Genomic DNA, 1,153,433 nt, shown 5'->3' with positions numbered 1-1,153,433 from the left:
ACCTGAAAAAGATTGCAAAAAAGAGATAGAGGTACGCTGCATGGATAAATACAAAACGGGAAGCATATGAACAATATTAAGTTAATACAGTTTGCGGTGGACGACGATATAAAAAAAACGCTCTTGCCGGGATGAAAGCATTTAATAATTCATGGAAATCTTTATGAAAAGATGAAACGATTTTTAAATCATAAAAAAAGTTTATTATCTTTGATAGAAAATTTAAAAATCATATGATATGGTGAATAAATAGTTTTTTCATTCCATACGCCGACGATATTTAACAAAGTTAGCATAGCTTAGCAGAGATTTATTTTTTTGTGTAACAGATGAACATAAAATCGTTGAAGCAAGGAAGCAGTTCGTTTGGACTTATATTTGGAATATTCTTCTCCACGATATTGAGGAATTGACGATTACAGTAGAGGAGGAATCAAGGTCGGAAGCTTTCGAAATGTGGTGATATAGAACAATGATGAAGATAAAATGGATAGGTCGTTTGAGTAACGAGGAAGTTCTAAGATAATTGGGAGAGGAGAAATATGTTTAGAAAAGCTTAGGAAGAAGGCGGGATAATTTAATCGGCCACAACATGACACACGGTGGTCTGAAAATTATTGCTGAAGGACTGGTGGAAAGCAAAAACGGCAGAAAAAGGTCTATAATGAAATACATATAGCAAACCATGAGGGATATAGAACAGAAGATTTTTTCAATTACCTAGTAAGTGAAATCAAAGAAATTCTCTGTTAAATCAATCATCGGGTTGATAATTGATGATGATGAATATTTTCATACTCAAACAGGAACGAAATTTCGTTCATACAACTTTTTTTATTTTTAAGAAAGGATTTAGTATTAAAAAAACTTTGAGTAGCTGCTCCTTTTCCATTTAAAAGAATAATTTTGTTCTGGACTCGTTACTGTACGCCAAATCTAACGACTCTCAAAGGCAATATACTAATATTTGCAATTGCTCTGTTATCTAGAACGCTACAGCAGGAACGCTTTGCTACCTACTCATAGGAACACAGGATTTTTTCCTCAGGGGCGCTTGAATTTCGCTTATGGTTAGGGTATTGTTTGGAACCAATATTTAATAATTTACAGAAGGCTGAAATTTACCATGAAAAAATCATTTTTCTTGTGATGCTTCGAGAAAGAATATGATTTTTATGTGGTAAATTTCACCATTGGCATGAATAACATTGAACCTGCGCGCGTGACTGCGTGAAAATATAAAATATCAATGCAGTAGCTTACATTGATAAATTTCTTTTTTTTTTGCTTCTTACGCGTATTTATGCATCCCTCCACTGACGTATCCCCTCGCGTACTAGAGATTTCCTCAAAGTGTAACTATAATACGATTGTTATGGTTACGGAGTGTTTTATGTGGATAGATTTACGGGGGATGTAACTTATACTTTATGCTTTTCTTTTACTCTCGCTTTAAACCTGTAGTGAAAGAATTAAACTTTAAAACCTGTCTGGTCCGGGAGGCAACTGAAATCCGAAAACACCGGAATAATATACCGAGGGAAGGCTCGGCAAAACATGGAGAACCGTGTTTCTTTAAATGTAACTTCCATAAAACCATCTCTTGTGACCACCAAAATCACATAACCGTTACATTCCTCCAGGACGCGACGGGAAATGTCAGTGGAAGAGATGAGAAGAGAAATATTCGCGGAAAGTACCCAAAAAATATATTTTTATTCATAATCAATGGCCCGTGAAAGCTTCAATCAATTAGCAAATTTATCGATGGCTAAGTTCTAACCACACGTATCTCAAAATTTGGCCGGCTTGACACAGGTATCTTAAACTAAGTGTATTAACATTAAAAAATAACATTCAAGCAAAAAAACAACTCTTTGTTGGCAAATGTATGCTTCTTCTTCAGTTTTATGAATTTTTTGTTTTTAATTTCAGCGTACAATTAGAAAAAAAATTAATCGTTTTTTTGCTCGCCTGACAAGTTGCAATTTCTGAGGTAAATGTTGTTAGAACTTAGCCATCGATATGGCATTATGCTGTAAAAGGGTAATAAAATTATTAGTACGCAAATCCTCTGCTCTACAATTTGTCACCTTCACGAAACTGACGTGTATCCCTTCAGTCGTTTCGCTTGCGAACATCCCTCTCTGATTCGTACATCTTCCTCACGAAGTCTAAGAGGCAGGGGCCGAGGGGGGGAGGGGGCGGCTTAGGTAGGATTGACAACTGGGCGCAGATGAGCGATTCTCAAGCCACCCACTCCGGATGAATCCGCTTCTCTCCCGCCAGGTGTCTCTCTTTCCCGACGTACATACAGCAACGGCACACCCCCTCCCCCCTCCTGTCACCTCCAATTTCCCTCCCCCCCCCCAAAATGATAGTGCACTCCGCGCCTTTTTCCCACCCTCTCCAAGCAGGGAGTCACAAATGTGCGCTTAAAAGCTTCGTTGACTCGTCGCTGCGATCACTCGGCGCTGATTTTAAGAGCGGCTCCCCTCTTAGACACGGCTCATCCAAATGGGGATGCTAAAGGGGGAGGGGGGGGGGGGGGGAAACTCGTCACCTCGGCACAGCAGAGGTGCCTTTGCATTCGGCTACATACACACCTTCCTACTCGATGTTCGAAAACACTGTGGACCTCAAAGTTTTATGTATCATTGTTATTTTTAATATTTATAAGAAAACTGCATTAGCTTAATTAAGCTCAGATAAAGGAGAAGGATTTTTCCAAAATGTCACAGACATGAAATAATTTTTCATTTCACTCCCTACAATTCCCAAGAGGCTAAAATAATGGGGGAAAGAACCTTAGATTTTAATGAAATACGTATTCTTTCTACAGAAGTAATGGTGGGGGGTTGGAAAAGTAATATTTTGATAGGGGTTAAAAAAGTGAATTTACGAGAAAAGGCAGAATTGGAACTGGAAGTCGCCAAATCGGCCTTCACCTCGCACACAAAGATATACGAACATGGCAGAGTGAATAGAGATGTGATCTGAAGGTGGGAGTGTAAGCAGAGGATGGGGAATGGGAACCAGGTGGCAATGAGCGCACTTGCAAGGTTCGATAATTGAAAAAACGATGCAAAGGACATGTCGGACGCAACCGTAAGTAACACTACGGGGTTTGAGAATATGACATGTACCTACGTACAAACTTTGGTCGCAATCCATGCAGCCGCATAGAAACGTATCGCGGAGAGACAAACAGACATCCTCTTTTATATAGATAGATAGATAGATAACTTCCCAATTCGCTCTCAGGAAAGCCTTTTTTCTACTTCCTTACCTCCATATATTGAGTTCGGAGCAAGGATATTTCTCCTTATGCTTCTACGCTAATGCCCACAATGTTCTCCCATCGTTTTCAGGTTCTTCATAATTCGGCTTGCAGAAAAGCAACGGCAATATTTTTAGAGTGATGAAATGGCACTTGCGTGACGGGAAAAAAATGCATCCCGAGTTCCAACGATTGGAAAGACTTTCCATCTTTCTGCAACCTCTGATCATGCAATGGAGAGGATATCTTGGGCGAAAGAGTAGACCGTTCCTAACACAGTGGAATCTTCTTGAGGGAGGAAGTAACTAGTCAAATTCTCCTTTTGTGCCTCCTAGTTTTTTTTATTTGGCTTTCAATCTTCCGCGCAGTAAAAGTTACCTTGGTGACTGAAATAAAACGTAAGAAGCGGCTCACAATTGGGAACTTACCTTAAGTAAGAATAGGATACAAGCATACTAAAAATATTGGTTAGCAATATTTTTCAACATCTAAAAGCACTTAAAAACAAGGAAATATATATCAATGGTAGTGATTTTATCATCATATGTACGTACTTGTTTCAATTCAAATGTTGTGCTTGCTTGACCCTATGACCCTATGCAAATGATGGTAGCCAAAAAACAGGTTGCCCTTAATGGCTACCTAAAGTTACTCCGTTTTGTGTAATTAATTCTATTCTGTGATTTTATTTTTTGGAGTAATAAACAATTATTATCATTATTATAAATGGATAGAAAGATAGATACCACCACATTTGCTCTAGGAATGACCCTTATAACGCAAAGATAAGATATATAAACCACTACCTCGTCGAGTGATTTTAATGTACAACACATGAGACTGACGATAAAATATATACAAAATTAAACATCCAGAAAAACGAAACTGAATCACATCTATATAGAGTAAGATAAATAAGGAAGTATCATAAAATAAAATAAAAATATCATAATAACCGGTAAAAAATAAGATAGATGACTAGAAAGTTATATAGTAAAAAAGATAACAAGATAATAAGTAAAAGTATGAAAAAATAACAAAATTAGATAGAGTTATATAAAAAATATAGCAGATAGGAACATAAATTTATTTTCCCCCTGAAAAATACAGGCCTTTTACAAAGGTAATAGACAATTCTCATGACCAAAGCTCACATTGATGTTTTAATACATACACACGATAATGGCTAGCGTCAGAATAACACCTCCCAGTCCTCCCACCACAAGGCTATTGAAACGGCGAGCAATAATAGTATTAAGAATTAGGTATTGAGTGATGTCGGACCCCTAAAATTCCTTGAATTGATTAAGCGATAAATATGCCCAACTCGGTGGATTTACGACTAATATAGACGCTTTATATGTCAATATATATATTGACGTATTTTTATTTATTTTCGCTCTTAATGAATAGTTAACTTTCCATTCTGTTGCAAGTGTGGGTTGATCGAATTAAAAATGAGAGTGACAAATGGCTGGTAAGACTAATGAGGGGACTTGCGGAGTAGCTAGTACGTAGATATGTGAACTCGCTATCCGTACCCTCAAAGCGTCTCAAGCTCGCAGTCGTATCATATGGTTGTGGTGAGCGGGGGAAGAGTTCTGAAAAACGCCAGGGGCTCGAAGCATGTGCATGCTCCAGTCAATGCAAATAAATCGGAAGAAAGTCCTCAAATTAGCTTATTAATCAATGCGCTGAGGCAAAAAAAGTGAGAAAATCGTGTCTCTACGAGTTCATACGAAATTGTTTCACGTGTAAATTAGTAGCAGGTTTTGAAGCCCATTTTGAAGCAAACATTATCATTACTCCACAATAATCGAAAAAAAAAATAGTCCGGACTTCTTAAATCAATGCCATTTCCACCATATAAATAATGAATCCATAAGTTACGCCATTCTCGATTTCAAGCTGATATGGGTGTAAATGAATTGATAAAAATTCACAGTAAATATGATCATGGAGTAATTCTATTTTTCTAATCATAAATGAAGGTTAGGAAAACAAGAAAACTAATCTCAATAGCGAAAGGAGAGAAACCACTATTAGTGGGGGATAAATTCACGACAGCGACAGGGTTAACATAAAATACGCTAGATAACACTATTATTTCTATCAGTCTACAAAATTACCCTCCCCATATCTCACCCCCCCCCCCCCCCCCATCTGAAGGGGACCCCTTTCCACCCCATCCCACCCCCAGAAGCGTCCTCCCCTCCACCACCCCCGCTCTCATTTGCACACGCACATAACAAGGGTGCCAGCACACCCACGCACTCACATCTGCATACTACCCCGCAAGCCGCCTCTATCGGTGTGTGGCAGGGGGTGTTTGGACACCAGTCGTTAATAAATAAGAAAGGAAATGCTCTTAACGAAGTTCCACCAAGCACTTATTAAAGTCCTCAATTGTTCGGGGGAAAACGAATTCCCATACCTATCCGTTCGGCAAAATATCTCTCGTAATTTATCGTTTCCGTCGGACTGAAATAGGGCAGTTCTGATATGATAATCTCCGTGACGCTCTGGAAGATATCCACTCTCAATTGCTCAAGCATCCGAAGCCTAGGGCATAGCTTCCGAGTTTCAGGCGGCTCCTAGCTGCACGCACACTCCCACCTGGGCATAAAACCCAGGGCCGATCTCTCTAGTGCCCATTCCGTGACGACACATTGACATTAAATACACGTGAAATTCCGAACATACGTAAAATAATAATGTTAGGATTTCTCTATTTTAATTTAGGGTGAATTAGGGTTTCTAATTTAGGGTGAATTATTTCAGTTAATTAAATTCTTCTCTGTAATCCCACGCGGTTAGGGTTTGCTTCAGTTTTACTGAGGATCCTACGATACAATAATACGATCCTATTAGAACAGATATCGGCAAAATCAGCCCTGCGGATTTTGGACTATTTTCCCAACGAAATTATTCATCATCCAGATCTTGACCCAATGGAAAATCCGAGAAGATTCCCCCAAACACTTAAGCTGTTAACTCCGAAGGAAAAGTGGACAGGCTATCTTAAAGATACGCTTCATTATTAAGGTACTACTCGCAGTAACACTGTAGTAACAAAGTACCTATTGCATTACGCCTGAATTTTTCAGATGCATCACTCCCGTTTGACAAGTCCTTTTTCATCTTATTTCAAACTTAATCTATCGTCCAGAAATTTTACGGTGTACGGAGTTGGCCCATGCCAAATTAACCGAGGAATAAATTTTCACCGACGAATTGGTATACGAAAATACAGGTCAGTAGGGAGCAATTTGTCCTCTTAAAACATAACTAAAGGCTTCAAAGTGTGATTTTTCCAGCATACAGATATAATGAGTGGTATCCTTCAGCAGTGCAGCTCGTGCTTTGCCGTATAGAATAAATGGGTATGCTAGTATGCCTCTATAGCTTAAGTCTGTCGGAAGCCTAAGAAGAAAAGCTCTTCTAAGTGCATTACACAAAGAGTGAAACAGGTTTTTATCAGGTGAGCGGATTCCCTCCATAATAAACCGCGATTGAATAGTAGAGGTACTTAGTTTATGGCCTAAATGATTCTGACTGTTCTTTTTCACATTTATTTGTATCCACTATTTACCTCACTGTATCATAATCATCGGGTGCAAAAAACCGCAGCGTTAAGGTTTTTGGCTCAAAATCAGTCATAAAAATGCAAATTTTTAATTTGACACATTTCATCACATTAAGGAAGATAAAAATAGGCTAATTTTTGTCATATCCAAACGGCTGAGTCTCGTACCCCAACCCGCGATCGCCAGGAACGCACTCAAATCTGATGCCCATAAACTAGGCAACCCGCTCACCGCCGATGCCAATACGACGTCGCGTCGAAACAGGAACACTTGGCGTCTCCGTGCGGCGTGGAACACACACGCGAGTGCCACCCCCTCCTCCAACCTCCCCCACATCCAACACCCACGCTCAGCCGCTCCCGCCGCAACCCGCCCGCTCGCTGTCTCATCCCTCCGCGCCCCAGACAACAAGGCTTTCAGCATACGCAAATTAGATTTAGGTGTGCGCAAGCTTAGAAATAATGGGCGCTCGCATGAAAGCCTTTTACCCACACTGCAAGATGGCGGAATGAAAGACCGAGGGATGAGGGGGGAGGGGGTAGAGGCGGATAAGGGGGGGGGAGAGGTAGGGTGGTGAAGGGGGCGGGGACACACACATCCACATTCTCCCACCCCCGGCCACCCCCTCCCACTTCTATCCCCCGGGGAACACTGGGGGGTTGGGGAGTAGGCGGAAAGAAGTGAAGAGAGAGGGAGGGAAATGGATGTGGATTGGATGAACGAATAGGGTGGGGGTGGGGGAGTACCCCCTCCCTCCCAACATTCCCCCTTCCATTAGTCTGTGAGAGGGGGGGGGGAGATAGGAGGGATTGTGCCGCGGGGGAGGGATAGGGTGTAGTGGGGGAGCGTATAAACCCCCAGGGGATCGGAAAAGGGGAGAGCGAAGGGTGGGTGGTGAGCTAGGTGGGGCCTCCGCCGTCGACGACTCAACTCCCGAAGAGAGAGAGAGGGCGCGCGCTGTAAAAAAAGAAGAAGGAAGGAAGACACGACATTGGAAGAGGGAATGTGGTGAATGGCGGCGAACGTGAAGCCATTAAAGTTGAAGGACGGGAAGAGAGAGATATGGAATTCATTTGCACTATGACAACGCACCTCCAGCAATAGTCGGCAGTTGTATTTCAAGTTTATATAAGGATCAAAAATGAAATTACGAAGGATAACCTACTACAGAACGACTTGTAAAAAGAGAAAATACACAAAGATGTACATGAAAAACTAACGAATATAAGGTAGAGTTACTAATTAGAGATATAAGGTAGGATAACTCATTAGAAATGGACTTGAAAAAAAAAAGAAAATAGACAAAGAAATACACGAAAAACTAACGAATATAGGACAGGTAATAATACGGAGTGAATCGTTAAATTTAAAAAAAAAATCGTGCCTTAAGCGATATAAAACCTTAGAGAATGTATGATTACGGCAGAGTTTCTAAGTCAAAGTTGGGTAACGTGACAGTAAACTACTATAGTCCTCGAGTCGCCCGTATGGACAGTGACTGCGAAGTAAGTACGAATCGACAGGGGATGTGGTTCATCTTGATACGATCTATCAGCAAACTTAAATCCGTTCATCTTTGAAAGCATCAAGATTCGAAAATTATGGATACACTTACCGCATTTGGCAGCGTTTGTTTTACTACTCCGGCAAGTAACGTCATAGGTGAGTTACGAAGCTAACAGGAATTTTAGTTTTTGAACAAACATTTTCATTCGTCTTAATTAATGTTGTTGCCTTCAAAATAGTCCCAATTACATATTATGCACTTGTGCCAGCGCTTTTTCCTATGTTCGGAACATTTCTTAGACTCTTCCTTCAGCTCTGTCAGCGATTTCTTTTAATGTTACGAATTATTGTAAAATGACATCCCTTTAAGGTTCTCTTTGTTTTTGGAAATAGGGAAGTTTCAACTGGAGCCATGCCTGGCGAATATGGAAGCTGAGGAATCGCCACAGTATGTTTTGGCCAAAAATTCAAGAACAAACAATGAAGTGTGAGCCAAAAATTGCCAAGCATATGAAAACACGCCTAACCTTCGCGGCGGCGACGGAAAAATTAAACAAAGAATACAGCTGAAAATTTTTATCATACTTCAGGGGAAAGTATACCAACATAATGAAAAATTTGACAGTTGAATTCTCTAAACTCGCGAGAATTTTGAAAAATTAAGTTCCCAATATTTTCTGAACACACCTCAGATCTACAGCTTGCAGTTTTTCAATTTCATACCTATGATGGAGCACTTGAAAGCAAAAGTTTAAGGGTATTCCTCAAATAACAGGAGATGTGAAAATATTTTCCTTTGCGACCGCAATTTGCTTTGGCTTACATTTTGTGTCACTAAGGTTTTCGGCACCCCAGTGTTAAAAATAGTGGAGATATATTCTTATTTAGCCTCAATCATTGCTGCCAACTTCGAAAAGTACAGTTCAAGGAGCGAGAGTCCTCCATCGTTAGATCAAGATGAATAAGAGGCTTCTTTTAAAACAGTGTGACGATGAGACAAACATCTTACCTCCCACCTCCTTATCTTTGAGAGATCGAAGGCAGAGTTGAGAAAAGAAAGCCTATTTCGAACGAAGTCATGGTAAAATTTCGTCGTCTCGAAGGATACAGAATATAATGAAAACAGTTTAATGGCATTGAATCAGGGGGAGGCGACCCACTTTTCTAAATCTAACAGGCGCTTCCATTTTTTTCCACTTATGGCATCGCGAAGGACATTGACACTCCTCGGATATTTCTGTTTTGATACTTGCGGCTAGATATCGTTCTGATGCTGCTATTATACCTTTCAACATCGACATGCAAACCAGGCTTTATCATCCCTATTAGGAAGTATCCGTATTGTGCGGTGTGCGGGCGAAATGTGGAGAACAGTCATAACGGGGATCGTATCACGTGACAGGTGGTGTGCGCGATTCGGGAATTGGGGAATCGCGTCATGTCAAAATTCAGCCTCGTCCGGCCACTCTTAACAGATGAACGGCCAAGAACAGAGCGCATTTCCACAGTTGTCCACCTGCGCTAGTCGATAGTCATTTGAGTTGTGCCTTCAAGCCAATCTTCCCTCTCTTCCGACACCACGGCTTAATGTAATTGCGGCAAGGTATTGATGGCAAAGTTGTTCCTCGATTCACTGCAATGGCGTTGCTCTTCAGGTGAATAGTCAACAATGGGCGGTCTCCACATTTACTACGTCCTATTTGAATCAGACGTTTTCGAATCATGACCACAGGGCTCGGCTGAGTTAGCCGTTGCAAGGATAAAAGAGTATCATTCCTACGCTATACAGTTAGCGCAGCACTCGTTTTAGAAACGAACTTTCGTTTCTCTCCAGTTTTCTCTATAATTCGATACTTAAAAATCGAGGAGAAATAAAAATCAACAGTTAAATTAGATTCTTACTATTTTTTCATAATAAGGTTATCTCTGTGATTTTGGTGTAACATTACGCAATGAGAGGATAAATCATTTGTTTTTAATTAAAATCATTTTCTCGCAATTAGAATTTGAAAAACCCGTCAACAGAAAAATAAACTGAGACACCTTGACCTACTCTCTCTCAGTGATTCAACCCAAGGATTGGTTTGGCTATGTGAGGGAGGAGCTCCGAAAAAAAGCTCGGGAGTTTGATTATCACACAATCAGAGTAGGCGGGGGTGGCCAGGTCTTTTCCTTAGAGCCACCTGACACTTTGATGATTATATTTGAGGATTTCCAAGGGCTTTTCCCTGGGTTTTTCTTTACCTCACAGCCTCATATTTTATTTCTGAATGCCACGGCATAAGTAAGAAGGTTGACGTGGCAGAAGAAAATCGCGAGCGCGTTGGACTTGGATAGTGTAGTTATGGTGCATTATGATTTTTATACAAAGTTTAATTCTATTTACTATTACCTTAATTGACCCCATGGCAGACCACAATCACTTAATCTTGCTTTAATTCTGCTCCGTCTCACTCAGTTATTCGATCCGTGGGTTTGTTTGTATAGGTGAGGGTAGAGCTTACCCATAAATAAGCCACAGGCGTGTGAAAATCGCACTTTCAGGTAGGGTGTCAGATCCTTTCCCTCGGCCGCCTCTCACTGCTAGGAATTTATTTGGAGGTGTCCGAAGGCTTCACTCGGGCATCGAACCCGAGTTCCCTCGCTCAACAGCCAAGCGCTCTACCCACTGGGCTCCCACGATCCCCTTTTTAAATCCCAAGGTTTCATTCAACACTTGATTTATTAACACTAACGACCGTTTTTGACCATATCTGGCCAAACTTGTCATCAAGTGAATTCTGAACCACTTGTTTGTGTAATGGATTGAGAGAGGATTATAATTTAAAAGCATAATTCATCACCATGTCTTACCCTCATTAGATGAACTCCGCCAACGATTGTTTTCGATAATATGTAATCAGATATACAATTTTCTGAATTTCTATCCTACTGAATTGAACTACATTGTTTCGAAACAAAAAATGAAGTCCGAAAGATTTACATGAACTGTTTCATCTATCCATTGGTTCGAAAGAGTTCCAATTGAAACACCATTACTTATCGAAAACAAGGAGTTTGACCCTCTGCATTTAAATATTTGTATAATTCATGAAATAAGTCACGTTTTTCATGCATAATTAGATTAACATTTCCATTTTTTTCATTCGTAATGTTGGTTAATATACAAGTCCATCTTCAAGAAGTAATTTAGCCTCCTATACTTCCAAAATACCAGATAATGGACCACCATGGATATGAGTATCCGATAATAATCGCTGACATTGCGCTGCTAAGGCGAAATATTGGTCCCATTACCAGTCTTTTCTCGAGATGTCCCGGACCACCCGCTTCACGCATCGTTACCGAATGGCTAGACGAGATTTCTCTTTGATGCATGTACAACAGGCTTTCCATATTTCGTGAATAAAAATTGAACACCACTGATTTTGTGTAAAATGGATAATACGGAAAGTAACTGGTATTTAAAATTTTAATTCGTTCGCATTTAAACATGAAGAAGTAGTAGATATCGAGGCGTATAGAGTAGGTATATATAGAGTATAGCGAGGATATATACATTCATTACTGAAGAATTAATTCGAAATGATGAGGCACACACAGGACTCGTACAGGAATAGTGACATTGTGACGTCATGGCAAAATTAGCAGTGCCGGAACGCACTTTCCCTAACTTTTTTTACTAGTGAAATATTACTCTGTGTTTTCCACCACAAGTTATTATTTACATTTTAACAAAAAACTTATATTTGACATTTTGTGGCAACCAAATTGATTAAAATGTTATTTGACTATTATGTTTTATGTAAACCAGTGCCGGAACGGCGTTCTGGCGCTTCACTCCACCGTGAAACCACAGGACGTCAGTATCCAGGTTGATTTTTGGACCAAATTCCTCTGCAGTGTAGTATACGGCAACGGAGCATGTTTGTTTGTGCGCTTCATAAACCACGGAAGTTACTATCAGTGAAAACAGCTACCCTCCGCGGTTACCATTGTCACACCAATTGGGCGACATATTCGTAAGTAATATATGTTTAATGTATTGAAGAGACGGGAAAATACGCGCAAACGTTCACAAGGAGCAGCCAGCATTTGGGATTTAGGTTCTATCTGCGCGCATAATTATTCGTTGCATTTCGCGCTCTGCGAGAGACGCGGACGAGAGAGGAGAAGACAAAAGAAGGACGAAAAGGCCCTCGGGGGCGTCCGCACGGCGGAGCACCGCCGCGGATGAATACATTAGTAGGGGCGCCCATATGCAAATGGCGCTCGGCATAGCGATCGGGGTGCGAATGCGATGCGAGCAGAGGGGAGAGAGATCCTGTAGCCGGAAGCGACGCCCCGTGATTATGGGACTGCACCACTGCACGGAACGATATGATATTCGAACGAGTCTTCGGAAAGGAAACTAGTTGCGACAAGAGATGGGATGATGAGAGAGTGAGTAATAGCAATAAAGAGACTTTGTGATTTTTCGATTTAATGAAAGTGAATTAATTAGCGACTCATAATGAACTTTCTACAAGTAGGTACTTTACAAAAGCGCAATAATAAATTAAAAGTCTCAACAATGTTTCACGAACACTTCAAATGCACAGCCGGTAGTAATAAATGTTCAATTCTTACGTATAAATCTTTTAGATGTATATCTTTAAATATATTTTTTATCTGAAGATGGATAAGAACTGACCGTGTACTTGGCATCTGCGGAAAATTTCCCGTCGCCTACCAGCTCTATACCGTCCACACTTCTACCCATCTTTCCGTCAAATAGCAAACCAGTTGACTTACCTCTTCATTACTATGCATAACCCTGTAACCATCACTTCCGTAATCCCCACTTCCATTTCACCCCACCTAGCAATCCAAAAATGTCTATTTTTCCCTTTTTACATCTCCATTTCTATTTTTCTACCTTGCTCGCCATCTTCATTGTCCTAAGATTCTATGACCCCACACTAATTGCTATAATCTACATCTTCTTGGTCTTTTTTACTTCATCCTTGGAAGTTGCCAGTAATTTTCCGCAAGGGTTCTTTTTATAATGGAGACCTTGAGGACCTTGCTGACCTCGCTGGCTAAAACTTCAAGGGTCCGCCCTTTGAGAGTCGGGTTTCTTCTTGCTATTGACGAGCGACTGCAAGAGTACCGTCATCTAGCGTCATATATACCATTGCCACCCATTGATTGACACCTTGTCATAAATCGCAAGTAATTACTATCAATCATTAAGTTTACATCGGCGTTTCTTGGAGACTAAGGGACACCGAAATCATCGTTAAAAATCGTACTTTACAAACACAGTCTAAATTTTACTATGTGCCATGTAGAACAAAATAACGTGTACCATACACGAAAAGCCGAGCTTATTGGAGAGAAGAGAGAGCTTCAGAGTAGCTGAACAGAATATCAGAGAAGCTTTTTCACTGTTTTGTATACAATTATTATGATATTTTACATATTTTTTCTTATTTTTAAATGTTCGTATTGCCTTATCAAGAGCCGTTATTTTTGGTAGAATACTACTCCGCTTGGTTTTGTAATCATATGCACTCGAAGGCCGTACGGGGGATTGTATTTTTGGCCATTTATTGAATTCCCAGACGAGGCTGTGCAGCCTCCGATTATTTTTTTAATTTTCTTGATAATTGATTTTAAATGCAAAATAAATATATTTTATCTCAATCTCATGGCTGATGACGGAAATAACTACTACGAGAGTTTCTAACAAAACAGGATACAATTCATTTTTGTATCAGTTCAGGGCTCATAGCTCATAACTCATAACTCAATGCCTTCTGTCCAATGATTCCTACTTTCCGCGTCATGAAAAAGCGTGGATGATTATACACTGATGAGAATCAGTGATGCACTCTACGCACAGCTTGAACCGATTATGCCATTCACACCCTTGCGATCGATTTGGTGAAGATCCGTAAACTATCGCCTTTCCCGTAATTCCACCCTTATTTTCTCCATGAGGAGGCCACTAACTGCATTACAACTCAGGGCAACATTCGTCACCGGGTCGATATCAACGATCCTTCTCGTCTTCACTCCTCTCAATTCTGAATGAAAGCATATAGACTTTGAAAAGTGTTAGCCACGAGGAGGAAAAGTGAATTATTCAGAATGAAAATCTACCGGGAAATAATTAACCGTTTCCGCGAATGGAGAAAATTAGAAATATATATATATGGAGAGAGAGATAGGGAAAAAATAAGGAAAAAGAGAAAAATGATTTTTTTCCTCCTTCCACACCCACCCACTGCCACTTCCCCCTTCCACCTCACTTCCGCAACGCCGCTGTCCAATGAGGTGCGCTCATTTCATTTCCGCCTCCCGCCGCCGCCGATTTTTCTCTTCTTTTCAATTCCCGCTCCATTTTAATCCCCCCCGTTCCAGTGGTGAGCCACTGCGAGTGACGGCGCTTTTTGTGGCGCCAACCGGCGCCTCTCATCCTCCGCCACGGGTCGTGCGATCACGTTTACCAAAAGGATTGAACGTAAATATTACAATCGGAGCATGGAAAAGGCAGTAAAATTTAATCGAAAATATTTTACTGCCTCCTTCCTTTAAAACTGCACCTAATCCAATTATCCTCTGACTTTAGGTAAATTATCTCTATTTTGTTTCCTATCTTGAAAGTTTTGACCAGTGAGAATAAATTCCGGAAAAAAAAGAAAACAAAAATTGTATACACATGAATTACCATGAGAAAAATATCCCTAGGACCGGGAATCGAGCCAAGAACCTTTGGCTTTCCGGGCCACTGCGCAGACAACTCAGAGGCTCAAAGCCTAACCTCTAGTACCATCAGCCTCGGTACAATAGCTGTGAAAATCTAAGAACCAGAATAGCATGGTGGTCTACGCAACGGCTCAGAGGGCCAAATTTCCATAGTTCGATTCCCTGACCAGAGGATTTTCTCAAGGCAATTCATGTGTATTTCATCGCCGTTCACGCAGCAGTATTCGAATTACTACACCCAAATTTTATCTCGTTGCAGAAAATTTTAATATCGGTTGAAGCTGGATTAAAAAATAATAGCGTTTTTCATGATGATTTAAAATATATTTTCGACAATTTTGGTGTTGCCACTACACAGTAACTAATAAGTTCTGAACAATGATTAATACGTGGAAAATAATTGGGAACGCAGGCCCTCAAGCTATTCAATAATAATTGAAAATTTGCTGTGAATTATTAAATAGAGTTATTAGTGTATATTTCTATATTTATAGAGTATCCGACGATTGAAAATATTGAGACAGTATATTATGTTCCTAAGGTATGTGTGCAATCCGATATTTGTTATACACGATGGCAGTTTTTTTTATCTGTTGAGAGATATCTTGATCAGCTGTTTGAAAAATTTCTCCGCCTACCTTCCCCACCTGCCTTAAGTGCTACACATGAGTGGCTTACCACTAGACTTGCAAACAAGGAAATGAGGGTACACAATTTAACGCTCAAGAATAATAATCAAAGAAACGAATTCAATTATTAAAAATCTGCTGACGAATGGATTTCCATATCCTACTAGCTTGCTCAAAAATATTAATAAAAGGAAAAAAGGCCATTATTTAAAATTTGTTGACGGATACGGATTGCTTATTGCTTTCTCCTGCTAGCAAATGTAAAAAATGTTTACACTCAATTTTCCTGTTTCGCGTAATGTACAACCCAATACTCTGACAACGTAAAAACAATTCACCAAATACGAGTCTGACAAATACGGTGAATCCAGAAAATAACGGGAATTTTAGTGTATTAAATATTTATTCATTCGTCTAAATTAATGTTGTCGCCTTTTAAAATACATTGTAGGAGTAACGCCACAACGAAACATATGCACCAATTCTTTCACATAATCAGGCCAAATATTGGCTCCTTATATTTCTGTATAAATTAGAAACATCTAAAAGATACAAAATTCTGGTAAATTCCGGATGAACACCGAAAGAGTTCCTTATATATTTTAGCATTTTTAATGATAAAAATATTTAAACGCAATGAATAGAATAGAATCGAAATTATAATTTAATATTATGAGGAGAACTCAGCGGTTAAAATGACGAGGTAGCATATATCTAATAAAGTTCGTTAAGGTTGTCTATCATCAATTATTTAGGAAGAAATGAATTGAAATACATCGACACTGTAAGCTAATACTTCGTGAAGATTTCGTGATTATAATTTATAGGAATCATAACTAAAAGATAAAGCAATGAAGGTTGTCTTTGTGACCTCATATGTTAGTTATGACTTCTCAACAAGACAAAAATGTAATTTAACGAAAATGAAATGCATTGATTAAGGTGTATTGAGTGACAATAATCGAAACCAGCCGAACACCCATGAGGTGGCACACACGATAGCCATGTATTACGTCTTTTTCGAATGCATGCTCTAAGGTGCATTTGCCCATCTCGCGGCAGTGAAATGCGCATTCCCAGATGCAATGTTCCGTCACTCGCCGGGGGCAGAGGGGATGACGCACATCCAAGGTCTTCGGGGGCGGATATCGGGGGCTCTACCCCCTGTACTCCCCCCTAAGGCTCCTCCTTGATTCGATTATCCCCTCATTACTGGGGGGGGGGGGAGCTCACCCCCCTAGAGCCAATACGCTCTCTCTTTCCGACCCCCGCTGAACACCCCTCCCCCACGGCCAATTGGCATGCGAGACGCACCCCCGCCCAATCGAAAATAGCAGGGAGGGGGCTGGAAACCACCCCCACAAAGCCAAAGGGTGAGTCACGGGAGGAGACGCCGCCGAAGCCGTGCAAGCGACTCTGACACCGCCGAGGAGTTATGTCGCTACCACGGCTTAAAGCTCAAATAGTAATAGCAGCAAAATTTGCTCAATGATATCAGTACAACACAGTAGCACGACAGAGTGACATGCCTAGCGTACGGCACAACTTAATGGCTTTCTTTTCTTTGCTAGGGGTCGATTGAAAATATATTCAAAATAAAAGTAAGGTACCCGTTCACGGCAGATTGCATTATCGTTTTGCTGAAATAAAACGTGAATTGAAGGTAAGTTTAATGAATTCAATCTTTGTGCTTTATGCCCAGTTTACACAACCTAGGTCGTAACCGGTATCCATTAATTATCATCATATCCGTAGATATTTGCAGTTCGTAACTTTGCCATTAACCACCGTCTGAACGCGCGTAGGTTACCGAGATCAGTAGTTAGTTACTCTGCCTCTTTTTATATGCCGCCGCCGTTATAGCATTTCTGGCGCGATCGAAACCGGAGCAAAAGAATTGTGAAGAGAGGGACGACTTTATCATTTCGAGTCACTCACGATATTATTATTTGACTGCGAAAATAGATCGGGGAAGAAGCTTCAGCGAGGAGGTGGATCTTCCCTTTGAGTTATACCTTCAATCATTTCCTGTTTCCCAAACACTGCGGCACAGTAGAACAGACTGAGCTACCACGGTAATTTAAACGCACGTGAGTAAGTTACAGAGATACTGACCGAGGTCGTAAGAACGGGGAATTAGAATCCCGTAATCACCAGTTGCTCCGCGGTTGTTACGCACCGCATCGAAAAATTCTGCGCACTTGAGTTTGCCGGTAATTCTCGCTCTGGAGCAATGCCAGGCCTCGATTTAAAACAGCTTTGATGCGTACTATGTGTGTTACTGAGCACACCCCATGGAACGTTAAATCCGTTTGATACTATTGTATAGCTACAGTTTGGAAGTCGTGTACCCAGTTTGTTCACTAACGCCATGGATATGTGGGGAAAAATTCGAAGGATAAAAACAACCTAAACAAGTCTTACTTCGTGGTACTTCAATATGCTGACGGCAAAAGAAAAACAAAGGTATGTATAACAATCACACTACATCCCCCATACCACAGAAAAACAATAATGTAATTCCAAAGATGTTAAAGATAAAACCAAGAGGAGAGGAGTATACACCCTGTTTTTTTTAGTCTGTTAAGCGAGCTACAAGGAGAAAGTGAGCTGGAACCTTCACACAAGCCAAAAAGAGCATTATAAGGGCTTAAAAAAAGGTGCCTGCCTCCAATTTTGAAGAGCATTTCCGAGGAAGTGTCCATCACGTTGATTTTAAGCCGGCCATTATAATTCAGAAAATAAAGGAATAAAATTGGATATCTTGGAAATGTTTTAAATTTTCAATGCTAAAAACAAATCTGGACTAAACAAGCATTTATATGAAATTGTTCACTTTTATTGTCTTTCCCTCAAATATATTCATTGTAAGTCACCCACATTTTCCAGCCCCTCCTCACCAACCATCCTGAAATTGTTTTCCATGTAACGCGATTTTTTTGTTTTGTTAAAGTTAACTTATCGGTTCCTGGATGGCTTGGTCTTCGTCATCTACAATTCCTAAGTGCAATTTTTTAATAGGTAACTCAGACATATACTGGTGCTTTACTGGATTCAAGCACCGTGAAAACGACGGCCATCCTTTGAAAGGTGAAACGTGGCGCGTCAAATTGTGTTTTTAATAAAAATTGTGGATCAATAATAATACACGGATGTCTTTTCCTTTGCTGCCTTGAAAGATAACTTCGAAGGTTTGAGTGCCTTGTGCAGATGCGAGTTCCTCTGACTTTCGTTGACTTCGGCTCCATTGCATGATCACTTCGACCTGATGAAGATAGCTGCAATCAAGCCGAAACTAGTGCCCATCCCAGACAACACAAGTGACGGGGTCCCCATGGAAAGAGCATTTCTCCAACTCGAAAAATGCGTTCGTACCTTGCATGCACCTTGGCTTAAAGTACATAAGCCATTCATTAGCCACAATCGCGAAGGATTGCACTGCAAATGGTAGATGCGATCATTTTTTTCCGGGCTTTTACCACGTTGGTTTTTTATGCTTGAGGACAAAACTTTTACCGGCAATTCTGCCAGCATAGCATAAGGTCACAAATAAGGTGATATAGGAATGGCCGTATAGACACTGTCGTCTTTTGATGGCAAAGAACGCGATGAAAGCTCGGAAAATATAATAGCAGTAAAACATATTCTTTCTGACGAATATCAGCTACAAGTACTTGCAGTTATTACGTGATATTTCCTTTGTAGGGTCAGATGTTTGTGGTGGATGATGATGTACTTAAAAATGTTGAAAAAACATCTGAAATATATACTACCCAAACAAATAACTGCAAATGTTTACTCGTAAATACTTCTCAGATATATCCTCTCCTATCATTATAACGTGAATATAAAGTGCCCCAGTTCTAAAATTAATCTTCGAAGAGGGATATGACTATGTTCAACATCGACACATACCAAAGTAGTTACGATGGTCTGGAGGTGGCATGCTAATAACCAATTCCATAAAATACTTGTCTGCTGTTACACATCACGATATCACTCATTTACTCGGCGATTGACTCAACCCGTACGTTAGTTTTGGATAGGTGAGGTTAGAGCTCACCCAGGACTGAGCCACTGTGGTATAACATTCCACGCATTCAGGGGAAAAGACGGTCAGTTCATTTCCAACTTGAGTTAACCGAGACAGGAACCAGGTTCCCTAGATTTCGCAGAAAATAAAATTCGTGGAGGGAGACTGCTGGTCATCCGGGAAGTCTAATCTCTGGCGTGTGCGGGACATGTTAAGGACTTTTTACGTTCCACAGCGGGAAATGAGATGGGTGGAAGATTTCCAGGGGTGACGAGTGAAAAGGAGAGTGGGAGGAGGTTGCGGGAAGGGGGGCCGAGGGGGGGGGGGAGAGAGAAAAGAAGCGCTCCTCGTGGGGGAGAATGCATGCATGGCATGAGCGCCTCATCAGTCTCTCGTCGAGAGGGCGTGAGCGGAATAATTTAAAGTTTCGACGCCAGGAGGCGGCAGCGGCGTGCCTCTTCCGCCGCGAGCGATTCTCCAGCGTGAGCGAACTTCGCCCCTTCCGCACCCACCGCCATCTATTGCCCATTCGGAGAGGGAGAGACAAAAAAGGCACACTTTCCTGCGCCAATAATGGCCATGAAAAATGGAGCGATTCATAGGAAAAGAAAAAAAGAGTTAAATTTAACTGCCGCTTGTCCATTAGATTAAGGAATCATCACAAAAGGTATCCAGTTTTGCTTAATTTAGCAATTCTTGGAAAAAGAAAATATTGATTGAATTAAACTATAGCTTGAATTATCGCTTTGTTTAAAATAAATTTTCGTCTGATATTGCAAAATATACTTATTCGTTTGAGCAAAAATGATATATAAGAGATAAAAATTAACCACCGCTTTCTTTAAGGATTTGTTGAGTATTAATTTTCATCCGGCATCATAATTTAGACTGATTAATGGATAAATAAAATAAATATTAAAATTAAATATCGCATTAATTATAGATTTATTAAAATTGAATTTCCATTGAGGCACTGATACTGCCGCAGAATAATGCTGATTGGTAGCCAACAATCTAAATAAAAGTGCTTTTTCTTAAAGTTATGATTTCTAGAATTGAATAGATAGTGTTCATAAATAATTAAAGATATACGGTATAGTTCGAAGATGATGTTCTCTATAAGATCATGGTATCATTGTGGTATGATTCGATGATGCCCTACGTGCCACTTATCAAGAAATCTTTACTTCATTACTCACGTAGCCCAAGCCTAACTTGCAGCTTCTGATTACCTAATGGCGTCCAACCTGATCCGTGCATAAGGTGTGTAGCGCTCTCTGTAAGATCAGCTGATGGGAGAACCGAGTCGTTCAGTCACACTCGAAATCACAATTCATTTCAAGAACTCGGTGGATACGAGAAAAGATAGGTGACGACAAAAGCATCTAATCCATTCAGCCATTATCTTGGAAGTTCGATATAAGAAAAGGCAAAAGTTACCACCCACTTTTCATGAAATGGTGACATCATTAGAGTTACAGTTCATTTTTTCGATCGGAAGGCACTATTCACGGAAGGAAGGAATCGCTCACAAAGGCAAAAATAGCAACGATCCACACGAAGCCTATGCACTAGGTCGAGGACTTGCGGAGAAGCGGTACTCCGTATGGCAGGATATCGTGACGTCATCAACTTATCTGTGAAAGGGTTGATACCATCGATTTATACCGACAAATCGCTCGAGAAATAAAGGGGTATTATCGGAAAATGGAAAAATACGATTCATTTAAATTCTCCATCAAATAAAACTCAATCACAAATGGCACCAAAAAAATTGATCAGAAAAGAATTGAAGCCCTCGAGACCCGGTGCTGGAGGGGGATGCTGATGATGAAATGGATGAATAGGTTGAGAAAATAGGAGGTACGTTGAAGAATAGGAGAGGAAAGAAGTATATCGATGGTTAAGTTCTAACAACACGTATCTCAAATTCGACCGGTTTGAGTCTGGTATCTTTAAAAAAAAGTGTAATATCATTAAAAATTAAAATTCAAGCAAAAAACAACTCTTTGTTGGCAAATGTGTCTTTATTTTTCAGTTTTATGAATTTTAGGTTTTTAATGTTAGCGTACAATTAGAAAAAAATTATCCTTTCTTTGGTCTCCTGAAAAATTGCCATTTTTGAGATACGTGTTGTTAGAACTTAGCCATCGATATGTATCACTGCACAACGAAGAAGAGAAGTTTGGATAAGCCACGTAATGAGATACAGCAGTAAGGTGTGAACGTAATATAAATAAATATTGATGGGAAAGTCTCCATAGGAAGACCAAGAGACAAGTACTTGGGACGGATCAAGAAGGATAGGGGGGATATTGCCGCATCAGGAGGGTAAATAACCTGGCATGGTAAAGACAGAAATGGAAGGCAGCAGTATACTAATCTTAAGCTACGATCATTTTCCATTATCATTTATCAAGCCAACATATGATAATTTCTCACGTACCAGACCAGGGATCATTTCAGCTATGATTTTCAGTGACAGGGAAAATGATTGCTTAAGCCATCATTTTCTATACAACATGGTGATTATCGTCGTTGTTTATACTCTCCTGAGTGATTACCTCCCTCAATAACAGGTTTTCCATGGACGGGTAAATGCACAGGCACTCTACTCACGTCACCGACTCATGTAAACTGGGGCAACTTTTCTTTTTTTATTTTGAATGAACGATGAATATTTAAAATTTTGTATGACGTCGCCACAGTATGCGTTTGGTATCGTTCGCTGAGTCGCTGCTGCTCTATTTCATGACCGTGTTCAGTGATGGGAAACGCGATCAACAAATGATGGATATTGGGACGGTGGTCCATATCATTGCAGCTATTCATAAAAATGGTAAGGCCGCGGGCTAGGATTAGATTGCTTGAGCAGTTGAGAACAGACATCTTTTACTGCGACGCGGAGAACATCGTATTAGAGCCTCACTATTTTCAGGTCCGACATAAACGATAGGTTTAGAGAGATATTTTACCTAACGGATAAGCATGGGAATTCGTTTTTCTCCCCGAACAGTTAAGGACTAAAATAAATGCTAGTCCTAATTTCGTTAAAGCATTTCCTTTTTATTTTTTAATGGCTGGTGTCCTAACACCCATTGCCTATTGAAGCAGGTTGCGGGGCAGTACGCTAATTTTGATGTAAAACCACATGACTTCAGAATAAACGCCAATATCATCTTGGAAAAAAGAAAAAATTAAAGCCTAAGAAATAGCATTTAACCTCACCTTCTCATTGAGTTTAAGAGAGATATTTTGCCGAACAGATAGATATAGGAATTAGTTTTTCCTCCGAGCAATAAAGAACTTTAATAATATTACTTTAGGGGGAATTCAAATTTCAAGATTTTTCATCATGAAAACTTGAAAATTTTGCACTCGATCATAAATATCGTAGTAGGTAAATTATTAATCATTACAATTAACACCACAAAATAATGCGTATTGTAGGTATTTCCTGAATAGAGCAGATCATTTATCCATTTTTTATGTTGCTTAGAAGCAACATTGGGTTATAATGGGTTAAGATAGATTCCCTTTCTAAAAGAGCGTTAACAGCTAGTGTCCTAACATCCCCCTTCACACACCTATTGAGGCGACTCGCAGGGTAGAATGTAGATGACGTCCGAGAGTCATCATTTGAGCTGTCATCGCCGCCATGCCTGAACTTGTACGTGAAGCAAGAGATGGTATGATTCAGGCGTTAAGGATTTCAATATCCTGAACGGTTAAAGGTGGAAATAGGCAGAAAAGTAATCGTTCCCAGTAACTCAGTCCCCCACCCTCCTCCCCTCCTCCCACCCTTACCCTGTCGCACTCGCTTTAATTCGCTCCCGACGTCGACTGCCACGCGAGAGACACACGAGCGCTCGAACAATAAAAAAAGGGAGGCGCAACCCCTCGAATGAACTCGGAATTCTCAAATATTTCCCGCCCCCTTCGCGACGAAACAATTGCCCCTCTCGAAGCGGGGTGGGACGTGGGGGAGAGGCGTGACTGTAAGGGGGAGGAAGGAGTAGTGGTGGGGGGGGGCACAAGTCACCTCCCCTCCCTCGCACCCACACCGTTGAGGAGGAAGAATAAGAGCAGCCAATTAATTATTCCTCGTCTTCCGAAAGGTGAAAGAGAGAGATATATATATATAGACTCGTCATAATCATTTCGCGACGATTCCGGCATTAAGTTGTTCGCAAGCCGACTCCTCCAGGACTGTCGCTCAAGTAATTCGGTCATTTTTTTACGGCGCTCCAATCCTACGAGATGTTTTTACACCTTTTTTTTAGTTCTCGATTTTATCACGTGGGAGAGAGGCGCCACACGCCAGCGTCGCACCTCATTCGAAATCGGGGAATGACATGAATCCTCGAAGTCTACGTCAGCAGCGTGGGGAAATGGGGTCGTAAAATTAGGTCTGAAATCGAAATTCATTAAAAGAATTCGGAAGGCGAAAGAGAAAGATAAGTTACAACGTAAATATACTTTCTCATTTAGGCACTATAATGTTCATTCAAAATTTAAAACAAAGAAAACAGTTGCCGCAGTTTACACGAGTCGATGACGTCAGCAGAGTGCCTGTGCATTTACGTGTCCATGGAAAACCATTGATTGAGGGAAATAATCGATCTTAAGAGTATAAAAAACGACAATTTGCCCGAGTCTCATGGGCAAGGCCGAAAAGTAGCTGGGAAGACACACTCGACAGGAGTTGGAGACGTCGTCAACTTATTCGCAAAAGGGTTAACGCCTTCGATTTTTCGTTGCGAATAGCTCGAGAAGCAGGAGACGGATCACAAAAAATTGATTTTCTTTATTCTTCAAAGCCTGCCACAATCGGCAGTTGGGGAAAAATCATCATTATGTAAAGCTCATTCATATGGTCACCATGTGGAATTAGCAAAGCTTTTATTCTTTCAACTCCTACGATAGGGAATTTTACTATTCAACATTATCACGCAAATAGCAGAGGTGTGAGTCATTTGCTAAAAGATTTTATAATACGATTTTTTAGCAAAAGAGCCAAAACATAACTATTATTTTTGCAATGTAACTTCACAAAGTTTCTGAAAACGTTTTTCGGTTCAGTGACCCAGAAAAAATGGATAGAGAAATAAATCATTACCTCTCTCAAACTTTCCTATAATTTTTCAGCACATATTGCCGGGACTACTTCCTCATGACATCCGTCCGTTGATACTGGATAGTGAACTCGTTGGTGTATTCCATGCTAAGATATGAAGTGATACTACTTTGTACTTAAATCGAAACTTGAAGCTTGTACGTTGTGGAAGAGCTCCATATTAATAATGAAAGACACATTGTTTCTTCCACAATTTTATAAAAATTTATCTATTTTATTACCGGTTTCGGCTATTACACCAGTTATTTGATAATGGTGTAATAGCCGAAACCTGTAATAAAATAGAAATATTTTTATAAACTTGTGGAGGAAACAAAGTGGCTTACATTATTAATACTTTGCACTTTTCCAGTATCGCTTCATATCACCAAAGTATCACTTCATTTTTTAAAATGGATCTCCACAAAGTATCTGTCTCTTCCATTTAATCTATATTCCTTGCCCAAAAGAACCACCATAAGCTCTAATTTATATTGCGAAACTCAAAAGAAGTTAAAAAAAAGAAGGGAAATAATGACTCGACAGGTGTTCTGGCTCACTCGTTGTACTCTTCGGATCTATTAACCCCGGATTACGGCCATTTTTCTTTATTTATAGGACCTCCTTGGCTGATGGGCGATAATGATGCTATGGAAACTATGAAATAGTGGTTTCGAGAGTTGGAGCGGAATGTATTCGACACGGGAATACAAAATCTGGTACTCAGTCTTCAAAAGTATATCGACCTGAACGATTATCAAGTAGAACATTGACAACATAATATATAAAGATCACGTCAATTTCAAATGAATGTGTGTTCATTTTCAAATTCTCGACAAATTTTGAACTCTAAATTTGTATTCTGGCATCATGATTCCATGAAAATACGATGTCTAGGAAATTTAACGCGCATGGAGTAACCAAATTTTCATTGTCCGTGTAACTTACTGTAAAAAAAATTCGTGAAGTATTAATAAGATCCATATTCAAGGATTATTCAATTAGATAGTCATGTGAAAGGAGATAAATGAATAATTATTCAAATTATTATTACGATGCTACCAATATTTTCCATTCAATGTGGTACTGATGCAACTTTTCATCAACAATATTCCGAGAGACTCCAAGAAAATAGAATGAATAATTTGTGCAGGGCATAGGGACGTATATTTTTCACACTTAGCACCCAATACTTAGCCCTTCTTATTTTATGGACGTCCCTCGTAACCTTTGCGCCCAAAGTTAATGAAAATAAGTTCCGTAAACCCAATTTAAGTAAATAATATCAAGGTTGACACCATGAATAAAACATTTCAGTGAATGGCACGTGATTCCTCGATGACATGCAAATATAAGAGAGTTGAAGGGGTCTCACCTGGATGCGCGCTTCGTTGAGCTTGGTGGTCCTTGCGAGTTCCTCCCGACAGTAAATGTCCGGGTAATGCGATTTGGCGAACGCCGCCTCGAGCTCTGCCAACTGCTCCTGTCGCAGCAGAAAGAGAGAGACAGACAGATTGAATGAGAAGGTGGAAAGAGCGCCGCGCGAGGCGCCACCACGCAACAAGTGAGCAGCACAAGGCGGCCGGCCAACAAAACACTCGCCACATATACAAAGATGGGAGAAAACGCGAAAGGACTGTTTTTGAAACAAATATCAATGTGCCAACCGCAAGGGGTCACGGTGATCAAGTTTCATGAGATCGATTTCTGCGTGCATATAAAGAATGAGGCCCTGTTCACAACAACTGAACTTGGCTTAAATTAGCCTTACTAAGGAGTTGTAATAATGAGAAGACTGTCCACTAGTTCAAAACAACTAAAAGTGGCTTAACTTATTATTCATTAGCTGAGATAAGCAAAACTTTCTCTAAAAGTAGCCAGTGACAAGTAAGAGATTACTGTCTGATGAATGTCACATGAGCTATACCCAACGAAATGATCGATGGATTCTTCTCATTATAGAATAATCTACTAATTTCGTTTGCAAATTAAGAAATGGTTTAGCTAGTAGTGGGCCCCGTTGTTCCCATGGCAGCGCGGGTTTGTCCTTTGTCCCCAGGACTCCCCACCCTTCCATTCCTATCCTATCCTGGAGCCGTCGTCGGGCTCTCATCGCGGCGGCGTCTCCTATATTTATTTCCTTATCCGTCCTCCCCCATCCGTTTTGTGGGAGAAAAGCGATGCCTTATAGACCTGGCCATTGGGAGAGCCCCCCGAGCCCGTCTTGGGTCCTCGTTTCAACTGTTACATGGGCTACTGTAAATTCTCAAGTCGATTTCACTATTGATACAAGGTCTGAGCTAGGATGTATGGAATATATCAGTGGCCGCCAAGGGACATGTTACGCTAAGTTAAGATGTTGTGAAAGGGGCATTAGCTCCAAACATGGAAAAATTAAGATACACTTTTACCGACTTTGAATCAGCGTGAAACTTTTCGAGAGCGCGATGCTGTAGCGATGTTTGTCACGGCTTTTTTTATTTTTTAGTTAACTAAAATCGTAAAATCGTGAATAATGATATGAAACATTTTCGTACGCAAAATAATGTGGACCATTTAAAAATTACCTTTCAGCAAAGCATCAAAACGGCTACGAAACAACCACTTAATTTCAATCTAGTGCCCGTGGCATGCAGCTGTCAAAGGAATGACAGATGTAACATACGTATATGTTTATTTTTCATGACGCCCCAGAGCCTTTCAGCCAACTTTACGTCTAGTAGGCAAATAATTTTTTTTCTATACACCGGCCCGGCCTGATTTGGGGAGTTGTGTGACTGCCATGAGTAGGTACATGAACTTGTTGGCAAACATTATTCCATTACAATATGTGGGCTTTTAACTCTTTCACTGAAAAATACTATAACTGGAAGTCAAAGATGCAACAAGCAAGAATTAAATACAAAATGCAAAAAGATGCCAAAAACTGTAACAACGCGGGAAACACTGGACTATTTGATGTATGATCTTAGGTTTTCCCGGCGTATCAGTTGCAGAAAAGTTTCTCAGGTTTTCCACCGGTTGATGTCGTCCAAGTCTCCCAAGACAGGGAGACAGGGACACATGGAGACATGGGCGACATCAACCGGTGGAAAACCCGAGAAACTTTTCTGCAACTGGACTATTTTCAACTACTCCAAAGTGCATTCCGTATGAGAATAAAAACAGCACAATGCTTTGAGGGAGATTCATCGACTCTAGCAATGGACCAGCGCGGTATCCAGGACAGGGACAATGGGGGTGATTGGTTAAAGCCCCGGGAGGTAACATACCTGCAGTGGTAGCACTCCCAGTGGTATTATCATTTCATGACATTTACATTTTATCTTGTGTAAATTGGATACCCAAGGGAGGGGGAAGGCTAACCCCCCTCACCCTTCCCTGCATCCGCCGCTGCTATGGGCTATCCTTTCTTAGGGACTACGACAAGAAAACTTCGATCAACTATGGGTGCTACCAATGCACTTTTACCCTTGTCCATATTTTGTTTAATGACACACTCACAATTACCCATGATTCAAGGTTGGTTTGGATAAGTGAGGGTAGAGCTCACCCCAGTCTAAGCTGTAGGCGTTTGGATTTCGGGATGGATTGAGAGTACCTTTTCTGACTTTTAAAGCAGGGATTCGAGAAGTCTTCAATCCAGGATTGAACCTGGTGCGCTAAAATCAGCGCTCTATGGCGACATCATCTGGTGCTCTCACCTGCGTGAAGGTGGTCCGGTGTCGTCGGCGCGCGGGGGTGGGGCAGGAGGAGGTGGTGGGGGCGTGGTGTCCGGTGGGCGAGGGACCCCCGCTCACGAGCGATGCCGGCGCCGCCCCCGGGTCCGGCTTCAGCTTCTTGAACGCACCCTCAACGCCTGCAACGAAACAAATGCCAGTGACACTAATTAATACATAGTAATAACTCAACAGTGGAGACAATCGCCTTAATTGTGAACCAGCATCAGTTACATCATCAATTTTTTATTTAAATCAAATAACTTGTAGATAATAAATTGCACATCATATAAGTGGGATCGAAGTAGTAGCTCGGATGGCCACCTAAACTGGATGAAATTCAAACAACGTCGCCTTTATCACCTCACCTGCCTCACATTCAAATTACTTTCTTCTGGCAATTTGCCTTATCTGCACGAAATATTTATTTGGAAAAGAAATATTCATTTCATACCCACTAGAAATCACAATTTTGACAATCATATCCCCCACTTTACCACAACATCTTACCTCAATAAATTCCTCATTCATGGTTACAGCTGCCAGAATATGGAACTCACTACCGACAGAAATAAGAAATTTGCCACAATACATGTATTTAAGACTAAAGTATACAGGTTGTTTCATGATAGTTCATGGCAATTCCCAGTGTAAATATCCATGCTGACGTGATTGAGTACTGATGTGATGAGGGTAGAATATATTCTGTATTCATGATAAAATATTCTATTGGTGCAACGTTTTTCTGTTACATTTTAATATTTTCCTTTGAATAAGTGGTGATACTGTTTCCAATGTATTTAATATGTCTGGAGATGTTATGTGGCTAGACCGGGGATTCCGCATTCGGGATGCAATTGTATTATATGCTTGCATAGGTTTATATTTTGATTTTTTTCCTTTCTGTCTCTATTTTTTGCATTTACTGAGTATTGCTGTAGTGTTATTTTTTCTTTGCACCTCTGTCAAATGATGTTTACTGGCTTGTTGCGCACTTGTAAATTATCTCATGGGCCAAATGGCCCACGATGATAAATTAATTGGAATTGAAATTGAAATATTTACATAAATAGGAATATAAAATCAACATTATCGATCACAATTCATTCCATAAGGAAATTCCCAACAGTGACCATGCCCCATTCGGAATGGGCTCGTGACGTTTAACTCTAGGACAGCCTTCTTTGGACTAGTTAAAATAGGTTTTGCATTTACAGTTAATAACTTACTATAATAGAGTAGTTTCTTTCATCAAAGAAAACGAAAGCCATTGATTTCGATTCGTTACCCACCATTAGTGTATTTATAATATACAAATTATTTGGTTTTAGATATCCCAGGTTAGACGAATGTTAATGGTAAATTTTAACCTCATTTGAAAAAGGCCAGATTGGCGCCCATGCGATGCAACTCCATGTGACGTCGTAGGTACCTAGATGCTATACGAGTAGTCAGGAGTTTTACATCGTCGAGATAACCAATGCATACATGAAGCACATATCTCAGGGAAACATCTCTTAATAATCGCTTATTTAAACTGCCCAAGGTGAGAAAGTTTCCTTCGCTTGATAGGGTGTTAATAATCCTTATTTAAGACGAGCGCTACCTGCTAGCAGCCTGCATCGTAGCGACGTTCATAGCCTCGCACCAAGGTGGCCTCACACGGCGGAAGCCGAAACCAGAATGACGTCACACGGGCTTTTCCCAGCGTTCATACTCAGCCGTCGCGTTTTCGCGCTGGAAAATTTGCACTTTTCATTTAATCGCGAAAAATAGATATCGTCATTTGAAAATCTGAAAGCGTGAAATACGTACTCCAGGAGTAATAATCTTTCGATTAAGGCGATAAAAAAATAATAGGAAACCACCCTATTGTCAATACTATCTCCATGAATTTCTTGGCATGCTATAACTCATTCATGAATCTCTTACCAAGCTAAATTTTCGTTTTCAATTACTAACTAGTAGTAACATTTGCATGTTAGCATGTTCAATGTTCATGTCATTAGTTCTCTCATGGATTCTGGTCAGACCGCATCTCGCGGTCGTGTGCGCTTGGCCTGTGTCCGGCAGGCGAGCGCGTTTCTGATTAAGGGTAGCATGAGTACTACTTGCCTGGTTTGGAATCACCCCGTGCCACACTCCCTGGAGGTGGCTTGCTTGTTCCCTCGTAGATGTAGATGTTACGTAATTTACTAATCTGCCAAAGGGTTGAAGCAGAGTATTTTCCGCTGCGAATATGTCGATCAGTTAGAACGGAGAGAAAAATGGGTGTTTAAATTTTTCAAGCCTTACTAAATCGACATTAAAAATAATTTTTAAGGAGCTCATTCCATGGAAACCACGACGGATAATGACGGCTAAGTTGTTTACTAGTATCATACCAAAGCGAATATCAAGAGTTTTGATCAAAACCTTTGTTGCTTTGTGTTTTTTATAAATAGTTGCAATTTATCAGCTCCATTTCCGTTCTTCGACCATGATTTAAGTTGAATTTTAATGCTTGACGCAACAGCTGAAGCGGATAATATACTTAGTGATCTTGACAAGGATATTGCGCCTTCTCTTTACGTTCCAATATCATTTAACATACAACATCATGTTCCATAATATCTCTGTACTAGAAAAATGAAAGCCAAATTCGTTCATCTTCTGCCTTGGATGAGGACCCAGAAAGCGCATATCTCCTCGTTGTAGTCTGGATCGGCCAACGCAGAGGGCCATGGCAGCGGTCATGCAGAAGCAGTTGAAGGCGGAGGAATAGGGGGTTAATCGCTTGAATAGTAAGTGAGAGGGCAGCGAGACAAAGGGGAGGTAATCGCTTCAGCTCATTATTCCGCGACGGTTGTGCACGTCAGGGGGGCCTTTTTTCGTCCAGAGGTCGTTGAAGAGCGCAACATTTCAATGTTGGACGCAATCCAGGGGGGGAGGGAAGGAGGGGGTAAAGATTTCGGGGGTTTACGACGTTAGATATGCACCGCGGCCAAATGCTACCAGTCCGAGTGAATTTTTACACCAATTGACATCACGTTTCCTCGCATATTTTTTTCAATCCTATAGTTTTTTTTATTTCACTTTTCTTTCGCCATTGATTTAATTAATACCCTTCCGCGATTCAATTCATCGATAGGTATTCTTGATGAAGCGCTTTCCGGATGCGATGGAACCATCGTTTACAAATCGCGAATCCAAACGAGGCCGAAATTCGAAGCTTAGGAAAGGTTATCGCATGAATAAAGCTGTTTGAGCACACGTGGTTTTCAAGACTTTTGGCGTTGTCCGTTAATATTTCGAATAATGCAATCAATATCTTATGAGATGGGCTACAATAAATATTCTCCCACTAATCAATTACTTTCTACAAGACATATGGTACGGCCTGGTGCTATTTGTCACAAAAATTGAACACCTCCAGGAAAGAGTTACTGAAAATATCCGCGCATAAAATGTTTAGGTGGCATTATAGAGCAGGAAAATTCCTTTCGTAAGCATTAACTCCTTGGTGAAGTGAATCGGAATAGGTAACTGTAATCGTAATCACTGAGATCTGTGATTGTTAGATGTTACGCGCTCCTTGAACTTATAGACGAAAACCGAGGATTTTACTCGAGGGCTAGGCACGAAGATTGAAGCGAAGAGGGTTAATCCCAAATCTGCGATGGTTCCATCGCCATCCGTCGCACGGCGCTGCGACAGCAGGCGCTTCTTCCACGTCACCGATGATTCCCTCACCGCTCCAGGCGATTGACTCCTTTCGGATGAGGGATGGGCGGTGTTCACGGCCCCTGTTGCACCCCATGGGGGTCCACGAGAGAGAAGAGGACCCCTGGTGCGCCACCATCCCCCTCCACTGATTTTCCGCACACTGATCGACCGCCACCTGCCCGCTACAGAATCGAGGCCAAATCATCTTAGGCCTTCCGCCTCGCGGTCTTCCTTCCCGACAGATGCCGATCGCGCACCGCACCCGACCGCGTCTGCTAGTCCCCGATATATATCTCTCACCCCAATGCTCCCTCCGATTAGCGGAGGGAATGATCCACTTTATTCCGAATCATTGCACGACACTAGGCTTTGAGTAAGAGCGATGATTTTAGCGTGTACAGGTTTAACATTGCGAAATCCAGATATCCAGAGAAAGAAAAAAATGTGTATAATTCTCATCACATGATAACCTTGCTTACACCAGCATGTAGCACAATGCCTTCAACACTTTTTTAATTTCCGCTAGAATCACCACGAAGGATTATTTTTGCTTACATCCATGCAATGATTTCAACTAATTCTGGCTCCAAATCTAGCTCAACGACCACCCTTAACGCGCAGAATATTTGGAAAAAATATTTCCGGAAACTTCTGATCTTCAGTTGCCCAACTACATATTTTAAAAGTTGACTTTTCGAAATTTCGATTTCTTACGTAAAGAAAAGATGCGTAGATAACGTTGATGAATAAGAATAATCTTCATCATGATGTTTAATTATTAGCATGCGACTTTATCACGAAATCCGTTATAATCTCTTTGAAGAGCAAGGGTTAGTGCATTGTTGGAACGATTAAGACTTTTCTTCACGGTAGGAATTGCAAAGTGGTCACAATATCTGCTGGTTCATGAGGTTGACTTCATAGAGTTCAGCAGATGTGTCGGAAATTCAAAGGGAATGGTCCTCAGAAATTGGAAATGGTGTAACGAACGATCACGGAATGGGATCGGAAAATATATAGTCAGGGGAAGTGCGGAAATCCACGTGAGCTAAAGGGTTACCTGAAAGTGGACATTCTTTAATCTCAAATTCTGTCACTTATCACCAATAAATGTACAGAATAGTATTTTCTATTTAAAATGCAGTAAATTTTAGCCATTTTTAAATCGAAAATGCAAGGATATCAAATGTCACTGTGCCATTTAATCAATTGCCCTTTTTTGCAGTCCTCGTGCAATATCCTTTCTCTAGGAACAGTAAATCTGGGTTTCCTATTTGTAGACCACGCCGTCATTTGAGACCCAAACGGAAGAACTCTCTTTCAATCTCAACTCCCTCAGACCCTGAATCTGAAAGATCCTGACCGAGCGCCACTTCCCTAAGCTCGTTTTCCTTCTCTCTCCCTTCGATCGTAAATATATAACGCTACGACAGAGGGCTATTCGATAGTAGCCTCTTAATAATGACGTTGAGAACGCTCAAAATAGATCGAGATGAATAAAGTTAAATTGAGAAAAAAAGCGAAGCATTTTCAATCTCTCTGTTTATTTGAATTCGAATTTCAACGAAGTGAATCCGTGAATCCTACTCTCAGAAGCAAAATAGTCATAAGTTCATCGAAAAAATACGGTGAAAACAAGGTAAAAAAAACTTGCTGTAAAAAAAACCTCCCTGAGTCATCCATTCTCTCATAATTTCACATTAAATTAACGCTGACCCCTTTTCGAGAGTCGGTGACTTCATTAGAATTCTGGTTCATTTGCTCATTCAGGGAGAGCTTTTTAGTGATCGCTCATAAGAAAGTGAACGGCATAAACCCACGCGAGGCCAATGAGTGGCTGAGACGCGGTTAGCCGCTCGGCATGGGTCCGTGACATCATCAACTTATCAGGGAAAGGACTTAAGGTCGTTGATTTTTCGCCGCGAATAGCTTGAGAAGTAAGCGACGGACTGAAAATGGGGAAAATATAAAAATCTTTTTTTCTTACAAATTGTTCAAACTATATTTTAATTGAAAATTAAAAACAAATAGCGACGAATCCATGGTATAGTATGGTACAGGGCTATTTAATCAAGTACCCATCCGGATAAGAGTCAACGGTCTCTGAATTGGATGCTATCAACATTGAAAACAACCTGCGAAAACTTGCGGCGCCCCCTATCCACGCAACCACCGCTCTGAAATCCAGCCTTATTCGGCCTGTCACTGCGGGAGCTTTCCTCCCTAGGCTGGGGATGAGCGAAGCGGATTAGGTAATCGAGAGAGTTGGATAGACGCCAGAATCGATGACTGTCCATTCACGCACACACACTAACCAAACGGCGCGCATTGAGGCGATCCTTCTTCCGGGAAGAGGCGGACACACGGAGTACCCGCCTTATATACCACATGCATGTGATACATTGCCGGAGATAAAGGAAGGGTTGATATTTTTAGTGTATTAGCAGTTCTATGGGCCTAAGTGATGGATGATTAATCATAACTCAAGTCAAAACGTGTTCATAAAATAAGAGGAATTTTAATTTTTTGAAAAAACATTATTTACTCGTCTGCATTACTGTTGTCGCCTTCAAAACAGCCCCCATTTGATCCACATTAGATTAAATGCCCATAAAAATTTCTTTAACTTTCTTCACGTTTTCATCGGTTGTTGATGTACTGGGGCGTCTGGGACTTAAAACACATGTAAATTCTTGTTTTACTCATAACAGACTAACAATAGGTCTCTCATAACATGCCACACACTTTGTTACACTTTTTTTGCTGTTCATTTTTGCTTTGCAATCATTCTTAGATCCATTTCATCATATAAATACGCCTAGCCTTAGCGGCAGTCACAGACAAAGTAAACAATGAATACGGCTGAAAATTTAATCATACTTCTGGGCCATGTATAATAATGTAATTTAAAAACTTGTCAATCGGAATCACCAAACCCGGTAAATTCAAATATTCCTGTTATTTTCTGAACGCGCTTCGTGAATGTAATACCTTTTTGATGAGAGATAGTGAAAGATGATACAGTAAACATATAAAGGCATCGAAAGGAGCTCACTTGTGCTGATTTCGTTCGTGGAGAACTGAATATCCAAAGGTGAAATGCGTGTCGCAAGAATACCCCTTATCGAGCACAGTCCAAATGCTTCTCTCCGTCCTACTGCACAAAGTTGACCCTATTTACGTAAAATGGAGACATCGTCAGAGAAAATTGAAGTTTTGCTTTTAGGAAATTTTTGCAGTGCATTGCATGTAACTAAAGACTTTGCATGCAGTCTCGCGAATGGGTGCATGTCTATAACTTTGCTCTTTAAAATTTAATTGGTTGACCCGGGATTCGAACCTGAATCTCCCAATTGTCAGATATGTTACCTCCTGTTACACCACCAAGCCGACTTCTTCCAAGGCGATTTTCAGACTGTGTGTACCGAAAAAGGAGCTGTCAACACCGAGTTCGGTAAACCCAGAATGAAATTCACTTTGGAAGATGATGGGTTCGTGGAGTACCTGTTGTCATACCTGACCGGCAATCAAGAGATAGGAGTTTGAATATCAAAAGAAATTGGTACTTCTCCATGGCGACTTTTACCCTTGGTGTAAAATTTTGCATTACTATTGGCTTGAGATATGGATTACTTACTATGACTCATTTCCGCTAATCCTCGAAAGAGTAATTAACATTTAAATTTATGAAAAATAGGGAAATATGAATGAGATGGCAACCTCATTAACGCATCAAAACGAGCGCATTTTAGTCCTCTCTCCAACTCTGCATCCATTCCAATGATGTAAATTGTGCTCATCTCGCAAGGATATCTCTTCATTCATGAAGACCTTAAACAAAAAGCTTTCCCTTCAATGTAATGCAGTTATTCATCGGGAAACTTCCAGTGCTGTATTTGGGCCGGTACTGGCCGGTATGGCGTACCCCCTAAAATCCAAACTCGTTATAAGCGTACCGGTTGAAGTACCTTCGCGGCCGGATGTATAATACATGTTCAGCTGTTGGAATTTTTGGTGAGTACCGCGTAATTTTTTTTCCAACTACAGCACTGGAAACTTCACGTATTTTTTTGATAAAAGATCATTCCAATGATTGAATAGCGTAATGGTATTTAGTGATAATGAAAACAGTAGGGCTGTAAAGTGTTTTCATTGAGTGTCGTTTCCCAAATACCTCTGTCAGAGCACCCATGATTTGGCCTTAATATTGGCAAAAAAATAGCGCGCAGTTATTTAGTAGGGTATGTAAATCTAAAGTACATAGCAATGTTGATTCACAAGGACTTTGATTCAAAGATTCAAATCGGCTCGACGAAATGAGTAATGAGGAAGTCCTAAGATGAATGGGTGAGAAGAGAGGTCTTTTGAAAACCTCGAAATGAAGACAGAACAATTTAATTGGCCACTTCATGAGGCATGACGATCAAATTAGTAACAAAGGCCATCATCGAAGGAAATGTGAGAAGAAAGAACGAAAAAGCAAGGCATCGGACGAGTTGATGGTATACGGCAAGATAATAAGTATGTATAAGGGAATAAACTTGTAAATGTGAAAGTTTCCTGAAAGGAGGGCAGAGAAGCGATGTGAGTTAAAGCAACGAGGGACAAAACGTAAGTAAGCAACATAGAGATATTAAAAAAGGTTGGAAGGATTCACTTAATAAGGAACGACGCTTTCAACAATTGGGCGCGTATTTCTTAAGGTATTTTTTGACAAATTAAAACTTCCTCCTCCACGTAAATGTGATGCAATTAGAGACTTTAGGCGAGATGAATTGGAAGTAATGGGTGGTTGCAATTTAAAAAATGTCAAAAACTATCAATTATGCGAATACGACCTGTTCAGCTTTTTACTTATTTTTTAGGTAGGATGACGGTAAAATCTAACGTCGAAGTAAAAAGCAAAATCGGTCGTATTAAAATTATTAAATGGAAGTTGCCATTTTTTTCTAAGTTAGCACCAAAGCATCACGTAAACACTTCGTAAAATTCATTAATAATTTCTTATGATCCGCCCATCTTTTGCAAAAAGATTTCCATTATCAAAATCAAAATAACAATCACTTGTAACAAATATGAAGAGGTTTGGAATTGGGTAAAAGCGAGTGAAGATAGAAGATTTATTTTTACGTGTTTTGTCAATTTCGAAAAGGTTTTTAAAATTTATCAGCACTACTCATTCTAAGATTCTTCGTACCACTGCTACATTTTTACATTTACGGCATAAAGATATGGAGTGCTGGACTTCAATCGACAGTGCTTTGGCAGAGGCCGCGAGCGAAGTGCACCGAGCCACGACTGCGCCCGTAAAGCGGAAGCCATGGGACGCAAACACGTCGCAAGGAGTCAACGCTCTTTCAGGATATTGTGCTGGGAGTAATTAAACAAAAGAACGCATAAGGTGGTTCCCTAGTTACCGAGAGCCAAGACCCACACTGAAATTCCAACCTCAATTCTATAATGGGAAATTTAAAAAGTGAACAAATGACATTATTATAGATATATTTGTTAAAATCCTGATTCATTCCCTTCGGAGCTCCGAACAAATTGAAAATGAAATTTCCAATCAACAGGAAGCAACATAAAACAAACTCCGGTTTGCCAGTTTCACCCTTATTATGGGATCACGGATTTTGTCTTTTCTATTCAAGCCGCATGTGCAAAAGTCGAAAGTCGCTGTTACTAATGATTACTCCGAAATTGTGCACGGTTATCATTGCGTGCAGCACACAGGCGCGATATCTCGATGCTGAAAGGCACTGAACTGAATACAGTTGAATGATAGTTGCTATACACCTCGCATAAGAGTAGTTGAAGACCGTCTGGGCCCTCCGATCATGACCGATTCCCAACTATTTAAATTGGAATATTGCGCAAATTACTATCTAAAGAATAGTGTATTTTGAGGTGAAAAAATTTCGTCTGAGATACAAGTTACCTACCTTTCAAGTCGCAATTTCATCCTAATGATGTGAGCTCAAAAAATCAACGTTGCGCGATTATCCACGCATTTAAGTGAAGCGAAATTCTCGAGGTCATATAAGATACAAAAATCCAAAGTAGCGTGATTTTCCACACAAATAAATGAATCACAATTCTTGAGGTCCTACTGAAGACGGCCAGATGCGCGATTCATTGATTTAAATTTAAGGAAGGGGGTATCAGCATTCCATTGCTTAAACTACAAGGCGTCCACCCCACGCGCGATCCTTCGATATATCCCGCAGCTGCGGATGAGGGATCGATATGTCACGTGACTGCTTGAGGAGAGAAAGAGAAGCAGCCTGGCAGCCGCCCGCTCTTCCCTCGCACGCTTTACGCCACGCGAGAGCGCGTGCTTGCGAAGTCACGGCGGCAGCCCCGAATATCGCGAAACCAAAAAAGAAAACAAGACGCAACAGGAGGAGAGATAGAGAGAGAGAGAGGGGAGCCCTGCTGCGGCCGCCATCCGTGTCGCATTCACAGCGTCGATAAATCCCCTCCGTTTCCCCCTTTCCCTTGCCCCACGGCTCGTTTCCCGCGCATTTCCGCTCATCCCACAAAATCGGAATGGCGTCCTCCTCTCCCCCTCCCCTATATCTGCTATTTCGACCGGCGGCCGCGATAGCTTGTTTTTTTTCCGCGTGGAGTTGAATGGAGAGATGCCGTGCGATATGAGGAAAAAGGGGGGAAGGATAGAGAAGGTAACAGCGCCACCCTGTGCCTCACGCGTGGAAACGCTTTACTGAAGAACGTACACTGCAGCAAGAAATTTAATCAGTCGATTATCCAATGCTATGCATAGGTGAGGGTAGAGCTCACCCCAGAATAATCCCAAGACGCTTGAAAAGGTAACAGCGCCACCCTGTGCCTCACGCGTGGAAACGCTTTACTGAAGAACGTACACTGCAGTAAGAAATTAAATCAGTCGATGATTCAACCAGGGAGTCACTATCGATTGGTGAGGGTAGAGCTCACCCGAAAGTAAGCCTAAGGCGCTTGCAATTCTCGTATAAAAGTTAGGTGGTTAATTCACATGACAACTTCGCTAGGCGAGGATTTTGTTTGGGGGCGTCCGAAGACATTGCCTGGGATTTCAACTATGAACCTTCCAGTTAGTAGCCCGATGATCTAACCACTAGGCTACCGCGCTCCCTTATATTTACATCAACTTGAGCATTAGCGCTGACAAAGAATTCAATCATGAATAGGAAACGCGTGATGAGATGCTAGTTTCGTTGGAGTGTAGTGAAACGGTTCAAAAAGTTTTGATGCGAAGGCTAGTGATTAAAATTATGATAACATGCAATAAAGAAGGGTTATGAGAACCAAATACAAAACTTTATAGAATAAAACAAGCTGCGATACTTGTAGATGTAGACAAGGAGGAGAATGGGGAAGGTGAGTACGTCGGATAGGAAACTGCTAGAGGAGCAATGGAGGAGGATGGAGCGGGTATTAAACAGAGGGGATGCTTAAAACCGCGTTGGTGGGAAGTATACTCGGTGAACAACAAAGTGCAAGGAACGGAACAGGGTTATGGATAGATTAAAGAGTATACATTATAATGCAGAAAATATTGTCAACTGAGCTGTTTATTACGATTACGAGAAATAATAGTTTCGTCTCGCTCCGAGTCGTTCTTGTTGCTATTGTAAAAATTTGAAGACGTTACTTTTTCTACGTAATTCCGATCACGTGACACAGTTTAATTTAACAATCCGCGTCTATAGTAGTGCGTTCACTTTGCAAGGTTTACCGATAGGCGAGTTGAGGGGAGTTAAGACTCATGCTGTTTACGATATAGTGCGCGATGAAGTGATTTTACTTCTGAGTTCCATCTAGTCCTTTATTGTTTGGGTATCCGTCATATGTCAGTACGGCAAAATATCTCTCATAATTTATCGTTTTTATCGAGCCTTTAAAATATTCTGATTTCAAGATGTCATACTCCGTTTCACTCTTAAAGAAATCTGTTCGTTCTTGCCCAAGCCGTCTAAGCCCAACACGTGGCCTCCGAGCCTATAACGGCCCCATTCTAATTCGTGTAAAAGCTGTATCACACTCCTTGTTACTCGTGGTAGTTCTCGACGGATCGCGTAGATTTCTTTTGTATTTTATTTTTTTCACGGATTTTTTTCTTCTTAGCCGGATCCCATAAGCTCGCCGCGCATGCGCGGTGCTTCCTGACGAGTGCGAAGCAGCACCTCTCTTAAGGGATGGCATTCGAGACCAAACGAAAGTCAAAACCAGGAAAATTTTCGATTATTTCGTTCCCGGGAGCGAAATGTAGAAACGAAACGAAATGGATTTAAAACCGGGGAGCTAAACTCAGAGTCGAAACGAAATCGGAGTCAAAACTACTTCGGGTGGAAACTGAACTAAAACTTTGGGACGAAATGAAACGCAGACGATTTTTCGCTCCGAAGGGACCACATGATTCACCTTAAAATGGTTTAGTTTCGACCCACACATCGAGTACGAAGTATGATTGAATGAGGTATAGGTTCGGCCTACCGCCATTAGATGCATCGGGCAGTGGGGAACTCATATTTTTACCACTGACAGGAGAACGGTGAGCGCAAACTGGCCATTCGATTTTAAACCTCAATATTTTTACTTCTCTACACGTATGTCAAACGTAATGGGTCGAAACTATTCCCTCTTATCTCCCTCCACTCAACTTCTGGGATCGAAACTCAACTATGAGCGGATGGGTTTCGAATAATTTAGTTTCTTCCCGGGAGTAAAATTTCGTCCCGTGTTGAAACTAAACTCCTTGGTGATTTTAATTTCGTACGGGGACGAAACTAAACCTACGTTTTCGTGTTTTTGTTTCCCTACGGGTTTAAAAGAAACATTTTCGTTTCGTTTGCCGTCCCTGCCTCTCTTTCACATTTCCCTCTGAAATCTGTCCCGCAATACGCCTGCCGAATCTTAATTTTTAAGAGTCCCTCCACAATTATTGTTAATATGTATTAATTTGAAACTATCGTATCTCCCAGGTACTTGAATTTTATACTAACACCATCCGCAACACATAACGGAGGACAGTTGGACGTCCTCCACAGGAATCATACTGCCTTTCTTTATTTAATTCTAGTGCACATGTTCCCGACCGATTGATTGGCTGGTGGGCAACGCTTCCGTTCTTTCGCCGTGTTTTTCACTTCCGGGAGCGAAAAAGGACTCTCGCACCCTCGGTAAGCACGGACTCCGCCAGGGCGGCGACACTTCCGCGTCCACTGTTCGCGGTCTCAGCGCCCACCGCCTTGTGTTTTTCGTATTCACGGGGAAGCGGGTGGAGGGAGGGGGATGGAACACATTGTCCCTTTCACTTATTTTCACCCCTCATAACCATTGGCATACGCCTCGGAAGGGCAGTCGGAACACATCACATCCCTCTGAGTTACGGTATCATTGTGAAAATAAAATTCTCCAGAGCAATGAAAATAAGAGAAATAAATTTTTCAAAAAAAGTTCTTCAACTTCGTAAAATGGATCAGCTGTAGAAGATGCAAACGTGAAATTCGGCTCGAAAACACTTCGTGATATTTAAAAATATGTGTCAACTTATTCAACATATTCCTCTGTAAGGAAATATTATGTAAGCTAGCAAGAGCGAATTCCGACTGAAAAGGTATTAAGCGAAGGGAAAGAAAAGCTCAACATTTGAAAGACGTAAAAAACGAGACAGAGTAATTTAATCGATTGTAAACTGTGACATGATGAGTCGGAAAGAATGAATGAGTCTGAAGACGGATAATGTAAGTTTCAATTAAAAGGAGAAGGAAAATACCTTAGAAACCAGTATTTCTATTGTCTTCGCCAATTATTAGCGGGGAGGTCTATTATTTTATTAGCCTTGCCCTTGGCGGGGAACGCCAGATCTAATGCCCGTAGATGGTTGTCTAAGGCAATCGATAAACTGGTTCAGGAAATATTTTTCCGTATATTTTTTCTATTTTATTATTGGATCTTGCATAAAAATGCCGTACATTATAATTGTACATTAATTCACTATCACCACTTGATGTCCTAGAAAAAATGTACTCTAAACTCGCGCCCGAACATAGATCAGCAAAGGTAATTGTTAGCGCCAAGATGTTTGTATTGCCTGCCGTGGGATGGAGCAAACTTTTTGTAAGCGTTTTGTTTTGTTTGTCTATCGTTGTTGGTGACCAAAGAGTGCAAATTGTAGCAGACGCTTATGTGCCTGTGTCGAGTCATCTTGTGCATTAAATTTGCATTCACTTTACGTTCCACTAATTTTCTTTGGTGCATTTACTGCGTTTACACAAATTCAGAAAAATAAATAAAATCATAGCTCTTAAAATAATGTTATTGATTATGCTCCCAGTAGAAATAATGAAAAGTAAAACAAGAAAAGATTCATAAGAAAGATTACTCGAAAAGATCAGCAATCTTTGATCAAATGTTCTCCACAAATCTCCGAGCATAAAAATGCACAAGGTCACTCCCAACACATAACGAGCAGATATAAGAGAGACCTCTTCCGGTTATTGCATAAAATCTTCTTCAAATTGAAGTGCTTTAACGATAAAATGTTTATCGTTCAGGCAAGAAGGGAAATGCAAGTGAGAATGAAGGAAAACGTTTTCGAAAACGGGGGAATTATTCTCATGGAAATTTCATTGAGAATCGAGGTCAGATCTCAAAATCAAACTCAAGAACGATAAAAATTGGACATATGGCCCTTCCTTCGGCAGAGCAGAGAAGCAATAGAAGAAACTCAGACAGAACAGGTGAGCTTCAAATAGAAGGCTGAGCATGGTAGAGAGACTCATCAGCCGAACCGCGTTCAGCAGCTCCAACAATATCATTACCGAACATTGGCGAACCTTCCACCTGAAGATACTGGTAGGAGATCCAGTGAAACTGTTTTCTATTGAGACATCATACGCGTAATAATAGCCACAAAGTTCCAGAGAAATTCTAACCACCATCGCGGAAAATTTCCATCTAATAAGTTCAATTCTTCCATTCAAGGTCTAACCGGGAACTAGCCAGCAGTGTACACTTACGGAGTCACCCGCAAATGCACTTCAATGCTCATTATCAACAGTCAACAATCCTAAGATTGGTTTGATGCAGCTCTCCATTCCTCTTTCCTATCCGCTAACTTTTTCATAGCTACGTATTTCTTCTCTTTTACATCCTTACAACCTGTCCTATGTAACTCACTCGGGGCTGTCCGTTGCCTTTCTTCCCTTCCACCTGTCCTTCTACGATAGTCTTCATCAGGCCATCATGTCTCATGACAACTAGGTTGTCCCGTCTTCTGCCTAAGGCTTTCAGAAGACTTCTCTTTCCTCCCACTATTATTAGCACTTCCTCGTTACTTACAAGGTCAATCCATTTTATCTTCATCATTCTTCGGTAGCACCACATTTCGAAGAATGATGAAGATAAAATGGATCTTCATCATTCTTCGTATGAATGGGAAATGCTACAAAGGAAAAATATTTTGGGGGGCCCGGGTTGCTGCGATAGGCTTTCTACCCTGTGGGTCCGGGTTCAAATTCCGACGGAGGCGAAGATTTTGAGATGTAGCCCGATCCCGATGCTTGAATACTTTTTGGAAAGCACTTCGAGTAAAGCAATCCGTCCGTCGGTTGGGACGTGAGTTCGTTGGTCTCTTTCAGTAAGAATTGGTTAGTACCTACGCCGGGTTTCCCTACACCCTTACTACCCTCCCTTCCCTATGATCTCAGCTATCCGTTGCCTACTTTAAATACAGGCTTGAAAGCATTTGTCTGAACCAGGATTCGTACCTAAACCTCCTGTATTCGCTCCCAGTATTCTTTCCTCGGTATTATAGGTAGGTAGTATAACATCTGTCACGCATTCGAGAGATGCAAGTTCGAATCCCGGCCAATATAAAAGCTGTTTGTGTCAATGTTTTCACTTGTGTGAATTACCCGAGATACATCAGCTGTAGAGACCACTATCCCAGGAGCACCTATCAGCAAGTTAATGTGACACTCCACTTTTCCATATAATTGCATATCTTACTTTCTGCCAATGATGAGCGATGAATTTAATTTTCAGCATTGTTTAAATGATATGTACAGCTGATTTAATGATATGTGTTGTTTTCCATTAGGTGCGAATCTACAGTAAAATAGTAGTGTGGTCAATATCTCCACTTCCACCTTTAATCCCCACGAAACCATTTTCTGGCTACGTGCCAGCATGTACAATAACATCAAAATTGGGGTTTTCAATGCTGTCCCCATCAGTTGGTCACTGCGCAGCCACCGTGATCTCTCTTGTTTACATTTACATCGTGAGGCATAAGTACGACCGCAGGGCATCCCCTACTTATCCGGCACTGGGACTCAAGTTTGGCTGCTGCTGCTGTGGGTGATCCCGCCGTCCGCATGGGGTGAAAGGGGGGGGGGAGAGGAGGGTAGGGAGGAAGGTAGGGTGGGTTCCGGTCAACAGGTGGGACGACGGTCGGCCGTAATGCGATTAACCTTCGGGTCCCGCCCTCTGCCGTGCATATGCAAGCGCCACGCATGGAAATACTCTCGCTCACATAGTTGGCCGCATTTTTATGCAAACTCCTCGGGAATAAGATTCTAAGTTAGGTGGACACAGAAATCACTACTCCCTACTACGATTACCACACTCCCGAGTCTACACGGAATCCCCTCGTCTTACCACCGCCCTTAGATCGTATCCGCACAAAGATACGCCCCCTTAAAACACTTATAAGGTCTTCCTTTCCTGTGTCACTCCGGTCCTGGAATACTGCAGCCAAATCTGGTCTACGGCCCCACCTTCTTCATTAAAGCTCCTGGAACGCCCGTTGACTTTTTCCCTTTCCATTGTCCGCTACCGCCACTTGCCTTTTCGTAACTTCTCCCTCAATAAGATTAGATCCTCTCTTGGCATTACAACTTTAGCTGACCGCCGCACCCTCAATGACCGGAGACTCTTCTTAAATATAATTGATGGTAATTACAGATCATCTGACCTTCTTTCTTTTTTTTCCGCGTCGTGTTCCTTCGCGCACGACGAGGTCGAGTGACCTATTTCATTGTCTTTCAGCATCTAAAAGTTCTTTTCTATTCAGACTTCCTTCTTTCATTAACTCCTATTCCATAGGTGTTCCAAATTTTGATCCCTTTTTTCATCCCTCATCCTTCTTGCACCATCACTATCGTAATTTTCCCCCTATTCCTCGCACCACCCGATGAAATTTACTATTCTTTGTTATTTATTTGTAAATACTGTTGAATATTTTTTGTTCATTATTGGTTACTTTGCTTAATATTATTAAATATTTTTCCTGCTATTGTGAGTCCTCTGCAATTGGCCTCGTGCTGTTTTTGGACTGGATTAAATAAATTAATTAATTAACAATAAGGCTGTTGGGCTCGTATGGTGTGGTATGCTACTTGGATGAGGCAACCGAGAGCTGAGGTAATTTTCTCCATGAGTGAAGGATATGGCTGGAAGGGTGGAGAGAGAGCTGCCGTAAGTGTTAGTCCGCTCTAAACAAAAGACGCCAAAGAGACCACGGCCTTATACCCCACCCGACGGGCTGAGTGTTGCTCTAGAAGAAGGCGAACGGAGTTATGCATTCAAGCATGGATGGGTATTCTTTGATAAATACCCAGGACCTCCGTGATTTGAAGCCGGATTCACAGGGTGGAAAGTTGGCATTCCGGCTGCTGCACCAAAAACGTCATCCCCGTTGACATCATACTGTTATTGTCAGCAACAGATGACTCCAATCACGGCATGATTTTTAGTCATAGGATCGGGACTGAGCATACTCATGATAAATAATTTATGCTTGGATAAAAAATTTGGCCTGGCTTGGCATCCACTGGTTACATCTAAGGCACTGCCATAGCTCAAATAAGATCGTGAAACCCACAGTTCTTACATCAAAAGAGTTTCCACTCAATATTTAATTAACTACAGTGGGTGGAGGCTTTACAACTGTGGTGCTGAAGAATAATTATCAGAATCAAATGGATCAATCGAGTTAGTGATGAGGAAGTCCTCATAAGGGTATGAGAGAAGAGAATACTCTTGGAAAACTCAAGAAGTAGACGGTACAACCTAATCGGCCATATCTTAGGATACGATGCATGGGCGTACCCAGCCAGAGCCATGGAGGGGGGCGCTACCCCCCCGCCCCCCAGAAGTAAAAATCGCAAAAGTCTTTAAGCAAAATCAGTATTGAATTGAAACGAGATTATTCAACAAATTTTCTTTAAGCCCACGAAAAATTATATGCATTAGTATAAGATATGTAACTAAAATAAAATTATTTTTTCAAGGAAATAATCTCATAAACTAATTAATCGCTATTATAATTTTCTTAAAATGTTGGTTTCATTCAACTTTTCCATACTAAAATGTCAAACTTGGCTTGCCCCCCCTTCCCCATAAACCATGGCCTGCCCCCCCCCCCTGGGTACGCCCTTGATACGATGGCCTGATGAAGACAATCTTCGAGGGACAAGTGTATGGCAAGATTGGAAAATGAAGACGTCGACTAAAATATGTGAACCCAGTAAAGAATAATGTGAAAGCCATGATATGGGTAGGTAATAAAATAATATTTGATGGAAGAATTGAGCGAAGAGCTTGGATAATCTTAAGATTGTAGACCATTATGATAATTATTTGATTTCTGCGTATCATGTCTTTAATCTCAGTTTTCGGTCCTCGGTGACGTATATAGAAGCCAAAGCGTGATCGATAGAGAGCAGCACCGAGATTCTACTGCATTCAGATGTGGTCGACGTCACTTAAGAGGACAAAGCATTATAAACACTCCATCGGCCTCTTTCAAAGACGCAAAGAGAGATGTGAAGATGTCAAGAAGTCGTACCTGAAGATACCGCAAAGCGACGAATCTGGTCGATATTAAAATTAATTATGTGAAATCTATGAGGTTTTTTGATTCGTCATGACGCATATTCACGATGTCACCCCTCAAACTCAAACACCCATTCCTTGAAATAATTTGCTTGAAACTTATGCTATCCCATACATTTTTTAAAGAATATCTGGAGAAGGCAACTTTCAATCAATAGCAAAAGTTAACATTTTCCTCTGCCGTGAATACCAAGAAATCAGGGCAGGGGTGCCTGTTTCTTTACCTGACCCACCTCGCACTTCGAGGATTTTGATTAGAAATTCCCAAAGGCTTCACCCGGGATTTGAACCCGATACCCCACGATCAGCAGCCAAGTGCTCTACCAACTAGGCTACCACGCTCCGCGAGGAACTTATGAAACCTTAAAAATAAAATGGAATAAGAAATTAGATTAAGCCGGGAAAGCTTGAGATCCTCCGCCCATGCCCTTCCCGGCGAATTGATAGCACGAAGTTCTCGGGTTTCCTGCTGAACCATGGGTTGACTTTGCCGACGTTTCGAGGGAGTAATCTGTCATCGTTTTCAGGGATTACCCAGACTATGGAAGAGATGCAGTGGGCTACTGCCCACACGAACGTTGTTAAACGCCCCGAACGCCGCCATCGATGTTCTATTGCCGGCGTACACATCCATCTCCAGCCTCACGCTCATGGTGGAGATTAGCAAACTTTTTCAAGAATGAAATCTAAGCTTGGGTGATACCAAACTTGATTTCAGCTATGCTTCGTCCATGCGAGTTAATGGTACTTTCGAGTCAGGTCAACCGTTGTACTTGCAGCTATATCTCTCTTTTAAACGAAGGCTACTGCTTCATCTATCCCGCACAGAATTGCATTAGTTTTCTTCGCATTGATTTTCATCGCAATATTTTACTTTTATAAGGAGTGCATGTTGGTCATATCTTGAAGACGGTCATCGAGGGACGAGTGGATAGCAAGACTGGGCAATAAAGACCTCATAATAAATTTAAGGAAAATGTAGTGAAGAACGTGAAAGAAAATAATGATGTAGATGTGAAAAGATTAGCTGATCGGTGAATTGAGTAGAGATGCGTCAAACCGCTCTTAGAATTGTTAGCCTTTAATTATAATGATGATAGTGTACAAAAAACGTGGTGATCACTGGTCTTGCGAGTCGATGGCGTCATACTGTAGAGGGCTCTACCTAGCGGTGCACTTTGGAGTCAAGGGCTGTCTCGGGGGGAAGAGGGGTCCACTTAGGGGAAGGGTGAGTTGAGGTCCGGCCAAAGGGAGACCCCCCCACCCCTTCAAGGGTCGCCCTCAAAACCATAACAGGTTAAATTCCGGCGTCACAGGCGGCAGGAGGAGAGCATATCACAAGACGGCATAATTCAATTGGGAAACAAAAGGTAACGAAGTTTCTGACGCCACCGCCGACGCTCCGCACGCACACTCTACCTATTCACACGCACGCACGCACACACACATACGCGCAGGGGCATTTCCAATTGAATCGCTCGCCCATTTTTCGAATCAATCCATTCCTCTTCCCTTCTCGTCTCATGTACGCCACTTCAAGTGGCAGCCAGCCGGCCAATCTTTTTCATACGTGATGGGGCTATCATTGCTGAGACCGCTTTACACATACAGAGCAAATATAAACAAATGGACCATGATGACTGCGTAATAACCAGAGTATGAAGGCGTTTACGAGAGCGGCAAGAACCACGTAAACTTGATTACGAGTTCAATTGGTTAAGGGCAACGATCTCATTTGGCAATATATGTACTGCCTCCACCTGTGGAGAAATCTAGCGATCAACACTAAGTTAAAAAAAAGAACAATGCATTTCCAATGGTATCCATAGTACCTAGGTCATTAACGCGGTGATGACTAGTGGATGTGTTCCACCACAGGTGGTACTTCGTAAATTGTTATATCAGATCATTGTCCATCATAAAGTGAACTCAACATCTAGTTGATTAACTTGATTACTGGCGCTCCTCAGCTTCCCCAAATGGCAAACCCAAATAAATCAGTAATTAAAGCAAGTAATAAAGCATAGTAAGTAAATTATGCAAGGCAGGCATCGACTGATTCAGGCAAGGATGGTAAATCATATTCTTTGTTCATTCATAGGAATCCTGAACTCTCTAGTATCCTTGTTCTTGTGCAAGGTCCAATATCGAAAAACAGTAATGTATTTAGCCTATAATCCAAATTGTGAATATTTAGAATAATTGTAATTTTCCAAATGCAATCCAAAATTCGCTATCGGTATAGCAAGACAGTACTACAGAATAATGCCTAAGATGAAAGTAAAATTTATAATGCAATCGCACGAAAATTACGATCGCAATCAAACTAATGAGAAGATAATAAGATTTACGGGGGGAATATAGCATTTATTCCTTATATTAAAGGAACGGCGGTTAAAATAACAAGGTTATTATTAAAAGCGAGATAAAAACGATCATCACATGGAGACTGATGAAGTGTACCAGAATAAATGGAAGACAGGCGAGAAAGTCTACGTTGGAGAAACTGCGAGGACAACCTAAACATGGGTCAATGCGATAGAAAAATCGGCCATCGCAGAAAACTCTGCCCAAAGACACGTCGCAAAGAAGACTACGATGTAAATTCATGATTATTCAATATTTGCTTTTCTTTTGTGAGGCAAAGTAAGTGTGCTATTATATTTCGGGGGAGGGGGGAGAGGTCCGGAACCGCCGGATTCGCCCCCTCGGTACGCCACTGATTGAAAAGTTAAGAATTCGATAGAACAAATCATAATTCAATTACATTCATTAAGCAATCCTGAGATAAATCCTGAGACAAAATCGTTTATTAATCCTGGGATTAGTTTGAGCAGCTCTTCATTCCTCTCTCCAATACGTTAGCCTTTTCATAGCGACGTATTTCTTCCCTTTTACATTCTTAACAGTCTGTCTGATGCAATTCATTTGTGGCTGTCCCTTGACCTTTTTCCCTCCACTTGTCCTTCTACGATTGTTTTCATCAGGCTATCATGCCTCATAATGTGGCTAACTAAGGTGTCCTGTCATTACCTTAAAGTTTTTAAAAGACTTCTCTCATCTCCCACTCTTCTCAGCACTTCCTCATTATTTACTCGGTCGATCCATTTTATCTTCATCATTCTTATCACCACATTATGAATGCTTCCAATCATCACTCCCCTGTTGTTGTCAACGTTTAAGCCTCACTTCCATGGAGTAGCATGCTCCATAAGTGGCATATGATGAAAATTATCCTTACTTCTATGCTTATATTCTCAGCTGTAAGAAGATTCTTTTTGTAGAAAGCCCTCTTCGCCTGCGCTATTCTACTGACGTTTTTCTCTCTTGCTTCCTCCATCTTCCTCCATCAGCCTTCTAGGTAAGAAACCTCTTTCGCCTCTTCAGGCCTTTGTTTTCCTAGGTTAATGCTACCCTCCTCCTTTTTGATGTATGCATCATCACGAATGTAAATTCCGGTCAACTGCGCTGTTTATTCCTCAATGTAACTCGTATCGCTATGTCATTCAATTGCCTTTTCAAATCCATGCCAATGCATACGGACACATTTAAAATCCGATTGAAGAATCATCTGATGTAAAATTGTCGGGTCGAGCGTTAACGAAATGTTGCGATCGAAAACACCTGCTCGTCAGCACATTCTCCTCTCCTCGTACGTACACTGACAGCCCCAACCCACTCCACTCTATCCGTACACGTGATTGGCCAAATACCGGGGAGAGGATTTGATGGGGGGTAGGGTTGAGAGGAAGCCGGGTTTGTGTGTGCACCCGAATCGTAATAGCATTAATAAGCTGTAACGAATCCAACGAGGGTCTTGGAGGGGAGGGGAGACCCCCCCACACACACACCGGATTCGTAGGTATGACATGGTGGCCGCTCAGCTGTGCAACGGTCGAATCTCTCTATCGTTCGTGCGGCCCAAAATCTTACAACTACAGTCCGGCCGCCAAGAGTTGTCCGATGACAGTTAGAAGGGGTAGGGGGCGAGGTTGCCAGGTAAGAAAGGGAAACGCCTACATCACATGTAAACAAAAGGGTTCCGCGAAAAAGGAGCCAGAAAGGACGACGAGCGTGGAGGACCCAAAGGAAGGATTCTTTGATTTGGTGATTCGGAGAAAGGGCTTATTTTGGTGGCCGAGGCTTGTTTCAGTGCTTCATATGCATGAGACAACGTTGTATGACTATACGAGGGTGTTAGGTGCGTTTGGGGGACAGCAATTGGCTGCAAACCGTGCTGGAGCAGAGTTCTCCGCCCCTCGTTTTGAAGTTTCATCGGACAACTCTTGCCGGCTGGACTGTAACCAAAGAACACTGCAATAGAGGTGGCGCCAGCCCGTACCGTTGAAGTTTTATTTTTGTTTCTAATTTTGGCACCACTGAATCGGTTTTCAAATATGTGCACAGCGCGGCGGTGATATTAGAGCGATCCATTTATTCTCGATATTCGCTATAAGATACTTGCTATAGTGAAAAATAGCATTGAAAAGCTATAAATTTGACATATCACTCCATCAAGAATTAAAGTTTTGTTTAACAGGCACAATTATAGTAATAATACTAATTTATTTTATTTTCGTGATCACTTAGGCCCATGAGAAAATGCATGCACAACTTTTTACATTTTCAGCATTGTCATTATAGTCTATTTCCTCGTGAAATTAGGATCCCTGACCCTGTCAGCGACGCGAGTGACGACTTTCGTAAACTCATTTAAATGTGTGGTGGTTCACAGCACCATGCATCAAGAGTCCGATTGGATAACCATATTTTTTTATATTTGTGGACTACCCCATCGCAGGCGCAATCCATTCAGTTGAAATAAGGATGGGGATAATTTGACTTCACCAATAACGATCCTTATTAATTAACCACTGGTCACTTGATATCATCGAACATTTGCACAAAGCGCATTTTCTTGTCTATTACCATCTTTTGCGTGCACGCATAATACGTACAAATGACAGCGGTACCAGTTGGCCCAAAAATGGCTTAACAAAACGGGCTTTCAAACGCAGAATGATGGTGTATAGTATATTTATGTATGATACATGCGTATTTTGTGTATACAATCTGCAAAAAGGGGCAGAACAAGTGAGTCTGTGAATTCAATTACAATCACGAGCTATCGAGGTGCTGATAAAATGGGTTGGGGAGGTAATATGCTTCTCTCCCTTCCCTGGACCAACAGTTTCGGTACACAAACTCCTGCACATCTCTCACTGCCAATGATAATATTCTTCTGTTTTCACGCTGGCATCTTTCGAGTCGCGCGAAAATACGCGCCGCACTCCACCTGCGTTAAAGCACGCGCCACCTCCCGGCCATACTAACAAGATCCCGCGACCGGTAGTATAGTATTATCTTGTTCTTATATTGAGATAAAATTATTACACATCTTCTCGCTGACTCTCAATCTATTTTATTTCAAAATAATTCTTCAAAATCAAGGCCTTGTTGAACATTGCTAATTAAAAAGTTGTAATATAAAGTGATGTTATTTCACGAATTAGTTTTTATCTGTGAATTAAGTGTAAAGTTCAAGAATGTGATTGATACTTTATACCATATTATAAGTATTAAACACGAAGGTTGGCCATATATATTTTAAGTTTTGAACTTTTTATCTGAATTTTAGTCAACTGGTGTCGCCGTGAATATATTCTTTGTAGAGCGAACTTGAGGGAGTCATTTTTTGTGCTAACAATTTATAAGGACGACGACTGGAGACGCAGGAGCAGCTGGGGAACACATGAGAAGCATTTTCGGCGCAGCCATAAAGAAACTAAGATTTACCACGGTGATTGTGGGAGGGCCTTTGGACAAATTCTGAAGCGGGAGAGGTGGATTCGCTCTATGCAAACCACATTTCGAATAAGCGGGAGACGTTTGTGATCCGGAGTATAGATAACGATTTATCCGTGAATAAATCAAATTAATTGACTGAAAATCGAAAGTACAAAATGGAAATCGGAGAGATTCGTCGGAAACTACAAAGGGCACAGCTCTACAGGGGTTAGATTGGGTACTACTATATACACAAGAAATAACCGTGAGTCACAGATAATTCGCATAATTGATTACAAACGTCGTCCATCGCGACATGGAGAATACCATTTATAAGCTCCACAAAAGTATAAATCCTAAAGACACTTGCCTACGATAGAAGGAAAATAATCGAACTTGCAGAATAATTATCAACCCAAACAGTTCCAATTCAAGATTTGATGCTTTTCTAGTGAATGAATCTTTCATCCCTTGATTTCCTGATGACGGACGAGGAGTTAGCGTCTGAAACGTAGAAGAAATGAACCAGATCAATCGGTAACCTGGAAAACCAGAGACGATTATTATACCGGTGCCAAATCCACGCTAAAATGCAAATAATGCCTGTAAGTTATCAGGTATTAGCTCTTAACCGGGTTGGTGCGCTAAAATGTGCCATTGAGGCGGCTGGTGAAATGTAGGCGAAGATACGATATGATTGCCGGTTGGTCGCCAGGGGCGCGTGACCATTCCGGCCCACAACACTGGCGGCCCTTTTTAAATATTCATACGAATGCGATTCGAGGCGCTCAGATCAAGATGTTGTCCATTGCAAAGATCGCTTCAAAACTTCAGCCTCGGCATATGTATGTACGTGGACTTAGGAGTGAAATGTATTTCCGACAAAGTATGAGGCGCCTCCTTCGCTCTGCATGATAATGTGCTTCCTGTCAGAAAACGCGTTGTTTTAGGGCTATTCACGACGGGAAGGTAATAAAAAAGCCGCATAGTCGTCTTTGTTCTCATCGTAAAATCAATTATCAATCATATTGCCTGCCCTTTGCACAATTCGCGCTGGTAGCCAGAATGTGGCTTATTGTACAATGCTAACTTAACGCCAAAGAAAAATGGAAAAATTAAACACATAATTCTGATGCTGTAGATTCCCCCTTCTTTTCCTATTTTCTCTCTTTTTTCAGATCTACCACCTTCTCCTTCACTCGAGCAAGGTTTGACGAACGAATATTAAAATAAAGAACTCTCCCGTAAATGTGTAAAAACTAAATGTGTTGCCACTTACCATTCATTTAAATGGAATCTCAGGAGACACAACTCGAGTCCCTGACGGGCAGGCCGATCCGAATGTCATATAAAAATAAGCTTAGATTAGGACTGCTAAATTAAATTTATACCCGTAATTATTTGATCCCGAAAAATCATAATGTTTAAATGCTATTCATTGCGATTTAGAATACTATACTGCAAATATTGTGAATGAATGAATCGCTTTGCTCTTATCGCCGCTCTTAGGATATCTTTGACAAATTATTAAAATGCGCACATAAATCAAGTTTCGAGTTAGTATTGAGGAAGTGCTGAGAAGAGTGGGAAGAAAGGAAACTCTTTTAAAAATGTTAAAGAGAGGACGGGACAACTTAGTTGGCCATATCATGAGGAATAACGGTCTAATGAAAACAATCCCAGAAGGGAAGAAAGGCAAGGGACGGCCCCGAATGATTTACACTGGGCAGGTTATAGAGGATATAAAAGGGAAGAAATACGTCGCTTTGAAAAGGCAATAGGATACGAGAGATGAGTGGAGAGCTGGGTCGAACCAATCGCAGGATTGTTGACTGACGATGATGATGAAATCAAGCGTCAAAGGGGACCTCTTGTATGTAATATACTTTTTTATACGATTCAATTTGAGTCAACCATAGAAGAAGAAATAAGTTAACCATAGATCTTGAAATAGGACGTTTCAGAGGCGATGAATATGAAAAATTTTATGCAACAGCACTGATAAAACCGTGCGAATTCCACTTGGGGCAGGCAAGCCGCCGGGATTCCGTCACCAACTTGTATGGTGGACAGAGGAAGACAATGCGAGGTATTTGTAAGTTCTCCCCGTGGAGAATTTGGCTTGAGAATAATGTGATTTCGGAAAGAAAACTGATTTCCTCGTAGTTTGAAAGTGGTGGCACAATATTTGTCGTGAAACAATTTGATCCGTTGAGTGTAAGGGCAACGTTGAGGGAAAAACTTAGTTTTGACCTTTGCCCAATAGACTTATAAAACTAAATCGAATTAGATATTAACATATAAGACTGGATCATATATTTGACTTTACAGTTTTCAGCTGTTACAAATTGAAAACCTTTTGCGATTAAAATGATTAAACCTTACATCAATGATTGTTCAAAATGTAACGCAGTTACAAGAGACAGTGGCGTTGTATATGCCATTGTAAATGCTGATGTATATGTAACCAATTACAAGTGGACCAACACGGAAGGATCTGAATAAAAATTATAGCACTTATAAAATATAAATAATATAATGTTAATCGTGGTGTAATGCCTAGGAACGGAAGAATTATAAAACGGGTAAAAAACTAGAATTTACGAATTTATATGCTGATGGCTTTTGTAGTTGATTGAGGTGATTTTTATTTGTCTAAGAACTCGGATAAAGTAGAGTAAGGTATGTTTATTAATACATTTGGATTTTAGTGAGTTGGTATATTTTAGGTCGGTAACCATGCAAAAAGTGTTTCAAGAACCGAAAAATGCGTTTGCATGATTACTTTGAGAAGCTGAGAAGAAAGTAGGAGTCTCCTGAGACAGACAGAAAACCTACGAGTATAACTAATAGGTCTCACTTGACATAATGATTTCCTTCTGCTAATTACAGTAGATTTTATCGAAGTATCGACGCGTAGACGACCACAAACAGTGGGCTAAAATCTAAAAAGGCTGGTCAACATTTTTTTTTTCAATTTCAGGTTTAGAAGAAAAACGTATTTTCTGATAAAAGAATACACATTGAACACATTAGTAAACGAATTTTATTAGTAAGTGTTTATATTAGACTAGGATACGTTAGTAAATTTCACATAAAATGATCGCAATAAAGTTATATTTTTTCTTTAGTGTATTGACTAAAAATTTTGCTGCCATTGCGTATTGTGGCAAGATGCTTAACTTAAAAAAAAGCAATAATAAAAATGAGCAATTTTAGAATCCGTAGCAGAGAAAAAAAAATGCATCGATAGGTGATATTTTTTACTTTTGGTTAATCGGTTAAAATGTACCATATTTCTCGAATATATCTCTCGCGAAGTAGATTGAGTTGCCTGAATCAGAGTACCAACGATACCATATGCTTCACATAGTTTTAAGAGTAAAGCAGAGTAAATGGCGCAATTGTGTGCCGTTGCTGGAAAAGAAATAAAACCGGGAAATAAAATATGTAAAATTAATTATTTTTAAAAAGTTGTTTTTAATGAATTATTTTTAGAAAGTCTGCCTAATTTTTTCAATTTCTTTATGGCGCCATTTCACCACATTATATCTTCTAGCTTTGATTTCATCCCTCTATTCACTTCCCGATAGCTCCGGTCTCTTTCATTGGAGGTGAAGCGGCGGCCAGGGGCGACGTGCCTGCCCGCCACGGGGATAGGACCGATCGCCGACGGGAGAGTCGGGAAACGCAAGAGGCACACGATAGGACATTGCGTTAAGAGTGAAATTTGAGGTGAGAAACAGTATTTTTAGCTTAGTCAAACTTTGAACCCGAATCTCCGCATTGCCGGTCAAGTTTGCTCACCTGTTAACCTGACCGGCAATCGAGAGATCCGGGTTCGAATCCCGGCTGCGTAAAATATTTTATTTCATGCCGAATTTCACCCTTAGGGTATACATGCACACGGGCGCGTTAATGCGTACAAATCACTTGTTTTATGCCGTGTTAGGGTATTGTGTGTTTGTTATGTGGAACCAAATGAGGAAGAAACGAAAGAAATGCGATTGGAAAGTCAGCACTTGAGAGGAGGAATTTTCGCTACATTGGGAAAGAAATGGAGTAGATTCGGTGACAGTGTTCTGATTAAGATGAGTCACTGGCTCAAGTTATAATAGTTCATGAAATTTTCTTCAAAATTAAATTAACTCAAGTTGAAATTAGCCTATAGATGGCCAATAAGAGCTCATAACACGAAATAAATAAGCACGTAGGGGTTGAAAACAAATGAGCTCAAAAATATAAGTAAATGAGAAAATCCTACGGAATGAATAAATACTTAAAATAGGCTCCTTCGGTGTAAGAATCTATGCAATATTGAGGATGACAGTGAACGAAGTCATTTGTAATGTGCGGTGCATTGAAAAACGTCCGTCGAAGAAAAGGGACGAATGAGTATTACATCTCTCCGATAATGGAATGTGATGAGCCGTTCCACAGTAAAATTAAAATTTACTGATAGCAATTCTACTAATAATTTGCTCTCGCGATGGTTTCGACACATTTTGTATCCAGAGATTTTAAAGATAAAGCAAAACATATTGGAACCGGACGTGAAATTTAACTATAAGTGGAAAATTTCCAGTAGCATATGATTTATATACGTGCAATTGAGGCATCAACAAATTGCCCGAGATAATGAAAAGGCGATTGACTTGATGGTAGCAAATCTATCCGCCAAACGGCAAAACTATACTTTACCTGAGTGAATGATGTGTAATACGTTCTTGAGCGGAATTACTAGAAGATAGGCCTTCGAGCAAGCTCAAGTTTCCAGAATAAAATACTGAATGAGACAAAAATCCCTCGATGACAAAGTGAGCCGAAAAAAGTCAAATATGAGTGGTAAGAGGGAGAGCCACTTGCGAGCGTATGTCGCCGCTACAGAGGAATTTCTGATTGAACATCTTCAACTTCAAGATTTCATCATCCTATAAGTACTGCATTTGTTGTTGATAATAATTGGCATGAGCCATAGGCTGAAAGATTCCCTAATCGGGTTGGTTTAGGCTCGATAGGGCGTTCACACCTCGTGGGCTTGCGATCAAATCCCGGCGGCGGCAGGAACTTATCAGAAGCTGTCCGATCCCTGTTTCAGTACTGTGTGGAAGACATCAAGGGCAACTCTCCGTGGCTGTGAAGGTAAGTTAAACCGAAGTCAGCATGGCGTCTTTCGTTAAGAGTGGGCTAATGCCGACGCCGGGGATCTCTCCACCATTCAGTTCCTACCCTTTTCTCACGGTGCAAGTGACCTCAACTGTCTATCGCCTCCACTAAATACCATACCATACCCTGATCTGTTGCTTTCCAGGTAAAAACTATGGGATACCATACAGGAAAAATTAATTTTACCAAACAGGATTCGAAACCGGTTCTTCCACATTTTCCCCATTATACCACTCGCCTCTTCATTGTCATTTTCGCTCTCTTCATTCATTATACCATTCATCTCTTATCGCCGCAGTTTTATTTGGCTCTGGAGAACAAGATGGCTTTTCCTGCAAGGTATACAATGTCACTAGACGGCATGTTTGTGCATTGTGCAACAACCCCGGGTCTCAACCCAGAACTTATAACGTTTAAGCGTCCACCATAGACATAATTAGGAATGAACCACGACTACCCGAGAACGTGCCTTTGCGGAATCAAGCGCATTTAATTTGCAAAACGTACCGCTTAAAAAACTATTTTTCAAGTTAATTTTATTGATTCGTAATTTTTCCTTTGATGATCATCCGCACTTGCGGGCGACTCAGCAAAATGCATTGATATTCCCTTAATTCTACAAATAACACCAGCAAAATTATCATCAAAAAAAGTTCAAACCCGATGGCAACCAGGAGGTCAAACATTCAATCCACAAAACAAAAGGGAATACTATATATTTTATCTCAATTCAGCCAATTCTGCTGCCGCGGGTGAGACTCTAATACTCTGTCAGCAGCAAGAAAATAAATCAATCTCGTAAAAAAAATCCCGTTGGAAACGTAAAATATATGTAGTAAAGACGTCCTCATACCATTTTTTACCTTTATTCTTGTCGAATAAATTATTTCCTACTTGTGTGAAGCCATACCTTGCCCTCAAACTCATTAACTGGAACTTAACTACAAATGCCGTGAAGAACGGCATAGGAGTGCGAGTTATCGCTTTCCGCCCCAAAATTTAGATGGCGCATCATTCCCACTCAACAAGTTTTTTTTATTGGCAACGTATTACTACAAGAAAAATTAAGCTATGAACTTTCAATTTTCAGGCTAAATAAAGTCGACCCTTTCTACATTTAACTGTATCTTACATTTGAAAATATTACCTCAGCATTTTTTTAAATAAATAAGTTTCATAATTGAGAACCAGGCGTATGATAGCTATTTCGATTTATTTTAGCTCTGCCGCGTGAATGGTGAATACATTTACAATAATTGCCATAGAAAAAATTTTCATAGGAATAATTGTCATTGTATATAAAGTAGACATTTGTTTACATGCATACTGAAATTACTGTACACCTTGAAAATTTTTAATTGGATGCATATTTTAACAAAAAAGCATTAATCCACGAAAAAAAAACTACAGTCCGAGCGGGAGTGTTGCGTCATCATAAGTTTCTAAGAACTTAACAAGAAAAAAAGGAGTAAAAGTTTTCAGTTACGTCATTGGTTGTGTAGTTACTAACATCCGTAATCGTGGGCACATCCATAATTAATAAGCCAGCAACAGTGCTTGCAAATAGTTCGGTCTCCACGACAGTAATTAAAATAACAGTCCGACGCGCCGGCGCTTTGCTAGTCGACGGAGATCCCATTCCGCAGCGCACCGTCATGTTCCCACGCCAATGGAAAGCCGGGACATGATATCAAAAAATTTTAATATTGCTACAAACAATATTCGGGAGTGAATTAATTGCGAAAATTGTACATTTTGCAATGCTTGCGATATACGTGACTGAATGTATGAAGATTTAAGTAGGCCTTTCAGTGAAACATGGGTGAATTGCCTCGACAAATAAAAAAAATGAGCGTTTTTCTTGCTTTAAGAAATTATTAAACAATATAAGATTATTTCTATACGACAAAATTATAACATTTAGTCATCACCACAATGTATTACTACATCCATATTCTCATGCATAGAAGTTCACATCCGATCAACTAAAGAAACGGTTTGTTGATTATCTAAACGGTAGATCAATTTTGAATCGGATATCCATAGTGGGGGATTCCACTCAGTCACTGTAATTGTAGAAAGATGCAGTTAATCTACTCATTTACGACCATCTTAAACGGAAATACCAGCATTTTTCAAAATGAATACCCGTTAAAATATTACGATGGATGAAGTTGTGAGGAGAGGTCCGAAGTGCGTTCTTTTGATGCCATACTGCGATGCCTATATCAACTAAAAATATATTACAGGTACATGAACACCGCCTACCCAAATGAGTCCTTAACCCTTCCCATATTCCTATCCCTTAACTCACTTATGCTTTCGATATGCCATGACTCAAATCATGCAAATGTAACAAAAATTTTGCTCCTGAAACGAAAATCTAGCGAAACGCCCAGAAGACGGCTAGAGCAGCTGGGAACTGCGGCATTTAGAACAGTGATATCTACATGGACATGCAATAGCGGGATTGGAATTGAGTCCAGATACGTGATCCGTCACTTTCCTTAGCCGATATTCAAACCTGGATCTCTCGACTGACGTCTGCCATGTTAACGTGTCCTTGGCCGGTAAACCAAGTTTGCAAATCGCGTTGTAAGAAGGTGGTGCTCGGCGGTGCAACTGGCAGCGGGAGCGCACCTGACCAGGATTTTCGCCGGCTATCAGCAAAGAGCGAGTTACCCATTATTTGTGCGACAAAAGAAGATGATATTAGCGATATGCGGAGCATGAAAATATACTGATATATCCGCATAACGACAGTTAAAAATATACATATTGTAGGACAGTTAAATCACAAAAAAAATATCCATGTACCCATATGAAGCTGATGATAATGTAGGGCACAATTATGTCACTCTTTTTTTATAGAACTTGTTATATACCTGTACCTTCTTCAGCCTATCCCTTGTTAACCTAAATGTATACTCCAAAAAGTGAATCGCACTAGAAAGCGAATCGAAATCTCGCTCAGACGATAACAGGGAAAAATATTAAAATTATCTCTTACACAGCACCAGGTCGGCATATTTCATCAAATAGTTACATAATTCAAAATCAAGGTGAAAGAATTTGGCCATACTTTCCGATTATCACAGTAAAATGGCAAAAACATTAGACTTTCTCCCTCTGCTGAAAGTAAAGTGTAGTGATTTTCATTAAGCCTACTCCATAAAATCAGTTATCTTATTTCTTCGGTGTGTAAATTTGCAATTTGAGCAATACATCAGAAAAATTCATCGGATATACCAGCACACCGACAGATATCGCCCATTTTTAGGTGGAATGTCATCGATATTCATTCATAAAAAACGTTGTATTGATTTCTTCTTTATTTTCCGAGAGGGCGCACCGTTAGTGAAAACAGGGGTGTTTGGAAGCGAGCCTTGGCATATTAGTCAATGCTAATGACCGTAGAGAAAACACTCAAAAATAAAATAAACAAGCTACAGTCCGTTGCCACATAACTGGTACAAGTTACCCTTCAAAAACATCGGAAGATAAGAAAGACAGATTTACCACACCGCAATGAAACCACTTCCCTCAAACTGGAGGAAAATAAATGGAGTCTCACTTGCTAAATTTAAACCATTGGAATTACCATCATCCCGATGCAAATTGAAATACAAACTTGCTTATGAGCCCCATAGGCACCTCTATCAACTCATAACTTCTGATAGCACTACGCATATTGCCTCACGCACGCATAAATAATTACCAAGAAATAAATTGTCTGAATGGCATTTCAAATTAGGTGATGCAATGGCCCACTACAATGGTAATCTGATAAAAATGATAAGATCACTCTCAGGATGTACACAATGCAAAATTATGCAGGCAGACCTTACATAGCCATTGGTTAATATTTTAGAGCACCAAAATACAAGCAAGCATTTACAATTCTAAGAGTACGAGAAGCTCATTTAAGATAGGGAAGGTTCTGTATATTTCTCGAGGAATACGAGATCTGATAAACATAAGAAGCAAATATATAAAAATCAGTTTTTCGAAAACTGCTGATGATAATCAATAATGATGTAATCCGGTCGAGTCAATGTAACAAAGTAGGTGAAATTAACACAGTCTATTTTTAGTCATGTCTAAATTCCACGAAGTATTCCATGTTATTGATAAAATTCATTTTTACATGTGGGGATGAGGATATTAACCATCTTAAGATAAAGCAAAAGAGCTTAGGGAGCGAAAAAAACATTGCTATAAATTCAAGAGACAAACCAGATACTCTCTCGAGCATGTCATGGAGGCAATAATTTTATTCATGAATTTAAATTCGTGTTTGTAAATTCGTGTAAAAAGTTTGAAAAAATGCGTGGGCTAGTCTGAAGGCTTGAATAGAAGCGGAACAAAAGTTTCTAAAACAATGATTAAGGACGGAAATATTTTTTATGGGTGCCATAGAACTTGGAAGGTGAAATTTTGAGGATGGAGAGTATAGTTTAGGGGATTTCAATACTTCAAGATTTAATACAAACAGGCTTTTTTGAAACTATAATTTCATTCTTCGTTTCCGAGCGTGAATTAACATCTTCTACATTTATACAGGGCCCATCAAATACTAGAGTAAATATAACGAGGGTCTATAACTTAATTATAATTTTTTGGCACTCAAATGTAATGAATTACTGTGATTAGGAAAAGAGGCGTAACTTTAGGAGGAGGTAATACAGCTTAGTAAAGCCGCGAAAGAGTAACATTTTCAGAATCGTCCATTACTTTCCACATTTAACCGCACAATTTGACTTTTTCTTTGTGCTTGGTTTCGATTCAAAATTAAGGAACTTAAACGGAAGTTCACGTGACTGAATGTATTTTACGGTAGGTACAGGGACAAAATCACGTGAGGGTGTTTTGGCATAGACCACAGATTGTTAAGGCATGGAATTAAAATAAAATCCAGGTAAAAGTTGGGCCTAGCACCATATTGCAGATTCCTACTTACAGGATACAAAATCGTTGAGAGGCCTGAATTTGAATCATTTTCTAAGACATTTTCTCAAAGAATTTTACTGCAGTAAATTTATTGCGTCACAATTAAATTTCCAAAATGCAGTTAGCCCCTCCGCAATTCCCTAATCGACGCCACTGATTTCCCATTTCAATTGGATATTTGAACAATGGGCTTGTCCACACGCTGGACAATATCAGAAAGCTCTCGAAGACCAGATGAACGTGATTCCTTCGAAATGCTGTCCGAAAGGCAAACTCATCGCCAGATAGTGACCATGGTCAACTAACCACCACACAATCTCGCACATCTCCTGGGAAAAACTACGAGCGAGGGAATGATAACGCGGACCTGAATGCACAATATAGCGTGTTCGACGGTCACACTCGAAGTTTCCCGGAAGGTAAGACCGCCCACAAATGGGACAAATGATAAAAAAAACAACGCAACATTCACCGGCTTCTTTCGCACCAGAGTCCGGGCACGGTCGGCGCCCGGCTGGGAGGGTGGGCTTACTTTTGTAGAACTCGCCCGAGGGGTCGGAGAGCGTTCGGACGACTCCAGGCGGCACCACGGTCGGCCCCACCGACGTGGTCACGGGCGGCGAGTCCTGCGCCTGGTGGTGCGGGCCCTGGTGGTGGTGCGGGTGGGCCTGGTGGTGCTGGTGCTGCTGCTGGTGCTGTTGGTGCTGCTGGTGCAGGGCGTACAGCGCCGAGAACTCGTCGCACTTGCGCTTCTCTGCGGCGCGCTCGTCCGCCGCGGCGGCCGCTGCAGCCGCCGCGGCCGCCGCCGCAGCAGCCACCGCTGCCGTCGACGATGAGGAGGAGGAAGATGTGGAGGACGGCGGGGGCAGTGCGCGGTCTCCGTCTGCCCCCAGGCCGCCCCCGCCGCCCCCCATCATGAGGTTGCCGGTGGCGCGGAGGTCGTCCATCTTGCTCCCGCCGCCGACGAACACGCCGCCGCCGGCCTGCGCCGCCGAGAAGTTGAGCTGGCGGGAGAAGATGGCCGGAAAGATGTTGAACTGGTTGTCAGGGGGGCCTCCGGCGGCGTCGCATGGCGAGAAGCAGCCGGAGGCCGCCTTGAAGTCCAACTTGGAGGTCGGCGGCGGCGGGGGCGGTGGGGGGCGGTGGACGGCGTCCGGCGAGGAGTCGATGGCCAGCGAGGAGGAGGTGGACGAGGGGGTGGAGGAGGTGGAGTGGGTCAGCGGGGCCGCCCCCGGGGGCAGGTGAGGCGTGGAGGCCAGCCCGAGGCCGGGGGCGAACACTTGGAGGCGAAGGAGGGCCCTTACGGGGGGCGGACACGCGACTATACGGCTCTCCGCGGCGATCACCACCGCATGCCGACCGACGCCAACTGCGCTGGGTGCAGTGCCGCGCCGCGGAGGAAGCAGCAGCAGCCCCGCGTGCAGACGTGTATGAGCCGCCGCAAGCAGCTGTTCGCTTCACACTCACTCACTCTCCCTTCGGCACTAACGTATGTAAGAGCAGTTTTCGCCGATTGCCAACCAATGGCCCGGATATCTCTTGGGCGCGTGTGTGGGGGATAAGCGAACGAAAAGTGACTAATGAGGTTAGGGCCGCGGATGTATACAGTTTTATACGGGAAGGCGGCGTAGGGGTTCCCACCCCCCTTTTGCCGTTCGGGGAGGCGTTCATTTTTGCCCGAGCGCTGCAATGTGGACCAATGATATTAGTTTGAGTAGACAGGGTCAGCATTAGTATTCCGCCAGAGTCGTAGCCTCAATCCGATTGGTCGGTGAGTAATGAGATTCCCCGGGCCGTACCCCCGGTAACCATTGGCGCGGCGTGGGGGCGGGGCCAACATGGCGACCGAGGCGCGATCTGGCGGCGTCCCCACGCACGAGGCGGCAGCGCGGGAGGGGAGGAGGAGTTGGGGAGAGCCAAGGGAGGCTGTCGCGCCGGCCCGCACGCTCTACCGGGATTTCCACCGCATGCATCCATGCCAGACTCCGATCCCCTTCCCAAAGAAAATAGCTACTTCCAAAGCTGCGTTTACCCTTCCAAGTTGACCGCTATGACAGTAGCTCATAAAATCATATCTTGCGACTATTATTAGTACAAAAGTTTCCCAAGAGTGCCGAAAAACTTCGTGATGAAAAAAGTGTAGAAAAAAATTCCTGAAACGTCATATATTTTTATCAACGTCAGTTCGTGAGAAAATTTAATTCAATTCAGGCATTCAATTGTTTCCCTATATGTCAGAAATTGCGTGAATATTCTCGAGTCTCCAACCAACTTTCTGAACTTCGGTCCGAGGATGAGGAGTCGATCATCGAAATATTGACGAAGATGGAGTTACTCACCCATTGGTTAACCGGAGAAAAGTATACACAATTCTTTTGCCGGGAAAGCACAAAGGAAGAAATAGAAAAATATTTCAATTAATTGTAAGAGGGGAATCGAAATCGATTTTCCACCTTTCGAGGCAGTCGAATTCGATTATAGCCCTAAAATGGTGCAGCATCATCGATCTAAATCTAATCAAAACTGATAAGTGACATATATAAGACAAATAAGTGTTTGCATCATTTACTATTGCTTACGGACCACTGGAGTAGGTTCTGCTAAGGAGCTAAGTAAATATCTTTCTCGTATTGTAGTTCATGTTCTTTTTAAAGCAATTTAATTATCACCATTGCAAAATATAGGTCTTACCGCTTCTTACATTTTTGAAATAGTATTTGATTATCAAATCATGGCTTAAGTCTCGTATTTTGATCATGCGTTCATCATCATCATCTGCTGGTCGATGTGTAGAAAAAATGTAGCTAGAATATTAACGTGCCTGTGTCAAGAGCCTGGTGTGATTTGTATAAAAATCGGAAAAGTCGTGGTGTACATAAAGGTTATGCCTCTCTTCGCCCTACCCTCAGAGTTATTAGTAAAGGCTGTAATCAAAGTCAAAATGTTCTACTCAAAAACTATTGGGCAAGCAGTTAACTCAAACATTTGAAAATTTTGCTCATTGAATTAAAATTCTTAGACTTATATGAATTCTATTCTTAGGCTATCTGACTTCACTGCGTTTTAATTCGCTTTTACTTTCAAAATATGTCAAATTTAAAATTTGTTTTGATAAATATTGACGTCAAAATTATGAAGTGCTTCTTTGTAATTGAATGGTTTAAAAGTTCAAAAAAAAACTAAAAAAGCACGTTGCTTTTCGAATCGTTCTCACATGAAGAGAGAGAGTTTCACCACAAACAAGCAATACTAAAGGGTCATTTTCAAAAACAATCCTGAACGTTTAGGGCAACAAATGAAGGAACTCAGTTGCCTGCGCATAGACTACCTCTGTTGTTATAAATGCTTATGTCTAGACGCCTGGATCTAACAAACCACCAATAATCGCTCAATAAAAACTATATACGTTCATATAAATGATGATTATAATAATAGACACTTCGAAATGTTCCTCGACGAGGTAAATAACATAAAAAAACCAGGTTGGGCAGAATCACAGTACACAAAAAAAGATAAAAAACATTCACATTACTAAATTTTCGGTGGCGCATTACCACCTTCCTCAGAGTTAGGTACCTGGAGTTTTTTTATGATTATAAAAATTATGTACATATAACTTTAAATCGCAAGTAACATATCGCGATAAGCATTTTTGGCTTGTTATTCCCCGCCTCACATATTTCCCCAAAATTCTCTCTTTTCAATGTTTTCTGATAAAGTACTGAACAATTTCGGATCTATGTGTGTGAATAGTATTTTTAGCAATTTTCAAGGCGGTCCTTCTTGCTACATTGCTCTTTCTCCAATGTAATTGTTAAGTCAATGATGGTGAATAACAAGTTGAAATTTTAAAAGTACGTTAAAGCTTGTAAATGGACAAGCGCCTCTGATTTCACAAGGCATAGAAACACTAATATCTACTTTTGATACTATTTTAATTGTTTTTCTAGTTTTCATTATGCCTCCACGCTTCAATTCACTTCTTACAACACCCTCCACAGAGATAGCGGCTCAATCTAACTTGGAACGCACTAGGACATAAGAAACTGACCTTAAGAAGCAGGCAACATATAATCTCTATAATGAATACATTCTAAAACAACAGCGGTAGTTGATGTATGTAGCGTCACAGATGGTAAATAATGGAATGAGAGTGGTGATGTTTCGTAAATGAAGGATGGCATGAATTGAAACGGAAGAAAAGGACAAACATCAGAGATCGCTGTGATCTGAAAATATCCGGCGAGTGTCCCTCTCTCCCGCAAGAGTTGGAGCTGAGTCGGCAGGAGCGATTTAATCAAAGGAGACCCCTCCCCCTCTATTTCGCCCCTTACGCCGGGGCACCACTTGGACGGGAGAAGCGATTCCCCCTTTGAGAATACCCCCCTCTCCTCCGTCGTGCGGGGGTCGTCTTGGGGGGGTCATCGATTGTGAAGACGAGTCGGGGTTGCCTTGAATTTCGTACAAGACTGACGAAACAACTAGAGGTGGTTCAAAACGATTACTTTGCGATATCGATTGCAATTGATACTTGTAAATATCATTATGGAGTGTTGAGTAGCAATTACTCGGTAATCTCGATTCCTTGCTGTATCCAATTCAAATGACGATTCCTAGCACTCGCGATTCTTCTGTGTAACATTTTAAGGCAGGCAGTGGCAGTAAAAGCGTGTACTTTGTAGTAAATACTTTAGTTTAGAAATATCTTGGCTTAGGTGTAAAGGAGAGCACCAATTGTTTTGTAGTGACTCCAGACTCTAGGACACATCTCAAAAAACAACCTGAGAAAGAGTACCAACTTATCTAAAACCCGGGTTCACACTTAAGTAAAGTAGCCACTCTCGATTGTTGGTAATGTTTTTAACATCGTAAATCGTGCGTCAATCTCAATTCCACTATTTCTTACAAACAGTTGACGCCTCAATTGCACCAACAGTGGATCGGGAAGACCTTTACGGAAAGAGAGAATTAATCCTGCTACCACATTTTTCATTTACGGACATTTTACAACGCACTGCACATTAGCAGCATGTGACTTCGTGCGTAGTCACGCGCTCACTAGTAAAGACACATGGTTAAGAATCACTCACCCCTCACCATTTTAATCGGAGATAAAAATAACTATCTTAGTGACGCAAGAGAATGTTGGCCTATGTTTATAGTAGATTCTCTGAAAATTTCAAGATGATTGCGTAAGATTTTACATTTAGTGCGTCAAAAAAATATATATAAATACGCCGGGTGGAGTTGAAATAATGGGACCCCTTAAGTTTGACGAAAGTGAAGGAGTGTAGTTTCTAAACGCTTTACGATCTCCCGAGGAATATTTCCTTAAAGAGGACTTCACAGAGGGGGTCCCAGACCGTTTATTAGAAACTTGATTTACTGATCACTTGGCGCGCATTTTCATCAAATGATACTCAAAGGTGTTGTACTACTGACTTAATTTTTAATTTCACAAACTTTACTACTCATGTTTCAATTGTTTTGATTTGTGATCAGTGTCAACCGAAGCCCTCTGTGTGATAACAGGCTGCATACCTATAGACTTGATGGTAGAAGAAAGGATCCAAGTTTTTAAAGATAAAAAGACAAACGCAGATAGCGCGCTCAGCAGAAAGAATCACCGTCGAGACACGTTGGCCAAATGGCAGAATCGTTGGGATAATTCAACCACCGGAAGGGACACGTACTCGTTCCTAAATGACGAGCAGGAAAGAGTCTGCAAAAAAGGATACGACTTAACACATGTGACGGTACAGTTTCTAACTGGCCATGGCGATTTTAACAAAAGGCTACACCAATTCAATCTAACAGGCAATGATAAGTGCACCTTCTGTAAGAAAAGTGATGAAACGGCCTGGCACTTGCTAGCAGAATGTGAAATCTTAACTGAAATAAGAAAGGAATTACTTCTGAAACTGCAAGAAAATAACCTTAACTTGAATAAAAAAGCACTGCTTCAGCCAAATATTTATGAAACTACTATGAAAACAATGAAAAACCTGCATGCAGCCAAGAGAATCTATCTGGAAACTGGAGAGATGATAAAAGCCTAAGCCGATCCCAATGATCCTTTTGCTTGCAAAAGGTGAGAGGGACACTCGCCCGGCGAAAGCCGGGGCAAAATTTACTGCGTTTCAAACGCATAATCAACAACAAATCGGCTAAATTATTAAAAGGCTAAGAAAAGCGGCCCCTTGGAGATAAGTTACAAACTTGAAACCTAGGGGGGTGGAGGAGGGTCCGCGGGGGTTTAGCCCCCACCGAGTGTTTTGATTTGTGATATGATGATCATCAGGTATGACTGCAATCGTGAAACGTGCATTAGAGTTGTTGAAATAAAAATTTAGTGAACAGTACGATATATTTGTGTATTTTTTAAAAAAATGCTGTTCCATGATATCTCTCCATAAAAAGCTGACTGCATTTTAATCGGTTTCCATAGCATTTGCAGCGCGACGTTGAGGGCAGATCGATTCATCCATTCCCAATGTTTGACATGCACACGCAAGAAATAAAATCGAAAAGATATCACCACGAATTTAAATTTCGGTTAGCAGCCCTATTTAAAGCTTATTTTTCCGTTAAATTCGGACTTCATGGAAAACCTTCATGTTTCCAGAGAATAGATAATTGGATGGGGTGTCTTTCGTCCATTTCAACAGCGTTTTTACTTGACTCCATCAACTGTGATACCTTTTGTCTGATTAATACTCTTCCACCTATCTGTCGTGAATTCCCTAACCGGGAGTAATCAAAAATAACCCAGACAATTTTCTCTTTGTGTTAGGCGATACTGGTGAGCGCCAGCCTTTCCAGCGTGATAGGTTTGCGGCCCAAGTAAAAGGTCTTTTCCATACACTCTTAAATTGTCAAGGTTTTCGCCCTTGGCAATTTCAGAGTGTATGGGACGATAGGGTGGCCTAGTTCTTCTCTTTCTTCCGATAGATATGCCATGGATTGAGTACTGCTCGTATCTAGCTACATGGGAACGACGACGTGCTTCGCATAGCTGGCGAGGAGAGGAATTTCAAGAAGAGATTCGGAGGGGACAGGATGGAGCTACCACTAAGCGGGGAAGGAATGTTGAAAACAGTGTTAGAAGAAAGGTTGACAAGAGAAGCAAAATGAAAATGTTTCTTTTAGACCCGGAGAGAAACGAAAATACGAGATACGAGGCCTAGGTTTAGTTTCGCTCCCGCACGAAATTAAAATCATCAAGGAGTTTAGATTCGACCCGGGACGAATCTTTACTCCCGGGAATTAAACTAAATTAATCGAAACCCCTCTGTTCATAGCTAAGTTTCGATCCCAGAAGTTGAGTGGAGGGGGAAAAGAGGGAATAGTTTCGACCCATTACATTTGACATACCTACGTGTAGAGAGGTTAAAAAATCGAGCTTAAAAATCAAATGGCCAGTTTGTGTTCACCGTTCTCCTGTTAGTGGTAAAAATATGAGTGCGCCACTGCCCCATGCATCTAATGGCGGTATGCCGATCCTCTACTTCGGTCAACCATACTTCGTAGTCGTAGTGAGGGTCGAAACTAAACTGTTCGAAGGTGATACACGTTGTCCCTCCGGTGCGAAACATTATCTACGTCTCGTTTCGTCTCAGAGTTTTATTTTAGTTTCGACCCGAAGTAGTTTTGACTTCGATTTCGTTTTGACCCTGAGTTTATCTCCCCGGGTTTAAATCCGTTTGGTTTATAATTTTTTCTCCTGGGAACGAAACTATTTGAATTTGAAATTTTACTGGTTTTGGCTTTCGTTTAGTTTCTATTGCTATCCCTGGTGAGAAGTGCATGTTTTAGAAAAGGGAAGGAGCGGAAGGGAAGGAAGTTCAATTTTAGAATGAGAGACCGCTGGGTTGGTTCAAAAGAAATGTTTCATGCAACCATTAGAATAGCTTAAATAATGACGGAGAATACCCTATAATTTACCTGCATTACGAGCATCAAAAAATTAACGGTCGAAAGGGAGGGTTACAACCTATTATGTACTTACGAACAGGGTTGCCGACTTACAAAAAAAAATATTGGGGGGGTCCAAACCGGAGATCTTGCTCCGGAAAATTTTATAAGTAGTGATTTATAAGTTTTTTAGAATTTTATAAGAGTCATATGATCAACATTAGAACACTGATAACTCGAATCTCGATATCTGCACACTCTGGAGAAAAATCGAAAAGCCTGAAAAATTTCTTCCTCACACCCATAACGAATTTTTGAGGGGGCTCGGCCCCCCTCAGGCCCCATTGAGTCGGCGCCACTGCGTATGAATTACACGTATTCTTTCATTTTGATGGAAATGGGCAGTATAAAATTAAGTACTACAAAAACACAGTAGATATGTTTTACTACTTGAAATGTTTTCCTATCATGGCCGACATGATTGGTCCTACATCGAATATCGAATGGATCGCGGTCCGATAGGAAGGACCTTATCTTCTCCTTCGCGTCACGCGCTTCCGTTAATTCAATTGGGCACTTTGCAATTAGCGCATCGGAAGACTCGAAAATTAATGCGGCACAAAGTTTGTGTATTCTGGAGGGATGTCTTCCCGCGGCACACTATCCCTTCCCCACTCAACACTTTCCCTTTTCTCCAGAAGGGCGATTTAACCTCCTTCCCCCCTCCACCTCCTGCAACCCCTCTCTGCCGCCTCGGCGCATGGATGCGTAGAAAGTAGCCACCGAGGAAAAACGCTTTCGATTTCGCGAAACTTCAAAATGTAACTATTTTTACTTGACAGAAAAACGAAGACCGTTTCATGAACAAAAGTCGCTTTCACGAAAATTCCAAAATACGATCGCATAATTGGTCTTCATTGTAGTACAAAAAATTGACTATCCTAACAATATTTTTTTGGGAATTGCGTTTTAAAATCAAAATTATTTTCACCGACTTTATACATATACGAGGTGTGTTCAGAAAATAACGGTAATTATAGTTGTTTGAAAAAATTATTCATTCGTCTATATTAATCTTTTTCCTTCAAAATATTCCCCATTAGTTATTATGCACTTGTGCTAGCGCTTATTCCGACACTCTTAACACGGGGGCATGTATACCAACATAATAAAGAAATTGTCAATAATAATAATAAAATGTCTTTATTCGGGTGAGGTTGAGACTAGGAAGTCCCCTCTTCCACCTAATCCCTCCATAGCGTCAATGCAAACATATAAAAAAATAAACACAAACTTTTACAATTCAAATGTTATACAATATACAACATCTGTGAAATGTCAAAAATATAAACAACTGTATGTGAAAATTTTGTGGAAAAAATATTTCTGTTTGTGGGAAAAAACATGAGGATAAGGGTGTAGTATCCTTCAGCGAAAAAACCCACTGCAGGAAAACGCCCACACAAGAAGGGGGGCGTGAAAAACCTGCGAAAACCTACTGAGTGAAAGCTAAAGTCGTGTTATTTGTAAAATACAACATAATCAATGAGGTACAAAGTACCTATACACAAATATTACGCATGCAATTAAGATATCTGATTGTCCTAACTAGCGAGAAATTTAAAAATTTAGTTCCCGTAAAAATTTAACACACCTCGTTAGAGAAGATGCCCACAGGGCGCATTCAATTTTTGTGTCCGAAGGCATCGCTGGAATTTGATCCCGGAACGGTTTCGATTAGTGTCCGAACGCTCGCCCTTCTGAGCGCTCGAAGCGGATGCGCGGGCTTGTTTTGCTCCGAGGCCCTCGGGGTAGGCAAACAGTTGACACTCGCCATGCGAGTCGTTCTCCGGGAGCGGTTCTGGGAGGGGTGGCAGTCTGTTTGCGGCTAGGCGGGGATTAGCCGGGGATAACTGAGGTCAACAGACGTTGCCGTCCCAAAGATGGTATCGTTGGTGAAGAAATAAGCTGCTTTCTTTCAGCAGTGTGACAATAGTGAGTCCCGTTTTAATACGACGGCAAGAGCAGGCTTTTGAAACGTGGATGGTCTGGGCTCGTATTGTTGAATTCAAGTGAATCTCCAGTAAATTAAATACCATCTCAAACCATTCGTCTGAAAGGATTCTAACTGCAAGCACTGTGGCTTGTTTTATTGTCCATTTAACTGTGGAATGTAAGGGACGGCCTTGGTGGCGTCGCCTGCTAAATCGAAGGTCGAGGGTTCGAGTCCTATCGGGGTAGGTTGCCCCTACACAGGGTAGAGATGTTTGTATACAATGGATTGCTAAATTTTATAAACTCCGATGTAAATGCGAAGTAGTGCTATTTTCGGTGGTGTGATCATTAAGTAAAAAACAAACAAATAAACTTGGTGAAAGCTATCTGCTGCCACATATGCGCACGTGCAATTTTGTTGGTCCTTACGTTAAGCTTGTGAGTGCATGTTGAGGAAAAATACTCAACCCCTGTCAAACAGCCTAGAGGTGGCTCATTGCGATGTATAATGCATAATAAGTTGTTTGGTAAAAAAACATAGCCCCAATCATTTCATATTGACATGTTATCGATTCCAATTTCTCTACGCGAATGTCCTTAAAATCATTCTTCTATCTAACTATGAATTCAGATAAATTTCAGTTTTTCTCGTTATAATAATAGCCCATACTTCGCTCGCACTTTAAGAATTTCCCTTGTAAAAGAAATAAAAACTATGTCACTTTCATCTAAAAAAATGTATGGTGGCTGGATTTTATGTTAGCTACGCATACTTTGTTTGGCAGGTGACTTTAACTCAAGGACAGTGGTACCTTAAACATTGAACCGTATGAGGAGAAGCGAGGATAGGGTGAAGAGCTGCTCAAGGAAGAGATAAGTCCGTAATTCATGGATTGCAGCAACTAAATTAAAGTCTTGGATGCTAAACAAAGGAAATAGGAGTCGTGAACTTTTGAGTGCTTGAATTTTAGTGGATTCCTTGGCAATGATGTGTACGTAATATCGAAACAGGGAACTGATATACATTGAGCAGAAGCTTGCATAGCTGTGCCTTTCCGTTCTCTAATATAGGCTGAAGAAGTGTTATCACATTCAGATCGAAGATGTCTTTATCCTCGCTCATATAGCTCTGTTTTTGCTCCTTATGACATTCAGGTGGACGTTGTTGTTATTTACTGAGATACACATTAACAAAGAACATCAGTCTCAGAGGAAATATGTACAAGACCGCACATCGGCTTCTTCGCATGAGGAATAGATTGAAATGACAAAAACATTGATCAGCTGATTGATCTGATAGATTTGATTGGCTGACAACGACGTCAACGTTTATTTTCGAGGTGTTTGCGTGCATTGTAAATTTAATATCCACAACAATTATAAAGGTCGTGATGAAGGAAAAGTGTCAGGACTTCAATACTCGGCTCGGTTTTTAATCACTGCACTCCCAGTAAGGCAGTGGTTTACAGAAATGTTACTTCACCATTTGTGTGAGTGTGGTAATAACTTAGCATCCTTAGCAGGGTCCCATCAGCTCTACGAACGACCACAAGTGATTTAATAACTATCTTAAAGTGATAAAATTATCAAGCTGGAGTCCAGTATGAGCTCCTCCCTTACTAATCCTAACCAACCTTCAGGTTCATGCATTGAATCAAGCAGTGGCGTAACTAGGAATATGCTTTTGGGGGTATGGAATGGTCTGGAGTGGAAAAAATTTCCCGGCAACGGGGGTCCGGGAAATATTTTGAAAAATGGCATGCTTGGAAATACATTTTACATCATTTTTGCACTAAAAATTTAACTTTAGGCAGATGCCGTTATTATGTGCCAAAAATAGGCAATGGTTTAAAATATTTTATTTCTCTTGAGGCTTTGGGGGGGGGGGTCTATCCACTCATTCCCCACCGTAGTTATGCCCCTTGAATCAAGTGATCGCAATGAGAAAACGGATCGTCACCCAAGGGAACTATTCGCATGAGTGAAGATGGAAACCACAGTGGTCGGTTCAGTGTCACTCATTTCTTTGCAAATGTAATGTAATATTAACTTTATTGCCATATCACTGCGTTGTGGAAGGAAACGAGGTAACCACCACTTAATTTTGCGAATGAATCGTAGATAATATTTCATTTTGTTTCCTTGGACGCGACGGGACCATCTTGAGTTAAATATTGCGGTTGTTAATAGTTCCCACTTTAGAATCTCCGAGCGAGGACCGCCCGAGAGAGTACGTAATCCAAATTCGAAACTCCTATTGGCGAATGGAAAGCGGAGAACGAAACGTGGAGAACCTGCAGAAGACTGGAAAAATAAAAGGTGGAAATGAGAATGATGAACCCAGGCGTTCTAAGAATCAGCTAAATGAAGTGCTGCTGCCACCTCAATTATCACCGGGTTTATATACCCGTGGCAGGTCCAGCTTCCGGAGAGTATTTATACCACCTCTTCAGCGGCGATGATTGAACGCAAAGTGCGTACGCGGGACAATTATGACAAAACAAGTGTGTATGGGACCAGTGTAACCTTTCCAGTGTAAGTGAAGGAGAATGAGAAAGACAGGCTTCTAGTGAGCGCGTGCAAAAGTACTCTAAAATTAAGAAGACTAAACGTTACCGCCATCCGAAGCCGGGAACGGCCCTGATTGGCCCAAAACATGAGAATTCCACAATTACATTTTCTGATGATTTTTTCCCAATTGTATCATTTTTTTGTTGCATTGGTATACATTTATTCATTTTATTAGTTTTTTTGCAGTTCTTTTTCCATTTCATCATTTTTTCTTTGGAACAATTTTAAATATTTTTTTTTGATTTTGCAGTTTTTTTTTCTTTTCAAACAACAACAACAATATTCAATTAGTTACTTCCTGCACTGGCTGCTGGCCAGTGCCTGAATACAGAAGTACATTTTCAACAGGATAAATAATAATGAAAGCAAAGACATTGGAAAGAATTCGGTGTTAGCGAATTGGCGAATTTTAAACGCTTCATAAGCTAAATGAAGTGGATCGAAGGAGGAGACTTTTGCAGTGCCAGCTACAATACTATACACTCAGGATCCGTAAATATAAACGTCAAAGTAATGATGAAGAGCTCCGAAACGGGCAAGAAAGGGTCCCTTCAATATAATTAAGAAATTGAATGATTAAATTTGAGAACAAACCTCTAAATACTATAGCGGTGCAGGTTTACGTACCAACGACAGACTACGAAGATGAAGGCATGGAAGGTGTCTACGAATATAAGACGGAGGTAATTTACTCATGACGGGTAAGAGGTTATACAACAATATTTTAGGAAATTTGATCGGGGTTTTTTAGAAATGCAAAGATGGAAGAATAACAAGAGAAGATTGGTTTGGGCCTTTGATACAAAATGGGAAAAAGGCTCTTGTAATGCAGCACGAAGCAGGTTTCTTTAGATATCACAGATGCAGCTAGTGTTTTTCTCAAGCTATAAAGTGATCATACATTAAACCTTGGCTAAGTAAGGTTTCTTATCCGAAAAAGATAATTTAAGTAGGAGCAAGGAGTCAAAAGACGGACGGACTAAATTTAAGGAAAGCTGAGAGCAACATATACTCTGAGTCATATACCGACAGCGAGCATAATTTCACTATGGTGAAATGTCTTCAAAACCTTTATAAAAACTGATGAAAACAATGAAGACTACTTCACAAGTAAAAATACTGATGGAGTCTTAACATCAGCTGGCGCTGACAAAAGCAGTTGAAAACAGAAGGAAAGGATATGACTGTAGTGGAACATCATTTAAAAACATTAGAAGCGTAAAATTGAGTGGGGATTCCAGGCGGCCACAAAAGGAGTCGTTGGGAGACGGTTGGTTGCCAAAAAAAAGCCACGCAGGACGAAAGAGGTTCTAGGACATATTGTAGAATGAAAGAAAGTACAAAAATACGAAAAAATTCTCCAAAACAACAAGGAACGAGATACGTATGTCGCAAATTGATGAAAGCCATAGAAACGCAGATTTATAATCCATACAAAGACATGCGAAACAAGTTCGTGGCAGGAAAAGTGAAAATGGTCTTTGGAACGGGATGAAACACTTCAAGAAACGGAACGCAAGAGACAAGAACGGACATTTATTGGTTGATAATAGATACAGTAATAAGAAGAAACTGAAGGAATAATTCAGGATGAGTCGTGCAACGAAGATAACCTTTGTGTAAAATTAATCAGAGACGAATCTGGAGAAAACGTTCATACCGGTCTATTTACAAATTCAAGAGAAATAACCATAGCACAGCTCCTTTAAGTCATCCTCGAGCTATACTATAGAGAAGAAGGTTTCACGCATAGATTGGTAGAAATGCGCGACAGTCAGAATCCCGTCACACGCTAGCCAGGAGGATTTTGACGAGGTTCATGGTTAGGCCAAAAGGAAAACTAAAAGGAGACTCAGTTCTATTTCGTAAAAGCTGGAAGACTTTTTTCGCTCAAGACACATTTTATCGGTTTTCAACAATGTCCGCAGAGCGTAGAGCGATTCATATATTCCTTATTTTTACAGCAGAGTATCGCGTGTTTCAAAATTAATTGCGGCGTTTTGACGCTATATAACATTTACTAAACTTAACTTACAGCCATAAATGACTAATCGAATCAATACAGAGCAACTCAAAACCGTTTTGCTTGTTGGTAAAAATCCACATCTTCACCAATTTTTTCTGCTGCCATCCGTTATAACGCGCTAGTGGCAAATACTCGAAAGACACTAATCAACGTTTGGGAAGAACTCGCGTATCGTCTTGCCGTGTGACAAGTGGTGCTCGAATGGAACACATATTGGGCTTTTAAGTCAAACTTTTTTATTTGCCCTTTCATTTGAAGCATGATTTACAGCTGTAAGTTTGGTGCAATGAGTATTAGAAAGCGTTAAAACCCCGCTATTCAATTTGAAACACCCGGTATATTTCCTTGCATTAAAAAGTTATGACAAAGAGAAAATAAATTTCGCTTAAAAGTCCCTACGATAGCTTATTTCTCCATGAAATTTGGGCCGATTTATTTAATAAAAAATAATAATAAATTTATTTTTCTAGGATAATATCATTTGGAACATATATAGTGTACATTTACTCAATTGGACTCTGTAATATGACAATATAGTGAAATGTAAATAATAAAATGAGAATAAAATGCGTTATTAAATAACTAAAACAGCAAACGGGTCGGTGTAGTATAAAATCAAAGTCATCAAAACAAAACAAAATTTGTCCATTCAGAATTATCTCAAGGATATGTAAAGTAGATTTCAAATCTAGCTCATACAACAGCAATGCTGTTCAACTGAAGAACGCGAGTAGTGACGTATGTAAACCCATATAAACCCACGGAGGGTGACAACAATTCAAGCGACCAGATGAAGAACCCTCGGTTGTAACATTCATGGTACGTTCGCTCCGAGTGTAGCTGGCTGTGTTCCCAGCAGAAGCAGATCGGGTGCAGCCGAAGGGTCTTGATGCGATGTTCACGCGCGGCTGATTGGGCAGTAGCGATAATTGGCCGAGTGGTTAAGAGAGGGATTAGGCCCCAAGGCCCAAAGGGGCCCTCCGAGTGGACGCGTCAACTAGCGGGCTGGAGGCGGCTGACCACTCGTACGAAACCTTTTGACCAGGGAAAGGAACAACCGCAGAATCGCCCACCATCAGAAGGATTAGGTACTACTGGTAGAAAAGTAATTAGTAGGGCAGGCCACCACTGATAGCTGATCTCATTGTCGCCGTTGTAGGCGGGGAGGCTTAAGGAAGTGTTCTATAGTTGAATGTCCACTTTGTTAAGTTACCGTTAATCAGTATGTTACGCGGATGAGAGACTGTCACTTCCCAGGCAGGGCAGTCTGTCCCCTACCGTGTGCAGCCGTCCTTCAAAGCATTCTGCGTCATATCTGATGTGGTACTAGAAACTAACTCACTGCACCATCTGTTTCTGCTATCCTTACACGAGCTTATATCAATCGTTAATTCAAAACCATTTTCCCAATAACACTGAAGAATCCATGAAGGAGTACTAAATGTATGAATTTTTGTTTTGCCGGGAGGTACGATGACATAGTCAGAGAAACGAGAAACTTTTCCCTCGCGATACGTCATTTGGAGTAGGCTGCTAGAATCCGGTGTCCTCATGCGATAGTCAATGAGATGTTCATGCAGCGAATATCAGCGAGGTGCATGAAAGACCAATACCATAATAAAATCAGCGTCACAAAAATGCAACTCAGTATCTAAGATGGACACCATTGTCTGTAACTCGTTCAAATCTTAGAATTATTTTTTTATGCCTTAGCGAAATTATACAAACTCTTGTAAGTATGGTCTCTGTTTTGTAATGTTTACAATTTAGTATGCTTGAGGCACATCTGTCTTTGATGATGATGAATGTAGGTATTCCGTTCAGTATTCATATACATTCCACTGCATTAACAATGTTTCAACAATATTAATTTTTCCTGGTATGAATACATACATGAGATCATATGGTGCACTAAAAAATTATTACAGATTACGGCCGCAAAATATAACCATCTGAAACTTTGTCGAGGTGATAATTGGTCTCATTCTCTCCCATATGCACCCAAGTCGTGAAATAATAACAACACAACTTACAGGGGAAAAAATTGAGCATTCCCATTCGGAAGACGATGGCCGTGAAACAATGAAGGTTGAAGGTAGACGCAATTAGTAAAGAGAGTTATCGCCCAAAAAGTGCACTATTTCGTTTTAAATATTATTTTATACCTTAAGTTTTTATTTCTGATCGATTAACAGTTCGAATATTTCATATTAATTGCCTGTTTGTATTCGCAATCGGCATCAACGTGTCATGAATCGCATTTTTAGGGTCTTCTGTTTACCCTCCCCCGCAGAGCAGAAACACTTTCGGTTACGGCGTTGAGATTCGAAGCATTAAAAACAATGAAAATTATTATAGATTCAAGTCACCTCGAGTGTTACCCACTCCACACAGGGATGGAGGCTAAGCAACGAGGATCCTTTGCACACCATCATCCTATCGGTCGTTCGTTGAAATACCAAAGTACAATTTTACAACCGCAAAAGTGTAGTAATATCAAATTTCAGTCATACAGTGAGAGTTTGTTTCACTCTATGTTTCGTGTGACTTCAGGATTTTGAACTCATTCGATGCAGATGACTTGAATAGTATTGAAAATTATCCTATAATAGATTAGGATGCAGAGATACAATTGATTTCTTGGTCCTGGTTTGATGAGTCCTTCTGTGTCAAATCAAACCAATGAAATTTGTTTTTTTTTAAGGCACGATTTCATTTTGATCATCAGAAAAACCGATGATGAAAGAATATAGGCATTATGGACCGACGCCTGGTGGTAGGATTAAATGGACAAATAAAGGGAGAAAAGAAGAGGTATACCATATAATAGAGAACAAGCGGAACTTTGAAACACCATTAGCTAGAGAAGAACCCGATGGCTAGACAGAGCCATAAGACACAGCGATTGTGTGAGAAATGCATAACTTCTTCTGTCGTTTTCAATCCTTCACGTTTGATTGGTGTCTGCCCTTCTCCCCTCTCTACCTTTTGGCTACCTCTTAATTTCGGAAAATCCTCCGAATCCCATATACATACTTTATTATTTGCTCAAATTCTCCAGCTTCAGTCTTCCTCGGTATCTCCTGACCTTCAACATCCCCTCCAACCCTTGAGGTCTCAGTGCACGACCATTACATTACCCCGCCTTTTTATTAATATTTCCCAAAGGCTCCTCTCATCATTCACTTTTCTAAATACGTCTTATTTTTTCATACCCTGCCTCCAGCTTATTTTGACATCTATATCACCACATCCTCAATGCCCTCCAGACTTTTACCCTCCTCTTGCCCCATAGTCTCGCTGCCACTCAACAAGACGTTCCATGTAAAGGTCTTCGTCAGATTTTTCTTTAGCAGGATATTGATTGATTTGGAAGCGAAAAGTTTCTTCTTTTGTTGAATGCTACTTTTGGCCGAAGTGTTTCGCATCGTATTCATTCGTGCATACATCTAATGGCGTGTAAAATTAACGAAAGTGTTCTCCGAGAAAGACCTAGGAGTTGGGCAGATTCATAGGAAAGGAGAACATCAGAAAACTGAATAAACTCGCTGGGAGAAAAGGTAGGCATGAAGGTATGCAGTATGATTGATTTCTTTTAGGATTGCATCTAAAAATGAATGGTTGCGGCGCAGGTGGAGAACAATTCGCCAGAGAAGGATGTTACAATTAGTGTTATTCGCCAACTCTGACTCATTATCGCAATCGGATAAATGCATGAAATACGTCTCATCCGAAGGAAACTGCAATCCGAGTAATTCGCTATTCTTTTACAATCACGTATTAATCCGGCACGAAGACACGTTACATGTTCCTAAATCATAACCTTTGGAAAGAAATAGGAATCCCTGTCCCACTACTATTCTGAATTCGGATTCGTGTGGCCAAGTTGTACGCTATGCCATAAGACATGGCGATTGAGTGAAAGATACAGGGTATTTCAGGAGGAATCTGCAATACTTCAGTATTACACAGTAAAAAATAATTTATCATTCTTTTTGTGGATAGAATAAAATAAACGAAACATATTTCAAGCACAAGTTTCAGGTCCCTTACACCACTGCTCATTACGTTATTTAGCGTATTCATGGTAACTGCAAAGTGCTTTCAAGAAAAAGTTTGCGTTGCCATAGCTCGGTAACTAAGGAGTATCGACCCCATGTTTAAAGAACGAAAAAATGCTTAACCCTTAGTTACACGCTAAACCGGGATTTTCCGCATTTTTCGAAATTTCGAAATAGCACGTTTAATGGACATAGATAACTGGCGGCACACTTCGGTATTTTTATTGCTGGACTTTATCCTCGACCAAGAACATTGGTCGAGGATAAAGTCCAGAGGAACATATGGTCTGCAATTCCATAGAAACATTATTCAAAGTATTTATCAAGAAATTTGTATATTAATATGCTTTATTTGTGTTTATAAATTAAAGGTAAAACTATTTAAAGTGATTTTAATTATTAGATGTTAACTAAGTCGTTTATATACCATGGAATTGTAATGTATATTAAGGAAAACCAAAAATATTTATAAAAAAAAACGGCAAAAAAAAGCCGCAAGCGTGCACTGGTATTATCCTCGCGGGCGCGTGTAGCTAAAGGTTAAAATTGTCTCCTCTACCTCATCCTGAAGTATTTCAGATTCCTCCTGTACTAAAGGGTGTTTCAGAGGGTTGGCAGGTGGCAGTGAGACGCACGGCGGGCGCCTTTGAGGCAGCGTTTTGGCATGGATGAGTCAAAATACGACAGAACGATTTAAAATTTTTCTCAAAGGGCTCTAAAATACCATTTTTACTTTTAAGAGAACGTTTTATCCGGATCGAAAACATAACATTCAAAATAACTCCATTTAGGCCCTTAAAGCGTTAGGCGCATCAGGCACGGTCATCTGTCGTCACACGAACCTCTCATAAATTCGCACATTTTGAGACCACGAATTCTTAAATCGGATCATTTTTTAAATATAACCGCTGTCTAGCCCTGTATACTTGAGAGTAAATTAGAAGGAAAAGTCCTCCGAGGCAGGCTAAAGTATTAGTATAAATTAAGATGAGGAAGAGGAATAAGAAAATTACGTAACTGGCATGGGAAAGGGAGAAATGGTGGGCTTGCAGCATGATTGATTGATTTTAGGATTGCACCACATAACTACGGATTGATAGTTTGCGCGCAGCCGCATTGGGCCCGGAGGCGAGATTATCAACGTCCCGGGGAGGAGTGTGGGAGAAGCGGCGGTGTGATCAAGTCGAACGCCCCCGGCACGACATGGATATGCCTGTCCCTTCATTGGTCGGTCATTTCGATGCGAAGATTGCATCCAAAGGGGACAGAGGAAAGGGTAGGGGGAGCTAAGTTGTTCATCACCCGTGATTTTGACACTCAATCCCCGCTCATCAGGTCTACGAAGGCGGTATGATCATCCTAGGATTAGCTACACTGCACTCAAACCTCCTATCAGCCAACCTCTACTTTAACGAATAATGGGGATGATTTATTCAGGTTGGGTAATAGAGGTAGGTAATTTCGTCAAATTTTATTACCAACGTTCATTTAACAGAAAATTATCTCTTCCATTGTTTTTGTAACTGACTGTGACAGCATTATAAAATTACAAAAGAATTGCATGGAGTATATTATAAAATCTATTAATATAATATCATTTTATGATATACTCCGCAAAATTATTAAGCTCTGACTTATTTTCACGCATTAGGTACGATTAATTATACTTCATAAAATGAAATTTACATAGCATTAAAATTTCACTGAAATTTTCTAGCAGATAATGAATGCATTATCTGAGTAGATTACGATTTATATTTTATCAACGGAAACTGCCTCTACGAGGCACTCTTTCCGTTTTATCAAATACAATTTGTGAGTTTTGTCGAGCTGGTTGCACAATGACGCCAAGGAGGTACAAAATGCATGAGTTTTGTGCGTTCCAAATCGTAGGATGTCGACAAAAACCATTGAAGTTGTAATGTTAATCCGTGAGAGTACATATGATGATAATCATTCCTTCGGAAGTGAGTGAATTAATACTTTTGACGATGCAATGGAATAAAACCGAGTTCGAGGGAAATTCACGCTAAATCTATGAATATAAACTTTAAAATATGAGCAACCACAGTATATAAAAAGAAAAATTACGTTATATAATCTTAAAAACGAATAGGAGTCCCACTCCATAGGCCGGCATCTGCAATATGTGTTTAGATAGATGTTGATTGGAATTTAAAAGCAGTCATCTGAAGGGAGCAGAGGTGTGTAAAGTTGACTCTGCAATGTAATGAATGTATCAAAAACAATTGACGAAATCTTCCCGCGTTCTCAATAAATAAATGAAAACTTTTCGATGTTGACCGAATCACCTGATGAAAACAAGGATCCCCCCAGTGCCTCACCCTTTTTCCAACCGGCATCTAAGATCTTCGCCGATTAATTGACTTCGTCATGGCTAGGTGTTCTCATTCCTTGGTGTGATTATGATAAGACTATAATGCCTTATGATGTGGCCGATTAACTTGTTCCGTCTTCTTCTTAAACTTTTCTCAAGGCTAATTTTCTCCCTTACTCTTCTTAGTGCTTATACATTACTCAGCTGGTCGATCCATACGATATTATCTAATACTTTTGTAGAACCACATTTCAATTGCTTCCATTATCGACTTCTCTGCAGCAGTCAACTTAGGGGCCTCATTCACGTAGCGAAACCATTACGTCTTATACCTGTTCGCGGGATTATTTCGTGAGTTATAATGCTTTTACCTGTTTGTAAGTAGATCCAAAATTTGCGTCAACAGTGAAGCCATTACGTTATATCCAGATTCTACACTCACATGAAACACAGGGCAGAGATGATTCCCCGGGACTTTCAGTAGAATGGCACCGTAAATTACTCAGAAAAAAAATCGATGAGTATGTATAGTATAACAAATAAAGATACACTTTTAAATCTGTAACATGAACGCAGCGGATTCTCGAAAAATTTTAAGGACAAGAAATATTAACATACTGGTTTTATTAGATAGATTTCAAACCCTGCCTCGTTTCCGCAAATTCACACTAATCCATACTACATGGCTATTTTCCCAATTTTTTTATTTGCGTCGGAAGTCCAGCCTCTATATTCGATTTAGGAAAACTACTCGGACAAAACATAAACGAGAGCACTGGCCAATGCTGTACAATAACCGAAAGATATATGTGCTTAAACAATCCAGATTTCGACGTAGCACGCCTGTAATCAGTGTGGTTATAGCTATTTGTACCTGTAAACTACGTTCAACGTCGAAACTTGAGTAGTTCAAGTAGATTCTGGTAGAATTACCAAGATATTACTTTTCATTCACATTATGATGGGGCTTTCAATCTTGGCCGCATGCCAATTTTCGTTCATTCCTATCATTACCCTGAGACCCATTCGGCGCAGCGAACGGGGAAAAAAAAGATCCAAGAAGATGTCGCGCAGGTGGCCTAAAACAAAGGATTACCGCCGGGCGCAATCTGGCTCCGCAACGGAATTCATCGCACCGGGATGGCACAATGCACGAGGAAAAATGATCGCGCACGGCACGCGATGACTGCACAGAAGAGCATTGAGAGGTGACTTCGTTTCGCGCAGTGCACACAATGTAGGGAAAGAGGCAGAATTTCGGGGGTTTGAAAGGAATTACGGCGCCGCCGCGCGGATTGGCCTGGAATGAATGAATGGCGCGAGGAGGAGTCCACTTTGAATCTTCAGATTGGACACTAACGACCGTGATCACAAGGGGACAATGGCGCTCCGCAGTTAACGTGCGCGAAAATCTTCGAATTGAAAATTACTATCGCTTCGTCGCTCGCGGCGGAGATTAGGCTGGCGGGGAGCCCGGCTAGCAGCGGCCGCCGCCGCCCTGCAAATGTTTCCACCGCTAATCACCCCCCGCGGGGTGGGTGGGAGTCGGGCAGCCAATCAGAGTGCAGTCGAGGCAGGCAGTGGGACTTCCCTCGCACAGATGCATACATACCACTAGATTGGAAATGAAGGGAGGCTGGGTGAAGCCGCTACAGCCATATAGCCCTCCCCAAATTCGGGTCGCATTTCAAAATACCCTTGCGACGGCTAGGGTACCCGGATATATAGGCGAATTGTTTACAGCTGTGGAATTTCCAGTCTATAAATATATATGGAATAAGGTTTGCTACTACTAGACATCATTAGAGAGGCACTAATATTCTCACCACATCTATTGCACACATTCTCCACACAGACTCATGATTAAAATTATTCAGCAAAGCTGAAGTGAGAAGACAGAAGATTAAAGAGTACTCTGAAGGGGAAAGAGGAAGCAACTTCGCGAAATGAAGAAAGAAGAAGTAACTGCAGAAGAAAAGTATATAAGAGTCTGCAGGCCGCGATGTGGCATATCTTGCGGGAGAAAAAAATTACTGTATTATTTTGCATTTTGTTTTTTTATTTTCTTGATTATCCGATTTTATTAAATTCGTTAATTTAATAAATATTGTTTATTTTGAAATCAAGGGTGACTAAGTTAAATAATATGAACCCCCAAATATGTATTATTATTATTATTAAAGAATATACTCTGCCCACCCTCGAGTGGAGGGGAGCAGTTAAGCAGAATGGAATAGACTAGAATTCAGACTTTACATCTGTTAACGTTCCATTCTCCCCTTTTTCTTTAGGCATATAAAAAAAGCACTTCCCGATCGAGTTGATGAAAGTGTTTCATCGTTAAAGATGAAATCGATCGAGGTTGAAAAGCTAATAAGAGGAAAGAGTTCAATCCTTAAATTTTAATTAACAGTTTTTCCAACTAATTAAACTGACTGATTTTAAGCAATCAACGTGATATGACTTCTATTATCGCATTCATCGGCGAATATTTGGAAAAGTAGTCCGTCGATGAGTCCATGAGAAAGTTCAAGTTGACGCCAATCGTAAACTCGGCTTTAGGCAGAGGCCTAGGAACTTAGACCTTGCGGTACACATTTAGCCAACCTCAAATAAAACCGTCAGCCGCATTCAAACTATGGGAGAGAATACCACAGTCAAGGTATATTTGTCCGTCCATCCGAGGCAACTTGGTGGAGTTTCGGATATCATACAGATAATCGTGAGTCAAGGACGTAACCGTGGTTAACGGTTTATACGCACAATAAATGCGTTTGAGATACTTTTACATCGAAGGTAATGGTAATGAGGAGTTTTTACATTGCTTCCACGAAGCACATTCCGTCGACTATAGAGACATTTCTATTATGCAACACAGAAGTCGTAGAAAAACCTTTTCCTAAGTATGTCACTAATGTTGCATAGTCATAGACTGGAGCCAGACGCCCGTCAAAGTCTCTGGAGAGCTTACTGAGCTAAGTATTTCTGAAACCTGGGTAGTTAAAAGCATCCTAAATTATACGTCAGTTTAATTGCAATTTTAACTAATACCAAATTCAAGGAATTGACACATGTTGTGAGGCTATCAACAGGAGGTGTGCATACAAAAACCGACATGGACCCAATTGGAATATTTTACAGAAGAAGGTGAGAGATAATCGGGGAGTTCGATGTGTACCCCTAGAGTACACCAGATGGCATAGGATTGGGTATTTTAGCGAAATACCCGATCCTAATCGGGAGTCGGAAAAATTTCCGTAAGTATGTTACTATGATTACATACAAGCGTGGGATGTTTTGGTTCCCCTTAGACGTTCAGGTTCGCTGAATTATTCCCCCGATGTCAGTTGAGTACGGAAAGGAATAACACAAGAAATTAACATTGATCCCTCTCCAATTATAAACATTAACCAAAGGTAAGATTTTTTTATTTTCCCGGAGTCATAGTCTGTAGAACGGAGGTGTGCACGGAATAAATGGTAATTCGGCGCTTTAAACCTTTTCGAGCAGAAGGAAGTGGTAAGTTGGGGTTTTAGGAGATTTCTTCCGAATCGTCCGGTCCCTAATCTCCGCGAAATTTTTCGGTTGGTCCATTTAAGGAACTAGGGAACCTCGGAGCCGCATCGGAGCTATACCTACTTGAAACGTCCTCCTTACAGTATCCGCGCACGGGTTACCTTTGAAAATATTTACCACCACCGGAATTTGATTACGAGACCTCAAGGAGGCAAGCCAACGCCAGAGAGACAAGTCAACCAAGCCGAAGAAGAACTATGGGTGTGAAATAATTTTTCAGCAAGTCAAGTAAGCACATTAGCGAAATGATTATTCCCATGACCATTGCTTTTTGGTGTTTTGGTACTTAAAAGTTGCTTGTTTTCTTTATTTGATTGTCGGAAATATGCATAACTGCATAACTTCACAGGTTGGCTCATCCGAGTAATTGCGTTTTCAATATCATAATTATAAATTGACATGATTTATCAACCCGATACCGCAATTACCATTACTACCACACCCCTCTTCAAGATGGAAATCTCAACGCCCCGCGATACAACTGCAGAGGCCATCAAAATTTATCAACCGCGAATTTCGGTCCAAATCGAATGAGAGTGGTATTTTGGAAATCCATCGAACTCAGAGGACTACTGTGAATAAATGCGACTTTAAAAACTGACATTTTATCCCCAGGGCGTCCGTCCTATGTTTCCATGCACACAATATCCCGATTTTTTCACTCCCAGACGAGTGTATGCTCACAGACTTGAGTGGCGGTCGTCCATTTAATAATCAAAGTGCGGCATATTTCATGTGTGCGGTGGAGGCGGGAGGAGGGGGTGCCACGATACAGCGGCCCCCGCATCAATCTCCCCCACCCACCCCCTCACAACAACATCCCATGGCCCGAGGGTGACGTCAAAATGCATGAATACAAATGCCCTCTCGTGGCGAGCACCGCAAACAAATGGGTCCTCCCCATTCCATCCCGACCACCATCAACGTCATCATCATCATCATCATCGAGAGAGATAACTGATGCACAACACACAAACGCACAAAACGAACGAAGCGCCGGCATGCACGTACCGCTTCCTCCACTTTTTCTTGTTTTGCAGTTGGAATTGATTCCGCTGGGATCCCTTTGATGACGTGCGGTTCGACACCCGTTCTGCCGTGACCGTTGGGAGGGAGGGACGGGGGAGAGAGAGAGAGGATTTCCCGTGGCCGAGCGACCGTCGTCGGGTGGATATGTGTATAATTAAGGGGCGTAATTAGATCGTCCGCGAGCGTGCATGAACACTGCGGGAAAGGGAGAGGGGGGGAGGGCTTCCGAAAACAGGTTGCAAACAGAAGAATGGCGAAAATACGGGAGAAAAAGGCGGGCCCCATTTGACCGTCGCGATGGGATGACGTCACACGGTTGGCGGCCCATTGGAATGGAGTGCCCGCGGGGGCGGCGTTCTGTTTTTCCGCTCCCCCCCCCCCCCCCAACCCCCACTCCGCCCCGGGCGACTGCACACGCGCCATTCCGACCGTCCATCGGCGAAGCCAATTACAACCTGCAGGGGAGGAATGCATGCATGCATGCACGGCGGAGACTGCAGCGCCATCGGACGGTGGAAACGCCAAATAGGCCGGGAAAATGGCGACGCCAAAACAACACACTATCGCACTCATCCTCACTCTCCCATCTCCACAATCGAGAATCAGGTTTTTGCTAACAGACCAAATAAGTCGCCAATTTAAACTCAAAGGATATGTTTTAACCAGAGGCATAATTTCAATTTGAACATGGGGTGGTAAGGAATTCAGGTGGACATGTAATGCTTTCACAGGAAAAAATACTCCCGATTGGCCTGTAAGGAGAAAATTTTTCTTAAAGCGATAGCGAAGCTTTTAAATGCTTTACATAACCTTTTACTGACTTACATAATTGCTTAAATTCTTTATTCAAATCTAGTCTCAGGTCAGAGGAGTCGAAGATTATCAAAGATCAGTGAAGATTATTATTTTTGTGAAAAATCATAAACCTTCCATTGCGACTATTTCTCTGTTTTCTAGCTGAATTCCTATTGTTCTCCAATAAAGATCCACAATTGTTTCCTGACACACCATTAAGTGTTTCGTCGTATCTTACCATCATTTTTCCAAAACATTTTTCCAAAACATTTTTCCAGTAAGTCGCCGAATAATGCTAATCAATTTGCGCCACGAGCATTTCCCTTCGTTCTCTTTTGCGACGCATACTTATGAAAGACAACTTAAACTGAAAGTAAAAGTAAATGATTTGAATTATGGATAATCAATGCTACGCAGGAAACAATTCAGAAAAAAATGTCACGGGTAACTTTGAGAAGACAGGTAAACGACGAAGAATCAAGAGATAACGGCTATCATTGTTATGAAAAATGTATCAGTCCATGAGATCTACGAGCAACTCGTATCAAAGCTTATTTGGGAAAATAATATTACTATTACAATAAACATAGAGCACAAATTCTATAGGTACCTACTTAAAATAAACCCTCTCCGATTTACTAAATCATGGAGTCGACTTCAATTATGTTACTTTCTTTCTGCTCAAATTAATCTCTTCTTTCATCTAACCAGCTTTACGGTTAATAAAAATTATAATTAATACTTTTTTCCTGGTGTTGATTTTATGCTAGGTGATAGAATTTAAAACACATTTAAGGCTAAGCAAATAAATAGACGCACTACGCTAATAATAATAAAAATTGCAATCGCAATACAACTGAATACAATTCTTATTAGAATTAAAATTGCAATACTGAATTGGAATCAGAAAACCGACTTCATCGAGATTTCTTGGTGGATAATTTTTTCACTCTGCGTTGACGAACTACTAGGAGTTTACCTTAGAAATGGGAAATTTAGGGTGCGTAGGCATAGATACATCGCACATGCTGTTACTGGTTGGGGACATTGAAGCGGGACTGGAAGACCCAAAAAAAAGGTTGTCAAATCTCACCCTAATGTAAACTGCCCAAATGAAAATCCAAATTAAGAATATAATTTCAAAAAATATACATGCGCTTTAAAATCTAATGGTCATACTACATCCTCCAGACCTCACGCTCTTTTCCGCGAAATTTCTTAGACGATTAAATATACCTCATTGTATGTGCAGCACCAAATCATACGTCATGAATATTTAATCCAAAGAACCTTTGCTCCGTATGATGATACTTTTCCCTCAACACCTCCGGAACGATTGTAGGTACTCTCAACCAGTTTCAATGTCTAAGATGTCGGCTGAGTTTACAGATGTCCCGTCGAAAAAGAACTCCATGCTAGGTGAAACGTGGTCGAGGAATTCCATTCTAAGTACATTATTCGTTAAATTGATGAAAGAACTCGTTGTTGAGACTGTTACGCGTCGCCATACAGCGACTCATACGATTCAGTTACCCCGCTAGAGATCATGTAAGTAGAAAATTCCCGATTGTATGAGAATATCATGTGGACTAATTTTGGAAGACAGTGTTCCTCAAAGTAGTTCTTTGGCTGGCCTCATTCAAACGCGAATGAGCTTCGTGTTATTTTTTCCGCCTCTGTACATGCTAACTTTATCATCATTATAAATATAATACACTGAAGAACGCATAATAAAGCCCTATCTTTACTATGGATTTAAGAACAAGCGGCTTAGATAGACTCTACTGTCATCCTCAGCTATGATACTTTTAGCATTTCCTCATTCTTATAACTGAACTTTGTTGGTATGGCAGCTGCCATTTCCGAGACAAAAAGGGATTCAAAGAAGACTGGTAAACGGAAAAGGACATAAGCCAGGAATAAAGTAAAAATGGATGAAAAGAAAACTAGAACATAAAGATGCAGTCGTGGAGAGGAGGTCATCATCAAAGTAAAACTCGGAAAACAAAAGCTGGAAGAGTAAAAATCTGCAACCTAGGAATCTGTGTGACTATGAACAGAGAAGAGAAAAGAATAATCAGAGTTCCCTAGGCGAAGAGGACATTCTACACAATGAGGATTTTACTTGCCGTTGAGAAAACCAGCATATAATATTGAAACAATTCATCTAATACTATACATGAACCAAATTTCTTTACGGTAGTAAGGAATGATATTGAAAGAAGCAGAGACGTCAAGAACGAAAGTATTCGAAATGCGATGCTCGATAAAAATGATAACAATGCAATGGATAAATTGCGTGATTAAGAAAATCTCCATAATAAGAGTGTTAGAGAAGTATATTGAAAACCCTGAGAAGAAGACGAATCAACTTAATCGACCGCACCAAGAGGAATGATGGCCTGATGAGAAAAATATTCGAAGGACAAGCACAAGGGAAGGACTGCATAGGAAGGCCTCGAATGAGAATATAGAGAAGGTAACGAAGAAACAATAAGAGAAGCCATGCGTGAATATAAAAAGATTAACTAATCGGAAGATTTAGTAAAAAGCTATGTTGTAAATTCCAGGATTTCCTTATTTCCATAGCACCGAATACAACACTTTAATGACCCTTAACATAAGGATTTCGCAACAAGCTAACTATTTACGGTCACGAACAGCCATTCCCTTGGTAGGGGCAACCTATCCAGGCGGGACTTGAACCCGCGACCTTCGGTCTGGCAGGCGAGGACTTCATCCCGCTGCCACTGAAGTCTGATTGCTATCAAAATGATGAATAGTGGAATCCATTCATAACATGACAAATTTAGGAAGAATTCTGATAAAATGGATATTTTTCATGAAAACTCTCTAAATATTGAGGAACGCATTTTGTGGATAGAATGAACACAATTTATTAATTCATGCAATTAATATACATGGAGCATGTTTCTTTATGGTGGTAAGGAATGACATTGAAAGAAGAAGAGACATCAATAGCGAAACATTCGAAATATGATGACCCATGATGATGATGGCGATTACATGGATAAATTGCATAAGTAATGAGGAATTGACATGATAACTTTAAGTTTAATTTATGAAAGGGATATCTATTTATGAAAAATATCTGAATATTTACAAAATCATGCAGTGGAGTGTATGACCAGCAACTAGGGTATGCGTTTCCACGCGGAAACTGCTCCTCCTTCACAAAGCGTCGTCTTCAGGAGGTGCAGGTACGCGATATCGAGGGGAATAAAGAACAGAAGATTCCAAAGTCAAGAGCAACAAACTCTGGGAACTGCGCCGCCATACGGAACAGCGGAGACGAGACAGGTGTATCGCACACATATGTGCCTGTATACACATACGGGCGCTCTCTCGCATATCCATATATCTATCCGCGAACTATATATCCTTTAGATTACCTTCTGCCGTTCCGACCCGGCTACAGATTCTGATACCACGACCCCTGGGGATCACCGAACGAATTGCCTCCCTATCTCCACGTAATAGCGAATCAGAAGAACAAAGTTTGCAGTTCCCGTTTTGAGTGCGGGAGGGGGAGGGGGGAAGAGAGGATAAATTGGATGCTCCCCCCGTCGTCTGCCCGAAATCGAAAATACGGGGGGTGTTCCTTCCCCCCCTTATCCCCTGCCCCGCCCCCTCGATACATATCAGCATATTCATGGCCGGCTCCTCCCGACAAGACTAAGATCAACCCTACACCAGCGCCCATCCCCTCCCTGGAAAGTGAACAGGGAAAGGTGGTAGAAAGTAGAAGCGCTTGGGTTTTACCATGCGTGACCAAAAGTCTATGGATCACCTCGGAGTAAGTGCATAAACAAGAGGGATTTTCCGCCTCTTACGATGCAACCACGAACGAAACGACGAAATCCCAGATACAGTTCCTATTTCATTCTTTCAAATCGTCGTACCCCATAGTAGCACTACTCCTCGTGCATAAGTGTGAATTTCCCAGTAAAATTAGTACCCCACTTATCGCTACAACGTCATAAATTGATCGAAAAAATAGGCGTCATGAAACAGCGAAATGAGATGAGCTGGATCAAGTCAAGCGTCAAATGTTTATGATGGCTCTTATCGACAATTTTTAATTTCCTAATGATTAACCTAAAGTCTACCAATCGGTCTACCACTCTCCAAAGAAATTCGCAGATGTAAAATCAATGGGTACCACGAAAATAACACGCGAGAATCGATGTATCGTTAGGGTTTCCATACTATCGTGTCATTTTTTCCTGGTGTCTGTTTGGCGAATTCCGAAGATAGCGTTTGTTTAAATTCTGCTTATTTCAATTGGAAACTTGATTTCCATTAAATTTTCTCACTCAGCAAAGAAAGAGAAGTACTAATCAAAGCGTAAGTATTTTAATCGCAATATTTTCTATTTACATCGCAATATTGAGTGTCGAAGGTATATCCGGAAGGTATATCCGGAAGGTATATTTAGTTGGAAGGAAGGATGATTCAAGCTTCATATTTTTAAATTTCGCATTCGTTGTCCAAGGCTTTGATTTCATTCATCAAATTTGATTGTAATCCATACTTTCAGGGAAGAAATAAGATGGTAGGGTTTCCAAAGTCCATTGAAAGCATTTTTCTACGAGATACCATCACGTGGAATACCTTTAGTCTGGCTCCAAGCTTTCGACTAATCTATCACTGGTGCTCCTATAGGGAGTAATTGAGAATGTCTCCCGCCAATCATGAATCATAGAAATGGGAAAGCCTTTACACCCCGGTAAGGTTGGAGCCCGAAGAAAAGGAAAGCAGACATGGCAGTAAAGGCAACAGGAAGGAAAAGGACAGGTAGAAAAGGATAAGCTCATGAATAGAATAGCGCTGATGTTAAGATCGTATAAGTATAATATAATCTAATAATAATAAATAATATAATCTTTCGTAATAAGAGTATAAAGTATATTTTAGGGTATGATATAGAGTGTAGCGCTCTATGGTACGTAAACGTGGGCACTGAGGAATAGAGATGAGAAAAGACTAGAGGACGGTTGCCGGAAGGGAAGAGGAACGACGAAGTGCTAGTTATTGTGGGCGAGGAGAGGAAACTTATGGAGAGATACGAAAGAGACAGAATTTAGATGGTGCGAGTACTAAGAATAGAAGGGGATGTTAAAAACCGTGCCAGAGGGAGGAATACTTGGTGGGCGGCGCAGGGGAGAATGATATAAGGTTTACACATGGATCGAAATAGAATAAGCCTTAGCAGACGAACGGAATTGTTCTCAAATGCTTCATGCAAGCCTATCTTAACCGGTAGAATACATTAATAGTAATAATTATCCAGCTATTTGAACCGACCATGATGCCTTTTTATAACATAAAAACGATGACATATAATCTGCGGAATTTATGCGCTAATAACTTAAACTTCCTGTGATGAGCCCAAGTTTTATTTGTTAGTACGATCAATAACGTATAACGAACATAATATCAGAGAATTGTCAAAGCAACGTGCGTATTCTAGGATTTTTAAACTTATTATTGATTTTTATGCAAATGTCACTATAGGAACCAGAACAAGCAAGACGATTACTTAATAAAATATCCGGAAAATATATTAAGTAAACTATTTTTGTCGGCGATAATCCATGGAGGCAAATGAAATGAATTTTCTTGAAAATGACTAAATATCTTCTCCCGTTATTGAAAAAACCTTATGAACTTTAGACAAAATGCTACATATAATTCATTACATTATCTACGCCTTTTTGGAAAAGGCAAGAAAAAAATGGAATTATGCTACAACAAGCGGACTCATCGCGGGTAATACATGTATTGAAGTACAAGAACAAAAGATGCAGCCATTCAACAAAGTATCACCTGGAGTATTTCTTATGTCAGTGAGCTATGGACAATGGCAACATTAGAGAAGTAAAGGGTGTAAATCATTCTAGATGTTGTTCTACCGAAGTACGTTGAAGATCGTGGGTATGGGCAGAGTGAGTTATGAGGCAGTCATTAAACGCGTGGGTCAAAAGAAAAGTATTCTGGATTCCCAGAGAAGAACACGGTACGCCATTATCTATCGCCACAAGGGCCTTTCAATTCTCGTACTTTGCTAAGATCGGTCAGCTGGTTACGAGTCATTGCAACTGAAATCTAGATAATGGAATGCTGATATCGCGAATATTAGGGAAAACATATTTATAACAGACTACAAATCATTCAGTCCGCGACTCCAGAGAGACGAAAACAATATATAAAAAATTCGCCTAGAAAGTGTATATTCACTCATAGCGTGGTGGAAGCAGGGATGTCAATCAAAACGAAATTAACTTTTCGAGTTGAATTCAGAAATCGACGGGAATTTTAGGGTTTTGAAAAAATATTTATTAATTTGTTCGTCAACATTAATTTACTCGCATGTCGCTTTCGGCTTAGTCCCCATAAGATATTATACACTGGTGTCAGTACTTCCAATCCTCGAAACGTTTCCCAAACTCGATCTTTGTGATAACCTTCATCTTTTTTTATTGCCATTCATACTTGTAAAACAACGACCCTTTAAGATTCTCTTTAAGTTAGTGAGAAAAGGTTGGCTGATCAGCGAATTGTAAGGAGAGCTGCGTCGTTAAACTAATCTCAGGAATTTAAAATGCTATAAATTATTTTCTTGACTGCGCGGTTACACAGTTAAGCACAGGTTATCGTCGGTAAATCGGCATCATTTTAAGCAGTGTTGACATCTCATGCATATTATGACTGACTCAAGGAAGCGAGAAGGAGGAAGGGATTTTGTGCTGTAAATGATGTCGGGAGAAATTGAAACCGCTGAAAACATGAAATGTGGAAAATGGCAGAGCGATCATGGATTCGACAACACGCCCCTGATTGTGATCGCCACCCCCTTCCGCATCATTCATTTAAATAATTCGCCTGCCATTATCCCCGTGAGGAAAGGGTGGAGAGAAACCCGGCGTTGGCAATGCCCTCTCTCAACAAAAAGCGCCCAGGGGACTACGGCTTAACGACCCATCCGACGGTCGGAGCGTTGTGCTTGTAGTGCCCTCCATAACGATCTAGCGATTTGATCGATGGGTTTTTCTTCCTCATAGTAAAACCCACTAAAATCGCTGGCACATTAATTGCTTATGCTTGGTTTCGCTAATAGTAGGGCTCTCTTCGCTTCTATAGCGTTGAGGTGTCTTTCCCTAGTGCCGTCCCTTCCGAACCTTTCCTTTCCCAGAGGCGTCGACGGCCTCCTATCGGGGCGGCGCGGCGCCTCTTTTTCCTTCCTCTCCAGCCCCTCCCCAGGTGATCGGGCGTATAAGCCACTGGCTTGGTTCCCGGCCCCGGTGTGTTGTATCCTCGAAGGGTTCCCCTGAGCCATCATATGCTGCCCTCCATAACGATCCAACGATTTGATCCATGGGTCTTTCTCTTTAATAGGAAAATCCTCCAAAGTCATTGGCACATTAATGGCTGATGCCGGGTTTCGCTAGTTAGTGGGCCCTTTCCGCTTCTGTAGCGGTACGGTGTTTTTCCCCGTCCCATCCCTTCCAACCCTATCCTTATCCCAGAGGCGTCGACGGTCTCCTATCGCGGCGGTGCCTCTTTCCTTGTTCCTTCCCATCCAAACCCTCCCCGGGAGCGCGGGCGTATAAGTCTCTGACTTGATTCCCGGCCCCGGTGTGTTGTATCCTTCAGAGGACCCACCGAGGAGTCCTGATCCCTCTGCCCTCCATAACGCTCTCACGAGTTCGCGAGGCCAAAAATCGACTTGGATGAGAGTGGCCACATGAGTAAGAGTAAGTAAGTATTGAAAACCTTATCCGGAGGAGAACCCTTCAACAATCCCTGCAATACAGGCGCAATCTTTCGAGAGGACTACGCGCGCACATGGGTTCGCTTCTGTCTACATCTCTCGCCGCGGCGACGGACGAGGGAATTTAGCGGCCGGATATACTTGTCCCTAGAATGTAACGGGAGTGTTCACGGGAGGAGGGTGCGTGTGTTACGCGGGGGAGGGCACCTCTTTCGCCCCCCTTCCTCCTCTACCCCCAAGGGCCAACTTGTGAGAGGGGTGGGGGATGATGGGGAGTTGATGCGAGGCGGGGCGGATCGGAGAGGGTGGCACCCCATCATCAACCCCTAATTGAGAGAGCAGCGGCATAGGGGTGGCCACAGGGGCGCATCCAGACTCGGGGGCAGTCAGTCAACTAGACAGACGGCAGCATCGCAGCAGAGGCAGGACGTACAAGTGACAGTCAGGAGATATTTCTCCGCACCTCGGATACATAAGAGGTGTTTGAGATTCGAGAGTCCTTCTTCCGCGTGCGTAATTCGTTACTTAACCGGTGGACGCGCCACAGTCACTTCCGAGAATGGGCGCGCCGTGGAAATTTTACCGAAAATACATATTTCATTCCGATCGCTTGACCAAGAAAACAAAAGTATTGATTTGCAGGGGAAGAGAAGAGGCGAAGGCCAACCTAAAACTAGGAAACTAAAAACTTGAGGAGGCGAAGGAGTTCTGGCACTTAGGTAGCCGAGTGACCAACGATGGACGAAGTAAGAAGGAAATAAGTAGTCAGTAAAACAGCCCAAGCGAAGAAGGCATTCCTCAAAAAGAGGAATGTTCTTCTAGCTGAAAATATAAGCTTTTTATTCAGGAAGCAATTTATTATGAAGAACTATATTTGAAGCATGCATATTTTTAGTAGCAAGGCATGGACGGTATCACCATAGGTGAAATCAAGGTTGAAAATGTGGTATCATGGAAGAATTTTTGGGGATCGGGTTGGTGTGATGGCTAGAGTGTTGGCATCCCACCCCGTGGGCTCGGGTTCAAATCCTGGCGGTGGCAGAGAATTTTCAGAGACTGCCCGATCCCTGCTTGAATGTTCTGTGGAGTACATTTCAAGGACAACACTCCTTCCGTGGGATGGGTCGTTAAGCCGTGGTCCCATTGGCGCCTTTCGTTAAGAACGGGCTAATGCCGACGCCGGGTTCTCTCCACCCTTCCTTACATACCATTCCCTTATGACGCAAATAACCTAAGCTGTCGGTCGACTCCTTCAAATACCATACCATACCACGAAAGAATTATGACAATCAAATGGATACATCGAGTGATTAATACGTAAGTTCTGACAAAAAAGTCTTTTGAAAACCAAGGGAGGAAGACAAAACAATTTAATTGGTCATCTCGTGAAACAAGAGGGTCTAATGAAAATTATCATTGAAAGAAATGTGGAAGAGAAGGAAGTTTCATGGATCAGATTATGAAGTATGTAAAGCAGGAGAATCGTGCATGTGTTAAAAGATTATCCGATAAGAGAGCTGCGTCAAACCAATCTTGGTACTGATGACAGTCAATGACGACGAATGCTATCGCTAAGGTGGAGGTATTTTCATATTAAAATGGCTTATTAAGGTGTTAAAGATATTTGACAGTTGTGACATGCGTTACTCTTCCTATCAGTGGCGTAACTATGGGGGGTTGAGTAAATAGATCCCCCACAAAGGCTCATTACTTTTATATCTCAATTACTGACCTACAATTTTAAAGCTGCATAAGTAACTTCTATTGTGATATCTCCTGTCATGGCATGAGCAATAAACAAGAAAATTTCGTCTTCTTCTCGCTAATTTCTCGTAGTTCCTTCCTTACAACTTTGTATTGCATAATATGACCATTCTCATTTTTATCGATGCACATCGCACGAAAACTTATTTGCTTAAAATAATACACTTCACTTGATTATCTTAGTTAATATTGTTTGTGGTGCTAAGCAAACGGAGTAGGTAATGACGAAGTCCTAAGAAAAGTAGGAGGGAACAGAAGCCTCGTGAAAACCTTAAGAATTAGACGGAACAACGCTATCGGCCTCATCTGGAAGCATGGTGGCCTGATGAAGACAATCTTCGAGGGACATGTGGACGGCGAGAACGGATAAGGATGACCTCTAGTGAAATATATGGAACAGGTAAAAAAGGGTAGAAGTAAACGCTTACTCCCTCTCCACTCGAACCTTCCCCCAGCCATCGTGGATGTGCATGAAAGTCTTGCACGAAATATATCATTTAGTTGGTTCCGTCCCCGTGTTTATGACTCATTTTTGCTGGAACACGTAGATCGGGGAAATTAAAAAGCTGTGAGGAAAATGCTAAGTGGTCTCATTAACCATGATCAAAGGTAAAGAAAATTCTGAGGGAGAAGAAATACTCTGATGTGAAAAGACTATCTGATTAAGGTCTGGATGAAAGAGAGAAAAAAACGAACGAATTAACGAATTAAATTTTATGTTATTTCTTATGATAGGCATGATAAAATCACGCAAATTGCAGTAAAAAATATAAATCAATGACCAGGGTGTCAACAAATTTCACCTGCAGGTGACGTGAATTGTCAAAATCTTCTTCTCCTTAAAATGTGAAATTTTCTCATTTTAATTTTATCCTCCAAAGAAGGAAAAGTTTCCCAATCGCCGAAAAATAATGGTTTCACATAAGGAGTACAAATATTAATAATTTCTCATATTGAAAATGTTTCTAGATTTCAAGAAAAAGGCTAAAGCTTAAAACTTAAGGGTACAAGCATGCTGCATATATGCATGTTATAGTGGAAGTTCGAAATTTTCAATGAAAGGTAGTTGCAATTTTCCACAATAATGATCATCATGTAGAAGGGCCTTGTCAATCTTTCAAATATGTTGAACTTCCACTATTTAACGACTGAATCACTTGAAATTAATCCTATAGTCTTTTCACATCAGAATAATTGCACTCTTGCATAATGATTACAACTACCTTTCATCTCAAAACTATCTGATTGTGAAGAATTGAGTGGAACTCTTCTCGGGATTTCCACTGGATTAATGTTCCCATAATGGCAAACGTTTCAAGCTTCGACTCGGGGTTCATCCTTAGGGCTGAATGTTGTTTTATATGGAAAATAATGATCCAAAATAACCATCAAATCATATTTCACAAATCTACGGATTGTTGATCACTGATGACGGCGGTGCTTCAATTCAAATGGGAAATACCCCGTGGCTCGTTGATATTAATGGATTTAAAAAGTCATGTTCCGAAATATGGTTTTTCTATTCGCAGCATTATACGCGGAGTGTGTTCGGCATAACCTCCGGAGACAGGTTCGACTTTCGGCGGACAAAACACGTATCCTTGCGAGTTTCAATCATCGCGGCTATTCCGAGGGGGGAAGGGGCCCGGTGCATGCGTGTGGGGTCGAGAGTTTTAGACAGACCCCTTTGCAAGTGTGCAGCGGGAGAAACGCGACTCCACAAAGAACACCCCTCCCCCGACCCTCAGGGTTCCAAGGAACGGCACTTTCACTGTCTCCTCCACCCCCTACAGTTGAACAGGGGTGCAAATGCAGTGATGACGACATACATGGACTGTTCCCCTGTGGTGTGGGTGGCAGAAATGGGATGCTGTCTCTTTGGAAATAGGATTTGACGAGAGGGGAATGGTGATGGTGGGTGGTAGGGGGCAGAATTACTGGTGGGAAGAGGGGTGTACGCCCCCTCTGCAATGCGAACCACCAGCGTCGAGTACCTCGCCCCACTTTTCGCCCCGGGCAGCGTCCACAATTTGGCCCTTGGGGCACCCGCCCCCAGCATCTGCCCACCCGAGGCCTCGATAATAGAGGACCCCCCACTCATATAAAAACAAGAGCGATTTTCGGTTGTTGGCTCAAGATAGGAGTGGCGAAATCCCAGATCAAGTGATAATCGTGATAGGCTGGCTCCAAATATACCGTTTGAGTACACGTATCTTATATAGTTTGTAAATTTTATCCCGAATGTACAGGGTGTTTCAGGAGGAATCTGCAATACTTCAGTAAGTGGAAGGGGAGACAATTTTGAGCATTTTTTGTCCATAAATATATATATTGACTCCTCAGTTAATGACTATGGAAACGCATGCATTTTTTTGGTTCACTCTACAGTTACCATGAAAACGGCTTTTCTTGGGTAACCAGACTTTTCGACATTTTATGTAATACTCTAAATTTTTTAGGACATTAAATTATAAGTATTAAGGCTGGACGAAAAACGTATGATTATAATTGTCTGAAGCAATTAATCTTTGGTCTTAATTAAACGAGAGCTTTGAGCGAGTATCAACAATAAGATTGGGTTATCTCACCCATGTTGAAATTAATTGTTTCAGAAAATTATAATCACGACGCGTCGTTCACGCCAAAGTCTTAAAATATATCACAAAGTGTTCGCATATTAACCCCGCCGTCCTCACCCCAGGAGCCTCGACGGCACGGTTCTGTTATATCATGCGGCCGCGGAATACCACGGCCCCCATGGGAAAGGGGAATGCCCAATTCTAAGTAATATAAAATTGTTAAGGCTCGATTCCACACTTAATTACAATAAAACGACCTAGGTTACGGCACAAAATGTCACTATTATACAAAACTACGCTGAAACCAATATTTACAGTCTTTACTCATGGATTCCAGGAGCTGAACACCGTACGAATTTTTGGGCAGTCGTGTAAAAAGGTCTTTTTTCTTTAATAATTACTGCTTTATACGGAACATGGAGTACACTTCTTTTGCATATACAACCACAAACGATTTCTTATTATACAACATCTATAAAGTAATAACAGACGAATATTTATGTAATCATATAATTTCCATTTACTATAAACTAGAAACATATGCGTAGTAAATATGCATGCCAAACCAACACTCGTTCCTGTATGGATAACATATTGGTAAGTATATTCCGAATGGTAATATTTTCATGCCTGGAAATAAATCGGAAAAACATAAGGCAAACCCCTATATTCTCCAGGCATGGGGTATATATCAATAATATAATCCGTTAATTTGTACTCAAATCAACTAAAAATACCAGACCTAATAGAAGATATTTGTGAGAAAGATTTGTAGCGGTTGGCGATGGATTGCTGCTCCAGCAGAGCGAAGGAGGAAGTTGTTTGCTTAAGAAGGGAGGATTGGCAACTGTCCCTCTCCTTAAAGTACTACTCCTAAAGTGAATTCCTTCATGACATTGAGATCGCCGTTTTCGGGTCGAAAGGAAATTGAACGAAGGACATTCAATTGGAGACGAGCTGTTGGGCGCAAATTGCGGCCAGGCTTAATAAGACCTCGACCAAAACGAGGAAATTCCATTTTAGTCATTTCATTACCCGACGCTAAGCTCAGTTCGTTATTTTTGTTGAGCCGTTATTTGATTAGGAAGGCAGACGGTCAGGCTCAAAATATGCAGAATGAAGCAATAGATATGATATCTTTACCTCCTCGTCGAAGGGTTGGTGTTGCGAGGCATACTGTGGAGAAATTGAATGAAACCACTTTATTATGATTCTTCCGCAGTGCACTTCAACGTAGGGAGGGGGGAGAAGGACACCCAAAGGTCTACGGCACTTAAGGTATCGAGTGGAGTCAATTATTAACACATAAGACACTCCAAAAAAATTTGAACAAAAGAAAACATCATTAGGAATTAAATTTGAGTGCAATTTTGCACCTCTGCACAATGCAAGCGTCAAAAATTATTTCTATAAGGTATCTACAGTAGTCAACTTGATCAGTTTCAAAACTGCTTCAAACCTTTTCACTCTGAACTTTTGACAACACAACTTCATAAAAAATATTCACAATCTAAGAGGTAAATTGTAAATAAATATATTTATTCATAAAAATATACATGTAAGACGAATGTAAAATCCTGGAAACTTAGCGTATAGGAAAAGTATATTTGCGTATATTTGGGTGAAGTCGGTGTAGTAATTTTCATTTTGCGATGTTGGTACCAAAGAAACCCAGCCGCCTTGCCAGTTTCAGTTTCCTTCTTATTTTATTATGGACTTATACTTTCCCGAACATATTTAGATTTGCCACAAAAATATTCTTCTAATGAGTGCCGTTTCAACAACTTCTTGTTACAAACAGCTTCACTAACTCGAAAAAAATGTTCCCTTACTAAGCTATCCTAAATCGACATTTTATGTAATACTCTGGATTTTTAATAAAATTAAATAATTAAAGTTGGAGGAAAAGGTGCCTGTTTATAACTAACGCATCATCATCATTAGCATAAGTCAACAATCCGAATATTGGTTTGACTCAGCTCTCCTATCAGCTAACCTTTTCATAGTGATTTATTTATTTTCTACAAATAAATCACTTAAGTCTAATCACTTAAAATTTAAGAAAGGAAGGAAGGAGGACGAGAAGAGAATGAAGGCGTTCGAGATGTGGGTCTAGAGATGAATGGAAAAAGCGCAGTGCATGGAGAGAAGGAGGAACGAGGAAGTGCTGGATATGGTGGGTGAGGAGAGGCAACTTTTAGATGAGATACGGAGGAGACAGAATGTATGGATGGAGCCGAGCACTTAGCTGATAGGGGATGTTGAGAAAAGAGTTAGAGGGTAGACAGTTGCGTAAAAGAGGTACAGGAATGATGAGAATAGGATTTTTAGATGGAATGAAAGTAAGTAGCCAGCATAGCCATTGTCTCACCGCCGAAACAGAATACCAAGCCGCATTGAAAAATCCTCCATCGAATTAATCCGTTGGCTCTCGAGAGGGAAGTGACTATTTGTTTACAGCAGCTGTCTCCTCCTAACTGCGGCTGATAAATTGGTGGAGTTCAAATTCATCGACAGCACAGCATGTGCATTCAAAGTCGGCAAGTTATTTATTTATTTCCACACCACCGAAAACAACTCTATACGGCCTTTTACATCGGAGTTATTAACATGTTAACATATTGAAGTATAGACAAAACCATTTCCTGGATAGGGGTAACTTTCCCAGGCGGGACTCGAACCCGCGACCTCCTGTTTAGGTGAGGACTTTACCCCGCCGCCACCGAGGCCGGCAATTGTCAACATTAGCTTGCTGGTGCAGTCCGTGTTCATTGACTATTCCAATCCTAAAAAGCGTAATGTCCTAATGATTTTCCTTAGACTTTTACGAATCCTTCGCCGTGAGTGTGGTCACATGTCCGTTTCGATGTGGTAATACTTCTTTCGAGTGACGTCACACTACCCTCTACGATGACACTCGTCCTCCCCCCCAATTTTCATCACTCCCTCCCTCCCCCCCCCCTTTCCCTGCTCGCACATTTTTCGTATTCCACGTCCAAGTGGGCCGGTAATTTGGTTACCACCCCACTTTTGTTGGAAGGGAGGGGGGTGGAGTCCCCCCGAAGGGTTTAGGGGTGGGGGCGATTGGGATGAAAGCTGGCGGCGGTCCCTTTTCCGCGCTAGGGTTTTATTATAACCGAGGGGTCCGGAAAGGCGGACGTCCTCCCGCCCGATGGCGTTGTAATCGCCACCCTCAGAAGAAAGATTCCACCCCACTCCAATTCCCCCCACTTCACCTACATCTGCATACTACCCTGCAGGCCGTCTCAATAGGCCCGTAATAGGACACCGATCGTTTACAAAAGAGTTATGCGCGTTGGATTGATTTGACCATAGAGTCGCAACTTGCATCTATTCAAACCTTCTATATTTTGGGGGAAAACGGATTCCTACACTTTCGGCCAAATATCTGTGATTTTGCAGTGTAAAAAATGGATAACATAACGTATTAAATCGTTTAAGGCTTGATGTGGTGGAAATGGGATAAGAACATCCATGATAAAATATAAACAACAAATGGCAATTTCCACTACCGACCATGATTCGACTCTATATGTCATTTTCAATGTAGAGAATGGCATAGAATGACGAAACCATGGTTGGTAGTGGACTTTTATGGTAAAGTGTCGAAAGTTCCTTTTATTTTTTACATTTTGTCATGGATATCATAAGTTACGACATCAATTCTGGAAAAAATCCTGCAAATTTCGAGAGCTCAGTGGCTAAAGTAATAGATTAACAAGTCTTCACTAAAATATAAATAAAGACGAGAAGTTTGACAATTCATTTCAAATTTTAAAGATAATTCCCATTCAGTTCAACAAACGGTGGCTAGCGTTCCAGCATTTTTACAACGGAATAAAAATAAAAATCGTAGGAAGGGAATGATGTCAGAAAAAAACTGAAGCTGATATTTTTTGGGATGAGGTCTTCATTGTACTTAAATAGTTTCCTGGCAAGCTGATTTTTAACTCGAGGCAGCTTTCATTGCTTACCTTTCATTTTCTGTGAGAATTTATCAATGTTTTGCACTTAATATATCCTCTAAAAATTTAATTTGATCACATTTGCCGAAAACGCAAGCTCCCACGGCATTTTGAGTTTTTCGGCCAACTTCGCTTAGAATATGGGTAAACTACTCTCAGGATTTCCACCGGGTCAATTTATCCATAATAGCCAACGTTTCAATCTCCGACTCGAGGCTCATCCTCAGGGCTGCCTTCGCTTCACGTGTGGCGGGGGTTAGGACACCAGCAGTTTACTAGAAAAAAGTGTACGTTGGAGATACTTGACTACTGAGTACCACAGAGCATATATTAAATTAATTTATTCGAAGACGAATTCCTATGCCTATCCGTTCGGCTATATGTCTCTCTTTTATGATCGTTTTTGCCGATAATGGTAGCATAGTGATGTTCTAAAACGTTGATTTCCCTATCGCTCTGAAAGATTTTTTTTCCATGAAATCTATACCAAGCACGTGACCTCTAAGTCTCTCACGGCTCTCAGCCCAATTCGTTTCAAAACTAAGTAACGTCATCTCTTCCAGTGAGGAATAGGACCTAAAATAAACAGTGAATCACGGATGGCCGGGAGAGAAACACGATTGGATCATTCTAGAGAACCCTAGATTGGTCATACTAAATGTACGGGCACATTAATGCATTCTTCGTCTTTACTCCAGTACTCATTCCCTCACGTGTGCGACAGCTTCGTGATATTTACCAGAGGAAAACATCCCATTATATACATATTTTTGAAAGATAGAAATTGCCACAAATACGACAACGACATTTTGTTGGGGAAGACCATCTCCGCTTTATATTTAATTGCCATTAAAATTGCAATAAGGCCGAATAAATACAAACTGGAGAATATATTTTTTTAGCCTAATTGGGAAACGTATCCTGAACCACTTAAATGCCCAACGGTCAGCGTCTTAAGAGCCATCCTCTCGACCGAACTTTATGGTTACAGAGTAACCGTGTAAAAATTATGCTATTATCTTGAAAGTTTCAGGATATGCAGGGTAGACCCTGTTCAACATGTTTCTGTATCTAAAGTATTTCAAAATTAAACCTTGGAAAATAATTCAAAAGCTATTAGGAATACTATCAAATTTGGAATACAAAAAATATTAAAATGGTCTGTTTCATAATTCACAAAATTTTCAAGACGATAGAACAAGTTTTAGGCGTGTAATTCGTCACCGAAAAAGACCTATCGAAATGGAGGTATGCGTCCTCTTGAGGCCAAAATTCAAATCGGCAAATATGGGCAAACGGATATTTATTCCCCTATGAAAGAGTGAGACGCCGAGCAGGTTTTACCCATTCACCTGATTCCCTCATTCACCTCATTCACCTAGCTCCCACTAATAGGAGTGAAACGTCGAGCGATAGAACTCGAACGCAGCACTACCCGCACGGGTCATTCCAAACGAAGTGGTCCAAAGCAAGGGTCGAAAATCTCATGTGTGCTAAGTAGCCAAATTATAAAATTCAACCCTGAGACATAGATTGTATACAGTCATGATAGAATTGCAAAAATACCGCACCGGCTAAACATAATAACCACCAATCCAACTAAATTTTATCCACCATATTTCTGGTGGGAGACTGTTGGAGAATATTAAAATTTTGATACCTATCTTGTTGTGAATATACAGCGCAATGAGCATGGACCATTTGGTATGGACTCACCTGAAAGGAACACATATTACTAATACGACTACTATCAACGAGAAAAGAAAGCTGTAGCTCAGCAAAGGAGGGATTAAGGGTGGAAGTGGTGGTGGGGATGCGTGAATGTATGGAGGGGGTGGAGAGGCGATTAATTGGTGTGCTAAGTGAGGCACGTGCGTGTTGAGACACGCGCCCTCCCACGGGGGCGAAGATTCAAGTGCTGCCACGCGACCACCGCCAACAATAGCAGCGCCGATCACAACAATGAGGGCTTCCGAGGAAACCAAAATTGACCCTCTCGAGCCGCGTGTTTGGCCCACGCGCGCACTTCCGCCCTGTTTTGTTTGGCTTCCTGACTTGGCCGTCTTGCGGCGGGGTGGCGCGTGCGCAGAGAAGGGGCGGAGGCAAAAGAGGGCGGGGGTAGAACGGGGCGGACCCCGGTGTCTCCTATTCAATTTGAGAATCCCAGGGAGCGCAAGCAGAAGTCCCGTGTTTCACACGCTAATGTAAAAATTCAGCACAAAACACACAGTTGAAATGAGATTTTTTCATAATTGTGATTTTTTCATTTCGCAAACGGAGACTCACACGAAGACGAACGATAAAGTGATGGGCATGGTGGGTGAGGAGAAAAAACTTCTATATGGGATAGATGATTTGGATTGAACGAGTTCTGATTAAGAGCAGGAAGGGGATACTGAAAACAGTGTTGAGGGGAAACTGTTAGATAAGCAAGGGAGGGTAAGGAATAGAATTGGATTTATAGAAAGTGAGTTGGCCTTTTTGTGAATTGAAGGGAGAAGTCCAGTTAGGGAAGAGATACAGGCTGGGGTAATATGCGAAATAAGGCACGTAAACCTACATTACCAGAAAGAATACTATTATAATTCCTTCGTAGCGAAATATCCCGATTTTATGGTCCGCGAACCGTTCCATCCAAAACCCCTTTTCCACTAAGTACTGTGTAGGTCCCACGGTAAAATGGATACTGTAAATGTGAAATTCCCCATTGTGGAACTTTGGAAAAGAGTTTCTCAAGATAAAAACTTCATCGAATTTCTTTCCAGATTGTCATAAATTTCAATCGCATAATGCTCCGTCATTTATGGTTAGCACTGATCATACGACAACAACTTTCAACGCCTTCAACTGCACCTGGCGGGTATGTGCGTGTCCATCAACTTAATTGTTGGAAAAGACTTCATACTCCTAATATTCCAATCATAATTAAGAAGATAATACAGCAATCTTAGAAGTAGGCAGACTTCAAATTCTTCGTTAACTTAAGTCGCAACTCTTGATGCATAAATTCTTCTTTCCTCATAAGAAGGGAGTATCAGCATCATATTGATCAGAATTCTTTGGTAATACCCAGCGAAAATCCCCCGAATAGTGGTCGAAAAGGTATCGAAGGATTTTCGATCCAATAACGTGCGTAAAATTTTGAGTAGGTACGCGCAAAAGATGACGAATGCGTGAAGCCACCTTGAGGAGAGGGGGTAAGGTGTTTACACGGGGGTGTCCGTGCATGAGAAATTTCGGAAAGGGGGTAGGAGAGGAGGAAAGGGGGCAGTGGAGCTCGGGTGGACAAAGAAAAAGAGCTCCGATGAGAGAGAGGGAGAGAGGGGTGGAATAACGCACACGCGGGAAGTGAGGGAATTTATTTAGCGAATGTGCGAAAAGCGGCCACGGCACGAAGACAAACAATACGTAAGCTAATTATTCCAAAAGGGAAACAAAAGCGTCAAGATGGGCGAGTGACACCACGAGAGGAGAGGAGGGAGAGAGGAAGAGAGAGTATTTTGAAGATATACATTAAAAGTGATCCGATTACAATGTTGACGTACGTGGTGACGATACGCGCATGCGCAAAGAGCGGCGTCCACACATTCCGAGAATTTTCCAGGTGGAAGAGAAAAGAGGAGGGACAAAGGAAAACATTTCTTCCTAAAGGACGACTCTTAATCCGAGTATTTTATGAACACACAACTCCTCAAGCTGCCATAATATTCCGCCTCATATTCCCAGGACCGACGGGAACGTATAACGATACTTTTTCGAACTGATAAGCATTATTAAAGTATGCTACCAATTACTCCAGGTCTATATGGAGCGTTTACTAATTAATCCGGTCATCGTCTCCCCAACATGGACTTCCCTTTCGGATCGACAATGAGGACTATTTCCTTTCCTTCTGTCTATAAATTTTATTCTCTTCATCCTCCCATCCCGCCTATCAAACATTATTCTCTCTAACACGGCTTTTAACATATCCTCCCCGCTCACTACTCCATTCAAACTCTCAGACTCCTCCGTATCTTATCCGGAATATTTCTCTCTATGCCCACTACGTCTAACACTTCACCATTATCTATTCTCTTCTAAACCGACATATCGAACGCTTCCAATCTTTTCTCTTCCTCCTTTCTAAACTTCAACTGACAAGTGTACAAATTATTTACCCTCGAACATTGAGGACTGGAATGAATTCTACATCGCAAGCAAATTTCTACTCACTACTTCATGTTTTAGTACATAATTTTCAGGAAAACAGTATTCTTCACAGGCCTATTAATGTGGCTTATTTTAGGGTAGTATGCAGTAGTATGTAGAAAACACGCGATTAGGGAAATTAGGGAATCAGCTGTTAAATTTCCAAAGAATACCTACATATTGTAAAATCAAAATACGATTGTAATTTTAGGGTGACAGAGTTTTAAAAAGGAGACAAATAAGATAAAAAGTTTTAAAATTCATTTTGCCTTAATTTGGCATTCATTTTCTCAAATTTTTCGTCTGAAAAATTAGTCATTATTTCCATTAAATTTTAATTGATCTTACATTTATCAAGATTACAACAACCGACAGTATCGCCTCCAGTGACGCTAAATTTCTCATATTTTAGTGTGTTTGGTCCACAATGGTACTTGAAGGCATGCGATAATACGGCAACGAAGGATACGCGAAAAATATTCACACGATATGAGATGCTAATGCTACTGTGTATATGATTAGGAATCAATCGATAGGTCATCTTGATAAAACTTTTCCGTATGTTTTGGCCACGACGATTTAAAGGACACTTCCCAACCTTTTCCGACCAAAGTTGGCCGTACGTAATAGAGACATTGAAAAGAAAGATGATCACTGATAATTCACTTTAAAGGATAAAATACATAATATTATGTCCGTAAAGCAAGATAAAGTGGATAAATTGGTAACTTATAACCTTACTTTACCAAATTCAATCACATCAATCTGAATTGAGATTGAAATTGTCATTCGACTGAGATAGGCGATATGTTAGTTATTCACATCATATTGACCTCTTCATTTTCGAATTAATGTGGCGTGGGAGAGTACTTATCTCCAAGAAGTTATTAAAGCAAGTATTTGTCCTCAAGAGGGATACATCCTTATGCATTGATGTAAAAATATCTTGCTCATTGTCAGTGATTCAGCATTTTGGTTAGGATAGTTGAGGGTAAAACTCACCCCGTACTGAGCCATTGGCGTGTAAATTCCATGCATTCAGATAAGGGAGGTAAGTACATACCTGGGTTAATTCACACTTTTTGGATTTTATTTTTGGGTTATTTCACCATTTTACAATACTTCCTGTTTAACAGTGCAACAGTGCATCGTATTTTACGCAGACCTTGTTACTACAAACTCGATTTCGATCTCGAAGGCTCGAACAGTCGATCTAGGAATAGGGTCGATGTGGTGGCTTGAGTGTTGCCTCTACATCTCAAGGGCCCTTGTCAAATCCCTACTTAGGCAGAAACTTTTCAGAAGTTACCCTATCACTGCTTAGATAGATAGATTGAAAAATATTTATTGTTTGGGAAATATTACGTAAAAACTAAAATTATATTAAATTACATAAATAAATTAGATTTGCCAGCAATTTTCATTAAATACAATATAAATTATCACAATGATAAATGATTACAATGATATTCCATTTCATGACATGATCGAACATAGCAAATGCATGAAATATAGTAAAAATCGGCAAATTGAGCTATTTTCCAAGCCGATTTTCGTGCGAACACAAAAAAGTCACATATTTTTAACTAAACAAAGAAAAAACCAAAAAACCATCAGCGAAAAAATGAACCACAATAACCAGAACACAGATTTGAAAAAAATAAGATAATATTATCGAGATAGTAAATAATCATAATATTGTATTTATAAGGTTTTGACAGATATGCAATTTTTGACATCAGTTGGTATCTCATTACAAATCCGAGAAGCGGTAACGAGAAAAGATTTACTGTAAACAGTATTGCGCTGCCCAGCGAAATATAACATATTCATGGGATCAGACCTAGTGAACATTGTAGAGATAGATGGACAGCTAAGGAACAAATCGTACGTAGTATGCAAAGGACACTTCAAGAGCAACATTCCGCCCGTCGGATGAGACGTTACCCCTAGGTACCCATGACACCTTTCGTCCAGAGCAAGCTAATGCCGACGCCAGGTTTCTATCCGTACTTCCCATCCTATCCCTTCCTCATCGCATATCATCATCATCATCATTAGTCACCAATCCTAAGATTGGTTTGACGCAGCTCTCCATTCCTCTCTCCTATCTGCTAACCTTTCATAAAGACGTATTTCTTCCCTTTTACATCCTTTATAGCCTGTCCTATGTAACTCATGCGTGGCTGTCCCTTGCCCTTTTTACACTTGTCCTTCAACGATTGTCTTCATCAGGCCATCGTGCCTCAAAATGTGGCCAACTTAGTTGTCCCGTCTTCTGCTTAAGGTTTTTAGGAGGCTTCCCTTTTCTCCCACTCTTCTTAGCACTTCTTCATTACTAAGACGGTCAATCCATTTTATATTCATAATTCTTCGGTAGCACCACATTTCGAATTCCTCCACTCTTGACTTCTCTACCGCTGTCAACGTGCAACCCTCGCTCCCATAGAGGAACATACTCCACATGTAGTATCTGATGAATTGTCATCGCATATATCCTCAAAATATCATATCATACTCGGTCTGATTAGAATTTGTCATTTGTCCCCTTGCTTCCGTCCACACGCAAATCATGCCTCATTTGATAAATTGCATATCGTGCAGGATACCTCGTGCTGTCGACATGAAACGACCTACGATACGTAGACCTCTGGATTTCTCCACCTTCACTATTGAGCGACAGCACCTCTCGATTGCAAGGAAACCTATCCCAGTGGATCGTCTCTAATGTATTTCAAATGGGTAATTTTCAGAGGTTAAAATTGATACTGTGAAATTGGATGTTCTGAAATCCCGAAGGGGAAATCGATATATAACAATCCAAAATTCGGCTCCATTAAAACTATATGAGCTCTGAAAAATGTGAAATTTGGATGATCTATGCATTTTAATTGAGCGAATTTCTCTGGGTCCTCGATGGCTAGACTCGAATTATCTATGCCATGAATATTACAATAAAGAATTCTCCAGTGGGTTACTAAATATGCTGTCACACACTGCGCATTCAAATGGGTTACCTTAAGTCACCATTAGCGTCGCTCATTGTCAGAACGATCCGAATTTTACACGGAAACTGATCAATAATTAGGACTGTTAACTGAAATTTACTTTCGTGGTCATATCTATTTGATCTATCAGATTCCTAACTTTTCTACGCTATTCCTCGTGCTTTCAATCATACATTGAAAATATTGAAAATGAATGGATGGCTTTGCAAAGCCTTCCCTTCTAGCATCGAAGCAGTTTGTATACCAAGTCGAAATCTCGTCCGCATCAAATTATATGCAAAAAAAACGTTGCAAAGTCGCGCAATTTCCTAATAATTAAATGGAGAGCAATTCTAGAGGTCTTTCTCCGGATGGCCAGATGTGCAATTTCATGGCTTTACTGTATCTTATTCAATGCAAAACTATTTATTCCAGCAAGAGAAGTCAGCGATAGCGGATGGTGGATGGACGTATGATTGAACGACTTTCTGTATTGATTTTGGATAAAGTTGTGGCAAAAACTTGTCTTTTCGGCGAACTGGAGTGGGGCATCTACTTCAGGAGAGGGTGTTAGCATCATGACGACGCGCTGCAGAAATAATGGTTAAACTTTTTTTCGATTAAAATGCGATGAAAGAGGCAACAGGAGCTTAGCTTCCACAAGATGAACTGGGACATCCTCTACATAGTCCCATTGGTCTAGGCTTCACTCGGGGATCATCATTCTATTCTATGCAGTTCAGATTTTTTGCAGCGCCACTGTCTCCTTCAACCTGTAGGCGATTCGGAATCGTCCCTCGACAACTAGCTGTTGTTCTGTTCATCGCCAAGTGTCAGCGGACTTCTACCTGCTGCTCCCCCAACCCCTCTTCGCGTCCTTCTCCCCCTACCACGACCTCCACCGACCCCCTCACCCCCCCCCCCAACGGCCGGCCAAGAGACAGAAAGGACGAGAGCGCCGGGGCGTTTCTTTTTTCCTCTTTCGCCCCGGTGACTGTGCTGCCTCCTTTTATTTATTTTTAGAATTTCATCGCAGTCTCTCGAGGGAGCGGAATTTTATATTTTCCACCGCTCGCTCCTCTTTTCCTTTTAATTCTCCGAATTGCTGCTCTTATTCCCTCTCCCTCCATCTCTCTCTTTGTGACTCTTTGTGCTTCTTTGTCGTATCCGTCCGTATCCCACATGTCCCTCCCCCACCCCCTCATGCTGGCGTACGTATCCCGACCTGTCCCGTCCTTTGAGCCGACGACGTCCACCTAACGAATGACCGCTCCAAAAACCCCACCCCCTTACCCCCCCCCCCTCCCCCTCCCACCCTCGGCCGGAACGCTCGAGATAGAGAAGAGAGCGTCGTCTTCGAAATGAAAATCGCATTTGTTCCACCAGGGGGCATTTTTGTGAGCCCTCTTTTGCGAGGACGGGGGTGGGCGGGGGGGGGGGGGTTGCCATTCCACTATTCGTACACACCTAACACTTTGCAGCACGCACGGAGGTACTAAGCGATCACGGTGCGGGGAAGAAAATTTTCACGAAATGGGGTTCGGAGGCTTAGACTTAGTCGAAAAGTCAAACATTGAAAACTGACCATATGGAGAACCAAAGAAATACCAAACGCCTTGCAGCACGCACGGAGGTACTAAGCGGTCACGGAGCAGCGAAGAAAAGTATCACGAAATGGGGATCGTAGGCTTAACCTTAGTCGAAACGTCGAACATTGAAAACTGACCCTATGGAGAACCCAAGAAATTTTTCTCCAAGAATTTTCATCATTACCTTATTTGCGGGAAATCACCTTGGGTTTTCCATCGGGTCAGGTTTCAGTAAGTCACTCATCCGCCCTGATGACGATGCGCGAGTCTAGTTTTGAAACGTCGGCCAAGGAAACCCTGACCCCGACGAGAACCCGAAGAGAAATTCAGCCAGAATCTGAACGCTTACCGTAATTGCATAAATTGTTCTCGGATTCTCCACCGAGTCAAGTTTCAGTGATTCACTCATCCGCCCTGACGATGATGCGCGAATCGAACATCGAAACATCGGCCATCGAAAGCCTGACCCCGCTGGAGAACCCAAGAGGAATTCCAGCAAGAATTTCCTCAATTTTGCGGCGGATAGCTCGAGTTTACTCCTCTCGAGTTTAAAATCGGGTTTTCAGATGTCCGCGCTTGCCGATATTTCGTTGAGTACTTTACCAAAGCGTTGTTTACGAGTGTCGAAGTTGACTGCTAAAACCAAAAAGAAGACTAAGAGGAGGCCCAATTCCATCTCGTAGAATGTTGATTTCTAACACCACTTCGGTCGCTTCTTCATCGGTTTTCAATAACGGCCGCAGCGCGGCGTTGAGCACAGAGCGATCCACTATTTTCAAATATTTTTCTGTATAGTATTTGCTTCCGCGAGATATTACATTGAAAAGTTATTATTATTTTGAAAAATAATATTATCGGGAATATACATTTTTGTTAACAACCCTAATGAAAAATTATTTTTCCGAGAAATTCGGATCGCTTTTTCCGTTAACGACGCAAGTGGCGACTTTTTAAACCCTCATTAAAATTCGTGTCAGCAAACAGCACATCTATAAGCCGACTTGAAACTTCTTATTCCGTGGCATTCGTGGCTAAGACAGTCGCCTATTACACTCGACTTGTACATGAGGACAGTGCAATAAACTCAAAACAATGGGATTCCGGTCGCTAAGCACGACCTACGGGATCAGTTGAAGTCATGCTGAAGACTGTACGGGCCTACCAAATTTTTCCCGGGTGCTGCCTTGTACTTGAAACGGTTAAGTATGCTAAATACCATTGTAAGAATAGTGAATTTTGAGGCGAAAAAATAATGTCGCATGCAGTCCAAGAAATTTCTCTTCCAATCCGCAACCATACCCAAATTAAATGAGCCGGGAAAAATAATTTTAAAGTTGCGCGATTTCCCATGCTAAATTCTGAATTTCCTTCTTGATATGATCGTATACACAATTCCCTTGGCGAGATAACATTATGAAAATTCCATTTTTTATAATTTGACTAAGAAAAGAGTAACAACCGATTAAGGATGTGTTCGATCATTATTTGGCCAAATAGCGGAGTGGAAGTAGTTCCACTTTGAATCCACTACGATTCGATATCCGTTGATATATCGCAAGCAAAAAAGTAGATTTAGCTACGCAGAAAAGGAATAAAGTCACATTTTTTCGATTAATTACTCATGAAGGATCAATAGTTAACTAAATTTTAAATGACATTTCTCACAAAGAAAAGGAGATTAAAATATTTTTCTTCCGCCACCAAATGAGTTACGGTGGATAATATCCCAAATGTAACCGGGAATAGCGCAAGATAAACAATGTTATAAGGGCACAGGTATTCGGAGGAATGGTTAAAGTAATGAAGCCGGCTAAGGACATCGCTATATTAAGGATAGTAGGTAACACTCGCAAAATCTTGTAAGGAGTAATCAACTCCATATCCCATACAGTCATTTGGTCAATTAATCGATTTGGAGGTTAGTTACATGCTGAGGGTAGAGTTCAACCTGTTCTAACCCATAAACGTGTAAATAACACATACTCAGGGTAGGTGAGCCAGCTGCTTCACCTGGTCCACCTCGTTCTTCGAGCAATTCCGTTTTGGGTTTGTCCAAAGGCTTTACGCGAGATGTGAACCACGGACCCTCCGATCAGCAGCCAAGCAATCTACCTACTATGGTAAAACTCTCTCTTAAATAATTTCGAAAAACGGGGGAATAACAGTGACTAAACTGCTATATTGAAGAAAGGAGGGGTAGAAAGTAATTTGAAAGAGAATTTGCGTTCATAATCTGTATACAAAACAGTAAGCCTCTATTAAAAACAAACTAATAATTATAAAAATTTCATTTTCTCCACTGAATGCATTCCTTAAGGTTTTATAGAAATTATATCGGGCAACACAAACGGAAATCATTCTAGCAATTAACTCGATAATTTCAACCATCCTGAGGGCTCAATATAATTCATTTAATACCCCACTGGAGGCATTTACCAATCCTTTTATTATGAACACCTGGGTTGATTTTTGACATTGCTACATTTTATATTACTTGATAGTCATTAGGATTGGTTTGAGGGTTCAAGGCGAACCCTTCGAGGATACAACGCACCGGGGCCGGGAACCAAGCCAGTGGCTTATACGCCCGATCACCCGGGGAGGGGCTGGAGAGGAAGGAAAAAGGAAAAGAGGCGCCGCCGCGATAGGAGCCCGACCACGCCTCTGGGGTAGGATAGGTACGGAAGGGATGGGACGGGGGAAAACACTTCAACGTTATAGAGGCAAAGAAGGCCCACTAAATAGCGAAACCAAGCAAAGCTATTAATGTTCTAACGATTTTGGAGGATCATTCTATGAGGAAGAATAATCCAACGATCAAATCGTTAGTAAGTCATAAGGATTATTAAACAAATGAGTGAGGAGTTGTTTTAGTTCTCGGTTGCTGATCAAATCCTCATTTAATCCACTCAGCAATTGATACGAGCGTACATTATTACAATAAATACAAATTCTTCTAAAAGGATGTCACTATTTGGGTAGGAAAAGCATTCCAATTCACATCTTCAGTGACAGAAGTGGCCCAAATCGCCTCAGCAGTTACTTCCACTGGCATTGAGCATGAAATATACGTTTTTGGCAAAAGGTGATGGATTTCCCTCGCTTACCCCACCCTTCTTCCCCATTCCTCCCACACCCCGGGGGAAAGGATCTCTACAGTGTAGTTAAGACTCCCGCCCTCTACTTGTCGCCTTCCGCGACAATTGTGCAATCCCCTCTTAACTTCGGCTGTGAGTATTGGTAGTTTATTGGACAAGGCAGCGACAAATTCAGTCCGCTTACATGTCTAATAGTGACATATCGTGACTTATCATCAATATAATGTCGAGAAGGAATGAACTGCTTAGAACAACTTCATTTAACTTGGTGTGACTATGTATTTGATACTCAAAAAGAATTAGCGAAAAAGAGACGGCCCCTTTTTGATTAGGTCATTCTCAAGTACACTGCAGTTTACTTGCATAACTAACTTAACCCATTAGAGATACATGGGAATTACAAAAGCATTAGAGTTACGTGCGAGTAACTACAAACGATCGATAATGACGGTCAAAACGCGTTGTATGGAATGCAATAAACATGTGGAAAAGTGCCATCTCTTTTTCGTGAACTAAGGATGTAGTTCCGGTATATCTAGCCTGCCTCGGTTATTTTTTCTCAATAGAAGCGTCTGCTGGTTCACAATAACTGAATATAATTCGACGTGGCACATTTATTAGTAGAAAAAGTCTCTAATCTCTATTGAAATTAACTGGTAGAAAGGTACATATATGGCTTTTTTATAGATATAAATAAAAATTGCCTCACGTCCTTAGCTATAGGTTTCGCGATTTATATGCCGTTTGTGTTGTGATTGAGGAATCATATAATTAATATATCCGGTTCATAGTGAGGTAAGTAACGCCAAGATGAGTTGTTGTGAGCGCGGCTTTGCTCTCATCCCTTAGTTCGAGAACGCATGAGGATATTCGGCTGTAGTAGCATTCGTGTGGGTAGTATTGCATCGCGGCGAGGATTTCCTGGGCGGGTGGGTGTGTGGGAGGGGGAGGGGACCTGAGCTCCGGCCCCAAGCCGTCCGCGGCCCCCAAGGGGGCCCCCCCACCCCGCATTAAAGGGGTCCGATGGCGCCGCCCGCGGGGGATTTTCAAAGCAGAGGAGAGGAGGGCACGTGGCGTATCCTCCGACCGCCACACACGGGAGAAGACACACACACACAGGAAGAGGGGGTGCAGGAGGGTGACGGAGGGGGGGGGGGTGCTCTGGCGAAAGAGAGAGAGAGAGATTAAAAAAGAGAGGATGAAGAAGGAAAGTCAACCTTTGTGTCCGAATGGGGAGGGTCTCTCTTTCCCTGCTGTGACACACACCAACTTCGAAGCCAAAAAAAAATAATGAAAATAAAAAGAAGGAGAGGAGCGCTCTTCGTCGTCCGCAGGAAAGGCGCTGTTGGAAAGAGACTGCTCCACCCACTGACTGTGTGCGGGATTAGAGACAGCAAAAAACAAACCCCCTTTTTCGCCGTCCATTTTTTATGACTCGCCCCTCCGGCACCCATCTCGTTCGCCTCTCTCTTTAGGGAACACTACACTGCACAGAGTCTCCTCATATACAGAGAGAGAGAGAGAGAGCAGCACTAGAGACCGAAGGAAGCACCCACCCATAAGCGGGAGTTTAGCACTCACTCCATAGAGAGAATAAAGATGGCTGGTGATCGCTAGTACCTATATCAACGAGGGATCAGGCTGGTTGGAGTGTTGGCGTTAGTCCACTGGCATGTCTAATAGGGGCATGTCAATTATCTATCTATTGTTGAGAAGGAATAATTACGAATACTAAGCAGGCCTATGAAAGGTTCATATTATACAACAACCTTCTGTTTTGGAATAACTAATGTGACCATTCGCTAAGCCTTGTTTACAACAACTTGAGTAAAAATGGCCTGATTATGGATTGTAAACTCATTAAGAGTTTGTTTCATAACAACTACAGATAACTCGATTTATCACTATCATTAGTATAAAAGAGCTCTAATTTGTCTTGAAATTAATTGGTAGAATCGTAGATACATAACTTTTTCAATTGGGATGAATAAAAATTACCTCACGTCCACAGCTACCGATTTCGCGAACTATGTGTCTTCAGTTCTGTGATTGAGGAGTCATATAATCAATATATCCGGTTCAAAATAAGGTAAGTCAAGATGTCAAGATAAGTTGCTGTGAACGCGACTTTACTCTCATCTCTTATTTTGAAAAATAATGAGGATATTCTGCTCCAGTAGCAATACTGAGCAGTACGAATACTGAGCAGTAGAATGTTGGGTTCCCACCCTATGGATCCGAGTTAAAATCCCGACGACAGCAGAGATTTTTAGGAGATTGCCCAACTAAGTGCAGCTGGGAGAGACTACTCATATTCAGCGATAGTAATTCCAAAAATAGACTGGTATAAATACCTAGGGGTGTATTTAATGAAAGATTTAGGTTGGGAGGCAAATGTGGAGCAGTTAAAAAAAGACGTTTAAAACGTTACTTTGAGTGATGAGAAATCTAAAGGAAATCGATCGTACTACAAAGGTATAAGACACTAATCCGACCAGTTTTAGAATACGCCTCACAAGTGTGGAACCCGCATGAAAAGGAACAAACAGAATCCATCGAGAAGGTACAAAGAAATGCAGCAAGGTATGAAATGAGGAAACATAAAATGACCGAAAGTGTCACTTAATGCTGAAAGTACTGAGATGGGACTCACTAGAACGGAGAAGTAAAATAAATAGGTTTTGCGCACTCTTCCGTACACTTACTGGGGAAAAGGCATTGGGGGAACTAAGAAATATGATTGTAAACCCTAGCTCTAAAGGAAGGAAAGATCACCAATACAAGATGAAATGCCAGCCTCAAAGGAGTAATGTAAAAACGTTCTCATACCTCAACAGGACGATTAATGACTGGAATATACTCCCTGCAGAAATGTTTCAGCCCTATCCTGGCAACATAAAGATTTTCAATAAAAGGTGTAAAACATTTATTTTGGAAAATTAATTTTATTGCTATTTTAAATTTTCTCCGATCTAGTTTCATTTTGGTGATGTTTTTTCATTTAATACATTTTATTTAAACATAAAGTGTTACCACCTGGCAAATAGCCAACTTGTAACCTGTATAATAATAATAATGTATTCTCCTAATCCCTGCCTGATTGCTTTGTGGAGGGCACTTCAAGCACTGCATTCCGTCCGTCTAATAGGACGCTACGCCGTAGTCTCCTTTGGCGCCTCTCTTGAATAATATGCTGACATCGACGCCAGGTTTCTCTCCACACATCGTTCCCTACCCTTTTCTCATTGCGCAAATGACCTCAGCGTTCGGTCACCTTCTCCAACTCTCATACCCCACATTGGCGCTACTGGCACTAGCTTACGCCCCGAGATTCTGACAACCTGAAACCATTTGCAATGCTAGATACACAATAAAGTATGTGGAACTCTCTTTATTACATTAAAGACACAGATTCCAGCGTAGATTCTGTAGAAATCTGTGATATTAAACATAATGAAAGCACTTGTCTATTTCCACACATTCATTTTTACCGACCAAGGTTCCGGCACATAACACCATTTTCAAGGTCGCGGAATAAAGAAGTGTGGGAATAGACAAGTGATTTCATCATGTTAAATATCTTTATTACGTACAGCCTTTCAGCCATGCATTTGAAATGTGTTGACAAATCATAATATGATATTAACTCAAAGGAAGCCCATTGCCTCACTCTAATACTTGTCGATATGGGACTGCGACAGACGAAATGAAATACGAGGGTCGTTTCTTCAATCTCCGATGGGTCATGAACAGAAGACAAAGTGATTGATAAAAGTTATTTCATTGCTAAATGAGCACACTTGTGGTATCCTTTCGACATAATAACCGCCTCGGCGATTGAGGAATTGGTCGTGCCTATGGACAAGCTTTACTCTATTCACAATATGTTGTCACCAATGACTTCCAATGAATTTTGCCTCTGTCCTGAAGGTCATCACCCGTTTGAAAACGCTTCCATCCTACCCACACCTTCATTTCAGCGTAAAGATGGAAGTCACACGGCACTAGGTCGACATCGCACGGCAGATAACCGAAAATGTCCCATTGAAATTGCTCACGGAGCAGCTGGGATGCGTCAGCGCTGAGACGACGGGCGTGTTCATGGATCAGAACACTTCCAGAAGTCAGCGTGTCTCTTCTTTTGCTTTGAATGGGAATGGACGTAATTTTTCACACCGTTTTACACTCTAGCCACAGTGCATTGAAGAAAATTCTCTTTTATCGGCATTGAGGTGAAGACATATCAATGCTGAACCCATTCAGCGAGTTTTCTGACTGTCTTTCCGTAGTACACACTTGGCGGGAGAATCGATTGAAGCAGTATAGTTAATGCCATTTCTACTAGCCTTAAACTAGTAACTTAAGGTCAGAAATGACTTGAACGTGTGGCACGGAGTACGCGCGATTGCCCTAGCAGCGCAGAACACGCCTTTCGCTTGTATACTGTTTTCGATGAGCAACCAGAGGTTGAAAAAAAACCGCCCTCATAAATACGACGCATATTCATGCAATGTGGCCTTTGGTCAACGAAAAATACTATATTTTTATATTGCAGAATCCTAATTCCTCCAGCAAAAACCAATTATCATAGGGCATGAGAATTAAACGATTAATACATGATTCATACATAATAACTAAGGAGTGTCATTTTCCATGGAGTAGCGATGCTCAAAACGTTATAAATTTATCATTTAAAAATAAAAAAAGCTATGTCTTAGTAGTTCCACAAGACGACGCGATGAAAATTTAAGGAAAGAATTGAATCACACGAAACCCGTGCCAGGAACAAGAAGTCGTTACATGCAAGACATCTTATAGAGAACGACCGTAAAGAAAAGATTTGCAACCAGCGATCGAACACCGAGAAAAAAATGGCAAAGACTTATATGCACTACTTAGATCAAATAGAAATCTTTCTAAGTGTGAAATGTAACAAAAACATTGAGAACGATATTTGGTTTCCTCTTCCCTCTTTTTGACCTTCCTTCCAAGCTAACCTTCGCCTCCACCATGCCTTCAATTCCTCCTCCCAACCGACTTAGTCTTATAGCAGTAACGCAATGGACAACTTCTTTCATTCAATATATTCTTCAGGACCAAAAATTTTGAAAATTGACGAGGAATGAGCAACGCCCGAGTTGACAAGGAATCCTCGACAAGATCTAAGACCGGCCATGACTTAAGAAAACAGTGCTGAAGGGATTTTATCCACGCCAGCTCAGGGTAATATAAACGTGATGTAATTATACAACTAAACTGAAATATTGATCAAAATCTGATATCTGTTTGGACAATTGCTTCTTGAATTGAGGTGGAATGAGTTTTTCATACAGTTTGCTTGGAGCGAAATTTCGACTCTTTATCTTCCCTACGCTGGGATTCCAACCCGGATCTCCATCAGACAAGGGGTACAAGTGATTTCTTCCTAACAGAGTTAGGAACATAAATTAGGTAAATAAACGAGATCAACCAGATATTTAGCAGCGCGTTTGATTTTTCACTCCATGTCAGTACAGAACAGAGAATCGCTTTTGGCCACCAAGTTTTTGTATATTTCTTTTACCAATTTCTGCAATTAACTCCGTTTAGAGTGTAGAGTGTTTCTAACCCCCTCTTATCTAGTCACTCCCACGCATAAACAAACCATGGCATCATCTTAGACAATCGCTAAAATAGTGGCCATAGTTTTGCATTTGTTTCGAACTGCCTGAAACTTAGGGTACTTAAAATCATCAGAGAGTACTTGGAAGCGCTTTACGACGACCCGATGATATCTTCCATATACTCTCGCTATGTCCACGGTGTGGATCCAGCCAAGAAATCCTGCGCCGTCAAATGCTCATTATTTCTCGTTCCTTCTCCGCAGTTTCTTTCCGAACGTGTCCGTCATTTCGCTCACACACAAACACACCCTCATGATGCCCCGCCAACGCGAACACATACATACACTCCCGATTCGTGCGCCACGAACGAACGTCAAGCGCGAGAGGGCGTGTTTTATTTTTTCGCTTGCTCCGTTGTCCCTCTTACGGTCCGAGAGGGGGAGGGACGGAGGGAGTTCCGGCAGGCAGCGTTCTCTGAAGGAATAAAGAGAGAAAAAAAACAAATGACTGGGGTGCGCGCATCTCTCGACGTGGACGTGTGGGGTTGGAGTGAAGAGAGGAGAGGCCAGCGTGTGTGTGTGTTTTTTTTGCGGGGGAGGCCGAACAAGGAAAGGAATGATGACCCCTCCCTCATTCCCCCGCCCCCTCATTCTTGTCCCTTCCCACCCCCCAAAAAAGAGAGCAAAATATATTTCGGGAACCTTGTGTCCACAAGGAAGGAGGAGCCGAAGATTCAGCTTGGTCGAAACAAAAGCAGAACTATTTCCGACCACGGCACAGCTTTTGCGATAGTCTAGCAAGGGAAGTTTTTCAAGTGTCACTAACAGATCTCGTTCAAATATTACTAGGATATTCATGAGATGTCGTTTTAGTTTCAGCTGCCAACGCTTAAGATTTTTCGAGGTATTAGCCACGGAAAGCAACAGAAAACACCTAAATTTAAGCACGCAGCACAACAATAAACCCATGTATATCGTTGCTAGGATGAAGAGCACTGACGGTGAACTGTTATGCTTCGGATTCATAAAATTTCTGGTGCTTTTCGTCGTTAATATCATGAAAAATATTGTGCGCTGGCGGCTGAAACAAAAAATACACCTCATGGGTATCCATTTCCCTTTTCCTATCAAAATTTGAACGAGGCCAGGAGGTGACACTTGGGGGACCTCCCTTGTGAGACGACGACGCGGCACGCCGTGGTTTGTTTACGGTCGAGAGTGACTACATCCATCGGAGTATTTTAGAACGTTTTGTGAAGCGCCAGTAGTAAAATACACTTGATTTCGAGTTCACTTGATGTCGTTGGACAACGACTTCATATGACAATTTACGAATTACCTCTGGCGGAGGAGACATCGAGTGGTCATCGCCACGTTACTGATTTCGGTGCTTTATTAATATTGAAAATTCGGCAATCATTTTATTCACCTTGGCGATGACGAGTAAATCCAAAGGAGCTAAAAAATTTGTCTCATCGAAGAAATGATCATACCTCGTAACTTTCCGCACAAGTTTAATAAGTGTCCGACCAGTTTCAACGACATTGCGTCATAATTAATGGTATCACACAGTCTCTGATATTTTTGAAGCCGGCAAGACATAAGCTTACTCAAGGTCCAGTGGAGGTAAAGAAGGGATAAGGAAAACGAGGAGAGGAGCAGGTAAGAATCCAGAATTGATCAACCAACCCCGGAGTCATGAATATAGTGGAATTTAGGAATGGGAGGAAAAGTGAGGGAATTGAAGTAAATGGACTGCCAATGTGACGTATCGCTGGATATTGTTAAATATAAGCAGGTCCGGTTCCAGGCATTTTTGTATTGTAATCGAACAACATTCCGCTCCCCCCCTCAGAAATAAACAGAGAGGTAGTAGAGATTCTCTGTGCATACCTTTTAAAACAGAAACTAATAATTAAGGAATAAGGGTCGAGACTTAAATATCAGCGTGAACTTGTAACGTGCTTGCTCTTATATACTGAATATGATATTTTTAGAGCTTATAATAATTAATTAAGTTTAGAGCTTATAGTCAATTAATTAAGTTTGTAATAATTCAGAGTAAAAAAGTAAATAAATTAGTAAGTACAATACAAGTCGGCATTAAAGAGATTCAATCATTTATTTACTCCACAAGTGAAAACAAATTAAAGAAGTTTATACTTATAAGAACAATAAAAATAGATTTTTCTGGAACATGGGTATCCATTTTACGATATATCCTTACTTCTACCAAATAATTTTGAGGAGTAAATCAACCCTCAATCTTTAATCTCCTTGTTTGATTAGTATTGAAAATTGGACTGAGCGCTTAGGCCCTGCTTTTGCTCGGCGCCCTACTTTGCTTACTGCTAAAACCGGCCCTGAACAGAGGAGAATGGCGAGCATGTAAAATCCGTAAGATAATTCAAATCATTAAATGTGGCAGATTCCGTATCCTAATGCCCTAGAAAAATATAGTTTAAAACCTTTGCAATAAACATGACAGACTCATAAAATGTTCATTAAAAGTTTTCCGCCCCGCAGTGACTTAGAAGCCGTAAACTCTTGTTATTATAGGAACAAGTTACCCAATTGACACGTCATTTTGTATAAGGTTTCTTTGGTCGTGAATATGCAATCGCAGACATATATTTCAAGGAATTATTATTCCTTCAATAATACTATGTAAAAAAAAATTAGAACCCGGTTGTTCATTTTAAAAAATTTAAATAATTTTTTTACGTATCCATCGTATGCAGGGGGAATTTTGGGAGTTTTTCAACGCTTCAGAAATGGAAAGAGGAAGCGATATGTATTTAGAATTTTTCTGCTTTCTAAACTCAAAATGATCTGGACAACCATTTAGGGTCCAGGATTTCCTGGAATTAAGTTTTATTTTCCTAGAGTTGAGAAAAAATTTCAAATTTCGCATCATTTCTCACGCATTTGAAGGAAGCGCGATTCTCAAGACGGCCAGATGCGCAATTACTTGGGATGGGGGATCAGCATTCCATTGTTCAGAGTTCAGTGACTGAACGTGGAACACAGCAATCGAAGAACCATTGCCGCGCTAAAAATTGATATCGATAATACAGATAGTGACGCCTCGGGACAAATTCCAATCGAACTTTTAAGAGGAAAATTTTCATCTTCCAGTCCGAATAAAACCTTTCCAAGCACCTTTGTCATCTTGTGAGATTTTGCGTTCGCATTAAAGGTCTTCTCTCATGAGAATGCGAATTATTCGTTCTACGTCGACTGAGAATGTGGAGGCAAGTGCTTTTATTCCAAATTGAATCCACTCCTCGCACTATCCCGTCTTCGTAAATTATTCTGCATTCAATCTCTTTAAGTTAGGCGAGCAGCCTTGATATTGAAAGTAAATTATTCACAATACCGATCGAACAGATGTTGCTCAAACCTTGATCAAAGAATTGTGCCTTGCAGAGCATAACGTGGCGCTCACTAATGACTCTTTTCTCGAATACATTTGAGTAACAATTTCGCATCAATTCGCCACTCCCATTTTACTTTTTGCGCCGTCTCCATGGAGTGGGACCCTCATGACGCAGGCTTAATCTCAGAGTTAGAACGTATGTAGCTAAGATCAACAAGGCACGTCGTAGTTCGATATGGTAATCTCATATTTGCGTCAGAAAGCTAAAGAAAGAATTGGATGGACATCACTGTCTAAATGACCTTTCAACATTAGAATTAAAGTCTTAAATCATTTACAAGGGGAAATATTTGCAGGTGACTATGAAATTTTGAGAGACCCTATCGGAGCTGAAGTTCGTCAGTGCACTTGCATCGGTGTTTGCATCTGAGATCAGGACCCAAAAGGGGGGTCCTCCGAGGGTTACAACGCACCGGGGCCGGAAGCCGGTAACTTAACTGATACGCCCGCGCTCCCGGTGAGGGGTTTGGAAAGGAAAGAAAAATTAAAGAGGGGCCGCCGCGATAGGAGCCCGACGACGTCTCTATGGTAGGGATAGGGTTGGTAGGGAGGGAAGGAAAACCCTCGCCGCCATAGAAGTGACCAGGGCACACTACTAGGGAAACCAGGCAACAGCCATTAATGTGCTAACAATTTTAGAGGATTTTCCTATGAATAAGAAAAACCCATCGATCAAATCGTTGGGTGTTTGCATCAAGAGAGTACAAGGGTTCAAGGTGAACCATTCAGGGATACAACACACCGGGGCCGGGAACGAAGCCAGTGGCTTATACGCCCGATCACCCGGGGAGGGGCTGGAGAGGAAGGAAAAAGGAAAGAGGAGCCGCCGCGATAGGAGGCCGTCGACGCCTCTGGGAAAGGAAAGGTGCGGAAGGGACGGGACGAGGGAAAACACTTCAACGATATAGAAGCGAAGAAGGCCCACTAAATAGCGATACCGAGCAAAGCTATTAATGTTCTAACGATTTTGGAGGATCATTATGTGAGGAAGAATAATCCAACGATCAAATCGTTAGATTGGGTTTGCATCGGTGTTTGTTGTTTGCATCGGTGATCATCACGCATTTTCAAATGCAGGGACCATCTTCAAGACTCTCACAGTGCGAATCCGATGATGGATGTGCTCTCCAAGGCGCCGAATTGCACAGGAGTGACTGAGCGGTCGAGAATTCTGTTCAAAATCGCCATTACGGTGTCGCGACATAAATGTTTTAAGTGATTTACCACCTCATCTATTCGGTTAGGGGTATTTTCAAGAAAAACGAATGGAAATGAGCATTCTCATAATTTATATTCTGGAATTGTATTCCTAACGGCAAAAAATCCAGTTCTGTATTTGGTGTAAAAAAAATTAATCTATTCAACCAAGAAGGGTCTTATTTAATAACAATGCAAATCTCATTGAAGAATTATTATTAATGCTCATAATAATGTAACTATGCATACCTTGATGCATGTTCTCAGTCGACAAAGATGTCCGAGGACAATAAATTTATATTCTATTTTATAATATTCTTTCTTGGAGAAAGAACTAAAAAATTCACATTTTGTCCCATAGGGTACAGGGGTAGAAGTCATGAAAAAATACCTCGGCAGTGCGGCGGCAACTTGAATGTGACAGGAAGATGATGTGCGTGATACTAATAAAAAAGGCCCGATGGGTTAAGTTCACTCTGGCCCGTAATCGAAATTCATAAAAATAATTCCATAAATATAGACTAAACGTTAATTCACGACGAAAAAAATGCTCCCCATACAGCCATTGTCTCGTAATAATGACGATAGAACCGTAGACTCATTCGTGCGCTGTAACCGTCCTCGATGATCATTTTCATATAAGCTTATTATAATAATTTCTTCGCTATTTCATTTTTTTGTTATTCTCATTATATATTGTTAAATTTAGGCTTAGGAGCTACGGAGGATAAGGTAGGGAATCTAATATACCGAATAGTATAGTGATTTTTATTCTCCCCCTAATATGTAATTATCCTTCCTCTAATTTTCTTCATTTGTTCGAATTATTTTAAACTTTCTTCTTTGATAAACCCTAGATGAAATTACATGCAATTACACGAATATATGCCTTTCCCTGAGGGATCAAAGGGATCCCTACCGGAAACCGTGTATCATTACACAGTAACTGATTGGGCAAAATAGGATAAAACTTCGCATAAAAACACGAAAACGTCTTCTATAAAAAAATAAAATAGCATTTCTCGGTTTGAAAAAAGTGTGAAACATAGTAAGTGATGATGAAAAGGGGTCATTTTGACCATTTACGCGACTGTAAAATTTGTATTTAAATAACTCAAAAGTTCCGCCCGCTTTTCACAAGTTTCTGATGTCATTATAGCTTAGTTTCTGACACTCTTTCAGTGAGAACCTCTAATTGAAGGACAGAATCGCTCACGGGAGAGTAAGCAACAACGATCCACACGACGCCGACGAGCAGCTGTGTAGCGGTGAACAGCTCCGAAGGAGTTCATGACGTCATAAACTCATCTGCGACAGGGTTAAGGCCGTTGATTTTTCGTCACGAATGCTCATGAAGAAGACGACGGATCGGAAAACGATGAAACGCGGGCTATTTATTTTTCAACCTCTTCCATAATCGTGAATTTTAAAAAAAGTGACCCAATTTTCATAAACTTTCGACCATGCGAACTACGTGTTTCGTTCGTCAGAAACGTATGGAGTCCTGGGTCGCTTTGGTCCACTCTGTCTGCGTAGTGTGTGTGTGTGTGGGCTGGAATCGTGCACCGCGGTAGTGAGTGATGCGTGAGCGAGCGAAGCGTGACTGCAGGAGGGGGTGCGGCTATTGATCCGAGGAGGCGCGGCTCCACACCACTCGTGCTGCACCCGGGAGGCTTCTCCCCCGTGGCCTCACCAAGTCCATCGAAGGGAGAAAGAATTGCGGCTCATTTCCATCCAATATGACCCTCTCGATTGATTGCTTGCGGCACATTTAGTGCAAGCAATGAAAAAGTACTTTGCATTTGAGCTCCATCACCATTATTAAGAAATTAATGTGAAATCTTTATTACATGAATTAATAAATAATCAATTAAATTTATGAACCCTTTCATGAATTCATTTATTATTTTAAATGTAATCATTATCATGCATAGCCCTGAAGAAGATATAAGAAATATATCGAAACGTTGACAAACAAAATATGCATATCATTCTCAGACCTATACTCCGAGACTTTAATCATCATTATTAAGAAAGTTGCAGGAAGCGGAAATTGGAAAGAATTGTGAAATTTGAGAAATTCAGTCCTTTCATACAACTTATATATTTATTTGTAACACAAGTACAACGGTTATAAATACATTTAAGAAAGAAGATGAGCATACCGTTCAAATGTTGCGCAACGAGGAATATTTACGTAAATATACAAACCGGATGGTATTAAATAGCAGACAACTCCCTCAAATTTATTTGAAAAGAATTAATTTTATTGTTATAATGAATTTGGATAACCTTTTCAAATATCAGGGGAAACATTTGAGACATTGTCTTTTTAAAAAAAGTTACAACTGATCCACTACACCATCAAAATTCCATAAGCAGAACTACGATTGTCTTACGCAAAAATTTCCCAACTTTGGTGCCCCAGTAACTGTCTCATTATTTTTAAAACTCGGAAAATTAGAATATTTCCTCAATGTGCATGGACCAATTGACGTGTTCCAAATTTGAAAGGATTCGGAAAGGGGCGGTACTTTTTTGTGTTGAGGTGACGTGGAATGAACTAAATGTTATCGAAAACCTCTCATTAACTCAGAGTAGCAACCCTAGAGCTGACTTGTATGCGAAAGATAGTAAATTGTACCATAAAATAACGCAAAATAAATAATGAAAATTGGAGGATTGCAGATTTTACCGTAAAATAAGGTAAAATGTATTTACCTTAACACTTGTAGGTAGGGGGGCTTGTTCATTCTAGAGAAAATAATACGAAATGCGGACGGCCTTTACCCAGATGCGATTGAGGGTTAAGGAGCAACCAAAGACAAAAGAGCTCGACCGTATTTGACGAATACTAAAATACGATCCCGATATCCCGAAATTAGAATCAAAGTGCTCCAAGCTTGCGTGGTTAAGCTCCAAGTGCTGGATCTACAAGTCATTATCATCATCACTGGTCAAAAATCCTAAGATCGGTTTGGCGCAGCTGTCCATTCAATTCTCCCATCAGCTTATCTTTTCACACCTATTTATTTCTCCTCTTTACATCTTTATCTACCTGTTCCACATGTTGTTTTCGAGGAACTCCTTTTCCGCTCTCGTCACCCACTTCCCCATTGAGTATAGGCATTACGTTCCTAAAACCGGCTCTAATTAAAGCTTATTTCGACGTGAGATTGGGATCGCTTTATCGTCAGCGATGCGAATTGTGACTAACGTAAATCCATCCTATGCGTAGTGGATGACAACACATTAAGTGGTGGAATCGAGAATCATCTATTCAAATGTTCGTGCCAATTCCTATGCATGAGAAAATAAGCAGTAATTTTTCTGTCGACACAGTCTCTCTACAACTATTCCATGCCAGAACAAACAACAAAAAAACAAGGATTACCTTCTTACATAGGCAAGCGTCCGGACGTCCAGCAGATATCCTGAGGCGAACGTGGTCCAACGAGGGTAAGTCCACTGCACCAGACCCCCTGCTCGACTGTTCCAATCCTTTGGGGGAGGTTTATGAGTGTTCAAAGACCCTGATTGGAAAAAGGGAATTTTTAATCAGAAGTCAAAATCGACTGGGCACAAGTCCTAAAATGCACGCGAGCCCTCCCATATTAAACTTAGAGGAATGTTTTCGAACAGTCCGGCGGATTCATCGAGATTTCCAATGATTTCCCTTATCTCTTATTCAGGTTGGCAAATCGGGACCGTAATGTTATTTCACGCTCAACTGTAAAATGTCTTATTCATTCGCTTGTACATAAGATTACTCTCCGTAAAACGGTCTACAGGAACGCCTCGGGTAAACGGTGATTCTCCTTCTTTCGCGAATTAGTTTAATTGCGACGTATGCAGGTTATAGATTGGATTTTACAATGTCGACTTGGCGACACGATATCACGCTGAGGGTGTACCTCAGCTCCCGAGGTAGACCTACAACACCCACCACCACAGATACGAATTTCATACTATCGCCGTGTGAGGGGTGCAAAATTTCGCAAAAAACAAACCGAACACTCGGATAGCTTATTTTACTATTTCAAGTGTAAGAAATTTTAAATGTAATTATTTATGTCAAGCTAGAACTTAATAATTATCATTTTCAATAAAAATTTCCAGCGCAAGTTACTTATCGGACTTCGCTGTGATGATAAGTGATTACTCAAACTACACCCGTAAGTAAAAAGCGTATCCTTCCTACCTAATACACAAACTTAGGTAGATTTGGGGGGGAAGTCACGAAACCCTCCAGACGCGTAAAAATAGGCAAATATTTTTATACGCTCATCAATACGTTCGTTTTGTTTTGTGCATTACGGAGCTTTAATCATTAAATTTCATATTAATAACTTTAATGTAAAAAAAAGATAATTTTTCGCACAGTAATTGTCGTATCTTGTTTTTAAACTAGTTAAGTATGAGAAGATCGTTTGCCTGTCTGACCCTTGTTCCCCTCCCGCCAGAAATCCTGGATCTTCCCCTATACGAAGACCCACTTCTTTTCAACCAACAATCACTATTTTTCACGAGGAGGAAAAAATCGTCTTAATTGAAAATCGTGATAATTGCTCTTTCGTTAAAAAAATACGATAGTTACTGCCCATTTGATGATTCAGTGAAGCATCTAAATCATACAGTTTGAAAGAGAAAGGGACAGGGTACAGCGATGCGCCATGGTTACTGTACAAGCGAGAGATGTCATGAAATTTTCACGATCCCATCACCGAGTGAAAAGTTCGCTATAAGCCCATCACGTGAACTGGAATTTTTCCCTTTTCAACCCTGGTATCGTGCGAATAAGCCGATGATTAGTCCTTGCTTTCATATACTCTGAGATATAATATCGCTATCACCAGCAGAAAACTCAATCACAGACTAACGTTTGTATTGTCCGTTGATTTTTATTTACCGATCCAGGTTTATAATTATAAAATAAAATATATATTTTCTCCCACACATGCGTACATACTTATAATTATTTCCACTCAGGGAAGACAGGTAGCCTACAAGGAAATAAGCCTGTAATTAGGTTAACTCCAAAATTATTAAACGGGGAAATGAAATAAAACATATAACCAAAATTAACTGAATATCGATAGCGAAGTTCTAATAAGTATCTCAAAAACAGCAAATCTTCAGGAGAGAGAAAAAACGATTAATTTTTTAATTGTATGTAATTTTAATTGAAATTAAAAACCAAATACATGGAAATACATGAAACTGGAAGAGAAGCATACATTGGAAGCAAAGAGTTGTTTTTTTGCTTGCATTTTATTTTTTATTAACAGTATTAGCAGCATTAACTCAGACATTGAGAAACGCGTTGTCAGAACTAAACCAGTAATGTCATATCAAGATACGATTTACCTGATTATTTGTTTATTTCCAACTTCCCCGTAAACAGCACATAACGGACTTTACAATGGGGAATGAAATAAAATAACTTTGTTTTATTCCACACTTTATTTTAAATAGTACGACCCGGGTTTCAACATCTAGTGTTATCATCAGGTGATAACACTAGATGTTGAAACCCGGGTCGTACTATTTAAAATAAAGTTTGGAATAAAACAAAGTTATGTTATTTCATTCAACAATGAAATAATTCCACAGAATAATGCCTGAGACCGTGTCTTATATTTTACAATGGGGGTTCCAACATTAGCAAGACACAAAACAGCCATATATGGACCACCTATTCAGGCGGGATTCGAACCCACGAACTAAGGTTCGGCAATCGAGGACATTACCCCACCGCCGCCAAAGCCGGCAAGAGGAATGCTGAGAGATGAGTTATACAATGGTCGACGGAAATGGAGGCGGTGGTTGGAAAGTAGAGGATGAGTAACAGGATTACTGGACAACAAATAGCAGACGTGTTCGGCTTGCAATCGAGGAATATATCAGCTCTTTGTCCGTGAGAAAATTTTTCAATACACCTACTACCTATACTTCATAACCACCCCCTCTCCTCCTCAAAAAATTGAATAGATAAGCTCGCATTACATGTTCTTCCATCTTGAAAATGACATAGTTGTCAAAACCGGGGTCGTTTAAAAAAAATCTGTGGACCAATCAACTGACCAGCCTTGGTGGCGGCGGAGTCTAGTCCTCGCCAGCCAAACCAAAGTTCGTCGGATCGAGACCCGCATCAGTAGATTGCCCTTATGGGAATGGATGCTATTTACGTATAATAGGGTTGTTTCCTATACTTTTTTATTGCCAAAATCGAAAGATTATTACTCCTGGATTACGCATTTCACGCTCTTAGATTTTTAAATGACGATATATCTATTTTTCGCGATGAAATGAAAAGTGAAAATTTTCAAGCGCGCGAAAACACTGCGGCTAAGTTTGAATGCTGGGAAAAGCCCGTGTGACGTCATTCCGGTTCCCGCTGCCGACGTGTGAGGTTACCTTGGGGCGAGGCTTTGAGAGCCGTTCCGATGCAGGCCACTGGCAGGTAGCAGAGTACCCTGCTAGCAGGTAGCGCTTGGCTTAAATAAGGATTATTAATGCCTTATCAAACGAAGAAAACTTTCCGACCTTAGGCAATTTTAATTGGTGATTATTAAGAGATGTTTCCCTGAGTTCTGTGTCCCATCCATTCATTGGTAATCTCAGACAATGTAAAACTCCTATCTACTCGTATAGAAACTAGGTCCCTGTGACGTCACGTGGAGTGGCATCGTATGGGCGTCATTCTCGCCTTTTTCAAGTAAGGTTAAAATTGACCATTAACATTCGTTTAAACTGGGATTTCTAAAACCAAATAATTTGTATATTATGAATACACTAATGGTGGGTAACGAATCTCAATCAATACCTTTCGTTTTCTTTGATGAAGGAAACTACCCTATCGTTAAATTTTACTTTTAAAAAACCGATTTAAAGGACAAATAGTGCTGTTTTCGGTGGTGTGGCAATAAATAAACTAAATTCGTACTCGAAGTAATTGTATCGTTTAGCTCGCATTAGGTGTTGTTGTTCTACCTTGAAAATGACATAGTTTGTCAAAACCTTGGTCGTTAAATTAAAATCTGCGAACCATTCAAACGTTTAACTGCCATTAATATGGTGCCTGTAACACGGCTCCACAAAATACCGCCATCTACTCTTGCGTAAGCAGCAAGCCTTTTCCCGTGGATTTTGTGATGCTGCACTTACTCCTTTATGATCGTGTCCATTAGCTGTTTCGCCCTCTTGTGACGCCTCCAGAAGGCATGAAGGCGGCCTGAGTCCTTTCCGTCGGCACGCACGCATTCCAGAGAGGCGAGGGCGAGGAGCGGCGAACAGAAGACACGCGCTTTGCGTAATGCAGTTAGGCGGCGCGGCGGTAGAGCGGCGGGCCGCGGAACAAACGCGGAAAAACTCCACTCCGCCCGTTTGGCCACTTCTCCGCTCCTTCACGCGAAACGCTTCGTGCTCGAAAAGAATCATCGGGACAAACCTCTCTTTTTCGGTAAGTATTCGCCTCTCATACTCCAAAAGAAACAACTTATTCGACGCTGCAACCGCTGAAACATTTCTCAATATCGAAACAACTAATGTGTGTAGGCATTATAAAATATTGGTGAGGTTTTGAATATGGTTTAAGTGAAAAAAATTATTTACAGTTCATGTTTTTTTTATTTTTCAAGGTTTTCGTCTCGAACAATTTTTTTGCATAATTAATAAATTTCAATACGTGCGCCCTTAGTGGCTTGGCAAAAGCAGGTGGTGCACTTGAGTGCATCCCTGCTTTAGTGCCCTCCTCAAGACACTTAGGCAGGGAAAGGGCAGCATCTGAAAAATCTCAACCTCAATCTATATAAAATGTTGCCTTAGTCCTTTAAAATAATTACATCTTTCTAATAAATAATTATCAGATATATTCTTAAGTAGATTTAGCGATGTCAGAAATCTAATTCGAATCATATCAAACAAGCCAATTACAAATAATGTCTCCAAGACTGCTGCTTGAAAATTAGGACTGAGATTTAACCCCCTTTATTCCCTGCGTAAAGCAAATTGAAGACAAAGTTTTTTGACGTCACTCGCCAAAAGAGACTTATCAGCAGATGCCTTAATCGGGATTACCCAACCTTATCCGTCCAATTTCAGATTTTGAGCACTAAGCCAGGCAACTTAAGACGTCATAAACTTTTCGGGTGGGCGGCTACTTTCGCAAAAGTTCTCTGTTATTTAATTTTAATAAACAAAATTTCGGTATTTTAACTTTAAAGCATGTCCAATGAACCATTCTCAACTTTCTGCAAGTATCTTCGAAGGTCGCCAACACAATGATTCAACCTGAAGGTTGGTTTGAATAGGTGAGAATAAAGCTCACCCCAGAGCTAACCAATAAATAATATAACAGTAATAATAGTGTAGAGCTAGCCTAATAATAATAGTGTGTGGATATAACACGTTCAGGATAGGAGGGCCAGTTCCTTTGCCTCGGCCACCCTCACTTCGAGGATTTTATTTGGGGGTGTCCGAAGGCTTCACACGGGATGTGAATTGGGACCCTTAGATCAGCAGGCAAGCGCTGCACCCACTAGACTACCACGCTCGTAGACACCAAAAGAGCCCTTCCACTCCCCCCGTTCCTCCTCCCTTCTCCTCCATCTTTCCCCCTGTCCCTTTGCCAACAGCCCTCCTCAGCGTGCATCGCGGTTCCTTCGCCAGTGATCGCTTCCAATCGACATGGCTCCGTGCATTAGGTGCCGCCCCACGGACTGCCCACACCTCGGCCTTAAGTTGTGCCATCATATTTTTTTATCGTTGTCCAGGAGCCTTGCATGTTTTGTTTATGCACCTATCTAAGTCAGAGACTGGATTGTAAAGGGCCTTTATTTATGAACATTAATAAATTAATAAACGTGGAGATCTTCTGGCATATCCATCTCCACATGCATGTTACCTCGAGAGGCGTGTGGCGGTAGAATTAAGGAAACTGGCCCGTGAACTCTAAGAAAAATATTTTTTACTTAAGGAGCACGTAGTGAAAGACTTGACTGCCTTGAGTCCAAATCTTAAAAAATCGTTAGCAAAAAAAGTATGTTTCGCTAGTAGTGGGCCCTGTCGTCTTTCATGGCGGCGAGGTTATTTCCCTATCTCGCCCTTCCATTCCTATCCCTACCCTGGAGGGGTCGACGGGCTCCTATCGCGGTAGCACCTCTATCCTTTTTCCTTCCCATCCCACTCCTCTCCCCGGGGGCCTAAGAGTATTAGTTGTAGAACTGGGCCCCGGCCCCGGTGGGTTGTAACCTTCTAAGGATCCCCTTTGGTTATTCATTCTCTCTGCCAGAGACCAACCTATCATTTATTAAGTTCTAGTATATTGATCGAGGGAAGAACGAATCCATTTGCTTATCTCTCTTATTTAATCGTTTCCGTAGGACTTGGAAATTAAAAATTCCACCCTCAATGAGATATACGACTCCTCTCCAACCATTCCTGGAGTGTCTGCTGAAAAATTAACATTCCGGGGTAATAAGAAGAAATAATCGACGATGAGACGTGTGACAAAACATATTAAACCCCTTTATTAACATTTAGGGGAAAGTCGGGTAAGATGACGAAGCGGGTAAGATGACGAACTCGATTTTTCTCTTGTGCATTCATAGATAGCAGCATGAGTCCTAGCTCTTCCTAAGACTCAGGCAATTAGTTACGAAATTCACCGCAAAGAAAGGCGGGCCAAATGTTTTTGCGAGCAGTAGCGAGTGAGATGTGTTTTCTTACCTCGTGATTGTAAGTTTTGAAGTTTTTGGCGCAAGGAATTACTCGAATACGGTTAGTTGTTTTTACTCTTACCTATATTTTTCTCAGAATATAACCTGTCATGCAAAGAACCATGTCTTCAGTAGATTTTTAAGATGAGCTAGGGTAATGATAGATAACTTATAAACCAAAATGGCGACGTGGGGTAAGATGACGAGAAGTTTGCTGGTTCGTCATCTTACCCGACATCTTTTTGAGTACCTTTTATGAATAGCTTTTGACGTATTTAAAAAATTGGTTTCGGACTGAATTTTAGCTGGTAGGTTTGTCTATTTCAATAGTTTGTTTTAAGTTTGATTGGTGGTTTAGTTTTAGTTACTTTTAAATTCCTTTGGAAATCAAAATAACTACTGCTAAACCATCAATCTAAAGGCGGATCCAAATATGCGGTCAGCACGTCTGGCGAATGTTTCAGTTGTTATCATATAGAATTATTTTTATTACATTATATTAATGCATACATAGTATATATCTACGAATGTTTTAGGCTTGACAAACATCATGCCACGAAATTACACGAGGAAAAGTGACAGAGGAAAGTGGGATAAGGAGGCAATGGATGCAGCTGTTGCAGAAGTAAAAGAAAAAACCACTAGTGTAAATGCTGCAGCAAAGAAATATAACGTGCCGGAAGCAACTCTACGAAGATATGTTAAGCAGAGATGTGGCCCCAGTGGGAAAGTTGTAAGTTTGTTAGTAAAAAAATATAATTGCCTGAGAATTATTATTTTAAAAATTTATGGATAACTCTTTTATTTGTTTTAGGAATATCCTCATAACTTAGGCAGATTTAAGCAAACATTCACAGATCAACAAATAGAAGAGCTTAGACGATATATAATTGATTTGGACAAAAGAGCTTTTGGGATAACGAAAAACCAGTTTGGGAAATTGTGTTTTTCGTATGCAGAAAATTTAGGATTGAGCCATCGGTTCAATACAGAAAAGAAAGCCGCTGGAAAAGAATTCATTGCGAATTATCTAAAAATTTGCAAGCTATCGCTGCGAAAGCCAGAGGCAACATCGGTAGCTCGACTCATGGCTTTCAATCGAGTAAATGTAGGAAAGTTTTTTGAAACACTTAAAGAACTCAGATTGAACTATCTGTTCAAAGCCCAGAATATCTACAACATCGATGAGACGGGATTTTCCACAGTGCCAACGAAAACTCCTAAAGTGATCTCACCCATTGGATCCCCCCGTGTGATTAAAGTTTCCTCTGCTGAAAGAGGAGTAACAGTCACGGCCTTATGCGGTATGAGTGCCACTGGTACTTACATTCCACCTTTTCTAGTCTTTCCCAGGGTAAGGATGAATTCTGATTTTTTAAATGGAACACCCCCAGGTACCAAAGGAGTGGCTCATGAATCAGGATGGATGACTGCTCAAAACTTTCTAGAGTTCTTAGAACACTTTACTAGTCATGCTCACCCAAGTAAACAAAATCCAGTCCTAATTATCATGGACAATCACGCCTCACATGTCACCCTGGAATCCATTAACTTTTGTAGGAATAATGGAATATGCCTTCTCGGATTTCCAGCTCATACAAGTCACAGGTTGCAGCCGCTTGATGTGGCTTTCTATGGCCCGCTGAAGACTGCCTATAGTCATGGCTGCGAAGATTATTTGGTTTCTAACCCAGGAGCCGTCATAACAATACGAGAGGTAGGCAGAATATTCGGTAAAGCTTACCTTAGAGTGAGTACTATCCAGACTGCTGTGAATGGGTTCAGAGCTACTGGCATTGAGCCCCTAGACAGCAACATTTTTACTGATGAAGATTTTCAAGCTTCACACACCACTGATATCGTTGAAAATAACCAAAAAGATGCTCCTACCATAGGTATCCAGCCCATTTCTTCAGCCCGTACTACAGACCCCGCCATGTCGGCAACCCTACCTCCACAGCATCCTAATTCCTCAACTGTTCCTCAATAGCCATCTACCTCTTCGACATTGCCTCCACAGCTCCCCACTTGCTCAGCCCTACCTCCACTTCCAATGGCCATCAAGAAAACAATCAGGCGACCCAGGAATAAACTGCCTTCTTACCACATTTCTGGAAGTCCTGTGAAACAAGCTCTTGAAGAAAAGCAGAAAGAAAAAGAATTGCTGGAAATAAAAAGGCAGGAAAGATTGAAAAGAAAAGCTGAAGCATTGGCGTCAAAGAAAGCCAAGGGTTCTAAATCTGAGGAAGTAAAGAAAAATAAAACCGTAAAGAGGACAAAAAAAGTAAAGAAAATTAAAAAGCATCAACTGGATGACGAGTCATCAGACGAGTCACCGGAAGAGGTTCCTTACATGGAGGACGACATAGAGAACGAATCAATATTTGATGAAAAGTGCATTATTTGTAGAGAGTATGGAAAGGAAGAATTGTGGTACCAGTGCTTCAGGTGCAAATCTTGGGCACATGCTGCATGCTCTGGCTGGAGTAATAGCGAAGCGAAAGACACGCCCTGGAAATGTGATTTTTGTGTGTAAATTGTATTTCCTGGTTACTATGTTCTTCTAAATTTTTGTATTGCCAAATTTTCAATGTTTTGTTTCATTAGAATCGACCGGTTCTTGATTTTTTTGTGCTTAAACTTTGACTTTTTAAAATTCATATTAAGGGTTAGCAAGCTAAATGTTTTTCTGAATCCTTAAAATAAAACTTTTCCATCTTAACGTACTACTTTTATCTGTTCGTCATCTTACCCACCCCCATTCGTCATCTTACCCCACGCGTGGGGTAAGATGACGAAAATTACACTTTTACTTTGGTGAAATATTTTTCATAATTCAAGAGAGGAATACGTGGTACCAAATTTTTTTATTAAACATAAAGGTTGAAAGAATTGTCCTTTCGAATTTTAGGATTTTAAACCTCTTAATAAATTAAGGGAAAAAATCTGAAGCTTAAGTTCGTCATCTTACCCTACCTTCCCCTAAATCTCTGAAAATGCGTGACACATCATGGCAAGATAAGGTCGAGGGCTATGGCCCTCTAAAATAATGGCATTTGCCAGAAACGTACGTGCAAGACTATTGAAGGGAAATAACAGAGGATACGGCTCAGCAACTCGGAGAAGGAAGAAAAAACTCAACGATGAGAGAGCTCAACGATGGAGCTCCCTACCGAGTTTCAAGAAAAATCATGGATGAGGTCAAGGGAACCTGTTGGAATTCGTTCCCTCACAAATCATCATGACTCATGATCATCTTATGTCTTATTTCATCAATCTCCGTGTCTTATGTCATTAAGATCCATGTCTCCATCACATAATAGGCACGAAAGCTAGACGAAATTCTCATCGGTCGGACCTCGCTTCACGAAATCATAGTGGACAAGTAATCGTTCCACTCTCGGTCACCCCTTCTTGGTCTTTTCTCCACGAAACCAAACTTGGATGTTTATTTGGTGGTGTCCTATGGCTTCACCCGAAGTGATCTTCCTCGGTTAAACCTAATCTTAACCTTCCAATTTTAGAGATTGGACACTGAGCCATACAACTGAAGACGTCATACACTTTTCGAATAGGCGACTACTTTCGCAAATGTTCTCTTTTAGTTGACTAGATGCCTCGATCTTGGACACAATAATAAATAATTTTCGATATTTTAATATTTCTCGCATGTGTTTTAAAATTAGGATGGGTCGACCCACCAACTTTTAAACTCCACGCAGTAACAACCCATTGGCTGCTGTAGCTACAGAGTAGCTCTTAGCTATTACTTTCCAGAAAAACATCCTCTCCTCCCCTCTCCTTGCCAACAATCATTTTCCCACACTCTGGCCACCACCATGAATCCAGTACCATTTGAGCATTTTATATGTCTATAAAAATTGCCGGATAAGAAAAACCGTGTTGAAATCTGTCACATTACATACATTTATATTTCGTTGAACAGCAAAGTCTTCTAAATTTCCTTGACTGATGGTAATATATAGCAAATATTTTATAAAAATATATTCATTGAGGGCATCTTCAAACCTCGCATATGAGTTAAATCCGTAAAAGGAAACATAAAGGAAAGGAAGTTCCTGACAAAAAAAGGAATTTACGAAACTCCATGATCAATATGCGGGCAGAGGTATGCACATTGGTTTGGGTAATCGGACAAAGAATTATAATGAGGATGGAAGAGCATGACTTGCCTCGGATAATTGTGAGGGTCGGGTTATCGTAATAGCTAGAGTGTCGGTTTTTTACCGCATACATCCGGATTCTAATATAAGCGTTGGCGTGGATATTTTACCCTATGCTCGATCCCTGCTTGAGTAATTTGTGGAAGATATTTTAAGCGGAACAACCAGTCAGTCGGATGAGACGTTAACCCGTGGTCCCCTAGGCGCTTTTCGTTGAGAACACTCTCAGGCCAACGCCAGGTATCTATCCACCCTTCCCTTCTTAACCTTCCCTTATTGTGCAAATTACCTTACCTGTCGTTCCAAATACCATATTATGCAATCGGACAACCTTCAAAGTCGCCAGAGTCATCAAAGTGACTTTGAAAAAAAATTAAGTTCTCTGGGGGATCAACTAGTATGCACCTAAGCTCTCTACCTTATCTTACCATCGTATTTCACTCTATTCTATGATATTGTACACATTATAAACGGGTATTATATGTTTTGTCAAACATTTTATCATGGCTCAAAGGCCTTTGGGGTTTGAAAAATGGAGATTGCGGCCTCTGAGTAAACCACTCGCGAATTGCCTTGCAAAATAAACTTTCAACCTCACTACCTCTCACCCCACCGCATTCCAAGCTCATCTACCGGAATATCTAATATATATTTACCGATCTACATAAAAACCCGTAAGCCGCCTAAAAGGCATGTGGCAGGAGTGTTAGGACACCAGCCGTTTACAGCTTAAAAAAATGAAGTGCTCTAACGAAGTTGGGACTAGCGTTTATTAAAGTCCTTTATGGTTCACGGGAAAAAACGAATTCCCATATCTATCCGTTCGGCAAAACATCTCTCTTAATTTATCGCTTCTATCGGACCTGGAAATATAGTGTGGCTCTAATATTATGTTTTCTGTGTCGCTCTTAAAGATATCCATGCTCAATTTTTCAAGCAATCTCTGCCTAGTGCGCAACTTCCGAGTCTACAGCGGCTCCCAGCCTAATTCGCTTAACATCTGGGTAACACTGTCTGTACGCCCGTAGCAGTTTTTGACCAAACGCGCAGCCTTCCTTTGTATTTTATTCAGTTCGCGGATGAAGTCTTTCTGCACCGGATCCCATACGCTCGCTGCATATTCAAGTCGGTCAAGATAAAAAATGAACTGACTTTCCTTGCAATTTGGAGGAAATAAAAATAAATAGCAATCTAATGACACAAAAACTACTTGATCGCGTCTCAAATAAATCAACAACACCAACAAGAGATCAAGCTAATTTTAATCAAAAATAAAGTGATTGCAGCGAGAAACTTGTCAAACCAGTGTTCAGGCTTTGGTCGCGTCAGAGTGAATGTTGGCCCCGGTCCAGTGTCGGGCTGGTCGGGTCGCGGTGACCTGCAGAACACGCCATGCACCGTCGGGGGCAGCTGCACCCCTCGACGCCCCCCTCCCTCCCCCCCCCGAGGGGATATGTATGCTAATGCCCTCGGCCACCGCCGCCGCCATTAGGGATTCGCCCGACACACACACAGAGAGGAGACAGCTCGGGTTTCGACCCACCCCTCCCCCTGTGTGTGTCACGCCGACCATCGAAGCCATACCCCTTTATCCCCTCCCCTTTCCACCGAAATATATATCGGATTGCACCAACTACTCCATCTTTGTTTGCGGCCACCAAGCACCCGACGACGACAATCGCTGGACCACATCCACCTCTCTCAATGATCCTCTCTCTTCCCCTTTTTCGTTCTCTTTTCCGCACGTTGTCTTTCTCTCGATCCCCGCTGTTACCTGATTCTGTTCTGATCACTTCGTAACACAGAGTCTTCCACCAGAGTTTTTAGCTCTTGATTATTGAAAATGGTGTAGGAAGTGACGAAACGGTGGTTACGTGAATGAAAACTGTGTGATACATCACGTTTCCTCTCTGTATTATTCTGGGGTTTCTTTCCGTGTCAAGAAGAATGAGAACACGAGGGGGGAACAACCACCGGAGCCGGAACCCAGTACTACCACTGATACGTCCGCGCTTCCGGGGAGGGGAGTGGGATAAGAAGGAAAAAAATTTTTGCATTAGCGATTTTTTTCCGTGCCAGTTAACTTATGGACAACAGTGTTGCTGGATATCCTGCCATCGTCTTCAGGTCGAGGGTAAACTGTTGTCCAAAAGCCAAATGACGCGGAAAAAAACCGGGAAAAAAAGAGATTAAACCATCAACGCGGAAACCTTCGTTTTAACACCACAATTCCTCTCCGTCAAATACACTTTCTCCATTCTTCTCCATACCCACATCTCAAATGCCTCCGGTCTTTCTAGTCCTCCCTCCTTAGTGTCTATCGGCCGTATTCATAGATTTCCGCTAAAACACGCTAGTAGGGCGACTAACTTAGTCGGCTACTAAGACCTCTTAGTCGCCTACTAAGATTTGGTATTCATGGATTGTATTACGTGAGCTACTAAGAGCTACTAACTTAGTATGCTACTAGCCAGCTCGGCAGCCGATACTCGGTAGCGATTTGGGTTCAACCCGCTAGGCTACGCTTGACAACACTGCATCTGACTCCTCCGCGGCGCGGAAAATTCGTAACACTATCAAACAAAAGAAATTGATTCAGAAAAATGCATTAACATTTTTACTTCATAATGGATAATTCGATGTGATATCGCATCTCAGACATATTTTTTGATTGCTGTACACAAAAAGTATGCAATACCTTTGTGAAAGGGTAGATTCATGAGTAATACCGAAGCATTTGTATGTTTGAGATGCAGTTATTGCTTTACAAACGGCCGTATATTTATTGATCATATACATTGCGTATTGTTTGCACTTCCGATATTTGTTTCCATTAGTGTATGCGTGATTAGTATGGAAAAACATAACTAGCAACGTCAGTATTATACATATCTGTACTCGGAAAGCAGAAATACACCTCAATGTCGGAGTAGAAACGAAAACTTTTGCAACGCAGAAATGAATCGTTAAGAAAATAACGTTGAGATAAATGTGTGAATGATACACATTTATTACGTTACAAACACCTACGTGCGAGCAATTAGTAACATATGTTTGCAACTCCTAAAATGTTAGTCAAGGAAACAACAATCTGCTTCGCTACATTTAAATATTTCAAATATTGATAGCGTGCGGATATATACGGCATATAGTTTACTAGAGGTGGTTAATGTAAAAAACAAAGCATAATTAACGTAACTTGTTTTACTTATTTATTGCTGATCATATCACAAATAGCACTACAACGCACACAACATTTCACTTCACATTTCACGAACTGTCTTTATGACACTTATAATCCGTACATTCTGAATCAACTGGTTCAATGAAAAGCTTGACTCACACTTAATTTAAAACACTATAACGTAACTCTAGTAAACAATGATAATCAGTTTTCCAATCACTCTGCACACACCAAAAGAATTTGCACTCGTTGACGTTCGAAAGAATTCTTCACATCTTACTTCCCACTCATCACTAATGATTTAGAATCAGTTGATGTTATTTCACATTACCATTACGTAGACAATGAAATAAATAGGCTGACAAAAAATTTTAAACCAGAAATTGTAACATCCACAAACTTCCAATCTCACTCTCCAGTCTCCACTATCACTCGTACCGTAACCAAAACAAAAACAACAGCGCAACGAAATACGCGAAATGTAAACACAGCCGAAAGCTCACGATAAGTCACAAGAATAAGTAATATAATCAAACAAAAATTATAAGCGTACAAGCGAATGAAAATTTATAAGCGTTTGCTGTATCCCTAAAGAACAACTGCTTCAAATATGAAACATATCCCCTTCGCAACATCTAGTAGATACCTTTGATCGAAATGGTTAAACCAGTATGAAAGAAATAAATAATTTTGTCGAAGCTCATACACTCACAAATCACTTCACTTGTCGCTTCACTCTTTACTTCATCGTCTATATGCAATCAATTCACTTAGGGGCGCATTGAATGTACAAATTGTGTTCACTTACACTAGAGGCACAAGTTCACTGCAAGTCGTAGCTTCCTCGCAGTTACGAAAAACTTTCAATTCCTGTCAACAATTACACTACATACGTTGCCTGCCGTACTTGAAGAATGGATTCTCGTATTCCATTTTGGCACAAATGCATAAAAACTCTATAACAGTATACAAATAAAACCGGAGTTCGATCATCCACAACGGTCCGCCATATTTAGTAGCTCCGTTAGACAAGGCCGGAGGGCGACTAAGAACCGGCTACTAAGATAGTAGCATACTAAGCTTAGTAGCCCTTACTAACGATCTATGAATACCATTTTGCTAGTATGCTACTACTTAGAACGCTACTTGGGCGTTAGTAGCTTACTAAGGAAACTATGAATACGGCCGTATGTGTCTTCACCAAAAAGCCCTACACTCCAGAGGAGACACTTCACCAGCCTTCTCTTGAAACTCGAAGTAGATTAACTAACAGATATATCAATGCGTTATTCTAACCTCTGCGCAGCGGCAGTCAGTGGGGTAGCCAGGAATATCGTTTGGGGGTGTCGAAAACCAGGGGGGAAATTAAAAAAATATGGTACTAAGTATACGGTTTTAAACTATTTTTAACACTTTGTTTTTTTTATTAAGTGTTTTTATATTTCCGGGGGACCGCACCCCCCAGACCTCCCCCTCGCTACGGCACCGGCTGTAGCTATCGAGGACCAGGGTACTTCTTTCAATCGAAGATAACATTTGTCCAAAAATGACAGAAAATATCCGATTGGAACATCATTACTATTTTTTAAGTCAACTAGAAATCAAAGGAAATTAATGTTTGGCGGAGCCGGCCTCAGTATCGTAAGGTGATCCATGCAAGGACGAAGGCGAACACTCAAGGTTTGATATTTATATATTTATCAACTGCTTTTTAAAAACCATGTTGCATTCTTCCTAGTCTGTTGGCCAAGAAATGATATTTTACATCAAAATGACGGCAAACTTCTGGTGAATTTATTCACTCTAATCAGGGTTTTCTCTTTATTTTTATTGACCCATTGAGTTACTTTCCCGCCATTAAGAAAGTTAACATTAATTTAATGAGGAAAAATCTGAAGTTGACCCAGCGTATGATGTTGTTTAATGGTTGCCGAGTTCGCAGCAAGGTCAGGTCATGAGGACGATGAACGATTTGGCAATCGAAACGTCGGCACTAATGGAGATCGAGGCCCGGCTGAATATCCTACAAACATTATCAGTAATTCAACGAGTTAGCAATTGAAGAGCAAGGTATTGGCTCTTATGAAAGAGAATAAATACAGCGAAACGTTAATATAATTCAGAATTAAGGAATTACTATTTCCTGACTAACATTCCTGAAAGGACCCAATACAACTCCCTTTTTGGCCCTGGGTATCCTTGTATACTCGCTTGCATTTCCTCTCCTGTGAAATATTAAATGTCTTCCCCCATTTTCCTATGTAGATTTTTTCTTGAAGTACAGTTCTTGGTATTTTTAAATTAATTAATACTACATACAATTTCAACGTTTAAGAGTTTTTTTTCCCATTTCTAAGCCTTGAATGAAAATGAAATTTTAGTTATAAAAAATGTACAAGGTTGTAATCGTGTATCACAGTGTTTTGGAGTGTATAAATATAAAAAAAATCAATCAATTTATCTGTAAATTAACATACAGGAACTCTTGTTTAACTTGCATAAATTTAAAATTCTATATAAGTCTCTAATTTTCATTTTTAATGCAAAATAGATCTATACTCCACAGCGTTATACTTTTATCATCTTCATTTATTTATTAAGTCGTCCACACACAGCATATTTGCCAGTTCAAGGTGGCACAATATAACTAACATAAAGAGTGCAAACATAATTAAGAAGAATAAAGAGTACAGACATTAAACATAATAAGCTTAATTAATAAAAATGCATTGAAAGTAATCTTATTGACCTTAAGAGTTTCTATTAAGATAGGAAGGGGCGCAGTTTGTATATTTGTGGTTAGAAAAAGAGAACGAGAATGTGGTCTGGAAAATTGTACGTGAATAATAGGATGCCAACAATTAATAAAACTCATTATGTTCTATTTCCAGGCTTAAACGTTCGCTTAAGTTCATGTGCATCGACGTTACGTGTTCGTAAAAATATGCCGATTGCTTTTTGAAATAATTTCGGGACCGATGAGAACTGGGCAGTTCAAATGACAATTTTCTTATATTCTAGGTGAATTCATCAGTAACACACACAGACTAGCTCCTTCCGTGAATTCATCTTCAATAAACACAACATAATGTGGATGAATATATTTCCGGTGGCTCATTTAGATAGCAGGTAGAGCTGAAGAGATGCAATGCATATTGTAGATCAGTCAGTCATTTAAAATAACATGGAATATTTACAGCGAAGATTTTATAGGGATACTACTCACTAATTATCTAAGAGAAGGGTATTTTTTATCTATAGCAGTTCTAAATCCAGAGCGGTTGGAGCAGAGAAAAAATTAATCGTTCTCATAGTGATAAATTCACTTATACCCTACGAATGAAGATGAATTATAAGGTAAACATTCACTTCGATCATGCACGCTCCATTGCATTGATACACGTAACGTAGCAATGGGTGCCACAACTTATTTTTCGTTCATAAAACCATTTTGAAGCCTTTGTTTCCATTCATGCATGCTTCCAGTGTTTTTGACCCACTCACCCCTTTCATCAAATTTGTTTTTCCAAAAAAAATAATGACGGACCATCATCCAAATATATGCCACAGTGAAGAAGTATTTAACAATGCTGTTGAAAAACGGGCTGCTGCGGCGGCTAGATGTTGGCTTCCCACCCTGTGGTTTCGGGTTCGAATTCCGGCGGTGGCGGGTGTTTTTCATTCAAGCCCAGTCCTTGCTTTAGTGCTTTGCGGAAGTCGCTTCAAGTGTAACATTCCATCCGTCGGATAGGACGTCAACCCGTGGTTCCCTTGACGTTTTGCGTTAAGAGCAGGCTAATCCCAACGCCGGGTATCAATCCACCCTTCCTGCGCTACCCTTCCCTCATGGCGCACATTACTTCAGTTGCCGGTCCCCTCATCCAAATTCCATACCAACAATACCTTCTGTACCACAAGTAAAAGGGATGTGAGCTCATCAAATACTACACCAACTAGTGCTAGCGTCAGCAATGTTGGTGAAAGGCAGAAATAATCATTTGAACGTGGTCTGCAAACGATTGAACGAATAAAAAAACTGCGGTCGGAGAAATGAAACTATTAAAAATTTCGCGCTCTGATTTAATTCCAGAAGAGTGGCTAATTATATAGAGTGATTGAAATTTATTTAAAGGCAGGTAATAGAGAGCAGTTTAAAAATATATTTTAAAAAACAAGGCCGCGTACGGGGAAGGGTATAAAATAAGAGAGCGAGGGCGCAGTGCGGAGTCGATTACAATGGAAACGCGGACCAAACTTCAGATAAGAGAGGGATAGATATATATATAGAGAGAGAGAGAGAGAGCGGGTGGGGGTCGTGGAGGGGGTGGGGGGCGGAAGGGTTTCCGTATATCCGACACAGATGGTTTGCCGGCAAAATACGTCCCTCTTTTTTTCGAAAAAAAAGAAGAGGAAGAAGAAATAATAAAAACGAGGAGGCCCGAGTGTTAAAATGGAAAAAGCTCCTGGGAGTGGAGATAACTCATCTCTCTTCCTCCCCCTCATATCTGCACATCTCCCCTTCCACCTCCCAGTGGACCGCCGATCATCATGGTCGTCGTCATGGCTCCGAAAAGAGATGCTACGCGTGGGGTGGGATGGTATCGCTCCCGGCCAATATAATACCCGATCACCCTTTCATCCGACGGTCCGCGGTCGGTCGCTCTCCGCTTGAAAGGGGTGGGTTGAGGGGGTTGGGGGAGCAGCGATAAGTGACGCGGAGGTGGGTGGGGGGGAGGGGAGCAGGGCGGTGTGCATAATTGAGCGAGCTGGCCTATCTCTCTCTCTCTCTGCACGCTCACTCACATACAGACACACTCCACGTTGGCACACACAGACGGACGGGCACATGGGTCGACAGGTGAAAATGGGGGAGGACGGGAGACAGGGTTTTGGATGGGGGGAAACGCGCGCTTTGTGCCCGCCAAACGAACGCGGCTGCACGGAGAGGAAAAACAATATGCATAGTCGATGATGGATAGTCACTCACTCCACCCAATCACACACCCCCGAACCCCCTACACTCACATTCGCCATTCTCATTCCACCCCCACTCATACACTTAATCCATTTTCGAGACATATTTCGCTCAGTTTATTAATTCCTTATGTAAAGTGTAGAATTTTGTTTTCAAGAATGATTCTTATTATTCTTTATTAAACTCATATTACTATACCCATGCACTTCATCCATTTTCGAGACATATTTCGCTGAGTTTATGAATTCCTTTTGTAATGCTTTGGATTTTATTTTCAAGAACGATTCTTATTATTCTTTATTAAACTCATACACTTCAACCATTTTCGAGACATATTTCGCTATGTTTATTAATTCCTTATACAATGTTTTGGATTTTATTTTCAATAATGATTCTTATTATTCTTTATTTAACTCATATTAGCATACTCATACATTTCATCCATTTTCGAGGCATATTTCACTCTGTTCATTACTTCCTTATGTAATTTTTTGGATTTTATTTTCAAGAACAATTCTTATTATTTTTTATTAAATAATGGTTATCATTTTCAGCAATCATTCTTCGGATTAGAAGTTTGGGTACCAAAAGAGAATGAATTAAGGCAGATTGAATCGTCGGAAATGAAATTTTAAGCTCAGTGAAGGGCTGAACAAGATTGGATAAATTAATAAATACTCAAGAGATGAACTGGGTGTCCAGGCAGTCGCAGATAAATTACAAGAATACAAACACAGGTGGAAGGAGCATATACTTCGAATGCTAAATGAAATAATTCCAAAACAAGCGATGGAATATCAACCAATTGGCAAGAGAAGTGTTGGAGGACCAAGAAAAAGATGGTAATGTGGAGCCGGAATAGGCTTAGTAGCCTAATCCTGGAAGGAAGAAGAAGATTTTTAGCAATAATCCCTGAGTATATTTAAGTAACTAGGCCTGGGTCGGTTAAATAACAATTCAGTCGGGCCAGAAATTATCGCCTTAAAATTAAAAAAATTACTATTGAAACACCAAAATTCATTGTGAGCGTAAGTTTATATTTGAATAGGTTCCGAAGTGTTAAAGCTTTATACGCTTATTAAAAATCGGTTCGCGGTTGCGTTTTATAGGAAAGAAGATATGATAAGGAGTAAAGAAAGCCAAATAAAATTATTTTCGTGAAGAAAAACAATATTCATAGTCAATGATGGTCACTCTACACCCAATCACACCCTCCACCCCCAACACTCAGATTCACTATACCCATTCCTTCCCCCACACATGCATTTCATCCATATTTCATATTACATATCCTGAGACATATTTCGCTCAGCTATATTTTTTTCTTATACGAGGCTTTTATTTTCAATAATAATTCCTGGTGTATGGTTACACTAATTATTAATTTAAATTTTAGGATAATATCTTTGAAGCCTGGGGTAGCTAAAAAATAATGATATATTGGTGGCACCAGTTATCGTCTGAAACTTCTAAAAGTAACCGTTGAAAAGCCATAAGCATATATTTATTTGAACAGGACCAAATGTGTTAAAATGTCGTATGCTTCACTGTTGAAACACCAACATGTACGCTTATCGTATCTTTATTTGCATGAGTCTCAATAGTATAGGTACTTATGTACAAAATTGGCGGTGTATTTTACAGGCAAGACAATATGATTAGGATATAATAAATACAAATGAAAGTATTTTGGAGAGGAAAAAAATGCATAGTCTATGACGGATACTCACTCCACCCAATCACACTCACATTCACCATTTCCATTCCTCCACTTAACTCATACATCACTGCCTTCATCCATTTTCGATACATATTTAGCTCAGTTATAAATTCCTCGTATGATGTGTAGACTTTTATTTTCAGTAATAATTCCTGGAGTATAGATAACTAATTAATAACTTTACGTTATTTAGGGCAATATTTTTATGGAACCGTGAGTTGGTTTAATAATTATTCAGTGGGATCACTATCGCCTGAAACTTTAAAAAATTACCGTTGAAACACTTAAAGAGTGTCTTTATTTGAAAATGTGCAAATGCAAACTTTGTACGCTTTTTAAAACCCGCTTGGGATTGCGCTACACAGGCAAGACAATATTATGAGGAGACAGGAATGTCAAATGAAAGTATTTTGGAGAGGAAAAAAATATGCATAATCGATGATGGTTAGTTATTGCACCCAATCAAACTCATATTTAATTCAAATTCACCATTCCCATTTTAAATTTGAATTTTTTGAGTTACAGATTTCATTAGCTTCAGGAATTGACGGAAAAACTAACATTTATGGGTGGGTGAGGGAAAGGCTCACCACATAGTAAATCAGAGGCGAGTTTGATACATTCAGGGTGGACAGGGCCAGTCGCTTACTCCAGGAAAACTAGCTATTCACGAAGAGGATTGTGTGGAAGGGATTGTGAAGGCTTCACACTGGATTTGAAACCATTCGATTTACATCCGAGCACTCAACCCATTTAGCTGACAAGCTACTCCCATCCCCCTACCCAAAATGATAAATACAATATGTATGTTGCTATTTTCCATGAGATATGGACGATAAAAATTATATCAATTCCTCGACAACGTTTCGACCGTCATACTGCCATCGTCAATACTGGGATACTGGGAAACAAAACTCACTAATTTAGTATTTCAACATACATTTCATTACTATTGATCAATAAAAATACAGGCCTTTGAGACTAGGAGCTGGGGGAGAACGCTGGAATTAAAATAGACGGACAGGAGGAGGAAGAAGGAGGCATGAAGGAGAATAGTAGTATAAAGAACACTAATTATGGAAAACTGTACACCAAAGAAGGCTTAGAAGTAAGTATGGTTGCAAAATTAACTAAAATTGGAAATATTTATTTCTTCCAACAAACGCTTCGATACCAAAGACGAATTGATGAATTTGACAAGGAAAATTCAACTGTAGACAATATTTCCTCTTTATTTAACTCTATTGTGAAAATACAGAGTTATGATAGTAAATATATTTCTTCAGTCATGTTAAAACTCTAAGTTCTTCTAATGAACGTAATTTTATCACTATGCGATAGTTTGAACAGTAAATGTGTCTTTGGGGGTTTTACTATCGCCCAAAACCTTCTAAGAAGTGTGAGTAACGATTTATTTGTAACTAATCTCATGTAGGAAAATATTTCCTAAATAAAACACATTATAAGAGAAAGATGAAGCAAATATCGCTTTTCCCTCTGCACGAAATATCTAATCGTTGGAAGCAGAGCTTAACGTTCTTCTATTTATGAATTGATTCTATAACTTATTTCATTAGAGAGACGACTCCAAATTGTATTTTCAGCGATATACCAATGCTCAATTTTAAATTTATAGGATTATAAATTTACATAGGTTTTGATAATGACGCAAAACATAATATTGGTCTGCATAAAATACGCCCTTGTTGTCACAGGACTCGCTGTTCGTGGTACCGTCGCTCGCGATTTCCTAGCATTCCCTTTTGGCCCGCGATCGACGCGCGCCGCGCTGCCTTTGGTTGGATTCACGTATTTTCTAGTGCGCCCGCGTGCGTGCAGATGGCTCACCCACCGCTCTCTACATTCCCCACCCTCCTCTTCCATTCCCACACAACCGCGCACTCCACGACTCTTTTTATGGTTTTTGATGAAACTGACCATATTTTTGTTTCGCCCGCTCATCACGCGCCAGCCGTGCGCCGCGGAGTACGCCAAAGAGTGCGCTCGGACCGATTCGCTTTTTTTTTTACTGTGCGCTTCCAATTTTTCCCGTCAGAGGGAGATTGGAAACTCGAGGGGGGGATGGCGGCGTTGCTGCCAGTATTTCCGCTCTTTTTTCATCAGAGAGCGCCGGCCAAAAATAAAAAACGATTGCCAATCGTTCTTCATTTTTTCCTCTCAAGTTTCCAGAGTTGCTGTCGACGTTGCTGGTGGGTATTATTATTATTGTTATCGTCATTTTTTTATTGTTTTCCGTTTGAAATTGCTTCCGTTGCGATACTCGAGCCGCTCCAAAAAAATAAAATCTCGCTTCAATTTCGTACCCTTCTTTTTCCGCCATCCCTTTCCTCGTCACACATGCTGCAATCCGCGTTTGCAAAAAAAATTGCCCATCCCTCTCCGCTATATGTTTCCCTCATCTGCCGCTTTCGCGTGGCGGCGCTTGCGGCGGCGGCGTGTGCGTGCCTGAGTTTCGGTGCCAACCTCCAATATGCATTGTGCTCCGAAACAGTAATTACGGGCGGATGGCTATAAAAAGTCACAAAAAGAGAAGCGGCAGTTCCTTCATCCTTTAATATTTTATGTCACGTTCGGTCAGCTCAAAGCTTTTATGGCGGAGGTTTTTTTTCATCCAGGCATATTGTTTCCCAAAGATTTCGCTGCCAGTCATATTTAGAGTGAAAATTTCATCAGTTAGCACGTTAAAATATATTTACCTTAACGTAATGTTATACATTTAAACGAAAAAAGTCAATATTCCATAAATTAAAGAAATTTGAGAGGACTAAATATTAGAATTTTGTAGAGGAGCATAAAAGAATAATCTCCTTGAGGGCATCATTGTTATTGACGATGTTCATTTAAATAACTAATTTATGCTGAATGATTTATTTCCGCCGAGATGATGAAATTAATAATACAATAAATGTACAAGATAATATGATAAATCCGATGCTTTTCCGGCCTCGGTGGAGGCGGCGTACAACCCTTGCTTGCCAAACCGAAGATCGCGGGTTCGATTCCCTCCTGGATATTTATGATATTCCATAGTCATTTATTGTAGCGCCTCGATTCATAAATCAATTAATACTGTTTTTGGGGTGATGAGCATAATTAAATAGAGTATTTTATTCCCTCTTATTGAGTAATCTACGAGATACTTAAATCTAGTATATAAATTTAAAGGTAAAAGTATTAACGGCCCAAATTTTGTAACTTAATGCATAATACTGATTCTTCACCGGACAAAATTAGTGTTAGAATTTTAATTCTAGGTAAAACATTATTTGGAGTAATTTCTGAATCAACTTCACTCGTCTCCTGTTCATAAAAGAAAATATGTTTTAGTATGTTTGTCCTTCAACAAAGTTTACGTTTTTGATGCCACTGACAATGAGTTGAGGAACTATGCTAATTACAAATTCACGATAGGAAGCCAAATTTTTCAGGGGAGATATCGTTAGGTGACATATACGGTGGTTTTTCCACAGTCAATTTGAAAAAAGATCGAGGTGTGGTATGGTATTTGGAGGAGGCGAATGACAGCTTACGTCATTTGCGTCATGAGGGAAGTGGTAGGTAAGGAAGGGTGGAGAGAAACCGGCAGCGCCGGCATTAACCTGCTCTTAACGAAAGGCGCCAAGGGGACCACGGCTTAACGACCCATCCGACGGACGGAGTGTTGCGCTTAAAATGTTCTCCACACAATATTCAAGCAGGGAGGGGCAGTCTCTGAAAATTCTCTGCCACCGCCGGGATTTGAACCCGAGCTCGCCGAGTGGGAAGCCAACACTCTAGCCACCGCACCAACCCGATCCCCAAAAATATCGGGTCTTATAATAATAACAAATATTTGACCCGCGATGCGACAGTCCCTCAGTATGAATGCAATACGGCTCCTACCGCGTACTTCCTCGAGCATAGCAAACGGAGTTGAAAATTCAAATGTGAATGGGACTTTATCTTCATCACTGTGCGGTATTGTTGCCTCGCGGGTTGCATAAATCTAGGCCTTTTACTAGAGTTCGTTTAAAATATCTTTGGGACTGAGGGGCAGGCCCAAGACTTTTTATTAGTGAGGGCGTATGTCACGTGATTGGCTTAAAACCAACCAAAATGTGATTGGCGTAGCCTAGCCTAGCCTCCGGGAAATTCAGTCGCTTTCAGACCTCCGTGGTGCTCGCTTCGTAAGTTAGCAGTGTTGCCAAGTGGTGAGAGGGTTTTTGAGACATTCCTTCGTTTCCATGCACTGACAAAGTCATTTGAGGAAAAATGGCAACGCCCGCCTCTCTCTCTCTCTTTCCCCATCCGACATCCAAAAATCGCAGGTCCTGCCTCTTGCCGCTCGAAACATTCCAAGCTTACAAGACTGGTCCAATCGCAGAGATATTTGAAAAGGATCATAGTACTCTCTATCTATAATATCTCGAACACTAAGCCTATCTCCTACAGTTTCATTTTCTATCACACTGGAAAGTTGGAATGAGATCTGGTGGTGGCATATTGGTACCTTCCCTTGCCATAAAATCATCACATCTAATTAATATAGCTCCGGGGTGGAAGATTCTGTGGAAGTACAGAGATTATCCCTTCTCGGTACAGAGAAGCTGAAGATGAAACTTATCCTAAGAACTTCACGAGCTCCATCACTTAAAATCCTCAGGGTCTCTTTGCTACCCCAGCACAAAGAGCTCAAATTCGAGGCTCAAGCGAAATAGCAGCTATTGGTCAGCATGTGAATATCATATACAATACTGCATTTGCCAATATGAGGAATATACAAACGTATTTATTATTTTTCCCCATGCCTCCACCAACTAGATTAATTTGAGATTTGGTATACATACTAATAATACTGGTTAAATGATACGGGTAGAAATAATGACGAATTCGATTAATAAATAGTACACTTCATACCTATGAAGAAGTGAGCAACATTTGGTCATGCAAAGTCGCATGCAATCAATAAAAAAACCTGATATACGTCCGTAGAACAAAATAATTCTACTCTCTCTCTGCTCTTTTCATCTAATAGAATACCACATAGAATACTCAATCAAGACATTTGGTAGTCATTTAGTATTATATTGAAAGAAAAGGTGAGTATGATGTCCAAACGCATTGAATGAATGTACTGAAGAGCACTTCCCAAAGTGTGTACCCGTCCAAGTGCGTCCTTAATCCACGTTCCATGCTCCAGGTACATTCCCCGTCCCCCCCAAGGAAACCATTTTCCGCAAAAATGGAACGAAATAAGGTTTACGTTCCACCGTCTTAAAAGAATTCTGATCCTCCCCACAATACCCTTCGCTATATATATATAAAAGGGCCCATACTCCTTCCTTTCTTTGCCCACCGTGATCTCTCCTACCTCATACCCTCCAAAAAAAGCAACCGCCATTTCCTCAATCAGCACACGGAGAGTTGGGGAGGGAAAGGATTTATATATAAAAATGTGGATATGTATATAATATAGTATATGTAGTAGTATAGTATACATATATATGTGTGTGTGCGCTCTAGTACGTGTGAGTTTGGGCTAGTGCGTTTGTATCCGGAGTGGTGGGCCCCCGTAAAAATCCCTATTCCCACCCCCCCTGCCCCCTCTCTCCGCCTTGGGTTCGGATTGGCAGGAAATGGACTCTGGGCCCCCTAACGACGGTCATCTCGCCACTTTTGATCCAATTTGCTCAATCCTCCTCCTTTTCTACTCCATTCCCTTCTTCACCTCACTACGTGCCCCACTGGCTAGAGGCGCCATCAGCGGCCTTACCGCGTAACTTCCTCGTTCGACAGTAGGATTTTTTTCCTACAGTTACCTACGTCACGAGGAATACGACGCTGTCGGATTGACATACAACTGTTGAAATGAAAAGAATGTTTATTTCATATCTATAATTTTATACGAACTTTACGTCGCGATGCGATATCGTCTGGTGAAGTTTATGACGAAGGAACGGGTCGTATAAAATTATACATGTGAAATTTACGAATGTTTTCATTTCACCATGAAGCAATTTCACAAATTCACGCCGCAAACTATGAATATATTTAAATCCTCCGCTGCCTGATATTTGTCGGAAATCAACTCGTATCTCCATTGGTCGGAAGAATTTTATTTCTTCCTTCAAATGATCGAGGTACGAATGTCGGTGCAGCTTCCAGACATTAATTAATAATTATTTGAATACTCTCTATAACATTTTGCGCAAAACTATGCTAAATAAATAAGTAAAATCAAATAACTTACTCGTGGAGTAGCGTTTTTCCCCGTTTTTCCTCAGAGAACTCCAATCGGGAGCCTTGCTCACGAGTTCCTTCGAGAATGGGTGAGAAAACCTAATGCCTACTGCTATATTTCGCGAATATTTCCGATGTGTTCCGTTCAGCACGACCGACTCTAGCCTAATCCGAGTTCCCCACTGACATAAGAGTCGTGTGTCTTGCGGATGCCCTACAAGTCATCCACAGGGACAGGATCCAATGCAATCGAGAGGAGCTGTCCGACAGCGGAGATAACATCACGTCCGAGGCAATAATGCAGCATTCGCCCGAAGTAAATCCACAACGATGAAGCCGATTTACAGATAAAATAGCGAAAAATAAAATTAATCGTTTAACGAAAAATCAGTTTGTTTTTAAAAAATTAACGCATACTGAATGCCATCTATCAATCGTCTGTAGAAATAACAACTTATGGCCTCACATGCCGTATCATAATCAGTGATTCGATGTAAAGAAGTAAAAATAATGGAAATACTGTTTAAAATTAAATATTTGGTAATTTTTACTTGCAATCATTACATTTTCAAAAAGTATTTTTTTGTAATCTGCTCCAAAGCTTGTGCGAGTAATCCATAATTTCAATTCCACGCGCCCTGATCAAAAGGCAGCTCCAGCTATATTAACCTTATCCACAGTCGTAAATTGTTGGTAGAACATATTTATTTATGCCTAAAATGCCAAAGAACAAACATTTTTACCTATAGTTTTTTGCAATGGCATTCAATAATAATTAATATCCTGATTAGCGTTTTAGTACTCCCTGTTTGAGAAAATATTGAAAACTAATGCACAATGTTCCGGGGAACAATTGAAAGCACTCATTATCTTCGCCAGTATTTACTAAGGTTCCGCACTATTGTTTTCCTGTTAACGCCGACAGTGATTCCTTGGTAATATAAAAAAGTCACGCTTAATGCTTCCAACAGTCAATTTATTGATAATGTTCATAGACCGGAGTTTATCCTCGTCCACCCTCTCGGGTCCTAAGGGGGTCGGTTTAGTGCAGTGACTAAAGTGTCGGCTCCACACACCATCGAATTCCGGATTCGAAACCCGGCGGTAGCAAAAACTACGCGAATTGTTTACAAGGCACCTTTCATCAGGAGCAGGGTAATTCCTACGCCGGATTTCTCTACATCCCTTCCTCATAGAGCAAACGACTTAAGCTGTCGGTCACCTCCTTCAAATACCACGCCATAGCGTTTTCGCGCTTAACCAGTGGGAAAAAACGTAAGAAAAAAATTAGCTTCAAAGAAAATGATTGTACTGCATTGTAAATTCAAATGAAATGCATACGTTGACTCGACAAAGGCGCATGATCGTCTACAACAATCTACACTTTCTGGTCACCGCCAATGATGCCTCGTTCAGATTACGATTGTCCAAACGATCGTCCTAACGATAGTCGGCCGAACTAGCATTGTGAATCCATGTCCTGGCAATAGTTACCTTTGTCCCAAACGTAGCCACTTTACGATGGTTAGGCGCTGGGAGACCAGAAGAGGAAGCGACAAGAGAAAGACGAAAGTTCGTAAAGCTCCTTTCGATTTATTTTTTTCATGGATTTGTACAACCAAGGAAGAATATGAGCGGAAGAAAAATTATTCGTTAAATACACGTTCACCCAAGAAATATCTTGGCCCTGCATACCTCAACAGCTTTGCTAACCGTCAATTTCTCGTCCACTTTAGATGTCAGCACTAGAGGGCAGCACAGATTTTAACCATCGTTGTGTGAATGCACCATAGTTCCAACGATTGCTGGAACAATCGTAATCTGAGCGAGGCATAATAGACAAACAAAACGAAAGACAAACGAAAAGTTCCCTCCATCCAATGGCCGGCAAAGGAGTGCAACACAAACATATTGACTCCAATGCATATCATCGGGTCCCGGAGCGAGGAGAAATTGCTGCTATAGCGGCTGCTTGTAGGAGGTTGCCACTAGTCCTGCGAGTCGTCTTGGTCGAGGCGTGGGAGAAGGCACGTCGCGATTTCTCGTAAGGTCACGTCCGCACCTCGAGAGAGACACGCGCGAGTTATATTGTCGGGAGCATCGCCACCGCCCAGATGCGATGGCGATGACGGCCCCTACGAGGGGGAAGAGAGTGATGGGGCACGAGATGCATCCACCTGCCCCCACCTTCCCGCTTCATCCACGAGAAAACAACGAAAAAATACATCCCAAACCTGCTCCCGGGTTTTTACCGCCGACCGCACCCGCGATAGCGAAGAAGCGAAGAGATTGCGGCTTCAGAGTAACTCGGATTATTTTATTATTATCTTATAATCAATTATTTCTTTGAGTGTAGGCCAGTGAAATGAAATGCAAAACGTTTGCCGACGTTTCGATGTTATATTATTAACTAGTGACGGGAGAAGCAAGAAAAAAATTATCAGCAGAATAGCCCAGGCGAAGAGAGCATTCCACCAAAAGAGAGACCTGCTTACAGCGGGAAACTTAAATATGGAAGTAAAGAAACAATTTATAAGAACCTACATCTGGAGTATGCTCCTATACGGAAGTGAGGCATGGACAATGACCGCAGCGGAGAAAGCAATGATAGAGGCCTTTGAAATGTGGTGCTACAGAAGAATGATGAAAATCAAATGGATCGACCGAGTTAGTAACGAGGAAGTCCTAAGAAGGGTAGGAGAGAAGAGAAGCCTCATGAAAACCTTAATAAGAAGACGGAACAACCTTATAGGCCACATCTTGAGACATGATGGCCTGATGAAGACAATCGTTGACGGACAAGTGGAAGGCAAGAACGGAAAAGGAAGACCTCGAACAAAATATATGGAACAAGTAAAGAGAGATGTGAAAGAGAAGAAATACGTAGGTGTGAAAAGATTAGCTGATAGGAGAACTGAGTGGAGAGCTGCGTCAAACCAATCCTAGGATTGTTGACCAGTGATGATGATTATGTTTTCATCAGGGCTATGGATAATGGTAACGATAAATTAATGCATTGTAAGACCCCCGATGCTCTAAGGGGTGTCGCCGATCCATTGGCAGGGATTTTTGAAAGGAAACTCATAGACTACGGAGAGATGATTTTATTATTCTACTCGTTTACATTCTTCGCCGCCACGCGTCCGACTCCGCGACGTTCGTTGTCCAACGGCCCCCCTCAGCTGACCTCCCCTCCTCCCCCTTCCTCATCCTCAGCCATCGTCTTTCTCCTTCACCCAGCTCTGCAGTTTCCCACGGGAGGATGGAAGATGAGCGTAAAGAGACTCGACTCTTCGCAGTGACAGAAACGCATGACTCGGGAAAAATATGGAGTGTGTAGGTGATGGGTTGGGGGCGTGAAAAGGGTGGGACCGGAAGTTGAGTCTGCTGTTTCTGTCTCTTACAGCATGAAGATATGAACAATTTTTATAATGGTATTCTTTTACAATAGCAAAATATAAATTCTATTGTACAGAAATTAAAAAGAAAAGATAAGAATTCTGACGTTGAATGGCTCTACCTAAGTGCAATGTAAATTGAATGTGAAGTGAATAATTCCAGCAAAATATTAAATTCTATTCGAATTATTCAACTTCTACAGTACTTCAATTACTGGAAGAACTTACAATAATGAGAAAATCACTGGATCATTCTCCTCATAGGTTGGTATTCCCTTCCTATAGGAAATTGAAATCTAGTTTCACAAGTGGCGGCTCGCATTGCTTTAATGACGGCGCCAGATTTTTCCATCCCTCATTTTTCCTCTCGTGCCTCTTCCCTGCCGGGCTCCTTAATCATGGTGGAAGCTCTTTCCTCTTATCCTTCACGTTCCCTGTCCTACTCTTGAGGTGCAGAATACGAAATTCTTGGAGACGTAGACCCGGCATCAGGATTGCATCCTTGCGGTATCCCTGCAGGATCCTTTTCCAAATGTACCTACCTCAAAGACTATACTTGCCTTTCCGTGCTAAACCATCTCGAAATTGCACATTTTTATACAGATTCCATTGGCTACTCCTGTCTAAGCACAAGAAAAATATTTAATACACCCGGAATGTATAGCCGGATCCTTTTCCAAATGTACCTACCTCAATGAATACTTGTCTTTCCGTGCTACACCATCTCGATATTGCACATTTTTATACATTGGCTACTCCTGTCTTAACACAGGAAAAATATTGAATATAGCCGTAATTTATACGCCGTTTCGACAAAAAAAACGATTTAGCATTCGTTATACCCCAGAAACCATGATAAAAAATTAACTTTGACAATTCAGCGGACTGCTCTTTGATTAATTGACAAATAAATGCTGTAATTGAAGTCAACATCATGTTAGCAACATGAAAATGGCACTGCGGTAGGCTAGGTAGACGGAAATTGTGTTAAATTAAAGATGCAAGGATTGAATTATTCAAAATCAAACGCAAATATTCCGAAGAGGAAAAATCGTTTTCCAAGGCCTGGATTCGAACTCAGGTTTTCCAAATTCACATTCATAACTACTCCGGTCACCCGCAGAAAATCTTTGCATCCGTCGTATCCCCTCCATGTGGCAATCTGCTGATTTTTATAGCAAATAACAGTACATATAAGTATTAATCGTATGAAGAAGTGAACATCGGTAGAATAAAACATGCGGTGCATAATAATAATGGGATTCATCGCTCTATTGCATGAAATGCAAGCCTTTCTACATCCAGGCGGGCATCGAGATCAGTGGAGAAGAGGAAGCTTCCATTGTTGCCGCAGCGGATGCATTTGAAAGACTTTCTCATGAAAATAACACACACCGATGATTAAGTTATCTGTGACATACTTTGTGAAAGGGTATTTTCATGAAAAATGGAGGAAAATGTAGAGTAAAATGGTGGACAGGTGGGTGGGACTCGTGTGTCATTTTTTTCCTCGTAGGCACGCTCTCTGCCGATATCCACATTTCCTGCAGAGTGGGCTGAGAGAAAATGATTCAGGAAAGTGAGCCAATTCCTGCAAAGCTATGAGTCTGAAAATAATACCAAACACAATTAATAACCAATAATATGGTCTCAATGGTATTTAATAGATGTGAGCTTCGTAATAACTTGGCCGAGCCAAAACAAACGTATAAGATATGGTCATAAGGTATGGGAAAACCATTTATTGCGAAAGCTTCCACGATAAATGGTTGATTTTATCATGTTTTTCGGGATTTCTCCGAGTTTTTTTTATCTGAGAACAACGACCAACCCGGTGACAACTCGTAAAACATAATCGAAGCATGAGAAAACTAAATTCGAAGTAGTCAGCAAGGTAATTCAGAGGGAATAAATAGCGTTACGTTGAAGTCAAACCGATTGACGAAAAGGAGCATGAGTTTAGAAGTGATCAACCAATGCCTAAGAGACATGGTTCACCATTGAACGTAAGAAACTGAAAATCGGAGAACTGAAAGTAAAGCTGCAACAAGTTAACCTGATGACCAGTGATTTTTGAGAAGTAACACGACCGCTCTGCCATTATAGGAACCTCGGAAAGCCAAAGTTGTCCTAATATTTGACCTCTTTGATTTCTCAGAAGGTCAAACCGGGAAAAAAATTAAGAAAATAAGGCTATTAAGACTAACTGTGCCAAGCTATATCTCAGCCCTCCGATGCTCGGTAATAGCGATTCTTTCCGGGAACAAAATGGCGAGCTCAAGTTTTCAGGAACTTTATATCCATGAATACCTGGATATGTATGCACGGGTAAATAATCACTTTGGACTGATATCGAAAAAAGGCGGATCAAATTTTTAAAATAAAGTTTTTAGAGGAAGGATCAGGATAAATTTTTGAGATCACGTATGGTTAGCAATGACGATTCCCATGTGTACATACGCCGTGGCCTACTTTCTGCCATTCAAACGTTAAAAAAGTTACTGCGCTGAAATTTTCTAACGCAATTCGACAGGGTCGAATACCTTGCGATAAAGTTAATTTTTATCTACCGAAAAAATGTACGGAAACAAAAATAGAGGCCGAATCGCGGCAATTACTTTTAGAGCCAAATAATATTAACCAATCTTGGGATTGTTAACCAGTGATGATGGTGATATTAAAAATGCAGTGTTGGTTACTCTTTTCAAACAAAAATAGAGGCTGAAGTGAAGTTTTACTTTGCGATCGTCACTGTTTTCGCCGAGATTGTGAGTGCCCCCTTTAAGGGAACATCTCGAGCGCAAAACACCTGGCGAAGAGCCCACCCACCCACTGAGGATGGGGAATGTAAAGAAAGATGCGACTCTCTCTTCCTTCTTGCGAGAACTTGGCTTTTCTTTGAAGCGAATGAGATTGGGAGGAAAGAAGATGCGTGCGGCGGCGGCGGCATAGAGTGAAATGAGCGGATAGCGGTGCGCGGAATTGAGTTGCCTTGCAGCTCGAGCCATATAAAAGCACTCCGCGAAGACGCTTTATTCGACGTGAGAGAGAGACGAGGAGGAGGATATGGGAAGCGGATTCAAGTGCTTCGGAGGAAAACCCTCTCTCTCTCCCCCCTTTTATCTCTCCATCCATTCCGAAATTGCTGCCTTATTGGGGAGGTGGGAAGGTTTACATATGCACGCACACCCCCGCGCTAAAAAGACACGCAAAAAGAGCTCGTCTCGAGACGACGTCAAAGTGGAGGCGCGGGCGCGAAGGGAAAAAAAAGGGGCGACAAGGGCGCCTCCCCAAAGAGAGCGGCTGCGGGATGAAGCTCTCTTTACAGGAGGCGGCTACCTTCGATAATGTAAACAGTTGATGCGTTGCCAGGGTGATATTTGGTCACAACCTAAGTATGGATTACTAAAAGGCGGGTGGTAGCACCCGCCTCAGTAAACACGTTTTCCCCTTCACATGTATCACGTGGCGAGGTGACGACGACATATGTTATTGCATCCGTATTTCTCTTATAGTAGGTATTTTTAATGCCGTGCAGTTAAAGATTATACTTACAGATTTGTTCACCAAACCTTTATGGACTATCTTTAGAGAGTTTAATCTTTCACTGTAGCTAGATTCCAGCCGGAATCGCCGAGGTCATTTGGCTGAGCGATTAAGGTTATGTCTTCAGATATTTCGGTTACAGGAGTGATGTCACAATGGCGGCTTGAAAGGACCGCAACCCCGGACTATATTAACAAGAGCGCAACCCCGGACTCTATTAAACGGAGCGCAATTAGGAATCTGCGCGTGATATCAAAATTAAAATGGCAAAATCCCATGGATGAGTCTGATGGGTCTGATTGGCTGACTTCTAAGGCAGCGTTCGTTTTCGTATTATTTACTTTCCATTGGAAATTTTATTTCCCTTTCATTGAATCCTCACTGTTACAAGATATTTTGGAATTACAATAAAATATATTCAATATTTTTCCAGATCATCTCTATGGTTTCAAATGATAATAATGAAGTTGCGTTTTCCATGTTGGCTCTAGTTCTCAGTTTTAGCGCAGCCACATTGCGCGTTCTTGCGATGAATTGTAGAACTATATTTAATTATTGATCCTGACTCAAACTTGACTCGGTTGCCACGTTGGTATTACAAGACCTAACTCGAGTCCACTTTACTCAAATTTAGTAGCCAAGTAGAAAGATGTCCGTCACCGTCGCCTCAAGTTTTTTAAATGAAACATCTCTCGTATAAAAACTTCTTGCGATTAGCTACATTCATGCCAGTTTTTGATGAGCAGGAATCCAGGAATGAAAATAGGTTAGGTAAATGTATTATTGTGTGTAATTTACCACAATTATTCTGTCTCAAGTGAGCCGAGTTGAGATTATTTTCCAAAATACGAACTCACACTCATCTTGAGTTTGAGAGTGAATGTAGAGAGAGGACTCAATATTGAGTTAAGTTCTGGAATACGGTCCCTTCTATCAAAGCACTCTGAGGGTTAAAACCAGTTATGGCAATAGAAATTAAACGAAAGTAAAAACCAGAAAATTTTCAATAGTTTTGTTCCCGGCAGCAAAATATAGAAACGAAATGAAATGGATTTAAACCCGGGAGCTAAACTCAAGGTCGGAACGAGTCGGAGTCAAAACTACTTCAAGTCAAAACTAAAGTAAAACTCTGGGACGAAAGGAGACGAAGATAACGTTTCGCAACGGAGGGATCACGTGCTTTACCTTCATACGGTTTAGTTTCCACCCACACACCGAGTACGACGTGTGGTTGAATGAGCCATGGGAAGCCATGGTCTAGGGGGGCAAGCAATGGGATTTATGAGGTTATTTCCTTGAAAAGTAGTTTTATTTTACATATCTTATACTAATATATTATATATATTAGTATAAGATATGTAAAGGTAAAAGACTTTTGCGATTTTTGCTTCTTGGGGGGCAGCTGCCCCCCTCACCCTGCCCCTCGCTGGGTACACCCATGTCCCTGTGCTCTTTCTTTTGTATTGTCACTGTCGCAGCAGCTGAACGTGAACACTGTACATGTGATTCGGGTTTTTCGGGTCGCCCTCAACGTGCTTCCGCCGTCGCCGCCTGAGTCCGGATGGCGCTGCGAGCGCACCAGCGTCTTCCGCTCGGGCGGGGACGATGAGCTGACGTCGTCTTCCGAAGATCGCCTCGTTAACCTCCCGACAAGCATGCCTTAATACACTGGGTACATTATGTACACTTAGGCACATATATATCTCTCTCGTAGTAGGTAGGTATCCTTTCGCTCCGCCAAAATCCCCTTCTCCCTGAGCCCACTATCTTCTATCCTCCAACCCCTGGAATTCCTTGCCTTCCACGTACAAACTTCATCGTCGACCGCACCTTAATATTTTGACACGCACGCGGCTCCCAATTTTATTCCTGCGACCCCGATGTGCTCGGCGACCCGTTCAAAGAGGCGCAAACCATTTAAGTCTCGTCATTTTTCCACCCTCCTCTCCACCCCAAACCTCCTCCCGCCTCCCCCGAATAGAGCAGCGAGCCGTGCATTTCTTCATCCCGGGCAAAGAAGCTCCGTCGCTCGTAAAACCCTTTACCATCCCCCCCCCCCCCCGTCCCGCCACGTAATCGGCGAGCTGTCTGCGCGCGCGAATCTTGCGCGCACTGATTATCCCGCCGTGGTATTCGGGAATATGTGGAGTTAATACCAACTATCGACGCAGTAAGAAAGAAATTGTCAGTAGAATAGCTGACGTAATAGTAGACGTTGACTGCAGCCGAGAAGTCAACAGTGGAAGCATTCGAAATGTGGTGCTACCGAGTAATGATGAAGATAAAATGGATCGAACGAGTAATTAATGAGAAAGTACTATGAAGAGTGGGAGAAAAGAGAATTCTTCTAAAAATCTTAAGGGAAAGATGGGATACTCAGCTAACCACATATGGTGCATCATAGGCTAATGAAAACAATTGTGGAAGGAAAGGTGGAAGGGAGGAAAGGCAAGGGACGGCCCCGAATGAGTTATTTTGGACAGGTTATAAAGAATGTAAGAGGGGAGAAATGTCTCTATGAAAAGGCTAGTGGATAGGAGAGCGGAATGGAGAGCTACGTCAAACCAATCTTAGGATTATTGAGTTATGATGAGGGTATGAGGATCGGGTTGGTATGTGGCTAGAATGTTGGCTTCCTAACCAGTGGCCTCGGGTTCAAATCTCGGTGGTGACAGAGAATTTTCAGAGACTGCCCGATCCCTCCTTGGATGTAGTGTGGAGGACATTTCAAGCGCAACACTCCGTCCGTCGAATGGGACGTTTAGCCGTGTTCCCCTTGACGCCTTTCATTATGTTCACGCCGGGTCTCTCTCTATCCTTCTCTCATGCTGCAATGGACCTCAGCTGTCGGTAGCCGACTCCAAATACGACCATATGATGATGATGTGTGTTAAGTGAGTTCATCGCGAAAGCTCATGGTTTCAAATGGGCAAAACAGATGGTTTGTAGAGTGCGAGAGGGGTACGTGAAAGGAGAAATGAAGGTAAATACAGCTTATCTGAGCGTAGAAATGAAATCGTGGAATCACTGAACATTTAGACTTCAAGTGGAGCAATGGGCTCGATAGCCATTTTTTTAATTTCTGAAAATATAAAGTTGTTTTAGGCTTTATTTGGTGGAATTCTTAAATATTAATCTATTGCCAGTAACTTTCCATTTCATCATAAGTTAACAATTCTAAGATTAGATTGACGTGGTTCTTTAAACTAGCACAGAATCCTTAAACCTAAACTATTTAAAAATAAAAACGAAATATATTTTTTTATTTCCTTTGAACATATCTAGCCGCTTTTATTTATATTTTCTCAATGTTTCTCGTATGACATTTCCTGTTTGGGTAACATACCTTTGCAGCATACTCAGTGATTTGTATCGTGAGACTCGGGCATTAGGTACTAGCTTCGCGGGTCCTCCCATTGGCACTCAATGCGGGAGACGATGACACTCAAAAGGAGGAGATAGTCATCGCTCAAAGGCCCTTCACTCGACACTAGTGATTCTTGATCTCTAAGGATGATATTGCCATGAAAACTTCTTATGGCTTGGTTCGGATTCGAATCCGGTTATCCCAATAGCCGTTCAGGGAGCTAACGGTTACTCAAGAAAGGCATGAAGTCATGAAGACTGGTAATAAAAGCATTCCTCTCCGTCCTTAGCGACTGTCCGCGCTACGATAAAAAAATGCAGTTCTGGATTGCAGCTAAAACTAGCATATAGGATATCTAACTTCGGCTTTTTGCGAGTGCTGGAAATGCAGGAAAAGTTAAATACCCCAACTCACGTAACCTTCCTTGTCATTTACGACACTGAGAAGAAAGCTTACCGGAAGTGTCCGTCCATTTACAAGCCTGAACTGAATTCGGGAAACCCCATACTTTTCAGTGAAAATTTTATTCTCACGTTTTCCGCAAAATTTGATGCTCAAATTGAAGAAATAGAATCAATGAATTTTTATGGTATGAGGAACAGACTTTTATTAACATTTGCTAGTGCTTAAAATGTATAGTTTTTGCCTAAGAGAGGTTACGGAAGAAATACTTTGAACTCGTAACTCATTGAAATTACAAATTAAATTTGACGGGGGTCTAATTCATACAGGTAAATTGAGAATTTTCATACGATAGCTTTAGTTATAAACAAGTAATACGTCATGGAAAAAGGGCGCTCGAACAGTTGCAAATCGTCATATGACCGTTTCACTCATTTTCCCCATCATTCATAAAAATAATGCCATTTTTCTGAGTCACGTGGTTTTAATATCATTCTCATCTTTGCCAATGTAAAAGGTCCAGAAATCCGTTCCCAAAGTGAATTCAAATTTTCATTCATGATTAATTATTTTTCAAAGAGGTAAGCCCTCAAGACAAGGATCATAGGAATGAAAGCGTAGTTCATTACATTCTTCGAAGATAATGAGACTATAATTCGCTCTTTATTACCAGGTAATTCGCAGTAGTTTATTCATCCCAAAGGTTGCTTATTAATAGGAGGGAGTTGAGCTTACCCCAGACTGAAATATACAGACTGGCCTGTTCACTTCACACTGTTTCGTTCCCTTCGCACTTAGATTATGTTCGCTTGTGGGTGTCCAAAAGCTTCGTCAGGGATTTCAAGTCGGCCCTTTATGTTAAGTATGCTAACAATCTCTACTCTTTTCTGCTCTAAATCTTCATAGAAAAATTTACGCGGTAGAGATACCTGAGTTTGAGGTGTTTATCTCGGTAACTACTCGAACTGCCATGGTGATATGAACAGGAAAAGATAGGAAAATTATATTTTAAGTTTTCTCAATATAATCGGTTTCTAATTCTGATTTTAAAGATTTTTTTATCTGGTTTAGCACTAAAAAAGGTATAGTTTATGATTCTCGGAAAACAGATGTTCTACAATGAACGCTATGTTATCGAGATATTTTGCATTAATAGACACAACAGTCCATACTACGCAAGAATGGATGCATATTCCGCATGATCACTTTGTAAAAACGGCATTATCGCAAAAAGCTGTACTTTTAACAATTATATCAAGATCTATTGCATTCATTGGCTCAATACTCCATACAATGCTAGAACGGATGCTTACAAATGCATATTCCGTAGTACTACTTCGTACCAATTGCACAATCGCCAAACACTGTACTTTGTACAATTGTATCAAGACCTTTTACATTTATAGACACCAGAGTCTATAGAATGCAGGAGGGTACGCTTATAATTGTATTTTCGGTAGCACAGCTATGTAATAATTGTATTATCACCATAAAGTGTAGTTAAAGAAAGCTCGACTATTTCAGTCTTTTAAATACTTACAGGAGAGTGGAAAAGATTCGTGTAAAACGCGCCAACGCGCCACTTTCTTGCCCTCCCCCATGTAGTCACCTGGTTGCGCTGAGTCGATTTCTCGATTCGCTATCCCAAAGTTACACAATACACGCAGCCTCCCTTCGAGAAGTGGAGAGGGAGAGGAGGAGAAGATTAAAAGGTCGCGAGGCGTGAAAAAGAGAGGACGAAGACGCCGCCGCATGGAAAAATACACAGTCTTGGGGAGTTGCCCCCGGCTCCACCCCTCCCCCTTAGGAGAGACGGGAGGGGGAGGGAGAGAAGAAGTGAAAGATTAAAGCGAGTGCAGGGGAGGAGCACGCCCTCTGACGCGCCCTAAACGCCATTTCCCTCCCTTTACGCTCCCTTTGCCACGAGGTACACCACTCAGGGATGAATAAAAGAATACAGTTTTCAAGGGGACGGATATATATATTCAAAGTTCAAATAACTAGTAATAAAAAAACATAGACACATAAAAAGAAACACTAACATGAAAAATTAAAAATTTATTATCATAAATAATATTGTTTATCGCATATATTTATAAATAATGTTTATAAATATATATGATAAAAAGGATTTTATCCCAGGAAAAAGTCGTTCAAAAACACTTGAGTATGATTGAAATTATCAAGTGCTGAGACAACTTCGAAGTTTCCTAAAAATAATTAATTTAGTCGCTTTCTTTTCAAACATATGTTATAGCTTTATTGGCAGATTTCATTCATGAGTAGTTGACAATTTTTGCCTTTGCTTAAATTTGGAAGTACAATTTGTTACCATGCGTAACATTTTTATGGTCGTGTGGAGTGCATGTGTGAATTTTCTTGTACGCTGCACGCTGGTGATTGATCAACCCCAAACACCCTAGAGCTGGCTCGCAGGATATTATGTAGATGTGAATGCGATTTCTACGATTAAAGCAGAAAATAGAGATTCTGGGATAACCGTGGGTTGTGTTATCCCTTTAATACATACCACTATCACGTAGCCTCCAAGTCTCTGGCATCTCCCGTGCAAGAGATGTATAAAGATCTCTGTACACTCGTAACAGGTTATTCTTTCCTCTATATTTTATTTAGTTCAGGCATCAAATCACCATGTGTCGGATCCCGTAAAGAGGTAACTTGAGTTCGGTGAAATCATGCTCAGTAGATGCAAATGACATAGGTTTTATCCTCTAGAATTTTTCTACTGAGGTAATACAAGAAAACACTTCTGAGCTAATTAAGTACTAGTTAGTATATTCTTGGAAAAGTACTGATACCCGAAACCTGGTTTGGTGCAATTTCCATTGGTGTATGGACAATAACGAAAGAATAGTGTTTCTTCCATCATCAAGCTTATTAGAAGTACTAAAGTTACAGTCACTCAAATTCCGTTCTCTGGAGTGCTGACAAATATAACAATACCTCCCCTTTAGGATAAAATGCAGTTTAGTATACATGAGAAGGTGATATCACTTAATGTGTCGCCGAGATTCAACAAAGACAAAACGCCTTCTATTACGTTTATTCCAATTTTAATAGTACACTAATACTAATGATAATAGGAAATCTTGTAATTGTTCACTGGGGCTCATGGGGCAAGTACTTAGACGGAGGCACCCGTGTCCCAGGAAAGCTAGGCCAATCTAATTTGAGTGGACAACCAGATGGAAGCACTACACCCACATGCTACCCCACCTCGATAAGGGAATGGTGGGACAACGACTTTAGACAGTTGTTTTAGGATTAATCTGGTAGAATTCTAATATATTAGTAAAGTAAAATCGGCATCGTATATTAGTAACGTATTATCGGCAATTATTTGTGTTTAGAAGGCGGTTTTTGCATCATCACTTCATGATTTTGAGGAGGACATTCTTTAAAACGCGCGCATATTTACGGGCGCTTATCATGTACGTTGCGAAGGCAACAAAACCAAATTTAGATGATGAAAAATTATTTCTGGAAAATTGTCAGTAACCTTTAATTTACTAATAGGGCAGCCGTTCTTACCTGTATATCTAGATAACTCTGAAAGGTATTTGTTCCTTATTGCTGAAGCAATTTAAACCTCTCACGTAGCCCTTAGGTCTTTCGCAGTCCCCGGCTAAATTTGTGAAAGAGTTGCGTAACGTTCTTTATTCGCTCGTAGTTGCTTTTCCTTTCCTATGTATTACATTTTGGTCACGGATCAAATCATTCTAAGCCAAATTCCATATGCATCCCACATGCTCGAATTGTGGTTTGTGAAAAATGGCTACTCTCTTCCACTTTTTCGCCCGAGGACCATCCCAAAAACACGCTCGGCTTGACGTGTCCTAGTATCTTCACGGATGTGACACAAATATTACATACATGTGTTCCGCAAAATTGTATTGAAGTTAACTATTGGATCTGCCTTCGCGTACATGCTCCAATCGCTGTAAAATTCCTCACAACCAATATCACTCGCCCATGCACCGTCTTGGACAAAACTCCATTAAATGGCTTTTTGGTCTCGCCAGGAAAATGTTGGTCTTTCTTTTACCTGCATAAAGTAAATTTGGTCTAATTTACCTCGTGGAAGACAAGATCTTCCGTTGATACGTGCATGTATCAAATAACGCACTTCTAATCACTCATCATCTTAAGTCAACAATTCTAGGATTGGTTTGACGCTGCTCCCCATTCCGCTCACCTACACACTAGCCTTTTCATAGTGACGCATTTCTTCTACTTTACATCCTTTAGAACCTATTCGATGTTATTCATTCGGGACCGTCCATTACCCGTTCTTCTATGGTTGTTTTCATCAGACCATCATAATCTGACCAACTTTGTTGTCCCGTCTTCTCCTTAAGGTTTTTAGAAGACTTCTATTTTCTCCTACTCCTCTTCGCACTAACTCATCACTTACTCGGGCCATCCATTTCACCTTCATCATTCAGAATAATATCTTTTAAATGAGGTATTACAATATTTCTAAAGGATTTATTCCAAATTATCCGTGTAAGAAAAATCTAGCGGTGATGGGCGACCGGAGCAACTCAGTTGGGGGGGGGGATGGACACGAAATAGGAGATTTTGGACTAGGATTGCGGAACGACAGGGGAGAGAAAGCAGCAGAAATTCGCAGGAGAAACAAGTTACGCATCAAAAGCACGAGGTTCAATCATCATAAAGGGCGAAGGTACACATGGAAAAGTCCAGGGGATATGGGGAGATATCAGATAGACTGCATCATGGTAAGACATAGGTTCAGGAATAGTGTGAAAAACTTGTGCAGCTTCCCTGCAGCGGATACGGGTTCAGACCACAGCATAGAGATCATTAAATGCAACGTAAGTTTCAAAACACTTATGAAATATAGGAAGGCGAGGAAATGGACTGTCGAAGCTCTGAAGGGGACTACGAGGAGAGAATATCAGGAACTAGTGGAAAAAGAGTGGCGTAAAAGGTCTCATGTGGATCGTGCAGCACGGCATATGTGGGACAAACGGGTCGTAGTTTCACCATTGAGGTAAGTCATATTAGTTAAATGAGGCATTGCCATATTTCCACAGGATTCATTCAAATATGACGCTTTTCGTTGTTACAACAATATTATTAAGTTAACAGTTGGCAACAACAGACATCAACAATATTTCCATTTTTAACTAGCATTAAGAACTTCCACCACATCGTGTCCCATATCATACAAGATATTGTTTTTATAACTATGAAGATGAAAGTCAGCGTACTGCGCGTAGGTGAAAATAAAGCGCTTGCCATACACCCTACAGAGGTGGATGGCACACGGTGTTGCGCGAAGGTAAACCTCTCCGTCAGCGCCAAAGAATCGAAGGGCAATTGTGTGCCTGCCTCATTTTGATTTCGGGCAAATTGCCAACGGGACCCGATTCCAGACTGTAATTCGATTTCTCGCTTTACACGATGCTATTTTAAGTTCGTCTTCCCGATTATTCAGAAGGGGACCGAGGACCTCCCTCTTACCCCACTCCCCGAACCTACACCCTACCCCTCTACTCCACCCCGCTGCGAACAGGGACCTCTCGGCTCTCAAGAATTGACGCGCCGGATTAAACCCTTCAATTACGCCGCTAGGCGGCGACACTGGGCGCCTTCTCCCACTACGACAGCAAAAACCTATCTTCCTGAAGCTTCCCCTCCCACAGGCAAAACACTCCGAGAAGAAGACGAGCCCCGTCAAATGAACCTCCCCTCGCTGCCTTCTTGCAAGACTTCCTCGTCGGGGGCGGTGAAAAGCTAGAGAGGGAGAGAGATAGAAAGAGGTCACAAGGAGGCTCAACGCTGACGCTCAACCCGCCGAGAACTAAAATGCCCGTTCGAGCTGCACTGCGAGTTTTCGCGTCAATTGGCTGTCATTAACGTCTCTCCGACCGAACCACAGAAGACGCCGAGATGTACGCCGCTGCAATGAGGCCGATCTCCCGGTTTCTCTCGCACATTGTTCTAATATCAAGGAAGTTGTAAATATCTGGAGGCACTGTTTCCAAGTTTATGGCGTGGTCAAAGTTCCGCCATCTTGGTTCGACTATTTTTGGACTCAAGTCTGTGACTGTTATTTTGAGGTGGCTAAGATTTGATCTAAAAATTAACTAAAATAAGTGAAAAATGCTACCATAATCATTAGTATTTCGCCGGTGATTGCCATAGGATTTTTCTCATCATTCGCGATACTTCTATGTATTAATGTATAAACTCTGTTTCTGTTAGCCACTTTACCGGTGGGGAAATCCTTGAAAATATACTTTATTGCTGTATTCGTTAATTTCCGTTGGCTATAATAAAATTCAATACCTGCATAAGGGCAGGTAAATTACAAGTTTACTAACTTCACGAAGCCTACCAATGAAGTAAGAAATAAAGGTTTGCATTGTGCGTTCCATAGTTTATTTTAATGTATTAACGAGTTATTACCAAAAATTGCACCAAATAGCTAGCATTGGCCCTTATGATATTGTCAATGTTTTGGTCAAATTGGGCGTCGCTTTCCTATTTCCTCCCTGCCCCATTTCCACCCCCATTCCGGCCACACCTCGCTCCACGCTCGAAATCAGTGGTGCCCCATCAAGATATTTACAACCTCCTTGTATAATATAGATGACGATGTGTTCGGAGAACTTTCCGTTTCACTTACCTTTTCGAAGAAACTTTAAAACTTTCACTTACGTTCTTATTGTTAGTCTTCGGCCAGCTTTTTCAGAAAACTCAAAATGTTGCATACCCAAGAAATAGATTGATGCAGGTACTTACAAATACAATTAATAGGTAGATTGTGGATGCCTTTGGGAAAAGTCTGGTGCTTTTAGGTAAGGAATCCAATTGCTTTGACAATTAAACCTTACATGAAATGATAGTTTAATAAAAAATGCTTGAGCGCTTTCGTGAGTTTTAACGAAGATATTAAGCTACCATTTGCATAAATCTTCGTTAAAATATCTTCGGGTGCGTAAGGTAGCTATATTGAAATTCACTACCGAATTATTATCATTAACATTCGATATCACTTTGAACAAAAAGTAGATGTATTAGGAGTCCTATAGACACTCACAAGAAACTATGCAGATGGTATTATGTCCATCCTCTGAATTACCACTAGCCATTTCTCCTTCTTTTCGCCGACCTTTGCAATGGAAATACGCGACGCCTTCGGCAGGGAAGCTGTCAACCCAGACAAGAACGCTGAGACTACGAGCTACTACTAATAAGTCAATATTTTCATGAGAGCTGTCTAGGCCCTCACACCGCAACCGAGTCAAATCGCACATTTTATGCTTCACTAATTCAGCTACCACTCCCAATAGGGTAGTTTCCTTCATCAAAGAAAACAAAAGGCATTGATGGCGATTCGTTACCCACCATTAGTGTATTCATAATACACAAATTATTTCGTTTTTGAAATACCGGTTTAGACGAATGGCAAGGGTCAAATTTTATCCTCATTTGAAAAAGGCCAGATTGGCGCCCATGCGATTCCACTCCACGTGACGTCACAGGGACCTAGTTTCTGCACGAGAGGATAGGAGTTATGCATCGTCAGAGGCTACCAATGCATGCATGAGTCACAGAGCTCAGGGAAACATGTCTTAATAATCACCTATTAAAACTGGCTAAGGTCGGAAAGTTTTCTTCGCTTGATAAGGTATTAATAAACCTTTTTTAAGCCATGCGCTACCAGACAGGAAGGTACTCAGCTACCCGTTAGCATCCTGCGTCCTATCAGCGCTCAGAGCCTCGATCAAGGTCACCTACCAGGCGGGAGGGGGAACCAGAAATGCGTCGTACGGACTTTTTCCCTTCATTCCTACTTACGCGTCGCGTTTTCGCGCGCTTGAAATTTTTCACTTTTCATTTGATCGCGAAAAATAGATATCGTCATTTAAAAATCTAAAAGCGTGAAATACGTACTCCAGGAGTAATAATCTTTCGATTTAGGCAATAAAAAAATAATAGGAAACCACCCTATTGATGCATACTTATTTCTAAGGTTATATAATAGACCTGTAAATGCTTAACTGCGTTTTTTGTTTAAACTATTGGTTATACAATCCCATATGGAAGGTGATTCGTAGACAGCTCCCGATGGACCACAACACTACAAAGTTTAATTGGAATCTGAGACCCAATTTTGTAACAATGCCCTTGTAAGTTACGACCCCATGTTCACGGACAAAAAATGCTTGAAATTTTCTCTCCTATTACCTCCTGAAGTACTGCAGATTCCTCTTGAAACACCTAGTACCTATGCGTAATCAAAAGTGTAATACGGGAAAAACGTTTCTGAATAAAAAAGGCGCTACAAATACTTCCACTGGAAATTATCTTCTACTGTTGCATATTACCCTTAGATCTCTCTACCGCAACAAAATTTAACACAGTTACGTACGTGACGCTCACATTTATCTAGTCTATCGACTTACCGAAACTCAAAAAAAAAAGATGAAAAATTATTTATTATCCACCAAATTGATGTCATCAGCATACTAATGACCGCACCACGGTGGGATGTTGATTAATTTGCTTGAGTAGCAGGTTCAAATATAAAATACAGCATTTCTTTACTTTAAACTCTGAGAATAGAGTACGGAGAGTAGAGCGCTTTTTCGTCATCCGTAGCTGACTAAACCATATAAAAGACGTCGTGCGGAAATGTTACATTTTATTCTTTCTCTCCGTCATGTGGAGGACATAAGGTCACGATTAAGATGTGCTATGCCTTTAGCCATTTTAAAAGTGTTCATTGATAAAGCTATCAACGAAGTAAAATATAAAGCGCTAGGAGTGAATATTGAAGATGAAAAGCGGGCATGTTGCGCTTTCCTGATGACATAGCAATCATAGCAGAGACAGAGAGAGACCTGGAGGAAATTCTATCAACTATGGAAAACATAATGTCTAGATATTAGTTGAAAATCAACGCCAAGAAAACAAATTGCTCTGCAGTGGAAGAGAAGAGTTGAAGACCAACCTGAAACTAGGGAATCGTCAACTCGAGGAGGCTAAGGAGTTCTACCACTTCGGTAGCCGAGTGACCAACCATGGAAGAAGCAAGAAGGAATTAGTAGAATGGCATAAGCGAAGAGGGCATTCCTCAACGAGAGGATTCTTCAAAGTCACGAAGCAATCTATTAGGACTTATGTTTGCAACATGCTTCTCCATGATAGTGAGGCATGGACGATGACAAGAGAGGAAAAATAAAGGTTGAAAGCTTTCGAAATGTGATGTCATTGAAGAATTATGACGATCAAATGGATACATCGAGTGAGTAATATGAACATTTTTGACAAAAGTAGAAGAGAAGTCTTTTGAAAACCAGAGTAGAATACGGCACAATTTTCTCGGCCACATCATGCGACCATAGGCTCTAACAAAAATTATCATGGAAGGATAGGTGAAAGAGAAGAACGTCAAAGGAAACCACGGATGAGATTATTTGAGCAGGTGATGAAGGGTGTAAAAAGTACAAGAATAAAATAGGCGTTTAAAGATTGGCCGACAGGAGAAGAGCTGCTTCAAACCATCTAAGGATTAATGACTGTAGATGACGATTATTTGAATCATTGTACATACATACTGTGCGATGACGTGAAATGTTGAGTGAGATGAGAGAAATGTTGGTTGAGCGCTTCCCATGTTCTCTCTAGGTGCTATTTAATGGCTGGCCGTGGTTTAATATTTCAGACAGGAGTCGATCACCTCTTACTATACATGCATACGGTCGAACGATGCTCATCATCCATGATTGATTTCCAGAGCGCGCGGCGAAGACTCAAAGTGCATCGCCACGGACTGCTACGACGCTTTTCACTCGCTCACGAATTGGAAATTCAAGTGCGGACGGGGAAAAACACTTGGCGGGTTGCACACACCAAATACTGAGAATCGCATGCGTCCTTTTGCTCAGTCTACAGTTACCATTATCGCTCAGAAATGACTGTTCAGAGTGAAATATTTCAAGCACATATCCAGTTGTACCAATAATTTGCCGGCCTCGGCAGCGAAGGGTGGGGAGGTAAAGCCCTCGCCTGTTAACCGAAGGTCGCGGGTTCGAGTCCCGCTTGGGTAGGTGGCCTCAATCCAGGGCATAGATGGTCGTGTACTTTCAATTATTTAATGTTATGGTATTTTATTTAGAGGAGTCGACCGACAGCTGAGGTCTTTTGCGCCAAGAAGGAAGGTTATGTAAGGAAGCGTGGAGAGAAACACGGCGTCGGAATCAGCCTCCCCTAAACGAAAGGCGCCAAGGGAACCACGGCTTAACGTCCTATCCGACGGACGGATTACTGCGCTTGAAATATTTTACTGCTCCACAAATCATTCAAGCAGGGATCGGGTAATCCCTCAAAATTCTCTGCCACTGCCGGGATTTTAACCAGAACCTCTTAAATGAAAACTCCGATTAAAGGCCAAATGGCAACGTTTTCGTTAATGTGTCGATAAATAAATAAAATTTTCATCTCTTTCAACCGGATGTTCCATTTCCCGTCACTAAAGACGTCATTTAGTCGATTAGGGCACATGGCTGCATAACGTTTACTCTGCGTACGATTTTCTTCACCTGACGTTCAGTTTTCATTAGAATGAGAGTCAAGGAGAATTTGGAAGAGAGCGTAAATCTACTCGATGAACACAAAATCAGGGAACGGAAAAAATCGAGAACGGAGAGGCTCTTCTCCTAGGGAAAGATAGGAGCCCAACACAGAATTACTGTGACATGGAAAATGGTCTTTTTCTACACAATTCTGTTACGCAAGTTTCTATTCATTATTACCGTACTTACAATATTCCCAGTAGTACTTAATTGTTGATGCATTTTTAGCTTTTCTTGCATGTTCAACGTTTCCATCAAGGCCTAAATACGGTCGTAGGTAGCGACAGGCTTATAGCCAGAAATCTTCGGGGAAGACTTGGATGATGTGCGCTGGTTGCCTATATTGTTTATTTTTTGTCAAATCAAACATAGAGTAAATCCATATTTATCATAAAATGAGCTATATGTTTCGTTTACGTAATGCTGAAAACTATTTAGGACATCGTTTCCTTGAACTGAAACTTTCATAATCACTATGGCTTGATCTCCAGAACTCCTTAATTCCGAAATCCGCTACATTTTTTACTTTAAACCTTAGGGTCCTGGTGAAATTCGCTCCAAAAACCCGATTTTGAAAAAAAACTATGCAATTCACGTTTAATAATTACAATCAAATTCGAATTATTGGTACTACTTACTATTGGAATACTTTTAAAGCATCCCTTGCTTGAAAAATCTGAAGGGATTTCCTAAATATTTGTCTTATCAAATTTAAACCAAGCTGCATTAAACACAAGTATTTTTTAATTTTTGGACAAAACAAAATTATCGGGCTCTTAGAAGATGAACCGCTACTTCTAGGCTGATCGTCTCCAGAACAAATGCATCGTGGGCAGTCACCATAAGGGAAAAATTTCGGGGAAGACTGAAGCTCCCAAACCCCCTTCTGGTTAGAAGTAGCGGAATGAATGTTATGAAAAAATTACATACATGCTTGGTAAGAGTGTGTTACACAAAGAGATAGTAACATACATGTGTCCATGTTACTATATAAGCACCAGCAAGAAGCTAAGTGATTGCTGTGCAGAAATACTCAGCCCCTGCTATGCGCCCTAGAGGTGGCCCATAGGATGTTATGAACAGGTAGATCTATATACTGCAGGGCAGACCGCCTCTTGATGCGAACGCGTTTTCCTATGGATTAAATACGATGAGTATCGGCCTCCGACCAGAGGCAACAGATGGGCTATATCCGAGAACCTGTACGACAATTCTAAAACAAATTAGGTTCGCCTTTTGAGATATTGAACTGGCGAGTTCCATCCCAACTAGCGTTCATTAAAGCTTACTAATGATCGAGGGAAAAACGAATACCTACACTTATTCATTCGGAAAAATATCCTTATTATTATCCGTAATTATCGTTTCTTTCGGACCTAGAAACCGTGAGGAAGGTTATGTTCCTAGCCGGCCTCGGTGGCGGTTGGGTAAAGTCCTCACCTGCCAATCCGTAGGTCATGGGTTCGAATCCCGCCTGAGTAGGTGATCCCTAACCAGGGCATGGATATTTGTGTTGTGCTTTGTTAATGTTGAAAACCCGTTGTAAAGACCACAATGTGCTGTTTACGGGGAAATTGGAAATAAATAAATAAATGTGCATATTTATTGCATGCTTTTTGCATAATTCGGGTCATTAGGTAACCTAATTGTAATTTTATTGGTTGCCTACCCTTACGTCACGCTTCAAAACACAGAGTTGGCTACAGTTCATGATCACATTGCGTCTCTATGCGACAGACATGCTCTGTGTGTCAGTCGAGAGGAATGACCGCTCGCAGCGTCGAGGTCGAGGGATCGAGTAACGGTGCCCCAAGACGGGCGGCGGTTGGAGGAAGCTTAATCCGCCTCTAGCCGGAGATTCCAACGCCTGGAGACTTCAACGCTCACTCCGATCCGCGCTACGGCCAAAGACGCTCGCGACAACCTACCAATGCCCTTCCTACGGCCCTGCGTTCTAAAGGGCGACATGGCCACGATCTGTGTGCTCGCTTGCTTCCTGTTGGCGGTTGCCGCGCTCGACGACTCGCCCTCTACGGCCGCCGCCGGCATCCAGATGTCCCCGACGACGACGACGTTGCATCCCCCGAGTGGCGGACAAAATGAAGGCGACCAGTTGGTGTTCCCGTCGTACACGCCGAAGCCAGAGGACAAGCCTGACAATGCGTCCGACGTGGAGAACTTTTTCCTCATCAATGGAAGGCCAGGTGGGAAGTGAGCGGATAGTGAGAAGTGAGTGTAGCGAGTGATGACGACGTTGACTATCCGAATTGTGTAGACATGGCCACTGTAAGCCATAATAAATTCAGCATTTCACCTCAAACTCTTCGTGTATCTCACTTCGAGGACTGAATAATTAGTAAGTCAATGCAGTAAAATTTCTCAATAAATAAATTTCGATTGATACAACTTGTTAATGCCAACATAAATAGGTTACAGTTTTGCAACATTTTCATTTTCGAATAGTTTTAGATGGTGACAATTGTCAAGTGTAAATTTCACCAAAGAAAAATAATTGTTGATTCCGACGGAATGTCGCCGTCATGTCAATAATCCCTTCCGTTCTGCCGTTTTATCTGATGTCAAATCATTTTCAATCAATTCAATGGCAATGTCGGCCACAAGTGTGCAGGTGACAGATAAAAACGTCTAATAGAAATTGCATAGGATCAACTCAGCGAGTGATCCTAACAATCTGATTGATGTATGAGCTCAGTTCGACCCATCAAAAGAAGCTCTGAGGCTAAGGGAATATTATCGATGCCACACAAGTTTTATATTAACCTTGAATTCACTCAACATAAATAGGAATCTCCTAATATGTTAGTGAAATAATGGCATGTATTTTTGTAGTGGTAAATAAATCCAGGAAAAATTACTGAAATGTTATAAATTAATTGTAATCAGATTTCAAATAATTTTGACGACCAGTGAGGCGGAAAATTATAATAACACATGTATTCAATGCCATTTACGCGAAAAATGAATAAAATGTGAATTTTGAGTAAAACAGGATAACTTTTTAATTATTGTAGCAAATTTGGTTTGATGAGTTCCACTAAAATAACCTACAGAAAAAAATGGATTTTAAAATAAAATCCATCAAATGCAACGTGGTTGCACTGATGTTTCTATTGATATTCTCCAGCGTTCAAGGAGAAGAATATGTTTAATTCATTACAATGACATTGACTACATAAACTTAAGTGGGAAATCATTCTAATACTTATCGGTCTTCTTGATATTCAGTCAGAAGGGTCGTGCCGGATTAGCGATAGTTGACCAAGAAATCCAAGAATGGCGTATCGATAGCCATGATGATTTAATCATTAAAGCAGTGGAATCGAGGCAAGGAAAGCAATTATGCTTAAAGAGTGCGCCTCTTAATCTTGGCCAAGTATGTTAGACAGGCTTTAAATCTATCGGTGACCAACGATAAAAGCGGCTACCTACCGGCAGACATTTATTTAAACAGCCATGACGTTTTTTATCTGTAACCATCACTGGGTCGTCCTCTCTATTCGTATAGACTAATAGCATTTGGATCAAAAAAGGCAACTAACACTCTAGGACCATACGGCAAGGCACCACTTAACAGAGGAAAGGTGAAACACGTTAGTGAGGACGAGCGACATGGCGCAGAATCCAAAGTGGACTGGAAATATTTTCATTATTTTATCCGGGTTTCCATTGGATGGAACTGGACGTTAACTTTCGAATGAATCAATGAATATATTTAGTGTGCCGAGATTTGTTCCTGTTCCAAAATTTCCTCTAAATATTGCAAATTTTCATTTTTGGGTGAATTTAATTAATTTTAAAATACCTAATGATGCTCCGAACTAAAATTGAAAATGAAATAAATACCGTAAATTTTACCCTTCTCTTGTTCTAGGAATAAAACTTTGGAACAGTCTATTACCCAGATTTATTTTTCACCTTATCTTCTTCAGTAGGTGAGAAATAGACTGAGTATTGATTATTTAGCAGCATACGGACCTTCTAGGAAAGCCACGAACAAAATAATACTATCAAGATATCAATTTCGTCTATAATAGACAAATCCGGGCTTATCCTTGAGGTACCACGTCATTGTAAGTCAAAAATTAACATCTACAGCATATCTTAACAAATTAAGAAACATTAATATTCACTCAATAACGCAAAGTTCAAACCACTAATGATAAAAAATGACATTTTTAGGATCACATAGCAAGCGAAGTAGAGCATTATGCTAGTGTATATATATGGATATGGTGACTATAATAATCTAGGAGCGTGATAGCCTAACGGGTAGAGCGCTAGTCAGATGACCGAGGGTTCAAGTCCTAAGTGAAGCCTTTCGGACATCCCACAAATAAATCCTCGACGTGAGAGGTGGTCCAGAGAAAGAAATTTACCAGATCACGTCATTTAGTCCGGTGTGAGCTCTACCCTCCATCTAAACATTCCTCCGGGTTGAATCATTGCGTGAGGGAGTGATCCACCGTCCGATGTCTAAATGCACCATGCGCGATTTTTTTCCCTAGGACGCGAGATGCGGCAGTGATTGGAGATTCCTTAATCCGTATTAATAGATGAATACCATTTCAGCGTGAAAGAAGGAGGAGAAGGAGAATAAATTCAAGAAAGAATAAGTAGGTGAATGGGAAGTGGTATGTTTTTCATTGTGAAGAATATGTGTCAATACATATCAACCTCAATGGTTGGTGTAAAAATGTTCCCTCCATCAAAACCTTCCGTAAAAAATTAATAACTCCGAATTATAATTCCAAACTATGTTTATGTTTTCAATTTTAGTTGAATTTGATGGGTACCTCATGCTAGTAACAACATTTTACCATAGTAAAACATTATCTCAGCAGTTTCCACAAATTTATTCAACTATTACAAAGCATTTTAAAATGCTGTGAGACGATGATGAGAAGAATAGGCTTCGGTGAAAACAGTGAAGCCTATTCTGCTTCCATAGACTTCCGTGGAAATTACGAAGCCGTTTTTTCCGCATTGGATACTCAAGACTGGGTCAAAACAGATAACATCAGTTTCAAACGTGCCCCAAACACGATTTAAGCCATTCGGAGATTGATCACTTATGGTCGATCAATGAAACTGCGGTCAGTAAAGAATAAATATTCAAAGACAAAATGCGAAGTCATTTTTCTTTTGATTGGTGATTTCGGGCTTGGCCTGGAAGAACAGAAGTCCAGATGAAATAGAAAAACAAGGCCAAGAATTTAATCAGGCTTAGCTTGATAAATTATATCCACCTCATAGTAAAAAATCTCTGATAAATAACCACAGAAAATATAAACGTTCAAAAGCCAAATTATGATGACTGCGGTGCTGGCTAAACATAAATAAGATTCAAAGACAGAGTTAAATTGCATAGGATAGCTTTAATGAATTGTGACAATGCATTTTATTTTTCGAAGCACTTCTGTGATTGTAATCATTTTTGTAATAGTGGCGCTACTGTTTTACACCATTTTCAGCAAGGGACTAATTGTACGTTGGATTTCGGTAAGCAATAGCTCATGATATTTCTCGCTCTCATGAAGGTTAGAGGTAGATCGTGGGGGATCCATTAGATACAGATAATCTGGATTACTAACGTAATGAAGTTGTTGGTGGATAACCTCTTCTTTATCGAGTTCGCCCTCTCGTTCCCTTGGCCTGACCTTCAGCGCGGACGGTTTTTTCCTTGTTTCTTCCCATCCCAGTCTTTTATGCAATACCCATCGTCTCTATTCCTATATATGCAAATGAAGAGGCGTTATGCTTAGGGAATGTTACCTTGAAAATGGACCGTGGCACGTGCTGAAAACATGGGTCGGTTGAGGATTTAAATATTTAGTGTCTAGAGTTGTCGGAGTCATGAATGGGATCGAAAGCAAAGACAAGAAATCGGAATCCAATAATAGAATTCGGTAGTTGAAAGGGAAAGAAAAGCTAGGACGATAAAATCTTCCCCATTTGGCCATTCTATCGCAAGTGTAAAACAATACGAAAATCGCTGTCCAGTATTCATGAGATGATGAAGTCAATAGACTTCTGGTTTCTTCACCCGTCGATGGAAAGCATATCAGTCTGGGAAGTAATCGCTCAAAACATTTAGGCAACAATGTCCCGTACGAGGCCCATGCACGAGGTTGATAACAGTTAAAATAGCGTTAATAGAGATAAAAAACCCGCTCCGCATGAGCTCGTGACGCCAACTTATCAACTATAGGGTCATAGCTTTTTAGTCGCAAATAGCTCGAGAAGTAGGTGACGGATATAAAAGAGGATGAATGTGGGTCAATTGCTGAAACTCGCTCCGCATGAGCTCGTGACGTCATCAACTTATCTACGAAATGGTCGCAGATTTTACTTCGCGAATAGCTGGAGAAGTAGGCGAAGGATCGAAAAAAGAACAAATGCAGGTCTCTATCATTTTCAAACCCTATCACAATCGACTGTAAAAACAAATTGGTGAACGAGCGTATTCTTGACATGGATCAGTGGCGTAACTATGGGGGGGATGAGGGGGATAGATCCCCCCCAAAGCCTCAGGGAAATAAAAATAATATTCAAAACTATTGTCTAGTTTTGACTTATAGTAAATTTTAAGGTAACCTTTTAATTAAACCCAAATTTGCTGGTGGGTGGGAGGTCGCCCTTCGCCCATCCCCTCTTATCACCCCCAGAGCATATTCCTAGTTACGCCACTGACATGGATAACGAAAGCCCACCCAAAACTAAAGCGCCCTCGAAAATCAGCACAACAGCGCCGACACGCCAAACACCGCAAACGAAAGCATCGCAAGGACAGGCGGTAAAAACATCATCCGCGTGCGCAGCGCGCGACCGCCATCACTTGCTATTTTTCCGCCCCCACCCACGATGCGGCGCTGCCATCGCCTGGATCCTACACCGACGCCATTTCACCTATGAGTGGGGGAGGGGACGGCCATTATGCATTGACGAGCATCGGAGCGAGTGGACCTCATTCGGGCAATCTCATTGGGCGGGGATTACCCGCGCTGCATCGCCGCCGCTGATGGAAAAGTAATAAGCGAAGCGTGCACACGCCGCCGCCGGGCCGCACGGGAAATGGGCGCCACACCCCCCAAAAGTTGTATCCATATTAAGTTGCCGATGGAGTAGCGTTATGGGCAGGATCTTTTTAAAAGCGCCCTCCACTGCATTCAAAGTGATCATGTGAGGTCGCATGCGCCCTTCGATATTTATATTCCGAGTAATTAAATGATCTTGGCGCGAAATAAATGTCATTAAAATGGCAACCAAACATCTCGGGTCAGGGTGAAATTGCAGGCAGTGGGTCAAATCAGGAAGACTCGGTATAGTTTGCGAAAACACGAGTTACTTTGGCCTTGCGTTCTCGGGCACAAAATAAATACATGATTAAATCTTGTTAATTTCTTTCTTGGGCTCGAACCTTTACACATTAATTTCGAGATTTCTCATAAAATATCAACATCATGGAGTAACTTAAGAATGGTAAGTCTTTCCTGCGAATCTATAGCGATAGGTACTTACTGTGTTATCGTAGTGTAAACATGAATATTTTTTTTAACTTCTTAAAACCTCAGCTCAAGAAATTATTTGCAAAACTTTGCAAGTTTGGTGCTAACATAAGTTTAAAAGATATACTTAAAAAGACTTAAAAGACTTCCTCCCGCACTTGTCACACTTCATCCTCACTCTTAATGCATTCTCCTTCAATGACCACCTCTACCCACAATGCAATGGCTGTGCCAAGGAAGGTGAATATTTATCTAGCCCCGGTTGAAGAAAAATTCCTATCAAAATACCCCTTAAAATCGTTTCCATTGGTTAGATATTTCACCGATATTTCCCTCCTTTGAGAACACGACCTCCACTACATTATCTGCTAAACTCTTCCCTGAGTGAATCATCCATCGTTTCTTTCACTTCATCCAAGGACAACTTAGGCCCTTTACAGTGGCGCAGCGAGGGAGGGGTTTGGGGGATAAACCCCCCCCCCCAGAGCTCAGTGAAATTTTTAAGTTTAATCCCTTTTATTTAATTGGATTGGTATTGCTAATAGAATGGTGTAAGGATTAAAAAAATATACCTCAGAAAGCCGTAAAACTCACCATTTTGAACCATTTATCTTAAAAATTTGCTATTTATTAATCTCGCACCTAACGCTTATCCTGGCGGGTATTCCATACCCCCACACACCCCGGTATTAGTTGCACCTAAACCTCCCCCAGCCTTAATTCCTAGCTGCGCCCCTGGCCCTTTAATCCACAATAGTGAAGTAAGGATAGAGATATAATAGTTTGCCCACCGCTCAATGAAAGGTATTTAAACAAATGAAACAATTCTGTTATAAATAATTTGTCAAATAAATATTTTTTATGTCTCGATATGGCTCAAATAGTTCTCAAAGTGCAAAGTAAGCAGCATTAAGGTCCATTTGAAATAGGCTCATAAGGATATAGGAAAGCGGTAAATATACACGCCTATGGAACCACGGTTTAGGGATTAAATATTTAAATCCAGAATCAATTTTCGATTAATTGACTCTCGATTTATGTTTTTAAAAATTGATTTTTTATTGTAATTTTCCCCAAATTAATCGAAAAATTGGTATTTTTTATTACATAGGTATATTTTTTATTATAGGCAAAGTAATTTTCGGCTCAAATACGGATAAGTATTGTAACAAAATCCAAAATATGGGTTAATGGAAGCACCACGGATAAGACATGAATACTAAATTCAGTTACACAAAATATATTATTTTAAAGATTATTACCCGCAGTAGCACTAGCTTTCCATGCAACGGGATAGCACGCGGGGCGGGGAAAATACTTACGGATGGTAGCTAAACAAACATTAATTAATAACGCAACGATCATGGGCACTTTTGACAAACTGTATATTTTACAAACATACAAACAAATGTTTGAGTTGTAAAACAACGTTAAATAACGGATATAATGAAATTTGACGATTTTCTGTATTGAAGGCAGACACCGTTATTATGACTAAGTCATCATCCGCACTTTGATAATTGAAACACAGTCACGTCTATTACTCAACGTCTATTACGTTCATGTATTTTAACGGGTAACGTTCAATGTTTTTCCTTGCTTTCTACATGGGCAATGAATACAATCCATCGGCAGGAGGGCTCTTTTTTGGCTGCTCTCAGAAATTCCTATCAAATAATCTGCGCTCACGGAATGACAGAGACAATCGCATATTCCGCAATATTCCACTTCGTAGCGCGAAATTTCTGGCAAAATTGTTTACTAATAGCAGAAAAGTACTATCTACGGAAAAAATGTCAATTTTTACCAGAAAAAAACTTTGAGAATAACAATGGTTTTGATTGCAACAATGTTCAACATCGCCGCATATTCGACAGAAACAGTAGATAAACGATTTGAAAAATTCACACCCGCTTTCGTGGAAGTGCTAATCATGATAATTTATTTTGTGTTATTAGATGATACAAAGTATAATCTCAAGTCATGGTTGATAGAAGTTAGACCATTTTATTACCTCGCAATTAATAACATAATTTGATGTCATAATGCTGATTTTAAATTTCATGATATTTTCAGATTACTAAGATACAGCAAATAAATCTAAGATTTTGCGTTTTTTAGTGAGTACTCGAAGTAGTTATACATAAACGATTATAAATAGCTTGCAACCTCACCGTGGAAGTACGACAAAAGTATGCTTGGGAAACCAGGTACGATACTCAACTATTGATTAAATTACCCCTACTTTAATTAAATTATCCTTACTATTTTCATTTGCCATTGAAAAGTTTGTTCATTTATTTACCAGCCCAGTAAGTGAAAAAAAGATTTCGATCGCCAGTCTCTCTGATTATAAGTATCAAAATATTCTCATATTCATTTCATATCACAAGATAAATACAACACCACACATCAACTCAGCGTATGGGGCACACATTAAAATGGGAAAAGTCTTGATTACTTGATGGATCTAATAGGCTGACTACGACTATAGCGGTTGTTATCATGTTGTTTATTTCGATTGGAAATGTAATCTCAAATAAGTAATGTTCGAGAAGATAGAAAAGCATAATAATTTTGATAAAACTTATTCATAAGTATTTGCTTTGCTATTTCCATTCCTCGTTACCATACGCTAGTTGGGGGCTTTAATTTTGACCTCGGCTTTTGTCGACTGCGCAGCCATCACGTGCGCTATTGTTTATATTTCCTAATCACTTCCCCTCCCAAAATAGTCCTGCTCCTTTTCTAGTCCCTCTACCAGGTTTTACAATTCTTGTCTGCCGTTTTAGCCTTAAGAATAGGGTGGTTTACCATTATTTTTTATTGCCCAAATCGAAAGATTATTACTCCCGGAGAACATATTTCACGCTTTTATAGATAAAAATGATTATATCTATTTTTCGCGATTAAATAAAAAGTGAAAATTTTCAAGTGCGCGAAACGCGACGGTATGTCGGTATGCGAAAGTATGAATGCTGGGAAAAGCCCGTGTGACGTCTGGCCGCCGCTGTAATTTACATCGCTTTGTGAACTTAAACCAATTTAATTTTCCGATACTGAAATAATTACGGGCAAATGTCCACACAATAATATCCGTCGCGGGATTATCCCCGCCCGAGTTTATTGGTAAGGGAACCCGATGATGCTCCATTGAAACTCGGGTCGGGATTAAATTTCATTTCGGTGGATAATTATTAAAATATGGACTAAATCCAATCCGTATTGGTATAAACTTCGGATTTTAAAATTTTCTTTTCATTTCTTTATTTATGAGATGTATAAAATAGCATTGAGATTTGAAATTAAATCATAATCTTAAACTTCCCCGATCGCATCAATAATTTGCGAGGTGAATCATTTGTAAACACGAAAGCGAAGGCAAAATCTCCCGAAAATGAGCCGCATCGCCTAGTAAATGTTGTATATGCCACCTGTCATCTTCAAAACCATCCGCAGCAACTTGTACATACTTCCCCTGAGGGTAGCAAAACAGGTACACTAGGAGTATGCGGTGCGATATTAAACATTTGAGTATTCGAAAGATGAAGATCAGCATGCGGCTTAGTGATGTCGCTATGCCCCCTCCTAAGTGTCTCAATTGCAGGGGACGTGGGTGCTGACTTCTGTTGGTGTTGCCAAATGGTTTGGAAAAGGTTTTGATTGGCACAGAGTGAATTGGCAGTGAATGTCTGATGGCGAAAGTTGGAGCGGGTCTAATTGGCACGTTTCATTTCGCCTCCCTCCCCCCGAACGCCACTGATACCCCTCTTTTCCTTGACCACTTTGGCCATTAGTCGTCCGATATTCTCTCTCTCTCCGATGAAGCTGGTTCGTTTGCAAAAAAAACACACAAAATCCCGAGGAAATGGATCACCTCTCCATCTCATTCCAAATCCCACTCCTCTCTCGTCATAAGTCCAATTCTGCTCATCCTGAATTTCAATTTTTATTTCCATCGCCAAGGATTTGATCGCAGAGCCGGTGGTGGTGGGGGAGGAAGGTTTTTTTTTATTTAAGCGACCGATTAGCCACTTTGTCGGGAAAAATCTCTTCTTCCTTTTCACGACGAGAAGAGGTCGTTAAAGCCTCCCTTGCAATTAGTCCATTTAGAGAGAGGATCCCGTATCCGTGGAGGCCGAGGGAGGAAATCCAATCAATATTCCCAACCCGGGGACTCCCTCCCCCAACGTAATTTCATTTTAACTAAGTGGTTTTCATACTCTATCGGTTTTTTTACTAAAAACGAGCGGCAAGGATGTCTTGAAAAAATATCTTAATCAGTTTCTGAATACATTTTTGAAGGTTCATCGGCTGGGTGCCGTGCGGACCGTGCGATGCTTCGATGAAATCCCCCATCCCTTCCCTCTGCTCCACATCCTCCGTCCACTACCGACGGCACGCGCTCTTCAATTATTCATGCGCCGCCGCACCGTCGCAAAATGAGCGGCCGCATTATATATTATTTATGGCTATTTTAGTCGGTTTGTCAAAAACAATCAAAGCGAAGCAGCATCTATGTCTGTGGGTTCGTGTGTGTGTGTTTGTACAAAGCAGAGGGAAATGGTGGGATGGTCAACGTTCAATAATTTCTCGTCAATAATGGAGTAATGCGTTTTTCTCCGTTCCCGCCGTTAATTAAGAAGAGCAAGAGCATTGGAGGCCGACATTTACTTTTCATGTCCATTCCTCCCCGGCAAAACCCCCTTCCAAAATGCGCGTCCATGAACGTGGATAGAATATGGACGATCGTCGAATCCCCCTCACCAAAAAACGGCTATCCAAAAGTAGTCCGCATTTTTCGAGTGCGCTGGTGATTACGAGCGGCTAAGCGTACCAACTCAGTGCAAGCATCTCAGTCGTGCTGGAATTTATTTCCTGTTAATAGTGCATGTGATTTGAAAACTGCTCCTTCGAGAAGCAAAGAAATTACCTGTTCATTCATTCAAGTATTCAACCCGAAGGTTTGAAAAATAGTTGAGTGTAGAGCTAGCCCCGTGCTAAGCCACAGGGGTAGAAATTTCATACTATTAGGGTAGGGAGATCAATATTCTAATAATTACGTGGTTTAAACAACATGATCCCAAGGCAATAATTTACGAATTTGACCCTTGAACTTGACAGTATTAATTCCAATAAAGCTAAATTCCGAGCCTAACATATACTAATGAAGCCATTCACTCAAGACCCGATGTAGCAATTCGTTAACACAAGTCGGTACATGGAAGTGAAATATATTTTATGGCCAGTCTACCGCATGCAGCCATTTAACCTTAAAGTAATAAAAATTAGCACGAAAGCTTCCGCCCGAATACCATTGATTGTTGACGCCACGAAGGTCACATTAAATTGGTTCGAGGATAACCGCTAATTGAAGGAAATTTTCTCTCACGAAAGTGTGAACAATAGCGACACACCCGAGACGCGTGCGAGGAGACTTGCTTGGTGGGAGCTCGTGACGTCATCAACTTATCTACGAAAGAGTTCAAACCGACGATTTCTCGACAATAAGGGTCTCTGTAGTTTTCTCACTTATATCAAAATCGTAACTTTAATATAGTAGCGTTATTTCTTAAAGCTATGCGCATGAAATCAATCTCGGATAAGTACCTGTAAAAAATAGTCATATCATTTATTTAATAAAATTCCGTGGCTCTTCTCGTGGGAATCCACTTCGTTTGGTTTCTGAAACGAAGATTTTTGTTGTGGATAGGTGCTACACCAAGTGGGGATGAGTAGAGTGAAAAATTCCAAGCAAAGTAATCGTTCGAGAGGGGAAAATGCTCAAGTCCTTGCGGTGGATCCTGGTTCGATTCCAGGTCAAGGCGATTGGTTTTGCTTCAGAGGGATACTTGCACATGCTAGAGGGCTCGGCTTCTCTTCCTGGGAATTGTTTTCCAAAACCCCCCGCCGCGGTGCGAAGCTCCTGATTTCGACGCCAGCCTCCAGTTTGGTTACTGCGCTCCCTAATGGTCAGTGATGGGGGTGATTTAATTGCAGTGAAATTATTCCGATCGGTTGTCATTACGAGAGGTTGTTTGCAAGTGATTCGAACGCGATCGTAATTCAGAATTCTTTCCGACGATTCTTTATCTCGAGGGGTCATTCCGTAGTCATGGTGGCCCAGTAGGTATAAGGTTGGATTACAGACCGAAGGGTTATTAGGATTTGGGTGAAACCTGGTGAAGCCTTCGGATACTCGAAAATGAAAAGGATACTTCTTTGATTTCCACTGATTTATTTCGTCCGTACGACATGTTTCGAACCATAGAGGTCATTATGAAGACTTAATAATGACCTCTATGGATCGAAACATGTCGTACGGACGAAATAAATCAGTGGAAATCAACGAAGTCTCCTTTTCATTTTCGAGTATTAACTTCCACATAGTTGAGCCCAATACAATTGAACCTTCGGATACTCTTTACAAAATAACATGGAAGTGCGAGCCGCAAGGTGGTGCGTGGGAAGGAAGAGGTCCCTCTAGCCTGCATGCGTGAATTTTAACAGTCCTATCGTTTACTCTGGAATGGGCTCTAAACTCATCTAGCGAAAACACCCTGGTGTGGATAGGTAACGGTAAAGCTTACCCCAGAATCACTGCATAACTGTGAGTGAGTAAAACGGTATGATCCCTTAGGGGTAAAACCAGCAGAGAGTTCCTTGCCGTGGCGGCCTTTCTTCAGGCTGCACGAGACAAGGAGGGTCGCCCGCTGTTCCTTTGCTTACTGATTGCTTCGGGTAAAAGGGACAGCCCCTTCGCTGAGGCAAAAGGCATCGGTCCGAATGCATCTCAATTAACTGGAATGCACTGTATCAAAAGAAATTTCTTGACCCAATACGAGAAAGTACGAGATGTCACGCGAGTTGCTGCAGTGGAAAAATTAGCGTTCCAAACACGATTTTTAATCTGTGTTACCACGTCAGCTCACCCGGGTAACAATAGGGTGGTTTCCTTTTCTTATTACCTAAATCGAAAGATTATAACTCCTGGAGTACGTATTTCACGCTTTTAGATTTTTAAATGACGATTTCTATTTTTCTCTCTGTGCCTCATGCATGCATTATTAATCTCAGACGATGTAAAACTCCCGACCACTCCGACTAAGGTACTCTGCTACCTGCTAGTAGCCGGCATCGTAGCGACGCTCATAGCCTCGCACCAAGGTGACCTCACACAGCGGCAGCCGGAACCAGAATGACGCCACACGGACTTTTCTCAGCTTTCATACTTAGCCGTCGCGTTTTCGCGTGCTTGAAAATTTTCACTTCTGATTCAAATAAGGATTAACGAAGGAAATCAAATCAAACGAAGGAAACTTTCCGACCTTGGGCAATTTTAATAAGTGATTATTAAGAGATGTTTCCCTGAGATCTATGCCTCCTGCATGCAGTGGTAATCTCAGACGATATAAAACTCCTGACTACTCGTATAGCATCTGGGACCCTGTGACGTCACGTGGAGTGGCATCGCATGGGCGCCTATCATGCCTTTTTCAAATAAGGTTAAAATTGACCATTAACATTCGTCTAAACTGGGAATTCTAAAACCAAATAATTTGTATATTATGAATGCACTACTGGTGGGTAACGAATCGCAATCAATGCCTCTCGTTTTCTTTGATGAAGGAAACTACCCCATTCTCAGCGCGCTAAGCTCTGAAAGCCGTCGTCACAATAACAATATGTAAACATGGTCATCGCTAATGATTGCTTACGATGAACGCTGGGGAAACGGGGCATAAGGTACTATCAAAGGATGAGTAGGTGGATTATGGGACGCATATACTCCTGTAGCGCCGGTTCGCAGGAGAAGGATATTCAAAATAACGTTCGCTCACTTCGAGGTTCAAAACACAACTCTTTATTCTCTCTCTTTTACAACCAGCCCAAAAACCCTTCTCCCGTTGAGGGCTTCACGCCCCCACCTCCTGGGTTTCCCCCAAGAGTCCATGTCCTGAGCAGCAGACAGCGCTCTGCTACACTGCCCCCTCTTTTCAAAGGCGTCGCGCCCTCGCGACGGTCGGCATAGCTGGAACCTTCGCTGTCCTCGGATCTCGGAAAGTTGGCGCCTTTATCTCCTTACCTCTGAAACGAAAAGAAAAGAGACCACCCCCCGGAATTACTCCTTCCTCAGAGCCCGGCTTGAAACCTTTGTGGTTCTCTTGTAACCCGTCTGGGATATCGCATGGTCGGCTCAATAACCGCTTCAGCTGGTGGCTCCTCTCTCGCTGCCGGAGTCGCTTGGCCCTCATGTGTTGGTGGAATGGAGAAAAACTTCCATCCACCCCCTCCGCGGACGACAGGTTTTTCCCTCGCTGTCTCGGTCTCTCTTGGCCCAGCTTTTGTTTCTTCCACTCCGTCCGTATTCTGACATTCCTTTTCCGTGTCTCCTCCCGGTCTTTCCTCCCACCTTTTGAGTCGGTTGAAGTGTACCACTAAGCGGCAGCGAGGATTATCCACCTTCTTCACCCGGTACGTGACCTCGGACAATTTCCGTATGATTTGGAAGGGGCCCGTCCAGGGGCGATGGAATTTACGACACTTCCCTCTTGCCGTAGCAGGATCGTGGAGCCATACCCTTTCCCCTTCTTCAAAGGGTGCACCGTGACACCGGCGGTCGTATTGTTCTTTTTGCCGGAGGTGGGCTGACCCAAGCCTCTGCCGTGTGAGAGCATGGGCTTTCTCGAGGCTCTCTCGCAAGCGTCTCACAAAGTCGCCTTCTTTCGCCACCCCCCTCTGCCCGTCAGGGATCCCCCACTCCAACTCAATGGGGAGGCGCACTTCCCTCCCAAACATAAGAAAATACGGTGTAAATCCTGTGCTGCTGTGTTTGGCCGACCGATAGGCTAGCATGACGGAATCCAAATGCTCATCCCATTCGGCCTCCTTCTCCGTCCACTGGCTCAACATAGCTAATAATGTTCTATTGAAGCGCTCGACTAGGCCGTCCGACTGCGGGTGGTAGGGTGATGTTCTTGTTTTAACCGCCCCAATCACTTTACACATCTCTTGGAAGATGCGGGATTCGAATTGGCGTCCTTGATCAGTGTGGATTTCTCGTGGCACTCCCCACCTGCACACGAAGCCCTTAACATGATGCGCCACAGTTTCCGCCTCTTGATTATTCATGGCGTACGCTTCGGTCCACTTGGTGAACTCGTCAGCGACCACCAATATATATTTATTTCCTGTCTTTGTTTGAGGAAGTGGTCCTAAAATGTCCATGGAAATTCTTTCCATCGGTCCTCCCGTCGGGCAATGACCCAGTGGTGCTCTTAGCGGGTGAGGCGGGGATTTCCGACGCGAACAATCTTCACACGTGCGGCACCAAATTTCCACGTCTTTTGTGTATCCGGGCCAATAGTAGCGCTCTCTCACTTTACCTAGAGTTTTCTCATACCCTAAATGGCCTCCGACGGGCGAATCGTGCAAAGCCCGAAGAATTTCGTCCCTAGCCTCAGCAGGCACTATTATCTGGAGACGGAAGGCGTCTCTTCCTTCTTCTTCCCACCTTCGAAAGAGAGCCCCATCCTTAAACACTAGCCTATCCCATTGTGTCCACAAAGCCTTCGCCTTCGGGCAGTCACCCCTCCTCTCTCCCTCGGACGGCCGAATTCCTGCTTCGAGTGCTTCCATTACCCTTCTCAGCACGGGGTCTTTGCTTTGCCTGTCCCTCACGCTTTCACTGGGGGCCTCTAAGACGGCGTCGATTTCCGCTGAAATCAGCTCCCCCTCTCCCCGAGCGCACTGTTTACAAACAGACCGGGATAAACCGTCGGCATTTCCATGTTTGTTGCCCGGCCGATGCACCACTAAAAAGTCATACTCCGACAATTGCTCAAGCCAGCGAGCAACTTGTCCTTCCGGTTCTCGAAACGATCTCAACCACTGTAGGGAATTATGATCGGTGCGCACCACAAACCGTTTGCCTAATAAATATTGGCGAAAATGGCGGGTAGAATTGACTACCGCCAAAAGTTCACGCCTCGTCACACAATATTGTTTTTCGGCGCGTGAGACCGTCCGACTATAATAGGCCACAACCCTTTCCTCGCCTTCCTGTCTCTGGCTGAGTACGGCCCCGATACCCATCCCGCTAGCGTCACAGTCGAGCGTAAATTCGCAGTCCATCCGCGGGAAGGCCAAAATCGGTGAACACGTTAGCTTTCGCTTAAGAGTCTGAAAGGCGTCTTCACATTCTGCACTCCATTTAAATAAGGCATGCTTTTCGGTCAACCTGTGAAGGGGGCAGGCTATCTGTGAAAAGTCTCTAATGAACCGCCTGTAGTAAGACACAGTTCCTAGGAACGCCCTAAGCTCCTCAAGGGATGCTGGAGATCGCCATTGTGTGATCGCGGCAATTTTATCAGGATCCGTCGCAACACCATTTTTGGAGACTATATGGCCTAAAAATTTCACAGATGGTTTCATGATTTGGCACTTCTCAGGCTTAATTTTCAGTCCCGCCTTCCTTAGGCGTATCAACACATCTGTTAGCCTTTCTACGTGCTCCCTAAAATCCCTTCCGAAAATTATGACGTCATCCAAGTACACTAAACAAGACCTCCACTGTGCACCCGCGAGCACTAGGTCCATTAGTCTTTGGAATGTACTGGGTCCGTTGCACAATCCGAAGGGCAGCACTTTAAACTGATATAGACCGTCACCAGTGGTAAAGGCTGTCTTTTCTCGATCAACTTCCGCGACCTCGCACTGCCAGTATCCTGACGCCATATCTATTGTGGAGAAAGCTGTTGCGCCGGCGAGCGAATCGAGAATGTCGTCCATGCGGGGGAGGGGATAAGCATCTTTGTGAGTCACGGAATTCAGACGCCTAAATTCAACGCAAAATCGCGTCGATCCGTCTTTCTTTTTCACAAGAACGATCGGTGAACTCCAAGGAGATGATGATTCTTCGATTATATCGTCCCTCATCATTTCCTCTACGATTCGTCGCACTTCTCCGCGTCTGTGGATTGGCAATCGCCTGGGAGGTTGCCGAATCGGGGACACATCACTAGTCTCTATTGTGTGCTTAAGAATGTTTGTACGCCCTAAGTCGTAGGGTCCTCGAGAGCACACATCTGAAAACTCATTCAACACTGTTTTGAGTTCCTCTATTTCCGCTTCACTAATATCGGCACAGTTTAAGTCAAAGAGGGAAGATGCGCGTTCTCCAGACTAAAAACGGGCTTTTGACATGTTTCCACTTGTTCTCCACAACACTCGTGCAATACGCCCACTTTCGTGTCTTTGTATAGAGTCACTGTCTCTCCCAAGGGATTCAGGAAAAGCATATTCACGGTATCCTTCACGTTATGCAAAATCCGCGCACCGAAAACGCCACAACGCTCTAAACGTTTTGGGTTTGGCTCGATTATCCCCACTTTTTCTTTGAACCCCGGGTCCGAGCTCACCCAACACTCCACTACCACTTCGTGGTGAGGAGGAAGAACAACGTTCTCCTTCAACGGCACTGCGCAGCCCCACTCGCACTTTCCCTCACTTGTAAGAAAAGGCACCGCTTTTCCGCGGAGAAGAATGCAATTCCGGGAAAAAGCCACGTCACACTGATGTGCTCGCAGAAAATCGGCACCCAGGAGGCATCCCTTCGATAGGCGCGGGGCGATGAGCACATCATGAGAGAACTCTTCCCCTCCGATCTGAAGTATCACTTCACCCTTCCCAAGCACCCGTAATGGCTCCCCATTCGCCGTTATTAGCGTCACATTGTCTGTTATGATTTTCCCCGAATTTTCGGTGCGGCTCCATATTTCTTCCGATATCAATGACACTGCCGCTCCCGTGTCTATTAGTATCTCGACGGGGATCTTCGAAACGGATCCGTGCACCAGGGGCACTGACTCGGACAAAATTGTCCAAATTTCCTTTGCTCCGCGTCCTCCGACGCCCTCGAGCGGTGAAGTAGTGTCTCGGGTTCCTTTTTCGTCTGCGGCCGAGAAGGTTACCATCTCCTCGGCCTTCCGTCGTTTCCCGAGAAGGAAAGCCGTGGGCATTCGGCCCTCAGATGGCCCTCCTCTCCGCACATCCAACAGCGCGGCCGATCTCTGCGCCTCACACTGGAATTAGGGCGCCGCCTCTCCGGAGCGGGAGCGGGGCCGTGGTCCTCACCACTCGACATAACCATCCCTCGTAGAAATTGCAACACCTCTCTCATTGTCTCTGAGTTCTGTGTCAACGCGGCCTCCACTCTGTCCTCGCGACCACACCCTCGACTATCCACACCGATATCCTGTGACCTGACGAGCGTCGCCGGCGCCAACGCATTCACTACCCTGGTGGATGACTCGGCGAAATGGTTTGCCTCCATCTCGATTGCAACGCCGATTGCTTCCTCGAGGCTAGCAGGTCTCGCCTGCTTCACCCACACCCGAATGTTCCCGTCGAGCCCATCGAGGAAGCGGTCGCGCACTACGGCCTTTCTCGCATCCTCGGGCCAGGAAGGGTATGCGCGCCGAGCAAGGCGCCCGAGGTCCGTGGCAAAGGCGGCGATGTCTTCTCCGGGGTTGCGCGCCCTTTGGACGAATCGCGCCTTTTCCTTCTCGCTCGCTTCCCTTGGGTTGAAGCGCCGCCCCAACGCCTCCCGCGCCTTTTCATAGCTCCCTCTGTTTTCCTCCGGCAGATCACGAAACGCCGAGAGAGCGTTTCCTGTGAGGCAGAGTCTCAGGTAGAGCGTCTTCTGCTCCTCAGGCCATTTATTTATTTCCGCCACTGTCTCAAATTGGAAAACCCAGTCTTCCCACTCCTCCGCACCACTAAACTTCTCCGGCATCACCATACCCGCCATGGCTGCCGCCGCCGAACCGCACGCAAAATCTCAGGATCGAGAACACAATCCTACCGACTGCGCCAATGTAGCGCCGGTTCGCAGGAGAAGGATATTCAAAATAACGTTCGCTCACTTCGAGGTTCAAAACACAACTCTTTATTCTCTCTCTTTTACAACCAGCCCAAAAACCCTTCACCCGTTGAGGGCTTCACGCCCCCACCTCCTGGGTTTCCCCCAAGAGTCCATGTCCTGAGCAGCAGACAGCGCTCTGCTACACTCCGACATTAGCTGTCCAAATAAATGCCGAACGGTAGGTACCACAAATAATAAAACGGAGAATTCTGTAGTAGGTTTCGAGTAGTGCTGTTAGTGCGGTAACCCATCGCGGATTTAAATGGGCTTACAAAAGTCTCCTATCGCAACGTTCGTAGGATCTTCTCCCTGATCCAAATCCCAATGCAAGGATTTTGTTTGCGGGTGTCCGAGGGCATCACCTGGGATTTGAACTAGGGGCCTGCAGACGAACGCATAGCCCGAACTCACCTCTTTCAAGCCCCTTGACCGTCTGAGTAAGTCTACCGGATTAAGTGGCCGACCACGACGTTCGCCCGCGTTCGTATTTCCAGCCAGCGTTCGGCTCTCTGCCTGGGCCGCCTCAAACAAACCCTTCGGAAAGTAGCGTTGGGGCTGCATTAGGTATAAAGGCATGAATAGGGGTTTTCCTGAGAGCGAATGCTATTCTTCCCATGTACTGCTAGGCGGTCACCCGGCAGGCCGCCTCATTTCACCGGCATTTGATATCTAAGGCAGTCGGAGACCTCTGCAGGTATTCGTGAAATACAGCAGGAAACATTGGGGCTATTTCACATATCGAAAACTCTCACAAAGGTGGCCACAGACAGTTTGTTTTCCCAACAGCTAGCTGGCCTCTAATTTCAACTAAGGAACCCTCGATCGAACATTCAAGCGTAATGACGAAATAAGCTATGATTAGGGCTGTTAGCCGAAGTTAATATTCAAGATGATATATTCTATTACATACATCATAACTTTCTCGGGCTATTATTTGCGTGCACAATTGCTGCATTGAAAACACAGGGAATAAATGCATCGATCTGTGCTCATCGTAGTGCCAGATACATTTTTGAAAAGCGATTAATAAGGGCCCGAATTGGCGGGTTTAATAAGCTTCCAATACAAGGAAAGGACTGGGGCCTCTTCATTTTAGTTTCCTTGATAAGTGCCCCTGAGGGCTGTTGTTTCCTGAAAATCTCGGCTACGCGCCACATCAGGAGAGAGAACCGTCTTAGCTCGGCGTCTCTTCAATCCCCCCCCTCTCCTTCCCTCCCTTTTCTTCCCACAATGCCACCCGTTTCCTCCCCACCCCCCCAAGTCGTGCCGCAAGGAGAATGGCTCTCTTTCATCCCTTCTTTCAAGTGCGTGGCGAACACATACAACGGCGCAACTTCGCCATTTTGACGAAAGCGCTGGTTTGGGAACACCAAAAGAAGTAAACACGCCCTTCTGAATTCGTATGAAATACAAGCATCACACATATTGTACCTGCATTCTAATATTAAAGCCGCCAATGTATGTTAGTTATAAAATTAACACAATACTTTCTGCGAAATTAATGGGAAAGCTAAATTGAAGATTCGGTGTAGAAATCAGTAAGAAGACTTGATTTTCAGGTTGAATCATAGGAAAAATGTTAAATAAGATATATCGATTAATTAATTTCATTTAAAGAACGATATTATTTGAAAAAAATCCATGTAAGTTTCACCATTTCCATTTTCATGGGTAATCACAATGAATCAGGGGCTAGAAAGCTTGCGGATGGTGAATGACTAGTAGGTAGGTACTGCAAAAATATAGCGACATTAGAAATTTTCACCTGTTAGAGGACCTCTTATACTCAAAGCAATAACACTGCGAAAGGATAAGACTGTTTATCTGATAATATTCTGTAGCTGTTCTCAATCAAAATAATTTTCGCCTCTGTTCGCTTGGAACGGACTAAAAATGCTTAATGCAATGCAAGTTAATCGGTGAACTGCGGTTGAGAGCACTAAGGGCCCCCGCGCACTGGCAACTTTTACAAAGCAACTATTTAGTTGCTTTGAGGAAGTCCCTATGGAACACACGGCAGTTGCGGCAACTAAAAAGTTGCCCGTGCGCGGGGCCACAGTCAATTTCGTGTGTTTCATTTGAACATCCACAAAGCAACTAAATAGTTGCTTTGTAAAAGTTGCCAGTGCGCGGGGGCCCTAAGAGTTAAGAGCAGTCATGTGAAACTTAAAAGAATGCATCACTCGTACACGAGCGGTCGTTTGTTGTCGTTACTCGTGAATCATTCATTGTTCAAAACATAAGAAGTCATCTTGAAATGTTCTGGGTGTATGGAGTGCAGCCTTGTAATATTTACCAGTCTCAATTATATCCACGTTAACTTGGAGAAAAGATTGGGGAGAGATTTAATTACGTGACGCATGGGCAAATACTGATCTTGATCCGCTCCATATGCCCTAAAAATTTAAAGATGACAGCTTAAGTTTTCAACAAGTGATGTGTCAGGAAAAAGAAAACCATTCGAGCGGGAATGATGCGCTTTTTTCCAAGAACGTCCATGTCTTCAACTTGAGCAGGTACCACCCTTATACTGCCTCGGCAACTTATTACAAGAAAAAAAAAAGAAAACACGAAGCGCGTCAGCAACGCAGTGCCGCTTAATGAAAGAGGTGTTTACGAATAGAGAAACAATTGATGAAGAAATAGTGGTGAAAGGGCGCAAAGATTAAGTAAAGTAAAAGAAAGATATGGAGCATTGCAATTTTTTTATTGGCTGAAACTATACAGAGCTTGTAGAACAGATTAGATTATAAAAGTGGGTGTAGAGAAGAGCGGAGACAAGTGGAATTTAAGGTGAGGAAAAGGAACGAGGAAGTGCCACAGATGGTGGTTGAGGAGAGGATACAGCTAATTAGGAGATGAGATGGGTTTGGAGCGTGCTGTGGGGAGAGAGAGGAAATGATGACATAAAGGGAAGAGGAAGTGTGGGAGAGGAAGAAAACAAGGTTCATGGATAGAATAGTAATAACCTTACCTCACTCAGTAATTGAACCTGAAGGTTGCTTTATATAGGTGAGGGTAGAGCTCACATCGAACTGAGCTAGCAATGTTTGAATTTCACGCATTCAGGGTAGGGTGGCATTCCTTTGCCAGGGTCTCCTTGTACTTCGAGGATTTTTTTTTAGGGGAGACCGAAGGCATCACCCGGGGTCTGAACCCAGGATCCCTCGATCATCAGCCAAGCACTCTACCCATTACGCTATCATGCTAACTAAAGAAGGTTGATAATACCATTGGAAGAGGGTAGAAAATAACAATATGGAAAGGAAATATATTATGATATGGCTCTACTCTAAAGGCCCTGAAATTTCCACGATCATTTATTTTATATAAAAGACTAGATTTCGAAACACACAATACGACCGGTCGGAAGGGAGGGTTGCATTTATATTAAGCCTAACGTTACTTGTACATGACATTTAACCTCATCGCATAGCAATGATTTTCTTGCGATTTTTTCTTAGCAAGTTTGGACCGATTACAAAGGTCTTTAGGAAGGACTTTTTTGGCAAGTTAAATTTTACTAGGGTAAAAATGAAACCCCATTGGACGTCAGAATAAAAAAAGAGAAATGTATTATCTTAAGCTTTCACAGCCCACTATTTCGTTTTTTATTACTCGAGTCTTCCAACGATTTAGATTTCCATCGTTACTGTCTTTTTGGATTCTGGTTTGTTGATATAAGTCGTTTGTTGTCTTTCGAATAAACCTACCTTTAAAAATATATTACCAGAAATAATTCCCAAAAAAACATCAAGTATTCGTTGATAACCACTACAGACGCTTATGGTAACACAGCCAACTATGCATGTAAGAGCCTGATGTCATCAATCCGTAAATTATTCCGCCTGGGATGTTGACGAAGTAGTAGTCCTCTCCATTCCTGATTGTCCGACCGGGAAATGAATGCGATCGAGAGCGTGAGAGAATCCTCATGAAGACGAGCCGTCTCATACAGGCGCCGGAAAAAGAGGAACCGGTAAATGATAACGCTAAACATCAATCCCTCCAAAAGCTAACTTACTTTCATCTTGAAGTGAATCTGCCTGAATGAAAGCTAACATCACTATTGTTCCAAGATATAAACGATACATTGAGAAAGACATTTCACGTTTTACAACCAAACGATAATGGACTTTAACCCTCTTAGAGACACCTACTCGGAATGGTGCAATCGAGAAATACCAAGGGTATTTAAAGAAAATATAACACCTTTAAAAAAACTATTTGGTGTTCACTACTGTTGTATTAATAGGCCGTTTACTTTCATTTTACTCTTATAAAATAAATTTCCAACTGCATCATTGATGTTAATTTTTTATTATAAGTCGAGTTGCTGCATATTTATTCATTGAAAAATAACCTTTCGACAAAGGCGATATATAGGCTCATGGCACTTTTTGCCTGAGAACCAAAAGCCGATGTATCGGCCCACGGTAAAAATGGGTAAATAAATTTTAGGTGGAAATCAGTGGGCTGATTTCCTTCTTTTGCTTGTTTTTTTTATGAACGGCTGATCTCCTAGCATTCCCCACCACACGCCTAATGAGGCGGCATGCGGGGCAGGTTGTAGATGTAGACGCGAAATGCGTAGAACAGAAGCGTTGGAATGCGTGGGAGGCGCGAGGGAAGTGGGAGATGAAAGGAGAGCGAATAGCACGCACAATTTGGCCATAATAGCGTCCCATCGTCGAAATGGAATACCGCATTGAATAACGCGACACCTTTTAAAGCATGGATCTTGCAGAACAGTTTCATTATGGAACGCTTCCTCTACATCTCACCGGGTAATCACAGGCTAACCGGCAAAGAGCTGGAGGCATTCAAATTCATATAAAACGAATGAATCAAATGTTAAAATTGGTGACTATAATCGTTGGCATAAGCCAGCAGTGGATTAACAGGAAGAGCGTTGTTTGGGAGGCCCTCCTCCCCGGTAATTTCAGGAAAAAATTGGAAGTTAATAATTTCTAAGGTGGCTCTCACATGTATATTTTTACTGCATCAGTACAACAAACAACGTTTAAAATAATTGATGAAAATCTAAAAGCTACTTCTCTAGGCATATCAAACCTCAAGGATTAAAGCTCCGACGCAGTTTCGCTGCGAAAATTTCATACTCCAAAGACGCTGTGGTAAGTAACGTATATCCCCTCCCCCAAATACAACGACCTTAATCTGCCCCTGATATTAGCCCGCCGATCTTAGAACATGGCCTAAGAACGATATGGATTTCAGACAATGGACTCTTGCAATTGAAAAATCGTCTACTTTCCAGTGCCGAACGCTTTCGCTTGGACAGTGCACGATGCCCAATCATTATCCTCCACTGTCGGTATCGGTACATTTCAATTGATGGCCATTGCAGATGATTACGCCCGACCCCTCAGATCCCCGCTGAGGGGGTCATAGAGAAGGAGGAGGAAGTGGAGGAAGCAATCAAGTGGAACCACCGCGAGCCGCCGCTCGCTTCCGGTGGCGCCACCAGCGCGCTCTTCCGCACGCGATCCCACGCCACATAGCAACGCCTCCCCCCCCCACGACACAAATAATCAATAGAGACCAACCTCCCCCCCGTTCCCATGCCAACGGATCCACACAACCAGCCTCCCTCTCATCATGTGCGTGCGTGCGACCAACATCGGTGGCGCCATCTACCCCCACCCCCAGTTTCTCCCCCCTCCCTCAACCCCCCTACCCTCGCAGAAAGACCTTCTGTTGCCTGTGCGCATCGCACACATGATCGGCAGATACATTTCACGGATTATAAAACAAAAATAGCAGTTTGAAGATACCCAACAGCAAATTTCTCGCAGATCTTATTGCTAGCCCGTTCTCCCACTTGATTTGCATACTTCCTAAAGGAGAGTAGATTTCCATAATAAGAAATTTCCTCCATCAACATTTTATTACCTGCAAAAACTTACATCTGCAATCTATTTTTTTGCCCGAAATAATTCAACGAAATTTGTGTTAAAGTTGTACACATCGTCCCCATACGTTTTCAAGGATTCAACTCACCTGCAATCAATCCATAATTATAAAGAACCATTGACTAGATCCAATAGATTCCTTCCTCAAAGAGAAGCAACTAAAAGGGTAAAGTAAGGCAAAATTCTCGTCACAAGATGTAAGCTAAAATCATGGATATAATCTTTGTTTCAATTAGAATCGATATAGAGTTGATTATCATGCTAAAGTATTTCAGATAACCGTGTTTAGCCGCTTCTCCGTCCTTCACCACATTCGCCCGGCTGCTGACCTAATCGTTTATTCTAGTTACAATTAATAGTCGTTATCTCAAGTTAGCGAAGATATTAGCGACTCTTTTACTTCTATTGTTGAAGTATTGCCACGTTCAGATTACGACTCTCCGAGCGATCGTCCTTACGATAGTTGGCCGAACTAGCACTAAATGCATGTCCTGACAATAGTTACCGTAGTTCCGAACGATGCCACTTTACGATGGGTAGGCGCTGAGAGACCGGATGAGGAAGCGACAAGAGAAAGACGAAAAGTTTTTAAAGCTCCCTTCGCTCTATTTTTTCATTGATTTGTCCAAGCAAGGAAGAATATGGGCGGAAGAAAATTTATTCGTTAAATACACGTTGAACAAAGTAATATCTTGACCCTGCATGCCTCAACAGCTTTGCTAACCGTCAATTTCTCGTTCATTTTAGATGCCAACACTAGAGGGCCGCACAGATTTTAACCATCGTTGTGTGAATGCACGACAGTTCCAATGATTGCTGGAACAATCGTAATCTGATCGAGGCACATCTTCTTTTGGCAGGCAAATGTTAGTTGCGGCTAAGTCAGCGACGAAAGAACCGGATAAACGCCAAGGAGTGGACACAGTAGGTAATTTCGAAGATCAGAAACATGGACCATTGGAAGTCATCGTCACCGAAACTTGGAGCTAGAGGTGGATATTGAAAATCGAAAGGACGGATAGAATGAGAGACTAGGAGACGAACCGAAGAATAGGAGACGCAATGGAACCTAGGAGCAACATAGTACACCAAAGAAAGATCCAGCGGTTATGGGCCATGCGAAAAGACGCAATGGTCAAATCAGAAGGCAGTAATTATTCGGGAAATAAAATGGGGCGAAATTTTTAAATGGGGAAAAATTAAATCAAAACTTGAAGCTTTTACGTGGTGGCCACAAAATTCTGCGGAAGTAACAAAGTGTTTTTCATTATTAATGGGGAAAATTGACGGAAAAGTCTCCTGAGGAAGACCGAGAAACAAAAACTCTAGACTTATCGAGAAAGACGCAAGGAAAAATCGTCACCCTAGGTGGCGGCGGAGTACAATCCTATTCTGTGAAGCTGATGTCGCGGGTTCAAGTCCCGGCTGGATATCTTATCCTTATCTAGGGCACAGATGTTTGTTATATCCATTGCTATTTGCTGTGACTCCTATGTGTAAATTTGTCATAATTCTATTTTCGGAGTGATAAATGTAATCATCATCATTATTATACAATCCTAAGATTGGTTAGACGCAGTCCTCCATTCCTCTTTCATATCCGCTATCCTTCTCATTAAAACACACGTCTTCTCATTTATATCCTTTATAATTTGTCTTATGCAATTCATTCGGGGCCGTCCGTTGCCCTTCTTCCCTTCCATCTGTCCTTCTACAATTGTTTTCATCAGGCCTTCATGCCTCATAATGTGGCCAAACAAGTTGTTCCGATTTCTCCTTAAGGTTTTTAGAAGACTTCTCTCCTCTCCCACTCTTCCGAGCACTTTCTCAGCGCTAACTCGGTAAATAATAAAAATAATCAAGGAAAAATATATGGAAATGGAGATATAAAGGGCTATATTACAATACTAATCTCGTGATTTTGCACCACTAATGAAAGAATAAATGTTCAAGGAGGAAGAGTTCACTCCAGCCCTCGAACACCTGGTCATTGGCGGAATCGAACCCGAAAATTTCATCAATTCGTTCATCCATGTTTGCTGCATACTTATCCGTAATTCCAGGCTCAAATAATCGCTGATCGCGTCAAAAACTTAAATGGAACAAATCATTGCACGAAAAAAAGTGTCTTAGTACTCAGTCACGCGCACGGGTGCAATTTTATATACAAAAAAAGGATGAAGTACGTAATAAAAAAAATATTTGGCTTAGCCGGGAAATTATTCATGGTTAACCTCATCCTTGGCATACATACGAATTTGCTCCCGTGCTCATGACTGCGTTCCAAGTCACTTGTTTCATGCAGTACTTTGAAATCCGTCGTTGCCGATTAACGACAAAGTAGGTCTTTCTCCGAGAGTGGCTTAGTAACCACGACCTTTGTCGCATGTGTCAAAGAGTGGACTTGTGACGTTAACACCTCGTTCGTTAAAAACCCAATCTGAAGTTCGCTCTGAAAAGATAAATAAAAAATATATATCCATTGTTATTTTCTGTGACACCCAGATAAAAATTCGTCATAATGCTATATTCCGAGTTATAAGTATAATCATCATCATTTTTAAACAATCCTAAGATTGGGCTGACGCAGGTCTCCATTCCTCTCTCCTATCCGCTAGCCTATTCAAAGTAACACATATCTTCTCCATTACGTGCTTTATAACCTGTCCTATGCAACTCATTCGTAATAAAATTATCAAATTCTGTGGCCGTGTAATTGGCTGGCACGCCTGACCGGCAATCGGTAGATCCGGGTTCGAACATCGACTAGTCAAATTTTTTGCGGAGAACTTCATCCCTGGTGTATTTTAATGGAACAATGTGACTACTTGGGCAGTACATTAATAATGTCCTGAGCAGTTAAGGGAAGGGAATAGCGTTCGTAAAAGAGTCGTTTCTAATCAGGGAAGAGCTGGATTGTTGTGAACGAGCGTGAGTGATAAGAGTACCTAGCCGAGAGCCTCGTATTGGGGCTTTGCGCAGGGACAGGAGCGTGGGCGCTAAGGACAAGAATGGAACGATGGACGTGTTTGAGGTGTTGGTGGGGAGGGGATGTAGTGCGAAAAATGGATGGAAGAGAAACGAGGAAGTTTTAATAAACGGGTTGGCAAAGGAGAGGAATCTGCAACAGGAGAGGATACAGAAGCGGGAGCGAGAACTTTGCGGGGATGCGATGCTGGCAACCGTGATAGAGCGGAGGGTGGTTGGCAAAAGCTGGATCATGCAGTGGTTGTGTTTGAGACCTACTCGGATACTTGTTCCCCTGGCAAAACTGCAGGGTGAGATAGTGAGCTTGCACGTTTGTATATTCTATGGTCCATCCTTTCTCCATCCTTTATCCATCATCCTTAAACCGTTGTATTTCACCCCATTGACATCATTACTGACCTCTCAACCCACTTACCTTTCCCCTTCCTCTTGCCCCGTGTTCGCCCAGTAAAGAGTACGGCCTTGAGTAATTAATTTATTTCGATTGCATAACGACCGTGGAACATTCCTTTATCAATCGGTCCTCGGTGGCGGTGGGGTAAAGTCCTCGCCTGTCAAACAGGAGATCGCGGGTTCGAGTCCCGCCTACGAAATTTACCGCTATCCAGGGCATGGTTGTTTGTGCTCAGTTAAAGTGTTAATATGCTAATAAACTCGATGTAAAAGGCCGTATAAAGCTGTTTTCGGTGGTATGGGAATAAATTAATAATGCCTAGATAACACGATCATTTTTGCCGTCCCGCTAAGTGATACCTCCAGCGATAGCTTTCAAGGGACCAAAGAAAGCGATCCCTCGAGCCATCATTTTCTGAATCACATGGTCATTCCGCCGTCTCTTTATCCGTCACTGTTTCGGTCGCTTTTCACACCATTTCCTATTTTCACTCTTCGTTGTTACGCCATCATTTCCATCGCCATTAGGGTGACTTGATGGAGTGTGGCTAAGGTTGTTTCATTGCTTGAAAAGGTAAAGAGAAATAACCCAGAGAATTACAGAGGTATAAGTCTGCTCAATCCTGCATAAGAAATATACAGTAGCCTAATCAATACTAGGCTACCAGCTATCTCTGATAGCTTATTATTAGAAGAGCAAGCTGGCTTTAGGAAGGGAAGATCTTGACGATGTTTTTACTTTAGAATAAATCATTCAAAAATGAACAGAGTTTAATCTAGAAACGCATCTGGCATTCATAGATTTTGAAAAGGCATTCGATCGTGTCAATAGAGGAATGTTATGGTCAAGTATGAAGAAAAGACGGTTTCCTAAGCATCTGATAAAATATTCCCAGAGTCTATACAGAACACGAGAATTGTAAATGACCCTGGGAAATAGATCACTCAAAAATTGTCATTAACCGAGGAGATAGAAAGGTATGCAGATTATCCCCAACCTTGGTTAATCTATAAACAGATGGCGTTCTGAGAATATGGAAGAACAATAATGTAGCTCCAGGCATAGAATGGGGACCATCTCAGTACTTAAATACAATGCTGTTTGCTGCCGACCAGGTTATGATGCAAGATAAAGAGGACAAACTAGCGATGGCAGTAAACAGACTGCACCAGTTGAGTAAACTATACAATCTGAGAATTTCAAAAACCAAAACAAAGACTTTGGCATTTTTAGGAAGCAACCCGATACGAGCAAAAATTGTTATTGAGGATCAAGTCCTGGAGTAAGTGCCGCCTTTCCAATACTAAAGATGCGAAATAACATGTGACGAGGACAAAGATATTAAAATGAAGTTTATACTTTCCAGATAATATGTGGCAAAATTAGAAGAACTCTAAAAAACGGGAAAAGAAACAAATAAAATTTTAATAAGTGATGTAAGTAAGACATATAAAATTTTATAAAGTGATGGCAGTCACAACTGAACTTTACGGATCAGAATGTTGGGTACTAAAAAAGTATGATTTAAGGTAGAGAGAATTGTCGGAAATGAACTTTTTGAGATCAGCGAAAGGCTGCACAAGATTGGACAAATTAAGAAATACTCAAACAAGAGATAAACTGGGAGTCCAGGAAGTTACTGATAAATTACAAGAATACAAACACAGATTTGGCCAAAATTAAAAGTGCTCCGATCGGTCTGGAAATTAGTTCAAAAAATGAAATTTTTGAAAAAATCGATTTTTTACCCCAAAATGTGAGGCGTAGAGGCAGTTGGTAACAATGCCATAGGCAGAAAAAAAGAAAATTTCGATAATTTTTCCCATGGTTTCAGCCGATTTTAGAAGGGGTCGATTCAATGGCTTTTTGTTGTATGTCGTCTCGTTCACCACAAACACTTGCATGAGTGAATGGGTCATTCAGTGAGCGGTCGGAAGTGGGTTTTATAGTTAGTGCAGTAGTTGGGAAAAAATTGGGCGGTACTCCCCAAAAATTGCCAACAGCTGAATATGTATTGTACATCCGGTCGCGATTGAAATTTCAAACTCCAACTCTTGTATTAGTTCTTAGTTATGCCACGAGATAACTCTGAACGAGTACATAATCATTTCCCATTTTTCCATCTATAATCGACTGGGCAATTTACATTAGGGCTATATTTTATTGATTTAAAGAGGTAGTTTAACGGAACCGGTACGCTTACAACGAGTTTGGATTTTAGAGGGTATGCCGTACCGGCCCAACTACAACACTTTTTTATAGTATATTGATGAGCTGAAGAAAGTTTACGTTCTAGTTTCAGCGCTAACTTGGGTAAGTTTTTTGTTTATACTATTTTATGACAAATATACATTTCCAACCCTGAAAATAAAACTTCTCTGCACTCCCCTTCTCACATATCGCTGTCAACTTCTTTATATGGTTTTTCCATGCATACGTCATTCTCCTCTTAATCCCTCCACCTCCGCCAAAACCTGCCATTTCCTCGCTGTCCACTTATACTTGCCAACTTCTTCTTCGGTCCCCCCCTTCACCATCTTTCTCTTCTCTCTTCCCTCATTTCCACACTATTTCCTCCAAATTATTCATAGATTGGCTACATTTCACATCGTTTGGAGTGGTATGGGATTTGGAGAGGGCGACCAACAGCTCAGGTCATTGGCGCTTCTCGGGCCGAAACAGCCATATTGTTTTTTATTCTTTTAAGTTAAATTTTCCCTCCTTTCTTCCTTTTTCCCGCCTACCTTGGTTATTGTTTCTTTCATCCCTCTTCGCCTATAGAGGGCTCTAGAAGCTCACGAACAGTTCTTGCATCCCTTGCACCAAGGCATTCGTTCGCCAATGTCAAGGCAAAGAGGACGATTTCTTTATCTCGCCGAAGCTCGGGCGAGGAACTTCACTCACGTCGACTGGAAGACGGACACCACACGGGGTGCAGAAGTTGGTCAAGGTAAGGCGGGAATTCCCTTCCTCTTTTTTCTTTCCACCCCCTTCATTTCTTCCTTTCTTCAATGCCTCAATATTTTGTTTCCCCTCCCTCATTATTTTTTCTTTGTTATTTTTTTCGTTGTAAGCGTAAGGTAAAAAAAACAAATTACCACTGATCCAACGTCCCTGACCGCTGACGTCGGAACTTCACATATTGCTGCCAAAAAAAACGGTTCCGGCCCGGCATTACTTGCATTTCGGGCGGAACACAACGGCCCCGTGACGTGACAGGCGACACGAGGGGAGGTTTGGGAGGGATTGGGGAGAGAAACCCGGAGTAGGCATTAGCCTGCTCGTAACGAAAGGCGCCAAGGGGACCACGGCTTAACGTCCCATCCGATAGACGGAGTGCTGTACTTGAAGTGGCCTCCTCAAGGCACTCAAAGCAGGGATCGGGTATTCTCTGAAAAATCTCTCCCACTGCCGGTATATGAACCCTGGCCAACAGGGTAGGAAACCAACACTCCAGCTACCGCCCCATCACGGTTTAATATTGTATTTAATATTTAAATACAGAACTCCTAGACACTAATGAACGTTAAAAATTGAGGTCAAGAGAAATTTTCAAAAAATTCCACCGATCCGACTTTCCTGACCGCTGGCGTCGGAACTTGGCATTACTGCTGCTATGACAACGGCAAAAGGTCGTCTCTCGTATCTGAATTAGATGTATGGTTACAGTGGCGTTGCCATGAATTTCGTTCGGAGGGGGGGGTCTAAAACCAGGGGAGAATTTTTTTAAAAAACAGGGTACCAAGTAGAGGGTTTTTAAAAACTAATTTCAACACTTTTCACTATCGAAAAAATCATTTTTCAAATAAATATTTTGTAAATTCATGATTTTTTAAGTATTTTGTTTTCTTTTTTTGAAGGAAAAAGTATATGTTCTTATATTTCGGGGAGGTCCGGACCCTCTCCCCTCGCTACGCCACTGTATGGATATGGTACTCATAGAAAGAAAAGATACTGATTTGTTGCGAAAAATAGTTGTAGCTGTTCGTTGTAAAAGAAACAGTTGACCAAACCATAAACCAAAATTAAATTTCAATTCCCAGTTTCAGTGAAGTTATAATCAGTAGAATGGCAATACTCACGAAGCTTACGCCGTGGAGGTCTGAAAGCGACTGAATTTCCCGGAGGCTGGGCTCCGCCTATCACATTTTGGTTGGCTATTAGGAAGTCACGTACCCTCCGCCCTCACCCCCCCCCCCCCTAAAAACTTGGGCCTGCCTCTCAGTCGCCAAGATATTTGAAATGAACTCTCGCACCATTGCATCGTGGGAGCTTGACACGACCCGGCTCTTACGTCAGTGGCGCAATCGGATCATGCGAGAGATGGTCGCGCCAATCGGAACCCCTCGGATATATTTGTGAACAGCAGTGAGCGTTCCGGTTTTTTCCCCCAGAATCTCCCGCACACTTTCATATGAACCTCGTAGCACCCAGCCCGTCTTTTGCGCCCGGTTGCACGTCCAATACGTGCGCTTGATCCGGGCGGTCCCATGCATGGTCAACCGGATTCCACGAGAGGGTCCTGCCCCGCGTTGGCGGGGTTGATCGGTGACCAATGATACACATTACTCGATCGCGATCAGTCGATGGTAAATTTGGGGAAAAAAATAGCAGTCTCCATCCCTCCAACCGCGGTAACTGACCTTAATAAATGATAATGCAACTCTGGGGAGAGAACGCCATCCAAGCATGTGCCTTTTTTTTTATTGCAACCACCGACCCTGTTTGGCCCGCCAACGACGCGAGACCGAAGCAAGGCAACAACATAATTGGGGGGGGAAGGGTGCTTCAGCCACTCTGTCGATGAGCCACGAAATTGGCGAATCCGCGTACCCCCCTTAATCCCCTCCCCCTAAAAATATATACGTGTGCGCTGGAGCGTGTACGTATGCGAGGAGTAAAAGAGGAATATGAAAAATGAAAGCGGTGGCGCGCGCGCAGGTTCCAATCGCGACGAGTCTGCCTTGAGGGCCGGGACGAATGAAAGAGAGTCGATGGACGATCCATCAATGCACATCAAAAGCGCGCCTCCACCACCTCCTCCTCCTCCTCGGGCGCCCCAAGTGGCGATTTTGATAACCTCTCTCTCCCTCCCCCCTTCCATCCCGCCACCCGCTCGATTTAAAAACCTCCTCCACCACCGCTCTTTTTCAAGTAAATAGCTCTCTTTACGAACGGGAAGAGTGGAGAGGGAGGTGAGGGGAGGGGTTGGGGGTAGGCAAAAGTGGAGCGACGTGCGCATTAGCGATTCTCTCTTGCGAGGCGCAGGCAAATGAAGGCCGCCGCACGCACGCACGCCATCTGAAAAATTCACCGAAAGGGATGAAGCGGGGACGGAGGGTAGGGGTACGAAATAGGGGAAAAAGCAGCCGCCCGCAACACGGCGAATAAAAAGGGATGAGATAGGGATGATAGGGTGGGGGAGGAGGGTTGACGGTGAGGTGGGAGACAGAAGGAGGGAGGTTCGGGAGAGCGCCGCGGGTGGCGCTGGGGAGGCGGGAAAAACGGCTGCGCTCGCTTATAAAACATAGGCTTTAGGGCCGGCGCACGGTGGCAGGACGAATGCGGTGAAGTAAAGGCGAGATCCGAAAGGCAACATTTTAGCATTTCTTCATCCATTAGGAAAGAGTTTGGTGCATCTCACTACCGAAGGACATGACAAAACATTGAAAAACTGCATTTCTACGGTGGCAGTAACCGCTCTCATTGGATCCACGGCAAAATCTCAAGAAAAGCCAATACAAAGGTTGCCACATGAAAATTAGCTTTCGCTGAAAAAGGCTATACCTACCTGGAGTTGGAAACAAAATTTGATTAAAACATCTGCACATGAAGAAAAATTGAATGGATGCACGTGAAGAAGCGCAACCTTTATTTATTTGTTAACCGGTGAAAATTCAAACTTTCTACCTTCATTAAAAGTAATTAATTTCATCATAATTCATAAACCTATGTCCCTAATTGAATGTTTTTCTTATTAAAATAAAATTAATTTTTAAATAATGATGCGGCTAAATCGACCCCATATTGATACATTTTTCCAATTAAGAATTATGTATTCCAAATTTTCCATCGGCAAACAAAAATACACAGCCAGTTTTGGAGTGAATCAGATAAATTTTTCACTTGTAAATTGTACGGACGTGGTCACCATAGATAGGCCAAAAAGAACCAAACTGTAAAAACGAGCTATTCACTGAAATGAACCGGTTCGCAAATGACAAGGTCTCTCAAGCTCCCTATCCACTGTTTATACCTGCTTTGCACTCGTGTGGCGTATTCGGGCCAGTAGGTATGATCACCAATAGGTATTTTGAACTGAAACTCAATCACTACCATACTGCAGCAAGTTTAGTCGCAATAGATGGCGTTTATGATGCAGAACATCCAAGACCACCGAAGTCTCGTCATAGACCAACTCCCCTTCTTTCTCTCCCGCACCCCGTCTTGCTTCGAGTCAGAAAAAACGGTGAAAACTTAGATGAATATGAACTGTTTGAAAGCGAAATGGTTCGTCAGGGTATTCGCTTTTTATCTGAGATCCAAGTGAAGAAAAGCTTTTTGATACTATTAAGTGCACTTTATAGCGTTTTTGAAAAATGCGTGTTTTTAAGTCTTTTTTGTTATATTTTTATTTTCCTTTTTTTAGTTTGATTATACATTTTAATAAAATTAATGTTTTAATCCACTTAAAATTATTTTCATAATTTTATTTATAAAAGTGAGGCGCATTAGGATACCAAAAACTTTCTCATATAAAGTGCGAATAGCGAATCCTTATACGATACAAGACGCGTTATGTTAACTTGTTGACATTATTTGAAAATTTAATGAAACAATAAACTATACTAGGATTCAAAACTGTAATCTTGTGGTCGTTAGGCAGACGCGTTAACCATTTCGCCAGATGACATCTATTGACGTAACGGAGAATGAAATGATTATTACCCCAGAAGCTGAGCGATCACTTCAAGTGTTGATTGTCGAAAATCGTGGCTTATACTGCCTCTAAAGGCCTAGGAATAGTGTAAGAATGTATTTTTATCTGGTTTTGATTTATATTAAAAATATCAAGGCTATACGACAACAGGAAGTGAGTTAAAACCTGATTACTAGATTCCTTCGATGAAACAGACAAACATAAGAAGCAATTTAAAAAAAATAAAAAGCGTGTAAAAACACCAGTCGCCAACATGCAATGCACATGGCCTACTCTACTCGATCACCTGTCCGCTGGTATAATGCTTCTACCACCATCGGTCATTGGATTCGCGAAATTAGCTGACATGTATAGACCATATTTGGTTTAAAAGGACCATAGTCGAGTTATCCTCCGCTGTTGCCACAACAGTATCAGGATCCCTCAACAATAACAGTAACTTCCTTCTCGAAAATAATGTTTCCTTCTCTAAAGAAGACGGATCTCGCTATGATGATTCACTGCATGCTCATCTTTTCCTATTGATCTAACCTTGCATTGATTTTCTATAGGAATTAATAACAGTTTGCAAGTTTGGGCAAGCGTTGGCCAATAAGATTGCGTCTTTCGTCGGAGTGATCCCGTTCATCAATCGATCACACAAAATATGGCATGTCGGTCGCTTACAACCGGCCCATCACTAATTGTAGAGATGATGATAATACCAAAGTGTAGCAAAGGTTTGCCCCAAGAAAACCAAGTTACAACTTAATTTCATTTACTTGGAGATAAGCTCCAGGATAACCAAAACTGCTTTTCTTTACTGCGCGATTTTATAACCTCATTTATAATAACTTGAATAATATCTAACGTGACTTACGTGGATTATACCAAGAATCCCATCTTTACTTAGCAGGGGAAATGGCGTTTCAAGGCGCTAGTATTTTGGTTGAAGCCATTATGAAATGGTTCACCGTCGGTTGCCCGGATAAAGGCCGCGAGAACCACCCATAAACGATAAATCACACCCCTGACGGATGAATTGCCAAAATAATATCTTTCATAATTGCAGGGGACCCGCTGCAGTTCATCTCTGTGTGTAGAGATCCTGAGTTGAGATGGGGCGAATGACGGCTTGGCGCTAAATAAGGTTAGGTATCTGGTGTGAAGGGACGGTTTTATTAAGGTGCCATTACCACAAAAAGAACAATGTTCTTCCATTAAAAATTAAGTTACAAAACAACACAATCGGTACCTTAAAAAAATTTCTTAACCCTGATGAGTAAAAATGGGATGATTCAAGTGTGTTGGTAACGCGAGGATGAAAATCGAACCTACATTGTGTGAACCTTTATAATTCTCAAAAGTAATGGTAGCATAAGTATTTAAACAATGTCAAAAATACTCCTGCCAGGATATTTGCGCCAACATTTGAAGAAATGTTATGGAAAATACTGAAAAACAGAGAGCTTGGGAACCAATACAGAAGATCAGGTATTGTGGCTGAGAATAAGGAGAATTAGGTGGCTTTATCGTGTAAGAAGGGACAAGGATGCAATGATATGAAGAGTGTGTAGAGGTCAACCAGAGGATTGGCGTCCGCGAGGAAGAACAAGACTAATATGGAATGACCAAGTGGTTGAAGACATGAGAAGACTCGGGGGAAGACAAGAATCCTGAGGGTTCTAGGGGAACCCTCTTAAGGGTACAACGCACCGGGCCCAGGAACCAAGCCCGAGGCTTATACGCCCGGACACCCGGGGAGGGGCTGGATGGGAAGGAAAAAGGATAGAGGCGCCGTCGCGATCGGAGCCCGCCGACGCCTCCAGGGTAGGGATAGGAATGGAAGGGAGAGGACGAGGGAAAAACACCCCAGCGCTATAGAAGCGAAGGGGGCCCTACCCAGCGAAACCAAGCATACGCAATTTCTCTACCACCATCCCGGGGAGATTTTCCTATGAGGAAGAAAACTCCCAGATAGGGACAGTGGGATCGGGGGAAGACAGAGGAGTCTGGACACAACTTACTGGAGAGGCCCAAAATTGACTTGGAGTGACCGTAGGAGAGAGTGAGTGTGAAACATTTCTGGCTGATAAGCGGACTTCAAGTATGGCTTCATTGCTATAACGTAAGCCTGCAAACGGATGTAAAACGCGGTTCCTCCTCGTCCGTGAGCATCGATGCTCGCCTGTGCCTGTGTCCTCCGGGTCCACCAGGATCGCCCGAATTAAGAAGACGCGAACTCGTTTGCCAAGCCTTTTCCTGCCAGCGCCTATCTATGTCTATTTACATCTCCGTACGGAGCTCTTTTTCGGGGTGGAGTTAACCTGGTATTTTCGTCCCTCAGATTTGGGACCCAACTCAACTCAACGAACTCAAACACAGTGGCCCGGCCGTTACCCCGGCCAATGGACTAGACCTTCTAACACTTAGCACGAATCCACGGTAAACTTACTGCGTTACCAGATATTGCATTTTATTTTCAGTAATTTACTCTTCTAAAAGAATTAATAACATTTTTTTAAGTATTATGGAATTTTCGCGAAAGGGCTAGTCGAGCTCGCCCACATAGCCGGGCGATTGGCTCTCTACCCCTACCAAACATCAACCCCCTATGAATCAGAATAGCACCTCCAATGGCCGTAACGTAAGAATCACGCCGCAGGTACAAAACAAAATATGTAATGTGTTGGTTTACTGAAACGGGAGAGTTCGCCGCAATTTTGTCACAGATTTTCTATTTCACGATTGAGGCCGCAGAGCTCACCTTGCCTGTTCTATCAACCCCTACTTCTGTCTGAAAAAAAGACGGCGTGTTGCGGTAGCTAAAAGCTATCAGACAGTTTACCTTCGGGTGAATACTACACTCACTAATATTACAATAGAGAATACTCCACACGACCTCAAGATGTGTTCTCACCCACCGCGCTGTGGATATAAGTTTACAAAAGACACCACTTGCGTCGCTGACGGGTGAAGCGGTCCGAATTTCATGGATAAATAAGGTATAACTATGGATGTTCACCTGAATTTATATTTTTGATAATGTGACCCTTTGAATTCACAACTTTTCAAAACATATCCTCGGGTTTTCAAATATTACATAGTAAACACGGATTATCACTCTCCAATCAACGCGCTTATCATCATCATCATTAGTCAGCAACCCTAAGATTGGTTTGACATAGCTATTCATTCCCCTCTCCTGATTGACTTTTCACAGTGACGTATTTCATCCTTCATAACCTGTCCTATGTAACTCATTCGAGGCCGTCCCTTGCCCTTCTTCCCTTCCACCTGTCCCTCTACGAATGATTTCATCAGGTCATTTTGACTCATATTGTGGCCAAATAAGTTTTTCCGTCTTCTTCTTAAGATTTTTAGAAGACTTCTCTTTTCTCCCACTCTTCTCAGCAATTCATAATTATTTACTCGGTCGATACATTTTATCTCCATCATTCTACAGTAGCACCCCATTTCGAATGCTTCCACTCTTGACTTCTCTGCTGCTGTCAACGCTGAAGCCTCACTCCCGCAGAAAAACGTACTCCATACGTAGAATTGTTTGATAAATGAATTCTGATGAATCTGATAAATTGTTTCCTCCAGTATTTCTTTTTTTAACATATAGGAATGCGCCCATAGTTGCAACAAAAATCAAGCTACAATGGGACGGATTAGGAGCTCCTCTCTGCAAGGCTGTACCCAGGATCAAAACTAGAGGGGGGCAAGCCGTGGTCGTTCAAGTTGTAGCACAGAAAAGGCTGAGGAAATTAAATTTTCGAGAAAATTATTACAGCGATTTATAATTTTTTTAAACTGTTTGCTCAAAAATGAAATATTTTTATTTTAATCACATTTTTTTATACTAATATCACTTTTCTTGGATTTAAAGAAATATTTTCAGAACTTTCGTTTTGAACTACACTAAATTTTGCTTCGGCTAAACTACTGCCTCGGGTGTGAATGCAGCTATCTCCCAATCTCCACCGTCACAATCACCGCTCCTCCCGATTGCAGTGGATCCTGTGGATGGCTTATCGGACATCTGCCATACACTCGGATCAGGTGAGAGGGGGTCGTGCTATCGGAAAACTTCGGAAATAATCGTGAAATGTATCTGGGAGCGCTCGAGGTTTCTTTCCACTCTCTTTCTCGCACCCTCGCGCTGGTACCCTTACGCCACACATTGGCACGAATCGCGAGCAACCTAGCCAAAAAAACCCGAGAAAATGTTTTGCTGACCACATTTTTTATGGCTTAAGATAATTTTAAATGTCCAGAGCATTCTTCTTCATTTTTTTCGTATAAATCGGTACTTTATTCATCAATCGAATGGGAAATAACGGAAGAGAATTTAATGGAGGATGAAGTGTAGCAAAGATACGTTTAGAAAAATGCCTATGGCGAAACTGTAACGCAATTCATATAAAATTTTCCCGGAAATTCATAACTGGGGATTTTAAGAACTCTGTATGAAGTTAGATTACATCCATGAACAATATGATTTGCGTTATGCAACAATTAATGTGGGGAGTAAAGTTTTCATAATCAACTTATTATGCGTTTATAGATACATAAAAACCTGCGTAAAGTGGGGGATTATCAAAGGAATTAAGCGAACTGTGATGTTATTAATGGGGCCACTGAAAATAATACGCCAATACTCGCGGATCCAGGAGATTTGTTTACTTTCCCCTGGAGGGTCCAAGGCGACTGGTCGTGAGCGCGCGCCCAGCCGCCGCGCCAGCATGTGGAACATTTGGGTTTTGGCCTCTTGAAAGTTTTAATTATCCAACCACGTCTGGTCAGTGTTGGGTGGAATTATTTAAAAAAATATAATTTTATAAGAGCTTTGCTTCTCTATTTTCCAACAATCTGTCGCTTCTCAACATTGGTGAGAAAAAGTTGGGTAAAATCTTAAAGTATTATGCTGTTAAGTCGTATTCCCGATAAGTGTCATCATCGCGGACGACCTTAATCAAAATTCTACGATGAAAACCATCAAGTGCTCATAACAATGTGGTTTCTGTGGCGATGACAATAGAAGACTCTGGCGATAGTGTCAGTGACATTGTTGTCACCGCCACAGCAACCGACGCGGTAGTAACAGGAAATGTATAGAACTTCACATAACACCGCAGAAATCTCCGTTCTCACAAGAGTTCAGAAGTTTTAAGTAGTTAATATCAAACCCTAGGATTTATTGTTACGATTTCGGCTTGAAAATAAATTTGTTGCACTTAAATGCATCAACGTTACCTAAGGAGGAAATTCAAGACATCCACAAGATAATCGTTGCGTCTATACGCAGAAATTGTAGCAAATACAGTAGAAAAAGCCATTGAAAGATAGAAGTTTTTTTAGAGTATTATATCGTTCAACCTTCCAGATGCTATTCCATGCAGTACGCAAATTAATAAGTCTCTCGTTCGCAAACTATGACATAGATTTTCGATGAAAGCCAGTACAAGCTAAATTCGAAAACAAAAGAAGGCAAGCTACGTTATACCTTGAGTCTTGAAGATCTATGTGAAAAATTATGCAGAAGGAAAATATGCGAAACATGAAATTATGATACTTAAGATATTAATACACATTCTTAATCCATTACGATAATGAAATTGAATTTCTTTCCTTATCATGCCCATTATCTCATCTTTTAATGTCGTCATTAGCCCCAGGCCTTGTGCGTGTACGGCCACGAAAATTTTTTTGTCGGAAGCAGAATCCGTTCCGAATGAAGAAGAGAAAAAGACAAAGCAATTGAGGTCATTCACCAATAAAGTCGCAAATTATTGACTGAAATAACTAAAACTTCTCCATGTCGCGGTGGTAAAATTGAATTCCATTGGGATAGAGCAAAAACAAGTGTTGATAACATTTTCTTGTCGCAACGCCATTATCAGTGAGAAATTTGACAGTTAGAGCTTGAAGGGAATACCTATCAAATCATCCCCCTGGTTCTTCCTACCTTCTCCGTCCGCAAAATTTTATTAATGGAGCTTAAGTTTTACGTGAAGCAATTTTTCCAATTTAATAACTTACAGAGGAAAACCTTGAATCACGACGGTAAGATTACAAGAGGTTCAGAAAAGAACATAACCGGAAAATTTCAAGAATAGACTCGATTTCTGATGTGTTTCACAGTCTGCTTTTGACTTCTCATCGTGTTACATAATCATCAGGAGAACTTCCTATGTCTTGGTGACGGTCTTTACTAATACCTGGTCGTGAAATACTTGATGATGTAGAATTATGCGAACAATGTGACAAGGAAACCCAAGATGATGAGGAAATGATTCTCCCGATTACGAGTGATTTTTAACGTCAGCGGATTTGAGTCAAGCGGAAATATTTAATTTTGACTTTGTAATTCTCTCAATCAATCCCTAATGCTATCGCTCGCATCTTTAAAGAATGGTACTGGTATTTCATGATTTATCAGATATATATACTTCTCAGGTAGCATTTAAATCAAGCGAAACTGAGAGTAGCAAATTAAGAGCAATCAATTTTTTTCTGATCCTTTGTTTGCACTTCCTACTTGAGAACTATTCCACTGAGTTTTTATATTCACTGTAATTAGAGAACAACATTATAGAAGATAAATTAGGCCCATGCAAAACGGAGATACTACCACTACCTGCATGGCAGAGAAAGTACTGATTTTTATTGTTCTCATAACATAGTACCTAGCTTCAGCCGTTTTCTTGTCACAAAAATTGAGATTTGACTCCATATTCATGATAAGGATCCCAGCAAAACATTTACGCCAAATTTTCAGCAAAACTGGACAATAATAACTATTTTTGGACAACTTTTTTCTAGTCCAGATCACTGTGAGCCGTGACCCTGTCTTTAAGCCTCTAATTGCCAACACGGTATGCCATTCAATCGTGAAAAAGTTACATATATTTTCTTTTGGTACTAAGGGTTACATGTCGGCATATTTGAATTCGTGTTAGCATTTCGAATTTTTTTACAGTACGTTGAAACGGGGAAGATATAGAAAAATTAGACCGGCTGTGAAAGCAATATAGCGTCATAAACTGATACAACATCAACATAACAGAGACCAAAACGAAGAGGAATTAATAGACGAAAACATACATCGAAGAAATTTCAATGACGAAAAGTGTGAGGTGCAAGGCAAAGCTGCAAATTCACGATTGTGTGTCAAATGCCGATATCACTGGGAATAAATTATCCTTGCTGAATAAATAATTGTGAATACCCTGTTCCCAATGTAAATGAACGATTCCCAGCTCTCATTTGCGGTAGCTCGTGCGCCAATTAGCGTGCAAAGAAAAATGTGTAGAAAAGCGCAGCACCTGGAGTATTATGCGTAACTAAACTGAACTGTACCCTTTTCTCATGTCGAAAATGACACAAAACCTCAATCAAGGGAGAATCACATCAAAGAGAATTAAGCCTGACGGTTTAAGGCCGGTGAGGTGGGTAGAGGGCTGAATACCCACCCTGTAGGTAGGTTCGGGTTAAAATCTCGGTGGTGGTTATTTCACGGAGACTTCCCGATGCCTGCGTGAGTGCTTTGTGGAGTGCACTTTGAATGCAACACTCCATCCGTCGGATGGGACGTTGAGCTGTGGTGCCATTGGCACATTTCGTAATTAGAAAGCTAATGTAAACGCTGGATTTCTCTCAACCCTTTCCTATCCTTCCCTCATGGCGCACATCACCTCAGCTTCCGATCGCCTCCTCCAAATGCCATATCAGTTTAGCCCTCGGTCTGGAGAAAGAATCGAAGCTGGAAAACCCACCTTATTTCCACAATCCACGAAGTACAGCCTCTTGACTCGATTCTTCAGCCCCGAAGTTCACTGACAACGATAAGAAGCCTCCAAGCTTCGAGGAACATCCTAAACGTAGAACGACACCTCCACCGGTGAAGATAGAAAAGCTGGAAAATGAGAGGTACCGCATTGCCATTCGACTTTCGTATCTTCGGACTTACTTATTCACTTCAGCCAATTATTATTCCAAGCATCACTATTTTCAAATGCACATAAGCAATGGAAGTGTGCAGAGTTATCAAAATTAAATAAGAATTAATATGCTCAAAAATCTATGGGATCCAAGAGTGGAGTCATTCCAAACGTGGTGTTATCGAAGAATGGTAATGATGAAACAAAGCGACCGAGTAAGTAAAGAGAAAAGTATTAAGAAAAGTGGGAGAAAAGAGAAGTCTTCGAGAAACCTTAAGGAGGAGACAGGACAATTTAGTTGGCAACATTATGAGGCGTGATGGCCTGACGAAAACAATCGTAGAGAGACAGGTGGTAGAGAAGGAGGGTAAGAGACGGCCCCGAATGAGTTTCATAGGACAGTTTATAAAGGATATAAAATAGTAAAAATGAAAAGGCTAGCGGATAGGAGACCTGCAGCAAATCAACCTTTATAGGATTGTTTACTTATGATGATGATAATAAAAAAATACTTATCCTCTAATATGTAATTTTCTAAAACTGCGCATAAATACTTAAATAATAATGTCTGATGGAAATATCGTCATATCATCGTCTACTTTACACTCCATTCGACTATTGTTTTGCCCTCTTCATAAATTAGTTACGATTCTTTTGTAATTCTAAAATACCCCATGAAAGTTTCTTAGATTGTCTACTATAATAATAATAATATAATGCTTAATTTGCTCCAGGAATGACGTTTTTGGAACAGTAATAAATGAAAACGCCTCGAACAGGTCCGGTGAGGACAGGAATTACAATAAAGTGATCAGTTCAATGTTATTGTACTTTATGAGTGAATTACTTTGCAATAATTTTTCGATATGAATCAAGCAATGAATGCCTCGGGGTTAGATCCATTCGTCCTGTCATTTCTCTATCAATCAAATTCTTTTGAGAATATTTCACCCCCACAGATATCGTCTCTGAGCTAATTATCTGTTCCGTATGATGTCGATTTTGCTGAAATATGGACATTCTGTTCAAGTAAGATAAGATTACGTTCCCAAAGTCACACTAGAGGCATGAATAAATAATATATTTGCGGAAGGGCAGGCAAATATCAATGTAAGGTGGGGTAAATGAAAGTAAAATATTTTTTTTAAATCTCTCAAAAGTTCAATGACTCATTAAAATAATTCGTAATGCGGAATATATATTTTTTTCCGTCATACCTGCTGGGAATCGGGCACTCCGCCCACCCCCCGTAATAATAGCCTCTCTCATTTTCAGTTGCGAGGCAACATTTCGCGCCGGCCGCATGCGAGCCGCACTCAGTTCAATTGGCGCGGAGTCGGGTGCGGGAAACTGCGGAGCGCGGATGAGACGCCGGCGCCACCCCTCGGTTTTCACGGGAATTAATTGATCGGGCCCCGGCCCTGCGCAATGCACACACCAAGTGGAGTGGTCGTCTCCCTCCCTCGCCACCCCTGGGAGCTGAGCTCGAGAGATAGCGGACGAGAGAGAGATCGAGAAGGAAAGCTGTGCCCAGGGCCAGCCTTGGAGAAGACGACATCCAGACAAGGGAAGGGCCGCCGAGTTCACAGCGAAAGTCGAGGCTAGACGAGCTCCGAGTGGGTGAGTGAGCACCTAAAGTGAGTAGATTCATGCATGCATGCTCATGAGCCCTCCTCTTTCCCCCCACCCCCCTATTTCCCCGAAACAGGCGACGCTCAGGTCGCGTATTGACGCGAGCAGCGCCATCGCTCGCACAGGCGGCGATCCCGCGAACCACCCGATCATGTAAACAAGTGGGTGCTATGTCGAGGTAAAAATACCTCCCCAACCACCGATCATTTACGTATACAGATTACGAACGCACCTCTGCACGCTTCGCTATTGAGGCAACATCGACCCGGAATACTGACCTCGCGCTGTTTATATTTTCTCCTGAGATGTCCATCAACGATACGATTGTCACCAAGTTACTTTGGTGACGGTAGTAATAACGACTTCGTGATTTTCCATCATCATCATCATCACTGGTCAACAATCCTAAGATTGCTATGACGCAGCTCTCCACTCCATTTTCTCATCACCTTTTGTCACCTACGTATTTATCCTCCTTCACATCCTTCTTTACTTGTTCCACATATTCTATTCGTGATCTTCCTTTTCCGTTATTGCCATCCACTTGTCCCTCGACGATTGTCTTCATCGGGCCATCATGTCATAGTATATGGCCGATGAGTTTGTTCCGTCTTTTTATCGAGGTTTTCATGAGGCTTCTCTTCTTTCCCACACTTCTAAGTACTTTCTCATTACTAATTCAGTCGGTCCATTTGATCCTCGTCATTCTTCTGTGGCACCACAATTCAAAAGTCTCTACCCTTGATTTCTCCGCTTCTATCTGTGTCCATTTCTAATTTCCATAGAGAAGTATACTCCAAATGTAAGTTCTGAGGGATCTAGTGATTTTCCATACAATGTTTACTTAATGCTACCGATTCCGACACTCAATGTGTCATTATCAAGGGCACGACAAGGAGTGGAGCTGTACCCTAGAAAATGGCACATTAAGTGTCGAAACTGGTACAACAACACTCCTTGATGTACCCTTGATGATGACATACGAGTGTCGAAACCTTTTCGGTTAAATAAACGCTGTGTGGAAAATTACTGAGCCGTTGTCATTTCCATCATCATGACGAAATTCCTCAAAACTGAGCATGCAACGATTGAATCATTTGGACTATCTGAGCTTTCCCGGTGAATGAGTTGAATGATGATCCCTGATTGGGTCTTGTGGAACATTTGACAGTACTAGGCGGTCGCTGATTAGTCCCTGAACCAATCAGGGACCACCTAGGTGAAGGAGGAGGTTTATATACCGGAACACTAATTACATCGAAACTTGAAGCATGTCACATTAGCGGTGAAAGATACTTCGTTATCTCAAGAAGTTTATTTTTTTAATAAATTGTGGAAGTAACGAAGTATCTTTCATTGCTAACGGAACGCTACTGACATCGGCATTATCAGCCCTGAAGATGTTGGGATAGTCTCCCGACGAAATGTCGGCCTACAATATGCACACCCTAACCCGGTTGGAAACCCGAGAAGAATTCATTCATTGAACCATTTCCTTGGGTTTGAACGAGCGCAGCACGACCCATGACGTGCGTGACGCCAGCAGTCCAGAGCAAGCTCCTCATGATTTTTTTTTACGTCGGTACCAATGTTTTGTCCTATCAATGCATCTACTGTTCATACGATCAAAATTCAAATGTCATTTTCACACACTCCTTGAACATAGCAATTGCCAACTTTTTCTAAAATGTCTTTCATTTCTAATGACCATTTTTTCTAATTTACCGAGTTGAAAACTAAAAGTCGCTAATTAGCACTGTTTCCGAAAAAAAAATTGAAAGAAACCCCCGTCGCGACATGTTTGCAGCAGTTGCGTAACTAGGACTATGTTTTGGGGGGGATGGGATAGCCTGGAGTGGCGATCTCCTACCCCCGTTGGGAAAAATTTTTGAAAAATAAAATGCCTGGAAATACATTTCACATCACTTTCACATTTAAAAAATAACTTTAAGCTGACGCAGTTATTAAATGTCAAAACTAGACAATAGTTTTAAATATTTTTTTTATTTCTCTGAGGCTTTGGGGGGGTCTATTCCCCTCATCCCCCCCCCCATAAATACACTACTGGTTTGCAGTAAAATGTCTGATCTTTCCATTTAGGTCGGCAAAAATATTATTTAAACGAGAAGGAACTCTCCTGACCTCAAACTACGATTGGTTTCATCAGTTCTTCGTGGAGGAAATCAATCAATGTAAAATGTTAATCTAAATGCAACCGGCTTTATCATTATTTTGACTTTATTTACTCTTTTGACAGTTAAAAATCGGGTCAGCCATTGAGCAGAACCTCCAATCGTTTTAATATTCCGAACACTTACGGTTACTCGTCCTTGCACCTAAGTACATGAAATAACTCACTGATCCCTTCAGGGTAATTTGAGTGGTGTTTTTTTTCTTTCATTTTCATCGAGTGATTTTTAATTTATTTTCTCCGTGGAATTCCGAAAAAAAACGAAAATATCGCACGAAAACACGTGCACGAGTTAGAGAACATCCTCCTCGTGATCATGAAGTGCAAATACACCTCACAGCACCTGCATCCTAGCTCCTTCAGGGCTCGGCCGCAAATATTACATGGCTATTGATACCTATTATAAACGGCAACGTTGTCCTCGAGGCAACTACAACCCCTCGCCGCGGGGCGCAAAGAGCCCACAGTGTGTGACCGAGGCGGATCGTGTGGCAGGGCCCGGAGATATTCATTCCCCTTCAGGGCCGACAGATTGTGTGCTCGACCCATTGTTGGACGAGGAATTATCACACGAAATCACTCCAGAGACAGATGACAGTCAGGGCCCGATTCCACTGACATCTTTCGATTTTTTTCTCCATTTTTACTGTACAATACGGGAGTAAAGATACACAATATCCGGTCGGAAATTCTGATCCGATAATCTGCTGGCAGGAAAGCACCAGTGCGCCGGCTTCGCTGTGCTCAAAGAGTAAGATTATATAACGGCGATTTTTGGGGAGGGAATGGGTTATCGGGTTGGTGTGAGTCGGGTTCGAATCCTTTCTGTGGCGGAGATTTTTCAGAATCCCATAGCGCCAATTAGCGATAGAGGCAAAAATGACGAGGAAATCATGGACAAAATAACACTTTGAAGAAAGTGCAATGACGAAAGGTGTGTGGAATAAAGCAACAACGCTATAAACTCATGATTGGGTGTCAAATGCGGAGATCGCATAGTTTTGTTTTGGCTTTGAAAAAATTATTTAATCAAGTGCAAGCAATACTATTTATGTTACGGAAGGCGGTTTCTCTGCAGGCGGCATCTTTGAGGTTGCCTGAAGCTCCTTATTAATAGTGTGCTCCAAACGATTATACCTATGGGTTTAATTTTGGAATAAAATACATTGATGGCTAAGTTCTAACAACACGCATCTCAAAAATAGCAAATTTTCAGGAGAGCTAAAAAACGATTAATTTCTTTTACTTGTACACTGTAATTAAAAACTAAAAGTTCATAAAACTTAAAAAAAAGCATTTATTTGCAAACAAAGAGTTGGTTTTTGCTTGAATTTTATTTTTTAATGTTATAACACTTTGTTTAAGATACCTATCTCAAACCGGCCGAATTTGAGATACGTGCGTTGTTAGAACTTAGCCATCGATATTATTATTATCATATTTTTATACTTTGAGTACCATGTCGTATGCATACGAAGGGGGCGCCCCTCACCCCCTTTCCTTAAGCCACTAACATAATTTAAATAAAGAAAAGATCGTGGCACTATTCCATAATTTTTTTACTGCGTACAACGCGTTTCGGTACAAGACCAGATGTAGTCTTGTGGATGAAGTCTTGTACCAGATGATGGCTCTGTGAGCCGAAACGCGTTGTACGCAGTAAAAAAAACTGTGGAAAAGTGCTACCATCTTTTATTTATTTAAATATGTCTAACTTCCACCAATTAAAGCCTCTGTTGAACTTACACTAACATAATAATATTGAAGTTTACAGTTATGATGATGGCTTCAGCTTTTAATAACTACGCAGCCTCGAGAGCTCAAGTTTACATTTCCTCTGAGTAACTGACCCTAACTGCACGAATAGTGAGCATATAGGAGAACACTTGGAAATTTACTGGGCAGTTGGACAGTTACTTAAACGTGGTACCATATATATTACGCAAGTTATGCTCTGGTCCAGTACTCCAGTGACACCGGGCCGCTTAGCGGAAAAAGATTCGTTTCATAAATAGGAAGTTCGTAACAGAAAAATATTTCTGATAGCTCGGAACGTAAGAGTAGCGGTGATCAAACAATTTTAGGGGCAAAAGTTATCCTTAATCCATGATTCGCTTCGGTATCATCGAATAATTTCAGTTTAAGACAACTACATGATCCCGTAGTATAGGGGTCCATTGGATTCAAAACACCCCGAAATGTTCGCGACGTACGGTCTTAATTGTATCCAGTCCAAATGAACCGCTCCCTAAAATATACCCCCAACCCCTGGAAATGAACCCTTCACATCCCCCGAATTTTTTTCTGGTAACTGCCATGAATGATCATCATCTTCACCTAAGGTCAGCAATTCTAATTTATCTGATGCAGCTCCCCACTCAAATTTTCCTTCAACTAATCTCTCGTTTCCAATTTTATTTCCAAGTTTATTTTCTCGTTAAATTATATAATGATACTGAAAGATGCCTCCAGCACACCCTAATGAAGATAAGCCCACATTCCCTAGTTTTCTCCTGCAGTCAACATAATGTTGACCTTTGCCGAAAGAATGCAGAAGACAATGGCCTACACTCGCAATTGTCTTTTAATTAGGGTTCAGAGTCAAATTTAATGTGTTCAACAGTTTTATCGACCAAAAATATAGCTTTTTCGCAACAAAAAACGTATGAATTCAATCTATTTCTAAATGATTCTGATGTGGCTGATTGAGTAACACTTTGAAACGAAGTAAAATATCGCTTTAACACATAACTTCAGGGTCTCCACGCAGGAAACCTTGTCAATATGTCCCCATGAGCCAGTGCCACTGACATTTGAATATAAAATTCGAATTTGAACGAAGGTAACTCGATGAATGAGTCCGAAGATGAAGCTTCAGGCTGGCAATCTCCTTCACCCCATATCGGCGCTATCATTGTCCAGGGGAAAATTTTGAGGGACACAATTTCGGATGAAATTAATACAAGAACTGATTTCTTTCTGGTCAACGTGCACGGATACTATTAAGCCTTCATAGATTTCCATAACCTGTCTCATATCCTATCGTCACCCTAATTACCACGCTATTTCCATCCCGCATCCTGTCCTCTCCTATCGCTCCCCTATTCTTGAATTCAAGGATCCTCCGCCCCAGGGATTATATTATACTTGCGCATGCTGAGCACTTGCTGCGTGAACATGGGAATACATATTTCGACCATAGCCTGGGGGTGGAATCAATAGGACATTCTTCATTCCCGAATATCAAATGCTTCTTAATCATTCTCCCATTTTCGGAAGCATTCAATAAGAATCTTCTATCTTCTTTCTCGATACTCTTCAAGCAGCCCCTCTCCTAAGTCAAAGTATTCGTTCATATCCTTGCTTTCGCGAGGACCTTGAGTAAACTTACTCTAATAATTTAGCTAGTAGTGTGACATGACCATTCTAAAACAAAGAAACCAATTATGAGACATTATAAAGAATCGTAAACGAAGTGACAAATTAGAAAAGGAAGTCTTGTAACGACATGGATGCGAAGCATGTCAGAAAAAGGGTGTTCTGTACTACAAACCCCGCCGCGCGGTAAATCTGAGCGTCCAGAAGCGTAACTGGCAGAGCATTCGAGCGGCTATCGGAAGAATCAAGGTTCGAGACTCATTAAGGAACTTATTTTTTCTGAGCGTTATTATATAATACATTTTTGATATAATTTCGTTAATGTTGCTTTTTGGTGCAGTATTTATCCCCAAGGATGATCAAATAAGAGAGACACAGATTGGTGGTAAAAGGTGACGAACAATTGTAATCTAAATCTCCTCATTGACTCATTCCCGTCACTCTGAGCAACGAAATAAACAGGGATAAGCAACGAAGCCCTCTCGCACGTACTTGAAGAATCGTTTAAAGATAAAACTCAAGCATCATACAAGTATTGAATCACCAATGGACCGGGACACCGTTATTAAAAGCTCTTCAAATTATCCTCAACAACATCTGCTGACCTGGAAATCCTCCACCCCTCACGACGTGGGCAAACAGATAATGGATTCTTCGGGAACATCATCGGTTCGGGAGCCACGACATGCACCCCCCCCCCCCTGTCCACTCGTCCCCCTTTCGTGGGGGGTGTTTTCCCCTCGCTGTCGAGGACTCTCAACCACCCTCACCCAAGGGGTCCTATTCATCTGCGCACCCCATCTCGCGGCAAAAAAAGTCACGCAGCGAAGAATTCAGGTGACGCGCGTACATTTCACGCGAATAGGGTAGTTTCCTTCATCAAAGAAACCGAAAGGCATTGATTGCGATTTGTTACCCACCATTACTGTATTCATAATATACAAATTATTTCGTTTTAGAAATACCGGTTTAGACGAATGGCAATGGTCCATTTTTATCCTCATTTGAAAAGGGCCAGATTGGCGCCCATGCGATGCCACTCCACGTGACGTCACAGGGACCTAGTTTCTACACGAGAGGATAGGAGTTATGCATCGTCTAAGGTTACCAATGCATGCATGAGGCACAGAGCTCAGGGAAACATCTCATAATAATCACACATTAAAACTGGCTAAGGTCGGATAGTTTTCTTCGTTTGATAAGCTATTAATTAACCTTTTTTAAGCCAAGCGCTACCATCCAGCAAGGCACTCAGCTACCCGCTAGCACCCTGCGTCCTATCAGCGCTCAGAGCCTCGATCAAGGTCACCTCACAAGGCGGGAGGGGGAACCAGAAATACGTCACACGGAGAGATTTCCTTACCCGTCGCGTTTTCGCGCGCTTGAAATTTTTCACTTTTCATTTAATCGTGAAAAATAGATATCGTCATTTAAAAATCTAAAAGCGTGAAATACGTACTCCAGGAGTAATAATATTCCGATATAGGCAATAAAAAAATAATAGGAAACCACCCTATTTATACGTCACTGAATGCACATAAAGGTGCGGGTGAAATGTATCAAGCACATTCACTCAGCATAAATAAGCAAACGGCACTTACGTCCGAAGATTTTCGCGGGGTTGATCAGATTATCTCTGCAATTTCTTCTCATCGCGTCCGTTGTCTTTTGCTGACAATATTTTATTCGACCTGACAGTGACCTTCGACCTCAATACGTTGACCGCAATGTCAGCGAAACTATGCCAACAAAAGCCAACGGACGCGGTGAGAACTCGAAGAAAATGCAGAGGTCAACACTCGTGTCCCTTTCGCAGCTCAAATGATGACTAGGCTAGCGCACATTTTCACACAATTCCGTTAAAGAGTTGATAGATAAAAAATAAGTTGAACAAAGAGATGTTATTCTAATCTTTAAGAAAAAAAATATTGCTTTTTAAGTGAAATCCTTCGGTTTTGAGGTTTCAAATCCACACATACAGGGTTTGTCCGGAAAGTAATAGGACTGAGTCGATTTAAAAAAAAATATTGAGCTAATCGTTACAATTCTTTAGAAACTTTCAAAATGGGCTCCTTTTGCGTTGATGTATTGCTGCCAGCGCAATTTCCAAGCATTGAAGGCGTCACGGAAGGCATTTCATCGGCCATTTCAGGCAAGGAAACAAAAAAATGTCCGGGGGGGCCACATCTGGGCTGTAGGGCAGGTGGTTAGGTAGCTGTTCACAAGAAAGGCGATGTGAGCCGCAATTTCTGGTCGTCAGTGAGCACTTTTGGGACCATCTTCGCGCACACCTTGCGCATGTTCAAATGCTCTATCACAATACCATAAACCACAGATTTTGATAAATTTAACATCTGGGCAATTAAACGAATACTTAGTTGACGGTTTGAGTTCAAAACTTTGCGCACACGAGTCACATTGTCGGTGTTTGTCGAAGTCGCAGGTCTTCCAGCACGGTCTTCATCAGCGACCTCTTCCCGGGCCTCCAAAAAGGTCTGGTGCCACCGAAACACACCACTTCTTGCTAAAGCAACATCTGGGTAAGCCTGCTTGATCATATCAAACGTCTCTGTAGCAGATTTACCGAGTTTCACACAGAATTTAATCGCGTACCTCTGCTCAAACGAACGCTGCATTTTCGGCTTGCACCACTCACAGAAACACGTCGGGCAAAAATGTCTGTCCTGACTCTCCAGGTGCTCGGAGACAACAGACCAGCCGCTCGTTCGTTAGCTATGAACACCCTCTACCGAATCCAGTTCGTGCGCGCACGCTCCGAAGTACAGTCGCGGCGGAAGAAAATCAGTCCTATTACTTTCCGGACAAACCCTGTATATATCATTAATCTGTTGAATGTCGGAAAGCGCGATCTTTTCGTATGAATTTGCGCACTGAAATAATTATTAGCCTGGAAATAAAATCCTTCGCAAATCTTCCAGCAAAGAATTCATCGTTCACGAACTGTTCTAAAACGTCACTTAGGCCCGAGCACGTGACCAAAAAATCGTTTGCATTCAAATTTACTTTTGTTCCTTTCCTTGATGGAATGAATTCTCACACCGAACGATGCATGATCTATTGATGAATTTTACATTTCAACTTTGAATTCCTCCCGATTAATTGTGGTCGCGTAGTTACCAGAGTGAACATTTTCCCTACGATCCCCTTTCAGTGCCATACAGAAATAAGGTAGATTTGTAAAATCTCTCTCTACACTAATGTCAGTACGAACGCCGAAATGTCGACAAGTAAAAATGTTCATGAAAAAGTAAACCACGAATTTATAACAATTCCCTACAGAAAATAATTTCTGAGGCCTACAGCTCTCATGTTTCTTTGACCCTCGATTTTTAGGCCCATCTTATTCACTTAAAAGAACGCATATCTACAGCTTGATCGGTCTTTTTAAGTGATTTTTGAAATAATTCTATGATGCTCCTGTTTTATCCTTAAACGATTCCTCAAGTGCGTGCGTGAGAAATTCGTTGCGTAGTCTGGTTTCTTTCGATGCTTGGATTGATGGGAGTGAATTAGTGAGATTTGGAATTTTATATTATAACTATTAATTCGCTTAAAAAAACGTTTGCTATCATGTTGAAATTTTCAGGGAGTATAACGTAGACTGTTCTCAGCATTTGCATGTATCTCAAATTTCAAAATCTTACCATTCGATAGAAGTGTTAGTTGACTATTCTTTTAGATGCATTTTTTTATATTGGAGATGGAGGCTAATTTTGAACAGGGTCTACTCCAACCCTGAAATTTTCGAGATGATAACATAAGTTTTACGCGAGTCTTTTCCGTACCACGGTCCAGATGGAGGAATGATTCTTTGCGTACGTTTGCCATGTAAATATCGTCTAATGGAGTGAAAATTGGTCACTCAGTTACTTTTCAATGCAGACTGAGGACGTTCAGTGGTGTCATGGCAAAATTAACACTGCCAGAACGCATTTTCCTTAATTTTTTTACAAGTGAAATATTACTATTTTTTATATTACAAGTTATTCTTTACATTTTATTACAAAAAATTTTATTTTATTTACAAATGTATACATTTGAAATTTTGAGGAACCAAAATTGATAAAAGTGTTAGATGACTATTATGTTCTTTTTTTAACCAGTGCCAGAAGGGAGTTCCGGCGCGTTCCGGCACAATGACACCACTGAGGACATCGGAAAACCACCAAAAAAGCTGTTGTGGTTCCAACACATATTTCAGCCCCCTTCTCACGTGCCTCAGCACCGCACGCTTTTAATTGCCGTGACATAAAGACACGCACTCCTTTAAAGAATAGACACATTTCTGGAAACACGCAAACATTCGCAAGGGGCGCGGAGCAAACACGCGTCGGCCGTGTCAAGCGCCCACTTCAAAGCAAGTGACGACAAGCACTCAAGTGGCCTCCCAAAAGCACTCGTCCCCTGCTTTTAAGCATAAAAGAGTGGTCCGAAAAGATATTTTAAAAAATAAGGGTGGGTGACCGTGACTGCTCTCTCGACCCACCCCTCTCAGGGGAAGGGCGACAAAGATGGCATATGGGAGGAGGGGAATAGATTCGGAAGAGATTATTCGGCAGAAGCGTGAGAGGGGGTGGTAGGGAACGCATCCAAAGTGATATCTGAGGGATGTACACGCAGCAGGACACTCATATTCCCTTCGCTCTCTCCACATATGTGGTGTCGCGCCGCCAAGAGACATCATTCCCCTCTAAAAGAGTTAATGTATGTATGTGCCTTCATGAAGGAGAGCCCGAGGGGCAAACCATATGGCCCCCCTGGCCGTCCCCCCCCCCCCCTCACCGGGGTCTCCATCCATTGTGCCAGCATATCAGGGGGCCTCACAATGGGACGAAAAGCCAGCCCCCCCCCCCCTCTAACCTCCTCCCGAAATGCTAAATGCCCCCCCCCCCCCCTCCCCGTGTAATAGAGTTCTCGGAGACAAGTTGAGTGAAATCGGCGATGGGGATTAGAGGATTGGAGTGACGGTGGATGGTGGTGGTGTGCCTCTTTGTCCGTGTTAAATGCACTGTTTCATTGTCATCACGGACGGCTGCCATCAATGGGAACCGGTGTCTCCTCAATGGGCATTCCCCCTTCCTCCGGTCAAAATGTTTTCTTTCGCCCGGTCGACTTCCGGGCCGTGGCCGAGAGGAAAGTCGATTGATTTCGCTCCAGTTGATGCTGCGGTCCGCGCGACGTCAACGAGGTGCTCCATCGAGGCGAGAGATAGCGGGCGGACGTGGTAGACCTTTAAATGTTTAAGAGCGCGGCAGTCAGGTGGCGATTGAGGATATTTTAAAAATATTCCTCCCTTATGGCACAACGATTTGAGTCGTTTACTGCACCTCCTCGTCACCGCACGGCATTAACGAGATGCTCCATCGAAGCGAAAGATAGCGGGAGGACGATCCTTGTTTTTAAAATCCTACATGAACACAAAATTTCGACGAAAAACAGCGTTCGCCATCTTTTATCGTATCGGCCACAAATACTACAACTGAGTCGTGAAAGTTGTCAAGAACTAACAATAATATCCCGCTTAATAATATTGTGAATTTTTGTTGCTATTGAATTACTACGGAAATTGTGGCATTAGTTTTAACATGCTGAATTTCGAAAAAAATTCAATGCGGGTAATTTTTGCGAAATTTTTTCAACTTTGAGACAAAGTAATTTGTTTAAAAATGTCGCCTATGAAAAACGGTTTGCGTCAAAAATGCACCAATGCATTGACAACAACTGTGCGAAATTTCGACTTCCGTACTCAAAATAACCATTTTGGGGGTTTTAGCTTTTTTCGATTTCAACCCACTGTGGGACGTAGAGAGGTAGTAGACCTTTAAATGTTTAAACGCGCTGATGTCAGGTGGCGATTCTAGATTTGTTAAAATATTCGTCTATTATGGCACAACTATTTGGGTCGATTACTGCAATTCCTTGTCACCGCACGGTATTAACGAGATGTTCCATCGAGGCGAAAGATAGCGGGAGGACGTAGAGAGGTGGTAGACCTTTAAAAGTTTAAAACCGCGGCCGTCAGGAGGTGATTGAAGATATTTTTAAAATATTCCTCTCTTATGGCACAACTATTTGAGGCCATTACTGCACCTCCTCGCACCGATAGACAGAAGAGTCACGAGGGAAACAAGTGACTACATGAGACTTGCTCTTAAGTGAAAATCTCATTGCCAGATGCACCAGCATTGAACCCTCAATTTCAGTATTGTTATGGGGAATGGAAATAGTTAAAAATCTGTATGCCTATAAAAATATTGTATCCAAATCCTGACACTTTTCACTCTCCGCGAGTATAATGCCAATTCTTAAGCTAAGAATTGAAGCCAATCAGTAGTCGGAGAAAGGTCGGAGGCTCAGAGAAAATATATCAAAAAAAGGACGATTTTCGGATTCTGAGAATGTGACTTGTTCAAGTGGCCAAATCGAAGATCACGCGACCCCTGAATGGTTCTCTGATTAGCTGCCTTCGCCTGTAGCAATTGTACTCCTTTTGTAAATTTCGATAGGATTTTTTACTATAATCTAATTCATTCGAAGCGAAATTAGAGGAGTGTCAGGATATAAAGTAAATTTACTTTTCACTGAACTATCCCGGACTTCGTGGTGAAGCCGCATCGAATTGTCACTGTTCACATACCTGGCCGACATTTCGGAGGCGAAGCAGCACTTCATCTTCTGGGTACACCAAGCGATCAACTGGTGATTAATAGATCCTTGAACTTCTTTACCATTGGTTGGTTGTGCCGCATGGTGAGACCGATACGCGTATATTCGATATGGAAAGTGATTTTTTAAATTTACACCAGTTTTTCTCGATATCAGCAAACATTACTTTGACTGCAGATCAATCCCTATTATGAAGGCCTTTTTACATAGTTCATTAACTCGTTTGAGTTAATGCCTAAATGCATGACCGCGGGAATGAGCCCCAAAATGCACCGCGTTACCACCCAACTTAAATGAACGCATGAGCAGAAAATAAACCGAATACTAATACGATTTAATAATTCGCATACGCTCCACCAAAATCGTTCATGCAATAAGACATTAACTCGTATGCAGTTTGCAGGTTAATGCTGTTTGTGAACATGCCTTGATAAATTTCAATATTTGTGCATGTGAATTTAGCGGAGTACCAGGAATTATGTGAAATTCATTTGTATTTCATCCGCAAACTTTTTTCCATTTACTATAATTATACTGAAGTTTGGTTTTCGATGCTGGCCTGCTTTCGTGAGTCAAATTGAGCGCTTCTACCCTTATTTACTCACAACCAGTCAATTTTTACTGATACTACCCGTGAAAATGACCAAAACAATTATACCAAAAACTATAATAATGCCATACGTTATAAGTGCTTCATTTGTCAACTTTTTTTCTATTTCCTATAGTAATATTGAAGTTGTGGGTTTCGTTCTTGACCTATTTCAGTAAGCCACCTTAAACGCTCTTGTTTATACTTACTCGGGGGGAGAGGGTGGGCCACACTTCATTTCGAGGTATTTAAATCTCGGCGGCACGTGCAGAAGCCAATAAATAATAATCGGCCTCGCCTGCCCTCAACAAGGGATGACAACACGAAGCGAGAACGGATGGAGCCGGGCACACACGGTCGTCGTTTGTTTTCGCTTCGCACGGAATGCACTCTCTCGTCTGGGTAGGTGGGGATGGGGAGCAGGTGGCCACCACAATGGGTGCGGCGGCAAGTGAAACGCATCACAGATGACAAAAGTGTCATTTCCTCCCCCCCCCCCCCAATCTCAATGCGAGGCCCTTCGAAAAGGGGAGGGCCCCCGCGGCAATCCCATCATCACCCCATTCACGCCCCCTCCCCTTTTGCGCGGAGGATACAATGAATGGGGGAGCGTAGGAGGAGGGGGATTAGTGGATCGTAATTGCCGTGGATGTTAAAGGGCCCGAATGGAAGGGCGCATGCACAGCCACACACACGGACATTCGATGGTGTTCCCCCAAAAGGCTTTCCGTTCCGTCGCAGACCGCAAGGCAAATGTTTCTTTCTCGAGTGCGAGTAGTTGGTGCGGGCGGCGAGAGGCGACGCCACCATGCCGGGCCGTCACGGCGCGAGCCATAACAATCGTTTTGGGGGGTGGGGTGAGGGGGAGCAGGCAGACAGACAGCCGGACGAGGCAGAATGACCGATGTCAGTTCGCACCTCAAGAGCAAATTCATGCACACAGGGAGCTCAAAGTGGCTGCGCAGTGGGCAAAAGCTGAGGCCAGCACCGTAATCCCCTCCTTCAATATTGATAAGGGAAAGGAAAAACTAGAAAATGACTCTCTTCATGGACTTTTGTTTTAAAATATCCATTTTTTCCTACGTTTCTTTAGATATCTAACATACAAAAATTGCCGTGAGAAAAAAAATCCCTTGACCGGGAGAACCACAGACCTTTGATTCACGTGTTGCAGAGGATTTTATACTACTATATATACCTACTTATCTAACGTCCTCAGAGCTGATAAGCATCTATCTTCCTCAGTCCTGAGGACGTTTAGTAAGTAATCAAACGAAACGTCCGCCAATTAAGGAGATTTAAACCCGGTGTAAAACCCGTGAAGGTTTTTCCAACACCGTCCGCCAGGAAAACCTGAAACACTCCATCAAGTGAAATACTCGTAAATATACTGAGTTAAAATCCTGATTCTTTTCCTTATTGGTGAATGTTGACTTCAACGGGGATATCCATTCCAATAGATTTAATGAAAAAGAGATATAGCAATTTTCCACAAATTAATTTAATCAAGCACGACACGTTACGACCGTAAGGTCATTCTCAAGTACAATGCAGCCACCTTGAGCGCTCTTGTGCAAATGAGTTTACTCTTGAGTTGTGAACTTACATTGGTCATTCTGCCTCGTATGCTCGTCTGCCTTTGAGAATGACGTTACGGTCGAAACGCGTCGTACTTTGTTAATAAATCCGTGGAAAATTGTGATCTCTCGTTTTCATTAAATCAGGGTGTCATTCCGCTACATCTCGCCTGACTCAGTTTCTTTTATTTCCAACTAGCCGGCCACCCGGCGTTGCTCGGGAAGGATAGTACCCAGAGAAGAGGAAACTTAAAACTTGGAATTCATGGTCATATTGACCTCTCAATGGGAAAATATGAAAAAACGTAAGAGGAAACACGATTTGTCGGAAAGCACACTTAATCCTTTCTAACCCAGAGCTGATTATGGGAGGAATCAAATTTGAAAATTTTTCATTTTGAAAACTCGAAAATTTAACACTCAATTATAAGTAACGCGGCAGCTAAATATTTCGCCATTAAAATTCACTCTACCAAATAATGGGTAGTTTACATACTTCCTAAATAGAGCTGATAGTTAAAACATTTTTGATGTTCCTTAGAAGCAACATTTGGTTATAAAGGGTTAAAAGGACAGCAAGGTTATTTTGGGGTCATTTATTTACCTGTGAAAATGAAGTTTCGAAAAAATGCCGTATTGGATCTGGAAGTCACCAAATCGGCCTTCACCTCGCACAAAGCGCGCACAAAGATTTTCAAAAATGGCAGAATGAATGAGGATATTATCGGGAGGTGTTAGAGTTAGCAGAGGGCGAGGAATGGGTGCTAGGTGGCGCTGAGCGCATTTGCACGGTTCGGTAATTAGAAAACGATGCAAAGAACGTGTAGGACGCAACCGAAAGTAGCATTACGGGGTTGGGGAGCAAGAGATGCACAGATGCACCCGTTAATTACCTCACGTGATCAGAAATTTTGTTAATTCAATCTTGGTCGTTTAGCAAAAGCCGAAATTCCTTTAGCTCTGGGATCTTTAAATGTTATACTTTTGGTCCTGCTTACCGGAGTTAAATGAAAAATTCCATTAATTATTATTTAATTCCTTCCTCGGGGATCGAAATAATGAAATTTTCTCCCGGTCAATGGGTTTCTAAAGCTCAATCACCTGGTGATAATCCCGATAAAATGTCATTAAACCCATCAAAGCATTCGTTTTGATGAACAACGAGGGATTTTTGTCATGAATATTATTACTATATATTATTTTAACCACACAAGATAAATATCAACCCTCATATTTCAAATGAGTATGCTAGCGATCCTGTGACCATAATATTCCAATTGAATTCAGAAAAGTTGATTGCCGTGCATTGATATCAGTGTGTTACTATCTTTTCATCCGATAAGAGTAACAGATGTTGAATGGAGCTGTGTCAAAGCAATCCCAAGATTCTGGTCAATGATGATGATAACGTAATATGGCCAAAGATTTTTAATTCACACATTCCATTGAATAATCTTTTTTCTAAGCTTTACCATTATATTCCTTTTGCTAAATATAATAAGCAGCATGAATTTCGATAACAACTTAAATAATAAATTGGTAAATTTTAATTAGGGGGTCCGACATACTAGATTAGCCTACCCTTCATTTTTTGGGGGTGGGAGGCGAGTGCGGTAGTCCAGTGGGCAGAACACTTGGCTGCTCATGGGAGAGTCCTATGTTCAAATCTCAGATGAAATCTTCGAACAACCTCACACTGAAATTCTCAGCTATGCGAGGTGCCTCAGAGAATGGAACTAGAGAGGCTGAACCCTGAATGGTGGAAGGTTATTCGGGATTTCCACCGGGTAGGGTTCTCCAACACGGCAGACGTTTCGATGAAAAAGTCGTCGATCGTCATCAGAGCAATGGGTAGGGATGCCTTGTTGATGAGGGCCGACTCGTTCGTCGAAACGTCGGCCCTGATGGACCTGACCCTCGTGGAAACCTCGAATGACTTTCCACGATACAATTCGCCGGGAAAAGCAGCGATCATTCTTGACCCCTGAATGTGTGAACTACACAGGTCCAGTGACACTCTCCCTCGTAATGCGATCCGTTAAACCTGTCGATGACACTTTCGTCAGCTTAGTCCATCGTTCGCCGCAGATGCATCTGCCTGATAGCCGTGACGTCACCCTCCCTCTCTTGTGAGCGTCCGCCATCTGTCATCGTGGCACCTGCATCTCATCCGCTACCACCGCGACACAACGAAGTAACGCCGACGGATTGAGAACGTGAAATGAATCTGATAATTCAGATGCAACTTTGAGAAATTAATTTACGTAACACCTAAATATGAACTCTTGAGGTAGGTCATGTAGAAAAAACATACTAGCCAGCGTTATTTTCCATGTTCAAGACTTATCATACTAAAAGATGAGATGTGCAACAGATACAAAAGTGGCTGAGTATAAAAAATTAATTTTACAGTGCATAAAATATCCAATATAACATTTAAACGAATACACTTCAAATTTAAAAAAGCAGATTTAGAAATTAATGCGACAATTGATAGAAGTTTATGTTATTTATATTAAATAAATAGATTATAATATATGTTGCTCCAACGTTTTTTATTATGTTGGTGAAATGAAAATTTTTATTATTTGATAGCCAACATACAGATTACCACCTCAATTTTTCAAAAAATTACGGGGGGTCAGCCGCCACCCTCCCCATACCAAATCGCCACCGTCTTAGATACCCCTCCCTCGCTCGCAACGGCTTTGAGCATCGTCTTTAGATACTATAAAAATTTTCAAAAGTTCCCAAAAATCGACTTAATGGTAAATATACGGTGCGAGCTGTAGTCAAAGAGACTCACTAATTGGCCTTGGGGTCATAACAGAGACGATCTGGTCAGGTCGGATGGTCGGTGATCGCCGAGGGCCCCGAGATTAGGGGGGGCCCACAACGCTCGCGTCTATCGTGAAGAGTATATGAGAGGAGTTATTAAAAAAATTCTCAGATTACTTAAGTCAAAGTTTTTTTGCAGTTAAATTTATAATTTGTCATTAGTTTCTTTACTTACAACATACTCTGTGTACCAAAATTATTTAAATAATAAATGAAATAAAGGTATCGGAAGATAAGAGAGGATCTGATTCTTTCTTAAAAGGGCTATTCGAAAATGTTATTTTAGAGTTTTTTTTTCAGATTACAGAGCAGTTTCAAGAAACAAATTCACTAAATAGATAATAGAACCATAGTATTTTTTTATTTTATAAGCCACGGAATTCTCACTTTTCGTAGTATTTTTTTCTTGCGAAATTGATATATTTGATTAACTTTTATGCATAATGAAAAGAAAACTTTGTGATTCCACATAAATATTTAATGTACGACCTAGATTTCGACGTGGTGCGTCATAATCTGGTACAAATGCATAGAAGACAGAGAATAAATGGTCACACACAAAATCATTTTTTAAATAAAAAAACAACGGTCTGAGGAGAGGGTCAAGGGGTGGAAATGCCAGGGACGGAGTTTGGTCGAAGAGATGGGATACGGGTGTAAGAGCATGGAGAGGATTTTGGATTTCCGTACTTACATTGTCTTCAAAAAAGGGGTAGTGGCGCGTGGGTCGGGTGGAAAGGAAGAGTAACTTTTATATAGTTTTTAAGAGCCAGAAAATCGTCAAAATATATTTCCGGGGTAGCAACTTCCTAAAATTTTTCGGCGGAGGACCCCCGAATTTCCCGGAGGGAGTGCCCTATCAATCCCCGCAATCACGCCAGACCACCCCTTGGTCATAAGAAGAAAAGTTAGCCCGAATGGAAGTAATTTGAACGATGCAACAGAGAGAGAGAGACGAACCTAATGCTCACTGCGGTGTTTTCTGAATATTTCCAAAGTGTCCCGACTAAGGAGAACACATAGAGAGGGCCTTCTCAGACCGTCCCATGGAGCCTTGACTTATGCTGCAACTTCACGCCCGTCTTAATTCGTTTTCAAAAATGTACGCAAGGCGGCGATAAGCGCAGAGCGATCCATTTGTACCCATTACTTGCGATGGAATATTTGCGCACGAGAGGAATAACATTGACAAGATACTAACTCGATAGGTTATATCATCAAAAATATGAATTTCGGTTAAGAGACCTATAATGAAAAGTTATTAACTAAAATTTTGAATGTGCTGTATACAAGCAGGGGCGCAGCTAAGAATTAAGGCTGGGAGGGGTTTCAAGCGCAACTAATAGCGGGGTGTCTGGGGGTATGGAATACCCGCCACGGTAAGCGGGAGGTGCGGGGGCCCCACCAGAGAAAAATTAGGATAAATAGTGAGTTTTACGGCTTTCTGAGAGATATTTTATAAATCCTTACACTATTCTTTAAGTAGTATTAAAGCAATTAAGTAAAATGTTTTCAACTTCAAAATGTCTCTGAGCTCTGGGGGTGGGGGTTCATCCCTCAAAACACCCCCTTCGCTGTGCCACTGTATACAAGAGGGCGTTTATTTAACCCAAGAGCGTACCCAGGATCAAAACAAGAGGGAGGAGAAGCCGTGGTCGTTCAAGTAGTAATATTTTAGCACATAAAAGGTTACTGAAACCAAAATCTTACGAATATCATTACAGCGATTGATTAGTTTTATTAAAATTTTCTGCTTGAAAATTTATGATTTTTATTTTATTTCCATGTCTTAAACTAATATAATTTTTCTTCAAAAGAAAATTTGTTCAAAACTTTCGTTTTGCACTAAATTTATTTTCGCTTCCGATCTTTTCGCAGCTGCCCCACGCTGGGTACACCCATGATTCATCCTAAGGGCAGGTTGAATAAACACCCTCAGGTACTCAACGGAGATCTTAAGGCCGTTTTACACGGGGCACGGAATTGTGCAGGTTGGAGCAGCATTTCTTTCTAAAATGGCGTGGAATTGCTCGAATGCATGAATGAAATTAGAACAGGGGCTATTTTGCCGTCTCGCATCCACGCATGTGTTCTAGCAATTCACCGCTTTACACGACGCAATTTTGACTGCGCCCTCGCACGTACGTCAGATTGCGTAATTCCGTGTACCGTGTAAAACGGCCTTTAAGTTGAGGAGTGCTGAATACTCTTCTGCCATGTCCACTAGGGTGGGCCGAAAAAAGGTTTCTTTCCTGATCAAATTTGCCCTATGCGAGAAAGTTGCGAAATGATAACAGGATCTCGCACACAATTTTTTTTCAAATCGGATGATATTAACTACTGCCGCCCGAGCTCTGTAGTTTTTAATTTTGCGAAAAATCAGGCTGATTTCAGAATCAAACGGTTATGGAGACTAATTTTATGCAAATATGGGATAATGAATAATATTAAAAAGTGGATACATGATCAGTGGACATTGTCCACCCCGGGAATGGTCAAATGGGGAGAAATTACCATGATAATTTCGGTAAATTTACAGCAAGCATCATCTGCTAAAAATGTTTAAACGAGTCATTCGCATGAAAACAAAAATAGAACAAAAGGTCCAAATCTATATCACACTATTAATAAAAAAGTTATGCCCTTCTGCGGTTATCTAGGTCATCTGATCGACGAAAATTGATATTACTCGCCATATGGAGGTTTTGGTCCCAATTTTGTCATATTTTTTACTTACAAAAAGTGTGGTACTATCAACGAAAATGAGTAATAGCGATTTTTGAGTTATCATTAAAAAAATTTACGCATTTTTTTAACAGGAGATAACGACCAATTTGGAAAACTAACACTATCTATAACAGGTGTGTCAAACACGCGGCCCGTGGGCCGCATTCGGCCCGCTCCCTTACAATCTGCGGCCCGCGGCAGCAAGACTTCTTCAATCGCAATGGACACTTCCTTTGCTCCTTTAAGATTTACAGCTCTCTCAGTTGGAATATCAAAACTTACTGGCACTTCATCCATATTATCCACATGCATTCCTACTCCGAAAATGCTCTCTTTCACAAATTGTCTACATTTTATCATCTTGGCCGCCTAATCTAGCGATACTTGTCGAGGCACGACTATGTACTTAAATTATTCCTGTATTTTATATAATTCTCCTGTTATTGGTCCTGAAATACATATGCGGCCCTCGAGCTGTATGAGTTGGCTAATGTGGCCCGCCAAGGTGAATGAGTTTGACACCCCTGATCTATAGCATACATTTAGGTTGCCAACTTTAGCCCAGTACAGCTATTTGCACGGAGTAAGAAAAACAGCAAACCAAGGCGCCCGACCAACTTAAAATTAAAGCGATTCAAGTATCAAACTTTACACCTCAGTTTGACACTGGTGCACTAAAAAAACGCCTGTAAAAATTGAACGAAACTCGAGCTGAGGAACTAAGGCAGTTTTTCACATTTCACCATAGGAAAAAGATAGTTACCGTACCCTTAGGCTCTCAAGTAGTTAAATTTTAAAATCTGCCTATTAAGGTCTACAACCTACATGAAAAAAAGATGATAGGGATGAAAAATTAAAGTAATTTCCTCCTTCGGCAAGCAAAGCGCGAGCTCTAAACCTAACTCGCAGTTTAAAAACGTAATATTTACCATCTTACGCCCTTTGAGGTGAATATTTTTTACGTAGTATTACCACAGGTTTTCTACTCCCACAAACAGACTAGTGACAATACACTCATATCGGAGATAACTTTTTTCTGCCATTTGTTTCATAAATAATAAAATAGGTCCTGACAATTATATTTTTAACGTGGCCATTTTATCGCTATTAAGAAGATAAATAAATAATAAGGACAGTTTTCTCTTATGTTTCCTACTAAAGATGTCCAGATTTTTGTTTACTTTTGGCAAAATGTCTTGATGGATTGAAGCCAGTCCATTCAAACGATCTGATATCATTCTCCTGCAAAGATTTTTTTTTAATCGGCGTTAAGTGGAGAAATATCACAGAGCTCATGGTTTACCTGTTTGTGCATATGTATTTTTCCATCGTCTTGGGGGGAGCACGTACTTCCGTTCCCCTCCCCCAAAATCTGCCAATGGACGTTATTCTAAAACAATAATATCTTACTGTGAGATACGATATTTCAAACTCGCATCGCTTTAATTTTGAAACGGACGGCTATCACTCGGCTCCGTCTTTCAGATCGGCGGCACCTATGGCGTGGGGCACGGTGGTGCTCCTCCTTGTGGCGGGCGGGTGGGTGCAGGGCACCGATGTCCAAGTGGACGGACACCGCGTGCACCAACAGCTTAACATGCGCGGCCCGCACCACCCACGCAGCCCAGAGGTGCCCTCTCCCGCGCACCACGGCCACTACCAGCTGCATCGTCCCGCGCAAGGCGCACCATCCAAGATCACCCAGGACACGAAACTCCTCAGGGACGAGGAGTAAGTCTGAATAAACAACATTAACAAAGGTGGTCTAACAAATTGCGCACTTTTTTCAGTCGTTGGCGCGAGTGTGGCCACAAGCGAAAGTGCGAAAACTTCGCAAATCTTAGTGAGTTTGGTTCCTTCTCAGGGAAAATTTTCTGCTGTGTGAGTCATTTGGAACTGTCATCTATTTGCTTTGTACCACTGATCTGTATGTGCTTTCGAACTGCTGTGGAATTGAAACACGGCACACAGCAGTTAATGACGTCATAGCGTCCTAGCATGTCATCAACTCATTTGTATCACATTTTGAACTGCTTTGGATTTCCATTGGAAACTGCTATGGAACTCGTTTGTACCACCCGTTCATCCGTTTTGAAACTGATTTGTACCAGTTGGACATTCATTTGGAACTCATTTGTACCTACACCATGCTACCTGCTTTGTAGCAGTTCAAGATGGCGTATTCAATTTCCTTGAAGTTTATTTTAGTCTGTTTCGGACATTTAGGCAAGATGAATATTGCGAATTGAAGTGCGGCAGTGTCATCATCTTGCAATAATTCCATTGCTTTCCAAAGCATTAGTCATAAGCGAAGGACTTTCAAGCTCGACAAGGTTAAAACAAGTTTCATAATTTTATGTTGCGGAGTGAGGGGTAAGTGACTTTGGTGGTCAAGAAAGTCCTTACCGAGAGCTTAATTCCGATCTTACGTGGTTGATGTGGATCATTCAGTGTCCATTTTTAAGTGGAATGCCTTCGTTTCTGGATATTTTTTTCTTGAAAACAGTCATGTTATATATCTGAAAATTCAATGGAAAATGCGAAAAAAGGCCTTTCGGGGTAATTGAACTTGTCTACCGCGACATTGAAATATATTTTCGAAGGAGGGGTTCATGGCGAAAAAATTCAGTCCTAAAATACGGATCCAAATGTGGACATAATTATTTCCTAGGGATCGCGGAGACAATACATCGGTATGTTTTATGTATATTAATCTATGCAAAATACTACTTTTCCGGTAATATTAAAGAACGGAAGCAATGAAAAAAAAGGTTGCAAAAATGCCGTAAAATTCAATATTTATATGTGCGAAGTATATATACTTTGAAAGTATAGACATTTATGTTTTTGAGATAATAATATACTTGGAAACGCAAAAAAAACGCGAGCGCTATGAAGTTGTTATTGAATACCTTTATTATACGCAACCAAGATTCTCGGTACGCAGTGAAGATAATCTTGTCGCATTTCAAATCGGACCCAAAAATACGATTTAAGCAACAAGGAAAATAGAATAATTTTTAAACTCATTCGAGTGAATATTTGGGAGTTCCGTTTCTATTAACCGACTTCCGACTATTTCTTATTAAACCACTTATGCATTTTTATTGCATATATATTAAAGAATTTTCGTTTACCGACCAAACGTATCAGGCTGAACCTGGCCATGGCATGTTGGCGCGTAGAAGACAGTTCCAAAACAAATGATGACGTATATAAATCGCATGGATTTGTTCACAAAGAATAGACCTCTGGACAAAATTTTAATTTGCCTTCAAATATGTTCTAAAAAATCAATAAGGATAAATATATACGTAAAACGTTTATTATATGTAATAATTTTCCATGGAATGTTTTTTAATGGCAAGAAAAGGAAGCTTTTCTCATCAGCAGACACTCCCACCTCAATACGTATTTCCATTGGCTGACGGAAATATGACGTCAGCTCATGCAACCATGCGGCGGTCCCATGAAATTCATGGGGGTTCGGCGGATTTGCAAGATCTTCAGCACGGATCGGCACTTCGTTAGCGTTTCACTTTGAGAAGTGAACATAATATCGCCGTGACGTGCTTTTCCGAAGAGTGAAAAAGTTACTGGGGATATTATTTTGCTTCCGTGGGCATCATGGATCCTGGTTTCGATAAGGGAGACGCGAGAAACTTGCCTAAATTTTCAACTGCCTCAATGTTTACATTCATAGGTATAAATAGTAACTACTGAATTAATAGTAACTACATAAATTCTGAGACCCGGGGAGTGAAGATGGCTAGGTGAGTGTATCACCACGAGTGGAAATTGATTTTCTTAGGGTATTAGTTGATGTCAACGTTTCTAAATCCTTTTATTCACATAGAGTCAGACGAGAAGAATACGGCGATGATGCTATAAGTTACGTGGTAAAGCGTGATAAAAATGAATGCATCGTCCGTGATCGTATTCGTAGGTTCGATCGAAGGCCTATGTTGTTGAAGCCCGTCTTTTGGAGGAGAGCGGCGAAAGCGAAGTTGTGACTCTTTCGTGTAAGGATTGCATAGCCTGTTTGGGTACGTAAGACTTTACTCTAAGTGGTATTGTATCTTTTTTATTTAGCATTATAAGGAAAACAAATTTTCCCGTTATTTATTCGTGTAAAACAACCTGATGAAATTTTTAAGTGGTGAAATCTCCGATTTAATAGACATAATAATTAGTATTTCCTGAAGTGTGGAAAATATAATATGGAACTTCTTCGAAGTAGCCCACTTGCTCAAAATTTCACTTTTAAGTAACTTAATAGGATAAAAAAAAATCCCCTTTTTCTGTTGCTGTTCCTTACATTCTTTACCTACAGCAAAAATATAGGAGATAAAACTATCCGCTTATTATTATTACATTTGTTACCTATCAATGAGCTGTAGGGTTCTACGGTACTTATTCATTTGGTTTTGTAAGCATATATTCGAGTTACTCTAACATTGTCCAGTCTTTCCCTAGTTTCAAGAAAGAATTACTTCAGTTAATTATATTAGAGTTTTCGTAGTAAGTACCAATAAATCAAGAGACTGAAATTCGTCAGCACTTTTTCATCCCAACAGTTCGTCATTCACCGTCTTGGGGGACCGTGTGAAAATACTTATTTGAGGCATTTCCACTAGTATAACTGCACATAGGCACAATACAGTACTTATAGCTGCGCTTCGACAAATCGACGAAATACGTACGACAACAGAAACGGCGTGATATCCACAAAATCACTAATTCTTTACCTCCTCTACAGTAATGCGCACGGACGCGAACAACACTATTGCATGAGCTGACGTCATTCAAGATGGCAGTGGTGCGAATTACGTTCTTCTTGCATGGCAAGTGACAGCTATTTAAAACGCTCGAAATAAAAAAATGCAAGATTATACGGCCAAAGTGTTACGCCATTTAGATTAATATTTACACGTACTTTTCAGAAAGGTCTTTACCTTGATAGGTGTCCAGAGGTCTATTGCAAACGTATGGAAAGCAGTAACACATGAATCGTCTCCGTATACAGCAGTTACAATACGAATTATGACGTCTGGAAATCCTATCGAATCGTTCAACAAAGAATTGTAAACGTATGGAAAGCCTTAGAAAAATCTTCTCGGGATACCGCGCGGGTAAGATTATTTGAGAGCGCCAAAATAATAATATACCAACAACTCATTCTCCATATGTTGTTGATTATTCGGGCGCTCTCAAATAATCTTACCCGCGCGGTATCCCGAGAAGATTTTTCTAAAGTTGTTCGCCGGGAAAGTGTAAAATCATATGTATGGAAAGCCGTTACACATGAATCTTCTCATTACACAACAGTTACAATACGAATGATGACGACCGGAAATCCTGTCGTCTCGTTCAAAAGGAGTTCCAAATGAATCTTTTCCGTACACAGCAGTTACAATACGAATGATGACGTCTGGAAATCCTGCCGAATCGTTCAAAAGGAGTTCCAAATGTGTAGAAAGCAGTTCCACACGAACACACTCTGTACAAAGGAGTTCGAAAGGGGATCACAAATGAGTTACAAACGTCTTCATATTTCTAATTTTTGGTACAAATGAGTGGAAATGAGTTTCACAGCAGTTCCAATGCAGATTTTGGTGTTCCAAAGCAGTTTCAAAAGGGTTCCAAAGCAGTTTCAAAGCAAAAATTTTTCCCTGAGTTGCCTTAGGGCCGTTTTACACGGGACACGTCATTGCACTGGTTAGCTCTGAAAAAATGTTGAAATCACGAGAATGCGAGCTTGGAATTAGAGCAGTGGCTGTTTTGCCGTCTCACATCCACTCATTTCACCGCTTTACACTACGTAATTTCGATTGCGCCTTCGTAATTGCGCAAATGCACGAACGAAATAAGAACAGGGGCTATTTTGCCATCCTACGTCAATGCCTTCTCGCATGCGATCAAGCAATTCACCGCTTTACACGACGCAATTGCGATAGCGCCTTCGTATATACCTACGTCAAATTGCGCGATGACGTCCCGCGTGTAAAACGGCCAGAAAGGCCGTTTTAAACGGTTTACGGAATTGCGCAATCTGACGTACGTTCGAAGGCGCAATCAAAATTGCGTCGTGTAAAGATCACATGAAGAACGTCGTGTGAAGAACACATGCGAGAAGTCAAAATAGCCCGTTCTAATTTCGTTCATGCATTCGCGCAATTCCGGGCCATTTTATAAATTAATACAGCTCTAACCTGCGCAATTCCGTGACCCGTGTACAACGGCCTTAAGAGTTTGCTATTCTTTGGGTATAAAGTCCGACAATACTCGTCCAAGATACTCGCATAATGTTTCAATCACCCAAGGTTCAGGGATACTACCAATTTTACTGATTCTTATTCTAAAAATTCACAGGCACATTCGAGAAGATCTCGAGCACCTACTACCGGGAGAAGACACGAAGAAAATGTCTCCGGAGGAACTGGAGTTCTATTATTTCAAGTACGTGCCACAGTATTAAGTTTCTAAGCGTTCAAGAACGAAAATCTAAGAGCTAAAATATAATGTTTATGAATAATCTCGTCGATGATGAGGCATAAGTCTTATCATACATTCGAATCACTATTTACGACAAGCAGGACAAATCAGCTGGACTCAGGTAGCGCAAGTGATGGGGTCGTATTAAGTTACAAAAAAAAAACGAGGAAATAACTTCATGGCAATGATGACACTAACTTATGTCGTCTGGCATCTTAGATCAAGTCGCTTATTATAAAATTCACAAAAATTGACTTTCTAATGAAATTCCAAATGTTGCTATGTGCGCAAGCAAATACCCTAGAGAAACCATTTGAGCTTGGTGCAAACAATTAATAAACATAATTAAAAAATGACTCTTGCCAGAAATATGCATAAAATTGGTCACTTATTACATCCTAGTATAGACAACAAACATCGTCATCAACAAAAGCAACCTAAAAGCTTAAGGTATTTCAGTGATAAATTAACCTGGGACACCACGAATATGTCAAAATTTCTAATATATTCATCCTCAGGCTGCACGACTTTGACAACAATACAAAGCTGGATGGCCTGGAGATCTTGCAGGCAATTCAACATGTGATGCACTCAAGTGAGGAGCAAGGCGAGCCTGAGGGTAGCAAACCAGAGGAAGGACAGGAGACAGTCCCTGGAGCCAACCTCATCGAGGAAGCTGAAAGACTGGACGACGACTTCTCATACTTTGTAGGCAAGTCAGAAATGCAGGTGATCCTGAATGGTGGCATTCTATGCCAAGAAAAGGGCTTTCAAGGCTACTCTTTCAACAGGAGTACAGAAAAGGATCCAATTTGATCCCCGAACAATCACAATTTAATGATTAATGTTCTTGACTAATTTTAAATTTACGTTGAAAATAACGTTAAGGACAAACTGAGGTAATATCTAAAGCAAAGAAATATAACTTCATAGACTAGGCAGTTATTCTTTATCTTTTTGAAGGAAGTATTTCCCTTAACTACTTAGCCTTGGCGGAAAAGAACTTACCTAAGTTCTCATGCCATTAATGTAAATATGTAATAATGCTCTATTTCTTGCCTCAAAATGCATCAAAAGAAAATTTGCTCTTCATTTTGTTTTTATTATATTTACCAGGTATTCAATTTATGCTCTGATAGCACTTAACCAATGAATGTCATTTCTTCGAAATAAAAAAAAGCAACTGTTTTAGCCCCCTTTAATTCCCCCGTTAATCTTTCGGTATGTTTTTGAGGAGAGTAGAAAGTGGAGCCTTCACTTCTCCACGTTGGAAATGACACTGCTTAAATACCTAAACGCCATTATGATGATAAAAAAAATAGTATCATGTCTATGCTTGTCACAATTAAAATTAATGAAAAAGTTGACGCCGTATGATCACAATGAAGACAACAAAATATACAGCCATCACAAAGCCCCGAACCCTGGTCCCCTGGGTGGTAGCCTTAAAGGCTACCACTACCCCACCTGACCCGTCTGCTGAATTTTGCGATATCATGCAACTATACACGGCTTGTGAAAAGTACCACATGAAAATTAATTAATTACAGCCAAACTAAGGCCCACTCAACGGAACCACTACTAGTTCAGGGATGTGTTCACCATTCCGAAGGCCATAAAAAATACGGCATTGAAAAAGGCGGAGCAAGTTTCGTGGTTTCGCCTTGTTAGTGAACAAAAACTGTATGGAAGCAAAAACCAATAAATATCAACGTATTAGGAATTATGCACCCCAAAGAAAATGAGTGAATACTGTCTCCTTCATTCTAGATAAAAATGCAAGCTGCCTTAAAGTCATCAAAATTACATTAAAATGTTTTTTGCAAAACTACTATGCCATAATAGAAGTAAAGTAACCAATTTCCGAGGCAATTCATGCAGAAATTAATAAATGTTGAAACACAAAAATGTAAGTGCATCAATAATGAACCCTTTTGTCCATCTAGAGTGAAGACGACAGTGTTTTTATATTTTCCTCTTTAAAATTAAGGTAATTTAGATCCCAAGAAGTGCTAATCATCTCGTGCTTTTTACATGTAGTCCAGATGAATATAATAAGGTTATTATTTGAAAAAAAGGACAAGTCGAAATAATTATTGTTATAGATATCAATTCACCTACTTAGTGTTTCATTTTATATTCAAGAACTATGAATCCAATTAGTTCTCGCAAATTTCTCCTGCCTAAGTACCTTTTGTAAAATATTGTTCTCATGTTGTTTTCTTAACTTGTATAAATGGTATTAGGAGTATTATTTAGTTAATCATTACAAGTATTCTTGTGTGCTATTCATCAATCATATTAGAATATTGGTTATACACAAATCTGACCATCATTAGGATTCTGGCTTGTCCTGACAGACCCATTAAACCCACGAACAGCCCATACATCATAAGGTGGAAATAAACAGCAGTCACAGCATGATCTATTTTAAGTGATTCATCCCAACTGTTGATTCAAATATTTTCAGGTAGAGCTCGCTTTAAACTAAACTACATGTATGTGAATGTCACACACAGTGGCGCCGACTCCATGGGGCTTGAGGGGGCTCGGGCCCCCTCAAAAATTCGTTATGGGTGTGAGGAAAAAATGTGTCATGCTTATCAATTTTCCCCAGTGTGTCCAGATATCGAGATTCGAGTTATCAAGGTTCTGACTTTGATCATATGACTCTTCTAAAATGCTTAAAAAACTTAAAACTAACTATTTAAAAAATTTCCCGGGGCAAGATCCCCGGTTTGGGCCCCCCCCCCCCAATTTTTTTGCAAGTCGGGGTCACACATTAAATTTTAGTAATAGATGTGTATTTCTGAAAATATGTGTATAGCATAGCAATGAATCCATAGATCCACAGGCAAGGAAAGAATTCTGTAATTCATTAAATGCCAATTACACTGGTCAACATAAATTTTGTACAATAGACATTATTGGGTGATCTTCGATGTACATATTTTTTGTGCTGATTCCAAATCTGTGCTTAGACACTTTCTATCATGTCTAGTTTCCTTAGGACAGCTTAATGTATGTTTTTGATTTTTATGAAAGTAGTAATTTAATTCATTCATATAAATCGTGATAGCATGAGCAGGTGAAAATAAAACTTTCCTCCCAAAACATGTTGTCCTACTACGTCATTCCTTCTTATACTGTCAAAACATATAAACTTGCACTATCCTATTGTTTTTTTTTTCAAATCAATTTTGAATCATCTGCCACTTCACATCAGTACGTGACCAACTTTCGGACCGTGAAGACATTTGCTTTTTCTCTGAAGATGGTTTGCGAATTTTGATGCTCACATAAAATTATTGCTTATTTTATTGTAATTGCTGAGAAGCGGCTAAGCTTCCATCAGGCCTAGATAGTGCAAGAACCATCCCGATGACTTTTGTTACATATGCGGAGAAATTACACCAGGCTCTTAAGTTGATAAATCTATGCAAGGCATCGAAAAGTGTGGTTATCCGGCAGAATGCAACACCGCATTACACTGCTTTAACTCACGATTGTGAGGAAGTGATCTAGCAGCACACCCGATGCGGATTGAGCCAAATAAAATGTGCTGTCCTTGGGAAGGTAAAATAGGCAAAATGCTGTACAGTTACTGACGTCACAATGGATTCGATTGACACTTTGTTCCGACTGTTCCTGAAATGCTAGTCCCTTTACACCACAATGGGTGCTTTCCATTCATGCGACTCACACGTCGACTAGTGTCGACTCACTACGGTACTGTCACGGTACTGTTTTAACTCTCCAATTCCTGCACGTAATCGTTTGTTGACTTCTGTCACAACAGTCAGCGACACAAATAGAATGGAACACGAAAACCGCGACGCAAGTTGACTTGTGTCGACGAGTGTCGATGAATGGAAAGCAACCAATGCGTCGCAACTATGGCATCTGTAAAGGTCATTTCATCACAAAGTTCATCTGTAAAGAAATTTCAGACACTATTGAATTTTTCGAATGTTCATATCTCTGAAGGTTCAATAGAAAAAATCTGAGCCCATATTCGGAATCAGCACCAAAAAAACACCTCAACATGTCTAGGACAGGAAAGTTTGTCTTGTTGATCAGTGTTATTTAATAAAAGCCACATAAAGATTTGCAAAACTGAAATTATCACTAGCATCAGATTTCTTCTTCTTGATTCATTTATTACTCATGATGATAATGAATGAAAATTAGTCACTGAATTTTAAATCAAATTAAGTTATTAAAGATCATTCATTACACAGTCAATAAATATAGTGAACACAACCAGTTCACTCCCACAAGTGAACACAGTGAGGCAATTTTACTGCAAATATGAACTGTATTCCTCTAATTAATTGAAAATAATATTCTGATTAAAAAAGAGATTCATTTCTTTGTTTAAGTCGTATATTTTATTTTTTGACACTGGAAGTATGTATGTCGCTAATCATCTCCTTATGAGTAACCAGTTCCTGTATATCTTTTTATCTGATATACATTGTCGCTAGATACTTCCTCAAATTTACATTGTTTTTACATCTCTAACACAAATTTTGATCCACCTCCTTAAGCTCTTAATGCCAGTACATGCTGATATGATTCACTATGTCATCTGTTGTGCTATCAGTATAATAAACAAGTGAAACACATTTTCTTCTCTCTGACTCGTCAAACTCTCAATGATGTCACCTAACTCAAGGGGTGTTCACTGGATAATTTATCTGGAGACTGGGAATACTGCCTCTTATCATGGTAATCGAACAGCTGGGGACATTGGCATTAAAAGAAGCACCACCAAGCAGTGAGTTCAAAAAATAAATTAGGCAGAAATATACATCAGGCATACCCAATGTAGAGTTTAAGTCCTTCAGATTTCATAAAAGATATGCATTCATCACCAAGACAAAATATTGTAAGACATCTCTGCCGAAAAATGGGTTCAGGGGAAACAAAGCAGGGAACAAGTCCAAATGCTCACCGAACGGATCTTTATTCTAACCAACTTGTACACTGGATCCCGCTGCCCAACAATGACTGAATGTCCCACCCACCATCAATCAATGTCTGTGGAGTAGTCGAGAGAGATCACTTCCCACGCATCTCTGCCGATGGTAACACTATGATGATGGCTGCGTTTAGGACAGAAGTCCATTTCGAGGCGGCTATTGATTATCTCACTGCTCTTTAGTACAGTTATTTAAATGTAGAGCTTACAATATACCGTATATGTCTGAATATATGTAGTCCCCCTTTTTTTCGAAAAATGCCCGTGGGGGGACAATATTCAAATGCATTTTTTTTATTTTTCCTTAAACTGAAGCCTCAAAATTAGGGGGGGGGGACTATATTCAGAGGGGGACTATATTCAGAGAATACGGTACGTAAATACATTCATGAATAGTATATAATAGTACTATTAGGTTAAGTAGCAATGTCACATGAGAAATTTTATGACATGATGGTCGGCATTTCAAGCATAAACCACCAAAATAATTCAAATAATTCGTTTCTTTTTTTTCAGAGCTCATTGACAAGGTTTTAGAAGAAGACGATCTTGATAACGATGGCTTCCTGAGTTACATAGAGTACGTCAAAGGAAGGAAAAAAGATCAAATAAAGAGGGAGCAAAAGAATAGACGGATGTAAAGACAATATCAACATTAAACCCAAGGGCCATCAACATTCTTGATTCAACACATGTAACCAAATGACTATATTTCTAAATAAAAATACCAACCATTTACAATGGTGTTTACTCTGCGAGTTCAACTTCAAACCCTAAGTAGAGCCCTTACGAGGAAAATTAAATACTGGAGGAGGAACTGGCGGGGATAATAAGTTTTAAATTGGGAATGTTGGGCTCCATGTAAAACCTACCTTAAACAGCAGATTATGAACTATAATAATATGGTTACGCATCATAGTTTGTTTGCTCTAACTAGAGATGGACACCTTGAAAATGCACTTTCAATTTCAATACATTAAAAAAAAATTAAATTCAAGCCGAAAAAATGTGAAAAAAGTGCTTTCAATTAAATTTAAAGATTGTATTCCTCTGTTTCTTATGATAAACTTATTATGTTTACGGCTATTTTTACCACTATTCAGACAATTTTTCTATTTTTTCACACAATTTTAAAAGGAATTGGCTTCTATTGCTTTTTACCTGTCTTAATGGCCAATAAAGATATACATATTTATATAATTTGCCATCACAATTTTGTAGTCATGCATTGCTATCACCAGTGCTCAGCTTTCGAGTCCATATATTGGGTTCTTCAGCAAACTAACTATACAAAAGACTTTCGTTATTACGAAGTTCACAGAACTGAAAAACCTGAGGTTCGTATTAACGAAGTTCATATGAATGCTTTTTTTAGGAATTGTCGAAATAAAAACAATGCATAATATACACGACTAAATTATCTGCAAATATATGAAAACAAGAAAATTCGTTTCTATTTCTCAATAGAAGAATTCGGCATGATGCAATTGAGGGTTGATGTCTTCCCGAATACAGTAAGTACTCGATATATAAACTAGATGTGTTCTGAGATCTTGTTCGTAAGTTGATAAAACCTACCATGGAAACGAGACTCCAGGGCGGGCTCGCAAGGATACACTCCTGGGGCAGGGACTGCAAGCGCTAGCTTTTCTCCTCTGCACCCAGAAGGGGAAGGAACAAGGAAGGAGGCGCCGCCGCGATGAGAGCCCGACGACGCCTCCGGGGAGAGGATAGGGAAGGAAGGGAATGGACAAGGAATCCCGCACCGTCACAAAGGCGGGCGGGTCCTACTACTAACGAAACCAAGCTTGCGCAATTAATATTCCACTGATCCTAGTGGAGATAAAACCTACAGTCCGGCCGCCAAGTTTTTCGATGATAGGCAGAAGGGTTCTGGGCAGGGAATAAGGTTGCCAGGTAAGAAAGGGAAACGCCCACGTCACTTGTAAACAATAAGGTTCCGTGAAGAAAGGAGCTGGAAGGGACTACGAGCATGTAGGACCCACAGGAATAATCCCTTTTTTGGTGATTCGAAGAAAGGGCTTGTTTTGGTGGTTCAGGCTTATTTAGGTGCTCCATATGCATGTGAAAACGTTTAAAAAAATTGTGTGAAAAACTAGGCAAGGGTGTGAGATGCATTTGGGAGACAGCAATCGACTGTAAACAGTGCTGGCGCAGGGTTTTCCACCCTTCCTTTTGTGCTGTCATCGGACAACTCTCGCCCGCCAGACTGTATGCAAGGCAGTGAGGTTATCCTGCAGAATGCAACACCGCATCACAATTGTGCGTTAACTCACCATTGAGACGACCTGATTTAGCTAGGTGTGCAACGCAGCTGGAGCCGAACAAAATCGCTCTCCACAGTAAGGAAGAATGGGCAAAACACTGAACAGTTCCTGCTGAACTTCACACTGGATTCAATGATACATTGTTCAGAGTATGCCCAAAGTGCGAGTTCCTCTGTTACTGGTATATTTTTCCCAATTTATCAGTAATGCCAGTATATTTTTCAAAGTATATTTTTTTGCCCTGCATATCACCTCTACTTAAAGCTATACTTCCAAGATGGCATCTTCACAACAGAAGTTAAGAGTGTATGTATACTTTAGATTCTTGAATGATATGTTTAAGCCCGATGACACACCCTTTAAAAATATGCTTGAGACTTTAAAGCTACTATGACAAAACATTAGTTTTTAAGTTGACTTCATTGGGAGAAATTTAAAAAAAAAAATATGATCAACTTCACCATTTCACCTTAGGGTATTGTAATAACAGACCAATAATGACTTTTTCTTAAATCAGATCATTCATTTTAAATATCCCGTAATCACTCATATTTTTTAACAGATCATCAAAGGGATGCTTATTGTACAACATGTGTGAATCTTAGGAGGGTAGCTTTCGAGTGTCACCTAAATGGGTAAGTCAAACATGATCATTTCCACCTCTGCCTTAGAATAATCAAGAATTTTTTAGCCTAAATTATACAATTTTGCCTCTCTAGGTATATGCTACAACATTTTCCATGAAATTCAATGGAGTTGGTGATAATGTATTCAAATTGGCTTACCTGGTGAAATTGTCTTTTTGTTTCTTTGTAAAAGGAGAAATACAATGTCTTCCACAACAGAATAAATATAAAATGATTTTTTTTATGCCAAGCTGTGAAAACATGGAGAAACATTTATTTTTCCATTAGTTGGCCAACATGGGGGTGTTCACAAGTACCAGAAGTCCACAAATTGCAGACATATGTGCTTAGATATACACTTAGCTACTGTATACAGGCACTAAATGGTACTTTGAACAAATACATTTCAGGCATCAGGACCAATACTGTTACAGTTACCCAGTAATGGAATATAAAACAGGTATTAAAATCAACAAGGCAGTCAAAATGCTGTACAGGAGAAGAGCAAATTGACACATAGAGTTCGACCATAGAAATCACATTTTCCTTGTAGTGAGAAAAAACTACCCTAACATTACTTTAGTCACACAGATTAAACTACTAATTCTTTCACTCATATCACATCAATCAATTTCTATAAATGGCACCTCATAGGTCCTAGATCATAGAAATTTTTGGAGTTGACTTGATGACTGAACTTGTCTCAGAATAAAAAAAATATTATTTACAAGATGTTGTACACAATAATGAAGCAGGAAAAAACCATACCTCATGAAAATTATTTCAATCCATGATGCAAAAACTAGGCTTCCATGAAGTTAAAAGGATAAAAGTGAAGGGCAAAGTCAATATTAACAAAAATTCTCAAAATTCCTAAATGAACAACCTATGTACATTATTAAGAACAGCTCAATTGTCTGGTTCCGTTGTGAGTTTCATCCACCAATCTCTCACACCATACCTCGGAAGTTGCCCATGACAACCTTCAATCAGCATCAGGAGGGAGAGGCTGCTCAGTCATCACCAACCCCTTTTCCCAGAGCTCAACAACGAACAGAAGCTGAAAAATATATGTACAGGGCAACTATATAGTGATTACTTAACGGGTGAACATTTGTGGGACAAGGCAATAGCCAGAAAAATATTCAAGGAGGATTCTAATAGGAGGGGTCAGGAGTGCATTAATCTTCCAATTTGGGGGTTGGCGGGGTCATGACCTTGGCCCTGGGAGAATGGAATACCCTCTCCGAGAGAGGGACCTTCTCCTGTGCAACATTTTTAAAATACGTACACATTTTTAACGCATTTTGCAGCCTAAAATTTCATTTTATTCTTTTGAGAAAATTAAATTGAACAATTTAAGATATTCAAGGATACAAAAATCATTAAACTTATGAAAATTGAAACTTTTAGATAAAATTTGGGGGGGATGGGCATGACCTCTGTGCTCCCCCCTGAATCCACTCTTGGGAGGGGGTGCATTTTAAGGTGGTTCATTTGGAGGAAGACTACTTTCGACAGTAAGCCAGCAAAAATTGTTATACTACAAAAAAGAGCAAAGTTTTATTCCACAAATATGTAGGAGGAAAACAGCAAAAGCTGGAAAATACCGTCCCACCCCATGCACAAAGATGAAAAATAATGAATCAGTTAATTATAATTTTAAAAATAAGGAAATTATGGAAACAAAAACATAAATACTACTGCCCTGTACAAACTTTAATGCGAGGAATTCATGGATGGAATGTCCAAAGGCTTCGCCCAGGTTTGAACTTGGAGCCTTTGAGTCCATTTCCCAATGCTTTAAGCATAAGGACTTACCCTTGTTACACATCAGTTACTCTTACTATAACTATAATATAAGCTAACTATAATAATATAGCTATTTCCTCATAATATAATCATCTCCTCCTTTTTACATGTAGTCCAGATGAATATAATAAGGTTGTGATTGGAAAAAAAGATCAGGCGGAAATAATTATTGCCATATGCTTTCTCCTCTTCTTTGAGCTACAACCTTGCCACTGTTGAAAGGCTTGTGCGTTCCTATGACTCCAAGAGCTGCACTGGTGGGATTAATTCTAAATTACTCCTGGTAGGGCCACTCATGCCAGATAGGTCGAAGGGTAGGAGCCAGATGAAAGGTACCGTATAAGCGCGTGTAAGAGGCACACCTTTTTTCCCAGAAGTTGCAGCCGAAAATGGGGGTGCGCCTCTTACACAAACTTCTTATCTTCCCCCCTCCCCTTCACCGGTCGCAAGTCCAGGGGGAACTGAGTGGCCTTGTTTTTCAGCGTGAGTCAGTCATCTGAAACCCTGGGTCAAAATCAAGCAGCAGGCAGGGGAGTTTCTCCCTTAGTGACGTATTTTTAAAATGCTCCTGTTTGAATTTCTTGTAATCATTGCGCCGTCACGTCGGTACCCCAGAGGTGAACATGGAAAAGATCGTGCGGGGTGATTCGCTCCGGAGCGCGTGCTAAATATACTGCCACGAGTGGGCATCCCGCGGCATTTATACTGCATATAGAAATCGCTTATCAAACGTAGAGAAACGCGTAGTTTTGAAGGACATACCTGGTTAACAGTCAACATCTGTCTTGCTGAGCAATTTTCATTACGCTGAGCACCTGATTTTTCAAAAATCATCTTCAGACGCTAATATGAGGATTTTTCGATTATACGAAGTGATAGTGCGGTCCCGGCGAAAAGCCTATGGTAAATACATGGTGCTATTCGATTATACGAAGTTTCGATTTTACGAAATGTTTTGAATTTACGAACCCCGGATCGGTCCCCAGGAGCGAAAGGTATTCGTTTATACGAACTATGGCGAAATATTTGTCAACAAAACTAGTTACGCCGGCGTATGTAGCTAAAAAAATCAGCGCTTCCAACTGTGGTTCATCAAAAGTGTGAAATCGTAAATGATAGTGCAACTTTGGAGAGAAAGGGTTCGCCTAAAACCTCACGGTGGGAAATTAGGGGAAGTAGGAGTTAAGTAAAATATCGCGACTGACATAAAGCCCCTATTTACGAGCCTATTCGTAAACATCGCATCGACAATGATTCGTAGTTTAACATGTCAAGAAGGTCACGCGGGGTATTTCTTACACTCTTAATTAACCCTTTGCACTGCTGTGAACGTACCTGGTACGTTCGCAAGGCAAGCTGCTGTGAACGTACTTCGAAGACTACTTGACTACTTTTCGCCGAAGCACTTCGAAGGGTCCCTAATCCGGGACCCTTTCCTCGACGAGCTCACCCTCGCTGGCCCCTCTCTTCGACCCTCCGAGCCTTTCTCCCCAAAAGTGACCGCTCTGACTGCATTTTGAAAATCTATCAATCAATGCCATCATCAAAAATAATTGTTTGCATCGCACTCCTGCCAATCAGGCTTTCAAGTACGTCTCTGAACCGTGTTTCTGCGACGAGAAATAACGATTTTGTTAACTTTGCTAAAATGGCCAAGTTAACCTTGAAATTAAAAAAGTTAAAATTGTCATTTTTCATTGCAGGAACACGGTTCAAAGACGCACTTTATTTCCTCCAGTACAATCGCAAATTGCTGGAAATCGGCCGGATTCCCTTTGATAGCGCATCATGAGGATGTTCTCGAGGTTGGCAATTGATACAACTAGCCTACTCGAAATTCTACTGCTACAATATCACGTCTATAGTTGATTCTTTACGTTATACCTTCAGGAAGCTGCAGCGGATAAAATCGCGGAGGATATTAGAGGCTTAAAAGATGATTTTGAAAAATTCTCGGAAAAAGCAGGAAGAGCACAGCGCGCAACATCAAACGATTATATTGCCCTTGACGATGATCTCCGGGCTTGCGACAATGGGACGCCGGTACATACGTCGGAAGAAGCAGCGGCCGGGACTGGTCAGAATTAGCAGTGACGACGAAGATGAAAGTGAGGAAGTAATTTCACCAAATAAAAAAGAAGTACACGCTGCCCTCCAAACATTAAGATATTTTTATCTGGCTAACGAGTCAGGTCCCCAATTTCATTCCCATTTATGCAAGTGAGAAACCATGGTGGAAGCGGCGATGGAGAAGGGCAAAAAGAAAAAAATAACAGTTTTTTTTAGTAGTGTCTTTTCGTGTATACAATAGCCTTCCTGAGTAAACAACTTAAATATCTTAAGTATTGGGCTCTATTAACCACAAACTTATTTTTCAGGCTACTCGTAATGAAGACACACTTCTAACTCTAACCATGAACTTTCTTCTCGCGCGTCTCCCCATTTTCCCATGCCGAGAGATCTATCTTTCCAAAGTCTTTGTTTACTTCCTCCCGCGGCCTTCTGCTGATCTTGCTGACACCCACCTTACGCATCCCAAACCCCTCCTTCCCCAGCATTTCCCATTCATTCCCCCCTAAGGTTACTGAGCTTGAGTGCGTCGTAGAAAAATATGCCCCCCAAACGTAAACTGAGGCAGAGCTGAAGGCCCTTTCCCCACCCTTCTTTCTCCTGCCCCCTTCACCAGTCCTTGTGCTGACCACACTTCTTCCCTCAGGCAATCCCCATCCCACTCTTATTCACCCCACCCACTGGGAACGTTCCCCGATTGTGGAGAAGGGCATGGTTCATCTTTACCTGCAACGGGGGTAAGTTATTAACCGGAGAGAGGCTGAAGAAGTATCTTCCACTGTCGGGGAAATGGAGCCGCGCTTATAATTGTGTCTCTTCTTCTCTGCTGACGTTTCAATTGAAATTATTTTCTTTGCTCTTTCCTCACTATATTTATTTACGATTATGTCGCGACTATTTTTTAGTGCTAAAGCTAAGAAAATCTTTTCTCTACGTCAATGATTCTTTGCATAACTTTCAATACGGCGGAGAAAGAGCACGAAAACTAAATGAGGTGAATGTACAGGTTTTTGCGTGTCATTTTTGGGAATTCACGCAAGTGAACCAATACTTCACACACGTTGAGAAATGATGAAACATCTCTTGTAGGAAAACAATCAATGCGGATAATAAAGTTTCTCTCTTTATTTCTCCGATAATGGAAGATGTTTCTCCTGTCGTTTTCCGGTTGGAACCTTGCTCCTGTCGGCATAAAAGAAGAGAGAAATACTATATGAACATGGCACTTCACACCCGGTATGAAGAATATGGTCCTGATGAAGAATAAAGTCTTTCGTAGCAATGTCTGCTAAGATGACGGAGCACAGTAGCCGGACGGAGAACTCAAACAGAATTTACTTCAAATACTCGCCAGAAGATAATCATATCCTACGTATTAACAATGAAAACACTTTGTTACTTCCACAAAATATTTTGTAGAAGTAACAAAGTGTTTTCATTGTTTATATGGATCCCTTCCACCACGTAAATGCTTCAAGTTTTGATTTAATATCCTACGTAATTTATGATCGTAACTGAATCTCAATGAAAATAACTAATGGAAAAGATAGCACATTCAACTGAAAATACGGAGTAACTCGAAATATTAACTTACGAAGGTTATTTTGGAAACGGGTGGAGGCCCTCGTTTTTCTTTTTTTTTCTCGTCACTGAGCGATAGAGGGCGACATAAATGGCGGTTAGGCCGGTTGCCGCTGAAATTCCGTGGGTGCTGGAAACAAATATATATCTTACGCGAACGTAATAGTTGTCATTCGCTCCTAACCACAAATTTATAACATTAAATTCTTATAATAAACTTTGCAATTCATTATTTGATTACGTTTTCTAAACTGGTCGGGAATTTCTTAAGCGATCCCTGATGTTGAAGTATGAACGAGAAATGGGAATTTTATGATGGTATAATTACACTGTTCAACAATGAAAATGTAAATCGAATGAAAGCAGCCAATTCCTATCCGTTCTAATGTGCTGATCTCGAATATCACAAAGAAAATTCGAAATTAGCTCTAGTTTTCATTTTACACTGTGTTATTATGGTGAGATAATTATACACGTATTTTTATGTTAACTTTAAAATCATATATTACAATGGTTTCTGGGGAACACCCGAGCAATAAATTATAAGGAAATTGTAGATAACATGTTGTCATCTTATGAAAAACTTGGTTGCAACATGTCATTGAAAATGCATTTCTTACATAGCCATCTTGATTTCTTCCCCAAAGATTGTGGTGCAGTAAGTGATGAACATGGGGAGCGATTTCATCAAGATATTGCCACATTTGAGAAGAGGTATGCCGGAAAGTGGAGCCCTACTATTTTAGCAGATTACTGCTGGACTGTCATAAGGGATGTTCCCGAGTATGTGTATAAACGTCAAGCCAAGCGAAAATGCTCATCTTCTGAATTTATCTCTGAACAAAATATGTAATTGTATATACTGTACATATGGACATTTAACATTTGTAATCCTTTATATACATTTGTGACCAGTTAATTTATACATTTCATTTTGTGCGTCACACATTTTTGGTACAAAGTAGACTTACAAAGTATTTTCATTCATGTAATATTATCTTCATTTTTTCTTAATATTTTACTTTTGTACTTCCAGAATGGCACTGAAACTCATCAATGCTTAACACATAAAAGAATTAAAGTAATTATTCACTTAAAATTTATTATGCTGAATCTTGGAACATGAATGTATATTTAGTTAGTGAGTTATTTATACAAAAATGTAGATTACTTTTTTTGAAATACTAGAGCTAAGTATTTATGAAAATGATGATTTTGTATCATTTTATACTGAAAGAAACATAACTAACTCAAAATCATGCAATTTACACACTTTCACCTCAAATTTGTTGTTCAGTGTTATTTAACGATCTTTCACAGCATAAATCGATAACAAAAAGCCTTTTCTATGAATAATACCGAGAATAACCACCGAAAACATTTAAATAAGAACACTAAAGACAAAAAAGGGCGGAAGAAACAAAAGCGAACATTTTTTCGTGACTTATGAAAAAGGTTTGAAATTACGAAACTCGATTTTACGAAGTGCCAATTTTCCGGTCCCACTGACTTCGTAAAATCAAGAGTTTACTGTATCTCTTCCCTGAAAACATTGAGTACAACCAAATGAGCCTCGGAAACTCATCAAATGGGACCCATCCGCAAAGGGCGGGCGGGTGTTGTTCATGACCAATCCTGGTCCCTCTAGTTAGTATCCCAAAGATCTAGCCACGGGGGCACCGGGTAGAGCAACCATTTTGCCAATACCAAAGGCAAAAGACGGTTTGTGTGATGGTAGATGGAGATGTGGATATGGAGAAGGTGAAGAGGATGGAGAAGAAAAGGAACAAAGAAGTGGTCGGCATGGTGGACGAGGAAACTTATTGATGAGGTATAGATACATGGGATGTGGATGGAGTGAGATATCATAGGAGGGAGGGGATGCGTAAAACTATATTTAAGCGAAGAATGTTTGTCAAGCGAGGAAGGGGGAGGAAGAGATATGTATCTATGGCTAGAGTGAAAGGGAATAGGCCTTATCCCTCTTTATTGCTGATCTTCCTCGAGCAGATACTATGTAGCGATAAATGCTGAGGATGTCTTTAGCAATACAGTCTTCCTACAGGAAAGTGGTACTTATTCAATGAATATGCAGGAACTGTTAGAAACCACAGCCCAGCAAAATATTGAGTCAGGGGAAGAGGGGAGACATAAAAAATGCATTACTAAGATTTTTCTGCCACAGAGCATTTTTTACCTTCTCATTTCTGGCTTCCAGGAAGATCAGCAATAAGAGCCTATTCCAAGAGATCTGTGAAATTCGCAAGATGCGATATCGTGAAATAACACGAAATAACGTGAAATCGGTAAATAAAAACGAAATTTTGCATTTTAAGCGAATTAGCAAAAAAATCACTTCCAATGAGTCATAATCTATTAAAGCCTAAGCTTTCATTGTTTAACGCTGCTGACGTACATTCGATCTATCTCATCACAACTCCAAGGTCGATTGGCTTGTTTTGTCTTGCTTAAAATGCTTAAAAAAGTATAAGCAATCGTGAAATGTGCACCAAAAAATAATAAAACACCTAAAAATGTGCAAAAATTTAAATAGAAAGAATAAAAATAGAAAAGTGCAAATAACACCGCCAAGATTTTCTTTAACACCGAAATCACAAATGAATTTTAGCAAAAAATAAAGCCACTTTCACAGATTTCTACCTATTCCCTTTCATTATAGCCATAAATACTTCTCTTCCTCTCCCTTCCTAGCTTACCAAACATTCTTCGCTTAAATATATTTTTGCACGTCCCCTCTCTCCTTAGTTCTCACTCCATCCACATCCCCTGTATCTACACCTCATCTAGAAGGTTCCTCGTCCACCATGCCTAGCACTTCTTTGTTCCCATTCTCCTCCATGTCCCCATCTCCATCTACCATCACACAAACCATCTTTTTTCTGCCTCTTAACTTTTTCCCTATCTGGCATGGGTGTCCCAACCAGGAGTAATCGATAATCACCCCAACAGTGCAGCTATAGTGGTCATTGAAATATGCAAGACTTTCCAACATGACATGGTTACAGCCCAAAGGAAAAGAGCAAATGATTTCAGTTTATTATTTCTTACACATGGACACAAGTTAAATGATAGCAGCATTATAATATTTACCTTAACTGTCAATTCATCCAAAGGTAGTTCATCCACAGAGACAAAGGCAGGATATGAATGAATGAGGAACTCAAGGACAGGAGCCAAGTCATCACTGAGCTCAATAAACTGAGGCTCATCCGCAGCATGGTATTCCCTCGAGTTCTCCACACAGTGGTAGGCCCGAACGCTGTCCTCTTCAGTCACTAACCTATGAAAACAATAAAAAAAGAACATATATGAATAAATTCAGTCATACCCCCATCCCACTGGAGAAATTACTCGGAACAACAGGTCAAATCCCACCAGCCACCAGGGAAATCTAAAAGTCAATGGCTAGTTTTTACATTGATTATGTTACTACTAAATTTTTCAAGAAATTGAAGAGCTACTTTTCTTTTCCTTAAAAGTTACCAGTGCTAGAATGAAAAGTTAAGCCTTCATTAATAACCAATAAAAATTGACCATTTACTCACAGATTTCACCAATTATTTTCCCTAAGGCATTTATACAGCTATATCAATTATATAGAGCAGAATGTGTTCCATTCTTAAAAAAATGGGTTCCAAATAGTATCTGTACGGTTAAGTTAGCAGAGCTAAAACAAATTGGAAGGAGTGCGCAGGAGAATTTCTCAGCACATTACCAACCAATCACATGACAGCAGGCGTGGCTTGGTGCCTTGGAAATTCAGGAGCTTGCAGACTGTGTTCTGTTAATTTTGTGAGTTCACCAGCTGTGTTGTCAGACATGACATTTATCATTGATTCTCTTGCCTTAGCCTGTGGTCCTTCAAAATGGTATTATTCAAGTAAGTAGGTATGGTAATCTTTGCAGTGGTTAAATTATGTTATGAACACAGTGTACGGGTCAAAATTACCCAACATATCTCACCAGTGTCAACAAAAATTTAAACTTCGAAAGGGGAGAAATAAGGGCAAGTTAGTTTATTCAACCAATAAACAGATATGAGAGAGAGAGGATATCTAAAACAGCTTAAAAAGGGGACCAAAGATTAAAATGACTCCATTAGGCCGGGAGAATTCACTTTGAAATGCAACTGCCCAGTAGTTCAGAATATTCATAAATTGATGTGTCACATGAATTCAAAACACAATTTAAGTACCTTAAGACATTCCCTCGTATCAGTTTGATTCTTGTATCTGGACTGATGCCCACTTTATTAGTCACCACTCCTTTCACAAGTCTGTCACCATCTTCAAAAACAGTTCGGCCCTTTTCCTCTGTAAATGACAAAATACACGTCCAAGAATATTAGTGCATATACTGCAAGGAAGAAAGGGAGGGGAAGCCAGTCAGAAATAAATTTAGAAAATAGACACATTATGACAAGAAGCCAATACCTGATGAACCACCAGGAACATTTTAACTCATTATCATTCAACTCTGAAGTTTGTTCTATCTAGAACCCACATCACAATAGATAATATTTCCACAGTACCAAACTTACCCAAGGATAGTGCAGGAGGGAGTGCATCATGCATAAGCTGCTTCCCCATTTGATCCGCTGCGGCATCAATACCAGCAAAGTCACAAAGCTTCTTCATCAAGTTCCCTATCTTCTCAATGAACTGATTCCTTCCCTCCGATGTGAAGTCACTGTGGGCAACTCCCATATAGCGCAAATAGTCTCGTGGAAGACCCTCTCGGTAGCTGGGGTCTTCCTCTATCGCTGCTTGCAAAGCCACAGGCACAAGCTGAAATAAATGTTAACAAGATGAATACAAAAATGCCAATGCATCAATAGCAATTCAACAGAAGAGAACTTGATTCGCATTGAATGAAAAAACTTTGCCATTCCCACAAAAACTTCATTTCAAGCCATACAATGCATTACACAACACTGTGCATAATTATGTGCACTGCTCACCTATGGCTGGGCACATATGTGCAAATTTTACATGTGTAGGGTAAGGGATTTCCTTCCCTAGGCCACCTCACACCTTCATTAGCATCATTGGCAGTTCCTTTGATGTGGAAATTTTGGAAAAATATCAGTGATAGGTAGATCCCAATTTCAGTTGCGACATTTTGATTCTGATTCTACCAACACTGATTCCATTGATTCTGACGCCATAGGCTCCAAGAAAAATATCACTTAATTTCAGGCAACAAGATAACCACGTAAAAAATTATCACTCTGCGAAAGAATCAGTTAACAAAAGTATCACTCGTATCAAGTCTATGTAATTTAAATACATATAACCGCTATATATCAGAACCCAGCTTATGTATCTTGACGTCACTATGGGACTGCGGCATGGAAGCAACTGTCATTACGGTGATTCGAATGTGTTTTGCTTTTACAATTACGAGGCAAAAAATTTCAAATTACTATTAGAAGCAGGGTCGTATATACATTTGAGGCTTGAAGTACTACTGCAGTCATAAACGATTTTTCACCTAGGTAAATACTCATTTTCAATTCTGATTCATCGATTTTTGGAACAGAGCCGAGGAATAGAATTGACCCATCATTAAAAAATATATTTGGAAACCACCCTGAGGGTAAGAGAAAGATTTCTACTCACACAGTAGCTAATTATCAACTAATTTTTTTCCGAATATTTAATATTTTCAATATATAACACATAAACATCCATTTTGCTGGTATTCTATTTTATTGCAAAATTATTAAATTGTATGCCAAAAAAACCCTCAAAATCGAAAGGAAGTCAGTTGGTGTTGGGGAGTGACAGCCGGGGTGTGTACAGCGAGCGGTGGTCAGTTGGACAAGCAGAAATCTCCCGTCCTCTCCGAGCCATGTTACAACTCTGTCAGTAAAAGTACCTTCCAGCCCAATCTGTGACCATCATAGGAGAGGGTGAGCTAGCACTTAGAGAGTCGCAGCCCTTGCTGAACGTCTGCCTTCTTTCTGCCTCCGCGACTTTTGCCAGCATAGCCGTACGCTTCTCATGGAGACCCAAAGGTAAAGTGCCTTTTTTCTATTTATCACAAAGTACAGCATGAACCAATTCATTGCTTCCGTCACCCAAAGGCAAGAACCCACACGGCAAAGTCGAGTTCGATCCCCGTCTCACAAGAGAGACCGGGGCGGACGCTACAATTTAATATTTTCAATTTATAACACATGAACATCCATTTTGCTAGTATTCTATTTTATTGCTAAACTAGCTGACCCGGCGCACTTCGTACCGCCTAACAATCAATGAACTTACAGTTTACTTACACCATTTATAAATCAGGAGCGGCTGTATCGTTTTTAATCATGTAAAATTTATTATAATAAAATAAGGGTACAAATTCAATAAAACTACGTAAATGAGTACCAAAATTGCTTGTCAGAAAGACATTTTCTTTATTGAATCTACATAGGGTGAATCGGAGCACGTTAACGCGGATTTTTTCAACAAATTTTCTTACGTTTTAGCTTAAGAAATTTTGGGCATTGTGGTTTAATAAAGCAGTTCATGAAATAAAAATTATACGCATTCAGTTGTTGGCTATTTGCGTTATTAGCTGTAAAAAAATGTTTTTAGGTCCAAGTCTGTTGCATACACTTGGCCCATTCAGGGGGCAGGTTGACACGACCCCAGACCGACGCTTGACTGATGCTCAAAATCGTGCAAGAAAAGCCCCTATGAAGCAGCATTCGCATTAAATGACTTAAGGCGCGCCAGTTTTTGTATCTCTGTTTGGAAAAAATTCACTGCGTAAACGTACTGCATGCGTAAACTCACCACGGTGAGCCCTACACATTCGGGTTTAATGTCTTGCGTCAAGCACCTTCTGAGAAACAACAGTTTTTGTTTTATTATCAGGCGCAATATGAAGCGGATGAAGCTAAATAAATATAGCGAAGCAAAGCAGTGACGCAGCGAGGGGAGGTTTTGGGGGATAACCCCCCCCCCCCCCAAGAGCTTAGAGAATTTTTTTATGAAAGATTTTGTTATTTATATTAGGGGGACGGATGACTAACAAACAAAACATATTTAATTATTCACACAGCCGCAAAACCCACTATTTTGAACCATTTATCTCAAAAAATGTCTGAGGGAAGTGCCCCCACACATCCCGCTTACCTTAGCGAGTTTTCTATACCCTACAGACCCGTGGCATTAGCTGCGCCCAAAACCCCCTATCCTAGCTACGCACTTGAAGCGAAGGATGAAATACAGAGGATGGTTTATCGACTCGTGAACATAGCACGCTAAATTGACCATGAGAAAATCATGGGTTTTCATTAGCACATGAGCACAAACAACACAAAAACTGAAAGAATGACCATGCGATTTTTTAATCGTTATCACGAATGCAACACGAATTGTAAATTGAATACGTTTTAGCTCAAAAGGGCATATGAGTTGAGATCATGGAATCTACGGAATGAGGACTTCCTAACCTTTGAATTTTCCTTTGAGTAAAGTTGCGTGAATCACATTCATCACCAATTTTTTAATGATCAAACACGTTCCGTTGGATAATTATGGTTGGTTTAGGCTTCGAAAGATCATGAGCACAGAAACTACATTTTTCTGTAAATCGTGCCTTGGTAAGCCAGGTACGTCCAAGGACTTAAAATATTCAGATAGATAGTTGGTGATTTCGTCTTCGTTTGTTACACATTTAAAAGATTCGAATCCATGCAGAGTACGAACTATTTGAATTTACCTCGTTTTAGTCATCCACATCTTCGTTCTTGCTCGCTAAATCAACCATCTTTGATTCTTTTGGTGATCAATCATATTCTGGAACTCTTTGTTGATGAGCAAACTACTCGATTCCTCGACAGGAACACGGACATTACCGTTTGTCAACAATTGCTTGGAGATTTGTTTACAAACACGGTAGTGAAGTGTCAACTCGAGCTGGGCCACGGTTGGGCTTACAATCAGCTCGAATTAAATTTTAAAAATGTAATTTCAATTTAATTAATACTTTGAATATATTTAGTAATTAAAATGTTATATTGTTACTAAATTCAGTTATTAAAGTGGTAAAAACAAAACTAATTATTTAATTTGTAGTTTTGACCGACTTATCAATTGTTGTGTTACTATAACTCCTAAATGCATGTCCATAGGAAAGAGATGAATTTTTTTGGTGAAATTATCCTTTTTTTAATAGCCTATATGTTAACCCCGCCTGAGACGAATCCAAAGAACCAAATCTCATTGAAATCGGTGCAGCCGTTCTCGAGTTATAAGTGTTCTAACTAACACGATTTTCGACTTTCTTTTATATATATAGATTATTATATTGTACAAACGAAATCCAATGTTTTTTTTGTTATAGTTAAAATTATCGTAAAATGTTGAACGAAGAATGGCAGAGGTGATATATAGAGCAGGTGGAGAAAGATGTAAAGCAGAAGACTTACGCAGGTGTTTAAAAATTAGTTGATATAAAATTCGAGGAATCAAGCGAGATGGAGTGGAATTGATTCATAATGAAACTTGACTTGCAATTTTCCACAAAAATAAATTTAATATGACTCGAGTTTCGATGTTACTACATCATTTTCAAGGTATAAATGTACAAACAAGGTACAAATGATGTAGTAACATCGAAACTCGAGTCGAATTAAATTTATTTTTGTGGAAGATTGCAAGTCAAGTTTCATTATAATTAGTCGATAGGAGAACTGACTGGAGAGCTGCATAAAACCAGTCTCATGGTTGATGACTGTTGACTAGTATGATAAATAAATTCTCAGTTACATTCCATATATTTAGATTATAAATTTCCCCAGTAAATGCATATAAATATTTAAATAAAATTGTAATAGGTAAACATAAATAGAGAATGAATAAATGGAAAAGGAAGAGAATAAGTGCATTCCACTAGTAGAGACCCAACACTCTCACCTTCTCAAGGAAGTCCCCCCACGTATTACGCTGATAAGAGGACACGGTGATGTGGAGCGAGTGTGTTTCAGGCAGTGTGGATCCTTGGTGAATGACACCTCGTGGGAAGTAGAGGAGGTCTCCAGCCTCCAGCACCACATCCAGGATTGGTTCGCCTATTTCACTGGGCGAGAAGTTTTTACTAGAGAATCGAGGCAAGCATTCCTCAGAGGACCTGTGCAGACGATCAACTTTCAATGAGAGGCAATCAACTTGCTGGATTATTATTTGAACAATATTTCCCAAATTTCGAGACTATCAATCAATTTCAAGATATTCCCTCTATTCCTAGTCATCTGTGTTGCTGACACCATGCAAGTAGAGAGATACTTACAGGGGGGCGTACAATTTCCAATGCTTCTTCCCTTCCAACTGAAGGATAAAAGCTTCAATGTCATCATAATGCGGAGCAAATCCCTGAGAATCTGGAGGTGTAAGATACCTGCGCAGAAAGAATTAAATGCAATGTAAACATTTGAAACACAACTGACAAAATAAATCAACAATGCAATGACTTACTAATAAAAAGGGTCATAATGAAAAAACCAATAATAAGTCCAAAAAAAGAACAGCATATGGTTCCATTTTATGAGCGCTGTCAGAAATGAGCAGCTGCCCCCATGGACCAGGAAACCAAAATAACCAGAATTAACAGCGCATGCATCTTTCTGTCCCCATATTTTTCAAAATCTTTCACTATGTCTGTAACATATTTTTACACTCTTAATGAACTAAAACCATATTTTTTTACAATATTTTCCTTTTACTTTATGATTCATGCATTCAAAGCCGAAGAAGGAAACATTGGCTGAATAATAAGAGCTTAACAAAGTTCCTTTCCATTACCCCTCCAGCACAATACACTCTATTAAGTTTTGTGCATTTGAAAGCACAAGTTTTCACAAAGGACTGCACCCCACAAAGTAATCAATTCTCAATGCCATATACCAAAACAAGAAATGTTAAAGACTTACACGTTTGCACCAACAAAGCACCCAAACACATCCTGCAAAGAGGCACAGAGTTTCCAAACTTTGTCAATGAACGTCTGGGGGTTCAGGAGGCGCACACTGCAGCCATTGTTGTAGTAATCCCACACTACAGAGGCATTGGCCCTTCCCACCGGATTGTGAGTCTCCCTCTTCCCATCCACATATGAGGTAATGTCCAAGTTCTTGCCGTAAATGATATTGTGCTGCAAAACATGAATGTAAGTCATAAACTTATTACAGTGGAACTTGGTTAGTACGTTCCTCCTTAGTACGTTTTCCTCCTTAGTACGGTGATTTCCCTCGGTCTCGGTACCATCCGAACAAAATACAGGTAAAAGCATTTGGTTAGTACGTTTAAAAAAATTGCGCTTTCCTGGTTAGTACGCTCAATTGCTTGCCGTGACGCAACCCGCAATTCGTTCTCTAGTATATTCGTAAGGGTCGCAAACGTCTGAATTCATGATTTAATTTATTATTATTAGCCATTAACATTCTTCCATTCATTCCACATCTCTTTCTTCGACCGTAATTTATCCAAATGCATTTCTGAATTCTTGTGACGTGCTGAATAATAAAATGCGGCCATTTTTCGGGAATGTCTGACTATGAAAAACTACAGCCAATAAGAAGCCCCAATTTTCCCCACCCCGAGCTCCTCACGTTCTGTTGCCTTTTGAGCGCTTGGGAGTGCCCACTGCTGCGCACAAAGTTCGTGAGTGGGCAATTGTTGCTATTGCACGAGTTATCATGATGAAGAAATGAGTCTTAACGGTCTTAAACAATTCCCACATTATCTAAAGCAGTACTGCTCCATAAACTCGACGTTGTGCGTATTTACTTGACTACTGTTGCAGGAGCAGACGATCCTCTGGATCTCCTCGCGAAGCTTAGCTTAAAAATACTTGATCTCAGAACGAAAGCAGACGACATAAGACAAATTTTGAAAGTAAATTTCAACTGTTTAATATAAAATTTTCTTGTAATTATGTCGTAATCTAATAATCTTGCGTGTCATCGATCGATTTTACAATCGATATGGTATCATTCCAGAAGCGAATGTTGCCGTAATTTTAAAGTCAATATAATTTTTCCCAATTTTTATTATGTTTAAAAAACCAGTTGATACTTACTCCGGGTTGTTATTGTATTCTCCGAGTACGCTGTGAGAAAGAAAAATGACTTGTCTTCACTTGTCTGAGCTTCACTCGTCCTCGTTCTGTAAATATAAGATAAATCACGGGAGATAGACGCCGTAATCATGGAATCGTCTTCAGGAAATCTATGAAAAATTGCGATTTTTATTCACATGGTATTGTTTTTCAATGTAGCGCTCATTTTCTTGATTTTAAATGAGAAAAAAGTTCAGAAAGGCGATCCTATGAGAACTACCGATAGTAATTGTAATTATGACGACTTTTCCACTGATTGCCATAACCCCGACTGCTATATTATTTACTTTCCTCGTTAGTACATTTTCCTGGTTAGTACGTTCATTTTTCGTGGTCCCTTCAGAAACGTACTAAACAAGTTCTACTGTATTAGTCCCATGGGTTCAACTACCTGGGCCAATATTATTCAAGGAAACAACCTGTGATTAGTCAGCAGCATTTAAAGCATAGGAGTGATCGGGAACCGCAAAGATTAACCACTCTATTTTTACACAATCACTCTATTTTTATTTCCACCTTGATTACACACTTTGATTATGATAACCTGAGGATTGCTTGACACCAAGGTCTTTCACACACTGTTCTCGAGCCCTGCTGCATGTCAATATCCCAACTCCCTCCAGATGGCAGTAGTTCATGGGCAGTTGGGCAGTAACACCACCATCCACTTTCAAAGTTCTACCTTCCTGACATCAGGGCCACCCTCGGCAAGTCTATCCTGGGCCAAGCTCTTCTGCATTTATGACCTCCTCAACAAGTCCAAATTCATTAGAGGGGGGGGGGGGGCAAACACCAGGGTTTTGTTTGGTCAGCACAGAATATTGAGAAGAAAGTTTGTTTGGTTGGCTTCACCTAAAGGTTTCTCTAACTATGTATCTCTCAGAAATGTAGTATGGACCATTGTAATTTACCTCTAACTTTATCAACATCCCTTAAGCCTGACCCTCACGTTCAATTAGAACCAAGTCCCCTGGAATATACACCCAGGATGTTTTGTGACACCCATCAAACCCCTCCATCAGTCTTTTCTGTGCTTCTCTATTTTAGCCACAACACTTTTGCTAACCTAACAGGGCTTTTCCTCATTCACCCTATCAACACTATCTGCAAAGTTAAGAACACTTTGTTCTCTAACCCATTCCTTGCTTCATACACAAACAACAGTTCATGAGGGCTCTCCCCTGAGAATTTATTCACTATGGAATTAATTGAAAACTGAATTTTTCAGTTGAGTGTTCCCGTCACCCTTATCTTTCAAAACATACAGGGCTACAATTGCACCAGCAATGAAAGCATTGGCCATCTACACCTGCCCAATTTCCTTTGACGTAGCAGTCACATTATTAATACAGTAGACTCTCGTTATAACGAAGTTCGCAGGACCGAAAAACCAGAGGTTTGTAATAATGAAGTTTGTATGAATATTTTTCTTTTAAGAATCGTCGGAAAAAACAGTATTTAATAAACGCAATTAAATTACACGGAAATATATATAAATAGGATAATTCGTTTCAGTTTCTCAACAGAAGAGTGCGGCAAGACGCAATCAAGGGTTGATATCTTCCCGAATACCGTGAGTCCAACATATGAACTGGATGCTTTCAAAGACCTTGTTCCTAAGTTGATAAACCTACAGCATGGCTGCCGAGAGTTGTCCGATGACAAGTAGACTGGTATAGGTCGGGGTAGGGGGCAAGGTTGCCACGTAAGTTAAGAAAATTCCTACAAAGGGTTCTGCGAAGAAAGGAGACGGAAGGGACAATGAGTGTGAAGGAGCCAGAGGAAGAATCACTTGTTTTGGTAATTCAAAGAAAGGGTTTGTTTTGGTGGTTCAGGCTTATTTTGGTGTGCCTTATGCAGTTGACAACGTAGTGAGACGAGGTGAGGGTGCGTTTGGAGGACAGCGATTGGCTGTAAACCGTGCTGGCATAGGGTTATCCGCCCCTCCTATTGTGCCGTCATCGGGCAACTCTCACCGGCCGAACTGCATGAAAGGCATTGAGAAGTACGGTTATCCTACAAAATGCAACACTGCATCACAATCGTGCTCTAACTCACGATATTACGAACTGATCTAGCTGGGCGTGCGACGCAGCCGGATCTAAATAAAAATCACTCCTTGCGATAAGGAAGAACAGGCAAAACGCTGAACAGTTCCTTAATTCACACCGGATTCAATGGTACTTTGTTCAGATTGTGCCCACAGTGAGAGTTCCTCTACCCCACACTGCATAGCATCGGCCAAATCAAAAGGTGCCAAATTCAAAATTTGAAAATTTTGAATGCTCGTGTCTCTGAAAATTCATCAATCAAATGTGCGTAGGAATAGGACTAACTGTACGTCCAATTTACGAGTGGTTATGAGTGGGTCACCATGACTCCACAGGAATGAAGCTTATTATGTGATGTTGCGTGTACACTGAATAAAGAACCATAATTGATACTCTTGGGCACAGTACACGAGAAGAACGTAAAAGCGGCGAGATTATTAAAAATTAGCATAGTGAATATCTACCTAAATGCCGTTCCTTATGCGTGGAACTTTGTAATAAAGTTCATTTTATAACCGCCGGGACCAGGACTGAGGTTCGTAATTTAGTAAAAATGAAAATTTTGTAATAACGATTCTTTTAATATCACTTGGATAGGCCTTTTCGTCGGGACCAACGATTTGCTTCGTAATAACGAGAACTTCGTTATAACGTTGTTCGTATTAACCAGAGTCTACTGTGTGTCAAATCTCATTTCTACGACATATTATCTCAAATTCCATGGCCATGAATGCTGTCCAGTGATCTGAAACCGAACATTCTGGTGACCCAATCAAACTGATGATCTCACCTTTGACAGCTTTGCGCATGGGTTTATATTTTGTATTACTTATACATAGCTCATAATATTACATATTTACTTAGAAAAATTGACCAAACTCAAAGTGCTGAGGAAAGTGACTATGAAGCCCTCAAGTTGTGTGCTCTTCAAAGACAAAGTGGACTATGTAGGTTATGAGATAAGGACTGAGGAAACTAAGCCAGGCGAGAGGAAAATCCAGGCAGTCAAGAACTTTCGAAGGCCACAGAATGTCCTCTAGGTCAGACAATTTATTGGATTGACCAACTTCTTTCGGAGATTTGTACCAGGTTTAGCCACTACTAGCAGAGTTTTGTTGCCCTTAACGAAGAGAAACAAGGAATTTTAATGAACAGAAGAAAAGGTAAAGGCATACCAAGAGCCAAGGGAGAGATTGATGGAACCACCAGCTTTGGCCTTACTTGACATAGAAGCCCATCAAGAGGTTCACACAGATACTGTTAAAGATGGCTTTATGGAAATTTTGCTACACATAATGCCTTGGAGGAGGCGAGTTGAACACAGAAGCAAGCCGCTAGAACAAAAAAAGAACTACCACAGTTATGAGTTCCAGCAGTTGTTCGACCTGTATATAAGTTAAGAATGTACCAGCTGAACCGAGAATTTACGGTGGTTGCAGATTACAATACATTGAAGACAACAATGCCCAAGATGTGGTGGTCCAGGAAATTCAAGTTGTATGTAGATAGAAAACATTTACGTTTTACAGTGACTTCTCTTTGCCTTTTATTATTCTTGTGATTAGGGCAGTTGCAAGGTAGCCATTTTTAAGTTCTTCACGTGCAATTACATTGAAGAAAACAAACGCTTTATGTTCACCTAATATTTAAACTGCTCAGTCTAATGAAGCCTCACTTTGTCAGAGGAATTTCCCTCTACAGAGAGATGATAAAAAAGAAAGTTATAATTATGTATATAAAAAAATGATAATTTCAAAAGTTGCATACCTCTCGCAGCATTTTATCGATGCCTTCTGTAGAGAGCAGTGAGGAATAATAATTGGACAGATGCCTCTTGATATGCAAAGGTCTTTTCTCCCATGCAGTCCTGTAGGAAGAGAAAAATCAATGAACACACAAGGTAGTGAGTAAGGATGCTACATATTTGTGGGAAATTACATCCAAGTAAAGCACCAGGAAACTTGGAATAAAATATTTTTTTTCATGGAACCTTTTTAATGAATCACATATTTTAAAAGACTTAAAATCTCAAATTAGACACACCAGTGGGCCAATTGCATACATCACCAGCATCAATGGTTAATTGTAGGCCGTAAATTTCCTAGAGTGAATTGTACATTTATTGATGGCCTCATCAATGCAACAACAATTATACCTTTAACATTTGCACACTAGAATGGCAGAGAGTTAATGAAATACATGAGCTATAAGGGATGTACGGTACTGCATTATATTCATGTGGTTGTCATGAATCTTGCCTGATGGCACTGTGATCACTGTCTGTCAGCCAGCCATGCGAGGCAACCACCACCTACATTAAGGCATAAGGGGAGATGTATCAAAAAAAAATTTTCCCCAATTTAACCCCAAACATGGGGAAACATACTTAGTCTCTGCACCCAGATATACAGGGTGTCCCATTTATCTTGACCACCCGAAATAACTTTTTGTCCAGATGCAAATTCAATTATGTGTCAAGAAAATGTTCATTAGCCGTCAGGGGGACATAAATCAGCATGATTGCCTTTCTTGTAGCTTTGTTATTTACAAAGATATGAACAGGAGGAGTTATAGGAGAGGAAATGAATTGCCGAATAAAAAATATAGGGTGCCATTTAAAAAAGACATACCGCTGTTCATATCTTTGTAAATAACAAAACTACAAGGAAGGCAAGCAATGTCCTCCTGACGGCTAATGAACATTTGCTTGACACATTTTTGAATTTGCATCGGGACAAAAAGTTATTTCGGGTGGTCAAGATAAATGGGACACCCTGTATACTACCCTCGTATTTAATGGGCCTAATCTGTGCTGTCTGGGGTGGTGTTACATGTCCTGGGTGTTGGCCCTGTGTTCATCTTCAATTGTTCTTTAAAAATGGGGAGTGGAGAGAGGGAGGGGGAAGTTTGGAAAGGTGTTGTGCATATAGGCAATCAATGGTGATGAAATTTTTCCACAAGCCACACACTACATGCACTTGGAGAAGAAGACTTTCAGAACAAGGACTCCATCCAAACACCCTCAAACAAGGATGCAAGATGCAATTGGCCTCCTCATACAGAAACCTTTCCTCTCTGCTCCAAAGATCCTAAAAAATTACCCTCTCTTTCACAACCCTAAATATGTATTCCTTCTCTCAAAACCCCACCCTTCCCCTTACACCCTCTCCAAAAGCAAAATGACAAATTCAAGAGTACAACGTCTAATCTAATCAAGTATAAGTTGTGTTTCGAAAAAGGTCATTAGTTCATGGAGTGACATACACAGCTAGAAGCTTCAATGCACTTCTTACCATGGAAAATTGAAGAAGTAATAATATGATAAAATACAAGGAAGAAATTTGCCAAGCTAGATTTTCAAAATCCATAGTACCAAAGAAATACCCATGATAAAAAAATGTAAATACAATAGTTGGTAATTCTAAATTATGCAATATTCTCAATTCATCCACATTTATTAGCAATTAGAATTCTTTGTGAAACTTCAAAAGGAGCAGCAGCTAATATTTCCTTGAAGTTTGCCAGCAATCTAATTAGTAATAGATGAAGTGTGTGGTATTACTGATTTTTATTATTATTAAAGTATTCTACCGATTAAGGTAGGTTTCCATGGAGTAGTTAAGAAAAATTCTGTGAGCCTCCATTTCCATCAAGCACTTCCCTCTTCAATTCATAATAAGGCCTACTCTCTTTTATTCTATCTACAACTCTTATTCTTTTCCTTCCTCTCCCTCATTTACCTGAAGTTCTACCCTCTCACACCATTTCCAACATCCCCTCCCCACTAAGTACTACCTCCATCCACACCTTCTGTCTCCTCCATATTTCATTTAAAAGCTGCCTCTCCTCACCCACCATGTCCAGCACTTCTTCGTTCCTCCTCCTCTTCGTCCACTTCACCTCCTCCATTCTTTGGCATACCCACACCTCAAATGCCTCCAGTCTTCTCTTGTCCTCCTTCCTTAGTGTCCATGTTTCCCTATAATACAGCTCAACACTCCATATCAGACTCTTCACTAGCCTTTTGTTTAAACCCGTAGATAGCGAACCTCTCATAAGTTCCTTCCTGTTCATGAACGCCTCCTTAACTAATGCAATTCTCTTCCTGATGTCCTTACTACTGTATCAAATTTCCTCTAATGTGCTGCCTAAATAGCCGAATTGCTCTACCTGCTCAAGTTTTTCCCCACCCACCTTTATCTTTAGTCTCACATTCCTTGGTCGCGACGCTTTATAAAACTTTATAACCATGGTCTATTTGTGATTAATCCTCATCCCAAACCCCTCGCACCACACGTTTAGCGCACCCACAAGAGCCTGAAGCCCCTTCGCTGTCTGGCTAATCAACACCTGATCATCTGCAAATCTCACAGATTTGACAACTTTTACTCCAGCTTATAACTCATCCCCTCCTTCCCTTACCATCTCCTCAGCGTACACATTAAAAAGCAGCGGTGATAGATGCCTCAAACCTTGGCCAATTCTTGCCAACCAAGATTCTCCTTCCACTACCCTCACTCACAGTATGGGCCATATACAGATTACAAATTAGTCGATATCCTCAGTACCACTTCCACCAAGTGCGATATTAGATTAATAGTCCTATAATCTCGGCATTCCACAAATTTCTTCTTTTTCAGAATAAAAAGTCTTCTCAAAATCCTACAGCCAACATCCCTCTTCACACATCCTGCGAACTAGTTTGAAAAACCTTTTCTTATTATCCCTCCCTAGATTCTTCAGAAACTCACATGGTACACGAGGGTAGCCTTTAAAGTGTCGGGAATGAGAGAGATGCATAACTATAAGAGGTACAATAACACAATTTTTTATTTTTTTGTCAAAGTACTCTCCACAATAGTCAATGCACTTTTTCTTTCAATGGAACCAGTCGTTACAACATTATTTCCATTCCGAAGAAAGGGTAGTCAGAATGGCTGTTTTGTAGGCATCAACCACTTCTCCATACGTCTGGAAATGCTTTCCTCAAGTCATATTCTTGCTACTGGGGAATGAGAAAAAATCATTGGGGCTGAAGTCCGGGCTGTATGGAGGATGATCAAGAATTTTGACGTTTTGCTGTTCCAAAAACAACTTCGTGACTCATTCGATGTGTGAGCTTGCATTGTCTTGACAGAGTGTAATGCATCGATTTGGGTTATCTTTCGGAAGCTCGGTGATCACTTCCGGCAAGCAAATGGTCGTATACCATTGAGACTTGACTGTTCTTCGATTTTCAAGAGCAATCGTCACTACATGCTCTGATTTGGCTACGAACGATGCGACCACATTATTGGCAATGCTGCGAGAGCGAACAACTTTTGTCAGTTTGAGCTCACTTTGGAAAACTGGCGTTTTGATTCAAGCTAGTAGCTATAAATCCATGATTTATCACCACTTACGATGTTGTAAGCATGCTGTGATGATCTTGAGTTGAATCACTGTAGAGTATTTTGACACCATTTGACTCGAGTTGCTTTCTGCTCTTCTGTGAGGAGGTGCGGTATCCAGCGGGAATCCAATTTTTTAACACCAAACTCTTTGTGTAAGATCTTCTGAACTGAGTTCCCTGAGATGTCCAATGATGGTATGTAACATGACGATCTTCCATTATCATGTTACATACAGCATCCATGTTTTCTTGAGTGGCGGCGGTTTTTGGTTGCCATTCACACGGTCCGTCACTGAGGCTAGAGCATGGCGGAGGCACTAGCCGGGCAAACTGTTGACAGCGTGCGACATCAGGGCTTGGCGAGTGTGCACCTGAACTAACACTATGGTTTCGTAAGATAGTTTTGATTAATAAAAGTTATAGCGTTAAAAATTATTTTATAACTTGTATAATGTCACTCAGTTGGTATATTTACTAATAAATGGGAAATATGAAATATGTGTGCTTCCTCTGTCTCATCACCCATTGACCAGTCATGAATGTTTGAATTTCGGCCAATGAAATTTCGTATCCTCATTTCGAAAATTTTGATCGTTATGAAAACATCTACTAACTGTGGACTGGTTAGATCTTGTGCTCTTGCGATGTATGTTTTTAGGCATTGTTTGAACATAGTTGTTGATTCTATTTTAGTTTTATTCTCTCTACATCAAGTTTTTAAGCCTGGGTGTGGTGTGTGAGGTGGTTGACAACGTTATATTTTCGAAAAAGTGATCATCTAAAGTAGTCACATACATTCAGCTCATTAATGCTTGTATGGTGATCTTGATTTTGCTTGCCAATTTGTGTGTTTCAACAATCAATAATCTCATATTCATCGCAGTGAAGTGGTAAAAGAATTTTCTTTGTGGTGTTCCTATTCCGTATTTTGTGATGACACTGAGGAATTATAATTCGCTGTGTGTGTGAGTGCGAGGACTTAGCGTGCACAAGTGAGGCATGTGGAGATGCTAGCCAGGCTTTCGCCATCCTGTGTTTAGTGCTTATTTATTTACTAATTCAAATCATTGTACTTGGCAGCTAGGTGACTTTTATATATTAATTTTTATAAAATAAATTGGCATTTGCTTTACACATTTTGTGATTTTATTTCAATGATATCCCGCGTAGTATCCCTACAGCATGCAACACGCAAAGCAAGAATAAAAGTGAAATGGGGACTGGAGGGGAGGGGAAGTGTTAGGGGAGGGTGCTAGTTTACAGCAAACTTCCACCGAATGCGCTGCAGTCGCCCCAGCTGCATCGCCCGCTACGCTATCTACTCTTTTTAACATTGAATGTCATATCTATGAGCTAGAGCATCCCTGCTGAAACTCTACATACCAGCGATTCTCTTTGATGGAGCTTCTTCACCAAAAACAACAAAAAGTTCAGTAACGCATTCTTGATGAGTGATGCTTCCTTGAAAGTTATTGAAAATTATGGTGCACTACTGTTCAGGACTTAATTCCATCTCGTTCAGCAACTTGGGAACTTTGAAAAGCCACCGTTTTAAAACTATCAGGCCAATCTTAATGAAACCTTGCATGAGCATTAAACAACTCAAAAAGTTGTATATAAACACCATTTATAGTTGCTAGGTGATAAGTAACGTTCTATTCCCGACACTTAAAAGGCTACCCTCGTATTTTCAATGCCCACTGCTTTCCTAGCCTTCATATCATAAAGGGATCTCTCGATTTCTGCATCTAAGATCCCTACCCAAGATTATCCTCCTCCACTACACTTTCCTTCTCTACAATCAATCTCTCTGGCCTGTCAGCTCTACACCTGTTTTCGCTCCGTTAGCATCTATCTTTAGCCTTAATTTTAGACATGGCTTGTCCTCTTTTGCCACCCAATAGCAATTTAACTTTGGCGTACAGTGTGCATACCTATCCTTTCCTCTGAAACTTTTACATTTCCTCACACTCTCTTTTCCACCGAGCCTCCCTTGCACTCTTAGTTTCATGCCATAATCGATTATTTATTTCCCTATACATACATTCGTTTGCCCTGCTCTTTGTCCACGGTCTTCCACTTCCTTCTCTCCTTCATTTCTTTTACCATTTACCAAGAATTCTATCTCTTACCTGATCTATAACTATCACACACTCACCCATCGTCCCATTTAATACTTAAGCTACTCCTCCCTGTCTTTCGGACCCACCACTATACAGGGTGTCCCATTTATCTTGACCACCTGAAATAACTTTTTTCCAGATGCAAATTCAAAAATGTGTCAAGTAAATGTTCATTAGCCGTGAGGGGGACATTAATCAGCATGATTGCCTTCCTTGTAGCTTTGTTATTTACAAAGATATGAACAGCGGTATGTATTTTTTAAATGGCACCCTATATTTTTTATTAAGCAATTCATTTCATCTCCTAAAGACTTATTGAAAAAGGTACGTAGCACAGTGGACCATTAACATAAACAAAACGTTATGAAAACATAAGATACTCGTCCACTAACCGCAGTTAGCAGTAAACAAATGACAAGCAAGTCAATACATAACACAAAAGTCACTTTGAGCCTGGGACCACAACCGCGTCCACTAACTGGAGTTAGAGGTAAACAAATGACAACCAAGTCAAAACATAACACAAATGTCACATGGACTCTCCTGTACTACAGTAATTTACAGTACAGTACATGTACCTTGCCCAGAAGTCGATCATTCAAAGGTGCTCAAAGTGGTGACCGTGACAGTTCTGTCAGTGGGCACAGCAGCAAAACCTCGCCAACCCGAACTTCTTCTCCAATGTCATATTTACCGAAGAATGTTCCTTCTCAAACAAAAGGACAGGTAAATAACAAGAACATGCATTATTGGTCCATTAAAACACACGATGGCTTAGCAAAGTGGAACATCAGCGTCAGTGGAGAGTTAACATCTGGTGAGGGATCCTTGGTACTACAATTATTGGCCCCTTTTTCATCAATGGTAATCTCACTGGCAGTGTATGCCAACATTCTCAGACAAATTCTTCCTCCTCTTCTGGATGAAGTGCCGCTAAGAACCAGAATGCTTAAGTGGTAACAACACGATGGATGCCCAGCACATAACGCCTTGCGTTCACGTCGTGTTCTGAACCAAAGGGATCCTAACAGATGGATTGGTCGTGGAGGTACAGTTACTTGGCCTGCTAGGTCTCCTGATTTAAATCCTCTGGACTTTTTTGTTTGGGGATGCTTTAAATACGTTGTTTACAGTGATATGGCAACAACTCCCGAGGATATGCAGGAACCTATCGTACATGCTTCTAATTCTCTTCAGCCGGCAACACTGGAGGCAGTAAATGAGTCTTTCGTTCAACGAGTGAACCAGTGTATTGTTGTCCAGGGTCACCACTTTGAGCACCTTTGAATGATCGACTTCTGGGCAAGGTACATGTACTGTACTGTAAAGTACTGTAGTACAGGAGAGTCCACGTGACATTTGTGTTATGTATTGACTTGCTTGTCATTTGTTTACTGCTTACTGCGGTTAGTGGAAAAGTATCTTATGTTTTCATAACGTTTTGTTTATGTTAATGGTCCACTGTGCTACGTACATTTTTCAATAAGTCTTAAGGAGATGAAATGAATTGCCTAATAAAAAATATAGGGTGCCATTTAAAAAAGACATACCGCTGTTCATATCTTTGTAAATAACAAAGCTACAAGGCAATCATGCTGATTAATGTCCCCCTCACGGCTAATGAACATTTACTTGACACATTTTTGAATTTGCATCTGGAAAAAAGTTATTTCAGGTGGTCAAGATAAATGGGACACCCTGTATATAACCCTGCACCCGTCACACCAGTAGTCCCCACTGTCCTTCCACCTCACTTTGGATAGACCCAACATAGCTATCCTCTCTTTCTGCATTTCCCTTTTGATATTTTCTAGTTTTCCCTCCCTCATCTTTGTCCTCACATTCCACATCCCTACATTTATCGATGCCTTCTTTTTCTCCATCCTCTTGGTCTTCTTATCCTCACCCTTGGATGCTACTAAAAAAGATGATGATATGTCTCTGCAAGGGCCTTTCCTTTCCTTTGGGCTAAAACCTTGTCGCAATGAAAAAGCTTGCGCGTTCCTATGACCCCTAAAGCTGCACTGGCAGGATTAATTCTAAATTATTCCTGGTAAGGCCACCCATGCCAGATAGCTCAAAGGGTAGGAGCCAGACGAAAAGTAGTCCACGTGATGGTGTCACATCAAAAAACACTGTTGGAATGGACATGGGAAACCCTACTAAGTATCTCTTCCCTGAAAACATGGTGTTTGATCACACGAGCCTCAGATGGCTTTGTGGGACCCAGCTCTTAAGGGCAGGTGTCGTAGTTGGCAGCAAGGTCATCGACTTCCATATCATGCGAAATCATTGCAGAGACATATTACTAAGAGAATAACAAAAAAGTTCAGTGAGGCAACTCACAGCGATGATCCTGCCACGGCTACACAGTTATAGATAGATAGTGTCTTTATTCGGGAAAGGTTGAGACTTAATAGTCGCCTCTTTCACCTAGCCCCTGACTTCATATGTTCTGCCATAAGTCCTAAACCAACAAAATCTTAGCAACCACTTAATAAATACATGTATTCGACAGCATACTTACGTTAAAATTTTATTGTAGCAAGAAAGAAGAGTTCTTACTTGAAAAAATCGGCTGGAGTAGCAGGATGAATCAGCCATGCGAAGTTCTCCTCGCCACTCACAAAGCTATCGTAATTTTCATTCTTTTTCTTTGGAAGGGCTTTCTTCACCCCTGAAGGTTTAGGGGAGGTGTCCGATGCCTTCAATTTCCTCCACCTTTTCTTGCCCTTTGATGGAGACACGTTCATAGCCTTAGCTTTCTTGTTTTGCTCCGACTTTTTCGACGTTCTTTGAGCCTTTTTCACTTTATTCATCCTAAGAGAAGAATTAAAACTGGTGGATGGCAAACTTTCTGGCAACAAGAGAGAAAGAGTGTTATTTTCTCCATTCCCATTCAATATTGTGCGTCCTTCAACGTCGCCACTGGAGGTTGTTTGCCGCGATTTTAACTTCACGCTGGTCACTGGATCTTTCTTGGCCAACTTTTTCTGCTGCCGAACACGACCAGGAGAACCTTTTAGAAATTAGTATGAGTATGAACCATGTACATCATATTAGCATTCAGCTATCAAACTGTAAAAAAAAGTTCATAACAAAATGAGTAGCCCTCTTACCTGATGATGTACTGCTGAGTTTTCTTTTGTTCCTACCTCTATTTCTCCTGACTCTGTTTACCTTTTTATTCCCCACCTGATGAAAGAAGAAACTGTCAAACAGGCTTTTCAAAACTGGTTCAAACTCACTAATTGCAGAGAGAATAACTTCCCTGCACCGGGTACTTAATCATGAATCTTATACTTCATAAGGGCCACTGCGACGACCATGCTACGCTAACCAGGTCACTTGATTCCCATGGTAATTTATAACACATGGAATTTTAGAATTATTTAAAACTAATTTCGTTTACTCACATGAACAAGGTTGCGATAAACAGCATATGCAGACACTGGCTCTGTATCCACCATCTCAAGGCTTCAGTTCGAATCGCTTTGCTATGCTCCAGTATCCACAAAAAAAAACCTAAGCTTACCCTACCTACCCTGAGTTAGTGCGGAACAGATTTCACTAGCGCGCCCAAAAACTTCTGACATCGATACTCAGCAACTCAAAAAACATAGCAAAACAATCTACACATCTCGCACGTGGGACCGGCTCTCGTATGCCGATGCAGACATATCCAAAGCAGGATTGCAGGACAGGATAGCTAACAAACACACGACTTGGGTAGTCAGCTGTACGTAAACCAGTTTTACGCATGGGCCGGCCGATCTAGTACGGATATTGAGCTATAGATGGCGTTAGTTGTCACCGGGAAATTCAAATTGGCCTCACTCCCAATAGGGTTGTTCAAGCCTATCAGAACGGTCTAAAAAAACGAATGTATATCACTTCTGATGTAATTTCATTTTGATTGGGATGAATGACTGATGCGTTGAAAAAGTAATGATGGAGTAATTAGCAATCAAAATTCGAACAATTTTAAACGCCGCCAAAAACGGTCGGCCATCTTGAAATAGAGGTGATGACGAAACAAGCCTGTACGGCTGGCCTGTATCCTCGATCGCTCGATGCCAAGCTGAGCACTCTGCATGCCGACTGGACATTTGCCAAGGTTATTCCTTATTTTGAAATGGCCTATGTTGTGCATGAAGCTTCCGGATGGATCAAGGCGACATAAAATCCATTCTTCAAGTTAGGCAGGCAACGTATGTAGTGTAATTGTTGACAGGAATTGAAAGTTTTGTATAGCTGCATTTGCAAGGAAACTACCTACGTGCAGTGAACTTTCATTTTGCCGCTTGTGCAAGTGAACAAAATTTGTGCCCTTAATGTACCCCTGAGTGAATTGATTGCATATAGACGATGAAGTAAAGAGTGAAGCGACAAGTGAAGTGAGTTGTGAATGTAACATCTTCGACGAAATTATTTATTTCTTCCATGCTGGTTCAATCAACCCTATACATTTCGATCTAAGGTATCTAACTATTGCGAAGGATATGTTTCATATTTGAGCTAGTTGTACTTAGAGGATACATCGAACGTATATTAATTTTCATTCGTTTGTTCGCCTCTAAGTTCTGTTTGATTTTATTACCTATTGCCAATTAATTTGGAGCATTCGTCAGTGTTTACATTTCACGAATTTCGTTGCGCTGTTGTTTGTTTTGGTCATATTTTGGTTACGGTAATAGTGAAAGTGAAATTCGAAGTTTTTTGATGTTACAATAACTGGTTTAGCTAGTTTAATAATTTGTTTCAGCCTATTCATTTCATTGTCTTCGTAATGTCAATGTAAAATAACGTAAACTGATTCTAAGTCGTTTGTGATGAGTGGTAAGTGAGGTGTGGAGAATCCTTACGAACTTCAAGGAGTGCAAATTCTTTTGTGTGTGCAGAGTGATTGGAAAACAGATTGTCATGTTTTATTAGTGTTACATAATAGTGTTTTATATTTATTGTGAGCCAAGTTTTTTATTGAATCAGTTGATTTGGAATATACTGATTATACGTATCAAAAAGACAGCTCGTGAAATGTGTGCGTTGTAGTGCTATTTGTGATATGATGAGCAATAAATATGTAAAAGTAAGGGTAATTTTGCTTATTATTACTCTTATTAAAGGATAAATTTGGATTTTCTTTAAACACTGATCTGGCGGCAGACGCTGGAGATCTTTAAAAAAAAAGTGGAATAACCCTGCTGAGCCACTTCAAACACTGCAGTAGGGCATCTACAGGCTTGTGACGTCACACACCAATTCAAGATGGAAGTAGGGCTTTTTGGCGTAACGTAAAATTTGTCACTGTTTAAAGCCTTCTCTAAACATGTACAATGAAGAAAATAGCATAATATTATTGTCATTGCTCCTTCTGAGGCACGATCTTTCGATTTCTTAAATAAAAAAAATATGGTGAACAACCCTATTCCATTCATTCCAGCAGTTTAAATTAAGTTTCTGGCAACGCATGTATGTGAATGTAACAACGGTACTACCAAGTGATTAAACCACGCACTTAAGTGAGTAAATGCAAAAAACACCGATTCAGAACGAAGCTTAAAACAGCTTATGAATTTCATTGAAATGAATAGTAATATTGATACCAGCAATCTGGCCATGTTAAATGATTTCGATCACAGCCCTCCTACATCTTTATCGTCTTCGTTTTCTTACATACTCACCAGCCATAGTGGTTACCTCTATGTCACCAGTAATGCGATTTCGAAATTCAACTTTCTAGTTCATTTCAAATGCTGAAATCAGTGCATTTATATATTTTTTATATGTATATCTCAGTATCCTTCCCCTGGGCTACAACCTTGTCGCGGTGGAAAGGCTTGCGAGTTCCCATGACCCCTATAGCCGCACTGGTGGGATTAATTATAAATTATTCCCGGTAGGGCCACCCATGCCAGATAGGTCGAAGGGTAGGTGCCAGACGAAAGGGGCGGAATTCTGTACACCGTACCGACGATTGTCGGTGTCGGTAAGCCGGTCCTACCGATAAGTCTCGGTACGAGCGATTCAGGAAACACGTTTTACCGACGATTGTCGTTATTCCACCGACAGTTGTCGGTAAACCCGTCGGTACATACCGACGATTTCAAAACGCTCGGTAGGACCTACCGACAAATTTTTAGCAACATGGCGGACTTTTGTTTACACTTTTCGGCCTAGCTGACGATTTTAAATCATAATCTACGACGCTAGATCCGTGGAAGCGCTCTAATTGTATGTTATTCATAATAAAAATGATTGATTAAACACTTGAAACTTAAAATTTACATAGTGGGAGCAGTATTTAACTTTACCAATGTTACACGTATATTACATTATGCGTTCCAATAGCGTAAAGCCGATGTCCCACGGTCAAATTTGCGTCAAAATATTTTGATCAAAATTTGATGCAACTGACGCGCACCCTGTCCCACGGTCAAAATTTTTTCCAACTAGCTTTTGGTCCTATCGTTTGTACAAATCACCGATTTGCACAAATGGATAGGACAGGTTCTAAATTTTCATCCAATTGGATGAAACCAACCAATCACAGGGCCTTTGACAAAAAAGCATCGCCAAGCGCTGACACACAGGCCAAATACGTTTAACTTATTTATCGTCTGCATGAGTATTTTAATTAATAATTATGTATATTATGGACACAAAAATAAACTTTGTTGTATTCCACACAGTATGCATTAAAAACCCAACCGGTTTCCACCTTTTCAGGTCGTTATCTTAATCGTAAACCTCTAGATAAGGACCTGAAAAGATCGAAACCGGTTGAGTTTTTTCATTAGTATCGTATGGAATACTAAAAGGTTTAGTTTTAAATTCATAATATCACCATACCACGAAGTGAATTCACAAAACATTATTTCAAATGTATATATACGTTCGTGATCGTCTATTTCATCGCCTGGTGTGGCCCTAAAGGTAAATATGAGCAAAAATTTGTCTTAGTGATAGGCGATGGAAGCTCTCAACTAGGAAATCTGTAATAATCAGTTGATCTTAAATAGAAAGGAAGCGATCTTTAGAATCGCAATACCAGGAGGGATGTTTTGGAAATAATAAAAGATTTACTTAAGGTATCGAGGCCGAATTTTACGCTTTATGGAAGGTATACAATGCGAGCGAGCAGCTGGAGAAATGACTAACATGAACTGACGATTGTACCTGTGAAACACTACAGCTGCCCGTTTCTATTACTATGATAATAGGATAAGGACCTTATTTTAGAAACTGCTAGATTAGGAGAGAAAAATGTGATTTAAATGCACGCTTACAGCACTATTCATAACATCTCCTCAACCACAATGTCCATCATTTATTAATAACATTTTCCTCGCGGGAATAAACTGCCTCACGTTTGTATCCTGGCGTTTTATTCTGCCCTCAACCTTGCTGATAAGGGACATGAAAATATCCTGCCTTGTCGTCAATTATTATCGATAATAAACGGGAACATCGGCGACCAACTCCTTCTCCAACATGTATAGCATGCTTATTCCAACGCTTTCATACCCCTTTTCCAGCCAAGGCCAAGTTCAGCATTCCTTCTGTTTTCTTTTTTTCGCATCTTTAATTTTCAAGAGGCCTGTTCAAACAATTTCGCCTGCTTAAAAAGAAAGAATCCTCCACCTCCACAAGTTTCCTAGTTGTTTACATAAATATCGTCTTTCGTTTGTTTTTGATCAAAATGAGATGCATCGTGGGACACCCTCAGTCCAGTTGTATCAAAATATTTGCATCAAAATTTTTGGACAAAAATTTTGATCAAAATATTTTGACGCAAATTTGACCGTGGGACATCGGCTGTATTTTACATCATAAATATTCCGTAATTTTAAGTACCTATGTAACGTATTGCTTTGCTTTTAAATTACTCACAACAAGACACGATAGGTATCTATTGTTGATTCGTAAAGTTTGGATCCGAAATTAATTTATATTTTCAATAAAAACGAATGCCTATTGATGCACTTTCAATGAAATATATACGTGGACATTTCGTTCACTTTTATATTAACTTCAATACCCTATGTGAGCATCTGAGAATGGGGTTTATAATGAAAATAACTCTCCTACCTTCGTAAGCACTCTTGAGAGCATCAGACAGCAACGACGAAATAGAAAAAGCATATTGCTACTATATTTTAGAAGAATATAAATGACATCACTTAACTCCTCTCACTCTTTGACGTCGTTACCGGTGCACAAAACTTCCCGTAAAATTAATGCTGAATTCACTTCACTATACTAACCAAACACCATACGGGACTTCAAGATAGATTTTCATTATTACTATAAGAGCACTGAGTAGGTACGTACCGTGTATTCCATCGGTAGAAAGGGGCAAATAAAAAGAATGATTGCACGAAACAAGGAAACATTTAATGAATTATTCATCATAAAACTACAAAAATTTCATTTCAACACGAGAAAACCTTCATACTTCCAACGGTATATCACAAATTAACACTAATCAAGCATATTTAGTCAAAGTCATATCAAAGCAAAGTTGTTTGAAATAACACACAAATGGTATCAAAATGCAAAAGTTAACACTTCCAAATAGATAGCGTAAAGTATGTCACTCAAGTTCACAATCACAACACTTGACGCGATGATACTGATGATACCTTCCGTGACATCCGCGGAATCTCGGTGTTTTTATCAACGAATGTATTTTAAATAGCCCAAAATGTGAATTCAAGCGACAAAAATTTTTTCTAACTAAATAATTACCCTTGTGGAATTATCGGACTTACGGCGAACAATGAGGCAAACGATGTAAACAAACCGTGGCTGAAGATGAAGGTACATTGTTACAATACTAATAAAAATAATTTCGTCACTGCTAATCCCAAGAATACAATTATAATAAGCGTAGGTGAACAATTATGTAGCAGACAAAGTCCTCTTCAAGACAATTATACTTGAAAATTCCAATACATTGAGCACCAAATGTTGCCGGTGTTCTACTATCAACGACCGTTGAATCCTTGAATATAAAGGCTTTTTTACTTGGGCTAGAAAAAATCCTATGGTAAATACGGCAAAATCTCGGAATACAAGCCACATCGCACCAACGGGAGTAAGAAATTGTGTTCGCAGAGTGAATAAACATCGTAAATATCTCACAAAGCAGTGATCAACTCTTTTTAACTTCTTCGCGGGCTGACGAATAAGGGGGCCTTCACAGTTCGGCGTTGCGTTGACGCCGCGGCTAGCGAGCCAATCAGAGCCCGTCTTTGAGAATTGATGACGTCACGTCTCCAGCTCGCTGCGTCGTCGCAGAAAAACTGAACCTGTTCAATGGGTGCATTCAGGGGGAGTGATCGCTCCCTGATCAGTGAGCGGACTGTGACGTCAGCGCTCACTGAGCGATCACATCCCTCCGCATGGTGAATGCTCAGTGAGCGCTTTGGTGGGGAACTTGAAATGCAAAACATTCAATATGGCGCCCAGCGCTTGTGTTTACTTTCGTGTAGCGGCTGCGAAATATCCTTTAATTCCTGTGATAAGTTCATACCTTGTGACTCTGTCCCGAATATATATCACTCTTAATGTACGGGCCTTAAGGATTTATCGCTAACAGTTCTTTACGAGTCCCGTGATATTTATTGGAAATGCCTTTTGTGTCAATCGTCCAAATATTTCGTTGGGAATCTGGCGCCTGACATTGAAGTCTTGAAAAAAGAGGTCTTTGCACTAAAATGGACGTCTTTCCCATGTTTAGAAAGCAATAGTTTCACATTTGCTAATTCCGTGAAATCCGCTTCGTCTTATAGTTTCTTGAATGAGATTTAATAATTGATCAAGGACAGCAGTAGACGTTATTATCACAACAAACTGTTTGTGAACATCGGGTGACTAATGATGAAGTTATATCTCAGCATTACGGGACGTAGTGTGGCGGATGTTTTGAGGAAGTGCTGGTAAACCGGTCAAATTAAAAAAATGCTGGTGTTATCGTACTAACCAAATCTGACATTACTTTTGAAGTGAGCTATGTGCCACATGAGCTTCTAATTGAGGAATGGACTTTGAATGTGCTCGGGTTAATGTTCATGTTCCTGCTGATGACAAACAAATTTTTCTTATATCTTCTTGTCGTTCGCCAGCGAGTAGTTTTAAGGGTTTTTAAAATCGCTGAACAACTTGCTTGATGCCAACTTTTTATTGACATAATAGATTTAGCCTCTAACCTTCAACATTTCTAGTTCTGTCTACTTTATGTATGCCACTCACTTTGTCAAAGGTCACATGAAAGGTTGTACTCTTAACCCTGATATCACTGCAATATATGTTTCTCTACCAGAAGACCAATATTTATAAAGGTACCTTATGTACGATCATTCTCGCGTGTGTTATAGAAATTCACCGCTTTACACGATGCAATTTTGATTTTAACTTCATACATACTTCAGCTATTGCGCAATGACGTCCCCCGTGTAAAACGGCCTGAAGGCAATGTTGAAGCAATTACTTAGTTAACCCGGGAGAAAAATTACTCACGCCTTATTTTTTGACTAAGCGGACAAGTAATACCCCGCGATTTACGTATATAGATATATTTCAATTTATCTGAAGCCTATGAAATATTAATAAAGAATTAAAAACACATTTCAACTCGAAAATCCATTTTTCAGCGAAGGCTACATCTGAACTTTACCTGGCTTACGACAAAATTCCACCGCAGAATAATATTTTGGCTACCTAATTTAGTAAATAAATACGTAACAAAAGGCCTTCTGCCAATCGCATTTAATATGCCTACATTACGTATAAGTCATCCAGCGTTCGATACGTTACAATGTATAATTAATACGGTTGCTCGACTCGACAGTTCTTCGGCACCATTTTGAACTCGCGCCGCCGCTCACTGGTCGGTGAGCGAGGTGATCATACCCGGAGTACGCTCACAAATATGGCGGCCGCTCACTAGTGATCGGGTGGTGAGCGGTCGCATCCAGGGGGAGAGTGGTGGTTCGCTCACCTTCCGCTCAGTGAGCGGAGCTCCCCCTGGATGCACCCAGGGTGCGGTCCGTTGAACGCTACCAATGCTTCGGAGCGCCACCAAGCGGTCCGTTATTCGCTACGGAGCGCTACAGGTTAGGCTGTGACGTCACGGCAAACGTCATACACCCGTTTCCCGCCTCGCTCCGGACCAGCTCCAGACGCTCCCCTGAAAACTTGGGTCAGCGGAGGAGCGAGTCAGTTTTTGGCGGAAATTCGAAGGGAATGCACTGAGGCAATGGAGAGTTTACTCACGTTGCAGATGATGGACGCTGAATGTGGACGCCTTTCTCCTATATAAGTGACTACGAAGTAACGGAGTAGACGCACTTAGTAAATAGATGTAAATTTAATTGTGATTTAAATAAATATATAGCAAGAACTAAATATCGACAAACATTCTCGTATCTCCCCCGAAATGAACTCAAATGTCTTTGGAAGCAGCCTTTACATACAAAAGGCAACAAAAATTATTAAAAGGGGCATGTAATATAAAGAAAGGATTGTAAGAACATATATCGACAAATTTACTCATGCCATAAATTAAAATCTGAAGAAAAATAGGATACACATGAAATAGATTAATGTTTTTTAATAGTCGTTAACCATGATAAGTTAATATGTTTCAACTGGGAAAACGGTAGAGTACCTACTTTTTCCTTTACTAGGGTAATGAGCTTCATTGAGAAGGGTAGGCGAGGGTTGGTGTGAGAAATACAGTCCAAAGTTTCTTCCTTTCCTATGTGGAGCCTCGATAATGAAAAATAAAATTCATTTTAATGATATTCAAACATATTTATTAATATTCAATGATCATAGTCACCTCAATTCGCAATTAAAACCACATCTTCGATTTCATAATCCCAGTTTGCCCACCCTCGTTCATTTCCGCCATCTTGACGTCGCTCCTGACCGGTCCGAAAAGAAATTCTCGTAGCGAACGTAGCGCCTATGGACCGGTGCTCCGGAGCACTTCCGTCTGTAGCGTCTGGTAGCGAAAGTAGCATTCATTGGACCGCACCCCCATTCTCTGCGTCAAGGCGGCAGTACGCCGACGATTTCGAATTGGTGTTTGTTTCTGGGTGTACAAATATGCAAGATTAGCTCTAATGGGAGTGGCAAATGCTATTTATTTCATTATTTACTATTATTTTGAAGTGTTCAGATTAGATATTTAGCATCTTTCCTAAACATAAGACAAATGTTAACCCTAAATTAGATTACAATCACTGAGGAGCATAGATTAGCGTAACTCGTACCCGTAAATGGTAACAAAAGCTAAATACAGCGTGAGAGGTGCTTTTTGGTAGCTAAGGTAGTTAAAATTCCATTTTATGTCCAATAATTGTGCCCTCATGATCTACTCAGTTAGAGCTATTTAGATAACATGACAAGGACAATCTGTTTGAATAATAGATATCATTAATAAATATTCCTGATAACATTCCACGTTACCCATGTTCATTGAGTGTATGTAATTAGCTATTTTTCGAATATTCCGAGTTAGGAAATAAAATTTTAAGGTCATAATAATGCATAGGCAAGGGCCATCACTGCATGCATTATTATCGACTTTATGGTCGCCATATTAACTTCAAATGCTATTTATAGTTAAGAAGAACATTTTATGAAATGAAATTGGGTAAACATGCAGAAATAAGGTCGTTAAAATTCCATTTTATATCCAATAATTGTGCCCTCATGATCTACTCAGAGCTATTTAGATAACATGACAAGGACAATCTGTTTGAACAATAGTTATCATTAATAAATATTCCTGATAGCATTCCACGTTACTCATGTTCATTGCGTGTTTGTAATTAGCTATTTTTCGAATATTCCGAGTTAGGAAATAAAATTTAAAGGTCATAATAATGCATAGGCAAGGGCCATCACTACATGCATTATTATCGACTTTATGGTCGCCATATTAACTTCAAATGCTATTTGTAGTTAAGAAGAACATTTTAAGAAATGAAATTGGGTAAACATGCAGAAAACAACATATTTATTGTGCGTTTGGTTCGAAATCATAAGATGATATGCTCACAGGCCGATTTTTAGGAGCCAACGCTTTTTGCTTTTCATTTGTTTTCGCAACGCAGACCTGTGAAGGGCTCCAACTTGCTGCGATGAGTTAGCTCCGCCCCCAAGTACGCAACGCCGAGCTATGAAGGCACCCTAACAGATGGCGTTTTCGGAGCCTCATTTGTTTAATGCAAACAAAGGGGAAATATGATTGGTCGAGGCGCCTAGCCTCGCGTGCGGGTGCCACTTTCGTACCGACAAAAGCATTACGTCACGAATTTGTCGGTTGCACCGACAATCTGTCGGTAGCGGCGTTTTGTGAATCACATCTCTATCGGTGCTACCGACGATCGTCGGTAGCTACCGACACCGACGATCGTCGGTATCCGTGTACAGAATTCCGCCCCGTGATTGTGTCACGTAAAAAACAGGGTTAGAATGGAAGAGGGAAACCCAACCAGCTATCTCTTCCAGGAAATGGAATGTAGAAGCGCTGAAGGGGACTATGAGGAGATAATATCAGGAACTAGTGGACATTAGTACACGGGAGATTGGAAGTACACAGACTGTAGAGAAAGGGTGGGATAATACCAAAACGGAATGGTCAAAGCTGTGGCCTTGGGTTACAGAGGCAATGGTAAAATAAATGGAGGAGAGAAGGGAGTGGAAGAACATGGACACAGAGCAGGGCAAAAGAAAGTATGGGGTGACTCAAGAATCCATTACGGCGTGAAACTAAGAGGGCAAGGGAGGCTTGGTGGAAATGACAGTGTGAGGAAATGGAAAAGTTCCAGAAGGAAAGAGAGGTAGGGACATAGAACGCCAAAGTAAAGCCTCTATCAGGCAGCAAAAGAGGACAAGCCATGTCTAAAATTAAGGCTAAAGATGGGAGGATGCTAACCGAGCGAGAAGATGCACAGAGTACATGGTAGGAATGTGGAAGATCTGTTTGATGGAAGAAACAGGCTGGAGAGATTGAAGGTTGAGAGCAAAGACAGTGTTCATGAACCGGAAGGATCTCATGAGAGGATTATGTAAGAGTTTAAAGAAAAGGTTAGTGAAGAGTTATATCTGGAGTGTAACTCTCTATGGTGCGGAAACGTGGACACTGAGGAAGGAGGACGAGAGAAGATTGGAGGCATTTGAGATGTGGGTATGGAGAAGAATAGAGATTAAATGGACAGAGAGGAGAAATGACGTAGTGCACATGGTGGTTGAGGAGAGGCAACTTTTATATGAGATACGGAGGAGACAGAAAGTGTGGATGGAGCGAGTACTTTGCAGGAAGGGGATGTCGAAAATGGTGTTAGAGGGTAGAATGTTAGGTAAACGAGGGAGGGGAAGGAAGAGAATAGGATTTTTAGATGGATTGAAAGGGATTAGTAGTTTGAATGCAAGGTAGGCTCCCAGAATGCTTCTCAAGTACTCCATGGAAACCTACCTTAATCGGTGGAATACTATAATAATATCACACTATAAAGTATTCATTTAATTCTTTTCAGTATATCACAACATGTTTTCTGATGAAATCCTTGGCTGACTGATGGTCACGTTCTCGTCAAGTGGGAAAGCTCACTGAACCAATCCGAAAGGTTTAATTGAAACTTTTCTCATGCTTTACTACCTTAGATTAGCAACTTTGACTTCACATCAGATCTGATCCTGAAACTCACCTCAAGTTTTGAAGCCCGAGCAACCATATAATAGCTGGGATATCCAAATACCTTCCATGAGGCAATATGCTCCGAAAACACCCGATCATACTTTGAACACTGTACATCAAGTACCAAGAGAGCTTCTAAAATAGGATTTTCTGCACTATGCACCTCTTGTTGGCTTCCATACGTAGTCATATAATTAATTTAAGGAAAGACAATGAACTGTGATCTTCTTTCATGCTGTGAGCTGGGACTGCTGCCATTCATATTCACCAAAATAACTCACTGATATGAGATAAAAATTGATATTCACTGGATGGATCAGTCTGATGCATGTCTGGTACCTCATCTGAGCAGATTTTGTAATTTGTGGATTAACATCCTCAAATCATCACTAAAAATTCTCTCAGAACTTTAAACCATTACAAAAATGTGATTCTTTTGTGGAATAAATATATGCAGTTTCAAGTCAGACGCAAATTCTTATACTTATAAATTCAACTACAAGAGGATTGGAGGATCAAGAACACAAGAGGGATGTAAGTAAGATGATAGAGGGCAGAAGGGTGGACAGCGCCTTCTCTTCAAAGATATCTCCATACATACCCAAACTACAGCTTCCTTGAAACTCATTTTTAATGCATTAAATCATGATGACATTTCAATAAATAGTTCACCTACATATACAAGCCTAAAGGCAAGGAGCAAATATTGAGCATCTGCAATCTGATTTCACGCACTAGAGTTCAGGACTCAGTAAAGGTTAATCACTGCCTACTCCCCAGTTATATACTAACATTATTCGCAAGATCTAAAATCTCTCTTGTTAAATGCTAAGCTTTAATTTCATCACTAAACACAATTATTGTCTGCTAGGTGAATACATACAATACCTTCATCACTTATCTAACTTAGGAGCACAATCACTTGGGATGGAAGAAGCACAACAAACATCAAGCACCATACCGTCAAATAAACGATCATATGCAAGACAAAAAGGCCACTACTTTGTTTGAGGAGCATACGACTATAGAGACAAGGAAAGAGTATGAAAAATATAAGTGTGGGCAGTGACACTTTCAATCAGAAACATGGACTGTTGGAAAAGTCTGTTAGAAAAGCATTGAAGACTTAGAGACCTAGTATTGCTGGTGGGTGTCGAAGATCAAATGAAAAGATAGGATGAAAATTGAGGCAGTTAACCAAAGAAAGGAGACCGGGAACTGCAAAGCACAATGTGCCAGAGACAGGCGTGGTAAGCGCAAAGATTTTGCAAGAAACATGAATAGGGGAAAATTGAAGGAATGCTAAGAGATAAGTAATTGGGGTACTTGATAAAGGGCATGGAGAGTGGATTTCCCCTGAAATACACAAACTGCTCTCAATCCACTCAAAAGTACATAAATTAGTGACAAAAAAATCAAGCATAATTTCTCCCTTCTTATCACCACATAATTCAAGAGGATGAAATTTTTAACAAGTCACAATAAAAGCCCAATCACCTTGGCCAACAGGTTTCAGTCAATTCTGAAGCTCATTTTTTACTATAAACAAGGTGGAATTAATACTATTTTTCAACACCTGAAAATTGTTTAATTGACTGCTTATAAATCATGCTCATCCAGTGTTAGCACATCTATGTCAATGGCATAGGTCCATGTAAAAACAGATGGCCACTATAAATCATACCTCTTCACTAAGTTTGAACGCAAGCAGACTTCCTAATCAAAATAGATCCAAAGGTCTTTAAATGATAAGATGCTTTTGAGGAGACAAGTGTATTTATAAGGTACCAAGAATGAAAGACTGCTTTAATACAAATCAGCCTTCATACTCTAAAATTTTGAGTACACAACCAATATCCAATTAATCTGAGAATATCTTCGCATTTATAATCACAAGGTATTGAAGTATAAATAAGTATTCTATAGCTATAAAAAAAATAATAAAAGTGTAAGCTTAAGCTTCACACAACTATAATACAAATAATTATCATAATATCAGTAGTTTATTTTGAGTCCAATACAGTAGACCCTTGCTTTACGATATTAACCTTTTCCCTACAAAAGACATAAATACATATACGTGTGGACGTTTCTTGACCCGGGAGACGAAAGCCGTATATTTACATCAGAGATTTTCTTACACTAGCGAACGAATGCCGTACATAGCTCTCCCCCTTTTATGGTGGTCACGGGTGTAATACGTCTTTGTTTCAGGACCAATACTGCAGGGTTTACCCTCAGAATCTGGGAGCAGGTACCCTGACCCCTCGTCTTTTATTACCCCTCTTAGCGGTAAGGTCATGCCATTGTTTATCCAGTCAGTTTTCGAAATAAATATCTGTTCTTTTCTCAAGAAATATAAACTAAGAATTGAATTCTTTGTGTTTTGAGTAGCTTTTGCAATTTTTAAACGAAATTCTATGATAAATATTAATTTATATCTCGAGTTCTCTATAAACATCAACATGGAAATTGTTGCTGCAATAAATGCGTTAATATTGACCTTAGAACTTCGTTTAAAATTTGACAATGCTGAGAAAAAAATGAGGAATTCAATTCAAAGTCTGCCATTTACGTGCAAGCAACAATTACCCATATGCCAAATACATATATGCAATCCATAAGTTGATCGCAAACCAATGCCACAGGTATGGCCGTAAACCCGGAAAGGAAGGAGCACAACTACCCTCGGAGTCCGCTATAATGCGGAGTCCTCGCTGAGAGGGGTCGAAAAAGGTTGGAGCTGAAAGTGTGTGATTATGTGCGAGACCCTTCTTAACAAATGTCCTCCAAAAATGCTCCATACCACTAGAAAGAAGTCTCTTGGGGCTCAGTACAGCAGTTATGCTAAGACGAAAACTCCGCCGTCTCGAAAGGGTTAATTCTTTCCAGATAGCTGATTGTGAAACGAATTCCAGCATATGCTGAATGGGCACCATATGGATGAGAAATTAGTGTAAAAATCATCAGGCCATGTAAGTTGTGCCATGTCTAAATCATATATTATTAATAAATAATGCATATATAATTACACAATTGATGACACATTGTCTGAATGAGAATAAGTGGAGAAAATCGATGAAAGTTGGAATTTTAAAAAGCATGCCCAATATCAGTTTAGATTGTGTGACACATGCAATGTAAGTTGAACCCATCATAAAGTGTGGGTCAACTATTTGATTAAATACGATACAGTTGAATGAACTTGCGAGCCTATTATAGTTGCAATTGGAAAATGGGGATGATGTAAAGTGCCGCTAGCAAGTGAACTGGGCTCTTTCCGGTACTAGCTAGCTAACTAGGAGCTGGTACTAGCTAGTACACTAGATTGGCCACTCACACAGTAACAATGGACTTTCAATCAATTGAATCTTTTGATTATTCAAAAGATGATTGTGTGATGTCACCTTAAATGTATTTTCAGGTTTGTTTTCTCCTCTCTGCAGACAATTCCACACTAGTTTCTGCATTTGCAATCTCCATTTCTTTGGATAACATCTACAGCATTGCCACAGTCAAAGAGAAAAAGCATGAAAGGTAAAAATACATGGAACTAAAAAAATTGACATATCAGAAAAAACGCTTTATTTCCACCAAACTTGAGTTTTTTTATGAGAAAAATCAATGAATATATAAAAAGTAACATTAAAATAGGAACATAGAACTCTGAGCAAAATGAGTATAATTAGTAACTTCTTCACCAATGACTTCAATCATTAAATAACAAATCATTGGCATTATAATGCTTTTAGGATACAGAAAACTTATCTGCCCATCATATGGTAAGGAACTGTGACAAAATGTCAACCACACTATATACTTCTATAAAGTAAAAAATAATGACTATATAACTTTTAGTTCACAGAGGAAAATAATAAAACTATCCTTCAGATCAAATCAAAGGAAAAAATGATAGGATAACAAATGCCATCAAATAGATGATTGGAAGCAAAAAATTATCAAAAACTGAAAATCAATAAAAAAATAAGCTTGGCCATACCTAGCCTCTTTTACTTTTAATGCATTGGAAAGTATCCCTGTAAACCTCAGTTTGCAAACAATGTAAGACCAAAATATTCATTGGCCCTGAAAGTTGTTGATGAAGTCAGAAAACCCTGGCAGAGCCTGAAGACCTGGATACTTTCTAAACAAATCACTGAAGCATGCATTAATTGCTTGCAATCTATTTTGACCACGAACTGATCTAGAAGCAAATGAACCTAAGTTTTTCACTTCATGTGTAAGTATAGATTCAACATGCTTCACATCAGAAGGTGACAAGACTTCCAAAGTCTCCCTCCTATGAAGGACATTCACCATAAATCTGAGAAGAAGGCATGACAAGAGAACAATAACACTTTGATTTTCATGGTTGCATGAGATGATGTTCATTACTGTCCCCCTCAATGCTGCAGGAACCTTGCGGCAAAGAACTGCATCTGGAGTAGATGTACTAATGTCAACCCTAAATGGATTGTCATCAGTCTGGCAGCAAGTGGATACTTTAACCACACTCCTTGGGCAGTTAATATTCTCACGTGAATTCTTGTTCACCGGCCTATCTGTTTGGCAACAGCACCACCCCTTGGCACCTCTGTTGGCTTCTAGATTTTGCAAACCAGGAAAATCATTCTGTTTCCACAATTCTCTCAAGGGAGAAGTATTCCTGGGCACAAGCCTGAAATTTAAAATTATTACCAATCAAGAGTTACACTCAAAGATTCTATGAATAACCACTTCTACACAGAGAACTGATTGCTTCAGAGCTATCGCTAAAAGCATGCAAGGGTACAGATAGTGAGGGTAGTAATATTGTCTAAATCTCAACCAAGGCCATAAAGCATACATACATAAATAAAGAATAGGCATAACCTACAGGGTTCGCCAGTGAAATCAGACAATTGTAGGTGGCCTTAAGACTGAGTTACGAAGTCGTGGGCAGGGAGAAGGCTACTGATGCATTACCAATTTTTACATTATGAGTCACCTGTCTGTTCCGAAGGTTTTTCAAACTGATCCACCCAGAACCATCCAAGCTCTCAAACACAGACATGCAGACGAGATAGCGGCAACACCTGTCAACATGCTACGAGAGGTTATGCAAAATTTCCTGGCCAGGCTGTAAGAATGCCTTCACTGCGATGGTAGACCTTTAGTGGACAGTGTTTAGAAAAAAATTTTTCTCCTTTTTATTCAAAGTGGGTTATTTTGTTCATTCAGTAAATTAGTAAGAAAATATTTTAAGTTTTTTTTCAACAACCAATTACATACTTATTTTATCATCCTGTTTCATTGGCGGACCCAGGATATGCAAACCTAAATCTGGATTCACCCAATTATCATTTGAGTAATCAGCTTAACATTCCAACTGGCACCCCAAGCAAATTTGTGAGGAACTACTAGAAGCAGGCTGCTAGCAATTAGTAATGAGTGCTTACACAAGAGATGGACACAACGCTGCTGGCATCAAAAAGAAGCAATTTTTGGATTTCCAAAATCATAGCTCTCTTAGTACTTACAGCACAATACCCATTATAAGGTATATGGAACTTTTTAAGCAGTAATAGCCATAAGTGGGTATTAGGAGGAAGAGATCGACAGATTAGACCATTTGTGCCATAGATTTGAAGAGAAACCTGGCTATGGTATTAGCCTTCTCTTGAAGAAAGGTGTCAAGGGGACCATGGGTTAACGTCCTTTCTGAAAGATTGAGTGCTGTACTTGAGGTGATCTCCACAAAACACTCGAGGAGGAATGGGGTCGTGCGAAATATCATGTTTACCCTTGAAAACATTTTATTCTGGTCGAACAACTCAACATTCAAAATAACCGCATTTAGGCCCTTTAGGCACCTCAGGCATGGCTATCTGACATAACACGAACCTGGAACTAGGGTGATTATGTTTTTCTCACTAATTTGCACATTTTGAGACCACGAATTCTTGAATCAGATCATTAAAAAAAAACACCGGCCTAATGCACCATGCCTCAGAAACTGAGGAAATATTGCATAAATACAATACTGAATTCCTGAACGTTTGCACGCTTTTGTGTTCCCTGAAAAACGACAACAAAAGGTCAAATCAACTGTTCTCTTCAAACTGAAGGGTACCTTTCATCAAACTTGGATTTCAAAAGATTTCAGTTTTAGCGATGGATTGCGTGAAAATTTTCAAGGCATTAAAGACACATTTTTTATTTTTAAAGTATACCGGTACTCTTCCTTTAACTTCTTAGAAGAAACAGATAACAACAATACAATGATAAAGATCATCAACAAACCAGTAAACAAGAAGCCTAATTCTTTCTAGGAGGATATATATCTCTTAATAAATTACCAAAACAAATCATTCTTTCCCTTAAATAAGTGACCAGCATATATGTATATTAATTGAACACAGTACACACACATGAACGTTCCTCCACTTATTCACATTTAGATGAAAAACCGATTCCCCAAAAACTGAATGAATAGATCTCCAAGGGTCTTATTCACTTCTATTAACTAATAATAACGGCAACAGGGAAGCACTTACCTTTTGTAAACCTTCACATCATCTAGCGACAGGACCCTGATTTCTTCAAAATCTTCACTGGAAATCTCTTCCCGACTCGTTTCAGGCAGATTGGAAATGTTCTTTGCCTTAAAATTCCATTGACCAGGACCTGGGAAATCTAAGGTAGGAGCAAATTAGCAAAATGAAATTGGGAGGTAAGTGCAAATAAACGGTGAATAATCTGTGGTGATAGCATGGAATAACAACTTCATTACACTGAAGACATCAGGGTAATTTTCAACCATTGAGGTTTAAAGAAGACAACGGGGAACAATGGTTTGACCTGAACACATCAAGTCAAAAGCTGAAACATGGCTCAACAACAATTGCAGCGAGGTCTCTTTAATCCTTTCACACCAGACCTTCGTTGAGGGAAATTCTTCCTCATGATGAGTCTCTTGAAATTTTTCTTCACTCCCCTGAACGAAGCTTTTTTGCGTCGACAGAAGGCAGTGGTTCCCTACCTAACCATTTTTGGACCCAACTCCGTGGGGAGCCGATCCCTTTCCTCGGCCTCTGTCCCAGACCCTCGAAGGATTAAAAGCCCCTTCCTAGCACGAGTCTGTGGTCAGCTGGCTAATGTTTTATAATAATGTTTAATATATGCAAATATTTGTTGCTCGCATCGATTTTTTTACATTCAAAATGAATTTTGTATGTTTTCTGAGCATGCAGAAATTTTAAACAAAATTCTAACGTTGATATAGACAGATTTAGTATATTTACTTGTTCTTCTTTAACTCTGTCGATATTAACATAAGAATTTCGTTTGAAATTTCCATGTGGTCAGCAAAAAAAGATGAATTCATTTCTAGCATTGGATTTCAAAAGTAAGGAACAAATAATTTTTGGAAAAAACACTGCAAATAACAGTAGTTGACTGCGTGGAGAGGATAGGAAAGGGTCGACCTGAGCGGCCGAAGAAGAGACTGGCCTCGCACTAAGGCTGATCTTGAGGGGCGACCCCATCCGTGGGTCTTTTGTGTCCGCCACGGTCACTTTTTTCAACTGTGCCGTACAGGCATGGCATTCGTTGGTTAGGGTAAGAAAATCCTCACCACACAGGTGCGGCATTCAGCCTGAAAGGGTTTCAACACATCAGAGGAAAATTGCTCTAATTTCTTCAACCTCATCACTAGATGGATTTTGGAAGCCTAGTGGATAGTAGGATTTTATACTGATCAAAGGCACTTGAGTTTAAATACCAAATGACGCCTTTGAAAACTCCCACACAAAAATCCTCAAAGTTTAAGGTAGCCCAAGGAAAAGCATTGACCCCTAGTCAACTTTTCAACAAAATAGAAAATTGTGTGTAATGCAAGTTTTTCTAGCTATATCCTCACCTATTAAAAAAATGTAATGGGTTGAACACTGCACAAGTGGTAATAAGAAAAAATATGGTAACTTTGAAGATTAACAAGATGCACGATTATCAAATGCACAAATCAATCAAAATTAAGAAGATACATGCATGCACTGGAAATGATGTCTTCTGTAAAACAATATATTTTTCCTTGGTTATTTCGAAATATGTATGTGTATACTATGAAATGCCTTACAATGGTAAATGAAGAGCAAACTTAGTGCATGTCCACAGTAATTTTATTTGGTACGACGCGTTTCAGCGACCTTACTTCGCTATCATCAGGTACAAAATGCCATATTTTCGTCAAGAAGTCATATATATATACAATCATGCGATGGGAGGGGTATATTTATGAGTCGGCGGAAGTGGGAGAGGGTTTGGGTGGTAAAGGATGGGGGAAGGGGGTGGGGAGGTGGTTAGGATACGTAAGGATTTGGGGTTCGGTTGAAGGTTTGAGAGGGGGGAGGGCTAACAACGGGGAATGACTCAGGAACTCAATGTCATTCAAAAGATTTTCCTTGCGTTTTCTCCTCCTGGTAATTTCCCATTGCTCGAGTGTGTCGAGCCGACGTCCTTTTCCTTCGAACATGCACTAAGTTTGCTCTTCATTTACCATTGTATCATTATGTTCCACAATATCTCGCCGAACACCGTTGAATACATATGAAACGCCTTACTGATTTTAAAACAAATAAATTTTATCATTCGTATAAGACAAGAAGTTGTGATGATGTGCATGTTTTAATGTCAAACCTAAGTGCAACTTCGAAAGGGCCCCATGCAATGTGTGTAAAGTTATAATAATCTGCCACTAAATATTAAAAAGGAAAAAAGATTTTTGGTGTTCAAAAAACAAGTTAGCTCTTATCTTCTTGATAAATGTTTTTACTCTGTAAATGACTATCTGGCATCTACACATTGATTGTATTCATGTATATATATTTTCCATGACGTGCCCTATGTACTTACTTTGGTTTACCTTTTGTATTTTATCTTTTGGGCAAATAAATCTATTCTATTCTATTGATATTGAAAGTATCAAAATATCAAAAAATAGGAATTATGTAGTACATGAGGGAGTTCAAGATAATTAGTGTGCTTTTGAGCTATCATTTTTCTAAGCCTGAAAATCCACGCCCCTCGTAATGTACTCATGCAGACTTCATAACATACAAAGGCAGATCGTACGTAGAAAACATGTATGTATATTTTTGAAACCCTAGCAGCCAAATTGTACAGAATATAATGCGAATTGTTCCATTTTATTGATTTTTCATAATTAGAATGCATATATTTCAATTTCAGACCCATTTAATAAAAATCTTACCTTTGAGGTATTTATTTGTTTATAATGTCCTTAGGGTATTACGTGCTGAAGAGAACCAACCAAGAATACACAATCTCCGTCAGTGTAATACTGTTTACACACCCAGACCAAGAACAGTATTATTTAAACAAATTTCCTATTCTTGGGACCGAAAATTCACTGTGAGTTACCAAAATACATCACTGACGAAAAGAACGAATACAGATACAATGTCAGCAGGGGGTAGCTGAGTGAAACTCCAGACTTGATTTGTTGCTCTACAACGACTGACAAATGAGACTGTCATGGGAGAGGAACATATTAGGAGTGGAGACATGGCACTGGAAGATATATGACACTTAGTAACTTACAACATCTGACGAGGTATTTTGAAGGGAGCAATTCTTCTGATACTCTGCGTTTTGGATTTAATTTGTGTTTTGACCACATTAAATGTTTTTATGTGTTGGGCAAGTGATTTATGAGTGAATTAAGTGAAGAATTTATTAATTTGTTTAAATAATTATTAATTGTAGGATATATAAAGTGAAAAAAATGTGCAGTCAGAACAATAAAAAATAAGTAGCTCTTAAAATAGAAACATGATCATTATAATTATATCCAGAAGGGCTACCTAGAATATCCTGTAGCAGATTGGGTCAGAGTTTAACAGTTAGTTACATAATCTCTGGGTTAAAGAAATTAGTATGTTTCACCCTTTTCATACAAAGAAAGATGAAACATTCTCAACATAGCTCCCAGAGGCTAGGCTCAATCAGGTTGGTTTTCAGGAAGCCACATGCCCTCCACTCTCATCCCTTAAAAAAATTGGGCCAGTCACCTAGTCGCAAAGACATTCAAAATAAATTCCAGTCACATCTGCATGATCACTTACCCGTCCATTTTCTTCACTGATAGCAATTATACCATTTTTCTGAACTGACGGCGGCTGGGTGGAAAATGGAAACTAGCCAATGAGAAGCGCTGCCCCTTCCACCTCTCCCTTCCCCTCCATCCCCTTCCCTTTTCCCCTCCATCCGGTTGACCGGCATTGCCAGCCTTGAGAACAACGGTACTTTCGGGGGTGGCAGAACGAGCGCTGTGCGATCTCCAAAGATTCGACTTGGCAACACTGCTAGCTGGAGAGCGATGTGCACTGCACGGAGTTCGGAGAGAGACTGCGGGCTCTTCCACACTTTCTCCTGTCGCTCTTCTGTGATTGGCTAGAAGAGTGGGTGAGTTTCGAGCACACTCAAGGACAGCCGCTGTCAGTTCAGAAAAATGGCATAGTGTTTTTACTGTCTTCCTTCTAATTACAGGGATGAATTTTGTTTCCCAATCTAGTCCCATTGCCTGCCATTGCCATCCAAACCCCTGTGCAATGAGTTTAGCCTTAAAATTCTCTACATTCTAATGTTCATCACACTTGAGTTAAAATACCCATTCAGCTAAATGACTCATTGATCATGTGGGTGCTTTACAATATCCCACACATCATTAGCAGCCATGTTCCCTATGCCCATGGCCTCCTTCCATCTAAGTGAGTGCATAGTTACCATTAACAGCCTTAAGTGGAGTTTCAGGCTCCTTGATCCACACTCTTGGCACATCACAGTGACTATACACATCGTTCTCTGCTTCACCTGCTTTACAGCATCCACAGGTATTTTTCATCTTCTGCCTTTGGGATAATCTTAGCTCCTCCTTTGCTGGTTCCTGGTGTTGACCCACTCCACCTCATTCAGGTTGATCTCTGGGCCGATTTTCTATTGGTTTTGCCTGGTCAACATTTGGCTCCCCTTCCATTATTTCCCCCGAAGCAATTTCCATCTCCAACAGCTTGTCGATGGGGTTCTCTGCATCCTATTAAACAATCATAGAGCATGCTGGAACAAGAGTGACCGCTCCATCTGAAATAGAGAAAAATTTCTCTTCCTCCCATCCCATTGTTTTCTTTGAATGAAAAACACACTTCCTGAAACATAACACCTCTCTGTATGATGACACTACATTTCTCCATCCTTGTAACCATCTGTCTGTAGCCATTCTTGGTACTCTCCTCATATCCAATCATGATACATACTTAAGCTTTGGAGTCTAACTTGTTTCCTTCTGAAGATTTTTCCCATGCCCTCCACCCAAAGACCTTGATTGTATTCACTTCATCTTGAACAATTTCTCGGCTAGTCCATAACAAGAGTGGAATTGTGGATGCTGAATAGCAGCACATGGACATTAATTTCTGAAGAATACTGCAGTCACCATAGCTTCAGCCCAGAAGTTTTTGGGCATTCCTGATTCCATAATCAAACAAACACCTCATCATTTTGGTTCAACTGCCTCTCAGCAACTCCATTTTATTGAGGGCATTCTTGAACAGTCTTTCAATAAAATATGCCTTTTTGCTCCATGTATAGTTCTCAAAATCTTAGCAAGTGTAGTCCCCTCTAAAGTCAGATTGGAATTTGAGTATCTTCCTTCTATGCTGTTTTTCTACGAATACTTGAAATTTAAGGAATTCCACATATGTGTCTCACATATTTTTCAAACACTTCACTGTCACATGTGCATCTTGAAAAATCATCAATGAACTTCATTGCAAATTGAGACCCTCCAAAAGAATTTTCCCCATTAAGTCACTGTGAATTAACTCTGGTGGACACAAACATTTCCTGAAAGGCTCCTGGGAAAATTGAATTAACATAACTTCAGCTGTGATTGCCTTTCCTACAAACTGCACTGTTACCTAATTCCTTCTTTTCCTTTAAGTCTTTCAGGAATAATAGTTTCACCAAAGCTTCACGATGCAAATTTCTAAACCACCTATGCCACATCTTAGTATCACCAATTGATTTTCTTTCTACTCAACCACCGTTTTCTTCTCGCCAGTTATTATCTTATTGGCATCGTTACAGCTCTCCCGAACGCATTCACTCCACAAACTGTTGATACAGTATATCCTCTGTCATTTCCTAGAGCTAAAGATCAATTCAAAATTGTCTAAAATGACTCCTTTTTCCCTGGAGAACACAACATCTAAACACTTGTCAGTTAATTTGCCCATTACCCAAAGTAATTGTGTTAAATTTTTAGGTCTTCTGGTTTCAGACGACCTTAAATGGACACCACACATTGAAGCCATCATGAATCGAGTTAGCACTGGTATTTTTATGCTTAGAAGGCTGGCCCCATTTCTATCTCTTTCTACGCTCAAACTTATCTACCATACTAATGTTCATGCTCATATATCTTATGGTATTATGTTCTGGGGAATTACACACCATGCAAAAAAATTATTTTCTCTACATAGAAGCAAGCTTTGAAAGCTATGGTTCAAGTGCCTAAGAGGACTCCTGGTAAACCGATCTTTTTGGACCTAAAAATATTAACACTTCCTTCCATTTTTATCTTGAATTGTGCCACTTTTATTAAAATGCATCCTGAGCATTTTCCAAGGAATCAGAATGGCATGACTACCACACTCGTTCAAAATGTGGCGTTCGAACACTCCATCCATCATTTTTAATAAACTTCCATCTGAATTGAAAAGCTGTCCCCCTTCCCTATTCAAAGATAAATTACGTAATTTTTTAGCAGGTAAAGCCTATTATAATATTAGCGATTATTTAAATGATTCTATGTAATTTGTATTATTGTATTCATGTAATTTGTATCATAGTGATTTTTGTGACGAAACCATGCAATGTATATTGCCAGTTCGGTGAATAAAAAATTATTATTATTATTAATTTCTTATTCAGCCCCCACACAAATTCAGGTGTGTACACTGTCTCAGATAGGATCACTGTCATTCCTCTTCCATCTTCCTTCGGAGTCTGAATTGATACTATGCCCCTATCTGCAATGATGGTTATACCTCCATTTCCTATTTTTAACGTTCAGGGATATCCTCTTGCAACTAAGTGTAGCATAGGCGGATCTGGGGGGGGGGCACGTGCCCCCCCCCCAGACCCTTAAATATTATGCAAGATTTTTTATACGGTCCCATAACTATTGAGCTCATTTTGTATTACAAGGTATCCTTGTGCCCCCCCCCCCCCAGAAAAAAATCCTGGATACTGCCTTGCTTGAGCCCCCCCCCCAGAAAGAAATCCTGGATCCGCCCCTGGAATGAAGCATTATTTGATGAGAGTTCATGTAGTCCGCAGAGCATGAATATAGGTACGAGTCCCTTTGTTTTACATGGCTTTCCCAGCTGAACAGTAGGCTCTAACACTCTTTACCTTCCCCACTAGATCACTCACTGCTGTTTCATTGGCATCTTCGTTTCAGAATTGCCCTGACTGACAATGTTAAGTTCTGTACAAATGCACAAAATGTGAAAGAACTTTTCGACATATTTCGGTGCACTACAGCATCATCAGGACTAACACGCAAACATGCTCACTCAAATAAAATTTTAACATATTGAGTTTAACTTGTGAACTGAGTATAAGTTTCATTACTTTTCTGCTACGATGGAGTTCTACAAAGCATCTGCCGCAATGATCATTCTGATCAATTTTTATCCATTTGGAGAGTCCAAAAATTGGCATGCATTTAGTACTTACCCGTTGGTACTACTCCTCATCTGCATCATGATCCCATTTCAGCATCATATTCAAAAACACTTTCAACATGTACCAGTGTGTAATAATTCGAAGCCTGCCACATGAATGGCAGAGAAATTTGCATAAATTATTGCATTATATAAGAACAAATTCCCCTGGACTGAGAATCGAAACTTTGGTTTGCAGGTCACTACACTATCCAGGCTCCTAGATTCCCATGGTTTTTCTCAAATAAATTCAAGTATATGTACCAGTTTTTTTCTTTTTTTACACGGCAAATTTTCTCTTTATCTACAGTAACATTCTTATAGACACACATTGCACACGTAATATAAGTCCAAGCACGCATGAATTTACAAATAAAAATATGACCCAATCTTGTGTGCCATGAGCCACTTCTCGACTTCCAGAAAGGGAAAAGAGAAAATTTATCCAATGTCAAAGCACGCCTTATTCTGGGAGCACACTAAAATTGAGGGAGTGAAAATACAAAGAGTACAAGTGATTTCTTTTGTAAACAGAGTAGGGTAGAGAAATTGATAGAAGAAATGTACAAAAACTTGGTGTCCAAGGTATACGATTGAGTCTCTGTTTTGCCTGATATCGCCATAAAAGATTATGATAGGTGTTGTAATTATGGTATTATAGAAAAACCTTACACAGTAGCATACGATAGCTTGATCATGAATGGCATTACAGTACACAGTTAAAACATCTTCGGCTTTAAGCCACGTGACAGTTCCGATCATAAGCAATAATCCAATGACTGTGTATCTTAACGTACATCAAGGAAAAATCGAACATTGATCTTGAAATCATAAAGGAGTGATAGAACGGTTTCACCAGCGGATACAAGCTTGCAACAACTTACCGTTTACATACGCCATGGCATGTAACACTACAGCATGCAATTAGTTCTCGTGATGCCAAAAGAAAAGATAATGCATAGATGCATAAATACCTGACATAAATACTAACTTTGAGCAGGCGAAAGGAGAGAATACGTCTTGCCCTTTTTCTTAATTCTGGTTTTCTTCGTGCTACCCACATAGTAGCTCTCATTATCATCCTTTGGTGGCAACGGCCTCAATTCGGGCACAGTAAAATCATGTTTATCGGTGATATTTAACTCATTACTTGCTTCAGCCATTGCCGGTGAAATAAAACAATATCAAACTTTTCAAACTAATAAAATAGCGCCAATTCCTCCAATATTTACCTCGATATATCGGGATCGACGAGAGATCGAATATTTCGATTCGAGACGACTGTCGTCAGGGTCGTCAGTCACACCTTCGTCGTCAGTCCTTTAACTCCACTAGTTATCATAACGCAATCCAGAGGACTCGTCGGTATGTAGCACCCAGAGTCCTCTAGATTGCTCTCTCAACACTACTCTCTCATCATGTCATGTCAACTTCGTAGTTATTATATGGCAATATAGAGGACTCTGGTAGCACCTAGTTTTCCCAAGAGTTTTCCTAGTGGTCACTACCGTAACTACGTGAGATTGGACTTCGCCAGCATATACAATTTAACGTCTACGCTATATTTTCCTTGTTGTAATTGACATAAATGTTGCGCAATCATAACTATCGTAATTACGTCGTGAAATAATTTATAAATTCAACAAGATATTTTTACTACGTTGGCACTAAAGGGAAGGTAGACTATGTATTAATAATCAGTGTCAACCTCTCTTTCAGTAATTCCATCGCTGAAATTACGGCCTATATACAGGAACTGGATCACGGTCTTTCATCATCCGTCAGAATGGTGGACCGCGGTGTCAGTGAATGAGCGACTCACTGTTTTTAATGTTTATATTACGTATGAAATTGATAGCCAATAATCATGGAAGGATATTCCTCTGACAATAGTGACAGTGAATACCATGCCGTTGCTCTTCCGAAGAAGGTTTTGGATTGGTCCTATTTAATGTTGGATTCTCAAACGCTAGCACACAATTTGGAAGCACTTTGTTCGGATGAGAGACGGCACTTCGAAAATGTAGAGGCAATTCTTCTAGCCAGCAATCAATTAATTACCATTCCAGTCATAATTTCTAGATTTTCGCACGTGAAAGTGATAAATGTCAGCAATAACGGTATGGTTAGACTACCAGAGGCATTATGTGAATGCCCATTGACTTCACTGATTGCAAAAAACAACCTTCTAGAGAGTGACTCCATCCCAAAATCGCTCGGAAATGTCATATCTTTGATGGAACTTAATTTAAGTGGTAACAATCTTACTGCTTTTCCTGAGCAAATTTTGGAACTGTCTAACTTGAGGTATTTGTTTTTGGGTGGAAACAGAATGACCGAAATTCCTCAAGAAATATGGAAGTTACACAGGTAGGTCATTTATTCTTAAATTAAACATGTGAACTCTTGGGTAAATGGTTTGCATCCATTCAGTGAGTAAACAACTAAGTGATTATCTAGTTTGCAGGTCCTTTATTTAGGTGGTAATCGTTTAGTAGAAATACCAGCTTCTGTTGGTGAACTCCAACATTTGCATTCTCTAGTACTTTGTGACAACATGCTAGAGAGTCTTCCATCCTCGATTGCTAACCTGCATTTGCTGAAGTCCTTGCTGCTTCATAAGAATCAACTTAGGACTCTCCCTTCAGAGATTATAGCCCTCAAAGGACTTTCAGAGGTAAAGGCATTGTGATTTGTGTATTGTAAATGTTTTCTTATTTTTTTGCTGTTATAAATTGATTCTTGTGGTATTATGAGAAATTTAGTCTGCCAAGCTTTTACATCAACTTTCTTTACTCTACAGCTGAGCTTGCGGGACAACCCATTGGTTGTTAGATTTGTACGTGACATGACTCACAATCCCCCAACTATGCTTGAATTGGCTGCTAGAATCATTAAAATTCATTCAATACCTTATACGTCTGAGGAAGTACCACAGAATATCTTTGAGTATCTGAATGGTGCCCATTATTGCCTCAATCCAAAATGCAAGGGTGAGTATAAGTCAAGGCCTGGTTACTTGGTATACTAACCCATACGAGTTAACGTCCAAATGCATAAACGATTTGTGGTAGACCTGAGGAGAAAGTTTGCGATTGCACGAACCAAATTGGCACGAGTTGGGTCTTTAATGCGATGCATTTTTACATTCATTTGCAATTTTAAATGTTTAGACATTCACTCATACTGGATAATGAACCGTATAACTTTAGGTCTTTAGGCTTTGCTAAAGTGGATTTTTCAATGGCCACAAATAGCTGTTTATTTTGAGTGTGGTGTGGTTTCATATGAGAAAGGTTTGGTGGAAAATTTTTCATTTGATATTTGTTCATCTTAATTTTGATGGCTTTGTGGAAGAGTTGGGGTTTGAACCTTCACAGTGCTCTGTTGAAGTTAACTTTGTTGTTCACCCTAGTTGAATCAAATGATACCTACCCATTGGATCCTGTACCTTAACTCAACAGGCGATATGATCAAAATTATGAGGAATGAATGTATTTTCAGGAATGAATGTCAGCCTGAAAATATGCAGTTTGCTATATGATCTACAAAATTCTCTACTTCCCCTTCCTTTTCTACCATCCTCTCTCTTTCCACTTTTCCCACTTGGCTTACATGATAGGAAATAAGCTAGTATTACCCCCATGAAGTGGTGTAACTTGGAATATGCTTTGGGGGGCAGTTATTATATCTTAAAACTTGGCAATAGTTTTTAATATTTCTTTTATATCTCTGAGGCTTTGGGGGATCTATCCCCCCCAGTTATGTCAGTGCCACCATGGATAAGCAACCAGCGGTGGGCCGTGAAACGCCTGACCAAATCTGGTTAAACACATGTATACTCGCGAATTATTATTGAAGCAAGTCAAGCCATGAAAGCTTCAATCAAGAAAGTTTGAAGACATTTTGTCTTGTGGACTGCATATGCATTTCAGATGAGAAAACCACGTTTGTATACCTGTAAATCATATATGTACCTAAATAAGATATTGTTTTCCTTTGATAAACTGAGGAGGACCAACAGATTTCAAGCCCTGGACACCTCAAATTGACGTAAAATAAATGGGGCTGGTAGGACAAGTAGGCTATACCTCAGATCAGCTGGTCCTGGCCATTTTGTTTACCATTACAAGTGGAGCTAGTTTTATTGACCTGATTTCTAGTAATTAATAGATGTACTGAGTCTACTTTCAGCTAGAATAAGCAGTTACCCTATCTCAATTATTCATCCTCACATTTGGTCTTCTGATAGGAAATCTGCTGTGGTCTACACTGCTGGTGCTCACATGGACCTGAGTGACAGACTATTATGTTTCTATGAGCAGCTGCAGGGCCAATATAACATGTTGTGCCCTTGGTCCTCCAATTTGGTCTTCATCCAGAAACTCCTCTGTTTTGTCTTCTATTCTCCTTTAGATGACTCATGTCAATAACTTGGATACATTTTTAATCAGTTCCATTCTCCACAAATATTCACCCTTCTCTACTCTCTTCTTTTGGGGAATAGGAATGGTAATAAATACCAGAGTCTCTATTTAACATACATGGCAGCTGTCCCTTCACTGCTCTCCACAAATTTTGCTTCCCCTGCAAAACAGAGCTGAGAATTCAGGTCTAATTCTCTGCTTCCAGGTTCTTTGAAATGAGATGAAGGATATCCTGAAAACATCTTAGTCACAACCTGGATTAACTGCATCACCTTGAAAGTCTCCTCATTGCCTCCCATAGCTCATTTTTAAGTAATTGCCCCTCTGTTGTAAATTATTGAATTTTGTATTAGGGCTGTCATTACAAACCTGTAGAGGTGTGCGAACCTCTCAAAGTGAGATTGAATTAATCATATCATACTCCCATCTATTGTAACTTTTACTTAGCTCTATACCTAAGCCGAAATACAACTAACAAGGAGACATCGCCAAAGTGATGTTCAGGATCTACATCCGGATGTTATTTTCTGAAACTATAAAGGTAAGGTAGAAAAAGTGTCACTGCTTTCTTCCACATAGGCCCGGGTTTGAGAGATATTCGCATGTAAAGCTTTGGCGCACCATGACATCCCTTGAGTAATCGTCACCTATAACTACGGCTGTGGCGGCGCGGTCTAGGGTGCTAGTCCTCTAACCTGTATTGGGTATCCCGAGTTCGAGTCCTAGTGTCGGCAATATTTTTTCTCTCTTCTAATTTTTGAAAGCACTGTTAAATTTTATCCCCATTCGTTTTATTTAGTTACTTCCTGTTTTTTTTAATTTAATATCAATTTTTGGATTTTAAACGAAACTCCAAATTGTGCCTCACCACGAGAATTAGAGGACGTATATAATTACTTACGCGTGAATTACCGTATAATGTGCTCATCATGCACACCTCTGCCTCGCATCAGTTTGGACATCTATTCATAAATCGTTCTCCAGTTTTTGGTGCGTGTGCCTCCACTCTCAATGTCTATTTTCCATTTCTGAAGCACCGGTATTTTCCGGCTTCAACGTTTCTATTCAAAATATCATTTCCACAAGGCTTTTCCTCCATTAGATTTTATCCACAGCCCACCCACTGTCTTCCCAACAAATCTTGATCCTTACAACAGAATATCCTTCCACTCACCATGCCTCCCTTATGACCTGCCTTCTAGCGTCCTTCAAAGACAACCGTCCCAACAACCCTTCCTCTACAGCTGACCCTCGATAATCCCTGAATGAGGTACCAAGGCCCAATTGTGTAAAAACAGGTGCGAAAGCTAAACAAAGAAGACCTCAAAAACGGCTTGGGTAGGCTGCTGGAAAGCAGGATCATTGTACTGGAAGGGTAGGAGGGGAAACTGGCTAGGGTCAGTAACTTAATGTGAGGATAGGCAATGGTGTTCATTTGTTAAGAAGAAAGACTTGAGATTACGAGTATACAAAGAGGCTGTGGGAGGAATGGCTAGGGCGAGGATGATCAAATTCCCCGGATTTTTGTGTGAAGTAACTAAATAAAACGAATGGGGATAAAATGTAACAGTGATTTCAAAAATTAGAAGAGACCCACACTCGGCCCTCCATCAGCCAATGCCTCTACCGTTTTTTTTCCTTTCCGAGACCCCACAGGAAAATATCAAGTTAAAAGGGGAACAATGGAAACGTGTTTCATCCCTACCCCGTCTCACCAACTGACCTTGATCGATCTCCCAGTTTCTGGAGGCCAAATGCTAGGTGAGTCATCTACTGAGCCCGAAGATATCTCGATAGCTTTCAATAATTGTATGACACGCACGAGGTTCAAAAAAAAGAAAGAGATCTAACACGACGCATATCTGACAGAATTTAAGTTTTTTAAGCTCTAATTGTTTTTGACAAAGATTTATAGTTACAACAAGGCTACTAATATTAAAAATAGTCCAAACAGTACAATTTCTGAAGAAACAAGCGTAGCATAAGTGCATTCAAACAAGACGAGACCGACTGGAAACTTCAGGCAACGCAAACTGCGTATATCACATTGCTGCGCCTTCGCCCCTTCGCTTTGAAGGCAACGACCACACATGCAAGATCGAACATGTTCGTCCCTTGCTCCTTCGCTCGTAGCCTCGTTGCTTCGATGACGGAGAGATCGCGCCCCTTCCCCTCGACCTCTCCTTCCGCGCTCTTCACTTATAAGCAATTCTGATTTCTCCTATCCACAATTTAGTCCAACAATGAACACACTCGTTCGAATTTTTTTAAAGCGCAGGTTTTGACACCAATATAATTTTCAGTTGCAATAATCCTCATATTAGCGTCTGAAGATGATTTTTGAAAAATCAGGTCCTCAGCATAATGAAAATTACTCGGCAAGGCAGATATTGACTATTAACCAGGTATGTCCTTCAAAACTACGCGTTTCTCTACGTTTGATAAGCTATTACTATATGCAGTATAAATGCCGCGGGATACCCACTCGTGGCAGTAAATTTAGTGCGCCCTCCGGAGCAAAAACCCCGCGTGATCTTATCCATGTTCACCTCTGGGGTACTGACGTGACGGCGCTATGATTACAAAAAAGCAAACAGGAGCATTTTAAAAATATGTCACTAAGGGAGAAACTCCCCTGCCTGCTGCTTGTTTTTGACCTAGGGTTTCAGATGACTGACTCACGCTGAAAACCAAGGCCACTCAGTTCCCCTTGGACTTGCGACCGGTAAAGGGGAGGGGGGGAAGATAAGAAGTTTGTGTAAGAGGCGCACCCTCATTTTCGGCTGCAATTTCTGGGAAAAAAGGTGTGCCTCTTACACGCGCTTTTACGGTAGTTTCAGAAAATAACATCCGCATCCAGATCCTGAATGTCACTTTGGCGATGTCTCCTTGTAAGAGATAATTTAAATCAATTACATGGAAGCATGTTAAGAATTGCTTGACACCTATAATTGAAACATCTTGTTCAAGATCTCCATTCATTAGTTAATTTTTATTTGTCCAGCAGACTTCTTCCCAGGCCCTCACAGACACCTGTGATCCACTGGTTGGGCACAAGTGTGTTTGCGAAACATTTCAAAATTCCTGCATCACCATTTTAATGAGTAGTTATCATAATCATCTCTTCAAATTCAACTATGTTATTTGCAGAAAATCATCTTTGCATTACAAATAAATTACGTATGCTTTGCAGATAGAAATGCTACCAAGATCACTGTACTGAGTGATTTTTTTTCAGAAATTGTGTCTTTTCCGTGAATAACTCCATCAGAATATATTCCCTATTTTCCACCTTTTCCTTGAACCCTAGTAATCATTTTTTGCCAAAGTTTAAGGGAGAAAATTTAGGACATAGCTTTGTTAAGTGATGGTGGCTCTCCATATTTACCATGCTGAATGGTTCTTACCTTTGCACTGTCTTCTTAGGTGGTAGCTCTTTTCCAGAATACATTTGGATGAATTAACTTATGTGAACTGACTGAATTAAGTGATTGAGTACAATGTACTTTTATGTAAATATGTTGATTCATATGATGTACAGTTGAGGACCTCAAAACCGGAAAGCTTGGGACCAAAGGTTTCTGGATTTCTGGTCTTCTGTGCAAATGCTTCTATATTTTTTTTAATGAATTAACTTATAAATGCGTGCAGGCTCTTGTGCCTACGTGTCCTTGCCTTGGTCGTTAGCGTATGTTCATAGCTTGTGTTAACTTACTACTCATCCCAGAACAAGGCTCGGAGAGTGGTGCCACGAGGTGGCAAGTTGCAACACTATGTTGAGGAATTATCAAACGTTCCGGATATCTGGTTTTTCCAAAAAAAATTTAGAACCTAAATTTCATGCAAAAAAATCATGAAATCTATGTTTTGACTGGGAAGGGATGATTTTGATAGAATTTTTGCCTCAGTGGAAGAATATAAATACATCATTAATCTGCGAGACCCTTAAAAAAACCTTGAGAGAACAATTCAAAACAAACTGAGGAGAATGTTGACGAAGTGAGTTTGTTTGTTGCACAACAAATCCTGCATATGGCCAACTCACCAGGCGCTTTTGAATTCAGTTGGTTGTGACATTTAAACCACCGTGCTATTTCCAATTTTAACTTTAAAAATTTTCAAAGTGGTAGCACAAATGTGTATGCTTTGAAAGAGTTAAAAAATTTCTCTTCTGTTTTGTCATATTTTAATTTTTTTATTAATGTTCTAATAGTTTTTCCACTCAACCTCTTGAGGAAAGTCATAGAAAACGGGATTAAAATATATTATTGCACCAGTATATTAATCTTTGGGAAAATTGTTCTTAACAAAATATCTAGAGGCATAATCCATCAAAGCATGCTTCTTCGTTCAGTTCATCGGTGATTAGTTGTGGCAACATAGCACATAAGCCAGGATGATAAACACAGCACAGCATAAGCTATTTGATGATAATCATTTCATGAAATCATCTTTTTACTTTACAGAACATTACAAATAAATTACGTATGCTTTGCCGATAGAAACGCAACAAAGGTCATCTTTTAAAGTGACTCACTCTTGAGGAAAAGTTGTTTAAGAAAATTTTCAAGAATAGGTGTTTCTTATGACTTATTATTCCAAAATTTATTTACACCTGCAGATAACAGATCTGTGTTCTTTGCAATCAGGCCCATGCTGGGCCACCGGGACATATCCCGGTACACCCTCCAGCCTGGAAATCTTTGATTCTGTTCCTAAACTGTTCCTGTTCCGAAACTGACAAATTTACAGTTTGAATACAAACACTGAGGAGTTAACTTGATTTCAATGATGTCTCATTGAACAGCATAATTAACACTGTATTAAGTAAAGAAAATAATAATTAAAACTAATATAATACAATTTGGTAAGATTCAATTCAATCTCAAGAGGGTAAGGATCAAAATTTATTTTGTTATATAATACACCCCCAGACTGTCCCGGTAATCCTCCCTGAGCATAGTGCTGGCACCCTCTGGCTATGGCCGTCCACCGCCCTTAGAAGGGCCTGTATGCAATAGATGTTGACACCAATGCAGCTGAATTTTTTAAGGACACTACTTTTCGACATGACTCCTTGACATGTGTTGAAAAAATGGGCACTCTTTACATCATTGCACTCATAAAACATTCAAATATAGGTTTAAAAAATACTAGAGTATTCATTGTAGACTGACGTATAAACTGAAGAAAAATGATAGTAGCTTTTATGTACACTTTTTTGTTGTTAAACTTCAAACTTGAGTGTGCATAGTTTTGTGTCTGATTTTATCTTTGGGAATAATTTTCTGTTAACTAGGGTCAAAGAGGAAAGTTATATTCCCAAGTGAATGTTTTGCTGCATTCTTTTGTTTGCTAATAAAAACCATTTTCTACCTCTCCTCAATCCATTTGGTCCAGAAATCTTTGTAATAATTCTCTTCTTAATTTTTATGAGTAGCCACTCAGAGTATATTGTATTACTCCCTAAACAAAAATCTGAAATAATGATCGTTATGGAGAAAAATGTAGTGCTTTCCTGGCAAATAGACTTCGTAAAATGTTCTCAGGAACTGTACAACTGCTGACATTTCGATGGCCGAGTTGCCCTTCTATCCCGAGAACATTTTACGATGATTGTTATGGCTTCAAAACTACTTTGTTCATGTAACCATCATATTTTAGAAACTTTTGATGCTTGAGAAATGATCGTATATTGTCACTTCTATGTGTAAAAGAGAGCTCAGGAGTCTAGGTCTTTGTGTAAGACCTGTGAACTATTTGGGCATTGCTGAATGTTCTAGGTTATAGGCTAAGTCATTACCTCTAAGCTAGCATTTGTGACCCATGATTGATTAACCCCTGTTGAGCAGGGTGTGTTAGAATATTAACAGGTCCCATAAAAAAAATGCTGCACCATAAATTTAATTTTCTGCTGTATCCTTGATATCATTCATTAAAAATTTAGAACTGAGAAGTTTCTTGCCCTCATCTGTGAAGACCCTTTGGGTGAGATCCGTCCATCTCAGAATAAATAAAATCAAAGACAAGTCACACTGCTGGTAGTTATATTTTGGAGCTCAAAATTCTTTTCTTCAATGCCTGGCATTTCAGTAATTTGTAGAAAAATTGAGGAAAAATCATTTCCCTTGACTGAGATTCAAATCTCCCTCATTTGCACCACATACTTAGTCACTATTCTGCTAAGGCATTAACCCTCCCTTCTAAGTTTTGTTGGCTGTGAAGGACAAGATAGTTTATTGGTGTCAAGAACACTATGCCACGAGGAGTATTTTTGTGCTTGTATCCACAGTCCTTTAGCAGAAGACAAAATTATGGATGACATCATATTCCCCATGGATATTATTCATAGAAATGATTGCTGGTTCTTTGGCAGTTAATTGCTTGAAAAAATTCAGTATTCTTATTTCTGAGAATCAAAATATTTGGGAGCTCATTTTTCAAAGAAAGACTCAAAAGAAAGCAATGTAGGGTGGGCTAAAAGATGATCATATATTTTTTTTATAGCTAGCAATATATTATCATTAATAAAGTCATCGAGTGCCAGGGTGACTAGAGAAATAGCTGAAGCCAAGACTTTTTCGACGATATATCCAGCAATGTAAATGAATGTCATTTTCAATAAAAAAATTATAGACCTTACTTATGAATTTGCCCTTGTATTTGATCTAAATTGTTATGCTTTCATGGTAGAAAATATGGTGAATTATTAGAGATATAAGGAGACTCATATTTCTGTGAGCCTTGACCATAGTCAGCAGGATTAAGATACAAGCATTCCCTTCTTCCTTAAGTTTTTTGGGGATTCATTGTCAGTGTTTAGTAAAGCATAGCCCAAGCATATTCTGCCGGTTTACTTGTATCTTGCCTCTGCAAGCTTGAATCAAATATTAGATACTCTTGACCAAGTTTTGAGGTTGTAAGCTATTGGATCAGTTATGCAATATCATTATGAGGAATCATTTTTGGGCATACACTCGAGGAAAAGCCATCTTGCGTGTTATGCAATCTAATCAGATACATTACATACTGTATGCCGGCAGGTATAGGAATGGTTTAAGTGACATCAGTATCTCCACCTATGGCATTATTCCTTCAGCAGCTCCTCTTGGCAAAACATGAACAGTCATGCTAGCATACTCAGTGTGCCAATGATTATTATGAAAATTATTTCAAATTGGGTAATGTCTTCCAGTTTACAGCTTCTTATAGTCATGCATGTTACATTTTGCTTATTGATTTAATTATTTGATATCGTTGTAATGAAAATACTCGTGCTTTTCACATTTAATTTTTTTTCCAAACTTTAAGAGGCATCATTCTTTCTTTGAGGGGTTTCCTAAAGTCTTTGTTGTCATAAAAATTTGTATCCTTGGCATATAAAACGTGATTCACATCTATAAAATTTTATCAAGATTACTGTGTCAGGAAAAGCTGGGAAAATTTTAAATTTCCTCACATGCACAGTGGTGCTGGTATACTGAATGTATTGATGTGATCAAGGTTTCTAGTAACTGTGTTTGTTGTTATAATTTGGATTCCATGCTTTTGAAATTCAATTTATAATTAGGAAATAGAACTGCATAAATACTTGCAGGCTGCTTCATGGATTTGAGCAATGTATAAAAATGACAGCGGGGCACTCAGTAAGACTGCTCATGACTTAAACGTTTTTTAGTGGCTATGTTGAGGGAAAGTTCAATCCATAATGTTACAACATATGGTAAAATGTAGCCATTTGAATTACTAAACATACATATAGGATATTCTGTTAAACTACGTAGTCTTTCACCTCATCCTTTTTTGTATCATTTTTCTTGTTCTTGAAATTTCTTCTGCATTATTTTCCACGATTGAATCAATGCATCATATGTCACCATCACGGCCAGGCGGCACCAAACCTAGGCCACTCGAACTGCAAGATTTTACAATCGTATTCACTATACCCAGTAATGTATACTTGCTGCTCAACCTGAACTGTCTGTTGCCCCTGACCAATAATCCTGGCTACAGTCCTAGTCACCATGCAGCTGATATTGTTTTTTCATGTGTGTTAACCAAATATGGTCTATGATTTTATGAAAAAGTCAGTTTGAAACCTTTATAAATGTAATGGCTTACCCCCCAGGAATTATCTACTATTAGACACTTCAGCATTAATGATTGGATAGAATGTTTTTGTGCCAAGGAAGTGTTGAGCTTATTCCATTGTTTTTCAGTGGTTGCAACTTACTTTCAAAATTGATATCAGTGTTTATGAATTATGCGCTGGAAAATGGGCCACCACCCTAACTTAGAATTGTCTTTTGTATATGTGAAAAGTTTTCTCTCCATGTAGAAGTTTTTTGTGGCTAATTATCTGATATTAACTGCTAAAAAGATAAATAGTTGCAGAATAGTGAGTTTTAGGAGGTGATTTAAAATGGCACTGTTTGTCATCTTGTATTACAATAGTTTAGGTGTCTGTGAAAGGCTGCGTATCTGGAATTCAAGGGTTTTTCTTTCATTAATGGTCATTATTTTGTAATTAGGCGGGTATTGGTGGTGTTCTGGGTCAGTTTTGGTGGGATATTCTCTTGTTTTAGCCTGTGATGTGGTAACAGTAGATTGTTAAAGATGATGTTGATTCCCACGCAGCAGAACAATGATCCATGATGGAACCTTGAATGTTCTAAACTGGTCAGACTGACCATTCGTAACAGTCGAGAATTATTGTTGGAATATTCAAATCTACCTTTATTGGCTTATTAATTGTATACCTAGCCAACCTATAAGTACCGATAAACAAAACTCAATATCCACACAGAGAAGATAAGTAACAATTAAGACAAGTTATGTACTTCCTATTTTGTGTATTTATTATTAGTATACATAATTCTGTCCAAACAGTAGATAGTCTTTAAGATCAAGATTATCAATGCTTGTCTATGTTTCTGCTATGACATGCGAATGTCACAGCAGTAATTGGCAGTAGTAGATATGGATAATGTTATCTAATGTCTTATGAACAGGTCTAACTGAACATTTTCAATGTCCAATAAATTGATTGAATGTTCAAGATAGCCTTCATGTTTTGTGTTGTTTGGGTGGCATTTATCACAAATTCCTGATATTGATTTTATCTTCTATAAGAATTTATAATGGAGAATTTCAAGAGAAAGGAGATTGGGGGCAAAGAGAAATGGTTAAAAAAAAGCATAAAATTCATATTAAATGTCAGAAATTAACTAAAGTTGCATCTGAATAATTTTGTATATTCATGAGGAATGAACACTACGGTTCCATTAGAAGGCCCGAGCACAAAGTTAAATGAACTTAAATAACTTATGATAACCACATCTGAATGTGTTTTACATTGGTTTTTATAAGGGAGTTCTGTCCTAAGATTTTAGATCTGGTAAATTACCATCAGTTGTCAAGATTATGCTGATTTTCTTTGAAGGTTTAAAGTAAGGCTAGCTTTTAACACATCAAATGCTAAACACAACATTGTTGCAAGTGATGCCTTCGTAAAAGTCAGCACAGTCTATATGGCATCCTGCTGAAAAAACTTCAATACTGCCAGAAGCCCATGTGCGTTATGCTGGTACAACTTCGTTTTAAACCATCAGTTTTGGAAATCCTGTTTCGTATGATCTAGGCTAATTCACTATATATTAACAAATTTACTTTTGGTCAATGATCAAGCACAAAAAAATTAAACAGCATTATTTTTCATTCCAGGTGTTTTCTTTGACAACAGAATAGAACACATAAAATTTGTCGATTTTTGTGGGAAGTACCGCATCCCACTTCTTCATTACCTTTGCTCCTCCAAATGTATGGAAAATGTGAATGCTGACTCGGCAGAAGAATGCTCGCTCTCAAATGATATGATGAAAAAGGTTCTCCTGGGTTGAGACATTTAATCCGTGAATTCTTGTTCTTATCTTCCAATTAAAATGAGAATTTTTGGTATCCAATCCTCTACAAAGAGGAATTTGCAACATTCCTTTTAAGTGCTCAGTGAACCAACTAATAACTGGCCATTTTTTATCTCGTCAATCCCACGTGTATATTATAAAAGAGAAGCTTGTATTCTACTATGAGTGGCACCAATTTGTTTATGGCATAGATCAGCCTCTATTTTTGTACTATTTGTAAATCTACTATGATATTTAAGGGAACAATCATGGCCCTGTGATATTTCGTTAAAAAAACAATCTCCTGATGCAGAAGAAATCAAGACTGATTGTAGCAATTTTTCATGTGATAAGAAGTTTTTATGAATTGAACCAAGTTCTTCAAAAGTATCGAGTTTATGATATTGTTGGTGATGTTTACTTTTCCTGTGAAAATGTTATGATGGATGTATTCCAGACTTCTTGTAAGTTGATCTTTGTAATTAAAGGCAGCTATACCACAGTCCCATTGTGTTTTCCTATGGTGTTGTTGGCTTATCCCATAGTTTAGCGTTGACGCAGGGAGGAGGAGGTGTGCACAAGTCAACAGACAAAATGAAAGTAATGCACAAATTCCTTTAAAAGCACAGTCATTTTCTTTGTGGAAGGGTGGTGGTGTTATATTACACAGAGCTCGAATATATTACAAATGATGCTGGCAAATGAGTATTTTTTTGAGATTGGTAATACTGGCAACAGATTCCCTGGCCTTAAAAATCCATGTCAATAGACCACAAGTTCAACATTCCAGATGGTGGACCAGTAACCCCTTTAAACCACGAACAGTAGAATTCAGGATTGCAACTTCTAGCTATAAACCTGAACACAAAACTAGATAACACTTCCTTAGGCAAGGACACACAAGAATCATTCAGGCTACGGTTGCAAATACTCATACAATATCTGAATTGCCATGTTGTAGAACACACTGACAGAGATGAGACTCTGTCCTTCTTCTGCGTCGACTAGTCTCTTCCAGGTTAGGTGGTTTCAGTTCACCTCATATTTTTCAAGTTTTGTTCTAAGGTTTCACAAGGTCCTCAAAGTTTGATCCAAGGCTAATTACTATGCTAAATCTATGTCTGTACAAGAGCATCTCGAAGTTTTATCTTCATCAAGCATCTGGACAGAAAATAGGTTGTGGGTCATTAAACCCCATTTCCATTATGTGTTGATGCAATATGCCAACCTAGTCTGTTAACAGTTTAAAACAGTTCTTAAAAGTTCCCATTTGCTCCATTCAATATCAATGAAGAATAACAGGTTGAGGCTACGTTTTCATATTTAAGAACTATTAGTTATGTCTACTGTATACAAAAAGGCAAACAGTGAGTGAGGCCACTAGCTCTCCTTGCCAATGGGAATCCTCTGGAATATATACATCCATGTTCGTGTGAGCAGTAACATACATGTATATAAGTTCCATGGCTGGCATTGGTTGGTCTTCTGAAGGCAGAGAGCACTAAGACAAAACAGTAAACCCATCGTTCTTTGTGCAGCCGCCCACCATCAGCTTAAGTGTGATCAAGTTATGAAACATTTGCTTTTCACAAAAAATTAGGTTCTCTGAGAAGCATGATGATCTATTTATACAATTATATTCACAGCAGTCTTGGCAAAATGACAACTAATATAGTGCTTCATTCCATTTCTCTCATTTTCTCACATAGTATCTGGAAATAACAGAACAACTCTTTACCCAAATAAATAATAATTTCTTTGAAGAGAGACACTAACCTAAAATTCTAGATATATTTATATATGTATATATATTTATATATATATCAATTTCAGGGTTTCCATTAGGGCACAACAAGCAAATATATACAGCAGTAAAATCAGAATGATAAAAATGGCTTCACAAACTTGTTGTCTTGAGTCAACAGTCAGTTAAGCATAGTGTTTCTTGTAGAAGACGGTTAAGTGCTGCAGAGTATTAAGAATAGCCATGTATCTACCAGAAGCTTAAAATTAATGTTACATTTTTTATAAACTAAAAGTGCCCCCAAAGTTTGTACAGAAATGCACATGTCCACAGTCAATATAGTAACAATTGTTCTGGTCCTCCTTTCTGGATTGTGTACAAACATGAACCTCATGAGTTCAAAATTTAACAAAGCCTGATCATATAACACAGCAAATTTCAATTTTTTATAACTTTTTAACAGTCTGCACTCGTTGGTATGCAATACAGTACATTTTGTATAAAAGTCTATAACCCTTTCATACACACAAGTATCCAAAAATTCACTGGTGCATACGTCAACTTCCGGCCAAGCTACACCATTTAGGCTTCTTTGGGCCCATAGTTAGATGTACGAAGGCTAAGTCAGAGCAATAAAATAATTTCTATGTATCAAATGTGTTTAGTCTGTAGGTTAAATCTTCTGGCAATAATAAAAAACCTATGCTTTGAATTGATGCACAGCAAATTGACTTAAAAGCACCATTTAGAGCACATGCACCCGGGCCTTTCGCACACTTTTACACAACACCAGTGCACACTCACCACATGTGCAAGAAACAAAAAGCTGTCGTTCCCTTTTTACTCATTATCTTAATAATGCAATAGAATTCAAGAAATCAATTGCCATGCAAAGCAATACTTTGACTAGGTTCTAATATTTGCATGATTTGGATTTATATAACATGAAAAAATCTAGGCTTAATATATTTTTATTTGAAATTTGGACATGGGCATTCCTTGGTGCTACACATAAATTGGCTTGTGCACCCCTGCAGGGTTTACTCGGTAAAATAACCACTCCAGGATCATCACACTGCACTGTCAAAGTAAAGATAAAAATCTGCTAGGAAGGCAATATATTAAAGTACAGATTTGTAGTCCTGAGACAAGGAAAAGTAAGTAACATGATTCTTCTAAATACAAAATAACGAGTCAAAAAATGATAGGAAGTATTTCAATTTTTCAAGTCTTAAATACTTCTTTCCCTAATCTAAAGAAACCATCAGTATATTTTACTACAGAGGATGTGAGGTCACGTTTTAAAATCATCTGACCTATTGCCAAGTCTGATGCATCACCATAACAAAAGATAGCTATGGCTATTTCATTCCTCATGATTAAAACCACCACTGTCAGACTGTGATGCAAATTAATAACCATCAATACCTTCCTACCCTCCACTTTTAAATCATTAACACTCCTAACATATAACTCCCCACATCTAAATTTGCTTCTATTCGATCAAACAAGATTCACTTCAGCCAACTTTCATATGCCAAAGAAGGCAGTCCATGAGATGTATGGCTTTTCTATTTACACACATGGGTCCTCATGTTGCATGTTCTTATCAGTCAACATCCAGTGAATATGACAAGATGGTCGAGACCACAGTCTTTGAGTAGTTAAGTGAAATACAATAATATACACAAAATTATTAACTATACATACACTGAGTGATTGATTCTGGGGCCTCAACTACTAATGTGGGATTAGCACACTTGCCTCCCTCAGGGAGTGGATATTGCAGGAGTCTTAAGAGAATAGTATAAATTAAAATGTCATGATTCTTATATACATAAAAAGAAAACATAACATAAATGTTCTTAAGAGTTGATTTTTATTCCAATAAGGAATAGCATTCAAAAACAATGCCGACTAATTGAATTACTATTTGATGCTGGGCACAAGCTCTTTACCAGGTTTGAAGTCCAATTAATAATTTTTACATGCTCTTTGATACAGCACCTACCACATAAAAAAAATACACAGAAATATACGGAAGTAAGGTCGGTAAATTCCATGCAACAAAGATCTGTTTTGCAGACCCACATACTTATTTAAATTACTCCTTCCTATTAAAATGCGTAAAATGATGATGGACCAATTGAACAAACTTCCACACAACAACAATTTGCAGCCTTTGTGGGCTGAACAAGCAATCAACACATCCCAAGGTGAATTGCAACGTCCTGAACACACGCACATACACGCACACAAACATACACACACACACTAGGGTTTTCCAAAGGGACTTACTTAAAATTAGCCTAATATATAACGTACATTTAACCATTTTCCCCACAAATGGTGTAGGAGAATCGATCAGCTAGTTATTTCCCCGCAGTTAATACCATTCGGTACTCTCAAATTTTTCTCTCTCAACATCTTAAAAGCTGTACAGAGACATTCCCTGCCCCCACTTCTAGGGAGGTAACGCTGCTACCTCGAAACCAAGGGGGGGTCGTGGAAGGGGAGAGGGGTAGGGAGGCAGTCAGTGCGCGCTCGTGAGACAGGAGGAGGGAATAATGGTGAGGAGAGAGTGTCTCGGGAGAACCAGGCCAAAGAAGCAAGAAGGAAAGGGCAGACGAACAATGGTAGGAGAGTAGTAGTGGCGGGAGCAGATGGGGGGATGCTGTAGTTGTTGGTGGTGTGTCTCGGGGGCCCTCACCATCAGGCCATGCCTGTGGGAGCCACGGCCCCGCCTCCACCGCCTGACGCTGGGTTTCCTTCCGCACTACCCGCTTCTCCCATCGAGTTGGTCTCCACTCCGGACGATGCAGTGGAGACCGATGGTCCGCCACCCGTATTTGTCGACGCCTGAGGCTGCTGGGGATTGCTGCCACTGGCTCCGGCACCACTGTCAACAGTCGCCCCAGTCCCACCCCCTCCCCCCGAGCCGGCCCCTCCACCACTGCCCCCGTCTTGTAAGTGCCTCGGGATGAGAAGCGAGTTCAAGGATGGCTGGATGCTGAGCTCTGAAAGTGGCAGCAGAGACACACTCATCATGCATAACGCCAAAATGGGTAATCTGTTGGTTAAGGTAGGTTTTAGGGGTGAGTCAGTTCAGTTCTTCTGTTCTTGGTTTCACCGGTTCTTGAGCTTAAAATCAGAATCAGAATTGAAGTAAAAAAGACTCAGTACCGAATTAATTGTGCAAAATTCAGTTCGCATGCCTTTCTTGAGCATAAGCCATGCTACACAGGTTAAACAAGGAGATGTTATGGATCCAATGGATCACTTTTTAAATAACTTGGAACCATTATTTTGGGCAGTTAGGCATTTTTCGTATTGTCAATACAAAAATCATTAATATCATTTCAAATATAAACAATGAAAATGAAACAATATTTCTGCTTGAGGCTTTTGCAGTTCTCTCCATGGTTTTTGGGCTAGCTGCATCGAACTTGTTTTGAACTGATCACACTCACACCTGATCTGAAGATGTGACCACCATAGGCCACGAAATGCCATCTGGAAAATAACTTCGACACAGCTAACCCAAAAATCATAGAGAGAACTTGATTAATAGCCTGAACCAAGAAAATATTCCTTAAACTGAACCATAATCATAATTGACAAAAAAGTGGAAAAGACCCATCTTTGGTAAGCTTTCATGGATTTATCAATGCCCTTACGCTGACATAGAAGTTTCCTTAACCATTCAGCATAATGTTAATTAATCTTCATTCACACTTTGTTTTTTTATGTCTACCTTCCCCACTAACCGACATCCCCCTTTCCCTTAGCATAAAATTTTCCATCCAAAACCTCTACCTCCTCTGTATCTACTCAATCTATTGTTTCTTCTCCTCAACCACCATCAACAGAACACCCAGGTTCCCTTTCCATCCATCTCACCTTCTCCATTCTCCTCCACACCCTCATCTCAAATATATTTCCAGCCTTTTATTGTCCTTCTTCCTCAGCACCCACACTTCCACCATGTAGTACACTACGCTTCATATCAGAAACTTGGGTGAACTATTTAATGTTACCAATTCCAAAACAAATGATACATCAATGTCATAAAAAATTTAAGAATGAACTATGGACCAGTATGGGGTGAACTTTAACAAAGTTGCCTGCAAGGGAATACAAAGGGTGTAAACCCCTGAGAGGAAAAATCACTTCTTGCCTTGGACTTGAACCAAGATTTGTGCTGATTGTTATAAATAATTAAGTCACCAAGCCATCTTCTTTCCCAGCAGAGAATTTTTGCTGCTTAAAAGGTGTAACACGGTTCAGGACATTTATAGACTAATGGCACACAGCACCAAAGTCAAATGAAGGGAAATGCCTTTTTCTCATAAAAGTTTTTGGACCCCCTTACAAATTTTAAAGCCTAGATGGGGGCATTCGTCCATCAAAAATCCTTTTATTGCAAGCTCCACTTCAGTTGTGTTCCCCAAGGACAAATGTAGAAAAAAAGTGTCATCTTTGAGGCCCTCCTCTCTAATCACTTTGTACATATCCTTTAAGACTTCTTAATGAAGATTGTTAGGTAATATTTTTGTTTCTGCTATGCCCACAAGACCTCTTTCATCTCAATATTAAAAGAGTAAAAATCTGAAAACATGAATTGATCGAAGATTGAGAAACTCATGATTCAAGGTATTGGTCCTTTATTAAAACGTAAGTATTTGTTTAAATAACATGTCAATATTTCATGAACTGATTCAGCCAAAATGACATGAGAAAGCTTTGGAATTGGGTCAAACAAGTTCACATGCAGCTTACAGCCTCAGTTTATAGTGCTTGTATCCAAATTATGACTGAATTTTTGCCAAAGTTTAAACTTTAGGGCTTGGGCAGCAGTGGTTAAAATTATCCTCTTGGAAAAAACTTCAGATCTGCAATCCTGATACCACAACCCAACTTTTCTGCACAGGGCAAATATGATCCCAAAAAATGAAGTCATTTCTCAGCACACCCTAACAGACAGGCCAATATGTGAATGGTAACTCAAGACCAAATACAGCAACCTTTCTTTACCTTTTACCGAGACAATTGGTTTGAAATAAAATAAATAAAACTTTCAAATCACCATAAAATGATGCAGGTGATTCTACCTCAATTCGACATAAAACTGTTCCAAAGCAGATTTTAAATTAATTCAAGTAAGGATTCGCTTTTCAACCAACAAAATCCTAGCAGGGGATCATATTTTGCATCATTCATTATGTTTTAATAAAATGGAAGACCATATGATCACAATTGAAGAAGGCCCTTAAAAAACTGTTCACGTAATTTTGTTTTCTCCAACATAGATAAAGGAAAAAGACGATTGCTAATGACAAATAAGAGATAGTGTGATTAGCAAAGTGAGACTAACCGTGCTCTGTGAAGTTGAAAAGTGGAGGGAGACTGCAGCCAGTGGGGAGCCTCGTGTTTGGCTGACGCAACTCATCGAAGAAGACGTGGGCACAAGCTTGGAGAGGAGTGATCCGTGATGACGGGGTGTATTCCAGCAGGCGGGACACCAAACCTATGGCTTCCGGAGGAGTTCGCGCCCGGAAGATCTTAAGGGGAAGAAGAAGAAAGAGAGTGAGTGTAAGTATGTCTCAAGTGCACCTGATTAGAAGTCACTTTCACCATGAAAATAAATACAAAATGGCAAATTATCCAATTAAAACCTAAATTAGCATCAACAAAGACAGTATGTCATTAGACTTTTAGACAAAGACAAAAACAATTTTAATGTCTTTTATCATAATTATTGCTATCAAATTAGCACAAATAAAATCTGATAACACTTAAACCTAATTAATTTCCAATTACATAACTATACTAGGAAGATTTATGCTAAAAGTGCTTTTAATTCATTGCCATAAATGTTCCTGTTGTACACAATGATTGCAATGAGTACATTCATCATATTTCTCAGGCATCAATACTCTAGAATCGTTATTCTAGGAAACGAAATTTTCCATGGTTGTTTTATTTCCCCACAATCATATCTATTGGCACTGCATTTATTTAAAGCAACAATAATTCATTAAAAACAATGAGGCTAAAATTCCTACCACTCCTAAAATGGAGTAATGGGTCACAAAAAAATGGAGAAGAAGATAGTATGGAAATGAATTAATACCAATAGATGAAAGATTGTATAGGTGATATTCCCTTAAACATATCCTAAGGTAAGCTTACAAATAAACCCTATTTCGTTAACTCTAATTAACACATTTTATTAGGCCTTGATCACTAGATGCCACTATGTAAGTTGAATATACCAACCTCCTCAAGGAAAGTATTAATATAGCGTAGTCAAAATATAAATAATATATCAGTAAAACTATGTTTTCTACAATTACTTCAAAACTTAACATTTGCAACATATTTTTTATTTTTTATTTTATTTTACTTTCAAACCACCGGATACAGCTCTTATTGGCCATTTTATACCGGGGTATTCAACAAGTGTAACAATTTTTTTAAACGTACAATAACAACCATGCCCTGGACCGGGGAAACCTACCCAGGCGGGACTCGAACCCGCGACCTCTTGTTTGGCAGGCGAGGACGTTACCCCGCCGCCACCGAAGCCGGCAAATGAATAGGTAAAAGTCTAATGAGGATTACAATTTCTCATCCAAGGCAGTAAGATACACACACTTGAGATGAAAACCTATCCTGATCAAATTAGTGCCCAGATTCAGGTTTCTAAAACTGATACACTTAGATCATCTGTGGCTAAGAAATTATTAATTCTACAATCTGGGTCTAACAATCTTAGAACACAAAACAATTACGTTCAATTCTGGAAACATTTTAACAACATTCATAAAAAAATCTTCTTGGTTTCAACTATGTAGGTAATGAATGAACTATGTACATCAGAGAGAAACCTAAACTTCTGATCTACCGCAAGGGTAAACCAACAGTCATTAATCTCCTTGATTAAGGTATAAATTAATACTTGAGAAAAAATCTATAATCAGGGTTATATTAGTGAGCAATATACACCAATAACTTTGTAGGAGCAATGCTTTAAAAGTACTCATAGAAGTTTCAATAGTGTAATAATTTGTTCAAAACAATTAATATTAAAAACATCAAATCATGAACATCATTAGAAAACAATGTATAAGCAAATACTTCTTCCACATCATGCAGACAAATTAAAAACACTGATAATCAAAACAGATCATACATTTCAAACAGACCATGAAAAATAAGATATTCTCAATACAGTCATGTACTGGGAAAAAGTATGATAGAGTCCAAATTATCACAATTGGTTTTTAACCCCCACACTGTCAAGGCTTTACCAAATTTGGTTTTCAAAAATACCGAGATTTAACCCAATGTATCACTAACTTAGGATTTTAAGGGTTAATTGTGATTACAGTACTCCCTCCATAACCTGGCACATCACTTCTACCGCCCTGACAGAAATCTGTCGTTTTTATAGAGGTAGCTAGTAAGTGGGTAGCTTGCTAGTTTCAAGTAGTCTTATTTGCAGGTGAGCCTAGTTATTGTAGTTTTACTTTACATTGACACTTCAATAGCATGTACCAACTAATTTAGAATATAATACAATATATTACATACATGTATGTATGAGATAAAACATAGCTTCTGCCACTAATATAATTAAATAGTGATTTCCAGTAACCCAGCAGTGCTCTGGTCCTCTATCTGCCAGATTACCAAGACCACTGTATATCTTAAAGAAAAATAATAATAATTGCGCCATAGCAATCAAAGTAGTCTTAGATCAAAAGGTTAAGTGGAACTCCATTTCAGAGCAATGTTTGAAGGGACTTTATACAAGGAGTAGCCAGAATAGTCAGCAGTGTGCCTTTACGGAATCACCTACAAGTGCACCAACAGAGTGAAAATTCCAGAGATGAAAAATTATCTTCCCAAAACCGGAATTTGAATGTTTTAGGCTGCTTGTATGAATTTTCAAAATGAAGTTTATTGATTTAAGCTTGGATCTTGAGTATCTCAAAACAACCTCACTTCCAGTATTGGTAAGTAATCAATAACAAGTAATTGGCTATCTTATTGGTATCGATTACTTTCGCAGTAATTTTTACTTGTAAAAGTTACTTTTTACGAGACATAATTTTTTTATTTACTCCTAATGGCGAAAGACAAATCGTTACTATAGCTGAAATCATTACTTGCTCGTAATTGACGATTACTTTTCTGATTTCAACGATTTACCAAGGCCTACTCATAACTTTGAGGCCTTGAGTACCATAATTTGCTTGTTTAGGCTCAACGACTCTTAAATTGTAGCCTACTTATGGTGAGTACCAGTGATGTCATGGCAAAATTAGCAGTGCTGGAACACACTTTCCTTGACTTTTTTTAGAAGTGAAATATGTACATATTACTGTGTGTTCTTACTATTACAAGTTATTATTAACATTTTATTGCAAATGTTTTTGTTTTGGTTACAAATTTATAAATTAGTAATTTTTAGGCATAAAATTGATAAAAGTGTTATTTGACTATTATATCTTTTGTTAACCAGAGCAGGAACGGTGTTCCAGCACCATGACACCACTGGTGAGTACAAAATATGACACAACTTGTCTTGCGTTGTGACACCAGTTATAATTGTATGTATTGCAAGTGAAATTGCAATTTCTATTACTCAATAATTCCATATTTTTACTAAAATACTCAACAGTTGCCAGGTGGTCTTTAAAGTGGACAATCTTTCAAGAAGAAATTGTAATTGTAACTGTAATTTTACTGACTACTTTTTCTCAGTATTTTTACCAACACTACTCACTTCAATAAAGAAAATGTATGCATCTAAAAATGTTGTTTTGCTCCAGTGTATTGCTACATCCTCGGAAAATATTAAAAGGCAATGGAATCACTCTAAAAATAATTCAAAACCAATTTACTACACCATCAAAATTCCATGAGTTGCACCACCACTTACTGACCCACACAACTTGGGCTGCAAGAAATACATTTTCTTAAAAATGCCTTTCTTATCCAAACTTTTCTCTATCCAAGCCTATGGATGTTTACATTTATTATAATTTATAGATTCTTAACATACAGTACTCAGATTTCCTAAATACATGCATATTAAAGTGATTTAATTTGAGGTATTATTCGAGACCTTACCACTAATAAGCCTATTTAAGATTGAGGAGAAATTTTTAAGTTTCTGAAATTGTGGCCACTCACACAGGACTGAGCAATCACAGATCAAGCCATCAATCCACTATAAGATGTGCAAACAAAAATGGATGACAATTGGCTAGTATTCTAAACCCTTAATAAAGTAAGAAACATAGAATGACCCCATCAAACACAGACAAGGACTGGGACTTCCCTGACTGCTAATTGCAGCATTAATCTTGGAAAAACCATGAACAAGTAATGTTTTCACACAGAGCTTTGCCTTGAATTGGCAATGTATGTGAACTTCAGAAATCAAGCAAGGGAATCAAGGCATGGTAGCCTAGTGAGTACAGCACTTCGTTTCTACTTGAAGGGACCTGGATTCAAATCTCGCTTTAGGCCTTTGGACAACCCCAAACAAAAATTCTTCTAGTGTGTGCAAGGGGGCCCACGGAAAGAAACTGGTCCAGTCCATTTTTCAATGCATATCTACCTTGAGTGCCATTTATCACAAGGAGCATGATCAAATTAATTAAGTGCAATTTAAGATGATATAATCAACATCCAAGTCTGCTCCTCCGCCTGACTGCCTCCATGTTAGATTTAAATTCAAGCTCACTAAATCATCTCATTAATTATCTAGTAAGAAATTCATTTTTCTACCCCCTTCCAGTTTTTTAAGCAAAAATCCAGGACATTGATCACTAATTCATGAAGTATAAATCCATGGTGTAAACAGATTACTGCCTCAAGCACAAAAAATATTTTGAGATGCATAAGTGATTCACACACTGAATGCTTATAGCGTAACGCTTCCATGGCATATTTTTTGTGAGATAGAGGTAGTGTTTTGTGGTTCTTTTTCTTAATCTTGATGCTTGTAGTGGAAGGGGGAGAAATATCTAGCCAATTAGATGACAGCAGAGAGCGACATTGAGGGTAAAGGGCAGAGGTTCCTAATGAAGACATGACAGAGGGTAAGGGTGAGAGGCTGAGGGTAAATCCAGAGTGACAGAGACGGGGAATGCTAGAGACCCTAGCATAAGGTTCATGTGGGGATGGAATCAATGAAGCAGGCAGGAAGTAGAAAAGCATCTAGCCAATCCATGAAAGAAAGGTAAAGGGGGGGGGGATTGGGATTTGCTCAATGATTTTCATCCTTTCACCCATTACATTCATTCTTACTCCATATGAACCAAACTTGAGACACAAAGAAAAATATTCAGGGAAATAGTGGCCGAGAAATGAAAGTTTCTCCTTGGAAGCTAATTTTGGGAGGATAGATTGATTCAACATTTGGCACAAATTTGTTTCCAAGAGCAAAGCCAACGGAAATTACTTTGAAACAATTGCTTCCATCCAATAAAGATACCCCACCATTGAGGATGACTTTGAATGAACTGATCAAAACAGGAGCCATGAGGCAAAATTTTACTGTGAATTACATAAGCGGTACTTCAATTAATTCACATTACCTAGCTGTTTGTCAACGACTGCTCCCAACTTAAAATCAGGTGGTATTTCAAATTACTGAATAAGTTAACTCACACGCAATTGATTCCATGACAAAACTTCTAATTAAAATAGAGAAAGCAACTTATGCTCGAAAAATCGTTTCAACCTGGGTTGTACACCAGTTATTCTGGTACCACTTCTTTTTGGCTTTGGTATCAATACTGATTCTAACCCCAAAAAGCAGTGGAGCCAAGACACAAATACCCAAACCGACCCATCCCTTCTCTATATATATGTAATGCTAAATGTGATTGAAGCTTCAGTAACTAACGCCAAATGGAAAAGTGAAGATATTTAATTTTGCACACACAATGATAGCCAACATTTTGTCTTTACTTCCAAACAGATTCAGTTTCCTATGCATCTTCCTTTTGCAATGACTGTCAACAAAGTTTAAATACAGTTACTATGCTTTGACAGAATAAATTTAGAATTTCCAGATAACTTAATTATTTTAATATTAATTATTAATAATATTAAATCCTTTGAATTCAGATTTTTAATTGCACACAATGTAGGCATAGCACGGAGTATGCACAATCAGGTAATGCTTTTACATCAAATAAAAGTGATGCTTCGAAAAGGAGCTAAATAATATTTATTACACATGCTCAAAAAAAATGATACGTAAAAATGCTTTGGGCACTATAGAAGTTGTAAACCAATGAGTGAACAACCATTCAGCTTGATCATAACTTGAGCAAGAAAAGCCTTAAAGGTTACTGGACACTAATTGTATTAAAAATGAAGCCGCTTAAATTGTGAGTAGCTAGTTCAAGAAAGAGTATACTAATTAATTAACATACAATAACACCAAATTATATGTGCAATACTAAAAACTTATGTCATTTTTCTATTGGTCAACATTAAGTTACATCAGCTATTGGAAGTTCAAAGTATAAAGTTCAATTTTACTGTAAGCCCATTCAATTAGACAATGAGTAAAATTGTCAACAGCACTTGTAAATCATGTGAAATCCTGTTTATACCTGTATAAACAGTAATTCTTTAATAAATAAGTCCAAAACAATTTCCCATTTTCAATTCCCCAGATTTGTTTGAAACGTGGGGACCAATTACCCAAAAGCACACCCGGTGGGAAAAACGAGAATTATTCCTTTTAACTATACCCCAAGAAAAACTAAAATTGTACTAAATCTGTGCTACTCCTTATCCAAATACTTACCAGAATAAAAAAATTATTAAAATTATTAAGTGATATCTCATGGTACATAAATTTATAACTGCTGTTGTATTTTCACAACCTTATGAATATCCTCTCTAAAAGTACTGGAGAACCAAGGTAATGCCTTTTGGTCCTTGGTTCAATGAAAGGAAAATCCTGATGATCACCTCCTCGTGGTAGAGAGGGGGCAACGTTATTAAAAACGGCTAACGACACAGGGACCGAGTATCTCCCGGGATAAGGAGACCCCCCCTGTCAAAGCCAACAACCTCTGTAGAGGATGGATGAGCGGACAGGGGTTAGGGTACCCTCTTGCCCTTGGAATGGGAAATCGTTCCAAAAGGCGGATGAACTCACAAGGTCAACGGCATAGGATGCGGAAGGCAAGGGGAAACCACCGCATTAAAGACCCTTACGGTATCCCTAGTCCCACTGGACTACAATGAAAGCATGGTGATTCCTGAGAATAAGAAATATTCCGGAGTAATATGCCCACATTCGGATCTCCGGGTGGGCACTATCCCAGGAGAACTGTGTGGTTTGAAAGAGAAGAGAAAGAAGAAGGGAAAGGTAACATCAGCATTGAGAATAGGAACATGGAATGTCAGAACAATGAATAGGAAAGGGAAGTTGGAAAATGTGAAGAAAGAAATGGTGAGACACAACATCAGTATTCTAGGATTAAGTGAAGTAAGATGGGAAGGAGAAGGAGAATTTGATTCAGGAGATTATAAGATTATTTATAAGGGAGGGGAATCTAAGGAAAATGGAGTCGGGTTGATATACAGAAAGAATTTGGAGAGAAATATAACTAAAGTTATGCCAGTAAGCGATAGAGTAGTGGCTATCAAGATACTGAGTAAGCCAGTAGATACATTAATTATCCAAGTGTACTTGCCAACATCAGATGCAGAAGAAGAAGAGATTGAACGGATATATGAGCAAATAGAGGAAGTATTTGAAGAAAATGGAAAAGGCAAAGTAAGAACTATAATGATGGGAGATTGGAACAGTGTAGTGGGGAATGGAAGAAGGACGAATGTAGTTGGAGATTATGGACTTGGAAGTAGAAATGAAAGAGGAGAAAAATTGATAAATTTTTGTGAACGCTTGGAGTTATGGATTGCAAATACTTGGTTTAAAAATCATAAAAGAAGGTTGTACACGTGGAAAGCACCTGGAGATATTTCAAGATATCAGATAGATTTTATTATTGTCAATCAAAGGTTTAAGAATAGTGTTAAAATGGCAAAAACCTACCCAGGAGCAGATGCTGACTCTGACCACAATCTTCTAGTTACTGATATAAGAACACGACTGAAGCTTGTTAAGAAAGGGAGGTTGATAAGGAAATGGGATGTAATAAAGCTGAAAAATGAGAAGAATGAAGCATATAATAAAAATGTTGAGAAAAAATTGGAAGATGTAAGACAAAGTAATGAGGTATCAGAGGAATGGAATAATATTAGGGATGTAATATGGGAAGTCTTAGAAGAGGAAGTTGGTGTTGTACAAAAGGAAAGAAATAGGAAGGAATGGATCACTCAGAGCATGATAGATAAAATGGAGGAAAGGAGAAAGTGGAAAAATGTTCACACTGAAGAAGGAAAAGGGCAATATAGGAAACTTAACAATGAACTACGAAGATTAACTGATAAGGCAAGAGAGGAGTGGATGGAGAGAGAATGCGAAAAGATGGAAGTCCTAGAAGAACAAGAGAGATTGGAAGAAATGTATAAAACAGCTAAAAAGTTCACAAAAAGAGAGCCAAAGAAAATAAGTAAACAAGGAATGTTAAATAAATACGGAAAGATAACAACAGGTGTTGAGGAAAACAAAAACATATGGAAAGAATATGTGAAAGAACTATATGATAGTAAAGATGATCATTCTGAGATGGAGCTGGAAGAGGAATGGGAATGTGAAGAGGTGAATAGAGGACCAAACATACTGAGAAGAGAAGTGGAAAAGGCAATCAAGGATCTCAAGGAAAGGAAAGCAATGGGATGCGATAGAATACCATCAGAAGCATTAAAGAACCTAGGTAACAGTGCAATGAGTCGATTAACAAATTTAATCAATAGGATATATGATACCGGGAGCTGGCCTGATGATCTACTTAAAACTATTCTAATACCAATACCAAAGAAATGTAATGCCAAAGAATGTAAAGACTATAGGACAATTAGTCTTATATGCCATGTTACCAAAGTAATTACAAGGATTATATTAAAAAGAATCGAAGGAAGAATTAAAGAAAATATGGGAGAAGATCAATTTGGATTTAGAAAGGGTAAAGGGACTCGTGATGCAATAGGATGCTTGAGAATGATAGGAGAAAGAATGATGGAAGTGAATAGAGATTTGTACATTTGCTTTATTGATTGGGAAAAGGCATTTGATAAGGTTAATTGGAATGTGTTATTGAAAATTTTGAAAGACATTGGCATTGATTGGAAAGATAGGAGATTAATAAAGGAGATGTATTGTAGGCAGGTAGTAGTTATAAAAATTGGGGATGATGAAACAGAAGAAATTGGCATAGGAAGAGGAGTGAGGCAAGGGTGCTGCCTTTCTCCAGAGCTCTTCAATGTTTATGCAGAAAAAATGATGGAGAAAGCTTTAGAAAAAGCTAGAGGAGTTGTAATAGGAGGAGAAAGAATAAAAACAATTAAATATGCAGATGATCAGGCAGTGCTGGCAGAAAGTGAAGAAGATTTACAACAAGTGATGGATGATATAATGGATGTGGGGAGGGAATTTGGAATGAACTTAAACATAAATAAAACCAAGGTGATGAGAATCAGCAGAAAAGAAGGTTGTGTTTGTATATCCTTAGAAGGAAATATCATACAGCAAGTACAGACTTTCCAATATTTGGGAAGTCTGGTAAGATGGAATGGAAGTTGTACTGAGGAAATAAGAAGAAGGATATCAATAGGTAAAGGAGCGTATGGAAAGGTAAAAGCATTGTTAACAGTAAAAAGAATTCCAATAGAGATGAGGAAGAGGTTTATGAAATGTTTTGTGTGGAGTGTAGTGTTGTACGGATGTGAATCATGGACTGTTAAAAAGAAGGAGGAGAGATATTTAGAAAGTTTTGAAATGTGGGTATGGAGACGAATGTTGAAAGTGAAGTGGACTGACAGAGTGAAGAATGAGGAAGTTCTAAGAAGAATAGGCGAGGAAAGAAAATTAATACATATGATTCATAAGAGGAAGGCAAGTTGGTTAGGGCATATATTAAGAAGGAATTGTTTGGAACGGAGAATAATAGAAGGGAAGATAGAAGGAAAGAGAGGAAGAGGAAGAAGGAGGATGGGAATGTTGGATGATATAAGAAGAGGAAGAAAATACAAAGACCTAAAGGAGGATGCTCAGGATAGAGAAAGATGGAGAGAAGTCCAGTGGAAACCTGTCTAAGGACAGTAATCACTGATGATGATGATGATGAATATTTGGCTGTCCTTGACCAAACAAATGTCTATTACATAATCTAATATGTATGCCATGCATGTAATGCTTGTATGCTTTGCACAATTTTTCTTCCTATTATAACTAACCACTATTAACCTGTCTTATGTCCCCATGTAGACCAACAGGGCCAATTAAGTTTTATTTTTATTTACTTTCATTACACCTTGTCATCCTGCATGGAATGCATCATAATGCCCACCTTGCCACTTGAACGCAGTTACGCCGCCAGCATTTGACAATAGTTAGTTTCCATCCTTTTACTATTCTTTTGGAGGTTTACCCAGGCCATAATTTTCACAACATTACCATGGATTACCTGACTTTATGACCCCTGAATAAGTATTTAGTGCATCATAAATGTATAGCCTCATGTTTCATCCACTAAAATTTAGTATAGGTCATATGATGAGTTTTTAATCATAGCAAACTGATTTTATTAAGCAAAGATATCTGATATGATAGAAATAAACTGACTTCAAACCTGATAAGACAGAATGTATTCATTACGTCCCATATACATAGAATAAGTTCTTAAATCTTAGGCAAAGATTAGGATTTTAAAAGTTGCTGTTCAGTGTTATAAGGTCAGTCTTTAAGATAACCAATTTCAAACTTGAGCTCTTCTTGAAATTCACCACAAATTATGAAATATTTGAACGTAAAACTGTGGGTTGCAGTGTCGCAGCGAAGGGGGTTTTATGGGGGATAACCCCCCCTCTGAGCTCAGAGAAATTTTTAAGTTTAATCCATTTTACTTAATTGGATAAGTATAACTTATAGCATGGTGTTAGGATTAATCAAATATCCCTCAGAAAGCCGTAAAACTAGCCATTTTGAACCATTATTCTTAAAAAAAATTCTGGAGGACGGCCCCCACAACTCCTGCTTACCCTGGCGGGTATCCAATACCCCCACACTCCTAAGTATTACTTACGCCTAAAACCCCCCTAGCCTTAATTCTTAGCTGTGCCCCTGGTGGGTTGCATGGGTCATTCATGGCTCAATTCAACAAACATGTTACCAATTGATTCTCAGATTTTGATAAACATTACTGTATGGTTGTAAATTCACCACAAACTAAAAATCCCATAACCGGTTAACGATTCCAAAAAATGTTTAAGCTTATATTCTAATGTCTTCTGCATTTTTGTAAAAAAGTGTCTTAACCCTTCAATGGCTGACATGCCATTGTGGGCACAGTAGTAACGGTCCACAGAAATTGTTACAGCATCTTAAAAACGAATTTGAAGAATATTCAGATGCTACAACATTAGTACATAATAACTAGCTATTTTCCCTTTGTAGTTACAGATATCTATTTGAATTCTAGTCAGTAAAATGGTATCATGGGTCATCAGTCATCCTGCCCTAGCAGAAAAAAGAGGAATCTTAGTTTAGCATCTTTCAAAATCACACATCGTTTCCTATTTATAATCAACAACTTACAATGACTTACGGCTTATTTTTATGAATGTTCTCATAATTATTACATACATTTGAAATTTTGATATCTTTCATAGGGAGCAGAATTTTTGCAATAATGTTCTGGTGATTTCACATAGGTACAAAAGCCCATGACCTAAAGGTATTGTAAATTTACGTCAAAAAGTGTTATTAATGGTTTATTTATGCCTAAGATAAGGTGCTTGAAATTGCTTCAATATCAAAATTATATTTTTCACTCTTTTATCAGGTTATAGATTATTTACTGGGTGAAATACAGAGCTTAAGGTCACTAACACTATTTTTGTTTTCCGACAAACTGTGAAAAACTGTTTTTGGTCTTGTCCTCAGAGTGTAACATGAACTATTTTAGACAAAAAGTGCCTAATTTTTCCAATAAAGGTCAATCCCTCCAAGTAATTTGACAACAGTCAGTCATTGGGACAATGGGAAAGCATGAATTGATTCAAAGCAGTCTTCAGGGCTCAGCTGCAGTATTGATATGCATTTCAGCTCAGCTACTGCTAGCATGGCAATTGCAAATAGCAAAGAGCACATTTGCCTGTTAAAAGATAGAACTTCTGTAACTATGTGTTTTTGGTGAAAGGAAACCCACTAAATTGAGTAATAAAAACCCATAAGTAATGTTTCAAACATTTTTGATACATGGCACTAAATATTTTTGGAAAGGGTGAGTACTCCGCTCAAGACACTCATAGTTTAACGAGACTAAAATAAAAGCTGCACCTGAGAGCATTCTGGATTTTATCACATTTTGAATAATAAGATGTTTATTCATAGGAGAGGCAAAGATGACACACTTCGCTATTATTTTCAAAACGATAATTTTTTCCACAAAATTAAGTAAATTATTGGCTTAGTTATTTTTCAACTAAATTACATTAAAAAATGTGGATGCATTGGAAAATTATAATACAACCATGTGCATTTTTTCTGACAATTTTTTGATTTTGAATTATCACTGATAAGGGTTTCCAAGATTAATATTTCAATGATAGAGTTACTCATCAAAGGTTTTAAATGCAGTACTTGGCTCCAAGCTTGAAAATATTTTACAAATATTATTTGCAGAGTAAGACAGCAACGTTTTAAAAGCCAATTTTACTATGGATGCAATATTCTAAATTACTATATCACACAGCCTGAGGTAACAAAACAGTATGCATTCCCTATAGATCTGATCTTACTATTGATCAGAAGGTTATCACATGTGTGGCTGCTAACGATCATACCCATAAAATTCAATAATCCAAGCAAATTTGGACAATCTGTCACATATTTGACCTAGTTTTAACCTTATCTTACCACACTAAAAAGGCAAATACAAACATAAAGCTTATTAGGGACAAATACCCACAATGAGTAAAACTTAGCAGCGAAGTACACTCCACCATCTAATTACATGGAAACTAACTAAATCTAACTCAAACTGCACTCACTCATCAAGACAGCACATCTGATGATGACATAATAGTGTTAGAGTACATTTTGATGACATAAAATTACGGACAATACAAAATGGCAAAATTCCACCACATATTGCACGACACTAGGGCTGTGCAACCAACTAGAGTCGAGTTGAAGAAGAAAGCTCGGACTATCATGTGTCAAAACTTTCAGTTCCAGCTGCGTCTTTTATAAGTAGTATAACAGTTTTTTCTTTAAAAAGATTTTTACCCACAATGTATTTTTGAATAATGAGCTATGTACTCGGAAATTTTAAATTGAATCATTAGGTTGGGTTTAAATAAATAAATCGGCATTTCTTACTAAAGTAATTTCTTTCACCAGTTCCGTCGCTACGGATGACAATTCGAGACAATTATCTCCACTTGACAAGAAAAAGTTATAGCACAATGGCACAAAATTGGAAACAACTCATGTTCAACCAAAAATATAGAATTGAACATTTGGGATTGCATTAACGGAAATATGGTTCATTAAACATATGGTTTGGATAATGACATCACATCTACATAACTATGTACAGTGCAACCTCGATATAACGACACCCCACGGTGCACTAATAAACACTCGCTATAGCGAATTGTCGCTTTACCGGAGGTGAAGCAAATAATAGCCAATAAACCTGTTGCGAACAGATATACAGGAACAGGAGTGGTGCGGCGACAGATAAACATCTATCCGATAAACGCAAGCATAAATCCAGACGAAAGGCGATGTTTTTTTGCATCACTAAATTTCCTTACTCAAATAACGACTAACTATTCAAACAATTTATAAGCGCCGCACTGAATAAAAATCATGCAAAGCATTGTTTCATCAATATTTATATTTATCGAACGACAGTTTACTACATAAATTAGGGACTGAGCACTCCATTAACTTCATTTCTAACAGATCGCTAGCAGTTACAGAGGTTAAGGAGTCGTCTTCCGGCGGTGAAACCCTCGCTATGGCGAGAGCCAACGCCGAAAGGGTCTCGTAAAAACGAATTTTTTAACACTCTTATTATAGGGTCAATTGACGGTGCATCGGCTATCTCTCGTAATAGCGAAAGTGTCGCTATAGCCCGTACTCGCTTTAACGAGGTTCCACTGTATTTGTATAGGATTTATAATTTGCAGTCAACAGTGATAGAGGAGAGTAGAGAGTTGAAAAATGGTTGTATTTTTCCATCCCACTTCAAAAATATGAATAATAACAGGAATACGAATTCTAGGTTTCAAAATGCAGACAATTTAACAACAACACAAACTATGCACAAACACGTAGTGCTCTTATCTCAATTCAAAATTATTCTTTGAAAAGGTGCTAAATAATATTTGCTGCACATGCTTGACAAAAAATGAAATGTAAAAATGATTTGGGCACTCTTAAATTTGAAAAACCTGTGAGTAAGCTTATTCCACTTGATCATAACTTGAACAAGAAAAGCCTATAAAATTTTAAGCTGCATAAAGTGTGAGTAGCTAACTCAAGAAAGAGAATACTGACTAATAACATACAATAACACTAAATTATAATAGCAATTATACAAACTTATGCTGTTTTGGTGAATGAAGGCAATTACTGCTGCCAGTGAAATTTAGTCAAAAAGGACCCATTTGCACCATTGTAATATACAGTGTTGTCTTTCATTTACAAAAACCTATGTCTACATAGGGCTAAACTTTTATGCTCTACAATCATCTCACCACATTATTTTCAAAACACTTCAAGCTTTGCCGAATTTAATACTAAATTAATATGTTGCTTCCATTAGTTGTATTGATGATGATTAGGAAATTAATTTGGAATTAAATTAGATAAAAGGAAACAATTTTTTGCTAAAAGATAAAAAATATAGCATTTGATTTAGACTTCACTCAAAACTCATAACCCTTTAGGCACTCTCAGCACTCTGTTCTAGACTAACTCGAGTAACTTGAGTTTTCATTCCACTGGAATTCGTCTTGAGTTAGCTCAACTCAATTCTAGCAGAAAATTTGCTCTTTGCACAGTTCTACCTCACACGCTTAGTTACCAGGTACAACGAGACACAATCTATTTCCTCGTCTAATGACTAAAACATGGATTGACAAGCATATTCAACTCAAAAGGAAACAGACAAGATTAGAGCATCAAATTTTCTCCTCTTTAAGAATGCTTCTTCATGGTCTTTCACAACATAAATGCACTGGAGGTGCACGTCTATTGATTAGATGCACACAAGCCAGTTGTATTGAACTCATTTTGCATGACATTGACAATGGCATACCCTGTTTATATCTTTAGTTAAGCTGTCATTTTCACTAAGACACCGAAAGTAAAAAAAAGCTTCATTAGGACAGGTGTCTTCTTATGGGAAGGCAAACAGCAAAAAGACTTTAACACCTTTCCTAGACTAAATTGTGACCAAAGCCAATTTCTTCCAGATATTATATTGCCAATGTTCAGCAAAACAAGAATAAGAAAGTGTTAGCATACAACCACGGACATTAAAGCAAACTTGTGATCATTAAATCAACAAATTTAAAAAGTGTTTCATTAGAATCACACAATCCTGTGGCAATGAATTTATTAGATAAGGCAGGAGGAGCAGTTAATATGTGAAAGACTCAAGAGCATTCCCATACTTACTCTAATTTTCTGATGCTCAGTAGTACTTTTTGGTACTGAGATACGTTGAAGCATAAACTGGAAGGAAAACGCTTTAGTCACCTTATTTAAGATTTAAATGAGGGCTAAAGACATCTTACTCATTCCCATCACACACAATCAAATTGCCAAATGTTTATCTTCAACATAATCATGAAAGTCATCTGGCAAAGCTGATATATATGTATTGATATTTGAGTTGCATTTTCTAAGTTCCTTTTTTCACAGAAGTAAGAGTCCTTAACCATAATATAACACCTCAGAATGTGTGACATAATGATTATTCTCCACCAAATGGTAAACTTAATTTCTCAGTTAGGATGCTACAAAAGAGCAATATTCTAAAATCCTATAAAATCCAATATACTTGAGCAATAACTCACCTGTTGCCAAGGATGTGATTTGATTTGAGGGAACTTGAACTCTGTGTAATTTGGATTCATTTCTCGTATTTGCTCTCTAGTAGGTGTTCCCAATACTTTGATTATTTCAACAAGTTGGTCAACTCCTGAGTCGCCTGGAAATATGGGCTGGCCCATCAGCAACTCAGCCAATACACAACCAGCACTCCACACATCTGAAAAATAAATTGTCAGATTAAGGCTAAAACACTCATTTGTGAATGCTTGAGAAGTAACACTGATGAGAAACATATAACATGGAAGTGGAGGAGCACCATAATCTATCATTACACAATAAAAATACTTTTATAATAGAGACATCAAGTTCCAAATGTGATGAACATTAGCATACATAATTGCCATTTTGGAATATGATATTTCATGAATTCAAAAACACAAGAGCATTAGTCAGATAAAAACATTCCACTGAAAGCAGACCACAGCACGAAGTTAAAAGAATATATCCTGAAATTTCCACAAGTAAGAAGAGACATTATGATTCAGAGCATAAGACAATCCTAAGAGTGCAGAGATAAAAGAAATGATGTTACTTAATTTAATTTTAAAAAATCAGAAATATTGTTTCAATATTTAATCAGGGAATATTATTCACAAAAATAATACAAATTCTATACTTGAATTAATGTTAACACTAATTTAATTTAAAATAGTCAATTGCACTGCAGTATACAAGGACCTCATTAATGATCTCCTGTTTTCCTGACAAATAACATGAAAGAAATTCCCTCATTCTCGCTATTGAACAAGAAAATTAAAGGTAACCAAAGTTCAGGGCTCCCATTATTAAATTTTACCACCTATTCATGATGCAAAAGGCCAGAGAAGTAAGGAAAGCATTTTTCTCTGAAAGTATGTGACACTAAACGATTACATAGCTCAAATAAATGGGCATCATTTAAATACCAACTTTCCAAGCAAAATTTTATCATACAACTTAAATATTAACTTGTCATCTCCTCCAGTTCAGAGAAAAATTTTCTCTATCTAGGCATAGACCATGTAAGTAAGGGTTACTTATATACCTGACTAAACAAGAAACCCTGACTTGAACACTAAAGACATCAACAATTGACTTTAACTAAGTAAAAATTAGATATCAGCATGCAGTGATTTAGACAGCACCAACACACTAGGATATAAACGTCCTAAGTGAAATAATTTCTCCCCATTCCACCATCTGGCCTTCCGGCTAAAGCCAATACATACCTATCTTCTCATTTTCTTACTGACAAAAATCATTTTCAAAGGCTATTTACATGGTGAAAGATTTTGTACAAACAGATGAATGTAAGACTGAATACTTCAGTGAAAAAAAATTAGAACAGGTCCTAGTTGGCCTTCAGTAATTAATACCATATGATTTCTAACAAAATGCAAATTGTGGTACAAAAAGGTACAAGGAGGAGTTTATATAAATAAATGGCATTATAAAATGGCCTTAACACATAAGCCACCAAAATGGATATTACATAAACACTCAGAAAAAAATAAGGGCAGCTTACCTATTTTTGTGGAATAATCAATAGCACCAAATATGAGTTCTGGAGCACGATAGTATCGAGAGCAAATGTATGCCACATTTGGCTCTCCTTTAACAAGATGCTTGGCACTGCCGAAGTCACAAAGCTTCAAAACTCCAGTCTCTGGGTCAAGAAGCAAATTTTGTGGTTTTATATCCCGGTGGCAAATACCTAATGAGTGGATATAGGCCAAACTCCGGAACAATTGGTAAATGTACAGCTGTAAAAAAAAATTATAGGCATTTTTTCAGAACTAAAATATTTTTGTTTCATTTTCTAGTGAACACAACAAATAAGCTATGGCTTTGAAAGCGTTTTACTCATAACACACTATGAATAATTAGCAGAAAAATCACTTTCACCATTAAGTTAAATTTGCTGGCACAAATGCCAGTCAATAATGAAAATTCATTACAGAAAATGAAACTGCTAATTGAGAGGTCCTAGATATTATTCATCCAACTCTGTAAATAGTTACTAATGTCTAGTGCCCCAAAAACAGCGTATGCCTTGGATTCATGCATTACTTAATGGAAGAATTCAGCACAATTGAAATAATAAGGTCAGGAGCAGGGAAAATGATGTACTTTTTTAACCTGCGAAAGCCAGAGAAAACATTTTTTTTTTCTAATTTTAAGGCATAGTTAATGTGTAATTAAATTACAGTCTCTAAGTAAAATAACATAGAAATTTTATCCTTCTAGCACAAGCAGTTATGGAAATAGAGCCTGAAAAAATGCTTCTAGGGGCCGCAAACATTAGTATAATATTGACATTAACTTCAACTCAAAAATTAACAAGCCAGCTTTGTTCTGAAAAACATGGCCTTGTTGACAATTGTGAAATACAGCCTATAACGAATAACCAGATACTCCCTGAAACACCATTTATTCAGCCATAAGGGGAAAATTTTCCCAGGTTTGTGTTGCCTAAAAATGACCAATTAGAGTCTACATTAAGAAATATGTGTTTAAGAACTAAGGAACCTGACTGCTCAATATTCTGGACTACATACTCCTAGTGGGCTTCCTATTTTTATATTATCCCAGTATTGGGCATTCCCAACATTGCAGAGGCTTCACTTCTTTGATTAGTCTTTCCTTCATCAATGTGAAGTCCATGAATGTCATTGTCTCATTCCTACTGAGTGATATAGTGGTTCACACTTCCCACTTCTATCAACCAAAGGAGCCTACTGCTAATCCACCACCTACCACACAACGGGGAAAATAGCTCGAGGGGCAATAGGGTTGCAAAGCGTTGCCACCTCACATAACATCTCTCCCACGGGCTCACACTCAGTGAGTGGGATGCATTAAAGTTTGCATAGTACATACTGAATAAGCTTTCAGTGGAAACCCAATCTGGGACACATTTGGAGAGATATAGTATAGCATGGCACGTCATTTGGTGTGCGGCACCCTTGACAGATGTACCAATACAGTCAATGAGCAGTCCTAGCACCCCATGTATATTTTCAAAATTTGCTATTATTTTTGTAGGATTTTATTTATAATTTTTTCCAGATAAAATATGATTTATTTGCTCCCAGTACCTTTAGATCATAAAATTATTGTGATATCATATTAAAATTAACTCATTTAATTCTAAGCCCGATTTCATAACTATGCAACATCATCTGGTACACATGCAGGAAATGCAAAATCTAAAATAAAACTGGCAAATTTAAGTGGAAGGATAGTGACAAAATGTAATGGAAGGTTAAGTAAAGGGTGAGGGATGGGAAAAAGACACCATAAGGAGAAATCTCCCCAATGATTATTTCTAAAATTTCCAAATGGCCAGGGGCATCAGCCTTCTCCTTTACAGGCGGCTGGACTAGGAGGGGTTGAGGCTGAGTTAAGTGTCTGGGGGGATGAGGAGGATTTGCAAGGAAGAGGAAAGCTCAGAAGAGAGGCATGGTGTGTCACTGAGTCACACCACGCCACCAGGTAGGAGAGGAGGGGGAGGATTCAGAGAATGAATAGTGACGACCGGTGGTAAGAGGTTAAGTTAGGAGGATTGGAATAGGAATAGAATATTGTTAAGAAAAAAAACCTTCGTCATGGTTTACAATTTCCAGAATTTCTATTAACTTTGGTTGTCTAACTTAGGTCCCTTCTCTTTAAGGATAACCTATACAATAACTATCTGCCAAAACAAAAAATCTATATTCTATTTTCTGACAGTAGGTTACATTCATTCTGCACATATTCCGTTGAAATGCCTCACTAATAACATGACTTTTTTATTCAAGATCAATGCCCATGGAGTGCTCTTGTTTGAATCCTCATTTTGAATTTACATACATTCTAATACCGTTTTATTAGTAGAATATTTGTATTGCATATTGACAATTGTAATGGCAAGTCTGCCTTTCAATCTTGTCCTATGAACTAATTGCTAAGTGATAAATACTTAATCAGAGAAGTAGCTTTTACTCTGATTTTATGGTTTTATGGTGCTACTGAGAGCAAATAAGTATTATCTTATCTTGAAAAATTATGTACAAATCAAATACTACGAAAAAAAAATTAACCCTATTCCTGGTAAAAGGAGCCTCACTGTAAAAACTTTAAATCGACACTTTTCTCGATGAATTCAAAAATAAAGAAGATACTCTCTACAATACCACAAGATGAAAGCAAATGAAATGAAAATACAACTTCTGCAGATTAGAATACTGTCCAAAAAAATTATATCCCAACTGAGGATGACTGCAGCTAAAATAGAGCTTAAAAATGCACAGTGACACCTTTTTAACCTCTTCCCTACGCAGGGCGTGATTTCACGGCCTGAATTTTCTGATGCTAAAGAAGGAAGGCCGGATTATCACGGCTTGACGTTTTCGAAGCAAAAGGCCGTGTTTTCACGATTTCGCGGTCAAGCATGCCAAGTGGGTCCCAAGGAAAAGGTTAAATATATGGTGCTCTATGAATTAAAGAATAAGCAATAATAATACAGATTCATTAATAAACTATAAAGACGACATTTAAGGGATATTCCTAATGTGTGTTTAATGATATTAGGGAGTGACTTTCTAAATTCTTTTTTCTTTCTAGTTTCAAATAAAATATATTATTATTATCAAAAACATATCTCACATCAAAATGTAAAAGAATAATTAACAAGGAGAGTGGTGCCAGAGTTCAAATAATTAGATTTCAACTCATTTAATTCTGAAAAATCAATTACGTCTTGAGCTAACTTGGACAATGTAACAAGTAATACAAAACTGCTGAATCAGCATCTAATGTTTTATTGCCAATCTTCTCGATAAAACCATTCTTAAAATTGTAGCCAAATAATCTGCATACATACTTTTAATTATATAAAAAAGGCACTCACCTTAATATAACTAATGGGTATCGTTTGCTTAGATTTACTGTAACACCTAGCAACTTTGTACACAGTTTCTGGGATGTATTCCAGCACTAAGTTCAAGTAAACTTCATCCTTCTGAAATGAGAGGAATCAAACATGAGTGGGGAAGGATACCAAGAAAATAAACCCAAAATACAATGAAGACACAAACCTTTACCTTATCTCCACTGGAGTAGAAGAAATATTTGAGTTTGACTATATTACAATGCTCAAGCCGCCTCATAATCTGCAACTCACGGTTCTGTAATGAACAGAAAACAATAACTTTGAGCATAAATATAAAAGTGATATTTAAAAAAATATAGATGCAAAAATATAATATCATATAAATATACTTCAGCTCGGCAAAGTCAAACGCCAATAACTTATTCACATACGTGTACATCAATTTTCACTATGCTACTAAAGAATTTTTGAAGCATTTTCTAACAATAAATTTTCCCTTTCACATGTATAATTGGATGGATAATTTTTTTTTCTCTCAAAAATATTACTACTGAATAGAATTTGCTCTCCCCCAAGATGAAAACATCTGATTTTCTGCGATGTAAAAAGAAAGTGAAGGATACTTTTTACGGCAAGACACATACTTAGAACAGGAAGGTCTCTTCAGTTGATCAAAGAACAAAACCCTAACACATTAGTTTAATACTCAATACTCATGAAAAGTCATGATATTAGAGCATATTACTCAAAGATAGCTATAATTTGTTACAATGCACAAGAGTTAGGTAAATAGCTACAAAAATTTAAGAGTTAGCTCAAAAAAGAATGCCAATATAAAGACACTGAAAAATATTCACAATATTATTCAGTTGTAGACATCACAGACTTGATTAAAACCTGTCCTTACGCAGGTCAGGCTTTACGGTTTGTGCTAAAGAATTCCAGAGTTTATCAAGTAATCCAAGTACATAGCCATTTGGGGAAAAACTGCTAAGACTTGGGTTTTTTTCTCTAACAGAAAATTTTGGCAACTACCATTCTCTTTTTTGGAAGTGAATATGATTTGCAGCTCAGCATAGTATAAAGTTACCATCAGATAAAAAATATGTACTCTCCATATTTCCACTAAATTTCTCTAACATAAGCACAACTAGTTTTGAAGCACAAGTGTCATCACTGCTATCTAACTTACGATACCTATACTTCGAAATAAGTTACTTCTATATTAATACAAATAGAAATATTAGTAAAATTGTCAGGTGTTGTAACGTTTTTTGTAACAACGAAATGCGCAGGGTCAAAATAACCTCAGTGGAAATATTGCAGTGTCCAACTTTACTAATGTTAAGAATTTTCACCACATCGTGCCTAGCATCATACAAGATATACGAATAGAAATATTCATAGCTTGTATGTTAACTGAATCTATTTTTATGAATACCATTATTACTAAGGATTGATTTCTTAGACATTTTCATCACAACACTAAATTCAAGGCATTTATCAAAAAACTACTGCACCAAAAAGATATGCACACACTCAAATTGGTAATGCTATCCTAGTTCTCGAAATATTTGAACAATACAAAACAAGGACGTGATGCATTGGTTTTTTTGGAGCCCCTTAGTCTTACATAACTGTAGCAGAGACAGCCATTTGGTGTTGATTGGTAATACAATGCTGTTTCATTGGTGATGTAAATGTCACCCACGCAAAAATTCTGGAGTAGCTGGACAGATTTTTTCAATTTCCACGCGTTTGCACACACAACATCAACACTATTTTTTCTCTCCATAAGCCCTCTTGAATTTTATTTTGTTTCTGGTCATCCATTGAAACAGCCAACCATTTGTTGCCTTAAAATGGTCATGACTAAGTTACACAGCTAGTTCCTCCGCCTTCTTTTTTTGCATTGGGCCGCTGACACAAACCCTTCCTTGCTCACAATGGAAAGCCATTGATTTAAAGTGTCCTTGACGTTTGCCTTTGAGGGAAGGTTGCTTTATTTCCATTGTGGCTTCATTCTTCTCTCCGTTTATCCTGTAGCTGCAATAACCAAGCTACCATCGATTTTGGCACCCCAGTTATCTCAGCCAAACAATGATGATAGGATTGGAGAAGATAATCTTAAATTTTTTTCAGTATGGAAATTTTTCCATCCAGTAAATGGTACTCAGAAAAAATATTCTTGTCTAAACTATTCTACACAGCCTTGACCAGTCTCCTCCTCTTGACATTAGCCAGTAATCCCTAGATAATGGTCGACACCCATTCGTAAACCTCACCAAAGATGTCACCACTTCTTTCTCATTATCCTTGGTACATGAGGCCATTAGGTGGCATGTCAGAGTGGCCAAGAATACACTAAAACTGACCGTCATTGCCCACACCCTTCTATCCACACAACACTTTTATTTAGCCTATCATCAATAGTCCAACTACCGCCACAGGAGTCCTCTCCACTTAAAAACAACATTATGTTGAGTGAGGTCTCATAGTCCGGGAACAGAATCTGGATCCTCTACAGGGTGGTCTAACAATTAGAACTGTAAAGCTTGGGGAAGAATATGGACCCATGTGAAAAAGAAGACTGGATTGAATGAATGAAGGAGAAAGTTAAAAAACATTAAAGTATCGAGAAAGTTAAAGTATACTGATACCAAAAAATTTGGATCACTTCGTGAGCATTGAGTTGATGTCACTGAATATGTCACCCATAAAATAGACATGCTGTCCCAGTTGAGCCAAGAAAACCCTGTGATACTCTTCTATTGGGTTCTGTTTTTCAAGATCTACCCCAATTAAGTAGCTGCCCCAAATAACTAGTGACCCAATTCACTAGAAACTACATTAATAATAATAATAATAATAATAATAATAGTTTATTCGCTGAAGGCAATACAATTGCATAGCTTCGTCAAGTTACATTACATAAAGGATAAAACACAAACAAACAATGGCAATAGAACACAGTGTGTATGCAAATGACAATTAAAGATACATCAGGACAATATTTAATACATTAATTTACATTTAAGTTTTTCCTTACATACAACATAACTCATTTAAGTTTTTCTTTACATACAGCATAAAATTCATCAGTAGAATATAAAGGTTTTTGTATTAAAAATTTTTTTAGCTCTGTTTTGAATTTAAAAAAATTGTTGATTTTTTTAATATTTTGTGGGAGTGAATTGTGGAGTTTTGCTCCTTTGTGGTATGGACCCTCAGTATTTAGTGTGGTAGATCTAGTTTTGATGTGGATATCTAGGTTTGACCTGGTATGATGCTGGTGAATGTTACAGTTTAACTCATATAAATTCATGTTATTTTTAACAAACAGAATGAGTTCAAAAATATACAAGGAGGGTAGGGGCATTATACTGGCCTTACTAAAATAAGGTCTACAGGACTCTCTATAAGATAGGTTGAAGAGAGTCCTTATGGCCTGCTTTTGCAATTTAAAAATTTTTGCACTGTGGCAGGAACTGCCCCATAAAATGAGGCCATATGCCAGTATGGATTGGAAGTTAGAAAAATATATCATCTTCAGAATATTAAAGCTTACGCTAAGGCGAAGATATCTAAGCTGATACAGAGATTTACTTAGCTTGGGTATTATTGAATTGATGTGTGAGGACCATTTTAAGGATGGCTCGAATACAACACCAAGGAATTTTACATTGTCTGTAAATAAGAGGTCAACATCGTTAAGTTGTACTGATGTACACTGTTCTTTGCTAAAATTTAGGCACACAGATTTTTGGACATTTATGGCGAACAGATTATCATGTAACCAATTTTGAAAAGATTTCATGGTACAATTTATTTTGTATTGTAATGACTCTGGAGTAGTCCCTTGAATTAATACACTAGCGTCGTCTGCAAATAAAACAGTTTCAGCTTCTGGGACACAACTTGGTAAGTCGTTTATATACAACAAAAAAAGTAGGGGCCCGAGTATCGAGCCCTGGGGGACGCCAGATTTCATTGCTCTTTTGGCAGACTGAAAATTTAGCTTTAGGTTTGCCGATGAATCAAAATGAGAAATTTCAACCAGCTGAAATCTTTCCTGTAGATACGAATGAAACCATTTATTAGCTATGCCCGAAATCCCATATTTATTTAGTTTTTCCAGAAGGACTTCATGGTTGACAATATCAAAAGCCTTTGTGAGATCAAAGAATACCCCTATTGGCAAATTGTTTGTATCAATTGCAGTAAGTGTTTTGGTGACGAATTCGTGAAGGGCTTTAGTTGTTGAACTACCTCTTCTAAAACCATGTTGATGCTTGGAAAGTATAGAGTTTGTTTCCAAGTATTTCACTACACGGTTAAACATTATCCTTTCAAATACTTTTGAGATTCCTGGTAGCAAACTTATTGGCCTAAAGTTTTCTACATCATTTACTTTTCCTTTTTTATGAAGTGGTATGACTTTACTTAGTTTGAGGCAGTTTGGAAAAATTCCATCAGTTAAAGATAGGTTACAAAGATATATTAAAGGTTTGCTCATAAAAGGTATGGCAAATTTTATTATTTTGTCCGGTATATCATCGACTCCTGAGGAATACTTATTTTTTAAGGTATGAGCTATGCCAATAATTTCATCATTAGTTACAGGGTATAAGAAAATTGAGTGTAAAACTCTTTGGGTGACATCAGCTCTGCTAGAGTAATTCTTTTTTTTGATTGCTGAAATTATTTCTCCTGGAGTTTCCACAAAATAGTTGTTAAAAGCCTCTGCAATTTCATTAGGATTTGTTAGAACATTGCCCCTTAAAGTGAGTTCTAAGTTTGAAACATTAGTTTTACTGCAAGTTTCCCTTTTTATGACTTGCCAAGCTGCTTTAGAGGTATTCTTAGAGCTGGCAATGAATTGATCATTGCATGCAGATTTGGCTTTCCTAACAGTTTCTTTAAAAAATTTATTAAAGATTTTATAATCAGTTTTGAGTATATTATTGTCAGATGATTTGGCAAGCTCGAACAGTTCCCTTTTATAACGACTCATGTTTATGATATCGTTTGTAAGCCAAGTATTCTTAACTTTTTTTGAGTTTGAAATTTTACATTTCGTGACAGGGAAGTTAGTTTCAAAATAAAATTTGAGTTTGCTCATAAAAGCATACATTTTTTCATCAAATGTGTTCGCTGCATAAACTTCCTCCCATGCTTCATTTTCCAGATCAAAAGCCAGCAACTGCATTTGGTTTGTATGAAAGTGCCTTTTATGCACAAAGTATGAGGTTTGGTTTAAAGTTTCATTTAAACTTGCGCTAACTAAAACACCTTTATGATCAGAAAAGCCGGTGTTGAAAATTGAAGCACTACATTTATCTTTACTTAGGTTAGTCATTATTTGATCAATAATGGTCACACTTGTTTTTGTAACTCTGGTAGGTTCGCTTAATAAGGCCCTAACTTGAAATGAATCCAAGACTGATTTAATTTGTAAAACTTTACCACAATGCTCTTGCAGGAAGTTAGCATTGAGATCTCCACATATAATGATAGAACTCCCATTTTTTAAAAGTTCTTCCAGTAGTATTGTTAGGTAATCAATAAAGGTATTAAAATTACCATTTGGAGATCTGTATAGACACACAATAAATATCTTAGATTTCAACAGTTTGATAATTGAAAACTCAAAGTCTTTTTCAATTTGCACAAGGTCAGTTAAGTCAATGGGTTTGAAGTTAATACCATTTTTGAGGAAAATACAAGTCCCACCATTTTTGTACACACTCCTGCAAGAATAATTACCAAGAGTGTAGCCTGGAAAATTTATGGACATTATATCACAGCTGTTGTACCAGTGTTCGGCAAAACAGAGAACATCAACGTTAATCAAATCACTTTTGAGCAAAATTTCTACGTCACATAATTTGTTGTTTAAACATTGAACATTTTGAAAATATAGTCACAAGTTCGTGGAGTCTTTTCCCGTAGAGTTTGTTTGTCTCCGTGTAACCATTCCGGTTTGGATACCTACAGTATCACTTGACTTACGATTTACCTGGGTAGGAGTGGCGTCAACTGATTGTGAATTGACCGTAGGCTCGGAGCTAACATCCGTGATGTCGACGGCAACATCGGCAACTTTTGGGATATTGACCCTCGACGAAACTTCACCTTGGGAGGAGCGGTTTCGAGGGAAATGGAATGGCCTGAAAGCCACATTCTCGGGCCAGAGAGATTCACTTAGAAGCAAGCGTTTGTACGAATCCGCGGCGGAAACACGGAAGGAAGCGCATTGCCTCCAAATATAGTCAAAGTGATGACAAGACTCTTAATATCTTTAGCATCAAATGAACATAAGTTAAAGACAGAAGGATCTAAACCTCTGTCCAATAAAATCAAATAACTATTGATCCTAAAAAGATGTAAGCCACAGCAGTATACAGGCTTCTTCAAATAAGATACAAAACACGTAGTATTGATTTCATTGATTACTGCTTTAAAAGTAAATATTTAAACAATAATAAATTTTAGCCAGACACTCACTCCATATGCAGGCATTAAAGTAGACTTAGTTAACAAAATTGTGCAACAACATTAATTTACTTTCAATGATTAAAAAGTCATAGAATAATCAAATCATTCCAAAAGAAAATAATTACTTGGAAACATGTAAAATGAACCAGGTCGGCACGGATATTTAACATACTGGCATTGAGAATAAAACAAAAGTAGTAAAATACTAATCCTTGATTACCATCATTCAACCCTAACCAACTTTATAGTATGTGGTCAATATTTCCAGGCTTCCATTACGGTTTGATGTCAGATGACAACATTTTGCCAGCAATCCTGCCAGCATCTTCAGGACAGAATACTTATAACACCTCTTCAATAACAAGGTGATGACAGGCAGTCAGGGACCAGGCTATGAGGTCACACTTCTGATCTGAAGACTCTTAGATTGCCGGTATGTCATTAAACATGAAACAATGCAACGGAAGCCTGGAAACCATGACCACATCTACAGCTAACCAAGGAAGCCTTCACAGGAAAATTAGAGAATACATATATCCTTATCAAAGAACTTTAAAAGGGATATGATGACAATATACATGTTATGTGTGACATATAAATGTCTATCACTTCAATGTTGTACAGCTGCATTGAGAAATTATACTTCTAGATAAATTAGTGAAGTCTTACATTAACTTACAACAACCAAGAGAACTAATATTAACACATTACAACATATATGACAATGACAGACAATTACAACTTAAACTAGGAATAGAATACATAGTCTAAGTAATACAGAACTTCAGAGACATAGAATGCTTGTCTTCAAAGAAAAAAGTTTTTCCCAAATCAGTAGATTGAACTCCAAGCAGAGGAAAATAATTACACTGAAAAATTAATCAAAACCTACCTTAAACCTTTTATCCTGAAGAACCTTCTTGATTGCAACCATTTCCCCAGTATCACAGAGCTTGGCTGCGTAAACCACCCCAAAGCTACCATTTCCTATAACCTTAGTGTCCGTGTATGAAACTTCCTGAGGCCGGTCTGGTCCCTGTCCGGCCGTAGCCACCACCGTCGTCACCTTGTTGCCATCTTTGCCTGAAATAGTTTGAGAGGTGGGGGAGGCCAAGGAGAATAGTGAATCGAGCAAGTGTACGAGAGAGGGGTAGAGGATAAAGCAAAGGTTTAAGAGAGGAAAAATTGAGCAATTTGTGAAGTTTTGCAGAAAGTTGATGATTAAAAATTAATGAGGATTAATGAAAAAGTAGGGGTTGCAAGAAAAGAAAGAAGGGAAAGGGAGGGGAAACACGTAATTAGTAAAATATGTAACCTAAAATTACAGTTGTAACGTTCTAACATTCATACGTGAGTGAAGTGCCTACCCAAGTTATCAAAGTGTGAATAAAAATTTTAAAAATAACTACATGACATAAAAGGTGGGAAAATTAGATCAGGAAATATCTACATCCAGACAGAAAATCAGTAACAGTGACTTTTTCAAAGATAAAAATGTTCCACTTCTCACTTATAATTAGTAAAACAGAACATAATAATTCCAATGCATTTAAATTTTAACCACCGATAAAAATTATTTGGTTAGTGACACAATACCAATTTTCATGAAGAACAACTAACGGGAGTAGAACATTTAGATAAAAGCTTTCTTCTCTAAAGATATGGTACCAATTGATATGCTATAATTACTCAACAATTAAGTTTAGAATTGAATGTGAAAATCAAACACGTAATTATGGAAAATAAGAAAGAATTAAAATGGCATAAAATAGGGATGAATTACAAAGTAGAAATTTAACCACTCTAATAAGCTAGCTTAAATGCAAAAAGCCAAGCCAAATGTATTGAAATCTATAAAATATAAGTGGATATGCTAGCATATTAATTTGGCATACCAATTGCCGAAAATTTAGAAACAATCATCACAATCCAATAATTAAGCATTCACTCAGAAAGATACAATCATGGTCAGTGATAAGTAGGTAGCAAGATTGCAATGACAGATTATATTAAAATAATGATAAAAAATAATCAATAATGATATTAACAGATGACCTGATATTTACTCAATGACTCTATTTCACTGAAGCATTGACTGAAAAAATACCCTAAAAGCCCAGGAAGCAATTTAACTAAAAGCTCATGCAGTTGAAAATTTTCACAAGAAATCAGAGAAATTTCAATAGTCTACTAAAAAGTTCGGCCACCACATTATTTAGTACAAAATCTCACTATATAAGTCAATTTAAAAATCTATAATATCATACAAGTAATTACAAAAAATGACAGCGTGAAATGACGGCATAAAAACAGAATGTCCAATGTTTAAATTAAACAAAAGATTTGGCAATGAATGACATTTGTGAGCCATAACAATTATTGAAACATGAAAAATCATTTTTACAAAAATTTATGGCTCCATTCTCATCATTAACCATTAGTTATAGCATGTTAGTTGTAAAGCACGCTAAAATAATTACATGGGAATGAAAGTATTTCTTAATGCATTGAGCCAATCTGAAAAAATTCTTAAGACCTCAACTTTTCTGATTTATCTCCACGAATACCATAAGTAAAGCCGCAGTTCAATACCATGGAACTACACATAATTTATTCCAAATTAACTCTTTCTTCACTCATAAAAAATACATCACCATGGAATAAAATATTCACCATGAAAAACTATGATAAAAAAATACGGTTGAGCTTCAAATAAGTCGAGCCATAAAAAATCAGTATGACGCATCGTTTCATTTTAAATCGCATCAAGATGGTCGGCAAATAGTTAATGCGTGATTATGGTTACTTTGACCACTAATACTCACTCACCAAAAATTCATGTTAGGCAATAACATTAAAAATGTTACACTAATCGGTAGGTGCTAGATCCCAAGTTAAGTTTAGGAGCTTTGGGTTCAATATGATGAAATGGAAACATGATGAAATAGGAAAAAATCAACATGAAATAATGATATAATAGTTATCAAGGTCACTACTTCACTATAACCAAAAACAGCCCCAATTAATTGAGTAGCTTCGCTAAAAATTCCAAGAATTATGTTCCTACAATCACACTCAACTACCATGAGGGAGCACAAAAAAGGGTATTAGGCAAAGTATTAAACCAAATTAGTCAGGATTCCCAACCTTCCAGTAAGTGAACAAGAATGTATTTTAGGACTGCAGGAGTAATATTGTGTTTCTTTCAGCAGCTAAAACGCTATATCTTGCAGTCAAAACGAAGGAATGAATAATTTGGTTAATTGTGTGAAAGGTAAATGTTGTTTCTTCGTCTAGGTGATCGATGAATTTGAGGCATGAAACTTATGCACGTGACGCATTTCCTTTAAAGGCTTAAATCCTATGGAGAATTATCACATTCGTCAACGAGTCGCGTAAATATTAGCCACATTTTGCGGAGCGAAGAAAATGTCCAAATCTCGGATCGATTAAAATTTCAAGTTAATTATTAATAATTAGGTCACATTAATGTGTTTTTTAAATACAGATTCAATAAAGAAGAACCGGTTGAACTAGCGATTAAGTTCTCGATGAGCCGTCTTCATCGAATTAAAATTTGACGATGTGTGTGAGTAAACTCAAAATAATCAACAGCAAAATGGATAGAAAACATTAAAACTAACAGGAAATTTTTCTCGAATAAAAAATACAGTCGATACAAAATTCTCATTAGGAAGATACCCGGAACGTGAAAGTAAAATTTGATGTAGAATTAAAAACGGATCGTGAGAGAATCTGCTAGGCAAAGCGTGAAGAATGTGATTAGGGGAGGAAGTACAAGGTAAAAATACACGAAGATGCCAGAAAGATGATACGGAAGAAATAGCTAATGAAGTTCGATAGCAGTCAGAAGATGGGTATAAAATACAGAACTAGAAGGTGTGATCGCCCGGAAGATCGAGAAAAACTATTCGCGTGTTTAACTGGACGAGGAGGTGAAACGAGATGTACTAGGGGTGGGGATATTGAGCATTGATAATTGGACTGTTCACTACCGGGATCTCATGACGACGATTCGTTCCGACTTATGAGAACGAAATATTTCTTTCCCTCATACGAAATCTGGCGTAAATGATTAGCGATCCGTAGTTTGTTCAAGTGTTCAAGTATTTCAAAATGGGAAAAAATCATACAATCACGTTTTGAAGCCAAAAATAGAATGCATGACGATGAAAGTTTATCATGAGTGATGACACTATGACCGCAGGTAAAGTTCAAGTAAGGTTCTGAGTAGGATGTTTAATTTAAAAAACAGTTATTATTTTCACTGTCTCACTAACGTTTGAAGGTTCAGCAAAACCAACGTCATCTACCACTAATAAACATGAAGACCAGGACTAGAACATGTAATTACTTTTCGAAAAACTCGTGATGTCCGTCATTCCTCCGTTCAAGGATGAGAGCACAGTGTTTTCTTTAGCTCCTCGGTTCATGGCTCTGGGCGATACCTCAACTTGGAGATTTTGCACTCACGCACGGTCCTCTGAAATGAAAACACACACGGTCTCCTACTTCATCACATAATGGTCTCAACACATCTGTAATCAAAAACATCACTCCAAACTAAAACGATGATCAAATTCGCTGTCTGAAGAGAAATTCTACTCACATAAAACATAAGTTTGGCAATAAATATCATTAAATATCGAGAATATGAGCAAAACTGATTCATTCTAGCTTCTCAAAGCCGTACTGAAAGATAATAAACTAAAACGGATATGAACACAATTAAGGACAGCCCTACAGTCCCAATGTTAGAAAACTCTCTATAACATACACGTCAATGAAAATTTTTCTCATATTCTTTTAGAGTGATGACATTATTTTCCACTCCAAACGGATATAAAACCAGCGATCGATAGCTAGACCTTAATCAGATGTGCCTCTTCCTTATAATAGTCCAGCGAAGCCCAAATACAGGCTAAACTATTCCCCATACAGAAACAAATACATTGATATACGCGAAATTTTATTGTCATTGGCAACGCCTAATTAAAACAGTATTTTACGCATAGAATTTATGAGCACCTTAATATTTATCAACATATAAGCCATGGAATACGATAGTTTTTATCGTTTAATAAATATAAAAATGAAATTAATTTCATATTAATAAAATTTTGCTAAACTATAAGTACAGATATCAACGAATGAAGCCACCACCAAACGGTAGCCAGTGGTCTATGGTCCTAGCCCCAATCCGTACCAAAAATATTGCGAGGATAACATTAATAGGATATGGAAAATAGTTTAAATAGTATCCAAAAACAACTTCAATTCGTGATAGCATGAAATTAATTTGACATAAAAACGCCAGTAAGCTAAGGTAACTTCACATCAAATAAGATGCTGGTTCTACCAGATCCCGAATAAAATTGAGGTTATTTCTACCCTAAATACAGAAAGGTCAGACACACTCGCCACTATCACAGATTGCAATCAGCTTTTATAACCCTCACTGTCATAGATTTACAGCGTGGTGGATGAAAAAATAACAGTTTTAAATCTGAGACATGGTCACATTTCACCAGCTTCCAAATTGATGTAGTAGCACAGAGAGAGATTATCTAATTCGCATTAAACATCCTTGAAGTACCTAATGAATTAAAAACGGTACAATAAAAACCACAAAGTCAGTTGTTTTTGCCACCCAAAATTAGTAAGCCCATAAATAACGATATTAACTTTTCATCGCCATTAAAGGATGTCATATTGTGAATCAAGTATTAAATGCGGTAAGAGCCGACTGCACTTGATGGAGATTCAATGAAAGTTTATTACAGGGAAGTACACGGTTGTGTTGTGTATCAAATCCACAGATTTTGCCTCAATTAAGGCACACGAAGAATCATCAATTGCGAGACGAACACCAAAGCAACAGCAAAGGTGAGACAGCAGTAGTCTTTGCATGAGGACAAAATGCATTGATACAATGTTTTACGCATTACATAGTGGACAAACATACGGTTGTACACGGAATATAATAGCTAGCGAATGAAAAATAGGCAAGCCAGGCCCACACGAAATCAAGAAATCAGAAAAAACTGACGAGGATGCTAATGAATATAATGTGTAAATGTAAGTACCCACAAATTCGTTACCGGGGTAGAGCTCTTGATTGAACAGGCCAAGGCCGAAGACAGCGGCGCGGCGTGGGGAAAAAGGGTCATAGGGTACAAGTATCACCGCGTTACAAAAAATCCTGAGTAGAATGAAATTACGAAGAATTTACGAAGCATGGAAGACAGACGAAGCAGAAATGAGATGAGACCATGTAGCGATATAGGAACTAGGGAAATCATGCAGAAGGAAAAAATCACTATAAATTTAGATAGTTAACCTCGCGGAGAGAACACGAATATGTGGTATATAAAGCAGACTGCAATGACCTGGACGAAATGGAATTCCCACGACGTGCAATAAGGCTATAAGTCTCCAGGAAGTTAACATGGAAGGAACAAGGACAATAAGAAACATTCAGGGACGGTGAGAAAGGAAAATCTAAACGAAACGTGTGGAATAGAAGGAATTGAAGACAAAACAGGATAACATTAAGTCACAAAATAATAAAGTCACAAAATAGTCGTAGAGCGTAAAAAATAAGGAATAGGATAACAAAAAGACGATTGAGAACCAATGAAGATAAATTATTTTCTAGCCATACATGAAAATTTCTGGGCGAATATCTTTCCGTAACAAAAACATTAAGGAGAACGAAAAAACTACCAAAATTAGGAGTTTCCGTTGATGAACCAAGCATTAGCACACCAAATAATTTCGCTCAACATTCATAGTGGTAGTAATAAACAAGTATCACCGTAGTTCAAAGCTCTAAACGAATGATAGAGGGTACAAACAAGAAATATATTTTAGATATTGCGGAAAATCCCTGGGATTAAAATATATTTATTACATTCCGACGTACAGAGCTGGTAAACATCGGTTCCGACGACCTTTCCTTCTTAACACAGATGCGAAGATGGTTTTTCAAAATTTGCAGCATGCAAGCATGAATCTCGCAAAAGGTCAATGTAGAGAAATTCTGAATAAAAAGGAAAATAAACCGCGCAAATATCCAATCCATTAATCCCCATAAAATTGCCTAGGCTGGGATATTATTCCTAACCTGCAACAGTGGAAGATAAATAAATATGGCCTTAAGAAGATGGTGATCATTACGATTTAAAAAAATATTCATCCTGATGTATTACAAATCCTCTTGAGTGATCATCTTCACCAGTCACCTAATAATGTAAAAAAAAGTCAGCGGTCGAAATTTTTAAAGGTTCAAGGTATTGCAATAGAAACTCACTTAAATTTTAACGATAAAATAACGCAATGATTGTAAAATGAATTCCCTCTAATTTATTCTGGCGAACTAATTTTTAAAAATGAAAACGAAACGTCAATTTTACAATGCTGAACCTATGCAAAATTTTAGAAAAAAGGTAAAAATTAAGCATGTTAGGTTCTTTAATTGATATATACGCTAACATCCTAAAATAAATAAAAATTTTACGCAAACGTGTTACGGAAATTTTTCATGGAAGGCTAAATTCTAACCTTGAACAACACTCTCATCAAGCCACCAAACACTGTAATGGGTGGTTCACTGACGTCAATGATACCAGATAGAAGTTTAAATCAATTTAAGCAAAGACGATAAGATATGGCTAAACATTCGGATTCCAGAGAAAGAAAGTTTCGAAAGAAATAAACAGCATCCCATTAAGATTTGAGGATCAACATATGGATACCAAAAAATTTCCAATTCATAAGGAGCAAAGACCCCGAACAAAATATATGGAACAAGTAAAGAGAGATGTGAAAGAGAAGAAATACTTAGGAGTGAAAAGATTCGCTGATAGGAGAACTGAGTGGAGAGCTGCGTCAAACCAATCCTAGGATTGTTGACCAGTGATGATGATGATGATGAAGGAGCAAATTGAGGAAATAAACTAAATTGTCGGGAATCCTTAGATTTTTAAGAAGTATTTTAGATTTCCTTTCCCTTGGGCTACAACCTTGTCGCGGTGGAAAGGCTTGCGCGCTCCTATGACCCCTAGAGCTGCACTGGCGGGATTAATTCTAAATTATTCCCGGTAGGGCCACCCATGCCAGATAGGTCGAAGGGTAGGAGCCAGACGAAAGGTAGTCCGCGTGATGGTGTCACGTAAAAAACACTGTTGGAATGGAAGTGGGAAACCCTACCAACTATCTCTTCCCTGAACACATGGAGTACAACCAAATGAGCCTCGGAATCTCATCGCCCGGGACCCGTCCGCAAAGGGCGGGTGTCGGGCACGGCAACGAGGTCGGCAAGGTCCTCGGGGTCGCCAACATGCGAAATCCTTGCAGAGACTTATCATCATCAACATCAGTGGCAGCAGCAATGAAGAAAGAAGAAAAGAAGACCAAGAAGATGGAGAAGAAGAAGTCTGCTATAAATGTGGGGACGTGGAATGTGAGGACTATGATGAGGGCGGGAAAGTTAGAAAATATCAAAAGGGAAATGGATAAAGGGAGGATAGATATCTTAGGATTATGCGAGGTGAGGTGGAGGGATGGGGGGGACTATTGGAGTGATGGGTATAGGGTTATATATAGTGGAGGGGAAGAAAGCCAGCGAGGGGTAGCTTTAGTATTAAACGGGAAGATGGGTAAGCGTGTGGTAGGTATAGACCAGGTAAGCGATAGGATTCTGGTGGTAGAGATTGAGGCGCGGCCCACCAACCTTGTGGTGGTCCAGGTTTACATGCCCACTAGCAATCATAGGGAGGAAGAAGTAGACGAGGTGTATGAACAGCTCGAGGAAATAATTAGAGACACACCGGGTAAGAAAAATCTGGTAGTGATGGGGGACTGGAACGCCTCAGTCGGGGAAGGGAGGGATGGAAACGAAATAGGAGATTTTGGTCTAGGAATACGGAACGACAGGGGAGAGAAAGCAGCAGAATTTTGTAGGAGAAACAAATTATTCATCACAAACACGTGGTTCAATCATCATAAAGGGCGAAGGTACACGTGGAAAAGTCCAGGGGATGCGGGGAGATATCAAATAGACTACATTATGGTAAGACAGAGGTTTAGGAACAGTGTGAAAAACTCGCGCAGCTTCCCTGCAGCGGATGCGGATTCGGACCACAATCTAGTGCTCATGAAATGCAACGTAAGATTCAAAAGACTTATGAAAGTTAGGAAGGCGAAGAAATGGAACGTAGAAGCCCTGAAGGGGAGTATGAGGAGAGAATATCAGGAACTAGTGGACATTAGTATACGGGAGATTGAAGGTACTAAGACTGTTGAGGAAAGATGGGATAATATAAAAACGGGAATAGTCAAAGCGGCGGAGAAGTCAATTGGTTACGTTGACAGTAGAAGGATAAAGAAGCCGTGGATAACGGAGGCAATGGTAAATGAAATGGAGGAGAGGAGGAAGTGGAAGAACGTTGACACAGAACAGGGCAAAAGAATGTATAGGGAATTGAATAATCGATTACGACGTGAAACTAAGAGGGCAAGGGAGGCTTGGTGGAAAAGACAGTGCGAGGAAATGGAAAAGTTCCAGAAGGATGGAGAAGAAGGCGCGTTGTACGCCAAAGTTAAGTCGCTATCGGGCGGCAAAAGAGGACAAGCCATGTCTAAAATTAAGGCTAAAGATGGGAGGATGCTAACCGAGCGAGAAGAGGTACAGGGTAGGTGGAAGGAATACGTGGAGGACCTGTATGACGGAACGAGCAGACCAGAGAGATTGACTCTAGAGGAGGAAAGTGAAGTGGAGGAGGATAATCTTGGGCCGGAGATATTAGATTCAGAAATAGAGAGAGCACTCCGTGATATGAAGGCTAGGAAAGCAGTAGGCGTGGACAACATCCCGTGTGAGCTTCTGAAGAATCTAGGGAAGGAAGGTAAGAAAAGGTTTTTCGAACTAGTGCGCAAGATCTACGAGGAGGGATGTTGGCCGGAGGATTTCGTGAAGACGGTTTTAATTCCGCTTCCGAAAAAGAAGAAAGCTGTGGAATGCGGAGATTATAGGACTATCAGCCTAATATCCCATGCGGCTAAAGTAGTGCTGAGGATATTGAACAGACGAATGGAGGCGAGGGCAAACGAGTATTTGGGCGAAGATCAGTTTGGTTTCAGAAAAGGGAAGTCAACTCGTGATGCAATAGCAATAATGAGGGCCCTCGTGGAGAGGAACCTAGAATATGAGCAGGACGTATATGTGTGTTTCGTGGATTTTGAAAAAGCGTTTGATAGGGTGAACTGGGTAAAGTTAATGGATATTCTCAAGAGAATAGGTGTAGACTGGAGGGATAGACGACTGATTTGTAATCTGTATATGGCCCAGACTGCGCAAGTGAGGATAGCGGACGGAGAATCTGGGTGGGCAAGCATTGGCCGAGGTGTGAGGCAAGGCTGTCCTCTATCGCCGCTGCTCTTTAACGTGTATGCTGAAGAGATGGTAAGGGAAGCGTGGGATGAGTTAGAAGCTGGGATAAAAGTGGGAGGAATGATGTTCAAATCAGTGAGATTCGCGGATGACCAGGCGTTGATCAGTCAGTCAGCAAGGGGGCTTAAGGCCCTAGTGGATGCGTTATACGAACGTTGCGAGGAGTTTGGGATGAGGATTAATCAGAAGAAAACTAAGGTAATGCGGTTTTGTAAAGCATCACGAGCGAGGAATGTGAGACTCAAGATAAAGGTGGGTGGTGAAAAACTTGAGCAGGTTGAGCAATTCAACTATTTGGGCAGTACGTTAGAGGAAAACGGATACAGTAGTAAGGACATCAGGAAGAGAATAGCATTAGCGAAGGAGGCGTTCATGAGCAGGAAGGAGCTTCTGAGAGGATCGTTGTGTAAGAGTTTAAAGAAAAGGTTAGTGAGGAGTTTGGTTTGGAGTGTTGCTCTCTACGGTGCGGAAACGTGGACTCTGAGGAAAGAAGACGAGAGAAGATTGGAGGCGTTCGAGATGTGGGTATGGAGAAGAATGGAGAGGGTGAAATGGACGGAGAGGAAAAGGAACGACGAAGTGCTGGATATGGTTGGCGAGGAGAGAAAGCTTTTAGATGAGATACGCAGGAGACAGAAGGTTTGGATGGAGTTAGTGCTTAGCGGTGAGGGGATGTTGAAAATGGTGATGGAGGGTAGAATGTTGGGGAAACGAGGGAGGGGAAGGAAAAGAATAGGATTTTTAGATAGATTGAAAGAGAGTAGGCCTTACAGTGAATTAAAGAAGGCAGTGCTGGAAGGAAAGGGAGGCTCCCAGATCACTTCTTTAGTACTCCATGGAAACCTACCTTAATCGGTAGAATACTATAATAATAATTTTAGATTTTCCCGTTTTTCTGTGACATTCTGATGGTTTAATAGAGACAAGCGTCGGGTAACAGAGAATCAATTTAGGACTGTCTACAGTGGACATAACACAGATGATCAACTCGGCCCTATCCAAGAATGAACCTCCTCCCCCAACATTTTCGCGGTGACGAGAGGGGGAGGGGGAGGTCCTTCCAACTTCCCCTCCTCCTCCCAAGGAGAGGAGGGGAGTAAGGTTCCCCTCCCCTTTCGCTCGTTCGATACCGCTGCGGCAACAGAGAGGGGGTGGAGACCCCCTTCAATCTTCAGCGGGAAGCCCAAGCTGACGATTCCACAAGACATCCCACACCTCCACCCCCAAAATATGACACCCAGACACTCAAAAAGGTGCGAATGTCTAACGGAAAATATCGGGTGTTCTGAGCAAAAATGAAGCCGAGAATTCCAAAACAGCATCAGTCTATTCTGTGAAGTTTAGTAAAACAAATACTAATTATTTGCGTCTTAAAAGTTACAAAGTTTAGAACCCTTCCCATGAACAGATATTTCACTACATGCTATATCTATACAACGAAAAAATCAAGTCAATAGCTATGACAATCGCTATACTAATCAGCAATCAGAGCTCTTATATCTTCAAATACTATTCAACATAGCGCAGGCTAAGTTGTTAAGTGACACAGCTAAGGAGTTTCAGAACCAGCCAAACGACTACAAGAGGGCTCATGAAAAGCCACCTCACGAGCTCCTCGACAATACTAAACGGCGACATCGGACATGGTAACACCGTGAAATTTAACATGTAGTGAAAGTAGTCTTCCTCGCTTGGAATTAAAGGCCAGGGTTACTAATTATTTTAAGCAAGAAACTTTAACTTTCAGTTCACTTAAATGTCATAAATCAACAACAATAGTTTACCGTATTCGACAAAATGCACATTTCCGTATTGTGCGTAGCAATGGATGTGTAATACTTAAACTCCAGATTCCATTACGATCCCACACGAACTTCAGAAAATAGTCCTTTACCTACTACAAAATATACGAGAATACAAATGTAACTTTAATCGTCCATGAGGTCCATAATTATCACATGGAGGAACGTTAAATGTCATCATTGCGCGGGATCACTCCCTGAAGTCTCCATTTTTTATGGTGACGAACTGCGAAATAGCCATCTTATTAGTCCTTCTCCCAACCTGAGATTATTCTTCACGGGATTGCCCATTTTATTAAGACTTTTTTTCCAACAACGCGCAGCCAACCACAGCGGATGAACAGCTCAAAACTATAAATGTAATGGTAAAGAAAAACTAACTTCGAGTTTCAGGCAATGGCGACTCATTTTAATAGTCCACAAAGGCGAATACTCTTCATCCATCGAAGACTCTAACGACAACACTAAAATTGCAGATGTTTGGCGTGTAAAAAAAATAAAACCCGCTTCCACTAGATTCCCATACCCTCTAACGCCGAGTGAAAATACACACCTTTGTCTCCAACATATTTGCTAGTGCGCCTGAGGTAATGGAATGGGAAGAGAATAGATAGATGTTACTACTATCTAGATCATACAGTTTAATGATATTGGACGTATATTCTTCTTCTCCATAACATTCATCTAAAGATTAGAGATGTCATCGAAACTCCAATTTAGTCGCTAATTCATAAGTTATATAATCATTATCCGTCAATTGTTATCCGTCATGAGCACGCATACACAAGTTCAGTCTCGTAAAACAGTAGTTTTTCGATATGCTCCTTCCGTGAGTTAAATGCTTGAAATTTTCGCGCTCAAATCTTCCCACAGAAAATAAACCTCCCCTTATACATTGCAGAAACCTCTATAGACCATGTAAACAAACAATCAATCAGTGCCAAACTTTCTCCATCAAAATATGAAAAACTGAAGAGATCAAGCCAGAAATAACTAATTCAAACCTTCAAATCTTGCATTCGTGACGCAGCACATAATTAAGACTCACCCTCCACCCTAAAGTAGCAGAATATTATTCCTGAGGCAATATCTGACGAAAATGGACCATGCATTTAGTGATTATTCTCGTCCGACCAGGTGAAACGCTTCCTAATGAATGATCAGTTGAAGGAAAGAGAGCAATTTTCGTGGAGAAATGCAGATGACGAATGCTTACTACACACTATCCGAAAATATACAGCTGATTAACTGAGACAGCAGATGTCGAAAGTACTCGTCAAGTATATTTCTGTGCTTATAACTGCTATATTTTCATTACCTGATCCTCCAAGTGCGTTTGTACCTGATGATGGCGAAGGCGATTCGCTGAAACGCGTCGTACGATAAAAAAAAACTGTGGACATACACAAAGTTTTTCATTTATCACTCCAAGTGGATACTACTATTTCGAGATGGAAGCGAAGGAAGGTTGATGAAAAAAAAAATGAGCACATGGGTTCATGGAAAAACATGGGATGGGATGTGCTATTTTCCTTAAAAAATAGCAGCATTTTAAAGAAAAATAAACCTCTCACAATGAAGATATCGACTATTATTTTTAAGCCTGCTAAACTGTTTTTCGATGTACTAATGCATAAAATTTGGTCTCAGTTGGTATTTTTCTGGCCACGCATAGATAAGATTTTTCATTAAACCTTTTTCTTAAAAAAAATTATAAATCACGCCATTTTTTCGTAATCTAGAGCAAACCAACGGGCAGAGGCAAATTTTATGATGAAGCTTATGGTATTTGCATGAAACATATGAGCAATGAAAAGGCTGATTCAAGATAAGAAGTATACATAATATTCATGAAAATTTTAAATTTGATCTTTTTACTGTGCATCACCTACTGACGCATATAAAAAATAAACTTTCCGTTCTTTGTTTATCTAAAAATGTCCGTTTAAAAATCCGCATTTTTGCATAGGCTCTCATGGTGATACTTGCATAAGATCAAGATAAATGAGGAAATAATAGAAAATACGTCGTTACTTAAAAAACTGGGAAAATGCTCGTTATTTCTAAATAATTACGATGAAATCAAAACTCAGGCTCATCAACTCACCACTTTCAGAATTATATCCATACGAATACTGCAGCTGAAGTCAAATCATGTTAGTAGCATGAAAATGACGCTGCAGTCGGATCATATTGATGGAGAAAAACTATGACTTAAAATTAAAAGGATTTAATTATCAACATCCCACGTATCCTAATTATGTTTTTTAACTTTGATGGATGTTTCCGACGACGGTAAAACTTTTTAAAATTAAAAATGCGATAAGAATATCTTTAGAATCGGGCAGTCGCGATTCCACCTCCCCGGCTCGACCGGTCTTTATGACGACGGATTACTTGCTAAAACTAATCCTATAGTATTGAAATATTCAGGGCGTGTTAATGAGGTCGTGTTCAACACTTGTCTCTTTCTCAATCATAAAAAAATGATTAGAAGAAATATTTCAATGGTAAAATAATCAAATTTTAGGTACAGGAAAATGTTAACAACGATACGCCTCACACTTTCTGAAAATATCAGGACAATTTCGTAGGTAATAAGCAAGTGATCAGTCACCAAAAAAGACCGGTCGAGCAAGAGGCATGCGTGGTCTGGATGAATAAGCGTAAATTCCCCCGGATCAGTAAAATAAAAAAAAATAGCGAGGCATTATATCACGAGAGGAGGCACGGACGGAGGCGTCGACATGGGCCCGTCAACGTCGTCGCCGCAAATCGATCGCACGCCCATCGCAGCTATTTCTCTCGCCTGCGTACCTGCACACTATCACATAGGAGGACCAACCCAAAACGAATTTATTTCAACCAATGTCGCTCCAAGGACGCCAAAAAAGCTCCCACGCACACGAAACGGCCACACTCGGCGTGGGCATATTAAAGATAGGAGAAATAAAACGAAACGACCCTCGGAACGCAGTGGTGTATCACGGCCACCCGGCCATAAGAGCTATTTCCAGCGACGCACGCACGTGCTTCCGACGGAGAGGCGTGAGCAATGAATGGGAGGAGGCGACGGAGTGAGCGGGAATCGGTGCGACAAAAGAGGCGCGCGCTCCGAAGAACGACTCAGGGGACATATTCTATATCTTCCAAACGATCGCAACGGGAGCTTTACTATCAGTTACGACTGAATTATCATGTTTTTCCAACGCTTCCGAGGGACAGCCACAGCGATCGCTCCAATGATGGCAGAGAAAAATGACCGTTTCACGCGATAGTTTTCCGCGATGGCACGAGGGATGGAAGTCCTATCCCTTTTTCCATCCCTCGACACGTCCCTTTTTCCGTCACTGACGCTCCTTCGCTGACGCCGTCCTTCAGCCCATCAGAACCCACGCCCACTAATAGCGTTAGTAACGCCACAATTGGCTTTTAATTGAATGAAATTTGTATCCACAGAAAAATCGATGGGAAAAGGGACGGTGGGAATGACCATGTGGTTCAAAAAATGATGGGTCAAGCGATCACTATTTACGTTCCAGAAAACCTATCGCTCGAGTTATCTTTCTAAAGCACAGGAAAAATGATTGTGTTATTCAGGCTTTAGGAAGACAAACCTACGGCGTACGAGTTACGGCTCCCTTCCGCATTCCACGGGAAAGGTTCACTGCCATCTATTGCCTCGAGCAATGACTGACTTGATGAACAATTCATTTTACAATATAACAACTCTATGTATGCGGGGATTTTCACTCGAAAATACAGAATAATCCCCAGGACGGCCACTAAGCTCCTACCACGTGCCTCGAACGATGCGATGATTCGTACACCTAGCCATGGTTGTACCCAGCGAGGGGTCAGAGGGGGCAGAGGGCCCCCCCTCCCCCCGCCCTAGAAGCAAAAATCGCAATGTTTTTAAGGAAAATAACATTTTTTTCAAGCAAATAATTTTCAAACTAATAAAGAGCTGTTACATTTTCCTTAAAATGTTGATTTCATTCACCTTTTCATTGCTTAAATCTTACCTACAACTTGAACAACTATGGCTTGCCCCTCCTCCCTCCTAGTTTTGATCCTGGGTACGCCCTTCCACCTAACAACAATTTTCATCTTTTAGCTGTCCCCCTGGAATTTTCCCCTGACTATTATCTTATTTCCTTGTCTTTTCCATGAGATCCAGTCCCGATTTTCATTTCCCTGACTACTTTGACCGGGATGAACGCTGATCATCGTGGTCGTCAACAGAACGAGAGAGAGTCCTCATCATAGCGACGGAGCAGAGGAATAATTTCGTTATTATTCTGGTAGGAACAGTGGGGTGGAGAGCACACATTTGCAAAACACACTGCCAAGGATTCCTCCCTTTCCAGCCCCCCAATTACGCCCAATCCCCACTCCACATACTCACACGAACGACCGAAAACGAAAGAGGGAGCAGGGCACGTGACTCACGCAACAAATCGATGAGAGCACAACAACACCCCCATGAAAAACACCCCTTGAATAGGGCACGCAGCCAGAAATATGCTTCGGATGGTGCTTAGGGGATATTCGGGATGCGTATAATTATATTTTGCAGTCAATTTGCACGCATTGGAAAACCATAAATTTCATCAAATCAGCAACATATTCCGTTGCATACCGCTGAGAGTAAATTTCCTTGGCATGGCTGGCAAAACCCTGGCATTTTGAAATTTAACTACAAAAAAAAAATAAAGAGTCAGAAGAAAGATGACCTAGGGCTAGTCCTCCTCAGCGGAAGAGGGGAAAAGCATTACGGGAAATATAACTGGGGAAAATACTTCGGGGGAGGGGACCTGAAGTTCAAAAAGCCTGATTACTTGACCGCAACGAATGGCGCGCCGCCCGAGAGAAATTGAGGTAAGGGGTTTTGGAAAACTAGATTTTTTTGCGATTACAAACAAAGCTGTGAAACCATCTCAAAATAAGACCCAAAAAATTTAAGATCACTAGGCCAACCCTTACATCTCGCTCCATGACCTTTTATGGGAAATGGGGTTAAACATCTAAAAATTCATATTTTTATAGTCCTTCAACTAGATTTTTACCAATTATATGTCCTTTTAAATCATGTCTATTTTGTCAAATACGGAACCGCCTAGCCACAAATTGAATGTTTGGAGCGCATGGGGACGGGCTGTAGCTCGCTCGCCGCGAACGGAGCAAAATTTAAGTTCTAGTCGTCTTTCACCAAGAATCTAACGAATAAGTGATAATATATATTTCAGGAGAATAAAAGTTTATATTTAGGATTCATTCAACGCAAAATCGCAAATCGAGAACCCATGGTTTATCAAGGCGCCACATACGTCAATAAATAAGTTTCGCAACTTCAGATACAAATCTTTATTCCTAACCCTCACGAAATATCTGTCATTAATTTAATTCTGCAGGATCATAAAAATAATTAGCCATGATAAAATATATTGAACACGTTTATATCTGTTAACCAATAACTGAAAAATGCCTATAATTAAATTTTTCGGTTGGAAAACAGGATTACCGCAAGGCCCTGCCTTCTCCACAGCAAAATACAAGGGCCTCCTCAGCAAAATACAAGGTGTTTCTGATCTCAACTCGGAGAGAAGACGCGAGTTGTACAAAGGGGATTCATAGGGATGGATTGAGCGGTGGGAAGCAGCCACTACTTGGATCGCGGAGGATCGCTTGGAGCGGGCAAGCATTCAACTGCCACTTCTAATCACAAACCGCTATTCGGACAGAATGTATTCTTCGCTTCCAACAGATAGTTAAGACGACGCTTCACTCCCACTCGACCGATGCAAGGGGCTTTCGAGGAGTCGCCTTCTCCCCTACCCCCGTAATTTCGCAGAAATTTTGAAAAAATTGTAACCTTTAAGGTAGTTCTTAAACAAAAGTTTTTTGTCATCAAGTTAACAAACAATAAAAATAATTGATGAAAATCTAAAAGGCACTTGCCTACGCATATCAGACCTCAAGACGCATTATCGCTGAGGCGTATTGCATTTCCTCAAGGTGCAAAGGCAGTAATCCCCCAAGACAACGACCATAATCCGCCTTTGCCCTCTTCGCTACGTACAACTCGTCTAAAATTTACGCTATAATCTTGAAATGTTCGCGGTATTTAGACCCTTTCCAACCTCTACCGGTATTTTTCAAATGAAAATTTTACCTAGGTATTTCCTCCTATGAAAATTTCTGTACCGGATATAGGGATATATGCTGACGAGGGTCTGCTCTATATACCCTAAAAATATTTATATGATAAGTTGTAACGAACATGCTATTAGACACGATGAAAGGCGACATAAAACCGGATGAGCGAGATTGATGCGCCTTCAAATGAATTCGTGACATTGAGCCAAAGAATCAGATTCTGAAGATCTGTTGAAGATATATCTGAAGGCCATTCGCAAAATAAGGATTTGCCTCGAGAGAGAACAACCGCGAGAGAGGCATGGGAAAGATTGAAGTCCCAAGAGGTAGACAAAGAGACAATTACTTGGGGAAGGTTGCGGATGGCGTGGGGAACCACGGGCTAGTAGATACGTACTGGCATGAGATTTGGCGTGATGGAGGGTTTCGGTGACGCAATCCCGGGATTTTAACGGTATGAGCGCTCCGCACAGGCAACACCTCAATCACTCGGTGACTCAACCAGATTCAAATGAAGGTTGGTTTCGGATGGGTACTCCGGACTTGACCGCAGGCATGTGAATCTCAGGGTAGGGATGCAAATCCTGGGCTACTTCGTACTTCGATGATTTGTCATTTAGGGGGTGTTCTAAATGTTCTCCCGGGACTTGAATCCGGGATCCTTCGTTCAGGATTCCCACCATCGACGGTTATGTGCGGAGAGCGCGCGGCAAAGTTATTTGGGACCTCAGTAGAGGCTAAGTCCAAACTGCAACCTTTGCAATATCGTGCAGATGTGACCGTGTGCATACGCCCGAGTAAAAAGAATCGTCACTGGAGGATGATACAAAGAGCAATCACAAGTGCAAGGAATTTTTAATAGAAGTAGATGAAGCCATGAATCTAGATACCCAGTAATTACGGCAAAAGATTCAGGCTTCAATCGGTGGAAGTTGTACATATTTAAATAAATAAAAGATAGTAGCACTTTTCCACAAAATTAAAATTTCCACACAATTTTGAGGAAAAGTGCTACAATCTTTTATTTATTTAAATACCCAGTAATCGACATTTGAAGTGGAAACGGCATGGAATCGCGTGTACAAAATACTTAGCAACCCAATACTGATTTTGAAATGTGCCAGGCCCAGTTGTATTCATTGTCGAAAAGTTCTTTCTTTAAGCCTACCTCTAATACAGAGGAGGTTGTCTTGGCCTCGAACGACCCTGTTAGTCTCAGGCGGCGCCCTCATAGTCACTGAGGCTGCGTATAGCACGTCGGAGATACATAAGTCAATCCGTGCGCACGATTGAATTTCCGAAAGAGAGAGGGGCGATCATACGTTAAAAACACCACTGAACTCGAAACAATGGTATGACGATCGCCGAGAACCGCGCACGGGACCAGCTGAAGGCAGACCGGGAACTTCCAACATGACCGAATACCACGCAATTCAGAAATGAGCAGGATTTGAATGTAAGGATAGCCCTTTTTTGAAGTAGCAAACTGTCCTTAGCACCGCATCATTTTATTATTAAAATTATAGTCCAATCCGAACAATGGAGAACATTGAAGTATATTATCAATTCAGGCTGATTTCCAATGCATATAAATGGATCGCAGTGTTTGCGGTCCTTCCCAAGATGGGCATATGAATAATTACTTGACTTCACTTAGGGAGGAGGAGAAAGATCTGTCTGTCTGCGGAGGAGAGCTATCGTCCACCCAACCGAATGGGACGAATTTATCTGATCCACGAGAAGAACGCGATTCTAACATTGACAAGCGAAACAATGCAGCCCACACAATCACGTCGTTCCGTCACCGTTCTAAATGACTGACACCTGTGACGTCACTTCCGTGAATGCAGACAATGGCCTAGTAACGTTGCTCAATCCATCAACACTTTCGGTCACCCGGCTGCAAAACCCGAGAAGACATTATAACTTACATTCGTCGTGGAAACATATTATCATCGGTGGGATGAATAAATGATAGGGTAACTAAGAAGTAATGACAAACGTAAGCATTTACTAGAGGTGAATTCAAATGCGAGGAAAATTACCGAGTAGTCTCTCTCTATAAAGATGAATTTTCACCAAGTGAAATAGTTTCCCATTGATCTTCACCTAACATCATCCAAGAATGGTTACCCGTGTCGAAAACATGCAGATAGAGACCAATGACCATAAGTATTCGTACCGCATGCATGCGGCAAGCGACTCGTCTAACGACTGACGGAGCCGCCGCGGCCGTCGAGGGGGAATTACTGAATATACTGAGCGAGTTGGAGGCGGCAGCGGCGCCCTTCGATGCGGGCACCGGAAGTGGCGAGGGTAGGAGGGTGAGGGGGCCGCGTGGGAGGCAAATATTCTCGGAAGAGACGGGGGGCGCTCCCTGCAAGGGAAGGGGCGAGGCACCAGTCAGCTGACTGGAGACCCGAGAAGCACCCGGCGCGGTGTTTTTAACACGTTCTCCGCGATGTAACTCACCCGTGGCTCACACCTGACTTCCTCCCTGCGCAACGGCAAAGTTACTTTTATCTCCTATTTTGAGGCTGACGCCATTTTTGAGATGTTAAGAGGCATACGAGTTAGCTTACCTTCATCTGAATCTACATACTACCCCGGACGCCGCCTAAAAGGCGTGTGGCAGGGTTGTTGGTAACCAGTGTGGTGCAACCTCAAGTCAAGAATGATCACGACGAAGTTAAGGTCACGCCGCCCAGGACAGTACTAGTTTAATGCAAAGGCATATCGTGACCCACCGGTTGGTCGCACACTCCCCAGGCTGGCTGGCGCCAATCGAAATGGTCAACCACCCGCAACTTAATCCACCGCTAATGATCAGAACAAACCCGTCGGCGTGCCATTTCGTATGGACCTCATTCGCTTATGCTACTTCACAGATGAGTTTGAAAGCTAAAGTAGACTGTAGTAGTAGACTGTCGCCACCAGGGTGGCACTCCCTTGGGTGATTATGCACGACAGAGTAGCTCTTGTTATTACTTAGGTATTATCTAACGTCTCCAATTGCCCTTCGCAATTCTAACATTTTCTCCGGAAATACGGAAGTATGCCCCCAAACTTCGACACTACCAAAACCCGAAGAAAATTACGTCAAATCGCGTCATCATCACCAACTGCATTGCTTAAGAGGACGCGTCTCTCCCGCCTGGTGTTCGTAGAATAGCATCCGTTTAAGCAAAAAAAATCATGACACTTTTGAGACCCGGTATGTTTGGAAGCGTACTGTTAAGGAGGGACCGCCCGACACATAAATGATTGGGCGATGTATTTTTTTTCGAACCAGAAGCTGCTATAAGAAGAACGAGTCGATATTATTTACTACCATTAGCCCTTGCGACGGACTAATACGCATTCAACGAGCTCGGTTGATTTTATTGGCGACACGATCGTGCAGTTTCAACCATCCGCTAAACTTAGCCCATTCATTCATTAGCGCTCCATTCTCACTCTAGCCACGCAGCTCGCTGTCCCACAATGAAAACTATCAGATTGCAAACACAAAAAAATATAAATAAAAATATATAAAAATAATCAAATGATAAAAAAACACTTGCTTTTCTGAGATTAAGAGAGAGACTACATTTCGTTCGTGAGCCGTCTTCATTATCCTCGATACCACTTGGCGTGCCAAAGTGAGGAGTCGAGCAAACATCGCCCCAGCATAAATAAACACGCCTTGAGGCGAGGGATTGCATAGGCGAAGAGAAGACCTAGACCAAGGCCGCTTGGTTGGGGGAGTCGTAAAGTGGAATCCTAGGAGAACATACGCCACCACGGGTAAGCATGCTCTTATGAACTGGAGGCAGTCCCCTCGACTGGACTCCCTCGCATATGGCAAACGAAAACTTGCAGAGCTTGCGATCCTCCAATTTCCACTCATAACCCAACGCATTCTAAAAGTGACCCATTCACGTAGTAATGGTAATTACAACCCACATACACATTTCACTTGGAAAAGCAGTGACGAATCAAATTCAATCGAAAGAAATTCACAAAGGATGGATGAAGTCTACAAGGGACAGCAGTCGGGTGACAATTTTGGAAACCGAAGTTTTGACGAATATCCTAGTTTACAACAATCAGAGCCTCGAAACTGTTTGACCGAGCTGGTTATCGAAACTTCGGCTTCCCCAGCCAGCAATCATATCCCTTCATGACTCAACCCATTTGTACCCAACGGAAAACGCCGCAAATGCGAAAATGCAGAGAAAAACAAGGAAATCCTTTCGAATCCCCGGATATATATAGAGACCGCAGTGGTGGCGGAAACGACGAAGGCTGACGGAAGGACTTCCTTCCTTCGCACGAACTAGAGGGTGAGGGACAGCCGCCCAAGCAGAACATAATAGACACAGCATTAAACTAAAACAACAAGCATTACTAATTGGAGATGAGCAAATATATAACGCGAAGTGGAAACTTCAAAAGCCTTCGCAATAAAGATATAGCTAGTGGTACCAATAATAATTGGTAGACTACGAAACTGGTCAGTTATCCAAGAACGCATGTGTGATGGACAGAGAGGCAAACTCGAATGCACGCAATGGATTTTTTTTGCATATGACTGGAGTGTCCTGTCTGACACCGCCTCGCTCAGTTGTATACACACAATCAACAGAGATCATCCAACCGCCAACACCTTTAGCAAGGGATAGCCCGGTCGGGAGGCCGGGCACGGTAGGGCACCTAATACCTAATCAGGGCAGTGGCTAACTTGAGCGAACAAGGCACGCGGTCGACCGGAATTTTCGCCCTCTCGCGTGTTAGCACCATGCCGATGGCAGCGTCCGGTCGGAAACACACTCACTCAGCGACAGCCTCAGCTTCCTGAAGAACATCTTGAGCCTAGTGTATCCGTCGTGGGAGGCGTCGTATTGGCGTCGGGACGGCGAGCCCCGCGCCGACAGCGTGTCGCGCTCGTCGGGGCGTTGCGGCAGCGTCCACGGCCCCTCGGACGGAGCCATAGCCCACGGCAATCATGCGCTCGCTCCCTTGCGCCCGCTCGCCACACCACGCCGACACACACTGGCCGTCAGCCGCCCCTCCGACGCGAATACACGCACGCAGCCAGGGAGGGAATGCGAGGGGACGTTGTCCCATCAATCACACACAGACAGTGGCGCGCGCGCAGTCAATGAAAGGCGTAAACACTGGATGCTAGTCGGAAGAAGAGGGCGATGAATGCGATTCCAATGCAGATATTCTCCTGGCTTTCACGCGATTTCTTCCATTTGTTAAACAAGCCTTCCTCGACGGGCAAGGAGAGAAGAAAACTCGCCAAAGAGATGAACTAGAGATTATGGAGGGCCTGCCGTTGAATTCCATCTCCTAAGTAAAACGTAAATACCCCCGACAGAGGTTTCCAGCGGCACATAGGCGGCGAAGAGATCGTCATGGTAAGGGGTTTCGTCCTTAAGCTGCTGCGTCGAGTGTCTCGTAGATTCGTGGGTCCCGAGGGAGAGCCACGCGAGTAGGGCCCTGCTCCTTCGAACCTCGGCGGAGATCATCTATCGATCGTGAGTCCAGAGGAGGGAGGGCGGGGTTGCAATGCGGACAGACGCGAATCTCGCCCCCGCCACAAAAACCAACGCCAAACCATCGGCCGCCTTCCTCTTTCTCTTCAACCGTAGCACAACGAACACGGGATTCGTTTGCGAGGGCCTCCGCCGCTAACGGCTCGCCGCCACTCACTGCACGCAGCGAGGAAGATGACGGAAGGGGGAGCGGATAATATGGGGGGGTGGGCGAATTCCCCCACCCCATTCTCAAAAATTCCCCCCCCCCACATTCATCCGCACCACGTGACCTCGTCCTGCCGGAGGAAACCCTCCCCCTTGCGTCCCCCTCCCAGAGGGCGACGCCTCCAGGTGCTTCCACTGAACACATAAAGCGCAGCCGAAATTAGGAACAAATAGTGATAAACCGTCATTAGAGTGCAATTTGCGTGAGGCCACAGGAGTTCAAAGAAGAAAAAAATATCATCGCAGAAGCTGGGAAAATCGACGAAAGACTAGATAGCTACGGTTCATGACGATTCTGAGTAAGCGTGTAATTCTTTTTAATCAGCGGAACGCTGTCGTTATTTTCTTCAGTTTTCTTCAGCGTTAATTTATTTATTTATTTTCTTAACCCCGAAAACAGCACTGATTGGCCTTTACATCGGTGGGATAGAACATAACGACGATAGACGATAACTGACATCCATGCCCTGGGCAGGGGTAATCTACCCAGGCGGGACTCGAACCCGCGACCTTCAGCTTGGCTGGCGAGGACTAACCCGCCGCCACCGAGGCCGGCGAAAGTTAAATCAATATTTGATTAAAAGCACGGGTAGAGAGCATCTGGGGATGAAACATAGCTTGTGAAAAGAAATCAAGAAATTAAAAGATCAACCCTAATAAATTTTAAGACAATATGCGGCAGTCTTCCTGTTCTATGTAGTGGTACTTGTGATCTACAAAAATGAATAAAAGGCGTTCAGTCAGTGTAAATAATTTTAAAAACTTACAAGTCGCGGAGCTACTTTCTCCTAAATTATTTTTCGCCATGTAAAAAAAAACACCGATCTTAAAAAAACTGCGCGTAATTTGAGATGAAAGGGACGGATAAAGTACACAATGTTGTATGTAAAAGTACAAAGTACAAGCTGTTTCTATAATGAAGATGGTCCGATAATTTGACTGTTATCCTGTATCAAACGAAAGAATTTTATTTCTCTTCGGTATTTTATTCATACGTTTGTCTTTCGCGCCCAATGCCGCATCAAGAAGATACCAACGATCGCAGCAAACGCGCCATTTTTAGCAATAGCGATCAAGGAGTGGTTTTTAAACAACAAGCGTAGTGTATTAAGGATTAAATGAACCGCAAATGAAGGAAAGGTATTCCTAAGAAAAAACTTAATCGATTGAACCATCAAGCCAGTGGCGTAGCCTGACCCGGTCCGGACACCCCCCCCCCCCCCGAAATATAAAAGCACAATTATTTTCCTTCATAAAAGAAAACACAAAATTGAAAAATCAGAAATTTACTGAATGTTTCTTTAACAAAGGAAGTTTTTTCGATTACGAAAAGTGATAAAATTAGTTTAAAACACATAAATTAGTACCCTGTATTTCAAAAATCCCCCCCCCCCTAATTTTAGACCCCACCCCGAACGAAATTCCTGGCTACGCCACTGCATTTTAAGTAGTATATTTTAATAAATAATAAAAAATTCAAACAAATCAGAGCATGTAAGTTGGATGTTTACGGGAATAACATTTGGGAATTTTGTAAGCAAGTGACATGTCGATGAGTTGCCACCTAAGCTGGACTCTAAGTTTGGAATATATCAGCCCGCATGGATTAAAAATGGATATTTCATTATCGGACAAACGGGAAAAAAATTATGTACTAGAGTAGATCCGCAAAAAAAATCCAAATGGACAGCTGTGAACAGTTTCCTTCGCCCCATCTCAACAAATGAGGACGTCCCGCTCTACTGGTCTATTGTTGCTGATGCTTATTTACGACTCGCGCTATATCATCTAGAAATTTTCAGGGTAGATAGAAAAGACCCTCCCCAACGCTTGCATCGCACAAATGAGGCTTTCACATTAGCACAGTGAAATTCTGTACTTGAGATACAAGCTAGTGTAGACAAGAATGTGATGCATTAAACCCTGAAGATTTCATCACGGTAGCGTAATTTTTAAAAAATTATCAAGGTCTATTTGTTTGCACATTTTTTCGTCGTGTCGTTTTCAGCGCTGCAGATCATCAGACCGAGGAGAGTCAAACAAGCTCTTTGTGCTTACGCAGAACAACAACGGAAGTAAAACGGATTCAAGCATATAAAAATATACACATGCATACACGAGGAAGAATACAAGCGTTCCAAAGGATTCGCTCGATTGAAAACGTCTTAATTACTGCGGTATGCGAACCACGAAATCATTAACACACTAACCTCCAGAGGAGGAGCGAAAAACCTGGGACTGGGTGAGCCGCTCTGTACTTCCTATAATGGAGCTCGCTCAATCGTGTCGATCGTGATTGAGGGTAAATTATGCCTCACTATAGGAGTCATAGAGGATGCCAATTGATGTCGATGGATCCTCCGACAGGAAGTTCATACAAATCGAAAACTCAGCTATTGACATTGAATTTGATGATAATTTGTATAATCCAAAGGTTTTTATCCAAAACTGTCCACGGTACCAACGACTGGGCGTCATAGTCATGGTTCACAAATTTTAGGTCTAGGATGCTCAGTCGCCGAAATCGCGGTCGCGTTGAATGTAAGCCTGTGTAGTTATAATCAAATTCACTATGAAATTTTCCCACCAGGAGGCAGCTGAAGGAGTTCCTTTCATTGGTAATTGATGTTTCCGTGAAAACGGAGTCACTGCCACTAAAATACCAATAAGCAATCATAGCATATTCCAGCCATAACAACGCCATATTCTATCCGAAGTGATCATTCGTCAACAGCGACGAAAACCTTCAATTTCGCCCTGCCCAAGAGGAAGAAATACTCCAATAATCTTTCTACACACAATTCCAATACCAGCACGAAATTCATTAATGCACTGATCAAAGGCTGACTCTTTCATTAAGAAAAGGATTATCATAGGAAAAGTCGGTCTACATAAAAAATGGAGATTATCACGAGGACCTCTGAATAAAGATTTGAGGAGACGTAATGCCAAGTGTTGCGTATAGAGTATGGCACTGTTTGGTACAGAGACTTGGAGTCGCATTCCAGAACGTTACTCAAATCTTAATTCTGACTCAAACTCGGTTGTCAAGTTGGTATTACGAGACCTCACTCGAGTCCCAATTCAAAGTGAGTCGTCAGGTTCCAAGATGTCCGTCACCATCACTTCACGTTTTTTTAAATAAAATATAGGCATTATTTTGTCAATTTTACCTAAGTAAATCTATTAGCTGAAAAAAAGTTGAGTTTATGTAAGTTTCTGAAATAAGTGCTCTAACTCGAGCTCAAATTGAGTCTGAGATCTAAACTATCGAAACAGAGTGAAGACTCAATATTGAATATGAGTCAGGTTCTACAATACGGCCCCTGGACATTGTCATTGGAAGAAAAAGAACGAAATGTATCGGGTATGGTCTGGGAAGGGACCATTCAATGAATGAAAGGATAGAAATGAAATAGCGAAAGCGAAAGATGTGGAGGAAAAAGAAGATACCAAATGCTTGACATTTTTCTGAAGAGAACGGCGATGGAGAGAGAAAAGATTTCCACGTCGTAAGTAGCCGAGCTGCCGTCCTAAGAAGGAACTAGCCAGATGATGAAATTATTATTTTCTGACACTAAAGGAAAATCCTAGTTATTTCCAGAGTAAGCGGCTACATATTTTCCAAGCCGATTTTTATACGTTACATTCTTGTTTATTACACTTTTTTACAATGTATACGCGTAATTTTGAGTTATTTGTAAAAAAAACCGCTTGAAAAAGTATTTTTTTTCAAAAAAATGTTTCAATCGTGAATAACTAAACAGTATTGATTTACGAAAAAAGTTTCGACTACAAATTTTAATTAACATTTGGTCATATATCGATTTCCGCAGTCATTGCTAGAAAAAAAATTCCCCCAACCCCTGAGAAGGGGTTCATAACATCCCCAGGGTGGAGGCGTTAATCGGCGCTTTGTCACATATATTTGACAGATTCTCTAACTACGAACGACATTTCAAGTTAATTGGTTCAGTTTCCAAGAATTTGTATGTGGAAAGCTTCCATTACTGGACCACTGACTTGTCCAGGGGCACTTATCCTCCAACATTCTCTTGAAATGTTTTGGACTGTGATCAAGGACTCATATCCAAATTTTTCTCACTTTCAGAAAAAATTAACAACTACCACAGCCAGCGCTCTAAAGTTTAAATTTCATTTTTCAAAAATATTTTCCGGCTTTAGGCAACAGACGTCTACGGTGACAAAGCCATACTAAATAAGGCCGTTACGTTAAAAACCAACGATGACTATAAATTTCAGAAATATGCAAACGAAATTTATCGACTATTTCATAAAATTTATTTTCGACCGGTGCGTGGAAATTGAAAATTAAATACCATTAGAGGCAACCAACTTACCACCAAAGCACTCCGCAACAAATTTATGACCACGAGCTTGATAATGAACGCTTCTAATGCATAAGATACAAATTATGGACAAATGTTCGATCGAGGGATGTTCCGTCGGGTTCGAGCATAGCGTAGCTCATTGTGCGTCTCGTGGAGCTGTACTGCCACTTCAGAGAGAGAGAGAGAGAAAGAGACCTCGCAGCAGCAGAAGCGTACTGGCGACCGTTCCGTCGGGGTGTGGTTGGGCGTGGGGCGGGCGGTGATGGGGGCGGCGATGGATATTTCGGTCGGGGGCGGCATTTCCACGCATCTCGCCACCACGTACGCTCAGCCACAGTACGCGATGCCCCATCTGGTGAACTAGCTCCGCGTATACCGCAATAAAACACTAGAAACTAGAACATGTGCTCGGGGAAATCAAAATTTTTCTGGTTATCAACAACATTCAACAATCCAAAGATTGGTTTACTCAGCTCTCCACTCCGCTCACCCGCAAGCTAACCTTTTCACAGTTGCGTATTAATTTCTCTTTCGCATTACTAACAACCAATGTAAATCATTCTGGGCCATCCTTTGCTTGTCTTCCCACCCATTTATCATACTCAGGCCGATTTTCTGGTAAACTCGGGAAACGTCGATTATGAAGATTAACCACTAAGAGAACGAAGGGCTTGAGAATTTCAGATTTATATTAAAAGTACGAATTGAGGAATGCATTCAGAACATATAGGTACTTACGAGAAGAGCCAGCTATAGTAACCTATGGATAGATCGCGACTGCTCTAGGGATCCCATTATCAAGTTTATGGCAGACCTCAATTCTGGTGCGAGCATCTACGCCAATAGGGATCTTTAAGCGAAATGTAATCTCATTTCGCTGAGAGCAACTAAATAGGCGTACATGAGACTGATTTTAAGAAAATATTTTGGAGTAGACTGAATTAACGAAATGGGTCACTTTCAAACACACTCCGTAAATTTGATGGAGAAATAATCTAATGTAATTAATTGTTGACTTATTCATTGGATAACATTAATTTTAATTCCATTTCATTAATTAAATAACGCATTAGTGTTAGACGCTATTAAAAGATATTACAAAAAGTAAAATTAAACGAAACATACTCAAGCCTTGTCACCACCAATTACGAGAAAACCCATGATGAGAGCACATAATATCAAGTGGATATAGGTGGCAGTGTTTTGACAATGCATACGAAAGAAACTATAAAAACAAATGAAAAAATAACAATTCAATAAAACGGAACTTATAGGATTTGGTGGACGTCTGATAGCTAACTTTCCCTTCACCGAGAGAAAGGAATAAAATTTGAGCACAATATAGGATGCCCTCCCTGTTAGATGCAAGCAAGCTAGGGGGTTCCATAAGCGGCAAACAGTATACGAAGTCATTCGTTCTCAAAAAGAGACTCGGTACAAGCCATTTTCAACAAAATGTTAAAATATACTCCAATAACTTACCTTCATAGACTACCGCTAAAAAATATTGGACTTTCTTCGTTACTTTCCGGGAAATCGCTTTTTTTTAATCCATATATTTTAATGATGGCGTTCGTCTACTCGAAGAAAAAACGTAGACTACTGCTATAATATGAATACGGATTAGTAAAATGATGCATGGCAGGTGCATGCGTCAGTGAGAACTATCAAATTAAAAATTATACATTGCACTACTTCCTCAGTCACCGGGAAACCAGTGCTGTAACCAAGTCCTGAATATGTAAGCAGTATGAAAATGGCGCTGGCAACAACACACCGCGCTGGATTTCGATTGAAACATATATCGCTCTCGCATTTCCAATGCCGGAAGGATCGAGTGTGAAATAATTAGGACAGAATCACTAAGAATCTGAACTGGAGCATGGCGTTCTGCTACGCCAAAATGATCGCAAAAAAGTGGAAACAGGAAAGAGAATATTGGAACCTAAAACTTGGGCTCTATTCAAAACCTGATCAGGAACGTAACGGGACATGTGCTTCAGGGGTGCATGGTTGCCTACAAGGATATTTTGTTGTCAATTCGCGCGCATCGGAAAACTATGCAGTTCAATAAGTCAGCTATATACTTGTTTTGCAAAATACTGAAAGTAAAATTTATCCCCCTTGAACCCGATACTTCTTTCTCGCTACTACTTCATTCAATGGGAATAAAATTCTTTCTCGACATAAAAATATCTAACAGCTTCAATTCAAACAAAGACAATATTAGCCAATCGGAGGTCTTCCCGAAACGGAGAGATTGGAGGAGAGAGAGAGAGAGGGAGCATAGGTATTTTCTTTTATCCTGTCCGCATGCGCAGAAAAAAAATCGCCTCCCTACACTCGCAGATCCCACCCCCACCACGCACGTCGAACGCACGGCTGGGTTCCTTCGACTTCCGAGAACACGACTTTTGGCAACGCGTGGCGCCGCTCTCTTGTCTCGCGGGCCGTCCCGAACGCCTCCAAAGAGAGGGGGCTGGCGAGGCCCAGTTGCTCATCCTCTCATTTGCGATTTCTCAACCAGGAAATAGGACTCTCGCACGCCAGAAATTTAAGAGGACGCAAAAATACCGACCGAAACATATCAAAACTCAATAAAAAATCCAGTTCGCATATTGCTAGAATACATGATGGTGTAGTGCTGTTTCTGATCCCCTGGCAGAGAAAAAGATCCAGATGATGAAAAAAACACAGATCAAACGTGGACTTGGAGAAGGAATTTGATGAAATCTAATGGAATAATACGTTCAAAACTATGAGAAAATTGCCTCACAATTAAATGACGGAAATATCACCAACCATCTTTACCGGAATTAGGTGACCAAAATATGATCGTAGGTAGGACAAGGGTGTAACCTATCACCAGCACACTCCAATATTGAAGGCGACAAAATGATCCGACCAGGACCCCATCTCTAGAATTATGAGTAATTACTGTTGTAGGCTTTTGGTCACTTTAAACTCACAAGATGCGGCACGACGACAAGGTTGTTTCGATTCGCGGAAACTTCACTCCGCGCTCATAAGAGGATAACACACCAAGAAAATGTGGATCAAGGTAAGAAACAGCCACGACTTTTCGAAAATATTGGTACTGTAATACTGCTACAACAAGCGACACTTAACACTGATCATACAGTAAATAAAATATTGCACTTGAATTGAAAGCGTGTAAAACAAATCTTTTTTTTTCAATTTATACGTCTCAAGGCTGCTAGGAATGAAGTGGACGCAAATATGATTCAATTGACGAATTACAGCTTCAGCTGCAACATATATACTAGCTAAAAAAAGAAACTCCAAGTAATCGGGTGAATTACCAACACTATATTTTTATCACGACTAATACCCTATGACACACAACGTATTGTATAAAAAATCATGATTATGCTCTCTATGAAATGAAATATATTTAAATTATACTGTAAAATTTCTACTCTCAGGCAAGCATCGTGATGGAAGACAGCAGAAATTCAGGGAATGTAACACAATCGTGGTGAGCCCGAGTGTCAGTCGCACGCTGGAGAACAAAATGGGAGAGTTGATTAGAATGTTTGAAGGAAATGACGCTCCCTTCCTCTCCTTCACGTTACATGCTGATATTTTCTGCCCCCGCTTCTCGAGACGCAGACCATATGGACGGACGTAAGAGGAGCGACGGACGGACGGAAGGGTACAAGGAGGAAAGCGAAGCACGCGCCCTGCAGAGAAAAGGATCGATCCACGGACACGAATCGGCCCACGATTGCGTCAGTCGAGACGGTCGATATGAGCGCAATCGATATGAGAGAAACACGTCACGCGTCGGTCAAAACGAAAGAAGGGAATCGAAGACGGACAGACGAGAGTAGGACATTCGATACCAGAGGTGCGAAGAAATAATCCAAGAGATATTTGATCAGGTGAGGGGCGAGACCACTCCGGGATAACCCGCGTTCGAAGAAGGAGGGAGTAGCCTCTACGAGGGTGGGTGCCCAAAAGTTTCACCCGGCGATGGCACTAGGGATCCTTCGGTCAGTAAGCAAGCGATATTAACAATACGCCACCACGCTTAGCAATCGAAACGAACATTCGGATTGAAGCGCTGAGTGCGAATACATTAAACATTACTGAAACATCGCCGTGGAAAGCGGGAAATCTATACATATCTGCCACGTGAAATTTAGATATACAGGGTGGAGAAATATTTTGTCACGAAATATTAACCCTGGATAGCTGATGCCAAAAGGAACTAAAATTACCAATTATGTTTAGGTCGAATACGCACCATTTTTTAACTACAGAAACTTTAAGCCAGGCGCTCCGATTGGCTTTAAGTTTTTGCATTAGAAATTTTGGTTTCTACTGGAATCAGCTATCTACGGTTAAAATTTCGTGAAACAATTTCTCTCCAACCTGAATTGCAATCACAGAAATCTATTGGGACATGGATTCGTACCACACACCTTTGGCCTTCGATTTATGGCGACATCCGACAATTGACGATGCTCGCCTGATTTTACGTATGGAATAGCTGCATTTCAACGCAAAGCATAAGTTCTCTGCACCGTACAAGAGGAACCAAGGAAAAGCTTTTACAGTACTTTTTGCAACATTCTACAATTGAAAATTTGAGAATTTTCCTGGCTACGCATGAGTAAATACAGGTATCTTCTTTGAGTTGTCGATTTCATTTGGTAGCTATCGCCATCTATAGCCCTTGTAACTCGAAAGCAACCACAGGAAAAGGCAAGAAAAGAGATATCGGTTGGTATGGTGACTAGTGTTTCGCCTTCCTACCCTGTGGGCCGGGTTTCGAATCCCAGCGACGCGGAGAAGTTTTCATAGGAAGCCCGATCTCTCTTTGAATAATGTACAGCGGACAATTCAAGCACAACATTTCGTCTGCCGAATGTGACGCTGAGTCGTGGAGCTTTTCATTCAAAGTAGCCATAAGCCTTCGCCAGGTTTCCATCCTTCCTTCCATAGCTACGGTCTCAGAGGGTCCATAACTTCAGCTGTCGTCTGCCTCCTCCAAGCACCATTCCATACGTCCGGCAAGATAAAATCAGGAGCGATTTCCGGCTTCTGTGCATGAGAACTAGATTAAACTGTCAACATCACATTTAACTTGATCCGTGATTGGATCTGATAGGCAGATTCCGACGATAGCATCTCTTTAGATGTTGTTTATTTCGAAGGGAAAGTTTACCTCAATGGTATAATATTGAAAATATACCCACGATTAAGGAGAGGTATCAGGATTTTAATTAAATTTATTTTTTAGGATTTACCCTTTCAACATTTTTAAATTTCCTATGATAATACCCGAAGTTGGCAGTCTGAACGCCGATCTGAGATTCAAGTTACTGCGCAGCCACCTTGAGCGCTTAAGTTAATATATGCTCTTTGAGTCCCACACCCATGAATATTACAATGGAGAATTTTTCAAGCGGCAACTAGATGTTTTGTCATCCACCGCCCACGTAAATAGGCATAAAAAGTCACAACTCTTGTCGCTGACGGGTAACATTTCCGAATTTCACGAAGAAATAACCAGTTATTATCACTGTCACGCGAAATTTATATTTGTGATGATGTAATCAATCTAACTCCTAACTTTTGGATATACCCTAAGAAATATCCTACTGCATATATATTGCAAATAAATGGAATGCGCTAAACTAATAGACATGGCGCGGATATTTTTGAAAACCGACGAAAATTCCTCATGAGTGGCAACAAAAATCAAGCTTCAACGGTACGGACTGATGGCTGCTCTTCATATTCCCCATGCCCACACCGTATGTGTGCAATGGATGGTAGAGGGAATCCTAGGAAAGGTGTCAAAAGTCAGTTTTATAAATCGAAGGAGACTGCTTTAGTAGTGGCTATAGAAAGACATATCGCCTCCACTATCTACACAGAAGTCTCCATAGAGTGCCAATGCACTTCGTGAAAGTATTAGTTTAAAAAAAAAGAATTGGTAGTTGCGACGAGAAATAATGTCATCTCCTCTTCTTTATGAAGACATTATGATACATTTAACATTGACCCCCAACCAACAAATAAATTGAAAAAAGTTAATGTTTTTGCCGTCGTGGCAAAATCAACATTTGCCACTTAAGATATGCCTATCAAAATGCCAACGAGTCCAACTGCGTTCACAGTAGGACTGCTTCAACTTCGCTAAATGATTCAATCAAGACCGCGACCGATTCGTATTCTCCACGCAGTGCTTGGCAGCAGCCGTCCGCACGTACGACACCAGCTCAACAGCCGACTGCTATAGAAGTAAACTTCGACCCCATAAACCCAGCTTCAACTCTTTGATGCGCACACCACAGGGTCGATAGATTGGAATGGAAAAGCTGCCCTGAGTGTCTAAATAGCAGGCAGAGGAGAGTTGGTTCGATGAAAGGGCGAGAAGAGGAAGGCACGCACAGAACACACGCTTCCGCACGCAGCCGAGTGAGTGCGAGAGGGAAATTTGACCGACAAGGACGCGCCCTTGACCCTCAAACCCCCCCACCCCCTCAACATCTGCCGGTCCCGCACCAAAAGGGGGGAGCGACGGCTGCGAAAGGGAGGGAGGGGGGGAAGGCACCCTGACGACTACTTTTGCGACTCGCGAAGAAAGGGGAGGGGGCCACGCCCCGCCCCCTCTCCTAGAGAGATGGAGGGAGGGAGGGGGGGACAGCGACACAGAAAGCAAGGGTATGGAAGAGGGTTGCGACCAGACAGGGAAGGGTAAGGCGAAGACACGATCAAGAAGTAAGATTTCCGAACGTGAGAATCGAAATCCACGAACATTACGACAGAGAAATCTCCATTCTGCCAATAAATGCGTTTAATAAACTCGCCACTCACGTCGCTGACAGACCGAGCGACCCGAATTTCACGGGAAGATGTACTACAATTAGGGTTGCTAACTGAAATGTTTATTGGGGATGACATGATTCATCGAATACATAACTTATCAATGATACCGCTCGCGATTGCAAATGAAATATTGCAAATATTGAGAATAAATGGATTGTTCTGCATTCATCGCTGCTCTGCGTACAGTTTTGGAGAACTGATTAAAATTCGCCCTAATTAGCAACATGAATCAAGATAACGGTGAACAGACTGGCGTGGGACCCCTAAGAAGTCCCTTTGCTAAAACCATTGGTAAATTCGACCGCAAAAAAATTTTATCGTCCGGCCCATTCTCTACAGCCCGGGAGTGCGGGTAACGTATCCTATAAAATTGTTCGCCAATAATCATCCTCCTCAACTGATATTCCACCGCTCTCAGCGTTAAACATGGCCACTCAAGTATGTACCATGAAATTGAAATTTCAACGCCTGAATATTTGATAATATCTGCATATTTTACGGATTTTTCTATGGTAAATGTGAAAAGTGCAGCAACAAAACGTTGAAATAAATAAAGCAAATTTATGATTTAAAAATTACTTTTTAAAAATTATGCATCAACACCTTATAGGATAGTTAGGGTGTGGATGATCGAATATCGAAGATTTCAATTGGATTCTACAGAAAATGTTTTCACCAGCACATCATTACGCAATTCCCCAGTTTTCCCGATATCCTAGAAAAGTGGCCAAAACAGTTTCCAATCCCTCACATCACGCACCTCTCTTCACTCGGTACAACACTTTCAACGATCACCTGCACCCATTGCACTTGAACCCTTAATATTCCAACTCCTCCATTACGAGGACTCATACCTTCCAATCCGAAGAAATACTACAACAAGAGGAAAAATCCTGGAGGTGAATTAATCCTCACCGGGTTCAAACAAATCGTAGGCGAACTCATGACGAATCATAAGAATTAATCGATTGGAATATCGACCACAAAACCAAGCCCAGCTGATCGAAATTGAGATAGCAACTCTAAGTGGGACGAAGGCGACACGGTTAGCTGTTAGTGGAACGACCTCCTGATTCACGTTGGCAAACACGAAAGGAGGATGATTCCAAAAACCCGTGGTTTAAAGAATTGCACCCCCGATGAAAGGAATGTAATGCCCAACGAAGCAACGATTATCGACATCGAATGAAAGATGAACGACACCGAAGAAACGATGATCAACATCGAAGCAAAGATGATCAATATCGAAGATACATAATCATTGGCACGAAATTCTCTAATTCTATTCCTGAAAACGAATTCTAATCGGGTATTGTCCATATTTATTATTCAAACAAGCTCTTCCAGATGGACTTTAGAACAAGAAGTTAATTCAAAGAGAAAAAATTTTAAAAAAAATAAGCTATACATTCTAAACCCATGAAATCCATCGTTTCAACAATACCGACACAACAGAAAACGCATTAACTTGGAAGTAACCGCCGCATCTGCAAGTTTCAGTACGTTAAGACGTTCGGAGGATGCCACGGCTGGAATTTCTACATTGCTTACAACGGAAGCGCGCACATTGTGTAGGGCAGTGAGGCCTTTATTAGCTCTCACACCATTCCTATATCGAAGAATGGGCAACGTGCCACGGACGTGAGTGACACGGGAGTCTTAACTTAGAGCGCGGCGGATATAGCGGTGGCGGCGGTCAGACACGCCTCTTGCGTCAACCCGTGACACGCGCACCCACACCGGCGCACGAGTCACGAACGGGTCCCGACGGACAAATGGGCAATCGAAGATACCGGACGACCAAAATTAAAACACGCAGGCCGAAGTCATTTTGGCCAACTAGTGGTCTGCATGAGGAATAACTGCACTATTACGTACAATTGGCTCAGATACCTAATTAATGCTCACTGCTAAGCTAGTACGTAATGAGGAAATACTAGGAAGAGCAGGAGAGAATACAATGTAACTCAATTATTCTCCTTAATTATACACGATGTTGTTGTCTCTTTTAACTTCCTCGAACTGAATCGGTTTGAGATTCATGAACGTCGCATGGCTCCGAGCGATACAACCTCAACGGTACATTTTCACCGCCTGCTTCAAACATGATAGGGTACACAATCTCAACCACAAAAGCTTCTGCTCTCTGAAGAATCCGTTCAAGCTAAGAGGTGCCCATCAACTTAGAGAAGTGTTAGGGGAGACACTCAATGAGGGAGGCCAAGAATCGATGCATAAATTACGTGTACATGAGAGCCTCGCTCAAGGAAATTATCGAGAGGTAGGAAAAACGCCTTCCAATGAGCCTTTTTGAACTCAGATACCGAAATCGAACGCAAACAATAGCAAAAACAACACTTTAGCGCACAAATATGTCCTTCTATGTTCACGAATAGCGATCGAATAAATGACGATGAAAACAACAAATTAAAGACAAGAATAAGGCGTCTTCGATGTTGACGCGAAGAAATAAAATAGAGTGGCTAAAAATATAAGGTATTAATTTCTATCAAAATTCAAACCATAAATTACATTCAATTTCCCACGACAAAATAAACGCATATCAGAAAACAGCCGAACTCATTGAGTTCCAAGGGAGTGAGAACCTTGTAGCAACCCCGTAATCGCGGCAAAAATCGAAGTAAAGGTACGCCTACATTAAAATTGGCTTTCGAAAAATAGACAGAAGCAATCACTTCAGCATTAACGACACATTGATGGCGCAGTTGCCTCTGAACATGACAACAGGAGCAGCTAGGGGTATGCAAAGACTACTGATACAAGGAAATATTAAATGTCTGACGGGAGTAGTCATTAAATGACTGAGCTAATGGTCTTATAAATCTGTAGACATGACGGCGACCCTTTTCGAAGGCTTCACATTAATTCAAAATGCTAAAATTTCCAGATCAAAGAAGCATATTCTCGTAAGATCTGTAATCTGGTAATCTTCGTAAGATCTCGTAATTCTGTAATGCAGGCCCGAAATCTGAAATCTATTCGGCACAACCATTCGCGCTACGCATAATCCTTCGAGATGATTAACGAGCAATCAATGAGCTATATAAACACTATAAAATTGATGAAGGCGAGTCTCAAATGAAAAAAAAAACGTAAAACACTCCCTAAAAGTTTCTTCAATAATAACTGGCCCAAGTAGGAAATGATTGCACGGGTCGGGTGGGTGCTACTTAAAACGTCGTGTACTATGATCACCTTTAATTTGCCTGCTCAAATAAATGTAGGAAGAGCCATGAGTCATAGAAAAAGACGGGCACCCAGGAAAAATTGCCAAAGATGCCGTAGCACTGACAGTTACTCTGCAAAAGTACAAACGATATACTGAGATTGTAGAAAAATGAACGTGGTAATCGTTGAGTACCCACGAACTAGCACCCTTTTCAGGTACAAAGAACAATTATTCATTTCCACCCAAAGGATATTTTTCAGCCGGTAAAGGCTAACCTTAGTAGTCCATAATATCATTGAACGGGGGGGGGGATAGCGCTGATTATCCGTAAGTCGAATAATCATTAGAATGGAGGGGAGGCTCCTTAAATGTATTTCGGAGGCGACTGCCGCGAAGAGAACACTGCCCGCGACCGAGGCGCCGCCGTCGATTGAGTCACGGAGGCGCTCCAGAAACCCAATCCGCGTCGGCGGCGGCCTTGTTGTTCCGTCATTTCTCAGGGGAGTGACGTCGATTCCCACGACCTCTCAATTATTTCGCCCGCGCCCGCCGGATCGCTCGATATTTGCCACCGCGTGGCCAACACGCGCCAGCCAAGACTTCGCAGAACATCACACTCATTCTCACGGCGGGCTGTCTCTGGATATCCTAGCGAAGACAACGAGAACTCTCGCCAGGATTCCGAGAGAACTTTGAATGATTTCACGTGATAATTCGTTCGTCTCATCAATACCACGCAAAATTTCAGCTAATTTCTATTCGTTTATTATCCTAAAACATCATTTTGTCATTCAAACCTCGGTTCTTCGAAGGCAATTCATTCGCGATACTCTGCTGATGTCCTTGCGGCGTAAATCAAGAATAAAATCATCATGTATGAAACTTGTTTGAAGCACTATTTTTAGCGACTACTCCCACTAATGCACGATATAAATTGTACATAATATAATACAATTATCCATACAATGGTATATTTTCTAATTTTCGAATTCAAAGTTAATGAAAATTAACGAATATGTTAAAACAAATATAACACTAAAACAGTTAAAAATCATCGATTACATTAAATATTGGAATAAATTTTTACCGACCAATATTTAACGTTAATTTCCTAGAACCGTTGACACCAAGCATTGTAAGAATGTAAATAAAAAGCAAAATCATTATTTATAAGATAAGTATGACAATGGCTAGCCCCGGCACGTTCTACATATTTCGATAAGCGGAACCCTAGGATGTCAAATGTCGTCTGATCTGTCAGATAGGTGAGTCGTCAGTGTGGAAGAACGCCCTCCCAGAACGAGGACTCTCGTTGTCTTACAATTAGTCCACATCCACCGCGGAACTGGCTACTCAGTAAATAGAGCGCATGTGATCCGCTGCAACTCCGCCCCTAATCCCACAGAATGATGCGGAAAGAAAGTTAGGGAAATATTTCACCCTATTTTCACGATTGCTAAATAAAAAACTTTGTGAATTTCCCATATGATTTTAATAACAACCACTTTCGTAGCTGTGCGACATCGTCAGCTGAATATACAAAGATTTTCTTTTTTACTTTTAACATGAAGCAATTTCGCCAAATCACGCCTCAAACTATCAATTCTACTTTCACGACTCAAAAACTCAAACACAGTCAGCGTGCTTTTACGGAAAACACATGATCATGCGTTCGACCACGCATCGGCACCCTAAGGAAATATTTTCGCGAAAATAATTTTTAAGGTTATTTGTACCCCTTCACAGTTGACTTAAAATTTTCTGCAAAAAAGGAAAATAAAAGCGATACAACCATGAAATATGCAGAATATATTTCAAGTGCAGTTAATACGAACACTGGGGAAGGCTTTTTGCGTGAAACGATTTCTGGGTTGGTTTTCATCCAATTTAAGTTAAATTTTACCAAATTTAAAGAACAGAATTTTTCCTCCACAAGGTTTTTATAACTTTTATTGCAGTAAAACAATTTCATTCAACGAGGCAATTGTGTTTATCTCTATGTCACTATCTTTCTTCCCCTCCCTATCATTAATTCATGACTATTCACCCGTTTCACCTACGCTAAGAAAATCTCTGCAGGGTACAAGTCCTAAGCTTAACGCGACTAATACCAGATTCATCACTATCAAGAAATGCATCAGACGGTGTACAATCCGTATTTTAATCAGTATTCCATTAACTTTGCTTACGAGAATATGTACGAATACAAGAGATACAAATGTCAATGAAAGTTGGATGGAACAGGTGTTAAACTGCCGCAGACTAGGCTGAGAGTGCCTCTTAGCCCAGCCCTCGGGGAGTAAACACCTGTTCTCATCCCTATTGATGATTGCTTAAGACCATCGAGTGCTTCTCTAGCCTTCCCACGGCGGGTAAACACTTCCTTCCGTCAAGTGCAACCACCTTTCATTTAAATACTTCCTCTCTTCCCCGTAGATGAGAGACAATGGAAAACAAATTCGGGAGATATTTTTCCCTTCAACTTTAATTGGAGTTTGGATTTTCTGCCTTATGTATTTTACTTGGTATTTTTGTTTCTTTGGTTTCAAACGGCCATTTTGCTCATATCAAACGTTTCCCTTCCTTCACCTGAAAAACTCGGGATCGCTGGGGGGTAATTTCTCATCGGGTCATCAATCAGCTAGTGGAGAAGGTGATGGAATAATCGGCGGGATGAAAAGTAGCCACAGCACATGATGTTCCACGTGCACCCCTTGAGCATGCTTTAACCACTCGTCTGAGGTCTCAAGTCACAGTCAAAGTGGGGAGGAGAAAATAAGGACAGCCTGGAAGGCGACCAAACAGTAAACACCGGATCAAAACATAATTAAACGATTTATAAATTGCCACGCAATATTCAATCATTTATTTTCCATCGAATGCCATCCAAAAACTGTCCATCTATTTTGTTATCCTTTGTATCCCAGATTAACTTTATCGATCCTTATCCGACCATTATATCTCCTGCTGTCCACGCCCAAAATAACTTTTTTACCTCTTTCTCTCATTCTTTGTACTGTAGCCGACCGTCAAACACAAAGAGTAACAGCGCAGCGCTACACACCCACGACTGTACTCCTTTCTTTAATGGAACCTATTAGCAATAGACCCCATACATGTCATCCAAAAAGATATAAGGCCAGATAACTAAGCTAAAAATTAACCATGATAGCTAAGACGCATTAATGTTATCTCCCACGAAGGAATATCCAATTTCACTATGAACTGTGTAACAAACTTCGCTCCGAACTTAATTTCCAATGAGTACCCAACTCTTCCTTCGTGTTGTATTAAAAAACACACACCCACAAAATTAGACCACAAGCTTAAAAGAAACAACTATTCAGAAGGAATAGGTACTAAATAACATTCCTCGAATTAATTTTCCTGAGGAGGATTTGACGAAACTATTGTTTGCGAACGCCACGATGAAATTCCAACCACGGCGTTTATAAACGGAATGGCAAGTGAACGGACGATGGAAGTACTTGCTGGACATTCATATTACAGACTTCTATTCTCTCAAGAGTAGCGGCACCGAACAATTATTACAAGAGGCGCACAGTGGAAGAAGAGAGCCGTTGAAGGGACAATCGATAAGGCTTTAAACCTGACCCGTCCGAAGTCGACCAAGGAAATCCAAAAATAGCGATAAGGCGGCGACGTCGGAATGCCCATGTGGGTGGGTAGGGGGGGAGGGAGCTGTGCCTTCCAGCCAATCAGACGTCTCCTAGCCCGTTCTCACAATGAACACGCGGGCATCAACAGTCAACTCAAAAGCCATCCCCTGAATCCCTACTTTAATAATATTAATCTCAACCAACATACACAGAAATAAGACTTCCTCCTCACCTTCGGTAAAAAAAAAAATTTCAAAATTTTAACTACATTGGCAAGCATGGAAAAACAACCATCCTTCAAGCATGGTACACTTTTCAAAAGGATGGCAATTTTTCCATGATTATTGAATTAGTCCGAAGACTTTCGAAGGGCCGAAGAAGGCAATTAACCTGCCGAACCACTGGCAGAGGAACCAATTGACTCCTCATTTGGTACATAAAGTACAAGAAAGATGGTTAGAGGGTTGAGGGACGAGGCAGCCAGGAAACCTGGGGATGATTCACCCATGGGAGGTACTTGGGGGAAAGTCCTTCGAAAAAGCAAACATTGCCGACTGCAACCGCTGCGAACGCCTATTACTGACCAAAGATCAAATTATGAAATGGAACCGAGCAAACTATCATGGAAAATTCACGGCGAATGCATATGAAGTTTCTGACCTAAACATCATTGGTAATTTTACTTCACACTGGGATCAGCTATCCAGGGTTAAAACTTCGGGAATCAATTTTTCTCCACCCGGCAAATAAAACATTCTATGGTGATCAGGCAACAAACAACTGTTACAAATACTACATATCGTATGAATCATGGGATATATGTAAATAATTATTATCCGGCAATATTAGCGAACGATAACAAGAATCGCTAGACAGATTGCCCTTTTATGAAATTGATTGATCGCGAGAGACTTCTCCATCGTTATATCTTTCTCAAATGCAGTAAAGACATCGTCAAAAATAAATTATGAAGCCGCAAAATAATGCAAATGTTTAATTTTCATAAGGATAAAATCCACATTAATCCTAATGCGGTTCATCATGCTCCAAATCATGAAACTACTAGAGCGCATTGGACAAAACAATGAGCGAAATAGAAAGGTAAAAACAAACCGGATTGACACAGTCTTTGATTAACGTAATTCCGTTTAAAAAAATTTGCTCAGTCCGCAAATGACTGACGTCTTACCGAAAGAAAGCCTTGAATATGCGATCGGGAGGCATTTAAGAAGATGAGAGAAGAAGAACAGAGAAGGTGACTGTTTTCAAGACGGTCTCCATAAAGGGAGTCCTTCAGAACAGAGACGTTGCAGAAGGCTGACGGGGGCAGGAGCCATTGGTGGAGCGTATAGAAAACATTTATTTCCCAAGATGTCAGCTGAAATTTATTTTGGAGCAAATGAACAAGCTACGAAAATTAACCCAAGTCGCAGAGAGACTAGTGCGCCATAAAGCAGAGCACAAGGAGTAGGAATCACATATCGACCGGAATTCCAATGTGATTGTGAAACAAAGAAAAATCAATCGCTCCTCCGAACTGAACACCACGCTGACTCATCAAATGTCTGAGGAATCGAATGGGTGGCGCTAGAGAGAGGGATTGAGCACCATTTAAGTCTCACATTCCATGCTTAATTTTTAGAGGAATTATCAAACAAAATTTCTCCCAGAATTATACCCCGCGGAAGGTGAAATTTTAATATGCATATATTCATATCTTAACTCATTACGAACCAAATTTTGAAATGAAATTTCGCACCAAAGTTAGATAAATTACATGAACACCTGATCAATAGCAGTAACTTGGGAAACTAATTGAAATTATCGCTCCTATAACAAGGATTTCGTCCCGCCGTAATTTTAAAATAAAATTTATCAATGGTAAAATTTCCTTGCCCGAGATCGAGCGGTTCTCCTCCGAGTGACGGTGGAGTGCCACACTGGCCAGACTTAATCCTATCACAGATAAATTGAACCTATCAACAATTCACGCCTAAATATTTCCCTGCGTCTCTGCCACTTCTAGGTAACGTGCATGGGGTTCGTGTGGTTTGTTGTTACTTCCACTTACTTGACAGCGGTTCCATCCCCCACTGATAAGTTCTTTCTGATCGAGAAAATGAAACATTAGGCTTATGACGTCATCACCTCATATAATTTGGGCGGAAACTCACTTTTTATTTTGTGTTTAGTGTACTAGTGAATGACCGAATGAGGAGAATATGCATTCACGAAGGTCATTTCCTGAATTACGACTACGGGCCTGAGAAAACGACCTCATAATTCGAGGTAAAAACGAAATTATAGACGCCTCCGTTCGAAAAAGGATCTCTCCAGGTCTATCGTATATTTTTAGGAGCTATGAATACTTTATTGTAAGCAGAGACCAAGATTTGGTTGGGGTAAAGGAGGAAAAGGAGAAATGGAGGGTAGGAAACAAGACGCAGCCCCACAGATTCATCCTTCAATTAGAGACGTCCGACCGAGGAACGGCAGGCAAAGAATGCGACCGAGGGCTATCACTTTCCACGGAGGGACGACTAAGAAATAAGAGGAGGAGGACCGAATTTGAAATGGAGCCAAGAGGAACCGGATCGTGATGAATGGCCACGAATGCCGTGTCCCACTCGTCACTCAAAATGCGGGAGGGGGAGAGGGGGGATCGACGGGAGAAGGCGTCTCGTGGGAAATGAGAGCAAATGATTCTGTTCTCACTCGATGCATATATAGACGACGACCGATGGAAGACGAGAGGGGGCAGCCAACCGTTTCGATCCCTCTCGCCGGTCGGTGGCGGCGACTCGAGGCCGGAGCCACGCGGAGGCGCCACGGTCGCGCGATTCGACCCACCCGCGAATGACCACCGCGAGACGAGAAACTCGATACCTCGCATGGACACGCGCTCGACAACGCACGGCCGTGAGCACACGCCAATCGGATGCCTTCCCGGCTAGAGGAATGGCTCTCGCCTACCCACACCACCCACTCTGATCAAGATGAAATTAAATCGGAACTCCCACCAATCCTCCTTCATTGCATTGAGCATATTCGTAGTCGATTCAAGGAAAGCAGTTTCGCGAACACATTCATTATTTTGAAATAAAAGGTTGTTTACCTCTTTCAAAATTATTTACGTGCGTTCGACGCGCTTCGCTTCACAGATCCATCAACAGGTAAAAGCGTATATTTAGCATCAGTGACACATGACCAACGTTGATGTTATGCAATCACTAGGAACTTGATAAGATTCCTGTGGTGGTGGGGGTTTATTATTTTTTTTCAGGGAAACGGCTAGGATTTATGGCGTGATGACATGATGATGGAGAATTATTCAATTTTAGGAAAATTTGGACGTAGGGTAAAGTAGAGAGGTACCAATTGGTGATTCCCAACGGCCCGATTTTTGTCTTAAAGTGAAATATGTACTCCAAGTCTTTTTTAAATTATAGTTTTTCCCACTCCTCTAATCCTGGAGAAAAAGAACAATGAAATCAATATGATGTTTCTTTTCTCAAAAGTTCTGCTAATCGAGAGGAAAAATCTACAGATCACCACTTTGCCTAAGGTGATCTGCTCTGTGTCTTATGGAACACCAAAGTCCAGGTCTCGCCAGTGGTAGTTCACATCGCCCCAATGACAGAGTGAGATCTTCCCTTTCCGGGCTGACCCCAGGGTCATTGCGCCGAGACCCAGGTTCCCCAATTCCTTCCCAAGTTCAATCCCCATCAGAAGCTCAGGGGAAAAAATTCCAAAGGCTTGCAAACCAGGGTGCAGAAGCGTAATCTCGCGAAGTCGAAAGCTTCTCGGTTCCTCTGTACCTCGTCCTCTAATTGCATACACAAAAACGAAGGATTAAATATTATGGACTTCGATGGCTTCAGTATACGCTGAATCAAAGTGGTGAAACTGGACGCCTGAATGATGAAGGAAACGCACTGTGAATACTGTGAATGGTCGGATAGAAGGTAAATCGTGATTCAAACGTTTATAAGGACCCTTTTTAAGACCTCCATGAATGTAATTCACAACCTCCTATAGGTGTCTTGCGGTTTAATATCATCCTCAACGTTTCTGTGTTTACGAACCATTCCCATCAATCTAAGAACTTTTATTCAACCAAGATATTTCAGCGGCGTAAAGGTGCGCCGCAGGCTAGTCCGCTGCTACTCTTTGAACAAGATATTTCTGTCATCTGCGGTACATTTTCTCAATAAACGGTCCGTTACACGAGTTCTATAAATAGCATTAATCGTTGGTAGGGGTTTTATGTCAAGCGGTGACCAATGTGGAGCTTGCGTAATGGAAACAAGGCGTCAGCAGACTCCTTCGCCAAAAGAAACAACGGGTGGGGTGACCCCTCATGCGTGGGATCAGTGTATAAGGGGGGCTAGCGCATCTTCTTCTGCGGGGAAACATGACGAGATGCGGGGAAGGAGTGAAGAGTGGGGGGGGGGTTCCCCCCTTACCTTGGCCCACTAACGGGAACATACCCCTCCCCTTCCTCGCGAGTTATAAGGAGGGAAGACACGGCGCGCTCGCGGGCCACGAGGAAGTGAACACACACTAGACGACGTACGCAGATACTTTCTAATGAATCTCTTCTCAGGCAACGCCTCAGATCAAGAAGGAGAAGACAGGATTTTCGAAAAAATCAATAAATTATCCGAATGGACTTTGCATGAAATTCCAGAATCATACGTTAATGTGCGGCGTTCATACAAAATATTAGGCAGAAAATTGTCAGAAATTGCCAGCGTTGAGTTGTGTCGTTTAGAATTAACTTTAAAACCAGCGTGAACTTTGGAACCCGCAGTGTCGTAGTATTTTTTTCACGCTCTTATAATCCGTGTTTTGTTAGCTCTAACCGTGAATAATGAAAGAAAAATAACTTGGATATAAAGATGGAATTGATAAGTAAACTTTATCAAATACAACGACGCAGCTAAGAAACCACTCAATGCAATTAAAATACAGTGAGTGAGACGGTATACGGTTAGTTTTTCAGAATAATGGCGTCCAGTCTTCCCTGATATTTTTCTATAAACGTCCAAAAGCTGTGAGGGTTATTTTCGCGAAGTTCTCAATTTATATTTATGACTATTTTATTCCTTAGACCGACCTTAACGCCACTATAATCCGTTACTTATTTTCAGTATACCACCAAGAGAATAACATAGAGGCATCAGTCGATCCAGTTGAACCTTGATTTCTCTTTTCACTTTGGGCGCATATTAAGCGGCTTTCAAAAATGTCCGTAGCGCGGCGATGAGTGCAGATTGATCCATTCATTCTCAAATACTAACTATATAATATTTACAATCGCAAGGAACGGCCCTGAAAAGCTATGAGTAAGATAAATCATATAACCACGACTATGAATTCCTGTAAGTAGCCTAAATTATAGATTATTTCCCCGCGAAATTCTGATTGCTCTGCTCGTCAGCGGCGCGAGTGATGACTTTGGTAAACCCATGCGTGGTTGGTGACAACACTTTTTAGAGGGCTACTGGAGAATCCGCTATGGTAATGTTCATGTTAACAACGATCGTCGGTATGGAGTTACGATCTCTACGCTGAATCATGTAACTTTCTTTAACTCCCTCTTCTCCTCTCTGTGCTTCTCTTGAGCATCCGGTAGCTGCCCCAACCCACACGTTTCTCTCATGGCATAAATAAAAAGGAATAAAGACTAACAGAAGACTGATTGATTTCTGTAAAAATGCATCGCACTACATTTCATTTTAATTCAGAAATGAAAGCAAAGGACTTTTTTTAAATTAATATTTAGGATACGGCTTAAATTATCCCGAAAAAAAAGCCACTTTCTTACCTAGCAACCCTTAAATGTTAATTAAAACATATTTGGCAACACTGAAGACGGTAAGATTAATACTAACCTTGGAGAGAAGAGAGCAAACATTGAAACGAACTAACCTTGGAATCCACCACTAGCAACAGTTAAAACAGTCACCAGAAGGTGATTGAAAACAACATACGTTAGCTATTTTATAGAGCGGTTGCGTAATAACTTGTTCACGTGATAGAAAACTGTAAGTGTTGGTTTCCAAATAGATAACCTCTTGCTAAATGAACTCGTGTGATTTGGATAAGCATTCGTGAGAACGAGGAATCTTCTAAGGTTTGGACCACTTCCAGGAAGTAAGGTTCATTGGTAGATACATTACCAGCGGGAACATACTTCATTCACTTTTTCAGCCGTAAGGGCTCAACTCTCACACCCACAAGTCAGGGTGTCTCCCGGAGAATTGGATGAATTTTCTGATTCCCTGACTTTTCCAACGATGGATTCAACAATATCCATGATCAAGCGCCCATAGAAAACGCATTGAAGCTTTTACTGTTGAATGAAAATGTCGTTAAACACAGAAAATAATAAATAAAAACAATTCCTAAGCAATTGCGTAAGTAAAACCCAATGAAAACAATACCAGAAGTCTCGTCCCTTCAGAAAGAAAGTTTAACGTTGACTGCAACAAAGTTTACTTCAGCAGACAAACCACTGGTCTAGTATGATAATAAAAAGCGAGGAGATAAAAATGTTCTGAACAGAACAGTCTCAGATTTCATGGGATGAGAGAAAAACATTACGATCATGAAAACGACGATTGAAAAATAACGACAATAACCATCCCTGACTGTTACGAAACTCGAAAAAAACAAAGAATTATATATATATGAATAGCATATAATAATGAGACAGGGTAGGTAACATAGGAATCAGGGTCCATAAACTAATTAACAGGCTGTCATCTTCGACAGTTACGACGAAAGCATCTCATAAGAGATAAAAGAGAGCTGTCACTTCATAATCACCGCAAGCGGCAGCGTCATTACTTTCCTTAGTAGGCCGAAAATATCTGAGAAATAAAGAATCCGTCCAACTTCCCAGTTTGATGTGCCACCTGTGGCAAGTGGCACCCCCACGCTGGCCGAAGAAATGACTGAGCAATGTTTTATTGTGGGCGATCGCAATCGAAGGAGTTGCCATCTGGCGGCAATCTTCAGCAATGAGTCACGGGGTGGCCACTGGCCTTGAGACAAACTAGAAAGTCTCGCTAGGAAGTTCGTTGCTCACTTCATCACATTCACCAGCAGCGTCAAGAGTCACACTTGCACACAGGTTCCGCCTATAAAAAAATACAACCTTCAGAGCACACCCACCTAGGAAATTCACGCAGTCCTTCCTGGTAGTGAGGAATAATGACGATGTGCATTCGAACATGCACATCTGAAGAACAGCGGATGGAGCGGCTTTGATAATAAACGAGATCAATTTGATCGATGATTGTATTCTAGTCTAGCTCTAAACAGAATATTTAGAGGGCATATATTAATCAGATTAAATAGCCAAGAAATCAGTGAGCTTACCAATTAAAACCCAGCGCGTAACCACAATGGGATTCCAGGGAACACAATAAATGATAAATTCAATCTGGTTGGAGAAACGTCCATGCCTTGCAAAGAGAGGCCGCGGGAAAGGAATCCGATTCCAGAATGCGGAAATAATGGACCACAAATAAACTTACAGGTTAATATCAATGATGAGGGATGAGGTGACCGAGGTGATATTCCCGGTCGATCGACTAGAAATGTTAACTGACTTTTATACAACTATACAACTGTAGTTTATAACATCAAAAGATATACAGTATTTAAAACCGTAATTTTCTCTGATAAAAAAGAAGCTTCAAGTCACATCAGGAAGGACTAAATGAGATAAAGCAAACTAATAACCGTAACATTGCTAAAAGGAAGTCTTATAAAGAACTATTGGCAATTTTTTCGACCACGAAAATCCGGTATTTTCCTTAATTAAAAAAATAAGTAAACGGTACTTCCAATGTTGATTTAAGTCGTCGAAGTCTGTCGAAGATGATGAGCCAATTTGATGAGATGAGAATAAAAACCATAAAAATTAGTCGAAAAAAGTCGTAATTTCGCATTTTTCACGTGACCGAGAAACGTAATGTGTTTGGCGAGAAATCGTATCCCGAAAATACGAGGGAATAGGAAGTCAAAAATTACGAAGACGAACATTTCAAATAATTAAGTGACTTTTCAATTTAGATTAAACCCCCAAGTTTGCCTAAACTAAAAATAATCTTATCGATCTCTGGAAAATTTGCGCGGGATGATTAGATGCAACGATGGTCAGACGGGCAAGCTAAGCGGTCGTTCATCCAACAGGTGCACGTGTTCAGGACAGACAGTTAAAACAAACTCTCCATTTCCAATATTCCCGGCTTTTCCTGATTTCCGCTCCGAATTCCTTACATTTCCCCGACTTACACCAATGGCAAATTAGTTGTTACAAGTACATGAGAATTTTATGGAAAAATATAGCGAGGCACAATTTGAAATGAAGCCAAAAGGCGTGTGTTACACGATGCATTTACTCTCGAGGATACATGAGTAAACACATTCAACATCATAACTATACCGAGAAAAAAAAACAAAATTGCGCAAATGAACGAATGCGTGTCCAGGAAATAGCCTCTATTCTTATTTCGGGCATCTATCCGAGAATAGGGTAGTTTCCTTCATCAAAGAAAACGAAAGTCATTGATTGCGATTCGTTACCCACCATTAGTGTATTCATAGTATACAAATTATCCGGTTTTAGAAATCCCAGTTTAGACGAATGTTAATGGTCAATTTTAACCTCATTTGAAAAAGGCCAGATTGGCGCCCATGCGATGCTACTCCACGTGACGTCACAGGGACCCAGATCCTATGCGAGTAGTCAGGAGTTTTACATCGTCTGAGATTACCAATGCATGCATAAGGCACAGAGCTCAGGGAATCATCAGTTAATAATCAACTATTAAAATTGCCTAAGATCGAAAAGTTTTCTTCGTTTAATAGGGTATTAATACTCCTTATTTAAGCCAAGCTCCGACCTGCTAGCAGCCTGCATCACAGCGGCGCTCATAGCCTCGCACCAAAGTGGCCTCATACGGCGGCAGCCGGAACCAGAATGACGTTTCACGGGCTTTTCCCAGCATTCATACTTAGCCGTCGCGTTTTCGCGCGCTTGAAAATTTTCACTTTTCATTTAATCGCCAAAAATAGATATCGTCATTAAAAATCTAGAAATGTGAAATACGTACTCCAGGAGTAATAATCTTTCGATTAAGGCAATAAAAACAAAATAGAAAACCACCCTATTCGCTCTGCCACTAAAAAGCCAGCATAAATATATCTAGTACACACGGCTATAATATAGTAGTAGTGGAATAAATAAGTCAAGAGAATTCTCCACTATCCAGAGCCGCCCAGCCAGGACGACAACATAACCCCCACCTTGCCGATAGAATGCAGCAACGATCGGCTCGTCCAATCACGATTTTCATCATCTTTCAATTTTCCTGACATTTCCGTAAGACTTCCTGACAAGCATGAACTACGACTCCTAAGCAGTTATTCTAATCACACGATTCGCGCTCACCGCCAAATGGCAAAGCCACTTCACTCAACTCGACACGAAAGTGTGGAGATCCCTCTAACCTGCAAAAATATCAGCCTGCATGCCTAATCACGTGATCATTCCTTTCAAAGGGATAGCTCCAATGACTGCTCGACATGATCGCTCAAAATTATCGTGTGACGTGTTAGAGTATTACAGTGAATGAGAAGTCTACCGTTTTCTTTAACCTTAGATCTTTTCTCTCAAGGTAATTCATATTAATTACATCCCCGACCACGCGGTGGAACTGAAATGAACACAACGATGATCTAATTTAATCCATAACAAGTAAATTCGTTCAAGAGAAGTAAGATATCGGGAATAGGATATGAGAGGATTTCATTCCTATTGTAGGACGATTACCCCCAATTCCCATGGAGAGGTGCAATGGAATCAAATGGCGATGGACAACACCGAAAGGGCAGATATAAGGACGAGAGAACGTTTCAGAGGCCAAAGGCCAGAGGGCAATCGTCTGGCCAGACTCCTTTGCCCAAAAGCACGTACCAGACATCCATCCATGACTAAAAAGGAATCGTACTTAAAAAAAACTCCTCACCTTGACTTTGGACAAACTTTCAACCAACGCTTGGTTTCAAATGTTGAATTTTCTTCATCAAGTCATCTGATTTTTTGTATGGTGATTAAATTCAAACGAAAAAAATAACCACACAAAAATTTACTGGCACTTAAAAGAAAAAAGAAAATTTCCGAAACAACACTTCAGCCCTCCCTTCCTCAAAAGAAATTAGCACTCGGTCCCTTAAACGAAGACCCTCTCATTCTAAAAAACAAGAAGATAATCAAGAAGTGTGACTGGAAACCATACCTACTGAGCCAGAAATTTTGCCTAAGCTAATTCCTTCCTTTATTGTTTGAGGGAAACACGAATGCCTTAACATATTCATATAAAAAAGAAACTCCTACTTACTCTAAAAGATATCTGTTCGCAATTGCTAAATCAATCTAATCCTAGCACTTAGCCATAGAGTCCTTGCCAGTTCTCAACTTAATCCGTTTAAGAGCTGTGTTCTTGATTCGCGCGTAGCTGTTATTTAAGAAGCGCACCCCAATCCATTGAATCCTATTTAGTTCACGGATTAAGTATTACTGCGCCGGACCCGATATGCTTGCCGTGTATTCGAGGTGTGTCGTAATGAGTGCGGAGTAGCAACTCCCTCTCACTTTTTCATCCTTCCCACAACACGCCTGTAGTTTCTCCAGGACTCTCCCACAAATATTACAATGTCGCGAGTGTCGGTGGAGGATGGAAGAAGAAGGACATGTTTGAGGTCGTCTCCGCTTGGAAACGTGATCTCCCCCGGCCACGCCCCCGTGCGTCCCCCACCCCTTGCCTTGCTACAGCAGCATTGTGCAGCACTCGCATCTAAGGGAGGGTTCCACAGGAGAGAGAGAGAGAGATAGAGTGCGTCGATAGCTATACATCCAACATCCTCCGACCATCGCATTAAATTTTAGAATCAGGAACTCCTAATATAACTTAAAACTTAAAAATGATTACAAGCTCTTTCATGCTGACGTGTTGTTGATAATGTAGGTGAGGTTACGCTTGAAGATACACATCTTGTATTCGTCGTGTTGCCAGCGGCGCATTCAACATCAAATTTAGGGGAAGGGGTGTCCGGAGAGTATGGAAAACCTCTCGAGAGAGGGGGGTGATTCCTCCCGTGTAATTTTTTCAAATGGGAGCGCAACTCCCGACGATAAAAACAACTAAAAATTCTCTCACATTTGGACTTGGGGTCATGCATTTTGATATACACCCCCTTTACTCCTCTACAAGGATACAAAAATTATTAAACTAAAAAATATTAAAAATATTTGATAAATTTGGGGGTGTCATGACCCACCCCCCTTAATCCGCCGCTTTGTGTTGCTAAGTTTTGCTTAGAAATTAGGGGGAGATTGTTGACAAGTTTTATGTTTTATTTTAACAAAACTCACCCGATTGTAGTGCATAGGCCTCTTGTAACTTTTAAAAATAATTCCGATTAGTAACTCTAACTAGGCTTGTTAATGTACCTAGTCATTTCTTTAAATGGTAACTGGTAATCGTAATTTCAAATGCGTAAAATTAAATGTAACTCAGCCCATTTAGATCCGTACGATACTTGACCCATTTCTGCACATATACCCCAAAATGTTCAAACTGACGGCACACAGTGGTTCAAAATCGGAAAAAGCTGGTCGAAAGTCATTTTTTCAACTTTTTTGGAGGAATTTTTGAAGGTACTATTCGTATTCTACACTATCTGATCTATGATACGGGCTAGTACTACGACTATTTTGTGGCTCGTTGTAGTTTGTATCAATGGTCAAACATGAGTCATCCGGGATGAAAACGCCTGACGCGTAAAATCACTCATTTTTAGAGAAGTTCACCTTCATATAAAGAAGGTTTCGGACAATTTATGAACTTTAAAAAAATACAGAGCATAAATTGGTACCTTCGTGTACAACTACTAGTGATTTCTTATATTTCCATAGTTTTATAGTTGGAAATAAAAATGTTTAAACTTTATGCTATTTTTACTTGAATTTTTAAATATAAATAGCAAAATCGTTTTGGGCACCTCCGAGCCCCCCGGAAATTTTGACGCGAATTGAAAGTATATAGTCAATAGATTCTATATCAAAAGAAAAATCTTGCTACTATTTGCTACTTTGGCCTCGAGATGGTTTTATGTTGAACGGTGCAACGCGCTGCGGCGACAGCCGCCAGGCCGACCGGGCGGCGCGCCGCCCGGTGGCGGTATTGCTAGCACGAGAAGTTTTCCGAGGAAAGGTGCCAGGTTTATTCCATGTTATAGTGCTACTTGGTTTGCAATACGGGATCTATTTATAATAGATTTTTCATTCCTTTAGTGCGTTTAGGGCTTTCCAGTAGCCCCAGCGTATGATATTTAGTGAGGCTCGACATTCATCAGAAATAATCTTTAGAACAGCAATAGTGACGAATATAATCGAACTTATGGCCTGTGCAACATATGTTTCAAGAATTTATGGATTTTTAACTTTCACAATATCCAGAATACCCTTTCGTCGTCACCCGTTGGGAAAGGGGACTCTTCCAATGTATTTCATAGCACGCTAATTCACTGGAAGCCGCCGCACGGTCGATAATGATTATTATTGCCAAAAAAAAAGGGTAGCGCCCGGCCGCAGTTTTCTTGCTCTTCAACGAGGTTTACCTGATCTCATCTTTGTCCTTTAAGTTTGCTAAAGTGGAAGCTAAAGTGTTTAAAGTGTGCTAGGAATATTTTTCTCTCTGACTACCCTCAATGTCGCCGCATACCATCTACCAATATGGAATGGTCAACTAAGGAGGAATTCAGATACGGAAGGGAACCAAGGCCGAAAAAAATAAAACCACCAAAGGAACGCAGGCGTGAAAAAATCCTAACCCTAAGAGTCAAACCTCGTAATTAAGATATAAGATCCTGGCAGGTCTTCGAGGTTCCGAGAACCAATGAGTGGCAATGCCTGGACGGTCCATGCCTTCTCTATCATTGCCACGATGAAAGAGAAAGGAAACGATGAGCCAGAAAAGCAGATGATAATGATGCACAGAGAAAAGCATTCAGCGTCCCCCACACAGAACTCACAATCGCTAAGAAAGTACATAAATCGGAGCGTGAGTGGAAGAATATCTTCCATGAGCGTCCGCCAGACGCTGCTCTTAGAGCAAGCATCCTGGCATCAGCTGGAAAAATATTCGAAAAATACGAGCATACAAACAAAGGCAATTAAGAAGCACAGAAAGAAAGCAGGCAGATATGTTTCGCCCGCGCACGCTCGAGGCATGGCATTCAGAGGACTCAGACGGTGCATCGCATTCGCTGAGAGAAGGACCACGGGCATTTAAAGTCACGTCTGAGGCGTTAACAACGCATTTGCTATAGTCACAAATTCATGAGTGAGGACAAAGTTTGAGTGTGTGCGAGTTATTTTGAGATATCCTTCGTGGATTTTTCGCTTTGAGTAATATTGAGTTCAGTCGGAAATTAGTCGAACTACGTGATCGATGGAAGGGATAAAAGGGACGAACATAAATATCCTTATTTATGTGATATCCCATAGCCTTAGTCACAATATTCAGTAATTTAATTTAACTGGAAAAAAAATATTAAGAGAAAAAGTTAGAATGCCTAAATATTTGCTTTCAATCCTTGTACTTACCTCACCAAACAACTTGAAGGTCACTGATGCGACTTTCATCTACGCCTTGAGGGCATTGACCATATTGTATTTATTTTGAATTGTTAAGCAAATTCATTAAAAAAATTAAAGTATCGTAGATTATGCATAAAAAATTTAACTTAGGCTGAACAGATAAAAATTGTATACGAACACAAATTACCGTTGCTTTAAAAATGGTCAACTTTAATTGTTTATATAATTTATAAATAATATTAAATTTAACAAATAATAGTCACAGATATGAAAAAATACCTCGATTTATTTGATGCGTATCAATCTTCACCTTGAATGAATAATTGAATACAATATCTATTTTTAATATTTAATTGTTTAAATAATAGGCCATTTAAAAACAATAATATCAAAGATACAACAAAAATAACTTCAAATTCGTATTCAGCGGACAAAATTCTTCTAAATAGCTTCTTCATAATACAACAGTGACTATGAATAAGAGCGGTAATAATTTCGACCACCTTTTTTCGATTTTGAACCACTGTGCGGCATGAGTTATAAACAAGTAATACGCCACTAAAAAAGACAGGTCCAGCGGGAGATAGTCGTCCTCTTGGAATTCTGAATTCTAGGGATAAGTTTGAAGAGCTTCCACACACTTATGTTCACAGTTCGGCGTGCCTAAGTCAACTGGGACATCTTTGCTTGGGCAACAGTAAGACAAGGCACCATTCCCACCCTCTAACCATTCCGCGAGGCGTTAACTACTTTGTCCCTAGCGATAAAAGAGCGCACAATATCAAGTTTCCTCAAAAGAAATGAGACCCCATTTTTATCAGAGAACGGAGATTCAAAGCGATAGCAGTAAAAATGCTATCGGCGAGACTTGAAACACAGGCAGCATGATAAGGCACGTCTTTCAGGTGCCCGTTTGACCTATTCTAGTTCGAGGGATTGCGATGGAAACGAACGACCCCATTGAACAACAGGAAACAATTGAGCGATTACAATGCAAAGAGAGCAGAATTGTAAGGGCAAATATAAACAGAGGTTTTCCATAAACCTCGTCACATTGTGTTCAAGATTATACGCGGTTTCAGATGACAGCGCAATAAAGCATGTCGCTACTGACTTTTCAGGACTTCCAAGCAGTTGCGCCAGGAAAATCCCGAGGAAAAAATGCTGTAATTGGTAGGAATTACGATGAATCTGCAGAAATGGACGGATGCTATCAAAAGTGGTTGTACAATCAACCCACTCTATGGCGAAATGGGAGCCATTAAAACAGTATCTCGGGAGCAGAACTGGGGACACTGCTGTCACGATAGGCCACCGAGAACCTTGGTGAGTGGTCAATAATTTCGATATGGCGATGGATCACAACTAAATCGAGCAGGCGTTCGTGTATTATGCAAACGGATCGATCCATGCACGGATGACGAAAGGAACGGGTGACACGATTTTCTACACGGCCCGCAGGATGAAATCCAACACGCTAAGTACCGTCTGCTCGCTAGGTACCGCCTGCTCTCTCGGGAGGGTAAGGACAAATGAAAACTACGGTGCAATTCTGCATATACCCGACCAGTACGGCGGTGAGCTCCAGTCAATCCTGGAATTCTACCGGCATCTATGGCCGTATTACAGAAGGTAACTCAAGTCTTGATCGTAATTCAAACTCGACTAGGTCGCCATGTTGGTATTATGAGACCCTCAGTCAAGTCCCGACTCAAATTGAGTCGCCAATTTCCACGTTGTCCGCCACCATCGCCATACATTTTTTTTGAAATGTAATAGCTCTTGTACAAATACTTCCACACGTGATATTGTACTCCAGCCATGCTAGTTAGTGATGAGCAGGAGACCATGATTGAAAATCGTTCAAGTAAATGCATTATTTTGTAAAATATACCGCAATTAATAAAGCTCAAGTGAGTTGAGATGAAGTTAGTTTCTAAAATATGAACTCAAACTCAACTTGAGCCTGAGATCCGACGAATCCAGGTGGAGTGAGGACTCAAAAATGAGTCAGGTTCTGGAATACGGCCCCAAACATTTGTTGGAGCGGCGGAGATACAGTCAGTTCGCCTTTCTCCTACGGGTGGAATCATGTATATTTTAAAGAGAAATATACCCAAAACAGAAAAATTGAAAGTGCAACCGTATTCACTTAGCATAAGTTGACAGTGAATAAGTTAAAATTTTACATAGTTCACTGATAGTTACAGAATTAAAGTGATTCTACTTCCCTTCATTTTGCCTATCTTACATTGCTTTTCATTCGTGCAATGTTATTATCAACTTTAAAACTAATTACAGATTAGTGAGTCCCGATTAAGGCAATGATTTTCCCTCGACGAGATAGCGTCCACAGTTGAGTTAACATGCTCGGGTAACTTCGCAAATGCTCACCGCTGGCTGACACGGCGTTGTTTCCTGACGTCATCCAACCACCAACATGCCGATGCGGTGAGTGAAGTGATTCCCGCATACCATCATCAATCATCAAGTTTAACTGAGACCTCTAGGGACACAATAACGAGATAAAATCTTTTTCTAAGGAAGACTTGGAAGAGATACTGTTCCAGACAAAAGATAAATTTAGTAGGCCTTGAAACTTTCGCTTCCATTTCCGCGAATGAAAAAAATACATGTCCCTAATTCTCCTAAGAAGCTAAGAAAAGGGAAACGCGGACGACGACGATGGCCTCCAAGCGGTGGGTACTATTACTGATGATAGGCATCACAGGGTAATCGCGTAAACATTCACTCCACTCCGTCCAGATTGCCATTTTCGACAAGGGTAAGGGAAGAGTAGAACTATAAGAGGACGTATCACTAACGAAGAGCGACCAGCCCTTTATTGTCCTACTTCCTAATTTACTACTTGTTTCAAAACTACGCTGTCATCTTAAAATTTTCAGATATGGATAGATTATACCCTTTCCCATAAAGACCTGTACCTTATAAGTGAAAATTATTCCTAGGAAAAACTACTGAGATGAAATGTTCAAACTTGAGATAAAGGCAAATGTTGACGAAGGGCCGAGGGCTAATTCCATATTTCCTGAAAATTTAAAGATGATAGCGTAAATTATAGATAAATAATAGGTGAGGAAATAAGACCAGTGGATTGGGAGTGAATCGCCCTCTTAAGTGCTAATTCTTTTTTCAAGAGACGTCTCACAAATCGATCCAATGCTCGTAAAGAGGAGGCTATAAAATTAACCGTGCCCCTCATCCTATCAAAGTAACACTCGAGGAGATGATTATTTGGATAATTTTTACGACACATAAACAATTATCCATAACATAATAACTAAACCATTAAAAATGATACACCAAGAAGACGGGACAAGTTTGGCCTAAACACTTTGCTAGAAAACATCATTTTGGGCGGCTAAAAATTCATGGTTACAAAAAAAGATAAATAGGGAAACAGAAATAAAATAGGGAAAACATGACGGTAGAACATTAACATTAGAAGAAATATTACAAAATATCATAAATCAAACATGCTGCTTTTGGCCATCGCAACGTATTTTTATTATAGGCAATCCACCGGTCCTAGACGATCCAAAATAAAATCCATAAATCGACATTAAAGCCCATATCATTAAGTCCTTACACTCTGTAACTATTCCTTTTATAATATCAGCATACGTTTTTAACGATAACAAGAGGCAATTAGAAGGGCGAGAATAAGAATTTCTGGGTAAGAATTTCTGGGTAATATTTTCCAGGTGGGACACGATTAGAGTTATTCGACGGCAAAAGAGAATAATGAGAATGACGAATTGAATCCTGCTCCCAAGAAAGACGTGTGAGGATGAATACCACAATAAGTATATTCACAATAGGGAAGTGATTTTTTTTAATATTGAAAAAAGCCCACGGTCGGTCTCCAAAAATCCCAATTCGGAGGGATCCAGCAAGAGCATGATAGAGGCAACGCGAACTCGACAACTCCATCAGCTCGATGTGAGAACACCGACGCACAAGACAACAAGTTTCGATCGCAGCCCCTTACGTCGTTGCGTCTGAACTCGCCAACCATATCCACGACACTTTCCGTAGACGACCTGTTCCAGAAGCGTTGGAACGACCCTGTCCACAGTCACTGACGCACAAGCGAGATGCATAACAAGTATAAAATTGCGGAGTAACATTTCCAGAAACTACTTGCTTAAAATTTCCATTACATTAACATTATCTGGTTTCTAGGAATGTCGCTGACTTGGAGTCAAACCGCAGATATCCAAATTAATTCAGTTTTTTCGGAGTTAAATGGATGCAAAACGGGTGGTATTTAAACGAAAACCCGTACAAAGGTAAAATAAAACCGCTGTAAGGTGATGAAAATGACTAGGAGGATCGTCGTCGTTAAGACAACAGAAGAGATTGATATGACGTAGCTGCCACATAATTCTCCTCTCAGACAATCTTTCACAGTTATATAATACTTCTGTTTCACAACTTTCATCATCTGCTCTATACATCGGTCCGGATGGGCTGACGTCCTTCCATCAACTTGTTTGCTACTGGAGGTATGAGTCCGCCAGCTCAAGAGGAGCAAGATTTGGGGAATATTAAGGGTATCCACAATACCACAGAGGGCTGGCGATGACACCGAGTTTCCCTCCGATTTCAACTTACAGTACGGAGTAAAGGTAAAAGAGGTGCACTTTGGGATTGTACTCAGCAAGAGTTAGAAGCGGAGGCGACTCGATATTATCGAGTGGGTGACGTCTCAACTTCACGGGACAGGTAGAATGGCACGGGACATGTAGCTTGTAGAATGACATTCCTTGAAATAATCTTACGTGCATACAAAGTAGACTTTCTGGGTTTTATATTCGGTTTTCCTAAGTTTCCTCAGAAGACAATTTAGCCGACTGCGATCGTGTCCTAAAGTGACTCGCTTCCAGCTCCCTAAAAAAGTTGACGGTGATCCCGGCGCAACTATCCTCCGAAAACGGGGTGGAAAACTCCCTCAGATCGACCCATTCAGGAACTCGCAGAGGACTACAGACATATCCGAGGTCACCGTTTTGGCCACTCGAAATTTTCAAGCGTTCAGAGAGGGAGGGGGCCCTCAATAAAGTGCGCGTCACGCGCGTGCTGAACGCACGCATTATAAATGCACGGCCGCCGCGCCGCCTTCACAGCTGTTGAGGAATTCGATCGAAGCGACATACAGGGGGCGTGAAGGGTGAGGGGCGGTAGTGAGTGAGGAGGAGGTGAGGGGGGGGGGGTCGGAAGGAGAGTGCTTCCTCCTCCCTCCGTGTGCTATCGATCGAAGCGTCGCCCGGCCGCTCGCCTGCTCCGTCGTAGCACGTCGTCGCTCTCCCGAAAGCTAAGGCTGCTTGCTCTGCCGCCGCTGCTGGGCGGGTTTCCGGTTCAGCGGCTCGGTTCATATCAGAACCGGCATACTGGCACGGGCATCGACGGCACGACGAAAATAAGACTTTGCGCATATTTTATTGAAAATAAGATATGCCATCGTACACGACATCCATTGAGGCTTAACGGTAAAATACGGTAACGAAGAATTAGGATGTTTCAATCCGTGGATTTTTTCAGTTAACATTTCTCACAGCCACTTGAGTCGATCATAAAGAAAGTTTCACGCAACTTACGTGATTCCACTTCAGTTACAGCACTCAACTTTTAAAAACTACTCAAAAATTAGAACGAAGACGAGTGGAAAGTTTTATATTTAACACGATTCCTATGGCATAACGAGCATTATCAGACTTTTTCATCAAATTTACGTTTACATTCTAACAACGATGATCATTTTTCTCATTCTTAGATAAGTAACGTTATAATATCCTGAATAAAAATTCGGATTATCAAATGCAATTATCAAAAACAATTGTTAAGAAACACCAATCCTGGTATTTGTGGCCTTTAGTCAATGAAATACGATTGGAAGAGCATATTTTAAAATTTTCCTGATCATGACATATATTTCCTCTCTTGGATGAACCTCCTTAGATAAAAAGAAACCATTGCACCGGGAAAGTGATTCGAAATTCTGAGCCAATGGGGCTCAGTATATTCATGGGGCATTAACTAGTCATGCACGTACTTGCCGACCGCATGAAGCCGGAAGTTAGTGGTTTGATAAAAAGGTACGGATTATTATTAGCCGTATAAAATATTTTAAATTTGCCAATATTATTCATTTTTACCTAGAGGTGGCATAGGCAATGATAGCAGCAGATGGTGAAAGCTTTCAAACTTTTTAGAAACACACGTTTGATGAGGATAAAAAGTAATGAAGAGGTCCTAAGAAGAGTAGAGAATCCTCGTGAATATCATAGGAAGACGGAAAAACTTAACTATGCATTTCGTGAGGCATGATGACATAGATGGAAAACTCATCATTCTACGCGGTGACAACTGATTGTGATGAAAGAAAGACGTTCTCAACCGGTCAAAAATAAGATAAAATTTCATTCGCATCATTCCATTAAAGATGCAACGCCATGACTAGTTCGTTAATTACCAAAACCAATCCGATAAGCAGGAGATACAGCGAGCCCAATTACCATCTTCGTTCCGCTCACATATTCATATAAAAAGTAAATCAATCACATAACGATTAGTTACCAAATAACTGATGTAAGAAGACCTTGCCGCTGCTCTTTTGAATTGCATTTTCTTGCCATAAATGATAATTTCAATGATTCTATCTCGAGTATGTGATTCACGAAAACCCACGCACATTTCCCTCTGTGGTGAAAATCCACGAATAGCGCCTCCCACCTTTGTCGTTCAGCGTGCGTATTGTGGAAGCGAGGATGTGCAGTAGGACGCTTCGAACTAACAAGATGCGAGCAAAAAAGAGCGCGACCAAAAGCAGACTTCAAAGAAGCGAACTCCATTAGAGGCCAATCAAAGGCTGAGGCACCGTTCGAAGAGAACAGCGCTATTCGGTCTAGCCTTCGGTCTAAGACTTAAAAGACACTCCATCAATAGACAGAACATCGGAATTGCAAGCGTGGCTATTCGCAATAGCCTAGAAATAGACTATGACTCCAGAAATAGCTGGAAAACAATCCTGCTAAGGCACGTGCAAGTAACCAAGCAATGACAAACCGACAAGCCCAAAACTCATTTAATAAGTTTCTGAAAATGTGAATGTCATGTAAAATGAAATGCAAATTTATATCCTTCCCAACTAAAATAAGAGTTTCACGAAAAATCTACGCGTAAGTCTCCCTTTTCAGCGTTGAAAATTCACGATAGTGATTCCCACTTTTAAGTCCCGAGAAAGCGACGAGCTGCAATGACGCTTCGGACTAACAAGAGACGACTAGAAAGTGCACGATAAGAGTACACTTTAAGCGAACTTCATCAGGACTACATCAAAGGCTGATTCATCGCTCTAAGAGAAAATGCCTGTAAAATATTTAAGGCTTTCCGGTAGAGGGGTAGCATAATCCATCTCGGGTTTTACTCAAGGTCAAAACCCCCATGTTAACCGAATATTCCTTCGAATGCTTGTTTAACTTCCTCACGGTTTAGATAACATGAAGTCGTTCAGTGAAAGCCGGATATTATTAAACTTCTACTTCACAAGAGACCCATGTGTAGGAGAACCGTATAGAGATCCGGAAATGTCTGAACAACATTTATTATCAGCATATTAGACCGTGTTCTTAAACAGATAGGACCAATTATACACTAAACTATTACGTCAAAAATTTTACCCGGACCAATGGCGTGACAGCGTACATATTTTCACCGGCGGAGCCCATTCACATTTATGGTTTCTGGCAAGTTGTTTCGGGTTGCGCACGTATAGCGTGACTGATGATGTGCATGACGTTAGTGGTCCAAAGCAAGCTCCTAATGACCTCCCGAGAAAATATTTTGATTCTGGGACCAACATTTTTTCCCTAGAAAATAATCTAATTTTTACACGATCAAAGGTGAGCATCTCAGTTGGAATTTGCAGGATGATAGGAGGTGTAGTAGCACCCCCTCCATCTACCTCGAGGCACCCTGCGTGAGCCGCGTAAACGATTTAATGGGATTTGAAAGTTGGAGAAGACAGATAAGGCTTCGTGGAGCCACCTCTCTCCAGGCTGCTTCACTTCTAAAGGGCAAATGTGCATCGGACCCACAAACATATTCGCAAAGGGAACCCCCACCAAATAGCGACTGACAAACGCAGAAACTATTGATTAAACATCGTCCCTTGGAAGCCACGAAAAATGAAATACTGTACCGAAACAAAAACCAGGAACAACAAAATAAGTATAATAGCTCCATACAGGCCTCAAAAGTTTAATTAAATTCGAGCAAATTCGGGGTTTTCTGGTTCGAGTGCACGTCAATTCGAATGATTGTCCCTAAAGAGTGTTCGCACTTCGTGAGCCCATGTGGTCTCCCCGTAAATAGTTAACCGCTGGATGTACCACAGTACAGTTTTCTCCCAAGTTCGCTCCAGTAACACAGGTACCACTAAAAATTATGAACACGCACCTCGGGAACATTTTATGAGTTACGAATAGCGCAATGGATGCGCATATGACCTACCTAAAATCATCAGGGAATGTATTCGTAAAAAGTGTCGTCTTAGGCTTCACTCCCCGTAGGGCCGCACTAAACCATCACTCGAGCAAGTTAAGAAAGGTTGCAATTCACCCATCCGGTCTATGGTTAAAGCTACAAGACGGACTCGCTGCAGTTCTGAAATTTTGACCAAAAAACCTGCAATTATCCGATTTGCTTTTCGCAGCCATTATTGAAACATAGGCCTTCCGTACCCATTCGTGGGCGCGTTGAAAGCAAATTACGTCACGAGAAGGTCCCAATCCAACCAATCGGGGGCAATACAAGCATTCCCGATACTAAACTTTCCACGGTGCGGTAGTCCTATGACGGCACATTTTTTTCGCATGGCGGAGAAACCTATCAATTATTTTTAATCGGCAAGTAAAGGGCTAATCTAAGAAAATCTCTTACGCAAATAATCTCCGATTCGATTTAAAACACCAATGTGACAAAGGCATTAAGATCATTAAAACTCGTTGGGAGGAAATTATTCGATTTGAGTGGAATTTGGATTCGTAGTTCGTACCGCTGCTCACGCAAACTACTGAACTACGACACGAAAGATGCTATATAATTATTTGTCCATCAATGGAATGCGGATTAAATTGATATTTCTAGTCCGCGTGCTTGCAGTCGAGTGCCCTCACATCCTCCCACGTGGGCGCGACGAAATCGAAAGGGGAGAGGCTGTCACGTGACCACCACCACCGCACGCACAAGGGTGGGGGAGGTGGACCCCTCTGTCGGCTTCGACCGACGCACAGTGTGAGGTCTGCAAGCGGTCGAGCATTTTAACTCTCTGTGGCCGTCTGTGTGAGAGTGTACGAGAGATGGCATACCACGAATGTTCCCTAGAGTACTTCACGAATATTTTCGAAGGTCTCCGAAGGAAACGACAGTCGCCGGAGGTCAGGGGCGAACAGGAGGCCGGCCGAGTGACCGCCAGTCCATGGGTAGAGTAGCATTCGCTCCACGGAAAACCCCTTGGCTGACCTTTACACCCATTACCACCACCTTTTCTTTCCAAAAGGATAGTTTGAGGCGGTTTAGGCAGATGCCTGAACGTCGCATAGTGGGCTGAATTCGAAAAAAATAGTTTTTTGAATACGGAATTGGAAATTGTGCACAATTGCGTCAAAAAATGCACAATGTATTCACAACAACCGTGCACAATTTCCAATTCCATGCTAAAAAAAACATAAATGAGGATTTGTGCAGCTTTTTTCGATTTCAGCCCACTGTGCGCTGGCCAGAAATCCGAAAGGCGAGCGAACGGCCTCGTAGGGCCACCTCCTGAATCCGGTTGCCACTGAACACGAACTTAGACGGCCAAGGGGCCTGAAAGGGGTGAGTCCTGGTTTTGCGTCGCACACCTGCCCAACGATGGGGCATGGAGTTGCAAAGGTCGCTTCTCGGCCGCAGGTTCCGCACGATGGAGGAGAGGGAATTTAAGTGGTCCCCAGAGGGAGGAGGGGGGGGGGAAGGAGTCCGAAAGTACAAGGTAGAAGAGTAGGGGGTCCCCACTCCGGTAGATGCTCTGCCCCCGACTAAATCGCCCGATTGAGATCAAAATACGAGATTCAAATAAAATGATCGATTTTCATTTTTTTTAATCCCCTTGTACGACAGGGTCCCCACAAATTTTCCCCAGGCATCCCAAATTACTTCCATGACCAAAATTCAAAGTTTTCCATCACTTTCACGAAATAGTAAGATTTGGAGGACGGAACCGAGAGATTAGGTTACAATAGAGAAAGATAGGAAAGGAAGAGTGGATAGGAACCAAGCGTCGGAATTAGCCTACTATTAACTAAAGGCGCCAAGAGGACCACAGCTTAATGTCCCATCCGATGGACCGAGTGCTGCATATGAAGTGCCCTCCGCAAAGCATTTAAACAGGCATCGGGGAGACACCGAATTATCTGTCCCCGCTGGGACTTGAATCCGGACCCAAAGGGTGAGAAATCACCACACCAGTCCTCACCTAATGGCTTTACATGCTCAGTTACCACCTGTAGAGATAGGAAATCTGCTAACTGAAACTTTAATGATTGCCTATGTGTGTCACTAATAGAATTGTCTATTAGTCTACGTCCATTGTCTATTAGGCCATGAACAAAGCGCCGGCGGATGTGAGTGCATGGAAGTAAACAATAGCAGGTGAGCCGCGATATTCCCAAGCACAGGAAACGAGAACACTTTCGATTTTCCCAGGACCAGCCAAAAATTCCCAAGACCTCTAATATTTTCCCTAACTTCCCAAGCCTTGAAGGCTTATACAAGCCCTACGTGCCGCATTCTTAATACTTAAAATATTGATTGCTGGGTCAATCAACCATTACGAAGTTCCTTTGGACAACGTACCACATATTTATTCGCAAATTGACACGGCCACAAATACAAAATGGATAAAAGAAGTAATAAAACAATTATTAAAATATAATAATTACCAAAAGAATTATGGTTATACGAAACAGCGAATCGTAGCAATTGTTGGCATAAGTAACTCACCGGTCAGAGTAGGTTTATATTTTACTCGAAGAATATTTCCTGATTGTGACATGTCGCTTACTCTATCATCCTTTCTCCCCGCTCACCCAAAACGATAAGGAGCGAATTAGGTCGTTTTTTAGAGGTCGGTTCATTACCTTCTGCGGCACTTAGGTGGTATGCATAACCTACGAGCGATAATGCGCCTGAGGTCTGATTTGCGTAGACAAGTGTTTGAAATCGATTTTTCTCGCATTCATTATTTATTCGGAAACTATGTTGGCGAAACCAAAACATTCATTGAGGAGCGACTTTAAATATTTATTTACTCCCATACCATCCAAAACAGCTCATATTGACCTTTACAACGGGGTTTTCAACAAGATAAAAATTAAACGTCCATGCACAGCCATGCCCTTGGCGGGCAACCTACTCAGGAGGGACTCGAACCCACGACCTCTTGTTTGACAGGCGAGGACTTTACCTCACCGCCACCAAGGCCAGCCATCTTTTCAAATTTCCCAGGAATTACGAGAGGGGGTTGACTGCCACTCCCCCTCTATCTTAATCCGCCACTGAATATGACTTATCTGGCACGGTTTTCAGCGCCATCTCACCCCTCATTAAGCCTGCTACATCCTAAGCTCTACCCCCCGTATCCTATGACAGTTTCCCCACCCACCGTGTCTACAATTTCCTCGTTCCAGCCGTGAGATCTTAGTGCTCACGAGCCGAAATGCCACCGCACGTGGTGGAGACTAATAGTCGGCGATGCGATTCCTTCTTTTCACCCCACCGGCCGTCGCGTCGTCAGCTGATTCTTGGGCGTCGCCGAGTGGGGATATCGACCGGCCCGCCACCCGCGATGGTGCGCCGAATGAGGGAAGCTCAGCGGGAGCAGAAATAACCATCTGCCACGGTCACCTCCATGCTCTTCACCCGCCTCAAACAAGACCAGATGAGCACGAGAAGAAGATCACGAAGCGAAAGAATTGCCTCGGAATATCTTGGTCATTCCACATTCACGAGTGGGACCCATTCCTGAGTCATCAATTAAAAATATTGATTTTAATATTTAAAACTGCATACGCATGTTTAAAAATACTTCCTCGCCTCGGTAAAACTCTTCCTGGTAATGTAAAATGAAAAATACTACATTCGTAATTACACCTTTAATCGGACACGAGTGGTACAGCGGGAAAACGCGGCTTTAAATGCTAAATAGTTTGCCAAAAATCACAGACTAGTGCAAACAGCCGTTTCAATGATAAAAGTAATTTTACTACCGATAATAAAAGATAAAAAATAATAATTTTCATAAAACTCAATCCCTAAATCGGACGGGTGGAACAAATATGGACGTCTTTCGCTTCATCGATCATCTCTTCGATTAACTTCACACGAGAGAAAATATCATCGTTCGTATTTTTCGAAAAGAATAAACATCCAATATTTTTTCGAAGATTAGTATCAATCATACCATGATTCAACGTGAGGGTTTGGCACGGATAGTTAAGAACATAGATCACTCTATACTAAGCTACAGGCGTGCGAAACTCACACATTAAGGGGACGAGGGTCATTTCGTTTCTCTGGGCCATCCCACACATCGAGATTTTGTGTAGGGGTGTCGAAAGGCTTGACCGGAAATTTTTATCCGGGACCCTTCTATCAGTGGTCCAACCTACCAGGGTCCGCAAGATGAATGTACATTTTATACAACGACGAAAAATATAATATTGGTTCGCAAAACGCTCTTTCACTCAGTTAGGAGACTTCTTGCCAATGGATAAGCCCAGCAGGAGTGTTCAAAACACAGAAGACCCAATGCGCAGCCGACGAAACACAGCTGTCTTCTCACCCTTTCCAAGGGGCACGTGAAGATTCCATTGTGGCCGCCGAAGGTTCGAGCGTGGGCCCTCGGCCCGAGAGGAGAAGGCCCGTCGACAGGTGGGGAGCAGGTGCAGCGTAGGACTATATAGTGAGGATGGAATGAATGAATGAACTTCAGTCCGAGGATCAGATCGCAGAGTTTGCAGTATCTCCTATTGAACCTAACGCGAGACAACGAAATGACTAGGAAATATTGACCAAAAACGGAGACTTAATTACAGTGAGGTACGTATGTTCCCAAATACATATTTACTACTAAAACTTTTTATTGAGTATGGAATAAATATTGTTGTTAAATTCTGCTCTTCATCAACTTCGCAGCAAACGAAAAAAAAACGACAGAGTTATTCACTCCCTCAGGGTCGCATTGTAGGTGCAGATAATTTCCCTGAACCACCTCGCACTTCCGATGATATGTTTTTAAGGATCCCGAACCGGAATTTGAACCCAAGACCCATCAATCCGAAGACAAGCGCTCTACCCACTAAGCTACCACGCTCCGGAAAACAGTGAAAGATCAAAGATCTGTGCAGCCTTTCATCAGCCGAGTACAGGAGAGGATGATAAAACGTCATGTTAACGAAATTCTTAAAGCACTTCCGTGTTATTACTACTCTACTAAGTACCTTGCCAAGAATTAGCTTTTGCACGCAACATTCCGTGATAAGTGCATTTTTTTTAAATATGTGAATACCAATAGGATACAACGGCGACAGCTCCTGGAGGCATATAATGTTTTTTAAACAGATGAAATATTGATGTCGTATAGACAAAACTTTTGGTAATATATACCATATCAACTTTAATTGGGCGATCAAAAAAAATTAGATTAACATGTTCTGCTGTGAGGCGTTTACCCAGGAGATATTTTGAATATGCACGTTAAAATACAAAAGGTATCAGCAATTTTAAATGGAATATCAGAAAGAGTTGGTGGTAGCCAATAATCACTGAAAACACTTGAAAGCGCAGGTACTTCCTCTGGCAACCGTTAAGTATATTAGCCAGCACCCTACAAATACTTCAAACTAAGAAGCCTTAAAATGCGCTTTAGAGGCATTCCATCTTCAGATGGGGGAGTAACGATTTCACGACCGCACATAGCTACTTGCACGAACACCGTCAAGGTCGCCACATACCGCCCTAAATGCACTCGAAAGCGACAAGGAGCAAAAGCAAAGATATTGACAACATCCCTGATATCCTGACACCCTCAACCAGAGGTAGATTAAGAGGAGAGGGGAGTCCGTGATTTCAATCCGTGAACTATGTAATAGATGCTAATCTTTAACTTGAGTCTCCAATGTAGGTTTTTATTTCAACGGCTACCAGACAGTGTTCAAAATAATTTATGAACATCTGAATGCCACTTGTCAACTCGTATCAGACCTCAGACGCATTACCGCTGAGAGTTATTGCATACCAACACGGCGCCGCAGAAAGTAATGAACCCCGCCCAAAAAAAGACCTTAATCCGTCCCTGTACTGAACCCTTTCGAAGGAGGTGAGTAATCGAGCACAGCCTAGCCCATATCTGCCAAGGTATGTTCACATTCCAAAAATTTGAAGGCGACATGGAGAGAACTTTACAGCTACAAAAGGGTAAGTTCCTCACCAATAGAAGAACTCTATGCTAATTGAGCAAACGGTTTCACCTTAATTATGCTATACAGATAACCATTTTTAAAAATAGGTTTTCAAGTCAATATTTTTGGAAAATTTCCATTCCAATACGACGATATTCTTGTCAGAGCATGTAATAAACGCAGATCGCAGTTATTTTATAATTTTCATATTAACTACCGGCCTTACGTTTACCAAAACAGGTGATTCAAAATTCACGCATAAGCGAATAATGTTCAGTTTTTTTTTACCGAATAAATACAGTAACTGAAGTCTAAATTTTTTTTTTTTAAATTAATACCGCCGCAGTAAACCCAAACAATTGGAAAAGTTTGATCTGAGGTTTCCGCGGCGTTTCTTCAAAAGAGTCTCGGCTTCCGGGCGTTCCTCCGCGTTGAGTTGTCCATAGGTGAGGACAGTTTCTCCAGCCATCCTGCTGGCGTCTTCCTTCCGACTTGAACACGTCAGCAGGATGGCTGGAGAAACTGTCGTCACCTATGGACAGCTGAACGCGGAGGAACGCCCGGAAGCCGAGACTCTTATGATTGGAAAAGTTATTTCAATAATTCATTGGATATTACTTATGTTAAGAGGATCAAATTTTCATTTAACGCTATCGGATGGCACCAGAGATAGGTAGAGCTCTATACACGTAAAAGACCAATTGTATAACTGTTTTGAATCCGCGCTGCAAGGAGGAAGTGCTCTAACTGAAGAACGGACCTAGAAGATTGTACTGGGAAATATCAGAACACCACCTGCGTTGCTATCATAGAAATTATTTCTAGCTGGTAGACATGGGCCGAAAAACGCCAAGGAAATCAAAAACACCAAAAAATACACATTAAATTGCTGCCTAACATGCATTCTTTGTCCACATTAGGTTCTAAGGTCAACAACTCATAATCACTTGTTTCCGCAGGGTTCTGACAGATGTTTAGGTCGAAGACAAGCTTATAAGGGAACACCTTCGCTTTCCGAAAACATATTCTTCATAATGGAAAAGAGAAATGAATAATAATAATAACACAAACTATGATATAATAATGACTGTGAGGAAACAGATTTAAGAGATCAATTGCAATTTCTCCTAAATTAGTGGGGGCTACCTGGCTACTAGGGGAAATTCCTCCGAATCAACGGGAGATGAGAAAACAGTCGACCAGTTTAAAACTCAGCGTAAACATAAATAAGATCTCTCAAAGTGGCTGCGCTGTGAACCAAAAGTTGAAGCTATCAGCATGGAAAATCCCCAACATCCTAACGAAATAAATAGCATCAAAACAAAATCTTCCGTCAGAATCATTAAGAATCACGAGGTCTGGGATTTCGACGAATAAATGTTGATGGTATTCGCGGAAGCCAAAAATCTCCCTCATTATTATTTTCGCAGAGGTATCAACTAGATGTTAGCGGCAGAAAAACCTGCACACTGCAAAAGAACAACATACGCGAGGGGAATATCAGGCGTAAAAACATGCACGCCAAATACATGGCTGCCTGACCCGTTACACCACTGATGCTGATCAGAAGACGAGGTTTCTCTCGAGGTACGCAAGCACTAAGACGACGTAAAGTGATGCTGACTGGGTTTTGGAGCAGCGGCGCTCACTGTAATCGAGGTCACTGGCCCAGCCAGCAGCTGTCGGTGGTGGCGACGAGCGTCTGTGACAATCGTGCCGCCGCCACGCGGTGAACCCCAAAAACTGCTGACCCCCGAGCAGGAAGACAAAGGAAGACGATGTACCGCATGCCAAGACGAAACGAAAGGGAGCCATTCATTGAGAAAATAAGAAAACTGATTCCATGCTCAATAAAATACATTGCTATGGAAATGACCAACGTTAAAGCCTCCACCCAAGAAGCGAGTCTTAAAACAATATCCACAGAGTCAATACTTTCTGCCACGAATTACGGCAAAGAATACGCGCTCCAAGAACACGCATGGCTTGTTGGACAATAGCGATGATGAAAAAGTAATACAATAAAATTATGCGAAATTTACCAATAGAAATATTAGCATAAGAAGGCAGGCGCATAGGTACAAAAATTCAGCAGACTACATTCCATGCAGTACCACAAATGAGGGGGTGGATTAAGAAAATAATTACATAGGGGGAAAAGAAAATTTTAGCAAGGCCATTGATTAAATTATAACGGGGATTCATAAGTCACAAAGTGCATAAGAAACAATGTTTCAAGAAACAATGTTTCAAGAAACAACCTCTCACAGAATATACTAGAGGACTAAAAAATCTTCGAAACGTCAAATCTCAAGGCAAAATACTGACGAGGCCTAATCACAACGTAAGGGGTCCACTAGTTTCCAAAGCAGATATGCAGTATTCCTCTTTACATGAATTCGCGCTAAGTTATACTTGGATTAAAAAAAAACATTGGCAAACAGCGAAAGGTACTATGGCCGACGATACTTTCAGTCCATTTAAATACAGAGAAAATTGCGGGCACCATTGGGTTCCAGTCTTTTATCTTTTAAATCCTCGATCTTAAAAATATTATGCGTACAAGCTTCACCATGGCCTTCAACTAAGACGCACAGAATCTCATGGACTTTAAAAACAAATACATAACCAAACTTCAACCTTCAAAAGCAGCAACACTGAGCAATGGAAAATTTATAAGCATTATCGAAACATTCTTAAATATACTCGCCATGGACGTCCCCACGCGGGACAACTGACCATCTCTCTTAAACACGACTTCATCAGTGTCGGAATACAAAGGGTGTCCTTCCTCCCCACGGAGATACGATAACATCAGTTCTGATAATCGAGGGAGTTAAGATAACGATCATTCTGATAAATAAGTAGATTTTTGAAAGAGGCGACGGACAGCTAAGGCTATTTCCGCCACAAGGAAGGACAAGTGGAGAGAAAGCCGATGGGACAACGGCATAACGTCCCATCCGTCGGACAGAATACTGAACCAGAAGTTTCCTTCACACAGCATTCGAACAGGTATAGAGCTTAACTGCGAAAAATCTCTGCCACCAATGGCATATGAACCCGACACCACTGGATTGGAAGCCAAGTTGAGCTATTTCACCGACCCACACCCAGTCAATGGGCACGAATAATGAATTGCATACACACCAAATGTTAGGATAGGCAGCTCATCGACAATATCAATTTACAGCTAAAACAAAATCGTTCGTCACTACGAATATTGGAACTTGACAAGGTTGGAACAACTACATGCATCAAAGAGAACAGCGTAGAGCGCTAAGATTTGTGAAGGGTTGCAATGATTAACGGTAAGTGGCTCCCAGCTGATATATTAGTTCCGATAAAAGAAGAGGAGCGGAAAATAGAATACTGAGTACACAGAGCGAATTCCAAGCGGGCCTTCCCAGAATATGTGCAAAATATCCCAAAATATTCGTTACAAGGAATCACGAGAAGAAAATAAAAAAGACACTGCATTGCGCATTGATTAAAGATGCTTTTCTCTCCTCAGATCATCTGAGATTGCAGATTATAATACGATAAATTATCTCGTTATAAAGATAATAGATACGTCATTAACTTGCAAATTTTATCATATAATTTCGGTTTCCTCCAAATTCTTCTCTTTTCCTATTTGACGCAAGTCTTGCTCGACTTATTAATATTCCTAGTAGGGTAGTTTAGGTAACTACTGAAGTGTTTTAACGCCAAATCCTTGTAGCGTACGACATGCGCGCAGCTAAGAATTAAGGCTAGAGGGGGTTTAGGGCGCAATTAATACTGGAGGGTCTGGAGGGCATGTATTACCCGCCATGGTAAGCGGGAGGTGCGGGTACCCTCCCCCAGAAATTTTTTAAATGGTTCCAAATTGTGAGTTTTACTGCTTTCTGAGGTATATTTTATTAATCCTTACACTGTTCTATAAGCAATATTTATCCAATTAAGGAAAATGGATTACATTTAAAAATTTCTCTGAGCTCTGGGGGGGGGGGGAGCGTTCATCCCCTAACCTTCGCCTCCCCACCTCCCTGCACCAATGGCGTACGATCCTGAGCATAGCAGGTTGGCGCTCACACTACTCCCTTACGCGAGCACGCATTAAACGAAGTTTTTTATTGCCATAAATTGACATTCGACATAAATCGATGGTGAGAACTCGAAACCGTCCAAAACAGAGTCGAAGCGGTCCCCCGGGTTGTAGATATATCGTGCCGGTGACGGATTAAGAGGGCGGGCGACCGTAATATCTTACAAAATTGAGAAAATAGTACGATATTGATCTTTAAGTTTGCTTCGTTAAAATTTTCTACTGCATCAGTTTAACAAACAATTTTTAAAAATAATGGATGATTATAAAAAAAACCACTGGTCTAGACACATCAAATGTAAGACACATTAACTTAAAGGTGTTGCATACTATCAAAGCGTCACCGATAGTAATTAACCACTCCAAACGATGACCTCATTCTGCCTCTGTATCGTGCATACATAATTACGCACGTGACCAACGCGAAATTACACCACAAGACCAAAATAAAGACTAGTTCAAAAATCCGGATCGACAGGAAATGTAATCGGAGGAAACAGAACATTCACCTCTAAAAATATCCAGGAGGAAAAGTCAACTCGCAGGCTGAAATCACGCGGTCAGAAAAAATACAGCGTAGAGGAAAATCATATACATTCTAGAGTAGAATTGGATGTCCTCCGGGTATTTCCAATCAGACGGGTGACAATACCTATCAGTTTACTATTAGGCTATACAACGACAAGTGCAAGAGATCCCTTGACTGAAATAAAAATTATAACGGGCAGGCACTTTCGCAATTCCCTACAAACACACCAATTTTCATCTGCACCATTCAGCGGCATCAAACCACGACACCTCGGGCTGTGCTCCAAGCACCCCCCTCCCTATAGTATTAGATCGATAGTGCCAAGGGTGGCGAGAGTAATTTTTCAATAAGTTTTACATTATACTACTTGCTTTAAAATCACACGGGCCGAATCTGGATATGAAATCATCATTATTCCCTATTTGAGATCGACCTTCGCCATATAACATTAAGTTAAGTAAAATTGTATCCCTTAGCATCACATCACGTCGGCTAAAATAGCAAGATAAAGTTTGATTTAACAAAAAAATGCTATACGATGATGACCTCGCATCCTAAAACAGTTAATGTGAATAAAGAATTAAGTATTTCACGAAAAATGTTTTATATCATGAAATATTTCCCACCGATACGATGTCTCCTACAATGCTGGTCATCCCATGCCAAATACTGCGGAGGAATCTCGTAGAATATTATGCAGACGTGTTCCTTACCCTTCGCACACCCACAGAGTCGAACCAATGACTCTGGCTCCATAGAAGAGTCGATGGACGCGAATTAAGGGCAAGAACCAAGCCTCTAGTGGGGTCAGAGCTATTGAAGCTGAGTTGAAAGCGAGACGCAAGAAGGGGAATTCACCCGTAGCCACCGAAATTCCATGACCTAGACTGAATGCAGGTCGTAGCAACCGACCCACAGTTATTATTATCGATTGATAACCAAGGACTAGATTCCCATTAAATTTCCATTTATTTAAAAGTCTTACCTCACACATTCACGGCACGAGCCTACCTCAATTGAAAGTAAAATAAAATGCTTATATAACAAATGTCCACACGTCTGTTGCTGTGCCAGAAGCTTATCCGACGCTTTTATGTTTGCGTTCTGTCACTATGTATGTGAAGTTTAAACTATCTCAGAATCTAACAAACAATTCGCCTCATAGAGGATAGATCAGGGAATTTTATTAAGACAGGAAAATAGTCTCTTGGATAAGATGATCGTAATAACACTCGGCTTGCTTGAGTCGCCAAAATTAGGTTTAAAGTCGGCGTCACGTTTTCAATCCATCATGAGAAAAAACGGCTGAATACTTATCAAAAAACAAGGTGTTAAGTTACATCTAAACGCACGAAAATGTCCCAAACGTATTCATTATGCTAAACAAGAAAAGAGGTTTCACCTCGAAAAATAGTACATCAGCTGGAATAAATAGCATATCAATAGAGTTGCTTGAGGTCAACCTGAAAGCCGCTGACCTAATCGGTCACCACGTCACCACTCTGTTGCCAATCTCGTTCTGGGGGAGTTACTGCATACACATGCATAAATCCAATGAGTTTTTTTGCATTCATGAATGCAGAACAGATTTGAGTGCTAAGATCCTTACTTAACATTTAAATTCCGGACGCTGGAATGAAAATATTATGAAGATGAGGGATATCTACGCCATCGAAACGTCGATAGAAATGGAAGATTTGTAGCGGCGGAAAGCCTGAACATCCTCCAACTTCATTCAATGGCCAACTTTTTTTAAGGTCAATGGTCAATTTTTTCCTATGAAAAGCCAATTCCTCACCATGACGAGACCCCGACCATAATTTTACTTGGAAAATACTTGGGAGTTTATCTCTTCTGATTTTTTCATTATGTTTCATCAAAATCTTGAGAGGCATGGAATGGTTGAACTCACAAGGAATGTCCCCTAATGCAATTTTTTCTAAATTACGTACGAGGAAGCAAAGAAAGTGGAAGTATCAATGGGTAATCACGACCAATTGTTTATGTTCAATCTCCACGATGTGCTTGGCTTTTTGAATTCATTCCCCTCCCTTTCTCAACAGGACAACAGAGATTCATCAGAGTGCGAAGCCACAATTCCAAATGAAGAGCTCGGAAGGGAGGTCAAAGAGAGACTGGTCAGAATCTAAGCACTCTCATGTCACTAGGTTACCACGCCACCACATGGAATAAAAGGGAGAGTGCCCCTCTTAAGAATGCTTCCGCACGGACACGGCCTGGATGCGGAAGTACGTACAAACATGCATAAACAAACTCGGCGGCGGCACGCGCCTCATCCAAAAAGGAGAGTGGGCACGAGCGAAGGACACGAGCGGCGGGAGGTGCCTTCGCGGGGCACGACAACGATGACTGAAATAAGGGCAGTGTGACCACCACCAAGTGCACACGAGGGTCACGTAGTCAGCAGCACCTTCGCGTTATCCACGGAGTTGAGCGCTGTTAAATTTAAACGGATTTCATTCCAAATACTACTCCCTAGCCGTGAGACTTTGCGACTTCCCGGATTGCGCTGAGGAAGAAGGATGCTCGGGTTCTCAACCGTGTCTTATAAGTTGCCCACGCGACGTCTCCATGACCGATTCTTCCATCGTCCTAAGCCCTAAAGATCGACTGATTGATGATACGGAATGAAACTGTACCTGAAAATACTTTCATGGAGTGACATAGATATACTTGAATCCCTTAGACAGTGATTCAACCCGAACATTGCTTGGAAGAGGTAAGGGTAAAGCCCATCAGTAGACATCCCATAGTAAGCACTAGCATCCGAATTTGAAAGCAGTCGGAGAGTTTTTAGGGACTAAGGCTTCACCCGAGTTGCTACCCTCCGGTAAGAGGTCAAGTATACTCTACCAGTGGGTTACCACATGGAACATCAGGTATTGACATGCTCAGAAGATGAAGGGTACCTAAGCCATGAAAACGTCGACAGCAATGGAAGATTTGTCGCGACAGAAAGCCTGGGCATCCTTCTCTATCGCAACAGGCGAACATAGACTCATCAGAATGCCAAGTCACAATTCCAAAAGAAGTGCTGGGAATGGAGGTCAAAGAGGCAAAATAATTGAAATGAGAAGAAACGCAATGAGCACGGACGGCGGTGGATAGGATTCCTCGACCTCGCCCGGTGACCACGCTCGTGCGCCAAGGGCAGACAGCACGGGACACCACTCAATGAAGAACAAGCCCTTCTTGGTCATTGCATCGCGTCCACTGCGATGGATTCGGAGTGCGATGCAGGAAAGGAGAAAGACAAACACCTCCTGATGAGATCAGTGAAGGTTGTTCGGGTTCTCCACCGGCAGCCGATGCTTCGATGGCCGCGTTATCATTGGTCCTATGGCCAGCAAATATATGGCCATCAATATGGCCGTGGTGCATACTACGTGAATCTACCCGATCATATGATTACAGACTGATACCGCTGAAACGGCAAGGTCGGGATCTGCAGTGTCTACTAGTTTTGTTAAGCATGAAAATTTCTGCAATAGGCACATCCTGAAGTTGGTGGACGATTCGGCCACTAAAACGTCGGCTGCGATGAACGACTTGACCCGATGAAGAACCTGAAATAGCCGTAGACGTACACGAGGAAAAGTACCTAAGTGGAGTGCGATTTAATCGTTTGATTTTAGTTCCGGTATGTATCCACGGACTTCCAAAATTAATAGAGCAATTGGCGTCGGAGATTATTGTGCGCCCCATACACCGCTTCACGCACCACCTCTCCAGATCATTCCTCATCTCAGGATGATGTCCAGCGCGCTCCTCTCTCGCTTTACACGTGCTTCTGAAATTCTGAATTGCGAGAAGGAATCAGGTGCACGAACCCCCTTCTACCAAACAGCGCCTCCCCTCTCCCCATTTTGTGAGGAGCCAAGAAGGATGAGGCGAGAGGGGAGGGCAGCACGCCACACCTTCCCCTCCCTCCGCTGCTAAGCACAAAGGCGCACGAGCGGTATACTCCCTATCTAGCAGGCTTTCCAGCTACGCCCGCTAGATGGCATAAGCTGCCAGGGACGATAAAAAGGCCAAGGGAGGTCCACAAATGATTGCTGCCACAGTAACCCTCGGGACCAGCTGCCTTCTCATCAGTTCAACATTTAATCACCCCATGCACAATTCCCGATGAATTATTAAAATCATACAGACACAATTTAATAATTAGGTCATAGTGCACTCAATTTCAAGGTACCACAATAAAAGCAGAATATATGTCATTATCGGAAACAAATTGCTTCATAATGCGTATAGGTGATGTCGTAATAGTTTTAAAAACCATATGAAAATTTTTCACTTCAATGACACACAGTATAAATATTTTGAGAACAAGCATGGTCAACTTCACAAATGTCGAAATTTCTCCACGGGTAACTACTAAAAATTGAATTTGGTTCACGAAAATTATGTAAAATCGAGGTTAACTCTCAACTGAACAGCCATTAAGGAGTTACATGAGAGCTAGCCAACTACAACCTCTTTTTCATATTGCAAAAATGAAAACTTAAATGACACAAAATTGCATTAGTGGGAAATGAAATCACAGAGAATACTTCCACACGGAGTGTACTAAATTAACCTCCTCACGTTATTACGACCTAATTTCTTATCTACCAGGGGTAAGATGAGACCATGCGTGAAACAATCAACCCAGTGAATCAAAATTCCATACCCTACCTCAACGAGATAGAATATGAAACAAAATAAAGATAAATGCATTTTTCTGAAATACAATTACACAAAATAACCCTTTGGTTACGCAGGTTACCGAAGGAGGTAATTCTACGAACTCTTCAGAATGATAGTAAATCGACACTGATTCTAAAAGGGACGTTTATACATGAAGCAGAAAGTGAATAGACGAGTAATGCTATTAATTCCAATCGAGTAACACACATTGGAGCTTAAATTCCACTCTAAAGAACAAAATACATCACGGTAAATTAACCACCCAAAATATATCTATATTTAATCACTATTGAGTATTTTAATTCGATTTTTATCACACTATTGATAAATCTACGTCGCAAATCCCAATTATATCTCAAAACTTCGCCACCTTATTAAGTTTTTACGGCAACTCGAAGACGAAAAACATGAACAGGTTATAGAACAACGACTCCTATGATACATATAGTTAAAAATAATCACAAGAATACACAAAAATAACCGCTAATAAGAGAAACAACTAAAATTGTCACTGGGCCGAGAGTCATCGCCGCGTAACATCAGCCATGAAGGCGTTCACGAAATGCAAAAGGAACAGCTTAGAAGCGTAAATTACTGACTCTCATATCTTATCAAACTAGTAAAATTATTGAACAGTAAAAATACTGTCCACAATAAAAGCAGAAAGCATCAGCAGCCATGTTGAACCAACATTAGGCCTAACCGACGTCACTGCTACTGAAGCTCTGCTGAGTAACTCCACTTACTACTTATTTTCATGCCTCCTAACGGAGGATGAGGAGGTTGCTTGTTACCCTCAGCAAAGGACGTGGTTCTTGGACGTCCACTCATTTCTAAAGGCGCTGAAATATTCCGTTCGTGTTCATGAACTTCATAGATTTATCACATTTCTTGTGAACACCCTCTTGCACACGAAACTTCCGACGGGGGATGGCAGCCAGTGCACGGTCCTATAATTCTTCTTTCTCACGTTCACAGCTCATGTACATGCACCAGTTTCCACACCACAGCGGATTAATACACCCTCACAATATCCTGAGGGTTGCTTAAACCCAAACGTGCAATATTTCGTGATATAACATTAGGAAAACCAGGATTATTCCTCACTTCACCCACAAAATTTTGGATGCTTCAGACATTGACCTGTTCGGCTAAAATCGTAACCAATCACATCCCTATGTCAGAGCCCGAAACCATCCGAAGTTGACGTCACAGAGCTCCTTCTTACGTCAACCAAGATGGCTACCTTCCCATGACGCTCAGCGAAACAAGCCTAACGATTAGCGTAACTTGATAAAGTTTTCTGAATATATAGCTATTCTACGTTGAATATTGAAGTTCCTGGGTAAGCTTTACTGAACCATCCCTCCGAGCATTCCATGTATCAGTTTGTACTCTCAGTCAGTTCTCTATTGTATTCTCCCCGCACCCAGAAAGTTTTCCATTGACAAATGAATAAAGGAACGATACCAATGGCAAGAGGGGGGGGAGGGGTTTCTGATAAATTCAGATCAAACTCTTAACATGCTGGAAATTTTATGATCAGTTTTTCCTACCGCTTAGAAATTGTATTTATTTATTTTGGTTTATTTGCTGTTCTATTTTGCCTCGGTTCTCGTGGTATACCGTGCGACCGAAGTTATCCATAATTGAATTTCGGTCTGCTTTCATCGCTTTAATTTTTATTGAACAAATGAGACTCTAGTGTCTCATTATTTCCTCTTTTATTATGTTTGTGGTAGTTATAAATGTACAAATTTCATTTTTTTCAGTAGTTGGAATTCGTAGTTACGCTTTGCCCTTACGTTAAAACCTTTGGATTATTTCGAGACAATGGTAAGTTTTCTGAAAACTCATCTAAGTATCTTGCAATAGTGGTTTTTAGAACACAGGCATGAGAAGTTAATCGCCTAAAGTCTCTCAATAGGGAGCGACGTCCTCATGTTTCCACGGGAGATAATTATAATGTTGTCTCTTGCCTTAAAAGCCAAGTTGTAAATTTGAGAAGTTATTATATGATAACAGTTGCCCAAGGTTGAGTACCCTACATCACTATTTCTTAGCCATACGTATCGGAAATTTCAGTGTAGCTCAATTTTAAGTTAGGCGAATCCAACAATACTGAAGTAAGTTTTGGTTTAGAAGTATACCTACTATTATTCGCAGGATTATAGCCCTTACAGTGGATGTTTTTGCGTCATCCCTGTATCTGTCTGTAAGGAAATATTTGGTATAATTTTTTTAAATTTATCACCTCCTTGCCGGAAAAACTAAGCCCGTAATAATACCTAGAAAAATGGTTTGTGTGGTAGAAACCTATAGGTATACCCTACAGGGTAATTGTCGCAGCGTTCAGTGAAATATAAGAATTATGGTTCTGTGGTATTTTTTGTAGGATTACATGTGAAGATTCTTACTTTGCTATTTCAATCTAATTACCTATGCGGTGAATCTTCAGTTTAGGTATTGAAACCAATCACCACTTGTCAACTGTCCTAAGAATGGTTTAATGTGGCTACCCACTCAATCCTCATATCAGCTAATCTTTCCATACCTCCATATATTTTCTCGCATACATTCTTCTCTCCATGTTCCATATATTATATATTTAATTCATAGATAAATATATTTTATTCGAGGTCTTCCTTTTCTTTTCTTCCCATCTTCTTGGCTCTCAACGATTGTCTTCATTAGGCCATTATGTCTCAAGATCTGACCTATAACGTAGTTATTTCTTCTTATCAAGGTTTTCATGAGGCTTCTCTTATCTACTACTCTTCTTAGGACTTCCACATTGCTACCTTGATTGATAAATTTGATCCTCATTATTTTTCTGTAGCACCACATTTCAAAGGCCTCTACCCTTGATTTCTCCATTGGTTTTATTTTCCTTTCCTCACTTCCGTTAGAAGCATACTCCAAATTGAAGTTTTGAATTTAAACCTACCACAATTTACACGAATGCTGAGTGTTGTTTAGGTTCAGTATTTTGGTAAACTCAGAAATAGGATTTAGAGAATCCATTGCCTTTGGACTTCCCTCTTTTATACACCGTAAGGGCCTCTAATAATTCTACCCTGAAAAATCTCTATTTTTCTCCTTTTTTGTTTACCTAATGTTCTTCCTTATAGTATGGTTTTCAGCATTCCCTCCTCACTATGCTCCATCCAAACCCTCTGTATCCTCTGAGAAGAAGTTACCTCTCCTCACCCACCATTTCTACCACCTTACTCCTTTTCCTCTCCATCCATACCTTCTCCACTCTCGTTCTTGCCCATATCTGTAAATCCTCCAGTCGTTCCCTATATTTTTCATCCCTCAGCATCCATTTTCCCCACTTTGAAGCAGTACACTTTGTATAGTCAACTGTTCAAAACTTCATATAGGCAACTTTTTCCACAGCATATTGTTGGAAATTTATGGAAAATCATCATCCCCCTCAGAACACAGATGCAGTGAAGAGATGCAGTCTATTATGTAGCTATAACTAAGTAGTTAACTGATTGAAATAATTTCATCTTAGAAAATCAAAAATGTCTTATCGACATACATGCCCTTTTAATTGGTGACTTTAAAAAATACTTTCAAATATTATTAAGGGACATTTCGGTCCGTCAGGGCTACTTCCTAGTTGTGGTTTTCAGTGTACTTATATAAAGTTCATTAGGAGGTATCATCATCAAGAATCTTGGAATTTATGTGAGGCAGCACCTCTGTCAATTCTCCTATCTGCCAATATTTTCTCTTATGTGCTTCTTTTTGTTTGCATATTTGATCAATTGTACCATACATCACATCTGAGGTCTGAGGCTTGCTCTGAGGTTTCCGCAGCATTTCTTAATATGAGTCTCAGCTTCCGGGCATTCCGACTTCCGTGCGTACAGTCCTAAAAAGGACTTTATCTAGTGACAACAAAGGAAATAAATCTACCGAAGATTCATCGTGAGAGAAACCCGCTGCGTATGCAGCCATTCCCTATGTATCAGGAACCATGGAGAGAATCGCCGCAATTCTGACCAAACATAATGCATAATGTGAAGACCAGGTTCACTTGCTGCCAAGCAACCTTCTGCCTAAGCCGAAGGACAAGATGTCATGCTTACTATATGAGGGAGAGTATCAACTGCAATGCTCCTGTGGTAAATGTTATATAGGACAGACCGGACGATCTATCAAAACCAGGATAAGGGAACATGAACATGCCACGGAGAAGAAGCTGTCCCACCTTTCTGCCGTCTCGGAGCACAAGTGGTTGGAACCTGGCCTCACTGTGGATTACAATAAGCCTAAAGTCCTGTGTAATGAAAGCTGTTACTATCCTAGGTTAATCTGAGTAGATATAGAGATAACTAAGCATCCTGATAACTGCAACAGAGAAGGCGGCTACACATTAGCCATCATCATCACTGGTCAACAATCCTAGGATTGGTTTGACGCAGCTCTCCACTCAGTTCTCCTATCAGCTAATCTTTTCACACCTACGTATTTCTTCTCTTTCACATCTCTCCTTACTTGTTCCATATATTTTGTTCGGGGTCTTCCTTTTCCATTCTTGCCTTCCACCTGTCCTTCGACGATTGTCTTCATCGGGCCATCATGTCTCAAGATGTGGCCTATAAGGTTGTTCCGTCTTCTTATTATGGTTTTCATGAGGCTTCTCTTCTCTCCTACCCTTCTTAGGACTTCCTCGTTACTAACTCGGTCGATCCATTTGATTTTCATCATTCTTCTGTAGCACCACATTTCAAAGGCCTCTATCCTTGCTTTCTCCGCTGCGGTCATTGTCCATGCCTCACTTCCGTATAGGAGCATACTCCAGATGTAGGTTCTTATAAATTGTTTCTTTACTTCCATATTTAAGTTTCCCGCTGTAAGCAGGTCTCTCTTTTGGTGGAATGCTCTCTTCGCCTGGGCTATTCTGCTGATAATTTCTTTCTTGCTTCTCCCGTCACTAGTTATCTTGCTTCCCAAATAACAGAATTCATCCACCTCCATCAGTTTTTGCCTCCCTATTTTAATGTTGGTCTTGCCTTCTTCTCTTCTGCTGCATACTAAGATCTTGGTTTTCTTCGTGCTTATTTTCAGTTGATATCTACTCATTACCCTACCCATATTAACCAGAATATTTTTCAAATCCGTCTCTGTTTCTGCTATAACGGCTATGTCATCGGCAAATCTTAGCATGCTTATTTTTTCTCCATGGATATTCACTCCCAATGCCTTTTCTTTGATTTCCTTAATGGCTTTTTCAATGTAAACGTTGAAAATTACGGGTGACAATGTACAGCCTTGTCGCACTCCTTTCTTAATTCTTGCTTCTTCACAGCTGGGCCCTGATTTTATCACGGCTACTTGGTTTTTGTATAAACTGTGGATGATTCTTCTGTCATTATAAAGAACCCCGATTTCCTTTAGGATTCCGAGCATTGTGCTCCAATCCACGTTGTCAAATGCTTTCTCTAAGTCCACAAACACAACGAATGTTGGCTTGTTCTTTTCCATTCTCTTCTCTATGAGCAGTCTTAGGGCCAATATTGCTTCTGTTGTGCCTTTGTTTTTTCTGAATCCAAATTGGTCCTCATCCAAGTACTCTTCTGCTTTTCGTTCTATTCTTCTATAGATGATCCTTGTCAGTATCTTTGACGCATGTGTAGTAAGGCTTATGGTCCTAAAATCATCACACTTCTCCGCTCTTTTCTTCTTAGGAATAGGGATTATAATGTTCCTCTCGAAATCCTTTGGTATCTCACCTGTCGAATACATTTCACTAATGATTTTGTATAGCTGGTTCAACGTCTTCTCTCCTGAATTTTTAATTAGTTCCGCAGGAATGTCATCAATGCCAGACGCTTTATTTATCCTGAGGTCTCTTACAGCCGCATCAAATTCCGATCTTAAAATTGGGGCTCCCATGTCATCGGCATCCACTTCCCTCTCGTTTTCGATAGCATTCGTTCTGAGGCGACTTCCTTTGTACAAATCTTCCAGATATTCCTTCCATCTCTTCCCTTTTTCTTCGTTTTCAATCAATAGTTCTCCGTTTTTGTCCCTAAGGGTATTACATCTTACGCCCCTTTCCTTAAAGTGGTTCCTCACTATCCTATAAGCGGCCTCTACTTTTCCATGTTTAAGATTGTTTTGCACGTCTTCGCAAATGCTTTTCATCCACGTTTCTCTAGCGTTCCGCGCTTTACGACATATTTCGTTCCTTATTCTCTTGTAACGATTCTGTCCTTCCTCTGTTTTCGCAGCCTTGTATTTTCTTCTTTCTTCAATGAGATCTAATACTCCCTGCGTGATCCATGTTTTTTTCATAACGACTCTTCTTTTACCAAGAACTTCCTCAGCTGCCGCCTGCAGACCACTTCTAATGGTTTTCCAACTCTCTTCCATTGGTTTGTTGGTCGTATCCTCCCCTATTTTATTTTCTACAGCCTCTTTAAAAGCCAGTTGATGCTGAACCTCCCTCAATTTTTCTACCTGCCATATGTTTTCACGGCTTTCTTCAACTTTTTAAATTTAAGGTGGCATTTCATTATAACTAATTTATGGTCACTATCGATATCTGCCCCTGGATAACTTTTGCAGTCCTTCACCTGGTTCCTGAATCTTTGTTTCACTAGAATGTAGTCGATTTGGAATCTTCTACGGTCTCCTGGCATCTTCCATGTGTATCTTCTTCGCAGGGGATTTTTGAATAAAGTGTTGGCAACCACTAGCCTGTGCTCCGTGCAGAATTCAAGTAGCCTTTCTCCTCTTTCATTTCGGTTACCCAACCCATATTTCTCAGTTATTATTCCGTCTTGACCTTCGCCGACCACGGCGTTCCAGTCACCTAAAATAATAAGATTTTCTTCCCCTCTTACCTGCTTGATAACTTCCGCTATATCTTGGTAGACATCTTCTACTTCTTCGTCTTCATAATCTGACGTAGGCATGTAAACCTGTACCACTACAGTAGGTACGGGTTTAGTATCTATCTTCACTATTACTATCCTTTCATTAAACTGCAGGTAGCTTTTAACATGCATCCCGGCGCTCTTTCTAAGCATTATGTCTACTCCAGCATTACCATTTAGCGATCCCGTGTGTATCATTCTGTAGCTTCCACTCCAAAAGTCTCCTTCCTGGGGCCACTTCATTTCGCTGATGCCTAATACATCGAGGTTCATTCTTTGCATCTCCACCTTCAAGTTCTCTAGCTTACCGCAGGTACGAAGTGATCTGACGTCCATGTTCCTATCCGTAACATTCTATCTCGTTTGACCGATGTACCCTCTCGAGTAGTCCCCGCCCGGAGATCCGAATGCGGGACTAGTTTACCTTCGGAATATTTTACCCGAGAGAATTCCATCATGTCATTATATAAATTGAGTGGAGTAGCTGTGACTCCTCGGGATGATAATGTGGTGGTTTCCCCTTGCCTTCCACATCGCAGTACTACAGCCGTTAAAGTAAATGTTACCACGCCCGTAGTGGAATGTGTGTCGCTGTACCGACCAGTATGGTCTCCACCTTCGCACATGTGAAGAAGAGCTGCTGCCCTCTCCCCCGGGTGATGAGAGGCATAATTGTTGGCGGCCCCCAGTCGCCAAGTCACGGTATCTTCACAGGTTTTGGTATCTTTTAAATGGTCTACCTTACCCAAGGGTAGCCCAATACCCCCTCAGAATACCGCCACTTTTTGTCCACGACTGCTTATTCGACGAGAGAACTCTCTTATCTCCAAGCTAACCTCTATATCTAAAGGTCGACCTACCATCCGCAACCCGGTGGACGCACTCGGTGGCTTTAAGCTCAGCCGCGAGACACATTAGCCAGCACATGGAAAAGAGTCTTCAAAATCAATGACCAATCAGAGCCCACCTGATATCCAACCAATCAGAACCGACCTCTGATCCCCTAAGTACCAATACAAGAATGCCAAATCTATGCATCGCTACTTCTGGTCTGAAGATGCCTGCAGAATGGCTGGAGAAACTGTCGTCACCTATGGACAACTCAATGCGGAGGAATGCCCGGAAGCCAAGGCTCATATGAGGTCTGAGGGCTTTGGTTGGCGTCTCTTTCACTTTTTCTTGGATGATTGTCTTCATTAGACACTCAAGACATATTTCTAAGCCATAGGCATTGCATCAATCTTATGTAGGTGCTTTCCTTAGGGTTTTTAGAGGCAAAGATGATTCCAATGTGATCTCAGTAGGACTGACCCTCTTATTGACTTTCTTATGGTAACTGATGAATTCATGATGTTTGTGCCTCAAAAGGGTTCAATTTCTTTAGTATATTGGTTTGAAGAAGTCAACCAAGATGTTAAAAATTGTCCTGTCAGCTGTACTTTACCTATCACAGTTGTTTGTGTCAATAAGATTGACTAATAACATTTACATTAGCAATTTGCTCTGATTGGGTAAGTATTTATTTATGCTCTGTGATCATACACATGAATCCTTGCTTCTGCATAAATAGTATGAAATGGAAAATACCCATTTGCAAATGAGAATGATGGTCCTCTAATATCAATTAATAGATACGAAAAAGTAGGAAAACTCACCAAATTCCGTAGGAGAGGTTTTATTTTATCCTGTGTGTCACCAAGTGTCAGCTACCACTGCAACTTGCTTTCAAACAGTCATGATGTATTGCTTGAGGCTTGTGTGGCCATAATTGATCTTAATGCTCCTCATGACAGCGTTACTCCTGGCATTTTATTCAATATATGACAATGGATGGACAGCTAATTATTACTCTAGCCCTCAGACATGACTCTCAGGACTGTTTGGATGGCCACCTTCCCTCTCAGACCTCTTCCTAACTTAACCCGCTGCTGCTTAATTGATCGTACTCTTCTGTTTTGCTTTGAATCTGACACAGAGAGTGGGGCGAAGGGGTGTGTGGCAAAAGTAATCTCCCGAGTAACCAAATAAGTATTTGCACACTCAAATGCATAGTTAAGAACTCAAATGAAGTATCTAAACGAAAGCTGAATACTTGAAGGACCACAATGAACAACCAGGCAAATACCACAGTAACTAAGTTCCAAACTTGTTCAATCATTCAGGCAGTGGCGTAACTAGGAATATGCTTTGGGTGGGGGGGTGAGAGGTTGGGATAGCCTGGAGTGACGACCCCATCCTCTAGGCAATGGGGATCGGGGAAAGTTTTTGAAAATTGACATGCCTGGAAATGCATTTCACATCATTTCGGCACTCCAAATTTAACTTTAAACTGATGCAGTTATTATATGTCTAAAAAAGACAATAGTTTTTAATGATACGTTTATTTCTCTGAGGCTTTGGAGGGGATCTATCCCCTCATATCCTCCTCCCATAGTTATGCCTCTGCATCCAGGTATGTGGGTACTCTGATGGTGTACTCATTTCATTTTTTGTATTTCTATTTAATGATATTCATTGTGGAACTTGAGAACTTGGTTACTATTATATTTGTTTGGGTTGTCATTGAAGTATTCATGTAACCATTTGAGTGCTCAAAGTTCATTTGTGTAATCATACGTCTAAACTCAAGTAGTCTTAAGGCCTGTTTACATGGTGCATTAACTCATACAAATTTATATTTGAATGCATGAACGAAATTAGAATAGGTGCTATTTTTTGTTCGCACAAGTTGGGTGGTTACACAGTGCATTTTTATGTTCATGCATGCATTCATACATTTAGACATTAACTTGTAAGAGCTAATGGACTGTGTGAACAGCCCTTTATAAGTAATTATTTTCTCATTCGAGCAACAGTGCAGGATTAATCTTGTCCAAATGTATACCCCATTCTACTGACTCAAAGGCTTGAGTCATCCATAATCAGTGGGTAATTGTGGCTTAAGAAATATTTTTGTGGAAGGCATTCAGACCTTTTGGTATAGTGGTTGTATTTTCTCTCAGGAAGTAATAATTTCCTGTCTAAGGTCAGTCCTGGGCTAATACCATAATACCTTGGGCTTTTGTAATTATGAATATCTCTTAGCCTTTTTCTTAAATAAATATATTTAATATTCTTGATGCTGTATGCTGACTTACCTCCAATAATATAAAGATATGTATTAGGTAGCTTTTATGCATATGACCTAGGTTTCAGTGCAGTTTCATATCACCTTCTGGCAGAGTGGCTGGAGATGGTCAAGCCCCATTTGCAAATCCAAGTTCCAATAACGGTAGCACCTCCATTGGTGGAGAGGTGATCAAGGCAAATGCCCATATGTGTTCGTATCTGGTGTTTTTATATTAAAATTTAGCAATGGCCTTGATGATTGAAGCTGAGCATGTGCAGTCTGTGCTATTGAAGCTGAGCTTGTGAAATATATTGATGTTGGCCAGCAGCCTTTGATTGAAGGCAGAAAATTGTCTAATTTAAATTCAATAATTAATTACAAATTCTATTGAGATATCATGAGTGGTAAGAGGAGGGAGAGAAGGAGGAATTCAACCTTTAAAAATAGGGGCTAGACTAGGAACATGCATTCATTCATTAGGAATTTATCAACATCAATATTTTTTATTATTTCTAGCTATTCAAAACCATCCAGCTTTTCCATTTCATTTTAATAGTGGAGCGATATTGTATGGAAATCAATTTTATACACTTCTGTTTAAAGGTGTTTGGTGAACTTGCTTCTTGAGGTTAAATCTTCTGAAATCTCTTTTGTGTTCCATTCATGTAATTTTAAAATGCCTGCAGTTCCAGGTAAAGTTCTTTCAAGTTTTCTGATGAGTAAGAGAATTCATCTGGTACAACATTTATAGGTCTGTAAAGTTCCTTGTCCCCAAAGAAAGATGAAATCATACCAGTATATAAGTCAGTGTTTCTTGGATTCCTCACTTTCAAAGATAACTCCTAAAATGACTTCATCAACACTTGTTTGAAATTAATCCCTGAGGATGAGCAATGTGACAAACCTCAAAACCCTGCACCAGATGGATCCTCATGCATGGCTGGATATTGATAAGAATTTATCCAGTTATTTAGCTGGGCAATCATCAGAAATTTCATTTTCACATCTGTCTTACATAACATCCTTTGTAATATGTATCTTAATTGCATTAAATACTTGCTACTTTTTTCTGTGGGTTCGTTGAGACCTTGCAGTTTGAAAATATGTTTTTCAGTGTATGGTGTTTTAAGTACCAATCAGGAACTTGGAAGCAATTTTCCCACTAAGATGAAATGCCCCAAAGTAAGACATAGAGTACCAGTTTCCGACAGTGGGTTCTGTTTTGCTTTATAGGCTGGAAACAGTCAATGTATTTTCTCTCTTTTTACTTATAAGTTTGTCTGTTCAAATGTTAATACACCAATAAATAATCTGCCCAGTCAAATCATTGGCAAGGATTTATTTTCTTAATTTTTTCTGTCAACCCTATGCATATGATGAAGGCTGTGTTCTTCATAGAAGGAATCAATCTACTTGAGTCAGTGTATAATAGTACTAGGTGAAATAAACTGTTTGTTTTGATGAATTATACATTTTTACCCTATGCACTAAAAAAAACTTCAAATGAGTTGTTGCTGATGTACAGTTGTTACCATAATGCCTTGTTTTTTTGGCTGCTGGAGCATGTGATAATTAATTGTTTTCTCATAAGCTTGAATTTTTCTTAGTGCATTGCTTTCAAGTAAACTCATTCTCTAGCCATATTTTGTATACCCAGATGCAAGAAAATAGCCATTTTTCTTGCTGTTCACTTCCCTATTGGAAATTTCTTATCAGAAATTGGGCATTTTTCTTAAAAGAAAATTTCTTATAAGAATTTTTCTATAAGAAAATTTCATATCAGAAATTAGGCATATTTTTTATAAGAAAATTTCTTATAAGAATTTTTCTTATAAAAAAATTTCTTCTAACTATCAGTTACAAAATTTTATTTATAACAAATTTTCTGATGGAAATATTTATTATAAATATCATATCAACATGCTTAAAACACTTGCGCAAACTTCTATAAAAAGCTACATAAGATTTACATCCTTACTGAGAGTACAAAGTTAGCATTATACCTAATTCAATCCAAATGTAGACGCCTATATCTTATACAGCAAACCTAATGATTTCCCATGAACCTAATGTAGATGTCTATCATCAGTGTACATCAAAAAGGACATTGAAGCTCTGTAAAGTTCACCTGGCTGGCCAGACAAGGCGAGATACCATAGAGGTCTTTCAGGGCATGGGTTCTGTATAAGGTTAATGTCCCCACATGCTAAAAGAAACTAAAATCAATGAAACCAACGATAACCTAGAATGATGGACTGATAATTGAATACAACTTTGGCAATCATTACGCAATGAAAGATACAGGAATTGCAATATGGAATATGATTTAACCTGGAAAATTGAAGAAGCAAATGAAATAAAATTCAAGTTCCACTGGAGATAGGTACTTCAAGAAATTATATGGGAAGGAAGAGTAAAATTTGATAAATAAAATGCATATGAGCAATGTTTATTTAAGATACCTGAGAAAATGAGACCTCTACATGCAGATTTGGATAAATAATGAAAGAAATAAGCAAAGCAAAATGGAATTTGATGCCATTTTGGAGAAAAGGATACGTAGAATATGGCTAACAATGAGTGCAAGATTTAGGGAAATTAATAGGAATCACAGAAACACTGATTGAGAATAATAGTTGATGTATTTTCCATAAAATAATAACTGTGCAGATGTTGGCATACTCATACAAATTCATTCTCATTCTCTTCAGAGACGACTAAATCACTCACTTTGTCCATTAAAACACTGTTTTCATTAAAACTTCCTCTTATGTTAGATATGCCACAATCTGAAAAATATACATGTCTATCCAGATTAATGATGAAAAGTTTAAAATTCAACGAAACTATCTGTTTAAGGTAACATAATTTTAGGAATGCCAGTTTTTTAATACTTACCAAATGAGGTCAATGCCTTATTTTGGTTAGAAGCACACGACTTATTTTATTAAACTGCTATCACAAAGACATAGTGAATGATTAACATATAAAAGCAATCCCTAGCAACCTAACAACCAAACAAGTTTTGGTTGTTAGGTTGCTAGGGAACCATGTGAACAGTATCCTGCAACGTATGCAATCGTAGTATACATCGTGGTTATTCATGGCCCATATCGAACTTCCATCGGTCAAGTAATCTGTAGACTCGAAACAGAGAGATCTTATAAGTCTACAATTTTTCATGTGCCCTCAGCGATATATATATATGTACTAACAAGTCGCATTAACCTGGATCCGCCCAAAATATTTTTTTTGAGATTAATAATTCATATTCTAGGGGAATGGTAAGGGTCTCATTTTTACTACATTCTGAAAATATTTCGTTGATCGGTTGTGTAGTTTCCGAGATACAGGCTGTGACATAAATGTCACATTGGGCGGATCTGTTGTCTTTTGGTGCAAGGTAATTTTTCCCCAGAAAAAGCAAATATTTTTCGCATTTGAGCTGCAATGTTCATTTAAATGATAAAAAACACAAGAAAAACATATTATTAATTACGTACACTATTTTCAAGCTTTTGTTTAAATTTAAAGTAAATTGTTTAAAAATTTAGCAATAATTTTCAGAGTTCCATTGCCCGCGATTCATAAATTTTTCGATGTAAATTGTGATTTTTTAAGATGTAGAAGTGTTTTGGATTTTTTCAATGCTGTTTCACAAGTTTGGGGTATATTTAAATTTATAATGTTTATATTATAAACTTGTCAAATACACATCAAGAAAAATTATTTTAAATTTATGTATAAATTTAAGTTTTCGGCAGTAGTGTTATGAAATTACAGAACCTTGAATTGACACAATCAATGGATTTGTTGAAGATACATTTAAATAATATTTTTACATGGAAAATAAGTAAAATAGTTGAAAATGCATTTCCCAATTTTGGAAAATACATAGAATAAATATACATGTTTGAAAAATATTCTCACAACATATAAGGGTGTAATACCTTATAAAATTGCATTAAATTTGAATCAATTTGTTTCATATAAACTAAAGATTGCTTTAGAGTTCAATGCCGGCGTATACGTACCATTTTGAGTGGTAAGTAGTAAAGCAATATTTGTCCATATTTCATGCATCGCATGCAGTGCATTTGACGGAAGCGCAATGTTCTCCAGCACGGCGACGCAATCTTTTGAGACTAATTGATCATTAGCATCGTAACATATTTCACTGCCTGCCTCTGTTGAAAATGAAGTAGTACGGCGGCTATACTTGCCTTTGCATCGATGTATGGCCAGTAATGCTTGCATTATTACACGCCTGATCTCTAATTGTGACATGCAATGACCAGATTTCGCTCGTGAACAGATTGTGAACAGCTTCAGATTGTGAACAGCTACATCCAAAAGTCAAGGAAAATATTCCACCATTACCACCAAAACTGATTGTCCTCCGCCGAATGAATTACATGCAAGGATGGATACCAAAATACTCCACAATCATTCCTGCCAAAAGAGAGTTTTTTCAGTGGGAAAAATCCCTCTGAAACGTTCTTTCAATTTAGTGATCTACGGCGAAGCTACCACAATTTGTCTATTATGTCGGGCATCGTATTGTCTGCACAGTGAAGGTATCTACTCATCACAAAGAACCTATTCATTCGTAACCATTGAGTTGTGAGCACCCCCAGAATCTTCCCAGGAGCATCGCTTGGATGGAAACCAGTTACAACCTCATAAAAGTAAAATCCCAATGAAAATTTTCATCTCCTCTTTACTGATGCTAGAAGATGAAAAAACAATAGAAGTAGTATAATTATCTAATTCTGCCATGAGAAAAAAGAATGTCATTCGAAAAAACCATTTAAAAAATTTCTACACCTAATTTTTCCCTCTATTCCGGAAGATCTGTTTCGGGGAATAACCTATTTCTTACAAAATGACCTTCTTGTCGCAAATAAGCAGCTTCTCTTTTTACTTTTTTCTATTGGAGAAGTGATGTAAGCTTCGTTGACTTCGAATCCTTTTCCTTACATCTAACTGTTACCGAAATACTTCAGGACTTCTCTTGGAATTCATTAGTATTATCATTATCAAGCTGCAAAACAAGCTCCACTCTTGCCCGAAGTTGTCTTCCCGTTAAATTTTCCACAAGTCCACCAGCCTGGTCATCTGCAATGTCCTCATCAGTGACAATTGCTGTTTCTGGTAGCTCAAGGTATATTGTACTTCGTCAAAGTCTTCGTTTTCCGGAAGCTATTTGGCTTCACACTGTAATATCTCTGAGCTATCGATATCCCTAATATTAAAAAATTTAATTCAAAAGTAATTACCGGAATAAAAGTTAATAAATGCAAATTTATCGACTAATTGATAAATAATAAATCTTTTGGCGGGAATACGAAGGAAAAAACCTTGAAAATGGAATAAATTCTAACTAGAGCAAAAAATTCGAAACTTTGAAGATTTGCATAGGGATCCGCCCAATGTGACATTTATGTCACAGTAACATTTATCAGAGTTTATTACAGAAATGGAAAGCAATACCAAACATATTAATGTATTATTAATAATTCTATATCATTATGTTGATAAATACCAAAAATTGTCACTGTAGCGCATATAGTTAATGAAAAAATTAAATATTTACACAAAGCGAACGTCCATTTTTAGTGTCTAGGGAAGGCGCATAAGTACCAGGGGTACTCAAAGGATAGGTCTTCACTCTCACTTGACAATTCTTAGCTTGAATTGAAGCACTTAGCTTCCTCTTTCTTATAAGGTATAAAACACAACAATATACCGTGCCCGAACGATGCAAGAGCCATTACAGTGGAGCGATACAGGGTGTGACATTTATGTTACATTGGGCGGATCCAGGTTAAAGAAGCCTCCGCTTCTTGGAACCATTTATGTCAAATACCATGCTGAAAATAACCAGGAAATTAGCTGAACATTACTTAAAAAAGAGTTATACATAATTTCAAAAAATTATCTTATGTAGAATTCCTAAAATAATTATCAATTGCCAACATAAGTTATGGTGACACGCCTGCTGGATAAAAACCTAAAAGGTATGCGACCCGCGCAGCATTATTGTAGAATTCTATAAGAAATGCAGATTTCTTATAAGAATTTTTGTAAGACTTATAGAATCCTATAAGAATTTCTATAAGACTTATAGAATCCTATAAGAAATATGTAAGACTTATAGAATTCTGTAAGACTTATAGAATCCTATAAGTCTTACAGAATTCTTATAAGAATTTCTGTAAGACTTATAAGAAATTTTCAATAGGGTTGTGCCTTGCTCCTTGCATTTGTTTCCTCTTTACTCATTTGCTGATTAAAAATATTCAATACTTAACAATTATTTACTTGTAGATGATGGAACAGTTCCACCATACTGGCCCAAATACCTTGACTTACTTTCTGCAGATTATAGGGTATAACCTAGTGACTGGAGACACTGTATTATAAAAATTTTGCTATTGATTAGTGTTTTTGTAATCAACAGTAAAAAGGTTGGTTTGATCCAGCTCTCCACTTTGCTCTCGGTTCTCATATCAATCAGTTCTTGTGTCTGTTAATATTTTAACACTTAAATTTATAATGCTTACGTCCATCATATCTTGCTCCATACATCTGATTCAAGTTCTTATATTGCTGTTTTTCCTATACACTTATCCCCAAAATTTTTAAAGTTTTTAAATTACATCACATCATTTGATAACTTTTTAAGGTAAAATCCGATGAAGATAACAATTTGAAATAGAGAGATTAATACAGAGCACTATCCAAATTAAGACTTTAAGTGGAAAGGTAGCCAAGGGTCACCACCAGATCACGTTCAGTCTTCCCAGTGTGATAGAAAATATATAAGCTTTGCTGTAACACATCCAGCTGTAATTCTATGCATATGCATCAAACTGGATGCTAAATTTCAGCGAAGGTGGTGGAGCGAAGAATTGTTGGGTAAGAGGTGATCTGACCTCTAATTTTGCTAATTATTTACTTGACTGTAAAAACATTCGTGATTTTATTGTCAAGGTTCTTCACAGACAATCCATAGGGAAAAATTTGTACTTTTGGGAACAGTTCGAAATTTCTATGGCTTTTCAAAACCAAAATACACATGCTGTAAATTACTATTTTACCCTTAGCTCTACTGTCGTGTCTCATAAACTTCAAACGGAACATATAAGCTCTTTGTTCTTCCGAGGATTGAGAGAATCCTACCCCAATTTTTAAACACCTCCTTCACCTCTGGCAATTGCATAAATTTCCTCACATCGTGAGTAGCTTCACCATAGAAATGCCATAAGTTATCGAAACTGAAGTCTGTTAATAATTATGTGGAACATACAAAATTTTTTCTGTCATAATGTTACTTGTTACACAGTTCCACAAAATGTGGCCATTTCCTGCTAAGTTGGGTAGAAAATGAAATTTTTTGAGATAGTTTTTTTTCTAGCATCCAAAGGGCCTTGGTTTTTGAGATATTATCATTAAACTAACTGTAAAAAGTCTAGATTTCTGCAACCCATGTCCACAATATTCTCATAATGGCAAAGCACCTTCTTTGGTCAAAACATTTGATCCTCATACTTATGAACATTATTAAGTGGATAATTGCAATGATAATCAACAGTTAAAATTTAATAGGTTAAAAATGATGAAAAGAATGGTAATTTCCACACCGTTTAATTAGTGTGGAAATTACCATTTGTACTTTTATCATGGATATAGCAAACTTCCACAAAATCAAGCCTGAAACGATTTTATGTGTATTTAATAGGTTCCCTGTGCGGGATACTTTTCGTAGGTCTTTAATCAGCCTCTTTTTATTTTACCGGCCCCATCTCCCCCTCTCTCGTATATTCACCAAAACTTGGCTGTATTCTTGATATTAGATTCTCTTCGCGCTCAAGAGTCATGATGGACAACAGAGTAGTTAGTATATAATGGCACAGATGGCCATTGGCACATGGGACATACCAATATATTTGGGAGTCTAGGAGCAGACGGCCTCCCTAATCTCCAAATACTTTAATTCAATGTCCTGCATAGGAAATTAGGCTACGTGTCTTTTCCTCACCTTTTTTAGAGGCATAAAATGGGTAATAAATGGGCTATCAGAGTCTCAATTTCTTGAGATTTGAGGTAGAGAAAGTTACTGCTCAACTTGACTTGATTCACACATTTTATTCAATTGTATTCTTTGAATTCCCTGAATGCTTGAAATTTATATTTCTTTAGAATAATCTATATTCATGAATCTTTGTAACATTGCATTGTTTGTATTCTTGATGGCAGTTCATACTCTCTAATATATTTCTTACATGTTTTTATCACCAAAATCTAAAAACTGAACTGTCTACACTGTTGTGATTCGTCTAATAAATGACAAATAAAATCTCTGCATTGAGAAAATATCTTTTATTGTGAAAAAGAATTGACCAGAACTCCCGAGTAAAAAATCTTGAATAACAAAGAAATATCGAGCTCAAATCTTGCTCGAAATTCAAGATTTTTTCAAATTTGCACTCAATCTTGCTCAACTAAAAATAATGACTGTTGACTTTTGTCTGTCATAAAAGAAAGACATAATAATACTTTAATCAATGCTTTGTAGAAGAGCCACCTAAGAGCAATATTACAATTCACAGTGATTTTTGTATGTTGCTAGGAAGGATTCCTTTGAGGAAGGCTTAAGCAAATCAGTGCTTTGACATAATCACTCTCGTAATTTTCATTCCTAGTAAACTTTTGTAGTAACTCCACCTAGAGTAGAAAGTCTGCAATCAATATTGTGAGACTTTGCCATTCAGTCATAGAACATAGTCCATGAACATATACGTATTGTTACTGCAGCTTGATTTTGACATTAAGGTGAAGCAAATAAATTATCAATGTGAAATGGATGAAAAAATTAATATAATAAAAATAGTTGATAATACAATAGAGTTACTGCTATAATATAAAGGGTGCGGCAACATAACTTCATTTCTTTTTCAAAACTTAATGAAACCAATTTAATGAATCAGAAATTTTTTATTGTTATTTTTATTATGTAGACACACATCTAAAGTTCAGTTTGGAGATCAAATGAGGTTCTCCATACTGAGAGTAAACTGAATTCTGGTGTTTGCTGTGATTCTTGGTAACATAGTAGGGGTATGTTGGCAATTTCTATCTGGATGTTGATCATCAAAGCTTGTAGGTTCCTTGAGCAGTGCACATAAACACGTGATTACCAAAGACCCCGTGGAAAAAATCCCCAGGGGGCTATTCAGGAAAACAAGTTGGCCACTCTAATTCACCCCTGAAATTGAAATGCTCAAATTTCGCCCACTTGAAATATATTTGATTTATATAAGGAACGAAAAATACGTAAAAATAAATTTTAAATTGAATTACTTTTCTTAGTCTCTGTCTCTTGGATTACCTCTTAAGCTTCACCACTGATACCTTTTTTTATGACTGTTGTCTGTCTGTCATATCCTTTGAATGGCAAATGCACAATCCTCAAAGTTCCAATGCTTTATGGAAACTACTCTTTGTAGGTACAAAACTTTATAGTTTAGCCTCTTAAACAAGACCACCAACACTCCATTACTATATCAACTGGCTGAATGGCACACATTTTAAAAAAGGAAGTTATGATGCCACACCCTGTATAAGGCTAATCCTCTTCTAAAAGAGGTATTTTCAAATATGTTATGTTATTGACTTTGAATCTATGCTCCTGATGATTTAAGATCATGATTTAGCTAACCAGAGAAGCTCTCAGTATGATAATTCATAATTCGTCATCAACTAGCACCGATCCTGTGGGGGACACGTCCCCTTCTATATTTTATGTGTAGGACATGTCCCCCTGAGGATTTAATGAGGTTATCACCAGTGGTGTCATGGTGGCAGAACACCATTCCGGCACTGGTTAACAAAAGGCATAATAGTCAAATAACACTTCTATAAATTTTTTGCCTCAAAATTCCTAATATATACATTTGTAACCAAAGGAAAATTATTTGTAATAAAATGTAAATAATAACTTGTAATAAAAACACAGAGTAAAATTTCACTTCTAAAAAAAGTTACGGAAAGAGTGTTCCGGCACTGCTAATTTTGCCAAGTGGTCACTGGTTATTACATAAGTATTCCGTACCTCCCAGAAGCCCGTCCACCACAAAGTTTTACTGCAATCAACGCCAATGTCACTATCATTTCTATTGGTGCCCAAGGCTCAGCTTTTTTGCCAAAAGTAGGGATGAATTGAGTTAAATAGCTTCAATAATAGAGGAGTGGCATTGGAAGATTTGTCAAGACTGTGATCAGTCAAGGAGATGATCATGGTGGTTCAAACCCCCTCCAGAAAGTTTTAGGAAAAATAAGTGTATGTATATACTGCTTTCGCTCAATCTCCCAAAATTCAAGTTCCGATCAAATGAACTTCTTGAAAATAATGATCAAATGAATTCCTTTGATGCCTACCTAAAAGTTGAAGGCAGTGTGAGTAAATTGTTTGGATACAAAACTTGTTGTTAGGTTAGTGAGAAAAATTGAGTAGCTAAAGGGGCCGATTAAAGTAGTTGTTTTGGGGAGGATGGGAGCTGTTCATCACTTTCGAAGGCAGTTCAAAAGCACGTTATATCTCTCAGGCATGAGTTTTGATGTGTGTAGACAAGTGGCTTTAAATTTTCCTAATCATTTTTAAGCATTATTTGTTTTGCTGTTGGAATAAAAACTGTCATCAGAGAGCCACCTTACAGATTACCATATTTTTTGTCTGCCTAATTGGAATTTGCAGAGGGAAAACATCCTCATCTACCAAACTAAAGGTTGGTTGGAATCCCACTTGGGTGACTTTGCAGCACCCTAGATATGCATCTGTGTGATTGTCCAACTTGTAAAATGTAAGGTTGCATAGTCATGATTTGGCAAGTTAAATAAAGACGACATTATTGTTGTCTTTTCAGTTATTCCACGAATTATTGGGGGTCATCCCCCCCCCCCTAAATCCACCACTGGGTGATTTGGAGGGAAGTTGAAGTCCCCTCCATGCTTCTAATCTGATTCCCATCAGGTATGCATGTGCAATCGGGTCATGCATGCCGAAGATCAAGGACTGATTGTTATCAAGTGGGAAATTAAAGGCCAGCAATGAAGCCATGAGCTACTGGCACTTAGGGCCATAGCGAGCAGAGGGGTCACAGGGTTAAAAACAGAAATGACAATGCAACAGAACCCATTGGTTTCACAATATGGAAATGTTCAGTTGAAAGGACATAGGTAGTTCTTTTGCTTCCAATTAGCCATGTAGTCGGGGTGGGGGCTTCTGCTCCCCCAAAATTTGGTTTCCTTTTGGTGACCACCCATGATACATATGCTGCGAAGACCACTAGCCTGGGGGCATCTATGCTCTGATGCTCCATTTTTTTATGTACATAGTTACATTTCATATGTAATGTCTTGCCAATAACTAACAACAGATTAAACTTTCTACATCAGGCAAACAAAATACTAAATAGCCCAACTCAATGAAAGTTATGGTTTTCCCATACTTGCTAATCAACATCAGAGGATCAATAAAGGCAACCCGTATTCCCCCAAAGTACCCCCTGGAGCTAATTTCTGGCTACGTGCCTGCTTCAAACACAACAAGTAGCGGAACCTCTTCAGGACCAAATCCTCAGTTCTCATAAGAAGTGTAGCCGTATCACTGCAACTTTTAAAGGAGTGAATCTGTTTGAGAACCCATAGCTCTGATCCTATAGAGGTGCTAGCCTCTCAGAAAACTAATCCACCTGAGCTCATAGAGGGGCAGAGCCCTTCGACTACTCGGAACTCATGGAGGAGTCGAACCCTTACAAAACTCACAATGATCCTTTCCAAAGTGTTACCCACCAATATCATTCATACCTTGCAGGTGTATTTTCCACATTGGAAAACTGAAACATGTGGAATCTCCCCTGTTCTCGTGGCCTTAGAGCAGAGTTTTGAAAAATAATGCTACACAAGCCCCACGCCACCTTTTTTACCTGGAGGCTAAATGGCATTTTGGTTGCCTCAATTTCCTGTTTTGTCCCTTATATCCCTTATACATAGATTGTGTGACAGCGGGGACCATGCCTTTTCAGAATAAGGGAGTAGGCAGGGGCAGACTAAGGTTGTTCTTTGGCGTGGCTTTCATCATTGTCCACGGACCCTTGGTGGAATGCAGTTCCTTACAGCGATAATGCATGTGAGGTCTGATTTACATAAAGAAGTGTCTTTTATAGATTCATCAATGATTTTGAACTGTTGTTTGTTTAGTTAATGGAATAAAAACTTTCATTTTAGATTCTCCTTAAAGATAGCCATATTTCCAATTTTTCCAAATATTACTAGTGGGGCTGTCCTTCTGATCCCCTACTTAATTTTATCCGCCACTGGGAGCTGTTAACTCAACTTCTATTTGTATCAGAACCGTCTTTTCGAAAAGAGTTGGTGCAGTGGGCTAATGATTTTTGTCTTGAATCGTTTCCTCTTGGAGCAGGACTGTCAATGAGTTCTCGCCCGGAGTGTAACTCATTTGCTCACGAAAATCACCTATTAGTTTTGTTAGCAGAAACGAACCGTTGCGCTCAAACGGTCCCGTTGCCGACCCTGATTCAAACTTCTATTCCCCCAGTGGCATCCTCGGGGGCTGCCTTTCTCCTCTCAAACCTCCCCCAGCTTGTTCGTAATTTCTCAAGAATAGGGTGGTTTCCTATTATTTTTTTATTGCCTAAATCGAAAGATTATTACTCCTGGAGTACGTATTTCACGCTTTTAGATTTTTAAATGACGATATCTATTTTTCGCGATTAAATGAAAAGTGAATATTTTTAAGCGCGCGAAAACGAGACGCGTAAGTATAAATGCCGGGAAATCTCTCCGTGTGGCGTATTTCTGGTTCCCACTGCCACCCTGTGAGGTGACCTTGGGGTGAGTTGAGCGTGATACGACGCAGGCTGCTAGCGGGTAGCTGAGTACCCTGCTGGCTGGTAGCGCTAGGCTTAAATAAGGATTTTTAATACCTTATCAAATGAAGAAAACTTTCCGACCTTAGCCAGTTTTAATAAGTGATTATTAAGACATGTTTCCCTGAGCTCTGCGCCTCATGCATGCATTGGTAACCTCAGACGATGTATTACTCCTATCTTCTCGTATAGAAACTAGGTCCCTGTGACGTCACGTGGAGTGGCATCGCATGGGCGCCAATCTGGCCCTTTTCAAATGAGGATAAAAATGGACCATTGCCATTTGTCTAAACCGGTACTTCTAAAATGAAATAATTTGTATATTATGAATATAGTAATGGTGGGTAACGAATCCCAATCGATGCCTTTCGTTTTATTTGATGAAGGAAACTACCCTATTGAAAAAATGGTAATATTTTTGGATGGATGTCCAATGTCATATAAAGCACACTTATTTTTCATCACAAAATAAAACCAAATATTGAAAAATCATGAATTTATAAAAGATTTCTTTGAAAAATGAAGTTTTTTCGATTATGAAAGATGTTACAATTAGATGAAAAACCTCTACTTAGTACCCTGCTTTTCAAAAAATTTCCCCCCCGGTTTTGGACACCCCCGAACAAAATTTCTGGTTACGCCATTGCCGCGGGGTATTGCATACCACCAAGGCGACGCGGTAAATAATGATCATTCGAAACCCTCTCCCCATAAAACGACCTCAATCCGCCTTTGCATTTCCCAATATTTGGCCGTTCTCGCAGTCAGCCCAAAATTGCAACTCCGTTAAAAGAAGTCGGTTGGTGGCTGGAGAAGATTTATCGTGTTGAAAAAAATTCTTCCTCATTTATTCGTATCATTAATTACTAATTTGTAATTAGTCATCATATTTGTTCAAAATGTAACAATAACGCCGAAGTTGCCACCCAATTTTCTTTATTTGGTGATGTTACTAGAGTGCCTGTTTAATAACTCAAGTTATCAAACGATCGTTTCGGGAGAACTGCCCAGTGAAGATAGGTATCGTTCGCAAGAGTTTGAACAACTCTGAACCGAGGCCGATGCCGAGGTCTAGGGGTGGCGGAGATGCGGTGACCCGCTCGGCTAGAGTTCATGATGTCATCAAATGTTTTGCGGAAGGGTTGAGGCCATCGATTTTTTTAATGTATAAGCTAGAGAAATAGTTGAAAAGGAAAACTATGGGCCTCTATATTTTTAAAGCTATCACAATCGACTATTTTTTTTCAAATTGGTGAAAGGACCCATTTCAAATATTTTTCCCTGAAATAGTGAATGCGCACAATCTAGGCCTTGACTCGTCGAGTGAAGGTGTTTTGAGGTGATCTCTGTTTCAAACAACAGCTGAAGTAACTTCCCAATATCTCAGAAAATATAGATATTTATCGTCAAAGGTTTTTATTTGAGGTAACGCATGGCGATATCATGCATCCCGCTGAGCTTAGAGTGCGCCCTGTTTTGCAGCTGGATCGAGTGTCGCTAGCCATTCCTTATCTTCACTAATTTTTCATCACAGAAAAGCTCTCAGATATGTCTAGGTAAAGCTCGGTCTATTTTACTGGCTGATAGAAGCAACGGGTCTCCGCCTCTAATTGACAGAGCGCGCTCTTTCTTTGACACCCTACGAGTCGTAATTCAATAACTTGGTCTTATGGTCCGAGACCTCCTAACTTCCAAGGGTGATACAAGTGAGTGAATTGGTCGTAGATTACTAGTTTAGCGTATTCCAAATCCAATGATAGGCATTGCATTTTAATCACAACTGCTGTACTCTTAACACCTTGTGGCACAGGGAAAGATCTTTGACGACGTTATGACTTTGTGTGGAAGTTGCTGTTGATAGAAGGACAAAGTAAAAAGTCATGCTGATAAAAATCGGATTCAAACAGTAAGCTTACAAAGAGCCTTTTTTTTAGCCATAAATGAATTGGAAATGTTTATTTAATTTTCATCGTATTTAATCGCTACAGCGGATGCATGCACGTAAAACTTATGGGTAGTTCAGCAACATTTCTTATTAAGGGAAAATTCGTGCTATTTAAAAATATATGATCCAGTACATATTGACATCTCAGAGCATAAAAAATGAAAATAATGCTAAACCCGTTTCAAGAATTTAAATTCAAGGCGATGAATTAGATAATTCCGATATCAGCACTATCAAGGCCATGTTTTTTTCTTCGCGTTCATTTCGATAAAAATAGATGAAAGAATTTCGCTTAATCCGTTCTTACGCGTTCGATCGCACTGAAGACGTTCGCAAATTTCAACAGACTTCCGACTCATCTGACAGTCCCAACTTCTTCTGCGGAACTCTGCTCGTAATTCCTGGTGATTTAGTTACTTGGTGGATTTCTCTCAATTTTCTCACTTCCCTTTGCTTTTCAGTGGATTGGCATGGTTGTTTTCGTCCGTGAATTCTGAGGAAATTTGAAGAGTTATTTGGCGCTTATTTGCTGTGTGGATTCATCGCTATGTGGAAAATTTTGGGAGCTGTTTTCCTGCTGTCTGTAGCTACATCCAAGGTAATTAGAAATCTTTGGTCGCATTTTGAATTTCATTCATTATAATGTCTAATTTATCGCGTCCAAAACTGGGATCTACCTGCGACATAGGGTGATAGACGTGTGTCCCCGAATTTCCACTGGGTTGAAGGAGGGGCTTGACTTACTGAAAAATACCGTAGAAACTCCGTTTACCCATCGCTAACAGTCGTATTAGCCCCTCCAAAGTAGTTTATTGAGAATTTGCTCCCGCAACTCTATTTTTCAATCGCCGCTGCTTCTTTCAGTGATTGTTTCGTAAAGGTAGTATTTATTTCATTTTCCGTTCATGAACCGATCTCACAATACTGACGGTGCGCTCCTTTTTTCAATTTACCATCGATGGAGTTGGACAAAACATCAGCCCTGACTACTGACGTCACTCTGTTTATTTTTTAACCTTAGGAGTCCAGTCATGGCATAGTTTTCAGCAACTTGTTTGGGTTGGAGCATGCGCAGCATGACTTCTGAGGCGTGTGATTGCAATAGTCCCGGGAAAGCTCCTCATGAAAAATTGTGATTTTGGATCCAATATTTTACCCTATCCACTTTTTACTGTATCGAAGATTACGTCGAGTAGAACGGGACGCTAATATTCTACGGCAGATTCGATTAACCTGCAAGTAACTCTCTTTTCAAAGGCCTCCCTATCACCTTTTTCGTGTTATATTTCCTTGAAACTGATACATCTTTCGATCGCCTCTACGACCAGCTGGCCGACTACGATGGTGCATGGGACCGTGATAACCGTTATCTCGTTAACTATATATTTTAAATAGGCTATTGTGATAGGGGTGAAAAATTTTCCGCTTCTCGGACTATTGCCCACTGCTCGAGCTATTTGCGGCGAAAAATTGATTACCTTAACCCTTCCTCATATAAGGTGATGACGTCACGAAATCGTGCCGAGGGGTTCGCTGACTCTCCTCCACCTCGCACATCTTTCTCAACCGATTCATTATTACTTGCTCACGCAACACAGAGCGTTTCCCGTCCTCAATGAGGGGTTTACCGTGAACGAGTTCGTGAAGCAATACTCGAATGACGTCACCAACACATGAAAAGTGGGCGGCAACTTCTGGGTTTTCTTATTTTAATTATAAAAAATAATGGCAGAATGGGGAAGATTTTTTCTTTCACTGTTACTTATCTGCCGCTTCTATCTACCGAATGAATTTTTATATAATATTTTGAATGATTATTATTTTAATGAATTACGAGTTCCGGCCTGAGTGAACGACCCCATTTTAATATCCAGCAAAACTTGCCAAACTTGGCCGATATTACAGCTGTACACCTAGGCGTGATTTTTTTCGAAATCGATAATGTCGCAATATGTCAGAATTCTGACCTTGGAAATGGAGTTTCTTGCCGTCGTTGAGGCGACTTGACCTACCATTAGCGAAACCTTTACTTCTATGTTGGTGTATGTATCGAAAGAAATGAAACCAATGTCCCGCACATGAGCGTCGTTATTTCTCTCGATAAGTGTGAATGTGTGTGTGAGATATTGGCGCATTTTCTCTCTAATACCCAGATTGAAAGCATGCATTTATTATGCATTCATGTGTGCCATGTAGCTTGTGCGGTGTCATCAAAAATCCATTTTTTCGATGGTTATTAGGACCCAGCGTAAGATTTATCTGCTCTTTGCCATCAATTTGCTTTGTAGGGTGTTTTTTAGGTATGCCAGTTGCGAGGTGCACGCACTGACGTTGTGCTTTCAATTCGCTCGCATCGGAAAACCTTACATTTCATTGAATTGGCTATGCGTTTACATTTCGTTGGCATAGTACTAAAAGTTAAATTCATTGCTTGTTATTGGCAGACTTTATGACATGTATTTATATCGAAAAATGGAGTTTCAGAGAATAGATGCCGCTAGGGAAAGAGTTTCGGAGTTGAGAAGCTGAACTTCCCAAGAAAGAGAAATACTCCGTGGCTACGCGCCTGTTCCTCGCTCCTCATATTCATTGGCGTTGCAAGCGGACGTAATGGAGTGAATTGAATGTGCTTCGGTTGAAAATAAACTCATTAGCACCTCTTGATTTTTCCTTCTTTTTGCCTCCCTAGGCCACCGGTGATCAATCTTTACCGACATTATATGAATATTACACTGCTGGAGGGGTCAATACTACCCTTGAAGCCCCGGCAAGTGGATTCTTACTCAATGGTAAGGAAATCACCATTTTTAGTGGAGCCATCCATTACTTCAGGGTCCATCCGGAATACTGGCAAGATCGCATGAGGAAACTCCGTGCAGCCGGCTTCAACACCTTAGAAACGTAAGATTTTATGCACATGATTAATCACGCAATTCACTATCTGCACTGTATTCAGAATAAAAATCTGAAAATAGCTTATTTGAATTCCAAAAACCCTTAGTGATACCGAAGCTCAGTGAAATTGGTATCTCATGACGATGGATTGCAAATGAACAATCACGGAAGGTGATTATTGCTCATATTATACATATCCGGGAAAGATAATGAACAGATTGGACCCATAGCAGCAAAGAACGAAATTATGTCATTGGCAGAAGAGGTATTTAACGTAGGCAGTTGAATTTGTGTGTTTAAATTTATGTACGTAAGATCTTAGATTCAGAAGATCCCCTGAGGATGAAGAGCAAGTCACTCTTCGAAACTTCAGAACACATGGAGCAAATTATCCGGAGGAAAACCCGAGAAAATGTTCTGCACTTTATGCATGTATTTAAAACAAAATTAATTTTATTCATTGGTTCTGATGTTGAAAATTGATGTAAAAAATCAATCATGGGTTCGCATTCTCATCGCAAATGAAATGAAATGTAATTTGTTCAAAGGGTTTTCGACTGATCTCGTACATCGTACTACCCGCATAACGTCCAACTTAAAGTACTTTAGGGCGGCACACTTTTTATAAATCTTCCTCCTCGTCAGCTAGAGTCTTTTACATTGCAGCGAGAAACTTCCACTTCTAATTTTTGTTTTACATCTTAAAATATTTGATATAAAAACGCCGATTCGTAGGGTACACAAGTATAGGAGTACGTTCCTGTACCTTTTTCTTGACGGTGACGGAGTACTACGCGCATCCTGTCCGGATGCAACCTACATGGACTATTATGCACGGTTGGTTGCATAGTATAGTAGGAGAGAATCCTATTCTCGTTCCGCTTGTAGTTACAGCTAACGAGACTGTGTGATTTCTGCAAGTCACAGACAATCGAAACTAGACTGGCGCTGAAAGCGAAGTCGCGTGGGTCACCTTTTACTCTCCTAGCGCAACTCAAATTCATGTTGCGGTGATGACGGGAATCAGGGGTACGCTCAGGGCCGTCCATAGACATTTTGTGGCCCAGAGTATAGTTTGCTTGTGAGGCCTCACTACCCCGAAATAGTTCCTTAAACTCTGTGGCACGGGGCAGTCAGCCCCATCTGTCCCCCCCTCTCGGAGGCTCTGTCTAAGGCCGCTGTTTTGGGGTTCATTACTCTCCGCGGCGCCTTTGTGGTATGCAACACCTAACAACGACAGTGGTCTGCTTTGGGTATACGAGTGGCATTTAGATACCTTTCAATTATTTTTAAACAATGTTTTTTTTTGCTGTAGGAATGAAAGCTTTCATTGGTGAGCCACCTTAAAGATAACCATTTTTTCAATTCAAGCAGAAATTATGGATGGGGGGCAACCATTCAAATCCACCCCTACCCCCTTTGTTACCACACTGGTGTCGTATCCATTACAATTTGCTAACCCAATGGGCGATGGTGGCAACACGATCACCAGCGGAGAGGTGATTGGGTGCAAACAGTCATGTGTTAGGATTAATTTCATAATTTTTTCGCCCTAAATTTTCACATCTTTCAGCCATTTCAAATCCATGCTTAGTTGTATTTATCATTATATCACTTAAGTACGCTCATGTTTAGGCTTAACCCCTGAGCACTTCTGATTTTTTTAATGCTTGCTCCACCTTCCAATACGTGATCATCAGAATGCCACAGCATTTATATTCCATCCTTGCAACTCCAGCCGGTGCTTTGATTGCCTCAAACATGTGATTCATCTATTGCAGGTACATACCATGGAACCTTCATGAGCCAGAAAAAGATGTATTTGATTTTGGTGATGGCAATCGAGACTTCTCAATGTTTTTGGATGTGCGTAAATTTATTCAACTTGCTCAGGAGGAGGATTTATTTGTCATCATTCGGCCAGGTCCTTATATCTGTTCTGAGTGGGATTTTGGAGGACTACCCAGGTAAGATGTGATTTGTATTTGAGCATAATTGATGTGATGGATTTAAAATTTCAGAATGCCTCTATACCAGTTGGTTTTCTTGAAAGCCTTGTTTATTATGATTCGCATTCAGCCACATTTTTCAAATCTTTAGTGGACGAAGAAGTAATCCTGAAATGGAAAACAGGAATGGCAGTAGGGATCGAATGGAGGAAAAACTATTTACAACAAGCCATTAATTTTGACATTGACATGTGGGAAGACACTCATGAGGGGGGATACAGAGGGGAAAAACAATGGCATAACGGTGAGAGAATGACTAGAGCATTCTACTATAAACTCACAATGTTTCCCTGTGGCAAATAAAAACTTAGACCATATCGTTTTCTTTATGAAGAGGAAGACAGAAAGTGTCAAAGAGCCTAAGGGAAAGAAATACCAGAAAGTAATAGAGAATAGTGTTTAGGGGAGAAGGGGAATATCAGATTGGTGAGAGAGGGTCAGAAAAAGAATTGTAAAAGTGGTGGAGAAATCAAATTGACATCTGGAGGGCAGAAGGATTAAGAAAATTGTGGAGAGAGGAAGAATGGTTTGGAAAATAGATATGCAATAGAAACAAAGGAGAAGCAAGAGAAGCTTAGTAGAAGGGGCAAAGTGGTGAAATGAAAAAGCTTCAGAAGGAGGGAGAGGTATGTACACAAAGGGAGGCTATGGTAAAAGAAAAAGAGCATGCCAAATATATAAGAGTGAGAATAGCTGGGTAATGATGATAAAACAGAACCTCTTCATAAAATATCCAATAAATATCACACTAAAATTAGATCTAGTAAGGTCAGATTTGGAACAGATACATGGAACCAAAGTCTGATGTGGAACCTTTGAGAACAAGAATAAACCAGACACATTATGCAATATTATTATTTCATGTCATTTTCCTGTGAGTTCCCAACTTCCATGAAAACAGCATCTATACTGTCCAACTTCAGATTTGGAATTTAATTTTGATGGAAAAGAAGTTCATAATACAAAGTGGTAAGGAAGACTGGAGACATACTATCTTGACCCAAAGATCACCTCTCACTAGTTTTCTGAAAATGTCTGTGAAGTCTCATGCTCCATTGATATTGGGCTGAATGATGGGACTGAGAAAGTGATAATGAAGGAACTCAATAGAGCTACATAGACGAGGACTTTCCAACTAACAGGCATTTCAAACCATGCTTGGATGGAGCCAAGGCACACCATCAAGATTGACAAAACCTCGTTGATTTCTATGGAAATCAGATACTTGCCTGGAGTGATATGTGTGGCATTTGAAGTTATAAAAAACAGAAAAATTCCACGGGATGGATAAATATTTAATGACCATGACATAGAAAAGACTCTAAAGCCAATATAAATGCAGTACTGACTTGATTGGGAATTTTGATGCCAAAGTCTGCCTAAATATTCCAGTGTACATATTTGGGTTGAAATCACTTTGACCAGAAGATGCCTCCTGTGATACGGTAGAAACTGTTATCATGACTATTGACCCTCACAGTAGTACCAGAAAAACTAGAAGCATAGTTTTTTAATACCCGACTCTTCTTTCTGCCCATGCAGTTGGTTGCTGAGGATACCCGACATCAAGGTACGCACATCAGATCCCCAATTCACAAGCAGAGTGAAAATTTACTTTGATAAACTCTTGCCTTTATTGACTGATCTGCAATTCACCAGGGGAGGACCAATAATCGCTGTGCAGGTAAGCATGCACATCAAAGAAAAGCAAATACATTGTAGGACCCGTTAAGGATAACAATTTTACCAATCTGACTAAATTGGCCATTAGAAGGAAATAAATAGCCTCACTCTCCCCGAAACATCATGCATAGAATAAACCCACTCAAAATCTTTGAAACTTCTAGGTTTTTTAGTCTCTGGTGTTGACAGGCATCTTCTCTCCCTGGTGCAATTAACGCTGAAGCAAAATCTTTCTAGCCTTCACTTCTTTTCCTCATGGCTTTGGTCCACACCTCATTAAGAGGAGAGAAGGGAATTCAAAAGTACTGATGAACTAGTTTCTAAAAGTATCTCGCAAGCATCAGTGTGATGGGTATGCTTTTGATAGTTGTGAAACTTCGTTTCTTAGATTGAAAATGAGTATGGTGGTTTTGGCAAAACTTCTGATCCTCGTGATAAAGATTACTTGAAATTCATTAAGAATGCTTATGAAGACAATGGACTGGAAGGCCTTTTTTTCACATCCGACTCTCCGTCCACATCTGGTGACATCGGGTCACTGCCTGGTGGTGAGTGAAACTCTTCTCTTCCAGTGAAGTTTTATTTGCTAACTTCCTTGTTTTAAGTCTGACTTCTAAATCTGCAGTTCTCCAGACGGCCAACTTCAACTCATTTCCAACTAACCAACTGGATGCCCTCAAGCAACTACAACCAGACCGTGCTCTCATGGTTATGGAATTCTGGAGTGGGTGGTTTGACCATTGGCTGGAGGGCTCACATCAGACCGGGCTCAGGCCAACTGGTGAGAACATGTGCAACATTTAAAGAGATGTTTGAATGTATTTACATATTCCTTTTATGCACGTATATATATTTATAGCCTTTGCTGCTACAAAGTTAAAGTCATGATTCTGTAAAGAAAGATCTGAGGTATTCCTGGCATATGATGATGTTGAAGTTGTTTCGGGTTTCCCACCGGATGAGGTTCTCCATCTCTGCCGACGTTTCGATGGTTGTGTCATCTATCGTCATCAGGGCTCGATGACGATGGACGACACGACCATCGAAACGTCAGCAGAGATGGAGAACCTCTTCCGGTGGGAAACCCGAAACAACTTCAACATCATGATTCTGTATTCACACCCATAGCATTGTCCATTATTATATTTTGTCTAAGGATCTTGCTTAGAAAATATATGCATATTGTTTTGTGAAAAATAATGTAAAGCAATGGATAAGGATGCCTTCACAAAAATATCTGCATATACTGTAAAATAAAAACTACAATGGTAGATGAAATTATGCATGTAATGATAAGATTAGTATAGTATTAGGATAAAAAGTATGTCTGATGAGGAATGGTAATACTTGGATACCACAGTTTGATGGGTATTCATTCACTGCGTAATAATGATTATCATGTAGGAGAAATCTCAACTTTCCTTTTTAATGGCATCATTGATTTAGCTATATTCACATTGCGACGGTGTTTATGAGGCCCATTTCTCATAGTCCCCTCTTGGTTCTGCACATTTACATATTTAAACATGGTGTATCATTGTATAGTTTATGGTACATCTTTGTTATAGTGGATGGTCATGGTGAGGGCACCTCTTCTATTTCTCTTGCTCTTGTTACCTTGGGTGCACGTTTACGGGACTCTAAAAATCCCCCGGGGAGAGCTGCACCATCCAACATGGGGAAATGCTTTGCCGTTTAGTACATATATGAGTTTTAGAGTTTTGAATATTTTCCAGGGGATATTGATGGGAACTTCTGGTTTTTGCAAATTTACTGAGTAGGGCTTATGATTGGGCATGACCCCATCAAATTTGAAGCCAGTTCTTCATTGGGAGTAGTCAACAAAATTTCTGTAGCGTGTATGCATGGCGGGTTGCGTAAATTAGGAGACCATCATCCACCCATTGAAGTCTCTGGAAAATTATGATTCGTAACTTTGATTAAGGAGAGTTTTTGCAGAATTATCATTGGGTATAGAGAAATAAATGGCACATCGTACAAATTATAGATCTGGCTAGTATTGAAATAGCTTATGATGTTCAAAGTGCGGTCAATAGTTTTGCTGCCGGAGCCATTCAAGTGCTGGAATATACAAAAAAATTGGAATTTCAGCAATTTTTAATTTTTTTGGGCGGAAAGAAAGTGGTCAGTCTGGGTTTTTAGAATTTTACTGAGAATTATTTTTTGTCTCCTGCATCCAGATAAATTTTCAGCTCTGCAGCTATTGCAGGAGTGGCTGGAACTTCGTATATGTCAATCCATCACACCAGTGGCAAAGCCAGGATTTTAAAATGTTTACCAGAGATTTCGGGGCTCTTCCAGGGCGTATGGAAAACATCCCTTATTCAAGAGGTCCTCTTTTGAAGGCTCAAGAGGGGGTTGCCCCCAGTGGCTATGGCACTGAATCACACAAGGGGCTTGGATGTAGAAGATTCACTCAGGATGTTTGCTTATGCAAATGTATTTCTATATGCAAAAACATTTATCTGAATATTTTGATTTGAATGCTGGGTATGCTGGGCAGGGGTGCAGCTAGGAATTAAGGTTAGGGAGGGTTTCAGGCTCAAAACACTGGGGTGTCTGAGGGTGTGGAATACCCGCCAGGGTAAGCGGGAGGTGCAGGGGCCCTCCCCTAGAAAATTTTTCGGATGAATGGTTCAAAATGGTGAGTTTTACGGCCTTCTGAGGGATATTTTATTAATATTTACACTATTCTATAAGTAATATTAATCCAATCAAGTGAAATGGATTAAACTTAAAAATTTCTCTGAGCTCTGGGGGAGGGGGGGGGGGTTATTCCCCAAACCCCCCCTTGCTGCACTACTGCTGGGAATCACTTATATTTTTCTCGTTGTATTGTATTCTATTTGCTCCACGCATGAATTATGTTCATTTTCAAATATTTTTTGCAGTACTTGAAGATTATTTAGAGCAAATATTTTCATACAATGCATCCATCAATGTCTACATGTTTCATGGAGGAACCAGCTTTGGCTTTATGAATGGAGCAAACGTAGTATTTATTTTCCCATACTATGCTCCAGACACATCTAGTTATGGTAAGTGCGCAATTTGTTATATCTCTCAAATAAAAGAAGCCTATGCAGAGTATCAACAAGATTATCTATTACACCCTCAGCCTATTGTGCAATTATGATAGAAGTTCCATGACTGAATTAATGAATATAAATGTAGTTTGGCATCAATGGACACATGAGTCACATTTATTTTCATAAGTTTTAGGCATGCAAAGAACTTTTATTCTTATACAGTTGAGGTTTGATAATCTGGAGCATGTGGGACTTAAGGCATTCCAGAATAACAATATTTCTAGTGTTTAGATCAATTTCTTTTCTGTTAACTAACTGCCCTGTTGCCATTATTATCAGGGTGATGGATGGGCAAAAATACCTAAAAACTTGGAACAATCTCTTGTCTTTGAATTGTGCCACATCTTGCCAAAACATTTTTCTAATATCATAGCAAGAGTCAAATGCTCTACCTGGAAATGCATATACGCATGTTTTGTGCTACATGCTTTGTTCAGTCGAAGATCTCTTGTATTATCCATTTCAAGTGGAATCTCTGCTGAGGAACTGTGGAAAGGACAAGGTAATGTTTCTTGTGATATTTCTTTTATGGTGAGCATGCATAGTCATTATGGAACAGCACTATGTGGCAACATAATGTAGATATCACTGATTCCATGCAATGACATACATAGGGGTGTTAAAAATTGTATTTATTGAGTAGTATTCAACGGTGTCAGGTGAGAATAATGTTTGAGGTCATTGAGAATTTGAGGACCGAAGTATCATCTCACATTGAAAAAATCTCTGTTAATGTCTTCTCAAAATAAAATAGATGAGCTGGGAAAAGTATGAAAATTTGGTAGGAATTCCTTTGTATTCAACTCAGGATGGCATTGACAAAATTGTCCAACACCAGGGGCAACATTGTAATGGAGTCAGGGGCATGGAGCCATTTATTAAAAAAAAACACTTTTTTTTTTTAAGTTTTTTTATTTTCTTTGCATAGCTAAGCTGGCAGTAATTTATATCCCACCTTTCCGCTTATTTTATTCGACTCCAAGCCAGCTGTCATACAATGCAAGTCAGTTTTTATCAGCCATACATGAGCAATTTAACTTTCCCCTGACTCCATTTGTCCCATGACAGAGTATGGGTAAGCTTGCAGAGCAAAGCGTCACATACTGTTGCAGCCATCATGTAGAATCACGAGCAACTTTTGTAACGAAGTTGAAAAATGACTCTCTTTTTTGATTGACCTTGGAAATCAAATTGTGTGTAGAGGAGTAGTGGAGAAAATTTCTCTGGATACTGCCTTGATTGTAGATGCATGCCAAAAACTTCTTCTCAGTTTTTTGCTGAGTCTCATTTCACATACTACATTGACCAGAAAGCATGTGCATAGTTGGATGGGTTGTACTTGTGTTATATATTTGACAATTGACTAGTATTGGCCTATTTTTTCCTCAACCTAAATATTGTTACTAATCGTCAACCCAAAACTTGCACATTTCCAGATTATGATGCACCACTGAGTGAAGCAGGGGATTACACGGAGAAGTACAGAATTTTGGAGAGAGTAGTGGCAAAGCACAACAAAGTGCTGACTCAAACTCCTGAAAAGCCAGCAGAAAGCACAAAGGCTGCTTATGAGCCAATAAAATTCTCTCTGTTCATGACAATGGAGGATATTTTAAATGAAATTGTGAGTTAAGAGAACTTTAGACATGGACTGTTTATGCACAGGGTACTCCATTTTGTCATTTCTCTCTCAGCAATTATAGTAAATCCTGATTCAAATTGCCAAACCATATTGATGTTAAAAATGTAATTTCTTTCCAAAATCTGTCAAAATCATCTGATTCAATATCTCATACATGAAAGAAACACTAAAATTATGATGCTCTAGAATTTACATTTTTATAGGAAAACAGGTGAATTTAATTTATCGATTAAAATCTCAATATGCCACTCATATGCCCATATACTTTTTCATTGACCTTACAAGGTTCCCCTGTGGTGTAGTCAACCCACAATCCATGTTCCCTTTCATTCCATATGTGGATTCCTATGAAAGCATTCATTTTTCCTGTTTGGGGGAGTTACATTATTATACCTTACATAGTCCTGAAAATGCATAGGTATGACATCATTGTGAGTGGTTTACAGCACAATACTGTGAAAAATCTTACATGAAGCATTGCTTAAATGAGATATTGCTTTTTTTTTCATGTTGCACTATACAATATTCTCAAATGCTACTTGAGAATGATAGCATTTTATGACATAACAATTCATATTGTTGCTTAAAATAAAGGAGAAAAATCTGAAATGTCTCATTCAGAAAATAAGGAAATCATAAACATGCCAAACCTATCTATGTCTATACCATAATATGTTAATGGCATAATCATGATACCTTCTCATCTCTGTAACTGTCCCTGAAAATATATTATATTACAAAATATGATTTGATCAAGGGCATCAACTGGAAAAAAATGACTGCATCAGACCATTGCATCGGCAAATAAGAGTAGGAGGCAGAAATGGGTTGCCTACAATGTAAAAAGTGACCTTGGTGGGCACTGCCATCTAATTGATGAAAAAGGAGCTTGACTTGTGAATTGAAGTTAATTTAATACCATTATTCATAATGAAAAATGGTTTTTATGAAATATTTGGTTTTTAAGTCAAAAATATTTCATAACAATGGTAGCATTTTGGTCAAAATTTTAAAAATTTTGAACTAAACAAACATATTCTCACAGAGGATATTGGTGTCAAGGAAAATTAGTATTTAGTAACATTGATACACTTCACAAAATGCACTTTTCAGGTGTGTAAAACATTTCACTGCAAGACGAGTGAAGACAAATTTGGCACCCTGGCACTCCCCACATAGCATCAAATTTGTCTGAGACATCTCGTGAGACTAATGATCTAATAACAATGTGGCAATCTCAGAGACATATCTAAGTCACATTATGCACCTGGAAAAATTAAGAGAGGAATAGGCAAAATGAGGCAAATGAAATTTTTTCTTTGGCACAATGAGACCATTGAGATACACCTATTTGAGGTTCACATGCATGTCAAGAGTCAAGTGATATCATAATGTCTTGCGAGACATCTCCGAGATATTTGATACTGCATAGAATCTTACTCAATGAAGTCATGTTTTCACCCAACTTTACTGCAGTAATATCTTTTGCTCATGAATTTATTTCAGGAGCAAGAAGACAAAACACAACTGGAAACTTTGCAACCCATGGAGTCTCTTCCAGTGAATAATGGAAATGGCCAAAGTTATGGTTACATAAATTACCGAAAGAAAGTGAAGTTGACGAATAACTCTACAATAAAGATATCAGGGCATGTCAGAGATATTGCTTTACTGATGCTGGACAATCAACAAAAGACAAAGATCCCGTCACAAAGAAATGATTTGCATGGCTTTGGATTTTGGCCTGACAAGTGAGTAATATTAACCCAATGCAAAACTATGGAGATATCTACATATTTTCAATAATATTTTGATCATATTCTTGCCACATTCAGGGGAATTACTATCCCGGATGATCTTGAAACTTGTTGCAATGTTATTCTTGGACTGCAAGGTGCTTCAAAGAGCACTTTACAGCCAATGTTATTCACAAAAATTTGTTTAGATGGCTATCTGAGCTGAGATGGCTATCTGAGCGGAAGAGTAGGGAAATCATTATTTACCAGTTAATACTGTGGAAAACATAAGTTCATATGTGGTTACCTGATTTCTATCAATAAATATTCTTAGAAAAGAATTTGAAGATGATGTAGTGACATTGAATAGGTTTTAATAAATTTTATAATCATCGAAAATTGCAAGTATTTATTTCAATTTTGAGAATTCCTTCATCTGCTCATTACTGTGGACATAAAATGGATTGGAAAGACAGTTCAACCATGTATGAAAACTGCTGCATTTTCCTTGCATATTAACTATCCCAAAATCCATCATTCAGCATTCTCTCATTATTCAAGATTAAAACCAGTAGCCACAACTTACAATAAGAGAGTGAAAGTTAACATTAAAATTGCTGATATAAGCATTTAGGTTCCTCATTTTAATGAATGTCGTCATAGCTCATTGGAATAATGACAAAAACTAATCGATTCCTACCTAACGCTTCCTAAGAATTCAAAACCCATCTAAACACCATTTCCAAGTGTACTACCTACTTCCCTGACTCACTATCAAGTAAACATCATCAAGGATCTTTTCTCTATTCCTTCCAGTAATCCCACAATTGCCAAACTCTTATCCTGCTGCCCTAACCTTACTTATAAATGCCCAACAAATCTTTCTCGTCTATTTCAAGTCATTAACTCCTTATTTAAATACCTCCCAAATTCCCTCCCACAACTTGCAACTTGCCTAAATGCAAAAGTTGTTTAATTCTCAATAGCAACATACTTCCTTGAATTCTTGCAGTAATTCCTTTCCCTCAATATAATCATCTCCTTATTGTGCAACTAATAACATAGTCAATCTATTCCAATGCCAATTTTGCCAAGCCTTTCTCATAGAAATTTGCTGCACTCCCCTCAATAAACTAATCAATATGTAACCACCACTCCTCCAGCCATCCATCCTCCCAAAATGTCTCTTTACCCTTCCCAGCGCATGTTACTTCCTACAATACAAAATTAGATTATGGCTACATTTTATTTATCTGTGGCACCCTCCCCCTCTATTTCAATAATCAAACCAAAACAAATTGGTACCAACTTGCAGCTGATTAATTTAATGTCCTCCTGAACTCAACACATCCCATTAGTCATCCCTATCTTCCCCAAATAACTAATGCCCCATAGGCAGATTTAGGGGGGCAAGCACCTTACTTGCGTCGATGCACCCCCCCAGATGCTTAAAAAATAGACAATATGTATTTTTAATACAGTTATCAGTATGTTTGTTTTATTTTGTGTGTTACAGAGCCTCAATCATTTAATTTAATATTAATAACTTTCAGATCCATATAAAGAGAATATTTTCTGCAGTAATTGAAGTATTTTATTTTAATCATGAGAAGACCTGTCAGACCCTTTTGTTCCCCCCAGAAAAATCCTGGATTCGCCCCTGCAATGCCCAGTTCCCTTTTTCAGCCCATGCAATGAGCCTCTAACGCATAGCCTCCTGCACCTATTTCTTTTCCCATAACATCATCTTTCAAAAATTAATTAACATCTCCAATCCACTCTTTATTTTCTTTGTTTCTGTCGTGAAAAATCAAATAAGAAACTATCAGCATTGTACCCTACACATTTACGTAAAAATGTGCATTTGCCTTTTTCCTGTACCAATGCATTCTGTCCTCCACCACTTGTTGATTAATACATTTTGTTTAAGGGATCAAGAGTTAACTTTTGAAGAAGCAGATGCTGGAGAGCGCACAATCGACATATTGGTAGAGAATGCAGGCCGTGTGAACTACGGAGGCCCTGAAGACTTCATTCAGAAGAAAGGTCTCTGGGAAGGACCAGTGATTATCGATGGTGCCGAGCAGACTGGGTGGGAAGCAACAGCGTTGCAGTTCAAATCGCAGTGGGTAAGAAAGTAAGTAGTCACTGCAATTCAAGGAGTCTTTACAACCCACTTTGATAAAAACATATGTATGACAACCAATGCCAATAACATTTCTGTTAAAATAAGGTAAACTGAGGATGAAATCTTGTGTAAACACCATTAAACAATAACCTTAGTGCACCCCTGCCAAAAAAATCTTTCCTCTCACCTATTTTCTGGAATTTCTTGCTTCTATAAAGCTGTATATGTATGCCATTCAAGATTTTATCATTGTCATTTTAAATCCATGTGCAAGTACATATTAGAGGTCTTGTCATTTCAGCTTGAATAGCTGGAGGCAGAGTACGTCAGTGCCTGAAAGAGGTCCAGTGCTCCTTAAGGGGACCTTTGAGGTAACTGGGGATCCTGCTGACACATGGCTGGACTTTAGCCTTTGGGGTAAAGGGATCGCATTTGTCAACGGCTTCCACCTGGGACGCTACTTCAAGGCTGGTCCACCAAAAACCCTCTACATTCCTGCGCCTCTTCTCCATTCTGGCTTCAATGAGGTAACCACCCATACCTCATGTAATTTTGCATTAGCATTCCACGTCCGAGGATGATGTCATTAGTTAGAAAGCACCCCCTAACATGATATTTACTTACTTGAATGCGAGGAAGTTATGTATTAGATTTCCTGCTACATAACACCAGATCAAAAATGTTGCAGGTACAAGGAGTTAACAAGACTTTTGAGCACACAGCATGTGATGAAAGAAAGACAAACTGACAAGTTTCAATGAACTCGTTGACTTGAGAACCACTTTTCCGAAAATTTTCAGAAAAAAACTATACTACTGAGCAGTGAAATTCACTCAAATTGCATAGATCCCGCAGAGGAAAACTCAAGTTTCCCTAACCTGCACTCCAATCCCCCAAACTCTTAGTACAGGCAGCTTCAAATGTTTGTGGGATCCTTGTATCCTGATTGCAGGGTTATGTCTGCCAGCATTTACTAACTTAACAACTGTGAAGGAATAGTAGGTATAATTATCAGTGGTGGCTGCTGTTTGTGAGCTGAAGTCCAGCAGCACATTAAATATTTGAAAAGAGGACACACAGGATCCTTCCTGGATGCAATTGGATTGATTTTTCTAAACTGATCCAAAGAAAATGTGTCAGATCATTGAAGTCCCCTCAAAAGTAGATATAGTATGCTGCTAATAATGTGGATGTAAAATAGAATTGAGAAGTAAACTCCCGATAAGAAATTGATACTGCTATGTCATATCTAAACTCAATTTAAATAGGTACCTCATGTGGGGCAGTTGGCTGTTACAGTTCTACAAAAGATGGCCTCCAGTCCATACTAAAGTTTTGTACGAGGCTAATTTTTTGTTTATCTTAATTTACCTATATTCATTGCTAATTTATTCCAAAACCCAATCTTTACACTTGACTTTTGAATACACAGGAAGTTTTTGCGACAAAAACAAGTACTTTTGAAAAATAAACAAGAAAGTGTAGGAGACTGATTGGGTGGGTTGTTTTGAAATTAAGAACCTTCTCTTTTTTTTCTATACATTCAGTCTTTGGCAAGTCAAAGCGGCTACATTTCCGCTTAAATCATTGTGAAAGTGGGGGTGAAAAGGGGTCTGTGGAAGGGGGGGGGGGAAATAGGGGTGAGGTCAGAACGTTGCTGGCCTTCTACACCAGCCACCACTGATAATTATATTACTTAACATCTTGCAATCCTCAGCTGAGTGTAGTTGGGCATGAGGAGTGTCCAGTTTCACTTGGACATTGAGTCCCCCTCGAAAATGTTTCCAAGGTCCTTTTTTGGGATTTCACTATCCCATGCCTGCTCCCAAGTTGATCTAAGTCAACAGTCAGCCATCTTACATTTCGTTTTACACATTATTTTTGGCTGATGGCACATGCATATCACTAAAGTGAGCAATAGGTTTTGATGATGCACATGAAAAACATACATCTACAGAAATTGAAACCTCATTGAATTCTCTGTCAAATAGTACATTACATCAATAATTTCAAGTTATATATTGGTAGTTAATACGTCACCTGCGTAGAAAAATTGCACAAAAATTTTAATTGAGGAAAAAATGTTTTACTGAGCTTCAGAGCAGGAAGGATACTGAATGATTCAAATGAATTCTCAATGTACTTCTACATGTCAGTAATTATGTGCAGTCTCTAAATCAACATTATTGTTTTGTTAATTTCCTTGATCTTTTCCATCAGTCATTTATCAAAATGCATTTTTAGTTTTCAAAATTAACCACAAAATCTATCTTGCACTACTTCATTTTTTGTTTCACATTCTAACATCAAAATGGTACTTATTGAGCCAGGGGTGTTGCTAGGGATTTTGATAAGGGGGGGTCCAAAACCAGGGGGGAAAATTTTTGAAAACAGGGTACTAAGTAGAGGGTTTCAAACTAATTGTAAAGCTTTTCAGAATCGAAAAAACTTCATTTTTCAGACAAATAATCTGTAAATTCATGATTTTTCAATGTTTAGTTTTATTCTGTGATGCAAAGTGTGCTTATATATTTTGGGGGGGTCCTGACCCCACCGCTATGCCACTGTATTCAACTATTTTTGTGCAAGTATTGGCAATTACAATTTTGTAATTTGCTGTCTCTTGTTATTGATACAATTTTAATCATTACAGGTTATTATCTTCGAGCATTACCAGACGGCAGCTGAGTTGACATTCCGTGACTCTCCAATTTTCAATTCATAGATAGTCACCTTCCCTCACTCTTGTAATTTGATTGATTATGTTAAGTGAAACCATGTAAGAATTGACATTAAACAATTGTAAATGGTAAATTTATTTGTGGAAAATTTATCAATTTTCTCCCAGCTGTTTGTTAAAATGGTTGTGATATCCCAAGATTGAGCGAGATATACGGTGATATTTGTAGGATTCTACTGACAATGGAGGAGAACAGTCAATTAGTAAAGAGTTCTCGAAAAACCAGTATTTCTGGTGCTCAAACATTAAATATTGTTGCATGTAATAAGTTTTGGAATATTTTCCTAAGGTTTAATGGCAAGCCAGAATGTCTTCCCTGAGTACTTGATTGCAATGAGACCCAAAAAAAGGAATGAATCACAACTGTGTACACTGAGACACTAAATGAGAGCTGTAATAAATCATAGTCTATCGTTAGTTTATGTAACAATTTGCAGAATATATTTCTTCTCTCTTACAATGATAGATGGATTTCTTTCGTTAGATTAACTACTTCACAACAAACTTCATGATGAACTTAATTTTCTTTGGTTAACAGATAGGTAAGAGGATTTAATTTATAATAATATTGATAGCATAAATGGGCCCTGTTATGCATGAAATGAATTATTTTAACTCCAAATTGTCTGAGTATGTAAAGGTAAAAAATGGATTATGAGTGAATATAAACATGAGGAACGAGTGACTAACATTTAAGGAGTATTTGAAAGAGACCATATTTTACTCAGGGTAAAAGGAATGAATAAAGGCATTAATAATATATTATACTCGAATGAATTAATAAGAAGCTATGATATTTGTTCACTTCAATGATTCTACTACTGATAGTTTTGATACTATTGCATAATGTTCAGGTACATCTATTGAATTGTTTCTGTAAATAAGGAGTACATGAAAATGGTACTGGTAAGTGCGAAAGTATTGTTAAATAGTTGTACTGGGCCCATTTGTGTTGGTTTATTTACTATTTATCAGATCCTCAGCAGCCAGTTTCACAGACAGAAAAAATAGTCCAATATAACGAGATGAGTACAATGAAAAATGAGATATTAGACGGAAGATTATTTCACGTTTTACCATCCCCACTCAAAAACTCAACCTTTCTGAATCCTTAACTCCTCCTTACCTGCACTTCTGCTCCTAAAAAAACAGATGAATTGCCATAAGAGACACAGACAAGCATTTTATAGAAATCAAGAACTGCCTTTCTGATGGTGGAAAGTTTTGTAATTCCTATTTATCCGAATGAATGATGAATAATAAAAGAAGTAGAAAACAATCCACAACTGCTTATTTGACAACTAAGCTAAGGACAGCATTTGAGCAGTTTTGATCCTGGATTACTGCTCTCGCTAACATCCTCATGCAGAGTGAAACACTGTATGATTGAGGTTTTTTTCTCTCCTAAAAGACCACCAAATCCAGCAAAAAACAACAGCGGCTAATACTTCAGTTGTTGTCTGAGCATTGGTCTTTTTGGTGATCAATTTTGAAAATAGTCTAGGGAAGAAAATCCTCTGGTTGGTCTGCAGTTCTTTTCAACAATAAGAGAAAAATGAGTTCATTTGAGAAGTCAAAGAAGGTAGAAGACGAGGGGTGAGGAAATCCACTCTTGCTACATACTTTTCAAAGCCCACTCTAATCATGTAGATACACAGATGCAAAATAATTTGCTCAAAAAATTGGAAATGAACAAAGAAAGTGAGCAAATGAAATCTTGCTTCCTGGCAAATTGAAACAAAATCCACCTTTTGTGCTCTCCACTCGTTTTACAGCATTTATTTAGCTACAACGGAGCTCTAACCTTAGATGGCCAGACAATGATGCTATACAGCATGTTCAAAAAAATGTCATAAAATGAGAGGACAACAAAAAGTGTTCTTTTATATTGACTAACCACCATATCTCACTGAATAGCTGGACTTACTTCCCAGCATTACATATACATAATACCTCCTCCCAGTCATAGAGAAACTGTATACCAGAATTACGCAAAAAAATTTAATACCTTAATACATAGAAAATTTCTAATACAACCGATAAATATGTAATCAAATGACAAAAAAATATTTACATAAGACAAATAAAAACTTAATGTACACTTACTACTTGCTTAATTTAGATGATATCAGGACATCAAGGAGACCCAAATCCAAAAGAGACACTGAATCTCACCTTTGATAATTTGTAATACTTTACGTCCCTCATAATCAGTCCAATGGCTTCAGGGAATGACAGTCCACACAATGATTAACCATCAATGCTCTTATTTGAGTGCATGCAGTGAATTCAATTACTTTCCATGGAATATTTGAAGGGTAAGAGCACTTTCATCATCATTTTATGTAGATGGAGAGTAAAATTCTTACTTTCTTCTTTATTGAGACTCCTTAGAATATAATGGCATGGATGAAAAGGACATCAACCCCACAAGTCTTCTGATCTTCCAAATTTGTACACCAGTGAGCCGATGAAAATGAATGTGTTCTGAAGAAACAACCCAACGCCAGGCCAGTGGGCTTTCTTGCCTGAAAGAACACAAAAAAAGACTAACTATATACAATAGTTTCTCACTCTTATCATTCTCTTATAATTGTTATATGCCTATGCAAACAACTACAGTGAGTCCTCGTTCTACGTCACCCCGTTTAACATCATTTCGCGATAACGTCACGAAAATTTTGAGACCGTCATTCGTTTATCGCACCTTCGCTTCCCGATAACGTCAAGGCTTTTAAATTTCGCGCGAGAAAAAAACGCGAAGCAGCGGGCGTTGCAGGTTGTTCGTTTTGTGGGCGGTAATGCAGTCAGTCTAAACGAAGTGTAAAACGGTGTGTTTATTGTTAATTGCGATTACGGTTTTAGCAAATTTTCTGCAAAATGAATTCTTAGGTGGGTGCGCAAGGTTTTACTCGACATAATGGTTTTCAGGAACCTAAAAAGTGATTTCTAGGAATTTTTCCGTGTAGAACTCTGAGTTTTTGTCGTCACTTTTTTTGCCGCGTTCACAATAATTTTGGTTCCTGTAACTGCGACGATGTTTCAGCGATGATGATGCCCAGGCGACACTCGCCCGGGCGACCACCATAGCGAAGCCGAAAAGCAAATGCGGGAAGATACAAAAATGGAGAAGGATTTACATCAGTGCTGCTATTGTCGTCGATGAAGACAGGAACTCGTATTTATGCCGTAGCTTGGCATTCCCATCGTAAAAAATGCCCCAGATATGATACTCTAAAATTTTTTCGGGTAGGAATTGTGAGGTCTAGGAGCCGATATTCACTTTTTACATTGTTTCTTATGGGATATTATGTTTCGATTAACGTCATTTCGTTTATCGTCACATTTTTCAGAAACGGTAAGTGACGTTAAATGAGGACTCACTGTATGTATTGAGGACAAATTCCCAACCAACACAATAATAGATGGTAAGATAGACTCTTGAATAAAATTAGGATACAATAAGCTTCAATGAACATCAGTTGATAGTTATTGTATTAATGAGCTTAACTCTTGAGTGCACATCATTTTGTGCCAGACAGTTTCTTTATATTATTAAATGACTATCATCTATGGTGCAAACCTTACCATCAGCAACAAAGTCAGCAAACAAAATCCAGCATGCAGCAATGACAGCAGCGAATCCAAGGACAAATCCCATGAAGAGCCAAGCCCTGGCACCTCGTGGACCAAAGCAGCCATTTGAGTAGGCATCACCTCGCACCTGGGCATTGGAGACTGCATTTATCCTGTCAAGACACACAGCATGTGGTTAGACCTAGGTAAGCATGGAGTAGGAGGATAAATGCAAACGGCAACAATGGATGTATAGAGTGAAAGGGAGTTGGCCTTACTGAAAACATAAAGGGAAAGTCAATTTTGGAAGGGGGAAAAATTTGGGGAAAGACCTCAGATGGTTATAAACTTGCTCCATGTAATCCAACTAACTTGATCTGTAAATTAGTTATCTATAATAATAATTTTACCTAGCATGCAAACTGTCAATAATCTTTCCTCTCGTGAAAATTGAAGGCCAAAAAAAGGATAATCATCTTATCCTGAGGTGCATGTTTCTGCATTGCATGGATATTAAAACACAGCAAGTGCAATGACATACCTACATTGCAAACAAATCATTTCACAAACGTTATTTCACTGAACTTCTTGAAATCCAGAGTGGTTTTTATGATTTCAAAATATCTTTTATGCTTAAGTATTAATGTCTCCAGTAAAATGCTTCTAATATTCACTTTTCCAGAACATCCTTAAATCTTCTCATATTATTGAAAGGAAACATGGAAAAAGTACACAGAAACAAACAAAATAATTACCTCCGCTCCCTAATTAAAGATGTTCCACATAACTGCTGTTTACCTTTTGAGACCCTGTTACAGTTTAACGCTCCTTGGTTCTGTAATAATGTTCTTCAAAATTCCAAATTACACAGCAATCATAGTGAACTGTGACCTATGCCTCAATAAGAATAGTAATGTGCCATAAGTTTATTTTGCTTTTGAACGGAAAATCCCTATTTAAAAACTTTTATAACTGAATATAGCCAATAATAAAAGGTTTTTGTAATTAAATCACAAAATAATTTACCGATTGGTTAACCTTTTGAATAAATTCTATTCCTTTGTAAAATAGTTATTCACAGTGATTGATCTTAAGTTTTAAGGTCCTATATTCCAATAAATATAGAGAATGAATGACACTGGGCAGCCTGTCAATGACTACAATACTGCATGGAATGAAGTTAAAAGCCAAGTGACAAAGGAAGACAACTTGAAGATGACAGTGATACTTCTGCATGGCTCTTCCTTTTAAATATTGATCGAAGGCTTTTTCTTTGAATCCCTTGCCACTATGTTTGTTTTTTTATTAATTTAAAAATTGCTTACAGCCAGAGAATCCAAGATGCAGTATTATCAATGAGTCAAGTCGCATATCATACAAGTTTCGTTGTGCTTTTGCGACTCAAAGCACAATGAGTGATTTATTTTTTCATCAGAGATGAACAGTTTCATTTTCTTCATTTTGATATTTTTCAAGGCACTTAAACCTACAATGGAATAAGTAGATAATAACTTGAAGTTCATGTTCATAGCAATATGATTGCATGCGTGAATATACCTTGCGTGAGTATCTATACATATGGTTTGAGATGAAGCATGAAGTATTATAGCTGTTATTGTTTATTCACAGTCATTGACACAATGTCAAAAAAATAGAATGGAAACAGTGTATAAATGGAAATTTCAACACTGTGAGACTAGTGATGGTGACATCTCAGGCACGAATTAAGCTCCATAACTTTAATTGTTATGGAACTTGATAACTCAAATAGCACTGCTTCAATTAACACTTTTCATGGAACAAATTAGAAGTGTTAATCCAAGACTAGGCTTCATTTCCCTGCCAGAGAAGTGTGATACTAACTTCAAGGTCAAAATACTGGGCATTCTGGTAAAAGATACAAATTTCGAAAACATTGCCTCCTCGTGGTTCACCATTCAGCTTAATACAAGAGGAAGGAAAACCTAGATTTTTCTTAACCTCACTAAATCACACACTAATTTTACCAAATTCAGGGGTCAGTTTCAAGTCCTAAATTGACTTTTTTTAGAATATCCTATCATACATAGTTGAGAGTACTATCACAATTTTTTTCATTAATCGATGATGAAAATGGAAAGTTACACTGTTAATTTTTAAATACTTAAAAGGGCATAAATGTTTTTTTTTAATTTTACAGTGGCACAAGAGAGCTCAAAAAAATGCTGGCTTGTTGACCAATCATTGTGATTAATTCACTGAAAGTAAAAGGCAAAGATAAAAAAGCTAAACCTAAAAAAGAATCTGAGAGCAAATTTGTAACAGGGACAAAATTTATGCCACACTAAAATTCCCGTAAAATATATTCTTGAGGTCCAGCAAATTAAGCAGAAAATGAGAAGCAAGGCACACAAATGCTTCTGAAATCATGGATCCTTTTTGGCATACTTCTTCACAGGGGGCGAGGGATTCTAATAGAGTGTTAACTTCTATCATTCTGCCAGCAGACAATAAGAATTTAAACTTTGCAAAAGGTTCCCTGTGATGCTATTCAAGTTTTTGATCAACTGCTCCAGGATTCAACAGAAGAGAGAAAACAGTATATCATTTAAAGATGTCAAAAAAAAACATTTAGGTGCAGGAGATTTTTACACCGCTGAAGAGAATTTGGAGCGATGTCTTGGGGGTAAATAACATTTAAATATAATAGTCATCTTCAGTACGTAGTATCACATAATCACTTCTTTCCAGTACCATTAATATGCTAATAATACATTTAAAATTTTATCAAATATTTAAAAATCATGAAAATGTAAGATTCAAAAATTTACTTAACAATAACGTAGGTGAACCTGTGACGTAAGTGGCTGAGTGTGAATTAACCCTATCTTCACCAAATTTCATTATTCATCATGCTATTGTTGATAAGTAAGGCTACGATGCCATGATGGTTTATCTGGTACATTACATTTTTTATTAGATGTTAAGGCCTGTTTACACAATACATTAACATGCACGAGTTAATGTCTGTTTGCATGAATGATTTTTGTTGACCCGACCGGAACATGTACGAATGCATGAACCAAATTAGAGCAGGTTCTATTTTCTGTTGCATGCATTCGCACAAGTTGGGTGGTGCATTTTGACGTTCATTCTCGCGTTCGTACATTTAGACATTAACCCGTACGTGTTAATGTACCGTGTAAACAGGCCTTTAGACTAATTTCCTATGCATAGTTGTTGATTTGTAACATTAAAAAAATAGAAACAGGTACTTGAGAAAGTAGTTTACATATTGCACAGGTTTTTAAAAGTCTAATAAAAATAGTACTCAACAAATTTCATAATTTCAGATTTTATTCAACCTCAATAATTCGTCATTTCATGATCCGCTTTTCTCGTACTCAGTAGAACAAATAACATTCAGTTACAAGTTACTCGCTAGCTAATGTACATGTTGCTCATCAACCATTATCACATTACCTACTGTTTATAAGGTACATAACATTTCTCGTCATTATCCCAATGCACTGAATAACAACTATCACTAAATTGAACAATGATAGTGTATTCGAAACAAGTTGTCCAGGTAAATTAACACATGCTAACTTTGTACAACTGTGGAGGTAAAATACCAATTTCGAGGAGTTATTGTTTGTCATAGCAGGCTGCCAGGAAAGGTAAACACCGAAACAGGTGGCCTGAAAAAGATCTGCCTGTGAGAAGGGTAGGGAGGAAATATGATGCTCAAAAAGATGACAGTTCTGATTGTTCTTGGCTATTGATTCTTCACTCAATGCTCATAGATCTTTCTAACTCCTCTGAACCAAATTTTCCTCCCAACTCCCAATTCCACTTCTGAAAGTGGCAAAGATGATAAGTTCATCCTTATTACTGAGGAGTGATGGTTAAAAATGTAAACTAAGCCCCCTAGAGATATGTGTTTACAGAAGAGTCATGTCAGTACTACCCCTTCGATCTCAAAGTCAGACAAGCAATCTTTGACACAGCCACTATTTCCTCATCTGAAACAACTGTACTATCAATGCTATCATACACTTTCTCCAATTTACAAGTCGGGATGTAACAATACAATAAACAATTAGATTACAAGCAAGTCTTTACTAAAACAGAACTTATCAGTTGAGGGAATCATAAGATGTAATAAAACAGAGATTCCATCTTATTTCACTGAAAAAAATTAAGATTATAAAATTTAGCTTATTTAGGTTTAAAAGCAATTATTTTAAGTTGAGTAGAATGAAAGAAGCAGTGTTATGTGCCAAAGAAAAATGAATATAGCAAGCTTACTCCTCTATGTGTAGTAACACTAGTCCAGATAGCTCCTGTTGGATACCCCAGAGGTTAATAAATTATATAATCTATCTAACTCAGATATTGATACTGACCACCAGATCTGCCACTCAATACAAAACAGACGTTATGTAACTAACATGATTTATGCACACCATGTACTGGGAAAAACAAATGAATGAGATAACAAAGGCATGTACATATATTATTATGTATGTTACATTTTATTGGTATGTATGGTATATTAAATGGTATATTTTGTTGCATTATGAACATGGCTGGAATCTTAAATTATTTTTCCATCATCATCATCATCACTGGTCAACAATCCTAGGATTGGTTTGACGCAGCTCTCCACTCAGTTCTCCTATCAGCTAATCTTTTCACTCCTACGTATTTCTTCTCTTTCTATTTTTCCATACCAATAGAAATCCTCAAAAATATGAATCCTCGAAATAGAAATAAAGGCTAAAAATTTAATACGTATGACCTATTACATGCACAGCTGAGCCAGGAATTGCCTTTGACACATATCTTTATTACCTATTAAATGGGAAAGGCATTTCAAAGGTGGGAATTTTAAAAATAAGTACACAAAGTACAAATGTAAGACATACTTGAATTATATTTGTCTGGAACACTGTGTTCGTTATATATGGTCATTACCTTAAGTCCTCATGAGACATGCATGGTAACTTCTTATTTGGCATGGTGATCTAACCATGAAATTCTTAAGGGTTCGGTTGGTACATGTCCTTCCCACAAAGGTATGTTTGATAATTCCACCAGTTTTGCTGTTTCCATCAACCTTCTCAAGAACGACAATGATGGCTTCCTTTGAACAATTTAGCATTCACTAATAATAAACCTCCCAATTTTGTATGCATGGGCGCATCCCAAATGGATTGTACAGTAGGGTACATAGCTGACAATGATGTACAAATGCTAACGGAGTTTTATCTCCAGCATAAGATATAACAGGCCAGGAATATTTGGGGATGGTGTAGTTTGTAATGTAAAAAAGATTGTAAAAGAAACAAGACATTTAACTTATTAATAACATTAATTACCCTTCACGCTTATATCAAATACAGGGACCAGACTACAATGACATATTCAATCTCATCAAAGAAAAACTTCAACAAAACATTAAGAACTGAAAAGTAATCAAAAATCAAACCATTGCCATACGAACATAGCCGGATGACTTAGCATGAACGAGATTGAGGATATAGATAGTATTAAACGGCATGTAAACGCCATTATTGCTAAGTGGCGTATAACTTACCATAGATACGACGCAATAAAATTTTGTTTTAATAAGTTATGCTCCCATACAGCGAATTTAAAATAGGTATCTAATCCCACGTAACTACCTATCCCTTACGTAAGAGTTGGGCAATAACATCATCGAGATCATCAAGACAAAGCATGTTACACCTGCTATTTACACGACGAAAAACAAATCAATCATTTTACCTAATGGTAAGTGTATGATGAATCAACTCCATCACAGCTGATCATAAACAAAAAATAAACCAAGAAACAAAATTTAGACCTCAGAACCTAATGAGTTAATGATGAATCCGAATGCAATAACCTTTACATAACGAAAATACAAAAGCTGTAAGTATCAATGAAAAAAATTGATTAATTTGACCAGAAAACGCAAAATACAGGAAATTAGCAAATCATCTACTTACATAAATAGAGATATTGTTCCAACAACACCACAGATGTGATATGCGTGGTTAAATGAAGCCATGTCGGGATATGTAGATGCAACATCAATAATGAACCACCAGCCCATGAAAAACTGAAAACAACAAGTCATCAGATACACAAATTATGTTATGTGAAATCTATTGCAGGCAGATAAAATTGCAGGTGGTCCTCGGATAATTAAAGTAAAAAATACAATCACGCTAAAGCACGCAAAATATTAACAGAAATAGAGATACAAACCATTACACCAGCAACTATTGATGCCACTGCATTCCTTTTATCGCCCCCTTCAAACCACTCACAAGCAGGAATCTGAATGTTTTCAAAACAACCTGCCATGGTCTTTCAAAATAATTCTACAATACCGGATTTCGTGTCGGCAAAGACGATTGAGTACAGTGACTTCAAAGATGACACACACCGCGATTTTGCAGAAACAGTGACTGACAACCAATTGCACTAATTGAGTGTCAACAGTCGTCGATATAGATCACGCACAGCGATTGTCTTTTCATCATTTTCTCCTTCCTTTTGGCGGATAATTTGAAATATGTCATGGCTTGTAAGGCAACTGTGTTCTGCAGCATGAAAATAACCACGTAATAAAAATAAAGGTATCGATGAAATAATTTAGAACTAAAATTTTAAATTGTGAAGGTATTTTACAAATTTACATTAGTATGGGAAGAATAGTGAAACATATCAATCGATGCAGAGTTTTAAAAAAAATCCACTTTCCTCTAAAGGACTACTATGTTTAATATTACTGGAGATATTCACATACAAGGTTCAAAGTTATTAATTTGAAAAAAACGACGCTTCTTTTCTTTATATCTTTTTTAATTCACGAATCACATCTCAAATATTGTATTTTGAACCATGTTATCACTAACTTTTCTTGAAAGTCGAAAATACATGCATTTTATTGTCATTAGGGCTACCATAGGATTGGATTTTAGGAATGAGGATTCGAGCTAGCGTGATAATGAGTGAAATCGAATTTTCAATGGGCATTTAAGATTACCTAAAGATCTTGAGTAAGGTCTGTTGTTTGTTGTGATAAGAAAACTTGCAAATCTTTTGCTGGGGAGAAATAACACCTGCATTTCGATGTATAACCAGAGATGTCATTGTGCCGAAACACTGTTCCCGCACTGGTTAAGAAAAGACATTATAGTCAAATAACACTATTTCATCAATTTGTGTGCCTCAAAATTTATAATATTATTCTTAACCGAAATAAAAATATTTTTCGATTCGTTTATTCTATATTTGCTGAAATAATTGAAACACTCAGAGTAGTATGTATTTCACTTATAAAAAAAAGTCCAGGAAAGTGCGTTCTGGCACTACTAATTTTGCCATTAAGTCACTGTCTATAGAACACCTGCTAATTGCTTCTGATTATTTTGAACAGAGATGGCCCTATAGATGCCGATTGTGCAACTTTATGTTCAAATGTAAAGATCTGGTTCCGGTGGAGTTTAAATCAACTGCTCGATAACAATTGAAGGAGCTTTGTGGAGGAGTGTAACTTTATGCTCGAATGTTAGCAGTGTGACATTGTAAACTAGAAGGGGATGTCAGCATTTTCTTTAAATCCACTTATTACATGAGCTGAGTAATTTTTAATTGTAACTTAATACTATAACATTTATAAAATCAAATAAATGCAACTGTTACAAAAATGGATTCACCCTTCTCCTGTGGCAGAAAAAATAGGGAATTCTGTCACTAAAATATCAAGCATTCCTAATTTCTAAGTAAAATAAATTGGTCTAAGTAAAATAAATTGATATACCTCTATAAATGTCATGCCCGTTCCCATTCAAGTTAGATCTGAAAGTGATCAGGTCAGCTGTGAAACAGGTGTGGGAATCTTGCACTTGTAGATGTGAAAAAAATCTGTTCATAATATTTTCCAGTAATTTGATTTGAGTAGGTACCCTATTTGCGCCCTGCCATCTCATAGGAAATTGTTCCTGACTGATATTTAAAAATTAACTAATATGGAACAAAAGGATTAACATATTTCTTTTGTTTCACACTTGTTCCCTACAAGTGACAAACATTAATTGTACTGGTTCCAATCAGTTCCATGCTTTCCTCAAAGAACCCTGTAGGTTTCTTGAATTCCCATTCACCCAACCAGTTCCATGCATTCTATATTGGTTCACATCTGTCCAATGTTAGAAATGGAACATAATGTTGTAGCAGGGAAAATTTCAAATCAGAAATCTTTGACAGGGATATCAATACATTTTTTCAACATTAACGAACATATATTCATGTTAGATCAACTATATTTGTACAAAGAATACAATCTTTACTCCTCAGACATGAAACATTTGATTCAAAATGTAATAATAGTAGTGAAAAAGTTAAGATTAAATGTAAGCATCAATTCCGTGCAGAAATTTACTGCTCTGTCATTGTTATCAAATAAGAAGAAGGCTGATTATGTAATAGTTCCAGGAAAAGGGGAAAGCTCAGTGTAAAGAATCAGATGCTATGGAAAAGTCATGTGCAGTGGCACAGCGGGGGGTTATGGGGGATAAAACCCCCGCAGAGCTCAGAGAAATTTTTAACTTTAATCCATTTTACTTATTTGGATCAGTATTACTTATAGAATAGTGTAAGGATAAATCAAATATCCCTAAGAAAGCCGTAAAAATTGCCATTTTGAACCATAAAATTAAAAATTTTTCTGGAGGAGGGCCCCCACAACGCCTGCTTACCCTGGTGGGTATGCAATACCCCAACACCCGTAAGTATTAGTAGCACCTAAAACCCCCCCTAGCCTTAATTATTAGCTGCGCCCCTGGTCATGTGAATCCTGAGGAAGTACATGAGATGAATGTAAGCTTCAGGCCTTTAAGATGTATATGTGGAGAAGGTTACATTAAAGACATACAATACAAGTGCATACCCAGGATGAAAACTTGGGGGGGGGGGGGGGTGCAAGCCATGGTAGTTAAAGTTGTAGGTAATATTTAAGCATGGAAAAGGTGGAAGAAATCAACATTTGAAGGAAACTTTAACCACTCTTTATTAGTTTTTAAAATTATTTGCTAGAAAAAATATTATTTTCCTTAAAGACATTAGCGACTTTTGCTTTAGGGGGGGGGGGGGGGGGGGGGCAGCTGCCCCTCGCTGGGTACGCCAATGTTACAATAGAAGACAAAGAAGTAAACAAAATTGGAACTCATTATGTTTGGCAAGGAGAGGAAACTGAGAATGGATGAGGAATGACATCAGGATTTTCAAAAGATGTAATTCAGTGAAGTAATTTTAAATTGTTGATAAAGGTATAAATTGCATCTCTTCAATCTTAAATATATCTTCCCTTCAATAAAGTTTGGGGGGGGGGGGGCAGTAAGAAAAGTATCCGAGACAAAGAGATCAGGCAAAAAGATATATTCCTCTAAATGAGGTAAAACGCTTTTTACTCCAAAGCTAGCAAAGATTTTTGATCTCAGTTAAGTATCGTAATGATACCATGCAACATTTAGAAGTAAAATATTTTCAACAGGTGTTAAGGTACTCAGTTTCTGAAAGCAGCTATACCCTTCAATATTAAAATATCCTCTAAAATGTTGATAATTTTAATCAGCACAAAAAGGAAAGATTTGTAATGCTTTCAATGTGATAATTCTTTTCCTGACCTAAAGAGATGGAAAAAAAGTATTGAATACATTTAGTGAGGGACACTATTTGAAGAGATAAGGAAAGAAAAGATCAGGTGATATTTGGGGAAATATGGAAGTATGAAGTAATAACACAATCCGAAATGGAGAGAAGTTACAGGAAGGACGAATGAAGGATGCATTAGTTGAAAGCGTGGTGTGTCCTACTGTGATGCGTGTGAAAAAAAGATTGTGCAAAACAATGAGTCATTTTTAGCATAGTAGAAATTCATTCAGGGATCACCAATTGAATCATTTTGGGGCTCTTCCTTCAGAATGATTGAATCAATCAAAATGAACCACAAAGCCCACTTTGGGCGAACCCACAATCACTTCTATAAAAATTAAAATCCTTACCATACCCTCCATTAGTTAACTCCACATAATGATTTTTTCCGAGAGTGCCAATTATTTTGACAAAATGACTTCGATCATCAAGTTAATGTGAGAAGAAATATAGATTCTTCGGAAGGGAGATCTCTCATTAACTCTCATTCCAAGGAGGCAAAAATATGGCTAATGCATTTATAATATTATTACACCAAAAAGAATTCAAAATATCATGTTTATCAGGGTTTATTAAAAAACGGAAACTTTTGAGTACCTTTTAGATATTTTTCTCAGACTGGAATTTCTAGAGGAATAGTGTGACTTGGTATTTTAATCTTTATGTTGTTTGATTTATTCCAAACACATAACATGTCTCAGGATAAATAAATACTATTATTAGTACACCCTGCAAGCAGACAGCAGGTGAAAGGGCATTTCCCCAAGGACCTATTAACTGTGGTACATTGAGGCAATGTAAGTCTTGCTGTCCGTAAATATCGACCATCAATATTTACCAAAATGATATGTAGAATGTTGATCCATGGAGGGAGAGAAGGGAAAAAGCAGGCAATACACAAAAACAAGAAAAACAAGGTTCCATCAAAATTATTTAATTTTGTAATTAGTGTCTTCATCAGAAAATCACCATTAAAAGCATTTCATTAATGTTAAAATTAACATAATTTGTTTCATCATCACCTTGAACTTTAAATTACGTGCTGCGATCATCTTTTATCAGGGAATGTACAAGACCTTTTTTTTAAACAAATGCATTATTTACAAGAAGAATTTTTCAGCAGACAGCACAATATTTGTCCCTCTTTTCTAAAATGGATGCACTCCACTCATAGAACGTGATTGCACAGCTCAGCAATACATCCCACTCCACTCTCCTCAATTAGGCAAGCAAAAAAATTCACCAGTTTCACGAATTAAATAAAATTTTAACTATACTGAGAGAATAAAATGATCTGAAACACTATTATCACAATTGGTCTGAAAGACAAGGGTTGAAAAAATAGGCCTTTGGACCTCCACTTTTAAGTAAACTTCTTGGAAGATGATGTTGATATCAGAGTATGCATACAGAATGGCAGCTGTACAAAGTTAAAAAACATCATGGAATGTAATTTTTGCGTTAGACGTAATTTAAAAATTTACAATGGTTGCCTTAACTTGTGGAAGGAGTAAGGAGGAAAAAAGCTAAACTTAAATAAATAGACTAGCATAAGTTGATTGGTGCTCCATCGTTAAGAATGCCCACGATGCACTATAGCAAAGGGAAGAAATCCTGTGCTGCCCACTTTTGGAGTTTGAAAAGCATGATTTAAATATATTAACGTACATATGTATAAGTAACAAACACAACACCTGTTTCTTTAGAATTGCTTTCTCTCTCTCCTTTGTACAAAGGCTTATGATAACATGATAGTTTATAGTGCATGCTCCACAGTCCATGGAGACAGCACAAACAATCAACACTCGGAATGTGACTGCTAGGAAAAAAAATCCAGCACTGGTGGTAGACTAACTACCTTCCATGGAATAGAATTCCACTTGCTAAATATGCATGCAGCAACACATTCAATGCGCGGACATACCACCATTCTCTACCTCTCTCGTGCTCAGTGTCGCCAATCATCCGATTCTTTTGCAGCAGAGCATATAAGGAAGGGCAAGTGCACATGGGCACTTTTTTGAGCAAAATATGAAGAAATAATACAAAAATGAGTTTTTTTTGGGGTGAGGCAATGAAACAAACATCTCTAGCACCAAAGGCACAGTCTTAAAAACGGCTTAAACAAATACAGATATCTGTGCTTGGATGAAAAAAATTAAAATTTGTTGGATGTCTTTCATTGTCTAATACCATCGAATAAAAATTGGGACTAAAAAAGGCAGTTCATTAAAACTGCATAATAAATGGAATTAATTTGGAATGTTAATGTTTTGCCACCACTGAAGCAATGCCATATTTTTAATATCTTACTTTTGCTTGCTTTTTATAACATCATGATATGGCAAGGACAATAATAAGTTTAGATATTAGCAATAAACGTGTCCTCGAGCAGGCAACATTCTGGGACAAAATTTACATGCCTGCAGACATCTGATAAAGAACAGCAGTCCAGTACATATCATTCAAACTTCAAGTTCAAATGGTATTCCCACCAAAGCATTGGGATTGTTTTATACAGGCACTAAACAGTCACAAATATATACTGCAGCATTACAAGTTACCATGAGTCCACAGGCAAAATTGCCAACCATTGTTCAAAAGAAGTATTGCACATCATGCAATGCATTTAATAAGTCATTTGATTTAATAGCTACATTTTTTATTTTGGTTCATATGTGGCTTGTTGGTGTGCAATGCTTATTTATATCCCTGGGAGTGAAAAAAGTCCAATTCTCACTTGCTCCAATGCAGAACTACAATCCACAAATGGGTCATACAAACCCTAGTCGACACATTATTAACAACTTACTCTGAAAGGCTTTGAGATATTTACATCTCAAATATTCATTTACAAGTATATTCAGGCACTATGTAACAGTAGCAGGTAAAATTTCAGACTCACTTCTTTTTTTCAATTTTTGCTAAAGCTGTGTGATGTAATGCACGGAATGGATTTTTAAAACAATGTAAGGGCATGGAAGTGGGGGGAGGAGAGCCAATGGGAAAGCCTCGAGATGCAACGAAATCCAACTGAGGAACGAGAACAGACGAGCACTTCCAAACCCAAGAAGAATAAGATGAACGTAAAGAGTTTCTCCCCTGAGTGTCAGTCCAGCTGCCGACGCCACGCCAACACAGTGTCGGCAGCCCTTCGCCTTTGCTACGAGAGGAACTCCCGCTCTAGCTCACTGATGGAAGGCTTGCGACTATGCCTCGGTTGCGGTTGCTGCGCCACCGTCTGCTGCTCTTGCGGCAGGGGCAGCGGGTGCAGGAGGTAGGAGGGTGCCCCCTGCTGGTGGTGTTGGAAGTGGTGGTGGTGGTGGTGGTGAGCGGCTGGCGCTTGTGCCACCATCTGTTGCGATGGCGGCAGGTGATAGCCTCCCCCCCTGCTGGTGGTCGACGACGTGCTCCTCGCCGCTTGCAACGGCACCGTGCTGTCTTGCGTCTGGCCGTGCGTCGGCATGTCCAACAGGGTCTCCACACCCCCCCCACCTCCACCACCAGAGGGAGTGGAGGAGGGGGAGGGTGAGAAACGCACCCGGTTCACCGATGATGAACTGTTCTCCTTGGCCGACACGTAGCTGCTGTCCTCACTCGTCACGCTCTCCGGGGGCGTTGGGTTGGTCGGCGTGCCTCCCCCACTCCCCCCTCCTCCGCCCCCTCCACCCCAGCCACCTGGCTTCGGGGAGCACCTGAGAATTCAATGGTATTATAAGCACAATTGAACAATGCATGATCATATTTCAATTTTAAATAAACACTAAGGATGGGTCTTTGGTCGCACTTCATTTTTGGCTGCGAATTCATTTTGGCTTCCAGCATCGGTTCTGAGTCCTAGTTCTCACTCCAGGGTTTTGATTAAGTGCTTCATTTTCATTGCTTAACTCTCAAAATCTGTTGAAAAATTTTCCCAGAAGAAAAATGAAAACAGGGTGAAATAACACATCAGGTTATCTCATAACCAGTGAGATTTATAACATTAATTTAATTAAAGCATGTAGCATAAATTTGCTCTAGAAAAGTTTTCCCACGGGATTTTGCTCAAATTATTTTGACACAAATCTTTTTGGCTTAGTTCTGGTGATAAGTAGAATTACATTGGAAACAAGAGCCAAAGAACCAAACTTACTGATCTCTATCAAAAACAATAACTTTTACATAATGACACTACAAAATAATATGTATGTATCTGTAATGGCCAGTTACTAAACTCCAGGAAAAATAAGAAATTTTCCCCAAGTTATTTGATTCAAGGCATCCCTGTTTTTTCATAGCAAGATACAGCTTATGCTAGCTAGCCATAAGAAGATAATGCAACAATGGTAGCGAGAGTCACTATTTTTTTGCAACCTCGATTTAGCAATAACTAATAATAATTAGAACAAATGCCTTGGAGTCACTTTCATAAATGATTGTTATTTCCCAACTCATCGAAGATGCGTCTGTATCCCTCCTTTATACCACAAGAGCCCTTTTCCCAGCCAAAACTTTCACAAGTTAAAAATCCTCAGCATCATCACTTATGATATCCACCTCCAATCATTTTTTTCCCTCCCTGACTGTGAATATGTATTTGAGAGAGTAGCACTATCATAAGATTTCCTAATGATGACAATATAAAGTCAAAACGTGAGTCATATGCCTTTGCATGCCATATTGTGGTATTATGTAAGTTATTCCTTCCAAATAAATTTATGAAATGGAAAACCACCAAATAGAAGAAGAGAGAGTTTTATTTCATACTTAATACAGTGAAACCTCTCCTCACAGACTATGGGACAAATCTGAATTCTCAGGCAGAGAGATATTCTTTTCCTTAAGGATGGAAACTCTTGCAAAAGGACACTCCCCCTTAGGGCATGGATGTCTTTTTGGGCATTTTTCTCCTAGGAAGGACACCATAGGCAGGGAGACCTCTGACCCATCCCTCTGAATTGAAAAGTTTTCTCTCTATACATACATAGACAATAAATAGCTAAATAATAATATAAGAATGTGCTTTTTTGTCAAATATATAATGTTAAATTTGTTATATTAGTTATGGAACAATTAGCTAATTTGTGAAAAATTTCTAGTTATTACTTTTTGTGTTATTCAACCAATTTAAACCTGAAACAAGTATGTTCAACAAGTAGCTAAGTGCAATTAGGCAGCGAAAATGGTCAAACCAGCAAAGATAATTAACACAAAGAAGGAAAACAAATGAAAAATGACACCCAAAATTTTCAGCCCTTAGGCTGCAGCAGCTGTTGACTTTTGGTGCCACTCATTATTAGAAAAATTGCTCTCTTCTACCCCACCTGGGTGTAGGTCTTTTTATAATCCCAATACACGTTAAACCTACACGTATATTTTGGAATGCCCACCTTACCCCTCTCATCATGGTGATCAGTTTCAACTGCTTTTCCTACACTCATGAGTATAGTGAGGAGAAAGTCCTCAACTATGGGGAAAATCTTACCTAAAAAGCTGCAAATATTTTGAGAAAGTCTCTTGACAAAAATCTAAGGTATTTACGTGAATGTTTGGAAATTCCTACCTACATTTGTAAATAAGGTCTCAGGAATCCAAATTCATACCCAGATGTGAACATTATTGAAAACACATACATGTATTTTTGAAAGTATTTTGTAATCAAATAAACTTGAAGAAGTATTTTTTAATTCCAAAATAAATTTTAAAACAAACAACATGATTTATATCAGCTTCAAATACACCTGAGCCTTCTTCTGTAGGTCAATTATGCACTTATCAAAGGCTTAAAATTAATTGTTGAAATGGAAAAGTACAGACTGTAATAGTGATTAATGCTTAAGATGCGTGACATTTATGTTATTGACCTGGTGGACTTTCACTGGAGTTTGGCCGACTACACACATGGTGGAATTTATTGTTGCTGTCATTCTAAGAGCAGCATATTGAAGAAGGTTAGAGCTTACACATGAGCCAGGTGCAAGTAGAGTGCTTAAGAGTGATGAACTGCTCAGCAAGAGTGTAAGACGTTATCGACTCATTTAGGAAAGACTTTTAAGTTAATGCCGTGAATAGCATGTGAAATAGGCTGTCGATCAAAAATTAAAAATTACGATTCTCTTTTAATTTTTTTATCTCTTATTATATTACATAGAAACAATTTTAGAGGGAAAACATAAGGGATTAATGGAAAAGTGACTCCTGTAAAGCTACCTTAACTGGCAGAATGCCTTTAATTATACAAAATAATATTCAAAATATTCCCACATAATAGAGTAAAGAAAGAAAAGCACATGATTAAAAACTGTAGTAGGAATGACATTCAATTTATTTTCTTGGCGGAGCTTTTTTTTGTTATTTTTCCTCTCTAAGGATTGAACATCTCACGAAACACAATAATACATATTTAAATAAATGAAAGATTGTAGCACTTTTCCACAAATTTTTTACTGCAAACAATGCATTTTGGCTCACAGAACCATCACCTGGTACAAGACTGTCTTGATGTTGGCTCTTTGAACCAAAACGTGTTGTATGATAGTAACACTTTTCCACAAAATTTTTTACTGCGAATAATGCGTATTGGCTCACAGAGCCATCATCAAGACAGTCTTGTACCAGATGATAGCTCTGTGAACTGAACGCATTGCACACTCTAAAAAAGTTTGCGGAAAAGTGGTACAATTTTCTATTTATTTAAATATGCCTAACTTCCACAAATTGAAGCATGAATCTGTTGGACAACAATAGATGGCCATTCGGTGCATGCTTCCAGATTGATTTCCTTAAAGCTTGTCTTCCACATATCTATCAACTTATTGCATCACCCACAGGAAAGTATTAGTATTATATTTCAAATTATATTTAATAATTACTAATTAAAATATAAAAATCTGATGAAATTTTTAATGCATTAAACCTCAGTTAATAGTTCACATTACCCTGTGAAGCCATAAGAGTATATCCACAAACGAGTTAGATAACAATTCCCTACCCTTCCAACTTGGAAACATTCTCACCTGCCTGCACCCCCGCTCCCTCCTGTGCTGCGCTCTCCCCCACCGTAGGGGGCATTGTACCGTCGGAGGCTGGAGCGCAGGATACGCGGCATCTCAAGTGAGGATGGTCGCGCCTCCGCTTCCATCGAGTTCTGCCTTGAGTAGTAGTGTGAGGAGGCCAGGGGGTATTCGTATTCGTAACCCGTTGACCCCATGCCCCGAACCGCTGGGCTTCCCCGGTGCGTCGGCGTGTTATACTGCGAGTCTCCCTCGTCCTCCAGCCGGAAGCTGGGGTTCACGTTGGAGCTGGACGAGGCCGTGGAGACGTTGGATGGGGTGCGGCGGTGGCCAAAGGCCAGGCGTGGCGAGGGTGCAGGGGGGGGGCAGCGCAGAGGAGGACGAGGGGGGTGCCTGGGCCCACGCGGCTGCCACATGGTGCAGCTGCTGCAGTAGGTGCTGGTGGTGGTGTGCCGAGAGGGGTGATGCAGCCGCATAGTTGGGTGGTGGGTGATGGGGAGGCGGGAGGTGCTGCTGTGGGGGCAACAGCACCTGGTCTCCGCCCCCACCCGGGTTGTCGTAGGCGTGGTAGTTGCGCGTGCTGCCGTCGGGGGCGGGAGGGGGAGGAGGAGGGTGAGGCGGTGGGGGTGGACCCCCTCCGTAGTCGGCGTAGTATTCGCCCGTGGTGCCAGCGTAGATGGCATAAGGGGAGGGGGTTTGGTCTGAGCAATTGGGGTACGAGGCATAAGAAGGGGGATCCGTCCGATATTGCTCGGGGTGGGCACAATACTGGCTCACAATGTAGTGGCCGCCACCTCCTTCACCACTCGGCACATAGTCCACGGGCACATACACTCCGCCTGCACTGCGCTCCATCACCATTGTGGAGCCACCCATTGGATATGTCACCTGCGTGGTAGAGATGCACGTCAGCCATTCATTTATAATGAAAAAGGCAGTAAAGAAAGCAGACAGGTTTTAAATATAATGGATAGAATAAGGACTAATAAGGCGAGTTTTTCCTTGCTGAAATAAAAACAACTTGGTTCAATTCTCTCAAATTTGGAGACATAATAACTGCTCAAGAAATATTTGTCAGTGCTTTTATATCAATATGCATTTCTAAACAGCCGAAATATATGACGAATATATTCCTTAATGCCACTCAGTGAGGTTCATTAGTCATAAAATCGAACCACAGATTAAACCCAGAATCACCAGAATGTGCGATTTGGATAATTGAAGTTCAAAAGTTACTCTATTAGGGGAAAAAGACGACACAGCATGAGGACATAGAGAGGTGTGAAGGCAAAGTGATCATCAAGATAAAATGGCTATTACCGTATTTGCACGAATCTAAGACGAGGTTTTTTTCCCTCCTAACTCCTGCAGAAAAGAGGGTTCGTCTTACAATCGGATGCAAAATTCTTGACGTCAATTGGGTTGCATAATTTACGTCGGAAAAATTATGGACACCTGAGTTTGCCACCTGATAGCTATACAACGAAAAATCAACGTCAAAAATAGCTTAACAGTAATTAAGCATGTTTCATTTTGCGTTCAAGTAAAGAAAAAAACATTTTCCATTTTTGGGCAGCAGGCAAAGATTCGGTGCGTGCCGATCAGTCGCCGGGTGCACTTCTGCCGTGTCCGCGAGATTGCCTGCTTTAGCCTGGGTTCGGCTCCAATCAAGTTAAAGCTCGATCAACTCACAAAATGTTCGTGTGATTGGTTACAATTTACCTAAATTTTAACGTTTAAGCCTCAATGCCGTCGCGGAATACTCTGCTACAAAGTTGTTGCATTTTTCTCAGAGCAACGGTAAGAAGGCAACATGATTTGCCTCTGATTAGAGAGATCGATTCAGTTGTGATTCACCGTGCCTTTCAGAGTATTACGATGGCAGAGAAAAGAAGTTATTACACTGCCGCTTTCAAAAGAAAAGTTATTCAGTGGAACCCCGATCTATCGTCCCCGCATTGATCATTTTTCCGCATTCATCGTTCGCCGTTTCTGGTCCCAAATAAAGTTCCATATAGATAATGTAATTTTTTCCCGCATCTCCGAAGTATCGTTTTCCCGCATTGATCGTTTGAAGATCGCGGTCCCGACGTATAATTTTCCCGCATCCATCTTTTGACGAAAATGAGACGAAATAAATGCAATGTGTCATTTATGGCTAATAACGACAGGCACACAGATTAAATCTTCCCCACGAAATGAAACTACCATTGGGAGAAGCTCAAAGCCGTGGGATAGTAACATAAGCGCATTTCCCAAGATCCGCTATCCCCCTCCATTCAGCATTCGCCTCTCCCCTCTGACGCTTTCCTCTTCTCCAAAATCAAACAAAAGGTCCCAACTCACGCAGGGATCGTATTACGAAGACCTTAGCTTCGAAAAAAATATCAAGTTACACGAGAATCATAGAAAAGCGTATAATGCCCCCCCCTTTTCTCACCCACTGACCTTTTTCAGCCTACCTGCTTCAAAGTTCCCAGTTTCTGGGGGTCAACCGCTGCATGAATCACCTATTAGCTCAAAAGGTGTCTAGCAATGAATTTCGGCAATTGGTATTATACCTTTATTAGATTGAAATATTTGCAATGCGCACGTCATTCAAAAAAGAACGAGACCAAACACGACGTATTTCTAACGTTTTTTAAGCATGGAACTAGTTGGAAAAATACGGTGGTGATTTTTGGCGAAACTCGATATCCTCATAACTGAGCTTCTCGGCAGTAAATGCGGCATTTTTTTCCGAAAACAGGATATCAGGTTATTATCAGTAATCAATTTACGAGTTATACCATAAGTCTCACTTGTCAGAGTTACTGACAAAGGAATATCTTCTCAGGATATTTTGTTCCTCCCTACTAACAATCCGAATTCATCCGCCCATCTGGCGCTACGCTAATTAGAAAAGAATGGGCATCTTTAGGACAAAAATTTTCATGGCACAGTCATATGGTCATGCTTCACACTCTGCAGTATGCTCTGCGTACGCCGAACGCAATAGCATCAGTTCCGAACTTCACATCGTACGAGTGGTTCCCTACTTTCCAGGGTGGCTTGACTTCAAACCACCGAGTGTTTTTCGTGTGGGTTTAATAAAGTCAGGTTTAATTTTCACTAGTTTAATTTTATTCGTCTTCGGACCATGGCCCCTCCAAAGAAGCTATTAGTCGAATCAACAATAAGACCTAAGTGTCTCGATAAAGTACCACTATTCCTGTCATTACGCGCTAAAATCTAATCATAATTACGCGCCAAAAAGCCTGCGTTTCCTGGGACATAGGCAACCTAGCCAAACATTCCAGCATTGATTGTTTTCCCCTTGAAAAATTTTTTCCCCAAGTGGAGTTCCAAGAAAGGGGGGGTCGTCTTAGAATCGTGTTCGTCTTAGATTCGTGCAAATACGGTACTTAAAAGACCTTATCAGTGAGCACAAACAGCAACTTTTTTCGCACTTCATGGGTGGAATGAATGAAAAGGGTAATCTAATTATGGCTCCTCTCCTTCTCCATTCTATTTTGCAAGTACTCTCATTTTTCTAACATTGTTTCTCAGATCTTACAAACCTTATTCCTACCTTGCCAACGACTATCTGTGGTTTTGCTGCAACAACCAATGCATTTTTCCCCTTTCTCACCCCTGGGGCATGCATGGCAGCTCCCAAGGGCATACCCAGGATCAAAACTGGGGGGTAGGGGCAAGCCATGGTTGTTCAAGTTGTAAAATATTAGCATTTTAGCACAGAAAACGTTTATGAAACCAACTTTTAAGAAAATTATGACAGGGATTTATTAGTCTTTAAAATGATTTGCTTGAAAAACAATTTTTATTTTAGCTGCATGTTTTATGCTAATATCACATTTCGTGGGTTAAAAGAAAGTTTGTTGAAAACTTTTGATTCCATCCACTTCTGTATTTGCTTCTAGGGGGGGGGGGGGCAGCTGCCCCCGCTGGGTATGCCCATGGCAGCTCCCTTGAGTATTTTCTCTCAAAAATTGAGACCATCACCAGTCAGTACAAGTCTACATGGCAGCAAACTTCACGCAAAAAGATCCTGCATATTCTGATATACTTTTGTCATTAGGTTACCATAAATGTATAGAGTTGAGGGTCTCACCTCGCTTCCATCATTGCTCGTGCTGGATGACTTCCGTCGAGGGGAGGGGGCAGGTGAGGCGACAACCATGGCAGATGACGATGACGGTGCCATGCCTTCCCGCCCCACGGCCGCTGCATAATGCTGCGGGGAGTCTGTGAATCGCAGAGGCTTCGGTTCCGTGCCAACAAGGCCAAACAGTGGGTGCCTGTGGTGCCGTGTGGGGCCGTGGTACGTGTTGTGAGCGTAGCCAGAGGCACTGGAGAACTCGTAATCCGATCCAAGATAGGGCGAGGGGAGACCTCGCCCCACCTCCCCGAACCACCAGCGTCTCTTCTCCCCCTCCTCCTCAGACCTGGCATCGAATAAAGCTCAAATATTATAATTACATACACACACAGGAAATGAGAAGTTCACAAAATCAATTCTGACAAATACATCACCATACTATGGGTGAAGAATATTATCCTTACTCTGGGGAGCGGGTCTTTGAGCCCCACCTTGAAAAGCGTTCACCTTAACCAATGTTTCAAACCAGATTTCCTGATGGCTGGTCTGGAACAATACCATTATATTATATGTCTTAAACTGGGCTATATGCATTGACACATTGAGCCAGTGGGGTAACTATGGGAGGGGGGATCAGGGGATAGATTTCCCCCAAAGCCTCAGAAAATTTTATATTATACTAATGTTTTCCCTGCTGTGATGGTTTCCCGCAGAATTACAAGTGAAATCTAAATTTTAAGTGCCAAAATGGTAAACTGTATTTCCAGGTATGTCAGTTTTAAAAAATTTTCCCATTGCCTGAGGAAAGGGGATGCCCCCTTGTTGGTTGACCTTCAGATCCCTCTATGCCCCACCCCAATGCAAATCCCTAGTTACACTACTGCTAGCTATATTAAAGGTTATTTTACCACCTTCAACACTGCCATACTTTGAAAGCAATATTTTATTGAATCTAATAAAAGTAAACTGGGTCAAAAATTTGGATTTTATTTTGTGCTGCAAATAGTTTTTGCTTGCAGACTTTGCAAAATAGACTGCTCTAAAAGAAATTTTGTAATTTCCAATGTGCACATGTCAATGACTCCAGAACATTATTGGCAAAACTGTAAGATCAGGATATTACTATTGTGGTGAATTTAATTTATGGTGGTCTACTTTTTCGGTGTTCAATGTGAAAGTGATAACCGATAGCACTTCGTAATCAATCAGCTCGCAGAAACTTCTCCTCCACCCATGAGACAGTCTCACAAGGTAAGATACCCAAGTGTGACCATCAAAATACGTTCAAACTTTACAGTGAGATAGAAAATGATACGTGAAGAGGTAAGTGTGTTAGCTTGCATTGAATGGGCCTTAGCTTTTGAGGAAATATCATTAGAAAGCACAAGTTTAACTCTCCGATTAATGCAACCTATGATGCAACAACACCAAAATGTAATGGCAACATACTGCACTCTACTTCAAGCCTATTAACAAAAGAAATGTGTGTCAATGTCTCCGTAAATGTGAATGGGGCTATACCACCATTATATTATAGTACATTATTGAATTGTGAGTTGCATTAATCTAGGCACTTTACTAGTACATTTTATCGACAATATTTAAAAAAATGCGGCCCATTGGATGCTTGAGCAATAACTCTTGTCTCTAAAAATTTCGCTTTCTATCTGGTGGTGACACTTTGATACCTTCCCTTGACAGCCTTTGTTTGTCTCCCTTGTGCTCATGCGACAAAGGGCTTCTTTCATATTTTGGCTACCTAAGAGCTTTCATCATCAATGAAGATCATAATAATTAAAAAGCTAGCCTTCAGGCACAATTTCACACAGTACAGTGGAACTTGATTAGTATGTTCCTCCTTAGCATGGCAATTTCTCTTGGTCCCAGTATCATCCGAACAAAATAAAAGGAAAACTATTTGGTTAGTACATTTTAAATAGTGGTGCTTTCCTGGGTAGTATGCTCAATTACTTGCCATGAAGCAACCCGCAAGTCATTTCCTAGTATCTTTTGAATGTGTAAACCTCCAAATTCATAAGTTATTTTATTATTACCTGCCATTAACCTTATTACATTCATTCCACATCTCTCTTTCTACGACCACGATGTATCCAAATGCATTTCTCAATACGAGGAGTACCACGTGCGTAATTGCTTGACAATTGCTGCGGAAGCAGACAATGCTTTGGATCTCCATGCAAAACTTGAAAGGCTATAAAAAATACTAGATCTTGGCTCAAGAAATAGAACTAGGTATACATTGGACAAATTTTTTATGCAAATTTAAACTGTAAAATGTAAAAATTTGCTTGTAATAATCTTTAAATGTGTTTTTAATTATCATATAAATATCGATATATCAATTGAAATAGTTTCAGTCCGAGAACGAATGTGTATGGCTGTTGCCACAATTTATGGTAAATGAAATGTTACCAATATTTACTTTATAAAACAATCAATTGACATACTCAAGGTTATCATCATGATCTCCGCGTAAGCTGTGAGAAAGAAGAAATGACTTAGCTTAACTTGTCCTCTGTCCATTTTACAGTCGTATTCATTATACCCCACCCCATACTAATGTATAGTTGTTGTGTGACCAGACCACCCCCATTCAATAACCCTGGCTTCGGGCCTGCATACCTAGTAGGGGTTAAGAGTTCAAACTCTGGGAAGTGTCTGGGATCTTAAGTGTAACCCCTCTGGAAATTTTTCTGACAATGACATGAAAACTGATAAGTAAACATGATTCAACAAACTCACCTGTCAGGATGTAGCCGAGGGTGCAGGGGGGAAATGTTGGAGACTCGTACATCGTACCCAGCAGCGACACCAGCTAGCATTGCTGCCATGTTGTAGAGCACGAGTTCGATGAGCGTGAGCTTGGGGCCTCCGTGGCCCCGTTTCGAGAGGCTATCGCCGGTGCCGTTGTAGAGCGTTGGCATGGGGACGACTGCGTTGGGGGGAAGGGGGCCTCCGTCGAGAGGCAGCAGCGGGGGTGGGGGCCAGTCGCCTCCTTCACCACACTCGGCGCCAACGTAGTCTGCGCACCAATGGAGGGGGGAAAGTGTGGGTGGGCGATTGCCGTGGAGAGAGGGAGGGACCAATCAAACGTACCCTCTCCCCCTCTCTCTCTCTAATCTCTCGCACAAGACAAGAGCGAGTGCTTAGGCAACCAGTTGTCATTCTCACCAAATGTTAGGAAAAAACCATTATACGTGAACAATGGAGGAGAGAGGGGGCCTTGGGTGCCCACGGGGGGGCATTCTTAGAGGACTCCATTGTTGGGCCTTTGAGACCAACCAAGACCGCCACCACCACCGACACCACTGATTAACACTATTATGTCATACACAAACCACCACCAAATAATCCACAATGCTCCATGACAAGGCATATGTTCTTTTAGGGTTCATAAACATGAGAAAAATGGCTCATTGGCTAATCTGGGTATCAAAACAAATCATCATGGGATAAGGAAGGGTACTACTTCAGCAAGCTTCTTAAAATTACAATGGGTTTTAGTGCAATTGATGGTAAAATAAAAAAATAACAATGCTTGAGCCGACTAACTCATCAGCCACAAAAGGGGTATAAAGGTAGGTACTTCAACTTCTTACAATGGGATTTACCATAGCAAACTATAAAGATGCAGGATGGATCAATACAAGGAAACAACTGTTCATAATTTATTCTGTATTTATTAAGGCAGTTAATGCTCAAGTTAATACACAGAGTACTCTAGTAATGCATTCCGTAACCTTGCTAGTGCTACAAATGTATCAGTCATAAAGGCAACAAAATATTATGAAGCAGCAACTCATAACAGAACAAATTTTCATTAGGCCTACCTACCAAATGAAACAAATAAAAATTGAAAGAAATATTTTTTACATAATTTTATCGTGAAAATGTAACAGGAATGATAAGAACAAACAACAATGGTTACAATACATTACAAATATCCATTTGGATTTAAAGAAAGATTGCTGGTCATTGAAACAAAAATTTTCATCATTAATGCTATAAAAAATCATAAATTAATTTTTCCATCACCGTATAAAATTAAGTCTAGGCTAATCATTAAAAATCCAGGTAAAAATAAATGAGAATGACATTAATAAAAATGCATTTTTGACAAATAATGATAAAACAGAAACTGCCATCAGCTCATTAACATTAACCAAAAGGTGGACTTGAATCATGCAATAAGTAAGTGCAATCAAATACAAACAACACACATACTATAATAACATGGCTTTGGGCTACGAAAACTTACACGAAGAGTGAAGGTACTCCTCAGAATAGCCTGGACAAGAAGGGAGATTTATATCAATGATTTCAAAGGGTGACATTTTCTTTCACATGTTTCATAGAGGAAGAAGCAGGGATGAATTAGATAATCAAATATAAGTCCAATAATTTTTCATATTTATCCAAGAAAAAAAAATAAAAAAAATCTACTAAACACTTGAGAAGTGACAAAATCGAGAGGATAAGAGAGCTGAGTTATTTCTTTTTTCCCTCACTCCAAGTAAGGCCACTGGTTGATAACACTTGAGGGATACCCAAGGTCCGTTTTCACATACACTTTTATACATGTGGTGTGTGTGTGAGAACACACATGTGCAAGTGTGCACGCAATTGCCTGCACACACAAATCAAGGTGTCCACAAGCATAAAATTCTTTCATGCTCTCACATTTTCAAGGCTGAATTAATGACAATTTTGACGCTTTTACACTGGCCAAAGTAATTCTTTCCTTATTACTACTGAAAATAAACTTTCCCATCAAACCCATAAAGTAAGATAAATGAAATTATTTAATAGCTATAAGCTTGCATACTTAATCATGCTTTACAGCTATTGCAGTACACTGAGAGACTTCGTGCTTACCCAAAGATAAAATGTCATTGATTAAAATGTTGCTTTCAGTGTTAGTTCATTTATAGCTGTGACGCCTACTATGTGATGGCGACTAAAGAAAAGAGAAATATGATGAAACACTGATCAAATCAAAAAATTACACTTGATCACGAAATGTCTCACACCTATACAGTGCTGATGATAAAATGACCCATAGTAATTTAGCTTTTTGATTTAGCAATTTATTCATGCCACTAGTGCATCCATTACACAACATATAGTTCTCAAATAAGATGTTTATCTCAACAAGCACAGTTACTGTTTTTAATTATAAAATATTGAATATTTCCAAAAAGTTATACTTTTTATTAATCCTTATTGAAAGCAGTAATTCACAAATGAGTCCAAACCATGAACTTTTACAAGCCAGTGGACACCCTGAGAGAAACACATGTCTGCGCACACACAAACACACATGTTTACATCCATCCTTGCAAACATATGCATGCGCATCAGGGCATGTGCAATATTCAAAACGATCACATGCCCAGGAGCGGACGCATACGAATGCATGCACGTATTATTGCAATGCCAAAACAGAGAACCACAGAAAGGGAGAGACCAATGCAATGCAATGAGAGATGAGGATTGTGAGAATGGCATCATTATATTATTAGATAGTATAAATCATTTATTTGCTCTCACTCGCATCATCATTCATCAATTCCGTCTACTGAAGAGCAGCAGGGTGGCATCGGAGTGTTCAGAGTCCGCGCCCAGGGTCAAGGACTCGAGGAGTGGGGAGAGGGAGTGGTGGGTGTAGGGGGAGGAGGAGGGGGAGGAGTGGGGGAAGAAGGGAGGGGAGGTGGGGGAGGGTGGAGAGGGGGGAGACGTCGCCGGGTTGGAGCGCATACCTATTTCCTGCAGCGTCCCAATGTTAGGCACTCCGAGGTGAAGGATCCCGCTGCTACCAGTGCTGCCACCACTCAACGGCACATTGCGAACGTTGGGCGCGCTTTTGCTCCACCTCTTCTGACCTCCGTCTACCACGTGAGTTATGATTTGCCCTCTCTCACGCTGGTGTAACGTGCTCGGACCCCAAGTCTTCCCCTTGACCCCATCCGCCGGGACTGCTTAGTTTCAAAGGGTTTAACGGGATGCAGGGGGTGGGGCAGAGGGGGTAAGGTAGGGGGGGTCATAGTATTGAGGGAAGAGAAGACGGGAGTCGAGGCATGGGCAGTAGAGGACACATAATGGGATGAGTGAGAAAGGTTTTCCGAGGACGGAGAGATGAATCCAAAGTAGGAAGATGGAGGGATCAGAACAAACAAGGAGGGTTGACGGAAAGGTTCAATTTTACACAAGAGACAGTTAAAAACGTTCAGATGAGAATGAGTGGTGGCAAAGAGGATTTCACAGTTTTTTTTCCATTGTTGGAGTGGGGTGGGGGAGGTGATGGCGAGGGGGAGACGATGGAGGTGATCAGGGAAAAAAAATAAAAAATGAAAACAAAAATAAAACTCAGGAAATAAAAATTTCTAAAAGGGTAGTATGAAGGGGGAAACATCTCACTTTAACGAACTTGCAAAAATTGGCATAATGACTATATGAAAAATAAAAACAATAATATTTTCCTGCTATTTAGGGTAGAACTTATTTTGAACTTCTTTCATTGAATTTCATGTGTGAATCGAAATCTATGGAGAAACGTAAAATTTCACACCCATGTGGTTCAAATTTTGAAACACATGACATAAAACATGAAATTGAAAGAAGTAGAAAAAAATCACAGAGCACAGTAACAATAAATCAGCTAAAGGAACTTTAAATAAAAAATATTAAGCATTCAATAGGCTTTCATAGCATGTACCAAAATAACAAAAGATTGTTTTCTACACTCATATATGTTCATGCCAAAAGATTAGAAGTAAATGAGAATATCACAAACATGCCTTACACTATGATATAAGAGTGCTCTACTACAAAATTAGAGTGAACTCAATTAATTTCACTAAAAGTGCCCAGACTAATGGAATTATGAATGGTTTAAGGCACTGAATTGAAGGCTAGCTTTTAATTGAGATCAAGCAAATAATGAGTGAACCATTAAATACAATGTCACTTGGGTACATTTTCTTTAGCAGAATTATTACATTCATAAAAAAATAAATACACGATTTCATAGAATAACTTGATTAGAGATAAACGAGTACTGAAAAATGAAATAGTCAAATGCACATTCATAAGAAGCTGGAACTCATGGTTTTCAATTGCACTGCAGGGTGAAATCTTTTACTATAAAATTAATCCAATAGATAATTCTGCTTCCTAAACCAGCCATGACAATTTTTGTTCCTCATAATTGAGAGACATATTATTGACCAGGTCAAGAAACATCTTAGATTTTCCAAAGATTGATTCTGACCAGCCAATTTATACAAAATTTTCATTATTTTAGAAGTATAGAGAATATATCATGTTCATGACAGCAAATAACCTATTCCAAAACCTCACTTCTTTGACTTGACGGCAAAGGTACAAGCATTGATATATATTACTCAATACACTGCTTTGGAAATTTGATATCATGATTGCAACTATAAAAATCTGTTAGCTGACTGAATACATAATACCCACTTATGACAATAACATTAACACTTTGCCAGCTACATCAGCTTCGCCTAAGCATACCCTTCATAGAAAATATGTACAGTAGATCCTCGCTAATATGGACTCAATGACACAAGGGGTAGTTTCTGCTCATAAGGCCAAATATATTTCTCAAACGGAGATTTACAGAGTTTTATTCCATAAGCCTACTTCCACTGATAAAACTGTGAAAATGACTATACACAGAAATCAAATTTGAGACAAGTCCATACCATTATGATACTCATATTAAAATGCTGTGTGAAAGTTCAAATAGATTATTAAAAATGTTCACAAAGAAATTGAAGAACTGAGAATGTGAGAGAAACCATGGAGGAGATGGCCACTGTTTTGAATGGTGAATGATTTCCATAAGCTGCTAAGCAGATGGTGTCCACACCAGGGTTGGTGTACTGGAATCTGTGATTTACTCCACTATGTTACTAAGGACTTGCCCAATAACAAAGCAAAATATATTCAGGTTTACTCGTAGCCAGAATCCATATTGAATAATTCAAGAACAACCCCCAAGGGCTGTATTATAACTTGGAACTGTGTAGAAAAGATGTCGTACAAGAGTATGTCATAATTTTACCTCACAAAACACACTTCATATGCTTGAGAATTATTCAATACAACACACGGACATGAATGTAGAAATGAGATGACCTTAAATAAAATAATTTTTGAGGTGATTAAAGCACATCACAACTGAAACTTGCTCATAGCATTAGAGAATGAATGAACTGAAGAAAATGAAGATCCCACTTCAACTAAATAGTGCAGAATATACCATGTGACCTACTATGAATTCAGAGCAGGAGAAAAAAAATCTCTTCCTTCGAAATTGAGAGTAAAATACACCACGATGAAAAATGTCTAAAAAAGATCCAAACTGAGGTCAAATCTGAAACTATTACGATTGGAACTCATATGGAATAAGAAGTCCCTTATCTAGAATGTGTTTGCACAAAATAATTGGCCACTTAATGAAATAACTAAATATGAACAAATTTTTTGTCTGAATTTAATGACTTATGTGCCAAAATTAATAATTGGGCTCGAACCTGCAACATGTACTCATGGGCTCATTAGCAGCTCTAAATTTTATGAGTGAGGAACCAAAAAAATCCTGACTGCAACTTGCCGCAATGCATTGACACAGAAGAAAGATCTCATTCCAAATGATAGTGCTACAGACCTTTACAAAACAACAGCACACACAACAACAGTTAGTCAATCAAAGTCTGATTTCCTTTAGTGTCGTCATGTTCTGCCTCCAAAGTTGCCACGACAGTTTTAAATGAACAAAGTGTTTTTTAAATTTTATTCCTGCTACACAAGTTTTCAAGTGATTTGAACACTTAAAATGTGGAGAACTGAGTGTTGAAGACCATGATAGTCGTGGGGTTTTTTAACACCTTGAAATGAAGAAAACATTGAAAATGTATCCCACGAATTAATAAGAATTATCACATCACGATGGACAGTATTTTTGAAGAGACTGGCATGAGTTGGAGACCAGACATATTGCAGCCAAATTTGTTCCTGACCTCAAACAGGGGCAAAAGTATATTTGATTGAATTTGAGCAAGGAGTTTAAAAAAAGATAGAAAGTTATCAAAACTTTTTGAGCAAATTTACTTGATGAGAGTAGGAGTAACCAGTATGACCTAGAAACCAAGCAGGGATCAAGGCAGAGGAAGACTTTCAACTTCCCAGAATAAATAAAGCAAGTCAAGTGAGGTCAAATGTGAAGAATATGATCATTGCTGCTTTGATGTTTGTGGCATTGTCCTTGGGAATTAGTTCCCTCAGAGGAAGTTTCCTCGAATATTATCCCAATCAGTTGATTTTGATAGGCTAGCATTTGGAATTAGTAGTTGTGTTTGATATTTTTCATTTTGACAATGATATAAGCAATCATGGTGACTTTCCCTGGAGAAAATGTTCAAAGGCTACTAGTTATGGTTGTTAATGACTCGGAATCAACAGATTAGAAAAATTCCCATCACAGTAAATCCCCCAGAACAGACTGTTAACCAGCACTTTTACTTAGAAATTTCAAGATGTTCATGAGTGAAGGTTAGGAGGAATCACTCGCAACTATGGCAATAAGGTGACTGATTCCTTAATCAAAACATTAACCCCTTCTCACATGTTCTTACTAGTGTATTGCAACTTGGCCACTCATTCACAACCATCCATATTTGCCAGTCCTAGCTCTGAGAGACTTTATCCTGCTTCTGAGGAAGACAAGAAATCTGATGAAGAATGATGTGCAAGAGGTAAAAACAGCTTTGTTAAGTGACTGGACAATACCAAAGTTGAAAAGTTTACAGAGATGCTTCTCATACAAAAAAATACTTGACATGTGTGTGGCATCTGATATAGAGTACTCTGAAAGTGATGGAAGAAATTTTGCAAAACAGGTTATGAATAATTTTTTTACCACAAAAATATGGTTTTTGTTGTGACTCCTCATACATATCTCACATCAGTTCTATACATTTAAAATTAGTTCCCCACAGGTGCCCAACAGTTCTTATGAAAATGACACGTTCCCTATAGTATAATTTCAGATCTGAAATTAATTTTGGGGCTAAAATTTTCTTACCCTCGCAGTAGAAGTTTCTCATATATTAATTCAAATGAGACCACTTGGACAGACATAGTGGGGAAGAGCTGGATGATGCGAATTGGCATGTTATCCACTGCAAATGTTGAATGGGGATCTGAGGAATGGCTATAAGATGAACTCTTGTAACTCACCGTGGAATATAGCGGGAGTAAACACTACAGAGAAATTCAACTGTAGCCATGCACAACTAACTAATGCAGTTTACGCCTGTACATAAGTAACACTCAAGTTAAGGAGTTTTCTACATAAAAAATAAAAACCTGCATTTCTCATTAATCTAAACCAAAGAGAGAGTTATGTGAATTACAATTTACTCATCAACTAGTCATTGGAGCAGGTCATCAGCAATACGATTCAACATTTACATTGATTTTAATGGGCCTATGCAAATGTCTTGGCAAAATACTTCTGTCAATTGTGGAGCTAGATCAATCAGAAGTTAAATCATGAACAAAATCTCGATAGATTTATATAAATTATGTATAATAAGACATTTGATATTCTAAGTGCTGGTTTCATTAGCAATCCATACTTTACATACATAAGTTTAACGATAAAAAAAATGCTAAGAACCTTTTATTCATATTCCGATGTAAAAACTGATATAGACAATACCTATAACACAAACGTTACATTGATAGGGAATGAAAGTAGAGCATAGTATTTCAGCAAATGGATTCTATCACATGCATAGATACATTAAATAAGAGAAATGAAATGTTCATTAGTGACAATCATACCAAGCTATAACAATTTAAATCATTTGTTCAGGGACAAAATGAATGTATTTGATGCATCGTGTTACTCACTTATGACGTAGTGGGCTGCACAGAATTTCGAGAAGGAATAATGAGAGAAATTGAAATTAATAAATTGAACTTCACTTAAACGACGAAAAATTTCAGGGCATGATATGTACCACAGCCATCGCACCATGTAGAAACCCTTATTTTAATCACCCCACCTACACATTATAGGGATATATAGATATCAATAAAGAAGTTTGATAAAGGGTCCAGATTAGCGAGGGTTTACTGCATTCATTGATTTCAGGGTATATGTTCACAAAACAATAATTGAGTATTTCCAACATTTTTTATGCAGTCATTTCAGTAAATATATTTTAACGAATAGAGAGAGATAAAACTAAGAGGATGATTATTAATTTTACATCACATTTATGTTGAGGCAGTTGAAATTATCTTTCAATAGCTACACATCAAACACAAAATGACACTTGCAAATGAGATTGCTTAAAACAAGACTGGCCTCATTTGAGGCAAGCCTTCAACATGAGATGAGATTCCGGGGGAGAGATTGAGTACTCACGTGCAATGGCTCTCAACCGTGGTATACTCGGACTGCCAGGAGGACTGTTTGGACTTGATGGATTCCGTGATTTCCTCTCCATGGCCCCTGTGTGCTGCACAGTGATCGTGTGCCGGAAATCTAAAAACAATGCAGATTAGGTAATTATCCACAATGAACAAGTAATTAACATACATACTACAAAGATAATTTTCACCTTTATGGCATCATTCTTACCGCCAAATTCAACAAAAAAAAATAAAAAAGGTTATGCTCATCTGACTAATAATTGAGGTCAAAGCTGCAATACGTAATAGAAGAAAAAAATGACTGTCAGAGCTTCAACTCTGAGGCTCATTTGTATAGGCGAAGGCAGAGGTCAATCGTGGCTAAGTCAGGGTAATGTGAATTTCTCATATCCAGGATTGAGGACCCAGTTCCTTTCTAGTTCACTCTGTAAGAATTTTTGTTAAGGTGTCCAAGGTTGTTACACAGGATTTGTAACTAAGCAAATTCGGGCCTGAAGCAAATAGCAACCCATTTTGTCTATAAAATATCATTGATGAAAGTCTAAATGCGTCCAACCTCATTATGAAGGAAGTGATGTGATACCTTCTTCTTGTTGTTTCATGGACAGAGGCACATCAGAGTCTGTGCAGGTTATGAGAAGAAAAGCGCTCAAGTGGAAGACGTGAATGAAAGTAAGAAGTGGATAATAGCATTTCAACCAAGGCAATAATGCGATGTTAAAGTTATCGCCTCAAATTTTTATTAACTTACATTAACAAGAAATAACTCTTTGCTGTGCAGAGGGGGATAAGTTGGATGCTGAAATACATCCACATAGGTACTTTCATATCAAGTACCCTAAAATTGCTAGAGTTCCCTGGGGCCAACCCCATGGAGTGTGTGTGTGTGTGTTTTCTAATGTGTGTAAGCAAAATCTCAACCCAGGCAACCTAGCAGGGTCTCATTAGACCTCACAGAGGATCCTTACGAGTCGAGACCATGTTTGAAAAGGGTTTCCAGTTGACAGGCTATGGTCGCTCACAACTATAAATTACCCCATTCTCACACACTAACACAGTAAATCAAGCTGCCCCATTGACGAAGTTTGCTCATTATGACCATTGGTATATTTATCTGTTCTTAGAGAGGCCAATTTGTAGGGTGCTCCCTCCAATGCATAGAGGTCGTGAATGGGATGTGCTCTGCCACCAATGGTGAAGCTCATCAGAAAAGAATGGAAGCTTTGAAGGCCTGTGCTAGAGCTCCAGATCAAAAGGGTAGATAGGGTGAAAAAAAGAGTTGTAGCATGGAAGGATAGAAGAAAGGGATCTGTAGAGCACACCATACCACAGAGAAGAACCCAGGGGATTGGCCAAGTCGTTAGACACACTGATTGCAAAAGAAATGAAACAGAGGAAAAATTGAAAGAAAATTCCCCGGTCACTCACCCGAAGGGAAGCTGATATTCTGCCCCGGCTCTTTCTTGAGTAATTTGAGTCGTGAGCGCTTGAACTTCCCTTTCCTCTTCTTGGGTGTTGGCGTGGACGACTGCTGGATGATCATGATGTGCAGCTCACGCTCAAGCAGGTCAATCTCCCGAGCGGCCAGCTCCTGTTCCCTCTGTCGCAAGTGCTCCTCAATCATCTTCTGCTGGAGCTGTGCTTTTGTCAGTTCTTCCTCCCTGCATCGCAATTCCTGGCAATTGGCAGAGAGGGGTATGAGTACACATCCACCACATATCCACAAGGGCGGCAATATATGTACAATAAAACGAGAGGGCAGGATGTTCAGCTGTGAAGCTTGAGGGCAATCAGAGTGAGACTTTAATGAGAGCCAAAATAATGACACAAATATGCAAGAAAAATCATGCGTTTCATGTTCCTGAGCCTTGTGAACATGATGTTTAACCTAAATTCCCTTGGAACATGTTGCGCTGAAGTATTTGGAGGTATGGGAGTCTGTCCACTGTTAAGACTCCCAAATGCAAACAAACCCTTCTAATGGCCCATGGTTACATTTGACTCAACATGAGTGCCAAGACTAGTCTATAGAAAGCTTCTGACACTCATAGAGCAATTCAGAAAGAGCAAGAAGGGACAAGAAAATAAATTCATAGCCAGTCATACTTGCAAAAAAGTATTGCTGATAGGGAACTCATATTGTGAAGTGGGAAGTGATATTTAGTACATTATTGTAATTATACAGTTATTATTTTACACACATCCTTATGAAATATTCAGACTATTGATAAGGGGCCAATTGGCTAGTGTGCCCACTAAGATTCCAATTGCTTTGCCATCGAGGCAAATATACTAACGGTGTTGGACAATGAAGTGCCTATTTCATCATAGCTTGTGAAGAAAATAAATAAAGGACAGCCAAAGACGAAAGTCAAAGGTAATTATCCCAACATCTGCAAGGAATAAAAAATAAAAATGTTCTCAACACTTTAAACTCTCCACTTTTGTTGTTCCAGGTTATGATGTGGAAGAGATAATGTTGAACATCAAAACCTGGGATGTGTTACATAAAATTCGTGGTATGATTAAAAGCTGAATATTCCGTTTCTTGCAAGATGGAGTGTCATCAAGCTGATCTTGAAAAAGTGACTTCATTCAAGCATGTAAGCATTTAATTAATTTTAAGCAATAATTCAAAAGTAAAAAAAAATGACATGGAACACTCTTGAAGTAAGATGAAAATTCCCATAAAATATATATTTGTAGGCAGGGTGTGCTTTTGAAATATGTAGATGTCGACGACATACATGGAATTCTCTTGGCCACAAAAGAACTGATTAAGTTAGTATTTTACACTCTCTTTTCAGGGATAAGTGCATGATAATACATGTGATGGCAAAATTTTTCTTCGCATATGAGCAAAAAATGAGTGATATCAGAACTCTACCAAAGCTATAAAGTCACATTCATTTATCAAAAAATATTCCATCAAATGATAACAGTTACATTGAATGAAAGGTAGGATAGAGGTGTAGATAAAGGCATGCCTTAATACGAGATACCTACTTGATATCATGAACAATCACATTTTGTAAACAAGATAAAATTCATGCAGAATGATCACAACGCATGCCACACAACAAACAATCAAGCACCTAACTCACCTCTTCGAGTGATTTACAAGCCTGGGCAGTTTAAAACAAGAAAAAGGCCATTGTTGAAATAGGTCCATAATATTCAAAGTTCATCAATAAAATTTATTACAGAGTAGGTTATTTAGCACTAAGTAATTAGAAACCTAATATCTGACACTTTTATTCCTATTTTAACGTCACAGCAGCTAAATTGAAGAATAAAATAGCATTTAAAATATTTTAATAACATGTACATACACAATCTAAGGCAAAGGTTAAAAGTAAACTAAACACCTTCAGGAGGAATCAAATTTCCAAATGAAACAGCTGCCATGTCACTAAGTAAGTCACTAAGGAAAATTAATGTCATTAAATAGTTAATAATTATCCTAATGCTAAGATAAAATAGACAGCAGGTTAGAGCAAAATGGTACTAAATAAATGTAAAGTAAGATGAGATGTAGACATATGAATTACCATTTTATAAAATCATTTAATCAGCTTTCTAGTTGTATAGTAGTGATGGTAAAAGGCTTTCAATTAATTGAGAGCTTCAAAATGGGCGATCAAGCACTAAAAATTACTCACCTTTTCTTTCATGCGCAAGCCATGAAGAACTTCTTCAATTTCAAGCTTCCAGTCTTCTTGCATTGTGTGGAATGATTCATGAGGTGTTTGGGTAAAGGCTGAGTGTACAATATCATCTAGTGCCACTAATATGTCTTCAAATGATGGCCGATGGTGAGGGTCCGAATTCCAGCACTCTGTTGATATAAGAAAGAGGTGAGGTGAATCAAATGCAACAAAAAAGCAGATTAACGGATGACTGTTCTTAAAAAAGTTATTGACATGCATAAATGTACTGCTTCCCATTAAGTTCTCGATTGAAGGAAAATTAGAATTCCAATTAAAAAGGTATCTATCCTGCATTACTTTTTAGGATTACATGTTTATACTCAAGGCAGAGCTCAATAATATCCTTCAATTTGGGGAAATAGGTTCCTATTTCATAACTAACTGTTGGCCATTCAGCATAGTCAAAATATACAGGTTTTTCAAAGTTCAAGAATTAAAAAAAATTCCAGGTTGTATTATCAAGTTTTTGTACAAACAAATTACAAGAGTTTTTGGATTTCCCTTGCTATACCCATTAAATTATACAAGTACAATAAAAAATCATTGGAAAAGATAAAAATGGCAAAACAAAGCAAATGAGTAATTTCAGCAGAGGTAAATTTCATATCAGAGTTAAATGAATACTACTCCAGAAGCTGGCTCATATAGGTACTTGATTGATACGTCCCACTGGGCTAACAGCACAAATTCTAGCAGAAGATAAAGGTTGGCCCAAAAATAATTTAATTTTTTAAATAGTAAGAATAGGAGTGACCATAAAATTCAGACATAGAAGACATTAAAACCATTGTGTTCTACCCTGGTCCATCAAGATCTGCACATTCATATTTCAATGAATACTCCACAAGGAGTAATAATAAAACTCATAATAAACACAAATGCAATAATTTTCTAGTATTATTTGAGTATTTAACTAACCTTCCATTAATTCTCTCCATGGCCCAGGGCATGTTGACGGAATTGGCAGTGTGAGCTTGTTCACAGCAACCCCATATGCAACGGCTAAAGCATCTATTCCCTTGTAAGGTGTCTCTCCAGTCAGTAATTCCCATAGTAAGACACCATAGCTGTGGAGAGGATAAAAAATGTAAAGAAGTCAAATTTAAATGGCATGGTAAACAGTATAAGGAATCCAAACAATGAAAGAAAAGGCTTGAACTGTTCTCTTGGCATTCAAAGTAAATACTAAAACTAGTTTTGACTTGTTCACATTTGTTTTAAAATAAAATAATTTCACATTATGTAGCAAAAACATTTTTCAAGCTAAGAGTGGTGAAATAATATCTATGAACATAAATACCCATAAACCATAATAACTAAGGTTGGCATTAAATATTCACAATAATCTGGCAACAACAATAAAGTAAGTTTCAAATGTCATGATTTAAATTCCAAAGGATATTTAGTACATATACACATCTAAGGAATACACGTACCCTGTTTACACTCTAGGTGCCCCCTTACCCCATACCTGCTATATGTACACCACACCAAACTTTATTTAGGAGGCATGAAGTGGATTTTGAATACATATGCTGAGTTTGAAGACCTAATAGTACATATATGGAATTTTATACGGTTTCACTGTATCCAGGATTTTAATGCTTTGCACTTTTTCTCAACAGATATAAAAAATAACCACTTATGAAAATGCAAAATATCTACACGCACAAAGACATGCATATTAAGCAGTATGCACCACCCCCTCTTACATCATACTGCCCTGCCAAACCATGATTGGCTCATTTTCGTCCTTTCTCTGCCACGTTTCCCTCCCTCCACCTTTCTTTTTTGATCTAACTTTTTTTTCCATAATTGCTCAAAAAATGCACTTTTGATATATTTCGACAAAACAGTGACATTTTCAAACACATGTAAAAATCGCATATATCACATAAAAGCCACAACAACCTCTGTAAACATGGTAAAGACCACCAACTTTAAAAGAGAGTGAGGTTTTGGGTAATTTGGAATTTATTTGTTGATAAATCTTATGAAAATGATCATTCCACTAATGTTTTTTGTTGAAAAATGCCACTTTTTCAACTTATAATAACAAAAAAGGGACACCAATTAGGTGACCAAGTTTTTTAACATAACTTCTATCTATCCTCCCTCTTTCAGGAAAATTAAACCTGAAGTTGCTTCCATGATTGATAGTGCATCTATGATTTATTTTAGTGATGGTTGTAAAATGGCAGGCTACAGCACTTATGTGTCTCATTGACTTCAAACACTCATACCTTGGAAAATACTTGCAATGGGTCTTAAATATTTTGGATTATTCTTAACTAAGGTTGAAACTAACAACAGGAAAAAAATGGTCAAAATCTGAGAAGGTGGGCGTGGGACCCTGGTTGAGTTGACATGGAATGACCCGTAAATATTGTGCAGTTAAAGGAAAGATGATAAGAAGGGAATAGGGAGGAAGAGAATAGGATTCAAGAATGGAATGAAGAGTGATCGTCTATACCGAGTACATGGGTGGTTACAAATAAGTTATGTTCCTAAGAATGTCCATAAGCTAGGTTAATAGTATTTTGCTAAAAATCTATTTAATTCAAATTTAAAAAATCACGACAAAAACAATATTTTAAATAAGAAGAAATTTATGACAAGGATACGAATTAAAAGACACCTAATGTAGTATCCATGACTTCCTAGCAATTCTTAAGCTTGAGAAGCAAGTAGTAGGCCTATTTATTAAATATAGATAACTTGCACAAGAACTAAGAAAAGATTATTGCTACGCAGGAAATTGAAATAAACAATAATTTTAGAAAGAGAAATCTAAAAAAAATATACTTTTAAAGAACCCCCAGAGAATGCCTGATTTCCATAAGTATGGAAGGCATGGCTCAGGACATCCGTAACTCACGGATGGCCATTAGGTACATTTTACAGGAGATGGAGAGCTGTGGTGATTTGCACCATGAGGGAAGGGTATGAGAAGGTAGGCTGGAGAGAACTCCAGCAATGGCATTAGCTTACTCTTAATGAAAGGCGCCTATGAGACCACAGCTTAACATTCCATCCAACGGATGGAGAGCTGTACTTAAAATGCTCTCCACAAAGCACTCAAGCAAGGATCATCCATGCACTCAATCTCTGAAATATTTCTGCCACAGCTGGGATTTGAACCCAAGCCCACCAAGTGGGAAGCCAACACTGTAGGCAACACATCAACCCGAACCTCGTGTGAGCAAAGTTAGCTCATTCAGGCTTAGGCAATTTAGCTCAGGTTCAGACTCACCTCCACACGTCTGAAGCTTTGGAGAAGGTTGAGGTTTTTATGACTTCCGGAGCCATCCACGCATAGGTCCCAGCAGCAGACATCCGAGTTGTCTTATATACTTCCCTTGCAAGACCAAAATCTGTGATCTTCAGCGTTTTGAACTGCAGGTCATCATTCTCGATTGGTTCGCTGAGGAGAACTGAAACATGAGAGAAGAAGAATTAATTATTTACATTACAAGAATTATTTATACAGGACAAGAATTACTTATAAAAAAATTTATACAGATCCGAATTAATCGAATTTATTCCTTAATTTTGGAAATAAGGTTCCACTAACATTAGCCTAAGAATGTGATAGACTCTTAACGACTAAAACTCAATTTTTATTCGATTCTGAATTTGAGGTGGTTCTACTTAACCACGCGTAAACCCAAAACCCCTAATCATCAGAGATTGAATAAAGTCGATTCCTCCCAAATTAATACACTTGGCTCTATTTTAGAGTAATACCGGCGAATAAGTGACACCGGTCAAACTAAATAATTCTGGCAAGTATGAAACAACTGAAATGGCTTCCTGCGAACTCATCTCGGCCTCCTTCCACACATTGAAATGAAAGGTAGTTGTACTTATCCACATATCGATGGCTAAGTTCTAACAACACGTATCTCAAATATAGCCGGTTTGAGATAGGTAATTTAAACAAAGTGTAATAACATTAAAAAATAAAATACAAGCAAAAACCAACCCTTTGTTTGCAAATGAATGCTTCTTTTTCAGTTTTATGAACTTTTGGTTTTTAATTTCTGTGTACAAGTAAAAGACATTTAATCGTTCTTTCCTGAAAAGTTGCTATTTTTGAGATACGTGTTGTCGCCGTTTTACACGGTACACGGAATTGCGCAATCTGACGTACGTGCGATGGCGCAATCAAAATTGCGTCGTGTAAAGCGGTGAATTGCTAGAATACATGCGAGAATGTGTGTATGAGAGACGGCAAAATAGCCCCTGTTCTAATTTCGTTCATGCATTCGCGCAATTCCACGATCGTGAGTGAAAACTTATCGTATCATTCTGAAATGTTTCGGATAAGCAGAGTAGACCCTGTATTTAATTTGCCAGTATATGAATTATAAAATAATACGAGAAAATTATTAAAAAATGACATTTTCCAAATTGAGATACATGCAAGCGTAGACAACGATCTTACTCTTACCATGAACATTTGAACCCTGAGCGAAAAAAAAAGAATAGAGGATTTTTATACTCATTGGCTGAGCATTTGAAGAAGATAGCATCTTTTTTTACGCGAGTGATCCGAAAACGCCGATCGAGCGGGTGTCCGACAGCTACGTAGAACGCTCCGTATCTGGCGGACACCCAAGGATTCTCGCATTTTCGAGATCCCACATAGAGATATGCACACGAAAGAAGCGCGGATTGTTTGCGTTGAACTCATCCAGTCGCGAGACGACAGCTGGTGCGACAAGAGTGTAACTCTACGCGTGAATATCAAAATGCATCAGCCATCGGACACAGTGCACAGCGGTCGGAATGACCCTTTTTGCCGACAAAATCCGATTTTTGAAAGCATCCCAGATCTCTCGGGATAGATGTGACGCCCTGAGTGGAAAATAATTATTTTTTTACATTGATTGGAACATTTTCCTTCCATACACAGTTTCTCGAAAGACTTGAAATACTGTTTAATACTTTCCATCATGTCCAGCGATTTTCTTTCGGGTATATCCGCGTCAAATCTACCAACAGAGCCTTTTCCGCTTGTGGAGCCTTCTTCAGGGTGATTACAATAGGGTGGTTTCCTATTATTTTTTTATTGCCTCAATCGAAAGATTATTACACCAGGATTACGTATTTCACGCATTTAGATTTTTAAATGACGATATCTATTTTTCGCGATCAAATGAAAAGTGAAAATTTTCAAGCGCGCGAAAACGCGACGCGTACGTATGAATGCCGGGAAATCTCTCCGTGAGACTTATTTCTGGTTCCCGCTGCCCCCCTGTGAGGTGACCTTGAGGCGAGGCTTAGCGCTGATACGACGCAGGCTGCTAGCGGGTAGCTGAGTACCCTGCTGGCTGGTAGCGCTTGTCTTAAATAAGGATTATTAATACCTTATCAAATGAGGAAAACTTTCCGACCTTAGCCAGTTTTAATAAGTGATTATTAAGACATGTTTCCCTGAGCTCTACGCCTCATGCATGCATTGGTAACCTCAGACGATGTATAACTCCTATCTTCTCGTATAGAAACTAGGTCCCTGTGACGTCACGTGGAGTGGCATCGCATGGGCGCCAATCTGGCCCTTTTCAAATTAGGATAAAAATGGACCATTGCCATTCGTCTAAACGGCTATTTCTAAAACGAAATAATTTGTATATTTTGAATACACTAATGGTGGGTAACGAATCGCAATCAATGCCTTTCGTTTTCTTTGATGAAGGAAACTACCCTATTGTTTGAGCGCGTCAATGTTTAACCTAATAAATGCGGTAGGCCCTCACAATGAGAAAACACGAAAATAATTCTGAGACCAGGATATGCCATTAATTCATCGTGGCTTCCAGTCATTTTCGGAAACAAAAGAAACTTCACCCCACTCCTTACATCAACCCTCTTACACCTTCACTCTCAGAGGACATCAAACACTGACATGCGATAAAAAATGCCATAACCCTGAGGAAGTTTCCAGCAGCGGAGACCAAACTCTTTGACGTGGGTGTGCCCAATAGAAGATCGCTGATCATAATGGACCACATAAGTTTAAAACAATATTACAAGTCATTTGAAAAATTGTACATTGAAATAAAATATCCAAATCAATGTAAAATTTTTTTATTATTTGCCATTTCACATACATCCGCAGAAATACTCATATCCGAAACATTTACAGCTTCAATTTTCCAAATTTATCGTAAACCATTTCAGAGTAACGATTTAGTTGTTTTTAATTTTTCCAAGGACTTGTTTTTTCATGAGTCGGAATAATTCTGTGCCATTTCCGAACTGAAATGCAGATCATGAAATATCAAATGGTGGAAGAAATTGTTTTCATTTTAATTTTTTGCACTGCCGTCCCACCTCAATAAACTGGTGCTATGTACTAATGGTACGAAGTTTCAATATAAATTCACTTCACCAAGGTAAGTTCGGCAAGAAAATTCAACACGTTCCTACGGGGGATTTTTATAACATTATTTCAATTCTGTTTCTCTATGAAAACATTTTTTTCAAATTCATTAAACAAATATGGCTTTTTTATTGATATTGAATATTAGATTCTTCAATGAATGAACTTCTCTCGGGTTTGCGCGCTGGTCAGAAAAATTAAGGTAGCCATGCATAAATCAGACACGAATCTTCAATGTTAACAAAATTCTTTAGAGCGTGAGATTCCAGTACTCAGTAATAAATTACTCGGTTCATTAGAGCAGAGAATTGCAAAATTAACGCAAAAATTATCAATGGGGTTTGGTTCGTTTCGAATTGACGGGAAAATTAGCGTGAGCTATTTGGAACTCGCAGTGCCATCGTCATTCGTTTCATGGGTGTTCTGTTAACTTAAACAAGTAACCATGAAAGAGAAGATCTCGGGATTAAAAATAACATTAATATAATTTGTAATGGAAAAGTCAACTCCGGAAAAGACACTGCGGCAATTGAGAAACAACTGAAATGAATTTCATCAAAGGGTAACTGGCATATTGCGGTTAGTTTAGAAGAATGATAGATCGTTCAGTAAGCGTTACATTTTTATAAGCTCTAAAGAGCCAATAATCCTTAAGTACCTAATTAAATTTATCTCTATTTTTTTCTATGAACCAGCCGTGTGACCAATGAAAGCCGATGTGCACGAAGGATACTAGAGTATTAGACAAGGATAAACCAGAGATATACATAGTTGAATCAATATTTTTGCGATAAAAATACCGCTCACACGATAATGAACAAAGTTTTTCGTCAAAGGCTTCATTTAATTTTCTGCAAACCGGCCCCTGGGAAGAGTTGACTTTCGAGGCGAAACTTGAGCGGCGGCGGCCGTGCTCCGAGACGTGGGACCACCACACGGAAGCACGTGCGCCAATGCGTGCGTCGGTTGGTTCGTGGCGTTGATCAAACGTCCCCGCCAACCAAAACACAACCAACCCCCTCCGCTTACAGCAAAAGGGGGCGCGCGAAAGCCGCAATGCAGCAGCAATCCCAAGGGGAGGGGGGAATGTAGAGGGGGAGGGGGAGATAAAGGGGGAGGGGGAAGGAAGGAGGTGCGCCGCCGATGAGGGGGAAACGCATCCCCACCCCTACCCTTTCATCCCATCCACCCATCCAAACGCCGACTGCGAAAGTGCAGCTCAAGCGTGCATCCGCACCCCACACCACACACCACGAACTGTGACAAAAGTGCCACATGGGGCAGATTAAGGTTGGGTGGGGGGCGCCAGCCTCCATCCAAACTACAGGAAAAAAGGGAAAATAGGGTGGGCATGAATGTTTCGGCCTAGACCGGGTAACTAGTTATATCTTGTCTTTGTTAGTGGTCCCCAGTGAAGACCATAAACCTATAGCCTTACCCCATGGAAATGGGTTTTAAATCCAAGATTATTTTCATCATTGTTATTTAATTTTTTCCTTTTCCGACAACCGAAACTCTGAACTCATACTGCCGTATTGTGTTACGCTTTCTGTTATTATAAAAACGCGATTCCCAGAATTGCACGAAACCGGGACATTGTAGAGAATTTTCGGAAACCGACGGGGTACACTAAAGTCGGTCCTAACAGAGACTGTCCCGGCAAAACTGAGGCGAAAGGCCACTTTAGAAAAGTAAAAGGTAATCTTAAAGCTGTTTCTCCTGTGTAAGTTTATAAATCACCAGCTTAACAAGTAAAGTAATGGGGAAAAAATATTTGATTCATACCTAAAAGTCACTTGTCTACGCATATTAGACAAAATGTTGCAGTGTGGTTTTGCATAACACCAAATAGCCGCGAAAATAATGAACTATTCCCTCCAAAACAACGACTTAAATCAGCTCCCGTTTGCTAATCATTAGGAATCCGAAAATTTCAACGGGACTTATTGGAAGTGAATGCCTAACTCGTACAAAAATGTAGGCAACACTAGAATATAGATCTCTTTCCCAAAAATAAAATAATAAAATATGCAGTGCGTTATAGTACTCTTGATAAAAAATTTAAAAGAAGATAACTCATGGAAATAAAAAGTTTGTTATTAATACAACACTTACGATACATGTTTCAAAATAAGTTAGTTAAATGAAATTTGGAAAGGAAAAAAGAAATCATTGTAATAATTAACAATTTTATCAGCAGGAAGTAATTACAATTATTACGTTCTATGTCAAATCTGCATTCTTCAAAGACAAATTAGGCCTTCCCGTTCAATTAGTGTCGCATAGGAAATCAGTATCTCTTAAAAATAGTGACGGAAATTTTGAATAATGTATGTGCAAGTTTTGTATCGCCTAATCGCGGTAGACCAGCTTTAATATCGAGGAGGGGGGATGGTATCGTGTACATTATATGATCCTATCTCCGTGCGACACGAATATTATCGCCCAAATACACCCCTCACCATTCATGGAACCCTCTCACCCCTTCTTTTCGCACCCCCACCCCACTTCCCAACCCCTTAAACCCCTTCCAGCCCCTCAAAAGACCCCTCTCGACCCATTCCCCACCAAATGGGCCAAAAGACGCGCGCAGGAAGGAGTTGCGTGATCCGGCGATAGATGGCACCGCCAGCGGAATAGCTCGATTGTCGAGTCGAGGAGGGGAGCGGCTACGCATGGATGGGTACGAGGATGCATTTAAATAACCTCGTTTCACTTTCGATCGGCAGCATCACGGCATTCCCAGGTCAAACGTGTGAAGCGGGCCGCAAATGCGCATCCCGAGAGGAGAAACAGATCTGTCCTCAGAGAAAATGTATGCAGAAGAGCACAAGAAGGTGGCAGCTCATTATCCCACAGCTGGCGTCAACGCGTTCCATAATATAATGGCAAATATAGTAAATAAAATACACAAGAACACTATTTCAATACCATCCTGATACCTCTCCGTCTTATAGAGTGTTAAATATGGACAGAGGCGCCGACTCCACGGGGCCTGAGGGGGCCCGAGCCCCCTAAAACTTCGTTATGGGTGTTAGGAAAAATGTGTCAGGCTAGTTGATTTTCCCCGGAGTGTCCAGATATCGAGATTCGAGTTTTCAGGGTTCTAATGTTGATCATATGACTCTTCTAAAATGATTAAAAAACTTAAAACTCGCTACTTATAAAATTTCCCGGGGAAAGTTCCCCGATTAGAGCCCCCCCAATATTTTCTTGTAAGTCGGCATCCCTGAATATGGAAATATATTTCACTCTAATTTGACAACATAAAAACACAAGCCGTCGTGGGAAACAGCCGATCCACGATCTACCCAGACACGGAGGGGTCTGAAGTAGTCCGAAGGGGGAAGGCTCACGCGACCTGGGGTTTCTTCCTTGCAATATTAGTTGCATGAGAACAGGCCGAAAATCGCTCTCGTATTTACTCCACGGTACATACTCCACGCCAGCTTTCAAGCTCTGGATAAGTAAATACAATGCGTCACGAAATAAAGACTCAATCAGAGATGAAATTAAACAATATCGGAAGAAAAAACAGTGAAAACGGTAGAGAGGTGGATCTCTATTTGACACACGTATTGCTTGAAAGTTAGTAGTAAGCCTTCGTATTTATTCATGAATATACCGAAAAAAATCGGACTCTGAAACGGGGACTTTTTGCGCATGTCATGGGACATAATTTATGCAGGACTCGACCCAAACATTTTTTAAATAAAAAAAGGAAGCTGATGTAAACATTTAGGAAGTGAATAGCAAGGTTACGACTAGCATAATGTTACAAATGAAATTAAGAGATTACAAATTAAGGGATAGAAAATACGCAGTTAAAATGCAGAATCTTTCCTTCTATCCCCAATATCAAGGAAGTCCATCAAATATCGCCCAAAATATCCCAAAATATCATCTACATTGAGGTTACTAATAAACTGACAGTTTCCATGAGGGGAGTTACAAATAAAAATTGAGCAAAAATTAGTCGTTATTGGTGACACGCTTTCTATTTTGATGTCGTGATCCCACAAATTAAGCCTACGTAAATGTAAAAAAAAGCTCAGCCGATTAAGATTAGTCGATAGGAGAATTGAGTAGGGACTTGCGTCAGACCAATCTTCGGATTGTTGACTCGTGATCATGATGACGTCTAGCTACCTACGCTTTCGTGTTAAATGGTTTCTGGCGTGACTTTGCGGAAGGATTGTTCTCTCATGCTGAAACAAATACTCATAATACTCCACACCATTTTAATTCAAAATGATCCGGGTTTTGGCAACTATTTGCTATTTTCTAGGTCACCAGGATTAGCTTTCATTAAATTAGTACGGACTACGACCAGTGGTTTTTTTACCTATACCTCATTGCCACTCAATGCAGCGAAATTCAGGAAGAACTTAGCCAAAAATGTATGGGAGCCATGTCATACAAAAGGAACATGAACTCACTCATGCGATACCAGAAAAAAGGGCAACGCAAGTGCTTGAAAAACGCGATGCAAATATTCAAATCACATCTACCTCCTTAAAAATAATCCAAATTGAAAGACTCTCGTATAATCAGCATATATCGAAAACTAATGAACGTATAGGCGTTCAATTTGGTACACAGTATCATTTTGGAGTTTCTAGGACGTAAGAAATTTTATGGGCTAAACATACTTGGGGTAGTTTTCTCTACATTTATATTAACCATATAAGAAAACCACCGAAATCGATGCAGTCCTTTTTTCATTTAAATCACTTTTATTCGAGATATTTATTTGGAATTTATATCATTAAGCGGAAAAATGAAGGTAGTAACTCTTTCATTCAATTTTCTCAAACTTTTTTTCTGATATCGACTTATTTCGATCAAATTTATGTATTTTTCTTCCATTTCAACCACAGAAATTAATCGTAACCATCAGGCGTAAAAAATTGATTGAAAACATACACAGAACACTGAATTGGATTATTCTTCAATGATATCCAAGCCGGCAGTTATTGAATTTCAGATTAAATTGCTAATCTGAAAGTTAGTTTGATTCTTATTAATATTTACAAAATCAGCATTTTGGTTAATATATATTTAACAATCAGTTCATTTTGTATTTATTCATCAATCTTCAAAAATTCATTTCCTTCGGCAGGTTTAAGCTCCAGGTATAAAATAAGATGTATTCAAATGCGTTTTTATGTACCTTAAATAGCATATACACTAGGAAAATTTTAATTACACGGGGAAAATCTAATTTGAATGCTATAAAAAACTTTTTCCCTTCTTGATTGAAAAACCTTCGTAATCAATTTCGCCCCATTCGCTTTCTCACATTCACTATATTCTCTGCCACCAGATAACATAAAAACATTTTCGTCCTATATTAGAAGAAATAAGCACTTAAAAATCAGAATGTCTCATTTAAGAGGCTTGTAAATGAATGAATAAGAAGACAATTTCCTTGAAGAAATTTATGAGAGTGTTATCTCTCGGTCAGAAGGGCAACGGAAATAAATACTGAGGCAGATTAATTGAGTCAAATCTAAAAATATTTGCGTGTATTGCGAAAGGTACATCCAGTGTTAAAACACGGAGAATATTTTAAAAACAACGCCATCAGCAATCGCACATCTATAATACGATTAGTATAAGCAAAACACTTTGCTTCAAAAATCTGCCTTGATGAATTTGCATTAGTCAGAACACTCATTCAACGGGGAACTCAGGATAAAGTCTGATTGATCTCATTCGTTTTAGAACTTAAGAAACAGATTATTCTCAAAAAAATAAAATCCTTTAGTTTCGCATCGTCTAGAATATTGTAGGAGGATAAATGAGCATTTGAAATTTGATTGAAAATTCTAACTTGATTAAAATCATGCTTCAATGTATCATGTTTCCTGTGTATAACATTTCTAAGAGGATAAATGTTAAATTAATTTCTTCGGAAATAATAGCTGAGTGTTAAGAACACGCCGATACTTCATGACAGAGATGTAGCTCTAAATTTTATAATAAAAGACAGTTGCTGTTATACCGTTTAAAAGGGAGTTAGTTACTCGAGTTGTTTGCCTGGCAAACGTAGTAAATGCGGAAAAAGAATGTATTTATTAAGATACCCTTACAGAGACCCAACTTTGAAGTTGAATCCCTACGCTTGTTATTGAAAGTATGGCTAGAAAATAATTTAGAATAGGACTATTTTTCAATTATACATTGTTAATGTAAGGTTATTGAAGGTTAGACCAGGGCCATTTCATTGCGATGACCGTAACTAACGTTAAGTTTTTGGCACGCATTAGAGACCGGCTACTTTTGGGTTTTTCTTCGTAGGTGTTATATCTTCAGTAACATGCACCTTAGAGGCAAAAAGCCAATTACTGCTGAGATTAGGATAAGACAAATTTTTTTATAAACAAGGAATCAACTGGCTAGGAATTTTGCTTTTTGCGTTTTAAGACCCGGGCTGCGAGCTTATGAGCTTTTTATCGTAACTTCAGCATAGAATGAGATAATATATAATTAAAATATGATCATTTTTTTGGACGAAATTTTTTAACGGGTCTGGTTTAATCGATGACACGATTCAACTCTAAAGAGTAGAATAACCTTAGATTTTATAAAAACACGCTCTTTACAAAAACTGTATAAAATGCACTAAAAAGTAAATAATAAGCTTTCATCACCCGGAGATTAAAGCGTGGTTGCTGATTAGGTTTAGATATTAATATTGCGTGCCAATCCTTACTCACCTATCAGGCTCTTCTACAATCATTTCTTATAAACCTAATCATCACCCACGATTAATTCTCCAAGTTATGAAAAGCTCCTTTTTCACTTTTCAGTGCAATAATTTATACGGTTTTTGGAAAGAGCGTGTTTATTTAATTTTTTTTAAAGCGCAGTCGTGAAGCCACCTCCTGGAAGAAAACGTACACTTCCCTCCTTGCTTATGACCACTCTCCAGGCAAGTCTTCTTCACCCACGGCGCAATTAGCCACTTGCGGAGGGGTTAAAGAGACGGCAGTCCCGTACCCAACGAGTGCAACGATCGCGACGGGGTGGGGGTACTGAGTGGAGGAGGGTGGGGGACATTATTAACGACGAACACACAAGGGTCACGGTGGGAGACGACCTAGGAAAAGAGAAGAAATTGCTGTGACTACGTGCACTTTGCCGACGCGCGGTGGGAAATACCCAGACAAAACAAAATAAACGTATGAGGTCGTTTCAGGCTTGACGTGGTGGAAATGCAATAAGTATATCCATAGGATAAAATATAAAAAACAAAAAGTAATTTCCACACTTAAATATCTTACTCCACTACCGACCATGGTCTATGACACTTGATGTCAGTGAAGGCGAGATCTCCCAGAAGACGACCCTTGAAAATTATATAATAATAATAATGTTGTTTATTTTCGTAAGCACTGGGGCCCATAAGAAAATAAAAGTACAGTTTTCTAAATTTCCAACTTGGTAGATAAATAGAAGTAAAAAGTAAATAAATATAAATACAGACAAATGCAACCAGTGCAGATCGCCAAGAGCATGAAAAAAACAAAACAATATTTTCAACAAAAAAATAAATAATCGCACTTAGATATAACATACTAATTACAAGAATTTAAGGTGATAATACGTTATGACAATTATGTCAAACAAAGTGTATAGTGTCGAAACCATGCTCGGTAGTGGAGTTATGTATTAAAGTCTAAAAACTGCCATTTTTTGTTTATACTTTTTTTCGTGGAAAGTTTAATTAATCTTTAATATTTAGAATTTAACTGATTACAAGTATTTCAAAACATTTCATGAAAAAAGTAACTTTGTACGCAATCACGCGCTCGGATGCAAAGTTATATACACCAAGGATGAAATTCGCCATGAAAAAATATTTGGCTGAGCAGGGATAAGCTAAATGATATGATCACTTAGGAAACTATTAACGTGTTAGTACATATTTCCTAAAACGCCATCGGTGTTTTTTCTTGTCAGTTGCGTACAATCGGTTCATGTCACGACGAAACATCATTTAAAATGAATCAAAAATGAATTTTAATCTGATTTGAAGTAATGCGGTCACTACGGTCATGATCTCACGCCAGTCGACAATTGGTCCCAGTCACCCGTGCCGCCAGAGATCCACCAGGATTTAGTCACTCCTTGGCGGGTACTAATACTGCCATGACGATCATCTTCTTGATGGATTGCAAGCACGAGGAACAGTTTGCCAATGAGTTAAAGTCACGTTAATGTCTTTGAAACTGCGGCGAAAACTGATCCGCTTCAGAGATAAATTCGACTAAAAAAATAACGGGAATTTTAGCTTTTTTTAAATATTTATTTATTCGTCTACATTAATGCTGTCACCCTCAAAGTAGTCCCGATTTAATATTATGCACTTGTGGCAGCGCATCTTCCTATACTTGAAACAATTCTCTAACGACTTTAGATCTGTCAGCGAATTCTTTTAACGACATCTATGCCTGTAAAAAGGTTCATAAAAAGTTCTCTTCATTTTTGGGAAAAAGTCATACGAAGCCAGGGTCTGGCGAATATATAGGTTGGGGCATCGTCACAATATTGTTATTGGCCAAAACTTTACGCACAATCGGTGAAGTGTGAGCTGAAAATCGCCGAGCTCATAAAAAAGTCTAATCTTAGCGGCTGCCGCAGACAAAGTAAACAAATAATACAGCTGAAAAATTTCATTCTTCAGGGGAATGTATACCAAGATCATAACAAGAAATTTCGACAATGGGAGTCTCCGAACTCGCGAGTAATTTAAAAATTTAGTACCTGTTATTTTGTGAACACCTCACGTACGTGGAATTGAGACATACACTATCCTCGAGAAAAAAAGTAGGTACTCCGTTTTAAACAAGTGACGTTATCAAGATTAGATTTTAAACCTAGGATGCTTAGGGATAGCAATAGCTTAACAATTTCATCAAGAAATAGTCAGCATTTAGCAACTGCAACGGTGAGCAAAGATTACTCGGAGTGATACCGAGGTAGATTGCATGCACACACAATTACACTCTAATTAATCGTTACCGTAAAAGCCATTAAGAAGGGCATCACAAAATATACTCGATACCCCCCAAAATTATACGTGGGCACTTCTGGCTGCAGCCTCTCCGGTTACCAAGCGAGTCTGCAGCTTTTCCGGTTATCCTACGTCACCGCTCCGCGAAATATTGCCGCACTTCGACCTCCGACGCGAAATTACTCTCTAAATGCACCAGCCAATGGCAATATATTTGCCCGCCAACGAACGCTTAAGCCTGAAGATGACACCATGCAATTCCCGGGACCCAGGGTCGCGGAAGTAAATTGCAGAGGAATTTGCAAATCGATTTCACTGTCTCAACGATGGGAAAATTCCGTAAAGTACTTCCTCGCAGAAAGTGTCCAACTTGATGTAATTTTAGATGTAATGAATACTTTTAGGGTGACCGGACAGATTATCTACTCCTCAATCATTTAGAGTAATCTTTACTACACACTGCACTTAGTAAATGTTGATAATTTTAAGACCAAAATGGAAATATTCTTTGTCCGTTCAAGCTGTAAAATCCATCATTGATGCTAGATTGCTCACAGGACGTTCTTACTTCGGGGCATCTACTCTTTATTTATTTTACAAACATAACATCCCAATTCCACGTACTACTCTTGTGGGCCGTTTTTGTTCATAGTTTCATATAAAGTACCCCGACGCAAACTCAGAAACAACCTACTCCTCTGAAAGTAATTGCTAGTATTTTATTAGCCTTTTAATAAGCACACCAATATTTGCAATGCTTTTTTTAAAATATTAAGAAGCTAAACTAAACTAAAGAAGCCAAATTACTTATACAGAAACCGAGCCTCTTTCGATTCCTTTACCGCCAATTAAAACGCATTTGAATCGGTTTTCAAAAATGAGGGTAAGAAATAGCACTGAAAAGTTATGAACTTGAAAAATGACATTACCACGAGTAAAAATTACGTTTAACAGCCCTAATTAAAACTTATTTCTCCAAGTTGAGCGGTCCATTTATTCCCGATGTTTAGAATACAGTTTTTGCAACAGCGAGGAATATCACTCAAAAGTTACATATAGATGGCTAAGTTCTCACTACACGTATTTCAAAAATAGCGTATTTTCAGGAGAGCAAAAAACGATTAATATTTGTTACTTGCTCACTGAAATTAAAAACCAAAAGTTCATAATATTGAAAAAGAAGCCTTCATTTGCTAACAAAGAGTTGTTTTTTGCTTGTATTTTATTTTTTAATGCTATCACGCTTTGTTTAAGATACCTGTCTCAAACCGGCCGAATTTGAGATACGTGTTGTTAGAACTTAGCCATCGATATTATAAAATTAAGAAATGATTTTCGGCCAACAGCTCTAATTATAAATTATTTCTTCGACAAATTCGTATCGCTATGCCCGCCAGGGACGCGACTGGCGACTTTAGACACCCATGCGGAGTGGGCGACAACATATCTAGATACCGACTCAAGGATCCTCTGTTGTAATTATGTTTCCTACAATGCCAGCAGTCCATTGTGCATCGCACTCAGCGTCAGAGAGAGGCGATGGAATTTCATTTTTCCACCGGAAATTTATGACCACGATAAAAATTCAAGCAACAATTAAAAGGAACACAACAAAAGCCTACAAATCTACTCTTATTCACTAACACAGCTATCCTGACAACCCTAGCTACACTATGTCTCGCCTTCTACTAATAATTTTAGAATTCATGGACAGTCCGTCGTAAATACTTTTTTAATAATATTTTTTTTGCATACAATATTGTGAAAAAATACTGATTACATTGATGGCATCCTTTCGAGGCGGTAAAGATTGGGGCATCACATGAGAGCGAACAGGGAGTTTATCTTCCTTATCCTTTCACTCTTTTGCTGGGTTCAAATGTTTTTAAGTGCCCTCGACTGATACGTCTTCTAGATAGTGACCGAGAAGCAATCGAAAATAGTAGCAAAATTTAGAGGACGTGGTCGATCTTGATTCGATCAATTAGCGAAGAGGGGGAGTTGAAAATTTAAAGCAAAAGGAATTGATGATTATGGATACATAGCAAGCAGTAAAGTTAATTCAACCACGCAGGCAAATACCGCAGCTAAAGCTTGCTATTTTTCGTAGCGGAGCAATCGTAGGCTAAAATTTACGCGAGTACGTTTTTTCGTAAACCGGAGGAGATAACATTTCTCTTTCGCAACCGCCATTTAATTTGTTTCTTCACAGCAGCGATCGCGAAGCGTCAAATTATTTGATTATTATTAATTGTTATTTGAAGCGCAGCCACCCGCTATGCACAAATGTGCGAAATTCCACAGAGGAAAAAAAATCATTCGCCTTGACTGGGATTCGAACCCGGTTCCCTCGATTTCCGGCTGAGTGATTCGCCCGATAAGTTGGATCTTAGACCATATAATAACATTACTTACTTAAATGGTCTAAGAGTTGGATAAAGAAAATTTGAAGATCGGCAAGCATATTCCAACGAGGTGTTTTGAAATTCTAGGAACATTTACACGGTGATAGTGGTGACGAGATATCGCTTTCGAGCTTCAATCATAGCAGCCAACGTCGACGAGTAAACCCAGCTTGAGATGGCGCCTCGGAGATATGGAGTGGGGGTGTCTTGAGAGGAGTGGGAGTAGGCTCCGGAAATGCCATTCAGCCGGCACACACACACAAACACACATAAGACACATGGGCGGCCGACGGTTGCCTCTGGAGGGGATCAGAGGACGACTCCACCTGTCTCATTACTATTAAGAGTACCCCACGGGTATAGTTAAGTTTACACGAAACTTTTTGCAGATTAATCCAGCCTGTCCCCCCACCCAATTGGACTTACTTCTTCAATTCACTGTGCGGTCAATTCCCTATAATTACATCTATAAATATAGTCTTTACGCTATCCAGTTCCTCGAACAACTGCTCATTAAAAGTCATTTTTAATTACAGTATCTAAATTATGGAACTCTCACCCTGAAAACAGATAGACACCATATATGAAATTCAAAATGTTTTATACATGACAATATGCGATGCAGAGCAATACAAAATTTGGTAGGCTTAATAAATCACAGCCTGCAAATTGTGAATACTCTAAAAATTTACAATTTTTTTCTTTTTCATTTTCTCTTTATTTTGAATTATAACAGCTATACTTAAGTTTTCATGTACATACATATTGCTCATTCAGCTGAGCCAATTTCATGTTTGTTTGTTTGTTTTTAGCTTCAAGAGTGATGGCCAGAGCATAATAAATATATATTCTACTCTAAATCCAATTCTGCTCCTTCTCCCCAGGCGCATACCATTTATTCTTCCCTCTAAACACGATTTTAGCATCCCCTCCCCTCTCAGTACCCACTTCATCCAACCCGTCCATATCCCACGCATCCTATAGTTTCCTTTCTTCACCCACCATGTTCAGTACTTCCCCGTCCTTTTCAGTACTTCTCCGTCTAGTTACCCTTCTTCAAGCTCCTACACATCCACAACTCGAATGCTTCCAGTTTTTTCTGGTATTCCTACCTAAATCTTTAGGTTTCTGCGCCGTCATACGCTACACTCCAGATCTCTTACCGGGTGTATTACGTGTTTAAAAAAACCTACGCTCACTTAATAGTCGGTTCGAGCTCCTGAAGGTTGGTTTGGGTAGGATAGAGTAGAGCTTATCTCCTACTAAGCTACAGGCATGCGCATTGCACGTATTTATGGTTGGGGGCAGCGCCTTTCCCTTACCACCTCGGACTTCCAAGGATTTTTGCGATGGGAGACCGAAAGCCGGTGAAATATAGCGCTTCTTGGCTTCTGACCCGGCATTAGCTCACTAACTTATCCCCCGAAAACACTGCTTGAAAATGTCAGGGCCCTAGTCAGCATTTGCCGGTATCTCAATTATGAAAACATTACCTAACAGAAATACTACGGAAACGCCTTCATATTTGAGACACAAAATACATGATGACAAGGTTGTACTCTATTCATCCTATATATTTCAGGATGATAGCATAATACTGAACTAGTGATGCGTCAACTTAGGTCATGCCTAGGACACAAGCGTCGCTGCATAACTACACCTGTGCACCGCTCTCTTCCACTTTTCCCGTATCAAAAGATTATTATTACTCGCGAGAGATCTTTTTCATATGAAACGGTCGAAAAATCTTCATAAAATATCTCATCGTGGCGTTTGAAATTACCGTCATATCACTCCGCCGACATCCCTCCACCGACAACCTGAGATTTATATTTATTTATATCTAGAGCTACAGTATTGTAATCGCAGCTAACGAAGCTGTTTTGGGGCGAAACCGATCGTATTCACGAGTTTAAAGCCTTGTAGAATAGTTCAGTTAATTCATCCAAAGTCCAGGATACCCTATATCACTTCCCTGTGTCCCTTTTTTCCCGCATCCTGATTAACTCGCCAAGTTCTTGCCGTTTGCTGCTATAAGAGCGACTTCCACTCTCACATTTTTCCCTTTCATAAATCTAATAACGCAATTACTGTGTTATCGCTAAGCAATGGCGGATGAAGGTGGGAGGTAGGCGCGTGGGGAGTGGGAGAGCAACCCCCCCCCCGTAATACCAACAAAAATCTGGAAAAATAGGAAAGATGTTAATCATTAAGCTGGCTCTTCAATGCACGTTTGCCATCCACCAGCCCAACAAAAAATGCTGAACGATAATTTAAGAATATCTAAAAGCCATCTGCGAGCAGTCACATGAATGTTGAGAGGCACTGCATACCACCATGGCGCAGCGGAAAGTGTTGACATCCCCCTACCCACCAAAACAACGACCTTAATCCCTGACGCCACGCCAAATAATCACTCCGGAAAAAATGGAACGTAACTTCACCGTACATAGAAAAGGAAATGCCAAGGTCCTTCACCTCAAATAACTAATTCCTTCCCGATCCGAATCCCTGATCACAGATATAAAAGGTGAAACATGCGCAGCAGGTGGATGCCGTAGGTATGAACACTTGCCGTGATAACACAATGTGGGTCCCTCCCACCAACGAAAACCCCCACTCTCCATACGGATAAAATACGGCATTCCCAACAACGCATCGCTTCAGGCAAAACCCAACGCAAACACGAGGTCGGAGTAAACAGCCAATAATCCGCCGTTAACGGCTTCACGCTCATGCACACACAACATGTCGCCAACGGCTCAGCGCAAATACACCGCTAGAGCCATCCAATCCACGAATCCAATTTGCACTCCAATTTCGCATTCCGAGCACAGCAACGAAAAGTCAAGGACTGCGACGCACACGTATAACATATTTTTATAAGGATGTATAATTGCTGGAAAAGAAAAAAAAAAGTATTATTAAATGTTGTGAACTGTTCACTGACTCTCTAGGGGGATGTGCTGATATCGTTCTATCGACTCTAGCACCCTCTAAAAATATTTATTTCCTTACGACTCTTCAATCACCAGAGACGAGTAATGAGGGTAAATAGCCAAGGTTAAGGCGATAAAAATTAAGTGGAAAGAAAATCTTGCTTCAGGAAAGATGCACGACCAGTATTGAGAAAGGGAATAACATTATGGTATTCATAATATACAGTCTCAAACAACGCACCTATTCCCCCGCTTGTCATGGGGATTTATGACGTCATATCAAAACGTTTCCTCCGAAGGCCAATGCTGAGCCACCGCACCAAAATATTGCTCAAGAGCGTCAAAATAAAATCATTTCGCGGAATGGAAGAAAATCGAATTAAATCTTTGCCCTTGACGAAGAGCCCAACGGAGCCTTCATTTCTGTCAACCGCCCCCTTCCACTCTGATGTCACCGATTGCACCATTGAGAAACTTCAGCGTGATCACTTCCTCTCTTCCCGGAGATGTGCCACGTTTGAACCACTCGTCCAAGGTTTTGTATTTCCATAATGTACTAATTGAGACATTGGATTCATTTTGAATATTCATGAGATATGGTGAGCATAGAATTTCTAAATGTACACAAACATTATGAATTTGAACAATGAAATGGATTTCCCGTGCATTACGCGCTCCAGTTAAAGAAGCCTACCGATTTACGGGAAAGGAAAATTCGAAAAGTTAAACAGTAAGTCTATTTGAGTGAACAAAAACGTTAATAATATCATAGTTATACTGAATTTCACAAGAAAATCTAGGTAGACTTTGGCATTATGCGCTATATAATAAATTCAACCGTTTCAGGCGTGATGTAGATGCTAGTTGCTTTTTTTCCACAATTATGGAATTAATGATGGATAATTGCGGAAAAGGGCAACTACCTTTTATTGCAATATGTCGCATTTCCACTGCATCACGCCTGAATCTATTGATTTTAATATCATAGTAGCCGAGGTTTTGGAACTAAAAGTTTCGTTCCATCTTATACGCTGATGAAACAATATATATTTATAGAAGCATGTAACACAGTAAACTCGGGTTGAATTCGCATTTTTTATTTAGGGATGCCCGACATTCCCCTTTCTTTTTCAACTGATAAGTGTGTCCTTCCCTCTATTTTCGCCTTGAGGTCTGATCACGCAGCCACGGCGTGGGGGGCATTTGGAAGAAGCAGCCGCACATGACGATATAAAGATTAAGGGAAGGGGGAGCGGGAAGGAGCCGCTCTCGATATATTCAATCAGCAAAGACTTAGCAGTCAAGGCTGCAGGAACTTTTCCACAATTAAGCACGCTTCACACGATCATTAAAATAACGGATGAAGGCAATATTTTGTAGAAATTACGAACATATAATATGGTAGATGAAACGATCTTTGTGCATTCCACAAAACTTTAATAATACCCCAATCGATTTCGACTAAGCCTCATTGACATAGGGTACCAACTCCAAGATCGTGTTTCAAGTAATCAATTGCTTACCGTAAATATGTCGCCCTAAGCATACTTGGGTGACAAAAAATATGGAAGACTCCTAGCTAGTTATAACCATTTTAATAGCTTTTAGCTACAACACACATGAATGATATTTTGATGCATAATGGAAAATAAAAGAATAAAACATTGTTAGGTTCACTTGCACCTTAAAATAGGCACGACCCGGACTTCATTTCAGTTAAATCTTCAGGTCTATGTTATGAAACTCCGGCCGTGAAACATAATATACAACAATCGATTTCAGGGACTCAGCGTCACTTTCAAGGTGTACCAAAATTTTCATAGTGTTCGTAACAAAGTTTTATTCTTCCATTTTCCACGATGGAAAGGTTTTAAAAACTTATGGTTTAAGGTATCATTTATATTTTCATTTATAAATTCCTTTCGTTGCCACAAAGCCATAACTACGAGTCATCCGCGCGGCAACAAAAAAAATGCGCTGAAATTCCGTTTCTTAACACACAGATAAATTACTATAAAAGAAGAGTAGGAGAGAAGAGAAGCCTCATGAAAACCCGTCGAGGGACAAGTGGAAGGCAAGAACGGAAAAGGAAGACCTCGAACAAAATATATGGAACAAGTAAAGAAGGATGTGAAAGAGAAGAAATACGTAGGTGTGAAAAGATTAGCTGATAGGAGAACTGAGTGGAGAGATACGTCAAACCAATCCTAGGATTGTTGACCAGTGATGATGATGAAGCATCAAAATAGATTTCCAACGCAAGAATAAAAGAGCTTTAATATTATGTACAATTAATAAAAAATAAATAATGAGCGGTCTCTGATATATTGGTCATCGAAAACGGGTGACAGAATTTTGCAACGCAGAGCACACGCACTCGATCTTCCGCATGCAGTCAAATGCAGCGTCTCCCGCACCCCTCCCACCAGAAGAGGGGAGCAAGCCATTTGAACAACGAAAGAGACGAAGAAGCTAACACACGCTCCAGCCACGCGGTCATCAAAATTCTTGGCAACGGGACAAATCGCTGGGAATTCTAATTCGAGCGAAACGACACTGCAAGAGAGAGAACATCCTGAGAGGAATTTACTCGGGCGACGGGAGTGGGGGAGAAGGGAGATGCCTAGGGGCGAACCGAAGAAAAGGATATTCCAATAGGGTGGAGTCCTATCATTTTTTTATTGCCTGAATCGAAAGATTATTACTCCTGGAGCACGCATTTCACGCTTATAGATATTTAAATGACGATATCTATTTTTCGCGATTAAATGAAAAGTGAAAATTTTCAAGCGCGCGAAAACGCGACGCCTAAGAATGAATGCTGGGAAAAGCCCGTGTGACGTCACTCTGGTTCCCGCTGCCGCCGTGTGAGGAGACCTTGAGGCGAGCATAAGTATGTGCGCCGCTGCGATTCAGGATGCTAGCAGGCAGCTGAATACCCTGTTAGCAGGTAGCGCTTGGCTTAAATAAGGATTGTTAATACCTTTTCAAACGAAGGAAACTTTCCGACCATATGCAATTTTAACAGGTGATTATTAAGAAATGTTTCCCTGAGCTCTGTGCCACATGCATTGGTAATCTCAGACGAAGGAGAACTCCTGACTGCTCGTATAGCATCTGGGTCCCTGTGACGTCACGTGGAGTGGCATCGCATGGCCGCCAATCTGGCCTTTTCCAAATGACGTTAAAATTAACCATTACCATTCGTCTAAAATAGAATTTCTAAAACCAAATGATTTGTATATTATGAATACACTAATTTTGGGTAACTAATCGCAATCAATGCCTTTCATTTTCTTTGATGGAGGAAACTACCCTATTGAGAACGGGCGGGGATGGTCAGACATATTGGTACCAAATTTATTTTTAATAATACTCCGTACAAAACTGCAATAACTGGTATATCGCCCGATACGGCAATAACCAACCTAACCGCTGGAAAATATCCATGGTGTTCTCTGCGGCTCTCTTAAAAAAAATTCCAATGATTTCCAGGATTCATGGGGCTTGCTTTGTTTTCCAGGGTAATTTTCGGTCCCAAACATATGCATTATTGGAAAAATATTACTCATGGGGTAGACATTTTTGACCACAGCACATCACGCATGTTAAGAAATGAAAACACATATATCAGTTATTATCACATTGTGCAAATCCTTGCAAATAACACCTATTCGGGCACTATTTACCACCACAATCAAAAGATGCATACCTTAAATGTTTCTAATATGATAAGGAAATTAACACCATGAATTGCCAGGTAGAAATTGCAGAAACGTAGGGCTTACGTCCAGTAACGACATAATTCTGCCTACTAGTTTACAAATATGAGGTATATGTATTTGACTAATTGTAAGTGAATAATGTCTAGAAAGCAACTATCTTAACAGTATATCAATTTAAAGGGTAGTTACAAGAAGGTAAGCATTTTTTGAAAGGATTTCGATTTCAGGGAAAATGAGAATATAAATGGATAAAAAATACCAAAAGTTTTGCTTTGGGTGCATCAAGAGAATTAAATACATAACGGTAGCATTCGCCACACGCTGCATGCTCAAAAACCGATTATTTCAGGGCACTAATCGAACTTCCAGTTTTATCAGAAGGCCTAAATTCCGAGAGTATTCCAGGATATCCCGGTTTCCTTGATCGATGGACACCCAGATACCATATTTTCCATTCGACGGTGAATTCAAGACCTCGCAGTGGATTCCCTCATTCAGGCAGATTCCCTCCTACATAATAATCTCTGACGTAGGAGAGCGAGGGTACTGCCACCACGCGTCCATTCTCCCAGGCACGAACATTGGCAATCATCTGGAACCGGCGTCATCGGTGATCATGGGAACAGCCACCGAGGCGAAGATAAGGCGACGCCGCAAGGACCCAAGTACTTTTGAACGAGCCTTCCTGGTTAAGCGATCGCTATCTTATCTGGCAACGCAGTGGAAAGGGTCTGAATGGCTTCAGATGCGCGAATCAGCGGCTTCAGGAAAATGAAAACCGCAGACTGACGTTAGACTCGGGCCTAACTTTTATCAAAGATGCAAGTTTTATGTAAAAATTGAGGAGATAAAAGGCACCATCTTTGAAATGTGGAAAAGAAAACTGCTGGATCTGAGAGAAACTGAGAAAATATAGACAAGCGAGAAGTATGTATTCAACACCTAAGTCAACAATCCCAAGATTGGTTTAACACAGCACTCCACTCCGCTCTGCTAACATTTTCTTATTTCTTCTCTTTTACATTATGCCCATATAAATACATGTAGATACATATTCTGCCCTATGTACCACATTTTGGGCCTTCCTTTGCATTTGGCTACGCCCTCCTCGTTGGCAGAGGGATAAAGTCCTCGCCTGCCAAACCAAAGGTCGCGGGTTCGAATCCCGCCAGGGTAAGTTATCCAGGGCATGGATGTTTGTGTGCGTTTGATTGCTGTGTACCATCTAAAAACCCCGATCTGTAATGCCGAATAGTGCTGTTTCCGGTGGAATGGAAATAATTAATAAGAATATCCTCACTTCTCTTTCCGCGAGGGAATTCATCAAGCCTTCATACCACATTATGCGGTCGATCAAGTTGTATCGTCTCGAAAGTTTTAGGTTTGTCTTTTCTCCCGCTCACACAAAAAAAGTCAAACGATAATACGTAATATGTTGAAATCGGTCGTGTGAATAAAATTTTCGTGGTAAATTGCTGGTAACTTTGAATTAACAAGCTCCACTTTTCTTTGAACTTCCTCAATGCTCACTCGGTCCATCCATTTTATCTTGATATATGTGTTAACCATATTAAAAGTAGCCTAGCATAGGTTCAACTGCAACATCTGAAGCAAGCATATACTGCGTGATATCCCTAGTGAAGAAATCATTCTATCAGTGGACTTTTAAGGATAGCGTGAGGTGAGATTCCCTCACTGCCACCCTTACCATTTCCTACGGTATGTCTATATGGAGACATTGTCACAAACAGCGTCCCTTCCACCGTTTCTAGTTTTTCCAAACACATAAAAACATCACTCTAATACTCCAACCACTGATTCAATATTTCTACGTTATTCATTGAGAATAAAATTTCCTTTAAAATACGTATTATTCATTCGCTGGCTGGATGGCATGCATTGAAGTCTAGATATAAATTTGCAAAGTACAGCGGCACATCATTTTGACGCCGACAGTAGTGATATTCCATGGTCGAGGCGTCCTGTCGGTTGAACACAGACACTATGCTGAAATCGTACACAGCTATATTCCATCGTTAAATTATCAAGGCCTGGTTATACGGTACATTTACACGTACAAGTTAAAGTACGTTTGCGTGAATGATTTTGGTGGACCGAAAAGGAACATGTACGAATGCATGAACCAAATTAGAATAGGTTCTAGTTCTAATTTTCTGCGCATGCATTCGCACAATTTCGGTGGTTACACGGTGCATTTTAGCGTTCATTCTCACGTTAATACATTTAGACATTGACCCGCACGGGTTAATGTATCGTGTAACCAGGCCTTCACAGACACAGCCAGTTGCGTGAAAGCATGGTGCAATGACTTTAAAAAGTTCGAATAAATTACATTCGAATTTATTTAGAATTTAAATGTATTCATTTTTCTTGGATTTAAATAAATCAGGCGTGTAATATTAATAAATTTATCTTTACTAACACTGTGAAGGTCAACTAAAACGCAATCCGAGTCCGATTTACGGTGTGGAAAATTTCATCTATCGGTATGGGTGAGAGCGAGGCAAGCGAGAGTAAGTGAGATTGTGGAGAACGAAGCACAGACATTTAACGGCTCTTTCTTTCGCGCAGAACTTCTCATGTTGGCAGAAAACACGGCCAGAAAACACGGCCCTGTTCCAACGCGATGCTTACCGTGATGCGGTGCGAGACGGTCCCCCCCTCCGACCCCCCCCCCCCAGCAGCATCCCTTATCTGCACGCAGGCACCAAGAGATCACCCCCGCCAATGATGGTCGGCCGTGTCACCCTCGGAATGAATATTTTATGCATGATGGGAAGGGGCAGGTAAACACGGCGAGGGTACGCTCGCATTGAAGGGAGGTACGGGGGAGGGGTGTTTCCTTAGTCACCGAATGTGGGTGCATCACCGACGGGTCGAGTGTTTCTCCAACGAATACTACAAGCAAGGAATACACTCCAGACGGCCACCAAATGTGTTGTCCCCAACGACATGGAGTAAACAGTGTTTACTCCATCTCGTCGGTTGTACCCCAACGCGCATTTAAATAGGTTAGGATAAATAGGTTGAGAAAAGACTTCACTAGCGTCGTTGACGGGCTCGGGTCGTCGCAGAAAAATGAACTACAATTAGGACTGTTATCCGAAATTTACATTCGTGATGATAAAAAATTCATATTTATTTTATACCATTCCTCGCTATTTCAAATACTGCGTTGCAGATATTGAGCGTACATTGACTCGTTATCGCTCTACAGAGAGTTGACAAATCCGATTAAAATGAGCCCAAAGTGGTAACATAAATGGAGCTATCACGGGATGAACTAGGGGCGCCTGTATGTTGTCCCCTTAATTTCTTCTCCATTGACAGAAAGGAGGAAAGGTGACTACTACCTCCTCTCCAAGGGAAAGAATCAGCTCGTTAGCCGATTTTTTAAAATGGTTGCTTGTGATTGGGTTTCAAACATTAAGAAATCTAAAATCAATCGCCTACTTAAAGACCTATTCTCCACAAAAAATCGAAGCCCTTAACCCATTCGCAAATAAGTTGATGACGCCACGAACTCCACCCGAGCTGGTCGCCCCATCTCCTTGGTCCCGCGTATCGGGATCACATGCGTCGAATGGTTTGTTGTTAACACTCATCTTAATGATTGCTTCCCTCAAAGAGGGGTTCTTACTGAACGAGCAAACGGACTAGTTCTCTAATGACGTCACCAACTGAAGGGAATGTGGGAGCAACTTTTTATTAACATATGAGAACACTTTTGTTAGTTTAAGCCAACGCTCGCGGCTAAAAGTCAGAGAACATGGGGAGGCATGCGTTCATATATTTCATACAACAATTCTATAGTCATTAATGAAGTACTATTGAGAGTTTTTTCATACAAAGATTACAAGAGTAACACTCGCAGGTATCACTTTTCCAGTTATTTTTCCAAGGCAGAAAGGCGCCTAATAAGGACGCGTAATTTACGCTTCACCAATCTTTTTTTCGTGATACTATTCAACAACGTCAATCTCAAATTTCTGCATCTTACTGTCTCATTACAAAAATATTACTTCTGAGATACAGGAAAACGATAACAAGGGTGTACTTCGAACACCCAATGCAATTCAAGATGATAAAGAAAGTTTTAAACGAATGATTAGATGCGAAAAAAAGGCAACTGAAAACAAGCGACCGTTCGAATCGTAGCGATGAGTCTTCACGCATCGCAATAAAGCGAGTTTCCCGGAGTGCGAGAGTAAAATAGGAGAGAGGCGAGAGGAGAGTTGGGGGTGGGGGCGAAGCAGGGGAGAGGGGGAATACTACGAGTAGGGGTAAATGAGTAGGGAGTTGGATAGTTCGCGTGACGGCCGAGAGGAGGCACTCGGGTGAGTACGCGCGTCTGTGTAAACACGATTGGGGGCAGGAGTGGGCGATGGGGCGGAAACGAGAGAGGGGCGGCTCTCGAAATACTATTGCAACAAGGGAAAGCTCTCTATCGCCCTCCGCCTCCAGCACTCATCGCAGCCGCCGATCGGCAAAACAACAAGACGCACGATTACAACCCCGCTAGACCCTCCTGACACGCCAGACGTTGGGGCCGATTACGCCGCGCCGCCGGCGATTTTAGCAGACGCGTCGAAGACGTCATCGAAATCATGTTCTGCGGATAAAAACGCAGAACTGATTACTGTCCTAGTGGAAAAGATTTAGGGAGATCTTCGCAACCATTCCGATTTGTTCACTATCATTTCCTATCCTCCATAAATGGATCATCTTGGAGGAAAACAGGTGGGAAGGTATACTTATGTGAGTTAAATAAGACGTTGCAGCATTTCAACTATGTCTTATTTAACTAATACTCATAACTTCCACCACATCGTACCACACATCATACACGCTATGCTAAAATGGTTTAAAAATCGGTTCAAAAAGTGGTTAACATAGCGTATCCCATGGGAGGAGAAGGTTAGCAAGTAAACTGAATTTCCCTCAATTTTTCGGAAGCATGAACTGCATACTGTCATGACCTTTACAGTAGACTCCTTATCGCACTTGTTGCTGAAATTGCAAGCAAAATACACTACTTTAAAGCAAGCATTATTAGGAGATCCCAATAAATGTGAGAATATGGAGAGATACCTTATCAAAAAGATTCAGTGAGGCGCATGTTTTGAAACAGAGACTAACACCCGCATATATATTATGCTACTAATTACCATATTGTAATAAATGGAAGGATGGACGAAGGAAACATCTTATAAAACTCTGCAAACGTTTTTCCTTCAATTAGAGAATAAGGGCGCATAGGAAAAATCGATTTTTTTGGGGAAACCTGTCCCATTGAAAAGGAACTAGAAGTGGCTCAAAATAAGGCTAAAGCAATTGAGATATCTAGGTCAATCATAGACCTGGGCCCCAGGCTTTTTATGGGGAGGGGAGCTTGAAATTTGAAAATTTGTGATTTTAATCTATTCCAGAAGAGCCGAAAGAGATTTACATTACCTCACAACCATACTAATAATGAATAATTCAGATATTTATAATTTATAACTATCATCTCTAATTCCACTCTCCGAAAACTAGGGCGGAAATCCCCAAATGACATGCAGCCACGCACCACCGAAGCTAAGTCTGCACAGAATGTGATAACAATACACGCCATGACAGGTCGTTGATCGAATTTTAACTTTATTTACTTAAATTACCATAGTTATTGGAAATGCACTGATTGAATCAGGTTAATATGGAGTGACCCACACATTTTACTGATATTACCCGTGTTGGGTCCTTCCACCCCCTCACCAAGGCCGTAGCTAGAAAATATTTTCGGGGGGGGGGGGTTAGTGGAATAGTAGACAAACATAAAATTATTTTTATAAGATAAATAAAATAGCGTATACGGTTAAATATACATATTTATTACAAACCCTTAAAAGAAAATATAAAAATGTTATTATAAAATTGAATTTAGCCTTATAGCTTTTTTTGCAGCGACCAAATGAATTAACTCCTCGGTGTCGATGTCAATTCTGCGATCCCTCCGGAGGCTCATTAGTCACTCACCTCTCCACTAATTCACAGCACTATTATTTCACACACTGCACCTACAAATTCGCTTAGATAATTATTGACTTAAGTCGCATTGGACTACTAGATGTCCCTGCGCCGCTATGTAATATCGTCGTGTGAGCACCATGCGAGCATAAAGTATCTATTTAATTTTTTTAATTTCGGGGGGGGATCAATCCCCCTTGATCTCTCCCCTGGCCTTGCCCCTCACTGTCGGCTCCTTCGGCGAGTGTCGCCGTGCTCGGGGGTTTCCAAGGTTCGACCGTTTCCTCTTCGGCTCCTTTCTCTCCTTCCTCGTGGTCTCCGCCAAGGGGACTTGACTCGTACCCTTTTGGAGCGAGGGCTCTTAGGCAGTGCCGTTAATAGGGTCGTTTCCTATTTCTTAAAAGGCCTAAATCGAAATATTATTGATCCTGGATTACGAATTTCACACTTTAAGATTTTTAAATGATGAAACCTATTTTTTACGATTAAATGAAAAGTGAAAAATTTCAAGCGCGCGAAAACGCGACGGCTAAGTATGAATGGTGGGAAAAGCCTGTGTGACGTCATTCTGGTTCCCGCTGCCGCTAAGTGAGGTGTCCTTGGGGCGAGGATGCGTGCGCCGCTGCGATGCTGGCTGCTAGCAGGTGACAGAGTACCCAGCTAGCAGATAGGAGCTTGGCTTAAATAAGGATTACTAGTTACCGATCAAACGAGAGATGTTTTGAGCTGAGCTCCCTGAGCTCTGTGCCTCATGCATGCATTAGTAATCTGAGACGATGTAAAACTACTGACTACTCGTATAGGATCTGGGTCCCCGTGACGTCACGTGGAGTTGCATCGCATGGGCGCCAATCTGGCCTTTTTCAAATGCGGTTAAAATGGACTATTGCCAGTCATTAAAACTGAGATTTCTAAAACCGAATAATTGGTATATTATGAATGCACTAATGGTGGGTAACGAATCGAAATCAATGCCTTTAGTTTTCTTTGATGAGGGAATCACCCTATTGAGGGTCAGTCAGTCAGTACCCCGTCTCATAACTGCCCTTGCCTTCAGCGTGGGTGTCAATCACTGTTTACCGAAAGCCGGGAGCGTGTGGACGCCGATTTTTGGCGTGCGCTTCCCTGTAAGTCGCGCGCGAAATAAAGCAAATTCGACTAAAGGTGTCCTCGCCCTTGATTAATTATAACCCGGGGCTCACTTACCCGCGCGCACATCTTCTGGTTCACTACGGGCCGGATTGCGCGAACAACCCGCCTATCACCTCACCTTGTATCAGAAGTGTAGATGGTACCAGTTCCGGCCCGCAAATATTGATTTAAATAATCGAAAAGACACATCTCGATGACTTCATTTCCTTTGTGGAGACTAACAGGCCATCGTAACTCAATGGCGAGTTCGAGATAAGGTCTTCAATCAAAATGTGTTCACGCATGAGTAATTACGAAATTGCTCAACGGAACTTGTACCTTGAAAACTTTCATTAAGGAAAAGCGGTCGCGCAATAAAATGGATAAGACTATACGGGGGAGCTTAGTGGACTGGCTTGTGGAGCTTTTAAAAACTGACGGGAGGGACCGAGTTCAAATCTCGAGTGGAACCTTTGATGGTTGAAAATAAAAAATCATCGTCACGCGAAACGGCCTTGGGAAATAAATTGACCTCCTCAATACGTGAAATAAAGACGGTAAACAGTGGCTTCAAACCAACGGGTACTGATAGAAAATTAACGATAATGACAGCATTCTGAGCGTCAGGGATTATTTCGGTGAGTTATATAAAAAATAGACCCCCTCAGAAATGTTTCATTGAAAAGTTACCCCTTGAGCAATTTACCCTCCGTGGGAAATCTTAACATCCGGACTTAGATGAAGGACTATAAGAGCGAATTCCTTTCGCTGACGGAGGGTAAATTACCAAGGAAAAAAATTCATGAGGGGGGTGGGGCTTTCAAGTGCTATATCAGAATGGAGTAAGCTGAGGGAGTTGACGAGATGGTTAATAAGCACGAGAGGCACAGGGGAGCAGTTCTGTGGTTGTAGACCTCCATTCCGGCAAGACGAAGGAAATGCATCTACTTATGTCAAAGATTACAGTGATTGAGTCGACATAACATCTATTGATAGATGGGGCCACAATTTCTACAGCAGAGGATTCTCCCGTCGGCTTCAAAATGTGTTATCACACACCGCGAATCTGAATACGTTTACTTAAGTTGCCACTCGTGTCGCTGATGGGCATAGGGATCCGAATTTCACGGTGAAATAAGCTGTAATCGGGGTTGTTCTCCGAAATTTATATTCGTGATGACGCAACGTATCAAATTCATAACTTATAATCCTATTTCTCGCGATGTAAAATATTACACAGTAAATATTGAGAATAAATTGATCGCTTTCGACTCATTACCGGGCTGCGGACATTTTTGTACACTGACTAAAATGCGCCCGAAGAGGCAACAAAAATCTAAGGGACGGACAGGTGCTATTGCTACTGGTGCTATTCTAAGTGACGGACTAATGCCTCATTTAGGTAGTCCCTTTGGATGGGACAATGAAACTCGTGACAAGGAGAACCACTAGTGCGAAAAATCCACAGAAGAAAAATCATTCGCCTTGACCGGGATTCGAACCCGGATCCCTCGATTTCCGGCCGAGTGGCACCGTGGCTAGTCCCGGTACACTTTAATAAGGAGAACCACATACGAGTGAATGAGAACCGTCGAATTCTCGCTAAATATAATTGAACAGCCAACGTCTTGATAATCCCATACAATCCACGACCTCAAAGTGAAATCTGAGGCGCTAAATTATGAAAAATGAGCGCGGATATTCGACCTAAACGAGGAGATTATCCACTTTTAAACGGACGAAGTAAGATATTGAGATAAAAGAAGAGTGATCGCTGGCTAATAAACGAACAATGAAGAGGGGCGACGCTGGGACGAAACGAAACGGGGCTAGCAGAAGGAGGAGGAGGAGGTTTATCGCGAGTGCACAAATTTCGCAGGGTGGCACCCCCCACCAACTCGTTAACTGCCGAATTTGGAGGGAGAGGGAGCGTGGCGAGCCGGTTGTTGCGAGGGGGGCGACAGATGGCGGCGGCGGCAAGAACCGTTTCCGGGGGGAAGGATATGATCCCCCGCTCCCCATGCGACCAGCACACTTCGCCTCGCCAGACAGAGCTAGACTGTTTGCCACTGCCCCTTAAAAATCCAAATATTACAATAGTCGTCGGCCTCTAAGTAAATTAAGAGAGTATAGAGAGATAATTGAACAATAAATTAAGAGAGATATTTTGTCGGACGGATAGGTATGGAAATTCGTGTTTCCCCCGAACAACGAAAGACTTGAATAAATGCAAGGCGAAGCTTCGTCGGCACATTTCCAATATATTTGTAAACAGCTAGTGTACTGACGTTCCTCGCCACACGCCTACTGAGGCGGCTAAAGGGGTATTGCACTCAACCTAAATTTAAATTCGCGATGATGTGATGCATCAAATTCTTAACATTTCAAGGTTATTTCTCGTGGTTGTATACATTAAACAGTGAATATTGAGAATAAAAAGATCGCTCTGCACAAATCGCCGTGCTGGGGGCATTTCAGGAAACTGATTAAAATGCGTCCAAAAGGGCAACAAAAATCAAGCTCCCATGGGATAAACTGGCGCCTCCTCTATGTACACCATTTGTCCATGCGGATGAGGAAATTATTCAGAGGCAACAAAAAGAGAGAACATTGACCAGAATACGCTATTTGCAACACTTAGAGCCATCATCAACTTTCAGAAATTCAAATATTGCTTAGGCGCAGCTAACCACCGAGTTCTACGTATAACGAGCATTTCTTTTAACACTTAAGCAATATGGTGGTTTTCTATTTTCTTTTAATTGCCTAAATCGAAAGATTATTATTCCTGGAGAACGTATTTCACACTTGTAGATTTTTAAATGACGATATCTATTTTACGCGATGAAAAGTGAAAAATTTCAAGCGCGCGAAAACGCGACCGCTAAGTATGAATGCTGGGAAAAGCCCGTATAACGTCGTGAGGCCACCTAGGTGCGAGGCTATGAACGCCGCTACGATGCAGGCTGCTGGCAGGTTGCGCTAGGCTTAAATAAGGATTATTAATACCCTATCAAACGAAGGAAACTTTATGACCTTAGCCAGTTTTAATAGGTGATTATTAAGAGATGTTTCCCTGAGTTCTGCGCCTCATGCATGCATTGATAATCTCAGGCGATGTAAAACTCCTAACTACTCGTATAGAATCTAGGTCTCTGTGACGTCACGTGGAGTGGCATCGCATGAGTGCCAATCTACCCTTTTTCAAATGAGGTTAAAATTGACCACTAACATTCGTCTAAACTGAGATTTCTAAAACCAAATAACTTGTATATTATGAATACACCAATGGTGGGTAACGAATCGCAATCAATTATTTCGTTTTCCTTGATGACGGAAACTACCCAATTCTTCTCTTTCGCATCCTCCGTTTTCATTTTACATAAATTTCATCCTAATCGTTCCTTATCCGTTCGTCCCTCCCAATTGTCCTTCGACGATTGCCTTCATGAGGCCATCGATCCTAATGATTGGGCAGATCAAGTTGTTTCGTCTCAAAGTTTTCAGAAAACCTCTCTCCTCCTCCTATTATAAGGACTTCCCCATTGCCCACTCGGTCGATCCATCTGGTTTTCGTCATCCTTCGAAAGGAGTTCATCAACGTGTTCTCTTTTCCCTCGACCCCCCACGCGCCTATACCCCCTAATTGATCGGAGCACATTGAAAGGCCGCACCGTAGGTGGCGCAAAGAAATCGACTGTAGCGGCCGAGGGCAATTAACACCGATCTCAATCGAGATACGCATTTTACGACGCCATTCAAATCTTTATTGGGAAATCCCATGCAGTTCCAACGTCAATAATTGGTCAGTCCAAAAATGAAGCATAATCAATAGGGAATAAATTTCAAGATGCCCATCAAAATTCGATCCCATATCATGTGGTAGGGGAAAGCAACTAATAAGAATAACGCAACAGCCAGTTTTTTGAGGAAAAAACAAAGCGAGCATATTATGGGCGATCTCCTTTATCCCTCCTTTCCTTAAAAAAATATTGCAAACAGAAGTGACGCGCTAATTAACAGACATACGGGATATAAAGAGATGCTATCGTGCATAATTCACTCCATTAACTGTTTCACGGAAAGTTTCTTAGTCGTAAATCGGCCCAGTTCAAACCACGCACGGTCATCAGCAAAGCGAGAAAAAGGCAAACACAGCAGAAACCCTGCCTACGCACCAACTATGAGTTCGCAAGAACATCGATTTCCTGTAGGGTGGCGAGGATTAATGGATTGGGAAGTATAGCCAAATGGATTTGATAGGAAGGCGGAATCAATCACCATGGCGGTTGATCGATAAGAGGTGCCACAATCGCATTTCCACGTCACGTTCACTTAAAACTCATACGAGAAACTAAAAGATTATTTTGGTGCAAATTTCAGAATGACAAAATGTTAAATGCGGGCCGACGGTACTGAGGATATTTAACAAGGGTTGCAATTTCCATCGCTTTTGAATTAGTCTCTATGTCGAACGGCGAAAAAATTGCATTTACGGTGCCGGCTGGGTGCTATGAAATAATAAACTCCTAACAACTTTCCCCCTAAGCCTACCGGTGAGAGCGGGATAAGATAAAATGTAACCTCCCTGAAAATATCAAAATATTGTGTTCTGTTGATTGCCATTACAAAAAAAATTGGCTATCAAAGCTTCATTTCTTGGAAATCACAAATATTCAATTGCCATCAGCAACTTATACAGGAACACACATTTCTACAGGTTCTCAAATCAATGCTCATCTATTCGTACAAAATTATAGATCAGAGCTATTATAAAATTATCGGTTTATTGCAAGAACCGTAACCAGGCGCGTGAAAGTACAGAAAACATTAGGATATTTCCGAAAGCGCTTATAATCAATTTGACGATCAACTTAACTTGATTACGAAGTACAACGACCTCACTGAAAAATTAACGAAGTACCTCTAACAGAGAAGACACCTAGTGGTCATCGCAGAGTTAAAATGAGCATATAGCATCTAATAGTACCTCAGTAGCGGCGGCGATGATCGCAAGATGAAGTCTCTACCTAATTCGGTGTTTCGGAAAACGCCTCTTGGACACAAGGAGAAGGGCTCGAGCGGCCGAAAGGATTAGGATTATATTCCTACATTCACGCAACCCGCGATACAAAAACACTGCCAAGTGATATGAATAGAGCCCCTTCCGTACTTTCCCTCGATTTTTCCTGGGGACGGGGTTATCGTCACTATTGAATGGAGGGTTGCATAAATCTAGAATTTTCCCAGTACTTTTTATAACAAATTTCTTTAAACTTCGGCACCTTACCACACTGATAAATGAGAATTTGCAGTCACTCCGCGAGTAGAGGGGAGTAAGGGTAACGCGGACGAGAGTCAGAGAGGAGGATGGAAGGATAAGGAGGGGATAGAGATTTATCTACATCCTCATAATACCCTGCGAGCCACCGACTGACCTTATGTTCTCGAGTTCATATCCCGGGTGAAGCCTTTGGACACCCCGAAATAAAAACCCTCGAAGTGCGATGTGGCTCAGGGAAAGGAACTGGTTCCTCAACCCTGAAAGTGTGATTATATCATGCCTATCGCTTAGTCTGCAGTGAGCTCTACCCTAATTAATTCAAACAAACCTTGGGGTTGAATCACTGATAGTGGGAATACCGAATCTGAAATAGGAGTTCGTAAGCTGAATATAAGGCACAGCATACGAGTAAAGCGGCTGGAGAAGTAGTTGATAGAAAAATACAACTAATAATGTTCGAATTATTTGGATAGAAGGTTGATTTTTAATACGGCATTCCGAGTATTTTTATACGTTCGTACAATCTTTTACACTCAGATCTAATCGTTTATTCGCATCCAAACATACAGAGCGGTTCCTAAAGAATGTCAAACTGAAATACGAAATTTAGCCAATACTCTGGTAATATTAAGCCCAATGCCTTACCCACCGGTAATCAACAAATTCCTTGTTAAATATTCCTTCCTCTAGCATTCATCCGCCAAACTTCCCTCGATCTCCCTTTGAAAAACGATCAGCACACGCCCTGAAAAGCACAAAGGAGTCGGCCATTCACTAGGGGCACCCCAAGAGGCACCTCTCCCTTTGTAGCGCGTCGCAGCCAACCCCATCCACCACGGAGTCCGGCGTGCGCTCGGAAAAAATGTCTCCCGGAAACAGATGACTGGCACGTGCCGAGAAGGCGTTGCTCCGGACTGTCTGGGCGGCACATGCCGTAATGGGGTGTGGGGGGAACTCCCCTCCTCAGTTGCTCTTTGGTGCAGGGCAGACCGACGACGAAACCCGGAGGTGAGGATGCCAAAACCACTGGCCGGGCCATTGGAGGGACCGGGTTCAAAAATGGGACAGCTGCATCCGAATACGGTCGGAGTACGCGCGAGAAAGAGATTGGCTGACTCATTAGAGAATTAAAACTTTTGCAGGTATATCATGAAATAAAATGTATAAATAATCATGAAGGACACTGCAAACATGCAAGTGGAAACCTAGGAAGGATGATAAAAAATAATTTAATGTCGAAACGTGCATTTTGTGACGATTGAGGAAGAATGAGTAGATAGGAGAGGTGTTGTTGCGTAAAGGTGGTTTTTGTGGCCAGCGTAAGTCACACAAAAGATGCTAAAATTTATTGATGAGGTGCTAGCGAAGGATGTTGCAGATCAATCGGACGCGTGGATTGGGAAGGATGAGGTATACGGAAGAATAGAGTTACTAATAATCAGAAAAAGGAGAATCAAGGAGGAACAAGGACGTGTTATGAGGAGAAGCAACTGAATGGGGTAAGTAATGGAGCGAATAATTGAAGGCAAATAACCCTAAGAAAGACCAAGAGATAAGTATGTACTCTTTCGTGTTTTCTAGGTGTACACTGTACAGCTTCTTGCAAAGCTACCTGCAGGAATGTCAAAAATTACCCGGTGAGAAACCCGATAAGCCTTCCAAAAAGAGATAGTTACTTCTACTTAAGCATAATTAATTAATTTCCACGCACCAAAGTACATTACTAAGCCTTATGTCTACCTTAATTCTGGAGGCCGCCAAAATAGGCGTGTGGTGGAGATTATTGAGACACCAGACGTTAACAATTAAAAAAAAAGGAGATACGGGTACGACGTCCCACCGAGCATAAATAAAAGTCTTTTATTTTCCACGTCATAAACAAGTTCCTATACCCATCCCTATGACAAAATATCCTTCTTAATTTATCATTTCAGTTCCACCAAGAAATACACTGAGGTACTAAGATGATCCTATCCGTTTGGCTATGAAAGGTATCTATATTAACTGCTCAAGCCATCTAGGTACAGCACGTAACCTCCCAATCCCTAGCGGCACCCAGCCTAATACGAGTATAAGATAATGTAATACACTCAGTTCGTTGGTAGCGGTTTTTGACGAATTTCCTTTGAATTTCATTAAGTTCACGGATTAAGTGTTACTGCGCCGGATACCACATGCTCGTCGCGCTTACAAGGTGTGGCCAAACGAGTGTGAAATAGATCCCTCTTTCAATTTTCTATCCGGAAAGGCAAAGCTTTTGCGGAACAAGGGAAAAAAGACGAGAAGGTAAGTAAAGGACAGGCATTATAAAATAGTGCACACAAATCCTAGGACACAATGATTGAATTTATGCAAGCACAGAAGCACTCGAGAAGCCAAAGCGAAATAATAGAGGCCGCTTAAGGAGGGGACTAGCAAAGGGATAGGGACCTGGCTAAGTATGAAAGTTGGTCTCAGGAACTGAAGTGGTCTCCTAGGGAGGTGACTGCTGTACGGAGACGGCCTTTTAGGCAGGTTAGACAGCGCACAGCCACATAAAATTTCGGACACTGAATGGCAAAGACATTTATTCAGTGTCCACAGAAGAATACAAGAAAATGTATTCAGTGTCCACAGGACACATTATTTCGGGGCGTGAGCACGTTCGATTAAGAGCCTCCCTTTCTCTTGGGCGAGCAGCGAAAGAAAGGTGACCTTTCAACCCCTCTGCGCCCTCCGCAAGCCTTCGAGTGCGCAGGAAAGATAACCAGAGGGGATAGGGAGGATAGCCTGATGTAGGGAGCTGCATTGTCGACAATGTCATCTCGACCCTCTTCCAGAGTAACAGACGGAATGTGTAGTAGTTGCTGCAGGCATGGGAGAGAGATAGAGAGAATGAGAGCTGGAGAATGGGAGGTGGGGGCGGAAAGACGAGGGAGAGGTAGCAACAACAGCACACCGAAATCTTCAAGCTCGCCCCACCGACAGCGTGGACTAGCATAATGACACCAAGCCATCTTAAGAGGACGCATAAGGTATGGTATTTGCAGGAGGCAACCGACGGTTACTTGCGTCATAGGGGAGGGTAGGGAAGCAATGGAGGAGAGAAACCCGACGTCGGTATTACCTGCTCTTAATGAAAAGCGCTAAGGGACTCACGGTTTAACGTTCCATTCCACGGACTGAGTGCTGTACTATAAGTTTCCCAGGGTTCCCACACTAACTAAATTATAAAATTCACGGGTTTTTTCAGGTTTTCACGGTCTAAATTGCGTCAAATTCACGGTCTGTTGATAAGCCATTTTAGGAAGAAATATTGATCACATAACAATCACTGGCCGCACGTTAACTAAAAATATAGCAAACGCGATATACGCCGGGAATGCAAACGCAGCAATGAAAGTGCTCTTATGACGTCGCCTATCGTTAACAAAATTTAGGGCCGGCTAAAGGCTTTGATCGGGAAAATGAAGTGTGACAGGTAAGTGAAGAGGTGTCTGATTTCTCGCCAGGGTTAATGATCACTTTGGCTAAAGGTCTTCCAATCACAGCCTTAAGATCTGTGTGTCGTCTTGGCACACGGACCAATATTTGCGCTTCGAATATACGTGTGCAGATAAATGCGTGGACAGTATCTGCGAGTGACTGACCTCGAAACATGATCGACAAATCGATTTTTCTTTTGATTCGTCAATCGTAGATCTACAATCAAGTTTGAGAGGTTTTTAAGGTTTTAGGACGAATTTCACGGCTATTTCCAGTTTTTTTTTCACGGTAGACGAAATTCACGGCTTATTCACGGATTTAAGGTTTTCACGGTTGAGTGGTAACCCTGTGTCCCCAAAAAAGCACTCAACCAGGGATCTGAAAAATCTCTGCCACCGCCGGGATTTGAACCCGAGCCCACAGAAAAGAAAGCCAACACTATAGCCACCGCAAAAACCCGAACCCCACTCTAGATCTTTGCCAACACGTTAATATTACATTTGTAAATGTTACATTTTATGTTACAGTGGTTATGAATACTTACACTGTGCATTTAAAAATGATAGCATAGAGAAAACCGACACCAAAAAAGATCGGTCGAAATGGAGGTAAGCTCCCTCTTTTGAGTAGAGGTTTCACTCAAACTCGAACGATCGTATTTCGTCTCTTTTCGAGATGCGTCACTAATTTAATACTTATGCTTCCATGCTAAAATTTTCCGCGCATATAAAATAAAATATTTCCAACATTTGTACGTACCTAAAATTTTCAAATTTCCACATTTTCATTATTTCATCTGATGTATTTTTTTACACATAGGAAAATATTGAAAAAAGCCTACTCTGATTTCATAGAAAATTCAAGACGATAGCGTAAGTTTTACGTTAGTCATCCGTCACCTAAAAAGATGCTCTTAATAGTACCTTCTTGCGTTGCAGGTTCCGGGCGGAGTGGGCACGATTTCCAACACTGCAGTTCACTTTAGTGAACACATTTCTCAAGAGAGAATATGAGCGCGAGGAGTTAGGCGATTCGTTAGCCGCGCCCGCTGTGTGCTATGCGTCGTGGGAGCAGACGTCGACCGAAAAAGGGGATGGGGGAGAGTAGGCGGTGTAGTTACCCAACACAAGCCACGGCGATTGTTCTCATGTCCCGAATTTGGGCTCAAATTAGAATGAAGTCACAGATCCAAATACGGCCAATGTTTGTAAGTACCATAAGCAACCGCCTACGTGTGGCTTCCGGTGAAGTTTCCGTGGTTGCGTAAGGAAAGAACACTTCCACGGGAAAGCTTCATTCTCATCGTGCCATCAGATTGCCTCGGGCATTAAATTACTCACTGAACGGTTCATTTGGCGATCGAATAGCTCTCCGAATATGGTCATTTTCATATAAAAACTTCCTTCATTTCAGGTAGAGAGAATGAAGTAAACGGGATAGGAGTAAGATGGGCAGACCGCCACTTAAGTGCCTGGCCAGGGGTCACGGTGAATTGTCTTCGAAGGGGAGAGGGGAGGAGTAGACAGAGGATATTTTACCTAATGTATGCGACCCGCGATACATAAACGACACAATATAATAAGAGCTCCTTCCAAACCTTTCCTCATTTTATTTGTAGGTTTGTATAGCAGATGCATAATATATTTTTTTCTAGCCCTTCCTATCGATAACATCTCGAAAACCAAGGCTCATTGAACGCGAAACTGAACACGAAAACCAAAAGAAAAATTGGAGCGAAAACAATTATCCCTTGAAAATTCAGTTTCTGCCACACTCTTGAGGTTTGAATGCGATCTTGTGGTGACATTAGGGTATCTTCCCGTGTAAGCTAACATACTAAGATACTCGATTCACTCGAGCTATAACCATATAATAAAATACGCAGTGCAGGGGGCCTATGCCTGAGTTTTCACTCTCATACGAGTGAGTGGAGACTGAGGGGTCACGTGACCTTTTCTCGAACGACGAGTGAATTTCGTATGCTCGAATCAGAGGAGTGAGCTCGTACGTAGAAAAATTCGCTCCCTCACTCAAACCCAGTGAAAACCATTTTCGAAGTACGAGTAAACACACTACCATCATCTCAAAAAAGGTAGAACGCTGAACTTTAAGTATTTGTACGAAATTCTGCCGGATCTGCATAGGTCGTGTCATATATCGCTTTACTCTGTTCAATGGTATTAGGCTCAACTATGTGGAAGTTAATACACGAAAATAAGAAGGAGACTTCGTTGATTTCCACTGATTTATTCCGTCAGTACGACATGTTTCGAACCATAGAGGTAATTATCAAGCACAACAAATCTGAATGATAAGCAAACATATATACTCCTTAAAGGGGATGGGGGAGAGGGTGGAAGGAGTGGGTGTCAGGAGGGGGAGGGGAAGGTGTTGGATTGGGAACCCCAAGTGGAGGTTGTATTGAGAATTACGAAAAAAACCGTTTCACTAATTGTTTATTCGACTACAACAATGAAACATTAAACATTGTTTAAACGTAAACGTTTAGCTTCTAAGTTCGAAAGAGAGAAGAAGAACACGCGAAAAACCATGGGAACTTTGCCGGCAGTTCCGCCTCCAAAGGTGTCGAAAGCAGTTCTGAGGGCGTTGCTTCCCATGTAAAGGTTGTCTCCTTTCCTGGTGATAAGAGGGGAAGGGGGAAGGGAGGGGCCCACGTGTCGCTCGATCGACGAGGGACAAAGGTCAAGGCATGCCGTACGACCCAAGGGGGAGAGAGAAGGCGGGAGTGGGCCAAGAGGGGTCGCCATAAGACCCTTTCTAGGATATCGTGAAATTCCCATTCGGGCCATGCGGGTGGAGTGCGAGAGAAAAACGAAACAGAGGGGAAGAAGGCTGGCGAAAGCTCCAAATAACTGAATGCTTGTTTTATCATAGAACTCCCATAAGGATGGAAAACTACTATTCCCGTAACGTAGGCTACGAGGGCAGGTTGTAGCAAAAAAGGGCGCACATGATGCAGGGCACATTCCTGATCCGTAAACAAAGACATAATCTAATATAAACATGGGCCCGAAACGCCTTTTTTTACATGCTATACCTCATTGTCCGTCAGATTTTCAATTAAAGATTTGGTAACAGATGGACAGGTAGTGGTGGGCCAAACTGTCTGGCCTCCTCGCTCAAAAGCTCTTGTATAGCGAACCCCTGAACAAGATGCTAACATTCTCTGTGCCCGTATCAAGGGAAGCTATGAAACCATACGCAATACCTCAGGAATACATCAGTGTATCCTAGATTCAATGCGAAGCATCGCGACGGGCGGTGGGTTGATACTTGAGTAAATGCTCGGGGAAGGCATGATGAACATCTCATGCGAAAAACAGTTGCAAGAGGCATGCTGGAGCGTTTTGCTATTGGGTGTTTCCCCAGTATACTGCGCTGGAGACAATGAAGTTAACATGGAAACAAGACATTTCTGGACCGATGTTCATGTAACATTATGAATTCGTCTGTGTTTCAGTAACCGGTTCTACAACTTGAGCCGAACATTTTTATTTAAACTTGTACATAAACCACCATAACTAATCGCGTGAGTTTCGAGTGGCGCAATGCTGCTCAAGAAAACCAACGTTTTGACAATTAAAAACGCTGGTTGGTTGCACTCACGATGACGGTAGACCTAGTGCCCCAGGGTGGACACTTCGGAAACATTCGCCCAATGGAATCACTTTTTATACATCAACTTCGCAATGGAAAAGGCAGTAGGCCGACCGGATTTCAGGTTTCGAATGCAAGTTAGTAGCTTAAGTCGTTGTATAAGAGGTAGGATTTCTTTATGATTTCACAACTCTTGAAATATTTTTGAAATTCTTGAAACTCTTGAAATTTCTTCTCGACATAACTCTTGAAGAGTATTGCAGCGGTCGAACCAATAGATGTGTAAAAGTATCTGTAGCTGCAACGAAGGAATCGGTACACGCCTATTCAGATAAACTTAGATATTTAAAAACTTAAGTATCGAGTACAAAGTATTCGCGATTACTGCAATTGGATACGGCTAGGTAACTCAAGTGCAAGGCGTCATCAGGGTAAATGGCTCCAACTAGGAATCAAGGGTACAATGAATCGTTATTTGAAGCGGATACAGGTACGAATCTGAATAACTGAGTACAAGCAATTGTCAGTTGAAGTGGACACAGGAGTTAGGAACCGCGAGTGCGAAGAAAAAGCTGCTCAGTACTTGATGCTGAAATGCACCAGTACCAGTTGTATTCTACACCGAGAAGTAATCTTTCCGCCCACTTCTAGTTGCATCACGAACCGAGTGACGAGAAGGGAATACATCGACGCACGTCAAGGGCCGAGGAGAGAGGTGGAGGGGATGAAGAGCAAATGGTAAGGACCCCGTATCTATCCTTTTCGCAAAGAATAGGGGTGGGATGGAAAGAGAGAGGGAGGAAAGATACCCCCCAGGGGGAAAAGAGGGGAGTGTTTGTAGAAGGGAATGTCCCATTCACCGATACGGCCGCGTTGTACGAGGGAGGAAGGGGAGGAGACTCATGGGACATAGAGAGCGAAAAGAGAGGGGGCGGGGCGGGCCATCATATAAAGGATCATCTGCAGGGGAAGGAGGAAGTAAAAGCAAATGGATTCGACCAAGCCTAGCTAGAATTAAAGGAACAACCAGCCAGCTGATTCGCTCCCCTTTACTGGATCATTTTCGCAGGGTTTAAACGCTACTTCCATTCGAAGTCGAACGTGGCGTCACAGTCGCTCTTTCCAGGCGATCACTCTGATTGGGTAAGTGACGCCTTCGCACACGGTAAAAAAAAGAAAGCACTCAATGATGAATACAGCGATAGCCTTACAGGAGCTATTCCTGATATGTCGCAAAAATAATCAAACTTTGTATTTACCGCGTGATTATCATGAAATCTCATTCCAAATGAAGAAGCGCCAAACGGTGGTCGCGAAACGTCGCTCTTCTTGACAAATACTGGGGAAAGTTATGAGAGAGAGAGAGTATTGAATTTTGTGAAAGAATGGACCGCAGAAGCTTAAAGCAAGTTCACTCACGCTGAGATTCAACGCGTACGTTAGTGTGGATAGGCGAGGGCAGAGCTCACCCTGGACTTAGCCATAGACACGGGAATTCCGAAAATTCAGGGTAGGAGGCCAGTTAATTTCCTTGCGTCTCCTAGAACTTCAAAGATTTTCGAGTGGGATGTCCAAAGGTTTCACCCGGATTTAGAACCCGAGACCCTTTGTTCAGTAGCCAAGAGATCTACCCACCAGGCTACCACGCTCCATGCTATCCTTAATACAGCATTATGGCGAGATATATTCTTATACCCAACCCCCATCACACATCCACCTTTCAGCCGAGTCCTAAATACTCAGGATTCTCAAGTCCACCGCTAGAATAGGGTAGTTTCCTTCATCAAAGAAAACGATAGGCATTGATTGCGATTCGTTACCCACCATTAGTGTATTCATAATACACAAATTATTTGGTTTTAGAAATACCGGTTTAGACGAATGGCAAGGGTCAAATTTTATCCTCATTTGAAAAAGGCCAGATTGGCGCCCATGCGATTCCACTCCGCGTGACGTCACAGGGACCTAGTTTCTACACGAGAGGATAGGAGTTATGCATCGTCTGAGGTTACCAATGCATGCATGAGGCACAGAGCTCAGGGAAACATGTCTTAATAATCACCTATTAAAACTGGCTAAGGTCGGAAAGTTTTCTTCCTTTGATAAGGTATTAATAAACCTTTTTTAAGCCAAGCGCTACCATTCAGCAAGGTACTCAGCTATCCGCCAGCATCCTGCGTCCTATCAGCGCTCAGAGCCTCGATCAAGGGCACTTCACAAGGAGAGAGGGGGAACCAGAAATGCGTCGCACGGACTTTCCTACTTACGCGTCGCGTTTTTGCGCGCTTGAAAATTTTCACTTTTCATTTAATCGCGAAAAATAGATATCGTCATTTAAAAATCTAAAAGCGCGAAATACGTACTCCAGGAGTAATAATCTTTCGATTTAGGCAATAAAAAAATAATAGGAAACCACCCTATTGTTGTCGCTCCGCGCGCATTGAAATCGATTTCAATATCGCCACTCGCGGCGCTATCAGTCATCAAAATCAACTTTTCAAATGGAGATACACGGCAGTAATATGTAACTGAGCGAATAAATCGCATAAATCACACTTTTAACGCATCCGAGACGATTGTCAACTAAAAAAGACTTCTTCCACTACGATAAACGGCGAAAGACACACTGAACGAGATACAGTTGCCTAGTGGCGCCGCCCAATAAAATGCGCGCGAAAAGGCAACAGATATAACGCTTAACCGCGATGTTCTTGGGCCTCCTGGGGGATTCAATCTTCACGTTGAATCACTGGCTATGAGTGAAAAAACCTAGTTATTCCCTAGAAATAGTTACCAATAATAGTCATTTACTTGCGATCATTCGAGTTATCTCTCGTAAGGATGAAATACTTAAGTGTTCCCATAGGAATAGATAACCGCGCATGAGGTCTCATGATTACCTCTAAAAATTGTCTTCATCCAGGTGGATTAGAACCCTCCGCTCATCACAGAGTAGTCCTCTACGTAAGCCCCCCTAGCGACCGCGCTAATCCAATTCCGGGAGGGATGAGGTGAGATGGGAGGTGGATTGTGGCGCACCACAACGGAAGACGTTGCAAATAGATAGGGGCAGGAGGGGGAGTAATCCCTGAAGAAGCCACATCAGGCCACAGCGAAGGAACGACGGAGACACGGCGATGAACATCTGAACGCGACGATATCACAGAAGCCGACTTAATCAGAGAACCTTCGGTTTGAATATTACTTGAAATGGTCGATTATTCATGAAACATCGACATATTGTACAACATACACGAATTGTAATACATAAATCCTACGGTATTGCATTTGGAGGAGACGACATATAGATGAGGTCATTTGCGTCATGAGGAAAGGGTACGGAAGGGAGGGTGGAGAGAAACCCGGCGTCAGTATTAACCTCCTCTTGAAGGGCGCCAAGGGGAACACGGCCAGGGAACATTCCCATCGGAAGGACGGAATTCTGCGCTTAACGTGCCCTTCACAAACCACTCAAGCATAGATCGGGCATGCTGCGAAAAATCTCTGCCGCGATCGGGATTTGAACCCGGACTCACAGGGTGGGATGCCGACACTCTAGCCAAAACACCCACCACATTCCCTAAATCGTACACCGGCTATCACACTTTTGCGTTACTCTCAAGGGTACATCATGACGTGTCTTAAACGTTGGCGCTTACTTCTTCATAAACTGCCCGGAAAATAAATGTTACGTTTTAATAAGCTTTCATGAAAACGTTACTTGCAACAATACTTGGAAATTAATTCACGAAAGAAACCTGAAAAAAATTGGAGAATAGGAAGATCTCGTAAAAGTTGATCTGAGGTCTAATTTAGATGCCGAAAAATATGGATAAAATGCGACGAAAATATTACTGAACGGAAGTTCAAGCGTTTTGAGCGGAGAACTACTTCAAACTAGTCTTCGGTTTGAGGACTGTTAATAGTGATGATGGACTAAGATTGGTGACTACTGATGATGAGGTAAATAATTTACCACAATCAGAATGAACGAGTTGTAATTGGAGGTTAACAAATTCAGCAACCCAACTTTCGATGAATTCCACTAACAACCGCAATCAGGAATGAATAGTATGGCTATTTTGAGTAATTGAGGCAGTCGAAACGACAGATGGAACACCGGATTCATCCCCCCTCCCATATCTTCTTGTCTGCGCGCCACAAGGACAAATCCATTCTCAATTCACCTTTTGAAAGGCTGACGGAGGAGGGTGGGGAATGGATGAAAACCCCTAAAAAGGGAGACTTCGCAATGGAGGGGAAGGCGTAAACATATCCACAAATCCCTCGAACCCTGAACAACCCTCTTCCCTCCAAGGCTTTCCCTTCTTCTTCCAAAGTTTCCCCTAAACACGCCTCCCCAGCCACCACCACCTCTCCCCTCCCGCTGTTATTATATATATATTCGCCAAAACGGAGGTTTCCGGAGTTATCTCGGCTCTCTGAATTACCCCACACTCCGGCCTAAACTTTTGTCGAGACGACAAAGGGTTCATGGGGGCTTCCGAACCCCTAAACTTAGCTTGCCTTAAGGGGGCGTCAAGTAAGGGATCCCAGAATGAACCCTTTAACCCCCCGGATCCCTTCCCTCTGGCTGGTTTCAAAGAAGATGAGAGAAACGGCCCACCAGGGAAACAATCGCGAGTTGGCGGCGCACATTGGTCCACGAGGAACTAATAAAAGGCGCTTACTAAAGCAACTTGAAAAATAAGATTACCCGTAAAATCAACCACAGTGCCACTCTTTATTTTCTATTTGAAAATTGATTTATTGCAATTACAGTGAATCATTCAAAACAAAGGCTTGGAAAATTTAATGTTCTTGGTCAGGGCTTTGAAATTACAATAATTAAAGGATGGTTTTATCCGTCAGTCCACAAGGAGAGTTTTGTAAATGAAAGAGGTTAAGCATATAACTCATTACTCCTTTCAACTCGAAGTTTAAGTCGGATAACATAGTCTGGAACTGAAAACCTCACCCCGGAGTAAACCATAGGCGCATGAATTCAGGTTCCTTTCTCTGGGCCGCTCAGCACAGCACTGATTTCGTTTGGGTCTGAACAAAGACTTCAATCGAGATCCTTCGATTACTGGCTGCACCCTCTACTCACCACCTTTGTCCGAAGATAACAGATACTAATAGGACACAAAGAAAATATTGTAAAGCTAATATGCACGTGGCCATGCGGTCGAAAAACGTGCAGTTGAAAAATTCGAAGCGGATAAGTTTTGCGATCCAAAGTTGTTATCATAATTATTATTAAAATAATTAAAGGGGGCACATAGCTCGTTGGCAACAGAAAATATGCTATCAAAACATAAAAAAACCCGACTTGATTGCAATTTTTCAAATATTAAAATGTTTTGGCCCTAAAGACTTCAGCTGGCATTTCGTTCCAGCCAGGTGCTGTCCAATGTATGCAGGGAAAATATTTGATATTGTTTCTTAGCGACTGGCACTTTCTCTTGCACTAATAATCATTTTCCCCTCGACGTTTGGTGTTGCTATTTTCACCCCACTTACTGCCCATGCTTTTTCTCCGCTGACTATCATACACATCACACACAGTCTGCCCCTTTTCCTCCTACGCTCTAAGATTGGCAACTATAGAGGTGGTGCAGTTCAACAAATTAATACTCGAGATCATAGGCAGAGGTCTCGAAAGCAATTGTAGCTCCAAAAGGTAGTGCATTGGAGAGAGATACATAAGTTAGGGGAATAATTGTTGCTATATGATTGAGGAAATGAAATTCCCGGACTACTTCCTCACGTTCCGTCACGTAAGCACTTTCAACAAAAATAAAATACCTCTTCGCTGACATTTCCCTCAAGTACATTGACATTCAGAGAGAAGCAAAAGAGCTCACGAAAGCTGAGAAATCAAATCAATATTTTTATGTGTATAATTTATTGACAAAGCGAGGAAAAAAGAGCAGATCTCTCTCTCTATCCACAGTCAGGGTTGTGTCGAACAATTCGTCGTCCTTTTACACTTATCTAAATTTTCTCCCATAGCTAGAGGATTTCTCCAGACGTTTCCCTCGAGCTTCACATTCCTTAACATTTTTCTGTTTTCCCTGACTAAAGACATTCCTGGAAATTTACCCTAAGACGGACAGGATCGAAAAATTCATTTCTCCCATAATTTACATAAGAGCATAATGACCGTGATTTTGAATCAGTTCGTTAGGCAGCTGGTTTAGCTATTTAATCAATTGATCAATCTAATTTAATCAAATTGACCTAATTTTATTTTCTATCGATATTATCCAGGGAGCGTTGTAGCCCAGTAGGTACAGCGCTTGGCCGCTAATCGGAGAAACCCTGGTTGAATTCTCAAATGAAACCTGTAGACACACCTTCCAAAAAAATCCTCGATGTGCGTGGTGGCCCGAGCAAAAAGGAATTTTCCCCTCTTCCGGGGGTACGAAACTCACACCAGGGGTAAGTTCTACCCTCACCCATCCAAACCAACCTTTGGGCTGTATCACAGAGAGAGTGAGAGACACTGTCCAGACTATTTGTTAAACGGCAGTGCTGGCATATTCTGTGCACGAAGGCGATTACAAATACGCATGTTTTGAGCTATCGCGGGACCATAACCTTTAATTGCAGCCCATGTCAAAAAGGGCAAAAGAGTGATGATACGGACCCATCCTTTCTGGACCAATGTCGTCTCTCAGTAGTCACCGGGATACCACAATCACTTACCTGCAAGGAAAGAGAAAAGCAGGCAATTAGAGAAGATAATCAGATTTTCATTAAGAAATATTCAACCACACGAAAAATAATTATGTAAAAATATTGCTGCCATATTTTCATTTGACTTGGCGATTACAGCTACGACATCGATGACATATGAATTCATCTCGCCTCAAATTTATATACACAGCAATAAATTTTAACTCCCATAAGTATACCTAGAATTTAAGGCATGAGATAAATATTTATTTCTTAACCGTGACTTGATGGGGATCGTGGAGGACTGCTGAGGTACTATAGAGTTCCCAATGTTACCCATTATGAGATAAAAAGTGAATATTTTATACATGTTCTGATTATAGAAAAGGCAATTTCCGTAATGCAGTAGAAGAATAAGTAATTTTTACACTTGAAAAACTATATTTTAGACTTATTAAAGATAGATTTTCCCACTCCATGATTCCCCGCAATATTATAAAGAGGGAATGATATCGTACCTATTGAGTTGTGAATGAGGGTAAGGGGAGAAGAGAGAAGAGATAAGGAAAAGCAACTCGTCATAGCTGCAGTTACAATTAAAAATTAATCATCAATGAATAGCTAGTTAAATTCAGCTACGATTTCGACATACAATTTTACAAAGGAATCGGTCACTGTTTATTTTCATAAAACTCTTTGAAAAATTATTAGGAGGTAAATGCACTTCCATCATTTCATAATACTCTTACGCAACTTTCTCATACTTTGAATTATGCACTGGCAAGTAATTAACACATGATAGCAATACCTCCCTCGAAAAACAGTGATACCATGAAATATAAAGCATAACCCTTTTATAGTTTATTGTAGCACAGATTTGCACGGTAATGTTTTCCGTGTCCTTCACTTAACCAAAAACGATACCAGCTTCCTGCATACTCAGAAGGATGCTTATCCTATTTGGAAATTTACTTGAATTCAAATTAGCTTTCATGAATGAATTTGAAGGAAAATTGGGGAAGTTATCCTTTAGTAAAATAAAAACGTTCTCGTAGCTGGCACCAAGTCATCCGTCAGGATTGAAATTAAAAAAGAAATCGGAGATCGTTCGAACCGTCCAGCGACGAGAATTGGAAGAGAGGGACAACGATTTGACCCCATATATAGGGGTTGTAGGAGTGCTGAATCTCGGCGAGTGTATTCAGCAGAGTCACGGTCACCTCGACCCAAAGTATTCTGGCTTCTTGGGTGGTAATTGGATACAGAGGGGAGCGTTTCCCTTTCGCCAGCGTCATTGCGATATCGGGAGCCCGTGTCTCCACCCGAAGAGGAGGAAACCTTAGAGGCAGCCGTTCGCTCGTCGGCGATGTCCCCCCTGACCGCCATTCAGCAAAATACGAAAGCTCTCAAGTAGAGAAGGAATGGAATCATAGCTAGACACCCCCTTGAGGCGATTTGCTGAACTTGACATTCGTGTCTCCCATATAACAGCTGCAGCTGTAGCAATACAGAAAACTCCACACTTCACCAGGTTAAGCAGTAGATTAGGAATGGATCAAGTCACTAAAATAGGGTAGTTTCCTTCGTCAAAGAAAACGAAAGGTATTGATTGCGATTCGTCACCCACCATTAGTGTATTCATAATATGCATATTATTTGGTTTTAGAAATACCAGTTCAGACGAGTGGCAATGGTCAATTTTAACCGCATTTGAAAAAGGTCAGATTGGCGCCCATGCGATGCCACTCCACGTTACGTCACAGCTAGTTTCTATATGATTAGATAGGAGTTTTACATCGTCTGAGATTACCAATGTATGCATGAAACACAGAGCTCAGGAAACATGCCTTAATAATCACCTATTAAAACTGGCTAAGGTCGGAAAGTTTTCTTCGTTTGATAAGGTATTAATAATCCTTATTTAAGACAAGCGCCACCTGCTAGCAGCCTGCATCGTAGCGGCGCACATATCCTCGCCCCAAGGTCACCTCACTCGGCGGCAGCAGGAACCAGAATGACGTCACTCGGGCTTTTCCCAACATTCATACTTAATCGTCGCATTTTCGCGCGCTTGAAATTTTTCACTTTTCATTTAATCGCGAATAATCGATATCGTTCTTTCAAAATCTAAAAGCGTGAAATTCGTGCTCTAGGAGTAATAATCTTTCGATTTAGGCAATAAAAAAATTACAGAAAACCACCCTATTGGTGCCTTTGGAATTTAAACTCAATTGCGTTGTTGTGGCAGCCGCCATGGGGCTATTGAGGCGGAGAGCTGGGTAGGATCTCGATGGGCATGGACAGCGAAGGAAATAGACCAAAAAAAAATAGATAAATGCAGCGAGGAGGAGGGAAGACAAGCCTGCTCCGGGAGGAATTTAGCAACATGAACCACTACCCAAGGCCCCAATATCTATTTAAATGTAATTGACATTTAATTCTAATCATAAAATAGTTTTATCGAAATGGACATTTTAAAAATGCATCGCAACAGCAAGTTTTTAAAAAATTATAAATTTAAGTTCCACAAATGTCAAACAAAACACACACGTTGATGCGAAACTATTACCTGAGTGGAGAGCAGCATCGAACTAATCCTAAGATTTATTACCACTGGAGATGGAGATGATGACGCTGAAACTTCTATAGACAAAAAAAGTCCTTAAAGTCATAATGAGCGTGGTGGTCTAAAGTGTAGAGCGAATGTTTACGAATCAAGAGGTCTTGAGTTCAATTACAGGTGAAGACTTCAGGCATTTCCAAAGGAAAATCCTCGGGGGACAGGGCAAGGGATTTTTTTCTGGGGGCACAAGGGGCTGACAGGCAAACACTCTTCTCATACATAAGATTAAAAACAGCATACAACAATTACTGTACGAAATATTATCTTTATTTTAATATGGACGTTGTTAATATAATATTATACGATTGAGGCTCCGTAATACACGAAACGAACGTATTGATAACCGTATTAAAAATATTGTCTATTTTTAAGCGACTCGGGTCTAAATCCGCCTATGAAATAGGAGACCAAGGAAAGGAACTGCACCCTCGACTCTGGATGTATGATGTCCACACGCCTGTGGCTTCGTCCGGAATGAGCTCTACCCTCGCCTACCCACACAAACCCTCGCATTGAATCACTAAGATAGTGAATAAAATTGATAATACCTTCTTATGTAATGACGAGTCGGTAAGCGCTGGAATTCTTCAAGCGGGTAATCATAGGCACATAGTCATTATTTGGTGACGTGATTTCCCATATAGTGTGCATAGGTGGTTCAAATGACACAAAAAGTCACTAAAGGTTGATATATGTACAGACTTTACCGGTACATAGTTAAAAATGATTGAGTTTTTAACAATAGCGACGATGGACTTTTTAACCTGAGAGAAATCCCGAGTAATACTCAGTTCTCACTAAAGATTGGGGGCAGATGCATATGTTGATTAGGGTATTCACCAACTACTCATAAATTCCCCGTTAAAAGTGCTGGAGCTAGAGCAGTTATTCAGAAAATAAGGATAAAATCGCCGAAAAATATCCTTTAAAATGAGTAATTTGCGGAATGGAGAGCGAGAGGAAAGAACTGACTGAAAAAATAAGAATATTTTTTCCCAACTTAAAGGATTAGTATTAAGACCATGTGAAAATCGGAAATCTCCAAAATATGGATGAAGTTCATAATATTTCGTAAAAATTAGTCAGTCAGTCAATGAGTGTTTTGAAGTTAAATTTTACGATTCAAAACTAATTAGAATAAAATAATAAATAATACATTTATTACCAAAAATATCTCAATTTTCCAACTATGGTGAGATAAAATAATAAATTATATATTATAATCAAAATGCAAACATTAGCTAGGATAAAATGCAATGGAATCGAAGATGCCGTATTTAAAAAGGCTCCAACGCATGAGACATGGGGTCCCATGGCTAGCTTTGAGGAAAGATCCCACTGCCAATGTTCGTATGCGCCTGATCGAGGCTCACGCGGGCGATAGGAGGAGGACACGTCCCTCGCGCCATATATTCCACGCGTGTATCATTACATGAACACGCAAGGATATTAGCAGCCGTAATGAGAGGAAGAGATTAAAAAAATAAAACAGCAGGCGTGGGATGACGATGTTGAGATGGAAATGGAAGTGACGGACGACCATTGGGGGAAAAGCGCTAATGGGGCGGGCGAGTAGTTATCGTGGCGGAGAGACGCGGAATAATCATATGCAATGCATGGGGGAGCAGCGCGAGAATTGGGATATGATGCGACGATTTACGGCGGCGGAGGTTCTGCTGCGACCACGTTGTGTGAGCGAAGGACCAATTAGGGATAAGTATTATCATCAGAAGGAAATCTCTGATAGGATAAATGCCCTTTTAAGCAGTAACATTGGCAATAATATGGAGTTCCATCATATTTTTAACCTTAAAGGTTGACCTTTCCTTTCATGAGACCACCTCTAAGGATCTTGTAACAAAAAGCTTGGCTAATTAGCCCAATACCGTGGCATGGTCGAGAGTTTCTTGTCAAAGGTCTCATAGGAAGGTGAAATTATGCAGTAATGAGAATATTTAACGGTATTGAAGCCATTCCTGCTAAAAATATATACAAATGATTTACGTCCCCGACTGATAGACGTCCTAGATAAAGTCCCTGACTGCTAACCTTGAGGTAGCGGGTTCGAATCCAGTCTGGTTGGTTTGACCACCATCCAGGACATGGGTGTATGTGATTGTTAAACAAGTTAATTGCAAGAGAGGACTATCTAGTCCTTAATTCGCTTGTGAAATAAAGACGACACAATTATTCATGGTTAAATAAAAACACAGTACTATTCCACAACCTTATATTTTTGCAGTCTACTAGTTTCAACGTTACAACGTCATTATCAAGGTTGTGGAATAGTACTGTTTTTATTTAACCATGAATATCTCATCGTTCCACCAAGTAACGCCTAAATCTGTTGATTTTAGACACAATTATTATTATTACGTCATTAAAACTATAAAGATATAGAAGCTCTATCATGGCATTCAGCAGCCCCTCCCTACACCATTATCAGCATTCGCTCTATCCAATGCTTTTCTCTCTTTTCCTCGCCAGGTACATTCCTCCCTCCTTTTCCTCTCCGTCCATCTCACATTCTCCTCCAAACCCAAATGCCTCCAACATTTTTATCCTCCTTCCTCGGCGAACGAATTTCCTACACCTTATACGCTCTGTTCCACACCAAACCATCCTACTGAACTCTAAACGAATGCATTCTGGTACCCCAAGTGAAGCCAAGAAATTGCGCATTTGGCCCTCTTGAGAAAGACTTCTAGAATTTCAAACACAAGGGAAATCGCCTAGCTTCAATTTTTTTTCTCTGAGCTCATATAACTCGACTGAGATTGCGACTTGAAAGATAAATTTCTTGGATCCCAAACGGCTTTTTCTGCCTCATAATGCACTTTCTTTCGATCGAATTTAGACCATTTCCAAATTTAAAATATGTAGTAGTCGGCCTCGATGAAGCACGAAAGAAATAGTAGAATAGCGCAGGCGAAGAGGGCTTCCTACGAAAAGAAGAATCTTATAATAGCTGATAGCATAGGAGTAAGAAACAATTCATTAGATGCTACATATTGTTGTATCCCAATTCTCATCGGCACAAGACAATATGGAGCATGTCTCTCCATGGAAGCGAGACTTGAACGTTGACGACAGCAGAGAAGTCAAGAGTGGTAGCACATGAAATATGGTGCTGCCGAAAAGTCATTAAGATAAAACGGGACGACCGAGTAAGAAATGAGAAAAAAACTAAGGAGAGTGTGAAAAAAGAGAAATCTTCAAAAAACTTAAAGGAGGAGACGAGACAACTTAGTTGTCCACATTAAAACCGTCCGTCAGGAGGGAGGGAAGAAGGGCAAGGGACGGCCCCGAATGAGTTACATAGGACATGTTATAAATGATGTAAAAGATAAGAAATACGTCGCTTTGAAAAGGCTTGCGGATATATGGGAGGCGTCAAACCAATCTTAGGATTGTGTAATATTTCGAAGCCTGCCGCGTGAACAGCAGTGAAATTCACATAAATTGCCATGTGAAAAAAATCCCCAGGACCTTCAAATTTCTCATAACCAATGTCCGTCATTCTCCGCTGACTAATGCTGATGATGAGTAGTCGGCTATGTTTTGAGGGCCCATACGGGCTTCAGTCTGGATTTAACTACTGCTGTGCGAAAAATATTCTCGGGATACCGCGCGGGTATAAGACTATATAAGAGCGCCGACGTTTCGGGTACAGACTCGCTTCTCATGCTCACGGTATCCCGAGAAGATTTTTTACATGTTGTTCGCCGGGAAAGAGTTAAATCATACATACTGCTGTGCGCATTGCATAGCGACCAGTATTCCAATGCTAGGAGTTCAGTGGCCAATCCACACCTGTACACTTCGGAACAATCACGACGATTACTTGATAAAATACCCACACATCTGCAGAGGTAACTCCCGGGTCCTAGCCAACTCAATTAACGTCCATCGAAATGTGAGAGGGACCTTGCGCGTGATTTCGGCACGCGATCATTTTCGTGAGTGTCGTCGGTACGCACGGCGGCAGCGGCAGGTGGAATGAGGCGCAGTTGCTAGGCGACGGGGTGGGGGGAGGGGTGCGCGTGGGTCGATCGAGGAGGGGGCGCCCACGCATGCACGTGATGTGAAAATGGAGGGGCGGGGGTTTTGGAAGGGAGGGGGGCGCACGGTGGGTCAAGGCTGGCTATACTTAGAGAGGCAAGCGGAGGGCCGAAGGTCGCGGGTTCATGAACCTCCGCACACGCGATGGGGCGCTGAAAACCGGGATAGAGACTAGAGATGAGTCCAATATCCGTCATCGCAACAAAGGAATCAGTATTCGCTTTTACAGATGCGCCTGGATACTTCAAAACTAAAGTATCGAGCACAAAGTACTCGGGAGTACATGGAATCGTCAGTAGAAGAGTATAAAGCTAGAATTTGCGAGGTAAAGGAATCGCTATTGGAGAAGGATTCAGTTAGGGATCACGAGTACTAGGAAACGTCAGTAGAAGATTTACACTAGCAAGTTAAAGGAAACGTTAGCAGAAATAGGGTAGTTTCCTTCATCAAAGAAAACGAAAGGCATTGATTGCGATTCGTTACCCATCATTAGTGCATTCATAATATATAAATTATTTGGTTTTAGAAATCCCAGTTTAGACGAATGGCAATGGTCAATTTTTACCGGATTTGAAAACGGCCAGATTGGCGCCCTTGCGATGCCACTCCACGTGACGTCACATGGACCTAGTTTCTATACGAGTAGATAGGAGTTTTACATTGACTGAGATTACCAATGCATGCATGAGGCACAGAGCTCAGGGAAACATGTCCTAATAATCACCTATTAAATATGGCTAAGGTCGCAAGGTTTTCTTCGTTTGATAAGGTATTAATAATCCTTATTTACGCCACGCGCTACCAGCTAGCAGGGTACTCTGCTACCTGCTAGCATCCTGCGTCGTATCAGCGCTCAAAGCCTCGCCCCAAGGTCACCTCATTTGCGGCAGCGGGAACCAGAACGACGTCACACGGGGTTTACCCAGCAATCATATTTAGCCGTCGCGCTTTCGCGCGCTTGAAATTTTTCACTTTTCATTTAATCGCGAAAAATAGATATCATCATTTAAAAATCTAAAAGCGTGACATAAGTACTCCAGGAGTAATAATCTTTCAATTTAGGCATTAAAAAATCATAGGAAACCACCCTATTGATGCACGAGGAAACGCCAGCACAAAGCAATCGCTACTCAGAAATTGATGATAAAATTTACCACGATCATTAGTATCCGATACCGGAAAGTAATCGTTACGCTAACCTCAAATAAGGAGACAAGGATGTCAGGAAGGAAGAGAACACGGATAATGGGTCTTTAGTTGAACAGAGGGAGGGAATTCGGGAAACGTGGGATCGGGGGCAGGAGGAAATCAGCCCCGGAAATTATCCTCTTAAAAAAGGACCGCTAACCCTATCACCTGCTTTCATCTCAGGAAATAATGGCGCACGAGAGCAAACTGACATGGCAGCTATTACATGCGAGCTTTAAGAAGTAGGATATCTTTCACGTGCCACCGCGAGGAGTCGGTGGTTTGAGATGGTAAGCAGCTGGGCTACCAATGCAAAGATTGCTGGATCGATTCCACGTCCCACCACAGTTCCAGATGTCGGGAAAAATGTTACCCGTCATCCTCAGTTGGAAAATAATCCGAAGTTTATCTTTCTGTATAAAGAGGAAGCTGCTCGTTACTGTATGAATGAATGAATGTATTATTTAAATATATACACGCTATAAAGAAATATCTCTAGGCATTTATACAAACAGCCCAAGCTACAACCAATTTCATTACATTTTTACCATAGATACTCCGTTGAGTTGTTCGTAACTCTAAGTGCCTAGGTGAGATGCTTTTATTTTATCTAGCCTCTATTTATGAAGCATTTTGAATGAGTCGCTTCGTCAAAACACCAATTTTATTCTAGTCGTAATGATCCTGTTTCCTAACGATAAATCAGCGCTGCCATCTCTCGTATTCACGAAGTAGTACAAATTTTGAAGGGAAGAAAAGTTGAGTTCAGATGCTTGCAGAAAAAAAGAGCCCTCAAATTAGCCCTGAGAATGATGGGGATAATTCCATTGAAACGTTTGCAAAAATGATGGGCCTGACCCTGTCGAGGTCTTGGTCGTAGGCCCGAGAAGGGTGGATGCGAGGCCGGAAGCCCAAGAAAGAATATTCCTTTCTCCCTTGTCGAAGATACATGCCTTTCTGAGGGTGGACGCAAGAGGGCGAGTTTCGAGTTACTCCCACCGAAGGAAGCGAAGTGAAGTGGGGGACGAATCAGTGAACATCACTTTAGGTCAATGTATGATCACAGCTAAGCCTTTTTTACGAAGTGTTCGCGCAGCAGGGGATAATAGGACCTCGGAAAATGATAAATTACTATGCGAGCACATGCCTCACTTCGAAATGATGAAGATAAAATGGATCGACCGAGAAAGCAATAAGGAAAAGCTAGGAAGAGTGGGAGAGAAGAAACACATCTAAAAATCTAAGGAGCGCGCGGGACGACTTAGTCGGCCACATTATGAGATACTATGAAGACAGTCGTCGAAGAGCACGTGGCCGGGAGGAAGGGCAAGGGACGGCCCCGAATGAGTTGTGAGGGTATGTTATTAATGATGCAAAGAGAAGAAATACGTCACAATGAAAATCGATCGATAAAAAAATCAATCTGATTGTTGACTTATCTTGATGATGTCTTACACAAGGAGATCTTCAAGGGAAATTCACCAAGGTGATCTTAGCTTCGAAATATTCGTGAGTGAAATGTTACCACAATCCAATTACTAAAAATGCATTTCATAAAATTTCGTCCAGACATCGTCACTCGTTTTTAAGGCTACACATATAGATTTCTCATTTATAGTATCCAAGGATTCTCCATATTGCTATTACTGGTGCTTCAAGTATTTTTATTAGATGGATTTCTATAAGGCATAATCATAATAAAAATACTCAAATTATCAGTAAGAAACGATACTATAAACTCTATGGAGTACAATTTAGCACATATAATATATACCTCAATTCACACCTAGAATGAAATTCTCCCCGAAAAAAAAACCATAATATACGGCCAGTATTCAAACCGGAACCTCCCACTGACTGGTCAAGATTGCAAAAAATAAATAAATCACCATTTCGCAGCTTTCGTGTTGAATTACTAACACTTTGACTAGATGGATTATATGTGAGGTTTCGACAATTGCTGATACCATTCCTTCGAATAGCTTTCCTCAACCTAAACCAAAAAGCCTTAAAATGCGCCACCAAAAATGAAGCTTCAACGAGACGGAGAAGTATCTACCTTGGCGTTGAGGGACGAACGCAGATAATTTCCTAAGAAGATACACAAACGCGAGGAAGCCCCCGTTGCGATGGGAGAGGGAAGGTGGAGGGGTGAGCGATTGGGAATGGGTGCGGGGGTGGGTTGATTTGAATACGGCACTAGCGGAGGGGGGGCGATAAAAGAGCGGTGCAAATGAGCGGCAAAAGCGCGGCGGGGAGTCTTCGGGGGGTGTAGGGGTATGGGAGTATTAACATTTCAGAAAGGGGTTCCCTCGGAGAGATAAAGGGTGGACTATATCGGGAGCGAACTGCGCAACTGAGAAGGATTTAAGGATTTTCCGGCGAAATGACGGTGAGAAGGGTTCTCGGGTTTCCCACCGGGTCCAAGGGTTGATTTCTTCCGAGGTTTCGGGAAGATATACTCGGGCGCATACTTTTGAATGACGCGCACCCAGTTTCTGACGCCACTCATGCGGAAAATTAGGTGCGCAAGATACATGAGAAAATACGGTATCATTTCTATTTGCCGACGTTTCGGCTTTTATTAAAGCCGCGTACATCCTATGCCCGAGGTCCACCGAGGATGATGCTTATGGTAAGAATCGTCTTGAGGATCCTCTGGGATGTGATGTACACACTATTTTTTTGATAGGAGAACATTAAAACTACCCACAAAGAATTTTTCAAGTATTTTTCAAGGTGGCCTTTTTCAAGGTGGCCTTTTTTAGTAATAAATTGTTAAATAATTACTAAATTTTATTGTTCAAACAACTATTTTTTATTATTACCTCAAATTATTGAAAGTTATGCCAAGATGGGCATAAATGTATTTTCTTAAAAATTAAACAATACCCACTACTTTATGGGCCATGGTTCCTTAGTTTTTAGCATTTATGTGATTTTTCTTTTTTTACAATGAGACCTGACTCAGCAATGTTCAAAGGATAATAACTTTAAAACGGTTCATTTCTTAGCTGAGATAAAGTGATAATTATTCATCATAAGGCTACTGCTCGCACATACATAACTTTCAGAGAAATCGGTGACGGTCACCTGACAGCCCCCTGCCTGGTTCGAGAAATAATCCCCCAGTAATTTGAAGACCGTTACGCCATTTGTATCCACTCTGGAGACGCTCTTCTTCCATTTCCATGCAGTGAGATCTACAAAGTTCATTTCCATATTGAATACATCACGGTAAAGGGAAAGTTTATGAATTGTTCGTGAGACTTACGCGACCGCCAGGATTTGGACCTTCATTTGAAGAACAACTCATGGTTCTAATCGCTTCGGGAACGTAAGATATAAAAAAGGAACGCGGTGAGAGGAGATGGGTGAAACAGTGGGGGGACCAGGAATGACAAGTCGATGAATTTCGCCGCAGGAGGAGGGGCGCTATATTTGATGGACGTGGACGGACACGGACGGACTTTAATAACATGAAATGGATGATGAAGGGGATTGATGGTGAGGGGAGGGATAAGCGCAGATAATGTACGGGAGGGAGCCACCGCCCTCGCACGATTACGAAAGATCTTTTTCCCCCGGACGGATTCCTCCGCGGCAGCGCCAATTTATAACACGAAAAGAACGCCCCTCCCCTCGTAATTCGACAACCCTCGTCGGAGGGCCCGCGTCAGATATGCGTACATATATATATTCATATACCCTAATTTTATCCACAGTGGGCGGACTCCTCTTGTTTCTAACCGGGTCCAAGGTTTGACTTCTTCCGACATTTAAAGGGCGTAGTCTCATCGTTTCATGACATTATTAAAACAGATAATTTTATTGAATTGCAGGTCCATTTTTACTTACAATTGCAGCTAATTTAGCATAAATTGTAATACTTATGGACATTTCTCGTTGTTAGGCATCCATAATGCTAACGTGTGTCTGGCAATTCTAAATATAAATTGCTGAGTGACTTCAGCGAGAGCATCGAGATTTCTCCGGTTTATGTAAAGAGAATCCACGCCCACTAAGTATAATATCTAAAAGTCGGAAGAAATCAACCCTTGAACACGGTAGGAAACCCTGGAACCCTTCCTACCATCGAATCACAGAGAAAGCCTGAGGTCAATCGTATTTCATCGGTCATAAAAAATGAGAGTTTAAACATGATTTACTTCATGGAATTACTTTCCATTGCAACATACGGTATATTTTAACATTTTGTACAATCATTTTTGATGAAAAGTGAATTTTCACAACTGATATAATGATTAAAATGACAGAAATAAAAGTTTTCAGGATTATATAAGTATCAAATATTATTATCATTATTAAAATAAACACATTTTTATATTGAATTTTATTTTAAACTATGTTATTGTAATGAATTTTGAATAAAAAATCTCACTGGCGAATATCAACTCGGGTTTTCTCAATACTATAATTATAAAATAAGACTAGTTTCAAAACATTTTAATAAATTAATTGCTCGTTTTTTTTCTCGCAATTATAGACCTTCACTGGTTTGGAATGTGGTTTATGACAATATTTTCGCAACGCCATCCTTACTCTGCGCCGAAATGTGATGAAACCACCGTTAAACATTATAGCCAACAGGAAGGAGATATAGAAACAGCGAGGGTAATTTATGAAATATTTTTCCCAATCGTAATTCTCCGAATAATGTGCAAGCTTTTCCACGTTGATACTACGCAAGTTATTGACAGCTGATGTGATGTCGATGACTGTTCTCGAGCGAAGAAAGATAAGGGGAGAAGCGAAAGGAAGAGGAAAAGATTTATAGATATACTGAAAGGGAAAACGCCTTACTACGAACTAAAGAGGTCCCAATCTATGTTTAAAAAGTTGTTCAATTTCGTTGAATTATAGAACGATAACATATATAATTGCGACAATTGGTGTGACGGTTAGTCCAAAAATCACCTCAATCAGCCAATTGACAAATGATATTCTAAAATAATAAACGCATTCATTTCAGTTATCTGCGAAAGCGAATTGTTCGCATGATATTAGTAATTCAGTAAAAAATTCAGTCAAATTATTTTTAGAACAACTTTCATTTCCCATCGGACACATTTCATCCTTTTTCCTTTCCTTTTTTAATTTATTTTTGTTTGTTACTGAGAATTAGAATTTTTTATGAAAGGATGCTTCTATACAGGATAAAACAGAAGGGGCACAAGATTATTCAAGAAAGAGTCACAGATGAGTAATTAACTAGGGAATTGAATTTTGTTTTTAACTTCAGTATTCCGTAGAAAATGTATAAAACTTTGCCGTCAGCCTGGATAAATGTGATAAACGGCAGAAGACTACAGAGAGGAGGGTACGATCCAAAGTTGAATTAGAACGAATTTATGTCCTTCTTTAAGAAGACGAAAGGAAGACAGTCGAGGAATGATTCCCTGAACCCAAAAAAATCCAATGAAGAATTTATAATAATGGTATTTGGCATCTGCACCGGCAGAGACTCCACACTGCGGGCAGCGACGGCGGTCGATATTTTTTCATTCTTTTAGTGTGCGGGGCACGCGATCCGATGAACCCCTGGCCCTTCCGAAGGCGAGCGTAGATTCCTTGGCTTTGGGGCGGAGGATAAGACCTCATATAACGCAAGACGGATGGGCCACGCGGACAGCTCTCTCACTCGCTAGGGGAAGGGTGAAATATAGGAGGCGTTCCCTCCCCCATTCATATCCGGAACCCCACCCCTCGCGTTCACCGGCACTCACCGAGAATGCGTATAGCTGAGACGACGTATGTATGGCACTACTCGCAGAGGTCAGTCGACAACAGGACCTTGGCTTCGTCTCCGCAATCAGGAATTCACGCTAGGAATCCATCGCGTCCGATTTCCCATTCAATTCTAGCTGCCAGTCAGCTAAAGCTGAATTTCAATTCTGACCGCTTGAAAATAGCTGATAGATCTAAGGGGCTTACATGGAGGAAGCAACAGTCCGTTCCCTTGAACCATAATTTTAATTGCCACTCAGGGCGCAATTTATGAAATAGGTTTCCAAATATGTCTGAAGTCGGGATGTCTGAAAGCGATCCATTTAGTCTAAAAAATTACTATATAATATCTATAATCGCGAGGAATAGCATTGAAAAGTTACGAATTTGATAGATTACATTGTCACGAATGTAAATTTCGGTCATCAGCCCTAATTGTAGATTATTTCTCTGAGAAATTCGGATCGCTCAGCCTACTCATCATCGTGAAGGGCGACTTTTGTAAAACCATTTAAATGCGTGGTTGGTGGCAAAAAAATCTAGAGACAGACTGGAGAATCATATATTTTCATATTCATGGGCACATCTATCGAAAAAAGAGAGAAAAAAATTATTGGCGGCACATACTTAAAGCAATGATAGAGTTCATCTTCCAAATGTCCATTTGTAGTCTCGGCAAAACTAATTTTGACGGTGCAGTCACTAAGTTAGATGTGGAGTCCACACTACTAAGTTTTCTCGAGAATATGGAATCTCTGGAGTAAAATAAAATCCGGGGACGCATTAAGAATTTTCATCCAACATGCAGGGGAATAGGTATTCAAGCAAGCACTGTCAGCTCCAATTTTAAGCTATATACAGTTGAAGACAACGCTATGTGAAAAGACGATGAACAGAGCCAGATATTCGAAATTCATGTGATTTTAAATCGCAAAGCAGCAATGACTAATTGTAAGACCTTTCGATCAGGCCCTCCGTAGACTCAGTTTCTATCAAGGCCTGGAAGTATCCAGAGAGAGTATTATGAGAGTGTCCCAAAATCAACGATTATTGCCAACTTCACTTCTCCTTCATAAAAAAACAAATGTAATAACTCGAATTTTTACTCAAATTCGTATTAATAATGCGATAAGATTTAGTCACAAAAATGCTATGTTGTGATTAATTGTCGATTCTCGTCTTTAATTTCCGAACGTACAATATACACACGTATGTATGCAATCAGACTCAATTACAAATCCAGAGTGAAATCGAGAAACTACGATAAGCATGGTAAAAGAGCAGACTTTAAATCCCTGAGCAAAAATGACTGAGAGCTTTAGATTCAATTCTCTATCGATTAGGTATTAATTATGGCCTAGAAGACCCCACATATTAGGAGAGAGCACCGAAATCACCGATGGATGCCTCCAACATGCATCCTTAAGAGGATAGCGTACACGCATACAAGCATCGCACTGCATGGAATGGGGGTGGGTGGACAATTCACGCAATAAAGAGCGCCCGGGCGAGCTCTGTGCAAAGGTCACGAGAGAGGGAGGGGGAAGGCATGCACGTGGCTCGGGGAGTGAGGAGTTTGGGGCTGCATACTCCACCCCCAAATTAATTTCCTCTGTGGCGACTACCCGCATGTCTGCTGAGGAGACCCCCAGCAATGGCGTAAGCCTCCTTAATTTTTGCGAATAAAATTGTTTGCGGCTTCATATCTTTCATATTTATTTCAGGTTTTTTTAGAATTCGTGGCAATAATTATGATTCTTTCCTGAATTTGGAATAGTGTTTGAACCTTTCTTATACGATAAAGAACTGCAAGTAATAATGATATCGCGAAACTCAAGGAGCCCTACATTGCGCATCCATCCTCTTGGTATCCATTGTTCGATATTGTTACTCTTCATAATGTATACCACACACCCAACGATGCAAATTACATTCAGCGCAATGCAAACAAAATGTGTAACTATAGTTGAAATGTATGGACATCGTATGCGCGCAGATTGATTACAAGATATAAGCATGGGCAACCCGCATACATCCCTACCACTGCTCAAGAAGATAATTTCTGGCTACGCGCCTGAGGGAAAGGCTAAGATATATCCTTGGGAATGGAGTACTTCCTTTTTGGCGAATCACACGAATCCCTTCGATGTCTTCTCCCTAAAAAATGCAAACATTCCTACAAACGCAATTCTCAAACAGCCCGATTTTATAAGCAGGAGCGCAAAAATAAACCAGGCATGGTCTGATAATGAATTGTAAGCCTGTGCATTGCGATTTCCTGGATGAGAGCCGCTGGGCAGAATGGATGTTGGATATCGTATCATGAACGAAAAGTGTCACTACGTGATATTGATTGAACACACTAAAAAGAATAAAAACGTTACAGTCGATGTTTGGAAACTGATTATGAAAATGACTCACAAATGCAACAGTCACTTGCTTTCTTTTCACAAATTTATTTTCTTGGTAAGATTGCTTCGACACACCGGCTTCATACCCAGGTAAAAAGATGTACATTTTTTTTCTTGTATTTATACATATTGACGATAGTTGGAAAGAGGTGGGGGGATTCAGATGGAACAAAGCCAAAGGGGTGAGGGATCTCTTCTGAATACAGCCAATCTCAAACCATCATCATGTAACATATGGAAAACATTTGCAGATGTTAGTATCCGAGGACACCGTTGGTTCCAAATTAGTTAAGATAGTTGGAACCACCGGAATTTGACTGGACTGTTACTTAACTTCCACAGAGCTGAGATTGAAATTATCGAGCGTAAAATAATGAATAGGTTAAAGTTGTGAGGAACTGCCTATTTTTATTACTTCATATGGATAATTTTGAAAAATTGCTTTACAGCGTAAAAATGTTTTACGAAAGCTCTAACAACCGATGATAACTTATTGGGTTGAAATGAGTAACGCGCACATTGAAATGCGTGCAAATGTAGTAAGAAGTGTTCGATTAAGCGATACTTTTCTCAGCAACACGCTGTAATTTGTAAACGCTATACTTGAAAAAATTACTCGTTTTCAGTGGTTATGTTGGTAACTAGGAAGCATCGAAAGATGGGAAACTGGAGCAACGGTTGAACCGTGGGGTGGCGGTAGTCGGCTTCGTGTTTCTGTTCTCACATAGGCATATTTTAAGAGGGAAAGAGATCATAACCTATCGAAGCTATACGGATAGGAAAAAAGCGAAGGGATATCTTGTTTCAGATAAACGGAAAGGTCGAATAAGGATGTGAAAGAGAAGTAATAAATGATTGTTAAAATATCTTGTTATGAGGAAGTATGTCGAAACCAATTGTTGCATTACTGGCATGATGATTAGGCATAATCTCTTATTCCCGCAGCATATTATATCTAATAATAAACGTCTCGTTACGAAACCAGATGGTACGTCAATATCTTCCGCCAGATATCCTCCGTTCTGGAATGAAAGGAATGCTGTCTCGTAATGCGTCACATAACGAACGAGTTACGATGGCTACACGCAGGTCGGTGGTGAGAGCGAAAGATAACGCAGCACTCACGCTCCCCCCGTCGTATGCTGCCTTTCTCCGAGACGTATCACTTCTTTAAAAAGTACACTATCATAGTTTTATTTTCAGGGAATATTGAGAGTGAACCCTTTTCAAAAATAGGCTACATTTCCGAGAAGTCTTCATGGGATCGTACATCATCAACGATTAAAGCCTGTACAAATCCCGAGAAGACTTCACGCAAACATAATAGGATGAAGTTGGCCATGAAAAAAATATTTGGCTTAGCCCCAAATTGAACCCGGATCTTCCGAAGGACAGGCGGGAGGAAAAAAGAGCAAGGAATGGCCCAGAATGAGTGACATAGGATAGATTACAAAGGATATAAAAGGAAAGAAATACGTTCTCAAAAAAAGGCTTGCGGATAGTTGAGCGGAATGGAGAGCCTCGTCATACAATCATAGGATTATTGACTTATGATGATGATGAAGGTTTCTTCGGTTTTCAATCTAGTCAAGTTTTCCACGGCTGAAATTTCGGTGGCCAATCCATATTTTGGGCACTGAGTCGCTTTGCTTCACTAGGAGACCTTAGAATGAAGGACGAGTTGAACTTCGAAACGTCGGGGATGGAAGACTTGACACGGTGGGAAACCCAAGAAACCTTCAATTAAAGTAACTAGCCATGTAATAATTGCCAAATTTAAATCAATTGAATACGAAACAGAACGGCTGATAGACGCCAAACTAATTTTACGTGTTTCCAGTGAAAACCTTGACGGACCAACGCAGCCATATACAATCTATCGCCTGAGAGCGCAATTGCCTTTGGGATAGGTACATAAAAGAGATCGTGTCGTCCAGCCGTTGCACCCTGGCGCACAAGCCCCCTCCGAATGCATCGCCCGTCTTAAATGCCTATTTAATGAAGACGCTGGGAAGGGGAGAGATATTTCTCGAGGATATCCGTTCTGCGTGCCGGGGAGAGTGGCGGCGTGAAATATGGGATGGGGAGGGAATGCATAATGCATCATCATCGGCCGTCGAATGAAAAGGAACGCCGCTCCCGTATCGCCCGCAGTAATATATCGCCTCTTGTGATGCGAGAGTGCCTAGTACCAGAGGGGAAGGGTGGGTGGATTCCTCTGTTATTGAGAGTGTTTCCTTCCCTTGCTGCGGCTTATGGCTGCCTTAAATCCATGCCCAACCCCTCTCTCCTCATTAAGACGACGGAAGTTTCACGCTCAAACGATCGTGTTTTGTCTTTTCTTCGAACGAGCTTCTAGTTTAAAACTTAAGCTATCATCCAGAAAATTTCCAGAAGCATAAAATAAACCCTTCCAAACATTTATTTATCACTATATACAAATTAAAAAGTTTATATCCGCGGAAAAAATTAGGTAAAACGTCCATGTGTAAGATATACAGGTAAATATACGTTGGCATTGATCTTCTTATGAATATAACCACGAAAAATTCAAGGTGAGAAAGTCATTGCTAACCAAATTGCTATCGGCAGCAGTTGCGGCGGGTAAAAGTCCTCGCTCGAGTTCGAGTCCCGTCTGGTTAGGTTGCCCCTATCCAGGGCATAGATGTGTGTGATTTTCTATTGTTAGCTGTTGATGTAAAGGCCTTATTGTATTGTTTTCAGGGGTGATTGAGATAAATAGAAAAATAAAATGAACAAATAATTGGCGGTGAAAAAGGATTAGAACAGTGGCGGGGATGCTTCATCAACAGCCAACTCAAAATTGCATCCTTAGTGAATCTCACTTATTCTTTCAGCATCCAGCTCCTCAAGATTAATGGATGCAGTCCCTTGAAGTAGATGTAATAGACGTAGTTCCTTGCAAAGTTGGCAGTGGAGACCTACTTTTGAAGATCGCATTGATAATACATTGCTAATTGTTAATTCCCTGATACATATGGCGTGATGTGCTATTTTCGGGGATCTTTGACGTAAATATATTTTACTCGCATGCGCTCGCCAGAAATGCGTTAGAACGTCTGGCGTCGTTTGGTCGCCAATAAATGACTCAAATATTCACGATAAGTTCGCTCCGACAGCAACAATTTAGCGATGTTTTCCACCACTTTCCGGGTCTTGTTTCGTAGCCTTTTCGCAAAATTCGTACGAGGCATTCGACTTGGGGTTACGTGATTACGGGATGCCTGAGCACGTGAATATCTTATTGTAAGCTACGAAGCATCCGACCTTAGTAAGCAGGAAGGCCTAGAAATTGTGCAGACAAGTTTGAACAAGGCAAGCGAGCTCAGAATGGGAAAGAAATGGCGTTCCGGGGGAAAGACGGATATTTGGTGCACAGCGGAGACAGGGCCATCCATCATGGCTGGCGCGCGAAGCAGATTAGGGACGGCTGTATGGAGAAAAACGGGCCTCTGTCACTCGGCGCCTCACCCCAGCACGACATTCCATGGCAACAAGCGAGAGCACCCAGAAAATTCCGAACGCATGCATAATGCCCCCAAAGAATTCGTGGGAACATTTACACGCCAACGCAAATGAGACTCGAACATTTAATCGATATCCCCACCATCGCCCTCTTTCCTCATCTTGCCACTGGAGTGCCGCTCCAAATATGATCACGTGGTAAGAGTACAAACATTCAAGGGTTGAAAGACATTCCATTTTCCTATCCAATCCCAGATATACTTCTAGTGATGAAAGTATACAAGGCACTTCACATAAATAATAACCTGAGAATGTAATTATTTGGTAAAGGGTCCAGTCCTTACGTGTTTTTATCACTGAGCAACGGTGAAAGAATGTAAGTGCCGGCTTCGGTTATACTGAGTGAACATAAGAAACAAATAACAGTTTACAAAGCTTTACAAGCAAAAACCACATTTTACCAGTTAGGCCAGCAACGTACAAATAATAAAATTCTAAATGCCCAATGCTAAAATAAAATAAATCCATTTAGGTGTCCAATTGAGGGCTTATAACGCTAGATCTACCAGTAAAGCTTCCCGATGCACAGCACACAAGTTAGGTTCCGTGCGAATACGTTATACCGCGTTTGCTACCGGATGAGGAGAATTCCTGAGAATTATGGTAGTCTGTGATTTCGCTAGCACACGCAGCGGCGCGCAGCGAACCAACCCTCGTCCGGAGGGGAACACTTAAAAAAAAACTTCAACAAAATACATCTACGACGGATCAGTACAAAAAGAAGACAGTGGACTCGGAAACCCAGGGCGGGCCCGCATGGGGCACACTTTCGAGGGCCGGGAACAAAGTCCGAGACTTACACGCCCACGCTATCTCGAGAGGGGAAGGACAGAGGAAGGAAAAAGGATGGGAGACATCGCCGCGATGAGAGCCCGACGACACCTCCAGGGGAAGGAAGGGCGGGACGGGAATACCCTCGCCGCTATAGAAGCGACCAGGGCCCAATACTAGCGAAACCATGCTTTAATTTTTCTACGATAAGGAAAGATTTTCCTATGAAGAAAAAATCCTACAATTTTTCGTAGATTACAGAAAGAAGACAGAGAGAATGAGAGCTCAAGGGGAGCCCTTCGAGGATACAACACACCGGGGCCGGGAACCAAGTCACAGACTTATACGCCCGATCACCCGGGGAGGGGCGGAGAGGAGGGATAAAGGAATGAGGCGCCGCCGCGATAGGAGCCCGACGACGCCTCTGGGGTAGGATATGGAAGGAAGGGACGGGACGGGGAAAAACACCTAAACGCTACAGAATCGAAAAGGGCCCACTAAATAGCGAAACCAGGCAAAGCCATTAATGTGCCAGCGATTTTATAGGATTATCCTATGAGGAAGAATACTCCAACGATCAAATCGCTAGATACAGAAAGAAGACAAAATGGTATGAGGGTTCTAGGCGAACCCTTCGAAGGATACAACGCACCGTGGCCGGGAACCAAGCCAGTGGCTTATACGCCCGATAACCCGGGGAGGGGCTGGAGAGGAAGGAAAAAGGAAAGAGGCGCCGCCGCGATAGGAGCCCGTCGACGCCTCTGGAAAGGGAAAGGGACGGAAGGGACGGGACGAGGGAAAAACACCCCGACGCTGTAGAAGCGAAGAGGGCCCTACTATAAGTGAAACCAAGCATACGCAATTAATGTGCCAGCGATTTTAGTGGGTTTTCCTATGAGGAAGAAAAATCCATCGATCAAATCGCTAGATACAGAAAGAAGACACTCCGATTACAGTCAGGAAGGATCCTATGAGTCCAACTTTCAAATATTCAACGTGCTGCAGCTCTTCAGCTCACAAGCTCTGGCCGCCAACGGCAAAGTGTTAATTTTAAGAGGTGATCGGAGGGCAGCCTAAACGCGGAGCTGCAGAGTGGAAAGCGTGCGTGAGGCAGGCATTTCCGAGCGGCCGTTGACCAAGCCACTTTGCCGCTTTCGGAATGGCGTGACACAGAAACACGCGGCTGATTTCTTCTCGGCCGCTTTCAAAGGCGACCCTCTCGATGCAGGCGGAGCGGAAATCACGCGACCACGCACCCACCGCGCACCGAGAAGATAACGACGCAATCCGCGCCTCATTCCAGAAATACATTAATGAACGCGATACAGCAATAGCGCTCATTTCTGGAGGTGTCCGACCTCTTATTACTGATTCACCCGCTGCAATCACTTCGCGTATCATCCCACTCGCTTCATCACATTCTGTAAGAAAGATAATAAATAATAATGAAAATAAATCTTTTATTCCACCATTTGAGACACAAATGGAACAATGTTGAATGAAATAAAATAACTATGTTTTATTCCACACTTTATTTTAAATCATACGACCGGTTTCAACACTTACTTGTTAGCGTTATCATCAGGTACACTTATCATCATGTTATCATCATGTACCTGAAGATAACACTAAGTGTTGAAACCGGTCGTACGATTTAAAATAAAGTGTGGAATAAAACATAGTTATTTTATTTCATTCAACATGAAGCAATTCCACAAAGTAACGCCTGAGACCGTGTCTTATATTAAATGGAACAATGTTGTAATTTCCAAGTACACTGTGGAATTAGTAACCCAGTACTAATTATTTGTTTTGGGGTTATCATCATATTATTGTCACGCCATGTCCTTACATTCAACCGTCATCGCATGAGCAAAATGTTCCAGAACGGTGGGTCCCTGGTTATGACCCCATCAAAAGGTAGCGGGGTGGTCTGACTGGACTATGAGACGTTTTACTTTAATTTTCCCTGTATAGGTCCCCTTGACCGAAAATGCACTATTGAGCCTAATGTCTAAAGATTGGGTGATTTTGCTGATCTTCCAGGATCCTAAATTTCAACCCATCCTCTTCCCACTGCAGCTGCTCCCTGAATCAATGGAATTGTACAAGAGCACCCGAAAACGCCTGTCCGATGGACAATCTCTTGGATGCAACCGGAGGCCATGCCGGCCCCTGTGAAATCTCAAATAAATGCATCCTACGCGGCTGAACGCTTGAGTATTAACTCTTTTGTGTCCATACCCTATACGGAACTTTGTCCGAGTCACTCGAGTCGTTGATTCACTCGCGCTCTCTTCTGCCACTTGGAGCACAACATTATAATACGAGAGGCAGGCATTTTCATCAAATTTACAATTTACATACGTCCTAGCAAAGCGATTCAGTGCATATCCATGTGTCCAGATGATTAGTAAAAAAATTATCATTTTTAACAATTTTACTAAAAAAAAGAAAACAAAAAAGGTATGGAGTACATACAGAAAAACATATTCACACATAAAAACGTAATACAATAATTTAATAAGAGGAGAATAGGATTTATAGATAGAATGAAATTCCTCATTGCAAACTGAATAGGGAAGTTCATGATGGGAAGGAATACAACCGGAATAATTTGCACAAGTTCCATGCAAAATTACCTAAACCGATTTTTTAATAAAAACAAAAAGACAAAATACGACCGGTCGGGAGGGAGCGACGCGTCCTCTTAAACAACAAATTTAACATTTAACTCGGATGGGAGCAAGGGGATGAGCTTGCGGCCAGCGCACGAGGACTGTTGAAGGGAGTGATGCTCAAGCAACACGGAAGAATCATCCCTGCGTCCCAAATAGCAGTCGAGAAAGGAAACGTTTCGACCGCGGGTGCCGCAACTCCTTCGCCTGGAACGAGTGGCTCCGCAGGGGGCAATGCGCCCCAACTCGTAAAAACCTATGCCTCCCTCGAACCCTCGTAAATCTCCACGCACGCACCGCAGAGGTCACGTGACCTCGTAGTACGCAAGCATCCGCGAAGGGACTCCACGCGGAGGGATGACCTCAGGCATCAGGTAAGCGACGAAAATAAAATTTAAACGTCACCACTTTAAAAAAAATATATGGTATGTACAAGAATAGGGGAAGAAAGGACATTACAGATAATTGTATACGCCTTAGAAGAATACAGTAGATTGGCCGCGTAATGAGAGAGAACTATTACGTCGAGAACATAATGGAAGGAGAAACTGATGGAAAAGTCACCAGAGGAAGACAAACAAGTACCTAGGACAGATCAAGCAGGATACTGGGAAGAGCCTTGGAGAGATAAAAGAACTAGCTTGGGAGAGGCAGAAATGGAGGCCTGTAGTACTATTTATTTATTATAATATTCTACCTATTAAGGTAGGTTTCCATGGAGTATTCAAGAAGTGATCTGGGAGCTTCCCTTTCCTTCCAGCACTGCCTTCTTAAATTCACTGTAAGGCCTACTCCCTTTCAACCTATCTAAAAACCCTATTCTTTTCCTTCCCCTCCCTCGTAGTACTATGCTATGGATAAAGGGGCAACTAACCTTAGCGCCTGCCACAGGCAATATATACAATGAATTATTATCATTAACGTATTCTATCGATTAGGGTAGGTTTCCATACAGCAGGAAATTTCATGGGTATGTATGGAAATTTCATAACAAATTGACAATCGGACTTGACAAACTCACGAGAAATTTAAAAATTTAGTTCCCGTTATTTTCTGAACTAACTTCGTACTACCGAAGCGATCTTAACATTCCAAGAATGCACTCCAACATAAAAGAAAGCATTTTAGCGCCTCATTGGAGCAGTTGGCTGGGGTCGCTAGGGCAACCTCCGTTTTGGCGATGGAGCCCCTTGTCACGCAGCGAGCGGTAGAGAGCAAAACCTTACATAAAACCGCAACTACTTTTTTCCGGGGGCCGTGAACATAAACTCGGAGGAGGGACAGTATCATAAACCCGCGATGGAGGTGATCCAGTGGAGGTTTCTTTCAGCTCTTCCCGAGGATTATGATATTTTGGCGATCGGAGGCTCTTCACACACGGGAACATTTACGGCGGGGGAAAAGGGGTATGGCACTTCGCAGTGGCCTCCATATCGCCGTGACATATCGCCTTCCACGTTCGATGCAGTAAAGCACATTCGCCCGAGGCGTTTGCCACTCAATAGCCGCCGCCTTCCACAAACTGCGATGGCAGAGCGCGGCAGACATTTCAGGGGATTTTATCGGCGATGGAGAGGCAACAAACGCGACCTCGTAGCACGCGAGCCTCCGTGAAGTATCGCGAATAATTTAAATAAATAGGCAAGTATCTACAAGAAAACCACGAAATGTTACCTGAAATATGTAAGGGATACATTGAAAAAAACATTGCTTACTAGGATGGACCGAAAATAATTTTTTTGTGATCAAGTACGGTCGTTCGTAAAGCAAAGCCTCTTCCTAACTATTATATTACAAGGCTTTTATATTTTTGTGAATGGAGGAAAAAGAATTTTATTTTGTTGTCCACATATTATACTTTGTTCTTGTTTATTGTAAGTTATTGTCACATACATGTTTCACAATGATGTTTCAAAAAATTATATATACTTTCTTTTTGTTTTCTGGCCTGCCTTGAATTTAATTTTTAAGATGGTAGCTTCCATGCTGGTTTTTTTAATTTTAACCATTGAAGCTATCTAAAGCTCCATTAATTTTGTGCTGTTAAAAAAAGGGCACATTCAAGGTTGGAGTAATAAATTCATTCATTCATTCAAAATTTTACCATCTTTAGAAAAACTTTTCGTTGGTTTTTCAAATTCATTTTTCATTAATTTCGTTTTTAAATTCAAAAGCATCAACATTCCAAGTTGGGTTATTCGAAATACTTTTCGCTTCTGCAATCAATTGTTCCCTAATTTACTTATTATCATCCTCTTGGGGCTGATATCATAATATTTTCTTGAGAGGGAATAAAGCTTTTCCTAGAATGAGAACGTGAAGAGATAATTTCATATGCGATTCAGTGCGAAGAAGAATGAATTTGAGCCCTAAATATTGTAGCCTCAGTTACACTGATAAATGCATATGTCTTTACCATAGAAAGAACATTGATTACACTACATGACAAAATTCGAAAGAAATGCAATTGAACAGAGACCTGATACAGCGTATAGAGATCATCGGAGACAGACAACAACTGGAAAAATGAAATCTGTCTTGATATGCAGGCGCGGGTAGTGTACAGAAAAGAGGTAAAGAATTATACACACTGGAAAAAGTCATTCGTTTCAAAATGACACAACCAAATAAGTAAGTCACACCTTCGCAGTAAAACATATGCACAGGATATAATGGGAGGCGGAAGGAGACGCACGCGATTACTTCGAAACCACTTCGCAATCATGGTCAAGGTCGATCTTTCTCAACAAGCGGTCCATGATTCCTCGCCAGGATCGCAAACCGTAATCGATGACGCAGCCGAAATGCTCGCGCCATTTGGTCCTGGATATTAGAACGTATCTCGACCTATCTCTTATGGTGAAGGATTACTCGCATTAAACTTAGGTTATCATCTTCAAATTTACAGGGCAGACAGAGTAGATTCAGTAAATATTTTCTGTAAATCAAACATTAACTAAACACACCTGAGAAAATAATTAAAAGGTAAGTTTAAAAAAGTGACATACAAGAAAATGTTGAAAACGGCCTCTACTATTTCGTCAGAAAATTTCAAGCTGACAAAATTACTTATAAGCAAGTACTCCGTCACCAAAAAAGATCGAACTAGCAAAAGGTCCTCAGAAGTGAATGCACACATTGGTCCTCGAGAAGGCACTGCGGAAATATGAAGTAATTTGCGCGGTGGAAATCTAGGCAGTTTATAATCGTATAGTTAAGAAGTAAGGTACATATAGCCTAAAATAAAGCATTTAGTAGTGAGGAGATGAAGTGAAAGAGTTACAATAACTCAGAAAAAATTACTAGGCGTAATTTTTGGAGTTATACGTAAATAACTAGACGTAACTTGAGAAAGGCGTCATCTAGAATAATCAGTCGGAGTTGTGACTTGACGCAAACATTTGTTAACGGCAGGGGCGAAATATGGCCGTTGCTTTGGAAGGATACTTCAATACTTTCTTCGGCGCCTTGGTGGTATGCAATAACTCTCGAAGATGCTTTCGAAGTCTCCTATGTGTAGACACACTGCTTTTAGACATTAAGGATATTTTTTTAATTTACAGGAAAGATTGTAAAATAAAAATTTTCAACGGAGATCTACCTTAAATTCAACAATACCCGTACCCCAAACTCACAAGTCCCACGTGTCAGTCGTACTTATATAGAGATAATTAATCGATCTAATCCTCCAAATCTTTCGAAATATACAAATTGCCCCTGTCTTGAAAATTACGCTTGCAACCCATAACTCGAAGAAAGGTGACATCGCAAATTCAAGCCTATAATGCAAATACCTGTAACTGCAGATTTCAACGCGATGTCCATCAGAGGATTATCCTGGCCGAAGTATCAGCGGTTATAGCGAACAAAAACCTCGTATTTATGAACAAAAACTTACGATCGACGAATGAATTTCCCCATAACCGTAGAAGGCGATCAGAAGGCCACTTACCTGGAAAGAGTAAATAAAACGAATCAATATTATGAATATGACGATGAATCGCAACAGAGTTATTAAATAGTGGATGGACCAATGGAATAAGAGTATTGAGGGTTAGTAACTATTGACGAGACACCATTCAAGACTCTGTATCAGGATCTATGCTGGTACACTGATACATTTCTATATGCTGTAATGGCGAAATCAGTCTACGTGAAGAAAAATGTAGGATAAAATTAGAATGTGAACAGCGATTTGAAAAGTCAGCGTCCAGCTAGCAACAATAAACTCTAAAGTAGGCACCTCATTATGTTAAGTCTGATGCAGTCGCTAAGGTTAGACGTGTTTTTATGAGCGCAGCGATTCTAGTTTGTTAAAAGAAATGGATCAAAGAATGATCAGAAAATAAAGTATGCGAAATGTTAAAAAAAAGTCTGATATGAGTGAAACTAGAATTTACGAGTGGTATACGTCTTTCCGAGATGGCCGTGAAGACGTAGAATGCACCGGACGCCCCAGGACATCAACAGACGATAAAAAACGTGCGAAGCGAAAGAGAAGGTTATGAGCATCTAATATAGTGAATGCCTAATGTGAACTATTTTGAAAGCGACAACATAAATGTAGACGAATAAATAAATACTTTTTCAAGAAACTAAAATCCCCGTCATTTTCTGAACACATCTCGTACGCTCGGTAGGAACTTTCCTTCGCTTTCCTCCCCATCAGTCAAGTTCCGCGGCAGCATGTTTCATTGTCCTCCTTGAGGAGCGAGCTTCCGCGGATGCGACGACGACCTTGACTCGATATCGGAAGAATGCAGTGGAGACCAAAACGAGAAGACGGAGAGGAGGGAGGAATACCCAACCCCTCCTACTGCACACTCAGCACTCCTGAGGTAGGTACGCGCCAACTTTGCTCTCAGCCCGCCAAAGGGGGACGCATTCGAAAGGTAGAAGTCGCACGAGAAGAATGAAGATGATGACTAATATTAGTTAAATTGGACAATGCAATATTTCAACTGAAAATGGGTGCTATCCATTCATTGGACTCACGCGTCGACTAGTGTCGACTCACGGAAACTGCTTATATCCCTCCAATTCCTGCGCGTAATCGTTTGTAGACTTGTGTCACAACAGTCGGCGATACACACAGAGTGGAACACGGAAACCGCGACGCAAGTCGACTTGTGTCGACGTGTGTCGATGAATGGAAAACACCCAATGAGTTTTATTTTGACACTACGCGTTTCGTTGTTACAAACAACATTATCAAGTGTAACATAAGCCTTAAGAGTTCTTCCTTTTATAGGTCTTGGTGCTTGAAGGGGAGGGGTGAGGTGGAGGATGCGATTGGGGTGTCGAGAAGTGGGGATATTGAAGGTTGTAGGAGAAAGGGTCGTTTTTTAGGGTTTTTAGAGCTAAAGGTTCCAGGGTGGGTGAGAGTACCACGCACGTCTTCACTGTCTTCTTTCGTGTTGTGGTCGTCCGGATGGAGTCCTTGTCCAGATGATCTTCTACTCCTCCGCGGTTGATCCCGTGTCCTTCTTCTATTGCTCTTCTATGGCGTGTAGGGGGTTGGGGGTGGTACAGCGTTTGTGTGAGGTTGTGTGTTAAAGGTTGGTACAAAATTTAAAAACCTTTGGATTCCAACGAATTTTTTCGGGGTCAGTGGGGACGGTTGGAAATCTAGGATCCAACCTCACATGTGTGATATGTTAACTGACGCTGGAGAGAGGACTTACAAAGTGTAAACAAGAGTGCTCAAAGAGGCTTATTAGCGAGCCCAGTATCAATGGGAATAGTATTTTCACCGAAAATGAGCGGACTCACTACCTCAATCCAAACAGTGGTACGGATAGAATGTACCAACCAGCGATAGAAGAACGATGAGGATCGAATTGATCGACCGAGAAAGTAATGGTGAAGTCCTAAGAAAAGTAAGAGAGAAGAGAAGCCTCGAGAAAACTTTATGAAGTAGACAGAACACCCTGATTGGCCTTATATTGATGCAAGGTGACCTGATGAAGACAATCGATGTGGTGCGAGCAGATAACAAGAATGCAAAAGGAAGACATAGAATAAAATAAACATTGAACTTGTAAACAAGGATTGTAAAGACTTGTAAAAAGATTAAATATGTCGGTGTGAAAAGATTAGCTGATAGGAGAATTAAGTGGAGAATTCCGTCAAACCAACCTTAGGATTGTTGTACAATGATGATGATAAATAAAAAAGAAAATAATAGCCATTAGATCTCGTTCATTGCTTGCGGGTAAATGGGGCGGACGTTCTCATGGCCCTCAAAGAACAAAATAGAGACGTGTTTCTGCGCGATCGAATGCAGCGAGGCTCAGATGTTCTCGCCGCCGCCATACCCACAGCGTAGAGGGCGAGGCCAACGGCAAGGAGGAGGTGGTCAATCGAAGAAGGCGGGGGCGGCCGACCTCCCACGGACACTCGCACAGTGTGTGAATAATTGAAAAAGAGGGGCGCTCCCTGTAAATAGCGGCTTCCTCCTCCCTGTGACGTACCGCGGCGACCTCCCTCAATTGATGCCACCACTTCACTACGGCCACATACGCCTAACCCTCTCTCTATCCACACAAGCGCCACAGCTTAGCGATAGGCACAGTGCGAACGAATTAGCGCAAACGCGCGACTCCGCAAAAAGAGCGGAGCAACTCAAGAGTCACATTCGAGAAGTCACCACTCCAATTCGGCGTGCGACATGCTCCACCTGAAGCACATCTCCGTGCTTTGTGCTATAGGGAGGTCAGTTCCAAGGGAGCACACTTTCTCCAAAGATTGCCAAATTATTACATAGTATTGCCGGCCTCGGTCGCTGCGGGGTAAATCGTCGCCTGCCAAACCTAAGGTCTCAGGTTCGAGTCCCGCCTGGGTAGATTGCACCAAACCAGAGCATGGGTATTTGCATAAGCCCGTCACTGTTAATTGTAAAGATCCCTTAATGATAACGCCTTAAATTTGCAGTTTCCGGGGAGGTGAAAATAAATACATAAAGTATCACCGAGAGTTGAAATAAACTTTCCTAACATGAAACATCTCATACTTTGATTCTTAATAATTAGTGGGAGAGACAAATAAAAATTGAGAAACTAATGACGTCTTACATGCAAATAGTTCACTAAGAGTTCTTTCTTTATCTTGCATTCCCGCTCCTTCGTCAACTCCATCTACCAACGTATTATATCCCTCCCCATTCACTTCCTCTCCACTTTTCCCCTCATCCCCGATAATACCACCTCCTCCAAAAGATTCATGCCTTAAATTTTCTGAACAGGATAGTGCGATACAGGACAAACATGGAAATCCAGGACATTTGCCAAATTTCTTGAGTTTTCGCTGAGTTTTTTTCCAGAAGACCAAAATTCCCTGAGTATTCTCGTTAAAAAAATTGCGTAATATTGGCACGCGATAGATCTGATTCCCCTGTAGAGTAAAAAGACGATGGGAGAACATTACAGGAACTTGTGAAGAACTACAGGCCACTGACGAAAGAATAGACGAACGACGAAATTCCATAATATTCTCTCCGCTAAAACTACATCCACATGTTCAAATATAAAAGACAAATAAACAATATATAAAATACAGAACTGATTGAGGCACAATCATAAATACCTAAGTGGGATACTGAGCAGTGAATGAATTGATGAGAGAAGTGAAATGTCTGGAGTGAACGTAGCAACAAAATATTCCTTCCCATGGAAAAGGGACATAACCATGCTCATCTATTTAGTGGCGACCAGCCCCCTTTCATTGGTGCAACCCTTGAGCACATCTGTCGACTCTTCAGCCACGCTTCCCCAGCTTCATGGCGATAACAATCAAGAGGACGATTCTTGGAATGCCATTGCGCGCGCACGACGTCGAGGCGACAGAGCAACACGAGGAGTCTTTAATGATTCCCGGATGAACGGAATGAAAAAAGGAGCTGGCGCGTCTCCCGCCAAAGGGGATGGTGCTGTTGACTAATGGGTCTTTAGAGAATGCTTGCATAGCAGCTCAGTCAGAGAGTGCGGCAAAAATCAGCCACCATGGATCATTTTCGATACGGGTAGCTAAAAAAAGGAGTACGGTGAGACTGGTCACTAAGCTGTTCACTGATTCCGTTGATAATATTTCGGTAAATTGAAATTAAATTCGCATACACCTTATAACAAGATAATTGACCGTATATTCACCGTCAAAGGACTGTCTCCGGTGAACAAGGATTAAAAATATACATACATACTAAAATCACTTGGATATTTTTCAGTCGCTGCTCATTTAATTGTGCATATGAAATCTACTTATTCATTAATTAATTCATCACTTTTTTGCATAATAACAGAGAGTAATTAATAACAGGGAATAGAAGAGAGAAGTTCCAATTGGGATTCAGAGACAGTTGATTCTCAAAATGCTACATTTTAACCTAACCTAGCCGCTATAACACTATTAATAAGGTTGTGTAAAAAAAGTGCAACGCGACAAAAATGTTTCCAAAAATGTACGTGTGCTTTATGTATTTTGTCCTGAATACAAAAGTGATACCAGAAACCTCAAATCAACTACAGTTTCAGCACACATTTAGCACATTTGTATTTATTCACAATGCGATAAATATTAAGTAGTAATAAGGCGAAAGGTTCTATCAGAAAATCAAGGAGATGGAACAAGGATGCCAGAAACTTTGAGATGTTCGGATCATGGCAAACAGCTGCTCGATGCTTCACCGCGAGCACACACAAATGCCCCGTAAGAGGAAAATCAGGGGATATGACATGGTAGCTACGAAACTACGGGGCAAAAGAAAGAAGTGGAAGTTTGGTTCCACATTCTCTGTACGCATCTGTTCGCCGAGTGCATAATCCCACCTGCTGTTGGTTTAAACTTTTATTCTACTTCAATATGATTCGCTTGCCCAGTAGGCACTATTTAACTGCACAGATGCTACCGATATTGGCAGAGTACCTACATGACTTTAGGTATAACTGTTGGTGATAAGTTTATTTGAAAGTCATTCCGCATTCAGAGGGCAGAAATACAATGAGTACACCCACTTTTGTGCAAGAATTTTTTTCACTCTTGCGTAGTGAATTGCAGAGAAAGCGTCTTTTGGACATAAACGGGAATAGTGGTAACCCGGGGTTGGAAGGCATTCTCTCTAGACGAGGGCGCATAAATCGCACCCCCGAAAGGAGTGGAGAGGGGAAAGGAGAGGAGAAGGCAACCCCCTTAGGAATGTATGATGCTCACGTCCGGATGCTGGAGGCGAAGGAGGAGAGGGGAGGGAGGAGACCCACCCGGTTGGCAGAGGAGAGCGCACCTGAACGTGTATTCGACATCATAATAATATCGTACACAGACGAATACACGCAGAGAGTACACACTTTCTATTTTTCTGCAAGCATAGCTCAGAGAATAAAAGCATTTTTCCATATTTGAACATATATTACAATTTAATGTACAATACATATAGTGTGATAATGGTGAAGTGGATAGAGAGGAAGAGGAATGGTGAAGTGGTGGGCGAAGGGAGCAAGCTCCTAGATGAGAAACGGAGGAGACAAGAGGGTTTGGATAGAGCGAGAACTACAGAGCGGAAAGGTCATGTTAAAAACCGCCTTTAAGGGAAGAATGCTCGGTACACGGGGTGGGAGGAGGAAGAGAATAGGATTTATGGATTGAATAAACCTTATGATGAACTGAAGAATGAGGTCCATAATGGGATGGCCGGAGTAATTATTAGTATTACTATTTTATGATTAAAAAGTAAAAAAATACATTTTTTACCATATTAACCTGGTTTATGACCTTGGCCATAGAATAAAAAACAATAATAGAGTCAAATGTCTTCCAAGAGCATAAGTGACACCACTCCATTGGTAGGGAAACTTATTAGACCCATACTACCTACGATGCATCGGGACTCTGGGATTACCTTTAGTTCTATAAAAACTATAACGCAATGAATTGAACGTCACCACTATTTTTGAACGATGTTCAAGAATTTTAACTTAAAAACGGTATTACTTTGAATACCAGAGCAATACACACATGATTTTCCGCCATACTCCACTAAACGACTGACAATCACGGACACAAAACACATACACTTTAAGTACGCCCCAAACACATAGAAAGTCGCCCGCGGTGCAGTTCCGCGTGCATTACGCGCCCAAAAAATAATAAATAACCTGATGAAGCATCTCCGCTACACAAGGGGAGTGAAGAGGTTGTACGCACGGGGGGGGGGGGCTCTCTTGGGGTGGCGAGAAAGAAAAGAGGGAGGGAGCCGCAGGGTGTTGTGCCGAGTTGTTGACGAGATGAATTTTCGAGCGGGGAGGGAGGGTACGCTGTATTCACCGACGAACAAACGGTAGGCGGGTAAGCGCCCTCCCTCCTCTATCGAGGGAGTCCTTCAAGAGACGAGCGGCGCCCAGAGGTGGAGCAAAAGATGCACGGGAGAGCGCCACGGCCGTCTCGACGGCTGGCCAAAATTTGGGTACAAAAGCTTAAAGTTAAAAAAATAGGTATACAATAGTAAATAGAGTGAAGTACCGAATATAATACATTTATCAGGCCTCGCTAATATTAATATTTGTGGTAAAACATTTTGACTGAATATATTGTATGATATAGATATACAGTTCATCTTCCATGAGGTGAACTTCGCGTGAACTGACTGAAATCAACAGATTTCGCACGATTCTCATTTTTACACCGAATACTCCATGTTTGCAAGGTTAACCGCTCTGATCATCGTAAATACCGATGTAATAGCGTATTTTGTAGATCCTACACGAAAAATCCGAAAAAAAACATGCAAGACTTCCAGTCAAAAGTCGAAAAAATGACTTTTGACAAGCTATTTTCGATTTCGGACCATTGTGTGGCCACTGTTAAAGATAGCGATACATCAGATGAACAAACTCAATAAAAACAATGAAATAACTATCGCCTAAAGCCATGAACGAGATCAGCTGAAGCCAATACATTGTAACATCGGCGAATAACAATGAATATATTTCAAATGGGAAAATGTGTTCATACACAAAAGGGAAAAAATCGCAAGTGCTATTTGAAAGATTAATTTTTTGCATAGCGCCCCAGTATTCTATTTTCATACTTACAGTTTAATTCGAATCATAAGAGTTCAGGAAAAAATAGCAGCTGTTTGTTTCCCCGTGCTAATAAATGAAGTCGTTTCCACGATGGCCAGATGAGCAATTTCTTAGCTTCACTTGGGGTCCTCAGTCTCCTTTTATTTCGAACCTCAAAATCTTTGCTTGCGATGCTTTTAAGAACCGCATAACTTTGACCTTATCGTGATTAATCCTCAAGTCATGTCCCTCGCAACGCTACTCTAACGCAGTCACATCTTTAAGTAGAGGAACTGAAGTATGCAGGCAAGCATTCCTCCTTTAGGGCAGCGGCTGTAGCTATAGATACGAGATTGGGCTGAACAGATGCGCAAGGATGAGAGAGGGAGACGGATTAGAGCAGACGATGGGCGTCGTGCACGCACACGTGCTCATGAGTAAACATAATAAATAAGAGAGCGATTTCCGGCTCCGAGCGACGCAAGACTCCGAAGGAAAAAATCCCAGACAAGTGATCTATCCTCACCACGACCTCTGCATGCCTGGGAGGGTAGTTAGTTGACATGCTGACAATAGCGTCTGTTTACTCGCCGTTATTTGGTTGAAATTTAAAATTCAATTGAATTTAAGGCCCAAAACATTAAGTAACAGCATTTCGAGGAAATCTATTTTTTCATTAGAAAACCATCCCATTTACCATGATAACACTATATCTGCTTTACGGTGCGGAAACATGGACACTTAGGAAGGAGGGCGAGAACAGACGGGAGGAATTTAGATGTGGGTATGGAGAAGATGCATTTGACGGAGAGGAGGAACGACGGAGCACTGGACGTGGTGGGTGAGGAGAGGCAACTTCTAGATGAGATACGATGGAGGCAAACAGTTTGGATGGAGCGAGAACTGAGCAGGTAGGGGAAGCTAAAAACAGTGTTACAGGGTAGAATAGTGGGTGAACTAGGGAGAGAAAGGGAGAGAATAGGAATTTTAGATAGAATGAAAGGGACAGAATGTCATGTTGTGAATTCAAGATGGAAGTCCATGACGAGAGGAGAGCCTGTCGGAATAATGCGTAAATACACCATGAAATCCTACTTTACTCGGTATATTGCATTCATAAATCCTAAAGCTGTGGGTTCCAACGTTGTTCTCAACACTCCGCAGCCACCCTGAGCCCTCTTATTCATATTTACTCCGAGGGCAAGCGCGACGCAGTGGCTTGCTCCATCGTCTCGCGTGGCCACGAATGTTACAAAATATGATCCTCAAGTCGGCCTCTAAATGTGTTGTTCAGTTCAACTGTGTTTATTTCCGCGAGATAAACAATACATGAAATATAGCAGGTTATAGGATAACAAAATAACAATAATATATATCTCGCGGAGCTGCATAGGCTGGCGCCTCTTCAGCACTACTGGGGATAAACACTGGTACGGGAGTGGTATTGGCCTGGCATTTACCCTATGGACGACGGGAAACCCGTAAAACCGCCATTTCAACCACCGCCCATTTAAATGGGTTTACAAAAGTCGCCACTCGCGTCGCTGACGGACAAATTGATCCGAGTTTCACGGGGAAATAAGGTATAATTAGGGGCATTAACCGAAATTTATACAAATTTTGTCGTGATCTATCAAATTAATTACTTTTCAATGCTATTCCTCGCAATTACAAACATTATGCTGCAAAATATTGGAAAAAGTGGATCGCATTGCGCTCATCACGGCGCCGCGGGGATTTTTGAAAACCGATAAAAAGTGGCAACACAAATCAGTCCCCCTGCGCGTGGCACTGCTCACGACGTCCACGTTTGGGGAGGGGAGGAAGAAGTCTCGTTAACTACGGAGGAGAGGAATATAATGAGGGGAAAAGATAGAGGAAGAGGGCAATACGAATGCGTTTCCAGGAGGTGGGGAGGGGCAGGCGGTGGACGTGCAATCGACGACGCCACAACTCTCCCAACCCACACGGATGATTGCTCTCCCGTCGGAATTCGCTGGCCCTCTCGATGACACGATATGCACCAGCTGAGGAGGATGGCCACGCGTCAGGGGAAATATTAATTAAAATTTTCGGGAAAGGAAGCGGTTTATCCAGGGGTTAAAACTCAAAGACGCGCTTGCAAGTGCACAATAAGTACGAATATTTAGCCTGAATCACACGAACATTTTTCTATCCCTCAGAATGATAGCTCCAGCGATAGGTTTTCAGGGACCAAAAGAATGATCGCTAGACTCATCATCTTTTTAATCACACGGCCAACCTCACCGTCCCTTTTTCCATCGCTTTTTCCGCCACTTCACGTTTTTACAACAGTCATTCAATTAAAATCCAAGCGCGGCCTAAAAATTAATGTCAACGACCGTGCATTTTGATTGGCTTAATGACGGAGAATGCTACGGTTTCAGCTACGGAAAAAGGGACGTGTCGAGTCCTTCGGTGAGTACATATTTAGCAGTAGAGCTGGGTGAAGGTATACACTCGGTTCTTCTCGGATATAGCACCAATCAAGACCAAATTCATCATACGCCCCCAAAGACTCGCAATCAAGAAATCGAGAGCCCACCAAAGGTAATATCGTTCGACTGCGAAGTCGACCTGGCTCAACATCGCAGACGACTCGTGCACACGATCTATCAAGATCAAATAACACGAAATTGACTGCTATTGCAGTGGACTAAGCTCGACTCGTAAGAATGGACAGCGGCAACGAAACATTTCCAAGAGAACACGAATCGACTGTAATCTTAATTCGATCTATTAGCGATCTATTCGATCTATTGAAGCATTTCAACTTTGAACGCAGTAGGAATCGACGGCTATGGACGCATCGCAAGCGGCACTTGTTGATCTAACTAAGCAGGAAAGAATATAGTAAACAATTGCTTATTTCAATTTCTAAATTATTAGGGATCAAGAGTAAACCAACATATGGTTTAATAATCTCAGAAAAAAGAGGAGAGGAAATTATTTCTCCTTCCTCCACCTCTTTAGCTAACTATGCCATCATAAAGCGCATTGGCACCTTCGGGACACTTCTGTGTAAATAATGGTGGCGAGATGTCTGACTTAAGCCACTCCTATAACAGTGTACTTCGACGAGTAAACCTGGTGTGTAATATTTCGTGCCTATCGCTTGGATGGCGGGGATATTGACATGAATTGCCATGAGAAAAAATTTCTCAGGTCCGGGAATCAAACTACGGGTCTCAGGGTTTCCGGGCCACTGCGCAGACCACCACACTATTCATGTTCATAAATTTCATGAGATAGCCATGGATAACAAATGCCATCCGAATTTAGGAGCATCTTTAGCTTAGTGATCTGCGTAGAGACCCGGAAAACAAAAGACCTGCGGTTCGTTCCCCGGTCAATGGTTTTTTTCCCAAGACAATTGTAGCGTTGACATGGGAAAGGTAGTACGTAAGTCAGAAAAAATCGAAATTTCGTTTCTTCATGGAGAAGGTAGTACATGCACAAGGCAATGCTATCGACAAGGTATAAAATCAATTGGTACTATATATCAGTTGCTACGATTGACGAAATTTGTACAATAATATAAGCTTCACACTATTTGCAAACCTCTTTCTTTCATCTCCTGTAAAATTCACATTTACTGACTAACTTCCTTTCCCATGTCAACGCTACAATTTACGAAAAAGAGTACACCTGTCTTTATTTTAGGATCGAATCTCGCGATATTGAATCGCAACACCCATTGGAATCGTTAAAATATGCTTCTACCACGAGATTCGAACCCGAACCCTACTCGTATTGTAATGCAGTACCATCAACCCTTTGGTGGAAGTGAGCAGGCGACACCTGGCCATGGAGACGAGGGTGGCAATGACGAATGAGTCGAGAGTGTAAGGGGCATGGCTTTAGATTTAAGAGCGGATAATTAGTGAGGCGGCAGGCACGGTGGGGGAGAAGGAGGAAATCAATCTTCCGTTAATCGCACACCCCTTCCCACATTCCCTAATGGTGGTAGCGAGGAGATGGGGAGGGGAGAGGCTAAATGATAGGCGCCAAACCTTCCACCCTCCACTCCCATAACTCCCGCTAAACTGATAACGTCGACTCCCCCCGCACGTTTTCCCTGAAATGGAATGGAAAATCTCAAATGTTAACGAGGTTTCCCTCACCCAGCGACTGCTCTCCCCTACAAGAGAAGTCCTCGAAAAAGGAATGCTCTTATAAAAGAACAGGCTCCAGACTTGTAGGCCACGTGCTCCTGAAGATTTTTTCGAGTCGCTCCAAGACTTTCAAGTCTGACGGCAGAGAAAAAAATGACTGATAAGTGTCGTGCCATAGCAGAGAGAGTAGAGATAGCACATTCAGCAGCAAATACATTAGCGGTTCTCAGAAATATTAAAAACGACATCACACTGCCATACAACCAATTCAATGCGTAATTTCTTTACATACAATGTCCCTCAACACTATCTCGCTAATCTTTTCCAAAATGCAAACATTTGCAGCATGAAAAATATGCTAAAAAATAAGTATTTACTGCACGAGAATTTCACTCAGCGACTCCGAAAACAGCTCGAGACATTTCTTACTTATTACTTTTTCTCCAAATCAATTAATATATCGTCAGAATTTTCCACATACTTTCGAAATTAAAACAAAAAATGTTATTACTTTTATTCAGTTAGAGTGACATTATTTTGGCAAAGTAACATCACGACGAAGTATTTATAGACAAGACGTCACATTGAAAGTTGGCATTTAAGCGTTACATGCAAGTATTTCACCCAACATCGATAAGTTAACTAAATAGTATTCTAAAAGGCATCATCGTAGAAGGCAATAAACACTGCTTTCATTTTTCCTCTATGCCAGCGTCGCGTAAAGTATATTATTACTGCATTCTCCCGATTAAGGTGGGTTTGCATGGAGTATTAACGAATTACTTTGACAGTACCCCTTCATGGACTACCCTCTACAACTCACTAGGCCCACTCCCTTTCGTTGTGTCTAAAAATCCTGTTTTCTTCCTTCATTTCCCTCGTTTACCGAGCATTTTTCCCACTAACACTCATGTCCTTACTGATATCCTAACAGCTGTATCCGTTTCCCTTTAATGTGCTGCTAAAACAATTTAATAGCTCTACCTGCTCAAGTTTTTGCCCACCCATTTTTATCTTGAGCCTTTATAAAACAGCATGAATGATCAAGCAAAATTCTGACAGATTACATATCAATTTGGTGAAAATAATGGCCACTGCAATATAGAAACGGTTTCTATGGTATTATTGGCTTAAAAAGTGTGAAAACGATAACCGAAAACGAAAACAAAGTGGAAATTAGTGAGGCATAAACTGGAGAGAGGAAGAAGAGATGCGGCTGGAAGTCGAGAAGGTGGGGGAATGCCATCAACGGAATCAGGGGGAGGGAGAGGGTGGAAGATTAATGGAGGGGATGGAGAGTGGGAGGGGAACGAAAGGCTGACTCGACGACGCTTGAAAATGCCAACGCGAGACGATGACTCGGACGCACATTCGTTTTCCAGCACACCTAGGATATTCCTTAAAAAGACAACACATATAGAGAAAATGACAATTGGTGTACATAAAACTTATTGAAAATCGTTTCTTAATCGGCGATAAATATAAGATTCCAAAATCAATATACTCACTCGCTCGGTGATTCAACCCAAGAGTTGGTTTGTATTTGTTGGAGGGTAGAGCTCACCCCTTAGCTATAAGCGTGTGGATATCAAGCATTCAGAGTAGATCAGACATTTATTTTCCTTGGGCCACCTCCCACTTCCAGGACTGATTTGAGATGACCCATGACCGTCGACTTCGCCCGGTAAATGAAACTGGGACCACTCGGTCGGCAGTCTAACGATCTACCAGACTCTCTAAGTCAATGTAATGAAACTAAATTTTATATGGTCCAGAGGCGGAAAAACTGACATTAATACGTCATTAAAGTCATTTCTCATTACGTAGACTGGTAAAATAACAGAGGAATACGTTGGACACGACTGGATATGGTCACATGGTATCAAAAATTGTGTTCCCTTTTATTTTATATTTGATTCAGGAAAATATCTTTGAAGGGACGCACTAGTTATTTGAGAAAAATATTAAAAAATATAAATACTCATAATTTCAGCAAAACCACGACCACGAGTAATTTTTCGGTGGCAGTGCATATATATAATATTTGCCGATTACTACGAGATTGAAAAGAAGATGTATATAGAATGAAGATATTGGAAAAAACATGTCTATGCTTAGTAAAATCTATCTATCACTAATTTAATTTGAAACGTTCTCAATCGAAAGAGTATTATTTTATAATTACTCAAAATGGATATTTTATATAATATCTGAAAGAAAATGGAAACATGGTGCTATGTGCACCATTGATAAAATTAAGCGGGAGGAGAGGGTGGAGAAAAGAGAAAATTTGGGAGGGATCAAAATATCACGTTTACAAATATACTGTAAATAGAGCTCGCAGGACAAGAGAACTAAACGAAATAATTCGATACAAAAATTCTAAACAACTTCGTGTATTCCACGACTAAAATCACCCCCAGTTTCCCAGTTCACCTTCTGTTGAAGAAAAAATTCTGTTGAAGAAAAAAAAATAGGACTAATAAAGCTCGTTCCAAAGACGAAGCATAAAAGAATTTCAGGACCGCTATGTGCACTAAGGGAGAGGTAGACGGTATTCAATCACAGATTCCAGGGCTTGATTCGTCTTCTACGACGGCTAGATGAGAATGCGCAGCTATCGACCAACATGGAAGAGCATAAGCCGGCAAAAAACCTGTAAGTAGTGCACGGAGTGGACACAGGATTAGAGGACCCAATAACTGTCTCTCGAGTGAAGTTGTTTGGGGGCGAATTCATATTGGAAGGATTTGCGGGCAACGAGAAAAGACGACGTCGGCGGCGGAACAAGAGTCCGTGAAACTATCGCGACGGTAGTAATCTGCATCAAATGAGACACTGGGAGCAAACAGTCTGCGAAAGGATCGAGTGAGCCTCACGCAGAGAGAAAAGGGGCCAAATTCGATATCGACAGTGAAGAAAGCGTGGCGCCACCGCTGAACTCTTAAAGCCCGAAGGACACGATCATTTTATCCGTCATTTCCTAGTGATCACTATCGCGATTAATAGAGTGATCACTCGCAAATGACCGTCGCCGGCAATTGTCTTTCGCGATCACGATCGCGATGAGGATTCCCATCACTATTTTTCATCATTCGTCCGGTCGCTTTTTTACGTCGCTAAAACCGTCACTAAAACCCCATATCAGCCAATCGGAACGAAGGCCGTATGGAGCGATTGCAGCGCAACGTTTGACAATCATGGGAAAGACATAAATAAACAAACAAACACGCTATCTATCTTCGTTATACGGGTCCTACGACAACGAGCTGTGATATCGAAAGTGATGCGACAGTCGACGGCGGGAGGGACCGTGTGATCCAGAAAAATGATCACTAAAGCGATCACTTTTCCCGTTGCGAAAAGCGATCGCTCTAGTGATCACTTTTCGCGACGAAAGAAAATGATCGTGTCATTCAGGCTTAACAATGGAATGACGATCCCCGAACGAAGCCCTGATATTGTGCACGAATATTGCAATAGACGATTCTTCATTAAGCCACTTGATGTGTTTCACCCACCGCACATTTAAATTGATTTATTAAGTCGCCACTCGCGAAGCTGACGGGCAGAACAATCAGAATTTTGCGGAGAGGTAAGCTATTATTAGGGCTGTCAATATAAAGGATTTAGTGGGTAAACCGCGTCGAGACTTTAAAATGGACAACTTTTCCTCTCCTATGCCGGAGATCTCATCAGGGCTAATGACCGCGTCGCCTTTGTTGTCACTTTACATGAGGTGGGCGCAGGCAGAAAATTTGCTGTACGTCTTTCTCTCTAGAAATTTCTGGAAGCCAAGGTTCGCTAATCTTCTGTCCGTTGTCTCTATCGAAGTTGAGTCTGTTCTTTTTTAATTTCCAAGGGCTATTATGAGGACTAATAACTGAAATTTATAACCGTGATGATGTGATGCATCAAATTCACAACTATTCAGTGCTTGGCCTCACGATTGTAAATATTATATTAAGAAAAAGCGGATCGCTCCAACTAATCGCTGCGGTGAGGACATTTTTGCGAATATAATAAAAGGCATCTGCAGTTGCAACAAAAATCAACCTTCTATGGGACGGAATTGGGCCTCCTCTATGTTCTCCTCTTGAAATTGCGGATCTCGCCATCTTTGGCGGAACTTAGAGCATTGAACCCCAATTAATATGTGGGAAATTCATGTGACTTAGAGATTTTTTTCTACACTCACACAACGGGGTGGTTTTCTATTAATTTTTTATTGCCTAAATTGAAAGATTATTACTCCTGGAGTACGCATTTCACGCTTTTAGATTTTAAAATGACGATATCAATTTTTCGCGATTTAATGAAAAGTGAAAAATTTCAAGTGCGCGAAAACGCGACGGCTAAGTATGAATGCTAGGAAAAGCCCGTGTGACGTCATTCTGGTTCCAGCTTCTGCCGTGTGAGGTGACCTTGGGGAGAGGATATGTGTACCGCTGCGATGCAGGCTGCTAGCACGTAGCAGGGTACCCTCCTATCAGGTAACAGAGTACCCTGCTTGCAGGTAGCGCTTTGCTGCCGCTGCCGCAAAGTGAGATGTCCTTGGGGCGAGGATGTGTGCGCCGCTGCGATGCAGGCTGCTAGCAGGTAGCGCTTGGCTTAAATAAGGATTATTAATACCTTATCAAACGAAGGAAACTTACCGACCATAAACAGTTTTAACAGGTGATATTAAGAGATGTTTCCCTGATCTCTGTGCCTCATACATGCATTGGTCATCTCAGACGATATAAAACTCCTATCCACTCGTAAGAAATCTAGGTCCCTATGACGTCACGTGGAGTGGCATCGCATGGACGCCAATCTGGCCTTTTTCAAATGAGGATAAAATTGACCCTTGCCATTCGTCTGAACCGGTATTTCTGAAACCAAATAATTTGTGTATTATGAATACACTAATGTTGGGCAACGAATCGTAATCAATGCCTTTCGTTCTCTTAGATGAAGGAAACTACCCTATTGAGATTCAACGAAGATTTGGACGGTAAAATACTAGGACTCTATACAACAGTTGAATCAATTCAAAAAGCACCATCTTTAATTCAAACTGACTCAAAACTCCGTTTCAAAAATATGGTATACGAGACATGCTGGAAGAGATGGAATGGCTTCAGCGGATTCCATACGCAGCAAGCAGCGATCGTCGTTCCATTGTTTTGAGGTCAGCACGAATTTCACAGACGACGCTTCTGTGAAATTCGACAAAAAGTGAGCCTATTAATGCTAAGAAGCCACACTCCTACAAAATTTTCAATGATTAAATAGTTAGCCACGATGCTGGTTTCGCACAAATAAATATCTAGACAATACATTTAAAAGAACACTTGGTTTTAAAAGGAAAATTATAAAGCCGACATATTTTGTAAATTACCGAATAGAAAATCAACAAATTAAATCACGACTAATTATCAACAAAACGGTGTTTTTGATCTCCGAAGATCACTTTCTGCATCAGCATGTTTAAGTTTCGTGAAAAAAATCGAAGTTTCCCTTTGTCCCACTTGCAAGGTTCACTTAATGCAAAAGAGTAAACCTGGCTTTACGAGAATTGTGAACTGAAAAACGATTTTAACTTGCCACAAAATATAAACACGAGGTGACCAAGGTAAAGACATTCCTTCCTCTTTACTCATGATTCAAGTAATTCAAACACCAGTGGGTTATCCTGGAGTGAGCTTCAACCTTGCCTATATACAAAAATATTCGGGTTGGAGAACTAACTGAGTGACATTCATCAACTAAGAATGGAGATCAATATACACGACAAAATGGTTGATCATATCACACGTTTGTTTCACAGGCTAACAGAAATCTTACACGTACAAGTATGATTTTATCTCTTCAGGGGGTAGAATCAGAGGTACTGTTCAGAGGGTACGGCATCAGGCCCGCGCCGAGCCTGCGTCAAAGGTGCGCCGAGCCTGCGTCGAACGTACGCCGAGCCTACGCCGAAAACGGATCTGCGTGGAGCTGGGGCTAAGGTGTACTCAACCGTGTCAACGAGGTGGCGCACTCTCTTTAATTGAGGCCGTGCGCGCGCGGGAGGAATTCCGATTATAGTGAGGGTTGAGAGTCAGAGAAGGGGCGGGGGCCACAGGGGAAAGAGGGGACGGTAGGAAAGGGGCGAGGGTAGTGGGGAGGTAAGGTGCGTTTCAAAAGGTCACACACGCACATTTCGCGCAGTCCTCGAGAGGAGCAGCGGCGGGTGAGGGGAGCGGGCTCGAACAACAACATCTCCCCACGCACACATTTGGGAGGGAGGCGCAATTGGAGGGATGAGAGCGCTCCCTTCCCCTTGAGGATGTAAGGGAGAAGCGAGGAGAAGGATGCGAGCGTAGAGTCGGAGGGTCGGAGCACAACTACAGGGCCAAGGTTGCTCGCTGGAAAATATTTACAAAACATCCATACCATATATAAACATTTCATTACCGGCCTCGGTGACGGCGGGGTTAAGTCCACGCCTGTGAAACCGAAGATGGTGGGTTCGAGTCCCACCTGGGCAGGTTGCCGGTGTTGTAAGATGTTATTTCATAGTTGTTTTGGTAAAATCCCCTGATGTTAAGGCCTTAAATGTGCTGTTACCGGGGAAGTGAAGATAGACTTTTTAAAATTCACAGATGGGAAAAAAGAGATAAGAACACATACCGCAAAATGGACGAAGACAACTGCGACGTGGCAGATGGCAGAAGCCAGAAATCAAAGGGAAAAAATGCGACCTAACTCTCGACTACGACTCGAAGCCATAGCTTTACTATTGCCGATCGGGCGCTCTGACATTTGCGCTACCACGACACTTACGATTTAGATTTTGGTTTATCGAACAGAAAATTTTACTGTTTGGGCCCACAGGATTGACAAATAGATGATGGGGCAGCTCACTACTCAACAACTGGAGACGAACAAGGCAAGGACACAAGAAGATAAATGTATAGTACGAAGTGATAATATCCCGGAGAACTATTTGCGTCAAGTCTTCCAGGGATTTCTACTGGTTTACATCGGTGTACATTACCAACATTTTTAAATTATCCAAAAATCGACTCCAATTAAAATCGAGTCAAAATTATTCACTCTCCCAGATGACGATGGACAAGTCGTCCGTTGTAATTCACGCTGATAAATATATGTCCAAAGCATTGAGTTGGTAGTGAAAAAGTATAACAATAACAATATTGGAGTGGAAACAGCATATTAAAAATAAAGGCAAAAGTAAAAGAAATCAACGTACTGCCAACTTTTCGTTGCGTTTCAGGTAAGTTTTTTGGAGGCTCAGAAATGTATGGAGTACAATCCACTACCCTGACGCACAACGCAAAATGTCATGCGCACAAAAAAGAATGGACGTACTTGGAATATTTCGCTGTAGCAAACGCAGGAAAGCATTAAGAAGGATGAAAGAGAATATAAAATCATGGTAGAACTGAAAAGGTGGGGGTAGGGTCAGAGGGGATGCGCCCACATATATTACAAGGTGAATCTCCTCGAGTTCATTACCTCCACATGACGCAGTTGATGAGCGCCCTGGGGGACGGGATGGCGAAAGCAGGACTGTACTCGATCGCTCCCTCCTCGACTGAGGAAGCGACTGGCACGGGAATTTATTTACAGCCAGGGATATTTATACAGTCCCTCGAGGAAGTATTTTCTATAGAATTTTAGAAAGAGCAAGGAGAGCCAAAAATTAACATAATTATGATATATTTTCTACAGGATGATGAAGCTTGGCTTCCGAAAACGCGTTTTCTCCGAGATACTATTTTCTCATTAAAAAGTGACCAAATGCTTCAGTTACCATGTTACTCCACTACGAGAGCGTGGACTTAGAATAACATACAATAGAGAAAGACAAATTTCGTTTAAGAGCATAAAGGGCGCCGCTCCCATTGTAGGGAAACTTCTATGAACCATAGTAACTACACAAAGAATATTCCTTTCTCCGTATCAAAGTTCTGGGATAAGCAGCAAAAGATGGAAGGAAGGGACGGAGATGAAGACAAGGCGCGGATAAGATAACTCGCCACACGAGCGGAAAGGCCACAAGGAAAGAGGCGGAGAGAAGACCGACCTAATCAGCCAGCTCTTGACGATTTCCTACCATCCACACTAGCAGGGGTTGGACTTCCTATGAAAAATACCCGCCAGAGATAGGATTCGAACTTGGACCTTTCGATTGGGAAACGACATACACAGATTCACACTAGCCACCACATAACGCCAATCCCGGGATGGCGTGGTGGCTAGTGTGGTCCGTGGGAGGGGCCGCCCCCTCCATAATTTCTGGAAAAGTTGAATGGTGGCAATTTTTAAGGTGGCTCTCCAATGTAAGTTTTTATTTCACTAGCTTAAAAAACTATGTTAAAACATAATGATGAATACCTAAAAGTTATTTGTCCACGAATATCAGACATCAGACGCATGGTCGCTGCGAGGTATTGCATACAAAAAAGGCGCCACGTATAATAATGAATAGCCCCCGAAAACAATAATCTTAATCTGCACCTGAGGGGAGGGTCCGTAGTACCTACTCTTAACATCGGGAGTGCGTGGAATAGACATTTTTGGTTGCGGAGGGATTTTCTAGATTCGACTTGAGATGCGCAAACAAAGGAATATATCAATTGTGAATTAGTATAAATAAGACAGCAAGACAAAAATTCTGTGAATAAGGAAATACTACAGTTAACGCAATTTCAAATTATGTATCGGTAAAAAGCCTCAGATAATATCCACGTAAGGAGATACATCACATGAGAAAAAATTGAAAATCATGCGACATAACACGATGCCACACAAGATGGTTCGTTCTTGAGCCCCTTTTCACACTGGGGGTGTATTCGCCTAATTGAATGAGCCAACGATGAGAAAATTGATAATATTCCAACCAATAAAACAATGAAAGAGATGGAGGGGAGGGAGAAGAATACTATTCTAGTGAATCACTAAAGAAAAACTATAGCCAGTTAAACTAAAACGACTTGGTTTGACGAAACTCTCCTCTCTATAAAATTCGAGGAATCGAGCGAGATGGAGTGGAATTGATTCACAATGAAACACTGACTTGCAATTTTCCACAAATATAAAATTTAATTCGACTCGAGTTTCGATTTTACTACATCATCATCGGTTGTACCTTGAAAATGATGTAGTAACATCGAAACTCGAGTCGAATTAAATTTTATATTCGTGGAAAATTGCAAGTCAGTGTTTCATTATCTCCTCTCTATCCCCACGCCTGCTAATATTGCATTAGAATGTTTCCTTACTCCTCTATATTCATTAGATCTACAATTGTATCTCATACCATCTCCTTAAGATACTGCCAAATCACGATTCTTTCCGCTGCAGACCCACGAGGCCACGTTAATCGCACAAAGTTAAGTAGTTGTTTCAAGGGAGATGTGGTGGATCGCTTGCATGATAAATAAAAGATATTTTGTAGTTTCCACTTAAAAACTTAATCCAATGAAAGACGCGTTTTCCTGCTTACATATTTGAAAATGATTTGATACCATTGAAACGCGTCGTGTGGTGTAGTGGATCAAGTTTTTATGTGGACCCAAAAATATTTCAAAATTTTTATAATACGAAAAAACCTTATATAACCTCAGCCCGTGGTGGCAGCGGGAGTGCTCGACATGAAATGCGTGTCCACGCATGCCTGCCATATTTATGAAGTGATTACATAATCCTCTCTCAGATTAAGTAAGAAGCACTCTTGTTTAAGCCCTCAAACTTTCCCTCCTCGTTGCTGCTGTTGAATACATTTCGGGTCAAGTGCTAATACCCCTGGGGTCACAGGGACGTGGCGGCCTTCAACGCCTTACGCATGGGCACGACAACGAATTCATCCCCGGTACATCGAGAAGGAGAAGGTGCTGGGGAAAGGGGGAGGGGTCGAAGCACCATCCTCCTTCCCTATCCAAACTGCCTTAGGGGCAAGAGGTCCTTCTCCACCGAACTCTAAACAATGGAATACTGAAAATCTATATACCCCATCCCAAAGTGAAGCCAAAAAAATGCGCATCTGGCCATCTTGAGAAGAACCTGTAGAATTGAATTCCGGTTAAATATATTTGAAATCCTGCAGCTTTGAAATTGTTTTCCCAGCTCTTTTGATTAGTATGAGATTGCGTCTTGGAAGATAAATTACTTGTATCCCATACGAGTTTTTCAAATCAAAATGCACTATTTTCTCCATCACATTTGTCGAATTTTACCATTTCATAATACATGGGAGTCGGTCATGTTTGGAGAGAGCGGACGGCCTTCAGCCCAGGTTTCAACTGCTCCCGTGCGCATTGCATAGCAACTAATATTCTATTGTTTGGAGTCCAGTGTCCTTCCCGCGACACAGAGCCAGAGATCTCGAAGAGGAGAGAAAGGATCAGTGGTACAACCGGACGGTTGATTTTCATAGATGAGGATAGAGCTCACTCCAGACTAGGCCACGCAAGTGAAAATTCAAACATTATGGTTGTGGGATGGGGGAGGGCGGTCCTTTTCCCTGGGGCACCTGGCATCGCCAAGATATTTGTTGGGCATCGAGGAGATCACAAAATATTTAAGGTCACTTCCATGAAAATATTAAAATTTATGTCACAGAGTAGCTAACTGCTAGTAGAAAATAGTATTGCTTGAAACACGCACTTAGGGAAGCGTGATTACCCTAGCGCTTGAATACTGAATGAAAGGTCACGAGTTCAAATTTCGGGTGAAGCTTTCGGAAGATCCCAAAATTAAAACCTCTCTAAAATCATTTGCATGTTATGTTGCCGGTAAAAGAACTTGCCTCCCAATAACGGGGCGAATTTAAATTTTGACAAGAGAAACAATGAATGACTGAGTCATATCTTCTCATATGTATTTATGACTTATTCATGGTGAAAATACAAACATTTCCAAGCGCTCTAAAGGATTAGAGCCCAATGTTCCTGGAATAACCTGTACGTGCTTCAGTTTCCGTTGAAATATACGCAAGAAGAACTATGGAGGCGTATTTTTCCAGAACAACTGTTTCATTGTTTAAGCAGCACGATATTTGAAGCGTGAAGTGAAACACAAGTGTTCTTATCTCATTACTAATACAAAATTCTAAGACACGGAGTAAACAACGGCTGAGCGGTTGTTAAAACTCAGCCGCGTCTTAGGCCGTATCTAAACATCTGCCTCTTGTCAGACAATACCACACAATAACATCAATTTCAAAATAACGAACGGCTGTAAATAAAAGTCAATAACATCGAATTGCCGGCCTCGGTGATAGCGGGTTAAAGTCCTCGCCTGCCAAACCAAAGGCCGCGGGTTCGAGCCCCGCCTCGATAGGTCGCCCCAACTCAGGTGTACGCGTAATAGGGTTGTTTCCTATTATTTTTTTATTGCCTAAATCGAAAGGTTATTACTCCTGGAGTACATATTTCACACTTTTAGATTTTTGAATGGCGATGTCTATTTTTCGAAATTAAATGAAAAGTGTAAAATTTCAAGCGCGAGAAAACGCGAAGGCTAAGTATGAATGCTGGGAAAATCCCGAGTGACGTATGGCTTCCGCTGTGTGAGGCCACCGGGGTGCGAGGCTATGAACGCCGCTACGATGCAGGCCGCTTGCTGCCTAGCATGGCGGTAGCGTAGCGTATCCTACTAGTAGGTAGCACTTGGCTTAAATAAGGATTATTTATACCCTATCAAACGAAGGAAACTTTCCGACCACAGGCAATTTTAATCGGTGATTATTAAGAGATGTTTCTCTGAGCTCTGCGCCTCACGAATGCATAGGTAATCTCAGACGATGTAAAGCACCTGGCTACTCGTATAGCAGCTAGGTCCCTGAGACGTCACGTGGAGTGGCATCGCATGGCCGCCAATCTGGCCTTTTCAAATGAGGTTAAAATTGACCATTTCCATTCGTCTAAACTGGGGTTTCTAAAACCAAATAATTTGCATATTATGATTACACTATTGGTGGGTAACGAATCGCAATCAATGCCTTTAGTTTTCTTTGATGAAGGAAAATACCCTATTGTTATGTGTTATGAAAACCCCTATGTAAGACCAAATAGATGTTTTCGGCGGCGTGACACTAAATAAAAAAATTAATATATAAAAATTATTTCCTGCCCTCGCGTTTCGATACCGAATCGTTTTCATTAAAATGGTATTTTATGAATGCAAGCTCTAAAAAGGCAGTTTTCCGTGCCTTTCAAGAAATGGTCTTGTTTGAAATTTGTCACCTTAAAAACTTGCGGCAGTAGCGTCACCAAAACTAAATACACGATGCACAAGAAAGTAGTGTGTAGCGACCATGGAGGTAGCTACAATCTACCTGGGAAGCGCAGCTATAATATCTTATTCAACGTCTTCGAAAGTGTGTTTTTATGACGGGAACGCTCACTAAGATCACTAAAAAATATCAGTGGATATGCAAACATACTTTGCTTAGCGTAGGGAATTATTAAATTTGGAAACGAAGTGGACACCTGAATTACCATGCATTTGAGAAAGAAATCGATTCAAATAGGCACCTCTTTTGATAAGGTTGCTTAAAGTTAACAAAGATCCATGACTGCAACAGTTGAGAGTTAGAATAAATGTACCATATGCATCTCGAACATCTCCACCAATCGAGGGCTAAAATTAGTTTACAACAGATAGAGCTGCTTCCAAATTAGGGGCTATCAAAGTCTTGTTTATTTATTCAGAGAATCGCACGCATTTCGAAGCCGGGGCTTCTGAGGCGACCTCCCCTTGAGGAGCAGCGCCGGGATTGGAGGGCGGGTGTCTTCAGGGTGGCTGCGATCGATATCAACCCCTCGCGGTGACCAGCGGAGGCGAGGGGGCGGCAAGGGTGCCGATCCAGGGGCGGGAGGGAAGGGTTGAGGGGGTGAGAGGGAAGGCTTTGAGCTTGAATGGGGTTGGGGAAGGAAAGAATCGGCCGCAATGAAGGATCAACCGCTTTTTTTTTCATCCAAAAGGGCGGAGACCGACGGCCCATTATAAAAACCGAGAAAACCACACCAAGAGAGCGAGGGGGAGGAAAAAAGGGGAGCGAAAACACGGCACGGAACTCCGAAATCTGGCCATAAATAACTCACGAAATTTTCGGGGGATTATCTCGGGCGACGTGTCGTGAAAGGGAAGACCCCGCCCACTTCCTACCCTCCCCCCTCGCCAACCCCTCCCCCGCCGTCACCAACTTCTTCGGCGATTCCAGACTGCGATCCTCAGCACATGATTTCATCCGAAGTTCGCGTAAATTTAGTTTAAAGAATAGCGCTTTCACGCGTGTTTCGAAGTTAGTGTAGAGGAACTTAGACGTGTAAACAAGGCTATCATTATCACCATTAGTCAACAATCCTAGGATTGGTTTGACAAAGCTCTCCATTCCACTAGCCTTTTCATAGTGACATATTTCTTCTCTTTTATATACTTTTTAACCTGTCCTGTGTAACTCATCCAGGGTCTCGTCTCTTGTCTTTCTTCTCTTCCACCTGTTCTTCTACGATTTTTTTCATCAGAAACATGGCTTTATTTAACCAAAAAAGAATTTTTCATTGACCGAGGTTGAAGGTTGACCCTATCTCATAGCATTCGCTAGAATCACGATTTCTTGAAGTTTCTAACCGCTTGTAACCCTAACAATGATTCACGAACGTCGCACAGTATATGCAAACAGTCACTTGCTTGAGAGAAATTAATGAGAGGGTGGAGGGCGATCCACTTTTCATATCACTCCTCAGCTTAACTGGGAAAGAATCACGACACCATTTCACTCACAATGGGACGAAAGAGGCAGGAATCCAACAGGCTCAGGACAAAAAATATAAACTTTATAGTAGACCCTAGTACAAGTACAAAATATATATACAAAAACAGAATCACAACAAGCATAAAAATTAAGGCAAATCGGTCCACATCTGTTTTTAGTCACTCACACTCGCTCAGTGACTCAACCCGAAGATTGGTTAGGTTAGGTGAGGGTAGACCTCACCCCGGACTATGCCAAAGGTGGGTGAATATCACAAATTCAGGGTAGGGGGGGCACTACCTTCCCCTGGGCTACCTCGCACTCGGTAAGTTTTGATTTGGGGATGTCCAAAGGCTTCACCCGGGATTTGAACCCAGGAACCCTCGATCAGTATGCAAGCGCTTTACCCACTAGGCTGCCACCCTCCAAAATCCCCATTATTATGCAAAATTATACAATTTACTTTTTATTTACCTAATAAATTTAGAAGAAACAGTCAGGAAAGAGGGCTGCCGGGTGGAGGAAAGTGCCGAGTCCCATACCCACGTATTACAAAACATGATGTAATCCCCTTGATCATAGCCGAACCGCCAGAGTCATAAAAAGCAGCGTCTGGCCGAGGCACGTATTAAAACTTAAATGAACTTTCGCGGCTGCATACGTGTAAATACCGATTTTGACCCAAGTTCGAAATATCGACGAATGTAAACCATAAAAAAACATTAACATTCTACATTTTTTATGGACCATATGGGATGCCAGGGGATGGGGAGGAGATGGTGTGTCGATGGGAATACGCCCTATATCTCCAAGAGGGAAAGGATGAGTGGCCAGTCAAAGCGAGTAGGGCAGGGCTCGGAATTTCCGGGAAGCTTCACCACCGGTGACGTCACTTTCCATTGGGCACACTTGCAATCCTCTCGACTTGATGGTCTCTTCCGGAGCGATGGGAGGACACATTCCGACCATATACGTAGCTCCACACGCTGCGGCCAACGTACTTGATACACCACAACTTTGGTGTGGGGATTGACTACTCACACCAATCGCGCACTGACCAACACACTCGTATGCTACATAATTTTCGACACTTGGCGGGGGAGCGTAGTACGCTAGTGGGTATAGCGCTTGGCCGCTAACCCGAGAGGTCCTGAGTTCAAATTTCGGGCGAGTCCTACGGGCAATCCTATACAAAATCTCGTAAAGTGAGGCGGTCCGGGGAATAAAACTAACCCTTACCCTGAAAGTGTTATTTTACAATCTTTTGGCTAAATTTGGGGAAATTCTAGCCTCACGTATCCAAAATAACCCTCGGGTTGAAACACTAAGTGGATAAGGATAAGAATACTGGCAAAGATAAAGTAATGGTTAACATCTCTAACCCTCTTTTTACAAATATCTCTCCAAAATAGAAGTCCTAGAATCAATGTCTTTTGAATACCACATAAGAACGTGGGGCCACAAGCATGAGAAGATTTTAGGCCCAAGTGGTGATAAATTGATAAGCGAACCAAATCACAAGGAGAGTGTAGACCCATCGTCATAGAGAAAAGGCAAAATCTTTTATGCAAAATGACAAGGTGGTATTTAAGCCACCAACCAGGAGAGTGGAATTAATTCAGATAAGGAGGGACGAGATGCCTCGACTTACTCATCCGGCAGGACGAAGACCTCATTACTAAGATAACTCCACTTACCTGTAAGACAAGAAAAACAATTTATTAATAAGACAGACTTTTAAAAAGAGAAAATAAACGCGAAGCCACATTACAGAGTAAATTCATAATATATTATCAGTACCTTAAAACCGAGAAAATGCGTATTTTTTCGGAGCCATGATATACCAACCATTTTCTGAGTTCTATTCCCTAGATAATTATGGATTCTGAGATTCGAACCAGTATTATGTTTATTTATAGGTTAGAAATCCATTCGAACAAAACAATGGCCAAGATGGAAACTCTGAGCTACTGTAAAACTCCAGAGGAATTTGACCCTACCTATAATTAACGCATTATTTACAACTAATGGTACGCTAAGTCGTTTCAAAGATGTTCATCATCGTTCATAATTCACTTTTCGCTTATTCAATCGCCAGTGGTTGATCGTCGATCGCTGCCTATCTCAATCACGACCGACGTGAATCACGAATGATGCCATTCGCAACCGAGGTCTGTCGCGACAGATGCATGATTAGTTAAGACTGATTTCAAAATCTCTACTGACTACGCTCGCCAAAAATCGACGAAAGAAATCCGTCGCAAGCGGCCACAAACATTGTGTAGGTCGTTGGAGTAATCCCGTTCATAAATTGATCACACAAAGATCTTGATCGCCGATGTCGGTCGCTCAAGACCGACCCATCATTATCTACCACCCGAAAAACCACTTCACAATCACTTTCCACGCCCCGCATAAGAAATTTACATCTTATTTGAACCTAATAATAATGATAAAAATTTTAGTTATCGCAACAGAAACTGATTGGTAAATTTAACGATATAGGTTGATGTTAATGCAACCGAATCTTAGCAAAAATTCCTCACGTTGAGATTACGCGAGTAATACTGGTAATGACTGTGTCACTCGCACTTCCAACGTTTCCAACACATTTGAAACACAAACCCGTAGCTAATTCATTACTTATTTTATTCCTATGACGGTCCTTATTACTTAATACTTCATCTCTCTTTGATTATGCAAAATATTTTGGACGCACGAAACTCAGTTAGTATAAATCCTGTCCCTGGGGTTTACAAACCTAACGAATGAAACGCGTTAGGTGATAATAAAATTCAATTGGTAGGAAATTGAAGTAAAAATTTCGAAAATATTTGTTTCTTCAGTGTCAATACCCTTTACTTGGATTCCACAACCACACAATACTGACTTGCGAAAGAAATTTGTAAAACACTGTAGCGTAATGTTGTCCCTCTCAAGTTCTTACGAAAGTAACTTGCAGAAACAAGCTGCCAGGGTAACCGCAGACTATAAGGATGGAGAAAAGAAGCTGACCCACAAAGAGTTAGGAAACTAAGTAAGACGAGATGAAAAAGGCGGAAACAATTTCCAGCTTCCCTGCTCTTGCCAAATGAGATAATCGTAATGCTTGGAGACAATTGAGACTCTGAGACGGCCAAAGGGGGAGTTGAACTCTCGTTCGACGAAATATATTTATAACGTCTGTTCTCGGCCATCGAGTTCCCTCTTTTTCTGGGCTCGCCGTAAGATGCGCACTGCCCCGCCTCCCTACTGAGCACTCCCGCGGCGTATTGATGCAAACGGAATGAAGGGCAACTCTGTTCCAAGCTCAACAAAAACCACCCCACACATAAATAATACCTCCGGCTTCACATGCATGCATGCATTGGAGCTACGGACACCACCCTACCCCCTTCTCCTTGGCCTTTCTTCCGTTGTTCAGCTCAGAGTTGTTGGCACCGCGCCAGCCAAGATGGTAATGGACGAGGTTTTTCACATAATTTTGCAAGGGCAACCAGAGGCAGCGCGCCGTCGTGAAAATACGAGCAACACGGAAAAAAGCCTGAGGAAGAAACGCAGCCGAGAGGAAAGTAGACCACCGCCAAGGAATGGCACGAGAAAGAAGAAGCATTGGAGTCATGACTTATTATTATGACACGAGTATTGAGCGTAATGGGCGAAAGGTCCTCGGACGAAAAAGTGACGGAGGAGATACTGGCTACGCTGAACCTCATAAATGCGGCACGGATTTTGGATCCGACGCAGAAAGATTAAAATTGTAACCATAATAATCTGTACGTACAAATAAATTCACAGGTAAGGAAAGAAAGGGATAACAACACATAATAGAAAAAGGACGAGGACAACGGTGCTGTGGTAGTTGGAAAAAGCCAGAAATCAGAGGGTAAAAATGCGGCTTGACTGGGACTCCAAGCCAGAATCACCCAGTTGCCGGCCGGGTGCTCTACCATTTACGCTATCAGGACGCTTAGGTTTGCCATGATTTCGGTGGGGGTTTATCCACATAAAACTCCCTTTCCTTGGCCCACAAGAGTAACCAATAGATGGCACTGGGGCAGATAACCACTCACCAACAGAAGAAATGGACAAGGACATAAGAATGAAAGGAAAGACACACAGTCACACTATAGCTGAAAGAGACAGGAACATGCGTTTCGGGGGACGCTGAGCCCAAGTGAAATAAGCCAATGATCATAATAACTAATACTAGTTGATGAAATCGATAGACTGTATTCATGCCCGGTATAGCAAAAAGAAACTTAGAGAAACGTTGCATCACTGTGATACCATCACTTCCGCCTTTGAGTTAACTTCGTCTCTTTGGCATCATTGGAGTGGCGTCTCAGGCTTTGAGGTAGCAGATGTGTTTTAAGTTTCTTCACCATCAAGGTCTCAGTTGGCGGATTCGCGAAACACACATAAGCCCGAAATCCTAAAGCCTGAGATATCCTTTCTAAGAAGGGTTTCAATTCACGGATTAGAATGTATTTTAAACACGTCGTGACGATATCAATATGCACGGTGTGCTATTTTTGCATGTCAAATTACCCGTGATCTCTTAATTCACTATAATCTTATTGCCTTATTTATTTTGATTCGGCATTATCGACGACTATCGTATCAGGAGCTGAAGTTTCACCCAAGGGGCCTCCTGATACGGGACAGTAACCACAATATTATTTCCATCATATTTTATACTTAATATTGTGGACGGATTTAAGCATTTTATTGAAATGAATTTACCAGTTAGCAAATATTTTCCATTAACCATGATACAATATAAATTTATGAGGTTTCGATGTTGGCCTCAGCGGTTTCAGTGCAGCCAACTTGAGCGATCTCTTGTCTCCATTTACTCCGAGGGCGTGATCGTATTCACACGAGCCATCCTCCATTCGGCGCATTACGAACCCCGCGGCTCAGGATGCAGAGCGGAGACGTGTGACTGTCGGAGCGGAAGACTTTTCATACGCGGGGAAGGAAAGGAACAGTCTCATCCTAGATAAGGATAGCGGATGTGTAGGTGAGATAATGGCGGTGGGGATAGACCGAGGAGCGGCGTTGGAAGTGAACCTTTTAACCGAAATTGAAACAAAATAAGAGAGAGCGCGGAGAAACACGCTTCCCGCCTCTCGCGTCAGAGAAAAGACACGCCTCGGCAAGCGACACGAGCGATGAAAAGAGATGAGGGTGGAAATGCACGGGGGGAGGGTGCGGGGCGGGGAGACGAGGGGAGCGTCCGCCCCGGGCGACAAACCCTCCTGCTTTAGACCCTTTTTGAAGAGCACCTTGGAAGCAGGAGGAAAATTATTCGGGGAAACGGAGAAGATAGTCGATTAGCGCTGACTCTGCCAGAGGAGATAGACGGTTTGGATAAGTGCGAAGGGGATGCTAAAAACAGTGCAAGAGGGATGAATGTTAACTAAGCGATGGAGGGGAAGGAAGAGAATAGGATTCATGGATAAAATGAAAGGGAGTAGGCCTTAAAGTGAGTTGAAGATGGAAGTTCAATTTGGGAGAGGTGGAAACAGGGCGGGAAGATTTTCAACATGCTTCATGTAAAGATGACTAAACGAGTAAAAATCTTCAATAAAATCTCAGGACAAACTGGAAAGCGTGATCCATAAGAAGGTGTTCTAGGCTATCCCGAAAAGAGCCCTCAATAACAGATTGTTATGATAATCCTCCCAAGACATTTAATTGATTGTTGGCGAGATAAAATTCAGTTGAAATATCCTCTTTTTATATAATTTATAGACATACATTTCACAAATGGAATATGAAGGTAGACATGATTTACTACAGTGGAAACTAGTTATGTTGGCTAAGCCACATGTTTTTTTACATAACTTGAATTAACATAGTCAAAAATAAATTAATAGAGCAATCAAATCGCTTTACCAACAAACTATAATCATTAACACTGAAAATATTGCCGAAATAATTTTTTCGATTTAATAACCAAATTTAGCAAAAAAATATATTTGCAAGTGAACACAAAGAGTTTTACAGTATTATATTTTCAGGCCTTTCATACAATGTATTGAGTGAGGTGCGGCGCAATTGGAATCTGCCCCGGGCGGCAGCAACGACCAATCCGCCCATTCGCCCAAAGCCACAAGTATGGAGAAGAGGGAGAGGATGAGGGTGGGGTGGAGAGGACAAACAAAACGGAAGAACGGGGAGGCTCGAACGACGGCACCATCGCTTTCGACGGAGCAGGGGAAATTGGGTGAAATGGAAAGCGACCCCCTCGGTCGAGTCTCCTCCTCAAGGGAGCACACTAATGCGGAGGCGGAAAGCGTGACGTCGGTACGTGATAGCGACAAATATTGGTCATAATCAAGGGGATTGTATAGAGGAGGTCCAATTCCATTCCATAGAAGGCTGATTTCTGTCGCCACTTCGGTCGCATTTTGATCAGTTTTAAAAAATTTCCACGGCGCGGTGTTGTGTGAAATGCGATCTTCACTTTTTCCCAAATATTTGCAGTTAAATGTTTGTAATAGCGAGGAATGTCATTGAAAAGTTATGCATTTGATAGATCACATCATCACGTAAATAAATTTCGGTTAACACACTATAATTATTACTTATTTCCCCAAGACACACGGAACAATGTTTTCGTAAGCGACACGATTGGTGACTTTTGTTAACCCATTTAAATGCGCGGTGGTTGACAACAAATTTAGAGGCCGACTTGAGGGCCCGTTTTTGTAATATTCATGGTCATAATGCTCGTACAAATCCAAAGCGATGGACGATGCGAGAAAGAAATAGTCAGCAGAATAACGCAGGCGAAGCGGAAATTCTACATAAAGAAAAATCTACTTTCAACCAAAAACATAAGCATAGCATAAAGAAAACAATTTTTCAGATCCAACACACGGAGCATGTATCTTTATGGTAGCGAGCCTTGAACTTTGATAGTATATAGAAGCATTCGAAATGTGGTGCCACAACCAGGGATGGCAACAGAAACTAAACGGGAGTCGAAACCAATAAAATTTCAATATTTTCGTTCCCGGGAGCGAAATCTAGAAACGAAACGAAATGGATTTAAACCTGGGGAGCTAAACTCAGGGTCAAAACGAAATCGGAGTCAAAACTACTTCGGGTCGAAACTAAAGTCAAACTCTGGGACGGAACGATATGCAGATAATGTTTCACACCGGAAGGACTACGTGTTTCACATTCGAACGGTTTAGTTTCGACCGACATACCGAGTACGAAGTATGGTTGAATGAGTAGAGGTTCGGCCTACCGTCTTTAGGTGCATGGGGCACTCATACTTTGACCACAAACAGGAGAACGGTGAAGGGAAACTGGCCATTCGATTCCAAAGCTCAATATTTTAACCTCTCTACACGAATGTCAAACGTAATGGGTTGAAAATATTCTTCTGCCCCTCCACTCAACTTTTGGGATCAAAACATGAGCGGCGGAGTTTCAATTAATCAAGTTTCATTACTAGGAGTAAAGTTTCATCCCGAAACTAAAATCCTTGGTGATTTATATTTTGTGCAGGAACGAAACTGAATTTTGAACTTGTATTTTCGTTTCTCTCCGGGACGAAGCGAAGCATTTTCGTTTCAGTTCACTAGCATCCCTGGCAACAACAGACGGATGAGGTGAGAAGGGGAAGACCGAATAAGTAATGAGGAAGTGCTAAGAAGTGTGGGAGAAAAGAGAAGCCTAAAAACCCTAAGATGGGATTTAATCGCCACAAAGTGAGGCGTGATGGCTTCATGAAAACAATCGTGGTATGACTAGTTGATGGGAAACGAGGCAAAGGAAGGCCTAGAATGTATAACGTAGTATAGGTAAATGAGGATGTTAAAGGGAAGAAATACGCAAATATGAAAATGTTTGCTGGCAAGTGTGCTGAGTGGAGAGCTGTGCTAAACCAATCATGGCAATGCAATAGAGGATTTATGGATAAAAACAAATGCTGTGCGAAAGTTTCCAGTTTTTTTCAATAACACCGACGAAAATTTAACGATAAATGTACTAAGTTCGTTAATTCCATGCGATACTTTAATATTCATTAATGAATGCAGCAATTTACGATTCTTCCATACGAAGATTAAAAGGAATATCATAAAGTCACATTGCAATGTGACTTTATGCATTGTAGCAAGAGAGTAATCAAGGCGATTCAAATCAAAAAGACAAATTTACGTAGCTATAACATAATTTATTCCTAACAGCATGAAATCATTAAAAAAAGAACAAAAAACTCAACTATAAGAATTTCTTCCCCCCAATAAGAACGCTTAAAAGAGCACTGTCTCTTAATAATAACACAGACTCCACCATTCCCTATGAATAAACATACAAGTAAGAGAGCCCCAGCGTTAATAATAAGCTATGGATGGAGAAATGGTGATAGCCTTCAGCGAAGCTTAAAACGCGAAGGTTTGGACGCTCAAAAAGTCACATTGTAGCGAGAGAGTAATCAAGGCGATTCAAATCAAAAAGACAAATTCACGAATAAAAACATATTTTAATCTTTGAATAATAATCCGATTCCGATAATAAAATCATGCACCGTTCCATTGTTTATGAAGACTTATAACAGAAAGTAAGCGTTGTGACACAGCAGGAGGAGCGGTTGGCCAACGGTTTAAGGAGCCATAGTTCGAGTCTGGGTGACACCATCCCAACGCAAATCCTAAAAATTCGACGAGGCTCAGGTAAAAATTCGGCCATCAACACGAATAATCCACACGCCTTAGGCATAATTCAGGTGAGATAACCCTCACCTACCCAAACCAACCTTTTCGTTGAAACACTACCTAAGCAATAGTGACGACTTCGTACTCTTCCAAGTTTTTTAATTCACACAAACGTAGATTCCATGCGGAATGACATTGCAACCACGTGATTATTTTTAGTTAAAATAGTTACTTTCAAATTAATGTAATTTGTGCCAATAACCTGGTAAATATGTTTTGACTCTTCGAAATACGCAGCGTGGTCGTAAACACTAAGGATCGAGAATAATAGCTAACGAGACTAATGACAGCATAAAGTTGCAGGTAATGAGGGCAATTTTCAATGTCTTATAATTTTTCTTGACAGAATTTCAAACCATCGCCATCAAAAATCGAGGCAAAAACCGTACATAACATCACGAATGCCAAAAATCGTGAATTAAAACTATATGAAGTCACTATTTTATTCACGAAAATAGAGAAGCACTAGTAATACACTGCTTAACGTTTCATCGGTTAGTCTTCATTAAGTATTTAAAGCGTTGAGTTCGACGGAATATTTGATGGATACTTTCGTCCTGAATTAGGTGGGCTTGTGAGAAGGATGCTTCAAAATTAAAGAGATGGTATCTGAAGCCAATACGTCCAATCGAGAAGGCATTGACGAGGACGGATGGATGTATGATCGATGTCTATAAGTAATCGTCTGGCGCGAACGAGCTATCTCTCACTCTCCATCACCGTGAAGAGGCTACAATCACCTGTGGCTCTCCTCAAACTTAAAGACCGCCCACCAATTACCATAGCGGAGGAAGATCACGAGAACTTCGAGAGGGACGCGAAATCGTTCTTTTTTTCCACCTCAATTTCTCCTTGAAAGCAGAAGAGACCGGGCGGAGACGAATCGATGTGATGACGACATACACGGGATAGGAGAGGGTGTCAGTAAGCTGCTCAATCAGACACATTTGAAAACTAAGAATCAGGCTAAAACGTATGATTTTATTTCAACATGATAAGCAAATAGATCACCTTAAAGGGGAAAAATAGGTGGATGAACCCATGATTTACTCAATTGAATGATGGAAAGCAAGTGAACGACCTCAGAACTGCAAATCGTAATTAGGAATGACAAACATAAGAAATTCGCTTAACTGAATGGCATTTGACTTCCGTTTTTTGTTTTCCGTTCAGTGCTTTACCCTTAAAGTCCAAAATTCAATTACAAAATCAAATATATTATAATTCACTTGTAATCTATTCCAAAAGCACCAAAATGAATATGGTTCTGTTTAGTACACGATTCATAACCATAAAAAATACGAAGATTTTTTCCGCTAAGTCACATGCATGCACAACAAAAGTTCCTACTTCATTCCTTGTTACACTATAAACATAAACATATCACACAGGTCCAGTGCAGAACGTATGAACTATTTTAATGCATCAGTTTATGCTAAGAGATTGAACTAGGCTGCGAGAGCGGGCGTTTTAGTACGACAATGATTAGTTCGATATCTTACTGCAGCCCATATTTTAATTTAGGCACAACGTCAAGACGCACATATCGGCTGAAAATCCGGTGACCATGAAATCATCTTCAACTCGTCGCAGAAGCCTTCGCAAGAACGATTTTCATATTTTTCTCGCAACTCTGACGTATTTCCCTGACCAGAATCTGATTTCCATAATTTCCATTCACGATTATTATTTCCCTGACTATGCCTTAGGCAGTATGAGCCCTAGATCAACATTTTTGACGACGATGACGCCACCAACTTTAGGGAATCAAGAGTGCAGAGTTTTTTGGTGAGCACACCGCCCTCTCAGTACTAATGCGACACCGACGGGAGAAGCATCGAGAGAGAGAGAGGGCAACAGGACTCCCAACATGGCTATCGATTCCGAAATGGACAGTGAAGACACCAAGCGAGGGAAAAACAACAACCCCTTGATTACCACTGAGCCGGGGTAAGATTGATGATGGGCGCACCGCCAAATGGGGGAGTCTATCACCGAGGGAGGGGGAGGTGGGCTTGAGGCATCATCCATCCGATGCCTCTCAGTGAGGAGGAGGGGGTGCAAACCTCCCCCTCTGTTTACATTCGACACGCGGGCACGAAGCCCACGGCGCATGCGCATCCAAGATCAGCGGAAGTGGGAGACGCAGGCCCCTCTCAATCTTTGAGCAAACATAAAATTCCCTAGCTAGGAGAAAGGATCAAATATCTAGAGGGGCGAGATATCTGTCCGTCCTTTTTTTAAGATAAAAATTGATGAAATCTCCTTTTCTGCCAAAAATTACATTAAATACTTGCTTCACAAAATAAATGGTATAAAATAATTATTTCTAAACCAAATTAAACAGCTCAAATATGAACTTTGCCTAACATGCACGACATAAATAAACTCTGCCACCACGATGTAAGCACAAAGAGAAAATCCGAAACCACACGCTTAGGAATAGTAGACATAGGATTAGATTTCAATCAATATTTTTTCCAAGCTGTAGCGAGAAAATTAGGTTGTCCAGGTGTATGAGGATTGGCTCAACCTCACGTTTGCCTTGTTAAGGCCGTACTGTCAAACCTCATACCAGAGGACCAGTATACATCCGTCAGTGACAAATTAAATTTCTAAATAATAAAACAAACAATAAAAATTCCAAACAAACAAATAAATTTCCAAACAAAACTTAGAATCGGCATTCCGTATCGAAAGTCAATACTATATCCACATACTACCCCCAAGTCGCCTCTATAGTCGCGTGGCGGGGAGTACGTCAACGGGTTACGAAACGTCGAACGTCAATGAGTTATGAAACGTCCTGAAGTTGTGAAATGTGACTCTCTGGAAGGGTATTCAAAGCCACTATAAGGATTTAATGCGGGATCAGATTAAGCCCGCAGATGAGAATGACATGTCCTCTGACCACAAATATGCGGGAACAACATGACATTGTTGTGGACCACGTAAATGTAAAGAAGTGTGGTACACATTTCCTCACGGTCAATACCAAACAGGACCACTCCAGCGAAATGACACCGATCGGAGAGACCATTGCTGCGCAAATGCTTCGAAATCATCCTCCCAGTAACATTCCGTGACTGTCTTTTCGTCATGCTACACACACGCCGTTCGACTGCTGTTCACCCCAGAACTCAAAACGAAGGAACGCTGGTCGCTAAACACCGCGCAGAGTAGTAGTTGAAGCCGGGCATTCCAAACATGGTCGATTACCATGCATTTTAAATCGGAAAACGCCCAAAATTCGATTCAGAGGATGGTGAATTTGCAGAGGAAAAACTGCCGTATTGATTCCAAGTAATATATTTTCCAATTCGCGATAACATTCATCTACGTCTACACAATACCCCGCAAGCCGCCTCAATAGGCGTGTGGGGGGTGTTAGGACACCAGGAATTTGCATTTAAAAAGGAAATTCTCTATTGAAATCACGCATAGAATTTACTACATTTCTTCATCGTGCGTGGGAAAAACGAATTCCCATACCTATCCGTCCGGCGACTAGATTTCTGAGATGAGAAAAAATTTTAAGCTGCACGATATTCCAAGTATTTAATTCCCTCCAGATGCCAAATACGCAATATCTTGGCTTCTTTTGTGGCTACCAAATTTTCAGTGCTTAAAATTAAATGGTATTCACAGGCTCCTTTGCCTAATTAAATGGTATTCACAGGCTCCTTTGCCTAACTCACTCTCTCAAGTTCCGAGGCGGAGTATTCCAATAGGTGAGAAAATTAATGCCTCCTACATCACTTATCATCGAATGGAGACCAGTATGGCGTGGCAGGGGGTGATCATAAGGGAGGGATGGAGTAACTCTCCCCCTTGATGTCCCTCGGATGGGGCGAACCATCCTTCAAGCTATGCAACCGGCACGGCTCGCTCGCGGTGCGTGTGGTCTGTATCTGCAGGCGTCCTCGTACACTCTAAACCGTGGAACAAATGGGCGTAGGAGTACTTGCATGCACGATTCTGACAGCAATAATAATCCAACAGCATGCTGAACAATCTTAACTTCATGCACATGATTAAGATAAAGTTATTCCGAGATTTACTCCGCGTCGGTCCATTTTACTACACAAACAAATTATCTAAAAAACAAATTATGTGAATTTAACTCCAATGTTTCAAGTTTATGTGATCATGACAAATATTTTCAAACATAAGGAAGAAATATCTACAAACTTTCAATAAATATTTCCGTAAATGAAACATCCACTTTGACCAGATTGACCAAATTCATAACATCCCAATCTTACGATCGAAAACGAGCGTACTTTCAAGAGAAAGGAAGAGATTTCGACTGCCGCCGCCGCACAGTCACTCTTTCGCGGCCAAAATTCGATTTTCAAAAATTGTTTACTTTAGGTCATAATTGATCCTATCTACAAGAAAAATATAATGCCTTGTGAACAAAATGAATTTTGACCGCTTGTAGACTACTTTTCAAGTAATACAGACGGACATCTGGGACCGCTCGAATATCATTTTTCACGCTCGAAAACGGGATTGATTTTTAAGTTATACCATCCATGCATCTTTCATATATTGATCGATTTACTTATTTAGGAGTGTATTTAGTAATTAAATTGCGTTAAATTTTCGCTCAGTCTAAAATATGTGATTATACAAGATTTTCCACAACCCATTCCCATATTCAATCATTTTTTTAAAGATCAATAGGGCGTTTGAAAAAATCTTAAAATATCTTACGCTCACACTATATACAAACGAAAGAGAAAGGCTTAATTTGCGAGACCAAGTAAAATATTTATGCTTTTCAGTGCCACTGTCTTGCCTATGCGGTTTTTAGTTTCGAGGCGAAGGCGCCAGAGCTGCTGAAAATGCTCATTCTTGCGTGCCCTATCATTAGCCCAAACTGATAAACATGCTTCTTTTCATTCATAGGAAAGTAATAAGGCAGTACTGCGGCGACGGGCGGCAAGGAGGGGAAGCAGTTTTAGGACTGGTGTTCAAACTTGTTTATATAAATCAATGTTCTTCGTATAAAACACATATGGAATCGATTTCGTCGGATATTTAGTCTAAGTTTGAAATTTGCATTTAATGTTTCCGTCCATAAAAAAAGAGTTTTGCTAAAAAATTACGAAATATCGATAATTACCGATATTTTAAAGAAATAAAAATGGTTTCCCTGTGGGATATTTTGTTGGAAAGCATCGAATTCGTTTTCAGCAGCAAAAAACACATACAGATGCCAAAAATGATACCCATGATAATTATAAATTCCTAATCACAATTTCACAATTTTGTCTCTCAGATGCCACGGTCAAGGTGCTCTCTTACAAATTGAGTCGCAACGGTGGGTTCCACCATCTGGTATTTTCAAATCGCTCGACGAAAGCGTCAAAAATTAAAAATTTTGTTTTTATCGGTTCAACAAAAGAATAAAATTTTAACTGAAGCGTACAATGCATTATAATTAAACGAATGAATGATTAAAAACGACTTTCACTGCGTCTGTCGTCGCCGAGAGAATTCTAACTTCATTAAATTTTACAAGACCGTAATAGTTTTGTTTCGTGTGCTTTCCGTATCGTCTCATATGGCCAACACATTCCCTCGTGTTTCGCGGTTCGTTCATGAATTTATTCTTGCTTGATTGAGTTACTAATGGTACATAGCAAAATACATATTTCTAGAAGAGGGGTGGGGACAGTAGAGATGGCACCTAGAAAAAAATGAAACGTTTGTAACATTTGAATCAAACGTTTTTTTTTCATTCCATTAGAATAGAGCGTGAAAATTTCTTTCTTTAATTTGGTAGATACCCCTTTTGATTGTTTATATCAATAATTTAGAAGCCTGAATGGCTTCTATTGAAAAAAGAATTTATACTATAATATACGAAATATTTATAATTTTTAGCCTTAGTCTATCATACTTACGGATATTTGATTGAGTATTAAGAATTAATTGTTTGACTAGAGTTACGTTATCTGAACGGTCAAAGTGCTTTTAACTGAATATTTTGGCTTGAGGGACACCTTAATTTCGATTAGCACTTGGGGTTCTATTACATTAAAAGATTCAAAGTGAAAAAGAATGTTATATGACGAGATTTGTATTTTAAGAAATAAATAAGTTTGCAAGATATTCTGTAACCAAAAAAAAGTTTAGTAATGGATTTTAAAAACGATGAGCCATACCTTAGAAAGGTCTCCGTCATTTTCCCAAAAATTCAATCAAAAAGTGAATTATGAGAGTCTGAATTTTTATGCCCGTTTTATAGCGATTGGAGTCGTAAAAACTTTCTAGCGTATTGATAGCAATGTGTAGGAGATTACCGTATTCTGAAAAATAGAGGCTTAGTTATGCGAAAATAATGTTTTTTTACGAAAAAAGTTTTATTCAAAGATGGAGAACATCAGGGTGTTGAAGGAACATACAATTGGAAAAAGGAGAAATGGAGGGCTACAACACATACATTGAAAGACAGCAGGTCCACCAAAAAATGATGTATTTATATTCAAATATTAAGATTCATTCCTCTTCAACGTTGGCGCTCCCAAAATCTCAACATGAGATTGCTTCACACAGGCATAGGGCATTGATTACCCTTAGTGATTAAAAAAAAATTCCTAAGGCTGAGAGGCACCCTGCTTCGTAGCAGATGGGTAGATGCGCCAACGGCCAACACGCGACCAATGCACACGAAGAGCATGTCAAGTTATTTGCAATAGTGGAGTGAGAGGAGGAGGAGAAAGAGCTTAGGCGCCTTAAAGTGAGCATATCAGCGCGGGAGAGTAATTTCCATGATAAAATAACACAAATGGCAATTTCCACATTTTTTAATACAAAACTCAACAACCGACCATGATTTCAACACACTGTGTCATTTTCAGGGTGATTCAACCAGCACTCTCTCAGTATTTATACCCAAGCCAAGGTAAGAGGTGGGGGAATATGGAAATGGTGTGAGGGGAGTGGGAGGGGGAATCTGTTTGGGTGAACGAATGAATGAAGGCCGATAACAGAAAAATACAACTATTGGGGCATGAGTGAAGGTCAGGGTTTTGTTTTGACGTCGTGGGGAGGCTTAACTTTAACAAAGGTGAGTCCGTACAAAATGAAACATCATTACTAAGTCTATCCGGGCTATTACCATTAGTGTTATTTCACCATGGATAAATCGAACTTCCACAAATCGAGCCTGAAACGATTTTATACAGAAAGTAATATGTTGGAAGGGTAAGGGAAATGAAAGTAGGGGAAGGTGGTAGGATGAATGGCCAATATAGCGCCCCAACGTCGAAAAACAGGGAGCAACAAAAATGTGGCACAAATCGCGAGAAGCTTTCCTCACACGCAGACGACAACATAATGCAATATGAACATGGGGACAGAAACATTGTGTTTCCATGATTAACCTAATGTCTCAAAAGCGGAAACCGGGCGAAACGCAAAAAAAAACAGAACCAAGATACCACAGGCAACCATTCCAACAAATTGAAAGGTAGAGGCGAACAAATTACCTCACCTTCACATTCTCCTGACTTAAACCCACTGGAGTTAATATATTAATGGGGGCATGTGAAGATCATGTGCATCGAAATCCACTGCAAGGTATACAGTCTCCGTACACGTATAATGGAAGGCTCAAAAATCATACGAAATGCTCCAGGGAAGCACCACAGCCTATGAGATCCACAGCGACGGCGAGTTGATGCATATCTCCATTCTCATGGAGGACATAGTGAAAGCCCATTGTGAGAAAGAGTTGCATGTGGTATGATTGCGCATTGTGCTATTAAAAGTTTCCCCTGAATCCTGTGTTGGAGACGATGAGGTGTAACATAGAAACAAAGCGTTTCTAGACCCATTTTTATATTACATATTGTCTCCGTATACGTGTCAGGAATGTGTCCCGCGTTTTTTGCCGCATATTTTTTGTAATACCCAGCATGAATTCAAACCAAATAAAGAAATCCGAAGCGTGATGGAATGGAATTTTTCCACATTGAAATGAACACTGGTAACTTTCCACGATTATTTCCAACCAAATAAATTATAACAAATCCTGGGGGAGCATCAATGGTACGGTATTTGAAGGGGGTGACCAACAGCTTAGCCACTTCCGCTATGAAGGAAGAGTAGGGAAGGAAGGCGAGAGACGAAAGCGACGGATGTATTAGCCTGTTATTAACGAAAGGTGCAAAGGGGGCTTAACGTCCCATGACGGACGGAGGGCTGTACTTGAAGTAACCTCCACGAAGCCCTCAAGCAGGGGTCTCTGAAGAGTCTCCGGCATCACCGGGATTTGATCAAGGGCCGATAGCGTGGGAAGCTCTCGAGTCACCATATCCCATCATCCGATCATCGAATGAGCATCCGGGTCTCTTGAGAGGAAGGCCCCTTCCATCCCTCACCACGGCTAACAGTCAGAGGCATTCCAATTCATTGAAAGTGTGAGACAAATGTCAAAATTGGCCACGAAAATCCTAAACATTAGCTCGCCGGTGCGACTCTTCCATCCCACGACAAACAGCGTCCTGAAAATGCTCTTCCAATCCATTAACCGTCTACTCCCTACGGATGTAAGCTTTAACCACGGCGGATTTTCGTTATATTCGAATTTGGACTCGATTTCGAATGACGTCTCAGATTAACCAAAAATTTGCGGTTTGTTTGGAAGTTCAATAAGAGAACGCCTACGGCGCGCGAGTAACGGCTCACTTCCACTGGAAAGTTTCATTTCCATTACGACCTTGTTGTTTCCTCGGGCAATGAATGGCTCATTGAACGGTTCATTTGAAGATCCGACAGCTCTCCCAACGCGGTCATTTTCATTCGGTAATACAGAATAACACCCCAGGGGTAGACGGGCAACGGAGGAGGTGATGAGGTGGGAGGCGGTCGTTCAAGTTCTCCGGAATGCGCGCATTAATTCAGTGGATCAATAAAGATATCAAATTGGGCATTACACCATTTGAAGAGTTCCAAAGATAGATTCGGCACTTTCCTCGAAAGCACTTAAGAAATTGAGGACACGAAAGCGAACACATCCAAATGGCTTTCACTCCGACACATGCGGATATTCGCCCCGAACGACACACTTCCCATCAAACGGACCACGATTAGGGCGAGGGAAAGCAGAAATCAGCATTTAGGCAATTTAGGCCTCTTCGCGACGTACCCACGTGGGCTCACACACCTGAACGTCATTGTCGACACAGCGGCGGCATCAGAAGAGAAACACTGGACATGCTAGTCCCGCGAATCATTACAGAAAGCCTATTGACGACGGCTTTCGAAATTTAGCGCATATGCTTAACAGATATGTACTTCATAAATACACAAATAAGTTAAATAAATAGGCACTAAATGGATATTTTAATAGGCATAACCTATACCTTATGAATTCTGAAATGATAATTGTCTCGATCTTAGCGTGACTATTTTTTTCTTGAGCTGAACGACTTTGTCGTTATTATGACTATGTCGTTATCTTAGCCATTATATTGAATTACAGGAAATAATAAAATGCAACACATAATTTATGGATTATAAATGGGGTTCCTGAGATACCCTACACAGTCGTTCGCGTAAGTTTCCTAGGCACAGTCACGGAAGAATTAAAACAAGACGATGGTTTCAAAAAAAACTTTGAACAGAATTTACGTCTCTCAGGTCCGATAATGCGTTTTCGAAGTAAAAGTGTATGTAATAATTGTTTTTACATGTTTCATTACGTGATGTCGTGTTTCCCATGCATCTCCTCTCCTGTAACCACTAATATCGTATTTATTCACGGCATCGATGAGCCTATGAATGAAGAGAGCACCATTTCAGGGAGTTAAGAATGCTGGGACTTCAGCTGCTCTTGGTGTAGCGGGGAGGCAAAGGGATATTTTCGCCGATTTCTCTGGCTCTTCTGCTCCGAAGACGCCCCATCCGCATTCCTACAGGTTTCCTTTTTGATGTCATCGTCTTCGAGATGAGGAGCGCGCGCTCTCGGCTGTATAATGGTGGGGGTGGGGCTGGAAGAGGGATGGAGAAGCACTCGGGGTGGGAATAGAGGTGGTGGGCGGGCACAATGTCAGCGGACGGACCGAGGCTCCGGTCCGTCCGCTGAATACCGGGAGGTATATAAACAACTGAGAGCTCTAGAGTCCCGATAATAAACGCTTTTATTTCCCATTTCGTCACTAAACTTTAGTCCAGACTGAAGGGCACACATAATATACTGACTTCAGGCATTTGGGATTACGATCCAAATATCCTGAACACAAATACACTTCCTCAACAAGTCACTATTCTATGAGTCCGCCCTATTTCTTCCAGGCCAATGTATCTCGTTCTAATCTTAGGATTTTTAATTGATTATAAAAGCTATTTTAGCAATAAAATGAGAATAGATAAATAAATTACTAGTTGGCATAAAAATTGAATAAGTAATTAAAAAGAAAACAATGTAAATAATTATAATATTTAAAACTCATTCAATTCCACTTGCAAACAGATTAATACTAATTGTGTATTTTAATATTTCATTTAAAGAGTCATTGAAGTTAGTTCTACGTTTGTTTTCTCACACAAACCATACACTACACGGACAACATATTCGCATAGTAATTAATTTCAATCATACTCTGAACGCAACAGCAACCCGAAAAATGCAAACTCAACTTCAAAAATTTCGTGGAAGTCTTCGCACCTTTCCAGAACGGAAAATGAAAATCTTTTCGCGGCCATGCTATTTGGTACACTAACTTAAGTCTGATTCACCCGATCATTTCGTATGCTCGTCAGAGGGATAGCGCTGCAACATTAGCTATAAAGGGAGTCGTAGTGCAGGCTATTACCATCTTTTTCACACCGTCATTTTCGCCATCCCTTTTCCTATCGTTAATTCCACTACCTTTTTTAGTATCGCTATCCCCTCCAATGATCACAAATCTTGTTATAGGTAAATCTGAGAAAGGCGTAACAGTTGATTTTTACGACCATGATTAGCACAATGACTTTTCAAAGGACGGATAAAGACCCAGAAATGAGAACATAGATGGAGATTCTCATTGCTGGAGACATCCCTGTAGATGATAGCACCGCGACGATCTTTCGGCAGCCATTAATAATCCATCCCCAAGGGACGGCAATAAATTATCGAGAGTTTTATCATTAGCTTCATAGGTGATCATGTCACTCTTAAGGAAAATCAGCAGAACTTTCAGAATGTACGAACAAGATTAATCTCTGACCTTCCAGCCGCCGCTATGGAAATACCTTTCTCTCCAATACCATAAGGGCGGTATTCTACGCACAATAAATGGCTGCCCCACTATCGCCTTATGATCCTTCCCTGCTACGCAATTCTGCAAATGCAATGTAGTACGACATTTGTTTTACGTTTTGTTGTGAAGATATTAAACACGCTGTTTATGGGGAGTTGGAGATAAACAAATGAAGCCAATTTAAACCGGCACCAGGAAGTTAATTTCGGTTGGAAATAGTTTAGTTTTCCAATAAAAATACGCCTCAACAACCTTAATTGGACTAAACGTCTTCCTAAATTTTTCCACCGAGCCATTCCTAAGCAAAAAGAGGCAAGGTGAACTAATACACTTTTAAGAATAGTCTTTCAATGCATCATATTTAAACGTCAAAATATGTTTGTAACAATAAAACGAGCATTTAAAATATACCATTATCTAAAATAAAAAATACATACTTTAAGGGTTACCACTTTCCTAACCTCCAACATTTAAAGATACGACAGTGTCTTGTCCATTTGCGAAATAGGTAATATGTATGCCAAAATTATAAACATATTGTTTTGATTCTACTTTAAGTTTTAACTATTTTTGACGTAATTTATTTTCTTATAAACGCTTTTTTATGACTGAAACAATTTTTTATAACAACAGATTTTAAATTTTGTTATATGTTTTAGCTACTAAGTAGCCAAAATAATTGGAGTGAAAAATTGAATTAATAACATTTTTCTAAATATTGATTTATGATGACATTACTGATGTTAATTAATTATTTTTAAATAAACTTCATTTCTGGGTGTGTTCTTTGAATATTTGCATCACTTTTACAAACGCTTCCCGACGAATATACGCGGAAACACACAAAACGAAGATTATTCAAAATCCGACTTCCGTGAATCGACGGTCCGTGAAAGCTTCAATCAAATAATTTCTTTTATGTTGTTTAATGGCAATGTTTTTGACCTGAACCCTATGGATGCTTAAATAAAGGAGCGGAAAAAATGGCTAGAGTAGACGAATTATAATATAAACGGTCAAAACCTTAATAATTTATCCCCATTATTTAGAAACCAATAGCTGATAGATACGTCGCCAAACAGCGGCTAGTCGAGACGAGAGAGGGAGACGGTGCTCCCGAGTTTGATTGCTGCAGTGAGCGTCCGACGAGAGTGACAAGGGAATGTACTCCTTTGAGGGAGGAAGTGAATCGAGCCCTCCAGCAAGCAGAAAAGGCAGGTAAAAGGGAGTGATGGAATGCTGGGGAGGGAGTGGGGTGGTCGCTCTGAAGTGAAAGGGGTGGGTGGAGAGATAATGAGGCACGAAAAGTCGACCCCTGCTGTTTTATGAAATGGAGTTTTCAAGGGGGGGGGATTAGGGAATTAATTCGCAGCAACGAATGGGTCTCCACGGGCATCAACCCCCAGGAACCAAGGAGGGGAGGAAGTGAAAGGGCATACGGCGAAAGAAAGCCAACGATAAAAATTTACTACCTCCCTCATTGATTCAACCAGTAGGTTGTTTTGCATAGGTAAGAGGGTAGAGCTCTCCCCGAATTTAGCCACAGGCGAGTTAATTTCACATATTCAGGGTAGGGGGTGGAATTCCTTTCCCTGAGACACCTCTAATATTGAGGATTTTATTTGGGGGTGTCCCAAGGAATTCACCCGAAATTTGAACTTAAGGCCTTTCGATCGATAGCGAATTCACTAGGCTACCACCCTCCCGATAAGACAATTAAACAAAACGAAAATACTTCACGGAAAAATAAGAAAGAGGCATCAAGGGTTCCAACTTTGTCCAAACTTATTTTGCACCATACGTTTCAAATGTTCATGGTGCGTTTCAATGATCCATTTTGAAGTGTAAAACATGAAACGGATTCTGTAGGTTAAGTTTAATTAGAGGAATTTGGTGCATCATTGTTTAATATTTACGATAGATTGGTTCTAAAGCTTATTGCAAGGGACAAAGTTGTTCATTTGAATGATTTTTACAAGAAAGAAACATTAATTTCGAGCAAAAACTAATTCGATGAAATCCTCTATTACAAGCGAAAGATAGGTGCTAGAAAATAAGCCAAAACGATCCTATTTTAACAAGACATAGCTAAAGTCAGCTTCCCCTTCCAACAATCCTCGAAGTTACTACGATCGAAGAAAAAGAACTAAGAGATTTTGCCCGAAAGAAAAGACTGAAAAGGGAAGAAGTTATCTGGAGAGCACGAGTGGATTCTGAGGAAGGCGGCAAAGTGGACACTTTACTCGATTCGTAAAACGTTTTCCAACAACTTTCCAAAAGTTTAATTCTTGAGGGAACGAGGGGGAAAGGGTTTGAGAGGGACTTGATGGAACAAAAGAAGAAACTTGGAATGCTTTCAAGCACTTCGTCCCACCCTCACCACTCGGGTGAGGGTGGAAAATTCGATGAGCATTTGGCTGAGATTGGCCGCCAGGGTGCGCAGACTGCTGCTCATCTCAACTCCAAACACTTTCTACTCGATCAACCTCTCATTCTTCCCAAGACTTCCTTCATACATCAAGCATGACCATTTTTCAAGGCGGAAAGAAGTCCTTAGTACGGTCGCCAAAAGGCCAAATTAGGTAGGGAATTTCCAAGTACACTATTTTTATGGAAGAACTGTCATAGCAGACAAAGAGAAGGATTTGGAGATGATTTTGGTATATACGAGTACGTTAATCAGCTGAAATTAGCATTCATAAAACTAAGATAATAATGTACAGCAGAATAGAGGAATTCAAGACTAACGAAATAGGGGAACAAAGACTGGAAGAGATGAATGAATTCTGTTACTTGGGAAGCAGAATAACAAGCGATGGAAGATGCAAGAAAGAAATGGTCGGTAGAATAGCCAAGGCGAAAAGATCATTGCACCAAAAGTGAGACTTCTAGTACAGTGAGAAAGTAAAACATAGAGGTAAGGTAACAACTTAACAGAACTTACACTTGGAATATGCTTCTCCACGGAAATGAGGCATGGACAATGACAGCAGCGGAAAAATCAAGAGTGGATGCTATTGAACTATGGTTATGCAGGAAAATGTTGACAAGAAGAGAATGAGAGGAGAGAAGCCTCATGAAAATCTTGATAAGAACAACAACTTAATCGGCCATATCTTGATACCTGATGAAGACAATCGTGGAGGGACGATTGGATGGCAATAACGGAAAAAGGAAGACTTCGAATAAAAGAGGGAACAGGAAAAGAAGGGCGTGAAAGATAAGAAATATGTACGTGTGACATAATTAGCGAATCAAGTCAAATCGCATTAAAGGCATATTGATGGCGCAACTGTTGACAAAAAGAGATGGAAAAAGTTTATACACACAAGAATTGTTTCACACAAATTTTCAAAAACCTTATTTTTAATTCCAACCTCAATGAAAACCATCTATGACGACAAAATATTTGGTTAAACCAAACTGCGAAAAGTACTCTTTTTGGATCGTGAACCCATCTCCTTGGCCGCTATCCCGTAACTCCGGTTGAACTTCATTCACAACCACAAGAAACGCCCCTTAATGCTGACGGGATTTCGCTACGTCCCCTTTTGAAAGTAATTCTCAGAGGTTTTCACAACACATGCAATACAGTTTTATTCCCTGTCTTTAAAATATGTTATTTCCCACGAGCGACTACCACTGAGTGAATGTTAAGAATATGGAAAACGCTAATTTCATTCGTCATGCGCGTCATCGTATTTTAATTCAACCAGTTATCTTTACATGCATCGTCTCTGTCCTGGACTTGGAAACGCAGCGACATTCCTAAATGATACCCAACGTGTCACACAAAAAGCCACGTTCTCAATCGATTGACCAATTCACGAATAATACAAAAGAGGATCCTCTCAAGACTGCCTCTAAATGTGTTTTCACCCACTGCGCCTTTAAATAGGTTTACGCAAGTCGCCACTCGCATCGCTGGTGGACAATTTGATCCGAGTTATACGGGGAAATGAGGCATAATTATGGGTTTTAACCGTAATTTATACACATGATCTATCAAATTCATAAACTTTTCAATGCTAATCCTTGCACTTGCAATCATTTCACTGCAAAATATTGGAAAAAGTGGATCGCATTGCACGCATCGCCGCACCGCGGACATTTTTGAAAACTGATTAAAATGAGACCGAAGTGGCAACAGAAATAAGCCTACTATGGGATGGAATTGGGCCTCCTCTATGCAGTCACCTTGGACCAATCTGTACCTCCGACAACGCCTCGAGCGACTCCCAAGCTAAGGCTGATCCCTTCCCTGGGAGGGCTGATAGACGCTTTCTATTCGCATTTAGAGATTTATGACGAACCGAGCCGATTTCCTTCCCATTTTATTCAGTTCATAAACAAATTTTTTTCTGCCTCGATTGCTTGCTGCGTATTCGATGTGCGGCCTGAAGAGTGCAAAGTTGAATCCCTCTCAGTCTTTCATCCGAGGACATTCCCACCATACGCTCAACGAAGTCCATCAATTCTTCTACGGCTCCGATCGCACCAAAATATTTTTTGCGTTATCTCCCCAAGACTCGTCATCGATCCTCGTAGAAATGAGAAAGAGCTTTAGCGAAACCCAAAGACCGTGAATGCAATCGATGACGCTCATGACAACCATCTTAAGTCCACCGATCGCCGGCTCAACGACTCGAAAGCACTCATCAAATGTACACGAAATAATAATTTGGTCCATATTTCAACTCGATTACACCGCAAAAAGACTATCTCACCCTCTATACATTTCGAAAAGTTAATGGGTAACCCAGTGTTTTTGAAAGCAAATGAGTGTGAGTTGAGAGATAATAAACTTAGTACCTTGTGCCTCATTGAAAGCCTATAAGGAAATACAGTATTTAGCTCAGTTCTTAAATATAAACACGAATCACTCAAAGCAGGTCAATCCTCTTTCCTGGCCCTGCGTGTAACGAGAGCGAGCGAATCCTGATGATTAAGTATACGAGGAGTGTTTAGAAAGTGACGGGAACTAAATTTTTAAATTTCTCACGAGTTTAGAGAGCCCGATTGTCAAAATTCTGTTTATTGAAATCGCTGACAGTGCTATAGGCTAAATCAAAGATCGAGCTAGAGAACAAGTTCGAGGTTTGGAAGAAGGGCTGGCAAAAGTACCGAACTTCTAATTGGGACCATTTTGAAGGCGACAATATGAAATTATTATTATTATTATTATTACATATTGCTGCAAGTAGGCTATTGCCTGGTGACAGCATTAGATTTACACACATGAATAACGTATCTATCTATCTAACAGCAAAGTAAGAAACAGAAAGGGCACCTATAGTTAAAATAATACATAAATCCCAATATCACGCAACTTACAATTGAACATTGACTCAAATAACCCGATTTCAAACACTTCATAAAATACATTAAAAAACAGGCAAATAAATAAACACTAATAAACAGGCGAATTGAAAAAAAAAAACAAATTCCCGTTATTTTCAGAACACACCTAGAAGAGGGGTGCAATTCAAACCGCACGACAAAACGTGAGAAACAAAATAACATGTAAGGGGAGGGAACGCCAACATGTTCTTATTATGATGATCATTTGTCAACCATCAGCGACAGACATCAGACCGACGCTACGCTTTATCTAATAAAAAAACCACCACGTTTTCGGTTCACCGGCTGGAAAAATTCACATCTTTGTTAACACCAAATGCAATTTCATAAGAAATCCTTTCAAATTTTGAAGCAATTCATTTTTTCTCCACTGGAAATGATTAAGTGAGCTCACAAATATTGCTAAAAATAAAAAAATAACTTATAAGATGCAACAAAAAAGAAATAAATTAAAAAAATATCTTCCATTAAAGGCCACCTGTTTAACCAAACGCTGGGCACCGCTACTTTGCTTAAGTTTTACTTTAAAATATACTCTTGTTAAGATTACGGCAGTATCATGTTACGATAAAGCCCGCTATACATTATTAAATCAGTCTTTAGTATACCTGGAACTACTCTTTTGGCATATCATAACATCGGCTACGATCCAATTAGCCTTCAAAGCTTTTATATCTGGTCTTACATACAATGCGTTCGCATTCCACATATATGAGCAAAAAAAAAGGACATGGACAACGAAAAGCGGAGAGAATCCGAATAAACCTGTACACACTAAGTCCCAAGAGAACGGAGAGACCTCACACGGCTCGGGATGTAACTTTTGCCCTCCTGGCTCACTCTAGCGGCTCTACAAGTGGCAATCTTTCCGAAACTTCACTAATGAAGCGACGTGGACTTTCGACACACGTACAAGACACTGCTACAACAAAAAAAGAGCGTGCGGACAAGCACGCGCGCTATGGACCTACAAGTATAATACATATATAAAGTAGGTAGGCAGGTAGCGAGGCAAGAGGTAGGTACACATGTCGTCATCTTCGTCCTGTAAACCCGTTTTCCGTCGCCGAGTGTCCGCCTCGCTCGTCCATCTATGGCAAAAGGAATTTGCTCTCGCCTCCGTCGATGTGATAGTCGATGTAGGGAGGAGGGGGGCGTGAGGGGGGGGGGGAGGAAGGGAGTGGGCGGGGGAAGACGGCCGAAAATGAAGGGCCCACGAACCGATTGGAAAGGGGAAGAAGATATCTCAAGGATATCCCTTTCTGCCTCTGTCGCCGATTCTGACGACTGCCGTTCCACCGAAGAGACGCGAAGTAAATGGCATTTTCACGAAAATTCGGAAATATGCCCTACTTATACTAATCGTATATCATCAACTGAAAATTAAAATCTTGGACCTTCAAAGCTATATCATATGAGAACGGAGATTTCCGTCGGTGTGCGTTGAACTTCTTCAATTTCTTAACGAAACTAAGATAGTTGCAAAAGAGAGCAGATATTACCCCAGAATAATACAGAATCCATTGTGATTGCCTGTATGGGCATTTTAGTCGCAACGATGGATACCATATAGACGCCCACTGGATGAGATTACTGAAGCGGACCTATAGGAGAGCAGCTGCAAGAACTGGCGGCTACGGGGCCCCATATAATGGGGGCAAAAATTGTAAACCAGCATCATCGATGTGAAAACTGTTGTCATTGCCACGGCAACAAACGCAGTAGTAACATGAAATGAAGAAATTCACCGCTATAATTTTTGAAAATGGCAATAAAAAATTAGAAATTCAAATGGGCTCTAGAGACGGTGCTGGTCTAAGCAGAGGAAATATGTTGAACACACTTGTCGTTTTTCCTGATTATGGTCGTAATGCCAGTAGAATCCGGCTCCAAGGCGAAAATTCCGCTTCTCACAAGCTCTCACCGCTAACTCCAGATCGCGAAGAAATTAGCGACTCTCGCCACGATTATCATTCTCGCGCTCAGCTCGCGCTTAGCGCTCTCTCATGTAAGTAGTGTAGCCAGCCATAAGCGACGAAAGAAACTTAATAAACGCACAGGTCTGATTTAAAACATTGTAGGCAGGATATGACCCCATTAAAGCCTAAAATCGGCCGCATGTACCTGTATTATATCCGATTTGAAGAAGGAGGTATAACATACATTCCTCAAAGCAAATCTTGTTAATGTAATATGATTTAAAGAAATATATACATAATTATAAACCTCCATTAATGACGCCTGATACTAGCAGCAACATTAAGTTTAGAGAAAGGGAAGCTCATCGAGTAAATTCGATTCCTCTACTATTTATAAGAAATGTGTGTAATAAATGAGTAAATAAAAGGCCAATAAAGAAACTTGTCATTGAGAAACTGAAAAGGAGGCGAATTAATAAACAATGAAAATACTGACCACGGTTAACCAAATCAGGATTTCAATAAACTCAACCCCAGCAGCGCATCTGTAACAATAAGTAAGGAAGACTTGAATAAAAATTTTCACTAGGAACAACTTCCAATTGCACAGTCCTCCTATTCTTAGATGACGGACAATATCCCTCGATCGAAATCCTAGTTTTACCTTCCGCGGGGTGATATAGATAAAGTTACTAATGGGATTTGCTCCGCGTGTCTTCGCTGTATCGGACGACAATTTTTCCGACGTTTCAGTCGGCGACTCCACCTCCCCACTCTGACTTGAGAAAGCCGACAGAAACGCCCAAGCCAAATTATTAAGGTGTATAAACGTGCCCCAGGTCGTTTTTAAACTTTTCTCAAACAAGGAGCACTGCTTCCCTGACTGCTAACACTCCTACTGACTAGTCATTCGTTTCAGCCCTATTGATAATACATGAGCACCTGTTATATATACAATCACATCGTATTAAGATAGGAAAATAATAAAAAAAATCAGAGAAAAATACGACAAGCGCGCGATAATAATAACGTAAGGAAAGAGACAACGTGAAAGAGGAAAGTGGTGAATTCCTCGCCACCCGCAATGCAGAGCTTTTGCTATCTATTTCACAAAGAGGAGTCTATTGTACTAGGAAGTCAAATGACGCGGGTGTCGGAAGGTGTGAATAAATGAGTGAATGTTCTGGGCTACACACATTGTGCGAAGACATGTCTGAACTGCTTCGATAGGTCCTCTGGTGACCCGTCCTTCCCCTATGCCAGCACCATAGGCTGTTGAGGCAGCCCCTACTTCAGCGGTGAAGCTGTCGTCTGAGGATATGAAGGCACGCGGGGTAAATTCAGATGGCGACGGCGCTTCATTTTCCCTCGATCGGCTCCGCACCACGAGTCTAACCATCATCATTTGGAGGGAGACGAATTCTGGGGCGAAGGGGAGGGGGAAAGAGGGGAACTGCTTTCGAAACACGCCCCCCTCCTACCGACCCAAGGCCACGGAAGGTCAGCGAAAGTGAAACGGACGACCTCAATCACTCAGGAGGTCACCAGAGGGGCACGTAATTGCACTTTCGTTGAAGGGAAGGGCCGAGGAAAATGGGGGGTGGTGCATTTGCACACGTAAATTTCGCGATGCTAAATGAAATCGAACTCCAATAGCCTTAAGTTATGAATTATTGTTAAGGATAATCTACCGGCGAAAGAAGCCTTTAAGAGAAAACGGAACGTACACAGAGCAACGATAGATTCTTCAGACCCAGTCTGACTTTACCTGATTGCATCGTGACTTTCCTCCGAAACTCTGAGACATCGGAGGACAAGCCACTAGCTCCTCTACAAAGAAATAATATTTACGCATGTATATATGCACGTGTAAAAAAGATAGGAGGAAAATAATTGACGAACTGCCACCATCACGAAGAGACAAAATGTTTTTATGCAAACTAAAGAACTTTGCAGGATTAAAAACCAGGATGACACATGAAAATTTAAAACACTCGGTTGAATGCCATGACATGTGAATGGAACATTTAAAAACATTCCGCAGCTAATACATCTCGACCGGTTTTAAAACAAACATACCATTATAAAGAAGACGCGCTTTGCTTAAAATTTAGTATTATTTCTCGAGGGCTTGGAAACGTTCTTAATCATGGTAGCTGTTGCTTATATTTACACTGAGGTAATAACAGCGACAATGCCCTTTTATTGTCCACCGAGTAGCTATCCTACAGAGCAGATAAATGAACGCGAGACCGTTGAAATGGACTACGCAATGGACGGTGCTTCCTCAGATTAACAGGAGACACACCGCAGCCCTACAACTTCAACCCAATTACGATACTCGCCACTTTCACTCTCGCCTGTCGAAACGCACAAGCAGATTTCCCTCGCATCGCAATACAAATCCGCATCAATCAAAAATAACATTGATTGCTATGGGGAAAATTCTCCAGGATTGGGATACAAACCATGGACCTTTTACTTTCCGGAGCACTGCACAGACCGGTGAGTTATCAATGTTCCTCGATTCCCGCGGCAATTTTATACATTTGTTGAATAGAAATTTTTGAATTTCTAAGATTTGCGGTCTCTCTCTCAGACCCCAATGTCCAATTCTACTCTATACCTCCTACTGGTAATCTGGGCACCTCGCTTACACCCTCCATTAAAAAAAAACATTGCCAAAGCTCATGAAAGCTGGATAGCGCAATGGCCTGCGCAGAACTAGGAATCCGAAGATCCTTAATTCGAAGCCCGGTAAGGGGGACGTCTTTCCTCAGAACAAATAATGTGTAATTCATCGTTATACCAGCAGGATGAGATAAAGTAGTCCACAATGAAGTACAAGTAGCCAAATAACTCTTGAGTGACTATATTTCACATATTTCACATTAGTTTTACCGTTCATGTAGCTTAAAAAATTAATTTTAAACGTATTTCACAACTCATTACTTTAGTCGTATCGTATCGTAATTACGATAGCCACCCAATACATCATTATTATTAAGGATAATATAATTAAGGAATACAGTGAAGTATGAATACGAAGAGACGTACATCTGTTACATGATGAAACCGATTCGAATCGCCAAAATAATTGTATTAACTTAACAAAAATTAGGTAGAATCCATCAAGGGAGGAAGGCAAGAGTATGAAATCCTCCATTCTATCATGGGGAGCCTCCGCTTTCGTTACATACCCCTGAAAAGGAACAACATGCAACTCACCACCGGTGCTGGAAAACACTTCTACCACGAAGGGTAAGTTGAAATATAAACGAGAAACCCACCTGAAAGGAAGGAAAAAACATGTTGAAAAACAATGAAATTACACGAAAATCATTTCTAAATAAAATACAAAGAGAGTCTAATCCACAGAATATAGGCTCAATGAGTGGTAGTCCATGACGATACAATTTTAACTCACAATCAGCTCCTTCCACGTGTTTCGACTTCTATGCCAGCACAACGCCCTTCGATGCGTTTAAGCATTATCATCAGGTAGAACCGACCAATAAAAATTACAACTTCTTCACCAGTTTCCCGATGATGAGGCTAAAACGCACATGAACAAAATTCACTTACTCTTGATTAACTTTGTGGTATTTCATTATAAGTTTTCCTGGTAAAAGTAATTGTGTGATATCCAGGAAAACATAAAATTCACACGTATGTGCATAAAAAATTATTAATCAAGTTACATGTCGCTCGCATACACATTCTAAAGTCACAATGGGATTAAGAAGATTCATATTTCCCTCCCGACCCGTCTTTTTTGTCGGATTACTCCGGTAAAATTTCTTCTATCGTCCTAAATTTTTCATGGTACGCAGAATAGATCCTTTTCAAGATTTGCCTATTTCTCCAATATTAAAAAAAACTATACAAGAGAAAATAATTAAAAGTAAAAAAATTAAAATTTGAGATCCAACCAAATGTTTACAACGGTCTAATTTATTTGCCCCGAAAATTTCAAGATGATAATATTTTAACTTTAAGCAGGTAATCGTCACCAAAAAAAAAGGAACAGTACAGCAGGAGCTTTTTGTCCTCTTGATGTCAAACTACAACGCATTAAAATTTTTGTGACCATATCACACAGATTTGTGACCACAGCGGGTCGGGAATGAGGGCAGGAAATACCATCTTGCCCAAGGGACTCAAGGGCGGGCGAAGACAATCGCGTCCCAGCGAGAGTGACATTCTTTCTCGCCGAGGCGATCGTCGCAAGTGTGGCCTACCATTGCTAAAGACGACTTCGAATCCTCCGCCGCGCCCAGTTCAACGCACTCGAACGTACTCCGATGGTAATTTTCACTTTCGAGGCAAGACTGGAAAAACCCGCGCCTTTTCCCACAGAGAGCCGCTTTCGCAATTCCAAAATGATCGCTCCTCGGCGCTCAAAACATGAGCGTGGAAAAGTGCAACAGAGATCGAGAGATAAACACCTGAAGGCAGCCAGTGGGAAAACCGCTGAAACGATTAAAAGTTCACTAGGCTTTTTGCATCAACTCCAATTATCATATAAAGGGCTTTACCAGAAAAGGAAGATAGTTTGCCCAAAAAACCTACAACACAAAGAGACGGCATCCTATAGGTGACGATCGGTGAAAACCCATTCAGAGTGAATTCCACTGATTTATGAAGTAACACATGACTTGAGAGGAAAAAAACATGAAAAAAAATGCAAACTGTTGGCTGCGATATTTTCCGATCGTTCCACATACCAAATAAAGACGTATCAACCAGAAGATTTAAAAACTTACACTATTTTACAAAACAAGGACACACACTCACACTTGATATGGCCACATCATGTAAGACGCAGGTATGACATCATTAATATAGGCACCTACTCTTAATCGTTAACGCACATTTACAGGGAATGTGACAAACAAATTGCAAAGATTTACCGTCCCAATCCCCTCACTAGATATCTTCCATCTTCCTTCTCCTTAGAATATAATTTAAGGAGTGAGTCATTTGTAATACCAAACAGACCTAAGTTAACATTATATAAACGCTCTTTTATTTACATGAGGCCAAAGTTATTTCATCTACTGCCCGTTGGAATTTAAAAAAATAAATCCTCAAATGTAATGTTAAGACTTGCCAAAGACTGGCTTTTCTCGCAAGAAATAATTGAAAATTTATTTAAAACACTCATGTATTATTTACTTCATTGTTATTTTTTTATTGGCATACATTTAGTTATTTGATGGTGGCTCAATTCTGGTCCAATGACCTTGGAAACCACCTAAAGCTTTATGATTAAAAACTTTTGGGCTATGTCGCCGCATCAATGCTTTGGGTGGCCCCAACGTTCCAACGATCGAAGAAATTCGACAAACTCCGAACCAAGAAGTCATCACTTCTATGCCAACTATCTTTTCTACTACGTTGCCGAGATCAGCAGATCCTGCCAAATTTTCTGAGACTACATCACCACCTTCGCTCTCAACGCACACCCCGGATTAATAATTTCAACAGAGACACCGGCATTAAAATTAGCCGTACTTGGCAACCCGTAATAAGAAGAAACAAGCAGCAACCCACTCCCCCAACCTCCGGCTCCCCTCCCTCCACCTCCTGACACAGACACCTATATAAAAGACCTTAAATTCCCATCTCTCCATAATCCCTTGAAAAAGCGACCAGCATCGGTCGGGAAACGTTGGGGCCACCCAAAGCATTGACGCGGCGACATAGCCCAAATGTTTTTAATCATAATGACGAGCACCCGCGAAAGTTTTAACGAAGAATCACCTAAAGCTCCTCTTTGTTATTTTTGTATTCAGATGTAAAAACAAAATGTAGGAGTAAATAAATTATTATTATCATCTCCCCAACATCCTGGCATGCGGCATCTCTTTATTTTATCCACACCCACCCCTCCCCCAAAAATAGCAATTCCCTCTTCCACCCTCCCCTCATTCCTTTTCTTCTCCCCTCACTTCACCTTCTCCAATCTCATTAACCTTTTCAGACCCGAGGTACACACACGTACACCTCCACATTCTTATTATTATAATCCTTCAAGTGTGAATTATTTTCGTTTAAACCCACCGCTCCACTTCTTTATACACGATTCAGTACACCTTGTAGTACACGATTTTACCAATACATATCACATGTGTTATGTTTTGCATTCGTTAAACGTGATGGATGACACAACGACAAGCAAGATGAGTGTGCGTCGTCAAGTGTTTGCTCTAAGCTATGTATTCAGTTGTTCAAAACTAATAAATAGTGTTTATAAATGTTATATCAATGAAAATAACGAATGGTAATAATAATAATATTCTTGATGAGAATTATTTCTTTGCATTATCGTAGTGCGTAAAAATATTGCCGTAAACTCACAAGGAGTGCCATATGTAATGCCAATGTGTGTGCCATATTGTAAAATATTTGTTAATGAATATTTCTTTCAAAGTTCACAGTGATGTTATTTTTTAAATCCACCCTGATTATAGAAGGAGCCTGAAACATAATAAAACCGCTCCGAGACGCATGGGTTAGAAGAGGTTAAGTGGAGAACTTCGGCCGTTACTTTGTGGAAGTCAATTGCACTTGAAAAAATAGACTATAATATACTACTCCATAATTAATGTATTTCGCAATCGGTTTAAACAATTCAGTGCCATTTTTAAGCCCTTTCTCCGTAACTACATACATAACATTGCCCTTCGAATCCAGAGTCCTCGGACATAAATTTTAAATCACTTTTAACCATTCCTTCAACTGACATTTTTAACGATAATGACTTCCCTGGTATTTCATTTTTCGTAAATTTTCCCGTTGACTCCTGCTTGCTTTACCTTGTATGCTATATCTGAGTTGAACTCCCCCTTCCATTCATGGGAAATATAATAACTTAGCTCCATACTTAAATTTGATAGTCTCTCGGGCATGACACTCGAGAGCGTTACCGGTAGGGATATAAAACAAGTGTGTTCTATTATTTCAAGTTTACCATTATCTCCTCTTACCCAGCACTTACTACTCGTCAGTGGCGCCGGGAGCCTTAGGCCTTCTAATCGAACCCCTAATGGATGGATAAACCTCATCATCCAGGCTATGGATGTAAATAAAAATTAATTAATTAACTACTATAAAGGGGAGAATAGTTTTTAAATTCGCTCCATAAAGTCGACACCTTCCTTCCTAACGTGCAAGAGGAGCAATGGTGCTTGTTATTGGTCGCAGTGCGAGTGCGTAAGCAGTGTTCCGTTCCGGGGTGTATATTTTTTTATTCATTCCTGTACCACCGAAAACTCTAACCAGGCGGGGCTTGAACCCGCGACCTCTTGTGTGATAGGAAAGAACCTTCACCGAGGCCGGAAAATATATTTGCAAATTCAACAAAACCATGCCCTTTGAGCCAAAGTATTCGGCAGGGGGTGAGTTTCTCTACCAAAAACACACTGAGGTACGTATAACGAAGTCAAATATAGGGCTTATTAAATTTGTGAACATAGTTTAAGAGGATGCATGCCTCCCTCTCGATCAGTGTTTTTAATGGCGGCATACTCGCGGCAAACTTAAGCTGTCATCTTGAAATTTTAAGGGTAAAAGCAGAGCAGACCCAGTTCAGCATTAACTTTTATATCAAATATCAAAATAATACATGTGTGAAAATAATAAAAAGGTAAAATTTTCAAATTAGGGACGTACGCAAATATTTACAAAGGTCTATTTCATGTCCGAAAATTTCAAGATAATATCACAAGTTTTAACCGTGTACCTAATGCGTCACCAAAAAAGGTCGGTTAAGCAGGAGGTATGCGTCCTCTTAAGGTGGTATCTCCACGAGACATGCACACACGTGGCAGGGTCACCGTTCATTCATCGCAATTGCGTCCCTGGGAGGAGTGCAGCGAAGGAGGATGATGCATTGGCTCACGAGGAAGGTGGCTGACGACCGCTGCCCACACTCCGCACGGGACGAAACGATGAAAAAGCGACCTCCTCAGCAGGCAGCCAGCGACAGGCATACATCACACAAGGGTCGACCTCCATCATCTCGCCATCCACTCACTACACACAGCCGCGGAGCATTCAATAGGAACTCATCCATAACCGACCCCGCTCGCCTCAACTCCAGACCGCTGCTGCAGCCAATGAGATCGGATCCTTCATCCCCATGCACGCATTCCGAGAAGGTATGTGATCCGTCCACTTCATGAGAAGCAGGTCCATCCGTGCACAGGCACAGGCGCGCCGAACACAATCACGCCCGTTGAGCCCCCATCCGATTTTCCTTTCGAACTCAAAGACGCTTCTTCTCGAATTATACTGGAATTCAATCGGTCATAAAAAAAAGACCAATTTCTAACGATTGTTACGCAGTCGAGGACAAGGGAGAAGGAACAACGAGCACGTTTCGCAATCGCGTTTTTTAAACGGCCAGTGCAGAGAAAAGGAACCAGATTGAGGTGCACGGATTATCGAAATGGATTTACAGGTACACATATGTCATGCTTTTTAGAAGAGGCGACCGACAGCTGAGGTTATTTGCACCATGAGGGGAAGTAGGAGCGGGGAAGGAACGGAGGAGAGGAAGCCTACATCGGATATTGTAGACCACTCAATACATCGTCTAAAATATGTATTGACAAAGTTTCGGGGTAACTTTGATATATTCCCGACGACAAGTTTTCAAGGCAGGTGAATAGGAATCCGAAGCAAAATTTCCAAAAATAACATAATATCACATATTTCTACCGAGATGAGCTTATGGAGAGTGGTGATTACGTTGAAGCGACTTTGAAGTCAGATGCATATTGAGGAGCGTGCAGCGGAGAGGCACGGAATGCAAACTAAGGCCAATTTATATGGCATTCGAAGAAAACTTTACAAAATTTAATTATTTCCATACTTTCCATTGTACAGCCGAAAATAATGGCGATAAGACATAAAAACAAACTTGGCTGTCAAACACAAATACAAACAAAACCACAAAACGAGCACGAAGCTCAAAAAAACTAATAAGCAGCATAATGAACATCAATATGACTTTGTATTCAATAAACTGCGATAAAACAAACAGAATGGTTACAAACAAAATATATGTCACCGTATCACCATTTTATAGAAAACGTGGATTACTAAGCAAGAATATTTTGAGGCATTGGTTCTTTCGAACAGGACACGGCGAGAGCAGAAGGAATGTAATCGACCCTTGCGGGAGGAGCATGAGGATTGGGGGTTGATTTAAGAGGACGAGGAGTCAGTTCGCGATGGATCAGTTAAGGGGGATGTGAGAGAGGTGGTAGGATAGGACGGGATGAGGAGTGGGGGTGAAGTTTTAGGGCGGAGTCGGTTGTAATGGGAGAGTGGGTAGGAAATGAAGATTCAAACCAAGCTAGGGTTCCCACTGTAACTAAATTATAAAATTCAGGGTTTTTTCCAGGTTTTCACGGTGCAAATGTCGCCAAATTCACGGTCTGTAGATAAGGCATTTTAGAGAGAAATATTGATCACGTAATATACATCAAAACAATGAAAATGCTATCTCTCATGACGTCACCTATCGATAGTAAAATCCAGGGCCGGCAAAAGGCAGTGAGTGAGAAAATGGAGGGAGCAGGGTGGCAGGGATGTGAAGAAGTGTCTAATTATTCGCCAGGGTTAATGTAAAACTTCGTCGGTTACCAGTCTTCCAATCACAGCCTTAAGGTCAATGTGTCGTCATGACACACGGACTAATAATTGCTTCGTATACACGTTAGCGGATAAATGCGTTGACAGTGTCTGCAATTGACTCGGCCTTGAAAAATGACCGAAATATCGATTTTTTAAATATGTTAATTGTAGTTCTACAATCAAGTTTGAGAGATTTTTAAGGCTATATGACGAAATTCACGGCTATTTCCAGGTTTTTTCACGGTAGACGAAATCACGGCTTATTCACGGTTGAGTGGGAGCTCAGCAAGGGAACTACACAGACGAGGCACCTGTACGTCCCACTGAAGCTTCATTTCTTTGCCACTTCGAGAGCACTTGAATCGGTTTTCAAAATTTTCCGCAGCGCGGAGATGAGAGGGATCCATTTATTCTCAATATTTACAATCGTGATGCATACGTTGAATAGTTAAGAATTTTATAGATAATATCATCACGAAAATTCATTTCGGTTGACAGCTAGATTCATAGTTTATTTATCCGTGAAAATCGAATCGCTAACCCTATCAGCAACGTGAACGAATAATGATGGGAACCGCTGGGGACTCGGGAGGCTACATACTATACTTCTAAGACTAGACAGATTGCTTGAGTAATTAAGAATAGATATCTTTCATAGCGACAAGGAGTACATCATCTTAGCACCTCAATATATTTCTAGGTCCAACAAAATCAATAAATTAAGAGAGATATTTTGCCTAACGGATGAATTCGTTTTTCCTCCGAAAAATTAAAAGCATTATATAAATGCTAAATGAAATTCAGGACGCGCATTCCCTTATATTTTTTTTGCTAACGGCTAGTCTCCAAACACCACTCCACACACTCATTGAGGCGGCTTGCGGGGTAGTGTGTAGATGAAGATGAACACTGGAGTCACGCGAACTGATTTTATGGCCTAGACTAAGGCCATGCTCGACAACTGCAGATTTTTCCCGCTGACAAAGCCGGAAATGCCGACAGAGTGAGCCCGAGAGAATGTTGTTCATACCATTCGCCGGTTATGCGCCAAATCATGCATAAAATAAATAGCACGAGGCGCAACTGTTTCGGGGATGAAGTTAGAGCAGAATCACTGATTGACGAAAATCGGCGACTCAGCAGGAGCACGTGAGAAGGACGTCCTCGTCCCGCAGATGCAGCGGGAGACAAATAAGCATGAGGGAAGAGAGACATGCGTGAGGATACAGTCCAATCGTCGATCCCACGGCTCTCACCACTCTCGCCCGATTCGACCCCCAGCCCCACCCTCCATGGGCCCACCAACGACGCTTTCCCAGCAGGCTGTGCCCTCGAGGCCGGTCACGGCCACACATCCAAATAAATGCTGTCCACGAGACGGGGTTCCCCTCTGGGGTCAAAAGAAGAATAGCCCATGCAGAGGCAGCATTTCAAGAAAAGAATGAACCCTCCTCTCCAACAACAGCACTGAGACTAAGAAGATATTTTCGTAAACTTGTGTCTGATTGTGTTCAATGAACATACGGATGCGAGAAATGAGCACGAATGAAGGCAGAAATGACCTATCAACGAGGAGCAGGAAGAAATGGTTTTGGCGGAGGGTAAAAAGAATTATAAATGATAATAACAGTAATGAGCAAGTACTAAACCAAATGAACACAGTGAAACCAAGGATTAATTCGCCTGCAGAATCCACTTCCTTTAGCAAAGATTCCAACGTATGCCTACTTTGGGAATGTACGTCTTCATATATTTCAAATGCCACATGTCAATGTTCAAGAAATAACATTTTTAAAAATTCAACAACAAAACTCGTACTCTTTTCGCCTAGGCGGTAAATGTAATTTTGAAACAGAAAAAGCCCTGCTGTGTATGATTTCGTACGGAATTTTGCAATAGGAAAATACAAAAAACGAGAAAACGAAATCTCAAATCCGGTTTGTAGCGACTTGTTTCAAGCTTGATCAAGTGGAATTCTAACATGCCAATAAATAAAAGTTATCGCAATTTTCCACTTAATTTCCCTGCCGGTTTCCAAATATTTGTTACGCATACTGACAGCCCTGGGGGACGATTAGGGACGACGCGTCGTCCGCGACTGTCGCGACGGTTCTGGTCCAGAGAAGCCTTGTGTTACAGTAAAGGCTTAATATTCGTGGGACTGCGAGAAATCAAATGTACCCTGGAGAGAGACTCGATTTAATCCGCCAAGCATATTGCAAAATTCCGAACGAAATCATACACATCAGCTCACTTTCTATTTCAAAATTATATTAATACTTCTTAATTCTAAAAAAATATTAACAGTTTTCCGGAATATTCTGAATGTATAAATTAATTTGTCTCCATGCGGTCTATTTTAAGTAACTACGCTAAAACAAAGGGGCAAGGTGTGACATTGAGGCCTCAAATGTTGCCATATGAATGTATCTGCTGCTTATTGTCTGATGGATTGTGTGATGGAAGTCCGCCGTGCTTTCATGTGGGCTGCATAAAAAAAAGAGAAAACGAGGTCTCAAATCCGGTATGTAGTGAGTTGTTTCAAACTTGATCTAGTGGAATTATAACATGTTAATTAATTAAAGTTACTCACAATTTTCCATTTAATGTCCCGACAGGTTTCAAAATATTAGTTCACTGTATTTTCAATACATTTTCAAGTCAAAAATAAAAAAATAAGAAGTTATGAAACAGGAATTGAAGCTAAAGCATTGATGGAAAATTACCATTAACCTCTTATGTATATACGTCTCAAATCCCTTCTGAATTGCGAAGAACCTTCCACGCAAGGAGTTCGAGCTAAATGTTGCACTCTCTAGAAAGCCCCTACATATACATATATCCCCATACTTAATGCATTATACTTGTATTTGGAGGTACATTTCGGGGGAGGACAACTTATCGATAGGAAGCAACACGCCAGAGGGTGAGAATGCGATGGATGGGTGGCGCAGGGGGGGTTAATGGGGCAGGGGGAGCAATGAATATGAAGAGGAAAGAGGTTGATGGATGGGAGAGGGTTAAACGCCGAAATGATTGAACGGCCAGAGAGAAAGAGAGAGAGGAACAGCTGAGTCTTCGGAGGGGAGTCAGCAATTCGATGAAGCCGACTCCACTCCTCCTCCGGGATTATGTGATGTGTCGCAACACACAAGGGGCCACAAAAAAAACGTGCCCGAGCACAGGTGGCTTCTCACGATACGACGCACGCATACTGACAGCACTCGAGGACGACGACGTTTATCGGGACGAGAGAAACCTTGCGTTACAGTAAAGGTTTAATATTGGTGAGACTGTGGGAAATGAAATGTACTCGGGAGAGAAAATCGATTTAATCCGCCAAGATAAAGGTAAATATTAATTAAAACCTTACATGTTTCAACCTACGCCATCGTTACACATTCTTCAACAGACGCTTTCTCTGCTGCCTTCAGTTTCCCAACTCCCACAAAACCACGGCCTGGTGCAAAACAAATGAACTACACTCAGCTAAGTTTCAACCCCACAATCATAATATTATTTTACTTATACACAGAAATTAAATGAAAGTATGCCTCATGAAACTAAAGAGCTTAACTCCAGAATTATATCACAATGTGGGATAGCTTGGTTCACGGCACAAACCAAACAGCTACGTGCGGAAAAGAATGAACTAATGGCATCATGAATACAGGATAGTGCCACAAAACCACGCCAAATATGGTTGACCATAAACGCATTGCATATGAAAAATTATAGCGTGAGATAAAGAAACAGCGGCATAAGAAACAGCTGTAGGCACCCTGAAATCATTTTCTAGGAGTCCGCAGTGAAACAGAGGCTCATAAGGGAGAGAGGCGAAATACGCAGTACGCCACCGGGTAACTCAAGGGGAACGCGTAATCAAAAGCAAATAAATGGAGTGCGGTGTTTTCCCCACAAGTAATCCCCACATGGAAGGATACAACGGGTGTACGCGTATTAAAGGCATCGAAAGGAATGAATACACTGTGGATATGGAAGGGGAGAGAGAAAGAGATATGGGCACCTGTCGAGCGAGTGAATCAATTAGCCGTTACGGAGAACCAACCAATCCAATACGACCCTGGGAGGGAAGTGTTGGCGGTTGCCTGGGGCGGAGGCGGGGGGATGCGTACCCTGGGGTGGAGAGGGGGGGGTTAGTGGGGGCGGAGGAGGACGAATAAATGGCCGGTGGTGTAAGGGATGGAGGAAATGATTGATACGGCGGGGGTAAGGGGGGGGTATGGCGTCCATCGGGAGGGATTGGGAAGAATGATGTTCGCCCTATATAGTAGGCAAGTGAGAGGAGAGTGTGGGGAAGGGTAAACGGGTCTATTTAAGCATACATATGTTGCAGCACCGCTGGGAGATCTCGTAAATGTTGTCAGACCCGCACTTTTTCCAAGAGCAGCGATCTAACTCGGACACATAATTTACTTCGCAATTGCTAGAACTATTTCTCACGACTACCGTGGCGCACAACTAAAATAAATATGACGATGAATGACGAACGAAAAGAAATGAAAAGCGAAGCTACGGACTACACTACATAGATTAATCAATGAATAATTTTCAACTATCCCCTTCTCCTTTCAGCTATTCATTGGGAGTAAAACAACATTCTCCTTCAAATGATGGCCTCGGCGACTGCATAAATTGGCAAATAAAGTTAAATTAGCACATGCATCGAGGCGCCTACATTTTATTTTTATAGTGTATCTTTAATTGGGAGGCACCTGTAACAATAATCATTCCAAATTGCGATTACACATGACGGGATGCACCAAATAAAAGCGACGCAAAGCCAAGTTTTGCTTTGTAAAAGTTGCGAATTCCAAATTTCTCAGGAAAACTAAATTTACATGATTGTATGGAAAAACCTCCTCAAAAAGATGCACAATACGGTTTATAGCAGTAAGGAATTCGAGAATATAATGTGAGGTATTTATCCAGGACCTGAAAATTGAAGTAAGTCGAATAGTCGCTATAACTACGGGATACGTCGCAGAAAGCGGCATTTTCGGGGTATGGCTTCGAGAGGATTGATCGATAATAACGATATTTTTTGAGCTTTCGAACTCACCAGGGTACGTTCCGGAAGCCGGAGGTAGACGTCCGTTTTTACCCTGTATCTTCTGAAAGGGCTGGAAGAAATGAGGGTGTATGGATCAGAAAGCTAGAGGAACGACGAATTCCTCAGGGCCTGGATATGTTCAGGAGTGCAAAATCTCGTGACGTATTAGAGACGGCGCGAGCTATCACTGATGAAAACATATGGGTAACTGGTCTTAGAGAAATGGGACTCATTCCTAGAATCACCGTAGAAATATCTCTCTATCGCAGCATTTCAGCACAAATATTTTGGGAAACATTCGATAATGAACATAAACAAAATTATCGACATAAGGCCAAGCCATAGAATGCTTCGTACCTTGGCAGAAATGAGTGGAAAACAATGAATCTTGACTAAATGCAAGACGATAATACGTACGATGCATTTCCGCGAACTTCACCTCGTGCTCCAAGACACTTTAGTTTCTTATCCGGAAGTATGATTTCAATTTACGCGCCAAGGTGAACTTAAAAATTAAGGAATATAAACTTTTCCAGCTCCAAACACGTTACTGGTCACTGATAATTTTGATATGATCCATTATTTTAACGTCAAAAATGTTTTCATTTCATTTTGCTAACACAAAAGGGGGCTCAACAATCAATAAATATTCCAGTCATATTCCCACAGTTCAATAAAGAAAGTCGGTATGGATTGTGAAACTCATTCGAACCGAGCTCACAATCATTTATTGTACTTATTTAATCAATTAGTTATCAAAGAAAGTGAAACTCAATACAATTAACACTCTTATCTGAACCTCTTTAAGGTTTCAGTTTTGATGGCAGTATATGAGGATATTACTTCCCACCTTATATGCAAAGGAAAACAAGCTATATTTTAAAGGATTTGGCGAAGCTCTTCGTGATACAGGTGCGATGCTTATTTCGCTTTAACATACCATCTAGCTAACAAGATCAAAACAACATAATAAACATCAAACATCGGTGGAGAAAAATAAAGAACATGGAAAGAAAAGCTCCCTCACAAATGGGATGCCATTCATAGTAAAAAAATAAAACACGTAATGAGGGCATTATTGAGTAAATATAGATTATATTATGGAACAATGGGAGGGTAACAAAAAAAACTTTTTTTCGAAAAATATGGGCGATATTTGTGAAATTCAATCACCTGCATTGGAAAATGATACTCAAAACATAGCATCAACCACAGTTGTTTTGTACAACTCACACAAATTTGCAATAAATGACAATGTCGTAAATTGTTTTATAATAAAACTTAATGACATAATACTACACCCTGTAGACTCTATAAGTAGCTTTCGGTCTATTTGTGGTGAACTTGCGGTGAAACGGAGACCGATGAAACGGTAGCTCTGATGTGAAATAGGTTTATCTTGCCTGCCTCGGAATGAAACTAGACGACATCAATAAATCCTGCCCTCCAGAGACCGCGTGTGGTCTGATTGCAGAAAATATGCGACGAAGGGAAGCAGGAAAGAAAAATTTAAGGAATTTCAATGGCATTGGGGGAACCGCTTATTATACTGACAAATGCTACGTTCAGATCATGTAAGGTTTCACTTATTTCAACGTTTGACATCAAAATTCGCAAATTAACGGATTCATGGCGGGTGATATGACGATTTAGTACCACTTTCGGATTCAAGAGGGAGCAGCACTTGAGGAACACCTGATTTGGCGAAAAAAACTTTCTCAATATTGAATAATTTTATTGCTGAATGTGGTGTGAAAAATGTGTGGACAGATTTTTGTGAATCATACCATGAAAAGTATGCTTAATATCTGATGAATTGATAAAAAAAATATGCAGTGATTTAATCGCTACTGCCTTTAACTTCATGGGATTTCGCCATAATGCTGGGAGTAATAACGACTAGGTTATATCCCACGCAAAGTTTAATTAACCCAACCGGTGTCCACACTTACTGCGTTTTTGTTAAGGGTACAACTCTTGAGTTGGACCAGATACAGATCATTATGAAGGGTACAACTCCTCGAGGGGCTGCAGGTTGGGTTAAAGATACGTAGTGAGGAAAATTGGCAACCGCCTCGATGCGCCACATACGACCTGCTTGATACATTGCGGAAGTGGACACATTGTCTTTCCGATGCCGAGTTGACTGCGAAGGAGACGCGAGTACGGGATTTGGCGAAGCCATCGCTCTCCCACAAGAGAAGGAGATGAAGCAGCAAAGTGAAATTCGCTCGCTGGGGAAGGGCTCTGAGGATCCAATCCCATTAGATTAAGGGATATGAGGGGGTGCTGCTGCTTTTGAGGGTTGGCAGCACGTGGTGGGGGAGGGGGGTAGGATAAATGAACCCCTAAAGCAGTCAAGGGTGGGTGGTTCATATCAATAGCAGCGCCCCCACACAGAAGAGAATGGAAGGAGGACTCACTTGCGTGTGTATTTGCGGAGGAACACACTCCGCGGACGAGCTCGATTAAGAACAGAAGACAAACGTGCAGCGTACCTCCTGGCGGTCGAGGACGGAGAGACAATTCTTACCAGCGCTTTCGCTAGAGGTCTGTAAGTGATTCAAAACGAGCTAAGACTTTATAAAAATTTCGCTTCGAAATCCTGGTTTAACATACAACACACTTTTTATGATGAAAAAGTCAATTCAGGCTACACGCATAAAGATAAGGTCAACGGTCAAATTTCTAAATCTATTTCAATTCATTCCTGCGATTTGCGCAGACAGTAATTCAAAAACTGTATTAAGGTATTAACTTCATAATTAATACAACCGCTGACCGAATAGCTCCTAATTATACTGGACTACCACCATCTCTCCCACGGTTCGCCAAAATATTTTTGTCGAATTTTCGAGAAACACGAATACTTGAAATCTTTGTCTTCATACATCATAAATATAGGCAACTGGCTAACTCTGGTAAGTTTCCAAAAAAATTCACGCGAAAAACATGCATAATTTTTGGCGCTTTTTTTAAAAAACGACGGCTCTCTTTCAAGGATTTGACCTACAGGCAAGCAATCACAAAACAGCTGATCTCGACATGGATTGAAGACCTTTATGAAGGCCACAAATCATTCCTAGAAAGTGAATACTAAGGAAGGATACCTACAGAAGAACATTTTCCGGATAGCGCACGGCGACATGAAGAAGTGGTTACGCCAAAGATTATTATATCAATAATGAATACATAGCTGCAATGTTGAATATAATATCCCACGATTTGAGCTTTTCTGACTAACTTAGAATATATAAAACAAAATATAAATGCGGTTACCATAGGCAGAGGGGGGGGGGGGGGCAAAATTTTTAGCTAACACGTGGTAAACTTGATTTGAAGTACTATAAAAACTGCTAAAAACAGAAAATCCTTACTTTGTTCTCTGTTTTTCGCCAACACCAATGACGTGATAAATGACTCGTAATAATAGTCACTACCAAACCGGTTACATGATAAAATAATTTCCGCGAACAGTTTTTAGGGAAGACAATGAACTCGTGCGAATCAAAGACATTGGAATGAATGGATTAAAACAGTATCTATTTTTGGTTCAGTCACCTGTACAAGTTAGTGGGGTTACTCGATGAATTTTCGCGCGCACGCAGTCACAAATTAACTCGCACGCGCTAATCTATCAAGCAAACAAGCTTAAAGAAAATTATGAAAACTCTACAAGCACCAGCGCCAACGCTCGGCCGCGAAAAGATGATATGAGATGAACTGAAGCGACGCTGACTTGCTATTGAGTAGTGAGGTTTCCCCCTCTTCAAGAGAACGCATCACTCCCGCCCTACCGCTCCTTATTCGTGATTCGCATAACCCGTTCATATTTTTAGCCATCATCTTTCAATTTTCTGGGTGCATAGAATTGACTCCATGGTATGAAGTAGGCTTCCCGGTAAATAGTAGACTGCATGGTATAAAGTTGATTTCAGGGTAACATTAACTCGTGTCTACATGCTATTAAACCCACTTCCGACCACTGACTCATACAAACATTTGGAGTGAACGACACGAAATACGACTAAGTCACAGAATCGACCCTCTCTAAAATCGTCTGAAATGCTACGAAAAATGGTCGAAACTCTAAATTTTCTATCTATTACAGTGTTGCCAACTGCATCTACTTTTGGAGAGCATTTATGTGTCAAAAATCGATTTAAATGAGGAATTAGAACTTCACGGAGAAGATTATTTATGGCACCAAAGTCATCATGAAAGCCATTAGTCTACACCTCGTGACAGTCAGAAAGCCTCGAAGCCAAGAACTGTTTGGTATTCACAGGATTCAATTCAAGTAGGTTAGATAAAACCGAAATAAACGCTCCTTTAGGAACAAACTGCAGAAAAAATTGTAAGAACTGGCAGAGTTTCCTGAGAAGGCCGCTAGCGAAAACGAGTCTAACATATTAAAACTTTATCTCGGTATTTTTTATGAAGTATAAAAAAATAAAAAAATACGACCGTTCTAGTTAGAATGATGCGTTCTCTTAAGAACAGAGGGGGACGACATTCGTACCCGCCCACTCCAAGTCCCCCTTAAGCAGCAGAGGGCACGAGGGATAATGAAGGGGGGGGGGGTTGAAAAACGCGAGTGAGAACGGATCAACGATGACGACGATCACTATAAAGAAGGACTGGCGGTTGAGAGTCGCTTAACATTCGAAGAGTGCGTGAATGTGGGACGGAGATGAGATGGACGCATCCACGTGGTAATTATTATCACCGTGTTATATCGTGCGAGCGCTGCTGAGACCTAAGAGTTTGGAGGTGGGGTGCGTTCACGCGTGCCACTGGAGACAAGTGCTGGCGCGTTTAATTGGAACGCGCGCACGGGAGGGGGGGAGAAAAAAATTGAAAAGCGCAGGGCGCGGGAGAGAGCACGCGGTGCGGCTGCTCCCATTCAACTATAAAAATAATAATAGAAGCACGCGTGGCGAAACACACGGAGGACAGCAATACAGTGAAAGGGTACGCGGACGAAAAGGTCAACGGGAAAGAGACACGGAAAGAAATCTAGAGAGGACTTGGCTGTTTCCCGCAATTGTAATACCAAGTTGCGCATACACACTCATTTCGATAAATGTAGAGCTTCCGACGCGAATATAACGATTCACGAAGAATTCTCCTTTAGTCAATATTATTCGAGTGTTTTGGCTTTCACAAGTCTCATGTCCTTCGTAATTAAAGAAGCACTGCAAGGCTACATGACATGAAGATTAGTCTGCGAACGAAATCAGTGAAACCTCTGTTTAGAACACCTCTCACTACCTGTAACCCCTGACTAAAGGGCAGTTCTGGATTCCCCTGAAAAAGGATTATCTTTTGCATAAGGGTCGAACCGCTTACACGCGGATACTGATAAGGGTGTGGGTTGGGCGATGGAAGTAGGGATATTGAGGGTTTTGGGAGAAATGATAGTTTTTAGTGTCTTTTACGAAGAGAGGGATGTAAGGTTTCACACACCGAGCCACAAAGCCATTAATGGCACCCACTTTCATTGTTTCAATTAATATGACGATAGAAAATGATGCTTGATAAAAAAATTACAAAGAGATCGTAAAACGGTGCATGCCTGTTGCTTCCCTCTAGCAGACGGCAACTTTAAACAATCAGGTGGTTTTTCAAAGATGATACGGGAGACATTCTCTCGATATAACCCCATCGCCGACCTCAGCAATGTGACGAAATCAGCGGGGACTACGCAAGTACACGCATATCCACCTCGAGTGCTTACAGCGAGTGCGGATTTGCGCGACAGAAACCTTTAATTAAATTCTTCGGTGGAATTATGACCGCGAGGACGGAGGGGAAGGAGGGAGGGGGAAAGAATGCGAGTGGGGCAATGTGGGAATGTTCGGAATGCGCGGCATTTCTATTCTACGCGCATGTGGGACGGCGGTGGCGTGTGCTCAGACGGAGACGGAGGGGGCCACGTTCACGGGCGTCGTCGCCCATCCGACTTCCAGCATCAGAGATCACGGAGAATAAATCATCCTAGAAAAGTGCATCTACCCTGCAAGCCGACTACTAGGCGTGCCAATTCGGCGGACTCAAGTCAAACCACATTTTTCATCCCCTGACTTTGTCTTATACCAGTTCCTATTCCACCTTCATCCTTAACTGTTGATTCAGTGCCTTGGGGCATTGGTATTGCAAGATTTTAAATGCGAATATTTGCTAAAATTTAGGTATATTTATTTTATATAATACACATGTATTTTTAACATTACGGTATATTTATTTGGCTACAGCCCTGATGATGTATAAAATTGCTTTAGCCCTAACAAATGTATATAAATATATCAGGGCTACAGCCCCAATGAAAGCGTAAAAATATACTTACCGAAACGTTGGAAAACTTTGCATTTAAAATTCTTCAAGATCTATTCTTCAAGATCTATACTCCAAGATACTGAATCGACATTAAACATCGGGGTCAAGAGAAAGGAAAAACTCGGTTATCCTTCAATGCAAATTATAGCTACGCATACAGAAGGTGGGAACTTTCCTTACATTAAATGCAAGAGAATAAAATTATGACCGAGGAAAGTAATTAAGTACTTTTAAATGGGGTCGTCTAGTTGATGATGTGATGAATTTTATGCAATTTATCTTCCTCACGCTCTCATTAAGTCCCCCGAAAATAATTTCTTGCTCCGCATCTTCATACAACCCCACCAGCCACTTCCATAGGCGTTTGGCGGGCGGTTGCAGTACCCTAGCCATTCAAAGAATAAAAAAGAAGTGACCTTTGGAGTGATTTGATAATTGAATTCTACCAACAGCATTTATAACAGCAGGTTGATTACAGTTCGGGGGAAATCGTATTCCTGCAAGTCCCAATTTATTCAGAAAAATATTGCTCTCATTTTTACGTTTCTCTGGGACCTAGGTATATAGAAACAGAACCTTGTAATACTCTCTGTGCCGCTCCAAAAGATATTAATTGATATTGCTCAATCTATGGTGTGGTATTTGGAGTATATAACAGAGAGCTTACGTCTTTTGCGCCATAAGGGGTGGTTAGGAAGGTTGGGTGGGGAGAAACCTGTAGCAGGTATTGGACAACTCTTTATGAAAGGCGCCAAGGGGACCACGGCTTAACGTCCCATCCGACGGACGGAGAGTTACGCCTGAAGTCTCCTCCACGCAACACACAAGTAGCCCATTACACTTCCGCAGATTCGAACCACTAAGATACAGAGCATCAACGTTTCACGAGCCATGAAAGCACTAGGCGTTCAGAGAAGCTAGCGCGGCGGTTCTCAGAGGAGTCCATTACACACGATTTAATTAATCATCTTCCGAGTTCCCCTCGTCTGAGCGGGAGCTCTTTTTAAGGCCAGCCAGCCGAGGGGGAAGAGGATGGAAGGGAAGACAAGACTTTCCGGAGCAGGGATTTGTCTTAAGCCACGTCCGCCACCACCGTCGTAAAACGCGCGCTAAAAAGAGGCGGCGGATGGGAAGGGGGTTGTCGGTGGCGAGGACACTGCTGTACTGCTCCTTCCCCCGTTTCACATCTCGACCGAGAATAGACGCGCCATCAAGACGACTAAGACGACGCAACCCTCCCGCCCCACTAGTCACTATTGGTGACGGATTACTCGCTTAGAACTTAGACCGGTTAAAGGAAAAGAATAACCGATAAATTTAATTTAAACACTTTAAAAAAAAATTAGCTTCAAAGCTTCGGGGCGTTTCTGTTAAAAAGAAAAAGTTGCGCTAATAACGCTATTTTTACAAAATAATTGAAATTAATTATCCATCAAAAAATAACGCGTACTCGACGCCATATTAAAGCAAAATTCCACAAGCACAGTATGGAAATCTAGTTGAGTTCATTAGCTTTATTTAACTCCGCCTTTGACGCATGAATATCCGAATCTCACACACGAAGTGTCCCAACGGTTGATCATTTGCCATTTTTTTCTGCACAAATTGGCCATAAATTGGCGAAATAGAAAAAACCATCGAACAAAAAGCACTTAGATAAAAATAGCTTCATGGCTCTGGGGCGTTTATAAAAAAAATACCGCGTACCGGAACAGACCTAGCCGCAAAATGCCACAAGTACACCATGGAAATCTAGTTTCTTAGGTGCCTCAGTTTCTTTTTTTTCGGAATTAACATCTGCATTTCATTACATGCCTATGTTATATTTCTTTATAAGATGTCTTCTTCCATGATCTTTGGTTTGAATAAAAAAACACGGTTAAAAATCGCATTTAACATGAAAAGAAATGACTATGACTGCGTTTCAAGAATGCCACTCGAATTTTCGTGTCAATTTAAATTTGACAAAATCTCACGCTAATTTCCCCAGGTTCCACGTCAGGTTTTTTTATAAAAGCCGCCGTTAACGTATCGATGCTGAAATCTTCCGCAAAGTGCTCCCGAAGTATAATCTCTTTCCAACCATTTTCATTAAAAAAAACGGGCCTTTACACTATTATATCCGAAATGTTCACTCACTCAGTGGTAATTCAACCCGAACGTTGGTTTGTTTAAGTGAGAGCAAAGCTCACCCCGGACTAGGGCACAGGCGCGTGAACTTCACACATTCTGGGTCGAGGGAGGACGTTTCCTTTCCCAGGGCCACCTGCACTTCGAGGATTTTTGTTCGAGAGTGTCTGATGGCCCTTTACGACGGCCTACTCGTGATTTGAACCGGGGACCCCACGAGCAGCAGCCAAATGGTCAACCCACTAGGCTACCACACTCCCCTTCCAAAATATTAAGGCATGTAAATCAGACCCTGGTCAAAATTTGAAATTTTGCTAATTTTACCACAGTCGACGCAAAGTCAAAGTCTAAGACGCAAATATTTTATATTTGAGATACAGGCAAATGTTGAAAAATACCCACTCTTTTCATTCTGAATGTTTGAAGTTGATAGATTGCGTTTTCAGGGATTAATACTTCAGCAGAGAAGACAAAATATGACTAGTCCAGAGGGATGATCCAGATGAATGAGCGGGGGAAGCGTAACCTAGCCCCTAGGGGGTGGGAGAAGAACGCACGGCGAACTATAAATAAAAACAAGACGGGAGAGAGTAAGGATTGGAGGGGGTTGAGAGATGGAAGAGAGTGGTTTCTTTATAACGACGTCATAAACAGAAGCCATCTCCTTGGCCGCAGATGGGTGAACCCGCCGCAAGACGTATATATAACCCACTCTATCCCTCCTTAGGATTAAACCACGACTCGAGGCACAATGATTCGCCACAACGACATTCGCGCGACAAATAAACTCCTCCGCTATTTGTTTTTTTTTAGCTTATCAATTTATCTTACCCAAGTAAACGACTACTCCGGGCCTTTTATCTAGGAATGTGTGTTGGGTCGTGAAGGCTACAGATACAGAACAGATAAGAAGGCATAAAGCTATGTTACATTAAGTATTGAATCTAACTCATAAAAAGAGGTACACGAAAGTTATTATCTTGAGAAGAGAAGAATAAGAATTTAAAAAAAACAAAAACTAATCGATTTGAACGTGAAACCATACTTTTGCCAAAAATGGCAACAATTTTTTCAGGAATTAATAAGACTTAATTTTAATGAAATGACTTTTAAAACATGACAGAATGAACAAGGTGATATATTTTGAGGACAACTAGACCACAAATGTCAGATACCACAAGCATCTGCGAAGGATTGAATATGTTTATTTATAAGAGAGCCAGAGGGCGGCGAAGATGGCCTCATTAAGGCTAACACTTGTTTGGAAAATCTGCGACCTGAAGACGCAGACTGGCACACAAGCCAAACTGTCGCTTAAGGAGTCAACAAACGAAAAGTATCCGAAAGCATGGAATCTCATCTGAACCCGCCTGCTACTAAAAGGGGTTATCGCGACCCCTATCCTAAGGCAACAGTGAATTACTACACAACGGAAAAGAGCTAGACACAGCTCTGAGAGCTTTACGCATACGGAGGCCGAGTAAACCTACAATGAAATTTTTAGCAAAGTTTATGAGCCAGCAGTTCGCACTTTGGAGAAATATTTGGAGAACGACTTTTTCTTCTCAATTTTCTCAATTCAGGATCAATGCAGAAAATTTCAAATTTAACTGACGGTCACTACAGACAACATAAATTTAAAAAATAAAAAAATCCGCAGTTAAATACAATTAATTAGCGTAGGTACTTAGCCTGAACCACGAATACTTTTCTCGTAAAAGTTCGACTAGCGGGTACAGTAATCATAATCGTGTGCATAGTAGAAATTATAATCTTCACTAACATCTTCATGTTGATATGTTCTCATCGTGTTCCTATTCTAATCATTAGAGTAGTCCAAGTTTCATTCCTTCTCTAACTAGGACATTGTAGCATTCGACCACTCAAATTGTATCTTTAATGCCGTTTTACACGGGGCACGAAATTGTGCAGGTTAGAACTGCATTAAATTGTAAAATGGCATGAAATTCCGCGAATGCACGAACGAAATAGAACAGGAGCTATTTTGCCATCTCACGTCCACGCATTCTCGCATGTGTACTAGCAATTCATTCATAGCTTTAAACGACGCAATTTTTCCTGCGCCTTCGTACACACGTCAAATTGTGCAAGTGCGTGCCCCGTGTAAAACGGCCTTTAGCGATCATCTAGAGATTAAAGTTCAAAGTTACTACGAAAATAAAGCATTCCATGGTAACATAACATAACAAAGATTGCCCAAATCAAGGTATCGCGTGATTCAGGATTTAGGATTTAAACAATTATGTAAATGTTGAGAACAATTAGTACTTGAAATTTCAACGATGTATATAAGGTAAAGAGAATGATGGGGGAAACCGTGGCCCCACAATAGCCCCACGTATAAACGACATTTGACGTGAGGAGTAGTGTTAAATAGTAATTCGGCGCTATCATCAGATTTGACGCGTTTATAGAAAAATGCAATTTCACGTTCATTCGTTGAATCCATTTCGTGATATCAAGCAGTTACAACCTTCCACTTCCTGACGAAGATTGAATGGGTTATGAGGGTACGAGATAGGAGAAAACTTACAGAGACAGCGGTTTATCGCATGAGTACATCCGGCCAGCTATCAGATACCTACAACGTATTAGAAGATCGCTTTACCTTCATACAATAACGGCCATTCATGGATTCCAGAGCTCCGAGCTTCGATTTAACGGTGACGGACAAAGATAGCAGAGATATTTACTTCCATCTACCAGGCATTCGGTCTTCACTCGGCCACCGATCACACCTCTCCGTCAACAAGGGCACGGCTCGCTCGATAGCAACGGTCATTGATGTTATTTTTCACAACACATAATATGTACAGTCGCTTTCAAAAGTCGGTCCCCATACCTGGCGCAGCCGTCTCCGTTATTCTCCGAAGTCGACCTTCGCGTATTGCTTACACGTTCCTTGTCCACTGGGGATCGATTCGACTTGATCAGATAGTACAAATGGTGCAACTTGACTACTTAAACCGTCGTCAAGAGCCCCACGCACGATTTCAGAGGCAGGAAGGCCGCGTGAACCTCCCCCCCCCCCACACAGCCAAACAATTCCACCACCGAAGAAAGCGGAGAAGAATATATGGGTTTTCCGGCAAGTAACCCATCGCACGAGGAAGAGAGGAGACATCTGTGTAGTTTGGTAAACTTATACAAAACATATTGTGCAAATAAATTTTCGGAGCATTTCGAGCATGTTACTCCAATTTTTTTTCTTCACATCGCCTGGTGAAAAATACGTAAATATATACGCCTATGTAAATATTGTCATTTGCGTCACGGTTACCATCCGTCATCGCGTTCATCCATGCCGGCGGTTAAAGATTTTCAGACATTTTTTCAATGTTTACAAGTTAAATAGCAGTCAGTCCCCAAGTAGTAGGTTATTCTGACTACAGTAGTGCCTACATTTTGAATAACGCAACTTATTCCCATACTGTGAGTAGAAAATCAGAAAAAGTTTTTAAATTTTTACCGGTCAAAACTACCGGTACGGCAATTTTTTATTGGAGAAGATAATTTTGCATTGTTTTTTCGAAAAAGCAATTGGATTTAAATTTTATTGAATTACTTTTAAGATAAACATAAATTTTCACTAAAAGAAGCAGCGAGATGTTTATTGGCATCAAGTGAAATGGCAGGCTGTTAGACCATAATGCGTCGCAGGAAGTGTTGTCCTTTAGTTTATGGGAAATACTCTTACATTAATATTGTTCATTTTTTTAAGAAAAACAGTACAAGCAACATGTGCGTGGAGTTATGATGGTGAGTCAACCAGTTATGGTGGTCATAGAAAAACATCATTTACCTGCCCTTCTGAATTGAAGGTTTTACGAATCACCGTGCCTGCGCCCCTCCCAACTTCAACTTAACCCTTTAATTAAAAGTGACGCCCATTCGCATTAGGCTCTTTCATTCTAACCATATCCTTACTTTCATCCTTCCCCTCCCCCTTTACCAAAAATCTCTCGACCATGGATAGCACTTCTTCTTTTTTTCCTCTCCATCCTTCTCACCTTTTCCTTTCTTTTTTATACTCACATCTCGGATGCCTTCATTCTTTTCTTGTCCCTCTTTTGTCGTCGCCTAAGTTTCCACACCGTCAAACGCTACATCCCAAGCAGTATATTTGGCAGCTCATAAGTTTAATTTGTATTAATAATGCAGAAATAGTCATTAGGTACCCAACACGGTATATTTTTATCGGATGAATATTATGCGTGCGTAGTTTAGTGTCAGTAGGAATATGATCAGTATTTGTTCGCACGTAAGACTGACTCAAGGTATTCATTACATGAGTGTAAGTTCTATTTATGATGTAAAACCACTTATACATAATAATGTGTAGGATATTGCCCTGCATGATATCAGCAGGCGCCAATTACGACTGGTTTTAGTAGGAAAAAAAGAAGCGAAAAAGGGGGAAGACTTAGGTTAACCTCTCCATGAAGGGGCAAAGATAAAACATATAGTATTAATATGCCATTAAATGGTAAGAAATAGGCACACAAGTCATGTAATTAATGCTTCCGTTGGTATTTTCATTATAGAAAATATATTAATGGTAACTATTAAGACATTCGACCTTTCGATGAACATAAATATGTCGGTTAATTACTTCCTGATACCTCGAATGTATAAAGCATTATTTAAATATTTGTTCATATGGGATATGTTAGTAACGACTGGAATAAATATGATACAGAATTAAACATTACAATTTAGCGCACATTTTTTGATTTCTCGCGTGATGAGACACGTAGAAAAATGTAGTATAAACCATGGTAAACATATGTATCCTAAGAAAATGGTTAGGAATAATGAATGCGCCACACAAAGTGTTTGAAATACTTAAACATAGAGCAATATATATTGATGGTGTTGGTAATAATGTGTTAAAGGTATAATCTAGAAGGTTATTTTGTAGGAAACTTTTTTAATACTCTTTCAGACGTAAATTCCAATTTTCGTTTCTTCCTCATATGTGCGTTGCGACGCAGATACGTCTCGTTATTTTTCAGTGCAAGCCAGACTACTCGGAATATCCATCTCAGAATACTATCAGGGTGGGAATCCCATGACTGAGAACATATGCTTCGCCTTGTGTTGTGGCACTGGGAGTCGGGGAAGTCGCGAAGTATTTAGGAATAGTGAAGGATGCCTAAGTCAAACTGGCCCGTTCAAGACACAGAAGGCATAGCCAATACCCGAAGTTCGACCTCCGAGAAAAACGTAGTTGCTCGCGCTGGCCGTGGGGACCTACTTTTGAAAGTGACTGTACATAAAATATCAACGAAGAAGCAGTTCATACATCAATTGGTCACTGAAGCCGCCAAAACCACACGTGGGTGACACTCGTTGAGAGTATGCACTCTTCACATTCGAGGTCCAAGATGTCATTTTTTTCCTTGATGTAGCATGCGTAAGCAATGTGTAATTAACGTTATCTATTTTGCACCTGGGCGTAAATTCTCGACTTGCAACTCGCGTGGTGCGCAAGGGAAGTTTCATGTGGCTGTTGCACAGCATCTTTGTACACATTTAACATGTGACATCAGCAAAAAAGTCTATAGTGAAAGCATACGAAATGCGGTGTTACTGGAGAATAATGATAATAAAATGGCTCAAGCGAGTAGGCAAAGAGTAAGAGAGAAAAGGATAGACCCTAAGAAGAATAACGACTAAATCGGCCACCCAATAAGACATGACGGCCTGATTGAGGCAATCATGGAAGGAAAAATGGATAGGAAGAAATGCATAGGAAGGCCCAGAATGAGTTGCTAAGAGCAGGTCACTATTAAGGATATAAAAGAGACGAAATACGCAACTACGAAGAGTTTAGCTGTCAGAAGAGCGGAGTGGAGAGCTACGTCGAGCCAATCTTCGGATTGTTGACTCACGGTGGCGATGATAACGTGAAACAAGGCTAAACCTACCTTGCAGTACTTCTGAGTTAGAGTTAGCTACTGTCTCCTGTTTCTTAATATATTATTTATACAAAATTCTGTTCCCGTCAGTAAACCTTTACCATTGATAGTCTGCGGGTCTAGGGTAAATTTGAGTCATCCGTCAGTCTATTATCGCGGCAGGTTTTACCCTTTTGAAGTGTTATTGGTCCCTTATTATTTATTCCTATTGTGCATTAATGATATCACTTCCATTTTATCTAGTAAAATTCGACTTACGGACGATGCAGTGCTGTACATGGATATAAACACCGTGCGCCAGAATTTTCCTTGACGGATCTCAATGGTTTAAATGCGATTGGTGTGATACTTGGCAATTAGTAATAATAATAATAATGAAAATAATAAGTTGGATATTAACAAATGTCTAGTAACAAATTTTTGGAAAAGGAAAGACTTTCTCCACGCAACGTATTCAATTAATCAAGGGAAGTTATTAAATGTAGAGTCGGTTAAGTATTTATGAGTAACTCTTTCCCAGGACTCATCCTGGAAAGAGCTACACATTCAGGAAATTTGCGGGCAGTCAAATCGTAAAGTAGGATTTATTAAAAGAATTCTTGGAAAATGCGGTGATTGAAAAGTAGAAGGACGATGTTATTTTTCTCTCGTGAGACTCCACTAAGAGTTCGCCGCATTTAATCGTGCGGTTTTTTGTACCGTGTAACCCGGCCTATGGACGATTCTTAATTAGCCACTAACTTAGTACGCTGCTAGCGATACCGTAGTAGCATCAACAATTGGCAACTCTGGACCTCAGAGCATGAGCTTGCGGAAATACTGGCGTATGTCTCTTTTTCGCCCCGCACCCACCTTGTGGAAGCGAAGCGTATTCATTGCCGATGCGTCTGTCTCCTCTCCCGTCTGCTCAAGACACGGGGGCTCCTCGCCGCCTTAAATGCTAGTAGTTCCCCCAGCCTATAATGCTTGCGGAATATACCCGCGGGGTGGATTCTCCTTCTTCCACGAAATCCCCAATTACAGCCGGAGAAATCTCGACAGCGACCGTCACTTGCACGCCTACCCCCCTCCCTCTCCATCCACTCCTCAATCCCATCCGACTCAAAATTATTCATCCTCCTTGCCCGGCCCAAGCGACAAACGGAAATGATGAGTATGCCGGAGTCTGCTCTCTTCTAAGAGACCGCATCACTCCCGCTAGATCCGTCGGATTTTTTAAATCGTTTCTTGGTGTACTAAGCGTTTATAACCAATGCTAAGATCCTGACATTTTCAGAGTGCGTAAGGCAACAAATAGAAAAGATTTTCCAATATCTCAAGTACTCAAAATTTTGTCTCCAACAAAATAGCGTGATAAAGGTTTCTTTCTTAAAATATTGAGGCTAATGGTGACACTAGTCGACGTGAATATTTCAAGGTGATAGCATTACTTATCAATTATCGAAATGAAAGAAGCGCTACAGATATAAATCATCTTTTAGACTAATCCAAGATGGTATTTATGGAAAAAAGGCTGCTACTCTGCCTTTAGACCATTAGAGACACTGAAGCAAAATTTTCAAAGCAAGCGAGTTACTCAGTCGCCGGAGCAGCGTTGCGCGTTCAACGCGAAATCTATAATAACGCACAATCAGAATTATTTTTTACCCACTTCCTTCAAATCCATGCGTTCACACTCCTTGCTCGTGGCTTGCGAGTTGTGACTTAACTAACACCCCCTGTATCTGGAAATCTATTGTCGAACTGCGAAGGGTTGCCATGCCGACGAGGTTGCGTGCCTAGCGATTGGAATGATATTGTTTTTGGTGTTGTTCCGGGAAACATAGTGTCAGATTAATCGCGGCACATAACTTACATTCGACTGATGTTATCTGAAATGCTAGCGCTGTATATTCCGTAGTGAATACTGATTCGATTTTTGCATTTGAGAAAGATTTTAAAATGTCCAAGACTCTAGTGAGGCGATAAGCTGTCTCTAATCGATATTCTTGTATTTTTCGAAATTTTTAATATTTTCCGATGCAGTTTTCTGATATCCCTCTCTCTCTCTCCCTCGTTTCATCGAAGCAGAGGCGCTCGTAAGCATTCTCACGGGTTCAAGTTGGGTGGAATAACGTTAAGGTAGTGATATATTCGTGAAAGTCGCATCATTCCTTGATGATTAAGCCCGCGGGAGCTGTTATCTCTCTGGGCTGAAACACCAAGTAAGCGTTCGGAATAGCGGAAGCATATAGTGGTAGACTTATTTCGAGAGTCTCCGCAGTTCTCAGGATGTGAATACGTATGTAGTGAACGCCAGCTGCGTGTGTTTAATATTTGGGACACGCCCGGAATAGCCCACCGTTTGTTGGTGAAAGTTGGGTTTTAGCTGACGTACATATCGCATTTCGGGTTCGAAACAATCGTTTTGGTCGATGCTTTCGGTGACAGTGGCTATGTCACAATTAGAGGATATTAGACCTTCATATGAATATTCCCTGCACTTTCCTTTACTCTTGTTTACTTTTATTCTATTTTCGCACGAGTTATTCTCGTTTGTACCATTGCCCTCACCGAAGTACTGCAATGTAGGTTTAGCCTTGTTTCACGTTATCATTCCAGCGCGATTTCCTGGAATTTGCTAATCATTGCGATTGAAAAGCGAGAACTTGGTAACTCGAAATGATTTATTTCTACAAAAAGCTTTATCTAGCATTATCTCTCACTTCATCTAACTAATTTCACTTCTCTTTACCTGTAAACTCATATCTCACTGATATCACTTACACTTGTTAGTTGCAGAAGATTGCAGTCAACAAAGAGCACGAGTATGGCTCTTCCTTTTATGAACTATATTCAGAGTAGAAAGCTGATATGCGGCTAATTCACTTAATCCTAAGCACCATTACATAAAAGTTTCCAATGATTGCATCAGAAAAGGAACTTCCTACTGTCCAATCTTCACCAAGTTGGAATCCATGGGCAAAATCTCCGAAGACCATGGTACTCACCTGGAAATAAAGAACAAAGACATTAAGTTTCGTTGAAACCACAAAAATGAATACGTAAATAAAATCTACTCACGCTTGAAAGCAGAATAAAAGAAAATTCGTGAAAGATGAATTAATAAACTACTTTAACTACATAACATCTTTCATATTACTAGGTAACCCGTGCGAAAATTTCGCACTTTCACACTATCAGGGGATGAGTATTCATTTATTTATCTTAATTACTCCGAAAACAGCACAATGTAGATCTGGAGTTTGAAAAATCAACAACAGACGATCACACATACCCATGTCCTGAAAGGGGCAGCTTATCCAGGCGGGACTCGAACCCGCGACCTTCCGTATGGTAGGCGAGGACTTATCCCCACCGCCACCAAGGCCGACGTTAATTAAAATTCTCAATAACAATTATATACATAATAACAATTTTATACCATTCACCCATGTACAATCAATACGTGCATTTCATACAATTTTCATTTTTTGTTGCCAATTCCCGTTGATAATAATTCTTGAACACTTTCAACACGATATTTTTATTTTTTCGCGATACGTAATCATTCGAGTTCGTTACACACAGAGAACGTTTAGCATTCTTCATACATATTAGATTTTATTTATAATATTTTTGCCTGCTTTAGTCACATTTCTTTGGTTTAGTTATGGATTTAACGGAATATTTTTTTTTTTTGAAGTTTAGAATGAATGCGATGGTGGTTGGCGTAACATGGTGAAACTCCTTCATGATGCACAAAGGTTAAGAAAAGACTTAGCTGTTTCACAAAATAACAGTTTATTTTGTGAAACAGCTAAGTCTTTTTTTGAAGTTTAGAATGAAAAAAATGTGCGGAGTCGATATACTTCGAGCGAGTAATCGACATGGAAAAATCGAAACTTCAAAGTCAAATTAATGGGTAAATAGTGAAATTTGAGATTGCAATGGTATTTTTCGTCATAAGCCGGTGATTCAACGTTTAAAATGATAACTTATTTTTCATTGTAAGTGCATTATTAACGGAGAAATACAGATTGATTGAAAATGACCTTTCTGCAATAATATATATGATTTAAAATATTAACAAAGAAGAATGCATGCAGAACATTCTTTAAAAAGTTAGCAAAGGAATAAGAAGTGATATTTATTTGCTTTTAGAGGGAAGTACGTCAAGTAGGCGCGGAACGGGGAGTAAGAGAGTAGGTTTTATGGATAGAATGATTGGAAGTATTTTGAAATGAAGAGGGATTTTGAATGTGGGAGAGGGGACTGACAAGGTGGAGTCACAAAATGTGTAATTCATAAATCTACCTCAAGCGGTAAAATACTTTAGTAAAAATGCATACGTACTCCATTCTTTTAACGGATGACTAAAACTTCCACAATTGACATCACAAACGGAATAACATATCTCTTCCCTCACCGTCTACTCCATCGACATGGATGGAGCGAGTATTGAGCGGGGAGGGGATGTTGAAAACTGTGTTAGAGGGTAGAATGTAAGGTAAACGAGGGAGAGGAAGGAAAAGAATAGGATTTTTAGATAGAGTAAAAGGAAATAGGCCTTTTCGTGAATTGAAGAGGGAAGATAATGGAGGAAGGGGAGACGACGGAATTCTTCTTAAATACTAAATGCATGCCTACCTTCATTGGCAGATTACTATAACAGTAAACCTCTACTCGCTGGCGTATTTATAAACCTTGCGCAATCTGTTCATAATGAAGAAAGGATCTAATCTACACCTGATGATATCCGCTGTGGGACGAAACAGGTCGCGTAAATTAAAAACATATTTCAGAGTAATGCTGGGTTACATACAAAGTTTATTGACGACGCCGCGCATTGAATTGAACGAGGGGCAGAAGGACTTAGGGAAAGCGGCTACATCCACCGTGGGAATTTGTGAAGGACGGAGCGAATAAACGCAGCGGTTGTGGGAACGTAGAGGTGCATACTCATTCGAGGGGTGGATTTGGGGTCCTGCGGTGGCGCTTTTCCGGTTGAGCGTGGTGCAGCCACGCCAGGGCTAATTTGAACCACTCTGCGGCAACAGGCAATCTCGCGCGAACGGGCACCACCCACACTCTCGATCCCAGCACAACGAACTACACGCGCTTGATGGACCAATGACTGCTCTCGAACCACTCGGAAAGTAGAGGACGACAAATGGCTGATGCCACGACAAGCATTTGTATTAATCTGGATGGTATAATACGCGGTGGTTGAAACGCTGGTGGGGGAAACGCTGAACTGAGGGCAGAGACTGGAAAGTGATGTTTCATTGTCTCTTCCATTATCTAGAATATGATACAGTAAAAATAGCAATGATACAATACAAAGACAATCACAGAAATCTAAAAAAAAACTATCAACGTAAAAACCGGTAAGTGCCAAAAGAACTCCAAAGACCACTCACAGAAATTACCACAAATACATATCGAAACGAAATAAGCACATCATATGAACCGATTTTAACACCTCATTCAAGCGAAATATTCCCCTGTAAGGTGCCGCTTATGCTCACGGATGAAATTGGGCTTCTTCTATACGTTATTCTAACAGTAATACCACGGACATGAAACAGGGTAACCTGGTAACCAATAATTCGTTCACTTAATTTGTTTACTCTTTAGTCAGAAAACGGTATTACGGGGAATACTTCTTCATAAATGCCCTGCTTCATCGCGCAATAGTAAAGAAATCATAAATACGTAAATTTTCTCGTTCTCATTGCTTTTTCTTGCAATTAACATGCAGCAATAGAGAAAGTTAAATGTTGTCCAAGTGGTGCCACTCAAATTGTTAGAAAACTTTTTTGATCCTTAGAAAGGGGTGTCGCATGGTGCGGAATTCAGTCGGGATTACCACGGCAAGCGACGAAATTTCCACGCGACTCATGAAAACTGCGTACTCCGCTCATCGCGCGCGGGGTCGTCTGGCAGCGCCACCTCGAGGCGAGGAGAAATGACGGGGGTGGGAAGGACCGATGAATGCACGCTTTCGTTACTCTTCTGGAACAAAAGAATGTGGAGTAGTGCTCAAATGCCTCCCGGTTCTCATTCTCAATCAGAGTATGCAACCCTGTTCGATAAGACAGGTCGATTATTGGCTTCTGCGCATGCGGGGAAGATCGAAAAACTCAAGAGTCACGAGGCCTAACCAGACTTTTATACGACAGGAAAGATCGCGGATTCTCTAGTTCTATCGCAAGCACATTCGAATTTCAGTTAATGGCTAGTTGATTCACAACAGAAATTGCAATTATGTTACATTTATTACACGTTCACATTGAGGAAGCAGGCTTTTGATAAAAATTATTGCATTAACTGTTTTTTTTATTTCATTAAAATTCTGTTTTCTCGGGCATGACTTTATAGAATTAACTTATCATTTTAGTAGAATAAGAATAACATTTTTCCACATAGATTTGTAACAAAACTTCATTACGACCAAGGTTTTAAGGAAAAACCTGATGATGACAAACCCCATAAAAACCAAGATAGTAGTGAAAATTTGATAAAAATCTATGCGGAAAAACAAATTTATATCTTAAAATTTCCATTATGGCATCTGATTCTAACCTTTTCGGACAACATTTACAATCCAAAGTGTAGTCGTTCTCGAGTTTCGGTCGTTTTATGAAATATTCAACGATAACAACTTCGATTTCGACATTTATTTTATGGCCACATATATTTCTCTCTCATTTTATATTTACTCTAACACACTGAGTCATCAATTTTACAAAAAAGAGAAAAAATCTAGAAAAACACGCCTTAACGGATCTACTAAGATATCACGCGTTTTCCAGATTAGCCTCCATCTATCGGCCACTCTGCCCATCGTTCCCGCTTACTTCACACGCCAAGGAGCTTGGCACGCAATTAAAGTGACCGTGGAGGACAGGGATATAATTCGAAATCTTCAAGTGGAGCGAAATCCAATTAAGCAGGATGCCTCCTTCCAGCTACTGATGGAGATGAAGAGGCGAAGGGCGATTCAGCGACGCTGGATTCGGCCAATTGAAGAAAGAGACGACCACTCGAAGGGGGAGGAGAGGGGCTTAATTTGCACACTCGCCAACGTGAAATCACTTACACCAGCGATACGCCCCAACAACGGGAAGGGGGGAAAAAGCAAATGTCACTCGCTGGTGATGATGGTGGTGGTGGTAATTGTCTCTCCATCCCAGCTTGAGCGCCTTGATTGAATCATCACCATCCCCAGCGAAGTGTCAAACGTTAGAAGGGTAATGAGAGCCACTGGTCCATCGAAGCAATTATGCGGGTGATGAATTCAAAGCAGCCCCGGCAGCATTCTATGGTGTTTTCCCCGCGTACATGGAAGGCTACTGGGACTTTCCACCGTGTCAATGTTCACATTAATGCCCAATTTTTGGAAACCGAGTCGGTTCCCATCTTTAGGGCCCTGAGGATAATGTTTTTGCGTTAAATGAGTGGGCAAAAACTAAGAAAAAAATCAACTTCAAAGAAAATTAGTAGACTGAATTTTAAATACAAGGTAAATGCACAAGTTGACTCTACTAAGGCACGTGAGCCCTTGCAACAATCTCCGCTCCCATGTTACCACCAAAAATAGAAGAAAACACAATCGAAAAGTTGGCAATTCCAATGGCAGGCAAAGGAGCGCAATACAAACACGTTGGCGCAAACAGATGAGGGCCGACTCGGTCTCCTAAACTTCGGCGGCCATATCAACAATGAACCAATGTGAAACCCTAGAAACTTAAGAATGATCGCGTGATTTACCGGCGAATTAATTGGTTGAAGAGGTCCTGGGTTTCCAACCGGATGAGAGAGTCCATTATGCCCCGTGAATACATTAGGGCATGATGAAGTCGGTTGGAAATCCGAGAGCCTTTTCCGAGGATCCTTACCAGACTGCCTCCGAATTTTCACTACGCTCTTCCAAACAAATATTCTATTCCATCGTGTAGCAAATGATATTAAAAAAATACTAATTTCTCATCCAACATTCATCCTTCCGCATTAATAAGTAGTCACGATACATAGAATAAAGAGTTACTAATGAATATATTTTTCCTTTAACGCCTTTTCTAAAAGCGAGAATTGACTTTCATTACAGCATTGATGGCAAAGAACTACGAAGTAATAGTGTGTATTAGATGACTACACAACCTATTTATCGGGATTATTAAATGTGACGGGCATTATATCAGTTTTATGCCGAAATCCATGACTCTAGCTGGAATCCACATTTTTTATGAGCATGGAAGACTATACCATTAGAGCCCAAAAAATGTTCTACATGAAAAATTGAACACCTAGAATATGCAGTTTAAGGTCGTACCTAATAGGCAATGGTGGATAAATGCTGTCGAAAGAACCGAAAGTGAGTGAAATTTACTTAGTTTCCTCCCCTTAAAAGCGAGGAAGGTTTCCTCCCAAATAGCGATGAGCACTGGACTACCAATTCAGCATCACTAAAAAAATTATAATGTGCTTCACACTCATCCCTCCGCTCTTTTTGTATCATGCAATAACAGGGAAATCCCCGTGCTCACTTTAACTCGCAAAATCATCCCACAAAAAACTTCTCTCTCCTTCTAACCGCAAATAAAAAAATTATACATTTAGTAGGGCAAGAAATGCGATAAAGCAAAAACAGTGCCATTTCCACACTTTTACTTGCAACATGACAAAACTGTAGAAAATGAAGATAAGTTCGGAATTTGTTTTCCTTTCTCGTTTCTCAAGTAAAAAGGCTTACCATCGATACCTCCACTGCACAAACCCTCAACAATCGCCCACCGAATCAAATCCACTCATAGTCCTAGTGGTACTAGATGAGCGGATTTGATTCGGTGGGCAATTGTTGAGCGTTTGTGCAGTGGAGGTAACGTTATATTTTTTAATGCTCGGAGATGGAATTGGTCGTCATAGCCCACGTTACCTATAATAGCGTGATTACTTGACGATCAACCACGAAAACAGTAGGTTTCGGTTTCACTATTTAAAAGGAGCAAATCTGATTCCATGTAAGCACTGCCAAAAGAATATGAAGAACTAGCAATTCCAATATTTATAGTTCTAAAAAAAATGCAGAATACAGTAAAAAAACACAAATTCTCCACCAAACGATTTGTTTTCAATTTTACAAACGTCTACAGTGATTTTGACATGAAAAAATACTTTCATATGCCAGGAGATAATGAGAAAGATATACAGTCAGGATCAGACGAGTTCTTGATGAAAGTTAAATGGGTGCAAATTGACTTGTTGATCCCAAGATGCGGGATTGGCGAGAGAGAATCGAATTGTCATTTTTAGAGATGGCCGCATGCGTGGATACGGCGTGGGTGCGGTAGGAGGATGTGAGAGAGCTGCGGGATCCGCGAAAAAGCTGTAAACTAATGAAAAGATAAAACACCCCGAAAATGATCACCTACGGCGAAGACAATAACCAATGGGAACCTGAAAAAATAACCTTAGCAGTTTTTGTGAAATTCCCACAGGTTTCCTTAGTATTTTAACACGGATTTTTCTCATTAGAGGGGGATCGGATTGGTGCAATGGCTAACGGTTCACAACCCAAAGGTCCATGTTCAAATCCTGGCGGTGGCAGATAATTTTCAGAGGCTGCCCGATCCATGTTTGGATATTGTGTGGCGGACACTTCAGGCGCAACATTCCGTCCGTCGGATGTGACGTTAAGCCGTGGTCCCCTTGGCGCCTTTCGTAAAGATCAAACTAATGCCGACGCCTAGTTTCTCTCCACCATTACCTCCCTACCCTTCACTCATGGCGCAAATGACCTTAGCTGTCGGTCACCTCATCCAAATAGCATATCTTTTCTTATAACTGGGTAATAACAGAGCCTAACTATCATGTAGCAGAGCCTAATCGTTAAAGTGAAATATGCCAATAATAAATTAGCTTACGACAGTAAAACTGGTTGTTTTAAGTGAGAATGGCGGAACCGCTCCGTCATAGCTGAAAGACATTTTGCAGGTTCGACTCAAAAACTTTATTCACTTAACTACACGACGCGTTTCGATGCTTTCAAATCATTTATGAACACGCGAGATCTTCGCAAGCGGAGTACTATTACAAAGCAGCCCTCCAGGGCTAAATCCTTTGCGAGAGAAACGAAAATTAGGGAGGAAAGGTATGCTATCCCTTCCAAGACGCCTAGCGGGTAGAATAAGCAGCGAGAAAATGCCAGGGCATACAAGATACAGAGGCAGTTAAAAAAAAAGGGTTGGAGAGGAGGTGGCAGTGTTGCAGGGCGTGTTCATTGTCTCCCGTTGCCAAGGACGACAGTTCTCTCTCTCTCTCGCAGCCTCCCCCCTTTGGGACATCGATCCCTCTCCAACTCACACTCACTCGAAAAAGTGAACTGTAGTGAACTGCGAAGGCTCACAGGAGCACGGGAGAGAAATTTTTAGCGGCCACGGCAGCAGCGCGAATCCCAAGAACTCGGAATGAACACCACAAAGATCTCAGCATTGGTATTTACGAGTTTCTACACATAGTGTGAATAAAAAATATACCAACGATTTAAGTTTTTCCTGGTGAATACTTCTGACAAATATTTCTCGGGTTTGCATCCAGGTTAAAGCTTTTATGCAAGCCGACGTTTCGGAAGACGACTTGTCTTCCATCCTCAAGGCTGTGTTACTTTATCGAAGTTCAATTTCACACAGTGTGAAATTGAACTTCGATAAAGTAACACAGCCTTAAGGATGGAAGACAAGTCGTCTTCCGAAACGTCGGCTTGCATAAAAGCTTTAACCTGGATGCAAACCCGAGAAATATTTGTAAAAAAAATATACAGTTTCCGGCGTAACTCTGTGGATACTGTTAATATTTAGCATGATGGAATCACTTGGTCTTATTTCCACACTCATTTATTTCGACCGACTTAGGTTTCAGGTCTCAAATTCCATGTTAGAGGTACCTTGGAAATGGCATTAAGTCCTCGAAAAGTGCGCGGAAATAAGACTAAGTGATTTCATTATCTTAACTAGAGTAAATCAGTTCGAAGACAAAAAATCCCCATAGTTTGTGGAAAAACATCTCCGAAACAGATTGCGGTACCGATTGTCTTAGGCAACCATTCACGGGGAGGAGAACAGGTGCTAACCCGTTGAAGGCTAAGCTAAGAGCATTCTTCCCCGTTTGGTATTTGGATTTCCGGACTTTTCACTTTAGTCAAAAGGAAGTTCGGCCATAGAGGTTTCTAGAGAGAGCGTAAGCTATACTTCCTACCATAGGCAGGTGAAGCCTGGGGTGCATCCTGCTGTCCTATCTAGAATGAAGCAGGAGTACCCAGCCAGGCCTGATAAATACGGCTACGAAAACTCAACATTTTATTTAAAGACATCACGACAATATCTTTTCAACGCACACTTGCAAGAAAGCCAGTCGGATGCGTAACGCAAAAATTAAAAATTCGGGAAGATTACCTCTACTAGGGAAGTGGTGAGGTCAGCTTTACGTATATTTACCAACTTACAATTCCAATGCGATGACGAAATTTACATCAGTTTGTTTTTTCAAAACTGCACACATAACCTATTCGCAAAGTACGCTTGCGATACGCATTAACAAGTACTGCCACGCGTGCCTATGCCAGTGAGGGTACGACAAAATTGGCGAAAAGGAGCGTTGATAGAGCATCAATTGGAACGACGAAGGTCCATAGAGTTAGAAGCGCATTTTGAAATTTCTAAGCGAATGACGTTTACTTTGCTAGCAAAGAACGCCGCCCGAAAGCCATGCAAAAGGGCTCCCATTAAGAAGAGACATTCACCTCGCCATTAAAACGATACCCCCACCCCTCTTTGCACCCCCTCGCGGCAATTAGCACGCGTTTGGCGACGTTCTTCACGTGGAGTAGTCAAAGGTAGGAGTAGGAGGAAGAGCACCTGTGGAAGGACAGACGACCCACGGATTTATGCAAGATGCGTTATTAACGACATGATTAGGAAAACCTAAAAGACCAGAGACGCCACGTAAAAGTGGACTTGAAATTACAGGAAAGCGTTTTCTCCTTGAAACGTCTGTTTTAACGAATATTCATCACCTATCCTTATGAAGCCATCAACAACAAAAGACCGGCCTATACGAGCCTCATCGTGGACATTCTTTTGTCTTTCACTAAACTTATTACCCATTTTTTACATTGTTTCATCTTTCACATTATTTTTACCGTGAACTCCTTGAATCTGACGATAACTTTCGGTAGGGTCAATGGAATCAAAGAACGAATCTCAAAGCAGGTGGGTTCAAGTAACTAACAAAAATATTTAATGCACACACACCAGATAATAAATCAGAAAAAACAACCAAAATAGCATAAATGACTCAAGGAGACGAATTTACATAGAGGAGCACCGACACGAGCTAATCACGGGTGTTAGAACAAAACAGTATTTAATTTCTATATACCTACGCCTCGCGCAATTACATTACTCTTTCCATACATTACTATACAAATGATGCTTTGACTATAACTAATGAACAAATTAGAGGTAGCAGGACTATTCAATCATTCATATCCTCTTAAGGAAGAGCACTTATAAAAATTTATAGTAACTCATTATCTTGAAAAGTCAACATATTAGGAAAAATATTAAGGTGTTTCGATGTGCATGCTTATAATTTACTACTTACGAAATGGCATTCAGGTGTACGTGTTCAACTATAAAACATAAATAAGCATGAAAATGGGAAAATTAAGCTCAAGCAGTGTAGTATAACACTGCATTTTACCAACACGAAGGGAATAAAAAATAAACCTATGAGCTTCCAGAGCATTGAGGAAGGACCAAAATGGACAAAAGAAGAAACAAGCTGTATGATTTAAACCCAGAATACGCTAATTAAACATGGACATACGTTTCAGCGTTTTCCCAACTACTAGAGTGATAAGTAATCGATAAATAAAATTAAATATGTAATTTTAGAAGTAACTTCCGCGTCTTATACCATAATCAGCTTTCAATAAGTAATTGAAGCTTGACCAATGATTTTTAAAATTGTTTTTCCTACGGTTAATTACAGCGTATTTTTATCTTTATTCATTAATAGGTGGTGGCCTAACGGTTGGCGACACGGCAATGGTTGTGGAAGTTCTAGCTTCAATACTGCAGGTTGGCACCATCAAGAAAGTAAAAGTGATAAGGATTGCAGAAATTTACACCAAAAATCATTTTTTCGTAATCCACACCATTAACATTAGCAACGACCTAACAAGTATGCAATGGGTGCAGGAAAGGCAGGCGAATTCTCTAGTTTGAAAGTCTACTAAAAGCTGATGGTGGGTTAATTGGGTAGAATGATAGGAGCGCGTTGTTTAGAGTCAACTGCGACTGAATTTAAATCGAAGAGACTTTTCTGGGAGTACCTTCCTTATATTAAAATCCAACGCGAACTCTCAACACCCTCCTGCTAAACACATTCACAAGGTTCCTCCATTAGCGCCACTCCCCCCTCCTACATCCACCGTGCTCAAATACATAAACATAATCCGCTGCTTTCGATGATACGCACACGACAACAAAAGGGGAGAGCCCGTCGCCATGGAAACGGGATGTCGCACGCTCAAATGGGCGTAGGGGGAGGGGCGGAGATATTATCCGTCCTTCTCCCCGCAAGTCCTCCATTCCAAAGGGAAAGACCGGGAAACTTGACTGTTTCCACATGTGCGTAGTGTCGTAGTGTCTCAGAGCGGAAGGGAAGGAGAAGGGGCTTTTTTTGGCTTCTGCGCATGCGGACAAGAAGGAAAGGAGAAACTCCCCCTCCCCCGATCTTTCTGTGACAAGGAAAGACGCTCACAGGTTCAGTCTGTTTCGAACACTGTTTGAATTGTAGCGGTGAGTTTACGTCAACTAAAAACTTCATTGTGTGAAAAATCCAGAGAAAAATTCATTCGCCTAGACCGGGATGAATTTTTCTCTTTTTTCTTCTTGGAAGTCCTTTCTCCCTCGCGTTGCCATCCTTGATGGACCGCGAGGGCTTAACACCTAGTGCCATCAGTCTCGGTCTAATTGCCATGGGAATTAAAAAACCTGGATAGCGTAGTGGTCTGCGCAGTGGCCCGGAAAGCCAAAGGTCCGTGGTTCGATTCCTGGTCCAGGGGAATTTTTTCTCATGGCAATTCTTGTACAAATATAAATTGTTCACTACTGTATGAGCGACAATCCAAAAATATTTTAAAATGTATTATGCTGACGCCAGCATCTGCGTAGAAACCTGCAAGCCACCGGGAGAGTAATAAGCAAAACCAATCAACGACAAAGGAAATATGGCGTCCATAAACCGGAGTGTGATGACCACTAATATTACAAAAGAGGATTACCAAGTTAGAGGCAAAATGTACTGTAACCCACCGCGCATTTAAATGTTGATTTAAATGAAGTGGGAGTTTTGCGGGGAAAATATGGTATAATTAGGGGGATTAACCAAAAAGTTATACACATGTTGACGCGATCTATCAAATGCATTACTTTTAAGTAGTATGCCTTGCAATTAGTAACGTTATACTGCAAAATATTGGAAAAAGTGGAACGCATTGCACTCATCACCGCGCCGCGGACATTCTTGAAACCCGATAAAATTTCACTAAAGTCGCAACAGAAATCAGCCTTCTATTGGTATATAATTGGGTCTCCTCTATATGCAGTACCCTTGGTGATGACTTTCGATTGGCCAAGCTCCTCATGAGGCTCTCCATGCTGGTATTTGCCTCAGCAATGCATCCAGCCTTGAATTGATCGCTCGGTAGCGTCCTCTTTCGGTCGGAATGCTAATACTGCTGAAGTGGCGCGCTAAATGACTGCTTGCATAATGCTCACTGCGGTTCAACCAACTCACGGCCACTGCCAAGGCTGAGAGAAAACAAACAATCCGCCCTTGACAACGACACTGATGTCAAGCAAACAGCCGACACAGCGGAAAGAGCTGCAGAAACAAAAAAGCAATAGATTTCGCAGTGAAATGAGCAATTTATTCCGAATTATAGACTCCGTACACCCGGAGCGGATTGCGAGCTGCAGCCTGAAAACGTCAGCCATTTCTGGACGACGCCTTCATTCGCACAATTTTTGGGTCAGTGAGGCCTTTACATTATTTGCACTCCGATATCTGCATACTTACATTCACTCACTCAATGACTCAACTGAAAGGTTGGTTTGGATACTTAATTTATTTTTTCTTTAGCTCACATACCACGAACACCTATTTTCCTACAGCGGACGAATCACAACTCGCAGCGCACAAATTTCGCTAAAATGGTTTAGCAAAGATCTAGCTCGCTTTTGGAGCAAAATAACGTAAAAACACCATTTTAAGAATAATCTTTCTACTAGCTTCCCTTCATTTAGGATAATAGACTAATAACTAGTATTCTAATAATAAAAAATTATTCACTTGTGCCATAAATAAAGCAACAGCAATAGAAAAATATCTTGTTTATCGACACTAAAGTGATTGCAGTTAGAATCTTGTCAAACCATGCAACGACTGGCCTTGAAATAATCGCTCATGCTCAGGGATAATCATATTATTTAAATTTAACAATAGGAAAGGCACCTAGACGGGACTCAGGATAATCTTTACACTCCTTATTGATACTAAAAAAGAGAAGTAGGTAAATAATTCATTTAGTACACACACGTAAAGGTTCTGACTTTTATTTACCAAAGATGCTACCCGCGAAAGAAAACTTAGATGAAAAAGAAAATAACGGCTTTGCTCAAAGAAGATCGCAGACCTCGTCTCACCATGTACCATTCCCGCCCTAAAAGGCAAGTGTTAAGGGGGTATTAATGGAAAATAATAAAGAATCAAGAACAAAAATTAAAGTTTGACGGCAACGATAAATACACGAAACGGGTGCAGAGCGAATTATATCATGGGCCCATCTCGGGCAACAATTTATTCGCGGCAGAAAGGCTAGCACATACAGGCGGACTGGCGGGAGTAATTCCAATTAAACCGAGTAGATTCATGAGGGAGACGTAGTATGGGAGGAGTCAGACGCCATAGGTGAGTATAGAGGAGAATGGATTAAAGGAGACGATGGAGAGAGAGAAAACAGGAACGATGACACTATAGACGTGGTGGGAGAGGTGACAATTAGGAGGGAGATGTTGAGGGTAGGGGAGAGGGACTGTAGAAAACTGCGTAATAGGGCCGATCGTTGGAAGGAGGAAGAAGAGGCAAAGATTAAGAATTAAAAGCATTCAACTTCATGGCAAAATGAAGAAGGCAATAAAACGTGGGAATCATGGCAGGTGTTACGCTCTGTCGCAGCTCATGCAAAACCTACCTCAACTGGTAGAACCAAGGAGATTGAAAATATCTGGAGGCACCGTTTCCGAGTGTTTAGCGTGGTCAAAGTTCCGCCATCTTGTTTTGACAATTTTCACACTTAGTCTCCGACTGATATTTTGTGGTGGCCAAGTTTGGTTCTCAAAATGAACCACGTTAAGTGAAAAATGCTACCATAATCATTAGTATTTCGGCGGTGATTGTCACCGGATTTTTCCCATCATTCGCGATAATTCTATTAATGCATAAACTCTGTGTCTGTTAGCCGCTTTACTGGTGGGGTTATCGCAGATACTTTTGTACTGCAATTTTTAGATTTCCTTTGGCTATAATAAGATTAAATACCAGTATAAGTGCAGAAAAATGACTAGTTTACTCTCGTAAAATTTTATTTTCAGCTGAGCTGATTTTAGAATGTAATCGAGGAGTTTGATTATAAATTTTCCCCGGGAAAAGAAGATCGAATCATAACTTCGCAACGCCCACTAATGAAGTAAGGAAAAAAGGTTTACATCGTGGGTTCCATGGGTTATTTTAATGTATTAACGAGTTATGACAAAGCATTTCACCAAGCAGTAAGATTAGAAAGAACCCTTATGGGATTGTCAATGTTTTGGCAGAGTGGACGTGGCTTCTCCTACCCAAGCAGCCCCATTTCGGCCACACTTCGCTCCACGCTCGAAACCAGTGGTGCCCCCTCCAAATATTTAAAACCACCTTGGGTAGAACAGTAGCTATCATACTCGCAAATCAGCGAGGGTGTCGAAGGATTAAAAGTTGCTATAGTTGGACAATGTTACGAATATTAAAAATACATAGTGCAGTCGGTCTCTAGATGTATTGCTACTCACCACGCATTTAAATGGGTTAACTAAAGGCATCACTTGCGTCGCTGATGGGCACGGCGATCCGAATTCCAAGGAGAAATAAGCTATAATTAGGGTAATTAACCGAGGTATGTATCTCTGCTGATATGATCTATCGATATCATAACTTTTCGATCAGACTATTTCACTGCATACACAGCAATTTCAAATATTACATGTAAATATTGAGAATATAACGATCACTCTGCACTCCTGGTTACGGAAATTTTTGAAAAACGATAAGAATGCGCCAAAAGTATAAATATAATCAAGCTTCGACGGGGCAGACTCCCCTAGGACTCAAGAACTAACGCTGAACGTGGGTACGATGGTGGATGCACTGTAGAAACAGAAAGCGAGGAAGTCGCGGAGGGAGCGCGTTAGACTCTCTTCTTCTCTTCACCACGACGCGAGCTCTTCCGAGGGGGCGGCTGTGTTCGAAGCACTGAATTCGGATGGGGGGTGGGGTCAGCTGACTACTCTCCCAACCAAGTCGCCTGCACCCAACCGACTTGGCCCCAATTAGGCCCCATTGCACCGTTCCACCTGGCACAGGACGGCCCTCCTCATTGTGGACACGAAGCGAACATTGGGAACACCTATTTACCGAGGAAAACGGGTGGTTGCAGACAGTGCAGGCGAACAAGAAGGGGGTGACAAAGAAAGAATTTGGAGTCCAGATAACAAGAGGGAGTGGGGTGGTTTCACACAGAAAAGCGAGTAGTTAGTCGCGTGTGTTTGTGTGAAATGTATCGGATTAGAAGCGAAGGAGAGCAGGCACAATGACCCAATCAAGACGAGCCGCGAGGGGCACAGAAACCTTCGCGTGCCGTGCATGGAAACAAGGAAGCATTCTCTCTCTGGACCCAATATTATAGGGGTGTCGGGCACCCCTTCCGGGAAAGAGGGGCTCCCAGAGCGTGGCGGTGGGAGGAATGAATCGGGAGCACAAAAGGCCCTGCCCCCCCTGGGGGGCAGAGGGCTAGGAGGAGACTTTTACGAGCGCAGAGCACAATTGGCACTTCCACCCTCCCTTCCCACTCACCCGCCTGTCCCGAGTCGATTGCATAGGGGAGAGGGGTTGGCGGAGAAGCAGACAGCAGTCTTCATCGTCTATCCTGCAGTAGATGGCTCAAATCGGTAGCATATCCATCTCGGAGAAAAACAAGAGTGACTTCGGACTTCATCTGCACCTATATAATACTCCGCAAGATAGAAGAGTTGCGGGGGGTGTAGGGACACCAGCCGTTAATAGACAAAGAAATGTAGATGAGCGTACTGAGCCACAAATAGCATTGATAAAGTCCTTTATTATTCGGAAGAAAAAAGAATTCCGATACCCATCCGTTCAGCATAATATATCTTAATTTATGGATTATGTCGTCCTAGATCCTTATTAATTTGCATTAATAAACATTTTATCTACAAACTGTTACCATTTTCCATAGTGACATTAAATTTTTGGGTTTCATTGTGGTCACCAAATTTTATTTACTGCACATACATATTAAGCGCTCGGTTAGTATTTACCCCCGAAGTCTCCACGCTCAATCGTGTCCCTTGCTCGCCCCAGACCTTCATCACACGACCGTGACCGTCCAATCGGAGACCAACCTATCAGCATGCACGCCTGTAGAACAAGGTCATGGCGGGTGTGGAACGTGGATTTCCATTCTTTGGCCCGGTAACCCGTACGCACTGGTCATACTACAATCCATCTGACGAAGCAGTTCACTTTCATGCCCATCCCCACACATCTCATCAATTCCATCCATACCAATCATAACTACTTCTCATACAACCTGTGGGGGATTAGGATGATGTGGTGGCTAGAGTGTTGTCATCCCACCATATGGGTCCAGGTTCGAAACCCGACAGCGGTAGATATTTTTTATAGAATGCCCGCCTCTACTTGAGTGCTTCACTACAAGCATATCACTCTGTCTGTCGGATGGGAAGTTTGGCGCCTTTAATTAAGAGATGGCAAAGGCCGATGCCAGGTTTCTCTCCACCCTTCATTCCCTACCCTTCCCTCGCGGCGTAAATCACATCTGTGGCCGATTCTCTTGACGCCTTTCATCAAGGACAGGCTAAGGTCGATGCCGGGTTTTTCTCAACCCTTACTGCCCTACCCTTCCCTCGTAACGCAAATGACATCAAGTAGGTCGACCCCTCCAAATACCAGACCATACTACAAGAACACAGTAACTTGTTAACTACAAACGAATACTTTCGTCTGACACGGTACAATGAAATGCCGCAAATATCTTTTACTGCCTTTCCCGTTTCCATCCCCCTACCATTTTTCTTATCACATCTTCACCATCGGGTATCTCGTATTGTAGTTTTACAAGATCACGTAACTCCACTACGAAACCTATCGCGCATTTGATTCATTGATATTGTGTGAAATGCAAGGGAATGGAAGAAAAGTGAGAAAATTTTGGACATCACAGTTCTTCTGTAACTCTAGGAAAGAGCGGGATACATCCAGCACTAATTTATTGAAGAAAAGCACTCTCCATTTTTAAACATTTTATATAATTTTAAGCATACAAGAGTGAATTAAAATCCAATATGTACGTGAAGCGACTCGTCAACGATGATTAGGTAATTTTAAAATGACATCGAGAACTGTTGAAAAGGGATCTTTTCACCCTTGCTTGAATACGTACGCTGGATTTGTTCTTATGGCACCTGATATTACTCTCAATTTCCACGCTTTTAAACTCTTTTCTCTATCACTATTTATCTGTGTTCCCATGGATCTAGCTGATATCCCGATGAAAATTAGATCAATATATGCATGCGATTGAGGCAAGAAGCAGACCCGTTTTATAGCTCTGGTTTATGCCATCGTTCCACAACATCCAAGCGTGCCAATGCAGCAAGTTTAAAACTAAAGGCGATAGATATTCCCAATTCGCGAGCTACAAATTAACACCTACAACCATAAGACGTAACTTACTGATTGGGAGGTGGAAATGGGCAAACTTTAGTCCCAATGGTAACGGCGAGGGTGATCTTGAACGGTGAGTGGGAAAAGAAAGGCTGTTCGAATGGCCAAGGCGATGCGACCGCAGCACCGGTGGATGCGTTCAACCCTCGACCGATCAATTTCTCCATCGAGCGTAAAAGAGAGAAGGGAATAACAAAAGAGCATCATCGGCAGGCGGATACACGCCGACTTCCTCGTCACGTTCGGATTCAGCTGCAAGAGGACAACCAAAAAAGGAACTAACAAAAGTAAAGACCGGTAAACAAGTCGAGTTGACTGCTAAAGCAGTAGCTCAAAAACGATATCTCGCCACTATTTTCACCAAAGAAGTGAACAAGAGTGCCAATACGCTTCGAGATGAAATCGGAAGAATAACAAAAGACTTGAATGTGGCGAAATAGAAATGTTTAAATACCCTCTTCTTTGAGATAAATCAAATTACAAATTGGCTTACCATTGATTCATTCATATAAAACAATGAAAAAATCAGGATGTAAATATATCCTTTGCTTACATAGAAAATTGAACATTTTCCGCTTGTGATGTATTCATAACCTTCGATTCCAACTGAGTTAAAAGCTGAACTGCTTCATATTCGCAAAAAAATCGAATAATGATCGACTATGCCCTCAATTGATTCGTAGTCTCTTCGCAGTGCTTCTCGCGGTCTCTGTACAAACGTATATTTTGCACCGCTTGATAAAATGCTAATAATGAGAAAAGGTATTCCGAATCACGAGACCATCACTGCTCACGAAGGGGGATTTGGAGTTTTGGGGGTGGATGGTTGGGAAGCAAAAGGGATGGAAACCCTGGAGGTCACTGAATATTCAAGCGAACACAAGGGTCATAGCATTGCCATGGGTGGAAAAATCTTTCTAAGTCATTTGTAAATACTAATGTGACCATAGAAGTCAAAGTTCGACGTGAGAACAAGACTTGAGGGTTGCGAACGCGAAGTGCCTGCCGCCGAAATGATCATCTAGCGCTGAACGGTCACCTTCATGACGTCCACTGAGATTATAATTTATGAAGTAATTCACAATAAATTAAGAACATGTGAGTTCAGGAACGCTATGCCGAGAATTATTCCCGATTTCGTCGTTTCACCAGCGATATAAATCTTAAGAATGCGACGACCGTCTTTCACGAGAGAAAATAGGTCTAGGGACTCGCGGGAGAATTGACGGGTTAATAGGATGGGAGGGGTGGCGCCACTGGGCGCACAATACTACGCTCGGCAATCACATCGCTAGGAATCCGTTGAACACGAATATTATAACATATGATTCTCCAGTCGGCCACTAAATGTGGTGTCACCCGCCGAGCACTTCCATGGACTAATAATTTTTTCCGTAAAATTTTAAAACTAATTGTATTGTGAAACGTTACCACAAATGACGCTGAAAGCAGAGGGAAAAGAGTTTAACGGGGAAATAAACTATAACTAGGGCTATTGAGCAAAATATATAAGTATTCGGAATGATATGATCCAACGAATTCATAAGTTTTCAGTGCTATTTCTCATTAGTGAACTTACCGGGTGCTTAAATTGAATAGCAGGTTGCGGGGATAAATGTTTTCTAATATTTTTAACAATAAACTCAAGTGCATAATGCGCACAAGTGCCAGCAAACAAAACTGATTGGCTCGCTCTTTCATTTGATGTACCATGTATAGCTGTAAGTCTAATGTGATATATATAATAATGCGTAAAAGCCCCGCTATTCATTTTGAAACAACCGGCACTCTATTGCACACACTGGGAATAAATCGACCGCTCAGCGCTCACTTGCGGACATTTTTGAAAACCCATGACAAAGCGAGCGAAGCGGCAGCATAAATCCAGCTTTTAATGTGCGGACTGAGACGTTCTCCATGCGGTGTTACCCTGTAATCGCGGGCACTGGCGGAATCCACGGCGGAAAATAAAAGACGAATGCACGCCGCTCGCTCCTCCAGGGAGGAATGCGAGGGGGTGGGGATGAGCAAGATGGAGAGCGACGCGGCAACAATCGTTAAATGAGCACAACATGGCCGCTCAGCGCGAATATCCGCGGCGCATATTTTGCACCGCTTGTTAAAATGCTAATAATGAGAAAAGGTATTCCGAATCACGGGACGACCACTGCTCACGAAGGGGATATTGGGGGTTGAGGGGAGGGGAGGAGGGTTGGGGAGGAAAAGGGATAGGAACCCTGGAGGTCACTGAATATTCAAGCGAACACAAGGGTCATTGCATTGCCCTGGGTGGAGAACCCTTTCTAAGTCATTTGTAAAATCTGGTCATCATTGCATTCATTTTTAAACACAAATATTTGTACTTACTTCCTTAAGCCTTGGTCAAACTGATTATTATGCCACCAGTTGTCATTACTCTCGATGTGTATGTGGAAGGGTGTAAGGACAATATACTAAGTGAATGCAGAATGCCTAGCTATACTGACACCAATTCCAGGAAAATACTATTTTTACATTTTAAAACTACCTATACAAATAGAGCACCTATTTTACCATTAAAACGAACTAAAATTCTGACAAAGGAAGGGAGATAAGATTTATTGTTCCCCAATCAAGGTCAGAAGTGTCGTTCGCCATTTTCATGGTAAACAAATTAAATTTTTAAGGGAATTTCAATATCTTTTAACAGCACACTTAAAACCACTTTGGACAATTGAAAATATAAATTCATAGACTAATTTTAACTCGAACAGCCCATAACAATGAGTGACGCAATACACGATTTTCCGCGAAACTTTTTGCATGCGTCACTTCTACCGGCTAAAGTTATCTAATAACGGATACGACATAAGGAAGAATCACGAATAGAGAAGGGATTAGAAATCAGGATATAACCTATACTTACAAAAATGTGAAACAATGGAGAAATGAGAGCTTGGATACAATAAATGAGAAATATATTCCAACAAATAAATATCTAGGAGCGTTACATTTAAAGAGGGGCAAAGAAAAGCGAAGTATGTCAACTTACTCCTACACTAAAGAGAAAAGCCGAAGAACAAAAATAATCTTACTTAGATGGAATACCGATCATTTTGAATGAGATTTTTAGGACAATAGTGAGGTATTTCTGAGAAGAATGAATTTAAAAAACCAATAACATACATGGCAAACACGTGTAGAAATAAGTACCAGTTAGAGCAACAAATGAAATAAGAAGCATTCTCTCTCTCGTGGTGCCGGCAAGCGCAGAATGCAAGTGCTTGTATGAAAAACTGAGCTCAATACTTGGTTCAATATGAATGTTTTTTAATGAAGTTCGGATCATGATGAGGGAGTATCCGTAAATTTCATCATTCACGAAACATGAAAACAAAGATTATCGTAATAATCAGCTAATGAGACCCAACACGCGATCTCGAATTATCGAATTTTGCATTCTGGTCGCAAGCGCAGAAGCCGATAATCACTATTGCTACCATTCAGCCTGAGGTGGTGGAGGATGACCATCGAAGGCTTCTTTCGGGATCAAGAGGTATTTTTAGGGATCAGTAGTCAGTTCGTTCATCCAAGCAGCGATGAGAATAAACGGAAAACTCTAAAAACAGTTTTTCAAGCGCACAACGCGTGCTCTTAGGAATGTATCAATCGCTAATCCTTTAGCAAGCGTTTATTGATTAATTAATAATACTAGTTTATCTCGTATTATAACTAGTTCATTTCTATTGTTTCGCCACTACCACAACTATCACCAGTTCAAGATGAAGCCACAAACACAAAGGATCCATACAAAAAGTTTTAATCATCATTAATAGAAGCGGGCGTAACTTTGTAGAAATCCTTTATCGTAGGAATTAAAGAAATAAAAACTTACCTATTTCAACATCGTTCGCCATGTGTAAAATAGGGAAGCTTTTATTTCTTAAATTACTTCGGAAAAAAGTTTTCCGACTTAATTAGGACAATAGTTGACAGTAACGATTTATCAGCAAAAATCTTCGATCCCTTCCATAAAAAATGTAAATATTAAAATAACAGTTAAGAAAATAGACGGAAAATAACTGTCATCATTTTCAACGTTTTGAAGACATTTTTTCTATTACCACTACATCTACCCACTTGTAACTATTTCATTAATGATAATAATAACTCGAAGGAAAATGTTTCACTATGAATAGAAAAAAATAGCTTCCGATTGATCAACAATGCATTCAAGAGGAGGGTGTGCAAATTACAAAGGAAAAAATCTTCTGCCTTGACCAGGGTTCGAACTCTAATTAAACGAATTCGATCCAGATGCTCCGTCAATTAAGCTACGAGGTATTTAATTCCAATGAGAAGTTTTGTTAGCTTTACAGGACAAAACGATTTATGTAACTCGACATACAATGCCATAGGGCAGCATATTCGCGCTCATAGCGCCACAGACCCAAGGATATAGCCAGAACTTCGGACTAGAGTGCGTACACCATTCACACCGTATGTCTGTGATGCATAGGTAGTTCAAGTGGTAGAACAGCTGAGGCGAATTCGGGAGATCTGGGTTCGGACCCCAGTCAAGGCAAACGCTTTTCCCTCTGGGAATTTAGCGCCTACGGTAAAAATTGCAAGGGACTCCGTAAAGGTACGGGGCTGGATACTACGCGGTTACCCGAAAAATTGAAGAGTCCGGCGAGTTACGAGACTGAAAGGCACACTACCAAAAGCACTTGGACATGACGTTTCATGCATCTTCGCCAGACTCCGAACTCCACTCTTCCGATTCCTGGGATGTTGAAACAATTGAATGTGGAATTAGGGAGGAGTGGGTCCGGGGCGTGGCCCGACCCCAAGAGGAGGCCGTGGGAACGGTCCATCGCGACGTGTGGGGTCGCCGGAGGAGGCGGCCGTGAGAAAGACACTCGTAGGGGCAGGGTTGGGGCAGTGCTAAGGAGGAATAAACGCGCGGGGACGTAACATGTACGTAACTGAAGCCATTGTTTTCCAAAACGGCAAGAACATGAGATGAATGGGTCGTCTATCATAGCTCTTCAATGATCTCAAACTTTTCTCCTCCCATCCACTCCCATGTGCCGGCCTTGGTGGCGCCGGGGTAACATCCCAGACTACCGACCTAGAGGTCGCGGGTTCGAATTCCGCCTGGGTGGATACCATCCAGGACATAAATGAATGTGATTTTCAAACGAGTAAATTGTAAGAGAGGATTTTACAGTCCTAAATTCGCTTGTAATAGAGAGTAAATCATTATTTTTAATATTACCAGTAGCGGATTTGAGGCACACCCCGTAATTTCCGGAAAATGTTTGAAAAAAGAAGCTTAATGCCTTCAAACACACTTATCGCTGATTTAATTGAAATGATGAAAAGTATCATGCATGACAAGTTATTGATGACCAAATATATCCTTTTTTTTAAAAAAAATCGTTAAATCCACTAGAAAAAATTCAGGTCCAACTAATTCCACAACCCATGATCAACTAATACGTCGGTGCAATAGAAAGTTTAACGAATTCGAGACATTATGGTTGATGCAAAAGATTCCTTAAGTAATGGATGCTAAAAGGGCTTCTAAGAACAAAGAACAAAACTCATCTCACTTCCAAAAGTCATAGGACAAATTATCCTAACGATACATCGAGCGAAACAGAATTGTTGTATTGTTTACAAGAATCCCATTGTCAGTTACGATTATTTTTAGAGTAAAATTCTTCGGATGGCCCCTAATTAATAATTATATCGAATCAGCTGTTGATGACGAGTCAACGCCGGTCAAGCTCCGAATCTAGCGCCAGACGACCCATGATAAACGGATCATTTCGTGCCGAATTAAATGGAGAGATATGGACTGAGCTCATAAAGGCGACAGACGAAACATAAAAGAATTAAATCAGTAAAACGTCCGTTTTAGCCCCAGCAGAGCGTGCTTATGGTCGGTAATCGTCAGAGATACGTACATTTTTTCCCATTTCGAAGGATTTTATTCAAGGAAATAGGGTAAATATAATGTCAGTATTTTGTCGTAGGGCCACTCCAGAAGGGCTCGCGAGTCCATCCACCAAATGCACGTCGCTGTAACTGAAGAGGAGCAGAGAGGACGGGGATGGTTGGAGGACCTGTTGAGGAGCGGACACTCACGAAATGAAAGCGCAGAGAGACAGAGACACTTGGCGGCGGTGGGGGAGTGGGGCCCCTCCTCTTCATTTGAGGAGGAGAGCAGCAGAGAAGTGATGAACTGTCGGGAATATCCACTCCTCACGCCCCCTTCAACTCCCACCAATTTCACCAAACACACACACACACACAAACACATGCAAACAACACTGGTGAACACGAGATTTGGGAGGATAACCGTCTCACTACTCAAGATGCGATGTTACGGGAGTTGTTATTGAAAATACCTCTGCACCCCAATATTCACCACAGATTTTTATATGAATACAAGTCGAATATATGAAAAGGATAAAAAGATTGGGCTGTTATTTTTTCCAAGGAACTGATTTCCATTTAGGATATTATAATAACTGATTATCTAACACAACGATAGCATGACAACAAACACCGATTTTCTTCATCACACCCATCCCCTTTTCGCATATTGAATTTCTCCAATTAACTAATAAATAAAAAGATCTTCTACTCTTCATTCAACACGTGTATCATGTTCTTCTCCCTCCTGACTTTTCCCCTTTCAAGAAGTCAGTATTTTCTCTCCCCTTTGTATCTGCTTCATCCACAACGTCTGTCCCATCCATATCTCATAGAAGTTCCCCTATTCAATCACCATCTACAGCACTTCCTCGTGCCAATTTCCCACCGTCCACTTCTCCATCAAATATACCTACATCTTGATGACTTAACGTGTTTTTTTCATCTTCCCAGCCACATTTAACCACGTTTTCGAACAGTAAAGCGCTACTCTGAGTATCATACTTCTTTCTATCCTTACCTTTCCTCAATGGTCACCTCATCAGATCTTTCCTCTAAACACTCCAATTCTCTCCCTGATATCCTTACTACCAAGTCCTTTTTCTTCCAACATTCTGCCCTAACATTAAGGGGATCGGGTTGGTATTGTGGCTAGAGAGTTAGATTGCCAAGTTCGAATCTCGGTGGTGGCGGAGATTTTCACATATTGCCCGATTCCTGTTTGAATGCTTTGTGGAGGGCACTTAACCACAGCACTCCGTCCGTCGGACAGAACGTTAAGCCGTGGTCCACTTAGCGTCTTTCGTTAAGTGAAGGCTGAGACAGACACCGGGTCTCCCTCTAGCCTTCCTTCCCTAACCTTTCCTCATGGTACAAATGACCCAAGCTGTCGGTCGCCTCCTCCAAATGAGTGCCAAGCTAGCTTGAAGATGTAGATACGTTAGACAAACGTTGAAAGGAATATCGCATCAGGATTAATCACACAAGACCAAGTTTTCCATATCAACACAATTGCAAAATACAATCCTGCAAAAAATTCCTTACTTCGTTAAATCTCCCATTCTGAATAACCATAATAAAGCCACACATCAACATCCCTCTGCCTTCGACAAATATCAAGCGAAACTTGTGCTTCTGGAAGAAGAGCCATGTAGAGCGACATGGAAACATTTTGACCGTTTCCGAACATGCCCCTGCAATTAAGCGTCGCGTCTGGAGGATGTTTGGAATCTACGGCCACCAGAGAATTTCCAAAAGAATAAAATAAAGTCGCAACCGTTCGACATATCGCACGCTCTTTCTCTCTCCTCGGGTGTATCGAAAGTAGTGCAGGCGGGTGATCGTTTCCTCGTGCATCAACAGCGGCTTCTGAGCATTTATGCCGCCAGCCGGGGACACGGAGAATTTTCGACAAAGTCTGCCGTTTTTCAGCACTTTAAAATGTTGCCTTTTTCAGAGCATATTTTAAGACAATCATAGAATACTTGGACTTAAAACTTGGAATGGTGAACTGAGACTCCCAAGTATAATTTTCAAACATTTCCTAGCGCAATTTCAATGGACCCAGGTATCCATAATGCCTAGTCCCCTTTAATTCCAATGCGCTGCCCAAACATCAACACGATTTTGGCTTCGAAAACAACCTGAAATTTTATTAACAGCGTACTACACGTGTTCCCATTGTGTACCAATATCATGTAACAATACGATATCTTCGTTGATCATTAGATATGTTGTTCCACGACACCTTTCCGCAAAAAGAGCTTACTTTATTCGAAAACAATTACGCTCGTCTTGCGCTTACGAGAAAAATTACACAGCGAACCTTGACCGTTTAAGGGCATGCACCTGCAGTTAAGCGTCGCGTATGGAGGATATTCGGAATTTACTGCCAACAGAGAATTCCCTTAAAAAAATAAAATGAAGACGCGAGCGTTCGATATACATATATCGCACACTCTCTTTCCTCGCGTGTATCGAACGCAGTGCAGCAGGCAGGGGCACGTTTCCTCTCGCGCACAAACGGAGGGAGAGAGAGAGAGAGGGCGTCTCTCGCGGGAGGCAAGAGAGCAGGAGAGCTGCTGTTGATGCTCGGAAATGAAATCCGTCGAATGTACGAGGGAAGGGAGGGGGCGATTCAAAAGACGCGAATAAGCGAGAGGAGGGGGTGGCGGGGAGGGGAAGAGAGACTTCAATTTATTCTCGCGCTATTCCAGGGGGAGGAGGAGGACGACTGCCGTGAGGGGGGGTCCGCCGCTCGCGTCTGCATTTCCACGCTCACCAATGCTGCTTTTCTTTATTTACCTCATTCTGCGCCTCTCTCTCTCTCTCCCTCCGTCCGTGTGGACTCGGGTTGTCGAGGACGACGAAAATTCAACAAGAGGCAAGAATTTATAAAAGAGGATCTCGCCAGAGGACAGAACCAACCAACCAGAGTAGAGATGAAATGAGGGCTCCGAGTAATAACTTGCGACATGTATACATGTAAATAAAGTCGAATTATTTTGTGTCACGAGCAGGCCGGGGATTCCAAAAGGGGGAAACGACCTGAGAGAGTGGCAAATAGCAATGAGACAAACGCTCGAATGCCCGCGAAAATGTAGAAATGAGTTCAAAAATGCGATAAAATCGCCAAAAATAAGTTTCCACATGTGGAGAGGCATTCAAGAGAGAGGGCCTGCCTCAAGGCTGGCAAAAGTAGTACAAAATATTTTTTTTAAATATCAACAAGAAGACTCATTTAGTTTTCCTCAATACATTTAGGAACTAAGTTCATAAAAATACATGCCTATTGCGTCATCTTGTACAACATTTTAAATAACTTCATTCTATTTCTTATTCTCGGACTAAATTTTTTTTGGCCCAGAGGATGATTAAATAAAGAGAAATCGAATTTAAAAAATAATAGAGGTTTTTGTTATCCCTTGAAATGTACATTGAAAATCTCTAGACACTCACCGATTAAATAAAATAAATCACGTACCGTCAAAAGACTTCTTCACTAGAACCTGGACAGAAGATTCTCACATACGAACTTGAGGAAGAATCTAAAGACAAATGAAACTATGCAGCATCACTATTTCAAAATGAAATGAAGGAACTTAGGTTTTGGGAAAGCTTTAACGTACTTTTCATCAACTAGACCACACGATAGATCACCACCACCGTCTTTCAGCAGTCTCAGTCAGATGATTGACCAAGGAGTCCATCACTCGCTGGAACCTACAATCGTCCCCGATATTCACGGCGACAAAAATCAAAATGTTGATAGATATATAGATAAATCATAGATATCATGAGTTGTAGCCAGGGCACTACGTCTCCAGAAATTGAAGACAATTCAGTCAAACAGTTGACATAATAGAGCTACCACCTTCATGCAAGCAATGAATCAGATAGGCAAAGATTAATTAGCCGAGGAAATCGAAAAAGGAGAAGCTAAAAAAATTCCACCATGAGGATATTTCACTATTAAGCAGTAAAATCTGCAAGAATAGGAAAAGTCTTCTTCGCCTTTTTATTACGCTTCTAAATTCATCATAATTGCTCGTAACAACTATAACCGTAAATCCGTTGACCACAGCGTGACAAAACAACGTGATGGTGACATAATGAATAATTATTTCAGATTACTATAAAGCAAGAAAAGCTTTAGATATGCCACTCTATTTATTTACCGAGGAAAATAGGGAGAGAATAGTTTCCACAGAAAAGGAGAGTATTTAAACTGGGAAAACATGAGCTATCGTTTGCCGCACTATCTGCGAACAGCACCGTTGAAGGAAAGGTGCTGAGGAACACTCCCATAATCGCAATGCAAGACTCCACTAGCGAAAGTTCACCCATTTTTCACACAAGTAGCTTCTACGGCTTCGCGTGATCTTCAGGTTTTTCTAATGCACCAATTTTGTATATTTTAAGCTTGGATGGACTAAAATTTTTACTTTAACATTGCGGATGTGTTCATGTGTGGATGCATTTCCTACGCTGCAGTTCTCTTCGAGAACAAACCACTGGAAATAAAAACACCTGATGATGGCGCGAAGCCGTGAAAATCAGTTTAACCAACGAAAATTAATAATTGACCAGCTACTAGATGATTCTACGGCCATTTCCAATATGAGTAGCTCAGAAGCGAGGCACCGTCGTTGAGGCACCCCGGATACTAAATCGTGGACCGGTCGTCCGTCAGTTGCTTTAGGGTAGTTCACGTCGCAACGCATTCAAACGGTAACCAATTCGCTCTTTTTATCCCCGTAGCAATTAAAAAGGAGACAAGAGTGAGATACGCAGAGAGACAAGCAGAGACTGCGGGTGGGTGTTGGGAATGATACGGCAATTTCACTTCTTCTCCATTCCTCTCCCTTCCTCGCCACGAGCATTCGAGAGAGGGGAATCCAGACAACGCACACGCAAAAACTGAAATAAAACGATGCCGTTGTGGACAAAATTGCTCTCGGAGCTTGACGAAATCGCCAGAAGGGTGTGAGCTTCACGAGACAAAAAAATTACTCAACCCGTTATACACACTGAGGCATTGACAGCCTTGACTTTAAGGGACAACAGAATTCGCTGCAACAGAATTTAAACTTTAATAAGTATTCACGTTTCTTAAAAATGGTATAAAAATTCACAAAGTTCATTGGGAATAATACTCAGAATAAACAAAATCAAAACCATCAAATCACTGCCCTATAAACGAAGAAGGAGCATTCTGTTGGGGTGAGGGAGCAGCCAAAATAATGGCTCGGATGAAAACCCAAGCGCAATTTATTTATTTCATTAAAATGCCTGACTGAATTTTGAAGCGATTTGCCAATATGCAAGCAGCCAGTAAATATTTTAAGATGATTTAGAACGATACCAGCTTGAATAATAAGTTGTCCGAGTGTCACACTTTCTGCAGGCATATGTACCACACGAATAGAACTAATAGCAAGGGAGGGAGAAAGGGAGGGTTTGTGGAGGAAAGAGAGGTCTTATTTTAATTCAGGACCTGTTCACGGGTTTCCAGCCGCGTCAACATCTCCATTATTTCAAACGTTTTGGCCCCCGCCCAAGGCACCGCCTTCAAAGAAACGATTCATTCCATTTCAGAAGAAGACGCTCATTTCTCTGACGAACCGTTGGAGGCCATGGGTATAATGACTCGGCTGGAAAACCGAGACCAGATCCTGGATATCATTCGCCGGGAATGCACCGAGTTACATTTCAGGTCTTCCTTTTGTCCGTACTCGCGCCTCTCTCACATACGGGCGCGAGGGGGGATGATGGGGAGTGGGTCGGGTGGCAGTTGAGGGAGGGTGTGCTCGTTAACGGCATCGTCACCACGCATCGCCACTCAAATGGCGAACGCAGCTGCAAACAGACGCGAGGGAAAGACCCCCTCAGCACTGGAAACGACACGCCATACACACACGAGTGAAAGAGGAGACGGAGCACGGGGAAGTGGCGCACGCGAGCGGAAAAACCACCCCGACTATCTTGCGCGTAGAGAGATAGACCTAGATGCACTCGGTCCGCGAATCAAGAGCATTATACAGGATTTACGGATTTAAACACGGTTGCTATACATGCATATGAGTAGCAATAGCCATTTTGCCGAATTAATTAAGGATAAAATAATTCTTGGAGTATAGGTCAAATGTATATTATGCAAAAAAAGTTGTTAGCCGACGTTTAAAACCATCATAAGGGCTATGAATGAAAACATGAAAACACAATAAAATACAATGATATACAATATTGTTACATAAAGACATGTAACGAAAGTTTTTTTACAATAATATAACTTTTTTAAATAAGAATAAAATACACAAAAATAAGTATTATAAACAGATTAAGTATTTATAAATACTTAGCTTGGATCTCTTATCACAGGGACCTTCGGGGGCCCCACCAACTACCCTGAACGAATATTTCTTAAAATGGTAAATCACATATGCAAAATCTATTTTCTCCTTTAATCCCACAATTTTTAACTGTTTCAGTATATTAGATATGCACAAATAGCATGCAATAACATAAAAAACCTCATGCATCGCCTTGAAGAGGACAAAGTGTGTTGCGGCCGGTCGTTGATGCCCCCCCCCCCCCCCCAATGATTTGCAGCTCTTCCATTCGCAATATTACGACAAATGTTTTCACACAAGGACGCATCTGGTGCTGCTTACGGGATAAAATTCTACAAAAATTACAACAGAATACTTCGAGAGGATAGTTCCTATTATGGAACACGTGCATGCCCAGCCCTTGGTGTAAAAGAAAAGCAGTTAGGGCACAATAGTGGTTACATTACGAGCGCTCGTGGCTGAAAAGGCAACACAGTTTTTAGTTTGTCTGATTAGAATTACAAACAAGGTGGTAAAAATGGTAAGATAATAGTACCGAGAGTGCAATATATAGATGTCTGAGACAACGGAAATTTCTCTCTCTCTCTGCTTGCAAAGATAGCGAGATGAAATTTGCACGGGGAGCACAGCAATTTTGAACCATACTATAATTCTAACTCCTACGTAAACGGTAAAACAAGAGGGGTACCCGAACGAATAAGTGAATAATTCGTTTTTCTCGAGAAAACATTAAAGACTTCGATAATTTCACCCTCAACATCAAATTCAATGCTTGCGCATCAATATCAAGAGCTGTGTCTAGATAATAGCATTATCAAGAACTGAGAAAGCTCACGGGGTCGAGAAAGAATGAAAAAGTGTGGAAAAATACTACTGCTGTTTCAATCATCACTATCCATGGACTTCCACAACGTCAACTCGTCAAAAATCAGTTTCATCGAATTCAAACCTGCCGGCCTCGGTGGCGGTGGGGAAAAGTCCTCGCCTGCCAAACCGTAGGTCGCGGGTTCGATTCCCGCCTGAGTAGGTGGTCCCTATCCAGGGCATGGATGTTTTTTGTCGTGCTTTATTAATTCCTTCGTAGTAAAAGGCTCTATGTGCTTTTTACGGGGAAGTTGAAAATAAATAAATGCTAGGGAAGCAGTCAAATCAACCTACCAAAGAAAATCTTACTATTTTAGTACACTAAAGATTATCCCAACTAGAAGGAACAACAGGAAAGCGTGCACACAGCCATCACCATCAACAGTCATCAGTACTAAGATTAGTCTGACGCAGGTCTTCACTCAATTCTTCTACGACTAGTCTTTCAACACCTACATAATTCTCCTGCTTTAAATACTTCATCAGCCTCTCTATGCAATCTCTCACCTCTCCCATTCTTACCTCCCACCTGCCATTATAACGATATTTTTCATCAGCCCATTGTCTCTCATGATGTGGCCGATTAAATAGTCCCGCCTTATACCCACGGTTTCCAAAAGACTTCTCTCCATCCCTTCTTGGAACTTCCACATTACTCACACGATGATTTCTTCTTCTGTAACATCACATTCGGAAAGCTTGCTTGAATCCGATCCCCATCCTTTCACACGCAGAGTACGAGCCGGAGTAAACACGAGAGGGGTGGAGTAGTATGGGGAGGAGGCGGCGGCCACCCAACTGCGGTGCAGCCATCTCGAGGCAAGGGATTCAGTGGGTGGGTGGGGAGGTGACGACACGGACTGCCGCCGCGTGGGCGGCACCGCTATCGTGACGTCACCTCCATCGCATGTCGTCATCCCCTGCAAGATGACGTCAAAGCGAAAAGGCGGCCGATCTTCCCCCTACCCACGCGCTCTCCTATTCGGAGGGGGGAGGAGTAGAAGGAGGCTGCCGCCCACGCATCGGACACGCAAAGGCAGTGATCGGCAGAGTGGGCACAGCGCCTGACGCTTGCCTTTTGCCCGGACAACCGCTCGGGCTGTACGTAGAGGCGGCAGGACACTGCGCAAGGCGACATCTAATTGGCGAACACAAAGACGCAATCCCAACGGTTTCATTACGGAAGGGTGATCGAATGTAGGGGGCAAAAAGGGAAACGTAACCATGATTATTACAATAGAGGATCCTCAAATCGCCCTCTGTGTTGTCACCCACCGCGCATTTTAATGGGCTTACAAAAGTCACCACTCGCGTCGCTGACGGACAAAATAATCTGAGTTTCACGGGGAAGTAAGGTACAATTAACTAGGTGTGTTAACCGAAATTTATATAAATGATGGTTCAATCTATCAAAATCATAACTTTTCAACGATATTCCTCACAATTACAAACATTATCAAGCAACATATAGGTAAAAAGCGGATCGTATTATATTCAACGCCATTTTTGAAAACCGATTAAAATGCGACCGAAGTGGCAAGAGAGAGGCCTCCTCTGTGCAATCCCCTTGATTGTAGCTATAGTGTCGGGCCAAAGGTAGGCATCAAGAACGTGTATTAGATACATTTGTCTAATTAGAAGTTCAAAATCTGACTTTTTTCGACAAAAAATAGTAGCGAAATAGCCATTTTCAGTAGATTTGTCAACAAATAAATTTAACATTGGCCCAAATCTCACTATATTTTAAATGTGGTGGTCTTCACCATGTGTACAGTGATTTTTATAGCTTTCATGTGATAAATGTGATTTTTACGTGTCTCAAAATGTCGTTTTTTGTGGAAATTTATCAAAAGTGAAATTTTGAACATTTATAGAAAAGAAAGTTTTCAAGTGAGAATCATTTTGATAACATTTTGAAAAGTATAGCAGCAATTTGTAGCCTATAAAATTTTTCCAGCTTTGCTCATTTGGTTTAGATTTTACAGGGGCACAAATTTGGTAGTTTTGAATAATTTGACTGGTAGGCAAAATTTTTCTATGTGCCTCATTGAATTCAAATACTCATATCCTGGGAAATACTTGCAATGGGCCTTTTACATTATGGATTTTTCTTAACTAAGGTTGAAACTAACAACAGGAAAAAAATGATCAAAATCTGAGATGGTGGACGTAGGACCCTGGTTGAATTGACATGGAATTACCCACTGCGTAACTGATCTGCAAAATTTAATGATAAAAAGTTAAAAACAGAATAATATATATTAATACGTTAAAATAACTTCTTATGAAAAAGTGAGCGTTAGTTAAAATCCTAAAATTTACAAACATACCTCCATATTTTAATTAAGGGGTTAGATGGAAGAGGGAACTTCTTAGTCTCAAACTCGCCCGAATAAAGACATATTATTATTATTAAGGTTTGGAATGTAACAAAATTACACTTAAATATCCTAGAACAATATTTAATTATAAAATGACTATTTGGCAAACACACATTAGTATGAATAAATAAACTAACATAGAACTCACTTAAATAACATAAATATAACACAAGCAACAAATCAAGTACCAGGGTATATATATGTACATATCTTCTTCTTCCTCCCAAATGTATATGACTATCATATGATTTTCTCTTCATCAATTAAAATATTTCTATGGACGTAAGTAAGTTAAAGCCAGCCCATTTACGTGGTTTCGCCCACAACAGTTTCTCATCCACGTTTTAATAAGTTTTAGAGATGAGAAAGAAGTTTCTTCTGTAGTTGTTGTTACGGGAAGGGTAGAGAGAATCAATAAAAATGTTCGTATAGTGGGGAAAATTTTTGGAGTGAACAACGATAAATATTCAAGAGCATAGCCCCGTAAAGGGGTTGTGCTTTAAACTTCGAAGTATCTACTACCTTCGTCCCCTGCAAATGCTTCTCAATATTTTTCAACTATTTGTTTTGCGTCGCTTATTACATACTCCATGGGCGTTTGGAGATTAGAAGATTTATGGCATAAGTGAGTTTAGCTTGTACAGATGAGAAATTGACGAGGAAACCTGTTTTAAAGACCAGTGTTAATGGAATCAAGAACAAGGATGAAGATATCTACCATAAATCAATTTTTCCGCCAGCCAAAGCGAAAGTTTGGAGTGTGCATCTGAAGCTTTCAGCAGGTTTTTTTATTTCATACAGCTGATTGAATTCAATCTCAGATTTTTCCGCTTTTCTTTGAAGAATGAATAAATATAGTTCAACAGTTCAGTTGCTTTGAAACTGTCGAGTAGTCTCTCACTGAAAAAAATCTACTCAGAAGCAAGGTTTGGCTAAGTACATCAGCAAAACATTCAAGATGAATTCTTCATTAGTGACTGCGCATAAAACTTTTTGCCATAAGCGATAAAGCGTTCACTAGAAAATGTAATAGGGTGGTTTCCTATTATTTTTTATTGCTTTAATCGAAAGATTATTACTCCTGGAGTACGTATTTCACGCTTTTAGATTTTTAAATGACAACATCTATTTTTCGAGATTAAATGAAAAGTGAAAAATTTCAAGCGCGCGAAAACGCGACGCTTAAGTATGAATGCCGGGAAATATCTCCGTGCGTCGTATTTCTGGTTCCCCCTCCCGCCCGGTGAGGTGACCTTGAGGCGAGGCTTAGCGCTGATACGTCGCAGGATGCTAGCGGATAGCTGAGTACCTTGCTGGATGGTAGCGCTTGGCTTAAAAAAGGTTTATTAATACCTTATCAAACGAAGAAAACTTTCCGAACTTAGCCAGTTTTAATAGGTGATTATTAAGACATGTTTCCCTGAGCTCTGTGCCTCATGCATGCATTGGTAACCTCAGACGATGTATAACTCCTATCCTCTCGTGTAGAAACTAGGTCCCTGTGACGTCATGCGGAGTGGAATCGCATGGGCGCCAATCTGGCCTTTTTCAAATGAGGATAAAATTTGACCCTTGCCATTCGTCTAAACCGGTATTTCAAAAACCAAATAATTTGTGTATTATGAATACACTAATGGTGGGTAACGAATCGCAATCAATGCCTTTCGTTTTCTTTGATGAAGGAAACTACCCTATTAAAGGGGTTGAGGGCGATTGCAACCCCCCTTTAATCCGCTCATGATTACTTCAAGCATCAAGCATTAATTCCATATGTAATTCATTCGAATTTTTAGAATTCCACCATCCTCTTCATGTGTTAATATTACCAAGGAAACTTGACACAAAATAAAATCAAAGAGGTCTGTTCAATAAAGAAACTGGAAGGGAAACCAGGAAGAGAACACCATTCAGTCAATGGATTACGGCTCGAGGTGAGTAAAAAGGATTTTAAGTAAAAAATCGAATGCATTTTTTCGATTATTCCGCATATCAATCCGATTAAGAACACCCGATAATATTGTATAATTGATTATTTGAACGTATTTTTTCTGTTTCAAGCCATGATATTTATTTCAGCTTGGTAGAGATCCTTGTTTAAAATACAATTTCAAGATATCCTGTGCTCAAATGATGGAAAAACTATCTAATTTAGATGGAGATAAAGATGAAACAATCCCTTTTGAGACACTATAGTCATAGCTTTTACCACACTTAACATTTAGTAGATATAAGGTTCACTGTTAGTGATGTTGATATTTAATGAGGGGCATATCTAATCACCACAGTAAGCTCTGATCATACCCTAGTGTGGATGCCCTAATTAATGAAGCTCTAAGTCTATTCCACTCGAATCTAACATTAGTTAAATTACGTCACTCTCCGATAAAATTTCCTGACTCCCATTCATTTATTCTATATCCATCTCTTTTTCTCATGCATGAGCTATTAAAAAAAACGCAAAAAATAATTTTCCATGCACTAACAGCTAAATTGATACTCTGACAGCAGAGAATTTCACTCGAGATACACACACGGTTGCTCAGTTCGAATGGTGAGGATCGCAATGATCCCATTACTGACATGAGAAGGGAATTCCCAGAAGGATAGAGGGAGCGAGCCGTCAGTCAGAGGGGTGAATCAAAGGACGACACGGCATGAATTCCAAATTGGACCACACGGGCGTAGGCAATGGATCGCTCACGGTTTTCCCACGGAGACACGCGTGATTAGCCGCTGGGGACGCAAGGGGCGGCGCGGCGTGACACATGACCACGGGATCACGCCCGCGGCAATGATTCACTAGGGATTAAGAGCCATTGGTTACTAGGAATTTCGCCTCCACGGCAAACGGCCTCCGCAGGCACTGATACTTTGAATCGTGGTCAAATGAAACCATCGAGTTAAGACCTCTATGGTGGGGATGAAGGGTAAAATGGGAAAGAGCGTCATGACTGCGGCTACATTACCACAACCTACCACCTAAAAATACAATTTCTTGTTAACATGCCAGGGTTATAAACAAGACAAGTAATTTATTCACCGGATTCAATGGAGGTGGGGTAAAATCCTGGCGTGCTAAACCGAAGGTCGCGGGTACGAGTCCCGCCTTGGTAAGTCGTTCCCGTCCAGGGATGGAACGCTTAGTGGTAAGGAAATTAATATAAATTTATAGTAATACTACCTTAATATTTGTATGATGTAGCCCTGCATTTTGTCCTGTTCCCGAGAACTGCTTTAGTTTCCTGATGCTCTTCTTCAGTCAGCACTTATTTTTCTGCCACAAACATAACCAATCTTCGGCATAAGCTTCCAGGACCGTGCCTCCATGATTCAATTCTTTCCTGATCAGCCTCCCCAATGGTCCATGCTTATTATCCATACAGTCCCCACGCGAATGTTATCACATATTTACTTGTGTCCAGTTTTATGCTCTAGGAGTAAAGTGGAAGAAATTTTGCCACGAATGCCGTCTGACTCACGTAATAATGGTAGAAAATGCACAAAAGAGAGAAAAACATAACATTTATACCCGAGGTTCACCATGGGGGAAAAAACCATTGCAGGAAAATACGCACATATTAAAGTGGGAGATGAAAAGCAAAGAAAACTTACCTCAACAACAAGAATAGGAAATACGATGTTTCATTAATATTCAGATTTTTAAGCAGCTACGGCACACCCAATATTGTCCCACCAAATAACGCTCTCTATCGCTTCTGTAAATACTACTTCTCCGCAAATTTTAGTCGACCTTTCAAACCATAGAGTGATGCCTGTAAGTGGAGAAACAGCACATGATAGGAGTGAGTTCAGGTAAAATCCTTTGTGAGGAACGGTTGGTGAGAGTTCGCGACGAGTTTGCACTATAATTCGAAAGTCTCAAACCTCAATCCCGAATCTCTACCGATAGAGATAGGACAGAAGACGCCAATGTAGGCAAAGAATTCTATTAATATTCGAACTTAATACGAAGATTTCGAAACTCATCGCAGATTCATCTCAGAAAAATATACAAATACTACATGTAGTATACATGCGCGATGAACCGTAACTTTGTGGAATAGAGTCACGGGCATGATGAAAAATTACCTTAGTGCATTGCACATTTTTAAATATTTTTTACAACCAAGATTTCTACAGCACGGTAACCATTTTCATGTTACATTCATTAACTATATTTGCAAGTACATGGGATAAGTGGGTCGTCGAGGTGGTGAAGTTGGGGTGGTTAATTAAGGTCACAGAATTGCGACACGGTAAACCATACTAACATCACTTCCCCTCTTATCCCTATATGACTCTCAGGGGCAGTAAATGTACCTTGAAAATGATTATGAGCTATCGAAATCTAGGTCGGAAAAATTTTTTCAAGTGCGTCACTCACAAAGATATTTTTTCGAATTTTGGCGATTTAACATGCATCTGCGTAAGCACTTGATTAAAAGTTGTCCTTTTTTTCAATCAGAAAAATCAGTAAAATGCAGTAATTTCTCCGTAATATAATTTCAATCATTGAAAAGTTGACTCCAATCATGGCAAATTTAGAGGAAAGAGAAACGGTCACTAATAACGAGGTTTACGATAAACTCGAAGATGTCTGAAGCATTTTGTCACCATTATACTCAACATACTCAATTACTAAATTTAAATTAATAAATTTTCAAATAATAGCATAAATCATATGTTAGTCTGCCAAAGGGAGAAATAGTACCGTCGTGTTATTTTGTGATGCCGAATACAATTCACCCTCAGAGGTTTTTCCAAGTACCATTTAAAACATACATGGGATCGCATGGAAGGAAAAGATACACCACGCCATCGAAAGACACGCACAAATATCACCTAATTAAATAAGGGATGCGCCTGTTAAACTGTAGCCACGAACACTTTCAGGGGTGTTCGGTTGGAACAAAGCATCAAAGGTAACCCTTCCCGGATTTCAAACTTCGGGCAGAAGGGGGCTTTGCTTGGAGCAAAAGCCGAGCGCGCCGCAAATTTCGCGGCCACGACGAAAACGAAATTACGCCGAGATGAAGGGGCGAATGGAGCGGCACAAAGACGGGAAGAAATGGCGGCGTCAAAGCAGGGAAGCCGCCCCCGAGCGCACATATATTTAAGAGGGCCGGATTGATCGAAGGAACGGCTTCCCGAAAAGATTAGACCGATGAGGGCGAGCAACTCAAAGTGAAAGAGGACCCCCCAAAGGAGGGGGAGAGGGGTTCCTCTCAAAGTACCCCAATGAGGGGACGGAGATGATCAATCTGCGCGCATCCTTATACCCGCAGACGTACACACAGGCAAGGGATGGCTACACACAGATTTCCATAAATCACAGTTCCCACACAAGCAGTAGATATACTTCAGAGCGTCCGGAGAATATCATCTTCAAACCTCGCTATATTTCTAGATCCCACAGGGACGATAAATTGAGAGTGATATTTTTCCAAACAGATGCGTAGGGGTATTCCTTTTTCCCCCGAAAAATAAGGACTTAAATAAATGCTAATTGTAGGTACGACTGAGAATGCACATCTCGCTTTCTTTTCTTTCTTCCTTTTATTGTTGATGGCTGTTACTCTAACAACCCCCGCCACACACCAATATAGGCGACTTGCGGGGTAATCAGGCAGATTCAATATCATTACCAATAGGTTCCATTGAGCGCTCCACGTTTTCTTTACCCAATGAACTCATCTCCCCATTGAACCTTCCTCTCCATGCAAAGGTCCTATCCAGCAAAGTGTTTATACGTACATCACATAATGAAATTAAAAGGACATTGAGGACCGAAAGCAGTGTTACTCCGAATAACCTGTTTCGAACCCAAACGTCCGATACATTTCCTTCATACAAATCTCGATCTATTCGTAAGCAAAAGAAAAAAAACTTACGTAGCATATTATTCCTCCCCCAAGTTTCGCTTCAAGAGCCTCGGACAGATTCAAAGGCAACCGCGCTAAAAAGACAGACAACCAGCCGACCACCCCCCATGCATGCAATAATGCACGTGGAGCGCAATGACCATCCCTCCCCCTCACTTACCCGGTTATAGGTCAACAATCGCTTCATTTCGAGCGAAGGAAGAAAAATGACAATGAACAATCTGCTGCCCTAAGTATGTGTCAAATTAGTTTGCTATCAAATATGGTCGATATAACCGATTCCATCATAACCAACTGTAACCGATAAAGCACCTCTTATTGTTTGAGAAAAAAGTCACACCCATAAAATGTACTCACGATTACAAAAGGACGGGAACAATAATAGGAATACAGAGATTACAACACCAAATCCTGAGAGCCATAAGAAGTCTTACCTGAAATGAAAAAAGAAAGAGACATGAGAAAAGAGAGAAAAATGTATAAAAAGGATACAAATACGTCACTACTTCTAAAATAAACTATAACAAGAGGTGAGAACTAAATAATTAAATATTCAATAAGCTAGGGCGATATTTTTGTAATCCTTTACCTAAGGAAGGCTACGAACTTAAATGTTTAGATTTCGCGACAGTGCATAGTGACCTACCCAGATGCTAATCCCTCCCGAGTGCTAACAGATGAGTCAGAATTGGAGTAAATGGCGATTATACGCTGCAGGAAACACTATTCAATCAAAATTCGCAGTTCAGAATGGCTAAATTTCTCAAAGAGAAATTATCAAAAGCTAATGGACTATCTGAGGCACCGGTTAGTAAGATTTCGAATCCAACACACCGTGCTGTCTAATATGGGCAAATATTTCCATACCAACACTATAATTTACAGACTTATAACGTTCACAATTATAAAGTTCTCTGAGATTCAAGAGGGGTGGTACCAGGGCTTCCAAAGGAACAAAAAGAGATAGTAAATGGGGGTTATTATGGGGGAAATTATGGAGGGGGGAGAGGAGAGGGAATACATACGTCCGATGTATCTGTCTCCTCGTCCATCGCATAGGGGTAGAGGGCGGATATCCTGTTACACCGAAGGAAGGCCAAACCCCTTCCAACAATGGACACACAGCAATCACCTACGATATCATGTCTCACGACACGCTATATCCATCCATACTTATCATCTCATTGACGCAACAGCGAATGCGTCTCCATGCATAAATGGATACACGAGAAATTATTTGTATCACAGAAACAGTGTAACAATGTAACATACGTAGGGTCCTCACGAATGATACGGGCAAATTCATACACTTACATGCGCTACTCAGAAAAAAAACAAAGCATACGAGGACGTTTCCTTCTCGAGCGCGTATATTGTAAGAACTAAGCGACTGCCTAATTTGCTTTGGTTGCAACGTCACAATCCCAAAAGAAATTGGAGCGCTTCATAATGACAGGAGAATCATCCACAGTTTATATAAAAACCAATTAACGGTAAAAATCAGGACCCAACTGTGAGGCAATACTTAGGAAAGGAGTGAATCAAGGCTATCCATCATCACCAGTAATTTTCAACGTGTAGCATGGAGAAAGTCTTTCATTAAATCATAGGAAAATCCTCAGAAGTGAATAAACATGGAGAAAAAAAATAGCATGTTGAGATTTGCCGCAGGTATAAGCTGTCACAGCAGAGACGGAGACGGATTCTAAGACGGCTCCGGTAAATATTAGACGGGTAATGGTTAGATTTAAGCTAAAAATAAGCACAAAGAAAACTAAGATATTAGTATGCAGCAGAGGAGAAAATTTCATGAATTACATTAACATAAGGAAACAAAAACTGGAAGAGGTGAGTGAATTCTATTACTTGGGGAGCAGAATAAACAGCGATGGAAGAAGTCGGTAAGAAATAATAATCAGAATAGCAAAGGCGAAAAGAGCATTTCACCAAAAGAAAGATCAGCTAACAGCGGGAAATTAAAAAATAGAACAATCAGGAGATCTGAATTCGAACACCGGCTAAGCCAAATGATTTTTTCATGGTAAATTGTAATCTAAGCGAAGTATATCCATGCTGTATTGCGAAATTTAAAAAAATAATTTTCAAGTTTTTTGTTATTTTTATTTTAGTTTGTTTTTCTACACTTGGAGTGTCCTCTCTTCTTTCTTTTGAGCAATCTGGTCACCCCGGTTATTATGTGCCTTTAGTCGCTAGACATTTATGGAAACAACATTGAAAATCCAGCGGAGAAACTGAATCATCCGCAAGTGCTTGCCGAGGGTGCGAAAATCAACATGGCTATTCCATTTGCTTTGACTTGGATTCTAATCAGAAACACCGGAGTACGTTCCCAATGCTCTCTGTTACTTTTATAACGGTTTGCTGAAGACTCTCGGTGATGAAAACATGATGTACACGGCCAAACATAAAATGCCACTAAATAAGCCCTAAATCTGATGCTGTGCGCACTATAATTAGTATGACTTGTAAGTCAGACTTATTATAGACTACGTAAAACTTCAGAGATTATTTCAGCTGTTATTGATTCAATTTGTTTGCACAACTCTTGGATTTATTTTGTAACTGCCAGAATGGAGACTCCTTTGTTCAAATATGTACCACTCATTAGATCCCAGCACATCCATAGGTAAAACGAGTCGGAAACCTCTAAGTGGAATCTTAATTTCAATGGAATTACCTATGTTCCAAATTATGCATGTACTACCAAACATTGTATCTCTGCGTGGAACAAAAAATATTATTATTATTATTATGGCTTGGTAGCTTAAGTGGTTTGAACTCTCGGCGGGTATTTGGCGGGCACTAGTTCCACTCCAACTGACAAAAAAGGATATTCGGTCTGGATTTTCGATTTGTATGGATACGTCGATGAGAGTTTCGTCAGGAGAGATCCGAGTTGTGGAGAGCGAAGAACCTCCAGGGATTCATCCAAGGAAGCGTGCCGCCGTGACGACGGCGGGCCGTGCGCCTTGCCTGCTCGCGCACTCGAGTCACGCCCCGGGGCGAGCCGTGGCCTTGGCGTGTCCGGGAGCGCGTAACCCCCCCACCTCCACAGGAAACAGTCTTCCCCCCCCATGCCCACAACCACGGAGGCTCTCCTCGATGCCGTCTAAGGCGCCTCAACTCTTTCGTGGCGCCAACTGCGCTCATGTGCCTACTTTGAGCGAAGACCTAACTACCTTGAGTAAGTGGCGTACGATGTTTAGATGAGAGCATACAATTCACCATGTAACATTAGCCTTTCCGTTCGATTAATAAAAAAATGGGCCTTCTACTGGTGCCGTGTCTTTCTACGGTGCCTCAACTCTTTTGTGGCGCCACCTACGCTAATGCTCTCATTGTCAGCGAAGAGCAAACTACCTCGAGTAGGACCGGCGCACACTGGCCAGAAGAGAGCCTTCAATTTACGTCTCCAAGCAATATAAAAAAATGGGCATTCTTTCATAAGATGACGCATCACTACCGATCAACCAGAACTTTTTCCGTGACTTATTTTTTGTTTAAAAATTACGATTCAATCTTGAAATTTTCATTGAATACGTAAAAGGCCTCTGTCGACATTTTCCTGTTATAACACGTATGAAAATTTTAAAGTATTTACAATTAATAAATAAGAAAATATTTAGAAGTTCCACCCTGAAAATTTCTGCATAATTACAGCCTAGCATTTAAATGAGAAATGCGCCTAGATCAATGACGAAATAAGACTGAATCGGCGGAAATGATAAGTCTTCTTAATACTATCGCGAGATGTCGGGGATTTTAGAATTTATTTTCGGAAACTTTCCAAGCCTTCCACTCACGTCTCATAAGAATAAATGTTTTATTGCGGTTTTGCGGGCTTATGACACATCCAATCCAAGTTATAAAAAGCTCTACATTAGTATTATTACGGAGGCTTCCGCGGTGATTAAATTGATGATTATTTTTCGAGTTTATTCCCGGAATTAACCCGGAAAATAATCATCGCCTTACAATAGTTTTTATGCCGAAGTCACCCACTCCACCTTAATAAAAGTGATAAGGGCATGTCGTACACCTAATAGGATATAGTCTGAGGTTTTAGGCGACATGGAGTGGAAACTTGACATAGTGAAAAATGAAAAATCAGGAGCAATTTCCACAATTTTACATTTATTAATACTATCGGTTTCGCTTTTCAGCATCATCAGACCAGATGACGCTGAAAAGCGAAACCGGTAGTATTAATAAATGTAAAATTGAGGAAATTGCTCCTGCTTTTTCATTTTTCATCACCTAATAAGAATAAAATTCACTTTATGTTCCCTACATTTGTGGCCCCGGGAAGGCGGCAGCGGCCGAGGAGGAAGAAGAGAAGAAGGGTCTAACATCAACCTGCCTGTATACTAACACTCGCCCCGTCGCCTCCACTACATGTCTAGGCGTGGCAACCGTGGAGAAGATTTGAAGGAGTCCGTCCCTCGCGCATTCGACGCGTGTCTTGAGTGTTGTCTGGGAGACGGCGAACAATGGGAGGGAACGGGGGTGGGGTGGCGCGGTACACGCAGGGGGAAGGAGTGGGGGAAGCGCACCGGAAATGGGAGAGTATGATCAACGGTTGTTTGGACGAGGCGACGAAGTCGAAGGGGTGGGAAGTCGAAGGAGAGGTGATGAGATTGACACACGCGATTGAGGGCCGAAACGAAAGACTGAACGACACCGACTTTGAGCCGAAAGAAGAGTTTGAAAATGATAGGGATTATGCAACACAAAATTTTGTAATGCACAAGCACGATAGAAACCATGAAGTAAGATAAATAATTTTCCGAATGGGTGAAAAATCGTTTTTCCCGTCCGCAATGTAAAAGACACTGAGCTGCCGAAACCTGGGTCGGTCGTCACTATAAGTGAGGAGTTCATTATTAAGAATACTTGCACGAAGTAACGACTGAAACGATTTATTATATTCTTGATGGCAAATTACTACATATTAAAAATAGGCCTTGACCTAGACACTTACACCGCACATCTTAATTTATAATTGAATGGATTCTCCCTTAGTTATAAAAGGGCTGCTGTCCTAAAACATAAGCCAATCGCCAATTGAGACATCTCGCGAGGTAGATGATATGGATTACGCATTGCAAACACTAATGATTGAACCCAGGTTATACAGATGCAATGGACATTCCTCGTTGCTTATTTCCCTGCAGCATCCACTTCCACACTCTCGACATGTAACGGACTTTCTGTAAAATTGGGAACTATGGGCTACATTTTGAAAATGATCGCAGGTTTCAGCACATTTATGCTCTCAGGCGAGGAACTTAGCGACGGTGTCAACTTTAAATGTGACACTAAATGCAACGGAAGGACGTGCTTAACAGAATTTTATTTTCCAGCACCGAATTAATTCATTCTATAACGATTATATGTATTATCTGGTAGCTGGTCCGGAGTCTCACATTCAAAACTTAATCGCCCTCAAGCCACTTTGCCATTGACTACGATTATTGATACTATTAGCTGCAAGGTAGATAACGAGAGCATGGCTATAAATAATGAATCTTATTATTATGCACCTATAAGCATGGCTTAGGAGTGGGTAAGCATGCGATCCCTCCCATTTACCGGTAGGGAACCGTGCGGACGTGCACAGGGTGCCTGCTTCACAGGCGTCGAGAGGACTACATTCAGGTGGCCCGTCCCGTAGAAGTTTGATTTAAGTGCCACTTGGCGCACATACACATCGTTTTTCTAAGATATCCGCAGCGCGGCGATGACGGCAGAGCGATCCATTTACTCTCCATCTTTACAATTGAGTATTTGCACAACCAAGGAATGGGATTGAAAAGTTACGAATTTGATACATCATATCGTCTCGAAAATTAATTCGGTTGAAGGCTAATTCCAGCTAATTTTGATGACGAAAGTCCCGTGACTTGCTGACCATCAACGTGAAGTGTAACCCCACGTAAATCATCGGCTCGGGTGCACACATCGCAATGCACTCACTGCACGTGCGGGGAAATTAATGAGGGGCATTACACAGACATTTTATTACCCAATAAACCAGACAGCTTATTTTAAGTGCCCTTTCTCTTTCATTTAAAACGTTTTTGACAAACCGCATTCTAAGGGAAAAACAATGAGACAAATGCCAAACAAAAAACATTCCGATCGACTTCTTTCTTTAATCGACGAGCTATTATATTGGATAAAATAGCATAAAAAGCTTCTTGAGCCATCATTAGCTATATCTATGATAGTTATTATTCACATAAATTTTAGTTACTAACCAAATAATAGCCACCCAAATAACAAGCAAGAAAATAGTAACGGTATCCCCATAGAGACGTACACAAAAACAGGCCTACAAACTTTAAAAAGATGGCAATCGAAATTCGGATGTTCCAGGCTGTACACCTCGGAGGATAGGAGGACGAGATGAAGAAGATCCCGCGTCAAATATGGACATGATGGAAGGGCCCAGGAGGGGAGGCGCCGTGCGGTGGGAACGCTTTCAGCGGTAATCCGACCCACGCACACAATCCGCCTTCCGAGCGCCGCAAAAGAGGAGAACTTAGCCGCCGCAAGCAAGGGAATTCTTCTCCTCCTATTCTTCCACTGTGCTGAAGAAGTCTCACTACCTAGGCGGAAATCGTAACGTTCAAGACGTAATATAATAGAATAGTCGACTATATTTTAATGAAAACTATTAGCAACAGTGCATTCAAAATATTAATATCTAATACAGATTATACTAACGATTACATTGAGTTGTTCGAAAACGCCGCGGAATCATAAAAAAATCTCGTGGCACGTAAGCCTTCAAATTAATGTGTGCCGCAATTTATTAATAAATGAAGTTAAAACATCTGTTCACATTCAACAGAAAAAGACCAATATTTGCATAAAATTCCTGATATCTTCATTTTTTAGGTCGAAACTGTATAAATATATTAGGATGTAATCTATATTAAATCTGAGGACGAACGTAAGTTTTAAGTACACAATTCAACTCTTTCTACGTTAAACAGATTGTCGTCTCGTAATTAATGAACAGTGACCACATTTATCCTTACCTCAGAATACCCTGAAACAACGCAACGATTGGTTGACGAAATGGGAAATAAAGATGGCCTGCAGCGACGCTTTCAATCATAGGGATCACCTCATCAGGGAGAACCAAGGAGGGGATCGTAATTTCGATGAAAATTACAGAATACTCTCCCACTTCCACTGCTTCATCGAGTTTAGATAAGAAAAATTGGGCTTCTCACGCTACATTTTCTGAAAATTCCATTTGAAAATAAAGATGGGTGCATTGCTAATTGTGCTAGTTAAAGCATAGGAAAAATGTTGATCATAACTACAACATAAATATCACGAAATAATTGCTTCATAGTTCGTTACACACCAGAACAATGATAAATTAAGAACTTACACACTTCACCGCATAATTTTGGTGTTATTCGATGAAACTTAAGTCGAATAACAATAGTTAAACATGGCACGACGACTGCTAGGTAAATATTGATTAATTATTGTTTTAATTATGTACGCTTTGAATTTTACCCATTCCGTGTATTATTATTTTGTTTTTAATAATAAATTTTCCACGAAAAATATTTAAAAAATAAAGTTCCTGACACGTCCGGTTTCGAAACATTTTGTATTATCGTCATGTTATTTGTATTGAACAAAATGTACTGGAATCGATCGTGTAAACAAACTTTAAGTACACGTGGAAAACTGCCAGCAAGTTAGATTTACCAACATGCTTGAATTCCTCAAAATCATGCCTGAAGCAACTCTCTATACCTGGTCGCTGTTTTACCGCGCCCCTAATTTCCTTCCCAAACTTAAGAAATGCAGGGTGACGGATTCTGCTCATTCGCCGTGCAATTGGAGTACATCGGTGCGAAGTAGAAGCACCTCCTGATTCCACTGCTTACGATTACTCTCCCATCTCTCCCTCGTAGTGTGCACTGTGCGCGGAGAGAAGACCGGCTGCGCATGCGCACCGACAGGAGGTGGAGGAGGGAGCGATCCCCTGTGCAGCGATTGTGTTCGGGAAGGGCCGTGGGAAGATTGAGGGATGGAGGTGGGGAGGGGGGTGGAGTGTGAGCATGGCGCCAACGCAAGGAAAGGGGGCGCCCATCCATCGAGGAGGTGGCGCCGAGGCTTTCCAAGGAGCCACCCACCCCTCTCCATTTCATAACACAACCACGGCGAGGCGTCAGCTGTTCGGGCCTCCGGTCAACGGGGAAGAGTGAAAGGAAAGCGCCCATTGGTCGAAAGAAAACGATAACGACTCACTTCAAGGCTGCTTCTTTAAACCTGCGCACTAATAAATTCCACAATAGACGATAAACGTATACTATATTTTCTTTGAATGTCTCATTTATTGTTAAAAAATTTATTCCCAATCACAATGCATCCGTGCTTCAAATCCTGAATAGCATAAATATTCTAAAAACAACCTCTCCGCCATGATTTCAAGCGTAAATTATTATCGCCGGAGGACAAGTGGAAGGGAAGAACGGCAAAGGAAGGCCTCAGATGAGGTACACTGAGCAGGTGGTGAAGGGTGTAAAACAGAAGAATTGTGTAGGTGTTGAAAGATTAGCCGATGGGAGAAGAGCTGCGTCATATCAATACAAGGATTGATGACTTGATGATGATGATAAACTTCTTGGTTCATTATGCCAAGAGGGAATGAGTTTTCCTCCTTCCCTTCACCAGCAGACTCATTTTCAATTAAAAGATCCAAATAGTTACAGCACCCTTGGAAACTTACGTTTGAATTTAAGTACTATTACCATTACGTTTTTTTCCATTTTCCTCGCAGCTTTACCTTTTGGTTATTAACTTGTTCTTGCACTCATATCTTCAATTGCATTCCTCCTTGATATTGGGTTGAACATAAACAAATTGGACTTAATAAAAACATAAAGCCAAATCCACTTACACAGCTATAAGTCCATACGAACAGGTAAGAGCAATTCTCAAGGTCCCTTCTCAGCATTAGTGAGCCAAGTGACGCCAAGCTAAGAAGAACCAGGGTTCGCTGGGTACGCTCGATGGTCAAGTCCGTTTCCCAATTACATAAGACTAAGGGCATTAGATTCCCTGCGACGTCGACCCCGCTACCATCGCTGGTAGATTCATAAACGACTGTAACCGAACAATGAACATAAAATAAGTTTAAATGAAAAGTTTCCCGCAATATTCCAGACCCGAGCGCTGCCCTCCATGTTGCATACGCGAGCAAGGGAGTCCCTTAGCAAGGAGTAGACCAAACGACCCTTGCGACAATGACACCACAAGTCGCGATAGCGACAGGATAAGGGGAACGCTTCGGAAAAGAACCGCTAAAAGCCTCGTGTGGAGTTTCCTTCGTAGATGCAGACAGGGGGACTCTTTGGGGAGGAGGAGGGTGGGAATAGCTTCCACACTCTCAAGATGTTTGCGTGGCAGAGATGATGTGACAGGGCCAAATGACAGGCATAGGGAGAACAATAGGAGACATAAAAGCAAGAAGGGCAAATCAAAAGACGAAATAAGCAATCGGGAGTAGGACAGGGAGATTAAAATACAGAAAAATATCAGGCGTCAAAATAACTATCAAAAAATATCAATCGTTCACACACTATTGATTGAAATTCGTTGCAAAATTACTCAATCCCTTCACTCACGATAAGCAAAAATATATTTCTCGATTGCTTTCTATACAGGCGCAGACTTAATTTTCATTTTTTATTCTGACGCTTTATCTAGCGAGAGATATTCTATTGATGGAAGTCCATCTTTAGGCTTAAAATGAAACTAAACTGAATTGGAGCTCGTAAGGGTTCAGGCAAACCGTTGATCGCATCAAAACAGTTTCCTTTCCATTTCATTCAAAAAATGCCAGGAGCACCAAGCTAGTCTCGAGGATAAGTAATATTAACGTAGACGTGAACTTCTAACGCACACGGTAGCACGAATACCGCTGCGGAGTTCACGTGCTTTGGTTATGTAACGAAAGGAATTATCAAAGAAGGTGCGGCCTGGCCCCAGATCCCGTTTGTTCCTCAAGGTCGAATAAATCACAGCACTTCATACGAACAGTACTTACAGAATTCCATCGGAATTGAAAAAGGAAAAACGGCAAATTTTCCATCATTGCCGGCCTCGGTGGCGTACAATTTTCGGCCGCCAAACCAAACATCGCAGGACGTGTCTTGCCTCCGCAGACTGTCCCAATATAAAACATGGATATCCCCTTCAATAACATTTGGTCCTTAATGTGCTGTTATCTAGGTAGTGGAAATAAATAACTTCTTAGTCCGTAATTTCAAACCAAATAATTTCTCAGAAATGGCAACAAAAATATTCAACGCATAAACGAGAGATCTGGAACACCAACATTTACCTACCTTCAAAATACATGTATTAAAAAAAAATATTTTAACGGGTATCATCGAATAACATCGTAAACATGACGTCTTTTTGTTTAACTTGAATTTTGATGATAATAATTAGATATAATGGAAATGAATTATGCTGTTTTTTGAATAATTTTTCCGCATCGGTAAAAATAATGATGACCAAGGTCTTTCCCACGAAAAATTTATTTTTTAATTTTAAACTTACTCACTAATTGAACAATAGAAAAAGCAACAGTGGATAAGGGCGTAGTACTATAGGAAGTAGAGAGCAAACTCTTTGGAACTCGGCCTTGGACATGGAGGCAACGAAATTCGGCTATCACCGAGAATAAATCTACCATTCATTCCGATCACGAAAGACTAGGAATTAAGGAGGCTGCTGGCAAAATCAACGTGCACATGTTAAGCTCATGAAAATTGAAAGATATGCTCTCCTAATTGTACTTCATCGACCGAGATGGCCAGAGAAAATAGCTTATCCCAGCTATAGTTATTCAAATAGCATTTTTATGCAAGGTTTTTGACCTCTATAGTGATCATCTGCGCTATATACAAATTGTTTAACGTCTCAGTTCTCGAGTATATTTTCCCAATTCCGTGGTTTTCGTAGAACCAACCGTTATTGGCCGTATTTTGAAAAAGGAAATAACAGGAGCCGCTATTCGCAAAAGAACGGAAATTCAGACGAAACTTGAGAATTCCTATTCAAACATTCCAAGGGACGTAATGATAACAGGAAACAATTGAGTAATTCAATGGAAGAGGTAAGCTGAGGCGTAAATTTTGCATCTCCAAATCGCTAAATAAATTAAATATTTTGACGAGATATTACAACTAGGTTTCCACATAAGGTATTTACATTATGATTGGCTTCTAACCTTGGTGCTATGGAACACTTACTTGCACCCTCTCAGAGATATTCACTTTCATCTAAGCAACCAAGAAGAATTTTCGTTTGGAAATACTCATTGCGATAATTATACAAATTATTACGATGATTTCAGCTAATGTACAGGTACATATCAAACTAATAGTTAATGCAATTTAATAAATGTGTATAAAGTTTAGTTACCACAAGAGAGAGTAGTTCAACATGAAACTAATAAACTATATATGACACTGAAAATTCTACGTCCAACACAGCATAAAAATATTGAAAGAAAAATACCTTAAGAGTAAAAATAAAATATTTGAAATATAAAAAGAACTCTGGTACGTATCTAACATTTTTATTATAGAATATATCAACATAATTCGCAAGATTTAGAGATGAAATGACAAGAGCCTAAGTGAAATTTTTGTGCTCTACGTCCGACACAAAAAAAATAATTTTTAAGTAAATTTATAAGCTTTTAACTAAAGTAACTAAATATTAAGTTTGAAAACTTACTGGTCTCAGATTTGTTAAATCGTTCCGTTTTCCCGTTCGTGTGAAAAAAATTATACTTAACATTACTTGAAAATGAGCATTACAGTGAAAAATTTCGCACGAATTGCTAGACACCATGGCATTACACGATGGTGGGAGCAATGACATGGTTCTCTGGGAACAAGATGAGCAACACGTGCAAAGAGCAATCGGCACTTTTCCCTCCGGAGCGCAGACTTCCCGCGACGGAGAACTCGGCGTCTTCCTCGCTCCCACGGAGACATTCGAAAGTCTACGTATCCCACCCCCATCGTTAAGGCTGCTCCTCCCGCCTCGTGGGAGCCGCATAGAAAGCGCGGCGGGCGTCTTCCGTGGGAGTAGCTCATATAGAGCAGCCGGGTGCGGCAAGGCGCCTGTCGGTGCGAAGCGCGCATCCCCTTCCCCATCATCCACATGGACTGCATCCCTCCCCTTCCCATAGCCACCCTGCTGGAAATTTCCTTACAATGTTTTCCACAGGATTCCCTACACTTTTATTGAGGATACACGGAGTACCATCTAAGGTTCTCTTCTCACGAAGGCGTCCAGATCATATGCCGAACAATAACTTTACTTAGGAGAGGATCTGCTGGATTCCTTATTTCCTTGAAATATAAAAGAACTTTTTGCACCGTTTGCTCGACAATCACAAGTTTCCCTAAATTATTTCCAGACGAACAAATTTTGTGCGTAGGCATTCTACGAAAATTGTTTCTACAGATCTGTAAGGAGCATGAACCAGTTGTACGCAGTTTTTTTTTTAGAAGAGAAGCGAATTCTATGGAACCGTTAACGCTTTCCGTACAATTCCTTACGTTCTACAAAAATATATTGCATACATTTCAAGCCGGGAAATTTCTTCGGTTCATTGGGTTTTGGCTGTTTTTCCTCATACACTTCGTCATCTGATCTTGGGGGCCTTTTCTTCAATTTTTCCATCAATAACATTTCTCATATTGTCCCTCTGTTTTATCATATGGCCAATTAAGTGGTCATTTTTGACCTAAGTAATCCACAGATTCCTTTCTTCTTTTATCCAGCATACCCCCATAGATTCTCACCCAATTCCTTCGTATGATCTTCAACATCGCCTAACAACACCACGCCTTGAAGGACTCTACACTTATGTGATAAGATTTTCTAATGACCCATACTCCCATAGGGGTTAGGTGGAAGAGGGGACTTCTTAGTTTAAAGCTCGCCGGAATAAAGGCATTTTATTATTATTACTATTATTATTATACTCCTAATACGTATAGTAGGTCCGCCCTTCTGACGTTTTCTGCAACCGCTTAGAACGAGAGCTATGCCCACAATCACCGACATCCACCACTCGACAAATTCGCAACGGGCAACGTGATGCGACAACGGTCACAGACCTTCCTCCTCATCGGACACGATCGGAGATCCTCGGTTGGCAGCACTGCCCCGTGGGCGACGAGCAACATAAACACTGACGAGCAGTGTGTGGTAACGGGCAGTGGGATGGGAGGAAGTGGCAGAGCGGTGGCAATGACCGGCCTTGCAACTGCCCACCCCTCTCCCACCTCCGCCGAGGGGGCAAATTGATGGAGGGCGGGAGGGAGTCTCAGGTGGGCCGACGAGGGAGGAACAGAATCTCGTCTCCCTTTTCCTCACCAAGGGCCATCCTCAACGCGTCTTTTGCGCATCACTTGATTACTAGATGCATAAACACGAACGAGTTAATGCGCACATGGATCTAAGATTGTAATGGACGCGAGCGGAACATGAACGAATCCACGAACCAAGATAGAACAAGTTAAAATTCCTTAAAATAAATTTGTTCAAGTTACACGGCACGTTATCGCATTCAGAACTGGTAGATTACTGCCGGTGGATTTCTTAGTAAATTCTATCTAACTCAACGTCATTTCGGCGAAAAGTAGAACTTGAATGTACGTCATTAAAAAATGGTGTACATTTTCAACTCAATAATACTAAAAGCATCACGTAGACCATTTAATTTTGCAACATAAAGTGACAAGTATCTCAGATGTGTCTTCATAAGAGCTGAAAATGCACGCACTTATTAAATGACGGATATTAAAATTTGATGTTGCTTTGGTTAATTAGAAGCAACACCAGGTTTAAATGGGTTGTATCCGAGTTTTATGTACAACAAAACTTGAGATACTGAAAGTCGGCATTTGTTTTTCGTGGAACCGAGGTAGAGGCTTTGATTTGTTCTTCATAAAATCGTGATAACACTATGACAAACATACCTTTTGGGTCGGTTCACAGAAAACAAACATGATTTACCCTTCCGCTCACTGTTTTGTTCGACTTTTTTGAAAACTAGTTTCGTGACCAGTTTTAACCAATAAAGTTAGTGTTTTGAGACTTGACGCGCGTAGTGCGTATATACAGGTGGCCGCAGGTGGGCGGAATGAAACAGTAAGGGATATTAAATAAATTGGCAATAGATCAAAAAAATTTCAAAGCTTTGTTTCTGCACATTTTGTCTATATTTCACCAATTGATTGTCTCAACGTTAATAAGTTATCATTTGTTTTTTGAGAATACGAGAGTATTTCAGCAATATTTGTAGCAAAATTAATTAATTTACGGAGAAAAACAAGATTGAACATATCATCCACATTTATAATGCGGTTTTGAAATATAAAAGCGCAAATACTGCTCAGACGAATATGAAATAAAATAGCATGATAAGGATCAATAGCATGAACTTAAATGAATAGTTGCAGTCTAATATTTTTATACGCATAGACAAATCTGGTCCAATGAGCAACTGATTTTAGAACATTGTTTTGAATGACTTTCCAAGAAATGTACAGAGAAGGGACCGTTTTTATTGCATAAAAACCTTGAAGCACAATAAAAAGGATATAAAAAGGAACCTTCCCGAAGCGATTAACCGATTCCAGTTCACAATGTTTTCCAAATCGATACCCTACTTCGATTAGACGGTATAAAGTTTCACCCCAAACGGCCTCCGTGAGAGGACTAGCGCAAAATTACGGAAATAACAGCCATAAAAACAAGATATAGCGATTTCGCGGAACGTACTCCGCATTCAACGATGGCATAGTGGCATCTTCATTCAAAGATGTGTGTACGCGCGTGACCATTTTTGCCAACGTATTACCATTCTGCTGTCCAAGTGCAGTAATCACGAGCGATTGAAGTACACGTGACTGCCCATGAATATCTATTTATCTCGTCCAGGAGGTGAAGGGGCCAGTAAGAGGTGGGGGATATATCGGGAATCCACACAAGTGCCGCCACAAATCCCATCGCACACTATTAGCCGGTGGTTAAGAGGACAAGGTGCATCAAATCGAAGGCTTCTGCTAGGCCTCTAACTTCGCAGGGGACTGATTCTAAGGACGACGGGCAGGGCGGTTTAGCGAAGAACACTATAAAATAATAAAAATAAGTACAACACGAAAACTTCACTTACCGGTTATACAGAGTATTTGTAAAAATCATCAGCAAGAAGTGGACGCCATCTACTCCTCACCAGTGAAAAACTAAGTATTCATGTTGGATAGATCCGTTGATTAGCTGTCTCGATGCCTTGTCCTGAGCTTATTTTCATAACTCACACGCAAAATTTTCACCCCAAGATGAATTTTCCTCGTGACAACTTTTCAGTCAACAAAATAAAGAAGAAAGGCGCTGGATCGAATGAATGCGACACTGAGCAATCTAGAAATTTCTGTTTTACGATAACTTCGTCACGTCTCGCGCAATTTTTTCCATGACCACCCGAGTAGACCTTATGGCGCTGTAATATCACGTTAAGTGTTCCCTACGTTAAATTTAGCCTTATTTGTTTTCCAAAAATGGGACAAAATTCCATAAAAATTAACAGTTTTACGTTAACTCTCATAATGCGGGAAGGTTTTTATATGTTTTGCACTGCGGCATTTACCCAACATTTTTATTGCTACCTGGATATCTTCCACATTAACGCTTTCCCTCGCCATAAAGGCCGTTTTACACGGGGCACGGAATTGCGCAGGTAGAACTGCATTCATTTCTAAAATGGTGTGGAATTACGCGAATTACGTGGAATTAATGCATGAACAAAATTAGAACGGGCTATTTTGCCCTCTCTAGGCCACGCATTCTCGCAAGTGTTCTAGCAATTCACCGCATTACACGACGCAATTTAGACCAGTGGCGCTGCGAGGCGGGGGTTATAGGGGATAATAACCCCCCAGAGCTGAGAGAAACTTTCAAGTTTAATCCACTTTACTTAATTTGATTAATATACTTATTGAGGAGTGTAAGAATTACTAAAATATCCCTCAGAAAGCCGTAAAACTCAACATTTTGAAACATTTATCTTAAAATATTTCTTGGGGAGGGTCCCCGCACCCCCAGCTTATCCTGGCAGGTATACCACACACCCAAGGTCTAGTTTCGCCTACAACCCACCCTAGCCGTGCCGCTGATACAGACTGCGCCTTCTTACACACGTCTGATTGTGCAAGTACGTGCCTCGTGTAAAACGACCTTAAGGATCGCTAGCTCTACCGGACGAGCCCTCGAGGCAGGGGGTGCCTCCTGTACAGGGGGTCTCTTCTGCACTGGCTGGCAGCTAAAATCGTGAACTCCCGTGGCACAAGGGGTTAAAGACTAATTTCCAATAATATTGTCCAAAAATGTTGCTCTAATGCAATAAGAAGGTTAGCATGTGCAACACAAAATGTTACCGCATCACACGTGCGCGTTTTCTTTTAATTCTTGTTCTCAAAACATCGTTAGAAACGATGACGGAAGTAGTATATGCAATTCGTCTACGAGGGGTTATATTAAATACGTGGGATAACATAAAATTATTAATTTTCAGGCAATTTCTCAATAAAACGTCAGCCATGATACAAATCATCGATATGATCATTCCAATTCGTAGTTACTTAAGGCAAGACCATATTCGTTTTCCAGACCATCAACAAAAACGAGTTAATCACAGAATGAAGTCGACAAACAGTGAAAAAACAACCCTTCAAGGTGCATTTAATTAATGCGTGACATTCTATGAGGAAGAAATACTTACGTCAGCCATGAGGATTTTTTTACACTGACAAACTAAAGCGGCACGTGCAATCTTTCAAGGGAGAAATGGAATTGAGGTCAACTCGATGATTTACAAGCAATATAACGAACAGGAAGGAAGGTTCCCTTATATGGAACAAAATCCACACACCAATTCCACACTTACTGTTGCTACCCCACGACATTACCCAAATCTAATGCCAACTTCCAGTTTATACCTGATTGGATTATATACTCAAAACTTGAAATGATTTATTCAATAACAATCAATCATAAAAGTTAAACATGACTTATTGTTAGTGAAAACTAAATTAATTTTCCTTCCCTTCCTGACAATTTCTCTAACCACATCACATTCACTTCTTTTACATAATTTTAACTTCCTGAATATTTTCCATCCAAGTTATATCCCTTCCCTTCTTGACCATTTATCCTCATAAATAAATAAAACCCAAGCTCCTTAATCGAAATTTGCCACAACAAACGACAGATTATAGAAAAAAATTCGACATTCAATCGCCGGAAAATGCAAGGCTTTTGCACATTTTAGATAATTTCGGCCAGCCATTGATACGTATTTCGCAATACAGCACAGATTAAACTGCATTGTTTGGCAGAACGAAATTATACATATTTTCTCGTCTGGTTCTGATGGAGTAAAATCTCTAGGGCACATGAGATCCAACGCTTACGTCATTTTGTCATTAACAATGCAACGAGGCTTACCTCATAAAAACAATTTATTTTCGAGCACGATATCGAAGGGTTTGCTACATTTTTCACAAAGAAACGATGCGTTGCATCAACAAGAAGCAGAGCCATCGCTACAATTGGCTCTAATAGTTCCCCAAGAAGAATCAAGCCGAAAATAGAAATTCCAACGCTAAGTCTGTTGGTATCTAAGGGATCGTGTAAACAGCATGGAGGTTCCATAATATTCCGCCTGAATCTTCTTCACACGGTTCTTTTCCACACAATTACAAACAACCTTTGCTCACTGGTTCAACTGCATGTTTATAGAATTATATCAACATGAATTGGTTTCCACTGGTCTTAAGCACACAAAATTACCACTGAGAGTCCGTTGTTTTCAGACGGATCAATCTTTGAGACCCGATGACGACGTTTTCGCAGAAAACTTCCGTCGGCGGCGGCGGTCAAGGCCATGAGCGATCTGATGATAATTGCGATCACGACTGCTGGGGAGAGAGTGAGTGGGGAGAGGGGCTGGATAATACTCTTTTCCTCATACGGCAGAAGAGTGTCCAAATTCGAGGGGTGACGGCACGCGCCCTTGAGTTACTCCTTCCACGGCTCTCATCCACCGGATCCAACATCGCTGAGGCCTCCCGAGGGGCCAGGCAAAAGACAAAAGACACTCTCAAGGCGAACGACAGACGAATTCCGCAGCCACTACCGGGCAAAAGAGTATCACAACAAATAAAGTGACACCAAAATCCATAAATAATGTAGTAATATAAAATAGGGATGGACGGATCCAGGATTTTTTTCGGATCCGGATTCGGATCGGATCCTTGATTTTCGGAGCCGGATCTTTCGGATCGGATATTTTCGGATTCAAATGCATTTTCAAATTCCTGACGCTGAGATTCCCCCGATGATTGTTCAATCTCTTGGGAAAAGTAACACTATGTGCCAGTCGTATTTTGCCTTTTTTATTTTCCACGGCTGAAATTCTCCTACGTAACCTCTGCGAGAGCTTTCAAACAAAACGGGTCACGAGTAGGACAAGAATCGCATGCGACGGCGCATTCGAAGATAGAATCGGAACTTTTTCCACCCTTATGGGACGTTGCATTCACTGAAGCTATTATTTAAAATTTCGGATCCAGATCCTATATCTTCCGCGACTTTGGATCCGATGTATCCGATGAAGGGCAATATGCGCGGATATTTGGATCCGAGGTATCCGATCCGACCATCCCTGATATAAACTCTATTCCATAATTGCTATCGTTGAAAATTCAGCTTCTTCAATTGTGGTGTACTATTCCTAAGTCTCTATGCGACGACACTAACGCGCAAGAATTTTAATGGTAGGATAATTGAAAGTAGTAAACCGACATAGCAAAACTTATAAAAGATGAAGGAATTTGTTAGCCACTAAAATACTCTCTCCAACTCACTAATTATCATTCTACTATGGGTTTTCATTAAGTTTCTCTACGTAGTAAGGTAATATAGTAACATGGAGAGCATTTGTTTACTTTTTACCCCAGGTGTAGGCTACTGATAGAGGGATTTATCGTAAAACTTTAGTTTTTACTCGCTTTACCTTTAGCGTTGGATGTCAGGTTTCTCCATTGAGGGCATATGACAGTAGGGTGTTCAAATTTCGATCTTCAAACGAGTGGACTTGGAATAATATACAGCACAAGAGAAAATCCCAAATGGACCTCAAGTATAAGTGACGCCACAGCATTTATTGGGAAACTGTTTTGATCTAGTACTTGATCACTATAATCACTAGTAAAAAAATGGTATAACAGGATTAAACTCGTTGGCCAAAATTTCTCGCGGAGCGAATTGTAATTCCCAGAAAACTCATTTAGTAGCGACCGCTCGTCTCGTTGTTCTGATAAAAACAACTAAATAATCATTATTCAATGACCGAAACGTGTCATACGTTACTGAATAAATTTGTGAAAAACTACCACCTCTTTATTATTACATCAAGATGCCCTTCCACTACAGCTTGACTGGATCAGTTTCTTCACTCATTAATTTTTTTCCTATCCTAGTGACTGTGTTTATAGGAAAGGAGATTTTATTCATAATCAATTTATTGACTCTGAAGCCTAAAGCCTGCTATGCATCAAGTTTTCATCAAATTGACGACTCATAAAGGTGTCTCTAAAGGGGATAAGTAAAGACGCACGCAAACCGAAACACCCCCCCCCTTCATTTCTACCGTGATTAGGGGCGTTTTAGAAAGCGCTTATAAATTGAGGACCCAAGAAACCAAGGGGTAAAAGTGGAAATTTTTATAAATTCGGAGATAAGTCCACATAATGGTTGATGGGACACACATTATTGTTGTGGCAAAGGGAAACAAGTGAATTCATTATTGGTGTACCCAATGGACTATTGGAATATATACAATGTGTACTATTGGAAATTCGATGCAATAATTTTTGACACGGCGAGGACTCGTTATTCTGGTGGTTCGTAAATTATTATTGTCCGTTGTAGGTAGTTCGTAAATTTTCATATGAGATAGTTGTCATTCGTCACTTAGTGTACTCGAAATTAAGTTCAATTGAGGGCCCTTGAATCCAACGGGAACGAATGCAATTCTGACAATTTTGGAGAATATCGATGGCTGAGTTCTAACAACACGTATCTCAAAATTTGGCCGGTTTGACACAGGTATCTTAAACAAAGTGTAATAACACTAAAAAATAAATTTTAAGAAAAAAACAACTCTTTTTTTTTGGCAAATGTATGCTTCTTTTTCAGTTATATGAATTTTTGGTTTTTAATTTTAGCGTAAAATTAGAAAAAAAATAATCGTTTTTTTGTTCTTCTGAAAAGTTGCTATTTTTGAGATACGTGTAGTTAGAACTTATCTATCGATATGTCATTAACGATGTCATGGCGATGGCCGCTAGATACATAAGGTTAAACGATATATACTTAAAGCTGGGATTGAGTAGATGCATGCTTGGCATCTTTAAAAGGGGAGGAGGTGTACCACATTGAAAAGTAGAGGTGGAGCATTCTGCCAATGCGGTCCAAGAATGCAAGGTCGCCATGCTCAGCAGGGGCGCAAATTGGAAAGGAAAAGACCTGCTGGGCACAGGTAAGTGCGGTTACGTCCAACCTATGGAAGCTCTTGGAACAAAGTTTTCCTCGTGGCGGTCGATCGGCGATTCTGCGAAGAAGCTGAGGCCGGACAGGAGGACAATCAACGGAGGCAAAACTGCGCGGAGGCAGGGAATGCATGCAGGCACGCGAAACTGCGAGGGTTGGGGTTGGGAGGGGAGCTGGCTGGCGACCTTGTGAGTGCACCCACCCCTAACCCATCCCCCGGCACATGGGGAAGGGAGGGGGTGCGGCGACCACAAAGGGAAACAACCGACGAGCGGCGAAAACAAATGAGGAACGAGCTTCCGAGAGAAGCAGCCACGCAAAAGAGCGCCACACAATGACAGACGACGAGAGAGGGGACTAGATGCGCAGACACGAATAAGAGCCAGTAATTATTCCGAAGGCTAAATGGGCCTACCCCTGATTAAGCACGTGCATCACGTCTCATCCCTTTGCGAAGGCCACACTCGAGCGACGAAAACTAAACACTTTCGGAAGAAAATAATCAAGACATTTAGGGAGAGGGCCAAAATATCATTCCTGGATTTCGCAACTTCCTCATCGAATAAATACACGAGCAAGCTTGAAATATTAGAAGTTACAATTAATAAACCTAAGTGACGAAGCGTAATGAAGTAGGAGGGGGCTCACAGATAAGGAGAGATGAAGAAGGAGGTGACCGAAAACTGGAATTCACAGACGGATTGGATTTTCGATATGCATCTCCGCAAGCATGTCATCCAGCACGGCAGAGGCGTAACTAGAAAATAAAAATATGCTTGGGGGGGATGGGATGGCCTAGGGAAGCTACCCCCTTACCCCCCCCCTCCCCCAGGCAACAGGAAAATTTTAGAAAAATGACAAAAATGCAGTTTTAATTGTCAAAACTAGACAATAGTTTTAAATATTTTTTTTATATCTCTGAGGATTTGGGGGGATCTATTCCCTCATCCCCCCACAGTTACGCCATGTGCAGCACAGTAATGACCAAAATTACATAACTCTCCAACCAACTATAGAAGAGCCAGCGTCCCCCTCGGAGGAAATATGAACAAGAGCTCCCAAGGTGGCTGCGCGAAAAACCTGAAACCGAGACCAACATTGAAAACCCCGACTTCCGTGTTGTACTGGGAAATGGAAATAGTTCTCCAAATAAATACGTATAAACAGAGATTTTAGAGGGATAAATGTATTCCGGGTTAAAGCCACGTTGAATCATTATAGAGGAATATAGTTTCCAGCGCATTCCAACTCAAGTCCTCGATGCTTGGAGAGTACAAATGCGTACAAACGATCTGCGGAGCTTCTATTCATTTCATATAAAGCTAGACAGTTGCGTGCTAATTTGTTCGTTTTGTATCCCACTGTAAGAAGAGCCGTTTCAAAGATGAAAGAAAAGGATAACTGTCCACCCTGTTAAACCTTTTCTTATACTTTGCTATTTCCATTGCCTACCATATTGACCGTGAGAAATATTCATATTCTCGGGCGATGGTATTTGACTCTTGGAATTTTATAACGCGTCCAGGTTCAAAACATGCATACTCCGCAACCGCGAAAGGCAATTTGTTTTCTTTCCGGTTGGTATTTAGAGTTTTTATAATCATTATAATTTTCATTCTTTGTGAGCATTACTGGAGATAAAAATTCCACACGAAAATAAATAACATAAAAAACAAACCATTTCTTTCATCGTGGGCAACCAATGCAATCAATCAGATTCACCGAGTGAAGAAGGTTTTTGTCAATGCAATCTTGGTCCCATGTGCGGAAGCCGATGCCCGCTCTAGAAGAGATGTATTATGAGGTGTCATTAAACCTAACCCAGATACTGCTGAAGTAAAGTAAACACGCCTTCACACACCTTCCTCGACTCTCGCATCCAGTCTGCCCGTGTGTGTTGACAGAGCGAATTCCAGCGAGAGCCATCAACGCAGGAATCGCTAACCAGGACAAGAAATGAGCAGACGCGATCTCTACTGACCTTTTCCTTCACTCTTTCGCGATGACCGCATCTAATCAAGGGGGCGACATACCCATAAGGATAATGCGTATAGGTTTTGATACATCAGTGCCATCTATGCCAGTGGTCCAAGGCTGCCGCGAAATTTGAATGGACATCTCGGCGCCTGTTCTTTTACGCGTCACGATAGGGCGTGCTATTCAGGCTTAATAATGCTACTGCGATTGCGAGAAACTTAAAAGCAATGAATGTAAGAAAATCTTCCTGATGAACTTCCCCAGGTTACTTAACTAGTAACCATAATACAAGATTCATGTACAAAGTCAACTGGCGATCTGGTGGTTGGTAAGAATAATGATCTCGGAAACTTACTTCAGTGGACATTGGTATTTATTGATACAATAACTGGTAAAAGAAATACAACAATAACAATTTCAATATGACATACTAGAGATGAAATCTGTGGAAGTTAACAATTCTACAAGCACATGAGATGCACAAGCAACAAATATCAATTACAACATGAGATAGCAGCATTTGCGTAATAGGAGAAAGATTCCATTACTTAAGTAAACACTCCACAGTTACAGACAAAGAGGGTGACCCAGTATTCCTTGAGGTAGATGTATCTTGCAACACCTCTGGGACAGGGAAAATAATGCTAATCCTGAAACCATAGACCATAACATTACTTCACTAGAAATAAGCATGCAATTTTTAATATCATTTCATGGAAGATAATTATTTAATTATGAAAGGAGAAGGACATTATTTCGTAGGAAGTAGTTCATGACGAGTACCCATTAAGATAGCATATGTCGGCAGAGGAGTCTTAAAATGAAAGGTTCTTGTAAGTTAATATCCATCACTTATACGAAAGAAAGTATCCCAAAAGTAGAAAACAAGAAAAGTGAAGAATATTTTACACCAATGTAGTAGAAATTAAGTTCTTACTTCAAAGGGAAAGAGATTAAAGTTTTAAGAAATGTAAACATCGTAGAACACTTAATGAATAATGCTCAATTAATGACAATTAAACAGTTGAAAGGACAGAGTTGAAATAGCAAATTACATACATAACCAACAAAATGATTAGCATTAAACAAACCTAAGAATAGCACTAGCGATAAATGAGTAGTTTGAACACTAGAAAAACTGCAAGTACAATGAAAAACATATTGAAATATAAGGAATACAAGACACCATAAAATTTTGAAAACATGAGAAAAGGTTAGCTAATCACAGGTTGAAATCAAAATGGAATAATTGTAGGAAACAGAATTACTCACACTTTCATCACCAAATACATTTCATACCCACGCAATTTAGCAATAACCAAGATCATTGAGACTCGTATCCTTCATCGAGCACATTCCAAAATCGTAATGGACACTGTAAGCAATAAAAAAAGTCTGCAGTTAACACTAATGACTATCAATAAGCCTCAATATCACGTTTGTTTACAGCGAGATTCAATATGGCAGCCCCCAGTTCGTTACTGCTCAGAAAAACAGGCTACACCAGCGCCTCTATGTTGGGTAGGCCGTTGGACCACTGGGGCTCCGGAAAAATCAAAACAAAAGAGGTTTTCCATACGATATATCGCAGTTTTGTCGCCCCCTTGATCTAATGTTCTGCAGCAGCCGTAATGTAATTTTTTTCTCCGACCCACTTCTACAAATTAAAACAGCGTCGCGAAAGGCATTAGCATTTACTTAGAACACGGCAGGCGGCGGTTTCACCCATGCAGACTTCATGCTTAAGCAATTGGAGATATTAGGGAGGGTTATTGATGACCACCATTTAACAGGCTCGTTTTCTTGGAGCAAATGGTGTCAAATATTCCACAGCTAATTTTTAGGCCGGTAAAAAGAATAAAATAGCAATACATTAACGGTTCGGAGAACTTGGGGTGATACCCCAGGGCAGATGCGTTCATAGTGGCGTTAAAGAAACAATACGGTGGAACCTGCCAAATTAATGGAAACATTTGTGTGGGATATGACAGATTTTGAACGAACGGAAAAATAAGAGTGAAATTTTGGAACACGCACTGCCGAAGTCATATTTTTCTTACGATTTTCATCAGTGTTTTTTGGCTCAAACCGATAATCATGGAAGAAGATAGCATGGAATGAAAAATAACATGGCAATCATGCGACTGAGGTACATGCTACGGGCAGGTCAGCTATGTGGCCAAGAAAAACTCAATTTAATTTCAATAAAGTGTGCGCGGCAGTTCACTGTTAGTTCTGCTGATAGATTAATACATGGTGTAGAGTACGCGGTTAATTTTTTCATAAACGCCCCACAGCCATACTCTTATTTTACTTTAAGAAAAATCCGAAGTTTTCCCGGTGTATGATGTTGGCAAATATTATTTTTCGCATTTTTTTCAATAGAAGCTGGCCTTTACATTTATTCGATCAGAATTCACTCTACCTGGCAATAGACTAGAAATTCAAGTTCCAACTTCCCACTAATCGGCGAAATATTCCCTTTTTATTAAAAAAGTACTGCCAATACATAAAGGAGTCGTTCACAGAAATAGACGGACAGGTATTGGGCCTCATCGGAGACAAGTATGAATGGCATGAGCAACAGTTTGACAATAGCTGTAGTTTGAGACGTTCCGTAGTGTCTATGTCATTTCTCTGAGAAACTTGAGTCTCCCTTCGCCAATCAAATACCAAAGCCATCCACTCTCCATCCTCCATTTCTCACTCATCTTCACCCTTTCACCGTCCACTGAACTTAACCTATTCTCCTCCACAACTCATTTTTCGGCAAAAATCATCATCCTACGCCATACGGGGCCCAGAATTGGCATTGAATACACATAAATGTAAGGACACAATATTATCAGAAACTTCTTCGCCATTTTTATGTTTTTATGGGAATTCGCCATCATCAAATCATTCGTCGGGGAAAATAGGTGACATGAGTAGAAAGAAAACACTTGCTACGCGATTTTCTTTGGCCGGTACAGGTTTTTCCATTAAAAAGGCTTTATTCAATTACTTGTGTCAAGCATATAAAAATATAAATGATAGAATATAAGTGATAATATGAGCGCAGAATATAAGCGATAATAACTCAAACTGATAATAAAAGCGTTAGGTAAAATCACGATTAAACGTTTATATAGACGATACCTATCACCTATTTCTACACGATATCGCTGAGTGCACTAAACTGCTATTTAAAGTAATTTCCAAACGATAGTCTGTTCTTGGTTACTTAAATGCATTAATAATCACATCAAAATATAGGGGCCAAGAAACATTTACCACTCATGGCTTGTCCATGTGTTAACGATACAACAACCACTCCATCTCAAAAGGTCAATGGTATTCGCATGCCGTTTCACTATGACAAGGTCGAATATCCGAGGAAATGCATAAAGGAAACAAATAGCTGTTACGAGTACGGAAATTCCTATGAAACACAACATACAAAAAACGATTGCTCTCGCTTGTCCTTCACAGTCCTTGGTTGACATTCATTAAGTTCAATATAACTTGAATGACATGTGGAACGACGTAGTGGAAATTATTAATATTGGTGAAATACGACATTGCAATATTTCACTGAATTTATTTTCGCAAAACGAGTTCTGTAGTGCGGAAATAAATTCAGTGAAACTATCGCAATGCGTTATTTAACTAATGAGTTCAATATAGTTCCACAAACTACATTTTCTAATATAAAAATTCAGCTAAGAGAAGAATCTAAGAGAAGAATCGAAGAGAAGATTTGAAATTTCATACATTTTCCCGCACCTTTCCGCTCCACAGGTTCTCAGCCAGAACCGCATTATATGAACAGCTACGGAAACAGAAAACCAGAACAAATTTGGCTAATACTTAGGAATAATTTGAGTTAGGCCATTGGTCAAAGCCACGCATAATTTGGACGACGCGGACACCGACAATTAGTCCAAGTTGCCGAATACAAATACCTAATGCGAAAACACAAGGGCAATTTGACTTGGCAACTTGTCGACAAAGGGACATAGCTGCTTTATGTTTTGACACTGGAGAAAATCATATGGTCAATCAATCATTCCCCGGGATTTTCCTGTCTCCTCGGTTTTCCAGTGCTGGACAATTGGAGCCTTTATAACACCGGACGAATCAAGAATAACAATAATCAATCGCAAATTAACTAAAATGTAGCTATTTCTTCCAAAACATAAATATTTCATAACATAACTGATAACCTCAGGCTTGAATCTGTGAAACCTCTCCATATTGTAAATAAAAGAAAAATTTTTAATTCAAGAATTTACTTCCAATAAACATTTCAAGTTTTTTTTGGGGACTCCATGTACTTTGGGACTGTTTTGTATAAAATGCCACTTCAAATAATAACAAATAATGGCATTGGAGCAATATTCAGAAATAAAACATGGCTATACACAACACTCTAACATATCCGTCATTCATCCATTCATAAATACTTCACAAAAAAAAACTAACAAAACGAAATAAAAATTCGTCCGTTCATGGCATTGCATATGTTCTTGGACGCTTTAACCCTTTAACATATATGCAAATTTAACCAGAGTATTTTTCTGAGACAAGGGGACCTGAACAAAAGACAGACATCAATCTTCGCGGCGAACATTTCCATTCCGCAAACCGACAGAGTAAAATGACGACGCGATAAGAAAAATCTGTTCAAATATAGACGTGATGAGGACACCTGAGAATCCCAAGGCCTCAGCCGCCGTCGGCACTCCGATACACACGTAGTCCCCACCGCCCGACCTTCGCCTCCCCCCATTCACACATCGCCACTCCACTCCGCCGAGCAAAATCCAATCACAAGCGACGAACTGTTTCCCACTCACTCACTCTTCCTCTCGCGATAGTTTTCTTTCCGGACGACATTTGACAGCGGAGCGATGCTCGATGGTTGCTTCATCTCGATTTCATTTCAACCAGAAATTATCTTTCTGTGCTGTTATAAAAAGAAGTCTTCCTAATCCAACGGCACCATAAAAGCATTGGGTTACCATATTCGTATATGAGATACAAGATATAGTATATATATGACAATTGACATGGCGATCAATGGGCATACTCATTCTTCATACACATTCTTCCCTCGTAATACTAAGGATAGCAACGTTGTCTCAATTGATAGAATTAATGGCGTCGCTCGCTAGGATGACATTGCCTGTTTTTTTCCCATACTTCTAACCTTGCATATATTTGATATAGGAATTACTAACCATTAGCATTTTTTTTAATGAATAAGCATGTATATTTTGCTAGTATGCGTAATATTTCTCTGGCCGTGCGGTGTGCATGTGGCGGTCCTCTTGCATGCTGCATGTTGGTGATTGGTCACCCCCTGCCAAACACCCTAGAGATGGCTCGCAGGGTATTATGTAGATGTTGATCGCCGCATGTCAGTTGAAGATTATAAAGATTCATTCACAATGAAGTTTCTCTAAAAACCATCCACACATTAAATAATATCTTATTTCAATTGAGTGCATAAAAACGATTGCATTCCTTATTATTCACGGCGCAATATTTAAAACTCTAGCGAAAATGCGGAAAATGCAATGATCGTTCAAATCCTCCAGCATCTCCCAGTAGCGGACGACGCTGTACAATGTTTACATTCTGCTGCACAGCTATCTGAAATAATTCGTTCAACAGTAGCAGGAACTGAAAGCATAAATAACTCTTTAGCGAAGTTTTACCGTAAGAAGTTTACTAGTGCAGTGGAGATAAAATGAGAATATTAAGTATTATATGAAGATAATCCATAAGGGAAGGACCATCTCTTCCACGAGGTAGGGTAGACTTCGGAACTCATGCTGGAACAATTAAAAATATATTTTTATTTTTATAATAAAACAATCAATAATAAAAGACAGTCAGTGAAGCCGATTGTGATCTCTCCAGTACGCAATTGATTGAATAAGAACAAGGTGTAATTATAGTCATAGCCGGCGGTTTCAGTCACGCGATAAATCTTAAGTCATAAATTCCAATTCTGTATTCAAAGTTGAAGTGCTTTAAGTTCGATATTGAATCGAATCAAGACCGCGTCCTCAAGTGATTAGTTCTCTCTCCGTAATCACCAACGAGTAGAGCGTAATATTCGACAGCTGTAACAGGAAACTTCCACTAGTAAACAAGGCTTCAATGAATTCCGAGTTCCGATTGCACGTCACTCCCACCGTCATATGTTCCCAAAATCGCGCCAACACTTGAATTGTTGTATGGGACATTGATACATGGGGGTACCAATCCGAAATGAGGAAGACCAGTTTTCCTCGCAATGGTAATGTAGCTCCTACCACGTGGCTCCTAAGTGATTTGATGCATCGAGATCACCGAGGTGAGCTCTGTCGGCGAAAGCGGGAATCTGGGCGAGGAGAGGGGAGGCGGCACATACGTACGTATTATGAGAGAGTACACACGACGACATAAAGAGTGGTCCCCGCCCACCTGACAGCAAGAGAGGAATTTCGCGCGATAGGCAGAGAGGCGGCGTTGCCATATGGGCGAGACGCGGATCAAAGCCACGGACTTTCTCTTTTTCCTCAGCAGAGGCCGAATGTGTTTACGTCCTCGGGTGGTGGTTGTGCAACGGCGCTGAAATTATTATCGTTCCCGGCGACGGTCGCTGGCCACTCCCGTGCGACGAATGGGGGGAAGAAGGGTGTTGGGAGTGCAGGAAATCACGTCCGGGGGCCATCCTGTCGCCCCCTTCCTTCCTGGACGCCTCACCTGTTAAGGCGGCGTGGCAACGGATGCAGCAGACACCAACAGAGTACCTAGTTGCCGATGAATCTCCATGGACACCACTCAAAGATGTCGTTCTTTCCCAGGTTCATAGGGGCGAGTAACGGATATGCCATCAATGTAATTAATCGCTGCAGTCGCCACGTCAATCTAATGCATATTTTTTTAATATTCCCTTTTTTTGGTTTGAGTTTGTCGGTCCTTGTTTTCCTTTTCGGAATCTAACTCGTTTTATGCAGCTGTATGGATATTAATCCACTCAATAATTTTGTACTTTTTGCATGGTTGGTGTCAACTTGCGTGGAGCAATTCATGATCGATGAGAGCTCACACCGCCTGCTGGTATGCGCATGTGTTAAGACCTTTTTTTGACGACTACGAAGGCGTAATGCTTGCTATGCGTTGGTGTAAAATTACCTTTTACTGACACCCTCCAGGTATCTCAGAGCGTATTATGGAGATTAAGTTTTCATGTTTGGATGGGGCTTCCGACGGCAAAAAATCACTCCATTCCAACTCTCGTCACATTTTATAACATAGATTAAGAGCACATTTGCAACCGGTTAATTGTTTGAATCTACCACCCTAAGATTTTCAGTTATTATATAAAGTGGATCACTTTCATGATATGCTAACATGAAAATTATAAATATATCACCTAAAATAATACTGAGGTTAAATGTTGACATCGGAGTTAAAGCGTTATAACAAGAGCCAACCCTATGCACTGAATATTTAGGATTAAAATATGCAAATACGCCAAGAAATCAAGATTAAAATGTTTTCTTTCCTGAAAGTAAGAACTAAATAAAATAATCTAACAACTAACAATTAAGATAAAATACTCCTCGTAGCCTATAAGAGTCTCGACGCATGTAATATGTGACAAGTATTCACATAATCCCCCACAACTCGTATAAATTTGGCGACAATGTGTGACAGTTGCGCAAAACATTAATTTAATGAACAGAGTTTATGTATTCAAATAAAAAATAAAATACGTCCAATTTACCCAACCTACCTTCTCTTGCGCAAACAATTTCCCCAGGGAGTTCAACGCCGGAATAGTTCACAATGGAGGACTTATGATTCCGAATGGCACATTTAGCTCCTTAATGATACGCCAATAAAAATGTATCACTAGCACAAGAAAAGGATGATGGCACGGCCACATGGTCAAGATAAAGATCGGATAAATTAATTACTATAGTGATGCGCAAAATAGGAATGCTCGATTACCGTAAAATGATTTTTAAATACTACAGTTAAAAAGAATTCAACACCAAATTCTGACAAAACTTTTTGCAAATGAAATAATGAAGATTCAATTAAATTAGCCGGAAATCCCAAACACAAATCCTATAAGTACTAAATATTAAGGATAACTTTTGGACTGGGAGATGAGACTACGGTAAATAAGAACCAATACTAGCAAAAAAAATGATGGTTAAGTTGCATTCATTTCCAATAATTAAGTGAAACAGTTGCTGAATTCTTAATGCTTTGAACAAAAATGATATTTAAGCTTATTCACTCAAGTAGAATGGAATTCCTTTAAAAATACAATTTCCCATCAGAAAATGTATACATAAAATGGGGAAGGTGCGACGAGAACTGCAGACCAAATAGTTAAATAACTAAATGTAACTACAACGGATAGGAGGTATAAATATTATGGTGGTAGGTATACATGGGGGTATGGCTCGATTTCCGTTCCATCTGAATTAAATGACATTACGGTAGAAATAGCCATGACAATCAAGGTCATTCAGCAAAATGTACTAGTCAGCAAATAGCTAGCGCAACGAACCGTGACAGCATACCTCACCAATCCTTGATTCCATTGCATTACTAATTTGAATTTATCAATTGCATCATTCATGCTAGTAACAGAAAATAGGTATGTAACAGGAAAATGTCCATATGTACCCCTAGAGGACATCCTGTAGTTCAAATTCTATTCCTAGACGATTTCAGTAACCTCAGGCCCTTTATTTATAATTACTTCACAAAGAATTATCAACATTTAAGAGGTATTAGTTAACATTTGTGATATTTTACGGGCAAGTAAGATGATTTCCTGAAAACACTATTGACCTGGTTCTCCCTCACGCCACTGCTGAAGTTGGTAGCAACAATGAGTGCGAAAGAAGAAGAAGAAGCAGAGAAGAATGCGAAACAAAAGAATTCGAAGCGCGGCAGCGGCTGACCAGTGAGAAAGGCAGGGATTCCTTAACGACAGCCATCTCAAGTCGCTGAACCCGGTTTGGGAGTCTCATGGCCGGATGCCCTCGCGACACTGTCCTTGGCCGACACACGTGGTGGGTACACGCAGCGCAATCGATGAGAGAGATGTGGTCACGTCACAAGCACTACACCACTCATTCACTCACTCCCTTCAAGGGACTACACTAGAAGCCACAGGGGCACGATCATTAACCGCCACCATAAAACTACATATAGTCCCCGCAGAAGCTCACGGCACTCCGCATTATATTTTGCAAGATCATAATACCCTTTGTGTAATATTTCAAATCCTGCCGCGAGAACGGCGGTGAAATATTCAATGAATTGCCACGAGAAAAAATTCCTGCGGACCGAGAATCGCACCGAGGACCTTTACCTTTCCGTGCCACTTCGTAGACCACTATGATATCCAGGTTCCTAAATTCCTACGGTAATTGTCCAGAGACTAATGTACTAGATGTTAGGCCCTCGCGGTCCATCTGCGGAAAGCTAAAGGTCCGTAGTTCGAGTCCCGGTACAGGGGAATTTTTTCTCATCACAATACATGAACATATTACCTACCCTTGCTATACATGAGGACCTTGGTGTATTGGGACTGTAAGAGACTTGTTTTTGTTAACCGATTGCGGTGGAAGGAAGGGTATTGTACCGGTGCACCGGTACCATACCCTTCAATAACGCACAATACCACGGCCGGGAAATTTCACAATCGTCGTCGTCAGGTGTGAAATTTGCCAAATTTCTTCAATTAGTGAGCTATGGAGGAGGAGTTATACTTACCCTCCTACACGGAGTCAGAGGGGGGAAGGCGGAGCAAGATCAGCTATGTATCTGTTATAGGATTTTTTATAGCATTGGGATTCACTGTGCGTCGAAAATGCATACCTGCGGAATGAAATATTTCGGCCATTATTCCCCTGTCAAACTTACCCTCTTCCCTGCTTTCTCTTAACCCTCCCACACATTTCACTTGCCCTATTCCGCACATTTAGAGGACGTAAGCATTCAAAAGGATGATATTTATGTGTTAACACGACACATATGATAACGCGGTTAGATGCATAACTACATTCGCCATCGAAGTTGCACACTTAAAATTGTGGTAATACACAAATCCATGCCCAAAAAATAGCCCCTGTTCTAACTTCGACGTATTAAACAAAACTGCACAAGCATTTGTGCCTTCACATATGGGTAAATGAATCGTGTAAACAAGGCTTAAGCGATAGCCTCATACCTGTACTTGGAGTATTTTGTATCATTGCAATGGTGCCAATGAAAGCCAAAATAATACATTTTCTGTTTGCAGGAGAAGAGTTGGATAGTAACTGCTCAGAGTAATATAAAAGAGAGAATCAACGGTGCTACGGAGTAGCCTAAAGCTCAGGACAACAGTGAAAACATAAATCCTAATAGTAATATGTGAAATCCTTCCTTCTCCTTCAAAACCAAACCAAATCCTTCATAAATTCAAATAGTAATATGAGACATTGAAAAGATAGCAAAAATATGAAATACAAATGAATCTATTTGATTGAAATGACTGATAGTCATCCATATTCGTGAGCATTAAGTAAATAAAATGAAACTAAAATTTCCATTCAAAATACACAACACACAAAAAACACTATGGTAAGAACCAACCATTCAGATGAATCAGGTATCACGAAATCTAGGAGTTTTCCACAATCAATCGTGGTTGCATGCGTCGAACCTGAAAAACGCTCTTCCCTCATTGTATTCAGTTAACGAGAGGATTTTCTTACTTTCCCTACCTCCAAGGCATCGAAGACCATGCCATTTCGGTTAAATCATTGGTTAACGAGGAACATAGGTAGCTACTTAAAAAAATGAAAAATACATACATGCAGCGAGTAGCTGAAGAAGGCGACGAATTGGAAAACGGAAACATAAATGTTTTATTCATTTTCAGTCAACATAACCATTGTAAGTCCTCCATCCTAATTGTAAGATTTTTTAACGCAGCTCACGTATCTGCCAGCTTTTCATAGCGACGCATTTCATCTATTTTAAATCCCTTATAGTACGGCGCAAGTAGCTCGATCGAGGCCTCCTCTCCCCTTCTTCCTGTCTACCTGTCCTTCCACGATTGTTTTCATCACGCCATCATGCCTCATAATGTAGACGACTAAGTTTTCCCGTCTTCTACGATAGGTTTTAAGAATACTTTTGGTTAATTCCATTCTTCTAATACTTCCACAATCCTTATCCGGCACACTTTACCTTTTCCAATCTTCAGAGTTCATCACTCTCATTTGGAATGCTTCCACTCTTAACTTCTCCGCTGCTAACCACGCCACGATCCAATACAGAATCAGGGTCCTTCTGAAGATTGTGATGAACTGGTCCCTCATTTCTATTGCTGTATTCTCAGCTACAAGAATATCCTCATCTACGCAAACTGCAATCTCCATCTACGATATTATACTATTTATTTCTTGTAGCATATGTATCAACGACCTCCTCATTAGGCTCAGACGCAACGTTTGGGTGAATGGTGGAAGGAAGCGTATCGCAAACATCAAGGAGAGAGGAAGGTCGAGCCATATTAGGAAATCGAAAGAGCTTCGGGCCACGACAACCGAAAGACCTTTGGAAAAAGTGTGGGTTAATTCAGAAGAAACTAGAAGAGGATAAAAAGGAACAACCGACCGAACGAACATTTGAATGGAATACCAAAAGAATATCCAAACGAAACACGGTGACCGACGATTAAAACGTCTATAATAAAAGAAATGCCAAAGAATAATAGAAAGGGGCATTTTGTAATGTGACAAGTAAATTTTCTTTCCCTATTACATGGTTCCACTAAAGAAAAGCCGCGAATGTTGATTCATGTTTCTCTTGCGGATTTTGAATTCCTAGAAATGTCCCCGTGTTCTCTCACGTAAAGACAGATTTCGGAGATGAGAGCAAAAGCCTTGAAGGTGATTTACCAAAACTCACCTCAACAGCAAGGGGACTACATTGAGGAGGGCATAGTCCGTCCTGTGGAAGCAGTCACATGTTGCCACTTGGGTCGCCTAGTAAATTGTTTTCAAATATGGCCGCAGCGCGGTGATGAAATTGGAAAGATAAGGGTTCGACACATCATATCATCTAGAATGTAATTTTTCGATTAATAACACTAAGTATAGCTTATTTTCCCGTTTAATTCGGATCACTCCAACGACTGGCCATTTCATTACACCCATTTAAATGCGCAGAGGATGACAACACATTCAGTGGCAGACTGTAATGACAATACCAATAAAACACTTCTATTGGGGCGGATTTGAGATAATGAAGTTTTTATTCCATCCAAACCCTCATCAATGAACTAATCCACTCGTGAAGACGTATAGAGACGAGTAAAGTTTTGAATGAAATGCGAGAGAAAATGACAAAATGAATTAAAGGAAATGGTGATAAAGAACAAACTAAATATGACAACTGATATAGGAAAAAATACTGATATAATGTGTGAAAAGATACGCATATTTGTGAGAAAAATCTTAGCATTTTGATTTACTTTTTCTTATCGGAAAAAAAGCAGTGTAGGAAAACATAAAAAAAGAGGAGGGGTATGCATTACTACAGAATCCTCTACTGTGGTAATTGTGCTCAATAAAATCCACTCCAGCACGACAGAAGCACAGTGTACAACACACGTCACGTGTTATTTCGGTCTCAGTCGATCACCCCGGTTCTAACGATTGCACGAATGCGCATCGGAGGGATCGATCACGACCCCCTCCGCCAACTTCCACAAATCGAATGTGCTCGTGAGAGGGGGGTAGAAGTGGCAGATGGCCTAGGACGATGGGATAACGCCCCCTGGTGAGCCACAGAGAGAGACATCCTCCCCAGCAAAAGCTCCTTCCCCCCATTTCCTACATAAAAAACAGTACGATGTGCATCTCATTTTATGGAATCTCGCTGGATTAAAATATGAACACGACATTGTGTTTTCCAATACTTTCTTCCAAAATTCTGCTTCCAGTTTCGGTGGCTACACCATCATCATGTCTTTCATTAAGAGTCCGTTGAGCCGCGGTGTAAATGGGATAGGAAGTGGAGGGGAGGAATACAGAGGGGGTTCAGCTAAGGTGGTGGGTGAAGTTGAGGATCCGGGCTGGTGTAACTGGGGTCCTTGAGTGTGGGACTGATAAGGACGGAGAAATATCTATAAAATCATTGTTTTAGAAACATTCAGAAATCAAATTTCGATGAGTAATGACGAGTCTTACACACATAGTCCAATTTCTCTCTGTTCTAATACATCCATTCTGCGACCTTTAGAAACAGTTTTAGTACCTAGGGTTGAAAGGTACTCCTTTGACCTTCCTCCACAACTTATTTCGCGAAGTTTAAATTAACATCTTCACTGTGAAGGCTGAGTTTGTGTTCTTTACACCTGGTCGAAAAAACTTCGTCCTGTCCTGCCAATACGAAATTATTGGCAATCGTCACTATTAATTTTATGTACTCCAATCTTCATTAGGGAATTTATGATGCCCTTAACATCACACAGCCGTCGTCCTAGGGTGTTAGGCTAGTAGAAAAAGACCTTATGCGTGTCGTTAGGGATGGTTCCTCAATTCTTAAACCCCGGAGATAAAGGACAATGTGCACAAGCGTACATTAAATGTACCCTTAAGGCTTCAAAATGAATTGGAATGAAAAATATACCAAGACAAAAGACGACCGGTTAGCGAAAACTTAGTATTCAATTAATTATTTCAAACAAGAGGAGGATTCAGACAATAGTTATGGTCGAACTCCAGGGGAAAGAAGGCAATGTATGATCAACAAGTAACACCTTATCGACGTCTTTCACATCAACTCTCTCGATCGTTTGATTAATCTATGAATCGAGTTTAGTTTTTGGCTTATTGAGAAGTCTCTATTTTGGTATTAAATAGACACGCCAATTGTCGATGACGCCCAGGTTAAAAGTTTCTACGCATGAACTTAAAAAAAACCTCCAAAGATGAGAGTAATAATAAATTTGTAAGTATTATTTTTTATGATAAATAATATACAGTCAAAATATCGCTGAGGAGGAAGTTGGTCCAGCCCTTTGTGCGGAGTGAGTTACTGCATGGAAGCGAAACATGGACCCTCTAGCAAGCAGAAAGGACATCCCTGAAGGGTCTTTGAGATGTGGTGTTATGGGCTTATATGCATAATGAATTGGACAGAAAGTGGCCAATGAAAAAGTTTTTAGAAAAGCGTACGAAGAACAGAACAAACTACAAAAATTTACAATATAACTGTGAACTACATTTAATGACTCCTAAGCGGCTAAACATCGATTAAAGAGAAAAGGAAAATTAGCAGTCTTTTATGCGATTTCCGATAAATGTGAACTGATTTTTTATTCATACACCTAAAGAGATTTTGAACGATACCAGAACGATACCAGACTGATCAGATACATTTCTCTCGGTCGTAAGACCCAACATACACACAATGTTTCAAAAACATCGAGGAAGTGATATTGCAGGTGAATATTAACTCAAAACAGTCAAAACGAACAAACTGCGAAGGCGGGAAGGACGTTCACCTTCGGGCAGTATTACGAAAGTCTACTATAATGATAAACCGTCATGCGATGAAGAAATAAAAGATATCAAAGGTTGAAATAATGCCGGGTAAAAGCATCGAAGAATCAAGCATGCCTCGCCCCGGGAGCGGTTTCAGAGAAGGGGGCGGGAGCAGTTTCCCGGACAAACATTTATAACTAGGACGGCCGCCCGCTTGGTATTTACCTGTACCAGGTCAAGTTTTTGTCAGTCAGCCGACACCCGAACAGATGGTGGATTTTCGTGACGGGACTAGGTAACTAGATTCAACCTACGAAGATGGAAATTCATGAGAGAATCAATAAAACTTAGGTATACGCTGTATGGAGTTATTCAACAATATTTTAAGGCATGAAGTCGCGATGAATTGATCTCGTTAAGATGGTGGATAGGGATTTCGGATGTCATAAATTCCATAAGAAAAACGATCTTCGGTTCAGAAAAGTTATGGATAAACGCCGCGATGCTAGATCAATTATAAGTTCACGCCCCTCCAAGTAAAAAGAAAACTTCTCTGAAACGTATTTTAACATAACTATGCAATCATATCATACTGGTTTATAAAATGACCAACTCGTTTGGACTGAACAAGGAGATTGGAAGGAACAAAATTATACCAATAACGAGAACAAGTGGATCAATAAAACTGTGATTGAAATTGGCGGCATGAAAGGCGAAAATAAGAAAATTGCACAATTACAAATACACATTATAAATGATGTATGATCTACTTTGCATAATATTGACACAACTGAAGAAATGATGACCGTTCAGGATGTATTTGGCAGAAACAGGGATATAATAATATGCATCCGTGACAATAAGACGATAGTTTCGAGAGTGGTAGGGTTTCAAAAATATTTACAGGAATAAATTTAAAAGGACTGATCACGCACTAAAAATATTGGCAGACGATCAGAAAGTCATTCATGAATTAAACCAAAAACTAGTGCGTGTTATGCATCGAGAAACCTGGTCTTTCGATAAGAATTTCTCCCAACTGCTTAGTAATGGCCACCAAAATACAATAGACTAGTGGCTTCATCTCCTGCAAGGTGATCGACAAATCAGGTAGGAGAACAGAATTAATTACGGAGGCCAGAGTGAATGATTAGAGAGACAGCATCAGGTGGACGCACCTCGCATCAAAATATGTAGCAAATTTCTGCACGGAGGTGACGTTTTGAAAAGGGGCCTTGTCGAAAATACATGAGGAACACCTCGGCTTCGTGACCCTACGCACAGATGCAGCAAGACTCACTTCGCTTGCAACAATCGCCCAACGGGGTCTTTGTGCACCTATCAGCAGGTGAATGTCTGCTCAAACAACCATTCGCCAACATTTGTGAGAACTTCTAAACATAGACCACTTTTGACTACAAGACAACGTGAAACTTTTTCTGTTGGCATTTTTTATTTTTGATATTTCTTTAACTCAATTTTTAAACGCCCTGGCCGGACTCGGTGGCAGCGGAATACAATCCTGCCAGCCAAACCAAAGGTCGCAGGTTCGAGTCCCGCGTGGGCAACTTGCCCATATCTATAGATGGATATTTGTCATATTTCATTCTCGTTTCCTGTATCTCCTTCATTCAAAGGCCTAATGGTGCAGTTTCCGGGGGTGATGAATATAAATTTAAAAAAAATATCTTTATAACCTGGGCACAGCACTGAGAGTAAATATATCTATCACGACTTTCGGCCGGTATCTGTACGCTTCCTAAATGAAATTCTCACCAAAGATTATTAGAGCAAACAACTGGAACTTATCATATGCTGTTAGTAGAATTCTCTCGTTCTAATGTAAATATAAGTGTTGGAATTTCCTAAAGGCGTACCCCGTCTATCCGCGACTCTTAGTTTAAAATGCGAATTTCGTAAAATTAACTCAATGATACGTTAAAAAAAAGCGAGGATAGCAACGGGATACCAACTGATTTCTTAAGTTTCTTTGAGGCACTCCGTGTTTTTTCGTGTAGGTAATTTATTAAACATCGATTTGTTTTTATCGAAGAAAGTACACTAATGATAACTCAACTCATTATCACCTGAAAGAAGTGGAAGATTTCTCTAACATCATGTTTGAGAACACCTTTGGTTTTCCATATTTTAAAATAATTATCATTGGAATTATTTCATTTTTCTTCTGGATTTCATGAAATGCATTCCCTTGGGATTCACCGCCGCGTTATTCTCACGTCAAGTGTAATTAGTGCTAAATGACCCCTCATTCCCCAATATTATGAATTTGAAAAGGCTGCCACAGTCGTACAAGAACATGCAAAACTATGCTTAGCATCTCCAAATAATCTTGTTCGCGGTGACCGAATTTTTAGAGTCGATAACCCGTGGAAGCGAATGGAGACTAGGTAGTCAGAATTCAGGTGGTCCCAGAGCACGCACAATGGCGTGAGAAAGCGTGCCTCACGCACGGTCGCACATCGGCCCACTGACACATACACAACACAGACGTATGACACGCAACGAGCTCATTTTAAGGGCAAGAATTCGCACCCGAATCTCAGCAGCATAGACAGGTCAGATTCTAAGAGCTAGACGATACAGAGTTACGAATATTATGTAGCAATCGTATCGCATAGAACTTATGAATCTAGAGGATTCCATTCGACCTCTTCAATGAATTCACAAAGGGGCAAATAAGCGTAAGAACACGTGAACACCCAGCTCTGAATCCTGGAGATGCTTCTTACACTAGAATTGACAGAGTACGTTGTGAGGAAGAGGGCATCGTTCAGGCCATCGTTAATGGCTCCATACCTAGGGATAGTCTTCATGCGAAAACCTGTGTGGGCAGTGGCAGTACCAAACGGATCAGAAAACATGGACCACTGAAAAATCTGATAAGAAATAAATAGATGCCTAAGAAAAATGGGGCTGGAGAAGAATGCTGAGGATATTATGGGCGAAGAAAAAAGAAACGATGGGTGACACAAAAGTAATTGAGAAGAAAGGGTAATGCACACCATCATACAGGAACGATAAATACGCCATGTCGATTACCTGGGTAGCAAACATTGCTGAGGGAAAATCGAAGGAAAAATCCAACAAGGTATGACAAGAGACTCATACTTAGGGCAAGTTAAGAAGGATACGACGAAGAGGAAACACCAAGGTAAAAAGATATATGGAAGGATAGAAGCTGAAATAGATCTTGGAAAAATTTGCAACACCACGTATGGAATGGAACGGCACTTCACGGCTGGCTAAGGTGCAATCATGTCAAATAAGGTAGCAGGTATACACCGAATCGACAATAGTTATCAACCTAAAATTAGGCGAACGTCTATGAAATTGTAGCAGCAAGGGAGCACTATCTTTCGAGATGACAGCAATCGCCTTCCAAACGCTCTGAGGACGACAATCGAAGGAAGTAATATCGACAAGGAACTCTCCTAGGCACACCTCGAAGTAAGGTTCACCAATACAGGTCAGCTATGATTCCCCGGCTGGGATTCGGATCTTGTAACACAAGCCTTTCCCGAAAGCCTCCGAGAATCACCAAACATAAGGCCATATGAATATGTAACAGGGACCGGTCATCGCAGGCTAAGACGCGCGTTGGTGAACCTGTCGCTAAACAACCACGCACGAATAGAAAAAACCTTATGACGAAATGCGGCCTAAAAAACGATCTACCCCACCTGCGAAACAAATGCTCCTTGGACTCTGCGCCGGGTTAAAATTTCCACGCGCCCGACAATTGTTTTAAGGAAGGTAACACAGCAGTCACAAACCTCATGCATGAAATTTAAAATAATGTTACACAGCGTAATTGAGATGAAAGCATATTTGACTTTATTCACCAACGCCGTGGACACGCATGAAGACAAGTGGAAAATTGGAAACATTTGTTCGTAATATGTACCGTAAACACGGGCTACTTGAGCCCAACATATTGTTTTCTTTGGCATGCTCATTTTATATGTTGAAAGTATAGTTAATTATGAATACTTCAACATTTAAAATGCATTGCTTGTGGCATAGTAAATTTTTGGTATTTTTAAAATTTTATTTCCTAAGATTTGATTGCATGACCCCAGATCATTATTCCCATAGGAACTACCATTTGAAGGCAGTTTGGGTTCAAATAAAGAAACAGTTATGAAAACAAGTAATTTATAATCATCCCGTAAGCTTCAAAACATAAATTCAAATATAATAATTATGAAAAACAAGATTTTAAAATATTAATTTAAAAAAATCACTTGAAACATTTGTTTGAGCAACAGATTGAGTGACACTGCAAAGGCATTGTGCAAACAAAATCAGATTTGCGTATAGCAATGTTTAAAATCCAGTAAAAGAAAAAAATTCTTTTTATTGATGATGGGGGTTCAATTTTCATGACCACATCTTGAAATTTGTACGACAAGACACCTTGTTTTTGGGCATCTTCCAAGCTTAGATCGTGGGCTCCATGCAGTCGACTCTCACACATTCTGCTCCTATAGCAAGGATGATTCTAGGATATTCTTTCTCGTTCCATATTTTACCAGAACTTAATTGCCAATTTCTAGGGCATCTTTCGTTTCAGAATCCGGCGTTGATGATGATTTGGCTTTGAGAGAACATATAGGCATGTGTCCTATATGCCCCTCATCACTATTTTAAAGGCTGATTTCGCCTCCTATCTTAAACTAAAAACGTCATCTTCCTCTGATGCAGAATCTTCCAATGTTTTTCTTTGTGGAATGTTGGTCTTGGTTTTTTACGGGGCCTTCACTTTACGACCTTTTTCCTGATGGGTGCTGATATCCACACAGGCACTGGTCTGGCACTCTTACAATTTATCCAGGTGACACTTGGAGTTCTTTTCTTCCAAGTAATTTGAGGTGTAACAAACTCACCTCTCTTCTCTTGCAGTAATTGAAGAAATGCATTCTCAATCATAGACAAGTCTACATTTGCTTTGATTTTTATTTATTTGGCAAATGGCTTGTAATCTGATTTTCGTCAATAGGCACTACTCCAGCTTTCTTTAAGCCTGCCTATAGGTTGATTTCTACGTTTGCACTAATTACTTCTAAAACAGTGCGCAACAGCGTTTGGAACTAATTCTTTGGAAGCACCGATCCTTTAACCAGCATATTATTCTTTCCATCGGTCAAGAACGCCCTTCCAATTCATTAGAGAGGCCAAAAATACTCCACATCCAGTATTTGAATGAGGTGGGATGACTTATGGGGGAGACGAAGGTAGTATACAACACAGAAATGAATAAAACTGATACTGAGGTGTGAAGTACGATTGTGTCCAATTACCACCTTCTTCCCGTCGTGTTTCTTAAATATAAGAAGCAGGTAATAGGTGGCCCAGTCCTTAAAATTTTAAACAGCGACAAAATTGTTGCGGGGAACAGAGCCCAAACTCTTTATACACTGAAGAGCAAGAAAAGTAATAGTGGGTTGCTTGAGCCTATGGGTCAAGTAACCAGAGTTTTTAGATAATGTGTACCAGTTGTACTGTACAGTTAATGAGATATTTAGGACATAAAAGGCCTCGATTTGCTTTGACAATAAACCTAGTATGAAAGATATGCTTTTATCTCCAGTGCTAGGCTATTCCTGATGTCTATACAGACGAAAGTTTGCAAAGTGAAATAAAAAACACGTGAGTAATTTATATAACTAATACTGCTCACGATGGTGACTTCCCGAACCTCCTAGACTCGATGCACAGTCTAACTACTGCCTAGGCCTACCAGCAAAGTGCTGAATTACGTCGCTATACTGATGTTGAGAGCACGCAGAGAACCAAACTTCATTTTTCAGTTTTGGGCTCAAGTTATCCCACAGGGCTCAAGTAGCCCGTGTTTACGGTACCTTACTGTGGCTTCAAAACCACAAATGCAGTATTGCACACAGTTTAACACAAACATCAAGGGCAATACTTGTTTCGATTGCGTGATACATTTCTTAGAGATTAGAAAATACAAAAAAAATCACGTTTGATTAGGGAAATAAAAACGTTATTTAGAATTCTGATTTCGCTTAACACCAATAAATGAAAAATTACTCGAAATGTCAGTACAGATTCCACAATCCCATCCCCCAAAATATTCTGTAAACTCAAGAGCCCCATTGTGAAGAGGAGGCATCAACACCGCTCAACGGTCTTACGTTAATTTCATGTTTTCAGATTCATCTTATTTGCTAACACCATGGCTTTTACATTGATCTTAACAGTCTATACTAACCAGACCTTTTTTGAAGAATTATTTTTTTATCAAAATCACGAAAATTTTATAGGTAAGAAAATATTAAGGTGAACTATTAGATAAACACATTCCGGGAAGTAAGGTTAATTTCACATACTCCGACAGTTTCAAGATGATAGCTATAAGTTTCAAAGAAACAATACGTCAGGGAAAGGACTGGACGAGCAGGAGTGATGGTTCCTTGCGAGCTAAGGACAGGGATCTGGGTATCTTGAAGGTCGGATCTTGATAATAAAGCAAAAAGTTGCAAACTAAATTGAGAACAATACTTAAACTTTAAATATTACTGAGCGAAATGAAAAAAATCCCAACTAATTAATCAAAACGCAAACAACCGCCATTATCAGAATAAGGCAATTAGACCCATAAGGAATCACGATTGTGCCATTTCAATCTCGATCGTATGCGCTGAAGTAGAAAATCCCTGATGTGTTCCCATAGAACCGCTGCGATGAATTTTTTTTCGGGCTTCCGACTGGGTCAGACTCTCCATTTCTGCCGAAGTCTCAATGGACAAGTATTCCATTGAACCATTGGCAGAATCGGGAGCCTGACCCGATCCGGAATCATAGAAAGATGAATTTAAAATCGCATACGTTGATAATTACTTTGAGGGTGGGCATCATTGCTTTCCTTCACGACAGTGAACTGCCGACAGTCGTCGCCGAGAACGGACTGTTCAGCGTGGCCGGCCATCACCCCAGGGAGGACGGGAGAGCAAAGCAGCAGCCGCTGGCTGAGCTGACAAGCAGGAGGGAGAGAGAGAGGGGGCTGGGCGAGCAGGTGATGGAGAGGGGGCGAGTGGAGGGGGGCGGTCGTGAGGGGGCAGCACGGTGCAAGACGGCTGGCTGCCTCGCAACCGAAACGAAAACAATTCTTATGCGTCGCTAGCGGAAAGGAAGCTTCTACTGTGTGAATTACATCCACAAATCTTCAATCATTTAGTGCAATTACGATACAAATAACAAAGATGCATATACATTGAGAATTAAGGGTGAAAATTACTTGATGTTGGAAAAATCATAAAAAGCTGTACCTTGAATGCTTCTGTCATGAATGTTGTTTTGGGACTGGAAACTGCATTTAAATTGTCATTTCATCGCAAGGAGATATCTACCTTTGAAGAAGAAATATGCCGAACTACGAGGTGAAATTTGATATTAAAGATAATAATGACAAAATAAAACAAAATATGGGAAGCCCCACATACACGTTGTTTCCAAAACTCTAACAAAAAATACAATTAAACTTTCCTCAGTAGATTGGACGAAAGTAACATAGAAAAAATTTGATTACAACCGTAAGGAATTCAAAGGTTTTAGAATAGGAATTAATTTTAACACTAACGGCGTAAAATTCAATTTCCCGCTCATACTCTGAGGTAAATTATACATATTACACGGAAATGGGAATTTCTTGCTGCCTAATTTTCTTGCGGGAGTGTATGTGCACTTAGATAAACAATCATCTGTGCCTCAGCTATGGCCGATCATATCGACCTTAATACTCCATATTCGGTCGCAAACATTCAATATAATCCGCGTTTCGCGGCTGCTTTATCCACCTCACTGACATCTGCGACATTCTCAAGCACAAAACTGGCTTTCAGTCTCACAACCTCAAACACCAAATTCATCACAGCTTCCCTCTCCCGATTCACAAATTCAAACGACTTCTCCCTAAAATTAGTAACATTCCAAATTTGATTTTAAAATTCCTTTAAGTTTATTCTTCATATTTCTTACATATATTCCTCTCTCAGCTCAGAAAAATTAATTTATCTACCAATCGCGCACCGAAAATGCTGATCACCTACTCCACTGCCGTTCGTCCGCGACTCACAAGTTCTTAAACACTTATTGGTAGCAACTTCCACTCACCTGAATATCACATCTACTGACTTCAAAACAACCATATATTCATTCACACCGGCAATCAAATAACTTATTACCCAAGGTGCAATAGTGTCCAGAGAAGGCTCATATTTGTTATTTAGCTTTTGTGCATGCGATGCGGTAGTAAATTAGGTATTAGCATTTATTTTATTGTAGACACGTACATGTAATAAAATAATGCGTCATGAATAACTAGCTAAAGGTAAACTTAATATATATGCAGTAAATGACACACACACCACTGGAAAATATTTATTTTAAGTACAGAATACGATTGTATAGAAAAGCTGGCTTACACAGACCCGACTCCTGAATTCAACGCATTCTCAGCACGCAAGGAATTACTTTCTCCTTCTATCCTACTCCCTACCCTTTTCCCGACACGAAATTTCCAAGATTACTTTTTTCTTAAAAGTTTAAAATTTGCCTTGCGCAAAAAATACGACCGACGAATTGGTCAAAATTGATAGAACCTATTTATTTTTACAATAGCAAGGTTTATGCTGGAGACTTGTCTCTTCCAGGCAATCACTATGTTCTCTCAGTGTTCACTGAGTTTCATTCAGAAATCGTATAGTATTCTAACAACTGTGACTAGCGAGTACCTTACCATGAAGCTAAAATACATTTCCCTCACATGTACAAACAACAAGTCACAATATCTTTCAGTTGTCTGGCCACTAATTCGACAACATTCATGTCCCCTATCTTCGGAGAAAGGTCTACATTTCAGCCGTTTTCAACCAAGGGTGCCGTCGTTTAACCTGCATAATTATGGGTTCGAAGAACTGCTCGCACCCCACAGCATATGAAGCATAATTATAAGCTATTGAATACCTGGCCATACAACACATAACAGAGAATAAAGTACGTGAAGACGTGAACTATAATGAAAATTCTGCTGATGGAATGGAATATGCTTATTGGTGACGGCTAAAAATTTTAACCCAATCCTTCAGCATCCTCATTAGGCAATTAGTAATACACTACACGTCTTCATCGACTGTATTAATGACCGATTAGTATCTAACAAGGATCCCCCAATCATTCCTGTTCAGGCCTTCCCTTTCGCAATTACTAAAGTTCATAATTACTTTTATTACGTGGAGTGGCATTGACTTACCATTAGATGACTTGAGATCCCGGTGGATAAGTGAAATAGGTGCTCCATTGTGAAGGTAGTTCATTCCTCTGGCTATCTGGATTGCCCAGTCCACCAACACGTCTGGCCTGATCTTGCGGCCAGCAAGCACACGGTTCAAGGACCCACCACGAGCGTATTCCATCACCAAGCACAAATTCGGAATTTGTAAGCATACTCCTTCCAAACTAACGATATTTTCGTGCTTAAGTAACCAAAAAAGCTTAGCCTCTTGACGCACATTTTCCATTGTGACACTGATATCCTCGTCTGGATCCTGGCGTGCAGCCTTCACTGCCACTTCCTGACCCCTCCAAAACCCCCGATAGACTTTTCCAAAACCTCCGACACCGATTACTTCTCCGAGGTCCAGCTCGGAGAAGTCAATTTCTACGGGCTGCACATCACTTATAACTCCCGACACGTGGTTGAACATATGATCTTCCTGAGTAACGAAATTGGCTGGGAAAATACCAACTTTGTCCCCAATTTTCCCCGTCCACCACCCTTCATCTCCCGAGATCTTAGAATCCTTGGAAAGCACCTCCACGATCTCTCCGCGACGGAGGCTGAGCTCGTCCTCCCCCTGCGCTTCATAGTCGTACAGCGCCGTCCACAAGGACAGGTTGTTGGTATTGGTTCGACCACTTGCCTTATTGTTATGATTTCTGACCGGGCTGCTGTTGTTACTGGTCTGTTGGGCCGTGCTCGTCGTGTTCGGGGTTGGCGAGGCGGTGCGACTGTTGTCGTTGCTGCACACTTCATCTCGGCCATTGCTGTTCCCGAAAGCCGACTTGCTGTGTTCCATGGACGTCAATAGTGGAGGCATTCGTTGCGTCTGGTATGGACTGGGGACCCTCTCGTTGGAATCCAACACTTGGATAATGAAGCTTCTTCGCCAGTAACCGGCGACAAAGCTGTCGTAAAAGCCAGGTGGTCACGATTATGACACTTGCTGTTTAGAGAGCTCCCTCTGGGCACCGAAACAATCAAACCACAGACTAACCCACTTCTCATGGCCTACATTCCCGTATCATAACCACTCACATGAAACACTAATCATTAAAAAACACTTCACGACAAAGCAAATACGAACATGTACACTTCAACCGATGTTCTTCGAAATATCCTTGTGAATAACACGAATTTTAAGAGCGCTCATTCTAGCCTGTCACTGCCATCCGCCATGTTTTGGTCTTCTGATCAAAACAGGGTGTGACGAAGGTTTTGACTGGCTGATAGAAAGTCACGTGACTAAACAAATTTCAAGATGGCTGCCCTGGAAGACATTGATTGTATCAGCGCATGATATTAACATTATGAGTTTTCTTCTTGTCATTAGAAGGAAGAGTGTGTAATGCACACCAAAATGAGAACACATAAGCATGGGATCACAAACGCTTGAGATTTTACGCCAGGGTGTCTGGGCATCTCTAACGGGCGGCTGGTTTTACGACCCCCATCAAGAAATATTCTGCAACACATTTCATTTGTACATCTGGCTATTTCTCTTATGTTTGCCCTTCACAATTTATTTGGTGAGTACAGATTTAACCTTATAAGTTCATAGAGTAGTATGTCTTGAGATAGTACCTTATTTAAAGTGTGTTTGCATTGCTTACGACATATTGTCTTTATGACTAATATCATAACTTTTATGGAATATACTGTTGATTGCCCATGATGCTGTGAATGTTAAACAATATTCAGTAAGTTTCTTACACAGTCTTTTACGTTTATTATTGTGCTGAGGTCTGAGTTCGATTTATTCGCCGTTAAACAATAATTATACCTAGTTTTGCTATTGGGACACGAGTGTATTAATCACTGCTTTAAGATACTTGCGTTAAATAAACATTCTTAATCTGCATTTCATTCGTTTATTTCTCTTTTTGTAGTACTTCCCTCCATCTCTGTTTGTATGGCTAACATACATTACAACGGTAGCAGTAATCTTTGCTACCATAAAGGTAGCGAATTACCGTCTTCATCATATGTACGATACATCAGAATGCATTCAGGAGTCAGATGACGACGACCGACCTGAAAGTGAGAGGAGAAGGCATCAGCAGCTACCGCAAAGAGTCAAACAGAAATGGTATGAAATACTCCTTACTCACTTTTCACTCTGTGGAAGTTCAAACTTTTTTCTGCCCATCTAAATCAAGACTCAGTCATCCTGGTCCCCAAAATAATACTGCCAAATTTCTCTGTCAGTCTACCGAATGCTAGATATGCAATGCCATATCTAAATGATATTAATTTCGTCTTACGAGATGAATTGGTAAGGAAGTGGTTACTTCCTGACATTAGATTGGGAAGATAAGGACGATTAAAAACAATAATTAAAAAAAACCTGTACAGAAAGGTTTATAATGTACTAGGTATATAATCATAGAAACTTGTGGCTGTGATCTTAGAAATTAATATTGGAATATGATCAATTAGATTTTTCATCTGTTTATTTACATCATGTATCCATTTCAATGTTATAATGATAAGGTTTCAAAACTGTGCTGTAAGCGCATAATGCTGTTCAGTACTAAGTATGTAATATACTATCTATCCCTTTAGGGAAGAAGAAGGCATTGAATTACAGGTGTTAAATACCAAGCATCAAAGTGAGACTCCACCAATGGGATGCAATTCACGAACATCATATGTGGAGCCACATGCATGTACTGATGGTGATAGTATAGGATCTTCAGAATATGTTGGAATAAACAGAGCAACACAGTCAGCAGTAGAAGATGAAGCAGTCTTTAAAACTGCTAATAGTATCATAGGTAAGAATTTGATATTGATTAATAATCATTTTTTTGTTACATGTAACAACCTCTAATATTAGACTTTTCAGATGTAGTTAGTGGCATGTATGTGTTTTTGTGATCAAGATAAGTTTATGAAACATGAATTGCTGTTCACGTACATCCCCATTAGCAAAATTATCCACAAACAGAAAATCTTTGTCGTATACCTAAGTAATGGCCTTCAGGTTAGCTAAACTCCTGCAGTGCTTTTTCATCTTTTACATTCAGTTTTTAACGATATTTTGAAGCTTAGCATGATCCTGCCAATTTAAAAGTCTTTGGTTCGCTTCCATTTTCTGCATTTTTTGGGGAGACAGGGAATTTATACCTAGAGGATAATTTCTTGGAAGTCATTTTGATCAATCCTATTTGGCATGCCTTAGTTATTAATTTTAACACCATTGTACATATGATGCAATATTATTGAATTCTGAAGTGTTTTACATAAATAAGTTCCACAAAGTCATGAAAGGCCACCATTGAAGTCTGATGAATGATGTCTTGGAAGTTCACCTCCTTCATTTCAAATTTTCGACTTCGATGCTTTAATTGTATGAGCACGAAATACTATTTCTTCGATTTTAGTGTTGCATCATTATAATCTTTATTGGAGGGTGCATTCACTACCATATCACTAAAATTAGACAGCCACATGATCTTGCTCTGAAATGACTGGATTTTAGTGTTGATCGTTCCATGTCCCATTGATATTTTTGATGAACGTTAACCCTTTTACTGCCAGCCCATTACGGGTGCGATGTGTGAAGACTGCCGAGGCTATTTTCCAGAATTTGCAACATTTCAGATTTTAACAATTTTCAGCTATTAATTTGATTTAATGCATCTAGATTTTTCCCAATACTTAAGATATATTTATATCTTGTAACCATAGATACATTAAGGGGGTTTGCTTAAATTACAGCTGTTGAAAAGGCCACAATCACGAAAAAAAAAGTCAAATAAGTCTGGCCGATAAATCGGCCCTTGGCAGTTTTCGCTCATCCAGCCAGGGCCGATATGTCGGCCCGTGGCAGTAAAAGGGTTAATGGTGATCTAGTATGAAAGTTTATTCAGCCTTGTAGGTGGAATGTAATTATGAAATTTTTTATGCTCCTCCCCCATTCCCCAGATGTAATAAATCCCAGACCCCTTTTGGCATGACCTTATCCTAGGTTCTCTTACACAAATGGTAGACAGCCATTCAGGCAAAATTCTTTCCCAGCTTTGTGTTTTTCTTATGAAACTCTGCCCAGTGTAGTTGTTTGAGTCTTTGAGAAGTATTACTCTCTTCAGTCATTTTGCTTTTCATTTGCAGATTTGAAAGTAGATGTTCATCGTAAAAATAGCTCGGAAAGTAGTGAAGAAGTAACTCTGAAACCAGTAATTGAAAAAGTTAGCGTCCATCGAGCAGAGCAGTGTGCACAAGTGGAAGGGGAACCATACAGATCCAAACTTCAAGGTTGTATTTCAGCTCTCTCTGATTTTACTTATGACTGTTGAAGTTAGTCATTCACTATCTGGTGTATAAGTGTTAATGCCAGGTTGTATCATTGACATCACCCCTTCTTTTTTAACATCCTTTTCATCTTCGTTTTCAGAGTGCCGTAATAAACGTCATCATCGTGGTGGTGTTGCTGTTTCGATAGCTGAAGAATCCAGTAGTCGATGTGAAGGCCAATCCAATGGTAATGGAAGACAAAGAACTCCAAGCATTCGTAAAGTTCCATCCACGTCAAGGCAGGGATCATCTGATTCCCAGGAGGATCGTAATAACTCATTGGCTCAGTCCCAGAATCCGGAAGGGCGCCCATCTCTGCATTCTGTTGTGAGCTCGGTAAGATATGCCATTTTTTACTTATACAATTTACTGGTGTTTGTGAAATCACTCTCTTGGGTGACAGAAAATAGTGGGTAATAAATAAATTATAATGGGAATTTCCATTAAACAAGACTTTAAGAGGACTTTTGGAAAATAATGAAGTAAAATCACAGATAGATTAATGTTGTATGTTCCACAAATTTTTTTAATTGTCTGATCCAGGTTTTGAAGCTATACACTAAGTCATTCTCTAAGGATGACATAGTACCGCATAAACATTTGTAAGAGACACTCCTTTTTTCCCAGAAATTGCAGCCATAAATGAGGGTGCATCTCGTACACGAATTTCTTATCTTCCCCCCCACCCCAATCCCCCATCGCAAGTCCAAGGGGATATGTGTGGCATTGGTTTTCAGTGTGAGTCTGTCATCTGAAACCCTAAGAACTGGCAGGCAGGGGTGTTTCTCCCTTAATGACGCAGGTTTACTATGCTCCTGTTTGCGTTTCTTACTCATAAGCATCACACTGTCACGTCAGTACCTCTGAGGTGAACATGGAAATGAATGTGTGGCGTTTCTCGCTGCGCAGGGCGCGCTAAATTTACTGTTACGAAAGGGCGTCCCTCGGCATTTATACTACAAATAATAATCACCCATCAAACTTAGAGAAACGCATAGTTTTTAAGGACGATAGCTGGTTAAAAGTCAACATCTGTCTCACCAAATACTTTCCATTATGCTAAGGGCCTGATTCTTTAAAAATCATCTTCTCATTCTATTATGAGGATTATTGCAATAGGAAGGTTTCCTATTATTTTTTTATTGCCTAAATCGAAAGATTATTACACCTGGAGTACGTATGTCACGCTTTTAGATTTTGAAATTACGATATCTATTTTTCGCAATTAAATGAAAAGTGAAAATTTTCAAGAGCGCAAAAACGCGACAGGTAAGTATGAATGCCAGGAAAACTCTGTGTGACGTCGTTCTGGCTCCCGCTGCCGCAAGTGAGGTGACCTTGGGGTGAGGCTCTTAGCGCTGATACGACGCAGGATGCTAGCAGGTAGCAGAGTACCATGCTAGCTGGTAGAGCTTGGCTTAAATAAGGATTATTAATACCTTATCAAACGAAGAAAACTTTCCGACCTTAGCCAGTTTTAATAGGTGATTATTAAGACATGTTTCCCTTAGCTCTGTGCCTCATGCATGCATTGGTAACCTCAGACGATCTAAAACTCCTATCTACTCGTATAGAAACTAGGTCCCTGTGACGTCACGTGGAGTGGCATCGCATGGGTGCCAATCTGGCCTTTTTCAAATGAGGATAAAATTGACCCTTGCCATTCGTTTAAACTGGTGTATGTAATACCAAATAATTTGTATATTATGAATACACTAATGGTGGGTAACGAATCGCAATCAATGCCTTTCATTTTCTTTGATGAAGGAAACTACCCCATTGAAAATTATAATGGTGTCAAAACCTGCGGTTTAAAAAAATCAAATGAGTGTGTGTACTTTGTTGGACTAGAGGGCGGATAGAAGAAATCAGAAATGCTTATAAGTGAAGAGTGCTGAAGGAGAGGTAGGGAAGAAGGAGCACGCTCCCTCCGTCATTTAAGCAGCAAGGCTACAAATGAAGGAGCAAGGGACAAACACGTCCGATCTTGCATGTGATGTCATTGCCTTCAAAGCAAAGGAGCAAAGACGTAGTGATGTGATATAAGCAGTTTGCGTTGGCTGAAGTTTGCAGTCTGTCTCATCATGTTTGAATGCACTCATGCTCTGCTTGTTTCTTCCGAAATTGTGCTGTTTGGACAATGTTGAATATTAGTAGCCTTGTTGTAATTATAGAGCTTTGCATCAAGCAATTAGAGCTTAAGAAACTTAAAGCCTATCAGACATGTGTCGCGTTAGGTCTCATTCTTTTTTGAACCTTGTGCACATCATACAATTGCTGAAAGCTATAGAGCTTCTTCTGGGTCAGTTGGTGACTCACCTAGGGAGAATTGAAGCCGGTGGATTGAAAAAGGTCAGTTGGTGAGACGGGGTAAGGATGAAACAAACTTCCACTGTTACCATGTATTTATTTGTTATGTTATGTTATTTTCCTTCGAAGGTAATGATACATGGTCTTTGTGCTCTAGGAAAGGAAAAAAACATTAGAAACATGGGCCGATGGTGGTTTTGTGAAATATGCGCCGTGGCTATTATCATCCGTCGCTGAGATTCCCCCATTGTTGTTCAATCTCTTGGGAAGATGCATGCTATGTGCCTGATGTGTTTTTCCTTAACATTTTCCTCAGCTGAAATTCAACTGCAATACTCCATGAGAGCTTTTAAACAAAATTGTTCATGAATAGGACAAGCATCGCAGTACAACGGCTCAGACAAAGAGAGGATAAGAACTCTTTCTACTCCCTCTTATAGGATGTTGAATCCACAAAAGCATTGATTTAAAATTTTGGATTCAGATTCAATTTCTTCAACGAATTTGGATCTGAAGTATAAGGTGTATGCCATTATCCATGGATATTTGGACCCGAGGTATCAGATCCGATCATCCATCGTAAGCATCATAAGGTTAAAACTACAAGTGAATACATACTTTCTAAGCGCCATACATATGGTGTAAATTTAGCTGAAAAATGCATTGTAAATTTTTAGTATTGAAAGTGGAAATTTTGACAACTGTGGAAAGTCCAGGCATACATCTGTAACCTTCCACGATAGGATAAAAGAAATGCAGCAAAAGATTTTTGCTTTAGCTCCGATGCTCAAAATAGGGGTGCATCTCTTACATGTGTTTATACAGTATTTAGTGTTGAAACCTGGGTCAGGCCTTTGAAAAATTTGTGGGACATAAAATATTAGTTATGTGTGGTTATTTCCTGTCACACAGTTCCACCAAATATCACCATCCACCCTTAAGTTGCTTTGGAAAAAAAATAGTTTGATATTTCACAGTTCATGTTTGTTGTAAGTTTTCTGAAGATTGTGTTAAACTGGAGCTAGTGAAAATGAGTTTTTTTTTGACAATATGGTTTGAGATGTACTTTTTGCCATCCTAGGTTATCGAGAGAATTGACTTCCATGTAAAGGGTCAAGCTTTAAACCTTCAAGGTCATAGGTATTCACAGGAGAGAAAAGGAGCAGAGGCCGAGTTGCATATGAATAACATCAAGAGGTAAAGGGTCTGAGAGAGATTCTCATACACATTAGCTTCATTCCCTTTTGGCAGTCGTAAGCCATTTGCGTTTTAGGAATGCAGTGTGGCAGTTGTTCAGCAGTAGAAGTTGATTGTGATAGAGCCATATGGAGTAGAAACCAAGTGAACAATGACAAAAAATAGGATTGCAGATATAAAAATAAAGAAGTTATCAGGAAAAAGCATAAATCTAGAAGAGGAATTGAAAGTGATCAATTGCTTTGAAAATGGAAAGCGTCAAAGTGATATTGTGCGTAAGTTTAAGCTCACGATGACGACAGTCCACACTATTATTCGTAATGAAGATCAGGTTAAAACATCAGAGACATCAGCCACAACAATGTCAGCCAATCGACCTATACATACGTGATGTTTATTTCTGTAAAAAAACTGAAAGACTTTTAAATCCCTGGATTTATAATAAACGGTCAAATGATGTTCCTCTATCACACACAGTTACAAAGGCTGTGGCTTTGGCCGGCCCTTATTTTTCAGAATTGCGAAAAGTTATGTTTTCCGAGTCTCAAAATGATCCAAATGAGGTTTATATTCACGTGTTAAAATTTGGTTACTTTAAAATAACGGCAAGCTGTGCCCTATGGGCCTAAGTACTGAGGACCCTAAATTGAATTTTTTGGGGCAGAAAAAGTGCTATTCCTATGTAAAACGTAAAAGTAAAGTCCTTTGGGGCAGATTTTCTGTTTGTTTTGACCTACCTCTAAGCTTTTAGGAGATATCATCCGTCTTAATGCAATCCACCCCCCACGGCACCACGGTGCCGCTGAGATACGGCCTGCATCACCTACTAGTGACATCCCCTCCATCCCTTCCTCTCCCTCAACAAAGTCTTTGCTCCCACTGGCAAGATATAGCCTCTGAAGAAATGTGCTTACGTTAAAAATAATTTAATTACCTTGAGAATATTTCAAATCCAAGTGATCAATTTATTTTCACTCTGTCCATGAATTTCAGTACATATCAACCAAAATAAAATACATTTTCAGTGTATTTCTAATATTTCACTTACACCCCATAGTTGGCAATGAAAGTGTCTTTGCGCACGTTAGGAGTTGTGCTACCATGGAAAATCACACTTAGTAATTAATTTTGAAAGCTCTCTTTCTTCTATGTGACTGATTTAAAATCTTGAATTAGTTTCACCCCTCTCTCTGCACAATAATTTACCACTAGAGGACCCGAATAATTTGTAAATTGTTCTTGGATGTTCATACCATTTCGTATGGGCACATCAAAGAATACTATAGCAGCAGGAATAACGTGATTGTACTTCTATGCCTACTGATTCATATAATATAAGACCTGGTTTCGAAAAGCACGCATCCTTCGCTGTGTGATCACGGATACAGAAAAGAGGTTTGCACGAATGCTTCAAAAACACTGCGCAACTTCAGAAACTACCCTGTCAGACACCATGCCACTTAGTCACGTCTCGCACAAGTTTCCTAGGTTGCAACTGCCGAGTGACGCGAATCCATGATCACGGAGCGCGGTTGTGCACTGCAAGTAGGGGATTCCGTTTATGTAAATAATTCAATTTTATGAAAGGGGATTCTAATAGAAATAATAAGCCTGGTACAGCCTAGTTTTAAAATGTAGTAATTCTGGTGATCCTGCTTTGGATTTTACTTTTTATAAAGATCAGAGAAAAGAGAGTGAAAATAAAGCATGGATAATCCGCAACACAGATAATTTTTTTTAGAATTTCACAGTAATGTTCCCTGGAATCTAATTCACTTGAGTGGAAGATTTTCTTCCGGTAGTTTTCAATTACAAGAATTTTTCTTTGAGATTAGCTCGATAATAGATATTCTTCTCATACTCACATTCAGTGTGCATTTGGAAACTATGTATAACTGTTTGGGTACTGGAGGTATGTTTTATGTCACACCAGTTTCTATCTGTTGTATTTCAAGGTAAATTCAATGTAGTGTTGAGAACATTTTAGGTAGACATCTTATGGAGGAGGTGTTAAAGAGTGAATGCTATGAAATTATTTGATTATATCAGGATGATGTTGTTACGCCTGCACTGTTTTTCCTCTTCATTGGTAAATATGTGACCTGATTTTTCATATAATATGCAGACGGTTTATTAAACCTCTTCTATTTGGGTAGGCTTGACTGTGTAGAGATCAAGATATTACTCACAATATTGATATGACATGACTGAAGGTACGATTGTCAGTAATTTCTACCCTAAGGGCAATATTAGCCAAAAATATGTATGTGTAGGACTGGACATGACCCTGGAAAATGAAGTGATTACCCCGGGATGGAAATCTGAGGGTATATTTTTACTGTCTCACAGTGAACACCCTGAAGTAGCTACAGGGGACTTTTAGGTATATAAAATATGTGATCAATGATATCATAAGGTTATGATATCATCTATGATAAGGAGAGTATAGACTCTGCCACCCACTCATACTGCCACAAAATCAATACAGCCTTAATATGTGGATAATAGTGTGTACTGAAATGATTGGCACTTCTTAGCTGGCTTCTTCCCTAGCCCACTTTCCTTCTCTCCTCAGTGTTGCCATTCTACTTCCCATCTCCTGTGCTCTCCGTTATCCTCCATCCCTCACCAAGGAGTGCTCATATCCATCTGAACTCCTCCACTTCCCTTCCATTTGACATGATGTAATAGCATTGAGTGGAAGTGTGGCTTCAGAGAGAGTGGCAAGAATGAACAGTGGTGTAATTGACTAGTTCTAAGAAAACATTGTTGCATAAAATCCCTCAAGGTCTTTCTCATAGTAATTCCTAATAGTTGCACCAAGTTACCCCTGATACATACTATCAAGGGACTTGCTACTTACAAATTTATTTAGCCTCCCCATCTTCGCACCTGTCTCAGGTCAGGCCAACATATTTAAGTTTTGATGATAATTAGTGAAGCCATATAGGTATGCAGCCCACCTATGTATGTGCCAGTATTAACCGCACGAGAGAGGAGCTAACATGAATGGTAAATATGTAAAAGGCTTTCAGTGATGCATATCTAATATTTGGCCTTCAGTGTTTCATATTCATTGCATAAGCTATCACTTCAACTCTTCTAACATTCCTCCTTTCACAATGGCTAGCATTGGAATTGTAATAGGGTTTTATCTATAGTGTTGCCTTTCTTTTGAGAGTCACCTCAGTGAATGAATCCCCTCATGAAAGAACAGAGTTTATTAAAAGAAGTACAAGAACTTGCGGCGTTACGTTTACAAATCTTGGCAGTTCATAACGTAAGCCCAGACACAGGGAACTCTTTTCATCTATCACTGATCAGGTGAAGGAAAAACTCCACAAAAGCAAGAATAATAACCAGTGATAGAAACAATTGCATCGAAATTACATGTCATGTTCATTTAACTAGCATTTGAAGGTATTAATATCCAATATAAGAAGTATTTCAATAATAACCATAAATAACTAATAATCTCAAAACAAACCACTAATACGAAAAACTAAGTAAAATAGGTGAGTGTGTCTGCGCCAAAACTGAGTTGAGAAACACCGTCAGAGGTCGAGCGTAGCTACGCCAATGGCCGATATTAGAGAGAGAGAGGAGAGACCAGAACAATACAGAGTGCACGACCGGAGGGGAATGATCACTGACTGAGGGGAGGTTACTTCGAAGCTGAGGAAAAGCCACCCCCAGAATACTGGTCAGCGCCAACAATCCAATTTTCCCGGCAGCGGCCGTGTTGACAGGAAACTCCAGAACAGTGCTCGTTGTCCAAGCAGGGATGCGGGAGACTGCGTACAGGCAAGCCTCTTCTCCTCAATCTTCTCGATGGATACCCCAACATGATGGAAAGTGGATGGAAGTGGCGTGATGGATATTCAGGCAGGGCATTGGAAGTCAAGGAGGGGAAAGACATGGTAGGATGAGGTCTTGGAGGGAGAGAGAGTTTTGATAAATGAAAAGTGGACTACATGTCACTCCAAACTTCAGATTATGCCTCAGCACCAACTTTCCCCTGGATTTCCAGATCCAGGTATTCATCCGCCGTACTTGCTATTTAAGTATTGATTTCCTGGTATGGGAGGTTCGGGTGGCTGAGTTCAGATAGCAGATTTTAGAGACGGAGTTCCGAGACTTAGTCTCCCCCAGCCTTTTAGTCGAAGGCCTTTGTGCAAAAATCCTTGGCTAGAAAAATCCTTAGCAGGAGAAGTTCTTCGGATAAGTTTGGAGGAATTTCCTGGGGGGGTACCAGAAATGTCAGAGGTGGGGGAATACTCTGAAAAATGTCTCAGCCTGATGAAATGATGGATGAAAAGCAAAGCACTTTTGAGTCAAGTCAAAAGTTTTGACTCTTTGGATGTCGTACCATGACTTCCTTGGATATTTGAAAAATATGACTGATGAAGGGGCCAGAAGTGCTATATCTGCATATTCATTGTTCCAAGGTTTCATCGTCAGCTTTATTTTATGCTAATCATGCTGTGTTTATCTCGATAATCACAAGCCATTTAAATTTATATACTGTCTGCAGTTCAGATAATCAATCCTGCAATAGCGACTCTGCAGAGGCAGTGTAAAATTTGCTAAAATGCATTCAAAAATCATTTCACTCTGGCTGAGGCTCTTGCTATTGAAGGGGGTACATTCATGGGTCCTCAGAATTACCAGCAGTTAATAAAGTGTGGTTGACTACCAATTATCCAGGTGCAGATTATCCATGAATGAATATGTATCACCCTCCTCCAATGTTCACTGTGATCTTAATGAAAGATAAAATTGGGTGTAGAAACCCTGGGATTATCATATTTTAATGCAATGATACGAAAGGTTTATTATTTCCATTAGAATTCCCATTTTAAAGTGTAATTATTTTCTGTGCTTAATGAAAAGGATTCTGACAATTTTACTTGGATGTCTGCTTTAGTAATGCAGAAGACAATGATTGGCAGAAAAAAAATTCTTGATTACTTTTAGAAGTGTTCTTCAATGAATAACCGGTGGGATATTGTAAAAAAAGGTTATCTATGATCTTGAAATTTATTTTTCATATCCCAAGTGCACAATTATTGCTGTGATTTTGCATTTTCGTCACCCTTGGGCATGTTTATCCTGTGACCAGTCATTGCTGAATGGGAGACGAAGGAAGCTGTGAAAGTGACAACAATGAGGGACATGAAGGTAGAAATGACGGGAGTAGTGATCACATAAGTCGCAGCCATATGCTCGCCTGCGTAAACAGTTTGCTGGAGAATATGGAAGAGTTGAAATATGAGGGAAATGACATTATCGCTGCTGAAAAAATTTGCGGTCAGGTGAAGAAAACTCTTATTATGTCCTTGAAGCAATCTAAAGTAAAGGACTATGTGCAACAATAAGTATATATTTTTATATTTACTTAAATTATGAAGATTAAATGAAATAAAAGTGAAAGTTTAGATTATCCATGTTTTCAGATTGTTCATGCCGCCTCTCCCAACCATCAGCCTGAATAATCAGGAATTTACTGTAGGTTTATTATTCAGACTGAGTTATTTGAAGCATATTATGGACTCACACATGGATCCTCTTAGGCCGCTTTCAGACGAGACGACTTTCTGCCGGTCGCCATTCATGGCTTGGCACCGTGAAATGCGGAGAGTCGTCTTGTCTGAAAGTGGTCTCAACTTCACGGCCTGTACTGTGAATGGCGGCCGGCGAAAAATCGTCCCATCTTAAAGTGGCCTAAGATGGCTCTCCAATGAAAGTTTCTATTTCATCAGCCTAACAATCCACGTTTAAAGTTGTTGATGAATATCGAAAAGCCACTTGTCTATGAATATTAGACTAGAGATGGATTATCGCTGAGAGGTATTGTTTATCACCAAGGCACCACAATAAGTAATGAACTGAGCCCTCTCCCATCCAAAAAGAACTTGAACCAGCCTTGTGCAACCTTAAGTTTGCTAGGGCTTGATTCAAAATGGCTTTGAAGCAGATGTTGTGGAGCATGCATGATTCGGAGCCAGGCTTGCGCGTTACATGCTTTTTTCAACCAGAGACTGTGAATGATGTTCATGTTTTCTTTCCAGGAATCTGGGCTGGGTGGATCTGGAGGAACGACGTGGGACCAAGGTAGTGGCAGCACTACGGGTGGAGGGGTCAATGGCGGTGGGAGGCGCTACTCGAACCTGTCGAACCTCGCGGGTGGGGGGGGCAGCCTTTCAGGGAGTGCCACGCCCCCCCCACCCACGCCTTCGATCAAGGGCACGGGGTCTCTCGAGTTGGGGCACATGCTGGAAGGGGAGGGGGAGACGGCACGTGGGGGGCCTTCATCCTCTTCACACAAAGGTGGGGGCAAAGTTGTTATGTAGCATTTTATACCACTCGTGAGTTAATTATACGTGATTTGTAATGGACTGCAACTTTGCTATACATACTTGCAGGCTTAATCTACTGGAAGAAGCAGAACTTGAGGCAGGTTGGGAGGATACGCAATGCTCTCGAGACGGGCCTTTCCCTCTCGGGAGGCTCGTCTTCTGGGAGTGGTGCACACCCCATGTCTATGGGTGGTGCTTGCTCCCAATCCCCCCTCCCGGGAGAGCACTCTCACTACGGTGGCTGCAGAAAGGTCAACAACAATGGAAAACTCTCGTCTTACGGCAGCGAGTCGACGGTCGTGCGTCACTTGAATGATGGAGATGCCACCGAAGTGTTCTGTGTTCACGAGAGCGAGGAGGAGGAAGGGGGTGGGGGAGGAGACTGCCGTGGGGAGGGAGAGGATGACGAGGAAGCCAACGGAGCAAGCGGGAGCCGGTCTCCTCTGCTCCTGCGGAACGCTGAGGACCAGTGGCCAGGTGCCACGGCCGAGGAGTGTCAGAAGCAGCTCAAGATGAAGAAGTTCTGGACTTGCAGGAAGGGTGCCCAAGTAGCCGTCAGCTGTGCAGGTATGTTTGATTGAGAGATGACCTTTCACAAAGGATAGCAGGCTTTCCTTGCGGATAAAATCTTGTTGTTGGTGATATTTCTAGCCTTGACCTCTGCAGCAATAACTTATTATTTTCTCAGAGGTGGAACAATATTTCTTTTAATTGAGTAACCTTCCTTTTTACGACTTTTCAGTTTTTATTAAAGTTATCGTTAGGGCTTCAGATTTGCTTTCCAATTTAAAAATCATCCATCAATAATAACTGTCTTGTGTGTTCTATTGTTGAGTGTGAAGATGCATCATCTGTGTGAAATGCATCAATTCTATTAAGTGGAAAAAAGCATGTCATGCAGTTTTGAAATCGATTTTAATATCAATTGAAATGTTTGCAAAAATAAATTATGTTTAATTTAAAAAATATCAACCATCCACTTAGGAAATGAGAAGTTAAGTTCCCCTTGGTTTTGGCAGGCAGTTCAATGAGCAACTCGCTCATTGTCATAGAAATGAAGACTCAATCATACCTAGATTTAATCATTTTGCTAAGTTAATAGAATAGTGGAAATAGCAATACTTAAATGTGAATGATCTTGGCCTCTCCATCAGCAGTGTTGATAAAGGTTTCTTAACACTAGAAGGACGGCAGGGGTCATTTGACCCATTTTCAGAATTCAAATTTATTTTTCTCTTATTAAAACATTTTATTTAATTTTGAAACTTTTTGACTTTGTTCATTTTGGTCTATATTTTGATATATTAGTAAAAATTCAACAATAATATTTTGTTTTAAATTTTTATGACGTGTTATACCTAGAAGGACGGCTAGGGGTCATTTGACCCACAACTGATTTTCGCGCTATTTTCTTGCCCGTGGGCACTTTAGTGCCATGTATATCATATAATCAGCAAGAGGCTATTGTGGTGGATGATTTGCTTCATTTTGAATCTGGAAGTACCCGGTTCAATACCAGTTTCGTCCCAAGGGCTCCTATCTGTATTCGAAAACCTATAGGAATAACGACTTGTTGTGCACAATCTTTCGATATTTTTTGGGCAGCAAAGGGAAATAAAACCTATTCAATCCTTGATTTGAGTTAATTCATGTAATTATGATATTTTAATTTTGTTTTATTTATTGCTCAGTGATTATTGTATTACTCACATCGGAAAATCGTCACGTATCCCAAGAATTGTTTTCCGTCGTCCAAGATTCAGAGCTCTTGGAGACATTATTTTTAATATCGACTCATCAGGTTTACGAATAACTTTCATTTTTCTGGCCTGACGGCACTGTCACTTGATCTAGCCTCTTTTCCGTGTGTCCAGCATTAGTGCTGTCTGACCCCATCGGAGTTTGGGGCGGGTTGACTTTACGCTGCGTCCTGGGGAAAAATCCTGTCTCTTTTTGAGAGAGCGGAGGAATTGGGTGGACTGTAAAATTCTACTGTAAATCCTACCCTTGGAATCCGCACGTAGGTCGGAGAAGAAGCATTACTGCAAGTTCCTGGAAGATACGAATCAGGATACGGTTTGCGGTTGATTCCCTGCCTTTCGAACGGCAATTAGCGTTACTTCTGAAAATTTTGTCCTTTTGTATGAATTTCTAATGCTCTCCGGCTCTCTATACCTCCAATGCAACTAGAAAAGATTCTACCATAATGCGCTTTCGTTTGTAGATTTTTTTGCATGCATATCAGTAGCGAGTTGAGGAAGAAAGTAAGAAGTCGAGAAATATATCAAGAGAAGAGAATCGTTGCAATTCAAATAGCTGTAGGGAATATTGAAGATCAGTCTGAAAGTGAATCGTAAACATCAGTTCAAGGACATTCTGATCAATCCATCAACATCTGCGTGTGATAGAAGCGACGAAGTCCAAGACAGTGAGTCCGATGGCGATATGACGTAAATTCCAAATAAACTAGACAAATTTGGAATCGAGTACTGGGTCTTGACAGATGTGAAATGAAAATACAGCCTAAATGAATTACCATATTGTGGCAAAGATGATGATTGGCCATCAAATCAAGCGTTGGGGAAATGAATAGTTACTAAAGTGACCGTAACATACAAGAATTCAGGAATAAATATAACTTGTAACAATTATTTTCCATCCATCCAGCTGTCAGGAAGTCATAAAAAAATGGAAAAATTCTCTTTCATGGACGATCTGAAAAAAAACAGGCGTGACGCACAAATATCCATGGCCCCTAAAATAGCCATTCAACGCGAGTGTTCAAAAATACCTTAGGCCATACTCTTGCGTAAAATCAGGCAAACTAGAACAATAATGTACTTTCACTCAGCAGCATGATCTCAGACAACACTATTTCCAAAACGAATAAAAGAATACCAGAGACCATCCTATTTCATTATAAAAACAAAGCGGGAGTAGATATGATGGACAGCATGTATCAATTTATTTACATGTCTCCAAATCCAACAGCCATATCTCCACGGGCACAAAAAAGAAAAAGGTGCAAAATACCATCAAATTGAATCATTGCACCAATTTCCTTTCCATTTTCCAAATTCCTTTTCATGTGCAAATGGCTGGTGTCCTAACACCCCCTGCCACATGCTTTTAAGCGGCTTGCGGGTTAGTGTGTGGATTTAGATGTAGATGAATAAATCGTCCAATGAACGCATTCAGCGCAAAAAAATATTTTGTGGAAACAGCGCTAAAAAATACTGTCTGTCTGAGATTTACAACAAAGTAATAAGTTTTAAAAATTTTAATGCAAATTTTGTAAACCCAGTACCCCTATTGTTTAAACATGTAACACAAATTTTGTATTGAGTGAATGTAGTTTCATTATTTAATTTGCAGTCGACTACTACATACGGTTTAATTCATGATTCCTTGAAATAATTGTTATTAACTTTTAACGATGGAAATAATATTTAATAATGTTAAATAGTGTTTTTAATGAACTGATTCAACAATTTATACGATTAAACTGAATATTGGTTGACAATTAGGCGTTTTATTCCAAAATACATTTTAGGGGTCAAATGACCCCTAGCCGTCCTTCTAGGTAGCGCGAAACTCCCGTCCTCCTAGTGTTAAGTAACCTCTTGTGTCAGTTGCTTCACATTCTCCCGACATTTCAGCCTTCTAGTCTTAAGGACTTTGCAATCTGTAACCACATTCAATATCAATATCACATGTTTTTTACTTTGAAATTTGAGATAGTTTGTTTTTTGGTTTTTTAGTTCTGGTTTAAAATAAATTTTGACTGATTATTTTTATTTTTATTTGTTGGGGTGTGTGTCAGCCTTGTAATGCTGAAATCAGAGTTTGACATTTTAGTGGCACCTTGCAGTGAATGTGGCTGTATTACTTGTCCATATGTTTGTGCAATTGTTAACTGTTTTTATCAAGTTCAACTTTTGAATTTGAAACTTCATCTTTGTCTTTGGTGTTTGTCAGTGATATTTGCAGTATGCATCTCTGTTAAGCTATTTATCTTCTCTTTCTCAAGTTAAGCCTGAGTTTTTTACTCAATCCAAATTAGTTGTTTTCTTGCTGTGAGTGGGATCAATATAAGGCAATGGAATCAGTACTGGAATGTGTTTGGAAAGTTTATGAATTACGTGAAACTTCCATTATAAGGCCAGTGATGAATAAAAACTTGACCTTTCTTTTTTTCCTCATTGGCCTGTATTTATGTTGATTTTAAAAATAATTTTTTCCTTGATGTCATTTTTTGAGTTTCAGCTGAATAGAAATGTCTCTTGGTGGTAGTTCAGGAAGACGTAGCAGTTATCAAATTAATATCATGCTCCCTAAATTGTTGATGAAACACAATAATACTATCAGCCCAATAGTTTTAAAAATATTAGCCTAATACAAGCTCTTTTAGTCATGCTTGATGTAGATATATGCATTGTGGTGACCCCTCATTTAAGGCCTATATGGTAGCCAACATGTCACGTGGGAGTTTTGTGTCTTTCTCATGATAGGCTTGTGATGTGATTTCAGACTTCGTAGTTTTATTGCTAATATTATTAGTTATGAGGAAGGAAATCTTGCTTTCCTGCTTTGTACAAATGCAGTTGTATTTCTCATACTTAGTTTTCAACCTGATGAGTTGCTTCGTAATTGTTGTCTAAACGTTGCCAATTGCCTAACTACTCGCCTAGCTGAAAATGTATAAGGGTAACTTTCAGTTGAAATGATGTGTTTACTATCCTGCATTACAAACATATTCCACATTGAGGATTCATACTTTAATATTTTTGTTATCCATGAGTCCAAGTTGCTCCTTTTTCTATTTGATTTGCAGTATAAGTTGACTCTTGCCACCTATTTTCTGTTTTGGAAGAGTGTTCTTCTAAAAATCAGGCACGGTTTTTTTGTCTGAAGGCCTAATAATTGTTATTGGATGAATAATTTCATTATGACCCTTTCATAGTCAAATTGTAAGTTAACCAGGAGTGCCAATTTCATTACTGTGAACTATGATTCAGCATTGGTTAATTAACTTAGAAGCTATGAACCATTCAGAGTGGATATTGCTTAAGTTCTTAAGACAATATGATCACAAAATTTAAGCCACTTTAGTGAGGGTCTGAAGCATTAGCATTCTTTCAAATGGGCCCTCTTCGTCTGCACACACAATGGCTCTGTGTGCATTATCTGATTCTTTGGCTTTGGTGAATCTTCCTTATCTTCATAATGCATTTGAGATGCATCAAAATGTTCAATTCTTTCAAGAGTTTTGAGTGTTCTCCTACGATCTTTGGGCTGAGCATGGGATAGTGAATTAGCTTCATGGTTTTTCTTCCTCATCGGCAGTTACACTATAAGTTGACTCTTACCACATATTTTTTGTTTTGGAAGAGCCTTCTTCTAGAAAGAAGCCACAGTTTTTTTGTCTGAAGGCCTAATAATTGGTATCGGTTGAATGATTACATTATGACCCTTTCATAGCTCCTTTTGGGGTCATCAAATCCAGTTGTTTTTCCTTCAGTCCCTATACTCCTCATGCTCTGTTCCTTGCTGCTACCATTATTCTAGAGGGTAGCACTGAGGCTGTCCCTTTCCTTTGATAGAGATTAATTGTCCAAGATTTTGTATGCTCGATGGACTAAAATTGAGTTGTGGGGATCTTGTTTTTTTCTTGTTTAAAACATTTTCAAGAAGGAATTAAAGTTTCTTCTTTAGCTATGTAATTACCCAATAATGTTGTGAATATTTGCAAAGTTATGGGTTTTGAACTAATTTTAACACTTTTCACAATCGAAAAAACTTTATTTGTAAAAAAAAACTTTTTAAATTCATGATTTTTCAATAATTTGTTTTCTTTTATAAAGGAAAATAATTGTGATTTTATATTTTGGGGGGGTCCGGACCCCCCCCCCCCTGGCTACACCACTGTATGCATGCATGTTCTTCATTTGAGATTGAGAGTTTTTCTCGTCTGGTTCGACGTGGTATGGACAGGATGAGGGGTGGGCTCAAGCACGCGCCTCTTTGTTTCCGTTTCAGATAAAGTTGGGGGGAGTGAGGGAGGGACGTTGGGTGAGGGTGCAGACGAGTGCATTTCGAAGAGCGAGGGGGCACTAGAGGAGCCGTGCGAGCTCATTGGTGATTGTGCGAGACGAGGGTCGGCGTGCAGTAGCGAGTCGAGTTGCAGTGGCAGTGGCGGTGGCCGTGTGGTTGGCATAGGTATGGCTGCTGCTTCCTGCTGCTGTCCTTCTCCTCCTCCTCCCCCACATCCCGACGCTCCCAATCATGCGCTTGGAATTGACGTAGAGCCCCAAGGTGAGTGGCTTTTGCTGGAGTGAGAGCATGCCTGAGAAGTTGTTGTAATTGTTTTGATTTCCTGAGCTCAAGATTAAAAAAAAATTATTGGCATCTCATCAACATTCATTCGTTCATGTAGGAATGATGTCATGCAATAATCGTATGCTAATATTATATAATAAACCACAGGCATTTCTGCATTAATGCAATCCATTAATATTGTGTGTACTTGTAAATGCTACCACGTATATGGTGAAACTGGTTGTATGACCTATAAAAAATTTATGGAAAACTATAAAATTTGTGCATGAAAATTCATTCATAGGACTGTAGTACTTTGATTAGTATAGTGCGTAGTTCCATTTCTATCTTTCCCAAGCCAATACCTTTAGTTCCTTGATGTTCTTCTTCCTTGTGTCCTTCATTATCTGCTCTAACTGTGCATCTCTTGGCCTAACTTGGCAGACTTTTCGATCAATTTTTCCCTTGGTTATATTTGTCGCATAACCATTCTATCTACAGTAGACTCTCGTTATTACGAAGTTCACGGGGCCGAAAAACTGGAGGTTTGTAATAACAAAGTTCATATGAACGTTTCTTTCTGGAATCATCACAAAAAATACATTCTTTATCAAAATTTCTTGTCTTTTCAATCTCCCATAATTAAAGTCGCACTGCTGAATAGCTTCAGTCATGTGCATAATGTACGCAATGAAATTACGTGCAATACATAAAAACAAGCACATTCGTTTGATTGTATCAATAGAAGAATGTAGAATGACTCAGTTGAGGGATGCTATCTTCCGGAATACAGTAAGTCCTCGATATATGAACAAGATGTGTTCCGAGACCTTGTTTGTAAGTTGATAAACCAATGCAAGGCATCGAAAAGTGTGGTTTTCCTGCAGAATGCAACACTGCATTACAATTGTGTGTTAACTCACGATAGGGTGGTTTCCTATTATTTTTTTATTGCCTAAATCGAAATATTATTACTCCTGGAGTGCATATTTCACGCTTATAGATTTTAAAATGATGGCATCTATTTTTAGCGATTAAATGAAAAGTGAAAATTTTCATTTAATCGCTAAAAATGCGACGGCTAAGTATGAATGCTGGGAAAAGCCCATGTGACATCTCGCTGCTGCTGTATGAGGCCACCTGGGTGCGAGACTATAAATGCCGCTACGATGCAGAGTGCTTGCTGCTGAGCATGGCAGTAGCATAGAGTACCCTGCTAGCAGGTAGGGCTTGGCTTAAATAAGGATTATTAATACCCTATCAAACAAAGGAAACTTTCTGATGTTAGGCAATTTTAATAGGTGATTATTAAGAAATGTTTCCCTGAGCTCTGTGCTTCATGCATGCATTGGTAATCTCAAACGATGTAAAACTCTACTCATATATAAACTAGGTCCCCGTGACGTCACGTGGAGTGGCATCGCATGGGCTCCAATCTGGCCTTTTTCAAATGAGGTTAAAATTGGCCATTAACATTCATCTAAGCTGGGATTTATAAAACCAAAGAATTTGATTATTATGAATACACTAATGGTGGGTAACGAATCGCAATCAATGCTTTTTGTTTTCTTTGATGAAGGAAACTACCCTATTGTGATGTACTCGTATAGCTGCGTGTATGAGGCAGCTGGAGCCGAAAAAATTTTAGGTCTGTGGGATGGAAGAACAAGCAGAATGTTGTTCATGGAACAGTTCCTGACTTCACTATGGATTAAATGATATTTTGTTTAGATTATGCCCAAAGTGCGAGTTCCTCTACGCCATACCGAGTCACATTGGCCAACTCGAAAGATGCCAAATTTAAAATTTTGGGCACACTTGAAATTTACCAATGTTCACATCTCTGAAAGTTTGTAAATTGAATTTTCATAAGGAGAGGGCTTCCTGTATGTCCAATTTATGAGTGGGTCACCATGATTCCACAGGATGGAGGCTTATTATATGATGTTACGTGCATACTGAAGATCTCCTACTGAAGAAAGAACCATAATTGATTCTCTAGAGCAAAGTGCATGAGGAGAACTTAAACGTAGCGCAATCAATGTAAAGACACATAGTGTATATCTACCTAAATGCGATTGATTATTTGGAGTACTTAATAATTTAAATAATAAAGTAAATAGAGATAATAAAGTTCTTTAAGTAACCAGTGGGACCAGAACTAAGGTTTGTAATTTCGTAATTATGTTTCTTTTCCTATAGATTGGATTGGCCTTTTCATCTGAACCGACTATTTGCTTCATAATAATGAGAATTTCATGATAAGGTTGTCCGTATGTTCGAGAGTCAATTGTAATCCCTATCCACTGGTTCTTTTTGATCTTCATCACCCAGGTCTCAAATGCTTCTGTTATTTTCTCTTCAGATTTTCCATTGGACCATGTTTCTTATATCTTGATTGCCACTGCCCACTGGAATGTTTTCACTTTCTGTTTTAATTTTATTCTCATATTATCTAGTTTTATGTTGGTTTGATGTCATCTGGCAAACCACAGAATTCAAAACAAAATTTTATACGCTGTAATGTAGAAGGATGGGGTAACCTGGTTTTGCATTCTTATTTGAATCCTGTTGTTTCATCGGGTGATGCTACACTCGGGACAATTTTGAGTGTGAATTTACATAGTGGAATTGCACATTTATTTTTTATCTTGACATTGCTCAGGAGTTCAGCATGACAGAGCCATTCCTTTTTACTTTTCTCAATTTTTGTGTTTGTATTGTTAATCTGTGTGGGGAAATTTTTTTGACTGCTTGGCTGTACTTTGCAGTGTTATAAACAGCCCAATATGAGTGTGTTGTGTGTTCATTGTGTGTGTCAGTCAATTTTTTTAGTCATATTTATGCTTTTTAAGGTTACAGCTATATTTTAGTAACTCTTATAGTTGAATATTTTGTGTTGGAAATGTCTGTGTTTCAGTTTTGAAAAACATGTTGGAGAGAAAATAACAATTTTTCATTGTTGTTCAGGGTATGATTTTGCCGAGCAATTCACTGCCATATGAAGTTATATCTTTTGTGCATTCAAGCACTAGTGAGGACTTTTTCCTTGTTTTGAAAAACCTTAATCTAACAGAAATGCCCATAAAGCTGACCTGAATTGTGGTAGCTTTTTAAATGCTTGCAAAATGCTTCATTAAACAAGGCAATCTTTTACTATTATTCTGCTTATTTCATTATTGTTTCAAATCCACTATGAATTCAATGCTGTAATGCATTCATATTCTCTCCCAATGCTGTAGTCAATTTACTTCAACTAGTGTGATATTTTTTCTATATGATAGAATTATTTAACTGGTTTTTTGCCAATGGAAATAAATACCTTTTACATACATCTAATAAGACCATCCATTTTATGTAGTGCAATATCCACTGATTAAATGCCATTCTATGTGTAATTGAAAAACTAGACTCTTTAACCCTTAGAGTGCAGTAAGGTTTTTGTATGTTTTGCTCGCTGGCTGCAGCATTTGCCAAAAATTTTTATTTTTACCTGGATATCTTGCATTTGGGCACTTTCCTTCACCATAAGGATCACAAACAGGCCTAAGTCTACCAGACCAGCCTTCATGGCAGGGGTTGCCTCCTGCACAGGGGGTCTCTTCTGCACTCGTTGGCGGCTAAAATCGTGAACTCTCACAGCCCAAGGGTTAATAACCATTGGCTCAGTGCTTCTAGAATTAATACTCTTGATGAAAATATTTATCAGTAATCATAATCAATATGTATTACCATTGTATTTATGTACTACTAAGTCTTATTATTAACCTGGTGTTATTTTCTAATGAGGTTTCAAGGAGGTAGGTAAAATTTAAATTGTATTTATTTGCATAGATTAAGGCTACCCTAAGCTTTAGTCAAAAATTGTGATTAGATGCAATTAATGGAGGCAACCATTTTTTAAAGATTCATGCCTTCATAAATCCTTGGCAATTTATGGGTTGAGTCTGAATTATTTTTGTCAGTACTTCCTAATTGTTAGCTCTATGAGTTTTTGAAGTGAGTTGTTGGCCTATTTCTTTACATACTCTGTGGCATACTATCTGTGATTAGTAACCATATTAGTGTGCTTAAGTAATGTATTTGCTACCCTGTGATACCTTGCATGTGTAGTGCAAACCTAAATGATTTAGTGGCATCCCATAGGGATACGACTGAAGGTCACTAGTAGGCATGTGTTTTCCAGTTAATGCCCTCTACTTGCATTTGTTTTGTAGATGATGTTGTTTCTATGTATGTACTAGTTGAAGGGTGGACTTTCCAATTATTTTCTTGAAATCAATCAAAAACTAAGAATAGAGTAGATGATAAGCTTGTTAATAAATCTGCTACCAAGGCTGCATTTTACATGATTTCCTGTGTTCATATTATGTAGTGAAAAATGTGTTAAATATATCAGAGAGTTGCAATGGGCTGGTATGAATTTTCCATTCCTTATTGGCTGCTCGTTTGAATATCCCCGCATTTGAACCAATTTCTATTAGTTCCAATACCTTTCTGTGCATTTCAGTCATGCAGCATTTTCTAGCTGAGACTTTACCGTCAATGTGATGCCAAGTAAATGATTCCATGCTCAAGTAACACAGAAAATAGAGTTTACATATTTCCATTGGTCTCAGACGGTCAGATTCACATTATTGCAGTTACTTGCTCACCATTTGGAGTACCACTATCAACTTGCAGCAAAAATAATTGTCCTGTCTTTTTGTGACTGTATAGATTGTGGATAAAGATTCACAATAGAAAATCAATTTGCATTCTTGGGTTTTAAGTAGAGATGGGTCGAATAGCAGATTTCTCGAATTCGAATATCGAATTCGAATATTAAATCATAGCTCGAATATTCGAATACCTCGAATTTCGAATACCTCGAATACTAAATGATGAATGCTGGAATGTTTGACTCGGTTGCCTATGCAGCAGGCAACACAAGATTTTGGGGAGTAATTTTGATTTCCTTAAAATGATTCGAACAGGAATTTAGCTGATTAATGAATAATTTAATTTTATGGAAACAATTGGGCATATAATTAATTCAACTAACATCGCTTTACCCCCACTCCTGCTGCCAAGTGCTAGCTGACAATCTGAGGCATTTTGCAAAATACAAGCTCTATTCCACCGGATTTTCTTCAATTATTTTCAGTCCATCTTTGGGAGTTCTCACGAGATAAGAAGATGAATTGGAATTGCTATCAGGGAGAAACCAAATATTCTGAGAAAATATCCTTTTGTCTGTGACTGTAACAATAAAGATTTATAGCACCACTCATAAATTGTAACTTGATATATGTTTTCGGAAAAAAATACCGCATCAACTTCCGAGAAGCTCTGCTGCTCATATCGAGTTTCGCCAGAATGCTAAGTCTCCGTCGTGTTTTGACATTTATTTCTTTGCGTAAAATTCTTAAATAAACTCAGAAATACGTCGTGTTTGGTCTTATTCTTTTTGAAATTACGCGCACATTACTAATATTTCAATTCAATAAAGGTGTAACATCAATTGACGAAAGTCATTCTTAGACACCCTTTGTGCTAATAGATGACTCATGCAGCGGTTGACCTCCACAGAAATGGGGTAGGAAAAAAAAGGTCAGTGGGGGAGGAGAGGGAAGGCCCGAAACACGTTTCTATTGTTCTCGCGTATTTTTTCGAAGCTAAGGTCTTCGTAATATGATCCCTGTGCGAGCTGTGACCTTTTTTTTATTTTGAAGAAGAGGAAAGCCTCAGAGGGGGGGCTAGTGCTGAATGGAGAGGGATACCGGACCTTGGGAAATGCGCTAATGTAAGTATCCCACGGTACTCACACAGCAGTTGACCTCCAGAAATGGGGAACTTCGAAGCAGGTAGCCAGAAAAAGGTCAGTGGGTGAGAAAAGGGGGGAGGGCGTGAAACACGTTTTTATTGTTCTCGTAACTCGATATTTTTTTCGAAGCAGGGGTCTTCGTAATGCGATCCCTGCGCGAGCTGGGACCTTTTGTTTGATTTCGGAGAAGAGGAAAGCTTCAGAGTGGTTGAGGCGAGTGCTGAATGGAGGGGGATAGAGGATCGTGGGAAATGCCCTAAGGTTGCTATCCCACGGCACTGAGTTTCTCCTGGTGGGGGGAATCGGGGATTTTCGGATTTTTTCACCCGACTATCTTCGGTTCCCCTCGTCGAACACTTTTCACCGCTAAAATCCACGAATTTGATGCAATTCGTCAACTTGCGTAAAACGGCGCTGCGAGCACTAAATGACTACAGTTCTCTACATTTTTCCGAGTCACTACCAACGACGTGCGTGCGACAGTGTATGACGCGAAATTCAAAGTATTCGAGGTATTCGAGGCGGTACTTTTCGCATAACTATTCGAAATCTCGAATATCGAATACTTTCTAGTATTCGAGGTATTCGAGTATTCGCGGATACTATTCGCACATCTCTAGTTTTAAGCTATCACTTCAGAGATGTCAGGAGTTAACTGATAAAGAATAGGTGATTATTCTGCTTGAGAGATAAGGGATTAGATGTTTTTTATTGCTCACTCCTATCCTAGGTAAAATGTTGAAAAATGGCAATTTACTGCTTTTAAGGTAGTAAAAGATTTTAATCAGAGAATAACTTTACTCAAGTAACACTGTCAGCCTATCACAGTTTGTTGTACAGAAATATTTGTTATAAAAATATTTGCAGTATAGAGAGTGAAAATATGTTTAGCTAAGGGAAAAAAATCCAGGCCATAAATTTTTTGTTGTACAGAGGTGTTTATTCTCTCAGAGGTTTGGTATAAAGAAGTTTGACTTATACTAAAGGGTTCTTGGTTCGAATTCTTGCTGAAGCCTTTGGACATTATCACCAAAAATTCTCAAAGTGTGAGGTGGTCTTGAGAAAAGAACTGGCTTAATGTCCTGAATGTGTGACCATCACATTCCTTTGACTTGGTCTGGGTTGAGCTGTAACCTCATATACCCCACCCAACCTTTCTGTTGAATCACTGAGTACCTATTTAGCATGTGTACAGCCTTCTCTGAAGCAATTTCCTTCAAAGTTCTTTGATGGCCAATATGTACCTTATGTGGGTTCATTCCTATTCATAATATTTTTTTTTCTTTTTATCATGATATTGGAATAACACCTTGTTCAGCAAGTTCACACCACTTCTGTGAATGGCCCTCTATTCAGAATTAGTCTCTGGAAAGAGGGTATTCATGACTTGAGTCCTAGAAATAACGTGGTATCTGTGCTGTTGATGAACTATTGCATCCTCTTCTTTTTCACATCATCACCTCTGCAGCGAGTTTACGAAAACCATGTTAAAAAACAATATGTTTTACGAGGCTTTGCTAAATCAGTAGCCCTACCAGTGTTGTTTGTCTTTTTTCTATCTTTAATAATTTGTGTTTTGAGCATAACTTTAGACTTAATTCAGCGGTGACTCTTGTTGACTGCCCATAACTCATTTTAAGCCACATTTATGAGCGTGAATCAAGATTATGGAGAACAAAGAATATCATCATCATTAGTCAACAATCCTAAGATTGGTTTGATGCAGCTCTCCATTTATCTCTCCCCTATCTGCTAATCTCTTCATAGCTAAATATTTATTCTCTTTTACATCCTTTATAACCTGTCCTATATAACTCATTCGGGGCTGTCCCTTGCCCTTTTTCCCTTCCACTTGTCCTTCAACGATTGTCTTCATCAGACCATCGTGCCTCAAAATGTGGCCAACTAAGTTGTCCCTTCTTCTGCTTAATGCTTTTAGGAGGCTTCTCTTTTCTCCCACTCTCCTTAGCACTTCCTGGTTACTCACACGGTCAATCCATTTTATCTTCATCATTCTTTGGTAGCACCACATTTCGAATGCTTCCACTCTTGACTTCTCTGCTGCTGTCAACGTCCAAGCCTCGCTTCCATAGAGAAACATACTCCATATGTAGCATCTGATGAATTGTTTCCTTACTTCTATGCTGGTATTTTCAGCTGTAAGAAGATTCTTCTTTTTGTAGAAAGCCCTCTTCGCCTGAGCTATTCTACTGTGTATTTCTTTCTTGCTCCGTCCATCGCTGTTAATTCGGCTTCCCAGGTAAGAGAACTCGTTCACCTCTTCAAGCTTATGCTTTCCTAGGTTGAAGTTTGTTTTAGCCTCCTCTCTTTTACTACAAACTAATATCTTAGTCTTATTTTTGTTGATTTTCAGCTGATATCTAGCCATTGCCCTTTCCATGTTTGTCAACGTCTTCTTCAAATCCTTCTCTGTCTCGGCTATGACTGCTATATCGTCAGAAAATCGCAGCATACTAATTTTTTCTCCGTGGATATTGACACCCGAAGCTTTCTGCTTGATTTCGTTGATGGCTTTCTCTATGTAAACATTAAAAATTAAGGGGGAAAGCGCACAACCTTGTCTCACCCCTTTTCTTATTCTTGCTTCTGCACCGTTTGGTCCACATTTGATCACAGCTACTTGGTTTTTATACAAACTATGAATAATTCTACGATCATTGTAGAGTACGCCGATTTCTTTCAAAATTCTAAGCATTGAATTCCATTCCACGTTATCAAAGGCCTTCTCTAATCGACAAATGCTATGAAGGTTGGTTTGTTTTTCTCCATTCTCTTCTCTATGATCATCCTAAGAGCCAAAATTGCTTCCCTTGTGCCCCTGCTTTTCCTAAATCCGAATGAGGAACTTGCATGGGTCGTAGATTGCTCAAAAAACTATTTTGAATAAGTCAAATGGATACATTAGCTCGCAAAAATACCTTCAGTTTCTCCATTCAACATCAAAAGAAATAAAAAAATTGCATTTAAAATCGAGAAAAATTTCTCTGAGCCGACCACTGCGCGAAGACACCCGAGCGTTGCCGAGGCCAGGCGTGACGTCAAAGGTGCCTAAACAACCGTAGGGAGTAGGGAAATACGCTGAGCGCTTGGTGTAAAATTTGTTTTGAGGGAGTATTTAGCCACTCACCGTCACTTTATTTTGTTCTGTTATTCTTGGGCAAGTTTTCCTATTGCTATTGTGCCTAGATTATTACTTGGGATATTAATAACGCGGCATCGGGATGATGAAGTACAAGCGTTTCACTTCGTGTGTTTTAGTTATCAGAAAAATAGATGATAACGTTGCCGCTTTTTCGAATAGTACACCTGAAATTCATCTACGTCTACATAATACCCCGCAAGCCGCCTATAAGGCGTGTGGCATGGGATGTTAGGACACCAGCCTTTTTTTAGGACACCAAAAATTTATGCCATGACCCTCATGGAATTTGTTAAGACAAATTATTGCTATACGTTGGCGCCAAATCGAGTTGTAAAAGAAACTTGTAATACTGGAGGATAACGATCGTAAGCTGTGCTGTTGACATTAGAGTAAGCTGTGCTGTTGAATTTGGCAACGCCGGATTAGCGGAGAAGGTAGTCCTATCCGTCCTACGGTACGAATTCACAGCAAAACAGTCTGCACACAATCCACATGTGAGATCGCGATCGGTTCCGCTGCCAACACACGCACAAGCTACAACCTATTTCAATGATATAGGTAAATCCATAAAAAATATACTAGCATATACCATAAAAATATAGCGGGAAATAGGCAAATACTCTTATCAAAAACTGGATGTCACTGTCACATTCTTATATTCATGACGTACAACTTACAATAACAGAACTCGTTATGATGAGTACAACTATTTATTCACTGATTTAAACCCTTAAATTAGCCGACACAGGTGACATTTCTTACTACTATTCGTTGAAATAATGGAATAACAAACTTCACACACAGTTTTTATTTCAATAGCGTGATCGTGAAATGTCATATCTACGGTGAACAATGGAGATTAGCACGCCAATGACAATTTTTACACTACTGTTAGACATTTATCGATAGCGTAGTAGCACTTTTTACAATTCAATCACGATGGAACACTGATAACTCTTGGCCGATATTTTTCAACCTTGTCAAACTTTGTGCATTACAACCACTGGCATTGTGATTTTTAGCAGTAGCTTAACGGGAGATGTCACGTTGAAAATAAAACTATTTTGGCACAAAAATATTCCTAGATGTCTCCAATCAGCGAGCAAAAGTTGCATTGACTGGAACTCACCCCATAATACAAGCACAGACAGTCCTAAACGACGAATTCTCCGGTACCTACGAATAAACGGATGAAGTTATTGTATATAAAAGCTAAGCGGACATCATTAAACATCAAAATCGTTCTAATTGCATACTTAAATGAATGATATGCCATCGATAACATCAACTTACAATTAACGTATCCCCCTTCTAATGGCCGTGGCTCAGACTCCTACAACGATGTTATTTAGGTATTATATAATTTATGGTTTAACTGCTCCAGTTTTATATTTTATGCCCTTACTCAGATATTAATATTATAAATAATGCAAAATATGAGGGCTTCCAAGCCTCTATCGTCGGATATTTATCTTTAAATATAAAATAATCAACACGTCTAACAAACGAAGCTCTCACAACCGCTGGCAACTATTACAAACAATCACAACAATAGCTTCGCGTGATGTTTAGGCACCTTTGACGTCATCAAGGCTTCGTCGGCAGTGGCTTGGGGGATGAGGTAGTTTTTCCCGCGCTTTAAAATTCGTTATATTTATCATTAAATATCTCGCGAAGGAAAACTCAGATAAACATGCGGTTTTCTTTGTTGTATTCAGAAAATAATTTTCTGTCCGCCTGTGAAATAAAAAAAAATTCATGCAAGTTCCCCATTGGTCCTCATCCAGGAATTCTTCTGCTCTTCGTTCAATTCTCCTGTAAATGATTCTTGTCAGAATCTTCGACGCATGTGTCGTCAGGCTTATGGTCCTAAATTCTTTGCACTTCTCAGCTCTCTTCTTTTTGGGTAAGGGAATGGTGATGTTCTTCTCGAAGTCACTAGGTAAATCTCCTGTTGAGTACATATCGCAGATAATAAAAGAAATAATATATCCTTGCAATTCCATGTAAAAACTTTTTTCATTCACACTTTTTTTGTTGGGGTGCAGCTTCATCTGGTGCATAAAAAGTTAAAACAACAGCCTTCTATGAAGTAAAGGGTCTATTTGGGGGGGGGATGAGTCACTTGGAAGGGAAACGAAGGGTGATGAGATGAGGTGTGATGGAGAATTTGTTCCCTTACTTGTGACTCCCTTCACCAGATGGACCTTTAATAAGGCATAAACTTTTGTACACCTGAAGGTGCCATACAGGAGCAAAATCTTGATAATATTTGATCGAAAAGTTTTTTTTTATGGAATTGTAGAGTTATATTTTCTTTTCTCACAATGTGAAAATTTCTCTTCAAAATAGGTTTGTATATGTCCAGATGATGTTGCCTGTATTATGCCTGTGAATGCACGTTTGCCCATGTACAACTGTAGCTGTTGAGCTCTGGAAGTGTTTTAGGTTTAATGTGTTCAGGCATGCCATTATGTTTACTTTAGGAGTCGCAAGCCAATAATGTCTTATCTCAACGATGGGTGGCATATCAACTAAAATCCAGTGCTCCCAGTAATTTTTTAAATGGGGACTGTATTTAATGCTTGCTTTTGGGAGACATATTAGAAATGTGTAAATCTTTTTCATTTCAAAATAATATCATAGATTCTGTAAGTTTCTAAGGGCATTATCTTACTACTAAAATACAAGCATTGCATTTTCCATGCCTCTGGATTCTTCCCTATATTTCTAGAAAGGTCCAAGGATCAATGAATCTAATATTTTGCTTGAGAATATGCTTCTTTACACTAGCTTGAAAAAATTTGTTTTTTTTTTCTTCTGCGTGGTATTGCTATGGTAGACTACAAGTTTTGGTAGCATTTCATTTTTCTTCTCCAACCGTGGCCAAAACTGGAGAAAAAACTCAAGAGCCCTGCTTATTTCCATGATGTGTACTATTTATTATTAAATTTGTGTTTAACTTGTCAGTGGATGGTGAAATTCCATTTTGTGGGAGGCGTTGACCGTTTTCATTGCAATTGTGGCAGGTGCTTCAGAGGATCGGCCGGGAGGGGGGGAGGAGGTGGCTCTCCGAGGGGGCCTTTTAAGGAAGGCTGCATCAGAGGGGGGACATCGGCGGAGGATGCCCATCCGGGAGAGACGTGCCGCGGCTGAAGGTGGCGGAGGAGGGAGCAAGCTCGAGAACCTACGCCGTAGAGGTGGAGGAGGGGGGGAAGGCAGCCCAACAGCACAACAGCGGCACAATCGAGGAGCCACTTCATCAGCGTCCAATGTGCCTCTGGCTGCTGTACTGCCTTCTGGTGACCCGCCGAGCAACCAGAGCTTGATGGGCCTTGATTGGCTCTTTGAACACACCGACAGCGAGTCAGAGTTGCCTGCATCAAAACAGCAAGGTAGGTGGCATTGCATGCTGGGCACTTATTCTTTAGAACATACTATTCTAATTTTGGTTCTGCCGAAGAGTATCCAATTGTATGTATTTAATAATTTTCTTTTGAATAGATACCAGGACTCTCAGATAGATACTTCAATGAGAACCTTCTCAATTGAATGGACTAAAATGCTTGGGGGTATATTCCTTTATTCATGTCTTTCTATAATAGTTATTTGCAGCGTTTCATCTGAGTAATTTCCAGATTATTTTTCTAGGTATTCATTTTAGTACTCACAATGTCGTTCAAGTACTCAGCTATTCAGCCTTAAAGTTAAACCTTGGTGATTTCACAGCACCAATTAAGAAGATGAATCACTACCCTCCAGTTTGCCAAGTCATGCACCCAAGCTGCTGCCGAGTGTGTTTAAATGCTCTGTGGACTTGCCGAGTTGAGTGAGCGGTAGGGGACATTTAGTCTCGGTTGACTAGGGGCTTGAGTGTTGTCATTTGATTTAGCAAGCAGCTGAGAGAAAGTGAGTGTAGAGTTGCCACTTGTTAGTGGTTTTGTGGCTATAGAGTGCCTCTTGCTTCTGCGAAATCAAATAATTTATTCACTCAGAGTGCTGTGTTGTCACTGTGCCAAGCAACTGTGCTGGTATCAGTGCTAATGGTTGGTAAAAACAGAATGCTTAGTTCATAGTTGGAGTAAGTCTAGGGGTTGTCAATGATGGTGGGTGCTCTAGCGTATACTTTTCCCAGCCAATCTATTACCTCCTGTTTTGTTTTCTTGCTTTCAGTGTTGTGTATGAGTAGTGCTTCCAGCTCTGGGTTATGCTTACTCTTACTGTTATTCCTATAAATGTCCACCTAAATTTTTTGTCAATTTTTATGGGTTAGGTGTGGAAAAGTGTAGTGCATTGAGGGAGAAGCTGTAATGTAGAATATCACCCATTCTGTGAGCCATCTTTATCCAGTCTGACTGAAGACACATATGTATACGATTATATCATTTCCTTGTTTGGTTTGGTATAGTAAATGACGGAATTATACTTTTCCTCTCTAGGTTTATGATCATAATTGTGGATATATTTTAAGAAAAATTGAAGTTGTAGTTTGCCAATTTTGCTATTTCTTTTAATTACCTAATCTATTTTATTTCTGAACTTTAAGTGCTGATTACCATTTATGTATTTTCTTTACTGCATACCATCATTAACACTGGTCAACATTAGTTTTTGTAACATGAATAAAAATAACTTTTCAAGTGCAGACGACATCTTGAAAATGAATTACATATATATAATAATTCTCTGCCATGTAAAGTATTTAGGAAATAGTTCTCTAGGTATGTAAACACCAATTTTTAACTTGAGTTGAGTTTGAGTGGAATTGGGATAAAATCATAAGTTTCAAAGTTAGCTTTAAGTCTTATATTAGTTCAATTTGCCGACTTATGATTAAGCTTACTCTCAAGTTTTCATGCTAGAGTGTTTAAAATGTATATTGTTCCTACATTTCATCCATAGTTGAGCATGTATAATGAATACTTTCAGCCCTTTTCCTGGTATAAATCCTGAATAATTAATTTCAGGTTACTATTAGACCATTACTATCAGACCAGTAATATATATATAGATAATGCTAATAGCTCCCTTATTATGTTATCTCAATCATAGATTTATAATAAGTTAAAAAGATTCAGGCATTATATGGTGGAAGTTCGACATATTTAAATAAAAGATGGTAGCACTTTTCCACAATATTATGGAAAAGTGCTACCATATTTTATTTTAAATAAACATAGATTTATAGCTTGTGGAGTATCACTGCTATTCCCTAGGTTTATTTCAATAACTTCAACCCTTAAATCTATCTTAACAATGAGATATTTAATGTCCATGCTGTTATTGTTAGTGATGAAACTTGTGATTGAGATTGCTTTATTAAGACTTTAGTTGGGTAGAGACCAGGGCCATTGCGATCACGAGGTTATTGGAATCATTTTTTAAAAATATGCCTGCTGCAAAAATCTGATCTGATAGACCTGATGCAAGTGCTGCAGTTTTTTTAATTCACTTGGGTGCTGCCTCATTGAGTTCCAGCCAATTTTACAGAAGGTAGCAGTAACTGCCGGACATTCATCTGAAAAAGTGGTAACAGGTGTTCAAATCAATTTTCAGGTACCAATGTAACTATCTGCTGCACTGACTTAAGGTTTTAAATTCTTTTCTCAGAGTATACCTATTCTTTAAAATATACAGATGATTCTTAAGTCTACTTCTAAATAATTGAAAAGTGGCACTGGTCTACTGCAGAGTTTAAAGAATGATTGGTTTTTCTCAGGATGTCATATGGGGTAATTTTGATCAAATTTTACCGGCCTCTTCTGATATCTGTATCATAATTGAGAATATTGTGCCACATCATTTTATCTATTTAGGCTTATTTATCGTTTTGCATAAAGTTCGGAAATGTAGAGGCAAGGATAATTATCACTAATGAAAAAAAGAGGAACCCATAAAAAAATTATTGAATGGTGCTGCATGATAACCTAGGGCCATCCATTTCAAGCAGTAAAATGATCCAAATTCTAACTACCGTATAAGCACATGTAAGAGGTGCACCTTTTTTCCCAGAAATTGCAGCCGAAAATGGGGGTGCGCCTCTTACACAAACTTCTTATCTTCCCCGGTCCCCTTTCCCCGGTCGCAAGCCCAAGAGGAACTGAGTGGCCTTGGTTTTCTGCGTGAGTCAGTCATCTAAAAACCAAGGTCAAAAACAAGTGGGAGGCAGGGGAGTTTCTCCCTTAGTGACCTATTTTTAAAATGCTCCTGTTTGTGTTTCTTACTCGTAAGCATTGCACTGTGACGTCGGTACCTCAGATGTGAATATGGAAAAGATCGCGCGGCGTATTTCGCACTGGAGGGCGTGCTAAATTTACTGCTACGAGTGGGCATACCGCGGCATATAGTAATCGCTTATCAAACGTAGAGAAACACGCAATTTTGAAGGACAGTACCTGGTCAATAGTCAACATCTGTCTTGCCGAGTAATTTTCATTACGCTAAGGGCCTGATTTTTCAAAAATCATCTTCAGATGCTATTATAGGGGTTATTGGGATTGAAAATTATATTGGTGTCAAACCTGCTGTTTAAAAAATTTAATCGAGTGTGTAATTTGTTTGACTGAATGGCAGATAGAAGAAATCGGAAATGCTTATAAGTGAAGAGTGCTGAAGGAGAGATAGAGGGGAAGGAGCGCACATCTTTCATGCAACGAGGCTGAGGGCGAAGGAGAAAGGGAAGAACACATCCGATCTTGCATGTGACATCGTTGCCTTCAAAGCGAAGGGGCGAAGGTGCAGCAATGTGATATACGCAGTTTGAGTTGCCTGAAGTTTCCAGTCCGTCTTGTCTTGTTTGAATGCGCTCATGCTACGCTTGTTCCTTCCGAAATTGTGCTGTTTGGACTATTTTGAATATTAGTAGCCTTGTTGTAACCATAAATCTTTGTGTCAATCAATTAGAGCTTTAAAAACTTAAATTCTGTCAGATAGGCATCGCATTAGATCTCTTTATGTTTTGAACCTCGTGTGTGTCATACAATTATTGAAAGCTATTGAGATATCTTCCGGCTCAGTAGATGACTCACCTAGCATTTAGCCTCCAGAAACTGGGAGAATTGAAGGTGGGAGATCGAACAAGGTCAGTTGGTGAGACGGGGTAGGGATGAAACAAGTTTTGATTGTTCCCACGTAACTTGATATTTTCTTTTGAGGCTAGTGATTTATGGCCTGTGGGGTCTCGGAAAGGAAAAAAATGTCAGAGGCATGGGCTGATGGAGGGCCGGGGGTGATTTTGTTAAATCTACGCCATGGTTATTTTCCTACGGCGCTGAGATTCCCCCGATTTTTGTCCAATCTCTTGGGAAGATTCACGCTATGAGCTTGTCGTGTTTTGCTTTAAAATTTTCCACGGCTGAAACGCTATCACAATACTCCTATGAGAGCTTTAAAAAAAGTTGGTCATAAGTAGGACAAGCATCGCAGTGCAACGGCATATGCGAAGAGAGGATCGGAACTCTTTCTACTCCCTCTTATGGCACGTTGCATTCACGAAAGCATTGATTGAAAATTACGGATTCAGATTCAATTTTTTCGACGAATTTGGATCCGAAGTACATTAAGGTGAAGGGCATTACTCGTGGATATTTGGATCTGATGTATCCGATCCGACCGTCCCAAGTAAGCATCATAAGGTTAAGACAAGTGAATGCCTACTTATCTCCGAGCGCCATACATATCTTGTAAATTTAGCAATATATAGATATATGCAGAATTAAATTTGAAAATATGAAAGAAGTGTCTCTTTATTCTTTTAATACAGATCAATGTGTCCATATTTATCCTTGCTATCGAAGTGTAGAGTGTTTTTGTTGCTGAAAGTCTTTTCGTATGGCATAGATTTTTTATTGTCATTTTTGGATTAAGAAAAATGAATACCTTATGCTAAGAATATTTTATTTATGTTAGAGAAAAATGTTTGTTGACCAGTTTAATATACCATGCAATTGTTACCTATCTTCCTCTTGATTCACATTCCTCTGTTGAGTAAAGCTATCATATCCTGTGAAACTGTGCAGTTGGTTCAGCAAAGTCCTCAGCTCATTGTGAGAGGCTTCATTGGCAGCCATTGCTCTTTTGAAGTGCTTAATTTTTGTTTTTTGGTCTTTCATGTTGCACCGTTGTGCTAATGGATGTTCTATTTTGTCAAAATTTTGGATGCCACATCTAACGGTGTCAAAAGCATTTCCTTTTCTGAATTTTGATGTTAAGGAAGAAAGTCTTTTGAGATGTCCTCTAGGCAAAGGTTAAATAATCCAACATGATAGTGCAGATGAACTAACCTCATGTTTCATACAGTTTTAATGTCTGCTTTGAATTTGGAAGCCTGCATTGTCTCGAGAGATATCATACTTTACTAATATGCTTTTTCAGTGCCCCAGTGTAATCTTTCTGTCCTTGTGTTAATGTGCTGATAGTTCAGTGTCTTTGGACTTGTGTCTCAAGCCCAGTTCAGAATTTAATTGGTGTTAAGTCTATACTGCCTAAGGTCATGAGCTTGTCATAGAATTCATCGAATATTTGCAAGTTCATGTTTTCAATCTTACGTCAGTCACTCGATCCTTTCTAACTGATTGTGAAAGCAGTCCGGAAAAATCTTAGAATTACAGCTTAATATTTGAGTAGTTTCCCTGAGATCTGTTGTCATTTTGTGATTGACTTCGTGATTACTGATCTGTTAAAGGTCAAGATGTTTATGGGAACGGTATTACCACATTACAAATAATAGAATCCTCAAGAGACTTTCATGGAAGCCCTTTAACAGAAATGCCTCTTGCCAAAGAGTGATGATTTTGCTGCATCAAATCCCTTGCTTTGGGGGCTTTGTCATTGTACTTGTCTAAATGTTGTTGCCTTGCTTGTCTTTCTTCCTTCTTCCTCTGTCCCTCTTCTCACTCAATGCACGACTCAGGACGAAAAACAGTTGACGGAGGAAGCGCCTCTGCCTTCTGGAATTACACCAATTCTGATGACGAAAGCAACACCAGTCCCGACTGCCCTAGTGCCGCCACTGATTGTGAGTAGCACTCCACAACCCACTCAGTTGTCGTTTGTTTTGTCACCTTGGAATCATTCTCCATTACCTCACCCTTTTCAACTGCGCTTTCTGATGCTTTTCTTTCTTTCTACTTATTGCCAGTGTCACTCTCGGGCTTACTTAAATCTTGGATTATTTATGGCTTTATTTAGTATTCTTCCACAAAAGTTTTTATTGATCGTGCATTTAGTTACACTAGTTTTTTTGGAAGATGCCTCTGTGTGGCGAAACTAACAGTGAGATGAGTAAATTTTTTTGTGAAAAGTACAAAATAACATCATGAATATAAGATATGGTTGAACATAATATGATTGAAAATGTAGCTGTGATACCTTATACATATGTATACCCATACTTAGACAGCTATTTACCTTTTATTAAAAGGTGATTGGGAATTAGTACATACATTCCCTTGCTGTGTTAAGTTCTCTTGTAAGTTACATGAGTATTTTTCAGCAAAAAATATGATGAATGGGCTATCTAACGATCACTAAGTACTGTTTTTAGGATATTTAAAATTATATATGGAGGTACTAAATAATAGAAAAATTTTAAACTAGCTAAAAATAAGTAAGGGCAACTTCGTTAAAATATTTATTGCTCTAAATATTTTCTGTATGGTTGGAAATTTTACTTTTTATCATTTTTTAATGAAAAAACTCTTAGCGATCACTGTCCTTTCCACTCTAAACTTTCAATTATATAATTGATTCCAAAGGTTATTAATAGTGCAGAGCTGTGTATCATGTGGAATGTTGGCGATACTTTCTTTGACCTGTCTCATGAGTTTGAGAAAATCTGTGGTCTTTTCTTTCACGCAATGCTCTTCACATAACCCTTGTATCGTGGTCACAAACTGAAAGGCTTGACTATTTTGTGTTATTGATTTAGTGAAACACTTGATTTGTTCTCTTTACCATTGACTGACAAATGATGTATAAGAGGGTGCTATCCTTATGACAACAGGTGTTATGAAAGTAAGCATTAGGATGAGAATAAAGCCTTGCCACGAAACTTATCTTTTGCCTGTTAACATAGCATTCAGATGTATCAGTCAATTTATCTTCAGCTCATCTTCTGACTTGAAGGTGCTGGCAAAATAGCCTGGCAAAACTCACTTTAGCAGACAAAAAACAGTGTGGTGGCAGCCCAGAAAACATGGTCGCATCAACAATTTACTGCTGAAGCCTGGGAAAGAATGTCACGGTAGAACCACCTTCATATTCAAAATAATGATGATTTAGTTCTTCACAAAAAGGCACTGCACAGCTTTCGGTACCTTTCTTAATATCTGAAGGACATTGGTGAAGTGGAGCAGAAATTTCCACTGGCATATACGTTTTCTGCTGGTTGAATGCACAGCGCTAGCCTTTTTCTTCCAATCCAAACCACTCCCATCAAATTGAGAACTCACACAGCGATTGAGTGTGAAAGGCTGCATTGGTGGCGGTGTCGTGGTGGAACTGATACATTTTATGAAGCTATTAATTGTCACCCTCACACTAACTGCAACTCCCCCTACACTCCGTATCTCCGTAAAAACTGAATTTTTGGTGCATTTCGGTATATTACCCCCTTTTCACCGTCCACTATATCTGTGTGGCTGCCAAAATTAAATTCAAACTTCATAATTTTTACATCACCGTGCATTGTTGGGCCCTGAAAGACTTAGCTGGTGAAATGTGAAATAATTTTCATATGTATTTAGGTATACATATATGAAAGAATGCTTTCTGGGTAAAACATGTTGTGCATGAAGTTAATACCTCCAGGATTTTCTTGGCGTAAGATGTTTGATAAGCCTCTGTAACTTCAATGGCAAGGCATAGTTTTTACTGTTTGCATTGATGTTGGGACGTGATTTCTGATTGATGAAATGCTAAGTGAAGTTACATACTCTCCAACCTCTCATTTTATCCTCTCACAGTCATACACATGTTAAACTTCCTAGCACTACCATTGGCACATCTTAAGGTTGACATTATTATCATGTTTTGGGCTCTTATTCCATTTAATGGTCTGTGTATTGGCATTCAGTTTTAGCAGATAAAGGAGGTTATTAACTCACCTGTATTCTACTGCTCTACCTCAGTTGATTCTTTCCTAATAGCCCACTGACTACCTTATGTGATTTGAAATGTGTGTTTGGTGGCATTAGTATAACATATATGGTCTTTCATCCTAATATCAGGTCCATCAAGTTTGGTTACTATGAAAATTCAGGTAAAATGGATGGAGTTCCTATCAAGTTTCGTATAATAAATATACTTATGCAACAACGTAACCAGTTTCGTGGCCAATAAATGTTGTGAATTTTTGGCAGAGAAAACTTGAGGTTCACACATTTTCCCAATGTTTAAATAAAGAAACTAACTATGTACAGTGGAACCTCGATAAAACGACACCCCACGGTGCACCAATAAACACTCGCTATAGCGAATTGTCGCTTTACCGGAGGTGGTGCAAATAATAGCCAATATACCTCATATTACTCCTTTATTTTTATTTTCTCGCTTAGACGTGTTCGGTGTTATTTTGGCCATGGTGTGTTCCATCAAATGCTTTCTATTCATGCAACTCATGGACGTGCGGGTATGCTGACGACTGCTTTCTGCCGCCCGAGGAACAAAAGAAGATCAAGCATTCGCGAATGCTAATGCCACAATATTTTCACCAAAATTAACTACAGTACACTCCCGATTATCCGGGCTAATGATGGGGAGAGACGGCACGAATAATCGGAAAACACGGATAACCCAAACTTTCTGTTAAATGTCTTGCAATGCTCATAATTTACCTAAAACATACAATATATTATTATTTATGCAGTTATTCTGTTATTTTAGAGTGCTTCCCGGGCTCAATGAGAGCTTTCTTCGCCAGTTCGCGATCTTTTTTTTCGGAGCGCGGTCGCGCACTGCGAGGCTTGGAAAACAGGAACACGGTGCTCCCGTGAATGCAGCAAGCGCGCGATCGCTTCCATTTTACGAAGGGGATTCTTGCCCGGTGTATCCTAGCACTAATGCAGTAATTTCGATGATTTTGCGTCCGATTTTATTTTTTTGTGAAATCGCGGAAAAATTGAACGAGAGTAAAAATCATACACGGATAATCCGCAACCCGGATAAACCGCAGCCGGATAATCGAGAGTCTACTGTACTTCTTTATCGAACGACAGTTTACCACATAAATTTGAGACTGAGCACTCCATTAACTTCATTTCTAACAGATCGCTAGCAATTACAGAGATTAAGGAGTCTTGGTGTAAGTTTTTCCGGCGGTGAAACCCTCGCTATGGCGAGAGCCAACACCAAAAGGGCCTCGTAAAAACTAAATTTTTAACATGCTTATTATAGGATCAATTGACGGTGTATCGGCTATTTCTCGTAATAGCGGGGGTTTCGCTATAGCCCGTACTCGCTTTAACGAGGTTCCACTGTATTTGCAGTCAATTATATTTAATGAAAAAATTTCCTTCTATGTTTGATGATATCCTTTAAAAATCCTCCACCCTATAGTATTTAAAAAAAAAATTAAGTTTGAGTAATAATAGGTACATCACCTTTTTTCCATGTAAAATCCAGTTGCCAACTTATTAGGCATGATGAAGTGTGGTCTTTTAATTTTTAGTTTTTCCTTTTGACTTAGGGAGCTAGGCATATTGGTATCAGTTTGCAGGATATACTACACATTCTTTTTTATGCTAAAATTGATCAAGTTGTTTGAGACTCCATTGGAGGTATTACATATTTAGAAAACAATTGGTTCATATAAGGAAGAGTAGTTAAAAGAGGACCATGCACATAAGTATTTTTGCCTTTAATATTTTATTGCTCAGAATTTGTTTTCCTTGTTTGGAAAATGTCCGATGCAAGGGACCTCTGATTTCTTTTTAATGAGGAGTAGGATTTTGGTTCACATGTGAAGCCGGGCTTGGACTCATATCCTTGTAGATGAGGAAATGTTCTTCCGATGGAAGTCTACCTTACTTGTGTGCTATTAGTCCCAACCCAAGGTTCATTATATACTCTGTCTTGTTGCTAAGCTGGGCTGTGGTCATCTTGAGCAGATTAATCTGGGGATAGAATTTCTTATATGTATTTTAATATGTATGTATCATCCTCCTGGTCTGGGGCATTGATTCAAGACAGTCTGAAATATGTACTCCGATAAAAGCATTCATTATAATGTTTTATGCTGGTGAGTGCATAATTTCAGCCAAGGCTCAGGGTAAAATCTAGCTCACTTACATTGTGGGCATTTAACAAGGAAACATGGCATATTGTCAGAGATGTATGATTGTGGTCAGTGATTTCATAGACCAGGGTTCAATGACCTTACCATGCGTTAGTGTTCTTAGTGGCTTGGTGGTATTGGTGTTTGGGATGCAAATATTTTTATTTTACTGCAGAATGGTTCATAAATTAACAATCACTGTAATATTTGAGCTGTTCAGTCTTTGCATGAGGACTTCTATCATCTAATGCCTTTTAATAATCTATTGCTAATGGGGATGTGTGAGTACTCGAAAATTCGAGTCCAGTTGAGTGGTTGGTATAGTGAGTCCTCGTTTAACGTCACTTACCGTTCCTGAAAAATGTGACGATAAACGAAATGACGTTAATCGAAACATAATATCCCATAAGAAACAATGTAAAAAGTGAATATCAGCTCCTAGACCTCACAATTCCTACGCAAAAAAATTTTAGCGTATCTGGGGCATTTTTTACGATGGGAATGCCATGCTACGGCATAAATACGAGTTCCTGTCTTCATCGACGACAATAGCAGCACTGACGTAAATCCTTCTCCATTTTTGTATCTTCCCGCATTTGCTTTTCGGCTTCGCTATGGTGGTCGCCCGGGCGAGCGTCACCTGGGCATCATCATCGCTGAAACATCGTCGCAGTTACAGGAACCAAAATTATTGTGAACACGGCGAAAAAAGTGACGACAAAAACTCTGAGTTCTACTCGGAAAAATTCCTTGAAATCACTTTTTAGGTTCCTGAAAACCATTATGTCAAGTAAAACCTTGCGCACCTACCTAAGAATTCATTTTGCAGAAAATTTTCTAAAACCGTAATAGCAATTTTTCGCAATCGCAACCGCAATCGCAACCAGCAGTGTTTTCAGAGTAATTGGAGTGGACCAGAGCATCGCTCACACTTTTTTATGCGGTACTTTTGTACCATAGCATACTTTCTTTACTCAAACGCCGAAGGAAGACATAATAAATTGTTAGGATTTCTATGGAAAAATGCAACTTTGGCGTTTCAGCGGGTAATGCCGTTTTGTCCCAGTGTTTGCTGTCACAAGTGGTGCCTTTGCCTTCTTTTAGCCTTTTTGAGCACTAAGTATGTCCAATGTTAATTTTGGTATTCCTTTGTTGTGTTTAGTTTCCCTCTTGAACTAACAGAAAATAAAGTCTATGGTTGATTAAACGAAGTAAGAAATATAGAAAACTTTTTTTTTGTTCCACAAAGCTACGTTCTATAGTTCATTTGCTTCATCCACTAAAAATCCATGAATATTTAAGAACCATATAAATCTTTGATATAACTTTTAATAAAACTTTCCAAGGTTCCCAAACCTTGCAACTTTGGAAGGAAAGTACTTATCCAGCTACACAAGTGTGTTGCTGTAGACATTTTTCTGCAGGCAGTAATACTGTAACGTGGAGACGTCAAAACCTACCACCTAAGCATGTAGAACGATTGGTTTTTCTGCATGAGAATTTGAAAGGCTGAAATATTGCATTTACGTATACAATCTTAATTACAATTGTACAAATATCTGTAGTCAGGGTTCATCTGAGCAGTTTTGACACGTACATTGAGGACATATTACTAGAGGTTAATTAATTTCAATTGTGCTTATGGAACTGTTTAAGATACATTAATTTCCATTCATCTCCTAATTGTAACTCAATTACCATCAACGTTCCTTGTTATCTTTCCCTTTTTACATCAAGTTAAGCATTCAAAATAGAAAATTTGCAAGGGGATTGAAAAAAATGAGAATACATATGTTGGAACATGCATTGCTGTATTGCCTAGTTCAAAAATGACCATACTCTACTCGACTCGATATGTGCGTGTAGTTTTCAACTCGACTCAAGGTCAAAAAGTACTACTCGCACATCCCTAATTGCTAACGTGTAGTTGTGAGGGCTGCTTGAAATCTCCACTTGCTGTACCCAGGTTTCCTACCCCTTATGCTGTTTATTGTCAACTATCAGCTCTCTGAAGACTTAGGTGTTGTCAGGTATTGACATTTTCTAATGGCTTAACTAGTCATGTGGTGGAAATCTTAAGGTAAATCAATCCTTCTCATGGCCTAGGAAAAATGCCAATCTTTTTCTAAGATTCAAGATTGATAATTAGTCACGAATATTTTGCTGGCTTGAAAATACGTGCAAAAACTATTTAAGGTTATACAAATTAAATTTTCCCTCACAGAAGTAATACAAATAATTTGAATTTTTATATTTTGACCTATGAGTATACAAATTATATTATTCCTTATAGTCTCTACGTTTTCCATAATTATTTGTAAAACAATAATCCCGAGAAAATAATGACTCCGCCAATTTTTTGCCTCCACTGGCATGTATGTACATTTTGCTGGTGCATGAGATTTCAAGCCCTCTCTTGAGAAGGCAGTATTAACAATCTGGAATTTTCTCCGTCAATAGGTGGACGTGGGGCCAAAGAGACAGACTCTGGGAGCTCCACCACATTGAGTATTGAGAACGAGGTGATGAAGCTGTTGCCAGATGGAGGCGTTGCCAAGGGTGCTGATGCCACAGATGGAGACTCAAAGCGGAATCAAGGTGCAATACCAAAGAGGAGAGGCACAACTTCTATCCCAGGTGCTGTAGAAATCCTCCTTTTACGCTTTTATGCATCCTAATCCCCTGAAAGCTGTTTTCAAGACTATTTAAATTACATGCAAAAAAAATTCTATTGAGAAAAGATCATTGACCTCAATCTGGATTCAAACCAGGATCCCATCCCATGTGCTGGCTGTTCTGACTAATAAAGTAACCAAAGCATCTTCCTCCCCTTTGAACAATTTATCTCTTTATTTTGTTTTTTATATTTAAAATACCATAATCAATCACCTCACTTCCCTTCTGCAAAAATAAATATTGTATTTGCATTGAGTATTATCACTTTATCATATCGTTCAGTTTTGGTCCATGACGGATTCCAAATGTGTGAATTAATGAGCCTGGCGTATCTAAACTTTTGCTCATGATTTGTCAATTTCATCTGTTGCTTCATCAAAATCTACTAATGGTGAATCTTTTTAGCAGGCCAACTCCAAGAGAGCTTAGAGGATGCAAATGCTGGGGCTAAAGAGTACCTGAAGCTGGCCAAAGGCGTTCCAATGGAGGGTCTTGAGTGCTTGGTGACCACCACCACTTCTCTTCCCCATCAGCGAGCCGTCGTGACGATGCAGAGGAGACGACAAAACTCTTCTGGTGGCCACCCGTCGAGTAGCTGCCAGAACCACCACCATCCCCCCAACTATTACCTTTCTCACCCTACTGGTATCTCTGCTGTCAAAACCGTTGTCATCCCTCTGAGCAGCCAGAACAGTAACACCATCAATAGCACTGCCAACAACACCAACAACAGCACCACCACCACCAACAACAACAACAACGAAGCTTCTTCTTCGGGTTCCAACAATGAACTGAGTACCTTACTGCCAGTTTCCCTGGGGACTCAGTCTGCAGCTGAAGGATCAACTGAACTGGTTCGCCAAAGCAGTACTGAGAGGAGAAGTAGTGGTGATCTGCGCAACACCCGTTCACGCCACAGGCGTTTGAAACGATCGGCACATGGAGGTGCACTCAGGGCGGGCTCAATAACGTCAAGGGGGAGTGTGAGTAGCCGAGGGGGAAGGGAGGACGTATCAATCATTGGCCCCTCTCTGTCCACACTGGCTGCTGCAGTCCCTATGAACCCAAAGGCCCACATAGCAACCTCGCATGATGACACGACAGAAGGTGCCATGCACACGTTCCAAGATGAGTTTGGGAATTGGCGGACATACACTTTTGATGAGCGAGGCACTGGCACAGCCTCGACTGTGTCAGCCTTCATTGAAGGACGTTTGCTACACTTCATGAACGATCCATCTTGGTTCGAAGCCCATTTTAGTGAATCTAATGGGCCAGGCAGGAATGCCAAGTCATCCCAATCAGTGTCTGCTACAACGTCTGCCACGGCAATGGTGGATTCGCGTAGTAACTCATCTGTTTCCCTCAACTCCAGTCTAACAGTTGTGCTTGACAGCCCGGCCGCTCGTGCAATGGGTCGAGGTGTGCCGGTGGCAAAAGTTGTTCCTACCCCCAGCGTTCACTCCCCATCCCTGGCCCCTGGCATGTCAGGAAGCAACGGACCAATCAACCGTCCTGTCGGCTGCATGTACATATTCGAGTCGGGCCCTCCTCTTCGGTCTTCGTCAGTGGGTGGGGTGCTGAGGCCCTCACGTAACCCCATGAATGTGTTTGCTGAGACTCTGCGGCAGGCAGTGACTGTTCATGGGAACGACAGCATTGGTGTGGGCTCATCGGCAGTCGGTGTGGTAAATGGCGGTCGATCTTTGAGCTCTCAGGCTGATACAGACACAGACATAACCATGTCGAGGAACCATTTGAGGTTTGAGGCCCTGGCTGCCTCATCTGCCCTCTCCTCTGGTATGCATCGTCGTCCAAAACACTTCTATCGCATGCGATTCCTACCCTGTGTTCGAAATGCCACCTTCAAAGTTCATTTTGACCGTTTGGCTCTCCTGGCTCTCCTGGACCGCAATAAGACAAGAACTGAGGCAGCTCTTTCGGCAATCCTAGCCGTTGGAGTTGCGGCACTGGGTTCTGCCCTGCTGGCAAGGGGTCTCTTTGCGGACCTGCTAGTCTTCCTATTTTGTTTTGTGATGGCCGGGTGTCAGTATTCCCTCCTGAAGAGTGTTCAGCCTGATGCCGCCTCGCCCACCCATGGTCACAATCGAATTGTGGCTTTCAGTCGACCCGTATACTTCTGCCTTTGTGCGAGTATTGCTCTGTTGTTAGATGTAGGACTGGAAATGTCGGATAATAACCCTAACCCGTTGCCCTCGTTTTATGGTTTCACTTTCACGGGGGCTGAGCTCATGCGGGTCTTTCGTGATGGTTTCGTCGTCTTCCTTTTGTGCTTTCCAATCACCTTTAGTTTGGGTTTGCTCCCACAGACTGACACTTTCTGTATGTACTTATTTGAGCAAATCGAGATGCATGTGTTCGGGGGCAATGCAGCCTCCAGCCTCTTGGCTGCCTTTCATTGCATTTTGAGGTCTACTCTCGCCGTAGCCTTCCTGTATGGCTTTGCATTTGGGGCACTCTCGGAGCAAAAGGGTTCCCAGCATCTTTTGTTTTCCATATTTTGTGGACTGCTCGTGGCTACGGCATATCACCTCAGCCGAAGTGCTTCGGACCCATCGGTCGTCTGGAGCATAGTCAAGAATTTGCTGTGGCCCGAAGAAGATGACTCTGAGAGTGGATCAGAGGGTGTACCTGATGAAGAGAGGCCTCAGAAGTACAGTGGCACCGGTGGAGAAAGGGCACCAAAGGAAGAGGACAAGACAAAGGAGGCGATCATTGACCGCTCCATGGGCGATGCCCCGCCTGCTTCCTTGCCTCCGACCTCAAGTAGCCCTACCCCTCCTACTCAGGAGGATGAGGATCCAGTTGATCCCTTGCCGGCAAGACTCAGAGCCACGGTTCACACTAGACTACGATCTGACCTCGTTGTTTGTGCTCTTACGGCCATTGTAGTCACTAGCGTGCATGCCAGCACTGTTTTCTCTGCCCTCTCCCCCGAGTTGGGGCCTGTCCTCTGGGCTGCGGCTTGTGCCCTGGGGTTGGCCTTGCACTACATTACCCCGCAGCTACGCAAGCAGCTGCCCTGGCTATGCATCGCTCATCCCATCTGTCGATCTGCCGAAAAGAATCGGTTTGAGGCCCAGGGTGCTGCGAGAGTCATGTGGTTTGAGCGTGCATATGTTCTGCTATGCTTCCTCGAGAAGAATCTGCTGTACCCGGTGCTGTTCCTGGCGGCGCTAACCGAAGATGCCTTCCCGTTGGTGACCAAGTGGGGGCCTCTGGGTGGTCCTCTCATCATCACTATCTGTGGCCTCAAGTGCTTCAGGCGTGCCTTTTCTGACCCTGCACCACAACACCTTGTGCTGGCCTTCACAGCGCTGCTTTTCCGCGTGGACTTTGCCTCCAGCCCTCAAGGCCCCACTTCAGAAACTTTTCTTGTTGACTACTTCATCACTGGGATTGCCTTCTCTAAAGCTCAGGAACTCTTGCTGAAAGTAAGCTCTTCTTTTGCCTTTAATTGGTAAAAGTTTTAAGGCATTTAATTTTCTGTGGTATGGTAGTATCAAAATTTATTAGTAAGTATTTTATTTTATTGTGTTCTGGGACCAGTGGGTTAAAAAAATTAAATTCATATTAAAATGTGGGGAAAGATTCAATTTTAATTTAAGAATTTAGACTTGTGTACCAGGTATTTGTTTCATTTAACAAACTGTGAGTTATGCTTTTCAAATTTCTTTAGATTGCTTGGTTTTCTATCTCAATGCTATAACTTCTAAATTGATTCACTATAGAGCATTTTTTTAGACTTATGACTAGATTTCGTTATTTGTTTCAAATCACTATTACAAAAACAAAAGTTGCCCTTGTTGAAAATAGATTACTTGCTAGTGTTCCTGGATTGTTGTTCAGGCTTAAATGGCATTAAAGGCTTTTAAGTTGCTTGATCAGTCGTATTTGATGTGTGTAATGTTGATTTTAGCATATTAAAATTCTTCTGTACCATTTCTATCATGTTTTTAAAGCTGTAGGATGATCATATTGAAATGAATTCATGATCTGAAAGGTTATGAACTTGATTTCAATTTTTCTGTAATAATGACAATTTTAGATTATTTGCAAAAATAGCCATAGTTATGTTTGTTTAGTGATTTTTTGTGGTTGTTTAACTACCTTACACAGTAACAACAATGCAAAAAGGGCATGATTTCTCAGTTCCTAAGAGCTGTTGCTGTATCAAGCTTCCACTATAATGAAACTTGTCTTGTCCTCTGGATAATAATTTGTTTTGCAAGAGTGAAGACAATTGCTGAGATGCTTTACTTAAAAAACTGGCTTTTAAATTGTAGAGCAGGTCAAAATGATTTTGATAGGAAGTGATTTTGGGATGAATGATATGTCAATGAACTTTTTTAATTGACCAATCGCTGCTGATGACCAATTTTAGTGTCAGTGGATTGCAGTCTTAGTTATGTGACTTATTTCATTTTAATTAGAATCCATTGACCTGTAGCATTAGAAAATTTTTAATGATTTTGGCTACCCTGCATCATAAATTTTTCTGCTACTTATGGCATTCCTTTTCAGGTTCAGTTTGTGGTCACCTACATAGCTCCATGGCAGATAACTTGGGGTTCAGCCTTCCATGCTTTTGCTCAGCCCTTCAGTGTGCCGCACTCGGCCATGTTGTTTGTTCAAGCTGCTCTCTCGGCTCTTCTGTCGACGCCCCTCAATCCATTCCTTGGATCTGCCATATTCCTCACCTCCTACGTTCGACCCATCAAATTCTGGGAACGGGACTACAATACTCGCCGCGTGGATCACTCCAACACTCGCCTCTCCTCTCACCTTGAACGGAACCTGGGTGCTGACGATAATAACCTAAACTCAATATTTTATGAGCACTTGACTCGCTCTCTGCAGCAATCACTCTGTGGAGACCTAATCATGGGTGAGTGTTCTGTGCTGAAGCACATCATCCAGATGTAGTCTAGGTGTATGGATAACATGAGAAGAAGGGTCTGAGCCATAATATTGGACATTTATAATTGAAATTAGTTAATTTTTGTCACTTTTTGCTGAAATTTATGAATTCAAATGTAGGTGTTGACGGTTGGCAAAAGATTCAACTTATGATCACTTTTGTATTCTGTAATATGACTTAAAATGTGTGGTTGGCTCTCCATGGCTTTACTTAAGACACAATGTAATAAAAAATGGGTGACATTGCCATTTTACAGCCAATCATGGGTTTAAAAAACCTAAATGTTTGCATTTTCTGAGGAAATATTAATGGAATATGAAAGTTGAGTCTCTTTTGTAAATCTAAAGTTCAAATTGGAATTAGGTATGTGCATATTCAATATTTTGGACTGTAGTGATAATTTTAGCCATGTGAAGGAGATAAAATGATCACCCTTGCCTCTTTGCTGGTTCTGGTATTTGTGAAGTGTTTGTGGGTGGATAACTCATGTAATTTTTTCTCTGACATTTCAGGGCGATGGGGACCTGTGTCTCAGGGCGACTGCTTTGTCTTGGCATCGGATTACCTCAATTGTTTGGTGCACATAATTGAATTGGGCAATGGTTTGGTGACCTTTCAAATGAGGGGTTTGGAATTCCATGGGACATACTGCCAGCAGAGGGAAGTCGAAGCAATATCTGAAGGAGTTGAGGAGAATGATGGTATGTTATGGGGTTGGAATATTAATCCAAGGCTCCCCATATAACTTATTAAATGATTTATGCTGTATGGTTCAAAATCATGAATCAGCAATTTCATGCATTTTCTGCCCCGTGGAGCAGAGAAGCTTTTGAATTTCTTTAAGCTTATAATATTGTGAATCATGATAGCTCGTTGATACAGTAAAACCTCTGTACCTCTAAAATGTAGTGAACCTGTTTACATCATAAACCTCCATTCTTCATACCACCCCTATGGTCCCATCAGATTTACATGTAAAGTTAGAGGCAAACCTCTTTGTAGTGAACCTCTTTATCTCGCAAAACCTCCACTTATCATACCAAGGAGACACCCCTGAGACGGCCTAACTACCACCGCAAATGATACCAAGACAATTAGAGACCATTAATGCTGCTGCGATTACGTTCATGGAATGACATTTTCAGGGATAAATGTTTCACCTGTATTTTTTTTCTTATACACCTTTATCATGGCTTAATTTTCACGTTAACCATTAGATATGGCCATTTTAGTAAATAAGAAAAAATATATCCAACTATCCTAATCATTTTAAGTGATTGTTGAATTAAGAGAGATCACATCGTTTCCTCTCAAATCACGGCAAAATCATGCGATAGTGCTGGCTTTCTGTAATTATTAAATAATAAATATATGTTTACCAATGCATGCATCTTTGTTTAAACGCATAAATATAATGGTTTAAAAGACCGTAGTTCCTTCATTTCCGAAGGATATGAAGGAACTACTAAGGAAAAAATGGTGCCTATCACTAAAACCTCTCTATAGTGAACCTCCATACATCAAATTGCCCAAATTTTGGTCCCCTACATTACAATATAAAGAGGTTTTACTGTATTGAAGATGTCTGATTTTCCTGTAATTGAGTATTGGCAGAAAGGTGTCAGAGTTGGCCTCAGAAGGGACTGCAGAATTGGGAATATTGAAATTTCATGAAGGAGGTTTTAGTTTTGAATCTATGGTGGTGTAATTCAAGTTAACTTGGTTATTCATGTGAATTCTCATATAGTGCTTGCACATATGTGCTCATGTGAACAACAAAATTTGTGGATTTTGCCAGGAATGAATGTAATCGAGATGTTGCCATATTTCTTGCGGTTTGTCAGTTTTACAATGATATTTCACATAGGCACTTTTAAATTAAAAAAAAAATTGGCAGTGCTGCATATGGTAATCAGACCTTTTTTCAAAAAAAACTCTTGAGTGAGACTGGGAGAGATCATGAATGCCTGTTTGTCATACCATTTTTCTGAACTGATGGCGGCTGGGTGGAAAATAGCTAGTAGCCAATCAGAAGCGCTGCCCCTTCCACCTCTCCCTTCCCCTCCATCCCCTTCCCTTTTCCGCTCCGCTCCCCTCCATCCGGCCGACCGGCGTTGCCAGCCTTGAAAATAACGGTACTTTCGGGGGCGGCGGAAGATTCTCGGACGAATGCTGAGCTATTCGATTTGGCAACACTGCTAGCTGGAGAGCAATCTGCACTGCACGGAGTTCGGAAAGATACTGCGGGCTCCTACACACTTTCTACTATCGCTCTCCTGTGATTGGCTAGAAGAGTGGGTGGGTTTCGAGCACGCTCAAGGTCAGCCGCCATCAGTTCAGAAAAATGTAGTAGAATACCAAAAAGCTATTACATACTAACAAGCGTGCATCCCTCTCTCTGGTGCACCTACTCTGGTCCTGTGGACTACATTAATTTCAATGAAGCAATATCAACAGCAATCATTCATCAAGCAACCTGCTGTAAGGGAGGCAGGCCACTGAAATTTAAAATGCCAGTTATTTTGATCGGATAGATATTTAATAGCCTTAACATTTTTGAAAAAGGCTTTTTGCAATAGCTATATGTAGTGTATTCTGATTGACGAAATTGGTATCATTTGCATTTTTAAATTCCCTGTATCCTATTCAATGAGACTTCAAACCAAAATTTTCAAGTCGTCAAAATGAATTGTTCTTATTGTTTTTCCACTACAAGTCCTTGTTGAATTGGACATCAGTCTCCAGTCCCAAGCATTAAAGTTGTTGCAAAATGGGTGTTCATCCAATCGTTAGTCGACAGTCTCCACCCCTATTTCATTTCCACTACTTATCCCCAACTCATGTATTCACTTTTTTCCTGTGGACATTAATCACATATAAAATGGCTGCAGAAACAATAGGAAGTATTTGCGTGGGCCAGCAAATAGTGAGTGTGATTCTTAATATTCATGAAAACGCATATAATCATTTGTGGCCTACTGTGGCAAAATCTTATAAACTGGCTGAATGTAGTAATGTTGTAGACTTGAACATAAATAGAGAGAAAAGGCACGTTAATGGAAAGGAAAGATTTGGGTGCATGAAAAGGGAGACTAGGGTGGTGGAGTGTAGGTAATGAAAGGTAGATAATACAAAGAATGGTCCATTGAACATCAACTAATTGGTGCTTAAGTGAATGAATGCTTTATATTATAATCAGTAAAGAATTTCATTTTGGGTGCCTTGCGTCGACGGATTGTTTTTACCAGTTTGCCACATTTTTTTTCTTTTCTTTTATTAATACTGCTAATACATTTTTAATTTTGCAGGGTTTTGTTGCTGTGAGTTGGGACATTTTCCTCACATGTTAAGTATGAACGCTGCGTTCAGCCAGCGTTGGCTGGCATGGGAAGTTACTGCTGCCAATTACATTTTGGAGGGTTACAGCATATCGGATAATTCTGCAGTGTCCATGCTTCAAGTGTTTGACTTCCGTAAAGTCCTCATCACATACTACGTGAAGGTTTGTTATTTTTTATCATTCTAACTCTTTCTATTTTCATTTCTGTTTGTGTAATATGTTTATATCAGCTGATGTGTGTACTTTCTCACTAATATATTGGATTTCTAAATTTCACCTTAACACGCATTGGAAAATCAAAATTTGAAAGGTGACTACAATTTTCAACTACCTAAAAAACAATGTTTTCTTTCTTTTGCAGAGTATAATTTTTTATGCAGTGAGATCTTCAAGACTGGATGAGTGGCTGAATTCTGCAACTATTCTGGAGGCATTAAGGCCAACCCTGGACCGTGGGTTTGTGGATTTAGACCCTGTGTTCAACATGAACATTGATGAGGATTATGATTTTCGAGCATCAGGGGTTACTAGAGCTAGCTTTTGCAATGTGTATCTGGACTGGATTCAGTTTTGTGCTGATAAGCGAGAAAAGGTTAGTTTTTGGCACATTCGGAAAAATTTAATAGTTGGTTGCATCTCATTAAATGATTATTAGATTTATAAACCTTACAGCATTAAAAATTTTATGATAATTCTGTTACCGGAATAAAAGTGAGAACTTATTCATCATTAATGGTATTGCAATACATTTTTAGCTGAAAAATTATTGTCAGTCTGTCACTCAATCAATTTTCCATGCATTTATAATATATTTCATGGCATATACTTGCACATTATTTGATTATCAAGCATGAGTCGTGAATGATTCTAAATTGTGGATATGTGGACCGAGGGTTCATTTAAATTTTCCTTAGTCGTTAGAGGGTAAGATCAAATTTTGAATGTATGTCATCTACTTGGCCACTTGGGGGCATCTGTGCTAACAGGAATAATTTCTGTTGCTTTGCAGTCCATCGAATGCGGGAGGGATTCTGTTTTGGTGTCCCTCTGCTTTGCATTGAGCCTCTTGGGTCGAAGGACTCTTGGAGCTGCATCTCATAACACTGTTTCCAGGTAATTTGCTAACACACTATTTTCTATAGCAATTAATCAATTCAACAGGGAAAATTTATATTCTTTACCATATTTGAGAGAAACCTAAGCATCAAATGGAAGTCGCTTAATTTAGGATTTTTTTGGCACCAAAAATTTTACTCTTGATGATATTTGATCAAAGCTATTCCTAGATGAAATATTATTTTGAATTCCTTTTATTTTAAATTTATTGTGCATACTGTATTTGGAAAATATTTGCAATTTTGCATTGTCAGAAAATTTCACAAATCTGCCTAATAATAATTTCAATTAGGTGAAACAATACAGAATTGATAATCTCAGTGATGGTGTTGTTGTGGCTAAACTTTGGTGAGCTGAGAATTTTAAATCAATCCTCATTGAGTGATATTCAAGAAATCATCAGTTATTTTTAAGATATATCACCTCCATGGTTTATTCTTTATCTTACATGTTATTAGAGTATTCAGTGTAGTGTCCAATGTGTGTTCTATTTTTTGACCTTCCCATGATTGTAGGGAAACAAGTACACAAGGCTAGATTGTTCATCTTGTCATGATGCACCATCTGCCACCTTCGAAACTAAATTTTGATGATGGTTGCGTTGAAAAATTTAAATGAATTTGAATTAATGAATTTTACACTCCTTGCAAGTAGACACTTATTATCTGGGAAAAATTAGAGTATAAATTGTGGGCTATAATTAGGGACGTGAAAATCAAACTTCGTTGAAGGGAAAAATTCTTCTCCAGGATCTACTATGCCTTACTGAATTTTTCTATGAAATTCCTACATATGACTGCTTTGCCACTCATATGAAGTCATGTAATTTTTTAAAAAATTCTCTGAAAAAAATCTTTTGAATTCTCTGGAATTTAAAAAAAAATTGAAGTTCGTGAAAACTGGAAATTGGGTGTGGAAAGTTAGTATAAACCCTGGAGCAATTATTGTTTTTGCTCTGATTGTTCCCTATATCCTGATAGGTTATCTGAATTGGGATTAAGGGGTTGGTAGTTCTCTCATCGTTTTATTAAACTGTGCTCTTATTGAGTATACTTGGTGACTATCTGTGAGTTATAGCTGGGTATTTCCTATCCACTCTGCGGTAGTGTGGAGTTCTTCCTCTACGGCCTGCACGCCCTCTTCAAGGGAGACTTCCGCATCACGTCGGCTCGGGACGAGTGGGTCTTCTCGGACATGGAACTGTTGCGCAGGGTTGTTGCCCCTGGAGTTCGCATGTCGCTGAAGCTGCACCAGGACCACTTCATGGCACCAGAGGAGTACGAGGACCCAGCCGCCTTGCATGCTGCCATCTCGGCCCACGATCGCTCGCTCGTCATATCGCACGAGGGTGACCCAGTGTGGCGCAATGCTGTGCTCTCGGGAACACCTTCCCTTCTTGCTCTCAGGTGATACAAATTTGCCATTTTGAGGGCAAAGAGAAGTGACCCTCATGTTTGTTGTTTGTGTATTCATTTGCTGGGGAAAATTAATGCAATGTATTTCTGATAATTTCCTTTTCCCTGCTAATGCATGAGGTAGTTGCCAATTTTTTCCCCCTTATCTCTTGCAAAATGTCATACTGCCTGAAAATTTGTGTGACACTGATTAATTTAATATTTTCTCTAGATATATATCCTAGTTAATTTAAGAATGAAAATCTGTGCCCTATGAAAAAAAGTCTAGGCTTTAAGAGAATGCTGGTAAATTGTATGTGTTGAAGATTCACATTTTTTCATGTGGGTGGATAATGTCCAGAGTAAAACTAGAAAGAGAAGATGATGTTACAGATATTGTATTTTAGTGTGAGAATCTTGACTCTTTAGTTTTAAGTGTACCATAATTTGTGAATGTAAGCCACATGCATTAAATGAGTTCTTCATGGCGGGGCACATGTGGCAATTAATGGATTCTTGAAGCATTATGCAAAATACTCGAGCTTTGAACACATCAAATGGATGACTCCGGAAGCATATGTTTGATTGATTGTCTTTCATCAATTTGCTAACATTTTTTTCAGGCTTGAAGTGGCTGTACTGTGATATAATGATTCACTGGCCCTTGCCACTTATTTCCTGACGATATGCAAGAGTTTCTTATGAAAAAATGTGGCAGAGCCCACCATTTTGCCCATTTAATTTTTTTCCCGAGCAATCTTGGATTGTTTAATTTTTTCCTCTTGGCAAATACTCTAGGCTTTTGACTAAAATTCTAGAAAAATTCCCGCCTTATACAAGGCTTTGAAGACAACTTCTCTGACCCGAAGCTCTCCGATATGCAAAAAAAAGTTTGATTGATCTCCCGTATTCTACATTCTATTAATTATCATAATTTCAATGATGGTGTAAGGTATTGAGATGGTTTCCATCAGGAATAATGTGAATAATCCTCTATTAATATAGCATTGGAAAAATTTGTGTTACTATCATTTTTTGTTGTATTGTTTAACTATTATATTCAATGCCCATTCCAGATCTTCTCTCCATCTATGGCTAATCATAATATAAGTTATTAATTTTCTTTGATAGGCATGTCCTTGACGATGGCTCAGATGAGTACAAAATAATTATGCTCAACAAACGCTTTTTGAACTTCCGTGTTATCAAAGTGAACCGCGAGTGTGTCCGTGGATTGTGGGCTGGACAGCAGCAAGAACTTGTCTACCTGAGGAACCGTAATCCTGAACGAGGCAGCATACAAAATGCTAAGCAGGTATGGCATTGTCTGGATGATACCAATAAATGAAATGCTTGAAAGAAATATCCATTCCCAGAGTGAATTAGTTGCGATTCTCAGAAGGAGTGGATATTCTTTCATTTCATCTCTTTTCATATTCATTCGAGCTTCTGTTGTCAGTCTGTTGGAAATATCCTCCAGTGTGTGTTAAGGTAACTTGTGTGATGATTTTATGTCTCTCTGATGGTCATGTTTCCAGCGTGAGAGTTGAATTTATTCATTTTTTGTAATTTACCATTCCTCACAAACGTGACATCATGCAAAAAAGACCTTAAGCCGCACATCTCATCCAATTTAAAACAATGTAATAGTAGACAATCATTCCAAACTTTTGCTCTTATGGCTTAAGAAGCTTTTTTATTTCCTTTTTTTTAATCGTATCTAATGATAAGAAGCTTGAAATTATATTGTTACCATGACTGGCTGATTTTAGGCAGTTTCTTGTAATGCAAGGATTTCTTGTAAGTAATCTTGTCATCTACGTAAGGATTTAAAACTAAGAAAATGGTAAAATTTTCAATTAAAATCGAATGAAAAGCTGTGCATGGTGAAGAAGTAGCTTGAGCTATCATTCTTGAAGCCCTGAAAAGCAATCGCCCTGATCACTAGTGCAGTAAATATGGTTCGTGATTAAGTATTTCTGCGCAAGACAATCATGAAATTTTTACTGAGTGCTGACATGAGTGGAAAATAAATTTCTAAAACATTTAATGGACAGATATTTTATATTTTAACCTTTCAATAGAGTTGTAATTTGTTTAACTGAGAAAATACTGGAAATTATGATTTAGAAATGTATCAGATTCATTTCACTCTTTAGTTTCTTTTGCTCACACACAGTTTGAACTGCCTTGTCAGATGTTTTCACTAAGCCATTAAGTGAGAGTAGGTAGTTGAAGTTACAATGTGAAATGTTAAAAAAAGTCTGCTCTATTCTCTTTTAGATGAAGGCTGCTCTTGGCCAATCACCCATCTAATGGAATTGAGATTTATCTCGTTGTTTTTTCGCATTAATTTTTTGTTTAAAGCTTCATTCTTTTCATCAGAAATAAAAATCACCCTCAGTAATGGTCAATTAAATATTTCTAAAATGGATCGGTTCCACGTTGTTAAGTTTCAAATTTTACTTGTTTAATTTTCATAGAATTAAATTACATGCATGATTGCACTGGTTATGAAATAAATTAAGCTCCTAATCCTTTCCTCAGGCTCTCAGAAACATAATCAATTCATCTTGTGACCAACCCATTGGCTATCCCATATATGTTTCACCTTTGACCACTTCATACGCTGAGACAAATGAGCAGTTGAAGAGCATTCTTGGTGGGCCGGTGAGCCTCACTGCTATGAAGGAAGTTGTCATCAGGCAGTGGCACAGGTAAGCAGAAAAAATATGTGGATGCATTCATCTAAAATTTCAATTATGAGTTCTTGCTGGAGAATACATTTAATGAAAATGGCTCGCTCTAAAATTGAGATGTTTTCAATTGTTTTTGCAGGATCCGAAGGCGATGTGGCGAAGGGTGCTCCAGCGGAGGCTCAGTGCCGCAGGATGACGGTGGGTTTGGTCACGAGGGCATGTACCCTATGGCCACAACCTCGCCAAACACGTTGGGCAACATCCATTTGGGTGAATTTAATTTGATCCACCTGTGATTCGATTGAAGCCTGATATCGTTACTTTTCTATCTTTGCTCCTCAGTCTTGTGGGTGTATTTATTCTTCATCTTTATGCTGTTACTATTGTGCTGGTAATGCTGTTCATGTGTTATTAGTGCAGTAATTGGATTGAGACTTGTTGAGGGAGATCTAGCGAGCAAACATAATCTGCCATACAAACTCTCCATGACACACATTACCACTTCTTCTAGTAGTCAAGGTGTATTATCTTTTTTCTTCTGGTGGTTGTGATTATTATACTGATCAGTAACCCGGAATTGTACATACTTGAATAGTCTCTGGATGTAGTGGACTGCACTTCTTTGTGGAGAAAAATGGGGATAAAAGCTTATAGAGTTTTGCAGGGTAATTTTATGAGTTGGAGGTGTTATGTCAAAATATGTTTGGAGTATGTTTCTTTTACACTCAGTTGAATTGTCATTTGCCACAAAAAAATAACCTACCAATTACATATCTTTATTATTGTTTCATCTCTCAACTTGCTTGTAGTTTCTGTGGTAGTGATATTTTTTCCTTTTACCGTTCTTTTATGCAATGGTTATGATTTTATAAATGTTCTCTATGCATCTCTTATTTTATAATTAGAGAATGCCTATTTCTAATACAAAAATTAATTAGATTCTGAGCATGCTAAGTGTTTATGAGATTATTGAATGTGAATTCAGTGTAGAAGTTGTTATCCAGATATTTCATTCATTTTGTTCTATATTGACTTTTGAGTCTATGAATGCAAGATCTGTATATATAAGCATTTTCAGTGAAATGTTAACATATCAATAATTATAGCATGCTTCCAGAACAGGATTGAATTTTCACGAAAATGTTACATAATGAGAAAATTTATTCCTCAATTTTCTTGAAAGTGCTTTTTTCCTGTACAAGAACGAGAGGAGTGCCGTCCTGATTTTGTGTGTGTGTATTCATTTGTAGGCTATGGCCACCACCCGGGTGTGATGGGCCACGGCACCATGGGCAGCCAGTCGATGGACATTGGCCAGGTGGGTGGGGGTGGAAGTGTGGGGAGGGGGGGCAGTCTTGGGCGAGGGGGCGGCGGCTCACTGACTGCCAACAGGGGGAGTGTGGCGTCCAACGCCAGTGCCTCCCTCGGCAAGCCTTCGAGTTCCACACTGGCGAGCCTGGCGGGATTCCTGGCAGAGGGGGCAGCGGCGGCCGTCTCCGCCAAGGAATCGAGCGTATGCAAGGAGAGGGAGAACCTTGCCCCTCCCCCCTTGCCCCCTGCCTCGGAGCCGGTGGCTGAAAAGGAGCCTGTCTACCAAAGAGTGAGGGTGAGTGACCATATAGGCAATATATTTTCTCAAATGAAAATTAATAATTTACCCCGAAAGAAAGCAGATGTAATGGACCATATTCTAAAATTGTCGGAGAGAGAGAACACTCAGTTGTTCTTAATTTTTGTCGAATTGTGCATGCTCTCCTCTCCCCCAATAGTTTCGCTCAGAGCCCATTCTGTTGGTCACACACCATGCTACTCTGATGATATGACAATACTAACCCCCCCATCATTGTGAGCCAGCATCAGTCCTACATTCGTAATCATTACCTCAATAATGGGAGTTCTTTCGTAGGCCGACACCTTGTGGCCTTTCTCTCAACTACTACTAAACAGTGACCTCTCTTTCACCTCACTCTCCGCCTCCATTCAGTTCTGAGTGCCCATTGCAAATTGGCCTCTAATGAGGGCTAAAGCCATGGAAAGCACCTCCTAAACTCCAATAAAGTCACTAAACAGAGCAAAATGATGCGTGCAGGTGTCATCCAGGATGGGTTGCATGTCATTTTGAAATTACTGGTGCACTATTTGAGAGGTTCTTTAATTCTTTCTCTCTTGCATTGCAGATTGTGGATGTAAATCAGGTGTATGACGCCATCAACCTTGGTCGTAGGATTGACGTGGCGTGGCCAGATGAGAGGATGAGGGCCCGAGGAGGTCGATCCCATTGGCGGGATTGGCTCCCCGAGAAAGGAATGGAAGGACAGGTAAATCGGAGCTGGTGAAAAAATTTCTTTTCAATGAATAGTCATTCTTTTGTATATAACTTTCCCAAATCTGAAAAATAGTGGCAAACTTCATACTGATCATAAATATTTGAGGAAGCTTATGATTTTCTGTTTTTTCAATTGTCTTGCTACTTTTTAATATCAAACCTCAAATAAGCATCTTTTTACTAATTCCACTATGTACCAAGGTTCAAACCATGGATTAAAACACTGTATTTTCAACCCTACCACATAGCTTCATCCTAAAATTATCCATCAAAAGAGGCAAAATTCACTATTGGTACACCACCAATAATGTATTCGTTCATTAATCGTTAAAAATTACAATAGTGAAATCCAAGGAGACCTGAATATAAGGAAAATTGAAAGGTCTAATTAAGAAGAGAATCATGTATTGTCATCATCTGCTAATGAAATTTAGTAACTAAATCATTCTTCAGGCTGTTTGCTGATGTGGGCATGTAACACTAAAATTGGTCTTTAGAAGGGTTGGGCATAGTTGCATAAGAAGAGGAATTCAATTCAATGCTATTAGCCCTATTTCATGAAAAAAATTAAATGAATGCCAGTTTCATGATTATATTTCCATTTTTGATATCTGCTGATCAGTTGATCACCGATTCAGTCCTTTCACACTGATATTCCATGAGTGTGTTGTTACTCCAAGTTTTCATTCCATAATCAAAGGCATCCATCATGCCCAGTGGGCTGAGTCTAAATGAATGTAAGAAATATAATGACTCAAACAGGGTTCCCACTCAACCGTGAAAACCTTAAAACCGTGAATTTCGTCTACCGTGAAAAAACCGGGAAATAGCCGTGAATTTCGTCATAAAACCTTAGAAATCTCTCAAACTTGATTTTGAAAATACGATAGACAGATTAAAAGAAAAATCGATGTTTCAATCATGTTTAATGGCCGAGTCACGTGCAGATACTGTCCACGCATTTATCTGCACATGTGTATTTGAAGTGTGATTGGAAGACATTAACCCTGGAAAAAAATCAGGCACTTCTTCACTTCCCTTCCACCCTGCTCTCTCCATGTTGCCACTCTCACCCTTTAGCCGGACCTGAATTTTGCTGACTATAGGTGACGTCATAAGAGATAGCATTTCATTGCTGCGTTTGCATTCAAGGCATCTTTTGCGTTTGTTACATTATTAGCTAATGTCAGGCCGATTATTGTTACGTGATCAATATTTCTGCCATAAAATGCCTGATCTACAAACCGTGAAGTTGATGACATTTAGACCGTGAAAACCTGGAAAAAACCGTGAATTTTATAATGTAGTTAGAGTGGGAACCCTATCAAAAATCTTACATTGTAGAGCAATGGTGAGGCCAATCATTTCAAATGCACTGGGAGTGCAACAGAGTTGCCCCTTGTCAAGTCTTGGCAGCAGCTGCCTGCAAACAGTAGAGCTATATAAGAAGAGAGTAGAGAATTTCCATTAGAAGTTAAATGTGTATGTGAAAAATTGCTGTTTACCTGATAATGAGATGGTGAAAATGTTTTGTCACATCAACCAAAATGCTTCAACTTCAATGAATGGCTTTTGTGGCAATGGAGTGGCTACAGTCTTGCAGATGTGAATGTTATGTCAATTTTCCAGGTTGTTCATCGTTGGGTGCCGTGCCACAGGGATCCTAGCAAACGATCCCACGTCGATAGAATTATATTGTTAGTGAAAGTGGACGACAAGTACGTGCCCATTGCAGAGAGTGGTGTGCAAGACTTGGGCGCTGAGGTGTAGGAGACAATTCCTGCCAGCAGTGTTCTTTTTCCTGTAAAAGGATCTCACCTTACCATTCCCTCATCAAATCATGCCAGTCTTCGTTATCCTGTGTGGCATTTGTGTGCCGCACTTTGTTACCCAGATGGTTAGTTCTGCATGAACGCAGGTGAATATGACTCTTAGTGTGATCCTATGTCATGAATGAACTTGTCTAATAGGTTCATTTTTAAATCCATGTCCAAAGGTTTGTAGGTAGAGCTCAGAATGTCAGATATTTTTTTATAGTCATGGGAAATTTGTCCTTTGCAAGTCAGTTTCTCTTTCATTCCTCAAGTGCTGTTAATTTTAAGTTACTTTAAGCATAAAAGTGAATGGTGCTTATGAAGAAATCTGGTCATGTATAGTATTTCAACTTGCTCCTCGAACTGATATCCTTCGTTGCCGCTCACTCACGTCCACCCTCAGTGATGATGGAGGTGCGACGATTGTGTCTCTTGTCATATTCATAGAGCATACTGTGCTGAGCGTGGTCGGTCATCCGTGTGATAATGTGCACATTATATTAATGGGACACAGTTTATATATTTAGGGGTAGAGTTAGTTGTTCAAGGGAGCCAGTGTGATTGAGTGATGGTCGAATGAGTCTCAATAGTCCCACGTTTAGTAGACGTGAAATTAATTACATGTGAGCGCGTAGATGGAGGGGCTGTGCGTGTGCTCCTATGAGCATGCACATGCACATAATCCTGAGCAAGGGGTTCCCATTCCACACCAAAAAATACTCTAATTATGCTTTTTTATAAAATGTTTTGGAGGAAACGAGAGAATTATTTCATTCTCTTTTGTGTGTTATCCTTTCTGATGAATGTAAGAAATTAATTGCTTGTTGACATTTTTAATTGGTGAATGAGTGTTTGTTGTTGTGCATGTGTGTGGTGGTTGATGAAAAAAACATTTACTTTGGGAAAGATTAGAGGCTTGTAACTTAACATTTTTACACGTAAATGTTTTATGAAATGTGAATATGCTTATTGACGTTTTGTAAGTATGAGATGTAATGTGAATCCAGGGAGATATCTTAGAGAATCCATAGATATTTATTATTTATTACTAAATGAAAAAATGGATTGTTACTGCTCCAATTTTGAATGAAAGGGTAAATCATTGGGGTGAACTTAGCTTTTTTACTGATTGTACAGTTTTGAAAATGATTTCACAGGATGCCTTAATTATCAGACTGAAAGAAAGAGCTCTGTAAGATTTAATTCCCCTGATGAAGGTCATTTGATTGTGAAATTAATGGCTGTGTGAAGTGAAGCCTATTCCCGAGGAATCTGCTATTACATATATTTAGAGGGGCGACATGCCCAAGCTGCATCGTGTGTGTACATACAATGGTCATTTTATGTTCTCACAATATTTCTTGAATAACAGACGTTAGGGCTGTGATTAAAGTCTTGAGTATAAGGTTAAAATTGTTTTTATGCCACCATCTGTGCGTTGAGGATTACTTTCATCTTTTTTTGGTGTGTTTTATGGTTGTTGGAATGTCATCTTGTTTTTATGAATGGTTCCACTGGTCATTTTTTTGGATTCTCCACTAGTGATCTTTTATTTCTACGTACTGTATTTTGCAGTTCACTCAAGTTTTGCCAAAAATCTTAAATATAAAGATATGAAGCCATGTGAGGATTAAAAGTACCTAAATGAGACTCGTGGTTGTTATGAGCTGTTGAAAGAGATAGAAGTCTCAATATGTTTCGTTAAAAGGATTTGTTTTAAATATTCTTTAGCGATGTGTTTGATTCACTGCACATATATCGAATTTGTTACATTGTTGTCCTATAACTGTCTTACGCCTAATGGATTTCATTTTTGACATAATTTTTGTCCTTTTCGAGTGAATACTTGATCCTACTTATGCTGAGCCCCTTGCCGTGATCGGTGACAATTTCATTTATGTTTATGTGAGTTATAACCTTTTTGGCATGAGGTATGTTTTTGAGGAAGACAGCCATACTATATATTTTGTTAAGGCTTGTGAGGGTTATAGTTGTAATTGTAGTTGGGGAGAACTACCCACAGGTTTTAAAACATATTGTAAGTTTCTGTGGTATTTTAAATATTCAGTCAAATTAATTGGAATCTTGATATGCTGTCTTTCTTGGCTTTGGTTTTATTTATTAGTTGGACGAATGGCTCATCTATGTTGTTGGATCATATTTTTAATCAATTTTATTTTTGCACTGGAAGTCACGTTTCATTATATTGAGGCGATGCAATATTTCAGCTAAGGTAATTAATTATTTTGTGTTCTGTTGGGGACTTTCAGTATTGTTTTAGCTAGAAATTTTTTTCATTCCTGAATTGATTTTAGTGCAGTGGTGTATGTGCAAATGGTAATGCTGGGTTATCAGTGCTAATGGGAAATATCTTGTTTTAAATTTTTTACTTATCTGATGTTAAAGAGATGTTGCAGTTGATGTTTCCTTGAATGAATGAACTCACGACTGTTTGAAAAATATATTTATTTACTAATTGCTGTCGAAATATTTTATACTTATTTTAGTTTCTTTGCCTTCAATGTTGAAACTTAATATAACTTAATTTTTGTCATTTTATTAGGAAAATTTAGCAAAAAAACACAACTGTAAATACTGTTTACAAAGTTGTTTCAGAAGTCTTTGTGCTTCTGCTAAAATATATAACCCTATAAAGGAATGACATTTTTACCTGTTGCTTTTCATTTACTGAACCCTGATGGGATGATGAGACAACCTGCTGAGCTCTGTGCTTGTTACTCAGTTCTTTGATCTCTGTCCCTCTCGTATGTGTGCAAATTAAGTTTCATATTTTGAACATGGTTTAGTGAGGGGTCACTGTTATTTTTATTAGGATTGGATCAGTTCAGTTCTGTTCACAGTTCCACTGGTTGGAGTAGGAATTGGAGCTAATGCCGAAAAGAACCCATACCATTGTGGCCAAACCAATATTTAGAGTTGGTAATGGTAGTCCCCCGTGTGGGGAATATAAGGAATGGGGCAAGGGCTCCCCCAAAACTAGGATCTAAGTATGTTATGTATTATAAATGATCTTCTTGTAATGTTATGTATTTGCTCAGCCACCTTAAATGATCTTCTTTGTATTTACTCTGAGGTGACGACATTTTATAGGCTCATTGGTGGTTCTAAAAAGCATTTTGCACTCTTTTAAGTTTGTAACAACTCAACCTTCCGTTGTCATTTTTGGACTTTTAATCAGCTTAACTGCAACAAAATCCTTTACCTGTATTTCTTGCATTGCCCACTAATAGCCGGAAACTTTGATTCATGTTAAGTTCCCTCTTTTATGCATGGTGCTTAGCATCACAGCTAGAATGGTGCTTCAAAATGGATGTTTTTACAGTGCCAGATCAGCACTCATTATTTTGGTTGGAGATCTCAAGGAGAAAAAGGGGTAAATTAGACCCTCGGGCTGCTGCATTCATGTCTTGTTTCCTCTGGGCAAGTTCTGCAGTGAATATGTCTGATGACAGGAGAACCAAATGCCAATTAAATTTGGGAATGATAAAGTTGGTATCTCCAAACATAGCCTAGCTCTCAGCAGGTTAACACCAGTTCTCCCCGTGGATGATTGCCTAAGTCATTTGAAAACTGGTTTCTTAGATAATTATATTTCCCACCTTAAATTGGCATTTGGTTTTCTTCCTTTCGTACATATTCACTTGAGCCAATTAGTAGCTCATCGTAATTATTCCTAGCTGTACAGCAGTTTGAGTATGATGGGTAACCTGACTAGCATCCTAAGTGATACATAATGGACCTGCATAACCAGACCATCTTTTCAAGGATTTTGACTGTAATTAATAAAAACATTGATATGAAGTTCTTGGATTAATGAGAGAAAGCACATAAAGTCACGTGATTAGCTGCTTTCCCAAAACAAGATTTTCACCACGACTTTTAATCCAAGGTACTGTGTCAGCTGAACTAGGACACAGTTCTAACCGTGAACTTCCACTGTGATATGTTTGTGACCTGGGGTTGGGCTAGCCAGCATTGCGGATGAGCGAAGTTATGGGGCCACCACCATCTCATTGTTCTGACTATTGAGAAAACGGCTCATGGCCACTAGACATATTTTTGGGGGGCTCCGGTCTCTTTTCAACTGGACGCCCGTTGCTTCACGGCGTCGCGGCGGCGACAAATGGGGATTTCCGTTCGATTTTCGTCCGGAAGGCGTTCCTCTTCGGCACCGTCTGACGTTTCGCCCGCCCTTCCGTTGGCTTCTTGTTCTCGTTTGGGTGCGGAGTAGGGGCAGGTGGCGGCCAGGATTGCCCCCTTTATCGCCTTTCGTGCGTGTGCCAGGGCCGTGGACACCAGCGGAATGGCAGGGCCGGCGGCGGATGGAGGCGCGGCCGCCCTTGAGACCTGCATCCCTCTCCGCCTCTTAATCACAATCAGCACGATGAAGAGGAGCAGGGGTGGTAGGGCGATGTCCAAGCCGAGCAGTTGCAGAGCGGAGAAGTGTCTGTTAGCGAGACGGAGGTGCGACGCACCCTCGTGGCGGGCCACGTACTCAACCAGCCACACGGCGCGCTCCATAGGCGTCTGCGCTGCGTCGCGTAGGATGGCCTGCTGACGCTGCGCGCTCCGCTTGTACCTGCGGTCAAAGCATCAAAGTGTCAGTCATTCATTTACAGTTACCGTAGAGGGAATGAAAATGATAACTTCCATCCATCTCATCACATGGGGCCATAAGTGAAACTGTAAAAAACCATATGAAGCCATGGATCTGAGTGGCTCTTTACAACGATAGCGTTTGTTTTCGTGGTGTTCAGTTCAATTGGAAACTTTATCTCCAATAAATTTTTCTCTCTCGGACAAAGAAAATTAGATGAATTAAATTTATTTATAACTGATAACTTCAGGCTTGACTATGTGAATTCATTCCTTTTTATTTTCCAAAATTTATTTACTTTGCTAATTGTTGCCATATTTCCCAAAATGATGCGAATGTTGGGTTTCAATGGTGGCCCCGGCATTTGGTTTTGTTTGGTGGCATCTTGAGCGCTCTTATTAGTATTTTTTTGTGAGGCGGGAACACTATAAAATTGCAAATGTGATGACGTGCGAATTTTTAAGGATTTTAATTCTTAACGTGAATCAAATCATTTTCGATAATTTTCTTGCATTAATGAATTTGGCTACATTTGAGTAATTGCTAATCATTATTTGGAATTTGCTGATGGTCTAAGCAGCTATGAGTGATGCATTACTTTTAAGACTTGATGCGCTGATGACGCCTGATTAAATCATGGAAAATTTTGTCACAGCACGTGTTAATGCAGAAAAATTTGCGTGACTTGTAAGAGAAAAAAAAATAATGCAATATTCAAAGCGTTATCCACACATTTTAATTTTGCACATGATCCTTCTTTGATATTCGTGACAGTCGACCACGTTAGGAGGCACTGTCCTGGCTAAACTGATTCCATGTGTGGCGCACAGTGACCATGAACCCATTTTTGTTAATTCAGTGAAACATCGATATGATTGACTAATCGGTTTCGATCTCCTCCCTGCTCCTTACACTTCCCAACATATATGCCGAATAATATATATTTTACACGGAAATATTCGCAAAATTCGAATATTCGATAATGAATTTTAGGTGCTTCAATTTGATCCTCCCAAATGTGATCCCTGAAGTTTATTTTCCAAGTTGTAATCTAATCCGTTCTGTGTGAAATGAGAAAAAATAAAATTTACGTGAATTTACATTTATTCAAATGGGTTGCAATATTCGAGGTCTTTCGTAAGCGCCAGAGGAAAAACATTGACAATTCCGAATGAGGGGATTGTGCATTTTTGCCTGCACTTTTCTTATTTTGCGACTGTTATTTAGGGGACTCATATTTTATAATCCTAATAACATTTATATCCATACTATATGAGCTGAGACAAGCACTTTTCAAAGCTGTGTTATTCCCTAACATTCAAATGGAAAGATATCCTGGAGGATATGCCGAAGATGGATATAGAGTTGGTGGTTTTTGGCAATAGAATTTACTCATTTTGGATGAAAAAAATTAAACTTCAGTTTTCCACAGAATATTTCTTTAGTACACTACCAAGGTTTCGACGCTCCGCGTCATACTCAGGTCAGGTAATAAAAATATTCTGTGGAAAAACAAATTTTAATTTTTTCATCCAATGTGAAACTTCTTTTCTTCACTTGGTAAACAGGTATCAGCATTCCGTTGTTTTAGGTCTGCGGCTCGTCATGGTCAGATGGAGGGTTGTTGTGTTAGTGACCTTTCGGGAATTAGATCTTGCAAACGTGATTTTAATGCAAGTGTTGCATGTGCTGAGATGCAAATGGCTCACCTGGGGTCCCCGATGACCTCTGCGAGCGCGCTGTAGATGTCTTGCTCGGAGGCCGCCTTGGCTAGCGTGACGGCCATGCCGCGGTGCTGTAACATGGCGGCCACGTCTCCTTGGTCTCCATATACGGGCATGGCCACCACCGGCACGCCGTGGTACACGGCCTCGAGGGCCCCGTGAAGGCCGCAGTGAGAGAAGAAGGCCCGAGTCCTCCGGTGACCTGCATGGGAGAAAAGAAAAAAAGAGCGCTTGAAAGACAGTGGACAGGATTCATCGACATCTACGAGGTACCGTGTAAGCCACAGCCAGGGTGTGTGGCATGGGGTGTTTCCACACCAAGCAAGCAGCACCACTCCTAGCCTTATTCAGAAACGCGCTCGTTCGCCGGACTCCGGCTAAGCATTCAGGACAACTACACGCAGTCAGGCCAGAATAGAAGAGTGCTAAGGACACGATCACGCTACCATGCTAATGAAAGTGCTGGCGTCCGACCCGTAATTCCTGGAGAAATAATTTAAAAGATGGTGTAATCTTTAATTTACATCTCCTATGAAAGCTTTTATTTCACCAGTGAAGGGGTTGGATAATACTCGGTACATAATGTAGCTTCAATGTAATAAACGAAAGTAAATACGACCAAGTTAATTGAATGCCAAGCGATACTGATATTAGTCATATCAATGTATGCACTACCGATCTTTTTTGGGCGCTGTTTTGTTTGAATCCCTCTCGCGGCGCCTTATTGGCGCAAGGCTCCGCGTACCCTGGTGGCATCGACAGGGCCCTCGGGGTCGTAGGGCAACGACCTCAGCCTGGTGGTTGTCCTTGGTGGTGGCGCTTCAAACTAAAAGCTCCACCACAACCAGCTCAACTAATAGCGTTTAAAAATACTGATGAATATCCATTGGCGCCGACTCCATGGGGCCTGAGGGGGCCCGAGCCCCTTCAAACGGTCTTTTTGAGAGGGAAGAAAAATATGTGTCAGGCTTTTCGATTTTCCCCGAAATGTCCAGTCGAGTTTTCAGGGTTCTAATGTTGATCTTATGACTCTTCTAAAATGCTAAAGAAAACTTTAAAACTCATTTTTTACAAAATTTCCCGGGGCAAGACCCCCATAATGAGCCCCCAATATTTTTTTTTAAAGTCGGCACCCCTGTGAATATCTGAAAGCTACTTGTCTATGTATTTCAGAACTTGAACGCAATGCCGTTTAGAGGTATTGCATACCTTCTAGGCGCCGCCGCGGACCATATAATGAAAAACAATGGCCTTAATCCGATCTGTTAAGAGACGCGTATGAATGGAATGTCTTCGCAATCAGAGCAAGGATATGGGTACGAAAAACAGCGATAATTGATTGGACCTCGTGCCTCCATAGTTACGGATTAAGCGAGGTTAGACAACTGTCTCTTCAGGATATCTACCGATTCGATCGATGGATTTTTCTTCCTCATAGGAAAATCCACTAGGATTGGTAGAATATTAATTGCTTTTGCTTGGTTTCGCTAATAGTAGAGCCCGCCCGCCTTTGTGACGGTGCGGGATTCCTCGTCCCCTCCCTTCCTTTCCTATCCTTCCCCTGGAGGTGTCGTCGGGCTCTCATCGCGGCGATGCCTCCATTCCTTTTTCCTTCCTCTGTCTTCCCCCTCTCGAGTGGCACGGGCGTGTAAGTCTCAGACTTGGTTCCCGGTCCTCGAGAGCGTATCCTTTGCGGGGCCCGCCCTGGGACCCCCGAATCCACTGTCTCTTCAGGATATCTAACGATTTGATCGTTGGATCATTCTTCCTCGTAGGATAATCCTCCAAAATTGTTAGAATAGCAATGGCTGATGCCTGGTTTCGCTGATGGTAGGACCTCCCTCGTTCCTTTTCCTCCTTCCCTATCCCGTTCCAGGAGGCGTCGTCGTGTGCTCCTATCGCGGCGGCGCCTCCTTCCTTTCTCCTTCCTTTCCTCCCCCTTCTGGGTGCAGAGGTGAAAAGCTCGCGCTTACAGACCCTGCCCCCGGGAGTGTATCCTCGCGAGCCCGCCCTAGGAGTCTCGTTCCAGCTGTCTCTTCAGGGTAATTCTTTATAACATAGAAATATCAGTCATCTTCTAGTCTTTCCAACACCAATATTTTTCTCACCCGTTTAACGTAAAAAAAATGCTTTCACGTTTCGTTTCTAAATCCCATGCCTATTACTTTGCCAAAGGCCTTCCTAATCCCCTACCCGTCGATGGGTATTGTACATACCCCAGGTGTTCACTTCAGTAATGACACCTTCAGACCCAAAAATAAAAACCTTTATTCCGCTTCCTCTTACTGTAACCTAGAATCATCAAGTATCAGTGGCGTAACTAGAAATATGCTTTGGGGGGTGGTCTGAAGAGGCGCCCCCCCCCCCGGTCAACGGGGAAGAATTCCGTAAAAATTTTAGAAAAATGACATGCCTGGAAATATATTTGCATGATTTTGGCACTAAAATTTAACTTTAAGCAGATGCAGTTATGATGTATCAAAACTAGACAATATTTTAAAATATTTTTTTTAATTTCTCTGAGAAAAGGATCTATCCCCTCATCCCCCCACAATTACGCCACTGTTACGTATGGTAACCCTCTCAACTCCTTTACATTTCTGGATTCAGATAGAAACAGAGAACTGAGGAGACATTGCCTTTGATTCTATAGTGCTTACCTATCAGGTCCTGCTGCGGCATCCACGCCATGATCTTCACGTTGGGCGGCACTTCCACACCATCTCCCAGCGGACCGTCGAACTTCACGAGCACTCGCTGCGGCAGTCTGCCGAAGGCACCCAGGAGGCGCCTCAGGAAGACCCTTGGCGCCACCGCGGCGTCTATCGTGGCACCCATTGAGAATACTACCACTCCGGCGCTTCCAGAACCCTCCACGAAATCCTCCAAGTCCTTTGGGACGCCGCGATTCATTTGTTTGCAGTTGTGACAGCGGATGGCGTTGGAAAAAAGAGAGATAATAAGAAAAAAATAATATTAGAATTTATATATGCTATTTTATTTTCAGTAAATATTAAGCGCCAAGAGCAGACATCGAAATCTCGTCGTTCGTTGATATAGGAAAATATTGAAGGAAGGAATTCAGATTTTATGGTTGACTAAGTGAGGAATTTTTTACTCCAGTCGTTCACAATATTTGTATACGGTTATGGTGGAAACACACTGTGCGAATTCAGTCCTGCGATGACAATTAACCCAAACGTTTACCTTGGACAACTACCTGTCATCATTACACAAAAAATTAAAAACAGCTAAATGTTCGGAAGAAATAAACCAATTACTGAATAATAGGATTAATGAAGTGGTGATTGTAAGAGTAGTTTAATAGAGAAGTGGTTTTCTGGTGATAAGTGAAGCCCACCATCACTATCTTTCTCGTAGAAAAAGATGTAGAAAAATGGGTCATAGAATGAATTCTATTATCTGTTGGCATTGTATCCATAGTTTTTATAAGGAAAATCTTTGATCTTGAAGTTACCATCAATTCTATTTGGCTAGGACATGGTTCTCTTCTTAAAATATTGGAGTGATTTAATGAACATGCGTAATAGATGCCGTACCGGGGGTAGAGGCTTTGGGGTCCGGCACTGCATACAGCCCACGTTGATGACATTTGGGGGCAGGGCCCTGGGGTAGTCGAGGGCCACGTCAGAGTTCTCGAGGACCCCGGCCACGTCCGCTAGCAGGGCCCTCGGGTGCGGCGACCCCGGCAGGTGGCGCTGGATGGCTGCGTGCGTGGACCAGAACTGCACCTGCATTTGGAACAAAACCGCCTGAAAAACTGGCCAAAACCCATGTAGACATGCTAGACGACTAACGTGCTAAATTTGGGCAACTTTATTTTGATCCTAGATGTTTTAAGAGCTGTCACGCTAGGACGCCCTGACGCTCGTGTTTTATTTTACATAACAAAATTGGAAAGGGCAGGCCCGGAACTGGGGCGGAGTAGAGGGGGCACTTGCCCCGGACGGCAAATTTCAGGAGGGAAAAATTTGAAAAGTTTACTTAAAAAATATTCAATTTTTAACAATAATTAAATTTATGAACCTCTAAATAATATGAATAAAACTTCTCAATAGCAAGCATACGGTGTGTAATTTCAGCATCTCAGATAAAATAGCTTACGGATGTATTGTATTCTAGTGGTGGGGGAGAGGTAGGAAAAGGGCAATGGGAGTAAAAAGAACAGTAAGGGGGTAAAAAGAACAGTTGATTTTTTGTGTTAATCGATCTTTCGGTTCAAATTTCGATTTTTGTTGAAAAGTCGAGCTTTTCATTTCGATTAAAATTCGATGGATCGGAAAGTCGATTTTGACCGATATTTTTTCCGATGCGAGCAAGCGGCCCCGCTCGCATCTGTGAATGTATCGCGTGGATGGATTGTAATGAGCGAATGGACGGTGTTACCAGCATGACTACGTGTGCCAATGTCCGGAAGAAGGCGTTCTGGATCCTCTGCAGGTATCCCATATGGTCGGTGAGGCCCGTGAGGATGGAGGGGGTGTGGGCGAGGGGCGGAGGCCTCCAGAGGCCCGCCAGGTAGTCGGCCTCGCCTCCGCTCATCGGAAGGGCCCAGTAGGCCACGGCGGGGGCCCCAAGGGCGTGGGCCAGGGCGAAGCCGCACTCGTTAGCCATCGCGTCCACTACGGCCACGTCGAAGCGTCGAGGGTGCAGTCTGCGCCTTAGGCGACCGCGCTCCGGGAGCAGCACGGAGCAGAGGGCGTCGTTGGTGCGGAACGCCGAGAGAGGCACCTGCAAAGGATTAATCGTCAATCAAATAAAGATTGGAGTGCAGTGGAAATCTCTGAATAAAGGCATTCAAGGGTGCAAAAAATCTGGACTGTGGCATATTTCGCTCAGATCCGAAATCGCAATTCATTTAAAGAAGTAATTAAATAATTATGATTACAATTTTATTTATTCCCTACGAATTACTTCCAGTTGGAAATTATAAAAATAAATATTTCAACAGAACTCAGTGGCCAAAATTATAATTAAAGATGATAAATGAAAAACAGATTGGCGTTGAGTGTTTCAATCCTTTTTCTGCTGAGGGTGCTGTCTACCTGGAAGGGGCAGAGTCCGCTCCGCCAGAGTCGCTCCAGGGGCAGCTGGAACTTGCCGCGTCGCCCGCGAGTCACGAATGGGACGGATCCGTCCTCGTTGGGCACCGTGAGGGAGATGAGAGTCAAGTTGCTCCATCCTGCTCCCTGTTCCGGGTGCACCGGCGCCTGTAGCCAGGGGAGAAAACATTCGTGGGATGAGAACAGAACTGTCAACTATGGGCGTTTTCGAAAGCGAAAATAATAATTTTACTTTTATTTTGTGCTCACTTGATGACGAAGGGTAACAATCTCATACAGTGGCGTAACTAGGAATATGCTTTGGTGGGGGGGGGGGGGGGATGATTTGGGAAAATTTTTGAAAAATGACATGCCTGCGAATTACATTTTACATAACTTTGACACTTAAAATTTGGGTTTCATTAAAAGGTTACGTTAAAATTGACCATATGTCAAAACTAGACAATAGTTTTGAATATTACTTTTATTTCTCTGAGGCTAGCTACGCCACTGATCTCATATGAGGATTAACGAACTAACGAAAAGGAGATGACTAGCAGTAAACGCAGTGGCAGATACAGATGGGGGCGCAGGGGGCGCGCGTCCTCCCTTACAGGTTCGCCCGTGTTACCGAACATTGCAAAACCACAATTGTAACATTTTTATATCATAAGATGGCATTGTCTTTTAATTGTGTATAATCGCTTTAAATTAAATTTTCCTACACCCTGCCTGTGACTCGATCATTTTTTATTACGATAAAAGTAAAGACTACTCAAGATATATTTTGCACTCCCCCCCCCCGTTAAGTTTTTCTGTATCCCCGCTACTGAGTCATCGCTACTATTTCCTAGAGCGCTCACGGGACAACAATGGGTTGCTTCCAAATTGCTAATAATTTGATTGCTCGAAATATGATCGTACAAAGCCGCCATTACGAGACCTCCACTGAACAAACTATCAACAATCGCCAGCCAAATCAAATCCGCTCATCTAGGACTACTAGGGCTCCTAGATGAGTGGATTTTTATTCGGTGGGCGATTGTTGAGCGTTTGTGCAGTGGGGGTATCGATAAGTCAACATGGCATTTATTTGCGAACATAAAACAATGGGCTCATCTCCAAGGCTGTGCTTATTTCGGCTGATGCTTACATGCATCCAAGCCGTAATGAGTCCAAGCAAGACACCTCAATGGGATAATCCCATTTAATTTAATATCCCATTGGCCCCTTCACGCCTCACGTGGCCCGATAAGACTCGATAGCGACACCATCTGGTGTGCGCAATTAATACTCGCTCCTTTCGAATATAAACGAGCTGCTAATTCTCCATTTCCTGTCAAAGATCGAGCCGCCTTGTCACCTTGACCGTTTCGCAAGGAAATGAGGATAAGAGCGATTTTCTTTTTTTGAAAGGCTTTGTTGTGGAATTTCTCGCAATAATTTGTGTAACCAAATTACAAAATTCTTCGACGAGCGGATGGGAGAGTAAGCTGTTCCGTTGCGTCAAGCATCCTCCGTATACGGCCTTAAAAACGGAAGTTTACGAGATTTTAAACAAACTATTTTCGCCCCTTGTTATTGTATGAAATGTTTTCCTATGAAATACAGCCTACATCGAGTTGATGTAACGAGGAATGGATTGAGAAAATGTGAATTTCATCCGAATAACATCGAGTTGATGTAACGAGAACGGTCTTAACCTGGGAAGGTATCCTAATGTCACCACGAATTCGCGTTCAAACTTCGCCGTGCGATATAAAATGAAATGTTAAAAGATAAAAATGTCTTTGCTCAAGCGTCCAAAATTCCTTAGTGTTCCAGATGTTAGCGATATAAAAGACCATTGAAACATCTATATTTATGCAACCCATCATAAAAAGAACAAAATAAAACGACAATAGATCGATAAACGTCAATTTATTGAGACTCTTTCTCTGTTTCCAGGCGAGAGGAAGGGCGCGGAGGGGCTGTGTTGCCATTAGGGCACACAGAATTTGGATTCTTTGATTTTTATACTTTTCATTCAGCTCTTTTCCCAGGCTCTTGAGATGATGGTGGTGCAATTTTCATGTAACTTAATGGTGATATTAAAAACAGCATCTATTGGCTAACTACAGAAAATTAAATCTGATCAGAGGCCTAAGCCTTATACCATACTCTATGCTTATACTTATTTTCAGTCTTATGATTGGACTGATATTTTATCTCTTTTTATCGAGCCGAAGTATATAGGGCGCGTTCCGAAATTCACTGGCAGTACTGCCAGTGCTGCCAAACCGTTCCGAAATCAACTGGCAGTACGGTGCAGTAACGGATGACGTCAGTCGTTTGATGACGTTCCCTACGGTGGACTCTGCTGCGGCTACTGCAAGCCGAGAGTGGCTCTGTATCCACCATCTCAAGGCTTCAGTTCGAATCGCTATGCTATGCTATGCTCTAGAATCCACCAAAAAAAACCTAGGCTTATCTACCCTGAGTTAGTGCGGAACAGATTTTACTAGCGCGCCCAAAAACTTCTGACATCGACACTCCGCAACTCAAAAAACATAGCAAAACAATCTACACATCTCGCACGTGGGACCGGCGCTCGTGTGTCGATGCAGACATATCTGGACATATCCAAAGCAGGATTGCAAGAGGATCAAAGAGGATAGCTAACAAAGACACGACTCAGGTAGTCAGCTGCGGCGTGATGACATGCTATTGTCGGTAGGAAGGTGATACCCGCACGCGAGTCTGGACGCATCGACCAATCGTATTCGACGATTCATAGAATTACACAAATGAGGCTCGCGGAGAACTATGGGATACATGATAGATTTTGAAGAGGCTAAAAGAGTTCATTATCGTTTTGTGAGATATTTATGATGCATAATTCTAGGAGTGTGACTAGTACTTTCTATTGATAATATATTGAAATTCTAGGCCCATTGAACGCTCGAACAGGGTTATTTATTCACTTTAAATTTAATTTTCCATTATACCGTGGAGAAAAAATGCTATCTGGTGGTAACCCTTATGTTCTCTCACAAAAAAATAATTTAGTAGTTTGGTGGGGGTTACACTACAAAACAGATGGGGAGTAATCGCCGGAAGAGTACAAACGGTAGTGCCAACGGCCGAGGTGCTCGTAAGAAGAAGCGGCCTGTCAAATGTGTAAGGCAGAAGGAGGATTTCCATCGTGCGCCTAGATGTGTAGTTCCGTTTGCCGTGTCGCTTTAAGTGTGTATTTACTCATTTTGTGTGTTTATGTCGTTCCGACTTCCTTTGGGTGTGTGTCAGTGGGAATGTTGGTATTTGCCCCGGTCATTTGGGCACTGGTGCGAAGGCGAACCCCTTTCAAGGCTTGCCTTGGCCCTTGGGCGATTGCAAAACAAGCTCGGTGACTATACATTACAGAAGAAGAACCTGGGAGTACCCTTAGAGTAAGTGTAAACAAATGAGCGCTCAAGGTGGTTGCACAATAGGGTAGTTTCCTTCATCAAAGAAATTGGAAGGCATTGATAGCGATTTGTTACCCACCATTAGTGTATTCATAATATATAGATTATTTTGTTTTATAAATTCCAGGTCAATTTTAACCTCATTTTAAAAAGGCCAGATTGGCGCCCATACGATGTCACTCCACGTGACGTCACAGGGACCCAGATGCTATACGAGTAGTCAGGAGTTTTACATCGCCTGAGATTACCAATGCTTGTATGAGGCACAGAGCTCATGGAAACATCTCTTAATAATCACCTATTAAAATGGCTTAAGATTGGAAAGTTTCCTTCGTTTAATAGGGTATTAATAATCCTTATTTAAGCCAAGCGCTACCTGCTAGCAGGGTACTCAGCTACCTGCTAGCAGCCTGAATCGTAGCGGCGCTCATAATCTCGCACCGAAGTGGCCTCACACAGCAGAAGCCGGAACCATAATGACGTCTCACGGGCTTTTTCCAGCATTCATACTTAGCCGTCGCGTTTTTGCGCTCTTGAAAATTTTACTTTTCATTTACGTAATCGCGAAAAATAGATATCGTCATTTAAAAATCTAAAAGCGTGAAATTCGTACTTCAGGAGTAATAATCTTGCGTTTTGGGCAATTAAAAAAATAGGAAACCACCCTATTAACAAACGCTGATACCAACAATGGCACCCTCAATTTCAGTATTGTTTTGGAAAATGGAAAAAATCAGTGTATTGTTCAAACCTTAGATCCTGGTCTCCTTGCCGGCTCAAAGCGCACTGTGGTCACGTGATGTCCTCTGCGCAGCAGTTCGGCCGCGAGGGTGCGTAGCTGCGCCTCGTGGCTGGCGCCGTGAAGCGGGTGCAGCACCAACACATTGAGCGCGCCGCATCCGGAGTGAGCCAAGGCAAGCAGAAACACGAGTAGCAGCATCATTAGGGGAGGAGTGGCCGCCATCGTCGATGACCCTGGAGTGTAGAGAGAGAACATGGGGGTTATTCGGGAATTCCGACAAGGGAGAATTTCGTCGTCAAATTTTCGACGTTTCCACATGTCGACCGCTCCAAGCCGCAAAGTAGTACATGTCTCAAAAAAATCATTCCATTGAGGCGTATCTTGAAGTTCTAGTCAAGAAAATCGTATGGGCACAATGTGAGCCATGCAATCGTGTCTAAAATTTCGTTCATAAATTCGTCTGTCAGAATATCAGTTCACGAAGCCGCATCTCGGACAATAATTTGTATAAATAAATAATAGGAGGAAAATTTTCTCCTCACAAAGTATACCTTAGTCTCTTTTATTGGTTGTTCTGCGAAAATTGTGCTTATTCCATAAATGGTTTAACATGGATAATTATGAAGGACTTTTCTCTTCCAGCAAATATTTATAATAAAAAATTAATGCTAATCGAGATCCCAAAACGAAAATTAAATAATTGGTCGAGACACGGCTATGTGGAGTGATTTCTCGTGATACAGCTTTGTGGACAGGTATTCGATTTTATGGACGAAATTTCAGGTGATTTCATATGGCTAAAATTTTACACACGATTTTCTGTACAAGAAATTTGAGATAAGCTTAAATGTAATGATTTTTTGAGATATGTCCTACTTCGCGGCTAGGAACGGTCGATATGTAGTCGCAGTTTATCGGAAATTCTCCGCCTCTGATTCCCCAAGCGGCTCACTGAACGGCTCAAAATGCCGACCAAATTAAGCTTGCATTCCGGCCGTGAATTTGTTGTCGGACGGAGTGTTGGAAAATACACCCTTCCCCCCTCCACAGCCAGTTTTGGTAGCGGCAGTTGCCAGTGTTTTGTTCAAAGTCATAATGTCGAACAGGGCGAGTAAAAGTTGTTTACGCCTGATGCCTATATTTTTCTCGAGTTTTCTTCCGCGTCAGTTGACTCGTGGACCACAAACTATCGCCGCGGAAACCTTCGTTCTAACGTTGTTTAGTCCTTTTTTTAATTTTTTTAATGAATGCTGATTTTTGCTATTCTTGGGAGGTAGACATCAGGCAATGAAAAACTTAGTCTGGAGTAAAACTATTATATATGTGCTTCACTCCCTGTTTCTGTCGATCTCGATGGTATTTAAATGGAAGTTATCACATTCCATTGGCGAATAGTCCTTTTTATTGAGAAATTTACGCAAACTATGGAAATTTGATTTAAAAACTGTATAATAAACTGTAACTAACTATAACTGTGTGAATAAAAAACCATGAACATGTATCATTTTGTTTAAAAATTATCTGGGAAGGGATAAATTTAATTTTGCTATGCAACACAGGTGCTGATGTTGCAAAACACATTGTTGCAGACCTTGAACTCCGATGACTTATCGTCCAGCAGTGCACCCCCGATTGACTCCCTCCGCTCAGATTTCGGCAAACTCGGGGTGTCATTGCATGTACCGGCGCACAGTGGGCGGATATCGAAAAAAAGCTGGCCAAAACCTCTGTGGAAGAATTTTTGGCTAATTTATGGCTAATTTGTTGTGACTGTAGATGTTTTTGATCTGGAAAATCCAATTTTAGTGTTTTTAGGACTCTATCTCTACAAGAAGACGCTCTAAAAACAAAATGGCGGAGGAGCCGTTTTTGCGTCACCCGATGGGTTTGTAAAATTTCTAGAAATTTACCCCAAATATTTTTCCATCAGTGTAATATTTTGATATTTACTTCATAAGTCTTCTATTTGCAATACGAATTAGCAGTTTTGAGTTAGTAACGAGGAAGTCCTAAGAAGGGTAGGAGAGAAGAGAAGCCTCATGAAAACCTTAATAAGAAGACGGAACAACCTTATGGGCCACATCTTGAGACATGATGGCCTGATGAAGACAATCGTCGAAGGACAAGTGGAAGGCAAGAATGGAAAAGGAAGACCTCGAACAAAATATATGGAACAAGTAAAGAGAGATGTAAAAGAGAAGAAATACGTAGGTGTGACAAGATTAGCTGATAGGAGAACTGAGTGGAGAGCTGCGTCAAACCAATCCTAGGATTGTTGACCAGTGATGATGATAACTTTCTTATGCAAACAATTCAGTCAACTCTTAAAGATTCGAGGATGAGCTTATTTCTATTTACAGAGAATAGGGAGATTAAAGTTATTTAACGCATTATCATATTTGATTTGTTATTTTTATGCATGAAATAAATATAATATTAGCAATAAAAACATCAAGTAGGTATATGAAAAGTCAAAATCTAGTTCTGATCCAGAATCTTCCTCTTTAGCACCTGAATCAACTTCTTCCGTCAAAAGAAGTTTTCTGACTTGGTTAGGTATCTTCTTCTTTGTATTTTTACCAACTTTTGGAGTAGATGAAATATATGGGTCTGCCTTATGAAGTAATCAGTGCAAAAGGTCGTGATTATAGGCTAGTCTGGATATTTTTCGTGAGTGATGCTCTAAATCTTCGAATATCTTTATTCCTTGCTTCCAAGGCTTCCTTGGAAAGCTGGCCAATGCGAAAACTTGCGTCCTTAACAATTGCCGAACCGTGAATCAAAACTTAATGCACAGCAGGCGGCATATAGAACCACGAATAAATTTTGGCATAAATTTTAGCCGTGGAACAACAATATTTTGTAAATACAGCCTCATTTATTTGCACCTAACAGATAGCATGGCATGCTGCTCGTTTCTGCCAACGCATCGCATTCCTACAAAACCAAGCAATGCAAGAATATAGATATAAATTGAAGAGTAAATACTTGATAAAAACTGGTCATTAATATTTGCTTTATATGCCATATCTTTCCCTCAATCGCCGTAAGCAATAATTTGAAATTCACCTAAATACTGTCAATCTGAATTGGTCAAAGATTCTTTATCAGCTCACTAATATACCTTTCTTCTTCCACGGAAACCTCTCTCGATACTCGGGGCATTGAATTCTTATTGGTCTACATAATCTGCTCCAAAAGGAGTTAAGGGAATATGTGGAAAATACAAAGTGAACAGCAAGTGTGATTACAATACTAGTTTTCCAAAGAATTGGACTAACAAAACACCCTCTGTCCCGAGCGCTGCGACGCCGCTCCGCTACGCGCCGTGCGTTATTTTACATTATTCAACGAAAGAGGAAAATTTGAAATTATGCGCAGGATTTTATCGTTCCGTTATATAAAATGAACATCATTCTGACTGTTGATAAAAATATCCTTGCGGAGATAAGCAAGTTTATCTCTGATTTAATTAAAATTTAAACGAAAAACAGTTAATTTTTGATTAATATACAGTGGTCATTCGGAAAGTGTTGTTTTCCACGATGAATAGCGTAATAGTATCTAAAAGATATGCAGTATCGTTGTGTATTCGCCAATAGGACAATATTTATGTTTTGTTCGCACACTAGGGCAACAAACAGAGATTTTTTTTAATAAAACGTAAATTTGGAAAATTGCGATTTTTTATCACTTTTCGAAGGATATTACACATATAAAGAGCATAAATAAATTTTAAAAAGTTAACGTATTTAGATGTCTAGACATTCTAGAACAATACTACGCAATTTTTTGATTAAAAAAAATAGTGAAAAATTGGGGTTTTGGCCAGCTTTTTTCGATTTCCGCCCACTGTGCGGCGTGCGCTTAGTTGAATGCCAAGGGAGGATGTAACAAACGAACAACGAAGGAAACGACGATCAACGGAGTTGCTGTTCCGTGAATTTGTCAAGGGACATGAGGACCAGCTAGATTCAGTCCATTGTACACCCTATTCGGTGCGGTCAGTTTTTATCCTGTGGCCTGCATTTTTCATTTGGATTTTTTAAAATTTGATAATGATAACAAGCAAATTTTAAAAGTTCGTATTGGTAGTACAGATTTGATGCGAATATATGCTATAAGCAATCGTTGAAGGTGGAAAGGAAGAAGGATAGGGGAAGACTTTAACACTTCCTCAAGTCTCCTCTTGTATGTACGTTCTTCATCACTTGCAGTATGTATTTAATGTGGGGCCGCTGCATAGGCTACCTCGCTCCACTTCATTCCCGAAGGAAACGGTATTAATAAGTTTAATAAAACGAAAGGTAATCATTGCAATGAATAGTATTCATTTTGAAAAAAATCAACGGATAATTTCTGCTCGAGGTTCTCGCGGCGCAGGATTGCAGTTTTCTCCACGGTTTCCGGGTTAGCTGCGTCAAGTTGTTTTTCAGATGACGTTTCATGGTCTATCATGGGCGTGCCCAGAATCAAAACTAGAGGGGGAAAGCTAGCTGTGATCGTTCAAGTTGTAACTTTTTTGCACAGAAAAGGTTAATGAAACCAAAATTTTAAGAAAATTATGGCAGAAATTTATTAGTTTATTATTTGCTTGAAGAAATAATGACTTTTATTTTAGTTCCATATCTTATACAAATATCATTTTTATTCAAAAGTAGCAATTTTAATTTCAACTAAATTTATTTTCGCTTCTTGGGGTGGGGGCAGTTGCCCCAATTTTAGGGTGGGGCAATTGCCCCCAACCCCCCCCTCTGAACCTCTCTGCCCCCCGCTGGGTACGCCCGTGTGGCCTATGCTGGCCACATCTTCGGATCGGGTCTGAGATAAGTCTAGATATCAGCCTAATAGATTTTTCCTGCACGGAATTTAATTGCAGCTTCGACGGACGGCGGTGGTGGCACCCAGGAGAACGCCTTCACATGGACTGCGACACATTGAGCAACGCACGCTTATAAGCGTGACTGGCGCCCGTTCCCTTAGCATGCGCCTTGCTTGCATTGTACATGTGCTCCATGACAGTGAATTGGCTCTCTCCCAACTCATGCGGCTAGACGACGTACGCGACACTTATTGTTTGCGGAAGGCGCTAGCGGATGGCATTCGTACATTTAAAGGGGGATCGAAGGAAGGAAGATTTATTGCTCCTCAACGAACCTTGGTCACATTGCAATGGCACAAGACGTTAACCGCCGACGTCGCAGTAATTCACAGTGAAATATCTAACAAAAAGATGAACTCCAAGGATATCTCTGATGACAAGTACCCACTGCTACCGTGGAAAAAAAACAGCCTTTTCTCACTTTCCGTCTCACCGGACATGATTCTCCACCTCTGGTCTTCTTCATGCTCTCTTGAAGTACAGTATCCAAGTCTTACTCAAGGAGTCACGCGCAGGATTCGACTTGCAGAGTTTCCGCCGTGGCAGCACTCTTCAAAGCAAATCCATGTCTTCAATTTTTTTTAAAAGAGTTCATTAATAGTATAGTAATCCCAAGATTGCTACAGTGCAGCTCTCCGTTTCTCCCTTTCCCCAGAGCTCAACCTGCGTTCTTTATGGAATACGTTGCGCAAGTTACAATAAAAAGGCAAAAGCATTTTTCTCTTGGTACAGATGGATTTAATTCGGAAAATACACTAAGCAGTAACGCAAGAAAAACAAAAAAGTCGAATGCAGGCGCATTGAATGAATTGAGTGATGTAGCTTCTTATTGAAGGACAAAGGCAAATATGTGAGACGCATTCATCATCGTTTTTGTTTCAGAGAATAATGTCCGTATTGTTAACGAAAAAAAGGCCACGCATATCATCATCATTGTCGCAGGCATTCAACCCATTAGGTTGACTTCATACTCATTTTTACTCTATTGTTCTTTCATCTCACCTCTTTACCTACAATTATATTGACTTTTCACATCCTTTTCACCGCTTATAAGACTTCATCCGTTACTTTTTATTAGGTTTTCACCATTCCTACGACGATCACGTTTATAATTAAGCCCTTGTGTCGTAACGCAAGGCATATTCTATCTTTTCTCCCGTGTTTTAGGTATAATATGCAAATTCGGCATTCTATCACTCTTCTTATTTGTTATTCGTCGTATCGTCCACACTCAAGCTTTTATTTTTGAATAAAATTTGATAGGCGCCAAAATATTTCAATACGTTGTTTTTTTTCAAATAAATTGCCCTGCAATGTCCTGACAATTATTGCTTCCCTCCTCGTCGCTGGCTAGTCCCTGCAAAACGGAATTCTTCTGTTAACGCAAAAGTCTACTATGCCCATGCATATCTATGTCCACATCATCTTCCCTTCACTTATTATAACCATATTAGCTTTATATTTTTTGCGTCAGACCCTCAAAATACCCTCAAGTTTTATTTTCTTAGCCCCCACACATTTTCTTCCCAACGTGTAAGCTCTTACTATACGCTTGCCAAGTAATGATTCTAAAACCATAAGATGCGACGAAAAACTTCACGATTTCTTGGATATAGTAATTAAGAGGTTCCGCAATTGAAGCTTGAGGGTATTTTCCTCGATATTTCAGTGCAAAACTCTAGAAGTGTGTCCAAGGACGGTACATGATATATATACACGCACCATTCTCCAAAATATTTCATAAATAGTGATACGAGGCATGTTTCGAAAATAACAGGAACTAAATTTTAAAATTTCTCCCAAGTTTGGTGAGTCAGATTTTCAAAAATTTTCGTAATTTTTATATACATGGCCCAGAATTATGATGAAATTTTCAGCTGCATTCATTGTTTACTTTGTCTGTCGCAGCCGCTAAGGTGTGATGTGTTTCTACGAGACCGGTAATTTTTGGCTCACACTTCATTGCTTGATCGAAAATTTTTGGACAAAAATAATACGGTTGCGATAACCCAACCTCCATATTCGCCAGACATAGCTCTGTGCGACTTTTTTGTACTTCCAAAAATAAAGAGAAACTTAAAGAGCCGTCGTTCTACAAGCATAGCTGAAATTCAAAGAAATCGCTGATAAAGCTAGAGGCTATCCCCAAGACTGAGTTTAAGAAGTGGTTCGAGGGTTGGAGGAAGTACTTTCACAACTGCATAATATCTATAATATGAGGACTATTTTGAAGGTGGAAGCATTAATGTAGACGAATAAATAAATAATTTTTCCAAAAAACTAAAATTCCGGTTATTTTTTTAACACCTCATTTGTAGTTTATTTGTATTGATATCACTTCTTTCATAGGTCTGCATATAAGCAAATGTATACCTACAAGAATACATTGGCTGATCGAGAGTTTCCGCATGTACTCCGATATGTTACTCCGATACCTACAACCTCAGATTCCCTCCATATCCACAGTCTATCACTATTTATCATTCATCCTTGAATGTAGGTGCAGGTGTTCTACTCACATTAAACGTTAACAAGGGCTATTTTCGGATTCTGCACATGCGAAAAATTAATATTACGATTTAAAAAATACACCAGAAAGTATTTCATTGGCTAAATTTCTCGTAATAATATTGAAATCGGGCGTTACATTGCTCATATCTGGTTTTGATTGCTAATGCACAATTGCCTTTAACGCTCTTGATTGCATTTACTCAAAGATGTTATGATTGCATGCTTACATTCTCAGTCCGAATGTTATCGCGTGGATACCCTTTATCGAACCTGTTTCTTTGGGACAATATTTCCGTCTTATGGACGCCAAGTCTCAATAAATACAATTGCATTTCCTACGTAAACTTGTCGTAACAAGAAAGCCGAATACATTTTGCCACCACGGGCATTCATTTAGACGACATTTTTCCTTAAACAGGCTCATTACTTAGTATAGAAGGGGGAAAATATCGACGACACTGCCGCTCTACCTTTCGAAAAAACACTTTCAATAAAAAAGTAGAAAATATATGTGCTCTTTTGTTGTTCAAGGGAGATTGGTGCGATAAAATTTTCCGAAGTCCTTCCCAAATTGTGTTTCGATAATCTCACCTTTAAGAATATCGAGTCGTAAAGGAAGTTTTTGGTATCGTGGAGTGGTGCGAATCGGTCTTATTAGAATTTAGCCTTATCTGTGAGCATCGAGGTGGTCCGGTAGTCTTTCTCGTACAGTAATCCCTTCTTGTGAGGAGGATGTTCACCATCAATGCGATCCATAATTCACGCATGAACCCTCAAATGAACAACCCCTTCGACGGCATCGCTGGACGCTGTTATCCACAGTCGGGCAGATTGTCTCGAAGCCGATCCTATGTCCTCCGAAGGCAAACGCCCTCCGTTGTGGGCTTGCACGGAATTGAAATATACGCAAACGATTTGTGACCCAAAACTCATCGAAAATAATCTAGTCTCCGCACGAGGCACGAACCAGGGAGGTGACTTTGGGGTCTTCAGTTCTCCCCCACCGAAATTTTTCCGCCTGCGGCGACTACCTGCGTATTCGACTCTCGTCATTAAATATATTGCTCTCATAATTAAAACGTTTGTGAAGGGTAACGTTGTGTCTAAGTGACAATAATCTGAGTGTGAGAGTAAAGCGCATGGCTGCAGAATATATGGAGGGTTCTGGATTCATATCCGCGAGAATCCTTCGGAAAAATATCATTAATTCTCGCAATTTATGATAGTTGAGGGAAATAAACTTGCCCCTACTACATCAACTGTATGAAGTTACATACCTGCAGCTTAGTATGGGTGAACTCTATCCTTTAAATGAATCAATTTTAGGGTTGGATCAATGAGGCAACACTTCGTGTAAATATCTTGATTTAAAAATCGAAGGAGGCATATCTCTGCCCTCATAGAGGAATTTCATCCTAATGTCATGAAAAATGAGAGATGGGAAAGTGACAAATAATTATCGCCTAATGAAAAGACAAAGTATAGATAATTGATGGATATGGGTATTTTTATGTCCACGTAGAACGAAGTTAGTCCAAATTATGAATTAATAGCTGCACCCCACGGATGCAAAATGTTCGGATTGGCAAATGAATTAGAAACTTAGAGATTTTCACATGAGAACATACCTGTCTACCGAGGAAGTAACAACTTAGGCAAGCACACGAGTCACGTAGTTCATCGTACCATTCTCAGCGAAAGGCACTTGACACACAGCGGCGTAATCGAGCGATTCTTGCGCCGTAGAACCCTTAGAAGTCCCTCTCCTGCCCCGTCTGCCTCAACACGTCCAGGGTCCTCGTTTGCCGGTCCCAGCAGCGGTCGTACAGGAGAGCGTTCCCTTCCGGCGAGCGGCGGGAACACAACTGAAACACCAACGGCGGGACTAATAGAGGGGAGTGTGGAGGTATTTTTTGCGCCCTTCCAACGATGGAGTGGTTGCGCGCGTTCAACTCCCCGTGGTGCCGCCGGAGAGATGAACGTGCGAATAAGCAGGCTCTGTAGACACCCCAACATTCACTGTTTATATTTACACAAAATGCACCATATTCATCCAATAAATTTTTCACATCATAGAACCTCAGTGTTGGTAGGAGGACCTGGCTATTACTTCTCAGGTATTCTAATGGGTCGATTTCTGCGTGTTCAGGGAATTTTTGTGAGACATTCTTAACTTAAACGGAACTTTTAAAGGCCGCGGTAAGAACATCAGTACCATCATGAAGACAAACCCAGTAGGAAACCCTAAAATAATTCCGTAAAACTAATCGCCGAAAAAGTATAGTATTTATTTTGAGTTAGACGATGATGAGGAACCCGACCAGGGCCCTTAGCGATAAAAAAAATAACCCCCGTGACCGGCTTTGTTAGAGTAGTGGTTGGGATGAGTATAAATATCGAAGATTTCGGAAATATTAAAAGAGAGTTTTTGAATAGACTGGAGGAAGCATAAGCGATCATCCCCCGAAGTCACTTGACCGTCTCTTCACCATGAATTTTAAACCTTATCAACTGACCATGATTTCTATTAATTCCAGCCATGGCCTACTGCCATATCCACTTCGAAAAGTAACTATGGCCAGTGTATGCACATTAGATGTGGAAACACGGCATTAGACAGACGAAAGCGTTGGAATTAAGGACGCCAACGTTTCAGGTACGAGTTTGTTAGGGAACGGGTTGGTGTGGTGGCTAGAGTATTGGTTTCCCATTCCTGAAGCCGGGGATAATATCCTGGCGGTGAAATATGGTCGAGATTCTTCGATACATACTTGAGTGCTGCATGGAGGGCACTTCAAGTACAGTACACCAGATGGGACGTTAAGTCGTGATCCCCTTGGCGCCTTTTGCTTAGCGCAGGCTAATGTTGACACCGTGTTTCTCTCTACTCTTCCTTCCCTGTGGCATAACTTACCTGAGCTGTTGGTCTCATCCTCAAAATATTTGACAAACCTCTCCTCCCCCACTTCTATTTGCTACAGGGTGTGTCTTGGTAACAGGCCACAAATCTAAGTACTCCTGGTGATACACGATTGATGTTAAATATTCACGATCTGGTAGTTGAGGCAATTTCGAGCATTTATTGCACCATCAACAGAGTATTGGAACTCATCTGGTTTATTTTTTGACGTATTTAAAATACGATTAATTATGAAAAAATGAACAAATATTTCCATCATTCTAATAGCTAATGAAACCGTGTCTCTCGCCATTAAAATCCTCCGCCTTATAATTTCAAAATTCTCATTTCGTTAAAAAAATTGGAATATACCTAATAATTTCAAGAAAGAAAAACACGCATCTAATTTTTACGTAGAGAAGTCGGATTAGTTATTATAATTAAAATTAACAAATATTGAGAGTTTTTATATAATTTCCAAATGCATCTGAGATTACTCGTGAACAGCCATGTATAGCAGGAAAAACATAGAAGTCTTAATACCTATAAAGATAAATAAGGCAAAGGACAGAGTTTGTTACATCATCACCTGCAGCAGTAGAATACTAATGACAGCAATAAACATCACTCACAAAAGGCGCTCGTGCACCGAAGAACCTAGAGAGGCCTAGTCTCCGACGCGCGTTTGGGTTTCTGGAATTTCAGAAACCTTCCTCTCCACTTAGCTTCCAACCTCTTCCTCTCCCCTAGACCCAAAATCCACCTTGCCAGCGACAAAAAAAAACACTCTCCTTTTCATCTAGCCCTCTGAGAAGCAGACCCTCCCCTCCCTCCCTGCCTAGGGACACCTCAGCAGACGCCTGGGCGAGGTGGTCCTTCCCCGCCCATTTTGACGCTTTTACCCCATAGATACGATGCAATGGGCGAAAAGGGAGGGGGGCGGAACACCCCTTCCAGCCATTCTTGGCTGTATTCCCTCCAGACCATTTTTTCTTGGGGAGTGAGCTGCCCGGCATCTTCTCACCTTAGAGGTCGGATAAATCAGGTGGGGTGGTTTTTTGAGCGCTGGATTCCAATATTCTCCCGCATCCACCTCACAGTATCCTAAAAAGCCAGGAAGGTCGCAACGACGAAAGAGGGGCATGAAATCAGGGCAATAGAAAATCAGGTAAACTCATTTCCGCCCACCGTAGCCATGTGGCAACACCTTACCGTCGCTGGGAAAATGAGGCTCTGGATAAAAGAGCGCGCTATTTTGTTTTCCAATTGATTAAAATATCTTAGTACATATTTAGAATAGGCGACCTACAGCTAAGGCCATTTGCGCCAAAAGGGAATAGTATGTAAGGAAGGACGGAGAGAAACCGGGCGTCGGCATTAGGCTGCTCTTAACGAGAGGCGTCAAGGGGACCACGGCTTAACGTCCCATCCGACGGACGGAGTGCTGCACTTGAAGTTCCCTCCACATAGCACTCAAGAATGGATGCGGCAGTCTCTGAAGAATCTCTGAGGCCTCCGGGATATGAACCCGGGTCGACTGGGTTGCAAGCCAACACTCAAGCCACCACACCAACCCGATCCCCCAGCTTATTGTTTTGTAACCCTAATCCGTCTCTTAGTATAATTTTGAATCATGTAGAAATAATCCCTCTTCCTGAAAAAGAGGGGTGCCAATCACAATGCGAATGTGAACGTCTACCGTATGTAAATATGATGAAGTGTAATGGAAGTAAAAAATACAATGACTTTGAATATTTCAACTTTCTTTCATACGAAAATATGAATTCCCTGAAGATTTAACTGGTTTTACGCTGGTAGAAAATGAATCACTATAAATTTTGACACTTTTGCGCCCAGTGTAGGCAAATGAGCTCGGATCATTCCAGAAAAAACTATTTAATAAATTCATCATCAAAATATTCAAAGGGATAACTTGACGACAGTAGGAGCGAAACACCAAAGAAATGCTGGCAGAAAGGTTTCTGGGCGTGAAAGGGTTAATGACGAGGAAAAGCTAGAATTTTTTAGTAAAATGACTCGATACCATTACTTACATATATCATTCGCCTCTCCACCAAGTCCCCGTCCGTATTGTAAGAAAATATTTGGTCACGTCTACCCCCAACCTTTTGATCTTCATGCAGTATTGATTCTCTTCCTCCGCAACCTTCTTTTTTTCCTCTCCACATTATCACTAGCTAAAAAATACGTAGATTAGAGTCTCACCATGAGAGAAAAGTTGTACAATCTCTTGATAATGACACGTAAATGTTGAAACCGGTAGAGGTTGCGTCGAATAAAGCCATGTGTAATCGACGACATTTTCAGTTATGAAGAAAGATCAGGTGCTTAAATAAAAAGGGGTTATTCTCCATGAGTATTTTTCTCCAAATTCAGCTTGAATTTACGCTAAATCTTGAACTTTAGGGCTTGGGAAGCTGTGGTTAATAATATCCGATTAAAAATTTCGAATCTGAGACCCTGTTGTAAGTTGGCCACTTTCCCGCAAATAGCAAATTTGATCCTGAAAAAAGTCATTTTTCGGCCCACCGTAATGTATTATTATATTAAAAGGCATAAGTTATCTTGCGTCCCTGACCAGCGCGCACCTTGTGATTCATTGCTATTTTACGAGAGTCAGCGCCACCCGAAGTGTACAACTTATGCGTGGTATGCGTATTGTGTACATAAATGGAGGCACTATTAGGAAAGTGGCATTTCACGACCAATCGCTGAACATCTAAATGAAATTAGAACATGTGCGTTCACATTTAGAGGGAACCCTATAGTGCAGGTGCCCAGGATAAGTGCATATCACGATTTCTTCCTTCTCAGCGTTGTAATTTCTCTTTCGCATGCGAAAACGCATTCTTCTCAATTGACAGCGATGCTTTGATCGAACCTCTTTAGCCGGTTTTACATGGATCATGTATTTGCACAATCTAAAGTACGTGTGAGAGCGCATTTCAAATTGCTTCTTGTTAAGTGGTTAACTGCTACAGCGCATGCGCGAAGGTAGAAAAATGGATGGTAAATAGCCCCTGTTCTGATTTCGTTCATTCATTCGCGCCATTGCACGCCAAGTTGAGAAAAAAATGCAGTTCAGAATTGTACAATTACATGCTTCATGTAAAACAGCCTCTAGCTGGGCAGATACTTGTAGGCTGTTAGAAAAGGTTATTCTTCGATCGTATAAACACTGGATACGTTGCTAGGGAAGAATATTGGTCCCAACATTTAAACTTTTTCATGAGGAGCTTGCTTTAAACCGATAAAGTCACACGCCTCACGAGTCGCAATGCGAATGTGCAACTCGAAATTTCTATCTAAAAAACACGCCATGGACCGGCTCTTCAGGTGAAAATATAAACAGCTTGACGTCGGTGATCCGAATGGATGTTGAGACCTGCTACCTCAAAGGTAAAGTTTTTTGCGGGACGTATCTATACTCTTATACATTCGAAGAGATATTAACTTGAGAAAAAGACGGAGATGATAATGCCACTGAGATTTAAAACACTCAAACTGGTCATTCTTTAGCGTAAACGCCGGTCTTCTGGGTCGGGACCGGGACGTGTGGGTTATGTGACTGCATGTGACTGACGTTCAAATTTCTCATCACCATCGATTTTTTGACCCCCAATAATTAGAGGTATTGAAGCAGTTCGCAACTCTGACAAAGATAGAAAATTTAGCGTTTTGACAATATTTTCCAGCCGTGGCGTAACTAGGAATATGATTTGGTGGGATGGAGGGGCCTGGGGGGTGACCCCCCTCCCCCAGGCAACGGGGGCCTGGAAAATTTTTTGAAAAATGACTCATCTCAATGTCTCAAATGACTCACTGCTATGATATTAATAAATGATCTTTAACTTTAAGCAGATGCAGTAATTATATATGAAAACTAGACAATAGTTTTAAATATTTTTTAAAATTTCTCTGAGGCTTTGGGGGGGTGATCTACCCCCTCATTCACCCCCCACCCCCCATATTTCCCAGGGTTTCAGACGATTTTAGAGGTGGTCGATTCTTTGACTTTTTGTCGTATTTCGTCTCGTTCACGCCAAACATATGTATGGATTGGTCAGTCCCCCTTGAATCAGTCAATGGTCGGAAGTGGGTTTTACAGTATGGTGATTCATAAACTTTTCATTTTCATCCCAGTTATTCCCTTCCTTTCTGCTACCATCCTGCTTAGTAAGTTTTCCTATAATGCGCGGCCCAAATGGCTGTATTATTCCTCTGCATCGCAGCTTGTGGATACCTAATTTTGTATTTTGCCTCATATTTTTAGGGGATCACGAGTAAAAATTCGAAGAGGGGGTTAAATTGTTGGGGTGGGGTTCACCGCGTAGGTAAGCTAAAGGACGCACCAGATCATATGAATAAAACAAGAGAGATAGATTGTAGAACAGACAGATTCCGAATGTCATTTTTTCCACGATCAATAAGAGATTATAACGGCAGCAATAGAACTCGTAAGTAGATTGCATGACTTGTAGTGTAGCCTACTAACATATGTAAAAATTAAGGCATGTTTCTTAATTCAATTATTATTTCTAACAGCATATAGTAGTATAGTTTGTTAGTATACGGGACGTTTTTTTTAGACGGTGTGGTGTGCATGTGGGAGTCCAAATGCATGCTGCATGCTGGTGATTGATCACCCCCTGCCAAACACCCTAGAGGTGGCTCGCAGGGTATTATGTAGATGTAGATCTCCTAAACGTATCGGACGAATGTGACCCACAGCTATTTTCTTCATTGCTTTGGTAGTAGACTGTCCCACTCACTGCGGCCTTGCTCAGCTTCTTTGCTCTTGAAATTTTAAAAGGGAGAGGGATTACACACTGAATGTTTGGATTGAACTTTGAATATGCGCGCACATGCGTCAACGGGGCTGTTGAACGGCCATTAATCTCATTAAAATTCACTTCGCGACGTTGGAATGTCTCGGCTCGATCATTATTTCCGCGAGGCCACGTCCACGTTTAGAGTGGCTTTAATCCTTACTCGCTCGCAATCGCTTCGTGTCTTAAATTTAGACTGCTTAAGCGTTATGCCTTTTTTATGCTTTAATATGAGCAAACATTCGCAGCAAAATATAAATCGTGTTGAGTGCTGGCACTCCCTAACAATAACTGATTCACTGGTTTACTTAACATGTTGAGAATTATGTAGAACTTCACACAATTAAGCAGTTAACCCGAATCTTTTAAGTGAGAGAAACGACCTTTTAAAACTAATTAATGGCAAGAAATAAATAATTCGCTACTTTTCCACCGTAACATAGCTTAAGTAACTTTTACTTTTTTTAATTTATTTACTATTACGTGACGTAAATACAGTAATCATAATTTATCACGATTTATCATCAGAGTCCGATATTACAGTTCATGGGGAGCAAAGTAAGAGCGCTAAAAGCATACCCGAAACAAGAACTTCCCACGTTGTACATACAACGGCCACGACCTACAACGCCCGCATAGCAAAATAGACACATAAAATCGAGTGACAGAGTCAGACATGAAGATGTATTAGTCAAAATTGGGAGACAGGTATGTACACAGATGACGAGTGTTTCCACTTTTATTTGTATGTGTACATGTAGCTTGCTGTTTGCAGCAGGTATGATACGAGAAGTCCGCTGCAAGGTATGATATGACAAGTTAGCAGAAGTTATGATATGACTAATCTGCTATAAGTGCGATAATGCATGTCTTATACAGGTGTGATGTACAAGTCTACAACTGGTATGTGAACATAACTTGTAAGCTTTATTCAAGCTTGCAGATAGCTTTCAAGCTTACATTAGTTTGTCACAGGAACTTTGCTGCATACTTACCACGACAAGGTTTGTCGAGACAAGCCAATTACAACCCTATGACAAGTTGGTCACAAGTTTGCATGCTATATTGGGGTCTCCTCTGGCACTGGAAGCGCGGTAGCTTTCTGGCGAAAAGATGCTTAATTAAACTACTAGCTCCCACTTGCATTCTCTATCATGGAAGCTCTGGCGAAAGAGCTGGCAGAAGCTACCGGTAGCTTATGTGGCTCCAACCCGTATTATATATGCGTTTGGAAGCTACTTCATTAGCTTCAAACTAGGTACCACGCGGTAGCTTCGCGAAACGTGGCCTCGGATGCCCGCGCTTCAGCTAGCTACCATCAAAATACTTAGGGAATTACTGCGAACAACCGTCGACCGCCATGAACCAAGCGGCGCATGTCGCTAGTTTTTTGTTCTACCCCGTTATTATTTTACGTGGCAGGGCTTGCAATGGCTTGAAAGCAAGAAGATTTTTGATTAATTTTGTTGTTCTTCCGTAATTATTTCATTGATGATGAATTGAATCTTTAATGAGATAGCGAATGCTGCGTAAATTATTTGACGCCTTCAATTATTGTATTCTTAACGAAGTGTTGGGAATGAGTTATAAATTTCATGACCAACAATATATGTTTCGGAGTGAACCATCGATCGTGCTAACTTGTTTATTTCATTATTTGGAGAAGCTAAATGAAAAATGTTGTTTTTAATCATTTCGTTTCACGTGAAATCTTATTTTGCATGAAGTAAATACTCGTGGGAAGACAAAACTCAGATTCAGTTATTATTGTTGTTGCCAGAGATATCGTGTGTTGGAGCGGTGTAATTTTAATTGAGTAGTGTGTTATTGACGGTGTGTTCAAGGGATTACCAATACCAATATAGCCACTACACAAACATGAATGTCTTATTTGTGCGAGTGTCTATACATTCATGGTTAACTTTCCCGTGCATTTTTGGTAACGGTCTTTCTAAAGCGATCTTTGTTGTGAAGTGATTGAGTGAAGAGAGTTTAATGCTACATAGATGATGCAGACCGTCGTAGAGATAGATATTATTATGAAGAATCTGAGCTTTTCCCGGTGAATAGCATGGATGAAATCTTCTCGGGTTTCCAACCGGGTCAGGGACTGCAGCGCAAATACGATCTCGTAATATCGTAATACGATTATCTCGTAATATCTATGCATGTATCAAAGGACACAGCCATTTAGCAGATAAAAGCATGGCGTCACGATATTATGTCAAACTGGTCACCACTTTTCAGCTACTTCTCGGCCTTGGGCATGGGTGTTTCGAAGTTGATTAGACTCTTTGGAACGATTCATTCTCTCAATGAGCGGTTCTTCCTGAAGGAGATAATTTTGAAGAACCACAACTGTGCTGACTTAACCAACCCATGAAAAGTGGGGAGAAGTTTCGTGTTTTCATGTATCGATTTTACGACACAATGGCTGAGTGGGAAATATTTTGTGCCATTTTACCTTATGTTTCCCTTGTGCATCATCCGCATTATTTTAATGAATTGTAACTTCGAGTCAGAGTGAACAACTCCAACACGTTTGTTTCTTTTTTAAACACATTCATAGTAAACACGCCGAAGGCGCGATATACTGCTGTTCCAATGAGTCCAAAGCTCACTCTAATGAGTCTATTGACAAATGAATTTTTTAAAAATTCCCCATTAGTCTCCTTTGTCTTTCCATAAGTGCATTTTTTGCGTGAAAGAATAAAATTAAATCTAAACATATTCAACAGGTGAATCAAATGACAATAAATAGATTAGGTATTTACATATTTCTTTTTTAATCAATTTTTGATATTGTTTTTTAGAGGTTTGTTATCTAATTTTGATTTTTTTCTTTTATATAATTATAAATTTTGCCAATAGAATTAAAAGTTAAAATGTTATTAATTGAACAATTACATACTTGAACAAAAAAGAGAGGAATCTGAAAGACAGGAAAAACGCAAAGACGAAAAATTTATTTCAGCGGTATATTTTGTTTTTTTACAGCGGTAGTTTGTAGAATGAGCATTAACCTTTGCCATCAGCTTGGATAAGGGTAGTAAAACGGAAGCAATGGAAAGATATAGAGTGGAGTTTAATATCAGATTTGGAGTAACTCCGAGTCATATGTAAGAAAATGAAGACAAAAAAAGTGTCTTTAATTCTAAAAATTTTCAAAATAAATTTATTTTTGCGTCTTTTGGAAGGCTTTTTTTTACGATAATTGAAAATGAAAAATTTTGTGTATTTCCACAGTATTTATTATCGTACGACGTGTTTCAGCGATTCACCTTCGCCATCATCAGGCACAGGTGATGCTGGCGAACGTGATTTGCTGAATCGCGTCGTGCGATAATAAATACTGCGGACATGCACAAAGTGTTTCATTTTCAATTATCATTGCAATATGTTCCACAATCTCGCCGAGCACCGTTGGATACAGGCTTTTTTGTGTTGCTGGGCAGTGAGCGGGGGTCTTCTGATGTCCACCCCCTCGTCTCTTCTTCCTCCGATTCTTCGATTCCCGGTAACTCCTTCGTCCTTACAAATCGAGGATAGCTCAGAGTCGTGCCTGAAAAGCAAGGCCACCACAGAAATAAGTTTAATTTAGAGGATGCATATCTCCTGCTCAACCACTACTTTTTGTTGACGGTTTACTTGCTTATAACTTATCCCAAAATCTTGAAATGCCCAGGGTGAATGAAGGATAGCGTGATGAACATTGTACTGTAACTTAACTCTCTCAGTACGTCTGAAATTTGGTGGTATTATCGAAAAGTGCCAACGCAAATTATAGAATTTTGTAGCACTTCATAAAACAACACAATATGTAGCTAATATTTCAGGTATTAATGTTTTTATTTTAGTTTAACTGAAAAGGATTTATTTGTTGGTTTTGATACACTAATACATTGAAATAAACGGAATTAATACAGGAATAAACGAAATTTATCAACTTATTATGAATTTAAATCCGGTCTACGCTCGAGCCAATACATCGGTTCTTGGCAGTTTTTGCCGGTGCAGCAAAAGCCGATATTTCGGCCCGTGGCAGTAGGAGGATTAAAGTTGTAAAATTTATCGTTTATATTTTAATTATTTTCTCAGACTTATTTAAACGTTACTAAAAAAAGATTGGCTGAGAAGAAGGTGTTGCGTCCTCTTTAAGTACGGCCTCTTATTTGCTACGAGTGAATATATTCCCAAAGAATAGAATACCCTGGAAGGCAATCAGAATGGGCAAAAATAAAACTCTCACACCGGTTTAGCGGATGAATGAAGCAACCGTCAATGGGGAGGAGATTTATGTGCGGTCCCCACGAGAGCCAGCCTTACTTATATAGATTTAAGTTTTCTTTGATATTACACCATTACTTATACCACTGCTTTTTTACATAACGCGACCCATTAATAAATCGAATAAATTGATAATTAAAGAATCGAAGGAAGAAGAGACGAGGGGGTGGACATCAGATTATCAAATTATTGAAATTCAGGACAGCACTCTGATCAACGAATATCTTTACCCACCCTTTTCCCCTATTCTGGCGTCCGTTTTAAAATTCAACTCTTCCTCCGTGTAACAATCATAAGATTAATAAATCATAATTTACGCCTGAAGATGATGATAACTCATCGAAACCCGGGTCGCGTTATGTAAAAAAGCAGTGGTATAAGTAATTGTGTAATATCAAAGATAACTTATAATGGAATACCACAAAGTTAATAATGAGTTAGTGATTTTTTTATTTATACAGAGATAATAATAGTAATAAATATTACTAATTATTGTGAAATATCGATTATCCGTGCAAATGGATTTAAGGCGAGGCCCGGTTAATTGGAAATGACTGATCATCGAGAATATAATGAATTGGGCTGTAATATGGAAATTGTACTCCATAATGTGGAAAATATTTAGGATACATAAATAAAAAATTGAGATATCGAACCTAATTTAAGTTTCATCATTGCTGCGCCCAGAATATCCTACGAAAATGTATGATAAGGGAGAAGAAAAATAACCCGGAATATCCATTATCCGGATAGTTACCGGATAATTGAGAATTAACAGTATTTATCCGTGAAAATCTGATCGACTTGCCGTCAGAGTGGCGGCTTTCATATACCCATTTAAGTGTACGGAGGGTGACAACACTTTTGCTTTTTTATTTAATTCACATTATCTGTTATTTTAACTTTTGCTTTCCATTTCTTAATAATAATTCTGCTGCTCACCATTTCGTGCAGCGCCAGGACGCCGTCCATTTCGTCGGCGGCGATGCTCACTTCGGCCCAACCCTCCCTATCTTCCACAATCACGGACTTGCCCGAGCAGCGACCGTTCTTCTTCTCGCCGGATATGACGTCACAGTACACTCCCGGCGGCAAGCACGTCTGAAATATGCGAGAGAAATTGACGTAGAATACATTCATTAAAATTTCGTAATTCGTCCGCATCCAGTTGTAAGAACTAAAGGTCCGTTTAGAGAAAAAGTAGTGAATTGTTAAATTAAGCATTCATGAAAAATTATTCCGCATCCAGTAGTAAGAACTAAAGAACTTTGACAAATTTGTTTAGAGAAAAAGTAGTGAATTGTTAAATTGAGCACTTCATGAAAAATTATCTCAATAGCTCTGGGATTTGCATTTGAAAAAAAAATACTCATTCTGGTCGCCATTTATCGTTCATCTGAAGAAATAAACGCAAACTGCCGCACAAATGCACTGAAATTGTGTGGTGTCTTAGCTGCATTTGTGCCTTTTCCTTTGTTCTGTCCTCAACGCCATATTCTACCCTATTATTTTCATTTCAAGATATCTTTCCTTGGTCAAGCTCCTAATACCTTGATAACGAAGCCATCGTCGATGTTTAATAAACATTTAGTGTGGAATTTTACCAGCTTTCTTATGCATGGATATTTCTTTCTTTCAGTATGGATATTCAGAATTACCACAAAGTAAAGCCTGGCTTTAATTTATATGAACTTTGGAATGGAATGAGTGTACCGGCGCCTGTGACCGCCGTTACTCACCTTTAGGCGCTTCTTGAGGTGCACGCCATACTGGCCGTTGAAGGCCATGAAGCCCATCCGACCTCGGCAAAACGCGATCTGATTGCTTCCATTGTCCCACCATTCGTCCACGCCGGTTCCTTAAGGGAAGAAACTCAATTATTCAAGTCATACGGCATATCAGGCGGGCACAAAAATGTAAAGAGATGGGAGCAGTGGATTTGGAAAAAAGTTGTGAGAGAAAGGAGTAGTTGGATACATCCGACGTTACATAGGAAATCACTCTATTATATATAAAATGGGAATTAGTGAACGATTTCACGTTAATAAGGATAACTTCATCAGGTTTCTAGGTAAATGGCATGATCACCCGCAAAATAATGCATGAGAGTTCGGAAATCAATATTATGGTTGGTCCGATTAGAGGTCTGCAAACGAACGCAGAACCCGTTCGGGCCCTTCGGCAGTCTGAATTCGTGTGACACGACACATCACCGCGGGACCTTGCGGTCCGGAAAATATCTTCAGCCATTTCGGTGCGATACACCTCTTCGTCTTTAATATCTGTGCGCAGCAGCACCGATGTTGGGAATTGCATTTCAAATGTGTTTATGGACCAGTGTGAGTCCGAGTTGATGTCCGAGTTCGTGTTCAGAGGCTGGCCTGAAGGTGATCGTTCGCTCAGCCGGTGTTCGACTCTCTACCTAAACTGCCTAAAACAATGTTGACATTGTTTCGGGCTTCCCACCAGGTGAGGCCCTCCATCTCTTCCGACGTTTCGATGGCCGTGTCGTCCATCGTCATCAGGGGTTGATGCTTCGTCGTCATCAAGACCTCAGATCTTTCTGCCTAAAACAATCCCTTAGAAAAGAAACGTCGGGGTGCTAGCGTGTACAAGGCACGGGAAGGGGTTTTCTATTGTGAGAATACCACTCAGCCTATGGATTGTTTGCCGGTCATACAGCTAGCCGCCTCAGTGCGCCCCTGGCCGCCTGCATTCAGTTTCTGAGACAGTCGTGCCTGTCGGAGACCTTCGGAAAAACTTGTAAAATACAGAAGGGAGCGCATCCGGGTTATTCTCTATATTTCTCACACACTTACACATAGGTAGCCACTGAGAATTCGTTTTCGCGATCGCTTGCAGGTCTTTAATTCAGATCCGGCTGAGTGATCCAAAACAAATTTGCATTTCATTTCCCACTTTCGCCGAATATTGATTCAGAAATGCTGCTTTTACATTTTTAATAACCAGTAATTGAGTTGCGAATGAATACTAATTAGTACGTATTTGTATGTAAGCGGGTTGTGAATATTCATTGTTATGTTCTCACGTCAATGACCGCGCCTAAGGCGCGTTTCCCATATGGTGTTCCGGTGAGTACAAGACTCACCCTAAACAACCAATTTACAAAAGACATTTAAATTGGCGCAAATGTTTGCCAGTGTAATGTGATGTATTTGTAAAGGAGAAACTCAAAACTAATAACTTTTAACATAATTCAGGAAACAATAGAATAAATTACTAATGCGAAGTTTTGATGTTTTTATAGGTTTTTTTCATTTTTAATAGTTTTGCCTGTGCCAATGTGGTTAATTCGGCCACTTTCATAATGTATCGTTGTGGCACTTACCGTGGACGACATTGCGGAAGGCGACCATGTTGTATATCTGTCTCCACCGGTGCTCGCAGACCCAACCACCAGCGCAGGAGAGATCGTCTCGAACCTCCACGGAAGCTATGTCCCCGGTTCGGGAGTTCGCCATGGGGGGTCCATCATCCATTTGCACGAACGAAAAGCTGGACATGATGCGGGCCACTTCGGCGTGAGGCCAACCCAGCATGAACGCCACCGCCATCTGCCGACGGGAAAGAGAGATGAAGCAATTGCAATTAATCGTGTGTCGCAGAAATAAGAGTAACAACGTAAAATATTTGAGTCATTATAATGCCTAGGAATTTTATTATTTCAGCTATTTTCAAAGTAATCGCCGTGGCGAAAAACTTCAAAGCCCGGTAAATTATGTTGAATGCGTGAAATATCTAAGAGTTAGGCTCAATAATGATCTATCGTGGAATAAACATATTAGAGAAATAACCGGTCAAGCTAATCGTAAAATGGGTTTCGTTAAAAGAATATTAGGAAAGTGCGACGACAAAGTGAGAAAAATTAGCTACTTTTCCCTCGTTAGACCCCATTTAGTATACGCTGCCAGTGTTTGGGACCCTCATAAAAAAGGCTTAATAACAGAGTTAGAACGCGTGCAAAGAAGGGCTGCCAGGTATGTGAAAGGTCGTTACGATAGTCTTGTTAGTGTTACTGACCTCCTAGATAAACTCGGATGGGAATCCCTGTCAGACGGTCGATTGAAAAATAGCCTAAACCTTTTAGATAAATTCAGGAGCAGTGTCTTTTCTAACGAAGTTAGCCATACCTTACGGACGTCAACATATTACGGAAGATCAGGTCATATAAATAAAATACGAGAGATAGACTGTATAACAGACATATTCAGAATGTCTTTTTTCCACGATCAACAAGAGATTATAACGGCAGCGATATAACTCATTAATAGATTACATGACTTGTAGTGTAGCCTACAAACCTATGTAAAACATAATGCATGTTTCTTAATTTTATTATTATTAATAAAGCATATGGTAGTATAATTTGTTAGCATGCGTGACGTTTTTTGGACTGTGTGGTGTGCATGTGGGAGTCCAATTGCATGCTGCGTCCTGGTGATTGATCACCCCCTGCCAAACACCCTAGAGGTAGCTCGCAGGGTAGTATGTAGATGTAGATGAAATCCCCGTGGTGTTGGATATTAAGGAATGCGACCAGAACTTCAATAAGAACTTTGGCTTCAAACAATGGGATCAGGGTGATTTCATCTCAAATCAGGCAGATAGTGCAAAATCATGTCAGGTGACCATCACCGATTTCTCTGAAATTTATATATGTGAAAGCAGTATCCTTATGATGAATAATGATGCCTTTATCTCAGCTCAGAACCGAACCGTCATAAAGTTACCGTCCTTTGAACATTGCAGTGTCAGGCCTCGGAGTAAAAAATGAAAAATCACATAAATGGTGATTACTAAGGAACCATGGCCTGTAATGCAGTGGTTATTGTTTCATTTTGAAGATAATTCATTTATGCACATTATGGCATAACTTGCAAGTCATTTGAATTGCTCATGTACAGGTGCTCCTTTCACACAATAATTTTTTTGTCTGCATAGGGTGGTTTCCTATTATTGTTTATTGCCTAAATCGAAAGATTATTAGTCCTGGAGTGCATATTTCATGCTTTTAGATTTTTAAATGATTGTACCTGTTTTTGCGATTAAATGAAAAGTGAAAATTTTCAAGCATACGAAAACGCGACGCCTAAGTATGAATGCTGCAAAAAGCCCGTGTTACCTCTGGCTGCTTGCTGCCGAGCATGGCGATAGCGTAGAGTTCCCTTCTAGCAGGTAGTGCTTGGTTTAAATAAGGATTATTAATACCCTATCAAACTCTCTGACCAAAGACAATTTTAATAGGTGATTGTTAAGGGATATTTCCAGGAGCTCTGTGCCTCATGTATACATTGGTAATCTCAGATGATATAAAACTCCTATATACTCGTATAGCATCTAGGTCCCTGTGACGTCACATGGAGTGGCATCGCATTGCCACCAATCCGGCTTTTTTCAAATGAGGTTAAAATTGACCATTGACATTCGTCTAAACAGGGATTTCTAAAAATGAAATAAATTGTAAACATATTATGATTGCACTGAAGGTGGGTAACGAATCACAATCAAAAGTTTGATATTAGACAAAGAAATACTCACATGTTCTACAAAGGACTTTTTTGAATTTACTTGCCACAGTTGAAATATCTCAGGTTTTAGTTTGTGGCATAATTTTTGACCAATTCTTACAACTCCATCAGATGGCCCCTACTCATGACCAGTTGCACTGAACAACCATCTATGACTTTCTTCCTGTTTAAGACCTTTCCCCAAGTCAAATATCTGAATTTTTTTTTTTTAATTAGCAGCTGACTTTTATAAAATATATATGATTTATTTCTCCATATGATATCTTTTTACACTATTGTTCTTCTATATGATTCATCTAAAGAAAAGCATGTACAGTGTCATGTGAGAAATCATCTAAAGTGCCTGCATACCTTAGTTATTATATTCCATGCAGGTAAATACTGATATCTGTACTTTTTGCCAGTGATAGGGTTGTACTTAATCTGGAAGAATCTCACTCTAATTTTAGGAAAAGTCAAAATGAAGCATCAATGCCACACCAATTAATGTTACCAACTTCTCTTTTAGAATAGCTTCCCTTTCTATTTTCCGGATATAGTGGTGATGCACACCTTTCTTGGTTTAATCCTAAACTTCAGTCATGAATTTGTCTGAATGATTCTCAATGGCAGTGAAACACATCTTGCTGATTAGGAGTTACACAAGAACAATCTTTATCATCATCCAAGTAAAATGAGAGCACAAACACGTTGATTGAGCACTATGAGGAAGAGGATGCCAACAGTATACATCAGCATTGCCATAGTCCTAGTTGTTTTTTAGCTCTGCATGATATGTCAATTGTATGTTTGGTTGAAACTGGAAAAGCAGCCATTTAAGTTGTTTAGATTATCTTGTGGAAAAGAATGATAAAATTTGAACAAGGTCACTCATCGACATTTCACTCTCGCTTCTTCAAAAGCTGCTGAGACATTTTCCCATGAAGTACATGTTTGGCATTTATCACTTCCTTTAAGTAAATAAATTCTTGCCTACTATGAAACTTGAATTTTACATATGCTAATTAGCTCAATTTAGACAAAAAATAATTAAGTGAAAGGAGCACCTGTACATGACATCAAAAGTTTCATGTCTTGGTAGTTAACAGACACGGGACAACTATAGCTCTCTCTGTAATCCACACAATCAAACAGGCTGTGACACTAACAAAATCAGATATAAAGACATACAATACTCAAAATCTCACTATGAATGACTTCATCGTGTGCTTCCGAAAAACCTGGTGAATTTCTAAAATCACTGCAGTGTGTTTAGAAGAGCATGACATTAGTGTCTTGTTTATACATCCACAAGGTCCATCGAATTGTTCCACATGGCCCAAATGACTTATGTAAAGTGCCATTGAAAAATACTCTGTGCAAATTGCGACTCATTCACAGCTTCCAGCCAGTAGCAGTGGGTGTTTGCACACATTGGATGCCATGGAAGTAAACAAGATTGAACTTGCTTTCACTCAATAGATGTAACCAATCATTCAGATATGAACTTTTCACTGTTATGAATGCTAAGTAGAATGAAACTTCATTTTTATCCCTTGAAGGTATGCAATCTTGGTGTAAAAGGGTCGAAAACATGCCTAACTTTGACATGCCTTAAAACAAAAAGTATAAAAATACTACCTTTTTTTATTTTTTTTATTGAAAGTAGAACATTTAAACTACCTCCTGAGAAATTTTAAAGAAAATAAAAGGTGGCCTTTTTTAGTAATAAATTGTTAAATAATGACTAATTTTTATTGTTTAAACAAGTCCTTTTTGTTTATTATTGCTTCAAATGACTTGCAAGTTATGCCATAATGTGCATAAATGAATTATCTTCAAAATGAAACAATAACCACTGCATTACAGGCCATGGTTCCTTAGTAATCACCATTTATGTGATTTTTCATTTTTTACTCCGAGGCCTGACACTGCAATGTTCAAAGGACGGTAACTTTATGACGGTTCGGTTCTGAGCTGAGATAAAGGCATCATTATTCATCATAAGGATACTGCTTTCACATATATAAATTTCAGAGAAATCGGTGATGGTCACCTGACATGATTTTGCACTATCTGCCTGATTTGAGATGAAATGGCCCATCAGCCAAATCAGCCAAACGATGGGATCCTGCTCTGAAAGCATGCAAAAATAAAATTACAACTACATCACCCTCCCACCTTTCAACCTCCTTCCCTCCAAGAACAATTGTAAATTCCTTCCACGGAAAAACAATCGTTATTCCCTAAGAAAACGTCTCCAGCAACGGCTACGAAACGTCGGGCAGCAAACCGAATAAGTACGCGGGGCACACCCGAAAAAAACATCATCAACGGTAATTTGCAATATTACTCTAAAAAAGACCTTATACCACTCTGGTAGGCAGACGCTTTAGGGAGGCGTTGTGGATTGCATGCATGCGAGGGTAAACTTTAAAGTAAGCTCTCATAAGTCGTTGCGTCGCCGCATGAAGCGCTAGGCGCAATCCGCCATCACCACCGTGTTCCTTGGCTCCTCCACTACCACACTCGACCACCGCGAAGCATTGTTGACTGCTCATCTTTGGCACAGCAGCCGTCTCAATGGATCTTCCCCTCACGTCTGCATCCAGGTTTGAAATCCGGTCTGTCATACGATTTTTGACCGGAAAAAAGGTGGTACCTATCGGCATTTATCGCCAATTTTGTTGAAGTTTACGGTGAAAAATATATGGATGTTGAAAACGCTCGTGAGTGGTGCCACGAGTTCCTTTTCAGCAGCGCAAACTTCCACTGCCAGGAGGGTCCCCAAACAGATCACCGAAGACCACTAGAGGCAGCGCGTGGAATGTGCGGAAGAAATTGTGCGACATTTTGAAGAGGAAGGGGTTGGTTTCTTTTGGACTCTATTGCCCAGTGATTTCCACATGTTTCTCGCCCTCAAGGAACACCTTGGAGGAATGAAGTTTGCTACGGACGACGAGGTGTAAGAGGAGATCAACGCCCGTCATAGCAACGCGGGCGGAAGCTGGTATGACGACGGGATTCAAAAGTGCGGATGAGGAAAGTAATCGAGCGCCACGGTGACTACATCGAAAAATAGCTGAAGCCATGATCTTTCCATCGATGTATATAACAATGTAAACAAATGTCATATTCAATGATAAAAAAATTGAGACCTCACTTTGAAGTTGACCCTCGTACCATATGAAAATATGTAATCTCAAATATGTAACCTCGTAATATGAAAAATGAAGGTACTGGGACAGTCGCCATCTTGAATTTTTTGCCGATGGTGCTACCATCTGGTAAAACAAATGAATATCGAAAATCGAAGATGACGTCTCGTGGTGGAGCGAGGAGGGTCTGAGGGTGGATCGGTCAATTGATCAATTCAAAGTATGGATAACAATAATTATTTATTTTCATAACATCAATACAATTCTTCAGTTTGTGTTGTGACATCTCTTACATCCTTAATAATTTTATTTTCCCACAAAACTTCTTGCGGCATCGGCCATGGTGGTACATTTTGGAGTTGTATATTCATGCAAGATTCGTTGAGTCCTAGAGAATGTATAACAGTGGAGGTATTCGTAATGGGGATATACGTCTTGACCGGTCTGGGAATAATTATTCATGGGAAAAGTATAAATGAAATAGTTTTCCCACAAGCGGTGATAACATGAGAAACTCATTGGAAGACAACAGTATTGTACACATATTTGTGGAGGATCTTCTTGAGTATGCAGATTTATGAGTATTTGGGAAAACTTGTCATCAACAAATCGGAAGGGGATGGGGAGGGTTCAGAAAAGGTTCTGTATCCTCGGTAATGAATCTTCTTCTTGGTGAACTTCATGAATGCGTCGTACAAGAGAGTTGACCGAAAGCAACTGCAAACTGAGTGGGGTAAACTTCACCATAGCTGGCCTGCACAATGTGGACGTCTCATTCACAAATGTGTTCAATTTCTGAAATAAACAGTGGAAAGAGAGGAGTATGAGTAGGAATATGAAGAAATAAAAGTTGAAAAAACGATTGAATTCACTATAAATTTTCAAGAAAAAATGAAAAAAAATGAAAAGCAGTAAGATTGTGAACATCGAAACTAAACTAAATCGAAGGAAAATCAAACAAAATGAAAAAAATAATCACAAGTCCCACAAAAAAGAACCCTTTTTAAAATTGAAACAAAAACTAGCAGTTTTAGGAAAAAATCACATTTTATCGAATTCAAGAAAAAATATAAAAATTATAGACATTAAAAACAAGTTTAACATGATATTAAAAATTGAAAAAAAAACAAAATGTTAACTAAGAAAAACTACTCCCCCAAAAAAACATTTGAAACCCCACAAAAAGATATTATAATTTTTTTTTGCTTTCACTTTCTTCACCCAAGGATCCCTACACACCTTTTTTTCCCGGAGCCTCAACATCATCAATCGTGAGTCTTTTCATAGCCGATTTTATGACTGATGTACTAATCGAGGGGGCTCCATCACTTCGAATACCAGGCATATGAAACACTTGTGGCACCGAGGACGCAGGCGAATATGTGGATGAAGATGGGATCCACTGTACCTCTTCCTGCGATGATCTCGGTGACTGGATGAGAATTATGGAAGGAGATCTTGGTGGTGGAGTTGCAGGCTCTGGTGATGATGGAGGTGACGTTGAACAAAGGCCTTCAGTTTCAGGCGGTGGCGATGAGGGCGACTCAGCTGCAAGCTGCGGTGTTGTTGCAAGAGGTTGAGTTTCTGGTGTTGGTGATGTGGGGGGTTGTGCTGCAAGCAGGGATGGTGATGCCGACGGCTGAGTTGCAGGCTGTGGTGGTGATGTAGGTGATGGAAATACCGGCTGAGGTAGTGATGCGCGTTGAGATGAATGAGGTGTGGATGGTCTGGTTGGATGAGATACGGGCTGCGGTGGTGCCGAAAGCCGTGGTATTGTTGGTGCCGTAGACGGTCGAATTGTTGGCTGCTCGTCGTAAGGCTGCCTCATCTGCGAAACGGGAATAAGCGGTGGTGGCGGTGAATAAGATGGTGATCTCTGCGTCAAATCAAGCGCCTCCACTTCGCTAAGCTACACCGAAACGAGGTCATCGATGGACAGGTGATTCCTTGAATCATCCTGCGCATACCCCCAGTGGGATGGGGCTAAATTGAAGTTGAACTCGCTTCGGGGCCCATTCCACACCTCAGCAATCGGCCTGCCCGTAGAGCACTCATGCGCCGGCTGATCCACAGTTATTAAGGGTCCATCGCAGAGTTCGCAGACTAGTCGTGGAATATGAGCGCGCGATGAATACATCGTGTGCCTTGTTACCACGCCAGCAAGTTCGAGATATTGGAGTTGAACACGACACCATCTGCACATGGACACTGTGGCCCTTGGTGTTGACCGCGTATCTAATGCGTGGTAGATGGTGTTCCGGATACAATGGAAAGACTCCATGGCGAATGAATAACGTGCTTTCCTACACAGCCTATATATAAGCCAGTCTCACGTGATATTATTCGATTATGAAGGATAAAGCTATTGGAGGAACCCTCAACCCAATGACCTCGCAGAACCAATGGTCTGAGGAGGCGTGAACTTTGAGGTCGGTTCCCCCATCACTTCAAGTTCTGATGCTAGTCATTTAAATTTATCAAACGAGCATCATGCGACCAACAGGACGTTGACGTAAGCAAGCGGGGTCAGACTGACAATAAAGATTAACGAGCGACCCTCGTACGACCGGATGGAGTATTGACGCACGAAGGCAAAGTCTGAGACCTTCAATTAAGGTTAGCGAGCGACTCTCATAAAATATTAACGCCCGGCTGTGTGATTGACGTAAATAAACTCGAAATTAAAAGACTCACACCATCCACCTCGATCTTCGAGCAAGAAGGATGGATGAATGTGTTGTGGGACGGGGGAAATTCTGTATACAAAGGCATAGCAGGGCTCTCATAGCCATACTCACAGCAAGAACGCCATACGGCAGTACCAGCAGCAGTAGCAGCAGCAACAGCATCCGCAGAAACAACGCAAAGAGAAGGAAGAAATTCCAGCAGTTCTCACCACAAGTGCTTCTTACTATCCTCAACGAGGAAGAAATTCCAGCAGTTCTCACCACAAGTATTTCTTATTATGATCCTCAACGATAACGTGAGTATAATACATATAATTAGTTTTAAAGTATATTTAAATACAAGTCCTTTAAGGATTTAGCAAGAAAATTTGCTAAAATGCTCTTTTATTCTATCTACTTCAGATGGACGCCCTGAAGATCAGGCTCCTGACACAACAGGAGGAGGCTAACTACCTCAAGAAGGAGGAGCTGAAGGAGGGGCAAGCATACGAGGTGGAGAAATTGTCACCCACAATTACAAAATATGGGAGCAACATAATTGCTGAAATTATGTATGATAACACAAAGAGGAAGTATTTCTTCCTAAGCACTTTGTACTTAGTTTAGATGAAATTGAAGCGTTCAATGCGAATGCCTGATGGATAGCCCTTAAAATTGCAAGAAAATATAACAGTATTATATCAATGTAAAAAATTATTCACAAAATACATCTGTTTCTTTTTTAAATGATCATAGAAAATAATCTTGTTTCATTTAAATAACCCTAAAATGAGTTAGGTTTCTTATGTATAAAGCCTAATTCTCATATCAAGAATTTCATTTCCAATGCAAATACCAACCAGACAAAAATGGAAGAGATGGTGTTATACCCGGTTTGCTACGTCTATTACCACCCAAGCCGGTCATGAGATATCGGAGGTTCATCGTCGTCAGGCAATTAGACAAGTTGGAGGAGGCGCTGGCGCTTCTTCTTCAATTGTAGAGATTGAATTAGCGGTAAAAGGACGACTTAAAACCTTTTGGGTGAGTGCAGGTGGAGAGCATACAGACCTGGTAATTTTTTTAAACAGCAAAAAGGATTTTCTTTTAGAGAAAGTTAAAAGTTATCTCAAAGATACGGCATTAAAAATAAACATACTGGTGAAAGCTAAATTTCATAATGATAAGCATGAAGAAAGAGTGGAGACACAGGATAGGTGGTTTAAAACAAAAAATATAAGAGTTTTTGAAGCAGATGATGTGAATGAAATTTTAGAAACGCTTTTGCGAAATTTCTGAAAGAAAAATCAGAAAGCTCAGCTGAAGGATCAGGCTGGTCACTTAGTGAAATAATCGGTCTCGAATAGGGTGGTTTCCTATTATTTTTTTATTGCCTATATCGGAAGATTATTACTCCTGGAGTACGTATTTCACGCTTTTAGATTTTTAAATGACGATATCTATTTTTCGCGATTAAATGAAAAGTGAAAATTTTCTAGCGCGTGAAAACGCGACGGGTAAGGAAATCTCTCCGTGTGACGTATTTCTGGTTCCCCCTCCCGTCTTGTGAGGTGACCTTGATCGAGGCTCTGAGCGCTGATAGGACGCAGGATGCTAGAGGGTAGCTGAGTACCTTGCTGGCTGGTAGCGCTTGGCTTAAAAAAGGTTTATTAATACCTTATCAAACGAAGAAAACTTTCCGACCTTAGCCAGTTTTAATAGGTGATTATTAAGACATGTTTCCCTGAGCTCTGCGCCTCATGCATGCATTGGTAATCTCAGACGATGTATAACTCCTATCTACTCGTATAGAAACTAGGTCCCTGTGACGTCACGTGGAGTGGCATCGCATGGGCGCCAATCTGGCCCTTTTCAAATGAGGATAAAAATGGACCATGGCCATTCATCTAAACCGGTATTTCTAAAACGAAATAATTTGTATATTATGAATACAGTAATGGTGGGTAACAAATCGCAATCAATGCCTTTCGGTTTCTTTGATGAAGGAAACTACCCTATTACGGATTAATAGATACACCCCACTAAGAGGGTCATCTTTCATTGACCTGCCTGCTAAAATTAAACTCACTCACTCAGTTATCAAGGTAAAGAATGAGGATGTCTTCTGTTTCAAGTATGCCATATAGAGATAATGGGGTAAAAGAGAGGAAATATGTAGCTATGAAAAGATTAGCGGATAGGAGAGAGAAATGAAGAGCTGCGTCAAACCAATCTTAGGATTGTTGACTAATGATGATGATGACAAGACGATGGTATTTTACGATATAAAAAGTTACAATTTTGGTTCTGCAATGTTCGGAAATGCGGTCAGTCCCATAAGGGGGGGCGCACGACCCCCATATGTATCCGCCACTGATCCCAACATCAGCCCTGAAAACCGTCATTGTCAAAAAGTCAAAGGTCTATTCAATTACGTGGCAAAGTTCTGTGCGATGGGTAATACAGTCGTTCACACAGCGCGGACTCTTTGAGCATGCAATGATTACTTTCAGAATGCAATGAGTAGATGAAGAGGTTTTTTTCAGAAAATAACGGAAACCAAATTTTACAATTTCTCGCGAGTTGTTGGGTTTTTCTCATAGTTGGTACAGTCATATTGTCAATTTTATTTTATTTTATTGACTCGATGGATAACCCGAGTAGCCTTAAAAGACAATTTACACCGGGGAAACAGAGAATACTTAACAATTGCTAATATTCTGGTGAAGAAGGCGTCATCAGCGACGTATTTCCTTACACCCACCTATTTACATGCGGTCGTGCATACCTTGTACAGCCTGGGATCCTTGTGCGTGAGGATGTTGGACCCTCCTCCACCGTGACCCCGCTGATTGTCGTGATTGTCCACGAACACCACGGAGTCCTCACTCGGCACGAGACCCCACGAAGCACCTGACGAAATAAATAGATACATCAGACACAACACACTTTCAGCACAACTTGTGGTGCATTGCCATATGTTGGCAAATCCTGTCATCTGGTTTGGAGGGGCGGATACCAAGATTAAATATTTCAAGTTACAAGTTCCAATAACAATTTTAAAAAGCATTGACTACAGTTACGTTTATTTAAAAATAAAGTTAACGTTTGTTTTCCGAAAAAATTGAAGTGACACACATAGCACCACTATCAGATGATTTTCATCCAAATAAAATTTAAAATCTTGTATTATCTTTCTATGCGGGAGGACGGAGTTGAAATATTATTACTCTACATTCGCAAGACTGACCGACCCATGAGATTACATGACAGTATCAGTTTCTTATTTATTCTTATCGCTTGAACTTCGATAACAGCGCTCATCATTGTAACATGGCAAAGTTTTGTGCGATGGGTACACACTAGTTCACACAGTGCGGACTCTTTGAGCTTCGAGCATGTAACGATTATTGTCAGAATGCAATGAGTAGATTAAGAGGTTTGTTCAGAAAATAACGGAAACTAAATGTTAAAATTTCTCGCAAGTTGGTTGAGTCATATTGTCAATTTGTATTTTATATAAATATGTATATAATAAAATTTTGAAATGCTACAAAAGTTCTAGCTCCATAATTGTTTACTTTGTCTGTGAAAGCCGCTTAGGTTATACGTGATTTCATAAGCTCGGCGAATTTCAGCTCACACTTCATTGCTTGCTCGTGATATTTTGACCATAAAAAATTCTTTGACGATGCCCACCCTCCATATTTCGCTACCTTGGTTTGACAAGGTTCTAACTGACATTTTTGCAAAATTTGGTGTTTTCACTCAAGATAACTAAGTTAATGTTTCTCTATGTGTTGCAACGGTTTTTATTCCTCTATGTAAAATAATAACAGATTTAGAACAGTGACAAAGTTCCAACTGCAAGGAGAAAAAACTAATATTTGGTGTGACAAGGTTCTAACTGCATTTCACTTATTTTATTACTCACATAAACATGTATAAAATAAAATAAATAACATATTTTCTTAAAGTAATAATTACTAGTGTATCTAGTGGATCACTAGTGTATGTGCCAAAAATCAAAAATAAATTCCTATTAATAATAGAAATAGAGCAGTTTAAAACTTTGACAAGGTTTTTCTCAAAACCAGCCGATGGTCAGTTAGAACCTTGTCAAACCAAGGTAGCGATTTGCCAGACATGGCTCCGTGTGACTTTTTCCCAGATCCAAAAAATAAAGGGATGTTTAAAGGAAACGTCGTTTTTACAATCATAGATGACATTAAAAAGAAATCGCTGACACAGCTAATGGCTACGCCAAAATTCGAGTTCGAGAAGTGTTTCGAGGATTGTGAGAAGCGCTAACACACAGTGGCGTAACTATTGGGGGGGGGGGGGGGTGAGGGGATAAGTCCCCCCAAAGCCTCAGAGAAATAAAAAATATTAAAAATATTATCTATTTTTTACTTATAATAGTTGCATCTGCTTCAAGTTAAATTTTAGGAGCCAAAATGATGTAAATGTACTTCCATGCATGTCATCTTTCAAAAAATTTCCCAGACCCCCATGGTTTTTTTGCATGATGGGGTGGGTCGCCTCCCACGCCTCTCCATCCCCCCCAAAAGCATTTTCCTTGTTACGCCACTGATGACACAAATGCATAATATTTAATGGGGACTATTTTGAAGGCGGCAACATTAATATATTAGACGAATAAATAAAAACTTTTCAAAAAAACTAAAATTCCCGTTATTTCGTACACGCTAAAGTTACATTTTCCCAAATGTATCGCGTAAAAGTAAAGGAAATAAATTCTTTAAGGGGATTGGATTGGTGTGGTGGCTCGAGTGTTGGCTTCCCACTCGGCGGGCTCGGATTCAAATCCCGTCGGTGGCAGAGAATTTTCAGAGATTGCCCGATCCCTGCTTGAGTGTCGTGTGGAGGACATTTCAAGCGCAACACTCCGTCCATCGGATGGGACGTTAAGCCGTGGTCCTCTTGGTGGCTTCCGTTAACAATAGGCTGATGCCGACGCCGGGTTTCTCTCCATCCTTACTTTCATACCCTTACCTCATGGCGCAAATGACCTCAGCTGTCGGTCGCCTCCTCCAAATACCATACCATACCAAATCCTTTAGTATTGCGCTAATCACGTTGAAGAGGTCGTGACTCACCGAATGTCTTGAGCCACTTGAGCAGGTTGCTTCCCCGGAAGGCGCGTCCGATCTCGTCCCCGAACTTGAAGTCCGTGACTCGTCCCAGGTGCGAGTACTGAGTCCACGAAATGCCCTCGCCTGCGAAAAGGAGAAGCGTCGATGAAATGACATCACCAATCAGAGACACTGAGCCTAGTTCACACTTCCAAATCAGGCTGTTAGGGTTATCCACCGGGGTAATTCGTCCATCACTGCGAATTTTTCGATGCATTTTACCTATAGACGGCTAACGATGGACGAAGAAGTGACCATGTCGAGAACCCAAAAATCCTTCACTAATGAAAATGGATGGTAAAGAATAAGACCTCAGTTCATAGGTTATCCTGTGATTAACCCTTTATAACCCAATGTTGCTTCTAAGCAACAACAAATTTTTTTAAACTTTCAGCTCTATTGAGGAAGTATCTAAACTACCAATTATTTTGTAGAGTAAATTTTATGGACGAAATATATAGCTGCCACGATAATTATAATTGAGTGTTAAATTTTCAAGTTTTCAGAATGAAAAATCTTCAAATTTGATTTCTCCCATAATCAGCTCTGGGTTAGAAAGGGTTAAATGTTAAGCCCTTCAATTTCGATATCAAGCGTGTGGATGACTCCGTTTTACTGCAGACTGCATTTGCATAATGGAGAAAAGTTTATTGGTACCGTGCATTGCAAGGGATAGCCAGTCAAGATGATTGCGCCCTTTTTGCGACGAAATAGGAAACAGACGTTTTTGTGATTGCACATCTGCCGGGTGAGCAGATACCATCGTAATCGGATTCTGTGTGGCACGTCTTCTGGCTGTATGCAATGCACGTGGAGCCGTTGCGATATCTTACGTTGGCATCCGAGTACTTCTTCCCATTTCCTCGATTTGTGGAGATAGCTGCTGGACACGCGACAGTGAGCTATTGGTCAATTAGCAATGGGAACGCTTCCAACGACAATATTCCCAATGCCAGAGCACGGAAGTGTGTCCCTACGATTCCATGGAGGAAGCGTCTTTGGACAACCAACACACACTTCCCAGCCTAATCGCATATTTATTAGGTTTTTCAAGAGGATAAGTTGATAACACTTGTATGACCTTTTTTGGAGTCTGCCTCAAGGGTTTACACTTATGGCTGCACACTGAGATAGCCTTCATTTATTTATCCGTTCATGGGCACACCAATTTACATTTAGTTCTGATTAAACAAAATGGCTACTTACTATAAAACGTATCAAACTGCTAGTTACCATCATGCAATGTTACTTGAAATAAAATCAATATTACTGCCACTATTTTAACGCGATGAAAAGGAAAAAATAAATTAGGATAACAAATATAACCTAAACATCAATTAGAAGGAGAATGATGAAGATAACATAATAAATTGATGTAACAGCAATAAACAAATTAATATAACAGGCAACAACCAAGAACTAACAAATATAACTCTCAGTTAAAATGAAACAATGACTTTAAATGAGAAAACTCTTTTTACAAAAATAAATTATTTGTAAATGGCCCATTAATAACACTTCAAACAACGTATAGTAATGGAGATACGGAGAATTTTGTACTGCATATACATGCAACCCCGCAAGCTGTCTAAATTGGCGTATTACGGGGGCGTTAGGATACTAATCGTTTGCAAGAAAATAAGTGCGGTTTGGAAATATTTTTATTCTTCTGGAATTTATTGCGGTTCTTCATTGTGGCCTCTGAGTCTCCAGCGGCTTCCCCCATCAGTCGTTTAAACGCTGTGTTACGCTTTCTGCTCGCTAGTGGCAGTTTTTAGGCCGTTTCACACGGGTCACGTAATTGCGCATGTTAGAACTGCCTTTCTTTCTCAATGCGGCGTTGAATTGCGCGAATGAAATTAGAACAGGGGCAATTTTGCGATCTCACGTCCATGCGTTCTAAAAAATCATCTCTTTGCACGATGCAATTTTGGCTGTGCATTCGTACTCACGTCAGATTGTGCAATTACGTGCATCGTGTGAAACGGCCTTCACTTTTTCTGTTCGTTCTTGGCAGTTTAAGAAAAATCGTGCGGCGTTCGATTGTCTTTCATTTAGCTTACGAATTGATTCTTAATTTCTTATATTAATTCACATGTGAAAATGGTGAAGTCTCACCTCCCATGTCGATGACTTCCTGGAAGATGAATGGCTTGGCGTTGTGAGGGAATCCGTGGGACTCTTCCAAGTGATGCAGACGACCGAAGATGGCTGCCATGTCCTCGGGCCACATGTGCTTCGCCGCGTCCACCCTGCGAAATAAATTACGAAGAGAAAGGCAGGTTTACGGCAAAATATAGCCATGAATTAAATGAAATACTCATCATCTTCATCATCACTGGTCAACAATCCTAAGATTGGTTAGACGCCGCTCTCCACTCAATTCTCCTATCATCCCATCTTTTCACACCTACGTATTTATTTTATTTCACATCCTTTAGCGTTCCTGTGAGTATAATTCTGTATCTTCCACTCCAAAAGTCTCTCCCACTTGAGGCCACTCAATTCCGCTGAACATGTCGAGGTTCATTCTTCGCATCTCTACCTTCATGTTTTCTAGCCTACCGCAGGTGCGAAGCGATCAAACGTTCCATGTTCCTATGGTTAATACTTTATCACATTTGACCGATGTATTCTATCGAGTATTCCCCGCCCGGAGATCCGAATGGGGGACTAGTTTACCTCCGGAATATTTTACTCGAGAAGATTCCAAATGAAATACCGAATTGAATTGAGATTGAATTTTTCAAAAATCATCTAAAACGAAACACACTGAAAAAATTAATTGATTGCTGAAGGGCCTATAAGAAGTAAAGCGTACGTTAAGGTTGTCTGGAGGGGGAGGGAGAGTGTTCATTACTTTCCGCTGCACATTGGTGGTATGCAGTATACCTCAGCGGTATTGGGTCTGATGCCTGACATGCGTTTACAAGTGGCATTGAGAGTTTCATAAAAAATTTAGACATAGTTTCCAAAGCTGGTGAAATAAAAATTTCCATTGGAGATCCACCGTAAAGATTACCACAATTTCAATTTTTCCAAAAATTAGGGGGGTTTGACACTCACCCCTACACATTAAAAAGTAGAAAATAAAATAAACAAAATTTAAAAAACGATTGAAAACAGTTTAAAATGAACTAATATGTAAAAAGTAAGCTTTTCATCACTCTGAGATTAAACTGTGGGTACTGATTGGGTGTGAATATTAATATTACATGCCAATCCTTACTAATATATTACGGTGTTCTACACTGATGTCTAATTAACCTAATCAGCAGCCACATTTTAGTCCTCATGGGATGAATAGCTTATTTTTTCACTTTTTAGAGCATTTTATACTGTTTTTCGAAAAAGTGTAGTTTAAAAAATCTTTATTTATGTTATTTATTCATTGACCTACGGTTATTGGAATCACAAACTAAGCGCTCCCTATAGTTGATTTAATGCTATATTTATTAATAAACCGGGCTTTACTTGGGACATTAGAGTATCACACTCTTCAATCTATAGTTAGGCCTCACTAATTCTTGTGTCACTTGTTGAGAGCTGCGCAACACATTGATTCCATCGCGTCAAGGATGAATGTCATACCATTATTAATAATAACGCTTAAGTCCAACTGATTTTCAGTGTATTTTTAAAAATTTGATCAAATGAGGTATTTAACGCGATATAAAGTATTGAAGCATTATTTTTTTATTGTGAATGCTTGGTAACTCAAGTTAAGTAAATTTGAGAGAATGTTCTCTCTTTCCATTATATTACGTGTGAATATTTTATTTTCTTTTTTCTTTTTTTGTGTTATTATACGTGTAAATATTTTCTCGTATTCTTTTCTTATTTTCTGCTGTAACCGAATCGTTTTATGTAACGTCATGAATAATTGAGAATGGTCACTAATCCATTTTTACTTGCACACAAAGTTAGAGCTATTATACGATGGAGATGAAATTGTGTTGGCTGATAGGTCGACAAAGGGAAAAATTAGCGTTTATGTTTTTGTTTTTTTTAATAATATTTTTTCTACCTAGAGTATTCGTGTAGTGTTTATACACTTTAATTGATAAATGAATATTATAGATATGTCATTCTAATTTCCACTACTTCTGTTTATTTCCTAGATTACTGTGTTATTCGCTTTAAATCACATTCTTTACTTATACTAGGAAATATTTATCAGAGAGGAGGAGTTTCGACCCATGTAATTATGTATCGGATATATTATAATATAATATATAATACAAGGGGGGCAGTTATGGTAACCCTAATTCTTCAATTGTGCTTAATCGACAACAATAAACATGCTGACGAATCATCCAACTTGGAGAGGTCATCAATAGCACTTTGATTGCGGATTATGTCCCAAACGAGCCAATTTCATTTTGAAATGGAAAGAACCACCGTGTAATATTTATCCCAAGGCCCGTATATAGGGGCCTTGATTTATCCATAAAAACGACAGTGTATTGTCGTTGAATATCATTGAACTCCTTACTAAGTTGTAAGATAAGAAGTCCAATTCATTATCAACGGCAGACTAATGCTAATTTGATTATAATATCAAGCCTTCCTGGTGAACAGTAGTGAAATTTACGACGATTTCCTCTAGAAAACATTCCCCTGTACAGGATATCAAATCACCGACCTCGGTAACATTACTAATACATACGATGAGAAAAATTGCATTGATAGCGTGTCGATCTGCGCAGTGCCCCTCTAAGTCAAAAGTGCGTGGTTCGATTCCCGGGCCAGAGGAACTTTTCTCTCGGCGAATGATATCGGTTACTCACCGGAATCCAGCAACGCCGTGTGAGATCAGCGTGTTGAGGAACACCACCTGTTTGGAGCGAACGTATTCCTGCCTCATGTCCAAGTCGTGCAGCCCTACCAAGCGACAGTTGCGAACCTGAAACACAATATTATCATCTGAAACAACTCTGTAAGTCGAACTGGCTTCCTGTGTCATTTTAAAATGGTTCAGCGTCTAAAGGTATTTAATGAGATATTGAATGGAGTAGCATTTGACCTTCCTATGACGAACACTTGGTTACGTAGCTCAATTAAATTCAATATTAATGTTAATGTCATTTATTTAATACGTTGGAATATCGGAATTCTATATATTTTATTTTAATCAACAAGCAATCTACGATTGTCATTAATTTGAAATCGCAAAAATGCCAAATTCTATGGAAAATGCGTTATTTACACCTTATAGCGGCGAAAATTAATTGATCCCTTAAATTTTTAATTGTAAAAGTGTAGTCGTCTGTCCATTGTATAGCATTATTAGACAATATTTCTAATTGGTTTATGAACCGCCGACCAATACTAATTTGACGATATTTAATTGCCTTCCAGGTGAACGGCGATAAAATTAAAGCGATTACCTTGAGAAAACTTTCGATTGTCAATATTTATGAAGTTTTTATTTAGTGAAGTATTTTTAGTCCGCAGTTCATTTCGACTATTTACCAAATACTATTTTCATGTAAGGCGTATCATCTCACCAAGAAAATAGCTCGAATTGCTGTCATAGAAGGTTTTCTGTGGAATCAACTTCACCGAAGGTAATGTAACAATCTGTTTTGCATTGTCAAAAATGGAGTTAGAAAATTGAAATCTACAAAGGCGTAACATACACTCTCAGAGGCGAGCAGTTTTCAAATGGCCTTATATGCTAGACGGCTTATGGCTTTTACGTGACATTTCCTCATAGATTATCTTAATTGTAACTGTATTGAAGTAAGTAAATTCAATAATTAGATCATAGTTACGGACCATTTTGCATTACATAAGAAAACTCTTATATTGTCAAATACGATGGTGGTTGGCGTAACATGGTGAAACTCCTTCATGATGCGCAAAGGTTAAGAAAAAGACTTCGCTGTTTCACAAAATAAAATATATTTTCGACCGGTTTCGATATTTTGTGAAACAGCGAAGTCTTTTTCTTAACCTTTGTGCATCTTATATTGTCATTTTTAATGTTCGCTTGTTTCGACATAGCTATTCAAATTTATGAAATTTACTAATATTAATTATATACCATTTTCACCTATTATTGATACTGTATCGTGCTATCATCTTGGAAACTTGGCAAAAATATCACCTAGTATTGAAAAAAATAATTTTTTCCCTTTAGATCTAGCAAATCGACAGACCCTTATGAGCCGCTGTAGAACCTTCAGTGTCTTTTCTTGTAGTGCGCATGCGCGTGATAGTATGCGGGCGTACATCTTGCCCTCTGCTCACCTCGACGTCATTGTTGTAGTCGTGCAATGGGCAATTACTGTGGAAGTTGGATTGATTGAAGGGGACTCCAGGGTACCAGCTCCTCTTGGGGTCGGCCGCGCTTCCCGCCGTCCCTCGCACTGGGTCCGGCGCATCCCCTGTCATGTGGTTCAGCACAACGTCCACATAGACCCTGGAAAAAGAGGGATCCTGATAAGACAGCTGCACAGAGTAGGCATATCCAGTGGTGTAGTCTGGAATTTCGTTCGGGGGGGAGGTCCAAAACAAGGGAGGAAAATTTTTGAAAAACAGGGCACCAAGTAGAGGGTTTTAAACTAATTTTAACACTTTTCATAATCGAAAATACTTCATTTGTTAAAGAAAAATTAAGTAACTTCATAAGTTTTCTATATTTTGTTTTCTTTTATGAAGGAAAATAATTGTGTTTTTATATTTCGGGCGGGGGGAGGGTCCAGACCCCCGCTTGGCTACATCACTGGGCATATCCCTACTCAGCTCTTTGGACTCCAGAGACTCTAGTGCGCTCCACTGCCGATGGGTGGGGTTGTAGTCGCAGATTCCTGGAAATTTTAATGATTGCCATTTAATAACTACCAAGTTATAAATAACGACGGCTTGGTGAGGGAGTAGTGTCGTGAGTGCAATCTAGAGGACTCTTGAGTAGCCATGATTGGTAGCGCCGCCACCCAAGGTGCGTATAATACACACCTTCGTCTATTATACGCACCTTGGCCGCCAGCGGCCTCTGGCAGAGACTGACATATTAGGAATGGGTGGTACTTAAAAAGTACCGGTATTTTTGTGGTGAGTATTTAAAAGCAATAATAATAATCCCCCAGTGGTACCGGCGAAAAAATACCGGTAAACAGGTACTTTCGTAATTGAGAAAATAGGTAAATAAGTTGAATTAATTGATGTAAGTGAATTCAATAATTAGGTCATATTTACGGACCATTTCGCATTGGATAAGAAAAATCTTTTTTCATTTTTAATGTTCTCTTGTTTCACCATAATTATTCAAATTAATGAAATTTACTTATGTTAATTACGTACAGTTTTCACCTACTATTGGTACTATAAATCTAGCTATCATCTTGGAAGCTACATTATCTAACTAGACCAAACTGTCCGGTATTTCGGCAAATTAGAATACCACGCAGAAAGAATACACTGAAAAAGTCATTCAAAGGCATTCATTTACGGAAAATCGTCAAAAAAATTATTGGAGCCCCGATTATATAATAGAGAGAAGGGTGATAGCGACGTAGTTGTCAAATTCAACACCATGCAAAGAATTTTCGAAGCATACGAGTTAAGTTTTGGTGTTTTCCTGGCCTATTATGTGTGAAGTTCTCTCGGAAACTCCGTCAGGTGAGTGCTTTCCCTAAAGCCAGAGTTTTTCATCAGACTCTGTCACCGTTACCGAAACGTCTTCTACTATGATCTCTTCTTATTCAAAGACCTGACGGTGTCAGTCGGACATAAACTTTGGCCGTATAAAAAGCACTCACTTGGTTCCCGAAAAGGCTCAATTATTTGAATTTTTGTTCTATCTTCGTGAGCAAAAATATGTTTACACTTGTCTATAATGTAAAGACGATTGATTGCACGATTTTACATGACTAGAATCGGAGTTAACCTTGCCTAAAATACTGCGATCGAATAAATTTCAATGTGTAGATCACAGCTCCGTTTAGTTCGTAGAAATTAATAAATTTTTACGGCTCAATAACATTGATTTTTTTTACCTTCTGTGACATAAAATATCTATTATATCAATAATTATAACGCTTGCCTCAAACTCATAGTCTTCTAAAAGTACCGTAATGATGAGAAAATAAGAAAGGTACTTAAGAAGATTACCCTATTGCTCATTGTCATGTGCAACATTTCGTGTTCATTACTGTATTTCTTGAACGCGTCACAACGTATCCCAACAGTGAATATTGAACATGTATTTTTGTTATCATAGTTTTATGTAGAGGTTTCTTGCTCGCTATTAATAGGGTTAATTCTTTTTCGGTCGTCGCCTATTAAACGCAATAAGAAGAATCTTAAAGAAAATTCGGTACATGCAAAATTCAGCTATTGGAGAAGGAGGCGACCACCCCCACAGCTACCCTTCTCCCTGGATCCGCCAATGACCACCGCGGAAGACCCTTTGATGTACGAATAAAATATAACGATTGGTAACGAAGGGGCGAGCAATATTGTTTATTTTCTTCCGTCACCTTTCATCCTTTAGGACTCTTATCATGATGGATTAAATCACAAATCAGATTGACATTTCGCTAAACATGTCGCAAAAAAGGACCATTGAAATATTCCGCAAGGAAGCGAAAAATAACCAGTAAGCATTTAAGAATGCCCATTAATGCCGATAATAATTCCCATTTTTGCACTTCCAAGGCAGTTTTAAGCACATGCCCATAGAGAACTTAAGTCATACCTTAATCAATTGATCGTATCGTCAAGAATTTTGAATGGCATTGGTGTACAGAATTATTAAATGAAATTATGGCAATTATAAATATTAATATTATAATATTGCATTGTTTTTCATGGTCAGAGGGGTTAGGCGAAGGTGGAAGCAACTGCTATCATTTACCTCAGCTCTGGGTCAACCCCAGCCACCATCTTGGCTGAGCGAGATTTGGAGGACAATGGTAGAAATAGACCTTATAGTTAAAGCCACTGTGTGTGACATGGGTGCCTCAAATGTGAAAGCCTTCAATCTTCTTGATAATGGTCGCAGAAATAGAAGGATCAACAACTTTGCTATTTCCACATGGTAATTTATTGAGACCGACCATGGTTTCGTTACAGAGTAACATTATCAAGGTGCATTCATTGAATTTGTTTCCGTTTCAGTTCTGGTAACAGTTGAACTGTTATTGTGTCCTGTTATTTTTTTTTTAAATAGTTTCATCATTATGAACGTTTGTTATACTTTTGATGTGTGGTGGCCGGGCCTAACTATAAAACGGTTCCTATTCATGCATATACTGAAAGTCTCAGATGATAACTATCATTTGTTTTCAGTCTAATGAATAATATGCATTTATCAAATCTTTCTTATCAATGTCATCATTCCATTGAAGGTCTCCAATTGCATTCATAATTCTTCGTTTTATGCTTCGAGTTGTGACTGAAGACCAACTGTCATTGGAAATAAAAACTTCATCGTTTGATGATATTTAAGATTTCATTATTTTCTCGGACTATCAGGGACAGTTTATTTCCAGCCTATTCCTAGAGGTGGCTCGCAGGGTACTATGTGGATGTATTCGGCGTGCTATCACCTGAAATAATTCGATGTGTCGGGCGTGACTTCATGGAATCGACCTAACATAATAAAATGTAAAATTAATTAAATTAATTGCATTATCATCTGTTCTGCTCCTCGTTAATGACTGCCTAAGCCAATCTAAGTACCGGTTTGCGAGTTTTTTCATTTTGAATGGAATCAGGATTTCCCGTTTTCGTCTAAATTCACTTTAGCCATTTATGTATCTCAGATTACATATCCCAATAAAAATTTGACGGCAACCGTGCGACCACTGCGGATGTAATTTCTCACCTGACCCCCACCGTGTTGCACCGTCGCACCATGTCCGCGAACTGCTGTTCGTCACCCGAGCGGCCCTCGATGGCGTACGACATCACCTGGTAGCGCTCCCACCACGGACGGGGCGGACTCTCCACCACCAGGCTCTCGTGCACCGGAGACACCTGAAAGAGAGGATGGAGAATGACTTGAAGTGATCCAGGCGACGCCAAAGACGTTCTGAGAGGCTACTCACTAGTCATTGTTATGTCGTCAGAAAATACATATTATAGCCGAGACAGAGAAGGATTTGAAGAAGACTCTTGCAAATATGGAATGGAAAATGGCCAGATTTCAGCTGAAAAAAAAGAAGAGTAAAGGCCGCTATAAATGGTGAATGATCATGCGAATGATTAAGCTGAATGATCACGTGATCATTCACAGGATCATGCGAGCAAAATAGAACATGTTCTAATTTTCACTGAATGATCATGCGCATGAAGGTTCGTTCGCGAATTGTTCCGTTATACACGGTGAATGATCATGCGCATGATCATGCTGAATGATCATGCGAATGAAATCATTCGCCGTGTATAGCGGCCTTAAGAGAATAGAAGTTCATTAGTATGCATCAAAAGAGAGGAGGCTAGGGAAAACATTTAACCGGGAAAACAAAATTTTTAAGAGACTAAAAGTCTTATTACTTAGGAAGCCGAATTATCAGCTATGGTCGAAGCAAGAAAGAAATAGTCAGTAAGTAGCGCAGGTGAAGTGGGCTTTCTGCAAAAAGAAGAATATTCTTACAGCTGAGAATAAAAGCAAAGAAGTAAGGAAACAATTCATCAGGTGCAACATATGGAACATGTTTCTCTATTGGAGTTAGGCTTGAACGGTGACAGGTGCAGGGAAGTCAAGAGTGGAAGCATTCGAAATGTGATTAAGCATGATGAAGTTAAAATGGATCGACCGAGTAAGTAATGAGGAAGTGCTAAAACGAGTGGGTGAAAAGGAAATACTTCTAAACATCTTATCCAGAAGAAGAGACAACTTAGAAGGCCGATTTATGGGGGGTGAAGGCATGATGAAAATGACCGTAGAAGGATAGGTGGAAGGAAAGAAGGGCAATGGGCGGCCTCGAATGAGTTACGTAGAATAGGTTACAAAGTATGTAAAAGATAAGGAATATTTCACTATGAAAAGGCTAGCGGAACAGAGAGCTGCGTTAAACCGATCCTAGGACTGTTGATTGACAATGATGATGAGTGTACTTACCGCGGCTGATTTGATGGTGATAAAAAACTTTAACATAAAGGTTCTATCATTTCCAGAATTATTTGAGCACCTGCGCCGCATTCCCAGATTGAATGAATGGGGCGAAATTCTGGAACAGCTCTCTCTGGGGGGTTGGTACGCAATGCACAAGAGCTGAGTCCCCTGCTAGAAAAGTTTTACGTCAGTGGCCGAAAACGCCTAAAAGCCGGAAAAAAAACTCGGAATTTTTCATCTAAACACATTGAATTATAACACTGCGGTTCGAAAGGTTATAAATCTACCTGCCGGATTCCCAAAGCACGACTATGGAACTCGTTTATAAGTGCTTCATACCCGCCCCCAAAGTAGGATAATAGTCTTTTCATGACGTAATTTTTATTAGCTATTTTCTCCGCGAAGATAAACATACATCGCAAATTTCGGGGCATGAATCCTTTCTTCTTGGTTACGTGCAAACGATAGCCCAAGAGCCGAAATTCAACCGTCAAAAAGCTCAACAGTCACCCCTGTCGCAGCGCGCTTTCAAAATTGGTCCAGAACGCTACGAACCTACGTTCGGAAACTCTCTTCGTAATGGGGCTGGCGACGTACGCACGGCGTTTCGCTTTGAAAGGACAACGCCAATGATTTCAGTATTTTGAAAATAAATGATAAATATTTTTTTCTCTTCTTATCTTGACCTTAACTCCAGGAAATATTATAACATATAAATTATAAAATAATTCTTGGAGTATAGGTCAAATGTATATATGATGCAAAAAAGTTGTTAGCCCACGTTTCAGTTTATCTAAAACTATCATCAGGGCTATGAATGAAAACATGAGAACAATATAAAATACAATGATATACAATATTTTTACATAAATAAATATTTCATTTACATTCATTTATGTAAAAATATTGTATATAATTGTATTTTATTGTGCTCTCATGTTTTCATTCATAGCCCTGATGATAGTTTTAAATAAACTGAAAAGTTGGCTAACAACTTTTTGCATTATATACATTTGACCTATACTCCATGAATTATATTATCATTTATTAAATGAGGTCAAGATAAGAGGAAAAAATTTAAGTATTTTGAAACTGAGATTATTGATGCTGTCATCTCGAGTGTTACCATTGTACGAGGTAATTGTATTGCATTAGGAATCATCGATCCGAGGGGCCATTTCTAAACCAAATGCATCCCGGGAGCTATATAGAAATTTGAGCCTTTAAAACTCTAAAGGCGTTCACCTACATTTGAGTAAGTAATTGAATTTATCAATGTTTACCGATGAATTTGACGACCTTTGATACATTTTAGATAGTTATTGGACAAAATTGCAATAGAGAAACATTCGCCTCTGTTGAATTCTCTGGGAGGGGTGAATCAATTTGCACAGTTGTTCTCTGGGTATTGGAACTTTATTCCAAAAGACAAAAAGGATATGATACACCATACACGAATGGATCTAGCGAACTTCGCACCATGACTGCGGCCAACCGACCGAACCGACACACACGTACCGACCAACTTGGACAGACTCGACGGACTGGTCTAGCCCGAGCAGGCCACACACCTTCTCCCACACCGCAATATCGACAGTCAATTGTCACAGTATATATGAGAAATTGTCTCAACTACAACACCCCTCCTCAATTTCTCATACATCTTAAATTTACCCTATGCTTGCAAAACACTTTTGCTGATAACCCTTTTGTCAGTACATCCGCCTCCTGTTCAGAGGAAGGCACATATTCAATGTAGATAACCTTAGAGTTATACAAGTCTTTTACAAACTGATATTTTATATCAATGTGTTTCATGTGTTTTCTCTTCCAATTTTCTACAGTCTGAATACATGATTGATTATCTTGGAAAATTGTTATTGGATCCTTCATATTAACATTCATTTCAGACATCAACACTTTAAACCATAACACTTCAGTCGCAGCTGCCGCTAAAGCAACATACTCAGCCTCAGTAGAAGACAATGCTACTGTACTTTGTTTCTTTACAACTAGATCACCATACATTTTCAATAAATAACCAGATGTTGATTTTCTATCACTACAATTTGCAAAAGCTGCATCGGCATAGCACAACAAAGGTGTACTTGAATTACCTTCATACTTTAAACCAAAATCAAGTGTCCCTTGAATGTACCTCAAGATTCTTTTTAAGCCTTTCCATTGTATTTCAGTGGCATTACTTTGAAATTGACTATAAAAATTCACTGCAGCACAAATATCAGGTCTTGTTCCTAGACATGCATACATCAAACTTCCCACTAGTTCTCTATATGGTTTAACACCAATGATACATTCTTGAGATGTCACATCGTTATCTGGTTGGAGTTCAATTGGAGTACTCACTGGTTTACATGATTCCATATTAAATTTAGTCAAAACTTTCTTTAAGTAATTTGTTTGATTAATAAACAGACCATCACTAGTAAAAGATACCTTAATTCCCAAGAAATTACTGGTAACACCTAATTCTCTCATTTTAAATTCACCCATTAACTTTTGTTTCACCTCATTTAACAAATCACTATTATTTCCTGCAATTAAGAAATCATCAACATAAAGCAGTAGGTACATTACATCCACTTCACTTCTCATTATGTATAAACATTCATCAGCTTTACTGCTTTCAAAACCCAGTGCTCTTATAAACTCCATTTTCAATTCTGTTGCAGCCAGCGATTGCAGACTAGTTACAACTGTCTCATACGATGATGGCATCGTCATCAGGAATCTTATTACGGCACCGCCATCGTCAATTTTCTCGCCGGTTTGTTTTAGGGAACGGATCAGTCTGTCGAATCTCAGGCAGTATTCGCTAAACGATTCCTCTGTTGGGTCATACACAAGCGTATGTAATTGTTTCGAAAGCATCATTCGACTCATCACAGACTTCTTCTCGAATCTATTCTCTAATGCTTTCCACACGTCAAAAGCGGTAACTTTGCTTTTGACTAGCTCCAGCTGACTATCTTGTATTCTCTGAATTATTAGACTTTTGCATTTCTTATCGTTCCTACGTAATTGCATAATGTCTTTCTGCTTCTTTTCTCGTGCGGACTCGTTGTCACTTGCTAATATTGCGTACGGTTCTGACAGGACATCGAACGACCTTTCAACATGTGACAGGACTTCCTTCTCATCTAAAAACACTTCCATTCTATATTTCCAGTCACTATAGTTCTTCCCGTCTAATAGCGGTATTCTATATCGCTCTTCTTCCATATTAGAAGTTCTAATCCACCACGTGGTCGCAAGTCACTTTCTCACTGTTTCCGGGATTTCTGGAGTTCCTGCGCTCGTAACCCCTGGGCCCTTAACCTCTGGGAGGGGTGAATCAATTTGCACAGTTGTTCTCTGGGTATTGGAACTTTATTCCAAAAGACAAAAAGGATATGATACACCATACACGAATGGATCTAGCGAACTTCGCACCATGACTGCGGCCAACCGACACACACGTACCGACCAACTTGTACAGACTCGACGGACTGGTCTAGCCCGAGCAGGCCACACACCTTCTCCCACACCGCAATATCGACAGTCAATTGTCACAGTATATATGAGAAATTGTCTCAACTACAACAAATTCTGAGGTCACAATCGAATTCAGTAGGCGTCGAAGCCCCCGAGAACCGTATTTTATTTATATAAAAAACACGGTCTCAAGAGGGTTTTTTTTCCAAGTATAGGGCAATTTTTACCTCTGTGCGTCGCCGAAAGCCGACGAGGGCGGACGCGTATACGATGGAGCCAGAACACCAGGAGTCAAACAGCAGGGCCTGGTCTCTTCGTAAAAGAAACATCGAAATCCTATTGTGGATCATTAAAAGAAGGAAGTGAGTGTAAGTGGTGTGCAAAAAAAAATTGCAATGAAAAGTAAGAATGCAATGCATGCATAAGCAATGATTGCTCTGTGGTTTGTCTTCCTCATATTCACGTCCTCATGCATCAGAGGACGTAAATTTTTCTGTAATTATAACTAAAACGATAAATGATGCTGCACTCTCGAATAATACAATATTTTTTGATCAAAAGTTTGCGATATTTGTTTAGAAAACGATGTATGACGGAGAGAGTGTGGGGGGAGCGGTTGGAAAAAAATACAATGGCTCTAAGGGAATGGGGTGGCGAAAATATCGTGGAAGACAGTAACTTATTTTATGTACGAGATCTAATTTTGAGTGATACATGAGTGGACTGGGAATCGATTGCCATGGCAATTTGTGGAATCAATCCATGTATTTGGCCCGTTTGGTCCATCATTGATGGCAACGCAAGGGAATTTGAACTGTAAAAAGGCAATACCAATGATAAACCCAACTCCTACGCCAAAGACACGCATGGAGGTGTGATATATTTCCATGCTTAATATAAGTCTATAATGGTATTTATAAGCTATCTAAATATCTATCTAAAGTTAATGGAGACTTCCGCGGAGTGCTGCGGTAGGCGCAGCTTGGTTTCCGGGTTTTCCTGATTGAAGCTGTCATCATGAACATAAAACGACGCAGAGGAAAACCCGAAAACGTAGCTACGTCTATTGAAAGTTGTTCGAAATGTAGATTTCTCTACATCGTAGTGGTCTTTACAGTAGCCTGGAAAACCAAAGATCCGTGAATGATAAATGATACACAAAGATATCGCACTTAGTTTTAACTAAATAAACTACTACATGTGGTTCGATTGGCTTGCAATCATCATCAGGTACTCATTTACTGGATAAAAGGAATAAAATTCCTTCAGTGTATGATGATGTCGGCAAGCCAATAGAAACACGTGTAGTGGAGTTTTTGAAATTAAATTAAAGTGGACAGTACGAAATATTTGTACATCATTTAATATGCTGTTCCCAAATATATCAATCCGGAAAAAAGTTGACTTCAAAGATCCGTGGGGTACCAAGGAATTTTGTTCGGTGGGAGGTCCAAAACCGGGAGGGAAAAAAACTGGGTACTAAGTTGAGAGATTTAAACTAATTTTAATACTCTTCACAATCGAAAAAACTTCATTTTTAAAGTAAAAATTTTGTAAATTCATGATTTTTCCATATTTTGTTTCCTTTCATGAAGCAAAGTAATTTTTTGTTATATTTCGGGGCTAAGGATCCGCCCCCCCCCCCCCCGGATCCTCCCCCTCGCTACGACAATGGTTCAACTCATGGTACAGGGGAAATTTTCCCTAGTCAATCATTGCGTACTAGCGTAAAGGGTGAAATACCAAAATAATTGCATCTTTTTTCTTAACCCAATGAGCGCTATCGCCTTCCTCCTATCTCTCGCGAAAAGTGTCAGAAGCGCGTTAGCTCTCCTCCTGCAATGTCACTCTTACAATTAGATGCTGATAGTTCACTAATCATTTAATATTCATTTTAACATTAACATTTTTAGTTCATTTATAAAAATTAACTCATATTACCAAAAATTCGTCAAATCATACATTAAAAAGGTGAAATCACATATAATAAAGATTTCCTAAAGTTTTTGAATGTATACCTCTAGTTGATTTTTATAACTAACTTTTTTCCTAACCTATTGCAAAGCAGCAAAAATGCCTAGGCATTTGTAGCATAGGACCTACCCAGAAAATCGGTTGGCAATCAAAGGGTTAATATTGCACGGTTTCGCCCAACGGAATACTTCATTTTAATGTAAGAGGCAGTATCTAATTCCTTCCTAGCGGCGGTCTGTGTAGATTGGCGACGCGAGCCTTATCTCCTTATGACTCATTATCTGCCGCCATGCGTGGCGGTGACAGCTGGAAAAAGGCTTTTTCATGATCGTTTTTGGCGATCATAAGGAATTATCTCATTTATTACCATTGGGTCCAAATTCGACCGATTTGTCGGGTGGCGACAGTGGACATATTAAATTCGATAGAAAGGACATTTGTCGCGTTGAGTGGACAAGAAAGAAAGGAAACGGAGGGAATATCATCGATCCGATACTCTTGCAACTGGGCGATACAATTGAATCGGGAAATCGCTTAATTGGCTCGACAAAATTAAAATGCTACTTCGCTGGCTAATAAAATGAAGCTCATTGTACCCTGAATATAAGACTTTATGGAGGGAAAAATTCCTGGCAGAAGACGGAAAAGGCGACGGAGAAGGTACCTAAAAGTATTGGCGATGGAAACAGCGGCGGGTACAGATGGGGGCGCGGAGGGTCCGCTTGCATTGCCTAACATTGTAGAGTCACATTTGTAAAATTTTTACATCATGAGGGCATTGTCTTGTATATGTTTATAAATCAGTTTAAAAAAATTTCTTAAACTTTACGTGTGACTTGATTATTTTTCATTATGATAAAAGTAAAGGTAGCTCAAGATATCTTTTGCGCCCCCCCTTTGAGTTTTTTCTGTACCCGCTACTGAATGGAAATGGTGAGCACTTCGTACAATTAAATAATTGAATGAGTAGAGAGAGGGAAAGTGAGATATTGTCCGAAGTCCTCGGTGCTATACCAAGGACAATAATTATTAAAGTATTTTACCCGTCAAGGTAGGTATACATGGAGCATTTTGTCGATCGAATCGATCGTGGCCTGTCTCCCCTCTCTCCGAACGTGGAGTTTCTCCTCAATTTACAAAAAGGCCTGATTTGTTTCATTCTGTTTTTAAATCCTGTTCTCTTCCTTCCCTTCCCTCGCTTGCTTAAAAATTTTCCCTATTAACGCTTTTTCAGCGTCCCCTCACCGATCAGTACTCTTTTAATCCAAATCTGTGTCCTTCGTATCTCACCGAGGAGCTACCTCTCCTCACCCACCATGCCCAGCACTTCGTTGCTCCTCCTCCGTTATTCCATACCTACTTCTCGAATAGTCTTTTCTCGACTTCCTCCCTAAATCTCCACGTTTCCCCACCGTGAGGCGCTACACTCCATACCAGACTCTTCCCTACAATATTCTTTAAACTTGTACTTAATAACCCTCTTATCACCCATTTATGTTTCATGAAACCCTACTTTGGTAACGAAATTATGTTTCTTTTGTCCTTATTGCTACATTCGTCTTCCTATAGTCTGCTACCTGCTCAAGTTCGTGCCCACCTACTTTCAACTTGAGCCAAACACTCGTTGCTCGCATTACAAAACTGCATGACATCGGTCTTCTTATTATCTATCCCAATGTCGTATTTCTCCCAACGCTTGTTTAACTCATCCACTAGGACCTGCTTCCCTACCGTTGATCCTCGAGATCCGATCATCCGCGAACCTCACCGCTTTTGACGATCCCCCACTTTAACGCCTGCATCCAATTCATCCCGCGCCAGATTAACCTTTACAAAAGAGAACGCACCTAAAAGTATTGGCGACGGCAATTGGATGTAATTCTTACCATGAAATGTGGAGGAAAAGCGAAAGAGAGATATTGTCGGAAGTCCTGGATGTAATACCAAGGATTATCGTAACTATTAACGTATTCTCCCGTTCAAGGTAGGTTTGTATGGAGCATTTTGCCGATCACCTGTCCCTGTCATTCCTACGAATGTGGAGTTTAACGGCTGCTTGCAATTCATCCCGCGTAAGAATAACCTTAAGAAAACAAGATGATACATATATATGAATGCCATAAGAAAAAATTCCCCTGAACCGGGAATCGAACAACGGGCCTTTGGCTTTCCGGGACGCTGCGCAGACATCTACGCTATCCAGGTTTCCGGGTTACATGAAATTCCCCGGGATAACAATTGCGATCGGAATTCCGGAACCAGGATAGCGTAGTGGTCTGCCAAGCAGGGATGGCAATAGGAACTAAACGAAAGTCAAATCTGTCAAATTTCTATAGTTTCGTTCCCGGGAGCGAAATGTAGAAACGAAATGGATTTAAACCCGCGGAGCTAAACTCAGGGTCGAAACGGAATCGGAGTCAAAACTACTTCGGTCGAAACTAAACTAAAACTCTAAGACGAAACGAAACGTAGATAATGTTTATAAACGGAGGGACCTCGTGCTTCACCTTCGAACAGTTTCGTTTCGACCGACATACCGAGTACGAAGTATGGTTGAATGAAGTAGAGGTTCGGCCTACCGCCATGAGATTCATAGGGCATTCATATTTTTACCACCAGCAGAAGAACGGTGAACGCAAACTGGCCATTCGATTTTTAAGCTCAATCTTTTAATCTCTCAACACGTATGTCAAACTTAATGGGTTGAAATTATTCTCTCTCATCCCCCTCGACTCAAATTTTGGGATGGAAACTTAACGATGAGTAGCGGAGTTTCGATTAATTTTGTTTCATTCCCGGGAGTTAAGTTTCGTACCGGGTGGATACTAAACTTCTTGGTGATTTGAATTTCGTGCGGGAACGAAACTAAACCTAGGCTTTGTATTTTCGTTTCCCTCCGAGTCGAATCGAATCATTTTCGTTTCACTTGCCATCCCTGCTGCCAAATGTCCCAGAAAGCCAAATGTGTCAAGCCAAGTGGTCCGTAGATAGAATCTCGGTCCAGGAGAATTATTTCTAATGGTAATCCATGTATATTTCATCGCCGTTCCCTCGGCAGAATTATCATAGACGGGCATAAATATTTCAATATGATTAAAAGTCATGGTTAATACAGCATTGCGCACCTGTACTCCCCCGAATCCGTGAGGTGCGAGGAATCGTTCGCACTCCAGCGCCACGTCTTGGAACTTCCACTCGAAGAGGTGCACCATGACGGAGCGGCCGTGGAGCATGTGCGGGTCCTTCCAGGCGGAAGAGCACCTCGAAAGGAGCAGCACAAAGAGCGGCGCCAGCCACCTCATCACCACCACTCCACGCGCCATCACTGAGAGAAGACCGCCAGGCGACACACTGGGTGTATTATATAGTTCAGCTGCACAATCTCCTTATTCCTCCTTCGATGGACTCCCACCTACTGCCCATCTTCTCCTCCCCAACTCTTGACCTCTCGACCCCCCTCTCCCACAATTTCATATCGAATGACATTGACCTTGTCTCCACTTCTCGTCCGCTGCCTTCATATCCCCCTCCAAAGAGCCAATGGCTTTCGTATGTTTGACTATTCTTCGACTCAGGCCCGGAACAAGGGCGGGGCAGGGGGGGGGGGGGGCGTGCCCTAGGCGGCAGATTTCAGGGGGAGGCAAAGTTTGAAAAGTTTATTTTTAAAAATTAATTTAATTTTTTCAGGAGTATAATGCCACAATCAATATTGTTCGATGTTATTTGATTTTTTTTGCACATTTTAATAGCTTTATTACACTGACGCTGTACCAAATTATTTTCTTCGTTATAAGAGACGACACAAGAATAAACGAGTCAGGAGTGAGTGCAATATCTACAACTGTCATGAATTAATTCCTTTAGCGCTCAGCAGCGAGGTCGGGGGCGCGAAAACAGTGTAACGTTGTTAATTAATGTAAGCGTTTTTCAATGACAATGTATGGTATAAGTTTAATACATATGTTTTATTAAAAATTGTTTTTCACAAATAAAACTTCTAATAGTATAAACAAGAAGTGCAATTTCGGATACCGCATATCAAAAATAGCTTATGGAGGTATAATATTTTAGTGGTGGGGATGGGGATGGTAGGAAGGGTGGAACATAGAATGGGGGGCGGCAAACTGATCTTCGCGCCCTTGACAAAATTCCTAGTTCCGGATCTGACTCCGACCTTCATAGAATTGGCACTCGGACATTTAAACCTACAACCAATAGGATGCTTGCTTACACAGGCTCTTTGGTCGCAGAAGACCTCGCGGTACCTCTGTTATTCTGCCGTTAAACTTTAAATCTCGATTTAATGTCGTCCAAATAAGACTTTTTTTTAATTTTCAGGTTGACTCATTTCATAAATGGGTACCGTATGTTACTTGGTTCGATTAATACAAAAAAAATCAATGGTGGTCACTTCCTCTGTAACTCGATAACTATTCCTTTAGCAAACACGATAAGGACCTATTTTGTAGAAACATTTCAGCAGTTTGAGTTAGTATTGTTTCAAGTATTTTTACTAGAGGTCATGCTTTTCGTGTTTTCCACGAAAAACGTAAAACAATCGTATTAAGGAGGGTAGGGGCTGGCCCTCGCTCGCCCCCCATGGGTCAGGAGTGGGTCGTCTACGAGGCTAACTTGTGCTACTCTGCCAAAATTTTCGACTGCATGATTTTTACCCCTAAATAACGTTGGTTGACCAAACCATGTCCCAGTTGGGGGCGAGCGGAATTTGAAATTTTAGTTTATGATAATTTTTATTGTTGCTCAGACCTGTCATGCAACTCTATGTTGAATAAGAAAAAACAGGTTTAAACGCTCAGCGACAAAACGTATTAATTTTCTGTTCTGGTTTATAGCGTAAACAAACGACACACAAAAAAATTATCAAGGTTGATGCCGATTTTAATACTGACAAATATAATATATGCTGTAGTCCAAATGTTAGCCGATCAAGTTTCAAATTGAAGGTGTAAAATTATACTTTTAGTGAAATTTTACATGCCTCGTATGACCTCTCTCTGATAAAAGTGTGTCTACCAACTAAATTTCAATTGGAGTTAAAAAATTTCATGAGAAATTATTCAGCGGGAATTTGCCTTGTAGTTCTCACCTGAAAAGAAGTGCACTGGAAATTTACTCACTTACCTGAGCCGTAAGCCTTGCTATTGATTTCATCATCCAGCTTTTCTCAATCTCAATCCACTCACCGTTGACGAGATTCGATCGGAAGTTCCCTGGTTGCAGTGTCAACTCAGGAAATATCATTACAACTAGTAGGTCACAGTTATCTATCTGTCGAATGGTACTGTGATATTAATGGTAATTCATGGAACTTCTTTACGATAGTTCACGCGCTTCACCACGGCGAGTATTCGTTCAATAAGCTTGATACTTATTTCCTACTGGTAACGCCTTTGCCAGATTTTCAACAATTCTTGACTAAATTTTTTAACTGTTTTACTGTAATCTCGTAATTTAGCGCAACTTAGATGCAAATGATTGACTAAAGGAAAATTGTACAAAATTTTATGCACTTTCGATTTTTTGCATATTCCCATTTTTTTTAAATTCGGCTGAGGTGCTTACCGCAATATTCGACCTGGCCTCGACCGATCCCGTGTAATCTGGACTTATAATTGCCCGAAGTAAATTGCAAACTAATTGTCTGGTAAATAACCTGGTCACTAGCCTAGCAAAAACAATCGCCAACAGTGGTGAGCACAACAGTTTTACTGATAGATTCCATGAAGATCTTGGATAATTAAAAAAAAGTGCACATATAGAAAGTTATCATGGGCTTACCCAGCGAGGGACAGGGGGGGCAGCTGACCCCCCTCCCCAGAAGCAAAAATCGCAAAAGTCAGTACTGAATTGAAACGAAAATATTCAACAAATTTTCTTTAAATCCACGAAAATTTTTTAATTTATTTATTATCAAACTCCCCGTAAACAGCACATGACGCCCTTTTACAACGAGGGTTTCCAATATTAACAAAGTACAACACAAACATCCATGCCCTGGATAGGGATCACTTACCCAGGCGGGATTCGAACCCACGACCTACGGTTTGGCAGGCGGGGACTTTACCCCACCGCCACCGAGATATATATTAGTAATTGATATGTAACTAAAATAAAACTATTTTGTCAAGGAAATAATCTCATACATCCCATAGCTTGCCTCCCCCCAGGCCATGGCTTGTCCCCCCTAGTTATGATCCTGGGTACGCCCTTGAAAGTTATAACGAAAATAATGCCGGTAAAAATAGAAGAACATGATGCATTCATTTATTTCATCACAAAAATATTTACAAAACGTAGTGGTTTAACATAATATCTCATCCTCGAGTAGGATCACATTGACTCGTATGGATTGAGGAGAGATATGAAGCTTCCATATTTCACACGGTAGGAGAGTTCTATCAATTTGTCAGCCTTGAAGAACACTTTGCTCCCGCTTAACTATCCGTGGACGCTGCGGTATAAGGCACACCGATTGAGAAATATCATTAATGTTGCAGCTTTTTTGGAGCCTGGTTCATCGGCATCCTGCTGTGCCCAGCCACACACTGATATCTACACGTCTCTAAAAAACTGGATTTACATCGCAAGATGGCACTGCATGTGATCGTTTGATTCCCAAACTCTGTTCATCTCTTATATGCGCCCTTAAAGCTCTCCATATCTTTTTCACAGTGTAAGTCATATACAATATTTATTTGAATTAGGTGGGTATGAATGAAATAGAAAAATATCTTCGTTTTTTTAAAAATAGGAATGGAGGAAAGAGGAGAGGAGGTAATTTTGGGATCACGAAGTTGATTACCAACTTGTATGAAACCGTGAATACCTGCAATAGACAGTTTTCAGTACCTCGCTGGTGGCATAGCGATCGCCATCTCACTACGCTGAGTCAATTGCATTGGAAGGTTGAGGCCCAATTACCAAAGTAATGCTCGCCTACCTGTGAATCCAACAGCGATTCAGCAGAATTGTCCAGACCATTCCGCGACCCCATTTGACCATTTACGCCAAAGAAAGTCCTTGCGCGCTAGTTCCGTTGCATGGGAAATCGCGGACACAAGGCACTTCGTGAACGTTGACTTCGATCGTCAAGTCAAACATTTTTCAAGTAGCAGCTGTAGCACCGTTCGAGTCTCCAACATTCATGAGGACTACACAGAATATGTCCCAGTCTATCCCTTAAAAGCTTGATTTATGGTGCCAGTTTTTGCGCATTTTAATTGGTTTTTAGAAATGTCCGCGGGGCGGTGATGAGTACATAGCGATCCATTTACTATCATTATTTGCATTACGGCTTGCACCAGCAATAAATTACTAGCAACATTATGAAATCGATGCAAAATTCGGATAACAGCGCTTTGGATTTGGAGCGCTCCGCGGACACGAGTGGCCGTTTGTAAATCCATTAAAATGCGTTGTGGGTCAGAGCACATCTTGAGGCTTACCGGAGAATCCTCTTATTTTATTACCCGTGCTCACGATTATTTGCTTAAATCGGGTAATGGAATATTTTGGCATCATTTAAGAGCCGAAATAAGATGGTAAGTTCCTCGGGCATCGCTTATGGGACTGCCTCGAGTGCCCTCATTCGTACAATGTGGGAAGTTGTGTCTCGCCGGTGGCGTCGCGTCTTTTTCCTTCAACCGTGAGCTGAGGAGGGCGGTCAGTGAAGCATTTTGACCAGTTCTCGCCTGAGCACTTTGCCGGACGGGGACTTAGGGATGGAATCGACGAATCGCACGCCTCCGGACAGTCGCTTGAACGTGGCCACTTTGTCCTCCATCCAGTCGTGGATGTCCCGCTCCGACAAGCTCTCGTGCTCTTGACTCTTGACCACGAAGGCGGCCGGAAGCTCCCCCGACCTGTCGTCTGGCTTTCCCACCACGGCGACGTCCGCAACCCCCGGACACAGACGAAGCACCGCTTCCAACTCTGTCGGAGAAACCTGTGCAAAGAGTAAGTGAGGTACACTTACATATAAGGTACCCAACGATTTCATCAATGGATTTTCTCTTTAATAGGAAAATCCTCCAAAATCGTTGGCACATTAATGGCTGATGCCTGGTTTCGCTAGTGAGTGGGCCCTTTCCGCTTCTATAGCGGTAAGGTGTTTTACCCCGTCCCATCTCTTCCAACCCTATCCCTACCCCAGAGGCGTCGTCGGACTCCTATCGCGGCGGCGCCTCTTTCCTTTTTCCTTCCTTTCCAACCCCATCCCCGTGTGATCGGGCGAATCAGCGCGATTGCTGAGTCCCGGCCGCGGTGTGTTGTATCCTCGCACGGCTCCCCTGAGCCCTCACATCTTACATATAAGGTGTGTTCAGAAAATGACGGGAACCAACATTTTACATTTCTCGCGAGTTCGGGGAGTCCGATTATAATGTCATAATTCTCAATTTTTTATTATGTTGGTATACATGAAATCGAAACTTGAAGTTTTTACGTGGTGGAAGGGCTCCATATTAGCGATGAAAGACGCCTCGTTACTTCCACAATTTATTTAAAAAGTACGACCGGTGTAGGCTGTTACACCATTGTCAAGAGCATAATTAATGCTTTTTATACAATAATGTAAATAAATACTATAATATTATCAAATATATAAAAAGCATGCTTGATAATGGCATAAAAACCGAAACCGGTACTTTTTAAATAAATTTTGGAATTAACTAAGTGTCTTTCATTGCTAATTTGGTATATATGGCCCTGAAGTATGAAAAAATTTTCAGCTGTGTTCAATGTTTACTTTTTCTGTGGCAGCCGTTAAGGTTAGACGTGTTATTATGAGCTCGGGGATTTTCGGCATAAACAATACTGGAGCAATGATACATACATATTTTACCTTGATAACGAGCTTTATAACTTAATTAATGACTGCGAGTAACATATTTTTCTTTGAAGAATTAAGAAATAGAGTGATTTGTGCTTGTTTCCTTACCTGACTTCCTTTCACTTTGATTAGCTCTTTTATCCTGTCCACAATGTAAAAGTAGCCGTTGTCGTCGTAGTAGGCAACGTCTCCGGTGTGTAGCCATCCATCAGAGTCCACAGTTTTCCGCGTAGCCTCCTCATTATTCACGTACCCCTCCATTATCTATCGGAGATAAATAATTCCTTATAAATATTAATAATACGCACATGCCTCTGCACTATGCATTGCAGTCACTGAATCTCCAGTCTTTAGTTACATGACCTTAGGGGGTGCCTCATTTGACAATTTTTCCCCGAAGTTAACAGTTGTGCCCGGATAAACTTGCCTGACATCTTTGACAGTACAATTAAGATGTTTTCCTTATTCATTGATACCATCTGTCAGAATTGTTGCTCAAACTTTCGACATTATTACAAAAACAATAATGCAATTTTAATTTATCAATTTCAGTCACTATATTTTTGGGTAAATAGACATCAGTTTCGATGAAACCTTGCGTTCGAACCTCAATACTTACGTTAAAGGCACAATTCTAAGCGATAAGTTGACATAGAACGGTGTACTCTTGAGCCATGATATTACCTCCAGTGGATGCGATGAAATTAAGAACAATATATTATGTTTTCGAGATAAGCCAAAGAGAAGGGCAGGATACCATCGCTAGATTGCCAATTTCCACACTCATTTCCTTGGATTTCAGGAACATTTGTGGCCCAATCAATCGACTTAGCCTCTATCTGACTTGTCCAGGGCATGAACAAATGATTTATATTAAACACCACGGGAAAATTTTCCTTATATTTTTCCCTAGGAGAAGAATGTGTATTTCACCGCTGCACCGCGGCAAAATTGGACGGCCTCGCCACGGCGCGTGCGTACCTATCACGCGGTAAGGTTCAAATGTTGAAAATAAACCGCATTTACTGGGTTTAACGTGGAACGGGGTTGATTGGCGTAGCAAGGGGTCCGAACACCCTCCGAAATATGAAAACGCAATTGTGTGCCACATAAAAGAAAACAAAATATTGAAACATCATGAATTTATAATATTTCTTTGAAAAATGAAGTTGTTTCGATCATGAAAAGTGTTTAAATTATTTTATAACCCTCTAATTAGTACCCTTCTTTTCAAAAATGTACCCCCCCTGGTTTTGGACCCTCCCCCTCGAATGAAATTCCTGGCTATCCCATTGACGTTCCCATATTCCATTGGGTTCAACTTTGGCAGTGTTTTCACAGAAGACCATGGACTTGGATAGCGTAGGGGTCTGCAGTGACGCAGCGAGGGGGGGGTTCTGTGGGATAAAACCACCCCCCCAGAGCTCAGAAAATTTTTTAAGTTTAATCTAGTTTACATAATTGGATTGATATTACTTATAGAATAGTGTAAGGATTAATAAAATATCCCTCAGAAGGCCGTAAAACTCACCATTTTAAACCATTTATCTGAAATAATTTCTGGCGGAGGGCCCACGCACCTCCCGCACCCATCCTGGCGGGTATGCCATACCCCCACGCTCCCCAGTATTAGTTGCGCCTGAAACCCCCCTAGCATAAATTCCTAGATGCGCTCTTGGGGGTCTGCACTGTGGTCTGGATAAACCAAGGTCCGATATTTGTCTCCCGGTCTGGCGGATTCTTTTCCTGTGGCGATCAATGTGAATTTCACCGACATGCCGACCGTTCTCGCTGCTGACTTGAAATATGCCACGCACTTGTCCTCGAGACTGATGCTGTATAAACTGGAGACGATGCTTTCGTCGGGTTATTCAGAGCAGAAACAGGGAAAAATGCGAATATGAATGTGTGTTTCAGGTGCTTACTGTGCACCATCATGCATTAATTGCTTCATCTATTTATTGACTGCTTTGTATTTTTTTAAACAAACATTATTTTGCTAAAATACAGTGGCGCTGACTCCATGGGGCCTGATGGGGCCCGAGCCCCTTCAAAAATTCGTTACAGATGTGAGGAAAAAATGTGTAAGGCTTGTCGATTTTCCTCGAAGTGTCCAGATATCGAGATTCGAGTAATCACGGCTCTAATGTTGATCATATGACTCTTCTAAAATACTTAAAAAAGTTAAAACTCACCACTTATAAAATTCCCGGGACAAGATCCCCGGTTTGGGCCCCCCCCAATATATTTTGTAAGTTGGCATTCCTGCTAAAATACCTTTATTTACACAACTCGTACGCCGCGCCGCAGCGTTCGTCCAGTTGCGCACTGGGCTGGCCAGTAGCGGCTGAGCACCAGAGGGACTTATCTGTACTACTTTTTGGCGTTCGCATAACCACGATGAATATTATTGCGTAGGGTTTAGTCAGCAGTAAAAATGGGAACAATTAAACTTAATTTAATACAAATTTATCACATTTTTACACTTTTTCGTGCGGAAAAATATTACTTAATATTTCTTGTGACGACTCCTCCCCACTTAACTAATGATGAGATTTGGCGTCATCGTCTCCCCTCCCACCCCCCCCTAAACGCTTAACGTGATCAAAGGATGCCCTTGATTTATTTCCCCGGAGAGGCACCGTTTTGTGTCAACTTATCGATTAGAAATGGGAATAAAAATTGGATACTCTAATTCAGACTTAAATATTCGTCGTAACTGATGTCCACTCACGCAAATGTATGGTCACTTTGAATGGCATAAATAGGAATGTTGTAATTTTTAGTTGAAGTTTAGATTTCTTTAGATAAAAATTCTGACAGAAGATGCTAATGGATTTTAAAGTAATCGTAACTGTAAAATTCAGGGGCGACCTAAAGGGGGGGGGGTCAGAAGGGTCATGACCCCCCCAAATTTTATTATGTTTGTAAACATTTTTAGATTAATAGAAATGTCTGGCTACCCCTCTGGCAGAGAACCATGGCTCAGGACTACAGTGACTCAAAAATGGCCGATAGCGCAGAATATGCTCGGAGGCATCAAAACAAGCAAAATATAATTGCACCCTACTGGTATAGTGGCCATATTTTCATTAAAATGCTCACCTGGGGCCCTCTGATCAGCAGTTCGCCTTGTTGATGCGATTTCTGACCTTTCCCTGAGCTGTCAATCACCCGCGCTTCCGTGAATGGAACAAGGAGACCACAGGATCCTATTTTATGTCTGGCATTTGTTGGAAGAAGAGTTGCCACTCCAGCCGTTTCAGTGAGGCCATATCCTGTAAAGAGCAGTTATATAAAATATCAGTGGTCAAGCTTAAGTGTAACCTCAGGGATAGAGAATACTCAAAATAATTGAAATAAAAAATTTACAATGCATGTATGTGTAAGGAAAATCATCCATTTATGTTTCCAAAAAAGTATGACTTAATTTAACTCTTGCTTAATAGATCTGCGCATGCTAAAAATTTGACGAAGTGATTTAAAGTTTTATTATTCCACCACCTTGTAGCCACACACGTAGCACAGTTTTGCCTCAGGGGAGGGAGTTTTAGTGGCATTCGGGTTGCCTACACTGATATATGTTGTCAGTTTGAACCCCTCCAAAAACCATAAATATGTATCACTAAATCAGCTACACATATATTTCGTTTGCATAGTGCTGAAAGTTAAATTCATTGTTGCTTATTGCCAGACATAATGTAACACAACTACATATATGGAAAAATGGAGTGCCAGATGATAGGTACCCCTGTGCTAGTGGTCTCCTCAGCAGATGCATTGCAGACAGGGGCGGATCCAGGATTTCTTTCTGGGAGGGGCACAAGCAAGGCCGTATCCAGGATTTTGTTCAGGGGGGGGCACAAGGATACCTTGTTATACAAAACGAACGAAATGACAATGGGACCGTATTAAAAATCTAGCATATTTTTAAGGGTCTGGGGGGGGCACGTGCCCCCGTGCCCCCCCCCCTGGATCCGCCTATGATTGCAGATAAAGTTACCTAAGGGGAATAAATTTTGGGGTTGGGATCAATCCCCCAAAGCTCCCCCTGACTACATACCTCATGAGGGAGAATTGACCTTAGAATATATCCCTCTCACAGTGGAATACTTGTGTTAAACCAGATGTCACAGCTAAACGATTAAGATTGAATAGGGGTCTCTGGAGGGAGGACTAAATTTTTCTGTTTCCCTATATCAAAAGGAATCTGTAGTATACGAGGGCCTTTTTCTTCAACCTCCGATAGCTCAGCAGAAATACCATACGAGCGACAGGCAGTGTAACGCCGTCATATTTGTGTTTATTTACTTGATGTTATTGATAAAATTGTTGCTACGGGGATGTTGGTTGGAGTGGTTGTTGACTGAAAAAAGAGAGAGATTGTGTGGCGTTAAAAAGATATATGAAATAAAAGAGTGATATTAGCAAAGGTGGCGTTACAGCAGGTACTGCACGCATTGGGCAACTGTGCATTCTCCGCACCACATGCTCAGGTCATTTCTGATATTAAGTTTTTAATTTAAGGTTAGCAGCAATCTCATTAACTACACTGCCTCAATTTATTCTCCCGCCAAGTGTGTACTACGGAAAGACAGTCAGAAAACTCGCCGAATGGCTTCAGCATTGACATGCCTTGACCTTTATGCCGATAAAAGAGAATTTTTCTTTAATGCAATGTGGCTAGAGTGTGAAACATTACATCCATTCCCATTCAAAACATAAGAGGAGACGTGCTGGCTTCAGGAAGTGTTCTGATCCATGACAACGACCGTCATCTCAGCACTGATGCAGCCCAACTGCTCTTTGAGCAATTTTAATGGGATATTATTTATCACCCGCAATGCAATATCGACATAGTGCCATGTGACTTCCATCTTAACACTGGAGTGAAGAAGTGGCTAGGAGGGAAGGGTTTTCAAACAAGCTTTGAGCTTCAGAACTAAGGGAAAATTTATTGGAGGTCGCTGGTGGTAACATCTTCTGAATTGGGTACGGTAAAACTTGTTCACAGGCACGACCAATACCTAAATTGCCAAGGTGATTACGTCGAAAGGATACTGAAAGTATCCTCAATATTTAGCAATAAAATAATTTTTAATCATTCACTTTGTCTTTTGTTCATGACCCATTGGAAGTTGAAAAAAAAACGTCCCTCGTACATGGTTTTTAGCTCAACATAAAAGGATGTAAATCAGTAGATTTTCATAGCTATATAGCCCATAGGAGTTTTGTGTGCCAGAAAATTATGCCTTTAAGAGTACATAAATATTATGATTTAAATTGACATGAGGATTTTTTGTATGTGTACAATTCCTTTGATAGAGGAGATACCAAGGGAGAGCAGTGTAGTAGTAGTGTGGTAATAGGGCATGCTTGGGAGCAGAAGGAATGTTTCACTGTGGGTATGTTGAAAGTTAAAAATCTTTTAACCATTAGTATAGGGAATGCATGATTTTAGCTGCCAGCCAGTGCAGAAGAGACCCCTGTGTAGAAGGAACCCCCTTGCCTCGAGGACTCGTCAGGTAGAGTTAGCGATTCTTATGTCAAGGAGGGAAAGTACCCAAGTGCCAGATATCCAGGTCAGTGGCACAGCGCGGGGGGGGCGTTTAGGGGATATAACCCCCTCCCCCCCCAGAGCTCAGAGAATTTTTTAAGCGAAATCCATTTTACTTAATTGCGTTAATGTTACTTATAGAACAGAGTAAGTAATTATAAAATATCCCTCAGAAAGCCTTAAAACTCACTACTTATCCTAAAATATTTCTGGGGAGGGTTCCCACACCTTCCGCTTACCCTGGCGGGTATTCCATACCCCCAGATACCCCAGTATTAGTTGCGCTTAAAGCCCCCCTTAGCCTTAATTCCTAGCTGCACCTCTGATCCAGGTAACAATAAAAACTTTGAGTAAATGCCTCAGTCAGAGTGCAAAACGTATAAAATTGTTCCCACACTTTAAGGTTTAAAGGTACATGAGGTAGACGTTGGAAGGACAAGAAAAAAGTGGAATAATGAAAGAAACAAAAATGGAATTGGTGAGGGGAATGTGTTGGTGAATAGCATTGTTATTGTTGTTGAAGACAGCTGGGGAGTTTGGCAAATTTCGGCTATGTGCCTGTTGGAATACCTTGGATGAAACATTTGGAACATGTGATGAAGGATTTTAATGAGAAGAAATGAATAAGTGTGATCACCCACACAGCTAGGATTTAAGGCTAGGGGTGTTTTAGGCACAACTAATACTGGGGGTTGGGAGAGATGGAATACCCACTAGGGTAAGCGGAAGGTGCGGGTGTCCTCCCCCAGCAAATTTTTAAGGTAAATGGTTCAAAATTGTGAGTTTTGCGGCTTTCTGAGGGTTATTTTATTAATCCTTACACAATTCTATAAGTAATATTTACCCAATTAAGTAAAATGGATTATATTTTTTTTAAATTTCTGAGCTCTGGGGGGGGGGGCGGGTTTCACCCAAAGCTTGCTGTGCCTCTGAGTGCGAAAACATAAGCTGACAGGAGAATTGAGTGGAGAGCAAGGTCAAGCCAATCTTAGGGTTGTTGTCAATCAATGATGTGACACTCTTCTTCTAAATTCTCGTTGATGTGGTGCTTGCAGTTTCCTCTCAGGCAATTTGATTGCAATGGGGACATTAATATGCAGCATTACACCGAATCATTTTTTTTTCCTTGTTGCTGGACAGCTGAATAATGGAAGTGCTATCATCCATACTTAATATAATTTTAGCTCTTAAATGCATGCCCTACACTTACCCTCTCTGAAATCTATGTCATCCCTGCCAGCCCTCTCTAAGAAAGCTTCGATGATGGGTGGGGATGCTGTTGCTGCTCCAGAAACAATCTGTTTGAAACTGGCCATATCTTCTTTGGTGATTCCAGGATGTTTTGCCAAGTAAAGCAGCAATGGTGGCACCAGGTACAAAATGGTAGGCTGGAAATGTGATTTATTATCAGTGAAAATGCTGATTATCAGTAAATTCAATCTATGTGAATGCAATTAAAGTTGCATTAGGTAAATAGTTGCAATACATATCTCCAATAGGTACTGCTTTGGTTGAAAACTGATTGGTATGCACTTCAAAGGAAAGGAATCTTGTACAACATTGTGTTGCCAGCAAAAAAATCATGCAGTTCTAGGGCATAAGCAGAATTTTGGAGTGCAATGGGGAGCCAGGCTCCCCCAACTTAAATGGTAATTTGTCTGAAAAGAGTGCGAAACCTGTAAATTAAGTACAATCAAAACAAAAACAGTTTAACTAAATTTTAGTTGTAGATAGTACTTAAAATGCTGTTTTCAGAGGCTATAATTTAAACAAATTTTCCTGGGGAGGGCCCTGGGGATCTCCCTGTTTCACTGGGGGATATTTCATAGCCCATATACATAACTTCAGCAGGGTTGCGGCCCCCCCCCAATATATAACTCTAGACTTCACCCATGTTCTAATGGTAGGACACATGCGATTGTAGTTAAATTGAATCCCATTATGTAATTCTCAAATAGGTATGTACTTTTGTTTTAAAATGTAAGAGTTAGAGAATATCTTGTTTGGCATATGATACTGAGAATTGTAAAAGGAAAAACTTATCCCAGGATTCCCACCAGGTTAAAAACTCCATTTATGCTGATGTTTCGAGCCAAGAGATGGAGCTCGAAACATCAGCAGATATGAAGTTTTTAACCTGGTGTAAATCCTAAGAATAGTTACCCTCATAATTCACCTGGAAAGCATCAAATATCATGGTAAAAGTCTATTTTCATTATCCTTGTGCAGGTTAGGTATAGGAGGTTAATGGCCACTCAGAACAAAGAACAATGGATGAGAAATAAGCAGGCATTTATAAAAATAAAAAAATGCTCTTGGTAATGAGAATAACTTTGCCGATAAATTAATTTTCCCCAACTTCTGCAAACTCTCTTCCTGGTGTTCCTAAGCCATTGCTAATGTCACACTACATAAGCCCCAAGCCTTTTCCATTTTCAACGATCATCTTCATCAAGAGCATTGATTGCAACTGGGTTTCATTTAATTATTTTCTCCTCAAAATCAAACGATGCAAGAGCTTAACCACAAAAATGTTTCAGGTGGGGCTGGTTTTGAGAGGGGCTAAATTTTGGGGAAGGGGTACACACACACAAAAATTTTGCACTAAATTATGTTGCTATGGTGAAATTTAAATGATTATATATAATCAACAAAATTTTTCAAATGATCATAGTACATACTGGAACTCAAGGATGAAATGGATATAAATAATGAATAATAAGTTGCTAAATTGTCAGTGTCTTGATTTGTTTTTCTTACACCCTTACCTTGTACTTTCTAATAGCACTTATGAAAGAGGCAGGTTCAAATTTTGGGACGAACACATTATGCCTCCCCATGTGTAGGCAAACGTTCATTATTCCATTCATTCCAAATATGTGATAGAGGGGAAGGACTCCAAGCACAACATCTTGGTACGATGGATCTGAAAATGAGCAGCAGGCTTAGATTCTTGATAACTTTTACACAACAGATGGATAGAAAGTATGCAGTTTTCACCAAAATAATTGAGTAATACTAAATACTACATACTGTAGCTTATTTTTCACATGGTACAAATATGTATTATCGATGGTCCTGATTTTTGAAGTAGAGATGATAGATGCTCTCCAGCTGATACATTATCACATGTGAACGTTACAAGAATAATAAATTCACTTGAATAATAATAATCATTATCATAATACTAAGCATTTGAAATTTTAAATATGCAATGAGTTGTATAGAGTAGTTGAGATTTAATGTCACGTTGAATATGTTCCTCATTGCGATATTGCAGGAGCCTTGATTTGTAAATGTGGTTTGCTAAATTACCATCCGAGTGTCGAGCCAGGACATCTGGGTGCTCAACCATGCACATGGAGGACACCAGACATTTGTGGGAAATCATGACACCTTTTGGAAGGCCCTCAGTACCACTTGAGAACGGAAGAACTACTGTGCTCCTTAAATTGATCGGCTCTGAAGTCTCGAGATCTGAAAAGGGCAAACACCACTATATTATGCTTGCTGGAGCTCAAGTAATTGATGTATATCATAACATTGGTTGGAAATACATATGTATATCAATTAAATAATCTACTAAGAATAACATGATGGTATTTTGAATAGCAGTCACTATTTCATTTTTTTACACAGAAAAATTTCTCATTGGAAAACAAAGGGTTCACTGGTTGACCCAATTATTTCTACTTCAATTTATTCATTCTGCATTGATTTTCAAATTACTTTCATTCCAATCAAAAATGCGTTTGCTTATTTCTTGAAGATTAAGAAATATATCAGGAAAATATTGTTGTATAGTAAAGTACTTTACTATTAGAGCATCTGGTTAGTGTAAGATCAGGGCTATTGAGTTGAGTTCCAATCTTTTGATTTAGAAAATGATGAATGCATGGTATAAATACACTATAAATTTTTCAACTATAAGCTTCCTTGACCAAGTATTGACTGAATTAGCTCAGTTTTCATACTTACTCTTGAACTGTGCAGGTCTTGAGATCAAGTCGGAATAGGGAATGAAACCTTTCACACTGATGTTACTGTTGGGACTCTGGACCACTATTATTTGCTTGCATGAAGGAGTATTCTTCTGCACCTCAACAGCATTTGCCAGATATTCATCAGATGTCACCAATACTTTTGCGTTTGCAGCAGTCATCTGTCTGTAAATTTCACCTGTTGGGTGATAATTTTAATTTGTAATTTAGTCACCACTAAATACACTTGAAATAAGTTTCAAACAGCCAGGACAGTGTAATTAATTCCAATGTTTAGAATACATCCTAGTAGGCCATTGTCAGCTCTGTTACCAGGAGATCCCTTTGTTCAAACTAATCGCCAGTTGTATGGAAATTATACAAATGAAGCATAGTCATTTTCACCATAATGGAGCAAATACATAATCATGAATATCTGAGCCTTTTTATGATACAGTGATGGTTCAATTTAATATAACAGTGCCTGCCTTAACCAGTCAATTCACAAATGAAATTATGCGGCATGATTATGGTTTACAGAAGGCAAATCAATTTTTTAGTGGAGAGATATTAAAAAAATTATATTTTGATATCTCTTCCACATCTCATCTACAAGTTTCCTCTCCGATATGATTTCAAAAAATAATTCTATGACAATCCACTATTAATCTTATCATTAATAAATAATGAAGTTGAAATGCTAGTTCGTTCATGTGGTTTTGTCCAATAATAGGAAATCCAAGTGCCAATGGAAGTATGTAATGAGGAATATTATATCCAAAATTGGTATTTGGTTGTCTTAGAAAATCATCATCAGGGAGGAAAGCAATGGAGAAACTATTTTCAGAGTTATTTGTCTTCTCTAAATTTAATTGGAATTTGTAATTTCTGACTTTTGACTTTCTTATATCCATGGGCATCTCCAGCGAGGGGCAGGTTGGGGAAGCTGCCTCCCCTAGAAGCAAAAATCGCAAAAGTCTTTAAGCAAAATCAGTACTGAATTGAAACAAAAGTATTCAACAAATTTTCTTTAAACCCACGAAAAATGATTTATATTAGTATAAGATATGTACCTAACTAAAATAAAACTATTTTTTCAAGGAAATAATCTCATAAATCCCATAGCTTGACCCCCCTAGATCATGGCTTGCCCCCCCCCCCCCTAGTTATGATCCTGGGTATGCCCTTGCTTATATCACCAATGGATTGAACTGAAATTGTCAATTGATAGTGTGATTTGTATTTAGAGGATGTCTGCCAGTGTAATTGTTATTCATTTACCCACTGTGAAGGAGGGGTTGGTTGCTGAGACGACCATCCCTGCCTCGATGGCTCCATGGAAGACGACAGGGTAGTCAGCACTATTGTGCAACATGAGACCCACCACGTCTCCTCGCTGCAGTCCTAGCCTTTCATCGCTAAGGAGTGAGCAAGCGAAGCGGCCGCACAGCTCACGAAGCTCCTTGTACGAATAGGAAATGCCTGACACCGTGCATGTCTGTATAAGAATGAGAGAGAGAAGGTATAAGAGGTCAGTGTAGTGAGTCAGCCATGATAAAATGAAAGGAGAATGGTAAGCAATAATGTAAAAGAGGGGTTGGAATTTTATTTTAGAAAGGACCGTGGAGTATAGTCACCAAGGGTGAAATTATCCATGAAATTATCATTTGGCTTCGCCAAAATTCGAATCCCATACATCCTGATTGTTGGTCAGATATACCAGGTGCACAGCTAGGAATTAAGGCTGGGAGGGTTTTAGGTACAACTAATACCGGAGGTGACTGAGTGTATGGAATGCCCACCAGAGTAAGCGGTAGTTGCGAGATTAATAAATTGCGGAATTTTAAGATCAATGGTTCAAAATGGTGAGTTTTATGGCTTTCTGAGGGATATTTTATTAATTCTATAACGATACCTGCACTGCACAAATGCTCAACAATCGCCCACCGAATCAAATCCATTCATCTAGTAGCCCTTATAGTACTAGATGAGCGGATTTTATTCAGTGGGCGATTGTTGAGCATTTGTGCATTGGAAGTATCGATACGTAATATCAATCCAATTAAGTAAAATGGATTTAACTTAAAAATTTCTCTGAGGTCTGGCAGGGGGTTTATTCCCCAAAAACCCCCTTGCTGTGCCACTGAGATATGCTACCAGTCACACCACCCAGCCACTTCCTTCCACGGTGATTCTCAGACTGGGTGTCCTGAACAAGATGTTCACATCTCAAGTCTACACTATGTAACAGGAGATGGAGGTCATACTTACTAACCCACTGTCAGAGAGAACACCCTATATTCTCCCTATATATTCTTTATTCACTCATGTTATTCAAATCACTGCATGAAATATGTGAATAATAAAATGAGGAATAAAATATCATTAATAGAAAGGTAACTTTGTATGCAGTCTTGAACATCAGTACAACCATAGCTTTGATTAACAGTACAGTAGCCAAAAGCAAGCCTCCAAGAAGTCTCCCAAAAGTAAGGCAAATCTCAGAGTGGGCTTACTGAACAAGATATTAACATCTTAAGTCCACTCTATGTAACAGAAGATGGAGGTCATGCTTACTAAGCCACTGTTGGCAAAAAGACCCTAGGGTACACAAATATTCTTTATTCAGCAACAGATGTGCTGACATGCAAATAATTAAGTGAGGAATAAAATGTTCAAATAAATAGAAAGGTAACTTCATATACAGTCTTGAGTATGGGTGCACCCAGTCCTTTGATTAATGGTGAATTAGCCGGAATCAAGCCTCTATGCAGTCTCCCATGAGTGCATGATCATAAAACATTCTCTATTGGTGAAGGTAGGTCTGTGTGGATCATTTCATGAATCATATTCTGACTGCCCTCTTCACCAAAATGAACTTTGCTCTTCAACTCACAGTAAAATCTAATCTATTTCATTCTGACTATACATCCTTATCTCATCCTCTGCTTCCCCTCATACCTTTCATGCAATTCTCTACCATGGTTTTCAGCCTATTTAATTATTGTTTTACCTTGTGCAAAATCGCTGTTTAACTACAAGGACATGGATAATGGAACAGGTGTCAATAGGTTAAAATTCAATACTCCCCCTTTACACTTTCGAAATGTTGGTTTTATTAATTGCTGATGAATGTCAAAACCTGGGTGAGAAGTTTTTATAGTGCGACAGTGGCGCCGACTCCATGGGGCCTGAGGGGGCCAGATCAAAAATTTGCTTTGGGTGTGAGGAAAAAATGTGTCAGGCTTGTCGATTTTCCCTGGAGTGTCAAGGTATCAAGATTCGAGTTATCAGGGTTCTAATGTTGATCTTATAACTCTTCAAAAATAATCACAAAATTTAAAACTCACTACTTATCAAATTTCCAGGGGCAAGGTCCCCGGTTTGGGCCCCCCCAATATTTTTTGTGAGTCAGCATCCCTGTAGTGCGACATATGCTATCAAGGGAAGGTTTGCAAGTGTTACCACCAAGCCATGTTCAAACTTTACATTATGATAGAAAATGAAAATTTAAGTTATACCTGTTTCTGCTGAAGTGTCTAATGTGCCTTAATATTTTCTAGATGATATCGATAGAAAATACTGGAGAAACGCCTAGATTTATGCAGCCCTAGCGACAAAAATACCGCAATACACATATTGGGCCCGTTCCATTCGTGCCCATTCACAATCAAGGAGAATCTTCTTCTTTTCCGTTGTTAGGCTCAAAGAAGAGCAGGCAATGGTGTGTACTGTCATATTATTGGGATTGCGGTACTGCTGTATCGTGGGTTGCACAATTCTAGGCGACGTTCCCCCAATTCCCCCCGTAATTTCGGTCGATAATATCAATAAATTTACTTTGCCTATTGCAGGGCCGGCCTTAGGTCGGGGCGACCGGGGCGACCGCCCCGGTTTAATATTTAGTTTAATATTTTAAGTGAAGGGCCCCGCACTGAAGGTTCGCCCTTAGCCCCGCACCTGCTAGGGCCGGCCCTGGCCTATTGAACACTCGAGCAGAAACACTTGTCTCTTAAAATTACATTTTACAACATACCCTGAAGTTTCGATGCGATTTGATGGTGAAATGACTGAAAAATGTGATTATTTTCATCACGTCTCTTGCCACGTTCAGTTGATGGTTTTTCATTTGGGAGGGATTTTGGGTTTGCGGCTTTTTTGAAAATGTTCTCGGATCGATTTCTAATTGTGCTACGGAGAGTTGAATCAATACGCTAAAAAGATCAAGTCGATTGTTCAAACATTTATTGATTGTCATTTAGGGGTTTCTCAAGAGCACTTAATTATTATTTTTAAATTGACCAAATAACATAATTCATACGGTTAAAAAAGAAAGATTACAGGCAGGGATGCCGACTTACAAAAAATATTGGGGGGCCCAATCCGGGATCTTGTCCCGGGAAACTTTATAAGTAGCGAGTTTTAAATTTTTTAAAGAATTTTACAAGGTTCATATGATCAACATTAGAATCCTCATAACTCAGATTTCGATATCTGGACACTCGGGGGAAAATCGACAAACCTGACACATTTTTTCCTCACACCCATAACGAATTTTTGAGGGGGCTCGGACCCCCTCAGTCCCCATGGAGTCGGCGCCACTGATTACAGGTCTTTGGCAAGGCCATAGCCAGGGGGGGGATCAAGGGGGATTGATCCCCCTCCCCCCCGAAATGAAAAAAAATTAAATAGATATTATATGTTCGCTTGGTGCTCACACGACGATATTATATAGCGTCGCAGAGACATCTAGTAGTCCAATGCGACTTAAGTCAATAATTATGTAAGCGAATTTGTAGGTGCAGTGTATGTAGATGTAGTGAAGTGTGTGAAATAATAGTGCTGTGAATTAGTAGAGAGGTGAGTGACTTATGAGCCTCCTGAGGGACCGCAGAATTGACATCGACACCGAGGAGTTAATTCATTGGCTCGCTGCAAAGAAAGCTAGAAGGCTAAATTCAATTTTATAATAATATTTTTATATTTTCCTTTAAGTGTAAATATGTATATTTAACCGTATACGCTATTTTATTTATCTTATAAAAATAATTTCATGTTTGCCAACTATTCCATAAACCCCCCCGAAAATATTTTCTGGCTACGGCCTTGGTCTTTGGGATCAATATTCACTCCGGTTTCAAGTCAAAGGAACTGTTTTCGAGGAATAAAGTATCTTAGCGACCATCATTCGCACTCCCCGGGGGAATGGTGGGTGTGTGAGCATATATATGAGTGTTAATGATTGGAAGAGGCCCTCTGTTGGGATTTTGACTCACTCACCACGGCCCTCCTGTCCGGCCACTCCCCAACCCGCTGCCACAGGTACTCTGTGATCGTCTTCTGCACCACGTCGATGCCCGTGTGAGGAGATATGACCACGATGCCCTCTTCTGGCGACTGCCGCGTACTCAGCTTCGCCTCGACCCTCTGCCCAGACGAGCAGGCCCTGGCAGCGATTACGCAAGGACGGAGCCCCAGGACCATCCGACCTACCGACGGCAGGGCCCTCTGCATCATGACGCTCGACACCTGCGAGAATAGTAAAAAAAATAATCTTTAGTGCATTTTTTAATTATTCTATGGAAATGGGAGACAGTCAGGCACGGAGCCAGGGTTGGGGGCTTTGGGGGATTATAGCCTGGAGGAGAACAATATTTCATAAAAGATTGTTCTTTTAATATTCGCTTATTAATCGCTATTGGGGAAGGATGTCACTATCCCGTTGCCCTTGGCATTTCTCATAACTCATTGGTGCAAGAGTATGAACCCACTAAAATTATGAATCATAACAAGCCTGCCAGCAATCAAGGAAGAAATACTGAAGGTTAAGGTGTTTTAGGCCTTGTTGATTGATTTCTCAGCCCTTCATGTCGCTGCTAAAAGTCGTCGCCATTAATAATTCAGATATATTTGTGTCCAAAAACCTTCGGTTACTTCGTGGTTTCTAAATCTCTTGGAAAAAAGTCTTTTAATGAGGTAATGAAATAGTATAAGGCACAGATAAACTGCGTCACGCTGAGAAAATGATTTTTTTTTCATTTTAGCGTCGACGCTCTTTGAAACGCCAACGCTGGGGTCAGACATATGGTGTCAGTAATCGTAAAATATATCAGTCGTTTTTTAAGATCATTTACATTCAACTGTTAGCTGTGGAAAGTGAGCGCAAGGCACCACAAAGACAGTTGTACTTCACACACACTGTCTACACGTACCATTTGAACTTAATAATCCACTTCTATGGCAGTTAATCGCGATGTGTAAACCAGGATAGAGAGAAGTTGAAGAATTCAACTTTGAACACGGTCGGAATTTATTGACGATTTATTAACTACAAAAAGTAAGACTTTAGCAAAGGATTTCTATTTTTAATTTCTTGCTGATGAGGGAGCATACCTGAACCAAAATTAAATCACATTTTCTCTTAAGTCACGTGAAACGAAAATATTCTTCTTTCCTTTTTCGCTTGCTACATCAATGTTTCCCTTTCTTTCGCCTGGAGGAAAATAGTTTTATTATTTTGACAAAGCAACCAAATAACAAAGTGAATACCTATAATCTGAATTATGATTTAATGTTCAAATATTGACTTCTATTTTAAAATCTTACCCTATTCGTGTATTGTACCGAATACCTCTTTCCTCATTGATTTCCTTAGATTGTTTTCAGCGCTTATAAAAAATACAGAATTCGTGTAGACGGATCGTTCGACTGTGTGGTTTCTTGGCCATTGTGCTCTGGAAAATTCAGATTACCAATCTTAATCCGGTATTTGATTTTTATTCTGGCATGAAAAAGTGTAGTCTCTAAGGTGGTATGCTAGTGTTATGCAGCTTCTTATGGGTTGAAGGGGATCCAGGCTCCGCGAAGGCGTGAAAATATGTGCCAGTTCTTTTTACTGTCTCGTGTTTTGTATTAAGTGCCATAATTTCATAACTTACCTCTTTTGGAGTGCATTTAAGAATACTTATTCGATGAACCTCGTCCACCCAGAGTTATTTGATGGCTACGTCACTCTCAGATAAGCATATGCATTGTGAATAGGATTGCTTTAGATGTCGCATGCCTCCCTCTCAGCCGGTCTTTTTTGGCGACGGATTGCACGCGAAAAACTTAAGGTAATTATCACAGTAAGACGAGTAGACCCTCTTCAACATTTGCCTGTACCTCAAAGATTAAAAAAATTACATATGAGAAATTAATGAAAAGGTTGAGGTGAAATTTTTTAAATATTAGATACAGGCATGTAGGCAATCCTCAACTTTATACGTTTGCCCTAGATATTTCAAGGGGATAACTTAAGGTAAAAGCGAGTAAACTGTCATCAGAGAAATTATACACAAAGATATTGTAATGCCCGCCTTGCAACCATCATCAGGTACTGTACGTGTTGATGATTGCAAGCCAATTGAAACACGTGCAGTAGAATTGGAAGATTAAAATTAAGTGGACAGTGCGATATCTTTGTGTATCATTTAATATGCTGTTCCACGATATATTTCTAGAAAAAAAGCTGACTTAGTCACCAGAAAAGACAGATCAAGCGGTAGGTAGGCGTCCTTTCAGTTTGAGTATCCGCCGCCGCAATCCGGAACTTATCTGCACAGTAGTGATATTTGAGATAGGGGACATCATTTTTTTATTCTCTCGTAAAAAATCTAAGTTGTATGAAGATTTTCCGTTTTATTTTCTATATAAATTTTTTCTCGGGTCTCCTGCTATTATAGCGATTCGTTTCGCAAAGTTCAGGCCGCTATCTCAGTTGTCCTCAGGGTACCGCACAAAAATTGGCCGACTTTCATGCCCTGATTTTCCGGCTGTGTTAGCTTGTAGCTTGCATTTCCAGCTGTCGCCAGTATCGCGCGTCTTGTTGCTCCGTTCTTTTTCAATTATCTTCAGCATCGATTTCCACTAAGGAAAAGTGGTGTCTCTCCATTAATTTTCTTATTCTGATTTCTGTTGCCTCCGTTAAGCTGCACTCGCAAAAACCGGGGGCACGAAATCTTCGTATCGGAAATTCCCGCCCGCGCGACTTCCAAGTTGTCTCTTGTTTTGCTAAGTCGGTCGTGTAAACAGGAGATAAATTTCTCGGGAAAGATAATGGTCGCTAAATCAAAGCTTTCTCATGAGGAGCTTGCCCTGTAAAACCACCGTCGCACGGCTTTTAAGTCTTGCTGCAAATGCGCGACCCCTAACAACTGGAAAAAAGCCATGAATTACTATTCAGGGAAAAAATGAGGATTAATACGCGGCGCGTATTCACGCTATCACCCGCAAGCGCATTTGAAGAGCGAAAATTCCAAAATTTGGGAGGGACCGGTTCGAATCTTAGTCAAGCCAAATGGTTTTTCCTTTGTGGAATTATCACACCTAAAGGGAGAGTTTGAACACAGGTAATAAGAGTTGATATTGGGTCCAGCTTCCTCAATGGTGTGGTGCCTATCTTCGAATCCTATAACCGATGGTACAGCAAAATCATCGGCGGAGGGATGAATATGCGCGAACGGCCATATGTTTTATTTTTTATAGTGCTTTTTTATTATTAAAACTTAGAAGCCCAAGCCGGAGTATACCTAGAAGTTTATTTTCTGCCAGGGATCCGAGCCCGAGCAAAATCGCATTTGATTCCGTGGAAAAGTATTACGTGTGTTTTTCTCGGGGCCGAACTATTTAGCCTCTTCCTTTAGCAATCTAGTCTTCTTGTATGGAAGGAGCTGTCATTCAGTGGCTCCTTAATGTAAGTACTATGGGGGAAAAAAGTATCCCAACAAAGTTTGTGCCGCCACTATCGCTCCGCGGAATAGTGGGTTTCCTTTCCAGTGGGTTGTTATTCTTTGGTCTGTGAGGGAAATTCAAACAAGGCAAACCATTTCCTATCTCCGTCGTCCAAATACGCGACCGACTACTGAGTCCCCCGCAACCCAGAGCATGATTCGCGATGAACTCCGTAGAATTGAGGCGCATTCGACGGCATCATGTGCGCACAATGGGAACGCTCCTCTGAATTTTCCTTCGCCTATCTCAACGATACGGCAAAAATCACTGCCCACGTATTTGAATGAAGTTGATTTTGAAGGAGCTTTAGCTTTTCCGGAAGGACTGACGAGCACATTGCCAGAACGCGCTTTTCTTGCGATCGAGAAGGATATGTTCCTATCTTGATTTAAGATGCCTTTGTCAGCAGGCGAAAGGGGGAAAAGTAGTCAGCTTGTTGGAGGCAGGCTTAACAGTAGCGGAAACATAGCGAAGGATGAATAAAAATTGAAGTACCGTGTACTACTCGGAGAAACGCAACAGGGAGGGTAATGAGGTATTGAACAATCGGAGAAGACCTCCACCTGATTTCCATCTGAGAAGTGACCGATTAGGACCGAGGTGTACAAACGCAGATGTTGATACTGACATCGAAGTGCTGCTGAGATTTCGAATTTTATAACAGGAGAGATATTGTCCCAAGCGAAGTGTGAATTCATTGGAGTATATTTTTCGTCCTTTTTTCCTCCATTATTTTTGTTCATATTAATTTAGATATCTATTTGATCCTTACATATTGTCACAAGTAAGCAAAATGTCATGCATTTTTTTGATTTAAAAATATTGGTTTTCAAATAAATTGGAAAGAAAGTGGGGTATCAAACTGCAGAAAATAAATGTTTTTTTCCACTGACTAGGGGAAAAAAATGTTAGTTTTGTTTTACGATTTATGGAATTTACCTAGAAAAATTGTGTGTCGTCAATTAAACTTGTAGCAATCATGTGCATATGATTGAGAAAATTTTCAGTCGCAATTGACGCACTAATACCTTTTAAAGTGATAATGGAGAACTTGCACATTTTTTGAAAAAAATAGAGGAGATACAGGACGTTGAATCTTGCACAACGCAAAAAACCCGAGGGCTAGGTAACGCTTCGTTCCCGAGATAAAAATTCTCAAAGTTCTCGAAAATCCAATGGCGCGAAAAACGGCGTTCGAAAGGGGGCGTGGTCGTTTCCATGGGTCTGACGTCATATATGCCGTTCCGAGTACTCCGAGGTAGTACTGCAGCGGGGGCCGCCGTTCCGGCCGCTTCCTCCGGGACTCTGGGCGGCACTAACGGGGAAAAGGTGCACGGGCGGAGTTTTGGGGAGGGCAGCGGAGCCTTATATGGTAATGAAATGTAACTTAAATGGCAAATTGTCAGAAAAATTGCGTAAAATTTATGCCAATAAAATAGCTACAGGATTGATAAATTTAGAAAATAAGATAATTAAGAAGTGTGATTAGTTATTGCAATTTAATGAGTCAGTGAGAGCTTGTCTATTATTATAGCAATACTTGTAAATAAAAGCATTAAAAACATTCTACAAACCTCTGAAATCAGTATTTTACCATAAGTTTAGAAGCACCTCATATTTTCTCTGGTAACTCATATTTTCATATTCACATTACTTACATTTTGCCCTCCATAATCCAACCATTCCAATTATGGAATACAGAGATAGGTTGTTAACATAGACAGTTGACTTCTGGTGAAATTTAAATGGATTAAGGTTTTAAAAGAAATTGTAAAGTAAAATCCATTAAAACATTTTATTGAAATCAAAGGGCTTTAATTAACAGTGGGAATATATTTTTTCTCCAGAGTTCTCTGGCCCAGTCAACCAGTGTCTTCGCTAAATTTGTATAATAATTGACATTTTTAATTTCAATTTTGGAAATGACTTCGTACTTAGGGTCAGCAACGCACAATATTCCTATTTCCTTCCCATAAAACAACATTTGGAGTTGCAGTTTTGCATGGCATCTACCGCCCACTTTCCCACATTTGCTAATATAATTCTTGCATGTTTCAGATGTGGGACACTTCACCTTTACCACATATTCAGAACTAATCAGGCGATGCCACAAATTCAGGGAGTTCAGCTTTCAATAAAAGTCCTGTATTTTCAAAACTAACACCCAACTCTCGTCTTAATGACTTAATTACATCACCTTCTAGGTCTTTCCCCCTCTCCATTGGCCCTGTGATTTTAAATGGTCGAGCACCCAACAGCAGCTCTGCCAGGGCACCATCACCATCCATCTTATAGTTACCCTCTGTATAAATAATTGAGGCACCCAATCGTGCATGCCTCAACTTATGCCACAGGTGACATGATGCCTGCCCAACAGTCAATGATGATGCTTGTAAACAAAGGGGCAGGGTCATTTTTGACTTAGCAAATTGAATAAAGTCCTCATAGAGCTCCTGTAGGCTTTCGCGGTGTGGTGAGGATTCAGCAGACAGGTTTTCGGAGTTCCTACCGCGTAGATTCATTTCTGCAGACGACAATTTCGCCGGTATTGCAGAAGGCTTCTTGCACCGGCCTCCGACGGGGTGTTTAAGAGACGGGCGATACCACGGATCTCCACTTCATTGACCTGAAGAAGCCTGCTGTAATGCCGGTGAAACTGTCGTCTGCAGAGATGAATCTACGCGGTAATAACTCCGAAAACCTGTCAGCTGAATCCTCATAGAGCTTATGGGTCAAATTTTGAGTTTTAAATAAAATGCCCAAATAAAATAAGTCCAACTGCTCAAGGGAGTGAGAGGGAGAGTTGTAAGCCAACAGAACACATTGATTGTTATTTTCCCTGCAGTCCATCTATACCCGGTCCTTGAAATCACCAATTCCAAGAATTGGGTCCACAGGCTTCAAATTTCCTAGATCAGTGGCCATAAGGAGTTGGTTTCTCACACCAGACAAAGGTGGTTTGCGCTCAACTTCAGTTGGGGAAGGCTCTAAGCTCTTGTTGTGGAGCCACACTAGGAAAGCCAAGGAAGGCATGCTTGCATCCCCCTTAAAACATGAAGTGGTAAACATTGCATCATTAGTCATCTTCCAGAAAAATAATTCACATTGTTTAGGTATCAGTGGTCACCATAGATTTAGTTCTGGGACGTTGTTGAGTGAACTTAAACGTATTTTTCGCCGTGTAGCATATTTAGCCCTGAAGGTCTTTTTTTTAGAGTAGAGAGTAGGGAAGGGTGTAGATATAATGGTGGGTTGGTCAATAAAAGGGTAAATTCAGATGTTCTCACAGGTAAAAGTTCTTCAAGAAATGAGAATAGAGTGAAAGAAAGAAAAATCACCCTGTCATAATGAGCATTACCAATTTACAATAATACAGGTTATAACTTTAAGCATGAGAAACATCAGTTGAATCATAATATCAAAGGCAGTCAAGGTTAAAGTATGGTGAGACAATAAAATCTGCAGAACCATGAAGTAGGGATATAGAGCCTAAAAATAGTCTAATCGACAAGAGCGAATCAAAAACAGTCCCAAAATCGCAATAATACTAGTTTCAAAGTAATCACCCTGACATTAATTAATGGCCGTAGTTTAAGGAATTAAATTCCCGAATTCTACCATTTAATTTATAGGACGAAGTAAAATGTTATTATGGGAACATATAGTTGACTAACAGATGAAGATTTAGATGGTAAAATCTTCCCAAAATCGTTCATTGTTCATCGAAAAGATAGAATTAATCGAACTGGAGGCGGAGTATTTATAGCTGTAAATAATTCAATCGTCAGATAAGCGGAAACCATAACTGAGACCAGCGTTTAATCTGTGTGGTATTCAAATAAATATCTTAAATCTAAAAATATAGTAGTAGCTAGTACTAAAGAGCGCCAAACACAGATTTAACGTCAAAGTTAGATTTTGAAACCCAAATAAACAGCATAGCATCCAAGTATCCTGAAAGAAACTTGATTTTTGGTGAAGATTTCAACGCACCTTCTAAGGATTAGGAGACGTATAGCTTCATTCCTGGTGGGGGAGATTAATTGATTTGCGAGGCGTCATTACACATTTTTACATAAAATTCATTGTTTCAAAGAGCATCCGCACCCAACAGAGGAGACAGTATTCTTGATTTATTAGCGACAAGTGTACCTCATCAGGTAATAAACGTGAGAACCGCCGAAGGAATAAGTGACCATAGGGTAGTAACTGCAAAGGTTTCTCTAAATTACACTGAAATGTTCAAGAAAGAACGTAAAGTTTTCCTTTTTAAGAGCTGATTCTGATGCGTTTAAGAGTCATCTGAAAAATGATTTCCCCGCGTTATAAGTAATTACTTGAACCTAAGATTATTGCAATTATAAAATTTTACGATTTCATAGGTAGCTTTCGTTACAGAATAGCGTTAAAATATTATGTGAAAATAAATGAAGGTATTAGAGAACCTGATGAATTTGGGAAAAGGTTAACTGTAAGGTTATTTTTGAGCCTTTTTTTAAATTTCAGTGCAGCGTCCAGGAAAGCATTTTCTAAATATATGAGAGAACTTTACTACACTTTAAAATTTACTAGCTTTACACCTGAAATGATCACTTTTCACAGTATGTTTTAATGCGAAAATCTAATTTTCATTAACTTTTGTCTTGTTTTTAAAAGAGAGAATCGAGAAAAAATCTTTTTCGTGCATGCAGTTTCCTAAAATTTTCCGAAGAGGACTACCGAATTCCCCGGTAAGGAGTAAGGATTGCCCCACCATAAGCCCTTCTCAAGGGCTCTCAATCTACCCAGACCGCCCCTGGATTCGTCAAGCTTTCTTGGAAATATTTGTGGATGACATAGCAAGAGAGAGGTAATACTCCGCATACGAAATGCCATACCCTTGATATGTAACGAGTAAATAAGATTCAGCGCAGAAATACTGTGTACGTTAAATTAATAGAATACAAAGAAAATACACGCAGTTAAAAAAATACTGCTAAATCCGTAAAGAAAGCGATATACAAATTATCAGAAATAAATTAGAATTGAAGCCGTTAGATATTCGAAGGCTACGCTAATGGCTTATATTGCTTGAGCAATTAAAAATAAATATCATTCAGTGTAACATAAAAAACATAAAAAGAGAATCTCTTTGCCATTTCATGACCAATAGAAATCATTAAGGAAGAAAGATGTTTTGCCTAACGGAAAGGTGTAGTAATTAGTTTTTTTACCTAGTTAAAAAGGACTAAAATAGGTGATAGGTGGTACTTTGTACACGCATTTGGGGTTATCTATCGTATTAATTACGGGTGGCATTTAGGGGGGCAGTGGGTCAAGGCGATTTTCACCCCATCTCATGTGGGGTACAGGGTCGTACTGGCAAATATTACAATATTTTTCCGCGAGAAACAGTGCAAAATTGCGATCTAAGTAATCGAAAATAAAAGTGTATAACTAATATTAAATAAAAATAATTAAATAAAATTGTTTTTTAATACTTACCGTGCCGACCTTAGTACTGTAGATCTTTCTCTCAGTATTGGCCGCTTCCAATAATTTTGTGTTATTTATTAAGAACTAACCGTTGATGCGAGAAATAGGTGTTTGGTATCCCTTTAATGAATGAATTTTCCTTTTTTTCATTTATTTATTTAGAGGCTAGTGCCATTTTGTTAAAAAATAGCAAACTACGATTTTTTAAAAGACGGATGAAGTAATATGACGCCTGTAGCAAAAATCTTATTGATTTCACAAAAAAATTAATTTTTCTATCGTTTTTTTCATTTGTTTATTTAGAGGTTAGCACTACTAGGTTGAAAAATGGCAGGCTACGATTTTCAAGAGACGGATGGCGTAAAATTACGTAGGTACCAAAAATCGAAGGATTTTACGAGGCGTAATATTACGCCCTTAGCACCCAAAGTGTTAATAAATCCAACGCAATGAAGCATAATGTAACGTATTGATATGAAAATTTTCAGATGCCACCAATGTGAAGCAAACATTCAGGCCGTTTATTCATTATTTCGTATTTAAATATGTACAGCAAGAGTATTATGAGTCTATCAGGTGAAAGATACTGCAAGCATTGGCGTATTCATTGAGTTTAAATACTAAAACTTACCGAATATATCGTACGGGATGATTCTGGATCAGATGCGTCTGGTCTTCTCAATTCCGCTGTCCTGGTGAAAGTGACTTGGAAATGCTGTGAGCCTCTGCTTATATAGCATTGTGAGCTACCGTGGACCCACCAAAGAGGGGAAATCGGAAGACATCATCCCTCACGGATGTTAGTATCACCCATGTCTCACCCATGTGTCACGTGTCCCATGATGATTTGCGCCAATAAATATTTATAAAATGACCTCTAGAACGAGCATAATAATTTCGGATCACTCCGAAAAAGACCGGACGAATAAAAGATATCCGATTCTCAATACTCAGTATTTACGGTCTTTTAAGAAAAAACGTCGTATCATCGCTAAGATTGACGTGAGTGTTTGTTGACACACGCGCGGTATTGCATCCGCTGTGACTACAATTGCTATTGACGCTTTTTTGTGCCCGTGAAAATTCTTTATTTGCGCAAATCCACTGCCGACGCATGTATGGTTGGACAAACATTCAGGGGCTAAGACTTCCGGTCTCTGGTCGTCGGCGTTTCCTAATGCGTGCTCCCCTGTTAAACACCCTAGACGTGCCTCGCAGGTTATTATGTAGATGCAGCTGTAGCTGTAATGTAATCGGCGCGGCGCCCTTGAGCCTCTCTCTGGCGCAGACTGTAGTCCAGCAGGACTGAACTTACGCGGCACATCCTACCCCCTATATTTTTGGCGGAATCGTGAGTTTCTCTTGATTAAAAATTCAGTGCTTATGTACCCACAATGGCGCATTAAAATTTAGCTTGCATAGAATAATCTTGCTGCTAACTTATGAATTCAAAATATAAAAGAGTGCTGCACATTGGAATCAAATTGATTTCAACCGAGTTGTTTCAGAATAGTTTGAGAATTTTGTTGATCGCAGGAAATTACAGCTTATTATAATGTAATCGCTGAGAAGTGGCTTAGCTTTATTCAAGCCTAGATAGTGCGTGAACCATCCAGATAACTTTTGCTATGAATACGGTGAAATTACTTTTAAGGCTCAAAGGTGGAAAATTACTCCCTTTTTCAGACATAAGCTTTTTTTTGACTGCTTGTTGGGTGGCCAAGATAAAGGATGGGCTCCCCATGGGTTGTGAGGCACCAGTGTAGGGTTTTCACTTGTTGGACTAAGGGAAAACATCATAAGGAATTTACCATTCCCATGATTTGGCGGATCCTTCTTCAGACTGTTATTTTTGTTGAAAAAATGAAACGAATCACACTGAAGTCAAAACTCACAGTAAAATATCCAGACAACTTTGAATCAGCGGTACTAATGTTCCCTCACTCGAAAATGTACAAGAGCCGGAACCAATGGAGTATGTTAGTCTTAGCGAAGATTCAGAAAATAATCAAGAACGTGATAAGGAAGGATTCGGAAACTCGGAGGACCCAAATTTTGGAGCGAGTACATCTGATGGACCTCATTTTATAGTGCAAGAGAATTTAAATGATCAAGTGCACGGTTTAAATTTTATCAAAAAAGTATGGTGAAATATTAGGACCACGATTGGTCCTATGATTGGTTGGAAATTGCTGGATCCACATACGAAACTTTTAATGTTTCGATCTCGCCATGACAAATTAGAATTGATTTTTTCTCTAGAAAACCATTTGATTTTTGCAATGACGTTCTCTCCGTTATGGATACTCTTAATGGAAATCTTACTCGTTCGTTTTGAATTCAACACAGATGATTATGTTTGTTCATTTACTCTTCCTAGGTTATATAAAAGACTAATCTCTTACATAATGGCAATGAGCTCCCATTGATACTGCTAACTCATAAAAATGAAATGAAAGAATGTTACGAGAATATGCAGTAACTTTTAGAAAAAAATCACCACCAAAAATATAGAAAAGAATTATTACTTGAAAGAAAAATTGTCATAAACATAAAAAACTCGTTCCTGGATCCAAAAATGTCCATTGTCAGCCTTTGGTCGATCCAAAAAATATTCTTTTTCCACCTCTGCATATGAAATAAGGACTTTTTCAATTTTGTGAAAGCAATGGAAAAAAATAGTGCTGATTTCTCTTATTTGGAACAAAAATTCCTTCAATTAAGTGAGGCAAAGATCAAAGAAGGAATATGTATTGAGCCACAGATTAGGGAAGCGCTGAAGGATTAGGAATTTCGACAGCAATTAAGGTCAACGGAAAAAGCGCTTGGAACGCATTCAGAAATGTATCTGGGCATTCTTTAGGAAATATCATGGCTGAAAATTATCATGATCTGGTGGCTAATATAATTAATTGTACCAAAAAATGAGCTGCAATATGATTTAAAAAATATAATTTCTCGACTCACACCTTGCCTTTTTCAGTGGGCGTTTCAACCAAGATGTTTTACATTTGGAAAAATAGTACCTAGGAAATTTCAGCAACATCTTAGCATATTACTGATGAACACTTAATACGGACTTACCAGATGCTAAACATTCGAGAAAATCCTATGAAAGTGCCATTTTTCACATTTTTTAAAAATCACGATTTATATGCTTAAATATCCTTGAACCCTTATTTAATTCGGTTGTACTAAAGAAACTAGACGTGATAGAAAACATCTGAGCCCAGATTTGGAATCAGGACGAAGAGCACATGTAGGATGACCCAGCAAAATCTCTAGTACCGAAAAAAAAGTTTTTGTTGACTATTGAATTTTATTACGAGTGCCAGTGTAGGTGCGAAGAAGGAACGGAAAGGAGGGTTAGAGGGATATAGCGGGTGAAAGGATGGCACAATTCCTAAGGATATCGAATGCGCCAACACTCTAGAGAGGAGTACGAAATACGTTCGAACCTCGGTCTGAGGCAGGCAAATTCACCGCCACGACCTCGGTGGCTGAAAAAAGACCGTATTTGAATTTCCCTCGTCTCATTCCAAGGATTATATACCGTTAGAAAGGGAATCCATTCTCCTGCGAAGCGATGGTGGCGGCACAAACTCTGTTGGGATACTTTTTTCCCCCATAGTACGTTTTGGGATTAGGAAATGATTTTATAAAAAACAGCAAAATCACTGGGTTTCTCGCAACCCGCACATGAAAATACCACGGACTTCAAAGTGTTAAAAGTTTGTGATTGCCTCGATAGCTGAAACATTTGAGCCTTCAAAATATGTTATAAATATTGACCAGTATCTAAGGACTGAAGCCACGAATTCTCCTCCTTGTTCAACTCCGATCAAGTAATTCATTAATTGCGTTGTAAATAAACGTTATTGCGTTCTTCCACAGGAGTATCTATCCGACGGATATGAGATCCAGACATGTAAATTCAGCAAGTAACGTCATGAGGATAAATTTTCGATCATGTAAGCGAAGGACGTTAGCTTCAATTCTATTATTTAATGTGACATTACATGAAAGTCTAGCTCGGGAGGGTGTGAACATGTCACCGGAAGATACCCAAAAGTGTACGGGTACCGCATTATTATTAGACTCACGAGGCGTGTTCACACAAAAAAAGGGATTTTAGATATTTATTTATTAAATATATTGGTTCATTTGTCTACATTAATGTTGTCATCTCAAAAATATTCTCCATTAGATATTCATTGGATTAGATACTCATCACCATTTCTTTCACTTTTTCCACTTTTTCATTGGTTTTTGATGTGCTAAAGCGTCTGGAGCGCTCGCCATCTTTAACGTATTCACGGCCATCTTGGAAACGCGCGTAACTTTGGTCTATAAATATAAGTTTCAGTCAAAATTGATTTACTAGCGCATATTTTATGGAAGCCGTCTCATAAAATATTGGTAGTATCAATCACAATCTTAACGGAGGCCGTTAAAAAAAATCACGCACACCACCGGTGCACAAACAGCTGTGTTCATGTGACACTTTCCAAAGCTTTGTTTTTTATCCGCCACTTCGCTTGAATTCGCGAATATAAAGAGGCGTATCTCTCTGTTTACGTGTGACATGATCGAAGAACACCACACCACGTAGCGCCCGAAGGGTGTGTTTTTCGTTATCCTTCGGCAGTTGTCAGGGTGGTTGAGGGGGCCAAGCCTCTTACCTGTACCCCTCCCTCCTCTCACACCCATCTGGAGAGAATTATCATTCATTGCGCAAAGAGATAGATGCTGGCGAGATAGCGGGCCAATCTTATCAGTATTTGTGTCATTTGTAGAGGGAATGGAGCAGAACGAGACCTTATCCATATTTCATTCTCGTTTGACGCGAACTGCATCACCTTTGGACCTACTTTTCACGTCTTTGTATATCACGTGACGTGAAATTCTCGGGCGATAAAATACTTGCGCCAGATAAAAATCGTTATCGGTTCACAATCAACTCATCTTTTCCTCTCCGCGCGAGCGCTAGCTATCGAGAAATATTGAAACATAGCGACGCCGATTTGAATTTTTTGTACGGACGGACTTTGTTGTGGTTATTCTTTGTCTCCACGTGTATGGATGGATATTTGATCATAATAGGCTTGAATGTGTTGCTAAGGCAAATATTTGTATCGAGAAAAGATTGGCGCTGTGGGTGGAGATCTTTCTGGTTTTACACCGGGTCACGTTCGAAATTTCTTCATCCAATGTTTCGACGGGCGACTTCATGAAATCAACACGTTCATTACGGAACTGAATGTCTTTCCACGAGTTTAGACTGTGATGTGACGCACTGATGGGTGACGGGTATACTTGAGACGAAATGTGAGGGGCTTTAGAATTTATCTTCGGTTAATGCAAGAATGCATCCCTAAAAATACTAATAAAATCTTCGGGGGAAATAAAACTGAAAAATTTCAGCAAGTGGATTTCATTATAATTTTCGGCTCAATATATTTGGCATAGAGTACCATAACAAGCTTTCTAAAACCAAATTTTCCACCCTGAGCCATGAATTTTGGGCACTGGCCCACGAATCTGTGACCATTTGGTTCCTAAGTGAAGATTTTATATGAAGAGGTGTTTGAAAATCCTTAGGTACCCGATATATCGGGTATTATCCAAATTGAAAATTTATTTCGATCATAAATCAATATGTAAGTAATAAATGCACGTTAAGAACAGTGAATAATACTGGCAGCCCGTTTGTACTGCTTGCATTTTTCCTGTTTTTTAATATTTTAAGGAGAAAATAGTTGATTTCTCAAATGATTAATTCCATTTTCATTCATACCAGTTGTTTGAAATATACCGGGAATAAAATTTAGTAATATCCTGGGTGCGCTGCAACCGTATTTTCGTGCATGCATTACATGTGGCCCTTGTGCTGCATAAAATAATTTTTTTACGGAATAGATTAAGCATCGATCGAGTCATCACTTCTGAACATTAGTGGGCTTCAATTTGCCAAATTCAAAGTGAGTAACATAAAGTGGAGATTGTAAAAAATTTTTAAAAATTCATTTCGTTGAGCGCGGACTTTTCTTGTCATAATGACTAAATTCGAATGAAATAAATGATGTGCAGGAAACGCCATAAAAGTTTGTCAACACGTTTTTTGAATCGTGTTTGTAGCTAAAGAAATTATACCAGGGAGTATTAGGATCATTTGAATTCAACATACATGTGAGTTCAAGGTCAGAGGTTTTCTCATCGAAGACGTAAAGATTAAGGATGGCAGCCGAAATGATCCTCTTTCATCGGAGAGTTTGTTTTTTTTTCAGAATAAAGTTGACGATACATCTAAAAAATAGGCATACGCTTTCTCAGGTCCATCTTAAAAGATATATTGAAATCTTTGGAATCGTTACAAAAGTAATCGATTTAAAGAAAATTTTCGGTTAAACAGTAAAAAATAAGAGCATATTTTTTTTACGAATGCCATAGAAGAATAAACTTTGGGAGTTAATAAAGATAAATCTAGCTTTTTGCATTGTTTTTAAGAGTTTGAGTCCGGCAGAATAATGAATAAAATATTCACCAAAAAATGTGACCCCCATTAATTATTGCAAATCCATTTAATGATACCCGTAGGGCTTCATTATCAAGTGCCTCATAAACTAGAGTATTATTTACCTCATAAAATCGGCAAAAACATGTTTTCTTTCCGAGCGCTTGCTATTACGTGTATTGCGCAATGGATTATCTTGTGGGGTGAGATAAGGAGAATAAGATTTTGTCCTTTTGAAAAATGCGACGAAACTGCAGATGGAGCAAGATTATCACACCCAGAATGCGGTCACTGGTTTTTTAAAACAATTGGATATTGACTCGCCCCGCCCATTCCACTAAAAAACAATGGAATGACGATTACATACTTTCCACCGCACAGGTGATTAAGCTGAGAGCAGACAGGAGCTAGACCGAGGATTACGAAAATGGCCAAATATTTGGGAAATTCGAGTGCTTTTTTAATTGCTTGAACTTTCGTAAAGTGCCCGATTACGTTTTGACGTTGTGTTGAGCCTTCAATGATTTGACCTAGAGAAGATAATTGAATGAAATTGTATTGGTTTTAATGACTGCTATAAATGAAGTTGCTCCAAACGTTTAATTTATGTTTAATTCCAACTAAATCAAGCTTACTTATTCTCAGATTGTGATAAGATACACTTATACTATCGGAAAATTTGCCATTAATACTTATATCTCGTACGTTGTTGGTGTTTCGATTTTAATTGCAGGGCGATTAAAATTGAATTTCCGTTTTTTTCTGAGTATCATAATTTTCCTAACTCTTCCATTTTTATTCCCGGAAATTGCATGTTGCACTGACCAAAAAAGCGGTTGTAGCCACCTTAAAAAATGCCTGTTGGTATAGGTATCAAGGAACGAGGTTATCTGGAGACAGTAGCTTCACAATATGCGGAATATAAAGAGAGGCGACATTAGAAGATTTATTCCAGAGTTAGCTGCATTCATCTAATCCCTTGATATCTCCCTTTTCATTTAAAAATGGTGAATTGAAGGATGGATTCTGGAGTGAATATGCAAATTGACTATCGACTATCGGATTAAACGAAGAGAAGGCTAGAACGATGACGTGTACCGGAGGATGCGGGAACACTTTTTATCACTATCATCATTCAAAATATTTATTCAAGTTTTTATTAACCCTTGTGTCGAATATTCTTTATTAACATTAATTATTAATTTAATCTTCCCCTGACTCACATTTAAACTGAATCATGATTAATAGCGTGAAGAAAAGTACCAAAATGTTTGACAAATTTGTGTTTCTCAACTTTTAACTAATTACGCAATAATAAATAAATTAAATATTATTTTTTCGCAAATGTATTAAAGTTTGCTCTGATTAAAAGTTATAGACATTTCAACTTAGATAATTTTCATTAAGAAATAAATGCTTTCAACCAATCCTCTTTTGTTCCATAATATGACATATACATAAATGTATTTGATGAATTTAAAGTATACTAGGAAAATTCCTAAAAGATTTTATTTATAGCTCATGGAAATATTTCTCGTAATTAAAGCATGCTGACTTAAAGAAAGTGCTTGAAAGAAAATGCTTACTTAAAGAAAGTGAAACATGCGTTACTTAAAGAAATCGGCCCATTCTGCGGCTGAAGATCGAATAGTACCAGATGAGAAAGGGGATTTTTCCTGTTGTGGCAAGTGAAGCTATTCATCAGTTCATCAGCCACTGGTGCTCCCTTCCAATTAAAACGAAATTTGATGCGTAGTAAACTAAGCCATTCAGTTTTAAAGCGGTGATATTCCCTGAATTTGAATACTATTAAAATAAATAATCAATGATTTTCTGTTAACCTCCTTTAGTTGCGCTAAATAATCAGGCAATTTTTCATTGCTTTGTAACGTCCAGGGACTAAGTTGCACGGGTCGTATTTTACGAAAAACACGCAAATGTTTACCCAAAATTTATTTCCATCTAAAATAAAAGAAATCAATTCAATGAAAAAAGTGTCATTCAATTTCCGATGGCGGAAATTTGACCACGCTAAAAACTCGGAAACAGCGCCTCCAGATATTCACAACCTCCTTGACTGTACTCGAAGCCCTTCGTACGAAGCACTCAAGTAGGGATCGGGCAATCTCATGAATATCTATGGTGGGATTCGAACCCGGACCCACTGGGCGGGCAGTCTATCCCCCACTTCATCTGATCCCCATATTCTGCTATCGTCACCATCACCGGCAAAAAATCTTGAGATTTGTTTGACAAAGTTTCTCCGGTCAGATAATCTTGTCACACCAACGTATTTCTTCTCTTTCACATACTTTTACCTGTTCCATATATGTTATTTGAGGTCTTCATTTTCCTTTCTTGCCATCCCCTTAGACCTCGACGTCTTCAGGCCATCATGCCGGCGGCGGGGTAAAGTCCTCGCCTGCCAAACCGAAGGTCGCGGGTTCGAGTCCCGCCTGGGTAAGTTACCCTTAACCAGGGCGTGGGCGTGTGTGAATGTCATTCATTGTTAATCGTTAATTCCCAATTGTAAAGGCCGTAAATGTACTGTTTATGGGGTAATGGAAATAAATAAATAAATGTCTCTAGATGTGGCCTATAAGGTTGTTCCGCCTTCTTATCAAGGTTTTCATGAGGTTTCTCTTCTGGCCTACTCTTCTTAAGACTTCCTAATAACTTACTTGGTCGATCCATTTGATCCTCAACATTCTCCTGCGGGAATACTTTTTGAGAGACTCCACCCTTGATTTCTCTGCTGCTGCTTTCGTACATACCTCACTTCTGTAGAGAAGCATACTCTGAATGTAAGCTCTAATAAATAGTTTCTTTACTTCTATGTTTAAATTTTTTGCAGTTAGTAGGTATTTCAATTTGTAGAATTTTCTCTTCACTTGATCTACAATACTTGAAATTTCTTTCTTGGTTCTTCCATCGTTAGTTATTCTGCTTTTTAAATGACAGAATTCATTCATCTCTCCCAGTTTTTGTTTGTCAATTTTAATGTAAGTCTTCACGCATTCTGTTCCGCTGCATGTAAATACATCAGTTTTCTTTGTGCGCATTTCTGGCTGATTTTATTCATTTACCTACTCACAAGAGTATTCTCCAAATACTTCTATTTCTTTGTTATCACTACTATGTCATCAATTCTGCTCACACGGATTTTAACCCCTCACGAAAACTTCGAACGAAAATCCTCAAGTGACCAACAACGGTCACGAAACGTCGAGAAATGACCGACTCATCTCGCGGTGTACACTAGAAAATACTGCTGTAATGACTCGCGAAAGGTTTATCTCATAAATAAACATTGTCGTCCGAAAGAGCATTTTGTCCTCCTTCTGTAGATTTTCCTTGAATTCCTATTGACGTGACCTCTTCCACCGACTGCTTCCGATAACTAACATCTCCCATTTTCCAAGTCATCGTCAGCCCACCCCATGAGTCAACAGGGTGCGCTCATCTAGCGTCTAATTCTTGGGAAATAATGCTATTATCACACCATCCAAAGGTAAAAGTGCGAATTTAATACGCTCGCGGAAAATATATGTTGCGAGATTATTATCGGACTCAATTACTACGGTATTTAAGACAATGATTAACCAGATAAGCATGGTCTTGAAATAATCATACTTTACAATCACCACTCGAGCACAATGGTGCTTGTGAGTGTAGGCTATAGTTCGAGAGATGACAAGATATTAAAAGAAAAATCTCTTTTTCACACTGTTAAGGCCATTCTTTTAAGGAAATCCTTTTATTTTTTTAGAGACCAATGTATGTACATCGCTGTTTAAAAAAGCTATTTTATCGATTTATATTATAAAATTCCGAGCAGATGCCGATTTTACTATCGAGAAAAAAAATATCATTTCAAGGACGAGGTTTTTGTATAGATACTAAAATATGCTATAACTATACATGAGAGCAAATTCAGCAATATTACATTCTCCTCACATTAAAAAATAGATCGTGGAAAACAATCTACACAATATGAAATTCATTCCGCGGCGACCTTCTTGTTTTCGGAATCGCTTCCGGTTTAGTCAGTGACAAATGCTCGTCAGTGAAAAATTCGTTCCTTTACGGGCCCTGAGTCACTTTATACCAGGCCTCTACGGTAGAGTAGTAACTAGTGGTAGGCCTGAGAGTAAAGTAGAGTATCGAGTAAACGTTTCTCTTAGTATGCTTCCTCTATTTGTCTTTTTAATCTACGGAATCTTGTAATTGATTTTTTATCCTACTTCCAATTACTGGGTTGGCTTGAAAATTGGCACGCTTGCTTGCTTCTAACGATAATACAATAATCATTAAACGGATATTTGAAACTTTGTTCTATTGTGATGTAACTATTATTCAATTAATTTCAATATGTAAGGATAGTTTTCATGGGCGGATGCAGAATTCTTTTCTGGGAGGGCTCACATGCAAACGATCTTCTCATATTTCAGATTAAAAGCAACATAAAACAATTACTGTACGAAAGATTCTCTTTATTTTTATGTGAAAGTTATTACTATGAAATTAAGTTATTGAGGTTCTGAACAAAACGAACGTAATGGTTACCATATTAAAAATCTTTTCTATTTTTTAAGCGTCTGGGGGGTGGGCGCACGAGTCCCCGCCTCCTCCATAAATCCGCCTATGATAGTTTTGAATTCTCTCAATTGATGGCGTTGGTTACAATTTTTTTGGCAGAAATTTCTTTAATATCTCTAGTTAAATCGATTGCATGATTCATGACTAAAAATAAAAAAGTATAATAAAAAATACAAAAACACGTTTTTTCTTATAAAAAGTATAGTTTCACTAAAAAGTAAAAAAATAAGTTTTTCGTTACTCGGAGAATAAAGTGTGGGAGCCAATCCTTACTTACTACCAGGCTCTTCTACCCTCATTTTTGGTAAACCTAATGAGCAGCCACAATTTATTTTCCGAGCGATAAAAAGCTCTTTTTACCTTTTACTGCATTTTATAATGATTTTGAAAAAAGCGAGCCTTTAAAAAAATCTGTTCTATCATGTTTTTAATTATTCACTTTTGAGACTATGCTAGTGAATAACGAACCTTAAAGTGCCGGGTTACATCCTTGGTGACAGTGTACCGAGATATGTAACATCACTATGGTAGCTTTTAACGTGTTCGTGTGGCTACTTCAGAGATCGCTTGCAGTAAACGAGTGTGGGAAACGAACGTTCTTGAATGATGAAGGTGTTCGCGAAAGTACCTTGTTTTATCATTACCACGTAAATAGACAGATAATTAGTTAGATAAGTTAAAAATATCACGTTATCGATGATAAATTCGGAAGTTACTTGAGTGATTAATTCGATGGTTGATGACGCTATTTTCGACGTAATTTGTAGCTTGTTTACAAGACGGAGATAAGAGTGGCGCTTTTGATAGCCGTCGGAGTAGGGCTCACGCTCTCCGAGCTAAGCTCAGCGGAATGAAACCAAAAAATAAGCTAAATACTATTTTCCCACACATGTATAGAAATGTTGACTAGATACAAGGTCTCTAACGCGAAAAAAATCTAAAGATACGACTGTTTATTCTCCTTTAAAAAAATACTTGCACGTCAAATTTCGGAATATTTTTTCACAGCTGAATTCCCAATTTTGGTAATGAATGTTATCCCCGTGTCAGAAGCATATATTGCACAGAAGTATTCAATAATCATCAAGTCTATGCATTTTACTTTGAAAGCGCATTCTGAAGACCAGTTTATTAAAAAAAACATTAAAAAGGAATCTATTCCCTCCTTTGGTAATCGAAACTTAATCAGGGATCCACGATTGTTTTCTTGTCTCCACAAGCGAGGCGGCACTTGATCGGGGATTGCGATATCTATCCATTGGCCTTTGTCCTTCCTTATCACCCACCTTCCATTTCCGTGTAGCCACTTAAAAATAACGTCCAAGTGACTATATCCAGTTTATCACGTCCAGTTTTATTGGCATCAAATCATTCTCTATAAGTACCAATGTTACGCAAATTGCTCAATGCTTCCACTTCATTTTCCATATTTTCATATTCTTTTTCCGATGAGCCTGAAGTTTCTAAGAGCCGATTTATTAGGTAAATTCTTCCTCAATAGCCTGTACATTAGGACGGATCGTAAAAATCGATTTTTTTCAAATCCATCTGGCCCATTGAAAAAAAGTTGTGGGACCGATCAAAAATACGGCCTGAAAATTTTGAGACCTCTAGGTGAACCCCTGACCCTCGCTCAAATGAGATTTAGGGGGGGAGGGTCCAATTTCGAAAAATATAATACTTTATGGTCATTCCCTATAGATTTTGCCAAGTTACTGGCCTTCAGGCCGAAAATTTCGTGCATTTTGAAGTATCTGCCACCGTTTAGCCACAAAATGCCTTATTTGAGTCCGCGTCCGCGAAGAAAATATTCCAACGCCCACGCAACGTCGCGGATACAAGTGAGGCAGGCCAATCCCGTCCCCTCCCCGCTCGCTTCTCCCCCTCCCACGCCTCGAGTAAAGCAAAATTCATCCTGCGTGTGCTGCTAGGAGGGAGTTCATCCTTGATAATATAAATCGGAAGATGGTGGAAGGTAAAATATGATGAGTAGTGAGACGACTTTGGGCTCTTTCATTTTACGGTGGTAAGTATTCATAATAATTAATTGAAATGAATCAATTTATGTTTGGACTCCTTGAGCACAAAAAAAAATTTCTCATGAGCATGTGAAAAACGTTGCTAGATATCAATTTTCCAAAACAGGTCGTGGATTTGAATAAATATTATCGATTGGCGGAAATGTAATTGGGGAGCCTTTTATTATGCCATTATTATGGTTATTATTATAGTATTAACGATCACATGGATAAGATTATGGAAATACACAGCAGAACCAATAGATTTAAGACGTTTTTCCGTACAATAAGGGACCATAATATCTGCGATAGTTGAGTTATCAAATAGCTACTCTACTACTAGTTATTAAATAGCATTCTGGACTTGTAATAGATAAAATAGGCTTTGCATGTATAGTTAATAACTTACCAAATTTGTCAATACTAGCTATCTGCATGCATTTATTGGCATGTTATCACTCACGCATGAAACAGGTACTACGCAAACTTTTCGTTGTCCATTACTAACTAATAGTTTTATTTGTATGGCAGAATGTATATATGTCCTCATCACTTTACTTGTGTCTGGTCTGACCGCGTGTCTTTGTCCTATGTGCTTGGTCTTTGTCCGGAAAGCGAACGCGTTCCTGATTAAGGTTTCTGCTTGCCTGGTGTGATATCACCCCGCGCCACACACCCTGGTGGTGGCTTGAACGGTACTTCGTTTATGTAGAAATATATTTTCAGCCTTATAAGATACATACCATCGAAATAAGTTTGCATAAAAAAATTCTCCCCATGTCTTAGAATCGAGCCATTTGCTAATAAGACTTCCAATTACATTGTTTTTCTTCACGTATTAATAAGAAAGTGTATGTCTGTACTTCATATATCTTTAATTTAGTGGAAAATATTTGGAAGACACATCCCAAGGAGTCGGTTTACGTTCTTCATCTGATTTACTCTATAACGAATGCCAAATCGTTTTACATTGCGTTTCCCTGGCAACTTTGCTTCGATCCTCTTGTGTAAAAACATAACATGGGATGACTCATTGTTACAAATTCGAGAAGAATCAACCAAAAGCAGATGTTAAGATACTGAAAATGGTCTCAATTAGTTAGGAAATATCAATTTTTTCTTAATACACATAATGTAAATGAAAAAATATTGATATTCCTAAATTATCAAGTGATCTCTGAAATCAATCTTAATAATTTGTACGCAGCCCAAGCAGCAATAAAGGTATTTATCACTGGTATGCATTTTCATAAACTAAGTTTAGCAGTTGTGAAGGGGGTTATGTAGTCTTTTCAGCCTCATGGTGCCATATTCCATGACTATTACTATATCAATTATAAGGATGTATTTTTCCCAGGATAAAAAATCCAAATGCGAGTTAAAGTTAGGAGGAAAAATATCTCCAAAGCCGGTTTTTATATTGTCATGGGCAATAATCAACTGGAATAGTTCATTTTCAATAAATTGGCATTTATATTTCCTGTCTTCGGACGTATAAACTTCAGTGAATTTCCAGCTCAACTTAATTATTCCAAAAAGAAGGCTGTCGTACGTCCCCTCGCCTCTGTTCTCGAAGGCAGCATCTGGAAGCCGCGAATATTTCGCTCGTCTATGGGAGAATGATCGATAGGGCTTTCATAGAAAACGCCACCGCTTAATATTTTTATATAATTATTTCTCAGATATTATTATACCGTTGATCAGTTAATCATAGCTTTAACTATGCATCTAATAAACCATTAATTTCAGAGAGATATATCGATATGTCGGATATGAAATCGTTATAAAATGCTATATTCCTTACTGTCAGCTAAAGAATAAAGAAAATTGAGCTTATATGAAATAATGTTTATTCGAACAACCGAGTTGGTCGAGTTGTAAGTCTAGTTTTGCCGCAATTTGTTTTTGTCGCTGAATTTTCGATTAAGTAAACATTAAATGCGTTGCTAAGGCAAAATGTTGGCTCCAACATCAAAACTTTTTATGAGAAGTCAAGTTACGAAGAGCTTGCTCTTAACCAGCTGCGGACGCAGGATAGGGACAAGGGGGGTAGGTGGGGAGGCATAGTGGGTACCTTCCAGCAATGGTGGGGATCTTTAAAAAATTACAGTTTTATCTAGAGCTAATTGTATACCCAAGGGGAGGGCTGAAGCCCCCCCCCTTGCCCCTCTCTGGATCCTCCACAAGTCTGGACCACTACCGTCACAGTCCTGGTGAGTTGCATTACGCATGCCCAACTATAAACAGCTAGTAGAAAACCATGGCATGAATGGGGTCTTCACTCATCAATACAAACAACTTGACATCGGTAGCTAGGGTAGATGTTGGGACCAACTCATTTATTTACTTATTTATCCACACCGCCCCGAAAATAGCACTCTATTAGTTTTTACATCGGGGGAATTTAACAATGTAAAACACAAGCTAATCAAGAACACCCGCGCCCTGGGGCAATTACCCAGGCGGGTCGCGAACCCGCAACCCTCGGTTTGGCCGGCGAGGACTTTACCCCGCCGCCACCGAGGCCGGTAACAGCTAGAATGGTAGAGTGTACTATGGGGTATATTTATTTACATATATTATCGAAGCACTGAACTCCAAACAAACGAATACTGATACCCCCTCTCCCAGTGAAACGGAATTTCGCATCTGGCCATCTTGAATAGGACCTCTAGAATTGCGCTCCATTTAAACGCATAGATGGAAGATATACTTCGACCCCCTACGGAATTTTTTTTACCTCAAAATTTAATATTCTGACCATCAAATTTTTAACAATTTCATATTTAAAAAATGCTCGAGAGACGGCGATTTTTGGAGAGCCCGGACGTGTGTCAGCCTGGCTTCAAGTGCTCCCGTGCGCAATGAATAGCCATTTCATTGTTTAGAGTTCAGTTTTCGTTGTTGACGGGGTCCTAGTTTGTTAATTACCCTGAAAAAGCAAAGAAGGCGATGGCATTCATTATTATTCATTAGGTTTTCCAATGATTGAGGCTATTTTTCGTGGAAGATGACACATCGATTATTATAATCGCCCCCACAGATACCCAATCCTACTTCATTACCAAATACGTTTTGCTTCTCTTTCGATCATACACTGTGTCCTTTTTAAAACCAATTTTATGATGTTAAAAGTCCATTTAAGATTATTTGCGGCAAAATTTGGGGAAAGTTTTACCTAAAAGAGCCTATTTGACATTTTTTTCCTTTCTCTGATGATATTGCCAATGTAAGAGCCTAAAAGAAATTAATATTCTTTTTTACCGTCAGCAAATATCTCTTTTGTACAGAAATAGTCTGTCATTTGTTGCCATCATGACTAAAATACAAGCTGAGTTGATGCCTCAAAAACATTACTTGCCGTTTTGGTAGGTACATAATCGGTTTTTAAATTTCCTTTGCTCAACGAAGGATTTATTTTTTTCAATATTTGTAAAAATGGAAAAATTAAAAACATGAAAGCTTTCGGTATAACAGTAGCGGAAAATTTAAATTGAAGCACTACATATAGTTGAAAATTACTAACCCCATCCCAGTTTAAAGAAATCGTGCCCGAGTTGCTCTGCCTTCATAGCCAGTGTTGATATAATGGATAATATGTCGAAATGCTGCATTTTACTCAACAGATAGATTATTGAAATACATTTCAAGTTCCGTTCGCTTATTTCCTCGAAAAATTAATAATTTGCTTTGCTCCCGCCTCTCTAACCTAGATTTGAGCGTCACAAGAGAATATCCGACGTGTATCTGATATCAATGGGACTTTGAGTATAGGGATACATGATAATTTAAGATTTAATTGATAGGATCAAGGTCCAGATAATACAAAGAACAACACAAACCACGCCTAAAGGGTCCTGGGTAAATTTTCATATCGAGAAGAAGGAATTTTGATGAAATATGACTGTGTGGGTAGCTTTACTTTCTTTTTTTTAAATATGAACCGACTTTCTTTGATTTTTACAAGTAAATATTGGATTAATAACCAACTCATAAACGATTCATCAACACCAAATTTAATTAAGTTATAAATATTAAATATTAGCTTTGCCAATTCTCATCTATTTCCATCCTATTTCATTTTTCGTCTTTAGTGAGATTTATACAACTTGCGTCCTCAATTGTGAGCAGATTTCAATACTCCTTTTCTGTCAACAATAATTTCATGCCATTCTTTGTACCCTTGCCTTATTTATTTTATTATTTCATTTACCTTCAGAATGACACATAATTCTTTAACCCGCAGTCGTGGTCACCAAATAAATTACTATGTGAATTTTAAAGAGTTTAAATCGATATTTTCAGCCATAAGTTTTTACAGCTCACTGATTAGCCCCAGGAGGTTCATGAACGCGATCTGAAACTTTATATAATTTTCGTCATCAAATACAAATTTAATTTAAAGACTTAATTCTGAAAAAAGTAAGCACTCTCTGTGGGTAATAGTGGGCTGGAACTGGATGACAAGTTTCTGATCAGTATCGGGTTTTCACGTACTGAATGAAGTCTAGTCTATATAAAATGAAGTCTGACCTCACTCAGATTACAAGAACTATGCAATAAGTATATTGAATCTAATTTCAATCAGAATATTATTGTCTTCACTGCTAGTTCTACTCCAGTAAATATTATAATAGTTTACGAAACAAATCAAGGCGTAACATTATGATACCTGGGGTAAACTGTGACATAGGTTTTTAATAGATGGTCGTCAATTTTATTTGACCAGCGGGTAATGTAGCATTCTAATCGATGCAATTTAAATATGAAACAAGCTGCATCGGAAATGTTTACCAAATACGAAAAATCTACAAAATAACATTATAAGGTGTATACATTATAAATAGTTCGTTAGTTGCAAGCGGAGGATAAAGCATTACCAAGATGAAATAACGTATCCTAAGTGTATGTTTCCCGTTTACTCTTTTCTGTGATAATTTTAATGAGTTCTGTTCCCTCCAACGCTTTGCGTAACTAATTTCCAATACATTTGTTTTGACCCATTGACTTCGTTCACAAAGAGGGTGGAAATTCATCCCATTGAAATCGCGCATTCAGACATGACGAGATGAATAACTTAGTAGTTAAGTTTTGTTAATATCCGGAATTTTTTAATAGATGTAATTCCAAAACAATATTTACATTTAATTAATGACAAATTTCTAGTGCGAAATCAAAAACAAGAAATTCAAGAGCTTTAATTTGACGTTAAATGCCTCAACCATTGTAACATAATATGCTTGCAAAAGGTTTGAAAAAATACAACTACATGTTTATAGAAATATTGGGCAAAAGTTATATAATCTAGGGCATTGAATATTTTTTTCCTCTCTCATCTATTTAAGTTAAAAGTTTTGTTCAAATCGCTCAGGAGGCCACTTGAAATGGCTTCGAGGGATTGCCAAAGCCTGGTCTTTATTAATCTAGAATTTATTGGAGAAGATGAATTCTAAGCTGCAGAAGTGTACTGCTAAGTTAGTAAGTACTGCTTTATTGGGAAATTCCGGTTCGGTTATACGAAGAAGTACATAATTTCATCTTTTTATAATCATTCCACTTATGTCGTTGACTATTTAAAATCCTCTGATATCACTTCCACGGTTTTTGTAATATTTTCACCGAAGAGCCCTTTGTAGTGATACATGCACTTGTTTAGTAAATAGAAATTTGATGGTATATGCGTTAGTTTCATAAATGATGTTCATAATGTAGAAAAATATGCATAATTTCAGAAATATTTTAAATATCGACAAACACTTTCACCCAAATATAAAAAAATAGCAATATCTATATACTATAATATTCATTTCCGACCACTGACTGACTGATTCATACAAGTTTTTGTGGTGAATGAGAAGAGATAGGACAAAAGGTCATAGTATTGGCCCCTCTAAAATCGTCTGAAACCCCAGGAAAAATTGTCGAAACACTTAATATTTTATATATAACAGTGTTGCAAACTGCGTTTACTTTTTTGGGTATTGGGGGGCCAAAAAATTGATGGAAATGAGGAATTTGAACATCACGTAGAAAATTGTTAATGGCACAAAAGTCATTGTGCAGCCATTAATCCACACTTGGTAACAGTTAGATAGCCTGGAAGGCAGGAACTGTTTGGCATTCCTAGGATTCAAGTTAAGTAGTTTCGATATCACGGAAAAAAATAATCTTACAAGAATCAAAGGGCAGATGAAAATTGTAATTACTGGTACAGTAAACAGAAAAGTCCACAGACTTTTTCGTTTTTGCCAGATCGTATTGTTTATTTTGTTTAATAATAGTTTCCTACGATGTATCCTGATTGTATTTTGTGATAATTTTTGTTCAAATACGTTTTATCCAACTGAATTTTGTACAAGGACACTTGTTTTCAATGATTAATCACAGATGAGCTGCATCTGTATTAAACTATTTTGTAATGCACTGCCGATCACTGTCTAATTTTCGTTGAATGGCAACACTTACAAAAGATTGAATCTTCTGGGGTGCCCAATTTAACTTTTTGTCAATGTATTTATGTGCAATTTTGGGCAGTAAAATAAATATCTATCTATCTACCTTTTTTTAGGGAATCTGAGCGGACAGAGCCCCCATCGAGCTAAAGCGAGTACATATTTATCATGTATACATTATAAATATTCTATCAGAATCCGCAATAAAAAAAATAGGCGAACGAGCTCATTTCTAAGTACACGAATGAGAATATTTAAATCAGAGCAGATCTGTGTTACGTTTGGCGGATGGAGCTCACTGGATCCTGGGGAATTGCCAATACGCTAAGCGCGCGACATTGCACCCGATCGCGAACTATTTGCACGCGAATCGGTCGAAGGTGAGACTCCTTACCGTTCACGGAGAAACAGGAAGGGACGGATAATGGTGTTGTCCTCGCGGCCGCCGCTTGTTTGGATCCGTCGTTTCTGCCCTGTGTCGTATATCCCGGTGGCGGTGGGTCGATCGCCGCGGATGCCGTCGTTTCGCAGGCGGGGGGCTCTGAACACGTGCCGCTCGGAGGGTAGCAAGCGGTGGAATGACGGTGGGAGGATTTGACGCGGGCGTATTTATAGAAGAGGCGGAGGGGAAAGGGGGAGGGGGGATGTAGGTGCATTGAGGAGAGGGGAGACCTCGTCCCTCTCGTGAAACTAAGCTCTATATATCGCGCATCCCTTCAATCTGATGTTCAGTGCAACTCGGCCACCGAGACAAAACAAACTGCACCGCTGGAGGTGCACTGCGGATTCGCTACTCGAAAAGATAATGCAATAAAACTTAACGTGAATATCGTTTTGAAAAAAAAGTGTCAAGCGTGATAGCCTAGAGATAGATTTGGATCCTCATGAATCGAAATTGAGAAGGTATATTATTTATTTGGATGTAAAAGGGTTGACGTATGAATTTCAGCTGCGCGGAATTCTAATATGTATTTATATAGTGTTTTTATTTTCTGTTCTCTTTGAAGTTTACTTGTTCATGTAGCATGGCTATTTGCAGTGTTAGGGAGTGGATAAATAAATTAATTGTCTTACCGGTAGCGATTACATTTCCTATACTTTTTACTTGTAATTGTTACTTTTTCAAATATTTGTTAGGTCGAAGGGTAGGAGCCAGACGAAAGGTAGTCCACGTGATGGTGCCACGTAAAAGACACTCCTGAAACGGAAATGGGAAACCCTACCAATTATATCTTCTCTGAAAACACGCACTACAATCAAATGAGTCTCGGGAACTCATAGTCCGCAAAGGGCGGGTGTCGTTCACGGCAGCGAGGTCGGCAAGGAAAAAGTCGAAGCAAACCACGTTGAAGACCGTCTAATTGCTGTGTTTTCTTTTAGTTTTTGGTTTTCATACGTTCGTTTTATGTATTTCTAAAATTTATTTTGTAATCCGCTTGGTTTACTAAAATATAATGTGTAATCGTGACATGTTAATGCCTCAGATTATTTGAAATTGAAGGAAGAATAGGTGTGTAACGAATTCATCCCTCTGGGCTTGCACGGCAATATATTAACATAAAAACCTGATGTTTAGTGTAATGTTTATATGCAAGAAAATAAATTAACATCAAAACCCGATGTTTAGTATGTCATAAATGTGTTCCATGAAGTCGTCGCATGGGAAAAGGAGGGATGTTGTTCAAAACGTGATTGTGCCACTAGAGGATACCGATGATCCTCATGCTGGTGAAAACTCAATCGATGAAGATGTAGAATCAGAGTCACCTGATGACTCCGAGAGTGCTTCAGAAAGTTTTTAAAAAGTTTACAAAATTCAATATACACTTGAGCTTGGATAATAATTCCAGCTGTTTCATCAAATTTCACGTAAAATATCATTCATACTAACCATATCCGGCAATTCTTCAAATATTTACGAATTCGAGTCTATGCTTACCTGAAATGATGACTGCACGTACTGTAAACATAAACACATCAGCTAAACATCAACACATCCATTTTATAATCATTGTTTGATTATGATATGAAGCTCTCTCCAAATTTATTTCACTAGGGAACCTATTTCATCAGATACGTTATTATGCATAATTTGTTGTTTCTTTTTTGGATAAAACAACCTTTTTTCCTACCATATTCTTTTTATGCTGCCAGCTGTTTGATCCTAATAATGATGACCACATCGCGCATTGAAATAAATAATGGAAGGTAAAATTTGAACAGGGATGTTCCAATATCTTGCTACCAAGACTGACAATTGTAAATAGGCAATTTATAAAAAAATTATTCCATTCTAATCATTCAAATAACAACTGTGTGACGGGTTGCCTGCCTTATGGTAAAGCCTAACTGTGACGAGAATGCCCTATTTAAAGAGTTAAGCACGTGCCTTAATTTTAATCAATTTTAAGAAAAAGTTTACAAAATTGGTAGATGTGCTTCCTATGAACTCCCTTGTCTGAGAATTGGAAGGAAAGCTTTTTTTTCATGGGCAAAAATATTGTTGTCCGTAAAGGGTTAATAATCGGCCATTTTAAATAGTTCCGAGTCTGCCCCTTTTACTAGTATTTCCTTTCAATTCCATCACGAGACAATAATCATCATAATAAGGTTTTGCATCGTTCTCAATTCCCCTCTCTTGTCTGATAGTACGTATTTTCATAGTCACTTTTACGTCCTTAATAATAACCTGTTCTCTGTAACTCATTCGGGGCCGTCCCTTGCCATTCTTCCCTTCCACAAGTCCTTCTACGATTGTTTTCGTCAAGCCATCATGCCTCATTATTAGGCCAACGAAGATTTCCCGACTTCATCTTGAGCTTTGAAGTAAACTTCTTCTTTCTCCTACTCTTGCTAACACTTCCTCATAACTTACTCGTTCGATCCATTTTATTTTCATCGTTCTTCGGTAGCAACACTCTTGATTTTGCTGCTGACAATGTCCAAGCCTAGCCCCCATATAGAAATACGCTCTATGTGTAGCATCTGATGGAATGTTTTTGCTGTATGTTGATTCTTATTTTTGTTTGATCCCCTATTCTATTGACTACTTATTTCATGCTTCGTCCTTTGCCGATCATTCTGCTTTCTAGGAAACAAATCGCCTCGTCCAGCTTTTGTTTTCCTTGTTTAATTTGTCGTACTCTTATCTCTCTTGCTTCACATGTCGTAGTTTTTTTCCATTGATTATCAGTTGACATCTCGCCATTTTACTTTCCATATTTATCAGTCTTCTACACATCATACACTGTCTTGATGATGATTGCTATTTCGCTCAAGACAGTGCAGTGGAAAAATTTTCACATCGTCATTTCTACGCGGACAGGACGATCAAGTCGCCGATACCGTGGGAATGTAATGTTTATCTGGTATCAGCCTCTAATGATTTCACCTGTATATGACTCACATGACGACGAGAAATATGCTGAGGGAATTGGGTAAGCTTTGGTGAATCACCTCTGGTCGCTGATTTTGGCGACAGTTTTTATGTCTGGTTAAATATTAATCATTCCCTATTTTTATTTTTTTATCTCTAAATCATTCATCAGAGCTGGAAACCTCTGAGGTACCGAAATAATGATTTTACTTTTCATGCTTGTGGTATAATATTTAATAAATAATTTCGAAAGAAAATCTTCATGTTCTAATGTTGAGTATTTCGCTCCATAGATTTTTCAAGTATCTTTTTCGGCAACCGTGTTATTTATGGGAAAAATTAGTTCCATCTGTAGTTGCTGTTATATTTATGTGCATTAGATTTTTGAATCCCGTTAGCGCAATAGATAACTGTGTCTGGGGTTGGATCCGGGATTTTTTCTGGGGAGGCTCAAGGGTCTGACGGGTCTTCTCATATTTGAGATTAAAAACAAAATACAACAATTACCGTGTAAAATATAATAAATAAATAGCTATTGCTAAATAAAATTTTACGGTAATATAAAATATATTAACGTAAAAAATATTCGATATGAAAGTTATTAACATTAAATCAAATGATTGAGGCTCCGTAATACTCAAAATAAAACGAACGTAATGATAACCGTATTACAAATCTTGTCTATTTTTTAAGCGCCTGGGGGGCACGTGCCCTCGTGCCTCCCCCTAAATCCGCCTATGACGGTGTCCCTTTCTTTCCGACTTAAACATTTCTGAGCTCGCCCTTGTTACAATGCTTCTGAAATGCTTAGGCCAAATTTTGATGAGATCGGAGCATTTCCATCCGTGTAGAATTGAATACGAAGTTACGCGAAAAATATGCCTACATTTGTCACTCTGAATTACGCTTGGGCCTTTCGGTGTGGGAAGTTAGCGTGGCCGTTGATCGATTTGAAGTTCTGAAGATTAAAGGTTTCATCGTCACCATAATAAGAAAGTGAAATATTGCCAATTTAACAAAAATACGGAATCCTCAGGGGTAAAAAAGAAAACCAAAGTCATGTATACATGGTAATAATCTTAAATAGTCTCACGACTTGCGGAATTGTACCTGATGATGCGGTGATAGCTGGGTCGTGAATTAAAAATTATTGGAATTGTAGTTTTCTTATTCGTATGCCCACGGTATATAAATTCCGTGTCACACCTTGGACTCTGAGGTTTATCTCTCATTTTTGTTTTTATTTTTGGAACTGACAATATTTTTTACTTCGCAGTGACGATAATTTTAAAGTCGTTTAGATACATAAAGAAAAAATTCATTAATGCATTATTTTGAAGTTACTGACCATCTTATTTGGCCTGAAGAATTTTAAACGGAGCATTCAGACTTCCTCTTCCGACCAATGTAATTCCATATCCCTAGGCAATGATGATTGCTTCTATTAAACGATTCTCAGAAATTCAAGTCTTTTTGTCCAGAACTTTTCGACATCGTGCACTCACGGGAAATGATACGTCAAATGATTGCAATAATTTGATTTATACACCAACCTGATACTCTTCGAGGTTTAGTCTCGTGTGAGGCAGGGGGTATTTTGTCCCCGATGTGCACTCAGAATCGCGAAGGTTCGAGGACCACGACGACGGCACGAGCTTTTAAAAGCAGATTTTTGCTCTCACCCAGCGTGTAGAATTCACTCCGTGGCCTAAGATAGCATTTGACCCCACATAGACTTAGGGCATGCAAAGAAGCTACGCACGCATCGACCATTTAGTACTACTGGAGTGTATTTCATTGTTGCTTCTTCTGTACGAATCTGAGAAAGACAAGGCTTTGAATTAAGAGAAACTTGAGAAGCTCGTTATCACTGGCATCATTCAGGCTGCATAGAATATATGCAGCCGATGGGCAGCCTTGGAAGTCATTAGCCACAAAAATATCTCTATTGCGTGAAGGATCTGAGGTTAGGTCCGCGTATCTCGAGAGAACATCTACTGAGACGCCGCCGAGCGCGACAGTGAAAGTCAGACCTCGCAACAGAAGGGATAGATAGGGAAGGGATAGGCGCCAGAAGACGGCAACTGAAGCTACAATGACGAAGGAAACGGGAGGATAACGTACATTACGGGAACAATGCGACGCGTTATCGGGAAGAAACCGAGAGACAAAGCCTATGAGCAAGATGCAGTGACGTCACGTGCGAGAGGGTTTAAGATCTTGCCTCTTGCGCCTCGAACAGTCAATGAACGGAATTTCGTGACTGTTCTCACTGGACTGACAATGAGTGCAACTCTTTCCTGTAAGATCTTTGAATTCCTTCGCATTTAGCTCTAGGTATTTTTAGCTCTCCCATTAATATTACACATTTTCTTTATTTATCTCGTTACATTACAACGTAAGATTGCAGGCTAAAATCAACGAAAGTATGCTTAAGTCACGCACGAATTTTATTTTCAATTATATTTTTTATGCCGCGGGTAATTGTTAAAAAAATACACATCAAATACGAGAATTCGATAAATTATTCTATGATAAATTAAATAATGCACTTATTTAATTCAAAAGTCAAGGAATGGAGGACCTGGCAACATCTGAAATTATTATTCTTGTTAAACTCCTCCAATAGTTATATACTGCACAGTGCGCACTTATCTCCTAATATCCTCTTAGAAATTAAATATCTCTATGTAATGGGCCTGCTTAAATAATAATGGTACGTCGGTGGCTATGGAAGAAAGCGGGACAGTTAACGTTAGAGGGGAGATAAGCAGTGCTGTAGTTGGAAAAAATAGGCGGTACTCACCAAAATTTGCCAACAGCTGAGCATGTATTATAAATCCGGCCGAGATTGAAATGTCAAACTCAGAACTCCTATTTTAGTTCCAAGTTGTGCCACGAGATAACTCTGAACAAGTAATTAATCATTTCCTATTTTTCTTTCTGAAATCCGTTAGACAATTTACACTAGGGCTATTTTTACAGATTCAAAAAGGTAATTTATCCGGTACGCTTATAACGAGTTTGGATTTTAGGGGGTACCTTGAGTTACCTTTACTTTTATCTTAATAAAAAATAATCAAGTTACACGCAAAGTTTAAGGAGGTTTTAATTAAAGTGATAATGTAAAAAATACAACACAATGCCATCTTATGACGTAAAAAAGTTACAATTGTGGTTCTGCAATGTTTGGCATCACGGGCGGCCCCACAAGGGGGGTGCGCGCGCCCCCTGCGCCCCCCATCTGTATCCGCCACTGGAAGGAACCCTTTACGACTTTATGATCTGAAATTCCAACGATTTGATCTTAGGATTTTTATCTTTTATATAATCTATTAGAATCTATTATAGAATTTATCTTCCAAAATCGTTGGCACAACAAATTATGGTTTCGCTAGTAGTGGGCCCTGGTCGCTTTCGTAGCGGTGACGGTATACCTACCCCATCCCGCCCTTCAATTCCTATCCTTACCCTAGAGGCGTCGTTGGGCTCCTATCGCGGAGGCGCCTCCATCCTTTTTCCTTCCCATTCCACTCCCCTCCCCGGGGTGCGCGAGCGTATCAGTTGAATGACTGGGTCCCGGCCCCGGTGTGTTGTAACCCTCAGAGGACCCCCCTCGGATCCTGATTCTTTGTATGATCTGAAACATAGTGGGGAACAGGCGACATTCTCCGCTCAAGTAAGACCGCCTTGAATTCGTGACATGGCTTTCGCCGCATTCGGCTGAAATGCTTTACAGCTGAAATATTGGACCGTCAAACATACTACATGTATTCATTTAGTTCATTCCATATTTCAATATTAAATCAATTTAAATTTTGATTAATCTTTTATTTGAAATGAGGTATTATATATTTCAGAATATTTAAATATGCAGCTTCCCTCTTACCGACGGCCTACCTAATGACTGATTATAGTAAATCAGGCATTCGTCGACGCATCTCAATCATTTTTATTTCATTAGTAGAAATAAGCTTATGCGTGTTGGCGCTGTTTTTAGACGAGATAGTCGAAAATAATGTCGGTTTAAATTATTAAAAAAATGCATTGCAGCGCTTTTTCTGGTAATTCGTTTTCTATTAACCAATGCTTCGTCCATAAGTAAAATATAATTCCTTTTAAAGCTGCACCATTTTCGCGCATGTAACAAGAAATTGCCTACCTTAACAGGATACCGGACTACGGTATAAAAAAATATTGACAGCAATGTTATTATTTAAGCATCGAGTGATATTTTTCTGTCAGTTGTTATCAAGTAAGCCGCTGTACCGCCATATTCCAGCGAAGAGTTGATTACTATCTTGTACAGAAGACAAAAAACGAGAAATAGGATAGCATCTACTGGAAAATGAGGCTTTGGGAATAAATAAGGGAACAATCGAAGGTAATGGACAAAGTCCACAATCGATCTAATGATGATTCCATTGCTCTTTGTTGAAGCAAATTTCCTCTTCCAACTTGGCTTTTTTTTCCTGAGCTGTTGTTGAAATGTACCATGGCGTAGTGTTTTGGGGGTAGGGTGATTGAGGCAGGGAGGAGTACCAAAGTAAAACTGGTAGAATAAATTTACTATTCAATCAGATATATCTAAATATAACAGACTAATTGACTATAGTTCCACATAAGATTAGTGTGTAATAACAATAAGGGAGGCTGATTTGCAAAGCATTCCAAGGACATGAATTTTACTTGAAAGTTTAGGTGAGCTGTCAATCTTGATTGGGATCAGCAGCCTCTATTTACCAGATGAGAATTTAATTCCTGCCATAAATGTTTTAAGAACGTAATTCATGCATCCCTTCCTGAAGTTGAGTGTAACGTGCTTCCTTCATAAGTTCAGGCAGCGGTATAGCTAGGGGGAGGTCCGGACTCCCACTCCCACCAAAATATAAAAACACATTTACTTTCCTTCATAAAAGAAAACAAAATATTGAAAAATCATGAATTTACAAAACATTTCTTGTACAAATGACGTTTTTTCGATTATGAAAAGTGTTAAAATTAGTTTAAAACCCATTACTTGGTACCCTGTTTTTTTTATTTCCCCCCTTGGTTCCCTCCCCCCTCCCCCAAATGAAATTCCTGGCTACACTGAGTTCTGGGATATGAAATTAAAGAAAATACTAGTAGGTACCACATTAGCATTGTGCAAACTGAAGGAATATTTAGTTATTTTGAGAGGTTATGAATGAGAATCAGCACATATACTACCAACTCAGTACAAATTCTTACATCTGTGTCAATACAACCAGAAGACATCAAAATTGTCTGAAATGAAAGAAGATTGTGGATAGATTGTCAAACCAAACAGAATGTTACTGCCAAATTGACAGATTCTTAATGCTTACTTACCTTTAGGTTACTCTAATACTGACATTTAGGTTGCAAAATAATTGGAAATACTTTGCTATAAGAAGTACTTATCTATGCAACCTTGCTATGATGATGATACTTCTTGCAAATACCTTAATGCCCCTCGTGTCATTCCTTGTATCCATCTTGACACATCTTGTATCCACCTTGATACATCGCCTAGATTCAAACTGTGTAGTCCCTTGATGCTGAAATGCAATACATTTGATTGGCCAGATTTGTTTGGTGAAAAGCACCTTAATGTGTCATGATTGTAACAAAGTATTTTGTTGACTCCACGAATGTTGCGTATGCTTCATGTATCAATCAGTATAATCTCACTGTTGACAGGTTCCATCTTAATCTAACAAGGTAGATGAAACATAATGTCAATGTGTGTAATATTATATCAAATTCGGAGAGGATCTAAAAACCTTGTCTCTAAAATATTTGTTGAGTGTGTTACGTTGAAGTGCTTAAACCAAGTCCCTTTGCTTACCAGAAAAATTTTCATATATATTCAAGGTGATTTTTGAAATAAAAGATTTTTACTGCATAATTTAATAACTCTAGAAAAGTGTAATTACCAGTGGCGTAACTAGGCATATGGGGGGTGGGGGAGGGTGGTGGTGCCATTCTCCAGGCAATAGGGGTTCTGGGAATTTTTTTAATTAAACGACATGCATGGAAATACATTGACATCATTTTGGCGCTTAAAAATTTAACTTTAAGCAGATGCAGTTATTACACGTCAAAACTAGACAATAATTTCAAATTATTTTTTTATTTGTCCGAGGCTTTGGGGGGGGGGGGTGGGATCTAATGCCTCATTCCCCCCCCATAGTTACGCCGCAGGTAATTAACTACCTTTTATTTCAATATACAAATGTATATTGAACTTCCACAATATCACACTCAAGAGGGTACCCAGGATCAAAACTAGGGGGAGGGGGGGCAAGGCATGGTCTTTCAAGCTGTAACATTTTACATTTTAACATGGAAAATGTGAATGAAACCAACATTTTAAGACAATTATATCAGCGCTTCATTAGTTTTTTAAATTATTTGCTTAAAAAAACATTTTAGTTACATGTCTTAAACTAATATTAAAGAAAAGTATGTAGTTGAAAATTTCGATTCAATCTAGTCTGATTTTCCTTACAGCAATTTTTGCTTCTAGGGAGGGCGGGGGGCAGCTGCCCCCTGCTTCCCCTCACTGGGTACGTCCATGATCACACCTGAATCGGTTGAGCATATTTTACGTGAGTAAAACAGAGTATATGTAACAATTTACTAATGATTCACCAATATACTGGGCATTTCCCTGGAAAGAGGGGTATGTCCTAATTTATGAGTGAGTTTTACAATTGTGGTGAAGTTCCTCTCTAGTCTACAGCCAGGAATAATTGTCTATCTCCTCTGAGACTCTTATTCAACAGCTTACTTGCTCACATATTCTTGGTTTTTTTAGTGTTCATCATAATTTCTAATCAAAGCCTCCTTTCATATGTATGAATGCTCTGACAATGAGTATGAACTTTTCTTGACCTAACTCGATGTGATCTGCCAATAAATTCATATGAGCCAGCTTCACAAATGGATCAGACAGGTGACACACGAGTAGCCGTACCATCTACCCCACTAAAACAGGCAATAATTATGCTTTTCTTTCTGAATGTGATGGAACTTTCCTTGGATTTTCTGTTACGGTAATATTTCTGTTTAGAAAAAATTATCTTTTCTTATCATTTTATGAGATGTTTCTCACTTACTTTCTCTGCTTGGATGATTTTTTTTCACAAATTACATAATATTACAGGTACATAATATGTTCAATCACTAACTTAGTGATTGAAACCTCAAAGGTTAGTTCAGAAAGGTGAGGGTAGGGCTCACCCCAGACTTAGCACCAAGCATGTGATTTTATACATTCTGGGTAGGGGGTCGTTTCCTTTTCCTGGGCCACCTCCCAGCTTAAAGAATTTTTACTTTGGGGAGTTCAGAGCTTCACAAGGGATTTGAGCTTGGGACCTTGCAGTCAGTGGCCAAGAAATCTACCCAACCTTCCCATAGTTGTACCTTATTAACGCTACGAATGATGAATATATGCGGCAGTATTTCTTGAACCGGGAGACGAAAGCCACAAATTTTCATCAGACATTTTTCTATGCAGGCGAACGAATGCCAAAAATATACGTTTCCTTGCCCCTTTTCCCCCTTTTATGACTGTGGCGGGTTCTCGAAGTCTTAGTTTCGGGACCCAACAAAGCGAGACTTAGGCTGTTCCCTCCAAATCCGGGAGCTGTTACCTGGGCCCTTCGTCTTATTTTGCCCCTCCTTGTGGTAAGGGACCACGGCAGTGGCGGCTGGTGGTAATTTATCTAGGGTGTGCATTAGAGCAGATATGGGATGATTTAATTATATTATGTTAATCCTAATCCATGAGCATCATATTTCGTTGTAATAGAATACATAGCAAGCAAAACATTTCACTGGTACATTCTACCCTTAAAATTGCATGAATAGAAATAATATGTGCGTAAATCGTGCTACGTAAAAATGTTTTAACACGCTAAAGGGTTGAAAAACACCTCTCTGCTTCACTGGTTGTCATCGGAATTGTCACCATAATTTTCAGTAGTTTACTTGTTTCACTGAATGTGTTTTGAATGTTATTGTCAACAACGAATCCTAGTAGAGAAACAACACTAGAGACTTTCCGGAAGTCCTCGCGCATGCAAATTATTTAAAGTTTCAAAATGAGTTACACCGTATGAGGAAGTAGTGTAGAAAACGGCTATACAGATGACTCTTTTGCGGACGGACTAGGATCCTGGGTGCAGGTAGTGTAGGTGGCAGCTACACCACTACACTACCTGCGAGTCAGTCACCAAAAATATGCGCTTGCGCACTCGCATCGTTTTGAATCTGCTCCCATCACCCATTTGAACAGTGCATACCCCCCCGCCAACTTCGTTCCGCCAGAGAACCCATAAACGATCGCATTAACCGAATATGCGACCGGCACGATGCCACGGGATCGCACACTTGTAGAGCCGTGAATTCAAAAAGGAGATAGCTGTAGCATTCGGAGGCTCATGTTTCTTACATATGTAGACAGGATTTTTACCCTTCTCATTACAAAGGAATAGTTTTCTTTTAAAATTCACACATCTTTGGGTGTGCACTTGCTAACATGCGTATACGCACGCGCTGCCACTGGACCACGGTCATTCAATTGTTCATTCAGTCAGTTTACGAAATAAGTATTTGTTCTTTTCTCAAGAAATATAAACTAAGAATTGAATTCTTTGTCATATGAGCCGTGTTTACCATTTTTATACAAAATTCTACAATAAATATTAATTTATTTCTCAATTTCACTATAAATATCATCGTGGAAATTGTTGCTGCATTAAATGCATTAATATTGACGGTAGAGCTTCATTCAAAATTTTACAATTCTCAGAATAAAATAAGGAATTCAATTCGAAGTCTGCAATTTACGTGCAAGCACCAATTATCCATATAGCTAATTCATGTAAACAAATCATGATTGACTGCAAACCAATGCCGCTGGTAGGGTTATAAACCCTGAAAGGAGGGAGCGTGACTACCGTCGGAGTCCGAGATAATACGGTGTCCCTGCTAGGAAGGGTCAAAAAAGGTTGGTGCTGAGAGTGTGTGAATATCTGCAAGACCCTTCTTAACGAATGTCCTGCAAAAATATTCCGTACGTAGGGGATGGAAAAGTCTCTTAGGGCTCAGTCCAGCAGTCATGCCAAGGAGAGAACTCCACCGTCTCGTAAGGGCTAAATCAGGAACAATCTAAGGGGAAGTAACTGTGTGGATATCTCTGGTGATCTGAGAATTGAAATACACTATGAATCTTTGTCTCCTCAAAGTTTTTTATACTGGTAATCAATTGTTAAATCCAAGACAAGTGAGCAAGTGACAAGCGGTGACAGATTAAGTGCGTGAAGTAGAAGCAAAGTGGGTACGGTGAGTAGTGAGGGAGTAGGGTGAGAGGGAAGATGGAGGAAATTTCTTTTGTTAAGGACCATTGGTGGCTGGTATAAAAGACTAGCCATGTGCATCCCTCTTTCCATTTTCCCCTCCACTGCCCCCTAAAAATCATCCATCCTCACAATGAAATGTGTGGAAACAGTGGCGTCTCTAACTAGGAACTTTTAACTAGGAACTTTGGGGGGGGATGAGAGGGGATGGGGAAGGGCGACCAACCTATCCTGCAAATATATTGATGCCTGAAAATATATTTTACATAATTTTAGCACTTAAATTTGGGTTTCATTAAAAGGGTACGTTAAAATTTACTATAAATCAACACTAGAATGGTTTTGGAATGGAAAGTTCAATGGTTTTGAATATTATTTTTATAATTTCTGAGGCTTTGGGGGGGATCTATACCCCTCGTCCCCCCGATAGTTATGCCACTGTGTGGAAATGTAATATTTACTAACTCATTGGTAAAAAAGTTTGGGCTTGCTCTCCGACTGTGGTGCTGTGCACACGATTTGGAATGCCTGTGTCAACTTACGCTCAGCAGTCCATACCACCTTGTCTGGTATAGTCCCCAAATTTCCACAGAGGTGAATGATGCCTCGGTAGCTTAACTGGCAAAAGCACTTGACAGGAAATCGGGAGATCCAGGTTCGAATCCAGGTCAAGGTGAATGATTTTTTCTCTTCAAATATTTATCGCGCTGTAAGTCTTCAGCACTCAAGCATCAGCCACCTCTGCTTAGCATGTAAATGCATGAAGATGATAAGAAATCTAGAGAAAAATAAATTTTGGTGACAGTTTGTGTGAAAAAGCATTGTTTTCTCAGTTGCTCAGTTACCCCATTTGTTAGCTTCAAATTCCATGTAACCCAATATGTAAAGGAGACTTACAGGCTGTGGAAACCCTTTTAAAGCCTCTGTTTGCAACTATTGATTGAAAAATATTTTTGTCCGGCTTTGAATGCAACTGTTCAACTTCATTCTTATTATTTGACTGCAAGCTCTGTCAGTTTTCAAAAGTATGTTTTAGCTGATGAAAAACTGGTGAATGGATTGAAGTAAGGCTTGAAACTCAGAAAGTAAATTATAGCCCAAAAGATATGGGAAAGGCTGTACAGATGTATATACAAAAGACCTCCAATCATCCGTCAAAAGTTTCTTAGACAGGGTAATTTTAGGTAGCTCATTCGAGAAATTCAATCCTTCCATTATTTTTATAAAATCGTCTCTCATCATAATCTCATAAGTCTAATTCTTTCTTTTATTTTGTTTGGCCTTCAGAAATTTACAATTACCTTCCTCACACTGCAAAATATTGCTCACAATGGCTCATTAACCAGGTACTGAACGATGCATACAATCATGTATCATTGATATATGTCATCTGGGTAATTATTGTGATAATTAATTATTGGTGGACACTATTTCAACTTGACAAAGGCAATAAATAGCATCTCTTGCTATGATTTTTATTTTATCTTCTTTATGCTAGCAAGTGTAAGCAGCAGATGAATCTCAGCAACAGAAGAATCAGAATCAATACCCAAATCTTGTAATGGGCTCGTTCTCCATTTTTTTTATTGAGCGGATTCCTATAGAAGTTAAAAAATAAAGAGACTCATATTTTTTTGTTTTACAATCCATTACTTACTTCTGCACACTATAAGCAAAAAAATACTGATGAGCTCACCCCCTTTACTATAAAGTTCATGTCATCATTGACTCTTGCTGAGCTGCTCAATACTTCTTTGTTACTTCTTAGTCTTGCTCATGAGTTCACGTGGTCCATTTTTATAGACACCCTAACGAGCAATTCTTTCTGTCAAAGATTGGGTCTCTCTGAATGACTTAATGATCCAGTACTTAAATCATCTCACTCATCAAAATAGGGAAAACTCATGAAAAGTGGGACAGCAGCTTTTGCACTTTTTTCATTTTCAAGTTATGAGGCTGAATGAGGAAGATTTTCATTATAACTTATCTTTCCCATCCTTCTACAGAATTATCAAAATTAGTCGCAATTTTGGGTCTGAGATAACAACTCCATTACATCAATGCTAATTGTAAAAGATGAAAGCAAACTTTATGTGTCCAGAAGATGTACGTTGGTAACTGGTGGTAGGTGAGCTTACAGCTCATCAATGGTCACCCGTTGCTCTTGCTCAGAGAGCTCAATCAAAGTTTGAATACAATTCCTGCCGGTCCACCAAGTTTCAACATGTGAAGGGAGTAACTTTGGGGTATATGCTGGCTGGACAAGATATGCTCTCTGTGGACCTGGGTGGGACATTGTTACCTCTTTTTTTGTTGGCTTCAGCTGCCATCAGAGCCACAAAGAGCATGCAGCTTTCATGAATAGAGGAGGACAGCTAACGGTTAGATAAATCCAAATGGTTTGTATTGCATTTTCATTCCATATATTTTTAGTTCATGTGAAAAATTATGTGCTAAGGACTTAAAAAGAATCACGTGAATAAGGGGTTATTAACTATATCCATTTCCTAGAGAGAGGAAGTGCCTGCTTCTAGTCTGAGATCTATCGGGAGTTAATATTCATTCTGATAGCAATGGAAATGCAGGCAAGGCTTATTATCATTTAAATTATATTGTCCAAAACCTCAAAAATAACATAAAAGCAGAGTTCATTCGATACAAAAGCATCATTCAATAGCTACTATAAGAGTGGGTAAACTTTTCTTGGGTTTCCACCAGGTAAAATACTCCATTTTTAAAATCTTGATAAAAGTGAACCCACGTTAGATATTTGCCGGGAAAGCATCAAATCTTATTTCAGCAATTATAACTTTAGGGTCTTAGAGGGTTATCGGGGCTCGTGTCGAGCAAAATAGCAGCGGCCTATACACATAAAAACGTGCCCGTTTATTGCATGACAATGATACCGACACACGGAAAATAAGAAAATTGGCAGATGGCTGCAGATTCAATGACACCTTCACGCTTGCGCTGGCAGGTCTCCCTCTCGTGCCCACAGGGATGCTGCTTCGGGTAAGGGCACCAAATCCCTGAGTTCCCGTTACCTTACCAGCAGCGAGGGTCCTCCCCCTGGAGGGAGACAGGCAGAGGACCCTTTGTGCCGGCAGAGTAATATGAACCCAGGGATTTGGCAGTAACACACAATGATTTGTATGCTACAATAACTGTTATATTGTCATTGGCTGCCACAGCCTAAGGTAATATTGTAAATATCATCCAAATACAATGAAAAGAAGATGGAGAAGAAGAATGCAGCAAAACTGTTAAGACATGGAATAAATGGATGATGATGAGGTTGAGTAAACTAGAAAAGGGAATCGGAGAAAGGGAGAATTGATATTTTGGGACTACATATATGAGGTGAAATAGAGGGATAATGAGGACTACTGGAGTAATTAGTGCAGGATTTTATATAGTGGTGGGTAGGAAGGTAAGTGATGGGAAGCTTTGGCATTAAATGGGTGGGTAACAGGGTTAGGGAGTAGTGGGCATAAAACAAGTACCTACCTAATCAATGGCATTCTAGTAATTGCAATTGAGGTATGTTCTACCAACCATATAGTAGATCAGGTACACCCAACCATACGTTGACTACCAACCATAGACAGGAAGAAGTTGGTGGGATGAATGTGGAGTTTGATGAAATTTTAAGGGAAATGCAAGGTAAGTGATAGGGATCTGCAAGTCAAAATTGAGGCTAGACCCACCAATCTTGTGGTGTTCCAAATGCATATATCTGCCAAAATCATAGAAAACCTAAGTGTCCTGGCAGCACAACCTGTAGATCATCAGAAGAAACATCTGAAGGTTCTGGCTTTGAGTTCCATTTAGGCCGCATATGAATTGATAGATACAGGAATTTGTTTTTCCTCTGAACAAGAAAGGACTTTAATAAAAGCTAGGGGGAACTTTTTTTCAGCATTTTCTTTTTATTCACTAATAGCTAGTATCCCAGCACTCTTGCCATGCGCCTACTGAGGCAGCTTGTAGTGTAGTATGTAGCTGTAGATGTACCTTAGAAGAGGACACCCTGAGCCACCAGACATTACTCTCTCATTGAGAAATGCATACTTTGCAATTTGACCGCAGAAATGTACAGCAATATTGTGTGTGTCCTTCTCTAGTTTGTGTAAATAATTTTTAAAAATTATCTTTATTTTGATTGATTATGTCCTCGGATCTTCAATTTTCCCCCATTACTGTTTTCTTGTGTTATTCCTGACGTATTGATTTCTTTCTCAGGAAACATTTTTGAAGCAACAAATCTGGCTGATGGTCTGAAACTTCCTGATTTTTAGCTCCCCTTTTCCTTTTATTCTTCTTGCTAGAAATTTCCTCTATATGTAATACTCTTTTTTCCTGTTCATTTATTCCCCATATCTTAGCATCATTGCCTTTGGCATTTCTGTTTACCAATATTTTCTTTGTTACGGTGACCTATTTACATGCTTTGTTATTCTTCTTTTTAATTAAATTACATCTTGCATTCATAAGATATCTATTTACATGTTGGGCATTAGGTTACTGTAGGTACATGCAAGGAAAGGGGTTTCAGTGTATGCAACATTATGATCAGAGGGCCATTTGATAGGAATCAAACTTCACACAATTTCTCTCCTTTAATCAAACATGCTCTCAGGTAAAAATTGTGAGTTTTACGGCTTTATGAGGGATATTTTATTAATCCTTTAACTATTTTATAAGTAATATTTATCCAATTAAGTAAAATAGATTAAATTTCAAAATTTCTCTGAGTTCTAGGAGGAGTTTTATCCCCCAAACCCCTCCCCCCTCTTGCTGCATAATCAAGGAGTGGCCTGACAAGTAGCACCTCGCTATCACTTATTCATCTTATAGCCTTCCCTCAACACTCTTGGCAAAACCTGGCGATTTCAGGGGTCAGCCCAAATTACATATTTCTTTCACATGACAGCTATGCTAGAATCCAGTTATCTTTGTGGGTGAGGTGTTTAGCTAAAGCAAGTGGGGATGAACGGTGGAAATGTTTCCAAGTCCGTGACTTTCCCTTAATCAATCAGATGATAATAAGAGTGGCCCAGGGCCTTAGAGATTCAGTCCCTCTCAGACCTCCGTTGTGTTTACTTTGCAACTCTTCTTGTTGCGCGGTCAAATCTAACATTTCTTATCAGTGACCTTACCTTAACCATTTTTTCAGTGAAACCTATTGGGCAATTATGCCTATCATCTACAGATGGATTGGTTTCATTTGAGTGACTAACCCATTCCTGGGCCACTGTGCAAGAATCATCCTCACTCCTCCTCTCCAAATGAGGCCCCTGGGTCATATTTTCGTTATTGGGCCTAAGATTCCCATGGTTCAAGATTTTTTGGTAAAAAGTAGATGTGAGCATAGATGGATTAAGGGTGGGGGCCGGGGGCACGTTCCCCGGGCCCCAGCCCTTAATCCTCCCCAGACAGTAAAAAAACAGCCAAGATTTTTAATTCGATTATCATTACATTCGTTTTTTAGTGTATTACGGGGACTCAACCATTTATTTTAATATTAATAACTTTCATATCATAATAAAGAGAATATTTTCTACATTAATTGTTGTATTTTGCCTTTTATCTCAAATGTGAGAAGACCTGTCAGACCCTTGTGCCCTTCCCAGAAAAAATCCTGGATCCACCCCTGTATAAGAGCAATACTCATTTGCCAATAGTATAAGTCCTTGTCTCTCTCTCCCTCTTAGGATTCGCCCTTCCCCATCTGTAGAGTAAATCCACAGTGAAATGAAGCCCCATTGAAAGTTTTTCTGTTTGCAGCTTTGGGCAAAATCATAAAGGGAAGATTTTTCAGAAGAGTCTGAGCATAGAGTAAGTATATGTATACTTACTGTATGGTCTGAGGGACATGGAATTGGAAAAAAACAATCTAAACGACGATTTTAAACCTCATTGAGAGTAGAATTGAGGCTTGCTGGTGTGCATAATTTTAGTTTTATTTTCTTCAGTTCATTCATTTAAAAATATTCACAATTGAACCTCCTCAAATGGGACATGGCTAATCGCCACTCCCGTCCCCCTCTACATCCGACACTGCTTACAGTTATCCCGCGCGGATAAAATGAAGATGTGATCATAATTGGTATTTTTTATGAACAGATTTACCGGGAGTTAATAACCGACGGTGTCTGATTCGTGAGCAGGAAATTTGGGTCCATGTTGTTAGAGAAAAAAACTCTCAGTACACGTCGGAGAAATCAACTCGAGACTGCGATTCGAAGGTGGCGATAGCGATTTCGATTGGCAAGGTTCGTGCCAGGACCTCATCGCGTCGAATTATCGACCAAGTATTTTCTAGAAAGCGTGATCGCGACTAATATCCTCGAGAAACATAAGTGGATGCCAGCAGGGAATATCTTTCGCCCTATCGCCACCAAAACGCAACTGCTAAGATTAGCGTAATGATTCGCGACAATTGTTTCGGAATGACCGCGGGAAAAATAGTAAACGTTTAAAAAAAAGTTTTCAATACTTCGAATTTTTTAGAGTAATTTATTTTTTGAAATAGATCAAGATCTTTGATTATTCGGTTGTTTTATTGCAGATTTCCTCAGATACCTCTTTCATTGCCACTTCATGTCATAACTTGAAATATTCTTTCATGCATCGGGGGATAGGGGATTGGAACGGTCTACCAAAGGTAACCTTTGGAACCCTTCCCGGGTAACCTAAAGACCTTCATGAGAAGGTTAAATGATATTGAATTATAAGGGTCTTTTTCAATTTTGTATGTTTACTGCCTATGTTTATGGTAAAATTTATACTGTATTACTGCTTATGTGTTTCTCCATGAATATGTGTTTTGGAAGAGAGAGGTTGCGGATTCAGCATCAACTTCGGGGGTGGAGGTATGGCCTGGGTCCGGGGAGTATGGAAAACCCCCATCGAGAGGGATGTTTTTACAGTTGGGAATGCTACGCTCTACGATGAATACAACTCAAACTTCCCTCACGGTTGGAAATTGTAGACATACATTTGCATATACACTCCATTGACAAGTATACACCAACTATTAAACAAAAAAAATTTTTTTTTAAATTTGATAAAATTTGGGGGGGATCATGACCCCTCTGAGAAGATTAAGAAAATAGGGTACTGTGAATTAAATTGGGAATTTCCAAGATGGTAGTGGAGACGGCAGGAGCAATTCGCAAATTCTCCAATTAAACCTACCGGTAGAAAACTAATAGAAATTAAATAAATGAACCGGCACTCGGTTTCCGAAATGAACGGAACAGATGAACCGGAGAACCGCCCAGCCGTCCATGGGCGTACCCAGCGAGGGGCAGGGGAGGTGCAGCTGCTCCCCCCCTCTCTAGAAGCCAAAATAGCAAAAGTCTTTAAGCAAAATCAGTGCTGAATTGAAACGAAAGTACCTATTCAACAAATTTTCTGAAAAATGATATGTATTGTGACGGTTGCGGCCGTCCCAACCCTAGCCTTAATTCCCTTGTTCACCGTCCTCACCCGTTTCCCATCCTCCTCCTCCCCTTTTTCCTACCCAAGTATGCAAGGTGGAGTGGATGAGTGAGTCGGTGTGAGTGGAGGTCAGCCCCGTTGAATGGCCCAAGGTTTCCCCCTATTTTTTTGTGTATGTGTTGCGTGTGCATCGGAACCCCCTCACTCCCCGATGGGAGTGTATAAAGCCGAACGCACCGAAGAAAAAGGAGAGAATTGTAAATTGTGTTGCTGACTGTGCACTACGAGAAAAAGTGAGGCGAAAGGCAGCGATCGGCGTAAAAGACGGGAAGCCAAGTCGGAGGATCCACTCTGAAATCCGAAGGTGGTCGCCAAGGAGGTTCCAGGGGCAGCCAGGCCGCGCACATTGCCGTCTCCAAGAAAAAAGGAGGCCGCACAGAAATAGACGAGCCTGCGTCCAGCCCGAACCACGGCTCCAAGGAACGGAGTCATCCGGTGGTCATCCAGGTCACGTAAAGTTATATTGCCCTGACCGCAGTGATACCACCCCTGTGTCCGTGTACTTGTCCCCGTATGCAGCAATACGCCACTGTTAAGGCACCTTGTGAAATTCATCGACGCCTCAGTGATTTCTCTCATGATTCTCAAACTTAGTCAGCAACGGAACTTAAATGTGCAATTGGGACAGACTTTATTACTTTCCAGATATTAAAAAGTGTAACGAAGTCTAATAATTGAAACGAGTCCGCTTAACGGCATATATTTTTGACTTTTGTTAAATGATTTTTATTATTATTATTTCATGGTAATTTCAAATGCCAAGTGCATAAATCATTTGTTATTTCATCCATTCATCACTAACCCAATCATTTTCACTCATCTGGTTAAATATCTCATGTAAGGTGTTTAGGTGTTTCTTATTTTTGAATATATTTGTGTGAATGATGAATGAAAGGGTCCTTGCATTTCTTTGGGTATTCCTACGAAACCTATTTTCCTTCACCTGCCGTCGATTCGTCACGCGCCTTACCCCAATTAGGATCTCTTCACCACGAAATAAGCTGCGAACAGGAATCCCCCGCATTTATTGTAATGCTAAATTAAATCTTTCGATAAATCGTCCTGGCTGGCAACGTAAGGAGGTTTATCATTTATGGGTGGTTTTCGCGGTTTTTCATCCGGGCAACCGACGTTGAACCATTACAGTATTAGTATAAGATATGTAACTAAAATGAACCTATTTTTTTCTAGGAAATCATCTCATAAACTAATAAAGCGCTGTGAAGTAATTTTTAAGATCTTCCCTGCAAATGCGAAAATTTTTAGGAAGAAGTGTGCATCACTAATTGACTAATTACAAAATGGTTTAAAAGGGAGAGTGCGAAATTGGGTCAATGTTCATTTTTTAGTTGTATTATATTAGAATTAATGTATTTAATGGATTGTTCGAAATTGGTTTATTGGGACAATTTTAAATTATTAGTTGTATGAGATTAGAATTAGTGTATTATTTTTACCATGGATATCTATTCTGTTTCTATGTATTGTTCAGAATTTGTTATTCATGTACATCTAATGCTGCCACCAGGCAATAGCCTACTTGCAGCAATGTATATTAATAATAATGATTTTCTTCAAATGTTGGTTTCATTCACCTTTTCCATGCTAAAATGTCACAACTTGGCATATCCCCTCCTATCCTAGACCATGGCTTGCCCCTCCCTCCCCCCTAGTTATGATCCTGGGTACGCCCTTGCATCCGTCATGATCTGCCGTCGCAAGTGCGTGAGTCGTCAACCCTTCTCCTTAAATAGGGAGTGTGGTGAGCTTCTTGCTTGCCTTTCGAGGCAAATGCCATCTTATGCCGCCGAGGATGGCCGGCGGAGGGCGAACCGTGACTCACCTTCCCCTAGCGTCTTGAGTGAGTCTCCTTCACTCTGGAGACTCCCGACCGGCGGCCCAGCGACTCACACTTCTCCTATTGCATCGTTGCGAACTTAACATGTTAAATCTGTCTAGTTAACTCGGATAATAAGCTTTTAACTGAGGAAAATCGTCAGTAAAAGTACAAACCGAGGTTACAGCCCAAAACCTAGTTGATGTATCTGACGAAACGAGATTGTTGTAATATCTCGGTTTTTGGAGATAATTATTCGAGTTTATTCAATTATCCTCGTTGGCGAAACTGGCCCTTATTGTATGAGGAGTGTTCAGAAAATAACGGGAATTTTACTTTTTTGAAAAAATACAAAGGTGGATCGAGGGGGGGGGGCACATGCCCCCCTCCCCAGTCCCCATAAAATATGCAAGATTTTTAATACGGTCCCATTATCATTGCGCAGGTTTTGTATAACGAGGTATCCTTGTGCCCCCCCCCCCCCCCCAGAACAAAATCCTGGATACGGCCTTGCTTGTGCCTCCCCCCCCCCCCCCCCCAGAAAGAAATCCTGGACCCGCCCCTGAAAAAAATATATATTTATTCAACTACATTAATGCTGCTGCCTTCAGTTTTTTAAAAATTGAATTGTTATTGGAATTGGTATTGCATTTTTTTAGTTTATTAGATGTTCATTAACATTTATTTCACTTTTTCCTCGTTTTCATCGGTTGTTGATGTGCAGGGGAGTCCTGGGCGTTCGTTATCTTCAACGTTTTCACGGCCTTCTTGGAAACGTTTACACGTCTCGTAAATTCTTGTTTTAATCATAGCGGACTCACCATAGGCCTTTTTTTACATTTCACACACTTTTTTGCATTTTATATTCTGATAATTTTTTGATTTGCGATCATTCCTTGATCTCTCGGTTAAAAAAACGAAAATCGCCGAGCCAATAATAACACTAAACCTTAGCGGCTGATACAGACAAATTAAACAATGAAAACAGCTGAAAATTTAATTATGCCTCAGGGGCATAGCTTACTAACATAATAAAAATTTTGACTGTCGTACTCTCCATACCTGGAAAAAAATTCCCGTTATTTCCTTAATGCCTTGTGTAGCGCAGTGGCGGCTTATTTATAAATACAATAAAAATATTTTATGTATTTGTAAAACCCTTTCTCTTTGACTATCAGAGCCGTGGTGGGCGTATTTTGGCTTAAAGGTATTGCATACCATCAAGGCGCTGCGGAAAGTAATGAACCTTCCCACAGAGGGCTGAAATCGTAAAAAGAAAATATCCAAAATCTCCAGAATGATTTTTTTTCGTATAAAATCCAAAACTTTGCACAGTTGTTGACAAGTGCATGTTTTGACAGAAACAGTTTTTTATAGTTTTCTTTTTTAAAGGAATTACATGGCCTCAAAGTTGAAGAAATTTCGCAAAAATTGCCCGCATTGAATTTTTTTCGAAATTCAGCATGTTAAACCTAATGCCACACCTTCTGCAGTTATTCAATAACAACAAAAATTTTAAAAATCATTAAGCGACTTATTACTGTTAATTCTCATGGACTTTCACGACTTGTTGTAGTATTGTAGAGTTGTAGTATTTATGGCCTATACGGTACAAAATGCCGGATACTGTTTTTTGTCGAAGTTTTATGTTTATGTAGGATTATAAAGAAATGGATCACGAGGTTACCTCGAGATATTTACACCGCATATACAATAATGCCTGTCGAGTGTGATACGAAAAGATGAATTGCGACCGCTGGCGACTCCGAAATAAAGATCGATTTTTCTTCGTCCGGCACAGTCCGGAGCTTGCGGATGATCACGGGGAACACTGTGCTCGACGGGTGTTGGAAAAAGAATCTTATAAAGCAAGTGAACGGCATGAAACCTATGATATTTTAGTCCCACATTTATTTAACATTTCTAATAGCCTGATTTCTTTACTATCTTGTGAAATTTGTCGCCGATACATTACACAATGGCGGACCCTGTTTTTCGCCGAACTTTCTGTGTTTATGTTTGATTATAAAAAAAGGGATCAACGAGTTGACTTGAGATATTTACATCAAAGTTTTTAGAGAGTCCATTCAAAGAAATCCTCCGCGACCGCTTGAAATAAACAAAGCAAAATCTTTGTTTTTAATTCCCCCACAGCCTGCGGCTGCTCCCGCATGCCATGCCATGACGCGGCGTACATAACAAATCGCTATGGATGCGGACGTCTTTGTCGCGGTTATCTTTTGTCTTAATTTTCTGTGCCCATTTCATTTCACGTGGGAATGATGTCACTATAGAATAGAATAGAAAATGAAATTTATTATTCCGAGACAAGAGTGTCCCTTAGGAACATACATGATTATAAATGTATTAGAGTCAAAAATGTTACAAACAATATGAAGATTTACATTGAACATTGATGTCATAGAATGCGAATATATGACAAAATAGAACACAAAATACATATATGTATATACATTTATCAGCAAGACAAACGTATGAATACTCATAAAAACATCTGATTTTGTTAGCTTTAGCACAATATTCAGTTAATTTACGATTTCCAATTCAATTCACGTGTAGCAATATTTAATTATATGATATGGATATGAATTTCATTCTAAACCCATAGTTACGGACTAGTCACCATTTATCCACCAATTCCCGGATGCAAACTAGCTGAAATGAAAATCTGACTGTTTCGTTTTCACATTTAGCCCCTTGTATGGATAAATCGTCTTTTTAGGCTACTTTTAACATCAAAATGAAATCGTTTTTACAACCAGCCGGCCAGCCTACTTCTGGTGGGTATTTGCCCGTCCAAACCGCTACAGTTGTCTTGAAAATGTTCTTTTAATGACCTTGCGCGATCCCCCAAACGACGACCTTGCAGAGTACTAAATGCCCCATCATTCAAGTAATTGAGATCTACAAGTTACATACTTCCCTACCAGCTTCCTCAATGGGTATGTGGAGGGAGGAAACCAGCTGCATAAAAAAATAGTCGCGTGTTGAATGGTATGACTTCTTAGTTTTATGTATCATCAGTGCTGCATTTGGGAAAAAATAGGCGGTATTCACCCAAGGTTGTTAACAGCTGAACATGTATTATACACCCGGCCGCGATTGAAATGTCAAACTCTTATATTAGTTCCAAGTCCTGCCACGTATAATTCTGAACAAGTAAATAATCATTTCCGATTTTTTTCTTTCTGAAATCCATTGGGCAGTTTACAGTAGGACTAATTTTTACATACGTAACAAGTTAGTTGACCGGTACGCTAATAACGAGCTTGGGTTTTAGGGGGGTACTATAGCACTGCCTATCCTTTATTAAATTCCTTAATTTAATGGTAGGTTAGTAGAAAATATATAATGAGCTTCTGAGATATCGTCCACCGGGTCACACTGAAAGACATCTACTCTCTAATAGCTAAAGATGTCTATCTACCTATCACGTATCAGTCTCTAGCGGCTCCCTTCCCAATTCTTGTGAGAGCTTTCCTCTGTATTTTATTAAGCTCAAAGAATAAATATATCTTCGCCGGATCTAATTCACTTGCTTCGTGTCCGAGGTGTGGCCTGACGAGTATGAATTATTACCTCGGTTTTACTTTTTAATTCCAAAAAAATTCCCGAATTGCTAGTGAATTCAAAGCATATTCAGAGAGATTAAGGTTACTCTGAATAAGAGAAAGCATACTCTGTCAGAGATATTTCTTCTGTGCCCTCCTCGCAAGATGATTTAGATAAACACTTAAATTAGGTATAGAATTTTTATTTAAAAATGTGAATTCATCTTATGGCAAAAATATGCCGGTTCAAGAGTAAACATTGGATTTTTCGGTGATAATAATTTTTTTCCCTCATGAGAATGCGGGATACATGAGGGTGTGGCTTACGCGAATAAATACGATAGTTGGTAAACACTCCAAAAGTTACCGTAACTCCTAGATCCGACGATCTTTATGTTTACCGCATCCACATCGTATACGTGGAAGTCCTATGGTCCCGTGGTCTTATGCGAGAAATGCATTGCATCCTTCACTCACTTCTCGTACCATCTTGTCTTTAAACACTTTCATAATTCTTATGTTTTATATCCTTTCTCGCCTGCTCTATGTATCTCATCCGAGGTCATCCTCTGCTGTTCATCCCATCCATCCGTTCAACGTTAATTTTCATCAGACCGTCATGTCTCGTGATGTGGCCAATCTCTTTTCCCATGTTCTCAGAAGACTTCACTACTAATCTTCGGGAAACTTCCAAAATACTCGCGCCTGTATCCTATCGTAAACAGAACCCAGATTAGACGCCTCACATCAGCATGCAGCAACTAAAATTGAATGCATCAGTCACGAAAGTTCAGGGTTTATCGATAATAATTTAGTGCATAATTGATAGTTGGAGCCGATTGGGAATATCATGAGATTCCCATGGTAAATACGTGGTCAATTTTTCGGAATCGCTCAATATGGACCCGATTGGTATTCCGGCCACAATGGATGCCTTTGATTCGGAGGAAGTCTTTTGGGCTTAAATCTGTCCCATGCATTACACTCGGGAACAAACTGGCGTGGGCTGAGCATTATCGTTGAGTAAGGGGAAATTTTTATTTGGTGATTCAGTGCGTACTCCCCAGTTGTCCATTGAATGAAGCACATTAGTCGTCGATCTGGAAAAAGTCTTAAGTGCCTACCCAGTTGGACTGTTTGGCAGAACAACTCACAGCCTCTTTCTCCACCGCATTAAAAATGGAGACAAAAAAAGCATTACGAAGTCCGCCGCATTGCTTACATCGAGCACAAATAAATCTGTTCGGGGACTCGTTTTGCCGTTCGTCTTTTTTTTGTCGCAGGCGGTTCAAATGAAATGGCGCCTCTTAGCAACCCTTAGACCATGATAAAATATAAAACACCAATGGTAATTTCCACTCCTGAATACGCAACTTCACTGCCGACCATGGTTTCGACACTTTTAGGTCATTCTCAAGGAAAAAGTTCTCCTTGAGAATGACACGAGTGTCGATACCATGGTCCGTGGTGTAGCTGTGTATTAAAGAGTGGAAATCACTTTTTTATTTTATCATGGATACATCGTGTTTACACCGCGTCAAGCCTTGAACGATTTAAAACACTTCGACCCCTCAATTCTGGTAGAGTAAAACTTAAAGGATACTGAAAGCCGAAATTATTCGAATCGTTTGACATATTAGCTGAAATTTTATTTAATGGCTGTAGCAAAAATTAACGCTTCGAGATGATAAAAAATAGAAATTTCTCTTAAAAAATTACCTTATTTTTACTTAATTGGTTTTAATAGTATTCAGATATCGATATGAGGAGCACTTCGCGATTTCCCCATATCTTTTATGTGCGAAATGGGTCCGGGTTCGAATCTCGGTCAAGGCGAATGATTTTTTCCTCTGTGGAATTTCACACATTTGTGCATTGCGGGTGACTCCGAGGAGTTATCACTATGGCTAGTCCCGATAAACCAGAATCAGTCAAGAGCGAACGCCTCTAGTGTTCTAAGTTCGGGCTTTGGTATTCGGCTGTGGCGCAGTGTCGCACGCCTTGGACTGCTACTCGCATAATATGCTTAGCAGTCCAGACCATTTTGTCCGGTATAGTACACAAATTTCCACAGAAGAGATTGACGCCTCGATAGAACTTGCTAGGGCACTCGGCCGGAAACCGAGGGATTCGGTTTCGAGTCCCGAATAATGCGAATTGTTTTTCCTCTGTGGAATTACGCACATTTGTGCATTGTGGGTGAATCCGTAAAGTTATAACCGTGACTAGTCCTGGCAGTAGCGCAGCGAGGAGGTTTCGGGGGATAACCCCCCTCCCCCCAGAGCTCAGAGAAACTTTTAAGTTTAAGCCATTTCACTTCATTTGATTAATATACTTATGGAAGAGTGCATGGATGAATAAAATATCCCTCAGAAATCCATAAAACTCACCATGTTGAAGAATTTATCTAAAAAAAATTCTGGGGGAGGGCCCCCGTACCTCCCGCTTATCCTGGCCTTTATTTTCACCCCAGGTCTAGTTGCGTCTAAAACCCCCCTACCACCCTCCTGGCCTTAATTCCTAGCTGCGCCCCTGAGTCCTGGTATACTAGAATCATATCTCTTTAAATTTCGGTGCAGGTAAATTGTGCGAGCAGTGGGTGCAATTGAATGCTTTAATGAAGGATTAGTGACTGATTGTGAGCACTGTCCAATCGAGCACACGCATGTACGATCGCCACTTCCGCCGGCGAAAGATGAGGAAAAGGTCGCTCGTTATAGCGTGTAGTCGGATAAAAGTTTATTGCGACCGGTTTTTCCGATTCATGGTATCATCATCATCATCTCGCCCGCCGTAACTGGTCGCAGTAAAGTTTTATTCCACACGGTCGCTCGGTGCTTTGCTTGGTTCTGGGCGTCCGCGGGCGAATATCAACTGCGCTGAGGTTTTATCTGGAGAAAAATCTCTGGATCATTCCCTTCATTGGAGGGCCTACCATTTCTCCAGAGACAGTGAATATGGTTTCGATGTGATAGCCCGCGTCGCCCAAATGACGGCGCGGATTCTTCCATCCTTTCCCTTCAGTTCCATTATTAGAAAGTTGGTAGGCGTGCCATGGTTCATCTATCTATAAACATATATGGTGGGGTGAGAAGCCAAGGGGTATAAGTGATTTTTTTCTCAACAGAGTTAGGTAAAGTCAATTGTTAGAAGAAATACATACAAATTGGTTACTAAGGGATACGAGTGAGTCTCAGTTCTGTGCTGACATCGAGTGGAAAACCAAATGCACAATATCAAATATCTAATTCACATAGTTTGTTTTATATAGCTAATTTCTGTACCTAACTGTGTATAGAAAAAAGAAATCACTTGTACCCCCGTAGCTTCCAAACCACTCAAATAAAAGAGGATGCATGATAGTATATGTATTTTCATACGGCCACTCGGATTGCAACCAAAGTTAGTACGTACGTGCTCATGGGCGTACCCAGGATAAAAACTAGTGGGGGGGGGGGGGGAAATACTTGGTCGCTCAAGTGGTAAAATTTTAGTATGAAACCAAAATTTTAAGAAAATTATGACGGCGCTTTATTATTTTATACAATTATTTGGTTAAAATAGAATTGTTTTTATTTTAGTTCCAAGGTGTCTTACACAAATATAATTTTTCTTCAAAAGAAAATTTGTTCAAAACTTTCGTTTTGATCTAAATTTATTTTCGCCTCTAGGTAGGGGCAGCTGCCCCCTCCTGCCCCCCGCTGGGTACGCCCATGTACGTGTTACCGAACCCCGTAATGCTGATTCTGGTTGTGTCCGACGCGACCCTTGGGTCGTTTTCTCATTACCGTTTGTTACGTCACGTCATACAACTTTTGTGGTTGGACATCCTACCGGGTAGGCAAACCTCTTGACACGATCTAAGGAAGAGCATAACTCAAAGGATTCCACACATGCATTAATCGTTTTCTTTTTTATTATTACCTGTTATATATGTATGTCGTAATAAAACTGCTTTATTCCTTTACTTAAAAATCCTGCCATGTAACCATGAGTTCCCCGAGTTCCATGTGTCCCACTTCTCAAGTTACTATCTTTCCCGAGCAGCGCCGGTGGGCCTGCTAGTTCGAAATAAAGATCTACGTAAAGGCATCCATATCGCACCAATACTTACGGAAATAAAATCAAATTTACTCGTTCAAAAAAATCTCTTCTGGCAACTGACAATCCACAATAAGATGCACTTTGGGGGTAAGAACCGTCAGCAAATGCAACCCACCGAACCCCATAATCCTCCCTTTTACCAACAATATCCCCTCTCCTTGATTTACTCATTAACCACACTATGAATAAATTGTGATCATTTACACTGAAATGACTTAAGTTGAAACGAACCGGAGACAGCCTCTGGCTCGGACTGGTGATAGATAAAAACAAAGTGATATCTATTCCGGCGTGGCGTGGTCCTTCCGTCCCTATCCTCAACCCGGAGGCGTCGGCGGGCGCCGCGGTGCCTCCTTCCCTTTCTTTTTCTATCCCTCTCCTCCCCATTCTCGAGTAAAAGTAAAAGTCTCCGACCGTAAAAGTCACCGGCCGACCAACGTTCCCGCTGACACTCCATTTTTCGATATAGTTACATTTCATAACTTCTGCCAATATCCATCGATTGATGTAACTTTCAACACTATGCAAACTAAATATATAACTGACATATTGAAATGCACAGTTTCTCATGCAAAAAAATTGACAGCAACAACGAAAAGGGCAACCAGCTTACCTCCCAAGCACCCCCCGAAAACAATTCTGAGTCCATCCAGGGTTCCGTTACCGTGTGCCGAGGTTTACTGAGAGAGTGAGCTAATTATTTCACTGAAATATCAATTAATTATTTCAGCTTCAATGTTTTGAGTAAAAGAAAAAAATTTGAATTTCATGTTTACATAATAATGTCTGTGTTGCATTTTAATTCCGTCATCGTCTATCTCATAAGAAGGGTTAGCAACATTAAATAATAATTGTGCAATGGGATATTCATTTTCCGACCTTTGTTGAAAATCCTAATTCCGGTGCTGCTTATGAAGTTCTTCTATTTGTGGCCTACCTCCCAATTTTTCGCGATCAAACTGAATGCCAATATTCTTTTAATAAATCCCAATTTATGTTTAGTTTGACGTCTTATTTCCTGAATATATTTATTCCACAATAGATTACGATTGAGTCTAACTCCGTGATATTTTACTGATTCTACGTTCTCTAATTCTCCGACATTCAATTTTGCGATATAGTTACAATTCCACTACCATCGGTGAATTTTACTTTCAGTATTACGGAGCCGTAATATATGCCTGATTTAATTAAAGTAACGGTTTTCCGAGCCGTGTGAATTTCCAACAAAATATAAATACATAAATAAAAAAATAAACAATGTAAAAAGTTTCCCGAGTATGCGCAGAGACTGGGAACAAGAATTCATTCAATTCCATTCAAAAGACCGCTTAAGTAACGTTCAGGGGTTCCATGTTCTAATGAAAACACATAATTGAAATCTAAAAAATAAAAATGCCTTTACTTCTACGAGCCTTGTTTGGATTTCTTGAACTATTGAAAACAAATATCTTTCTGAATAGGGTAATGAATCGATTTACCATTAAAATTCCTCGAGTACTTCCCAAAAATTGTAAATATAAGAAAACGTTGATGAAAATGGATGGTAATTCAGTGTCAATAATTAAGAATTGCTAATTTTATTAAGAATTTGATAAGTACTTAGAGTCATTAATGTACTCTTGACAGAAAGGTGTTGAAACAGGTTGGGTTATACACCTAATAAGTTGTAAAATATTATAGAAATATTAATTACCTATTTGATTTTTATTACATAACACTTGCATTGAATTTTTCACATTTCAAGTGCCTCTCGTAAACTTCCTCAATAGCTCAAGTAATGCAAGCCAAGCTCGTAGAAATAAATTAAATTATTTGTTTTAATTTTCTATTATATGTTTTCATTACACCATGGAATCCCTGTACGTTACCTCACTAGTTTTGTGAATCGAATGGACTGAATCATTTTTCACATCAAGGCATAAGATCTACGTTGAGGGAAATCTCTTTAACTAAATCTGTTCGACAAATCCGAATAAAGTAGGTGCATGTTTTCAGTCGTGCAGTCGTATTTGATTTGAATATATCGAAGGAATCGAAGTTTAATTTTGCCGAGTAGACTGAGAGATGGAAAGAGAGGAAGGTATGAGCCGATATGCTAAGGAGATGTCTTCTTTTGAAACAGCCTCCTAGAGCTTCTTCTTATTATTCCTTTTGAAAATACTCATTCACTCTTCCACCTGTCGCTTCTTTCCCGGACGGCGTCGGCGGCGTCGTCGTTAAATTCTCCTTCAACGGTGAGGTAAGCCCTTTCTCGTGTTCTCTCCGAGGGGAATATCCGCAGAAAAAATAATAATTCCGGGAATCAAATGTCTGGAGCTTTTCCACGAGAGGGGAAGAAGAAGAAGGGTGGACAGTAAGTAGTGGGAGGGTAGGGGGCTGGAAGAAGGGGATGAGGGACAGACAAACGTTTTTTTTTCGTCACGCGGACATTTTGAAAAAAAAAACACATCGATGAAAACATATTTTCTCGCTCCTTTCAGTTTTTGTATCCACTTTTGCTCGGAGCGATATTTCGTCCCAAATGGATCTATAAAATATTTTGAGCTCCTGTGGAAGTGATGCATTAGGATTTCCATAAATTTCTCGTGAAGATATTTTGAACGCTGCCCATTGAGTTCGCCAGGCGACATGTTTTGTGGCATGACAGATGAGCATGGGATATAGTGAATCACAAGCAACTCTTATCTAACTACGATGGGCTGGACGATATCGAAAAACATTCTACTCGTGACGTAAATAGCAAATTAATAAAAAATGAAAAAATCAAATTTTGGAGTTCTTTTTGAAAAGAAGTTAAATATGAAGTGAAGAATGAAAGCTCTAGTACCAACCGCGACAAAATGTGAAAGAAACTGACTTAAAATTAATTTATGCTTCTCATAAAGCATCACCGTTTGGATATATCTGTTCATTGAAACTCATAATTAACATATATTCAATAGCGAGATAATTTTATTTAGTATTTAGAATTCAATGTTAAATAAATAGATAAAAACGTTGAGAATTCAACTCAAGTTTTTATTCTGTGAGCCCCAGCCTATTTCAATAACCAATGGTTTCAACACGACTGAGAATGACGTGTGTGAAACACGATCGGTTAACGTCAAATGAAAAGATAAACGGAATTCACAAATTTCAATTTCATTGGCTAAGTTTCAATTACTTTAACTCGGTAACCCGTGCGAAAATTTCGTACGTGTTACCCTGCCAGGGGCGCAGCGAGGTTTTTCCAATTGGTTTTGGGAGATAACCCCCCCCCCCTGTAGAGCTAACAGAAACTTTTAAATTTAATCCATTTTACCTAATTGGATACATATTACTTTGTAAATAATGTAATGATAAATAAAATGTCCCTCAGAAAGACTATGTACTTGTTTAGAGTTACCTCGTGGCATAGCTTGGAACTAATGTAAGAGTATGGAGTTTGACATTTAAATCGCGGCCGGATGTATAATACATGTTCAGCTGTTGGCAATTTTTGGTGAGTACCGCCTACATTTTATTCCCAACTACAGGACTGTTTTTCCCACTGGGTCCAAGGTTTCATTTCTTCCGACCTTTTGAGGGCGTAGTCCGCCATTTTGTTCGGGGTGATCATGAAGATGATGACTAACTAGGTAAGTCCTAAAATTTCGGAACAAATTAAATAATGGAGCCACGGACGAGAACTCTTCCCAATTCAAAAAATCAGAGATGAAACTATAATACTCTTGAAGTCACAATTTCTTTTTGTCCCAACTATGATACAAGTTTAGTGTGAATGCTTTTATATTGTTTTATATTCACTCGGTCGATCATGGGTGTAATAACACGTTTCCCTGATGTCCATTAAATCCTAATATTCACTTGTGTCTAAGGGGATGAAGCCACGAGGAGGCTATAAACTCCCACGCCTTGAACTGAAAAAGATTTGAGATAGAAGATAGCACTGGCGGTACTCGAACTCACAACCTCTGATATCCTTACCCTCGCCGTGACTCAGGCCGGAAATGTTATTCGATATTAGCAACTTCAATTTTGGTCGAGAATGTACGAAGTAATTTTAAAAATACGTTGATAAAATATATTAGCAACTAATGAGATTAAGACAATATTTTTTTAAATCACAGAAATGGTGTTAAGTTGTCCCACCCGAGCATAGTAATGGTCTATTCCTAAATCGCGTTTTTTTTACTTAGACTGAGCTAGTAATCCTCGATCTATATCCATCTACTATCAGCAAAGTGCTTATCGATGGGCAAAGCGCTGATTATGCTAAGTCGAACAATACCGGCATTTATAATATAAATATTTATAGAGATTGCAGTGGATAGCTGGATATCTGCTGCTAAAAACGTCGAAAGCTGAGAGGAATACGTATTCCTATCCGTAGCATGCATACTCTCCGTCTTCAAGTGTCGCGCTACTCTGTGTGCGATATGCGCATGCGTTGTCCGTAGGCGGAGGGGAGGGTGAAACGGAGAGGAATAGAGGAAGGGCGGCGGAGGGGAGGGTTTTCCGCATACCGGTTCTCAACTGTTATACCCCAACTTCCCTTGGCTGCCGTTACGCGACGCCAAAGTCGCAGTCATGAAGGACTTTTGCTTACGGTAGTGACAATTTTACGTGCAGCTGGGTTGGTGAATTAGAATTGTTATGGACAGACTGTTTTTCACCGTGTGAAGAGTATTTTGTTACTTAATATTGGGTGCGAAGATTTGTTTGGCAATTGGATGTGGTGTATGAAATATCGTCCGTTGCCGTACAAGTTGTCGGTTGTGGAACCCTCTGCAGTGCCAAAGAAAGGTTCATCATTATTCGTGTTATCCATGTCAGTTAATTTTGTTATTCGCCTTCCATGATTTTCATCGCGTTTTATTACGTTTTATAAAGCCTCGTTCCTCTTGTCTGTGCTAAGAATGGTGGAAGTTATTTACCATCGTTGGATCAATTCAGACTTGTAAGTCATTATGTCTTTTCTCTACGTTGCGATCGTGAAGAGTATCCTTTTCGCTTGTGTAAGTTTATATTTATTTTATTCAGCCAGTCAGTTTTTGTGAAATATCTTACCTTGTTGATATTAATTCATTACAAGATGTGAAACACTCGCAGCGGTGGGATCATTTCTCTTACATACCAAATTCTTAAAAACATCCCTAGTCGGTTTTCTCTGCTCCGTATTCTTTGCGGTTTTTTTCTTGAACAACTGGGGTGAAAAAATAGTGTAATTGCAGCTGCCATGCATATCAGGGGTGGTATGATGACGTATGTTTTGCATAAATCCGTGTCAGTGTTTTGTTATTAGGGCCGTGTGTGTCAGTGGTGCATTCTCCCCGAATCCGATGCTTGGAGGAGAAGGAGCGGTCGAGGAGAAGACGACGAAGACAAGACTAATGCCGGGGAGAAGTGTTCCTCGCAGACGGGAAAGAGGGGAATAAGGTCCTTCGCCTCGCTCCCGAGTTTTTTATGCACCCGATTTTTTTCTTGAGATCGTCCTATTGAATGTGTGAGTGTCTTTCCGAGGAGGAGAGCTTGTTTGCATATTGACGTGAGAAGAGGGAGGACAGCGACTAGTGCCGCGTGTAAAGGAGACATGGAATGATGGTCGTGGCCTCCGCGTGATGTCTGGGCACGCAGCTTCCGCGACTCGGGTGCAGTCGCTGACGAGGCGATTGGCCGTCGGCCGTCGCCGCGGTGGGTGCAGGAGGTGTTGTTATCTTCGCCGCTCCTCGCCTCTTCGCCACCTCCTCCCCAACGTGTTCTCGTGGTCCGTCCCCTCCCGAAGACCCGCCCCTGCCGTCCCCCGTAGACGCGGAGTCGATAGATAGATAGATAGGCGAGAGGAGGACTCGAAATGCAGGCCAAGAAGCGATATCTCCTGGTCCTGCTCTCCTGCGCCTTCCTTGCGTACTGTTACTTCGGCGGATACCGGTTGAAAAGCGAGGGCCGGGCCCTCATGTCCCCGGCCCACGCGGGCCACTGGTGGCCCCTCGGCCTCCCCTCCGCCGCTTGGTGGCCCTGGGGCCCTCAGACCGCCCCCGACGAAACGCTGCCCTCCTACCTCGATGAACTCCTCGAGAAGGACATGGCCTTCTCCACGCACCTGCGGAGGTCCGACTCGGACTCTAGGGGCACCAATAAGGAGTCCTGGAGGCCCAAGAAGAGGGCCCGCGCCTGCCGCATGGAGACCTGCTTCGACTTCTCCCGATGCAGCGGAGACGACTTCAAAGTGTATGTTTACCCCCCGGACGACGGGGGAGACGAGGGCGGGGCCCTTGGGGCCTACGGAGGGGCCGCGGAGGAGGAGGAAGAGGCCCCAGTCAACGATCACCCCATGAACGCTTTGGTGGAGGGCGGCGAGGGCGAAGACGATGGTGCAAGGGAGGAAGAGGGCCACAGAGAGGAGGAGGGTCCCCACGGCGGAGGGGCCGGAGCCAACGGGGGCCCGGGCGAGGCCCCGGCAGGCCGCTCCCTCGGCTCCATGGCTCGCCAGCGCCGGCGCCGGAGGGCCCGCAGGGGCCGCGGGCCGCAGTTCGCCTCGTACCCGCCGCCCAGCGCAACCTACCGCAAGATCCTTGACTCGATCGTCGAGTCACGCTATTTCACGTCGGACCCCTCGCGGGCGTGCCTCTTCGTGTTGGCCCTTGACACGCTGGACCGCGATTCTCTCTCACCGGATTTCGCGAGGGACGTGCCTGGTAGGCTGGCGCGGCTGCCTCTGTGGAACAACGGACGCAACCACCTCGTGTTCAACCTGTACTCCGGCACGTGGCCGCACTACCTGGAGCCATCGGAGGGCCCGGGTGGTGGGGGACTCGGGTTCGACCCCGGGGAAGCCATCCTGGCCAGGGCAAGCGCTTCTGAGGGCAGCCTGAGGCCCGGGTTCGACGTTTCCCTGCCGCTGTTCCATCGTAGCCACCCCTGGCGCGGGGGAGACGCCCCTGTCAACGACCGGTGAGTCATGAATTATGTGTAGTTCGCTCTTATGCTTCTCTCAACTCTTAGAAATTGTTTTTGGAGATTCTTATTTATGTTCTTGAATAATGATAATAATACCTCGGTTGGGGCATGTCGTTACCAATATGCAGGAAACTTTGGCCGTTACCTTGTGGAAGTCCATTGTATTTGGAAAAAATGACGTATTATTAAAAAATGATTTTACTACCCATAAGATTTCAAGGCTTTAATACCTACCATTGTCAAGGTACCAAGCGTTCATATCATACATAAAGGGATTTTATCATAGTTGTAAGGACTCATCTTGAAAATTGCTCTGAAGCATTGAATCCGGTTGGCTTACAAAATATTTGTTGAATGGTAAAAGTATATTTTTGCACATGATCATCTCTGCAATCATAATCGCGGTATTTTCCTTACTTGGGGCAACGAACCGGTAGCAAATATTTGAGGTCTTTTAATGTTGCATTACATAAATCATCCGATCTTTGGGTAATTATTTGACTAATATGTAGCAAGAAATGATTTATTCTCGTCAAAACTTTGCATGCATATGATAAAAAAATTTCATCTCCATCTCATCGCAATGGTTACTATCTTAATTGTATTTGAAATATTTTCCATTCCCCACCTATCAATTCATTATTTGCTCAGCCCTCGGAACGTATAAATAAATTTGCCAGACATTTGCGAGACTAAAGTGTTGCTAATCATTCATTGAAATAATAGCCTATTGTGAGAGAGATTAGTCGATACATTTAACACTATTTTTAAATGTTAGCTCTCGCCTACCTGTGCATAATAAAACATACTATCCGAGTGTTATTCTTCATAAAGGCATCTGCACTCTATATCCACATTCACTCTACCTTCTATACCCTATCGTAAGGATCTCTTATCACGCTAAAATAATATGTTAAGGTGGCGTCATTAAATGAGAAATGGAGGAATCACTAGCAAGCGTGTAAGCACTTAGGAACCACGCGAGGAAGATTCATTAGGCGGAGAAGCAATGGAGAAGCTGTGACCCGATTGGAGTGAGCTCGTGACGTCACCAACTAATCTGCTAGCAGCCGTCGCAATTAACTCGAGAAGTTGGCGATGGATCGAGAAAAGAAAAAATAGGGTTACTTCAGTATTATACACTTAATCATAATCGACATTTTAAAAATATTGTACGGCTTCATATAAACATTGGCGCCATTACGCGGATGCTGTTGAATTTCTGCGCCACACAAGATTTGTAACGGAACACTATTATTTCTGCTGTGCCACAGGAGTGGAGGAGGGAGTCCGAAAATGGGAGTCTAAAATGCCTGTTTAAGGAAGTGTACCCGTCGCGATCGCGAGAAAGAAAGGGCTCCGGTCACCATGGTAACTGCTGGGACAGGGATTGTTATCCATTTATCCTTTTACAAGGTTCATTCCGGTCAGGGAAATAAAAATCGGGGGTGGAAGTCAGGGAAATGAGAATCTGGTGAGGGAAAAACTTCAGAGGCGCACCATTAAGGTAAAAGAAGTAGTTGAACACGCAGAGTATTACTTAAAGATTCTACGTGGGCGTTTTATATTGTTTGTTTTCGGTAGAAGGGGTAAAAGATGTCGAAGACGAAGTTTTGGAGCAAAATTTGCCCGACCTGAAGCCCAAGAGGGCTTAGTTAGCGACGAAGAAGGCTGGGGTTAAATAAGTACACACGATGACGAGATTGTTGAAATAATGGCAATTACTTAAAAGGATTAGTTTCGTCTTTCTATGATTTGTGTTCATTTATTTAAGTAGATCCTTGATTATTAGATCAATGTCATATGTCGTGCCTTATCCTCATATTGTAGCGACGCCCACCGTTTCAAACTATTGTGTACTTTATTATTGAAACTAACGGTCTGTACCATCTAAAACCCTTCTCATATGAATGATATTGATCAAATGAATTTTATTATTGACCTCTCATTATGTTTGTAGACTTATTCTTGGAGCGTAGGGCGCGAAGCAGCCTAGTGGGTTGAGTGTTAGGCCTCTGATTGAGAGGTCCAGGGTTCACTTCCCAGGTGAAGCCTTTGTACACCCTCAATGAAATTCTTGTAAGAGCGAGGTGACGGAGGGAAGCCAATCGGCTCCCTTACCCTGCCATTTATACGTCTGTCGCTTAGTTCGTGGCGATCTCTAACCTTACCCAACTCGATTTTTCCATTTTCATCGCTTCCTTTCCGTGAGTTGTTTAGGTAAACCTTAAAAATGGAAAAATAGAGTTTCGAAATGTTAGCCTCATTAGTATTTCATGATTAATACAATAATATTGACCTACTCTCCAAGAACAAGCGTGAAAAAAGCAGTAATGTTGATTCAGTGTCTTGGAGTGTAGATATTGGAGAATTTTAAATGCAAATTTTTTACCTTGTTTCGGTGTATTGATACACCTTAAACAAGACTATGAATGAATGTGAATGCATAGTTTTTATACACAAAAGGCATTAAAATTCATACCTATATTTTTTAGTTTAATAAAATAAAAAGAATGACAGTTGAAAATTAATTAAAAAGGAGAGACTCGAATTTTGACATTAAAAAACTATGTCAAAACTCTATTCTTTTTAATTAATTTACAACAGAATATTTTTCCCTTTATTATAGTTGAAAACATTGTTTTTACTTTTTATGCCTTGTATGCATCCAAATTATGTATTCATATTCATTAATAGCCCTTTTCAAAGTGTATTAATATAAGTACCGAAACGTGGGCAAAAATTTGCAATTAAAACTCTTTAACATCTATGCTCCAAAACACTGAATCAACATTACATGTATTTTTTTCAATTTAAAGCTTCGAGACCAATACTGCAAGACACAAGAATGAACATTAACCATAGCGGTTTGGAGAAAGAAAAAAAGCTCAAATTCATGTAATGACATGAATCTCACTGATCAATTCTACCAGTTTGAATGACAAAAATATTTTAATCTCATCGATAACGTGGCTGAATCTTAAGGCTGTTTTACGCGGGGCACGGAATTGCGCTGGTTAGAACTGCATTCATTTCTAAAATGGCGTGGAATTGCGCGAATGCATGAACGAAATTAGAACAGGGGCTATTTTGCCATCTCACATCCACGCATTCTCGCGTGTTTCTCGCAATTCACCACTTTACACGACGCAATTTTGACTGCGCCTTCGTACACGCGTTAGATTGTGCAAGTACGTGCCCCGTGTAAAACGGTCTTGATAATGAAAACTGCTACGGGAGTACAAAAATCGTTTAGGCCGCTTTACTTGGAGCAAGTCATTACGTAGGTTAGCTCTAAAAACATTTTTAAAATCGCGAGAATGCGAGCTTGGAATTAGAACAGGGGCTATTTTGCCATCTCACATCCACGCATTCTCGCATGTGTTCTAGCAATTCACCACTTTACACGACGCAATTATGACTGCGCCTTCGTACACGCGTCAGATTGTGCAAGTACGTGCCCCCTGTAAAACGGCCTTTACATAACTCTTGCTGCACTCCTCCGAGCAGCGAGAAATGTCGATCGAATCGTATGGAATCAATTTGCAGGGAAGACGGACCCCTTCCAGGTCGCACAGTTGATGAGGTTTCCTAACACCAACCATCCCTTCCATGCGGCTGCGGATGGCGATTCAGACGAGAGGGGGGGAGGGGTATGTTTAAGGTGGATGAAGTGCGCTTGGCCGTTTAAGGAAGTAATGTTCTCGGCCTCTGGCCGCGCGATGGAAGAGCGTTGATCTCCGTGGTAACCGCTCGGACCGGTCAAGCGGCGATAGTTGAGATCTCTTTAGGCAAACGTTGAGATGCACTTCGAAGACATTTTCTCCTCGTTTAAAGGTGGTTCCCATTGCGAAAATATTGTACAGGGTTATCATAAAGGAATGATGATGTGTCGATAATTGTTTCAATTTCGATTGTTGAAATCTCTCTTTAGGCAAACGTTGAGGTGCACTTCGAAGACATTTCTCCTCGTTGAAAGATGGTTCCCATTGCGAAAATATTGTACAGGGTTATCATAAAGGAATGCTGATGTTTCAATTTTGGATTGTTGAGATGTCTCATTAGGCAAACTTTGAAATGCACTTCGAAGACATTTCATCCTCGTTGAAAGGTGGTTCCCATTGCGAAAATATTGTACACGGTTATCATGAAGGAATGGCGCTGTTTCAATAATAATTCATGGGAAGATCGTGAGGATGGGATGACAGTGATTTTTTTTCAGAGGATTCCCGATCCCTGCTTGAGAGCCTTGAGGAGGGCACTTCTAATGCAGAACACCGTCCGTCGTAAGGGATGTAAAGCCGTGGTCCCCTTGGTGCCTTTCATTCGGAGTTGGCTTATGTCGACGCCGAGTGTCTAGCGAGCGTCTAAGGACGTACATGCTGCAAATGATTAATCATTAAAAAAAAACTGATTGAGATGATGGATTCGAAGGTAACGGGCGCATCAAATATGTTTTATATACAACATTTCAAAGTTATTAGATACATAAGAATTAATGGTTAGATGCTTCATAAAAATGAATTAAAGCATTCATGTGACAAATCAATGAAATGATGATATCGCTTGCGACTTTTCAATTGTTCCGATAATTTGAAATTCAATAGTTAGATGTCTTGCGCGTTATACTTGAAATTTTGGAGGCATGCGGATAATAGCCAAAGTTTGATTGCTTGTTATATTTGCTCGATTGGGTCGAGAGCACTTTAAACTTTAGAATTTAGGTTATTTTTCCAATTTATCAGGTTTGCGTCATAGGGAGGAACGAAGCACAATTCATCTGTGTACTTAACGCTTTTATAGAAATTTTTAGTTAAATTTGAATTTTTACTTGGCTACCTGTGAAGTATCTCTCCGCTAAAGGTATAGCAATTGCAAGTATCGCGGCATTTTGAAATCGTTGTATTCGAAATGGAAACTGTATATTCACATGTTTGTATCTTGAATGGCTCTTGTGTCTTTGGACTGAAGTATAGGCCTGAACTATTCTTATAACTTTTTGCCAATAATGGTAAACATAAGGACCGGGATGGCGTAATTTTATATCATTCCGATTGAAATTTGTCTGCGCTTCAAGTACTTATTAGAATTTATTCGCGCAGGTCTGGTTTTTTTTTACTATACCCAAAGTAGCTTGATATTTTCCAACTTGCGAAAATGTGCAAATGTCCCTTAAGTGCACAGTTTGAAATGTTGCTTTCTTACCTCTGCTTCCCGTCGCTTTCTCCTCGGCAGAGAATATATTCGTTTTCCCTTAGTGCAGCATCAATTCTGTGGGTATATTTTGAAAAAGACGTCGTCAGTAGCGTAGCTTGGATTTTGAAATGGGTGGATCGCAAAAATCGATTTTTTCCAAATCCATCTGGCCCAATGAAAAAAAGTTGTGGGACCGATCAAAAATAAGGCCTGAAAAATCTGAGACCTGTACGTGAACCCCTGACCCTCGCTCAAATGCAATTTAGGGGGGGAGGGTCAAAATTCGAAAAATGCAATATTTTATGGTCATTCCCTATAGATTTTGCCGAGTTACTGCCCTTATAGGGCAAAAATTTCGTGCATTTTGACGTATATGCCACCGTTTAGCCACAAAATGCCTAATTTGAGTCCTCGTCCGCGAAGAAAATATTCCAACGCCCACGCAGCGTCGCGGATACCAGTGCCGCAGGCCGATCCCTTCCCCTCCACGCTCGCTTCTCCCCCTCCCACGCCTCTAATACAGCAAAATTCATCCCGCGCATGCTGCTAGGAGGTCGTTTATCTTTGATTATATAAATCAGAAGATGGTAGAAGGTAAAAAGCGATGCGTAGTGAGACGACTTGTCCCTTATTTGGCGCCTCGTCGGCGTTAAACAAATCGATGTTACCAACTTTTAGAGAAGTTATGAAATAATTTTAGACCTGCGCACGCAGGAAAGGAGACTACGGTCTTGAAGACGCCTCTCGAGTGGCTATGAAGGTTTGGGAACTTAGGTTATGCATTTCTATTCCGGTATTGTCCGACACTCTCCTTTGATTCCCTTTTTCCCTCAGTTGTCGAGTTTCTTTAGGGTTCAATCCAGCAGCCATCATCTTTCTTTTCGTCAGATTGTCTCTCAAAATACTTCTCATTGGGGGAACCTTATGCTCCTCCATGCACTTACACGCAAAAATATCGCATAATTTAAAATGTTCCTTTAAAATTGTTTGAGTCTTATACTTCAATAAAACCCACTTTTGGCCTATTACGATTTTCCGTAAGTTTTAGTACTTCCTGTGGTACCGCTAAATCCAGTTAGTCACATTCATAATGGAAGAGAAGCGCGTCACCATAGTTCGCACACCTTCATAGCCACTCGACTCGACTCGAAAAGTGGGGGGGTTTACCTGAGATTTCGGGGCCCTTCCGGGGTGTATTGGAAACACCCCAGGGCAAAGGGGGGTCTGGGTGTCCTCCCCTTGCTCATTTTAAAGGCTCCCTCCCTCCCCATGGCAGCGTCACTGGACGTCGTTGAGTTGGATATTCTATAACCATGAATTAAAGCTATTAATAATTTCATTAAGGCAAATATATGATTCTGTAGCCATCGTCCCCATCAATCTGCAATCCGTAGATTGGTTTTACGCTGCTCTCCGCTTAATTATTTATAAACTACCCAGTCAACACAACAATTGTGGCCGCGCTGTGGCCATAGTGGGTTGCCATTATGGCCTTATAATGGTTTTGACCCCCGGCCATATTGTGACCAAAGTGTGGTCCGCCATAATACGGCTTAAGTATGGAGAGTAAACTTTCTTTATATCAATAGAATCAACCAACTTCCGTTTTAATAACGCATCAACAAACCTGTATCAATAGCAACCGTAATATACTTATGTTTGCGAATGTTTGGTTTGCCAATCTGTGGCCTTCCTGAGACGATCCAATGTGTGGCCAAAGTTGTGCATGTGTTCGGCAAGCCAAACTACGGCTTGCCGGATGGCACCCACAGTCGGGCCATAATAAGGCAAGCTGTGGCTAGGCATGACCATAGTTGCCACAGGTAAACCACAATTCGGCCACATTGGGTGCTTTCCATTCATCGACGCACGTCGACACAAGTCGACTTGCGTCGCGGTTTTCGTGTTCCATTCCGTGTGTATCAACAAATCCGCTCAACTGGCAGTGTCCGGAGCATAAACGCTCATCTCCTATTCTCCAAGCTTGGAGATGAGCGTTTATGCTCCGGGCACTGCCAGCTGAGCAGATTCGTATTGCTGGGCTACTAGATGAGCGGATTTGTTCGTAGCCACCATTTGATTCGGTGGGCGATTGTTGATCGTTTTTCCTGTGGAAGTATCGGCAAGTCAACAAACGATTACGCGCAGGAATTGGAGAGTTATAAACAGTTTCCGTGAGTCGACACTTGTCGACGCGTGAGTCGCATGAATGGAAAGCACTCGTTGTGGCCATAATTTTTGTGTTGACTGGGAAGTCTTTAAAGACTTTCCTACATAATTCTTCTCTTTTAAATCCTTCACTACCTGCTCCATTCATCTCATCCAAGGTCTTCCTCAGCCTATCTTCCCGTACACCTGCCCTTCGACGTAATTTTTCTCTGGTGAGATGATAGTTAACGAGATTCATGAGATGCCCCGTGATGTGGCTGATTAAATTGTTCTGTCTTCTCCCCAAGGTTTTGTAACACTTCTCATCGCTACATCAGAACTTCCACATCACTAAAGCGGTCTATCCATTTGATCTTCATCATTCTGTCGTGGCACCATTATGTCGTCGATAATTGAAATCATTCAGGAAGCATATATCCAGGTTTTCAATGTCCTCATGTCTTTAAAAAGTAAAGTAATTATAATCTATTTTCATGATATATTTGTCGTCCCTTAATGAAAATTGTTTGCAACCCGCAATTAAGGGCCTTATTGAAGCTGTATTCGGTGATATCGTGAAAGAAACACAAAATATGTAATAATAATATGAAAAATAACTATTCACATAACAGCGTCTTACCTGCTGTAAAATAAAAAAAAACCAACTACGTTCAAAAGCAACTATCAAAATATTTTTATATGCTGTGCTTAAACACCTTAGTGTAATTATTTTTATATTATGTGATTTTGAGTTTTTTAAATTCGAGTTTTGCATAATATTCTCTCGGAATATTTTGTTCTCGAGGGCGAACAGAGTATCGTCTTTAAACTTATTTTGAGAAGCCACCTAGCACCGGAAATCCGTCGTATGCATCGTTTTCCTTTAAAACAGAAAAATATGTTCGCCAGCGTAACGTTATCAACTTCTGTCAATGTTATTACGTGTGCTTAATCCTTTTATCTAATCCTAATCTTTTGTGTATGTCATCGACGTGGAAACGTTGTTTTGATTTTGGAAAGTACCTGGGTGACGTCTTACCAATCATTTTCTGACGTGAAAGTTCGCGTTTTGAATTACCTTTTGGAATTCATAATAGGACGCATGTTGTTGCTTTCCCGAATGGAATTGTCAAATAGTTGTCTCCTTACTTGCACGTGTATGTTTTCCCAGTGAATTTATTTCTTTTTAGTGATGAAAAGAGGTGGTTGTCATGCGTAACAAATTCACCCTTGTGGTAGAAATCATAAGCTCCTGATTTTATATGAGATATTTATTTAATAGCCAGCCATATACTGCATTTCATTACGCACTCCTTATGGTCCTTTTGCTATTTAGCACTTACGTTGACGTCCATTCGCAGGCAGCAGATGATGACTTAATTTGTACGATTCACCTTAGAGTGAGATGAAGCCCCATTGGATGATGTATGAACTATTTCAAATGCCGGGGTCGAGTTATGAGATTTGAGAAATTGATTCTTTTGCAAAAACGTCAACCGAACCGCTCTCAACAGTATATGAATTTGATGAAATGAATGGTGGAGACTGATAAATTGTTGATATCCATTGTAGTCATGATAAAAACTTCAAATGGTAAGCTATGACTTCCATTGTAAGATAAAAATTAACGATGCTTTGCGCTTTTTTACATAAATCTTTATTTCAAAGAAGTCAACATGTTTCACTGCACTGAAGTATCATCAGGACTATATCATGTCGTATCAAATCGAAAGATGTACGTGGAAATGTGCTACGTATCATTACTTGTAAGCATATGAGTTTGTGCCATTACCAATTCTAGTACAACCACTGAACCAAATCACTTGTCGCTCGGAAAAAGTGCTCCGAGTACGTCGTCTGGAAAGGTCAAAGGAAAATCAATCTAAATCAATATGTAGATAAAAGCTTTCATTGGATTCTGAAGGGGAGTTAGTTAGGCATAAGCTTAAACTTTTTCCCTTTGTTAAATTTGACAAAGAATCTGTGGTTAATAATGCCTAATATATAACTAGTTAAATTTCGAAGCCTACATGTCCTTAGGGAAAATTTTCAACGTGGAACCAAATTTTCGTGTAAAAGGTCTCAAAATATCAGTCAAACACAAATATAAATAAATTCCTTTCCAATTGTAAACTTATTTTCGAATCCCGCGTGGGTGGGTTTTTCACCTCCCTTACGCTTAATGTGTATCTGTCGTCCTAAAATGATAATAATCGCTTAAACCCCGAAATGATGGGACCAATTAAAAGTTGTTATCGGTGATATCGGAGAAGAATACAAGATTATTAGGGAGGGTTGAAGTATAAAATATCTGTTTACATACCAGCATGTTACCTGTTCTAAAATATTAAACCCAACAACAATGTAGCGCTACAATCCAAATATTTATTATTTGCGTTGCTTAATTAACTTAATATTTAACCATTTCTGAATGGAACCTTTTGCTTTGGCAAATGTATCGTAGAATCAGTCGATACGTTGCTAGGGCCAACTAATGGTACCAACGTTGTTGCGCATGCGCGAATCGAAGGAACTGTGTGAAAGCATCTCATGAATGAAGTCCTCAGTTGCTAATGTAAACAGCGTGACGTCACAGGTCCCAGTTGATATTTGGATCAATTGCATCGATGGTGAAGTTTATTATGGGCATATCTGTTTACGCACAAGATCGCATAAATGCATTGAAGACTGTTGCCTTGCGTACGGGCGTGCGTGTAGACGGCCTCGCTGGCTTGCCGTGACTCGGCGGCGGTGGCGGCACGTGTTCAAAGCCCTCACGTTTCAAGGCCCGCCATTAATTTGGCATTCTATTGGCGTGCATGCGGCAAAGCATGCTTCGTGAAAGCAGCTTTGGTCAACGTTTAATCTAGAGCTGATCCACTAATGACCAACCCTTCCTTTATTCTTCAGGTGTGTGTCGAAAGAAACCCACTGCAAGGAATACCAACTCTCTGCAGTCTTTTTTTTAAGTGCCCGTTCATTCGATTTTTGAATCGAGTCCCATTAGTATTGATGTCTCTCGGCTTGGAATTTCGAGTTCTCTCAATTGTAAGAAATATCGACGAAAGAAAATCTTAAAGCGCATCCACCGATGGGAAAGTGAACGTCTTAAAACCATGTGATTAATCTAGTCTCACTGCATCATCCCCAATCGCAAAATAATGGTAACTTCGCGCCCACCCTACCGAAGAAGGGGTATATTTAAAACTTAAATCATTAAACTGTACCTCTCTCAAAGTAATTGTGCAGCTGATGTCCAAAAATATTGGAATGTATTTGTTGCATTTTAGAAAGGAACGTTTACGAGTTCTCGAATATGCACAGAATCCCTTGTTGAAGAAAAAAATAGATGCTGCCTACAATGTAAAAGTAATTACGGTAATTTAATGATAAAAAAATTATCGTTTCGAAACTAACATTATAAAAATGAATCGTTGGCAAGTCACCAATGAGGAAAATGACTTACTTTGTAGTTATGATCATATCGGCGCTGTAATTCAAGTTGAAATACGTCGATTTAGTTATAATCGATGAAATGATCGGCTGACAGTGCTGGAAATGATGTGAATTTATAACGTTGATTGTCCATTTTCCCCGTATCTCATACCCTGATTTTTCTTTTCAGCATAAGCCGATGCGATCTATGGCAGTAGTGTTTTTAAATCATCATCGTTAATGTCATGTACGATGATGAAATTGCTTTGACGCCGCTCTCCACTCAACCCATCTGGCAGATAATCTTATTTACTCAACTCCTCTATTTTACGTCCTCGATGACTTGTCGTGCCTAACTCATTCGAGGCCTGTGTACTTGGCCGTTCTTCCTCTACACTTCGACGATTTTCCTCATAAGACCACCGTGTCTCACTCAGAATGTCGCTGATTAAGTTGTTCACTCGTCCCTTACAGATTTACAGAAGGCTCCTTTTTTCGCCCAAACTTGTGAGGACTTAAATATTTATATGATAATAATAATAACCTCTTTTTTTTGTGGGCACGATTTTTTCGAATTCTTACGGTCTCGATTTTCCATCATATCCGCTATCATCGCCCAAACTTTTTCGCCTTGGAGAAAGAGAGAGAAAAAATGTTTTCATTTATTTTTCTTTCAATATTTTCGGGAAATATGGCGTGGATCGTTTGTTTTGGGTGGCTGTCTGGAGCGCGTGTGTTTTGGCGTCGACTGTGATGAGACTTGCCTGCGGACTTTTTCCTAGGAGACTACATCGTCCGTTCCTTAGAAGTTTATTTACGTTGCCACTTCGATCGAATTGTGGTCGGTTTTCAAAAATGTTCGCAGCGCGGTGACTCGTTGAATAGCAAAGCGATCCATTTATTGCTAGTATTTGCCGTGGAGTATTTGCAAATGTGAGTAATAGCATTGATAAGTTCTGAATTTGATTGATTACATCGTCCAGATTATATAAATTTCTCCTTGAAAATTTAATCGTTCTGCCCGCCTGCGACCATTGCAAACCCCTTTAAATGCGCGCTGTTTGACAACACATATATTGGCCGACCGGAGAAACTTTTGTTGCAATATTCGTTAGTATTTCTCTTTTCCATTGTTCAGTTTTTTTATCCGGGTGGGTGGAATATCAGCGGGAGCAGCTACTACATTTAGCATCTTGCGAAGGGATCTCTAGGAAACCAGAAATGTTATATTAATATCCGCAGTAGCTTTTTATGACATTTTTGTTGCTATTTCATTTTGAGGTTACCGATTGCTCATAAATTTTTCTATTTTTTAATTATCATTTTTTCTGTTTGCCAGTGTTATACATTTGTAGTTTTTCGAAACAGAAGGAGCATATCTCATTTTTAGGTTTCGTCAGTCACTTATTCATTGATGCAATCCGAAGGTTAATTAGGACGGGAGAGGGTAAAGCTCAATCTAAATTAAGCTACGAGTATGTGAAAGTTCCTTGTTTAGGAGAGGTTTAGTTCCTTTCCCTGGGTCACCTCGGTCATAGAGAATTTGTGGTGCTGGGTTTCACCCGGCACTTGAACCAGGGACTCTGCCTGTTGCGCTATACACAACCCATTTGGACTTCACGCTACTCCAAGTACTACTTTTGAACTGGCTTATAAGTCCTCAACAATGCCTCTCTTAACTTTCTCCAATACCTACCCCCTGTAGTCAATTTTGTATTCATAATCTTATACCTAAAATATAGCTATGATTTTAACCCTGGGTCGTTCCTGTTATACGTAAATTTGGAACCTTTTTATACAAAGTGTAATACTTTTATTTTCACTATCATCCTCATTACTGGACGTCACTCCTGAGATTGGTTGGGCGCAGCTCTTCTCTCAATTCTCCAATCGGCTAATCCTCTCACACTTACGTAATTCTGCTTATCATCCTCCTTTGCCTGTTCCATACATTTTTTATTCGAGGTTTTCTTTTTCCGTTCCTGCTTGCACCTCGAGGATCGTCTTCACCAAGCCATCCTATCTCAAGTTATGGCCGATTAGGATTTTTCATCTTCTTATCAAGGTTTTCATGAAGCTTCTCTCCTACTTTTCTTAGTACTTCCTCATTACTTCTTCGGTCGATCCATTTGATCCTCATCATCCCTTTATAGCACCGTTTGTCAAATGCCTCCAAATCTCTCCTGTTTCATCGTCCGTGCTTCACTTTCGTAGAGAAGCATACTCCAAGTAGGAGTTCTAATCAAGTGTTTTCTTACTTCTATGTTTGAATTGCCTGCTGTTAGTAGATCCTTCCATGTGGGAAAATAAGCTTTTAAATATAGGCTAACCCAATTGCTATTCGTATAACTAAATTAATGTTGTACATACATGAATTGTCACGGAAAACATTCTCCTAAACCGGGAATCGAACCTCGGACCTTTGGCTTTCCGGGTTGTCAACTCTACCCAGCGGGTTCTTTCCTGGCCTATACTGATCTTATGAAATCGCGGGCCATAATGTCTTCGTCCACGGGCTTCAACACTCCTTTCAACTGTCAGGGAAGAAGGCCTTCAATCGATGCACGGATTGTTCGTTACTCTTTGCTGCGGGGGGGTGGTTCAGCGGCATTGCCAATTCGGCGTCTACTCGGGATATTATCGACTCCTGGGTGTTAAGATTTTTGTGTCCTAGATTAAAAATAATAGACTACCATGACCTCTCGCGGGTACTTGTCATGTTAAGTAAAACCTTTTGGGCTATGTCGCCGCGTCAATTTTCGGGTGGCCCCAACGCGTTCCTGCTCTCTCATGAATCTGATGAAATTGGAAAAATTCCATCTGATGAAGTAGAAAAAATGCCTACTTCATCAGATTCTCTAGAAAAAGCGACCAGCATAGGTCGGAAAACGTTGGAGCCCTCGAAAATTGACGCGGCGACATAGCACAAAAGTTTTTATTTAACATATCATGAACTCCTTTCCTTGCACAATTCAACGTGATATCCTCCGCTATCCAGGTTCCTGACTTCCCGTGGCAATTGTACCGAGGCTCACGGTACCAGATGTTAGCAAGCAATGTTGCAAATGTTATTTTTTTCTCGGGATAACATTTCGGAGAGAGCGATAATGTGTTCATGTTCACTACGTTGCCATCAAATCTGATTTTGTTTCCATCCCCGCCTCTTCCCATTCGCTCTCTTTCTCTCTCTCTCTATTCCTCTCTTTGTTCGTCCGAGAGGAGAGAGAGTGTTTATTCAATTTGCCGCCAGGGTGAGTGGCTGCGAGGCATTGAAGTCGCCTGCTCATCAAAGCGCCGCGTATGAAAGAAGATATCGCGGAATGCTGCGCTTTCCTATGTGACGCTATTACGCATGGGGACTACATGGTATGGGCCAGTGGCGGTCCAGGATAGGGAAAAGGGGGAGGGATAAGATTACGATTGTGTGTAGTGTACATTGAATACCCAAGGGGGGGGGGGGCTATAGCACCCCCTAACCCCTCTCTGGATCTACCACTGGAGTTTAACATACCAAAAACGTGTAAAATATGCCCTAAGTTAAGAGCTAATTTGTATTGACGTGTATGTTATAAATGGAATAGAAAATCCTCAATAACTCCACGTATAAAAGTTGTCGTGGAAAAAAACAATAATGGGTTGTTGTTTATTTGGACGAAAGAGAGAGAACACGGAAGATTATATATTTTTTTTGTACTTAAAAAGATTAAGAAGAATAAAGAAAGTAAACAATACTGAAGTAGTGATAAGAAAATTAATTCTATCGCTGCATTACGATAGTATTTCAATTCGTTTCAGTGGGAAAATATAACGAAATACTTTTGTATAAAGTGGTTACCCCCAAGCACTTCGATTTTATCAAGTGTGTGTTTCAGCCCAAGGGGGGTAAAGCTCCTAGCCCCTTAGCCCCTAAATATCCCCCCCCCCACCAATAGATCCGCCAATGGTATGGCCCCATTCTTATTGTTTTTAAATTCCCTCACGTTTTAATTACGATCATTACATTCTAATCGGTCCTGGCGATGGTATTTTTTTGAAGATAAGACCAATTCTTTTTTCGGAACCTAATCGAATGATAAGTACGTTTTATAATCGAGAAGTTCTTTTTTTAATAAGTGATATTCTTGATTTGATTCGGTCGCACCTGTCTCTCGAGTGCGCGACTGACCTAATTTGTCTTTCTCGTCCTCTTAAGATCATCCAAGGCTAGATGAGTTGCCAAGGAAAGATATGTGCCTCGATATATCATCCGTTTTTCGTGAGAAAGTGGGCTGAATTTTATGCGTTACAGCATGCCCGAATTCTTCAAAGATCTAACTTGCCTATCTAAAATATATTTGTTTTAGTATGGAATTAGTTTAATATGCAAAAAAAATATCTTGAAGGATCCCCCACCTTTAGCTGTGACGGGTAATAAATATTAAAATGTACAGTCTAGGACACAAAAATCTTACCACCCAATGAATTGAATTGAATGAACAGTGAATCAACACCACCCACCTTAGGAATTTTCTGAGTCCGGAGTTGACAGTGCCGCTGAATTACAGCCCCGACGCAAATAATAACAAACATTCGTGCATCGAAGGAGGACCTTCTTCCCTGCGGGTCGAAAATAGTTATGAAGCCCTTGGAGGAAGATATTTTGACCCGCGATTTCAATAATATCAGTATAGCAACCAGCTTATCAAGCAAGTACCATGGAGCAAATATCTGGCTATTAGCCAAGCTAGTACAATTGATATCATTCCCAACTTGTCATATTTCGTGAATTTAAAAAAAATGATGCGGCAATCATCATTTTTATATATTTTTCACGAAATCACCCACTTGTTTGCATTTTGAACTCTTTGGCAGGGTGGACAGGAATCGGTACGTCAGAGACTCCAGCTGATGTTTGGGGCAAAGTTGATCATATGAAACACTCTTACACGGTTCCACTTTGCCTCTGCATAAGTGTTGGCTACCAATTTTTTTTGTGTGTTACTTAATATTTTTTGTGGTGCTTATCCCATGGAGTTGTTCATCCTGATCCGAAATCGAGATTCATTAAGACAATTCCGTAGATGAATCGGAAAGATAAGTGATAACGAAAGAAATTCATCTTCATTCAGCCATTTCCTCATAACCTGAAAATGAAAAAAATGGAAAATTTGCCAGTGGCTCAGAAGGACCCAACCTTGGGCGGAAAATATCGCTCATAAGAGTGCTTTAAACAATGATACACGTGAGACGGATACACGAGGCCGAGAAGTAATGGAGAGGCGGTGAGAGTCAAGACCGCTCGACAAGAGTCAGTGACGTCATGAAGTTTTCAGGGAAAAGAGAAAGACAATTCGAAAAACGAAAATTACATATCTCTAATTTTCATTTGAAGTTGATGGTTGGTGAATTAACTTTGTGGAAGTTATGCATGATAAAATAAAATCACTTTGTACTTTCCTCACAAATTTTTCTACCTAAATCGCATTGAAGTTGCGTTAGTAAAGGAGGAGATCATGAACAGGAAAGAGTTGATGTGGGGATCGTAATGTAGGAGTATGTAGAAAAGGCTAGTGGACAGCCTTATCTGAAGTGTAGCGATTTATAATGTAGTAACATGGACACTCAGGAAGGAGGACGAGACTGGAGGCGTTTGAGGTGTGGGTGTGGAGGAGAATGGAGAAGGTTAAGTGAACGGAGAAGATGAGGAGCGAAGGTCTGGATATGGTGGGTGCTTCTGAACGAAGATTTGGATGGCGCGAGTACCTATCGGGGAGGGGATGTTGAAAACAGTGTAAGAGGGTAGAATGTTACATAAAAGAGGGAGAGGAAGGAAGAGAATAGGGTTTTTTTGGATGGAATGACAGGATAGAGGCTTTACAGTGAAAGGAAGACGGAAGTTCAAATTGTGAGGGCAGACAGGGCGGAATAATCTGCAAAATGCTCCTTGTAAACATTACTTTACCGGTAGAATACTTTATTAATAATAATATCTCGTTCGACAGTAGTAAAAAAAAATGTGAGCCAGTCTATTATGGCTACCTTCTGCTTCATCGATCTCTGGTTAATATTGTTGGGGTTAATGGCTGCCATCAAGCGAATCGGCCAGATGAATGTGGGTGTGAATCTATCTGTGACGTAAAGTGATGAGAGTTTTCCTCCTCCTCCCCTCTATCCCCCGATCCCCTCCCTCATTGTTGTCCTCCCTTTTCCAATTCCCTACGCCAACCAATCAGCGGCGGCCTACATCTTTCGATTATTTCTCGTTATCTGTCGCTCCTCTACTTCCGCCTCGTAAATGTCTTCGGCGCCTCGTACTTTTCTCATTTCTAGCGACCCTCTCGTCGCCTTTTCTTAGGCTCTCTCCAGTCTTACGTCCCATTCAACCCCATAATGAGTTTATCGAAGTCATCGGTTAGAAAAATAATCCGCAATTTTTTGTGTCAAGACACCTGAGGAACCGCACTCATATTACTGATCGCGATTATTTTATTTACTATTATTAGGAGGTGTTTTCAGAAAAAAATATTACTTGAGTTCAATTGTCAATTTGTATTACATTGGTACACATGCCCCTGAAATATGATAAAATTGTCAGCTGCATTCATTGTTTACTTTGTCTGTGGCCGCCGCCAATATATACATGTTTTTATGAGCTCCGCGATTTTTGGCTGACACTCCATCGCTTGAGTGTGAATTTATGGTCAAAAACAATAATGTAACCTTTCCCAATCCTCCATATTCGCCAGATATAGCTCCGTTTGACTTTTTCCTATTTCTATAAATTGAGAGCTCGTGAAAGGACCGTCGTTTTACAAGCATAGATGACGTTTAAAACATCGCTGATAGAGCTAAAGACTATACCTATGATCGGGTTTGAGAAGTGTGTCGAGGATTGGAAAAAGCGGTGGCACAAGCCTGTGAAACAGTCCCCATAATGTCTTAATGGGGACTGTTTTGCATGTGACAACTTTAAGTTGGATGAATCCGTATATATATTTTTTAAACTAAAATTCCCTCTATTTTATGATCACACCTCGTATTTTATATTCTTCAAAATACACCTTTTAGGTGGGACTCTATTTATCCGGCACCTTTTAACTTTTCTTCCATGAATCCGCCATGATCATGTGCAATTCACACCTACCATGGGGAGTAAATGATGGACGCCCTTGCCTGTCCCGTGGGAGTTAACTTCACTGCTACTTGTTTCTGTCTTGAATAGGTTTTCACAAATGTCCGCAGCGCGCGATGAGCCCAAATCGATCTATGAATTCTCAATATTTTCAGTTTAATACTTGCACGAGTAAGGAGTGCAATTGTGTTCTGAATGGGGCATATTTTATCGTCTCTAATGCGAATATAAGGGTTATATCTTGCGTATGGAATTCCATTTTATTGGTATATTAAACGTTATCGGTAATTTTCCGCCACTGCTGGTTTTTTATTTATATATTTATCTGTTTTTTATAAATCTCAATTACGCCCGAAAACAGCGCAGAATGGTTTTCAAATCGGGTGTTTTAATAAACAACGAGGGATGGTCACAGAAACCCTTGTCTTGGGAAGGGGCTTCCTACACATGCGGGGCTCGAACCCTTGGCCGTCGGTTTGGCAAGGAAGGGCACAGGTAATTTTCGTCACTTTCTCCTTAGCTGGCACATTTTTGTAAATGAGCAAAATGCAGGGTGTATTGACACCGGTCGTGAAGTATTTGTGGAAAATTTCCCGTAAATTTTAGTTTAATAATCTCAAATTTAGGGTCTGCAAACCCTAATCGTAGCTTATTTCTCCATGAGATTCAGATCGCTTCGCAGTCAGTCTCGCGAGTGGCGAGTTTTAGAAAAATAAATGCGCTTTGGGTGGCATCAATGTCAATCGTGGCCGAGTGGAGAATCCTTTGTGACACAGTGTGGGTAAACGCATTATTCGGGTTAAGTTCAACATTTCTGTCGAAATTAAAGTTTTGTAGTTCCTCACTTTTTTTCCGTCGCACGGTGGCTGTAAATTCTTCTCGGATTTTCATCCGGGTAATTTTCCTCAATCTCTATCGCCGCCGAAGTTTCGACGTAATCCTTTTTCGTCGTCATCAGGGCCGATTCACATCGTCATCAGCAGTGGCGCAGCGAGGGGGATTTTTGGGGGATAAACCCCACCCAAAGCTCAGAGAAATTTTTAATTTTAATTCATTTCACTTGATTGGATTAACGTTACTAATAGAATAGTGTAAGGATTGATAAAATATCCTTCAGAAATCCGTAAAACTCACCATTTTGAACAATTTATCTTAAAAATTTTCTAGGGGAGGGTACCCGCACCTCCCGCTTACCCTGGCGGGTATTCCACACCCTCAGACCTGGCGGGTATTAGTTCTGCCTAAACCGCCTACTCTCAATTCCTAGCTGCGCCCCTGGACATCAGGGCTCACATCCGGGTAATTTTACTCAATCTCCATCGCTGCCGACGTTTCGACGTAATCGGGGCTCAAATCGGCCTTGATGCCGATGGAAAAGGACCCAAACTTCGGCAGCGATATAGATTGTGGAGATTACCCGGATGAAATCCCGGGAAGAATTTACTCACAAAGTTTTGATTGTTCAAATCAAATCCATCATGAAAGTACAACAGTTCCACCTAAGTTACTGCCGAAGTAATAATTAGGGATGGACGGATCCAGGATTTTTTTCGGATCCGGATTCGGATCCTTGATTTTCGGAGCTGGATCTTTCGGATCGGATATTTTCGGATCCAAATGCATTTTCAAATTCCTGACGCTGAGATTCCCCCGATGATTGTTCAATCTCTTGGTAAGAGTCGCACTATGTGCCAGTAGTATGTTGTCTTTTTTATTTTCCATGGCTGAAATTCTCCTGCGTAACCTCTGCTAGAGCTTTCAAACAAAACGGTTCATGAGTAGGACAAGAATCGCATGCGACGGCGCATTCGAAGATAGAATCGGAACTCTTTCCACCCTTATGGGGCGTTGCATTCACTGAAGCTATTATTTAAATTTTCTGATCCAGATCCGATGTCTTCCGCGAGTTTGGATCTGATGTATCCGATGAAGGGCAATATCCGGGAAAATTTGGATCCGAGGTATCCGATCCGACCATCCCTAGTAATAATTTTTTGTTATGGACTCGTCTTAATCCTGTAATATTCGTGCTACACGCGTAAAGTTCACGCTTCTTCGTTATGTGTGCTTTTTTCGCCATAGCTGTCTGTGGTGACCCCTCGGGAACTCTCTCACTCGAGCACATATACCTCGGCCTTCCCCCAATTCTTTGCAGCTGCCGCGGGGGCGGAGGGGAAGAAGGGGGGGGGGGATTTTGCCTCCCTCCCCCCTCTACGCCCCCTCACCAATCCCTCTTCTTCTTCCTTTCACCTTGCTCTCCATTGTGTGCTGTTCGTTCCTTCACCCCACGCAAACCTCTCCTCTACACCTCCTCCATCGGCAGCTGCGGCTACTGCCTCGCAGCCTCACGCACCGTCCACCTCCGTCCGGCCGATATGCGAGTGATAGCAGATAGCAAGAGTAATGCACACATCTACATCTACATAATACCCTGGGAACCACCTCTAGGGTGTTTGGCGGGGGGTGATCAATCAGCAGCATGCAATTGGATTCCCACATGCACTCCACGTGGTACAAAAAAGTTACGCATAGTAACAAATTATACTACCACATGCTGTTAGAAATAATAATAAAATTCATAAAAATGCATTAACAAGTGGAAAAAATATTTTTTTTAAATTTCTCAATATATGGCGTTAGGTATGATTATTTTGGAGTAAATTTCTTCGATAGCTGTGTTTTATCCATTACATGATTCACCACTAGAAAAAGAGTAAATGAAAATAAAATAAAAGTATTAATTTTATTTTATGTCGTTAACGGCTGGTGTTTCAGCAACCTACACCATACGCTTATTTAGGCGGCTTTTGAAGTAGAATACAGATTCAAATCGGATGATATCCTCCAATCGCACAGAGCGTTTGAAAATCGAAGCCATTGCGAATTTCTCGGAATTTTCGAAAGAGGATCACAATTTTTCTGCAGATAGTTTTTGCTATTGTGTAATGTAAAAATTTTGAAGCTTTTACTGCCAAAGTATGGATTAATATAACTCCTATATTCAATAAATAAATTGTGGATGGTCCCTCAAAATTTAGTGAAAAGTCTTATTAAATTTTATCCATTTCAAAAAACAAGTTTCTCTCATACATTGAGGTTCCTCAACAGTCTCAGAGGCAACAGAGGAAACTTCGAAGCGTCCCTTGTTACATACATGACTTCTTTAGTTTTCTGAGTCAGCGTGCGTAGTGTATTTGAGATACAGATGACGAAGTTCACTCAGCTGCCGAGGCACAGATGGGCTTGGGTGGTCGGAATTATCGTATGACGTGCTTTTATTGGCTAATGGTATTCCATTACTGCTTGACGTTGATATGATTCGTGTGTATTCGCGACTATGGATTAAATTCATCGAGAATGACGGAAATGGACCTATAGATGACGGTTAGCTCCACTAAGCAGAACTAGAATTCGCGAGAATTTTTATCTTTAAAATAGGTCGTATTTTAGGCCATTCACTTACATGAGGAAAGGAGAGTGATATGAAAATCCATCTCTTTTCGTGGTCAGCAGAATATTTTCTCACGCGAATATACGTACCGTTTATTCGCTAATTATGGAATAGCAGCACGTAAGTTGATAGGTACTACTACTAATTGAAAAAATCATGCGTTGAAATTTCCTCTTTTCCGATGATCATAGTCCCTATCCGTCAACGAAGTCAATTTTGAACTCTGTTTGTGACAGTTGCGAGCGACATGACATCCCGCGGACACGAAAACATGGTTTGTAGATGAGAAATCTCATCTCATGGCAGGAGAGCAAGTTGCGTAATACAAGAATATCTCGGTAAATCAAATACCTTTGCATTTTTGCCTATTTGCCGTGCTGTCGTGGCAACAGGACTTATCGCGTCAACTCGATTTCTGCGGCAACAATAGTCGTGGGGGTAATCACGGCCGAGGATATGGCCAACAATGCTCTAGCTTGGCGATGAAAACGCGCGAATGAATCTGTTTTAATGAAGCGACCATCAAAGAAACACGCCAATCCTATCGCTCCGTGCAGAAAAAAACGTTTTAAATGGTGAAGGCATCTCACGCCGGCCTGCCTGGGGTTTTGCCGGTTTCCCTAACGTCTCGGGCGAATGCGAGACCCGAAAGGCATCCGGAAGGAAAATAGTTGAAGCATAGTACGCTTCTCGTAGTATAAACGGCGGCCTGCGAGGGGTTTAGCCGGTTTCCCCCACGTCTCGGGGGAATGCCAGGCCAAGAAGCCATCCTGGAGGAATAGAGTTTCAACAATAGGAAAATGTCCTATCGCTGGTAAAAGCTTATTCACAAGATCACAATGCTTTCGTGGGCGCACTGGAATTCCCCCTCTTTCCTTCCACCTGACCCACGCGTCACCGTCGCTATCTTCTCCTTCTTGTGGATAATCCTTCCTTCCTCCTTGGCTCTATGCTCTGAAACCCATCCCCCTCCTTCTTGACCAAACTCCACCCTTGGGAATTCCCGTCACCTACCCCTTCACCCAAACCTCAGACCGTTAAGTTTCTCAGAATTTCTTTTGAGAAATAAATTTTAGTGGTCCTATATAATCTCTGTCTTCTATTCAGATATACCTGATGATGACGTGCCACGTCAAAACCTAGGTCGTCCTTAAATAAATTGATAGGGAATTACAGTTTTACTTTTCAAAATGTTAAGTCGATTCCATGAAGTCACGCACGATACAAGGTTTCATTCACAGCTTAATTCTCACTCATTTTGGAAAACTCTGCGTAGCAAATATCTAAGCCGGAGTACTTCCTATACATATACATTTATGATGCTGATTTAAATATAAATATATGAACATCCATTTACACTGGCAGCGTAGGAAATTAACGTTGATTGAACTGTTTTTTTTTCTCTGCGAAATCGGATTTCCATAGCTTTGTCGCATTTTTCGGCATTCCTTCCATTACCAAGAATAAGAAGTTTTAGACTTCCTGGAATCAGAAGTTTTTTTTTTTCATTTTTTTCCAGACTTCCTTCTCCCTTTAAAATTCCGTATATTTAATCTTTCTGTGTTTGGTATAATTCTCGTTTTATTTTTGGTTTCTATTTTTTCGCGAGAGAGAATTTCCGAGCGAACAAAGGAATGCGAAGAGGTCGTTTTTGTTCATGATCCATCTCCTCCAGGGTCTCAAAATCTTAGCCGAGGTGAAATGGTTAATTTTTTTATAGAGTTCTGACTCGCTTCGTGTTTATCGTATGCAATTGAATTAGGCTTGTACTTTGTTTTCCGATGGCTTGAAGGAATAAATGATTTGCATACTTAAGCCACAATGATGGATTTTAACGATTTTTGAGGAATATATTATTGTTTGAAGGTCCTATACTGATGCACCCACTCAAAAGCTCATGCACTTGACTCATAAATGGATTAGATGACTTTGTAGAGCCTACTAACTTATGTTTACTTAAATGCATGTTTCCGAATTTTATTATTATTACTAGCAGCATGTGGTAGTATAATTTTTACGCTATAATTTTATAATTAGTGTGCTTTACGTTTTTTGGACTGTGTGGTGTGCATCCTCTGACAGGTTTATAGTATTCTTAATTGATTAAGCAATCTTAGCCGTGCACAAGCCTCCGAATCTCTAGCATATATCTACCTACATACTACCCCGAAAGCCTTCTCAAGAGTCGTATGGTGCAATGTATAATAAGGCACGTACTGAGTATTGTTTGTGAGGAAGGGTAAGGAGGACTGGAAATGAAAATAAATCCGACATAATGGGAGGAAGACGAAATCAGCAGATAAATAGGAATATGCAGAGCGTAGAGAGAAACTTGTAGACACAGTTGACACCTGTTTTGGAGCAGTTATAATAAGAAATAGGCACACCCCATTTGAAAAACAGAATATTAGAAATAAAATCAAGTAGTATTATATTCTAATTTAATTTCATAAAAATGGATGAAATTGCAATTTATAAATATTTCTACAATTTATGTAAATTTATTCTTGTTCAAGTGTCAAGTTTCAAATGGACAAAGTTTCCTTTTTCGCAAAAACCACGCTTAACACCGACAGCACAAACAAGTGCTTAAAAAAAGACATTGTGTATGTAGAAATACTGTTTTTGATGAGTCACTAGCCTCACCCGGAAGGCAATTTAAATGCGACTTCGGCTCGGTCGTAAAATTGTGAATGTTCCGGAATGACTTATTTGAATTCCGCAACTATGTGACACAATGTGATGCTGAGTTGGGTGGAAGTCAGTTCCTATAGTTTCCTGATGTTCTCCTTCCCTGTGCGATTATTTATCTGCCCTAGTTCTTATATCTCAACCTCACTAGGGGTATGTTTCCTTCAATTTTTCCCTACATTATATTAATAGTAATGATGTAATAGTAATATTTATTGTCCCATTAACATTTTAAAATTACATAGATGCAGGTATGGATTGTAGCTTTTGGTGACGTCTGAGGCTTTTCTGTTGGCGTGATCGCCTTCAGAAAATTATCGGAGCACTGCACACGGTATTGAATAATAAAAATGTCTCCTTAATGAACTATTTCATAAAATAATTACAGTAATGATACAGTTAATAAAACAGTGGAATAGAAATTAAACTAGAAAAATTAAAAAAGAAAACGAATACGGTTCGAATATTCTTCTATGAAATATGCTTATAATATTTTTGTTCCTAAATAGCCAGAGTTTCACCTGCTAGAATGGTATAACGTTGTTGCTCTCTTTGATTATTTTTTGCAAACAGTTGTAAATTTTTGGCCCCACGTAAAGAATTCTTCCGTTATGTAAATGAACATTTGGTTCTGGCAATGCATACGAAGAATTTGTTATTATATATCGAATTCAATCACTATTTGGTGTATGTCCACAACAGTGCATGCCTTCTATGGCTTTCTGTGCTCCACAGTTCCCTTTGTTCACTAATTATTAGGTATTATCACTCCATTTGGTCTTCATCCGCCGCCAGTATCAGGTCTCGAACGTTTCTGATCATCAATTCCAATGGTTCATGTATTTACATCTACGTTGGTCATATTTATCGACTAGAAAACTGGTCTACTAAGCGTGTTAATTTTGTATCGCGCTGGTCTGATTACCCTTTGCCCTGTGACCGTAGTTCAATGCGCATAGTTGGAAACGTGGGGCGAGCGAAGACATTTAGCGTCTCATGTGTAAGCATTTGGTTTGTGCATAGCATGAAGGCTGAATAATACGGATTATTTGGATTGTATTTATAAAAAAAACATTTTCAGAAATTCAAAAATGCGCCATTTTTCTATCTTCTTTGCAACGATAAGGCCTTTAAGGCCTGTTTACACGATACATTAACACGTTTACGAGTTAATGTCTGTTTGCATGAATGATTTTTGTGGACCGGAACGGAACATGTACGAATGCGTGAACCGAATTAGAAGAGGTTCTATTTTATGTGCATTCGCACAAGTTGTGTGGTTGCACGGTGCATTTTGGCGTTTATTCTCGCGTTCATACATTTGGACATTAACCCGTACGTGTTAATGTACCGTGTAAACAGGCCATTATACAATAAGTATCGGTGTTTTTAGGTACACCATGATAGTGATAATTGAAACAGCAATAGTATTTTTCCTCGTTTTTTTATTCTTTCTCGACCGGTTTCAATGCTTACGCATCATTATCAAGAGCTGTCTCTTTTCTTGTCAAATCTTCTTTCAATTATCTGTCTTGTTTCAATTATACATGGACTTCCTCAAAGTCAACATTCAGTTTGGTACACTATGATGTTTAATGTAATGCAATGCACTTCCATAAAGTATACGTGAAATGGCCATTGCGGAATTCAGAAAATCTAATTTCGTCCTCCCAGAATCGCGGTTTGCCCCTCTGTGCAACGGGAGAGAATATGCGTAGGGATGAGGTGTTCTTTCGCCGGAAATGGACGGCAGGAGCGCAGCTTCGTCGAATGCCATGTGGCGCACTGCTGGCTGGTGGCTGGCGTAAGAGGAAAGGATTGCGCGAGGAAGTTGTGGATGGGAGATATTACTCTCGGAAGGCCACTTGTGGATGTACTTCACGTGTTGATGCCTGTAACCAAAATCTGTCTCGTGTGCGTTGTTATAACATCGCGCAGTTTAACCATGACCACACGAAGTGTGTATGTCGACGGAACTTCAATTGGATTCCCTCTAAAAACTGGGGCTATTGAATTTTCTTGTTTGCTGGTACGAAATTTGGAAAAAATACCAATTTGTCGCAAAAATTTTGCAAAATGGTGTCGATTTTACTCCAAAATGTAACAATTAAATTACATCAATCCAATGGGAAAACCACTCAGTTTGGGGCCGCTTTGTTAGGGTTGGTTAGTAGTCAGAAAACTACTCCATGAGGGTGTACATTTATGCTGAAATAATTACTTATTTTGAAGATAGATTGATAAAATGTTCACTGGCAGACAGATATTACATCAATGAAGTGTCACGCCGGCCCCGGTGGCGGAGGTGTAAAGTCCTCGCCTGCCAAACCAAGTGTCGCGGGTTCGAGTCCCGCCTGGGTAAGTTACCCTCATCCAGGGCGTGGATGTTTGTGCACGTTAAGTTGTTAATTTGTTTTAAAAAACCCGATGTGAAGGCCGTATAGTGCTGTTTTCGGAGGTGTGGAAATAAATACATTTACTTTCATTCAATTTTTTGTAACGTGAAGTTTTTCATCAGATGTTTACAGGTGCTCCGACCGGCTGTACCGAATAACAAGGCAGAAATAGCTTGTTCATGCTCCAAGCCGGAAATTAATTTTCAATCATACGTTGCATTAGTGCAAAGTGATTCGAAAAACGGGATTACGCGAGCGGTATTACGATACGCCATTTCTGCGAATACGATACCGTAGCGTGCGGCATTTTGGTGTCATGAAGAGAGAGAGAGTCATGCAGAATAAAAGGGCGTTAGAGTCAGGGAAATGAAACGCTTTTTGTCCTGTCCATAAATATGGCGTACAGTATCAATAAACGGCAACCGCGGGTGACGTCAGCGGTGCGGGCTGATTGTTGGGGCCAAATGCCACTCCGGTGAAATACTGCTTGAGTCAAGATGTCCATTAAAACTCACTTACTCACTTTAAAGCTCGCACTATATATGCCTGTTTCATGATCATTGCTTAGCACGCAATATTATCTAACCTATTTAAAATCACAAGTATCGCAAGGGCGGTGGAAAGTCGGAAGTAAAACGATAATTTTTTGTAACTTGAAAATGGAGTCAAAACCGTATTAGTGTTTCAGAAACATATTCATGTAATATATGAATTCATTTATGTTTTACAACAGTAATTAATTCCAAAATTACGTCACATTATTACGGAGAATCTTCTTGAATATTACCTATTACCTAATGATATAATTTTTACGCCAACCAATTTGACAGCAGTGCATTAGGAAATGACTTCTTTTTCCATCATTTTCGTGTTTCTACTCTCTATTTTTAGTCGTGCACGGTGAGAAATATGCAGTCTTATTATTGAAGATACAGCAGATCGCTATTAATTTAGATGAAATAAATACAACATGCATCGACCGAAATCTGCATAAGGGAGGTTTGACAACTCTCAAACCGACGGCAGCGCCACTTAAAGCCAACTACAATGTATTTCATCTGTAGTAAATGGAGAAATTGCTAGGAGATTAGAGATGAAGATCGATTGAGGTATTTCTTTAAATTATTTTATTTCTATTGAAATATCGCATAAATATCAGTGTTCTTCTCAATATTCATTTGATGCCATGAAAATGTTCAGCTGCGTTTTCCCGTGTGATGGCAATTATCCTAATTTATCGGAAGTAATCGAAAACGCAGTTTTTGCAAAAATTTGTATTGGTCGGTATGATTGTTTGATTTCTCTGATAGAAGAACTTAAGTCCCATGAGTGTTAAAAAGTTAAAAGATATGGAATGGCTTTCAGTTTTCGAGCGCGTGTTAGATCGAGAGAGGAGTTGTTTGAATTTTGAATGCGACCAACAGAAAGATAGTGATTCTCTCCAGCCATGTTGTCGATGGAGTGGGGTTAGGTTGTCCAAGGTGTCCCTCTGCCGTCACGTGACTCCCCCCGCCCACAGCACCTTGTGGTCGTGTCCAAGGGTGGGTGGGGGGGGAGGGGTGGCTACTAGTTTATAGTAGTCACGTCCCGTGCGCCCGTTTCCGGCCACTGGGATTGTTCTCTCTTCTCCTTGCGGTCCACCGGGATAAGAGGCATTGGGCGCCCCCCTTCCACGACAAGACAAGTGGAATTCCAGCAGCCAGCCCTTCCTCTCGATTCAGCGTCCGTTCTGTCCCCGTGCGGTCCCCTACTCGCAGATGAGGGCCCCTCACACTTAAGAAGACGCATCACTCCCGCTTGCAACGACTTCCTACTCTAGTAATGCTTGCTAATGCTATCATCTTCTTATGCCCCATTCTCAAGAACATAATTTGGCGTAACTTGACTTCTGAAATAATTATAAAATTGTGAAAAATATTATGAACCAGAAATGGAATCGATTACAAGACGATCGACAGTAGCGGATACAGAAAAAACTCAAGGGGGGCGCAAAAGATATCTTTAGCTACCTTTACTTTTGGTCGTAATTACAAATAATTAAGTCACATGCAAAGTTTTACAAATTTTTATTTAAACTGATAAGTAATACGCATATACAAGACAATGCCATCTTATGATATAAAAAAGTTATTATTGTGGTTCTGCAATGTTAGGCAATGCGGGCGGCCCCGCAAGGGGGGTGCGCGCGCCCCCAGTGACCCCAATATGTATCCACCACTGACGTACAATAGCATTTGATGATGCTTTTTTATTTGGGGCGTGTTCCGTGTACTTATCACCCAACGTTTCGTATCATATTACACTTTCGACGGTATACATGCGCTATTTTGTTATTATGCTTTTATGAACTGGCTGGTTGGGGTGAGTTTTGAACTCACTGGTACAGCATATGAGACGCGCCTTCGTCGACGTCATTATCGTGATCTGCCGTTGCTTGCTACTTTTTCGGAGGGAATTATTCAGCATAGGGTACTTAAGGCGATCGGAATCCTCAGTTCGACAATCATCTGCCCCAGGAATTATGTCCGAACCTAGTGTTTGAATGTCTGCGAATCTCAAACGGTGGAGAACCTGAGAAGAATTCCTGTCAGGAAATTACTTTTCCTCATTCTTGTGACTACTCTGATACCTTCTCTTCTTCAGGGGTCTATGATTAAAATTAAACATTTCAAAATTTTAGCGTTCGTGGCCGTGGCTATCATCATTGCGTACTATTTAATGCATCAGCGTTGGGAGAATTCAAGGACAGAGGCCTTCGAAATGTGGCGCTACATAAGAATAATGAGGATTAAATTGATCGACCTAGTTAGTATTGAGGAAGTTCTGAGAAAAGTAGGAGAGAAGAGAAGCCGCATGAAAACATCGATAAGACGACGGCACAACCTTATAGGCTATATCTTGAGACGTGATGGACGGATGAAGACAATCGTCGAGGGATAAGTAAATAGGTAGAACGGGAAAGAAAAACCTCTAAAATAATATGTGGAACAGGTAAAGAGGGATATGAAAGAGAAGAAATACTTCGGTGTGAAAAGATTAGTTGATAGGAGAATTGAGTGGAGAGCTGCGTTAAACCAATCTTATTGTTAGGATTGTTGACCAGTGATATTGATGAAGAACGTTGGGTTGTAAAACCTGTGGATGCAGAAAAATCAACCCAGAAGACTAAATTGTAGAGGCATCATTCCATAAAGTAGAATTTTAATTTTTGTCGTCACTCTGTGTGCATTTTAATCGGTTTTCAAAATTTCCCGAAGCCCGGCGTTGAGATGGGAGCGGTCCTTTATCCTCAATATTTCCTATAAATATTTACAATCGTGAGTAATGTGTGTTAAAAGCTACGACTCTAAACTATAACATAATAACGATTGAAAATTTCGGCGAGGAGCCCAAATTGTAGCTTATTTCTCGGTGTTTTTCGGATCGTTCTGCCCGTCTTGCGACGAGGGTGGCGGACTTTTGTTGACATCCAATAAAACGGATGGTAACACATCAATTGGCCGACTGGAGAATCGTCTTTATTGTAATATTCGTGATTCGTCTTTTAAATTGGAGACGACGAGTGTCCTCTTCACCTCCATCTTGTTTCGTTAAGAATGGCTGGAATCGATTGGTTGGCCTCTCGAGAGCGGAAGTGAATCACTGGGGAGAACATCCATCTCTGCCTTCAGAAAACCCCCGCCGCGCGACAGTCGCGCGTCTTCGTGATCACCACTCTTCCCATTATGTACGCATTTCGTTCTTCTTTTGCTGCCTAGAGCCGTTTTATGTAACAAGTCAATGGTGGACACCAAGGAGGTTGTTGTAAATATACTGGTGGGGTCACCACTGGTTTCGGGCGTGGAGCGAAGTGTGGCTGGAATGGGGGTGTTTGCGTAGGACAAGCCACGCCCACTTTGACCAAAACATTGACAATCCCATAAGGGTTCAAATCTTACCTCTTGGTGAAATTTTTTGTCTTAACTCGTTAATACATCAAAATAACCCATGGAACCCACAATGTAAACCTTTTTCTTTCTTACTTTATTGCTAGGCTTCGCGAAGTTATGACTCAAATATCTTTTCCCAGGGAAACATTATTATCAATTATCACGGTTACCTTTTATAACCAGCTCAGCTAAAATTAAATTTCTAGGAGAGTAAACTAGTCATTTACCTGTACTTATACTGATATTTAATATTAATATAGCCAACGGAAATCTAAAAATTACATAACAAAAGTATATTTTCAACGATATTCCCACCAATAAAGCGTCTAACAGACGTAGAGTTTATAGAAGTATCGCGAATTATGGGGAAAATCTGTAGACAACCACCGGAATACTAGTGATTATGGTAGCATTTTTCACTTGATGTAGCGCATTTTCAAAACAAAACTTAGCCGCCTCAAAATATCAAGTCCAAAAATTGTCAAACCAAGATGGCGGAACTTTGACCACGCCAAACACTCGGAAACAGCGCCTCCAGATATTCACAACCTCCTTGGTGGACACGCACATCTTTCGGAAGACATTGTCACGTGAGTAGATTTATGGCTACTCCGCTGTTGCATCTGGTGCTCAATATTATTTTTCTCTCGCTGTGGAGACTCTGGTCCGCACTGACAGAGGCCTGCTGCCTTTCATGATCTCTTTGACAGATCTTTCTATTTTTTAATGCCATTTTTTCCATAAAGTTCGTTTTTTTGGTAATGTCTAATTTGAATCCTTGAAATACCAACAGTTCTTGGTTTCCAGGCTTTCTGACTGGTACAAGGTGTGGACTAATGGTTGCTGTTCAAATTCCTCATTATCATCTATTTTTTTCACCCCCAAATGCTCCCAAAAAGTAGAGGCAGTCGCTAAAACTGTGGTAGAAAGAAAATTTAGTGTTTCGACAGTATTAATTGTGTTTCAGACGATTTTAAAGGAGGTAGATTCTATAATTTTTTTGCTACATCGTCTCGTTTTCCCCAAGCACTCGTATGAATCAGTCAGTCTGTCATCAGTGGGCGAAAGTGGGGTTTATAGCACATTTGGGAACGATAATAATCGATGGCTATCAGCCAGATTTTATACATTTTTTATTCCTCTCTTCTTTTCTCCTTCGGGGCGTTGAGAACCAGAGTGCTATAGATTGCACTCTCAACACCACTTCGTCACTTACAATAAGTCGAGTTGTCGTTACGTTACTCTGGGAAAGGCAATGTCCGACATCTCCCTATAGCCTTTAGGTGAATATAATTTTTTTGAGGTTTAGGAAAAAATAAAGGATCTTCGGGCATTTAGGAAGAGTTCAAATGATTTCCGGAGTCCTTAGGAACCCAACTACAATTAGAAATTTGACAACGATGTGAAGTTGGAAATAAAGTGAAAATCCTGAAAGTCCTTTATGGAGTTAATAGAAATGTTTGCTTCTAACGGATTGTCCATTTCTCTTAATTTTTCAATCGGCAAATTTAGAGTAAAATATTTAGTCTAACTATAGTTTTTTTCGATTTATATATTCTGTTACATTCAAGTCTTTAATTCATGCAAGCATTTCGCATGTGAATCATCCCTAACCCAAGGCACGCTTCGTTAGTGTAGCGGTCTTCGTGGCTTCCTTTCTTCACTATTATGTGATGAAAAAAACCTCTATGTACTTATTTTTTCATCGTTCGTTTCATTTGCTATGACAAATTTCATGAGAAGTTGTCGCGGCGCTGATTTCCCCGAATTTTTTTTTCACGTGAATCCAGTGGAGGGGGGGGGGGGGGAAGATCACATATTTGCGTAATGTTCACTCCAGTTTCCACCCGTTCCGGATGTCACTCTTCCTCACTCAAGTTTTCCTCATCAATTTTTAGAAGAATTCGTTCCCGTACTCCTCTCCTCGATGGATTTCAGCGAATTCCTCCGACTTTGTGTGACTACATTATTCTCGTTGTTTTTCATCGCTCTTTGAGATGAATAGATGCGTTGCCAAGGAAATAAATGATAGCTATTCTCACAGCATCTCCCGACGATTTTGGTTTGGACCATTATCGTCGCTTCTTCACCTCAGCCAGAATCCTCTTCAAGAAGGTACATAGACAGGAGATTTAGTTTGGAGTATGTTAAGGTCGGTTACCTGTGCTACATGCTACTAATTTCATCGCCACTATTTGTAATAAATTAAGCATAACATTCAAGTGAATATTGAGGAAGAAAATAATTATTAAATTGACATAAAATCTGAATGTAAAATACCGAAGTAGAACGTGAAAGTGCTGTTAAATGGGTTATTAACCAGAGGTAAACGGCGATATTATTCCTACGGTAATTATCGGCATTCTGTATGCAATCTATTTCAATATAATTCACACTGGAAATTACGGAAGGAATACCACCAAGCGTTATTCCTTCCGTAAGCATTGGTATTCCTCCCGTATTTCTCGATATTTCTAATGCATCCATTGGTTTCCCGTATTACTACTGCATTCCAGTATTCATTGTGCAAAAAAATAATATGCAGAAAATGAAAATTTTCCGGGAAAACCATAAAAATAAGGGTATTTTGATTGAATTCGTAAAAGAAAAACATCGAAAGATGTGATGAAAAAAATGGTGTAATGTGAGAGCCTCGATACCAGTCTTCTCCTTTGCAGTTGACTACGATTGTCTGCTATCAACGAACTGATTGAATGTTACGCTGAATGAAACCAATGTACAGCCAAGCAGTGGCGTATGGAATACATGGAATACGTACGTAGTATATGCTCTGGGAGGGCGACCCCCCAGGCAATGAAATTTTTTGAAAAATGACATGCCTGGTAATACATTTCACATCATTTTGTCACTTAAAATTTAACTTAAAGCAGATGCAGTTGTAATGTGTCAAAACTAGACAATAGGTTTAAATTTTTTTTTTTGCTCCTTGAGGCTATGGGGTATATCCCCCTCGTTCCCCCCATAGTTACGTCACTGCAGCCAGGGGTCACATCATGTTCATATTTGTATTCATTTTTCATCAAAACCGTTCAATTGCGACATGGTCGAGTTAAAGAATGCGGTCTAGCGAAATACGATGGAATGTTCCAGGAATATGACAGCGATGCTATTCCAAAGTAGTGTTGTTCGTATTCCATGCATTTCTTGGAATACGGGAGCAATACCAATGAAAAATGCGACTTGGACGAGGAATGAAATAGAATACTGCAGGAATAAGGAAGTAAAACTAATTAATACCCAGGGAATATTGATAAATACTGTCTCCCAGTGGCGTTATTAGGAATATGCTGTGGGGGGTTGGGAGGGATGAAAGGTCGATCACCCAAGTTGTGGAGGTTAGTCACCGGTCGGTATTCACTGACTCGTCTCACGGCCATGTTATTAACAAATTCTCTTTACTGTTAAACATATGCAGGTATTATGTGTCATAACCTGACAATAGTTTTAAATAATATATTTATTTATCTGAGACTTTAGGGGGATCTATCCCCTCATTCACGAGCGAGGTATGTGAGACTTAAGAGTGTCTGAGCAGGTTGAGCAGTTCAACTATTTAGGCAGTACGTTAGAGAAAAACGGATACAGTAGTGAGGAAATTAGGAAGAGAATTGCATTAGCAAAGGGGGCGTTAATGAACAGGAAGAAGCTTCCGAGAGGATCGTTGCGTAAGAGTTCAAAGAAAAGGTTAGTTAAGAGTTTGATCTGGAGTGTATCTCTCTACGGTGCGGAAACGTGGACACTGAGGAAAGAAGACGAGAGAAGATTGGAGGTATTCGAGATGTGGGTATGCAGAAGAATGGAGAAGGTAAAATGGACGGAGAGGAAAAGGAACGACGAAGTGCTGGATATGGTTGGCGAGGAGAGGCAGCTTTTAGATGAGAAACGAAGGACACAGAACGTATGGATGGAGCGAATACTTAGCGGGGAGGGGATGTTGAAAATGGTGTTATAGAGGGTAGAATGTTAGGGAAACGAGGGAGGTGAAGGAAAAGAATAGGATTTTTATATAGATTGAAAGGGAGTAGGCCTTACAGTGAATTGAAGAAGGCAGCGCTGGAAGGAAAGGAAGGCTCCCAAATCAATTCTTTAGTAATCCATGGAAACCTACCTTAATCGATAGAATACTATAATAATAATCCCCTCATTCCCCCATAGGTACCCCACTGCTGTCGTCCTTTACCTGGGGAATGTCTGTATTTGTATTGAATTAATGGTACTTTTGGAATAATATTTGTAAATTGAAGAGTTTAAAATTGTGTTACAGTAAAAATTAATAATAATATACTTTTTATGAGTCACACCTGGCACTTAGTATTCTAATACATTCATACAAGCATTTATGGCACTAGAAAACTTGTTAACATTCGTTCACCAACCTCAAAGCATCGCAACCTAGAGACGGCAACTCACCTCATAGTTCACCATTTCAATAAAATTGAGCGATACATTGCCAAAATATCGCCTCTAAAACGGACGTATATCGTGGAGTCTCTTTATAGTGCAAAGTAACAGGAAATACTGTGAAAGTTCCTCGATTGAAAGTGAAATTTTGGCTGCCATGGTTCCGATTGTTGATAACGATCGAGGAAAAATGACAAATGAATTACAGAAATCATGATTGGAAATAAGTTCGCATTTATTGTGAAGGTCGCAAAGTTATTTTTGTTTACTATCCCTGCTTAATATGAAATTCTATTCCCTTCAGTATTTTTTATAAATTCGTCCCATCCAGTGTCCTATTCATTCGTCGCTTCATTGTAGCCGTTCCGGCATTTACCCGCGACAACATCCGTTGACGAATCGAAGCGGTTGAATTCACATCCTTATCACTTCACTCTATTTAACTCACTTCCTCTTTATTTTTTCATGGAACGATTCACAAAAAGCCGTAAACACAAATTCCTTATTCAGTAATTATCAATATTTACTGAACGTAGTTGTGTTTTCTTTTATACAACCATGTGTATTTGTATACGAAGCACGTCATTTTTTCGTGATGTCGCTTTTTCTACCGTCAATTGTTTCCATCATGAGATGATCGGCGGGTCGTCGTCCTGGTGACTCAATGGGCCTCGTTTGTTTGTCGCCTTCCTCGCTTCACTCTTCTCCACTTCCGCACTTTCCGCCCGCTGCTCTTCATCTGTCTGTCTGTATCGCCGCTATTCTTAGCCGTGACCTTCCCTCCCGCACCGCTCGCTTGCTCTTTGGCCCCCCTTTTCACCCTTCTCTTATTTGGTCCATCGCTGCTGCCTGTGTCTCGCCTCTGTGTGTCGCACGTCGCTCCATCTTCCGGCCGCACTCACCCGCGCTCAATTTTCATTCATAATTAGAGGTGGGATAAACGATTACTTTCCGATATCGATTAAAATTAGTGGTGACGTTCAGTATCAAGTAACAACTAATGCGAACGTCAACACTAATTTTAATCGATCACTTCGTACACGTGATACTCAGCAGTATCGACTTCCTCTGATCATAACTTGTACTCATTTGTTCATTTCCCCAATTCAGAGTTTTTGAAGTTAGCCTAATTGCCGGCTTATTACCTTACTTCCATGAATGCAAATAGTTTACTGTATGTACGTATACGGAACAAAAAAAGATATTATTATACTCGCAATTCCTAGCCATATCAATTTCCTCTGATCGTTCCATTGCTGTGGTTCCCAGTTGTGTCCACTTCCAGTGACAATTTTTTGTACTCGCGAGTACTTTGCACCCAAAGTCTTTATTTTTTAAGTATCTTGCTACGTCTGGAAAGGCGAGATATAATTCCTTTGTAGCTATTGCAGATACGTATATACATCTCTGTACACAATATTCTAACAGATTCCATCTTGAATACTCTATCCATAACCGATTTATCCACAAACATTTTCCAAAAATAGCCTGAGCACATCCATAATTTGCAAACTCAGCTCTTCCCTTGACTTTTCTGAACCGATTGGCAACATCAGTGTCAAAGATCCAACCAGACCCATTCCTTACTCTCATTATACACATCCCCAGTTTGTCCGAGCGCTCCCTCCTATTTTCCTTAATGACCTCACTTCCGGACAATGTCGAACCCTTCTTACTTTCTTCCGTCGCCGTTACCAGCCGTCCTCTTTTGCATATCACAGAAAATTTGTAAACGCTTCTTTCCTTTTTTATTATTATTGATTATTATGTTTGAATGTATGTTTCTCATTCTTTTGTGGTATTGTGCCACTATGCGGCAATCATGCTGTATGTGTTCAGTTTTATAAATAAATGCATTTACCCTGCCGTATTAGAAGCAGGCGCGTAACGAGGAGTGTGAATGGAATGAGTAAGAAGGATATCTCGCTGCCGTATGTGAATGGTATAGCACTTGGCAGCTGTAATTAAATGTAGGCATATTTGGAAATGTGGGTGGGTGAATGGAAAAGTGATGTCTCCACTTCACGGGGTCGCAAGCAGCGTTTAAGTTGCCTTAACATTTTTCTTAGGGAAGTTTTTTTTCAATCAGATGCCTCTTTTGTGTTTCTTCTTCGCGCGGTCCTTGGCCAAGATTCGTCTCTTCGTAGGTGTCACAATTTTTCCGTGGTGAGTTAATGGCGATGCCAATAGGAGTTACGGAATCAGGCACAAGAAGAACGTATCGCAGTTACCAGTGAGAGTAGTAAAAGTAGTACTGTTGTTAGGGAAATAAAAATGATTGACTGTTGCGAATAAAATTGTGTCCGTACTCATCTTTTTTTGCATCTTGTACTCGAGTTTTATTATTCGTGGTGTTATTTTTTATTTTGTCCAAGAGTTTGAATGGTGCTCGTATATTACTATTAAATTTTAAAACTGCTTGCAATAATCAGATCGCCTGAATTCGCATTCGTGAAAATTCAAGTTGAAGCTGTGGTTTCGATTCGTCCTTCATCCTCCCTCCCCCCTAGCGTCGCTTCAAAGCGGTCTCCCTTGGCGCACTACCTCCTCATTCATTCATTTACCCCTTTGCCGCATTCGGAGAAGTCGCGCATGCGCCGATTGGAATGCGATGCGATCGCTACCTTCAATGAATGGCGTAGCCAAGAGGACTAGATAGGGGAGGCACCACTCCGTTCCGTAGATACAACTTGATTTCCGATACCTAATTGGGCGCATTTTAATTGGTTTCGAAAAATACCCGCAGCGCGGCGATGAGTGCCAATCGATCCATTTATTCTTAATACATCTGCATCTGCATAATACCCTGAGAGCCTCATCTAGGGTGTTCGGCAGGGGGTGATCGATCACAAGCATTCAAGAGAAATCCCACATGTACACCACACATGTGCATATGACACATAAGCTTCTGCATCTTACTTATGAAGGGAATCTGCCTATCAAGCTACGAAGATGCGAAACATTGCATTATAAATACTGGGAAAATGTGTAAACATGTATAAAAGAATGTGTAAGTTAGTTAGCTACACTACCAATCATCTAACATATTTCGAAGTCCTAAAGCTGCCGTTTTAAAAAAAATCTTAAAATTGCGGAAAAATCGATATTATAAATCTCTTATTTTATTTTAACGATCTGAAGTTATTAAGAAAAATTTAAAAAAATAAGAAAAAAAGAGGTCTATTCCAATATGTTCAAGATAGTATTTGCACTCGCGAAGAATAGCTTAGAAAAGTTACGAAAGTGATGGGTAATATCATCATTAATTTAAAATTCTGTTAGCACCTTCTAATTATAGCTTATTTCCCCTTGTAATTCGGATTGCTCTGTCAGTCAGCGGCACCTCTTATGGAGACATTTAAATGCGAGGTGGGCGACAACACATGTTGAGGTTGACTGGAGAATCCTCCATATTGTTATATTCGTGGGTGTAGTATTGCAATCGGTCTTTTAACCGGGGATGGCAATTGAAACGAAACGGAAATGTTTCGTTTCGACCCGGAGGAAAACGAAAATACTATAGGTTAAGGTTTAGTTTCGTTCCCGCTCGAAATTGAAATAACAAAGGAGTTTAGTCTCGTCCCGGGGCGAAACTTTACTCTCGGGAACGAAAGTCAAAAAATCACAATTCCGCTGCTAATAGTTAAGTTTCGATCCCATAAGTTGAATGGAGGAGGATAAGAGGGAATTGTTTCGTCACATTTCATGACAGAATGTAGAGAGGTAAAAAAATTGAGCTTAAAAATCGATTGGCCAGTTTGCGTTCACCGTTCTCCTGTTTGTGGTCGAAATATGAGTGCCCCATGCATCTAATGGCGGTTGGCCGAACCTCTACTTCATTCAATCATGCTTCGTACTCGGTGTGTGGGTCGAAACTAAACTGATCGAAGGTGAAGCACGTGGTCCCTCCGGTGCGAAACATTATATGCGTTTCGTTTCGTCCCAGAGTTTTAGTTTAGTTTCGACGCGAAATAGCTTTAACTCCGATTTCGTTTCGACCCAAAGTTTACCTCCCCGAGTTTGATTCTTTCTCGTTTCTTTTCTAAATTTCGCTCCCGGGAACGAAACTATTGAAATTTTAGTGGTTTTGAATTACGTTTAGTTTCGATTACAATCCCTGCCTTTAACCCATAAAATTAGTTGGGATAGGTTAGGATGGCAGGGCTCACCCCGGTCTAAGCCTCAGGCGTGTTAATGGCACTCGGTCTGCTGGTGTGTTGCTTTCCATCGGCCGCCTCGCACCAGGATTTTTTTGAGACTTACGAAGGCTTCTCAAGAGATCTCGAGCCCGGGACCCTATGCACAGAAGCCAAGCACTCAACCCACGAATACTACCAGGCAGGAGTTAGACGGATTTAGGATTTCTTTCTGGGGGGCACAAGCAAGGCCGTATCCAGGATTATGTTATGGGAAGACTCAAAGATACCTCGTAATACAAAACGAACGTAATGCTAATGGGACCGTATAAAAATCTTGCATATTTTTTGAGGGTCTAGGGGGGGGGGGCAGTGCCCCCCCCCCCCACCCTATATCCGCCTATGCTACCAGGTGTAACACCTGGTTGTTGTAATTAAATATCGGCCTATAAACGAGAGCGTATTCCTAGGAGCTAGTTATATCATCTAACGCGAACAGTGTCAAAAGTGATGTCGGGTATACTTCAGAGAAGTGTAATAGGACCTTTTTTGTTCCTTCTTAATATTCCACGGTACCGCGGTTCACCTCTTCCCAGATGACACGATTGTATGCAGAAAAGTCCGATAAGGGTGTAATAGAAGAAAACATCGCTTGTATAAATTAGTCGTTTTGTGTTTTGTGTTTGGAATTAAATTTTTTCAAATGTATGGTTTGGTATTAACGGAAAGGGTTGACTCGTATGGGAGGAATTATGCCTTTGTTGGAGTTCAGCTTTCGAATTTTGAAATCATAGAATATTTAGGGGCGGTTTTATAATATCTAGTTGCGTTAACCGAAACGTGAATCTTCCGAAACCTAAACTTAAGAATATTTTAAAGTTAGATCAAAGAAAAGTAGTTCATAGTAACGTTAATTGAACTGGTGATCATAAACGGAAGAAATCGTTAACTCTCAATTTCATGCTCCGATAAAACTTAATCAGATATGATAAAATAAGCCTTTTACGTGTAATTCTTGGTCAGGATCACTCGGGGGCTGTCATCGTCCTTTCGGGGGGCCTATCTCCCTGACTCCACAATTTGTCTCTCAAGGGCCCCACCCTCTCCCATTCCTGGCCGCCATAATCTATAACCATTACATGAAACCCAAGCCGCCATTATCTATAACCATTACATGAAACTCAATCTAGTAATACTTCTCTAGCCCGGCCTTTGTAATCGTCCTGGAATTTGAGGAATTCTTGTTAGCTAGGCGACGTCTTTTCCGAGTTGTGGGGATCGGAGCAAGCTTGTGGTCACAAATTCGCGTGATGTCATTTCCGAGCGAGGCTGCTGGTTTGCCCCTTGTTTTTAGCGGGGGAATGGATGCAAACGGATATGGCTGTATTTCGTGGACGAATTGGTGAGTTGGGGTGAGTAGGATGGACTACTGTCGACTAATGAAAATAGGCCTCGAGGTAAAATACTTACCCGGACAAACTGCTGTTGTGTCGTCCCCCTACCTGGGGATTTGGTTTGGAATACCCCTCAATTTACCTGGGGTTTGGGCGTTTGGTTTGGTCGACCCTTAGCTATGTCGCCCCGGGCAGTCGCCCTAGTTACCCGGCCCTTAAGCCGGTCCTGAATGAAAGTAGTTTTATCCGGCGTGATATGGTGGAATTTTGCTAATCATTGTGAATCAAAAGTTTTGGCGAAGTCTGAATAAATCTTATAATGATAAATAAAGAAATCAGCATTCGCCCACTAATCTCTGCGGAGGGATTCTTATCAAAACGATTCAAAGAAGGAGTTGAAGACCTGGAAATTCAAGAATAATAATCTGATTGCAAACGGTTATTTCTGGTGAGACATGCTGGAACCGATTCATCGCAAAAGAAAGAGATCGTGAAAGTTCGAATGAAGTTCGAGTGGAAGTCGCAATATCTCTTTTATTTTTTTAATTATCTGATTAATGAAGGAATGTCCGCGGTAGTCCTGCTCTGTATAGAATTATGAATGGGTGTGAATTTGCGATTCTAATTATTCTTCATTGCGCGGCAAATTTCTTGTCAATTGGACCCTTGTTTCTGCATATGATCCCCAATTTGGTCAGGCTGTATGAATCATTGGACTGTTTATTTATGGCGTTATTTTCCTAAAATGCACTAGATTTTATTGACAATTGATATTAAATTTGCATTGTGTACCTATTACTTCGTGTTTTTTCTACGTTACTGCTTGTTTGTGCTATTGTATGCCCCTGATAATGGCGTTCCACCTTGAAACCATGATTGGTCAAATAAAGTTAGTGGCATATCAGAGTCATTGCTTTTCTTTCAAATTACTTTCGACTTTTGTATGCTAGCGACCGCACGCGGGTGCGTGTCGGACACGCAGCCCATTCAGCGCACTGTGCGCAGTGAAGTGATTCCCTTAACCCTTGACGTAAGTCATGTGGGTATATTTGGTGGTGGCAATTTGCTCAAGGTTGAGAAGTACTAGTAAATATTTGCTAACTTTATTTCTATTTTTATAAAATGTTATTAAACTTCAGAAATTATTCGGTACATGTGGATTCATTCTGCTAAAATATGCTAAATGTAAGTGAAATATTATATGAACTTAATTGTATACAAGCTTGTATAATATAATTTTGTAATTGTTACTTGTTACCTCAGTAATTTGATTTCGACTACCGATTAATAAGTATTTTTATTTTGGTTATCATCCTATTGCTACGTAATAATTTATTTTTATTGTAATTTCCTCTTTTATTAATCAACTTCGTTTTTTGTGCCATCACGAAATTAAATCCTGCGGATTAAATTTTTTTTGCAGAGTAATACTCCTCCCCTCTCCAGAAAATTCCAATGTGATATTGTATTGAAATTTCAGGGATGTATGAAAATGAACCTTGTTGACATCGTTGTCTGTCTGCTAAATTTGTAATTTTATCTTTAGGTATAAACTTTTAAGCTGTGAGTAGACATAATTGTAAGATATATTTTACGTTCGCCTGCGTAGGACATGCCATCGAAGTTCACAATCGACTGATTCATATTTTTTCCTGGTGCGGCAAAATTTGCCGTCTGCCCCAGATAGAAGGAACCTGCGCTACACCCTTAACTTTTCCGTAAGGGGTTGAGTAAGAATCGGATTTAACATCAGCGGAATTCCTGCTATGGATAGACTTATGAACGGCGGTGCGTTTGCGATTCTAATTATTCTTCCTCGCGCGAGAAATTTCTCGTCTCATTAAGCCCTTGCTGTTTTTGCTCCCCGAATTAGTCAGCTTCCCTGAACCCTCGGGCCGTTTATTTGTCCTCTCGGCTAAATTGTGTGAGCCTCCCGCGGACGAAGGGAAATATAAACTTCTTTTATTCACATTCTTAGTACCACCCCCGTGTCTCCGTATTCCGAAGGGTCATTAATTATCAACCCCTTCTGTAGCTATCGCTATCAAACACGCCATTAACGACCTTTGCCATTATTTGATAATCAGGCAAGATATCAAGAGTGAGATTTACTGATGCTTAATTATAGTTACTTATTTATAGTTTACTGGAGAAACACTCGCATCTAGGGACAGAAGGCCTTGAGTGTGGTTGGTGAATCGGTGTTAAGATCGTTAAGTTATCTCCACTCGGGCTCTGTCGGTTTTTCTTTCGGGATATATTAGGGAAAAATATGATATCGTATTGAAATTTCAGGGGTGTATGAAGATGGACCTTGTTGATATTGTTGCCTTTATGCTAAATTTGAAATTTTATCCTTAAGTAAAAACTTTTAAATATGATATCGTATTGAAAAAATATGATATCGTATTGAAATTTCAGGGGTGTATGAAGATGAACCTGGTTGACATTTTTGCCTTTATGCTAAATTTAAAATTTTATCTTTAAGTAAAAACTTTTAAGCTGTGAGTAGACATAATTTTGAGATATAATTCACGTTCGCCTGCGTAGGACATGCCCATCGAAGTTCACAATCGACGATGAAAGAAATTTGGTTAACGAGTCTAGTGAGAGAAAACTTTTTTGATCATCGTATTTAATGTTGTTGTTTTGACGTAGGATCAGAAGGAATCCCTAAATGACTTTCAAGACCCGTAAGATGATTGTATGCCCAAAATTAATTGTGCCACCATGTCAAGTTGTAATTCATCTAATCAATTCAACTACAACGATCTCATGTTTTGATACAATTGTAGCGTAATGCTATTCATGATTTAATTTAATTATCATATATTCATAATTTTATTCATTCAGTCTTTAAACATGAGTTTTCGTGCTGTAGGTTTTTCTGATTTATTTGCTAACTCGAATGCTCACAAACGGACCTGCAAAGAAAAAAATATATTTTAGTGCATAACCTTTATCTGAGATTTTAAAAATATTGTGAATCGATTCCGAAAAAAATAAACTATATTTAGCTAAAAGTAAATTGTATTTTCTGTACGTATCCTAGTATATTCTTTCTTATTAAATATTTCTCAGCACATTTTCCAGCTTTGTAACCAACTGTAAATTGTATTTTCTATGTATATACCCTAGTATATTCTTTCTTATTACATATTTCTCAGCACATTTTCCAGCCTTATAACCAACTGGCAAACACTCTAAACATAACGAAGATGTTTAGATTTTAAATGTTTCGTGTTCCTCTGTGTAGCGTCGGACGGTAATAGATGACGTAAAATAGTGAGTATTTGGTATTGATCCTCTTAGTCAACTGAAAGTTCCGGAAATTATGAGGACACTCTTGGGAGTGCTGTCGAGTGGATGTGTCATGCCATCCGGAGTAAATACTCGATGGATTTCTTGGGTATTGCTTGCGTATGACAGATAAGCAACATTAGATAGTGGATTATCTCACGAGTAATCAGTCGAGATGTTGAAGGAAGTTCGGAGGAATGCCTTTTGGAGGTACAGTTATGATTTGGGAAGCATAGTCGCCACAGAAATGCAATAATAATAATTATGTTGTATGAAATGTGGCAACTGCGTGGGGAATTTCATATAAATTGTCATGAGAAATAAATTCCCCTGGACCGAGAATCAAACCACGGACCTTTGACCGCAATGGCCCAACATCTAGTAGCATGAACCTCGGTACATTTGGGGAAGGAATTAACGAACCTGGATGGCGTAGAGGTCTGCGGAGTGGCCCGGAAAGCAAGGTCCATGGTTTCATTCCAGAGGAATTTTTTCTCATGGCAATAGAGTATTTGCACGTTTTTGGTGAGGCCTGTTAAAAATATCAGTTTGGTTTAATTAAGCAAAATTCCAACTCCTACAGTCGTACGACCATGGGCGAATTTGTTATTAACAAATAAACATTCCAAAATCAATATTGCGCTTAAAACACTCCGCCGCCATGCCAGACGGCTTGTGACGTCAATCCCCATACTCAACTGACTGCAGTTCCTCCGATCATCTGCGATTGATGGAAACCTTGTTTATTGTTGTTTACGAACACTGAGGTGAATCTGACGGAATAAACCATCTGTCCTACTATAAATTAGTGGTATATTTCGTACAATAATTCTTTAAGTTCGTAGCCATGAGCGAAGATAGATTAATGGCTTGTGGGACAAAATTCCGGAATGAATATTGTTTTGTTCCGATACGTGGGAGCACCCGTGTTTCTACACCGAACAAGATTTTTGTGGATGTTCCCGATAAGCCTGAACTACGACGGAAATGGTTATTGGCAGCCCGGAGGGATCTGAAGTCGATGCCATTATTACACACAAAAGAGTTTATTATTCCATTCAGAAAGGAGAGACTAATGCGTAATACTGAAGCATATGTATGTTTGAGATCCAGTTATTCTTGTATACAAACGGCCGTGTATTCATTGATGATATACATTGCATATTTTTTCACTTCGGATGCTTACTTTCATTATGTATGCTTGATGACTATGGAAAAACATAATTGGTAACGTCAGTATTTTAAGCATTTATACTCGAAAAGCAGATATAAACAACGTTGGAGTGGAAAAGGAAAATTTAAAGAATTTACAATGCAGTAAAGAATCGTAAAGAAAATAACGTTACGGTAAATGTATAAATGGTACAAATTTGATGCATTGCAAATACCTACATGCGAGCAATTAGTAACATATGTTTACCCCTAAAATGTTATAGTTGAGGAAACACAACAACCTGCCTCCCTACATTTAAATTTTCAAATATTGACAGCATAAAAGTGCGGAAACATTGGGAAAAATAGTTTACTAGAGGTGTTAATGAATAAAAAACTATGCAAAATTACCCTTACTTGTACTTATTTATTGCTCATCATATCACAAATAGCACTACCACGCACACATTTCACGAGCTGTCTTTTTAATACTTATAATCAGTATATGCCGAATCAACTGCTTCAATGAAGAACTTGGCTCACAATAAATATAAAACACTATTATGTAACACTAATAAAGCATAATTATCGGTTTTCCAATCACTCTGCACACCACACTAAAAGAATTTGCACTCCTTAAAATTCGTAAGGATTCTTCACATCTCACTTCCCACACATCACTAACAACTTAGAATCAGTTTACGTTATTTCACGTTAACATTGCGAAGACAACTAAATGAATAGTCTGAAACAAATTACCTACTAAACCAGTTATTGTAACATCAAAAAACTTAGAATTTCACTATCACTCCTACCGTAACCAAAATATGACCAAAACAATAACGAACAAAAGCGCAACGAATATGCGTGAAATGTAAACATTGACTAAATCTCAAAATGAATTGGCAATAGGTTAATACGTAATAAAATCAAACAGAACTTAGAAGCGAACAAACGAATGCAAATTAATACGCGTTCGATGTATCCCTAAGGCACAACTAGTCCAAATATGAAACATATCCCCTTCGCAATAGTCAGATACCTTTGATCGAAATGCATACGGTTGGTTGAACCAGCATGGAAGAAATAAATTCCTCGAAGATGTTACATTCACAACTCACTTCACTCTTTACTTCATCGTCTATATGCAATCGAGTTAGAGACTTAATTGTTGGATGAAACGCTTCACGAGTCTATTTTCTCCCAACTCGGGAGACAATGAAGTTACAGACCTTACAAAAACGAAGATAGGCCCTAGGTATACACCGATCACGAAGGAGTCAACGTCTGTGAGGTTATTTGAAGAAGCCTTAACGAAACCAGGTTCCATTTTGCAAATTTACTTGCAGAAAAATGAAGAAATATCGCGTAAAATACGTGAAATATAAGTTATTCGTCAATGCTCCCGTCTGCTTGCAACTATAATATGGGAGATGACGTCACGTAACGAATAGCCAATTACAGGTCGTTTTACCCTCCAGAATTTCGATGCTAAAACAAAGGTTATTAAAACTTAAATAATAAATTAATAACAAAACACATGGAATTTTCATTAAACATATGAGAACTTCAAACATGTATGCACTAAATGGAAAGGGTTTCATGCTTATTCCTCACCCATGCAAACACTCTATTCATGTGTATCTCACCGCCGTTCAATCAGCAGGATTTAAATATTACATATTACATCCATTGTCGCAGTTTTTAGGCTCTCAACAGGTAGTGGCTTCTTTGAAGTCCCTTCTCCCTCGCGTTGCTGTTCCTGTTGCACCGCAAAGGTCTAACACCTAGCAACGTTGAATCTCCATAAAATTGCCATGGGAATTAAATAGCACGGATAGAGTAGTGGTCTGCTTAGTGGCCTGAAAAGTCAAAGGACCGCGATTCGATTCTCTTCAAAGGAATATTTCTCCTGCCTACATTCCACATACATAGAGAACCTAGTAGCGATTGCCATGGTGGAATGTCAACCCCGCCAGATTTTCATCTTTGAGGAATGATGGATGAAATTTGAATGCCCACGGACGACTAGAAGGCTATTCGAGTTTCCCGCCAAGTCAAATTTGACATGGCTGCTGACGTTTCGGCAACCAAGTCGGTTCCCATCTTCATGGTTTATCTCTCCTTCAAGGGCTCTACAGCCCTGAGTATGGGAACCGACGCGGAGAGTGGGAATTCCGGCATCCATGTGTCGACATCGACTCGGTGGGGAGCCCAGGAGAGATTTTTCTTCCAAGACGCCCTGCGGCGGAAAACATTGGAGAATACTCCACCCACAGACGATATTATCCTCCCCCCAGTGAAGTCAGAAATTGTTGCGATCGAAGTAATTCCAGGTTCTCTTGAGGGCGAGGTATCTTTCCCGTCTCCGTATGGATTTTTTTTTTGAGGACGTATTTCTTGGAGCAATCATCTATAAATAATCAGCGTGTGCAATGAGTCGAATGATAAGATTGTGCAAGGCATGTGGAAGTTTGGGAGGAAAGAAGTATTTGGAAAACCTTGAGAAGACGTCGGGACAACTTAATCGGTCCCTTGAGTAGTTGAACTTGAACTGTTCACCCGATTTAACTTTTATTTATTTTAAACTCAAGCTCTAAGTGTGTGATAATGTATCGTCGTATACATAGTTTCGATGTAGTAATCCCCTTTTTAGTAATAAACGAAACAGTGAGATTTTTCCAAATCTTCGTTGTCAATAACTGTTTATTTAGATTTTTTGTAATAACTACATCCTTGAGTAAAAAAGTCGTTTCTAAAGATGCAGCATATTATATTACCTTTCATTTGCCATTCATGACGTACATCTTATTGACTGCTAACAATGATTTTGCGGCCGCCAATAAAAACAGCGGCAATTTCTTTTTGGTGGGTGTTGAGTACTAAACGATCAATTATAGTTGTTGCGCCGACTAAACAATGAGCAATATCTATGTAGCTATTCACACGATTCCATTGTTGTTTGTTCGAAACAAAAGCAATATATCGATGCCTGTTCTAACAGTACGTATCTCAAATCCGGTCAGTTTGAGACAGGTGTCTTAAACAAAGAGTAATAACATTTAAAAAATATAGTACAAGCAAAAAACAACTCTTTGTTTGCAAATGAATGCTTCTTTTTCAGTTTTATTAATTTTTGATTTTTAATTTTAGCGTACAATCAGAAAAAATTAATCGTTTTTTTGCTCTCCTGAAAAGTTGCTATTTTTGAGGTACGTGTTGTTAGAACTTAGCCATCGAAATGCACATTATTTAAGTCGCCATATGAATAGCTCATTGGTCAGCGGCGATTTTTCACCCGGACGCACGAGTTGTGTTCGTCGACGAAATCGAATTCTCACTAAAGAATTCATGTATCTGTTTCAGATCAAGAGGTATTTGTCCACTCTTATACTTTGTTTTATAAATACATTCGTATTTGTACCCCAGCACTTCGACAAATATGTATGTGTGTGTAATTTAGCGCCTGTCTTTGTCCACGAAAACTCATCTGGGCTCTCGAATACCGTCACTCGAGTAGATTTTGACTCCTTGTTAGGTTGGGTCACTTTCGGGGATTTTAATGGTGGCCTCTTGCGCAGAAATTGCCTTTCTTATCCTCGCTATTTAGGTGTTGCGTGATGGTTTTGGCAGCAACGTTTGCCTCGAGGCATTGAGCGAGGGCCGGGTCTGAGCACCTGTGAGGTTTTGGAATTTCTCTCTGACGGAAATTAGATCACCTTTCTCTCCCAATTTCCTCGTGTGGCGTCCGTGTCCTTGAAACAGGTGGATCTTCGTGGATTGTTAGAAATGCGGGAAAAATTTTTCACGTATTTATTTGCTATTTTAAATTAGGATAGATAGGGAATGTCAGGTTCAAGGAGTATACTCTCATGAGAATGAACGATTTGTTGTCATGTGGCGAAATGTCGCGGAACATATTGGCAAAAAAGACAGGCATGTAATAAAAACTGTCGCATGTGGAGTTTAATTTTCAAAATTAAATGACTGCAATATAGTCTGTGTGTGTTTGAATGAAATTATGCCATGGAGATACCTTGACTTAAATAATGCAGTGTTCATGCCCAACTGTTGAAAAATATCGTGTACATTTTGGTATAATTCTTCTATTAAACCCTCTAGGTATTTGCGTCAAATTGTCATGTTAGCTAGTTCGAGTTTTTCTAAGTGGCCTAATGTGACGAAGATGCAGATTTGGATGTAAAATTCCTGTATAACGTCCCGAATGCTTGATGTTAAAAAAATTGAAGGTATATGATTCGCCTTGTACTTAAGGTTAAGGAGTGTGCGTTATACACAAGAATTATCAAGTGGGTACTTCCAGGTCCGGATCAAAGGGGCCTGGGCCCTGCGCCACCCACCAACCCGTGGCCAACCACCAAGCATGAGCCTTCCGCCAATTTTGAGGTAAATCTCACAAAATCGGAAGAGCAGAGAAAAAACATCATGTATGAGGGGATTCGAAGTTAAGCTGGGTTTTTTTGGCTAGCATGTAATCGCAAACAATGATGTTAATAAATGCTGATTGCTGAAAATGGTGCTACTTGCATTTCCTGTTATTACGTTACGAGTTGCAGCACCTTGAAGCAGTGGGCCCCTCTCAAAAATGGACCACCCACATCCTAAACCCCGTCGTCCCTGACTGTAAATCACAATATTTTTAATCATACAACTATTAAATCCGTGAACGGATTATTTTACTTACTTGTTTCAATAGCTTCTAGAACCATAATTTCAGTTGTCAAGGTTCTGGGGGTGCCCTACGCTGTGGCGCAGTGAATGGGGGTTTCGGGGTATAACCCCCCCCCCCCCCAAGGCCCAGAGAAAATTTTAATTTTGATCTACTTTACTTAATTGGATTAATATTGCTTATAGACAAGTGTATGGATAAATAAAATATCCCTCAGAAAGCCGTTTAACTCACCATTTTGAACCATTTATCTTAAAAATTTTATGTAGGAGGTCACCCGCACCTCCCGCTTACCCTGGCGGGTATTCCATACCCCCAACCCCCCCAGTATTAGTTGCGACTAAATCCCCCCTATTCTTAATTTCTGGGTGCACCCCAGGTCCTGCGAGTCATATAGGAGTGCGCGTTATACTAGAAATTTTGGAGACATCCAGGGAACGGTCTAATGTTCACGTGGGTGCCATGCATGAGTTATCGTTTTACTTGGTAATGGTGTCGTTCACTCAGACCCGAAATCGCAATTCAATGAAAGGAACTGTTAAGTAAATGGTAAAGATAAGTTACGACGAAAAAAAAGTATCCCTTATTCAGTCATTTTCTCATAACTCGAAAATGTAAAAAAAAACGCAAAAGTTGCCGCCCAGTTTTCGCGAGTCAGTGACGTCATTAAAGTCCTAGTTTATTCAGTCGTTCAGAGAGATCCAATCTTGGCGGAAAGAATCGCTCATTAGATTGTTTATTACCGCGATCCACGTAAGACGGATGCGCGGGGCCGAGAAGTGCGAAGAAGGGGTGAGCTGCCCAGCAAGAGTCACTGATGTCATACGATTTCGTTCATTTAGTCCTTCATGTAAACCCGATTCTTGGCGGAAATAATGGCCCACATTACAACAAGCCAGTTGGAACGAATGCACATAATAATGCGGGGCAGCAGAGCAGCGATGAGCCGAACGACAAGAGTCAGTGACGTCATTTACTTTTCTGCCGAAGGATATAGGCCGTTAACGGCGAAAAGCTGGATAGTAGGAAATTGTTCGAAAAACGGAAACATACATTTTTTTTATTTTCTTAACTCAGTAACAATCACTAATTAAAGAAAATCTGTGAAAGTCCCCATTTAGGGTACAAGGTCAGTTCTTGACATTAATGCCATGATAAAAAGGTTTAAATTCCGTGGCCAAGTTCTAAGATCACGTATCTCAAAAATAGCAATTTTTCAGGAGAGCAAACAAATGATTTATTTTTTTAATTTTATATAATTTTAAATGCAATTAACAACCAAAAATACATAAAACTGAAAAAGAAGCATAAATTTTCAAACAAAGATTGTTTTTTTTTTTGCTTGATTTTATTTATTTTTAACAGTATTAGTAGTATTAACTCAGGCCGGCCAAATTTTGAGATGCATGTTGTTACAACTTAGCCATAGATATTAGTAATCCAATGATAGGCCAAGCTACGCCTCGATGTATTCCAATGGCGATGTTATTTCCGCACTCCAGCCTCTGCTGGACCGACCGACCGTCTCGGCGATGCTGCGTCCTCACAAATATCTGCCCTCCACGTCTCTCGTTTCTAGATTGCCAAGGAGATAATTTATGGAGATCTAACGTGTTCACTGCCTTGTTTTTCTAAATCCTTTTCGTTCTTCAATGCATCTTCCTCGGAGCCATTAATCATTTCAATTACGGCAATTGTCTCTGTGGCTCTGCTTCCGCGCGAGCGAGGATATTGTTGTCGTCTTCACTTGTTTGTTACAAATCCGTCATCGCCCCAACCAGTGCGAATATTGCGTGGACGGAGTGTGACCTCACTCAATGGGGAACCAGCATAATATGTGCCAATGTCATTTGACCTTTTGTGTAAGGCCTATCCTCTTTTGACCCCTTGTGTTAGTACGTTCGCAGTATTGACATTGGTACTCGTCTTGTAGCTATTGAATGGTCAAACTTCGCGGGCGATCTTTTTTTTTATTATTTTTATGGCCTACATGAGACTGCTTACGTAGTCTTCTGAGGGCTCATTGTTTCCTCATGCCATACCTGCTTTCACAGATTCAAAACGAATGTTTCCTCCCAATCGGAAATCAACCATTCTATTTGTTTGTTGATCTTGATTTGATATTTTTTTTTAGCAGTATCTTTTATTTTTATCATCTCATATGTTACCTGTTTAAATAATACGTGACAATTCATAACTTAACAGTATATTATTCGATTTCATCAATCCGTCAGTTATCGGTTTTACTGTTCTGTAATTTCTCTGAAACTTTTCGACTTATTCAAGTGCAATTAGTTGTAAGTTGACGTACAAAAAGACAATATCGCAATGTCCAAGAAAATTATCTTCTTGGACATTACGATAGTTTGTTTCGTGAAACCCAAGTTTAGTATCTCACATTCACAAATAGATATAGTGCAGGAAACTTCCTCTGGCATTATTTCGCGGAAAACTTTTCTATCTATCCACTCCGCATCCACTATCTCACCTCCTTTTCCTCATCCACTCACTTGTGACGATATCATCCGTGTTATTTATTTCAAAACTGTAGGAATGTATTAGGACGATGCATAAAACTTTCAGATATCTTTACTGGCACAACTTAAAATTTAAGAAACGTGCCATCGAACCAATAGAAAGTATTATTGATCACTAGACAATTAGTGCAAAAAATACGGACAAACCTTAGCGAAAATCGTAAGAAGAAAGTATTAATCGCTCTTATTCACTTTAACGACGAACTAGCGGCTGTATTGTTTTGTTTAACCTGTTATGGCGACGCCAAACCCATCACCTGACCCGGCCTACGTGTATCGTGACGCCATCTATTAGCGATTTTCGAAAATACCGCTTATTCTTCTTAACCGCGCTATGCTTCTTGCCCTGGCCTCCCCTATCATTAAAATTGGTACAGACGTTCTCGAGTTATAGAATGGTGTAACTAACACGATTTACGGCTTTTTTTAATGTATATATTTGACTTTCAACAGGTATCTTTGGTAAATTATCTACCCTTCCTTAAAATGTTTGTTGTTTGGACCAATATTTTGCCCTAGCAACGCATTCACTGTTTTGATGATAGAAGTCAGTGAGGGTGATCAGGGTGTGGGGAGGGTCGTGACTTCCATCCACACGCGTGTTCTCACACCGACGGCCACCTGTTGATTGATCCGAAACAAAAGAGGCGCGCACATCGTCCCCATCCATCCTTCCGTTGAGTATTCGTGCGTAAAGCGGGAGTGAGTGAGTTGTGAAGGGAGCGACCATTGTTTGTTTGACTACCCTGTTAATGAATTCGGTCGATCGCTCTGTCGCAGATGGATCCATAAATTGGTGTAGAATTTTTTTCGTCAGCGAAAAAAATGTAGTGCAAATGCTTAGCTAATCACTCGTAAAGTTATGGCAGAGAAAATCACGAAAGTTGCTGCCCTCTGGGCAGCTGGTGTCGTCATCAGGCCTTTGCCTTATTTAGTGCCTACCCATTTCGCTTCAATCACCAACGGTTGGAGGATGTCTTGCTCTATGCTCTTGTTTGTACATTAGGGTGTCTCTTATATAGGCAAATTTTTTTATCGGAAATCGTCGCCCTTAGTTTTTTTCCTTTGGGTCAAATCAAATGACGAATGAAATTTTATCTCATTATGATGTCGTTAATGTCGTGCCAAATCATACAGGAAATTTAAATAGGAGTTATAGTGGATAACTGGCGTTGATCGTTTTTTTTTTGCTGGGGAATTGGGTTCATCTACATCTACGTACTACCCCGCAAGCCGCCTAAAAGGCGGGTGGCAGGGGGTATTAGGACACCAGTAGTTCACGCATAAAAGAAAATGCTCTAACGAAATTACGACTAGCATTTATTAAAGTCCTTTATTGTTCGGGGAAAAGATGAATTTCCGTATCTATCCGTTCGGCAAAATATCTCTCTTAATTTATGGATTCTGTGGGACCTGGAAATATAATGGGGCTCTAATATTATGTTCTCCGCGTCGCTCTTAAAAATTGTTGTGGTGGTGGTGGTGGTTAATAGTGCTACATGGGGGTAGAAAGGACCCTTTTTTAACTTTGGCACGCAATGATTATTCTTCTTCCTCAGCACTAACAAACACCAAATCACCTTACCCCCACTTTAGATGACCATTCAGCTGGACTCCCTCCACCCTTGTTCTTTTACCCCCAACCCTCGTGAACTTGTATAAATGTGACTTTAAAAACTTTTGAATTATACCCTTGATAATAAAGCAGAAAGTGTTTAAACCGGTTTTGTTCTCTAAGAACTGTGTGGAAAATTCCTCAAGTCGTTATTTTCCCCATCATCATGGTTAAAGTCCTCTAAGCTGACCGCCCGCAGAGATTGAATCATTTTGCAATTTTATCACCATATGCAATTTTATTACCATATGCGAGGTGAGCGATCACTGTTTGTGTGGCTGCCCTGCTAATGGATTGGGTCGATCACTGACCCGCCTTGATTCATAAATGGATGTTGAAATTTATCGCCAGTGGGTAATTAGAGTATACTAGTAAGTGCTCGAGGTCATGAAATTCCAATGGAATGTGCTAAAACATAAGTACTTAAATTTGACCCTCTTTCGTGCGTACCTCGGCCATATTTTCTTCAAAATCATGCGTATTTGCGCGATGCGCCGTGTGAATGGATTTTTGGTACCAGCGTTGCCAAGTTTTCATACTGAAAGGACAAAAATAGTATGTGAGGAGAGCGATCACAGTTTCCATGGCTTTACTGTTAATGGATTCGGTCAATCACTGATCCAGCGTGATGGATGTTGAAATATGTCGTCAGTCGGTGGTATGAGTACGTGAACAATTTACCTCATCAGTCCCGGCACATATCTGCACATTTCTGGTTAATGTGGTGTTAACAAACAACATTAGGAATTTCTGTGAATCATGCTTCTGTATGTTGCTGTCGTCTTTTTGGACGCTCTGAACAAGTTTCAATGACGTCGTTTCACTTAGCCGAGCTGGAAAAAGATGCAAACGTCGATGCATTGTATACAATACGCCAGGACCGAGCAGGTTAAAATAAGAGGTCATGAAATTCCAAGGGAATTTTATACAACATGGGTTCATAAATTTGACTCAGTACCTTGCATTGTGGTTAAAGACCCGTCATTATATTGTTAACTTCAACCGTCTCGATTTTCTCACGTAAATCCGAAATTCCAAGGGAATATGATAAAAGATGAGAACTCTAAGGGTTTAGCAGGTTAAGATGGTGAAAAGTGCCCCCCGCTATTTTGAGAAGTAAAAAATATACACTTATAGTGCATCAAAAAGTATGTGTTTCCCCAAAGTTTCAGACCTCAACAATGGATAATAACCCCAGAAAAAATTGAAACACGATTTTTAGTTTTTTAACCATATCTCAATTATTTATTTTTATAAAATCGTTTTATTGATTTTAAATTTTGTATACTATTATGGTCTACCATTCTGATTCATTTTTCAAAATGTTTGAACCGAAAACTAAACTTTTACATAAGTTTGAAATTTTCAAAATTAAATTAAAAATTTTGGGAAACAATAGACACGCCTAAAAAAAATATATGTCGTTAGCCCTATCTGAAAGTATAATCCTAATTTTTTTCAGATTTTCAAAATTGGTGGAACAGGGTAAAAAACACGAATAACGGCTTTCTGCCATTTGGATCTTTGTATTCCAGGATGATATTTGATTTGATTGTTGAGAGCAACGATTGTTGATCAGGTTCTAATATTATTAATTAATAATAAACATTAACATAAAAAATGCCTATCACACTTAGATTAATCGGAATTATTCTTTATAATCATACTGTACGTGGCATGTGGGTCAAAATCTCGTCCTTATAATGTTAACTTCAATCGCTCGTCTCGATTCTCTCCTGTAAATCCTTGTATGCCGCTAATCAAATTCTCGGAACGTCTGTGTGTGACTGGAGCTTAAGTTTCCTTTCGTGTTCGAGGAAGGGGCGCCCTTCTTTTATTTGGAATACGTCTGAAGGGAGGAACGGAAGAGCAGGTTGCGGCGAATTCGCACCGGGTCGCGAAATTCTGCGAAGTTCACTGTTTGCCCCGGCCGATGGCGGTAATAAATGGCCGCCCCATTGTTGGCACGGTGGTGACGTAAGATGCGCTCTTCTGCTTTCTCTCTCTCCCGTTGCGCACCGCGGCCATATTTTCCTCAAAATCACGCTTGTTTGCGCGTGGCGCCGTGTGGATTTTCAGTTACAGGGTGGCCAAGTTTTCTTACTGAAAGGAGAAACATACTGTGGAATGCAAAATGAATTTGAGGATATTAAATCAACCTATATTTATTGTAGTCGATTGTGAGAAGCACGATAAAAAGTTCTGTGGAGAGTTATAGTCTGTTCGAAAGGCGTGTACAGTTTTCATAGCATGTTTCAGGCTATGTGGTAAGATGTATCCAGAGAAATGACAGTTAATTACCATAACCTCAAATTTATTATGGTGATAGATAGCTAGTATGTTAAATGAAGAATATTTCTCGTCAAGAGTTTCCAGCTATTATTCTAATTTTTTTTCATTTCAACTTTGCTGGATTGGATTTACTGAATTCAGTCGATTTAACTGATACAGCAATTCTCCTCGAAATCACATCGAATGTTGCCGCATTCAGCAGGTTATTCTACTTTAGTAAAGGGGATAAACTTAAAATGAAAATCATATCTGATGAATATGTAATTATAGTATTAGTGGCTTCCTACTATTGTTTTAATGATGGACCGAAAAATCTTATGAGCATCTGATTCTGTAGTGATGTATGTACTTTTAAGCTCATGTACTTATGAGTTCCAAAAGCTCTTGTATACAATTAACAAAAGGAGCGGTCTTGTTGTTTACAATTTATAAAACAATGTTTCGGAATATATTTTCTAAAATTAAGTTTTTAGCATTCCTTTCAACTACTATGAAGTATAATTCACCAATAATTGAGGATGTACTTGGTGATGCCTTTGGCCTCCTTAGCAAAAGGTACCCTCAGATAGCGAGGTGGCCCAGGTAGAGGAACTTGCCTCCCCCACTCACCCAGAATGTATGAAATTGAACTGCCTATAGCTTTAGTCTGGGTTGAGCTATCCCGTCTCCTATCCAACCTCCTGGTAACCCTCTGGTTGAAGCACGTAGTGAGTTACATTTTTGTGAATATTCATTTTCCGTTTTCGCTTCAACTGCACGATCTTACGATCAAATGGTGTCTATGCTTGAAGATGATGGGAATGCGTCGTAACTTGTTTTGCTAAAAATAAATAATTAAGTCAGAATTAATCATAAAGTTTTCTGACATTGTAGTCAATCTGCTTTCCAATTCTGATTAATTCCTATAGTGTTTAGTCTGCTGTTGCGGCATTGTGATTAAAATGACGTGTTTTTATTCCATTTGCATTTACATTCAGCGGTGAGGTCTGCATTTAATTTTCCTCACGAATTTTTATGTTGCGGCGCACAAGTTTTCCGTTTCAAGTCGTGGAAATGTTATTTTGGCTGTTTCATTTTCTAGGAATTCTATGAGCATGTTCATTTCTGCAACCTGTAGTTAATTTTGGTGTGAGATAGATATGGCGCTGTTGTTTTGACATGTATTTTGGCCGTTTTATTTGTAGGAGTTCTTTAGGAATATTCATTTCTGCAACCTATAATTATTGTTGGTGTGAGGTAGATATGGCAATGTTATTAAAACAATTAGTATATAAAACCTCAGGTAACCGCTTGGGGCCTAGAGACAAGCTCTGAGTCGGTGACCCGTATTCCATTAGTTTGTGACATCACCAACTTATATTCAAAAGGGTTAAGTCCGTCGATTGTTCGCCGCGAATAGCTGGCTATTATAGCAACGGTGAGGCAAATGAAAACATACGGGTGTATTTTTTTCACTCTATCACAATCGACTGTAAAATAATACAGACAATAAAACGAGCCCATTGTTGGAATACATGAAAAAATATAAGATTTAAGCCATTCCTGGTGAATAATATGTTGGAATTCTTTTCGGGTTGTGCCCCGGATTGTTAGCTTCATCTACACCAACGTTTCTGGCACAGCGACATAAACACGCCATGAAAATAATTTGCATGTCTGATAATTCGAAGCCTGCCGCTGGAACCGCGGGGAAATATACATGAATTGGCGTGATAAATTTTTTCTAATGGCAATTCATGTATATTTCACCGCCGTCCATGCGGCAGGATGGAAATATTACACATTACCGCCATGCGCGGATTTAGCGTAGGTTTGAGGTTCTCGACCGGTTTGTGGCTTCATTGAAGTCCTTTCTCCCTCGCGTTGGCCTACTTGATGGACCGCGAGGACATCTAGTACCTTGAGCTCTGGTAGAATTGCCACGGGAATTAAGGAACCCGGACAGCGTAGTGGTCTACACAGTGGCCCGGAAAGCTATAGGTCCGTAGTTCGACTTCCGGTCCAGGGATTTTTAAAATGTGAATGCGGCTGGCGCCAGGCCCCGGTGGCGGTGGGGTAAAGTCTTCGCCTGCCAAACAAGAGGTCGCTGGTTCGAGTCCCGCCAGGGTGGTTTTCCCCTATCCAAGTCGTAGTTGTTCTTGTGGGTGTAATTTTTAAATTTTTTGAATACCCCGATATGAAATGGCCAACATTAGCTGTATTCGGTGGTTTAAGAATGAATTTTTTTAATAAATAAAATTCATGTAAAAACTGCATTTCCTTTACCGAAGCGTCGTGACGCGTCCGCAAAAATGAAGACTGAGCCTAAGAATAATTCCTAAATAAAATAATAATATTTGCTCCTGATTTTACCGTTACTTACGTTTTCCTACGTTTGTCATCAGAGCTTCTTATATAGAACTGGAAGCTATAGGAAGATACCTTCTTTCGTTCGGTGATGGCCCGAAGGAGCCCTTATCTTTCCCCCTCCTTATCTCTTTTCCCCACCCCTGTCGGTGGCTGTTGCCAGGTGACGACGCGGCTGGGGGATGCTCTCTCTCTATTATGTATCCTTATCGTACGTAGCGCCTCCCCCTCGGCGGCCATGTGCACTACTGGGGGAGGGGGGCGGGACAGATGTGAAACGGCGCCCCGTCTGATAGCCGACAGATAAACCCCCGTACTAAACAGCCGACGACGATGTCGGGATCACGGCATGAGACCTTGATCGATTGCCCCCTTCCCAAACTCTTCTCGCGTACGTCGAGCTTACTCGCCAATGGGCTCGCTCAATCAGACGCGGTGTCGCAATTCATTTTTTTTTAATTCGGTAGATGGAGATAATAGATAAATTATGGAGAAAAGTTATCTTCCATTCTCTCTTTTATGTGTAAAGGCAGAAAACGCGAACGTTTCATCTCATTTTCAGGGTTCATAGGTGTCATGGAAGTAAGGGAAATAAGAATCGGGAATAAACGTTATAGAAATGTCAGGGATTTTAGGAAGTGTATTCATGCTCATAAATTTTATTAAGTTCTTATAAATTTTTACCCTAAGAAATTTTACAGATTATTCAAATAACGTTGCTCATAAGACATTTAAACGATATTCATGAACGTAAACACAAATATATAAACAGATGAACATAAACAAGTATTTATAGGCACAAAATAATAAATCACTCTACAAATATTGCACGTGTGTATGACGAAGAGAAAAGCAAAAAATATACAAATGAAATGATGTATGTAACAAGTTCGAAAATCCTTAAGGATTAAAAAACACGAATGCCATTCGTTCATCGGTATCAAAATTCTGGTAATGTATAATATTTGAAGCGAAAGTGAACGAATAATGCTAAATGCGATCGATGAGAATACAGCCTGGCGCTCACAGTCAAAACTGAAGGCGCCTCCTATTCTAATCTCGCACTCCATTGTCTCACAAACATTCTAAAACAGTTAAAGTAAAAGAACGATATTTGCCAGCGGCCGCAAGCGCAATTATTATCGCAAATGCTATTATTAATCGTGTCACGTCATCTCCTGAGACTATGTTCCTCTCCACTCGAATTCAGATTTATATAATTTTCCCTTCGATATTTTTATGCTAACTTTATCTGCGCATAGTTTTGCCGTAGTTTTGTGTACCTACCTTTTAACTATAAGTATGGGTCTTAACCATCCTTACGTATTTCGTCAGTTGTCGACCAAACATTAAACCATGCCATAGGGACGTTTTTTCTTCCTAAATTTATGTGAACATTGTCAGCTGAAAAATAGATAAGGCTCTTTCTCGATACTTTTTCCCCTTTATCTACTCTCAGATCGCTCTTAATTTACTTGAGTGCAATACTTTGCGTAATATTTCTGCCTCACAGCTGTATTTTAAGTAGTGAATGCAGGCTGTAAATATCACTTAATCCAATCAACTTATATCATGGATCAAGTGTGTAGCAATTCAAATGCTTGAGGTCAGATGCAATAATGTCATAAATGTATTTTCATCACTCTTACCCCTGCTCCAAAACATCCCTGGCGCTGGAAAGCTGACCGAAACCTGCATACCTATTTTACGGGAACAACAATTTTAATTTACTCCGATTTCCTCTCTTGACGACCAACGTCCCATTGTTGTGGTAGAGTGCATTGTGTTGAAACGTCTACAAATTCGTCATCTATTGAATCTCAATTAAATACACCCTGTTATAAAATAATGCTGATATAAAATAAATGCTTCAATGAATTTATAAACCTCATCAGATATAACGTGCAGTTTTATAGCGACGCATTTTGATGACTAAGGACGTGGTAATTTGCCGGAGATTGACCCTTCGGATGTGATGACTTTGGCACCCGTGACCTCGCGATGATGATTTCTGTGAGTTGCAACCAACCGACTGGATATCAAAAGTGTTGAGCGTGGAGTTCGCTACAAATTCATTCATTTGGGTTCATCCTCCTTCGCCAAATGCCGCCGTCAGGAATTCTTCTGGTGGTCAGTATTTACAGTTGCGGTTCATGCTTTCTCCTGCTAGCCTGAATCGCGATTACATTTTGCAAGCTCGCCTGAAAAATGCATCATTTATAGGAATACGATTGATGGTAGGCTATTTTATTTATTTCATGGCGTAAATCACTTGCTACTACTGACATATGGCGAAAAAAATGGGAATTCTTTATGACAGAAATATGCATTGAGCTAAACTCCTGGGGCCCGGCATTCTATGCCAAGGGGACTACTTAGAGGAGGTACTTGTCCGTACCTATGAAGCTTGATTTTGTTGCCACTTAATGCGCATTTGAATCGGCTCTCGTAAATGTCCGCGACGAGGTGAGAACGATACATTTGTACTGGGTGGAGAGAAATTTGTTTCTCGTAATTTTAACCCAGGATAGCTGATGGTAGTTGGAACCATAATCACCAGTTATGTTGAGGTCGAATGAGCATCATTTTTTACCTGTAGTAATTTTGTGTCGAGCGCTGGGATTGGCTACGAGTTTGCCATGTCTACCACTGAGCTAGCGAGCTGCCTTGCATGCATCGCGATATCTGACAGCATTCGAGTCCAGTAGTCAGGTATATTATCAAAGAGGATCCTCAAGTCGGCCTCTAAATTTGTTGTTACCCACCGCGCATTTAAATGTGTTTACAAAAGTTGCCACTCGTGTCGCTGGCGGACAAATTTATTCGAGTTTCTGGGGGAAATAAGGTAAGGGGTGTTTACCGAAATTTATATTCATGTTGATGTGATTTATCGATTCATAACTCTTCAATGCTATTCCTCGCAATTACAAGCATTATAATGCAAAAATATTGGAAAAAAATGGATCGCATAGCACTCATCACCGCGCCGCGGACGTTTTTTAAAGCCGATTAAAATGCGACCTAAGTGTCAGGCATTGGCAGCGCCGAACTCGCCTACATTTTAAACTGTATCAGTGAGTCAACCTCACCTCAAAACAGAAGTCAGCCTACTATGGGATGGAATTGGGCCTCCTGTATGCAGTGCCCTTTCCATTAGTTGTTCAGAGCATCCGACAACAGGGCGAACTCGCGGCCAATCGGAGCGTTTCTGTAGTTTAAAATTGGCGTGTTTTCGATGTAAGAATCGTCAGTAATTTTCGTTCCTTCTGGCATCAGCTATCCAGGGTTAAAATTTCGTCACACACTTTTTGTCCACCCGGTATGTACTATTTAGTATATGATATTTAAAATCGGGAAGAATAGCGTAGGAAAAATAATGATTTTTATATATCATATCGTCACGAATATCAACTCCATTTAACAGCCGCAATTATAGTTTATTTCTCCGTGAGGTTCGAATCACTCCTCACGTAAGCGACGCCAGTGGCAACTTTTGTAAACACTTTCAAAAGCACGGTGGGCGACAACAATTCTAAGAGGATAAGGACTAATCCTCTGGTGTAATTTTCCTGTTCTATGTGGTGCATTAATCCCCTCCTAGTATTAAACGAGTAATAAGCTAGCTATCTGTTCGGCTTGGGGTGGTGTATCGTCATCTTAAAAGTCCCAATCTCGTGTAGTGACATGCACTGGCTGGATGTGTAAGTGTCGTTCGTGTCTCGCCGTTTGCTTCCAATCGTCTCGGCAATCACGTTCGCCGCCCTTGAGTTAAAGCGTCTCCCTCTTATCCCTTTATGAACTCCTTTCGGTGGCCGCTGCACTTGTATTCCTGCGAAGGAATCATTCATAGCGAGGACTATCATCTTGTGGAGATTGTTTGCTCCCCTTCTTTTAAAGCGTCCATTAAAGCAGCACGTTAGATGTCACGAAAGGGTGGATTGATGTCTTCTTGCATCAATCTGATGAAAGTGTGGTTGAGTGTCGAAAATCCTGCTCATGCAACTGGTATGCGTTGTTTGAATGTTTCGGAGACCATTGTTGCTTTATTTCCATGGTGATGAGGATGCGGGATTCCCCATTTATCGGGCTTCCACCTCGATATAGATTGTTGCCAGGTGACACAAAATTTCGCTCAGATTTTTATTGTTGTTTCGTGGTTGTCACGTCGTGCAGCATTAAACATTGCGGTAGATACTCGGAGGAGATAAAAAGGGTGAGGAGCAACGGAGGTACGAGTGGATTTTCTTCTAAACAGAGTCAGGCACAGAAATTGACAGAAGAAATATACAAAAACTTGGTGGTCTGGGGGATACGAGTGAGTCTCTGTTCTGTGCTGACATTGAGTGGCAAATCACTACTAAATATCTAATTGATCTTGTTTGTTTTCTTTACCCAATTTCTGTACCTGACTGAAAAAAAATCACTTTTACCCCTTGGCTTCTCAACCCCTCATATGTATAAGAACGTTTATGATGGTTACGCATTGCACAGCTGAAACCTATGGCCATCATTGGAATCCCAAATTCTGTGTTTTTATTCAGGGGAAAGAAACAGGCAAGTAACTAGAAAAAGCCCTTATTGAAATTACGGCACTTTTCCCTCTTCCTTTACTTTTGGTGGTAATGAAATTTTATATCTGAATAAACGCTGGCAATTCGAATGCTATCTTCGTATTCAGCCTCATCAGATGGATCACGTGATATATTAGGTGTTTGCTATTCCAATCTTGACCCCTTGCGCAGAAATCGAAGCGCGCGCGAGTATGATGTGTGTTCAGAAAATAGCGGATACTGAATATTTAAATTTATCGCGAGTTTGGAGAGTCTGACTGTTGGTAGATATGCCCCTGAAGGATGAAAACATTTTCAGCTGTATTCATTGCTTACTTTGTCTGTGCAGCCGCTAAGGTTAGGCGTGTGTTTATGACCGCGGCGATTTTCGGCTGGTTGTTCATGAATTGTTTGCCATAGACAATACCGTAACTATGCCTCCGTGTGACTTTTTTCAATTTTCCAAAAAGAAAGAGAATCTTAAAGGGCTTTGATTTTCACAAGCATATATGTATAACATTTAAAGAAATCACTTACAGTGCTAAAGTCTATCCCAAAGTTCGAGTTTGAGAAGTGTTTCGAAGGATTGAAAGAAACACTGGCAAAAGTGCATAATATCCAATGAGGATTAATTTGAAGGCGACACACATAAGTGTCGACGAATAAAATTTTTTTTGTAAAAAAAAAACTGAAATTCCTGATATTTTCTGAGCGCACGTCGTATGTATTTTCTGTTAGGGGTAGGATATTGGTTAGCACGATGGTTAGGAAAGCCAAGAATCAACGTCAGGGAATTCATTCGCATGGCGTTAATGTGGTTTTCTCCCATCCTGCGCAATCAGTTGGCTCTTCTCGTAGACGAAGCTTTTACTTTCGCGCGTTTTCATTCCGTCGGCTAGGCGGCAGGCGCCGTTGCGGATGGCGCCAATCACGAGGGCGTGAATGTATGTTTTGTGCGTGTGTGAGTGTGCTTTGGTTATCAGCTTACTTTAAAATTGATAGTTAGAGTTTCGTCTTTCTGTAATGAAATCAATTTTCCATCACAGCATTGGGTTATTTAATGTTTATGATGGATAATTTTTTTTATTTTTTTTATCTTCACCGCCCTGAAAACAGCGCAATTATGGCATTTATGACGGGGGAATTAAACTTTGAACGACCACTAACACCTATGCCCTGGTTAGGGATAGCTTTCCCGGGCGGGACTTGAACCGGCGACCTTCGGTTTTGAAGGCGACGACCTTACCCCTCCGCCATCGAGGCTGGTCGAAAAGTTTTCACCCGATTTTTGAAATTCTCGCATGCATTCATCTTTATTTTAGTGCCGAAAAATAAAGGACTCAAGCAATAGGCGAGAAGGATTGTTTTCGACTTGAAGGTTTGGGAAATTTGATTAGCTTGTAAATTATTTATAGTAGGAAGATGCTTATTAGGTTTTAATGGTCCAAATTATCTTTCCGAGAACGTTTGGAATTAACTTTGAATAGGGTGGTTTCCTATTTTTTAAATTTCCTTTATCGAAAGATTATTACTCCTTCGGATTTCACGATTTTAGATTTTTAAATGGCTAATATGAAAAATTTCAAGCGCGCGAAAACGCAACGGCTAAATATGAATTCTGGGAAAAGCCCATGCGATGTCTGGCTACTGCTGTGTGAGGCCACCTGGGTGCGAGGCTATGAACGCCGCTACGATGCAGGCTGCTTGCTGTCGAGCATGGCGGTAGCGTAGAGTAAGTAGGTAGCGCTTGGCTTAAAAAAGGATTTTTAATACCCTCTCAAACGAAGGAAACTTTCCGACCATAGGCAATTTTAATAGGTGATTATTAAGAGATGTTTCCCTGAGCTCTGTGCCACATGCATGCATTGGTAATCTCAGACGATGTAAAATTCCTGACTACTCGTATAGCATCTAGGTCCCTGTGATGTCACGTGGAGTGGCTTCGCATGGACGCCAATCTGGCCTTTTTCAAATGAGGATAAAATTGACCATTGGCATTCGTCTAAACTGGGATTTCTAAAACAAAACAATTTATATATTATGAATACACTAATGGTGGGTAACGAATCGCAATCAATGCCTTTCGTTTTCTTTAAGGAAACTACCCTATTGGCTAAAAGCGTTACGACCAGTTACGACCTACTGTACAGCATGCTGCTACTGCCGTCTTTCTGTGTCATCAAGGAGACTGTGACTCCTTGATGACACATGTGAGACACTCGTCGACTAGATTGCTCCCCTGTCCCCTGTTTACCAATCTGCCAGTCACTTTATCTGTCAACTCGTGTGAGGCTTACATTGACCTGCCGCGTGAGGACATGAATTCAGACGCCTTGTAACCGCCGCAGCCACCGCTCTCGTCTATCAAGTGATAATAAAGTGAAGCTGCTAGGCAAGGTCGTGCTTGAGTTGCACGTATGTCAGTAATGCTCGGCCTTAGCGTCCCCACCTCCATCTCGCCATTCGCCTATTTAGCATTCTCACCTCGTCCGACCCGAGATTGTCTTGCCTCCCTGCAGAGGTCTCTGCCGGTCGGACCGAACGAACAAAAAGAGCGAATTAACCGGGTTCTCGGGATAGGTAAATGCGAGGCGCATCTCAAGTCCTTTCGTTAATCCATCCTGCGGCACTGAGCTCGTTCACCACTTGTTTTATTGTATTGCTGTTGATTGCGATAAGAGTTTGAAAAGTAATGAGACCTATATCTTTCTCCCTTTTTTGAACCCTCGGCTACCTCTCGAGCCATTCATTCGCGGTGAAAAATTGAAGGCTCAACCCTTTTCGCAGATGAGTTGATGACGTAACAAACTCCTTACGAGGAGACCACCACTTCTATGTTTCTCCTCGGACTGTAGCACCTGTACAATTACAAAAAAATAGCATGGTTTTAAATATATTTCCCCGATAATCTAGTATTTCCTTCGAAATTTCTTGACTCCAAATTTTTCCATAATTTATTTAATATACCTGGTACATGATCGGGAAATTGTTTTATGAATTAGTCCAAAAAACTCCTTATTACTCTCGTTAGTATTTCAGGAAAATAAGTGATCTTGTGTTAAATATTATGCGTAGTGTTCAACGTGTGTCATTATGATAAAATACTCACTAAAATTCATTCACTTAGCTCTGTAAAATTCTATCATGTTTTCCTGGCTTCTTACACGTTTGTTGTGTGATGACGACAGTTGCAGAACGAACCCGCCAACATCTTCAAGAATGTGTAAATGAAGAAGAGCACCTGGAGATGCTGGCTGCATTGCCTGCAAAACTGTCGTCATAAAATAGCAAACAACGCGGTGGAATCCCGGAAAACAATATGAAATTTTCTGTCATGACTCACGACAGGGGCTCATTTGGAAGTGAAAATTTTCAAATTCCGGTCGCGCTGTAACCAATCGGAATCAGTCGTTCGGATTGAAAACCGATCGGAGTGATTCTGATTACAGTGAAGCGCACTAGCGTAGCATACGCCGCTGCACGTAGCTTACTACCGCTCTTTCGGACGGGTATTGAAAATGCAGTGTGTCCCAAAAAGAATGACCCGATTTTAAATAAGATTATTTATTAGGAAGAAGGGCTTAACATCAACATATTGTATGCTAAATTTCTCAAAAAAGACAAAAGTTTATAAAAACCAATCATAAATGTTCAATATGTCCCCCACTGGTTGCGCGGACGAAATCTAGTCGATAGCTGAATTCATCCCAAACTGAGCGTAAGGTGTCTTCTGTCACTGAAGCTACAGCAGCTGATATTCTTGTTTTTAGTTCATCAATGCCACGAGATAAGGGAGGAACGTAAACACGCTGTTTAACATTTCCCGAAAGGAAAAAAATCGCATAATGTTATGTCAGGGGACCTAAGAGGCCAAGAGTGTAAAGCCTGGCCTCGTGGTCCTGTATCTTTAGCGAGACTGGCTGCACCTTATTGTTAGACCTAATTGTTAGTCCAATGGTCTAAGGCCTGCACGCTCCACTTCAGCGCTCGTGGTGACATTCAGCGGATTTTTCTAAACCTCTAAACAATCCCGATCACATCTGGCGCTGTTTCGCTTGCCTAGTGACATTTGTTTCAATATTATTACAAGTTAAAATCGGGTCATTATTTTTGGTACACACTGTACTTTGTGCATTTGCAATGGATCGGAGCTGAAAATTCATTCCGAATGCATTATTAAAGGATCGTATACGTGTCTTATTTTAAGATATTTAATGGGCTTCTGCACTTCAGCTTACAAGCACCGACCCGCACTGATAACGATGAATGAGGACCTAAAACTGACTCACCGTGAAACAAAGTGAACTTGGTTGAACAGAGCTGTATGTTTGAGTGAATGAGTCACGAGTGAAATGCTATTCGAGAGTCAGCATCTCTCTGCGGCGCCAAAAGAAAAGAAAAGATGAAGGCTACGACTTCTCTGTGGTGAAGATAAGGAAAGTGCGTCTTGAGGCACGTACAGTGTGTGAGGAATAACTCTTCCTTGTATCACTTGGCTCTTGCACTCTCTGATACTGACCTCCCTCACATCTTCAGACGGGAGGCGAAAGAAAGTCGCAGGATGCATGTATGTTAAGTGGCGGACGCAAAGCTCATTGGCGTCTATATGCGGGAGAGTCCGTGAACTACTTGCATCAAGAGTAAGCATGACTCTCTCTCGACGGTTCTTACTCGGCTACGGCTTACACGCGTTACATTTATTCCATCAGAGTGGAAAATGTTCAGGCAGGTGGAAAAAATGGGTGCAGGAGACCGTATTCAACACTTGCGTGTTCCTCAAAAATGAAATAATTACACGCTAGTAAATAAGGTGATAACTGGGTAACTTGATGGGATTTATAATTCATGTTAGACCGAAAAGAAAAAAAAAATAGTTTGAGAACATCCTCAGAATGATTTCATGATCCCAACCTTTCAGTCTGTAGACCCCTACTTTCCCACTTTCTCTACTCCCCCCTCCTTGGTTGTGAGAATTAAGTAAGTAGCATTGTCTTTAATTATCTCACTTGATGATTGCGACCCCTGGCCGCCTGCTCGACCTATTTCGTACGCCCCTGATTTTATTTATTTTTTATTATGTGGTGAATACGAGTCGTATTAGGCGCACTGTGTAGTCTCGTGTGCTATTTAAATTGGCATCCAAGTCATTCACTGTCTAAATGCTGTAACCGAAGACCACGCTAAAGGCTGGTGTGCCTTCTTCGGGTATATATCGTTTGATGAGAACCATGAGCAAATATGGACCTCAAGAAACTTAGGGATTGCACTCTACATATGTCTTGAAGTACTGCGTAATGTTTATTGTACTTTTTATTTCCATTTGGTTTTTAAGTAAATCTATTCGCGTTTCACTTCCACCAGACCCGTCCAACGACTCTCGTTGATCATGCAGTGGGCATTTGATAGATGAAACCTTCATTCTTCATCGGATAAAAATTATTTATTCCATTAAATTTCAACCATAACCGTGATTGAGATTTCATATGGGCGATTGATAAAGAGTAAAAAAAGTGAATTACATTCATAGTTGACCCAAATTTCTAGCAAATTTTGAATTACTACATTATTTTTTCTATGGCAATTACAACAGTGGCTCAATCGTCTACAACACGAGACACGACGGTCCAATGAAAAAGTCATTGAAGGACGGGTAGAAGGGAAGAATGGCAGTGGAAGGCATCGGCTGAGGTATATTTAGACTGATTGTGGAGGATACAAAAGAGAAGAATTATAGAAGTGTTGAAAGACTAGGTGATAGGAGAATTGAGTGGAGATTTACGTCGAACCAATCTTCGGATTGATGACTGTAGGTAATGCTGATGCTCTCAATTACATGATTCAGCATGATTCGTGTTTTATCGAAAATTAAAATAATCATAGCCATATCGAAGATGTGAAGTTTCAAAAATAATTTTATATTGGTGGCAAGTTTCAGCTAAACGGCATTAAGAGTTGATTTTTTTGGCATTTTTTTTTAAAGCTTGCTCTAATTATTGGAATAGAATTTACTAATATGGTGCTGAGCGTTTCTTAATGAGAAATAGCCTGAGGGTATTTCATTTTGCATTTGCTTATTTGAAAAGGTGTGTGCTATTGAGAATTTTTTTTTACCTTCTCCCTGCCTGTGCCATGTGCGTTGTCATGATGAAACGACCGTTTTCAGCAAATTGTGATGAAATGTTTGAATATGTTCTCTGAGAGTACGCTTTTTTTGTCCACTTACGATTTCATTCCTTTTGCGTCGCTTGTGAGATTGCGTGTGGAAATCACGACGGTTGGATGCAGTGCCTGAAGAGGACTAAATGTCTTGAGATGGTCGTACGTGGAGAAAGTTCAGTGGATGTGGGCTTAAAAATTACAAGCGGCACTCGTTTTACTTCAATTAGTCTCTCGGATGCGCCAAAATTATTTCTCACTAGATGGAATTAAAAAGTTATGGAATCCGTCCTCCCAAAGCGGTCACAGGAGGGAGTGAATGAATTTAAAATTCGGAAAGCGTTTTTTTTTTCGTTCCTCCCTGCCTCTCTTCAACTTGCTGCGGTGTGCGTGGGCGTACGTGACTCGGAAACGGTGCTGTTCTTCTAGGCCAACCCTCACAGTCACACACGGGTGTGTTTCACATGGGAAGACTCCTCGCTCATAGGAATATATTACTGAAGAATCCATTTTCACTGTTCTCGGGACATCACCCTTGCAGCAAATTCAATTGGATAAAAATGTTTAAAAAATGTTTAAATAAACACGCTCTTTACAAAAGGAGTTTGAAATCCAGTAAAAAGTTAAAAAAAATAAGCTTTTCATCAGTCGGGAAATAATGCGTATGTGCTGATTAGCTTATTTAGAAATGAATGTAGAAGAGTCTGATTCTTTTTGGTGAATTTTATGCTATTTTTGGAAAAAACGTGTTTTTAAATCTCTTTTTTTATTTTACTTACTACTTTTTAGAAGAAGAGTTACTAAGCAAATTTATGCCAAAAAATTTTAACTAACGCCATCCATTGAGAAAATTTAAAACCATTTTCCATATGGAAGTTTATTTAATTAACTAGAGCATAATGGTACAAAATTTCAAATGTATGATTACTGAATATTGTATTGTCATCAGAAGCAAGCAAAACTTTCAAGATGATCCGACCTAGGGAAGTGGGTTAAAAATGAAAGATTCCATCCTTGAAACAGACAGATAGAAGGAGCGAGTTTAGGAAAAGTGTGTAAAAAGAACTTGGCTTGATAAAAAAAACCAAGCAACACATGCAAAAAAAACTAAGATATAATGATATAGATGACTTCAGGAATGACCTTATGAAAAATTTGAACATTCATGATGGAATTATCAAAGCTTTGTGTTTTCCACTGAAATTTATTTTATCTCGCCCAACGCGTTTCACCACACTAAGGTATACAGGTAAGGTATACCTGTCAGTCATGTGCGCTGTCCAGGTGCAATGCGGGGATGAATATGGTCGAGGGGGATTGGGCTTAATTAACGGACATCTGTCTACCCGCCCCATTTTCATCCATTGACCAACCCTTACCTGTATGAATGTACTATTATCCTAGTCAAAAAGTGTGGAATTGTACATACGGATTTACTGCGATTTCTCCCAAAATCCCACACATTTTTAACTTTAGTTTTTTTTTGGAGCGTCTTTTATTTTATTTCTCCTCTGACCAATTAGTGTTCATCAGAAAGAAATAAGTTAACGTTACGTCTCTTAATCATCGACCATGCCTAATCAACTCACCCGGTGTTGTTCACGAGAAAACGTCCGCTTATACACTCATTCAATTATCCCTTGCTGTTTCCAATTTTTGTCACATTTTTTTCCTTTTTAAATTTATGCCTTCGCATCTCTTGAACTGAAAATAAAATTATTAAAATCACATTGTAATGAAGAATTAAAAAAAAAAGTAAAAATCAACTTTGAATGAATTAACGTAAGCATGTTGAATTTCATAAAGAAAGAAAACCAACCGTATGAAGTCACACTATTGGAAAGTTAATTCCCAATTGCCTATTGCCGACTTCGTTTGCCTCTCGCGTTTTGGCAAATCCATTTTTATGGAAAGCTGAAACAGCAACTGAGGATTATAAATATCAATGTGTTTAACCATATTAATGTGGTATTATATGAAGGATAAACCTGTAAGATACTACGAGATAATAATGAACGCGAAAACCATGCGGGCTTCTGCATAAGAAATGCGCTTTTGAGATTTGTTTTTCAGATATATGAAGAATGTAACCAATTAACCTTCTTGCTCAATTAGGGGCTTTTGTAAGGTATTTTTTCGTTGATTATCTTTGAATTTAGCTTTTCTTATTCCCAGCATTCGGATTCAAGGCATGTGTGGCGGAAAATTACGGTCGTCAATTACACGAATGTTAAAAATTTTTCTAACCGATATGAGAAATAAATTTCAAGCGAGAAAGCGACATTTTTAACTGACACTAATTGACCTTCGATTGAGTAAGTTCCTTGGGATAATTTCTTTTTTTCGGCATTCCTTTCTATAAATTATGTCGCCCTTTCACATTTATCAAATTTCCTTTGTAATTCTCGCCTCTTTTTCTAAACTTGTGGAACACCGAAATATGCAGATTGCGGCATAAGCATCTAGAAAAGCATTACTGATTCGAATTGTACATGCATTTTATTCCCACGAGCAATGTGATACATATTTACATTTGCGGTGCTAACGGTGAAGACAACAGCGAGCTAGACAACAGCAGCATACAAGAGAGGTGGAGCATCAGCAGACTATTTCTTATGCTAGTGACGTCATCCGCTGAGCGTCCAATTAAAATTCACAACACGGCGCGGAAGACAAACAGGCTAATTTCGTCCAGTAAATTGATTCTAGGGTCGTTTGTATTTGTTTCATGGCTATTCCGTTTTATTTATTAGATTTCATTTCGCAATGCAGCGTTAACTGTCAAATTAGAGAAGAATACATTGTCTCTAATTAAGCCGTTTTTGGACGCCTATTTTCTTTCGGATAGCTCTCGCAAAGCAGCGTCGTTTTCGGTCGATTTGTCCTCGGAGTGTCCACGGGTATGAATTATCCTGTATTTGCTCCATACATCTTCGTAGCGCATGGCATTAGCTTCTCAGTTTTCCTCTACCTATTCCCCGCGTCTAGAATACTCCGCCGTTCGTAGTTTTGGTGCCTATGGAATTCTTACAAATTTTTCCCCTGCCAAAAACATTATACGAAAGAACTTTTTAGGATTCAGGGCTCTTATAAGAACACGTTTGCCTGCTGTTTATTGGTGTGTAATAAACTAGGTTCAAGGATAGATTCTCCATGTCTTTATCTAAATGTAACAGTTATTTGTGACAATGTTTATCGTGCAATCCTGTCTATAACGGCTTTTATTGGTTTATATTATAAAAAATAATAGGAAACCACCCTATTGAAGTCATAGTTAGAAAGTGTGACATTTTAGGCAACAGTTTCCGGAAACGGGCGGATGAGGGTCGTTGCTTGAGAGAAGAGACGGTGCACCATGGTGGTATGCAATGCCTTTCAGCAATAGGGTGTTTTCCTATCATTTTTTTTATTGCCTGAATCGAAAGATTATTACTCCTGGAGTACGTATTTCACGCTTTTAGATTTTTAAATGACGATATCTATTTTTCGCAATTCAATGAAGAGTGAAAATTTTCAAGCGCGCGAAAACGCAACGGCTAAGTATGAATGCTGGGAAAACTCCGTGTGACGTCGTTCTGGTTCCCGCTGCCGCAAGTGAGGTGACCTTGGGGCGAGGCTTTGAGCGCCGATACGACGTAGGATGCTTGCAGGTAGCAGAGTACCCTGCTAGCTGGTAGCGCTTGGCTTAAATAAAGATTATTAATACCTTATCAAACGAAGAAAACTTTCCGACCTTAGGCAGTTGATTAGGTAGGTGATTATTAAGACATGTTTCCCTGAGCTCTGTGCCTCATGCATGCTTTGGTAATCTCAGACGATGTAAAACTCCTTACTACTCGTGTCGCATCTAGGTCCCTGTGACGTCACGTGGAGTAGCATCGCATGAGCGCCAATCTGGCCTTTTTCAAATGAGGTTAAAGTCGACCATTAACATTCGTCTAATCCGGTATTTCTAAAACCAAATAATTTGTATATTATGAATACACTAATGGTGGGTAACCAATCGCAATCAATGCCTTTCGATTTCTTTGATGAAGGAAACTTTCCTATTATGAATCTGATGCCTGTTGATGGTAAAGGAGTGACGTAGATATTCATCAATGGTTTTGAAACGTTGTTTGTTGAACTGGGGAAATGAAAACTTACAATTGGAGAGTCATCTTAAATATTACTATTTTATCAAATTCCTCCGAAAATTGTGGGGGTGGTGGGATGGTCGGCATCCCCTCCCGGCCCCACTAAGTAAACCATCCTCTGACATGAGCGGAAATCCTCCCCGTGCCTAAGTTAGTGTTTGCCTTCCGTCTGGGAGCAAGCGGAGTGCGTGGGCCGGAGAGCAATGTGCGAAAGCCATTCGCATTTACTTTCGATGCTTGCCACGGATAGCCGTTTCAAGTGCCGCGCCCCAATCGAATGAATGAACATGTGCACCCGTTCCCTTCGCTTTATGGCAGCAACAGCAGCCCAGTTACTCCTATTTCAAGGATCCTTCTCAGATGCAGTCCATCACGATTCCCCATTTCATAGCTTAGCCTTTGTCCGAGGTATGGGGCATTACTAGTAGGAAGGGTCAGTTATTGTGGTTCTGGAATCTGAGACATAATTAAAAGTCTATTTATACCTGGCACAATTCTCTTAGCAATAAGAAGCAGAAACATTACACCTATGTATAATTCCACTGACGAGGGGAGACCACGTAAATTGCTATGCCTTTTTCTGTGACAATTTTTTTTGTGGCATTCGGAATGCCGAACACATCTCGGCACTGGTTGTGGTTTTATTGAATGGCCCTTCTTTTCCTTGTAAATTTTTCGTGTGATGCAAATATCTTTGGTATACCTGGCACAATTCTCTTAGCAATAAGAAGCAGAAACATTACACCTATGTAAAATTCCACCGACTAGGGGAGACCACGTACATTGCTATGCATTTTTCTGTGCCAATTTTTTTTGCGGCATTCGGAATGCCGAGCACATCTCGGCACTGGTTGTGGTTTTATTGAATAGCCCTTCTTTTCCTTGTAAATTTTTCGTGTGATGCAAATATCTTTGGTTAATTCATTGCAAATTAAATAAAAGAAAAAGTCATTTATGTACAACGTTGGAATAAAATATATTTTACTATCCACTTTTTAATTGCGGAAGCTAGTTATTCACGCGTTTTGACAGCTTAAACAAGCACGATCCTTTCCTCATGTAACGTTCGCTTTCAGAATTCATCCTCTCTCCCTTCCCGTGAGAGAACAATGGCGCTGCTGTGTGCTCCTAATTGCGCTCTGTCCTTTCCTTAATTTCGTTATTTATTTATAAGAAATGTAAGAGGATATTTATTTGAATGAATGAAGTTTATTTATGCTCTTGGTTTCCCCTTGAGAGCAAATACAAATACCTGAAATAATTTGTGCTCAAGCAATGAAAATGTAAATACACTGGGCACAATTCTTTTGGCAATAAGAAGCAAAAGTATATTTCACCGAAGTAAAATTACACTAATTACGTAATGAGAACATACAGTAGTAATCAGGAGGAATAGAAAAATCAGAGAAAAACTTCCTAGATAATTTTTAATAATATAGCATAAAAATAAATTAAAATTATTAACGCAAATACTCGCTGACGTTATAATTATATTATATTAATAATTTCTCTTCAAAAATAAACAGATGAAAGGAATTTTTATAGATACCAATAGGGAATTCTAGGGATTAAATTACATTACAAAGATAAGAAAAGATTTTTGATATTAAAGATATAGGGCGTAAGAGGTAGGAATGGCCTATTTTAGTGATTCTGGAATCAGATGCTAATTTTTTTTTTTTTTTAATTTCATTTGTTTTACTCCGTTGCACCGATTAAATTATATACTTACAGTGGGAAATTAAATCATAAATGTAAGGAAACTATGTATCCGAACCTATATTTGGAGTATGCTTCCCTGCGGAAGTGAGGCATGGACAATGATAGTAGCGGAGAAATCAAGGGTCGAGGCTGTCGAGGAAATGTGGTGCTAGAAAAGGATGATGCAAATATAATGGATCAAGCGAGTAAGTAATGAGGAAGTGCTAAGAAGAGTAGGAGAGATGAGAAACCTCATTAAAACCTCAATAAGAAGACAGAACAACCTCACAGGCTTGATGGCCTAATGAAGACGATCTTCGAGGGACAAGTTGATGGCATTAACGGAAAAAGGAAGAACTCGAATAAAATGTATGGAAGAGGTAAAGAAGGATCTGAAAGGAAAGAAATGGGTAAATGTGAAAATATTAGCTGACCCGAGAATTGAGTGGAGAGCTGCGTCAACCCAACCTTAGGATTGTTGACCGGTCTTGATGAGCTGGATTTGCAGCTGTTGTTTGCGGGTAGAGTCAACGACCAAGTTCCTCTGTATTTTCAGACGTATGCGATGATTACTATTCACGTGGAAAATTGTGAAGTGATGTTCTTGGGGGTGATCCCTTCGTGAGCATCGCTCGCAGTTCGTCCTACGGTCCACCACGGGTTGTCGTGTGGGCGAGGAAAGCCGTTATTCCCCTCCCCACTTCCATGTTTGGGCCCAACGTGCGTCTGCCACCGCCTGCTCCACTGCAACCGCCTCCCTCCTCGCAGACGACGATTCCTCCCTGTCCATCCACGTAATGCGCTCTCATCGTATCGTTAGCTCCAACTCTCATCCACGGACACCGCAGGGGGACAAGATATTCCTTCCTTCGGATCTCTCTCTCTCGCGTTGTCGGTCTCATTTTCTTCTCCTCGTGGAAAATTATGAAGTGATGCTCGTCGGAGTGATTCCGTTCGTGGCCCTCGGTCGCTGTGGTGGCGTTCGTCCCACGGTCCGCGGGTCGTCGTGTGGGCGACGGAAGCCGAACTGCGGGCGTTCTTAGAAAAGAGTTAGCATTGAAACTTGCCTAAATTAGCGGAAAAATTAGCTTTGGTTTGGTCGGTTTTAAATTATCGGGAAAATGACCGTGAAATTTTGAAAATTGCTGTACCGCATTCCTTTTTATACCCTTTTTATACCCTTTTTATTAGTGTATTGTAAGCTCAAAACATGTAGTATGGTCATAGTTAAGTGTCCGGCGTTACCTTGTGGAAATGTTTGATCTCCATGAGAATAAACTATGAATGGTAAACTTCCACACAATTTTATTTAAATACCGACCCGGCTTCGACACGTAGTGTCATTATCAAGGTTAATCAGATTCAAGGATTATTATCATGGAGTGAAATATGGTGCTTGTCAGCGCAGAATGTAAAATAGCATAGGTGAGATATGGAATTGAGAAATAAATTCCTGAAAAAACGTCGATGCGGCGTCTTTGTCTTCTTGATACGATAAGGGAAGCAAAAACTGGAGGAGGTGAATGCATTCTGTTTCTTGGGAAGCAGATAAACTAGCAATGGGAGATGCAAGTGAGACATTATTAGAAGAGTAGCCCGTTTTATTTCTTCTTTCGAGTTTTTTCCTCGACATCGGCGCCTTTGAAAAGACGTCGATGTTATTAGAATTATGTAGGAACGATTATGTAGGAACAACTCAATTATAAATCAGTGTGTGCGGCAGTTTGCTCTTAGTTCTGCAGAAGAATGATAGAAGACATTCAGTCTTCGCTAATTTTTGCTATAAACGCCCCAAAAGTTTGAAACTAGTTTATCTTCAAGTGCTAAATTTAAAATTTTCACTATTTTTTAAAAACCAGCCTTTATCCCCCATTTTTTTAATTTTCAGTTTATGCATCAAAAAAACAACAATTAGCAATATTGACTGTACCAGGTGTGTTAAGAAAATAACGAGAATTTTGGTATTTTTTCAAAAATAATAATTATTTATGCGTTTAAATTAATGTTGTTGCTTATAAAATAGTCTCCGTAAGGTACTAAGGTACTAAGCACTTCTGCCCGCGTTATTCCAACCCTCGAAACAGTTCTCAAACTCGATCTTTGGAAAACCATCAGCTTTGTCCGCGACCCGCTTTAAATTTCATCTATCGTAGTAAATTGACGTCCCTTTAAGGCTCTCCTAATTTTTTGAAATTGGAAAAAGTAACGCGGAGTCATGTCTGGCGAATATGGTGGCCGATATATCATAACAGTATTGTTTTTGGCCAAAAATTCACGAACAAGAAATGAAGTGTGAGCCAAAACTCCCCGAGATCATAAAACACGTCTAGCCTTAGCAGCTGCTTCGGACAAAGTAAACAATGAATGCAGCTGACAATTTTATCATTCATCAGGTGCATGCGCTTCAACATAATAAAAACATTCCGACAGTCGGACTTTCCAAATCTGTGGAATTTAAAAGCTCCCGTTTTTTTATGAACACACCTCGTAATACATTGTTTGAAAGTATTAGCATCACGGCGTTAGTCTTAAACCAGCGATACTCACTCCAGAAAAGAGAAGACCGTTCGATTGGTCTCGATAGCCGCCTGTTCCGATTCATTCGCGTCCCGCGCGCTTCATTTCCCGGCCCATGAGTCATCGCGGTCTCCATCATCCCTTCCTCACATCCAGACGGTCATCGGCCCTCTTAAACGATTCCATTTTCAAAGCCGCGAGAGAGTGCAGGAAATGGCCGATGGCGGAGAATGGGGTCGGGCACTAAAGACCACAAATAGCAATTTACGAATAAAATTCGGTATATGGAAGGGAATGAACTACAAGTTATGACGAAAAATGTCTTCACCCCATTAAGTTCTTCTCTGGTAGGTTAATGGTAAGCAAACGCGAAAGTCTCTCTCCCCAAATTTCATGAGTTGGTGACGTCATTATAGTTGTGTCTCATTTACTCGTTCGTGCACTATCTTTTATTGAGGGAACGATTCGCTTTTGGGAGTGGTAACAACAAAGAACCTCGCGAAGTCCGTACCTAGGGGCAAGGGGTACCCAAAAAGTGGTGACCCGCTTGGAAGAAATCCGTGACATCATCAATTTATCTGTAAAATGGTTAATGTCGTTGATTTGTACCACGTATAGTTCCTGAAGTAGGTGATGGATCGAAAAACGGAAAAATTCGGGTTTATTTAATTTTCAATCTCTATCACAATCAAAATCAATGGCGTAACTATGGGGGGATGAGGGGAAAGATCCATCCCAAACCCTCAGAGGAATAAAAAAATATTTAAAACTATTTTCTAGCTTTGACATGCAATAACTGCATCTGCTTGAAGTTAAATCTTTTGTGCCAAAATGATGTAAAATGAATTTCCAGGCATATCATTTTTTCAAAAAAATTTCCGGACCCCCGTTTCTGGGTTGGGGGTGCGCCACCCCAAGTGATGCCATCCTCCCTCCCTCGAAGTATATTCCTAGTCAGGCCACTGATCAACAATGAAATAAAATTAGCGAACTTGCGCAAAATGATCAATAAATGTATCTTCATCACCCCGGCAACAGCACAAAGGGGCATTTTCATCGGGGGCGGGATCGACAAAAAAATAACAATGGACGATCGCAATCGTGCATTTGTTTTAACTAGCCTTTTACGACGTTTTCAATCTCTCTCTTTTCAGGTTGTTCCCCGTCTCGAAGAAGTTCCTGCTGGCGTTCAAGGGCAAGCGATACGTGCACGGCATCGGGAGTGACGCCCGCAACGCGCTGCACCACCTGCACAACGGCCGTGACGTGGTGCTCGTGACCACGTGCAGGCACGGCAAGAGCTGGCGGGAGATGAAGGACGAGCGGTGCGATGAGGACAACGCGGAATACGACAGGTATTGTACTGCTACGCTTTCGATCCATTCATTTCTTCCCGGCGCGTGAAGCCTCAATGGGCGAGTAGACACGCCGTGAAAGCGGCTCACTACCCCCGCGAAAAGCGTTGCTGCGAACCGGTGGCGTATTAACTTGAATTTTATGTGCCAAAATGATGTAAAATGCATGTTCAGGCATGGTGTTTTTCTATATTTTTCCTGAACTACCCGATTCCTGGGGGGGTAACCCCCTCTAACCCTTCTCATCCCCTCCAAAGCCCTCTCATCCCCCCCCCCCAAAGCATATTCCTAGTTACGTCACCCCCCCCCCCAAAAGCCTCTGAGAAATAAATAAGTTATTTTGAACTATTGTCTAGTTTTGAACTTTAATAACTGTATCTGTTTAAAGTGAAATTTTTAGTGCCAAAATGAAGTAAAATTTACATCCAGGCATGTCATTTTTCAAAAAGTTTCCCGAAAAAGTTGCTTGAGGGGGGGTGGGGGTCGCCACCCAAGGCCATTCCATCCCCCCGCCAAAGCATATTCCTAGTTACGCCACTGCTGCGAACTATCTGGGTTCAGAGTCCTCTAGGTTTCACTCTCAACACTACTCTCTTGAGGTCCAATCTTTAATCACCTGAGTGAAGATTGTGTAAATTATCCACATCTCGGTTACATTTTAAGATTGGATTCCTTTATTAACCCCTTGCGCTGAAATGAAATGTCTAGCTCGTCATGAACTTCGATGCCAAATCGCGCAGTGACGGCTCGTCATCAGATTCTCATAATTTTAGCATTGTGTGTAAGGTTTAACAATGTTAATGTATCCTCAATGTTCATGAAGAACTCGTATCTCCTTAAATATGATGCAAGCAGTGACGTTATGGTGAAATTATCAGTGCCGGAACGCACTTTTCTTAACTCTTTTTACTAGTGAAATACTACTCTGTGTGTTTCAATTATTTCAGCAAATACTGAATAAACAAATCGAAAAATATTTTTATTTTAGTTAAGAATAATATTAGAAATTTTGAGGCACCAAAATTGATGAAAGTTTTATTTAACTATTACGTCTTTTCCTAACCAGTGCCGGAACGGCGTTCCGGCTTGTTCCGGCACCATGACACCCCTGGATGCAAGTGATAAAATGATTTTATACGAGTAGCAATAGCTTTGTTCTCGATGTTTTACAATCACTTTTTATTTTACTGTTCTACGTTGATTACAAAATACAAAATATAATTTCATTACCTTCCATTTAATTTATAATAGCCACACAAAAAATAAATAGAGGATAGCAGCATGATATTCAGAAAATAAATTGAAGTGGAAATTGAGCACGGAAGAAAAAACGTAACGGAAAAGCTGTATGTTTTACTCATACGAGTCGATAAACCTATTGCTGGGATAAGTAACAGCAAACTTTACCGTCAAGGTGCCACTCGGGAGACTCTAGTTACAGATGGTCAGGATACAGGTGAGTGGCCGCTCGCTAAGAACATTGTTGACTGCCCCCAACTCCGGAGCCTCCACGACTCGCCCTCTCCGGTTTTCAACGGTTCTTTTCCAGCGATTCGAAAACTAGGCTTGAATAGGGTAGTTTCCTTCATCAAAGAAACCGAAAGGCATTGATTGCGATTTGTTACCCACCATTAGTGTATTCATAATATACAAATTATTTCGTTTTAGAAATACCGGTTTAGACGAATGGCAATGGTCCATTTTTATCCTCATTTGAAAAGGGCCAGATTGGCGCCCATGCGATGCCACTCCACGTGACGTCACAGGGACCTAGTTTCTATACGAGAAGATAGGAGTTATACATCGTCTGAGGTTACCAATGCATGCATGAGGCGCAGAGCTCAGGGAAACATGTGTTAATAATCACACATCAAAACTGGCTAAGGTCGGAAAGTTTTCTTCGTTTGATAAGGTTGATTAATAAACCTTTTTTAAGCCAAGCGCTACCAGCCAGCAAGGTACTCAGCTACCCGCTAGCATCCTGCGTCCTATCAGCGCTCAGAGCCTCGATCAAGGTCACCTCACAAGGCGGGAGGGGGAACCAGAAATACGTCACACGGAGAGATTTCCTTACCCGTCGCGTTTTCGCGCGCTTGAAAATTTTCACTTTTCATTTAATCGCGAAAAATAGATATCGTCATTTAAAAATCTAAAAGCGTGAAATGCGTACTCCAGGAGTAATAATTTTCCGATATAGGCAATAAAAAAATAATAGGAAACCACCCTATTGTGAGAATGAATCCATAACACCGCATTTTAATATAAAAGGAAACCGAGAAAATGTGTATCGTAAGAATGCTTCGTGCTGTGAAACGGACGTAACATTATGCAAAGTAGTCTTCCATGTGAAAGAATGGGAATATATCAGACGTAGCCAGTACATTAAAAAATCCTCTTAAATTTGTTTTACTACAAATTAAATTTTATGTGAAAATATTTGAAATAATTTTGAATTGTAGGATTCCGCGAAAGAAAAAGTCGAGGAAATGAAGAAGGAAAATTGTCGCTAGTGAGACTCGATCTTGGGATCCCGGTATGGCAATCTTTAAACATTGGTTATATATCCGCATATGGCGGGTGATTCGAATACAGCACCCGATGGACTCTGAGTCTGCTAAGTTTGATTGAATTTTGAGACTCTGATTTCGGGCAGGCCCCTTGTTTGTAAAGAGATTAATTAGTAATTATTTAGCCTTGACAGGTATATTTCCTTATAGTCCGTCAGTTTGAGATAAGCCTCGTCTTAACCCTTAACCAGTGACGTGCAATTCTTGTTACACTACCAGTGACGTGCGGTCTGGGAGACCGCAATAAAACAAAAATTCAAAAAACGTTGCAAAGTCATTTTTATTTCTTAGTTTAAGTGACTTCTCAACTATTATAAAACTTATATTTAATATTATGCATTCCCTATACGAACCAACTTTTTCAGTAAAAATTGTTATTTGAAATAGGATTTAAAAAAAAGTGATATAAAAACACTTGAGTTGTTATTATTATCGTACTTTTTTTAATTAAGTACTTAATTATCCACGTTGTGCAACTAAAATGCTTCCTTACAAATTATTAATTATTATTATGATTATTATTCTTGAAAAATCACTAGGAATTTGTTTTCAACAACTTTTTGAATTATTTCCTCCAGCATTACGTTTATTGGTTTTTCCAATTTATTGACGTGAGGTCTCACAGACCGCTACTAAAATTCAGTCGCAAATTTTCAGAAATAAATAATCAGTACGTTAAATTTTAAGAGTGCTATGCCCTTATTATATAAAATTATGACGCTCACGAAGATTACAGATATTTTGAAATAGCAATTTTGAAAATATTCATAATTTTAGAAACGCAGCGGTCACTCGGACCGCACGTCACCGGTTAAGGGTTAAAGGATGTGGTGCTTGTCCAGCGAACGCGTTCAAGATGATCTCTTGGATTTTCAATGAGGTCCAGAATTCTCCTGCCCTCCTTTCATTCAACGGTGCCATCATCATTTGGGCTAAAGACTGTACTTCAGTGACGGAGGCAGCTAGCTGTTGAAACATTCATAGCAGCGGTTCTGACGCTGTTGGACACCCAAGAGGACTTGACAATGATGCCTTTACGTAATTATCTCGTCCGCGTTGTTTGTTTTACCTTTGAAATAAATTAATTTCATAAAAAGAAACTTTTTCTTCCAATTCCTCTGTAATGAGGTTAACGTCAAAGAAGCTATGCCTAAGTGGAACTAATTGTGAGGGACGACTTGGATTTCGCTCTAGATTTTATAGAATCAAGGATTTCCACGTGTTTGGCCCCAATGAATCCCGGGATTGATTTTCCACTTTGGTGTATTAAGTGCCGCTTGGCGAATGGACGACTGGCTACCTGTTGCTGCGTTGGTTTATGCTCGGGTACGTTATCTTGCAGCGTGGTGGCGCATCACTAATGAGCCACGTGGTCATGGGTAGTTTTTTTTAATGGTGGGCTGACTTGCATGCTTATTCCATGACTTCGTTTAGGGAGAAAAACTCCTTGAAGGAAGAAATCGCCAATAAGAGTGTGATCACTACGAACTACGCGAGGCCGATGGGCGACGCTGAGGAGTGGTAGAAAAGCGGTTAAGAGATCAGCAACCTCTTTAGTTAGCGCGTGTAATCATCATGTGTATCACGTGACATTTGATGTTTTACCGGCGAATTATTTGGGTAAACTTCTTCCGGGAATCCCTCCGGGTTAGAAATTCCATTTGGCGGAAATTGGATGTTAATAATCTCGATCCTGAAAGCGACACGTTCGCTAATTGATTCCTTATTTGGTTGAGCATTTGTATTTATACATGTTTATTTCATGAGACTGTAAGTATCGTATTATCCTCATATACCTAATATTTTACGGAGCAGAGAATAGGGCAGTTTCCTTCATCATAGAAAACGAAAGATATTGATTGCGGTTCGTTACACACCATTAGTGTATTCATAATATACAAATTATTTGGTTTTATAAATCCCAGTTTAGACGAATGTTAATGGTCAATTTTAACCTCATTTGAAAAGGGCCAGATAGGCGGCCATGCGATGCCACTCCACGTGACGTCATAGGGACGTAGATGCTACTCGAGTAGTAAGGAGTTTTACATCGTCTGAGATTACGAATGCATTCATGACGCACAGAGCTCAGGGAAACAACTCTTAATAATCACTTATTAAAATTTTCTGTGGTCGGAAAGTTTCCTTCGTTTGATAGGGTATTAATAATCCTTATTTCGGCCAAGCACTATCTGTTAGCAGGGTACTCAGCTACCTGCTAGCAACCTGCATCGTACAGGCGCTCATAGCCATGAACCAAGGTGGCCGTCATTTAAAAATCTAGGAGCGTGAAATACGTACTCCAGGAGTAATAATCTTTCGATTTAGGCAATTAAAAAAAATAGGAAACCACCCTATTTCTTATATTAACTAGGAACACGGAGCGTGGTAGCCTAGTGTGTAGATCGTTTGTCTGCTGATCGAGGGAACACTTCAAATCCCGGGTTAATTGTAATAATTCGTCTTCATTGGGCGAGATTGGGGCTAGAAACCCCTAGGTTAAGTCCTGCACAATGTCCTCAGACATCCCCAAAGGAAATCCTTGACAGACGAAGTGGCCCAAGAAAACTAACTGGCCCCCTACCGTGAATGGGTGATACTCATACGCCCGCGACTTAGTTCGGGGTGAGCCCTTCCCTCGCCTATTTAAACTAACATTCGGGTGGAATCAATAAGACCCGGTTTTATAATGTCTGGTTAATGCTAACGATAAAATGATAAAGGCTTCCTCTTTTACTGGCGGTGGCTGAAAGTTTTGGTTAGCTTGAAGTCTGATCCAAAGGCGTGGTTAAGCTATACTCAATGGCGGTCTGGCCAGGTCGGCTGGACGGCGATCTCCGAGGGCCCCCAGCTTAGGGGGCCCCACAACGCTCGTGTCTATTCGTGAGGCATGTATGAAAAGTGTAATTAAAAGATCTAATAGTACTTGAACCAAAGTTTTTTTTTGGCGTTATAAAATCCTCCGTTTTCATAGGCTACTTTATTTACGACAAACTGTGTGTAATAAGATTATATAAAAAATAAAATGTAAGTGTCAGAAGATAAAGGAGAACTTGGCGCTTTTTTGAAAGGGTTATTCGAAAAGGCTATTTTAGAATTTTTTTAGATTTCAGCGCGGTTTCTAAGAAACATACACTAAATAATAGATAATAGAACCATAATGGATTTCTAAATTTTTGTAAGCTGTGAAATTCTCACTTTTCATTGTATTTATTTCTAAAGAAATTGCTATTTTATATTAACTTTTATCTGGCTTTGTAGTGCCAGAATAGCGTCAAAATCTATTTCCGGGCATGCGATTTCGTAAAAATTTCCCGGGGGGAAGCCCCGAAACCCCTTAGGTAAGGGTGCCCGCCACGAACCCCAGCCGAGGGACCCCAATGACTTCAGACCGCCCCTGGCTATACTCGTACATTAACACATATGTATTAGCGTCAATATCTACTTATGATAGCGAGAATGATCTCCTACTGCCCCGTGTATATTCCCAACGTGTGAACCCATGCACAGAAAATAGAACCTGTTCGAATTTGGTTCATGAATTCGTACATGGTCCGTTCCAGTCCACCAAAATCATTAATGCAATCAAATATTTACTCGTGCGTGCTTATGTATCGTGTAACAATGCCTCCATACAGAAGCTAACCATAACTTTCAACCGCCGCGGCGCGCCGCTAGTAAAAGTGGAAGGCTGTATCAGCTTATGGTTGAGCAGACATTATAAAACCGATCCTCAGTGAGTAAAGTGAGGTTTTGGTGACCAAAATTCAGTGACCTCTTCCTTCTAAATCGGACTATATTGTCCGCCCTTGATTGCAACTGTTGCTGTATTGTTAGAGCTAATCCTGGTTTCTCCCCCTGGCGTTCGTCTGCGTTCACCCACCCTCCTCTTTCTTGCCCGCATCCCGGCTATCGCCTTCTCTCGGGTGTCGCATTTCGTCTGTCTAATGTCTCGTACCCGAGCGGCTTATCTTGGAAAGTTTATCTTCTCTCGCATCTTATTTCCATCCTGGTGTGCTGTTATTGTCACCACAGCTTTTAAAAGCATGTTTCTGTTCTCTGTTCGTATGTAAGTTTTGTACTTGACAAAATATTTTGATGGATTCCATAAACTACGCCTTAACTATTACGGATCATTCGCAAAAAGTGGGCTGACACTCGGTAGGGTAATACGGAGATGGGCCTAGTTCATCTTTGAAAAAAGTGGAAAAAAATAAATTAAACGCTTTCTCCAAAAACATTATGAAACGCATTGAAACGAAAAAAATAAGCTTTTCATCACTTGGGTAAGCATTAATGCATGGGTGGCAATGGCATAACTAGGAATATGCTTCGGTGGGGGGGTGATGGGATGGCCTGGGGTGGCGACCCCCCCCCCCCCCAGGCAGTGGGGGTTCCGGTAAAATTTTATGAAAAATGACATGAAAGGACATACATTTTACATCATTTTGACACTAAAAGTTTAACTTTGAGCAGATGCAGTTGTTACATTTCAAAATTAGACGATAGTCTTAAATAATTTTTCATTTCTCTGAGGCTTTTGGGGGCGGGGAGGGATCTATCCCCTCATATGTGGGCAGTGGCGGATGCAGATCAGGGCGCAGGGGGACCCCCCTTGCGGGTCCGCCCGTATTGCCGAAATTTGCAAAACCACAACTTGTAACTTTTTTATATCGTAAGATGGCATTGTCTTTTACACGTATATAATCACTTTAGATAAAATTTTCTGTAACTCTGCCTGTGACTTGATCATTTTTTATTACGATAAAAGTAAAGACAATTCAAGACATATTTTGCGCCCCCTCCCCTTTGAGTTTTTTCTGTAATCGCTACTGCTGGTGGGTAGTGATAAGGTTTATTTGAAATGAGTGTAGAAGAACGTGATAGGCAAGGATGGCAAGTGAAAAGAAAATGTTTCGTTTCGATCCGAAGGGAAACGAAAACACGAGGCCTAGGTTTAGTTTAGTTCCCGCACGACATTTAAATCACCAAGGAGTTTAGTTTCGACCCGGGACGAAACTTTACCCCCGGGAACGAATCTAAATTAAACTAAACTCCGCTTCTCAGAGTTAAGTGGCGATCCCAAAACTTGAGTGGAGGGGATGAGAGAGAATAGTTTCGACCCATTACGTTTGACATACGTGTGGAGAGGTTAAAACATTGAGTTTTAAAATCGAATGGCCAGTTTGTGTTCACCGTTCTTCTGTTAGTGTTGAAAATGTGAATGCCCCTTGCACCTAATGGCGGTAGGCCAAACATCTACTTCATTCGCCCATACTTCGTACTCGGGGTGTGGGTCTCATATTCTAAGACCGTGGTCGAAACTAAACCGTTCGAAGGTGAAGCACGTGGTCTCTCCGGTGCGAAACATTATCTACGTTTCGTTTCGTCCCAGAGTTTTAGTTTAGTCTAAGTTCAACAGATTCAGGCTTCAATAGGGTGGTTTCCTATTATTTTTTTATTGCCTAAATCGAAAGATTATTACTCCTGGAGTACGTATTTCACGCTTTTAGATTTTTACATGACGATATCTATTTTTCGCGATTAAAAGGAAAGTGAAAAATTTCAAGCGCGCGAAAACGCGACGCGTAAGTATGAATGCCGGGAAATGTCTCCGTGTGACGTATTTCTCGTTCTCGCTGCCGCCCTGTGAGGTGACCTTGAGGCGAGTTGAGCGCTGATACGACGCAGGCTGCTAGCGGGTAGCTGAGTACCCTGCTGGCTGGTAGCGCTTGGCTTAAATAAGGATTATTAATACCTTATCAAATGAAGAAAACTTTCCGACCTTCGCCAGTTTTAATAAGTGATTATTAAGACATGTTTCCCTGAGCTCTGCGCCTCATGCATGCATTGGTAACCTCAGACGATGCATAACTCCTATCTTCTCGTATAGAAACTAGGTCCCTGTGACGTCACGTGGAGTGGCATCGCATGGGCGCCAATGTGGCCCTTTTCAAATGAGGATAAGAATGGACCATTGCCATTCGTCTAAACCGGTATTTCCAAAACCAAATAATTTGTATATTATGAATATACTAATGGTGGGTAACGAATCGCAATCAATGCCTTTCGTTTTCTTTGATGAGGGAAACTACCCTATTGGTGGAAGTTAGACATATTTAAATAAATAAAAGTGCTACGATCTTTATTTATTTTAGTTTAGTTTTGACCCGAAGTAGTTTTGACTCCGATTTCGTTTCGACCCTGAGTTTACTTCCCTCCCTGGCGTTTTCGTTTCGTTTCTACATTTCGCTTCAGGGAACGAAGGTATTGAAAATTTACGGGTTTTGACTTTCGTTTAGTTTCTGTTGCCATCCATGGTGATAGATGGGTAAGGATTGGTACGCAATATTAAGTTTTAAAAATAATCAGCACCCACGCTTAGTTCTTCGAGTTATGAAAAGCTTATTTAATACTGTTCTTGGAAAAATCGTGTATATATTTTTTTACTTTTATCTTCTACTTTTTCTGTTGTGAATCATATAATTCATTAAACCAGATGTGTCAAAGAATTTCCTTCCCCCCTCCTCCCCAAGAAACATAACTGATGCCATCTATTTAGAATTTTTAAACCTATTTTTCCATTTGCAAATGTAGTTAATTAATTAGAGCACAATGGAGCGGAATTTCTAATGTCTGGCTATTGAATATTGTATTTTCATCAGAAGCGAGTGCAATATTTTTAGCTGATCCGACGTTGGGGAGTGAGTTAAAAATCAATTCAAGATTCCATCGATGAAAAAGACTAACCGACGAAGCAAATTAAGAAAGAGCGTGTAAAATAGAGAATGCTGCGCTATGCTGTTTGTGAGAGGAGAGCCATGTACGAAGGTTTCCCATGATGCTAAGGATTCCCCTCCAAAGTTACCCCTTTCCTCCGCTTTTTCCCCTCTTCCGCTACGTCATCGGTCAACTTTACGCAAATGAACTGCACAAAGAGCTCAACCACCAAGTCTTGTTAACCGTGTTCGACTGTGATGGAGTTTAAAAATAAAGGGACGCCTGCTTTTCCTTTTTTCGAAAAATCACTCGATCCATCTCCAGCTATTATCAGCCTTAATCCGTTCGGAGACAAATTGAAGACAGCCCTAACTCTTATGTATCAACATTATATTCTGCGAGCCATCGCTAGAGTGTTTGGCAGGGGGTGATCAATCATCAGTAGCTCCAACCAAGTCGAAGTAATGTTCGCTTTTGATGTTATTTTACCACAGTTCGCTGCCAAATGGCTGTCCAGTGGGTACTTTGCGTAAAATTTGTTTCACATTACTAAAAAATATCCTCTTTTTATAATTCATAGAATCATGGCACGTAACGTTTTGGGATATGGTTAGGGCCAAGGGCATATTTAGGGTATCGGTGTTTGGGATTTAGAGGAGGTTCGTTCGAGTCCCATAGGTGACTTATTAATTTATTGTTTGTGGCGTAAAAGGATTTTGAAATTTTTTGGCGTATTTTTTTTAGAACTTTGAACCAAAAACTTAGATAGATAATTTGGAAGCTATCGCACTCACCAAGCAAGCATAAGAGTCTTAAATAATTGGAGAAGCATAGCCCACCAGCGGGCTCTGCTCCCAGGTCGACCCTACTGGGCTACCGGTTGTTGCTTCCCACGGCCAAGTCATGTAAATCATGGCCCATTCATGTAAATCATGGTCCAGTCACGAGAATCATGGGTCAGTTGCGAGAGATGGTCACAAGGGTTTTGAGGCAGACATGGAATTAATTCTGTCATGCAAGTGACTTTCTCTCCTTTGCTAGAGTTTTACGAAGAAGAATCACTGCAGTGGGGAGGCAGGAATTAAGTTTGGCTTGCCACTGTTTGTCTCCCGTTTTCTGGGAAGCACCGCACCTTCACGCGATGTCGAGCTACAGCGCTGGTACCAAGTCTAAAATGTGCGTGCAGAAATTCTGTACGTGGACGGATTACCTTCGTGCCACTGTGATTTGGTGAACGTCAATCACCCAAGCATCGCTCTTATCTTCCTGTAGTCTGCATTTTGACGAGATTTTCCGGGTATGAGAATCGCGTTAGCAAAGGAGGCGTTTAAGAACACGAAGGAGCTTATGAGAGGATCGTTATGTAAGGGTTTAAAGAGAAGGTTAGGAAAGAAAGGGTTTAAAGAAAAGGAAAAGGAGTATTATGTGAATTGTAGCGCGTTACGTCGCGGAAACGTGGACATGAACGAAGGAGGACGAGAGAAGACTATGGGTGGGGTGTTCGAGATGCTGGTGTGTAGAACTATGGAGCAGATGAAGTAGACGGAAACGAGGAGGAACGATGATGTGCTGGATATGGTGGGTTAGGAGATGCAGCTTTTAGGTGATATACGGAGGAGACGGAAGGTGTGGAAGGAGCGAGTACTGAGCGGGGATGGGATGTTGAAAACGCTGTAAATATTGGGTAAACGAGGGAGAGGAAAGAATAGAATAGGCTTTTTAGATAGGATGAAAGGGAGTAGGCCTTAATGTGAATTGAAAAGGGCAGTCCATGAAAGGAGGGAATGCTACCAGAATACTTCTTAAAAATTCCATCTAACCTTCCATAATCGGTAGAAAAATTGAATGATAAATTGATTGTGAATGAATTTCCGCACGTACTTGCGCGGGTGGTGACATCGTGTTAACATGCCTTAAAGCTGTAGTAACCTAACTAATCTTGTTTTGGCCATGAAGCACGCCAAGAGTCGAAAATCGTGACGACATTTTCGGAAAATGGGGTCGTTTAAATACGCCTGATGCACCCCTAATTGAATTGGAATTCGGCCTGTGTCTTGGACTAGATCGAGTGTGATTCAGTATTAATCAAACGGTTCGGCGATGGGCCGTGACCCCTACCCAACCCCGCCCCCTCTCGGCCCACCAACGACCGATCGGATTCATACACGTCTCTGCTCCGATCACTCTACAGTCAATCGTCCTTCATCTGCAGATGCTGTGGCGTTTTTCCTGTCCATCCAGTTATGGCGAGCCCTTCCCTCTACATGCCATCCATCGCTGCGAGCATCTTGATACGTCTCCAATTTTCTTGCGTTTCAATTTCCTTGCGAATGGGTTTTATGACGGCAGGCTCGCAGTCATAAATTTTATTCGGAGGTTGGAGGGGGAAACAGTGATGGGAAAATGTCGGTCAAAATCGATTTTTAATCGAAATGAAAGGCTCGACTTTTCTACAAAAATCGAAATTTGAACCGAAATATCGATTATGTAATCGAACAAAATCGATGGTTCTTTTTTGTACACAGTTTGTACGAAAAAGGTTTATTATAAATTGTAAAAACACTTATAATAAACATTTTTGAGATGTAGAAAACATTTCCAAGAAATTTAGATACTAAAAAGTACATGCGTGAATGATAAGCAGCAAAAATTTACAAATGCAAGTTTTGGAATCGCCGCTCGAAACCATTTGTCTTCAGCAAATTTTGCCAGAAATAGATATACTGATTGGGATGCCTTCTTGATGATCGAAGGCGTGTTTTCCAATTTTATCAGGCTTACAAATTAGACGGATGATGTCATCATAGACCGGTAGGGACGCTGCTAAGAAATCCAGAATAAGGTCCAGATCAAAGTCGAAAAATCGAGTTTTAATCGAAACTCGAAGTTCCCACCAAATTTCGATTCCCTCGATCTTTGGTATTTAAAACACGAATTTCAGTCGAATTTTCCATCACTAAGGGAGGTCATGTCGAAATTTTATGCTTTCGTTAAGTTTTCAGCGATTAGATGTCACTTCTACAGTATGTGGGAGCCTCTTCTAATTGGTGATATCACTCACTCATAAGGAACATTCCCGAAGTGTCTTCGGCTGATTTCGTTCAAATTTGGTAGGATGGTAGTGATCCATAATAAAAGAACATTTGCAAAATTTCCCATGTCCTTAAGCCCTGTGAGCCGAGATATCTGCATCCAAAATTGCGCGCGGGCCACCCGTTTTGAGGCAAGGGACCCTCACTCACGGGCAGCCAAAGAGGTGCCCTGGCCGCAAGCACTTGGAGGAAGGCGGTGTCGGCGGCATTGGCGGTATTCTATCTTTGTCATTGACAAGAGAAGCGGTGGGATGATTCGAGGGCCAAACGATAACATATGGTTTGGAGGAATTTTGTCAGCGATTCAACCCGAAGGTAGGTGTGGATAGGTGAGGGTAGAGCTCACGCCAAACTTAATAAGTTCCGTGTGGTTTTCACAAATCTAGAGTAAGGGGGCTAGTTCGTTTCCCTTGATCTCATCGCACTTCGAGGATTTTGTTTTTGGGTGACGGAAAATTTCACCCGGAATATGAACCCTGAACCCTTCGATCAGCAGCCAATCGCTCCATCCAGTAGGCTACTATGCTCCAAACTTGTTACATAAGGCCATGAAATGAAACCGTTATTTTTTTCCTGCATCCCGAACAGAATATCAGTGGTAACAAGCGGTGCAGATCGAAATGAATGATAATTTACCTCATATCTGTTGCATCAAAATTGCTTACATTATTTGCAACAATGGGGCCAACACAGTTTATTAAAAAACTGTTAAAAAAATAATTTCCGTGCTTACGATAAGCGCTCTTCATTGCTCGTTACACCATTTCATGCTATCGGATCAAAATATGGCTTCCACCTTATAAGACGATGCATTGGATTACGTTACAGCAATTACATTCATTCTAATACCGTTTTCGTGAGTTGTCCCCTGCAACCAAGCTTTATTTTTTCAGTGCTTCTCGGTTTCATGCATCCAAACGAATCAATTTGGAAATGTGAATTACGTAAGGGTATCTTATAACCCAGGCGTGAAGTATATTTTCCAAACATCGTGAAAAACCCCCAATTACGGTAGTGGGTTGGCTGGAAGGGGGCGTGGCAATCGCGGATGATGGAGAGCTAGCAGAACCTCGGAGGAAGACTATCTTCGATGGAGTGATATGGGGATGTAAACCTAAAGGGAAAGAGGATCTATTTCCGATATCCGGATAAATTATCCACCGAATGTCTTTTTGGCTCTGTGAAATCGTAGGGAGTTTAACGAGTCAAAGAGAAGACGATGCATTTCTCCCGTTTTTTGTTGATGACATGACATATGATATTGCTATTCACATTAGCCGTTTACCACACGATCATTTTTTCCATGCCTTTATATGGCAGCTCCAGCAATTGTTCCAATGATACCGGAAAAAATGATCGTTTCACGCGATCATCTTCCGCGATGGCTCCAGGGATGAAAATCCCATCCTTTATTCCATCGCTTGTGAGGGAGGCAGGGGAAAGGGAGAATTGCAAAGTTGTAACAACATGTATCTCAAAATTTGGCCGTTCGGAGTTAATACTGTTAAAAATAAATAAAATTCAAGCAAAAAAACAACTCTTTGTTTGCAAATGTATGCTTCTTTTTCAGTTTTATGTATTTTTGGTTTTTAATTTCAATTAAAATTATATACTATTTAAAAGATAAATCGTTTTTTTATCTCGTGAAAAGTTGCTATTTTTGAGATACGTGTTGTTAGAACTTAGCCACGGATATATAGAACTGAGGAAGGCCAATTTGTACCTTGATAATGACACTACTCGTTGAAACCGGGTTGGCGTTCATTTAAATAAAATAGTGGGCAAGTTTAACATTCGTTCTTTATTCTCATGGAGATCAAACATTTCCACCAAGTATCGCCGGACCCTGTTTCTTATGGTGATTGATTTCTTGGGTCCGTATTAAACATATTAAAGTGAGGGTTGTCGTCGAGCTATCAGAGCTGTTGCTCTGGAGAAGTTGGCCTCCCTCTGCCATGCCGGCCGGCCCCACCTTTATATCCGTCCCTTCGGTAGGCCTTCCTCCGGGGGCGGACGAGAGCGAGGCCCGTGGTGCTGGGGTGGCCGGAAACAGGATGTCCTTCCATCCTTCAGAGCCGGCCCAAGAAGCCGCCGCGAAGAATCATCGTGTTCGTCGTGTGCCATATGCACCACCCCAGATGCTTCAAGCCCGGAATTTTGACGTGCTTCGCGACCTATGAATCATACACGCTTCCACTCTTGCCAAAGTAGTCTGCTTCTGCCCATCTCAAGGGTTTTTGGTAGGTGATGATTTATCCCCATCATTCGCTACAGTTCTGCCGGCGTAATACCTGTAAGAGAAGTCTGGAAAATTAAAATCGAGGCTGGAAATTATAGAAATATCTGGAAATTTTTATTTAGGTGTGGGAAAAACTTCAGATAGAAGAACATTTTGGTTGGGCGAGTGGAACATGGCTGTGCCACAGCGGTGTGGTGGGAATTTTGTTGCCGTGACTTTTTTACTGACTTGAAATCATCTCAGTTAATGGAAAATACCCAAACAATTTGCCTATTATAAGGATTTAGCCACTGTATCGGTTTGTTTTGCTACTGTTTGATTTGTTATTTTATCAGCTGCTTTGTTTCATTTCTGTTGTTATTAGTGCTCTTTAAATGGGCATTCTTGCCGTTTGTATACAATTTTAATTAAAGGAAAACATAGAAATAAATATAAAATAATATTCTGAACAGATTCTTTAAAAGATTGTCCCTTCAAATTCAACCCGACTTGCATGAAATAAATAAGCATTTTTTGCATTGGGGCCCAAACAACGTGGTATAGAGTTCTTGCTCAGAATATATTTGCTCCAAGGCTAGTCGTCTCCTGATCGATGTGTCGCGGGCAGTCGCCGCATGGGAAAACATTTTCGGGGAGAGAGGGGATGAAGCCCGTTAAGGCCCCCCTCTGCCTGCGCGTCTGCCCGCGTCTATGTTCTCGTGGCCAAAACCTTCCGACTACCCCATTTCACCCGATACTCATGGAAATCCCTCAGCACTCTTCTTGAGAAGGTGTACTGCGAATACGACGGATTTCGTAAACTTTTCGGAAATACTCTCCGACTCTCAGTTGCGTGTACTCGTCCCGACAATGTTTCCATCTGCGCTGGATTCGGTCCCCTAAATTCCTAGAGTAGCCGAAATGTTTTGGCGAAGTCAACCGAAGTCGGATGGACAGTGGCATCTAGGGATCAAAGACAAAAGGACGTCCGTGTGCTCAGAATCCGCCGAAAAAGTGCAAATGCTGCACCTTCTGTATGCTGGGTGCCCTTTAGCTATTTCCAGAAATGTCTCGTAGCTCGACTCCGATCCTGCCGATCCAATGCAGTGTGCTCCCCCTAGAGAGTAAATTGGCCCCATTTGGACGCGAGGTGGCGTTCGGACGCCGCCAGGTAGACGCGCCAAACGAAACTCGAGTCATTCGCGAGAAAAGGTCGCGCTTGCATTGTTTCCCTTGGAGACGATACAATCGAGGGGACTGCGTGGAGGAGGCCCAATTCAATCCCATAGAAACCTGATTTCTGTTGACGTTTCGGTCGCATTTTAATCTGTTTTCAAAATGCGATGCGAAAATACAATGCGATCCACTTTTTTTCCAGTATTTTCCAGAATAATGTTTAAAATTGCGAGGAATAGCTTTGAAAAGTTATGAATTTCATAGATCATGTCAAAATGTGTATACATTTCGGTTAATACCCTTAATTATAACTTATTTCTCCGTGAAACTCAGATCAATTTAAGTTCAACAGGTTCAGGCTTCAATTGGTGGAAGTTAGACATATTTTTTATAATAAATAAAAGATCGTAGCACTTCTCCACAAAATATTTTACTGCGTACAACGCGTTTCGGCAAAGTAAAAAATTTTGTGGAAAAGGGCTACGATCTTTTATTTATTTAAATCGGATCAATTTGTCCGTCAGCGACGCGAGTGGCGACTTAGGTTAATTAATTTTAAAGCGCGGTAAAATTTACTATAAATTTAGAGGCCGACTTGAGGATTCTCTTTGGTATTATTCGTGGATTCAATACTTCCAGTGCTTCCGTCGCACAACTCGAAACAATGGGATACTGTTCCCCAATGAGGTAGCCACATCCTTAATATTATCTGGTTAATTGGGTATTTTTCATTAAATGAGACGATGACGAGTCTGTACAAATTTTAATGTAATTAGAAAAGGGATCAATATTAGTCGGGAGAGAATTTATTATGGCGGAAAGACGGTAGAAAAGAGAACTCTGCATTGATGATAGCCTAGTATTGGCTTGTGGCGTAGCGAGTTCGAGTGGGTGTTGCGGGAAGGTGCATTTATGTCGATGAAAGAAACTATAGCAACGGATTCATTTTGACCAAGGGGGTTGTAAATATCTGGAGAGGGCACCACTGGATTCGAGCGTGGAGCGAAGGGTGGCCGGAATGGGAGTGCTTGGGAAGGGCAAGCCACGCCCACATTGACCAAAACATTGACAATCCCATAAGGGTCAATGCTTACTATTTGGTGAAATATTCGGTCATAACTCGTTTTCCCAGGGAAAAATTACTATCAATCACCACGGTTATGTTCCACAGTCAGCTCAGCTGAAAATAGAATTTAACGAGAGTAAACTAGTCATTTACCTGCACTTATACAGGTATTGAATTTTATGATAGCCAACGGAAATTAACTAATGCAGTAATAAAGTATATTTTCAAGGTTATCCCCACCATTAAAGTGGCTAGCAGAAACAGAGTTTATACATTAACAGAAGTATCACGAATGAAGAGAAAAAACCTATGACAATCACCGGCGTAATACTAACGATTATGGTATCATTTTTTACTTAAATTTTATTCATTTTTAGAACAAACCTTCGCCACCTCAAAATAACAGTTGCAGACTGAGTCAAAAAATTGTCAAACTAAGACGGCGGAACTTTGATCACTTCGAAAACTCGGAAACAGCTCCTTCAGATATTTACAACCTCCTTGTTTTTTACTATCTATGGTTCGAATACGAGCACCACCTATGTACTGGAGTTCAAGCCAGGCCGATGCTCGTTAGGGTTCTCCGCACAATGCCGTCTTCCATGCATGTTAGATGGGAAATTACGCAAAAATCGATTGAAAGAGTGGTGCATTTTGAGTATCAAAAACTGTCATTTGGGTCCGCGTGAATAATATTCCCTAATCTCGTCCGAATAATGAGGTTCGAGAAAAATAAATCATTTTAATTTTGGTTTAATCATCGTATAAATAAATACCTTCTTCTATTTGTGCTTTGGAGGCTTAGATTGATCGAGCTATTAACCCTTTCTAACCCAGAGCTGCTTCTGGGAGAAATCAAATTTCACGATTTTTCATTTTGAAAACTTGAAAATTTTGCACTCATTCATAATCATCGCGGCGGCTAAATACGATATTTCGTCATTAAAATTTACACCACAAAATAATGCGTAGTTTAGATATTTCCTAAATAGAGCTGAAAATACATTTTTGATGCTGCTTAGAAGCATCATTGGGATATAACCCACTGTTTTTTTTTTAGTATTTTTTACATATCCTTTATTTATTTTACTACTAATTAAGAGATGTTATGAAAGAAAACCCGTACAAAAATGTTTTTAATGCGTTTTCAAGCATGTTTCCAAATGGGAACACGCCACAAAATTTTGCTATTGCTTGAAATATAAATATGCAATTGACCAAAAAACTAAGTTTAACAATTAGATCTTTTGAATAAATGAGCATTTGTTACTGGAGAGCGAGTGTAGGGAAAAATATCGAACAAACCGCACACTCACTACAGAGGTGATGGAAATAAAAAATTTTGAAAAGGCATAATTAACGACTAATGTATGCCCAAGTCATGAGATTCACTTAGAAATACTTCTATTTTTTATTTGCCTAACAAAAATGATAAAAGTAATCACAGATACGAAATATGATTTTCGTGAATTTTTATAAATCTGTTCACGAGTAGGAACATTGGGCTGTAAACGCTTAAGAACAGTTATCTTTCAAAGTGAGGCGGAGAACATCACCTTGTAACCTCACTATGTCTCTAGTTCAGATAGAATGAAAGATGTTTTTTTTCCGAACGGAAAGATAAAGGAATTCGTTTTTTCCCTGATTAACAAAAGATTTGTGATAATACTAGGGCGTACCCAGGATCATAAGTAGGGGGGGGCAAGCCATGGTCTAGGGGGGCAAGGCATGATCTAGGGGGCAAGCCATGGGATTTTTCGATTTATGAGATCATTTCCTTGAAAAAATATTTTTATTTTTAGTTACATATCTTATACTAATATATATCATTTTTCGTGGGTTTAAGGAAAATTTGTTGAATACTTTCGTTTTAATTCAGTACCGATTTTGCTAAAAGACTTTTGCGATTTTTGCTTTTGGGGGGGGGGGGGGGGGGAGCAGCTGCCCCAACTTGTTCCTCGCTTCGTACGCCCATGTGATAATAAATGATAGATGGGACTCTGTAGTCAAAAAAGTACAACGAAAACGTTTTTATTTTTGATCATTAAGTGGTGCTCTAACACCCCTTGCCACACGCCTATTGAGGTGGCTTGATGGGTAGTATGTAGATGTGGATAAATATCGCCATAAAAAGGCACTATCTAGGAAAGGGAGAGTGGCTTCGAGGCTCGGTTCTTCGTGTGTACTCCAGCGAGCTGCCCTTAATTGATTAATCGGTGGATATCTGCTTACGGGAGGATGATTCAATCACCTTCATCGTCTTATCACTAATGTCTTTAAATCACTCACGAAATCAATGAGATACGATACCTTATTTTGTTTGCATTGCGTGAGATTATCATTAGATTCCACGTAAAGCGTGCCATTACCAATCGAGATCCAAGGCGCTGTGTTTTCCTCCTCGCCCTATCCCCTAGCCCACCCCTTTTGCCTTTTTTGCTGCTTACCTTACTCATATCGCACTAGGTGTTTAATGGACATATACTGGTTTACGTCGGTGCCTCTTTTATGTACTATATGTTAGGTAGATGTTTAAAACAGGGTCGTTACTGGTCAAGAAAATCAGGGTAATCAGGGAATAGTCGAAATATTCGAAATTGGTCAGAGTAATAAAAGAAAAGTCAGGGTACCTCGTTCATTGCTTCTGGGATTTATGTCAGGACGAGTGAATATAAAAAGCTGCCATGCTTAATGCTGGCTGAGGAAAAATTGTGTAATTTTTTTCTTTGGAATTGATTTATTCCATTGAAAACCATTTCACTCATGGTTTTAGGAAAATTTATGTTCTGATGGAATCACATTTCTTGATGTTACTAATTCTTTATGAACTTCCTCGCGTACAATATTTTACCGGGGTATGGGCCCCTCCGAAACACTCTTACGACCTACAATGTGCGCGTACGTATTTCTGGGGCAAACTTGAATTATGACGAGGGAGTATTCAGTGCACCATAAACATCCTAAGAAGATAGCTTAAGTTTCAAACAAGTAACTATAATAACAAAAAAGGAGCGGCTTAGTTTCTCGCAAATTTGAATTTTTGATGAATCGCGCCACACTCCTCAATAATCGCAATAACATTTCTTATAGTTATCGAGGCTTGATGGTGTTATATTTATGTGTGCGTATTTATCTTGAATTTATATGTGCTTATTTAACGGATGTATCTCTCATTATTCAAAGAATTCTCCTAGATTTTTTGAGTACTGTACGAACCGGATGTTAGGCAGTGACCCTCTCCCACCCACCTGTAGGAGGATTACTGTGACGCAACGGAAACGCCCTGCAGTGCTCTAATGGGGATTTCGGAACTGTGACCCCAGTAGTGACCTCTTTACTACCCTCGTGACCCCTTTATCCGCATCTTACGATGGTTCTCAGTCCCTTAACCGCTTCGTGGATTGAATGAATGACAGACTACGAGCTGGGCATTTAAGCCAAATCTTATCTTGGAGTTCAGAAGTCGCAAATTATGGGGCCATGCCAATGGAAATCTTAGGCATGCTATCAAACACTTCACCAATCAACGTGAAACTTACTTTACATAGCCTTCGTGAGCTTGAAATGTGAATCATGTGTCGTTGTAGTTAAATAATTAATTTAATGTCCAAATTGCCTTAGAATATAGATTTGGAAAATGTAAATTGAAGTACTTATTTCATTGACGTATGGAAAATCTACTTAGTGGTTACTTTAAATGCCTGTCGAAGATTTCTCAAATCAATTTCGATTGAAAACAACCAATAAAATAAAATATTATTTCAAGGTGATAGAATGAGCCATCGTATTTGACCACCATCCATATTTTCGGGCACAGCAGTTCAATTATTCATTGTAATGTGGTGGGATGATTTATGAAAAGATTGATAGATAAAGAATCGTTGTGGAATACCATGAAACTTTTCCGGCCGAAGTTGAAGCTTATGAGTGATTCAGAAACGTTTCATCATCATTTAAAAGTCGAAGAATAACATTTTGATTATTTCTGAATAATTTATTTTTATTATTTTCGCATCCTTTTCGGTCTTTGGCCCCACAAGGCGCGGTTGAAATGCTACTAGGTATTACATATTGGATGCACCAATCCCCTCATTCAGCGACGCCTTTAGTCGTCATCTTCTGGGAGACGCGTGTGTGAGAGAGGATTGTTGCCATGAATACTGCAGTCGAAAGGATTCTCCAATAGTCTGCTGAATGTGTTGTCACCCATCACGCATTCAAATTGGTTTACAAAAGTCGTCACTGACTCTGTTGTCGTCACTGACGGGAATAGCGATTCGAATTTATTTATTTATTTAAGTAATTTTCACGTACAGTCGTGACGCCAGTTTACAGTGAAATTTTTAACAATGATATGAATTAGACACAATACAATTACAACATAAAAACTAACAAAGAATTAACCAGTAGGGAAAGTATTACATTCAATTGGCAGACATATGGGTCAGAGCTTGTGCGGTGAATTTTTTGCGTGACTGGTAAAAAGGATCTATGGAAGGAGGGAGTGAATTTAGAAGGGAGGAGAGGCGGTATAAAGGTGAGCGCTTGGGCAGGGAAATTCTGGGAATAGGCAGATAAAGGCAGAGATTTCTCTCTGAAATGCATTATAGTTAGAGCTGTTAACTGAAATGTATATTCATATCAAATTAATAACTTATCAAAACTATTCCTCGTTCTTGCAAATATTGAGAGTAAATATCAATTATAAGCATGCACTCATTTCCGAGTTGTGGTCATCGCAGAATACCGATTTAAATTCTCCCAAAGTGGCTACACGAATCAAGCTTCTGCGGAACGGACTTGGGCCTCCCCTGTGCATTCCCCTCGATAGCAGCCATCAGGTATATCGTATTGCGCCTCGCGAGCGTCAGCTGTTGTCTCTCCCCATGTCTTCCGCCGCGGCGCGTCGCGCGAATGTTGTTGTTGAGTCTTCACTCTTCCAGGCGCACCGAATGTCCCCCTCTTCTGCCGTCGGGAATGGCGAGGAAGCACCTGAGCGGGAGTCGTCTCAGGGGGAAAGATGGGACTTCTAATAGGGGGGGAGAGAGGGGGGGAGGTTCTTCTTGATTCTTAAAAGGAGGGGTCGACGCCAGCGCCGCGGCCATCGCCTTAGGGTTTGCGGCCGGGAAGTGAACTACTGAACTCTTGAAGGGGAGGAAAGTGCGGATATATATCAAGGAGAGGGAGGGGAGAGAGAGAGAGAGAGAGGCATCCTTCGAAGAGCCACCCCACTCCTATTTATTCCTCCCCCCTCCCCACCATAACCCACCCCTCTGGTTCGCCCCAAGGCGCGATAAAGGCGCCAGTATCGATTTTTTTAATGCGCCGAAAAAATGTGAGGAGGTGGGTTCGAGACTCGCGCGCTCACTCCATCGACAGAGTGGAAGGGGCGGGTAGGGGAGGGAGGGGAAGGAGTCGGGCTGCGTGCGTGCGTTCGCTTGCGGTGAGTGAGTGCGTGCGTGTTTACTCGCGAGGAAAGCATGAATGAATGAACGGAGTGAGAGTGTATCAATTAGACAGCGTACTACTACACTCTCTACGGTTAAGATACACCTATTGCCGATAGAGGTGGGCTAAAAGAGTCCTACGTGTACTCACTTCCACTGACGATTTCTTGTACTCGCTATTCCTGTAGCTGTACCACCAATTTCCACCAATTAATTGGTCTCTTCACCTTCTGGTCCATAGTTGCTCATAAGTTATCGCTGTCGTAGTTAGGTAAGTACAGATCATTGAATTTACTTTCTTTAACATTTCAAGATTAAATCAATAAAGATGAGGAATGAGTGTGGAGAAAGAAAAACAAGTGGACGGAGTTGATAATGTTAGCACGAAAGTAACATAATTTTCGTTCAAATTCTTGGAAATAGAAGTTACAACAAAATCAAGGGGTGATGGTTTGAGAAGGGTCGACGATTTTTTCCTAAAAGTAAATATTATGGTGGAAAAGTACACAATATAGCGTTGGGAATTTTTCCAAGCAAAAAAAACCTCACCGACGCGACGTTTCGGAGATGATGATCGCTCTAATTATGATGAGTGAAGGTCATGCTCGAATTGCACTTGATCGCAATGATTTCACTTGTACTCCTGTCTTCATTAGGCCATCGTGCCACAAAAAATGGCCGAATAAGCTGTTACGTATTCTCATTGAAGTTTTCGTATGCCTCCTCTTTCCTCCCACTTTTCCAATGATTTCCTCTTTACTAACTCGGTCGATCCTTGAGATTTTCGTCATTCCTCTGTGCCACTGTGTTCCGTATTCCACCACCCTTGATATTTCTGCTGCTGATATTGGACTAGCCTCACAGCCATAGGAAACATATTATATAACTAAGTTAGGGTGAATTAGTTACTTGCTTTTATGCTTAAATTTCGTGCTGTAAAGAAATCCTTCAGTTTTTGTTATCGTATCATAATCAGTTTTGCCCGTGAACTTTCCATTGATTTCCTTACCTTTCGTGTTTTTAGCCATAAACCTTCCCTCGCCACAGTCTTGATCCGTGGACGGATTTCCCCGAACGCTGGGCCTATCCCAATGAATTTCGTATGCTCAGAACCCTGTTTACGTTATGAAGTGAGCGTGTTTATATATCCACGAAGAACGAACGCGGATTTCAACTGCAAAGGAGTCATTATTAGCGGCGGAATACTGAGAATATAGCCCCGTATCCATGATAACCACTCCCATTATTGAACGGCATGAATAACTGGTGATTTTTCTTCTCGTAAGTTTCAACCGCTTTCTTTCCCTTTTCACTGGGACAATGGTGCCGTATCTCATCCTGAACATGCTGCAACCTTCACTTCTTTCCTGATACATATATGGCATACACTGTATGCGCTTTCTTCTGCTCGAAGGCGATTTTTCTTCGGATCGGACGAATCGTTGACCTATCGATCCAGCCAAATCCCTCGCGAGAAAACATTCGGGATTATCGGAAAACAGTTTTCGATAAATCCATTGCTCAATACACTCATACATCAAATTCTGACTGCCTTTAATGTATTGGGTATGTAGATTTCTGATTCGTAAATGACTTCTCGATGAAAAAAGGCAATGGAAGAATCTGGTCAACTCTTTTCGGCGTACTAAGTATAGGGAAGAGTGATTACCTCCTTTCGTGCATGCAGCCAAAACTGAAAAATACCTAAGTCACGTGACCTACTGTCCGAATTTCCGTTACGGCGAAATCTGCTCGCTGTTTGGTAGATTCCATCTATCACGCTGTTTGGATTGTTGCGACAAGTTTGTTTATATTCGAGTGGAAATTATTAATTATTGTATATTTAAAAATCACGAAGACGAGAGATATCAGCCTTTGAATCAAATCCGCTTTAAATTCTTTAATTTACCACCTCTGTTTGTTTTACACGATAATATCGATAATAGCGCAAAGGCATGTGGTTTTCATGTTGGTTTCTCACATTTAGTTTAACTTGCAGGCGCATTGTGCCTCGCTGTTTATTTTTATACTTTATTTTTCAGGATTTGGAAAACTAATCTTTGCTTCAATACGACCGAAGTGAAGATTATGAAGAAGTGAACATTCACGTGATTAAGTTTGGTTGCTTTAAAATAACAGGAACCCGTATCCTAAGGGCCCTAAATACTTGCTAGAACCCCTTATTGGTTTTTTTCGACAAAGCTCTGAATTTGTTGACGATATCGCGGGGAACTATATCCCATAAACACGTATAGATACGTCAAAAAACGAAATTCCTGTCCAAATCGTCTTTGCATTCACGTTTGTCATTGGTATAGTTTTTTGTCAGTCCTAATAAAATCCAATTTATGGTCCTCTGGACTTTGTTACGGTTACTTAGCACTCAATTGATTGGGACACGGGTCTCCTTTATTTTATGGTAGGTTTTACTATATGCTAGTAAAAATTTCAGTATGGTAATGAAAACATAACCTTTTTAAACTAGGAAAATAAATGCCGGCCTAATGCGCAGTAACTTTACATTCATCTTGCGCCCTCTTATCTATTTATTCTCTGAGGCATTCACCACTTGTGCACATTGTTGCTTGGTCAGGGATTATTACCTCCCACCCCTTCCGATTCTTGATCGAGTTTCCCCTCTACCTCTTCCAACCCCCTTCCACTCCCCTTCGCAAAATGCTCCTTCCTTCGATACCGCTGGAGAGTCATCCATCACGCCGTCAATACATATTCGCACTTCTTTTTTTTTCTTTGCCCGTTCGCTCGTGACTCTGGGACCGTGAACGTCCCTTCTGCAAAGCCTATGATGCCTTGGACTCGCTCCTTGTCACTTCCAGGAGGAAAAATAAAATACTCTTCCGGTAGATTATCTTTGAATTTTCACAATCTGGGGCCATATTTATAGTTAGTAATGGCACCTCATTTATCTTCCCCGGAATGTAATCGAGGTTTCGTTGCGTTGATATTCTCATTTGGATGTTTAGAAAAAGTAATGAGAAAATGGCGACTTCCCTTGGATGTCATTATCAGAAGAAATATTGACAAGAGCGTCGAAGGTGGTCGCCAAGTAACCAAAGGCGTAGGCCAATAATGAAAACCCGACATTATTATTGGAAAACACAAAACCTTCATTATCATGGAAAATGAAAAAGTTGGCAAAGCTTATTAATAATTAAAAAATAGATTTTATTAAAATCCTAATAATTATCCTTCTTCGAGAGTATGAAGTATGATGGAAATTAAGTTTTCAATCGAAATACCTCAAGAAAAAATGCTATTGTCGTCGTCAGCCGATCAGACCCGTTCAGATCTACAACGTCATGTAAGTTTTAGCCGTTTCATTCACCCAGCTAGGCCACGTGATGTAGTGTGTTTTTTGCCCTTTCAATCTTGGCCCCGTGCGCAAAAGCTGGTATGACCTCTTTAATATATTTCCTCTAAGACTTTGATATTCGCCGAAAGAGGAAAGTGACTGTAGAAAAATCATTGGACTGACCTGTATTCAATCACGAATATCCCGATTTCCGAATTAGTATTTGTAAGTACTCCGAGTGCTACTGGTGGCACCATATTTATTTTTTCCCTCCATAATTAATGTTATTATTACTGAATTACGATTTTATTGTCATGGTGATTCGCCGACGCCACCATTTTGTTTATTTATTTACAGGGGTCAAAGTATCATCTTTCGAAATCGTCGCCATGTGTAAGGGCTTCGCAGGCGTCAAATTGTTCCCCACCAGTCGTATCGAAGGCTTTTCTGAAGCCTACCACGTGTGTCGCATATATTACAGTATTTTTAGAGTTCACTAGTTCATGCCGGATTATTGATTTCGCGCCGCGCATCTGTTGAAGGTAAAATCGCCCCACCTTGCCACCTACGTTACTCTATGCTCGTACGTTGGAGTTGACTGCTATATCTCTAGCTTAAAAACGATATATCTCGCTACTATTCTTAGCGCAGGAGTGTTCCAAGCATACAGGGAAAGGAGTAGCAGATGGCTAGCAGCTTCCACCCTCTTCTGCAAAAATACGTGTACCTATCGTATGCATTTCGCGACGTGATAAATTTACGCATCAATGAGCTCGGGAGGGATCAAATAACTGAGGGAAATTCAAACATAGAATTAAGGAAATAATTTTTCCTACCTTACATTTGGAGTATGATTCCCTGCAGAATTGAGACATGGACAATGACAGCAGCGGAGAAATCATGGGTAAAGGCCTTCGAAATGTGGTGCTGCAGAAGAATGTTGAGGATCAAATGGATCGACCGGGTTAATTCCGAAGAAGAGTGGGAGAGAATCCCCGTGAAAACCTTGATAAGAAGATGGGACAACCTTATAGGCCAAATCTTATGACATGATGGGCAGTAAGACATGATGAAAGCAATAATTGAGGGACAAATAGATGGCATGGACAGAAAATGAAGACCTCGAACAAATTGTATGAAGCAGGTAAAGAATGATGCAAGAAGGAAGAAGCATGTAGGGGTGAATTTAGTGGAGAGCTGCGTAAAACCAATCTTAGGGTTGTTGACCAGTGTGATGATATTTCTTCTCTTTCACGTCTTCTTTTACCTGAAACATATACATAATCACTCATCCTCACCCGTTCAATAAATAACATAGTCTCCAAGTAGTACCCCAGCTCTCTCTGTCTTAAAGGTACCAACCATTCTGCCTTTATCCTATACAATGAGATTCCCGAAGAAATAAATATAGCGCCTCACTTCCGTTGCTCAAAAAGAAATTCAAACTAAATTTATCTGAAAAATGCTATTATAGTGCTGCAGAATATTTGGAGGATGCATTTTGAATTTAATTTGCCGTAGGTAACTGGAATCCCCTTGTGTTTCCATGTCCCTGCAATTAGCTGCTCCTTGTGTAATCTTTCTGCTCTCTGTTCAATCTTATCCATTATTTACGTTAATACCATTTTGGAATATTAGAAGTATAAGCGGGAAAAGGAAGACCTCGAATAAAATACATGTAACAGGTAAAGAAGGATGTGAAAGAGAAGAAATATGTATTGGTGTAGGGATTAGCTGATAGGAGAATTGAGTGGAGAGCTGCGTCAAACCAATCTTATTGTTAGGATTGTTGACCAGTGATGATGATGAGACTGGAAGGAAAAAGGAAAAAATATTAGAGAGACTGGTGCAATGAGGAAGCTTGTTGGTAATGTGGAAGCATAGCCTTTAGGGCTTGAGAGGTACTGTAGGCTAGCAGTGACCGCATCAACTTTTAGGCCTGCTTCTTTAGTGAGCCTGTGGGAGCGGTGACAGTCAACTCATGGTTTATCGTCTGTGAAATACTTGTTCCAAGTTTCTCTTCACTCGTAAAACTCTTGAGGTAAATTTTTAAGTTAAATTTAATCACCTTGTCCACCAAGCTATTTCTTAGTACTGTATAAGTTATTGTTAAGTATAAAACATGCTACAATCTGGTATAATTAAGTAATCTAATAGCTGGAAAATCTATCATAGTTTTAGCTTCATAGTTCAATACGCCGATGCTGGTAATGTGGATGCACAACACTGGGGTAAATGTGAAAACGTTTCCACATTTCCCTCACCTAAATGTGTTCTGTCTACTACATCACTTTTTCGCCAGTTTAAGAAGCCGATGAAGATTGTTGGCCCCAAGGCCAAGTGTAAAGTGGAGAATTGGGATGTCCAATATATGATAGAAGCGATTGTTTCCGTAAGAGAAAAGAAGAGCATACTCTGTGCGCCAGTTGTGAAAATGAGAACTAAATTTGTGACTTTTAAAAGTGATCATTTTATTGAAAATAGCTATTTTTTAAGCCTTTGCGTTGATATTTCAATGAATAGTAAGTATATGATCTGATATCTCATCTTGCTATAGTACGATATTATAACCAGAATACAAACGTTTCCACATTTCCAGCACATTTTGAAAATCTAATCAAAGTGTCAATTTATAATTTAATATTATTATTACGAAGTAAGCGATAAATTTAGTATAAAACCAAAAACGGTTATAAAGGGTAGTATCTTTGTGAGGTCTGTCATGAATTTAGAAAAATTCTATGAGAAAGCAAGCTGGTAATAACATAATTTAAAACAGGGTTTCCACTTTTGCTCCACTCCCTCTATAACTTTACTCACATATGGAAGGTCACTGAGCTTCCCTCGAATGGTATTTCTTCACACCCAAATGCACAGTAATTGTGCACCGTACGCTAATCGTATGCAAGACACGTGACTAAATAGCACATTATCAATGAGATGCTCGAGGTATGTTGGGACCAAGGCAGTGACGTCACGCGCCCTCTACTATCCTTACTCTTGAAGTCCCAAGAGAGTCAGTGCGATTCGTGACGGCAGAATTGGGGAAATAAATGAAAAGGCGGCTGAAAAAGAGCAGTATTTTTATCTCCTCTTCCTTATGCTGACTGCAAAGCCGCCGACATTTCCTTACGGAAGGAATACGGACGCGGAATAAATCCCAGAAAATCTGCATCTTCAAGGCTTCAGATATTATGCCTGTACGACTGTCCATCAAGGCACCTATCGCCCACAGCTTTAATTTGCTTCGTAATTAGCGAGAGGTATGTTATTACGCAGCATTTACCGCTACTAAAATGTGACATTTTTTCATATCATCACAACGCTGCGCCGTTTGCTCCTTAATGAGAGCGACTTGCTGATTACTTTTCCATGAATAAATAAGATACAGCTCGTATCTATCGAAATTAAACCTTAATGACGTCATTATAAGCACAGCACACTGGATGGCCATAATTGGTTAGTTGGTTCATGAGATAAGATGAGAATAATTAGTTCATCAGTGTACCAGCACAAATGAACAGTGACGGAAATGAAATTCCGGTTATCGCCCACCTTTCTCGAAAGTAATAATCGTGGTCAATACATTTTTTACGCCATTTTGAGTAAAATTTATATATTTTTGAATGTCTAATTGCTACCATTATATGCTCTCGTATTCTTCTGCCATACCTACTATTTTCGGGGCTTAGAATTTCTGATGTCATCCAGGAATTGGGACCGTGGTAGCCTTATGAAGAGAGCGCTTGGCTACAAATTTCAAATCTCGGTTAAGCATTGGGACACCTCCAAACGAATCCTCGAAGAGCTAGGCTTAGGGAATAAATTAGCCCCCACCTCTACCCCTGAATGTCTGAAAATTTGTCACGCCTATGGCTCAGTCTGGGGAGAGATCAACCCTCACCTATTCAAACTGACCTTAGGGTTGAATCACTGACAAGTGTGAGCCGGGGAACTAGGAATTGCTTGTGTTCGTCATCGGAGACGCTAATAGGTTTTAACGACTTATATACGTTCATTGATATTTATAATATATTTTATTACTATTCATAATTATGTAAATGCTCTAATTATGTTTTTCCATGCGACCCTTTTGAAATTCCCATTTTATGCTGCTGAAGCAGACCCATTAACAGAATCAAATCAATATCAAATGGGGGATAAGCATTCATTTCGAAAAGTTTTATATTTGCGCCAACCTTAAGAGTTAATGATTTCTGATGAATAATTTGTGTTAATAATGTCGCCTGTGAACTGGACGTTATAACGTGAATATAGTCGCAGCAATCGTGATAATAAGACGTGCCACTAAGGCTTACGACTGAACTAATTTTTGAGTATTTAGGATAAGAATGCTTTTAATGAAGTTGAAATATATAATTAACATGAAAATGGTCCGTCTACCATGGTGGAAATATGGAATTTACTGTTCATGAAGAAAGATGGAACCAACCTATCAATAAGAAAATGCGCATCAATTACCTTGGTAACCTTAGATACATACATGCCTCGTGTGATGAAAAATCACTCCGGCTGTACTTGCACTTGCTTCGTGATATCTGCCCTGCTAGAAACAATTCCTTGGAAATCCTTTAAAAAAAATAAAAAGAATTCCGTTGCCTTTTGTGCAGAAGTTCCTTAAAGCATTGAAACGCTTTTTTGTGGAATTTCTACAGAATTCCTTACAGTTCCCGTGGAAGTTATGCGGAATTCCTTAGCAGTTTCTGTGTAGTTCTACAGAATTCCTTTGAAAGTTACGTAAAAATTCTTTGCCATAATTCAAGTGGCACGGTTATGAAAAATTAAATTCTCAAATGGCAGGAAATTTTTTATAAAACATGTAAGCGCAAAGTAAAAGCAGGGTATGGGTGAGATTCGAATGCATAATTTCATATCAGTTACTGCAGTGAAGACTTACCGCATCGCTTCAACTTGCTGCGCTCTTAGTGCATATCTCTTCTCTTTGGTCGAGCTTATCTCAAGAAGATCCAAGTCGACGATAAGTCGATTGATCATAATTTGTGAATTGTTATAAATCAAGAACTAGACACCACTGTTCCACAAATAAGATCCACAGCGCCTTGCCTAAGCCAGTATAAGTTACTTATGCTTAAATCATCTTTATCTACGTGTTTCCACGTTGTGATAAATGTGTATTTGTGGAGCAGTGCATTAACTATTTTTTATTCTATTTTAAATGACTTTCAGGACTTCTTATCGGACGCGGCTGGGTAACTTCATCGAAATTGCTGCGTATGTCTTTGTCGTTGGTTTTTTTGACGAACTCGATGGAGGCGGGGTATAGTCCTCGCCTGCCAAACAAGAGGTCGCGGGTTCGAGTCTCGGCTTGGTAATGGTCCTTTTCCTGGGCATGGTTGTTCGTGTATGTGCAATTGTTGAATAAATGGCGATGTAAAAGGTCAAATATGTACTGATTTCGGTGGTAAAGAAATAATAAAAGTAACAACTTTCCTAAAGACCAAACTATAACCAGTGGGGATGCTCCTTGCACGAATACGTCGCGTTCTCGGATCCTAAGGCGTAAATTTTAGTTCAGTTTTCTCTGGGATATGTCCACAGGGTAGTCGCGTCCGATATCCTCGCTATTCAGTGCATAGGGGCTACGAGGCGGCGGAAGAGGCATCTAGGCGAGGAGCTGGGTCGCTCCGTAGGCAGTTGACCCCGTCGGCCTGGATACGAAATTGAAGCGGGCCTCCGATTGGCCAACTAGGCTCAACAATCCAACCCAATTACCCTCTCTCGCTTCTAATACGGCCGCTAGAGTGTTTGTGTGTTTGATACACCAGTTCTAGTGCGGTTAATATTGATGAATCATTCTATTTTTGGAGTCATCGCAATTTCGCATTTTATGGAGGAATTTGGCCTCTCCTATAGTCTCATTCAATTTGAGTGGTGGTCCGTAGGAGTGAGACTGACTGTTCAACGCAGTTCTTGCGTGGCTTCGCTCTGATCGCAATGTAGATTAGCTGCTGAAGAACTGTTATTTTTTAATTGTATTCATTAGCTCTATCTTATTTTTATGTCATACTATTTCCCTTCTTAATTTCTAGCTTTATGTAATAACTATGGCATTTTTGTCCGTATATGGGATTCTGTTTCCCCCTCACTTTTTTCTGTCTGCATCAGAAAATTAGTTTCGTTACTGATATTATATGGGAACAAGAGAGGCTATACGCCTGAAATTAATGATTGAGGAAATGACCCATGTAAACAAACTCACATGTAGGCTTCGTGAACTTGGAGAAGGCAGTTGTTATCATCGTATGAAGATTTTCACAGCTTCTTTTATCAATGTTGGTGGTGGTTCTCGGGTATTGCTGTGTAGGTAACATTTTCACTTTTTTTTAGTGAAAATGTTACCTACACAGCAATACCCGAGAACCACCACCAACAGTTGTTTTCATCGAATGGTATCCTATGTTACTATGGAAAAAAATTGGCTTGGACTGTAATGAAGCATCCGCAATCTCAATGTGGACCAAATGGCCAATTCCTTCTTAGTCTTCTTTTGTGTTTTCTTGGTATTTACTTTCTTAATACATGCTTATGCGAGGATGTACTTTTTACATGCTAATACAATCAAGTTTCGTGCATCCTATTAACATGGCCAAACATTATTATCTGTTTCCTTTCTACCTCGTCTAATATGTAATTTTCTTATTCCATCATTTGCATTGTTTTTTTTTCATTCCTGTCCTTATAGAGAATTGATTAAATCGTTGCCGGCTCAACTTGTGGAATTTCGTCGTGAATATGGGAGCAATAACGACTTAACAATAGTAATTATGGAATGTCGTCATGACGTAGGGAGCATAACGACTTAACTATAGTTATTTTCCTAACAACGTATTCTTAATCGGTTTCGATACTCACTGTGTATTTAGGCGCATTCAGTATGGGGATTAAGCGCTCTGAGCGCTACCACAACAGCTGTGGAATATCCCCCTGAATGCGGCCGCTATGCAGTAGCTCTGTGTGAGCGCTCAGTTATTTCTCGGAGCTGTCTTTTCAGCCGCTGCTTGCCTGAGCACTCATCGCTGATTGGTGGAAGCTCAAGTATCACCTCTTGGTGGCTAATGGTGTGTTACTAGATGATTTAAAAGCCCCTTAATAGCGCCCACTCAACTTTTTGCATCCATGGAGGCTTGGAGTATGCTGCGTAGCTTTTCGCTCCCTAGGGGAGAGACAGCTCTGAGCGCCCACTCCCCCTGAATACGCCCGTTATCTAGGGCGCAAAACCGTGGTCTTCCACTTTTGAGTTTTTTTTTTCATCTTAATATATATTATTATTTTATACTCCAGAGAGTTTTAATCCTGATAATTGCACACTTAAGTGTCGAAACTGGATGGGTTAAATAAGCTTAGTGTGTAAAATTACTAATTTGTTATTTCTCCCAGTACCATTTCATAAAAATCTACTATTTTTGCAGCTCGTGTTTATTTAATCTCTCTCCTCGGTCGACAATGAATTCTGAATCATACCCTCATTTTTCACGCACAACTGCAGATAATTTCAGCACATATGCTTTTCAATGTCAGGAAAAAAGGTGTCTTAAGCCATCTTTTTGTATATCACACAGTCGTTTTAGGCGTCTTTAGTGATTAGTTTTTGTTATCATAATGCCCAATGGCGTGGCAACAATATTCGTTAGGTCTCGGTCGTCGATTGGTTGCTACTGTATTTCATATATATATTTTCAGTGATGGAGGCTGCAAATGATGGAAATAAGGACGGTAGTCCCTGCCATTACTACCATCCGTGAAAATGATGAGGTCCGAGAGACGACATAAAAGCTGTCATTACCGCTATTCCTTTACTTGCGCGTGAAAAGTGATCGTGTGATTAAGGATTTACTTATTTATGTTATTTTAAAATGAAATATGCTAAGGATATATCAAGTATAGGTATGTCCTTTAATGTTGACTTGTACAACTAGTTTCGACGCATTCGTTCGCCATATTCGGGTAATACTCATGGTTCCAGGTTGTGGGGGGGTTTTATTCCTGGTGTAAGCATTAACAAGGTGGTAAAAAATTCCACCATCCGTAACCATGAAGATTAGCTTAAGATGACCCATGAATGCGTCGAAACGATAACGTCTGACGTTTGTTTTGTTCCAAATCATCTTCATTTTCCTAAAGATACAGTTTCTTTTTTGCCTCACTACTTCGAGCAACTTTCCCTTTTGGTCTTCCTTCAACAATCTCTCCTCTCATCAACAACTCCCTAACAACAATATTTAAATATCAAACGTTACAAAACTAATAAACTCTTGTAATTTAAAACTAAGAAACGTTATAAAAGTAGTTGTATGAGTCCTCATTTAAGTGGGCATATACTATTTCTTTTTAATATTTCATTTTAAATCTTAATTTTCCGCAACTTCTCGCCCCACAGTGTCGATTCATGTTTGTTTCCCTGAGTGTTCGCAAGATGTTCGCGGATAATTCTTGAAGTAAGTTTCGCTTCGCTTTTCGATCGTCTTCGAAGGAGGCTTCCTTCCATTCCCCTTCCCCTATCCGTTTGAAGTGTCCGCACCCTTTCTGAGACCCTTATTCTCCATCTGCCCGCAACATGACCCCCCCCCCCCCTAAGGGGCGCACCCAGTCTCATTTCTTTGGCCTCCCCCCTGACGAAGGCCCTTCTGCTCCTTGGGGCCCCTGCAATATGAATGCCCCAGCACTGTCCTCCTTGGGGCCTATGGGGCGGGATTCTCGCCTACGGCCTGAAAAAACAGTCCACGTCCCTGGTGGACACAGGCAGGATGAAATCGAACAGTTGAATGTGCAGCAGGCGCAACACTGACCGAAGCGGAGGTCATCTCGACTATGTCCGAGGTATTGTTGTGCGCGGATAATGTTATATCGCCCCGTGTTCTTATAAAATAAACAAAAAGGATGAATTTGTGCAGTCATTACGAGACATTGCTCGTTTGAGCTTTGACGTTGAGGAAATATAGTCTTAAAACTGACGTTTTTCCCCAGTTACCACATATATTCAAGCACTCACGACCCATAATATGCAGATATCACATAATGGTGGGAATATTTTTCGTTTATCGTCGTAAATTAGCAGAATGTATTATTTCATTTATTATTAGGAATAAAAGATACAGTGTCCGGCGTGATACGGTGGAAATCTTTGATATTCAGCTTAGCAAAACCACTTGTCTGTTTCCACACACTTTTATTTAAACCGACCATGGTTTCGGCAACTCGTGCCATTATCAAGGTATCACTCGTGCCTTGATAATGGCACGAGTTGCCGAAACCGTGGTCGGTTTAAATAAAAGTGTGTGGAAACAGGCGAGTGGTATTATTAGGAAGCTGTATTATTTCAAATTATTACGAATATTTCGTGGTTTTTCGTTGATGGCTGTTTAGTTATTTACAAAAATCAAAATATATTTCAGTATATCATCTATATTCTACATTTATATTTATAAATGCAGGTTTGCATAGAGTTTTCATGATAAGATAGAGGACTAATCGATGCTCTTACTTTTCGAGTATTACGCTTTCCGCCTACTGTATGTAAAAAAAGCCAGACACCCGAGTTTGAGGAGGTCTGTCGTCCAAACGAGGAAATCAATTTCAATGCAACAAAAATCAAATAATAGAGAATTTATTTCTACGTTGGATCATTTACTTCAAAAAATTTCCGCCCGATTGTATTTCCTGTACTTAATTTTTTCTAAAAAAAAGTACCTTTTTTGTGCGCGTAAAATCAAGTTGCCCAACTTTGAGCGCCTGGTATTCCCGTAGTTTTCGTTACAATAACTTGGAATTTTGATAAGAAAGCCACATCTATTATTGACAATTTGCAGAAAACAAATTTTTTGCCTGTAGCAGTAGCTTTTTTAATAGCTTTAACAACTATAAACTATTGAAAAAAAAACTACAAAAAGGATATTAAAAAAAGATTCAGAAGACGGCTTTTCGAAGCTGCCTCTTGAATAATCTGATGGGTAGTTAGTGGATCTACTTAAGAGGACTGGCCATTCCCGCTCGTCCGCTCATTTTTCGGTGACTGGACACTTGCTTAAAACCTATGCTATCGTCGCCTAATATTCATAGGATTAAATTTGACCTTGGTCACCATTTGCATGTATTCACACTTGGTCACAATTTGGAATATTTTTAATTTTTGAGAAACAGACGAATGTTGGCCACAGTGTACCGTATATCCTATAAAACTTCAAAATGATATCTTATGTTTTAAAAGCGTAATGCTTCATCGAAAAAAGGCGAAATACGATCGGTGGCGGGGATGTGATGCGTCGTCTTCACAACCTCATAACAGGACAAACGAGACGTAAGGATGGTATGGCATGTGGAGTAGGCGACCGATAGATAAGATCATTTGCGCTATTTCGGAAGAGCGGGAAAGGAAGGTTGGAGAGAAACCCAGCGTTGACATTAGCCTGCTCTCGACGAAAGGGCACATAGGCGACCACAGCCCGTCTTTCTCTCTCCCAGACATCACTTTTTTACATCCTCCCCACCTCTTTCAATACCATTTGAACTACTCACCCTTCCCTGGATCTTTCAATGTCCATCAGATCATTCAAGGGGCAGCTGCGAAAAGACATCTTCTGAATCTTTTTTTTTAATATCCTTTTTGCAGTTTTTTGTAGTTTACATTTGTTAAAGATTCAGATTTTAGTCCTGGCAATGTAAATTCAGTCAATGTAAAGGCCGTATCGGCTGTTTTTAAATGATCAAATAAATAAATTAACGTCCCCTCCTAAGGACGGAGTGTTGCGCTTGAATTCTATACGCTCAACATTCTGGCTGGGATCGGGTGACCTCGTTAAAGTCTCTGCCTCAGCCGGAATTTGAACCCGGGCCCAATGAATCCAACGCTCCAACCGCCGCACCAATCCGATCCCCTCTAGACGAAAGGAGTTCATGAATGCATCTATCGATATACAGGGTTATCATAAAAGAATGGTCTTGTTTTTAACATTGTTTAGATTAAAACAGAAGCATAAGTTATTGTAGCGAGCGTGACTTGGTGGAAATCCTTTACCGTAAGAGTTGAAGGAATAACCTGTTACTCTTGTAACCCTCACCTTAAGAATATTACGTTGTGACGAAACCATGGTCGGAAAAAATAAATCACTTCATTGAAAAAGTAAAGTTGTTATTCCTTCTACTCCTACTTTAAACAGAATTATTTGCAGTTCGTCTTTGTTAGTTTTCGAATTTTTCGTCTCCGACAGAGTTTTTTTCGTGATTTATAAATTTCAATATGCGCGCCCTTAGTCGCTCAACGAGAGAGAAACCCGACGTCGACATTAGCCTTCTCCTAACGATAGGCACCTAGGGGACCACGGCTTAACGTCCCTTCCGACGGACGGAGTGCTGCACTTGAAGTGCCCTCCTCAAGGTACTCGAGTAGGAATCAGACAGCCTCTGAAAAATATCTACCACCATATCCCTACTATCTTCCTATGAATTATTGACACGGCATTATTCTTTTCTGATAACCCTGTTTATCGCAAGGGTTGATGTCGCCATCGGGGCGTGAAGCCAACGCTCCAGCCACCACGCCAACCCGATCCCCTCGAGACGAAAGGAGTTAATGTATGCACATATCGATATATATCGCAAGTGCTGATCGATTGGTGTCGTCGTGGGAGTGCGGAGGCGAGAGAGACTGCGCCGAGGATTCTTTCGAGGAGGAAGCCCGCGTGGAATGGGTTGGGCTAAAGCGATCGCGGATACGATACTCTCTTAGCAGGTGTCACAAGATATATTGACACCCCCAGCGTGCATTCTATGTGCTTGGTATCCTAAGAATTTGCTATGCGAATATTAGATTATAAAATATTATTAAATTATATCAAATTAAATTAAATTGTATGGAAAACCAGCTGGTTATTATAATGATAATTCGTGCTTATTGGGCGAGATTGGGACTTTCTAGTCCCATCATCATTCTAACCCCTCGTCATGCATTAAATATTTGCTGAGGAATACATTATCAAGTTACTATTGAAAATGAATGAAGTCAAATTTCAACAAAAGAGAGTAAAAGTATGCTTTAAAAATGCAAAGTGAACAAAGTTGCATTTACCAAGTGTAAAAAAGTATGAACAAACGTGGGAAAACACTAAGGATATTGACTTGTGGATAAGGATATTGGTTGGATCAAGTGAGTGATGAGTAAGTCCTTTGAAGAGTGGGAAAAAAGAGAGGCTCTCTAAAAACCCTGAGGAGAAGACGGTACTGCTTAATCGGCCGCAAGATAATGTATGGTTGCCTGTTGAGGACAATCGTCGGAGAACTAGTGGACTAGAAGGTAGGCGAAGGTAGGCCCTGGTTGAGTCACATCGAACAAGCTTTAAAGGGTATAACAGAGAAGATATACCTTAATATGAAAATTTTATGTGATCGGAGAGTTGCGTCAAAGCAATTTTCGGATAATTAACTTACGGTGATGTCGAGAAAATATCTACTATGTTACCAAGAATTAATTTTCCTTGCTACCAATCTTTCTAATGCATGCAACCTGGATTTGGTCTTTCAAACCTCGCGACATGCTTGGGAGATACTATTTACCCCTACGATTTTTTTTCTGGTTGCGGTTTAGCGAGTGCAGTAATAGGGTTAAAATGCATGTTTCCGTATGTTTACTCCTTAATCATCAAAGACTACTGACCACTATCATTTTCTCCTCTCCCCACTCACCCGGAAATTACAACATCCGACCCTGGTGAAAATCTGTTTGTGTTTCCATATCGATTTGCGTAACAGAATAGAAAAATACTTCGTAATATAAGCGGCGATATACTATCTGCATTTAGACCATTATTCTTGAAACTTACGCAGCAGTTATTAAGTATCTAAATGACTATTAGAATATGTTGGTAAGACGTACGCGAACGTTTAGCGACCTACAACTGTGCAATGTAGATTACTATCATCTGAAATGTACCTTCAGATTCAGATTCTTTGACCAACATGAATGGAAGTTAATTGATAAAGTTTATTTCAAATCTTTCTATTTTCTTTATTTTTCAATGTAGTTAGCTATTGAAAGAATGATTTTGGCTAATTTTTTGAAGATTTGTGAATTATGCTGTTGGTACTGGAAAGCTTAATTTTTTACCGACACAATTGACGATCAGAATTCAATCGGTACTAATAGCAAAATTGATTTGTCAACGTCTAAATATATTAATAGCTCTCATCCATGGACACAACGCCATCATCATCACCATTATCTCATCGATCTTAGGATTGGTTTTATGCTGCCCTAAAGCATTTCCTCCTATCATCTAACCTTTTCATATTTAAATATATGTTATCTCTTTTACAGCCGTGATAAGTTGCCATATGCAGCTCATTAGAGGTCTTCCTTTGTCTTTCTTGTATTTTAACGAATGTCGTCATCAGATAGTTTTGCCTGGTGATTAGGCCGATGTAGATATCCCGTCTTCTTGGGAACCTTCGAAAGACTTCGGAAGAAGCTTTTCTCCTACCCTTCCCAACACTTCCTCATTACTTGCTCAATGGATTCATTAGATTTTCTTCAATCTTCTGTAGCACCACATTTCGAATACTTACCCTCTTTATTTGTCTGCTGCTGTCAACGTTCATGCCTCGCTGCGTTAAGAATCATAATAATAATAATTATAATAATAATATATTTATTTATTTTCTGTGGCAAAGCCACCTTAGAAAAACAATACATTTACATTATAATATATCAGTCGGCACTAGTGAATACAAATAATAATATTATAGATGTGCACATTTACATTACATATGATATTAATTAATAGTGTTCAAGAATATACAAAGGTGGGAAAGACTTTTACAAAGACAAAGTTTTATAAAGATATTTCCAGTATTTATATTTAAAAGATTCTAATGATTTCACTTGGGTTAAGTTCGTTGGCAGAGAATGCCATAATTTTATTGCACTTACAACAAAAGATTTTCCATATACATAACTTTTGTGTGGTGGAAAGTAAAAATAAACTTGTCGTCTAATTTTTAATGAGGATTCAGTAGTCTGTCTTATGGGAAACATATCATACAGATAAGCTGGCATATGATTACGTATTAATTTAAAAATTAACAGTCCCAGGAAATATTTTCTCCTAATAGTAACTGGTAGCCATCCAAGTTCCCGAAGGTGGGGACTGATGTGTTCAAACTTCCGTTTACCATAAATAAATCTGGCACATGAATGCATTAGCCGTTGGAGCTTAAGGTTTAGTTCCTCAGTAAGGTCATAATAAACTAAGCAGCAATAATCTAGATGAGGAAATATCAACGTGGAAATAAGTTTCTTTCTGGTGTCCATAGGAAGTAAATGTTTATATATTTTCAACTGATATAGTGTGGAATTTATTCTGTTTGAAATTTGGGATACGTTATCTTTCCAGGAAATATTATTACTAATAGTGACACCAAGATTACGAGCATTCTGGGAATAAATAATTTCATGATTATCAACCTTTATTTTTGGTATTTGGTCCAAATCAATACGCTGAAGCATACGTGTGCCTCCCATAATTAGGGCTTTAGTTTTGGCACCATTTAAAATGAAATTATTTGATGCAGCCCAAGAATGCAGTTTTAGCACGTCAGAATTCACTTTGCTTACGGCCTCTGCAATTTCTTGGGGTTTACAGTGGTAGTAAATCTGTAAGTCGTCTGCATAAAGCATATATCTACAATATTTCAGTTGCTGAGGCAAATCTAGAATGTAAATTGAGAAAAGAAGTGACCCAAGTGCCGAACCCTGGGGAACTCCAAGTGTGACAGAATTCCATTCTGACAATTTCCCGTCATGTCCCTTGACTGCTTGTTTCCTACCATGAAGGTAAGACAGAAGCCAGTTCAGCACGCTACAAGATAATTTCAGTACTCAAGGTGTAGTAGCATCGTCAGCACACGACGCTTTCCGACGAATAATTGCATTCAAGTTGATAGTGGTTCGTCATTCCACAGTGTTGAGTTCAAATTGTGTGCTCGTCCTTACCCTCAATATTTTCCAAAGAGATATTTGTGTACTGGTCTTGCATTGGATTAACAAAAAAAATAATTTCGATCATTTTGACTTCTCTACTCTTATTAAAGGGGTCTCGAATAATTTCTGACCTTTAATTGCACTTATTAATACCATGAACATCTAGACTAGGTCTTGGATCCCTCTCTTTTAGAGAGCTTGATGTGTACGCGTGTCGTCCTCGTCGTTGCCAGCGTGTCTTCCTCCCGTCGACAAAGCGTGCCCGTCCATTCTTTTCCTCTGATCGCGATATCGGCCATTCCTGCGGCGCGCGCGGTTTGTGGTCACCACCGTCCACGTTGGCCTGAGGCATTCCCGAGAGCCCTTTTGGGCTGGTCATCTCTTCCCCTTCCGCTGATATACACGCACGCGCTGCGGTCTCCGTGTTTACGTTGCCAGGGCGCCCCAACGCCTTCCTCTCTTGCAACTCACAATGCAGTGCATTCCGGATTGTTGGGATTGACAAATTGGGACCGGTACACCTTGCCCTGGACTATGCGGCTGCCCCATTTACCCGAAGCATTCATTTAACATGCATCCGTGACAGGCTCGTAGCCTGGGTGCTCGGTATTTTGCATTGGTTTACGAATATTGTTCTCGTAACGTCATTCATAACATATGGATACATTAGATGAATCATACCTGCGAATGAGCTGTTTTTGTTTAATCCTAATATCATGAAATGTACCGCCTAGCATTGCCTTGTATTCGTTGAAAACCGGCGTCTATATACGTCCCCGGCGCGCCGGGGACGTGTTTATTTCTTCTGGGGTGCCTAATTTTACTGATTTCAAATGTGTGGTAGTGTATTTTTTTTAGAGAAAGTTTTTAAGTTTTGCCCATGTGGAGACTACCTGCGATATATATCTGCTGAGGAAATCACAATCTCAGGGGCACTCCATTTCTCCTATGACACTCTATTTTTGATATGGCTACAGTTCATGAATATTTCACATAACCAACGATGAATTTAATTTTCAGCATCATGCAAACGAAATATATAACTGATTTAATGAAATGTTTGGTTTTACGACTTTGCATAAAATATCGGTATAGGCCACCCGCTTACCAACTAAGCATCCCCTCCTAAGCACATTTCTGGTTACGTGCCTGATTCATGGACATTTAAATATGACAAGGAGGGCAATTATTATGATTTTTTGAAGTTCAACTTTGAGATTCAAGGTGAGATGCCTATTTAAAGCAATCGGAAGAGACATAAAATTATCATCATCGGCACGCAGAAATGGATTCATATTAGCAGCGCCAAAATATTTCCCTGTGAGCATGTGGTGTCTACAGCGCGTACCGTTGGTGTTGTGTTTCCCACACGCCATCTCCAAGGTGCACTAAGGTAGCCTTGGGAACCCAAACAATCTGGTATGAAATGCAAACTTGAATTCCAATAACTCTGCTTGGGATATTTTCCTGATTCCTAATGGCAGATTGAATTGCAGAAAAATGACGGTAATTGGTAGGTCTATTTAATTTTTGAAAAAGCTTATTATGCCCTCTTATTTGGACTCTTGCTTCAATAATACTCATAAGAGGTTACGAGAAAAAGCCTTAAATACGTTTATTAGATCACTCTTGCTACAATAATCCATGTCAGAGGTTACGAGGAAAAGTCTTAAACACCTCTATGAGACAATTTTTGCGCTATATTAAATGAACTCCCATTACTATTTCTTGCCTCGTTACGGTTGAACTGCGCTTCCGGGATACATTTACAGTGTAAGTGTGAAAAGACGCGTCTGATTTGCACTTACCTGACGGGAGCGAGCCCCCATCTTTCGCACTGATATGAGCGCATTCGTTCCCGGAAGCCCGACTTCCGTGGTTTATGTACGCCATATGCTCCTCCCTGGTGAAAATGAATAGATTTTGAAGATATTTCTGGAAGTTTCTAATTTTCTATGTAAAGGTCGAATAGGTGAATCTCAATTAAATTTTCTATGGATAGTAAATTGCAACAGAAAGAGATTTTATAGAGGTTTCCTGAGAATTTGAGCAGTATTTGAAGACGTTTTCGTATCCCGTGAGAAACCTTAAAGAATTTCGTTCTAATAGTCCAGAAACCTAACTATACTACCAAGGTTTCTGTATACCGCAGCATGACGTCCTACATCTTAATTACCCTCAAGCGATTTTGCTATTGACTATGATTATTGATCCCATTAGCGGCAAGGCAGGTGACGAGTGTATGACTATGAATTATGTGTATGTATTGAAGAAATTTTGAAATGGTTTTGTGGAGGATTCTTAACAATTGATTGGTTAATGATTTCATTTACAGTCTCCGAGTCCTCTAAAAAAATGTTTCGGTAATCCCATAAGTTTTCAATGTAAGCTATGCAACGTCGCTTCTCGAATGTTATACAAAACCTCTATAGACAGCTTCATAAAGTTGTCAAGAGGATTCCGACAAAAAATTCTCTTCCAAAGTGTCCTAAAGGCCCATGATTTTCGTCAGGGATCACGTAATCGCCATGCACAGAATGGGGGTGATTAAATCGCACGCCCCTTATACGGAATCGGCCTCCGCCCGTTGGAGCTGCTGCTTTCACAACGCTACTGCCCTTAAGGTAAATCCATGTTTTTCGGCTGTCTACTTGTGATCGTTGAGCATAGATTACGACGTTTCGCGGCCAATTGAGGTCACATCTTCTGGCAGTACCAGAGGAAACATAAAACAACCGTTGAAGTCTCCGGAATCTCGCGGTTTCCCCACGAAATCAGCTAACTTATGCTGCTGTTAATAAACACTAAACAAACTTCCTAGTCCCAACGATTCTTGCTTATTGTTTAGAAAACATACTCTCCTCACATACGACTGAGGGTGTAGCCAGCGAGGGTTCTTTGTTTGTTTGTCGATATCTTCAGATCAAGCCGCGCCGCGTTAGGGAATCGAATTACGAGTTTAGTGTCGAATGGCATACCATCTCATGGCTGTGGGTTTCGAACCCTATTGATGGAGGGCATTTGAAAGCGAAATCCTTTGTTGGGAATGAGAGCATATTTAGTACGTATCGGTTCATCGGATGGGGAAGTACATAATGCAATGTATGTCAGTGCCGTGTTTCCCTCAATTACATTGGCAGATAATCCCTTGGTGGGCTATTACCTTTGTGGTTGAGGATCATCCATTCATGCGTCGCATATCTTAATGTCCTACACTCCATCTCATACTAATTATAGTTGAATTATCATCATCGGACAAAAATCTGGAGATTGGTAATACACAGCTCTTCCGCCAATTCTCCTTTCAGCTAATATTTGCCCTTGCTGTGGCATTGTATTATTGCTTTTATCTCAATCTATATTATTTCTCTCCCTTTCGCTCGCAGGTGGGACTACGAGGCGCTGCTGCAGAACTCGACCTTCTGTTTGGTACCACGTGGCCGTCGGCTGGGCTCGTTCCGCTTCCTCGAGTCTCTGCGCGCCGGCTGTATCCCCGTGCTGCTGGCCAACGCGTGGACCCTGCCCTTCGCCTCAGTCATCGAGTGGCGCTCGGCCGCCGTGTGGGCCGACGAGAGGCTCTTGCTGCAGGTGAGGGAGCCACGTGGCCTGGCCGCCATGTTGGCCGCCATCTTGCCCTCCCTCGTCACGTGACCCGTTTATATATGCTCCAGCTTATCTCACTCTTCGAATGTTAGGCCACACTGCGGGAGCATTCCCCTTGAAGTTTAGTTTACAATTAGCATACTCGCAGACGGAGTGTCCTCTCATGATATAGAGGCGTTACCTCTTACTACATCTGACATCCCCTGGTTAAAATTTATTTGCACCTTTTGGAGATTTTGTGCAATGATATACTCTTCCCAGTGGTGGCGACTAGGGACGCACATGGAGGGTGGGAGGCTGGGTGTTTTCCCCCTATTTTCAGATTTAATTTGTGATTTCATGGGTATCACATTAAAGTTCTTTGTGGATAGATTCAAGTTTAAAGAGTTAAATGTTGCCTCATAATCTAGGCTAAATATTCCTCTCTAATTCATGAGAGTATCCATTATTCGTCATTCTAGAATATCTTCTTATAAGTTTGCTCCCACCCAATACTCCAAGCTCCCATTTGCTGTAACTGCAGTTTAGTATTCTAGAATAACCTAAAATTCACAACAGCTGTACCCAATTCTGCTCTGTTTACATGATGTTCACAAGTTCCACAATTTGATGAAGGACTGTCCATTAAATATCTTAAGATATTTACCACTTCTGTTGTCAGAATGTTGGTGTAAAGAATGTACACAAGTTTCACATAACATATTTGGGCTGTCTATATGCATGACATGTGATTACACTGATTTCAAGGCTGCCATAATCAACATAAAAATACTTACAATGAGTACAAGTTCCATATTTTTATGGAGCTGTATGTGGACTTAGTGTACAGACCTTGCCTAGTGCAAATTAAGCTGTCATAATTGTGCACAATTAAAGATTTTTCAATAATTATTTTATTTCTCTGAGGCTTTGGGGGGGAATACGTCCCCTCATCCCCCCATAGTTATGCCACTGATGTTATCAATATAATTTGCTGAAGTGTATCTGCTCAAGTTACTGAAAGATCCTCGCCTTGCCCTTCAAATGTTGTGGCTAAACTATTGCTGCCCTACGTGCTTAATGTTTCTTTTTCCTCATGATGTTTTCTCATCATTTTCCTGTCTTCTATTTTTATGACTGCCAAGGTCCCTGAAATGGTTCGTTCAATCCCTCCGTCAAAAGTTTTTGCCATGCGGCAGCAGACTCAATTGCTCTGGGACCGGTACTTCTCTTCGGTTGAGAAGATCGTCTTTACCACCCTTGAGGTAAGTGCTTTCTCAAAACTATGCCATTCTGATATCACCATTTGTGGTTGAAGATTATACATTTAGATACCTTTTGTACAGTTATTGCATATTTGCATTCCATGGGATCAGAGTTTTTGGAGGAAAAATTCTTGTATTTTAGGCCTTTCAAATTTCATTAATGCAACTAAGTATCGTAATGCCGATTAACATTTAAAGAGGTTCAGAAGGGACTGAAGTACTCATAATAAATATATTTTGCAAATTTTGTTCATAAACAGTTTTTCTTTTGTAAATGATATCCTTTTATAAATACTTGTTCATGCAAAATTTTATCTATTTCACCTTTTAATACATTCTCAGTGTTATTAAAAATGTGAAGATCTACCTTGTGGCTGTAATTGAAATAGGTTAAATAAATGGTGCTTATTGGTGCCATTCCATTTCTTGAGTGAGGCCTGCTGGGTGTCTGTCAGGCCATCTACTATGAATGTGCTCAAGTTACTTTACCTTTAGACTAGCATTTTTTTCTCAAGTAATCAGGCCATCATTTCAAACTTTATTTGTAGACCTTGAGTAAAAATATTGCGGGAAATAGGCAAAGCTACCTAGCCAGTTTACTGGAGGCTTCAAGTGGTGGTGATTGTTTTAAGTATTTTTTTTGCACTCAACCTGGAAATTTAACTGTCTTCACGGTGGCCAAAGTAACCTCATATCACCTGCCAGATTGATTCTTTCATTTCCCCCATACCCTTCATATTGCTCTCAGATCATCCGTGAGAGGATCCCATCGCAGCCCTCTCGGGATGGTCTCGTCTGGAACTCTTCGCCTGGGGCATTGTTGGCCTTGCCTCAGTTTTCCGACACATGGCGACACTACCCATTCTCCTTGGGCGTTGGGTTTCCCACCGGCTTCCCTGGCACTATAGAAGTGGGCTTGGAAGATGTCCAACGTGAGGAGCGTTTCACGGCTGTAGTGTACACGCAGCAGGCATCGCTCCTTGCCTCTCCTTCATCACCCACTGCTCAGCCACTCCACCGGCTATTGCGGAACGTGGCACGCAGCAACTTTGTTGCCAGGGTGAGTTTGCCATCTTTCTAATTTCTATTTTGATTGCTGTGCAATTCTTTTGTATTGTATCATATGAGGGCATACTGGTGATGGATAAATATGATATAAATTATTGGTACTATAAATTTCATTTATGGTAATTTACAATGGGTTTCTTTTTAGAAAACTGCTTGCTTGTTTTCACATGCACATTCATTAGATGTTTAGAAAATTGAAATCAATCAACCAATATTAGACGTTTATAAAATTGGTTCAAGCAGTGGATGCGAGTGACCCTTTCTGATCCCGTCTCTCCTGTCAGATCGTGATCATCTGCTCTGGCGAGAAGTGTGGCAGTCGACTGCAGCCTCGTTGGCCTCAGCTGCCGTCCACAGTGCCGATCAACGTGCTGCAGGCGGAGGGGGGCGGTCCCCTTGGAGGTGGGGCTGTGGCGGGGGCAGGGGTGAATGGGGGCGGGATATCCCGGCGCTTCCGTCCCCATGCACTCATCCAGACGTCGGCTATCCTCTCGCTTGACGAAGACTGCCTGCTTACCACAGACGAAGTGGACTTTGCCTTCTCCGTGTGGCGAGCGTTTCCCGAGCGCATCGTGGGCTATCCTGCACGTTCACACTTCTGGGATGATGCCAAGGTAAGGTGCTGAAGCTGAGTTGACCTCTTTTTGCTTAAAGGAAAGTACATTTTTTCAAGTGATTGATGGATTTACATATCCTTACATTATGTATGTTTAGGATTCAATATAATAATCCGATCCATGTACCATCTCCACTTTGAGCTATCATCCCTTATCGATTCTTTCTCATACAACTCATCCTTGTTTCTTAGTGATTTTTACATGAAGTTTCAATAGCTAATACTAATAAATTAACATAGATTAATGTAAAAAATATCTAATTCCAGGTTTGTTTTGTTTGTTTGCTCCTAAAAATAATGAACTGCTGTGGTGTTAACTGCTAGCAATAATAAAAATTGATGGTGAATCAAGCAAAAGTTAGCTTCCTGTACTTTGACCAATTCGCATGAAATTTTGCTCCATACTTTGGGTGGGTGTTTTGTATTCCTTCCTAATTTTCAATTTTTGTGACATGAAAGGACGATTGAGCAACAGGACACATTGTACTCATTAGACCTAGCATTTTTTTTCCTTTTCTTTCTTAAATTTTGCCTCTAAATGCATAACATACAGTCCAGCCGGCGAGAGCTGTCCGATGGCACTTTAAAAGGAGGGGCGAAGAACACTGCACCAGCATGGTTTGCAACCAATCGCTGTCCCCCAAATGCACCTCACACCCTTTACCTAGTCACACAACGCTTTCACATGCGCATGAAGCACTGAAACAAGCCTGAACCACCAAAACAAGCCCTTTCTTCGAATCGCCAAAACAAAGGATTGACTTTGGATCGTTCACGCTCGTCGTCCCTTCTGGCTGCTTTCTTCACGAAACCCTTTTGTGTACATGTGAAGTGGGCGTTTCCCTTTCTTACCTGGCAACCTTGCCCCCTACCCCTTCTAGCTGTCAACGGACAACTCTCGGCGTCCGGACTGTGGAGTAGGAACTTACGATTTTGAAGAGTTGTTTTAAACACACAGTTTAAATTTCATGATAAAAGATGTCCCTATTAATGGGCCACCCCCCACTTGTGTGATGACTAATCTTGAATGTCACGTTAATCCCTGTTGTGCTTGTATTCTTCTATTCCAGGGTTCCTGGGGTTACACTTCCAAGTGGACTAATGAGTACTCCATTGTCCTAACGGGTGCTGCCTTCTACCACCGATATTACAACTTCCTGTACACTCGCTGGCTCTCCCCCCTCCTCCTCAAGACGGTGGAGCAGTCGCACAACTGTGAGGACATCCTCATGAATTTCCTGGTCGCCCATGTCACCCGTCGACCCCCGATCAAGGTCACGCAGAGGAAGCAGTACAAGGAACAGCCACCGGGTGGAGCAAGGTGCAGTATAATAATGATAGCGTTATTAATGTGCAGAGCCCATTTGCATGCTTCAATGCAAAAAAATAATAAGTTATCATATAAAGATACAATTCCCTGATTATGTTAAAAATCAGGCTAAAGCAATATGCTGACTTTAGAGAGAGATCAAAAAGCTGATAAATTAAAAAATTTCAGCCTTTTGTAATTTTAAACTCTAAATGTACGTAAAATTATCTTGTCATTTTGTCACTTTGACCAAAACAATTAATGATTTTGTTGTTTTTTTGTCAATATTCTCAACTTTGAGGCAAAAACTATTTCAAGAGATAATTCAATTTGAAAAAAAATGCATTTATTTGTATGCACACCATGGAAACTGTAGGTAATGGAACCTATAGGTTATAGTTTGGCCTCTTTTTTTTAGGTACATTGAAACCTCTATCCAGTGATCACCCAGCTGTTAATGGCTGAACAATTTTCTCCATAATAATAATAACAATTTTTGATCCCAGGACTTTACAATTTAAAATATAAGACGATTCAAAAACACAATAAGTGTAAATATGAAATCAACCACTTCTCTGAGAGAAAATCTCCTCATGAAACTCAGTTGGGCTATTAAGCATTTATTTACCTGGTAAATTTTCAAATTTGACTTAAATGATACCCTCAAATGGGAATTTTTAATACTTGAAGGCAAAGAGTTGTATATTTGTGTTGCCAAGTGAAAGGGGCATTTATTTTACATGGTGTTGGCAGTACATTTGTATATCTCCATTGCGGTGAGTGGTGATCACTTATTGTAAATGACTCCTATTCAGTGGCCACCTCTCTTCCAAACCAAGTCATTATAACAATGTCCACTTGTATGGAAACTGCTACAAGCAAGCAGAAAGCTTTACTCAGCTTGTTATGCAAGTAAGCCGAGGTGCCATTAGAAACTCGGAGTCAACATGACAGACTAGGCTTAGATTGCCTGAGCTATATACTAAGAACAGGTATCTTTCAGAGCAACGCTGAGAACGTCATCTTATAACTTCAGAAATGATGAATTAAGGCAGATATTTTGCCAAGTGGATAGGTATATGTTCATTGAATGTAATTTGTTTTTCGTCCCAACCACACAGAACTTAATTAAATGCTCAGTGGGACCCTGTTCACCTATCTCCTTATCTTTTTTTAGTTATTTTTTTGTTAACAATATCCTAAAATCTCCTCTACACACCTATTGAGGTGGCTTGAGAGGTATTACTTTGTAGATGTAGATGGTATCCCAAAAATATAGAGAGCACAAATAGTGAGAGGAGGAAAGTCTTTGATCTGCACTTCCTTTCTTGGCATACGTCTGGTAAGTGAATGAAAAGAGCTGGAGGGGAAGTAGGCGAGCGAGGTCTTCAACTTCTGTCACTAATTTACCTTCAGTTATGATGCTTTTCGAATTACTTTGCGTCTGGCCCAGTATACAAGCTGGGAATGTTTTGAGCAGCGTCACAGCAGGAGGTGGGACCTGCGGCACTGGGGATGTGGGATGGAGAGAGAGAGAGAGGTGGGCATTTCCATGTTTTCTCAAAAGACTTTATCAGTGAATAGAAACGAAAGACTGTGTCAAAAGTCTTCTTCCCATTTGGCAACTCAGCTAATTTACAAAGCGTACACTAAGGAGTTCTGAAAGCGACTGAATTTCCCGAAGGCTAGGCTCCACCTATCACATATTGTTTATTGTTTGGTTTTCAGGAAGTCACCTGCCCTCCGCCCTGTCCCCCTTGAAAAACTTGGGCCTGAGTCTCAGTCAAAAAGATATTTCAAATGAACTCTAGATGCAGACTATGGTGAAAGTGAAGGAGACAGAACAGAAACTGAAAGGACTGATAAGCTTAAAGATTGGATTTATATATAAAATTAATGCCACTCTTCGAACTTTTGATAGTATGTTTTCTAAGTTGCCAGTTTATTTCTGGAGCCACCAGTGGCCATCTTAGCTATATTGCAATTCCCAGTCTGCTCATGGAAAGGAGTGCTTAAAGCAACAGGCATTGTAGTATGTGTACTGTGCTTTATTTGTTATTGCAAGAGTTAAAGTTCATCTCTTTGCTCCAGGTCCCCATGGAATGACCCCGACCACTTTGTTCAACGGCAGACGTGCCTCAACACATTTGCGGCTGTGTTTGGCTACATGCCCCTGCTGCGCTCCTCCATGCGCCTCGACCCCGTGCTGTTCAAAGATCCCGTCTCCAACCTGCGCAAGAAGTATCGCCAAATTGAACTGGTCGGCAGCTAGTAGCAGGCTGGCAGGAGCAGGAGGGATTACTTTTGGAGTGTGCTGTCGTGCCTACGAGGCCATCTACGGGTGGTGCCAAGAATCAAAAGTGGTTGAGTCCTATGATGGAAACATTTCCAGGGCGTTCTGTGGTGCACCGTTGCGTCACTTGCGCAAACGCTCCCTTTCTGCCATTTTCACACCTCACATTCCATTTCCTTTGTTATTCTTTATTATTCGTGCCACTGAAGGGGGGGGACTGGGGAGTCAGAATCAAAATGGATTGAGTCATGAAAAGCATTTATTACGTGCATAACGTGTTTAATGTGTGAAAATGGATAATGTGCTCAATTTTTACTTGTCATTCCTTGAGACACAGTCATTTGACCCTCATCATTACCAACGTCAAGTTTGTGATTTTCTTTAAAACTGCATATTCATATTTATTGTTCCTGTGTGAGATGAGGTTCTCTTGAAGTGGGATGCTTCCTCCTCTTGCCACCTTAGGGAGTGCTCCGAGGCGGACGGCACGAGGATCTCCAAAATGCTGGAAGCGGAAGCATTTTGCAAATTCCAGGTGACGAGAAGTCATGTACTTGATATGTGATGCTAATACTAGTGACTGAAACCTTAATTGTATTTATGTTAAATGATGCTTGAATGAGGTTTTTACGGAGCTGTTTTCTGCTTTCTTTACTTAAGTCAAAAGTCAAAGTGCTTGGGATAGTCAAAATTTGTTATTATGGTAGTTATAACTTATAGTTTTTGTGCATAGTTATTTTTATTTTTGTGGAGAAAGATATCTGTATAGTAATTAATGCTTCCATTGAAAATGGCTTTGAATTTCATTCTTGTCAAAAATGAGGCAAGTTATTCATGTATGTGTATCAAATTAAATGAATGGAATGCTTTACATATTGCAAGTAGAGTGAATTTGAAATATCAGCAAAATGATTATTTTTTTTAATTAGTATATGAAACTGTTACTGATAATCTGGCTTGTAATTGGGATTTCAGAATGACTGAGTTACCAAATGAAAATCAAAGTGATCATGTTGACATGAAACCATATCAGTTATACATTTGTAGAAAGGAATACCACTCTTTAATTCTTCCGACTGTTTTAGCCTGTGTGGAAGATGACTACATTGGTGTTGTCTCATTCAGGTTGATCTAACCATATCATGGCCCTTAGTATGGCCTTTAGAGGAATGCAAGTGGAAAATTCATTCTTGTCAATGAAAAAATACATTGCACCTTTTTGAAACCTTCCCATAAATATTATTGCCTGAAGAACATATTTTAACACACTATAAAATAATGACTTGTGGAAATGTAATTTGGTGGATGAGAACGCATTTATTCTTCATATCGCTGGGAGTGGAAATTATTGAAATAGTTGTGGAAGAAAAGGCAGGAACGATTCTGGTAGTTCTTGGTGATACACTGGGAAGAAAGTAATCTTAACGTTGTTTTCTTTGTTTTGCTCCAATGTTCCCATCCAGTTGAACTCCAATCATATCTAGAGGTAAGAACCAAAAGGTTTGATCAATTGCAAGTGCTCGGGAATCTTCCCAGAGAAGACTGAGAATATGTATCTTGATGTTCTGCTTGCCTTGCCATCATTCATTTGCGTCTGTAGGGACTGTTTCCCCAACTGAAAACATTTGATTGCTTATTTCATGTCTGCTAAATCTATCCTACCCCATAGCTGGGTATTATCAGCATTCATGGCTTTTAAAGATATTAATGAAAATTGTCATTCTTTTTAATCAGTGTAATCTTAAAGAAAAGTGAGAACTACTAATGTCTCAATTCTAGAAAATCCTTGCCAATTTGTTTTTCTGGTTTCCTTCGTATTGATCATTTTTTTACCAGCGCAAATTTTTTTATTGGTTGTGTCGTTGCATGATTATCGGGCATCACAGTTTTGCTAGCTATTCATCTGGTATCTCCTCTTGAGGCTGTTTGAAAAGGAGTAATAACACTACTATTACGTTTGCGCTTTTTACAATATGCCAATGCAAAATCTTTCAATTGAATGGTCATCCCCGAATTAAGACATGTCTTAGATGAATTGGACATCCTGATTGGCTGATTCTTTTTTGTTTTTAGGTTTTGACAAAGTTGGTCCTTTTCCATCCTCTCAGGAATAGCTGGAAGATTGTGAACAGCTTTTGAAAATTGTGCAATAAAGATTTAACTTTTGATTAAGAACTAACTGCAACCAGAACTGAGAGTAGGGCAGGAATCGGATCTGGGCAATAAAGTCGAGGCAAACCATCCTTAGTTTAAATTTAATGATGTACCAGAATATAAAGAGGTCGAACAATGTATTGTCTGGAAATGCAATCTTTGATTGAAGTTGCTTATGTTGATGTTATACTGTTTTTTTGTTGGAGCATGTTTGTGACTGTGTTTTCTTTCATTCATATAGAGAGATAGAAATTTTTTGAAAGGATCAACAATGATGATTTTTATGATGGTTTTCATATTTTGTATAACTTAATGGGAAGCAACTACTTAGTTTTACTATTATTTTGATATCATTTGAGTACATGATACTCTCTGGTTATTTTCAAGGACAGTAAGAGAAGTTATTTTGGAACAGGTTATTTTTTTTACTGTGGAAAAAATCATTGTTGATTTTTTCTGGAAAAGACTGCATGATCGTTGACCATACTATGCTGTGCATCTTAAAAATTGTAATTTTAACATACATAACACAGTTTTACTCACACACACATATGCAATAGTTTTCACAGAATTTATATTTTTTTGTATGTGCATGGTGGAGCTTTTTCTCCTGCTCCTTTTTTTTCAATATCCCGCAGTCTCCTCTGTATTGCGATGCCGTCACTATCAAAGAATCCCATTTCACAATATTTTCTGTCCTTAAAGCTAATTGTGAGGCTGCATTAGGCTTGGTTATGCACAGTATAAGCCTCTAATCAATGCCATTAAGAGGTGGGGGGTCCAGATCCCCCCAAAATATTTTAAAACAATTATTTTGCTTCATAAAAGAAAACAAAATATTGAATTATAATGAATTGAAAGATTGCTTTGTAAAATTAAGTTTTTTCGATGATGAAAAGTGTTAAAATTAGTTTTAACACAACTTAGTACCCTATTTTTTTTTTAATTTTCCCCCCTGGTTTTGGACCCCTCTCCCGAACGAAATTCCTGACTACCCCACTGCCTCCAATAAATGGTATATTGTGTCCTTAGCCTTTCATTTTCCATACCTAAATGCATCATTCCTAGCCAAAAACTTTCGTCATTTCACCTTGTTATATGAAGCATTCTAGATTGCTACCAATTGGAATTGCCCAATGACTCTGTGAAAGCAGTCCAAAGTGAGTGATAGGATTAGGAGGCAATGGGAATATTATTTTCATTTCAACGTCCACTCCCTGACGGTCCATCAATCAAATTTGTGCTTGTGTAGCTGTTACATTTGACCCATTCTATTTTTAGTGATTGACCGTAGGCATTGGCCTCTTCAGCATCAACACTTTGGGGGGGGGACAAATGGGGTTATATTAAACTTTTTTATACAGTTTAGGGGGGGACAAAACCCCCCCCCCCCCCATGTCCCCTATGGCGGCGACGCCCGTGACCGTAGGTAATTGATGAAATCTCAGTTCTTGACCATCTTCAATGAAAAGACTTGTTTCAATTTGTTGTGGCATGATTCAAACTTTGCATGCACATTACAAATATGTACTGTTTAAAAATAATTGTGGAATATCTAAAAGCCTATTGTCTACGTATATCAAGCTTCAGACCCATTATTGCTGCGAGGCATTGCTTACCGCTGTGGTGATGGGAAGGTAATGAGCAGAACCCACCAAAAATGACCTTAACCTGCCTGTGAAGTAAAGAGATGAGATGAAGCAGATTTGATACCTGTGCTTCGATACGTGCTTGATTCAATCATTAAATTTGGAGACTCAATTATGTGAATGTATTACCGTATTTACTCGTGTGAGCTGCACCCTCGTCTATCTTGTGTACCCCTATTTTTGGGCTGGCTCGTGTGGAAAAAACTCATAAGCGCTTTTAGGGTGTGGTCTAATATAGGTACTCATAATTCATTGATGAATCCATAAATTTAAGTTATGATATCATGATTATTAAAGCTATATCATAGTTATGTTTACCAATGCTAAACTGTAAAAATAAACAATAGGAATTTGAGGGGAAATAGTGCGCGGCTTACATGAAAATATATTCGTATAAGCCGCACACCTTCTTTTTTTCACTGGCATTTCCAGAAAAGAAGGTGTGCAGCTTCTACGAGTAAATATGGTATTACAGTCTTGAAAAATTAAGGACAGCTGGCATTTCAAGTTATTAAATAATATTTGCACCATTAGCAAAATTAAGATTTTGATTTCATAAACATTATCACCTATTCTCTTTGCCATTGACCTTTAGAAAAGCGTATATTTGAGCCAAGTCAATATGCTGATGAAGTAAAATAGAGGTGCCAGGGACCAATTGTGTGGTCACTCATTAGTTCTAGAACACATAACGACAAGGCTGTCAGCAGCAAGGAAAAGGTTTCATTATCTCCCATGCTAAATTTTTAGTTGGTGATGTCAAAATGCCCTGCCAAAATGGACCCCATCCAAAAAATTTTATGATTACTGCCTACTTGGTGATTGTTATTGTGAATGAATAAATGCAGCCTTTCATTTTATATCATATCAGGAGGGCACTCAAGAAATTGATCCCTAACATTCGAAAGATTTTTGCCCTAACATACGCGTTCAATTTCCTTTTTGAGATTTCACTGAAATGAAAAGACTAATAGAAAACTACTCAGGTTTTGCAATTGGTCAAGATAAGCCTTCCAAGATGCTATATTCCGGGAAAACATCAGAGAATACTGAAAAAAACTTGCCTGTACAACTTTCTCTTCTCTTCTGTCTTCTCCCTCACTCTGAAAAGAAACTGCATTTTCTCTACAATCAGCATTCTTTAAGGGGTGGGAACTGTATAGATTCAAAAGAATTTTTACCTAATTTTTCCCTTTTTTACAACCTTTTGTAACTCATAACTGACACCACAATTTTGTGTTTCTGTTTTGGCTTACTTTTGCTGGGGAAAATTTGGTATGTACTTGATTTGAAAATTCCTCTTTCTAAATAACTGCTAGTTTGTTCAAATGAGAAATGCAACTCCCCTCTAACTTTATTCTTTCATTTCGGTCCATTACCTCAAACTTTATCCTCTTGTGAATAACTCTCAACATGTTTGCTCCTCTACATTGATACATATTTGCAGTTAGAATCCAAACTAGTTTGAAGGGGAGCAACGATTGGAATGTATGTGTGATTGGAGTTCCACTGTCCATATTTTATGAATTTTCAACGCCTTTGTGTCTCATGTTTTCATTTAGTACATATATTTATTATGTAGGTATTGTGTTTGAGGGGCATGATGATGATTTCTCAAAGATTTTTGTGGTTACTGGCAGCTGATGAAAGTATCTCTACAGTGACCAAAGGAGAGTGATAAAAACACATGATAATGCATAATAACTGTCCTTTCAGGCAATAATTGGTGTGCCCTCCTAACTGTTATCATTGTAACCATTCCTGCCTGTGCCGCATGCATTGAATTCAATTTTCTGTTCCAAACACATCTCTGGGCAGTGTGGTTTTGGAGAAGATTTTATTTCTTGAAATATACATACCTATATATCCTATTTTAAGTTCTGATTTATGTTAGGTGGATGAATGAAACCTTGTCCTTTGTCCCTAAGGGTATGGATGATTTACTCTCCCTGTCAGTATCTACACATATCTGTGAATAGTTTGTTGTCCTATGAAAATGTCCTGGTGATTGTTGTGTATGTATTGAGCAAATGGTTTTTAATAATGGTTTATACTAGGTGTTCTTCTCTATAGTCAATCTCTTCTGAGCAGACTTTAAGGAAATCGTTCATTTTACTTTTTCAGACTTTTTATTTATACTGCAATCATTTTAGTGGTCCCTTGTTTTTTTATATGGGTTTTATGAATATTTCTAGCTATTTTTGGCTCACAAAGTGCTTTTTTATTTCTTCCTTAAAAATTCTAAGTTTCTCTTCTTCAGTTTGTAAATGTAATTGGGTCACTAATCTTAAAACCATTAAATTGATTTGGAATGAGATACTTCTTCTGCAATAGCGGTTACACCTCCAATGCAACTAATGCTTTTAAGTGATATTTTAACTTAGATGAAGAGAGTGATGGTATGTAATTTATGTTTTGGTGGACAGAGGAAATTGTCTGCTCAAAGAGGTATTCCTAAATGTTGATTTTCTGTTGCTAGTTACTCTGTTTCTTAAGCATCTGCTTCAAATCTTTATGATTTTCATTTCTATGAATTATTTTATGTACTTGAGATATCAATTGTTAAGTGTGTCCTGAAGTTGTAATTTATTGCTAATTAGGGGCAGCTAACAAATCACACTTGCCAGAAAGTCCATTTCATTGAAATTTATGTTCCAATCCTATTAAAAAATCAAATTCAAATTGCATTACCATTTTTTGTGATGCATTGTGTGAATCTCCTAAAGCATCATTCACTTGCTTTGAATATTCAACCATGAGTGGTACTTTAAGTAAATATGAATGGCAAATAAAATGGGGATTATTTGGTATGATTGATAAATGTTTTTGTATATTATTACAGCCTTGAAGTACTCTTGATAATTGTTGTATAAAGAGGGAATAAACCTTTTGTAGTCCAATTTGTCACATGCATTCATGTGTGTGTATGTTTGTAAAAAAAATATTATGAGTGAGCCTTTCTGAAAGATAACCTATGTTTTTCTGGCTCAAACAATGGTACTCAACCCCCTCGCAAGTAACTTTTGCATTTCCATGAGGTCTGGAGCCCTGGAATATGTTGGTTTATTGGGGGTAGCCAGTGCATTTGTCTGTTAGTGCCCACAGAAAAATTCAGCTGTGGGGTTTTTTCCAACGTGGAACTGGTGCCTCTAGTCAAGGACACGTTTGCCCATTCCCCAGTGGTGCATTTGCTACATGTTTGCCTTCCATTTTTGCATGGGGGCATTCATTTCTGCATAAGCGTTTGTGTAAATATGATCCAATGATAACTATGCTTTGTACTTTTTTATGATGTGTGGCTGGGACATAGATATATCTATCTTAATTTATCCATCCATTGAAATTTTTGTTGTTGCAAGGGAGTTATTGAATCATTATCTTTCTAAGAGGCTCTCTCCCTGTATAGTACCTAATACGAGGCAGCTTTGAATTTTGTCTGTTATGTAAGTGAAGATATCCAGCCATCCTCTCTCGTTATTTGCTCTCATGCATGTTATTTGGAACTCAATTAGCTTTTGGTTGGTATTTGGCAGTTCTACGGTAGAAAAACTATTCTTAAAATTGTCAGTCATCAAATCTTTCATTGTTTGTAATCATTTTTGCTACAGCATTGAAAGCTTCTGATAAAATTACATTTTGTTGAATATTGTTTTCTTAATTTGTGGTTGTGACTGTTGACTTCAATGAAGTGTTGTCAAAATCATGCATGGAGCATTATTACAAATTTTCTGTCTCTGTTGTTAACTTGTTAAACTATTTTTCCCAATTTTTACACGTCAGTTCATAAGTCATCATTTGTTCCTATTTGGGTACAAATTTTGATATTGTTTACTAAGTTGCATGCTAATCTTAGACTCGATCAAGTTATATGTGGTATAAGAATGCTTTTTGCTGATTGTTCTATGCTGGGATTTTTTTCCTTGTGCTGGCCTTTTCATTCAGAACCAAAAAATGGCCATCTCCACTTAAAATTATCAAGTGTAACAAATATGTCTCGGTCTCAATTGAATACATGGAAGGCTGCTTCAGGTATTCCAAGCCTCATTCTCATCCGCTGTAGCTATTTGAGTTAAGCATTTCCCTGAGTCAGCATTGAATTCACAACCCATTGTTCCTTTGATCATATGCATGCATGCCCACAGTGTACTCAATGGCTATAAGCGTAGTGGCTGCCTTAGGATCTGCTGTAAAAGAAGGCCAGCAACATTACATACATATGTCTTGCTGTCATCTAACTGGGTGGCATTTCTCATAATAATGTTTGGTGTGTTGCAAAGTGCACTAAGTATGCTTGGAATAACTGTACTTAAACTTATTCTTTAAATGGGGCTGATTTCTATCTGCCTATTTAACTAAGTGAAGTTAAATTAACCACAAAAACATGGAAAATCATGATGTTTTTAATTTCTACTCTCTAATCAACGTACCTTTGTGGTCAATTTTTTGGAGGTTTGTATCTGTGCTAATGTTGCCATCTCATGAATTGTACGGAGTACTGATCTTTAATCTAACTGCTCATTTCCCTTGCATTTGTACCATGTTTACATAGCTAGATCTTGGTTATTTCACTCAGCATTTTCATTGTTTGGTAAATTGTAATTGTGATTTGTCTTCTGCTTCACAATCAGTGTTGGTCACATATGATTGGTGAACCTAATTGCTTATCAAACTGCCATTGAATTCACATGTATGTATGTCTCCCTATTTGAAATGGCTTGAAATTCAGGGTCAGAGTTTCTATTTTGTTTACTTAGCTGATCTCAAGTGATCTGGAAATCTGTTGAACTTCAGTTACTGTGTGCCATGTAAACACCTACAAATGTATGTACTTTCATTGTTACCTTTGCCTATTGTATGATCCAGTCGATAGGCCAAATTTTAAAGTATTGAATTGCTCGCTCCCACCAAATGCTCATATGTAGTCCGTCTGGGTTCATTTTCATCGAGGTGTTTTTTCAGTTGTTTCTCTTTTTCGTTTGCATTAGTGTGGTTAGGCAGAGGTTGAGGAATAAAAGAGATGTCAAAATATGTTCATGCTTATAATGGTGTGCAGAAAACCCTTTTGAGCAAATTTTTTTAAAGGTTATTGTAAATAAGATTGATCTCTTGGTTACCCTCTCACCGTTGTTTTCTTTTAAAAATGCTTTGAATAGCTTAAATTCCATTTGAGCAGTCAGAAGAGCTTTGTTAAACCATGTATCATTGTTTTGCTTTGCCATTTTTTAGAAAGGATTATTTTTATGAGTCTTGTTCATTAGTTTCAGTTATAACCATGAGTCTGTGAAATCCCTCTTGTTTGTACGAGGGGATGAGTGTGGATGAAATGATGGAACTTTTTTTTTCCATGATGAAAAAAAATAGTGTAGCATATGAATTGTGACGGCATCAATAAGGTCATGTGAGGAGTGGATGACTGAAGCCCTGTGACGTTGTCATTACTGTAACGGATTGCACGTTCAAACTTGCCATCATTGGTATGGGAGAGGTATTTAACTTCTAACCCATTATCAAAGTTTTCTGCATGTGTGCCATGACGGATGCTGAGAGCATAATGAGGGTGTGTGCCTACCAAGTGTCCAAGCACCAGTTATTGGGGATATAATTAATTCACTGCTGTTTCTCCTGTGGTTGAATGTGTGTGAAAGAAATTTAAAAGAAATTTTATGTTTTGTACAGTTTTGTACGAAAAACAATGTAGGCATGTATTAGACACCATAAGTTTATTCCCCAATCCCTAATGATTAGCAAGAAAATAAATGCCTTTTTTGGGAAAATACTTTGGCTGTCATTTATTGTCCACCCATATTCACCATTCATTCTGATGCAACTGTGTTGCAGTGCCAGTTTCTCAGTTGAGGGCTGAGTGCCTGGGTTGAATGATTTTAAAGGAGCTCCTGCTTAACCCTGCAGCTGTTGGTAGTTGTACGAGAAACTGCGGTGAAACAATAATAGTAAAAATAATGTTTCATTTGTCCAATGATAGTGCTGTTACCATGAGCGTATCCAGCAGATGAAATGAGGGCTGAATGAAAGTTCTGTGCAAATTTTCTTTGGAAGAAAAATTATATTCGTACCTATAAGACATGGAACTAAAAGAATTATTATTTTTTTCAAGGAAATAATTTTATTAGCTAATAAAGCATGTATGTCGTAATTTCCTAAAAATTTTGGTTTCATTAACATTTTCTCTGCTAAAATGTTACAACTTGAACTACCATGGCTTGCCCCCCATCCCTCCCCCCCCCCCCTTCAGGTTTGATCCTGGGTGTGCCCATATTGTGCCCATATAGTGCCCATAGTTGTTACATATATAACATTTGTGATAGGACTCATCAAAATACAAAAATTAGTAATTAAAATAGGAAATACAATCATAAGATGCAGATAATGGATACAAGAAATCTATTATTCGCATCAGGCATCATTAAAATATTCATGAATTGAGAAAAACTTTTTAATTTCAAATATCTGAGGAGATTATTTGTAAATGAAGCCATATTTAGGCAACTCCTAAGCTCATTTGGGAGATTGTTGTAAAGCTGAAGGCCAATAAAATGTGGTCCTGCACCTGTACTCCTTGTTCAAATGTCATAAATGTGCAGCAAATCATTTTGCCTTGTTCAGTATTTATGAACAATGTATTTTAATACAATACTTGTACATTCTTCCCTTTCTTCTTGCTTGCTCTCTCAGCCACTTCCTACCTTCACCACCACACTCTTTCTCATGTGATAGGGACAATGGACTGGTTCGTTAATTTAAATAATTATAGATTTTGATAGAAGTTAAAAAGACCTTTATTTTTAGCATTTCTGATTTGTTGCTTATTTCTTCAGCTCTTTGCAGAAATATTGATGGCCATAGCCCTTTCCATTTACGTGTCAAGTGATACTCAACACAGAGTAGCTGAGTGGCAACTCGCATGTCAAGTGTCACTTGACTCACCAATCTTAAATACAGGGACATTGAAAAACGTACTTCCAAGTGGAATACTTGTGGGCTGCTCCTGCCGAGCGAGTTACTGCTTCCCCGCAACTCCACCTTGTATTGGTCTCGCGTTGTGTGTTGTTGTTTACACTTTTGCATAATTCCTTCCCTCAATGAAGCGTTTTACCCGAGTCAAATGTATAATAATAATATTTATTCTTCCACACATATGTTCATACAGGTACATAATTATCTCCATTCAGGAAAGTAAGGCAGCCTATAAGTCTGTAATTAGCCTAACTTCAAAAGTCTTAAATGCAGAAATGAAAAAAAAAACACAGACAAAAATCTCATTACAATAAGAAAAATATTGAGTGGAATTTTGTGCATGAAAATAAATTCAAAACTGTAGTGGCTGTAATATGAAATGTAGGATAGAATGCACAACACATTTGAAGCTAAGCATAATATACACAATTTACAGACCCTTAGCAATAACATTTCAATTTCTCTAATTATACTACCATCTCAAGCAAAGTGATTGCATTTTTTAATATTGTAACAGATTCACTGTGGAGCTAAATCTTTCTTCCCAGGTTCAGACTAAGGTGTAACTCACTGGTGGGCCAAGCCGAGGTTAATCTTTTTTGCCACTGCCTAGAGGTGGCAGCCTGTTGATGATGGGAGTAGATGTAAGAACGCAGGGCTGCCACCGTTTGGGCCCACTGCAGCTAGAGTCCATGCTATAGGCCCTTTATTGTAAGGCCCTCTTAGTGCAGTGCCTCAAGAATGTGGCATGGGCCCACTTCTGGGACTCAGCACTGCAAACTCTGGGCCTCCACAACCTGGGCATTAGGACTGAGGCCAGTGTCAGATGGAGCCACTATAGGTAGTGCCAATCCCATTTTTTTTTTTCAACTTTAGTTTTCAACCTCCGGTCTGAAGTGACAATAAGGGATGGGAAAAGGAAAGGGACTCTGTTTCCATTTTGCACAATACTGCTTGCTGATGGACTCTTTCTTTGGAACGTAGGCTTTCGCAGTGAGATGCATTGTTGTCAACAGCTTTTGGGAGCAGCTGCATATTGTGCTTTGTCACACAAGCTTTCGTGGCCATTGCAGGTCGCATCATCAGGCGATGAATAAAAAATCGGAAAAAGGATTAATATACTCGGCAACCCTACTCACTCCACCGGAGTATTCGGGGAGGAGGGCGACGCTGACGTCAGAAGAATTCAGTCCTGTCCTTGAGTGGCGGGTGGACTCTTCCCCGTTGTGGTGCGGTGGGCAGGTGAGTCATATGCTGGAAACATCGTCGCCGTTGTTTCTTCCAGTGGTGATGCGATCGATGTGGTTCGAATGCGATGAGTCACCTTCATTCAGATTGAAATTGTGTCAGAATGACGGCAATGCTGTAGAAGGGCTAGGGACGTAAGTAGCTGAAATTTCTTCTTCCGTAGAATGTCCATGTCCAAGCTTTGAGTCTTCTGGTGAATTTCCTCCTCGTAGAGGCTGGATAGCTTGGAATGTAGGCTTTTGCAGCGAGATGCATTGTTGTCAATGGCTTTCAGGAGCAGTTGCGTGTTGAGCTTTGTAACGCAAGCTTTCGTGGCCATTGCAGGTCACATCATCAGGCGATGAATGAAAAATTGGAAAAAGGTTGTCAATTAATAAATTCGTCAACCCTACTCACTCAACTGGAGTAGTGGGGGAGGAGGGCGATGCTGATGTCAGAATTTTCTCTTTTTTTTGACACCCTCGGTGACAGTTGGATAAAGTCCTTGCCTGCTAATCTGAGGGTTCGAATCTCACCTGGGTTATCCCTACCCAGGTTAAAGTGTTCATGCTTGTACAGTAAATTATTGGGACCCTTGATTTAAAGGCCTTTTCAAGCTGTTTGCGGGGCATGCGGAAATAAATGAATCAGTTGTACGCTTAAAATTAAGGATGATAGTCCGTTTTGCATAGCACCACCCATTTCAAACTCCACCAGACTGGGTAGACCCATTAAACAGTGGTGTAACAATGGAGAGGGGGGATGAGGGGATAGATCCCCCCCCAATGCCTCAGAGAAATAAAAAAGTTATTTAAAACTATTGTCTACTTTTTAAATTTAATAACTGCATCTGCTTCAAGTTAAATTTTTAATGCTAAAATGTTGTAAAATGTATATCCAGGTATGTCATTTTTCAAAAATTTTCCTGGACCCCTGCTGCTTGGGGGGGGGGGGGGGTGGCCACCCCAGGCCATCCTATCCCCCCCAAAACATATTTCTATAACTATAGTTATGCCACTGCCATTAACCTTATGAAAGAATGCCTGAATGACAAAATATTTTTTATCCTAACTTATGTTTTCCATCATAATTTTAGGGTATGAATTATTTTTAACTTTCTTTATTAATTGAATAAAATCATGAATATCATCATAATGAAGTCAACGATGATGACCATCTATGGTGAATATACCGTGTACAGTTACACCTTAAAGCATAAGGTGTTGACAAATGTCTTAAGGAGTGACCATATACGGTGTATGCATCATATACAGTTTCTGTAAACAAAAGTTAATTTGAAGGCTATATATAATTCTTATAATATGTGTGCAACCACTTCAGCACGTTAAAAAACCCTCCTTGTTCCCATGCTAGTATCCAAGGAATATGATGTGATATCGAAGAATAATATGCTTGAGCCAGACTATAAGCTGAACAACTCCGAGTGCAAAGTAGCTGTGACTACAATACACATTTCCAATCAGTCACATGACAAACATCTTTGTTCTCCTTCCATTCTCAAGAATTTCTTTCCACTCCTTATTAATTATGTGAATATATTATTCAAGTTATCATGAGTTGTCATCATTTCTCGAGTAGCTGCTATGATGAGTGAGATCATGAGTGAAGTATGAATTAGAATAAATATGTTTAGAAACAGAGAACTGAGGATATATTGAATAACTCTTGTCTTACCTGGTTAAGTTTCGGTTAATTAGTTGAAATATTCCAGATTTTAACATAAATTTGAATTTTATTTGTGTTGAAGGAAAGATAACTTTTTTATGTTCTACAAAGAAGTTGTTTTAGAGAGGGAGGCTTATTGTAAATGTGTAAACGTATTCATGTCTCGCGCCACATTACGCATTTTTCAAGGAAGGCATTCCTTTGTTTCACCCAATCTAAACAGAGCGGTCTAAACATAGATGGGGCTTTTGTGCAGTCATGGTAGTGAAGGTGAGGTTGGGTTAAGAGAAAACAAATTTGAGGTGGTAAACATTGAAATCATGTTGATATTCATCATTTAAGAAGTTCGCAATATACCAGAAGTGATCGCAACACTCAGGATGTCTTCTAAAAGGTAGGTTGAAGCGTATTGTCGCATGACATCAACTCCCAAGAGTACTTCTGGGGCTGAGAAATTCCATTTTGAACGCGTGCTCTTCGGCTTATTTTGTTTCATTAATGTAATGTTTGAGTGGAAAAATATACATCCAATGAAATTTTATGTTGCTGCTCGTGGTGTTTGGAATGGAGCTGGTCTGATACGTGTTCTTAAAGTCTGTACTCGCCTAGTAATCAGGGGTACGTCAGGACGTAACTGTGATTGTGTATGTGGGGGTCTCTTGGAATTGAGGGATAATATGTACCTGAGAAGAAGCGGTGCTATCATTGCAAGAGGACCTAAGCGGCCTGAAACCTATCTGTCCTTTCGTTGTCTTTATTTTGTCAGTATCAATGAAGTACTACTGGACCGCTGTTATGTCTCTGGGCTTGTCTTACCGCTTTGACTTTTGCATCACTGTGGTAAATGTATCAGTAACACACGAAATCAAGTTATCCGAGAGTTAGGAATGTCCGCAGAAAATATGATACGAACTCAACTAATACGTCCGGGAGATTTGGGAATGTCAAGTGAAGACAAAATGGTCAATCAATTTCATTAATAATTTCCTGTATTCCATATCACACATAATTGTAATTAAAATGCAACTCCGCGATATCCTCATCATCTCAAAGTTGGACCCATTATCAATAATGATTATTGTTCGGCCGGAATTATCTTTATAATCACGTTGTAAATAATTGAATGAAACTGCAGCTGTGAAATAGAATGCCGTTGGCTGTTCCTCTTTTGTAAAGTTTGCTCCCCTTTTCCATTTTTTGGTATCAGTGCTGCGGAAATTTTCTGTCTTTTTATATAGTAATTTAATTTCCGATCATTTATGAGAAGTCAGCTCATCACCCTAAACCGCCCACGTATTCAATAGGTGGGGATGATGGACAGTGAACATTCGCTTGGTCGGAAAGCAGCAATAATTATCCTTTTTATTTATCAGAGAAACGAGGCGAAGGGATTTGTGGTCAGTCTGTACCCAAGTACGATTAGCCATTTAGAAAATAGGTGCTGTATTTTTTGTTGTTTTCAATTCTTACTTGTAGTTGAAGTATAAGGTTTAAGATTAGCAATATCTAGTTGAGCTTGCTTGTTTGGAAAGGTATTTGATCAAATTTTTGGATGATTTGACGATGCACACAGGTTGGAGCAATAAAAGACGTGTTGACAGCTCTATGTGATGCCAACTGCACCATTAAAGCTGGATGATTGTGAGTCGAGGGGTACATTTGTAGAACTTGGTTAGACAAATATGATCGTCAAGGCCATTACCCCAGAAAGTGATTGGAGAGTTATTGTGGGGTCAATATGAGTTTATGGTTCAAGGGAGAGGTTTATGGGATATACACCATGTGTGTCCATCTTCGTAGACAGCAGTTTCACTGATTTTGTGGTTGGCTTCTTCAGGTCAATCAAGTCGATGAGTCACTTCATTGACCTGAAGAAGCCAGCTGCAATGGCGACGAAACTGTCATCTACGAAGATGGACACACACGGTAAACCCCTCTGCTGAATCTTCACCACACCACAAAAGCCTACACAGTTTTATAAGTATGTTATAGTTACTATCTTCTTTGTTCTCTTATTCAGTCACATCTCTCAGGATCGAGTTATGCAAAGTTCTCCATGTTTGTTTTCTTTGGTATTGTATCTCCATTGGAAGAGGGGAAGGTTGCAAGGATAAGGTTGCAACATGTCATCAGCACTTTTCATTATATTTGCTGAAACTCTGTAATGAAAACGATTGAGGCAAACTCCAATGTTTGAATGAATGAAGAGCTTCTATTGCTGGGGTTGGAATTTCGAATGAAGGTGAATAAGTGAACCTAAAGTAATGAGAACGGATGAGAAGAGGAATGGCTGTTAGGAAATAAATTGGATCAAGTGAGATCTTTCTAGTACATACTTTGGAAGTGCAATTATCGGGAAAGATAGATGCTAAGAGGGAATTATAAGTAATAAGTTCCAAAGAAAAACAGCACTCTGAATAGTTCAAAGATAGTCAACAGCTCACTTAATTCCAATCATACTATTAAGGTAAATGTTTGCCTTTTGTTTTTGTGTTGTATAGTTTCTGATGTGTCTGAAAAAAGAAGATAGAGAAATACATATTTAGAGTAATGGATTATGGCTACATAGAGATTCATGGAAAAGTAAAATGGAATGGCAGTCAGGTATTAGGAAGTGTTTATCACAAGTAGGAAACAGTTGTCTGTTGAGAGTGATTTTGAGATCATAAATGACAGAGAATCAGAAACTTCCCTGTAAACTTTTTCTCTGTACTATACGGTGTGTTTCAATGCTTTTTGAGTGACAACACAAGCATTGAAACATGTCATGTAGTGTTGTAAGTAAGTTTTAAGTGGAGCATAGTGAATTTCATAGAAGAGCATTTATGATGAAATGGTTCCACCACATTTCATGTGAAACATCTAGTCTATACTGTGAGAAGGAAAAGGGTGTGGCTGTAAAATTTATGTTGAGAAAGAATTGTTTACAATCAAGACTTCTGGAAGAAAAAGGAAATTGAAAGTAGGGAAGAGGAGGCGGAGGGGATGGCAAGATATTGGACGCGGTGGGAAGAAGGCACTATGAGTAGTTAAAAAGGCTCACAGAAAAAGTTGAAAGACTTGGAGAGTTTGTTGACACTTGTCTTGGGACAATGCTATAAGAAGACTCTGATGTCACTAAGTCCGATGGCACTGCAACCAGTTTCTATTTGATCGCCATATTTTTTTAAGTTGTTGCAGTGTCTGCCTAAAACTATGGATTTTTTAAAACATTTCATAATTTTTGGCAATTAAGTTTATTTGTATGCTCTATACTGTTTATTAGTGTAGTATTGGAGTCTGTTGGTTGTGGCTGTCTTTAGTTCATCTGTTGTTTCATTTGCAGTGAATTGAAGAAGCTGTCTGAAGAAAGCTTGACTCGGCAGCCGGAGGAAGTTTTTGATATCATATGCAAGTTGGGAGAGGGGTAAGTGGGCTACTCTCCTAAGTTCATCAAAACTGTGGCTTTTAGATAAAAAAATCAAACTGGTTGTGTGCAGGTTGCTAGTTGAAAATTTGATCTGGATTTTTCAATATTTTTATCATTGCATCTCAGAATAACACCTCCAAAACCAAATTAATGCAACATTGATTTTCTCCTCTATTTAGTATGAACATAATGGACCCTAATTAATGGCCTGATATTGTTTCTTTCTTTGACATTAGAATTCCTGCCACACCCATTTGACCTCCCTAATCCACATGCTAATACCCAGGCTATCATTAATAAAGTGTTCTCTATTCTACCGACTTTCCGTCCTGATAAATTCTCTCCTGATTGATATTGGTCGATTATTTGTTGTCAATTATAAATTTTTCTCACTTGGCATCATCTCATTTTACGCATAATGACACTATAACTTGCTAAATGCTGAGGTTTTGGCCGCTGTTATCGGTTTATTGTTTTATTTTGTGACTGTTTGATTTGAATTTATAATTAGCTTATTTATTGAACTTTCATTTGTCAAAAGTGCGCTTTAAATTGGCTGTCATGTTGAACGGGTACTATATATTTAAAATAAAAAAAAACATTTTATGACAAAGTAGCACCCCTTTTTATGGTAGTTTTGAGAGAAATTCCCCTTCCTCAAGCTTTCCCTTTTAGGAGAATCTCTGCAAAATAAGTGTTTCTGGTAAATGTAATGTGGCTTAGTGTATCTCATCACTACATATTCATTGATGTGTAAGACCCCCGATGCTCTAAGGGGTGCCGCCGATCAATTGGCAGGGATTTTTGAAAGGAAACTCATAGACTACGGAGAGATGATTTTATTATTCTACTCGTTTACATTCTCCGCCACCACGCGTCCGACTACCCACGACCGCGTCTCCACGGCCCCCCTCCGCTGACCTCCCCTCCTCCCCCTTCCTCATCCTCAGCCATCTTCTTTCTCCTTCACCCAGCTCTGCAGTTTCCCACGGGAGGATGGAAGATGAGCGTAAGGAGACTCGACTCTTCGCAGTGACAGAAACGCATGACTCGGGAAAAATATGGAGTGTGTAGGTGATGGGTTGGGGCGTGAAAAGGGTGGGACCGGAAGCTGAGTCTGCTATTTCTGTCTCTTACAGATGCTTAATTTTGTAGCCTCTATCCACTGATCTGAAGGTGTGATTTTAATAATTTGAAGCATGTACTTTGTGGTCATGACCACTTCTGATTTTTTAAATAAGAATTCCTACTCTCGAAATACTTTTGAAATTTTTCCAACTTCCAAAAATTGTATAATTAATTTAGCTAGTCAAATTTATATTGTCATTTTCTTTTGAGAACTAATATTAATCGAAAAACCTATCATTTTCATTTCTCAGTGCATGCCACCACAGCTGATGACATTGAAAATATACGTGATAGCAGTGGCGGCTGGTGGTAATTTATCTAGGGTGTGCATTAGAGCAGATATAGGATGATTTAATTATATTATGTTAATCCTAATCCATGAGCGTCATATTTCGTCGTAATAGAATACATAGCAAGCAAAACATATCGCTGGTACACTCTACCTTTAAAATTGCATGAACAGAAATAATATTAGCATGTATGAAAATAATTATTCTCAACACACCTTTACAAGTTACGGTAGTTGAAATTCATTTTCTTTTCCTTACACCCTATGAGGAAGTAGTGTAGAAAACGGCTATACAGATGGCTCTGTAGATGGACTAGGATCCTGGGCGCAGGTAGTGTAGGTGGCGGCTACACCACTACACTACCTGCTAGTCAGTCACCAAAAACATTGGCGTGCGCATTCGCATGGTTTTGAGTCTGCTCCCATCGCCCCTTTGAACAGCACATACCCCCCGCTTACCTCGTCCCTCCAGAGCTCCCTCAAGCGATCGCACAGACCGAAAATGCACCCGGCATGATGCCACGGGATCGCACACTAGTAGAGCGGTGAATTCGAAAGGGAGATAGCTGTAGCGTTCGGAGGCTCATGTTTCTTACATATGCAGACTTACTTTTAGTACTTTTATCCTTCGCGTTGCAAAGGAATAGTTTTCTTTTATAATTTATTCATCTTTGGGTGTGCACTTGCTAACATGCGTATACGCACGCGCCGCCACTGCGTGATAGTCATTTTCTTTACCCTTTGCTATCGAAAAATAACAGAGATTTTCCTCAGAAGCCCTATTTTTCCATGCAGAGAAAACGCTCCCATTCCTAGGTGAGGTATGATATTTTATTGGATCAGGTGCTGTTTAGCTCTATGGTTCTTAATTAAATCCATATTAACAGATTTTTCATGTGACCAGTTTTGTTAAAAATCAGAATAAACAAGGATATGAGGACTCCCAAGGTAAAGCTGATTTAAATAAAAGCTGCTAATTTAAAAATCAACTTATTGTTTCTGCAAGTTTCCAGTATTGAGAAAGCTATGAGAAGATGGCAATATGCACTTCTCTGAAATGTTTTGTCCCCAAGAAATGGTAACGGCAGGATGATGTCTGCTCTTGTATGGTCAAAGTTGTAGGATTAAAAGTTTTAAGCTTTGTTTAAAAAAGCACCAGTTAGCTATATTTATGTGATCACATTAATCCAGTGACTCCTTTTGGTTTTGAAAGCCCTCCAAAAGTGGTAATGTGGAGACCAATGAAAAACTGGTGCTTTTTGCTTCTTCCATGAAAATTTGACATTTGCAAGTAGAAAATCAATAAGAATTTTTGTTCTTGTTCCAAATATAAGTTCCTAATAAATTAAAAATATTTTATGCTTAGAAAAATTACTTAAAGTTTGTAAAATTGTTAACATGACCTATGCTGTCCATCTAGTGGATCTGGATCAAGAAGATTCTAAGCATCAGGGTACCTGGTAGAGACCATTCAATCTATTTAACTATTAGTACATTTAATTTGCTATATATCTCAGCCTCTCCCCACTCTTCTAATATAGTCTGATGCAATGGCATGCCTTGGGAAATAATATGATGGATCATGGACGTGAGAATAGTTTTGAAAATGAAATTACATTAAAAACCGGACTGATTGAATAAATTTTACCATTTAGAGTTAATCAGATTATGTTCTAATAGTTTCAACAGTTCGTCGTGAGATTCTTATTATACAGAAACAAAAGAACTGTCATGATCTCAACGTGCCCACGTAGTACTCTTGAAATCATTTGAGATAGGTGGATTGCATGCAGAGCATGATAGAAATATTCTCTCGTTTCCAATTCCCACCATTAAAAATATCTTAAGCAGCCTTTAGACATAATAAACAATAAAACAGAAACAATAGAGTGACCAATAATGTCTTCCTCATACCACACCTATTCCACCCACTTGAAAATTGTGGGTACATACCTACCCACAGTGGCTCGTGGGTACCGGTATAATTCCATGAGAAGAAGCTGCAAGGGTCATAAAACATCAGGTCTACCTAATACAGCGCACTGTGTCACCAAAATATTACTCTCATCATGAAATATGACCATGCCTAAATGAAAAATATGTAATTTTTTTATAAAATGGCTGTTTGTTGATTGTCAATTTTGTCCTTCAGTTCCTATGGAAGTGTCTACAAGGCGCTGCACAAGGAGTCGGGGCAGGTGCTTGCCATCAAGCAGGTGCCGGTGGACACAGACCTTCAGGAGATCATCAAAGAGATCTCCATCATGCAACAGTGTGACTCTACGTATGTGGTCAAATACTATGGATCCTACTTCAAGAATACGGACCTGTGGGTGAGTGCTCTCCCTGGGCATCCCCTTCTCTGTTACTTCTATGCTGAACTGATGAAATCCAGCGGTCAATTTGTCAGCACAGTCGATTGAACGTCGGATATGTGGCACTATAGTGTCATTACATACTTGTTAGTCTTAAGAAGATGTATTTACCAATGAATGAAGTGGCATTCCAAAAAAAAAATGTTTGAGAAGAACTTGATCTAAAATTGTAAGTCATTTTACTGTGATGGAATTGGTTTAGGTAAGTATCAACATTGATTTTAGGAGTAATTGACATGTGTCGATAGCTGTTTCATCTTACTACAAATATAGCATTTGCAAAGTCATACATTATATGCATCAGTTACCTTATGGGAGATTTTGTCTCATTTTGGGAAATATTTCTCTAATTTCTACTTGCTCCTCAGAGCTTTTTTATGTTGTAATGTACTTAACATAATTCTTTTCAATGTACTGAAATTAACTTGGTATTTCCTTGTCTTCAAGTTGTGTGTGGTCACTCCATTTCCGCAGCTCAATATATCTTGCATTGTGTCACTTGTATGGTTCTGAAATCTTTTATTTAAAACAATGGAGATTTATTAGGAATATTCTTAATTATATCATGAAATCTGTGGACACTTTCTACTTTTTATTCCCAGTTTATAATGTATAGTTACCAATTTCTTTTCAATGATGCCATTATCCAATATTTCAAAATTCCAGGGATAATAATGTTTGGGAGTGTCTTATATTGTTTCTTCTTTGAAACTGTGTTTTCACAGCTTCAGTTACACCATATGTATAAAGAGAGTTTTTCTGTCATTCGATGGTAAATGAATTGGGTTATTGTGATTTCTCTCTTTCACAGATTGTGATGGAGTATTGTGGAGCTGGTTCTGTCTCTGACATTATGCGGCTAAGGAAGAAAACGCTTACAGAGGATGAGATTGCTGCCATACTTTCGGATACGCTGAAAGGTCTTGAGTACCTTCACCTACGACGAAAGATCCACCGAGACATCAAAGCGGGCAACATTCTCTTGAACACTGAGGGCCATGCCAAGCTGGCAGATTTTGGTGTAGCTGGACAGTTGACGGTATGCTCTCTGACATTTGTTTCTTTATATCCTTTCTACCAAATTTTTCATTTTAAATTACTTGCAGACTCCTCAGGGTAATATCTTAATTTGATCTGCTCTGTTACTTACATCATTTGTTGTTGGAACAAACACATAGCGGTCATGTAGTATTGTGTTGATATTCTCTCCCCAAGGTCTGACCATCCATTTTTTCTGTTGGATATCTGATACACCCTATGTAGTCTGCTCCTTTTCCTCCTTTCTTCCAAGGTCTCCTACGGTTTTGCATTGAGCATTTTAGTTCTAAACTTTTTTTATTTTTCCTTAGTACGTACTTAGCTGCATTTCCTATCTGCCCTTTATTGTTTAAGTCCCATACCATAGCATACTCAAGGATTGGGTGAACAAGGATTTTATTAGCTATGTCTTTATTTGTTTTGCTGCTCTCCTTGATATTTCTCATATAACAATGCGGCATTTTGAATACCTTTTTGGTGATGCACTCCATGTTTAAACCCCAATCTAAGTTCTTAATCTGGTAGACAACTAAATATGAGCAGCTGTCAGATTTTCTAATGGAGCACTAATTTCAGAGTAAACCTTGAGCATTTTTGAAAATATGGATTTATCATTTCCTTGTTCCTTTCTGTTTGCAAGCCTTCCTCTTTTTAACCAAAATGTTGGCTTTTGTCGTCTCCTCAGGACACCATGGCCAAGAGGAACACAGTGATTGGCACACCGTTTTGGATGGCTCCGGAGGTGATTCAGGAGATAGGGTACGATTGTGTTGCTGATATCTGGAGCTTAGGTATGTCTTTTTTGTGTGCATCGCTTGTACTGTTGGTGTATGATTTTAGTGTCAACTACTTCATCATCTGAGCATTGCTTAAATACTAGCTATGAGGTGCTGAAGTGAATAATTTACAGGGATTAAAGTCTCTTGGGGTGCCACTCATTGTCTTCTAAATCCTTCCTCAATTAAGAATTCCGGTTTAAACATCTTCGAGCACTGATTGTCTGTGATATTGGATGGGAACTTTTACCCTGTTTTATCAGTGTCTTTTGATTTTGCTCTGGGGAAATAATTGTCACCATCTAATTTTCTGTTTGCCAATATTCTTTTAATTAATTTATTTATTTATATTAAGTATTCCACCAGCTAAAACTACAGCTTCTACACACTCGAAGTAATAGGAAGGGCCATTGGTGTCAGGTGGGAGGTTTCATATTAATATAATATGCCTCTCTTCTTTAATGCTGACAGGAGCAAGTTTTATTCTGGAGAGAGGCTGGAAAAGTATATTCGACTGTCTGAGAAATAATTAAAGAAACGCTTTTGTCCATGTTCATTTTATTTCCTACAGTACAGTGGAATCCTGATTTAAGGTTTTTCAGGGGGGACAAAATTTAAAACACTAAATGCGGACAAACACTAAATGAGGACCTGCCATTTTTTTCAGGTTTTAGGGTCTGTAATGATTGGAATGGCTTTTTATGAATAAAAAATATTATTTTAAGTAACTAAAAGGTGCTGAATGCAGCAAAAAATTCTTTAATGAAATGTTCTCTGCCCTATGGAGGTTGGATAATACTTTCCAGAAATCGGCTAAAAAAATGGGTAGTAAAAATAAGTAATGAGAGGATGATAATTGTTTTAATGAAATATTTTTAGGAAATTCTAATAAACATCAACTTAAAAGCATTCCCACACGGATTATTATTGTGGACATTAGTGATTCCATTTTTATGCATATTTCAGTGATCTCGATGAAATTTAGAATTTTTTCTGTAAAAGTGACCTGTAGGTGACTAAAGCATTTCTAATATAATAAAAAAGGTGTAAGTAGGTACTCGAAAAAGCGTCATTGCATCAATAAAGATGAGTGAAGTAAAGGGACAGCAGAAGATCGCTAATCCCGAATTGTAGACTACCGAATATCTAGTAAAAGGGAGGTTTTCTGGAATTTTGCCAACTTAACGTTTTCTGTTGCCTCGGCGAAACAAGGGATTTATGAGCCTTTAAAAAGACTACTATGCGCACATTTTGGATTTCGAGGTCATCCAAAAAAGTAGAATCTTATTTCTAGTATGCGTACAAGTCGATGGTGATTTAACACGATGATAACACCAGATTCGTTGTCATATATCCGCGGCCTCATGCAGGTCGAATGGAGCCGGGAGAAGTTGCTTACGCGGCGCGCTGATCACCTTGACTCCGACTCGCCTTGTTTCTCGGCAAGTTTTAATAAAATTTGGTTGGACCTTGAATGACGATTAGCTAAACTCTGTTAAGTGAAAAGGTTTAATCTTCAACAGAACAGGATTTCATCCGAAAAATTGTCAGTGCCTCTGGAGTTTGGCAATTTCGTCAGGGTTATGATGTCGAAGTCAACCACCAAGGGATACCTGCCGGATTTTCGTATTTTTCCACGCTCATCTATTCTACCGTGAGTATGCGGTGATTTTTTTCCAGCATGAGCGATTTATTTTGAGTCATGGACCGTGGTAGTTCGTCAAAACTCCGATTGTCATTATCTTTTGACATTAATTAGCACCAGATAGATATTTTTGAATCGACATCGATATCAACCAGCCGCATGTCGGTAAATTGGCTCCGGGATATCTAAATTACGATGTAAAATAATGTTGTTCCGCAGGGAAAGAATGCCGTCACTCACGGTCATGACAGGGGAAACACTTCCTCTGTTCTTTCGCTGTTCCTCCGTGGAAACTGACCTTGGAATGGATTATAGAAAGAATCTTCTAGTGAACTGCGCAATTGATATTGGGCCTCCTCTTTTGAAAAGAGAAAGTAGCCGACTGAAAAAATATTGGGCTAATTATCGACTGCCCGTAGGTAGTAGAGTTGAAAGGGGCATAAGCCATCCATTGAAAACATAACGAGAAAACCATTATTGTAGCGGCCCCCGGGAGGATAACTCGTGTCATCAGTCGTCACGTATCATCGAAGTCAAGTTCAACAAGTGAAGGATAAGGTAGTTCGAGGTTATTAAGGGATGACTTTGCTCCATTAGATCGGATCTCATACAAAAAGTGCCTGGTGTTTGGATCAGAAGGGGAGCGAAACATTACGAGAAGACAAATCACCCAGCTTGCGAGTTGAAGGTCGCAGCGCTGCGCTCGCGGAAGAAAGCAGTTGAAGAAGCGTTCCCCGGTAGATTCTATCGACTCTTGGTAAACTTTCATGAGCCTGTTCTTGTTGATGAGCATAAATTCGAAGATTTGGATGAACCGTCATGAAAAAACGTTAAATCGGGCAAAAAAATCTTGAGCGGGACAAATTTTTACGACCATAAATGCGGTAAAACGCAAAATGCGGAAACACTAAATACGGATAATTTTTACATTGTCCTAATAGGGAATGAATCGGGACCCAAAAAAATAAACGCTAAATGCGGAAAAACGTTAAATGCGAAGACGTTAAATCCGGATCCGACTGTACTTGTTTCATCATTTCTCAACATATTTAGTTGAGGTGTTGATTCACTTTAGTGAATTCCTAAAAATTATATCCCAAAATCTGTACATTAACCTCATTCAGTTTTCCTGTTTCCAATGCTTTCGTATTGAAAATTATGCAAAGTATCATTGTTGTAAAGAAAAGAATAAAATTAAAAAAGAAAAAAGAGAGAGCTCTAAAAATATGTCGCCATATGCGGAAAACGTGAAGCATCTTCTGTCCTATGAATTTATAGGGGTTGATCTGAGGGAAGTGGAATGGTTTTATGAGTTTAGGGAAGGTATGAAGTGGAGTCCTCTTGAAATTGTTTGAAGGAGATAATTCAACCATGGGCATACCCAGCCGGGGGCAGGAGGGAGCATCTACCCTAGAAGGAAAAATATCAAAAGTCTCTAAGGAAAATAAGGACTGGATTGAAACGAAAGTTTTTTTCCCACAAATTTTCCTCGAACCCATGAAAAATGATATTAGGATAAGACATGTAACTAAAATTTTTTTTTTCAAGCAAATAATTTTATAAATTAATTAAGTGCAGTTATAATTTTCTTAAAATGTTGGTTTAATTCATCTCTTCCATGCAAAAATGTTAAGACTTGAACGATCATGGCTTGCCCCCCCGCAGTGGTGATCCTGGGTACGCCCTTGAATTCAACCTAGACTTTTCTGTTGGCATGAAACGCTAGCATCGGTGTAGTATGAGCCATAGAAAAACACACCTATTTCCATGCATGAAAAGCGACCAGTTTTATTTTACTTTGAAAAGTTGAAAACATTAGCCTTCAAAATTTGGAATAATAGTGTATTGCTCTTTCAATTAATTTCAATTTTCAATTAATTTATTACTGTGGGCCATTTAGCCCATGAGATAATTTACAAGTGCACAACAATTATCATTAAAAATCATTTGACAGAGGTACAAAGAAAAAAAACACTACAGAAAGACTACGGAAATACAAAAAAATTGAGAAAAAAACAAAATATAAACCTTTACAAGCATACACTTACAATTGCATCCTGAATGTGGATACGCGGGTATCTAGCCACATAACATTTCCAGACATATTAAATACGTTGGAAACAGTATCACTATTTATTCAAAGGTTTTAAAATATTCAGTTGTAACAGAAAAACGTAGCACCAATAGAAAATTATATCAGGAATACAGATTGTGTGATTGTGATTGGACAACCTGTACATCTGTTCATGTTGGGTATCTCATTTCTTTGATCCTCTCCTCGTCATCACAGGGATCACGGCTCTTGAGATGGCGGAGGGAAAGCCGCCATATGGGGACATCCACCCGATGCGTGCCATCTTCATGATCCCCACCAAGCCACCTCCTTCGTTCCGAGAGCCCGACCGGTGGTCACCGGAGCTCATAGACTTTGTGTCGCGCTGCCTCGTCAAGAACCCAGAAGAGAGGGCTCCCGCCTCCGAGCTGCTGAGACACGAGTTCGTGAGAGATGCACGCCCGCCAGCCGTGCTCACGAGAATGATCGCGGAGGCACGCGAGATACGAGAGAACCAAGCAGCGCAAGCAGCTGCGCAGGCTGCAGCCCACGCCGCGGCTCATGCAGCAGGTGGCCCTCGTCCCACAGCTGACGACTCGGTAGGGTTGTGTAAAATGTGCCACTATTCCTGCTTTCCAGCCCTCCTCCATCCATAACTCATGCTGCAATGAAGTTGTACTGTTTGATATAATTTTTGTTTTTTTCCCGGCGAACAATTGAAGTAAAGATTTCTCGGGTTTCGCACCTAGTCAGGTTCTCCATGTCTCCTTCCAACGTTTCGATGAGCAACTTGCCCATCGTCAGTTGCTCATCAAAATGGTGGGAGGAGGCATTTATTTATTTATTTCAGACACCACCGAAAACAGCACTGTTCAGCCTTCTACATCGGGATTGATAACATTTAACAATCAAGTGTTCACAAACATCCATGCCCTGGGGATAAGGAAACTTACCCAGGTGGGACTTGAACCCACGACCTTTAGTTTGGCAGGTTAGGACTTAACCCCATCACAAATGGAGGACCTGATCCAGTGCGAAACTTGAGGAATCTTTCCTTCAAGTTGTACTGTCACTGATAAATTAGGCAAGTGGGTGTGTGATGTATCATTCACCAGGAGCTTTTGACCCAGTGTGCCCCACGCTGGTCACTTATTCACTGGGAGAAAAAGTGATCATATGGGATGATGATAAATTTTTTCCTCATAAGTAGGTGGTCCATAGGGATATGAAATGAAGCCAAAGACTTGTGGGATATCACACGGCATGCACTCACATGCTTTATTTGTCATCACTAAACCTTCAATAAATTTATTAATGTCCTCTCATTTATTCATGTTTTTTTTTTAAATTAGGCATTTAGCGCATGTAAGTGATATTATTGTATTTATTTTATTCATTCCTGCCCAGCTATCAGGTAATATCTAAGTTTGTACCTCTGTATAGGGCTGTGAATCTGGTAATGGGGGGGAGAGCTGCAAGGGAGAAAAATTTCAACTTTTTAGCTTTTATTAAAAATATTTTTTGCTTGCCTCCAACTTATATTTTTGGAAAAGTGAGATGAGTGTTTGTGAATAATAATAAAATGTTGGTTAATTCTGAGACGTTTTCTTAGAAAAAGGTAAAAAAAATTGCCACTAATTTTAAATGTTTGTTGGATAATTTTTAGAGTATGTTTGTGTCTTTTACAATTAGTAAGCTTAAAACTGAGTAATACATCATGGCTCAGCAAATGTGTATCAGGAGCAGATGTGTAACAGATAATATGATTCAAGACATACTTTTGCAAAATGTAAAAAAGCTAAAAGGTGCATGAATCGCACAATTAAAAAATATCACAAAATGGTCTGAATGTATTCAGTTTGAGAAGAATATATTCCATTGCATTACTTTTGATCAAAGCATTAGATTTCAAGGGTGATTTTTTTGTTTAACTCACAATGCACTTTGGATTTTATTCCCTTTTAGGATGATGAGGACATTGGCAGCAAGACGATGGTGCAGTACGATACAGGAACTTTGGTGCCGTCGGATGCCAACCCTCCAGGTGGGGAAGTTGATGGGGCTGACGGCATGACTGGCACCAGTGATTTGGTGGACGGTGGAACAATGATTGCCCATGACACTGGTACCCTGGTTGCCATGGCTCTGGACACGATGGTGATCAACAGTGATGATGGGGCTGAGGGCAGTGGGGATGGGGGAAGGGCCACGCCTCCCGACGGAGAAATGGACGACGAGGAGTCAACAATGAAACGTAAGTCCAATTGCTTATGCGATTATTATCACCGGCTGAAGTCAGAATGTAGCGTAGATTTTTATCACTTCCTTGATCATTCTGTTGCTATTATATGTACAGCAAACTCCCGGTTATGCGGGCGGCACGAATTGGAAAACACAGATAATGTGAACTTTCACTTTAATTTCTTATAATGTTCATAATTTACGTAAATCAAACAATGAATTATTATTTATTCACTTATTCTGTCATTGTAGATTGATGATTCTAGAATCTTAAATATATTTTCAATGGTGAAATTCACTTTTTCAAAATTCAAATGACAAAGTGTTTTTACTTTTCATTATGTTGAGTAATTTCCACGAAGTCACACCTGAGACAAGAAATTATAATGTTTTTATATAAATAATAGTTCATAGAAGGGGAAAGTAAAGGGTAGTATTATATAAAGAAAATACAAGAAGACATCACCGATGTCTTTTTAATTTTTCCTATCCCTTTTGTACCATTTTGTGAATTTATATTGATGTATGTTTGAACTCATGGCTTAGAGTGAGTGTATCAATGAGTATTTTTGGACCAGGTGTAAATGGTAATTACTTCATTCTGTCATTGACACCGGTGGTTTCTTTCACTTCAGGTCATGACACAGGTCCTGGTGAGTCGGGCAAGAAATACAGGCCACTGTTCCTCGACCATTTTGACAAAAAGGAAGCAGAAAACCTTAAGGTTGGTATTTTTATGTTTAGAGTATCATCTCAATAATTTTTGAAGAATATCCTATGTACTGTATTGCTCCGAATATAGTCCCCCTCTGAATATAGTCCCCCGCCCCCTAATTTTGAGGCTTCTGTTTCGGGAAAATAAAAAAAAATGCATTTGAATATTGTCCCCCCCTTTACTTTTACCTCGGGCATTTTTGGAAAAAAAGGGGGGACCACATTCAGACATATACGGTACTTCCACTTTGTTCTGTAATTTAAAGAAGTTTCTGAGTTATTGTCAGCTTTCAAGGTAGTTTATTAACTTTCCTATTTAGTGAGCTTAACTATTTTTCGTCCAAATCTTGAAGAAGAAAAAAAAGCATGTGTGGACTGTTTTCAGTCCTGATGAGAAACTGACGACTTTCCCTGGTGTTGATGTTTTTAGTGTAGAGAGAATGAGAGTATACCATTGGTTTTGCAATGGGTGATTATGCACACAGCATAATCCCATACATTTATGTTTCACAGTTATATCTTGCAAATTTTCTCTAGGAACAGGAGGATGTTTTGAAAAATTCGAAATTCTCCTTCATTTGAGAAAATGTGTTAGCCTAAAATATAGATTTGTAATATTTCTAACTCTGCCGTGTGAACGGCGGTGAAATATACATAATATTTTTTTTCTCATGGCAATTCTTGTATAAAATATAGATGTTTTGACTGTGTGCAAGCATGTACGTTGGTGTTAAAAATTCCTTGATTGGCCACAAAATGGCATATGGGTCCATATTTAGCTCACGAATACAATATATTTTTAGAGGCAGTGTGAATTACATTGCTGTTGTAAGCCTGCCGAACATTTTTAATGAAGTTCATTCCAGAAAAGGCATCTAATGGTAGTTTTATCGTAATGCATAGCATTAGACAGGTTGACTATCGAAGATGAAATCTGGAACATCTTAATATTTTCCTGATAAGGCTATAGTATACAGCGTAGTAAATAAAGGTTCAAATTACCCTTAGATTAAAAAAAAATTACCCTTACATTCATTTGTTATGAATTTGCAAGAGTTTTCTTTTCCATATAACCAACGGTTTCTCTTCTCCTACTGAGGCGGGTGTCTGTTTAGACTTTTATTTTAGTTCTATTGTTTTTACAAAACAACTGTGGAAATGAATTAAGTAGATTGAGTTGCCTTTTTCTTTTTTTTGGAGATGTCTGGAAATTCCTCTTTGCTGTCCAGCATGATATTGGAGTCACCTATGTTCTCATGTGGCTATGGCATCTGATCACTGAGAGTAATTTGGTGCACTTTATTTAGTAATTTGTTTTTTTTGGAGATATCTGGAATTTCCTCTTTGCTGTCCAGCATCATTTTGGAGTTAACTGTGGCCTCATGTTGCTACGGCATCTGATCATTGTGAGTAATTTGGTGCATTTTGAATGAATAAATGTAAACTTTGTTTTAACTGTTGAAACCATAGTTTTGTTTTAATAAAACAATTTCTGTGGAAGAACAAAGTTAAAATTCATTAATTCAAAATGTTCAGCAAATTACACAAAGTAACGTTGGAAACCAACAACTGTAATTTGGTGCACTTCATGCGAGTCTCCCCTTGACGTGTGACCTTCTTCTTCCTTCTCTCACAACTGCTGCTTTCTTGCGTTGCTCAGCCGCAGCAAATTGCAGCAGGAGGAGGGAGCCAGAATGGACCCAAGGCTCAGAAGGAGAAGCGTGCCCAGCAGAGGTCCTCCCCGTCGCCTCCGCCCCACGGCACCCCGAGGCCCATGGGCCCCCCAGGCCCTGCTGCGCCCCCTCCACTCACACCTGAGGAGCGCAAACGCTTCCAGAGTCATCTTCAGAGACAGCTGCACCAGATCTCGGGGGCACCTCCAGGTGTAGGCATTGGTGTGGGGGCGGCCATGCTGGCCATGGGAGCACCTGCCGCCCAGCAGGTGCCCGCACACCCTATGGCACCCATCCAACCACAGGTGCCTCGGCACGACAATCAGGCCAAGTTCCAGAGGGCATTTGTGGATGGAGACTTTGAGTTTGTGAGTACTCCTCCTCCTTCTCTTACTCTATAGTAATTTGGAATGATAGTAATGTATTTGGCTGTTGGTGATGTTTTCTTGGGTGTGCCCCACGTACTTACTCGGTTTGTAGTCTGACATTTCGTGGCTGTTGCTTGTCACTTTTTCTATTGGGAATAAGGATAGTTTTTCTGTGGAGGGTATTTAGAATTGTTCTTGGAGGGA

The 1,153,433-nt window shown here is 40.2% G+C and overlaps 15 protein-coding genes across 35 annotated transcripts in view; 6 read left to right on the top strand and 9 right to left on the bottom strand.

Moving 5' to 3' along the window:
• The first annotated feature begins 225,104 nt into the window (after window positions 1-225,104).
• Window positions 225,105-257,506, top strand: LOC124154453 (multiple coagulation factor deficiency protein 2 homolog). Of its 2 annotated transcripts, none has more exons than XM_046528194.1 (5): window positions 225,105-225,290; window positions 246,775-247,020; window positions 251,662-251,748; window positions 252,303-252,496; window positions 257,285-257,506. In XM_046528194.1, the coding sequence occupies exons 2-5, from the start codon at window positions 246,788-246,790 to the stop codon at window positions 257,407-257,409; spliced, it is 639 nt and encodes a 212-aa protein (XP_046384150.1). In that variant the 5' UTR covers window positions 225,105-225,290; window positions 246,775-246,787; the 3' UTR covers window positions 257,410-257,506. The 2 variants fall into 2 exon arrangements, with proteins under 2 accessions (XP_046384150.1, XP_046384149.1); XM_046528193.1 differs by having other exon boundaries at window positions 225,105-225,307.
• Window positions 257,507-259,556: 2,050 nt separating this feature from the next.
• Window positions 259,557-289,599, bottom strand: LOC124154452 (ribosomal oxygenase 1-like). The gene is made up of 11 exons (XM_046528191.1): window positions 289,267-289,599; window positions 288,970-289,045; window positions 288,416-288,869; window positions 280,103-280,202; window positions 275,098-275,318; window positions 274,458-274,565; window positions 274,085-274,298; window positions 269,707-269,953; window positions 269,362-269,479; window positions 268,257-268,446; window positions 259,557-260,742 (listed from the first exon to the last, which is right to left on the bottom strand). Exons 1-11 carry the CDS (start codon window positions 289,318-289,320, stop codon window positions 260,668-260,670), a joined length of 1,857 nt encoding a protein of 618 aa, XP_046384147.1. The 5' UTR covers window positions 289,321-289,599; the 3' UTR covers window positions 259,557-260,667.
• A 14,535-nt stretch (window positions 289,600-304,134) lies between these two features.
• LOC124154450 lies at window positions 304,135-315,679 on the bottom strand. 3 transcript variants are annotated; one of them, XR_006863919.1, is made up of 4 exons: window positions 315,586-315,679; window positions 315,345-315,506; window positions 307,103-307,241; window positions 304,135-305,244 (listed from the first exon to the last, which is right to left on the bottom strand). XR_006863919.1 is itself a non-coding variant. In XM_046528188.1 (3 exons), the coding sequence occupies exons 1-3, from the start codon at window positions 315,514-315,516 to the stop codon at window positions 304,644-304,646; spliced, it is 912 nt and encodes a 303-aa protein (XP_046384144.1). In that variant the 5' UTR covers window positions 315,517-315,575; the 3' UTR covers window positions 304,135-304,643. The 3 variants fall into 3 exon arrangements, 2 of the variants coding, with proteins under 2 accessions (XP_046384144.1, XP_046384145.1); XM_046528188.1 differs by lacking the exon at window positions 315,586-315,679 and having other exon boundaries at window positions 315,345-315,575; XM_046528189.1 differs by lacking the exons at window positions 315,345-315,506; window positions 315,586-315,679 and adding an exon at window positions 311,352-313,330.
• Window positions 315,680-315,881: 202 nt separating this feature from the next.
• LOC124154449 (leucine-rich repeat-containing protein 58) lies at window positions 315,882-329,184 on the top strand. The gene is made up of 5 exons (XM_046528187.1): window positions 315,882-315,963; window positions 316,073-316,723; window positions 316,814-317,030; window positions 317,157-317,346; window positions 328,504-329,184. The coding sequence occupies exons 2-5, from the start codon at window positions 316,221-316,223 to the stop codon at window positions 328,677-328,679; spliced, it is 1,086 nt and encodes a 361-aa protein (XP_046384143.1). The 5' UTR covers window positions 315,882-315,963; window positions 316,073-316,220; the 3' UTR covers window positions 328,680-329,184.
• Window positions 329,185-329,294: 110 nt separating this feature from the next.
• Window positions 329,295-443,987, bottom strand: LOC124154448 (glycogen synthase kinase-3 beta). 11 transcript variants are annotated; one of them, XM_046528182.1, is made up of 10 exons: window positions 443,570-443,651; window positions 367,456-367,584; window positions 363,973-364,163; window positions 356,788-356,877; window positions 356,601-356,711; window positions 353,235-353,472; window positions 351,694-351,887; window positions 351,293-351,349; window positions 335,801-335,987; window positions 329,295-333,443 (listed from the first exon to the last, which is right to left on the bottom strand). In XM_046528182.1, exons 2-10 carry the CDS (start codon window positions 367,532-367,534, stop codon window positions 333,139-333,141), a joined length of 1,452 nt encoding a protein of 483 aa, XP_046384138.1. In that variant the 5' UTR covers window positions 367,535-367,584; window positions 443,570-443,651; the 3' UTR covers window positions 329,295-333,138. The 11 variants fall into 11 exon arrangements, with proteins under 11 accessions (XP_046384138.1, XP_046384132.1, XP_046384139.1 ...); XM_046528176.1 differs by lacking the exons at window positions 367,456-367,584; window positions 443,570-443,651 and adding an exon at window positions 386,332-387,202 and having other exon boundaries at window positions 329,295-330,394; window positions 333,137-333,443; XM_046528183.1 differs by lacking the exon at window positions 443,570-443,651 and adding an exon at window positions 386,332-386,418.
• A 92-nt stretch (window positions 443,988-444,079) lies between these two features.
• LOC124154447 (beta-galactosidase-1-like protein 2) lies at window positions 444,080-485,750 on the top strand. 5 transcript variants are annotated; one of them, XM_046528170.1, is made up of 14 exons: window positions 444,080-444,168; window positions 444,596-444,659; window positions 468,191-468,327; window positions 470,419-470,630; window positions 472,406-472,591; window positions 474,176-474,317; window positions 474,705-474,864; window positions 474,942-475,097; window positions 477,229-477,375; window positions 478,863-479,050; window positions 480,575-480,819; window positions 482,735-482,941; window positions 483,234-483,459; window positions 485,586-485,750. In XM_046528170.1, the coding sequence occupies exons 3-14, from the start codon at window positions 468,277-468,279 to the stop codon at window positions 485,655-485,657; spliced, it is 1,992 nt and encodes a 663-aa protein (XP_046384126.1). In that variant the 5' UTR covers window positions 444,080-444,168; window positions 444,596-444,659; window positions 468,191-468,276; the 3' UTR covers window positions 485,658-485,750. The 5 variants fall into 5 exon arrangements, with proteins under 5 accessions (XP_046384126.1, XP_046384129.1, XP_046384128.1 ...); XM_046528173.1 differs by lacking the exon at window positions 468,191-468,327; XM_046528172.1 differs by lacking the exons at window positions 444,080-444,168; window positions 444,596-444,659 and adding an exon at window positions 467,471-467,490.
• A 1,909-nt stretch (window positions 485,751-487,659) lies between these two features.
• LOC124154451 (transmembrane protein 50A) lies at window positions 487,660-495,756 on the bottom strand. Its single transcript, XM_046528190.1, has 4 exons — window positions 495,507-495,756; window positions 495,245-495,357; window positions 489,261-489,421; window positions 487,660-488,200 (listed from the first exon to the last, which is right to left on the bottom strand). The coding sequence occupies exons 1-4, from the start codon at window positions 495,603-495,605 to the stop codon at window positions 488,094-488,096; spliced, it is 480 nt and encodes a 159-aa protein (XP_046384146.1). The 5' UTR covers window positions 495,606-495,756; the 3' UTR covers window positions 487,660-488,093.
• Window positions 495,757-499,877: 4,121 nt separating this feature from the next.
• Window positions 499,878-773,598, bottom strand: LOC124154446 (mitogen-activated protein kinase kinase kinase 10). The gene is given in 14 exon segments (XM_046528168.1): window positions 499,878-502,654; window positions 505,955-506,622; window positions 506,624-506,839; window positions 510,063-510,396; window positions 512,814-513,093; window positions 514,330-514,359; window positions 515,831-516,046; window positions 521,536-521,655; window positions 522,972-523,218; window positions 524,648-524,668; window positions 525,206-525,381; window positions 526,172-526,320; window positions 528,507-528,687; window positions 772,383-773,598. Coding segments are annotated over 14 exon segments (3,996 nt in total). The 5' UTR covers window positions 773,209-773,598; the 3' UTR covers window positions 499,878-502,122.
• An 81-nt stretch (window positions 773,599-773,679) lies between these two features.
• Window positions 773,680-838,111, top strand: LOC124154444 (pecanex-like protein 1). Of its 4 annotated transcripts, none has more exons than XM_046528163.1 (24): window positions 773,680-773,938; window positions 774,299-774,498; window positions 774,975-775,186; window positions 776,526-776,669; window positions 776,809-777,044; window positions 786,287-786,545; window positions 786,641-787,141; window positions 792,614-792,889; window positions 804,891-805,256; window positions 810,773-810,877; window positions 817,595-817,771; window positions 818,219-821,265; window positions 822,356-822,719; window positions 823,265-823,453; window positions 826,061-826,254; window positions 826,454-826,684; window positions 827,102-827,205; window positions 828,315-828,614; window positions 829,734-829,917; window positions 831,150-831,319; window positions 831,441-831,571; window positions 832,552-832,907; window positions 833,479-833,619; window positions 835,257-838,111. In XM_046528163.1, exons 1-24 carry the CDS (start codon window positions 773,786-773,788, stop codon window positions 835,395-835,397), a joined length of 8,181 nt encoding a protein of 2,726 aa, XP_046384119.1. In that variant the 5' UTR covers window positions 773,680-773,785; the 3' UTR covers window positions 835,398-838,111. The 4 variants fall into 4 exon arrangements, with proteins under 4 accessions (XP_046384119.1, XP_046384121.1, XP_046384118.1 ...); XM_046528165.1 differs by having other exon boundaries at window positions 773,681-773,938; window positions 828,312-828,614; window positions 831,441-831,499; XM_046528162.1 differs by having other exon boundaries at window positions 773,681-773,938; window positions 828,312-828,614.
• LOC124154445 (UDP-glucuronosyltransferase 2C1-like) lies at window positions 837,891-860,277 on the bottom strand. Its single transcript, XM_046528167.1, has 8 exons — window positions 860,056-860,277; window positions 851,044-851,267; window positions 846,850-847,014; window positions 846,191-846,535; window positions 845,344-845,535; window positions 844,444-844,675; window positions 841,769-841,985; window positions 837,891-840,041 (listed from the first exon to the last, which is right to left on the bottom strand). The coding sequence occupies exons 2-8, from the start codon at window positions 851,254-851,256 to the stop codon at window positions 839,543-839,545; spliced, it is 1,863 nt and encodes a 620-aa protein (XP_046384123.1). The 5' UTR covers window positions 851,257-851,267; window positions 860,056-860,277; the 3' UTR covers window positions 837,891-839,542.
• An 8,846-nt stretch (window positions 860,278-869,123) lies between these two features.
• LOC124154442 (alpha-amylase 2-like) lies at window positions 869,124-906,900 on the bottom strand. Its single transcript, XM_046528160.1, has 11 exons — window positions 906,634-906,900; window positions 896,807-896,958; window positions 893,227-893,398; window positions 891,762-891,877; window positions 889,090-889,223; window positions 886,936-887,055; window positions 884,604-884,728; window positions 873,813-874,038; window positions 872,203-872,321; window positions 871,406-871,564; window positions 869,124-869,738 (listed from the first exon to the last, which is right to left on the bottom strand). Exons 1-11 carry the CDS (start codon window positions 906,829-906,831, stop codon window positions 869,727-869,729), a joined length of 1,533 nt encoding a protein of 510 aa, XP_046384116.1. The 5' UTR covers window positions 906,832-906,900; the 3' UTR covers window positions 869,124-869,726.
• Window positions 879,377-880,992, bottom strand: LOC124154443 (proline-rich receptor-like protein kinase PERK2). The gene is made up of 2 exons (XM_046528161.1): window positions 880,389-880,992; window positions 879,377-879,944 (listed from the first exon to the last, which is right to left on the bottom strand). The coding sequence occupies exons 1-2, from the start codon at window positions 880,975-880,977 to the stop codon at window positions 879,922-879,924; spliced, it is 612 nt and encodes a 203-aa protein (XP_046384117.1). The 5' UTR covers window positions 880,978-880,992; the 3' UTR covers window positions 879,377-879,921.
• Window positions 906,901-909,771: 2,871 nt separating the features above from the next.
• LOC124154441 (4-coumarate--CoA ligase-like) lies at window positions 909,772-956,318 on the bottom strand. Its single transcript, XM_046528159.1, has 10 exons — window positions 956,121-956,318; window positions 927,177-927,425; window positions 923,178-923,394; window positions 921,895-922,095; window positions 921,232-921,393; window positions 920,685-920,842; window positions 919,127-919,304; window positions 915,465-915,637; window positions 912,468-912,623; window positions 909,772-911,474 (listed from the first exon to the last, which is right to left on the bottom strand). Exons 2-10 carry the CDS (start codon window positions 927,411-927,413, stop codon window positions 911,193-911,195), a joined length of 1,764 nt encoding a protein of 587 aa, XP_046384115.1. The 5' UTR covers window positions 927,414-927,425; window positions 956,121-956,318; the 3' UTR covers window positions 909,772-911,192.
• Window positions 956,319-990,046: 33,728 nt separating this feature from the next.
• LOC124154440 (exostosin-1) lies at window positions 990,047-1,122,700 on the top strand. The gene is made up of 8 exons (XM_046528158.1): window positions 990,047-992,425; window positions 1,070,887-1,071,087; window positions 1,115,083-1,115,284; window positions 1,116,424-1,116,543; window positions 1,117,292-1,117,603; window positions 1,117,896-1,118,225; window positions 1,119,298-1,119,548; window positions 1,121,628-1,122,700. Exons 1-8 carry the CDS (start codon window positions 991,326-991,328, stop codon window positions 1,121,806-1,121,808), a joined length of 2,697 nt encoding a protein of 898 aa, XP_046384114.1. The 5' UTR covers window positions 990,047-991,325; the 3' UTR covers window positions 1,121,809-1,122,700.
• Window positions 1,122,701-1,135,760: 13,060 nt separating this feature from the next.
• Window positions 1,135,761-1,153,433, top strand: part of LOC124154439 (serine/threonine-protein kinase 4) — a 20,019-nt gene continuing 2,346 nt past the window's right edge. The window contains exons 1-9 of the mRNA XM_046528157.1: window positions 1,135,761-1,135,914; window positions 1,138,846-1,138,926; window positions 1,142,499-1,142,679; window positions 1,143,533-1,143,760; window positions 1,144,445-1,144,550; window positions 1,148,471-1,148,832; window positions 1,150,199-1,150,487; window positions 1,151,110-1,151,198; window positions 1,152,849-1,153,229. Coding sequence (XP_046384113.1) covers window positions 1,135,901-1,135,914; window positions 1,138,846-1,138,926; window positions 1,142,499-1,142,679; window positions 1,143,533-1,143,760; window positions 1,144,445-1,144,550; window positions 1,148,471-1,148,832; window positions 1,150,199-1,150,487; window positions 1,151,110-1,151,198; window positions 1,152,849-1,153,229 — 1,731 coding nt within the window. The 5' untranslated portion in view covers window positions 1,135,761-1,135,900. The remainder of the gene's footprint in view (window positions 1,135,915-1,138,845; window positions 1,138,927-1,142,498; window positions 1,142,680-1,143,532; window positions 1,143,761-1,144,444; window positions 1,144,551-1,148,470; window positions 1,148,833-1,150,198; window positions 1,150,488-1,151,109; window positions 1,151,199-1,152,848; window positions 1,153,230-1,153,433) is intronic.

This window comes from Ischnura elegans, chromosome 2, assembly GCF_921293095.1.
Source record: "Ischnura elegans chromosome 2, ioIscEleg1.1, whole genome shotgun sequence".
In the NCBI taxonomy this organism is placed as follows: domain Eukaryota; kingdom Metazoa; phylum Arthropoda; class Insecta; order Odonata; family Coenagrionidae; genus Ischnura; species Ischnura elegans.
This window is presented reverse-complemented; position numbering and strand designations above follow the sequence as displayed.

Coding starts and splice junctions, on each gene's coding strand:
- LOC124154453 (XM_046528194.1), top strand. CDS start 246,788: ATGGCGTGGGGCACGGTGGTGCTCCTCCTTGTGGCGGGCGGGTGGGTG. Junction 247,021..251,661: donor AAACTCCTCAGGGACGAGGA/GTAAGTCTGAAT, acceptor AAAAATTCACAG/GCACATTCGAGAAGATCTCG. Junction 252,497..257,284: donor CGACTTCTCATACTTTGTAG/GCAAGTCAGAAA, acceptor CTTTTTTTTCAG/AGCTCATTGACAAGGTTTTA.
- LOC124154452 (XM_046528191.1), bottom strand. CDS start 289,320: ATGGTGGATACAGAGCCAGTGTCTGCATATGCTGTTTATCGCAACCTT. Junction 280,203..288,415: donor ACTCCAGCCGATTTTTTCAA/GTAAGAACTCTT, acceptor CTCTTCCTACAG/GACTGCATGGGAGAAAAGAC. Junction 268,447..269,361: donor ATACGAGGGAATGTCTTAAG/GTACTTAAATTG, acceptor TTGTTTTCATAG/GTTAGTGACTGAAGAGGACA.
- LOC124154450 (XM_046528188.1), bottom strand. CDS start 315,516: ATGGCTGAAGCAAGTAATGAGTTAAATATCACCGATAAACATGATTTT. Junction 307,242..315,344: donor TCTCCTTTCGCCTGCTCAAA/GTTAGTATTTAT, acceptor CTCCTACCTTAG/ATTTCCCAGGTCCTGGTCAA. Junction 305,245..307,102: donor GATGTGAAGGTTTACAAAAG/GTAAGTGCTTCC, acceptor TTTAAATTTCAG/GCTTGTGCCCAGGAATACTT.
- LOC124154449 (XM_046528187.1), top strand. CDS start 316,221: ATGGAAGGATATTCCTCTGACAATAGTGACAGTGAATACCATGCCGTT. Junction 317,031..317,156: donor CCCTCAAAGGACTTTCAGAG/GTAAAGGCATTG, acceptor TTTACTCTACAG/CTGAGCTTGCGGGACAACCC. Junction 317,347..328,503: donor CCTCAATCCAAAATGCAAGG/GTGAGTATAAGT, acceptor TTTTCATTCCAG/GTGTTTTCTTTGACAACAGA.
- LOC124154448 (XM_046528175.1), bottom strand. CDS start 386,488: ATGGCTCCGTCCGAGGGGCCGTGGACGCTGCCGCAACGCCCCGACGAG. Junction 356,712..356,787: donor CCAGTGGAGATAAGGTAAAG/GTTTGTGTCTTC, acceptor CTCTCATTTCAG/AAGGATGAAGTTTACTTGAA. Junction 333,444..335,800: donor TTTCAACTTCACAGAGCACG/GTTAGTCTCACT, acceptor TGCCACTTTCAG/AGCTCAGCATCCAGCCATCC.
- LOC124154447 (XM_046528170.1), top strand. CDS start 468,277: ATGTGGAAAATTTTGGGAGCTGTTTTCCTGCTGTCTGTAGCTACATCC. Junction 470,631..472,405: donor GGCTTCAACACCTTAGAAAC/GTAAGATTTTAT, acceptor CATCTATTGCAG/GTACATACCATGGAACCTTC. Junction 474,865..474,941: donor CATCGGGTCACTGCCTGGTG/GTGAGTGAAACT, acceptor CTAAATCTGCAG/TTCTCCAGACGGCCAACTTC.
- LOC124154451 (XM_046528190.1), bottom strand. CDS start 495,605: ATGGCAGGTTGTTTTGAAAACATTCAGATTCCTGCTTGTGAGTGGTTT. Junction 495,358..495,506: donor CAATAGTTGCTGGTGTAATG/GTTTGTATCTCT, acceptor TGTTGTTTTCAG/TTTTTCATGGGCTGGTGGTT. Junction 488,201..489,260: donor TGCTGACTTTGTTGCTGATG/GTAAGGTTTGCA, acceptor GTGTTCTTTCAG/GCAAGAAAGCCCACTGGCCT.
- LOC124154444 (XM_046528162.1), top strand. CDS start 773,786: ATGGGATCACAAACGCTTGAGATTTTACGCCAGGGTGTCTGGGCATCT. Junction 792,890..804,890: donor AATTGACGTAGAGCCCCAAG/GTGAGTGGCTTT, acceptor CAATTGTGGCAG/GTGCTTCAGAGGATCGGCCG. Junction 817,772..818,218: donor AGGCACAACTTCTATCCCAG/GTGCTGTAGAAA, acceptor TCTTTTTAGCAG/GCCAACTCCAAGAGAGCTTA.
- LOC124154445 (XM_046528167.1), bottom strand. CDS start 851,256: ATGGCGGCCACTCCTCCCCTAATGATGCTGCTACTCGTGTTTCTGCTT. Junction 846,536..846,849: donor GCGGACTCTGCCCCTTCCAG/GTAGACAGCACC, acceptor AATCCTTTGCAG/GTGCCTCTCTCGGCGTTCCG. Junction 845,536..846,190: donor TGGCACACGTAGTCATGCTG/GTAACACCGTCC, acceptor TTCCAAATGCAG/GTGCAGTTCTGGTCCACGCA.
- LOC124154443 (XM_046528161.1), bottom strand. CDS start 880,977: ATGAGGCAGCCTTACGACGAGCAGCCAACAATTCGACCGTCTACGGCA. Junction 879,945..880,388: donor TGAGGCTCCGGGAAAAAAAG/GTGTGTAGGGAT, acceptor TGTTTATTTCAG/AAATTGAACACATTTGTGAA.
- LOC124154442 (XM_046528160.1), bottom strand. CDS start 906,831: ATGGCGCGTGGAGTGGTGGTGATGAGGTGGCTGGCGCCGCTCTTTGTG. Junction 887,056..889,089: donor GGAAGTCATCGACATGGGAG/GTGAGACTTCAC, acceptor TCCTTTTCGCAG/GCGAGGGCATTTCGTGGACT. Junction 871,565..872,202: donor ACCTCAAGAAGCGCCTAAAG/GTGAGTAACGGC, acceptor CGCATATTTCAG/ACGTGCTTGCCGCCGGGAGT.
- LOC124154441 (XM_046528159.1), bottom strand. CDS start 927,413: ATGATGCAGAGGGCCCTGCCGTCGGTAGGTCGGATGGTCCTGGGGCTC. Junction 922,096..923,177: donor CAACCCCTCCTTCACAGTGG/GTAAATGAATAA, acceptor ATCACCCAACAG/GTGAAATTTACAGACAGATG. Junction 921,394..921,894: donor AAGACCTGCACAGTTCAAGA/GTAAGTATGAAA, acceptor TGCCCTTTTCAG/ATCTCGAGACTTCAGAGCCG.
- LOC124154440 (XM_046528158.1), top strand. CDS start 991,326: ATGCAGGCCAAGAAGCGATATCTCCTGGTCCTGCTCTCCTGCGCCTTC. Junction 1,115,285..1,116,423: donor ACGAGAGGCTCTTGCTGCAG/GTGAGGGAGCCA, acceptor ATGACTGCCAAG/GTCCCTGAAATGGTTCGTTC. Junction 1,117,604..1,117,895: donor GCAGCAACTTTGTTGCCAGG/GTGAGTTTGCCA, acceptor CTCTCCTGTCAG/ATCGTGATCATCTGCTCTGG.